This window comes from Eurosta solidaginis, chromosome 4 (genome assembly GCF_040869045.1).
Source record: "Eurosta solidaginis isolate ZX-2024a chromosome 4, ASM4086904v1, whole genome shotgun sequence".
Taxonomy (NCBI): Eukaryota; Metazoa; Arthropoda; class Insecta; order Diptera; family Tephritidae; genus Eurosta; species Eurosta solidaginis.
Genome location: NC_090322.1, coordinates 161,523,033 through 162,432,999, shown reverse-complemented (window position 1 = coordinate 162,432,999; position 909,967 = coordinate 161,523,033). Strand labels below are relative to the sequence as shown.

The 909,967-nt window shown below is 37.7% G+C and overlaps 9 protein-coding genes, 1 long non-coding RNA gene and 3 pseudogenes across 18 annotated transcripts in view; 7 read left to right on the top strand and 6 right to left on the bottom strand.

Annotated features, from left to right (window-relative positions):
* The first annotated feature begins 47,149 nt into the window (after positions 1-47,149).
* Positions 47,150-190,738, top strand: LOC137248287 (galactokinase-like). Of its 3 annotated transcripts, none has more exons than XM_067779161.1 (9): positions 47,150-47,166; positions 56,795-56,844; positions 56,900-57,106; positions 57,449-57,585; positions 73,139-73,327; positions 78,118-78,243; positions 103,646-103,833; positions 173,024-173,130; positions 190,294-190,738. In XM_067779161.1, the coding sequence occupies exons 3-9, from the start codon at positions 56,939-56,941 to the stop codon at positions 190,588-190,590; spliced, it is 1,212 nt and encodes a 403-aa protein (XP_067635262.1). In that variant the 5' UTR covers positions 47,150-47,166; positions 56,795-56,844; positions 56,900-56,938; the 3' UTR covers positions 190,591-190,738. The 3 variants fall into 3 exon arrangements, with proteins under 3 accessions (XP_067635262.1, XP_067635261.1, XP_067635263.1); XM_067779160.1 differs by lacking the exon at positions 47,150-47,166 and adding an exon at positions 47,184-47,533; XM_067779162.1 differs by lacking the exons at positions 47,150-47,166; positions 56,795-56,844; positions 56,900-57,106; positions 57,449-57,585 and adding exons at positions 59,884-60,170; positions 60,226-60,376.
* On the bottom strand, positions 57,467-610,047 carry LOC137250559 (uncharacterized). Its single transcript, XR_010953005.1, has 3 exons — positions 609,510-610,047; positions 295,761-295,822; positions 57,467-57,581 (listed from the first exon to the last, which is right to left on the bottom strand). It is a non-coding gene; the product is annotated as an uncharacterized lncRNA (long non-coding RNA).
* LOC137250558 (electron transfer flavoprotein subunit alpha, mitochondrial-like) lies at positions 116,386-120,386 on the bottom strand (annotated as a pseudogene).
* Positions 296,552-301,436, bottom strand: LOC137247742 (uncharacterized). The gene is made up of 3 exons (XM_067778699.1): positions 300,957-301,436; positions 299,174-300,878; positions 296,552-296,594 (listed from the first exon to the last, which is right to left on the bottom strand). The coding sequence occupies exons 2-3, from the start codon at positions 300,748-300,750 to the stop codon at positions 296,552-296,554; spliced, it is 1,620 nt and encodes a 539-aa protein (XP_067634800.1). The 5' UTR covers positions 300,751-300,878; positions 300,957-301,436.
* On the bottom strand, positions 326,983-329,597 carry LOC137250557 (uncharacterized). Its single transcript, XM_067783587.1, has 2 exons — positions 329,383-329,597; positions 326,983-329,261 (listed from the first exon to the last, which is right to left on the bottom strand). The coding sequence occupies exons 1-2, from the start codon at positions 329,462-329,464 to the stop codon at positions 327,094-327,096; spliced, it is 2,250 nt and encodes a 749-aa protein (XP_067639688.1). The 5' UTR covers positions 329,465-329,597; the 3' UTR covers positions 326,983-327,093.
* On the top strand, positions 387,605-390,659 carry LOC137250556 (spidroin-1-like). 3 transcript variants are annotated; one of them, XM_067783586.1, is made up of 3 exons: positions 387,605-387,715; positions 387,784-389,619; positions 389,674-390,659. In XM_067783586.1, the coding sequence occupies exons 1-3, from the start codon at positions 387,661-387,663 to the stop codon at positions 390,540-390,542; spliced, it is 2,760 nt and encodes a 919-aa protein (XP_067639687.1). In that variant the 5' UTR covers positions 387,605-387,660; the 3' UTR covers positions 390,543-390,659. The 3 variants fall into 3 exon arrangements, with proteins under 3 accessions (XP_067639687.1, XP_067639686.1, XP_067639685.1); XM_067783585.1 differs by having other exon boundaries at positions 387,784-389,634; XM_067783584.1 differs by having other exon boundaries at positions 387,784-390,659.
* On the top strand, positions 429,305-430,132 carry LOC137248286 (PE-PGRS family protein PE_PGRS5-like). Of its 2 annotated transcripts, XM_067779159.1 has the most exons (3): positions 429,305-429,403; positions 429,466-429,651; positions 429,724-430,132. In XM_067779159.1, exons 1-3 carry the CDS (start codon positions 429,349-429,351, stop codon positions 430,056-430,058), a joined length of 576 nt encoding a protein of 191 aa, XP_067635260.1. In that variant the 5' UTR covers positions 429,305-429,348; the 3' UTR covers positions 430,059-430,132. The 2 variants fall into 2 exon arrangements, with proteins under 2 accessions (XP_067635260.1, XP_067635259.1); XM_067779158.1 differs by having other exon boundaries at positions 429,466-430,132.
* LOC137247740 (jerky protein homolog-like) lies at positions 438,759-439,489 on the top strand (annotated as a pseudogene).
* LOC137248285 (uncharacterized) lies at positions 439,508-439,976 on the top strand. The gene is made up of 2 exons (XM_067779157.1): positions 439,508-439,571; positions 439,638-439,976. The coding sequence occupies exons 1-2, from the start codon at positions 439,512-439,514 to the stop codon at positions 439,929-439,931; spliced, it is 354 nt and encodes a 117-aa protein (XP_067635258.1). The 5' UTR covers positions 439,508-439,511; the 3' UTR covers positions 439,932-439,976.
* Positions 545,846-565,139, top strand: LOC137247739 (uncharacterized). Its single transcript, XM_067778697.1, has 4 exons — positions 545,846-545,873; positions 558,820-559,158; positions 562,662-562,693; positions 564,765-565,139. The coding sequence occupies exons 1-4, from the start codon at positions 545,846-545,848 to the stop codon at positions 565,113-565,115; spliced, it is 750 nt and encodes a 249-aa protein (XP_067634798.1). The 3' UTR covers positions 565,116-565,139.
* A 47,268-nt stretch (positions 610,048-657,315) lies between the features above and the next one.
* Positions 657,316-658,282, bottom strand: LOC137248721 (gustatory receptor for bitter taste 66a-like). The gene is made up of 5 exons (XM_067779626.1): positions 658,258-658,282; positions 658,048-658,205; positions 657,770-657,955; positions 657,594-657,683; positions 657,316-657,477 (listed from the first exon to the last, which is right to left on the bottom strand). Exons 1-5 carry the CDS (start codon positions 658,280-658,282, stop codon positions 657,316-657,318), a joined length of 621 nt encoding a protein of 206 aa, XP_067635727.1.
* An 839-nt stretch (positions 658,283-659,121) lies between these two features.
* LOC137248720 (gustatory receptor for bitter taste 66a-like) lies at positions 659,122-661,140 on the bottom strand (annotated as a pseudogene).
* Positions 661,141-705,161: 44,021 nt separating this feature from the next.
* The window catches only part of Fur2 (furin-like protease 2), an 899,016-nt gene continuing 694,210 nt past the window's right edge, over positions 705,162-909,967 (top strand). Inside the window, exons 1-2 of one of the 4 annotated variants that reach the window (XM_067783582.1) lie at positions 705,162-705,318; positions 815,435-816,427. The gene's annotated coding sequence lies outside the window, so the exon portion shown is untranslated. Of the gene's footprint in view, positions 705,319-705,523; positions 705,565-740,931; positions 741,481-805,010; positions 805,241-815,434; positions 816,428-909,967 lie in introns of those variants that run through there. The other 3 variants (XM_067783583.1, XM_067783580.1, XM_067783581.1) reach the window with 3 other exon arrangements.

The window sequence follows — 909,967 nt, the reverse complement described above, 5'->3', positions numbered from 1 at the left end:
GAGCAAACGTATTGTACATTAATTTAGAGAGGTGAGAACAATCTTTTTTATAGAAAAAAGGGAGTCCGAGCTATCAAATGTGTTTGAGTGAGAATTATAATCTTCGAATCGCCGAAAAGGTTCATTTTGTTCGAAATTCGTTCTACATTGTTTCAGCAAAAGAGGTTTGAAGTGTCTCGATGTCCGAGAGGGAACGCAAAAGTTCACTTCATTCAGAAGGAATGGGCTCGAAATTGATCCATTTAAAAGCTTTATCATAAATATTACACCAAGCATTTCCCTTCGACTAGCAAGAGTTGGAAGATTGATAAGCTTTAATCGATTAGTATAAGGTGGAAGATTAGTTAAAGAGTCCCATTGGAAATTTCTTAAGTAAAAATTGTTTTTGTATTGATTCGAGACTGTCTGCATGGACTTGATAACGCGGATTCCAAATTATCGAGCCATATTCTAATATTGGCCTAACTAATGATGTAAAAAGTGCTTTAGTTATGTAAGGGTCGTTAAATTCTTTTGACCACCGTTTAACAAATGCAAAAACACCTTTGCCTTTATTCACTGTAGCATTAATATGAAGATTAAAACTAAGTTTGGAATCCATCATGACTCCCAAGTCAATCAAATTATTTACAGTTTCTAGGCTATAGTTGTTAATTGTATATGAAGCTGGTGGCGAAACTCTCCGAGAAAAACGCATGAATTTACATTTTTTGAGATTGAGCGGCATATAATTTACATTGCACCAGGTAACCAAGTGATTTAAATCCATTTGAAGCAAGGAATGTTCCTCAACTGAGGCACATGATTTGAAAAGTTTTACATCGTCTGCGTACATCAAGATTTTTGAGTGTTTAATTGTACCAGATATATCGTTTATGAATAACAAGAACAGAATCGGACCAAGATGGCTGCCCTGAGGAACACCAGAAGAAACATTGATGACCCCAGAAAGTGTATTTTTAAATATTACTTTTTGCGTACGATAACCAAGATACGAAGAAATCCAACATATAAGACAGGGTTGAAAACCGAGTTGACTGAGCTTATGAATAAGTAATGGGTGTGATAATTTGTCGAAAGCTTTACTGAAATCGGTGTAAATTACATCAGTGTGAAGGCCTTTTCTAAATCCATTAGAAACGTGGGTGGTAAATTCTAGTAAATTTGTGATAGGTGATTTGCCCTTACAGAACCCATGCTGCGAGCTTGCAATTATGGGGGAAATAGAGAATGTTAGGTGGTGGGTAACAATAGCCTCAAATAACTTTGGGATAGCGGATAACTTTGCTATGCCCCGGTAGTTTTCTATTGAAGACCTGCTTCCATTTTTATGAAGAGGAATAAGAAAATATTCCTTCCATATTGTTGGGAAACCCCGTAAATTAAAGATAAATTAAATAAATCTGTTAGCGGCTGATAGATGTTTGCAGCACATTTTTTTTTTTTAAGAAAGTGTGTCGGGATCCTGTCGGGGCCGTATGAATATGATACTTTTAAATAAGATAATACATCTTCTGAAGATATACCCTCACTAGGGTAGGCACCTTGTCGTTGGTGTGAGGGCTTAGCCGAACTCCATAGCACCCGACTATGAGGCGGAGCTGTTTAGGACTGACATCTACGCCGTTTCGCCTCATAGGAGGGCGGCGGGATGTCGGTGACCAAGAACTGCCAAACCCCTAATCCAGGGTGTTATGCGGACCGTGCCTATTGGACGATTTGCAGCCAGGGGATAAATCCGGCTGTATTCGAACGGAGCCTTCCCGATACCGGGCCATCTCGGGAAGTATTTATGGCCTTACCGCAGTAAGGGGCGCTGCTGTGGCGGACGGTTCTTTCCCCGTATATAATACTGGACCGCTGAGCCCGCCTTGTCGGGCAGGTGGTCGTACGACCAAGATGAACAACTCATTACCTGAATGTAATAAGGAGGATGTAAAGAGGAGGACTGAGTCGCAATCGAAGGACGACAAATACGAATTAAGCGATGCGTCGGACTCGGGGAGCGAGAGTAGTGCTGATTCAATGAACTCCGTGTTGGAGAAGCACACAAATGAAAACGGAGTAGAAGAGTGGAGAAGGGTACGGAGCAGAGGAAGTAAAAGAGCTCTCTCGCAGTGCCGTGCAGCACTAAGAATTGTACAACGCTTGGGAGCAGTGGTCGACCCAACAGAAGTGGAGATCGAGCGCTTGGAATGGGCCCATGAAGCGGTAGAAGTAGGTCGAAGGCAGTTCAAAAGGTTTGCTGCGAGAAACCCTCGGTTCTGCAACCGGTACGAGGAGGAAGAAGCGTCGAATGGCAGAATGAAGAGGCAACGTTCGGCAGAAGGCGACAAGCCTGCTTTCAAGAGGCAGAAAGGACCCAGCCCTAGAGCCGCGAGGCAGGGCAGTCGCATAGACAAGACAAGTAGGCCCAAAGCTGTACGACAGATGGGTTCCAATAGCGAGGTAGCAACTACCTCGAAAGCTGCCAGTCAGAGGGAAGTTCCAACTACGGAAGTAGGAGATAAGCCAAAGGGAGATAACGCTAAGACTCCGGCTTTCTCGGAGGCGCTAAAGGGAGTTAACGCGAAGACTCCGGTGTTCTCGGAGGTTCCAAAGGGAGATAACACTAAGACTCCTGATTTTCCCGAGAAGATGAGTGATGTGGCAAAGCAGTCACTGACTGTGGCGCTTGTTGATCGTAGCAGTCCGTTCGGACAAATGACTACTGAAAGGTGGAGATCTGTGGAAAGGGAGCTTATTAGCTTAATGCTTAAGATGATGCGGGAACAACCAAGTAAGCCCCTTCCAACCTTTGATTCGGGGGGATGGTATAATGGTGTGAAGATGATAGCGTGCGACAACATCGCGAGCTTGCGGTGGCTGGAGGAAGTCGTTCCAAACCTCCAAAGGCAAGGCACGAACGCGCGGTTTGAGGTGGTGGATAAAGCGCAAATCCCCATGGTACCAAAAGTTAAGGTATGGATACCATTCGTGATGAAGTCGGAGGATACACTGCGACTTCTGCAGAATCAGAATCCGAACATACCGACACAGGATTGGAAGGTACTTACTGTATCTCGGCCTACCGAGGATGGTCAGTTCTACATCTTCCAAATAAACAAGCAGGCGGAGGATATTTTGTACACGCAGCTTGGCAAAATGTCCTTTGGCACTGGCAAAATTTACATGCGACTCAGGAAAAGAAGTCCCGAGGATAAAAATCCTAACACGCTGGAAGTGGGCGAAGTCGAAAAGGACCTCAGAAGCCTAAGGGAAAAAAGACAGGTGGAGGTACCCGACGTCACCACGAACGTGCTAGAAGAGGACCAACCGCTAAATGGTGCTGTGACTCGCACAGAGGAACACACGGCACAACATTCACGAGGGGCTGAAGGGGGCCTCGAACACTCTAAACCAAAAGGGCAAGAGGAGGACGACGACGACGTCAAGACGAAGGTGCTGGAGGGGGACAAACAGCCCAATGGTGCTGCGAGTCCTACAGATAAACCTCCAACACAGTAAAGTGGCGTCGAGCGAACTCCTCCTAACCCTTGAGGAGGGTTCGTTTGACGTGGCGCTGATCCAGGAGCCGTGGCTCTCATCGGGAGGAAAGGTTTCTGGACTTAGCGCGCGCGGGTTTGGCGTTTACTACGCACAAACGGAAGGACGGGTGCGAGCTGTAGTAATGGTAAGGAAACAGCTGCATTCATATATGCTGCCTAATTACACCACCGAGGATCTCGTAGCGGTGGCCGTTGAGCAAAAGAATAAGCAGGCATTTATCCTGGCGTCCTGCTACATGGCCCATGCTGCGGAGGTTCCACCGATGGAGTGCACAAGGCTAGTACAGGAGGAAGGGCGCAAAGGGCGGTTGGTCATAGGCGCAGATGCAAATACGCACCACAATGCGTGGGGAGGAGCAGATACGAACGAGAGAGGCGAATCTCTATTTTGTTACATCCTGCAAACCAATTTGCAGATAGCCAACAGGGGAAATGTTCCTACATACATTGGTCCAACAACCAGCAATGTTCTGGATATTACATTGAGCTCCGAGCGTGATATATCAAGGTATGATTGGATGGTTCTCGATAGACCATCCTTCTCCGACCATGCGTATATAAGCTTCAGCATCCCACTAAAGAGGATAGAGAAGGGAGGAACCTTTAGAAACCCTAGGGCAACGAATTGGACTAAATTCCAGAAACATATAGAAACGGAACTGGGACAACCCAAAGAGGTTGCTAATGTAGAGGAACTGGAGGAGTCGAATGAATTCCTAACAAGGACGCTTATGACTGCGTATAACAAAGCTTGCCCTATAAGAAGATTCAGAGGAAAAGCAAAGCCGCCACGGTGGAGCAATGAGCTGAGTCTTCTAAGAAGACAGGTAAAAGAAATGTTTAAACTCGCAAAGACCGCGGAAAGCGAAGCGTGTCGGGACGAGTACAGGGAACTACTGAGGATCTACAAGCGTGAAATTATCAGGGCGAAGAGAAACTCATGGAAAAGTTTCTGTACGGACATAGAGTGCTCCAGTGAAACAGCACGGTTGAAAAAAGTCCTAGCACAGAGAAACATAGTCCAGGGACTAATAAAGAAAGAGAACGGGGAATGGTCACGTGATAGTGAGGAATCCTTTGAGGTGCTTCTCGATACACATTTCCCATCGGGAGACGGTTTAGAAGGACCAGCAGACATCACTCACACTTCGATCACGGAGCTAGTGGTGCCGGGCTTGGTGACCTATACCAAGATCGAGTGGGCAGTGAAGACGTTTTCTAAGTTTAAATCGCCGGGCCCAGATGGTATATTCCCGGCCATGCTACAAGTCTCAAGTAGGGCGGTCGTGGAATGGCTTAAAATAATATTCGATGGGTGCATAAGACTGAATCATGTACCGCACTCTTGGAGAACTGCTCGTGTAGCTTTTCTACCAAAGGCGGGGAAGATCGGTTACGTGTATCCCAAAGACTATAGACCCATTAGCTTAACATCATTTCTGCTCAAAACCTTTGAGAGGCTGATAGATGTGTACATAAAGTCCAACGTGGATGAAAAGCTGCTCTCCACAACACAGCATGCGTACACCAAAGGCAAGTCGGTAGACACCGCATTGCATAGGGTGGTAATAAGCATAGAGAAATCCCTGGAATATAAGGAGTATGCTCTAGGAGTCTTCTTGGACATTGCCGGGGCTTTCAATAATGTTGCAAAATGGGCGATTATGGATGGTCTTAATTACATTAAAGTACATCCTGCCTTAATCAGATGGATCGGCTGCATGTTAAATTGCAGAAAGATTACATCACAATGGGGATTGTACGAGGCCACGAAATCAGTGGACAGGGGCACGCCGCAGGGAGGGGTGCTATCACCTCTGCTGTGGACACTGGTCATCAACCAACTGCTCAGGCAATTCGATGAGGGACCCCTAAAACTTACGGCTTACGCAGATGACGTTGCAATTGTCATAAGTGGAAAATGCCTTCCAACGATTAGTTCTTTGATGGATCGGGCGCTTCGGGATATTCATACCTGGGCATCTAATGTCGGGCTGAAAGTCAATGCGGAGAAGACGGATATGGTCTTGTTTACAAAGAGGTACAAGGTCCCAAATTGGACCAGGCCTAAGTTAGGAGCGGTGACCTTACAGGAGAAACCTTGCACAAAATATCTAGGAATCATCCTAGACAGTAAGCTGTCATGGAAGCTCAACTTGGAGGAGAGGGTCAAGAAGGCCTCAACGGCACCCTATGCATGTAAAGGAATGCTGGGGTGTACGTGGGGCCTATCGCCCTCTCTTTCTCATTGAGTTTTTACAGCGATTGTAAGCCCTATTCTATACTATGGAGTTCTTGTTTGGTGGAAAGCCACACAAAAAACAACATACCTCAAAAAATTAGAGGGGGTATGCAGACTATCAATGCTTTGCATTACGGGAGCCCTGAAAACAACCCCGACGGCTGCACTGTATGCCATTCTGCACATTCCACCTGTAGACCTGGTAGCAAAGAACAAAGCGTTAACGACCGCAACCAGGCTCGATGCTTCGGGGCAGCTTGAGCGCCGACCATATGGCCATAGTAGTATAGCGTCCTCAGTCACAAGACGAACAGACTACATGATTCCCTACCTGCACTTTGAGGGAGATCTTAAGGCCACAATAGAGGTGGACGGTTGGCGCAAGGGTGCGCAAATGGCGGACGAGGCGATACATGTGTACACCGATGGTTCCAAAATAGTGGAAGGAGTAGGGTCTGCGGTATACTGCGCTGATCCGGAATTAAGCAGATCCTACAGGCTGCCGGATTACTGTAGCGTTTTCCAAGCGGAAATATTAGCCGTAACCAAAGCAGTAGAAACCCTGGAAGAGAATAGCTTAAGCTGCAACCGTGTTAACTTTTATATTGACAGTCAAGCAGCAATTAAGGCAATAATCTCGCATAGCACAAAATGCGTGTTAGAGTGTAAGCAGTCTCTGGAGAGAATCGGGACAGGGAGAAGCATACATCTATATTGGGTGCCAGGGCATATGGGAATAGATGGGAATGAAAAAGCGGACGAATTAGCTAAAAAGGGCGCATCCCTTGAAGCTTGCTCCGTAGACGTCCCAATTAGATTGGGCGAGATTAAGCGAATGCGAGAGGTGCACATGATCGACCAAGCAGAAAAGGCGTGGGTTCAAGCGCGGGGCTGTAAAGTGTCGAAGATTATGTGTAGGTCTTACAACCTTAGACTAACACAGTTGCTTCTATCATTAAAAAGAGAGGACTGTAGACTCATGACGGGTATTTTGACTGGACACTGCCTTCTGGCGTCACATGCCTTTAAATTAGGCTTGGTCAGTGATAGCAGGTGTAGGAAGTGCGGGTTGGAGGAGGAAACGATCGAGCACGTTCTGTGCTCGTGCCCTGCACTTGCCAGGCTAAGACTCCAGCTATTAGGAGTGATACAGCTGTCAGATCTAGAAGCAGCAAGTGGCTTAAGTCCTAGGAAGCTTCTAGTATTTGCCAAGAGGACGGAGTTATTTTATAACATAGGTCCTGGTTTTTGATAGGGTTTTTCAGTTTGGTCGTTAAAACAAACTTCTGGTAACACTACGGACTCAATCAGTCTATGTGAGGTCCTCATGGACCGGCCAGTTCAACCTACCTACCTTCTGAAGATATAAATGGAGCTCTGATTGAATAACATGAATCAATATGGTATGGGTATTCATTAGGTGAAACGTTGGTCTCAATAGAGTAATTTGATTTGAAAAATTCCGCAAAGAAGTCGGCGATCTCTTGATCATCGCTGGAAATATTATCTTGGAATTTCATGGATGATGGAAACCCTTTCAGCCTGCGTTTAGAGCTCACGAATCCGTAAAATGCCTTCTGGTTGCAAGTTATATTTCTTTTCATTTTACAAAGATAAGATTTGTGACACTTTTTGTTCAATTGAAAATACTTGCAGCGTAGAATCGAGTACTGTAAGTAATGGTTATGTAAACCCGTCTTTTTGAACAACTTGATAGATCGAGACTTTTTATTCTTTAAAATTTTCAGCACTTTAGTGAACCATACTTGGCTTGTATCGGAATGTACACAAATCCGCTTAGGTACGTATCTTTCAAAAAGACAGTAAATGGTATTGTAAAAGTGAGAAACGCTTTGCTCCACATCAGCATTAAATATTGGCCACACTATTCGAGATAGATCACGATTTAATTTTTTAAAATTGGCCTTCGCAAAGTCGAAGCGATAACTGGAGTTGTATCGTTTATTTCCGCTGTTACAAGCATAATTTACAACTTCGTAAACTATTTTGAGGGAAGGGTGGTAAGCATCTTCAGGTTCAATAATGGGTTCGCATCGACTAATGGAATAATTAGATTCATCATCCACAAAGGCTAAATCTAACACTCTTCCGAATTTATTCGATTGGATGTTGATTTGCTGAAGGCACAGCTCAGACATTCCATCTGGAAATTCATTGTTGGAAGATTTTGACGAAACTGGTACGATATTAAGGTCAGAGATGCACCATGATATGTGTGGCATATTGATAGTCCGGGAGCCAGCGACATTTTTTAGTGACCAAAAGTACAAAAGCTGAAAATTTGTCCTAAGCTTTACTTGGCATCGCTAGTAAGTGAATGGACCACCAGCTGGCGCACTTCCGGGGGGTGTAGCTGCGGCAGCCTCCCACACACGTAAAATAACAATAAAAAAAAACTAATACCGCAAAAGCTGAAATTTTGTTAATATGTTTATTATGTTATAAATAAATGAAAAAACGTGTCCAGCCGAATTTAGAGTGGGGGATTATGCTCCAGCTTTTCACGTAAAGAAGTGAAAAATATGCGCTGAGTAAACTGATACTACAAAAGCTGAAATTTTGTAAACTAATAGTTAAATTAATAACTTAGACGAAAAAAACATCCAGCTTTAAATTTAGTGGGGGAAAAGTGTCCAGCTGATGCAGTGAAGGATGCTGCGCACGGGTATGCGCTCGGGCGCGTCGTATCTTTGACTGCATCGGCTGGACACTTTTCCCTCACTAAATATAAAGCTGGATATTTTTTTTGTTTAACTTATTTAGTCAACTATTGTATTACCAAATTTCAGCTCTTGCGGTATCAGATATCTATACTTTTCTCATTAAACACAGCGTGCAGTCCATACAGTTATTATACTCACTCACCTGTTTTTTAATTTAAAGTAAATATTTACACATTTAAATATGTATACATAACATAAAAAGTAAATATGCGGACATAAGAGTGTCAATAGTAAATATATAGAAAGCCACTTTGCATAATACTGAGCCAAGATTGAATATGGCAGTTTTACCGAATATTATAGCCCAAGCGACCGAAACTTCTAGAAGCGGACCGCACGGCGGTGAGTCTATTGTATCTAATATTTCAAGGCTCCTTTCTCCCCACCACACCGTCCTCAGATTCGGCATAGAATTCGAGCAGATGAACAGCTGTGAACCGGCTCTATCCCCTCTCCTACTAAAATTTGGATGCTCTGTCTTTGTCTCTCCCGCTCTGCTCCGAATTTGCCAGAATGACGCCAAGCTATCCAGTGCGACCGTTGAACTTGTTCAAATCGGAGCTGCCACAATGTCTAACGTACATCCCTTTTGTGTATATTGCTCCAAAAAAAGCGGAAAATTACATCTTTTTGATGCGGCCAAATTAAATAAGTGTTTATCGATATTAAAAATTCGGAAAGACGGTGATTTGACTTTCTCCAACGTTGTGTTGCTGGAACAGCCGAACAATTTTCAAAGATACCACAGCCAGTGCCATAACCGTTTTACAGCATTACCGCCTAAACAACGAGGATATGATCCCAAAAAGCAGGCATCTTCATCTTCAAGTACAGAGTAAGTACTTATATTTTTGTTGCAAATAGTATTTTTTAATGAAATATATACTTTTGGTATATACCTAGCTATATAGCTATACAGCTATATCAACGAATATAGACTTCTTATAGAAGAAAAGTCACGGGTTAAAACCGAGGGACGAAATCTTGGTACACAGGTATAGTGCGTTATAGGTTTCTCCTGTATAGTCCTGGTACACATCTATAGTGTAGTATAGGCTCTACATGTATTTCAAAGTGTGACAGTTATATTGCAGGAAAACATTTTAATAGGTGCAAACGATTGCATCCAATGGTATCATTAGCTCTGCAAATTTTACATTTCGAAGAATTTTTGAAGCGGGAAAATATTGAATGTAGCGACGACATGAAAACATATTTACTGAAATATAAGGAAGAAAGATCTGATGAACCTCGAGTACTTCCACGAAACCTACAGGATTTATTAGATAAATATGAACAATTTAAACAGCAAACACTGCAAGGAGAGCATGGCAAAACTCCACAATTTTACATGATGTACGTTAGTTTTATTGAATATTACTTAACACTGTATGCAAGCATACGAAGTGGGAATTTACAACTTTTTATATCTACCTTGCCTAAAACAGCCAACTTGTGTTTTGCTTTTAATCAACAAAACTACTCAAGATACTTAGTGAAGTACCACGATAATCTGCTGAAAGTTGATGAAACTCATCCAGGATTAAAAAAGGATCTAGAACTGGGAACATTTGGTGTGAAGAGAACTGACAAAGCAAACTCAAGACAACCCGTTGATTTAACTTTAGAGCAAACAATAAATGCCGATGCTGCCAATAAACTTACAGGTGTGAGTCACACGACAAATTCGATATCTGCTCGACAGCGTTGGTGCAAAAGTCACACTTTAAGATCTACAATAATAAGTCATACGATGGAGCAGACAGGGCTGAGAAAAGTTCAGGATATCACTGCCGACTTGCAGCCGAGCAGAATAACTAAAAATTCTAAACAGCTTAGTAATTTTATTGATAATATTAAACAAAACATTAATCCGTTTGCTGCTGATTTAGATAACAATTATTTATTTAATATTTCGACAGGTCAAACGGTACAAGAAAATATCGAAAGATTCTTACTTAATGTCGAAACAATGGGTAATGAACAACGAGAAAATTTTATTTCACAATGTGCAGAAGATGAAAAAAGATTTGAAAAACCCATAAAATAAAATAAAGTGCTTAATTTTACAGACAATATGCAAAAAAAGAAAATGACAGTGTCAGGAAAAGTTGTTGAACTGCGTATGCAACGTGACTTGTTTGGCCAATTTTTATGCATATCTTTGCAAAAATCTCTAGATATAGATAAAGTTTTAATATATCCTCTAACACCAGTGCCATTATCAATGTGTCACATGGATGGATCTATTTGCAAAACTAATAAGGCAGCTCTATTAAAAGTACTCGAGCAGTAGATTGAGCCGCATACTCCGGAGCATACTAACGTGAAGGTGTTCGATGGATTTTTTATGCTTCATTTGATGAGGGAAATTCCAGCTACTTACGGAAACATATCTGCTAAAATTTTAAGTGTGTTTTGTTCTAATAATGCGGAAGTTGTAGTAATCGCCTTTGATAGGTACATTTTTCCTTCAATCAAAGATAATGAACATTCTTTAAGAGGAATGCAAGTCACACAATTCCACATCGAGGGACCAGATCAAATACGTTCTTCTGATTTCAGTAACGACTTGAAAAATGCTAATTTTAAAGAGGCGTTAGTGAATTTTATTATACAGCACTGGACACTTGATCACGCAGCACCTTTCATTGGCAATAAAACTATTTATATTAATTATGATCAGTGCTATAAATAAAAAGTAAATAATGGCCATGTAGAAAGGACACACGATGTTTTATTAAGCTGCCCAGCGCATGAAGAAGCGGATACGAAGATAGTTTTCCACGTCTGTCAAATAGGTTACGACGCACATGTCACGATAAGATGCTCGGATACTGACGTGGCCATTATAATGCTTTCTAACATGAGTGCCTTAAGTAACGCTGATGTTAAAATTTCAATGGAAGCCGGAGTCGGTAATAATCAGCGCTTTATTAACGTTAGCAAGTTGTATGAAACGTTGGGCCCTAAATTACGCGCCGCGCTGCCGGCTTTCCATGCATTGACGGGTTGCGACTATAACCCGTCATTTTTCAAGAAAGGAAAAAGCCGGCCGTATAAAATTTTACAAAACTCAGAACGTTTTATCGATAGTTTTATCAAACTAAGCAACGCACCTGACGACGAGTTGCAGCATACGTTTGATATTATAGAAGAATATGTTTGTCGTATGTATGGATTCAAAAATATCAACAAAGTCAATGAAGCACGAGTTGCAACATATTTGAAGACGTACAAGGTTTTACAAAACGATGACATATTCCGGTTACCGAAGAATAATATCGACGGATCAGCTCTGCCTCCCTGCAAAATTGAGCTGCACCAACATTTGCTGCGGACAACATACATAGCAAATATTTGGGCACATGCTCATCTTGAGGTTCCAACGGCATTACATCCGACTGATTTTGGATGGGAAGAAGATGAGGGAAAATTCAATTTTAAATGGTTCGAGGGTGACCAGCTTCCCGCTACCCTTGGTGATATAACTATCGATGATGGCGAAGACCAAAAAAGTACTGAAGGTTAGAATAATACTGATATATTTTTCTCTCATTTCATTATCTGTCAGTTTCAATTTTTGATTATTTTCTGTTTAATTTTATCATACAATTTTAATTTAAAAATAAAACTGAGTTATATTTGCAACAATTTTGGATAGCATGTCACCTTTTTTTTGTAATTTATAATCAGATTTGAATTAAAATTTTGCTCTTACGTGTTAAATGTTTATATACTATTATCATCTATATCTTTTAATATATTATTATTATATATGTTTACAGATCCTGACGAAGATCTTTCACGGGTCGACATCGCTGTCAGTGATAATGACAGCGATAATGAGTACGATGGCGATGAATCCGAAGAAAGCGAAATTTAAAATATTAGCTATTCACGTATTAGCACACTATGTATATTTATTTTGAATTTTGGTATGCTTTTTGTAAATAAATAATACATTTTTAAGTAATTAATAGTAAACCTACTTTTTATTATCCTCCTTTAGAGCAGAAAAGTTATACGTATCTATCATCCAATAACTGCATGGACGGCACGCTGTGTTTAATGAGAAAAGTATAGATATCTGATACCGCAAGAGCTGAAATTTGGTAATACAATAGTTGACTAAATAAGTTAAACGAAAAAAATATCCAGCTTTATATTTAGTGAGGGAAAAGTGTCCAGCCGATGCAGTCAAAGATACGACGCGCCCGAGCGCATACCCGTGCGCAGCATCCTCCACTGCATCAGCTGGACACTTTTCCCCCACTAAATTTAAAGCTGGATGTTTTTTTCGTTTAAGTTATTAATTTAACTATTAGTTTACAAAATTTCAGCTTTTGTAGTATCAGTTTACTCAGCGCATATTTTTCACTTCTTTACGTGAAAAGCTGGAAAATAATCCCCCACTCTAAATTCGGCTGGACACGTTTTTTCATTTATTTATAACATAATAAACATATTAACAAAATTTCAGCTTTTGCGGTATTAGTTTTTTTTTATTGTTATTTTACGTGTGTGGGAGGCTGCCGCAGCTACACCCCCCGGAACCGTGCGAGCTGGTGGTCCATTCACTTACTAGTGATACCAAATAAAGCTTAGGACAAATTTTCAGCTTTTGTAAAATGACTAACCCTAAACTGTCGCTGGCTCCCGGACTATGAAGTCACCCAAGACAATAATGGAATCGGAAGGCTTTAGCATCGAATTAACAGTTCTTAGCAAGCTCATTACAAAGCCAGCACGACACGAAACGCTCGGTATCACCTTTCAATTGGCAGTTAACAAAATTGCAAGACATAAGTTAAAGTAAAATTGATTAAACAGACGGAGGCAGTGAAAATAGTTTGGAGATCACAGTAAGAAAATCACTGTTTGAGCAGTTTAAGATCGCTATTAACTGACGCTTAACAACAAACAATGCAAACAGCTGTGGCAGTGAAAAGAAAATGAAGTAAATGTGCACGAGCAAATAACAATTGAAAACTGAAAATAAATAAATGCCAATCAAATGCAACAACAAATATGCAAAGTGACTCGGTAAATATGTATGTATGTATGGATATACACACTACGTGTTTACACTTATTTTTAGCAAAATAATTATTTAAAAAAACAAATTTATTGATTTAAGACAAAATATGGCACAGTAGAAATCAAAACACAACTTCACAGCTTGACATTGTCACTTCTTCTTAGAAGGAGAAAATCTGGAAGTTTAACAAGCCGTAAATCAAAATCCGGTAAAGATATTACATTGATAGATACACTATCCTTGTCAAATTATCTAGACTGCGTGAAGATGATCAAAATCGTTAAAGAACACGCCCACTTTTCCTAGAGGTCTAACCTTAACAAAGTTTGCAATAACTCTATGGAATTTAACTACAAATGACTAATATTCCACCTCAATAGTGGTATGGTTGAGCAAAGAACAAAACTTAACGGTTCGAATCCCGGTGAAACCTTTGATAACATTACAAAATTACCTGATAATGATTACGTTGGCGGTTTTCGAAATGGGTCCACCGCAATAGACCAGTAAATGTTTATTTCTTTCAGTTTCTCTTAGAAAAACATAATAATTGAAATAAAATAATAAGTAAAAACTTAAACAAATTTTGAAAATGGGCGTGACCCTTCTCTTTTTTTTACTCTTTCCAATATATTTTTAATGCCACAAATTGAATAAAAATCTCCCAATTCGAACGAAATTTGGCATAAACATTTTTTTCAGCTGGGCATGTAATGTTTGGTTTAACACCAACTTAGACTTTCTTATTTGTTTATTTTCCCATTACCATAATGACTCAACACAACTTTTACATACACAACTTGGGGAACCGAATATGTCCTTATAAGCTCGTTTCACTGGTTCGATGGATTCAGACAAAATTCCTCGGACCTATGCGCGGCATAAATAAAACAACAACTAATTGTATTATTTTTACACATTCTTCTCGATGAACTCATAATATGTAACGCAATGGATTACAGCAATTACTACACCTACTTAGGTAAAATGTCAACTGATAAGTTTTTTTCTTGTATGATACCCGTGTTTCAAAAACTCGAGCTGATAGAAGAAATTTGATGTCGGATTTGAAGTCAACGACACTAAATTAATGATAAACTAAATGAAAATTCTATGCAACAGACAAAAGGTGCTTTTTTGGTCACCAGTGGAATCAACCATATGGTACGTAATGAATAACAAAACAATTTTCTGTTTTAAATTAATCAGTATTTTCGTCTTTTGAAGTCTTAAGTACTTGCTCCTGGTTGTAGCGTCTGCACTATCATCAATAAAATATACCTATAATCCTTAACATATGCCATCTCAAATACTCTCCTTAAAATTTATTTACAATATTTTGCACTACAAAATAAATCAAAAACCAATTTGAACTTCACCATCTTTTTTGTATCTTATTTTTAGTATGTACGTCAGTCACTTTTCTCAATATTTTTTAAAAATAATTCCATCTGAATCATCATTCAAATTTATACATATGTATTTGTTAAAAGAGAAAACTATTTAACCATTTAATAGCTGTAAAATGAGGAGAATTTTAAGATTAATAATTATTTTAAATAAATACATAAAAATTAATTTTAATTAAATAAACATGTATGTTTTCTTGTTTGGGAAATCGGCAGGAAAGGTAAATTTTGGGGGAACCTGGAGCGTGTCCTATTTGTAGCGGCGGCATAAGAGTTACATATTCCACCCAGTGTTTGTATTTGCTATTCCTGAGCAGCAGTAGCTACGAAAATATGCTCTGCTGCTGCTCCGGCTCTGAAATCTCATGGCTATAGCTAGTATAACTGTACTGCAGATATCGAAACCTAAATTTGACTCAAAAATTGTCTAAAGGATGAAGCTGCGTATGTAGGCGTTGTCAATCCAATTTTTTTAGTTGTGAAATACGTATTTTTGTCGTCCTTAGTATATAGTTCCTTACAAATTCTAGCATTTTGCGAGATCATTCTTAAATAAGTAAGGCGCAACCAGCATTAACCACTGTACTTTAAACCGTTTTCGATATATCGCTACCGTAAATATTTCAAAACCTTCTTGAGTGAGTGGTGACGTCCACTTTTAAATTTTGTATGCATTTCAAATCAGCCAAATTTAAATAGAATAGCTCTATTCAATATATCGAAAAAAAAATATTTCTAGGTCTTTTTTGATATGTAAAACGCGGGCTTGGTTATATTCAGATAACACCTCTTTTCAGTAGGAATATAAGCAAAAGTGAGAAAAAGTTTTGTGCCTAATTTCATGACGCTACTTTAATTTAATGAAAGTTATTGCAAATAAAAATAAAATAAAAAAATTTAAAGCACTTCCATTATATAAATGGACAAAAGTCAGGGAAAAATGGCTCCTTATATAAAGACATATTCTTCCTAAATTTTGATTTTTAAATTTTGACATAGAAATTGCAAAATTATTTATGAAAAGTAAAAATATGAAAGTGGAGCGCAATTGATTGTTTGTTCCTTTGTCACGGTGTCTTAACCAGTCTTTGAGGTTTCATCTTTGTAGCTCAATGATAAGTTACTTAAAAATCGATTGCAAGATTTGTATGAAAAGCGGACAAACATTCAACCGACCTAATATAAAGGAAGTAAAATACTTTTGAGGATGACTCTAAGGACTGATGAAGCAATGGAAAATAGCAGGACTCACTTCTTGTTTTTGGCTATGTCTACCGATCTTTTTGCGCTGTGAACAATCTGTAGTTGAGTTACTGCAACAAGCACCGTTATACCAGGGCATTACACGTGTCCTTATATCCGGCTACCCAGGTGTCATCAGCTCTATTCGTGACATATTGACATTAACTGCACTTTGATTTGTCGTGCTGCTGCGATGTCGGTTGCAGTGACTATTGACACACTACCAAAATAAATAAAAATCTGTGGGAAAATTTTTGTTATTGGTTTCTAAGGGGCTTTAATGTACAGCACATTAAGCATAATTCCAATTTTCCCAATTGGTTCAGGTTTTTTAAGTATCCAAATAAAATTTGTAAGCAGAAACAGGACTATACTTTCTCGAAGGGTTTGAACGATTTCGTGGCGGCCGGCGTGAGGTGGTGGTAGCGTGCTCCGCTCAACACACCGAAGATCCTGGGTTCAAATCCCGAGAAAACCGACAACAAAAATTTAGAAACAAATTCTTCAATTAGAAAAAAGTGTTTTCAAAGCGTGGTCGCTCATCGGCAAGCACATCGAGTGTATTTCTGCCATGAAAATCTGCTCAGCGAAAACTTATCTGCGTCAAGATGCCGTTCGGAATCGGCGTAAATATATATAAATTAAATTATGCACGACGCAAATTGGAAGCGAAGTTCTTCCTTAACTCTCTTTGGAGGTTATCACGTATTGTATTTTTTCTTTTTTCGTGATTGAATTTTCAGACTTTTAAATCCCGGGAGGCAAACACATTACGAAGAAAAAATTAAAAAAAGTAGAACCGTTTTTTCAATAAATATAATGGGGCGTTAGTCGACTTTGAAAAAGTAAGGAAGATAAAGTCCATTTTTTTAATTGGTTGGAAATAATTTAGGCATAGATTTTTTGATTTGGTCGACAAGGGAATTATGATTGAAAGATCTGACGTGTGACATGGAGCGCCATGTCATACATAGTATTTGTGTTGGAACCTAACTAAAATATATGAGCAAAAGTAAAGAATAAATAATAGTTTAAAACAAGTAAGGAAGGTTAAGTTCGGGTGTAACCGAACATTACATACTCAGTTGAGAGCTATGGTGGCAACATAAGGGAAAATAACTGAACAAAGTTAGGTCTTTCTTCGCTACACTCTTATACACAATAAATAGATTTTTGAGTTTTTTCGAAAACGTTATAAAATTCACTGTTCATTTATTATTAATGAGAATGCAAACGTTAACACAATATTAATCTGAAAACCGACATTAATTTGGATATTAAAAATGCACAAAATTTATGAAATATGAATGTAGAATGGAGCGCGTCCGCGGTTGCCGAGTAATAATGCTTGACTAATTCGTTGGAAAAAGGATCGTTGCTGACGATGGCAGTGCTTGTGAATTTGCGCCTTTCCACTCGCCGCGCACGGCTGCGCATTAGAATTTCGCCGCCGTCTGGATCTTATTGGAGGCGGCTTAAACATCCTGCCCGCCCTGCAGGGAGGTGCTTGTAAGGACCTTCTGCAGTTCCTGCAAGGCGCGGATGGTGATAGTTGAGGCGCGACTGGCTATATTATGTCGTTGGCAGGCCTCGTGGGGTGCGCGTGATCGTGCGCTTGGCCATATGTTCCGGTTTGGGAGTTGCCACTGGTTTCTTCGATCGGTCCTCTGCGCGTGGTAGTGGAGGCAGAGCCGACACTGAAGGCAGTTGTCGGTCTCTGCCGTGAGAGCCAGATGGATGTCGTCCTGGAAGTATAAGAGCAGACAGAGAAACGAGAAGTAGTTGGATACAGCGGATGATAAACGGAAATTTAATTATACAGGGGAAACGTATATCAGTTAGAGCGCTGTGCTCGAAGAGTGCTCCATTGGAAGGAAGCACAGTTTAACTAAGGGGCGCATGACAAGCCCATTTTGGGTGCGAACCTCTACAATCCGAACATGGTTGTCAGGTCCGAGGCGAACGTTCTCGATTCGTCCCAGACGCCACTCGGTGGGTGGGAGCGAATCTTCTTTAATTACGACAAGGTCGCCTGGTTGAGGATTTCGCTGTGGCGTTTGCCATTTATAGCGCTTCTGAAGGTCCTTCAGATAATCCTCTTTCCAGCGTCGACTGAATTGGTGATGAAGCGATTTGAGTTTTTCCCATCGATTTATCCAGGAGAGGTCTTCCGCGTTTGGCTCAGGAATGGCTAATAGCGGTGCACCTCGAAGGAAGTGACCCGGAGTGAGCGCTGTGAAGTCAGCTGGGTCCTGGGATAGTGAGGTTAGAGGCCTTGAATTGAGAACTGCTTCAATACGCACCAGCAGCGTCGTGAATTCTTCGAATGTAAACTTGTGGGATGCAGCGGTTTTTTTGAAGTGGGTTTTAAAACTTTTTACTGCGGATTCCCACAAGCCGCCCATATGAGGAGCGCTGGGTGGAATATACTGCCAGTTTATTCCCTGGGGGGCATATTTTTGCACAATGTTCGCAGAGCATTCGTTAAGAAATTTTACGAAGTCGCGTTCGAGTGCGCGCTGAGCGCCAATGAACGTTTTACCATTGTCGCTCATTATTTTTGAGGGATAACCTCGTCTGCCAACGAATCGGGCGAATGCTGCGCGAAAGGCTTCAGTAGTAAGGTCCGAGCATAGCTCGAGATGTACTGCCTTTGTGGAAAAACAGACGAATACAGCCACGTACCCTTTTATGATAGTGGTCGACCTCAGAACCGATGCTTTTATTTGGAATGGACCTGCAAAGTCTACTCCTGTTGTGGAAAAGGGGAGTGAGAAATTGCAGCGCTCAGGTGGTAGAGCTGCCATTATTTGCGTGCGCGTTTTCTGTTTGAAAAGCGTGCAAGATTTGCACTGAAAAATGCATTTCTTTATAAGAGGCTTTAGTTTTGGTACGTAGTACTCTTGCCTCACCAATTGGAGCATTAACCGCATTTCTGCATGAAGAAGCAGGCGGTGTAAAAACTCCAGATACAACTGGCAGAGCCTTGAATCCGGAGGAAGGATTACTGGATGCTTCTCGTTGTACTGCATTGTAGAATGTTCCAATCTTCCACCGATACGTAGGAGCCCGTATCCATCCAGAAATGGGTCAAGAGCCAGAAGGGAACTCTTTTTGCTTATTGGCATATTGTTTTGTAAGGCGCTCTTTTCCGCCCCGAAATGGCGAGATTGTGCCATTGCCACAAGCCGCGTTTTCACCTGTTGCAACTCTTTGTACGTCAGATGGGGATTATGTGTTGTTGCCACCGATTTGGATTTGTTGCAGGCATTGTTCGCAAAGCGGAACACGTATGCAATCACACGGAGAGCTCGAGAGTATGAGGAGAAGCGTTGGAGAATATCGTCCTCTTCCTCGAGTGCGTGATATGCTTCGACCTTGCGTTTCTCGGGTGGAGAAGCACTACCTGCTTTCGGCTTTGGCCATGCCGAAACGTGGCAAGAAAGCCATTGTGGTCCGTGCCACCAAAGTGAAGAGCCTATCAAATCATGCGGATTGCAACCACGTGTGCCAAGATCAGCAGGGTTGTCTTGGCTAGATACATGGCTCCAGGTGCCGCTGGGAAGATATTCTCGAATTTGAGAGGTACGGTTGGCCACATAAGTCTTCCAGGTCGATGGAGATTTTTCTAGCCAGGCTAGTACAATCTCAGAATCTGACCATAAGAATGTGTTGCATGCTTGTAAGTCGAGCTGTTTTCGAACAGTTGAAGCCAGTTTTGCGAGTAGGACTGCACCACATAGCTCTAAGCGGGGTAAGCTTACAGTTTTTATGGGGGCAACTTTGCCTTTCGCAACCAAAAGAGAAGATTTTATTTGGTTGCCCACATGTGTGCGGATGTAAATCGCTGCGCAATATGCTTTTTCCGAGGCATCACAGAACCCGTGGATTTGAGTGTCTTGCCCTGGAACGACATTAACCCATCGAGGGATTTCGATGTGGAAAATATCTGGCAGATTTTCTGCGAAATGTTGCCATTTTGATAATGTCGCGGGTTTGGCGCTTTCATCCCAATCGCTTCCATCCAGCCAGATTTCTTGGAGAAGCATCTTGGCCTGGATCATAACTGGCGACAGCCATCCTGCCGGGTCAAAAAGTTTTGCAACAGAAGATAAAATTTGTCGCTTTGTGACCGCATTTTGGGTGTGTTCCGGCAGAATGGTGTATGAAAATTTGTCCGTGAGCGCGTTCCATCGAATGCCAAGAGTTTTGGTATTGGAAGTGCTCTCAAATTTTAAGAAGTTGGAGTCTAGAAGATCCTCCTTCGGAAACTGTTCTAATATGGCCGGGTGATTAGCCGTTAGTTTCTTTAGTATGAAACCAGCTGATTTTAGGGCGTTTATCACTTGAACGAGTGATTCAGTGGCGTTATCGATGGTATGACTTCCGGATAGGATGTCGTCGACATAGGTTTGCGTCTTGAGAATTGTTGCAGCCAACGGGAATGTCGCTTTCGTGTCATCGGATAGTTGATGCAACGTACGAATAGCGAGATATGGTGCACAATTGACGCCGAATGTAACCGTTTTTAGATTGAAATCGCTAACATTGGAGTTGGCCGATTTGCGAAATAGGATTCGCTGAAAATCTTTGTCGTCCTCGTGTATAAGGATCTGACGGTACATTTTTTCAATATCTCCATTGAACACATACTTATGCATGCGCCACTGTAGAATTAGTAGCATGAGATCTGGTTGCAGAGTTGGACCAGTGTATAGCACGTCATTCAGGGATTTTCCTGACCCAGATTTTTTAGAGGCGTTGAAAACCACACGAACTTTGGTGGTGACCTTATCTGGTTTGACTACCGCATGATGTGGCAAGTAAAATGAGAAGACCTTGCCATTCGAAGTTATTTCGCATGGGTCGGCAGATTCCATGTGATCAAGGTCGAGATATTCTTGCAACACATTGTTGTACATTGTACCTAACTCCCCCTTTTTCTGAAGCGATCGCTCCATGCTGAAAAACTGCTGCAGAGCAGCCGGGCGGGATTTGCCGAGGGAGAGTTTTCAGGAAACTCTTCCTTGAATGGAACTCGCACAATGTATCGACCGTTTGGTGCACGTGTCGTGGTTGTTGCATATATCTGCTCACACGCTTGATCCTCGGGGGATATCTGTGGAGGTTGTGGAATTTCCTCCTCTTCCCAAAATTTTCTCAGTTGAGAACTGAATGTCTCGTTTGACGCTTGGACTTGCGTCGAGAATGACACAACATTTTCAGTTATTGGACCACTGAGAATCCAACCAAAAATGGTTTGTTGCGCAAGTATGCTACCGCACACCTTTTTTATACCTTCCAGCAGAATTTGTGGAAGTATGTCGCTGCCAATGACCATGTCAGTCTGACCTGGTATGTGGCAACTGGGATCAGCGAGCTCAAGGAGTTTGAACTGCTGCCAGATTTTGCGACTAATGGTGGATGTTGGTAGATTTGTTGTTAGTTGCGGCAACACAATGGCATGAGCCTTTATCCTTTTCATGGCCTTGGATGCAACCAGTGTCAAAGGACAAAGCTTGGAGGACTTTTGTACGACTTGTCCACCCATGCCAGAGATTTCGAACTTTGAATGTTCGAATGGAAGTTTCAACCGTTTTTGCACTTTCGAGGAAATGAAAGTTCTTTCCGAGCCTTGATCAATAAGGGCTCTCAGTTGAAATAATTCCCCTTCGTGTTCGACTGCGACCATAGCAGTAGGAAGGAGAATTTGGTTATCATTGGCTGCATGCAATGATTGAACCGGTGCGTGTTTTGAACAACACGGTAGCTCGCCAGAATCGGAGCTATTCTGCGTTTGTCGAACGGGAGATGTTGACTCAGCAGTTGTGTGCTGCACGTTTGGTGCATTCGTTCGCGGGGTGGAACGTTGAGCTTGTGGGCTCGCATGCAACAGCGTGTGATGCCGTTGATGACATGTCGAACATGACCACTTGCTCGTGCACTCATTGATGATATGAGTGCTGCTAAGGCAGTTTGTACACAGCTTAGCTTGTTTTATGAATTGTGTCCGGTTTTGCACAGACATTCGTTTGAATCGTGGACAGAATCTAATAAGGTGCGGGGAGTTGCAACATTGGCAAGTTTCCTTTTTAGATTCTGCCACAAGGGTTTGCGTCCTGTTGAAGGACCTGTTTTGCGTAGAATTTTGATGAGCGACTGGTTTTTGTTTGCTTGGTTGAAGCCTATTGACCCTTTCAACGACTTCATATCTCGAGGTGAGAAAGTCGTTCATTTGTGACCATGAGGGTAGATCTCTTCGAGAAGAGAGAGACTGTTCCCAAAGTGACAGGGTTGTTTCTGGGAGCTTTGATGAACAAATGTACACCAGAATCGGATCCCAACTGTCTGTCGTAACTCCTTGGGAGTGAAGGACGGATAGGCAGTTGTTTATTGTATTTTGCAATTTCTGAAGTTGCTCACTATTTTCGGATGGAATAGTGGCAAGAGTCAGTAAGGATTTTATCTGGTTGTCAACCAGGATTCGCTTGTTTTCGTATCGTGACCGTAAAGCTTCCCAGGCAAGGTCAAAGTTATCATCGCTCAACGCATATTGCTTGACGATGGAGCCGGCTTTGCCTTGCGTTTTGTACCGGAGATGGTACAATTTCTGAGCACGGGAGAGCCTTGGGTGGTTAATGTACACCGCTGTGAACATGTCACGAAAAGCGGGCCATTCTTCATAGCCACCATAAAAGGTCTCCGTGTCGCAGGCTGGGACCTTGAGGTAAATATTTGCCTCAGCCGGGGGTTGTTCCACGCGGGGTGGTGGACTCGGCGTTGCCATCATTTTGATCAATGAAAGTTGATCGGCAATTTTTGCTTTAGTCACTTCATACGTATCAAGGCAGGCGCATTGTTTGCCTTGCACTGAACTCTTGAAGTCTTCAGGGAAACTTTCGTCTGGTTTCGAAAAAACCAGATCGTAAACCGATTGAAGTCGTGCCCAATAATCATCTAGTGATTTGTCCTTTATCATGAGATACGATTCAGTGTGATCCTGAATCGGTGCTTCGTTGAATTTTGCACAGTATCTCATCAGATTGTCACTTTCCGCGATGAACTTTTGCGCGGATGGGTCAACTGATTTGGATTTCCGGGGGGATGTTGACCTCTCCTTGGCCGTTTCTTCCTTTGGGCCACCTTTTGGTTTTGTCCCGGTTTCGGACGTTTTTGGGGGACTGCGAGGCATTTTATGCAAGCTTTTGGGTTTTCACCAAAAAAACCGAATAAAGTATGTGTCCGCTCAGAGAACGTTCGCAGAATTTGAAGATGGAAAACTCTTCGTGCCACAGAAATTTAAAAAGGGGAATTTTTAATTGGTGGCGGTGTTTGTGTTTTTTTTTGAACAATAGAGTCAAGCACGGACAACGGGACGTTCCTTAAATGATTTAAATCCGCGAAATTCGGAATTTAATAGGATTTATATTGTTTTGTAAAAACAAAAGGTATAAAATTTAAAAAAAAAATCACAAACACTTTTCACTTATATATACGTGTAAATATACGTGTGGAAATAAACGTGTATTTGTAAATTACTGGTATATATAGGTATGTATATATTAGAAAATAATAATATGTACTTGAAGTTTGTATGGATATTTTTTGAAAGTTCCTATAGGGACGAAAATATCTCAAACTTAGTTTTGTACGCCAGAATAAGTACAAATGTACACGCGCAATATACAAACGTATGTATATATATTTGTTTGTGCGAACGTATGCACGTGAATCAGATGAGCTTCTCTGTTTATGTTTACAAACAGAAGAGTTTGTTTTGATTCGCTTCTTCGTCGCTTTAATGTCGCGTTTCTTTGTGAAGCTGAGTGCGCTTGATTGCACTGTTGGGAGAGTGCAGCAAAGAAAGATGAAAAAATTGCAAATATGAGAGAGGTTGAGAAATTTGATCAGCAGTACACAGCTCTCGTTGCTAATGTAGCTCTATGTGCTGGGAAAATGTCGCTGGAAGAGCGACTTGAACGTGTGAGTAAACACGTATGATGTTCTCTGAGTGGAGAAGTATGATTGCTGGAAAAGCAACTTGAAATTATTTGTACATGTATGTAAGTATGTACGTATGAATATTACGATTTTTGTATATGCTGGCAAGCAAGAAAAAATCACTTGGAAGAAGTTGGACTGTATCGACAAGTTCAACGCTCTGTGTGAACAACGGGGTAAACTCAGCTGTAGAAGAAGATTTTGCCGATGTTGTTCTTGCACAGTGGATTTGAGTAGGCAAGTAAACTGCAATTTTTTGTTGGTTAAATACCACTAGAAATATGTATACATATATATATATATATAATTGGCGGATTTTGCCTATTGGTATAGCGGAATATTTTCTACCAATTTTTGGTTGCAAAAAAGTTGCAGTAAAACCAACGGTAAGAAAATTTCCGCAATATTCAAGTATATATGTGGATATATATATATGTTTTTGCAGTTTACACAAAATAATATAACTTTTTTGGAAAAAAGTTTCATTATTTTCTATATTTTTATGAAAAATAAAAGCTGCCTACTCACCAATGCCTGTATTCTGTTGCTCTTTATATTGCTGCTGTTGCCTGGTCGCTTGTTATTGATGATAACCTGGTTGATGTTGCTGCTTAGCTGGCTGTAGCTGGGTAAAGATGATTTTAAACTTTTTATTTTTTGATTTTCAAAAATTTCTTCTTCTCATTTCAAAAACAATTTTTGCGTGCATATAAGTGTTTGTATTAATATATGTTTGTCTCAAAACGGCACTTATGATGAGTGCGCCTACAATTTTCACAAACTTTTTTTTCTTTAAATTATTTCAAACTTTGTTTTTGATTATTTAAGTTTTTTGAAGCACTCAGATTGTATATATACATATATGTATTTTCTCCTTTTCTTTTGTATTTTTGTATTTGTATTGTCACTTGAAAACCTTCAAACCATTCGTTTGTATATTTTTTATTTCTTATGTTTGTTGCAAAAAAATTTTTTTTTACTAGGTTTTCCTTTGTTTTAAATTTATATGTTTCTTTGTATATTTTTGAACACCCACTGTTTGCACATTTGTGTATTTATTTTTATTGTCTATTTTTTAAACGAACGAAAAATTCGATTTATATAATTTTATTATAACTTTAAGGGTGGGCCAAGGATGGCTGCGAAGGACCATGAACAAAGTTAGGTCTTTCTTCGCTACACTCTTATACACAATAAATAGATTTTTGAGTTTTTTCGAAAACGTTATAAAATTCACTGTTCATTTATTATTAATGAGAATGCAAACGTTAACACAATATTAATCTGAAAACCGACATTAATTTGGATATTAAAAATGCACAAAATTTATGCAATATGAATGTAGAATGGAGCGCGTCCGCGGTTGCCGAGTAATAATGCTTGACTAATTCGTTGGAAAAAGGATCGTTGCTGACGATGGCAGTGCTTGTGAATTTGCGCCTTTCCACTCGCCGCGCACGGCTGCGCATTAGAATTTCGCCGCCGTCTGGATCTTATTGGAGGCGGCTTAAACATCATGTAGGAAAATGAACCGAGGGTAACCCTGGAATGTGTTTGAATGACATGCGTATCAAATGAAAGGCATTAAAGATTATTTTATGAGGGAGTGGGCCATAGTTCTATAGGTGGACGCCATTTAGGGATATAGCCATAAAGGTGGATCAGGGTTGACTCTAGAATGCGTTTGTACGTTATGGATATCAAATGAAAGGTGCTAATGAGTATTTTAAAAGGGAGTAATCCTTAGTTCCATAGGTGGACGCCGTTTCGAGATATCGCCACAAAGGTGGACCAGGGGTGACCCTAGAATTTGTTTGTACAATATGGGCATCAAACGAATGGTGTTAATGAGTATTTTAAAAGGGAGTGGGCCTTAGTTATATAGGTGGATGCCGTTTCGAAATATCACCATAAAGGTGGACCAGTGGTGACTCTAGAATGCGTTTGTACGATATGGGTATCAAATTAAAGGTATTAATGAGGGTTTTGAAAGGGAGTGGTGGTTGTTGTATAGGTGGTCGCCTTTTCGAGATATCGCCATAAAGGTGGGCCAGGGGTGACTCTAGAATGCGTTTGTACGATATGGGTATCAAATGAAAGGTGTTAATGAGTATTTTAAAGGGGAGAAATCCTTAGTTCCATAGGTGGACGCCGTTTCGAGATATCGCCATAAAGGTGGACCAGGGGTGATTCTAGAATGTGTTTGTACGATATAGGTATCAAACTAAAGGTATTCATGAGGCTTTTAAAACGGAGTGGTGGTAGTTGTATATGTGAAGACATTTTCCAGATATCGACCAAAATGTGGACCAGGGTGATCCAGAACATCATCTGTTGGATACCGCTAATTTATTTATATATATAATACCAAGAACAGTATTCCTACCAAGATTTCAAGGGTTTTTTATTTCGCCCTGCAGAACTTTTTCATTTTCTTCTACTTAATATGGTAGGTGTCACACCCATTTTACAAAATTTTTTTCTAAAATTATATTTTGCGTCAATAAACCAATCCAATTACCATGTTTCATCCCTTTTTTCGTATTTGGTATAGAATTATGGCATTTTTTCATTTTTCGTAATTTTCGATATCGAAAAAGTGGGCGTGGTCATAGTCGGATTTCGTTCATTTTTCTTACCAAGATAAAGTGAGTTCAAGTAAGCACGTGAACTAAGTTCATTAAAGATAAGTCGATTTTTGCTCAAGTTATCGTGTTAACGGCCATGCGGAAGGACAGACGGACGACTGTGTATAAAAACTGGGCATGGCATCAACCGATTTCGCCCATTTTCACAGAAAACAGTTAACGTCATAAAATCTATGCCCCCACCAAATTTCAAAAGGATTGGTTAATTTTTGTTCGACTTATGGCGTTAAAAGTATCCTAGACAAATTAAATGAAAAAGGGCGGAGCCACGCCCATTTTGAAATTTTCTTTTATTTTTGTACTTTGTTGCACCATATCATTACTGGAGTTGAATGTTGACATAATTTACTTATATACTGTAAAGATATTAAATTTTTTGTAAAAATTTTACTTTAAAAAAAATTTTTTTTTAAAAGTCGGCGTGATCCTTCTCCGATTTTGCTAATTTTTATTAAGCGTACATATAGTAATAGGAGTAACGTTCCTGCCAATTTCATCATTATATCTTCAACGACTGCCAAATTACAGCTTGCAAAACTTTTAAATTACCTTCTTTTAAAAGTGGGGGGTGCCACACCCATTGTCCAAAATTTTACTAATTTTCGATTCTGCGTCATAAGTTCAACTCATCTACTAAGTTTCGTTGTTTTAGCTGTCTTTTGTAATGAATTATCGCACTTTTTCGGTTTTTCGAAATTTTCGATATCGAAAAAGTGGGCGTGGTTATAGTCCGATATCGTTCATTTTAAATAGCGATCTGAGATGAGTGCTCAGGAACCTACGTACCAAATTTCATCAAGATACCTCAAAATTTACTCAAGTTATCGTGTTGGGTCCCAGGGCATATGGGAATAGATGGGAATGAAAAAGCGGACGAATTACCTAAAAAGGGCGCATCCCTTGAAGCTTGCTCCGTAGACGTCCCAATTAGATTGGGCGAGATTAAGCGAAGGCGAGAGGTGCACATGATCGACCAAGCAGAAAAGGCGTGGGTTCAATCGCGGGGCTGTAAAGTGTCGAAGATTATGTGTAGGTCTTACAACCTTAGACTAACACAGTTGCTTCTATCATTAAAAAGAGAGGACTGTAGACTCATGACGGGTATTCTGACTGGACACTGCCTTCTGGCGTCACATGCCTTTAAATTAGGCTTGGTCAGTGATAGCAGGTGTAGGAAGTGCGGGTTGGAGGAGGAAACGATCGAGCACGTTCTGTGCTCGTGCCCTGCACTTGCCAGGCTAAGACTCCAGCTATTAGGACTGATACAGCTGTCAGATCTAGAAGCAACAAGTGGCTTAAGTCCTAGGAAGCTTCTAGTATTTGCCAAGAGGACGGAGTTATTTTATAACATAGGTCCTGGTTTTTGATAGGGTTTTTCAGTTTGGTCGTTAAAACAAACTTCTGGTAACACTACGGACTCAATCAGTCTATGTGAGGTCCTCATGAACCGGCCAGTTCAACCTACCTACCTATCGTGTTAACGGACGGACGGACGGACGGACGGACGGACATGGCTCAATCAAATTTTTTTTCGATCCTGATTATTTTGATATATGGAAGTCTATATCTATTTCGATTCCTTTATATATGTACAACCAACCGTTATCCAATCAAACTTAATATACTCTGTGAGCTCTGCTCAACTGAGTATAAAAACTGAAAAAACACGCTTTTATAGCTAACCGAACTAAAAAATAGAAAACAATTTTCAATTAAAAAAGTTTATATAACAGTAGAAGAAGGTCAAACAATCATTTATAGTTAGTCACCCCAAAATAAAATTATAATAAAATTTAAGTTATTAACAGAATAATTTAACTCACAGTAAAAAGCGTGGGGTTCTTGATATTGAATGTTACAATCATTCTATTGGCAAGTATCTCAGAGGAGAGATATGAAATGTAGTCAAATGCACTCCACGCTTTTTACTGTGAATTAAATTATTCTGTTAATAACTTAAATTTTATTATAATTTTATTTTGAGGTGATTAACTATAAATGATTGTTTGACCTTCTTCTACTGTTATATAAACTCTTTTTAGTTGAAAATTATTTTCTATTTTTTAGTTCGGTTAGCGATAAAAGCGTGTTCTTTTAGTTTTTTTAAACTATTATTTATTTTTAATTTTTTAGTTCAAGTAATTTTAAAAGTTTTAGTCGAGAGTGATGAAGCCTCGAAACGCCAGCGGTCCATGGATGAATCCAACCCCACGGCACCGAAAAGGGCCAAGACGCAGGGGGGCTGGACGCGGTCTTTCGCCGAAATTGCCAAGGGTCGGCAGATCATTGGTATTATAGACGAGAGCAGCGAAGATGGAGGGTCCCGAAACAACAGTGGATGCAGGGTGGTTCCAGGGCAATGTCAAGCTAATTGCCTGTGACTACGCCAGGTCGGTAATCCTATATAGGGCCGCCGTCACGCTGATAGGGGTGGTATATCCGGGCGCGCGCCTCAAGGTAGTGGAGGCGCGTGATATCCCGTCACGACTAAGGGATTGAGCCTGGTGATGCCAACGGACCCAGCTGACATCCTGGAGCTGCTCCAGGAATACAACCCGCAACAGGTTTGGAAGTCAACCCGGATAAAACCGAGCTTTTCCTCTTCACGAGGAGGTACAAAGTACCAAATCTTACACCGCCAAGAATTGGGGGTACGTTCTTAGCGTTTAGCGATCAAGCCAAGTATTTGGAAGTCATTCTGGATAGGAAGCCATTATTATGGAGTGACCTTATAGTGGAGCGATCCAAGAAGGCAGCAGCGGAGCTGTTCACCTGCAAGAGGGCAATTGGCACCTCCTGGGGATTCTCCCCTAAGGTGACCTACTGGATTTACGCAGCCATTGTGCGCCCGATTCTTCTTTATGGTGCCTTGGCCTGGTGACCTGCACTAGCTAAAAGTACCTATTTTAAAATGCTTCAAAAGGTGCAACGGAGTTCGGAGCTCTGCATTACCGGGGCTCTCGGCTCCACTCCAGATTCCGTTACATACATACACAGATACACAGATACATAGATAGATACAGGCCAAGCTAATAAAAGCGTGTAAAAGGGCTCCAATATGCTCTTTCGTAGATGTGCCATGCATCCCCTTCTATCATTAATAAAGGAATGCGTTCTTCGCATTATGTGCAAGGTTTCAAATCTCGAGCCATTTGGGGTGGTCATAAGTTAAGTTGACCTTATGTCCGTTAACCTTATGTCACCCCACCATCACATTATTGCATTGTCATTGAGCCTTGATACGCGTGCAAAGATTGAATCAAACTTATGGCCATTCAAAGTGGTAATAAGGCCAATTGACCTTATAGCCGTTGACCTTATGTCACCACACCATCACATTAATGCATTTTCATCGAGCCCTGATACGTGTGCAAAGTTTCAATCAAACTTATGGCCATTCAAAGTGGTAACGCCAATTGACCTTATGGCTGTTGACCTTATGTCGGCACACCATCACAATAATGCATTGTCATCGAGCCTTGGTACGTGTGCAAAGTTTAAATCAAACTTATGGCCATTCAAAGTGGTAATAAAGCAAATTGACCTTATGTCGGCACACCATCACATTAATGCATTGTCATCGAGCCTTGATACGTATGCAAAGTTTCAATCAAACTTATGGCCATTCAAAGTGATAATAAGGCCAATTGACCTTATGGCCGTTGACCTTATGTCACCACATCATCACATTAATGCATTGTCATCGAGCCTTGATACGTGTGCAAAGTTTCAAACAAATTTATGGCCATTCAAAGTGATAATAAGGCCAATTGATCTTATGGTCGTTGACCTTATGTCACCACACCATCATATTAATGAATTGTCCTCGAGCCTAGATACGTGTGCAAAGTTCCAATCAAACTTATGGCTATTCAAAGTGGTAATAAGGCCAATTGACCTTAGGGCCGTTGCCCTTATGTCAGCGCACCATCACATTAATGCTTTGCCATCGAACCTTGATACGTGTGCAAAGTCGCAATCAAACTTATGGCCATTCAAAGTGATAATAGGGCCAATTGAACTTATGACCATTGACCTTATGTAACCACACCACCACATTAATGCATTGTCACGGTCCTTAATACGTATGCAAAGTTTCAAATTAATCAGACTTCTAGAAACCGGTGAAAATTAAGCTCAAAAATTCCGTTACATACAGGCCAAGCTAATAAAAGCGTGTTAATAATATGGCTATTCCTTAAATATGTAGAAAAACGCATGCACAATGCTAAGGCTATATTAACAGGAGGCGACTTGTGCTATTGCCAGACAAGCAAGGCAAATTGGTGAATCTTATAACTTTAAACGAGCAATTCTTGTTTGTTTGTATAGCCGAACGATCTCGGGAACGGCTCAACCGATTTAAATGAAATTTGGCACAGAGATAATGTATCACCTTCTAGGACTCTCTACCTATGTGTTGCCACTCAGAATGTTTCACACGGTTGCCACCTATTCGAAAATAAAAAAAATGGCATGAGATATGCTGTTATGGGTATTAAACGAAAAGTATTTCAGTCCGCATTATAATAGGAACATTCTTGAGTAGGGTTGCCATTTAGGGTTGCCACCAATTCGAAATTAAAAAAAAAATTGCATGAGATATGCCGATATGGGTATCAAACGAAAGGTATTTCACTCCGCATTACAATAGGGACAATTTTGGGTAGTGTTGCCATTTAGGGTTTCCACCTATTCGAAATAAAAAAAAAGAAACGTTGCCAGCACAACGAAACGTTACCGAGCAATGCATGGTCGCTCAGGTACTTAGCATATTAAAGATGCAAATCTTTCAGGTACATATCGTTAGCTTCCCTGTAGCTAATCGCACTAGCTACAGAAAAGTGTAGAAATATCGCATTAGTATACCGGTTCGGTATTAGCTAATTTAATTTGTTAGCCACACTTATACCAACCGCGCTTAAAACTGACCAATATGAATTTCAGAAGCATCTACGACTGAATCAGCTAAGAACGAGCTCAAAGGATCTGCAAAATGGGACCAATCGCGATTGGATAGATTAAGAACTATGTAGTATCGGATCTTAATGAGATAGTTCTGCGCTAATTTAGTACTGGTGCGATTCGCTGAATTTAGGATAAACAAAATCGTTATTTATCACTTGTGTTTTCTCAGTACGAACAAAAAATTTAGGATTTAATCAAAAAACTTTAAGTGCTGTACTAAAAGAGTTTGTTTAAAATTGTAAGCATTATTAAAGGAAAGTATGAAATAGGACTACACCGTTGAAACCAAATTAAGAAATAAAATTAGTTTCAGCCTTTCGGCACACTACATTAATGCAAGGGCAGATTTAGTTCATGTTGTTCCTACCGTTGTGTTACGTGATCTGAACTGCAGTGATGAGAAAGGAAAACGGCAGTTTATGCAGAGGAAACAACAAACATAATAATCCACAAATTAAGTAGTCTTGCTTACTGGGGTTACCTTATAAATTTATTTACCATCATAGAGTTGCAAAGGGAAAAATTCGTTACGGAGTCATACATGGTGAGTTATTAATTTGTGTATTTAGACATTAGATATAAGGAAATTCTTAAGATGAGATTTCTGTGCATTATGGATCTCTGGAAAACTACACGCATTCTCTTCTACACGTTTTATTTAAGTTTATGATATTATTTATAAACTTTAGAAAAGCGAATTGGGTAGATTGAAAGGGAGACCACAAACCGACTGGCAGAACCCTTAAAATTAGACCAAACTTCCCGAAGCACCAATCCTATTGAGAGTACGTGACCACGCTCGAGAGCTCTAGCCTCGAGATAATTACAAAGAGCTTAGGTGTAACATTCGACAGCAGTCTTACCTTCGTGATACATGCCTCCGAAATTGTATCTTAAGTACAAAGACGCATAAAAATCTTCAAGTGGCTTGCGGGCAGCACCTGCAACAAAAAGAGCTATGACGAAGAAACCATGTTTTCAAATTACAAAGCGATTGGCCGGCCGTTCATGCGACACTCGCCATTGGATTTGTCGCCTGACTTTAAAAGTACACACTAAAAGGCTGCATGTCTGACAAAACACTGCCCTATGAACTGTCACAGGATGTTTCCTTACAACCTCTGAGCATCGCCTACATAGCAAGGCAAAAGAGCTAAGAGTTCAATGTAAACAGTGTAATGAAATGCTTGACAGTCAGTTTTCTTCGAATTGTCACAAACTAGCACATCCCAGCAAACAACTGATTGCCTTCGCCCCACAAGAGGGATAATAAGGCATGTGCGTAAACAATGTGACCAACTTAGTTTGATCCGAATAAGCACGAGGAAGCGCCAAGCCAAATCTACATGGAGTAGCAAATACGTTTTCTGGGTCGCACTCGGCATGCGCCATTATCAATAAACGTTGTTGAACTCTTACATAAAGAAAACGAAGACTACCCTGGGAGACACGAGTCACTCTGGCTTCACTTCGCTCAGGATCAACCGAATCAACTTCGATATACGTAGCATGTGTCCTGCATGCAATGTATCCCCACATAATACCAGCCATCTTTTCAATTGTAAAAGGGAGCTACTGCCTCTAACAACAGAATCTGTATAGTCCAAACCTCTTGAAGTTAAAAGTTTCCTTGAATTTCCGTTATATGATGTCAATTTGTACATGGTCGCGTTTGTATTATGTTTATTCACTATCAATAAGACTCCATCCTATAAGATCTACTTTTTAATATTTTGAGACAAATACTTCCTTAGCCGGACCGTTATCTTACATTCGGATAATATGGCCTAGCCAGGGGTGCGATGAGAACGTCTCGTGCTTATGCACTTAGTGCCTTAGTGGGAATACCTTCCTTCCCTATTTTGATAGAGAAATAGACAATACTAGGCGCACTAAGCCTTCCAAATATTACGGAGTTGAAGCCAGGAAACATGATAGGGCATACGAAAGGAATAAGAAAATGCAAAGGATATCCCACATTAGAACTGCGTGACGTAATGTTCCCTGAGCTCAGAATATCACGGAACTTTGAAATGTCCATTGTGGATGGGACACATTGGGAAACAGAGAATCCCTATAATGACCCTCACTCAGAGGTCTGGTTCACGGATGAATGGAAATTCGATGACGGAAGAACGGGAGATGGCATCTATGAGCCGATATTTAAGAAATCAATACCAATGGGATGCTACCCCACCATATTTCAGGTAGAAATCCATGCAATAGAAGCCTGTGGTAGAGAATGTCTGCGGATAGGCTCAACATCGAAGAGCATCTACATTATGTCGGACAGCCAGGCGTCCCTGCGTGCCTTGCAATCCTACACAGTTAAGTCCAAGTTAGTGGATGACTGCACTGAAATCCTTAATGACCTGGGAGCCAAAAACAAGGTTTTGTTAGGATGGGTTCCCGAACATCAGGGACCTGAAGTTAATGAACATGCAGATTACCTAGCAAAGCAGGGTGCTATAGCAGCATGCTATGGTCCATAGCCCTTTTGTGGACTTACAAAAGCACACACCAGGGAAACTATAAGTAACTGGGAAACTAAAACACTCAGATGTCACTAGATTGACTGCCCGGGAAAAAGACAAGCCAAACAGTTTATACTTCTGGCAACGAAAGTATCAGCCAAACTTATTAATCTAAGCACGGGGGATCTAAGAACTCTAACTGGTGACTATACGGGACACTGTGATCTACGATATTACCTAAGTAAGTTAAATCTATCCGATACTTAAATTTGTCGTTTCTGTGAGATGGAAGATGAAACGTCTGTTCACATTCGATACAGATGCGTCGCTCTGGCAAGGCAGAGACTATCCCATCTAGGGGGTGTGACTCTTAATCCCTATGCGATATGGAGTAAAAAGCCTGAAGAGGTAGTTAGATACATCAAACGCCTCCACAAACAAAACTAGACTGAATGGTCATACACAATAGATCTGCAGAAAGGCCGAGGTGCTTTCAGGCCTTGTAGTAATAATAGTGGCCAAGCCGTTGCGTTTAAATTCGCTGGACTATATTGATGTCAGCGCAAAGCTCGTACAACTCATCAGTAAATCTTCTTACATATTCGCTGTTGTTTTGAGTCAGCCCTTCCAATTTAACATAAACAGAGTTCATCGTAAAGTACTCAAAGGCCAGATTCCAGCATTCCGTGTAGCTGCCTTATATAGAAACAAACATTTGTTCGGATTACAACAAAAAGAAAAATAAAAGAAAATTTAAAAATATACCCTGTAAAATCGTGTTTCACTGCAAATCCTATAATTCCCGTTTTTACGCTCGAACCACTTAATTTGCTTTCCCATTTGTGCTGGTATTTCATTCCCGCCTTCCCGTTTGGCCGCGTGCGCTTCGTTGCGTCGGCGTTATTACGTAGAACAAACTGTTGTTATTCTTGACTTGCGTTATTTATTTGTTATTGTGTTTATTGCATTTACTTGGTGGCGTTGACTTTCTGCTATTTTGCTTTACTGCATTTTACGTGTTGGCAAGAAAATTAAATGAAAATAATTAAAAGAGCAAAACTTAGATAAACAGAGCAATGTAAGCTGTCTGAGATGAGGACGAAATAGCGTTCTTAGTTGACGGCAAATCTGGTAGTAGCCACCGTGACATTTTTAAGCGATTCCACTGACTTTACTGCTACCCAGTGCGATGGCCGTCTTTGCCACATGCTAAGCTTAAGTCGACAGATTGCTTTACAGTAAAACATTAATAGGATATTAAGACAAATTTTGTATTCGCTTCGGAATGAGGCCACAGAACATTGTACATTACTTCAAATTCTTTACTTCTGCACCTCCTCTTTTCAGTTGGCTCTTACTGCCATTGATATCAGGCATTTTTTCCAACAAAGTTTTGGAGTTTAGTGTTGCGTGTTTTGGCATGGAGTTACTGTTCCAAAATGAAGTGTAACGATGTGGTAAGATGTTTTAATTTGAACTAATTGGCAATTAATTGTTTTTTTGTTTTTTAACATCAATATTCAGTTAGCGCATGGATTTTACATGAAGGGAACATAATTGAAAGATGCGTATTTGAATATCGTAAAGTCTTTTCAGTTGGAAAACCCAAAAAATAGCAAGCTTAAATTTGTTATTGTCACCCTAATGAAGATTAATTAGCAATTGGAGCATTCGTGATGACAACATTATGGGTTATTTACACGAATTGTAGCATCACTCAACAAATTGATGGTGACTTTGCTGATTTTTGTAATTCAAACTCGCTTGAAAGCCAAGCAAATCAAACCGAGCCCAAAAACAGTGTTACTCATTCCCTTTCGAAATAGTTAACAATAGCAAGTAATGCCAAGACACTCCAAATAATTTTTGTTGTTGTGATGTTAACAGTGCTCCACCCCATTCAATAGGCAGCACAACTCACAAATGGTCACCAAAGTACTCTAGCGGTTGTTCAAGGAAACTTGCGGTTTCAAAGTGGTAGAACCACAGAAATATTGCAGTTAGATTCATCGGTCCCAAACCAATTGCAAAGATATTTTGAATTCGCAGCGTTCAAATTATTTTTAAGCACAATACAAAGCTTAACATTTTCACAGATTCCAACCCAATTGGCACCTCAGCCGGAAGCCGGTTTCAAATATATCATACACGTATTAAGTAGGCGAGACTCTGACTACCTAAACTTCCTCGTAGATCTAGAGAGTGGGAGGCGGAATGGCTAAGTAGTTTATTGTGATGCATATTTTCTGTCATCCCTTGTCAAATTTTGTTTTAGCTCTAGAACGAAAAATGACACTGATGATGGCGCAACGCCGAAACAGGGCTGTCCCCAAAACCAAATTTGACAAGGGTTGACAGAAAATCGTTCCAACATACATCAATTAACCAACCTATCGAAAAATCTAGACAACAAAATGACAGTTTGATGTGGTAATATCGCTTCCGAGCGCTTGTTACCGGAACGTACCGGTCTATATACTTCAAAAGCAGCATCAACATCAATAACACTCCCCAAAAACACCGGGAGAAAGTGTATAACTACAAAAGAAAAAAGGAAGGAAGGCTAAGTTCGGGTGTAACCGAACATTACATACTCAGCTGCCAGGTTACATCTTGCAAAGCTTTTAAATTATCTTCTTTTAAAAGTGGCCGGTGCTATGCCCGTTGTACAAAATTTTACTAATTTTCTATTCTGCGTCATAAGGTCAATCCATCTACCAGGTTTCATCGCTTTATCCGTCTTTTGTAATGAATTATCGCACTTTTTCGGTTTTTCGAAATTTTCGATATCGAAAAAGTGGGCGTGGTTATAGTCCGATTTCGTTCATTTTAAATAGCGATCTGAGATGAGTGCCCAGGAACTTACATATCAAATTTCATTAAGATACCTCAAACTTTACTGAAGTTATCGTGTTTACGGACAGACGGACGGACGGACGGACCCACGGACTGTAACGACACCCTAAGAGCAACTCACTAAATCAACCATACATCAGCTGATGTATGTACTAGTTGACCGAACACGCTCGCACGGGCGAATGCAACCCGGCGCGTGAGTGGCTCGGTCATTATAATTTGGGAGCGAAATCAGTAAGTTGAACTTACAAGAAATATATTTGTGCAACGTTTCGACAATTAAAGTTATAAAAACCAAATAGCACTAAAAAGTTAAATTGTTAAACATAAAGTTTATTAATTTGCTTCATATTTGGATGCGCTTATTGGAAGCCCTCCAAAATCCACTTTAAACGCATTTTTACAAAACGTAAATAGAGTTCACAGGACGGACAAGGCTAAATGAATTTCTTTTTTCGCCCAGATATTTTTCATATACAGAAGTCTATATCTATCTCGATTAGTGTATGCCGTTACGGGGTACTGTTATGCTAACAAAATTAATATACTCTGTGAGCCTTGCTCAGCTGAGTATAAAAAGATCGCCGATATCATATGGGGACACATTACATGCAGGACATACATAACGTATGTTGGCGTAATTTCTGAAAAAGTAAGAGTTTAACCTGTTACAAGTTAAAACATGTGTAAGGTAGATGACGCCCTAATCACCAAGATATTTTAGCACTGGCATGGTTATTTCGTCTGGCCTTTTTCATTTCGAAGAATTGAGATTTTTGAAGCGACAGTAGTGGGCGACATTTCTTGCTTGTGATTAAATATTCGTCTATATGCAAAACGCTCAGTCCTTTCAGATGAAGGATGCATTACAAATAACCGTCAGAAAGCGCTCGAGTCCGACAAAATTTAAACGCCAAGTGCGATGGATGGTTGTATTTTGTTCGATTTGACGGTTCACCAAAATTTACCGAAACTCGCAGAAGTTACAATTCCTTAGATGCCCTTCTCATATGGCACGTTTGTGTGTTCATTAACCTGCCGCATGATGTCAATGCACATATACCTTATATGAGGGTCTCTATAGTCAAGCTGTTAGGCCACGTCACGTTCTATCGCTTAAACTTCGCTTCGGCAGAGAAATGAGGTCTAATTTCAAGGATTCTTCCAGCCTGGATGAAACAAGCTGAAGCCGAAGGCATGTTCTAACGAAACTCTTGTTTACATTGCCAGACATCAGTGTGGATGAGGAGGTCAGCGAGGGAGTGATCTGTGAATGTCTTGCGCTCCTCACAATTTCCTTTTTGAAAGTTAGTAAAAGTGGGCCGTTAAGAGGTGGTACTACAATTAGCAAATCGTTGTATTGTGAGGAGTATATGCAGATGATCGCCAGTCCACGCAGTTTATGAGTACTATGTCAGCAATGAAAATGTCTAGACATTTTTCTGCAATTGGTATGGGGCAACGCTATTTTCCGTGCTGAACTTTGTATTATCTAATTACTGTGCTAATTCATTGTCCTACCACCGGTTGGCAAGCTAATGTGTCATAGGTTATATTGGGGGTTCAAATCACCAAGAACAGGGCATTTCTCCTCTGAGCGGAGCACTGTTATCAAGGCCTCTTGGACAGCAGTCGACAAAATGTATAGAGTGGTTTGTGATTTCAAGGTTAACATCGCTTCTCCGGACATATGACTTGTAACTCTAAGATTTTATACCTCAAGCTGTGGTAAGGGGTGAGTAGAGTATATTGCACGTTATGATGGGTGATAAGTGCGAGACCCTCTTCATAACCCCCTCCTCTATCTTTTATGACGTTGTTGTAGCCATGGCAAGTTAGAAGGTCCGATCAGCCGCTTATTTTCTTCTTTCGAATTATGGTTGTTTAGATATTATGCTTGCTCATATCATCTGATATCTCCGCGATCTCTCCGATTAACCCGTTACAATTCAATTGCAGCATTCTGGAATACGACAGAGAGGCAGTCGTCATACTGGTATTTAAGGACTGGTGGACGCGTCTTGATTGATTAAGACTTAGAAGCCCGCTATGTCCGGCTACTGCCGAGGTACCCTGTGATGTATCTGCGCTTGTGTTTGGCGGCATGGCTTAGACAAAAACATCTACGGAGGTGTAGATGGCAAAGAAATAAAGTACACAAGTACACCGATGATGAAATCATAGCTCGTAGTGTGGGGTGCCAGGACTTGGAGGATGAAAATACCTCCTTATCGAGTAACAACATGATCTAATTACTCGAAATGGGGTTTCTTTGACAAACACCACATTCTTTACAATGTAATGTGTATTAGTTTTGCGCAAGATTATTGCACCTTTTTTGGTGCTGTTGAAAGTTGACAAAAAAGAGATTGCCTGCCGATTATCTATCTGGCCTTGTAAATTTGTTTGGTATTGGTTTGGAAAGGCCTGTATCCCCACTTTTAAGATCCAATTAGCATGCCTCTGTTTACGGAATTCTGTTTCTTTTGAAATAAGAATGAAAAAGAAATGATCACATTTAAATTCCCCTCAGAAAGCATTACAACTTTTTCTGAGAAATTTTCAATAGCTGAAATACACTCTGTGGGCTTTCCACTCTTCGGAAGGGTACTGTCAATGTCTACAGATATTTTCTGAAGTAATTTGAGTTCGGCAAAAGCATACTGAAGACTGCGCTAAGCCGTCAACGGTTTGACTTCGATTAAAATATTACAAGAGATAGCGTCAAGTCGTCCCAAAAAAGCTCCAACTTTTACTTTGTTGGAAATATCATCATATAATTGTCTCGCTGTTCTTTCCTATATCAGTTAGTCCTAGGAGTTAGCGAAACTGGGGAAAGGGAATTAAATAGTTATCTTCAGTCATGTAAAATGGGTTCTTTATCATGTATAATGACTGACGCAACGAAGTCAGGCAGATGCAGAGCGATTGTAACGCAATAAAATGAGTGCCCCTGTGACATAATTTTGAGTCTCAAGTGCCTTCCAAATCTCTAGTGCAATACTTTTAGGAAAATTACTAACATGGAATGCATTAACTCATTGCATTATATTGTCACCTGTAACTCATGCATTACAAGTAACCAACCAAAAATTCCTTGAGGCAATAGATGAAGAAAAAGTTTTTTACGAGTAAGTATATTATTTATGGGGTAAATATTTTATTTGGATAGAACTAGTAAAAGAGCAAACATACATATTTATATATATGTATACATAAGTATTTCGAGCTCATTCATATGTAATATATCTTATCAATATGTTTAAGGCACTTAACGCGAACGCTGGGCGCTGAATATCAATTACAGTGATTGCAAAAATAAATTTTAATATTCATATGTGCCTGTGGTGATTTTCGGGTAAGTTTTTTTTTTATTTGAAATGTTTTGCTGCTCTGTAACTTTTAATTCTCATACAAAGAGCAATAAATAAGAACTTAAAAGTAGAGCTTACGATTTCTTCTCGAACACAAGCGAGATTCTCGAGATCGGAGAAATCGAAGACTCGACTTCTCGCGAGACTCTCGTGTCTCGAAGTACTCGTAAATCTCATGAGCTTGTCGACATAAATTTAATTGCTGTGTGGACAGTATTTATACGCTTGTTTTTTTTTACTTGTGAATTTTTTTGATTATATTGCTTTCCAATGACGTTTAACTCAAAACGTATTTATTATATATATAATTTTTTCACAATATTTTATTTTTTTTAACGAGACATCGAGAACACGGCTTCTCGCAATATTTTCGAATTTCGAAATACTCGCAATACTCGCGAGCTTCTCGACTTTCAACTCAGTCGCTGCATTGGCAGTATTCTATACATTTCGGTCTTTTTTTAGTTGTGGTTTTGTTGGAAATTTTCGCTTGCGCTCCAGAAAACATCCTAAGCTCTATATAAAACAGCCAATGAATCGATTAAATTGAATGTCAAGAAGCTCGCGAGCCTTACGAGTATTTCGAGATTCGAGAATCTCGCGAGAATTGAAGGTCGAGTGGTTCGCGAGTATTACGAGTAATTCGATATTCGAGAATCTCGCGAGTGGCCTGGACTCGCGAGAAGGCGGGACTCATGAGAAATCTCTTCTCGAACAAGTTCGAGAAATCGTAAGCTCTACTTAGAAGTAAAGAATGTAAGGCAGAATAACCTTAGAATATATTTTAAGCCGAGCTTCTCTTCCAATTCGCGTCATGCTACTTTTTTAATTTTTCCTACAAATTGGCGGGACGGAACCTACGTGTTTTGTGCCGACTCCGAACGGCATCCGCGAGGTAGATGAGTTATCACTGAGGAGCTTTTCATGGCAGCAATGCATTCGGAGTGTTTTCCAAATCACTTCAGAGGCACGACTTCGCTTATTAAAGATGTTTTTTAATTGAACTTTTTTTTTCTTAATTTTGATGTTGTTTTGCCCGGGGCGTGAACCTAGGATTTTCGGTGTGGGAGGCGCAGCTACCACCACACTACGACTGCCGAACGCAAACTAATTCCAAAGTTTTTTTAGATATCTTGTAGAAATTTGGTCAGCAGGTATATTTTGGTGCCCGGTTAAACATTTGTCGGAACCGACCGAATTGAACCACTACAGCATATACAAGATTATTCGAAAAAGAGGGTTTTTTGTTATTTATTCTTCAGTAAAGCAGCAAGGTTATTAAAATTTCGCAAGACGATTAGATGTAAGGCATACATTCTTGTCTGTAAAATTTGTCAAGATAGGTCATATAGATTTGTCAAGATCGGTCATATAGATAATATATACCCCATTGAGCCGATTGTTTCGGTAAGAGGTTTAACGTAATTTCTGTCTCATTTTAATAGCTAGAAGCTTGATAATGCTTACACTTATGTACTTATACGTTATTATCTCAAAAAGTCGTCAATATCGGTGTTATATACAATATATATACCATACAACCGATTGTTCAGATAAAAGGTTTAACGTACTTTCTTCAACAATTTAACAGCTAGAAGCTTACAATTTCACAGTATGTTTACATATAAGGCTACATTTTCGTCTGAAGAAGTCATTAATTTCGGTAAAGTATATATAATATATATACCATACAGCTGATTGTTCAGTTTTTATGAATTTTTGATATTTCAACACATTACTGTTCAGTTGCGATAAAGCAGAAGACAATCACATCCTAAATTGTTGTTACCATAGTTATTTCATTAAAAGTTATGCGAAATTGAAGCACAAGGTTATTTAATACCACACGTCTACTAAATACGTCGATCTAAAACTTGTGTAAAATGTTGAGATTCAGCTCCAATAATAAAAAGAGTGTCTGCTGGTTTAGTTTAAAAAAAAAAAAATAATAATAATAAGAAAGACAATAGCGAACGCGGACCAACGTACATGATACATACATATGTATATATTTATTATTTAATTATTATATAAAATTCACGCAGATAACATATCAAACTTAATAGCATTATGCGACTCCGCCCACTATTCTCTAAAGCAAAAAAACAAATATCAGAAGTGAACTCGTCGTAGTAAATACTGTTAAATCTTTACCTTGATTCATTTATTTATTTATGTTGATTATTTTATTATTTATGTACAAAAATTAATATTTCCACTTTCACACAGTAGTATCAGTCCCTAGGACTGTGGTTGGGTTCGAAGCCTTCCTGTAGTAAGTGAATAAAAGATAGTTCCTTCACAAGTACTACTTCTTGGAAGACAATTTTTGAACGATTCGCGAGAAATTGAGAGGCGTTATGCTTTTGATCTTAACAAATAACTCCAATACATAGAGCAACTTGCCATGGGAAGTCCAAAATGGTCAAAACCTCCATTTCCCTAGATTTATATAAAAAAAAAAACATTTCCTACATAAATATTATTTTTGTTTGTTTTATTTATATTATTATTGTTTTAATTTTATTTATATTCAATAGACCAGCGTATACCACCATAATGCCAGTTTTGCGAATAATTTCTTCGATTACTGTATAAAGAGAAATAATTCTCTGCAAGAGGTATGTATGCATGTACGTATATATAAATATTAATGTATTTTTTTTTTTTCAAAGTAGCGAATATAATTTGCTCTGTTGTTATTTTAATTATTATTTTTTAAACCACTACAAGTGGTGCATTTGTTATTGGATTTGTTATCAGTCAATGTTGATATAAATAAATGACATTCGCATGTCTTTTGAGAGCGTGAGCGAATAATCACTAAGCCGGCATGAGTGTAAAACGCATATGCGAGAAAATTTAAAATTAAATATATTTAGTACAAGCAGTTTGTTAACAGATGATTTTTTTTAGTTCGCTGTAAAACAGACTGGTTTTAAAGTGCTTTGAAACGGGTTTTAAGCTGATAACAAGTTTGCAGTGAACTATACATATCAAAAACGTGATAACTTATATTTTGTGTCGCCCATAAGAAGAACACGGTAATTTTACGGAATTTTTTTGTTTCGAACTTTTTTACTCAGCTTAGTTTTTGTACAAAAAATATATGGAAACTTTGGCAATTAAAAATAAATATATACATGCATATATTCAGTTATAGTACGGTATTATGGATGTTCTGTTTTTTTAGTTCTTCATTGCTCTTCATGATTTTGCTCTACTGTGCCAGTCCAAGATAATCTTAGAGCTTGCTGAAGGGGATTGTATTATTTCCCCTTTTTTAGTTTCGGTTCATTTGTTTTAGACACAATTGTAGTTATCTCTTACTTAGTAAAGTATTCAAATTGAATATATCATCTTTGATATCTTACAATTATTAGTTCAGCACATTGCTTAATACTGGCGGTGACGGTGAACAATTATTGGCTGGCCCAATATTTGGTGTAATACTAGTTCAACCATCTTTGTTTACAATTTTCAACTTCAAAGCAGCTTTAGTTTAATTAGTTTAAAAATTGCAGCCACTGTGCACTATACACAAAAAAAAAAAATGAAAACAGGCCTAGAAAGGCTCAATTCAGCAAAAAATAACCCTTAGGTAAAAAATTGGATTTAAAGCTTGCCTTTTAATCCGGGAAACAAGTGCCGTAGATTAACCAATACTAGAGGAATCTAATTTTATCAAGTTTTGTTGTTTTATAAAAGATAATTGACTTATTTACTTGGAAGCAGCCAATTAGAACTTAATAACGTATTCCCTTGAAAAATACAAAAGTTGAAACAAAAGTCAAAATAGGATCTTATTTTCTCAATAAAATATATGGTACACTTATTTTGCAAAGAACTGTATGGTTTGTCAATTTCAGACAAGATGATATCGTCCACTTACATAGGCGTGCGATTTTTTCGTGTTAATAACATATCTTTTTTCTATAATTCATAAGGTCGCGGATTCGAATCGAGCTCAAGGCCTAACAATAATTATTTTATCATTATTATTATTATGATAAATTCTTTCTTAATTGAAAAAATTTTAAATTAGAATAGAAGGAAGAAAAAATTTAGAAAATTGGCAAAGCTCGTTGTATAGATCCATTTTGGGAACTGCTAAATTCCTTCATCGGCAACGTTTAGGCGCCGCTGCTAAACCATTCTGCTATCATAGCGGTTATTTGTCTGTCTTCATTATTTCTACTTCTATCTTGTTTCTTGCCAGTTGATTTACACCGTACTGCGACACCTGTTGCAGAATCGATGTGAAAAGTGAACTTGTTTCATGTCAATGATGCCATAGTGTCATATTAATTGACACTTTTTCCCCGTGCTCTGGGATGTATTAACAATTTTTGTTGTTATATCGGCCTACTGATTTGTAAGATCGCGGGTTCAAATCGAGCTCAAGGCCTGAAAATAATTATGTATCATAACAATAATAATGATAAATAATTATTGTAATGCCTTTAGCTCGATTCGAGCCCGGGATTTTACAAATATAACAAAAAAAAAATTTATAATTCATAAGGTTCGTATAAAACTAATATTCATCTTTGAGGTCCATTTTAACCATCTGGAGTTTTACTAATTTGTAAGTTATCAAAACTTTTGCTTTTTCTATTCTATCTGAAGCTTCGAGTTTCAATTAAGTGCAAGGAATAAAATGTAAACTAACATCTGTTTGGCTAGGTTTCGTGTATTTGCAATAGATTTTCACGACTTGTTCTAAAAAATATTCACAACTATCGATTTATGTGGGGGTTGGTCAACCTTTATTGATGCATACGAATATGAAGCTTTATGATAGCTTGCTATCCTCCAGATAAAACAAAAATTTAACTGGAGATGGTGAAAACTGATTGATTTGTTTAGAGTAATTACTTAAAGTTTCATTCAAAGTCAACCAAAATATCCTACCAGCATATTGTAGCTTCTATTGCTTCTGCTCTGTTATTTTTAGATTATTTCTTTATAAAATACTAACGTATACGGCAGACGTTGTCCTGCCCTATATTTAAAAACACAACTTTCCTTCCCTCTATCACTCTCTATATCACCGAATAGGTTCCAACTATACTACTTTTACTTACATTTCTCCTTCTTATCGCTGTTGTTTCATTATTCTCTTTATCTCCACACTCCTGTCATTCTCATTCTACCTCTCACTCATAAAGCCATTCCCACTTCTACTCCTACTCTCATTCCCATTCCCACCATTACTCTCTCTATCACTCTCTTCACCACTCCCAACTAACTGTTCCAAAACTCTATACAAATTAATGTAAAGGTATATTTACTTAATTTTTATTAGTTTGAGACCATAGCGGAACGATACAAGGTGGCAGCATGGTGACATACCTACAAACATAAATAAAAATTTCATGTACTTTTTTTTTGTAAATTCGATGGACAAATGTCCAAATCGTACTGCGCCGTATTTTGATGTTTCCAATCAAATAAAAAAGCTTAAAATCAGCTGTCCCATGCTGCCACCTTGTATCGTTGCGCCATGTTTGAGACAAAGAGAATCTGATTTTCGACAAAATGAGATCTTTATTGGCTGTGGCCGTGATACCGCTCACTTTCCCGAAGTTTTATATAGCCAGCAAAATACATCACTAACACGTAAATCTACCCTGAAAATTTTTGTGAAGATCAGTTGAGTAATTTGGGCGCCTGTAAAACACATGCATACACACATACACACACCCGTTTTTATTTATTAGATCTGTGGGAATAACGGAAGTGGAATTCATTAGATTAAGCTATTTAGCAAGCGAAAATGGCTAAGTCAATTTGTATTAAATTCTTTAATTTTTTACGAATTCTTAGAAATAAAATTTTATTAAGGTCCTATATTTTTGGGGCTAGTTTCAAAATAGTAATACGTTCAGCTCATTTGTAGTGTTGTGTTGCACTTTCTACAATGTTAATGAGCATATTGGTACGCCAGAACATAAGGAACGAATAACTCAAAACAAAATCTTAAAAACAGCTGTGTAACTGAATGAATGAGCAACTAAAAGCCCCGTCACATAACCAGCTTTTCATATAGATAGGTTTAATCTTATGCATTATGAGTAGATTGCAGGTATTTTTATGGAGAACTGTAGAAGAGACGACATTGGCGCCATCTGACATGAAAAAGTAGACAACATGAAAATTTTGTTGCAAGCAAAGCATAAGAGGAAGAATTTGAAATTTGCTTTGTCAAAGGGTGCTGGCACACTTTGCAAATGCAACTATTTTTCCCACTCGTTGGTAACTTTTCTAACATGTTTCGCAATTAAAAAATTGCAACATAACAAATGAGTACGACAAAAAATATGTTAGCAAGTATTTTTGTTGTATAAGGAGAATATTTATAACAGTGCTTCGTGAAATTTTGTATGTGAATGGGCAAAGCAAAATAAACTTTAATTGCGAAGTCCACAGTTCCTTTATATTTATAAACGCAACATAGTGGTTGATTGTGGCGATGTTACTGGAATGCATAAGCTTGTGTTAGACGCATCTATATGAAAAATTTCATTGCGCCGCGGCCTTAAGTAAGTGAGCAAAGGCCTGTGCAACCAGTTCATTGAATTGCTGTTTGGTGTGAGCACCAGCTACACTCGAGCAAGTTAGTATAAATTTCTCCTTTGAATCTTCTTCCACGCCTTTTTGTGTATTAAATTTGATATTTTTTGAGGGCCTTTTGTTGGTTTTTTAATACTTGCATTCTTATCGCGGGAAATAATTTGTCAATGTTTATTCCAACAAGTGTTTGTAAAAATTTGTATGATCAGTAATAAAATTTAAGTGTTAGTTATAAAAATTTAATAATTGAGGAAAAGTGTTGGACTAAATGTAATCTTGAAAATCAGCGGATGGAAACGTGGACAGCAGCAAAAAGAGCTCTGCTGTGAAAGTAGTATAAATAATTTTACATCAGTGACAGTGACAAAGATAACTAAACCAGTAGTTACGTTTCTCTCTGCGGTAGTTAGGTATGAATCATGGCGGAACGATACAAGGTGGCAGCATGGGACAGCTGATCATACCCTCTTTTTATTTGATTTGATACATCAACTTTCGGCGCAGTACGATTTTGACATTTGTCCATCGAATTTACAAAAACAAAATACATTGAATTGTTATTTATGTTTGTAGGTATGTCACCATGCTGCCACCTTGTATCGTTCCGTCATGGTATGAATTAATGGTGCAAGTGATTTTTAATTTGTTAAATTTCGAAAAAACTTTCATCACATTACGCGATACAGGACACTAAAAGCCGCGGCACAATTAAATTTTTCATATAAATGCGTTTTACACAAGCTTATGCATTCTAGTAGCATCGCCACAATCAACCAGAATGTTGCGTTTATAAATAGGAAGGAACTTCAGGCTTGGCAAGTGGAGTTTATTTCTCCTTCCCAATCACATACAAAATTTTGCGAAGCGCTGTTATAGATATTCTCCATATACAACAAAAATACAAGCTAACATATTTTGTGTCGTATTCATTTCCTATATTGCAGTTTTTGTTGCGGAAAATGTTAGAAAAGTTACCAACGAGTGGGAAAAATAATTTCACTTGCAAAGTGTGCCAGCATCCTTAGCCAAAGCCAAATGTCAAATTGTTCTTCTTATGCTTTGCTTGCAACAAAATTTGCAAGTTGGCTACTTTTCTAAGTGAGATGGCGCCAGTGTAGCTCAATCTACCGTTCGCTGCTTATGTGACGGGGTTTTAAGGCTTTAATTTAATAGTCCCTATCAGGGACTGTAAAAAGGTAATTTTTCATAAAAAAATTGTTTGCAAACAATAAAAACTCGGCTTATTACATGGCCTAATACCACCTGGGTTTTGGGAGTCCGAATATATACTATCAAATATCAAGAGAAATGTTAATGTAAGAGAGAGAGGGGACTTAAAGGAAATCAGCATGAAATGAAGATAAATATTTTATAAATTTCCTTTAAATAAATAGCCTAAACGCAGCACAAAATGCGTATTTAAAGCAGTGGTCGGGGAAAATTAAAATACAGGTGTATTATTGAGGGCGAGAGCACGAACAACCCTGCAGGAAGTAAAAGTAAGAGCTGCGGCATGCAGATCCTGAATTTTTAAAAAACCATTAAATCAAAAATTTTGGAAAATTTGATTTTTGATTTAGAGATAGTTAGAAATATTCCCAGGTCCCTTTACTCATCAAATTGTACTCGATTCGAAGGGTAACTGATATTTTTACATGCAAGTACATATGAAACTTGGTTTGCCAAAGCGGCTTAAAGGGCCTGGGAAACTTGTCATATTCATAACGCCATAGAAGTAGCCATATTTTTACTTAATCGCATCAATTGGCATCAGTTATTGCTGTCTTAACCTAAAAATCGTGATATTTTCATAAAAAAGAAGAAAGCGCAAAAAATTTCAAATACGATCCACAAACAATAACTATCTTAGTCAAAACTTATCTAAAACAATAAATACAAAATACAAATAATTAATAAGTTCACCAACTCAAATATATATAGGTTATGGATATGGCGAGAAACCAAAAACCAATTGGTTGGCTATGGTATGATTATGGCTAGGGCGTTATGGTATGGCACCATTGACCAATTACATTGATGTCCATAAGGTTGGTTGGATCAGCTGTTTTATATGGATATGGTTACGCCAACTTTGCCAGGGCTTTATCATGGCAAGTATAGGTGCCGTAAACAGAGAAGTACACATTATTTAAAAATATTGTGGCTGTTTAAAAAAGAAAAACATAAAGGTACATTCAGGTAAATTTTATGACTATTTCGCTAAGTTGCTTTACACATTCTGTCGTCATTTTTCAAGAGAAGAGGTTTACCTTTCTCGATGTTTTTTGGGGGAATCTTAAAATTTGTGCAACGGCCGTGCACAGTGTTCATTCGCTGCTGTCTCGCCAACGAGTGAGCGTTGGAGAGTAATGACCGAGGAACAATGACGTTTTTCATATAGATGCGTTCAATGCAATCTAATATAAACCCACGCCAGTCATTTTCTGTCCAAAATGTCTCATGTACATACAAATTGTATGAGAGCAACCCAAATTGAATTTGCTGCGTCAAAATCCAACTCGATTTCCAATTTTTGTTTTGCGTGACATTTAGATTTGACGTTTGCACACATGCTTTAAATTGTCGCAATGCATGCTTATTTGGGTTAGGGCAAAAAACGCCGGTTGTTTGCGTGCGCTAAAAAAACGCAGTGCGGTTTTATTAGGTTGGCATGTTATGCATGCAAGCAGTGTTGCCGTTTTGGTGCTTTTCGAGCCAGGTCTAGCCCTTTTCTTTGCGATTAGCTCCAAAAATTGCGGTTTAGCTCCTAGCTCTTTTTTTGGCTATCTTTAAAATGTTTGGCCCTTTTTGACCCAAGTCTATGTCGGCAATACGTAATGTGAAATTTGTAATGTGTTTTATGTGTGTAGAAGTTTTATTTCATTTGGTACTCAACTAATAACAAAAAATGTAATCGATAAACTGTGTCATAAGGTTATATATTTGCCGTTCCAACTTGTGCAACAGCATAGTGTTACCTTCTAAGAGTTTCGACCCTCTAACCTCAGATTATAATAAATTTTTGCCTCCTGTACCTTATTTTCATTATACCTTTGAAGAATATATACGAATTAAAAAAGGAGATAAATGTATAGACGAATATATTGAAAGAAAGATATATAATATATGTCGCGACTTCATAATTAAATTCGTAGAGCACTTAAAGCAACGCTTAGCGCAAAATATATATATAAGAATTGTGAAAACTCAATTGTTTTTATATTTCACAAATGAAAAAAGCAAGTATAGCACTGATGAAATAACTAGGTTAGAAATGTAGTGGAAGCACATCTATCTCCAAAATTAGAAAAATGTGACTTCATCTTTAAGTTTTTGGTTTGAGGGTAAAGAGTTTAAAAACGCTTTAAATGATAACCCTTTCCAAGAGCTTGTTGATTTTGTGCTTACATTTCTTTCGCTGCCAACAAATAATGCTTAAGCTGAAAGAACGTTTTCAAATATGAGTATAATTAAAAGCAAACACAGAAACAAAATGAATTTAGTTATGTTGAATTTGCTTCTGACATTAAGAGGTGGTCTTAAAAGGTTGAATAAATGCTAATATGACCTTGAAATGAACAACGATCTCATCATAGATTTTGAAGTCTAAGGCTCTTCATACATATCTCGTTCCAACATAAACTTAAATATCGAACGATACCTTGCCGCCAAATGGCAAAACAAAAGTTAAAAAATAAAACGTATTTTTGTTGCTACAAAATATACAATGAACTATAAAAACAATATTATTTGCGTACATCTATTGTACCTTGTTTATTTTTTTTTTGTGAGTTAACTGTATCTTTTTTATAACCTTGTTTAAGTTTGTTTTGAAATAAATGTGAAAACTTACATTGAAAAATATGCATACATATACTTTTAGCTCTTTTTGCAACGGATTTTGGATTTTCTTGAAGAAATTTAGCTCTTTCTAGCCCCAAAGAAATTTTTTTCCTGGCAACACTGCCTGCCAGTAATATCGCCACAATCAAGCAAGATGTTGCTTTTGTACATATTAAGGAACCTCAGACTTGGCAATTGAAGTTTATTTCGCCTTGCCCATTCACATACAAAATTTTGCGAATCACTGTTATAAACATTCAGACTGTACAAAAAATATACTTGCCAACATATTTTGTGTTCTACTGATTTGCTATATTGTAATTTTTAACTGTGATAAATATAAGAAAAGTTACCAACGAGTGGGAAAAATAAGTTTAATTGCAAATTGTGAAAGCATCCTTAGCCAAAAAAACTATCAAATTCTTCTTCTTATGCTTTGCATGTAACAAAAGTTGGAATATAGCTACTTTTCACGTGAGATGGCGCTAGTGTCACTCGAGCTGACGTTTTACATAAAAATACGTGCAATCTACTCATAATGTATAAGATTGTGTTAAACGCATCTATATCAAAAAGTGCTTATGTGACGCTACTTTAAGAATATGTTTGAAGCATGGCTCATGGCGCGCCGATCACTTCTTTAAACACAGACGTAATGTTGATAAATTTCGAATTATAATGTTCAACAATAGCTCAATATTGTTGTTGTTGCAAATTGTGTCCACTTTTTGCTTTCGGAGATGACTTCTTAAGTTCCTAGAAGGCGGCGCCCCTCCAATCAGATGTCTGTTGGGATGCCTATGTTTCTGAACATCGAACAGAAACTATTTGTTCCACATTTCATTTATCCCTTATTGGGGATAATGTTCTGAAAAGACATCCTCTTGCAGTTATAAGACCGATATTTTGTTTGTTTATTTGTGTGATGGTGCTACGGAATTTTAGGAAGCCATACTGATGATTGGCAAGTCGTATGTTTGCGGTGAAATAAGGAAGCTCGACGGCTTCAAATGTTTTGGCTAGCGGTACCATCTTCCCCATGTTCCATTTCTCCGAGATGACGAATGTAGACAGTGACGGGTTGTAGACTAGCGAAAGGTATTTCAATCCCTCGCAACCAAGGTATTTAAGCATCTGCATGCCAATTTCGTCTAGGCCTCCTGTTTTGGGTGGTTCATAATGTGAGATGGTTTCTTCAACCTCTGTGGTGGTAGCAGGAGACGTACTGTGTTTATGCTTACCTATGTGCGTCTGTTGGCCTGCTATCTGGATTTGTCAACCACGAAATGCATTGCTTATTGTCGGCAGAAAGCGCTCACATCCGATAGGACTTTATCGCCGAAGGCGATGGATATTTTGTCATTGTATCGGTTTTGAAAATGACTTTACGCTTTACCAAAGCTTTCCTATAACGGCACAAAGGTAACATTTCTTTAGATGTTCCTCCTATCTCGCCCCCTTGTGTATGCCTACAAGCTGTTGATGTCCATAATTTGAGGCTCGCTAGGATCTTGCTGTCCTACAATGTCACAATCTCTGCTTGCGTTGGAAAGTGGGGTCAGGAGTTCTTCTAGGGGATATAAAATGAATCAACGCAGAGGGCATCTATGGTGACTGCGAAAAGCTCGTTCAGCTCATCGTTAAATCATATTCATTCATAGCGGTCGCCAACACGTAGAGGTTCGTAAATCTTTTTAAGAGCTTTCACAGATTATGTCGGTTTTGTGTAAATGCTGTTAACCAAAAAAACAAATTATATTACTATTTCAAAATTATGGCTGCCTACAGTGGCGTTATTGCCAAAATAAAAATGCGCCAATTCTTTTCGCGATGAGAGTATGTTCTTCACTTTGTCCTCATTCACCATAAATCTCACCTTTTCTCCCCTTTTCCAGTTTAGAGTAAGCAAAAATTACTGTGTTTAGGTCGGTAATATCAATGTCGTCCGTATATACCAGTATTTGCACGCAGAGCGGTTAAGTTCTACAGCTAGTATAGTTTTCCATAGCATCCAATCAAAGGAATTGAACAATAGGGGGTCACCCTGTCCGAAAGCTCGTTCAGTTTCGAACGGCTCAGACAAGTCCATCCTAATTCTCAACTGCTGTTGTTGCTCAACGTCATTTCTCATAGTCATATAGGTTTTGGGGGGAAAACAAATCCATGATATCGAAGCCGTCTTGAAATCGACGAAGAGGTCCTGTGGACTTTGCAAAGAACACTTACATTCAAATCGTCGGGCATGCACTAGTCCGAGTGATAGATGCTGGTCCATGCGCCTTACTATCTCTACGCCGTCGTATTTGCACAGCTCCACAGGTAGTCCATCAATACCCGCGGTATCGTTGTTTTTAATCTGGAAGACACAAAACTGAAATTCATTTTATGAGCGCAATTACAATTCTTTCTTTGCTTTTAAATATACCTTTAACATTTTTGTGCAAAAAGTTTCAAGTTAGCGTTTGCATCCCGAAACGATTTTTCAAAGCTTCTCATGTGAAAACAAGGATGCGTTTCGCTTGTGGGAAATTAATTTTTTAAAGAACATTACGTTTTTAACCTTACTAGTCTGCCTAAAACTCAAAAATTACTTGATCGATTTCGATAATTATTTACCATTTCGTTTGCTATGGCTCAGGGATGGCTTAGAAGACATTTTTTGGAACAGTAGGCGATGCTACGCTCTTCGCTTTATCTCGGTAATTTTTTGAAAAAGGTATCAAAAGTTTATTATGGAGAAACCATATATACGACAGGGTTGCAGGAAAGGAGCGATGTGGGTGTGGTGCTCTGCGATTGCAAATGAGAGTTGAGTGAAAGTAATTGCAGTGGGAATAGAAGTGAGAGTGAGAAAAACAGTGGATTTGGATTGGGATCGGGAGTTTGAGTGAGAGTAGGAGTGAGGGTTTTCATGGGAGCGGGAGTGAATATGGAAGTGGGTGTTCGAGTATGAATAGGAGTGGGAGTTAGAGTGGAATTGCGAGTTGGATTGGGAGGGAGAGTGGGGATGAAAGTGGGAGTAGGCGTGTGGGCTGTGTTGAGAGTGGAAGCTGGAGTAGGAGTTAGAGTGGGAATGGGAGTGAGGGTTGGAGTGAAAGTGAGAGTGCGAGTGGGACGGAGAGGGGAGTAGGAGTGGAAGCGGTAATTGAAGTTAGAGTGGAGATGGGAGCGAGAGCGGGAGCGAAAGTTGCAGTGGGAGTTGGGGGAAGATAAATGGAATAAAATATGGACAATATTATGAAAAAAAATTAAAAAAAAAGTAGACGAGAATGATAAAGGGAGAGAATAGGGGAGCGAGGTTCACTTTTCAAAGGGAAGTAAACCAATTTTCGGGCAGGACATTGTCTTCCGGGTACACTAGTAAATATATAAAGATCTTTTGGTTAAGACTAGTAAATTTTATATAACAAAGTGATCGGTGCATAAGAGTTCAGTTAAGAAACCAGTTAACACGAGTCAACAAAATTTCATAAATAATTTTTGTAGTCGATAATTTTGGTTTGAAAAGTGATTGCTGTGGCATCAATTTTTTAAAACCGTAATTGAGCATGAATATAAATGAATAATGAAAGCTCCTTTACACTGTATTTTTAAAATACATAGCGTGATCGGTTAAAAACTTTCCAATTTAGTTAATTACAAAAATGTATATGGCATTGGTGGTGAAGAGTGTGGCATTACATGATAAGGGCACTTATCGAAGGTTTTGGGGATTATTATAGGTGTTGATGGTCCTTTGCCACAATTAAGCTACTAGGCCGACCATCTCGGGACCGATTTAGTATAACCACATGAAATCTCTAGGCCATCCTCCCCTCCCACCCCTACATAAATGTAGAAATTGGGGTCACCAGAGCCTCGGCTGTTAAGAAACAGGATTCTCTACGGGTAGGTGAGGTTAACGATTGGCTTGGAGACGCTATAAATTGCACTGGCAGTCCCTTGAAATGGTTGCGCTACAAAACTCCTTAAATCATTTTGGTATTTTAGTCAACTCTCCTATTTTTGTGGGCTACGACCACTTACTCCATTTTTCACTTTTACTATAAGTTGTTATTTTTGTTGTAGCAATAAGACTGGGATTGTTATCGATGTTGATGGTCCCTTGCCGATAACAAGCACCATTAAGGTACTAGCTCGACCATCTCGGGAATCACCACATTAAAACTTCGAGACCATCCAGCCCACCCACTCCTTCGTGCCGTGAAGATCTAAGTCACTAATTGCATCAGCAAGCGAAGCTTTCATTGCTGCAGTTTTCCAAATTTAGTAACTGCTGCTCTTTTCGTGGTTTCCGGTAACCAAACTTAGGAAGGAGAGGAGGCTATTGGCCTCACAACAGCACTAAATATCCAGTGCACTATTTTGGGAGATATCCCATATCTAATGTTTTGCCATTAGAAGAGGAGAGTGTATGCGAAGAAACGACTCATTGCTTTATTAAAGGTAGACTCTGGATGAACATTTCACTTGAGGGTTCTGTCTAGAGTAACATTCGAGATATTTTGCTTCATTGAAAATACAATTTTTGTGCCACCCAAGATGATTCTGGGCAGGATAATTTTCTCCTCCGGGTAAAATGATGTAAGAAAATTTTTTTTTAATTCATGCGTAGCCTTTTGTATCACACCACATTTCTATGATGCACAAGGCTGGTTTCATCCTATTGGATATTGTGTTATCGTGCATCGCTGTGATTCAGATTACTAAGTCAACCCCATATCCTTTTGCGTTAAATCAATTGGGTTTCAGTAACTGAAAGTTGTCTCAGAACAACACCTACCTTGGCACTGAACGTCATGCTGAACATATACCCAGTAGATATTGCGGGAAAGGCGGCCGCGGCAATGTCGTTGGTCAGGCTTCGTTATATGGGATATAGACTTTCTGACCGCGGACACTCTAGCCTTCTTACCAGTTTCGACTTCATCCCGGACAGAACGGACTACTGTATACAACCTTCACCCCAGTTATTCCATAGAGAGAGGATTGGGGAAGAGGAATTACCTGGGGCATGGGACCGGTTAACTTGTTCACGGATGGGTAAAAGCTGGATGGAAAGGTTGGTGGGGGGGTCTTTTGTGAAGAGCTAAATTTAAGCCGCAAGTTTAAGTTGGCTGATCACTGCAGTGTATTCCAAGCGGAAATTGCTGCGATTAAGGATGCGGTGGATGGAATGCTATCCAGTGCTACCACGGTTAGGGAATTTAACATCTACTCTGATAGTCAAGCGGCTATCAAGGCCTTGAGCTCAACTACAGTGCGATCGAGAGTGGTCTGGGAGTGCCTGACCTCGCTTGCGATTGCATCGAATTATTTTACAATTATGATTATCTGGGTCCCGGGCCATAGTGATATCCCGGGTAACTGTCAAGCGGATCTCTTAGCCCGCATCGGTACAAGTCACCGTTATTTTTGGTGTATGTGGTATCACAACGGACCTTCGTGTTGTCCAAGTGAGCTATCCTTATCAGGGCAGCTACCACCTAACCTATCCTATAGGATAGGATAACTGAAAATCGACATTTTTTTTGGCTACGGTCTACAAGAGAGAAGGTAGTGCACCCTCCTGAGGGCATCTACTAGTGACCTCAATTGACACAGTTGTAGCCCCAAATGTAGATGGATTGTTTTGCCTGTAGCATGGATGGAACCCAGCGTATGATCATTGTGCTTCTAGCCTTGCCAATCATAGCTTGCGTCGTGTTATCGAATGGCTTTGAGATGTCACTCCATACCTAATCATGATGTTAAAAAAAAAAAAATTCTCAATGTTTTGTGAGTCTTCTAACTTTAATTTTTTATTTGTTTTTTTTTTTTTTTCACAGTTAGGGACAACTTCATATAGCAAACATTCGACATCAGATTACCCAAAAAAGTAATTAAGTCATTAAACAAATTACACACGTACCACTAATCACCAATAATTGCAGTAGTAAAATAAAAGAAGTAATATTAAGGCATACTTCAAGATGTCTGCTGTAACCAAACTAGACACGTTCGATGAAATTCTAGCATTGGCTAAATCGACATATCATGAAATTTTTGGCACGGATCCAGAAGTCGCCTGCTGTGCGCCGGGACGTGTTAATTTGATTGGTGAACATGTTGACTATAATGATGGCTTCGTATTGCCGATGGTGAGTAGAAGTGGTAGTTAAGAAAAAACTATAAAAACTTAATTAAAACTCACGATGAAGCGAATAAACAAAATGAAAAGAAAAACCGTTAAAAAGCGAGAAGTACAAAGAAAAAAGCACGAAGTAAAGTGTAATAAAATCTATTGGCGAAAAATTTGCTAATTAGAAAATGGTGCTTTGAAATAAAGAAAGCGAGCATTATTAAATTTTTTTATGCTTCTTTGCTGTTCTGCTTGTACTTTTTTGGTTTCTTTTTCCCAAAATTATATACATACTCTTTCTTTGAGCTACTTTATTAAATGTGCTTTGCTTTTTACTTTTATTTTACTCACCTACATTAAGGCGCTGCCTATGGTAACATTGATTGTTGCTGGACAACGTAAGGATACTAAAGCATCTGTGTTTACACACTGTGGTGGTTGTGATGAGCCAAAGCACATTGAGTTCTCACTACTGGATTTGAAACCTGGTTTGCCTAAGTGAGTAGTGAAAGAACATTTTAAATTTTTTAAGCACCTGCTTTGAAATATGAAACTGAAAATTAGTTTGTCATTAAATGTAGAATATTGATGCACTTTAAAAAATTTTTGTTTTATATAAATACGTAGCTAGCTGCAGCTACATATATAAATTTTATTTAATCTTCATGCTAGTCACCTCATAGTGCCTGAATATGTGTGAGTATGTGTTAAGTTGTTGTAGTGTTCGTCAACTCAATCATTTTCACCTAATTCTGCTGGCCTTTTGTGCTTCAAAGTATCCTTTTTTAAGCGCGTATCTCACTACTTTTCCCTTCAGAAGTTTGCAAATTGCTTTCGGCTTCCATCAAATTTCGTTCCTTTCTAATAACATAAAGCTTCGAAAAAGCGCAAATTGCATACTTACCTACTCGAATGACACTTTTGTTGTTTTGAAAATTGTGATAGTTTTAGGGACGATAATGAATGTGAGCATTGGCATTGACAACCTTTTCGACAAAATTTAAGACCTTTTCTACTTTTACATCCATGTTCAGCAGAACGGTATCAAAAACAAATATGTTGCGGATTAAAATAATTATAAACAAAGAGTGCTCTCACCCGTTACTTTGTATGCGTGAAACTTTAAAGTAAGGAATCTTTACTTCTATTTTTCATATTTGATATATCTTTATTAAGTCAAATGGCAACAACCTTACTGACTAGATTACAGGTTAACTTTGTACTAGTTTAACAATTTTAAAGTAAGATTTACTGAGATACATACGTAACAAGAATCAATGCGTGCCTTAGACAGAGACCTTGGCATGGCAAAGTCCAGATCAAAGCTTCTGGATAGGCGATTAAATTCTACAATACCTCTAAGAAGAGGTGCGAAACTGAAGTTACTCGAACGCAGCACTTCAACGCGGAATGTATTGTGGAACCGGAGAGCTCTGTTAGGGACATTGAAAGTCAACTGCCCATGTAGTTCTGAACAGTCAATGGCACCGGATATTATGTCAAAGATAAACATTATGTTTTGAACAAAATACCTAATTTCAAGTGGCAAGACATTGATAAGCATGCATATACCATTGTAGGATGGCAGGGGATTAACAAAGTGTAGAGGTTGAAAAGTAAACTTGCGCTGAATTCTTTAAATTTTTAACAGTAGTGGATCCAGGCTGCTTTTTGAGGGGGGAGGGGGGGCGATTTCAGTCAGTAATTGTTTCTCCCAATAGCTGATGTGTTTTGAACAAAGTTCACATCAAGATACTTTATACGTGAAAATGCAAGACAAAACAACAAGGGAAACGTATAGCAGACCGATATTTTTTAGGGGTAAATTTGTTAGTATTTTTTTGCATTGTTTAATAATTTCATACACATTTTTAGTTTCATTTAATTATTCAAATTAACAATAGTACATCCAATTTTTTGAAATCATTTTTATCTTCTGCATAGTTCATATTCACACAGTAAATTTAATTCTATATTTCCCTTTTTTACATATCTCTCAATTATATGATCAATATCAATCTCAATTTCGAAATAGGTACTTAAACGTGCAAGAACAGTGAGTCTGTTCTGGGACATTGTGGACTGTAACAACGTTTTCAACCGGCGAAGTGTCGAAGCGTGTCGAGCATTTATTGATGGAAACGCATATTCATTGCAATCATTTAAAACTTTTTCAGCTGATAGTGGAATTGATTTTTTGTGTTGCTTATCAGACCAGCGTTCTGACCACAATTCGTAATCTCCATCTAGATTAATTTTATTTCCTCCAATAAGAGATGCGTATCGTTTACCAAGATCTTGGACAAGCTCTTTAGAGAAATTCTTTTTTTGCAGTGTATTATCTTTGATGGTTCGCGATGGGAGTAGCCAATTAAGATTAAAAACTTGCAATGTATCTACAGGTAATCTACCTTGTAAATCAAGAATAATATGATCAAGAAAAGGTATATAAATTGCTTTTCGATAATACTCTTCAGCGTCTGACGAAGTGTAGATCGCTCGATGTATTTGCTTTTTAGCAATTCGAGGGAGGACAATATCAAACTTCAACTCATCTGCTAAAGCGGCTATTTTTTAGTCCCGAAAAACAACTTCCGGCTCCAAGTCTATGGTTTTTTAATATTTGCAAAGTGTCACTCAATGCTTCAGAAGCTTGATTAAAATCTATTGACGGTGTTTGCAAAAGTAAGCTTAGTGGTCATGTAACATAAAGTACATGGCTCAAACAAATCACTAAAATCACGAACTCTGTCTCGCAAATAGATTTCAACATAGAACGGGCCTCAGAACTTCTTGTTGAATCTTGCCAAGTAGACATTTCTTGAAACGAAGCAACAATTTTGGTGATGTTTTCTTCAAACTGCATTATACCATCATGTTTTTCAGACCAGCGCGTTTCACAAAGTCCACTTAATGGTTCCTGCAGATATTTTTTGAAAACTATGGTACGTTTCGGAGACTGATTTGGAAAACTGATAATTTTTTTCATCAACGCAATACAATCCTTTGTTTGGAGAACTTTCGACGTTTTTGCAAGCGAGTTATTAAGACAGTGGTTGAAACACGGACAATGATTAACATTGGTACATATTTTAAGAAGTTCCTGCTCAGCTCCCTTAACTTCTGATGTCATTACAGAACATCCATCCGTTCCAATTCCAACGCAATATTCGAAGAGTAATCCTACATTATTAAAACTATCGATCACTATGTGTGCCAAGGCTATACCTGTCAATTTTTTTTCTCCATTTATAACATCTTCTTCTCGGATCGAATCGTACGCATCAAGGTAAGTTGCAAAATCTTCTCTTATATTGCCATCATATCAATACCGCAAACAAAGGCTGAGTTGCTCAGTATGACTACAATCAGTAGCTTCATCGAAAATAATAGCAAAAAATCTAGCTTTTTTAACCCTATCAAAATAGGTTGAATTTCATCTTTGCAGCATTGAATAAGATCATTTTGAGTTGTGTTGCTTATATAATAAGCTCTAGGATGTGTAGAATTTAAGTGTTCTTCAAGCTCTTTATGACGTGCAGCGACTAAAAATTTCAAAATTGCCCTGCGCGATTTGGTGTAAACGAAATAAACTAAATTTAAATACTAAAAAAAGCTCACATGTCTCCTACTCTAAGTCTCGCTGTCTTCTGCCCACATCTTACAATATTGATGGGCTTCCACTATCCACTTTAAGTGAAATTATCGATCTAGGTATTGTATTCGATTCCAAATTTCTGTTTCGCAGTCATTTGAGCTACGTAATTGCAAAGGCATATTCAGCACTTGCATTCATTAGACGTTTTGGCTCTATCTTTTCTGATCCCTACGCTTTAAATTGCTGTACACCGCGCTTGTACGTTCCAAATTATAATACGCTGTTTTTATCTGGAGACCATACTATGATTGTCATATTAAGAAGTTTGAGCGTGTTAAAAAGTGTTTGTCCGCTTTGCGTTGCGTCGTTGTTTGCTTATTGGTTTAAAGTCCTTAGATACTAGACGGTCTAGTCTGTCCCTCACTTTTGTGTTCGACTTTATAAGTGGATTAATTTACTGTCCCTTCTTGCTTGAGAGAATACGTTTTAATATCCCGCAGAGGAGTTTACGGAATCACGATGTTTTCTGGTTGGACTTTGTTAGAACTAATTACGCAACTAATGCACCGATTTTTAGAGCTTTGAAAGAATTTAATTCGCTTATGAACCCTGGAAATCTTGATTTTTCCTCTACGAAGGATGTATTTAAACAAAGATTAAATGAACTTTTTCTTAGTTAATTAGTTGTGAAAATTTTTTATATTTTCTAGATGAGAAATAAATAAATAAAATAAATAAATTACCTTCGTTTGTTGCCGATTCAGAAAAGTTAGGTTTACCGTCATCTCTATGGCCTCTTAATGCTAAATTCTGTCGCCCACAAAGAATAATAGTTTTTATAATAATCTCCAACAATCTTCTATTTTTCTCAACTTGTTCCATGCGATGAGAAGAAAGCAAATTAGTGATTTCGTTTACTGGATTATCATAAGAATTTATGAAATCTTGACTAAAAAGGGCTGACTTAGAGTGATATTTGTTAATAGCGTGGTTATTTAGTACACCTTCTTTACTGGACAACTTTGCAAACGATGTCACAGGAACTTTGAAAAGTGAATTGAGAGGAATATTCGATTTCTAGTCGCCAGTATCACTTGCAAATAAGAAACAATATTTACAAAAACATCCTTTTTTGTTCAGAATAAACAAGCCACTCATATTCAGTTAGAAAACAGTGTTTAAAGTATCGCTTTTATATTTTTCCTTGTTTACTATGACTCGAAAAAGGGAAGATATAGTCCTTCGGTGGTACCCAAGGATATTTTAGTAAGTGTTACTTCGTATAATCATCTAATAAATCTTTTTTCCCCACACAATTACCGATGTCGTATTTTTCAACAATAGAATTTTGTGAAAGTGATATATGTAGGTACATTCGAACCCGATTCCGTATTCATAGATGTTGAATGCTACGTTTTCTCATTATTATTATCAACCAACAATGTATTAGCGTCGCGATCAGTATGAGTTAAGAGTGGAACAGTACTTCCGTTGTCTACATTTGTATCATCGCAGACCTGTTCTTGAAGTTTTGGCAGCTTGCAAAAATATTCTTGATGCACTTGATAGCTCGTCGCTTCTTATTATCTTTTCGATCAGAGATTCCGTCCTGTAAATATTTATTTCACGTTATTCAAGAATTATCTTTGATTAACGTAGAAGCAGTGAGCAATATTTGCATGTTATGAAGTTTATTTACTTGAATTTTTTTGATGCTGATTGATGTAGCGAATTAGAAATACGTAGACACAAGAAAAAGGCTATAAAAACAAGCTATATGCACTTGTTTTCTTGCCGCGACTTCAGTATATGCATAAACGTACTATATCCGAGTGATCTCACGAAAAAAAGCTGGTGCAAATATATTGCTCGCTACTGTTATTTATACTCCACTGTTAAAAATCAGCCTGATTCATGAAATTTTATTAAATGTTTAACGATTATAAGAAAATAGCAATGTATGCTGGATGGAAAAACCCGAATCACACTTTAATGAAAAATTCGTACTTACCATTTTCGAGTTTCTCCGCCCTCGGTCTTTTAGTTTGCTGGTTATCTGTCACTCGAACTTCCAATTGTCGATTAATTAAATAGATTTAATAGTTCACGATGCCGAACGAATCGATAAATCGAATGAATTAGGTTAAATTTTTTAATATCCTACGGCTAATACAGTAGAATTGCGAAAAAGTTAACCCCCCAACGAACTTGTGGGGAATACCCGCACTTTTTTTATTGCCAAACAAACGGTTAGATTTGAAAAAACTGATGAGCTCAGATAGTTAAATTTTTAGAGCGGGACGTGGACGCTCATACTCGGTCAACTTAGCCAAGCGAGTAACAGTGTGCGGACTTAAAAATTTTGTTTAGTGGTAGATTTTTCAGAAAATAGTGGTAGATGTATGAAAAAAGTGGTAGCATTGGGTTATATTTGAAATATTTTTAAGTAGTGAATATTACTCACTTCTTTTCTTATATATACATAGGTAGGTGGAAGTGGCAGTTATGTACTAAAAACCTAAAGAAAAGAGATTAAATGGTGATCAAAGGATCGCTAGGTGTTATTTTGAGTTATATAAAACTATTCTTCTACAAATAATATTGTTTCTCTTCTCAAAAATTGTGGAAAAGCAAAGGTTTCTCGAAAAAAATTCTTTAAAAAAACTACCACCTTTTTTCGAGCTTGCGTTACAGAAGTGGTAGAACTTCAAATAAAAGAAAAATAGGGGTAGATCTACCACTTTAGTGGTAGAAGTCCGAACACTGGCGATTAACTTTTTCGCGATTCTACTGTAACTGAATATGCGCATTGCAGTTTCTACAGAGATGACAAATGCCCAGTAGAAAATGAAAAATGTGTAGAGTGAGAGTGAAGATTCTTAATAAACTTTATTCAATAAAGTAAGGTTTGATTAAGTATGTTATCAACAGCGCAAATATTTCTGAGCATTGGACTAATTTGCAAATTGATACTAGATAAAAGCATGCATACAAAAACTGCATTATGGAAAGTAACGATCAAATATCCATCATTATATTTCTACAAATACTGCATATAAATAGTGGGTTTCTGGGACTTCGTGAAAAAAATTTTGTTCCGAATAAATTTTGGAAAAAAATTGAGTCTTGGGGAGGAGGGGGGGGGCGATCGCCCCTTCTTCCCCCCTCAAACCCGCTATTGATTTTTAAAGAGTGTGAAGAGTATATCAAAGAACCAAATACGACAAAGGATGCTACCTTGTGGTACACCCGAGGTTGCTGAGAAATCATATGACTTAATTTTCTCGATTTCAATAAAAGAGATTCTATTTTCCAAAAAGGACTTCACCCACGACAGAAAGCTTGAGTGAAAGCTCATGTTTTCAAGTTCCCACAGAAGTAATTTTTGCGAAACTGTGTCAAAGGCCTTAGAAAAATCCGTGTATATGGTATCAACTTGATATCTATCCTTAAAAGCAGAGACACACAACTGACAGAAAACAGCCAGATTTGTGACAGCCGAACGCCCCGCAAAAAAACCATGCTGACATGGATCGACTATTTTATTGATAGCGAATGATAAATTGTTTTTAACTAGCTTTTAAAAAAGTTTTGAACAAGTTGACAGTTTGGATATTGGCCTGTAATGCTTTACTTCACTTTTATTAGCCGACTTGAAGATAGGAGTGATAGACGCCAGCTTCCAGCGATCAACAAAACTCCAGTCGATAGCGAAATATTGAAAATGTGCCAAAGTGGCATACCAAGAGAAATACTACATTTCTTAAATAAAAAAGAGGACAATCCATCAATATCATTTTTGATTGAGGACTGTAAGAAGGATACGGACATAGACCCAAAGTCTAAAGGTTTGGGGCTATCAATAGGGTTCCTGTTATCAAAGTTATCCGCCTCAATAAAAACGTAGATTTAAAAAAGTCAGCAGAAAGATTTGCCGAATCGACCAAACTGTTAGAGTAAATGTCATTAAATTTAACACAGGTTGGTATATTAGTACAACCCTTCTTTGAATGAACATACTTCCAAAAAGATTTAGGATTAACTTTCAATTGTACAAAAACATCAAGAATATTGAACTGCGTCATACAAGAAGTATACTGCTCTTTAAAAGCAATATCGCTGATTGTCTTGTATATCTTAAAGTACTTATTTCTTTGATTTTTCAACCTTTTCAACCTATAATTGTATGAGGGAAGTTTGTGAACTTTAACCAGAAGGAGAGAAAGATTCCTACTTAGTATGTCAGCCATCTTTAGCAGAAATGCACCGAAGCATTCAGTTGAATTTTTAGCAAAGAAAATAAATGTCAAGTCTATTTCAGATATCTCATTTATATATAGGAAACACACACAGTGCTCATCGACAAAAAATAGGTCCAAAATATTATTTAACTGGTTCACAAAATTGTTAGTCTGAAATATATTGGCACTAAAAAGGGTGTCTAAGAAATTAATTTCTTGGGGATATTGAAAATTAGTAGGTGTTAAGATATCATCATCTGTTATTTTCGACCAAACAACCTTACTAAGATTAAAATCCCCCAAGATGCAAAAATTACTATCACCGTTATATTAATATAGGTCAAATATATTTTTAACATGAGCACAGTACAGCGAATCTGTGCTGCAAGGCGGAATGTAAGAAACACAGATAAATAAATTGCCAGATGGTCCAGTGATACAGGTACAAACTGATCCAATAGAGAGTCAACATTAGAGAGCAGAACAAAAGAAGAGAACAGAGAACGTCTGACAGCAATAAACACCCCACCGCTTCGGAGATATCCTGTTTTCATAGGGTATTGATCTTTACGAATAGTATGAAACAGACTTCGATCAAAAAATTCTGAGTCATCATTAAGCCAAGTGTCAACAATGACGTAGACATAATAATCGTACCGTGAGGTGAAAAAATATATATCTAGATTTCGTTCTTAACCCCGAAATATTTTTGGGTTGCCTTAAGCCATTTATATATTCAACACTAAACCTGATAATAACTTAAGAGTATGGTTATGCCTAGTATAAGGACTCTAAAACCTATAAAAACCTTTGCGTCTATGACAATATTTTGAAGTTATGTCCATTTAAGGTGTGTTCCATTGCATAAACTATCTCCTCTCTACTAACTTTTTCCGAATTACTTTAATTCATGATAGCTCTCTGCTTGGTTAAGCTCGCTAACACCACCAAGAATTGTTGTCACGCTTACCATAAACACCCAAATAAAACGAGGTTGGTGCTCTTTACGAGGAAGTATAAGATACCACCTCTCTCAACTCCGATGCTTGCAAACACAGTGCTTAAGATAAGTGAGTCCGCCAACTATCTGGGGCTTACACTTGATAAAAAATTGAACTGGACAGAAAAACACCACGTAACGTATCCGTAAGGCCACAGTTGCCCTCTACACTTGTAAAGGGGCAATTGGACGGATATGGGGTATATCGCCTATGATAGTGCATTGATATACACGGCCATGGTTAGGCCAATATTTCTATATGTGGTGGCGATATGGTGGCCCGCCCTGAATAAATCCTCGACGGTTCTTGCTCTTCCAAAGGTGCAAAGATCTGCACTACTATGCATAAGCAGAGCCATCCGCACATCACCAACGGAGGCTATGAATGTAATACTGAATCTACTACCCATAGATATAGTAGGCATAAAATATGCAGCAAGTGCACCTATTAGGCTGAGGAAACTGACCACATGGTCTCACTGCAACCACATTTCTGAAGCCACGTACCAACTTTAACAAGAGATACGAGATATTAATCCCTGAGAGGGAACAGTGGGTGAATGACCCAGATTGTCCCACTGACAGCATTCAGATCTACATAGGTGGACTTAAACTGGATATCAGGGTCGTAGGGGGTTTATATTCAGAACGATTGGACATACAAAGTTTGTTTCGCCTTCCGGATCACTGTAGCGTATTTAAGGCCGAGCTTGTGCCCATGCAAGATGGTGTGGACTGCCTAACGCAAACAGTCAAGCGGCGCTGAAAGCCCTTGACTCTGTCACAACTAATTCTGAAACTGTAGTAGGCTGTTGCAGATCACCCAACGTGATGGCTGAACAGTTTACTCTGCATCTGGTATGGGTTCCGGGGTATACCAGGTGATGAGATGGGGGATGAGCTTGCAAGAGAGGGTACCTCAATTCCACCTTTGCCATCCTGGAATAGGTCGGGCATACCGATATCCACTGGCAAGCGCAAGATAAAGGAGCCTCTACTGATGGAAGCGGGATCTAAGTGGAAGCATCATGATGGATACCACACGGCAAAACTCACATGGCCGGAATGGAATGAGAAGAGATCACCTGAGCTTCTCACCCGCCGTAAGAGGGATCTTTCCTTAGTTGTGGGTTTTCTCCCTGGTCGCGTCTGTATTGGACCGCATGCGGAAAGGATTGGCGCTCCATTTAGTGATTATTGTAGAATCTGAGGCAACGAAGAAGGGCCTGAAACTTTTAGGCATCTACTCTGCGAATGTCCAGCGCTCGGCAAAGTAAGGCAACGTTTTAGGTGCAAGTGTTTCTCTTAGATCTGACTGATATAGCTGGAGTCAATACACGACGCTTAGTTAGCTTCACAAACTCAACGAAGTTGTTTGATTAGGAGAGCAGGAACAAATCCGTGTGGTTTCGCAATGGGCCTATAAAAGCTTAGGTATGCCGCTCTGATGCGGATGGCAGCCACTTGAACCTAACCTAACCTACCATAAAGGAAAAAATAAGGTGCTGCACTGAAGGGGATAATCTTACATTATCTGGTAGAGCTGCTAACCAGTTCTATTTGAGATCTAAATCCTAATGGATTTAAGCAGAGCTTTCTGAGATTCTCACACACTATGCACATCTAGAAATTGTGCCCTGCTTATGGTATATGTATGAATAGACGTAATTGTAAAGAAAATTTCAAGCAATCTTCTTGACCGCGATTCTAATAACCCAAAAATATGTCGTAAACGGGTTGAGGTATCGCAAAAGGTTTACTTTTGTATCAAAGCCCTCTTAACAGCTTGCATCTGATATGCATATTGTACACCTACATTTGAAAAATACCCGGGTCCTTCTTTTGGGTTGCAAGAGCCTTGAAATCTAGAGCTATGAAAGTTCCGCTCAACACCATGCAGTGCTTTCCGAGTGAGGCGAGTACAAATGTACAGACACACAGATAGAGAACACACAAATTTAAAAACTGCTTATTTGGGTTCAGGGGGTCCAAAAGGGACAGCTCCTATCAATTTTTATAGACAGCTGAGCAGAGCTCACAGAGTATATTAATTTTATTCGCATAACGGTACCACGTAACGGCATAAACTAAACGAGATAGATACAGACTTCTACATATCAAAATGATCTGCGCGAAAAAAGAAATTAATTTAGCCATGTCCGTTCGTCCGTCCGTCTGTCCGTAAACACGATAACTTGAGTAAATTTTGAGGTATCTTAATGAAATATGGCATGTAAGTTCCTGGTCACTCATCTCAGATCGGTATTTAAAATGAACGAAATCGGAATACAACCACGCCCAATTTTTCGATATGGAAAATTTCGAAAAACCGAAAAATTGCGATAATTCATTACCCGAGAGGGATAAAGCAATGAAATTTGGTAGATGGGTTGACCTTATGACGCAGAATGGAAAATTAGTAAAATTTTGAACAATAGGCGTGGCACCGCCCACTGTTAAAAGAAGGAAATTTACAAGTTTTGCAAGCTATGATTTGCAGGCGATGAAGATATCATGATGAAATTTGGCAGGACGTTACTCCTATTACTACATGTGTTCTAAATAAAAATTAACATAGTCAGATGACGAACACGCCCACTTTAAAAAAAAAAATTTAAGTCAAATCTTAACAAAAAATTGAAAATCTTTACATTATATAAATAAATTATGTCAACATTCAACTCCAGTAATGATATGGTGCTACAAAATATAAAAATAAAAGAAAATTTCAAAATGGGCGTGGCTCCGCCCTTTTTCATTTAATTTATCCAGAATACTTTTAATGCCATAAGTCGAACACAAATTTACCAATCCTTGTGATGTTTGGTGGGGGCATAGCTTCTATGACGATAAGTGTTTTCTGCGAAAATGGGCGAAATCTGTTGAAGCCACGCCCATTTTTTATACACAGTCGACCGTTTGTCCTTCCGCTCGGCCGTTAACACGATAACTTGAGCAAAAATGGATATATTTTTACTAAACTCAATTCACGTTCACTTTTTAGTTCACTTATCTGAACTCCCTTTATCTTGGTATTAAAATTTGGCGAAATCCGACTATGACCACGCCAATTTCGAAAAAGGAATAAATTCCATAATTCTATACCAAATATTAAAAAAGGGATGAAACATGGTGATTGGATTAGTTTTTTAACACAAAATATAACTTTCGAAAATACTCTGTAAAATGGGTGTGCCACCTACCATATTAAGTAGAAGAAAATGAAAGGTTTTTGCAGGGCGAAATGGAAAGCCCTTGGAATCATGGCAGGAATACTGTTCGTGGTATTATATATATAAATAAATTAGCGGTACCCTACAGATGATGTTCTGAGTCACCCTAGTCCACCTTTATGGCGATATCTCGAAAAGGCGTCCACCTATAGAACTGAGGCCCACTCCCTTTTAAAATGCTCTTTCATACCTTTAGTTTGATACCCATGTCATACAAACACATTCCAGGGTTACCCTAGGTTCATTTTCCTACATGGTGATTTTCCCGTATTTGACAAAGGATGAAGGAAAATCGTTTAAAAAACGTCACCCTTGGTCTACAATTTCGGACTCTTATCGGAATCATAATTAAGTGCGCTTCGAAAATATTCCAGGGGTGATTTAAAAAAAAAGAATGATAAAGAAATACATTAAAATTTTACCAAATTTTCATATTTAAAAAAAAATATTCAAATAAAACGAACAGATAGCAAAAGCAAATTGCTCCACTTTTTAGTATTACCATTTGTATGTGCCCATGAAAAAGACAATTTTGTTTGCAAAGCTCTCAGCTGAGTATGTAATCTTCAGTTACACCCGAACGTAGCCTTCCTTGCTTTTTTTACCCAGCGTTACCTTGTATATAAGGTCATTATAACTTTGATTGGATAACGGTAGAATATCATGGCTTAAAGGAATCAAAATAGATATAGACTTCTTTATATAAATTAATTTTTATTGAGCCATGTCTCTCCGTACGTTCATCAAAAGGATAACTTGGGTAAAAGTTTTGATACCTTTACGAAGTTTGGTATGCTGGGCCCATAGTATATTGGTTATAGACGAAATTGATGACAGGTTAGCTAAGGTTAAGTTGAACTGGTAGGTTTGCGAGGACCTCACATAGATTAAATGAGTTCATAGCGTTACCAGAAGTTTGTGTAAAAAATGGAAAATTCTGTTAAAACCCGGGGCCTATGTTTTAAAATAGCTCCACCCTCTTGCCAAATATTATAAGCGTTCTGTGTCCTATGACACTTGCTTATATTAGATGTTAGAGCTGTATCCCCTGATAGTTAGAGTTTTAACCTGGGAAGCGCAGGATACGAGCACAAAAAATGGTTGATGGGCTCCTTCCCCAAATCAATTTTTCTACAACTAATATCACTGACCTGGCCTAGTTTAAAGGCATGTGACGCCAGAAGGCAGAATCTAGTCAGAATATCCATCATTCCCTCTTTAACTTTTTAGTCTAAGGGTGTAAGACCTACATATGAGCTTTGACACCTTACAGTCCCGCGCTTGGGTCTACCATTTTCTTGCGTTTTCGATCGTGTGCAGCTCTCGTCTTCTCTTAAACTCGCGTTATCTTATAAGGGCGTCTACGGTGCAAATTTCGAGAGATGCGCCCTTTTTAGCCAGCTCATACTTTTTTTCATTCATGGTTCTTTCCCGAGATTGCTTATTGTCTAGCGTACTTATAGATGCTGTGCTATGCGATATAACTGCCTCAATTGATTTGGCTGTCAATATAAAATTGATGCGGTTGCTTTAGCTAATTTCTTCCAGAAACGGAAGATAACCACACCCGCTTTTGATTATCCAAAATTTCGAAAAAGGAAAAATTGCGATAGTTCTTTACCGAAGACCGATAAAGTAAGAAACTTGGTACGTTAGTTGATTTTATGGGTAAAAACAGAAATTTGAGAAGGTTTTGGAAAACAGGAAGAAAATTTGAATGTTTTTCAAGCCGTAAATCAAAAGCCTTTAAGGATATCATATTGAAATTTGACATGGTTCGCTAATACGTCCACTTAAAAAAATTGGTATCGAAATTTCGAAACATGTAAAGGATGCTATAATTTTTTGCCAAAGATCGAAAAAAGTGATCCAACTTAATAAGTCGATTTACTTTGAGACAGGAAATAACAATTTGTAAACATTTGGGAAAATGGGCGTATCATCGCCCACTTATCTTACCCGGCCTGCTATATAGTGCAGGAGCATGGACCATGACATTATCAGATGAGGCGGCTATGGAAGTGTTCGAGAGTAAAGTTACGCATCAAGTCTGCGGTGATCTTATGTACTATGTGGATGTGGCAAATGTCAGCAATGTTGGATATCTACATCCATGAAATTGCGTTGCCGACTGTCCGATATCCATATATTACATTCGATAATGACCTATGTACATTTGTACATGCAAATCAGGGACGTAATAAAACGCTTTAAAATACTGCTGGCAGCACTTGGAGCAAAAAAAGAAACTCTCATATCTATCTAGAGGCCAGCCGTTTATTTACTATGCAACCCCGATATGATAAAGGGCCTGAAATAAAAATACGTTTGCGGAAACTGCAGGCCTCGGGATGTCTTTTTAAAGCGCTAGAACATTTTCTGCATAATGAGGCGGGAATACTCCCCCAAAATGCTGAACAAACAGTTCCTTTAAAACACTCACAAAGACAAGCCCCCAAGAAACATAAGGCCACAAAAAACTTCAGCCGTTTGATCTAAATGAGATGAAATAAAAGAGGCCTCAGCGTCATTAAAGCAATGTAAGCAAAGTTTTATGCCGATGAATATCCGACAAAAGCTGTTCTCAGAGTTCAATACACTTAACACACATAAGAAGGAAGTAGACTAAAAAGACGCGTGTTGCTCAGGAAAAACTCTGAGTTGGATAATGTAATATGTTGAACTCCTACTTATCCAAAATTAATCCCGATTACGCAATCTACATAGGTCTTGCATGTATTATGTCCCAATATGACAGTAACCATCGTCCTCAATGCAGTGAATGTAAAGCTACTGTCTAAGCTTTGGTGATTCGACGGGCGAATAGTTTTTTTGTTATTATATTATTTGTTATTTAAGTGAGCTGTATATTATTTTATTTAGATAGAGGTAGCAATGCGCCTGTTTCACCTTGTATGTATTCAGTGGGGGCAAGCACTGGGGGCTCCAAGGTATTGGCTGCGGAATGAGCCACCTTGTTTTGCTTTGAAAAACCCCCCTTTCGGATCAAAAATTTACACTACGTCTTTAGAATATTTCACTAACCAGTTGAGAATTACAAGCATTCTCAAGGGCTAATGAAACAAACGAACGAAAAATTTTTATAGTCACTTAAACAGCTACGTAGATAGTCTTCTTTTCGTAAATAGTCTACATACCAATGACCACTTTTCCCATTCAAATCCACAACTCCACTATTAAACAAACTTGAGATATGCATGCATGAATATATTTGTATGTATGTGAGTACAATTTGCATTATGAGAACTTGATGAGTGGCTTCACCTGAACGATTGTTAACTTACCTGTGTAGACCAGTTTGAGATTTCTGTTTTCGAGCAAATGTCACTGGAAGAACAGTCGAGTAAACAAGCAAACAAACAAGCCAACTGAGTACACTTACGAGTAAATCCATTGTGTGATTGCATGATTTGAAATGCTCCAGAATACCTTTACTGCTGCAGAAGTGTGTGAAGTTGCTAATTTTTAAGTGTGTATGTGTGAATATATGATTATGCAGGTCTTTTCAAAAGTTCATCTCCTCAACTGTAAAGCCACAAAGGAAATGAAAAAATGACCCGAAAGTGGTTTATGTACCGCAATGATTAAATGCGAGTGTTGTATATATGTGTGCTAATGAAAGCATGTAAGTGTAGTTCTTATAACTATGCATGTAAACGTAGATATGCACTGAATGTAGACAATTTGTAAAGCAGCCAAAAAAGATATACACAACAAGGGAATATTCTTAACTAAAGACTTATGTATGAAAATTTTTGTGTAGCAACCTCAATTTGCACCTTTAACATTTTAAGTGAAAATTTTTTGACAAAATTCATCTCGTATTGCTGGGTTGTTTTGATAGCTTTGTGTACCCTAAAAAATGTTGCTACTTTTTGAAATGCATCATTTCACATATACATACATATCTATTCTCTCACTCATTTGTAATTTGTCTGAAATTTGTTTTTTTTTTCAGATGGGCAAACTATGTTAAAGGTGTTATTCACAATTTTTCAGAAGAACTGAATTTGGTGGGAAAACTGCCTGGTTTTAATGCTGTATACGCAACGAATGTACCAGTGGGTGGCGGTTTGTCATCGAGTGCAGCAGTTGAAATGGCAACTCTGACATTGATGGAAGAGATGAGTGGCAAAAAATTGGAAAGGTGATTGTAGTGCATATAAGGGTGGCACTTATATTAGTGAAAGTGTTTTTCATAACTGAAAGATAATTATCTGTTTATCAAATCTAAAGTACATAAGCGCAGAACAGGTCTAAGCTGAGTAGCGTTAAATACCTATGTAAATCAAATAGAGAAAGTTGATGTGACTTAGACCAAACCTCTCACGAAAAACTTTAAAGGAAAAGACGCAAAAAACAAGTAAGAAAGTCTACGTTCGGGTGAAACGGAACACTACATACCCAGCTGTACACCTGAAATGCTGTTGTTGTTTGTTTTGTGTGCTTAGTCTTGTTACAAGGCTGTGTAATAATACATATACATATGGTCCGTTTCTGAACTAATTTTCGTTTAAAAGAAACATAAAGGAAACAACCCTTTTTAAAGTAATTTTTATAAAAGTGGGCGTTGTCCTTAATCAATCTTATCCATTTTAACTAGAAATATTTCCTGCTATAAGAAAAATATGTGTACCCAATTTTGTTACGATATGTAAATTTTTCTTCGAGTTATGGCTCTGGAAATATTGAAATTTGCCTAGACAAACAAGGGGCGGTACCACAACCATTTTCAAAAATTTTAGTGTTCCATTTAATTTTATAATTCAATTTAGTAAGTAAAATTCTATTGATACAAATATCTTTTTCGCTAAGATTTAGCTTATTATTTTCCTTCACGACCCTTTTAAAAATCTTTTATATAAAAGTGGGCGTGGTCTTTAACCGATCTCGTCATTTTTTCTAGAAAATTTATGTACCCAATTTTATTACAATCCGTTAATTTTTCTTCGAGTTATGGCTCCCGAAACATAGGAAATTGCTTAGTCATAAAAGGGGCGGTGCCACGCCCATTTTTAAAAATTTGAAGTTTTTCATATTTATTGTTATAAATCCACTTGGAAAATGAAATACCATTGATACAAAGGTTTTTTTTTGCAAAGATATAGCTTAGTTTGTTCGTCCACGACCCTTTTAAAAATCTTTTATATAAAAGTGGGCGTGGTCTTTAACCGATTTCGTAAATTTTTCTTCAAAGCATTCGTTATACTTAAGGAAACCTCTCTGCAGAATTTTGTTACGATAGGTTTAACGATTTTTGATTTATGATTAATAATATTTGTAAAACTGATTTTATCACAAGTAGGCGGTGCCACGCCCATTTAAAAAAAAAAGTCTACACGTGAAATTTCAACATTCTAGGCGTTATATTTACTAAATAATCAGATTTTTTGTGTTTTCAAATATGCAATATATATACAAAGTGGGAGTTGTTATCATCCGATTTCGCTCATTTTCATTACCGATCCATTCTGGGTCCAGATAAGCTCGTTTACCAAAGTTTGGTGAAGATATCTCAACATTTACTCAAGTTATAGTGTTAACGGACGGACGGACGGACATGGCTCAATCAAATTTTTTTTCTATACTGATGATTTTGATATATGGAAGCCTAAATCTGGCTTCCTTTATACCTGTACAACCAAACTTTATCCAATAAAAGTTATAATACCCTGTGTACAAGTACAGCTGTGTATAAAAACGGTACGTGATACATTCAATGCAAGATTTCGCTAAAATATGCGAGAAATTACGAACAGCTAGCTGCCTTTGATAAACTATTAACTTATAAAGAGGAGGCTTTTAATGCATTTATGAACAGTTTCTCTTTGATAGAATGATGCAGATAATGTTAACCGCCTTTGCATCATCCACCTCACAAAAGCCGTTACATTTAACGCAATTAGGTGATATTGTAGACTACATTATGGTTTCTCTAGTATGAGCCTTTGTGAATTGCAAAAAAGGCTCTGAACCATAGCATCAAATATTGAACCATATTTGAACCAGACATCTGAGTAAACGGATTACTAAACAGTTGCGGACACCTCAAAATTCCGTGAGATTCCGAGCGTAGTCCCAACAGGAGACTCATGAAAAAAAGTAAAGCACCCCAAAAGAAGAAAGTTTGTCATTGAACTTATTTCAACCTGGCATAAGCTAGAGCAATTCAATATATGGAACTAATGAGAAAAACGATCTGAATAATTATCGGACAGTAACGTAGTTCTGTTCTCATTTTGCGTCGTTTCTAACCTTCATAAAAAAAAAAAACATGTTGTATTAATCTGCCTAATGTGGTGCTATATACGTTAAAGCTTGATATTTGCAGCGCTTAGCTTTCCTGTACTGAAAAACCAAACTGGACTAATATAATATTAGCTTTCAACAAGATTTTTGTGAATGATACCATTTAGAAACGAAGAAGAACAAAGAGTTATGTTTAATACTTTAATACTGATAAGTGCATACGAGAACTTTCACTACATCCTTTTATTTTAATTTGGCTGTTTCCGTCAAAGGGCTCGAGCCTACGACCTCTAAGTTATGAACTGAATATTTATCCGCCATAACTAACATTCATTCAATTGCCTTGCAAAAAATTAAAAGACTTGATCTTCAGAAACTAACACAAATGCCTTCTTCCAGCTTAACTTCTTTCTTAAGAACTCATCTTCTTCAACACGTTCACAGCTGACTCGCGCGTCAGACGCATCGTGTGTGGACCCTTTTTTTTAAATTAAAATATTTTAAAAGGTTAGCTGGCAGAGAATATACAGGGACTTGCCTTTTTTAAACGGTTTTATTTAGGTTGACTTGACGGCTGCACGGCCGGCCGTTGTGAACGAATTTTCTAATTAAAATTTAAGTAACTTCCCGATAACCTACAAGCTTGAAACTTGGAATATATATTTCAGAACCTGATGACAATGCAATAATATGAAAAAAAAAATCGTCACTAGGTGTCGCAAGGATCGAGATATTCACAAAAATCGTATTTGTGGTCCGATTTGGGTCATATTTGGACCACGTAATACATACATAAATAGAAAGCGACTTATGAAAAAAATCCCCACTAGGTGGCGCAGGTATAGAGATATAAAAAATCCGTATTTGTGCTCCGATGAGGCTCATATTTGCAACACGTATTACATACAAGAATAGAAAGCGACATATGAAAAAAATCGCCGCCAGGTGGCGCAAGAATCGAGATGTTCACAAAAATCCTATTTGTGTTCCGATTTGGCTCATATTTGGAACAATAATACATACAAGAATTGAAATAGACCTATGATAAAAATCGCCGCTAGGTGGCGCATGTATCGAGATATTAACAAAAATCTTATTCGTGGTCCGATTTGGCTCATATTTGGAACACATAATACATACAAGAATAGAAAGCGGCATATGAAAAAAAATCGCCCCGCTAGGTGGCGCAGTGATTGAGATATTCACAAAAATCTTATTTCTGGTCCGATTTGGCTCATATTTGGAGCACATAATTATAATACATAGAAGAATAGAAGGCGACCTATGAAAAAAAATCACCGCTAGGTGGCGCAAGGATCGAGATATTCACAAAAATCGTACTTGTGGTCCGATTTGGCTCATATATGGAACACATAATACATACAAGAATAGAAAGCGACCTATCAAAAAAATCGCCGCTAGGTGGCGCAAAGATCGAGATATTCACAAAAATCGTATTTGTGGTCCGATTTGGTCCGTATGGAACACATAATACATACAAGAATAGAAGCGACATATGAAAAAAATCGCCGCCAGGTGGCGCAAGAATCGAGATGTTCACAAAAATCCTATTTGTGTTCCGATTTGGCTCATATTTGGAACAATAATACATACAAGAATTGAAATAGACCTATGATAAAAATCGCCGGTAGGTGGCGCAAGGATCGAGATATTCACAAAAATCGTACTTGTGGTCCGATTTGGCTCATATTTGGAACACATAATACATACAAGAATAGAAAGCGACCTATGAAAAAAAATCACCACTAGGTGGCGCAAATATGGAGAAATTCAAAAAAATCGTATTTGTGGTCCGATTTGGTTCATATTTGGAACAATTCTTGCATACAGTCCGGTAGAAGTGACATTAAAATATTTTGGAGTTGGAGGAGGGAAAAGCATACGTGGCGGAGAGACGAATAAAGTCTTTGGAAGGATTATGTATAGAGGATTTAGATTGTAACAAATTGTCAGGAAAAAGTCCTTGGAATAATAAGTCACTAAACGAACTAAATAGAATGTGAAATAATATACAATTAAATTAAATAAAATAATTAAACAAAATTCTTTAAGGTTTTACGAAAACGGTTTTATTGAAAACAATACTTACATGAAATAATAATAATACTAAAAGCTAGAAAATAATTAGGTAGGTCCTGGGTACTAGCAATCACACTCCTCATCAATCTAGGGCGTTGATCAAACAATTAAATAAAAGCCTTGGACGCGTAAAATTTCTATTGATAGTCATATATAAGACCAACTGAACCTTAATCAGGTTATGTTACGCCTCACATTTTTATAAATTTCACGCTCCCAACGCTTTTATTTAATGTTCTGATCAACGCCCTAGGTTGATGAGGAGTGTGATTGCTAGTACCCAGGACCTACCTAATTATTTTCTAGCTTTTAGTATTATTATTATTTCATGTAAGTATTGTTTTCAATAAAACCGCTTAACTTAAAACATTTTTTTTAATTCTTTTATTTAATATAATATCTCCTTTAAAGCTGGATCTATTTTTGAGCATTTTCGAATCACCCTAATACATATACACGTAACATGTTAATGTGCCCAAAATCCCAGCAGAGGCTTGCATACCCGCAAATCGTTGAAGTTTTTGTCATCCTTTAGTTCTTTGGTAGCATTTCTACTTTTCATATATCACTTTTTTTTTAACTTTGCAGCAACAAGAAACGTGCTTTGATATGTCAAGCTGCTGAGCATAAGTTTGCTGGTATGCCTTGTGGCATAATGGATCAAATGATTTCTGTTGCTGGCCAAAACGATCATGCACTTCTGCTGGATTGTCGGTAAGTATTGTAATGCTCTTTTTATTCATATTTCTGCAAGTTGATATAAGAAAGCAAATTAAAAGGTTTGTGAAAACTTCTTACAAAGAGAGATTGCTCATAAAGCGGTTAATTTGCTTAAGGTTGAATAATAGGAGGAGAATATCCATTAAAAAAGGACAAATACTATATGATATTATTTTAGCTTGCTTATAAGAACCATTTTTCTTAAAAAAGGAAAAAATTCAATTAGCAAAAATTTTAAAATTAAATTGCGTAACTGTCACGGCCGTGGATCGCTAGTTGAGGTGCTCAACTTTAAAGTCGAAATAAAATTTTCCTTCAAATTTATAAAAAGTTGTATACAAAAAGTGAATGTTCTTATCCATTCAAATGCGATTTTCCTTTAATTTTAAGAAAATATTATAAGCAAATGTTTCCCTTATTTTAGGTAAGTGTTTTTTCTGAGTATATGCTTCACCCGCTTATCTAAGTGGATAAGTTCAAAGAGCAATATCAGAGAAACTTCAAATATAACCAACAACACAGTAAAGAAGGTTAAGTTCGGATGTGACCGAACATTACATACTCAGTTGAGAGTTATGGTGGCAACATAAGGGAAAATAACCATGCAGGAAAATGAACCGAGGGTAACCCTGGAATGTGCTTGTATGACATGTGTATCAAGTGAAAAGTATTAAAGAGTATTTTAAGCGGGAGTGGGCCATAGTTCTATAGGTGGACGCCATTTAGGGATATCGCCATAAAGGTGGATCAGAGTTGACTCTAGAATTTGTTTGTACGGTATGGGTATCAAATGAAAGGTATTAATGAGTATTTTAAAAGGGAGTGATCCTTATTTCCATAGGTGGACGCCGTTTCGAGATATCGCCATAAAGGTGGACCAGGGATATTAATGAGGATTTTAAAAGGGAGTGGTGGTAGTCGTATAGGTGGTCGCCTTTTCGAGATATCGGCATAAAGGTGCACCAGGGGTGACTCTAGAATGTGTTGTACGATATGGGTATCAAATTAAAGGTATTAATGAGGATTTTAAAAAGGAGTGGTGGTAGTCGTATAGGTGGTCGCCTTTTCGAGATATCGGCAGAAAGGTGCACCAGGGGTGACTCTAGAATGTGATAATGAGTATTTTAAAAGGGCGTGGGGCTTAGTTCTATAGGTGGACGCCTTTTCGAGATATCACCATAAAGGTTGACCAGGGGTGACTCTAGAATGTGTTTGTACAATATGGCTATCAAACGAAAGGTGTTAATGAGTATTTTAAAAGGGCGTGGGGCTTAGTTCTATAGGTGGACGCCTTTTCGAAATATCGCCATAAAGGTGGACAAGGGGTGATTCTAGAATGTGTTTGTACGATATGGGTATGTTCGTCCTTTCCATCCAGTCTCAAAAAGTGTTCGGTTCAATCCAGGAACGCAACATTAAAACCCAGAAAAATTTACACAAGGGGTGCCAGAGGGTGATATCCTATCCCCACTTTTGTTTAAATATAACATATCAAAGCTTTCTTTCCTACCAGAGGGAGTTACCATTGTGTCCCACGTCGATGACTGCACGATAATGGCAGCAGGTGGTGGCCTTTTCAATGATGCGATTTGCCGTAAAATCAACATCTACCTCCTTTGTCTGAATAGTTTCTTCGCCTCTCAAAATTAAGAATTGTCAGCGATCAGGCCTCGGCGTCCTTATTTAAAAGAATAGGAAAAACAAATGTCAACCATATTGGCTGGAATTTCACTACCGACTTTTCTACACCCAAAAATACTGTATTTGCCGTATGATAACGTAATTGTAACAGAAAATTCGGAGCGTAACGAAATCCTTAAGTCGCTCGCTGAAAGAACTTGAAGAGAACTCGAAGAAATTCTCATACCTAGTTATAAAGTAGTGTTCCAGCCGCTTTCATGCTACGCATCTCGGTTATGGTCGCCGAGCTTAAAAGAAACAACTTCGAGACACCTGTGAGCTCGTCAAAACACCGATGTATCTCTATACAAAAGGACAGAGAATTGATGCCTTCATAATCTAAGTACCATTTGAACATCAGACACAGCGTGGTTTTCATCTTACAGATGTTTTCCCCGGTCTTAAAAATTCCATCTGTCGAAGAATTTTTTGGTAAAATTTCCCAGCGTTATACCTGGTGGCCAGCACCTCAGGCTTTTTGCTTTCAGGTCTCTCTGCCTTTAATTTTTCTTTCTGAGAAATAGTCTTGCTTCCCGTTCAACTCGCGGCTGTTGAATTAGATCCTAACCTTGTCCTGTAGGCAGCTTTCTTTTTTAGGTTGCACTGTGGCATTCTTCTTCGTTTCAGTTGTTTTTGCATTGTTTCCGATAACCACTTTTGTTTCTTCACCGGCGATGCGAATTTCTCAAGAGATACTTTACTGTCGCTCTTGCATTCCATCGGATTGACTCTTGAATTCAGAGAGCAGGTGTGACAGTCGAGTTACGAAATCATTGGCAGTCCGTTGCAGTTGCAGGTTTTCGTCTAGCTTTCCTTGTGTTTTTCGTTTCTTGGTTTTAGCTGCGCAGAGACGGGCGCGTATTTTAGCGACTGATACAAGTCGATGTTAGATCCTCTGATCGTGCATACATTTGAAGCACACTCATCCATCTGTCACAACGAAGTCGATCTGGCCACTTTCGTTTATGCCACTTAGGATAATGTCAACTCACCGTGTAAATATAAACAAATCGAACAAATCGTAGAGTTTGACCACTTGCATCATAATTTTTAGTTCCTGCTTCTGTGAAGTTTATTTCCATAAACCAAATTTATTATCGACATTTTGGTTAATATTCCCATCATTCAGCTTCTAAAGTACCTCACGCTGAAGCTATGCGGTATTTATTTATTCTCACTTGCTTACAAAAAACAAAAAAAACTCACTAGCTGAAATTAAATTTCAAACAATGTCTATTGCCATCAAAAGTATTTAAGCCACATACCAACACTATCATTCAAATAAAAAACTACATAGTTCATACCATTATTTTAAAATATAAAGAATGTTGATGAAATTTGCCAAATATTTTTACTATTATATTGTAAAATGCCTGCATTTGGCAGCGTGCACATTTTTTATAACATTTTGTCTGCCAAGACAATGTAAATTTTTATTTTTACACCCTTCGCATATAAATTTGTTTGTATAAAAAAATGCAAATATGAAATGAACGAAAAAAGCGCACACCTAAACAATGAAACCCGACGTGCATACATACATATATTTGGCCTTTCGTACATAAATATGATACAGACTGTGGTACTGGGAATGTTACGAAATCATAGGTTAGGTTAGGTTGAGCTGGCCGGTCCATGAGTACTTCACATAGACTGAATGAATGATTCCGTAGTGCTGCCAGAAGCTTGCTTAGCGACCAAACTGAAAACTTCTTCCAAAACCAGGACCTATGTTATAAAATAACTCCGTCCACTTGACAAATACTTGAAGCTTTCTAGGACCTATGCCACTTGCTGCTTCTTGATCTGACAGCTGTATCACCCTTAATAGCTGGAGTCTTACCATGGCAAGCGCACGGTAGGAACTTAAAACGTGCTTGATCGTTTCCTCCCCCAACTCGCACTTTCTACTTCTGCAATATCTCACCAAGCCTGGTTTAAAGCCATGTGACGTCAGAAAGCAGTGTCTAGCCAGAGCACCCATCATAAGCCTTCAGTCCTCTCCTATTAATGATAGAAACAACTTTGTTTATCTAAAGTTGTAAGACCTACACATAATCTTCGACACTTTACACCCCCCGCGCTTGGACCAACTTTGGACAGCCTTTCCCCTCTTTGTCGATAATTTACACCTCCCGCCTTCTTTTTATCCCGCTCAATCTAATTGGGACGTCTACGGAGCAAGCTTAAAGGTATGGACCCTTTTAAGATAGTTCATCTGCCTTTTCGTTCCCATCTATTCCCACATACACAGGTGGTAACCTAGTAAAAAATTTCAGAGATAAATACATTGCCGCAAAAGATATCGGAACTTAGCATGTTTCTTATATACACAATTGTACCCAAATAGGTCCTCCAATAGAGTCCAAAAAAGGCACGACGCAGAAGTAACCACTACTTTAGACTCTCTGTTCATGGCCGTCTCCAAAAGCCGTGAGGTTAAGAGTAGTAAGTTAAGTAGTAATAGAACTGGCCTGAAAAGCCCCTGAGCATAACAAGTGAGAGCAGCTGAGTGAAATTGCTTAAAATCTAGATGGAAGAAACTAATGACACGTGCCGGCTTCTAACGAAAAATTTATGTCAGATTAACACTGGACACAAAATGCTGAAATTAGGTCCACAAGAGTGAGAGCCGATGTAGCTTCTTACTTAGTCTTAATCTTAAAATCAACGCATGTGTACTCCATCGAAAAGATTTTTGGTGGAGAAGTGTGGATAAAGGGGATTCTATCTCAACATCGAGCTAGGTTTAGGGAGCATGCGAGTGAGTTCGCTTACACTTCCAATAGGAGATATTTTGGCTATTGTGAATGTTTTCGCGTACGCGGTTGGTGGCACGTTTGTTCAACCAGATATTTCCTATAAAATTCTCAGCAAACTATTTGCTTTTTGTTACGAACCTAAGGTGGAGTGAAAAAACCAACTTCCATATCTCCTCCAAATAGTCGAAAACCGTATCTCCCAAAAACCTCACCTACTATTGGATGAGTTTGAGGAGAATCCTTGTTCCTTTCCTATATATAATGTCAAATTTTATGCTCTGTAGACGCCAAAAACCCCTCCGAATTATCTTTAGTTCGACGATGATGGTTTATAATGCTTTTATCGAATTCTGACTGTCAACGCAGATATTTATATTTTTCTTCTTCTTGCAGAAGTAAGGCGACTCTTCAAAGAATTTGGTTTTTGGTGATATTGATGGTATGCCAGATATTTATTTGATACGTTCCGGAAAATAGTGCCATCAAGGATATAGCTCTAACATTTGGGGATGTGATGTCACGTCATCCTATGTCATTTAACTCCCCCTTTGGGTGAGAAACTTTGACGTCGACAATTTGTTTGGAGAAGCTTTCCGGCGGCTGCGGGACACAACTCCTTTATGTCAACGATGCTCATTACACTGTTTTCTGAGACTGTATTCTCGTGAAGAAATATGGCTCATATCCCGATAACATCTAAATATGTGCTGTGAAGGTATTACAAAAGGTTTTGTAGGATTGACTCACCCACATTTGTCTGAAATGGGACCCAGCTCCAGTTGTCTTGTCTATTCTCGAGCCATCTGTATAGATTGTAATGATTTATACCATTTTTAAGGATATAAAAACCCAACGCATGGAATGTTTTTAATAGGTAGTTAATTGACTTTCTAGCGAAGCTTCGCTCTGGTAGCATGGTATACTTTATTTGATATATTGAATGAACCCATTGTTCATTTTCACACATTTTTAAAGTTGGTAGCTCTTCGTGTGGTATCATGAAAAGCCAGCCTACATAACTGTGCCCATCCGCTTGCTTTGTGGCAACTACTCCAACTCCATTGAAGCTACATCTGAACAAACTTTCATCCGAATAGAACCTTGTGTGGGCGCCCTATTTTATGAATTCCTTTCCTATTTTGCGACATCTCGTTTAATATTAAAAAAGGAAGATAGGAACTTCTAGAATAGAATAAATTTTCTATGAACTATGTTCAGTCACCGAGTCTCGAAAGAAATCAAGGCATGTGAACTAGTTAAGTTCTGTGTTCCTTCTAAAACCGACCTAAGAACCGATACGGAAAACTTCATATCTTTTCATTTACGGTGATATGAACATAAACTAAAAGCGATGTACATTTCTAAAGGTTTTAGGAATCATCAACTAAGAGATCCGCCAAAGCGTCTATTCGCTACATCCCTAGTTTGAATGTGTAAGACTGCAAATATAACCGCCATGGCGTATAGGCGATATTATTGTATTATCATTCGTACTTAATATAACAAATTCTCCATACACCAGCACATGCAGGCGGAACTTTTTCAATTTCATAGCCGCAGAGCCAGCAACAATAGCTGTTGGAATTTGTAGCATAAACATTAGAATAGACCAATGTTAGTGTGTGTATGTATGGGTGGGGATTGTGAGGCTTCACTGTGGTTGCCAAGCAGTTGATGTAAACGTCATAAATTTGTTGCTGGCTGTCGCGAAAATGTTTTGTTTTTATTTTTGATTATTTTTATTATAATATTCAGTGCTTTCCAGTCCCTTTTTTTTTTGTTTTTTTGCGCAGCATCACTCGCATTCATTGTTGATGCTTACGTTGCTAGTGTAATGCATTTTTATATTATTTTATTAGTTGATTTTGTAGACTTTTATTTTTTAAACTATATTTTTATTATATTTATATTATTTATTTTTTTCTTTGTTTCCACTACTTGGCTTTTATTGTGACTTTGTTGGCATCAAACCCCGTAAAAAAGACAACTAAGTTAACATATATGTGTGTAGGTACACATGTATGCCACAAAAAACTATTCACACATTATCAACGCTTTTTTCGCATTTTATATTTTTCACATTTAATAAAACAAATGCTACGCAATGATGCGTACTTTATGCGTGTCTATATTGTACTGCGGTTTTATAGCTGCCCTAAATTTGTGCGACTGCTCGCCTGTGCAACATTTGGGAAGTTATTAAATTACATAGTGCAGATAGTAAAAAAGTTAGATGGCCGTAAGAAGTCATGTGCGATATTTTATTAGGAAAAAAGTGAAAATATGACAAGTAAGAATGTATAAGTTCGAGCAAAACCGAACAAAATATACCCAACATGTTCTCTCAAATATATAAACATAACGCATATATTTAAGTAATAATGCCACGAAATTTTCTTTCAAAATCTCGTAAAAATTCGCTATTTATACCTATTTCCAACAAGTAAGGAAGTCTAAGTTCGGATGAAACCGAACATTACATACCCAGATGTACACTTGAAATGTTGTTATTGTTTATTTTGTGTCCTTAATAGTGTTACAGGACTGCGCAATAATACATATATATTAGACTCGCTTGGTTCCCATACAAAAAAAAAGTTGCTAATATCCGCCCCTAAATTTAGAGATTATATTGAGAGGGTTTCGGAAATTTTATTTTTCATTTTTTTGTTTTTTTTTTTTGATACTTCGAAATTCAGCCGAAAATGTTTTTCCGGTGTAACTTGGTTATTTGACGTCCGATTTTTAAAATTGATATGTCATTATTTTGGTCTTGAGAAGCTTCACATTTCCGTTTAATGTCCTTTTAAGCTATGAAGTCGTTTTCACATGATTATGTCAGCTAACAAAAATAAAATATCGAAATGTAGAATTTCGAACTTCGAAAGCCGATATCTATTTTTTGGAGGCTAACTCCGAAAAACGGAGATAGTACTTTGTTTACTTAAGGCTCAATCTCTACAAAAAAGTGGGTTTTGTCCAATACCCAGAAAAAAGTTGATGATTATAAATACGAAGCAACAGGTTTGACTCACTTATTTACTTTGACTTCCCCCATTCATGATATTTGGCATATCTTTATTAACTTTTCAATGCAAACCCTAATAATAATTTTCCAAAAACATCATGAGTTTCAGGTCTAAGTATAATAAGAATCAGGTAAAATAACAGTTGCAATAACTATTGAAAGTGCTATAACTTCTTCGTTTATTATTTTAGTAATATGGTTTAAAAGCAACATTTCTTGAATTTTTAAGTACTTTCGTTTGACAAGGAAAAAAGGATACTTTAGCGGGGGTACAACTTTGTTAGCTGACCAAATCATGTGAAAATGACTTCATAGCTTAAAAGGACATTAAACGGAAATGTGAAGCTCTTCAAGGCCAAAATAATGGCATATCAATTTTAAAATTCGGAAATCAAATAACCAAGTTACAACGAAAAAACCTCTCAACATAATCTTTAAATTTAGGGACGGATATTAGCAACCTTTTTTCAGGGCAGGGTTATTAACGAAATTTTCAAACTTTTACTAGAAATAGCTTATTGCCTGCATCTACGCATTTTTACAAAATCTTTTATATAAAAGAAAGCGTTTAACTGAGTCCATTTTACTGAAAATATTTCCTGTTAAAAGGTGTACATGTGCACCAAATTTTTCGCCGAGTTATGGCTCCAGAAACGTTGGGAAATGCATTGTAAGAAATTTAGAATTTTTTACCATTTCTTGTTATAATGCCACAAAATACGATTGGTATAAAACTACTTTTCGTTAAGGTTTAACTTATTATTTTTGCCAAGGAACCTTTTTAAGGTAATTTCTATAAAAGTGGGCGTGGCCCTCAACCAAACATATCCATTTTTACTAGAAATATTTCCTGCTATAAGGAAAATATATTGTAACGAATTTACTGCAATTCCTCTTATTGGAAATCTTCTTCTAACGTTCGTATCGCTAAACTGTTGAATAAATAATTCCAATATTCAATAATGCAAAATGGCCTTTATTAAGGTACTTCACAATACACTGATACTTCACAACCAATAGCTTGCTTATATCAAACTGATTGTCGTGCCTCTACTGTTGCTGCATTTTATACTCTGTGATTTCTCGTTCGCAAACTTCTTGGCGCTTCCATTTCTAGAATTTACTAGTTAGTTATCTGCTATAAAATTACTACGTTGATAGCTTCTCATATGCACGCGTATATGTGAGCGATGCTTGGACAAACCATTGCCTACTTTTGGGAGCATCTCAGATATATGCATGTGTTTGTACGTTTTCTCTCCGCTGCTTGTATGTACATGTGGTTAGACATAGCGATTCATTTGTTGATGTGCATACAAGTCACTGCTTAGTATCGGCTTAGAGATGACAGTACCTAATATTCGCCACATTGCCCTCCACCTAAGTCTGATCGTCCCAATCAGACGAATTTCCTGATCTAAATGCTGCTAGCATCTCCAAATGTACCACTCTTTTATTTCGTGGTTTCAAAATCGTTTGTATGCGGTATATGGTATCACTGATCTTCTTCACAACTTTGTACGGACCTTCCCAACTTCATAGAAATTTGACTAGATCACCTTTCCGCTGTTGAGGGTTGTATAACAGTACCAAATCTCCCTCCAAGAAACCTTCTGAATTATTGTCCTCATCGTACCTGCGTTTCATCTTACTACTCATTATCTTTGATCGTTCTCTCACACTCTGTTGTTTGGCCAATGAACTACTTCGCAGAGTTTGCGCTTGACGGATTGGCTTCGCATAATCAGTATCGTTCCGACGTTTCCCAAGAGTAGTGCGCCCTGGCTTGAAATTCCCTTGCATTTTTTTTGGGAAATTCTTTCGTTCATTTTAGTGCGTCCATTAGGATTTTTCAATGCCAGTGTTCCTCTCGCAGGTACCTTCCGTTTTGATTTGTTTGGCCCATTCGTTCCATCAACTTTTGCCCGATCTACGTTCCTTGACTTATGTGGTCTCTGTCGAATCTCCTCCACCAGCACTCGCTTACTGCTGAACCCTTTCTCCAAACTGAAGTTAAGTGGCACATCCTTGTTTTTATAGCGCATAATCTTTCTCCGCATATCGATCCTGATATCATGGTCAACTAAGAAGTCCACTCCCAATATGACTTCATCAACGATCTCCGCCACACCAAATTTCTGTAAAACCATGACCTTCCCAATTAAGACTTCACAGATCACTTCTCCCAGGACTTGGTTATACTCACCAGTGACCGTACGCAACCTTTCTGCAGGTAACGGCTTTACTCTCCTGTTGACCAAATCAGATCGAATGAAGGAATGAGGTGCTCCCGTATCTAAAGTCAGTACACGTTCTTTGCCATCCACATTCCCTCTGACGGTAAGACTGCTTGATTTCCTTCCAATTTGCGACACAGATATCACAGGACCTTCAATAGCTGGAGCTAGCTCTCGATCTTTACATCTGGCACGCTCTTGCTCATCTCCTCCAGCTTTGCGTTTACGGCTACCCAAGTTGGAACTACCAGGACCAAGATCGCAATGACGTGCAATGTGACCGGGCTTCCCGCATTTGAAGCACTTTATAACTATTTCACTCCGCTTTTGCGATCCTTTCAGCGCCTCCAATATTGTGTTCACCCAGTCTGGCTTTTCCACCTCCACACGGCGTGCTTTGAACGCTGGCTTACACAGAAGCGATGCTGTTTCCTGAATCAGAGCATGTGATACCGTTTCTGTGAATGTAGGTTTTCGGTTTGCGTATGTTGCTCGCTTCGTTTCCGTATCCCGTATTCCATTAATAAAGTTCTGGATTTTTACCCTTTCGGTATATTCCGCGTCAGCATTCTCTAAATGTGCCAGCCTTTCAATATCCGACGCAAACTCGTGCAATGTTTCACCAGGCCTCTGGAAGAGGTTCAGTAACTCCAGTTGGTATATCTGTCTCCTGTGCTCGGTTCCGTATCGTCTCTCTAGAGCACCCATCAATGCTTCATAATTATTCGGGAATCGTCTGTAGGATTTCGGCTGCACGCCCTTCAATGCTGAGAATAGAGCTGCAACTTTATCTTCAGCATTCCAGTTGTTCACTGCTGCAGTATTCTCAAACTGCAGCTTAAAAACCTGGAAAGAAACAGAACCGTCAAAGGATGGTGTTTTTAACCCTTGGATTACTCGTTGAAACTGCTGGGCGATTTTGTTGTAACTTCTCTATAAGACCTTTTAAATCATGTACTTCTGCCTGAAATTGATCCATTTTTTTATGCTGCGCTTCCAGTTTTGATGATACCTGTTCCAAAATTTCTGCCGACATTTCAGATATACGTGCCTCTTGCGCTTCCCATTGAGATACCATATATGTCTTTTGGTCTTCCAGTTGAGATGACACTTGCGAAGTCATTTCTGAAATACGTGCCTCCTATGATTCCAGTTGGGAGGCTATACATGTCTTCTGTTCTTCCAGTTGAGTTTCCATATTGGATGCCATATATGACTTCTGTTCTTCTATCTTGGATGTTAAATGTGTCTCCAGCCGAGATGCCACTGTCGATGTTTGAGCAGTTATTGCAGCCAATATCATGTTCAAGTCTGTGCTGGTAACTGTCTGCTATGTTTCGTTTTTCTCTTCAATTTTTGTTGTTGTCTCGTCGACATCAAGATGAAAGACATACTCTTCCACGTCATCTGCCTTTCAGATACCATTTGGAATCGGTATAAAATATGTAAAGTCCCGTCCGGCCAGTTTGTAGGAAAAAATAAAAGGAGCATGACGCAAATTGGAAGAGAAGCCCGGCCTAAAATCTCCTCGGTGATTATTGACATTTGTTATTTAGTTCTGTTATAATAATAGCAACGGCAACCACTATGTCAGTAGCTGTTGATTAACGGCTTGCAACATTTTAAATTTTCTTTGCCTGATTTTTGAGTATGAGCATTTTTTCCATTTTTCGAAATTCCAATAGAGATTTCTTTATAGTGGGCATTATTTTCACAAAGTTTAAAGATTTTTATATATAAACAGTTACTATAGTATTAACGGACGAACGGGCATGACTACATACAATTTATTTACGTTTATGTTGTCTTTATAGTAGCGAAAAAGACGCTCCACGAAGGTTTTGGGGAGTGTTATCGATGTAGATGGTCCTTTGCCGGATAAAGATCCGGTATATTACGGCAACAAGCACCAATAAGGTACAAGGTCACAACTCCCACCCACCCTTAAATAACATGAGGAGATTGGGATAGCCAGAGCCACGGAAGCAAAAAAACAGGGTTCGCCACTGGTAGGTGAGGTTGACAATTGGGTTGGAGAAGCTAAATGTTGCGCTGGCAACCCCTTGAAAAAGCTGCGCTATACAACTCCTTCAATCACGGGTACATCTTATTCAACTCTTACGACATGCATACCTGCGGTTGTGTTCTATGTCCCCTAATCAGCTGCTGATAAGTTGATATTCGTAAGTCTATATCTATCTATCTATCTCGATTCCCATATGCCATTATAAATAACAAACAAAGTTGATTGCCTACGAAAGCGCTATTTGTGTGACTATGCAGGGAGGTTCAACATAAGCTTTCAATATGTTAATGGGCATGAAATTCAGTACTCGGGGCAAATCCAGAAAAATTGAAAGGTTTCTCTTCACGGGAAGGTAGGAAACGTAAAATCTTCAATCAGCCAAGGTTGGTGGCGAAACTCTAGATTTCTGCGATAAATTGAGATATGTGGGATCATTCTTAATAAAAAAAAAAACTCCGAAATGACAGCATAGTGTATCAGATAAAGGAAGAAACCACTGCATTCTTTTTCTGTAAAGTAGCAATTTTTGTCCATTGATATGTTTCTTCGAGAGTAGTACACTTGATATATTCAGCCATTGTATGCCTACTTCTAGCGTACGATGTTCTAGTTTGGTGGTAAATACTTACAAAGTCACGCACCTTTGGTTTGGTTAGTTAAGAGTGGCCACCGTTGCAAGCACTAGTGCTTTTAGTCCTATAAAGGTCCCCTTGTAATAACACGTGGGTCTTCCAAAATATCCATATCACAAAGATCACCAAAGAAGGGAGATCCCAGAAATATCTTCCTCTTGTGAAAAAGTGAAAAACAATTGGAGAGGAAGGGCTTAACTGATTTTAAATCCTCTTAGTATCTACAGCTCCTATAGTCATGATTATATGAAGCACCATGCTGTTAAGCATGCCTACCGATTGCTTTGTGGTCGGCTATAAATATGACACCCTTCCTCCAAGAAGAATCAGAATTCTCGCACGATTAGCATCACATTGAGGATACCCGAGCTTAGAGTGATAGCAGTATTTAATATTCTTCCATTTTATACCCGCCTCCCTTATTAAAATGCGTTTAATAATGGGCTTACAGGTTGCTAGAGGCTTGCTAAACCCAGGATGACAAAAGCGAATCGAATGTGGCTCCTTTTGAAAGTTCGTCAGCCATCTCACTATATATCCGAGTGTCCAGGCACCCATACCAGACTAGGGAAAATTGGCTCAGAAATCCCGTTAAGAGATTTGAGGTATTTCTCTACTGTCCTAGACCTACATGTGACCGATCCAAGTGCCGTTAGTGCAGCCTGGCTTTCATAATAAATACTAATTTCCGCATCGCGATTCCGCCTAAAAAATGCTGCAATAATCGGATAGGCTGAAGGATAGATTGGGAAGTAAAACTACGGCTTCGCACTCTGTTGGCCCTTATTAATTCAGGGCTATCATTCCTGGTAATGATTCTCACAAGCCACTGACTGATAGGACTCCCCCCGCTAGGTTCGGCGTCGCATCTTACGATTACTGCCGAAGTTGCAGATATATTGAGGAATAGAAAAGCGCTACGTAAAACTAGTTTAGTTACTACTGATAAGCGGTTTTGAAATGACCTTGTCAAGGTATCCGTCCTCGAAATAAGGGCAATATTTGAAGTTATTGACTCCACGCAGTGATTTGATCGTCTCGAACTAGGGCAATAATAGTTATTTCCCGTTCAGAGCATCACCATGGGGCTATTGGTGGCCTTATTGTCGGGCTGTAATGTAGCCTATTTGTGTTTCTTTTATTATAATGATGTTATCATCCTTCTTTGCCCCACCCCAGTGGTGTAAGATGTATTCTGTGATACTCAATGGGGCTGCCAGATCTATAACTTTTCGGCTGTTATGTTGTGATTACAATTGCTATCTACTTAGCTTTAGTACGCTCTGCACGTCTGTCAAAAAGTCTTACGCCAACTTTTCTCGTTGAAAAAAATCAGTCACCCTGTATAAATATATTCATATGCTTTTAAGCTAAGTGAAACTTGCAATATATCTTTACATCATTCAAATTCCTTGCATTTTCAATAAAATATTCCCAGCTCGTTATTTTGTAAGGTAATTTTGTAATCACTCTTCATTCTTGTGTTTTGCTCAATGATCTCCTTGCTTTTCCATACAAATTCCTCTCCTTGTTTATTTTCCTTGTTTTTCTATACTGACAATCTACATACGTATATGCCCTTACCTAACTTCATTTACAGCGTTTTGATTGTTTTTTACCCCTTGGCACTCCTGTCTCGTTCTGCATAACTATATACATAGTACATATTCTAAAGCTTTGTTTCCACTCTCTAATTTTTGTCACCTATTTATTTCACATATGCAAGTAAATTCTTTTGTTTTTATACTCAGCGTGCTTTGCACACAGAGTATATTAACTTTGATTGGATAACAATTGGTTGTACATATATAAAGAAATCGAGATAGGTATGGACTTCCATATATCAAAATCATCAGTATCGAAAAAAAAATTTGATTGAGCCATGTCCGTCCGTCTGTCCGTTAACACGATAAATTGAGTAAATTTTGAGCTACCTTGATGAAATTTGCTGCGTAAGTTTCTGGGCACACATCTCAGATAGCTATTTAAAATGAACGAAATAGGACTACAACCACGCCCACTTTTTCGATATCGAAAATTTCGGAAAACCGAAAGAGTGCGATAATTCATTACCATAGACGGATAAAGCGATGCAACTTGGTAAGCGGGTTCACCTTATGACGCAAAATAGAAAATTAGTAAAATCTTGGACAATGGGCGTGACACCGCCCACTTTTAAAAGTTTTGCAAGCTGTAATTTGGCAGCCGTTGAAGATATCATGATGAAATTTGGCAGGAACGTTACTCCTGTTACTATATGTGTGCTAAATAAAAATTAGCAAAATCGGGTGACGAACACGTCCACTTTTTAAAAACAAAATTTTAAAAGTCAAAATTTAACAAAAAAATGAATATCTTCACAGTATATAAGTAAATTATGTCAACACTCAACTCCAGTAATGAAATGGTAAAACAAAATACAAAAATAGAAGAAAATTTCAAAATGGGCTTGGCTCCGTCCTTTTTACTTAATTTGTCTAGAATACTTTTAATGCCATAAGTCGAACAAAAATTTACCAATCCTTGTGAAATTTGGTAGGGCTTAGATTTTATGACGTTAACTCTTTTCTGTGAAAATGGGCGAAATCGGTTGAAGCCACGGCCAGTTTTTATACACAGTCGACCGTCTGGCCTTCCTTTCGGCAGATAACAAGATAACTTGAGTAAAAATCGACATATCTTTACTAAACGTACTATCTGAACTCACTTTGTCTTGGTAAAAAAAATGGCCGAAATCCAACTATGACCATGCCCACTTTTTCGATATCGAAAATTACGAAAAATGAAAAAAAATTCCTTAATTCTACATCAAATATGAAAAAAGGGATGAAACATGGTAATTCGATTGGTTTACTGACGCAAAATATAACTTAAAAAAAAAACTTTGTAAAATAGGTGTGACACCTACCATATTAAGTAGAAGAAAATGAAAAAGTTCTGCAGGGCGAAATCAAAAGCCGTTGGAATCTTGGCAGGAATACTCTTCGTTGTATTACATATATAAATAAATTAGCGGTACCCAACGGATTATGTTCTGGGTCACCCTGGTCCACATTTTGGTCGATATCTCGAAAACGCCTTCACATATACAACTAAGGGCCACTCCCTTTTAAAACCCTCATTAATACCTTTAATTTGATACCCACATCGTACAAACGCATTTTAGAGTCACCGCTGGTCCACCCTTAAGGCGATATCCCGAAATGGCTTCCACATATAGAACTATGGCCCGGTTACCCTAGATTAATTTTCCTACATGGTGATTTTCCCTTATTTTGTCTCCGAAGCTCTCAGCTGAGTATGTAATGTTCGGTTACACCCGAACTTAGCTTTCCTTACTTGTTTATTCTTGTTTTGCTACCTGCAACTGACAATGGCTTTTAGTGATTTTTAGGTGGTCGCTTGTGTGCTTTAATGCTTCAAATTCCGGCAGACGGAAGCCACATTTCATGGACAATGGCCTAGTATGGCTGGTATATTCATTGTAAGGCTACATACATACATACCCACATAGTTTATGACTACATGTAGATAGAAAAAGAGATTTTATTTTCGTAATTGAAATGCATAAATATATTTCACGTATGTAGTATTTATGTATATATGAATGTGATTTATGTATGTATGTAAACTATGTAAGCTTGAGTGCGTAGATTAACAACAAAGAACGCCATTGGGAAGGAAAATGTTGTAAACTATGTCGTATAAGCATTTCACTTTCCTCCAATTAGCTTCAGGCATAAGCTTATTTGATAGAGTGTACATTCATTTGTATGTATGTGTGATGTATTTAGATTTGCGTTAAGTGGACAAATATATCATGCCTTATATGAAGTAAATCGCACTAGTTCAAAACTAGCGCAAGACTCTCTCATTGCGAAAGAGATCCGATCTTGAATCGATATCAGCACAATATCTCAGCTCTTATATAGCGAAATGAAAATTTAAGAAATTTTTCAGGTTTAACCAACGAATTAGCTCGAAATAGATATGTATTTGCTAACATATGTAGACTCACTCGAGATATACTGAAGCTTCGCACGCCTGCCACTAGACATGGTCTATCTTATACACGCTGTTGCAGGGGCAAGCTACGCCTAAACACTTTCTATGCTCTTTGAACTTTGACATATCATTAGAGGTGGTGGCGTGCCACAAGTAGCAAACGATAGACCTTTACGGCGAAAGCATCCTGCCACACACTGCACTAAATTCTGTACACATTTTCTCAACACACCAAAGAGACTTGATAATGAGCACGGTAATATGGCCACGAGAATAATTATGATTGAATTCATATGAAAGCCATTTCGGAATCTTTTTTGAACTATTTCAGCATGGTTTCCAAGTTAAATTCTGCCCCATTTTGGACAGATCGGGCTGTGTTTGGAACAATTTCGAGGCTATTATTAGATTTCTTCGTCTCGGTGTTGGTTTTGAAACCTTTTTGGGGATGTTTTAAGTTATTTTGAAATTATTTAGGGACCTTTTAAATATTGTGACTGATTTCTCCCCGGCACTTTCCATCCATTAGATTCTTCCTTCTAGCGTACATTGTGCGGTTGTCTCCAGATTGTTTCGCCGTGGTATGCTTCCTAAGTTTAGGATATTTTTGTTACTGTTTCAATTTTATTTTCTGAATTGTCTCGGGAAAGTCTTCGGGATCATATTGGGGTTATATGGCAATAAGGTTATGCTATATTTTCTTCGTGTGGACTAGGCCGCGGGTGAAGGATAATAATATATGTGACCCGGCCTATGAAACGGTGGCTTAGGACTCAAAAAAAAAAAAAAGAAAACTACTAAGAAACTGAACTGAACTGAAACAGCTGTTTCTCGCAATTTCTTTTTTGAGGCATAAGCCAACTTTTCATAGGCCGGGTCACATATATGTCCCACATAACCGTTTGTTCAGACAAGTTGGTTTCAGTAATATATTTCACAGCCACAATAACGGGACACTGGCCGCATGGCCTGCATGCTGAAAGATGGTGATCCCTTTAACAGCATTTGCAGCAGCTGCGGCGAAGAAGGCAGCAAAGAAGCAATTGTACACTACTTTTGTGACTGCCCAGCTCTAGCACATACTAAGTTTCTAGCTATGGGCAGTTACATACAGGAACTTAAAGATGCAGCTAAATGTTCTGTTGAAGATATCGGCCGGTCCATCGTAAGCTACAAATTGTTCGAGCGGTGTAATGACTAGCAATGCGAAATCAGCAGCAGTTGGTTCGAGAATAAATGTTCAACAAAATGGCGCCCCATGCGCGACTTGGTCTCGAATCTTTGGAATCCGCGGGCACAGCAACCAACCAACCAATATATTCAAAATATGACTCAAACATCTATCTCTATATATAACATATATTCTAAAATTTATTGTTCAGATAATACGAATTTTCTAAATATTATCCAATAATTGTACAGCTTTATTAGTTAAAGCTGTAGTGCCTTCAGTACAGCTTTTTACCTATTTTTTTAAATTTCATGTTTACTTGTACGTTACTTCTATAAGTCAGGAAAAGTTCCATCGAAAATTCTAAATTATTATTTTTTTTCATTACTTCCAATGCTTTTGAAAACCTGAAAGAGCATTAGTTGTTGTGCGTATGTATTTCCCCTTTTTATACCAAATTATAAAAAAATAATGTTACGTTTACGCGCAGGTGCCCGGCCTGACAAGTGATATAGTATCATTATTATCATCATTTATTGGCGCTTAACCGCCTAAGCGGTTTTGGCCGTTTAGTAACAAATCACGCAAGCTATCCCAGTTTCGCTATAACTGACGCCAATTAGGAGCACCAAAGGAGATCAAGTCTTCCACCTCCTGCCTCTCCCAACTCAATGGAAGGCTCCCCTTTTGTCTGATTCCAGACTGCAGTGTTGCCTGAAATACTTTCTTGGCCGGAGTGCCTGCGTCCATTCGCATAACATTACCTAGCCAGTGAAGCCGTTGGGTTTTTATTCGCTGCACTATCGTGATATCTGCGTAAAGCCCACACTATCCATATCACTATACCCCCTCGATATGCGCCGTCGGTATTACGTTCGGTCGTACGGTTATTCTTGCGTGTAATTGGTTAGTTTTTAATAAAACGGCGTTAAATTTTACCAAAAAAAATCACTGGTCTATTTCTATACCACAAATAAACAATAATGTTACTTATATGCACCGGTACTTGTTGTTGTTGTTGTAATAGTGCTTCACCCCATCCAATAGGTGCGACCGATCACAAATTTTTATCAATATCCTCTAACGGGAGCTCAAGGAAACTTGCAGTTTAAACAGGGGTGGACCCTAATGAGAGGGGTGTTAAAAGCGTTAGTTCTACACTGCAATTGATGAGACGATTGGTGTCATGTGGGGACACATTGCCAGCTGGACATACATTTTGTATATCGGGGTTCATTCTGGATAGGTAAGAGTGTAACCTGTTACAGTACCCAGATCGAGTTTCCCTATGGAGAATGCTTGCCTCTTCTGCGAGTTCAGGGTATTATTTTTCTTTAAGAACTGGATTCGCTGGGAAATCCATGGCATATATGTCCGACGCCTGTTTGTGAATATCACTGAGCACCTGCTTGTGCTTTTTTGCTTCATACGGCTGTGTTCCTAGGTGCCGCATTTTCTTATAGTGCTTACGGAGATGATCTCTTAAGCCCTGGGAGGGGTGGCCTCATCAATCAGATGTCTGTTGGGATGCCCAGGTTTGTGGGTATTCAACAGAAACTGTTTGTTCGGAATTTCATTTCTCTCCCTAGGTGGTGTTCTGGGGATATAAGAAGACAGCCCGTAGCTTCTGTTCTGAGGGTAGCGTTACGGTAGACCTTTGTTTTCTTCTAGTGCGTAACCTTTAGGCTTGGCGACCATATCGGCGACGCATAGCATGCAATCGGCCGGTCAATTGCTTTATAAGTGGTAGTGAGCGTTTCTTTGTCTTTACCCCAAGTGCTGCCGGTTAAGGATTTGAGGATTTTAATACGGCTCTGGATTTAAGGTACAATCGCGGCTGCATGCACTCCAAAATGTAGATCCTGATCGATCGTTACACACAAAATGTTTGCGTGGTGCCATCGACGTGGATGGCCAATATGGTCGACATTTGCCGTGTTCATGTTGTAAATGAGGTCACCGATGATTTGGTCTGCGACAATGTCAGGTTTCGCGAGGTCAAAAAGCTGGAGAGATCAGGGAGAAAGCTGTTTATTTTATTACAAAGGTCATTGATGTGTGGGCCTGGTCCTGTGGCCATTTTAGTGTACTCATCGACGTGGGCTACAATATTGACTACATCTGATGGTGAAGGTATTTTGGATATGTAGAAGTTAAACAAAAGCAGGGTATAGCAGGGACCCCTGTTGTACCCCTTGTTTAATTCTTCTGGATTTAGATGTTATGTTCGTGAATTGCACCGATGCTTGCCGTCCAGACAGATGATATGCGGTCCACCTTTTGACACTTTGAGAAATCTTGCAGTAACGTGCCGTGGTTGATTGTACCAAAAGCTTTTGACACCCGTACCCGTATTTTCAAGTGGTGCTGATATTTTTCTTGATTCTTAATAAATTTGACACAAAAAGAAGTCAATCATGATAATTTTTTCTATTAAAAAAAAGTTATGAAAAAAACTTTCTGACAAAATGATGGAATTCTGTTGCGATAAAATAGATTCAGTCAATAGGCCCCAGTTTAGTGGTAGTAACTTTTCATCTAGCATAATCTTCTTCGAAAAGTTCATATAATAATCGAAGTAAATGCTCATCAAAATAGTTAATTATTATTTTAGGTTAAGCTAAGTAAGTTCGCAGCTTCCAAGAAAATATTTCTCTATTTGATGCATGACTTCTCGTCTGTGGTTTTAACCATGAACTAAGAACTCAAGAAATATAGGGCCTAATGCATGAAAGATGGTTAATTTGTTTTTGTAGCAAAAACAAACAAGCCATCTTCTACTTTTATGTTAATTGCAATACGTCCGGCTGATACTTAAACGCTGTTGGTACAGCTTTATCTATCACCTACGTCGTTGTTCATCTCATAAGCACCACTAAGGAAGTAGTCACACATCTCAAGATCCGAACTCTTCGCACTGACTAGCTGTGTTACATTTGACTGCGGGGTTTTGTCTTAAGTTTTATGTTTAATCGAATATAAAAAGAGTTGATGACGGATGTGTACGTTTTTAATGCTATGTACGTGGAACCAAATTGTTTTTGTTATTTTCTGCCGTTTTGAGACAACGCGTTCCAGTCTAGTTTTTGTTTTTGTCCGAATCAAAATAACCATAGAAGTTAGCTAATTTATAAAACAAGAATAATTAAAAATACGCACGTATATGCAAAAATTTGTGTAACTGTGTAACACACACTTACGGTAAAAAAAAAAGTCGGTGAATATTATTTCTTTGGTACAATATTTCTACGTCACTTCAGCTACGAAACGAAACTTTTTAGTCCTTTTGCTGGAAACTTATGATATCTAAGCTGATTTGGTGATATTTTAAATTGAGAAAATAAGTAAGTCCCTAACAGTTTCAGTAAAAGCAACGATATTATATAATATATAAAATTCTTCTGTCACGGTTTTAGAGGCTTAACTCCTCCGAAACGGCTGAACCGATTCTCATGAAATTTTGTGAGCATATGGGGTTGGTCTGAGAATCGGCCAGCGTCTACCTATTTTTCGCTACGTGCCTAGTGTCTTGAGATCAAAACGTGGACCCAGGTACCCCTAGGATGTGTTTGTACACTATGGACATGAAATGAAAGCTGTTGATGAGTGCTATAGTACAGGATAATTTTCATACAACTGGGAGGCTAGGGTCTCGAGATATAGGCCAAAACATGGATCTGGATACCCCTAGAATGTGTGTGTATTATGGATATCAAATGAAAGATGTTGCTGAGAGCTTCAAAGTTCATTATGATATTCGATTTAGTCGCATCAACCTAGCAAAACTGATAAATATGCATGCGAAGCCGAAACAAAGACAAGAATTAATAACACCCACATACCTATTTACATACGTCCTATTCGATTTGCCTGAAATTTCGTATATAAATTTGCCTATATTAGTATTTACGATGCTTTCTTCCAGGAAGTATACCAGAGACGAACTGGGACTGGGATTAGGACTAGGACTGGGTCTGAGACTGAGACTCGGAGTGGGACTGGGACTGAGACTCGGAATGGGACTGGAGCAAAATACATACCACCCTCTGGGACTGGCCATAAGAGATGACGAAGAAGGAGAAAAACTTGAGAGAAGAGAGAAGGAGACTGAGAAAGTTATAGAATGAGACGAAGATGGAGATGAAGCGAAAAAGACGGAGGGGGGAGTGAATAAAAATATTAGGAAAAAGTGTAGAGGGGTAGGGCAGAGTTAGACGGAAAAAGGTTATTAAAATGTATGCAGATAGGCCAAATTTAGTACAGAACAACGTCTGTCGGGTCTTCTAGTATAAATATAATTATGTTGACCTTAATGAAAAAATTTACATAACAACCGAATATTGATAGCCTAGGCAATTAAAATTGCGATAAATCATCTTTAATGAGATTTTGGATGAAATATATTGAATCGGTGATTTAGTATTTAATTCTGGAACTGACGGCACTAATATTCACTGAATGCAGCAGACCTATTTGCTTGAAATCTTTTCTGCTCAAAACTCTAGAGAGATTAATAGATGTGTATATGAAATTAAATATGAACTAGGAATATTTCGATTTAGCAAAACATGATTACACCAAAGGCAAATTAGTCGAAACTGCATTGCATAGGGCGGTCGTGAACGTAAAGGAATCCTTGGAACACAAGGAATATGCCCTAGGTGTTTTCTGGACATTTCCGAAGCTATCCGCAAAGTCACAAAGCTATTCGCAAAGGAGCAATCATAAATAAAGTAGATCGGCACTATGATAAGCTGCAAAATAATCACGTCGCAATGGGGACAATGCGAGGCAACAAAATCTGTAAACAGAGGAACGCAGCAGGGTTAGGTCTTATCACCAATGATGTCAAGGCTGGTTTTCAACCAATTGCTTGGGCGGTTCGACGGAGGACCAACCAAACGTACATGCACATGCAGATGATGTTTCAGTCACCGTAAGCTGCAAATGCTTTAGAAAATCAGCTATCTGATGGTTTGGGCACTTCGGGATGTACATGCCTCAACGCGGAAAAATCTGATCTAGTATTTTTTACTTGGAAATAAAAGATCCATATTAGAACAAAGCCGGTAGTGGTAACCCTACAAGAAAAATGTAGCAGAAAATATCTAGGAGTCATCCTACATAGAAGTTTGTCGTGAAAACACCATGGGGAAGAAGGAGCGAAGAAATCCTTTGTGGCACTGTATGCATGCCAAAGAATGCTTGGATGCACGTGGGGGCCAGAAATGGGATGCAGAAATGGCAGTACTTACTATACACGTGTATACCGATGATTACAAATTTACAAAAGATGTTCGCGTCTGCAGTTTACTGTGTCGATCCTGAAATAAATAGATTCTATAAGCTGCTAAATCACTGTAGCGCCTTTCAAGCAGTGAAAGAAGCATCAGAAATTCCGGAGGAAGCGTGCTAAAGCTGCAGTGGCGTCAATGTATATATTGATAGTTAGGCGGCGATTAAGACAATAATCTCAACACAGTATTTCATCAAGAAGGGTTCAGGAGTTTCATATGATACATCAAGCAGGAAAAGCGTGGGCAAAAGCGCGGGGCTTCAATTTTCTAAGATCACGTGCAAAGCCTACGATGGGCATACTAGCTGGACACTGCCTTCTGGCGTCTCATTCCTATAAATTAGGCCTCGTCAGTAACAGCAGGTGTAGGAAGTGCGAGCTGCAGGAAGAAATGGTTGAGCACGTTCTATGTTCATTTTTTGCGCCCGCCAAGTCAAAGTTCTAGCTATTAGGGGCAGCAGCGTTGCCAAATCTTGAAGCAGCAATTAAGTTGGGTCCTAGAAAAAGCCTAGTATTTGCCAAGAGGACGGAGTTATTCTATAACATAAGCCTGGCACCTGACTGGGGTTATTGCGTTGGGTGGTCAAACAAATTCTGGTAACAATACGGTCATATTCAGTCTATGTGGGTTCTTTGTTGACCGACCAGCTCAACTTTAACTTACCTTTGGAAAATTTTGCATTTTTGATTGACCAAATTTTTGGTGTTTCATAGCAATATACAACAATACACTCATAAGTAATTTCGGGTAGGTTAGGCTGAACTGGCCGGTCCATGAGGACCTCATATAGACTGATTGAATCCGTAGTGTTACCAGAAGTTTGTTTTAACGACCAAACTGAAAAACCCTATCAAAAAGCAGGACCTATGTTATAAAATAACTCCGTCCTCTTAGCAAATACTAGAAGCTTCCTAGGACTTAAGCCACTTGCTGCTTCTAGATCTGATAGCTATATCACTCTTAATAGCTGGAATCTTAGCCTGGCAAGTGCATGGCACGAGCACAGAACGTGGTCGATCGTTTCCTCCTCCAACCCGCACTTCCTACATCTGCTATCACTGACCAATCTCAACTTAAAGGCATGTGACACCAGAAGGCTGTGTCCAGTCAGAATACCCGTCATGAGTCTACAGTCCTCTCTTTTTAATGATAGAAGCAACTGTGTTAGTCTAAGGTTGTAAGACCTATATATAGCCTTAGGCACTTTACAACCCCGCGCTTGAACCCACGCCTTTCCCGTTTGGTCGATCATGTGAACCTCTCGCCTTCGCTTAATCTCGCCCAATCTAATTGGGACGTCTATGGAGCAAGCTTCAAAGGATGCACCCTTTTCAGCTAGTTCGTCCGCTTTTTCATTCCCATATATTCCCATATGCCCCGGGACCCAATATGGATGTATGCTTCTCCCTGTCCCGATTCTCTCCAGAGACTGCAAACAAGAACTCCATAGTATAGAATAGGGCTTACAATCGCTGTAAAAACCCAATGAGAAAGAGTGGGCGATAGGCCCCACGTACACCCCAGCATTCTTTTACATGCATAAAGTGCCCTTGAGGCCTTCTTGACCCTGTCCTCCACGTTGAACTTCCATGACAGCTTACTGTCTAAGATGATTCCTAGATATTTTGTGTAAGGTTTCTCCTGTAGGGTCACCCTCCTAACTTAGACGTGGTCCAATTTGGGACTTTGTACCTCTTTGTAAACAAGACCATATCTGTCTTCTCCACATTTATTTTCAACCCGACTTTAGATGCCCAGATATGAATATCCCTAAGCGCCCGATATATCAAATAACTAATTGTTGGAAGGCACTTTCCACTTATGACAATTGCAACGTCATCTGCGTAAGCCGTAAGTTTTACGGGTCCCTCATCGAATTGCCTGAGCAGTTGGTTGATGGCTAGCGTCCACAGCAGAGGTGATAGCACCCCTCCCTACGGCGTGCCCCTGTCCACTGATTTCGTGGCCTCGTACAATCCCCATTGTGATGTAATATTTCCGCAATTGCCGATCCATTTGATTAAGGCAGGATGTGCTTTAATGTAATTCAGACCATCCATAATTGCCCATGTTGCAACATTATTGAATGCTCCGGCAATGTCCAAGAAGACTCCTAGAGCATACTCCTTATATTCCAGGGATGTCTCTATGCTTATTACCACCCTATGCAATGCGGTGTCTACCGACTTGCTTTTTGTGTACGCATGCTGTGTTGCGGAGAGCAGCTTTTCATCCACGTTGGACATTATGTACACATCTATCAGCCTCTCAAAAGTTTTGGGCAGAAAAAATGTTAGGCTAATGGGTCTATAAAAGAAAGTAAGCTGACAAAATTTGTTACGGAACTACACCTTTTCCAGTAGTACTTTCAAAAACATCAATTTTATTTTAGAAAGTGTCAATTTGATTTTAGAAATTGTCAATTGAACTTTGGAATAGTGAATTGTTATTTAAAAGGCACTAACTCTACTTTAGAATGATCAAATGTAGAATTAGCACGCACAAATACAATAGCTTACATCTTTCTCATTTGATTCTTTTGTTTTAAAAATACACAGTTCACTGGAAATATTTCAAATACCATTTCTTAACAACTCAAAGGATTTGGTGGTTTTAATTTGCAATTCAGGTGTTCGCCACGAATTATCGCAAAGTGAATATCCAACAAGGCGCAAACAATGCAACGAAGCACTCAAGCTAATGGATAAACAGAGCTACAGGGATGCAAAAGAAGAAAGCTTGTCAGGTACTTAATGTTGAATTAATGCCAATGTAATTTTTTCATTTTGCTTCAAAAGGATAGAGGGAGAGATAGTCTCTTACTGAGTATAGACAATTTATACAATTTTCATTTTGTGAAAAAAGATTTCAAAAATACAGTGGCTGTGTGGTCTAAGATATATTGGGCTTATAAAACATGGCTACAAACACAAATATTCTGAAGTTATATTCACATAAATTGTTTACAGTTATCTACTTCCAATTGAGATCTGATCAAATTGAGGAATCGAAAAGCTTTTTAACTTTAGTATACCATCGCATGAGCATTATGCAAATTTTTTGTTAATGTTTTAATGCTCCAAAAATAGTGCCAATAGATTTTTGCATTAACATAAAATGTTTATTAAATTAGATACTATAATGTTTCGATCGGCTTTAAATGTATCGATTATATTTTTTTGTGGTAGCTAGTCAACTGAAATACGTTAGAAATTTCAAGTATCGAGCTGGCAGGAAGCGTGTTAAAAACCGATCAACATATTTCAAAACTCTATGAATTTTCTTATTATTTTAGAATTTCGCTATTCGAATAGTTCATTTATTTAGATTATTCCAATAACCACATTTCAACGATTATTCGATTTTCAAAATGGAAAATCGATTTTGTATGAAGTGCTCATACAAAAAATTACGTATACGCAGTGTATGTTCCAAATATTTCTTCTTTGTTACTTTGATCAATTACTAGATATTGAAATCTTGAAGTGGTATGGGTCTAAAATGATGTCCTTAAGTACAATTTTCCCAACCCTCCGATTTCGGTAAGAAATACTATTTTGGTAAGAAAGTCAAACAATCGCAATATCTTAAGCCTTATAAATACAGAAGACGTCCATACTTTTAAACGTATTGTAACGAATTTACGGAAATTCCTCTTATTTTCAAACTTTTACTAATGTTCGAATCACTAAACTGTTGAATAAATAACTCCGCTATTGAATAATGCAAAAATGATCTTTATTAGACTACTTGAAAATAACACTTATACTTCGCAACTGATAGCTTTCTTAAATCAAACTGATTGTCGTGCCTTTAGTGTTGCTGCCTTTTATACTCTCTGATTTTTCGTTCGTATAATTCTAGGCACTTCCAGAATTTACTTAGTTACTGCTATAAAATTAAAACTACAGATGCACTTGTATAGCTTCGCATATGCGCGTGACACTCTACATAAAATTGCTTGCTTTTTGGAGCATTTTAGACAAGATATATGCATGTGTTTGTACGTCTCTTCTCCGCTGCTCGTATGGACATATGGCTAGACATAATGATTGATTTGCTGATGTGCATACGAGTCATTTCTTAGCATCGGCTTAGAGATAATAGTACCCCTTAGTGTTGCTAGTATTCGTCACAATATCATACTTGATCTTTATACGATGAACAATACGCTTGAAATGTGATGAGTGAAAATCGGCTGGCATAAGAGCTTTGAGAACTGATTTCTCGAAACAGTTCCACAAAACTCGAAAAAATTTATCCCATATTTGTATACCTTTCGGTTCCAGGAATACGTGAGCAACGTATTCAAATGCCAGTTTGGATCTCTTTATCATAGCATATTGGGTTATTTTTAAATCCCTCTAATTAATCGCAATGGCGGCCACCGTGATGTGATGGTAGCGTGCTCCGCCTACCACACCGTATGCCCTGGGTTCACACCCCGGGCAAAGCAGTATCAAAATTTTAGAAATAAGGTTTTTCAATTATAAGAACATTTTTCGAAGCGGGGTCGCCCCTCGGCAGTGTTTGGCAAGCGCTCCGGTTGTATTTCTGCCATGAAAAGCTCTCAGTGAAAATTCATCTGCCTTGGAGATGCCGTTCGGACTCGGCGTGAAACATGTAGGTCCCGTCCGGCCGATTTGTAGGGAAAATCAATAGGAGCACGACGCAAATTGGAAGAGAAGCCCGACCTCTTCGTAGGTTATCGCACCTTACATTTATTTATTTTTTAATTAATCGCAAAAACGCAGACAGTGTTTAGAAATACATAAAAGAATGATAAGAAACAAAATATGTAGCAGGGAGTGGCAGTTTTAGTATCCAGTAATAAACTTCTTATGCATTTTATTTCAGGGATATGTCAACGCTACTTTCGTGATTACTTTCTGGGTCTTTCTATATAATTTCGGGGATATTAAAGAAAGTTGTTGAGTTGTGTTATAAATTACTCCAAAGATTTTGAAACTATTTCGAAATACTTCAGTTCCTCCAATCCCTACATCTTTTTTCTGACCTACCATTAAAAAATAACGGACAAATGCATGTATGTAGTATTACACCAACAGTATTTTGTAAGAAAGAACACAATTTTAATCTCATATATCTTGTTATCAAAGAAGCCTTAAAAACTGCAAGTTGGCAGAAATAAATCGTGTACGTGTAACCTTAAAGCCCTTTGAAAAAGTAGCTGCTGTATTATGTGGGGGATTATACTGGAAGTACCGTAAAATAGTCCCAAAGATCATCACTAAAATACCACAGATTGATCCGCGAAGATCTCCAAAATAGTTTGCAAAACTGTGTAGAAGTTATGCGGAAAATTATGCAGGACGTAGCCTGAAATGGTCTCCAAGACTATTATGCAATGATCGCAACCAGAACTATACCGAAATTACTCCAAAGTGATCTCAAATTACCTCGGGAGAATCCCGAAATAATCTCCAAGATCATAAGGAAATGATGGCATATTAGTTTCCAAATGACCCCACAAGAACGACGAAAAACTCACTGCGAAATACAACAAAGCGATACCTAAATGACGTCCTGAAAAAGTCCCCAAATTCATCAAAAAATACCAAAAATTTACCTAGAAATAACCCCGCAATGTGGCTCTTAATACCAAAATAGCTGTGGATAGTTGGCGCAGGGTGCTGATATGGCGGACAAGGCGAGACATGCGTACACAAGTGGTTCCAAAGTAGTGGAAAGAGAAGGGTATACGTATAATGTGCTGATCTGTAAATAAACAGATCCTGCAAGTTGCTAGATCACTGCAGCGTGTTCAGGCGGACATACTACCCGTAACCAAAGCAGTAGGAACACTGGAAGGGAAAAGCTTAAGCCGCAGCCTTGTTGACTTTTATATTGAGATCCAAGAAGCAACTAAGGAAATAATCTCACATATCACAGTATCTGAAAGTGTGTTAGAGTGTAAGTAATGTCTGAAAAGAATCGGGACAGGAAAAGCATACATATTTGTTGGGTCCCAGCGCATATTAGAATAGATAGGAATGAAAAGCGGATGAACTAGCTAAAAAGGATGAATCCCCTGAAGTTTGCTCCGCAGACATCCTAATTAGAGTGAGCGAGATTAAGAGAAGGTGAAAGGTGCACATAATATATAATTAATATATCATTCATGTGCGCCCATGCGCCGACAGAGGAGAAAGACGATGAGGTAAAAGACGCTTTTTATGAACAATTAGAGCGCACATACGAGCGCTGCCCCGCCATGATATAAAAGTCGTGCTTGGCGATTTTAACGCCAGGGTGGGCAAAGAAGGTGTTTTTGGCCCTACAGTTGGAAAGTTCAGCGTACACAATGAAACTTCTCTTAATGGACTGAGGCTGATTGACTTTGCCTGAGCTCTAAACATGGTCATATCCAGCACGAGCTTCATGCATAAAAAGATACATCAAGCTAAATAGCTGTCTCCTGATCGAAATACTCGCAATCAGATCGATCACGTTCTGACAGACGGACGGCATGTCTCCAGTGTTTTAGATGTGCGCACGATCCGAGGACCTAACATCGACTCGGACCATTATCTCGTTGTAGCCAAAATACGCGCCCACTTCAGCGCGGCTAAAACCAAGGAACAAAAAACACAAGAAAATCTAGGCGTCTAAAAGCTTCAATCACAACAGACTGCCAATGATTTCGCAAATCGACTTTCACATCTGCTTTCTGAGAGAAGAACTCAGCCTGAAGGAATACAGGAGCAGTGGGAGCATTTCTCCAAAGCACTTCATACTGCCGCCGAGGAAAAAATTGGTTACCGGCGGCCACGAAAAAACAAATGGTACGATGAAGGATGCCGCGTTGCAACCGAAAGAAAAGACGCTGCCTACATTGCTACCTTAAAAGCGAGCGCAACAAGAGGAGTGTGTGAACGCTATCGAGAGTTGAAAAGGGAAGCGAGACACCTTTTCAGGAAGAAAAAAGTAGAAGCAGAAAGGCGTGAGTGCGAACAGCTTGAGCTGCTAGCCACCAGGAATAGCGCCCGAAAATTTTACCAAAAATTACGGCGACAACGGGAAGGTTTTAAGACCGCGGCAAACTCCTGTAAGAATAAAAACTGCTACCTTGTAACTGATGTCCACAGAGTGCTTAGATTATGGAGGGAACACTTCCCTGCTCTCCTAAATGGAGGCAGCGATTCACCGCGCAGAGATGACGAACCCGATCCCGCAATCGATGATAATGGAATATATGTCCGCCTGCCGGATTATGACGAAGTTAGAATAGCAATAACCAGATTGAAAAAAAACAATACCGTGGGCGCTGATGGACTGCCTGCGAAGCTATTCAAGTACGGCGGCGAGGAGGTGGTAAGGCGCATGCAGCAGCTTCTTTGCAAGATATGGGCGGACGAGTGCATGTCCGACAATTGGAATCTAAGTGTTCTCTGCCCAGTCCACATGAAGGGGGATACTGCAAAATGCACCAACTATCGTGGAACCAGCCTTCTTAACATCGCATATAAGGTCCTTTCAAGTGTATTGTGCGAAAGATTGAAGCCCACCGTGAACCGGCTGATTGCACCTTATCAGTGTGGCTTCAGACATGGTAAATCTACCATCGATCAGATTTTCACAATTGGCCAAATCTTGGAAAAAACCCATGAAGAGAGAATGGACACACATCTTCATCGATTTTAAAGCCGCCTTCGACAGCACGAAAAGGAGCTGCCTATATGCCGCTATGTCTGACTTTGGTTTCCCCGCAAAACTTATCCGGCTGTGCAAAATGACGTTGAGCAACACCATCAGCTCAGTCAGAATTGGGAAGAACCTCTCCGAGCTGTTCGAAACTAAATGGGGTTTCAGACAGGATAACCCCCTATCGTGCGAATTCTTTAATTTGATGCTGGAGAAAATTATACTAGCTGCAGAACTTAACCGCACTGGAACTATATTCTATAAAAACGTGCAATTACTGGCATATACTGATGACATTGATATAATCGGCCTAAACACCAGCGCTGTTAGTTCTGGTTACTCCAAACTGGAAAAAGAAGCGGTAAAGATGGGTTTGATGGTGAATGAGGACAAAACGAAGTACCTGCTGTCATCGAGCAAAGAGTCAGCGCATGCGCCCCTTGGCAACCACGCTGCTGTTGGCAGCCATCATTTCGAAATAGTAAAAGATTTCGTTTATTTGGAACCAGCATCAACACTAGCAACAAGATCAGCACTGAAATCTAGCGAAGAATCAATCTTGCCAATAAATGCTACTTTGGACTAGGTAGGAAATTGAAAAGTAAAGTCCTCTCTCGGCGACGAAAATCATACTCTAAAAGCCACTTATCGTACCCGTCCTGCTATATGGGGCATGGACTATGACAACAGCAGATGAAGCGGCTCTGGGAGTATTCGAGAGAAAAGTTCTTCGAAAGATTTATGAACCTCTACGCGTTGACGATGGCGAGTACCGAAGAAGATTTAATGATGAGCTGTACGAGCTATACGCAACATCCACATAGTCCAGCGAATTAAAACGCAGCGGCTGTGCCGGCTAGGCTATGTTATGCGAATCAAAGATGATGCTCCGGCCAAGAAAGTGTTTCTATCGGAACTCGCCTATGGAAGCAAAGGTAGAGGGAGGCAACCACTCCGTTGGAAGGACCAGGTGGAAAACGATTTAAACTCCCTTGGTGTGACCAATTCGCGCCAGTTGGCGTAGCGAAGGAGCGACTGGCGCGCCTTGTTGGACGGCCATAACCGTTAAACGGTTAAGCGCCAATTAAGTTAGTAAGTAAGAGAGGTGCATTTGATCGAACAAGCAGGAAAAGTGTAGGTGCAAGCGCGGGCTGTAAAGTGTCGACGATTGTGTGTAAGTCTAACAACGTTAGACTAACATAGTTGCTTCTATCATTAAAAAGAGAGGACTGTCGATTCATGACGAGTATTCTGACTGAATACTGCCTTCTGGCGTCACATGCCTTTAACTTGGGCCTGGTCAATGATAGAAGATAGACGAAGTGCGAGTTGAAGCAGGAAACGGTTGAGCACGTTATGTGCTCATGTCCCAACCTTGCTAAGCTTAGGCTCGAGCTATAAGGAGTTATACAGCTATCAGATCTAGAAGCAGCAAGTGGCATAGGTCCTAGAAAGCTTCTAGTATTTTTTCAAGAGGACGGAGTTATATTGTGACCTAGGTCCTCGTTTTTGATAGTGTTTTTCAGATTGGTCGTTAAACAAAGTTCTGTTTTACCAGGACGGACTCCTTCATTCTACGTGAGGTCCTCATGGACTGGCCAGTTCAACTTATCCTAACCTATAATACCACTCTGCTTCAAAAACTTGTCGTTGTCGTTATTATTTTGTATTTTCTTTCCATTCTTCAATGGCAAACTATTTATACAAATTTTGATAAATTATAAATTCAACTAGTACGCGAAGTCCATAGTTCACATATGTCCTTAATCGGACTCACGATTTCAGAGCTAAATTGATTTAGTGTGTGAGTGAAAACCTGATTTCGCTACGAAACGTAACACACGATACGGGCACAGACATTGGTTTAAAATTAAAAATATTGAGTTTTTATGTTTAAAGTTTGCCCATGTATAATTCATCATTTGAATAATCGTTCAAATCGAATAATCAACTATAACCGGCCATAGTCGATTTTAACTAATTTAATTACAAGATCGAATATTCGAATAATTCGATCAATCGAATATCACGAGCTTTAATAATTCGGTTATTAATTTTAAAAGCTTAAAAGTTAAAAAAAAAAAAACTACGAATGCTTTTTACTGACGAGCTTTTTCACGCACATATTTTAAATATAGCGTGGTTTACTAAAGATTTAAAAGTTTTAAAATATAAGAAATCACGTTTATTCAAATTATATAAGAGAACCGGTTTACATTCTGATTATTCACAGAACGCTATTTTCCGTCATAAGTATTTTGAAGTTAATAAAAAGTGTTATAAAGCTTACATATGTTAAACTAAAAGAAACATTATTTGCAACCCGAAGTCTTTTTATGATTTCGTAAATTCTAAACGCAGAACTAACGGGTTTCCTTCTGCCATGAAGTTTAAAAATAGCATTTCCAGCGACGATCAAGAGATTGCAAACTTCTTCGCTGAATTCTTTCACTCTAATTACTCTGCTGTGGTTGATTCATCACCTACAAATTATCCGTATGAGCTCCATTCTAGTAACTCAATATATGCCCCACATTTGTTGCCTGGTATTCTACTATAGATGTAGTCCCTAAAAGAATCCTCCAAATACGGTCCCGATTTGATCCCAACATGTTTTCTTAAAAAATGTGCGGAATACATTTACTAGCCCTTACTGATCTGTTTAACCTCTCTTTAAAAAATTGCATTTTCCCGACGGCTTGGAAGGAATCTTTTCTTATCCCACTCCATAAAAAAGGAAGCAAGTCGTCTATTGAAAACTATCGTGGAATAGCAAAGCTCTCCGCTATCCCTAAGCTTTTCGAAGCAATCGTTACTAATCACCTTACGTTTTCGATTTCTACATTGATAGATAGTTCTCAGCATGGCTTTTGTAGAGCCAAATCAACCACAACCAATTTGCTTGAATTTACAACTCACTTCTTTAATGGGTTTAGAAACAATCATCATAGCGACGTTATATACACTGATTTCAGCAAGGCATTCGAAAAAGTACGCCACTCATTATTTGTTTATAAACTCGAATTGCTTGATTTTCAACCTTGCCTAACTCGCTGGATCTCCTCCTATCTTTGCGGTAGAACTCAAAGAGTCGTTTTTAAAAACACTTGTTCAAATGTCATCGATTTCCCTCCGGTGTGCCTCGGGGCAGCCATCTCGGTCCTATTATGTTTTTGATCTTTATAAACGATGTTTCCACAACTATAAAATATTCTAAAATTTTAATGTATGCCGACGACGCAAAACTTTTTAAGTCATATGCGTCGGCTGAAGAACGTTCTGTACTCCAGGCGGATTTAAATCGTTTAGTTACTTGGTGTAATACGAATTTTATGCCGCTCAACATAGAAAATGTAAATTCATGTGTTTTTCATGTGGGCACATACAGCCAGCTTCTTACACAATTAATGACCAAACTCTGGAAAGCGTTAGTGTTTTTGTCAACTTGGGAGTTACAATGAGTTGCAAACTTAGTTTCAACCCTCATATTAATGCCACAGTCAATAAAGCGAGAGGAGTTTTAGTATTTGTGAAAAGATGGGCAAAAGAGTTTAGTGATCCCTACGTTACAAAAACCCTTTTTACATCATTGGTGAGGCCGATATTAGAATATGGATCGATAATTTGGAATCCGCGTTATCAAGTTCATATGGATAGGCTAGATTCAATTCAAAAAGAGTTCTTACTTTTCGCCTTGAGAAATATTCAATGGGACTCTCCGTATAATCTTCTTCCTTACACTAATCGTTTAAAACTAATAAATCTTCCTACCCTTGCAAGTCGTAGAGAAATGTTAGGTGTACTATTTATGGCTAGACTTTTATATGGATCGATTTCAAGCCCATTTCTTTTGAACGAAGTAAACTTGAATGTTCCGTGCCGAGTTTCAACGTATTATAAACCTATAATTCTCAAACAACGCAGAAATTTCCAACTACACGAACCTATTCTATGTTTGTGTGAAGATTATAACTCTCATTCGAGAATAATTGATGTTTCGGACTCGCTCTTTGCCATAAAAAAAGACGGTTCTATCTTCTCTTAATAATTAAAAAATTATATTTATACTTTTAATCTATTGTATTTTGTGAACCTATATTTCTCAGCTGATGAGCGCTTTTAAATCTCGGCGCTTAAGAAGCCACTATAACACATACATAAGAATTAGGATAAAAAAAATATATATATATATGTATGAATTAAAAAAAAACAAAAACAGGATTAGCCAGGTTTCATCGGGCCACTTGAGGGCAGTACGCTGCCACAACGTCCGAGAAAAAAAAAAAAAAAATCCAACTCAATGGAGTTTTCAAAAGAGCTTTCGGTCTTCAAAACAATAAAAAAAATTCAGTTTTTATACAGCAAAGATTTTTATTTACTGCTGTGAAAGAAATTATTTCACTTTGGTCATCAAGCAAAAAACAATGTGATGAATAATTAAAATATTTAAAACAACTGGGTTAACCATTAAATATTCCGTGCTAAACTAAATCCCCCGTACACCAAGCATACAAGGCAACCACACATTTCTATATTATAACTAAGCTAAATGTGAAAAAATTTATTGATTTTATGAGAACAATAAACTTTGAAATCGAATTTCACATTTTTTTTTTTTTTTTTGTGTTTTACATATTCATGTTTCTGGCAAAAGCGCGGCGACTCGTGCAAAAAATATCTACCTCACTTACTTTAGCTACATTTGACATATGACTCATTATTATAATTATATATGACTGCGCTTGCATCATATCCCGCAGCGTTTGTTTTAACACTTTGTCGCCTTTTCTCATTTGTTCATTGGTTTCATCATGTGCAACAACAAATGTGTACTACCTAAAACGCTTGCCAATTTGTTTCCTTTGCGCCTATAAGCATGCAACAAATTGCATACGCGCAAAAGCAAATAACATGATGACCACATGCCATCTGAACGAGACTTACTGCGTAGTTCGTGAATTGCTTTGTCGACGCTGTGGATGCATATTTAAATGTTCTTACAATAAGATTTTCATAGCAACAATCTCTCATAACTTCATATTTAAAATTGTTATATACATAACATCATTAATTGTCGCTTAACGGCCTAAGCGAGTTTGCCCGGCTTGTTACAAGTCACGCCAGGTATCCTTGTTTCGCGGCAACTGGAGAAATTGGGAGCACCAAGCGAGGTTAAGTCACCCTCCTCCTGCTTCTCTCAACTCAGTGGAGGTCTCCCCCTTTCTCTGCTCTCAGACTGCGGTGTCAACTAAAATACTTTCTTAGCCGAAGCGCCTTTGTTCATTCCCATAACATGACCTGCCCAGTTGATCCTTTGAGTTTTTTTTGTTGCATTTTCGTCATATCTGCAATAAAATCATACAGCTCATTATTATAACAATTTCGATATTCATCGTCGGCATTATTGATTATTAGCTTTCCGGAGAACTTTTCTCTCGAACACTCCAAGAGCCATCTGTTGTTGAGGTTGTTGTGGCGATAAGGACACTCGAAGGGCTTGGGGAGTCTTACCGATGTCGATTGTTCTTTTCCGGATACATATCCGGTACGTTCCGGTAACAAGCACCATTAAAGGACTAGCCCGACCATCTCGGTAACGATTTGGTATGACCACATGAAACCTTCCTCACCCTCTATATCCATGAGGAACTTTTGGTCACCAGAGTCTCAGCTGTTAAAGAGACATGAATCGCCAAGTGTAGGTGTGTTTGACAATTGGGTTGGAGAATCTATATATTGCTGGTAACCCATTGAAAGGGTTGCGCTACACAACCCCTTTAATCAATTTGGTATTTTAGTCGCCTCTTACGACAGGCATACCTGCCGCAGGTATATTCTAAGCTCCCTAACCCGCTGGGGAGCCAAGAACATCTCATCTTCTCTTGTTGTTGTTGTTGTTGTAGCAGTGCTTTGCCCCATCGGATAGGCCCGACCGATCACAAATTGTCATCAGTATCCTCTAACGGGATTCCAAGGAAACTTGCCGTTCCAACAGTGGTGGACCAGAGAGAAAGGGTGCTAGGGACATTGGTTCCACATTGCAATTAATGTGATGGTTGGTGTCATGCGGGGACACATTCAAGCAGGACATTTATTATGTATGTCATGGTTGATTCTGGACAGTTAATACTTTAACCTATTACAGTCTCAAAATCGAAGTTGAGCTAGAGCGGCGCGCGTTCGGAGAGTGCATTCCCCTTCTGCGAGTTTTCGGTATTTTCCATTAGGAACTGGGTTCGCCGGCCAACTCCTGGAAATAGAAGTCCGACGCCCGTTCGTTGAAATAACTAAGGGCCTGTTTGTGTTTTATTGCATCATATAGCTTTTCGCTCGTTCATTCTCAGGTGCCATATTTCCTCATAATGCTTGCGGGGATGACTTCTTAAGCCCCTAGGACCTTCTTGAAATTGGACCATACAACATCGTCCCCATGCTGGGACAACAGATTTTCCACAAGAATCCCAGAGAAGAACGAGTGGGCAAACGGTGTGGAGCCGGGATCACACAAAATCTCTGTTTTTACAGATGGCTCTAAACTAAACAACAGAGTCGGCAGCGGAATATTCTCGGAGAAGCTTAATCTAAGCGAGAGCTTTTTCTTACCCGATCACTACAGTGTTTTTCAGGCTGAACTCATAGCTATCTGGGAAGCAGCCGTTTATCTTGCTAACCTGCAGGTGACCAATTCTATTTCAATTTTCTCTGACAGCCAAGCTGCCATAAAATGCCTGCAATGCAGTAACACCTCGTCACTAGTGGCATTGAAGTGCAGAGAAACCCTCAACAAACTAGCCGGAAATTGCAACCTAAGCATAATATTGGTTCCTGGCTACTGTGACATTTCAGGAAACTGCGCCGCGGATAAGCTAGCTAGGGAAGGCACCAACCTGCAAACAATAACCTCCGCTGGTTGGGCCAGCCCTCCTCTAAACACTTGGAAATATTACCTGCGATCTCTTTTCACGGATCAGGCAGACGCCAGGTGGGCCAAGGATCCTACATGTAGTATATCCAAGCAAATCTGGCCCAAACTGGATGAAAAGAGATCGCCACCGGTGATATTGGTAAACCGTATCTCTATAAGCCCACTAGTGGGCCTTTTTACATGTCACTGTCTCATGCGCACTAACGGTGCTTATATGGGCCTGCAGACAAATGACTTCTGCCGCAGCTGTAGGGACGAGGAGGAGATAGAAAGCGTGGAGCACTATCTGTGCCACTGTCCCTCACTGTCAAAAACCAGGTACCAATGCCTCCACAGACACTCTTTTGGGTGCCTTGCGAGCTTGAATCTATAAATCCAAACGACATCTTGCGCTTCATTAGGCAAACGCGCTGCTTTAGCCTCACTGGGGTCTAAACTTTCTTCTTCTTCGAAAGTAGGGTAACAGAAAATACAATTTTATTTACTTGTAGGAACAAGAATTATATTTTTTGTTATAAAAAATTAGCAACTTTATTCTTAACATGTACATATTTGTATCTAGTGGCCGATATAAGCATATACAATTAAACAAAAAAGGTAAATATTGCTATAATTAATAACAAAAATATTTGAGAGTACCTATATTACACTCCAAAATAAAATCATTTAGGAAAATGCACTAGGGCACATCACATCTAAAGTTGTGCTTCACAATTTTCCTATTAATTCTGGCACAACTTTAAATAGATCAGCCACTAAACCAATATCAGCTACTTGGAAATATGGAGCTTCAGGATTTTATTTTTATAGCTACAATGGTCTTTGAATCTTTCATGCCAGCCAAATTTTGTATGGCGCCAGAAATGCCAACAGCAATATACAAATCAGGTGCAACAATTTTGCCTGTTTGACCAATTTGGAAATCGTTAGGTACGTAGCCGGCATCGATGGCTGCACGAAAAGCACAAACAGCAGCACCCAACTTATCAGCGAGATCATAAAGCAGTTTGAAATTTTCTCCAGATCTTAGACAATGTCCACCCGGTTAGCTCTGGACGGTCGGATTTTGAAAGTTCCTGAGAAATAAATTCACTCAATGCTGTAGCATACTCGCCAGCTGGTGCTTGTTCGATAGTACCGTTACCACCAGTTTCTGCAGCAGGTGGAAAATTCGTGCCTCGTACTGTAGTTATTTTGACAGGATCTTTGGAACGTAGTATTAGTACAGCATTACCAGCATAAATTGTGCGCACAAAAGTATCTTCGCTCTTTACATCGATAATATCGGAAATTGGTGACACATCCAATTTCGCAGCAACACGTGGTAGCACATTTTTACCGATTGCAGTAGCACCTGCTAGGATATGTGTAAATTTGAATTGGGTTTGTGCGGCCAACACTTTGGTGTTATTGACTCGGCAGTGAAACCTTTGACAGCACCATTTTCGGCAACTAATACTTTGGCAACACCTTCAACTTTAGCAACTGCTTCTGATGCGGGACCACACTTTGTGCCTGCTACACGCACTGTGACGACACCGCCAATTTTTTTTGCTGCCGAAATGGTATTCAATGGATTGGGATTAAGTGCTTCATTGTTGTGTTGAGCAACGACTAGAGTACTTTTGTAACGGTGCACATACCGGAATTTTGATAATCTAGGCGTCAATTCTGTAAAATGCATTAATTGATTTTAATAATGAATAAAATAGAAAGCGAACACAATAGAGTAATCACTCCACCCCCTCTCGCGCGTTTTCGTCGCGTGCGCTTCCACCGTATTGGCAGTCAAAAGTTCATTGCTTATCACACTACACATACCTCGTTCGGCGTTCGGCAAACAACAAATCTTCAAAAAAGTAGAGTTAACTTATTTAAAGTTATATGTCTCATTTTAATGATGGAAATTGAAGCTTCAGGTATGTTTTTTCCAAATTTAATAAATATTTTATAGATTTTGTTCATTAATAACGTAATTTATCGAATTCTGTATAAGGAGAAATAGTGCATTTTTTACACATATTTTTTTTTTATTTGTTAAGCTGAAAGTTATACTTCCAAGTCCGTCCAAGGTTGAATTTTTTTTTTCAGATTGTGTACATATGCTTTGAGATGTAGAATGAAGAAGGATTAGCTGCAGAAACCCGCAGATTAATTAATTGTGGAAATTCAAAAGTTCCTAGAACAATTTTTTTAAAAGCGTTTTCTATACTTGTTATTTTTTGGTTTGTTAAAGGTTCTCAAAGCACTTCAGGGGTTCGAATTGTGACTCGAAAATACCTATTCGACTGCATGCAAGCTCAGAATTTACCATATTTGGACGAAAAATTAAACTCTTTGCAACAGGAGCTTTTGTCAAGTGAAAAATACTCTGACGAACAGATATCAGCTTTTTAGCACAATTTTTCACATTTTAAATCACAAATCAAGAAAAAGTGGCTGCAAGTACATAAAAAGGAAGATGTTTTCCTATCAAAGTACAAGTCTTGGTTGGAAGGAGGTTTTGAATTAACTGTTGCAGCAATACCGAAACGATGTGGCCGTCCTCAGAAACATTTTAGTGACTCAGGCGAAAGATCTAAAAGACGCAAAACTGCAAAACTCAGGTCTACAATAAAGGACAAAGACTTGATTATGCATTATGCTTCAGTAGAGTTAATCAAAAGTGGAAAGAGAGATGCTTCTAAAGTATTAAAAGACATTCAAAACTCTCCGACACGTGCGAAAATATACAAAAAGGCATTTTCAAACACTGGGAAAAAAGAAATCCACTCTTTATCACCAATGCAAACATTGAAACTGATGATTGATGCTGATCTAACAAGTGCTCAGTACGAAGTTATAAAGAACACATGTAAAAAAAAATGTTCCATGCAACACACTTGTTCAAAAAGCAAAAAAAGAATTGTATCCGCCTACTGAATCTATCAGAATTACATGCACTAGTGCCGAATGTGATTTACAGCTCTTGGTCGATGTTAGAGTGAAACGCTTATTAACTTATTTGAAAGTAGTTCTTTCAGCCCTTAAAGAACAAGAAAGGTTGTCCCTGAAACTTATTTGTAAATGGGGATGCGACGGCTCACAGCAGTCACAGTTTAAGCAAACACAAGAAAGTAATACTGATTGTAATTCAAATATATTCAAACCTGTTTTGTTCCATTAAGGTTAGTCCGTGGAAAAAGTGATAAAGTTGTTTGGGAAAATCCCACGCCCTCTTCAGCTCGTTTTTGTCGTCCTTTGAAGTTCCGGTTTGTGAAAGAAAGTGTGGACATAACTAAAGAGGGAATTGACTTCGTAACTGAATCTTTGAAATCTCTGTCAGCTACGAGTTAGAATTAAATAGCTTAGCCTTTAAAGTCAGTCACGCGTTCGTCATGATAATAGTAGATGGTAAAGTGTGCAACGCTGCTTCTGGCACAACTTCTACCAGTAAGTGCTATATTTGTGGCGCTATATCCAAAGATTTTAATCAGCTGCATTTATGGCACGATATTAACCACGAATGCCTTGAGTTTGGTTTATCTGTTTTGCGCACCAGGATAAGACTCTTTAAGTGTATTCTCCACCTTGCCTACAAGTTGCCTGTTCGAAAATACAGAGAAAGAAAGACAGAAGCGGAAAAAACGCTCGAGAAAGACAGGAACCATGAAATCCAACGGTAACGAGACTGGCTTGCTTGTTGATATGCCAAAAGCTAAATTTGGAAACACGAATGATGGTAACACAAGCAGGAAATTTTTCGAAGATCCAAAGTTAGCTGCTGAAATAACCGGAATCAACTATGATCTCATTTATCGGTTAAAAGTCATATTGGAGACAATTTCATGCGGACATAAAGTGGACTCGGAAAAGTATGATAAATATGCATTTGACACAGCTCAGTTGTACGTTGAATTATACCCATGGCACCCGATGACAACGACAATGCACAAAATACTTGTGCATGGTGCATTAATCATAAAAAATGCATTGGTGCCTATTGGGACACTTTCGGAGGAAGCTGCAGAAGCAAGGAATAAACATTTTAGAAATTACCGCCAAGACTTTGCAAGAAAATTTCCCGAGAAAACTCCAATAGAGACATTTTTAATCGACTTTTTTTTAAGTTCAGACCTATTATTTAGCAGCACTAGAAATGTGAAAAGAGGAAAATTAAAATCATATTTACCTGAAACGTTAAGTTTACTCATTCCGGCCCAACCTAACGAATTTGATTCATCAGATAATGAAAATTTTTAATTTTTTCCTTTAATTTGTTTCATTTTGATTTAGTTCTTATTAACGTAATATTATTGATTGAATTAAATTTTTATTTTTTTTTGGTTCAAATAATTTATTTTATTTGACACCTTCTGTGGTATTGCATTAACTTTCCATGAAACTTGATACTTGATAAATAAATAATTAAAACATTAATAATGATGTCTATTTAATATAATTTAACCTATAAATACCCAAAAAAAAATTTCATTTTCTAAGTATTCTAGTACAAAATGATTGCATCTTTAAAGATACCACGGTCACTTAAGGGTTAGTAATATAACAGTTCAATAAAAAAAAGTCCATTGCGTGAAAGATGATGAATAAAAGTATTAAAGACTATAAAAAACGTTGAAATAGTTTTGGCCGCATAGATTATCAAAATACCGGTATGTGCGGTGGAGCAAACTGTTGTGCATCAGTTTCCTTGCGTTAGAGGTGAACATTTTATTTGGATACAACTTGTTCAGCAAAGTAAATGGCAAACACTATGTGATTTTGGCACGAATTTATAAAAATGATAAAAAATTTTCTAAATCGTAACCACTTTAATTAAATATCAACACCACCACCACTACAGTAAAGGACTACGATCGCCACAAAAGTCCAAAAGTCAAAAAAAAATTATACAAAAATGACATGGAACAATAGTTGTTGATAGTTAAGAGCCAGAAAAGAAGCCACTGGTATGCTGTAAAATATGTGCATTTTAAAACTGGTTATACAAAAATTTTACCCATTTGTTGTCACTGTACCAATTTGGGTACACTCCTATAAAATGCAGAAACAATTTTTTTTTATTAAATTTTTTATTTATCATCTAAAATATGTATATCTTTTTAAATTATTGAATTGAAAAATGTTCAAATAATTGGTTAATCTGTTGGGTACCTTACGAAGCTTTACTTTTAACCAGAATTTCTTGTAATTATTCATTCATTTCCCAACGGGGTTGTAACCACATACATGAACTGGTGCATGGTTTTAGCTCAATATTTATCTATGTATGTATATTTATCCATTTGTATGTCGCTTCGGGCAAATGACCTTCTCAGCGGGATAACATCAAAGCATCCGACGGTTGACAAATGAAATGTAATGAAAGCGCATCGTCTGTAATTTTTATTACTGCTGATTTGTTTTATGTTCTTCATCTTAGTTTTCTAGATCATTAAATTCTACGATGTTCGTCATTTAATTTAAATTAAAGTCTAACATTAAAATGTAAAGGTACTGCCAATGTGCATGTAAGTCTCTATATATGTTCTTATTTGTTAGACAAACTCTTTGGCTGTTACTCGCTGTTTTATTTGAACCATCAGCTGACTTCTTTTGAGGACAGATATGTATAGCATTTTGCTAAAAACTTGAATGTGTAAGTTTGTTAGTTTTAAAAAGTCGATTAAATTATTAAATTATTGCCACGCACAAATCCTACAGAAGTGTTGGGCTAACTTAGATCAATTACAAAAAAATCTACAACAAAACTAAACATAGCCAACTTAAAGATAATTATGATGCGTACAGATGCAGATTAAGAATCATGAGAATTATGCTGTGAGCACCAAGAAACAACAGACTTGATGCCTGACTTCGCAAAATATTATCTGAATAAAAAGAAGCCCCAAATAACATAAAGAAGTCTAACAGTTCATATACCGACTTGATTAGAAACTTTGTAGTTCATGATGTACGGATGCTATGTCCATCACTATGTCGGAAAGCCGCGATCAAATACTTAATCATTCGAAGATACAGGCGACATATTTGTGCCTTACGATGCCTACATGAAGGTTATGTTCCCGAATCCCGCCTAAAGGTACGAGTAGTGTTCATCCCTAAATCCTAAAAACTTAAAAACCAAAGACTATAGGCCAATAAGCCACTGCTCCCATATGTTTAAAACACCGGAGGCATTTAGAGACCTGTATTTAAGTGACGACGACCTTAAACGGAACTCGGTTTAAACCGCCTTCCACGATAGTCAGTGCACATTTTAGTAGAATTTCTCTACATTGAGGTTGCTTCAACAACGTTTCAACGGGAGTCATCTGCAGGGAACTTATACGAAATCGAACACAACGTTCCCTTTTTATATGGATCGATTCAGTACTCAGAAAAAGGGTCGTTTACGCAACTTCAGGAGCTGGCTCAGTATTTAAAATGGCTTTACGAGGCACCCATTAGGGAAATGTTCTATCGCCTCTTTTGTAAATACTGGTGGCTAACGAAATTTTGAAATCTTCAAAGCAGACGTAACGATGGTAGTCACAAACGGGGATGAGCTAGTGATTCTGATCAAAAAAAAATGTCTGCCAACCATAACGAGCTCACGGAATCAGTACTTTGCGGCAGTCATCCATAGGCAGGTAAAACTTGACGGTGGATAAATGCGAAAAAAACGGCGGTTGTCCTAAACTCAACAAACCAAAATTCTCTCCCGCAATTTACTAAGGCTAAATGGTTAACCAGTAAATATCTCTTCTGAAGCGAAATACCTTGACATGATTCTCACATCTGAATTAAGCTGGAAAGAGAAAGTGAGATCAAAAAAAGCTCATGCAATAAACTGTACTTTCTAGAGGGTTTTGCGGGATACTGGGTACTGCCATATCTTCCATGGCATCAACAATACAATCTTTTCAATGATACCTACATATGGAGCTTTTGTCTGCTGGAAGGCGCTAAACAGAAAAGGGCATTCAACAGAGAAAGGTGCGAGCGCTAACATGCCTAAGATTATCAGGCGCAGTGAGCAGAGCACTTCAGGATTGCATAAACGTTACTTCTCACTTGAAGCCTCTACAAATGATGGTGTGCAGGGTTTGGCAGCCAAAGGAGCGTTACAACTAAGAAAATCGTTTCACGTGTGAAAATCAACCAAATACGTACATGTAATAATATTGAAAAAAAAAAAAATGACAAGGACGTCCCCTTAACGGGATCGCAACTGACATAACTTACGACAATGACCATATCATGGCTGTTGTTCAATTTCAGGTACAGAACATAAGTTATCTTTCCAGGGAGGAATGGGGAGAGGCCCTAGTCAGTGGTAGTCTCTATGCAATGATGGATAGAAAATGAAAAAGGGAACTTGAGCAGGACTTACTAATCCATACCGATCTAAGGCAGTATGGTATTAGACACCAGTGTCATAACCTTTTTCGACAGCCTTAAAGGCATTTTAATCCAAAATAACGAAGTTGTATATCGTGCGGTAGTGTCGAGTCTCGCTAGGATCCATAAGACATCTCAATATCCGCTGGGTCCCTGAGTACAGCGATATTGAAAAGAATGAATTTGCAGAGAGCTTCGTACGATAACCCATGGGTTAAGTGGTATATTTAGAGTTTGTAAATAAAATAAAATGTTGTTTGAATAGAAAATTAATTATAGGCGCGGTAAGCTCCAAAGAGATTTTAGGCCGAGCTTCTCTTCCAATTCGTGTCCTGCTCCTCTTAATTTTTCCTACCAATTGGCGGGACCGGATTAGATTACTACATGTTTTACGCCGACTCCGAACGGCGCCTGCAAGGCAGATGATCTTTCACTGAGGAGCTATTCATGGCAGAAATACACTGGCATAAGGCGACGTGGCTTAGAAAATTTTGCATCTGATTGAAAACAAATTTTTTCTAAAATTTTGATATTGCTTTAGCCGGGGCGTGAATCAAGGATTGTTCGTTGCGGTAGGCGGAGCACACTACCACTACACTCGTCGTTGGAATAATTATGTAAAAATGTATTCATCCGCATGATCACAACTTCGCCTTTATGAACCATATTCAAATTTACTTAAAGTAGTCTATACCATAAATAAAACGACCGGATTAATTTAAAATAGTTAAATTTTCACATGCACGCTTTTGACAACAGCACCAAGAGTTGTACTTCTTATATTTTTTTGTTTCTCTCAACACGTCCTTCTTTGCGCTAATTCCATACCTCATTGCTTGTTTCTTGCTTTTTTATTCATGTAAAATCCTTGAATTAATTTGCATACTGAACAGCATCACTCAATTGCAACATTTGCTTGAATTGCACTTAATGTACAAATTAAGCAAAATATGTACTTAGAGATACATAAGATTTGATTCTTGTTGCTTTGATGTTTACCATTGAGTTATGCGCCTGAAAGCACACGGCGCTTTACCAGCGCCTTTGTGACTAATAATTACTGCCCTCAATAGCTATCACGAGTTTAAGCATATCAACTCCAGGGCAAAGCGAGTAGGGTCGTTCTATGCTACAACATGCGTTTATGTTGATTTTGAAATGGATCATTTAATCTTGGCTTTTCATCAACCTCTGCATCACTCACCGACAGTTTTTTTTATTTATTTTATAATAAAAATTATTTTATTATTTTGTTGATACATTGAAATTATAAGACATTCATCTAATTGGTATGAATGCATACGATGGGATGATCATACAAATATTTACATAACTCTTTTCTTTGCTTTTTTCTATACCTTACTATATACCGTTTTATAGTCATCTTGGTCATCCTAGTACATATAAACTACTAAACACTTAAATGGTGTTTATTTTCCTTGGTCCATGACCTCTGGAGGATATATGCCCTTCAATAAGAGTACTGATAAAAATAGCCGATGAGCTGGGTTATGCCGATGAGTTAGTTATAACTATTTGTTAATCGAGTTTACATTGAAAATCTTCTATGAAGAAAATTTCCGTCATCACAAGTGTGCCCCCCCCCCCTCCTCCCCCCAATAAATGCAGAAAAGAAAAATTTAGAAACACATTTTTTCAGAAAACATTATTCAGAACCCTTTTTTCGGAAAGATAGAATTCAGAGATCAAAACTCAGAAGAAAAATCTCAGAAATCTAACTTCAGAAGTCAAATTTCAGAAAGCAAAATTCAGAGAAAATCAGACGACAGAAAAAGCATTAAGTTTTTCTCAAAATTCAGAAACGTTTATTTATTTGGAAGCAATTATCTATAAAGAGCAGGCAGGGAAGTGTAAGTTCGGGTGAAACCCAGCTGTACACTTGAAATGCTGTTATTGTTTGTTTTGTGTGCTTAATAGTGTTACAAGGCTGAGCAATAATACATATACATATGGTTCTATTCTGAACTAATTTTCCTTCGAGTTATGGCTCCCGAAACATAGAAAATTGCTTAGTCATAAAAGGGGCGATGCCACGCCCATTTTTTAAAATTTGAAGTTTTTCCTATTTATTGTTATAAATCCACTTTGAAATGAAACGCCATTGATATAAAGCCCTTTTTTGCAAAGATATAGCTTATTTTATTCGTCCACGACCCTTTTAAAAATCGTTTATATAAAAGTGGGCGTGGTCTTTAACCGATTTCGTTAATTTTTATTCACAAAATTCCTTATAGTAAAGGCAACCTCTCTACCGAATTTTGTTACGATAAGTTTAACGATTTTTCATTTATGATTAAAGATATTTGTAAAATTGCTTTTATCAAAAGTGGGCGGTGCCACGCCCATTTAAATTTTTTTTTTTAATTTTTATCAAGAGTCCCAATATCATTCCACATGTCAAATGTCAATATTCTATTTACTAAATAATCTGGTTTTTTTTGTTTTCCAAAATGTTATATAAATAAAAAGTGGGCGTGCTTATCATCCGATTTCGCCCATTTTCAACACCAATCTATTCTGGGGCCAGATAAGCTCGTGTACCAAATTTTGTGAAGATATCTCAATATTTACTCAAGTTATCGTGTTAACGGACAGACGGATGGACGGACAGACGGACGGACATGGCTCAATAAAATTTTTTTTTCGATACTGATGGCTTTGATATATGGACGTCTATATCTATCTCGATTCCTTTATATCTGTTCAACCAACCGTTATCCAATCAAAGTTATAAGACGCTGTGTACAAATAAAGCTGGTATAAAAAAGTAAGGAAGGCTAAGTTCGGGTGTAACCGAAATTACATACTCAGCTGAGAGCTTTGGAGACAAAATGACCTAGGGTAAACCTGGAATGTGTTTGTATGACATGGGTTTCAAATGAAAGTTATTAAAGAGTATTTTAAAATGGGGTGGGCCATAGTTTTACAGGTGGACGCCGTTTCAGGATATCGCCATAAAGGTGGACCAGAGGTGACTCTAGAATGTGTGTTGCACGATATGGGAATCAAATCAAAGGTATTAATGAGGGTTTTAAAAGGGAGTGGCCCTATGTTTCGAGATATCGACCAAAAAGTGGACCAGGGTGACCCAGAACATCATCTGTCGGGTACCACAAATTTATTTATATATGTAATACCACGAACAGTATTCCTGCCAAGATTCCAAGGGCGTTTGATTTCGCCCTGCAGAACTTTTTCATTTTCTTCTACTTAATACCCACCCATTTTACAGACTCTTGGAATTCTCGATTTCTCACGACTCTTGACTGCATTTACTTATGTATGTATATACCTTTTTTTCTTAAACAAATATAATTATTTTTTTTTTTTCAAAGGTTTAAATATAATACACTTATACAACTATTTTATCACTGCAACCAAGTCTGCGAGTTTTCCATGGTGAAGTTGATGATGATATAGCCCCAATCCATGTCATTGAGTCCCAATCCGAACCATGGTGGAACTTTTAAATATTATAGCTTTAATTTGCGGGTTACGCGTTTAGATTTTTGAAAAATCCGAATTATTTTTCTCTAAGAAGGATTAGCGAATATATAACTTCCCGCCTTACTTGTGGAACATAGATCCGAACGATTTTTAACTTTTAGCCATATTAGGATCATCGCGCGAGTATACGTTTAAGGCAAACTTTATCCAGCAAAAAGACCCCGCTATGTCTCAATCCGAAGATTTTATAAGCATGGAAAAACAAGTCAAAAAGGTGGCGTGATGCGAAACAGAGATAATTAAATAGGGACGGAGATCGATATTTATATACATTTGTCCTTTTTTAGTTGTTTTATAGGATATTATCTGGCGGTAAATTGTATTTTAACCCTTGCATTCCTTAATATCTTTTCCGTGGTACCATCCTATCTTACCATGTATGTTTTGGAATTGATACATGGAGTTTCCTTTTGTGGCGAGAACTGTAGCTTTAACAAAAACGGGTGCTAGCTTGGCGTTAAACTTATTCGCTTTGTCGCTCAGAACGAAATTGCGCCGATATACATTTTCACCTACACTAAATGGTTTTACTCTGCTTCGGAGGTTATAGCGTTGAGCTGATTTCTGAAAAGCGTTTTGTATTTTCTTGGCCAACTCAGTACGCACGAGTCGGAGTTTGTCTATGCGGTCTATTACATGTTCCAGGCTGCAAAAAAATTCAGAAGTAAAATTCAGAAAGTAATGAAACAGCAAAAAACATTAAATTTTGCTCATTTTGACTTCTGAAATTTTACTTCTAAAATTTGACTTTTGAATTTTGACTTCTGAAATTTGATTTTGAATATTGATGTCTAAATTTTTGTTTCGGAATTTTGAATTTTAGCTTTCTGAAAAAAGGGTTTTGACTAATGTTTTCTGAAAAAATGTGTTTCCGAATTTTTGTTTTCCGATTTTATATATACCCACCACTAAGTTTGAAGTTTATGTTGAGGCGGTTTCGGAAAAATTAAAAAATATTTTTCACATCCTTCAAAATACAACCGAAATTGTTTTTTATTGCAACTTGGTTATTTGACATCCAATTTTTGATATTGACGCATCATTATTTTGGTCTTGGAATTCTGCATAATTGCTTTAATTGTCCTTTTGAGCTATGAAATCATTTTTACATTATTAGCTCAGCTAATTGGGTTTTATCCCACCTAAAGTATACTTTTTATTCCACCAGACGAATTACCTTTAATTTCATGACATTGTTACTTCCGAACCATTTCCCTAAGTCAATAAGCTAAGAAGTTATAGCACCTTTTATTTTATTTATAGCTATTAATGAACCAGACTCTTATTACGTGTTATTCAGTATGTGTGTATAACAAACAATAAACATATTGTGCATTAACATATATTTTTGAGATATTCTTGTATGTATAAGGCTCATTTGTGACGTCAATAAGATTGAAGTTTACTTGGAGAAACTAGTAAGCGACCGCGTGTTGCGAGTGAGTTTGCAAATGCTGTTATTGAAGAAAAGTGCATGGGTAATTTTTTGGAATTCTAGTTTTTCCCTATCAAAGTTTATTAAAAAAAAATGATTCGCGCCAAAATTGAAAAAAGCAAGACCAGATTTAGTTCCTAAGAGATTTAGGCCGTGCTTATTTTTCAATTTGCATCGCTCTCCTTTTTTAAATTTTTCCCTATAAATTAGCGGGACGACACTTTTCTCTACGAAGTTTTTCATTGCAAAAATGCACTCTTAATGTTTGCCAAACCACTGTCCAGGGACGACCCTGCTTGGAAAACATTTTTCCTAATTGAAAAAACATTGCCAAAATTTTGATGTTGTTTTGCACGGAACTTGACCTTCGGTGTGGTACGCAGAGCACGCTACCACCACATCACACCGTCAAGACCAACATATCTAAACAATTTTATGTTGAAGATCGCAAACTAGTTGCATTAAGTTATTTTTTAGTATTAGTAGCTATGAAATAACACTAAAAGTGCTAATACTTCTTTGTTTATTACTTTTGGGAAACGGTTCAGAAGCCACGATGTGATGAATTAAGAAGTAATTTTGTTTTAGTTTTTGGTAAAACCAAACAAAATATATTAGGGGGATGCAAACCACGATTAGCTGACCGAATCATGTGAAGACGACTTCATAGCTCGAAAGGACAATAAAAGCAAATATGCAGATTTTCAAAACCAAAATAACGAAGTATCTATTCCGGCGATCGGAGGTATAGTTAAATTAAATAAAAAAAAAAAAAAAACAATTTCGGCAGTATTTTGAATGATAAAAAAAATTGAAATTTTTTGTTCAGAAACACACTCTATATAAGCTTCATATTTAGGCGCTGACTTTTGCAACTTTTGTTTGCGACCCGGTCTAATATCTATAATAGTAATGTTGTTATATGCCATAAATATATTGTTAATTTTAAACCAATGGTGGTCGGCAAATAGTGATACAATTGTACGCTCTCAATTCACACGTATTGCTATTCTCTCTTGCAAAGTTATCGGAAATGAAAATGTTGCAGGCGCAAACTTCGGTGGAAAGCAGCGGGGCGTAAAAAAATTCTAGTAGGTCACTTTCACCACACCAAAAAACTTAAAACAATTTTTAACATAATTTAACCCTTTCGCCCCTACTGGGACAATACGTCCCAGCAAACTCCAAATATGTGTATAACTTTTAATTTTTATCCAATTTCGCATTGAAATGTGCCCAATAAAACCTTGAAGCCTTCTTTGATGATCAGTAACCGCATTCCGTCATTATTGACATCAAATTTCCCGTTACGAAATATTTTGCACAAACATGTCGCGAAATTTCATCAGTAACGCGTTGTATTTCAGTGTGAAACATCTATCTGGTACCGTTTTTATTCGTAATATACCGCTTGCTGTAAAGTTTAGGTGTGAATAAATATTATTCCTTCGAAACTGGAAAGAAATTATAATGAAAAAAGTAATTTTTTTATATTTATAACTGCATTCGGATATATAATCCCAATAATGCATTTGTGTGGGATAATAATATCCCAATATATGTTTATACCTTTAGATTTGTACAAATTTTTGACCCTTTTGGTATTATTGGGACTCATTCGTCCCACCTATAAACGTTAATAAATGTTATTGGGATAATATATCCAAGGATAATGGTAAGGATTCAGGTATGACAAACATCTTATATTTTAGTCATATTACAGGATTAGCTGTCGTAATGATGAAAACACCGCCTGATTTCGAAAAAAAACTCAGGGGTGAAAGGGTTAAGCACAGAAATACACTGATTGGAGTTTTAGAGAGTAAAAGTTAAAATTCTGAACACATTACCTGAATGAAAAGTGTACAAATAATTATTAAATAACAAATACAGACAGTGGTAGTTAACAAATTCTGCTTTGGTAAGTGGTGAATGTGACCTACTAGAAGTTTTGTGAAGCTTGCTTCACACGATTTTTCGTCCCTGCAACGTCTTTATTTTCGATAATATTTGCTCTTGTCAAGTAATCGCTGAGAATTTGGAGCAGCAGCATGGACTATGTGCGTCGCTCTGAATGTTGTCTACTAGCGTTTTCTTTTCTGGCTATAGTGTTACGCTTTTTGTACGCCGCGCAAGGGTTGTTGTTCTATTCTAAAAAACAGGCAACGCCTTTACGGGGTATTTCGTTCTTTTGTGAAAATTGTTGCCTGCTCGCAACGCAAAAGCGTTACACTTTTACCCTGTATAAAATGGCGGTGCGGCAGTGCAACTCTGTGAAACTCCCAATCTCTGTTAATAGCTATCATCCGGTGGCAAAATCCTGAGCCAGATAAATAATTTTGTATGTAAATACAACAACAACGATTTGAGCCAGATAAATCCAGATAGAAGTCTGGTTCAATTTGTGAGCCAGATAATTTGTTAATTACTTCTTTTTAGGTTGGCAACGCGGCCTTTAATATACCTACTTTTTCAAAAATAGATGTCGCTGCTTAGCCTTTCGCCGTATGAGTTAAATCAAAAACAGCGGCGACATCTGCCTATCACATTTCACGTGTGCGCAAATTTCACGACATCTGCTTCTCAAGTCTCTCAATGATCCAGAGCATTCCCGTGAGAATTGAGCGTGAGCCGGAGCTGTAAAGCTCACTGAAAGACGGCAAATATGAGTGCAGATCACCTACCAGATTGCGCATTCACGAGTTCAAAATTGCTTCGTTCTGCGCAGCTACGTCACAGTTGACTGTTTGAGCGAATGAAAGAAAGAGAGAAAAAACAAGAGCTAAAGGAAGATGACGTAATAATTGCCCATAAAAAAGAGATGATCTAATGATTACATGCGCAATCTTCTTGTGTGATTTGTGATATTAGTGAATATGGTGAGATGAAATGTTCTTCGTATGCACTATAAATTTTTACAATTTTCTAGGGTAGGAGTAACACTATTAAGACTTTACCATTTATTTAGGCAACAATTTATTTCAGAAAAGAAAACGCTATACGTTTCACGATTTTCGATCATTTGTCACAGACGATGTTCGCTTGTTGCTTGCTACTAAAGACACGAATACATAAGAATATTTGACGGTCCCCATACAAACATATGCAGCCAGCGTACGAAGTTGCAGTTGACTGCATGTTGTATGGGGATCGTAAAATAGGTTATTCTTATGTGTTCGGGTCTTAAGCGAATGAACAACAGTGTTACAACACAAAGCGATTTATGAAGTGATATGGCGGCCATTGCACTCTTGCTAACACAGCGTCACATAAGCAGTTTTTCATATAGATGCGTATCACTCAATAATACGCATAATAAGTAGATTGCACGTATTTTTATGGAGAACGGCAGATTAAGCGGACACTGGCACCATCTGACATAAAAAAATATTCAACTTCCAACTTTTGTTGCAAGCAAAGCATAAGAAGAAAAATTTGACATTTGCTTTGGCTAAGGGTGCTTTCACACTTTGCAAGTGAAATTATTTTTCCCACTCATTGGTTACTTTTTTAACATTTTTTACAGTTAAAAATTGCAATATAACAAATGAATACGACACAAAATATGACCCCAGCGACTTAGGGGGTCAGAATGTACCCGCGGTAGGTATGCCTATCGTAAGAGGCGACTAAAATACCAGATTCAAGGGGCTGTATAGCGCAACCCTTCGGGTTACCAGCGAAATATATATCTTCTCCAAACCCAATTGTCAACCTCACCTATCCGCGGTGAATCCTGTTTCACTAACAGACGAGGCTCTGGCGACCCCAAGCCCCTCATGGAACTTGGGGGTGGGAAGGGAGGTCATGGCCTGAAGGTTTAATGTGGCCACATAAATCCTTCCCGAGATGGTCGGGCTAGCTAGCACCTTAATGGTGCTGTCGTACCGGAGCGTACCGGATCTGTATCCGGCAAAGGACCATCACATCGATAACACTCCCCAAAACCTTCGGGGAGCAACCTTATCGCTACAACAACAACAACAACCCAAAATATGTTAGCGAGTATTTTTGTTGTATAGAGGGAATGTTTTTAACAGTGCTTCGCAAAAATGTGTATGTCAAAGGGCAAGGCGAAATAAACTTAAATTTCCAAGTCTGAAGTTTATTCATATTTACATACTCAACATCTTGCGTGATTGTTGCGATTTTACTGGAATGCATAAAATTGCGTTAATTTAGTCAGGATTCAAAACGCTTAGTAAGTCCCAAAAATATAAGATGATTGAGCCAAAACTGCGTTAAGATGACTGTGAAGCACTGTCCGTACATAAACTTGTAGTGGGCAATAAAAATCTCGGAGGTTGGTTGGAGTTTGTTAATAAAAGTTATGCTAACTTCACCGCCTACATTGAATTCATCAAAGACGACTTTAAACCAAATATTGAGCGGCAAAATGAGCACAGTTAATATGAGCGCAGTTGTAACTCAACTTGCATTGCGAGTCTTAATTGAATATATTTATTTTGAGCTATTTAGAAAATATGACTCGTGTTCGTGAGAATATGATAGAAACGTGGTAAGAGGGAAAACATTTTCGTCAGCTTTCTTTTTTTTTTTCACCGTAAGTGTATGTAAAATAATTGGTAACATAAAGAGTTTCTATCAACCAACTGTGCATCTATTCATTAGCCATCATCCAGTGAGCTTTCTAGCTCCGTATCACGCACAATTCTCACGGGAATGATCTGGATCATTGCAAGACTTGAAAAGCAGAGGTCGTGATAATTTTGTAAATATGTGTTGTGATAGGCAGATGTCGCCACTGTATTTCATTTAACCCATACGGCTAAAGGCCAATTGAATTGAATATTTTTGAAAAAAGTAGGTTTATTAAAGGCAGCGTTACCAAACTATAGATAATAAACTATTAACAAATTTTCTGGATCACAAATTGAACCAGACTTCTATCTGGATTTATCTGGCTCAAGCCATTGGTGCTGCATCTACATGCATAATTATTTATCTGGTTCAGGATCTTTGCGAAGGGATGATGGCCTTTGTTGCTGTAGTTAGCACACATGTATCTACTTTTTCTGAAAACATGATGACGAATAAATTAAATAGCTTAACGTATACACGTATATGCAGTCATAGTGGTGTGGTGGTAGCGTGCTGCGCCTAACCCACAGAAGATCCTGCCTTAAAGTCCCAAAAGCAAAGAAATAATAAACATTTTGGATCAAGTTTTTTCAATTAGAAAAAGGGCTTTCAAAGAGGCTGCCGTGATTTGGCGAACACTGGTCTGCCTTGTAGATGCTGTGCGGAGTCGGCATAAAACATGTAGTCTCGGCCCGCCTGCTTTTAAGGATAATTTAAAGGACCACGACGCAAATTGGAAAAGAAGCTGAGCCAAATTCTCCTCGGAGGTATAACGCGTCTGGCGTTACATAGTTGTTGTTCTTGTAGCGATAAAGACACTCCCCGGAGGCCTTAGGGAGTGTTATCGAGTTGGTAGTCCTTTGACGGATGCAGATCCGGTACGTTCCGGTACCAAGCCCAACCATCTCGGGAACGATTTGTTATGACCACATGGGACCTTCTACGCCATAACGCCCTCCCACCCTCTACATCCATGACGAGTTCGGGGTAGCCAGAGCCTCGGCTGTTAATGAAACAGGATTCGCCACGGATAGGTGAGGTTGACAATTGGGTTTGGATAAGCTATATATTGCGCTGGCAACCTGAAATGGTTGCGCTACACAACATCTTGAACCTATTTGGTAATTTAGTCGCCTGTTACGACAGGCATACCTACCGCGGGTATATTCTAACCCCTTAACCCGCTGGGGAACTTGCATTACATTCATATATTCCAGTTAAAAGAAAAAAATGTTATTTAAATAAGCTTTAAATGTAAAGTCCATAAATACTTAAATTTAAATTGTTTGCCAAGTTTACAAATATCTCTTTTTTCGTATTGATATATAAAATTTGTATCGGCAATTACTTAAAAATAATTGATGCAATTTTTTCAATGTTTGTACAAAATTCAGCGCCAATGCAATTTGCGTGTCGAGTATATCACTGAAAACGTCATAAATAGAATATACGAAGAAGAAAAAAAAAATTCAAAAGTGGTTATTACAAATTACAAAACTACGATATCAAATTTCTACATGCCACAGTTGATTACAGCCAATGATTATGCAAAAAAGGAAAAAGAAAGCAAGAGTAATCAAATGAAATTCGAGAATGGGCGAAATGAAGAGTTATGAGAGTAGCGAAGTGATCAACTGAAATTGAGGGCATTTATAATAATGTACGTAGTTTAAACGGAAAAATAGTAAAGCTTCAAACCTTCGTGGAAACACAAAATATGCAAAAATATGTGTGTAATAAATAGGAAACTGAAACGAATTGATGACACAAAGAGAATGGATAAATAAATATCATGAAGTTTTGTGGATTTCCGCTATGTAAGTATGTTTCTGGTTAGGCTAATGTGAGCACAATGTGCGTGGTAGGGTTGAGATAAACGAAATCAGACAACAAATCAGTAAATGGAAATTCAACAAGGCAAGAAAACAAATCGGTGAAATATAAAGGAAATGTGAAACAGCAAAGGAAAACAAGTAAGGAAGGCTAAGTTCGGGTGTAACCGAACATTACATACTCAGATGAGAGCTTTGGAGACAAAATTGTCTTTTTCATGGATACATACAAATGGTAATACTTAAAAGTGGAGCAACTTGCCTTTGCTATCCTTTTTCAGCTATCAATTCTTTTGTTTGAATATTTTTTTTAAATATGAAAACTTGGTTAATTTCAAACGCACTTCTTTATAATTTTTTTAAAATCAGTCCTGAAATATTTTCGAAGTGCTCTTAATTATGAGTCCGATATTCCATTTCGCATACGTTTGGGAAATATCGACCAAATTGTAGACCTAGGGTGACGTTCATTGGAACGATTTTCCTTCATCCTTTGTCAAATAAGGGAAAATCGCCAGGTAGGAAAATTAACCTAGGGTAACCCTGGAATGTGTTTGTATGGCATTGGTATTAAATGGAAGGCATTAAAGAGTATTTTAAAAGGGAGTGGACCATACTTCTATAGGTGGATGCCATTTTGGGATATCGTCATAAAGGTGGACCAGGGGTTACTCAAGAATGTGTTTGTACGTTATCGGCATCAAATTAAAGGTATTAATGAGGGTTTTAAAAGGGAGTGGCCCTTAGTTGTATATGTGAAGGCGTTTTCGAGATATTGACCAAAATGTGGACCCGGGTGACCCAGAACATCATCTGTCGGGTACCGCTAATTTTTTTATATATGTAATACCACGAACAGTATTCCTGCCATGATTCCAAGGGCTTTTGATTTCGCACTTCAGACATTTTTCATTTTCTTCTACTTAAAATGGTAAGTGTCACACCCATTTTACAAAGTTTTTTCTAAAGTTATATTTTGCGCCAAAAAACTAGTCCAATCACCATGTTCCGTCCCTTTTTTCGTATTTGGTATAGAATTATGGAATTTTTTTAATTTTTCGAAGTTTTCGATATCGAAAAAGTGGGCGTGGTCAAAGTCAGATTTCGCCCATTTTTAAGACCTAGATAAAGTGAGTTCAGATAAGTACGTGAACTAAGTTTAGTGAAGATATATCGATTTTTGCTCAAGTTAGCGTGTTAACGGCCGAGCGGGAAGACAGTCGACTGTGTATAAAAACTGGACGTGGCTTCAACCGATTTCGCCCATTTTCACAAAAAACAGTTATCGTCATAGAGTCTATGCCCCTACCAAATTTCACAAGGATTGGTTAATTTTTGTTCGACTTATGGCATTAAAAGTATTCTAGATAAATTAAATAAAAAGGGGCGGAGCCACTCCCATTTTGAAATTTTCTTTTGTTTATGTATTTTGTTGCACCATATCATTAATGTAGTTGAATGTTGACATAATTTACTTATATACTGTAAAGATATTCATATTTTTGTTATAATTTGACTTAAAAAATTTTATCTTTAAAGTGGGTGTGTTCGTCATCCGATTTTGGTAATTTTTATTAGGCACACATATAGGAATAGGAGTAACGCTCTTGCCAAATTTCATCATGATATCTTCAACGACTGCCAAATTACGTTGCAATACTTTCAAATTACCTTCTTTCAAAAGTGGGCTGTGCCACGCCCATTGTCCAAAATTTTACTAATTTTCTATTCTACGTCATAAGGTGAACCCACCTACCAAGCTTTATCGCTTTATCCGGCTTTGGTAATGAATTATCGCACTTTTTTCGATATCGAAAAAGTGGGCAGGGTTATAGTCCTATTTCGTTCATTTTAAATGGCGATCTGAAATGAGTGTCCAGGAACTTACATACCAAATTTCATTAAGATACATCAAAATTTACTCAAGTTATCGTGTTTACGGACAGACGGACGGACAGACGGACATGCCTAAATTAATTTCTTTTTTCTCCCAGATCATTTTGATTAAATTAAAAAAAATAAATGTAGGGCGCGATAACCTTCGAAGAGACCTAAGGCCGAGCTTCTCTTTCAATTTGCGTCGTGCTCCTCTTGATTTGCCCTACAAATTGGCCGGACGGAACATACAACTTTTATGCCGAATCCGAACGGCATCTGCAGATGAGTATTCACTGAGACCTTTTCATGGCAGAAATACAACCGGAGCGCTTGCCAAACACTGCCGAGGGGCGACCCCGCATAGAAAAATTTTCTTCTGATTGAAAAATCCCGGGGTGTGAACCCAGGGCATGCGATGTGGTGGTCGGAGCACGCTACCATCACACAACGGTGGCCGCACGGTTATCGATATATTATAAACAAACTATTGACTTGTTACAGATTTTTTTATAGAAACGTTATCGACATTTTAGCAGAATTCTACCAGTTCGTTATCGGCGTGTTACTGATAAATTACCGATTACTCATCGTTGTTATGAAACAGATAAAACTGCAATATATAATCAATGACATATCAATAACCCTTCGATAACAAGCCGATAATAAACCTCATAACCTCCGCTTGCCAGGTTCAGGTTACAGCTGGTGGAAGTGATACAGCTGTCAATTTTAGAAGCAGCCAGTAGCAAAGGAAGACGGAGTAATTATAAAACAAAGGCCCTGATTTTTGATACAGTTTTCAGTTTGGTCGTTTAACAAACTAGTAACACCACGGACTCTTTTAGTCTATGTGAGATCCTCGGCACCGGTCAGCTCCACCTACCCGAATCTTGCATATTAAGATAGACCTGTATGAAAATATAACATCTTTTAAAATATACTACCGTATTCGGAGACGTTGTCTAGCTTAAAACCTGGTTTGCAAATATTTCATAAGTGAGTCTCGCCTGTGCTTGTCACTTTCTTTCCCATTCTTTTCTACTTTATTTTTAATTTCTCCTTTTTATGGCTGTCAACCCTTTATCACATTTATATTCAAAACCCACCCATTACGCTTGTCCCGCATTCTACCCAATTAGTTCCTGCTCATTCTCCTACTCCCTCTCTCTACTACCCCCAATCAAACTCCCACATGCAATCCTACTCCTGTTCCTACTCTAGCTGCAACTTCCACTTCCATTCCCGCTCCAACTCCAACTCCCAGCCTCACTCTCAACCTCAATCCACTCTCCCAATCTTGAAGCGAAACAGACTCTGATTTTTGGCGAAATGAAATTTATATTTCCTGGCGCGTAGCCCTGCCACTTTTTACAAAACAGCTCAGGATCGAAAGAGTACTTCGGCTGGCTATACGACACACACATACGCATCATTTTGGTCAGTAGAAGACTTTTTTGATTTCTTTGCATTACGTTTCGTTTAAAAATACCTACTGACCCTCTTTATACGCAGTGTATCTACTACGCTCACGAAAAATCATAATCATTGCAAGCAGAATTCGGCAAGGCAAACACTTCCTCCAATACACTCTTTGGGGCGTGAATTGCGATCACGCGATGACAAGTTTTCGCCACTTGCCATATGCAACATGCCTTTTACCATTTGTCACCTTTGGCAGTGCAGTCGATCGTAAAAAGTGCAACCTCACAACGGTTGATTGCGCATATTTTTTCGTGTTTTTTTTTTTTCAAATCTGTATTTCTTCTCTATTATGCTACCACATTTTGCTGTGGCTGTAGCGTTTTGTGTTGCCACTTATGCAAGAGATTGTTACAAAAGGAGAAGTTGTGAAGTGAATTTATGGCACATATTTTTTTTTCACCTTCCAAATAGCACCCACAATATTACCACGGGCGTTGGCTCTAGCCGGTGAGTGCAATTTTTTTAAATGACATTTTTTCATTGTTGACTTCATCACTTCATCGTTTGACATGAACAATTGTCGTTTGCCAAGCTGTTTCTTACATAGACACATAGAATGAGATTGCGGTTTCGGCAGGAGAGCAATACTGGTCTCTGATATTATATAAATTCATATATAAGCATAACTGTGTATGTAATGTATGTGTTTATGTGTGTGTCGAAATCTGACTCATGATTTTTCTACTGCTGCCGTTTTGTCCTCATTGTCACTTTGGCAATTACGTCGATCAGCTTTATGACTGCCAGAAATTAAAATGATGATGACATGGCATGTCATCAGCCATCAGCCATCAGCCATCAACCATGAATCACCAAGCATCAAGTAGTAACAAACATCCGTCATAGAATATACACAGCAAGCGGTAAAGATATAATTTAGTCTGGGTGAATGCTTGAGGCAAATGGGAAGTGTAGCAAGAAGAATAAAGGGAGAGGGAAGGCATTACAGCAAAGCATGAGAGAAGTCAGCTTATGTGAATATTTTTTATGTAAACACGTCCATCTAAAAAAAAAAAAAACTTTTACGTGGCAAATTTTGTTTTTTTTTTTGAACTTTTGTATGTCCTCTTGCGTTAGGTGCCTTCTTTTCCTGGATATGATATTCGTCTGTTTTTTAAGGTGATAAAAGAAAAAAACATGAAGGGATTTAAGCAGGATGAAAAATCGGTAAATTATGCTGATAGAAAAAAAAAGAAAATTGTACTAAATTGTATGCAACCTTGCATGTGTGATGCCAAGGGATTGCCCAATATTCATACATTATCATCTTAGTATTTCCAACAACAACGCTAATGTATTTTTTGTAGGCTGTAAATGTCACCGGCCACCGTGGTGTGATGGTAGAGAGCTCCGCCTACCACGCCGAAGATCGTGGGTTCAACTTCTGGTCAAAGCAACATCGAAAATTTAGAAAAAAATTGTTTAATCAAAAAAAAAGTTTTTCCAGGCGGGTCGACCGCTGGAATTTACTTTTTTATAAGCGTCACAAACACTGAAAATTGTGTACGTATTTCGCTAGTTTTTGGTTGGAGTTGTGGCAAGCATTGTTTCATGAGATTGTTTCCAAAAAGATTGTGATGTTAGATGAACTGTACGGAACAGCTTCGTATAATGAGTGGATGCTATACAGGACCGGACGCTATATAGGAAAGGAGTAAATTGGTTATATCTTAGAATAATTATTATGAGTTGTGTATATAGAGGAGAGATTACATTCAGCGGTCAACCAGAAATATCGATTCGGTTTTTCACGAAAAAAAAAACCGATATACAAGGACGAAAAAGGGCTTTCTCAGTAAGATATATTTATTTTTGAATTTTTTCAGTCTTTCTCAGTGATCAATTTTAAATTTTAAAGGGTTTCTGATATGCTTTATTGTGACTTGTTAATTAAGTTTTTTTTTTAATTGTTATTTTTTTGAGCGAAATAGCTTTTAGGAAAGGCCTCTCGTCTGCTCTGTTAAAATTGATATAATGTAAGCTTTACATTAAGTTATTATATATAAGGGTTTGAAATTAATGTTGTTCCTTAAAATTTATACCGGAAAAACTTTACTACGTCCCGATCGTATATTTTTGGCTAACGCGCTGACTAATATAAGATAATTTCTGGACTGTTCGGGGAAAATTTGGGACTATTTTGATACCCTTCGGGATTGTTTTAGCTCCTATTTCGATATCTCTTGGGATAATTTCAAAATCATTTTAGTATTTCTTTTTTAGAATTATTTAGCAAAGTACAGAAAAAATCAATTACGTATATATAAAGTTACGGGACTTTAATTATCATTGAACTGTTATCGGCGTAATGTTGGTTTGTTATCGAAGAGTTAGTAGGCTTTTTATCAATAACAAGAGTTTGTGAAGAATTGTTGTTTTTGTAGCAGTGCTTCGCCACATCCAGTAGGTGCGACCCATCACAAATTGTCATCAATATCCTCTAACGGGATTTTAAGGAAACTCGCTGTCAAAAATTTAAAAAAAATTATAAAAAATCAAAAATTAACCCCAATTAGTTTATATTATCGGTGAATTATCGACAAATTATCGGTTTACTACCGAAAAGCTATCGATTTGCTATAGAAAATATATCTATTTGTAATCAAAATGTTATCTGCGTGATTTCGAAAAAATATGAATTTTTTATCGATTAGTTGTCGCAAAAGCATTGAAAAATTATCACTTTGTTATCGAAAAACATAAAATGTTATCGATTTGTTACTGAAAAAATGTGTATTTCTTATCGAAAAGAAATCTCTTTCTGGCGGAACAAATATTGATTTGTCATTGAAAAGCTATCGATTTACTATAGAAAAGTTGTCAAAATAATATTGAGTTATAATAGAAAAGTTTCTGATATTTTTTGATATTTCTTTGATAATATGTCGATAATGTTTTGATTAAAAAATCGAGGTTTTTAGAAAAAAAATCTATTTTTAAAAAAAAAAAAAAAGGTATAACAAACTGGTACCTGATCGATAACTTTTTCTATCGATAACAAATCAATAACCCTATGATAACAAATCACTTACGTGTCTGTAAAATGCCGATAATAAACCGCCGATAACAATCCGATAATTCGTCGATAACTATTGTTGTCATTTCCTTTCCTTTTTTTCTTTTTTCCGTTCTTTTTTATTCTTTACGCATAAAAAATGCATGTGGGAAACCAGAAATAGCAGTGCGCGTATTTTGAAGTTATTTAAAGAGTAGTCATTAATGAATGTTTTTATTGAAAATATCGTTTTCGGAAACTGTTATTGGTGCCATCAAATAGCTCTTGCGATTTAGGTTAGGTTAGTTTGAACTTGTGGGTGAGTAAAGAACATAAATGGATATATACAAAGTGCTACCAGAAGCTTGTTCGGCCCAGCTGGAAGCCTTTCTCTGAACAAGAAACAGGTTCGAAAATAATGGAAGTTTTGTTGGGGCCCGCCCTAGCTGCTACTTCTAAACCTAAAAATTAAATATACTGATACTGACAACATTCACCCCTATATAAAACCCACAGCGGATTAGGAGACCTAGAATATACTCGCGGCAGGTATACCTGTGGTAAGAGGCGAGTAAAATACCAAATTGATTCACGCGGTTGTGTAGATAGATAGATAGATAATTAATTGAGGATCGCACTGCGACCATTGGACTATTGTGCCCTCAGCTGCTTCACAACACCTCATCCAAGTCGACATCTCTGAAGAACCCTAGCAGTTCACCTGGCTTAAGGGATTTGATGTGAGAATGCTCTGGCCATGGTGAGCCCATAAACTTAGCCCTACATCTTGAGATTGGATCACATTCCAGGAGAATATGGTCCGCCGTCTCCGCTGATCGATCATAAAATAGGCATGTGTTGTTCGATACTATACCCTGCTTTTGCATATGGCTGTTCAGTCTACAGTGTCCTCTAAGAATAGCTGTTATGATTCTTAGGTTATCTTTCGAGAGGCCTATTAATGCCCTGTATCGAGTTGTGCAGTAACCCCCTAACAGTAACTTAGATTGTCTCAGGCCTGGCATATTACGCCAGTGTTCTTCCCTTTCTTCCCTTTCTACTAATAATAGATGCCCTCTAATTTCCTGCGGGCCTACTGGCAGGAATGGCTCAGGACCAATAGTTAGTTAGGCTGTCCGCCTACTCATTACCCTCAACTCCCCTGTGGCCAGGAACCCAGGCCAACAGTAGTTCGTTGTGTACTCCTAGTTGATTCAGCTTTTCCACGCACTCAAGTATCAGTGCTGATTTTATTTCAGATGCCGAGATCTCCTTGAGGGCGGCCTGACTGTCACTGAGTATGGTAATTTTCTCGTTGGAGTATTTTCGCTGAAGGTTCAAGTCCGCGCACTGGATTGTGGCGAATACCTCCGCTTGAAAAATGCTCAGGTATGCTCCCAGGGGTATTGATATCTTAGCTCTGGGTCCAACGACTCCAGCTCCAATCCTCTCTGGAGTCTTCGAGCCATCGGTACACCATACTATACTGTTTATCTACTGAATGCTCTCAATTCTGTTTTCCTCCCACGTACCCTTGTCTCCCAGTTCTACTTTATATCTTTTCTCATATACTATCTGCCTGAGGATATCATCCCTCGGGAGTTGAGAGATTGGGATCTTCTCTCTCAATTCCTCCATGCTCCGGGACGATATGACTTTGCCTTTGTCCGAACCCTCCTTGACGATATTGAGGAGGGCTCGCTTGGCTGACTGCTATATCGATATATGCAGCGAAGTTAGATCGAGGATAGCTTCCAGCGCTCTGGTATGGCATGTGCGCATATCTCCCGTGATGCACACGCATGCCAGTCGCTGAAGTTTTGACAGTGCTTGCCTCGTCATCGCCCGAGTTGTTCTCGATGCCCAGGCTATCGAGCCATATGTTATCATAGGTTTTACTATCATGATATACATCCATCTTAGCACATGTGGGCTACAGCCCCATGATTTGCCTGCTAGACGTTTGCATACAATGATGGACCTCGTGGCCCTAGACTTCATGGAGTCTTAGTGTTGTTTCTATAAGAGCTTGGTGTCAAAAATGATCCACAAGTATTTCACTGCGGTTCCATATTCTAGTGCCACGCAATCTATTGTTATTGCTCTCAGGGCTGGTACGATCCTTCTTCTGGTAAAGGGGATGAAGGTTGTCTCAGATGGGTTGATGTTAAGCCCCACATTGGCGCACCATTCCCTTGTAATGTTCAATGCTATTTGTATTATATCACAGAGCGTACTCTCGAATTTGCCCCTTGCAATTATGACAATGTCATCAGCATATTCTTGGCATCTTATTCCATGGTCTGATAACTTTTGCAGGAGTTCATCCACTACTAGGCTCCACAGAAGGTGTGACAAGACATCTCCCTGGGGGCACCCCCTCCTGGTAATAATCCTAACTGCGCTGTTGCCTACATGGGATTCAGCGATTCTTGTGCGGAGTAGATTGTCAATCCATCTCTGGATAGGCATCTGCACTTCTCTTCTCTGCAGTGCTATGTTTACGCTTTCGTGAGGTGTTATATCAAAGGCTCCCTCGATATAAAGGAAAGCGCAAAGCACTGTTTCCTCTGTTTCGAACGCCCTCTGTATTTCAGATGTTAACTGGTACAGAGCTGTGTCCGTGGACCTACCCGCTCTGTAGGCATGCTAGGTATAATGTAGGGGCCAGCTCTTGAGGGCGTTCGACCTGATTTCCTGGTCTATTATCTTTTTCATTGCCTTTAAGACAAAGTAGGTTAGACTTATTGATCTGAAGGACTTTGCTTGTGAATAGCCCTTTTTACCTACTTTTGGTATGAATACTACTTTTTCTCTTCTCCACATCATGGGTATATATCCCAGTTCCAGGCTATCTCTCATGATCCTGGCGAGATGTGGGATGATCTGTGTCCCTTGCTGCATTAGCGCAAGTGCAAGCGCAGAGTGCACTGCCCATCTGACTCTGGCCTCACAAAAGAGGGAGTTGGCTAGTTGCCAGTCTGATGGAGTTGGTCTAACTTTGGGGAATACAGGTTCCGGTACTTGTGGGGAGGCCTCAGGAAAATGCGCTTGCAGTAAGGCCTTTGCTCGCTCTTCCACCTTTTCGATATAGGTACCGTCTGGGAGCTTAGTTGCTAGATTAATCTGTCTCTGCTCTTTAGTTAGGGCCTTGTGGAGTCTTACAGCTGCAGGTGTGCTGGAAGTTCCCTCACAGAAATTACTAAACCTTTCCCTTTTTGCTTTCCTTATCTCTTTATTGTACTTAGTTAGATTTTGGGTGTACTCCTCCCAGTTGCCGGTTCTCCTTGCCTCGTTAAAGAGTTTCCTGACTTTCCTCCTCAGCAACGTCAGGTCATACGGCCACCAGGGGGTTGTCTTCTTACCCTTAACCAAGGAGACACGGCAACTGGAGTTATAGGCATCTATCATTATTTGATTTGCCCTTTCCACCCTGCTCTCTAACTCGGTACAATTGGTGCTTCTGCCTTTACTCTTAAGGCTTTATATGTTAGCTTGTATAATACTTTTGTAGCTGACACAGTTTGTTTTCCTGGGATTTCTTTTAGGGTTGGATTGCCCCGATATAGCGCCCAGCTCAAACCTTATGATTCTGTGGTCCGAAAGGGAGGGTTCTTCTGAGACCCTCCATTTCGAGATCATATTCTCAGTTAGGTTGTTTCCGAGCATTATGTCAAGGAATTCTGTCCTAACTCTCGTAACAAACGTCGGTTTACTCCCGATGTTGTATATACTTAAATCATTGCTGGCTATATATTCTAGCAAACACTCACCACTTTGGTGGGTATCACTGCTGCCCCACTCCGTGTTGTGGGAGTTAGCATCGCTTCCTATGATTAGAGGAAGTTTAGCTCTTCTGCATTGAGCTACCAGCTTCAGTACGTTACCTGGGGGACCGTGTTGTCGTCCCCCGGGAAGTAGGCTGCGGCTAGCACAATGCTGGAGTCTTCACCATTGACTTTCGCATCTATTTGTACCGGTACCAGGTCTCGAATTAAAAACTCTGTAATGCAAAAATAGTTAATATTTGCTTTAAGCTTTACACATGCTCTAGGTCTCTGCTGGGAGTTGTGTAGCGCAACACTTTCAAGGGATTGCCAGCGCAATATATAGCTTTTCCAACACAATTGCCAATCTCATCTTCCCGTGGCGAATCCTTTATTTTAACAGACGAGGTCCTGGTGACCCCATGTTCCTCATGGATCTAGTGGGTGAGAGGGCGTCGTGACCTAGTACGTTACATGTGGCCATACCAAATCGTTCCCGAGATGGTCGGGCTAGTACCCTAAATGTGCTTGTTACCGGATCGTACCGGATCTGCATTCGGTAAAGGACCTTCAATATCGATAACACTCCCCAGAGCCTTCGGAAGTGTCCCTATCGCTACAACAACGACCAAAACAACCCTCATATTTCGCCAAAGAAGCAATGGTGTGGGGAATTAATATGAGACGGGTTTCTAGTTAACCTGGTTACAGATATATCTAGTAGAACGGGAGGATTGGGCTTGTACTATTTAACAATGAGCTTAGTGCTAACCGGAATTTAAGGCTGACCAATTACTGCAACGTCTTCCAGGTAGAGGTTGCTGCTATTAAACATGAGAAAGATGAAAAGATGGAAAGCTATCCGCCGTTGTAATTGTTAGAGACTTTAAAATCTAATCAGACAGTCAGGTGGCTGCTAGCTCCGCTACGGTAAGGTTGAGAGCTTTGATACAAATTATGTGGGTGTCAGGGCATAAAAATATCTCTAGCAAATTTCTAGTGGAAACTGTCAGGTTGACATCTGGGTCTGTGAAGAGCTGGTGGACTGAACGTGTCTACCAATAGGGACTTTGGGACTCCGCTGTCAAGTTGTGCTATTCTACTGGACAGATACGCCTGGATACAGCTAAACGAACGCTAATCGACTTAATGAGTTTAGGCATTTCGAAACAAGTATCGCCAGCTGTTCCTATTTCATGATAACTGACGCATCGACCTGGGAGCATCAAGGAAGGTCAAGTCTTTCTTCACCTGCCTCTCCCAACTTAGTGAAAGTCTACCTACTATGCTTCCAACTCAGGTGTTGACTCTAATACTTTCTTGACCATTACGTAAAGCTCATTCAGTTCATCATCCCACCTGTTTCTATACTCGCCATTGGCATCACGGCATATATCAGGATATGCATGATGACCGAAATATATAGCGTGATTTTTGCTCGTCCAGAGAGGACTCTACTTTTCAATTGCCTACTCTATCCAAGGAAGCACTTGTGTTATTCCTGTTTGAATTCCAAGCTGTTGACTTTGGATCATAGATGTATTAAGTCATTCACAGTATCGAAGTTATCAGGTTAAAGAAAAAAGAAAGGAGTAGCACGAAAGGGAGTTGCCTTGTCTGAACTTTTGTTTGAACGAATCGGAGGGATCCTTTCCGATTCTTCCTCAGGTGGTGGTAGGCAAAGATAGAAATATACTTACTGTTATATCTATCGTCGGTAGTAGGTCTACCAGATCAGAAGCCGCACTGATAAGGTCCAACCAGCTCGTTGGCTATGGGCTTCAATCTTTTATACAGTACGCCTTTTTGTTAATTGAGCAGAGCACACTTAAATTTCAATCTTAAGGCATGCGCTCATCCTTGCATATTTTGCGTAGGATTTGATGCACGATCTTGTCCCACACTTCGCCTCCGTGTGTGAACAACTTGCTGGATAGTTCGTTATTACCCTGCGCTCTGTTATCCTTAAGCCAGCATATCGCCATTCTCACTTCGTCACAGTCAGGTGCCGAAATATTTTTTTAGGTCATCGGCGACTAGCGTGTCGGCTTCTTCTTCTCCCTCACTGGCTAGCAATGATTAGGAGTATTTACTCCACAACTTAAGCTGCTTCTTAGTCGAGAAATAAGCATAAAGCGCGATATATCTCCGATCGACTTTAGGTCATGCTTATTTATCATTTATCGTCGTGCCACTTTTATGTTACTATTTCCAACTGCGATCGGTATTTGCAAGGCAAATTAATTTTTGTTGCGAATCTTTTCATAAAACAAATGTTTACCAAACTGCTGCCAGCGAACGATGCCGCTTAGAAATGTTATTTTAAAGAAAATGGTTGTTCCCAGAATTTGAACTTGAAACTCTCGAAGTGTTAGACGAGCTGATTTAGCCTACACCACGTTGACCAGTGACCATCAAAGCTTTTCTTACCTACTAACCTACTGCTACTTTTGCTCAATCAGCTGCAGATTAACTACAAGTTCACTGTTATTTAGTCTGAATCACAAAATTTTTGTACGTATGGTTATATGGATTTTATAACATCTCTGTATCCCTAGGCTTTGGTTTACATCATTATTCAACACTCGTTTAGTTTTGTTGATTTTAAGACAGCGTAGAAATGTGGTTTGAAAACCAATCAGTTTCGGCGATATGCCATCTTCAGGTGCATTATCATTTTCTGCCTCAAAACTTGTTTAAAAAACGATACATTTCTGAATTCGTTTAGAGAACACCCAATTTTGCATTAAAATGTATTCACTTTTTGCTGAGATAGGTCATTATTCAACCGCATTCCGACGTTGGGCGTTTTTCAAAAGCTTGTTGAGATAGATTGCTTTCCGTTTTATTGATATTACACTCAGCAATAGAGACAGTCTAATGTTTTCCACTCCCGAGAGAAATGGCTTTGAAGAGATTTACAAAGTATAATCGAAACCGCTATCGCCTTGTACGTCCTGATTTCACATTATTTAAATCTGTCCCAAATTATTAAATTAATGTTTTTTTTCTTTTTTTTATGTTAGTTTTTTTAGAGAGCTGGGCTTTCGAGTTAAAATAAGTTGTGGGGGGGGGGGGGGGGGGGATAAAAGAGTGTAACACTTTTTCCAGAAAAGAAAAGTTCATTATAATATGTCTCCAGTAAAAAAGCCGCACCGCTTACATCGCTTATGATACGCCACTATGAGAATTAAGCCAAGTTTTGTTAAAATTTTCCTGATAGAATTTTAAGAACGATGATTCTTTTTTTTCATTTTGCGTTCCATTGCTGTTTCATTGTTGTAAGCAAACTAAGAAAAACTAAAAAAAAAAAATATTTGATGCTTTATCCAGAGGCCTGGAAAGCATATTAATTGGCACCTTACAAGCTGCAAAATTAATGCAACCACAAACAAAAACACTAGAAAATAAATGAGAAAATAATGTGCAAAAAAGTAGAAGAAGCTGTATTGCCAACTTGTCAAAGCTAATATGCCTGTCGCTGGCATTTTTGTCATTGCATCCCATTGAATATCTTTTGGCTGCCGTACACGTATTTTGTGTCTGATGACAGGAAAAAAGAAACATAAGAAAAAACTTTTGGAGGAAAAAGTGGGCTGCAAACGAGTCGTATCGCTTCATTGAGGCGATAAATTTCTGCCTCCGCTTGGTTTTTACGGCCTCAAACTTTTTTTCAGCTAACCGCAAATACCTGCTGGAATTGGTTGCAAATAAGTCAGACAAACAAGCTTTTTTTTTGCATCTGTATATATGTACGTATGTATTTAAAATAGTGTGCTTCTACTTTATGTGAACGAATGAATTCAGTGCAGAGTCCTGCCTTTCAGCGGAAGTGAAGAGTCATTCGCCCAGGGCTCGTAGTATCAAAGCATTGAGGCAATTTGGCTGTGATGGCCAAGGCTCGTTGATTAAAGGTAGAAGAATGTATTTAGCGGAGAACGGTGAAGGCTTATGTAGGTGTTTGTTTGTTGTTGGCCGAAAGCGAAAACGAGTTCCCGGCAAGCAGCCAATTCAGCGTTCAAATTGGTTTCATAGTAAATACAGCGCCAATGACAGGAATGGCATAGCAGCCCACAGTCAACGCTAGTAACAACCAAAACGACAAAAATAAAAACAACATAAACTACATAAATTATAGACGAGCGTGTGTTATGTGCAATCGTGAGTCGAGCTGATGATGGTAACTTGGTGATAAGACTATCATAACGATAACGACATCGGCGTTGATTATGTCGATGGAAAATTATCACAAGCGTTCTATCTACAAACAAACATATTTATAAGCATGTACAATGCTGGGCAGATGATAAAGGAATGGTGATAGAAAGAGTTGGAGTTTGTGTGCGGTGGTTGATATTTGACAGCGTTAACACCTTGTTACATACCGATATCATTACACGTAAATGTAACTATTGTGCAATCGCAGCTTCTGGCTGCTATTTTCTTACAACCTCTTCAGCCTTTCTTATTTTTTATCTCTGTCTCACTCACCACTTAGCTTGCAATTCAAACTGAAGCTAAAGTAATTTTTGCTTGTCATTTTGCGCTCGACTTATGAGCACATTTACATATCCGTTAAGAGCAATCACATACTCAGCACGGATATGCCGTGTACATATGTATGTAAATGTTAGCGTTGAGAATTTGTAGGAAAAACTAAAAGCAGCAATATTCAAATTGGAAGAGAAGCTCGGCCTAAATCCCTTCGAAGGTAATCGCGACTTTCATTTATATTTTTAAATGTTCGGCTTACACCGGGTTAATGGCAGAATATAAGGGGTGCCCTTATCCTTCCACTAAAGCCAAGATATATCCTTAAATATTTAACATTTTTTATTCCCCACATCACTCCTCCTTTGAAGAAAAATTTGTGGTGAATTTGGCAACAGGAGCAGACGCCGGGTATAGTAGCCTTTTAAGCCATGCATTAAGTTGAACTCGGTCAGAACGCTGTTGTGCCCGTGAGTCAAAAGTTCATGTTCAGCGTCATAAAGCCGTATCACGCCCTGATTTCAGCCATTTCGACAACGATGTCCGCCGTGTAAAGATTAGGCATAGCGTTTAGTGGCAGTATAGATACTTTGGGAAAAGCCGACCTTATGACCGTGGAATAAGTCTCTAGTGTGGCATCAGCTCAGAACGCCGTAGAAGGGAATCGGTTTACTACTATATTTTACAATAATCGTACTACCTTGAAGAGGACATCCAGTAGATCCCAATCGCGCCTTGACAGCAATGTTAGGCAACCGAAGCGCTCCCAGTTGTCTCCTCCTCTCAAGAATAATCAAAAAGATAGTTAGCCATGTTAAAAAGCACCAGCAGTCTAAATTAAGTATTCTTGCCCTTTTACGTGAACAGAACGAGCCTAACAGCCGCGACCGATCACAAATTGTTATCAATATCCTCTAACGGGAGTCCAAGGGAACTTGCTGTTTCAACAGGGGTGGACCATAAGAAAAGGGGTGTTAGAGACGTTGGTTCCACATTACAATTAAAGAGGTGGTTGGTGTCATGTGGGGACACATTGCAAGCGGGGCATACTTTTTGTATGTCGGGGTTGATTCTGGATAGGTAAGAGTTTAACCAGTATCCAGAACGAAGTTGAGCAAGAGTTACACGCGTTTCCCTGGGGAGTATGCGTTCCTCTTCCGCGAGGTTTGGATACTTTTCTTTGAGCACTGGATTCACCGGGCAATTCCCGGCATAAAGGTCCGACGCCTATTTGTGGAGTTCACCAAGGACCTGCTTGTGTTTTTTCGCGTCATACGGCTGGGTTCTCAGGTGCCGTATTTCCTTAAAGTGCTTACGGAGATGACTCCTTAAGCCCCTAGGCGGTGCTGGTTCATCAATCAGATGTCTGTTGGGAGGCTCAGGTTCCTGGGTATTCAACAGGAACTGTTTGGTCAGCATCTCATTTCTCTCCCTGATGGGGAGTATTCTCGCCTCATTATGCAGATGGTGTTCTGGGGATATAGGAAGACAGCCCGTGGCAATTCTGAGAGCAGTATTTTGGCAGGCCTGTAGCTTCTTTCAGTGGGTAATTTTTAGGCTTGGCGACCATATGGGTGACGCGTAGCACGTAATCGGCTGGCTAATTGCTTTGTATGTAGTCATGAGCGTTTCTTTATCTTTTCCCCAGGTACTGCCAGCGAGGGATTTGCGGATTTTGTTACGGCTCTGAATTCTCGGAACAATTGCGGCTGTCTGCTCACCAAAATGTAGATCCTGATCAAACGTCACACCCAAGATTTTGGGGTGTAGGACAGTCGGTAGCGTAGTGCCATCGACGTGGATGTTGAAAATGGTCGACATTTGGGACGACCATTTTGTAAATAAGGTCGCGGAAGATTTAGTCGGTGATAATGCCAGGTTTCGCGAGGCGAAAAAACTGTAGCCCTAGTATTGGTTTATGCTGTTATTAATATCACTTTCTTTACTGCACTGCAGTAAGGTCAGCGTTTTCTTCATTTCATTGATGAACGTAGAAGATCCCACTTGCAGAGGATTGGAATTGAAAGATAACATCTTCCCTAAATAAACAAAAAATCAGTTCCATAAGCTATTAGTAGATGCAAGCGAAAGAATATGGAATGAACATTAATAAAACGGCCTATCTCGAAGGAAATTATATTATAAGTTCTATGGGTTCGATCCAGCTGTGCACTCTGCGCTTAAAACCTCAAGCAGTTATATAGTTTTGTATTGATCCAAAAGTTTACCAGTCGATGGGGGTTTATAATCTTATTAATTATTTTCTTTTATCAGCGCTTAATATCATATCTGTCAATATTTATGAACTGTCTTGTTGTCATCTCGATTTGACGTTGGAAGCATACTTCCGTTTATTTTCCTTAACTTAATTTGAGATAATTTGCCTTTAGCGCTTTATATCTCACCTCCTCACACTCTCACATAAGCCATCATCCGGTGGCAAAATCCTGAGCCAGATAAATAATTTTGCATGTAAATGCAACAACAACGATTTGAGCCAGATACATCCAGATAGAAGTCTGGTTCAATTTGTGAGCCAGATAATTTGTTAATTACTTCTTTTTAGTTTGGAAACGCTGCTTTAATAAACCTACTTCTTCAAAAATAGATGTCGCTGCTTCGCCTTTCCCCGTATGAGTTAAATGAAAACAGCGGCGACATCTGCCTATCACATTTCACGTGTGCGAAAATTTTACGACACCTGCTTCTTAAGTCTCTCAATGACCCAGAGCATACCCGTGAGAATTGAGCGTGAACCGGAGCTGCAAAACTCACTAGATGATGGCAATAGTATCTTTACTTTTTTTTACTGTTGATTACTTTGGCCTCTTGCCAAATAAACAAACTCTGAGACGCAAATGCACATCATTTGAAACAAAGGCAAAGGAAGAAAATGTGACAATAAAAGTTTGTTTGAGCAAGCAGAGTAAAGTTTTATTGACACTGCATTACGACCCATTTTCATAGCCGTAATCGCGTAATGAATTTGTGTTTTTATACTCAGCGTGCTTTGCACACAGACTATATTGATTTTGATTGGATAACGGTTGGTTGTACAGGTATAAAGGAATCGAGATAGATATTGACTTCCATATATCAAAATCATCAGTATCGAAAAAAAAAATTGATTGAGCCATGTCCGTCCGTCCGTCCGTTAACACGATAACTTGAGTAAATATTGAGATAGATTCACCAAATTTGGTACACGAGCTTATCTGGACGCAGAATAGATTGGTAAATCGAATATATATAACATTTTGGAAAACACAAAAACCCTGATTATTTAGTAAATAGTACAGACTCTTCATCAAAATTTGAAAAAAAAAAACATTTTTTTTAATTTTTACCGCCCACTTGTGGTAAAATCAATTTTACAAATATTATTAATCATAAATCAAAAATCGTTAAACCTCTCGTAAAAAATTCGGCAGAGAGGTTGTCTTTACTATAAGGAATGCTTTGAAGAAAAATTAACGAAATTGGTTAAGGGCTACGCCCACTGTTATATAAAAGATTTTTAAAAGGGTCGTGGACGAACAAAATAAGCTATATCTTTGCAAAAAAATAGCTTTATATAAATCCCAAGTGGATTTATAACAATAAATACGAAAAACTCCAAATTTAAAAAAAAGGCAATGCACCGCCCCTTTTATGACCAAGCAATTTTCTATGTTTCGGGAGCCATAACTCGAAGAAAAATTAACATATCGTAATGAAATTGTGTACACAAATTTTCCCTATACTAGAAAATATTTCTAGTAAAAATGTACGGGATCGGTTAAAGACCACAGCAACTTAGATATAAAACAAGTTTAAAAGGGTCGTAGCCTAGAATAATAAGCAATAACTTAGCAACTTAGCAAAAAATAGTTTGAATCAATGATATTTAACTTATCAAGTTTTATTGTAAAAGGAATTGGGGAGACATTTTTTTTTAAAAGGCGGTGCCACGTGTTATATAGAAAAGTAATTTATCTGAAATGAAATATACAATTGAAGCTCACGATGAGTATATAATGTTCGGTAACACCCCAACTTAGACACCTTTACTTGTTTTTTTTGTTTTTGTTACTAACTTGCACCGTTGGAACGCTCCTGCTTTTATTTTAGAGTCATAAATTTTATTTAGTTTATTGCTTCAATTGTAGCAGACGTTGTTATTAAGGAATACAATTGTTATTGATTTTATTGTAGAAAGAACAGTTAGTTTATTAAATTCGAAGCCTTTATAAATATACCCGAACTCTTGCATTATTAATTTTTTTTTTTTTTAAATACCTGGAAAGTAATATCACGTGCACCTAAACCCTGGAAGTAACAAATCAAAGTATTTTGTAAGAATGTAAACCAATTGACAGACATTTTTCTAACTCAGAATATGGAGGTCTTATGTGAGGTTTTTCAATTTTTCAGGGATGTTTCGCAAACTCCAACACAAAAAATAAAGTCCAAAGTTGTAATTTTTAGTTCACATTACGTCCGACCTAGAAAATTTTTTCAAATATACTTTTATAAAGATGGTTTTTCAGTAAATTAGTTTTTTATTACTAAAATTATTTTTTATTACTAGTTCTCATGGCTGGAATACCCAGGTACCACTAGTAGTTCTCACGTATGAAATGCCTTGTGGTACCCGTGTACCCAGCCATGCGATTTAAGAAGAAAAGTTATTCATGAACAGGACGGTTAAAGCTGTATCAGGTCCCTAACCCTCTACTTTAAGTGCGGTATTAACGTAAACCCTAGTAACATGGAGCTAATATAATATCCACTTGGTGACATTTTTAACCATTGTTAGCACCCTAGGTAAGTGCCAGGTTGCGGCATATTCGTCCAACCAGATTACTTCATAGTGGTCCGCAATTAACCACTTGCTTTCTTTTATGAACTTTAGTACCACTGGGAGATCCACCTTTCCAACCGTGCATCCAGAAATCTAAGTCGTCTTGTTTGCAGCCCTAGACATGGGCAGAGAAAGATCGGACTTGCAAAGGCTGGGTCACTGGTGGATGCTCCAGAGATGCACGAGATGCATCATACCTCACATCAACGAAGATTAATAATCATGGTAGATTCCAGTAGATAGCGGTCTCCAGCTGCTATTTCTCGGGCACCTGCAATATAACTCGGTAAACTTGGTAAACGATAGTCGGAGAAGAGAGGATCTGCTAGATACATATGTCCTCTTAGCTTAGTACATATGTTGAAAGAAGTAAGTTTTAAAGGTTACTTCACTTGACATATTTATAAGGTCCTCTATAGTGTGTGACTGTTTAATGCTGCCTTCTTCTCCGCAGTTCCTGCAAACGCTATTTATAGAGATATACAGTCTCTCAGCATGCAGGTTAAGCTCCAGTGTCCATTTGGACTGCATGTTGAGAGAGTGCGGATCAATGCTATTGACATTTGCAGAAGCTGCGGCAAATTGGGCAGCAAAAATAATCACACACTTACTATGTGTATGCGCAGCTCTGGCACATACTAGGCTCGAAACAATGGGCTGCAAAAGGCTTCGTAAAAGATTATAGCACGTTCATTCATCGAGCTAAGTGGTTTTAACGGAGCATAGATTGGCAGGGTTGTCCCTTCCGAAATCGATTTGTTGATAGATTTAAAAAAAAAATTATGATGTAGATCTTTTAAAAGACGTCAGAAAGTTTTTAGAAGAAGATTTTGTTCGAGCGACGTCGAATGATAACGAAGGTAGGGAAAATATGTTTTCTGTATGGTTTTTAACCCTAATCTTATTTCGGGTAACTGAAAAAAAGTAATAAATCTCATATTGAAGGAAAAATCTATTTTAAAAATTTTTGATATCAAACTATAAAAAAATCCGAATTATTCGTTTACAGATTTTTGAAAGTTTTTAACCCTCCGATAGATTTTGGCGCGTAGCTAGACGAGAAGGCTTTCCACCCGAAATGCTTTAGTGACTTTTTAAGTTTAGAGGCGATCTTTATAATAATTCGGAAATCGATATTTTTTTTTATTTTATCATTTTTTTGTACCAAAGTTGATCAGGTCGCATTTTAGCGATGGCGTCTGGCTAGACGAACATATTTTTAAGCCTATAAGACCCCATAGTTCGTATTAATTCCAAAATTTATCAATAAAAACTCAAACTTGTTTAAATAAAAATTCAAACATTTGTGGATAAAGTTCAAAAAGTCAAATTTCGGCTGGCCAGACGACAACTCTAAGATGTCTTGAATTTATTCGCCACTAATTGGAGGGTTAATAAACTTTCGCTATTCGAATATTAGATTCGTTTAGGTTAATCGATAAACTGGAAATCAACCATCATTCAATTTTCAGAATCGAACTTTTGATTTTGTTATACAAAACAAGTAAAGGTTTCTAAGTTCGGGTGTAACCGAACATTATATACTCAGTGCGAGCTTGAATTGTACGTTTCATTTCAGATAAATTACTTTTCTACATAACACGTGGCACCGCCCGTTTAAAAAAAATGCCTCCCCATTTCCTCTTACAATAAAACTTGATAAGTGAAATATCAATAATTCAAAACTATTTTTTGCTAAGATATAGCTTATTATTTTCGTCTACGACCCTTTTAAATTTGTTTTATATCTAAGTTGCTGTGGTCTTTAACCGATCCCGTCCATTTTTACTAGAAATATACTATATTCTACTATAGGGAACATTTGTGTACCCAATTTTATAACGATTCGTTAATTTTTCTTCGAGTTATGGCTCCCGAAACATAGAAAATTGGTTAGTCATAAAAGGGGCGGTGCCACGCCCATTTTTTTAAATTTGGAGTTTTTCCTATTTATTGTTATAAATCCACTTGGGATTGATATAAAGCAATTTTTTTGCAAAGATATAGCTTATTATTTTCGTCCACAACCGTTTTGAAAATCTTTTATATAACAGTGGGCGTAGTCCTTAACCGATTTCGTTAATCAAAGCATTGCTTATAATAAAGGCAACCTCTCTGCCGAATTTTGTTACGAGAGGTTTAACGATTTTTGATTTATGATTAATAATATTTGTAAAATTGATTTTATCACAAGTTGGCGGTTCCACGCACATTTAAAAAAAAAAATTTCTAATTTTTATCAAGAGTCTCAATATCAGTTCACATGTCAAATTTCAACATTCTAGGTGTATTATTTAATAAATAGTTAGAAATTTTTTATGTGTTTTCCAAAATTTTATAGTATATATAAAAAGTGGGCGTGGTTATCATCCGATTTCGCTCATTTTCAATACCAATCTATTCTGGGTCCAGATAAGCTCGTGTACCAAATTTGGTGAAAATATCTCAATATTTACTCAAGTTATCGTGTTAACGGACGGACGGACGGACGGACCTGGCTCAATCAATTTTTTTTCGATACTGATGATTTTGATATATGGAAGTCTATATCTATCTCGATACCTTTATACCTGTAAAACCAATCAAAGTTAATATACTCTGTGTGCAAAGAAGCTCAGTATAAAAATAACGTATACACCATGTCTTCTATGGTGAATCTTTTTTAATGTTGTAACGAATTTACTGCAATTCTTCTTAGTTGCAACCTTCTACTAACGTTCGTATCGCTAAACTGTTGAATAAATAACAACCCTATTCGATAATGCAAAATGGCCTTTATTACAGTTCTTCACAATAATACTACTATGGCTCGCCAGATGAGGCTTAAATCAAAACTGAATGTCGGGCCTCTACTGCTGCTGCTTTTATACTGTGCGGTTTCCTCGTTCACATATTTCTAGGCGCTTCCATTTCCAGAACTTACTAGTTAGTGCTATATAATTATAACTACAGGTGCACGTGTATAGCTCTCATATGCGCGTGTATTTGTGAGCGACAATTCCACAATTATAATTGCATAGTTTTGGGAGCATCTTATATAAGATATCTGCATGTGTTTGTGCATTGCTTCTCCGCTGCGTGTACGTATATTTGTGTAGACATAATGATTGATCTGTTGATGTGCATACAAGTCACTGCTTAGCATCGGCTTAGAGATTATAGTGTCCCTTAGTGTTGCTAATATTCGTTACACTGCCCTCCACCTAGTTCTGATCGTCCCGATCAGACAAATCTCGCGATCTAAACGACGCTAGCATCTCCAAATGAACCACCCTTCTAATTCGTGTTTTCCCAATGGTTTATATGCGGTAGATGACATCACTGATCCTCTTCACGACTCTGTACGGGCCTTCCCAACTGTACCGAAATTCGGATGGAACACCTTTCCGCCTATGAGGGTTGTATAGCAGTATCAAATCTCCCTCCCGGAAACCTTCCGAATTATTTTTCTTGTCGTGTGTTTCATCTTACTTCTCATTACCCTGGGCCATTCGCTCACACTCTGTTGTTTGGCCAATGAGGAACTACTTCGCAGAGCTTGGTCTTGAGGGATTGACTTTGCATCATCAGTATCGTCTTGACGTTTCACAACAGTAGTGCGCGCTGGCTTGAAGCCACCCTTGCATTCTTTCTGGAAAATTCTTTCAGTCGTTTTAGTGCGTCAATGCCAGTGTTTCTCTCGCAAGTAACTTTGGTTTTGATTTATTTGGCCCATTCGATCCATCAACCTTTACCTTTGACTTTCGTGGTCTTTGTCGAGACTTCTCCACCAGTACTCGATTACTGCTGAACATTTCTCCAAACTAAAGTTAAGTGGTACATCCTGGTTCTCATAACGCATAACCCTTATCTGCATATCGACCTTGATGTCATGGTCAACTAAGAGGTCCTCTCCCAATATGACTTCATCAACAATCTCCGCCACAATGTATTTGTGTAGAACCATGACCTTCCCAATTAGGACTTCACATATCACTTCTCACTGGACTTGGTTATACACAGCTGTGACCATACGCAACCTAGCTCCAGGTAACGGTTTTACTCTCCTGTTGACTAAATCAGATCGAATCAAGGAATGAAATGCGCCCGTGTCTACAGTCAATACACGCTCCTTGCCATCCGCATTCCCTCTGACGGTAAGACTGCTTGATTTCCTTCCAATTTGCGACACAGGTATCACAGGACATTCAATAGCTGGAGCTCGCTCTCGATTTTTACATCTGGCACTCTCTTGCTCATCTCCTCCAGCTCTGCGTTTACGGCCACCCAAGTTGGAACTACCAGGACCATGAAGCATTTGATAACTCACTCCGCTTTTGCTATCCTTTCGGCGCCTCCAATACTGCTTCCACCCACTCTGGCCTTTCTACTTCCACCCGATGAGCCTTATATGCTGGGTCACTCAATAGGGAGGCAGTTTCCTGAGTCAATGCATGTGATACCGTTTCAGCAAATGTCAACTTTGGATTTGCGTATGTAGCACGCTTCGTTTCCACGTCCCGTATGCCATTTATAAAACTCTGAATTTTTACCCTCTCGGTGTATTCCACGGGTGCGTCCGCATTTGCGAGATGAGCCAATCTTTCAATATCCGATTCAAATTCCTGCAAAGTCTCATTCGCTCTTGGTGACGGTTTTGCAACTCAATTTGGTATATCTGTTTTCTATGCTCGCTTCCATATCGCCTCTCTAGAGCGCTCATCAAAGTTTCGTAGTTGGCCCGCTCTCCCTCGGGAATCGTCTGTAGTACTTCAGCAGCAGATCCTTTCAATGCCACGAATAGTGCAGCAACTTTATCTTCAGCATTCCAGTTTTTCACTGTTGCGATCTTATCAAACTGGAGCTTAAATACCTTGAAAAGAACAGAGCCGTCAAAAGATGGAGCTTTTACCTTCGTATTGCTTGCTGAAACAACTAGGCGATTTAGTAGCAGCTCCTGTAAACGACCTTTTAAAGCATCTACCTCAGCCTCGATTTTGTTCTCAAACTGCATTATTTTTTCGTCCATACGGGCTTCTAGTTGTCCAGGGATCTGCGATGATACCTGTGCTGAAATTTGTCCTGACATTTCGGATATACGTGCCTCCTGTGTTTCAATCCTGGATGTTATTTGTGATGACATTTCGCATATACGTGTCTCCTGTCAGTCCATCTTGGATGTTAAACGTGTCCCTTGCGATTCCAGTTAAGATGACATTTGTCTTTCCTGGGCTTCAATCTTGGATGTTATATGTGTCTCTTGTGATTCCAATTGTGATGCCTTATATGTCTTCTGTTCTGCCAGTTGAGATCACACTGTCGATGTTTGAGCAGATATTGCAGCCAAAATTGTGTTCAAGCCTGTGCTTGTAACTGTCTATGGTGTTTCCTTTTTCTCTTCAATTTTTGTTGTTGTCTCGTCGACATCGAGATGAAAGACACGTTAATTCCTTCTGCTTCCATTGCCTCTCGTAGTCGTGCCTCAAGTTCGAGTTAAATGCCGCTTTTCTTCAACCCACGGGCCTCCAACTCCTTCTTCAGCTGCTGGATCGTCAATTCACTCAAATTCGCCATGTCCAAGTTGTATTCCCAATCTTGGGAATTTATTGAACAATTCCTCTTCTGACACCAATTGTAACGAATTTACTGCAATTCCTCTTAGTTGCAACCTTCTACTAACGTTCGTATCGCTAAACTGTTGAATAAATAACACCACTATCTGATAATACATAATGGCCTTTATTAAAGTTCTTCACAATAATACTACTATTTCCTCGTTCACATATTTCTAGGCGCTTCCATTTCCAGAACTTACTAGTTAGTGCTATATAATTATAACTACAGATGCACTTGTATAGCTCTCATATGCGCGTGTATTTGTGAGCGACACTTCCACAATTATAATTGCATACTTTTGGGAGCATCTCAGATAAGATATCTGCATGTGTTTTTGCGTTGCTTCTCCCCTGCGTGTACGTACATATGTGTAGACATAATGATTGATCTATTGATGTGCATACAAGTCACTGCTTAGCATCGGCTTATAGATGATAGTATCCCTTAGTGCTGCTAATATTCGTTACAATATGATTGATTACCAGACTTAAAATATTTACATGGTATGTCTCGAAAATGATGTACCAAAAATTAAAATTTTGTGAGCCTTCTGAATCCGGTGAGAAAATACAAATAAGCATATACAAAATATATACTTTGCTAGGTCAAAATATTTTCAAAAATCTACATCATGGAAAATTTATTTTCCTTTAGAGAAAGGAGAAGGCCTTACTTTTCTAATGTGTCATATCTGATCTTTATGCGTTGAAAGGTATGCTCGAAACCGACGGAAATGTGATGAGTGACAATCAATTCAGATGAAAGCTTTGAAAACCGATTTCTTGAAAAATTTGTATGAAACTCAAAAAGTTTATTTGATTAAAACTTTAGTCCACATTTCTTCGGTTTACATTTAAATTCACCTTTTTTATCGCAAAAAAGTAGGCAGTTTTTATGAATATATATTTGAATGAGAAGAAAAAAACCTTTACCGAGGTATGGCAGTTTTAAGTAGCCAATTACCAATGCCTTTTTTCACAGACATGTGAACGCTGGTTTTGTGATTACTTTCAGTGTATTTCTTGGTTATTTTGGGGAAATGAGGTAATTCTGTGGGAATTTTTCTGTTATATATTGATGGTTTACATAAGGAATCCTTAAACACCAGACATGTTCGGAATTATATGTGATTCTTCATCGATATTTCTATCGATTTGGTGGTGAGTGAGGAGAAAATGAAGTACCTGCTGTCATCGAGCAAAGATGGTGTTGTTTTGTCGTTATTGTAGTGCTAAGGACATCCCCCGGAAGCTTTGGGGGGTGTTATCGATGCTGATTGTCCTTTGCTGGATATAGATCAATTACGTTCAGGTCGCAAGCACCTTTAAATTACTAGCCCGACCAATTCGGAAAAGATTTAATATGACTATATTTAACTTTCTTGGCCAATCCGCCCTCCCACCGCCTAGATCCCTGGGAAAGATGTGGTCGACAAAGCATCGGCTGCTAAAGGAACAGGACTCGCCATGGGTTGGTGAGGTTGACAATTGTGTTGAAGAAGCTATAAATTACGTTGGCAACCCCTTGAAATGGTTGCGCTACACAACCCCTGGAATCAGTTTGGTATTTTAATGGCCCCAAATTGCAGGCATACCTTCCGGAGGTATATTCTAAGCCCCAAGTCATTGGTTTGATTCGTTTATGGCCGAAACTATAGTCGAGCATAATACTCATCCTTTAAGGCTTTTCACAGACGACTCCGCTCGTGATCGTACCGTACGCATAAGAAACGTCATAGAGCATGCGCTTATGTGCCGCAGGCGCGTGTTTAAAACTTGAACGCTTCTCGTACTCATAAAAATATTTTGGCATCACTACGACTATCATGCAGCATAGTCGTAAGTTGCCTCAAAATTTTTATTATCATAAATATCTGCAAATCTTTTTCATGATTCTATTTTCATAATTCCATTTAATTCGTTTCTTATTTGGTAAAATGCCATTGCTAGCCAGACGTTTGTTTTTTCTTTAGTAAAAAGTCAAAACTCACAAATATAATACTTATGTGTCTATGTAGTTGTCTGTGCTGTACATTTCCGTTTATCTCTTATTGGCTTATATACACTAAATCGAAAGATTATCAGCATGAAAAGCAAGTATTGAAAAGCCAATTGAATTCGCAGCAAAATGCAATCATTTCATCGTTTCCATTTCGTTACTGTCGTTTTCATATCGACAATTCTATTTCGTTGGCATTGCCTTAGCGACACCCTGCAAAAAATGCGACTAGTCCAGGATGAATCCGGGATGAGTCGCAAAGGAGTATGTGAATATAGTCAGTTCTGTTCTGTTTATATGGGTTGAGGTAATTCCCTTTATTTGAGCATGTCCTATGTGACCAATTGTACCTGTTTATGCCTAAACGGGTAATATCGGACTGGTCATCTTTATACCCCTATGGGTACTGTCGGACAGATCCTTTTTGTAATGTTCGACACTTCCTTTTTGTACCTCCTTGGGTACTGTTCAACACGCCCTCTTTTAACCCCTATGGGTACTGTCGGACAGATATTTTCTGTACTGTTCGACACTTCCTCTTTGTACCCTTATGGGAAGTGCCCGACAGGTTCTTTTTGTATCCATATGGGTAGTGTCGGACATATTCTATTCCAGCCTCTACACCATGAGTCACACAAGTCTTTTTTTTCACCTTTCGGTATTGTCGGACAAGTCCTATTTCTACACGTATTGAATTTCTTACGGATTTTATAATTTTTTATACTCCAATACAATACTCTTAATTTTTGTCGTGTTGTAGAATAATAAAACCAAAACAAATATGTATTAAAAAAAAAATAAATAAATAAATGTAAGGCGCGATAACCTCCGAAGAGATCTAAGGCCGAGCTTCTCTTCCAATTTGCGTTGTGCTCCTCTAGATTTTCCCTACAAATTGGCCGGACGGGACCTACATGTTTTATGCCGACTCCGAACGGCATCTGCAAGGCAGATGAGTATTCACTGAGAGTTTTTAATGGCAGAAATTTACCCGGAGCGCTTGCCATACACTGCCGAGGGGCGACCCCGCTTAGAAAAATTTTGTTCTAATTTAAAAACCTTATTTCTAAAATTTTGATGTTGTTTTGCCCGGGGTGCGAACCCAGGGCATACGGTGTGGTAGGCGGAGCACGCTACCATCACACCACGGTGGCCGTATGTATTACGATAACGAAAATCCCCAGCGGCTTAGCGGGTCAGCATACACCCGCGATAGGCATACCTGTGGTAAGAGGCGAATAAAATACCAGATTCAAGGAGTTGTGTAGAGCAACTCTTTCAGGTTGTCAGCGCAATGTATAGCTTCTCCAAACCCAATTGTCAACCTCACCTATCCGTGGCAAATCCTGTTTCATTAACAGCTGAGGCTCTGGCGACCCCCGAACTCCTCATGGATCGCGCTTGGTACCGGAACGTACCGGATCTGCATCCGGCAAAGGACCATCAACATCGATAACACTCCTCTAGGCCTTCGGGGAGTATCCTTATCGCTAAAACAATAACAAAAACAACGATAATTAAACATATGGTCCTAGTATTTTAGGTTCGGTATAAGGCTCCGCATTTTTCTTAAATAATGCCATTCAATCACATTTAATCTTTTTATTTTATTCATTTCGTTGCTGTGGGTTTTTATTGTTTTTTTTTTCTATTGTCTACATAAATTTCAAACTCACTGATGCCAAATATACCCTAAAGGGACTATAGGGAGCAATCGTAGACCGCTCTCTTTATGGATTTATCCCACGATTTTTTGTCTGGTATTTATAAAGTTTTGTGTGTATGTGCGTTGGTGGTCGAAGAAATAATATTAAACGGAAAGTGGGCGTTTGTTGCTAACTGTGGTTACTGATAATCGCTTTCTTGGCTGGTTGAATTATTTTTCGTAGGCTGATTATGAAGTAATTTTTTTGTATGAGAAAAATTTTGTATAAGAAATTGTCTTGCGTTCCCTTTGTGTTTTTTTGTTAGGCGGCCTATAATTGCGATATTATCTTAAAATTTTGTTGATTCTATAGCGTAATTGAAAATTGTATATTTCGTTCATGTACGAATAAGTTTCTTTAATGAAATACAATGCAAACAGAGAAATGTGTGGTCAATCAATTGTATGAACATGTTATATCTTGCGGGAGAACAGCAACAAGCGGAAATGAAAGAAGCTTCGAGAAGATACAAAAATGGCCTACAAAATAGTGCTCAAAAAATATTTGAGCCAGGACGGGACACAATCGCTCCTACTCACGAAGTAAGAGAAATAATGAAAATAATGAAAAACTTCAGCTGAGCAATAAATTGCGGAAAGGAGAAACAATAAACTTCAAAGCCAGACGAAATCTCAACAGCAGCCAGTAAAGAAATGGAAAAGAAGTTGCATGCTTGATATGTGTAAAGCGCTTCAAAGGAAATGGTTGTTCCCACAAACATTGAAAAATCAGTAATTAGCTAGCGTTAATTTATTAAAGGCATAAAGTTCGCGAGTTTACCATCAGAACAACGGCTTTTATGCATGCCGGACACAGGCAGACAACTTTTTGAAAGGCTCTTTAAAACAAGTATCGCAGAGGCCATAGAACAAGCAATAGGACTATCATCCAAACATGATGATTTCGACCTAGGAAAATGTACTTTAGGCGCTATCGAAAAAGTCCTGCGTAGATAAAGCACAGCAATGTCCTAACAATATCAAGCCAGTTGGCTTGGGGAAGAGTGCATATATTCCACCAGGTTTATCAAAAATTCCAAATTCCATGTTTTCTACAGAGCGTTATCAGAATCTATTTCAGTGATTTACACAGGTATCGCTGTTAAGCGGGTTCAAAGCAAATATCGCCGAAGGCTCAACAGAAAGCAAAAGGAAGCTGTTGATGGACATCAAGTTGATCACTGAAACAATTGCCATCGTCCTACGAGTGCGAGAAATACGAGGTTAATGGGAAGCAAAAAGTTCATGGATCAAGTGCACATGAAATCCGTTTGCAAAAAAAACAGAGAAAAGTAGGCAGATGAAAACTGAAGCCAATTACAGATGTCATAGCATGTTCAATTTCTACATTGCCCAACTGTTCTGCGGACTTGGGAGGATTCTAAGTGCGTTTACATTGATGAAGATGAGGACGAGGCCGAATAAACCTTAAGGTGCTTGCGATTGTGCCAGAAGAAACAATTACTCGAACCATCTTGGAACATTTTCAACCAAAAGAGCAGAGACTTTTGAAAAGTGATAATTATTGAACGCCACCCTGAAGTTATGGGAAAGCGGTTCTGAGTTAGTGGATTTTTTCGAAAGTGGTTACTGGCCGGTCAATAAAGGCTTCACGTACACTGACTGTGTCTAGAGTGTAACCAGAATGACAGGTGTTTGACTGTTCAACGGGAAATCCTCTATTAGGTACCAAGACTTATGCTATAAAATAACACTGTCCTCTTGAGGAACACTAAAAGTTTTGTAAAACCTAGCTTAACTACTGTCCCGTGATCTTGTATCTCTTCCACCCCTAGCAGTTGAAACTTTGACCTCTAGGACTACAACACGGAATGAGCTTAACAATTTTTTCTTGAAGCGCGCACTTCTTACATCTGCTGGTTCTTACGATGCTTAAGTTGGGTTAAACCGTCCAGTAAAGACCTCATAGACTTAATGTATTCAAAATGTTACCAGAATTAGTTTAACGTCCAAACATGAGAACCCCATCAAGTGACAGGACTTATGTTATATAATAACTTCGTCCTCTTGGCAATTACTAGAAGATTTCAAGGACCTAAGTATACTGCTGCCTCAAGATGTGGCAACTCTGCCGCCCTTTATAGCCGGAGCCTTGACAGGGCGAGCTTAGGACATGAACACATGATGTGATAACCGTTTCTTCCTGCAGCTTGCATTTCCTACATATGCTGTTACTGTCAACTTATAAGCATGTCTCGTCATAAAGCAGTGTCCAGTTAGTATGTCCATCGTGAGCCTTAATTCTTCTCTCTTCAGAGATATGAACCACTTTGTGATTATTGTATCGTAAGATTTACACATTATCTTATAAATTTTGCATCCCCGCGATTCTGTCCACGCCTTTCCCACGTGATGGATTATATACAACTCCTGTCTCCTTTTGATCTATCCTAACCCAGTATAGATGTATGGTCCGGCCTGAGCGAAGTTTTTTTCCCATGCTTCTTGACATCCTAGAAACATTTTTTGATGAAGTCCTGCGTGAGATTGTTGCCTTAATCTCCACCTGACTATCAAAAAATATATTAACAGCTTGAACATGCTTCCTTCAGAATTTCTGCTGCTTTCTTCACGGCTATAATTTCCGACTGAAAACACTTTGTCCATTCATATAACATGAATAAGCCAGCGAAGCCTTTAGGCTTTAATGCCCTGCACTACCCTCATATCTGCTAAGAGCTCACGCAACTCATCATTAAGTCTCCTTCAATAATTGTCGTGGGCATCACGGCAGGATCATAAATCCTCCCGGGAAATTTTATCTCGAACACCCCAAGAGCCATATCATCTTCTCTCAACACCTTCCATAATAGCGATCCATACATCAGGGCAGGTATGATGAGCGACTTGTAGGGCGTATGTTCGTCGAGAGAAGGCTTCACTTTTCAAATGCCCACTCAGGTCAAAGTAGCACTTGTTGGCAAGAGTTAATCTCCGTTTGATTTCTAAGCTGACTTTGTTTGGCTCCGAAATAGATAAAATCCTTCACTGTCTCGAATTTATATCCATCAACAATGACGTAACTGCCAATGCGGGAATGCACGGATTCTCTATTGAATGAAAGCAAGTACTTCGCCTTGTCCTCATTTGCCGCAATACCCATTTTTTTTTTGCTTCTTTATCAAATCCCGAGAAGGCAGACCTCATAGCTTGTTTGTTCAGACCAATAATATCGATATAATCAGCATAGGTCAGTAATTGTACGCTTTTATATTAGATTATAGCGTCAAGGTATAGTTTTGCTGCTAGAATTATCTTTTTCAGCATTGTGGTAAACAAATTGCATGGAAGATAGTCGCCCTTTCTGAAGTTTGGTTTGGTTTCAAATAACTCGGAGAGGTCCTTTCCAATCCATAAGGAGCTCGCGGTGTTGCTAAAAGTCATTTGGAAGATCCTTACTAACTTTGCAGGGAGCTTAAATTCAGACATATCAGCATACAAGCAACTTATTTTCGCGCTGTCAAATGCTGCTTTGAAGTCGACGAGACGAAAATATGAGTGTCGATTCTCTTACCATGAATCTTTTTTAGGATTTTGTGTATCGTGAAGATCTGAGCAAAAGTAAATTTACCAGATCTGAAGACGAACTGGTAAGGTCCAATCTAAAAATTTCGTCGCAGTTTAATTCACAAACTCCAAAATTAATGCACTCGTAGGGTTAATGGTAGCATGTAAAAAAAAAGAATAAGATATAACTCCTGGGAAATTAAGGCTGAAATTGTCTTCAAATTTGAGTTTTATGCCGACTCCGAACGGCATCTGCAAGCAGAAAAAATTTCGCTCAGAAATGAAAATGGGTCGCCTATAGCAAATCCATGACCCACCGATAAGATAATGTTAATACTTCCATTAAAAATCGATAAATTTTTGGCAGCACAACAATCCGATAACAAATCGATAATGTTCCGGCAAAAAATGTATTACTATTAACATATCGATAACTTTTCGATATACAATCGATAAGCTTATTGATAATTTTTTGGTAATACACCAATAACTTTTCGATGAATGATCGAAAATTTCGCTAGTAAATCGATAACGAACAGTAGCTCATTGATAACATTTGATTAAAAATGTTCGCCCTGATAGCTCTGCTTCAAATTTAAAATTTGTCTAAAAGCGTTAATTATTTTCAGATGTATAATACAGAATAAAATGAAAACATTTCATGATTAAAATAAATAATAGTTTAAAAAACTAAAAAAACATGCTTTTATAGCAAACCGAACTAAAAAATAGAAAATAATTTTCAATTAAAAAGAGTTTATATAACAGTAGTATAAGGTCAAACAACCGTTTGTAGTTAATCACCTCAAAATAAAATTATAATAAAATTTAAGTTATTAACAGAATAATTTAATTCAGAGTAAAATGCGTGGGGTGCATTTGACTACATTTCATATCTTTCCTCTCAGATAGTTGCAATAGAATGATTGTAACATTCAATATCAAGCACCCCACGCTTTTTACTGTGAAATAAATTATTCTGTTAATAACTTAAATTTTATTATAATTTTATTTTGAGGTGATTAACTATAAACGATTGCTTGACCTTCTACGACTGTTATATAAACTCTTTTTAATTGAAAATTATATTCTATTTTTTAGTACGGTTAGCTATAAAAGCGTGTTTTTTTAGTTTTTTTCAACTATTATTTATTTTAAAATTTTTAGTTCAAGTAATTTTAAAAGTTTTAGTCGAGAGTGATGAAACCTGGAAACGCCAGCGGTCCATGGAAGAATCCAACCCCACGGCACAGAAAAGGGCCAAGACGCAGGGAAGCTGGACGCGGTCTTTCGCCGAAATTGCCAAGGATCGGCAGATCATTGGCATTATAGACGAGATCAGCCAAGATGGCAGGATCCCGAAACAACAGTGGAAGTGGATCGAGGCCGCGCTCGCTACGGTGCATTCAAAGTGGTAATAAGGCCAATTGACCTTATGGCCGTTGACCTTGTGTCACCACACCATCACATTAATGCATTGTCATCGAGCCTTGATACGTGTGCAAAGTTTCAATCAAACTTATGGCAATTCAAAGTGGTAATAAGGCCAATTGACCTTATGTCACCACACCATCAAATTAATGCATTGTCGTCTGTCCTTGATACGTATGCAAAGTCTCAAATTAATCAGACTTCTATAAACCGGTAAAAATTAAGCTCAAAGATTCCGTTACATAGATACAGGCCAAGCTAATAAAGCGTGTTAAAAAAGGGCTCCAGTATGCTCTTTCGTAGATGTGCCATGCATCCACTTCTATCATTAATAAAGGAATGCGTTTTTAGCATTATGTGCAAGGTTTCAAATCTGTGGCCATTTGGGGTGGTCATAAGTTCAATTGACCTTATGTCCGTTAACCTTATGTAACCCCACCATCACATTATTGCATTGTCATCGAACCTTGATACGTGTGCAAAGTTTCAATCAAACTCATGGCCATTCATGGTGGTAATAAGGCCAATTGACCTTATGGCCGTTGACCTTAAGTCACCACACCATCACATTAATGCATTGTCATCGACCCTTGATACGTGTGAAAAGTTTCAATCAAACTTATGGCCACTCAAAGTAGTAATAAAGCCAATTGGCCTTATGGCCGTTGATCTTATGTCACCACACCATCACATTAATGCATTGTCATCGAGCGTTGATATGTGTGCAAAGTTTCAATCAAACTTATGGCCATTCAAAGTAGTAATAAGGCCAATTGGCCTTATGACCGTTGACCTTATGTCACCACACCATCACATTAATGCATTGACATCGGTCCTTGATACGTATGCAAAGCTTCAAATTAATCAGACTTCTAGAAACCGGTGAAAATTAAGCTCAAAGATTCCGTTACATACAGGCCAAGCTAATAAAAGCGTGTTAATTAATAAGCAGAGCTAATGAAAGCATTCAACTTCTTTTGTACCAAAATTTTTATTTTCAATTAAGATAGAACATTTCAAAAGCTTCCTTAATTATTTCCATTGTTAATTAGTTATTATTTGACTATGCGCAATGAATTTGCTTTCGCAATCGGTCTTTGCAATTTTTTGCAACAGAAAACGCATTCAAATAATTTTGTTGGCAAAATATTTAAAAACACAACAAAGAAAGTAAAAGAAAAAAATCAAAAGCGTAACGTATACGGAAATCATTAGGTGTGAATGTGCAATTATGTCGTCACGTCAGTTTTGTTTTTCACCTTTGCTGTTCATTCTCTACCGCCATGCTAAGGCTAATGTGAGTATCATATGTATTATACAGTTGCTCAACCGTTAAAGGTAATATGTATGTGAATAACAACAGTTATGCATCCATCGTGTACAAGGACGATTGCAGGTGCGCTTATGTTGCCAATGCTCTCTGTGTTGCAGTGTTCGTAGTACCAGTCAAGCGAAAGTAGCAATTATAAGCAGATTAGAAGCCACTACAGACTAACTCAAAGCCACGCAATTGCCTGGTTCTAGGTACCATTGGTCGTTTGGGGGTATTTGATTACATATGCATAGCCATTAAGCATACAATCTCGTGATTCCGAAAACAAGAAACATCGGGACTGCAGCTATTGGTGGCACGTATTTACCGAACTTTTAGAAACATCTTTGTTTTTATTTTTGGAAATCTTAAACCTTTTCTGAGTTTCGAAATAGATTGAAAAAAAAGCAAATTCCTTGAGGAGTTAATAATTTCGTGCTTTTAGTATGAAGAAGTTGACCACGCCCAAATGTTCAAGCAAAATTAAGTCAGTAACTACTCTATATCTAGTTTTACATGAGATACCGGGACTAAGAAATAAAAATAGGCAGCCATTAATAAAAAATGTGAGATGGCGATTAGTTTTCGTCAACTGTTAAGAAGGTAGGAAAATTTTAAATGCAAAAGCTATGAATCTTAAAACGAATAAATTAGAATAGTTAATGTGTTTTATTTATTTATTTATTTACCAACGTAGTACAACGTAAGACCAGATATGGTCTTTTAGAAGTACTTCAACTAAGTTATTAAACATAAAACAATACAAATATGTACATCCTATCTTAAATCTAAGTAACATATTTAGAATAAATTAATCCTTAACGAAAGAAAAGAGTCAAAATCAAAGTGAAAAATGGGGAAAGAAAAGAGGAGCTGGGATCTTAAACACCCTTACAATGGTTTTACATTGTTTTTATACAGCTTTGTAGTACTTGCGTATCACAGCCTTGTAGTTGAGTCTATTTAGTCCAGCCTTCACATTATCTGGGATTAAATACATAATCTAACAGCGCTAATGTGGCGAAACCTAAAAAAGTTTAAAATACATAGAAAGGAGGAGTGTGAAATATATGTAAATGAACTAAGTGACTTTTTTGTTAGCGATAACAATGACGTCAATGCTCCAGCCCTGCTAAAAATTACTCCTCCTATGTCGGCCCTGATAACAAATTTCAATTTGATGCAATTGGCGAGGCTGATGTTTTGAAGTCTTTATTAAGTATAAAATCGAATGCTTTGGTGGAGGATGGAATTTCTCTAAGATTTATTAAGAACGTAGTGGAGTTTGTATTAGGCCCGCTTACACACATCATAAAGTTCTGTTCACCTCCTCATGTTTCCCACGATGTGGAAGAAAGCAATTATACTTCCTATTGCAAAAAAAAAAACGAATGCTACGTGTGCAGGTGATTATAGGCCTATCAGCATATTGCGTACATTTTCGAAGGTATGTGAAAATTTAATGGCAGCACAAATTTCTTGCTTCATCCAGCAAAATAAATTACTCAGTCCATTGCAATCTGACTTCAGACCAAAGCACAGCTGCTCTACAGCAATGGTTAGAGTATTGGATGATATAAGAACTAGTTTTGACGCTGGCGACCTAACACATCTTTGTTTACTGGATTTCTCAAAAAATCAAAAATAATCAAAAGTAATTGATTATTTTGATTTTTTTTAAATTTTTTTTTTTTTTGATTATTCTCGATTTTTGCATGCATACAAGTATATTTTAGGATGCAATAGCAAATCGTAAGCGCTTACCAAAACCAATATATACATGCAACATATAGGGCGAATAGTATATGAGCGTTGATTCAAACACATTCTCATGTAAGTATATACACATGTGCATTATTTGCTACACTCATTATATAAAATAATAATGGGTTCATCCTTAAGTCAAGCCAATTTTTTTCTTCTATCCAAAATTAATACCGCTATTTTGGATAAAGTTACGGCTATGCACTGATTGTTTTGTAATCAAAGTTTTTCATATTGTTCGCTTTATTTTAGTGGTATTGGTTTCATATCATCGCCACTATGTGAGTGTTCTTCGTCCCATTTAGAGAGCTTTATCATAAATAAGCATTTTTTTTCGTTAATATCTTTTGAACGATTCAAAATTTGTGTTTTCCGTCTTCGGATTATTAATACTGAGGTCAAGCCAAGTCTTTTGGGACACATATTAGCAATCGACCACTATTAAAGACGTTTACAATGTATATATATTGCATATATTTTGATTACTTTTGATTATTTTTAAATTTTTTCAATAATCGGAAAAAAATCATGATTTATTTTTAATTTTTTTCTGATGGTAATCAATTAGTAATTGTTTTTTTCGGAAAACAATTGAAATAATCATTAGCCATTAAAATATGCATCTAATTAATTGATTACTAATGCTAATTCAAATTTAACAAGTCTGTGTACAAGTAACGTTTCTTATGCACTTGAATATTCTCATTTCCAGATTACGCTTTCGCATTTGACTTTTCTCATCTACAGCTGATTATTCTCAATTATAGTTGATGCTTTAGATTTTTCGTTTCACGTTTTCTCATTTAAAAGTGATTACTCCCATATCAAAGTCACATCGGGAACCGTGTGTAGATGTCCACGTAAGGTGAGAAAGAGTTTGACCGCTATTTATCAGTGAATGATAAGAGCGACTCTTTCACATGCGGTTCAAGCAGCTTACTACGCCGGTCGCTTGCCACTTATCCACTGAACATCTATTTGGTCGTGAGTTAATATAGCAAGGCGACAACCTAGCTAAGCTACTTTGTCATAATCGGTTTAATTGCTAGCTGGGGGACTTCATCAGCATCGTCTGATCATCAAAAGGCGCGGCTGCAAGCGAGCGTATTGCATTTACATCTGACGATTTCTCATTTACAACTGGAAATGTTGTAAAATGCATCGGCCATACGAATTTCCCTGCAGATATTGAATTTAAGTATGCTGGTACTGGCGTTTAAATATTGTATTCAAAAGTCAAACACTAAGCTTTAAATATTTTGCTGATATTATAATTTATCCCTTGTGAAATTACGGTTTCTTGGCATGCCTCGGGATTGGAAACTCTAATTCCAACTAATGTTAGGCAACCATATCTTATTTCTGCATTGGATTCCACTTGTATGCATTTTCACATGCGAGATTGCAACTTGCAGCCATTCAGTACAAAGCAGAAAAAAAAAAATTCATATTAAATAAATAAAAACGACAGTGGAAAGCGGTGGAGCCTTTTGCCCTGAGTTTTGAATTTCCTTGCAATTTTTTATTTGTTTTCTTTATGTTATTTTGCTTTTCTTAACGCTCATTCTACATATATGTAAGATTTCAAAAGAGCTGAAAGAATGTTGCAACTCATTAAAAACTGTAAGTCATTCATAGTTATATTTTAATCACTACCCCTGAGGGGGAGCACCTTTTGATGGGGTTGCATTCATTTCCACATGTTCTAAGTTGATATGCATATATGCTCCTTTAATTTAAACTAACGTTATTTTTCTTTGCGTTGATTTAATTACAGCGTTACAGTCGGAACCAGTTTTGTTGCGACGCGCCCGACATGTTATAACGGAAACGAAACGAACACAAGACGCCGCCGAAGCCTTGAAGTTACAGGATTTTGCTAAGGTGAGTTCATGCCTTTATAACTACTACAACCTAATACAAACATATCTGCTGTTGATTAATGGAACTTTTTTTTGAAAAGTTTGAAATTTTTCACTATGAAGTTTAAATCTCTAAAAAAACGTGCTGATAATAAAACAAAGCTTTGCAATGCAATTATTCCTAGCCTGTTCAACAGACCCAGGAAGCATTTTCTGTCCCAAACTTTTGATAACTTAAAAACATAAAATTAATTCTTTTCACTTCTTTCTCTTTGTCTTTTTTTCCAAATGTCTTTCTATATAACCGTCAGTCTAAACCTCAGTCGCTATATCTATCAAGTTTTCCTTTACCTGCTTTTTACCCACTGAGTGAAAGTTTTCCACTTTCCCTGGGTTCATGTTCGAATTTTGTGACACTATCGAGAGTCCGCATTTATATGATGGGTGTATGATCGCCCAAAAAACACCAAAGGACCTGCGTTCTTGTCCTGGAAAAAATTAAAATTTTTTTTTCAACGGGATCGTCCCTTGGTAGTAGAAAAAACTTAGAATGTAGTTTTTCCATGAAAAGCTCCTCAGTGAAAATTCACCTGACTTGTAGCTGTTGTTCGGTGGCAGCATCCTGCCAATTGGTAAAAAAAATAAAAAGAAGAACGACGCAAAATGGAAGAGCAATTCCGCCTAAATCTTCTGGCAGGTTTTTCCTGCAAAGGTTAAATAATTGCGATTGTGGCAAAAATAAAGTCTCAATACAAATAAATCAAAATATAAAATGAAAATATCACCGCTAGTCTTCGGTGTCGTCTGGGTGTCTGGAAAAGAAATATAGAAATGGCGTCGTACAATAACGTTATCACTACATTCTGGTTGCTTGCTCCGCTTATTACACCGAAGATCCTGGGTTAAGGTCCCGCGAAAAGCACCATCAAATATTTTGAAAAGTAGAAATGCACTCGGAGTGCTTTGCAAATAACCCTTTTAGAGTCAATTTTTTTTTGGGACTTGAACCCAGGACTTTTGTTTTGGCAGGCGGAGCATGTTAGCACTATAAAACGGAGGCCGCTAAAGCAACATTAGATACAATATTTTTCACTTAGAAACTGACTGAAATGCACTCGAAGTGTTTGCCAAATCAGTGCCGAGAGGAGACCCCGTTTAGAAAAACTATTTTCTTATCGATACAACTTGATGTTACTTTGCCCGGGACTTGAAACGGTTAGGTAGGTAAAAATTGGAAGAGAAGCTCGGCCTGAATCTCTTCCGAGGTTAATAGCGAGGTAATGCGAGGTAATAGCTTAATTAAAGGGAAAATATCATGTATTCTTCTTTCTAATTTTTCGAACACATACCACTTTAATCTTTTTTGAATATCCTACAATTTGAGCTTCCTATGAGTATTTGTATTACTCGTTCATAATTTATTTAGATACCGATTGCTGAGTGAAATATCACCATATTTCGGTTGCCAGTTCAGAAACGCCCAGAATATTTTTTTTAAAAAACGCTCTGTCTCAAGATTTACTTAAAAAATGCCGTTTTTTAGAATTCGGCTGCTGAAAGCGATATCTGAGAATTTTTTCAAAACTGCTATATCTCACTTCAAAATATATTGAGTTAAAGCTGAGATAACGCATTAAAAAAATATATATTGAAATTGGGCGTTTATGAATAAAAGTCTGAAATAAGGAGTTTTTCAAGGAAAATGTGAAGTTGAATGCTTTTCAAATGTTTTCAAATATCCGAATCGGATGCCGAGTTAGGGGGATATCCCATTCAGGTGTCGATGTATGAAGCTACAACAGTACATTTTTAATAGCAAAGTAGTTTTTTAGATATAACAAGTAAGGAAGGCTAAGTTCGGGTGTAACCAAACATTACATACTCAGCTGCTAAATTACAGCTTGCAAAACTTTTAAATTACCTTCTTTTAAAAGTGGGCGGTGCCACGTCCATTGTCCAAAATTTTACTAATTTTCTATTCTGCGTCATAAGGGCAACCCACGTACATAGCTTTATCGCTTTATCCGTCTTTGGTAATGAAATATCGTACTTTTTCGGTTTTTCGAAATTTCGATATCGAAAGAGTGGGCGTGGTTATAGTCCGATTTCGTTCATTTAATATAGTAATCTGAGATGAATACCCAGGAACTTACGTAACAAATTTTATTAAGATATCTCAAAATTTACTCAAGTTATCGTGTTTACGGACAGCCGGACGGCCGGACGGACATGGCTAAACGAATTTCTTTTGTCGCTCAGATCATTTTGATATACAGAAGTCTATATCTATCTCGATTAGTTTATGCCGTAACGGGGTACCGTTATGTGAACAAAATTAATATACTCTGTGAGTTCTGCTCAGCCGAGTATAAAAACACCGTTAGAAAACTTTAGACCTCCGTAGCCAAATAAAAGTTTCATTTGATTTAAAAAAAGCTTTATTGGATTTGAGAAAAGTTTCATTTGAAATGAAAAAAGTTTCTTTTGATGTGAAAAAAGTTTAATTTGATTTCGAAGGCGCATCCGCCAATACTAGAAAAGAACTGAACTGAGGCTGAACTGGTCATCAGCGGGTGATATAACCCCATGCATGCTTTTGTGTGTGACATGCAGGGCTAGAGTAGTTGCAGGCAAATTAGATTTCAATCAGAAAATTAGCACATAAGAGATACACAACTCAATGTGTGAAACAAGTATAACTACGGGTGTTTGCTAGCAAAAATAACATGCATTCTCTTGAACAATGGATATCTTCAAATTTCTAGTTTCAGACAAGTGTTAAAAATTCTTCCTAATGTTTTTATGACTAACTGAATATAATTTCTTAAATAGTCCGTTTTTAAACAAGTATATGCAAATTTCACTTCACGCTTAAGGCTAGTGCCCTCTTACATTCACCACCATCAACTTATGGCGTAATTTGATATGCAAATAAGGGCAAATGCCTTTTTTCTTCTTCGCGAGATAATTGTCAGTTTCAAACAAAAGCCTCTGTTCCTGCGTATAGATGTGAGTAATTGCATGTGCGTGTATGTGTGGGAAAATGCAAAAGTCTATTCAAGTATGCAGCCAGCGAATTTGATTTGTTTAACGCCTGCCGCACACATTCATATATACTGCCCAACAAAAAATTGGTAACGTGATATTACTTCCAAACGAATAATATTTTGACAAATATAAGCAGTTCGAAACGTCACTATGCTGCCAGTAAATAAATGCGCAATAACAGTAAAGCATTCAGCCACACATACATGTAAACTGCAAAGCTAAGGGCGAAGAGAATATTTCACATACATGTAATCAGCAGCTAAGAGCTGTTGAAAAGAAAGAAAAATTCTGACAAATATACATTTATAAAACTAAATAATCAACCATGCGGTACAGAAGCGAGAAATGAACAAGCACCCTGTACCCTAGGAGAAATAGGCGAAACAGGCAACTGCTGCACTCAGAGAACAATTTGTGGTCGATTTAACATTTTTCGGTGTCAGTTCAAGAACGGTTTGTGCTTGATCTTTGGGGGAAGTGGGGAAGGTAATTTTTTCAAGTAGGCACCCATCATTTATTTTTTTATTAATAAATAATTTATTTGTCATTAATAAAAAATATTAATAACAAAACAAATTATTATTAAAATTCCAAAAAGGTTTAAAAAAACGCATAATATGCATTTTTTCATATATTTGTCCTATAGAGAAATTTTTCTTATTTGATGATGCAATCTGAATATATATTTAAAACATTTCATAACAAGTTTGAGAATTACTTGTGCATATGGGAATGGAGCTGAACGAAAAATAAGAGTTAAAAAAAATAGAATATAAAAAAATTGTTTTAAAAAACCTCAGAGTTTGACGGCGATCGATCGCGTCACACGATCGCAACCGCAACATCATAGCCGCTGGGCCACTACAACTGCTTGGTAGCTTGTGCCAAATCTTGTATTTAACATTGTAGTGCACACGAATTATACCGTTTATTTTTTTTTTTTGAACTTAATTTAAGAACATTTTTTTTAATTTAAGAATATTGTTCTCATTATTAGAACATTTGTTCATATTTTAAGACCAGCCGTTCTCTTTTCAAGAAAATGGTTGTCAGTTCAATAACAAGGTTGCTGTTTTGAGAACAGGTCGTTCGTTTTTCAAGAACAAAAAAGTAAGAACATGAAAAGCTTCTCTGAGTGTGGTATAAAAGCTGCGCAGGCTGAGGAATAATAAATCAGTTTGATTCTAGCACGCCATAAGTGCACGAATAAATTTAGTGTGAGGTACTATTACCATAGTAGTGTTGTAAATTAAGAATATTTTGTTTTACTGAAGCGATTCGAATGATATAAAAGGTCAGACTTACCAGGAGTTTTCTAAATTTTGTTACATTTAATAGAAGCACTGTTTGCTTCGTTTGCAAACAAATATATATATAGAGTCTTTCGTCCACCAATTTCTTTGCACTCATCATTCTGTAACTCACTATTCAACCAATTTGTTCCTTTTTTATCAGGCGACAGCCAGCTGGCTTTTGGGAAATAGCGCAGAACTATTACATAATGAGGCGGTATTAGTTCTAATTTTGTCACCTCGCAATACCTGCACTTTTAAGATTGCAAAGTCCTACGAGATGAAAATCGCCTCCCCTCACAAACCTTTTCAAAAATACTGAACTAGATTAGTGGTAGGTAGCTCTAAAATAGTCGAAGCTTATGCGCTCGAAAGAAAAGTCTCGTTAGCTCATTTGGGAAATATGAATCATATTTTCCTTTATTCATCTATTTCACAATTTTATTAAAATTATGCATTTGTTTAGGGTTCTTCTTGTATGACTTCAACAGCCATGGCATCTGTATCAAATTTTAGCACTCCGACGACATCATAACCCAGCCCTACTCTTCGTTCCTTGATGATGTGCCAAAATTGGACATCAGCTTACTTATCATGGAAAAAACTTTAGCCTGAATTAGATTAAATGCTTCCTTTGGTATATCTTCATTGGCACTTTTTTGGAAATTGTTCAGAATATCATTTGACTTATCCAGTTTGTTTTCTTTTCGACAATTATAGCTAAGAGCTCCTTTAACTATAAAGCTGTTCCGCACAGTACGGATGTTTCCATGATCATAATTGTCCATAAGTCCAATCACTTCGCACGTATACTCATCAATGGTTTTTGAGGCCTGAAAATTGGTAGAACCACGAACTTGGCTCAATAGTAACCACAAAAAGAAACATTTAAACTCATTTCTTCAAACCTGCTAACCTTGGTCGATGTTATCCCTTTCGCGACCCCTCCCACTTCTTTACGACGCGTTCCATACGTAATATACTGGAAGTTCAGTATATAAAAGTTATCACGCAATGTTGCCACCTTGGCACAGATGAAAAATGCTGAAAGGGTTTTATTAGGTGGACTATGTAGACTGTAAGATGTCTTCCTTGAAGCGTGAAGCCGAGTATTCCCCATACATTTTTATTGCAGCTGACTTATCGGCCAGCTCTTAGCACATGCACTTCACCTCTTTTATGCACGTGTACGTTACCTTGTTGCTGTATGGGCCCAAAAAACACTTTCAGTTTCCCCGAAGAACACGTAATCCCTATCCTTTTTCAAGTCTTAGAAATAAGGAAATACAATTTCAGGAAGAACGACTCAGTAGTTTAGGAGTGTTGCTCTTGCAAATACATACAATTTTGCATTTATAATAGAAACAAAAAAGAAGATAGTTTTTATCTCCTGATCTTTTCGGAATCTGAGTCTCTAGTAAAAGATCACGTTCTGGATTCATAACTAGGTTCCATTTTGTAAGCATTTATATAAGGTATATATTTTTTGATGATGAAATGAATGCATTTTGGTCACACATAGCAACGCACACATACACAAATTTTAGTTTATGTAATTTCCGTTGTTCTTAATTTCATGCTCCAACGGCGAATGGAAGGTGCTTTTATACACTGAAAACTTGTCAGATTTGTAGTACCGTAACATAAACTCATTTTGAAAATGACGAAACTAGACATTTCTCTATTAACAAATGACAGCCTTAACCCATACTGTGCCAACCAATCAATGTTTTATTCGCGATAAATGCAAATCGAAGCTTCAAAGATAACCAAAAGCTTCGAAATCTGAAGTATTTCTGCACTGGACAGGATTTGGGTAACGTAGTAATTTTCTTCTCAAAAGCTTCTGGTGATCCATGATTCCAGATATACTATTTCTCTCGCTGTCCATTTAAACAACGAGGCGTTCATTTTCCCACCTTTATTGTCATGACCTAAACGCTTCTTCCCTGCTCTCTTTACTAACGACTTTAGTGCGCTCTTAGTCCGTCTTTTTTTTTGGTTACCTTCTGCTTTCTAGGGCTGCTAGGTTGGTAGGCTGCTGTTCAATGTACAGTTGTTAGAAGCTTACAAGGATAGTTTTTACAAAGTGTGTTAGCACCCATTTCAGTGTCATACAATAACGTGAATAGGGACATGTCCATAAGCAGCTTCCTTTTGCTTTCTGTTGATATTCCGATGTTATCAGTAGCCTGCTTAGAAGTGATACTTGTGTAGATGCCTTCTCAGTTGCATGTTGAATTTGAACTCAATATGTTAGTAGGGAATCTAGCCTTACTCCTTAATAGTTGGCTACCTTTTAAATGTTATATTTCCGGGAGAAGGTTTCAAAGCTAACTTTTAGCGGCAAACGTTTTTTTGTTAAGAGGATCAAATTTGTTTTTCCGCTACCAACTAGAGTCCGCACGAGTCCAGCTACTACTTCGTGTTAATCATTTCTAGATTGCGTTTTACATGTGCTCCTTGTAATTGTAATGACAGCAGAAATGTCTACATATCCAGCCAAAAATGAGTCATCAGACATTTCAAGATCGAAAATTTCATCGCAACTGACTCCCTAGAGGTTCAAGACCAAAAGGTGATGCCTGGGCTGCTATGTACGTGGCTTTTATGGTACGCGGATATTCTGAGGTTTGTTGTATAAGGATACGATTACAGAGGTAGCTTTAGATGACATACTGTGGGTGGTATGGTATTTGGATTCAGTGCTATAAGGCGGCCCATCACGCGCTGTTGAACGAATTACCATGTTTTGGGGAACAATTAGTTCTTTAGACATTCGGTTTACTATCCAGTATAACCTCTGGGCGCATTTTTGTAATTCCTTCAATGGCTTTTGCTGGGATTCCATCTATCCCTAGGGCCTTATAATTTTTCAAGCTTCTTACTGCAAGGTGTAAATCAGATCTTGTTAATGGCGGAGGCTTTTCGAATGTGCTTTTGTGGGAGTTACTATCTTCCCTTAGTTTGTGGTTTTGGAAGAATGCTTTCATTATTTTTTCCGTGTCAACAATATCTAGCTCCATCGCCGGTATCCTGGCCAATTATGTTTTAGTACTATTTTGTAGCCCATGTCCCAAGGGCTCTGTTGACATATTTTTGAAGATCATCCCGCTTCATGTTGTGGTGGTCTTTAGGTGCTTTTTCTATTCCTTATATGATTATGGCGGCTACCGTGGTGAGATGGTAGCATGCCCCGCCTACCACACCGAAGATCTTGGGTTCACATCCCGGGCAAAGCAGCATCGAAATTTTAGAAACCAGTTTTTTTCAATTAAAAGAACATTTTTCTAAGCGGGGTCGCCTCCGGCAGTGTTTGGCAAGCACTCCGAGTATATTTCTGCCATCAAAAGCTCTCAGTCGGCATAAAACAAGTAGGTCCTATCCCGCCAATTTGTAGGAAAACTTAAAAGGAGCACGAAGCAAATTGGAAGAGAAGCTCGGCCTTAAATCTCTTCGGAGATTATCGCGCCTTTCGTAAATTTTTTTTTTTGTATGATTATGATTTAACACTAGCTTCCCAGCGTCAGTCGCTATATATATTCGGGTTCAGCGTTTGCAGTTTCTTCTTACCTCTGCTATTTTTTCTTTGGACTAGCAAACGGATTTTTTACGCTGTTTGTTTGGTAGCATTGCCGTAGACTGAGTGTATATGCCGGTGGCAGAAATTGGGGATTCAGTGTTTAGCTTCACCACATTCCATCTGCGGGTGATTTTGATTATGTCCACCCGCTTTCAAGTCTTGCATGTTTCCAGATATCCTCTCCGACACTTTCGTAATATTTGGTGAAATAGTACAGCAGCCTGGTTCTCGAAGATGGTCGATGAGCCAGAGTTTACGACTGTTAGTCCAATCCGAGCCGTCGTGTCTAATAACCGTCTTCCTCTTGGTGGTTTTATCGTATGCATTCCCTATTCAATAGCTCCGTCCATGTTCTCGATTTCGCCAAGCTTTTGTTACTTTTGCTTGGTGTCAGGAAAAGGAAGATTGATGTGGCGCGCTGGTATTGGACGCAGACGTATAAGGTTCCGCTTCCTTCCATTTTTAGTATGGAAGGGGTTTCCACTAGGCGGAAACCAAAGTGCAGCCGTTCCATATAGAAATCAGACTCTTAACGTTTGAATTGTTTGCCGATTACAGCAAAATCTACAAATTGTCATCAATATCCTCTAACGGTAGTATGACTAAACTTGCAGTTTAAACAGGGGTGAACCAGAGAAGAATGGGTATCAGATGCGTTGGTTTCTTATCGCAATTGAAATGCTGGTTGGTGTTATGGGAGACACGTTGCAAGCAGGACATACTTATTTATGTTGGTGTTGATTCTAGATAGGTAAGAGTTTAACCTGTTACAGTATCATACATACCGAAGAGTAACATGCGTCTCCTGGGGAGGTTGCTTTTCTCTACTGCGATCTTAGTTTATTTGACTTTAAGTTGTAATGAGCGCTTCTTTATCTTATCCCAAGTGCTGTGTCAAGAGATTTGTGGATTTTGTTACGGCTCTGCTTTTTTAACACAATTTCGAATAAAGGATCGAGAAAATGTAGATACTAATCAAATGGTGGAGCCGTGCGTTGTATTCCACTAAATTGGGGAAAGCTTCTGACCGCCATTCACCTGGGAATGGCCAGAGCGATTCTTTTGCATGCGGTTCAAGCAGCTCACTACTGCCGGTCGCTTGCGGCCAAGTATCTTCTGGGTAGCCTATAAACATCCGTTTAGCGGTGAGCTAATGTGAGAAGGCTGACACTCTGACATAATCGGTTTAAGGGCTAGCCGGGGGAGATTTCATCGGCAGCGTCTGTACACCTCTATGTGCGTCTGCAAGCGGGCGTCTGCCTTAAGTAATATTTTCACCTCCCTGAGGGGTTGTGTGCTGAGCTTAGGACCCGCCACGTAAAACCATACTCCAACGAAATATAACAACAAGCCTCGGATAAATACATTCTCTATTGATGACGACCATGGCAAACGTTTGAAGGGCAATGAATTGAGGGCATGCACCTGGAACGTCCGCTCCCTGAATGGGATTGGTACAGATTCCCGGCTGGTTGATGTCCTCGTCAAAGTAAAATCTGACATCACCGCCATCCAAGAAATGCGTTGGACGAAGCAAGGAAGAAAGAAGATCAAAAATTGTGACATCTATTGGAGTGGTCATACGAATAAGCGCAGTTTCGGCGTCGGATTCGTGGTGGGAAAGAGACTTTGTCGCCAAGTTCTGGCGTTCACACCTTTGGACGAGCGTCTCGCCGCTATCCGAATAAAAGCAAAATTTTTTAATATATCATTCATCTGCGCCCATGCGCCGACAGAGGAGAAAGAAGATGAGGTGAAAGACACTTTTTATGAACAATTAGAACGCATATGCGAGCGCTGCCCCCGTCATGATATAAATTCGTGCTTGGCAACTTAAACGCAAAGAAGGTGTTTTTGGCCCTACAGTCGGAAAGTTCAGCCTATACGATGAAACTTCTCCTAACGGACTGAGGCTGATTGACTTTGCCGGTACTGGAAACATGGCCATATCCAGCACGGGGTTCATGCATAAAAAGATACATCTAGCTACATGGCTGTCTCCTGATCGAAATACTCGCAATCAAATCGATCACGTTGCGATAGACGGACGGCATGCCTCCAGTATTTTAGATGTGCGCACGATCCGAGGACCTAACATCGACTCGGACTATTATCTCGTTGCAGCCAAAATACGCACCCGCCTCAGCGCGGCTAAAACCAAGGAACAAAAAACACAAGAAAATCTAGGCGTCGAAAAGCTTCAATCACAGCAGACTGCCAATGATTTCGCAACTCGACTCTCACACCTGCTCTCTGAGAGCACAACTCATTTTGAAGGAATACATGAGCAGTGGGAGCATATCTTCAAAGCACTTCGTACTGCCGCCGAGGAAACTGGTACGATGAAGAATGCCGCGTTGCAACCGAAAGAAAAGACGCTGCTTACAGAGCTACGTTAAAAGAGAGCGCGAGAAGAGGAGTGTGTGAATGCTATCGTGAGTTGAAAAGGGAAGCGAGATGCCTTTTCAGGAAGAAAAAAGCAGAAGCAGAAAGGCGTGAGTGCGCGGAGCTTGAGCTGCTAGCCACCAGAAACAACGCCCGAAAATTATAAAAACAAATACGGCGACAGACGGAAGGTTTTAAGACCGGGGTAAACTCCTGTAGGAAAGAAAACGGCGACCTTGTAACTGATGTCGAGAGATTGCTTAGATTATGGAGGGAACACTTCTCTGTTCTCCTAAATGGAGGAAGCAATTCAGCGCGCAGAGATGAAGAACCCGATCCCGCGATTGATGATGATAGAATATATGTTCCCACGCCCGATTATGACGAAGTTAGAATAGCAATAACCAGATTGAAAAACAACAAGGCCGTGGGCGCTGATGGATTGCCTGCGGAGTTATTCAAGTACGGCGGCGAGGAGTTGATAAGGCGCATGGAGCATCATCTTTGCAAAATATGGGCGGACGAAAGCATGCCCGACGGTTGGAATCTAAGTGTTCTTTGCCCAGTCCACAAGAAGAGGGATACTGCAAAATGCACCAACTATCGTGGAATCAGCCTTCTTAATATCGCATATAAGGTGCTTTCAAGTGTATTGTGCGAAAGATTGAAGCCCACCGTGAACCGGCTGATTGGACCTTATCAGTGCGGCTTCAGACCTGGTAAATCTACCATCGACCAGATTTTCACAATGCGCCAAATCTTGGAAAAAACCCGTGAAAAGAGAATCGACACACATCACCTCTTTGTCGACTTTAAAGCCGCCTTCGACAGCACGAAAACGAGCTGCCTATATGCCGCTATGTCTGAATTTGGTTTCCCCCAAATCTTATACGGTTGTGCAAAATGACGTTGAGCAACACCATCAGCTCAGTCAGAATTGGGAGGGACCTCTCCGAGCCGTTCGAAACTAAACGAGATTTCAGACAGGGTGACCCCCTATCGTGCGATTTCTTTAATTTGAAGCTGGAAAAAATTATACTAGCTGCAGAACTGAACCGCTCTGGAATAATATTCTGTAAAAGCGTGCAATTACTGGCGTATGCTGATGACATTGATATTATCGGTATAAACACATGTGCCGTTAGTTCTGCTTACTCCAAACTGGAAAAAGAAGCGGTAAAGATGAGTTTGATGGTGAATGAGGACAAAACGAAGTACCTGCTGTCATCAAGCAGAGTCAGCGCATACGCGCCTTGGCAACTACGCTACTGTTGGCAGACTAGCAACAACATCAGCACTGAAATCCAGCGAAGAATCAATCTTGTCAGTAAATTCTACTTTGGACTAGGTAGGCAATTGAAAAGTAAAGTCCACTCTCGGCGAACGAAGATCATACTCTACAAGTCACTTATCGTACCCGTCCTGCTATATGGGGCAGAAGCATGGACCATGACAACAGCAGATGAAGCGGCTTTGGGAGTGTTCGACAGAAAAGTTCTTAGAAAGATTTATGGACCTCTGCGCGTTGGCGATGGCGAGTACCGAAGAAGATTTAATGATGAGCTGTACGAACTAAATGCAGACATCAACATAGTCCAGCGAACTAAAAGGCTGCGGCTGTGCTGGCTAGGCCATGCTATGCGAGTGAAAGATGATGCTCCGGCCAAGAAAGTGTTTCTATCGGAGCCCGCCTATGGAAGCAGTGGTAGAGGGCGGCCCCCACTCCGTTGGAAGTACCAGGTGGAAAACGATTTAAACTCCCTTGGTGTCACCAATTGGCGCCGGTTCACGGGGCGAAGGAGCGACTGGCGCACCTTTTTGGACGGCCATAACCGTTTAGACTGTTAAGCGCCAATTAAGTAAGTAAGTAAGTAATCAAACGTCACATCCAGTACTTTTGAATGTTAGACAGTCGATCGCGTAATGCCATCGACGTGAATGTCGAACATAGACAAGGGAGATTATCGTTTATTATATTGCATAGCTCATCAATGAATGAGCCGAGAACTGTTGCCATTATCGTGCAGTCATCGGAGTAGGATGCAATGTAAATCCTTTTGGTGATGAAGGGAGCTTCGAAATATAGAGGTTAAACAAGGGCGGGAATAGTACGCCACCCTGTGACATCCCTTGTTTAATTATTTTGCTTTTATTGCTTTAATAATTATTATTAAAGTGAGAAATATCCTCAAATATCCTTCTGAGCTCTGTGTGAAAATCCACAGTTGGCTATACAATGCGCATTCCACCCGAACTTATAATTTAATCAAATGTTTTTATTTGACTTGTAAGTGAATACATTAGAATTGTAGTTTTTGATTTTAATCAGAAAATTTGGTGTAATTAATTACGATTGCTGGTAACTTTGGCTGCTAAGTACTTTTCGAGCTAAAAACATATAAGACAGAAGGGCGATAACTATTAACCTTTCTAGAATGTAATGAATTTTACAGATGCACAAGTAAGCGTGTATGAAATACCGGACGTAAAATAGGAAATGAAAGAAGACATTGTCTGAAGAAATTAACATGAAAAACGCTTGTAATTAGCGTGAAGATTAATTACAGTTAGGTTTTTCGCACATCCCATGGGTCACGCTTATTTGCACCCATACATTTGGACACGCGTGGATTAAGTCCGGTCTGGTGAAGAGAAATAAAACAAAGCTAATTGAACTCGAAAGTCAAAATTAATTAAGAACAAACAGCGAGTATTAAGTTTGCGGAAAACTGGTTTTAAGTTATCAAGCTGTTGCTTTAAAGATTTAAGTTTCGGTGGCATGTCTACAAAGACTAGTATCACCTGTGGTCGAAAATTCAACCAGTGAAATATATTAGATACGATTTATCTAAATAAAAGCTTAAATATAGATTTCTAGGCACCGGATACTCCAATTTCCATTACCATGAGATTGGCCACTATCTACTATCCGTTTTATATTTTGGTCTGTTCCAATTTAAACTTCCTTTCACAGGCGGAGCTGTTTTAAGCCATGCATCATTTACGGTATTTCAGGCTGAGCTCAGGCCAAGGGGGCCACCATCAGCAAACAGTGCACGGCCGATTAATTTTGCGAATACTCAAATGAGCAGCCCCTGACCTAGAGCGGCTAGCGAGGAGGGTTTGGCTTAAAATGCCTCATGCACCCTGTGAACCCCCAGTGACGGGGCGAGTTGATGCCGCCCGTAATTTAAGCATCCACAACCCACATAGTGGCTGCACCGAGGGAATTATTAAGAAAGCTTATATGATAATATATTAAGATTGAGCCCACTAAGGTCGTAAATATGGTATACTGGAATAACGATTTGGATATGTTTGCTAAGAGCAGGCGAATGTGACATTCGGAAATCTTAGTACACGGCTTGACGCCCCGTCAAAACGACTTTCCGGCTAATGTGACATTCGCTTCCGTCCCGTTTAAACCTTGGCAGGTCTTGGGGTACGTTCGAAGTCCGCCATCATTAAGATAGTAATGCAGGTTCGGTTGAGATTCTACCGATTAACGCTGATCTGGCTCTGAACCCAGTTTTCATAAGACACTGCGTTAACCTTCACGTGGCGTCGTTGCCTTCGCATAGATAACTAGGTGACTGTACATGCGGAATAAGATAGCGACCCCAATTGGGGACCCAATCACATTAATGAGTAATAAAATTAAAAATAAACAGCAGGATAAGGAAGCTATTTTCAACCCATTTATGGGGCGAAAGCTACTTCGTTCTCCAGAAGGACCTGATCTATCTGCCGTAGGTCAAAATGTCTTCTTTCTTACTTACATATGAACTAAACATCATTGACGCACCATATATCAGATGCCACGGCCCTGTTAATCAGGTGGCAAATTTTTTTATTTCAATATACCCAAATTGTTGTTAAAAATTGGACCTTAACAATATTGGCAGCTATCTTAAATTTCGATAATATAACCTTAGCGCCCCTGAGCAGCTGATATTTGATATGAAAAGATAAATTTGTATGGGACGTACCACACCACCTCGACAATTATACCTAATTTTCTCCCCTGATATAATATAAATGGTGTATCAGTATGAATGGTCTATTAGTATCTTTACTCTGGCTTTATTAACCTCAGAGTTATTTGATTTTTTATATGTTGATCTATAAAGATCTCAAACCCCCTTTTAAACTGATATGCACTGAAGAAGGCCATTTGTTACCGATGAGTGCAGATAACACATCAATAACTTTTTCATAACACGTCCTTAACTTTTCAATAGTCAATAAATTTTGGTAGCATTTTGATAATAAATCAAAAACTTTTCGATAACATATCGGTAACTTTTCGTTGAAAAAACGATAACTTTCAATATTTTTCAATAAAGAAATCTATAACTTTTTGATAACAATCCAATAACTTTTCAATAACGTATCAATCACAATTCGATAACACGCCAATAAAAAAACCTGTAAAACTTCGATAACTTGTCGATAACAAGTCGATAACCTTTGATAACATAGCCATATCTTACGTTAAATGATCAATTATTTATTTATTAAATTAATTAATTATTAATTATTATTTTTTCCTTATTGACTACAAAATGATTTAGTCAAATAAAAACAATGGTGCGTTTATGGATAAACCGTAAAACAACAAACTATTAATTTATTCAACTTAAACATATGCATTTCGAGCAGACATGCTGTTCATCATCAACGACGCGCTACAAACTTAAGCTTCTACTATTTGATAAGCGAATACTGCATATTTCGTTTGACCAATTATTTGTTCGATAACAAGTCGTCAACTTTTCGATATCAAGTCGATAAATTATCGAGAACTCGTCGATAAAGAATCGACAACTCAGTGGAACCATTGACATTGATAGCAAATTTATAACACTTCGATAAAAAAGCACGAACTCGTTGATAACACTGCTCTACGGCTACACTGACATTTTATATTTTGCCATACTGAAGCAAAGATATATCGAAAACAAGTTTACAACATGTATTTATCTATCTTTATAAGAGTAAGGTTAGGTTAGGTTAAGACAGCGTGAGTGAGAGTTTCCCACACTTCCACTCGGAGACATTTTAGTATATTGTGAGTGCCCTCAGTGAATGCTGGGTGGCGGTAAATTCGTCTAATCAGTCTAGTTGTCCTCAACGAACAATTTGCTTTCTCTGATAAACCTCAAATTTCTCAATCTCTGCCAGACTGTCAAAAAAGCGTGCGCCGGAAGTCTGAGTCATCTTGTTTGCAGTGCTACACAAAGGCAAAGAAATTGATACATCTACTCCTCTTCATACTTATCCTAACAGCTTTTGACCCATGATGACACCAGTAAGCTTTCTCTTTGCAGATTTGTTTTGCTTGAGGAGGAAATTAGTTGCCTTCAACGCGGTTAGACCACAGCAGGTCCCTTGCCCTAATCTTTATTCCTCTAATTTTCTCAGGATATATCCTAGCCGTGGTCGTACGGAACTGCCCGCCTCATTTATGTCTTATATGAATCTGATCCCTAAAACACAAAATTTGTGTAAAGTAAAAGTCTGACTCTGAGGTATTCAGCAATAGCAATTTTTCACTTCATATCATTATTAGAATATACTTGTTTCTGTCATCAGGCCTCGATTTTACGACTAAATTATTTCGAGTTTTCATAAATAAATATTAATTGTGTATGTCATGTTTGAAATAGTTTCATATTGGTATATTTCTAGTATATTTATTGTTTGACATCCACATGTTAAAATTACTAAAAAATAAGTAAGGACGAGACTGTCCTCGGATGTACCTAATAAATTGGTATAAGCAACAATGTATTGAAATTACAAAAATGCATAAGTATAATCTGAACATGGTATGGGATATACCTTATCTTATGTGAACAATAGGTTGTTGCGGATATAAAAAATATATATGTATGACCGATCTTAACAATTTTTCAGTCAAAAATTTGTCGTATTTTTTGAGCATCTTGAAGCTTTTAGCGGCTAAAATGGAAGAAAATCTTCCAGCGGAATAAATTACCACAACTCCCTTTTTCGAAAAGTTGGGAGATATGTGCTATAGTGGTCCGATCCAGTCGGTGCCGACACATGATCAATCGGACACCCAAAAATAGACCAGCTCACAAAATATTATCAAGATATCTCAAGAACTGTGTTCAAACAGTCAGAAAGACGGAAAGACGGACGGACGGACAGGCAGAGAGAGGGACATGGCTAAATTAACTCAGCTCGTCATCCTGATTATTTCGGTATACCCAGCAAGGGTCTATCTCTTTTCCTTTAAAGACTTGAAATTTTGAGATTGTGATGAGAAACTAGTTACAAAAGGCAGTTCGCTGACTAGATGGTTTGCAATTCACACCACTTGTTATGCAGCTCGAAACAAGCTGCAAATATTCCATTCCCCTATCTGAACGTTTTTAAAGGCGCTTAATTTAATATAAACTGACCATCAATTCTGTACTAAGCAACCATTAAATGCCTTTGAGAATTGCGTTGATGAAAATTTAATTTTTAATTTCCACGCCATGTATATACCACATAAATATTTTCTTTATTAAAGCTTGCATTCACATACATTTATTTCGACAAACACACATATAAAATAACACACACTCATATGCTTAACTATTTAATTCAATTGTTCTTTTGTTTTTATATTTTCTTTCTTATTTCTTTCATATATTCTGTACTTCCGGTAACGCATACGACATGGATGCCTGCTACGTGTACTCAACTACTTGGCCATAAAACGCTGCTGTTGTTTCTATTTTGAACACTATTTCTCTATACTCTACAACTTCCGTCGGACCGTTTGCCATTTTTTTATGTACATATATACCTACATATGTATAACTACTGCCAATGCTACCAACATTTCTACCATCAACACCAGATGGGCTCACTAATGAAAGAGTCACATACATCATTACGTGACGATTTCGAAGTATCCTGCCGTGAATTGGATGTTCTGGTTGATGCGGCCATTAATTGTTCCGGTGTTTTGGGATCACGTATGACTGGCGGTGGCTTTGGTGGCTGTACTGTTACGCTGCTGCAACGCGATACTGTTGACTATGTGATTGCTACGATGCGTACAAATTTCACTAAAGAATTCAATAAAGAAGCTGCTGACCGTTTGGAATTTTATATGTGTGTACCCAGTAATGGTGCACGACGTGTTGATTTGTGAGTCAGGAGGGTGGAGTAGTGATGAAATAGACGTTAGCAAGGATGTTGAGAAGTCAGAAGGAAAATTTAATATGTGTGAATGTATATTTACTTGAAGAGAATTAAAAATAAAAAATAATACATGAATGATTTAAGTTCAATTAAAGAAATTTATGCGTTTCTATTTACATTGAAGCGGAAATTTTTGCGTAAAATTTTATTATTGGGGTGCAGAATTTTGCCAGCTCGGGATGAAATCATGGCGTTGGAGAATTCAATTGAATTGAAAATGAAAAAATCAAATTTATTATTTAATATATTTTTTGGGTTTTGTTAATAGCCTTATATGTGTATTTTAAATTTTTTGTTAATTATTATTAACAAAAATAATTTAATATATTTTTGAGCTGTACAATGGAAAAGAAACAAGAGTGGCAATGCAGAGAAATTGAACTACTTAATAATGTTGGGACTGGTGGCGTCTAGCGAATTCTCTTCGCTGTAATGTAATACTCTCCATACTCGCGATAAGTTTTTGGCATTTTAAGGATCTCCTTTTTCACAATAACATCAATTTGTATCTCAGCGCACGAACCCCTTCATAGATGCTAGTTTTGATTGTAGAGAACTCCAATTGGTTGTTGATGGTAGGTAGGTAGGTTGAACTGGCCGGTCCATGAGGAACTCACATAGACTGATTGAGTCCGTAGTGTTACCAGAAGTTTGTTTTAATGACCAAACTGAAAAACCCTATCAAAAACCAAGACCTATGTTATAAAATACCTCCGTCCTCTTGGCAAATACTAGAAGCTTCCTAGGACTTAAGCCACTTGCTGCTTCTAGATCTGACAGCTGTATCACTCCTAATAGCTGGAGTCTTAGCCTGGCAAGTGCAGGACACGAGCACAGAACGTGCTCGATCGTTTCCTCCTCCAACCCGCACTTCCTACATTTGCTATCACTGACCAAGCCTAGTTTAAAGGCATGTGACGCCAGAAGGCAGTGTCCAGTCAGAATACCCTCATGAGTCTACAGTCCTCTCTTTTTAATGATAGGAGCAACTGTGTTAGTCTAAGGTTGTGAGACCTACACATAATCTTCGACACTTTACAGCCCCGCGCTTGAACCCACACCTTTCCCGCTTGGTCGATCATGTCCACCTCTCGACTTCGTTTAATCTCGCCCAATCTAATTGGGACATCTACGGAGCAAGCTTCAAGGGATGCGCCCTTTTTAGTTAGTTCGTCCGCTTTTTCATTCCCATCTATTCCCATATGCCCTGGCACCCAATATAGATGTATGCTTCTCCCTGTCCCGATTCTCTCCAGAGACTGCTTACACTCTAACACGCATTTAGATGCTATGCTATGCGAGATTATTGCCTTAATTGCTGCTTGACTGTCAATATAAAAGTTATCACGGTTGCAGCTTAAGCTATTCTCTTCCAGGGTTTCTACTGCTTTGGTTACGACTAATATTTCCGCTTGGAAAACGCTACAGTAATCCGGGATCTGCTTATTTCCGGATCAGCGCAGTATACCGCAGACCCTACTCCTTCCACTACTTTGGAACCATTGGTGTACACATGTATCGCCTCGTCCGCCATTTGCGCACCCTTGCGCCAACCGTCCACCTCTATTGTGACCTTAAGATCTCCCTCGAAGCGCAGATAGGGAATCATGTAGTCTGTTCGTCTTGTGATTGATGACGCTATACTACTATGGCCATATGGTCGGCGCTCAAGCTGCCCCGTAGCACCGAGGCTGGTTGCGGTCGTTAACGCTTTGTACCAGGTCTACAGGTGGGATGTGCAAAATGGCATACAGTGCAGCTGTCGGGGTTGTTTTCAGGGCTCTCGTAATGCTAAGCATCGATAGTCTGCATACCCCCTCTAATTTTTTGATGTATGTTGTTTTTTGTGTGGCTTTCCAACAAACAAGAACTCCATAGTATAAAATAGGGCTTACATTCGCTGTAAAAACCCAATAAGAAAGAAGGGCGATAGGCCCCACGTACACCCCATCATTCTTTTACATGCATAGAGTGCCGTTGAGGCCTTCTTGACCCTCTCCTCCACGTTGAGCTTCCATGACAGCTTACTGTCTAGGATGATTCCTAAATATTTTGTGCAAGGTTTTTCCTGTAAGGCCACCCCTCCTAACTTACGCCTGGTCCAATTTGGAACCTTGTACCTCTTTGCAAACAAGACCGTATTCGTCTTCTCCGCATTGACTTTCAATCCGACATTAGATGCCCAGGTATGAATATCGCGAAGCACCCCGTTTGTTGATGGTACGAAATAGAAAAAAACCCCTTCACGGGACGGCGGCGTATATTATGAATTTTATAAGATTGTTTCACAACGCTTAATCAAAAAGTTGCTGGCGCTTCTTAATTCAGTAACTAAAAAAACCGTTTCAGCTCTTCTATCTTAGGCAACCTTTTCAAGAAAGATGACTCAAGAAAGGCGCAAACAATAGAGGTTTGCCTCTTTTAGATACGATCTATAAAATCTTTTCTTATCTGGGTGGCATACATTATTGGATCGATGGCAACAATACTTTGGATAAGTTCCAGTGATGATCTGGTCTTATCTTCTGAGCGATCTGAAGCGCTAGAGCAAATGATAAATGCGATTAGTGTGGAAATGGACACTAATTGTCAACTTGAACAATTCAAAAATTATGATAATTGGGAAAGTTAGTGGACATCTTTGCTATTCAAAATGGGTTTATGTTGTTGTTCTTGTAGCGAAAAGGACACTTACCGAAGGCCTAGGGCATGTTATCGATATTGATGTTTGTTTGGCGGATGCAGATCCGGTACATTCCGGTAACAAGCACCATTAAGGTACTATCCCGACCATTTTGGGAGCAATTTGGTATGACCATATGAAACTTTCTAGGCCAATCCCGCTCTCCACACCATAGCTCCATGAGGAGTTTTGGGTTGCCAGAGCCTCGGCTGTTAAAGGAACAGGATTCGCCACGGGTAGCTGAGGTTGACAATTGGGTTGAAAAAGTTATATATTGCGCTCGCAACCCCTTTGTAGTTTTGCAAGCACTCTGTGTCGACCTAAAATCTATTCCGAAGTTACTGCGCCATCCATTTATTTTTTCTTTATTGCCCTCAATTATCACTTGCGAAATACGCCACCAGCGGGGCATGGTTCATCTACACTTATAACCCCCGTTTAGGTTTGTCTCAGAAAATGTAAATCCTCAATGCTGCATGTAAGGATTGGGGGTTTAATTATTTATACCAACTTGACAAACTCCTTACGTTTGTTATAAAAAAAATAGATTTTTCTTTAAGCTAACTCGCCAAATGTTGTATCTAGATACTGGCTTGAAGCCCTTGTATTAATATATGCTTCGCAAATATATGCTTTATGTGGCTCGCTGCTTCGGATTGTCACATTGCAGATTTCCTAGAATTCTAACAGAGGAAACTTGCAAGCTCCTGCACTCATACCTTTCGACGTCTAGCTTTCTTAGCGTTTTTCTTTTCTTGTTTATAGCTGGGCGATTTGGGTTGCGATGACCTAGCGATCTGAGTCAATGCGCCGGGGGCACCACCTATTCGTCATTCTCCGCGTGTACTCTGGCGGAGTCTCTATACCGTTACGAATCCGACACTGAACTCCGCTTAATTTGTTGACTACTCCAACAAATGCCAAATTTGCTGATGCTTTTTTCCCCGTATTGAGACCATCGCACTTCACAAGGACATAAATTAGCCGGGCACCAACCCCATAAAGGGAGCGGAAATTCGAAATACGTTCTCTTAAATCTTAGTCCTCCAAACGTTGCCAATAGTTGTCATTAGTAAATAGTTAACTCTTTGTCCGATGCTTTTGGTGGTTTTAATTGGAAAATTGGCGGCCGCCATGGTGTGATGGTAGCGTGCTCCGCCTACCACACCGAATACCCTGGGTTCACGCCCCGGGCAAAGCAGCATCAAAATTTTAGAAACAAGTTTTTTGAATTAGAAGACAATTTTTCTAAGCGGCGTCGCCCCTCGGCAGTGTTGCCAAGCACTCCGAGTGTATTTCTGCCATAAAAAGCTCTAAGTGAAAACTCATCTGCCTTGCAGATGCCGTTCTTCTGAGTCGGCATAAAATAAGTAGGTCCTGTCCTGCCAATTTGTAGGAAAAATTAAAAAAAGCACGACGCAAATTAAGAAGAGAAGCTCGGTCTTGAAACTCTTCGGAGGTTATCGAGCCTTTCATTTATTTATTTAATTGGATAATGGTTCTACGTCGCGCGACCCAAGCCCAACGTACAACCCTAAAAGTGGAGATGAGAGTATTATCAGATGCTTGTATTTAGCCACACCTTATGGTAGCCAGACGCTACCGATGAAGGCCTCCAGCTATCCCTATAATTGATAATGTCGGTGCAGCTTAGTCGGTCTGTCGCTCTCTCACATAAGATCACCACTAAACTGATGTTCGCAAGCGACCGGCAGTAGTGAGCTACTTGAAATGCATGCAAAAGAATCTCTCTGGCCATTCCCTGTGAGTCAAAAGTTATTCCCACTTGCGTTGACTTCTACACACATTCAGCAGCAATTCTGGAAGGTTTAACTAACAAATTAAGCTATACGTTGCCGGTTTCGTTTCCTGACTTAAAAAAACTCTCTGCAAAATACAGGTGGCTTGCCGAAATACCTGCCACTGAAAGTCTTCTTATGACTCTTGAGTACCACCTAAATTTTGGGCCACACAATATGAGCGACCACAATGAAATGCTGAACAGTAAGTTTTTGATGAACTGTTAATAACCGGGATATCCCATTAAACAACTGCTTCATCCAGCTCCACATTCCAGAACGAAAAGAAAACCTCGTACCACAACGAAATCCGCCACCTTTTAGCTCAACTCTTTATATAGGAGGCCCTAGATTTAATCCACACTTATTCGATAAATACCTTCGCTAGGTTGCGCCAGGTGAACTCCGTTATCAATAGACGCCTTCTTACCCTTGCAGAAGAAAAAAGCAGACTATCAACTTAGACAAAAGTCAAACTGGTTCTACTTCGTTCTGGATACTGTTAAGGTTAACCTCTTACATGTCCAGAATCAACCCCGACATACGTGATGTGTGGCCTGCATGCGATGTGCACTCACATGATACCAACCATCTTGCACCATTGCAATGTTGAACTAACGCCTCTAAACCTTTTCCTGCTGGTCCACCCCTGCTGAAATTGCAGTTTCCTTGAACTCCCTTTAGAGGATATTGATACCAATTTGTGAGTGGTCGCACCTATTGTATGGGCGACATACTACTACTACGACGATAACAACAACATTGTCGCAAAATCTTATTTATTTTATATAAATGATCTATATACGCCATAGTATGAGTCATTCTCTATACTTGTTTCGTTAAAATAAAAATATACAACAACTATGGCATACTTTTTGATTTATGCTACAATTCAGGCCGAGTATAAAATGCAACACTGTGTTGTGAACGCCGCGACTCAAATTGGAAAAGAAGCTTGGCATTAATCTCCCCGGAGATACATCGCACCTAGTTTTTATTAATTTTTTTAACCGAATTAACTTCATAAACTTGATAGCAACTTTAAATAAAAAGTGAATACGACTTCACAGTTTTTATACTCAGCTGAGCAGAGCTCACAGAGTATATTAATTTTGTTCGCATAACGGTACCCCGTAAACAAATCGATCGCATAAACAAATCGATATAGATATAGACTTCTATATATCAAAATGATCTAAAAAAATAAATTCATTTAGCTATGTTCGTCCGTCCGTCTGGCCGTAAACACGATAACTTGAGTAAATTTTGAGGTATCTCAATGAAATTTGGTATGTATGTTCCTGGGCACTCATCTCAGATCGCTATATAAAATTAACGAAATCGGACTATAATCACGCCCACTTTTTCGATATCGAAAATTTCGAAACCCCGAAAAAATGCGATAACTCATTACCACAGACGGACAAAGCGATAAAACTTGGTAGGTGGGTTGACCTTATGACGCAGAATAGAAAATTCGTAAAATTTTGGACAATGGGCGTGACAGCGCCCAGTTTTAAAAGAAGGTAATTTAAAAGTTTTGCAAGCTGTAATTTGGCGGTTGTTGAAGATATCATGATGAAATTTGGCAGGAACGTTACACCTATTACTATATGTGTTCTAAAAAAAATCATTAAGTTCTGATGACAAACACGCCCACTTTAAAAAAAATTTTAAAATCCAACAAAAAGAAATTGAATATCTTTACAGTATATAAGTAAATTATGTCAGCATTCAACTCCATTAATGATATGGTGCAACAAAATACAAAACTAAAAGAAAATTTCAAAATGGGCGAGGCTCCTTTTTGTTTTAATTTGTCTAGAATGCTTTCAATACCATAAGCCCAACAAAAATTTACCAATCCTTATAAAATTTGGTAAGGGCACAGCTTCTATGACGATAATTATTTTCTGTGAAAATGGGCGAAATCGGTTGAAACCACGCCCCGTTTTTATACAGGCCGTTAACACGATAACTTGAGCAAAAATCGATATATATTTACTAAGCTTAGTTCACGTACTTATCTAAACTCACTTTATCTTGATACTAAAAAAGGGCGAAATCTGACTATGACCACGCCCACTTTTTCTATATCGAAAATATCGAAGAAAGATAGCAAAGACAAGTTGCTCCACTTTTTAGTATTACCATTTGTATGTATCTATGAAAAGCACAATTTTGTCTCCAATGCTACCAGCTGAGTATATAATGTTTGGTTACACTCGAACATAGCCTTCCTTACTTGTTTTTTTTTAAATACTTCCTTTATTTCAGATTTTTACTAAACTGTAAATATTTTTGAACAAAAGATGCTAAAATAAAAACTTTTCATTACTGCCCAAAGTAAAAATAAGTTTTATCTGTGTTAAGTTTGCATATAGAATTTGTTCAGCGGAAAGTTACCTACTGCGAAGTCAACATGCATCTCTATCAATTAAAAAAATAAAATAAAATAAAATAAAATAAAATAAAATGAAGTACGTGAAACTGTATGGAATATGCTAAGCTTGTATTGTAAATATGGAGGAAGCACAAACTTTTATAAGCTCAAGAAATATGTAGTACCTTAAAAGAATTTTCAATTAATTTTTAAAGATATTAAGTGCGAATAGAAACTTAATAAGTAAGGACGGGACTGTCTTCGGCTGTGCTGAAGACTTCATACCTTTCATGAATGGGGCTGGACAATAATCTTATCCCGTTCGTAATATCCAAATAATCGGATGTATAAGATAAGAAATATATAGTGAACAGATGTACATACCTAAACGATTTTAAGATAAATATAAAATACAAAATGGCAAAAAAAACCCCTTATCTGAACGATCGGTTGTATGGAATATATATTATATATAGCTCCGATCAAAGTGATTTTTTCAGGATATCTTCTATGATATATTGAAATATATATCACTGAGTTTTACTTTTATACTTTCTAAATTGCGGCAGGAGTGACAAAAATCGTCTTATCTGAACGACCGGTTGTATGGGAGGTATATGTTATAGTGGTCCGATTCTACCGGATCCGCCAAATGTCTAATATAATACAAAAATACATCCTTGTGCCAAATTCCATTGAGATATCTCAAAATTTCAGGGACTAGTTTGCGTTCAAACAGACAGACCGACGGACAGACGGACATGGCTATATCAACTCAGTTCGTCGCCCTGATCAATTCGGTATACTTAATGGTGAGTCTATCTTCTATATTTCTCAACGTTACAAACATCGGACCAAAGTTAATATACCATTTCATGTTCACGAAAGGTATAAAAATATGCATGAAGTGGAAAAAATCCCTAAAATCCGAATACTGCGTAAAAGGAAAAAGTTGTAAAGAGAAAACGAGTTAAGTTCAAAATTTAAGGAGCTTTTTAGTAAGAGCTTGTCAGAAATTAATACGCTCAAGTGATTATCTTCTGCTGGCAGCTGCAGTGTAGTGAACGCGTTTAATAAAGTAAGAAAAAAGATGGAAACGTGATCGCCGGATATGAAAACTTACCTCACGAGCAGCTCCAAAAATATAAACAACTAACTTGCGGCAGCCTGTAAAGTATTTGCTTTCTAAAGCAGATATCATAAACTATTAGCATCGTACAGAAATATTAAATTTTGTTTCGCAGTACGATCGTCTAGCAAATAGTTACAATAAAAAAAATTGAATATTCCGTTTTCTTGTTGAAAAAACTGTTCGGCCACAATATCAGGTCGAAGGGTGCTCTCAGTACATTATAAAATATTCAAGAATATGTTTATGAACACTCGTATCAAACTCATTAAAATGCCCAATAAAACTTATAAAAATTAATCCGTTACTCAATATAGCAGCTCGCTCCAACTCGTAATTGCCCAATAACCATGAAAAACTCGCAAATTAAATGATTTTTGAAACAAGTTTGCAAGGCTTACGAGCTTTGCGAGGGAATTGCAAGCGTTCATGAGTTGCCCTTTTATAAAACAATTGGATTATACTGAATTGTATACTGGCTAATTGACTCATATCTTTAGAACAGTAAAATAATGTTAGCTTTTCTGATTTAAAAACTGAGTTTCGATCTTGGATCGTAAAACGTAATAATGGTCCCGTTTAATCTACTATGGGCCAAATCTTTATGATACACTAAATTTTTAAGACCACTCATAAATTATTCCAGGGAACCTTTGGATAGACTTATAAAGCAACTGCGAGAAACGCCTAAATGGTTAAACGCCATTTAATAATGATGGCGCTTTCTTTTAAAATTTCCCAAATTATTACTTTTTTTCGGAAGCCAATCTATAAGTGTATTTCGATGTTCTTTTTGAAGTATTTTTGTATGGGAACTCAAATTGCCAATTGTAGAAAATCTTAAGAATTGCATGCAGGAAATATTCATATAAAAAATTATTCCTTTCCTCCCCACTTCTTTTCTTTTCTCCTTTCCTTCCTTTGATAGCGTGCTCCGCTCTCTATGCTGAAGATCCTGGATTCAAGACCCGGGCAAAAAACATCGAAAATGCAGAAATTTTTTCTAAGCGGGTTCAAACAATCTGAATGTATTTCTGCCATGAAAAAATTCTAATTGAAAATTCCCGTTCCGCTAATTTGAAGGATGAAAAGGAGCACATTGCAAATTGGAATAGTAGCTCGGCGTAAAATCTCTTGCGCCTTGTATTTCTTTTTTATACTTTTCATGAACATGAAATGGTATATTAACTTTGGTCCGATGTTTGTAACGTTGAGAAATATAGAAGATAGACTCATCATTAAGTATACCGAATTGATCAGGGCGACGAACTGAGTTCATATAGCTATGTCCGTCTGTCCGCCCGTCTGTCTGTTTGAACGCAAACTAGTCGCTCAAATTTTGAGATATCTCAATGAAAGTTGGCACAAGGATGTATTTTTGTATTATATTAGATATTTGTCGGATCCGGTAGGATCGGACCACTATTACATTTATCTCCCATAAAACCGATCGTTCAGCGATTTTGGTCATTCCTTACGCTATTTTTAAAGTATAAATACGAAACTCGGTGATATATATTTTAATATATCATAGAAAATTTTCTGAAAAAATCACTTTGATCGGAGCTATATATAGGATATATCCCATACAACCGATCGTTAAGATAGAAAGATTTTTGGCAATTTCTCCCTTAATTTCCAATATAAAAACGTTAAACTTGGTGATATTTATTCTAATATATCATAGAAGATTTCATGAAGAAATCATTTCGATCGGAGCTATATATAATATATATCCCATACAACCGATCGTTCAGATAGAAAGATTTTTGCCCATTTCTCCCTTAATTTAGAAAGTATAAACGTGAAACTCGGTAAGATTTTTGGAAATTTCTCCTTTAATTTAGAAAATATAAACGTGAAACTGGGTGATATATATTGTAATATGTCATAGAAGATTTCCTGAAAAAATCACTTTGATCGGAGGTATATATAGTATATATCCCATACAACCGATCGTTCAGATAGAACGATTTTTGGCAATTTCTCCTTTAATTTAGAAAATATAAACGCGAAAATCGGTGATATATATTTTAATATATCATAGATGATTTCATGTAGAAATCATTTCCATCGGAGCTATATATAATATATATTTTTAGATTTTTAGCCATTTCTTCCTTAATTTCCAATACAAAAACGTTAAACTTGGTGATATTATTCTAATGTATCATAGAAGATTTCTTGTAAAAATCATTTCGATCGGAGCCATATATAATATATATCACATATATCCGATCGTTCAGATAAGGGGGTTTTTAGCAATTTTTTAATTTATATTTATCTTAAAAATCGTTTAGGTATGTACATCTGTTCACTATATATTTCTTATCTTATACATCCGATTATTTGGAGGATACGAACGGGATAAGGTTATTGTTCATCCCCATTCATGAAAGGTATGAAGTCTTCGGTACAGCCGAAGACAGTCCCGTCCTTACTTGTTATTTATTCCTTCCTTTTGTTTCGCTTCCTTTTCTTGCTTGACTTGCTTTGCCTTGATTTTCTGTCTGATTTTCCTTATATAAACTTTACTGTACAGAGTGGTGACAACATTTGTGTTTGTATTTTGTATGATTCCATACATCACACATACCACTCATTATTCCTCATATAGCATATAGTAGTACTAGGTACGGCTACGTCTAAGCTATCGCTTATTCAGGATTCCCCCATATCGTGAGCAAATTCCATAAAACAAGTAAGGAAGGTTAAGTTCCGGTGTAACCGAACATTACATACTCAGTTGAGAGCTATGGTGACAACATAAGGGAAAATAACCATGTAGGAAAATGAACCGAGGGAAACCCTCGAATGTGTTTGTATGACATGTGTATCAAATGAAAGGCATTAAAGAGTATTTTATGAGGGAGTGGGCCATAGTTCTATAGGTGGACGCCATTTAGGGATATAGCCATAAAGGTGGATCAGGGTTGACTCTAGAATGCGTTTGTACGATATGGGTAACAAATGAAAGGTATTAATGAGTATTTTAAAAGGGCGTGGACCTAAGTACTATAGATGGACGCCTTTTCGAGATAAAGGTGGGCCAGGGGTGACTCTAGAATTCGTTTGTGCAATATGGGTATCAAACGAAAGGAGTTAATGAGTATTTTAAGAGGGAGTGGGCCTTAGTTCTATAGGTGGAGGCATTGTCGAGGTATCGCAATAAAGGTGGACCAGGGGTGACTCTAGACTTTGTTTGTACGATATGGGTATCAAATGAAAGGTGTTAATGAGTATTTTTAAAAGGGAGTGGGCCTTCGTTTTATAGGTGTTCGCCTTTTCGAGATATCGTCATGAAGGTGGACCAGGGGTGACTTTAGAATTTGTTTGTATGATATGGGTATCAAATGAAAGGTGTTAATGATTATTTTAAAAGGGCGTGGGGCTTAGTTCTATAGGTGGACCCCTTTTCGAGATATCGCCATAAAGGTGGACAGGGGTGGCTCTAGAATTCGTTTGTGCAATATGGGTATCAAACGAAAGGAGTTAATGAGTATTTTAAGAGGGAGTGGGCCTTAGTTCTATAGGTGAACGCCTTTTCGAGATATCGCCATAAAGATGGACCAGGTGTGACTCTAGAATGCGTTTGTACGATATGGGTGTCAAATGAAAGGTGTTAATGAGTATTTTAAAAGGGAGTAATCCTTAGTTCCATAGGTGGACGCCGTTTCGAGATATCGCCATAAAGGTGGACCAGGGGTGACTCTAGACTTTGTTTGTACGATATGGGTATCAAATGAAAGGTGTTAATGAGTATTTTTAAAAGGGAGTGGGCCTTCGTTCTATAGGTGTTCGCCTTTTCGAAATATCGCCATAAAGGTGGACCAGGGGTGACTCTAGAATGAGTTTGTACGATATGGGTATCAAATTAAAGGTATTAATGAGAGTTTTAAAAGGGAGTGGTGGTAGTTGTATATGTGAAGGCGTTTTCCAGATATCGACCAAAATGTGGACAAGGGTGACCCAGAACATCATCTGTTGGATACCGCTAATTTATTTATATATGTAATACCTGCCAAGATTTTAAGGGTTTTTTATTTCGCCCTGCAGAACTTTTTCATTTTCTTCTACTTAATATGGTAGGTGTCACAATCATTTTATAAAGTTTTTTCTAAAGTTATATTTCGCGTCAATAAAACAATCCAATTACCTTACCATATTTCATCCCTTTTTTCGTATTTGGTATAGAATTATGGCATTTTTTTCATTTTTCGTAATTTTCGATATTGAAAAAGTGGGCGTGATCATAGTCGGATTTCGGCCATATTTTATACCAAGATAAAGGGACTTCAGATAAGTACGTGAACTAAGTTTAGTTAAGATATATCGTTTTTTGCTCAAGTTATCGTGTTAACGGCCATGCGGAAGGACAGACGGACGAATGTGTATAAAAACTGGGCGTGGCATCAACCGATTTCGCCCATTTTCACAGAAAAGAGTTAACGTCATAAAATCTATGCCCTACCGAATTTCAAAAGGATTAGTTTATTTTGTTTCGACTTATGGCGTTAAAAGTATCCTAGACAAATTAAATGGAAAAGGGCGGAGCCACGCCCATTTTGAAATTTTCTTTTATTTTTGTATTTTGTTGCACCATATCATTACTGCAGTTGAATTTTGACATAATTTACTTATATACTGTAAAGATATTAAATTTTTTGTTAAAATTTTACTTAAAAAAATTTTTTTTTTAAAAGTGGGCGTGGTCCTTCTCCGATTTTGCTAAATTTTTATTAAGCGTACATATAGTAATAAGAGTAACGTTCCTACCAAATTTCATCATGATATCTTCAACGACTGCCAAATTACAGCTTGCAAAAGTTTTAAATTACCTTCTATTAAAAGTGGGCGGTGCCACGCCCCTTGTCCAAAATTTTACTAATTTTCTATTTTGCGTCATAAGTTCAACTCATCTACCAAGTTTCGTCGCTTTATCGGTCTTTTGTAATGAATTATCGCACTTTTTCGGTTTTTCGAAATTTTCGATATCGAAAAAGTGGGTGTGGTTATAGTCCGATATCGTTCATTTTAAATAGCGATCTGAGATGAGTGCTCAGGAACCTGCATACCAAATTTCAGCAAGATACCTCAAAATTTACTCAAGTTATCTTGTTAACGGACGGACGGACGGACGGACGGACATGGCTCAATCAAATTTTTTTTCGATCCTGATTATTTTGATATATGGAAGTCTATATCTATCTCGATTCCTTTATATATGTACAACCAACCGTTATCCAATCAAACTTAATATACTCTGTGAGCTCTGCTCAACTGAGTATAAAAACTTACAAAGCATTACAAGCGTATTGTAAATTTCAACACTTGGATATTACGTACATTAATCCAAAACAAACATACACATATGCACTCATATATTGAATTAGCTCTACGTTTGTTTGAATTCTTCTTCCATCTTGAGCGTATTTTTGCACCATAGGATTATTTTTTGTTGCTGCTACTTTTTTTTATTTGTGATTTCCTGCAAATTCTTGGCGTACCGAATATTGGTTATTTTCCCTCAACTTTTTTATTTTCTATTATTATGATTATTGTTATTGCGATTGTACTGTGCTGTTGGTCTGTCAGTTCTAGGTTAATAACTCATCATAATCACTAAATTTATCATCACAGCAGCACTTCGTTTACATTTTTGTTTGCTTTGTTCTTATTTGTCGTCTTTACTTTCTGTATTAGGTGAATGTGTGTCAGAATAGGTCATAGAAGTCTGTTGTTACTGTTTCAACAGCACCTAAAACACCAAATGACAGATTTGAATTTTCACACTCTTGCTATGACTTGTTTACAATTTTTGATTTTGTTGTTTCTCTTAGTGTTGATGCTGTGGTGGTAGTTTATTTATTTATTTTTTGTTGTAAATTATAATTTTGTTTCTACACATCTTAGCATAACAGATCTTGAATATGCTCCCTCTCCCAACAATGTTCGTGTTTCTTTGAATTTCCTTATCCACGCTGAGCCCATGTAATATTTGGTACACTAGTTCCTCTTTTTTCTTGCAATATTTTAGTTCAATTTAATTTTTATTGTATCTAAACTTCCTAAGAATTTTTAACTGTTCATTTTTTTTTTCTAACTGTCCGAAATTTCTTTCACTGCAATTGGTATTTTGCGAATTTTTTATTCTTTTAGTTATTTTTTTTTTGTCCACTCTAATGTGATTTGTCAAAATTTGTCGTTGCTTTTGTTATTCGGTTTTATGTCGTCCTTTATGTTTTTGTTTTTCTTTTTCGTTCTTTATTCTCTGGGCTCTTGAAACTTTGCGAAACGTTTCATGGGACTAGGCACATAACAACATAGATATAAATGTATAATATATGTATATATTAACTGAAACATATATTTAGGTTCATGAAAGAGTATTACCAATTGTTCTTATACACATCAAAAAACAGCACGGTTTATAATTCAGATTTAGGTTTTAAAATTAGTTCTACTTAAACAGCGCCACACCTTATTATATACATATTTTAAGTTTGGTGGTGCAAGATCACAAAACATGTGTGATTAGGATAATAACCCGATTCGCGGGAAAAACCTATAGAAAAGGCAGCTTTTGCACAAACTGGATCGTTTTCCAACTAAGGGAGGCTCATTTTATGTTCCAAAAGGCTACTAACATGTGGCTTAAAGTTTCGTTCGTTTAGAATATACCATCCCTTCATAATGAATTAATGTGTCTTATGACACTATATTTTTCTCTGAGAATAACTCCTTTTTATAAAGCCGTTATGGTATGTACGCGGCGTGTTCAACAAGTATCACGAATTTTGTGTTTTTCAAAATTTTTTTATTTATTCATAAATATCCAATTTGTCCCCTTCTAAGTGATCTCCATGAGATATTATACACTTGTGCAAACGGGTTTTCCAATCTTCTAAGCACTTCAAAAGATAATTTTTATCTTGTTCAGTTCCTCCTTCGATGCCGTATTTATCTCGTCAATCGTAACGCAGCGTCGTCCTTTCATGGGCTTCTTCAGTTTAGGGAACAAGAAAAAGTCACAGCGAGACAGATCTGGGGAATACGGTGGCTGCGGCATCATTATTGTCTTGTTTTGGACAAAACGTCGCGTCGAAATTGAGCAATTTTGGTACGAATTTCGCAGCGACCCTTCTCATGCCCAAATCATTAATAAAAATCGAATGGCACGAGCCATCGATATGTCTATGTCCTCAGCAACTTCTCTACCGGTGATTTGACGATTGACCAATACCATTTTCTTCACTTTAACAATTTTTTTGTCTGTTCTTGAAGTGCTCGGGTGTCCGGAACGCTGTACGTCATTAATATCTTCTCGGCCTTCTGAGAACATTTTGTGCCACCGGTAAACGTTGCTTCGGTCCAAGGTAGCTTCTCCGTGTGCCATAGTCAACATTCGGAATGCATCCGCGTTCTTAATTTTGTTTTTCACAAAAAATTTGAGACAGGATCTTTGATAAATTTATTATTTTTTTTTTTAATCGAAGATGAACAAAAACACGTGCAAGCAAAGCAGCTGTCAACAATTAAGTGAACATTCAAAAAGGCCGAGCTTGGCGGCATAAGTGAGAGACATGAGTGCCAACATAAAGCCACAAAAAAATCGAAATTCGAATATACATAACCCGCAAAAATTCAAAATTCGAGATACTTAGGCCTTAAAAAGGACTTGTTCTAAAACGACATTTTCACCAAGTCCCAGGGAGAGCAACATCAGAGGAAGGCGGCATTAAATCAAGCACCACCTTTGCTTTGTTTCATCCTTTAGCATTTTTACTTCTTTCGTGAGGATGAAATGGTGTACTGTAGGTGCTAATAGGTTTGAAATTCCGACACATTCATGTTTAGCTTTATTCATGAATGGTATGAAGTCCCCAGATGTGCCGATGCTTACTTGGTCTTTAATTGAATGGTTAGTTAGGGGTGCGGGTTCAAGCCTTCCCAAACTGAAACATTTTTTTATTTCCATTTTTTACCTCTCTGAGCTTAGAAACGGAAAACTTATTCATGAAATATGACCATCCTTTCTTATGTAGGCTACCTTGATACAAAAATGTATTTTTTATTCGCTTGAAATGTTTCATATTTGCAGTTGATTCTCAAACACCTTATGAAATATTTTAAATATAATAACTGTTACTGCTTACATATATAGCCAAAGTGGAGAAGTTTCTTTACAAATATTTTTTTTTTAATTTGTTTTTTTATATTCTTATTAATGATAATAAGAGAAAATATGTTCAAAAACAATTGACCTTTAATGCCCTACAAATAAACGACATCAAATAAAACACAAACAACACGCGGCCACCGTGGTGTGATGATAGCGTGCTCCGCCTATCACACCGTATGCCCTGGGTTCAACTCCCGGACAAAGCAACATCAAAATTTTAGAAATAAGATTTTTCAATTAGAAGAAAATTTTTCTAAGCGGGGTCGCCCCTCGGCAGTGTCTGGCAAGCGCTCCGATTGTATTTCTGCCATGAAAAGCTCTCAGTGAAAACTCATCTGCCTTGCAGATGCCGTTCGGAGTCGGCATAAAACATGTAGGTCCCGTCCGGCCAATTTGTAGGGAAAAATCAAGAGGAGCACGACGCAAATTGGAAGAGAAGCTCGGCCTTAGATCTCTTCGGAGGTTATCGCGCCTTACATTTATTTTTTTTAAATAAAACACAATGAGTTTTTGAAGTGAGAAGCAAAAACTGGAAGAAAACATAAAACATTATTGAAGAGAACGATAAACAAAAAACACAAGCCGTACTTAAAATGAGCACACAAAATTCACTTCAAACTTCATTGTTCATAAAATGCGAACGATGGATATGAGAAATATGTTCTCCAAAAAAAAAAAAAAAAAAAAAAAGACCATAACTGACGGCTTTCAGAAAGCTGCCTTAACAGACTTTCGTCAACGGATTTTCTTGGTTTAAGACTTATTTCGTTCCATTAAGTGCGATTATTCTCTGAGTGTTATCTTATGCGGAACACCAAATAGAGAAGATCAGTTCAAATGCCGTATGGAAAACGCCCTATTTCAGAAAACCTTTGAATAACGCCCTATTTCAGAATTTGTTTCAAAATTCCCCAGATAATATCAAAATGTTATTAATTTGAGCTAAGGTAGGGCGTTTTAGAAACAAATTCTGAAATAGCGCGCTATTCACACGTGTCCGGAATGGGGACTGAGATAGGGTATTATTCCACTCAGTAGTCGAGTTTCTTTTATATTTTAACATTTTTTTTGAGAAATTACTTTATGACTTGGAATTTTTTTAGTTTGATTTCTTTATTTCAATTTCACAGTTAAATTAGCAGCTATGACAGCGCTAAGCTGGTTAATAGCAAATCTAAACAAAATAGGCAATTATTAGTTAGCTTTTTTAGCAACTGATAATTTTTTCTGCAGGGTTTACCATGCAAGCGAAAAACATTTCTGCCTTGCGGCTGTCGAGTTGGCATAAAAAATGTTGGTGCCGTACTGCTAATTTGTGGGAAAAATTTAAAAGTGGCCCGGGGCCAATTGAAACGAAATTTTGATCTAAGCCCATTCGGACATATACTCTTAGCTTCATCACTATAATTCTTGTTATCACCTGTGCAATTCTTTGCTGGGTATTTCTGTGTGTATTTGTATTTATCCTTTTTCTGTATTCATTCGTTTGTCTTCTGCGTGTATTGTTCTGATACCGTTAATCTCCATTGTAATCATTTGCGATTTTTCATCACATGTTCTACCAATAAATCAGTATTTCTTTCATCGCTTGCATTATTTGCACTTTATGTCATTTGAATTAGTCACATATATCAGCTCATAACGGTTTTTGTTGATTTGATAAGTATATCCGTATTTGTTCGCTCCAGATGACCATTAGAGTATATTTTTTTATGTCGTATTTTTTGTCAAGCTTAACTACTCCGAATATTTGGGAAGCATTTTCTACTTTTTTATGTTCCCCTATTTCTGGAAGCAGCAATGAATTAATTTAAGAGTACTCAGTGGTACGCTTGAATGCCTAGGTGGTTAGGTTAGGTTAGAGTGGCTACCGGTGCGAGCACCAGTGCACTTAGGTCCAAAAAGGTCCCATTGTGATACCACGTGGAACGCTCCCCTACTCAAACCAACATGTCAATTCAGCAAATGTCAAGAATTTTTTGGGTTCCAACTTAGCCAGATCACAAAGATCGTCAAAGAAGGGAGATCCCAGAGATATCTTCCTGTTGTTGTTGTTGTTTTTTTTTTTTGTATTAACGATAAAGACACTCGCCGAAGGCTTTGGGGAGTGTTATCGATGTTGACGGTCCTTTGCGGGATACAGATCCGGTACGTTCCGGTAACAAAGCACCATTAAGGTACTAGCCCGACCATATCGGGACCACATTAAACTTTCAAGGCCATCCCTCCCTCCCCACCCCCTAGTTCCATGAGGAGCTTGGGGTCGCCAGAACCTCATCTGCTAATGAAACAGGATTCGCCGCGGGTAGGTGAGGTTGACAATTGGGTGGGAGAAGCTATATATTGCGCTGGAAACCCCTTGAGAGGGTTGCGATACACAACCCCTTGAGTTCCTTTCTTGCTCTTGCGCCAAAGCGCAGCACAATCCCCAGAAAATGCTTGATTGTTTCTACCTCCTCCTCGTCTTTGTAGCTCCTGCAGTAAATATTATAGGAAGCACCCAGCTGTTGTGCATGCTTCCCGATTGCTATGTGGCCGGTTATAAGTCCAACAACCAGATATATGCACCCCCTTCCAAGAAGAAGCAGACTTCTTGAGTGTCTCGCGTTCCACTCAGGTCACACGAGCTTAGTGTGGTAGCAGGATTCAAGATGGCTCCATCTAAAACCCGCTTCCTTAAGGAAAATCACTTTCAAGGTGAGGTTACAGGTGCGAGCGGCATGCTCAATCCCTTCCAGGACAACGAAAGCGGAACGGATGTACCTTACCTCTTGCAAGTTCGTCTGCCTTCTCATTGCCCGGTATATAGGAGTCTCCAGGCACCCATAGCAGACTGGAGGAAGATTGCTCTGTGATCTCGTTAAGAGATTAGCGGCACTTTTCTACTGTCCTAGACTTACATATGACCGATCCAAGCGCTTTTGTGCAGCCTGGCTGTCAGAGTAAATACAAATTTGAGTATAGCCGTGAACAGATTTCTCAGGTGATCAATGGCTTCATTTATAGCAACCAGCTCCGCCTGAAAGACGCTGCAATAATCGGGTAGGCTTAAGGATAGATTCTACCCTATTTGAGTTGCAAAGACCCTGCTGTCCACCTTTTTATACAGTTTGGAGCCGTCAGTATATACCTGCAGCCTATCGCTCCGGTGTGGCGGCTCCTTCGACCAATAATCCCTATCCGGTATAACAACGTCGTATTTCATAACAAAAGATATATTCGGAACGCAATAGTCCCGACGAAGGAGACTCCAGATTCTCATTGTCTCTCCAGCCGGATAACTCTCGCAGCCGTAGAGCAGAAAAGGCCGCACATTGCTTGGCCATTAAATCTATTGACAAAACATTAAAAATAATATCCATCGCCTCTGCATGGATTGTGCGCAGGACATCCCCCACCTGACTAGAGCACTTCTTTGTACCTTCTGGAATACCCGTAGGTTTGATTTAGTATCTAAACTCGTCCGAAAGACCAATGCGCCGTATAAAATGATTAGTCTAACCACTGCAGTGTAGAGCCGCAGGGTAATACCTGGTGATAGTCCCCATCTTTGCGCAACAGCTCCCCTACAGCTGTACAGTGCCACCGTTGCTTTCCTCACAGGCTCCTGAGCGTTTTCCTTCCAGGATAGTTTCCTATCCAAAATTACTCCTAGGTATTTGGCAGAGTCCCTCAGTGTCAGGGTCGTAACTGCTAGCACCGGCAGCTGCAACGCAGGTATCATATATTTCCTAGTGAACAGAACCAGTTCAGTGTTACCTGAAATGACCGATAGACCTCTACTCCTGGTCCAGTTCAATGCCTAACAGCATAAAAAAAAATTTTTAATTGAGGTATTATATTTTCATAAAGACCTCGATTGCATTTTTTGTGATAACCTTTCAGATGGAAAGTTTTATTTATAGGTGACGATGAAATTTTTCATCTTGCACTTCTTTTTATTTTTTGCTGCTCTGTTAAGTAGACCTTAAAGAAGTTCGGAGCCATGAGACTTTGGTTTACCAAAGCTTGCCTTTTATATATATATAAAGGCTTTCTCCAATACCCGATCTCTGAATCTTTACTTTCCCCTTGCTCTTTTTCTTGCATCTCCTGATTTTTTCCCTTTTCTCATCAGTATTATTATATTTTTACTTATTTCTACCTTTCCCAAATCATATCGTTCTCCTTCCCTCTATGCTCAATATCTTCTTCTTAGTCCCATACATGAACTCAATTTTTCAGAACCAAGGCTGGCGTAGCACCATCTTCATCGTTTGAAGGTTCACTATAGCAAATGAATGATAGTTCAACAAACTGGTACACGTAGCTAGTATTTCTTTTTCTATAAAGAATCGTTGTGTTCTTCCATAATTCGCAACTTAAATATACCCGAAAGGCGGCCGCCGTGGTGCGATGGTAGCATGCTCCGCCTAACACACCGTATGCCCTGGGTTCACACCCCGGGCAAAGCAACACCAAAAATTTAGAAATAAGGTTTTTCAATTAGAAGAACATTTTTTTCAGCGGGGTCGCCCCTCCGCAGTGTTTGCCAAGTGCTCCGAGTGTATTTCTGCCATGAGAAGCTGTTAGTGAAAACTCATCTGCCTTGCAGATGCCGTTCGGAGTCGGCATAAAACATATAGGTCCCGTCCGGCCAATTTGTAGGGAAAATGAAGAGGAGCACGACGCAAATTTGAAGAGAAGCACGGCGTTAGATCTCTTCGGAGGTTATCGCGCCTTACATTTATTTTTTATTTATTTAAATAGACGCGAATATTGAATTAGAAACTGCATATTTTTTGGTACGTGATAGGACCACCTTTTTAAAATTTTATGTAGTTTTTGTTTTGCGGCGAAATGAAACTACCCGAAAAATGGTATAGCTAATTGTTAAAAATTGTCTATGGCTTCCAAGCCACACAATCTTTTCCGAGACTGTATATGAGGACTGCTTTCAGTAAGTATGAGTTTTGAAATGTACAATTTGAATGAAGAAAATGTGTACATTTTAAAATTCAGTTATTTAATCTACCGCCAGATGACTATATAGTACAAAAGTCTTCAAGTACCATTTGTATACTCTAAACATATTTCGAGTTATGAAAAAAAAAGAGTACAGCTACTTGCAAAAGGGGACTTCGAACACTCTAGCTCAAGTAAAATAAAACTAAGAGAGAATACCTGAGTATTATCGGTAGGATTGGCTTAAACTTACGTATACTTAAAATACCAAAACATATTGAAAGAGCAATAAAAACATTTCATATGGAAAATATCCAGCGAACTGGAAGCTAAACATAGCCTAGAGTATCAAACGAGCTTACGAAGCTGTAAAAGCCCGTAATCTAATGCTAGGAAAAAAGTGGGGTCCAAGGTCAGAACTCTCGAAATGTATGTTTAAGGTTATAGAGGCGTTACCAACATACGGATCACTGGTTTGGTAGAATGCGGTAAATGTGTATAAAATTTTTGTTTACAGAAACTTCAGCGATCTGACTGACTGGGGGCCGATCACTGCAGCTATAAGATTATTTCTTTCACAAGCTTTAAAGATGATATTCATTGTCCAAATAGTTGATTCTCTTGCTATGGATGTAGGGGGTGGGAGGGCGTTATGGCCTTGAAGGTTTCATGTGGTCATACTTGAAGGACCATCAACACTTCCTAAGGCCTTCGGGGAGTGTCCTTATCGTTACAACAACAACAACATTGTCAAGAATGTCTCACTGAAACAGCAAAAATATGGAGTAGCTGTATCTTGCGCAAAGCAAGTCACTACTAAACTAGTTATACAGTTCAACGAAACGATCGGCACTCCACAAGGAAATATTGGAAGTATTCGGAGCTCACTCACAGGTTGGTTGCTTAAGTTTTCACTTGAGGGTGTACAATAACTAATGGAGTTGCAGTGTTTCTTCGGGACTCAGAGAGTGTGTTCGTGTGGACAAAATACTCGGAAAGCTCGCTTTGTAACATAAAGGCGTTCGCTTACAAAATGAATATTTTGATAAACTAAAGCACGGTCAGGGGTTGAAGTTGAACCAAAAGAGAGGTAAATTTATGATAAAAAATAATTTGACGTATTTTGGGAGTAGTTTCGCCATTTTCTTGTCGGTTACAACCGATAACCAAGATTTATGGTTATTTATCGACTTTTTACCACTAGTGATTTATTATCGTCGAGTGATCGGTTTGTTCTAACGCCTTTTTGTTGGTTTTTTATCCGCGTGTCCAAGATATAGATATGTCATCGATCTTTTATAGAAGTGTTATCGGTATATGTTTTATAACAAGCCGATAAGTCGTTGATAACAAATGTATAACACACTGATACAAAAAGTTAAAACTCCGGTAAAAATTCAACAGCTTTTCGGAATCAGTCGACAACGTTCTGATAACAAATCGATAGATTTTCAATAACAAATCCAAAAAATTTCGACAACGTGCCGACAAGTCGATAAATAAGTATTTGATAACAAGTCTATATGTTAGGTTGAACTTGCTGCTCCGTGAGGGCCTTATATAGACTGAAGTCTGCTTAACGACAAAACTGAAAACATCTATCAAAAACCAGGTCCTATGTTATGAAACAAATAAATCCTTTTTACAAATAAATAAATAAATAAATAAATGTAAGGCGCGATAACCTCCAAAGAGGTTTCAGGCCGAGCTTCTCTTCCAATTTGCGTCGTGCTCCTTTTAATTTTTCCTACAAATTGGCAGGATGTGACCTATTTGTTTTATGCCGATTCCGAACGGCATCTGCAGATGAGTTTTCACTGAGAGCTTTTCATTGCAGAAATACACTCGGAGTGCTTGCCAAACACTACCGAGGGGCGACCCGGCCTAGAAGGAATTTCTTCTAATCGAAAAAACTTGTTTATACAATTTTGATGTTGGTTTGCCCGGGGCGTGAACCCATGATCTTCGATGTGGTAAGCGGAACACGCTACCATTAAACCACGGCGCGTACACACATACATATATAGGTACATTAGACTGGGTCGATTTATTAACCGATATCGCGCCATCGATTTTTCGATAAGAATTGGGCTGAGGAAAAAAAGTTCCACTACGCATACGAAAAAAAAATAATTTTCGAACCTGCGAAATTTCATCGATTTTTTATGTATTTTTTTTTTTTCATTTTCAAGGCTTCAAATCATTTTTTATGTATTTTTTCGTGTCAATTGGCAAATGCAAAATTATTAAATGCAATTTTTTTGAAAAAAAAAATTTCTTTTATGGAAATGTGGAAGAATTTTGGTCGAAAAATCGACTTTTTTTCGCAAGCTCAAAAATTATTATTTTGCGCAGTGGAACTTTTTTCCTGAGCCCAAATCTCATCGAAAAATCGATGGCGCGGTATCGGTTAACTTTCGTCCATATAAATCGACCCAATCCAAGGTACATTATAAAAAAATTAATTGAAATTTGGTAACCTATTTGAATAATGAGATGTAAAAACCTTAGAAATGATGATCGCAAGTCACAAATTGTCGCCCGCTTGCCAGAAGCATGAATGTGCCAAAATGAAAATGTTGAGAAATCGAGTTTCAAAGTTTATTGCTCCCTCAAAATTAGAGGGATTAGTTTCTAATGTAAAAATGTACTTATATATTATACTCACAATATGCTCTTTCAATTGAGATAATTGTTCAGCTCGCATCCCTTCTATTCTCTGAGATATAGCATATTAATTTTTCTGGCACAACAAAAATTTAATTAGCTGATCTAATTTTTTGTTAACGTATCTATTCAAAAAAATTCAAAGTAGCCGGATCAGGTAACTCGGCTCATGCTTTCTATGCATTTTGATGCGCTGAATCCAAATACGCTATAAGAATTGGCCCAACGTGGTATGGTCTAAACCTCAATAGACGTAAAAAATTCACTGCATATTGATTTTTAAACCGTGCTAGGGCCAAGGCAAGATCTGCTAGGCTAATTCCGTTGGCGGATTAAGATTCGGAGCATCACAGTACTTAGGAAAACATCCGCGGCTTTGACTTATCGAAAGTATGTATGTAAATGAAAAAAGTTACACATTCAATTCAATTTCATATACACTAATGTGTTTTTATTTAAGATATTATTGCAAACATAGAACTAGTTCTTATTCTCATCAAAATCAGAATCTTCTGAAATGTTGGGTTCGGGAAAACCGTTGCCCTCAATATTTTTATAAAAAGAATGATATTATTTTGGTTTAACCAGTTTTTCACACACATTTTCCAAGTATTTTAGTTTTGATTCGGGAAGAGGCAACGGCTTCGAATAAACCGGTTTGCCTTCAATTAAACAACTATTTTTTTTTCGGGTATTAAGCTATTAAAAATTCTTCATCGGCATAATTTTTTTTTGAAGAATACCATGCACGTATATCCGAACATTCGAACATACGAATATGTGCTGTTCTTATTTTTTTCAAAAATTGTTTAGCCATATCAACGAATGTGTAATACAATGTGCCACATTCATTTTTCTGGCTCAACTTTGTATATTTGAATTATACATTCGTGAAAATGGCATTGCATGTACATAGGAAGCTCTAGATTTAAGCATAACCTAGAGAATCTAAAGGGTAATCCAAAGAGTCCTCTAATACAAAATCGGAAAAATTGCATATTCATGCTTATGGTCAGCGAGCGACGTATGTCTCTGCCTATGACACAAATTGTTTAGACCCTTTTAACCTTCTAAATTCTTAAGGGTGTATTCGAAATTCTAAATATATATCTTTTGTATACTCGACTGTGCCTACTTGCGATATGTCTCACAGACAGCACATTTTTACTATCACGCAATGTTATACTTCACGCGTAAACTCATCAACTAACGTTTGGCTGAAGTAAAACATTCCGCCTTTGGACATACGAATGTTAGTTGAGCCAAGCTTTGTTGGTTAACCTTTTTCCTCAGAAATACGCTGCATTGGGTTGTTGAAAATTTTTACAAACCAAAGCAAGTTAAAATATTTTTGAACATCAATAACACCAATAAAAATTTGACTTAACTGCCGTCCAGCTTAGATATCAACAAAATTTCAGATATTTCATATTGTATTGAATATTTGTGCATTTCAACAGTGACGCTACCATCATCTGGACGCATTCGTATTTGTAGTGACACAAAGCAAATATTGATTATTTTATTTGTTATTCAAACAGTTTTGTTGACATAGCGACGCGCTGGACCGAAACCAAATATGCAACGTGCCATATTGTGATCCAGCAGCACCAACACCAAACAAAAAATCCATCAAAAACAAATGCAGCAAGCAAGCAGATATCGCTCACATAGCGAATAGCCAAGAGATTTGTGATACTGACAGCTGCAATATTTCTTTTGCAAATATTAAATTTACTATATAGAATTTTTATTATTAGTTTTTCGCATTGATTTTTTTTTTTAAACATTTTTTTTTTAACTCATACAACATTTTTTTCACGTATGCAAATATTACACTGACGGTGTTTGCAATCAAAAGTTTCTGTCTACACAGAATTTTTGTTTTTTAATATCTTTTTTTTTTGTTTTGAAAATTTCATTTTCAATTGTACATTTCATTTCAGATAATTTACTTTTCTACATAACAGGTGGCACCGCCCGTTTAAAAAAAAAAAATGTCTCCCCATATCCTCTTACAATAAAACTTAATAAGTGTCATATCATTGATTCAAAACTATTTTTTGCTAAGTTATAGCTTATTATTCTTGTCAACGACCCTTTTAAACTTGTTTTATATCTAAGTTGCCGTGGTCTTTAACCGATCTCGTCCATTTTCCTAGAAATATTTCCTGCTATAGGGAAAATTTGTGTACCCAATTTTATTATGATCCGTTAATTTTTATTCGAGTTATAGCTCCCGAAACATAGAAAATTGCTTAGTCATAAAAGGGGCGGTGCCACACCCATTCTCAAAAATTTTGGTGTTTTCCAATTTAATGTTATAATTCAATTTAGAAAGTAAAATTCTATTGGCACAAAGCTCTTTTTTGCTAATATATAGCTTATTATTTTCGTCAATGAACCCTTCAAAAATCTTTTATATAAAAGTGGGCGTGCTCTTTAACCGATCCCGTCCATTATTCCTAGAAATATTTCCTGCTATAGGGAATATTTGTGTATCCAATTTTATTATAATCCGTTAATTTTTCTTCGAGTTATAGCTCCCGAAACATAGAAAATTGCTTAGTCATAAAAGGGGCGGTGCCACACCCATTCTCAAAAATTTTGGTGTTTTCCAATTTAATGTTATAATTCAATTTAGAAAGTAAAATTCTATTGGCACAAAGCTCTTTTTCGCTAAGATATAGCTTATTTTATTCGTCCACGACCCTTTTTAAATTTTATATATAAAAGTGGGCGTGGTCCTTAACCGATTTTGTTAATTTTTCTTCAAAGCATTCCTTATGGTAAAGGCCGAATTTTGTTACGATTGGTTTAACGATTTTTGACTTATGATTAATAATATTTGTAGAATTGATTTTATCATAAGTGGGCGGTGCCACCCCCATTTTGAAAAATTTTTATCAAGAGTACCAATCACAGTCCACATGTCAAATTTCAACATTCTAGGTGTATTATTTACTTAATTATCAGTTTTTTGTGTTTTCCAAAATTTTATATATATAAAAAGTGGGCGTGGTTATCATCCGATTTCACTCATTTTCAATACCCATCTATTCTAGATAAGCTAGTGTGCCAAATTTGGTGAAGATATCTCAATATTTACTCAAGTTATCGTGCTAACGGACGGACGGACTGATATGGCTCAATCAAATTTTTTTTTCGATACTGATGATTTTCATATATGGAAGTCTATATCTATCTCGATTCCTTTACACCTGTACAACCAACCGTTATCCAATCAAAGTTAATATACTCTGTGAGCTCTGCTCAACTGAGTATAAATATTAAAGGTGTCTAAGTTTGGGTGTAACCGAACATTATATAGTCAACGTGAGCTTGAATTGTACGTTTCATTTCAGATAAATTACTTTTCTACATAACACGTGGCACCGCCCGTTTAAAATAAAATGTCTCCCCATTTCCTCTTACAACAAAACTTGATAAGTGAAATATCATTGATTCAAAACTATTTTTTTCTAAGTTGTAGCTTATTATTGGAGTCTACAACCCTTTAAAAATCTTTTATATAAAAGTGGGCGTGGTCTTTAGCTGATCTCGTCCATTTTTTCTAGAAATATTTCCTGCTATAGGGAAGATTTGTGTTCCCAATTTTAGTACAATCCATTATTATCCGTATAGCGTTTTCTTTTCTGGCTAAAGTGTTACGCTTTTTGCACGCCGCGCAAGGGTTCTTGTTCTATTCTAAATATGTTTCGTTCTTTTGTGAAAATTGTTGCCTGCTCGCAACGCAAAAGCGTTACACTTTTACCCTGTATAAAATGGCGGTGTAGCAGTGCAACTCTGTTAAACTCTCAATTCGCTCTTAAGTTCCACATATACTCTGTTAATGTTCAAAATTTTCTGGAATAGGAGTAACTCTATTAAGCTTTACCATTTACTTAGGCAACAATTTATTTTAGAAAAGAAAACGCTATTAGTCATAAATGGGGCGGTAGCACTCGCATTTTTTTAAATTTGAAGTTTTTCGTTTTTATTGTTAAAAACACACTTGGGAAATGAAATACCATTGATATAAAGCTCTGTTTTGCAAAGACATACCTTATTTTATTCGTCCACGACCCTTTTAAAAATCTTTTATATAAAAGTGGGCGTGGTCCTCAACCGATTTCGTTAATTGTTCTTCAAAGCATTCCCTCTAGTAAAGGCAACCTCTCTGCCGAATTTACTTACGATAGTTTTAACAATTTTTGATTTATGATTAATAATATTTGTAAAATTGATTTTATCACAAGTGAGCGGTGGGCCCATTTAAAAAAATTTTATCAAATTTTTATCAAGAGTCTCAATATCAGTCCACATGTAAAATTTCAACATTCCAGATGTATTATTTAATAAATAATCAGGTTTTTGTGTTTTTCAAAATTTTATATATATAAAAAGTGGGCGAGGTTATCATCCGATTTCAATACAAATCTATTCTGGGTCCAAATAAGCTCGTGTACCAAATTTGGTGTCAATCACCTTGAGGTAGGGAGCAGGGTGTGCCAGTCCCAACTTTAACTATACCGCGGGACTATCAAATTACAGCAACGTGACCCCGACGGACGCAGAGCTTAGTGTTCAACCTACCTCCTGACGGAATACTTGATGTAAATGGTACTCAGACGGTAGAAGGTTTAGTGCGGTTAAAGTCCCACAATGACTTTGAGGCTTTCGATGCTTCCTCCTCGTAAAAAAAAACTGATGATGTTTCAGTTTTCGTTAGTGCAAATGTCTTCTTAAGATCTTTAATAGACCGGGCGAGTCGGGCTATTGAACATCTCATGCCGGCTGGACTGCCAACACGGAGAAGACGGATATTGAATTGTTTACTTAGCAAGGAGGGGTAGTGCTGCAGGAGAAACATTGTACACAATATATAGAAATCATTTTAGACAGAAAGCTGTCGTGGAAGCTCAACGCAGGGTAGTGTTAACTGTGGCAGTTCATGTATGTTAAAGCATTCTGGGGTGCACTTGTGACATATTGCCCATCGTCTATCCCATACTAAAAATTATTGTTCAAAAATATTTAGCCCAAAAAATAAGACTCCCTCTTATGCAGACTATTACAATGCAAGCCCTAAAAATAACCCTGACCTGAGGGCTGCTTTGTATGCCATGCTGGACAACCTTCCTGTGGACTTGGAAGCAAAAATTACAGCGTTAATAATTGAAATGAAATATTGCGGCTGGCTCGCCTTCGCAAATATTGGACGACCGGAACACCGGATTCCACACCTGCACTTTGTAAGGACCTTTAGAGTCACAATAGAGTTAGAAGGTTACAGCAAGGGCGTTCATATGGCGGACACGTGCGTGTCGATGATTTCAAGGTAATGGAAGGAGTGTCGTCCGCTGTATCTTGCGCTGATCCGGAAATGTCCCTAAAGCTGAAAGATCACTGTTATACTTTTCAGGCGGAAGTAATAACCCTGACTAAAGCAGTAAATACCATGGGAAAAAATAGCTCAAGCTTCAGCAGTGCCAATTTTTATACGCACAAATGCATAGCATTACATCTAAAAGTGTGATGAAGTATAATAAATTCCTAGACGGTTTCGGGAGATGGAAAAATATTGTGACGAATATTATCATCTCTTGAATTCTTCTCAACGTATTCTTATTAAAGTAAAGAGTTTTTACAAAGATGAATAATTTGACATTTATTTCAAAACGTTTTTCTGACTGACTGACAATATTCTCTCTGATTGTCTTTTTAGAGGCTTTTATAAAAACAAAAGCATATTTGATTGTTTACAAACCAGTATATAACAACACAGTATGTAACAAGTTTATACTTTCTTATCCAACACCCCCTCTTGATCAATAAAATTTAGTTCCTTCATTAATTTATAAAATCTTATTATATCTAATCCCTTTGTGAATATATCAATAAGTTGATCCTCATATTGACTACTTTTTTCTGAACGTAATCCCTCATGAAATGGTGGTTTATATCTATATGCTTCGCACGCTTGTTTCCCAAATTATTACACATATCTATACAGCCTTTGTTATCTTCGTATATTATTATTGAATAACTTGAATTTAATTCACATAAGTCTTCTAAAACTCCTTTTAACCATCGTCCTTCTGATACTGCATTGCTCAAAGCGACGTACTCGGCTTCACTTGATGACATTACTACAGTGACTTGCTTCTTGCTAGACAATGACACTTTACATCCAAAAACTTTGAATACAAATCTTTTTGTCGTTAGTATCACCTCCCCAATCTTCATCAGTATACCCTATTAATGGAATATTACAGTCTCTTGCAAATGTCATCTTGACTTGCACAAATCCTTTTAAATAACGAATTATACTTTTCAATGCTTGCCAATGTTCATTTCCAGGACTTTGTTGAAAACGACCCAGAGAGCTTACTGCAAACAAAATATCCGGTCGAACTGAAAGCATAGTGTACATTAGACTAGCTAATAGTTCCTGATAATTTCGTTTATTAAAACTCTTTCTCTCATCCTGTTTCAATAATTTAAAATTTGTCTCTATAGGGGTTTTGCAAGGATTGCAATGATGGCTTTTAAATTTTACCAACAGTTTTTGGATACAACTTTCTTGCGATAAATATAGCTCATTGTTACCCTTTTCAACTTTTACTCCCAAAAAATATTTTAACTCTCCGCAATCTGTCATTTCAAATTCTTTAGATAGCTGCATTTTTAAATTAAATACTTGGTTCTAAGATCCAGCTATCAACAAGTCATCAACATACAAAACAATTATTATAATGAGACTATACTCAATCGTACTGTACAAACAGTAGTTACGTTGTGATCTTATAAAATCTAATTTCAATACAAAAGTATTGAATTTTTCATTCCAACACTTTGGTGCTTGCTTTAGACCATAAAGTGACTTAAGTAGCTTGCAGTATTGATTCCCTTTTGATGTTACGCCTTCTGGTACATGCATGTATACATCCTCCTTCAAATCTCCATGCAGGATAGCCGTCTTTATATAAAGATGATGGAAATATAAATTATTTTTTATGCCAATAGCTAATACTACTCTTATTGTAGATAACTTTGTTACAGGAGCAAATGTCTCATAAAAACAACTCCTTCTTGTTGCATATATCCCTTTACTACAAGTCTCGCTTTATGTCTCACTGGTGGACCTTCGTCATTTTCTTTAATTATGAATATTCATTTTGACTTAAGGACTTTAGGTTCACATGATAACTTTACTAACTTCCAAACTTTATTAATATTCATATAATTCAATTCATCCTCCACTGCTTTGACCCAAAGTTCTGTATCATCTCTGCTGAATATATCAGAGTATTTCAATGGAATATTGCTCGAAGATGTACTTAAACTAGCATAGCCAAACATATCTAGGAAACTCTTTTGACGTAGACGTTCACTTCTTCTTGGTTGATCTCTATTGTCAGATCCCGATATTGGTTCTTCCACCATAAGATTCCACAACTTCCTCGATTGATTCAATGCAGGGTTCGACATCTTAAATTACTTCCCCCTCTTGCTCGAAACATCTAATTACATTTATGTTTTGCTTATATTTGATGTATATAAATGGAAAATTATTCTCATCAAAAATCACAGCTCGAGCTACTATTAATTTATAATTTTCCAAGTCCCAAAGACGATAACCATTCGGTGTATATCCAACAAATACACATTTAGTACTTCTATCGTTCAACTTGCTTCTCTTTTTATACGGTACACAGGCAAACGCTTTGCAACCAAATATTTTGATCTTGTTAAGATGTTGCTTATACCCATACCAAATTTCCACAGGTGTAGTATCCTTCTTAAGTGATTTTTTTGGCAATCGATTGATGATATACACTCCAGTCAACGCTGCTTCACACCACATTCGTCTTGGCAAAGAAGGCTGTAAAAGCATACCCCTTATCTTGTCTGTAAGTGTTCGATTAAACCTTTCAGTAACCCTATTTTGCTGAGGCGTATACGTTGTGGCGGTTTCTACCTGAATTCTTTTCGAAACATACCAATATTTCTGATCTCTTGAAAAATATTCTGTGCCATTGTCAACAGTTAATCTTGATATTTTCGTTGAAAAATATTGAAAACATACTTCTTAAGTTTACCAAATACTTCCAAGTTCTTTTTCAAAAGATAAATAAATGCAAAATGCCTAAAATCATTAATAAACGATAATATATATTTTGAACCATCCCATCCTACAGGACCATTTGGCCCACAGACATCACTGTGTATCTTTTCTAAAACTCGTATTGCTCTATGTCTTGTAGCATTAAAACGAAGTCTAGTTTGCTTAATTTTCAAGCATAAGTCATATTTATCAATGCTATTTATATTCTTCATCGAACAACTTATCAAATTTCTTCTTAATAAATTCTTCAAATTTTCTTTTCCTGTATGACCCAATCTTTTGTGCCAATCCTCTAAATTACTTTCATAGCTAGTCATTACTAAATATTTCTCCTTTACTACAATTTCAAGCTCAAACAAACTTCCACTTGGATACGCATTTGCAATAATCTTACCATCATTCTGAATAAGTGCTCCATTTGATTCCAATACAATATTTAATCCATTTTCGTCATTTTACTAACATAAATCAGATTATCTCGCAACTCCGGTACATATAACATATTTTTCATGCTCACTGCAAGTCCCAAAGACGTAAGTCCATTCAGTTCTCCAACAAATTTTGCCTCTAAGCATTGTGAATCTTTTTCCACATGAATCACTACAGGAGCATCCAACTTCTTAATATTATTTAAGCAATTCCTATATCTTACCATGTAATCACTCGCACCTGGGTCCAACTTAAATAGCACACACTCCTTTTTCAAATCCGCAACGTTATCAAACTTACCAGCAACAAAACATACCATCTGATTTGTAGCTATTTTTGTTTCCTTCATCCAATAGATCCTAGCTTTTTGATCAAACTTACCACATTTATGACATTTACCTTAAAATTTCCATATCTTTTTTCAGGAAAATGCCATCTTCAATTCAGAATCTTCCTCTACTCTGCTTCCCAGTTTGATTTCTTCCAAAGAAGAACCTCCCTTTTACAAGGTTGAATATTAAGCTTTCCAAGTTTTGTAATGCTGTTACAACTGGATCAAATTTATCACCGAAAGTAAGAAAAAACTGCGCCAGTATATCTTCTTCCTTTAAATCAGCTCCACTTCCTTTCAGTTGCCTCTAGCTTTTTGCGCACCATTAGTTGATTAATCACCGATTTTCTTGCACATACTGCTTTCAAATTCCGCCACTTTACCCGTACGGTATCTTGATCCCTTACATACGACAAGCAATAATTATCAATAAAGGTCACACGGCGGTCTTCAGACTTTTCTTCATCTTCTGTTGGAATGCCCGTTAACATATCCAACAATCCAATTGAATCAAAATGGATCTTCACTCTAAATTCCCAATCGTCAAATTCACAGCCGTTAAACTGTTTTATGCCGTAAGAATTATCCTTGGTATTGCCCATAACCTTTTGAATTCCTCTCAACGTATTCTTATTAAAGTAAAGAGTTTTTACAAAGACGAATAATTTAGTATTTAATTCAAAACGTTTTTCTGACTGACTGACAATATTCTCCCTGATTATCTTTTTATAGGCTTTTATAAAAATAAAAGCATATTTGATTGATTACAAAACAGTATATAACAACACAGTATATAACAAGTTAAATTTTCTTATCCAACATCATCACTAAGCGATACTAGCATCCCTAAGCCGATACTAAGCAGCCATTCGTATGTACGTAAACAAATCATTTACTAACATACATACAAGGCAACGGAGAGATATGCACAAACACATATAACCAACAGCCGAAATAGTAATCACATGTACACACGCATATGGTTACAAACTACAAGTATACCTGTATATGGCTGGTATCCAAGCATGAAGTTCGATAAATTACTAGACCTTAGTAGAAATATGCGTGAAAGTTTAATGTTGAATATTAAATCGTTCCCGAGTTAATCGGGCTTGTATCTTAATGATGCTTTGTTACCTTACACCAGAAATTTTGGGGAGTGCCTTTATCGTTGCAACAACAACGACTTTAGGACATCATATACTTTAAAAAAAGACCTCGTCGGTGATAACAGATGCTGAAAATATGGGCTGCAAGAGAAACCGATCGACACGTACTGTGGTTGTGCTCCGATCTAGCAAGGCTAAGAATCCAGCTATTAGATACAGAAGTGGAAAATAATAAAAGTCAAAGAAAGCTTCTTATATTTGACAAGAGGAACGATTTTTGTTTTGTTGTTAAGCAACCTTCTGGTAACACAATGCGCCCACTCAGTCTTTGTGGGGTCCCCACGGACTGGCCAATTCAATCTAACTTTACATTTTCAGAGTTTTAATGTGCATTGAAGCGAATCGAGTAAGTGATGGAAAGACCCGTTTCTTGAATTTTTAAATAAAGGCAATTTAAATTTTAATTAAATTAACTTTGAAAATTAGTTTGCAATAAGATTTAGTATGAGCTAAGAAAAGCAACGAAAACTAGTCAATAAAATGAAGCGAATTTGAATTTCACTAAATCGGATCACACATTCAAGAAAATAAAGGACTGTATATATGTGTATGTTTACGCGGCGTAGGCTGCCACTCGCCCCATCTCCCCCTTGTACATACGTATATCGATGAATTTATATATTTAACCCGTACCTTGTATTATTCGATTATTGAACTGTATTATATCGAATATCTATGAATTTATATATATTCCGTATCTTGTACTGTATTTATTATGGAATTGTATTATAGTGAATTACCCGCATAATCCATGAATTGTATTTACTCTTTAAATTTCCTATTGGGAACACTAATGGACGTGTGGCAGCCTCCACCGCGAAAATCCACCAAATTTAATTCGCCGCAAATGCAGGATGGCGATATGGCATGATCGCCAACCTGTCAAAAAACCACCACCGTTCGCCTATATAAATCTTTTTTCGTGCGAAGTCCAATTATTAAAAAAAAAAATCTTCACCATCATCGTTTTCTTTTTGAGCCACCAAAAACTGCACAAAGTTATTTAAAAAATTCTGATACCTTTCGCGAAACCTTTGTATGCGCACCCGCGAAGTTTTGATAAGCTTACTCCGCAAAATCATCAAGTGTTTACAAGGGTTGAATAAACCAAATACATCATTGTGAGTTCTCCGCCTACTTGTACGCGGCAAAATCTGTATAATTGCCTTAACATTTTTTGGAGTGTGAAATCTAATTGAAATCGTTCAACTATTTAAACATTAAACCCGAGTTTGGCTGTGCCAATACATTGAAACTATATTATTCGTAATTATTTAAGTGGCAAACACAGTTTGTATTAATTGCACGAAGCCAAATAAAGTGAAGCACTTGAACCATCACCGAGTTGTCCATTATTTGATCTGCAAAGCGCAGGAAGTTATAGTACATTACCAGGTGGAGATCCGCAAAGCCGAACCTGACGTCTGCAATAACCCCAAGGAATTTCCGTCCCGGAGCAACCAGTATCTTCTAACCCTATCCAAACCAGGAATTGGTGAGTTCCAGCGTGCCACACTGAACATATACAGCAGGTGAGTCGTATTGCATAAATACCAGTGTATCTAGTGGTCCTTCAAGCCGGATACGGAACCAGCCCCCTTAAAACATAATAATACTCCTCAAAGTATATCCCCAATTAAAATTTGGCGATTCCCAAGAGCTACATATATAGATTTTCCCGCCATTTACATAAATTTCCCGCCAAAAAATACACTTTCCCGCCAGAAAAATATATACATATATACATATCGCGGTGCAGTACAGACCCAGCAAATCCCACTCATACTTTTACAAAATTAACTTGTGTCCCTTGCGGTATAATTTAAATATATATCCCCACTTTTACATTGTTGGCGATACCCAGCAGTAAATTCGGCCACATTTACCTTGCTTAAAATACCCAGCAGTAAATTCTGCAGGTCAGCCCAACTGATCCCAGACTACTCCCAATTGAGTCTAACTGGTCCTAACCTACCCACTCTTGACCGATAGGAAAGCTTCTGCCTTTGGTATTCCCTCATAAATAAACACCAGGCAGTCCCAAAAAATAACCAAAATAGCTAAAATAAAATTAAGCAAGTCCCTGTTCAGAATGGCTACCGTGGTCGAAAATAAATTTATATCCGAAACGGATCTTTTTACTGATTACTGCGCTCGGTTCGGCACAACCCAGATCGAAGATAACACCGAGGCATCCCTAAAAATAAAAGATAATAATATCGATGTGTTCTGGGAAAGGGTACAGAGCGCATATGACGCCGTCGTAGAGTCAGATGACAACGACCTTCCCGAAGACTTTAAGGCCTCAGCCTTCAATAAATACCGCGCCTGTCTTATAGCGTATGAAGACACAAAGGCAAGAATAGGCGATCAGCTCCAGCTAAGGGTACTAAGCAATCCCGTCCCCGCTACAACGACCACTCCCCAAGAAAATTCCGGGATGCACCTCAAAGTACCCGCTTGTGACACCGAAGTATTTTACGGGAGTTATGATCAATGGCCGTCCTTGCGTGACATGTTCACGGCGGTCTATATCAACCACCCCAAACTCTCGAGCGCCCAAAAACTGTACCACCTCAGGTACAAAACCCAAGGAAAAGCCGGCCAGATAGTAAAGCAATTTCCACTGAGTGATGACAACTTTGCTCTGGCTTGGGAAGCTCTTAAATCCCGTTATGAAAATAAAAGAGTCCTGGTCGACAACCAAATAAAAGCCCTCATGAACCTCAAGCCCATTCCGACTGAAAACAGCGAAGACATACAGCGATTGCAATCCTCCGTTAATAACTGCCTCCAGATATTAGCAACCCAACAAGTCTCGACAGACAGTTGGGACCCCATATTAATATATCTGGTAACCTCAAAACTGCCGGAGAATACAGTTGCGCTTTGGGAGCAATCTTTAAGCTCCAGAAGAGACCTACCGAACTGGTCCCAAATGGTTCAGTTTTTGACTACTCGCTACGAGATAGTGGAAAGGGTGGATCAATGGCGACCAGCCAAAACCCGATATAACCCACCCTCCACTAATTTCTCAAAGCCTCCCACAAGTCAAAACAATCCCCAGTTCAGGCAGGCTCAAACCCCTAACCAAAGCCGCAACCCCCCGCAGAACAACAACTACTCTCAAACTCGCACAAATGCTCATGTGGCCGAGCATCAAAAAGTATACGCCTGCAGAAAGTGCAAGCAGAACTCCCACAAGCTACAAAGCTGCTTGCATTATAAAAAGCTGGCAATCCCCGAACGGAAAAAATTCGTGAGAGAAAGCAATCTCTGCGAAAACTGCCTGTCACAAACCCACCTCGTAAAAGATTGCACAAGCACAGGAACGTGTCTATACTGCCAACGTCGCCACAACTCCACCCTCCGGAATATCACACCAAACCAATGGCCCTCGAAGAACGGCAGCCCAAGTAGCAACTACTCAGGATGTTACCAACCCAGATCCCAACGAGGAACTTCCAACCACCTCAAACGCTGCCTGCATCCAATCTTTGCATGCGGAAAATGATAGCAAGATCATTCTCCCCACAGCGAGAGTGTCCATAGAACACCGAGGGGACTGCTTCAGGCTCAGAGCCTTAGTGGATCAAGGGTCAGAGCGTAGCTTCATCTCGTCGAAAGCTCAAATCAAGCTAGGCCTCCCATATACCCACTCCCTATTTGAAATATCGGGAATGGGAGGCGGAGTAGTAAAAACCTCCAACAAGCTATGCTCACTGACCCTAGTCTCAAATGACCACAAGGTAAAAATAAAGGCCCAGGCAATCGTGCTACCTCGGCTCACTAGGCAACTCCCAACACTCACGCTAAATAACGACCAAATGCGTAAATGGTCCCATCTCAAGCTAGCAGACCAGAACACTCAGAACCCCTCCCAAATTGATTTGGTATTAGGCAGTGATCTTATCCCACAAATAATGCTAAATGGCATCGAAAAGATCTCGCCCACACTGCTAGCACAAAACACGATATTTGGCTGGATAATAAGTGGCCAAACCCCCGAAAAGGTCGGATCACACTCCTCTCAAGCGTGGGAAGTGACGAATGTCCAGCTGAATGAACAGCTAAGGCAATTCTGGGAAATCGAAGAAATACCCAGAGTGCGAGTGGAAACCCCAGAAGATAAAATGTGCGAAGACTTTTATCAAAGCACAACCACTCGCAGGGATGACGGTCGATATATGGTTCGGCTCCCCTTTAAACCAACATTCCCGAACGATGTCGACCTAGGTCAGTCCCGTACTGCAGCCCTACGACAGTTCCACGGCATGGAACGTTCCCTCTCAAAAAAGGGCGATCTCAAGCAGCAGTACGACCAGGTACTCGAAGAATATCTGTCCCTAGGCCACATGGAAGAATGCAGTCCCAATGAAATAGAATCCCTGGGTAAATACTGCTCATTCTATATCCCTCACCATGCAGTCGTAAGGCCAGACAAAAAGACAACAAAAGTCAGAGTTGGGTTCAACGCCTCCAAAAAGTCGGGTTCCGGTCACTCCCTCAACGATGTTTTATGTACCGGACCATCCCTCCAACCCGATCTCCGACTTATGTTGCTGAAATGGCGAACATATAAATATGTGTTTAATGGCGATGTCGAGAAAATGTACCGCCAAATTCTCTTGCACCCCGATGACCGAGACTACCAACGGATAATATTCCGAACCCCCGAACACAGTCCAATAAAGGACTACAAGTTAAAAACGGTCACCTTCGGGGTTAACTGCGCGCCTTTCCTGGCTATTCGCACTCTACACGAGCTAGCGATAGACATAGCCGATTCCCATCCACGCGCAGCCCCAATACTAAAATCCGAGACGTATGTTGACGATATTTTATCTGGCAGTCATGATCTTCAATCAGCCGAGCAATCCCTAACAGAGACTATAGATGCTCTCAATTCAGCCGGCTTTCCCCTAAAAAAGATCACGGCAAACCATCCCAACATCCTCCAAAAAATATCGAAAACTGATCTGCTGGAAACAAACTTCCTCGAGTTCGAAAAGACTAGCACCGCCAAGACCCATCAGGGCATCCAGTGGAACGCCCTAACGGATATATTCTCGTATATCGTCGACTTAAATCTGGCATCCACTGCAGCCACGAAGCGGCAAATCCTCTCCTCTATTTCGAAACTTTTCGATCCCGCAGGGTGGCTGACGCCCATAATGATCCAAGCGAAGATGCTCATGCAAGAATTGTGGTTAGATGGGACCGAATGGGACGAGAAGGTTAAACCCATCCGTCTAGCCAAATGGGCGCAGTTCTCTCAAAACCTTCCCTCTATCTCAGCCATCCAAATACCCCGATGGATGAATTTTGCGCCCGATCAATACGTTGAGCTCCACGGATTCTGCGACGCCTCAGAAAAGGCTTATTGCGCAACCCTGTACCTAAGAAGTACCGTCGGTACTCAGGTCCACTCTCACCTTATAGTGTCCAAAGGCAAAGTGGCTCCTCTCAAAACTATTAGTCTGCCACGCCTGGAGCTATGCGGAGCGCTCTTATTAGCAAAATTAGTCGCAGTAGTCCAACCCCATCTCGGCCTAAGTCAAAAAAAATTAATCATGTGGTCCGATTCGGAAATCGTGTTAGCCTGGCTGGAAAAGCCACCCCACTCGTGGAAAACATACGTCTCTAACCGAACAGCGCAGATCATAGACCTCGTTGGAAATGTTCCTTGGCGACATGTGCGAAGCAAAGACAATCCCGCAGATATGGGCACCAGAGGATGCACCCCACTCGAGCTAGCTAACTCATTGCTATGGTGGAATGGCCCAGAGTGGCTTTCCCGACCCCCCGAGGACTGGCCAACACCAACGGCCAGAAATATTGTACCCCCCGAACTTCGCCGAGTCGAATCACTGCATGCAGCGGAAGAGTCAGAAGACTTCTTGGAACGGTTCTCCTCCTATCCCCGCGCCCTACGCGTAACAGCGTACGTGTTAAAATGTGTAACTCGGCTTAGAAATGCTGTAGGAGGCAATCGTACCCCTAACGATCCCGCCCTCTCTTACGCCGACGTCATGCGCGCGAAAATCCGTCTGCTGAGCTTGACTCAGTCGAAATTCTTCGTTTCCGAAAGAGCCTCCCTCGAAAATTCAAAACCAATCGGAAAGCGAAGCCCCCTACTGGCACTTGACCCCTTCCTGGACACAAACGGGATTCTCCGGGCCAACGGAAGATTAGTAAACGCCGACATGACCTACAATGAGTGTCATCCCATCATTCTCCCCGAAAAGGCTAGATTTACTACCCTTTATATAAGGTTTCTACACGAGAGCTTCCTCCATGCGGACCTCCGCCTCCTGCAACAAGCTATGAGGCAGGAATTCTATACCCGCCGACTCAAACCTCAGCTGAAAAAATGTATATTCCAATGTAAAGTCTGCACCATTCATAAGCGACAAACGCAATCCCAAATAATGGCAGCTTTACCCCCCCAACGATGCACTTTCGCGCCCCCCTTCACTACTACTGGCGTAGACTTCGCCGGCCCGTTTCACATCAAAGCTTCGATGCTCCGATCTCCAACCCTCGTAAAAGGTTATGTGGCCGTTTTCGTTTGCTTCACTACCAAGGCGATCCACCTGGAATTGTGTTCGGATCTCACTAGTAAGGCTTTTCTCGCTGCCTTCGCCCGGTTTGTAGGGCGTCGAGGGTACCCGAAGCAAATGATGAGCGACAACGGCACAACATTCATTGGTGCTAAGCGAGCTACCGAAGTAGAGTTCGTCGCCTTCCTCAACGAAGTTTCGACAGATATTGTCCAAAAGTATGCGCCACAAGGCATCGATTGGAAATTTATACCCCCCGGCGCACCCCACATGGGCGGATTATGGGAATCTGCCGTCAAAAGCTTTAAAACCCATTTTAAAAAGGTTGCCGGAACACACAGTTTCACCTTTGAAGAATTCTAAACTCTATTAATTCGTATCGAGGCCGTTCTCAATTCTCGCCCTATCTCCCCGCTTTCCCAGGACCCAGCGGATCTTACCGCCCTCACACCTGGCCCTTTTCTCCGAGGCGCACCCCTCCTGGCCATCCCCGAGCCGAACTATGAACACCTCTCTATGATCAACCGTTGGGACCGGGTGAAAGTTTTACATCACCAATTCAGCAAGCGCTGGAAGAATGACTATCTCATGGAGTTACATAAGCTTTATCGATGGCAAACCGCTCAACCTCCCCCTAAAATCGGCGATCTAGTCGTCATTAAGGAAGACAACCTACCCCCTACCGAATGGCGCCTAGGACGCGTGGAAGACACCCATATAGGAAGAGACGGCCATATCCGAGTAGTCGACATACGCACGCAAAATGGTGTGCTCACCAGGCCTATCGCAAAATTGTGTTTCCTGGCACCAGCGGAATTCGACTCAGAACACCACGGTTCCCTACCATCTCCCCAACCAACTACAGTCCACTAAGCTTAACTATCGATACCATCTCAGAACAAACTGAATCATACCGTAGCTCTCACAGGCAGTCCCTACCTTGATGTTCTCCTCAATATACAACACACATTCATATACTCCTTTTTTCAACAGATGAATCGTCAACGTGCCCCGGTTCCTACACCGCGTCGCTCCTTGGCGTCCCAAGTGACAGTGCCAGCGACTCCATCACGAATTGACGACGCCGTGTCCGATTATCGACGCTGCCGTCTGTGTATGCGACATCATGCGTTATCGACGTGCCCATTGTTTACGGCCATGCCACCACAACAACGTGCCGTGATTGCCAGGGCGCATAAATATTGCACTAATTGCTTGGCCTTGTCACACCACACACGTGTGTGTACCTCCCGCGAGCGCTGTCACGTATGTGGGCTCCCTCACCACACACTCTTACACCGCGACACCGTGAGTCGTCAACCCCAGCATGCAGCATCACAGCCGGTGCGCCACCGTCGTCAGTCACGCCGCCGTGAACCACCAAATCGCAGCACTGCTGAAACATACCAGTACGCAACGGCAGCAGGAGTGTCCGGCACCGCATCCAGTTCACGGCGCAACCCGCGCCCATCGACCGTATCAGATCGCACCATCCGATGCACCGCCACCGGCTTGCGCACCGCCACCTATAAAGGCAAACTCGGGAAGCTCCTCATCGAGGAAGCCCAACGAGCTCTCCGAGAGCTAAGACACACGTTAGGCGCTTAGTACGCCTAGGCGGGCCAGGATGTTTACGCGGCGTAGGCTGCCACTCGCCCCATCTCCCCCTTGTACATACGTATATCGATGAATTTATATATTTAACCCGTACCTTGTATTATTCGATTATTGAACTGTATTATATCGAATATCTATGAATTTATATATATTCCGTATCTTGTACTGTATTTATTATGGAATTGTATTATAGCGAATTACCCGCATAATCCATGAATTGTATTTACCCTTTAAATTTCCTATTGGGAACACTAATGGACGTGTGGCAGCCTCCACCGCGAAAATCCACCAAATTTAATTCGCCGCAAATGCAGGATGGCGATATGGCATGATCGCCAACCTGTCAAAAAACCACCACCGTTCGCCTATATAAATCTTTTTTCGTGCGAAGTCCAATTATTAAAAAAAAAATCTTCACCATCATCGTTTTCTTTTTGAGCCACCAAAAACTGCACAAAGTTATTTAAAAAATTCTGATACCTTTCGCGAAACCTTTGTATGCGCACCCGCGAAGTTTTGATAAGCTTACTCCGCAAAATCATCAAGTGTTTACAAGGGTTGAATAAACCAAATACATCATTGTGAGTTCTCCGCCTACTTGTACGCGGCAAAATCTGTATAATTGCCTTAACATTTTTTGGAGTGTGAAATCTAATTGAAATCGTTCAACTATTTAAACACTAAACCCGAGTTTGGCTGTGCCAATACATTGAAACTATATTATTCGTAATTATTTAAGTGGCAAACACAGTTTGTATTAATTGCACGAAGCCAAATAAAGTGAAGCACTTGAACCATTACCGAGTTGTCCATTATTTGATCTGCAAAGCGCAGGAAGTTCTAGTACATTACCAGGTGGAGATCCGCAAAGCCGAACCTGACGTCTGCAATAACCCCAAGGAATTTCCGTCCCGGAGCAACCAGTATCATCTAACCCTATCCAAACCAGGAATTGGTGAGTTGCAGCGTTCCACACTGAACATATACAGCAGGTGAGTCGTATTGCATAAATACCAGTGTATCTAGTGCCGGGACCAGTTGGGCTTCCCAAGCCAGAGCCGGCTCGAAGGACCAAAAAGGTGGCTGACGCCCATAATGATCCAAGCGAAGATGCTCATGCAAGAATTGTGGTTAGATGGGACCGAATGGGACGAGAAGGTTAAACCCATCCGTCTAGCCAAATGGGCGCAGTTCTCTCAAAACCTTCCCTCTATCTCAGCTATCCAGATACCCCGATGGATGAATTTTACGCCCGATCAATACGTTGAGCTCCACGGATTCTGCGACGCCTCAGAAAAGGCTTATTGCGCAACCCTGTACCTAAGAAGTACCGTCGGTACTCAGGTCCACTATCACCTTATAGTGTCCAAAGGCAAAGTGGCTCCTCTCAAAACTATTAGTCTGCCACGCCTGGAGCTATGCGGAGCGCTCTTATTAGCAAAATTAGTCGCAGTAGTCCAACCCCATCTCGTCCTAAGTCAAAAAAAATTAATCATGTGGTCCGATTCGGAAATCGTGCTAGCCTGGCTGGAAAAGCCACCCCACTCGTGGAAAACATACGTCTCTAACCGAACAGCGCAGATCATAGACCTCGTTGGAAATGTCCCTTGGCGACATGTGCGAAGCAAAGACAATCCCGCAGATATGGGCACCAGAGGATGCACCCCACTCGAGCTAGCTAACTCATTGCTATGGTGGAATGGCCCTGAGTGGCTTTCCCGACCCCCCGAGGACTGGCCAACACCAACGGCCAGAAATATTGTACCCCCCGAACTTCGCCGAGTCGAATCACTGCATGCAGCGGAAGAGTCAGAAGACTTCTTGGAACGGTTCTCCTCCTATCCCCGCGCCCTACGCGTAACAGCGTACGTGTTAAAATTTGTAACTCGGCTTAGAAATGCTGTAGTAGGCAATCGTACCCCTAACGATCCCGCCCTCTCTTACGCCGACGTCATGCGCGCGAAAATCCGTCTGCTGAGCTTGACTCAGTCGAAATTCTTCGTTTCCGAAAGAGCCTCCCTCGAAAATTCAAAACCAATCGGAAAGCGAAGCCCCCTACTGGCACTTGACCCCTTCCTGGACACAAACGGGATTCTCCGGGCCAACGGAAGATTAGTAAACGCCGACATGACCTACAATGAGTGTCATCCCATCATTCTCCAAAAAATATCGAAAACTGATCTGCTGGAAACAAACTTCCTCGAGTTAGAAAAGACTAGCACCGCCAAGACCCTGGGCATCCAGTGGAACGCCCTAACGGATACATTCTCGTATATCGTCGACTCAAATCTGGCATCCACTGCAGCCACGAAGCGGCAAATCCTCTCCTCTATTGCGAAACTTTTCGATCCCGCAGGGTGGCTGACGCCCATAATGATCCAAGCGAAGATGCTCATGCAAGAATTGTGGTTAGATGGGACCGAATGGGACGAGAAGGTTAAACCCATCCGTCTAGCCAAACGGGCGCAGTTCTCTCAAAACCTTCCCTCTATCTCAGCCATCCAGATACCCCGATGGATGAATTTTACGCCCGATCAATACGTTGAGCTCCACGGATTCTGCGACGCCTCAGAAAAGGCTTATTGCGCAACCCTGTACCTAAGAAGTACCGTCGGTACTCAGGTCCACTCTCACCTTATAGTGTCCAAAGGTAAAGTGGCTCCTCTCAAAACTATTAGTCTGCCACGCCTGGAGCTATGCGGAGCGCTCTTATTAGCAAAATTAGTCGCAGTAGTCCAACCCCATCTCGGCCTAAGTCAAAAAAAATTAATCATGTGGTCCGATTCGGAAATCGTGCTAGCCTGGCTGGAAAAGCCACCCCACTCGTGGAAAACATACGTCTCTAACCGAACAGCGCAGTGTTGCATTACAATAAAAAATAAATAAATGTAAGGCGCAATAACCTCCGAAGAGATCTAAGGCCGAGCTTCTCTTCCAATTTGCGTCGTGCTCCTCTTGATTTTCCCTACAAATTGGCCGGACGGGACCTACATGTTTTATGCCGACTCCAAACGGCATCTGCAAGGCAGATGAGTTTTCACTGAGAGCTTTTCATGGCAGAAATATACCCGAAGCGCTTGCCAAACACTGCCGAGGGGCGACCCCGCTTAGAAAAATTGTCTTCTAATTGAAAACCCTTATTTCTAAAATTTTGATGTTGCTTTGCCCGGGGTGTAAACCTGGGGCATACGGTGTGGTAGGCGGAGCATACTACCATCACACCACGGTGGCCGCCAATTGCATTACAATACTGCAGGGAAAATCTAGAAGACAGCCCTTTATCTATTTTGAAAGTGTACGCAGTTCAATACCAGACCAAAAATATTTTGGATTTGTTGAATAAAATAGAAGCCCTCGAGTGTCTGGAGATTCAGGTTGAACCACAAACTGTCTTGTGTATCAAAAGGTATAATGCTATTTTGTAGCCCGAAAACTGTTATTTCATTTCAGAACTTGTTGAGGTGTATGCCAAACCATATTGCCCATATTTTGTATAGCAGATTAGTACGCTTGACAGCTGTCAAGACATACATACGTAGTTACTTAGAAAAATCAATCAAATATACCCTCAAACTAAATATTGTATATTAGCACACATCTACATATGTATGTATATGTAGTTTCGTAAATCCATATGCACTACGCATATTCATATATTAAAATTTATTTACTTCCGTACAAAATATATGTAAATTTCTATTCAATGAATTGTACAAGAATTTGAATTCAGTTAGGGCTGGCAAATGGGTGAGATCAGCTGGAGTTTTTTCTTTATTAATTAAAATTCATGGCAGAATGTTTTCACAAAAAAGCAGCAGCGAACTCTAGATGTATTGCCAGGTGCAAATTAAAGGGAGAGGTCCTGGAGGCGTGGTTTGTCACTAATGTCAGAATTGTAAGCCCTTAAATCACCCTGCAGCCAAACGAAGTAGTTGTATACTAGAAGAATACTAGTTTGCCAAAAATGCCAAGTAATTAGAGTTCTGTCTTTTTTCCATACTAGCAACTGGCCTTTTAAACACGGCGATGTCCTACGAAATATCAATTGCAATCCTCTGCATCAGCAACATACCTGTTGACAAACTACTTGGTTTAACCAACAGTTATTGATGACAGCGTTTTCCGTGCGCGACCTCACGGTGCTACTTCCCGAATTAGTATTTACTAGGATTAGGAACTCCTTTTGTTAATCTGGATCAACCGGCTGAGTTGCAAATGGCCGTATCTCATCATAGTGCTTACGGAGATGTTTCCTAATTCCTGTTGGAGTAGTGCGGGGTGGTTGATTATGTCAAAAGCTGTTGACAGGTCAAGTTCCACGAGGACCATCTTATGATTTAGTTTTGTTTGATTCAGTCCGCAATATATCTGCGGCCATGCTGATGGCTGGCTAACAGAATATTTATCTTTAAATGAATGACATCGGTAGATATGACTAACCAGCCATTTTGTTCCCCTACTTTAAAGCAAATTTGCAGCTAGCCTGTCATCAGCATGGCTTCAGAAAACTCCATAGCACCACCAACGCGCTAAATGCCATTAGCACCTATATAAATTACGGTTTAAATAAAAATCCCTACCATAGAACAGTACTCGTTGCGCTAGACCTATCAAAAGCTTTTGATACGGTCAACCATAGCACGTTACTACAAGACCTGGAAGGGTCTACCCTTTCCCTATATCTTAAAAGGCCGACCACAAATTATCTGGGTGGTCGGCAAGAATCGGTGCAATTTAGACACGAAACATCAAAACCAAGAAGAATTAAACAAGGGGTGCCACAGGGTGATGTCCTAACGCATCCACGTCGGTGGCACTACGCTACCGATTGTCCTACCTACCGATTGTGACGGTTGATCAGGATCTACGTTTTGGTGAGCATGCAGCCGCAATTGTATCGAAAATCCAGAGCCGTAATAAAATCCTCAAATCCCTTGCTGGCAGCACTTGGGGAAAAGGCAAAGGAACGCTCATAAACACATATAAAGCAATTGGCCAGCCGATTGCATGCTACGCGTCCCCAAGCCTAAAAACTACTCACTGGAAGGAGCTACTGGCCTGACAAAATACTGCTCTCAGAACCGCAACGGGCTGTCTTCTTATGTCCCCAGAACACCGTCTACATAGTGAGGCCAGACATCCCAATCAGGGAGAGAAATTAGATGCTAACCAAACAGTTCCTCTTGAATACCCAGAAACCTGGGAATCCCAACAGGCATCTGATTGATGAGCCAGCACCGCCTAGGGGCTTAAGGAGTCATCTCCGTAAGCATTATGAGGAAATACGGCACCTGAGATCTCAGCCGTATGAAGCATAAAACATAAGCAGGTCCTCAGTGAACTCCACAAACAGGCGTCGGGCCTTTATGTCGGGAATTGCCCGGTGAATCCAGTACTCAAAGAACAGTACTCAAAACTTTCGGTAGAGGAACGCATACTCCCCAGGGAAACGCGAGTCACTCTGGCTCAACTTCGTTCCGATACTGTAACAGGTTAAACTATTATATATCCAGAATCAGCCCCGACATACAAAATGTATGCCCCGCGTGCAATGTGTCTCCACATGACACCAACCATCTCTTTAATTGTAATGTGGAACCAACGCCTCTAACACCCCTTTCATTATGGTCCACCCCTGTTGAAACAGCAAGCTTCCGTGGAATCCCGTTAGGGGATATTGATGACAATTTGTGATCGGTCGCACCTATTACAACAACAACAACAACTACAACAACAACAAAAACTCACCATCTTTGAGGGAGTTAACGGGATTTGGTATTGGGATTATTCTTGCCATTTTTTATTTTGCTTGAAATGACAAAAGCTTAATTGAGGCGTTATGTAGCTGATGCCCTTATGCCCAAGATGTTTTAGCTCCGGCATAGGTATTCCGTTTGGGGCTATCGATTTAAAAGGCCGACCTTGCAGTAAGGTGGTAAGGGAGCGTGTTTGTGTTTATATGTCAGTTGATTTGTACGAAATCTAGGTTGTTTACTGAAGTATGTATTGCAAAGTGCAGACAGAAAGCATTATCGCATTTAATCGAATTGAGCAAACAAAATGCAAATCAAACAATGACTAGTATGAATAACGCCAAAAAATTCTAGACAATAAACTATTCAAAAACGTACTAGTATGAATAGCCCCATAAAATTCGAGTCAATGAACTGGAATGCTTGATGACTACTTTGGCTTTTCACTGGAAGGAAGATAGACCCACCAATAAATATACCAAATTTATCAGGATGATGTTTTGAGTTAATTGAGGCATGGCGGTCTCTCCGCCGGTCTGTCCGTTTGAATGCAAACTAATGCCTTGCTGCTGGAGATGTATTGATGAAATTTGATAAGTGGGTATATTTAGGTGTCCGACTTGACATTTGGCGGAACCGGCCGGATCCGACCACTATGGCATACATAGTGCATACACATGAAAAACGTTCGGATATTATTCTTACTGCAGCTAATGGTTCAACAATCTCTACCTATGAAAAGAAGGTATTAAATATTAACTTAGGTTTACGTCGTGAATTTCCCTTTGTATTTTTGATAGCTGAAATCGCAAAACCCATTATCGGAGCTGACTTTCTTTTTAAATATGGTTTTCTTATAGAAAACGATTAGTAGATCCATTGACAAATCTATCTGTTAACACAATTTCATATTTTTGTAACGTTCCTCTTCCCAAATTGTTTATTGTTGATAATCAATTTACAAAATCATTTAAAAAGTTTCCATTACTTATTACTGAACCAGATTATACAAAGCCAGTAAAACATACCACGGTACATAAACTTATAACAGAAGGTAATCTTCCATATTCGAAGCCCAGACGCTTAGACTCAATTAAATATAAAATTGCTAAATGTGAATTTGATTTTTTAGTTAAAACAGGAATTTGTCAACATTCTAGTCCTTCAGTAGCTTCTCCACTTCACTTGGCACAAAAAAAAACAGGAATCAAATGACTGGCGTCCTTGTGGTGATTTCAGAAAATTAAATGTTTGTACCATACCAGATCTTTATCCACTACCACATATTCAGGATTTCAATATGAATATCCATAATAAAAAGATATTTTCAAAATTAGACTTAGTTAGAGCTTATCATCAAATACCTATGGCTAAAGAAGACATTTATAAAACTGCGATTACCACTTCTTTTGGCATGTTTGAATTTATTAGAATGCCCTTTTGTCTTAGAAATTCAACTCAAACTTTTCAAAGATTCATAAATGAAGTAGTAGGTGACCTAGACTTTTTATTTACCTATATCGACGACTTACTTATCGCAAGTGAAGACGAAGATCAACATTTAAAAGATTTAAATATACTTTTTCAGCGTTTGAATATTAAACCCAATAAATGTACTTTTGGGGTTATGAGCATTAACTTTTTGGGACATAATATATCTAGCTCAGGGATCCGACCATCGGATGACAAAGTATCAGCTATTCGTAGTTTCGAACGCGCAAGGACAATTAAACAAGCACAAAAATTTATTGGAATGGTTAACTATTATCATCGTTATATACCACAATTAGCTGAGTACACAGGAAAATTATACGATTTAATCAATCGAACGGATAAGAAACGAGACAAGACTTTAGTTTGTGATGATACATCCAATATAGCCTTTGAAAGTGTTAAAGAAAAGTTTGCATCTACGATATTGCTAAATAATTTTAAAAAATATGCAAAACTATCTTTAAACGCAGATGCTTCTAATACGGCAATTGTTGGCGTAATACATCAATCGTTTAATGGTATTTTAGAGCCACTCCCATTCTTTTCAAAGAAACTGTGTCCGTCTGAAATTAAATACAGTACATTTGATAGAGAACTTTTGGCTATTTATTTGAATATTAAGCATTTTCGCTATCTCTTAGAAGGACGTCAATTCACAGTGTATACTGATCATAAGCCTTTGATATTTGCTTTAAATTCAAAGACTGAAAGAAGTCCGAGACAAATAAGACATATGGAATTTATCGCACAGTTTGCCAATGACATTCAGTATATAAAAGGGAAAGAAAATATTGCAGCTGACACATCACCAAGAGCATTTGAGGTTAATACCATTAAAAGTACAGAATTAAATTTCAAAATATTACAAGCTGAACAAGAAAAAGATGATGAACTTAATCAGTTGAAATTTGGAGAACAATCGTAAAATCTTAAATTTATTCAAATTCCGATTTTAAATTTTAATATTTTTTGTGAGATGACAGGTGAAAATCCTAGACTTTTTATACCGAAAATTTACGAAAGACAGTATTTAATATGCTACATGGGATTAGAGCTACACGTCGTCTATTTAATGAAAAATATTTTTGCCCAGAAATGAACAAAGAAATAAATATCTGGTTGAGAGAATGTATAAATTGTCAAAAATCAAAAGTAAATCGTTACACTAAATCTCCAGTAACTAAAATTCCTATTCCTAAAAAAAGATTTGAACATATTCATTTAGACATTGTTGGACCTCTACCTATTTCGAAAGGATACCGTTATATATTAACAATAATTGACAGGTTTACACGTTGGCCAGAGGCTTATGCACTAAGGGAAATTTCGGCATATGAAATAGCAAATAAATCCGTTAGGGAATATGTTTCAAGGTTTGGAGTACCGTTTCAAACCACTACTGATCAGGGAGCGCAATTTACGTCAAAATTATTTGCTGAATTAAAGAGATTGTTAGGTAGTCATCATATTACAACTTCTGCATAACATCCGCAAGGAAATGGTATGATATAAAAGTTCCATAGGCAGTTAAAGGCTACGATTATGGCTAATAATGGAAAAAGTAGTTGGTATGATGAGTTACCGATAATACTTCTGGGTATACGATCAGTATATAAGGAAAGTATTTCGGCCACATCTTCTGAGATGGTTTTCGGACAAAATTTACGTCTACCTCGAGAAATGATAGTTCCTTCTGAAGAAAATATTTCTCCAGAAGAACTTTTACAAAGTTGAAAAACAAATTTTAAAAATTTAAGTTCAAATTTAACACATAACAAAAATCTTAATACAGACATTTATATTCCAAAAGATTTGGAAACTTGCTTTTTCGGGTTATTAATAAAATAAATTTATAACATCCATTTGAAGGACCTTTCAAAGTTGTGGAAAAATAAAAAAAAAAATATTTTAAGCTAGAAATAGATGGTGATATTAAACTAGTTGCGATAGATAGACTTAAACCAGCTTTTATTGAAGTTCACCAAACATTAGACACTAACCATTACACTAACAACATTACAAAAATTAAGAAACATGTTACGTTTAATTTATTTGGCATTAATTCTTTGGAAGGGGGAGTATTGTAGGGACTTTGTTAATTTTTTTATTATTGTTTGTTAATATTTACTTTATAAATTTTAACTTTGTTATTTGAGATATTTTAGATTTAGGTTTTTTTGAATTTATGTTTTTCAAAAGAAAATTTTAGACTTTTATATTGATTCAATTTTGTGCCAGAAATAAATAGTTTTTGGAATACAAGAAGTTAATATTTAATAGTTTTTGGAATACAAGAAGTTAATATTTTATTATTTATTAACAAACTACATCCCACACAACCGATTTTTCAGAAAATAGTTTCTTTGTCATTACTTGCTCAACTTATAAGATAGCAGCTTCAAATAATTTGTAGGGAAAATTAAAAAGGAGCACGACACAAATTGGAAGAGAAGCTCGGCCTAAAATCGCTTCGGAGGTTATCGCGCCTTACATTTAGTTATATTTATTCTTAAGCGGCAGTTACCTACCGACGTGTGCCGTACGTACGGACGTTTGTTGTACGAAGCACGTTTGACTGAACCCTCAAGCCCGTAGGAATCAATGTGTGCGTCTGTGTAAATGTACATAGCATATATTTGTGTGTGTATTGTTTACAGCAAAGCACTGTTGCCATTGACCAATTTGCATATATGCTTATGGAAACATAAACTTTTTCCATTTTAATTTTTTTATGTTGTAAAATATTAAATATTAATATTAAATAAATATAAATAGATTAAATATTTATAATCTGCACTTTTACATAATTATTTCGAATTATTTTCACAATTTTTCAAACTTTATTTAGGTGTTTTTGCAAAAAACTGCAAACGGTCAAAAATTAGCGCACAAAAGTTTACTGCAACTCTGTCTAGTGAGAGAGCGATCAGCTGACACGTTCTTACGGAAAAAATCAAAATTGTTTTGATTTCTACGTTCCGGGCTACGTACATACGGGCGTTGCACGTCGGTGAGTTTTCGTTTACATTGCACATTCATAAGATAGGTCGTGTCAGCTGACACGTTTTTTGTACGTACGTTCGTGAGTAACTGCCGCTTTAGCTTTAGAAAATCTCTTTTTTTTTAGCCCTTAATTTCTGTCCATATAGCTTATTTTCTGCAAACAAGTTCTGGCAACACTGCTCTAGTGTTTTGACATGCGGCGAAAATTAGAATGAAAAGTGGGAAGCAACTGTCAAAAACCCCAATCTTTTGTAGCGAGTGTTTGATATCAAACATACGAACTGACGTCTCTTGTTATGTATGCTCTTTGCATAATCGGCACAATCCAACAAAATTTTCGCATCTAACTTTATTTAACATCATACCAAAGAGTTTGCATGAAAACTTTTAAACCTTTAATATAATTTATTTAACATCATACAATGTGACTGAATATGATGTGTTCTCTGAGTAGTGATACAAATTATAAAATTATATGAATTGAAGCAATGTTAATTTACATGAATGGAGATACAGCCCACGATATTCATGTATGCGTGTTGATTAGCTTGTAAAAGAAGTAATGTGAGTGTAGATGTGTTATGACCGCGAGAAGACATTTAGGATGACCCGTATTTTTTATAATTTTTTTTTTTTTTTTGCAACCAATTTCTATTTCAATTTTTTTCTTTAATTTTTTATATAATTTAGGACCGGTTATATCGGTATTTTTATACACATTATGTTAAATATTTTCCTTGGTTATTTCACGTATGCAATTTGTTTCAAACTTTTTAACTCCTCTCCGCACTTTTATAAATTTTGGCCTCTATAAGGCCCTTGATAAAATATTTGGAGGGTTGATTTCCTTTCACAATTCTAACAGTTATACTTTTCCTACTCTTACAATCGCTATAAATTTAAATTTTTGTATATTAACTACTAAATAAAATTTTTCCTTTTTTCTACAAATGTAACTTCATAAACAATTTTTTTTTCTTTTTTGATATTATAGACTCTCCTTTATGTATCCATATATATATGTGTTTTTTTGTAGTTTTTCAACCTCTGTTTTTTAGTAAATTTTTGAACGACTTGTATTTCGCCTGAATTAGTTAATAATTTGTGTTTTACGCTTTCATTCTTTCGGTTTACAAAGGCCTTTGCCTTTTACTTTCGCCTTTTTATATATTTTTACTTTTTCTTCTTCTACAACCGCACTTATTAGAAATTTTTCTTTAGTTTTGCTTCTCCTTATGCCTTTTTACATATTTTAACTTCCTAGGAATTTTCCTTTATATATTTTTGTTTTGCTTTTCCTTATGGCTTTTTACAAATACTCACTTTTCCTCTTTTCACAAAAGCACTTCCTAGGAATTTTTCTTTTTTTTTTTGGCTGGCGTATTCAGCTTTATTACAAAAATAATTTATATATATTTATATATATACTTTTTTTTTTTTTTGTAATTAAGCAACTACACTAGATTTTTCTGTAATTCTCGTAGCACTTATTACCTCTATTGACTATACTCCGTCCCCGTTGTTTTCAGACTATTTGCTTTTCGATCTCATCACTTCTTTCGCCTTCTCCTTCGTTTTTTTTTTTTTTTTTTTTGCAAATATTATTTAGCTTAGTGGAAATTGTATGCAAGCTGTTTCTCTCCCACCAAACGTATGCCTCCAACATGTATAAACAAAAGATTGATGAGTTTTTTGACGTCCATCTCGGGTGAAAATCAAATTCAAAAGAAGGAATGTCGATCACTCGAACGAAAGCCAGACCTCATTCTTCTCTCTTTTTTTATTTCCTTTGATTATCATATGATATCTGTCATATGGAAATCAGATTGAAGTGTAACGAAACTCTACTCTATTAAAATTTGGAAATAGGATGATTTTGCGTTAATACGCTGGAAATTAATTGCTTAAAAAAATTTAAAATTCTGAAATCGCACATTACATATCTACATATAATGATAGATCTATTCGACCCTAGATGTTTGAAAGGACACAGAAAATGCCTCACCCATGCCCTCTGTCTCAAATGGTAAGATTCACTCTGTATTTACCTATCATCATACCTGCTCAAATCTGCGGCTGAACGGTGCAGCCCTTCCAGCCAGTGATGCAAATAGCTTGCCTCAAAGGAAATAAAATGTTGACCTGTATGACTTTTTTGAAAGACAGCAACATTGTAAATTAAGCCCCGACAGCTGCTAACTAAACATTTCTCATTATAACTCCAGCTTTATAATCTTAGTTGTATTTCAAAATAAAACAAGCAAGGAAGGTTAAGTTCGGGTGTAACCGAACATTACATACTCAGTTGAGAGCTATGGTGACAACATAAGGGAAAATAACCATGTAGGAAAATGAACCGAGGGAAACCCTGGAATGTGTTTGTATGACATGTGAATCAAATGAAAGGCATTATAGAGTATTTTATGAGGGAGTGGGCCATAGTTCTATAGGTGGACGCCATTTAGGGATATCGCCATAAAGGTGGATCAGGTTTGACTCTAGAATTTTTTTGTACGATATGGGTATCAAACGAAAGGTGTAAATGAGTATTTTAAAAGGGAGTAGGCCTTAGTTCTATAGGTGGAAGCCGTTTCGAAATATCGCCATAAAGGTGGACCATGGGTGACTCTAGAATGTGTTTGTACGATATGGGTATCAAATTAAAGGTATTGATGAGGGTTTTAAAAGGGAGTGGTGGTAGTTGTGTAGGTGGTCGCCTTTTCGAGATATCGCCATAAAGGTGGACCAGGGGTGACTCTAGAATACGTTTGTACAATATGGGTATCAAATGAAAGGTGTTAATGAGTATTTTAAAAGGGCGTGGGGCTTAGTTCTATAGGTGGGCGCCTTTTCGAGATATCGCCATAGAGGTGGACCAGGGGTGACTCTAGAATGTGTTTGTATTGGTATCAAATTAAAGGTATTAATGAGAGTTGTAAAAGGGAGTGGTGGTAGTTGTACATGTGAAGGCGTTTTCCAGATATCGACCAAAATGTGGACCAGGGTGACCCAGAACATCATCTGTTGGATACCGCTAATTTATTTATATATGTAATACCTGCACAGATTTCAAGGGTTTTTTATTTCGCCCTGCAGAACTTTTTCATTTTCTTCTACTTAATATGGTAGGTGTCACACCTATTTTACAAAGTTTTTTCTAAAGTTATATTTCGCGTCATCCCTTTTTTCGTATTTGGTATAGAATTATGGCATTTTTTTCATTTTTCGTAATTTTCCATATCGAAAAAGTGGGCGTGGTCATAGTCGGATTTCGTTCATTTTTTATACCAAGATAAAGTGTGTTCAGATAAGTACGTGAACTAATTTCAGTAAAGATATGTCAATTTTTGCTGTAGTTATCGTGTTAACGGCCATGCGGAAGCACAGACGGACGACCGTGTATAAAAACTGGGCGTGGTTTCAACCGATTTCGCCTATTTTCACAGAACACAGTTAACGTCATAAAATCTATGCCCCTACCAAATTTCAAGAGGATTGGTAAATTTTTGTTCGACTTATGGAATTAAAAGTATCCTAGACAAATTAAATGAAAAAAGGCGGAGCCACGCCCATTTTGAAATTTTCTTTTATTTTTGTATTTTGTTGCACCATATCATTACTGGAGTTGTATGTTGACATAATTTACTTATATACTGTAAAGATATTAAATTTTTTGTTAAAATTTTACTTAAAAAAATTTTTTTTTTTTAAAGTGGCCGTGGTCCTTCTCCGATTTTGCTAATTTTTATTAAGCGTACATATAGTAATAGGAGTAACGTTACTGCCAAATTTCATCATGATATCTTCAACGACTGCCAAATTACAGCTTGCAAAATTTTTAAATTACCTTCATTTAAAAGTGGGCGGTGCCACGCCCATTGTCCAAAATTTTACTAATTTTCAATTCTGCGTCATAAGTTCAACTCACCTATTAAATTTCATCGCTTTAGCTGTCTTTGGTAATGAATTATTGCACTTTTTCGGTTTTTCGAAATTTTCGATATCGAAAAAGTGGGCGTGGTTATAGTCCGATATCGTTCATTTTAAATAGCGATCTGAGATGAGTGCTCAGGAACCTACTTACCAAATTTTATCAAAATACCTCAAAATTTACTCAAGTTATCGTGTTAACGGACGGACGGACGGACAGACGGACGGACATGGCTCATTCAAATTTTTTTTCGATCCTGATGATTTTGATATATGGAAGTCTATATCTATCTCGATTCCTTTATACCTGTACAACCAACCGTTATGCAATCAAACTTAATATATACTCTGTGAGCTCTGCTCAACTGAGTATAATTAGCACACACTCCGATAGTATCTTCTAGCTCCGGCCATGTGTGTTACTGTGTGCCTATGGTTATATGTAGCAATATGCACGCAAATCAACGTATGTTTACATATGTGGAATTTTATTGCAAAATTTGCTCTTTTTCTCTGATTTTATTGCATTCGATAAATTTTCGTTTGTCTTTTACCGGATATTGTCAGCTTGTATTATTTGTCTGAACACATTCATTTGACCAAGTCGTTTATGGCTAAGCTCCACAGTTGTTGTCACTTGGTTGGAGGATCATTATTATTGGCATATTTGTTGTTATTATTGCTGTAAATTGTATTCGATGTTATTTTACAACTCGACGTAATTCAATTTTATAAGAAGTATTTTGTTGTTGCATATGTTAACATATATAAGTCAGTATGTACATATGGTTTTAAAAGGATATGAACTAAATATTGATGGGCTTTTCCACGCATGCTAATCTTTTGAATTGCAACAAAAGATTATAATCATAACTACAATGTACAGCTATACTTTTTCAACTGAGTTACCATTTTACTCCAAGGGGTGTGGTTTTTGTTGTTGTTGTAGCGATAAGGACACTCCCCGAAGGCCCGGGGGAGTGTTATCGATGTTGATGGTCCTTTGCCGGAAGCAGATCCGGTAAGTTACTAGCACGACCATCTCGAGAACGATTTGTTAATGCCACATGCGACCTTCCAGGCCATCCCGGCTACCCACCGCCTAGATCCATCAGGAGTTCAGGGTCGCCAGATCCTCGGCTGTTAATAAAACAGGATTCGCCACGAGTAGGTGAGGTTGACAAATGGGTTGGAGAAGCTATATATTGCTTTGGAAATCCCTTGAAAGTGTTGCGCTATCCAACTTCTTGAATCAATTTAGTATTTTATTCGCCCCTTACGACAGGCATACCTACCGCGGGTATATATATTCTAAGATCCCTAACCCGCTGGGGGGCAAAGGGGGTGTCGCTTTCTCAGGACAATTGGAACTAAGAGAACAAAAGCGACACCACTTTGCTTTTATTCTCTTAGTTCCGATTTTCTTGGGAACTTACTTTAGTCGCTATCTTTTGGTTGAATTTTTTTGTTATCGTTATGGTTATTGTGGCTGGCAAAAATCTTTGGGATGAACCCTCCTAGGCTCCTTAATAGCTTTGGCATATGGAAGTGGCTCTTGAACGTGGTCTCAAGGTGGGGGCCGGAACGGTGGTGTTATGCGTTGCAGTGCCGATGGTTAACCTGGCTGGGGGCCCCCTCAAATAGCCCAGTCGCTAACGGAGCCCTCTGGAAACCAGGCCACACCCAGTTGTAATCTTGGCCTTACCCCAGGTACAGCGGATCTCTGCCTGGGGTGGACGACCCAGTTCTCCGCAAATCGTGGGTTCAATAATGGAACTTTTTAAAAATAAAAATAATTGTAACGAGGCCGGAACTCGTAAAAAGCCGGAAGCCGGGTAACACCAATCAATCTGGGAGCTCGTGCGATGCAGGGCCCCTCCACAAGCCGCGGCGCGGCTATTGCGGGTGGTGCGCAAAGGCTTCAGGCGGCGCCGGAGCCTCATTCATCGCCCGCAACTTCCTCTAGTGGAGTTTTGGGGGCGGCGACTGGACCTGCTGACTCTACTAGTAACCCTCTCGGTAGGCAGTTTTCTACCGGGGGAGCTGCTAGCATGGGGGAGCAGCCAGCCCGCTTGCCTCCGGCTACGCCGACGGCGTTCATCCAAATGAAAGATAGGCCACCTCCGTCGCAGATGCGCAGTAGGCATAAGCAGGTGGCTATACGCATCCTGAAAAGGTTTGGCGAACATCCCTAACCTGCTCTCCATGGTGTTGCCTGGGGACGCTGAGGAGTTAGGGACTGAAATTGAGTGGCCCTCCTTCGCAGAGGTTGCTAAAAGTAGCATCCTTATGGGGGTCTTTGAATCTAATCCTGAAAAGGAGCAGATGTTGGGACTGGATAAGGACCGCAATGGCCAGTTTTTCAGTCGCCTTGGTAAGAGAGAACCCTGGACCCCCACCTGCTTCCAAAAAAGAGGGTTGGTATCAGGGGGAAATCAAGTTGGTGGCCTGCGACGACCAGACGTCTGCCGACTTGCACAAAAGGCGGTGGCTAGGTTGGGTGAGTTCTACGCTGGTGCGATGCTAAAGGCTGTCGACTTCAAGGTCATCCCATCTAGGCCGAGAGCTAGAGTCTGGATTCCATCCAAGCCGGATGATCCAGAGGGAGTCCTTGAGGTCATAAGGACGTGCAGCCCAGAGCTTCCTTGCTCTAGTTGGAAAGTTCTGAAGCTGGAGCATAGCACCAGAGCGACGCGTCAGGCGATACTGTTGCTCAACAAGGAATCACTGCCTCTCTTGGAGCGCGCGGATGGCGATATTAAATTCGGTTTCGACACCGGGAGGATTAAGGTTTACGCGAATGACCTGAAGACGGCCTATGATCCGGCGCTGGATATAGAACCAGAAAAAGCGGAGAGCGAGGAGGAGGAGAACGCAGAACCAAACACGGTTAATCCGGTGGATGACACGGGCTGAAAGCCGCAGGATTGACGTTGGTGAGCGGTGTCACACGTGGGAAACCAAGAGCTTGCATCTTGGTAAGATCTAATATAAATTTTCTTTTTCTTCCCCAGTTTAGTGACGAGGATGCTACAACTTTGATGTTGACGGTCGGTGCTACGAATATTACACTGACATCCTTTTACTTCCCTCATGAGGAGGCAGCTCCGACGGAGCTAGCCTGTAAGATAGTTCGGGATGCAAGGGGGCCACTAATACTATCGGGAGATGCCAATGCGCACAAAGAGGCTTGGGGCAGTGGAGACACGAATGAGAGGGGTGAGTCACTCTTTGATTTTGTTATTTATCATAACTTTAAGATTTGTAATAGGGGTCGGGCCCACGTTTTTCACTAAGAGTATACGTCTGGACGTCACCCTGATCCTACCCCCGTCACCCTTGATCACAATATGAAGTACGAGGTTATTATCCCGGATAGGGATTATTGGTTGAAGGAGACGCCGGACCTGAGCGATAGGCTGCATATATATACTGACGGCTCCACACTGGATTATAAGGTGGGTAGCGGTGTCTTTGCACCTCAGCTAGGGTGGAATCTATCGTTTAGCCTACCCGATCATTGCAGCATCTTTCAGGCGGAGGTGACTGCTATAAATGAGGCCGCTGATCACCTGGGAAAGGCTGTTCACGCTTATAACAAAACTTGTATTTACTCTGACAGCCAGGCTGCACCAAAAACACTTGGATCGGTCACATGTAAGTCCAGGACAGTTGAGAAATGCCGCAAATCTCTTAACGAGATCGCTGAGCGTTGAAATTTCTGAAAATGTGAGGCGTATCATAACCTGATTAAGGTTCAGTTAGTCATACTTATGACTATCAATAGAAATTTGACGCGTCCAACGCTTTTATTTAATTGTCTGATCAACGCTCTAGATTGATGAAGAGTGTGATGACTAGTACCTAGGACCTACCTAATTATTTTCTATCTTTTAGTATTATTACTACTTAATGTAAGTATTGTTTTCAATAAAACCATTTAACTAAAAAAATTTTTTTTTAATTATTTTATTAGACACTCAGGTCTGGTGTCCGGAGACCATACCCAGCAACTCCTATATTTGTGTATCCAACTTTCGACGGCTTGGCGGTGTATAAGTCCTTTATCATTAGCTTTCAAGTGGCAAGAGGCATACTTAAGCGTTCTTGGTCAGGAAAAAACCACCTTGCAGAACCCCGCCTTGCGAGTTCATCTGCAATGCAGTTTCCCTCGAAGTCCCTGTATCTCGAACCCAGGTAAAGTATATACGACTCTGTTGGTTCATCTCTTGAAGAGATCAGCGAAAGTTTATAGTAAGCTCAGAACGATTTAGAGCCATGAATTGACAGCAATCTGACTGTCGCTGAAAATAAAGATTTCGTTGCCGATATTGTGTGTCCCTATATATATATTTATCGGCTGTTTCGGGCAAAACGACAGTGTTGGTGGTGTAGTCTATTCAAGGAACCCAGACTTCCAACTCCCTTCAGACTACACAACCACTGTAGTGCATTCTAGGTAGAGGTATCAAACATCATGGAAGCCGCAGCATAGGGACACACAATATCGGCAACTCCCTTCAGACTACACAACCACTGTAGTGCATTCTAGGTAGAGGTATCAAACATCATGGAAGCCGCAGCATAGGGACACACAATATCGGCAACGAAATCTTTATTTTCAGCGACAGTCAGATTGCTGTCAATTCATGGCTCTAAATCGTTCTTAGCTTACTATAAATTTTCGTTGATCTCTTCAAGAGATGAACCAACAGAGTCGTATATATATATTCTAACCGACTCCGCCCAATCATGGGATATTTACCATAAAATGGCTTTCCGCAACTGTTGTGGTTACTTTGGGATACGTGCTAGGGGAAAGAAAACTGTATTTGTTTAGTATACTAGAACGTACTATGCTTTTACTGTTCCAATTAGACAACTCTATTAAACGCACTACTGATGTTGATGCTGCTCAATAGTCAGGTAGATCCAATGGTAGGATGTGGAGAATGGTTTGAAGAGCATTGTTTTAAAAGCACCACCCTCACCTACTTATCGTTGGTGTGAGAGCTTAGCCGAACTCCATAGCGCCCGACTATGAGGAGGGGCGGTTTAGGCCTGGCATGTACGCAGTTTCGCCTCATGGGAGGGCGGCGGGATATCGGTGACCAAGAACTGCCAACCTCCTATTTGAGGGTGTTATGCGGACCGTGCTTATTGGAGATTTGCAGCCTGGGGATTAATTCGGCTGTATTCGAAAGGAGCCTTCCCGATACTGGGCCATATCAGGAAGTATTGATGGCTTTACCACAGTAGGGGGCGCTGCTGTGGTGGACGGTAATTTCCCCGTATATAATACGGGACTGCTAAGCCCGCCTTGTCGGGCAGGTGGTCGTACGATCAAGATGAACGAGTCATTACTTAATTATAATAAGGGCGATGATAAGGGGAGAGGACTGAGACGCAAGCAAAGGACGACGAAAACGCATTAAGCGATGCGTCGGACTCAGGGAGCGAGAGTAGTGCTGATTCAATGAACTCCGTGTTGCAAAAGCATACAAATAAAAACGTAGTAGTAGAATGGAGAAGCGTACGGAGCAGAGGAAGTAAGAGAGCTCTCTCGCAGTACCGTGCAGCACCTGGGAGCAGTGGTCGACCCAACAGAAATGGAGATCGAGCGCTTGGAATGGGGCTCATGAGGCGGTAGAAATAGATCGAAGGCAGTCCAAAAAGTTTGCTGCGAGAAACCCTCGGTACTTTGTGTTTCTAAATAATGAAGAGCAAACTCCATGGATTGCATCTTATATGAAACCAAATTGTATTTTATCATTTTGAAAGAAATCGCTCCTAAGAAGTAACATACGTTTTAGCTATACAATGAAATGACTTCTATCTGGCTTATTTCTACATTAAATAAGTTTTGTATTGCTCTACAACAAACAACATTTCCGAAAATGTATGAAAACAAGTAGAGTCATTTGTACTGGACTTCTGTTTTGTATTTAAAAATATTTGTCTAACTGCACTTCATTTAATATCCGCCCAGTTGTTTGTTTGCTGCTTGCTGTCTTAGTTGAATAAGCTTTTACTGATACAGCTCTTCGCCCATTGTTTCAACATCCATCAGCTCTTCTTCTCAAAGTTGCTTCAACCATTCACCCATACCGCATACTCTTTTCCTTTCATTTTTTGTGTTTACTCTCCGGCCTACTCATTGGTCCAAGTGGTTTGTCTTCGATAACGATTCCTTGTAATTTGTTTCGTTCTTGTCTGTGGTTCCAAAGCTGGTACAATACGTACTCGTATAGTTGGTAACTGCTGGTTACTTCGACATCCTGACTGTTGGTTGCAACACAAAAGAGGCTGCAACTTTTGTTTTATGTGTTTCGACCACAACAAATTGTGATTAGAATTCTGTTTGTTGCAAGCATAAGAAAAATGAAAAAAGAATTTCTTGTTGCAAATTTTACCATCGTCAACGAGGCCAATGAAAAAGACTGAAGCATACATATACTAAAGAAATGCAGCATGGGTATGTTTATAAATATGTGGTATGAGTATTTACTATTTGTGAATATGTATGTAATATAGTATCTTTTTGCAATGAATTGGCCTATGGAGTGTTTCATTTGTTTCCTTGCAGTTTTGTATGTATGTGTATAAATATTGTTGGCAGTAAATCCTTTTAGTCGTAAAGTGAATTGTGGCATCAGTTGTAGAAATTTTCTAAATGTGTCCTTATTCAACATTGTTGTTGTTGTCGATTTATTATTATTATTATTATTTTTTCCAATACACCAATTCAATTATCCTACACTGTAGCAAAACTGAGACTACTGACTACACAGAAACAAATTTTTTGTTTGTTCTTTAAGCACATATAACAGCTTAACCCTAATCTCCTAATTTTAAAAAGTTTTACAAATCCTAAAGTGCGACTCCGAAGCTCATATAGAGAAAAGTTCTTAAAAACATAGTCTTGGTAATTTATTTTATATGTACAGATGAACTAACGAACTCCGAAACGTTTGCAATCATATTTATTTCATTTTTTAAAAATTTCTAAATACATAGCATTAAAAAAATTGTGTTTATAAAGTAATTAAGGACAAAAAGGAGAAAAATTTTCTTCTAATTGAAAACCCTTATTTCTAAAATTTTGATGTTGCTTTGCCCGGGGTTTGAACCCAGGGCATACGGTGTGGTAGGCGGAGCACGTTACCATCACACCACGGTGGTCGCCAATGTAGAATGCTGGTTACATATATTTTTTTTTGCATTTGTTACAAATTTGTTTCTGCATTTTAGATATTTTTGTCGGACAAAGATGACAGCACCTGATGAAGGTGCCCCATCAATGCCGCCAGCTACCCCGCCATGGGGCACATTCAGCGTAATCAACTATTTTCATAAAATGTTAAAAAATTCAGCCTCCATTACTCTTTCAAGAAATGTTTATTTAGGATTTTATTCTATATATACTGGGGGATCGAATGAACTTATACCTGTTTTAATTCGTAAAACATTTGCGAGATATAGAGCTCAAAAAAAGAAACGAAGCTACCCCCGTCACCCTTACTTATCTGAAGGTAAAACAACTGCATCAGCCTTTCCCTTGAGGATATTCGTTGATCCAATTTTAGATGAAGGTGGTGGAGACTTATTCCAAATAATAGAATCTTTACCAACGTACAAGTTGGCTTCATTGTCTTCCATATCTGCATTTTCGTGTTCTTCTTCAGATGCTTCATTGTCCACTTCGAAATCATTATAATCATCATCATTGTTGTCACTGACTACACCATCAGACTCATCTTCCGCTTCCCAATGTTTCAAAATTTCCTCCAACTCCAAATCATTCAACTACTTTTTAGCCATAGTAAAATAAAATTTTGCCACAGTTATATAATTACGTGTTGACACAAATGAGAAATAACAGACTACAAGTCTACACGTGAGCACAATCAGCAAAACAATAAAGAATTTGAATATGTATATTTATTTCTTCATCTGTTCAAAAATATAGTGGATACTACGACTTTTTGCATACAATGGATTCAAATTTTGCAACAGTTCAAAAATGCAGTGCCTACTATAACTTTCTGCATTTTACGAATTCAAATTTTCATGTTATTTAAAAATGATAGGCGTACTATGCGAAGAGGGAGTCCCTCAGGCTCACTTTAGGATTAACGCTACAATTACAAAAAAATACGTACACAATCCAAAAAATAATAAATATATCATAATAATTATAATCAGTTGGAGCAATATCAAAAATTTCAAATCTAAATATTATTTGGTGTGGGAATAATCAATACTTAAATTTCAAAGTGAGACTGAGCTATCAGGTTTTTACCGCTGAGGTTTTGTTATCGACGAGCTTAGCTTCAAACTCCTAGAAAGCGCTAATTGATTTAAAAATATTCGCTTTCTAGACATACAACTGTATGTTTACACATTGAATCGTATGCGAGCTTATCACTCACCCTTTGTTTTAAAAACTTTTTATATTAAACACCCATACCAATAAAAAAAAATAGAAATAGGAAACAGACATAGCACAAAAGCTCATTTTTCCGCTGACAAAACCGGCAAAAGTTTTAAGGACAACGATTTGAACCCATGTATGTTCCTTTGAGGCCAATATGCAAGTGCTGGGATATTTCGCGAAGGAAAATGTGCTCGCGACAGCACTGCCATAAAAAATGCATGATTCGGGAACAAGATAGAAGGATAGTAGGGCTTTCGAATTGTAGCAGTGGCCATTGGAACGGAAAACAAATTTGGAGCTACTATATTGAAGTTATTATGAGAGAGACTGTGTCGCGATCTGGATCAAGGCGATATCTGTTATATATCTGTTATATATATATTATATATATATATATATATATATACATGTATATTATATCAGAAAATACCTAAGCCGATATAAAGAAAGAAAAAGCATGCGACGACTGCCCTCACCACCATTATTGGCAGGTACTCGCGTTAAGTTATGTATTTAAAACGACTCCTCCAACTTGACATTGAAAGCATTCTTAGCGACATAAGTTTGGGCATGGAAGGTGTCTTTGGTTCGGCGGTCGGAAAATTTTGGCTCCACCAAATAAGATCCCCCAAGCGGTTTAAAGTTGATTGACTTTGCCGAGTTATGAAACTCCAACATAAATCGACACATCTGGTCGAAAATAAAAAACCAAATCGAACTCATCGTGATAAGTTGACCTTCAATACAGCCGGAAAGTATTAGAACAAGATAAACAAGTAAGGAAGGCTAAGTTCGGGTGTAACCGAACATTACATACTCAGCTGAGAGCTTTGGGGACAAAATAAGGGAAAATCACTATGTAAGAAAATGAACCTAGGGTAACATTGGAATGTGTTTGTATGACACGGATATCAAATGGAAGGTACTAAAGAGTATTTTAAAAGTCATAGTTCTATAGGTGGACGCCATTTCGGGATATAGCCAAAAATCTGGACCAGGGGTGAATCTAGAATGCGTTTGTATGATATTGGTATCAAATGAAAGGTGTTAATGATTATTTAAAAGGGAGTGGGCGTTATTTCTATAGGTAGACGCCTTTTCGAGATAACGTCATAAAGGTGGGCCAGGGGTGACTCTATAATGGGTTTGTACGATATGCGTATCAAATTAAAGGTATTAATGAGGGTTTTAAAAGGGATTGAACCTTAGTTGTATATGTGAAGGCGTATTCGAGATATCGACAAAATGTGGACCAGGGTGACCCAGAACGTCATCTGTCGGGTACTGCTAATTTATTTATATATGTAATAGCACGAACAGTATTCCTGCGAAGGTTCCAAGGCCTTTTGATTTCGCCCTGCAGACATTTTTCATTTTCTTCTACTTAATATGGTAGATATCACACCGATTTTACAAAGTTTTTTCTAAAGTTATATTTCGCGTCAATAAGCCAATCCAACTACCATGTTTTATCCCTTTTTTCGTATTTGGTATAGAATTATGGCATTTTTTTCATTTTTCGTAATTTTCGCTATGGAAAAATGGGCGTGGTCATAATCCGATGTCGGCCATTTTTTATACCAATATAAAGTGTGTTCAGATAAGTACGTAAACTGAGTTTAGTAAAAATATATCGAATTTTGCTCAAGTTATCGTGTTAACGGCCGAGCGGAAGGACAAAAGGTCGACTGTGTATAAAAACTGGGCGTGGCTTCCACCGATTTCGCCCTTTTTCATAGAAAACAGTTATCGTCCTAGAATCTAAGCCCTACCAAATTTCACAAGGATTGGTAAATTTTTGTTCGACTTATGTCATTAAAAGTATCTTAGATAAATTAAAAGAAAAAGGGCGGAGCCACGCCCATTTTGAAATTTTCTTTTATTTTTATATTTTGTAGCACCATATCATTACTGGAGTTGAATGTTGACATCATTTACTTATATACTGTAAAGATATTACATTTTTTGTTAAAATTTGCCTTAAAAAAAATTTTTTTTTTTTAAAGTGGGCGTGTTCTTCATCCGAATTTGCCAATTTTTATTTAGCACATATATAGAAATAGTAGTAACGTTCCTGCCATTTCATCATGATATCTTCAACGACCAGCTCGCAAAACTTTTAAATTAGCTTCTTCTAAAAGTGGGCGGTGGCACGCCCATTGTCCAAAAATTTCACTAATTTTCTATTGTGTGTCATAAGATCAACTCACCTACGAAGTTTCATCGCTTTATCCGTCTTTGGTAATGAATTATCGCACTTTTTCGGTTTGTCGAAATTTTCGATATCGAAAAAGTGGGCGTGGTTATAGTCTGATATCGTTCATTCTAAACAGAGATCTGAGATGAGTGCGCAGGAACCTGCACACCAAATTTCATCAAGATACCTCAACGGACGGACGGACATAGCTCAATCAAATTATTTTTTCGATACTGATGATTTTGATATATGGAAGTCTATATCTATCTCGATTCCTTTATACCTGTACAATCAACCTTTATCCAATCAAAGTTAATATACTCTGTGTGCAAAGCACGCTGAGTATAAAAAGATGTTGATGTTGAAATAGCCTCAGAATTGTATTTTTATACTCAGTTGTGCAGAGCTCACAGATTTGATGATTTGATAACGGTTGGTTGTACATGTATAAAGGAATCGAGATAGATAAAAAAAAAAAAATCAAATATCATCAATATCGACAAAAAAAATTTGATTGAGCCATGTCCGTTCGTCCGTCCGTTAACACGATAACTTGAGTAAATTTGGCGTATCTTGATGAAATTTGGTATGTAGGTTCCTGGGCACTCATCTCATATCGCTGTTTAAAACGAACGATATCGGACTATAAACACGCCCACTTTTTCGATATCGAAAGTTTCGAAAAACCGAAAAAGTGCGATAATTCATTACCAAAGACGGATAAAGCGATGAAGTTTGGTAGGTGAGTTAAACCTATGACAAAGAATAGAAAATTAGTAAAAGTATGGACAACGGGCGTGGCACCGCCCACTTTTAAAAGAAGGTAATTTAGAAGTATTGCAAGCTGTAATTTGGCAGTCGTTGAAGATATCATGACGAAATTTGGCAGGAACGTTACTCCTATTACTATATGTATGCTTAATAAAAATTAGCAAATTCGGAGAACGACCACGCCCACTTTAAAAAAAAAATTTTTTAAAGTCAAATTAAAAAAAAGTTAATATCTTTACAGTATATAAGTAAATTATGTCAACATTCAACTCCAGTAGTGATATGGTGCAACAAAATTCAAAAATAAAAGAAAATTTCAAAATGGGCGTGGCACCGCCCTTTTTCATTTAATTTGTCTAGGATACTTTTAATGCCATAAGTCGAACAAAAATATATCAATCCTTGTGAAATTTGGTAGGTGCTTAGATTCTAGGACGTTAACTGTTTTCTGTGAAAAAGGGCGAAACCGGTTGAAGCCACGCCCAGTTTTTATACACAGACAACCGTCACGTAATTATCTGAACTCATGTATTGGTATAAAAAATGGCCGAAATCCGACTATGACCGCGCCCACTTTTTCCATATCGAAAATTTCGAAAAATGAAAAAAAGGCCTAATTCTCTACCAAATACGAAAAAAGGGATAAAACACGGTAGTTGGATTGGTTTATTGACGCAAAATATAACTCTAGAAAAAAACTTTGTAAAATGGGTGTAACACTTAACATATTTAGTAGACGAAAATGAAAAAGTTTTGCAGGGCAAAATCAAAAGCCTTTGGAATATTGGCAGGAATACTGTTCATGGTATTACATATATAAATAAATTAGCGGTACCCGACAGATGATGGTCTGGGTCACCCTGGTCCACATTTTAGTCGATATCTCGAAAACGCCTTTACATATACAACTACCACCACTCCCTTTTAAAACCCTCATTAATACCTTCAATTTGATACCCATATCGTACAAACACATTATAGAGTCACCCCTGGTCCACCTTTATGACGATATCTCGAAAAGAACTAAGGCCCACTCCCCTTTCAAATTCCCATTAACACCTTTCATTTGATGCCCATATCGTACAAACAAATTCTAGAGTCATCCCTGGTCCACCTTTATGGAGATATCTCGAGAAGGTGTCCACCTATAGAACTAAGGCCCACTCCCTTTTAAAATACCCATAAACACCTTTCATTTGATACCCATATCGTACAAACAAATTCTAGAGTCACCCCTGGTCGACCTTTATGGAGATATCTCGAAAAGGTGTCCACCTATAGAACTATGCCCCACTCCTTCTTAAAATACTCTTTAATACCTTCCATTTGATACACATGTCATACAAACACATTCCAGGGTTACCTTAGGTTCATTTTCCTACATAGTGATTTTCCCTTATTTTGTCTCCATAGCTCTCAACTGAGTATGTAATGTTCGCTTACACCCGAATTTAGCCTTCCTTACTTGTTCCAGATTGAAAATGGTCTAGCGAAAGAAAATACCCGTTGAAATACGAGCCCAAGTCATTATTCTTTTGAAAATATCTCTGTGTTCAGTACATACGGCCATTAGAAGATATCGGGAAACTGGGAAAAATACTAACAGAAAACAATGTGGTCGACCAAGAAAGACAAACTAAACAAGCGACAACAAAATATATGCAATAGGTAAGGCCAGTCGACGGAAATCTGGATCATAATTTCTTGCTGAAATCAATAAAGACTTGGATTCACCAATATCGCTCACGACAGTTAAAGGCCGGCTTAAAGAAAAAGGTATGATTGTATGTACTGCTGTCAGAAAGCCACTTCTGAGGCCAGTAAATAAACAGAAAGAACTAAAGTTTGCTCAAAAACACATTGATTGGACGATTGAACAGTGGAAATAAACTTTATGGTCAGACGAATCAAAATTCGAATTTCTTGGTAGCCATAGGCGTCAATATGTTCACAGAAACGTCAATGAAAGATTCAAAGCAGATTGCATTGTGCCAACTGTGAAACATGGTGGTGTCTCAGTGATGATTTGGGGCCGTTTCAGCTACCCTGGCGTTGGTCAACTAAAAAAAATTTAAGGAATTATGAAAAAATATGCAATACCATCTGGCACTAATTTGATTGCTCATGGATTCGTTTACGAACAAGATATCGATCCGAAACCAGGCATGCTTAACGAACGAAACGATGTCATTTCGTTACGATAATCAACGCTAATAAACGAAACGAAGTCACTTCGTTTCGTTTATTAACGTTAAGAACGTCAAGTTAACGTTAATTTGACGATCTTAACGTTAATAAACGAAACGAAGTGACTTCGTTTCGTTTATTAGCGTTGATTATCGTAACGAAATGATATCGTTTCGTTCGTTAAGCATGCCTGTCCGAAACATACATCAAAACATTGTACTTCGTGTTTTAAACGACAAAAGACGCAGGTGACCTTGATACAATGGAGTGGCCAACAAAATCCCCCGACTTAAATCCCATCGAGCTATTGTGGGAGGAATTGGATCGACGTGTGAGAGATCTAAAGCCAACAACCCTTCCTGACCTCTGGGATTATTTGAACGAGGCGTGGAAAACTATCCCACACCAAACACTTCAAAAACTTATCGAAAGAATTCCGAAATTGTGCGCTGCAGTCATCAAAGAAAAAGGTGGCCGTTTTCAAGAAAATCGCTTAAAGTAACATACTTACTGTTTTCTTATAAATATTGATGGAACTTTCAGTAAAATTCATTAAAAAAGTTGAATGTACAAAACAACTTTTTTCATCTATTCTTTTCGGACTGTACTGTAAGACTTGAAAAAAATGGGAAATCTGCTTTCTAAATTCGCTTACCACGAACTTAAATCACTTGTAGAATGAAAACTAGCTTAACTCAAACAATCGACCACATTCATTGAATTATTCTCAACTGCACTCCATCACATTTAAAGGACGCTCAGTTATGCTCATTGACTAATAATTCAATGGATTTTTAGATAGCAAGATAAACAACAACATTTTTATGCCTGTGATCAAGACAAGCACAAAAGCTAAATGCTTGTCAAATAGCATTTACAAGAAATTAACAAAAAAATAAAAATAAAATAAAATAAACCAAATATGAGCATACACTGAATACAAAAAACAACAAATAATTCTACATACATGGAACATTTACTAAACATTGCATATTTGGCCTAATAGTGAATGGTCACTCCAGAGTCATAAAACATTTTTCTCAACCACAATTTAACAAGCAAATGGAGACACAACAAAAAAAAAATACACAAGCAACACAATAAGAAGTATTTAAAAAAAAATTTTTAAATGTGCAATGCCTACGAAACCAGCTCTCGCATAGAGGGCAACATTTCAGCTTGGCTTAGCAAAACAACAAGTATACAAAACAAGTAAGGAAGGCTAAGTTCGGGTGTAACCGAACATTACATACTCAGCTGCCAAATTACAGCTTGCAAAACTTTTAAATTACCCTAAAATTAAAAGTGGGCGGTTCCATGCCCATTGTCCAAAATTTTACTAACTTTCTATTCTGCGTCATAACGCCAACCCACCCACCAAGTTTCATCCATTTATCCGTCTATGGTAATGAATTATCGCACTTTTTCGAAATTTTCAATATCGAAAAAGTGGGCGTGGTCATAGTCAGATTTCTTTCATTTTAAATAACGATCTGAGACGAGTTCTCAGGAACTTACATACCAAACTTCATTAAAATACCTCAAAATTTACTCAAGTTATCTTGTTTTCGGACAGACGGACGGACATGGCTAAATGATTTTCTTTTTTCGCCCAGATCTTTTTGATATAGAGAAGTCTATATCTATCTCGATTAGTTTATGCCGTTACGGGGTACCGTTATGCGAACAAAATTAATATACTCTGTGAGCTCTGCTCGGCTGAGTATAAAAACAAGCAGAACATCTGCAACTGCACAGCACAGCACCACAACCGAAGTTGAATGCAAACAAAAAATTAAGTTTTTATACAAATGTTTGAATCCATTAGTGGATACTTTTTGTAATCTATGGTCAAGCAGCAGACTTGCGCCGCTGACCGCTACCTCATCCAAAATGGCCAGCGACATAAGTGTTGTTGGAACGTTTACAACATTTGCTGGCCGTAAAATAATTGCCAACTGTGGTGAGTGGACAACTGAAAGCATAGAGTCAGTCAGCTTACAGAGCATACAAAAACAAAAACAAAAAAAACACTCTAGAAAAATATTTCAAAAGAATTACGGCAAAGAAGATTGAATTTGAAAAATTCAAAAACAAGTGAGCTCAGGTAAGTAAGTCTACTTTCAGGCGAAACCATACATTCTATACCCAGTGGAGCGCCAATCTCCAACATCAGCTGTTGTCCAACGTAACCAGCAAGACAATATTATAAGCTGCACCAGCATGGCACGAGTCTTAAATGGCCCACCAGAAATATATTTTAGCAACTTATCGAAGTACTGTTAAACGAATAACAAGAGTTACTGTCAAAGGAGATGTTCCAACTGAAGCTCAATCTGTTTCAAGTAAACAATAGCTATATGGTGTAAGTATCAAGGAAAGGATCTTCACATTACTTTGGAATATAGAAGAGTGCTAACAACGAAGGTAGGCCAAATGTTCTACCACCTCACGCAGATATTCAGAGGGTACGAGGGTTTCAAGGAGTATTCTCATACTCTAAGTGTAGAGGGGGATACTTTCTGTCGCTACTGTCCCACCGAATTGAAAAACGCAGAACACTTAATGTTTCATTGTCCTCATTTTCTACACAAAAAATTTTTTTGTATATAGATAGTTAAGTTCTTCCAATGTGAAAATAAATAGATTGTGGGACTGCAGTAGGCCAAATGGCACCTCTTGTTATAATGCAAAGCAGTTGCTATTATATCGCTTCTCTCCCCTGTGATGTTATGCCTAACGATGGCCGTACGGGGTGTGGACACATAAACAGGCTAGTCTGGTTTGATTAGATCACTTGGGGGCAGCGCTCTGCAGTGGTTAAATTACACAATTACAAGAAATCACAAGACTAATTAAGTGATGATAGGCAGCAGTAAGCGTAGTATGTGGGAATGGTGGGTGGAAAGAAAATGAAGTTCAAGGTAAAGAATAGGAAAAAGTATGAAAAGGAAATTAAAGATTAGAGCCCGAAACCGAGACAGGATGGAAATTAAAGTTAACCATGATTTATCGGCTTTTCGTTGGCGGGTTATGGATGTTTTATCGATGAGTTATTTGTTGGGTATCGATTTGTTTTTGGAGAGTTATCGATTTTTTATCCAAAAAGTATCAATATGTTATCGAAAAATTTTAACTCCTTAAAGAGTTTTAACAGTTTTGTCATCGACGAGTTCTCGGCTTATATTTGACACGTTATCGATTGTTTATAGAACAGTTGTTGTTTTTTTTTAAATATGAAAAACAATGCTTACTTACCTACTTAATTGGCGCTTAACCGTTTAAACAGTTATGGCCGTCAAAAAAGGCGCGCCAGTCGCTTCTTCTCTCTACCAACCGGCGCCAATTGGTCACACCAAGGGAGTTTAAACAATGTTAAAGCAATGCCACACTGATAAATATCTTTATGAAGGGAACGGCATTTGGAAAGAGCTCACATACGACCACCGCCAATAACGACGCGCAGAGCACTTCAAACACCACACAAACTACATGATCCTTTCTCCTACAGGGTCTCATAGATTACATGAGGAGTTTACAAAGAAGTTTCTCAGTTCCTTGGGAAGCATCTGAAATGGCTTATGGTGCGGGAGTAGTCTTCTCGACATTTCTAGCCACATGCATTTACAGGAGTCTGCCGTACTTAGTGTAGTGTATTTTGATCAGCTAAAAAATTCTGTGTGTGAAAAAATGGAATATCTGTCATTTTTGTATTGAATATTTCAGAAGCTGCCATATCGAAGCTCCAAATTGTTGCTAATCCAGCGGTAACTTGCCATACTAACCAAGCAAACAATGGATATTTTGGAGAAATTGTTGCACAAAACACCACCACATCTAGATGTTTTTTCCTCCCTCCCAATTTACCATCTGCTCCATTTTGCGTGGGCACGTTCTGTGTTCGCGTCCTGTGATCATGTGGCTATGGCTCCATCTACTAGGAGTGGCAGATTTGACAGATCTCGAGGCAGCAATTAAGCTATGTTCTAGAAAACTTCTTGTATTTGCTAACAGGACAGAGTTATTCCATAACATTATGTCCTGATGGCTAATTGGGGGTTTTCCGTTCGGTTTTCAAACGAATTCTGGGAACACTATAGACATATTCAATCTACGTGAAGTCTTTATGGACCACGCAGTTCAACCGAACCTTACCTACAGATATTTCAAGAGCAGCAGGTTTTAGAAATTCGATTCACTATACACAGTGCTCTTAATGAACGATAGGAGGTTAAAACATGGCACCAAAAACTGACAACGCCACAATGAAAATATGACTAAAACGCATAACTTCAAAAAGGGTCAGCTAGAATTTTTCTTCCAACAGACATATAACCAAGAAGGAACAACCTTCTTAAACGAAGTAGCGTTGTCCTCAAACGAACAGTGTGTATAGTTCTGGAGTGGTCGAATGGAAGTGAATATACGTCTAATTGAGTCTAGGCGACTATTCGAGTACGGTTAACTGAATAACATCGATGTGTATAAACCCCAACAGGGTATACAACTTGTATAATAATATCATTTAAAATGTTTTATGGGGCCAGCAACATGTGCGGTGCAAACAATTTACGTGGTTAAAAGGATAAGAGGTTCACAATGATAAAAAAATTGCTCGTTTTTGTAGACTAGCAATTAGATGGTTTCTCAACAGCTTGCAATGAACTGGAAATTATTGCAAATAAAAAACAAGTAAGGAAGGCTAAGTTCGGGTGTAACCGAACATTACATACTCAGTTGAGAGATATGGTGGCAACATAAGGGAAAAAAACCATGTAGGAAAATGAACCGAGGGTAACCCTGGAATGTGTTTGTATGACATGTGTATCAAATGAAAGGTATTAAAGAGTATTTTAAGAGGGAGTGGGCCATAGTTCTATAGGTGGACGCCATTTAGGGATATCGCCATAAAGGTGGACCAGGGGTGACCCTAGAATATGTTTGTACGATATGGGTATCAAATGAAAGGGGTTAATGAACATTTTAAAAGGGAGTGGGCCTTAGTTCTATAGGTGGACGTCTTTTCGAGATATCGCCATAAAGGTGGACCAGGGGTGACTCTAGAATGCGTTTGTACGATATGGGTATCAACTTAAAGGTATTAATGAGGGTTTTAAAAGGAAGTGGTGGTAGCTGTATAAGTGGTCGCCTTTTCGAGATATCTAGAATTTGTTTGTACGAAATGGGTATCAAATGAAAGGTGTTAATGAGTATTTTAAAAGGGAGTGTTCCTTAGTTCCATATGACCTTTTCCAGAACTTTTTCATTTCATTCTACTTAATATGGAAGGTGTCACACCCATTTTACAAAGTTTTTTTCTAAAGTTATATTTTGTGTCAATAAACCAAGCCAAATACCATGTTTCATTCCTTTTTTCGTATTTGGTATAGAATTATGGCATTTTTTCGTATTTGGTAATTTTCGATATCGAAAAAGTGGGCGTGGTCATAGTCGGATTTCGGCCGTTTTTTATACCAACACAAAGTGAGTTCGGATAAGTACGTGAACTGAGTTTAGTAAAGATATATCAATTTTTGCTCAAGTTATCGTATTAACGCCCAAGCGGAAGGACAGACTGTCAACTGTGTATAAAAACTGGGCGTGGCTTCAACCGATTTCGCCTTTTTCACAGAAATAAGTTACCGTTCCAGAATCTAAGCCCCTACCAAATTTCACAAGGATTGGTAAATTTTTGTTCGTCATATGGCATTAGAAGAATTCTAGACAAATTAAATGAAAAAGGGCGGAGCAACGCCCATTTTGAATTTTCTTTTATCTTTGTATTTTGTTGCACCATATCATTACTGGAGTCGAATGTTGACATAATTTACTTTTATACTGTAAAGATATTAAATTTTTTTGTTAAAATTTGACTTTAAAAATTTGTTTTTAAGTGGGCGTGGTCGTTCTCCGATTTTGCTAATTTTTATTAAGCATACATATAGTAATAGGAGTAAGGTTCCTGCCAAATTTCATCATGATATCTTCAACGACTGCCAAATTACAGCTTGAAAAACTTTTAAATTACCTTCTTTTAAAAGTGGGCGGTGCACGCCCATTGTCCAAAATTTTACTAGTTCTCTATTCTGCGTCATAAGTTCAACTCACCTACCAATTTCATCGCTTTATCCGTCTTTGGTAATGAATTATCGCACTTTTTCGATTTTTCGAAATCTTCGATATCAAAAAAGTGGGCGTGGTTATAATCCGATATCGTTCATTTTAAATAGCGTTCTGAGATGAGTGCCCAGGAACCTACATACTAAATTTCATCAATATACCTCAAAATTTGCTCAAGTTATCATGCTAACGGACGGACGGACATGGCTCAATCAAATTTTTTTTTCGATACTGATTATTTTGATATATGGAAGTCTATATCTATCTCGATTCCTTTATGCCTGTACAACCAACCGTTATCCAATCAAAGTTAATATATTCTGTGAGCTCTGCTCAACTAAGTATAAAAACTAACTAATATCTTACTTGTTGTTGCCATTCGGGTGAGATGATATAATGATGACGAGTGGAACACTAAATAGGCGGTTCAAGGTAAGAGATGATATGGTCGACTAACAGTGAAGTCGTTGTGCCAAACTGGCTGATTCTAGAGAGGACCGTCCAATAGACGAAACTATCGGTAGATTCCATGAGCGGTAAGTCAATTAGCAGTTATCTGGAATCCAAAACCACCTATGGAGTGAGCTGGCGCGAAACCAGCGAATAATGTGCGGTGAGTGGTGAAGTTTTAACTGTTGGTTTTTTAACGCTGGATAGTAAAAGATTGAGGGGTTGTTAATACAAACATTATTAGTTAACGTATGTTGACCAGCGTTTAACATCTCATCCTATTACTGTTTGTAGAGGCTTTTGATTTATCAAAATACCTATTCAGGCTCTCTACTCCATATCACATATAGATTTAGAGGCTTGCTAGAGTGACGCAATCTGAGATAATGTGAATCGGTGTTTTATTATTGAGCTTTCAAAAGCGACAAATTTGTGTCTCTGATGGATTTAAATTACCAGGTTCATACTTAAGACTAAAGTGTTTCGTATGGTACCCAGTGAGATTTCGTATGTCCTCCTTGCTTAGAGTTATAAGCTCGGATGATATTCTGAGTGCTGGGAATATTAACTATTTGGCATGACTTTGCACTGCCTTTACCCTGATTTGTTCCCAGTTACTTATAGTTTCCCTAGTATGTGCTTTAGTGGGTCCACATAAGGAATCTGAAAATATAATGCTGCTATAGCACCTTGCTTTACTTGGTTGTCTGCCAATTCATTACCTGCATATTCCTGATGCCTGGCAATCCATTTTACCAAAACTTTGTTCTTTGCTCTCATATCATTTAAGACTAAAATGCATCAATGAACAAGATTGAAGTTAGTTGTGTAAGAGTGCAAGTCTGCTTCGCTATCTGATATAATGTGGATACTCTTCGAGGATAAGCGTCTTCGTAGACATTCTCTACCGAAAACTTATATTGCACGGATTTCTGCCTAAAATATATTTGGGTAGCATTCCATTGGTGATGACTTTTTGAAGATCTGGCATCAACTTTTTATTCATCCGTGAACCAGAACTCTGATTAACGGTCAATATATGTATTCCCTGTTTCGCAAAGAGTACTTTCCACAATGGATACCTCAAAGTTTCGTGAGATTCTGATCGCAGAGGCAATTGAATCGCTTAGTTGCAGTAAGGGATTATTTTTATTAATTTTCTTGTTACTTTTGTTTTCCCTGTTATATTTCCGATCTTTAGCTCAAAAATATTTTGAAGTCTTAATGCAGCAAGTGTTTTCTATGAGAATAGGGAGAATTCCTCCCTCTCACTAAGGCACTAAGTGCATCTGCACGGTACGTTCTCCTCCCACTCGTTATGCCAATAAGAACTAATCGATGCAGTTTGCTTAATTTTTTTATTGAGGTGAATACTGTTTGAAAGGTGCAAACTTACCGATGGAAGAATTTCTGCCAATGGATGTATATCGGCCATTTCTTGCTTAATTACAGCCGGCTTCAGAATGGTGGACGCAAAAAACCAAACCAAAACAATACTTACGTGAAAAGAGTGACCCCATATAACCAAATACAGTGAACTCTTAATATTGTAACGAATTTACTTGCAAATCGTCTTATTTGCCCTTTTGCTAAGTTCGTATCGTTAAACTGTTGAATGAATAACTCAAATATTGAATAATTGAAAAATGGCCTTTATTAAAGTACTGCACAATAACACTCAAACTGTGCAACGAATAGCTTGCTTAATAACCAAACTGATTGATAGCTCAAATGAAACTCTGCTATTCAAAATAATACTGCTCTAGCTCGCTAGATAGCGTCTTAATCACTGATGACCTGATACGAAACATTCATTCTCTTTCAGTTCGTTTCCAAGAATGGGTCCTGAAATCAGATGGCTATAGAGTTGCCTAAAATACGCAAAAAAAAAAACTCCAAGAAATCCGTTCGGTTTCATTATTTTCAAATAAATCAGCAAGTAAGCTGATAAAAACTTATTTAAATTTATAAAAAAGGCAAAGTTTTGTAGAAATATGTTGTGGTAGATAAGTGAAAAAATATGAAATAATATATTTCGATTGCGTTGCTGTGCTTTGCTGCACTGGCATCGCCATAAGATAACAATGAACGGCTAGTCCCTTTTTTCACTTTGATGCGACGAAACGGTTTATGTACATACATATGCATATCCACATACAACAAAAACGCGAAAAATACGAAATTAGATCACTTGGTGAAGTACCTGCGTTGTCGTCCGCAAAAGGCTATTAATTAAACATGTTGCGTTAACCTATACGTATACCTACAATTTATCTCTGTTGTCAAAAATGCAACACAACGCTCCACAAAAACACGGCCTTTATGCATCCATTTAGATCAATGCGAAGACTAAGAAGCCGACTTTTATTTTAATCGAAAGTTGCTACCGAAACCCGTTTCGTGTGCAGCCTTTCGATGAAAGGTGTTTAACTGATAAATTTTCCACGATTGAAAAAGAGTTATTTTTTCTTCGGATTTGTAATCCTGAAAAAAATGTGAGTTTTTTGGTATCCCATTTGACAATCTTGGGTAAATTTTCAGTGCAAATCATAAAATAAACCTTTACCATGTAAAATACCCAAAAGTTATTCTGAAATGCCCAAATTTGGTTTTGAGCATGATGGCATCTATGGCCAATGTTATAAAAAATGCACATTTTCACGTACTCTCGGAGAGCGAGAAATTTCATATCAGGTCATCAGTGGTCTTAATCGAAATCTCAAATCAAACTGAATTCTAGCGCCTCTACAATTGCCCTTTGATTTCAACCCTCGCATATTCTAGGCGCTTCCAGAATCTACTAGTCCAGCACCTCTCAAACTTCTCAGCTGTAACTACAATTGCACAATTTTATAGTTTTTCTCATTGCATACTTATAGGAGTATCTCAGATATATGCATGTGTTTGTGCATTGACTCTCCGCTGCTCGTATACGTACATGGTACATATGTGTAGACGCAATTATTGTTTCGTTTATGTAGATACATAATGATTGATCTATGGATGTGAATTCAGGTCACTGCTTAGCATCGGCTTAGAGACGATAGCATCGCTCAGTGCTCGTCCCGATCAGACAAATCTCCCGATCTAAACGTCGCTTGCATCTCCAAATGTACCAGTCTTCTACTCCGTGGTTTCTCAATGCTTTGTATGCGGTAGATGGTATCACTGATCTTCTTCACAACCTTGTACGGGCCTTCCCAACTGCATCGAAATTTGTTGAAACACCTTTCCGCCGATGAGGGTTGTTTGACAATACCAAATCTCCCGCCAAGAAACCTTCCGAATTAAAGTTCTTGTCATGCCAGTGTTTTATCTTACTACTCATTACCCTGGGCCGTTCCTTCACACTCTGTTGTTTGGCCAATGAACTACTTCGTAGAGCTTGCGCTGGACGGATTTGCTTTGCATAATCAATATCGTTCCGACACTTCACAACAGTAGTGTGCCTTGGCTTGAAACCACCCTTGCATTTCTTCTGCGAAATCCTTTCTTTCGTTTTAGTACGTCCGTTAGGGCTTTTCAATGCCAGTGTTTCTCTCACAGGTACCTTCGGTTTTGATTTGTTTGGCCCATTTGTTCCATCAACCTTTCGTGGCCTTCGTCGAGTCTTCTCCACCAGTACCCGATTACTACTGAACCCTTCTTCCAAACTAAAGTTAAGTGGTATGTCCTGGTTCTTATAGCGCATAATTTTTCTCCGCATATCGATCCTGATGTCATGGTCAACCAAGAAGTCCACTCCCAATATGACTTCATCAACGATCTCCGCCACAACGAATTTGTGTAAAACCATGAAATTCCCAATTATGACTACACATATCACTTCTCCCTGGACTTGGTTATACTCGCCTGTGACCGTACGCAACCTTGCTCCAGTTAATGACTTTACTCTCCTGTAGATCAAATCAGATCGAATCAAGGAATGATATGCGCCCGTATCTACAGTCAGTACATGTTTTTTACCATCCACATTCCCTCTGACGATAAGACTGCTCGATTTTCTACCAATTTGCAACACAGATATCACAGGGCATTCAATAGCTGGATCTACTCGATCTCTACCTCTTGCTCGCTCTTGCTCATCTCTTCCAGCTTTGCGTTTACGGCCACCCACATTGTTGGAACTACTAGGGTTGGTGTTGCAATAACGCGCAATATGCCCTGGCTTTCCACACTTAAAGCATTTGACTGCATCATTATTCTTCTTCTGCGTACCCTTCAATGCTTCCAAAATTGCGTCTACCCAGTCTGGCCTTTCCACTTCCACCCGATTAGCTTTGTACGCTGGCTTACTCAAAAGTGACGCTGTTTCTTGAGTCAGTGCAAGGGATACCGTTTCTGCGAATGTAGGTTTTGGGTTTGCATATGTCGCTCGCTTCGTTTCTACGTCCCGTATGCCATTTATAAAACTCTGGATTTTTACCCTCTCGGTGTACTCCACGGGTGTGTCCGCATTTGCCAAATGTGCCAATCTTTCAATATCTGAAGCATACTCCTGCAATGTCTCATTTGCTTTTGGTAGCGGTTTTGCAACTCAATTTGGAATATCTGTTTTCTATGCTCGCTTCCATAACGTCGTTCTACAGCAGCCATCAATGCTTCATAGTTGTTCCGATCTCGTTCGGGAATCGTCTGTAGGATTTCAGCTGCTGGCCCCTTCAATGCCACGAACAGTGCAGCAACTTTATCTTCCGCATTCCAGTTGTTCACTCCTGCGGTCTTCTCAAACTGTAGCTTGAAAACCTGGAAAGGAACAGAACCGTCAAAGGATGATGTGTTTACCTTTGGATTGCTTTCTGAAACAGCTGGGCGATGTAATTGCAACTCCTGTATACGACCTCTCAAAGCATCTACCTCGGCTTCGATTTTTTCCTCAAACTACGTTATTTTCTCTTCCAAACGCGCTTCGAGTTTTGATGATATACGCGCCTCCTGCGCTTCGAGTTGTACTGTTATGCGTGCCTCTTGTTCTTTCAGTTGTGTTTACATCTTTGATGTTATTCGTGTTTCTTGGGATTCCATCTGTGATGACATATAGATTTTCTGTTCTTCCAGTTGGGATTCCATATATGTCTTCTGTTCTTCCAATTGCGTTTCCATCTTGAATGTGATCTGTGTCGACATTTCTAACATACGCGTTTCTTGTGCTTCAATCTTCGATGTTATTCGTGTCTCTTGGGATTCCATCTGTGATGACATTGTCGATATTTGAGCAGATATTGCAGCCAAAATCATGTTCAAGTCTGTGCTTGTAACTGCCTGCGATGTTTCGTTTTTCTCTTCAATTTTTGTTGTTGTCTCGTCCCCATTAGGATAAAAGACATACTCGTCCACATCAATTCCTTCTGCTTCCATTGCCTCTCGTAGCCGTGCCTGAAGTTCGAGTTTAACGCCGCTTGTATTCAATCCACGACTCTCCAACTCCTTTTTCAGTTGCTGGATCTTCAATTCACTGAACTTTGCCATGTCCTTGTTGTTCTCTGGAATTTATTCAACATTTCCTCTTCTGACACCAATTGTAACGAATTTGCTGCAAATCCTCTTATTTGCCCTTTTGCTAAGTTCGTATCGCTAAACTGTTGAATAAATAACTCCAATATTGAATAATGGAGAAATGGCCTTTATTAAAGTACTTCACAATAACACTCAAACTGTGCAACGAATAGCTTGCTTAATAAACAAACTCATTGATAGCTCAAATGAAACTCTACTATTCAAAATAATACTGCTCTTGCTCGCTAGATAGCGTCTTAATCGAAATCTCAAATCAAACTGAATTCCAGCGCCTCTACAATTGGCGCCTTTTATACTCTTTGATTTCAACCTTCGCATATTCTAGGCGCTTCCAGGATCTACTAGTCCAGCAGCTCTCAAACTTCTCAGCTGTAACTACAAGTGCACAATTTTATAGTTTTTCTCATTGCATACTTATAGGAGTATCTCAGATATATGCATGTGTTTGTGCATTGACTCTCTGCTGCTCGTATACGTACATGGTACATATGTGTAGACGCAATTATTGTTTCGTTTATGTAGATACATAATGATTGATCTATGGATGTGAATTCACGTCACTGCTTAGCATCGGCTTAGAGACGATAGCATCGCTCAGTGCTGCTAACATTCGTTACAATATGTATTTGAACTGGGAGCTGTACTAACCCTGAGGTAGCCGGCCGTAACCAAGTTATATATAACTTTAACTACAAAGTGACAGCTGCAGTTATGTCAAAATAGATACATATATAGTGACATTTCGGCAGGCATAAAGGCAACAATCTCACACAGCATTTCATAGAGAAGTGTCCTGAAATGCAAACAAGCATTGACACAGACTTAAGCTTTGGCAGAGTTCTACATCTATACTGGGTTCCTGGCTATAAAAAGTAGAGGGTAACGACCATGCCGATGAGTTAACACTCAATAAACCGATAGGGAAAGGTATAGAACCGTAGGGCTTCAGAATTTTAAAGAACATGTGCAAATCCTGTGATAAATATGAGACTCGAAAAATATCTCATATCCCTAAATAGAGAAGCCTTAAGGCGCATGATGAGCGTACTTCACCTACTTATAAATGAGCCAACTTCGGGAACAGCCGATGTAATAGCGTGGGCTGCAGGAAGAAACGATGAAGCACATTCTGTGTTTGTGTTCTGCACTCGCGTGGACGAGGTTCATGTATTTGGCGAATGTTGGAGTTATTTTGTATCATAGGTAGGTCATCGTCGACAATTTCTGCTTACACTATGTATACATTCAGTCCATATAGAGTGTTTATTGACCGGCCAGCTCAACTTTATCTAAGCTTTCAAGCCAGTTTTGAAGTAGCTAGATGGATGGCCAAAGTCTTAGTGCAGGATATATTGCAGCCCCTGCATCATTCTGCAAAACTTGGGCCATGCCCTTAAAAAAAGTAAAATTAGTCACCTTTCTTTTCAATATATATACCAGCACCTGACAGAAGGATAATTTTTGAGCAGTCTCTCAAGACTCACACAGTTAAACTTCAAAGAACCTTATAAGTTATACAATAGTGCCGTGAAAACGTGTGGCGTTGGAAAGATGGATTTTTTACATCGCAGCCTTAAGCAATATCAATCTTGTCTCGGCCTGTATTGTATCAAAAGCTCGTTCTTTTCTATACCGACATAATATTTTAAGAATTCAATTTGCATTGTATAAATGACCTTATCTCTGATATGTTCGAGCTCAAATAAAGCATATAAAATTCGCAGGTTAATTAAATAAAAAAAAAAAAAAAATATAAGGCACGATAACCTTCGAAGAGATTTTAGGCCGAACTTCTCTTCCAAATTGCGTCGTGCCCCTGTTAATTTTTCCTTCAAATTGGCGGGACAGGACCTAATTGTTTTATGTCGACTATGAACGGCACTATCGAGGGTCGAAGCCGCTTAGAAAAACTTTCTTCTAATTGAAAAAACTTGTTTCTAAAGCTTTGATGTTGCTTTGACCGCTGCGTGAACCCAGGATCTTTGGTATGGATGGCGGAGCCCGCTACCATCAAACCACGGCGGCCGCAGGTTAATTATGTAAATAAATAAGCATAAAGTGAACAACTGCCGAGTCATAAAAGATAAATAAAATACAGATAAATAGCAGCTGCATAGGTGCAAATACTTGCAAGTATTGAAAATACTGGAGCAGGCAAACGGATTTTTAAGACTACCTCTATCAGATACTCAAGTACTCGTACCTTATGTAGATTGTAAAATTGGAGTCAAACTAAGGAGTTAATTTGTATGAGAAGATTTACGTAGGATGCCTTAATCAATGCAATGCTGTACATTTGTAAATGTTGTGGTCAAAGAAAATCTCTGTAGAAATGGTAATGATGTGATGGAGTGTCCTTATCGCTGCAAAAAAACAACAACAAAAACACCATAGGTCAGTTGCATTGAATTCAAAAATAATAGTATAAATTGGAGTGGTAAGGTAGGTAGGTAGGTGAAATGGCTGCGACCCTGGTCACCCAAGTAGCTATTTAAAGCCGTTTTGATGCCATGTAACTCGTCTAAAAACCTACGGAATGTTACGGTCAATGTATTACAACCAGCCAGAGTTGTTGATAAAATTAAGAATATTCGGGATTGCTATCATAGATAACCCTCTGAGGTGTTCTCGAAACGGGGTTCCAAGGAACCTTAGCCAGGCTCTAGCTAGAGCCGGGCATTTGCACATAAAGTGTTCTACTGTCTCCCGGGCATTTGGATCTTTGCAGCTTCTGCAGTATTCGTTACACGGAATGCCCAACTTTTCCGCATGCATACCTACTGCCCAATGACCGGTGCAGACTGCTATTAGTTTGCGTGTGTTAGCCCTGGATTCGTTCAGAAGACTTCTCGTCCTCTTTCCATCATAGTTTGGACAAATGGATTTTGATATTGCACAAGTGGTGATGTTATTCCACTTTGTTTGTGCTTCCTTCAAGTAGAAGCTTTGGATATTCCCATTGGCTACTGCTAAGGGTATACCTACTTCGACACTGGTTATTTCCTCGTTCATCTCCGATGAGCCCCTGCGTGCTGGCTCATCGGCCTTATCGTTACCCTCTATCCCCCTATGACCCGGGACCTAGATAACGCGTAGTTCTAGATTGGTGGATAACTGGGATATGAGTCGCTTACAAGCCCACACTAATTTTGAGTTAATGTGTGTCGAGGAAAGCGCTTTTATCGCTACTTGGCTATCCGACAGGTTGAAAAATTTACCAGCGAAATTCAAGCCCTCCAGTGATTTGCAGGCTTGCCAAACCGCGAGGATTTCTGCTTGAAACACGCTGCAGTTCGATGGGAGTCTGAATGATGCCGATAAATCTAGGGACTCAGAGATGACTCCGGCCCCCTATCCCGATTCCATCTTGGAGCCGTCAGTGTAGATTTGGATGTCGTCGACCCTTATTCCCGGGTTTCTCTTCCACTCCTTCCTGCTTGGAATGGCGGTATTACAATCGTACTCAAACTTCACTTTGCGAGGTTAGTAATCTGTCTCGGACTACATGTATCATACGGAAGTTTCTTTAGGATACTACTATGCCCTTGCTGAATATCCTTCCAACACCCAGTCTCCCTGAGGCTCAGTGTGGTTTGTGACGGTGTACAAAGTATATGCAAGTCGATCGGAAGCAGGTGCAAAATGGGGTCTAAAGCAGCTGTGGGGTAAGCGCGTCCGGCCCGTATGGCAACAACGCATGCAGCGCGCTGGACTTTTTGCAGGCTGGTGGGATTGTAGCTCTTACTTAGAGCTTCCCACCAGAATATGGAACCATAGGTAAGCACCGGTCGCACCACCGCCTCGTACATTCAAAATACCATGTTTGGTTTGAGTCCCCATTTCTTACCAAACATTGATTTGCAGGCATAGAAAGCGATGCAGGCCTTCCGTACCCGCTCTTCGATGCATACCTTCCAATTCAACTTGCAGTCAATTGTTAGTCCCAGATACTTGGTACTCGATGACAGGGTTAGTTTCTGGCCGTTTAAGAATGGTTGGAGTGGTAAAAAGCAAGATGAAAAAAAAAAAATTAATGGGGTTAATTATGTGCTTAAATACAACATTGCGTTGCTAAGGCAGCAAACTCGATTGTTTTGAATTCACTTGTAAGGTATTCACGAATCTGTGATCTTGCTACTCTACACAGAAAAAAACAATGACCTCTTAAATAAAATCACTGCGATTTAATGAGTGTGATGGTTTGTGATTGTTTGCCGCCAAGCAGTTCACTACGACGTATTAATTTCAATTTCCAGTTCTGCTGAGAAAAGGTTGGGGTTGGGTTTGTAATCCGATTAATGGTAAGCGTGGTTTTGGACGGTTACTCGGACCAGATTGCCACTTCTTTTTCTTGCTATCGATGCTGACGGTCTTTTGCCAGATATAGATTCGTTACGTTTCAGTAATAAGCACTACAAAGATACTAGCCTGACTTATCATCTGCAGCTAAACAACAATCAAGTCGTGATATCGGAACAATCAGCCACAAGAGATATTCACTAAATATTGCAGATAAATCGTGATTAGTTTCTACTAAAAGGAATGATGACGATGAAGTACTTATTTAACCAATCGGTTGTAGGCAATATATGTTACAAACTTATCGATCTTATTCGATAGTTAGACGACTTTTAAATCCAAGTTAAATTAAGTTGAACTGCTGGGTCAGTGAGGAGTTCATAGTATACCAGAAGTTTGCTCTATGATCAGAGGTTTTCTCTACTATCAAACCTAGATCCACTAACTATATTTCGTATTTCCTGCTTCTAGATTTGACAGCTGTTTCACTTTTAATAGCTCGAGTCTTAGCCTGGGAAGCAGTGGAACCTGCAGGCCCATCAAGAACTGTCACTGAATGTCTTCCTTCTTATGTCACCAGGTCATGAAGAAGAGAAATGAAATGTTGAACAAATATTTTCTGTTGAATATACCGAAATCTGGGCATGCCAACAGATATCTGGTTGAAGAAGCCCCACCTCCCCAACTCCGGAAACACCAAAAAGAAATCAGGTAAAAAATAATTCAGCCGTTTGTACAAGATATGCAAAATAAGGCCCCCAGATAAAAAGAGTTGGCAAATTACTATACAAATAAATGCCCGCCGAACCTGGTTCTCAATGACAAATACCCAAAATTCGCAGTTGAGGTAAACAATCTCCTCCGCTTCAACTTCAATATGGATACTGAATGTAGTTAATCTCTAACTTATCCAGAATGCTTTTAACGTGTCTCCACATGATACCAAACATCTTTTCAATTGCAATGTGGAACAAACACCTCTAACATCCATATCTCTTTGGTCCAACACTGTTTAAATTGCATATTTCCTGGGACTCCCATCAGAGAATATTGATGCCAGTTTCGATAAGTGATGGCAGCTATTAGCTAGGATGAAACACTACTACAACGACCGCGCAGTACCTACGCATTCGATTCGGCGTGCAATCGAAAACATCCTTTATCTGACATCTGATTTACCTGATAAGGCCTAATTTAAACTTGTGACTGCAGAAGGGGAGAAGCGACATAAGGAGGGGTAGCATAAGCAACGAGCATAACGTCAATTCACCTTATGATTATCGGAATAGCCACAAAGTCAATTGAAGTTATGGCCATATGAAAGGTTCTCAACGTCGAACTTGAAATGGTGATACTATCCAAAGTGAGAAGAAATTATTCAGAAAATTTAGAATAAAAAATGGAATCACGAGAACGCGTACGTGATCTTCGTCACTTTTCAGCCTCGTTCATGTGCACCAATCTATCTTCTTTACATAGAGCCCAATCTGATTCAGACATCCACGGTATAAGCTTCCAGGGTTATGCCCTGTTTGGCTGGCTTATACGTTTTTTTTCTTTCAATTTAGCCTATTCACATATAACCGCCTCGATAGCCATTTGATTGCCCTTGCAACAACTTTTGTGTCCCCCTAAGAGTCCCACTGGAGCGCAAGTACTGGAACAGGTAGACTATTTTCCCAATATTTTATGATGCTGTCCCGAGTGCTACTGCGGTTGTAAATAGTCGCCTCTCTCATTTGTATCACCTCCTGCTACGCATTGTTGTACTCATTTGCATCTGTTCCTATGATCAACTGCTCTTTGCAACCGGACCCCTTTTCAAGAGTTAGCTGATTTTGTTCTGTGCCACTTTACCTTGTTGGGAGTATATCTGTGAGACTCGCAGCACCATTGGGCTATATAAGGGAGAGACCTTACCGTTATGTTACCATCTTCCTCTTGCTCTTTTGAACTATGGCTTTTGAAGTCTCTTAAAATGTCCCCGCTTCTAGCATTTTATGATTTTCCTCCGCACTTCTCTTCCCCAGGTGCATTTCCCGTCTTGTAGGTTCATTTGTAAGTCTAGCAACTCAATTGGCTCTTTGTCCACCTCCAACACCTTAGTGGTAATGCCTGCGCACATCTCCTATCCCCTTGTGTTAAGATTTGCGAGGCTTCTCATCAGATTTTAGCATGTTAGGATGCTTATAATTAAGACTTTTTTTCTTTTCTTTTCTTCAAATTTAACACGTATCCTAGGACATTTTCGAAAGTTACATGTGCAATATATATTCCGCTTTCATGATTATATAGAGGATGTAGGGCTGACCCTTCTGTCTAGATCAACATACATTAAATATCATCCAATCCTTTGTCGGTATAATTGACTGATTGCATCACGCATTGGATCTATAATTTTTCCTTTGCTATAATGGGGATCTGTGCTTTATCCAACATCCCAATAAATAGGCTCGTTCCTTGCCTATATAGGAAAGGAATAAATTTCTCCACCACTTCACTACCTTAATACCTTTGATACGGCTGACCAGCGTTAGGACCCTGTGTGCCTGGACACTTTCTCCCTCTTGCAAAACCGAGAGTTTTTGCAGAAGAAGGCTTCAATTGACTTTGACATACTTCCACCGCCTCATTAGCTCACACCAAGCGCTCGCCCCCAGGTGTTGGTTGACCACTTCACCTTTACCTTAGACAATTCCTAGTGCTACATAGAACTATGAAAAGCTCCCCTATCTTTTAATTTTGAAACCTTGTGTACTTTATTTCTCCGTTCGTACTTACCTGCCTCCGTTCCATTACGGAGCTCGTCGACTATTTGCTTCTACCGCTCATTGGGCCCTACGGTCGAATGATCACAAGTTTGACAAAACGGGCCAAGCTGTGAAGGGGTTTCGTTTAAATACAGCCGAATATACCCTCTTACTGCGAATCATCCTATAGGCATAGTGTGGTTAATGCCGTGGATTATGGAAATGGCAGTTCTTCCTATGAGGTGGAACGATGTAGATGCAAGCCCCAAAACCATTCAAAAATATAGTTGGGTGCTTCGGAATTCGGATAAGCCATCAAAACATCGGCAAGATGTTTATCCTAGTGAAGGCCTAGGCTATTCATCTGAAGACAATTTTAAGCGAAATGGTTGGTACCTATTTCAGGAGCTATTATTATGTGAACAAATTTGCGCAGTATATTGGAACGATTTTCCGTCATTCCTTGGCAAATTTGGTTTCGAGACAAACCAGTTTCGGCGTTCTGCCATCTGTTTTTGTCGTTTGTCTTGTATTTATAGTTCGTAGGTAAATGAGCAAGTATTGTCAAAATTGATTGTATATATTTATGTGTATGTTCTGTGTGCTCATTTAGAATCGAGGGTGGTTTTTACTGATCGATTTGTGTGGCTGACTAATGCAGGTAAAAGTCAGTAATTCTAGTCGTTTGACTTTCTTTGTGGGTTTGTTGCTTTGGTTTGTTTATTGTTTTGTGTTTATTTGTTGTTGTGTGTTTGTCTGTTGTACCTGTGTGATTACTTTGTTTCTTGTAAACAAGTTTTAAAGGCTTAAATATTCTGTCATGGTCTAGCAGCAAAATTAGTCCTAAAGTGAATGATAATATCTTCCAGAAAATTACTTGTGAGGTGTTTATCTTTACTGCCGTATATCTTGGAAAGAAATTGTATCTAGTTTTTGACTACAAGATTTTATATGTATGTTTACTTGTAAGGTGAGCTCGAAAAATTGTAAAAAGAATTTTGCCAGAGAGCTATTTTTACTTAGATAGTTGTTCAGCATATCTTTTAAAAAATGTTCAAAATATTATTGCAACTAGTTGTTGTTGTCATTGCAATGTAACATTTTTGAATTTATTGCATTCTATTATGAGCTTTGGATTTAAGCCAAATGCAAACTAAAATTACAAACTGATTTGATGACAGGGTAACTAGGCAACTGAGCTGGGGAGAAGCGAATGATGATAAAAACAAGTAAACAGCTAGCGGAAACGAGTAACGGATATGCCAAAGATAACGGCGCGTATGATGACATGATGGGCATGTTGGTAGCAATTGGAAGACTGTAACGGCGAAAACGACTTGAACGACATACAAAATATCTCAAATCTTGCAAATGCAACGGCACAAATGAACGTTAAAATTTGAATTTTATGAGCTCATGTTGGTGGCTATTAAGGACAGTGATGAATATAATAAGAGGAACGTGATGTTCTTAGAGTTGAGCAGACTAAGTTTCTTTGGACGAAATGTGTTTCTGGGCTAAGTAAATATGAAAATTGAGTCTGAGTGCACTCTGCGAAAATGGAAATTTGTGTGCGGTTTTAAAAAGTCGACAAACAATAAATTTGTTAAATGTAAAATATGTAGTGGGAAGTTATGCACGATTGAACATTTTATAGTAAATATTAAACCACTTAATTTGCTTAACTAAACACCTCTCTACTTCACTTTCAAAAGGTGCAGAGAGATCGGTCGTGAAATGGCTTGAATTTTATTCCAAGGAGTGCATAAGACTGAATCATGTAGACACAGCATTGCATGGGGTTGTAAGAAATATAGATAAAGCTTCGTACTATAAGAAGTATGCCTTAAGAGTCTTCGAAGACATTTCAGGGGTTTTCAACAAACTCTCAAGGCGGGCGATCAGGGATGGTTCTAATTACATTGAAGTACAACTAGTCCTTACCAGATGGATCGACAGCATGCTAAATTGTAGGAAGATTACTTTGAGTTGGCTTCAGCAAAAATTACTTGCACCAAAAACAAGTCAGTTGATAATGCATTGCATAGGGTGGTTATGAACATAGAGAAAGTCCTGGAACGCCAGGAAGATGCCCTTGAACTTGTTTGTGGACATTACCAGGGCATTAAATAGTGGCTCGGATGAGCAATTATCCACAGTCTTAACTTAAATGAAGTACATGCGACATTAACAAATTATATCGGCTCCATCTTAAGCTGTTTAATAATCTCGTGGCAATAAGGTGTATGTGAGGCCACAAAATCTGTAAACAAGGGAGCGTCCAAGGGTGGTCTTATGCAGTTGAAGCTCATCATCATTCAATTGCTTAGGCGGTTCGACAGAACACCAGTCAAACTCACGGCTGATGCAGATAACGTTTAAGTTATCATAGATACCAGACGTCTAATAACAATAAGATATCTGATGGATCAAGCCATTCGGGATGAACATTAGACTAGGTCGATTTATTAACCGATAATTATTTTTTTGGGGTATGCGTAGTGGAACTTTTTTTCCTGAGCCCAAATCCTATCGAAAAATCGATGGCACGATATAGGTTAACTTTCGTCCATAAAAATCGACCCAACCCAATGAACATGCCTGGACATCTAGAGTCGGGTAAATCGCTAACGAATAGGTAACCGATCTAGCATTTATTACAAGGAAATGTAACATCCCTTATTGGATTAAGCCTACGATAAGAAGGGTAACATTACAAGAAAAGATGAGCACAAAATATCCAAGAGCTATATCAGGTGGTAAGTTGCTGCGATCCAGGACGCGGTAAATTAAAATCTGTCCAGTGATATTAAGGTTAGGGAATTTAGTATCTACTTGTGGAGCCAAACGGCTATCTAGGCCTTGAGTTCAACTAAAGTGTAACCAAGGGTGGTCTGGGATTTCCTGATCCCGCTTGCGATTTTATCGAACTATTTTATGATTAAGATCTTCTGGGTCCCGGACCATAGTGATATCACCGGCAACTTTGAAGTGGATCTTTTGGCCCCTATCGGTACAGCTGAACCAGATTAAGATGGCTATAGGAGTTTAAGATTTCGCTGGCCACCTGTGTTACGCTCCGGCAAAGAGGGGTCTCAAGTCATTCCTTCTAACCAGAAAAGGATGGTAGGAGGTTTGCCATAACGATTGGCTTCACTTACGCTTATCTATTAATGAAAATTCATGCCGTAGGTCTTAATATACTGTGAACACTATACTGCACCAGCTGTATGGAGGATGATGATGGGGAATCATCGCGTCACTTTAAGCATAACTGCCAAGCTTTGTCAGAACTTGGCGAAAGTTTTTCGGCGCGACTAACTTAGATATCCGGAGGATTTATCAAAGGTTGAAAGCGGTCTCATTCGATTTTAAGGCGTTGCTATGCAACGACTCTCTAAGTAACTATAGCTTACGTCACTGTTATTTTTTGTGATATCAAAAAAGACCTTTATGCTGCAAGTGAGCTTCTCCTACCAGGGCAGCTACCGTCAAACCTAAAATAAACTAACCACTCTTAAATTTTGTGGATGGATCGTTCGATGTCGCACTAATCTGAAAGCCATGTCATCAACTGGAGGGAAGCTTTCTGGACTAAGCGCATCCAAATTCCCTCTGTACTAAGAAAAGTGGAAAGGCACTTTTTTCTGCGAATACCTACTGCATTTTTATTGCAATACCATAATATAAATTAAAGGAATTGTTTTTTTTTTGTGGGACTTGATGTCTATTGCTATGTTTTGAAAGACGCGGCGTATGAGTAACATTAAGAGCAGATGCACTGGTATTTGAAGCGGCTATGGGTTGGTCGACCAAAGGTCATTCATTTTTATCATGTGGCATGAAAAAACTTCAGAAATTGTTTTTCGAAACCAGCTTCTCCCAGACAATGGTTTGCATTTATTCATTCTTGCAATTTTTTTGTAAAAGCAAACACATCACAACCTTGAGAAAAAGCATGGGCATAACTTTTTGAAGTTCTCATATCCCTTAGGACGATGTAATGATTCCTGGAAACTAGAAAAACCCGAAAGACACGCTTAGTACGTACTTATAACTATATGAACCTTGTCGCTACTCACTTCATCTACTTAAACGAACGTTATTTGGAGAAATAAAAAACAATTGTATTCTACTGCCCTCGAGGTCATTGCTTAGTATCAACTACTCACGTGAAAAATCTGCATGCCAGTATTGAGCTGAAGCAAATACATACTCGTGCATCAATTTCGGGATACTTGGGACTGGAAGCATGTTTGTTATTAACAACAGTACAACTCATCCTTGATGACAATGCATTGAGGAAACGAAATCTTTCGAAAAAAAAACATATTTGCAATATTTAAACAATATACAATTTTCCCTAAGGAAGCGCATATTGAATCCAGTCGAGCATAAGAAGGCAGCTAAATATTGAAAGCTAAATAGTAAGTGAATTGGGAAAGAATCTGCATACATTGTGTTTGATTTTGGATTATGAAGCAGATAAGGCAGCGTAGTGAGCGAACTATGTGACATAATGTGAAAAGGCATTGTCTTTGTTGTCGCAAGGTCGTATAAATACCAAAATATTAAATGATGAGAATTCGTAAAAGCCATGGGGCACACGAGTAGCAAGCAATTTTCTGTGAAGATGTGCAGGGAGGTTCTTATAGAAGTTAAAAATTTAACATGTCCCATCTAAATATGGGAATATCAGCATACCATCACGGGATAGGCAATGAAAATGCTGCGATAAATCAAACATATAAGGCAGAGCCCTAAGCTGAACGTCATGCTGAACATATACCCAGTAGATATTGCGGGAAAGGCGGCCGCGGTAAGGTCGTTGGTCAGGCTTCGTGATATGGGATATAGACTTTCTGACCGCGGACACTCTAGCCTTCTTACCAGTTTCGACTTCATCCCGGACAGAACGGACTACTGTATGCCGATAACTGCTCCCTATACAACCTTCACCCCAGTTATTCCAGAGAGAGAGGATTGGGGAAGTGGAATTATATGGGGCATAGGACCGGTTAACTTGTTCACGGATGGGTCAAAGTTGGATGGAAAGGTTGGTGGGGGGGTCTTTTGTCAAGAGCTAAATTTAAGCCGCAAGTTTAAGTTGGCTGATCACTGCAGTGTATTCCAAGCGGAAATTGCTGCGATTAAGGATGCGGTGGATGGAATGCTATCCAGTGCTACCACGGTTAGGGAATTTAACATCTACTCTGATAGCCAAGCGGCTATCATGGCCTTGAGCTCAACTACAGTGCGATCGAGGGTGGTCTGGGAGTGCCTGACCTCGCTTGCGATTGCATCGAATTATTTTACAATTAAGATTATCTGGGTTCCGGGCCATAGTGATATCCCGGGTAACTGTCAAGCGGATCTCTTAGCCCGCATCGGTACAACTGAACCGGATGAAGATGGCTGTAGGGATTTCGGGATCCCGCTGGCCACATGTGGATTGCTCCTCCATAGCTGGGCCTCGAATCAGCTCAGCAAACGTTGGGCGGATACCACGTCTTGCAGGGTAGCAAGATCTTTCTGGCCAAAAGTGGATGGCAGGAGGTCTGCTGAAATAATTGGGTTCACTAAGGCTCACCTATCAATGGTCATTGGGGTTTTGACGGGGCACTGTCCCATGGGTATCCATGCGGTACGTCTCAATATACTGGAAACTCCATCCTGCTGCAGCTGTATGGAGGATGATGAGGTGGAATCACCAAATCACTTTATGCTTGATTGTCCAGCTTTTGCCAGAACTAGGCGAAAGTACTTCGGTCGCGACTCACTTGGATCTCGCGAGGATATATCCAAAACTGAGATCGGTATCATTCGGAGCTTTATCGTTGCTACCCAACGATTCTCTAAGTAGCTAGATTTAAGTCACCGTTATTTTTGGTGTATGTGGTATTACAACGGACCTTCGTGTTGTCCAAGTGAGCTATCCTTATCAGGGCAGCTACCACCTAACCTATCCTATCCTAAGCTGATTCTATGTATTGTTCCACAATACTTTGACTCAAAAGACAATGTGCGTCAAGCTTACAATGCCTCTTTAAAATGTAAAGAAACAAGGAGAAGCAACAAACATGTATATTGTTGAAAGGCGAAATCGCGAATTTGGCCGAAATATGTCTTAGATTAGCGCGAAGACAAGGAATCCGAAAACGTATATAGCTTGCAGCGCACAGGACAAAATTTTAGCAACTTTGTATATGTTCTAAATCTTCCCGAACTCTTCGAAAAAGAGCATCCTTTTATCTGAGAAGACAACAAGGTGTAACCATTGAATGCAAAAGATCTCAAGATAATAATTCATATAATGAAGACCGCAGTGCTTCATTAAACAATTTGAGGGGGCAAATGGGCTAACCGACAATAGGTGCGAGTGCTGAAAATCATTAAAAGTAAGAATCTTCCCATCGGAGCTATATCCCATGGAAGCAATAGAATGTTTTCCGGAAATATCAATACACATAAAATGAGATTGCAACAGTGTTAACATCAGTGATAACTCAGCAAGGTGGGACGGCATTCAAGGAACACTAAACCGCTTTCTAAAGTGCCGAAGGATAAGGTGCATACAATATTCTCGCGGTAAGAATGCCTGTCGTAAAAGGCGAGTAAAATCCACAGAGCTGGAACAACCTCGTCTTAGCAAAGTTGTGATTGGTGTTAGTAGTTGTAGTTAGCTTTACTGATAACGGTCTATTGATGCCAAAGCAGAGATGAACAAGACCACATAGAGGCACATACCGCCTGAATTCGAGCAAACAATGGTGGGCTAAAGCTATATTTAATAAAGCTACTCGTATCTGTATGGGACTCCAGCCGAATAACAAGACATGCTGGAAGTAAAAAGCCGCTATCACTGCTGTCAAACGCAAAAGGGAACACCATCTTATCGGTTTTGGAAACCATACTTAAAGAAATTTCGGATGTATGAGGAGGGAGAGATAAAGAGATGCTGCTGCCTCATTTGCACGAAAATGGGAAATCCAATACTGGAAACAGCAACAAAATGGAAGTATTGTAGAAAACTATATCAGGCAAATAATTCCAAAGCTGGAGCTGGTTGAATCGAGCATATAGGGAAGCCAACTTCTAATAGACTTAATTCTTTGGGGGACACGATTGGCTCTGTAGCAATTTTTAGAGAAAAAGAAAGGTTTAAAGCCTAAAGTGTCCATAATGTGAAGACATTTAAAGATGTGCGTTGCAACTCCTTCAAATTCGACCATTTCACTCAAGAACAAAGCAAACTCTTGGCAAACAATCCTTGCTGATGTCCATAAAATACCCTGTGGAAGTGATGTAGTTAATTAACCTTAGAGTAGCTATAAAATTTACATAATGAGTTTACTTTTTCAAAGTAATACCAAACCTCCTTTAGAAAATTAGGTTTTTTTCGGCAGCTTTCAAATGAAAAGGTAGGTCCTGCAAGCGGAGAGTCTTAGAATTGCATCCGATACTAAGGACTTGAGTCCAGTAGTAGTTCCAAAAAACAAAAAAAAAAAACAAAAACCTGATATGGTTTTATGAAGATTCATTCAGTAAACTACAGGGACTATTCAGAGGTTGTTTCTGAAATTGCGTCCTGCAATATTTTGGTGCTCCACTATCGAATATTTAAAAACCTCAAACCAAGTTACCAAATACATCGCTTTTGGAATTCATATAAGAGAATACTATGGTCTTTATTTCGTATATATGAGGTTACCTATCTAAATGGCGCCCTACTTAAAATTTTCTTAAAGAATTTACGAAATGGTCAATCATTTCCATGGACATATATTTGCAGCATAGCTGATTTATTGAAAGAATCACAAGCTTCTTCAATCGAATGCACATATCTACATATACATTAGGGTGTTTCTTATAAATCAAATAAACGATTATTTCATACCTCACGCCTACTCATCAATTCCTCTAAGGCGTGGTGTATAAGGCGTGGTGTATAAGGATTCTAGACCAGATTATGCTTTGAAGACCCATAACATTAAAATCTGAAATTTCATCAATATACAATACCTCTTATCCGTGTCATATCAGTACCAAAATTTATATTAGAAATCAAAAAAATTTTATTTTAATTTTTTGAATTTCCATGGAAGAACATGGAGGAAGAATGCAGCGAAATCGTTCTTGAATTTTTCTAATGCTGATGCTGTCGACAAAACTGAGAGTCTGGTTTACGGAAGGATTGAAATTCGATGATGGAAGAACGGGAGCCGCTATCTATGGGCCTAACTTCAAGAAATCCATGCAATAAAAGAATGTGATGGAGATTGTCTGCGGAGAGGCTCAACATCGAAGAGCACCTGCATTATGTTGGACAGCCAGAAGGCCCTACATGCCTAGCAAGCCTACACAGTTACATCTAAGCCAGTGGATGACTGCACTGAAATCCTTAAAGACCTGGGAGCCAAAAACAATGTTTTGTTAGGATGGGTTCCCGGACATCAGGGACACGAAAGTAGTGAATATACATATTATCTAGCAAAGCAGGGTGCTATAACAGCATTCTATGGTCCAGATCCCTTTTGTGGAATTACAAAAGCACACACCAGGTAAACTATAAATAACTGGGATACTAAACAATTCAGGTGTCACTGGATTGACTCCCCGGGACAAAGATTGGCCAAATTGTTCATACTTCCGGCAACGAAAGTATCAGCCAAACTCATAAATCTAAGCAGGGGGACCTAAGAACCCTCAATGGGTACTATACGGGACACTGTGGTTGACGATATCACATAAGTAAATTAAATATATCCGACACTCAAATTTGTCGTTTCTGTGAGCTTGAGGGTGGAACGCCTGTTCACATTCTCTGCGAATGCGTCCTTCTGGCTACGCAGAGACTCTTCCATCTAGGTAGTGTGACTCTTAATCCCTATGTGATATGGAGTAAAAAGCCTAAAGAGGTATTTAGATAGATCAAAAGCATCCACAATAGAGCCACAATAGATCTGCAAAAGTGTCGCAGTGCTTCCAGGCCTAGTAATAATAATAATAATATAAATTTGAAATTAGTAAGGTTTGACAAAGGCATTATTTTGGATGAGCTATTAGGCTTATACGTAAGAGTTGTCTCTCAGCCAGAGAGCGTCTTAACCTGCATCTTATTATAAGACTTGATCTATCCCAGTGCGTTGCATAAGGAAATATTCATACGACTGAGCTTCTTACAAGTTTTATAGCTGACATTATGAGCCTTTCATATAAGCTGTACATTCTAAAATGGTGGCGAAAAAGACAATTATACTTCGTTAGTCAATCAATTGGAATTCCAACTCAACTCAAGTCGACAGGCACAACATAAGTCAACTATAAACTACAACAGCACAAATGAACTACAACACTGGGAGCGCAAAATAAAATAAAGAAGGGAATCGTTGCTAGAAAAATGATATAACATAAATACAGAGCCAAACGGAAGCCGAATGTGGAAGATGACTTAAAAAAAAACGATTAAAAACAAGTTTGTCCGCAGGCGAGTCATAAAAAGAAGTTGCGAAGCTTACAACAGGAAAATTAAATTCTACAAATCTTCGTAGAAGCAAAGAGCGAATAGAAAAAAAAAATGTCCGGACTTAGATGAAAATCTTAGTAATAGTTTCAAAAATTTTTATACAATTTACATGTGTATCATGGTTCTTCAATAAAAATTGTTTTTCTTAAAAAATTAAAATTTCTAATCGATTTCCCTTGGCATCTCTAATCACATGTGGTGATTTGAAAATAGTTTCAAAAACCATTTTAATTTGTGAGGGATTTTAGCTAAGGATGGTAGGTAGGCAGGTAGTTAGATATAAAGGCTGTGACCCAGGTCGCTGAAGTAGCTGATGAACTGGCGTTTTGGTGCCATAAAGGGCATTTGAACTAAAATATTTGCGGTCCTTTTATTGTTATCTGGCCATATAGCTCTTAAAATTGCAATTGGCTACCCCCTGGTTATGTCAACTTCGACGCTGAATACTTCCTCACTTTTTACGCTTCCAATGTCCAGTGACCCACAAATGTGGTATTTACAGAATATCGGTTAACGCAGCTATTAGTTACTTGTATGTTCCTACTAGCTGTGAGGTAGTGTACGGTGCAGCTAGCGCCTTTATTGTTGCTTGGCTGTCAGAAGATGCCTTACCAGTTATGTTCCTTACCTCGAGTGATTTGCAGGCGTTTCAAATCGCAAACACCTTTACTTAAAAACACTAAAATATGACGTCAGTTTGATTGACGTGAAAATATCTAGGGAATGCGAATAGATTCTAACTCTCGCACCTTAGTCCATTTTGGAGGCATCGGTGTAGATTAGTTTGCCATTATTAGAAGGAACCGTGCCCCCTTCGAATAATTCACACTAAGAATGATAGTATTAACATCGCCCGCAAATTACAATTTGCAAGATTAATAATCTATTCCGTAATCAAAATTTCCCAGCAAAATGAATTAAGGCTACTGCTATGCTCTTTCTGAGTATCCCTCCAACACCCAAATTCCCTGAGTAACAATATGGTTTATGCCGACGTATAAAATATGTGCATTTCTATCGGAAGCTCGTTTAAGATGAGGTCTAAAGCCGCCATATGGCACTTGCGAAATGCTTCATATATAAATACTGGCCGCACCCTTTGCTCTTCTTCGGTACTCACCATCGCCAAGAAGATTTAGCGATGGTACGAGCTATACGCAGGCCATGTTATGCGAATGACAGATGACACTCCGGCCAAGAAAGTGTTTCTATCGGAACCCGCCTATGGAAGCAGAGGTAGAGGGCGGCCCCCAGTCCGTTGGAAGAACCAGGTGGAAAACGATTTAAACTTCCTTGGTGTGACCAATTGGCGACGGTTGGCAAAGAGAAGGAGAGACTGGTGCGCCTTGTTGGACGGCGATAACCGTTTAAACGGTTAAGTGCCAATTAAATAAGTAATATAGCCGTAGCACCACCTTTTTTCTGAAACTCCGTTTCTTACAAAAAATCGCTTTGCAGGCGTAGGAATCGATGTAGGCTTTCCCACGCGTTTTTCGGTGCAGGCTTTCAAGTTGAGTTAAAAATCGACTGTTAGTCCCATGTATTTAGTCCTACTTGAAAGGCTTATTTGCTGGCCGTTTAGCTTTGTTAATGCAAAGGCGGGCAGTTTGCACTTCCTCGTGAAGAGCGGCACTTGAGAGAGAAGAACAGAGAGTGAAAAGATAACTTAGGCTCAGGCCATATCTCTGTGCCTACCTGATTAGTTTTGCCAACCTTCTTTCAATGATTTCATTCACCAATGAAGATAAATGAACCCGAAATCAGGACCACCGAGTTGTCACGGCATTTTTGTCGAGTTTTACTAGAATATTGGTTAAAGTACTTAATGAGACATAGCAGAAGTGATAGCACCCCACCCTGTGGTGTGCCTATACATATCTGCTTACTAATTATCTCTCCCCCAAGCTAAGCTGATATGGCTGAAGTGATGAGATCCAATTCCTTACCGCTTCCACCCCTGCCCTACCGAGAGCTGATTCTATCATGTCAGCTCTAACGTTGTTCAAGGCAGCTTCCATATTAAGAAAAGCAGCCAGAGGAGATTGTTTATGAATAAACAACTTCTTAACTGTTTGCGTCACCTCATAAAGCGCTTTTCATAGATTTCGTCCTCAGGTGCGATTGTGGTGCCATGATATGGATGTATAAATCAAGCAATGTCTCAAGTGTTTTTACCAAAAAGATGTTAAACTTAATGGCCTGAAATCTTTGACCAGCTCGTGGCCTCTTCTTTACGACTTTGGTATAGTCAACAAAATAAAATCCAAATCTTAAATTCACATAAGTATAAATATTAAGGTAACAAGTAAAGGTGTCTAAGTTCGGGTGTAACCGAACATTATATACTCAGCGTGAGCTTCAATTATACATTTTATTTCAGATAAATTACTTTTCTAACATAACACGTCGCACCGCCCGTTTAAAAAAATGTCTCCCCTTTTCCTCTTACAATAAAACTTGATAAGTGAAATATCATTGATTCAAAACAATTTTTTGCTAAGTTATTGCTTATTATTTTGGTCGACGACCCCTTTAAAAATCTTTTATATAAAAGTGGGCGTAGCCTTTAAGCGATCTCGTCCATCCAGAAATATTTCCTGCTATAGGGAAAATATGTGTACCAAATTTTATTACGATCCGTTAATGTTTCTTCCAGTTATGGCTCCCTAAACATTGAAAATTACTTAGTCATAAAAGGGGCGGTGCCACGCCCATTTTTTTTAAGTTAAAGTTTTTCCTATTTATTGTTATAACTACACTTGGGAAATGAAATACCATTGATATAAAGCTCTTTTTTGCAAAGATATAGCTTATTTTATTCGCCTACGAACCTTTTAAAAATCTTTTATATAAAAGTGGGCGTGGTCATTGACCGATTTCGTCAATTTTTCTTCAAATCATTCTCTATAGTAAAAGTAACCTCTCTGCCGAATTTTGTTACGATAGGTTTAACGATTTTTGATTTATGATTAATAATATTTGTAAAATTGGTATACATGAAAATTATACAATCAAATGAAAATTTTATAGTGTTCATAGTGTTTAATGTGACAAAGTGTACCACAAATCGATGGTGCCGATTTTCTATGCAATTAGTGGTGTAATTTTTGTAAATTTTATTCATTTTTCATTTGTAATTTTGTCAACCGCCACATCTAAAAATATCACGCCCCTGATGATGCCAAGGAAATTTGGCAAAACGTTGGGCCGTAAGGTGGAATAAACTTTGTTTTTATTCGCACTACAACGAAATAGATCAAAATAGTTTAAAGGAAACCCTTAAAAATCAAAGTCAAAAAAAGTAAAAAAAAAAAAAATGAAATTTCGACGGCTCGAAAATTATTTGTTTGGGTATGCGTAGTGAAACTTTTTTCCTGACCGCAAATCCTATCGAAAAATCGATGGCGCGATATCGGTTAATAAACCGACCCATTCTAATATATATACTATATATATTCTAAGTATTACATTTAATACAATATACAATGGAAAATAATGGAATAAAAACAAATATATATGTTTTCAAAGGCCCAAACGAGTGAAGTGCAATGTAACTACGCCATAGAGTAGAAAAGATCACTTTTGACCGTTATGTTTTTCAGCATAGTTAAAAAATATCTCTCCACAGAGTCCACATGCTCTACTATATAGTTGGTAAAAGTAATGTTTCTCTCAATAACTTGCTATCGTTCTATGTTGTTTGGTAAGACGTTGGTCAAAGAGAAAAGCATAATACAGAGGATTCCACCGATGTGTTAGTTGGTGTCAGACAGTGAATAGGAAGTACGCTCACATCATGCTCTTTGGTTCCTTCTATTTGTTCTCTACGTTGTTTTATTCCAACGTTATTAACGAAGTATATGTAGAAGAAGAATGTGCTTTATATATAAGAGGAGTAGATACAAGTAAAAAATATATTTGCTTATTTTAAGTGGGTGGTTAAACTGTAGTATATAAGTTGCCTAGCGTATAACCCTGCTACTTTATCTATTAAAAATTGAAACGATCAAAAGGCAAGGCTCAGCTAAGCCGACCTTAACTGCAGCTTAAATTCACAAAGAAAATTTAATCAAAAATTCTGCCTTCAATGTGGCTAATTAGAAATAGTTGTCTTAAAGAAAATTTTGATAAATACTTAGCGTTATAAAGTACGATATATATAAATATATTGACAATTACCATAGTAGTATGGTTTCATTTGACTTGAAAAAAGTTTCATTTAAAATGAAAAAAGTTTCATTTAAAATGAAAAAGTTTTATTTAAAATGAGAAAAGGTTCATTTGAAATGAAAAAAGTTTCATTTGACTTGAAAAAAGTTTCATTTGACCTGAAAATGCTGTATATCTATCTCGATTCCTTTATACCTGTACTACCAACCGTTACCCACTCAAAGTTAATATACTCTGTGTGCAAAGCACTCTGGGTATAACAATATAATTACGGAGCATGCTGCTGTGCATTCCTACGATGTTCTGCCTATTTAATTTGGTGATAGTGAAAGAGTTGGATTTTCTTCTTCAGCTACATGTTGATTGCAAGTCTTTCGAGTGGCTTTAATAATTAAAAGCTTCATCAGTTTGGTTAGCGATGACAGTGATTGACATTGTATTAGACTGCCGGTATTAAATTTTCTATTAAGTACGTACTTCACATGTACTTCTCGCACTTCACTAAAAACACTGGTGGGCAAGATAATAATTTTGTTTATTGCATGGAGCTGTTCACTTTTGTTTCCCACTAATTTGGTGCCCAAACACTTCTTTTTATTTATTTTTTTAATTTTATTTATTAAATTTTGAAGGATTTTCGTTTCAGTCCGTCAGACCTAGTGATACGAGTTTATATAGACTTATTCGGTTCCCCATATGAAACTAATAACAAACTCTGGATTGCAAGTATCTTAGTGAAAGTTGTGTTGATTCATAGCGCTAATGAGCAAACAAAAAAATACGTAATTTCAAATACAAAGCTTCTGCGGTGGTTGCTTTTATCCCAACAAGCTTACTGCTACCGTATATTTTCTAATTCCTCTGCATATCAAATTGGGTTTTATGAAATGATATATAAAGGCCTTGAAAAAAAGTGGTGAAAGCTTCAAATACGTTTGTAAACATTTCCAAAACTGAGTTCTTAAAAAGGGAAAGCTAGGATTTTCGATGGCCCAGAGGTAAGAAAACTAACTTGTGGTCCAGAGTTTACTAGCCGCATGAAAGAACCTGAAATATCTGCAAGGGTTGACTTCATTTGGATTGTAAAAAATTGTTTCGGCACCCGAAAGTTACCTAACTTCTCTCAAGGATAACTATTGTGATGTACAAAAATCACTTACGAAGCTTCAACGCTTGGCGTGTGTCTGCATTACTGCTCGAGTTAACACCTCTACACATAATAATTAAGTAGGCAGCCAGAAGTACTTTAGTAAACATAACTAAGGAGGGATGTGGAAGAGGCAAAGTGATACAGTCACGGAACATGCAGGAGCTTAAAGAGCAGATTCCACTCATCCGACTTCCCAAGGATGACAAGAGCAAGCTAATTAAGATTGAGAACGCTTCAAAATAGAGCTGGGGAACAAGTGTACGTGGGACACCTCCAGAATTGAAGCGCTTCACCAGCAACACACTATAATATGGTACACCGATGGCTCGAAGACAACGGAGGGCATAGAAGCGGGGATCTTCGGCCCCCGGACCACAATGTCCCTACCACTCGGAAAATATCCGAGCAATTTCCAAGCGGAAGTTTTTGCCATAAGCCGGTGTGCAGAGATAAACATGCAGCGAGAATCGCTATACTCGGTGGCAGTCAGGCTACGCTCAAGGCCCTATCTTCAGTTGAGATTAAATCATAAACAGTCCTTGAGAACGTAGAGAGGTTAAAAAGTCTAGGGACCAATATCACCACCCGTTTAGCCTGAGTATCTGGACACAGGGGAATAGATGGTAGGTAACGAGCAAGTGGATGAGCTTGCCAGGTTGGCGGCGGCCGAACAGCCAATAGGACACGAGCCCATCATGCCGATAAGGTCAGAGCACAACACTGGCGCGAAAGTTCAGGACCTCGGCAGGCAAAGGCTATAATAGGAGGGTATAACTCAAAGCGATATAAAGCCATGTTTAACCTTCCAAAAAGCAGCCTTAGAATTTTAACAGGCATACCCACAGGTCACTGCAGAGTAAAGAGTCACATCTATAAACTAGGTGTGTCGTCTAGTAGTAGTAGATGAGACTGCAGAACGTATCCTGATGGAATACGATGCAGTCGCGAGAGGAAGACTTAGGATCCTAGCATCACCAAAATTATACAGCAGTCACATACACTCTTTGAAGCCGAGAACCATTCTGGATTTTCTCCCGGTTTGGACGAGATGTTGTGAAGAGAATGAGGGCACAATAGACCAATAGGTCACAGTGCTTAACCTCACAACATATCTATCTATCTATCTATTTAACTTCTCTGAGCGGCCGACTTGGTGTGACGGAAGCGTACTGTTCCTAATACACCGAATATCCTGGCGTCACACCCCTGGCAAAGCGACATCAAAATTTTAGAAACAAGTTTTTACAATTAATATCTCTAAGCGGGTTTGCCCCTCGGCAGTGTTTGTCAAGCACTCCGAATGTATTTCTGCCATGAAAATCTCTCACTGAAAACTCACCTGCCCTGCAGACGCCGTTCCGAGTTGGCATAAAACAAGTAAGACCCGTCCCGCCAATTTGTCTAAAGAAAAAATAAAAAAATTAAAAAAAAATTTGTAAGTTAATTGAAAACAATATTTACATGAAGTAATAATAATACTAAAAGCTAGAAAATAATTAGGTAGGTCCTAGGTGCTAGTCATCACACTTTTCATCAATCTAGGACGTTGTTCATACAATTAAATAAAAGCCTTAGACGCGTCAAATTTCTATTGATAGTCATATATAAGGCCAACTGAACCTTAATAAGGTTATACTACGCCTCACAGCCATTCAGCCAGCCAGGCTGTCAATTCAAGCTAAATAAAAGCGTTTAAAAAGGGGCACGACGCAAATTGGAAAATAATATCGGCCTTAAATGTCCTCGTAGGTTAACGCGCCTTACACTTATTATGCCTTTCATGAAAATGAAATGGTATATTAATTTCTTCACGAAACCCAAAATTGTAAGTCCTTAAAGGAAAATAGGTAGTTCCACCATTAAGTATACCGAAATAATTAGGTTGAAGAGCTCAGTTGATTTAGCCATGTCCGTCCTCCGTCTGTCCGTCTGTCTGTTTGTATGCAAACTAGTGTCTCAGTTTTTGAGGTATCTTGATAAAATTTGGTGAGCGGGTGTATTTGGGTGTCCGATTAGACATTTGTCGGAACCGGCCGGATCGGACCACTATAGCATACATATATCCTCCATACAACCGATTTTTCAGAAAAAGAGGATTTTTGTAATATCTTACTAAATTTAACAGAAGCTTCAAACTTCACCATATACTTTCGTATATTGCACATATTGTTTCCTGAAAAAATTGATGAGATCGGTCGTATATATAGCATATATCCCCCACAACCGATTGTTCAGATAAGAAACTTTTCGTAATTACAGCCCTATTTTAAGAGCTAGAGGCTGCAAATTTCACCGAATGCTTACGCATATAGCATATACTGTTGTCTGAAACAATCATAGAGATCGGTTGTATATATAGTATATATCCCATTCAACAGATTATTCAGATAAGAAACTTTTCGCAATTTCTACCCCATTTTAATAGCTATAAGCTGCAAATTTCACCGATTACTTACGTATATAGTATATATGGTTGTGTCAAAAAATCAAAGAGATCGGTGATATATATAATATATATATGATGGTATATATAGTATATATATTTTTTTTTTGCGATTTCGGGCCCATTTTAACAGCTAGAAGCTTCAAATTTCACCGAATGCTTACGTGTATAGCAAATATTGATGTCTGAAAAAATCATTGAGAACGGTGGTATACATAGTATATATCTCATACAACCGATTGTTCAGATAAGAAACTTTTCGCAATTTCTAGCCCATTTTAACAGCTATAAGCTTCAAATTTCACCAATTACTTACGTATATAGTATGTATTGTTGTGTCAAAAAATCATAGAGATCGGTGATATATATAATATATATATGATGGTATATATAGTATATATATATAGTATATATATACTTTTTTTTGCTATTTCGGCCCCATTTTAACAGTTAGAAGCTTCAAATTTCACCAAATGCTTACGTGTATAGCAAATATTGTTGTCTGAAAAAATCATTGAGATCGGTGGTATACATAGTATATATCTCATACAACCGATTGTTCAGATAAGAAACTTTGCGCAATTTCTGCCCCGTTTTAACAGCTACAAGCTTCAAATTTCACCGAATGCTTACGCATATAGCATGTACTGTTGTCTGAAAAAATCATAGAGATCGGTTGTATATATAGTATATATCTCATTCAACAGATTATTCAGATAAGAAACTTTTCGCAATTTCTACCCCATTTTAATAGCTATAAGCTTCAAATTTCACCGATTACTTACGTATATAGTATATATGGTTATGTCAAAAAATCATAGATCGGTGATATATATAATATATATATGATGGTATATATAGTATATATATTTTTTTTTGCGATTTCGGGCCCATTTTAACAGCTAGAAGCTTCAAATTTCACCGAATGCTTACGTGTATAGCAGATATTGATGTCTGAAAAAATCATTGAGAACGGTGGTATACATAGTATATATCTCATACAACCGATTGTTCAGATAAGAAACTTTGCGCAATTTCTGCCCCGTTTTAACAGCTAGAAGCTTCAAATTTCACCAAATGCTTACGTATATAGCATATATTTTTGTAACTATCTTATTAAGCTGGCTCGAGGTCTGTGTTTTAAAATAAAACACCGTTGATGATTTTTTCTTTTTTCTCAACCAATATATTTCGACTGCTCTGCGGCAATCGTCATCAGGGTTACAAAACTAATAAAACAAAATAATAGTAAATAAACAATTAAAAAATTATCACAAAAAATTTTATCATTTTACATTTGCACATACGTTTCTTAGCACGTCTGCCCTGTGCGACGTGGAGTATGGTACTGTCTTCCTCTAAGCAAATGTTTGTATATATGCGCGGAATTGTCCACGTCGCTCTTAAAGTTGAGTCGTGTGTTAGTCGGTACTTTGATAATGTGTAACATTTCAAGAGTGAATCGTTTACTGTAGTGTTGTTCTTGTTGCAGTCTTTTGGTCTCGTCAAAGTTAGGTATGTGCCCACTAGCTGCACAGTGTGCCATAAGTGCTGTTTTCTGGTTATTTTGTTGATGGCATTGTTTTAGATCTGATTTATGTTGTGATAGTCTTGTTTTTAGTTTGGACTTAGTTGTACCGACATAAATACTATTGCAAGCTTCCTCAACCTTGCCTTTACAGGGAATTTTATACACAACGTTGCTTTTGTCCATATTTGGTATGGTTGACTTCGTTTTATTGAAAAATTGTTTTAAAGTATTGGACGGCTTATGTGCTATTTTTGTGTTATCCTTGTTGTAACAATCAGATTTAACCAAACGTTCTGATAATTGAGGTACATAGGCCAGCGACTTAAAATTTAATGGTTTTCCGGGTTTTTGTGTGTTATTTGGCAATTTAGCTTTTTTGATTAACTTTCTTATTGTGTGTTTAGGAAAATCATTATTTCTTAACAATGTGACTATTTCTTTCTTTATTTCCTTGTGGTACACTTCGTCTGAGGTAAGTAGCATTTTCCGTATACAGCCCAATGCTGTATTTACAATCATGGATTTGGGATGCTTAGAATTAAAATTTATAATTCGTCCTGAAGCTATTTCTTTTTTATACCACTTAAGTTTTAGTCGATTGCCTCGTCTGTTTATTTCAGAGTCTAAATAAGCTAATTTTCCGTTGTTTTCTACTTCTACAGTAAATTTTATATTCTTGTCAAAATTGTTGAGTGTGTCAAGTGTATTTTGTATCTCGTTTTCACGTACTATGGCAAAGAGGTCATCGACGTATTTCGAAAGTATCCTAGGTTTATACCGCAATTTTTCCATACTACTATCCAAAAGTTTCTCCATTATTATATCCGCTATGATTGGGGATGTGGGCGCTCCCATCGGCATTCCTTTCAATTGCGTGTATATGGTATTCTTAAACTTAAAATATCTGCTCTCTTTTATACAGAATGTTGTTATCTCCATAAACAGCTGTTTGGGTATCTTTGTGAACTCTTTAATCATTACCCACTTTTCTTGTATTGTATCGAGTACCAGCTGTATTGGTATACTCGGAAAAAGTGATAACACGTCGAACGAAATAAGTTTTTCGTCGTCAAATATATAAGTGTTATTTATCCTTTCTTTAAACTCGAGCGTGTTTTTGATGTTATATGTAGAATTTGACGTTATGTTTTTTAATATTTCAGCAATATATTTGCACAAACCATATGAGGGTGATCCAATCGCTGAACAAATTGGCCTTAATGGAGTGCCTTCCTTATGGATCTTAGGGAGGCCATAGATTCTGGGTGGAAACGCAGTTGTTGTTGTAAGTCTATTTCTCTCAGACTTCGTGATTAAATCCATTTTAAAAAGCTTATCTACTAGGCAGTTGTTCTTATTCTGCAATCGTGATGTTGGGTCCTGTCTTTGAACCCTATATGTAGTTAAATCCATTAAAATTTCTTCCATTTTCTTATTGTAATCGTCGACTTCCATTGCTACCGTTTTATTACCTTTGTCTGAAGTTAAAATTCGTATGTTACTATTTTGTTTAAGAAATTTCTTTGTTTGCTCCACTGTATCTGCAATTGCACTGTCTATTGCACTTGTCTTGTTTGTTGTTGTGTGACTTTTTATCATCAGCGAGAGTTTTGTGCGTGCCTCCTCTTGCTGATCTTTATTCTTTATAGTTTGTAACAAATCCTCTCCATCCGCTCTGTATTGAAACAGCGGGAAGCTCTTATTATCGACCGGTAGTCCGAACTTCGGCCCCTTCGCCAACAATGCTTTTATATCTTGTGGAAATTCTAATTTCGTTTTATTTATAAACCACTCTTCATGTTTTTTGTTATTAGTAAGTATTTCGTTTCGTTTTGCTCGCATTTTATTAAATTTTAACTCTTGGCGCTTTTTTAGTGTTGTTGTTGTTTTGTTCGCGACATTACTCTCCCTTTCCATTAGCTCAATAAATTCTTTCTCACCCAATTCTTCTCTAAGTTTTTGTGTTACTTGATCTATTCGCTGGTTTAATCGTTGTAATATATTGTGTTTTTGTTTTATCAGCAGGCTTAAAATTTTCATTAGGTAAAACTGCGTATGTCTGTGTACTAATTTTTCTATGTCCGTGTTTTTGTCCGAGTCAGATACAAATAATTGCTTACATTTAGTTGAATTACTTATAAACTTAGGGATAATTTTTGACTTTCTACATTTCATAAGGAACTTTAAACTTGATTTAACTTTTACCAATTTCTTTGACATTAGCTGCAATTTGTTGATTGTTGATTTAGCGTTTTCATTGTAGTTTTTTATATTAGCATATCCCATGTTTGCTGATTTATGCTCACGGCGTGCCTTCCGTCTATGTAAATTGTATTTGTTGGCGACCTTATTCATCAAATAACTATCTTATTAAGCTGGCTCGAGGTCTGTGTTTTAAAATAAAACACCGTTGATGATTTTTTCTTTTTTCTCAACCAATATATTTCGACTGCTCTGCGGCAATCGTCATCAGGGTTACAAAACTAATAAAACAAAATAATAGTAAATAAACAATTAAAAAATTATCACAAAAAATTTTATCATTTTACATTTGCACATACGTTTCTTAGCACGTCTGCCCTGTGCGACGTGGAGTATGGTACTGTCTTCCTCTAAGCAAATGTTTGTATATATGCGCGGAATTGTCCACGTCGCTCTTAAAGTTGAGTCGTGTGTTAGTCGGTACGTTGATAATGTGTAACATTTCAAGAGTGAATCGTTTACTGTAGTGTTGTTCTTGTTGCAGTATTTTGGTCTCGTCAAAGTTAGGTATGTGCCCACTAGCTGCACAGTGTGCCATAAGTGCTGTTTTCTGGTTATTTTGTTGATGGCATTGTTTTAGATCGGATTTATGTTGTGATAGTCTTGTTTTTAGTTTGGACTTAGTTGTACCGACATAAATACTATTGCAAGCTTCCTCAACCTTGCCTTTACAGGGAATTTTATACACAACGTTGCTTTTGTCCATATTTGGTATGGTTGACTTCGTTTTATTGAAAAATTGTTTTAAAGTATTGGACGGCTTATGTGCTATTTTTGTGTTATCCTTGTTGTAATAATCAGATTTAACCAAACGTTCTGATAATTGAGGTACATAGGCCAGCGACTTAAAATTTAATGGTTTTCCGGGTTTTTGTGTGTTATTTGCAATTTAGCTTTTTTGATTAACTTTCTTATTGTGTGTTTAGGAAAATCATTATTTCTTAACAATGTGACTATTTCTTTCTTTATTTCCTTGTGGTACACTTCGTCTGAGGTAAGTAGCATTTTCCGTATACAGCCCAATGCTGTATTTACAATCATGGATTTGGGATGCTTAGAATTAAAATTTATAATTCGTCCTGAAGCTATTTCTTTTTTATACCACTTAAGTTTTAGTCGATTGCCTCGTCTGTTTATTTCAGAGTCTAAATAAGCTAATTTTCCGTTGTTTTCTACTTCTACAGTAAATTTTATATTCTTGTCAAAATTGTTGAGTGTGTCAAGTGTATTTTGTATCTCGTTTTCACGTACTATGGCAAAGAGGTCATCGACGTATTTCGAAAGTATCCTAGGTTTATACCGCAATTTTTCCATACTACTATCCAAAAGTTTCTCCATTATTATATCCGCTATGATTGGGGATGTGGGCGCTCCCATCGGCATTCCTTTCAATTGCGTGTATATGGTATTCTTAAACTTAAAATATCTGCTCTCTTTTATACAGAATGTTGTTATCTCCATAAACAGCTGTTTGGGTATCTTTGTGAACTCTTTAATCATTACCCACTTTTCTTGTATTGTATCGAGTACCAGCTGTATTGGTATACTCGGAAAAAGTGATAACACGTCGAACGAAATAAGTTTTTCGTCGTCAAATATATAAGTGTTATTTATCCTTTCTTTAAACTCGAGCGTGTTTTTGATGTTATATGTAGAATTTGACGTTATGTTTTTTAATATTTCAGCAATATATTTGCACAAACCATATGAGGGTGATCCAATCGCTGAACAAATTGGCCTTAATGGAGTGCCTTCCTTATGGATCTTAGGGAGGCCATAGATTCTGGGTGGAAGCGCAGTTGTTGTTGTAAGTCTATTTCTCTCTGACTTCGTGATTAAATCCATTTTAAAAAGCTTATCTACTAGGCAGTTGTTCTTATTCTGCGATCGTGATGTTGGGTCCTGTCTTTGAACCCTATATGTAGTTAAATCCATTAAAATTTCTTCCATTTTCTTATTGTAATCGTCGACTTCCATTGCTACCGTTTTATTACCTTTGTCTGAAGTTAAAATTCGTATGTTACTATTTTGTTTAAGAAATTTCTTTGTTTGCTCCACTGTATCTGCAATTGCACTGTCTATTGCACTTGTCTTGTTTGTTGTTGTGTGACTTTTTATCATCAGCGAGAGTTTTGTGCGTGCCTCCTCTTGCTGATCTTTATTCTTTATAGTTTGTAACAAATCCTCTCCATCCGCTATGTATTGAAACAGCGGGAAGCTCTTATTATCGACCGGTAGTCCGAACTTCGGCCCCTTCGCCAACAATGCTTTTATATCTTGTGGAAATTCTAATTTCGTTTTATTTATAAACCACTCTTCATGTTTTTTGTTATTAGTAAGTATTTCGTTTCGTTTTGCTCGCATTTTATTAAATTTTAACTCTTGGCGCTTTTTTAGTGTTGTTGTTGTTTTGTTCGCGACATTACTCTCCCTTTCCATTAGCTCAATAAATTCTTTCTCACCCAATTCTTCTCTAAGTTTTTGTGTTACTTATTTTTGTCTGAAAAAATCATAGAGATCGGTGGTATATATATTATATACCCCATATAAGCTGTATTTTTTTGCACCTTGTTTACGGCTAGAAGCTTTAAAATTCATAAAATTTCATCAAATAGTTACGTTTGGGTCATATATTTTTGAAATACGTGAATCGTAGTCATAGTTTTTACACGCAGGCCACAAAAAACCTGAAACTTTGCATCCTCACACAAAGTACCTACCTATTTTTTATTTTATATTTATCTTAAAAATCGTTTAGGTATGTAGATCTGTTCATTATATATTTCTTATCTTATACATCCGATTATTCGAAGATTACGAACGGCATAAGATTATTGTTCAGCCCCATTCATGAAAGGTATGAAGTCTTCGGCACAGCCGAAGACAGTCCCGTCCTTACTTGTTTTTTTTATTTATTTATTCAGAACCAACGTATAAAAGAAAATTTAATTCACTTTAATTGATAATACAGTGTTACAATAAAGACAACTACTCAATCGACTATGCAATCAGTAATTGACTACGGTAAAAATCTAGTTTTAAAGAATCGCTGCTGCTAGGAAAAAAGAGGCTTCTACATTTGAAGTATAGATAAAACGCAAGCCTTGCAACAAAACCTGTGTAGAACAGTGTAATCATTAATCTTTATGTGGATATGCATGCACAGAATGAAATCTGCTCTCACTTATCGAATGAAATTGAATATGGTGTTAAGGCGCTTATGATCAGATTTATTTGTGTACATTTAAGAATATACTGAAGTGTATGTGCATTCATATACATAACTACATAAAAGTATGAAGAAGATACAAAAGTGTGAAGTATCTAACCAACGTACTTGAACCTGAGTTGAAGTTATATAAGAAGCTTCATATTTTACGGTGGTGTATTACGACTGCAAAATATTGCCACCCATACATTAGCATATGGAGGGCGCATATACATTAGGGTGGTACTTATAATCGAATGTAATATTTTTTCCAGTCTCACCTCCTAGATCGGTTGCACAACGGTCAACTATATCGCAAAAAAATTTTTATCCCCGTTGGCGATGGTTTAGGCGTGTCGCATGGGGGTCAGATTTGAAATTGCTCTATGGAGACTCAAAAAATAAAAGTGATTTTTCTTTTCATCTAATTCTCGAAATCAGAAGCCCTATGATAGAAAATATCAGATGAAAATTCTGGTCCCGATTGGAAAAGCCTAAGGCGTGTCGCAGGGGGGTAAAATTTCAGACACCCTATGGAGACTCGAAAAATGTGAATAATTTGTTTTTGTTGAGTTTTCAAGTTATAAATAAAATAACAATAAATTCATGTTCGTTCATTTTACATCATAATTAAACAATAAATTTCTAAATAACCAATGGTTATGATAAAGATTGTTTTGTAGCGCTTGGGTATTTTTCTTTATAGTATTTGACTACCTGCAATATGTATTTTTTGTCCTCTTCGTTTTTAGATAAGATTTTGTTGTACTCTTCTACAAGTTTAACTCCTCTATCTGCCGTATCGTTTACGACTTTAAAATTTTTTAATCTACCAACAGCTTTAATATAATTTTCGTTAGTTGCCCAACAATTTGTGTCTGAATGAAGAAACTCCTTATTTATGCAAAACCTATCGAAAAAATCTACGCTGCTTTTACTTACAAACTGATCTAGAGCATTGGGAAATTCTCTTTCTTCACTTCCTATTACAAAGTCATACTTTTTTCCTACAAAGTAATGGTCTTTCCTAGAGCTGCAGCCATTTTTTGCTTTGTTTCTTTTAAAATTTTTTCATCAAATAGTGTCAAACAAAATGTTTCCAGTGAGAGGTACCATACATGATTTTTGAACTTCGAGAACGTATCACATTGTGAAAGTTTTTGTATTGGTATAACTCATTAACAAAAAAGAAGTCAGCGCCTGGGGCAGATATGGATTTAGAGGCGAGCATTCAATTCTCTAAATAAATTTTAACTATAAAAATGCATAAATCCCGAAGTGCTATTTCTAAATTTTTTTCCAATATGTACTCTTCTCTAAAGATATATAATTTTAGAGTATAAATACCCTTTGCCATCCACCGAGCGTCGTGGAAGGCGCCTGGTGTTGAAAATGTATAGCTCTTTGGAGAAAAACCAATAAAAACAAGTGCTAGTTCTACAATTCCTATCTACAAGCTCTTCTTTATTAGGTATTGCTGTTCTGACGAAGCCGTCCTCAATTCCAGCTTTGAAATTACGTTTATCAAAATTGGACTAGGCGTCTCTAAAGTTTTTAAAAATCTCAACATTAGGTCCTTTTGATAAGGGTATTTTTGCTTCGAAAGCGCTGTGTAACACTATTTCGTATATATGGTGATAACACGGAAAATTCAACAAGCTTTTACCAAGTTTTTGTTCCAAGAAAATACAAGCTCCCTGTAACCTGCCCGTGTTCGATGCCATTGTATCAAAATATACCGCTTCAACTTTGTCGTGTACTTTCCACCTAACAAGTAAGTCGTATACTACAGAAGCTTGTGCTTTTCCACTTTCGTTCGAAATTGCTGGAGCACCGAGTAGTTGTTCTCCATCTTCCCAGGAAATAATTTTTGAAGCCTGTCTACTTTCCCTGTTCCTTCTGTTGCAGGCAACAACTTCCCATCCCAGTAAACGGTAACTGACGTAATTGCTTTGGATTCAAACGATCATTTTAGCTGCTTCGTTATGTATCCGCGCTTTTGTAGACGACATCGTCGGATACTACTCCGGTTTACGGTTAGAGTTTTTACATTTGCACCAAGGGCTTCGGATACTGCTATTAGTATTCTGACCGCATTTCGATCGCTGACTTTACAACTGTCGAGAACTGATACTAGTTTCGGTGTAATAAAATTTGTTTGCCCTCGTTTGTTTTTTGCCACTTTTCGACTTGATCGTTCTATTGAGCAATTTACTTTACGCTTATCACAAACTGATACTTGTTTGGGTGTAATTAAACTTTTCTGCCCTCTTTTGTTTTTTGGTTCATTTCGACTTGATATTTCTAGTGAGCAATTGCTTCTGCGATCAAAATCTTCACTTTCGCTTTCTTCAACGGCTTCCTCTAACGCAGTATTGAAATTATATTTGGAATTACATAATTTAAGCACTTCTTTATTATTTCCGGTACAATTTATTCTTGAAAATGCGCCTAAACGTCTTTTCTTCCTCTGATTGATAAGACTCTTCTTATCAGTTTGGTTGTTCATGCTCAATGCTTTTTCGTGAGCTATATTAAATAAATTTTCCAATTTTTCGCAAAATCTCGACTCTTTCGCTTTTTGGTGTGCAGAATGGCGTTTACTAATTTTAAAAATCGATCGTCATCTCATGTATAACGCTTCTAACTTCGCAACACTATGGTGTTTAGGCTTGAGCGGGATGCGTGCTTTTTTCCAAAACAATTCCGTCTCTTTTATCACAAGATATGCACTCTCGCGAACACTTAATTTTATTTTTCTAATATTGTAGAAAAAAACCGTAACACTTGCCCATTAGAAGGCATGAGGCCCACTAAATAAATCTTAATTTTTTGTCGCGATACCATATTGAAACGAAATATCAACTTCAGTTCTTGATCACTTGAAAACGTAATTTATTTTATGCAATTAATTTGCTTATAATATTGACAAAAAACCCATAAGTTACTTTATATAGACCATTCCTCTCTTTTCTCTTTCTCTTTTATTTTGCGAGTCTCCATAGGGTAGTCTGAACTTTTACCCCCCTGCGACACGCCTTAGGCTTTTCCAATCATAACCAAATTTTGTATGTGATATCTCCGACCATAGTGATATCTATTTCGGGTATTAGATAAAAAGAAAAATCACTTTTATTTTTCGAGTCTCCATAGGGTAGATAGTCTGAATTTCAACCCCCCTGTGACACCCCTTAGGCGTTTCCAATCCGGACCAGAATTTGCATCTGATATTTTCTACCATAGGGCTACCGATTTCGAGTATTAGATAAAAAGAAAAATCACTTTTATTTTTTGAGTCTCCATAGAGCAATTTCAACTTTGACCCCCCTGCGACACCCCTAAACCATCTCCAATCGGGATAAAATTTTGTGTGTGATATAATCGGCTATATTGCTATCGATTCAGGGGTTCAGACTTTGGAAATCTGATGATAAAATTTTCTCCATACAAATAAGGACCACCCTAATATACATATATGCCTATGTACATAAGTTTCATGTAAAAGCTGGCGTATTTATTTTAAATTGCTAAGCATACAAATTTTCACTTCATTACACGTTCTGACGAATTACTTTAGCTGACATTGATGTCATCACTGTGGTTGTAATATCTAATGTTATCGCTGAACCAGTCTAAAGTTGGCAGGCGGATATCCTTCGCTTATGCTGTATATATATATATATATATATTTTTTTTTTATACAGCCTCTCTTCAATCTTTTAAGCACACTTGAAAAAGGTGAATGGTAATTTATATTACAGATGAGCTTGATAAATATTCATCATTAAAATTGATAATCAGCAAAAAACAAATCAGTCATCGAAAGCGAGCGAAAGATAGGGCAGGATCTAATATATGTATGTATAACTTCTTTAGGCATATGAGTTTGTATGTGTTTAGTGAAGTGAAAATTGCTGTGAGTTTTAACAAGTAAATAAAAATCAAAGAAAAAGTGAATTTATATGGAAATCGTACAAAAAACAACAATTCGACGAGTACATGTTCCTCTTTGGTTGTTTTTTTTTTTGCAAGTAGGAACAATAAAAACCTCCAAGTCGTAGTAGAACCTTTTCTATTATCATATGATGTTAGCGGTGTTGATTAAATAATAAAATTTTGCACCACAACATTAGGAAATTCGAAAAAATTTTAGGAAGTCTTCCAATTTTTTTTTTCTGAGTATGCATTTTTGTAGCCCAGTCCATTTGAGCCTAACATAGCACAAGTTATATATCTGCCAAAATACGTATAGATTTTTGACAATTTTTTTTTTTTCGAGGTGTGTTTAATATTTTCGGGTACCGCATAGTCCCAACTTTCAGAATCCCGCTAATACATAATTCGAAAAGTTTCAAAATCCTGACATAACGAAATTCCAAAAAGGCAAAATCCCAATATCATAATATCCTGACAAGGAAAACACCGACAACTTCAAATCTCGACGGCACACAAACATGAAAAATATTTAGTCGCCACTACTTCGTATGCGCATTTCTCTGCGCTTCCTTTCAGCATGCATCAATTGCGTCATAACTATAATGGCCATCTTACTCACACCAGTCCAACAATCAATTTGTCCGCACATTCGTGGTACTAAATTCCTAATGGAAGGCTCCTCACCAAAAACTTTGTTTACGGATAGCTTTCGGCGTCAGCACGGGGGCAGTGAAACACTACATGTTCTGCGCATTCCAATTCGGTGGGACAGTGTCGATAGAAAGGATCCTCCTCGTTTCCACGCTTATGTAGAATTTCCTTGACGCCGACGTGCGCGCTCAATATCTGTATGAGTTGATAATTTAGTTCGCCGCGTTTTTGCTAGTACCATTCGGCTATGGTCGGCTAGTTCCAATGCCATGCAGATCGGCTATTTCACCTCAGAGTAGATCTAATGGGATTTTCGAGGATAAAACATTGATCACGTCGTCGGAAACCATCCTATAAGTACATGCCATTTGTATAGCAGTAATACGGTAGGCTGATAGTATACCTTTTTGGTGGACCATTTTAGATCCGTACCATACTTTACGTTGGATAACAGCTGGGTGGCTTCACCTGGGCCGCCGATGTTGGGCATTACTTGTGTTAGGGCTCCACTAACTCCAGAAACATTCTCCCCCACCGCCCTGAAGTGCCCCTTAAAAGCTAGTTTTGAGTCAATGTTTACTCCTAGATATTTCAAGAAAGGTTTTGAATTTATTTGATAATCTCCTATGGTTAGGACTAACTCATCCACAGTCCACTTTGAGCCCACCAAAACCACTCCTGTCTTATTGCTGACCATCTCCAGCCCCATGTTCGTCAGCCATTCCTTTATTCTTCCAACGGCGTCACGGTTGTATTAGTTCCACTTGTATGTATGTATGTATGTATGTTTGTTTGTACTCTCTAGGCTAGGCACGCAAAGCAGAGTTACAAACAAATAAACATCTATAGTTTAAAAAAACTCTTTTAAAAAATATTGAGCTAAAAAGTTAAAAACAGTTTTCAAAATAAGTTTAAAACTATAATGAACGAAAAATACTAGTATTATTGTTAACAAATAAGGAAGGCTAAATTCGGGTGTAACCGAACATTACATACTCAGCTGAGAGCTTTGGAGACAAAATAAGAGAAAATCACCATGTAGGAAAATGAACCTAGGGTAACCCTGGAATGGGTTTGTAGACATTGGTATCAAATGGAGTATTTTTAAAAGGGAATGGGCCTTATTTCTATAGGTGGATGCCTTTTCGGGATATCGCCATAAATGTGGACCAAAGGGACTCTATAATGTGTTTTTACGATATGGGTATCAAATTAAAGGTATTAATGAGGGTTTTAAAAGGGAGTGAACCTTAGTTGTATATGTGAAGGCGTTTTCGAGATGTCGGACCAGGGTGACCCAAAACATCATTTGTCGGGTACCGCTAATTTATATACATATGTAATACCACGAACAGTGTTCCTGTCATGATTCCAAGGGCTTTGGATTTCGCCCTGCACAACTTTTTCATTTTCTTTTACTTAATATGGTAGATGTCACACCCATTTTACAAAGTTCTTTCTAAAGTTATATGTTTCATCCCTTCTTTCGTATTTTGTATAGAATTATGGCATTTTTTTCATTTTTCGAAATTTTCGATATCGAAAAAGTGGGCGTGGTCATAGTCGAGTTTCGACCATTTTTTACACCAATACAAAGTGAGTTCAGACAGGTCCGTAAACTGAGTTAAGTAAAGATATATCGATTTTTGCTCAAGTTATCGTGTTAACGGCCGAGCTGAAGGACAGACGGTCGACTGTGTATAAAAACTGGGCGTGGCATTAACCGATTTCACCCATTTTCACAGAAAAGAGATATCGTCATAGAAGCTATACCCCTACCAAATTTCACAAGGATTGGTAAATTTTTGTTCGAGTTATGGCATTAAAAGTATTCTAGACATATTAAATGAAAAAGATCGGAGTCACGCCCATTTTGAAATTTTCTTTTATTTTTGCATTTTGTTGCACCATATCATTAGTGGAGTTGAATGTTGACATAAGTTACTTATATACTGTAAAGATATTTATATTTTTGTTATAATTTGACTTAAAAAAATTTTTTTTAAGTGGGCGTGTTCGTCGTCCGATTTTGTTAATTTTTATTAAGCGCATATACAGTAATAGGAGTAATGCTCCTGCCAAATTACAGCTTGCAAAACTTTTAAATTACCTTCGTTTAAAAGTGGGCGGTGTCACACGCATTGTCCAAAATTTTACTAATTTTCTATTCTGCGTCATAAGGTCAACCCACCTACGAAGTTTCATCGCGTTATCCGTCTTTGGTAATGAATTATCGCACTTTTTCGGTTTTTCCAAATTTTCGATATCGAAAAAGTGGGCGAGGTTATAGTCCGATTTCGAGGTGAGTGCCCAGGAACCTACATACCAAATTTCATCAAGATACCTCAAAATTTACTCAACTTATCATGTTAACGGACAGACGAACGGACGGACAAGGCTCAATCAAATTTTTTTCGATACTGATGATTTTGATATATGCAAGTCTATATCTATCTCGATTCCTTTATACATGTACAACCAACCGTTATCCGATCAAAGTTAATATACTCTGCGTGCAAAGTGTCGTGCGCTCGATATACGAAAAATTAGCCACAAAGCGCCCACTTTTTTTCACAATTATACTAATATTTTTCGTTTATTATTGTTTTACACTTATTTTGAAAATAATTTTTAACTTTTTAGTTCCATATAATTTAAAAGTGTGTTTTTAGGTTTTTTTAAACTCTATTTATTTTATATACATTTAACTATATTTTAGTGCTCGTGATATTGTTCCTTGGATTTCTTTCTAACGAATATACTAAAGCCCACAGCTGGGTATATAATATTTGCATTTACCTTCTTACTTGCTGGTATTGCTAATTACAATGTACAAACTTTGTTTCAAATTCCAAATTTCCCCATGCAGAAATTTGAATCTGACATTCTCCGCTTTGAGCGAATTTGTCAATTCAATCTCTTATGTTTTTAAAATAATAAAATTGAGAAGTGCAAATAATCAAAGAAAATGTAATCAGAAGCAAATTAGACAATACGAGTTTACCTTCCAAATTAAGTTCTATCTTTAGGTTTTATTTTCACCTTTAATTTGCAATTTTGTTTTTGATTTACAAACATTAATTTGTTCAGATATTCCTGATGTATAGACCACTCAAACTGTGACGTTACTTTTGCTGTATGTATGAACATTAAACCGTTTGAAAGAAATGAAATTTCACCGAATACTACCTCATAGTAAAAAAAATATTCGTAACATTACCACAAACAAATAGTTCCGCGGTTTTTGACAACAGCTTATTCGGCTTCTTCTTGGTAATAACCCTTATGATTATACTCAGCTGAGCAGAGCTCACAGACTACCGTAACGGCATAAACTAATCGACTTAGATATAGACTTCTATATACAAATTGATCTGGGCGAAAAAAAAAAAATTCATTTAGCCATGTCCATCCGTCCGTCTGTCCGTAAACACGATAACTTAAGTAAATTTTGAGGTATCTTAATGAAATTTGGTATGTAACTTCCTGGGCTATCACTTCAGATCGCTATTTAAAATTAATAGAATCGGACTATCACCACTCCCACTCGACAAAGAAAAATGCAGTTTCTAGCTTTCAGATATTCGGAGATCTCACAGCACAGTAGACGCGCTCTCAATCTGGATATATGATCAAATCTAGCTAAGCCGAATACATAACGTGCAACACGATTAAATGCTATATCAATGCAGAATGGGATCTCAGTTTACTGTAGACTAGATCAGAGTAGCATATGATCGGCATAATTAATTGAATTGCAAGTTTTTTCTAACACTGACAGGAGTATAAATAGCAGACATTCGCAAGGTTCGTAAGATATTTTATACTTTATTAACCACCGAGTTCACATGATAATCACAGGTAAGCATTTTGTTAATAACAAAACTAAGATTAGTCACTTTTGAAACGAGTTTGAGACATTTACTGGCAACGCGTAAGGGCGGAATACTTTAGAAACTTATTCGTTTTTTAGATTTAGGCAAAGCGTGCGATTTATCACTGCTCAAGCATAAGTCATTTTTCCTGGCCATTCAAATATGGATGGTAAGTAATTAGTCAAACTTGAGCATAAATCATTTGTCTCCTCATGATTTTCCGATAAATATAGTTGGACATCATCAGCATATACATGCATATGAACATGCTGGCATGCATTAAATATGTCATTAATAAAAACACCAAATAGTAGTAGACCCAAGATGGAGCCTTGGGGTACCACAGCCAATAATGGTTTTAGACCTGAAGTTTCGGAGCCAATTTTGACACGCTTGGGTCTACCCGTCATATAACTTCGCATAAGCAGCACTGCGTAGTCATTTGCTCCGACAACAATATCTCAAAGACTTTCGAAAGCGCTGTCAAAATGCTGATAGGCCGAAAGTCACCAGGATAATCCGCAAACCTAGTTTTTGCAATGGGTATAACCGTGGGAACCTTCCACATATCAGGGAAGCAAGAGGTAGTAATACTGTGGTTGATAATATGTGTCAATGTAGGAAGAATGTACGGTGCAAACAAATTGTAACAAATTTGATCGGTATATTGTCCTGACCGATTGCATTCAACCTTGTTTTATTTATGCATCTCGTCACATCAAGTTCCGAGACAGCTGTAAACTCGAAGTATTGACAAACAGGAACCATATATATGGGACGGGTTGTGAAACAGGTTATAACACAAGACGGGTTAACTCAACTCACAAAGGCTGCATTAAGGTCTTCAGGATTAAGGGAACAGTCAGAACTCTCACTAACATGTACGGGAGGGTTTTTCAAATTACGCCACAAAACATGTTTAGATAATGATACATACAACATTTTACTGTAATATTTGCATTTTCTCTCCTTATATAGGCTGTGTCTCATTTCGTGTAAGTTTGTATGCACGCCAATTTGCGTCGCTTCGGTTTCTTTTCCAGAGGGAATAAAGCTTATTCCTCTTCGTAATTATAGCACGGACGGATTAATTAAACCAAGGGCAAGAGGAAGATCTGCTGCTATATACCCGAAATGGAAAATTAATTAGTTCTCTTTGGGTGAGTCAGCCGAAGATAATGTCTGTGAATATAGCGACTACAAGTGAAAAGGATCAATGCCTCTTCATATTTGATCATGCTCGCTTAACCCTGGCCTTGCCTGGTGGATGGCTTCAATAGTGTGTGGAGAAAGGATGCTTTCCGAATCAGCCATCTTTCAAATTAAGTCCAAACTTGCGGTCTCTGGCGGGGGCGTTGCCCGACAGGAATAGCAAACAAGGTATCTGAATTTGTACCAACTTAGAAGCAAAAGTATCAAGATTTAGGTGGTGAATTTTTCGCGAACAATTTTTAGCCTAAACAACATAAATGAGGCGCATGGTTATTTAATTTACAAAAACATTATATACTGGTCACCAAGGCATGGAAGGAATTGTATTTAAATAGGACTTATTGGTAATATCAATACTCAAAACATTAAAGTGGAGTGCACGAATGGACATCATAGAAAGAATTTAGTGAATTTTTCAAATATGGATAATACGTTCTACTAAAAAGCGCGTAGGAGCGACGATTTTATTCAACAAATTTCCAAAGCATCGATTGGAAAGTGTCAACGTGTTTTCCTAAATGTGTCTAAAGTAAATTTCGAAATAACTTTTTTTGGCACGGTCTCATGTACGTACCTACATGAATATACTCATGTGATAAGTATTTTAAGCACAAATCGATATTCATTTTAAAAATAATATTCATTGGTCGTGCAGCCGTCGTGGTGTGCAGTGCTCCGCCTGCCACACCGAAGATCCTCGGTTCATGCCCCGGACAAAGTTATATCAAATTTTTAGAAAAAAATTTTTTCAATTAGAAGAACATTCTAAGCGGGTTGTGCCTCGGCAGTATTTGGCAGGCACTCCGAGTTTATTTGTGCTATGAAAAGTTGTCAGTGGAAATTCATCTGCCCTGCAAACGCTGTTGGGAGTTGGCATAAAACAAGTAAGACCAGTCCCGCCAATTTGTAGGAAAGATTAAAAGGAGCACGACGCAAATTGGAAGATAAGCTCGGCCTTAAATCTTCTCGGAGGTTATCGCGCCTTTCATCTATTAATTTTTTTATTTATTCATTGATCTTTTTTAGCCACTTCACGGTGCGACTATGATTTCTACGTCATTGTTGAGACTTGGCTTAATAATGCCTTCTCTGACTCAGAATTTTTTGATCATAGTCTGTTTCAAACTTATCGAAAGGATAGAGACCCTATCAAAACAGGGCGTCTCAGAGGCGGTGGGGTGTTAATTGCTGTTAGGCGTTCTCTTCTCTCTTCTTTTATGCCGCTTTCTAACGATGACTCTCTCTTGGACCAGCTTTGTGTCTGTATTACTGAGCCTTCTGGCAATTTATTTATCTGCGTTTCTTACATTCCGCCTTGCAGCACAGACTTGCTCTACTTTGCTCATGTTAATAATATATTTGACCTATATGAATATAATGTTGATAGTAATTTTTGCGTCCTGGGAGATTTTAATCTCAGCAAGGTTGTTTGGTCGAAGTTACTAGAAGATGATATCTTAACACCTACTAATGTTCATCATCCCCATGAGATTAATTTCTTAGACACCCTTTTTAGTGCCAATTTAATTCAGATTAACAGTTTCGTGAACCAGTTAAACAATATTTTGGACCTAATTTTTGTCGATGAGAACCTCATAACTTCACTTGACTGAATGTGTGTTTCCAATATATAAATTAGATATGCATCATGTAGCCCTATATTTATCTATTGAATTCTTCGACCTAGTGCCGAAAAACAATATAAATAATAATGAGCGCGCCTATAACTTTAAGGATGCAAATTACGAATCCTTAAACTCTCTCATATCTGAAATAGACTGGACATATATTTTCTTTGCTAAAAATGCAACTGAATGTTTCGACATTTTTCTGGTAAAGATGGCTGACATATTCAGTAGGAATCTTTCTCTCCTACCAGTTAAAGTTCACAAACTACCCTGGTACAATACTAGGTTGAAAAAGTTGAAAAATCAAAGAAATAAGTACTTTAAATTATACAAGGATACCAGCGATACTGTTTTTAAAGATCAGTATACTTCCTATATGACGCAGTTCAATGTTCTTGATAAGTTTTTGTACAACGAATACGTTTCTAGAGTTGAAGATGAGTTGAAAGTTAATCCTAAATCTTTTTGGAACTATGTTCGTTTAGACAAAGGTTGTTTTAATATACCTACCTGTGTCAAATTTAACCCTAGAAAGATAACGTTATTTTTTACCCCTGGAAAGATAACGATACGTCATAATGACGTATCTCCTTTTAATGGATTTTTAGCTTCCTAAAAATATAAAAATTGTTTGTATTTTAAATGAGATCATTTGTTTCATTCATTTTCAGTACATTTTGAAACATGTAATCATAAAATTAAAGATGATATAAAATTTATAAAGAAATTCATTTTTTTCATAAAAAGTAGTAAAAATAAGGCAGTCTTCAGAAAAAGGTAAAATTTTCGTTCTTAAATCTAGGCTAACAAATTTTTTTTTATTTTGTTTACAAAATAACTCTTTGTATATTGTTTTAGAGCAAACAAAAATAAAGTCAAGCAATATTATATGCATGCGTTGCAAACTTGATTCTGGTGCTCCCCACACACGGGCTTTTTGCACTTAACACTGACTCCATCGCCGGAATTTTCTAAAACGACTTCAATAGTGTTGCCCAAAGTTCTTGACAATGTGGGTACTTCAAGTCTTTTTTTCATCCATGGATTTATTAGCGAAGCACAGAGTTTTTTCATATAATCCTTACGTGTCAAAGGTTTCTGGTTAATACTTATGACGTTATGGTAATATATTACATATGAGTTGAGGAATGCTATATTTAGCATGCCATAAAAACTGTCATCGGCCACCTATTAGTTTTTCGCGAACACGACATTACGGAACACATTTGGTCTAGAGTGTCTACCCCCCCTTTCGTTTGGTTGTAGTACAATATCATATCTGGTTTTCCACTTGTGTTATCAATAGTACCCTTTTCATTATTTGATGGCAGCAAGTATACCATTTTCGACGGCTTTGGCTTGTATAAAACTAGGGTTAAGGGGCCATCATAGCAAAACTTCGAAGTTCCAACAGGTCGGGCTCGTGAAGTTTTTCATTTCTTCGGGTATTTCACGTTTGTTTGATCTAACGGTGCCGACAAGAGTCAATTTGTAGGGCTCTTTTAACAAATCTTAAGCAAGTGAGATCGATGTGAACCAGTTATCGCAGGTAATACATCTGCATGTACCATGTATAGGCCGTGAAAGTTATTTTACATAGTACTCACCTAAAGGAAGATGGCTGGTTGTCGTTGTTTTTCCAAGATACGGAATTGCATTAAACATATATTTTGTAGAACTGTCGCATATCATAGGTATTTTGGTTCCATAATTTTTCGGTTTATTAGGAATAAACATTTTAAAAGGGCACCGTCCACGGTATCCCAAAAGCTGTTCGTCGATTTTTGTGTGTGAGCCAGGAATGTAGCTAGATTGGCACTGTTTTATAAAAATATTCCATATATTTCTGATAGGAGTGAATGCATGGTTTGGTCGAAGTGATGGGCGTAATGCTTTGTCATCCATTCTTAGATGCCTGCTCAGATAGTCGTACCTATCTCTGCTCATAGTAGCCGTATACCTTGTTCCACAGTATAATGCATTGAACAATTCTTCAGTAGTAAGGTGATTGTCTTTTAAAACCGCGGTCAGTGTTAGTATTCCAATTAAGCACGTATCTCATCGACGTTTGTTTCTTTAAATGTGGCAGCAGTAATATCTTCACGACGATTTTGTATAATTTCGGTGTTTGTCCAACGAACCACTTCTGAAATAATCTCATCCGTAAAAAATATGTTGAAGCACTCAATAGGTTCATAAAATGATTTGTTCTGCCGGGTAGGTCCTCTTGCAGTTCGAACTATGTTTATCATTGCGTATCGGGAAGAACTAGTTCCTTTTGTTGTACTCCAACAGTGTCCACTTTTACTCCTTAGTGTTGGTACGGAATCTGTTATAATGCGTGCATCAGAAGTAATTGTATCAGGTGTTTCAGATCGCGTCATACTCTCATTTGGACTGTCAATGAACTGATCTTCAAAATCACTTTGAACATTGTCCTCTAGTACTACATCCTCCGTTTCACTTCCTTGATCAGATGAAAATGATTCATTATCTAACTCTTCCAAAAGAGCAGCTATTTGTGAGTCATCAAGTGAATTTGAAGATGCCATTATATATTTTAGCAAACTAAATCTAAAAACCAAAAACCAATCACTAATCTAGTAAGCCGAACACAAAAAAGCAAGCAAAACATACATCGATTGAAAAACCAAAAAGTCACACTAAAGATAACGATACGTCTTTTCGACGTATGATTTGATCATAACTCAGATATGAAAATACTCACCGCAAAAAATCAACCACCACCAATAAGCTGCTGCCACCGACTGAGATAAATAAGCGCAAGAAGTTGCTCAGTAAACAAATAAAAGTGTGAGAGCGTAAAAAAAAAATGTGTACGTCGTTTCGACGTACGTTATCTTTCTAGGGTTAATGACATTTGCTCCAACAGCTTGGTCGATTCGGCAAATCTTTTTGCTGATTTTTTCAAATCTACGTTTGTTGTTGAGGCCGATAACTTTGATAACAGGTATCTTACTGATAGCCCCAAACCATTAGACTTTGGGTCTCTGTCCTTGTATGAGACCGATATTATCTTGGGTATATCCTCCTTACAGACCTCAATCAAAAATGATATTGATGGATTGTCCTCTTTTTTATTTAAGAAATGTAGTATTTCTCTTGGTATGCCACTTTGCCACATTTTCAATATTTCGCAAATCGTCTGGAGTTTTTGTTGATCGCTGGAAGCTGGTGTCTATCACTCCTATCTTCAAGTCAGGCAATAAAAATGAAGTAAAGAATTATAGGCCAATATCCAAACTGTCGACATGTTCAAAACTTTTTGAAAAGGTAGTTAAAAACAAAGTATCATTCGCTATACATAAAATATTCGATCAATGTCAGCATGGTTTCATAGCGGGACGTTCGACTGCTACAAATCTGGCTGTTTTCTCTCAGTTTTGTGTCTCTGCGTTTAAGGATGGATGTCAAGTTGACACCATATATACGGATTTTTTCAAGGCTTTTGACACAGTTTCGCACAAATTACTTCTGTGGAAACTAGAAAACATGGGCTTTCACTCAAGCTTTCTGTCGTGGGTGAAGTCCTATTTGGAAAATAGAATATCTTTTGTTGAAATCGAGAGAACTAAGTCTTATGAATTCTCAGCAACTTGGGGTGTACCACAAGGTAGCATCCTTGGTCCTATTTTGTTCTTAATGTTTATTAATGATGTTGGCTCATGCATAAACTATTCGAATTATTTGCTTTATGCTGACGACTTAAAACTCTTTCGGAGAATATCCTGTACTTCTGATGCATTGCGTCTGCAAGAAGATCTGAATGCTATAAATAATTGGGCCTGTCAAAATAATCTGCGACTCAATATTAGTAAATGCTGCCACATGACGTATACTAAGTCTACGAATGTGGTTTCATTCGCGTACTCGATTTCAAATGTAACTCTTGCGTCAATTAATGAGTTTCGCGATCTTGGCGTAATTTTTGACTCATCTTCTACTTTTTGTAATCATGTAAACTTTCTCATACCAAAGGCTTATACCAACTTAGCTTTCTTGCGACGATATGCCAAGGACTTCAAGGACCCATATACCAGGAAAATCTTATACAATGCCTTAGTGCGTTCCAAGTTAGAGTATGCATCAGTCATCTGTAATCCCATATACTCCTCACACTCTTTAAGAATTGAAAGAATTCAGCGCAAGTTCATACGATTTGCTCTTCAACCTCTGCACTTTGTTAATCCCCTGCCACCCTATAATGCAAGATGCATGCTTATCAATGTCTTGCCACTTGAAGTTAGACGTCTTGTTCAAAACGTAATGTTTATTTTTGACATAATATCCGGTGCCATTGACTGCTCAGAACTACTTGGGCAGTTGACTTTCAATGTCCCTAACAGAGCTCTCCGGTTCCACAATACATTCCGCGTTGAAGTGCTGCGTTCGAATTACTTCAGTTTCGCACCTCTTATAAGAGGTCTTGTAGAATTTAATCGCCTATCCAGAAGTCTTGACCTGGACTTTGCCATGCCAAGGTCTCTGTTTAAGCACGCATTGAGTCCTTTTACTTATCTCAGTAAATCTTACTTTAAAATTGTTAAACTAGTACTAAGTTAACCTGTAATCTAGTCAGTAAGGTTGTTACCATTTGACTTAATAAAGATACGAAATATGAAATATGAAATAGCGGAATGGCCTGCAGTGACACCCATAAATATTGTAAAGTCATATTTTTTATGTTGTTGTTGCTGTAGCGATAAAAGGCACTCCCCGAAAGTTTTGCCGAGTGTTATTATTGTTGGTGGCCTTTTGCCGCATATAGATCTGGTACGTTCTGGTAACAAGCGTCATTAAAGTACAAGCCCGACCATCTCCAGAACGATATATGATTACATATGAATACACTAAACCTTTCAGGCCACCCCACGCCACACTCCCTAATTCCGTGAGAAACTTGGAGTCGCTAGAACCTCGGCTGCTAAAGAAACAGTATTCACCAAGTATGGTTGAGGTTCACAACCCCTTGAAAGGGTTGCGCTACACAACCCCTTGAATGATTTGGGTATTTAAGTCGCTTGCTGTGACAAGCATACCTTTCTCGGGTATATTTTAAGCCCACTAACCCGCTGCACGGCAAATTTTTTTATCTTGAGAAGTTGTTGCTAGTTAGCTATAAGACCTTAAAAACAACCCCAAAAGCAGCATTGCATGCCATTCTACAAATCCCACCTGCGGACCTAACGGCCAAAAACATCACGTTAGCAACGGCAACAAGGCTTAAGGTCTCGGGGCAGCTTGAGTACAGGCCTTATGGCCACAGCAGTATAGCGCCATCATTATCGCGCAAAAGGAATATATGGTCCCGTGCCTGAGCTTCGAAATAAATATTGGGGCCACATTTGAGCCAGAGGGTTGGTGCCGGGGTGCAGAAGTGGCAGGGCATGATATACATGTGAATACCGATGGTACCAAATTAATGGAAGGGATTGGGTCTGCTGTTTACTGTGCCGACCCACAAATAAATAGATCCTACAGGCTGTAGGATTCTCAGGCCTATCTTTACTGGGTTAAACGGATAGAAAGTAACGAAAAGGCCGATGAGTTGACAAAGGAGAGGGCAACACTCGCTGAGTCGACGATAGACGTCCCAATCCGTTTGGGAGAAATCAAAAGGAGACAGGAGTGGCGGGGCCGCAAAATTTCTAAGATCATGTGCAAAGCCTACGATATTAGATTCACAAAGTGGCTCATATCTCTGAAGAGAGAAGACTTAAGGTTCACTATGGGCATACTGATTGCACACTGCCTTCTGGCGTCACATGCTTATAAGTTAGGCCCCGTCAGTAACAGCAAGTTTAGGAAGTGTGAGCAGGAAGAATCTGTTGAGCACGTTCTATCTTCATATTCTGCGCTCACCAGGTCAAGGCTCCAGCTATTAGGGGCGGCAGAGTTGCAAGATCTTGAGGCAGCAATTAAGGTGGGTCCTAGAAAACTGCTAGTATTTGCCAAGAGGATAGAGTTGTTCTATAACATATGTTCTTGCACCTGATTGGGGTTTTTCCGTTTGGTCGTCAAACAAATTCTGGTAACACTTTGGACACATTCAGTCTATCTGAGGTCTTTATTTAACGGCCAGTTCAACCTAACCTAATCTACCCATAAGGCCTTGAGACCTCGAATTCATCTTGTTTGGTAAGCATCAAGTGCATTGCCCTAATCTCATATTCCTTAATTCAAAACAAAAAAACAAAAACTACTTGACTCGATTTACCTCCGATGAGATTTATGCCTTACTTGTCTTCCAATTTGCGTCGTTCTCCTTTTAATTTTCACAGTAAATTGGCGGAACTGGATCGATGTCTTTTATGCCGACTCCGAACAACATCTGTAAGGCATATCAATTTTCACTAGGAGTGTTTGCCCAATCACTTCCGGGGGTCGACCCCGATTGGAAGCAGAAAAAAAATTGATAATACTTTGCCCGGTAGTTGAACTCAGGACCCACGGTGTGGTAGGCGAAGCACGCTACCACCACACCACGGTGGCCGCCGTCTCAATTCTCAATTCCTCAACTTTCTAGGAGAGCGGTGTTCGTACAGAGCTGTCCGCCTCGCTTTTGTACTTTTCTGGCCATCACATTCAATTAAATTAAATTAGTTCCCTTCAATCGCTTTGTGCCCTGGGACTGAGCAAAGGGAAACAGTTAGGTATCTTGTGGACAGCAGCAAGGCGCCACACCTCCAGACGATATCCGAATTCATCACGTTGGAATTAAACTTCTCTAAGTTAGCCTTGATGTCTACAAAGCTCGTTAAATTGATGTCTGGGATTGTGCTATCCTTATGCAGTATGCCTGCTCTCTCTGTGGCATAGTCCTTCACCTGGAAGACACTGCATGGGTCAAAGAATGGGTAATATTGATTGAGCTGCCTATGCTTTGAGCATAATACAGCACCAGTTCCCTTTTACATTTTTGAGACGTCTGTGTTTACTGTAATGCTTTTACCACTGTCTAGACTCTCATTCCTCACTTGAAGAATATCACAAAAATAGACCAACATACTTTAATTACATTGATTGAGAACTACTACTTTTTCTATAATTTAGATAATAATTTCAAAATCTTCCTACCAAGACCTGAAAATCAAATATCCTCAAGCTAACAAGCAAATGGAGAATTCCACAGCACTTGGGACTTATTAAATGTATATTTGTTACCCAAATTTCACGCTGTATGCTGCTTCTTACTATAATTTCTCACACATTAATAAATAAATATATTTTGAAATTGCTGCTTTCGTTATAAAATTAATAATTATCAGAGTAATAATCGCTTTAAATAGGCATTACGTAATGAATTTTCCATTTATGTATGTAAATTTGTAAATATGTATTTCTAGTTCCTACAAACAATTTGTTTATAATGAAAGCAGAAATGCCTTAAATGTATTTAAATTGCTACACCAGATGCCGGTACATGGGCAACCACTTAGCAGTATTAATTGGAATTTGTTAGTGCTCTTACGCCTACACACATTCACGCGAAGCTGAAGGATTACCAACTGAACACAGTTGGTTGTGGCGAATATCAATGAAAATGATTGATTTATTATTAAACAGATACTAAAAAGGCTTACTAATGGTAGATAGAACTTGCTAAGCTTCAATCTCCTCTCTCTCTTTACATCAAAAGCTTGTTATGTTGTCATGTGTATGTATCTCAGCCTTACCTAAACTTTGTCAAATTGTGGTGAAATGATATTCAGGGATTCGGTGAAAGTATGGAAGGACAACGTAAGTGGTGTTTTACCTTGGAGCGACTAACAAGTGCTGGTGAAATGATTGTAGAAATCATGGAATAATTGTATGTATTTGTTTGGACTGTGAATAAAACACTGTGCTCCACAACACAACATTCGTACATCAAAGGCAAGTCGGTAGATATGACACTGCATAGGGTGACTCTAGACTTATAAAGAGGCCTGGAACAAAAGGAGTATGGCTTCATAGTCTTGCAAGACATTTTCCGGGGCTTTCAACAGTGTCTCTAAACGGGCAATCGTGGATGGACTTAATTTCATTATAGTATAATCACCCAAAACGAAATATATCGGATGCAGGGCCCCGAAATTAGTGGACAGAAGTACGCCGGAGGGCGTGGTATTTTTACCTCTGCTCTGAACGCTGGTTATCAACCAACTGCTCAGGCGGTTCGACGGCAGACCCATCGAATTTACGGCGTACGTAGACGACGTTGTGAATGTCATAAGTGGACAGTGCCTTCCAGTAATTGGCTCCTTGATGGATCGGCGCGTCGAGATATACAAACCAGCAGAAAATACTTAACCCAAGGTAAGAGGGGAGACCCTGTAGGAAAACTCTTGCCCAAAATAACTAGAAATGATTTTACACAGTAAGCTGTAGCGGAAGCTCAACATGTACGAGCGAGTGAAGAGAGCTTCCACGGCACTTTATGCATATTAAAGAATATGTACCAGATGTACGTGGGAACTTCAACACTATCTCTCTCGTTGTTTATTTAAAGCATTTGTAAAGACTACCCGTTACAATGAAGTCCTTTATTGGTAGACAGCCACACAAAATGAAATCTACCTAATTTCTCATTTAACTAACGAATGTTAAAAGAACCTACCTCAAAAAGATTTAGGGGATATGTTGGCTACCAGTGTTTATCATAAAGGGACCGCTCGCTGAAAAACTGTAGACATATTTGGCGAAAAACATTGCGTTAACAACTGCAGCGAGGCTCACTGGCTCGCGAGATGAAGACAAGGTGAGAGTTGCATATGATCGACCAATCAGGAAAGTCTTAGACCGAAGTGCGGTACTGTAAACCTTAAAATAAAAAAGTTAGTCTTATCATTAAACAAGTAAGGAAGGCTAACTGAACATTACATACTCAGCTGAGAGCTTTGTTGAAAAAATTATCTTTTTCATGGATACATACAAATGGTAATACTAAAAAGTGAAGCAACTTGCCTTTCACGAGCAGTCATGACAGTACTTGGATGAAAATTTTATTTTCCCACCAGTGGCGTAGCAAACAGGGGCGGCGGGGGCGGGCCGCACCGGGTGAAACCTTTTTTGGGGTCACACCCACCCGGTCTCTCAATTTTGAGAACAATGTACAAACAAAATTTTCTATTTCCCAAACAGCACTAGCTTAGCTCTATGTATAATTCGGCGATTCCCGTAAAAGAGTCTGACGCTCATCATGCAAAATGCCACTGTGTGTCATGGGGGATTCCCCGTCCCATACTCACGATCTTTGACATCTCAGTTGCAAAATTTCTCATTTGTTTCGTGAAGTGTGTTGTGTTTTCATGGCGTGAATTATTAAACGTGTATTATTCTGTAGTGATAGATAATAAAAAGAAAAAAAAATATATTTCTTTGCGAAGACTTAAAAGATTGATTGATTCGAATATTTTACAGGTAAGATAATTTTATAATTGAATTTTATATTGCTTAACTTGTTTATGAGAAAATACTCTCACACTATAGACCATAACAACTGGCTTTTTGTTTTAGTGTAAGAAACAAACATCAATCGCAAAATGCCCCGCGGAGTGCATACATCCAAAAGAAAAAGTGGATGTCAGCAAAGGAAAGCCAAACAGGCTAGATTGGATGTAGCTCAGATTATGTCTGGATCGATTTTTAAGTATGTTACAAAAACTAATGGCAGCCCAAGTTCATCAAAAGAAATTTATTTTCACCTTGATACAAATGCAAGAGGTGATTTAGATAATATCAGCTCATCTTCGGGAAGCAACATTGACAGTATAGAATTAATTAACACAAACGAAGAAGATGCTGAAAATAATAGTAGCAGTACTATTATTGCTACCAATGAACCATTTCCTCAATTAAATGATTTGTCAGAATGGAGTACAATGTTCGCATTGAAATAATAAAAAATGGGAGTGAATATTTCCAAAACAAAGAAATACCATTTGCTACTGTTTCTAGACACGGAACCAAAACAAAAGTTGACGCCCGTCATCTCTCAAAAGATTGGTTTTATAAAATTATGCCTAGTGGTGAAAAATCCTATGGTCATGGATGGTTTATTCCATCAGATTTAATAACCTGTGCTGTTTCTGCTGTCGTTTATTTGCTGTGACCATTAATACCAATGTGGGAACATTTACGACTGGATTTCTAAAGTGGTGGAAATTAAATCCGCAAGTAGCTGACCACGAATGTTCAAATGGAAAACTTTAGAAATGAGACTAAAATTGAATAAAACAATAGATGATGCAGCTTTGCAATTGATGGATACAGAAAAACAGAAGTGGAAGCATCTTTTTACTAGATTACTGGATATAACTTTATTTCTGGCTAAACAAAACTGGGCTTTCGTGTACATGATGAAGGACAAGACTCTGAAATCAAAGGCAATTTTTTGGATTTAGTAAAACTATTGTCAAAGTATGATGTCGTGTTGAAAGAACACATGATGAAATTGGAGGAAGATAAAGCTTCAAAAGTATCATATTTTTACCAGATATACAGAATGAATTCATTAATATTCTATCAAGAATAAGAATGGGATTTTACAGAATCTCTTCCTAGTCTTATGAATTGTTCATGACGGGTTGCGTGTCCATAGCTTCATGCGAGAAAACTTTCAGTAAATTAAAATTAATAAAAAAATATTTGCGGGTAATAATGACCCAATCGCGGGGCAATACAAAATATAAATTTCGATGAAGAAATTGCTGAATTTGTAGCAGTCAAAGCAATTGTATAATAATTCCTTTTCTGTCTTAGTTATTATTTTGTTTTGTTATTTCTTCAATATTATAAATAACAAATGATCCATGACCTTTATCATATACAATTTATTGGTTTTTACTTTTGATGGGGTGACACCACCAACTTCCGCACCGGGTGCCACCCAAGATAGCTACGCCACTGTTTCCCACCATCCTAGGATCCGTGTTATTCGTCCGTTTATAAGGCAACTGTGGTAGCGAGTGCTGCAGTCTCTTTTGTCAACTCATCAGCCTTTTCGTTACATTCTTTTGGTTTATGACCGCAAACCCAATAGGAATATATGGCGCGCTTTGAACGAAGTCTTCACAATATTTCTTTGCATTCCAGGACACTTATTCATGATGTATTTTGTGAAATTATTGTCTTGGTAGCCGCCTGACTATCAATATATATATTGACGCGACTGCATTTTAAGCAAGCTCTCTCCAGTAATTCTGCTGCTTACTTCATGGCTACTTATTGCGACTGAAAGACGCAGAAGTGATCTGTCAGCCTGTAGAATCTACTTATATCTCGATCAACACACTAAATAGCAGACCCGTTAATTTGGAGCCACTTGTACACCCATGCATAATATGGTGGAATTTGGAATGAATTTTTAACTTCATGTCTGAACGAACTTTGGTCAGTCCCTACAAATGTAAATGTGCAGCACTGAACATGGTTATGACATGCATAGGCCTTTAAGGCAATATATAATGCATTTGTCATTTCCATATGAAGAGAACACACCCACGTGTCAGTTGCGCTGTGTTGTCTGCTAGAGATGTGACCTAAATCTTCCAAGAGCACACATATCTGTCGTTAATGGAAATGTAATTGCTGCTTTGGCGTAGCTGCGTTTGGTGTTAGAGTTACAAACCTTTTCAATGTTTAATGCTAATTCGAATACATTTAATGGAGCTTACTTAAGGAAGTGAGAAGAAGACGTAAAAATTTGAACAAAGAGAATGGACGTTCTTGTGAAGAATTAAAAATACTGTAAATTTAATGTCTTTTAAATAAATGTTTGCATTAAAACAAGATTTACAATTAAAATAACATATGGAATTTTAAATGAATACACAAAAATATATTTACATACACATACATATATACAAAAAAAAGACTAATACCCCAAAACTTCATTACTTCAAATGGGATAGCACAAATTGAGTTAGTAGCTTTTTGAAAAGCTGCTGGAATGCGCACTAGCCGAGGCGCTTGCATATGAGCCAGAACTACTCCAAGTGTTGCCATAGCCTTGCTTTCCGCTACCACTTCCAATTCCACCCGAACCACATTTTCCGCTAGCACATCCGCCACTACTACCACCACCATCACTAATACCACCAGGTAGCCCAAATGAAAGACTTCCGCTACCTGCACCTGCACCTGCATTCGCTGAGGCACTTGCTCCACTGTAAGCATTTGCTGAATCCAAGCCTGACTGCCCAAATAATATACCATGATCACTACCACCTTGAGGTTTTGCACTACCACAAGGGCCATTCGTACAACCAGTACCACCTGAACCGGGAACTTGTGGTCCTCCTAGTTCACCTGTAAAGTCAAAACTTGGTGATCCGCCTGGTGTGCCAGGTGCGGGTTGAAGCTTGCCAGAACCGCTATGACCACCTGTGCTTCCATAGCTACCCGAACCACCGTGGCCACCCGAACTGCCAAAGCCACCCGAACCGCCGTACTCACTCTGACTGCCGTGACCACCTTCACCGCTGGAATCACTTGAACCGATTGGATTTCCAGTTCCACTAGCATAACCAGAACCAATTGGATTACCGGGACTAGCAAGTCCACCTGCATAACCTGAAACCACTGCGCTTACACTACTTTGTCCACTAGCGCTACTTTTACTACCATAACCACCTACTCCACTATGTCCTCCTAGACCACCAGATCCGCCAGGACTACCAGAACCACCAGAAGCACCATAACCACCTGATCTACCGTGGCCCCCGGATCCACCGTGGCCATTCGAACCACCATATCCACCTGGGCTACCAGATCCGCCGTGACTACCAGGACCACCAGGAGCAATTCCACCGTGGTCAATAAGAACTTTAGGTCCACCAATAACTCCCGGACCACTAAAACCTCCTGGACCTGGATATCCGGAGCTACCTGGACTTCCTGGCTGTCCAGGTGCACCACCGCTGCCACCATGTCCACCGGATCCACCACGACCTCCTGACCCCCCGTAACCGCCAGGCCCACCTGGACTTCCTGGTTGACCTGGTGTGCCAGCACTGCCAGCCTGTCCTCCATATCCACCGCCTTTACCACCATAACCACCCGATCCACCATGTCCACCCTGTCCACCATATCCGCTTTGACTACCAGAACCGCCTCCAGCAGCATTTCCACCATGATCAAAAAGAATATTAGGTTCGCTAATTACGCCCGAAACTGAATATCCCGAATCACCTACACTTCCAGGTTGTCCAGGTGCACCGCCGCTGCCACCATGTCGACCGTAACCACCAGAGCCACCATGACCACCGGATCCTCCGTAACCGCCAGGACTACCTGGACTTCCGGGTTGTCCAGGCGCGCCGCCAGTACCACCATAACCGCCATCACCAGCAGGTCTACCATAACCAGTACAACTTCCACTTTGACAGCCACTATTTGGTGGTCCGATGGGCGCTTGTATCGGTTGTGCAAAAAGGTTAGTAGGTGAAGCGCTACTGCCCAAGCCACTTTTATCGATGTTAATACCGGCACTGTGCGGGTGATGACCACTTGCACCACCACCGCCACCGTAACCACCATGTCCACCGTGACCAGCGGTGCCACGACCACCAGCTCCACCTGCCCCACCAGCACCGCCGCCACCGCCAGCGCCTCCTCCACCAGCTCCGCCAGCACCATATCCTCCAGCCCCTGGATGTCCCGCAGCACCACCATATCCTCCAGCGCCACCAGAAGCACCCCACCCACCAGCACTACCTGCGCCACCGGCTCCACCACCGGCGCCACCACCGCCTCCTCCGCCTGCACCTCCACCAGCACCTGAACTTCCATAACCACCATGCAATTTTCCCAATCCATTGAGTAAACCACCAATTAAACTGCCACCTCCTTTGTTGATCGATATAGATAAGCCACCAGCAGGGCTGCCAGTGACTTTACCAGTTAAAAATGGATTACTGCCAAAGGTGCCGTCTGGACTGCCACCACCAATTGTATTGTCACTGGTATAGCTTCCGGCACCATTTCCACCAGCACCAGCTGACGAAAAACTACTCGCACTTGCCGAAGCGAAGCTGCTAGCACCCGCACTGCTGCCACCTCCACCATAATGCCCATAACCACTTGTTGCATCTGAAATGTAGGTTTACATTTGCAAATCAAATCGTTGTCACTTGAGATTATTGGCAACAGAACCGCATCAAGTGCAGTGGTTACCATAAGGGCTCACACACACAAATACGCAGTTACTTACCGATGCAACAGATGGCTATAAAAATCCATGCGGTTAGCGCCCGCGGCTGCAGGCAATGCAGACGCTTATTGTGATGCACCATTCCGTAGTTGTGTTTGGCGTCTCTATCAAACTGAATCAGAAATCTATCCGTGTCGTCTATGCCAATGGCTGTATGGCTGAGCTACAATTGTGCTAGACGATTATTAGCAATTTCATTTTATACTCCGACTAATCTAACTGAACTGCTGAGGCAGTCATCGTGACCAATGCAACTGCGCTTGGGAGCTGCGGCTACATTAAATTGAAGCAGTAGCAGAAGTAGCAACATTATTAGTTACTGAATAAAAATAGATTTTAACGCGCGTATTTGCATAGAAAGATGGGAAATTCCGAATGCCAATGGGTTTTTTTTTTTTTTTGTTTTTTTTTCGCTTTGCTAAGCAAGCAAGCATATTGGCAGAAAATCTAAATAAAATTGTAAACTAAATCTCAGGAGGGTGAGAATATTTAATTAAAAAAAAACTAAGATTATTAGTCATTAACAAGTTGGAGAGATTGGACTGAGAATCGTGATTGAGCCGCTGCTATACAATAAATTGACACTGCGGTAGTGGAGCTGAGAAACGCGGAGTATGATAGGAGGCTAGCGAACAGCGTCGAGTTGCGCTTTGATGTTTGATATCAATCGAAAATCAGCTCAGCGTAATCAATAGGGTTTAAATGTCTGTACACTCACATAGACAGATCAATGCAAGGCAGTGATGATAATCATGGTACATTTGTACTTTTTTTGGTACATTTCGCTTCCCGAAAGTACGTTGGTACTACATTGACATATTTGGTACATTTTTGTAAAATACAGCACTACACTTCAAGTCATTTGCAAAGCCGCCCTGAAAGCACAAACAAATTTTTAATTTTTCGAAGAAAATATATAGTTAAGTTGTTTTGTTGCCGAGTACAATTTGCCATTTGCAGTTATGGATCATTTAAATATGCTTATGAAAAATAGCATAACTGATTCTAAAATTGTGAACAACTTTTGCATCAATAGAATTAAAGAACAGAAAATAATAACTCAAATAACAGGGCAGGAAAATTATAAATATAATTGAATTTTGTCTGAAGAATTATTACTCTCTAATAATATATGAAACGACTGATATCAAAAAATTTGGAAGTTTCGATTCGAATTTTTGATAAAAAGTGCATTGATAGATTTTTAGATTTGATACCTTTGACCGATAGTAGCACGGAGGGTATTTTTAATGCCATTAGTAAATCTTTTAAAGACCATACAATTCCACTTGAAAAAATTGTTAGTTTCACTGCCGACAATTCCTTGGTTATGACGGGAGCAAAAAGTGGAGTGCAAGCAAGGCTGAAGCAAGTTGTTCCAAATCTGCATGTTAATGGATGTATTTGTCACATTTTAAATTTAGCTTCAATGGCCGCTTGTGATGTATTTCCCAACAAAATTGATAAATTTTTAAAAGACGTAAACTATCTTTTTTGTAACAGCCCCCTTAGAAGGGCAGACTTTCAGAGTTTTCAAGAACATTTCGGTACAAAAATGCATGTTATACTAAAGTAAGCCACCACAAGGTGGCTTTCTAGCCAAGCAGTCATAGATAGAATTCTTGAGCAATGGGTCGCACTCAAGTATTATTTTAATCTTTACGTATTTGAAAATAAAAGCAGTAATCAAAATATTAATCTTATATGAAATTTTTCAAGGTTCTATTTATAAAGTATATTTAACATTTCTTTCCTATATTTTAAATTAAATAAATAATGTGAATATAGAAATGCAATCTGAAGATATTCGCATACATTTATTTATTACCAAATTAAAAATTTTTTAAAAAAATTTTTTGTAACAATTTTATATACTATTATGAAGTATTTTATTAAAGAAAGTAAATTTGAATGATAAAACTTTGTTGTGGGCTGCAAAGCTTTCACCAGAAAGTATTTTAAGCGGTGAAACAAATAGTATTGTGCCTTTAGTTATGGACTTGTTTCCGAAATTTTCATTTTATAAAATACAGAAAATTAATTCTGAATTTAGAGCTTTAGCAGAGCATGAGAGCCTTAAAAAATTCAAAAATTTAAATATATGCAGCTTTTGTGAAGAATCAAGATCAGTTAAAAATAAATTTAATACGCCAAACGTAGAAAAGTTATTTTCTATACAAAATCTAATTAAAACTCAATGCAGAAATAAACTTCAAATAAACACAGTTTCGAATTTATAAAACCAAAGACTTGATGAAATCAAGTTGTCATAATATAGATACGAAAAAAAGCCTTTTCTCAACAGGGGTATTTAAAAAACTTTTGTACCTAAAATGTTTTTTTAATGTTCTTTTATGTTTTATGTTCCTTAATTGTACTCAATAAAAAATGTTTTTATATATGTACATAATTGTACGCTTCAATCGATAAACTTCTATTATTATATTTATTGGAAAAGTATTTCTTCATAAATCATATTTCCCTGTTATACTACCCTTAATTTATGTTAGAAAATTTCCTGACTAAAAACAATTTTTGATAAAGAAGAAGAATATAGCTCTAGTTTGGTTCAAATTCACATCCGAAGACTTTTGGTACATTTTGGTTGATTTGGTACATTTTTTTGCCTCGTTTGGTACAAAATGAAAAAATCCATTTATGGTCCCTGATGCAAGCACGTATTTTGATTTGATGAGCACTTTTGTTTTAGTTGGCCTGCATAAGACTGCTAATACAGTAATGTGTGCAGAAATATGTGCACCGTGCACTATACCCAGAGTCAATTAACATAAAAAAAAGGTGTTTTGAACAGTTCCGGAATTCCTGAAAAGGATAAAAAAGTTATGAAAAATTACGGCCAATATTCACATTTTTCAAAAAGTCGAAAATTTTAAATAATTTTGAAAAAAAAAAATAGGTGTTCTGTGTAGCTTTTTAGTAGTTCTGTAGTTCTCGAAAAAGAAAAAAATTTCTGCAAGATTGCGTCCAATATTTTTTTTTTTTAGTTTTCGAAATTTCTTAAAAGTTTTGGCTTTTAGAAAAATATGAATATTGTTCGGAGTTTTGCAGAACGATTTTTTCGTTTTCAGGAACGTCTGAAAATTTAAAAAATTTCGAAAATAAAAAAAAAAATAATTAAAAAAAATTCGTTATTTTCTTTAGCTCTGAAGTGCTCCCGAGAAAGAAAAAAAGCTCTGTGAAATAACGAAAAAAACACATATTTCCAAAATTCGAAAATTTAAAAAAAATCAAATTAAAAAAAAAATTGTTTAGCTTTTTAATAGTTCTAGATGTCCCGAAACAGAACACAAACGTTCAACAAGATGACGGGCAATATTTTTTTAGTTTTCAAAATTTTTTAAAATTTTCGACTTTTAGAAAAATTTGAATATTGGCCAGAGTTTTCAGAACTTTTTTTCGTTATAAGGAACGCCTGAAAATTAAAATAAAACAATTTTATTGATTTAGAGAAAAATTACAAAGTTTACAAATAGCGATGGTTACTAGGACATGTTTCTGAATTGCACTTCTTCATCAGCTGGCAGGGAGCTGTAATATTTCTCTAATATCAATAAAAAAAGCAATTGTATAAAGCAATATGAGCATGTCTCGCTAATTAAATACATATAAAACAATTTTAGTTAAAAAAAATCGTATTTTGCATTAGTTCTGGAGTGTTCCTGTGAAGGAAAAAAAGCTATGTGAAATAACGGAAAAAACTCACATTTTTTCCAAAATTCGAAAACTTAAAAAAAAATTCTAATTAAAACAAGTAAGGAAGGCTAAGTTCGGGTGTAACCGAACATTACATACTCAGTTGAGAGCTATGGAGACAAAATAAGGAAAATCACCATGTAGGAAAATGAACCTAGGGTAACCCTGGAATGTGGTTGTATGACATGTGTATCAAATGGAAGGTATTAAAGAGTATTTTAAGAGAGAGTAGGCCATAGTTCTATGGATGGACACCATTTAGGTATATCGCCATAAAGGTGGACCAGGGCTGACTCTAGAATTTGTTTATACGATATAGGTATCAAATGAAAGGTGTTACTGAGCATTTTAAAAGGGAGTGGGCCTTAGGTCTATCGGTGGACGCCTTTTCGAGAAATCGCCATAAAGGTGGACCAGGGGTGACTCTAGAAGGTGTTTGTACGATATGGGTATCAAATGAAAGGTGGTAATGAGTATTTTAAAAGGGAATGGGCTTTAGTCCTATAGGTGAACGCCTTTTCGAGAAATCGCCATAAAGGTGGCCCAGGGGTGACTCTAGAATATGTTTGTACGATATGGGTATCAAATGAAAGCTGTTAATGAGTATTTTGAAAAGGAGTGATCCTTAGTTCCATAGGTGGACGACGTTTCGAGATATCGCCATAAAGGTGGACCAGGGGTGTCTCTAGAATGTGTTTGTACGATATGGGAATCAAATAAAAGGTGTTACTGAGAATTTTAAGAGGGAGTGGGCATTAGGTCTATAGGTGGACGCCTTTTCGAGATATCGCCATTAGGGTGGGCCAGGGAGCCACGCCCATTTCGAAATTTTCTTTTATTTTTGTATTTTGTTGCATCATATCATTACTGGAGTTGAATTTTGACTTAATTTACTTATATACAGTAAAGATATTAAATTTTTTGTTAAAGTTTGAATTAAAAAAAAATTTTTTTTAAAAAGTGGGCGTGTTCTTCATCCAATTTTGCTGATTTTTATTTAGCACATATATAGTAATAGTAGTAACGTTCCTGCCAAATTTCATTATGATATCTTCAACGACTGCCAATTTACAACTTGCAAAACTTTTAAATTACCTTCTTGTAAAAGTGGGCGGTGCCGCGCCCATTGTCCAAAATCTTACTAAGTTTCTATTCTGCGTCATAACATCAACCCATCTACCAAGTTTCATCGCTTTAACCGCCTTTGGCAATGAATTATCGCATTTTTTCGGTTTTTCGAAATTTTCGATATCGAAAAAGTGGGCGTGGTTATAGTCTGATATCGTTCATTTTAAATAGCGATCTGAGATGAGTGCCCAGGAATCTACGTACCAAATTTCATCAAGATACCTCGAAAATTTACTCAAGTTATCGTGTTAACGGACAGACAGACGGACGGACATGGCTCAATCAAATTTTTTTTCGATACTGATGATTTTGATATATGGAAGTTATATCTATCTCGATTCCTTTATACCTGTACAATCAACCGTTATCCAATCAAAGTTAATATACTCTGTGAGCTCTGCTCAACTGAGTATAAAAATGGTTTAGCTTTTTAATAGTTCTGGATGTCCCGAAAAAGAAAACAAACATTCTACAAGATGACGTGCAATATTGTTCTAGTTTTAAAATTTTTTTTTAAATTTTCGACTTTTAGAAAAATATGAATTTTTACGATAGTTTTACAAAACTATTTTTTAAATTTTCAGTAACTTCAGTACCACTTATAAAACAAAAACTGCAAAAAAGTCAAAAATTAAAAAAAATTTTTGTTCTGAGTAGCTTTTCATAAGTTCTGGACTGTATCTGAAAAAAAAATGTCTGCTAAATTACGGCAAATACTCACATATTTCTATAGTTCTGGAATTCTCGAAAAAAATCCAAATTCTGTAAGAATACGTGCAATGTTTTTCTTTAGTTTTAAATTTTTTTTTTTAATTTTCGACCTTTGGAAAAATGTGCATATTGGCAGTAGTTTTGCAGAACTTTTATTTCTCGTTTTGAGGAAACTTAGAACTATTTGCCTGAATTATACCAAAAACAATGCGGTAAATATTTGGAAAAACTGCAGAAATAATACCAAACGATTGTGATAGTATTCCGAAAATAGCGAAGAACTTGATTCGAAAAGATGCCGACTATAAATTCTAAACGGTCCCGAAATATTCGCAAAAGAATCTTGAAATAGCCCCGAAAAGATTTCTTTAACATCTTCAAACCTATCACGAAACGATCATCAAAAGTCCTTAAATATTCTTGAAACTGTCCTGAAATGTGTTCAAGCAAAGTCTCGAAACAGCAAAAAGCTATTATCTTGATCTTATCTTTTAGCGAAATATGATTCCAATGACAATTCGAAATTTATCTTGAAATGGTATAAAAGTGATCCCGCGGTGATCGAAATGTGATCCCGAAATTGTCCCGGCTGAAGTAGTTTAGATAAAACTTCATTCTGAGATTAAGCGAGGACTCACTGGTAACGAATAAAATTCTGTTTCTGTTCTGTCTTAATAAGGAGTTAGGAGGCTTAAGTTGAGACAAATTACAAAACGTGCAGAGGGGAATTAAAATGGCTGATTAGATAGAGGCATCTGTCTCAACGTCATTTTCAATGTAGGTGAACTCGAGTTCAAAACTCAGTACCCGTGAGCTGACGAAGAAATGAAACTCAACACATCGCTGTGTGTAAATTTTGTAATTTTTTTCTAATATCAATAACACCAGTAGGGTTGGGCTTGTCTTACACCACCATCTGTATCGCACATATCATTCATCTTGGTCAAATAAACTCCAAGTAATAAAATCTGATTTAATAAAAAATTTTTGTAGAGCATTAAAATCTTTACAAAAATATGTAAACAGATTTTATTTATAACGAACCATCATCTATGCAGTCCTCCTAAGGAAATAAAAAAGAAATTTGAAAGAACTGTAACATGGTGCCTCTCGGCACACATATGGAATCCAACAGCTATACTGAACTCAAAACCAGAAACAAAACACGGTGATTTTTTTTTACCCAGCTCCCATTGGCGCATGCTTCACTTGTAATACCGTGTTTACAAAATAGTATAGCTTATCACACGAATTAATTTGATTCAAAGAATCATATTGGGTATATATTATCCCACAACACTGTACACAATGATACGTATTCACATGCACATCTTGCATACTTTTATATGTACGTGTAAGCGTTTCAAACATTGACTTGTGGTTAAGCAATAGCGTGTTCTTGATCAAATTTACTTTCGTTTTCAGTGGCTGATCGTGAGCTTGGCTGTGGGGGGGAATGGTATCAAAAAGTTTCATAAATTTTGTTTTATTTTTATAAACGCGGTATTCATGTATAAATTGCCATGTATCGTGAAATGCCAAAATTTTGTGCCTACTGCTATTTTCATGTTCAAAAAAGTGCAAAATGTTTCTTGTATGTTTGCTTTTGATCTGCGTACAGCGCTTAATAATACCAAAATGTAAGATTTCGATTTCAAAGTATTTTCCAAAGTATGTATGTATTCTGTTTTTAAATACTTTTTGTATTTTTTATTTGGTTCTTTTTTCATCATTGGGTGTGTACATTTCATCTAATCTAATCTAATCTAATATCTAATATATATTATAAATGGGAAAGTTTGGATGTTAAGATGTTTGGATGTTTGGATGTTTAGATGTTTGGATGTTTGGATGTTTGGATGTTTGGATGTTTGTCCAGACGTTTGTCTTTGTGACTCAATAACGCAAGAACGGCTGGACCGATTTGGATGAAATTTTGCACACATATAGCCAATAGTCTAGAAGGATCTACTAGCTATATATTTTTCAAAAGGGGCTTGGTCTCCGCCCCCTAGGAACAGTTATAATTTAATTATTATATTTTTTCGTCTTTGCGACTGAATCACGCCAGAATGGCTACACGGATTTTGATGAAATTTGGGACACAGACAGTAGTCTACTAGCGAAATTTTTTTCGAACATGGAAAGAGGGGTGGGGGTCCCACGACCCTTCGAGAAATTATTTTTCATAATTTTTACACATTATAACTTTACGTATACTGGCCTTCACCAATATCACAGACTCAAGGGGTCAAATAAGTCGAGGGCTTACAAAGTAAGCAGTGACACCCTCCGCCCGCCCCCCTTTATCTCCCCCTCTGGTGTAAAATCCATAAATTGTTATAACTCAATCTAAATTTTCTCCTAAATCAATAGTTTTTGGTATCTGGTACATACAGAACGAGATCTAGACAATTTTGGAGGAACGATCAGTGGTCCTCTCCTCTACTCCCGCCATCCGCCCTCCATCAATTGTTTTTATTAGCACGCTTTTATTAGCTTTACCTGTATGTTTCTATCTAACTTTTTATTCGCTCCAATGCGCCTGCTGCCTTATTAACATGGTTTTATAATTAGCTTCACCTTATTTGTAATCCCGTAAGGGTCATATCGAGACCCTTCCGGGATCATTTCTGGATGGTTTTCGGGATCGGTCCGGGATTACGCCGGGGTAATTTCGGGACTTTTTCGGGACTATTTCGGGATCATTTTGGGACCCATCCGGGATCTTTTCTGTATAGTTTACGGGATCCGTCCGGGATCCCGTCGGGGTTATTTTGGAACATTTTCGGGACTATTCCGGAATCATTTCGGTACTATTTCGCGATCATTTGGGGACCCTTCCGGCATCATTTCTGGATGGTTTTCGGGATCCGTGCGGGATCTCGTCGGGGTCATATGGGGACTTTTTCGGGATCATTTGAGGGCTCTTCCGGCATCATTTCTGGATGGTTTTCGGGATCCGTCCGGGATATCGTCGGGGTCATTTGGGGACTTTTTCGGGATCATTTGGGGGCTCTTCCGGCATCATTTCTGGATGGTTTTCGGGATCCGTCCGGGATCTCGTCGGGGTCATTTGGGGACTTTTTCGGGATCATTTTGGGGCTCATCCGGCATCATTTCTGGATGGTTTTCGGGATCCGTCCGGGATCCCGTCGGGGTCATTTCGGGACTTTTTCGCGACTAATACGGGATTATTTGGGAACCCTTTCGGCATCATTTCTGGATGGTTTTCGGGATCCGTCCGGGATCCCGTCGGGGTCATTTCGGGACTTTTTCGCGACTAATACGGGATCATTTGGGAACCCTTTCGGCATCATTTCTGGATGGTTTTCGGGATCCGTCCGGGATCCCATTAGGGTAATTTCGGGACTATTAGGGGATCATTTGGGAACCTTTCCGGCATCATTTCTGGATAATTTACGGGATCCGTCCGGGATGCCGACGAGGTCATTTCGGGACTATTTCGGGATCATTTGGGATACCTACCGGCATCATTTCTGGATGGTTTTTGGGATTCGTCCGGGATCCCGTCGTGGTCCTTTCGGGACTTTTTTTCGACTAATACGGGATCATTTGCGGACCCTTTCGGCATCATTTCTGGATAGTTGTCGGGATCCCGTCACGGTCATTTCGGGACTATTAGGGGATCATTTGAGGACCTTTCCGGCATCATTTCTGTATTGTTTTCGGAATCCTTTCGGGATCCCGTCAGGGTCCTTTTGGGACTTTTTTGGGGCTAATACGGGATCATTTGGGGATCCTCTAGGGGTCGTTTCGTGACTTTTTCTGTTTTATTTCGGGATCATTTGGGGACCCTTCCGTCATAATTTCTTGATGGTTTGCCGGATCCATCAGGGTCATTTCGGGACCATTTTGGGATCATTTGGGGACCCTTCCGAGATCATTTCTGGATCCGTCCGGGATGCCGTAGGAGCCATTTCGGGATTTTTTGTTACTTTTCCGGGATAGTTTTTGGACCCTTCCGGGATCATTTCTGGATCTGTGCGGGATCCCATCTGGGTCATTTCCGGACTATTTCGGGATCATTTTGGGATCCTTCCGGAAACATTTCTGTATGGTTTTCGCGATCCGTCGTTGATTCCCTCGGAGCCATTTCGGAACCTTTTCTGGAGTATGTCGGGGTCATTTGGGGACTTTTTCGGGATCATTTGGGGCTCTTCCGGCATCATTTCTGGTTGGTTTTCGGGATCCGTGCGGGATCTCGTCGGGGTCATTTGGGGACTTTTTCGGGATCATTTGGGGGCTCTTCCGGCATCATTTCTGGATGGTTTTCGGGATCCGTCCGGGATATCGTCGGGGTCATTTGGGGACTTTTTCGGGATCATTTGGGGGCTCTTCCGGCATCATTTCTGGATGGTTTTCGGGATCCGTCAGGGATCCAATCAGGGTAATTTCGGGACTTTTAGGGGATCATTTGAGGACCTTTCCGGCATCATTTCTGGATAATTTTCGGTATCCGTCCGGGATACCGACGAGGTCATTTCGGGATTATTTCGGGATCATTTGGGATACCTACCGGCATCATTTCTGGATGGTTTTTGGGATTCGTCCGGGATCCCGTCGGGGTCATTTCGGGACTATTAGGTGATCATTTGAGGACCTTTTCGGCATCACTTCTGGATGGTTTTCGGTATCCGCTCAGGATCCCGTCGGAATTATTGCGGGACTTTTTCGGGATCATTTGGTGTCCCTTCCGGCATCATTTCTGGCTGGTTTTTGGCATTCGTCCGGCATCCCGTCGGGTTCATTTCGGGACTTTTTCTCGACTAATACGGGATCATTTGCGGGCCCTTTCGGCATCATTTCTAGATAGTTGTCGGGATCCGTTCGGGATCCCGTCAGGGTCTTTTCGGAACTATTAGGTGATCATTTGAGGACATTTCCGGCATCATTTTGGATAGTTTTCGGGATCCTTTCGGGGTCCAGTCAGGGTCATTTCGGGACTTTTTCGGGATCATTTAGAGATGTCTTTCAGGATTCGTCCGGGAACCCGTCAGGGTAATTTCTGAACTTTTCCGAGACTATTTCGGGATAATTTTGGGACCTTCTCAAGATCATTTCTGGATGGATTTTGGGATCAGTCCGGGATGCCGTCAGGGTCATTTTGGTATTAGGTGATCATTTGAGGACCTTTACGGCATCACTTCTGGATGGTTATCGGTATCCGATCAGGATCCCCTCGGAATCATTGCGGGACTTTTTCGGGATCATTTGGGGTCCCTCCAAAGATCATTTCTGGATGGATTTCGGGATCTGTCCGGGATCCCGTCAGGGTCATTTAGGGGTGCGTTCGAGATCCCGTCAGGGTAATTTCGGGACTTCTTCGGGAATATATCGGGATCATTTCTGGATGGTTTATGGGATCCGTCCATGACCCCTTAAGGGTCATTTCGGGACTATTAGGTGATCATTTGAGGACCTTTCCGGCGTCACTTCTGGATGATTTTCGGTATCCGTTCGGGATCCCGTCGAAATCAATGCGGGATTTTTACGGAATCATTTGGGGTTCCTTCCGGCATCATTTCTGGATGGTTTTCGGGATTTGTCCGGGATCCCGTCGGGGTTATTTCGGGACCTTTTCGGGGCTAATACGGGATCATTTGGGGATCCTCTAGGGGTCGTTTCGTGACTTTTTCTGTATTATTTCGGGATCATTTTGGGACTCTTTCGGCATAATTTCTTGATGGTTTGCCGGATCCATCAGGGTCATTTCGGGACCATTTTGGGATCATTTGGGGACCCTTCCGAGATCATTTCTGGATCCGTCCGGGATGCCGTAGGAGCCATTTCGGGATTTTTTGTTACTTTTCCGGGATAGTTTTTGCACCCTTCCGGGATCATTTCTGGATCTGTGCGGGACCCCATCTGGGTCAATTCCGGACTATTTCCGGATCATTTTGGAATCCTTCCGGAATCATTTCTGTATGGTTTTCGCGATCCATCGTGGATCCCCTCGGAGCCATTTCGGAACTTTTTCTGGAGTTAGTCGGGATAATTTAGGGACCCTTCCTGGATATTTTCTGGATGGTTTCTGAGATCCGTCCGTGAGCCCGTCAGGGTAATTTCGGAACTTTTTCGGGACTATTTCGGGATCAATTTGGTACCCTTCAGGCATCATTTCTGTGTGGTTATCTGGATAAGTCTTGAATCGTGTCGTTGTCATTTCGGGTTTTCTTTGGGACTACCTCGGGAACTTTTGGAAACACTTCCGGGGCGTTTCTGGATGGTTTTCGGGATCCGTCCGCGATGGCGTCGGGGTCATTTCGTGGCTTTTTCTGGATAATTTCGTTATCATTTTGGGATCCTATCAGGTTATCAGCTCATAAAGTTCTTTTTTTTACTCAATTACAAAAATAAAATGCATTAGACAGAAAAAAATTTTAAACAGATAACTTTATAAGCAGGCTAACGTGAATAGCCCACATATTTCATTTCCTCCTTGCGGACGGGGCCGCGGGTAAAGGCTAGTATATTATAAATGGCAAAGTTTGGATGTTTGTATGTTTGTCCAGACGTTTGTCTTTGTGACTCAATCACGCCAGAAAGTCTACACGGATTTTGATGAAATTTGGGACACAGACAGTAGTCTACTAGCGAAATTTTTTTCGAACATGGAAAGAGGGGTGGGGGTCCCACGACCCCTTCAAGCAATTACTTTTTTATAATTTTTACACATTATAACTTTACGTATACTAGCCTTCACCAATATCACAGACTCAATGGGTCAAATAAGTCGAGGGCTTACAAAGTGAGTAGTGACACCCTCCGCTCCCGCCCCCCCCCCGCCCTTCCTTTCTGACCCTCTGGTGTAAAATAAATTGTTATAACTCAATATAAATTTTCTCCTAAATCAATAGTTTTTGGTATCTGGCACACCCAGATCGAGATCTAAACAATTTTGGAAAAACGAGCAGCGGTACTTCTCCTCCCGCGAGCCGCCCTCCATCAATTGTTTTTGTTAGCGCGCTTTTATTAGCTTTACCTGTATGTTTATTCGCTCCAACGCGCCTGCTGCCTTATTAAAAAGGTTCTACAATTAGCTTCGCCTTATTTTTGGTTTTCGGGATCCGTCCGGGATTCCGTCAGGGTGATTTCGAGACTATTAGGGGATCATTTGAAGACCTTTACGGCATCGTTTCTGGATAGTTTTGGGGATCCGTTCGGGATCCCGACGGGGTAATTTCGGGACTTTTTCGGGATCATTTGGGGTACCTACCGGCATCATTTCTGGATGGTTTTCGGTATCCCTCCGGAATCCCGTCGGGGTAATTTCGGGACTTTTTCGGGATTTTTTGGGGTCCCTTACGGCGTCATTTCTGGCAGGTTTTGGGGATACCGTCGGTGTAATTTCAGGACTTCTTCGAGATCATTTGGGGTCCCTTCCGGCATCATTTCTGGATGGTTTTAGGGATCCCTCCGGGATCCCGTTGGGGTAATTTCGGGACTATTTCGGGATCATTTGGTGCACCTTCCGGCATCATTTATATATGGTTTTCGGGATCCGTCCGTTATCCCGTCGGGGTAATTTCGGGACTTTTTCTCGAATAATACGGGAAAATTTAGGAACCATTTCGGCATCATTTCTGGGTGATTTTCGGAATCCGTCAGGGATCCCGTCAGGGTCATTTCGGGACTATTAGGGGATCATTTGAGGACCTTTCCGGCATCCTATCTGGATGGTTTTCGGTATCCGTCCGGGATCCCATCGGGGTCATTTCGCGACTTTTTCGGGATCATTTGGGGTGCCTTCCGGCATCATTTCTGGATGGTTTTCGATATTCGTCCGGGACCTGTCGGGGTCATTTTAGGACTTTTCCGGATCATTTGGGGTACCTTCCGGCATCATTTCTAGATGGTTTTCGGGATCCCGTCGGGGTCATATCGGGACTTTTTCGGGATCATTTGGGGTATTTGTCGGCATCATTTCTACATAGTTGTCGGGATGCGTCCGGGATCCCGTTGGGGTCATTTCGGGACTATTTCGGGATCCATTTGAGGTACCTTCCGGCATCATCTCTAGATAGTTTTCTAGATCCCGTCGGGGTCACTTCGGGACTTTTTCTCGACTGGTACGGGCTCAAATGGGGACCCTTTCAGCATCATTTCTGCATAGTATGCGGTATCCGTCTGGGATCCCGTCAGGGTAATTTCGGGCTATTAGGGGATTCATTTGAGGACCTTTCCGGCATCATTTCTGGATAATTTTCGGGATCCGTCCTGGATCCCGTCGGGATCATTACGGGACTTTTTCGGGGCTATTTCGGGATCATTTGGGGTATTTTCCGACATCATTTCAGTATGGTTTTCGGGATCCATCCGGGATCCCGTCGGGGCCATTTCGAGATCATTTGGTGCCCCTTCCGGCATAATTTCTGGATGGTTTTCGGGATCCGTCAGGAATACCGTCGTGCCACTCCTGTACTTTTTCGGGACTAATACGGGATGATTTGGCGAGCCTTTCGGTGTTATTTCTGGATGGTTTTCGGGATCTGTACGGGAACCCATAAGAGTAATTTCGGGACTTTTTCGGAACTATTTCTGAATCATTTTGGGACCCCTCCTGGTTAATTTCTGGATGATTTTCGTGATCTATCCTGGAATTTTAATATCATCTTGGGACCCTTCGGGATCATTTTAGGTCTCTTCGCAACCGGTAGTTCAGCACACATGCCTTTTTAAATTATGAGCTTTTATGGCCGTGGATTTGCTGCTAATTATTCGTAATTAAAATTGGGTATGTTCTATCTTCAATCTAACACAGCTTTTTCGTTCTATAATCGTGTAAGGAACTGTTATAACTATAATTACACTTTTTGTAATAATTCTACCAACTAAGTACCCGAAAAAGCAACACTATTTTCATCTAAACAATTCTCTTTGGTTTTAGCTAATTGTAGTTTCACTCCTTTGTTCTATGAGTAGTAATTCTTTCACCCCTTTTATATCAGTTAATTTAATTTAAAAACAAAATTTATTTTTTTAATTCGAAAAAACTGTATTGTACTATTCATTAAAGCGTGCCTTTCAGCTTATCTTCTCATTTAGTTCTTTTTTTTTTACTAAATTACAAAAATACATTAGACAAAATAATTTTTAAACAGATAACTTGATAAGCAGGCTAACGTGAATAGCACATATATTTTATTTTCTCCTTGCGGATGGGGCCGCGGGTAAAGGCTATAATTTTATAAAACAATGTAATAATAACAATGTAAATAAATGTTATGTTTAAAGACACAGAGTGAAAATTTCTGAAAGTGATCACCGAAAAACGTCATAATTTATTTTTGAGCAACAAAAATATTATTTGATAGCTATCGATAATACATACAAATGCTCGTCTCCGATTTTTCCAAAAATACTGTATCTTTTATTATCGCCATTTGAATTTTCTTTGTCCTTTTTTTAAGAATTAATGAGCTTAACACCGATAAATGATAATTGTTATTCAATTATTATTTTGCTTTTGTTGGGAAAAACTGAAAAGAGGGGAATATTTACTGGCAATAAAACTAAAATAATAATTGAATAACAATTATCATTTATCGGTGTTAAGCTCACTAATTCTTAAAAAATCTTAAGTAAAATTGAACACGCCATTAAACATACAGACATTGTCCTTTTGCTTTTAAAGTTTAATAGCAGCCGATAGGCTCCACCGAGTTTGACAGTTCGGTAAAGGTTTACAACTTTTTCAGTTTAAGTTCAGACAATTACAATTCAAGTTCAGAAAATTAGTCGGGTATTTTTTTTTTTTCATCCAATGGAAATAAGGGTATCTAAGTTGGTATATATGTGTTAAGGAAGCATTGGACATCTTAACTCGTTTAAATCAATTTTGCGAGATAGCGAAGAAAAAAACTCTCGCTCATAAGAAGCAATTGCAATGCCATCCAGCTATATTCTTAGCGTCACAACCATTGATCTGCACTGAGTATGACATCAGTGATAACGAGGATATGACCACTTAAGCAGTCAACGGGGCGTCCACACTCCCGGAAGTAACGTATAGGTACTGTCTGCATAGATCTTGGCGCCATATGTCCAAATATCTCAACTTATCCGCCATCATCACCATTCATCATGAATTGGCACTTAATCGCAATTTTGGCAGTTCGTAACAAATCATGCCAGCTTTCCCTGTTTCACGGTAACTGACGGCGATTGGTAGCACAATAAGAGGTCAAGTCTTCCTCCACCTTCGCAACTCTGTGGAGGTCTCTCCCTTCCACTGCTTCCAAACTGTTGTTTCGACTGAAGTACTTTCTTGGCCGTAGCGTCATCATGCACTTGTTGGAAAGAATTATCCTCCATTTGATTTCAAGGTTCGGGATGTACACACCTTGAAGAAAATTTGGGGTACACTATACCCCAGCCACCATTTTGGCAACATGGTCAATGAAGCATCAACACTCCCGCAAGTAGCATATAAGTATAGATCTAATTAATTAAAATAACTTTTGAAAATTAACACCCTACTTATAAATTTCTGAATTCGAACTGTAATTTTCTAAACTTGAAATGTAATTTTCTGAACTTGAATTGTAATTTTCTGAACTTGAATTGTATTTTTCTGAACTTGAAATTAGAATTCTGAACTTGAGTTGTAATTTTCTGAACTTGAGTTTTAGTTTTCTGAACTTGAAATTAAAATTCTGAACTTGAATTGTAATTCTCTGAACTTGAATTGTAGGTTTCTGAATTTAAATTGGAATTTCTGAACTTGAATTGTAAATTTCTGAATTTGAATTGTAAATATCTGTATTTAAATTGGAAATTCTGAACTTGAAATGTAATTTTCTGGACTTGAATTGCAATTTTCTGAACTTGAATTGTAAATTTCTGAACTTAAACTGGAAAAGGTTTAGTTGAGGGGTCGATTGTTAATACGCTACCAAAAATATCCAAAGAGGTGCCAAGCGACGCGTATTGACCTCAGTATTAATAATCCGAAGGCGAAAAATAAAAATTTTAACTCGTTCAAAAGATATTAAACAAAATCCGAAAAATGACCCGCGGGTCCCTCCGAAACCGGGGGTGTTATCCATAGTATTTTTGCGCAGAACACCTTTATGAATTGGCGGCCTTCGGCCGCTCTTATAAGAAATTACCCTGGGTGGGTCCAACACCGGTTTGGAGATCCAAACTATATCCGCGCAAAACACTTATGTTTACAATTTTTTTGTAGATACAACAACATTAAAACAACCACATGAAAATAGCCAAATTCAGCTGCAAATATCTCCCAGCAGAGATACAATTTTTCTTTTCCGCCTTCGGATTATTGTTTTCGAAGTCAATACGCGTCTTTTGACAGCTCTATCGATATTTGTGGTAGAGTATTAGCAGTCGACCCCCCAACCCAGGCATCCGGTGTGATAGGCGGAGCAGGCTACCATCGCACCACGGTGGCCGCCATTTTTTATTTCTGTGAAATAAATTTCTATTTTTGAAATTGTTGCAAAAACCGTGCAAAAAAATTGTTCTGGAGCACATTTTTGCACGCAAGGAAAACCACATACGCAAAATTTTACTCTCTATGATATTCCGTTGAGAAAAAAATGGCCCGCAATAATCATGCTAGATATCTTCATTTCCACACCTTGGACTTAAAGATTTTCCATTCACAATTTTATTTTTCAAATACTTTAAGTATTGAACATTTGAATATTTGTTTTCTTTGGATGGTGTCCCCTATTTTCCCCCCGTAGATCCGCGCCTGTTCGTTTTTCTTTTTGTAAACTTTTTTTCACTGTACTCATTTGGCAATATTTAAGTATAAACAAATCTAGTAAGAAATACAGTTTGACAGCAATAAAATGCTAAGTGGCATCGATTGCTCATTAATTTAAATGCACATTCAACTGCATTTGCTCTTTACTTGTCTTACTGTTGGCAAAGGTGCGAAAAAATTATTTACTACGTCGCATTTAATTACTATAATTTGTGACTTGTTTACTGCAATCCATCATAATTTCTACAGTTTTTACATCTCACTATTCTAATAGGTTACCAAATTTCTATTACATTTTTATACTCAGTTGAGCAGAGCTCACAGAGTATATTAAGTTTGATTGGATAACGGTTGGTTGTACATATATAAAGGAATCGAGATAGATATAGACTTCCATATATCAAAATAATCAGGATCGAAAAAAAATTTGATTGAGCCATGTCCGTCCATCCGTCCGTCCGTCCGTCCGTCCGTCCGTTAACACGATAACTTGAATAAATTTTGAGATATCTTGATGAAATTTAGTATGTAGGTTCCTGAGCACTCATCTCAGATCGCTATTTAAAATGAACGATATCGGACTATAACCACGCCCACTTTTTCGATATCGAAAATTTCGAAAAACCGAAAAAGTGCGATAACTCATTACAAAAGACAGATAAAGCGACGAAACTTGGTAGATGGGTTGACGTTATGACGCAGAATAGAAAATTAGTAAGATTTTGGACAATGGGCGTGGCCCCGCCCACTTTTACAAGAAGGTAATTTAAAAGTTTTGCAAGCTGTAATTTGGCAGTCGTTGAAGATATCATGATGAAATTTGGCAGGAACGTTACTACTATTACTCTATATGTGCTAAATAAAAATTAGCAAAATTGGATTAAGAACACGCCCACTTTTTAAAAAAAAATTTTTTTAAATTCAAATTTTAACAAAAAATTTAATATCTTTACTGTATATAAGTAAATTAAGTCAAAATTCAACTCCAGTAATGATATGATACAACAAAATACAAAAATAAAAGAAAATTTCAAAATGGGCGTGGCTCCGCCCATTTTCATTTAGTTTGTCTAGAATACTTTTATTGCCATAAGTCGAACAAAAATTTACCAATCCTTCTCAAATTTGGTAGGAGCATAGATTCTATGACGGTAACTGTTCTCTGTGAAAATGGGCGAAATCGGTGGAAGCCACGCCCAGTTTTTATACACAGTCCACCGTCTGTCCTTCCGCTCGGCCATTAACACAATAACTTGAGCAAAATCCGATATATCTTTACTAAACTTAGCCCACGTATTTACCTGAGCTCACTTTTTCTTGGTATAAAAAATGGGCGAAATCTGACCATAACCACGCCCACTTTATCGATATCGAAAATTACGAAAAATGAAAAAAATGCCATAATTCTATACCAAATACGAAAAAAGGGATGAAACATGGTAACTGGATTGGTTTGTTGACGCAAAATATAACTTTGGAAAAATCTTTGTAAAATGGGTGTGACACCTACCATATTAAGTAGAAGAAAATGAAAAAGTTCTACAAGGCGAAATCAACAGCCCTTGGAATCTTGGCAGGAATACTGTTAGTGGTATTGCATATATAAATAAATTAGCAGTACCCGACAGATGATTTTCTGGATCACCTGGTCCACATTTTGGTGGATATCACGAGAACGCCTTCACATATACATCTAAAGGCCACTCGCTTTTAAAACCCTCATTAATACCTTTAATTTGATATCCATATCGTACAAAAACATACCAGAGTCACCCCTGTCCCACCCTAATGGCGATATCTCGAAAAGGCGTCCACCTATAGAACTAATGCCCCCTCTCTCTTAAAATGCTCAGTAACACCTTTCGTTTGATACCCATATCGTACAAACATTCTAGAGTAACCCCTGGCCCACCCTAATGGCGATATCTCGAAAAGGCGTCCACCTATAGACCTAGTGTCCACTCCCTCTTAAAATGCTCAGTAACAGCTTTCGTTTGATACCCATATCGTACAAACATTCTAGAGTCACCCCTGGCCCACCCTAATGCCAATATCTCGAAAAGGCGTCCACCTATAGACCTAATGCCCACTCCCTCTTAAAATGCTCAGTAACACCTTTCGTTTGATACCCATATCGTACAAACATTCTAGAGTCACCCCTGGCCCACCCTAATGGCAATATCTCGAAAAGGCGTCCACCTATAGACCTAATGCCCACTCCCTCTTAAAATGCTCAGTAACAGCTTTCGTTTGATACCCATATCGTACAAACATTCTAGAGTCACACCTGGCCCACCCTAATGGCGATATTTCGAAAAGGCGTCCACCTATAGAACTAAGGATTACTCCCTTTTAAAATACTCATTACCACCTTTCATTTGATACCCATATCGTACAAACACATTCTAGAGTCACCCTGGCCCACCCTAATGGCGATATCTCGAAAAGGCGTCCACCTATAGACCTAATGTCCACTCCCTCTTAAAATGCTCAGTAACACCTTTCGTTTGATACCCATATCGTACAAACATTCTAGAGTCACCCCTGGCCCACCCTAATGGCGATATCTCGAAAAGGCGTCCACCTATAGACCTAATGTACACTCCCTCTTAAAATGCTCAGTAACACCTTTCGTTTGATACCCATATCATACAAACATTCTAGAGTCACCCCTGTCCCACCCTAATGGCGATATCTCGAAAAGGCGTCCACCTATAGACCTAATGCCCACTCCCTCTTAAAATGCTCAGTAACACCTTTCGTTTGATACCCATATCGTACAAACATTCTAGAGTCACACCTGGCCCACCCTAATGGCGATATCTCGAAAAGGCGTCCACCTATAGAACTAAGGATTACTCCCTTTTAAAATACTCATTACCACCTTTCATTTGATACCCATATCGTACAAACACATTCTAGAGTCACCCTGGCCCACCCTAATGGCGATATCTCGAAAAGGCGTCCACCTATAGACCTAATGCCCACTCCCTCTTAAAATGCTCAGTAACACCTTTCGTTTGATACCCATACCGTACAAACATTCTAGAGTCACCCTTGGTCCAGCTTTATGGCGATATCTCGAAAAGGCGTCCACCTATAGAACTAAGGATTACTCCCTTTTAAAATACTCATTACCACCTTTCATTTGATACCCATATCGTACAAACACATTCTAGAGTCACCCTGGCCCACCCTAATGGCGATATCTCGAAAAGGCGTCCACCTATAGACCTAATGCCCACTCCCTCTTAAAATGCTCAGTAACACCTTTCGTTTGATACCCATATCGTACAAACATTCTAGAGTCACCCTTGGTCCACCTTTATGGCGATATCTCGAAAAGGCGTCCACCTATAGAACTAAGGATTACTCCCTTTTAAAATACTCCTTACCACCTTTCATTTGATACCCATATCGTACAAACACATTCTAGAGTCACCCCTGGCCCACCCTAATGGCGATATCTCGAAAAGGCGTCCACCTATAGACCTAATGCCCACTCCCTCTTAAAATGCTCAGTAACACCTTTCGTTTGATACCCATATCGTACAAACATTCTAGAGTCACCCCTGGCCCACCCTAATGGCGATATCTCGAAAGGGCGTCCACCTATAGACCTAATGCCCACTCCCTCTTAAAATGCTCAGTAACACCTTTCGTTTGATGCACATATCGTACAAACACATTCTAGAGTCACCCCTGGCCCACCCTAATGACGATATCTCGAAAAGGCGTCCACCTATAGACCTCATGCCCACTCCCTCTTAAAATGCTCAGTAACACCTTTCGTTTGATACCCATACCGTACAAACATTCTAGAGTCACCCCTGGCCCACCCTAATGGCGATATCTCGAAAAGGCGTCCACCTATAGACCTAATGCCCACTCCCTCTTAAAATGCTCAGTAACACCTTTCATTTGAATCCCATATCGTACAAACACATTCTAGAGACACCCCTGGTCCACCTTTATGGCGATATCTCGAAACGGCGTCCACCTATGGAACTAAGGATCACTCCTTTTCAAAATACTCATTAACAGCTTTCATTTGATACCCATATCGTACAAACACATTATAGAATCACCCCTGGTCCACCTTAATGGGGACATCTCGAAAAGGCGTCCACCGATAGACCTAAGGCCCACTCCCTCTTAAAATGCTCAGTAACACCTTTCATTTGATACCCATATCGTACAAACAAATTCTAGAGTCAGCCCTGGTCTACCTTTATGGCGATATCCCTAAATGGCGTTCATCCATAGAACTATGGCCTATTCTCTCTTAAAATACTCTTTAATACCTTTCATTTGATACACATGTTATACAACCACATTCCAGGGTTACCCCAGATTGATTTTCCTTATTTTGTCTCCATAGCTCTCAACTGAGTATGTTATGTTCGGTTACACCCGAACTTAGCCTTCCTTACTTGTTTTATAATGTACCTACATATATATGCGTGTATGCATGCGGCCGCCGTGGTGTAATGGTAGCGTGTTCCGCCTACCACACTGAAGATCCTGGGCTCTCGCCCCGGGCAAAGCAATATCAAAATTTTAGAAACAAGTTTTTCAATTTAAAGAAAATTTTTCTAATCGGGGTCGCCCCTCGGCAGTTCTTGGCAAGCACTCCAAGTATATTTCTGTCATGAAAACTCATCTACCTTGCAGATGCCATTCGAAGGCGGAATAAAATAAGTAGATACCATTCCGCTAATTTGTAAGAAAAATTTTAAGAAGAACGACGGAAATTGGAAGAGAAGCTTGGCCTAAAATGTCTTCGGAGGTTATCGCGCCTAAAACATTTAAATTTTTTTTTTATTTGCATATGTATGCATATTTACTTACAGTAAGGTAGGCTTCTGGGAAGAGCGTCGTCAGCTTTTTGTCGACAGCAATCGATCACACCAAATTATTGTTTTATTAATTTGTGTCATCCATTTTATAATTAAGTTTTATCGGTACCAGCTGTTATAAAGGGATGATTCATTCTTAAAGGCCTGCGAACATGCCGATAAAAAATTGGTAACACCAAGAAACCAAATTAATTAAATATAATTTAGTTTGATTTAATTTAGTTTAATTTAATATAATTTAATTTAATTTAATTTAATTTAATTTAATTTAGATTTATATGAATTATTTCAGGCTTGGCTGATCCATTTATTTTGGTGTAAATGAAAGAATTCAATTCACCATTCTGCCCAACGTTTCGCTGACAAATTTCAGCATCATCAGGGGCAACTCTGTTTATTTTTGAAAAACAAAAGACATATATCAATTATACATTCGCACAAACAGAAGAAATAAATGTACTTGAATTTTCGCAATACTCACTACAATATTAAACAATTATATTAGAGCTTAAAACTAGTACCATCAGTACCACTTCTTGTGGTAGTCTTGTCTAAACTACATTGGGAAGAATGGTGAATTGAATTCTTTCATTTGCACCAAAATAAATGGATCAGCCAAGCCTGAAATAATTCATATAAATCTTAATTTGAACTGATCGAAAAAATTACAAGCATTAATTTAATTTAGTTTAATTTAATATAATGTAATTTAATTTAATTTAATTTCATTTAATTTAATTTAATTTAATTTAAGTTAATTTATATGATTTAATAGGGGATTGCCCGTATTGCTTTTTTAAATGTATGAAAACCTTTATTTGAAGCAATTTTTTAATTTTATACCTCACTTTAATAATTTGGGAAAATTTTAAACAACGTGACATCAGGACGGACAAGGCGACAGCTGTTTCGATTATACCTTGTAAATCTTTTCAAAACCTTTTCTCCCTGGAGTGGGAGTTGAACCCGCACTCCTACGATAGTAGGTGCTTCAAATAAATGTTTTCATACATTTAAAAAAGCAATACGGGCAAGCCCCGATTAAATCATACAAACAGACAAAATTGGTTAATTCGTTGTAGTTCTATAAATAGAACAAAAACAGCAACAAAACCAAAATTTCTTTGAAAACCGCCGTACCAAGCATAGCTTTAACACATAATTGCATACGAAGTACGCAATGTGTAAAAGATTAAAATATGCAAAAAGAAGGCAATTGGGAAAAACTTTACAACAACTAAGGCATGACGTAGCTGAATGCGTGTGTAACCATTTCAACTATCGTAGGAGTGCGGGTTCGACTACCACTCCCGGGAGAAAAGGGTTTGAAGAGATTTACAAGGTATAATCGAAACAGCTGTCGCCTTGTCCGTCCTGATGTCACGTTGTTTAAATAAATTTTTCCCAAATTACTAAAATTAAGTTAATTTAATTTAAGTTAATTTAGGTTAATTAAATTAAATTTAATATATTTTAATTTATTTAATTTAATTTAGTTTAATTAAATTTAATTTAATTTAATTTTGTTTTATTTTATTTCATTTTATTTTATTTTATTTTTATTTTATTTTTTTTTTTTGTTTTATTTTATTTTATTTTTTATTTTATTTACTTTATTTTATTTTATTTTATTTCATTTTGTTTTATTTACTTTATTTTATATTATTTTACTTTATCTTATTTTATTGAACTTTTTTTATTTTATTTTATTTGACTTTGTATAACTAAATTTTATGTATTATTTTTTTGCAAATGATGAAGAAAAATGTTACAAATAACAAGGCCTTAAAGAGAAACCAATTGCAACCCAAACCGAATTATCTAACCACTTGCTTTGTTTAAAAAAAAACTGTGTGTATCAGTAACAAAAATCATTAATTTAATTTAAGTTTGTTTTATTTTATTTTATCTTAGTTTATTTTATTTTTATTTTATTTAATTCTTTTATTTTATTTTGTTTTACTGTATTTTTTTTTTTTTTTGTTTTATTTTATTTTATTTTACTTTATCTTATTTTATTCAACTTTTTTATTTTATTTTATTTGACCTAATTTAATTAAATTTTATTTATTATTTTTTCCCAAATAAAGAACAAAAATGTTACAAATAACAAAACCCTAAAAGGGAAACAAATTTCAACCCAAACCTATTTATCTAACCACGTACTTTGTTTAAAAAAATCTGCCTCTATATTTCCAAACAAAACATCAGTTTATATGTGTCCTCGTGCTCATGAATGCATCAAAATTTTTTTTTGCCTCAGAGAATCCAGCTTATATGTAGGTGACGTATTTGCCTTGAGTTGTGTGTGATGTCGCTCTCTTCCACGTACCTTATTCCCACACACTCTACACGCTCTCTCCCTCTCTCTCTTTAGTATTCATACAGTATATCAAAGTACATAAAAATTGTGTTCACCTTTATGTATATATCAATGACAATGTCATATTTTTTGTATGTTCGTGAAGGAAATTTCATTAAATTGTTTATCTGTAGTTGCATAAACATATTCTTGTTAGTTTTTTTACAAGTTTTATTTTTAAATAGATGTATGCAAACATACGTACATTTGCGGTACATATTTATCCCAAGCATCTGTCTCAGTATTCATAACAGACTTACAGACTTAAATACATATTTTTTTTACAAATCGTTGTATTGTCGGAAACTTGATGCTCATTGAGAGCTGTACCCCTATGCGAATTTCAAGTATTACATTATATCAATATATTCTTGGATTTAATGGGTTTTTCATAAATCTTGTATTTTCGCTTTGCGTGTATTGTTTGGGAATGTGAAAATATTGTGAAACTAATTAGTCACCGAAAAATACAGTTTTATATGGTGAGACGTTTACATTGATATGACTTAAGCACGTATTTAAGTATGACGTTAATAGTGAAAGTATAGCGGGTGATACCACCTTTGCCCCTTTAAGTAACTGATAGAAATTGCGCTATTGAGCGTGTAGAGTTAGCGGAAGAGGTAAAAGTGTATGACTTTACTCGGAACTGAATGTAATATTATTCAAAAAATGTTACTTTACAAAAAGTTCTTCGCATCTATGATAACGATTTTTAAGATATTTTAAAAATGGCATCGTTACAAAAATGTTTTCGGAACAGCAAAGGTGCAATTTATTTATTAAACACTACGGTATAATTTGGTAAAGATCCGGTATGCTTTTGCAATACTTCTTTTATTGTTTATTATTTATATTTATTTAAAAAATTCTTTAACTCGTGAAGTTGGATGTCTAAATATACAGGTGTACGACTGCAAGTTAATTTTCTTTAGATAACTGGAGCTTACCCAGGGATTGCTCATAAATTCAAGCTTTCTAGGAAGAGCTTCGTGGGCTTCTTTTCAGTAACAAGCGGTACCGACAAGCTTTTTTTTTAATTATCGGTTTGTTATTGCGCATTATTTTGGTCGAGTGTTCGATTTGTTGTCATCGCCCTCTTATTAGTTTATTAGCAGCTTATTTTCGAAGAATCTCGCATGTGTCATTGAGTTTATAGTGAAGTTTAATAAATATTTATTTTATAACAAACCGATAAGTCGCCGTTAACAAATCTTTAACATGCCGATAACAAATTGGTAACACCCCACTTGGAAATCGATAACTTTTCAATATCAACCGATACAGTGACAATGAAATTGATTACTTTTCTATAACACGCCGATAATAAATTCCTTTTGCAATATATCGATAATTTTCGCTAAATATTCGATACATTTTCGGTGACAAATCTACAACTTTTCAATAACACTCTGATGAGAAATTGGTGGCAATCCGATAGCATATTGAAAATTTCGATGACAAAAATTGTCGGTAGCAAACTTTTATTCAATTCAGTTTAATTTAATTTATTCACTTTAAATGAGTTCAATTTAATATTTTTAGTTTCCCTTCACTTAATTTTATTTTATTTTTATTTATTTCCTTTTTAAATAATCTAGTTGCATTTTATTTCATTTTATATTATTTTATTTTATGTTATTTTATTTTATTTCATTTTATTTTATTGTATTTTATTTTATTTTATTTTTTATCTTATTTTACTTTTATCAATTTTTTATTATAGATGTATTTTTTATTTTGTTTTTTCATTTTATTCTATTTTTTTTATTTCATTTTATTTTATTTTGTTTTTTGCCTTTATTTTTTTACTTTATTTTTTTGTTATTTACCCTAATTTTATTTTATTTTATTTTATGTTTTTTTTATTGTATTTTATTTTATTTTAATTCATTTTATTATATTATCTTATATTCTATTTTTTATTTTATTTATTAAAGCGAATCATTTTAATTTATTCTTATTTATTAGTTTATTTTATTCTATTTAATGTAGTATAATTTTTATATATTTAATTTTATTAAATTTTTTTTTATATATTTTTTATTTTATTAATTTCTTTTTTTTTATATTTTATTTCTTTTCTCTGTTTTCGCTTAGTTTTTTTATATAAATCTAACCAAATAATGTACAAAGTTTTAACAATAAAATCCTAAAAAGAAAAACTTTTCATTTTTTATGATTTGTAGGCTAGTCTGATCTAATTTATGCTGGTGCAAATAAAACGATTAATTCACCTTACGCCCGACGTTTCGCTGAAAATTTCAGCATCCTCAGGGGGAACACTATTTATTTTCAAATTAAATAAACAAACAAAAAATATTTTATGTTGAAAAGCACATACATATAAATTAACACAGTATTTTTAAAGTAAACAAAAATTCTACACTTACAACAATATCGGACAATATTAACATTTACTAATCAGTACCACCTTGTGTGGTAGTCTTGTCATAACTAATTTGTTTTCTGTTTAGACAAAGCATGTATGCTGCGGCAATATTATCGCTATCTTCCTTCTTGTTCATGATCCTTTCTCTGTTTTCTAAAATGTGCAAGCTTTCCAAGGTATATCTCGTCCTTTCTCTTTTCTCCTTATCAATAATTGTCGTGTTGGTAAAATCTGCTGTATGGCCGTTGCTAATCATATGTTTTGATAGGGCTGTAGTGGGTTTTTGTTTTTTTATGTCTGCTTCGTGTTCGGCAATGCGAATACCTAGTGCGCGCTTTGTCGTCCCAATGTATGCTTTATCGCATTGCTCGTTTTCTTTTCCCATGCATTCAATTTTATATATGACGTTGTTTTGTTGTTGCTTGTCTATTGGAGATTTTGTTCTTGTGTATATTTTGGATAATGTATTGTTGGACCTGTAGGCTAGTGTGATGTTTTGTTGTTCGAGTATATTGTGATCGATGCTTGCACTTAATTTCGGTATGTATGTCACACTGTAGTATTTCTTTATATCTGTTGTTACTGTGTTAGAAGGTATGTTGTGTTGGTTGCTGTTTTTCATGGTTTCCTGGTTGATTAATTCGTGTATAAGGTGGTCGGGGTAGTTATTATTTTTCAATATTGCGTGTATCTTTTCTAAATTAGCATCATGGAAATCTCGGTGGCTTAGCGTTAGTATTTTGTGTATAAGATTCTTCGCTGTATTAATTTTGTACTTGGTCGGTTGGGACGAAAAGAAATTGATCAGGCGACCAGAGGATGTTGGCTTCGAGTACCAATTTAATTTGATTTTGTTGTTATCTCTGTATATGAAAACATCGAGGAAAGGGATGCTCGCGTTCTCCTCCATTTCCATGGTGAACTGGAGTTTGTGGTGGTAATTGTTAAGAATCTCTAGAATTTTATTCACGTCATTACGTTTTGCTGTTGCAAAAACGTCGTCTACATATTTGGTCAAGAATTTTATGTCAATATTGTGTTGTTGTTTAAGCTCCGAGATGGTGTAGTCAAAAAGGTTATCCATAATAATATCGGCGATTGTAGGTGAAAGTGGGTTTCCCATTGGCATTCCAAAAGTCTGAGTGTATATTTTGTTATTGCACATAAAGTAATTATTCTCTCTGAGATAAAAATCTAGAATTTGTTGGAACTTGGCTTTATTGATCTCAGTTTTATTTTGTATTTTCTCCCATTTTCTCATTATAATTTTAGTTGCTAACATTGTAGGTATATTCGTAAACAAGGACACAACATCAAAAAATTTTCAACTTAAACCTGAAACCTTACTACGTGTTTTTTTTTTAACAATCTCTGGCTCTTTATTTTTAACAACGGATCAGCGTATACATCGCTTTCCGCACTTTAATGCATACAAATTGTGTATATACTCAGAGATAATAATTTTTATGAAGGTGGCGTGTTGGCTTTAAGTTACTATGTAATTTCAGCCATATCAAGTTTACTACTGTTCCCACAGTACTCTGTAGCGCAGTGGTTATTTCTCTAACATTCTTCATTACTTGAGTAATAGAGCCATAAGTCATACCAATACCACATACTACACCTACGCTTACACATTCTCCCTTGTACTTCATTACAACCAATACCCCGCACTACGACTGCGTAGTGTGGGGATATATATAGAGTGTAAATATATCCCGACACTACGCTTACGCTTACACCTCACGCTATCATTCAGGATTTCCCCATTACGTGCGCAAAAATTTTATATATGAAATAAATTTAATACGGATCTACATAAATAATTGTCAGAAATACAAAAATGTTAAGCCTTTTTCAAAACTTTCATCCAGGTTTTTCCAATTGCATTAAATAGTATCTATTTCCTATTTATTATTTTATCTATTATATTAATTACAATATAAATTCTCTAATTAAAATAATTACGTAGAAACCCGATCGCTGGTTTCTTTACCTCATTGTATGAAAATTAATAAATTAATTATGCCTTTGACTTAAGGTTCTGTTATTCAAAACATCACGCGTTTTATTGCAAATAGATACAAATCAACATTTTAAAATTTCGAGACTTAATAAAAACCAAAAAATATTCGGCTTTTAAGATTATGATCACATATACCCGTATAGAATACTTAAACAAAATTTGGCCATAAAACTTGATATTAAAGTATTTATTAAAGTTGCTTACGTATGCAATGAGCAATGCCTTGATGGTGTTTTTATACTCAGCTGAGCAGAGCTCACGGTAAAAGTGCCATAATTCATTACCGAAGATGGATAAAGCGATGAAACTTGGTGGGTGGATTGACCTTATGACGCAGAATAGAAACTTAGTAAAATTTTGGACAATGGGCGTGGCACCGCCCACTTCTAAAAGAAGGTAATTTAAAAGTTTTGCAAGCTGTAATTTGGCAGCTGAGTATGTAATGTTCGGTTAGACCCGAACTTAGCCTTCCTTACTTGTTTGTCTACCCCTTTTTCATTTCCAATTCTTTTTTACTATTTCATTTTTTATACCAATGATCTATTTTACATGTCAGGCTCCTTGGTGCGATGGTAGTGTACTCGTCTACCACACCGAAGGCTTTGGGTTCAAGCTCAGGGAAAAGTATAATTAAAAATACCTTTGAACAATTCTTGATATAACAAGTAAGGAAAGCTAAGTTCGGGTGTAACCGAACATTACATACTCAGCTGAGAGCTTTGGAGACAAAATAAGGGAAAATCACCATTTAGCAAAATTAACCTAGGGTAATCCTGGAATGTGTTTGTATGACAATTGTGTCAAATTAAAGGTGTCAATGATTATTTAAAACGTAGTGGGCCTCAGTTCTATAGGTGGACGCCTTTTCGAGATATCGCAATAAGGGTGGACCGCGGGTGACTCTAGAATATGTGTGTACGATATGGGTATCAAATTAAAAGTATTAATGAGGGTTTTAAAAGGGAGTAGCCCTTAGTTGTATATGTGAAGGCTTCTTCGAGATATCGACCAAAATGTGGACCAGGGTGACCCAGAACATCTTCTGTCGGGTACCGCTAATTTATTTATATATGTCATACCACGAACAATAATCTTGCCAAGATTCCAAGGGCTTTTGATTTCGCCCTGCAGAACTTTTTCATTTTCTTCTACTTAATGTGGTAGGTGTCACATCCATTTTACAAAGTTTTTTCTAAAGTTATATTTTGCGTCAAAAAACCAATCCAATTACCATGTTTCATCTCTTTTTTCATATATGGTACAGAATTATGACATTTTTTTGATTTTTCGTAATATCCGATATCGAAAAAGTGGGCGTGGTTGTAGTCCGATTTCGTTCATTTTAAATAGCGATCTGAGATGAGCGGCTAGGAACGTACATGCCAAATGTCATCAAGATACCTCAAAATCTACTCAAGTTATCGTGTTCAAAGACGGACGGACAGACGGACGGACGGACGGACGGACATGGCTAAATGAATTTCTTTTTTCCCCAGATCATTTTGATATATAGAAAGAAGCCTATATCTATCTCGATTAGTTTATGCCGTTACGGATTACCGTTATGCGAACAAAGTTAATATACTCTGTGAGCTCTGCTCAGCTGAGTATAAAAACATCAAACGTTTTTGTTTTTGTATTCAAGAATCGAATGTATCTAAATTAAAATTTTTTTTTGTCACACTTATGCTGCTACAATCATAAAATTTTATAGGCTGTCTTGTTTTGATTTCGAATTCAAAACACATTCCGAGCATTTTCTACATATGTATATGTATGTATCTAAGTGTGTTATCGACGAGTTGCAAACAAGTCATTCAATTATTACATTTTTGCCGTCGACAGCAAAGGCCATCGCTGAGTTATCGAATGGTTATCAAATAGCAATCAATTATTATTCAAAATTTTATCGATATGTTATTAAAAAGTAGTCGAAAAAACATCGATATTGTATTAAAATGTATCGATTTTTTATGAAACCTTTATCCATTAATTATCGAAAAGTTAGCGCCATTCATCGAAAAATCATTGATATGTTATCAAAAATTAAACGAGTTATTTTCGAAAAGTTATAACTTTTTTATTGGTATATTACCAATCTTGTATCGGCATAATGGGAAAGTTATGTTTTTGCTTTCAAAAAGTTGTCAATTTGTTGTTTATCAAAACGTTATCCATTTACTATCGAAAATTAAGTACTATTTATTAATAATGTAACGATTTTTCATCGAAAAATTATCGAGTTTCTATAGAAAAGTTATCGATACCGTAGTGATGTTTTATCAATCTTTTATCGCCATAATCGTGAAGTTATCGACTTGTTTTCAAAAACTAGTCATTAGGCTGGCCCAAAAAAAATAACTTCAAAAATTCACCCTGGGCACCCCTCCATTGTTATACTCAGTCGAGCAGAGCTCACAGAGTATATTAACTTTGATTGGATAACGGTTGGTTGTACAGGTATAAAGGAATCGAGATAGATATAGACTTCCATATATCAAAATCATCAGTATCGAAAAAAAATTTGATTGAGCCATGTCCGTCCGTCTGTCCGTTAACACGATAACTTGAGTAAATTTTGAGGTATCTTGATGAAATTTGGTATGTAGATTCCTGGGCACACATCTCAGATCGCTATTTAAAATGAACGATATCGGACTATAACCACGCCCACTTTTTCGATATCGAAAATTTCGAAAAACCGAAAAAATGCGATAATTCATTGCCAAAGGCGGTTAAAGCGATGAAACTTGGTAGATGGGTTGACGTTATGACGCAGAATAGAAAATTAGTAAGATTTTGGACAATGGGCGTGGCACCGCCCACTTTTACAAGAAGGTAATTTAAAAGTTTTGCAAGCTGTAATTTGGCATTTGTTGAAGATATCATGATGAAATTTGGCAGGAACGTTACTACTATTACTATATATGTGCTAAATAAAAATTAGCAAAATTGGATGAAGAACGCGCCCACTTTTTAAAAAAATTTTTTTTTAAATTCAAATTTTAACAAAAAATTTAATATCTTTACTGTATATAAGTAAATTAAGTCAAAATTCAACTCCAGTAATGATATGATGCAACAAAATACAAAAATAAAAGAAAATTTCAAAATGGGCGTGGCTCCACCCATTTTCATTTAGTTTGTCTAGAATACTTTTAATGCTATAAGTCGAACAAAAATTTACCGATCCTTCTCAAATTTGGTAGGGGCATAGATTCTATGACGGTAACTGTTCCCTGTGAAAATGGGCGAAACCGGTGGAAGCCACGCCCAGTTTTTATACACAGTCCACCGTCTGTCCTTCCGCTCGGCCGTTAACACAATAACTTGAGCAAAAACCGATATATCTTTACTAAACTTAGCCCACGTACTTATCTGAACTCACTTTATCTTGGTATGAAAAATGGCCGAAATCCGACCATAACCACGCCCACTTTATCGATATCGAAAATTACGAAAAATGAAAAAAATGCCATAATTCTCTACCAAATAAGAAAAAAGGGATGAAACATGGGAACTGGATTGGTTTATTGACGCAAAATATAACTTTGGAAAAAACTTTGTAAAATGGGTGTGACACCTACCATATTAAGTAGAAGAAAATAAAAAAGTTCTACAAGAGCCCTTGGAATCTTGGCAGGAATACTGTTAGTGGTATTGCATATATAAATAAATTAGCAGTACCCGACAGATGATTTTCTGTATCACCTGGTCCACATTTTGGTCGATATCGCGAGAACGCCTTCACATATACATCTAAGGGCCACTCGCTTTTAAAACCCTCATTAATACCTTTAATTTGATATCCATATCGTACAAACACATTCTAGAGTCACCCCTGGCCCACCCTAATGGCGATATCTCGAAAAGGCGTCCACCTATAGACCTAATGCCCACTCCCTCTTAAAATGCTCAGTAACACCTTTCGTTTGATACCCATATCGTACAAACACATTCTAGAGTCACCCCTGGCCCACCCTAATGACGATATCTCGAAAAGGCGTTCACCTATAGACCTCATGCCCACTCCCTCTTAAAATGCTCAGTAACACCTCTCGTTTGATACCCATATCGTACAAACATTCTAGAGTCACTCTTGGTCCACCTTTATGGCGATATCTCGAAAAGGCGTCCACCTATAGAACTAAGGATTACTCCCGTTTAAAATACTCATTACCATCTTTCATTTGATACCCATATCATACAAACACATTCTAGAGTCATGCCTGGCCCACCCTATTGGCGACATTTCGAAAAGGCGTCCACCTATAGACCTAATGCCCACTCCCTCTTAAAATGCTCAGTAACACTTTTCGTTTGATACCCATATCGTACAAACATTCTAGAGTCACCCCTGGCCCACCCTAATGGCGATATCTCGAAAAGGCATCCACCTATAGACCTAATGCCCACTCCCTCTTAAAATGCTCAGTAACACCTTTCATTTGATTCCCATATCGTACAAACACATTCTAGAGACACCCCTGGTCCACCTTTATGGCGATATCTTGAAACGGCGTCCACCTATGGAACTAAGGATCACTCCTTTTCAAAATACTCATTAACACCTTTCATTTGATACCCATATCGTACAAACAAATTCTAGAGTCAGCCCTGGTCCACTTTTATGGCGATATCCCTAAATGGCGTCCATCCATAGAACTATGGCCTACTCTCTCTTAAAATACTCTTTAGTACCTTCTATTTGATACACATGTCATACAACCACATTCCAGGGTTACCCTAGGTTCATTTTCCTACATGGTGATTTTCCTTAATTTGTCTCCATAGCTCTCAACTGAGTATGTAATGTTCGGTTACACCCGAACTTAGCCTTCCTTACTTGTTAGAATGGGGTTCAGTATACCTCTGTAATTTTTTCAGATTTTTTGATGGATGGTAAAAAGGTGATCAAAGAACCCAAAGTTTCACGATTGATAACAAAGAGTCGAAAAAATAAAAATCTTTATTTTAATAATTATTTTTGTTTCTTTGTTGCAGGTATTTTATTTTTTTAATAAATATTTTTGTTTCTTTGTTGCAGGTATTTTAAATATCTAAAACAGATGATGAAAATATCACCAATAAGATCTGGGCTGACAAAACTTAATATTATTACGAAATAATTCTCATAACAGTACCTACAGTTATGCCTGTTTTAAACTTTTCGTCAATAACTTATGAAAACAATGGCGTCCAATTCTCCTGCAACAAGGCAGTCTGACCGTGTTTTCCTTTTAGGTATTACAGACGTGGAATCTCTATTAAGACTAAATCAACTACCCACTAATCGGCAGGTGCTTTTGCGTTTTTACTGGCACTTGCATAAATTTAACTTAGTGCGTAGTGCAAGTCATATGAAAGTTGAAGAGGTAACTCAGTTATGGGGAAGAGCCCTTAGACCAACAAGATTAATTAAACACTGCGTTGATAAGATTGAGAAACTCCATTCAAAGTGGTTGTTGCTAAAAAAAAAATAAATCTTGTAATTCAAAACATCAAAAAGCTCGTGAACATGAATTTACATCTGAATTTAACCTTTATTTGATATAGCTCATGCAGATGCTTCAACTTTGATAAAGATTTAAGAAGACCGTAAATTTCTAGCAGATCAGCGAGACCAGCGAAAAATGGCATTGAATAAAATTGACAAAAACTTAGCCAAAAAGCAGGAAAGAACTTTAAAGAGGTTTAACGAAGATGAAGAGAAAATACGAAAAGCCCATCTCTTAGAAACAACACCTAGTACCTCCAAAGGAACATCTTCAATATATGAGCCTTATTTCGAAATTGGACTCTATAGTGACACTTCCTGTTCCCCTGAAGATGAAGAATATCCAGTTTCAACTACTGTAAAGAAGAGCTCCCGGTATCAGATTACTGATCATCATGCTAATGAACTGAGCAGTGACAAACCTGTGAAAGCTGCTATGCAAGACTTGTTTTCTAAGCATGTGATAAGCTCTTTAGACCGCAATAAAGTGTCTGATAGAGAAGACTTAAGATTGATGGTCCCAATCGCAGCAGCACTGGGTCAAGACCCTAGCTCGCTACCATTATCACGCAACACTATTCAACGCCAAAGAAAACAAGGGCGAAAAGCTATATTTGAGGAAATAAAGCAATCTGTTTCTTTTGATGATCCGGTTATAGTTCATTGGGATGGTAAGATTCTTCCCGATATTTTGAGCAATGAAAAAGTAGATCGTTTGCCAGTATTAGTTTCTGCAGACGGTAAGGAAAAATTGCTTGGAGTACCAAAATTTGTAAGTGGCACTGGCGATAACTCAGCTAGTGCAGTATATGACGTACTAACAGAATGGGATTTGGAGAAAAATATAGTCGGCATGTGTTTTGATACTACAATCGTCAATAAGGGGTTGAAAAATGGAGCTTGTGTTTTGCTGAAACATGAAACTGGGCAAAGATCTATTATGGCTAGCATGCAGGTCTCATATTTAAGAGATTGTTCTCAGTAAGATATTTACTCTTTTTTTGGACCATCCAGCTCTCCTGAGATTCCCTTGTTTAAAAGGTTTCAGGCAGCATGGCCACCAATTCACTTAAATAACTTTAAACCATTGGAAAAAACTACTGGCAATGACAATTTAAAAGGGAATGCAGTAAATTCTTTATTAGATATCTTAATGACGAAAACCCAATCCAGAGACGATTACATGGAGTTAATAGAGCTATGACTACTAGGTCTGCGTCATTCTCTATATAAAGTTCATTGGAGAGCTCCAGGTGCCTTACACCATGCTCGCTGGATGGTAAAACTCTTATACGCCACCAAAATCTTCTTGCTTCATGAGGAAGATGGTTTTAAAACCACACAAAAGGAAAAATCACAGCGAGAACGCTTTGTGAAATTTGGAATGCTTGTATATGTGAAATATTGGTTTGAGGCCCCTATGGCTGCAAATGCTCCTCGGGCAGACCTTTTGCAGGTTTTTGAGAAGTTAAAGATAAATTCAACGTTTTTAAACACAGATCCAAATGTTTGGAACATCAATCAGCATTACATTGGAGTGAAAGAAATCGTAAGAAACCTGAAAGTTGTTAATGATATTGCTGAACGTGGAGCCCAACTGTTTGAAGACTTCAATAAGCTTCTAGCAAATGATGAAGAAGAGACGCAGTTGCTCCTACAAATGGTAGAAACTAATAGAAAGTGGGTTCCGACAAAAACGACAAAGAGAGCAATTGTTAAAAGCTTGGGGTGGGCAACTTCAGAGAAATAAGCCATGTTTTTTATCCCACTTTATTATTAAATAAGACTGCGTTATTTATTAACATTATTCTATGAAATAAGTGAATTTATTACTTCCTACGTAGTTGTACTTATTAAAAAAATTACCAAATTTTTTCCTTAATGTTATATGCCATTGAGCACCCTCTTCCCGTTGGAATATTGAACCTTTCCCAGAAAATTTGTTCCGACGATAGCAAAAAATTTGGGGTACTCAGATCTGTAAACCCGATTTAGTTTTTCCCCTATATAATATGGGCCACCGTACTGGTCATTTTGCTTTCCAAAAGGTATAGATATGCTCACAAAAAATCATAGATTTATTATAGGAAAGCCATAGATTTTCTTTTCAGAACGCTATCCATTTTTCATATAAAATTTATTGCGATTCAGCAGAAAATCATCGATAGGTTATCAAAAATTTAACGATTTGTTTTCGAAAAGTTATCGACTTTTTATTGATATTTTATCAGAATAATCGAAAGTTATCAAGTATTCAAAAACTTATCAACTTGCTATATAAATATCAAAAACCTATCGATTTATTATAGAAAAGTTAGCGATTTGTTAAATGTGTGTTATCGGAAAGTTATTGAACTTTTATTAAAAATGTATCGGATTTTTTTTTTTCGTAAATTTTCAATGTCTTATCGAATTTTTAGCAACTTGTTATCAGCATATTACTGCTAAGTTAACAATGACTCATCGCATTGTTATAAAACAGATACCGATAAATTTGAAATCGATTAAACTTCTATAAACGACAACAACCTGATAAGAAACCAGTAAGAAGCCGATGACTTGACGATAATAATTCGCTATTGAAAAAAGGCCTAGAATAAAAGAAAGTATTGTGGCTATCTGTTGCTATCGAAATTACTTGGTACTGGTAAAGTTGCCTCTGTTTAACTTGAACCTCTAGGCGAGCTTCAAAATCATTTTAAACATTGAAAGAGAGAATATTAGTGTCTCAATTAGCTCATTATTTTAAACTAACTCAAATTGGCTACGTTCAGCAGTCTCATCAATTGTGGCTTAGTTATTACGTAGCATTGAATATTGTTATATACATACATACAAAAGTATATTTCATATTGATGAGACACGTAATTCTTCAACTTTATTGATACTTGTAAACCTACTACATCATAAAAGTGATAAATATCTAGTAAAATTAATAACATGAGAATAAATTACTACAAGATTTGTTTGTTCATTGAATTGCTAAACGCACGAAAAGTATAAACAAATTAAGGAAGTCTTACTTCAGGCGAAACCGAACATATATACCTAGCTGTGTACTCTCATATAAATATATACATTAGAGTTACATTAGAAAATTAATATCACGAATATTGATTGTTAAGAATGCTGACGCTACACCCATTTAACAAAATTTAATTCAATATTTTGTGTAAAAACAATCATTGTACGTAATTTCGTTAGGATTGGTCGATTTTTGTTCGATTTTATGATATTGTAACGAATTTGCTGCAAATCCTCTTATTTGCCTTTTTTCTAGGTTCGTATCGCTAAACTGTTGAATAAATAACTCCAATATTGAATGGTGGAAAAATGGCCTTTATTAAAGTACTTCACAATAACACTTATACTTTGCTACTCGCTGGCTTAATAACCAAACTGATTGATAACTCAAATGAAACTCTACTATTGGCCGCCAGATCACGTGCTTAAGCAAACTGATTGATAGCTCAACTCAAACTGAATTACAGCGCCTCTACATCTGTCGCCTTTTATACTCTTTGGTTTCCTCGTTCGCATTTTTCTAGAATCTACTAGCATTGTCCATGAGCTCTCAAACTTCTCAGCTATAACTAAAATTGCACAATTTTATACATCTTTTAGGCGCTTCCAGAATCTACTAGTCCAGTAGCTCTCAAACTTCTCAGATATATGCATGTGTTAGTGCACTGACTCTCCGCTGCTCGTATACGTACATGGTACATATATGTGTGTAGACGCAGTTATTGTTTCGTTTATGTAAATACATAATGATTGAATTATTGATGTGAATGTTTGTAGTTTACAGTCTCTCGCGCACACATAGGCGTAAATGCATCTGTGTGTGACATCTCTTGGCTGCCTTATATATGTGTATACATGATTTGATTATTGACGTAAATACTGCTTAGCATGGTATAGCTTAGTGATGCTAATATCCGTGACAATATTATAGAGAGATAACCGACTTTTTCCAAAATTTTTGATGTATCGTACCTTGCTTTACCATACTCCTACTACGGCGAAGGGTCAGTATTTTTAATTAAATATATTCAGTTATGTATCACAAATATATTAAATTTTTTGTTGCCATTAGACTTAGAATTTTTTTTAATTGGGCATTTTATCAAATTAAAATTTAGTTAACGAATTTTCGAAATTTTAGGACGTGATTCTTTTAAGTGGGCATGACCGAAACCCGATTTCATAAATTTTCATAAGGATTATATACAAGGTGGGGCAATTAACCCTCCGATAGAATGTGGCGTTTGGCCAGACGAGAAGGCTTTATTTTCGTGAATAACTTTACTGCTGCCCACCCGATCATGAAAAGCTTAAGTGACTTTTTAAGTTTAGAGGTGGTCTTTATAATAATTTGGAAATCGATATTTTTTTCTTTTTATTTTATTTTTTTTTTTGTACCAAAGTTGATTATGTCACATTTTAGCGCTGTCGTCTGGCTAGACGAACTTATTTTTAAGCCTATAAGACCTCATAGTTCGTGTTCATTTCCAAATTTATCAATGAAAATTCAAAAATATTTCTGGGTAATCACAGTGTGCGACGAGCTTGTGGATAAAGTTCAAAGTGTCAATTTCGTCTGGCCAGACGACAATGCTAAGATGTGTTGAATTTATTCACCGCTAATCGGAGGGTTAAGTTACGGGAATTTAGTAATAACATAAAAACTAACAACACTTTTTAATTCGTCATCATCCATCTAAGAAGAGGGATCTTCGCTTTAGTTAGAGTTTAAAGCTGAAGTAGGAAGCACGTTTGGTTTGCAGAGACTGTATGAGTCGGTATTCACTGAAAAGAGACTTGGATATTTTCGCAAGACCCTAAACCACGTAAAAAAAGTCAACCATGTGTGGTTGGGAGCAACCATTGATGGCTGAGTCTTATATTGGGGCAAAGCACTGGCCCATTCTTAGTTCTTTGGGCAAGATTTTTTGGCTATAAAAAGCATTCCAACATTACCTCACTCAACATATATTTTCTTTCCCCTATGCCCGCACAGAGGCGATAAAAGAAGCTGTAACCGTTGCGCTTAACGGGCGAAATTCGGAGAAATATCAAGAGTACTTGCAGTCATGGGAGAAACGATGAAATCATTGTGTAGAGTGACTATTGTAAAGGCCGATAGCGAAATTTTTCCTAAAACTTAATTTTTTTTGCTTTTTCAAGACGAATTCCCGGAAGTTAATTGCCGCACTTCGTATAAAAGCAAAAACACATTTCGTGGCAAATTTCAAGATGATACTTTCAACCGTGTTTGGTTTATGGATTAAGAAGTTTCAGACTTTATTCTAATTCATTTGATATAACGGATTCACTTTTTACCATAAAGAAAACTGTCCTATCCTATCTTAAATCACAACAAAGAAAACAAAAATAAGATAAAATTAAAATTTTACGTACTAAAATATTTATTTATTTAACAATGTGTTATATGTCTAATTTCTAACTGATATGCATAATACTTAGGTGATGATTTTTATTCTGAAGCTGGGCAGTTTTAGAACTCGACACTTAACAAACCTCCGCCTATCAACAATTAGGCAAAAACAAATCCGTGCGCCATTCGGTTGCGCCCCTCTCGTCGGTTGGGCGGGCTTTGGAGCGTATTAATCCGTTGGGTATTATTATTATTATTATTTCTTTAAACGTGGGCGGCGCTACGCCCAATTAACAAAATTTTTTAAAATTTATATTTCCTAGTCTTTAGTAATGAATTGTCGCTTCTTTTTATTTTGTTAAATTTAAAAAATAAAAAGATTGAAAAAGTTTGGATTTTTGACACTCCTATCAAAATATTGATTTTTCTTGAAATTATTATATGTTTTTTTTTCACTAGAAACGGAAAGTTCAGAGGTTTTCAGGATGCAATACACCAGGCAGGTGAAGTCGACATTACAAAACGGGGACGCATTTTTTTCTTTATTGATATTTTTATTTGACGATACTCGCCCTCATACATTTAAGTGTTGTTTCTTGACTTATCTGCAGCATTGACTTTTTCAGTATCATGCACAAATACATTACAGTAAACATAACGCCTGCGGTCTGTTTTTCCTTTAATAGGAAATAGACCATTTTCCATTTTCTGAGAGGATATGAAAAAGTTTTAATCATGAATGAATGGCTGAATCTTCAGAGTATCTCTTCATCCACAACTAATTAATACCGAAAAATACTGCTGACATCAATGATATGATTAACGATCTGGAACAATGTATTGAAGTTTCGGATAGGTATCTGCGAGGCTTGTAACACGAAAATTCGTGAGTGACGGTATACGGTCCCAAGGCGCAACATTTATCTGAATAAATCAAGCGTTCAGGTAGGCTCATTGAGCAAAAAGATGTGGTTGTTGTAAAAATATATAGCGGCAGAGATTCTACAGCAAAGATGCTTCAATAACAGAGACAGAAAAAATAAAACTTTGGCTTATAAAAAGAAACGTTCGTCGTATGATCAAACCCGAAAGACATTGCTTTGACTTTCTCTACTTATCCACCCACCTCTCTGCCATCTAGCCCTCTTCCTCACTCATCTGCATTTTTTTATTAACTTCAATCGGCTTATTCATTCTACCGTACATCTTCCCGCTTTTCCTCTTACTCTTCCCGCTCGTGCTCATACTGTTACTCTTTATCCTATCCTTATTCTCAATCTTCCTGTTAACCTCATTTTTACTACTTTGTCTCAAACCCTTATTTTTACTTTTACTCTCAATCTCCATCTTGCTCTTGCCGCATTTCCAATTTGGAGATAAAAAGAATTTGACTTTTCTCACACTACTTTGCTAAGGTTCTAAAAAAATAGTACAATAGTACGAAAAATCTTCCCTCCCTAATACTTTAAAATTCATGACCGGATTGTGTGGGCCGTAAAATTTCTGTTATTGTACTACCGACTTTACACTAAAAGAAACGGTGCTAGCAAAATCAACAAATCGGTTCTGTTGTTCTTGACTTAACGGAGATTCTGCGAAATTGATTGAATTATGATTAGTTCGACCGAGTTCTTTGTCAAGCGAACAAATTAATCTAGTCATTTGAACAGAAGGAAAATTGCCGCTCCTAAGTTAACAAAATTTTGTAAAATTGACAGATTCCTATTCAATCTAACTGGTTTTTGTGTTGATACAACTGATCTTACAGGACATTTCAACGGCGATCAACTGTCAATACATGATAAAATTTCAAAGAGAATTTTACGCTCACTGCACTCTCTACTTTGTACTTATGACGATGGTGCCACTTGTTAAAAAAAAAACACCAAAATAAGAAAACCATCAAATCGAAAAAAACACATAAAATGGGAAAACAATAAAAAACTAGTTTTTCAGTTATCAATACCAAACGAAAAAACCCTTTTTTAAATTTACTGTGCAAATATTATGAGATACCGGAAAACCTATTTATCGGGTACAATTTACCAACTTCTCGACCAAGCGAAATGCAAAATTGCGCCCTCTTGTTGCAAAAGTTTTGCTTGAACGAACAGGATTTTCCCAAAGTTAGTAACATTTTGTTCAAGTTTTTATGAATTTTCAATCACGCGAACTAATGTAATAAGATAATAAAAAAAAAACGTTTAAAAACATCTTTTTCGTTTTGGAACGTTTCAACTTAAAGTGTTACGAAAATTAAACTTGCCGAATTACTCCAGTGGTGAATTACCTTCCTGTGATTTGATTATTTACTTTTCTATAACTTACAAGTTATCTATTTAAAATTGTATGTCAAAAATTTATAATAAAAGTTTTGTTGGAAACAATCAAGTGTGGCAACTACATGCGAGAGAAAGAATTGAATTGAAACTGAAAGAATTGAGAATCAGTTTTATGACTACTATTTTCATTTCTATATTCATACATATGTATATGAAGCAAGCATGCATATTTATGCATTCACATATTTACGTATTTATATGGCGGCCGCCGTGGTGTGATGGTAGCGTGCTCCGCCTACCACACCGAAGACCCTGGGTTCACACCACGGCAAAAGCGACATCAAAATTTTAGAAATAAGCTTTTTCAATTAGAAGAAAAATTTTCTAAGCGGAGTCGCCCCTCGGCAGTGTTCGGCAAGAACTCCGAGTGTATTTCTGCCATGAAATGCTCTCAGTGAAAACTCATATGCCTTGCAGATGCCGTTCGGAGTCGGCGTAAAACAAGTAGGTCGCGTCCCGCCAATTTGTAAGAAAAACTAAAAAGAAGCACGACGCAAATTGGAAAGGAAGTTCGGCCTAAAATCTCTTCGGAGGTTATCGCGCCTTACATTTATTTATTTATATGGCAACATAGGTACTTTCATACAAAGTTTTCGCAACAACCTTTTTTGTTCATTTGACTACTAAAACGGTCAATTAGGAATCAACGATTTGTGCGCAGTTGATTCAACATCTTGTTGCGATGGATAAAAAATGACAGAAATTTCGGTTGAATTGACCCGTATTTCGGTTGATTTTACCAGTCATTTTATTTCAGTGTACCTGCCTGATTTTAAAGCGTCATGGGAAGCCACAAGTTTTGATAGATACCATGCAAAATTTTAAATATCTATATAGTATGTGATAAAATGGTAAGAAAGTCAAAACATGGCCAAAAATTTAAATACGTGGATAAACTATTTAAAGGTAATTTTGTATAACCATGTAGGGTATAGCTATGTATATTTTTAATGTGAACAATTAATACAACAGTTTTCTTGAACAAACTATTTACTTGAACACGAATCATTTTTTAAGTATATAATAACTACTTAACTTTTTATTGCTGATAAATATGTTTATTTATTATTGTGCAGTTGCTAATTAAAGAGTCATTTGTTCACATCATCTTTGGTATTTGTTTGAATTTGTCTACAAGTAAAAATATGTGATAGGTGGATGGACAAGCTGATAAAGCCAGCCTATTTTAGACGAACCGCGGTTGTTGAATGTAATATATGTACGAGCTCTGTCTATTGAAGCAGTTCTTGTTTTTCGAGAAACATTTTTTAAAATATTAAGAAACGGGTAGGATTTCCCCCACTGGTAAATGTGGGAAAACTTAAAATCTGACCTTTACATAGAAATACACATCGACTCAATGTGTCAATGTTATTAATTTTGTTATGAAGATTTATAATGGGATGTTAAATGTTGAGGTTTGGTAACTTAGTAAAGGTAAACATTTTAATAACTTAACAATTTTTTGTATTTATGACCAGATTTTTTTTTGTAGAAAAATAATACAGTGATGTTCTATAAAAAAAGAGCCATGCACCACAAATCCACTTAAATGAAAATAAATCAGCAACCGGTGTTTTCTTTGAATAGGCCGGCAAGGTACTTACAATTCTTTTTTTTTTTGATTTTTTTCAGACGTTGTGGTAGCGCGCTGCCCTCAAGAGGTCTGATAACTATGATAATCCTGTTAATTTTTTTATATAACTTTTAATTTTTATTAAAATTTGTATTTATGTTTGTAATTTATAATTGTTAATTTGTATTATTACCGAGTCTTTGATAGGCAGTGGCTTCTTAAGCGTCGAGATCTAAAACTGCTCAACTGCAGAGAAACCCATCTGCTGAGAAATATATATACACAAATACAATACATTAAATGTATACATATAATTTTTTAATTACTAAGGAAAGATAGAACCGTTTTTAATATATAAAAAATCAGTAATTCTTGAGGCAGGGTTATAATCTTCACACAAACACAGAAAAGGTTCGTTTAGTTAGAAATTGGTTCTGCGTAGCTTAAGAATTATATGTTAATAATGTCTTGAAACTCGGCATGTAATACTAAAGGTTACTTTGTTCAAAAGAAATGGACAATCCATTTAATAGTCTAGCCATAAATATAACTCCTTGCATTTTTCTATGACTTGCAGGGGTTGAAAGATTTATTAGTTTTAACCGGTTATTGTAAGGAGGAAGAGTATACGAATAGTCCCATTGAAGATATCTCAATGCGAAAAGTAAAAACTGTTTTGGAATTGATTCAAGCCTATCCACATGAACTTGATAACGCAGATTCCAAATAACCGATTCATATTCTAATATTGGCCTCACCAATGCTGTAAAAAGGGGTTTCGTAACGTAACTATCGTTAAACTCTTTTGACCGTCTTTTCACAAATGCTAAAAGTCTTCCCGCTTTGTTGACTGTGACATTAATGTGAGGATTGGAACTAGGTTTACAATTCATGGTAACTCCCAAATCCACAAAAACATAAACGCTTTCTAGAGTTTGGCTATTAATTGTGTAAGAAACTTGCTGTACGTTCCCACGTGAAAAACGCATTAACTTACATTATTTTATATTGAGGAGCATACAATTCACATTACACCAAGTAACTAAACAATACAAATCCGACTGGAGTACAGAAGGTTCTTCAACCGACGTGTATGACTTAAAAAGTTTTACGTCGTCAACATACATTAAAATTTTAGAATATTTTATAGATGGCTGCCATAAGGCACACGCGAGGGAACATCAACGAAATTCGAACAAAAATTTAAAAAATATACTCTTCGAGCTCTGCCGCAAAGATAGGAGGAGATCCAGCGACTTAGGCATAGGTGAAAGCCAAGCAATTCGAGTTTATAGAAAAGTAACGAGTGGCATACTTTGTCGAATGCTTTGCTGAAATCAGTGTATGTACCGTCGGTGTGATAATTGTTTCTCAAACCCTTAAAGACTTGAGTTATAAATTCCAGAAAATTGGTCTGATTTGCTTCTAAAAAAGCCATGCTGAGAACTATGGAGCAATGGGGAATTTGAAAATTTAAGGTAATTAGCAACTATCAAAGCTTCAAATAACTAAGATCAACGCATTGCTACTCCACAATACTTTTCAATAGACGGCTTGCTTATTAGTCCCGTGAATACGAGCATCATATTATCGCTGTGATATAAAATATACCCAGGTACAATTTCTTAACTTTAGTCCTGAGCTTAGCTTTCATGGAAACCTTTTTAGTTTTCATGAAAAGGTCAATAGATATGAATGATATATAATTATTTTAGCTCAATATATGTTTGACTACCCATTATTTTCTGTAGCTAATAACAGGACCACAAATCCACTAGCTTTCGGTCGGATTTGGCAGATGTGCGTCCTTTTGTTTGTGTCCCACTCCCTTATTTGGTTGGATATCTGTCGCGAGAGCCATTTCCGCTCTAGTCGTAAAGTTTGTATAGGATTACCATCCAAAAACTGTGAGGACCAGTCTAACATTTCTATGATATCTTATGAGCCATTACCAAGCACGTTTTGGTTTCTTTATCCTTTTTGAATAACCAGCATAACAGTATAATGAATTCCGTCAATCACAGTATGGTTTTCCTAAAAATCCTGTTGTACTGTAAAGCTGTGAAGCTTCTGGGGGAACCCCAAATTGGAAGATGGAAACTTAGTAAATGTGAATTAAAGTTTAATTTTTTGTATCTAATTGGTTGACCAGTGGTCATAGCTAAGCAGTCTGCAAAAATAAGCGACACTCGAACAAGTTTTACACTGAACTGAAGTGTCTTACATATTGCCTTTTCACATTTTAGTGGAATTCCAGGCAGTTACATCACTGGACACAGCTAAAGGTAAGAACTTCTTCCTGGCTTTAACTTAAATTACACCCATGTTAGGATTTTACAAACCGATTTTTAAAGTTTAAGTCAATGGTTAAGACATTATTAATTTAAATTATGTACCATTTTCATCTTGCGAGATAGTCAGATCTACAAGCTACAAAAGCAACAGAACCGAGCTATGAGATGCATTCTCAAAAAACGGTATGGCACACCTATAAGAGACATGCTATGCTTTCTCAATTGGCCTAGCATTAGACAGCAACTTTTTTATTGTACCATGAAATTTATTAATAACATAATAGAAGGAACTTTGCCTGCGTATTTGAGGACTAATATAAAATATGTAAAAGATATGCACTCTGTAAATACTCGTAATAAAAATGATTTTAATCTGCCAGCTTATAAAACTGAAGCAGACAAATATAATCTGTATTATAAAGGTCTTAAATCCTATAATGAACTACCGAATGATATTAAATCATGTCATTCCAATAAATTTAAACAAAAATTGTACAATTATTGCAGAAAACTACCAATTTAGTGCTGGACAGGCGGGCTTGCATAGCATCGATAGAAGTGCAGCCAAACTATTCTGCTATGTAGCGCCAAGACTTCCAAGCTCTTGTATGCATACAAAAAAGGTAGCCGAAGCACATACTGAAACGCATCACTCGATTAACTCAGTGCATCGCCTTTCAGATGTTGCCTTCGCGCTTTACTAACATGCGTTAAATGCCTACATACTACACTAGCACGACACTTTGTTCGCATGATCTGGAAGTCTCCCATCCATAGTACTCCAAGGTAGGACATAAATGTAACTATTCTAGATTGCATATTCCAGAAGACAATTATAAACATGTAAAATAGATTTAAGTTAGGCTTAGGAAAGCAGTAATAAATAAATAAAAAGATAAATAAATCTAAAGCCTATAAATATACCCTTTTTACCTATAAAAAAAAAAACATTTTTTTTAATTATTCGATGTTGATTGTGGGTGGTTCCATTTCATGGAAAATCACTGTACGTGCGGCTTAATCTAATGAAAAAGTAATCAAAATAGTAATGCTTTATATTTTCTTGAATATGTTTGTTCAAATAATCAACTGTTACGTCAGAAGCAATAAATATATGGTAACTTGGTAAAACCACCCGGTTAATGACGCCATGCGCGTATCGCCGTGATTAGAATATTTTCAGTGTTAATTAGCGTACATACATATATGCATAAATACATACGTATCTCTTAATATATATATCGAGCATTCCATGGAAAATTGTAAATTTTCGGCGATTTTCGAATTTGCTCTCCTTAATTATTTCCAAATTATACATTTTGAGTATATGACAAATCAACATACCAAGGAAGAAAAACTTTAAACCAGTATCAGCTTGAGAAAAAAGATTTGCCAAAAAAAAGGATAAACAAATTTTTTTATAAATAAGCTATAACCATGGCTTTCTTATAACCATTTTTTCATTCCCATATACTAAATAGATGAAAGAATTCAGAATGTTCATTAGTGGAAATGCACTAAGCCTGTACCTGTAATGGATGCACCTCATAATCCCTACTTTCAGAATCCCGAAAAAACATAATCCCGACAGTTTTCGGAAATCCCAACCAGACTCAATCCATACATAACAATATGCCAGTAAATATTTGATTCTGTTCAATTTTCCCCAATAAACAGAAAAAGTATTTAAATAAAAATTTTAATTCACGGGTGATAAGCTCATTAGTTCTTAAAAATCTTTCAAAAAGTTCGTTATTATAAATTACTCCTACGCCGAAAGGTGCAGAAATACTGTGGATCGCGTAACGGGTTTTGGATCCGGTAATTGTTGTTGTGCAGATATGTATTGAATACTAGAATAATACAGAATATGTGTTTTTTTAATGGCATCATGTGTGATTTCCCAATTCACGTGTTCTCGGATTTTTGTCGAGATTATGAATGGTCGGGATTTGGTCTTGAATTGCCGGGATTTGATCGTTTCGGAATTATGTATTTTCGGATTTTGTAAGTCGGGATAATGTTACCCACCTACCTGGAATATTGAAATGTCGCAAGCACGTAATATAAGCAAGCTAAAGTAAGTTTTCATGTAAGGTATGTTGAACTTGCTGGACCGTGAGGACCTCACATAGACTGAGTAAGTCCATAGTGAGTTTTCGTGAACCTGCAGTGCTTTAGATAAGCGCGCGTGAATTTTTCTATTTGGGATATAAGAAAATTTAATTTTGGTACGTTTCCAGTAGAAACACAAGTGTCCCATACAAGCAATTTTTTTACACTATTTATTTATTTTTTTTTTTTGAATACATTTATTTAAATTTTTTTATTATTTTAACAAACCTTGATATAACTACTACCAAATGTATCCTTGGTTTTTTTCTGTAACAAAAATTTCGGTTATTTTTTACTGTCCCGTAAAAACTCATGTTTGTTTTGGTTTTTTCACACACATATACAAATATTTTCAAAGCAGCCAATATGAATGTACAAAAAAGCATGTTTGACAAAGTTTTCGTTTCTCTTTAGTTAAACTCTAACAGTGAAAAATGCATGCGATTTGTCTCGTACCGACGGTGGAATGCTCCGTATACGAATTTTTTCCAGCAAAAAATATTAAAAACCTTCACCTATTTTTGCTCTAATGTTTGAGGGTTGTAGACTGAGCCCTACATAAACAACAATTTTTGGTGTGTGTACTACACTGTTCAACAAAATTATTCTTTTTGGCTGATGATTGACGTTTAGCAAATCATTTCAATTAATTTGATATTGCGTACACTAAGTCATAATCACGGAAAACAATTTTGATGTGTGAACATCTAAGCTCATGGTATGGGGGAATCATGAATGTAAGCAAAGGCGTGGTCGTAAGAGTAAGCGTAAGGGTAGTTTTCGTACGTGGTATGCTATATGACGGGTGCAGTCGCATTGTGTAATATTGGTATAGATATGGTGTACTAAAGAATGTGTAATCATAGGCCTATTATGTGGTAATGGTATATTGTATAGTGTTATAGAGAATGTAAGAGTAATGTGGACAATGTAGGTGGGAAAGTTGATATGAGTGAAATCATACAAGACTTCACCTACATGCAAATTAGAGACTCTGAGCTTACACACAATTCTTTTGAATGCCAATGCAGGAAAATATGTATAAACTTCTGTTTTGTTGGAGACAAATAGCCAGAGTGGGCTAACGAAAACAAAGCACAGATTTAAGTTGAAATTTTCCTCGATTTAGGATTGCGCTGGCTGTAAAATTTTTCTACATTTAAGATTAGTTAGATTAAATTAACATAAAATATAAAGGTGCAAAGAAAAAAATCAAATAAAATAAAATAAAATTAAAATAAAAAAAATTTATGAAATAAATTAAAATAAAGTAAAATAAAATGAAATAAAATAAAATAAAATAAAATATAATAAAACAAAATTAAATATTAAAATAAAATAAAACAAAATAAAATGAAATAAAATAAACTAAAAGTAAAAAAATATACAAAAAAAAAATTATAAACTAAAATAAAATAAAATAAAACAAGTAAAAAAAAAATAAAAAAATAAAATAAACTAAAATAAAATTAAACAAAATATAATCAAATCAAATATAATAAAATAAAATAAAACAAGAAAAGGTGTCTAAGTTCGGGTGAAATCGAACATTATATACTCAGCGTGAACTTCAATTGCATATCTCATTTCCGATAAACTACTTTTCTACATAACACAAGGCATCGCCCGTTAAAAAAAAATGTCTCCCCATTTCCTCTCACAATAAAGCTTGATAAGTGAAATATCATTGCTTCAAAACTATTTTTTGCTTAGTTGTAGCTTATTATTCTAGTCTACGACCCTTTTAAACTTGTTTTAGATCTAAGTTGCCGTGGTCTTTAATCGATCCCGTCCATTTTTACTAGAAATATTTTCCGATATAAGGAAAATATGTGTACACAATTTCATTACGATATGTTAATTTTTCTTCGAGTTATGGCTCCCAAAACATAGAAAATTGCTTAGTCATAAAAGGGGGCCACACCCATTTTTTAAAATTTGAAATTTTTCCTATTTATTATTATAAATACACTTGGGAAATGAAATACCATTGATATAAAGCGCTTTTTTGCAGAGATATAGCTTATTTTATTCGTCCGCGACCCTTTTAAAAATCTTTTATATAAAAGTGGGGTGGTCCTTAACCGATTTTGTTAATTTTTCGTCAAAGCATTCCTTATAGTAAAGGCAACTTCTCTGCCGAATTTTGTTACGATAGGCTTACGGATTTTTGATTTATGATTAATAATATTTGTAAAATTGATTTTATCGCAAGTGGGCGGTGCCACGCCCATTTTTAAAAACTTTTTGAAATTTTTATCAAGAGTCTCAATATCACTCCACACGTAAAATTTTAACCTTCTAGGTGTATTATTTACTAAATAATCAGGTTTTTTGTATTTTCCAAAATGTTATATATGTATATAAAAAGTGGGCGTGGTTATCATCCGATTCGCTCGGACGGACATGGCTCAATCAAATTTGTTTTTCGATACTGATGATTGTGATACATGGAAGTCTATATCCATCTCGATTCCTTTATACCTGTACAACCAACCGTTACCCAATCAAAGTTAATATACTCTGTGTGCAAAGCACCCTGAATATAAAAAGAAAATAATATGAAGTAAAAGAAAAAAAAAAAATTTAAGTAAATTTACTCAAAAATAATTTAAGTTAAAAAACAAATAAATTCAAATGAAATGAAACAAAATAGATTACATTTTTTAATCCACGCGCTATCGTTATGTTATGGAAAAACTATCGACTTATCAGCGAAAATTTATCGACATGTTAATAAATTGTTATCGATTTGTTACTAATTTTCTATCGAAATGATACGATGACTTGTCGGTTTGCTACGTCTAACTCATCGATAACAAGCTGATAAGAAACCAATAATTAAACGAGGGCAATCGATAGCAAGTTATTAACAAATCGAAATAGATAATATAGTAATAAATTATCGGTATCGGTTATTATCGATTAGAAACAGACGAAAATATTCTCAAAAAGCTCGAAATAGATTGTTTTTGGTAAAGTTACCTCCTTGCAGGTGAGTTCTAGTTTACTTAAAATAATAAATTTCCAGATACCCATCGAAGTTCACGAGTACTTGGTAATCATGCCTTTTTTTATTGCAAATCTTGTGGGTCTAAGGGAAAAATACGCACGACCTATTACGCAAGGAAGGGCCTTCGAACAATGGAGAGGCACGAGGATTTGGGATTTTGAAAACTATATGATTCCCGAAGGCTGGAAAAAGATTTTCGTCGATGTTTTTTAGTTATAACTATTGTTTGAGTAGTCAGAGTTATCTTTCGCCTACATTTTATGCCGGAAAAACTTCCAGTAGAAAATATTTTTATACCCAGCATGCTTTACACACAGAGTATATTAACTTTGATTGGATAGAGTTTGGTAGTACAGGTATAAAGGAATCGAGATAGATATAGATTTCCTTATATCAAAATCATTAGTGTCGACAAAAATTTGGTTTAGCCCTGCCCGTCCGTCCGTTTGCACGATAACTTGGGTAAATATTGAGATATCTTCACCAAATTTGGTACACGAGCTCATCTGGACCCAGAATAGATTGGTATTGAAAATGCCCACCACGCCCACTTTTTATATATACAACATTTTGGAAAACATAAAAAACCTGTTTATTTAGTAAATAATACACCTAGAATGTTGAAGTTTGACGCGTGGACTGATACTGAGACTCTTGATACAAGTTTGAAACAACTTTCTTAAATGGGCGTGGCACCGCGCACTTGTGATAAAATCAATTTTACAAATATCATTAATAATAAATCAAATATCGTTAAAGCTATCGTAACAAAATTCGGCAGAGAGGTTGCCTTTACTACAAGGAATGCTTTGAAGAAAAATCAACAAAATCGGTTAAGGACCACGCCCACTTTTATATAAAAGATTCCTAAAAGGGTCGTGGGCGAATAAGATAACTTATATCTTTGAAAAAAAAGAGCTTTATGTCAGTGGTTCCCAAGTGTATTTTTAACGGTAAATAGGAAATATTTCAAATTTAAAACAAGAAAGGACGGGACTGTCTTCGGCTGTGCCGATGACTTCATACTTTCCATGAATGGAGCTGAACAATAATCTTATCCCGTTCGTAATCTCCAAATAAACGGATATATAAGATAAGAAATATATAGTGAACAGATGTATATACCTACACGATTTTTAAGGTAAATATAAAAAAAAAAATTGCAAAAAACCCCCTTGTCTAAGCGATCGGTTGTATGGGATATATATTATATATAGCTCCGATCAAAATGATTTTTACAGGAAATCTTCTATGATATATTACAATACATATCACAAAGTTTCACGTTTTTATATTAGAAACTAAGGGAGAAATGGCCAAAAAATATTCTACCTGACGATTCGTATGGGATAGGTATATACTATATACATATAGCTCCGATCAAAGCGATTTTTTCAGGAAATCTTCTGTGATATATTAGAATAAATATCACCAAGTTTAACGTTTTTATATTGAAAATTAAGGGAGAAATGGCTAAAAATCTTTCTATCTGAACGATCTGTTGTATGGGATATATATTATATATAGCTCCTATCGAAATGATTTTTTCATGAAATCTTTTATGATATATTAGAATAAATATCACCAAGTTTAGCACTTTTATATTGGAAATTAAGGGAGAAATTTCAAAAAATCTTTCTATCTGAACGATCGGTTTACGATATATAGCTCCCATCAAAGTGATTTTTTCAGGATATTTTCTAGGATATATTAGAATATATACCACCATGTTTCACGTTTATACTTTCTAAATTGCGGCAGGAACGGGCAAAATCGTCTTATCTGAACGATCGGTTGTATGGGAGATATATGTTATAGTGGTCCGATCCAACCGGATCCGAAAAATTTCTAATATAATACAAAAATACATCCTTGTGCCAAATTTCATTGAGATATCTCAAAATATGAGGGACTAATTTGCGTTCAAACAGACAGACGGACGAACAGACGGACGGACGGACGGAGAGACGGACATGGCTATATCAACTCAGTTCGTCGCCCTGATCAATTCGGTATACTTAATGGTGAGTCTATCTTCTATATTTCTCAACGTTACAAACATCGGACCAAAGTTAATATACCATTTCATGTTCACGAAAGGCATAAAAATGGGCATGGCACCGCCACCCTTTTATGACTAAGAAATTTTCTATGTTTCGGGAGCCATAACTCGAAGAAAAATTAACGGATCGTAATCAAATTGGGTACACCGATTTTCCCTATAGCAGGAAATATTTCTAGAAAAATGGACGAGATCGGTTAAAGACCACGCCCACTTTTATATAAAAGATTTTCGTAGACGAAAATAATAAGCTATATCTTAGCGAAAAAAAGCTTTGTATCAATAGAATTTTGTTTTTTTTTAAACGGGCGGTGCCTCGTGTTATGTAGAAAAGTAGTTTATCTGAAATGAAATGTGAAATTGAAGCTCACGCTGCGTATATAATGTTCGGTTACACCCGAACTTAGACACCATTACTTGTTTAACTTAAATTGTAAAAGGAGAATTGTCCCATATTTTTAAAAACTATGGGTGTTGCAAAAGCTTGGAAATTAAATTCCAAATCATAGTTAAAAATTAGAGTTATACCAAGAAACCAAAGTCAACCAACAAAAATGCGGTTGAACAGCGTTTTAATTGTTAATTTTTTTTATGAATTTAGATAAATAGATTTATTTTACAGGCTTTCATCCAAAAGCTTCAGAATTTATTTTTTGAGTGATACGCTGTTTGTAAGTGAATTTTCTCATATATCATCAATTTAAACATATTGATATATTAATAGTACTCACATTTGTATTTGTCGCCTAATTTTGCGGCTTTTTGTTGTGTTTTCTGATTGCTTTTATTTTGTATACCTACCCGCATAACGATCAAATTTGGAAACGTTATGTTAAAAAAATTTAGTAATTATAACAATAAATTTTGCGACATCCAGTTTGGCATACAAAGTGAGTGATGGCGCTGGGTACGTTTATATTATTAGACATGTATGTATTCAGATATGTACATATGCGCTATACCATTATCGAACAGCTTTTAGAATCGCTGTTAAAGAATCATAAAGCCATTTGAAAATCTTGGCTATGATTTAGATACTATATTGACAGCAGCTACATATATACGATATATGGGGCATAATCTTAGTTCTGAATTTAACCACATCTAACTTGGTGTGGTACTAGTAAGATAGGGTACGCTTCATTTCTATTTCTTTGTTTCCACTAGGTCAAATTTGACCACAGTCAATGAAAACAGCCTGTCATACAACAGGAGTCTCATCAAAAAGTAATGGCAAAGCAGATGAAACAACGCAAAAAAAATTAAATGAGTTCATGAATCAAATTAACACAAAATTTAAGCATGGGTTTTGACCAGGCACTGCTTTACCGACTTCGAGTAAGTAATGTGACATAATGGCAACGCCTTTGACCTCAACTGACCAGCCGGTCAGCTTACGTCAGTTTTTCATGTCATTCATTTTGACTCAGTCATTTTTTATACTCAGCGTATATTTACAGACAAGGATATTATAACTTTGATTGCATGACAGTTGTATGTAATATCATAAGGGAATCGAGATAGATATGGACTCTATTAAATATAAATTATCAGTATCAATAAATTTTTTGATTGTGGAATGACCGTCCACACGCTGATTAACAGGACTTTATGACGAAAGAAAGAAATATTCAAAACAGAAAATTTCAAAGTTTCGCAAGCCATCAATCAAACGCTGTAAAATATTTCATGTTGAAATTTGGCAAGCAATTTAACAATAAAACAATAAGTAAAAGTTAGCAGAACCAGCTGACGACCAAAAACTTTTTTCTTAGACCAAAGCTAAAAAAATGCAATATATTTACAAAAACCCGAAACACATAATTCCGACACGACCAAATCCCGACAATTCATTTCCACAGTATTTCTGCGCAAAGCAACTTTCTGCGTAGGCGTAATGTGTAAACAATTGATATTATTAAATTTGTTTAAATTGTGTGTTGTAGTGATTTCGAGTTTTCGGGCTTTTGAGTAGTCGGGATATAGTCTTGTCGGGATTTTGTTATGACTGGAGTTTGTCCTGTTGAGATTTCTGAAAATTTACGGGATTATCTATTGTCGGGATTCTGAAAGATTGGATTATGGGGTGCACCCATATTTACTGTACTCAAATATAACTAAATTTTATTGCCATTTCACATTCACTTTGATATGGTAGAACCAGGGACCCATTTTATTTAACAAATATTTTGTTTAGTTGAAAAAAATCGGATCAAAAAATTGTCCCATGACTAACCCTGCAACCTTTTAATTTTTCGGTCTAAATTTTTAAACAAAAAGGGCTCTGGACCATATATTGCTGTTATATGTCCCTGACAGCCGGGAACCCATCCTAACAAAAATTTGTTTTTGGCTCCCAGATCATTTGGAACTCCATCTGCTAGCTAGGCACACAAATTTTCCAGGCTGTCGGAAATAATGAGGAAACCTTCTTGCAGATAAGCCCCTTCATAGACATTCTCTACCGAAAACTGCTATCGCATGGATTTCTGCCTAAAAAATAGTGGTGTAGCGTCTCATTGGTATCGATTTCTTGAAGTCTGTCTCATAGATGCAACCTCATGTTTTTTTGTTATCAAATTTTGATCTATCCGAATACCAGACCTCTGAGTCAGGGTCGGTATTTCCTATAAATATGTTTATTACTTTGATATGCATTGTCATATTTTCGATATTTAGCTCAAAGATATTTTGAAGTCTTAGTGCATCAAATGTTGGCTCTTTCTCTATTTGAATAGTGAAGGGAGGTAGGTCTTAATACTAAAACACTAAGTACATCAGCAGGGATTTTACTCATCGCATATCGTGTGCCAATACGAACTAGTTGAGAAAGTTTGCTTTATTTTGCTGTTGTTGTTGTAGTTGCTTTAGAAAAAAAATGCACTCCCCGAAGGCTTTAGGGAGTGTCGTCGATGTTGACGGTCTTTTGCTGGTTATAGATCCGGTACGTTCCAGTAACAAGCACCATTAAGGTAAAATTTAATATGACCACATTGAAGCTTCTGGCCATCCCGTCCGACAATTAGGTTGAAGAAGCTATAAATTACTCTGAAAACTTCTTGAGAGGTAGCTCGTTTGCTTTGTTTAAAGTAACAACCAGATGAGCATTCTACGTGAAGGTTCTGCGCAGTGTAAACCTAGGTATTTCATTGCAGATCTGATTGTGGTGCCATATCGCGGTGGTTTTGGCATAGATAATTTTCTTCTCCTATTAAAAGGTACTGGAACAGTTTTGTGAGGACTAATACACAATTCGGTGTTATTGCACCATATTTCTATAATGCGCATGGCTTGTTTCATGCGATTGGATAATGTTTCCTCTTGCATTCTTTGGATTTCAGCTGTTCGTGCTCATTTCGTACCCGTCCTGCTATATGCTGCAGAAGCATGGACCATGACAAAATCTTATGAGACAGCTCTATGCACCACCAGCGGGTTAGCGGTTTAGAATATAGCGGTAGGTATGCCTGTCGTAAGATGCGACTAAAATACCAAATAGATTCAAGGAGTTGTGTAGCGCAACCCCTTCAGGTTGCCAGCGCAATAACAGCTTTCCCAAACCCAATTGTCAGCCTCACCTATCAGTGGAGTTTCATTGACAGCCGAAGCTCTGGCGACCCCGACCTCCTCATGGATCTAGGGGGTGGGAGGGCGGTATGGCCTAGAAGGTCGCACGTGGTCATAACAAATCGTTCCCGAGATGGTCGGTCTTGGTACCGGAACGTACCGGATCTGCATCTGGCAAAGAACCATCAACATCGAAAGCACTCCCCAAGGCCTTCGGGGAGTGTCCTTATGGCTACAACAACAACAACAACAACAGTTCTACGCGTTGGCGATGGTGAGGACCGAAGACAATTTAATGATGAGCTGTACAAGCTTTACGCAGATATCAACATAGTCCAGCGAATTAAAGCACATGGCGACGACGGCTAGGCCTTATTATGCAAATGAGAGATGATGCTCCGGCTAAGAAATTATTTTTATCTGAAACCGGATGTGGAAGCAGAGGAAGAGCGTAGACCCCACTTGCTTTGTTATGACCAATTGGCACTAGTTAGTACAGCGAAGCTGGGCGCTTTTTTGAACGGTCGAAGCTGTTTAAACGGTTTAGCGCCAGTAAAGTAAGTAAGTAAATAATATTTCATGACGGTTTTGGGATCACTTTGTGATCGTTTCAATACATTTTATGAGATCAGTTTGAAACAGAGAACTTCGAGGTTTTCCACATTATGATTAAAAAAATCACAATATCCTAATTATTCATACTGGAGTTTATTTTCCGAAACCACAGACTGTAGGGTGCATATGCAAATTATATGTTGTTTATGATTGGGAGGTTATACTTTACATATTTACGAAGCAATCACTAAACACATCAGCTGGAGGACTGAATACTGGCCATATGTAGTGGAATGGAAAGAGAGGTTTCCTCCAAATGGATTTAAATGTATACACGGCGGCAGCCATGGTGGGGTGGTAGCGTACTCCGCCTACCACACCAAGGGTTATATGTTCAACTCCCGGGCAAAGTAACATCAAAAATTCTTCTAATCGCGGTCGCGCCTTTGAAGTGATTTGGCAAAAACTCCGATTGTACTTTTTCCATGAAAAACTTCTCAGCGAAAGTTCACTTCATCTTTCAGATGCCTTCAGTATCATGTGGTTCCCGTGTCGCCCATTTGTGGATAAAATTAAAGAAAAAGAAGCACGTCTCATTTTGGAAGAGATGCTCGGCCTAAACCCCCTTAGTGAATCGCGCCATTAAATTTTTTTATCTACTCATGAGTATGTCAAATGTTATGGATGAGATATTATAGGTTAAGCCAGAATTAAATTGTTGTGATTTTTATTTCCCCTCCAGCAAAACCCACAATTAGTAATTTATACAAAAAATTTTATGATCCTCTCTGGAACTATTTTTATTGTTGTTTCATTCTATATCTTTACAATCTTATTTACGATATGACCAGAACAAATTCTATAAAAGCGCGTTTGCTCACATTAATTTGCAACAATTGAATATTAACCATGCGGGTGCTAGAAGTGTTTACTTTGACTACGATTTACTTGACCTTGAGCGAAGGTGATAACTCAAAAGTGATTCAAAGATATTTCGATATACAATTTTTAATGCACTCATATCTCTTATAGCATATGGTGTTTCACATGGTGGAGGCACTTCTAGAGGCATAAACTTAGGTGGCGCTAAAGGAGCTGATGGTGGTGGCTTGCTGGGCGTGGGATCTGGAATAAGTAGCGGTGCTAGTGCTAGTTCGTCAGCTACAGCTACAGCAGGTGGTTATGGAGGAGCTAAAGCAGATTCTGTTGCTAGTAGTTCTGCCATGGGAATTGCTGGCATAGACGAAGGTTCTGGAAAAGGTGGTAGCAGCTCTGCTTTGGCTGATAGTGCAGTTAATGCTGCAGTTGGCGGCAATGCGGGTAGACTTGGAGGCTATGGTGGTGGTAAAGGTGCATCAAGTGGATATGGATCAACATCAGATGGTGGCTTAGGTCTAGTTGGTATTAGAGGTGGGCTAGGAACAGGTGCTGAAGTTGGACATGGAGGTGCCGGTGGATATGGCGCCGGAAAGGGTGCCAAAGGCGCACACGGATCAGGTAGAGAACATGGATCAGCAACCGCTGGTGGCTTTAGTATTGGGGGCGAACTCGTAACGGACAGTGAAAGCGGACTACGTGGCGTTGGTGGTGTTGGTAATAATGGAGGACACGGTGGCGCTGGTGGTGGTGGTAGCTATGGTGATAGTTTATCATCTTCTGGAAGCACAAGTTCTAGCAATTTTGAAGATGGTTCTCGCATTGAAGGTGGTAACGGGGCAGCTAGCAACTATGGTGACGGAAAAGAGGGATCCGGTAGTCACGGTATAGCGGCAAGTCACGGAACAAACATTAGAAATGAAATAGGAGGGTCGGATGGTGCCAGCGGCTTTGGTGGTGGATCAGCATCAGCGGGAGGTTTAAGTTCTGGCCCATTTGTGGGAGGTATAGGAGCAGGACTTGGAGCCGGCTTTGATAGCGCTGGTGCTGCAGGTGCTGGCGGTAGTTACGGTGCTGGAAAGGGAAATGCCGGTGGGCACGGCTCATTCGGTGGTCATGGGTCTACAAATGCGGGTAGCTCAGGAGTCACAGCAATTGGTGCTGATGGTAAAGGCCACTATGGTAGTGGTTCAACATTATCTGGAAGTAGTTCGCATGGTGCCGGTAGCTATGGTAGTGGATCTGTGTTAGCAGGAGGTTCAAGCGCTGGTACACTTGGACAAGGGCTAGGAGCTGGAGTAGGAGGCGCCTTTCGTGGTTCAGGGGCCAGTGGTAGTTACGGTGTTGGAAAGGGATACGTTGCTGGACACGGCTCAGCCGGAGGTCATGGAACTATTATTTCGGATAGCTTGGGAGCCACAGGAAAAGGAAGTGAAAAAGGGTATGTTATTGATGGCGTAATTTTCGGTGCTGGCAGTAAATATAGCTATGGTGGTGGAGCTAGTAGCCATGGTGGTGGATTAACATCACCTGAAAGTTCAAGTGATGGCACACATGAAGTACGGAAAGAATCTGGAATTGGAAGCAGTTTCGGTGGCGCTAATGGCGCAGGAGCTGGTAGTAGCTATGGTGGTGGGCAAGGGAATGTCGGTGGACATGGCTCAGCTGGTGGTCATGGATCTGCAACCTCGGATACCTCAGGATCCACAGGATTTGGAGTTGAACAAGGAGCTGGTATTGGTGTCGTAAATTTCGGTGCTGGTGGTAAAGATAGCCATGATGGTTTTGCAACATCATCAAGCTCCGGCGCAGACGGAGTAGGAACGAATGTGGCAACTGGTAGTGGAGGTGGTTTCGGTGGTGCTGGTAGTTATGGCAATGAAAAAGGCGGCGGCGGCGGACATGGTTTGCCAACAGGTACTGGCTCAGGTTCCGGTGCCGGTAGCTATGGTGGTGGAAAAGGTGCAAGTGGAGGATTTGGTTTATCATCAGGTGGTTGCTTTGGAGGTATTAGTGGTAGTAATATTGAATATGACTCTTCAAAAGGTTCTGCTTCCGCTAGTGAATCTATTGGCTCAGATGCAGGAGCAGTAGGTGGAAGTTTCGGTGCTGGATTTGGAGGAGTTGGTGGAGCTGGTGGTGGTAGCCGTGCGACTGGCCATGGTGGTGCATATGCTGGCGGAAAAGAAAGTAACGTAGGAAATAATTTTGGTTCTGCTGGTGATGGGCACGGTAGTAGCCCGTCTGGTGGTGCAGGTGGCCAAACAGGCTCATATGGCATAACCTCTTCATTGGCTGAAAAGTCTCCTTCTGCTAGTGGATCAGCAGGAATTGGTGCAGGTCTTGGCGGCACACTAAGTGCCTCCGGTGGTGTTTCCAGTAATGGAGGTGGTAAAGGGGCTGTAGCACATGAATACGGCAGTGGCAGCAGAGATGGTGGTGGTGTAGGTCTAAGCGGGCATGGAGGCACTAAAGGAGGTCATGATGGTAGTTATGGCCATAGTCATGGTATTGGCAGCGGATCCGGCTTAGCCCTCGGTCTTGCTTTCGATAGTGGCCTTGGAGGTGGATTTGGAAGTTTTGGTAGCAATGTAGCTAGTTCTGGAGGTTATGGCTTTGGTGCATATGGCGCTCGCCCTGGAACGTACGGCGCTGTTGGGCATGGTGGTTATGGTGGTGGAAGTCACGGTGGCGTTGCTGGAGGTTATGGCCATAGTGGTGCTGGAGGTTATGGTAGTGGAGTGCATAGCGCTGGTGGTTATGGCTCTGGTAGTTACGGTGGCGGTTCTGCAGGACCTGTTGGTTTTGGAAGCAATGATGGCTACGGAAGCAGCACAGCTACGTCGGCTTCGGCGTCAGCATCCGCGCATTCATCTGCGGCATCAGGTAGCTACAAAACTGGCTATGGCCGTTGAGTCAGAGTTCTTAGAATATGATTAGGTTGTAAGAATATTAAGTTAGATGTTTGTGTGTTTTCAATTGTCGAGAAATTATTTATATGCTGATACTGAATCAAAGTCATTTAAGTTTAATAGTTGGTATCTTTAAACAAAAAACCTGTTATGCCATAAAAAACAAAAAAAAGTTTAATGTTGGTGTTATGAATTTTTGAGTTACATATATACATAATGAGCGGCCGACGTTTTGTTGTGAAGTTGTTTGATGACAATAATTAAGGGTTAAAAAAAAAAAACCTGTTATCAACAGTGTATAAGTGCGTAGCTAAGTATCTACTTCATAAATCAACTATATATTAATTTTTATTCTCTCTCATCACTTACTTACTTACTTAATTGGCGCTTAACCGTCTAAACGGTTATGGCCGTCCAACAAGGCGCGCCAGTCGCTCCTTCGCTCCGCCAACCGGCGCCAATTGGTCACACCAAGGGAGTTTAAATCGTTTTCCACCTGGTCCTTCCAACGGAGTGGGGGCCGCCCTCTACCTCTGCTTCCATAGGCGGGTTCCGATAGAAACACTTTCTTGGCCGGAGCATCATCTTTCATTCGCATAACATGGTCTAGCCAGCGCAGCCGCTGCGTTTTAATTCGCTGGACTATGCTGATGTCTGCGTATAGCTCGTACAGCTCATCATTAAATCTTCTTCGGTACTCGCCATCGCCAACGCGTAGAGGTCCATAAATCTTTCGAAGAACTTTTCTCTCGAACACTCCCAAAGCCGCTTCATCTGCTGTTGTCATGGTCCATGCTTCTGCCCCATATAGCAGGACGGGTACGATAAGTGACTTGTAGAGTATGATTTTCGTTCGCCGAGAGAGGACTTTACTTTTCAATTGTCTACCTAGTCCAAAGTAGCATTTATTGGCAAGATTGATTCTTCGCTGGATTTCAGTGCTGATGTTGTTGCTAGTGTTGATGCTGGTTCCCAAATAAACGAAGTCTTTTACTATTTCGAAATTATGGCTGCCAACAGTAGCGTGGTTGCCAAGGCGCATATGCGCTGACTCTTTGCTCGATGACAGCAGGTACTTCGTTTTGTCCTCATTCACCATCAAACCCATCTTTACCGCTTCTTTTTCCAGCTTGGAGTAAGCAGAACTAACAGCGCGGGTGTTTAGGCCGATGATATCAATGTCATCAGCATATGCCAGTAATTGCACGCTTTTATAGTATATTGTTCCAGTGCGGTTAAGTTCTGCAGCTAGTATAATTTTCTCCAGCATCAAATTAAAGAAATCGCACGATAGGGGGTCACCCTGTCTGAAACCTCGTTTAGTTTCGAACGGCTCGGAGAGGTCCTTCCCAATTCTGACTGAGCTGATGGTGTTGCTTAACGTCATTTTGCATAGCCGTATAAGTTTTGCGGGGAAACCAAATTCAGACATAGCGGCATATAGGCAGCTCCTTTCGTGCTGTCGAAGGCGGCTTTAAAGTCGACGAAGAGATGATGTGTGTGGACGGGTTTTTTCCAAGATTTGGCGCATTGTGAAAATCTGGTCGATGGTAGATTTACCAGGTCTGAAGCCGCACTGATAAGGTCCAATCAGCCGGTTCACGGTAGGCTTCAATCTTTCGCACAATACACTTGAAAGGAACTTATATGCGATATTAATAAGGCTGATTCCACGATAGTTGGTGCATTTTGCAGTATCCCCCTTCTTGTGGACTGGGCAAAGAACACTTAGATTCCAACCATCGGGCATGCTTTCGTCCGCCCATATTTTGCTAAGAAGCTGCTGCATGCGCCTTACCAACTCCTCGCCGCCGAACTTGAATAGCTCCGCAGGCAATCCATCAGCGCCCACGGCCTTGTTGTTTTTCAATCTGGTTATTGCTATTCTAACTTCGTCATAATCGGGCGGGGGGACATATATTCCATCATCATCGATTGCGGGATCGGGTTCTTCATCTCTGCGCGGTGAATTGCTGCCTCCATTTAGGAGAGCAGAGAAGTGTTCCCTCCATAATCTAAGCACTCTCTGGACATCAGTTACAAGGTCGCCGTTTTCATTCCTACAGGAGTTTGCCCCGGTCTTAAAACCTTCCGTCTGTCGCCGTATTTTTTGGTAGAATTTTCGGGCGTTATTCCTGGTGGCTAGCAGCTCAAGCTCCTCGCACTCACGCCTTTCTGCTTCTGCTTTTTTCTTCCTGAAAAGGCGTCTCGCTTCCCTTTTCAACTCACGATAGCGTTCACACACTCCTCTTGTCGCGCTCGCTTTTAATGTAGCCCTGTAGGCAGCGTCTTTTCTTTCGGTTGCAACGCGGAATTCTTCATCATACCAGTTGTTTTTTCGTGGCCGCCGGTAACCAATTTTTTCCTCGGCGGCAGTATGAAGTGCTTTGGAGATATGCTCCCACTGCTCCTGTATTCCTTCAGGATGAGTTGTGCCCTCAGAGAGCAGGTGTGAGAGTCGAGTTGCGAAATCATTGGCAGTCTGTTGTGATTGAAGCTTTTCGACGTCTAGCTTTCCTTGTGTTTTTTGTTCCTTGTTTTTAGCCGCGTTGAGGCGGGTGCGTATTTTGGCTGCAACGAGATAATGCTCCAAATCGATGTTAGGTCCTCGGATCGTTCGCACATCTAAAACACTGGAGGCATGCCGTCCGTCTATCGCAACGTGATCGATCTGATTGCGAGTATTTCGATCAGGAGACAGCCATGTAGCTTGATGTATCTTTTTATGCATGAACCTCGTGCTTGATATGACCATGTTTCGAGCACCGGCAAAGTCAATCAGCCTCAGTCCGTTAGGAGAAGTTTCATTGTTCATTGCTGAACTTTCCGACTGTAGGGCCAAAAACACCTTCTTTGCCCACCCTGGCGTTAACGTCGCCAAGCACGACTTTTATATCATGACGGGGGCAGCGCTCGTATGTGCGTTCTAATTGTTCATAAAAAGTGTCTTTCACCTCATCGTCTTTCTCCTCTGTCGGCGCATGGGCGCAGATGAATGATATATTAAAAAATTTTGCTCTTATTCGGATAGCGGCGAGACGCTCGTCCACAGGCGTGAACGCCAGCACTTGGCGACAAAGTCTCTCTCCCACCACGAATCCGACGCCGAAACCGCGGAGAATGGCTCAAGTAGTCTTCAAATCAAAAGTGGGAAGAATCAGTCATCAAAAACTACAGGACTTTTGATTTGACATCATTTCTACTCAAAAGTCTATAGGAATATATCTCTATATATATCAAATATGGATGAAACATTATATTCAACAAACATACTTACACCGAAGGAAAGTCAATCGCAGCTGCATTAAATAGGGCGGTCATGCATAAAAAATGCCCAGGAACACCAGAAATATGCCTTAGTTGTTGTTCTGGATATTGTCGGGGTTTTCGGTTCTATGTACCGGAGCGACTCGAGATTTTTCCCGACCAAGGACTGCCATTTCAGTGTAACCCCATTTAATTTGTTGCGTCCCTCCCACAAATTGTCATCCTCCCAGCAACTCTTTGCAGCTCCATATTCTCTTCCTCCGGGAAGGTATCGAACCCAATCCGGATGCGTCTCCTGACCCCGGTCCTGAGAAATGGTTTTGCTGCATCTGCCGGAAAAGAATCTTTTGAGGACGGTCATACTCTTATCAGTGTGTCTCGTGTAAGGGATGGTTGCATCGGACAGGTTTTTCTAGGCTATATCCCAAAACCAGACGTCCACGTAACTTCTATAAATCTTTTGTGGTTCCTTGCTGTTCACGCCCTAGGACGTCCCGTAGTCTGCGCCTTAGCACCCCGTCGCTACCTTCCAGCACCTCCGCTGCTCAGGTAGCCACAACAAGTACCCGCTGCTGCTCGCGCCCAACGGCGCCACCAACTCACACCGCTGCACCCACTCATACCTATAATCTCCTTAGTAGAGTCGGGAGCAATGCCGAGCATCAGCCTTGCCCCCGTCTTCTCCCCCCCCCCCCCCTCTTTTCCGGCAGTAATTGTGTAGGTAAGGGAAACAGACTCTTAGTCCCTACCGCCCTTTGCACCGTTTGCCAGCACAGAATATATATGTTTGCGACATCCGCCCAATGCAGCTCCTGCCATGGACGGTGCCACTTTCCTAGGTGTTCTGGTCTCCGCGACGGCAACCCCCCGACGGGTTTCATTGCGCCATGTTGCCAGGCCGCATACCCAAATACACCGGGTACCCCAATGCTTATCCCAGGACGTCAAGTCCCAGGACCACAACAGCAGTCACGTCCTGATCTTCCACAACCCAGGCGTAGTCACCCGCCACTTACTCCCAGAGTGACGACGTCTCCCCCTATGCACTTCAGAATTCTGCAGTTAAACTCTAATGGATTAACTGGCAAGATCACGAAGATAGTCGATTTCATGAAGCGGCACAACATCCGCATTGCTGCGAATCAAGAGACTAAACTCACAGCAAGATCTGCATTGCAGACCTGTTCTGGGTATAATGTCCACAGAAAAGATCGCGATAGCGGAAATGGAGGCGGCCTCGCGTTTATCATACACCACTCTATGCAATATTATATATTTGGTCCTGGCATCGACCGCAGGGACAATGTCTTAGAACGTCAAGGCCTATCTGTCCGGCCAGGCGATGCAAACCTAGAAATCATCAACATCTAAACCCCTCCTGCAACCTGTTGCTCTAGTGGATACCGCCCTAGTATCAGCGCCTTACTCACTGGCAACAATCGCATTATGTAGGAGATTTCAATGCCCATCACGATCTATGGCATTCAAACTAGCGGGTGGACAGTAGGGGTGAGAAGTTGGCGGATCAAATAGAAGAATCGACGTTCTACACAATAAATGGAGACGCCCCCACACGTATGGTAGGAAGCTGTCACAGTTCGCCGGATATTTCAATCGTGAACGCAGAACTCGTAAACTGCGTCAACAAAAATCCGACGGTAAAATTGGCATCCGACCACCTGCCTATACTTATTTCGCTTGAGCGTTCCACTGACTTCATCGTCACAGAAAAACGCACTTTCATTAACTTTAAAAAAGGAAAGTGGGACGAATACAAATCCTTTACGGACAGCCGCTTTGCTGCCCCCCTATACCGACTGATGCCCGCCAAGGGGAGCGTGCTTTCAGCAAGGTCATTGAATCCGCCTCGGCTCGTTTCATTCCCGCCGGTAGAATTCGGCCCCACTTCCCGGCGGAGGCCGCAAGTTTAGCAAGAGAACGTGACCTTATAATACAGCTCAATTCCGGCGACCACCAAATAAGGGATATAAACCTACGCATCAGATTGCTTGTGGATGAACACAAGCGGGCGAAATGGGTGGAGCACCTGACCGGTTGTAACCTCTCTGCCGGTGTAGGTAAACTTTGGTCCACCGTAAAGTTCCTATCGGATCCGTCTAGGCACAATGAAAAAGTTTCCATCACCTTTGGCGATAAAGTTCTGTCGGATGCGAAAAAATGCGCAAGCGCTTTCTGCCGACAATATATAATGCATTCTACGGTCGACAAAGATAGACGGACGGCCAACAGACACGCACATAAATATAAATTCAGCGCGTCACCAATTACCATCACCGCCAAAGAGGTTGAGGATGCCATCGGTCATGCTAAACCATCCAAAGCAGTGGGTCCAGACGGCATAGCCATGCCGACGCTTAAAAGCCTAGGGAAAGAGGGTTTCAAATATTTAGAACATGTCTTCAACCTGTCTCTTTCCACCTTTGTTATACCCGAAAAATGGAAAATGGTCAAGGTGGTCCCACTACTAAAGCCTGGGAAACCAGCTAACATAGGAGAGTCATATCCCCCATATATCTCTCCTATCGCCAGTAGCCAAGACGCTTGAAGCCATTTGGCTCCCCTACTTCAAAGCAAATTTGCAGCTAGCCTGCCATCAGCATGGCTTCAGAAAACTCCATAGCACCACCACCGCGCTATATGCCATCAGCACCCAGATAAATTGCGGTTTAAATCAAAACCCCCACCCTAGAACATTACTCGTTGCGCTAGACCTATCAAAACTTTTGATACGGCCAACCATGGCACATTACTGCAAGACCTGGAAGGGTCTACCCTTCCCCCATGTATTAAAAGGTGGACCGCAAATTATCTGGGTGGTCGGCAGGTATCGGTGCAATTTAGAAAGGAAACATCAAAACCAAGAAGAATTAACCAAGGGGTGCCACAGGGTGATGTACTATCCCTACTTTTATTTAATTTGTACATATCTCAGCTACCTTCGCCACCAGAAGGAGTTACTATCGTTTCCTACCCCGATGACTGCACAGTAATGGCCACAGGCCCAGTCCCACAGATGGACGAGCTTTTGCAACTGAATAAACGGCTACCTCCCTAATCTCTCCAGTTTTTTTGCCTCGCGAAACCTGGCATTATCACCGTCCTGTCCTACACCCCAAAATCTTGTGTGTGACGTTTGATCAGGATCTACATTTTGAGCATGCAGCCGCAATTGTACCGAAAATCCATAGCCGTTATAAAATCCCCAAATCACTTGCTGGCTTGAGGAAAAGACAAAGGAACGCGCATTACCACATACAAAGCAATTAGCCAGCCGATTGCATGCTACTCGTCCCTATATGTTCGTCAAGCCTAAAAATTACCCACTGGAATAAGCTACAGGCCTGCCAAAATACTGCTGTCAGAATCGCCCCAGAATACCATCTATATTGTAATGAATTTACTTGCTAATCCTCTCATTTGCAACCGTCTGATAAGTTCGAATCACTAAACTGTTGCATAAATAACTCCAATATTTAATAATGGAGAATGGCCTTTATTAAATTACTTCACAATAACACTCAAACTTTTCGCCGGTGAGGGTTGTATAGTAGTACCAAATCTCCCTCCAAGAAACTTTCCGAATTAAAGTTCTTGTCATGCCAGTGTCTGATCTTACTACTCATTGCCCTGGGCTGTTCCCTCACACTCTGTTGTTTGTCCAATGAACTACTTCGTAGAGCTTGCGCATGACGGATTGGCTTCGCATAATCAGTATCGTTCCCAGATTTCACAAGAGTAGTGCGCTCCGGCTTGAAACTACCCTCGCATTCTTTCTCGGAAATTCGTTGCTTCGTTTTCCTGCGTCTTTTAGGTTTTGTAAATGCCAGTGTTTCTCTCGCAGGTACTTTCGAGTTTGTTTTATTTAGCCCATTCGATCTATCAACCTTTGCCTTTGACTTTCGTGTTCTTTGTCGAGTCTTCTCCACCAGTACTCGATTACTACTGAACCCTTTCTGCAAACTGAAGTTAAGTGGTATATCCTGGTCCTTATAACGCATCACCCTTCTCTGCATATCGATCTTGATCTCATGGTCAACCAAGAAGTCCACTCCCAATATGACTTCAACAACGATCTCCGCCACAACGAATTTATGTAGAACTGTGACCTTTCCAATCAAGACTTCACATACCACTTCTCCCTGGACTTGGTTATACTCGCCAGTGACCGTACGCAACCTTTCTCCAGGTAACAGTTTTAGTCTCCTGTTGACCAAGTCAGAGCGGATTAAGGAATGAGATGCGCCCGTATCTACAATCAGTACACGCTCCTTGCCATCGACATTCCCTCTGACGGTAAGACTGCTTGAATTCCTTCCAATTTGCGAGACAGATATCACAGGGCATTCAGTAGCTGGATCTAGCTCTCGATCTCTACCTCTTACTCGCTCTTGCTCATCTCCTTCAGCTTAACGTTTACGGCCACCCACATTGTTGGAACTATTAGGACCAAGATCGCAATGACGTGCAATGTGACCGGGCTTCCCGCATTTGAAGCTTTTGATAACTTTTTCACTCCGCTTTTGCGATCCTTTCAGCGCCTCCAATATTGCGTCTACCCACTCTGGCCTTTCTAATTTTACACAACGTGCTTTGAAAACTGGCTTACACAGAAGCGACGCTGTTTCCTGAATCAGAGAATGTGATACCGTTTCTGCGAATGTTGGCTTTGGGTTTGCGTATGTAGCTCGCTTTGTTTCGACGTCCCGTATGCCATTTATAAAGCTCTGAATCTTTACCCTTTCAGTGTATTCCACGGGTGCGTCCGCATTCGCTAAATGTGCTAGCCTTTCAATATCCAACGCAAACTTTTGCAATGTTTCACCAGGTCTCTGGAAGCAGTTCAGCAACTCCATTTGGTATATCTGTCTCCTATGCTCAGTTCCGTATCGTATATCTAGAGCGCACATCAATGCTTCATAACAGTTCCGTTCGCCTTCTGGAATGGTTTGTAAAATCTCAGCTGCAGGCCCTTTCAACGCCATGTACAGTGCAGCAACTTTATCTTCAGCCTTCCAGTTGTTCACTGCTGTGGTCTTCCCAAACTGAATCTTAAACACCTGTAAAGGGACAGAACCGTCAAAGGATGGTGTTTTTACCTTTGGATTTCTCGCTGAAATAGCTGGCGATTCATTTGCAACTCTTGTATACGACCTCTCAAAGCTTCTATTTCGGCATCAATTTTGTCCTCGAGCTGCACAATTTTTGTATTCTGTGCTTTGATGTTACCCTTATCTCCTGTGCCTCCAGCTGCGAGGATATTCGGGCCTCCTGTGCTTTCAACTGCTCAGCCAACTGAGATGTCATATATGTCTTTTGCTCTTCTGCTTCAATCTTCGATGTAATCTATGTCGACATTTCTGACATATGCGTTTCTTGTGCTTCAATCTACGATGTTATTCGATTCCATCTGTGATGACATATACGTTTTCTGTTCTTCCAGTTGAGATGATACTGTCGATGTTTGAGCAGATATTGCAGCCAAAATCATGTTCAAGTCTGTGCTCATAACTGTCTGCGGTGTTTCGTTTTTCTCTTCAATTTTTGTTGTTGTCTCGTCCCCATCAGGATAAAAGACATACTCGTCCACATCAATTCCTTCTGCTTCAATTGCCTCTCGTAGTCGTGCCTGAAATTCGAGTTTAATGCCGGTCGTATTCAATCCACGGCTCTCCAACTCCTTCTTCAGTTGCTGGATCTTAAATTCACTGAACTCTGCCATGCCCTTGTTGTCCTCTGGAATTTATTCAACAATTCCTCTTCTGACACCAATTTTAACGATTTTACTTTGCAAATCCTCTTATTTGAAACCCTCTGCTAAGTTCGAATTACTAAACTGTTGAATTAATATCTCCAGTATTTAATAATGCAGAATGGCCTTTATTAAAGTACTTCACAATAACACTCAAACTTTGCAACTAGCTTGCTTAATAACCAAACTGATTGATAGCTCAAATGGAACTCTACTTTCAAAATAATACTGTTATGGCTCGCTAGATAGCGTCTTAATCGAAACTGATTGATAGCTCAAATGAAACTGAATTCCAGCGCCTCTATATTTGCTGCCTTTTATACTCTCTGGTTTCAACGTTCGCATCTTCTAGGCGCTTCCATTTCCAGAATCTACTAGTTGGCCATCAGCTCTCAAATTTCTCAGCTGTAACTACAATTGCACAATTTTATAGCTTCTCTCATTGCATACTTTCAGGAGTATCTCAGATATATGCATGTGGTTGTGCCTTGCTTCACAGCTGCGTGTACCTACATATGTGTAGACATAATGATTGATTCGTTCATGTACATACAAGTGACTGCCTGCTTTATTGTGTTGTGACTTCATTTACTTAGCATCAGACTAGGGATGTGAGTATCACTTAGTGTCACTCGAGAATACTCCCCATCAGGAAGAGAAATGAGATGCTAACCAAACAGTTCCTGTTGAATATCCAGGAATCCAACAGACATCTGATTGATGAGCCAGCACCGCCAAGGGACTTAAGGAGTCATCTCCGTAAGCATTTTGAGGAAATACGACACCTGAGAATTCAGCCGTATGAAGCAAAAAAACACAAACAGGTCCTTGCTGAACTCCCCAAACAGGCGTCGGACCTTTATACCAGGAATTGCCCGGTGAATCCAGTACTCAAAAAACAGTACCCAAATTTTGCGGAAGAGGAACGCATACTCCCCAGGGAAATGCGAGTCACTCTGGCTCAACTTCGTTCTCGATACTGTAACAGGTTAAACTCGTATATATCCAGAATCAACCCCGACATACAAAATGTATGCCCCGCTTGCAATGTGTCCCTACATGACACCAACCATCTCTTTAATTGTAATGTGGAACCAATGCTTCTAACACCCCTTTCATTATGGTCCACCCCTGTTAAAACAGCAAGTTTCCTTGGACTCCCGTTAGAGGATATTGGTGACAATTTGTGATCGGTCGCAGCTATTAGGTGGGGCGAAGCATTGCTACAACAACAACATCAGGCCTTAATAAATAAGATAGGCTCCATTTCAAACTGCAGAAAGATCACGTCGCAGTGAGGATTATGCGAAGGCAAAAATCTGCAAAGAGAGGAAAGCTGCAAGGTGGGGTATTATCAACAACGTTGTGGACGCTGTTCGTCAAACAACAGCATTTTAAGACAGTCATCTCACTCAGCATCATCAAGAAGTCTCCTGGAAGGCAAACAATCATTGGAGAGATTTTGATCAGCCCGAAATGATATACGATATTCTGGGTTTCCGGTCATAAAAAGATAAAAATAAATAAATGCAAGGCGCGATAACCTCCGAAGAGATTTTAGGCCGAATTTCTTTCCAATTTGTCTCGTGTTCCATTTTAGTTTTTCCTACAAATTGGCGGGACGGGACCTACATATTTTATGCCTACTACGAGCGGAATCTTCAAGGCAGATGCATTTTCACTGAGAAGATTTTCATGGCAGAAATACACTTGTAGTGTTTGCCAAATCACTGCCGAGGGGCGATCCCACTTCGAAAACTTGTATCTGATTGAAAAACGTTTTTCTAAATTTTCGATGTTGCTTTGACCGGGAGTTAAACCCACGATCTGCGGTGTGGTAAGCGGATCACGCTACCACCATACTACAGCGGCCGCCGACATACATTGCCGATGAGCTGACAAAATAGGCTGCAGCATTCGATGAATCTGCGGTAGACGTCCTATTCCGCTTAAGAGAAATCAAGAGGAGATAGGAGTTGCAGATGCGATAATCAAAGCTGGGGGCTTCAAAATTTTTAAGATCAAATGCAAATCTTTTAATGCAATTCTGCTGTGCCAACTATCGTGGAACTAGCCTTCTTCGTATTGCATATAAAGCCCTGATAAACGTATTTTGCGAAAGACCGAAGCCCAGGGTAAATAAACTTATTGGACCTTATCAGTGCCTGGTAAATCTACCATCGAGCAGATATTTTCAGTGCGCCAAATAAATTCGAAATAGTAAAAGACTCCGTTTATAGCGAAGAATCACTGGGATTAAAAGGATTGATAAGCGCAATGTATAGCTTCCGCAATGCAATTGTCAACCTCACCAACGCGCGGCGAACCCCGTAACAAATATGAATGTATCATACACAGATTTAGCAAGTGAGGTTCTGTCGACCCCAAATTCCTCTTGGAAATAGGGAGTGGGGGCGGGATGGCCTAGAAGGTTCAATGCTGTCATATTAAGTCATTCCAGAGATGGACGTACTAGTACCTTAATGATACTTGTTGCTAGAACGTGCCCGATCTGTATCCGACAAAGGACCATCAACATCGACAGCACTTCACAAAACCTTAAGAAAATGTCCTTATCGCTATAACAACTACAAAAACAACAGCGCATATTCACTATTTTTAATAAACGCATCTTTGGACTAAGTAGGCAATTGGAGAGTCAAGTCCTCTCTCAGTGAGTTTTTCTACGCGTCGTCGACGGCGAGTACTGAAAGAGATTTAATAAGGAGCTATATACATATATGTATGTACCGTATTTGCTCTAAACAATAGCCAAAATTGCATTGTCAACTGTGAATATCAAATTAACCAATAACTGCAATAATAAATCAAATAGAAAAGTCCGCAGTCCAGCAATGTTGTTTACCTTGTGTTGACAGCACAAATTTACGACTAAGCAATAATAATGCATTTTGAAAATAACCAATAGAAAAAGAAGCAAATGTCAAGAAACTTAAGCGGAACGCAGGTTAGTCCACCAAAAACATGCTCACATCAAACTCAAACAACACGACAACTTCAACGAAGAATTATTGCAGGTGAGCGGCTCAACACATAGAGCAGATTTCTACAATTTAGTTCGTACTCTGCGAGTCCTGATCAACAGCAATCGCATCTTATTGCATAAAGTCAAAAACCACCCAACGTAAATTCTTAAGCAATCTAGTATGTACATATATGGGGTATACTATTAGCTGCCCCTACATACTGCTACGCGTCATACGAGCACAAGAACAAATATTAGCAAACACTGTTCAGAAACTGTCAACGCCAGCTCGATGGACATTTAACGGTTGGTCAGTACCTTGAACGAGTAGTAAATGTCTAAAGGAAATATTTAAGCAGTAAAGAGGAAATAAATTTACATACATACGTATGTGTATGTATAAGTGCACCCAATTGCAATGAGCACGTTCTTCACTCTGGGGGAACTATGTTTAGGGAATTCGTGTTGAAAAAGGAAAATTAGAAATAAAACACTTGAAAAATAACAATTCGGCGAGGAAAGAGCACAAACACAAAAGGAAGAAAATTTTGCACGTTGATAGAATGCAAAGCATCTCGCAAAGTTGACATAATCATAACGCCATAGCCATAACCATATTTTTACTTATCCATATCAATTGGTGCCTTAACCTAAAAATCGTAAAATTTTTATAAAAATGAAGAAAACGTCAAAAATTACAAACACATTCATCAAAAAATAAGTATATCGGTCAAAGCGTATCCAAAACAATAAATAAAATATATAAAAACATAATAAATTCACCAATTCAAATATTTTTACGTTATGGATATGGCGAAAAACCAATTAGTTGGCTATGGTATGGTTATGGCTAGGGCGTTATGGTATGGCACCATTGACCAATTACATTGATTTCCATAAGGTTGGTTGTATCAGCTGTTTTATATGGATATGGATACGTCAAGTTCAAACGGCCCATAAGGCGACGTCGTATATTACATGGAACGAGTCGCGACCTACATGTCATTTATTTATTTGCTATTGTGGAGAACTCGGTGTTATTTAGTTGAACCCGTTTTTTTTAGAGAACTACTCCAGCAGGTGTTGAATGGTTACAGCTGGCATAAAGGCCGCGGCACAATGACATTTTTCATATAATAGATGCGTTTAACACAATCTTATGCATTCGAATAACATCGCCACAATCAACCAAGATGCTGGGTTTGTAAATATGCAGGAACTTCACACTTGGCAATTGAAGTTTATTTCGACTTGCCCATTCACATACAAAATTTCCCGAAACACTCTTATAAACATTCTCCCTATACAGCAAAAATACTTCCTAACATATTTTGTGTCGCATTCGATTGTTATATTACAGTTTTTGATTGCGAAAAATTTTAGAAAAGTTACCAACCAGTGGGAAAAATAATTTAACTTGCAAAGTGTGCCTACACCCTTAACCAATGTAAATTCTTCCTCTTATGATTTGCTTGCAACAAAATTTGGGAGTTGGCTACTTTTCCATATCAGATGACGCCAGTGTCGCTCAATCTACCGTCCTCCATAAAAATACGTGCAATCTACTCATAATGCATAAGCTTGTATTAACCTCATCTATATGAAAAACTGCTTATGTGTCGGGGTTTTAGGCATACTCATGAAGGTGTGTGTAACACGGTTATATGGCGAAACTAACGTGAGTAGCAAACAAATAAATAATAATTTAAAAAAATTAAAAAAACACGCTTTTATAGCAAACCGAACTAAAAAATAGAAAATAATTTTCAATTAAAAAGAGTTTATATAACAGTAGCAGAAGGTCAAACAATCGTTTATAGTTAATCACCTCAAAATAAAATTATAATAAAACTTAAGTTATTAACAGAATAATTTAATTCAGAGTAAAAAGCGTGGGGTGCATTTTACTACATTTCATATCTTTCCTCTCAGATAGTTGCCAATAGAATGATTGTAACATTCAATATCAAGCACCCCACGCTTTTTACTGTGAATTAAATTATTCTGTTAATAACTTAAATTTTATTATAATTTTATTTTGAGGTGATTAACTATAAATGATTGTTTGACCTTCTACTACTGTTATATAATCTCTTTTTAATTGAAAATTATTTTCTATTTTTTAGTACGGTTAGCTATAAAAGCGTGTTTTTTTAGTTTTTTTCAACTATTATTTATTTTAAAATTTTTAGTTCAAGTAATTTTAAAAGTTTTAGCCGAGAGTCATGAAACCTCGAAACGCCAGTGGTCCATGGATGAATCTAACCCCACGGCACCGAAAAGGGCCAAGGCGCAGGGAGGCTGGACGCGGTATTTCGCCGAAATTGCCAAGGGTCGGCAGATCATTGGCATTATAGACGAGAGCAGCGAAGATGGCAGGATCCCGAAACAACAGTGGAAGTGAATCGAGGCCGCGCTCGCTACGGTGGCGTTAAGGTTAAAAATACAACCCTGGTCCACCGCAGGGTGGTTCCAGGGAAATGTCAACCTAATTGCCTGTGACGACGCCAGGTCGGTCAACCTTTATAGGGCCGCCGTCACGTTGATAGGGGTGGTATATCCGGGCACGCGCCTCACGGTAGTGGAGGCGCGTGATATCCCCTCACTACCAAGGGCTAGAGCCTGGGTTCCAGTGACGCCAACGGACCCAGCTGACATCCTGGAGCTGCTCTAGGACTACAAACCGCCACAAGTTTGGAAGTCAAGCCGGATAAAACCGAGCTTGTTCTCTTCACGAGGAGGTACAAAGTACCAAATTTTACACCGCCAAGAATTGAGGGTACGTTCTTAGCGTTTAGCGATCAAGTTAAGTATTTGGGAGTCATTCTGGATAGGAAGCTATTATGGAGTGACCATATAGTGGAGCGATCCAAGAAGGCAGCAGCAGAGCTGTTCACCTGCAAGAGGGCAATTGGCACCTCCTGGGGATTCTCCCCTAAGGTGACCTACTGTATTTACACAGCCATTTTGCGCCCGATTCTTCTTTATGGTGCCTTGGTCTGGTGGCCTGCACTAGCTAAAAGTACCTATCATAAAATGCTTCAAAAGGTGCAACGGAGTTCGGAGCTCTGCATTACCGGAGCTCTCGGCTCCACTCCAGATTCCGTTACATACATACATGGATACATAGATACATAGAAAGATACAAGTCAAGCTAATAAATGCGTGTTAAAAAAGGGCTCCAGTATGCTCTTTCGTAGATGTGTCATGCATCCACTTCTATCATTAATAAAGGAATGTGTTTTTCGCATTATGTGCAAGTTTTCAAATCTATGGCCATTTGGGGTGGTCGTAAGTTCAATTGACCTTATGTCCGATAACCTTATGTCACCCCACCATCACATTATTGCATTGTCATCAAGCCTTGATACGTGTGCCAAGTTTCAATCAAACTTATGGCCATTCAAAGTGGTAATAAGGCCAATTGACCTTATGGCCGTTACCTTATGTCACCACACCATCACATTAATGCATTGTCATCGACCCTTGATACGTGTGCAAAGTTTCAATCAAACTTATGGCCATTCGAAGTGGTGATAAGGCCAATTGACCTTATGGCCGTTGACCTTATGTCACCACACCATCACATTATTGCATTGTCATCGAGCCTTGATACGTGTGCAAAGTTTCAATCAAACTTATGGCCATTCAAAGTGGTAATAAGGCCAATTGACCTTATGGCCGTTGACCTTATGTCACCGCACCATCACATTAATGCATTGTCATCGGTCCTTGATACGTATGCAAAGCTTCAAATTAATCAGACTTCTAGAAACCGGTGAAAATTAAGCTCAAAAATTCCGTTACATACAGGCCAAGCTAATAAAAGCGTTCTAAAAACGAAGCGAGCTTAGCTATTCTTCGTTTGTGCGCATTGATTCATTTGCAAGGTTATGACTTATGAAGGTAATAACTTATTCCAAACTAAGATAATTTACGGTGCGATTTTCTTGTAATTTGATGTATAGGACTTCCTTAACTAGCTTTTTATTGAGAAACCTTTTCTTGCAGGAAGTGAAGCAGTAACATGAAATTTGATAAGGGGATCCTTTGACGAAGTTAATATTTTAAAAATTTTCCGTCCGGCATGTGGACCAGGGGCCAACAAATTTTTTATGGTGCGATTTACTTGAGGGAGAAGAAAGAAGGTGTGATTAAGAAGTAAAAACAAAAATTAAGAAAATGATGCCAGAGAAAGATCGGACTCAAGTGAAATGGAGTAGGTGAACAAAAGTAGGGAGAGGCAGTAAAAGAGAGAAAAATCGAGAAATGGGGATGCGGGGGAGAAACAGGGTTAAAACGTGGAGAGGAGGAGGAGGTAGAAAATAAAAAAACTTTGTTTACAGCAGCTACAATAGGACAAACGCTTCTATTTATTAGGTAGAATAGAAACGCTGCAGGGAGGAATATTATCGGGCATTAGAACGGAACAATTGTCTAACCAAAGCTTATATATAACAAGCAAAGGTGTATAAGTGCGGGTGTAACCGAACATTATATACTCAGCGTGACCTTTAATTGCACATTTGATTTCAGACAAATTACTTTTCTACATAACGCCGGCCGTTTAAAAAAAAGTCTCCCCATTTCCTCTTAAAATAAAACTTGATAAGTGAAATATCATTGATACAAAACTAGTTTTTGCTAAGTTGTAGCCTATTATTCTTGTCTACGACCCTTTTAAACTTGTTTTATATCTAAGCTGCCGTGGTCTTAACCTGATGCCGTCCATTTTTACTAGAAATATTTTCTCTATAGGGAAATTTTGTGTACCCAATTTTATTACGATCCGTTAATTTTTATCCAAGATATGGCTTCCGAAATATAGAAAATTGCTTAGTCATAAAGGGGAGGAGGGGAGGAGGAGGGGAGGGTGCCACGCCCATTTTTTTAAATTTGAAGTTTTCCCTATTTTTGTTATAAATCGACTTGGGAAATGAAATTCCATTTATGTATATAAAGCTCTTTTTTGCAAAAATTTTTTTTTCAAATTTTTGTCAAGAGTGTTAATGTCAGTCCACACGTCAAATTTCAACATTCTACGTGTATTATTTACTAAATAATCAGATTTTTTGTGTTTTCTAAAATGTAAAAATATAAAAAGTGGTCGTGGTTATTATCCGATTTCGCTCATTTTCAATACCAATCTATTCTGGGCCCAGGTAAGCTCCTGTACCAAATTTGGTGAAGATATCTCAATATTTACTCAAGTTATCATGTTAACGGCAGACGGACGGACGGACAGACGGACGGGCGGACGAACGGACATGGCTCAATCAAATTTTTTCTCGAAATTGATGATTTTGATATATGGAACTCTATATCTATCTCGATTCCTTTATACTTGTACAGCCAACCGTTATCCAATCAAAGTTAATATACTCTGTGTGCAAAGCATGCTGAGTATAAAAAGACTAAAATTTTAAAAACTGCGTTTGTTTCATTTATTTTCTTAGGAATTTTAATTTATGCCTGGGCTAATCCTGTGAATTTATTTTAACTCCCGGGCAAAATAACATTTAAAATTAAAACTGCTTTTAAAGTTTTTTCAATTAGAAGAAAGTTTTTGCCGGAAATGATTTGGCAATACTCCGAGTGAATTTCGACCGTTAAAAACTTCTCAGTGAGAGCTCGTCTGCCTTGCAGATGCCGTTCGGGAGTGGGTATGGGTTGGGACTGGTTTTGTGAGTGGGAGGGCGATAAATCTAATGGAAGGGATGGTTAAGAATAATAAAAAACGATTTAAGATAAAGTAGAAAGGATAGATAGAGAAGAGAAGAAGCAAGGCTCGGTTTTTAAATGCAGGCAAACCAATTTTGGGAGAGATTCTGCCGGGTACTCTAATTTTCATTTCAGTACCCATGGGTAGACGTACTTCGCCATGGCGTTTCGACCAATGCTTTTATTATTTTGTAAATGTTTTTTAGGTCTTAAAAATTGTATGTGCTAAACATTTTTAACTCTTATGCAAAAAGCGTGAGTACTAAACACTACGAGGGTTTGATATGTAAACCTGCGAGTAGCTGACTAGAAAGCCAATGTTTATAAAGTAACAAGAGCCTGGTCAGTATTTCAAATTCAGTCACAATTTTTCGGAGCAATGAAACATAGTACACTCCGATATATTCTATTCCAGTTTCTATTCCAGTTTCTGTTCTATAATTTTTATCACTTTCTTTATTTTAGTTTCGTTTGTGTTTTCCGCAAGAGTTCTGAGATTTAGAACTCAACGATGATTTTGTATTAGAGAAAAAATGTTCGCTAGGTTGCTCAGGGGTCACAAAAATCAAAAGAATTGGAAGAATTAAAATACTTACTAGATTGGGCAGGAATAGAGATGTATAAAGGTTTAGGAATATTGTGGAATCTTTCGATCGATTTTTAAGTAAGTCCCCTTTAAGCTAGAAACTTGAAAATCTACACATATTTCAAGCTCCGTGACAGTGAGAAAATATGAGAAAATATTCGGCTAGGTGGCGCATGCGGCGAAATATTTTGAAAAATTTAGAGAATTTTCACTGAGCTACAATATTATTACCTCATACGTAGTTGAGAGCCCGATGACAATGTAATATACGAGAGTAAAAATTTCTATAGGTGGCGCCAGGAAATTTTAGAAAAATAGTACCGTACGACGGAATCTAGCAATCAAGTTTTAAGAAAGATTGGTTTGAGCTACAAACTTGAAAACTTACACATAGTGCGTAAGACCGAAACAAAGGAGCTAAATGGAACAAAACCGATAGGTGGCGCATGGGTCGAAATAATCAAAAATTACATACGATATTTGAAATTTTGGTATATGTTTTAAAGAAAATTTTCAAAGATTTTGAGATCTGTAATTAAAAAAAAACTTGTTCAGACTTCATTAACATGTGGAACAAAAGATTTCATAAGGTGCTTAACGGGTCTTAATATTTCTGAAAAATCGTACTGATCGAATGAAATCTTGCCTTCGTATATGTAATGCGATACGTTTTATGGCAATCCTGATATGCTTTATTCGTACTGCATTATCATTAATTAGCTGTAAAAATAAAGTATTGTCTTTTCTTATGCAATAAACCTTACTCCAAAAATTAAGACAAAGCATGCGGGTATTTATTTTTTTGCCTTTTAAATATATTATAATATCTTCCCGGAGTTTTCCGGCGACGACGACGGTATATCTGATGGATCCCCTGCAGGTTTTTCGACCATGACACGACAAAACCGATTCCAGATTCATTACTACAATCGCATACAGTATTGCTACTTCTAGATTCCTTAGCGCTACTTTCAAATTCACAAAACCATCTGACTCGGCCAAAAAACTTCTTCTGATTTCACTACCAGTTCTACCTGTGCTTCTGTGTCTACCAACGGTGCCAACGCCACCTCTACTTCCACCTTTAAGTTTACGGAAATAACGATTACATGCTCCGATTGTACCAGCAAAGCCACCCAAACGACCAACCTTGTCCAATGTACGTCGTCTCAGTTTATCACCAGTTCCTCTACTACTATTTAGTTCGCCATCGCTACCCGAAAGACCTCCACTTCTACCTTTAAGTTTGCCGAAATAACGCCTGCATGCACGTGTATAGCCTCCAAGCTCACTAGCTCTACCAGCACCAGCAAAAGTATGTACGCTGTTTTCATTGCCATTTCTAGCATTATTTCTTAGCTCACCACGATTTCGAGCATCACCTCTCGCTCTTCCCCTTAATTTGTTAAAAGCGTTCTTATATACTCTGTTATACTTTCAAATTCATCCAACACATCCGAATCGTGCAGGGAATTTTCTTGGATTTCATCATCAATATATCCAGCATTATTTTCACCACGATCGTACAACCATACCATCTGCTCGTCGATCACTGAATTCCTTGTTACCTTCAATATTATTTTCGATACTATCAAAATAATCACCATCATCCGAACCATCTACCCAAACAATCTTTATTTTTTAAGAATTTGTAAAAAATTAATTATGTTCAGATGTTGCAGTATTGGTGTAATCCCTTGATTTTTTATATTCATTTGACTCGTCACCCATTTCCCTTCCTTCAAGATTATTTAAACCACCTGAATTACCTATCGTCCTGCCATTTGATTTTGTAGAAACAAATTCTTCAGATTGTGTAGTTTCCAATGAAGAATCATTTGAGATTCATTTCCTAGTTTTCGCAACCTGTTCCTTGACGAGAAATTTGGTAAGTCTCCATTCTCAGTCGCCACATCATCCGTATTGTTTACTCCCGTTATATCGACTATACGCTTATTTTGACTAAAAACACTGTCATCTGGTCCTTCGAAACAACCTGCACAAACTGACCGACCTTTGAGTATGCTTTTACTTTTTGTAGAGCTTTTATCGGATACAACTCCTTAAGTTTGTGCATGGTCTTCTGTCTAATTTTGTGTAGAATTTTCTTAATGTTTACCATATTTGCTACGTTCATCTGTACTATAATGATCTTCGCCTTCATTATCCAATTTGGCATTGGCTCCAAGCTCACCACCGGTTCTCGCATTGCCTCCAATACCAACCTCTACTCCTCCTAAGCCGCCTAAACCTCTCGAATGATCTGCCAACATACCACTGCTACCTGAAGTACCGCTTGCGTTGGTATTTATTTCAGTGCGTATAATTTCGTCTTTCGAATTCCATGAGCATTCACGGGACTCATCTTCTCACTCGTTTGCTGATGACTCTTTTGTTAAGTCACCACCAGCGCTTTTTGTGTTACCTGCGTATTTTGTTTTTTTTTTTTTTCTGTTTATCCTATCTATCCAAATGTGGGCTGGCTTTACCTCCGCCTTTCCTTCCGTTGCTTTTCATACTTCCAAGTCTGCTATATCACTCGAGTTGCCTGCAAAGCCAGTTTGTTCCCATCCTTCAAGACCATTCGCATCACTCGAATGACCCGTCGGCCTATCATTACATCTATTGATTGAATTTTCCTCGGATTGTGTAGTTTCACATATCGAGTCATTTGACGATTCACTTTCTAGATCACTCAACCCTTCCCACGTCGTTGCAGTTGATAAACCATTACCATCAGTTCCTTAATTAATTGTAGCACCTTCTTCTGATATACCATATGCACCCGTATTTGTGTACCATTACCGTCGTCTGAGCTTTCGAGACTACTTGCACTACCTGAATTATCCGTCGATTCATTCTTCTTCCTTTTTGGACTTTAATCGAATGTATTTTCTTCGGTTTTTTCGACGTCGTCTGTGGAATTTCCAGCAGCTCCTGCCATACCATATCTGCCAGCATCTGAATAAGCATTACCTTCGCCGCTATTATTCAATCCCCCAAGATCTACAAGTCCATCTTCCGTTTTCTTATTGCCTCCAGTATCAGTTTCCTCTTTGCCAAAACACCTATACTTCCTGGGCGACCAGCCGACATACTCCTTCTGGTTTTAGAACCGCTTGCGTTTGCATTTTCTTTAAATTGTGTTATGTTGTTGGTCGATTTGGTCTGTTCCGCCTCACTTCCTCTATCAGTTGACCCTTCCTTTAACGATTCACTTATTAAGCCACTGTCAACTGCCCTAATGTTTCCTGCAATTTTTCCCGACGATTCGTCTACAAAGTCACTAGAGAAATAATTTTGTCCACCGTCATTTGGGGTATCTTTAACTGCGGCTGTACTACCAATTTGCGCACCACCTCCACTTCCAATATTAATTACTTTATAGTCACCCACACTGTCAGAACGATCTCCTGCCATACTCATGTTTCTTAAACCACCGCTTGGTATTGCATTTTGTTCAGTTTGCTCTACTTCGCCTTCTGAATTTCCTGAAGAGTTACTCATGAGACCATTTGTACCATTTTGCCACGGTTCACTTGGTAAAAATCTTTTCATAAATTGTGCTGTGCTGTTGTCTACTTCTTGGATGCATTTAGCAAAATTTTTAAGAAATAACTCGACATAAGCTTTGAAAGTTTCTCCACATAAAGTTTATAAGGCCAATAACCAGTAAAATCCTCATAACTAAAACTTTAGTACTTAGAATAACGTCAGTGAGCCCCTCCTTTATAGATTTTGTACTAGGTAGTTAAAATTTTAATTGAAAAAGATAACAAACTATATAAATACATACGTGCTAAGTTTTTATCAGTTTAGAAAAAGCGAATCATGAACTCTGTACGCTGCTGAGCTAAGAAATAATAAAAAAGTGCACGATCCGTATATCTTGGAGAGGGGAGTCCCCATCGCTCCATGCTTTGGGAAACGATAAAAAATAAATAATGATAAGATATGAGTTATACTGAAAGGCACAAGCGACACAGAGCACCGAATATACCCAGAAACCTGAGCAACCCAACAGGCATCCGATTTAGGAGGCCACGCAGACCAGAAACTTAAGATGGCATTTGCGTAAGCACTTTGAAAAAATCCGGCACACAAAACGTCAGTCGATGAAGGAAAATAACATAATAAGGCCCTCAGGGACATCCACAAAAATTCGTTGAATTACTATGCCAACAATTGCCCGATTAACCCTGTTCTCAAAGACAAATACCGTTAACACACACTTGAGGAAAGCAACTTATATGTGGATACTATACCAGATTAAATTCTTGCTTGAAACGTTTTCCCACAAGACACAAACAATCCTTTCAATTAACCAGGCCAGCAAAGCCATTAGGATTTTATTCGCTGCGACTCGGACCGCTACCTTGCGGCAGCAAAGATACGTGCCCACCTCTGTGCAGTAAAGAGAGTACGCGCAGTGACACATGCAAAGTTTTCTGTTGAAAAACTGCTCACGAAACAGACAGTTGATGATTACTCAGCTCTGACAGCAGTTCACCGAGAGCAGTCTTCGACAAGACGATGTGAACGGGCAGGGGGAGCATATTTTATTACTTACTGTCGCTGCTGTCACGCCCTAGGTTAGCCCGAAAAACAACTGGTACGATGAGGCATGTCGCGCCTCGAAAAATGGGAGCACTGCCTACAGAGCCTTTGTTTTGAGGCGAAGAAGAAACAAAGTAATCTATTAAGAAGGAAAAACCATAAGGCAGAACCACGTGAGTGCAATGATCAGACACTAGCTTATAGGAATAATGCAAAGTTTGGTTGGATGAGCTCGCGTAACCAGATTGGAACTTAAGTATGATCTACGCAATCCACAAGAAGGCCGATCTAGCATATTACTGCGGAATCAGAAATCTTAACATCGCGTCAAGCTCATACAGTTCATCATTATACTTTCATCAATACTCGCCGTAGGCATTGCGGACAGAACTATAAATCTACGGGAAACCGATTTTTTCAAATACTTTTAGATGACGAACGACTTGTACACCAACTGTGTGCAACTCTTTATATTTTAAAATCGCTCAATATGATTGGGGCATCCACGGTACAAGCTTCGAGGAGGGCCAATACAGATACATCTTTCTTCCTATCGCGATCGACATCAAAAATGCTTTTTGAACCATGTCCACACGTTCGCTCTTCCGCCCGTTAACATGAAAGATTAAGCAAAATTTCAGATATCGGAATGTACACACATGCTTGACCAACTGGAGCCATGTTATCCACCAACGAGGAAAAAACCGATCTACCATTATTTACTAATAAATATAAGGTCTCTAATTGGACTAAGCCTAAGCATGTATGGCTTATCCTAAGACAAAATGCAGTTAAAAGTCTTTTGGAATTATATTTGATATGAAATTGTCTTGGAAGCTTCATGTGATTGGGTATTCAGGGCAATTTTCAAGCCAATTCTTTATTATGGGGTCCTAATTTTGTAGACAGCTACACAAAAAGTACGTTTCCATAAAACCTTGAGAAGGTTTGCAAATTATCAATGATTAGCATAACGGAAGCCCTGAAAACTACCCCGAAAACAGCATTGCCTGCCATTCTACACCTCCCGCTAACAAACATAATGGTCAAAAACATAGCGCTAGTATCTGCAACGAGGCTGATGGCCTCGGGGCTGCTTGAGTGCAGGCCTTATGGCTGTAGCAATATAGCGCCACCTAATATAGGTCGAACGGACTACAAAGTCTCGTGTCTGAACTTCAGAGAACATCTTGAGGCCAAAGTATGGCAGAACATGCTATGCACGTATATACTGATGGTTTCAAATTACCAGAAGGGGTCGAGCCTGTTGTTCACTGTGTCCATTCAGAAATAAGGAGATCTACAGGCTGGCAGATCACTGTAATATCTTTCATGTAGAAACTGTAACCGTAAAGGGAACAGCAAACATTTTGGAGGAAGTGTGCTCAAGCTGCAGTTAAGTCAATATGTACATTGATAGTCAGGCGGCAATCAAGGAAACAATCCCAAAAAGTACTTCATAACGAATGCAAAGAAGCATTGGGAGAAACTTTGCTCAGGCCGGTTCCCTATTATAAAGAAAAAGAAGATAACAAAAAGATGGATGAGTTGGCAGCACTCGATGAAACGACGGTAGATTTCCTAATTCGTTGAGGAGGAAAAAAGGAGACAGGAGTTGCATATGATCCATCACGAAAGAAAGGTATGGACAGAAGTGCGGGACTGCAAAATATGAAAATATGTGAAGATGTGAAGTCACTATCGACCAACTTTGACAAAATTTGGTCAGAGCATTGTTTTAAGGAGAAAAATGTTTCTTGAAAATGTGAAAAATCGGTTAAGAGACACACCCAATTTTTATTGTCAATCTTCTCTTTGTCCTTTCGTCCGCCTGTTAACATGATTACTTAAGCTAGTATTGAAATATATTCGCAAAATTAAGTACATGAGCATATGTGAACTCTATTTGTATTGAAAATTGTCGAAATTAGATTAAAGTCGCTCTACTTTTCTGATATCGAAAACTTCGAAAACGGAAAAAATGGGATAATAATTTAACAATACAAATAAAAGAGTGGAGCTTGGTGGGTGAATTGAATTTATAGCCTAAAGTTGAAATGTAGTAAAATGGTTTTGCTGTTTTTGTTGTAGCAGTACTTCGCCCCAACCAATAGGTGCAACAAACCAACAATGTCCTCTAACGGGAGTCCAAGGAAACTTGCTGTTTAAACAGGGGTGGACCATAGTGGGGTATTAGACGCGTTGGTTCCACAATACAGTTAAAGAGATGGTTGGTGTCATGTGGGGACACATTACAAGCAGGACATACATTTGGTATGTCGGGGTTGATTCTGGATAGGTAAGAGTTTAATCTGTTACAATACCCAGATCGAAGTTGAGCTAGAGTGGCGCGCGTTTCCCTATGGATAGTGCTTTCCTCTGCTGCAACAGTTGGGTATTGTTTTTTAAGTACTGGATTCAAGGGCAATTCTTGGCATAGAGGTCCGACGCCTGTTTGTGGATTTCACTGAGGATCTGTTGTGCTTTCAGCTTCATACGGCTGAGTTCTCAGGTGCCCTATTTCCTTATAATGCTTACGGAGATGCTCCTTGGCGGTGTAGCCTCATCAATCAGATGTCTGTTGGGATGCACAGGTTTCTAGGTATTCAACAGGAACTGTTTGGTTAGCATTTCATTTCTCTCCCTGATGGGGAGTATTCTCGCCGCATTATGTAGATGTTGTTCTAGGGAGATAAGAAAACAACTCGTTTCGGTTCTGAGGGCAGTATTTTGGCAGGCCTGTAGCTTCTTCCAGTGAGTAGTCTTTAGGCTTGGCGACCAAATCGGGGACGCGTAGCATGCAATCGGCTGGCTAATTGCTTTGTAAGTGATAATGAGCGCTTTTTATCTTTACCCCAAGTACTGCCAGCAAGAGATTTGAGGATTTTGTTACGGCTCTGGATTTTCGGTACAATTTCGGCTGCATGCTCTCCAAAATGTAGATCCTTATCGAACGTCACACCCAAGATTTTTGGGTTTAAGATAGTCGGTAGCGTGGTGCCATCAACTTGGGTGTTCAATATGGTCTGGTGCTATGTATTAGAGTGACTCCTATTCATTGTCTAACACCAACTAACACATCGGTTGAATCCTCTGTATTATGCTTTGCTCTTTGTAGAGACCAACGACTTACCAAACAACATAGAACGATAGCAAGGTATTGAGAGAAACATTACTTTTACCAACTATAAAGTAGAGCATGAGGACTGTGGAGAGATCCTTTTTAGCTATGCTGAAAAACGTAACCGTATAAAGTGATCTTTTCTACTCTGTGGCGCAGTCACGCTGCACTTCACTCGTTTGGGCCTTTGAAAAGCAAAAACAAATATTCCATTATTTTTCATTGCATATTGTATTTAAATGTAATACTTAGAAAATATATTTATTCGAATTTATATACATACATATATATTAGGCTGCTTTTTTCACCATCACTTTTTTCTTTACTGCCACGCTGAAATTTTGTGGGAAATACCTAAAGAAACATTCCTTAAAAATTTTAGCTCTTAATATACATATTTAGTACTCGCCCTCCGCGTATGAAGATTTCCCATATCAAATACGCGTCAACCAGAGTTTTTTTTAAATCCCTCTATCTCAGAGGTTTTTCATGCGATTTGATTGTTTCGAAAAACATACTACCAAATATGAAAGAATTTACAAAATTGCTGAGCCAGTGCTGTGCAATAAATCCGATTTTTAGTAGATCCTTTCATTCTGAGTAACATGTTTTTTGAAACAACAACATCGCATACAAAACCGCTGATATAGAGGGATTTAAAAAAAACTCTGGTTGACGCGTATTTGATATGGGAAATCTTCAAACGCGGAGGGCGAGTATTAAATATGTATATTAAGAGCTAAAATTTTCAAAGGATGTTTCTTTAGGTATTTCCCACAAAATTTCAGTATGGGAAAAAAGTACCCTAATATATAAATGAACACAGAAAGTAAAACAGTACTTAAAAAAAAACATCAGTTTGTGAAGGATTTCTTTTTCTAAAGCTAAAGGAATTTTCATTATCATATTTATAACATAATAGTACAATCATTTTGTGTCAAATTGGCAATGCTTTGTTCAATTACATCACGCATGTTACTGTCGAGTCTCGGAGTACCTAATATAGACCGAGCACAGGTTTTAACTTTAGAAAATGCGTTTTCTATAGGATTTAACATAGGGGAATATCGTGGAAGAAACTTAACGATATGTGCACTATTTTCTATCAAGTTTTGAACCTCTCGAGCCCTATAAATACTTGCATTGTTCATAATTATAAACACAGTTTGCAAGTCTAACATTTTTTCAAAAAGCTCCAACAAAAATATTTCATTTAAATATTACATTTGAAACGATTTTGTGATGAACAACACCATCGATGTTAATTGCAGCGACCAGTGAAACGTTCCTACCTTTAACAGTACGTATAACTACATGTGCTCTCTTGCCCTTTTTGGAACGAGCCTGCGATTTTCTTAGATGAAGATTAAAGCCGCATTCATCAATAAAATACATTCTATTCCTTTCTTGAGGAACCCATTGCGAAAAATTTCTGCCGTAAGTTTGTCTCAAAGTTAGTGTACGTTCCTCATTGATTTTATCTAATTCCCTAGAAGCCAACTTTAATGTTATTTTTAACGTCTTAAGTGCATTAAATATCGTTGTTTGCAACAGAATTATATTTTTGTTATCAAAAATATTTTTTTTTCATGTTCTTTAAAGTAATTCCTGGCTCGTTTTCTTCGATGGTTTCAATTAATTCCAATACTTCGATTTTTAGCTTTTTTGTGCGATATCCTCCTCGGCGTTTATCTAATAATTCCCCATGGTTTGCTTCGAATCGCCCCAGCAATGTTTTTGCTATATTCACGTTAACTGACGTCATGTTTGCAGCTTCAGCGACACTTTTACCGTCTTCGTATGCTTTTATTAAAAGTAGTTTTTTTTCTGCAGAAACTTTTTGATATTGACCAACTCTTCTTCTTTGATGACCATGGGGGGCTTGGTAACGCCGACGATCTTGGTTGCCTTCGGCAGGCTCCCAATTATTTGAGCTACCAGAGCTGAAATCACTTTCGCTTTAACTTTCACTCATGTTCAAAGATCAATTGCAACTGAAAACGTATTGCACTTTTCTTTGCGAATTTGAATAATTATTGAATCCGTTATCTTTGGAGAAGTGCAAGGGAGAAATAATCATTTGGAGAGTGGAGGTTTTATATAGTTTTTGGTAAAAACTGTTTACTAAATATATAGTAACAGAAAAGTAACAAAAAAGCTACAGTGGGGCAGTTGCCATAGTTAACTTTTAGAAGCATAATCGTTTTTGGAGTGTAAAAGCAAGTGACAAAACCTGTAGATGGACGATGCCAAATATGCTTTCATTTGGCTTGAATAAAGTTTCATTTAAAATGAAAAAAGTTTCATTTAAAATTAAAAAAGTTTCATTAAAATTAAAAAGGTTTCATTTTAAATTAAAAAAGTTTCATTTAAAATTAAAAAAGTTTCATTTAAAATGAAAAAAGTTTCATTTAAAATGAAAAAAGTTTCATTTAAAATTAAAAAAGTTTCATTTAAAATTAAAAAAGTTTCATTTGACCTGAAAATGCTATATGACTATCAATAGAAATTTTACGCGTCCGACGCTTTTATTTAATTGTTCGATCAACGCCCTAGATTGGTGAGGAGTGCGATTACTAGTACCTAGGACCTACCTAATTATTTTCCAGCTTTTATTATTATTATTATCTCTTGTAAGTATTATATTCAATAAAACCGTTTAACTTAAAAAATTTGTTTAAATTATTTTATTTTCAAGTTTTTAGTCTTTTAGGATTTTACCCAAACTTACACACAGGTCAGGTACATGGTCCCGCATGGTTCTTATGGACTTTTTTTTGAAATTGGAAAAGGGAGCGTGGCACCTCCCATACAAATGGGATCTTTCATACTCAATATCTTTGGATGTATTAATGCTAGACTACTGATATTTGGTAAGGCGTTATGTAAGGTAAGTCCCTATCGGAAAAGGGTCGTGGCACCACCCATACAAATGGGATCTTTCATACTCAATATCTATGCAACTTCTAATCCTAGACTACTGAAATTTGGTAAGGCATTATATAAGGTAAGTATCTATTCTTATTTTTATCCCATTTTGAAATCGGAAAAGGGGGCGTGGCACCTCCCATACAAATGGGATCTTTCATACTCAATATCTAATGAAGTATTAATGTTAGACTATTGAAAATTGGTAAGGCTATATATAAGGTAAATCCCTATCCCCATCCCTATCCCCATCCATTTCCCTATTGTACAAGCCTATTTTTTGCCTTTTCCGCACTTTTTTTTTTATTCCGTATACTTAATTTACAATAAGAAATTTCCTACAAATCACTTACATATGTATATGTATACCAAATATTTCAAATTTCAAAATTGTTTCCAAACAATTTTGTTGTATGCATATTTTCGGTTCTATCTGTTCAGCAGGCAGCCGCCTGCTATTTCAAATTAAGAAAACTCATTCAAAGACATACATACATATGTACATAGAGATATTTAAAATTACATAATTTTAATTGCGCTTTACTTTTCGCAATAGTAAATAAAATTTATTTCACGAAGTCACACTTAAAATTTTCCTGCTTCTATAAACGTGTTTATTTTAATGAAAAGTGGTGTGATAACAAAGAGCATTTATTCGACCAATCTTTTTTTTAAGTTTTGGGCTGTTAGTGGAGTGAATTACAAAATGCCTTCCAGGGCAAGTAGCACTATTGGACGTCGGTCGCGGAGAACATAAAATAGATCCAACGAAAGAGAACGTCGATCAGACGAACAACGGGTACATCACAATGCCATTGACAGGGAATGTATGCCAGGTCACGTGCAGGTCGACGCAACATTAATATTCCTTTGAGTGGTGCCGCATTTCAATATAACAACGATATCGATTATAGTTTGCATAAATTTGTGGTAATTGGCATTATGAACAATGTATGTCCATTTTGCTGTGCACTAAAATTTAAAAGCGAAAAGCCTGGAATGTGTTGCGCCTCAGAAAAAGTTCGGCTAGAGGAATTGTAATGCCCACCAGAACCATTAGCGATACTAATTTCTGGTTCAACAGCGGAGTCAAGGCATTTTCTGGCCAATATACAAATGTACAATTCAAGTTTCCGAATGAAGCTACCAATATAATAAGAGACAACTATATGCTAACATTCAAGGTAATTTCAGGGTAGGGTTGCGGCCGTGTCGATTTTGTAATTTTTTTCATAATGAAGCAATATGCATGTTATAAACGATATTTTTTACTCTTTTCTTAGTTCTTAAAACTATCAAAGTACATTTTTTTCCGACATCAGAACATGAGAAATATAGTTGACCATGTGAAAAACGTTAATGCCCATATTCAGCCACACTCAACGATTGGTTCTATGATTCATTGATTGTCATGACGAAAGCTAGGAGAATTGAAACTTGGATTCGCTAAACTCTAATGTCATACTGCAAGAATTGCATACTATTTGCACACTTGCCATTCATTCTCAACAGACATTGAAATCATTTCTTTGAAATTAAGTTTCCTTTTAGTATGTTCGCTAATTTATGATATTTTTTTTTTCTGATTCATTCTTTTGGTCATATTCATTAACAATTGATGTGAATCATCGACATCAGTCTAGGCGCTCTTCAGTTATAAGCGTAGTAGCTAACAGCACTTTGTTCGTTCCATTCAAAATACCTACGAAAATTATTTGCTTTATATTTTTTTTTTTTTTGGAATTTTCTTAGGTATTTTCCTTTCTGGTCGGATACCAGTCCAGAATTTGATTTCATTGAATTAAAGAAAAATCATATAATTACATTATTTAGTTTTGGAGCTAATTACAGTGTTTAACTATTCATCAGAAAATGTGAACACAAATAATATATATATATATATATATATATATATATATATCGCTTATACATGTGAAACAAGAAGTGTTTTGAAGGTGCTTTATTTATTTTCCATATTTTTTATAACAACGTGCAGTGAAACCCACGGGTATAAGGTAGTAAACTATAAATGATATCTTGAACTCTGGCTCGTCTTTATACACTCACCATTGCTGAAGGCCAAAGAAACCGTAACTAAGCTAAAAATCAATATCAGCTTCATAACTTAAACTTAAATGCTTTGAACGCTAAATCTGGTTGTATATACTTTTTCTAGGCTTCAAGTTAGTTTTAATTAAAACGTGACAGCACAAATCCTAAAACAAATCTATTAAGTTTTTATCACTTTAAAATATAATTAACTCTATAATCGAGCACGCTTGCTTAAAACCGATAAAAAGTGTTGCACGCGCTCATAACATGGAGGAGAGGAACCTTCTTGAATTGACGACTTGGTGGAGCAAACAAGGGAAACAGCGAACTGTCGAGAAAGATGTAAAAAATATTGAATTAAATTTCAGAGATAAAACGTCGTTATATGTCAGTACGTATTTTTGTATTTTCAAAGATATAGAAAGTGGGCATGGTTATACTCTTCGTCACTGTACCTTAACCATGCTGAAGATATCGCCACTCTTATTTTTTTTCTTATTTATATGCCAATTTAAAAAGTTTAAGTCTTCAAATGGCTCTTCTCGTAAGTATCTTTACTTGAGATATGCGAAGAAGTTCACATCTCTTAATAAATCTCTATATAGAAAATAGGAATTATGAGCGCAAGTTTGAGCGCGAAATCAAGAGAAACCCTGAATCTTTTTGGCGATACGTTGACTCGAAGAAGGCTCGCTTCCTCGCATCCATCGGGCGTGTTCTACAATGAGACTAGGACAGGTTCGACTTACGATGCCGCTAATCTCTTTGAGGAATTCTTCAAATCGAACTTTGATAATGATTCCCCATTATCGTCTAATATAATCTTTAATTTAAATAGCGCAATAAATTTTGGCTCTCTGGAGCTTACTTTAGAAGATATAGTGGAAGGAGTCAATAATATTAAACCCTCTATGAAACCTGATATGGACGATTTTCGTCATATCTTTTTAAGAATTGTAGGGCTTTGGCTCTTCCTCTTCTTCTCATTTTTAACAAATCCCTTGGAAGTTGAGTTTTTTTGATTCATTATTGATATTATTCACAAAAGCGGTAATAAAGCAAATGTAGCTAACTACCGCCCTATTGCAAAATTATCAACAACGTCAAAGCTGTTTGAATACATTGTTCAACATGGCTTCGTGTCTGGCAGATCCACAGTTTCCAACCTGGCGGTTTTCTCTGATTACTGTGTATCAGCTTTCAATGATCGGCTGCAAGTGGACACTGTTTATACAGACTTCTCAAAAGCCTTCGACAAGGTTAGTCATTCAGTTTTAATAGATAAATTAGCCAATGTCGGTTTTCAATCAACCTTCCTATCTCGGCTTAAATCTTATCTTTCTCTTCGCAAGTGTGTAGTCGTTGTTGATGATTGTGCGTTCGATCCCTTTATTGCCCCCTCAGGCGTTCCTCAGGCAGTATTCTAGGTCCCCTCTTTTTTGTTATTTTTATTACTGATATATCTTCCTGTCTTTTATTCTCTAAGTTCCTTTTGTATGCGGATGATCTGAAAATCTTTTCAAAAATTTCGTGTATTTCTGATGCACAAAGTCTTCAAAATGATATGGACAATGTAGCCAGTTGGTGCAGAATAAACCACCGGTAACTCAATATTAGTAAATGTTTTCACATAACTTTTTCAAAATCCCATTCCCTAATTCCTACATCATATGATATTAATGGATCTAAACTACGCAGTTTAGGAGAAATTTTTGACTCGAAGTTTATATTTCATGATCATATAAATTATGCAATTGCTAAATCAAACGCAATGCTTGCATTTCTACGCCGTTGCAGTATTGATTTTACTGATCCATACACTCCAAAACTTCTTTACACCTCAATGGTTCGTTCCACGTTAGAATACGCTGTGTTTATATGGAGCCCATCTTACGATTGCCATATAAAGAGGCTAGAATGGGTGCAAAAGACCTTCATAAAATTTGGTCTGCGCAGATTAAACTTTGAAGAGGCTATTCCGTTTTATAATGCTAGATGTCTCCTTATTAACCTGAAGACGTTGGATAACAGAAGAACCTTGCTTTCGCTTAGCTTTGTGTTTGACATCATTCAAGGCATAGTAGACGCTCCGATTCTTTTACAACGAATTAACTTCTTGGTTCCACAGAGGAACCTAAGAAGTAATGTTTGTTTTTTATTGAATGCGTGAGAACTAATAATATCCTCTCATCAGAACCTTACGAGGGTTTAATTTGTTCTCATATTCTTTGAATATAGATTTTTCAATTGAAAAATCTAAATTTAAATTACAATTAAACGAATTTTTAACTTAAACAATTATTTTGTAAATATATTTAGTTCGTTATGTAGTCTGTAAGAAACATTGTATTTCCAAGAGTACTATATTTAAATAAATAAATAAGCAAATAAATAAATTGGGTTAGCTTCAATATGCCGAATTTGAGGATAATTAATTTCAAAGAATTTTTTTACAGTCAATATGCGATATGTAAGAAGTAGGCGCGGTTTTGAACCATATTTGCACAAATTTAGTAGTAGTTGATAATCGACTACTATAATAGCCGATTAATCGATTAGGAAAAGTTGTAAAAATATCAACTAGCAATCATCGACTAGTTGTTTTCATTCAATCAGAGATAGGTTTTACTATTCGAATAGTTTTTATGGAGGCATAATGGAGTTATTTTAAGCCTCTCTGACACACGCAGTATGTACCAGGCAAACCTCCTGCCATAGAGAGAGAGCAGTCACGCTACTTTAGAATAGTACGGTTCCAGACGTCAGTGTATAAATCTTTGTCGATAGCAAAGCCACCTATAAGGCATTATAATCTAAAGTGATAAAGTTGGATATTGTGTCAAGTCTCGTTGGCGTTCTAAGGGACACCACAATATCTCCCTTTGCTGGTATCCAGAGCACAGTGATAGTGAGGGAAATTAATTTGCAGATTAGTTGTCCAGAAAAGGTCAAAATGGTCATAAGCGAGGCGCAAAGCTCCGAGCGACCAGCGCCTGGTTTTCTTCTGAGAAAAATCGAGGAATATGAGATTGAGGCCACCAACTTGCTGTGGCCCAAATGGGAGGAGCACGACCTTTTAAGCCAATTATGGTTATGTTTGGCTAGGATAGTAACTAGCTTCCTTTTCAAGCTAAACAACTTTGCAGTGATAATATTTACAGGTATCATCACAAGTCATTTCGCTATTGCACCAATGCCAAAAATGGTGGCGCATATCGATGGGAGCATACCTGTTCAGAAGCTGTCAGTATCAAGAGGAAAATGTGTCGAACAATACGACACAAAGTTTCGGCGCACGGTTTTTCGACAGCCTACCATAGGTTGGGAAAGAGGATCTTTCACTCATACTTAGGTTCAGCAGAAAAAGAAAATGATTTGTTGAGGACTACTAGGAAGTAATCTGGTTCGATAAATGGGAAGCCACCCGGTACTCATTGGGCTCACTTATTCTCACACATGCCCTCTTAACCTAACCAACCATCTGTAAGCCATCTGTAGCCTTTGTTCTTTGGAATCTCGGAACTATAAAAGAAGTTTCAGACCCAGCTCCGTTTTCGGAAACTAATATTTTAGCAAACAATTAAATTTTTTAAATTTCTAGTACAACGATTTTGTGAAATCTTTGCCCTTCATACTGAAAAAGTAAAGTAGGAGCTCCACTCCTACCACAACTTCAACACCGAATCGGATCTGTTCTGCATGACGACTCCAGTAAATGTCAAATGTTTTGATGATCGCATCCTGTCCAACCTCTAACACAGGACTTTTGACATACGTATTCTGCTGCTTGTAATTGAGTTCACTTCAACAATAGTCAACCCATCAAGCTTAAACGTCTCTGTACCTCATTAATATATCTCAGTTGGATATTTCATAAATTTATTTTTTATGTACGTGTGTTTGTGATTGAACCCTCCTAACCCATTGAATCGATTTTGATGGAGAATAGTGTGTGTGTTCAAGAGGAGTTGGGTAGGGTTTAGATTTAATATTTGGTGTGGGACGTGGATCTGGGACCCATCCATTCTAAAAAAAACGTAATATATAATGCAGATCGCTTGAATTTCAGTATAGGGGAACCTCTTTGACCAAGATAATATATGAGAGACTTTTTATTCTGGAAATTGGACCAGGGGCCGACCTCTTCTAAAAACATTTAATTTTTGGCACAAATTGCTTGAAATTTGGTATAGGGGTACCCCTCCTTGACTAGCTTATTATTTGTGAAACCTTTCTTTCCGGGAATTGGACCAGTTGTCGCCCTGTTCGAAAACATCTTAATTATCGTGCGATTCCTTTGAAATTGATTATTTGGGAAGGTTAATCCTATATATTACTAGCTTACCCGGCAGACTCTCTTCTGCCCAAGAATTGTTTTGCCTACACTTAAAAATAGAGCCTTGCCTTTTTTCCATTCCCTTTTACCTTATCCTCCATTTTTCTTATTTTACTTAGTCCTTTTATAATTTTTAAACCCATTCCTACTATCGTTCCCAGTCTTGGAATTAAGCAAAATTTTTTCATAATGGCATTCATTCAGAGGGACAAGAACACATCTCCATAAACACTACTATGAGTTTATTATTATTGTGACGATTATTAGCAACACTAAGGGAAACTATCATATCTAAGTCGATGCTAAGCAGTGACTTGCACATCAATAAATCAATCATTATGTGTACACAGATGTACTTACACGCAGCGGAGAAGAGACGCACAAACACATGCAGATTTCTTATCTGAAATGCTCCCAAAATTATGCCGTTATAATTGTGGAAGTGTCGCTCACAAACCCACGCGCATATGAGAGATATACACGTGCATCTGTAGTTATAATTACATAGCAGTAACTAAGTAAATTCTGGAAAAGCCTAGAACTATGCAATGCGAAAACCAGACAGTATAAAAGGCGGCAACAGTAGAGGCGCGACAATCAGTTTCATTTAAGCAAGCTATTGGTTGTGAAGTATCAGTGTTATTGTGAAGTACTTTAATAAAGGCAATTTTGCATTACTAAATATTGGAGTTATTTATTCAACAGTATAGCGATACGAACGTTAGTATATAGTTGCGAATAAGAGTAAATTAATAATAATAATAATAATAATACCCAACGGATTAAACCCTCCAAAGCCCGCCAGACCGGCGCGAGGGGCGCATCCGCATGACGCACGGATTTGTTATTGCCGAGTTGTTGATAGGCGGAGGTTTGTTAAGCGTCGAGATCTAAAACTGCTCAGCTACAGAATAAAAATCATCAGCTGAGTACTATACATAACAGTTAGAAATTACATAGAAATTATACATATATATACTACATTGTTAAATAAGTGAACATTTTTAATTTATTTGATTTTTTTTTTTTTTTTTTTTGTTAAGAGTTAAGATAGGATAAGACAGTTTTCTTTATGGTAAAAAGTGAATCCGTTATATCAAATGAATTAGAATGAGTGTTAAAATCATGACACAAACACCGAAAAGATTCATTTAATTCGAAATTAGTTCTACACTGACTCAAAAGAAGAGGTTTGTAATGTCTTGACACCCGTGATGGGACGTTGAAATTTACTTCGTTCAAAAGAATTGGACTAGAAATCAGTCCATTCAGGAGTTTAGCCATAAATATAACGCCTAGCATTTCTCTACGACTTGCAAGAGTTGGAAGATTGATAAGCTTTAACCGACTAGTATAAGGTGGAAGATTATACGCAGAGTCCCACTGAAAATTCCTTAAAGAGAAAAGTAGAAATTGCTTTTGTATTGATTCAAGTCTATCTGCATGAACTCGATATTGTGGATTCCAGACTATTGATCCGTATTCTAGTATCGGTCTAACTAAGGTGATGAAAAGGGCTTTAGTTACATAAGGGTCACTAAATTCGTTACATCATTATTATTATTATTATTATTATTATTACCAGGCCTGGAAGCCTGCGACCTTTGTGCAGATTTTCAGTATAATTTTGTATCTGGAGTCATTTCTTGTATCTAAGTACCTCTTCAGGCTTTTTACTCCATATCACATAGGTATTAATAGCCACGCCAACTAGATGGGAGAGTATATGCCTAGCCAGACGACGCATTCGCAGAGAATGTTAACCGGCGTTTCATCCTCCAACTCACATAAACAACAAATTTGGGTATCGAATAGATTTAACTTACTTAGGTGATATCGTAAACGACAGTGTCCCGTATAGTACCCAGTAAGAGTTCTTAGGTGCTCCCTGCTTAGATTAATGAGTTTGACTGATACTTTCGCTGCCGGAAGTATAAATACTTTGGCCTGTCTTTGCTCTGGGCAATCAATCCAGTGACGTCTGAATTGTTTAGTCTCCCAGTTACTTATAGTTTCCCTGGTGTGTGCTTTTGTAAGTCCACAAACGGGCTCTGGACCATAGAATGCTGCTATAGCACCTGCTCTGCTAGGTAATCTGCATGTTCATTGCCTTCATGTCCCTGAGGTTCATCCTAACAAAACCTTGTTTTTGGCTCCCAGTTCATTAAGGATTTCAGTGCAGTCATCCACTAGCTGAGATGTAACTGTGTAGGATTGCAAGGCACGTAGAGTCGCTCGGCTGTACGACATAATGTGAAATGCTCTTCGATGTTGAGCCTATTCGCAGACATTTTCTACCGCAGACTTCTATTTCATGGATTTCTGCCTGAAATATGGTGGGGTAGCATCCGATTGCTATCGATTTCTTGAAGTTCGGTCCATACATACCAGCTCCCGTTCTTTCGTCATCGAATTTCGAACCATCCGTGAAGCAGACCTCTGAGTCATGGTCGTTATAGGGATTCCCTGTTTTCCAGTAGGTCCTGTCCACAACGGACAATTCCGTGAGATTCTGAGCTTATAGGACATTGCGTCACGCAGTTGTGATGTGAGATTTCCTATGACCTTTCTTATTATTTTCATATGCTCTATCATGTTTCCTGGCTTCAACTACTACGATGAGATACGGTACCTACTAACTCAGCCGGTTGACCAAGAAAAACATAAATATGCCATAAGCCTAATACACTCTGAGTCAGTAAATATCTTTGCTAGGTAGCGCCCAGGGAATGCTTTTATCAACATATGTTGAAAAAATAATTTAAAAAAAATTTTAAGTTAAACGGTTTTATTGAAAACAATACTTACATGAAATAATAATAATACGAAAAACTAGAAAATAATTAGGCAGGTCCTAGGTACTAGACATCACACTCCTTATCAATCTAGGGCGTTGATCAGACAATTAAATAAAAGCGTTGGGCGCGTGAGAGGGCATCTGGTCCGATTCTGGTGTATATAAAGAATAGTTTGTGAACAGGTATGATGCTGATGCAGAGACTGGCAATTGGTATTCCGTAGGACGTCGCCATGTTAAAAGTACCAGTTGCTAATTTGGAAAAAGAAAAAATTGTAAGTAGTTGGGATTTGGGGTATCTTCTAGTATACAACTAGTTAGTTTGACTGCAGGGTTGTTACTGGAACGTACTGAATCTATATTCCAAAAGGATCATTACGTCGATACAATTCCCCAAAAAAAACAATGAAAACTGGTCAGCGTTTAATACGATGCCTATTGTGTTATCAAGAACCCTTCCAAATCCCGCGTGAATATATTCCCCCCGAATCACAAAGCATGACCATAAAAATTAATAGAGTTCATGCAAAAAACTTCGTTAAACATTTTTTTAAACTAATATAGTAAGCACTTATATAACATTGTTTTTGTTGTTTTCGGTTATAAATTCAAATTGTAATTCAGACCTCCATCGATGTCTTTAAAAGCAGGGTTTTCTTTTATTACAAATATTATTTAACTTTTAAATATGAGGCTGTTAACATTATTGAATGTAATAACATTTTATTTTGCTTTGAGTTATGGTGAGTATACAGCGAATGATGATAGCATACTGAAGGGAACTAAATTGTTAAAACTTCTCAAGGGAACTCTAACAAAGGAAGTGTAGATGCTTCAAACGAAATCTTAACTGAAGATATGACACTAGAATCTAACAATGGAAACGCAGATGATATTAGTGAAACTTTTGGAGAGACCAAAAGCGTTGCCAAGGTTGGTGCTAAATTTCAAGGTGACATTGGAGGCGGAGCTGAAATCAGCAGTCCACTAGGTGATGCAGGAATTAAAGGCGGTCTTAGTGGCATTGCTACGGGTAAAGCTGGTGCTAATGGATCTTCTGCAGGTGGTGCAGCCAATGCGGAATTCGGCGCTGCACTGGTTGGTAACATTGGAGGCGATAACGGAATCACTTGTGGTATTCAAGGCAATATTCAAAGCTCAGGGGATATAGGCATTAAAGAAACTGGGGGCAACGCTGATATCGATGTGAAACTGAACGGTGGCTTAGGCTGCAGTATTGGTGGACACAATATTGCTATTGAAGGCAATTCAAATATTGGTGGTTTAGTAGGAGTTGGTCTTGAAGGTGCTGCAAACACGTTGGGAAAAGTGAGGCATGACGTACAAAGCAAATTGAAAAGCCCAATAGGCCTTGCTAATGCAATACAATCGCAGTGAAGAAACAAAATGTGGGTTACTAAAATATATATATATTTTCATTTTAATAAATTTTAAATAAATAGCGGCGTCATTTATTCTTTAACATCAAGTTTTGTACTCTGATATCCGTAGCACACACATACAAGCAATAAAAGATAATGGTCGGAATAAGAGAGCAGAAAAATGAGAGAGTTTGAGGAAAGTAAAGGTGGGGATACAAGTGAAGAAAATGGGAAGGCAGGATAGAAGGGAGAGGAAGAAGGAGAAGAAATCTAATGAAAAAGTAGCAGGAGAGTTGAGAAACGAGTTACATTATCGTGAAGTCGTCGGATAAGGTTATGCTGTATGAATACATTGAACCTCCTAGGTTATCTCAATCCCACACCCTAGTTCAATGAGCAACATGAGATCGCCAGAGCCACGTTAACTAAGAAAACAGGCTTCGACACGGTGAGGTGAAAACTGGGTTGGAGAAACTATACAATGCAGTGGAAACCCCTTAAAATGATTGCCCTACACAACCCCTAATATGATCTGGATATTTTAGTTGCCTCTAACAAAAGGCATATTTGCCGCGAGTACATTGTTAGACCCTTAACCCGACCTCTGAATTTCGATCACTGTTGTAAGAAGGTATAAGAAAATCTCAGAGATACTACACTCAGAAAAAAATTCGTATCTTTGTTTACCAATGAATAAAAGGTCGCAAGTTAGACCATGCCTAAGCCAAGAGGGCTGGCTCTGCAAAAAAACCTTGCACTAAATATCTGGGAGTTATTCTAGATAGTAAGTTGTCGTGGAAGCTCAACGGCTCTTTATGTATGATACGTTATGCTGGGGGGTCTATTTTGCCATTTTCAAGAAAAATGTGGGTACCTACATTCTAACTGTAATTGACATTGAAGTTCGTAAATAACTTAACTATGGCGATGTCTTCAACCGCTAAGGATTTATGGCTTAGAAGGCTTCTAAGATTCCTTCTTCTAAATTTAGGCCAACTGTGGTTTATGAGGGCCCGTGGTAGGTATATCTGTCGTAAAAGGTGACTTAAAATGATTTTCAATGAAACCGAGCAACAAGATTCAAATGACAACTTTTTCTCTAATGACGACCACGGCGAAAATGTAAGGGATTATGATCTTAAAGTCGGGAATATGAAAAAGTCAGACATGACAATATCCCGGCCACAAAATCACAAGGCGCCAGGTAAAGGTGGAATACTTCAATGTAATATATTGTCGGATGAGCGCATTCCGTCGGATTGAAACTTAAGTGTGCTCAATCCTCAAACAAAGCGATCCCACACACCGCTCAATTACCGAATACAGTTAATAGATTTGTCACTCACCATCTTTTTGTCGACCTCAGCCTTTGATAGCCCGAAGAGAAGCTGCTTGTTTGCTGCTGTGTCTGAATTTAAGTTCCCTGCAAATTAAAAAAGGCTCTGCCAAATGACACAAGAATTGGAAAGACATCTCCAAGCCATTCGAAACCCACCGAGACTTCGTACAACGCGACATCTTTTGGTGCGACTTCCTTCACATAATTTTAAAGAAGATAATTTTAGCTATGAATTCTGCCTTCTCTGGATAAAGAGCAAAAAAGTGGGTTTTGAGGACAAGACGAAGTATTTTCTGTTATCTAAGAAAGAATCGGCACATACGCGTCTTGTCAGCCACGTCATGGATACACATGCGAGTCTGTAAAGGATTTCGTCTATTTGGAAACCAGCAAAAATAGCAAGAACACTGTCTGCTTAGAAATCAAACAGAGGATAAACCTAGCTAATAAGCGCTTCTTTGGACTGAAGGGGCTATAGAAAAGTAAAGGCCTCCTCGACGAAAAAAAATCACGCTCTACAAGTCGTTCATCATACCTGTCCTAGAATATGGCTCGGAATCATGGACGGTGTCGAGAGGATATGAGATGGCTCTTGGAGTATTTAAGAGAAAAGTTATCAGGGAAGATTTTTGGTACTGTCCATGCTACCGATGGCGAGTATCGAAGGAGGTATAATGATGAGCGGTAGAAGCCTTACGCAGATATGAGGACATTGAAGTGAATAAAAACTCAAAGGTTTCGTTAGGTAGATCATGTTATGCGAATATGCGTAGACGCTTCCGCCAGGAAATTATATCAGTCGACATCGTAATTTGGCAGCAGAGGAGAGACCTTGGAGAGGTAAGTGATGATAGACTTGACTTCCCTTCATGCTCCTAAATGGCGTCAGTTATCGAGAAACAGGAATATTATATAGAGCTGCGACAATTTATTTTGGTATCGAAGGGAAAAAGTATCGATATGGTTAATTATCGTATCGGAAATTCGCGTCTCTACACACATACTCCTACAAAAAAATTGCGTTTATATTCGAAGCTATGCCGGAGTTGCACGCCTTTCAACTAGAAAGAAGTACTAATGACTCGCCAGTGGTATTATTTAAACTTTTTTCTGTACATCTTTATCGATATGTACACTTCTCGCTTATCGACATTGCTCTTCTTCTGCGAAAAGTAATTTCACAATATCAGGAATATTTTAGGAAAAGATCAAAATATAACAACCGAACCTTCATTAATCATACATATTACATAATATATATTTATCTATTCAATTTATATCACTAGTTCCTTCTACAGCTCCACCTCCAGGTATAAATCCTGCCTCGTCTGAGCCACCAAACTTACTTTCATCTTTGTAGTTGGATCCATAACTAAATCCATTCATACCTTTAAGGTCAGTAACGAGATCCGGAACACATTGAATACGAATTCCTTTCACCTGAGAACAACGTAAGACGGTTATGGGTGATTTATGACCTTCAGATACATCACGAGACATCCCATTAGATACGCTACCAATAACGCCGCCAATAGCAGACCAACTTTCATCTTCATTTACAGTAGTGCATGAAATACCACAGGATTGGCCATCTACAATCTTAGTGCACTTCGTCCAGCCGGCAGATGATTCATCACCACCCGTGCCTGAAACGTCATTGCTAACTTTAGCAGCTATGACATCAGTTTTACCTTCAAAAATACTTCCAACTACCTCCCTTAATCCACCATATGATCTAGCAGCACCACCTTTTACTGCCCAGTTACCTGCAGCTCCAAGGCCGCCGCCGAGTTCTGCACTGCCACCAAAGCCACCGGCAAAATTTCACCGAATTTGCCACCTCCTGAGCCACTACCCGAACCTCCTGCTGATCCACCATCTTGACCCCCCAAAACTTCCTTTTGCTCCACCACCACCTGAGACACCGGCGGACACGAAATTGGTGCATGCCCTTCAGTTTTAATGCAATGTTCGACATGGCCTACTTTTCAAAAACGCTTTTTTGTTCACACAACAGTTCTTTTAAAGCAGTTTTTTGACCTTTCTTGAGATGTTTAGCTTCTTCATTGCGCAATTTTGTATCAAGTGAGTTCAATTCAATCGAGCAGCCTACTCTCCCTTCAGCTCTGTTGCTCTTTTTCTTCGGCGGAAACATAATGTCATTTTCCGGCGTTTCAAAACCGATTGGTTAACTATCTTTAAAAATTTCGTTGATGACTCGAGGTGCATACTCATTTCCACCCTCGCTTTTCGAGATTTCACTATTGGATTTTTCAAACCAGGACATAAACGTAGAAACATCATTATTTTGTTCGTCATGTTGTCGTACATTTGTGGCTATAAGTGTTAGATGATTTTTTGTTTTTGTTGGTTGCATTTTAAACTCAAAGATCGTGTCAGGACAATCTGCGAAATGCCACGTGCGCTGGGCTAGATCTATAACAACTTTACCTTGTTCCAAAAAATCAATACCTAGCAACGTACGGTTATTCCTAGCAGTTGAAAGGCATATGAAACGAATGCGCTTATAACGTTTTCCAATAATAATATCGACGATGGCTGAATACACTTTTTCCCTGCGGGGAATTCCATCAGCTAATACGATCTCTGCAAATACTTCTTGGAACTCAACGCCTTTTTGCTTGAGCTGTTTGAAGAGTTTCCAACTAACAACGCTCGTGCGAGCAGCTGTGTCTAAATATGCTTCACCGTTTAACCCATTTACATTTATATCTATGGTGGGTATATCTCTACCGACAATAGTGGTTTGCATAGAGTTAAAATCGAGTTTGTTGGGCTGTTCGAGGGGTTTCTTTTGTTACCTTTACCGCATTTTTCTTTTCCGCTTCTATCTTTTTGTAGCAATTCTCTGCAGAATGATTTTTCTTCCTACAATAATTACAGCGAGCGGCGGGCTTTTCAGAAACAGTGCTAGGAATTTGCTACCTCCTGAGCCACTACCAGAACCTCCTGCTGATCCACCAGCTTGACCACCAAAACTTCCTTTTGCTCCACCACCACCTGATACACCGGCACCGTCTTCTTCTACACCTCCAAAGTTACTGTCATCAAAGCCACCGCCAAAACCACCAGCGAATTCGCCACGTCCTGAGCCACTGACTGAATTTCTTGTTGAACCGCTAGCTTGACCGCCATAATTTCCAATCGCTCGATCACCACCTGATTCGCCAGCACCTCCTTTTCCTGCAACTTCAAATTCACCACCCAGTCCACAATTAAATCCAGCACTGTCACTTAATCTACCGCCAAAACCTCCACCGATTTCGCCAGCTCCTGAGCTACTAGCCAAACCTCCTGCTGATACACCAGCTTGACCCCCAAAAATTCCTTTTGCTCCACCACAACCTGACCCACTGGCACCGCCTCTTCCTGCACTTCCGAAGTTACTACCAAATCCAGCACAGCCACCAAATCCACCGTCAAAACCACCTCCGATCTCGCCGCCTGCTGCTCCTTTCGCAGCTCTACCAGCTGTTCCTCCCAAACGTCCATTAACTCGGCTACCACCTGATCCAGAAGCACCGCCTTTTACTGACCAATTGGATTTGCCTTCAAGGCTGCCACCATGCCCACCACTGAATTCAGCATTGCTATCGATGTCACCGCTAAAAGCACCACCGATTTCGCCACTTCCAGAGCCACTTTCTGAGCCTCCTGCTGATCCACCAGCTTTGCTCACACCGCAACCAAATCCACCAGCACCGCCTTTTACGGAAACTCTAAAACTACTACCAAATTGAGCACTGCTACCAAATCCACCGCCTAAACCACCACCTATTTCGCCACCTCCTGAGCCACTCGCTGAACCTCTTGTTGATCCACCAGCTTGACCCGGGAAATTTCCTTTTGCGCCACCACCACTAGAACCACCAGCAACGCCTTTTCCTGCACCTCCAAGTTTACCACCAAAGCCACCGCCAGAACCACCACTGATTTCGCCACCGCCTGAGCCACTCGCTGAACCACCTGCTGATGCCCCAGCTTGACCCCCAAAACTGCCATTAGCTTGACCACCACCTGATCCACCAGCGCCCCCTTTTCCTGCACCTCCAAATATACCACCAAGTCCACCACCAAATCCAGTACTGCCACCAAAGCTACCGCCGAAACCACCACCGATCTTTCCGCCTCCTGAGCTACTTACTTCACCTGCCGCTGCTCCACCGGCTTGTTTTCCAAAATTTCCCTTAGCTCTACCACCACCTGAACCGCCAACACCGCCATTAGCGGAACCTCCGGTATTCCCTTCTAGTCCTTCACTGAATTCGGAACTACCTCGAAGGCCACCACCTATTTCACCACTACCTGAGCCATTTACTTCACCACCTACAGCTCCTCCAGCTTGTCCACTGATGTGGCCTCCAAAGTTTCCATTAAATTGGCCGCCACCAGCACCACCTTTTACTCCTCCGCTACGTCCATTTCCGAAACTACCGCCAAGCTCGCCTCTAAATCGAGCACTACCAGTTAGTAAACCAACCCCTACTCGCTTTGCCACTAGTCCCGTGGCGCCGCTCAAGGCCAAATAAGCCGTTATGAAACCAAACGCCAATAACAATCGCATAGTTTTAACTTTAGTGCTTTAAATTTTAATAGAAATAGTCGCTTTTATAGAGATCGTTTAAGTCATTAACTAAAATCAAATTAAAACATCAAAATAACAATTTTTTAGTAGCATATTGAGTTTTTATCCATTTCAAATTTATTTTTGCACGATCTTTGTGACTGAGATAAAAATTGTATGAGAAAGTTTAACATATACATTCCTGAGAGTTTTCTTATTTTTTGTTCGAATCAAAGGGAGCGTTGCAGGACCTCTTTAAGCGCGCCGTTATTTTTAAAGACTGTTACGAATTAAGTCAGTCGAGGTCCAACTTAAATATAGGGATACAATTCAAATCCATATTTCTCTAGAGTATTGAAACCTAAAACATGGACCCAGGTATTTAAACGGTTTTTTAACTTGCCTCTGTGTCAGCAGGCCAGCCGGCCGTTGTGACCGAATTTTGTAATTAAAATTTAAGTAATTTCCCGATAAGCTACATGCTTGAAACTTGGAATATAGTTCAAAACCCGATGACAATGCAATAATAAGAAAAAACAAGTAAGCAAGTCTAAGTTCGGGCGAAACCGAACATTACATACCCAGCTGTATACTTGAAATGCTGTTATTGTTTGTTTTGTCTGCTTAATAGTGTTACAAGGCTGCGCAATGAGACATAATGGTCCTATTCTGAACTAATTTTCCTTCGAGTTATGGTTCCCGAAACATAGAAAATTGCTTAATCATAAAAGGGTTGGTGCCTCGCCCATTTTTTACCTTTAAATAAAGTCGCCTTCATGTTTGTCCCCTCATTTCCATACGAATTTTTGACCCATAGAAAAGCCTTTTTCGGTAACTTCCCGTTGAGCTAGACACTTGATACTTAGAAAATAGTTCAGATCTAAGAGACATTACAATGAAAGTGAAAAAAAATCCGCTAGGTGGCGTACGGATCGAGATATACAGAAAATTAATTTTAAAATGGAAATTTAGCGATCGCCTTTTAACTAACTTCTCGGTGATCCAAAGACTTGAAACATAGTACATAGTTTGCGAGTCGATGGCACTACAATTCGTAGAAAACAAAATGCCGCCAGGTGGCAGACGAATCGAGATAAACGAAAATCGCTGAAAATCCCTAAAAAAACGCAGGGAATCTTGCAATCGATTTTTGAGTAACTTCCCGGTGAGCTGGATATATGAAACTTGAGCCGTAAGTCAGAACCCGGTGTAATGCAATATTTTATCAAAAAAATTCCGCTAGGTGGCGCATGGATCGAGATATTAGGAAAATTGGTTTTAATTTGGGAATCTTTCATTCCATTTTTAACTAACTTCCCGGTTACCTAGAGACTTGTAACTTAGGACATAGTCCGAGACCCGGTGACAATACAATATACAGAAAACAAAATTCCGCTAGGTCGCGCGTCACAAAATTCTTTTCCAAGAGCTATAGTTTTAAAAAATTTTTTAGTCAAAATTCAATAAGACTATGTCTGTATTAAAGGAAAAAGTGCCTCCTATTTTTTGGTCCATTTATATAAAGGTAGTCCTTAAAATATTTTTATCATCTTTTTATTTCAATTTAAAGTTCTTCCTATTTATTGTTATAAATCCACTTGGGAAATGAAATAATATTGATATAAAGCTCTTTTTTTGCAAAGATATAGCTTAATTTATTCGTCCACGACCCTTTTAAAAATCTTCTATATAAAAGTGGGCGTGGTCCTTAACCGATTTCGTTAATTTTTCTTCAAAGTAAAGGCAACCTCTCTGCCGAATTTTGTTACGATAGGTTTAACGATTTTTTGATTTATGATTAATAATATTTGTAAAATTGATTTTATCAAGAGCCTCAATATCAGTCCACACGTCAAATTTAAACATTCTAGGTGTATTATTTACTAAATAATCAGGTTTTTTGTGTTTTCCAAAATGTTATACAGTGCACTCGCGATAATATTGAGACCCTATTATATGAACACCCCAAAATATGAAAACTTTTTCACTTCCATTGAGTACTCTAAAATATGAACATTATTGATTTTCAAATTTCTATCGAATTTCAAGAGCCTCATAAATTGGGGACTCGCCTAGTTATTTATATTTAAAATGTACATAACCGTCGCTGAGAAATGCTCGCGTTCACTCGTATACACATGCTTACATGCTATGCTTTTTCTAACGTTCAGTCGTCAGTACAAATTTTCAAAGTCGTTAGTTGATCATTTCATGCGCGCATGATTGGTACTTCATTTTCTTGCAAAAAATTCTAATATTGATCAGTTTAAAAATGCACACATAAAATCACAAGTTTTTGACCTTAAGAGAAAAATCAGATATTCTAGAATATTTACGAAAGGGTGAGTGTTACTAATTTAGCTCGTAAATATGAAGTGACAAAGTCTACAATATGCGGAATTAATAAAAATAAAAATGCTATCTTAAATGAGTCAACAATACCTTTATCGGTCCTGGAAAGAGGAAAACTTTACGTCATTCAGAGTATCCAAAGATGGAAAAATCTCTGTATCGATGGTTTTTGAATATGAGAGACAAAAAGCTCCCGGTTAGCGGGCTTATGTTAAAAGAAAAAGCAAAGGATCTTCATTTTAAAATTAAGGAAAATTGCTTTGAATTCAATGCCAGTGATGGATGGCTTCAAAATTTTAAAAAGAGATATGGCGTTCGTTTGATCCAAGTTTCTGGAGAAAAACTATCTTCACAACCCCAGTTAGTTGACCCATTCAAAAAAGCGTTAAAGGCGAAAATGGAGGAGCTTGGATTAAATCGTGAGCAACTATACAACGCGGATGAGTCCGGTTTATACTGGAAACTTTTGCCACAAAATACGTATGTGTCATCCTTAGAAAAAACTGCTCCAGTTGCAAAGATGGAAAAGCAAAGCGTAACTTTCTTGTGCTGTTCAAATGTGCCAGGATCTTATCAACTCAAGCTTCTTGTATTCGGAAAGGCTAAAACCCCCGTTGTTTTAAAGGTTTCGACTGCCCAGTGTATTATCGACATTCTAAATCCGCTTGGTTGACTGCGGCTATTTTTAAAAATTGGTTCCACCGTTCATTCATACCTGAGGTAAACTTTCATATGTAATTATATCTCAGAAGCTTAAAACTCATAAAATTTGTTTAGGTTACAAAGTTTTTGATGGAAGAGGGATTACCAGTAAAAGCTATCATTCTAATTGATAATGCTCCATCGCATCCACCCGAGTATGAACTAAAAAGTGAAAACGGCTGCATATTAGCAATGTTTATGCCACCAAATGTCACCCCTCTTATACAACCTATGGATCAAAACGCAATCAGGATTACGAAACTTTACTATAGAAACAGTCTTTTGGCTTCTGTTGCTGAAAAGGGGTTTAATTTGCTTGAGGCTCTAAAGCAAATTACACTTAAGGACGCGATTGTTACTTTAAACTCTGCATGGAGTACGGTAGATGCTGTTGTGCTATCCAAATGTTGGAGCAATGTTTTGAGTATGGTAGAAAATAAAGAGGATCCTGAAGATGACATTCCTTTGAGTGTTCTTCGAACAACTTAAATATGAATGTAAGAGATTTGGAGGAAGGTGCTGCCAATCTTTTGTCATACTTGAGACCTGAGGTTTGTGTTTTAGAACCGTTAGTCAAAGAAGTTTTATTTTTTTATTTTTATTAAATTTCACTTTAGGTTGAATTCACTGCTTTCAACGTTAGAGAATGGAACGATGATGCTATTGAATGTAATGACAATGAAATAGAGGAAATTTCCGACGATGATGGTGACTGTTCTGTGGAGGCAGAAAAGACGATTACATCAAAGGAAGCTACTGACATGTTTAATAAGACTTTGCAATGGGCTAAAATTGAAATGGTTGATAAATCGGATTTAAATGTGTTGAAGAAGCTCAGGGAAAAGGCAGTTTTTAAGATGCTTGAAAAAAAGAAACAACAAAAGAGGATTACTGATTTTTTTTCGACATGAATTTTTCCAAAAATTTAACTGAATATGAAATTATGCATAACTAACTTTTTGACTGTAACTGATTTTTTATTTGTGTAATGTGAAAAAATGAATAAGTAACGTTATTTTGCGGTTTTAAATAAAAAATATATGTCTTAAAACTAATTAAATATAATATTGTAACGAATTTACTTGCAAATCCTCTTATTTGCAATCCTCTGCTAAGTTCGAATCACTAAACTGTTGAATAACTAACTCCAATATTGAATAATGGAAAAAATGGCCTTTATTAAAGTACTTCACAATACACTTATACTTTGCTACTCGCTGGCTTAATAACCAAACTGATTGGTAACTCAAATGAAACTCTACTATTGGCCGCCAGATCGCGTGCTTAATCAAACTGATTGATAGCTCAACTCAAACTGAATTACTTCTTACTCGCCTGCCCCGCTTTTATAGTTTACGCTGCATACTTCTAGGCTCTTCCATTTCCAGAACTTACCAACTATATTCGTGTGTGTATAGTTCTCATATAGTTTCTACTTGTTTACAATTGTCTACTTTTTAGCGCTTCTCAGATGTACATATGTGAGTTTGTAGTTTACAGTCTCCCACACACACATAAGCGTATAAGTAAATTCATCTGTGTGTGACATCTCATCTCTCGCTGCCTTGTATGTAAATGTTGCTCGTCGGAATGTGTACATATGTGTAGACGCAATTATTGATTCGTTTATGTAGATACATAATGATTTGAATTATTGATGTGAATTCACGTCACTGCTTAGCATCGGCCTGGAGATCGCAGCACTCCTCAGTTTTGCTAATATTCGTAACAATATATTTCAATTTAGTTGCCTTTCGTAAATATGAACAATCTCGCAAAACTGAACAGGCCTAGTTTTAATTAGTTCATATTATCGCGAGGGCACTGTATATATAAAAAGTGGGCATGGCTATCATCCGATTTCGCTCATTCCAATATTTTCTGGGTCCAGATAAGCTCGCGTACCAAATTTGGTGAAGATTTCTCAATATTTACTCAAGTTATCGTGTTAACGGGCAGATGGACAGACAGACGGACGGGAATGGCTCAATTAAATTTTTTTTTCGGTACTGATGATTTTGATATATTGAAGTCTATATCTATCTCGATTCATTTATACCTGTATAACCAACCGTTATGCAATCAAAGTTATAATACCCTGTGTAAAAGTACAGCTGGGTATAAAAATTCCGATAGGTGGCGCATGGATCGAAATATTTCAAAAAAATTGTGGTCCGATTTGGCTCATATTTGGAACACATAATAGATACATGAATAGTAAGCGACCTATGAAAAAAATGGCAGCTAGGTGGCGAAAGGATCTAGATATTCAAAAAAATCGTATTTGTGGTCCGATTTGGTCCATATTTGAAACAAATATTACATACAGTCCGGTAGAAGTGACATCAAAATACTTTGGAGTTCGAGGAGGGACAAGCATACGTTCCTCCGCGTCGAATAAAAGAAAGGAGTATGCATTGAGGACTTGGATTGCAACAAATTGTCAGGAAAGAGTCCTTGTAATAATGAGTCACTAAGTGAACTAAATAGAATGATAAATAATAGGCTAAAGACTAAAAACTTAAAAAAAAAAAAATAATGAAAAAAAAAATTTTAAGTTAAACGGTTTTATTGAACACAATTCTTACATTAAATAATAATAATACTAACAGCTAAAAAATAATTAGGTAGGTCCTGGGTACTAGTCATCACACTCCTTATCATTTGTTTGTTTTTTTTTAGTTTTATGTTGCTTCCATTCATTTATTTGAATGAAAGACTACCTTGGCTCGGCTTACTTAGAAGCTAAAACCCCATAATTAATTCTTCTTTTGTGAAACCTTTCAGAAGTTTGATGTCTTTAGATTGCTGTACAGTTGCTCCACCAACACACAGGTAATACACTAAGGCCAGAACCTTGTGCGTAGGTTTCTGGGTAATTGAGTCTACTATATATTTAGATACATTCCGATTTAATGGTTTACTCCAAGTACGATAAATTTTTCAGTTTTCAAATGTTTCCAATTAAATTTTTTGTCGTTTCGATTCCCGCACTATCCGCCATTTTATTCTCAACCACATGATAACGTCCTTTTATAGCACGCGGTTGAGTTGTGGGGAAAAACTAACTTGGCGTGACGACGTTACAAAACGAAGTGTTGACACTCCTTATCAATCTAGGGAGTTGATCAGACAATTGTTGGGCGAGTGAAATTTCTAAAAATGTGAGGCGTAATATTCTTTTCAATAAACCCGTTTAACTTAAAATTTTTTAAAATTATTAAATTTTTTTTTCAAATGTATCTGTGCAATGTTGCTGTTGTTGTTGTAGCGATAAGGACACTCCCCGAAGGCTTTTGGGAGTGTTATCGAGTTGATGGTCCTTTGCCGGATGCAGATCCGGTACGTTCCGGTACCAAACCCGACCATCTCGGGAACGATTTGTTATGACCACATGCGACCTTCTAGGCGATACCGGCCTCCCACCCTCTAGATCCATGAGGAGTTCGGGGTCGCCAGAGCCTCGGTTGTTAATAGAACAGGATTCGCCACGGATAGGTGAGGTTGACAATTGGGTATATTCTAACCCTCTGACCCACTGCGGGAGTAGCTGTGCAATATGGGTATCAAATGAAACCTGCTGAAAAGTGCTTAGACGCAAAAGTGAAGTTTTGGCGATACCTCAAGCCGCTTACGAGATGAAGTCCATAATGTGGTTCAGAGGTATTTTCTATCTATGTACATATATAACGTTTAAATTATGTATGTATGTATGTAGATATAGGTCGGGTTGGGTTGCGTTTTAAACGGATTGACAGATCACAACCAAATTTGAAACACACAATAGAAACCTTTCAAAGACGGTCATAGGCTAAAAATAATTTCAATATATAAAAGGGTGTGGCTGCTCCCAAACAGATGGAATTTTCGATACTGCATAGATCTGGAAGTATTCATGCTAGAACAATAAAATTCAGTAAGGAGTTGTGTGAGGACAATCTCTTATACCGCAAAGAAAATGTGGGATGAAAAATAAGTGGGCGTGTACCTCTCATACAAATTCAATATTCCATAATGCATATCTCTGAATGTAGTAATGGTAAAATAATGAAATATGATAAGAAACTATATGGAGTTAAGTCCTAACAGCACCAGTAAAACTCGGGATTGGGACAATGGTTTCGGCACAAACTTAAGTTATTTTAACACCTAATCTTTGACTGCAGAGACTGTTATTCTTTTTTGGAGGTTTAGTTATCTCTTGGGGTTTGTAGTCTTTGGGGTTAAAATTTTTGGATGCGGCGCAGAAAGCTTTGAACAGAACCTTTAATAACTTGAGGAATAATTTTCATCCTATGGGTGGTGCTTTCCTCTAACTTGCTGGAGATTTTCGACAAGTTCTGTAAGATATTCCGAAAAGGACACTCGCCTATTCATGGCGTTACGTACAAAAATTAACTCTCTCTACAAATATAAGCACGCATTTGGGTGAACATAGTTCAGCAAAAGCTTTTGCTAAAGTACTTCTTGAAATCGATAATTGCACGATTCATATTTCCTTTCCACCAAACTTCATTTTTTCCTAGAAATTTTTGCGAACTATGGAAGAAAAGATTTTGCCGCGATCCGGATAAAGGCGAGGTTTTTCAATATAAACTTTGTTGCGACAGCAGGTGCCGTAGCCGACTTGAAAAAAGAAAAGACATGCTATGATTGCCCCCACTACCTCCCCTACGGGTAAGTTGTTAGAATATGGTATGGTTAAACACGTCGCAAAAGGCGGATTTAAGACTGTGGCTCGACCAATCCATGCGAGGTGTAGAACTCGAAAGTAATATAAACAGGGTGTATCTCCTGAGCGACCATACCACGGTCGTTATTAAAATCTTTACCCGCGGGAAGCAGGAAAAGGAGTTGTGTTCTGTAAGTACTGTATCATAAATAATTGTAAACGGATCTCATCTCCTGCCTTGGTGTGGATCCCATAGTGGGCGTATGGAGTTCAATTTCGGGGAGGTTGGCTCTATGGAGCTATGCGGTCTCGTTTTGTGGCGCATATTAGCATGTCTAGCGTCACTATGCTCTTAGTAAATAAACACAATGACAGTAAGCAACGTACATAGAAGACAACGAAGAATATTTCACATACCTAACCAGCAGCTTGAAGCGAAGAGATTATTTCACAGACACATATGTAGTCAACTCATAAGAGCGATGAAGAATGAGAAACAATCACACTTCACGTTATCATCAGCTAATAGCAGCAGCTGTTACTCACACATACACATGGACGTAGCTAGAAGAAAAACATAAACTACAGATATACATGTGTATAGCTAAATAACCAAGTATGAGACACAACTGTTCCAGAAGGCATGTTCGTGAAAAGACTAAATACTGCGCTATGCAAGTTTTAATCAATCAGTTTGATTTAAACATGCTATTAGTGAAGAACGTGATAGTTGTAATTGTGAAGTAATAGTCCCAAAGTAGTCTAAATAAACAACGTTTTGCTATACTAAATATCTGAGTTATTTATACGATAGTTCAGAAATTCGGACGTGCAAAATAGGCACGAATTCACCAAGATTCGTTACAGTATCATCTTCGGAGTAATGCGACCTGTTCATTAGAAATTGCGCAATAAAGTTAGTTCTTGGTGGCTCAGTAGCACAGTTCGGAACAGCCTCTTATGCATACATTTTTGTTTACTTCTTATTATTAAAAATTTATTTATTTACGCTAAAAATAGTTTTGGGGCTCACTGTGGAACTTCCGTGCAACCGGATGCCATTATGCATAAAACGGAAAAGACCTTGTATCTGATCAAGGTAAGATCTTGTGATTGTACGCTTGGTAGCAACGATCGTGCACTGAAGTATTTGCCAGCGAACATGGAGACTTTGTTGGAGCGCTGAGGCCGCAAGTTGATCCGATGTGTCTTTGACATCGTGAGATAAAGCCATACAATGGCAGGTACTCGCGTCAAGCATCTCTCTGGGTAGAAAAACTTGAAGGTCGGCATCAAACACGTAAAGTTTTAAATTAGAAGCATACAAATTAGAAGCAAAGATCGACTTAAACTCTCTCTTTGGTTTATCGCACCTATTATTGTTGTTATGCGTATCGAGTTCAAGGTCATACTGACAAATTTATGTGGTTATTATTGGTGTAATACATTTTTTCTTAATTGAAAGTTTTTTTTTACATAGATCGTGCAAAACTTAATTTACAACTGATAATAAGATTTTTTATTTTTTTTTTCTTGAGTTTCCTACTTATTTTTTAATTAGTTTTTGCTCTATATAAACCTGAATTCCTGAAATCATAATTCAGAACACTCAAGTTAAAACCATGCGATTGATGTTAGTTTTTGGTATCTTTGCGGCTTATTTGGCTATGAGCCATGCCCACCCTTTATTCGCTCGTATGATGAAAAACAAATTGTTGCCACATGCTGCAGCACTTCCTAGCTCTGTTGGTAGCAACAGCGAATTAGCAGTTGAGTTTGCTGGCCGCTTAAAAAAGGCTTCATCGAGTGGTGCTCAAGGAAGTTTTGGTGGTGAATCATCAGGAAGTGGCGGATTCGGTAAGAGCTTTGAAGGAGCTTTAGGTGGTGAATCATCAGGAAGTGGCGGATTCGGTAAGAGCTTTGAAGGGGGATTCGAAAGCAGTTTCGGAGGTGGTGCTAGCAAATCGGTTGAAGGTGGTAAAGTTGAAGAGGCTATTAATAAGCTGGTGGCTTAGTTGGCGTTTAAGCAATAAGCAAAAAAAATTATATAAATATTTGTGTAATAACAATTATACATAACTCATCGATGATTCATGCTTTTAAAAATATATACCAACTTATGTGCTTTGCAGTTTTAATCAGCTTTTCATTGTTATTTCTTGTTTCCAGGCTTCTTACATTCGTATCAAAATTATATGATGTTTTCAGGATTTAAGAATCGAAGTTATCAGTCATATTGGACTTTCGAACTTGCGATGGCTACAACATCCATAGAAAAGATCGCGCGAGGGGTAATGGTGGAAGCTGCGCTGTTATCGGTCATCACACCGTGCAAAACAGCCTACCTTAATTCAATATCACCTGCAAGGATAAAACCTTAGAAATTCAAGGAATAATTATCCTGTCAGATGATGGTAACCTAGAAATGATTAACAACTATATTACTCCTGCCACCTGCTGCCCATGAGGCTATCGCTCTGTTATCAGTGCGCTACTTAATGGTGAAAGCATAGGTCCTAGAAAGAATTCAGTAGGTATTAGTTTCTGGCAACTCTATGGACTCATTTAGTAATACACAAAAAGGAACGTAATCCAAAAAATTATAGGGGGTATGAAAACTTTAAAGCTTGGCAAACCAACCCAGACTGCTGCACTGTATGCTATTATGCGCATTCCACCTGTAGACTGGTGGCGAAGAACATAGCGTTAACAACTGCAACGAGACTCAATGCTTCGGGGAAATTTGAGGACAGACCTACGGCCTTAATAGTTTGGCTTCATCAAATATTGAACGGACGCCTTGTTCCCTACCTTCTTTTCAATAGGTGTCACTACCACAATAGTGGTTGAAAGTAGATGTGAATACGCTCAAACAGCAGACGGGGCGATACATTTGTAAGTAGTGCTATAATTCAAGCAATGCCCAGAAAGAATCGGTATAGGGAGAAATATGCATCTACATTCGGTTCCTAGGCATATGAGAATAAATAGATGGAAATGAAAAAGAAAATGACCATGCTAAACAGGTCATATCGCTCGAAGATTGAGAGTGGAAAAAACAGAAAAGGTTTGGAACCAAGCACGGGCCTGCAAAGTTTCACAGATCATGTGCAGGTCTTACGAGCTAGACTAACATAGTTATCACTAAGCTGGTATTCTGATTGGACCTCATATCGGCAATCGGTTGGTTAATTAGCTGGATACTGTGCTGCCCGGTAGCGGGACCGGGAAAAAGTAGCGTTCTAGGCGCTATATTGATGCACATTTTCCTCAAATTAATTGGTTATCATGCAAGTAAAGGACTGAAGGTCCTTGAACAATAAAAAAATTAAAGGGCCAACTTGCCCTGAAATGAAACACAGAAAAGTTAGATTTACAGTAATTTATTGAAATAGAACAAGCGGGTTAGTAGTCCACGATGCAACTGCCACTTTGATGCGCGCTGCTTCCTTATATAGAATTGTTGCTCTGCTGCCTTGGGGTGCGCAGTATTTAGTACGCTGGCTTCGGCCCTAGCTTCTCACGGTTGACATGCACTGAGGGCATGTGCAAGTATTTCACAATCGTGTGAAACATAATTTGCTGACGCTACTGTCTGGCCCTGCTGCTATGGTTCTTATTGCGTAAACATTAATACGTGGTACTAAACCTGAACTTGGTTTCCCACAGGTGTATATGGTGAAATATCATTGGCCTTGAATTAGGGTGTTGGCTTGCAAAATGGTATGACTGCAATTATGCTGATACAGCGGCACGCGTACAGGTAGGGTGTGGGAATGGAATGTGTTGGGTGCCGCAGCGTGTTAACTCCTCCCCCTTTAAATGTCTGCGTCCCGGAGATTAGATGGCGAAGGGGGTTTCTCGATCCTTGGACTAAGTCGGTTCTCGATTTTTATTTCGGGTAAGTGGATCCTTGCTGTGAGTTTCCTCGAGATAAACCAAATTAGTACCATAAGTAGTAGTAGTCCTGATCCTTCGGATAGCATGAACCAATTCGTCTCATACTTAAGGAGTTTCAATATTTTCAAGTTGTCTATTGCCATTCCATGTACCAGATCGAGGTTTAAAGCCATGTTGTGGTTCGTGACACTAGTTAGGATTGGTGGGAGCACCTGCACTCCTGAGGTTGTAATGCTTGAATATGTCTGGTTGTTGATCACTACCGTCTCATTGTCTACTTGTAGAATATAGGATCCGTTAAGATTAGCAGTGGTTTTACCTGAACTTATGGTGCCAACGAAATTGTTCAGGAAAATTGTATCCTCTATGATTATTTCGATGGTTGATGCGTTGCTTGTTAAGTAAGGGCAACTTGTTTCTCCGCCCTTGAGGAGGCGCGCCAAACAACCGGCCTCCGGTAATAATTCCAAGGATTTCCTTTCGCATGCCATTGCAGAGGATAGGTGCAAGCAATCTCCCTTTATGTCATATGTCTCCCGTTTGCTTGTAAGGATAGTTTTGTAGGCCAATTCTATCCGATGGCCCCTCCGAATATTAGCTCGTGTGATAAGATGGTTGAATCTTTCTTCTGTGACTTTAGGCAGAGATAAAACATAAAGCAATAGCGTGTTGTTAGTGTAGATCGAGGGTTTACTATACTCGATGGCTTCGATGGCATTACTGTATGGAAGGACGTCGATCTCGCCAACAAGCTGATTAACTTCTTCCTTGCTTAAAAGATTACTGTTGACGTTGCCAGCCTTAGCCAATTGGCAGGCGCGTATCAGCTCGTATATATCTTCCTTCAGGATGGTTATTTTACTTTGGACATCTTGTTCGAGCCTTTCCCTGGTTCTCCGCTCAACGACGTCATTTGTTATCGTCACAATGGTGTTTAGCTTCTGCAATAATTCGTTAGTTTTCTTGAAGTTTGCGTTATTTACCTTGTATTGTCTGTTATTATTTTGATTAAGGGAGTTCTCGTTGCTGAGGACCTTATCCCAGTCGGTGGCATCTGGTGCTCCAGCTACCCATTTCCAGGCAGACCCTATCCAATTAATGGATCGCTTCGATCTCGCAAGGTTGTGCCCTCTTAGCTCGTTTAAGTGCATGTGAATTCCATTTAGTTGGAACAGTAGTACCTCCGTTGTTGTTGTTGTTTCATTGAGGTTGATTAATAAACGCTCCAGTTGAGCCGTTGCCAAGTCATAGCGCTCCAGATCTATTATGTGAAAGAGCTTAAAGTGTCTATCTATGATCCAACAGTACCCATCTCATATAGAAGCCAATGGTGAGTCTGTTAGAAATGTCTCATAAGAGTGCGCGGTTGCGCAGAGGCAGATGCTATGAATTATAGCAATGTTAGTAAAAATTGTATCATCTTAGTGTCTATTTTGCTAAGCTAGTCTATGAAATTTCAAACAGTCGTTCATTCATACAATAAATTTTTTAAGAATATTCTAGGAACTTATCCTAATTCGAGTTGAATAGTGGAAGGTGAATTAGTAAAAGTTGGTGAAGTCTATTATGTTAAGAAGGTTTTTCTATTTCTATTCGTTGGGAACCCAGTAGTGAAGTAGTTGGTTATATTAGTTGCAAGTTTCTAATTCGACTAGTGTTATTGGTTATGGAAAAGTTTAGAATTGTTAATTTGTTAGTAAATTTCATGCAAAAGAATTTTTTCTTTTCCTTTTTTTCTTTTTTTGAGAGAGAATCTCCATTCCCCTTTTTTTATTATATTTTTTCTTTATTTTTTTCCTTTTTATTTTATTTTTATAACTTTCATGAAAATGAAATGGTATATTAATTTCGTCACGAAACCGAAAATTGTAAGTCCTTAAAGGAAAATAGATAGACCCACCATTAAGTATACCGAAATAATCAGGTTGAAGAGCTGAGTTGATTTAGCCATGTACGTCTGTCCGTCTGTCCGTCTGTCTGTTTGTATGCAAACTAGTCCCTCAATTTTTGAGATATCTTGATAAAATTTGGTGAGCGGGTGTATTTGGGTGTCCGATTAGACATTTGTCGGAACCGACCGGATCGGACCACTATAGCATATATCCTCCATACAACCGATTTTTCAGAAAAAGAGGATTTTTGTAATATCTTACCCAATTTAACAGATTGAAGCTTCAAACTTCAACATATACTTTCGTATATTGCACGTATTGTTGCCTGAAAAAATTGATGAGATCGGTCGTATATATAGTATATATCCCCCACAACCGATTGTTCAGATAAGGAACTTTTCGTAATTACTGCCCTATTCTAAGAGCTAGAGGCTTCAAATTTCAACGAATGCTTACGTATATAGCATATATTGTTGTCTGAAAAAATCATAAAGATCGGTGGTATATATAGTATATATATGGTGGTATATATAGTATATATATATATTTTCGCAAATTTTAGCCCCATTTTAACAGCTAGAAGCTTCAAATTTCACAGAATACTTACGCATATAGCATATATTGTTGTCTGAAAAAATCATCGAGATCGGTTGTATATATAGTATATATCTCATACAACACATTTTTCAGATAAGAAACTTTTCGCAATTTCTACCCCATTTTAACAGCTATAAGCGTCAAATTTCACCAATTGCTTACGTATATAGCAAATATTGTTGTCTGAAAAAATCATAGAGATCGGTTGTATATATAGTATATATCTCATACAACCGATTGTTCAGATAAGAAACTTTTCGCAATTTCTACCCCATTTTAACAGCTATAAGCTTCAATTTCACCGATTGCTTACGTATATAGTATGTATTGTTGTGTCAAAAAATCATAGAGATCGGTGATATATATAATATATATATGATGGTATATATAGTATATATATATATAGTATATATATATTTTTTTTGCGATTTCAGCCTCATTTTAACATCTATAAGCTTGAAATTTCACCAATTGCTTACGTATATAGCATATATTGTTGTCTGAAAAAATCATAGAGATCGGTTGTATATATAGTATATATCTCATACAACCGATTATACAGATAAGAAACTTTTCGCAATTTCTACCCCATTTTAATAGCTATAAGCTTCAAATTTCACCGATTGCTTACGTATATAGTATATATTGTTGTCTGAAAAAATCATAGAGATCGGTTGTATATATAGTATATATCTCATACATCACATTTTTCAGATAAGAAACTTTTCGCAATTTCTACCCCATTTTAACAGCTATAAGCTTCAAATTTCACCAATTGCTTACGTATATAGCATACATTGTTGTCTGCAAAAATCATAGAGATCGGTTGTATATATAGTATATATCTCATACAACCGATTGTTCAGATAAGAAACTTTTCGCAATTTCTACCCCATTTTAACAGCTATAAGCTTCAATTTCACCGATTGCTTACGTATATAGTATGTATTGTTGTGTCAAAAAATCATAGAGATCGGTGATACATATATATATAATATTTTCACGGATATTACCATCACTAAGTTATCCCATCACTAAGGCGATGCTAAGGCCATGCCAAGCAGTATTTACGTTAATAATCAAATCAAGTATACCCATATATAAGGCAGCCCAGAGAGATGTCACACACAAATGCATTTACTTATACGCCTATGTGCGCGCGAGAGACTGTAAACTACAAACATTCACATCAATAATTCAATCTTTATGTATCTACATAAACGAATAAATAATTGATGTGAATGTTTGTAGTTTACAGTCTCTCGCGCGCACATAGGCGTATAAGTAAATGCATCTGTGTGTGACATCTCTCTGGGCTGCCTTATATATGTGTATACTTGATTTGATTATTAACGTAAATACTGCTTGGCATGGCCTTAGCATCGCCTTAGTGATGGGATAACTTAGTGACGGTAATATCCGTGACACTGGTTTTGCGTGGACTACCGGAAGTTGAATGACGTAACGAAAAAGGATAGCTACCCATTGCCAAGAATTGACGACACTCTGGACTCGCTATCTGGTACGAAATGGTTTTCCACACTGGACTTGAAAAGCGGCTACTGGCAAGTTGAGGTGAAGGAGGAAGATAAAGAGAAAACAGCCTTCAGTGTCGGTGATGGTCTTTGGCAATTAAAGTGATGCCTTTTGGACCTTGTAATGCACCAGCTACTTTTGAGAGACTCATGGACCAGGTACTGAAAGGACTACATTGGAAAACATGCTTGGTGTACCTGGACGACATCATCGTATTGGGCAAGAACTTTGATGAACATCTTGAGAACTTGGAGGAAGTTTTCCAGAGAATAGCTGGCGCTGGTCTGAAGTTAAGTCCCAAAAAGTGTGCGCTGTTTAAAAAGGAAGTCAATTATTTGGGTCACAAGGTAACGACAGAGGGCATCTGCACTGCGAACGAAAAAATAGAGGCTGTACAGGATTGGCCAAGACCACAGAACCTACATGAATTGAGAAGTTTTCTTGGGCTGTGCACATATTACCGCCGATTTGTACCAAATTTTTCCAGCGTAGCCCATAGCCTCCATGAGCTTACAAGAAAAAACAAAGCTTTTGAATAGAAGAAGGAGCAAGAAGTGGCTTTCCAAACATTGAAGGAGCGTTTGTGAACTGCCCCAATGTTAGCATATCCGATTCCAGGAGCAACATTTATTCTGGATACAGATGCGAGTGGATATGCTATAGGAGGCGTTTTATCACAACTGGTCGATGGACAGGAGAAGGTAGTTGCATATTACAGCCGTTCGATTGGAAAACCAGAGAGGAACTACTTTGTTACGCGGAGAGAGCTGTTGGCATTGGTAGACTGCATTAAACATTTTCACAAATACCTCTACGGCCAGCGATTCCGTGTCAGGACAGATCACGCAGCGTTGAAATGGCTTCTGCAGTTCCGTAATCGGGAAGGACAATTGGCACGGTGGATCGAGCGACTACAAAGCTACGACTTTTCCATTGAGCATCGAAAAGTTAGTACCCATGGAAATGCTGATGCAATGTCGCGAAGACCATGTAGTTTGGAATGCAAGCACTGTTCAAAAGCCGAGGCTAAAGAAGACATTATAGATGTCCGGCTAATGAATATAACATGTACAGATGAATGGTCGGAACAGCTAAGAAAGTGCCAGCTAGAAGATGCAGATCTGTCACGTGTTATGCAAGAGATGTCAGCAGAGAGTCCCATTGCGAAGTCATATTGGGCACAGTGGAACAGTTTAGAATTGATATCCGGTTGCCTTCATCGACTGTGGGAGAGTGAGGATGGTAAATACAAGAATAAACTGATAGTTGCTCCCAGAAAGAGGATTCCTGACGTGCTCAGTGAGCTGCATAATGGTCCAAGCGGAGGTCATCTTGGAATCACGAAGACGCTCGAGAAGATTAAACAGAGATTCTATTGGGTTGGTTGCCGTCAGTCGGTCACTGAGTGGATTGCGAACTGCGAGGTTTGCAGCAGAGCGAAAGGGCCCAGAACACGAAGTCATGGCCAGATGAAGCAATATAACTCAGGTGCGCCATTTGAAAGGATCGCCATGGATTTCGCAGGTCCATTTCCTACTAGTAACCGCGGAAACAAATACGTACTGGTGGTTATGGATTATTTCAGTAAATGGCCAGAGGTATACCCAATCCCAAACCAAGAAGCAGAAACAGTAGCAGAAGTGGTTAAAAACGAATGGGTTGCAAGGTATGGTGTACCAATGGAGTTACATTCTGACCAAGGCAGGAATTTCGAATCAGCTGTGTTCCAGGAAATGTGTAAGTCATTGGGCATTCGAAAAACACGGACAACTGCATTGCATCCTCAATCCGATGGTATGGTAGAACGATTCAATAGAACATTGGAGGAGCACTTAAGGAAAGTAGTAGGCAAGTACCATAAAGAATGGGATACCCGCATACCATTATTCTTGATGGCTTACCGATCAGCAGTGCATGAGACAACGGGCCAAACCCCTGCAAAAGTAATTCTTGGCAATGACCTTAGACTGCCAGCTGATTTGAAGTTTGGGATAGATGCCAATGCGGAGAGAAATGTCAGGAAATCCACTAGTGATTTGGAAGAAGAGCTAAGAGAAATACATGATCTGATAAGGCAAAGAACAAAGATTATGAGTGACAAGATGAAAGCCAGATACGATAAAGCAATTAATTCAGAAGGTTTTCAGGAAGGAGATTTGGTGCTGTTATACAACCCACAACGTAAAAAAGGTTTGTCCCCGAAATTGCAGTGTAATTGGGAAGGCCCATACAAAGTTGTAAAACGGATCAACGATGTAGTGTACCGCATACAAACCATCGGTAAACCACGAACCAAAATGAAAGTGGTCCATTTGGAAAGACTGGCAACGTTTAGATCGAGAGATTTGTCTGATCGGGACGATCAGACTTACGTGGAGGGCAGTATCACGGATATTACCATCACTAAGTTATCCCATCACTAAGGCGATGCTAAGGCCATGCCAAGCAGTATTTACGTTAATAATCAAATCAAGTATACACATATAAAAGGCAGCCCAGAGAGATGTCACACACAGATGCATTTACTTATACGCCTATGTGCGCGCGAGAGACTGTAAACTACAAACATTCACATCATTAATTCAATCTTTATGTATCTACATAAACGAATAAATAATTGCGTCTACACATATATACGAATACGAGCAGCGGAGCGGCAATGCACAAACACATGCATATATCTTATCTCAGTGGTCACAAGAGAGGGCAATAATTTGTGCACGTAGTTGTGGCTGGCGATTTTGTAGCCGAAACAACTAGTAAGTTCTGGAAATCGAAGAGCCTAGAAGTATGCAGCGTAAACTATAAAAGCGGGGCAAGCGAGTAAGAAGTAATTCAGTTTGATTTGAGATTTCGATTAAGCGCTATCTAGCGAGCTATAGCAGAATTATTTTGAATAGTAGAGTTTCATTTGAGTTATCAATCAGTTTGGTTATTAAGCTTGCTATTCGTTGCAAAGTATAAGTGTTATTGTGAAGTACTGTAATAAAGGCCATTTTTCAATTATTCAATATTGGAGTTATTTATTCAACAGTTTAGCGATACGAACTTAGCAGAGGGTTGCAAATAAGAGGATTTGCAAGCAATTTTGTTACAATATATATATGATGGTATATATAGTATATATATATTTTTTTGCGATTTCGGCCTCATTTTAACAGCTATAAGCTTCAAATTTCGCCAAATGCTTACGTGTATAGCATATATTGATGTCTGAAAAAATCATTGAGATCGGTGTTATACATAGTATATATCTCATACAACACATTTTGCAGATAAGAAACTTTTCGCAATTTCTACCCCATTTTAACAACTATAAGCTTCAAATTTCACCAATTGCTTACGCATACAGCATATATTGTTGTCTGAAAAAATCATAGAGATTGGTTGTATATATAGTATATATCTCATACAACACATTTTTCAGATAAGAAACTTTTCGCAATTTCTACCCCATTTTAACAGCTATAAGCTTCAAATTTCACCAATTGCTTACGTATATAGCATATATTGTTGTCTGAAAAAATCATAGAGATCGGTTGTATATATAGGATATATCTCATACAACACATTTTTCAGATAAGAAACTTTTCGCAATTTCCACCCCATTTTAACAGCTATAAGCTTCAAATTTCACCAATTGCTTACGCATATAACATATATTGTTGTCTGAAAAAATCATAGAGATTGGTTGTATATATAGTATATATCTCATACAACACATTTTTCAGATAAGAAACTTTTCGCAATTTCTACCCCATTTTAACAGCTATAAGCTTCAAATTTCACCAATTGCTTACGTATATAGCATATATTGTTGTCTGAAAAAATCATAGAGATCGGTTGTATATATAGGATATATCTCATACAACACATTTTTCAGATAAGAATCTTTGCGCAATTTCTACCCCATTTTAACAGCTATAAGCTTCAAATTTCACCAATTGCTTACGCATATAACATATATTGTTGTCTGAAAAAATCATAGAGATCGGTTGTATATATAGTATATATCTCATACAACCGACTGTTCAGATAAGAAACTTTTCGCAATTTCTACCACATTTTAACAGCTATAAGCTTCAATTTCACCGATTGCTTACGTATATAGTATGTATTGTTGTGTCAAAAAATCATAGAGATCGGTGATATATATAATATATATATGATGGTATATATAGTATATATATATATAGTATATATATATTTTTTTTGCGATTTCGGCCTCATTTTAACAGCTATAAGCTTCAAACTTCGCCAAATGCTTACGTGTATAGCATATATTGATGTCTGAAAAAATCATTGAGATCGGAGGTATACATAGTATATATCTCATACAACACATTTTTCAGATAAGAAACTTTTCGCAATTTCTACCCCATTTTAACAGCTATAAACTTCAAATTTCACCAATTGCTTACGCATATAGCATATATTGTTGTCTAAAAAAATCATAGAGATCGGTGGTATATATATTATATACCCCATATAAACTCTAATTTTTGCCCCCTTTTTACGGCTAGAAGCTTCAAAATTCATCAAATTTCATCAAATAGTTACGTTTACGTCATATATTTTTGAAAGACATGATTCGTAGTCATAGTTTTTACATGCAGACCACAAAAACCCTGAAACTTTGCATCCTCGCACAAAGTACCTACCTGTTTTTTATTTTATATTTATCTTAAAAATCGTTAAGGTATGTAGATCTGTTCACTATATATTTCTTATCTTATACATCCGATTATTCGGAGATTACGAGCGGGATAAGATTATTGTTCAGCCCCATTCATGAAAGGTATGAAGTCTTCGGCACAGCCAAAGACAGTCCCGTTTTTACTTGTTTTTTCATAATTTTTTATTTTTTTTTTGGTGTTTCTTTTTACGCATGTTTGCCGCCTTTTTCGCATCTTATACTTGCATTTATTTTCAATTTGTATTTTGTGACGCATATTTTTTCATTTGCATTGGAATATAGGTGTTAACTTGACTATGGAAGGTCCGCATTTATCCCTTTTATTCGTAAGTGTTTATAATTGCAAACGACCTACTCATGGCACGGATGACTTCACGCAAGTAAGCAGAAGATCATTTTGGGGGAATTGAACCCCTCCGAATCAGTTATCCCACACCAGTGAGAAAAAGGGAATTGAACCACTATAACTTCAACGGCTACAGGCGCATTAACGCTCGAATCCGGACCTCCGGATTCTAATGATCTTAAGCTTCTCATTAACCTCTTGACCAATGTTATCTTATACGTTCTTTATATCCACTTTGTGGAATTTTTTTCCACTTTCCGTGGTAATGGTAACATTTCTGTTTTCGGCAACGGCTTCTTTTTTATAGAGTGCCTTTTGTTTCCCTTTTATTTGTTTGTTGGCGATTAATAATTCATCACCACTATTAAAGTTCCGAGGGGGCGAGCGGGTTATATTTTTCCTTGCATTTCTACTCTCTTGTTCGTGGAATAAGAGAGCCTTGATATTTGCGTGCGTTTGGTCCCTAAAGTCCCTTAGGCCTTGATAGTTTTTTCTAGCCGTTCTGTTAAAGAATACATCCACCGGTTTTCTTTTTGTTATAGAGCGGATAGTATTGTATCTATCTACAACAATCGCCACCCTCTCCTTGGGAGTCATTCTGGGAAGACCCTTAGACAGACATCGATACATTTATATCAGGGTTGAATGTAGCCTTTCCACCTGGCCATTGGTCTCGCTTCGTTGTGTAGGCGTCTGGTAGATTTCAATCCCGAGAGACCTAATGTAATTGAGAACGAGTGGTGTTAGGAATCCCCTCTCGTTGTCCATGACCAAGGTTTTTGGCACGGAAAAATAATGTAAAACATCGGTAAGTTTCTTTCGGATATAAATGGACGACTTGTTCTTGATAGGGAACAGTTTGGCAAATTTCGAAAATTTGTCTATACAACTAAGGAACTTTTGTTTTTCGATTTCAAAAATATCCATGTGGATGATCTCACATGGTTGGCTGGGGATCGGTGTCGGTTGGAGATGAGGTTTAGCCGGGTGCCTGTCATATTTGTTAAGCTTACAGACTTTTGCACTGCTTAACGTAATCCCTAATTTGTTTTGACATACCTGGGAAGTAGTATTTTTCTAAAACCTGTTCCCGATTTTCTTTCGGGTTCCTGTGTGCTCTGCGATGCTCTTCCTGGATTATATTGAAAATTCTGTCAGGGATAGTTACATCTTCCACTAGGCGCTGAGTTATCCTGAATTTGTACCTGTGGAAATTATCCGTATACACGTTTTGCAAAAGTTGGATGAATTCCTCTGGGATTTTTATGCCATTTATGACATTAGGATTAAGGCATTCCTTAAGAATTGGAATGAGGTTCGATCTATCGATGTTTGGTAAAGAAATAAAATATCTGCGGTAACCGTGATGCGGTTGCTCATGGCATCGAGATTCTTGACCTACCCTAAATATTAACTGATTCCTAAAGACGTTTATGGGTACCTCTACATGCGGTACCAGATCGGAATTATCTTGTTCAGCGGAGTGCATCGTTGCTTCCGATGCAGCATCTTCATCATTGTTTCCAATTTCGCTTCCTGACGGTTGAGCCACCACAGAATCCGTTAAAGCGTTTACTTCGGTCTTCAGACGTGAAAGAGCATCGGCAACCACATTAGCCTTCCCTGGCTTATAAATTATTTCGCAATTATACTCCTCGATTCGTGCCTTCCACCTTGTATTGCTACCTTCTTTGATGCACTGGCCTTTATTTGTGCATTCTGCCCACGCGTTAGGTTTGTTAATGGCTTAGCTATTTTGGCATAGTCCCGAATGAACTTCCGATAGTAGGAGGTCATTCCCAAAAAACTTTTTAGATCCTTCAAATTGCATGGTGGCAAAATTGAGTTCATGGCCTCCACCTTTTTTGGATCGGGACGAACTCCTTCGGGAGTGATGATGTACCCTAAAAATTCAACCTCATTCTGCAGGAAATGTGTTTTTTCTAAATTCACTTTAAGATTGAATCGTAGCAATTGGGAAAATACCATTTCGACATTCCTCAAATGATCATCAACATCTTTACCAAACACAATAATATCGTCTATGTAAACATAGCAGATTTTGCCGATATATTGTTTCAATACGTCGTCGATCATGCGTTGAAAAATGGCCGGTGCATTTTTAAGGCCGAAAGGTAATCTCAAAAACTCATACTTTCCGTTCATCGTTGAGAAAGCAGTTTTTGGTATGTCGGATTCCTTCATCGGGATTTGATGGAACCCAGAAGTCAAATCAATAGTTGTGAAGTAGCGAGAGTTGCCAAGACTACACAAGGTGGCGTTTATATCCGGAATAGGGTAGGTGTCAGGGATCGTTACAGCGTTAAGCCTTTTGTAATCTATCACCATTCGGTACTGTTCCTCCCCATCGGGCTTAGGTTTCTTAGGAACCACCCAAATAGGAGAGTTATATGGGTTCTTGGATGGTCGGATAGCTCCTTCTTCTAACAACTCGTGCACTTGTCGGTCGACCTCTTCCCTCATACAAGAAGGATAGGGATATCTTTTGCTATAAATGGGTTCGGGGGTTGTTGTCTTAATTTCAGCTCGTACGCAAGTGTCTACTAATTCCGTCCCGTTAAGTGGTAAAAAAAGATCGCTAAATTTATCAATAAGGTTACACAATTTTCCTTCTGCCTCAGGAGGGAGATCCTTAGACAACGTATAATTCACTTGCATAGATGTGCGAGCTTTCAATGGAATTTTGTATTTGTTTACTTTCAGGATGTTTGATCTCCTATCAACTATAGCGCCTATATGCCTAAGTGTGTCGTCTCCTATGATCCCGTCAAATGACGTCAATCCTGGGAGCACAAAGAATGTTGTCACAGAGTCATTATTTATGTCTTTAAATAATTTTAAATTATTTTTTTCTTTTATGAGAATATTCCCGCCAGCTGATTTTACGGAGAAAGGGTTTTCGACCGGATTACCTTGTTTTACGACCGTTCGGCTGATGAAATTTTTATTGGCACCGGTGTCGATGAGAATATCTATGATGCGGCCGTCAGGGAGTACGTACTCTATGTAAGGTACGCTAGATGGCCGTCGGATAAAAAATTCTCCTCCTGTGCATCTTGTGCCTTCTTAGGTAGTTATTCTCTTCGTCATTGGTGCTGTCTGTTTCTATATTGAACAGCCTTTGCTGTTTCCGCGGAAGATTGTCTGACTTTGCACCTCGTTTAAAAGGATTCGGTCTATTCATATAATTTACCTTACGGGACTGGGTGGATTCGTCTACGTCCATTTTCTCGATGGGTGGCTGAGAGGTTGTTGGAGGATCTCGTTTTGGTACGGTGTATCCACCTCGTTTTTCGAAGGGATATCGACGCTCCTGGGGACGGTAGATCGTCCTAGGTGGTAGCGGAGGTGCCTTGTTGCGCTCTAGGCTATGCATGCGTTCTAATATGGTGTTCATTGGTGCGATGATGCGATTATTGAATCGCGTAGTATGCACTGTGTAATTTCTTAAGTCTGTATTTTGTAATTCGAGGCACCTTGAATATGCCTCGGGTAGAGTCTTTGGACGCTGAACCAGGAGCATCTTTGAAAGCAGCGCGGTTCCTGTACGTGTCTATAAGTGCCCGCACTGTCTCCGGAGAATATTTCTCAGTTTTAAGTTTATTAATTATTAGAGCAAATTGGTGATTCACGGCTCCGAAGAAGTCATCAAGCCGTGAATCCTTTTGAGAGAGTTGGTGGAGTTGGTACTCCAAGGTGCAGATGTCACGCTTGTCCGCATAATGGAGTGATAGACATTCTTTCATAGCGGCCCAGTGAGTGTCAAAAATACTATAGGAAACGAGGGCAGTATCGGCGGGCCCTCGTATCTTTTGGCGAACGTGTTGTAAAATTGCTCGATAGATGGGCTTATTCTTTACTGGCTCGAAGTCCTTAAGGATGCTTTCGACAGCGTGCACCCACGACACAAACATCGTTGGATTACCATTAAAAATTTGTAACTCTTTTACGGAGTCCGTAGGCCTCGAGATATCCTTTAATTCCGCCTCAGTTGCTGGAGCTCGGGGTTTAACAGGAGCTTCTACCGTTTCTCGCACCGGGGTAGCAGCTTCTATCGAAGCGATTCTGCTTTGGAGTGTGTCCAAGCACGATACACGCCTCTCCAGATCATTTATTTGGTCCATAAGTGCATTCACGGCACCTGTCAAATTTGCCACTGTAACCTGGAGTGAATCCATCCTGGAAGACGAAAGAGAAGAAATATTGAAACAACAAGAAGTATTACTCACGTAACCAGGATTAGCATTTAATTTAATTTATAGCCTTTATTTAGCTAATATTTTTCTTTCACTTATTGGCTTTTAATTCCTTTATTAAATATAGCTTTAATTTAGCTAATTTTTTCTTTCACTTATTGGCTTTTAAATCTTCTTCTTTTTCTTTTTTTTTAAATATAGCTTTATATTAGCTAATTTTTCCCTGCTCGGGCGCCAGTAAAGGACTGAAGGTCCTTGAACAATACAAAAATTAAAAGGCCAACTTGCCCTGAAATGAAACACAGAAAAGTTAGATTTACAGTAATTTATTGAAATAGAACAAGCGGGTTAGTAGTCCACGATGCAACTGCCACTTTGATGCGCGCTGCTTCCTTATATAGAATTGTTGCTCTGCTGCCTTGGGGTGCGCAGTATTTGGTACGCTGGCTTCGGCCCTAGCTTCTCACGGTTGACATGCACTGAGGGCATGTGCAAGTATTTCACAATCGTGTGAAACATTATTTGCTGACGCTACTGTCTGGCCCTGTTGGTATGATTCTTGTTGATCGTGTGAAACATAATTTGCTGACGCTACTGTCTGGCCCTGCTGCTATGGTTCTTATTGCGTAAACATTAGTACGTGGTACTAATCATGAACTTGGTTTCCCACAGGTGTATATGGTGAAATATCATTGGCCTTGAATTAGGGTGTTTGGTTGCAAAATGGTATGACTGCAATTATGCTGATACAGCGGCACGCGTACAGGTAGAGTATGGGAATGAAATGTGTTGGGTGCCGCAGCGTGTTAACTTGCATATTTAGCTAATGTACAATGAGCTTGTTTTTACTGGAACCACATATTTAGTTCAATAAACCTGTTTATGATATTCATGGAGATGGAGCATTTTAAAACCTCTTTTGGATCGAACAGCACGAAACCGCCTAGAGTTCGGTACCTGATATTTACCGGAGAAGAACGTTTGCAGAGAAAACGGGTGACCGTTTCCTTACAACCTGTTGGTTGCACCTCCGGCGAATGTCGTTTAAGGGGTTCCCATTCCTTCCAGGTGTCGGGCAAATGGTCAGATGGTAGCTGCAATCAAAAATATTTCTTTACTAGACAACTTAAGAGGATTTACCTCTGTTTTTTCTTAGTCCGACCAAATTTGTTTGGCTATCCTACATGAAGCCGTAGAGTACCAATTTTCAGTAGCGGTTATCTTGAAAAAGGTAAAAATATAAATTTTTATAGATTTGAACCGTCGATATACCACTACTACCTCAGTGATGACTAACGATGCACCAGCCTTTATCAGTTCACCCGGTTTTTTATTAACGTCTATATTCCTGTGGCCTCGTACCTATCGGAGAGTAATGGTCGTTGAATTTGTTCCATTTTGCAGCACCGTCATGCAGTTATCGATAGCCTTGGTGGACGTAAGTGCTGAATCCAACAACATGGGCGCTACTTGGCTGTTTTAGAATATGCATACCTCCCGACCGTTTACAGAGTTCTCCAACAGAAAGCAACAGGACTTCTCTATTCTTAATAGCACTGCTTGTGAAATACTAGCTAGGTTGAGTGGAAGATGGATGGAGAGTGCGGCTTCTAGCTGTACGGAGAAGACCCAATCATCAATACAGCAGTCTAGTTTGGACTTGCCATACTACGTCGGCTGACTAAAAAGTTCTCGAGTATATCCTCGCCTTAGAATTCTTATCACTCAATGTCGGAGATAGATAATCTGTTGTCGAATCTACATCTGGAAGCGCTCTCAGTATTCCGATGTGGCTATAATGCGTCTCGCTCCAACACCTAGACTCGCTGAGTCTGAGGGGGGGAAATGGTATCAAAAAGTCTCATAAATTTTGTTTTATTTTTATAAAAGCGGTATTCATGTGTAAATTGCCATGCTTCGTGAAATGCCAAAACTTTGTGCCTACTGCTATTTTCATGCTCAAGAAAAATGCAATATGTACGCTTTCGATTTCAAAGTATTTTCGAAAGTATGTATGTATTCTCTTTTTAAATACTTTTTGTATTTATTATTTGGTACTTTTATCATCACTGGGCGTGTACATTTCATACTTATATAATTTAATACAACAATGTAATAATAACAATGTAAATAAATTTTATGTTTAACCCAGGTTAGATAAGGTTGAACTGGCCGGTCCATGAGGACCTCACATAGACTGATTGAGTGCGTAGCGTTACCAGAAGTTTGTTTTAACGACCAAAGTGAAAAAAAACCCTATCAAAAACCAGGACTTATGTTATAAAATAACTCCGTTCTCTTGTTCCTAGGACTTAAGCCACTTGCCTCTTTATAGATCTGACAGCTGTATCACTCCTAATAGCTGGGGTCTTAGCCTGGCACAGAACGTGCTCGATCGTTTCTTCCTCCAACCCGCACTTCCTATATCTGCTATCACTGACACAGCCTAATTTAAAGGCATGTGACGCCAGAAGAATATGTCCTGTCAGAATACCCGTCATGAGTCTACAGTCCTCTCTTTTTAATGATAGAAGCAACTTTTTTAGTGTAAGGTTGTAAGACCTGCACATAATCGTCGACGCTTTACAGCCCTGCGCTTTAATCCACGCCTTTCCCGCTTGGTCTATCATGTGCACCTCTCGCCTTCTTTTAAACTCGCCCAGTCTAATTGGGACCTCTACCGAGGAAACTTCAAGGGTGCGCCCTTTTTAGCTAGTTCATCCGCTTTTTCTTTCCCATGTATTCCCATATGCCCTGAAACCCAATATAGATGTATGCCCTGTCCCGATTCTCTCAAGACCCTGCTTAAACTCTAACACGCATTTGGTTGCTGTGCTATGCGAGATTATTGCCTTAGTTGCTGCTTGACAATCAATGTAAAAGTTAACACGGTTGCAGCTTAAGCTATTATCTTCCAGGGTTTCTACTGCTTTGGTTACGGCTACTATGTCCCCTAGGAAAATGCTAAAGTATTCGGCAGCCTGTAGGATCTGTTTATTTTCAGATCAGCACAGTATACCGCAGACCCTACTCCTTCCACTACTTTGGAACCATCTGTGTACACATATATCGCCTCTTCCGCCATTTGCGCACCCTTGCTCCAAACGTCCACCCCTATTGTGGCCTTAAGATCTCCCTCGAAGCGCAGATAGGGAATCAGGTAGTCTGCTCGTCTTGTGATTGATGACGCTATACTACTATGGCCGTAAGGTCAGCGCTCAAGTTGCCCCGAGGCACCGAGCCTGTTTGCAGTTTTTAATGCTATATTCTTTGCTACCAGGTCTACAGGTTGAATGTGCAGAATGGCATTCAGTGCAGCCGTTGGGGTTGTTTTCAGGGCTCCCGTAATGCTAAGCACCGATAGTCTGCATACTCCCTCGAATTTTTTGAGGTATGTTGTTTTTTGTGTGGCTTTCCACCAAACAAGAACTCCACAGTATAGAATAGGGCTTACAATCGCTGTAAAAACTCAATGAGAAAGAGAGGGCGATAAGCTTCACGTACACCCCAGCATTCTTTTACATGCACAGAGTGCCGTTGAGACCTTCTTCACCCTCTCCTCCACGTTGAGCTTCCATGACAGTTTATTGTCTAGGATGATTGCTACATATTTTGTGCAAGGTTTTTCCTGTAAGGTCACGCCTCCTAACTTAGATCTGGTCCAATTTGGGACCTTGTACCTCTTTGTAAACAAGACCATATCCGTCTTCTCCGCATTGACTTTCAATCCGACATTAGATGCCCAGGTATGAATATCCCGAAGGGCCCGATCCATCAAAGAAGTAATCATTGGAAGGCACTTTCCACTTATGACAATTGCAACGTCATCTGCGTAAGCCGTAAGTTTTACGGTTCCCTCATCAATTCGCCTGAGCAGTTGGTTGATGACCAGCGTCCACAGCAGACGTGATAGCACCCCTCCCTGCGTCGTGCCCCTGTCCACTGATTTCTTGGCCTCGTACAATCCCCATTGTCGTTGTGGTGTAATGTTTCTGCAATTTAACATGCAGCCGACCCATCTGATTAAGGCAGGATGTACTTTAATGTAATGAAGACCATCCATAATCGCCCATTTTGAAACATTATTGAAGGCCCCGGCAATGTCCAAGAAGACTCCGAGAGCATACTCCTTAAATTCCAGGGATTTCTCTATGCTTATTACCACCCTATGCAATGCGGTGTCTACCGACTTGCCTTTGGTGTACGCATGCTGTGTTGTGGAGAGCAGCTTTTCATCCACGTTGGACTTTATGTACACATCTATCAGCCTCTCAAATGTTTTTAGCAGAAAGGATGTTAAGCTAATGGGTCTATAGTCTTTGGGATACACGTGACCGATCTTCCCCGCCTTTGGTGGGAGAGCTACACGAGCAGTTTCCAAGAGTGTGGTATATGATTCAGCCTTATGCACCCATCGAATATTATTTTAAGCCATTCCACGACCGCCAAACTTGAAACTTGTAGCATGGCCGGGAATATACGGTCTGGGCCCGGCGATTTAAACTTAGAAAACGTTTTCACTGCCCATTTTATCTTGGTATCGGTCACCAAGCCTGGCACTACTAGCTCCGTGGTCGAAGTGTGAGTGATGTCTGCTGGCTCTTCTAAACCTTCTCCAGATGGGAAATGTGTGTCGAAAAGCACCTCAAGGGATTCCTCACTATTACGTGAGCATTCCCCGTTCTCTTTCTTTATTAGTCCCTGGACTATGTTTCTCCTTGCTAGTTTTGCAAAATTGAAAAATGATAACTTAGGGCTTTGAAAGCTCGACAGGAAGAAAAACCAAAAGTCAGAAAGGCGTGAGTGCAAGGAGCTTGAGGGAATCTTTCTCTTTGTTCCAAAATGGGGAGAGCGATGAAACGGCCAGGGAAGATGAGGCACTCGAATCCACAATCGATGATGATAGAGAAAATGTTGCCGCACCTGACTATGACGAAGTAAGAATAGCGACAACCATATCAAAATACAACAGGGCTACTGGCGCTAATGTATTGCCTGCGGAGTTATTCAAATACGGCGGTGAGAAGTTGATAAGGCACATGCAACCACTTCTATACAAAATATGATAAACCAAGTGCCTAGTCCACCAGAAGGCATATCCTGCAAATACCAAATTTATTCGAGGGGTTGTGTAGTGCAACCCCCTCTAAGGGTTGCCAGCGCAATATATAGCTTCTCCAACCCAATTGTCAACCTCACCTACCCGTTGCGAATGCTGTTTAATTAACAGCCGAGTCTGTGGCGACCCCGAACTTCTGATGAATCTAGGGGTGGGAGGGTGGTATGGCCTTGAAGGTTACAGGTGGTCGTACCAAATCGTTCCCGAGATGGTCGGGCTAGTACCTTTATGGTGCTTTTTACCGGAACGTTCCGAATCTACACCCACCGGATCTACATCCACCAAGGCCTTCGCTACAACAACAACAACAACCACTCTGACTACCATAAGTCACCAGTCGACGGCACCGTAGCAACACTTCCACTGCATAAACATTCAACAAAACAACAGATCGACTAGTGTTGGCAGACCCACTTACATCAAACCCATTTTCCCAAACAACGACCCCAAAGTTACCCAAATCCATAAAATGGGAGTTTTTCAGGTATTCACACAATACATGCTCACTATTTTCACATAAAGCCCCACACACACAGCCCTCCGTTTTGCTCAGGCTCCTCTTATACAAAAATTATTTTAATAATCCAAGACTTGTTAGCAGAAACCCCAGACTCAAATTAAATGTGGGACCAATTGACGCCATTTAGCTCATAGAAGGAGCGACTGGCGCACCTTGATGGATTGTCGTGACCGTTTAGCCGATTAAGCGCAATTTGAATAAGTTAGATAAAACTTTTAAATTTTCGTCCACCAATTGTGAGTGGTGCCATGCCTTTTTTCTAAAAAATTACTAAATTTCTATTTTGCGTTAGTGTTAAAAAGTTAATCCACTCTCCACAATTCGTCACTGAAGTAAAAATGATTTCCAAATAGTTTCGACTTTTTTCAATAAAAATATATTCAGATAAGCAATCGTGCTAAGCTTGGTGAAGATATATATATTTTTGCACAAGTCATCGTGTTAAGAGGCGGGCGGAAGGCTGGGTATACAAAGTGGTCATTAAAGATTTCGTCCGTTTTTACAAGAAAACAAGTAAGGAAGGCTAAGTTCGGGTGTAACCAAACATTACATACTCAGTTGAGAGCTATGGAGACAAAGTAAGGGAAAATCACCATGTAGGAAAATGAACCTAGGGTAAACCTGGAATGTGTTTGTATGACATGTGTATCAAACGGATCGTATTAAAGAATATTTTAAGAGGGCCATGGTTCTATAGGGTGACGCCATTTAGGGATATCGCCATAAAGGTGGACCAGGGCTGACTCTAGAATTTGTTTGTACAATATGGGTATCAAATGAAAGGTGTTAATGAGAATTTTAAAAGGGAGTGGGCCTTTGTTCTATAGGTGGATGCATTTTCGGGATATCGTTATAAATGTGGACCAGGGTTGACTCTATTATGCGTTTGTACAATATGGGTATCAAACGAAAGTCGCTAATGAGTATTTTAAAAGGGAGTGTGCCTTAGTTCTATGGGTGGAACCTTTTCGAGATATCGCCATAAAGGTGGACCAGGGAAGACTCTAGAATACGCTTGTACAATATGGGTATCAAATGAAAGGTTTTAATGAGTATTTTAAAAGGGAGTGGGCCTTAGTTCTATAGGTGGCCGCCTTTTCGAGATATCGCCATAAAGGTGGACCAGGGGTGACTCTAGAATGCGTTTGTACAATATGGGTATCAAACGAAAGGTGTTAATGAGTATTTTAAAATGGAGCAGGCCTTAGTTCTATGGGTGGACGCCTTTTCGAGATATCGCCATAAAGGTGGACCAGGGGTGACTCTAGAATTTGTTTGTACGATATGGGTATCAAATGAAATGTGTTAATGAGTATTTTAAAAGGGAGTTTGCCTTAGTTCTATAGGTGGATGCCTTTTCGGGATATCGTTATAAAGGTGAACCAGGGTTGACTCTAGAATATGTTTGTACGATATGGGTATCAAATGAAATGTGTTAATGAGTATTTTAAAAGGGAGTTTGCCTTAGTTCTATAGGTGGACGCCTTTTCGAGATGTCGCCATAAAGGTGGGCCAGAGGTGACTCTAGAATTTGTTTGTACGATATGGGTATCAAATGAAAGGTGTTAATGAGAATTTTAAAAGGGAGTGGGCCTTTGTTCTATAGGTGGATGCATTTTCGGGATATCGTTATAAATGTGGAGCAGGGTTGACTCTAGAAAGCGTTTGTACAATATGGGTATCAAACGAAAGTCGCTAATGAGTATTTTCAAAGGGAGTGGGCCTTAGTTCTATGGGTGGACCCTTTTCGAGATATCGCCATAAAGGTGGACCAGGGAAGACTCTAGAATACGTTTGTACAATATGGGTATCAAATGAAAGGTTTTAATGAGTATTTTAAAAGGGAGTGGGCCTTAGTTCTATAGGTGGACGCCTTTTCGAGATATCGCCATAAAGGTGGACCAGGGGTGACTCTAGAATGCGTTTGTACAATATGGGTATCAAACGAAAGGTGTTAATGAGTATTTTAAAATGGAGCATGCCTTTGTTCTATGGGTGGACGCCTTTTCGAGATATCGCCATAAAGGTGGACCAGGGGTGACTCTAGAATATGTTTGTACGATATGGGTATCAAATTAAAGGTATTAATGAGAGTTTTAAAAGGGAGTGGTGGTAGTTGTATATGTGAAGGCGTTTTCGAGATATCAACCAAAATGTGGCCAAAGTGACCCAGACCATCATCTGTCGGGTACCGCTAATTTATTTATATATGTAATACCACGAACAGTATTCCTGCCAAGATCCCAAGGGCTTTTGATCTCCTGCAGAACTTTTTCAATTTATTTTAATTAATATGGAAGGTGCCACACCCATTTTAAAACGTTTTTTCTAAAGTTATATTTTGCGTCTATAAACCAATCCAATTACCATGTTTCACCCCTGTTTTCGTATTTGGTATGGAATTATGGCATTTTTTTCATTTTTCGTAATTTTCGATATCGAAAAAGTGGGCGTGGTCATAGGCGGATTTGGGCCATTTTTTATACCAATACAAAGTGAGTTCAGATAATTACGTGAACTTAGTTTAGTAAAGATATATCGATTTTTGCTCAAGTTATCGTGTTAACGGCCGAGCGGAAGGACAGACGGTCGATTGTTTCGCCCTTTTTCACAGAAACCCGTTATCGTCCTAGAGTCTAATCTCCTACCAAATTTCATAAGGATTGGTAAATTTTTGTTCGACTTATGGCACTAATAGTATCCTATACAAATTAAATGAAAAAGGACGGATCCACGCCCATTTTGAAAAATTCTTTTATTTTTGTGTTTTGTTGCACCATATCATTACTGGAGTTAAATGTTGACATAATTTACTTATATACTGCAAAAATATAAACTTTTTTTTAAATTTGACTTTAAAATTTTTTTTTTTTAAGCGGGCGTGGTCGTTCTTCGATTTTTCTAATTTTTATTAGGCATACATACAGAAATAGCAGTAACGCTACTGCCAAATTTCATCATGATATCTTCAACGACTGGCAAATTACAGCTCACAAAACTTTTAAATTACCTTCTTTTAAAAGTGGGCGGGCCACGCACATTGTCCAAAACTTTACAAATTTTCTATTCTGCGTCATAAGTTCAACTCACCTACCAAGTTTCATCGCTTTATACGTCCTTGGTAATGAATTATCGCACTTTTTCGATTTTTCGAAATTTTCGATATCGAAAAAGTGGGCGTGGTTATAGTCCGATATCGTTCAATTTAAGTAGTGATCTGGGATGAGTGCCCAGGAACCTACATACCACATTTCATCAAGATACCTCAAAATTTACTCAAGTGATTGTGTTAACGGACGGACGGACGGACGGACGGAGGGACGAACGAACATGGCTCAGTCAATTTTTTTTCGATACTGATGATTTTGATATATGGAAGTCTATATCTATCTGGATTCCTTTATATCTGCACAACCAACCGTTATCCAATCAAAGTTAATATACTCTGTGAGCTCTGCTCAACTGAGTATAAAAATATGGTCTTGAAATCAATCCTTATACCAAATTTCTTTAGGATTGCTAGATTTTTTTCCATTAAGCGTATTACTCCTGTAGGAATGAAAACGGCGACCTTGTAACTGATGTCCAGAAAGTGCTTAGATTATGGAGGGAATACTTCTCTGCTCTCCTAAATGGAGGCAGCAATTCACCGAGCAGAGATGAAGAACCCGATCCCGCAATCAATGATGATGGAATATATGTCCCCCCTCCCGATTATGACGAAGTTAGAATAGCAATAACCAGATTGAAAAACAACAAGGCAGTGACCGCTGACGGATTACCTGCGGAGCTATTCAAGTTCGGCGGCGAGGAGTTGGTAAGGCGCATGCAGCAGCTTCTTAGCAAAATATGGGCGGACGAATGCCCGACGGTTGGAATCTAAGTGTTCTTTGCCCAGTCCACAAGAAGGGGGATACTGCAAAATGCACCAACTATCGTGGAATCAGCCTTCTTAATATCGCATATAAGGTCCTTTCAAGTGTATTGTGCGAAAGATTGAAGCCCACCGTAAACCGGCTGATTGGACCTTATCAGTGCGGCTTCAGACCTGGTAAATCTACCATCGACCAGATTTTCACAATGCGCCAAATCTTAGAAAAAACCCGTGAAAAGAGAATCGACACACATCACCTCTTCGTCGACTTTAAAGCCGCCTTCGACAGCACGAAAAGGAGCTGCCTATATGCCGCTATGTCTGAATTTGGTTTCCCCGCAAAACTTATACGGCTGTGCAAAATGACGTTAAGCAACACCATCAGCTCAGTCAGAATTGGGAAGGACCTCTCCGAGCCGTTCGAAACTAAACGAGGTTTCAGACAGGGTAACCCTCTATCGTGCGATTTCTTTAATTTGATGCTGGAGAAAATTATACTAGCTGCAGAACTTAACCGCACTGGAACAATATACTATAAAAGCGTGCAATTACTGGCATATTCTGATGACATTGATATCATCGGCCTAAACACCCGCGCTGTTAGTTCTGCCTACTCCAAACTGGAAAAAGAAGCGGTAAAGATGGGTTTGATGGTGAATGAGGACAAAACGAAGTACCTGCTGTCATCGAGCGCAAAGAGTCAGCGCATATGCGCCTTGGCAACCACGCTATTGTTGGCAGCCATAATTTCGAAATAGCAAAAGACTTCGTTTATTTGGGAACCAGCATCAACACTAGCAACAACATCAGCACTGAAATCCAGCGAACAATCAGTCTTGCCAATAAATGCTACTTTGGACTAGGTAGGCAATTGAAAAGTAAAGTCCTCTCTCGGCGAACGAAAATCATACTCTACAAGTCGCTTATCGTACCCGTCCTGCTATATGGGGCAGAAGCATGGACCATGACAACAGCAGATGAAGCGGCTTTGGAAGTGTTTGAGAGAAAAGTTCTTCGAAAGATTTATGGACCTCTACGCGTTGGCGATGGCGAGTACCGAAGAAGATTTAATGATGAGCTGTACGAGCTATACGCAGACATCAACATAGTCCAGCGAATTAAAACGCAGCGGCTGCGCTGGCTAGGCCATGTTATGCGAATGAAAGATGATGCTCCGGCCAAGAAAGTGTTTCTATCGGAACCCGCCTATGGAAGCAGAGGTAGAGGGCGGCCCCCACTCCGTTGGAAAGACCAGGTGGAAAACGATTTAAACTCCCTTGGTGTGACCAATTGGCGCCGGTTGGCGGAGCGAAGGAGCGACTGGCGCGTCTTGTTGGACGGCCATAACCGTTTAGACGGTTAAGCGCCAATTAAGTAAGTAAGTAAGTAAGTAAGCGTATTAATAATATTATAGAGATATTACCTCAATAAGGAGGTCAAGCCCATTAAATTTTTTATGTCAAATTTGTTTTCGTGTCAAATTTTCATACTCAATATCAGCCCTACCGCAAAAATATTGAATTTGAACATCTTTAGGCTTTAACAAAAAAATAATTCTATTTGGTTGTGGGTTTATCCAGATAACGGCGAAATGTTTGTCTACATGCGTGAACGACAATACTTGGCGACAGATTCTCCCAACCACTACGAATCGGACATCAGAACTGCGCTTATTTTCACACTTTGGATGTTGGTGATGTTAGCTTCAGCCTTTATGAGTACATCAACCAGCTGGGCTTCTGCACCAATGCTATTAAGAAAACGGACACTGGAGGTGCATATCCTCAAATCATAGTCCTGTAAATGTTTGAATGTCATGCTGAATATACATCCAGTAGATATTGCGGGAAAGGCAGCCGCGGCCCGGTCGTTGGTCAGGCTTCGTGATATGGGTTATATGCTTTCTGATTTCGGACACTCTAGCCTTCTTACTAGTTTCGACTTTATCCCGGACAGGACGGACTATTGCATGCCGGTGGCCGCTCCCTATACAACCTTCACCCCAGTCATTCCCCCGAGGGAGGAGTGGAGAAGAGGAATTATCTGGGGCATGGGACCGGTTAACTTGTTCACGGATGGGTCGAAGTTGGACGGAAAGGTTGGCGGGGGGGTCTTTTGTCAAGAGCTAAATGTAAGCCGCAAGTTTAAGTTGGCTGATCACTGCAGTGTATTCCAAGCGGAAGTTGCTGCGATTAAGGATGCGGTGGATGAAATGCTATCCAGCGCTACTACGGTTAGGGAATTTAACATCTACTCTGATAGCTATAAAGGCCTTGAGCTCAACTACAGTACGATCGAGGGTGGTCTGGGAGTGCCTGACCACACTTGCGATTGCATCGAATTATTTTACAATTAAGATTATCTGGGTCCCGGGCCATAGTGATATTCCGGGTAACTGTCAAGCGGATCTCTTAGCCCGAATCGGTACAACTGAACCGGATGAAGATGGCTGTAGGGATTTCGGGATTCCGCTAGCCACCTGTGGATTGCTCTTCCATAGCTGGGCCTCGAGTCAGCTCAGCAAACGTTGGGCGGACACTACGTCTTGTAGGATATCAAGATCTTTCTGGCCGAAAGTGGATGGCAGGAGGTCTGCTGAAATAATTGGGTTCACTAAGGCTCACCTATCAATGGTCATTGGGGTTTTGACAGGGCACTGTCCCATGGGTATCCATGCGGTACGTCTCAATATATTGGAAACTCCATCCTGCTGCAGCTGTATGGAGGATGATGAGGTGGAATCACCAAATCACTTTATGCTTGACTGCCCAGCTTTTGCCAGAACTAGGCGAAAGTATTTTGGTCGTGACTCACTTGGATCTCCCGAGGAGCTATCCAAGGTTGAGATCGGGATCATTCGGAACTTTATCGTTGCTACCCAACGATTCTCTAAGTAGTTATATCTACGTCACCGTTAGTTTAGTTTATTATATGTGGTATCACAACGGACCGTCATGTTGTCCAAGTGAGCTTCCTCTCATCAGGGAAGCTACCACCCAACCTGACCTGACCTGTTTGCAACGGCCACCAACAGTAAAGCGTTGTGTTTTTATACGAGGATTATAATGGCAATTCTTTCGAGTGTGGTTTTACGTAGCGGGCCTCAAGTCTACCCCGAAACCCGCCCAGCAGGGATGAAAGTATTACATGAACGTTTAAATAGCGATCCTCTTTGTCGAAGGCAGACGCTTGCTTGCAGCAAGCCTTCGAACCGATTATGTCGGAGGGGCCTAGCTAGCTTGTCGCCTTTTCACATTAGCTCACTACTAAATGGATGTTCAGTAGCTACCCAACAGATACTTGGCCAAATAGAGGACCCGAGTGAGCTGCTTGAATTGCTTTGTGATTCCCTGGTAAATTGCGGTCAGATACTTTTCATAATTGCGTGAAATTTTACACACGCCAACCCTTGGGATTCACGGCTTAAAAACTTTAAAATATTAGTTTTCTATAGTTAGTTTTCTGTAGGCGCCACGCCCACTGTTAAAACTTTTTACCACATTACCATTTTTCGTCATAAAGTCACTCCACATGGTAAGTTTCATCTCTTCGTCGGTCTAGGTGTGGTATAGGTTAACTTAGCCCATTTTCAACAACAAAGTATTCTGGATCCAAATAAGTCAATATACGACATTTCGCAAATATGACTAAATTTTTACCCAAAATATCGTGTTAAAGGATAGACGGACAATGCACAACAAACTCTTTTTTGGTGCTGATAATTGTGATATGAGGAAGTCTATATCTATCGCGATTCCTTTATGACATTACGTACCACCGCTACGCTATCAAAGTTATAATACCCTTGTGTACAAATACACGCTGGGTTTAAAAATGCGATAATTAAGGATAAAATTAAGGAATAAAATATAACATAATAAATTTAGTTTACTCTAAAGACTGCTTAGGGGTATAAAAAAAAAAATTATTAAAAAATTTTTTTGGAAGCATTTTTATTTAATTAGGTTTACTGCAAGAATATATATATGTATATGCTTTCAGAACATAATTTGTGAACACTGGCTCGAGGTCGGGTGTATTAAAGAACGCAACGTTTTTTGTTTTTTCCCGATATATTTCAATCTACCTCGGAGATCGTCTTCAGGGACTACAACAAATATTGTACAAAGAATTTTCAATAAATATATTAAACACTATAATTAACATATAGTAACGAATTTACTGCAAATCTTCTTATTTGCAACCTTCTTCTAAGTTCGAATCACTAAACTGTTGAATAAATAACTCCACTCTTCAGTAATGCAAAATGGCTTCTATTAAAGTACTTCACAATAATACTTATATTTAGCTTACTGATAACTTGCTTAACTCAAACTGGTTTATAGCTTAAATGAAACTAACTCTGCTATTGCCCGACAGATTGCGTACTTAATCAAAACTGATTCTAGCGCCTCTATCTGTCGCTGCCTTTTATACTGTTTGATTTCCTCGTTCACATTTTCTAAGCGCTTCCATTTCCAGAATCTACTAGTTTACCATCAGCTATCAAATTTCTCAGCTGTAACTACAATTGCACGATTTTATAGCTTCTCTCATTGCATACTTTCGGGAGTATCTCAGATATATACATGTGGTTGTGCGTTGCTTCTCAGCTGCGTATACGTGCATTTGTGTAGACATAATGATTGAATTATTGATGTGCATTCACTTCACTGCTGAGAATTGGCTTAGAGATTACAGTACCTTTAGTGTTGCTAATATTCGTTACAATATATATACTAGACGGGTCGATTTAAAAATCGCTCATTGCTCTGTGAAAATCGTATTCTAGGGATCAAAATAAGAAACTTTGCCGAAGGAACCATACCTCTAAAACGAATTCTGATTTCCCCTCCTTTGGGTCGAACTTTTGGGTAGGGGCAATTTCAATTCTATTTGCTGTGGCTTGTGGTGGCTTAAAAAAACAACCCAAGCAATTTTACGATCTGCAATTGTGTCACAGTGATACCTTCATTTTTTAAAACGGTTGAATAAAAAACCGACACAACTATGTTTACGACATGCAAATGCATCAGAGTGATGCCTTGGTTTTAAAAGGGGGTTGTAAAAACGCTAATTTCTAATAATTTTTTTTAATTTCTTTTCTATTACTAAGTTAAATTCATTTTTTCATTTACATATGTTCTGATCAAATAAATTTCTAAAGGGAAAAATAAACTCCAAAAAGAAAAAACATAGGCATTTCAAAGTGGGATTTTTCAAAATTTGGCCCTACGACCCAAAGGGGGGACATCAGAATTCGTTCTAGAGGTATGGTTCCTTCGGCAGTTTTTCTTATTTTGATCCCTATAATATGATTTTCACAGAGCAATGGGCGATTTTTTTGCCTCCCCACATTTCGACCCGGCCTAATATATACATAGATATATCAGTTCAATTTTAATTGTTATCAGCAACTGCTTAGTTAGCCGTAAGGCTGAGTAACACAGCACTGTGCAGTGTTATTGTGTTAACACTCAGTAATGTGCGGCACGCAAACGCACACATCGATTAATTTATAACAGTGGCACACTCGATGGCACAAAGCTGACTGTTTTTTTTTTGTGTTTTATCAGATGTTCTAATTTTATATCTAATCGATGGCCTGGTATTGTTGTTTTAAGTTTGTTTTTTGTTGTACTTACATATATCTTTTCACATGTATTGTTTCCGCCACCAGTACACGGGATATTGTATATAATGTTATTTTTGTCCAAGGTTGCCACTTTACTTTGCATATTGTTAAAGAACATGTTAGTAGTGTAGGCTGTTTTATGTGCTATGTTGGTGTTTGTTTTATCATATATATCCGAGTATTTTATTCTTTCGGATAAGCCTGGTATGTATATCATTGATTTCTAAATTGCCGTTTTTTTTAACGTATTCTTGACTTTTTTATGATATGCCTTTATTATGTTTTGTATTAATCCGGTTGGGAAATCGTTAATTTTCAGGATTTGTGTTATCCGCTTTTTGTTTTCCGAGTGGAACATTTTATCGATAGTGTCTAATACCCTTGCGATATAGTTTTTTGCCGTGTTAATTATCATGCTCCTCGGATGTTTAGATTTAAAATTTGTTATTCTACCTGACGACGTAGGTTTTTAATACCAATTCCTCGGATGTTTAGATTTAAAATTTGTTATTCTACCTGACGACGTAGGTTTTTAATACCAATTAAATTTTATTTTATTACCGATTTTGCATACCAAAGAGTTCAGGAAGGGTAAAATTTTATCTACTTCCAGCTCCATCGTAAAATTGATGTCTTTATGGTATGAGTTTAGTAAGGCCTTTGTTTTTTCCAACTCATCCTCTTAAACCATTGCAAAGACGTCATCTACATATTTCGTAAGACATCTCGTGTTGGTCACTTTCATCAGAATTTGTTCCATGATGATATTGGCTATTATCGGTGATGCCGGGGATCCCATCGGAAGTCCTTTCAATTGTGTATAAATTTTGTCTTTGTACTTAAAATATCTGTTTTCCGAGATACAAGAATAAAATACTCGAATATATATGATAAAACAAACACCAACATAGCACATAAACCAGCCTACACTACCAACATGTTCTTTAACAACATGAAAAGTAAAGTGGCAATCTTGGACAAAAATAACATTATATACAAGATCCTGTGTGCTGGTGACGAAAACAATACATATGAAAAGATATATGTAGGTAGAACAAAACACAAACCTAAAACACGAATAGCAGGCCATAGATCAGATATAAAATGTAGAACATCTGATAATACACAAAAAACTGCACTAGCGGCCCACTGTGCGGAGAGCGGCTACCGATCAGATTTTGATGCTGTGAGCACGGTTGCCACAGCCTGTCTTCATTTGCGACCAAAATTCGTAGAAAAAAAGGACCAAATTTCAAAAAAAGGACCAAAATTTGTTTTCATTAAGTGATATACAAACAATGTAATAATCAACAACTTAAAAAGTACAAAACAACACGACGTTACAAATAAAAAAAAAGTGCTTCAATTAAAATTGATGATAATTAAATACATTTTATCACATATGGGCATATTTTTCAGTCTTATACACATATATATGTGTATATATTTAAAAACTTATAGCATATATGTTTATAATATATTCTGGGCTACATCGAAAAAAAACCGTATAATAAAAACAGTTTTATATAGTTCATTGTATAACTTTTCTAAGACCAGCCTATGTCTTTCACCGACCACACGTAATGAGGACCTGGGTTTTGCGTACAAAGTTCTTTAGCTAACATTATGTGGTTGATTGAAATAAACTCCAATTTATTGCGTAATTTGGTTATAATAAGAGACAGTTCAAAAAATTTTCGCTCTGCGGCCGCCGAACTATGTTGCAGACTCAGGAAATCATATACAAAACCAAGCAATTATTCAAAACACCTTTCGTTCATACCATTTCTACAAAAGCTAACCTTTTCCCAAAAAGCTAAAACGTCTATATCAGGCTTAAAATCACAATTTAACAGTCTTAAAAGCTTCCATTGTATAACAGTGGTATCTTGATCGCTCTTTATCAAGTACGAAAAATTATTTATTAACGGTATTGTAGATGTTTCGTTACTGCTAATACCATTTCGGGAGTAATTGTACATAAAACTTGTATATCACATCTAGAAAAATTAAAGCGTTTTTGCATTTGCTTTAAGAGTTCAATATATAATCTAAAATGTTTTTTTTACCGCAAGTTGTCGTACATCTTTAAAATTATCGTTTTCAAGAAATACTTCAGCTTTGCTTCCAACAAAAATATTTTTTAATTCAAGGTAGTAAGTCTTATCACTTAAATCAAAATTGTTTATGTATGCAATTGGGGAGTGTAGTAGTTTTACACGAAACGCCAAAAAATTATACCGCTATGCATTTGCTGTGTTCATGGCAAATCCGCAACATAAAAACCCGTAGTTAATTTTTTCAATTTTGAATAGCAAATTAACAATTGTCAAAACAAAACAAAATATGCAAAAGAAAATTTAAAACGAAAAAAAAAATCAATAATTCAAATCAAAGTACCAAAATCGTGACGGCTCGCCAAAAAGGACCAAAATTCAAAAAAGGACCAGCGGACCAAACGGGGTTGGAGCGGACCAAATTTGGTCCAAATGGACCCAAAGTGGCAACCGTGGCTGTGAGCATATTACAGAGCGAAAACAATTTTAATAAAAGATACACATTGGAAATGCTACATATTACAAATACAACATCAAATAAGAGACTAAATTACAAAGTTGACGTAGAAAACTGTGCACACATATAACGACACTTAGTAGACGCATGGAAGCTCAGCTCGAAATTGCACGGCTAACTAAGCAGTTGCTGATAACAATTAAAATTGAACTGATATATGTATGTATATATATGTTAATTATATTGTTTAATATATTTATTGAAAATTCTTTGTACAATATTTGTTGTAGCCCTTGAAGGAGATTGAAGTATATCGGGAAAAAACAATAAACGTTGTGTTCTTTAATACACCTGACCTCGAGCCAGTGTTCACAAATTATGTTCTATAAGAATTAATAGGTCGCAGAAGAAATACATATTTATATATGCTTTCGTTATTTAAAAAAAAATCACCTTTCCGATACACTCTATACAAAAATTAATTTTAATTACTCATTCAGTGTACGCAATAAAATAATTGAAAATAAACTTCAGTTACTTTACTTTCCCCCACCAACACCACCTTGGGCTCCACCAGTAGCCCCAACACCACCTCCAACTCCACCTTGAATACCTCCACTAGCTCCAACACCACCGCCAATGTTACTTCCAAGACTGCCACCAGCTCCAAGACCACCGCCACTACCGCCTAAAAATCCACCCGAGCCTCCAATACCACCTAGAAAACCACCAGACCCTCCAGTACCACCTTGAGCACCACCACTAGCTCCAGCACCACCTGCAATGCCACCTTGAGCACCAACACTAGCTCCTGCACTACCTCCAACATTTCCACCATTTCCAGCACCTACTTGAGCCCCGGCAGCAGCTCCAATACTACCTTGAGCACCACCATTAGCTCCAGCACCACCTCCAAATCCACCTTGAGCTCCACCAATAGCTCCACCACCACCTCCAATGCCACCTTGAGCACTACCACTAGCTCCTGCACTACCTCCAACATTGCCACCAGAACCTACTTGAGCCCCAACAGCAGCTCCACCGGAAACTCCAATGCCTCCGCTAATACCTGCTTGACCACCTGCACCAGCTCCAGCACCACCGCCAATGTTACCTCCAAGACTACCACCGCCAATAGCGCGTAAAAATCCACCCGAGCCACCAATACCACTTAGCAAACCACCAGAGCCTCCAATACCACCTTGAGCACCACCACTAGCGCCAGCACCACCTCCAATGCCACCTTGAACACCAACACTAGCTCCAGCACCACCTTGAGCAGCACCACTAGCTCCTGCACTACCTCCAATATTGCCGCCACTTCCAGCACCTACTTGAGCCTCACCAGCAGCTCCACCGGAACCTCCAATGCCACCGCTAACACCTCCTTGACCACCTCCAGCAGCTCCAGCACCACCGCCAATGTTACCTCCAAGACTGCCACCAGCTCCAAGACCACCGCCACTACCGCCTAAAAATCCACCCGAGCCTCCAATACCACCTAGAATACCAGCAGACCCTCCAGTACCACCTTGAGCACCACCACTAGCTCCAGCACCACCTGCAATGCCACCTTGAGCACCAACACTAGCTCCTGCACTACCTCCAACATTTCCACCATTTCCAGCACCTACTTGAGCCCCGGCAGCAGCTCCACCGGAACCTCCAATGCCACCGCTAATACCTCCTTGACTACCACCACCAGAACCTGCACCACCAGTAGCTACATGGCCCACGGCCACATAAATCGTTATAAGACCAAGCACTACCAACGCTCTCATTGTTAAAACTAAAGTTTTTGGACAAGTTAGCGCAGGCCCTGCTTTTATAGACCACACTTAACCCATAAAGAAAATTTTAATTTGAACAGAACAGCAACAACTTCTTTGAAATAGTATAATTAAGTTTTTATCAGCTTCATTTCTGTAAATATTTGTAGATTTCTGACACTAATTAAGGAAGCTGATGAAGTTGTGATGCACGAGTGTTATGAAAAATCGTGGTGCACGATTTCAGTGAATGTGTCAGGGCCTTTTCTCTAAACCAAATAAGCAATTAATTTAGGGCAACTGCTAAGTTTTATTCTGCATTTGCCATTTTGAGTTGTACTTTAGAAAGCTTCAGTTGGAGTTTACTTACTTAACTGACAGTTAACGGTTTAAATGGTTTTGGCAGCCCAACACCATGCACAGAACGCTTCATAACTGTGCAAGTTGCCGCCATGGAATTAAAATCGTTTTCCACCTGAATCTCTCAGCAAAGTAAGGACCGCATTCATTTTCTGCTTCCATAGGCGGGTTACGATAAAAAAACCTTATCCAAAACGTAAAATGTCTCCACCTTTTAGATGCCTCAAATAGTATCCTCTGCTATTATGCATTATACAATATTGTAACGAATTTGATGAAATTCTGCTTATTTGAAACCTTCTGCTAACGTTCGAATTGCTAAACTGTTGAATAAATCACTCCACAATTTAGTATTGCAAACCGGTCTTTATTTAGATTATTTTGGGAGTAGTACTTCACAATTAAACTTCACAACCAATAGCGTGCTCAAATCAAAACTGACTTCTGATTACTCAGCTTGCGCTGCTTTTATACTATCGTTCACCCGTTTCCCCTAAAGTCTAGTAATTTCGCGAACATTTTTAGTTCATGATTGGTTAGTTATCGGCTATATAAGTGCATGTATATTTGTAGTTTATAGCCATATGCGTGCGTATGTGTGAGTATCTACTTCGGCTGATGACTACATTTGTATGTGTGAGATAGGTCTTCGTCGCCTTCTACATAAGTGTTGCTTGCTTTAATGTTTTTGATGTTGCGTGATTAATTACTAACAGCCTAGTGATGTCAACATTCGCCACAATATTTTAGCATAGCCTGAAGAAGTAACAAACATCTCAAAAATAAATAAGAGTGAGAACCTAATTTCTTCATGTTTTCCAACTCATTCAGTTGTCAGATGTTACCAACAAACAATCTGCTTGGACTCATGCAACAATACTCACATTGAAGGAATGTCATTAACCTTTTCTCAGTATTTCAATAAAACAACAGATGAACAAGTTAAGAATAACCCAGCTTGGATGAAATGACCAGTTCACCCTTGGTGACATGATACTCAAAATAAAGATTTATTGTCAACTCATAGGTTGAAGAAACTACTTTACCCTTGTTGAAGCATCAAGAAGAGAAAGCCTTATTATCAACTTCTTCATCTCCCATCTCGTTGGGATGAAACCTTTGGTGAAACTCAGCACAGAGGCGTTACTTTTTTTTTGATATCTGTATACAAGTATATATTTATACCAGCACGCAGATGACATCAGGCTTTATCTGCTTCCCTGAACCACTTTTTATCGATCTTGGTGAGTCTGTCAAGAGTTTCACTACGGTACTACCTTTGAGTACCTTACTCTGTGATCCCCAGATTTGAGTCGCTTCTACTGGCATGCTTTATAGCAGCTAAATTATAAACCCCTCTCCACAGGTTGAGTGAAGATAAGGAAAAAAGTAAGGTCGGTGTGCTTGGCAAATCATTGCCGAGGAGAGACACCGCTTAGAAATTTTTTTGATTAATTGAAATTTTTCCGTGCTTTCAATCATGCTTTAACCGTGACTTGAACCCACCGCCGTGGCTGGCAAATGATTAGCAGTGATTTAAACCATAGGCTCAACGTAAAGGTGTTAATGTGGACTAAGTAAGAACCCGCAGTGTAAAGTTTTGTTGTTATTTTTGCTGTTGTTGTTGTAGCTGTGCTTCGCCCCATCCAATAGGTTCAAGCACTAACGAGTTCTTATCAATATCCTCTAACGGGGGTCCGAGGAAACTTGCTAATTCAACAGGATTGAACGTTGCAAAATAAGGTGATGTCGTGACGCATTACCAGCAGAATATTTACGAGTTTAACCCATTACAGTATTCAGACTGAAGTTGAGCTAGAGTAACGCGCGTCTCCCTGAGGAAGTTGCTTTTTGCTGCGAGCTGAGGATATTTGTTTTTGAAAACTAGGTTCACCAGGCTATTGTTGGCATAATAATCCGACGACTTTTTGTGAATGTCTCTAAGGGCCTTTTCTTTCCGCTTTTCTTCATACCACTGAATTTTTAAAAGCCGGATTTCTTCAAAGTGCCTTCGGAGATGACTCCTTAAGTTCCTGGAGGCGTAGTCTCTTCAATCAGATTTCTGTTGGGATGCACACGTTTCTGGGTATTCAGCATAAATTGTTTGTTCAGCATGTTTTTTCTCTCTTGTATAAGTGGTCAAGTGGTGCTGGCAAAATATTTGAGAATTTTGTTACGGCTCTGAACTTTAGATACAATTGCGGCGGCATTCTCGCCAAAATGTAGGTCCTGATCTAACATCACACCCAGCGTGTAGGACAGTCAGTCAGCGTCGACAAATACTTCATCAAACTGTTTCGGATGTATATCTCCGTTTTAAGTACGTTAGCAAAAGATATTGATTTTCGTACTTTCTTTGATAGCCACGCCTATATAAAAAAAATTAAATATAATCGTATACAAAAGTATGTTGGAAGTACAAATCTTTGCAGGTTTTGTTATATATGAGTATTGCAAACTGCATTGAAATTATTTACTTGCATTTCCTTCTTTCATACGATTTTTATTGTTTGGATATTTTTGATAACAAATTGCTTTTGAACAATTTCAAAAAGGGAAATAAGTAAACTGTTTTAAAAAGCCACCATCATCACGTGCCCAAACAAAGAAATCGACGATCACGATTTACAGCCACAGGACATTTATTAGACAATGGAAACCACAAAATGATACAATAGAACAAATACGCTCAAGCATGTCAACAAAACATGGTTGGAACACAAAGAAAAAAACCGATAAAATTTGCAGCAAAAGAAATGAAAGGCATACAAAAAAGTTTGCCTAATAGGTGAAATGCTAAACTTGCAGGAAAGTTTTGTAAAAATAAACTTAAAAGGCTTTGCTATACTTTTTTACTGCATATTTCAAGTCGTGCAAAAAACAGGATGCATATGAAACAAAGTGCAAATGTGGATAGGCATGCTAGGTACGTCCATGCTGGGATCATATGGTCATCGTCTTTTTAAGTCCCGAAAATCGGAGATTTGTTGATCTTATTGTCGGAATTGCACACGACAGCTTTCTGTAACACTGCAAAATTTGCAACAGAACAACCGCAGTTTTTTTCTGGTTAGAATTGCCTTTCTAATTTTCATTAAATTTATCTAGTCATAAGGGGTATTTGAAAGTTATGTCCATAATCCTGGTACCCAAGGAAATTTCGAAACTTTTTAAATGAGTACACACTCATAAGTACTAACACTTTAAAATTCCTCTGTTTCTTCTTTCAGCATATTTTAAAAATATTCCGAAAGCCTCCTAAGTATGAACATGTTGCTGCAAAATGCTGCGAATGATCTTGTAGGCACTTTTTTTTGTCGGAAAAAAGGTTTCGGAACGGCTAATGGTAAAAGATGAAGTTGTGGCTCATACGCACACAAAGTGGTGTTTAAGGTGTAAACAGAAATAACGTTATATGTTATTAAACCTCATAAAGGATTTTGGACCAAAACTCACGATATATTTGCAATCTAATGTACGCAGTCTTTCTATACTCCACCAGAGCTACAACTTGATCTCTCTATGTCTCGCAGAGAGTATATTTTCACTGTCATAAGGAGTTTTTGATGCAATCATATACAGTACAGTCGGAAAGTATTAGAACAATATAAAAAAAGATGTTGATGTTGAAATAGTTCAGAATTGTATTTTTTCCAGATTGTAAATGGTCAAGCGAAAGGAAATATCTGACAAAATACGAGCCCAAATCTTTATTTTGCAAAAACAACAGGGAAAACTATTGAGAAATAGCGAAACTTTTGAAAATATCTCTGTTTTCAGTTCATACGGCCATTAGAAGATATTGGGAAACTGGGCAAAATACTAACAGAAAACGATCTGGTCGACCAAGAAAGACAAATCAAAGAATCGACAGTAAAATATATGCAATAAGTAAGGCCAATCGACGGAAATCTGTATCAGAAATCAGTAGCGTAGATAGCCTTGGGACATGGGGAGGGATAGAGAATGTGCAATGGGTTTTTTAGATAACTCATCAATGATCAGCTATGATGCCGATGTCAGCTGAAAACACAACTTTGAGCAGAACCTTGATAATTTTTTGAGACTAAACCTGAATATACATATACATACATGTATACATTACCGACCCCGATGGGGGAGGGGGTCTATCCCCTAAATCCCCCTATCTACGCTACTGTCAGAAATTCGTGCTGAAATCAATGAAGACTTAGATTCACCAATATAGCTCACGACAGTCAAAGGCCGGCTTAAAGAAAAAGGTATGATTGTACGCATTGCTGTCAGAAAGCCACTTCTAAGGCCAGTAAATAAACAGAAAATACTGAAGTTCGCTCAAGAACATATTGACTGGAGGATTGATCAGTGAAAATCAGTTTTATGGTCAGACGAATAAAAATTTGAACTTTTCGGTAGCCATAGGCGTCAATGTGTTCGCAGAAACGTCAATAAAAGATTCAAAGCAGATTGTACTTAGCCAACTGTGAAACATGGCGGTGGCTCAGTGATGGTTTGGGGCTGTTTCAGCGACGCTGGCGTTGGTCAACTAAAAAAAATTTAAGGAATTATGAAAAAAGAGCAGTATCACAGTATACTCCAACGCCGTGCAATACCATCTGGCATTAATTTGATTGGTCGTTGATTCATTTACCAACAAGATAACGATCCGAAGTATATGTCAAAACCTTGTAGGTACTTCTTATTTAAAAAGTAGTAGGTCACCTTAAAACAATGGAGTGGCCACCAAAATCCCCCGATGTAAATCCATCGAGCTATTGTGGGAAGAATTGGTTCGATGTGTGAGAGACCTAAAGCCAACAAGCCTTCCTGACCTCTGGGATTGTTTGAACGAGGCGTGGAATAACATTCCTCATCAAACACTTCAAAAACTCATCGAAAGAATGCCGAAATTGTGCGCTGCAGTCATCCAAGCAAACGGTGGCCATTTGCAAGAAAATCGCTTAAAGTAAAATATTCACAGTTTTCTTGAAATTTTGATGGAACTTTCAGTAAATTCATAAAAAATGTCTTGGAATCAGAGAACTACGATTAATGTACAAAACTACTGCGAATATATGACTAATATTTTAATCAATGATACGATAAACTGACAAAAACAACTTGTTTCATCTCGTTCTAATAATTTCTGACTGTACTGTATGTTTTATAGCAGAAAAGGGGCGTGGGTACCAAGCCCACTTACATTATTGGATGTAGAGTAGGGTGTCCAATCCATGTATAGGGTACATTTATTTTGGAGCTACGCTATAGAAAGAGATATCAAAATTTGCGTAATTGAATACAGATGACGAGAAAAGGAAAAAAACTAGAACTCGGGCCACCTTGAGGGCTCTACCCAATTTTGAAGTTTTGTTATTTTACATTTTTACAAACCTAAACTTTTTAGCTGAAAAATGTCATATTCAAAAGATATTTTAATATTGAGATCAATCGTTCAAGTACAAAGAAATAAATTAAAAAAATTTGTGTTCGATTAATGTAAAAAATTAGAGCTTAAACATATTTTTTTGTCGAAAATTTGGCATTTCTGCTCGGGATTGCAATCTGGTTCTAATAAAACCATCTCTAGAAGTAGCACCAATTACACGTCGAGAGGCTTCTGTTACCAGTTTAACACATTTTTCGTATGACAAGAGAAGTCAGGTAATTCCAATCTTTTATTTTTCACCATGATTTTGAGGTTCTCATTTGGGATAATTCGAAGAACCGGCGGAGCTGTAACAGCACCCTAGTTCCACAAAATAATTTCCGTGTAATCTCTAGCACAAAATTTGACTTTTGGTACTTTGAATATTCTTCTTTTTAAACTATTTTCTGCTTCCCTGGCTTTAATTATTCTTTGTAATGCCAGATCCCGAATGTAGTCCCTATCATCAAATGATCTCATCAGCAAGTATGTTTTCTGGATGGGCAAAAAAGTCATTTCTTTCGATAGCAGAATCTACAACAGGTTTTAGATTTGCCGTTAAAAATCGCGAGCATATAGTTAGTTGGAAAGCGTGTTTGGCTTTAAAAGACTCCCTTTGCCGGATTAGGAACCACATCGGAGCGTATATTTTAACCACATATTTAACTAGCATTTTCAAGTTTTCTGATGGATTAGGAGTACTTTGGTAAAGTCTGAGAATACGATTTGCGGACGTAAGTCATCTCTAATGCCCAGGTTGACGGCTTGCCAGCTCAGGAGTGCACAGTCGGGGATCTATGGGGGAGGAAATATTGAATTATGCCACCCTTCCAACCAGTGTTCGTTGCAGTTCCGTCACATCCAACGCAAACAACATCATCTAAATTCCAATTTGGTCCCTCTAACAATGTTGTTATCGATTTAAGAATTTCCTTTGCATTGCCACGATTTGGTGCTGCGTGTCTCAAATAAATACATCCAGGCTCTGTTTAAATAGAGATATGCTCTTCTAAAACTTTTTTCCGATGGTAACGATACATTGTCTCATTTATAAGGGTTTTGACTTTGCGTCCATCAAAATAAATGCTTCTTTGTCAATGTGTTCAATATTTTCCAAAGCTTCCTTCCATTCTTTAGAAACTGCTCTATGAATTTTATTTTTATCTATAACGAGAGTTAAATCATCGTTTGTAATCAAACCGACGTCAGCTAAAACTGCAGAACCAATAGCAGCAGCTGATAGCGTCTATAAGCCATATCTATCACACATCTTTGCAAATGTTGGCAATGCCAATGTATTCCGCCGACGAGACTGAAGGTTTGTCTATCAATGGAATCGGACATGATTCTGAAGATGATTCACTCATTAAATCTTCGTATACGTTTTCTGAGATAATACCTGCTTCTTGAGTACAACGTTTTTTTTTCTCTCATTGACTCTTCAACTTTTCTCTGATTTCGCTTCTATTCTTCTTCTAACCGTTTCTTTCTTATCAACTACGCTAATGACCATTTTTCTGTCACTTCTTTGATCCAACAAAAAATGTCTCTCATTAATACGATCTTTCTTTAGTTTTAGGCAATCACAATGTTCAAAATTTGCAAGCTGCAACGTCGAAGAGCTTTTAAGATGACTTTAAAAACACTTCGATTTGTTTTCTTAGCTATGATTTTGTTTGGCTTTAGGGTATCTTTTCAAGAAGAGCTAATTTCCGAAATAAGTCAGCAATTGAATAACTCGTTCTCTAGAAACAATAGGAACTGGAGCTTTAGTCCAAATTTGTATGATATTCTCAACAATTGAATATATGTCTAAATTGGATGGGTCCTTACCGCTATACTTTAACTTCAACTCTAACATATAAGATAAATTTAATGACATCCTTTTTTGTTGGTAACTGCCTATCGCCAAGTTCCTTGAATGGTCCCAATATGACACAAGTTATTTCACTACGCGTCATTATCTAAAAATTTGAAAATTTGTTTTTAAAATACATATAAAAATCGCAGCTATGCGTTTGTGGCATAAAAATTACTTTTTGTGCGACGGAAAAACCTACACGTTAAAAAGTTCAAACAGGAAAAAATTTAAAGGTTGAAACTTTGTGCTTGTCTTAGACGTAAATAATTTTAGCATGGGAGCTGAAATTTTGGAAAATATGATCATAAAGATAAAATATTACCATGCAATATGGCTGTAATTGCTGAATTGGTGGAACACAATTTTACTAATTCAAATTTAAATTTGGGAAAATACCTATAAGCTCGAAGCTTTAGTTGAAGAACGGAGTACGGGTTCTTCTTGTAGCGTTTTATCCGGTTGCTTTCTATAAGCTGAAGGCAAATAAAATGCAAATCAAATTCAAAGCAGCGGCAGAAATATGTATGCACATTGTATTTGCGTGGAATTCAGCTTTCATTTCCACTTAAAATTACGGCAAATTGTGTATATGTATGTATGTTTTGGTAAGCTTCAAATAAAATGCAAACGAATATGAGTGTATTGAAAGGAAAGGAATTAGTAAGAATGCAGAAAATATAATTGGTTACAATATATGATAGGTTGAGTGACTATCTGTGGAATCAGCCTTCTTAATATCGCCTATAAGGTCCTTTCAAGTGTATTGTGCGAAAGATTGAAGCCCACCGTGAACCGGCTGATTGGACCTTATCAGTGCGGCTTCAGACCTGGTAAATCTACCATCGACCAGATTTTCAAAATGCGCCAAACTTTGGAAAAAACCCGTGAAAGAGAATCGACACACATCACCTCTTCGTCGACTTTAAAGCCGCCTTCGACAGCATGAAAAGGAGTTGCCTATATGCCGCTATGTCTGAATTTGGTTTCCCCAGAAAACTTATACGGCTGTGCAAAATGACGTTGAGCAACACCATCAGCTCAGTCAGAATTGGGAAGGACCTCTCCGAGCCGTTCGAAACTAAACGAGGTTTCAGACAGGGTGACTCCCTATCGTGCGATTCCTTTAATTAGATGTTGGAGAAAATTATACTAGCTGCAGAACTTAACCGCGGTGGAACAATATTCTATAAAAGCGTGCAATTACTGGCATATGCTGATGACATTGATATTATCGGCCTAAACACCCGCGCTGTTAGTTCTGCTTACTCCAAACTGGAAAAAGAAGCGGTAAAGATGGGTTTGATGGTGAATGAGGACAAAACGAAGTACCTGATGTCATCAAGCAAAGAGTCCGTGCATACGTGCCTTGGAAACCACACTACTGTTGGCAGCCATAATTTGGAAATAGTAAAAGACTTCGTTTATTTGGGAACCAGCATAAATACTAGCAACAACATCAGCACTGAAATCCAGCGAAGAATCAATCTTGCCAATAAATGCTACTTTGGACTAGGTAGGCAAGTGAAAATCATACTCTATAAGTCATTTATTGTACCCATCCTGCTATATGAGGCAGAAGCTTGGACTATGACAACAGCAGATGAAGCGGCTTTGGGAGTGTTCGAGAGAAAAGTTCTTCGAAAGATTTATGGACCTCTAAGCGTTGGCGATGGCGAGTACCGAAGAAAGTTTAATGATGCGCTGTACGAGCTATATGCGTACATCAACATAGTCCAGCAAATTAAAACGCAGCAGCTGCGCTGGCTAGGCCATGTTATGCGAATGAAAGATGATGCTCCGGCCAAGAAAGTGTTTCTATCGCAACCCGCCTATGGAAGCGGAGGTAGAGGGCGGCCCCACTCCGTTAGAAGGTTCAGGTGGAAAACGATTTAAGCTCCCTTGGCGGAACGAAGGAGAGACTGGCGCGCCTTGTTGGACGGCCATAACCGTTTAGACGGTTAAGCGCCAATTAAATAAGTAAGTAAGTGAGTGACTGTCTTGCAGCAATAAGAATATTTCTTAGTTTTGAAGATCGGTAGAGCCCTAAATATATAGTTGTATATTTTAAAGATTGTTTCGTAATCTGCGATTAAAACCGCAAATTTTGAGGGGCCTCGCGTTAAATAAACCCCAAAAAAAATGTTTCGGGACACACTAATGTAGACTATATCGATTTTCTATTTGAGTGTATAGCCGCATGGAAATCTTGAACCAAATTGAAATTTCAGTTCCGGAAAATCCCGAGAACACTCAAGTCCCTTAAATCGGCATCACACTATAAGTACTTGATTGCCGATGGAATTTAAAAGCACAAGCAGCTATCGGAAATCGATTTGGCTGGCTAACTTTTGCCTAGAAATTTTACGTTATCGATATTTTTTTTATTTTTATACCTAGCTTTTACTTGTACGCAGAAAAACATAACCTTAGTTGGATAACAGTAGTACGTAATAGCAAGAAGGAAGCGAGATTGATATAGACTTCCCTACATCAAAATCATTAGCATCGAAAAAGTTCCGTCCGTACTTCCATACAATTAAATGGTATACTGGTTTATTTGAATTCACTAGAGATAAAAAATAAACAACTTACAGCTACGCCCTTTTTTGATACCAAAAAAAGTGAAAATGAAAAATCCATGATTAAGTTTTATAATTTTCTCCAGCATCAAATTAAAGACATTGCACGATAGGGATCACCCTGTCTGAAAGATTGTTTAGCTTCGACTCTGATATGTCCTTCCCGATGCTGACTGAGCTGATGCGTTGGTCAGCGTCATTTTGCACAGCGTTATAAGTTTTGCAGGAAAACCAAATTCAAACAAAGCAACAAATTGGCAACTACTTTTCGTGCTGTAGAAGGCGTCTTTAAAATCAACGAAGAAGTGATCAGTGTAAATTCTTTTTTCGCGTTTTTTTTGTTTTTCAAGATTTGGCGCATAGTGAAAATCTGGCCGATTAAAGATTGACGGATGTAGACTGATAAGGTCCAATCAGCCGATTCACGATGGGATTCAATGTGTCGCATAATACGCTTTACAGGACCTTAGATGCGATACTGAAAAGGCTGAATCCGCGATCGTTGGCGCAGCTTGAAAGGTGGTTGGACTGGTCAAAGAACACTTAGAGTCAATCGTCAGGCATGCACTCGTCCGACCACATTTAGCTCATGCGTTCGCCTTGCCAACTTTTCACCAATCTGGTTATTGCTTTTCTGGCTTTTTTAGTAGGTCAAAGGACAGGTTGTTGTAGTGCCATCATCGTTGGTTGCGGGATCACCAGCAGAGGAGTGTTATCTGCATAATCTATGTACTCTCTGGACATCGGTTACAAGGTCGTCGTTTTCGTTCTTTCAGGAATTCGCATAGGACATAAAACATTTCTTCAAGTCCCTCGCACTCGCGCCTTCCTGCTTCTGCTTTTTTCTTCCTGTAAAGACATCTAGCTTCTCTTTCCAACTCACGGTAGTGTTTACGCACTCTTCTTGACGTATTCACTTTCAACGTAGCCCTGAAGGCAGCGTCCTTTCTATTGGTTGGAATGCAATATTATTCATTATACCAGTTGTTTTTCCATGGTTTCCGGTAACCAATTTTTTCCACGGCCGAAGTACGAAGTGATTTATAGATATTGTGACGAATACTAGCAACTCTAAGTTATACTCACATCTCTAAGCCGATAATAAGCAGTGACTCGTATGCACATCAACAAACCAATCATTCTGTCTACCCATATATCCATACGAGCAGCGGAGAAGAGATGCAAAAACACATGCATATATCTTATAAACGTAGTTATAGGTGGTAATTTTATAGCCGTTAACTAACTAGTAAATTCTAGAATAAACAAGTAAGGAAGGCTAAGTTCGGGTGTAACCGAACATTACATACTCAGTTGAGAGCTATGGAGACAAAATAAGGAAAATGAACCTGGGGTAACCCTGGAATGTGGTTGTATGACATGTGTATCAAATGAAAGGTATTATAGAGTATTTTAAGAGAGAGTAGGCCATAGTTCTATGGATGGACGCCATTTAGGGATATCGCCATAAAGGTGGACCAGGGCTGACTCTAGAATTTGTTTGTACGATATGGGTATCAAATGAAAGGTTTTACTGAGCATTTTAAGAGGGAGTGGGCCTGAGGTCTATCGGTGGACGCCTTTTCGAGATGTCCCCATTAAGGTGGACCAGGGGTGACTCTAGAATGTGTTTGTAAGATATGGGTATCAAATGAAAGGTGGTAATGAGTATTTTAAAAGGGAATGGGCTTTAGTTCTATAGGTGAACGCCTTTTCGAGAAATCGCCATAAAGGTGGACCAGGGGTGACTCTAGAATATGTTTGTACGATATGGGTATCAAATGAAAGCTGTGAATGAGTATTTTGAAAAGGAGTGATCCTTAGTTCCATAGGTGGACGTCGTTTCGGGATATCGCCATAAAGGTGGACCAGGGGTGTCTCTAGAATGTGTTTGTACGATATGGGAATCAAATGAAAGGTGTTACTGAGCATTTTAAGAGGGAGTGAGCATTAGGTCTATAGGTGGACGCCTTTTCGAGATATCGCCATTAGGGTGGGCCAGGGGTGACTCTAGAATGTTTGTACGATATGGGTATCAAACGAAAAGTGTTACTGAGCATTTTAAGAGGGAGTGGGCATTAGGTCTATAGGTGGACGCCTTTTCGAAATGTCGCCATTAGGGTGGGCCAGGGGTGACTCTAGAATGTGTTTGTATGATATGGGTATCAAATGAAAGATGGTAATGGGTATTTTAAAAGGGAGTAATCTTTAGTTCTATAGGTGGACGCCTTTTCGAGATATCGCCATAAAGGTGGACCAAGGGTGACTCTAGAATGTTTGTACGATATGGGTATCAAACGAAAGGTGTTACTGAGCATTTTAAGAGGGAGTGGGCATGAGGTCTATAGGTGGACGCCTTTTCGAGATATCGTCATTAGGGTGGGCCAGGGGTGACTCTAGAATGTGTTTGTACGATATGGGCATCAAACGAAAGGTGTTACTGAGCATTTTAAGAGGGAGTGGGCACTAGGTCTATAGGTGGACGCCCTTTCGAGATTTCGCCATTAGGGTGGGCCAGGGGTGACTCTAGAATGTTTGTACGATATGGGTATCAAATGAAAGGTGTTACTGAGCATTTTAAGAGGGAGTGGGCATTAGGTCTATAGGTGGACGCCCTTTCGAGATATCGCCATTAGGGTGGGCCAGGTGTGACTCTAGAATGTTTGTACGATATGGGTATCAAACGAAAGGTGTTACTGAGCATTTTAAGAGGGAGTGAGCATTAGGTCTATAAGTGGACGCCTTTTCGAGATATCGCCATTAGGGTGGGCCAGGGGTGACTATAGAATGTTTGTACGATATGGGTATCAAACGAAAGGTGTTACTGAGCATTTTAAGAGGGAGTGGTTATTAGGTATATAGGTGGACGCCTTTTCGAGATATCGCCATTAGGGTGGGACAGGGGTGACTCTAGTATGTGTTTGTACGATATGGATATCAAATTAAAGGTATTAATGAGGGTTTTAAAAGCGAGTGGCCCTTAGATGTATATGTGAAGGCGTTTTCGCGATATCGATCAAAATGTGGACCAGGTGATCCAGAAAATCATCTGTCGGGTACTGCTAATTTATTTATATATGCAATACCACTAACAGTATTCCTGCCAAGATTCCAAGGGCTGTTGATTTCGCCTTGTAGAACTTTTTCATTTTCTTCTACTTAATATGGTAGGTGTCACACCCATTTTACAAAGTTTTTTCCAAAGTTATATTTTGCGTCAATAAGCCAATTTAGTTACCATGTTTCATCCCTTTTTTCGTATTTGGTATAGAATTATGGCATTTTTTTCATTTTTCGTAATTTTCGATATCGATAAAGTGTGCGTGGTTATGGTCGGATTTCGGCCATTTTTTGTACCAAGATAAAGTGAGTTCAGATAAGTACGTGGGCTTACTTTAGTAAAGATATATCGAATTTTGCTCAAGTTATTGTGTTAACGGCCGAGCGGAAGGACAGACGGTGGACTGTGTATAAAAACTGGGCGTGACTTCCACCGATTTCGCCCATTTTCACAGAGAACAGTTACCGTCATAGAATCTATGCTCCTACCAAATTTGAGAAGGATTGGTAAATTTTTGTTCGACTTATGGCAATAAAAGTATTCTAGACAAACTAAATGAAAATGGGCGGAGCCACGCCCATTTTGAAATTTTCTTTTATTTTTGTATTTTGTTGCATCATATCATTACTGGAGTTGAATTTTGACTTAATTTACTTATATACAGTAAAGATATTAAATTTTTTGTTAAAATTTGAATTAAAAAAAATTTTTTTTTAAAAAGTGGGCGTGTTCTTCATCCAATTTTGCTAATTTTTATTTAGCACATATATAGTAATAGTAGTAACGTTTCTGCCAAATTTCATCATAACATCTTCAACGACTGCCAAATTACAGCTTGCAAAACTTTTAAATTACCTTCTTGTAAAAGTGGGCGGTGCCACGCCCATTGTCCAAAATCTTACTAATTTTCTATTCTACGTCATAACGTCAACCCATCTACCAAGTTTCGTCGCTTTATCTGTCTTTTGTAATGAATTATCGCACTTTTTCTGTTTTTCGAAATTTTCGATATCGAAAAAGTGGGCGTGGTTATAGTCCGATATCGTTGATTTTAAATAGCGATCTGAGATGAGTGCTTAGGAACCTACATACCAAATTTCATCAAAATACCTCAAAATTTACTCAAGTTATCGTGTTAACGGACGGACGGACGGACGGACGGACGGACATGGCTCAATCAAATTTTTTTTCGATCCTGATTATTTTGATATATGGAAGTCTATATCTATCTCGATTCCTTTATATATGTACAACCAACCGTTATCCAATCAAACTTAATATACTCTGTGAGCTCTGCTCAACTGAGTATAAAAAGCCTAGAAATATGCAGCGAGGAAACCAGACCGTATAAAAGGCAGCAACAGTAGAGGCACGTCAATCAGTTTGATTTAAGACGAATTGCATTAAATTCGTTACAATATGCTCCTACTGCTCTCGAATTCCTTTGGATTGACTTGCGCTTTCAGAGAGCAGTTGTGAGATTCGAGCTGTGGATTTATTGACAGTCTGTTGATATTGCAGCATTTCGACGTCTAGAATTCTTTAAGTTTTTATACTCAGCTGAGCAGAGCTCACAGAGTATATTAATTTTGTTCGCATAACGGTACCCGACATAAACTCATCGAGATAGATATAGACTTCTAGTATATTTGAGCTATCATATCATTTGGAGTTTTCGACATTCCCTTTTAAATATTTACCACCTTGAGCACCACCACTAGCGCCGGCACCACCTCCAATGTCACCTTGAGCACCGCCGCTAAATACCTCCAACACCATCACCTGCACCACCATTGAGCACCACCTGAAGCTCCTAGACCACCTTCAAAACTACCTCCAATATCACGTCTAGAGCTTTCCTGCAATTGATAACTGGGCATAATCATTAGCTGCTTAATTTACTTCGACTAATCTCCATGCATGGCCCACGGCCACATAAATTGTTATAAGACCAAGTACTAGTGAAACTCTCATTGTTAAAACTCAAGTTTTTGAACAAGTCAGAGCAGGCCCTGCTTTCATTTTATCTAACCCATAAAGAAAATTTAATTTGCACAGAACAGCAACAATTTCCTTAAAATAGTATAAATTAGTTTTTATCGGCTTCATTTCTGTAAATATTTGTAGAGGTCTGAAACTAGTTAAGGAAGTTTATGAAGTTATGATGCACGAGTTGTGTGGAAAATCGTGGTGCATGAGTTCATTGAATGTGTCAGGGCCTCTTCTCTATACAAAATAGGCAATTACTTTAGGGCATCTGCTAAGTTTTATTCTACTTTTAAGATTTTCAGTAGTACTTTACCAAGCTTCAGTCAGTTTTAACTGTTTAAATAGTTTTGGCCGCGCACCAAGTCGCACAAGACGCTTCTTCTTTCTGCAAGTTGCCGCGAGTGAATTTAAACCGTTTTCCACCTAAATCTTCCAGCAGAGTGCAGGGATTCATTCTCTGCTTGCATAGAGAGTTACGATAAGGAAACCTTCTCGGCGGAATCATCATCTTTCATTCATTTCAGAAGAGCGGAGTAACAATCGAAATTATTATTAACCGATTTCAAGATGTACTCACGATATTTTCTAGCAGATGGAATAGTAATGTCCCCTAGGTATTCACAATGTGTAAAATGTCTCAATTTCTTAAATACATCAAATGGTACCCCGCTGTTGTTCTGCATTATACAATATTTCAGCATAGCCTGAAGCGGTTACAAACATCTCAAAAATAAAAAAGAGTGAGCACCCAATCTCTTCATGTTTTCCAAATCATTCAATTGTCGATTGTTACCAACAAACGACAGGCATCTCTTTGGGCCGGTGCAACCAACCATTAACTCGCGCTTTCCCTTTCTCAGTTCTTCAATAAAAACAAATCAAATTGACAATTCAAGAACATTTTACCCTTGGTGACATAACTCTCAGAGGAAAACTTTATTGTCAACTCATAAATTGAGGAGATCGCTTAACCCTTGAAGGTGCATCACCATGGATCTTGCCTTCTAGTATCATTTTCTTCAATAGTTAGCTCTCATCGCGTTTTGATGAAAACACATCTACAGCGAAACTCCACAAAGGGCCGTTACCTGCAAAGGGTAATGAGATCTGTATACAAGAATATATTTATACAAGCACACAGATAACAACAGGCTTTATCTGCTTCCCACGGACCACTTTTTATTGTTCTTGGTGGATATGTCAAGAGGTTCAATACGTTACTACCTTTGAGTAACGTTTGTTACTACGGGAGCTCAGGATTTGAGTCTCCTTTACAGGCATACCTTATCGCAGCTTATATCTAAACCTTTCTAGACAGGGTGGGTGTCTGCAAGGCAGACAAATTTTCACTAGTAAGCTTTTTATGGCCCAAATACACTAGGAGTGCTTGCCAAGGAGCGACCCCGCTTACAATTTTTTTTTCTAAACAGGTTTTTTCTGAATTTTCGAGTACATAAAACAAAATTCGACCAAAGAAATTTTGTATAGGGATTGTTTTCTAACAAAAAATAGTTGTTTAGTTCTGGCAAATGGGCGTGGCATTGCCAACATTTATTAGAAAGCAATTTAAGTGGTTTCTTTGGTTTCGCTCGAACTTCGACTTCCTTACTTCTTTTTTTTACGCTTAATTGGAGAGTACCCCTGGAATATTAAAATGAAGAATCTTGCTTATACCGCAAATATATTAAAGTGCTTATATTTCAATTTTGTACAGAGTTAGAAATTTTAGCCTAAATTTTTAATAATTCATCGGTTTAAGCAATTTATTCAACTTTTGTGTACTAACTAGGAAACCTCTCAATCTACTAACGTGTTTCTTAATTTTATTCAATGTCAATATAAAACTTATTTGAACAATAAGTGTAAAGTTTTTAATTAGCTCTAACACAAAACCAAAAAGTTTGAAAAATCTAAAAATATAAACTTTTATACACGTCTAATATTAAAAAATTTGCCATGAAGCTAATTTGCAAATTTGCGTAAAATCGGGAGAGTGGTTTCGGAGTCCATAAGCTGCATATAAACATACATTATTCTTTGTATGTATATTTATAGATAGATTAAATCTCCTTACTGCACAAACATTAGCATTTACATACAAACATACCAAAATATAGAACTTTTGTTTAAGAATTTTAATTAAATGTTTAAAATTTTTAACGAAATAGTATTTTTCAAGAGATGATGCATTCTTAACCATTTATGTTGCATTAACTTGAGACACGCATAACTATATACATACATATTTCAAGCTGTTATGAAATATAAATACATACATACATTCGTGCATAACTATAAATATACATCCGAAGTTGAATAACGCTAGCGAGTCCTTACGTTTTTCACCATTCGATCTAATTCAACACCTATGTGTGTATGTGATGCTGTTCCACTCAAAATAAGTTTGCTTGCACAGATCACAGCAAACAAACACACTAAGTTTTTTGGAAAAAATGCTAGTTTTGTTTAAATAAATTTTGCTCATTTAGAGAGGATCAAGTTTTTTTTATGCAGAACAAAGGTAAATATTGTGACGATTATGAGTGACACTAAGTGATAATCACATCCCTAGTCTGATGCTAAGTAAATGAAGTTACAACAACAATAAAGCAGACAGTCACTTGTATCTACATAAACGAATCAGTCATTATGTATACACATATGTAGGTACACGCAGCTGAGAAGCAAGGCACAACTACATGCATAATATCTGAGATACTCCTGAAAGTATGCAATGAGAGAAGCTATAAAATCGTGCAATTGTAGCTACAGCTGAGAAATTTGAGAGCTGATGGCCAACTAGTAGATTCTGGAAATGGAAGCGCCTAGAGATGCGAACGTTGAAATCAGAGAGTATAAAAGTCAGCAAATGTAGAGGCGCTGGAATTCAAATTGATTTGAGCTATCAAGCAGTTATTGATTAAGCACGCAATCTGTCGGGCAATAGTAGAGTTTCATTTGAGCTATTAATCAGTTTGGTTATTAAGCCAGCTAGTTGCAAAGTAAAAGTGTTATTGTGAAGTACTTTAATAAAGGCCATTTTTCCATTATTCAATATTGGAGTTATTTATTCAACAGTTTAGTGATTCGAACTTAGCATAAGGGCAAATAAGAGGACTTGCAAGTAAATTCGGTACAATTGGTGTCAGAAGAGGAATTGTTGAATAAATTCCAGAGGACAACAAGGACATGGCAAAGTTAAGTGAATTGAAGATCCCGCAACTGAAGAAGGAGTTAGAGAACCGTGGATTGAATACAACCGGCATTAAACTCGAACTTCAGGCACGACTACGAGAGGCAATGGAATTAGAAGGAATTGACGTGGAAGAGTATGTCTTTCATCTTGATGGCGATGAGACAACAAAATTGGAGGAGAAAAATGAAACACCGCAGACAATGGCGAACACCAACATGTCATCTCAACTGGAATCGCAAAATACAGATATAACATCTAAGATGGAAACACAGTTAGAAGAACAGAAGACATATATGGCATCCAAGATGGAATCACAGGAGACACGTATTGCAGAAATGTCATCTGAAATAACAGCGAAGATTGAAGTACAAGGGGCACGAATATCCGAAATGTCGGCGCAAATTTCAGCACAGATATCATCGCAGATCTCTGCTCAACTGGAAGAGCAAGAAGCACGTATTTCCTCGAAATTGGAGGCGCAAGATACAAAAATTTTACAGTTTGAAGAAAAAATCGAGGCCGATGTGGATGCTTTGAGAGGACGTATCGAGCAGTTGCAACTAAACCGCCCAGCAGTTTCAGCGAGTAATCCAAAGGTAAAAACACCATCCTTTGACGGTTCTGTTCCTTTCCAGGTTTTAAGCTACAAATTGAGAAGACCGCAACATTGAACAACTGGAATGCTGAAGATAAAGTTGCAACTCTGTTCGTGGAATTGAAAGGGACAGCAGCCGAAATCCTACAGATGATTCCCGAAGGAGAGCGGAACAACTATGAAGCATTGATGGCCGCTGTCGAGAGACGTTATGGAAGCGAGCATAGAAAACAGATATTCCAAATTGAGTTGCAAAACCGTCACCAAAGAGCGAATGAGACACATCCCTAGTCTGATGCTAAGTAAATGAAGTCACAACAACAATAAAGCAAACAATCACTTGTATCTACATAAACGAATCAATCATTATGTATACACATATGTATGTAGGTACACGCAGCTGAGAAGCAAGGCACAACTACATGCATAATATCTGAGATACTCCTGGAAGTATGCAATGAGAGAAGCTATAAAATCGTGCAATTGTAGATACAGCTGAGAAATTTGAGAGCTCATGGACAACTAGTAGATTCTGGAAATGGAAGCGCTTAGAAGATGCGAGCGTTGAAATCAGAGAGTATAAAAGGCAGCAAATGTAGAGGCGATGGAATTCAGTTTTACTATTATTTATTTGTTAGATGACCGTAATGTATACAAAAAGATACAGAAGGATCCCACACAACAGCTTATGAGAAAGAACAACCTAATTATAAATGAAATGTTTAAGCAAAACGAAATCGAGCTAAAACAGAAATTTCAATTATCTAGTGTTGCAGCCATCGCTCCTAGAATATACGGTCTTCCAAAAATACATAAGAAAAACATGCCCTTAAGGCCAATTGTATCGTCGACAAAAGTACCATGCTATAACTTATCTAAGCATATTGGAGTTGTACTGAAGAATATAATATCTGAAGAATATAATATAAAGAATTCATTTCAATTAAAAGAAAATCTCAAAAATATCCATATAGAAGATGACGAAATTCTAATATCTTTTGATGTAGTTTCATTATTTACGAACATCCCAATACATTTAGCAATACAAACAATAATGAAAAAGTGGTCAGAGTTGGAAAAACACACAAAAATTTCAAAGAAACGTTTCCAGACTATACTCGAGTTTTGTCTAAGAGAAAATAATTATTTTATGTACAACTCGAATTTTTATCAGCAAATGTACGGCATGCCCATGGGCAATCCCCTATCGCCAACCATAGCTGACATAGTTCTTGACAAAATACTTGACGACAGCATAGCTGAACTTAAAACCAATGACATATATATCAGATACATAAACAAGTATGTAGATGATATATTCGCAATTATAAAGAACAAGTAAGGAAGGCTAAGTTCGGGTGCAACCGAACATTACATACTCAGTTGAGAGCTATGGAGACAAAATAAGGAAAATCACCATGTAGGAAAATGAACCTAGGGTAACCCTGGAATGTGGTTGTATGACATGTGTATCAAATGGAAGGTATTAAAGAGTATTTTAAGAGAGAGTAGGCCATAGTTCTATGGATGGACGCCATTTAGGGATATCGCCATAAAGGTGGACCAGGGCTGACTCTAGAATGTGTTTGTACGATATGGGTATCAAATGAAAGGTGATAATGAGTATTTTAAAAGGGAATGGGCTTTAGTTCTATAGGTGAACGCCTTTTCGAGAAATCCCCATAAAGGTGGACCAGGGGTGACTCTAGAATATGTTTCTACGATATGGGTATCAAATGAAAGCTGTTAATGAGTATTTTGAAAAGGGTTGATCCTTAGTTCCCTAGGTGGACGCCGTTTCGAGATATCGCCATAAAGGTGGACCAGGGGTGTCTCTAGTTGTACGATATGGGAATCAAATGAAAGGTGTTACTGAGCGTTTTAAGAGGGAGTGGGAATTAGGGCTATAGGTGGACGCCCTTTCGAAATGTCGCCATTAGGGTGGGCCAGGGGTGACTCTAGAATGTGTTTGTACGATATGGGTATCAAACGAAAGGTGTTACTGAGCATTTTAAGAGGGAGTGGGTATTAGGTCCATAGGTGGACGCCTTTTCGAGATATCGCCATTAGGGTGGGCCAGGGGTGACTCTGGAATGTGTTTGTACGATATGGGTATCAAATGAAAGGTGGTAATGAGTATTTAAAAGGGAGCAATCCTTAGTTATATAGGTGAACGCCTTTTCGAGATATCGCCATAAAGGTGGACCAAGGGTGACTCTAGAATGTTTTTACGATATGGGTATCAAACGAAAGGTGTTACTGAGCATTTTAAGAGGGAGTGGGCATTAGGTCTATAGGTGGACGCCTTTTCGAGATATCGCCATTAGGGTGGGCCAGGGGTGACTCTAGAATGTTTGTACGATATGGGTATCAAAGGAAAGGTGTTACTGAGCATTTTAAGAGGGAGTGGACATTAGGTCTATAGGTGGACACCTTTTCGAGATATCGCCATTAGGGTGGGCCAGGGGTGACTCTAGAATGTTTTTACGATATGGGTATCAAACGAAAGGTGTTACTGAGCATTTTAAGAGGGAGTGGGCATTAGGTCTATAGGTGCACGCCTTTTCGAGATATCGCCATTAGGGTGGACCAGGGTTGACTCTAGAATGTGTTTGTACGATATGGATATCAAATTAAAGGTATTGATGAGGGTTTTAAAAGCGAGTGGCCCTTAGATGTATATGTGAAGGCGTTCTCGCGATATCGACCAAATGTGGATCAGGTGATCCAGAAAATCATATGTCGGGTACTGCTAATTTATTTATATATTCAATAACACTAACAGTATTCCTGCCAAGATTCCAAGGGCTGTTGATTTCGCCTTGTAGAACTTTTTAATTTTCTTCTACTTAATATGGTAGGTGTCACACCCATTTTACAAAGTTTTTTCCAAAGTTATATTTTGCGTCAATAAACCAATCCAGTTACCATGTTTCATCACTTTTTTCGTATTTGGTATAGAATTATGGCATTTTTTTAATTTTTCGTAATTTTCGATATCGATAAAGTGGGCGTGGTTATGGTCGGATTTCGGCCATTTTTTATACCAAGATAAAGTGAGTTCTGATAAGTACGTGGGCTAAGTTTAGTAAAGATATATCGGTTTTTGCTCAAGTTATTGTGTTAACGGCCGAGCGGAAGGACAGACGGTGGACTGTGTATAAAAACTGGGCGTGGCTTCCACCGATTTCGCCCATTTTCACAGAGAACAGTTAACGTCATAGAATCTATGCTCCTACAAAATTTCAAAAGGATTGGTAAATTTTTGTTCGACTTATGGCATTAAAAGTATTCTAGACACACTAAATGAAAATGGGCGGAGCCACGCCCATTTTGAAATTTTCTTTTATTTTTGTATTTTGTTGCATCATATCATTACTGGAGTTGAATTTTGACTTAATTTACTTATATACAGTAAAGATATTAAATTTTTTGTTAAAATTTGAATTAAAAAAAATTTTTTTTTAAAAAGTGGGCGTGTTCTTCATCCAATTTTGCTAAGTTTTATTTGGCACATATATAGTAATAGTAGTAACGTTCCTGCCAAATTTCATCATGATATCTTCAACGACTGCCAAATTACAGCTTGCAAAACTTTTAAATTACCTTCTTGTAAAATTGGGCGGTGCCACGCCCATTGTCGAAAATCTTACTAATTTTCTATTCTGCGTCATAACGTCAACCCATCTACCAAGTTTCATCGCTTTATCCGCCTTTGGCAATGAATTATCGCATTTTTTCGGTTTTTCGAAATTTTCGATATCGAAAAAGTGGGCGTGGTTATAGTCCGATATCGCTCATTTTAAATAGCGATCTGAGATGAGTGCTCAGGAACCTACATACAAAATTTCATCAAGATACCTCAAAATTTACTCAAGTTATCGTGTTAACGGACGGACGGACGGACGGACGGACATGGCTCAATCAAATTTTTTCTGGATCCTGATTATTTTGATATATGGAAGTCTATATCTATCTCGATTCCTTTATATATGTACAACCAACCGTTATCCAATCAAACTTAATATACTCTGTGAGCTCTGCTCAACTGAGTATAAAAAGGACGCGGAAGACATCTTGAAAATATTGAACGCACAGCATACTAAAATAAAATTCACAATGGAAATAGAACAAGAAAATGAAATAGCCTTCCTAGACCTAAAAGTAATCCATAAAAATAGAAAATGTACAACGAAATGGTACACGAAAACCATTGCATCGGGGAGAATAATTAATTACCATTCGAACCATCCGTGGAAACAAAAGTTAAACACAGCGAAGAACCTAATTAGAAAATCAATATTACTCACTGACCACGAGTTTATGCCAGAAAACAAACAAAAGATTAAAAAAATGTTGTACAACAACAGCTATCCACACAAGCTTATTGACAAATTAATAGAAAATGTAACAAATAAAATTCGCGAAGATAAAAAGGAAACACAAAAATCCGATGAAATTCACCAAAAATACATCAGAGTAACATTTATCTCGGGTTTAACGGACAACCAAAATCTGCATAAAATAATGCAAATTAAAAATGTGAACTATGCACACAAGCCAAACTTCACTCTAAGAAATATTTTTACAAAAACAAAGGATCCGGTGGAAAAAGAGCAACAGAACAATGTAGTATATCAAATAAAATGTAGTGGCAAAGTGGGTGAAAAATGTGATCAATACTATATAGGCACAACAAAACGACAACTGGGTATACGGCTAAATGAACACAGAACAGATGCGAAAAATAAGAAGATGACAACGGCTCTCGCACAGCACCTTACAAAGAGTAACCATACAGCGGATTTTGACCATGCACAAATATTAGACATAGAAAAAAGAGAAAAAACACGTCTAACTTTGGAGAGCCTAAGAATACAACAAAAAATACACCAGGTTATGAATTTCAAAGAGGACGCTAACAATATAAGCAACATCTATACCGCAGTTGTACAAAGAGCAAAGAAACAAGCGCAAATCAGTGCTACTTGATAATATGTAAATATGTATGTGTGTTTTTAAACTGTGATATTACAATTAGTTAAACAATCAATGTAAGTAACAATTGTCAAGATAAAATTTTCATGTTTATTGTTGGATAAAGTAGTTAATGTTTATATATTTGATATATTTTCAAATAAAAACAGCTTTCTGATGATGACGCAGTAAGCGTCGAAACGCGTCAAAGAATACAAAAACAACAAAGTACACTTATTAAAACGACCATAAAAGCTCTACCCAGCAAACCATATGAATTCAGTTTGATTTGAGCTTTCAAGCAGTTATTGATTAAGCACGCAATCTGTCGGGCAATAGTAGAGTTTCATTTGAGCTATTAATCAGTTTGGTTATTAAGCCAGCTAGTTGCAAAGTAAAAGTGTTATTGTGAGGTACTTTAATAAAGGCCATTTTTCCATTATTCAATATTGGAGTTATTTATTCAACAGTTTAGTTTTTCGAACTCAGCAGAAGGGCAAATAAGAGGATTTGCAAGTAAATTCGTTACAATATTTATAAGTTTTACTGCAAAGAAAAAATATTAAAATCGATCCATCCGTTTTTGAGTTATGACTGTGTAAACAAAAATTTTATGAATTTTTACAACATTTTGGCAATTTTCCATAAAAATCAAATTACATTGAAAATATCCATCTCCCGTAGCTATGCCTTCAAAAGCCAAAGTCCGTTTTTAAATCGGGACACTCTGTGTGAAGTGATGAGTGTACAACGAAAGTTATCGACTTTATTTTAAAAGATTGTAAATGGATATTAGACTGTCATAATTGGACAGATTTTTAGGATGGTAGTCATTTTAAAAAAGCAAGGAGTTGCTTTGAAAAGGAGTAAACATTTCTAGGATAAAGGAATATGAACACTTGAAACGTTTAAAATTCGTCCTTTTCAGAGCTTCAATTTCTTTGCGCAACCTCTTTATCTTTATAGATAGGCATATATTCGGTTTTGCGCTACTTTCCCAGGGGAGTGAGATCGAAAATCCAAACACTTTTTTATCCATGCAATGAAGGGTCGCCCTCATATACATATATATCTACTTCGTATATTGTATAAGTGTTTTGCGAATATTTGCAGTTATTAGCTAAATTGTGGTTTTGTGCAATGATTAGTAATTTTAATTGCATTCAGTCGAAAATGCATTAATGGTGTGAATATGAAATGAATAATAAATTGAAATGCGGTTGATGAAACGCAACAATACTAAGTAACCATAAAATTTCAATAAAGGTATGTTATGTACTTGAAATATTAGTGGAATCTCGTATGTCGGTACTATAGCATATACTACGTCTCATAACTATAGCACACATTTTTCTTCAGAGAACTAACTGGTGCGAAGTTTTTGTGATGCTCTTAGAAATAAAAATAAAAATTTGTAAAAGTACAGCTATTCATTCTCACTCATTTGAGTCACCCATTTTTCGAATATCTCTCCTCCATTGAATTGTCCGTTATAAAAAAGTAAAACACTTTCTAGATTGTGCTTATAAAATCGTTTTATAACTATAGCACTCAGTTCGAAAATTACTCTACAAGGAAAAAGTAGCTTCTTAGCAAACTTCTTCGTTTATGTACGCATAAACCTAAGCGAACAGTGATAAAAATGCAACGTGGAACAAAATTAACTGAAACCGAAAGACACAAAATTTCTTTTTGAAAAAACAAAATTAATGAAATTGCCAAAAAAAATGATCAGAGTCGCAAAGTTGTGAACAACTTTTTATTAAATACCGCTGAGTGCGATAAGAAAAGATTTGGGGGTCCAAAACGAAAGCTTTCGGATCGCGAAAGGCGAAAAATAATAACAAACGCCAGCAACTCCTCGTTGAACTGTTCAAAATTGGCGACACTTGTGAGGACAAGCGTAAGCAAATGAACAATATGGAGAGTTCTCCAAGAAGCTCCAAATATTTGCCGCCAAAATTTTAAGATGGCTCCTATTTTAACAGAGCGAGTTTGCCACGAAACATACGAAAATGCAGGCATGCTTAACGAACGAAACGATATCATTTCGTTACGATAATCAACGTTAATAAACGAAACGAAGTCACTTCGTTTCGTTTATTAACGTTAAGATCGTAAAATTAACGTTAATTTGGCGTTCTTAACGTTAATAAACGAAACGAAATGACTTCGTTTCGTTTATTAACGTTGATTATCGTAACGAAATGATATCGTTTCGTTCGTTAAGCATGCCTGCGAAAATGGACTGGTCTCAAGTACGGGAGTTTAATTGCTTTTTTGAACCCATATTTATGTATAGCATTTTGTTGCAGATTATATTTTCAGATGAGAAAATATTGAACATAAATGGCCTGGACGGAAATAGAGGATATTGCAGAGATCTGGAGAAGTCCCAAATTTTTTTAAAGAGAAATTTTGGAGAGGGGTTGTTGACGGTTTGTGGAGCATTTACGGGCGACACCGTAGTAGAGCTGCAGTTTGTGAGCTCAAAAATGAAGAGTCCACATTACGTTGATGTAGTTCAATGCAGTTTTCTTCGCTTTTTACGAGCAAATAGTGAAAAACAGTGTACTTTTTAGCAGAACAATACATGTCAGTCGCGAGACAAACACATTTTTTTCTGAAAAAAGAGTTAATGTTTTGAATTGGCCAGCTTGTTCACCCGACCTAAATCCCTTCTAAATTGGATTGTTAGCTCGTAGAGTCTATGCCGAAAACCACCAATATAGCTCCACAAACGCACTGAAGTGTGCCATTGTGGATAAATGGGGATCAACTGGACGATAATTTACTTTTAAATTTAGTAAATTCTATTTAGTATAATAGAATTTTTAACCCTTTCGACCCCAATTTTCTATCCGTATCCATAAAATTTTTTTTTTAATTTTAATCATTTTGTAGTCACTCAAGGAGTGTCTGGCCAAAATTTCAAGTCGCCACGCCCATTCGTTTGGGCGGTAGAGAAAGTTGCTTGTGAGCAACGTTGGGCAATTGTGGTATATAAAAAAAATTTGTTTTGTTATTATAGCCGTATTAAGATTTATTGAATTATTTTAAATGTTAAGTATGAAAGGACAAAAAACAATTTTTGTTATTGTTACAGCAAAGATGTACTTTACATTTAAGACATTTGGACATTGGAGTTCCTGTTTTGCACAATCTGCAGCGACCTTTTTCGCCAAATACTACCCTGTGATCCACTTTATCATACCGCTTTGCATCTGGAGGGTTCGGTTGGAACCTATACTTTTTGGTGCTTTGCGAAGACACACTGCTCGAGGGAGATACCATCGGAAGATGTTGGATTATTTTTTTCCGAATTCGATGGTCGACCTCTTTTCCTTTGGATGGAATCTTCAGAAACTGAACTATATTGCAAAAGTGCATTAGCAACTTCCAGTTGAAATTGTATTAATGGAATATGTTTCTGGTTGGGATGCAGAAGACCAATATGTTTTCTATAAAGCAACCAGGCATTTTTAACGGATGTTCCTAGGCACCAATAGAAGATTCTCATGTACCATTTTCTTGAGCGGTGGTTAACCTTGTACAGCTCCATGAGCATATCAGCTAGGTCAACCCCTCCCATGCCTTTATTATAGGAAGCAACTATAGCAGGTCTTGGAACATCAATGTAAGTTTTTTCGTTCGGGCTCCAACGCTTACAAACATCAACAGGCTGGTGGTCTATACACGAAGATGCGAGCAAAACTGATTTGTTGTCAAACCACTTCAGGCATACTATATTAAAATTAGCTTCACATCTCACGTCAAAAGATCCTCTTCCCCGTTTTTTTAGTTCAACATCTGAAAGCAATTGGCAACTGCTTACCCGATTTTTACGGATAGTACCCGTTGCAAATATGCCCATTTCCTTCAACGCAAAAAGAAGAAGACTTACTGATGTAAACCAGTTGTCGAAATAAAGTTTAAAGTTCTTGTTTTTGGGCAGGTTTTGAGCCAGATAAAGGACAACATCCGAAGATAGTCCCAATCCGTATGACGGACAGGTTCCTTCGCCAACATACATTGTAAAATCATATATCATGGCAGTACTTCCAGCACGAGTAAACATTTTAAAACCCCATTTGTGGGGCTTAGCTGGGTTATATTGTTTATAAGTAGACCGTCCTAAGCCAAGAGTAACAGTATAAATTTATGAATATATGAATTATATCGATGTATACCTTTGAATGCAATTATCTGTTCATCAACACTTTGATGCTCTTCCTGAGGTAGATTATTGAAGTTCTCCTTTAGGATATTTAGCAAAGGGCGTATCTTGTACAGCTTGTCATAATTTAAATCATCCTTTTAAGGTTGTTGGCTGTTTTCATTGAAATGAAAGCACTGCTTAATTTTTTCAAACCGGCCGCGAGACATTGCTTCTGATATAGCCGTAAGCTTTGTGTTTTGGGACTAAGCCATTTTAAACTGGGGTAGTCTAAAAACACCTAAGTATAACAAAGCGCCAATATACCGTTTTATATCCTCCTTAGTACAGTTAAGCTCAATGCCGAGTTCCTGTAGTCCATATAAATTTGTTTGCTGTATGATCAAATCAATACAACGAGTGTCAAAAATTTTTTCGAAATATTCAACTGACGTCAAAACTTCAATAATTTCCAGGATATTATCGTCCTTCAAACTAGTGTCAGGGGCTTCATAGGGCCTTGATCTCCATTTGAGAGATTTTGAATCAACTTTTTCAAAGCACATATTAACAGTATTAGAAGATTCTTGCTCAACCTCGTCCGCCAGCGTATTGTCAAGAAGGTCGATCTCTATGCTTTCTCCTCTTTCCACGATCCCTTCCAAATTCCTCTCCAGCACTGCCGATATGTCTTCCACCTCATCGCCGCTTTCCTCGTCACTGGAAACATCCCAATCGAAGTTCAACATTTCTTCAATATCTTTGTTTGTCAAGCCTTTCTGTTGGGGTCTCATGTCTAAAAGTATATAAATTAATAACCATAATTGCCCAAAGTTGCTCACAAGCAACTTGACAGTTTTGGAAATTACTCACCTGTGGTTTGTTTGCAATGGTAAGATTTAACATTCACACATATTTTACTTGTTATTTACTTAAACAGATTCAATAAAAATATTTTAAATTTTTATTATAATTTTGAAAAAAATTCACGTGTATAAAAACCTCTTTCCAAATTCGCAAATATATTTGTCTTGACACACGCGTGCACTAATGAAAATAACTTTGCTAATTGGCGATCAAATTAGCTGTTGTTTTATTCCACTTAAAGAGAACACTTGTAGCTTCCGATATCGATACCGTTACAACAGCAAAAACAAAAACGACGCTGACCGTTAGGCGTCAAACATATGAAGTTGCCCACAAGCAACGTTGGGGTCGAAAGGGTTAAATGTATACAACAAAATGGAAATCTAATAAATTAAAGATGGATGTATTCAACAAAATGGAAATGTAATAAATTAAAGATATGAATGAAAAAACTGGAATTTTGGACAATTCTTTAAATGTGCTATAGTTATGAAACGATTTCCTATACCCAATAAGGGCACTCTTTTGCTTTTGTATGACGTTAACATTAATGGAAGATAGTAATTCGAAATATCAGTTGCTGAAACGAAAGAGGATAAACAGCTGTACTTTTACACATTTTTATATTTTACTACCTTTATATTAAGTCCCTTTCATGTTTGTGCCCTCATTTCCATACGAATGTTTGACTCACGGAAAAGTTTTCTCGGTAACTTCCCGTTGAGCTAGACACTTAACAATTAGAACATGGTTCAGATCTGGCAGACAATACAATGCAAGTGAAAAAAATCCGCTAGGTGGTGCATGGATCGAGATATACAGAAAATCAGTTTTAAAATGAAAATTTTGCGATCGAATTTTAACAAACTTCTGGAAAAAACGCAGGGAATCTTACAATCGATTTTCGAGTAACTTCCCGGTGAGCTAGAGACTTGTAACTTGGGACAACATTTGATAAAAAAAATTCGCTAGGTGGCATGCGGATCGAGATAATAAGAAAACAAATTTTAATTTGGGAATTTTTCAATCGATTTTTAACTAACTTCCCGGTTACCTAGAGACTTGTAACTTAGCACATAGTTCGAGACCCGGTGACAATATAATTTATAGAAAACAAAGTTCCGCTAGGTTGCGTGCTATTTGAGATAACTACAAATCCCTGAAAAACGAGGGGAATCTTGCGATCGATTTTTGAGTAACTTGCCGGTGAGCTAGAGACTTGAAACTTGGGCCGTGGGTCAGAACCAGGTGATAATGCAACATTTGATCAAAAAACAAATTCGCTAGGTGACATGCGGATCGAGATAGTAAGAAAACAAATTTTAATTTGGGAATATTTCAATCCATTTTTAACTAACTTCGCGATTACCTAGAGACTTGTAACTTAGCATATAGTTCGAGACCCGGTGGCAGTACAATTTATAGAAAACAAAGTTCCGCTAGGTGCCGCGCTAGTCAAGGTAACTGCAAATCCTTAAAAAACGGGGGGAATCTTGCGATCGCTTTTCAACTAACTTCCCGATGAGATAGAGACATGAAACTTTGCCGTAAGTCAGAAACTGGTGACAATGAAATATTTTATGAAAAAAATTCCGCTGAGTGGCGCGTGGGTCGAGATATTGAGAAAACTAGTTTTAAATTGGGAATATTGCAATCGATTTTAACTAACTTCCTGGATATCTAGAGACTTGAAACCTGAAATATAGTTTAAAACTCGGTGACAGTGCAATGTTTGATCAAAAAATTTGAACTACGTAACGTACAAGTCGAACTTTTTAGAAAATTAGGCCATACCTTCATGGTTAGCCTCCTGAGTGTTGCAGGCGTTGTAGAATTCCACCTCGTTGAAGGCCCAATTCAGGGTACGTCTTTGCATACTTTTAGGCATACGCGACTTTCACCAAGAGTCTTTTAGACTTTCAGGCGTATGCGAATTTCACCACGATTTCCAGCTGTGCAAATTAAGTAGCTGACAAAGGAGGTGGAATTCTCTTGTTATGATGCGAAATTCTGAGGTATAATTCTGTTGTTTTCGCTAGTGTTGTCAGCGAAAATTCAGTTTCTCTTAGAAAAAACATAATAACTGAAATTCAATTATTATAAGCCGGTGTTAAGCTCACGAATTCTTAAATATAAGTATAAACTGAACACACCATTAAACAAACATACAAAATTCCACTAATTCTCTTAAATCTTGCTATTTTGAACAAATAAATAAAAATAAGAATTTTTACTTAGGAATTACTTAAATTACTAATCAAAGTTGCAATTGCCTTTTTGTAGGCGGTACTAAAATTTGAAAATTAAAAGATGATACAAAAATTTTAAGGACTACCTCTATAAAAATGGACCAAAAAATAGAAGGCAATTTTTCCCTTACAGACATAGTCTTGTTGAATTTTAATTACAAAAAAAAAAGAATTTTGGGATTTAAAATTATAAAGGTAGAGCGCGTATTTAAATTTTAAATAATAAATTAGTTAATCCCAAAGCAAACCATGTAGCCTTAAATTGAAAGATTGTGCTCCACCTTTGCAGTTTTAAAACCCAAAATTCTTTTAAAAGAGCTATTGTTAAAGTTTTTTAGTCAAAATTCAACAAGACTATGTCTGTTTTAAGGAAAAATTGCCTTCTATTTTTTGGTCCATGTATGTAAGGGTAGTCCTTAAAATTTGTTTATCATCTTTTTATTTTCTATTGCGTATCCCAAAAATTTTTCAGCAGTTAGTTCCCTAAGGAACAATGTGTGCCATAACTATGAGACGCGCTTCAGTTTCCATGGTACCCCTTATAAAATTTGATTATAACATGGCAGATGTGGCAAAGAACAGGCCTTGTGAAATGACTAATTGTTGTACAGTTATAAGTTTTTTTTACGTGACCAAACAATAAGTTAATCTTGGAAAAAAATTATCACAGCACAGAATAAAAAAAAACCTCACTATAAGAACGAAACACCTTAAAAATATTATTTGAAATTTAGCTCTTTAAAACAACTTAATAAGGCAAGACCCATAGCTGTAAAAGGATGTTGCACCAAAGCCATTATTATAACTGCAAAATGAGCTAACACTTAATTTCAATAATGCAAAGAAAATCTATATAGATATATTATAATTAGGAAATTTGAATCTAAAATGGTACATTATGTAATCATTTCAATTAGACACAAGAAGCAGACATTTACTTTATAATACCTCAAATGGGTGAGCAATATATGTGCTATCTCAATAGGAGTGTAGTAGCAAAAATGAGGCTTTTAAGTTTGATATACCATAGTAGCATACACAAAAGCAAGTACATATCGCTCATTTACTTCAATAGTATCATAATTCAAAAAACACAATTTTCCAGGAGAGCCATTCAAAGATTTCAACTGCCATATGTTGCGTATATAAAGGCATATTTTCATTTTTATAGCACGTGGTAAATTTTTAACGGATCACAAAGATTTTTCTATACAACACAGATCATGATATTGGGCACGTTTATATGTTATTAACTCAAAAGTTATGTTTTTTGACACTATTGAAGTAAATGAGCGATATGTAGATACTATTCGTCTGAAAGCAAAATCCTTTCTATCAAAGCGCACTCAACTAACCAGCAAAAGTTCACATATGCCTTGAGCAACATTTTCATTACAGTTTATGAAAATAGCCAGTAACTTCAGTTGCCATTTGTATCATGAAATCCTTATTAATCTGTAATTGTTTAGCAGTGAATTACCCAGGCCGACAAATTTTAGAATCATATAACAGTTTATACATTTCTAAAGAACAAATGCACTGAATCCCAAAGACTACAGACCTATTAGCTTAACATAATTTCTGCTCAAAACCTTTAAAAGGCTAAAAGGTGTGTATATGAAGTCCAATATTAATGAAAAACTGTTTTCCACAACGCAACATGCGTATACTAAAGGCCACCGACTATACATTGCACTGCATAGGGTGGTTATAAACTCAGAAAAAGCCCTGGAATATAAGGAGTATTTCTTAAGATTCTTTTTCGACATTGCCGGGGCTTTAAACAATACATCTAAACAGACGATCATGAAGAGTCTAAAGAACAACGAAGTACGTCCAGTCCCAATTAAATGGATCGGCTGCATTCCTAGTTGCAGGACGATTATTTCGTAATGGGAACTGTACGCGGCCACAAAGTCGATGGGAAAGGGCACTGGTCATCAACCAACGGACGGACTCTGGTCATCAACCAACTGCTCAGGCTATTGGATGTGGGACCCGTCAAACTTATTCCGTACGCAGATGGCATTGCAGTTGTCACAAATGGAAAGGCCCTCCCAAATTTATTTATATAAGGCCCGGGATTAGGTTAGGCCTTAGCTAGGAAGTATGATCCTGTAGAAGAAACCTTGTATCAAATATCTAGGAATCATTATATACAAAAAGTAGTCGTGGTAGCTTAACCTGGAGAAGATAGTGAAGAAGGCACTTTATGTATGAAATAATGCTGGAATTAACATGGGTCTATCGCCCAGCATCTATCATTGGATATTAGCAGCAATTGTATGGCCTATTCTATAATATGCAGTCCTTGTTTTGGTGCACGGTCATTAAAAAAGAAACGCTCCTCAAAAAGTAAGTGGGGCTATCTGGACTATCAATGCTTGGCATAGTAGAAGCTTTGACAACAGAACCAAAGTTGAAGTTTGGTTCTTCATAAGATTATGTTGGTTGTAATATCCTTGTACATTATTTGGGTGGATTTGATAAAAATAAAACTTAAAATAATAAAATAAAACAAAACAAGCTAAAAAAATAAAATAGAAAAAAATATATTTAAAAAAATGTAATAAAAGAAGCTTAACAAAATTAAACAAAATAACATAAAATGAAATAAAATAAAATAAAAGAAAATAAAATAAAAAACCAATAAAATAAAATTAAAAAAAAATTAAATAAAATAAACAAAATAAAGTAAATTGAAATAAAATTAAAATAAAAATGTATTAAAGAAAATAAAATAAAATGAAATGATACAAAATAAGAAAACCAATAAATTTAATAAAAAAAATTAAAAAAAATAAAACCAAATTAAAATAAATTTAAATAAAATAAAATAAAATTGAAACGCTAGCCTTTGCGTTCCTCAGATTATAGCTCATAGGATTGGCAGAGCCAACAATTCCTTATTTTTGTTGTAGCGACCGCGTCTACTCTTCCAAATGGACCTGTCCAATGATTAGGACGAGAGTCGCACACAGAATTGTAGACAATCGAATAAAAACGCGTGTACTAATATTTCGTTTGTATGTATGCTTTGACCGCGTCTACTCTTCCAAATGGACCTGTCCAATAATTAGGACGAGAGTCGCACACAGAATTGTAGACAATCGAATAAAAACACGTGTACTAATATTTCGTTTGTATGTATGCTTTATTGATGCTAGTTGACCAAAGCAATATTGGACGAACTAACAGGTAAGGCAGTCAAACGAGAATGGCTGTCAATTACATTGCTTACACAGTATTTATAGGCGATCATGACGATGCTGATCGTCAGTGATGCATTTTTAAGGCATTACTGTGCGCAGCACAGAGTGGTATTTTCACAAAACATTACAACGAGTCTACATGTAAAACATTGAACATAGCATTTATCGTATACTACAAGTAAAATGAAACAAATATCATTGATGACATTAATCATGGTTATTACAGTCTCCCCCTAGGATACAGAAATCGACCCGATGATGTATCCTATTTATTGGTCTTTCGAGGACGTCCTCGGCATCTTATCATGTTTACCGGAGCTTCGGGAACGTTGACAGAACTACGATATGGTGTCAGTGATGATGCATGGTATGTACCCAGTGGATACTGGAGATTGTCCTCATGAGCAATTACGTAGGAGGTAGAACCTTGTTTGTCAATAATTACGTAAGGCCCATCTCGTCGTGGAATAAATTTTGATGTTATACCCTTTGCAGCATTACTCAAAATATGAGTGGTCACAAGCACCTTAGCTCCAATTTCTAAACCTTCTTGGTCCCGTCTTTGGTTATTCGTGACGGCTTTGTTAGTGTCTTGTTGCTTTCGTTCGCATTCTTGCGTGGCTCTGAACATCTCAGCGAGTGTACTTAGGTACGGCGTGATTTCAGCAATGAAGTTTTCCGAATGGACGATAGCTCTTAAGTCATGGTTGACGTCGTCGATTGTACGCAATTCACGCGCAAACGTAAGATAAGCGGCAGTATGACCAGTACTTTGGCAGCGTGTTGTGTTCATTGCGAACCGTATGGCGGGCAGCCTCTCCGCCCAATCGCGATGATTTGTTCCTACCAAAATGGACAGCTGCGTCTTGAGGTCTCGATTCTTCCGCTCTACCGGATTCGCTTGTGGATGGTAGAATGGCGTAAATACTTGGCGTATGCCCAGGCAGAAGGCAACTTTCTGCATCACACCGGATACGAATTGCACACCGTTGTCGCTGATTATTCGTCTAGGGACTCCATAGCGTAGGAATACCTCGTCTATAAGCGTTTTTGCGCAGCTCTCGGCAGAAGCTTCTTTTAGTGGAAAGAGCTCCACCCAACGGCTAGCGACATCTTCCACAATATAAATCCACTGCATTCCGTTCGCATCTGGTGGTAATGGTCCAAACAGATCAATGGCTACGGCTTCAAAACGTTGTTTACTGGAGTTTGTTTGGTATAGGCCCATTGGCTTCAGGTTCGTTATCTTATAGCGCTGGCATTCAACGCATTTTTTGACATGATTCTCAATATCCTTCCGCATACCTGGCCAATAATAACGCGATGATACCTTTGACATAGTCCGGTCGATTCCATAATGTCCAGCAGTGTCTTTGTTGTGATACGTATTTAAAATATCTGGAACTTCGGACTTCGGAACGACCAGCTGTGCATCCTCGTTCTCTTCGTCGCTGTAACAATAGAGAACGCCATCGTTCAGCGTATATCCTCTCTTGGCCCAATGTACCGCATCATCAGTCTCACCCTCGAAACAATCAATAATACCTTTTAGTGTGGGATCACTGAGTTGGCTGTCGCGGATTTCCTTCGCTCCACGGCGTGGAAGATCAATAGCAAATGAGCATATATGACACGGTTCTTTGGTTTCGTGTCTATCTTCACAAGGTGGCCTTGACAACATGGCTGCCACAACATTTATTTTTCCAGGCTTATAGTCAATATTTAGATTATATGGTTGGAGGAGTAATGCCCATCGGGCTAGGCGTCCGGTTGGTGACTTTAGCGTCATTAACCATTTAAGCGGCCGATGGTCCGTGATGAGTTTTACCTCGGATCCTTCAATGTAGCCACGATACTTTTGGACACCCCACACTATGGCAAGAGCTTCCCTCTCAATAGTAGAGTAATTTTGCTCTGCTTTTGTTAAGAGTCTACTCGCGTATTCTACGGGGTGTTCATCCGGACCCTCCCCCTGGATCAAAACTGCTCCTAATGCGTAACCGCTAGCGTCGGTTTTTATGATGTATGGCATGTTTTCGTCGATTTGTTTTAGGATAGGCGATGTTAACAACAGCTGCTTTAGCTTGTCAAACGCCGTTTTTTGTTCATCTGTCCATACCCAAGATGCATTCTTTTTAATCAGCTGTGAAAGTGGTTTTGCAACATCCGCGAATTGGGGTACGAAACGCCTGTACCACGAACACGCTTGGAGGAACGATAGTAGCCCTTTTACATTTTTAGGAGGATTACGCAGAGATATTGCGGCGACCTTTTCTGGATCTACTCGTATGCCATCTGACGTTAAGATGTGCCCTAGGTACTTAACTTCGCGGCAGGCAAACCGGCACTTCCTTTTATTGACCTTAAGACCAAATTGCTTAATTCGATCGAAAAGCATATTGAGCTCTCGAAGATGCTCTTCGAAACTGACCGAGCATAGAATTATATCGTCCAAGTATGCAAATAAAGTTACGTTGTTTAGAGACGTTTTGAGTCGATCAATCAACCGCTGAAACGTTGCTGGCGCATTTCGTAGCCCAAAAGGCATGCGTGTGAACTTATACATACCAAACGGCGTAACGGACGCGGTCTTGTCCTGGTCTTCTTTCTTCACACCGATTTGCCAATAGCCAGCCTGTAGATCCAGCGTTGACATAAAATTGGTAGCTTTTGCTTCATGCACCAAGTCGTCAACCCGTGGAAGAGGATACCGATCCGGCTTGGTAATGGCGTTTAACTCTCGGTAATCGATGCAAATACGTATGTCGCCTGATTTCTTGGGCACGATAACCACAGGTGCTGCCCATGGTGATTCGCACTCTATGATAACACCAACCCTCAGCATTTCGGTTATTTCTTTCTTTAATAGAGCCTTTCGGTGCGGTGCCAATCGGTATGGTGGCAAAGCGATTGGCAGATGTTCGCCTGTATCGATGCTGTGCACGGCAAATGGTGTTGCGCATGTTGATTCTTCGAATACTTCATTATGCTGAGATAGTACCTTTTCCAGCTCAACGCTCTGTTGCATAGTTAGATCGCAAACATCTGTCTTACTTTTAACACTCAATTCAAGGGAGTTCAACGAGAAGAAGTTCTCTTCGCAAAACTTTTCATAGCCGCTAATCTTTACCTTTATTGGAGGTGCAAATAGACGAGATGTATTCTCGTGCGTAGATTCGCCAACTAGGAGTGAATTCTGAAATATTCGCTGTACTAAACGTGGAGAGTAGTCGTTGGAATTTGAACGTTTCTCTTTTACTGATGGCCCATAGTTTACTTCGGGACATATTTCTGGAGAATCGGCATCGTCGATGCTAGTATCACGCCTTATGACGTAGCTTACGAAATTTGAATATTCGTTTAGAGCCTTAGTTCGAGGCGATTGCCGATTGCTCGTTACCACATGCGCACCAGCTATGTCTATAGCAAACGGTAGACTACTCCCACTTGGAGCGGCGAAATCATATTTTGTTCAGGGTTCATCTTCGAAATACCAGTATCGTTGTGCCATATTCAGCACAATGTGTGCTTGTTCCAAAAAGTCCGATCCGATTAAGGTACGATTCTTTGTAGCATTTGGAAGCGATATCATTCGAATTTTCCGAACCCTATTGCCGATAGTAATGTCGCAAATGGTTGATAACACTTTTTGCGTGGTCGTGCTTCCATCTGTCAATATGACGTGAGCCAAGACATCTTGGAAAACACACCCCTTGCTCGATAATACTTTCTTTAAATTAGCGCTGGCAACAGAAGTTTTCGCTCCAGTGTCGAAGAGAGCTTCACCTGTCATCCCAAACATCTCTATGTGAACTAGCGGACTGGATCTTCCAACAATGGTAGTGTTCACCGCATTAAACGCTAGATATTGAGGACTGTCTTTACTGTGCCCGCTACATTTTGTGCAATTCGCGCGGTACACTCCCGGTGCTCCACAGCCGTAGCATGCAAACGCAGGTGTACGTTTGATTTGCGGCGCTGCTCCGCTTGAACTTGCCACTGTTGATTGTTGCTGAGCCTGCTGCTCCTTTTTCTTTTTTAGACACACGTCCACTGTATGCCCTCGTAATCGGCAGAAAGAGCACCTCTTGGGCCCATCCGCGCGTTCCGCCTTCTCACCTGGTGCCGTCGGAAGTTGATTGGATTCGGCCAGAAACAATTCCGCATCACGGCAACGCGATATAAGTTGGTCAAATGTCGAGAATGCATCACGATGCACACGATCTCTAATTTTCATGGATAAGAGGCCGTAGATCATATTCAACTGCACCACTTCGCTGATGCTATCTTTGAGTTGAGAGAACAACAGCCGCTTTTTGCAGATAAAACTGTCGGTAGCTTCGCGTACTTACTGCTTATGCTCAAAAATATTTAAGTAAATCTTCCAGTCGGGTGTTGGAGGAGAAAATGTTGCTCGTATCAATTGCATGGCGTCGTCGAATGTTGAAACGGATTCTTTTATTCCCATCCACCAAGTTGCTGCATAGTCTTCGAGCAATAGCGGCATCCCACGTAATGCATCGGCGTCAGAAATTTTTTCTATATCATTGTATACTGTTACAGCAGCAACAAATTCCTCTACCGTTGCTGGATCCCGTTGCCCTTTAAAGCGTGATGTACACTTTGTAAAAGAACCGCTTTTACCGCCGCTTGAAATCGCCTCCAATATTTGGGAAAATTGTTCGGGTGAAAATGTCGCCATTTTGTGCACGCTAGTCGGTTCGTTGTCGAGATTCGAGGCCACTAAGTTGGGCGCCAATGAAACGCTAGCCTTGCTGTTCCTCAGATTATAGCTCATAGGATTGGCAGAGCCAACAATTCCTTATTTTTGTTGTAGCGACCGCGTCTACTCTTCCAAATGGACCTGTCCAATGATTAGGACGAGAGTCGCACACAGAATTGTAGACAATCGAATAAAAACGCGTGTACTAATATTTCGTTTGTATGTATGCTTTGACCGCGTCTACTCTTCCAAATGGACCTGTCCAATAATTAGGACGAGAGTCGCACACAGAATTGTAGACAATCGAATAAAAACACGTGTACTAATATTTCGTTTGTATGTATGCTTTATTGATGCTAGTTGACCAAAGCAATATTGGACGAACTAACAGGTAAGGCAGTCAAACGAGAATGGCTGTCAATTACATTGCTTACACAGTATTTATAGGCGATCATGACGATTCTGATCGTCAGTGATGCATTTTTAAGGCATTACTGTGCGCAGCACAGAGTGGTATTTTCACAAAACATTACAACGAGTCTACATGTAAAACATTGAACATAGCATTTATCGTATACTACAAGTAAAATGAAACAAATATCATTGATGACGTTAATCATGGTTGTTACAAAATAAAATAAAATAAAGTAAAATAAAATAAAATAAAATAAGATATTTGTAAATTTGTCGAGCTCGAGGCCATATATTATTAAATAACACACAAAAACTTTTTATTTATATATGTTATATATTGTCGTTTTTTTATTTATTGATATTTCGACTTAAATTAGAAGTAATCTTCAGGATCGTTGGATGTACTAGGTCGACCTGGATCGATAAATAAAAAAACGACAATATATAACATATATAAATAAAAAGTTTTTGTGTGTTATTTAATATTATATGGCCTCGAGCTCGACAAATTTACAAACATTTTTACAAACTAAAGGCCAAAAAACAACAAAAAAAAATAAAATAAAATAAAATAAAATAAAATAAAATAAATCAAAATAAATAAAGAAATCAAGATATAATAAAATAAAATAATATCAAATAAATTACATAAATTACGATAAAATAAAATGAAATGAATAAAAATGTAATTGAAAAAATAAAATAAAATATGATTTAATGAAATAAAGCGATGAGTTATCCATTTGCTATCGAAAAGTTCTTGATTTATCATTAAAAAATTATCTATATGGTATAAATATGTTACAAATTTGTTATCGCATTTTTCATAATTTTTGTTATCGAACAGTTACCGATTTGATGTCAGAAAGTTACTTGCAGAAAACTTATCGATATGTTATAAAACGCATATCAATTTTTTTCGAAAACTTTTAGACTAGTTGTCGGATGTTACCAATTCGTTATGAGCGTGTTATAGAAAAGTGATCCTTTCGCTATAAAAGTGTATTGAGTTGTTATCGGTAAGGTGTCGATTACTTATTGGCGTTTTACCAAAATTTATCGGCACGCTTTCAGTTTGCTTACGACAACTCATCGGTTTTTTATAAAATACACTTCAATATAAAATCGATGATAAAGAATAAGATTTCCAAGCTGACAACAAATCGATAGCACATAATAAGTTGAAGACTCAAGGATAATAATTCGTTTTAAATAATTAACCGATAATAAATCAGTAACTTGTCGGTATCGGTTGTTAGCGACAAGAAACCGGCGAAGATCTTGTCAAAAAGTCCGAAACTATTTTTTCCGGTAAAGTGGCCTCTATTGTGGCTCAACTTACAAGTCTGGGCGAGCTCTAGTTAACTTAGAAAAACTAGCTCCCAGACGTACATTGAACTTCACGAGAACTTGGTACTCACGCCTTTTTTCTGCAGGGTAGGTACAGAAACTCTTTTACTTTTCTCATGATAGATAGACTAAAATATCGTCTGCGTTTTCCTATACATAATTCCTATGCTTTATTTATTTATATTTATGTATATATTTATATCTCCTCAAAAGTTTATTTATATTACATCAAGCACTTGGCATATTTTAAGATGGATTTGTGTCATAGCGTAGCAGTTTTGGGATATGTTGAGTCGTTCATCATCATTGTATGTTTTTGTGTCTCAAAGTGCATAGGGCGGAAATGAGCTTTTGCAGATGTATATGGTGTAGATAAATGATGGAAATGCAATGAAAATATGTATTTATTTATATATATATATGTATATGTGTAAACGCAATTTTATCGTTTGAAATTTGAAAACACAAATTCAAATGATTATTCAGATTTAGCAAAAAACATGCGTCTGTCTTAATAAGAGAATTTAAATAGGAAACACGAACAGACAAAGTTTTTACTTAAATAGTTATTATAGAGTTCAGAGAAAGAATTAAGTGGAACTTCTATTGCACTGTATCGGTGCTCTCAACTATGTGCTATATTTCAAGCTTGTAGCTCAATTGCGAGTAGGTTAAAATAACACAAGATCAACCACCCCTTCTATTAGATTTCACTGAATGCCTCGTCTATTGCATGCTAGAAAGTTACATTAAAGTAAAAATAAATTTATAATAATCCTACTTGGTAGGATTTTAGATAGTATGATTCTTTGATAAGAAAAAGTAATAAATTTTATATATACATAATTTTATAAGAAAATGGATAATTTCTTTTTTTTTTTTTTTGAGTTATACCGTTATTCCATAGATCGAATATCAAATATTTTGATTGAAATACTTTATTAAACAAAATAGTAGATACATTAATTACCATTGTTAAATACATTATATTCTATTATTTAGATGTGCTTATAACTATTTGTTATTTCCGTTTGTTATTTTTAGCAGTTTTTTTTTACTACTTTTATCATTTTTAAACTTTTTCTATTTTTAACAATGGAGTTTTCTGTCTGCTTAGTCGTGTTTCGAACCATTTCAATTCTTTTATTATACTCAGTTGAGCAGAGCTCACAGAGTATATTAAGTTTGATTGGATAACGGTTGGTTGTACATATATAAAGGAATCGAGATAGATATAGACTTCCATATATCAAAATAATCAGGATCGAAAAAAAATTTGATTGAGCCATGTCCGTCCGTCCGTCCGTCCGTCCGTTAACACGATAACTTGAGTAAATTTTGAGGTATCTTGATGAAATTTGGTATGTAGGTTCCTGAGCACACATCTCAGATCGCTATTTAAAATGAACGATATCGGACTATAACCACGCCCACTTTTTCGATATCGAAAATTTCGAAAAAACGAAATAGTGCGATAATTCATTAAAAAAGACAGATAAAGCGACGAAACTTGGTAGATGAGTTGAACTTATGACGCAGGATAGAAAATTAGTAAAATTTTGTACAATGGGCGTGGCACCGCCCACTTTTAAAAGTAGGTAATTTAAAATTTTTGCAAGCTGTAATTTGGCAGTCGTTGAAGATATCATGATGAAATTTGGCAGAAACGTTACTCCTATTACTATACATATGTACGCTTAATAAAAATTAGCAAAATCGGAGAACGACCACGCCCACTTTTAAAAAAAAATTTTTTTAAAGTAAAATTTTAACAAAAAATTTAATATCGTTACAGTATATAAGTAAATTATGTCAACATTCAACTCCAGTAATGATATGCTGCAACAAAATACAAAAATTAACCAGTCCTTTTGAAATTTGGTAGGGGCATAGATTTTATGACGCTAACTGTTTTCTGTGAAAATGGGCGAAATCGGTTAATGCCACGACCAGTTTTTATACACAGTCGTCCGTCTGTCCTTCCGCATGGCCGTTAACACGATAACTTGAGCAAAAATCGACATACCTTTGATGACAAACTCCACGCCTAAGCAAGAGGACGTGTAAATTAATATTTTGCAGTTTATATCCCTGAGAACGGTTACCGCGGAGTAACCGAAATATATCGGATTTTTAAAGAAAACTTGTGTTTATTTTTTAATTGACCTCGAGCCGGCAAAAATATATATTAAATGAATTTAGTTTACGTGCTTACTTGAACTCACTTTATCTTGGTATGAAAAATGAACGAAATCCGACTATGACCACGCCCACTTTTTCGATATCGAAAATTACGAAAAATGAAAAAAATGCCATAATTCTATACCAGATACGAAAAAAGGAATGAAACATGGTAATTAGATTGTTTTATTGACGCGAAATATAACTTTAGAAAAAACTTTTTAAAATGGTTGGGACACCTACCATATTAAGTAGAGGAATATGAAAAAGTTCTGCAGTGCGAAATAAAAAACCCTTGAAAGCTTGGCAGGTATTACATATATAAATAAATTAGCGGTATCCAACAGATGATGTTCTGGGTCACTCTGGTGCACATTTTGGTCGATATCTGGAAAACGCCTTCACATATACAACTACCACTACTCCCTTTTAAAACTCTCATTAATACCATTAATTTGATACCCATATCGCACAAACTCATTCTAGAGTCCCCCCTGGTCCACCTTTATGGCGATATCTCGAAAAGGCGTCCACCTATAGAACTAAGCCCAACGCCCTTTTAAAATACCCATTAACACCTTTCATTTGATACCCATCTCGTACAAACATATTCTAAAGTCACCCCTGGTCCACCTTTATGGCAATATCTCGAAAAGGCGAACACCTATAGAACGAAGGCCCACTCCCTTTTAAAAATACTCATTAACACCTTTCATTTGATACCCATATCGTACAAACAAAGTCTAGAGTCACCCCTGGTCCACCTTTATTGCGATACCTCGAAAAGGCGTCCACCTATAGAACTAAGGCCCACTCCCTTTTAAAATAATCATTAATTCCTTTCGTTTGATACCCATATTGCACAAACGAATTCTAGAGGCACCCCTGGCCCACCTTTATGTCGATATCTTGAAATGGCGTCCACCTATGGAACTAAGGATTACTCCCTTTTAAAATACTCATTAACACCTTTCGGTTGATGCCCATATTGTACAAACGAATTCTAGGGTCACCCCTGGTCCACCTTTACGGCGATATCTCGAAACGGCGTCCACCTATGGAATTAAGGATTACTCCCTTTTAAAATACTCATTAACACCTTTCTTTTGATACCCATATTGTACAAACACATTCTAGAGTCACCCCTGGTCCACCTTTATGGCGATATTTCGAAACGGCGTCCACCTATAGAATTAAGGCCCACTCCCTTTTAAAATACTCATTAACACCTTTCGTTTGATGCCCATATTGTACAAAAAAATTCTAGGGTCACCCCTGGTCCACCTTTATGGCGATATCTCGAAACGGCATCCACCTATGGAACAAAGGATTACTCCCTTTTAAAATACTCATTAACACCTTTCTTTTGATACCCATATTGTACAAACAAATTCTAGGGTCACCCCTGGTCCACCTTTATGGTGATATCTCGAAACGGCGTCCACCTATGGAACTAAGGATTACTCCCTTTTAAAATACTCTTTAACACCTTTCATTTGATACCCATATCGTACAAACGCATTCTAGAGTCACCCCTGGTCCACCTTTATGGCGATATCTCGAAACGGCATCCACCTATAGAACTAAGGCCCACTCCCTTTTAAAATACTCATTAACACCATTCGTTTGATGCCCATATTGTACAAACAAATTCTAGGGTCACCCCTGGTCCCCTTTATGGATATATCCCTAAATGGCGTCCACCTATAGAACTAAGCCCAACGCCCTTTTAAAATACCCCCTATCACCTTTCCTTTGATACCCATATCATACAAACATATTCTAAAGTCACCCCTGGCCCACCTTTATGGCGATATCTCGAAAAGGCGAACACCTATAGAACGAAGGCCCACTCCCTTTTAAAAATACTCATTAACACCTTTCATTTGATACCCATATCGTACAAACAAAGTCTAGAGTCACCCCTGGTCCACCTTTATTGCGATACCTCGAAAAGGCGTCCACCTATAGAACTAAGGCCCACTTCCTTTTAAAATAATTATTAATTCCTTTCGTTTGATACCCATATTGCACAAACGAATTCTGGAGTCACCCCTGGCCCACCTTTATGTCGATATCTTGAAACGGCGTCCACCTATAGAACTAAGGCCCACTTCCTTTTAAAATACTTATTAACACCTTTCGTTTGATGCCCATATTGTACAAAAAATTCTAGGGTCACCCCTGGTCCACCTTTATGGCGATATCTCGAAACGGCGTCCACCTATGGAACTAAGGATTACTCCCTTTTAAAATACTCATTAACACCTTTCATTTGATAGCCATATCGTACAAACAAATTCTCGAGTCAACCCTGATCCACCTTTATGGCGATATCCCTGAATGGCGTCCATCCATAGAACTATGGCCTACTCTCTCTTAAAATACTCTTTAATACCTTCCATTTGATACACATGTCATACAACCACATTCCAGGGTTACCTGGAGGTTCATTTTCCTACATGGTTATTTTCCCTTATGTTGTCACCATAGCTCTCAACTGAGTATGTAATGTTCGGTTACACCCGAACTTAACCTTCCTTACTTGTTTTTCAGTTCTTTCTGGTCTACGACATTGAATATATTTTCATACCATTTCGGTGCTTCACTACTGCAAAATTTTATTAGAGAGTTATACCGTTTTTCCATAAATGAAGCTAATATCTTTGTTAAATATTGTCACGGATATTAGCATCACTAAATTATCCCATCACTAAGCGATGCTAAGGCCATGCCAAGCAGTATTTACGTTAATAATTAAATCAAGTATACACATATATAAGGCAGCCCAGAGAGATGTCACACACAGATGCATTTACTTATATGCCTATGTGCGCGCGAGAGACTGTAAACTACAAACATTCACATCAATAATTCAATCTTTATGTATCTACATAAACGAATAAATAATTGCGTCTACACATATGTACGTATACGAGCAGCGGAGCGGCAATGCACAAACACATGCATATATCTTATCTGAGTTGTCACAAGAGAGAGCAATAATTTGTGCACGTAGTTGTGGCTGGCGATTTTGTAGCCGAAACAACTAGTAAGTTCTGGAAATCGAAGAGCCTAGAAGTATGCAGCGTAAACTATAAAAGCGGGGCAAGCGAGTAAGAAGTAATTCAGTTTGATTTGAGTTGTCAAGCAGTTTGATTAAGACGATATCTAGCGAGCCATAGCAGTGTTATTTTGAATAGTTTAGTTTCATTTAAGCTATCAATCAGTTGAGTTAAGCAAGCTACCAGTAAGCGAAGTGTTATTGTGAAGTACTTTAATAAAGGCCATTTTTGCATTATTGAAGATTGGAGTTATTTATTCAACAGTTTAGTGATTCGAACTTAGCAGAAGGTTGCAAATAAGAGGATTTGCAAGCAAATTCGTTACAATTGGTGTCAGAAGAGGAATTGTTGAATAAATTCCAGAGGACAACAAGGACATGGCAAAGTTAAGTGAATTGAAGATCCCGCAACTGAAGAAGGAGTTGGAGAACCGTGGATTGAATACAACGGGCATTAAACTCGAACTTCAGGCACGACTACGAGAGGCAATTTAATTAGAAGGAATTGATGTGGAAGAGTATGTCTTTCATCTTGATGGCGAGGAGACAACAAAAATTGAAGAGAAAATGAATCATCACAGACAATTACCAGCACAGACTTGAACATGATATTGGCTGCAATAACTGCTCAAACATCGACAGTAACATCTAAGATGGAAGCGCAAGAGGCACGTATAACAGAAATGTCATCACAAATATCCACCAACATGTCATCACAACTGGAAGAACAGAAAACGTATATGTCATCACAGGTGGAATCCCAAGAGACACGAATAACATCGAAGATGGAAGAACAGAAGACGTATATGATATCCCAACTGGAATCGCAGGAAACCCGTATAACATCACAATTGGAAGAGCAGAAGACATATATGGCATCCCAGCTGGAAACACATGAGACACGTATTTCAGAAATGTCGACACAGATTACATCAAAGATGGAAACACAACTGAAAGAGCAAGAGGCGCGTATATCATCAAAACTCGAAGCGCGTATGGAAAATAACGCAGTTTGAAGAAAAATTCGAGGCAGATGTGGATGCATTGAGAGGTCGTATACAGGAATTGCAACTTAATCGGCCGACTGCTTCAGCGAGCAATACGAAGGTAAAAACTCCATCTTTTGACGGTTCTCTTCCTTTCCAGGTCTTCAAGCTACAGTTTGAGAAGACCGCAGCAGTGAACAACTGGAATGCGGAAGATAAAGTTGCTGCACTGTTCGTGGCATTGAAGGGGCCAGCAGCGGAAATCCTACATACGATTCCCGAAGGAGAGCAGAACAATTATGAAGCATTGATGGCTGCTGTAGAACGACGTTATGGAAGCGAGCATAGAAAACAGATATTCCAAATTGAGTTGCAAAACCGCTACCAAAAAGCAAATGAGACATTGCAGGAGTTTGCTTCAGATGTTGAAAGGTTGGCTCATCTCGCAAATGCGGACGCACCCGTGGAATACACCGAGAGGGTAAAAATCCAGAGTTTTATAAATGGCATACGAGATGTGGAAACGAAGCGGGCTACATATACGAATCCAAAACTAACATTTGCTGAAACGGTATCGCATGCTCTGATTCAGGAAACAGCATCGCTTCTGTGTAAGCCAGTTTTCAAAGCACGCCGTGTGGAAGTAGAACGGCCAGATTGGGTAGACACAATTTTGGAAGCACTGAAGGGATCTCAACAGAAGAATGCCGGAGTTATTAAATGTTTCAAGTGCGGCAACCCAGGTCACATTGCACGTCATTGCGATCTTGGTCCTAATAGTTCCAACAATGTGGGTGGCCGTAAACGCAAAGCTGGCGGAAATGAGCAAGAGCGTGTCGAATGTAAAGAACGAAAACTTGCCCCGGCTATTGAATGTCCTGTGATATCTGTGTCGCAAATTGGAAGGAAATCAAGCAGTCTTACCGTCAGAGGGAATGTGGATGGTAAAGAGCGTGTACTGACTGTAGATACGGGGGCATCTCATTCCTTGATTCGATCTGATTTGGTCTACAGGAGAGTAAAGTCATTACCTGGAGCAAGGTTGCGTTCGGTAACAGGCGAATATAATCAAGTCCAAGGCGAAGTGGTATGTGAGGTATTAATTGGAAAAGTCATGGTTCTACACAAATTCGTTGTGGCGGAGATCGTTGATGAAGTCATATTGGGAGTGGACTTCTTGGTTGACCATGACGTTAGGATCGATATGCGTGGAAAAATTATGCGCTATAAGAACCAGGACATACCACTTAACTTTAGTTTGGAAAAAGGGTTCAGCAGTAATCGGGTACTGGTGGAAAAGACTCGACAAAGACCACGAAAGTCAAAGGCAAAGGTTGATGGATCGAATGGGCCAAATAAATCAAAATCAAAAGCACCTGCGAGAGAAACACTGGCATTGACAAAACCTAAAAGACGCAGGAAAACGAAGCAACGAATTTCCGAGAAAGAATGCGAGGGTAGTTTCAAGCCGGAGCGCACTACTCTTGTGAAATGTGGGAACGATACCGATTATGCAAAGCAAATCCGTCCAGCGCAAGCTCTACGAAGTGGTTCATTGACCAAACAACAGAGTGTGAAGGAACGATCGAAGATAATGAGTAGTAAGATGAAACACAGGTACGACAAGGAAAATAATTCGGAAGGTTTCCGGGAGGGAAATTTGGTGCTGTTATACAACCCACAACGTAAAAAAGGTTTGTCCCCGAAATTGCAGTGTAATTGGGAAGGCCCATACAAAGTTGTAAAACGGATCAACGATGTAGTGTACCGCATACAGACCATCGGTAAACCACGAACCAAAATGAAGGTGGTCCATTTGGAAAGGCTTGCAACGTTTAGATCGAGAGATTTGTCTGATCGGGACGATCAGACTTAGGTGGAGGGCAGTGTCACGGATATTGGCATCACTAAATTATCCCATCACTAAGGCGATGCTAAGGCCATGCCAAGCAGTATTTACGTTAATAATTAAATCAAGTATACACATATATAAGGCAGCCCAGAGAGATGTCACACACAGATGCATTTACTTATATGCCTATGTGCGCGCGAGAGACTGTAAACTACAAACCTTCACATCAATAATTCAATCATTATGTATCTACATAAACGAATAAATAATTGCGTCTACACATATGTACGTATACGAGCAGCGGAGCGGCAATGCACAAACACATGCATATATCTTATCTGAGTTGTCACAAGAGAGAGCAATAATTTGTGCACGTAGTTGTGGCTGGCGATTTTGTAGCCGAAACAACTAGTAAGTTCTGGAAATCGAAGAGCCTAGAAGTATGCAGCGTAAACTATAAAAGCGGGGCAAGCGAGTAAGAAGTAATTCAGTTTGATTTGAGTTGTCAAGCAGTTTGATTAAGACGATATCTAGCGAGCCATAGCAGTGTAATCGTGCTCTTTTTATTTAGTTGATTTATGGAAAAAGGGTGTATCTCGACTTGTATCATTATTCCACATATCCCCTCAATTGTCTCGTTTCTCTGAACTATGTGTGAAGTTGTAAGTGTTCTAAATATCTGGACCCGATCGTCATCTGTTGGATTTTTATGAAGGATTAATTTTATTGCTCAATGGGAAATATCAAAAAAAAAAAAATTATCGCAATATTCCATACGATCATTGACCTCTGAATGACATTTAAAATTGCATGTCCCTAGATTAACGAGAAGTTGCTTAAACCCCGATCCCGAAAGAATTTTGTAGTTTTATCTACCCTGCGCCACTTAGAAGAAATTGGCTTCTCCTTTCTTATGTTTTCTCGGAATAATTCATATTAAGTTTATTTTTTAAAGTTTCTATTTCACTGAGAAGTTACTAGAAAATCAATCGCGAAATTCCACATGCTCCGAACCAGTTTTTAAATTTTTCAAAATATCTCGATCCCTGTCAAATCTTGAAAAAAAAAGGCTCTTAGAGGGCTAAAAGTAAATATGTCGCCATATTTTTATATTAATAGCATCAGTAGGAACTAGAGCTTACGATTTCTCGAACATGTTCGAGAAGAGATTTCTCGCGGGTCTCGCCTTCTTGCGAAATTCTCGAATCTCGAATTATTCGCAAAGCTCGTGAGATTCTCGACATTCAACGTAATCGATTCATTGGCTGTTTTATATAGACCTTACGATATCTTCTGGAGCACAAGCCAAAATGTCCGCAAAACCACAAGTAAAAAACCCCGAAATATATAGAATATTTCCAATGCGGCGACTGAATTGAAAGTCGATAAGATCGCGAGTATTACGAGTAATTCGAGATTCGAGAATCTCGCGAGCCTTACGAGTGATTCGAGATTCGATAATCTCGCGAGAAGCCGTGTTCTTGATGTCTCGTTGAAAAATAAAATATTGCGAACAAAATTATATGCATAATAAATATGTTTTGAGTTAAATGACATTGGAGCAATATAAAAAAAAAAAAAATAAATGTAAGGCGCGATCACCTCCGAAGAGATCTGAGGCCGAGCTTCTCTTCAAATTTCCGTCGTGCTCCTCTTGATTTTCCCTACAAATTTGCCGGACGGGACCTACATGTTTTATGCCGACTCCGAACGGCATCTGCAAGGCAGATGAGTTTTCAATGAGAGCTTTTCATGGCAGAAATACACCCGGAGCTCTTGCCAAACACTGCCGAGGGGCGACCCCGCTTAGAACAATTTTCTTCTAATTGAAAAACCTTATTTCTAAAATTTTTGATGTTGCTTTGCCCGGGGTGTGAACCTGGCGCATACGGTGTGGTAGGCGGAGCACGCTACCATCACACCACGGTGGCCGTGGAACAATATAATCAACAAAAAAGTCACAAGTAATACAAGTAAGGAAGGCTAAGTTCGAGTGTAACCGAACATTACATACTCAGCTGAGAGCTATGGAGACAAAATAAGGGAAAATCACCATGTAGGTAAATGAACCTAGGGTAACCCTGCAAAGTGTTTGTATGACATGTGTATCAAATGGAAGGTATTAAAGAGTATTTTAAGAGGGAGTGGGCCATAGTTCTATGGGTGGATGCCATTTGGGGAATTTGTTTGTACGATATGGGTATCAAATGAAAAGTGTTAATGCGTATTTTAAAAGGGCGTGGCCTTACTTCTATAGGTGGACGACTTTTCGAGATATCGCCATAAAAGTGGACCAGGGGAGACTCTAGAATTTGTTTGTACGATATGGGTATCAAATGGAAATTGTTAATGAGTATTTTAAAAGGAAGTGGGCTTTAGTTCTATAGGTGGACGCCTTTTCGAGATATCGCCATAAAGGTGGACCAGGGGTGACTCTAGAATGCGTTTGTGCAATATGGGTATCTAATGAAAGTTTTTAATGAGTATTTTAAAAGGGAGTGGGCTTTAGTTCTATAGGTGGACGCCTTTTCGAGATATCGCCATAAAGGTGGACCAGGGGTGACTCTAGAATGCGTTTGTGCAATATGGGTATCTAATGAAAGTTGTTAATGAGTATTTTAAAAGGGAGTGGGCCTTAGTTCTATAGGTCCTTTTCGCCTTTTCGAGATATCGCATAAAAGTGGACCAGGGTGACTCTAAAATTTGTTTGTACGATACGGGTATCAAATGAAAGGTGCTAATGAGTATTTTAAAAGGGAGTCGTGGTAGTTGTATATGTGAAGGCGTTTTCGAGATATTGACCAAAATGTGGCCCTGCGTGACCCAGAACATCTTCTGTCGGGTACCGCTAATTTATTTTTATATGTAATACCAAGAAAAGTATTCCTGCCAAGATTCCAAGGGCTTTTGATTTCGCCCTGCAGAACTTTTTCATTTTATTCTAAATGTTATCGTGCTAGAATCTAAGCCCCTACCAAATTTCACAAGGATTGGTAAATTTTTGTTCGATTTATGACATGAAAAATATCCTAGATAAATTAAATGAAAGAGGGCGGAGCCACGTCCATTTTGAAATTTTCTTTATAGTAATAAGAGTAACATTCCTGCCAAATTTCATCATAATATCTTGAACGACTGCCAAATTACAGCTTGCAAAACTTTTAAATTACCTTCTTTTAAAAGTGGGCGGTACCACGCCCATTGTCCAAAATTTTAGTAATTTTCTATTCTGCGTCATAAGTTCAACCCACCAAGTTTCATAGCTTTATCCGTCTTTGGTAATGAATTATCACACTTTATCGGTTTTTCGAAACTTTCGATATCGAAAAAGTGGGCGTGGTTATAGTCCGATATCGTTCATTTTAAATAGCGATCTGAGATGAGTGCCTCAAGATACCTCAAAATTTACTCAAGCTATCGTGTTAACGGACAGACGGACGGACGGACGGACGGACATGTTTCAATAAAATTTTTTTTCGATACTGATGATTTTGATATATGGAAGTCTATATCTATCTCGATTCCTTTATACCTGTACAACCAACCGTGATCCAATCAAAGTTAATATACTCTGTGAGCTCTGCTCAAATGAGTATAAAAAACCAAGTGTATAAATACTGTCCACACAGCGAGTAAGTAAGAATGTCGAGCAGCTCGCGAAATTTACGAGTACTTCGAGATACGAGAATCTCGCGAGAAGGCGATTTCTCGATTTCTCGGGTCTCGAAAATCTTGCCTGTATTCGAGAAGAAACAGAACGCTCTAGTAGGAACTTGAGTTTATTTCTATGCTCTCAGAGAACCCTTATCTCGAATTATTGTAGTTTCTGGCTTCAGATTCTGTTTATCTCCCTCCCACTCCCAAACCCAGATTCTGTTTATCTCCCTCGCACTCCCAAATCCACCCACTTCCGCTACCGGCCCCACGTCCACTCCCACTCCGTCCCCGAGTCCCCCTTCCATCTCCACTCCCACTTTCACTATCATTCCCTCTCCTTCTCTCACTCCACTCATTCCCAATCCATTACCATTCCTACTTCTACACCTAGACCCACCTCCATTTCCTCTCAAACTTCCGGTGTCACTACTACTCACTCTTCTACTCCCACTCCCTCTACCTGTCCCACTACAATTTCTCATTTGTGGAATCTCTATATTAAGCATTAAATACCTGTTTCACCTGACTGACTGACTTCATTATCCTTGTTTTTTAAAAACGTTTACAAAACAATATGAAAATAACGCAGGTACAATTTTGACACTCGCAATAATTTTTATAAATAAAATATGGATAGATAGTTAGGACGTTCTCCTGTATGACAATATTCCCCCGTGCGGTATTTCTACTCCCTGTAAACAGAGATATTTTTCATATTGAGACTTCTGAAAAAAGGTCGTTGTATCTTCTCCCTCTTCCTCTAAATCTTTGAAACATCTCTCTTCTCCGTATCTTGCCCCTTTCTACTCCCATTATTTTCATCAACCTCTCTTTATTTTTCTTCATTTCAGTTCATTCTCAGGCTTTCTAATCTTAATATATTTCCGTTGCAATTTCAAGTTTTGTTTCCATTACCTACTCTCACTTCCGTTCCTCTATTTCATCTTATTTTTACCCATCTTCCTCTCCTCCTTCTATTTCTCTTGAATGCGATTTATCGCTATAATTTTTCAAATAGCAAGATATTTCTAAAATATCGCTGTATCAAACATCAAGAAAACCGCACAAAATTTCACAATAGGTTTTCCCCTGGTCCCCTAGCTAGAGAAAAGGTCCGAAATATTACACTTATCGAAGAGAACCTTGTACCAAACTTAATGAAAATCGCACCATAAAACAATTTTTTTTCGAATAACCGGTCACTGTTCCGCTTTGTGGAAAGTTAATTTTCTCAAGAATTAAGCTAGACAAAGAGGTACCCCTTAACAAATTCTCAAGCAAATCGTCCCAAAAATACAACAGGTCAGTCCCTGGTCCACTTCGCGGATAGAAAATTCTCTGAAATAAAGAACCAGTCACCGGGGTACCCTGAAGCCAATCGTACTATATACTATTTTTGTTTGAAATAGTTCGGCCCCTGTACTGAATTTCAAGCTAATTTCACCATGAATTAGACTTTTTTTTGTAATGGGAAGGTCCCTGGTGCCCAGCAAACATCAATAAAATAGTTAGGATCTTTCACATTCACAAGAAAAAGGCCGAGTCTCAACGTAACATGGAAATCTACAAACAGAAACCATTCGACGGTAGAATAATAAACGAACAGATAAACACAATTTCTGACACAATATTTGAGCCTTTAAAATTTGTTTACAAGAAACAAAGTAATCACACAGGTAAAAGAAACAAACACACAACAGCAAATAAACATAAAATAATAAACGAACCAAAGCAACAAACCCACAAAAAGTCCAACGACTAGAATTACTGACTTGTACCTGCCTCGGTCAGCCACACAAATCGATCAGTAAAAACCCCCTCGGTTCTTAATGAACACCCAGCACATACACACAAATATACACAAGCATCAATTTTGACAATACCTGCTCATGTACGTTCGAACTATAAATACAAGACAAGCGAAAACAACAGATCAGAACGAAAATCGACACTGATGATGGCGCAACGCCAAAACCGGTTTGTCTCGAAACCAAATTTGACAAGGGATGATGGAAAATCGTTAAAATATACATCCCTGGTCTACTTCTCAGACAAAATTGTGAATCAAAAGCATCATTAAATCCCCTTGAACATACGCAGGATATCGGTATAGTGGTATAGAAGGAGTTCAGTAACAAACACACGTACAGAACAACCATGTATATACATATATTAAGATATAAATTTTACTATATTTTTGACAGCGTATTATCTGGAAAACGCTGAACTGCGCAGAACTTTGGCATCGCTAATCGAAAGTGCAACGAATGTGAAAGTATTTGTTTATTTTTTTAAAACGTTTAATTGAAATATGCAAATTTATTAATTTTATAGCAAAGTTTTTTTGCAAACAGTATGTATGAGAATGTACTCTTAATTCGAGTTGATATTGATATACATACATATGTGTATATAATTCAGAAATTTAACTATTGTAATTAATTCATAAATAAACACGACATTTATTTCGAAGACAATTGCAATCAAAAATTTATTTTTAAAATTCTTTGTAATTCAAATTTTAATTCAATTAAAAGGATAGGTAAGATTGAACCGGCCGGTCAAAACCTTACATAGATTTTATGTGACCATAGTATTACCAGGATTTGTTTGACGGCCAAACAAAAGAAGCTCGATTATGTGCCAGGGTGCCAGGACTTTTGTTATAGAATGATATGTTATAGAAAAACTTCATCCTCTTGGCGAATATTAGATGTTTTCTAGAACCTAGCTTAATTGCTGCCTCTAGATCTGGCAACGCTGCTGTTCCTTTGGCGAACGCATGACACGACCACAGAACAAGCTAAACCGTTTTTTTCCTGAGGCTAGCACCTCCTACATCTGCTGTTACTAAGCATTTCACGCCGGTATGCTCCTCGAGAGTCTCTTTCTTCAGAGAGATGAGCCACTTTGTGATTCTAATAATGGTAGGATTTTCACATCATCCTAGATATTTTGTCTACGCCATAGGTTTTCAAAAAATCTTGCATAACATATTGGTTATGATATTTACCAGTTTTAGTTCTGTATCTGTTTAAATGATAGACAAATTTCGAAGATTATCTTATCTTAGCAGTCAGTTATATATTATAGCTGCTCGATCCTTTCATGCAAGGTATCCAAATATAATTTGGGGCTTTCGCGTTGTCCTGTATGTAGTTAGTGCAAGGTTAATATCAAAAGTGTGTTTTTGAATATTATGAATTTAAATCTAAAACTTTGCCTTTCTGAATCTGCCATTCAATTACATAGTATCCCAGTAAAATTAAGCCAAATTTAATAAGGTACGGTATGATGTCATTAATAAGTGAGCAAACTAAACAAAAAAAAACGTCCGCAGATAAATTTTGTAACAAGGATACATGCGCTCAGTTAAGTTAAAGTGATAAAATGTCATGTGCGGCCAACGTGTGATGTGACGTAAATGATATCTACCGCTGCCCAAACAAATCATTTGTCAACTTGTCAAGTGCCGCCTGTCTGACTTAACATTGTAAGTTGATTCTCGTCTAGAAAGTAAATTTAATAAAATTTTGATAAATCACTTTAATTCATGAAATTTATGATACCTAAAATTGTACAAAAGCATCGAATTGCTCATAAGGACAAACTTTTCTCTCTTAGAAATATGTTCTTTGATTTAATCGTATATTCATTCCAGAAATATATTTATCCGGAAAATACGTCCATGGTCACTAATTTGATTCACAATTTTATAAACATAATTGTTGCTGATTGACATAACAAAAAAGAACAAATGCCCTCGATATTTAAAAGAAAGTTAATGCAGCGGTGGCAAATTTCCACCGCATAAGACATATTCATGTTAAATTTGCCAGTTGAAAGCATATGAAAAGGGATTGAGGGCAAACTAGTAATGGTTTTGAATGCAATAGAAGTGCACCAGCTCAGAGCTTAAATTTTTCTCATCGGAAATTTATTCTGAAATCGCTAGCAATTTTGCAGGTATTTTCCAAATATCACCTATATGCTACGGTTCAAGTCTAGAGCTTAATGGAAGATTATTTAAAAACCAACTGCAAGAATTTCCACTTTTGTATGGAAAATATTCAGACATATAGCATAGAGGTAGAGAAAATAGAGGAGAGTTAAAAAACCAACTTGGCCAAGAGCGTAGATCCCAATTTATTTACGCAATTGCATGTAATAATCCTTGACAAGGATATCAATCATTTTTCTTGTAATTACAGCAGTATCGCGCCATAGATTTTTCGAAAGGGTAAATTTTTCGATCAAAACACCCAACAAAACCCAAAAAATATTTTTTTTATAAAAACTGTTATCGCCAACGTTTTTACAACATTTTTTTGAAAAAAAAAATATTTTTTGGGTTTTGGAGAGTGTTTTGGTCGACAAATAAAACCTTTCGCCATTTTTTTTCGCAGGCTCGAAAATAATTTTTTTGGGTATGCGTAGTAGAACCCACACCAGACCCCTTACTGCTGTAGAACCCAAGCAGTTACTGGAACCGAATCTGTAACCGTGAACCAAAGTCTGAACTGAAAGCATGAAATTCAATCGCAAAATCTTGATCCTATCAAAAGATAGATAAATGGGAAAGATTTGGAGCGGTTACTTATGGTCAAACCTGCGTAGCAGCCATAGCCGAACTCCAAATATGGTTCAAAGGTAAAAATTTGGTGACGCAAGGTCAACAGCTATACGTCGATTGACCTTATGACCACAAAGTGCATTGAACATATTGTAACGAATTTACTTGCATGGCTTGAAACCACCCTTGCATTCTTTCTGAAAAATTCTTTCAGTCGTTTTAATGCGTCCATTAGGGTTTGTCGATGCCGGTCTTTTTCTCGCAGGTACTTTTAATTTCGCTTTATTTGACCCACTCGATCCACCAACCTTTTCTTTTGACTTTCGTGGCCTTTGTCGAGTCTTCTCCACCATTACTCGATTACTACTGACCCCTTTCTCCAACTTGAAGTTAAGTGGTATATCCTGGTTCTCATAACGCATCACCCTCCTCTGCATATCGATCTTGATGTCATGGTCAACCAAGAAGTCCACTCCCAATATGACTTCCTCAACGATCTTCGCCACAACGAATTTGTGTAGAACCGTGACCTTTCCAATCAAGACCTCACATATCACTTCTCCTTGGACTTGGTTATACTCGCCAGTGACCGTACGCAACCTTGATCCAGGTAACGGTTTTACTCTCCTGTTGATCAAGTGAGATCGGATCAAGGAATGAGATACGCCCCTATCTACAGTCAGTATACGTTCTTTGCCATCTACATTCCCTCTGACGGTAAGACTGCTCGATTTTCTACCAGTTTGCGACACAGATATTCAATATCCGGGGCAAGTTTTCGTTCTTTACATCCGACAAGCTCTTGCTCATTTCCGCCAGCTTTGCGTTTACGGCCACCCACATTGTTGGAAGTATTAGGACAAAGATCGCAATGACGTGAAATGTGACCGGACTTCCCGCATTTGAAGCATTTGATAACTTTTTCACTCCGCTTTTCGATCCTTTCAGCGCCTCCAATATTGCGTCTACCCACTCTGGCCTTTCTACTTCCACACGGTGTGCTTTGAAAACTGGCTTACACAGAAGCGACACTGTTTCCTGAATCAGAGCTTGTGGCACCGTTTCTGCGAATGTTGGCTTTGGGTTTGCGTATGTAGCTCGCTTTGTTACGGCGTGCCGTATGCCATTTATAAAGCTCTGAATCTTTACCCTTTCAGTGTATTCCACGGGTGCGTCCGCATTCGCTAAATGTGCTAGCCTTTCAATATCCGACACAAACCCTTGCAATGTTTTACCAGGCCTCTGGAAGTGGTTCAGCAACTCCATTTGGTATATCTGCTTCCTGTGTTCGCTTCCGTATCGCCTCTCTAGAGCGCTCATCAATATTTCGTAGCTGTTCCGCTCTCCCTCGGGAATAGTCTGTAGGATTTCAGCAGCAGATCCTTTCAATGCCACGAATAGTGCAGCAACTTTATCTTCAGCACTCCAGTTTTCACTGCTGCGGTCTTCTCAAACTGAATCTTAAACACCTGGAAAGAAACAGAACCGTAAAAGGATGGTGTTTTTACCTTTTGAATTGCTTGCTGAAACAGCTAGGCGATTTAGTTGTAACTGCTCCATACGACCTTTTAAATCATCTACTTCTGCCTGAAATTGAGCCATTTTTGCATCCTGCACTTCTAGTTTTGATGATACCTGTTTCAAAATTTCTGCCGATATTTCAGATATACGTGCCTCTTGCGCTTCCAATTGAGATGCCATATATGTCTTTTGGTCTTCCAGTTGAGATGACACTTGCGACGTCATTTCTGAAATACGTGCCTCCTGTGATTCCAGTTTGGATGCCATATATGTCTTCTGCTCTTCCAATTGGGATGCCATATATGTCTTCTGTTCTTCGAGCTGTGTTTCCTTCTTGGATGTTATTCGTGTCTCTTGGGATTCCATCTGTAATGACATATACGTTTTCTGTTCTTCTAGTTGAGATGACATATACGTTTTCTGTTCTTCTAGTTGAGATGACATATACGTTTTCTGTTCTTCTAGTTGAGATGACATTGTCGATGTTTAAGCAGATATTGCAGCCAAAATCATGTTCAAGTCTGTGCTCCTAACTGTCTGCGATGTTTCGTTTTTTTCTTCAATTTTTGTTGTTGTCTCATCCCCATCAGGATAAAAGACATACTCGTCCACATCAATTCCTTCTGCTTCCATTGCCTCTCGTAGCCGTGCCTGAAGTTCGAGTTTAACGCCGCTTGTATTCAATCCACGGCTCTCCAACTCCTTCTTTAGTTGCTGGATCTTCAATTCACTGAACTTTGCCATGCCCTTGTTGTCCTCTGGAATTTATTCAACAATTCCTCTTCTGACACCAATTGTAACGAATTTACTTGCAAATCCTCTTATTTGCCCTTTTGCTAAGTTCGATCACTAAACTGTTGAATAAATAACTCCAATATTGAATAATGGAAAAATGGCCTTTATTAAAGTAGTTCACAATAACACTTATACTTTGCAACTAGCTTGCTTAACAACCAAACTGACTGATAGCTCAAATGAAATTCTACTATTGCCCGACATATTGCGTGCTTAATCAATAACTGCTTGATAGCTCAAATCAATTTTAATTCCAGCGCCTCTACATTTGCTGACTTTTATACTCTCTGATTTCAACGTTCGCATCTCTAGGCGCTTCCATTTCCAGAATCTACTAGTTGGCCATCAGCTCTCAAATTTCTCAGCTGTAGCTACAATTGCACGATTTTATAGCTTCTCTCATTACATACTTATAGGAGTATCTCAGATGTATGCATGTGTTTGTGCATTGATTCTCCGCTGCTCGTATACGTACATGGTACATATGTGTAGACGCAATTATTGTTTCGTTTATGTATATACATAATGATTGAATTATTGATGATAATTCACGTCACTGCTTAGCATCGGCTTAGAGATAGCAGCACCCCTTAGTTTTGCTAATATTCGTAACAATATTATCACATGAAATGGCCAAACGTCAAATTTAAAATAGTCACAAAATCAATTATATTGACATTATACCATCCTGCTTTCTGAAATGGTCATAAAGTCAACTGTTTTTTGTTTTTTTAAGTGGCCATAAGTTCAATTATTTTATTTTCACCTACACATATAAAAATGTTAGCAACTTTTGAATTATAGTTACGTTTAACTGTTTTCGCTGTGCTTTTGTTCAGTCGAATGAACAAATTTATTTTTTTTGTTTAAAATTTTCGAATATCTTAGTTTTTTTTTCTTGTCAAAAATCGGAAAATTGCCCCAATGAGGTTCCTTCTGAGATGATAAAAACTTATTTAAATGAAAGTAAGTGTAAACGTCGATTTATTTTGACATGTACATAAATTATGTATTTAAAATTTATTAAAGAGAATATATGTATTGACAAAGTTGAATTATTTAAAAATGTATGTATGAATATTTGTGCCGAATGGTATTACGCGATTATGGACAAATGCGTGTGCTCGCCGTCGCTGCTAATTTCAACTAACTCTCAACTATCTGTGACAGCTCGGCCTTTCCTGACTCTTCGTCCTCACAGGACGACTCGTCGCTATCGTCATCCATGTCCTGTTCCGGACTCCATATACACCATGGTTTTAGATGTTCTGCTGACATAACGTTGGAGTAACGTCGCTGTGTAATTGTGACATCTGGCAAATCTTCGACTATGTACCGATCGTAATTCAGCACCTTCGTTATCATGTATGGACCTTTATATGCCGGGTCTAGCTTATGCGATTCGCCTGTTGCGAATGGGATGTAATCCACCACTACTAGATCGCCTGTCTCGTACTTGGTTGGTGCCTTGTGCCTTTTTTCGTACCTTTCTTTCCACTTATTCCGCTCGGTCATGATTCTATCGACTGCCATATTTCGCTTCATATCTATATCCGACATGTCGACCTCGTCATGTATCGCTTGTATTAGTCGGTTGCACGTAACATCTCTAGGATTGAAATAAAATACTAATTCGTAAGGAGTATAGCCGGTTACCTCGTTTTTTGTGAGTTCAAGCTCCATTGTATCTTTGAGAGATGTGCGTCCCAATTTTTGTTATCCTCGACTGTACATTTGAGTGCTTGCGATAGCGTTTTGTTGACCCGCTCGGCTTGACCTTTGGCCCTTGTGTCCTTACCGCCGTCTTGATATGCTGTATGCCTCGCTTATCCACAAACGCTTGGAATTTTGCAGATGTAAACGCGGTTCCTCGGTCGGACTTAATAGGTTGACCGAATATGCCAATCATCTCTTCTAATGCATTGATGACTGGTTCGGTCTTCGTATTCCGTGTTGGTTTGAGTACGACATACTTGCTGAATCCGCAGACCACTACTAGCACGTACACAAATCCAGATCGACTTTTTGGGAACGGGCCCACATGATCGACGTAAACATGCCTAAAGGAATTGGCAAAACATTCGTAATGTGGAGCTGACCCTCCTTTCGTCCACTCTTGACTTTATTGCAACAGCATTCCTCGCATGAAGCTATATACGACTTCACGTATCGTCTCATTCGTTCGAACCAAAAATGTTTTGATATTCGTGCGAGCGTTTTCTCGAGAGCGAAATGTCCAACATCGTCGTGGCTCGCCTTGGTAATGCGCCACCGAACCGCTCAAGGTACCACCAACTTATATTCGTGACCTACCTTCCGGAAAAGTCTATAATTGCGTATTTCGTAGTCTTCTTTTATTTGTTTGGCTATTGCCTCGTCCACGTTTCCAATATCTTTAAGGACTTCACATATTTGACGTAATTTCGGATCTTGAGTTTGCATGACATATACCCAATCGGCGGATTTCATCACCTGGTTTACTTGTAGAACTCGTTCAGCTACCGTATCGGGTTTCGATGGAGGTTCAACCGGTGCCCTGCTCAGAGAATCCACATGTTGCATATTGGCTCCTGCACGATGAACACAATCGAAATCGTAGTCTTGCAATCGTAGCCACCACCTGGCTATGCGTGGACGTAGTGATGTAATATTCTTTGGCGTAGCTACCGCGTTACATCCGTTCGAACCACAAAGTGCGTACCCAGTAGGAACATACGAAATCTCTCAATAGACTCGACAATAGCGAGCACCTCTAACTCATGGCTCGAATATTGCGTCTCAACGGAACTACACTGACGGCTGTAGTACTGCACTGGTTTCAGCTCCTTACCTTCCAGCTGTAACATAACACCAGACAAACCAATTGCGCTGGCATCCGTATGCACTTCGTGTTGTTTCATTATATCAAACATGACCAATACTGGTTGCGTTGTAAGTGCTTCTTTTAGTTTACAAAATGCCTTTTCGTGATCCGTAGTCCACTCATACTTGATGCCCTTTCGTAACAGCGTGGCTAGCGGAAAAATTCCGTGAGTCCCAAAAACTGCCGAACTTCCGTCGGTGTGCGTGGTTGAGGGAACTCAGTGATACACTTTACCTTTTCTTCGCCTGGACGGATATCCTTCGCATCAACGACGTGACCCAAAAACTTTATTGTTGTTTCTAAAAATGAACATTTTGACGGCCTCGACGTAAGCCCTGCTTCCTTGACCGCTTGCAAAAATTCCGTAATTACTTCGATACTTTCTTCGACGGATTTTGTAGCGATGACTACCTCACCCACGTAGCTAATGATATGGTTGCGAGACTTCAAGTTACGAATTAGTCGTATGATCATCTCCTGAAACACCATTGGAGAATTGCGTAATCCAAATGGCATGACGTTGTGCTCAAATAACCCACCAGGGGCAAGGAAAGCTGTGTACGGCTTGCTTTCTTCTTTCAATGGTATTTGATAATACCCGGATGTCATGTCGAGCGACGTAAAAAATGTGTTACCTGCTAGCTTTGATAGCTGCTCTTCCACCACCGGCATCGGAAAATGTTTCTTCAACGTAATCGCATTGAGCGCCCTGTAATCGACGCACATTCTGTCTTCGCCATTAGACTTTTGCACAAGAATTACTGGTGCCGCGTGTGGCGATGAACTATAACGTATGATGCCGTGTTGCAGTAAATTGTTCACTATTTTCGTTAACGTAGAACGCTGTGATAAGGGTACTTGGTAGCACTTACCCACCACAGGTTGATCGGATGAGATAACAATGTCCATCTCCGTTGTTCTACATCTGCCTAACTTTGCCAAATCTTCAGCAAAGCAACCTTCGTATTCGTTAAGCAAGTCACCCACTTTGACGAACACTTCCTCTGGTAATTTGTTATTTACGTTGAATGAATTTCGAGCCTTCTTCGAAACTCGCATCACACCAGCATCGAGAGTTAACCTGTAATCGTTATGGCAAAGTACATCTCTACCCAAAAGAATATCAAATGTCATGAACTTATCTGGAACGATCTGACAGGTGGTCAAGATCCTAACTCCATCGATGATAATCTCTGCGTTGATAGACTTTGTGCTGCTTATGACTGCACCTCCAAAACCTGTAAGCCATTTCATTGATAATGTACGCTGTGCTTCTGTTAGAACCTTGGACGCCGCAATTAGTGACACATCACTACCAGTGTCGATGAATGCTTCGTAACGACTGCCATTCCATTCGACCGCTTTGATGACAGGGTTTGGTACACAACTGACTTCACTTTGCACTTCTGCTACGTTTGGTTTTACTTCTTTGCAATCCTTTGCCTCGTGACCAACCTTGATGCATTTGCTACATCTCGTCTTCCGCTGTGGTTGTGAACACTTCGATGAAATGTGTCCAAACTCGTTACAATTGTAGCATTTAATCGGCTTCTTGTCCGTCGTAGTTTTCTGGCTTTGTTCGCTATTACTTTTATCGAATGACGCACTTGATCTTGAAGAATTTTGTGTTGGCATAATGGCCATCGCTTCTAGCGAACGTAAAAGGTAGTTGCATGTTGGAAACTTCAACGCGAGTAACGTGCGCGACAAGCTAGCATCGTTAAGCCCAGATATAATGTACGAATTTATCGATTCCTCGTCGATTCTGCCTCGTCTACCAATGCTCAGCATTGCATAGTAGAACTCCTCCAATGTTTCTCGTGGTTGCCGTTTACGTTGTGCCATTTCACGATGCACTTGCGCTGACATTATCGGTTTCGGAAAATCTTTCATAAAAATTTATACGAACGCCGACCAAGATTGAAACACCTGTTGTGAATCTAACCAGGTTTTCGCTACACCTTTTAGATTCAATTGCGCTGCCACTACGATCTCTTTTTCAGGCCATCCATAGATACCCTGCAGCTGCACCACTTTATCTACAAATACCTCGGAACTAATGCTGCCTTTTAGTGGATCAAACGTTGGTAGAATTCCACTAATTTCATGTACACTGGCTGGTCGTTGTAGTGCTGCCGTTGACTGACGTGTCGTTGCAGTTACTTCTTGCTCCAGCGCAGATGTCGTTGTCCGTTGTTCCTGTGCATTCACCATGGCGGCTTGCCCGACTGTGTTACGTGTAGTGGCAAGTTCACCTACCGTTTTCGTTAACTCCATGAGCATTTGACGTAGCTCATCCATTTGCTGTTGCGTTGAACCTTCATCCATCGATTCCTCCAGCTCTTCGTAGTCTACTTCGTCCGTTCCATAAATCTCCAAGAATTTATTTATTTTGGTTGCTTTATTGCCGATCAAAATAACTTATTGCTTTGTAGCAATTTGTTGAGTTGATCAATTTTTAAATTGTTTAATTTCACCAGCACCATCTTTGCACACGTCTGTTCTCTTTGAATATCAAACTTCAACCCTTTTAAATTCCTTAAAAGTGTACTTTATTTTTCGTGTCTTAACGCGCTAAATTTTTCTTGCCAAAAAAAATCTTCCGCAAGAATGCCGTTCTCGTTTCTTATTTACTTTTTTTTTTTGTAAAGTCAAACGCTGTAGCGGCGCTTGCACTGTACGTATATATTTTTGTATGTTTGTAACTCCGTTCGTTGCTGCAGTTGAACACTTGCACTTGTCTCACTGCCGTTGCTATGGTACTCTGCTAGCGATCGCTGTACATATGTGCCCGTATGTATACCGTGTGATTACATACATATACGCACAAACGAATGCTTCGAACGAGGGTTGAAATTTTGATGCGCTATTTACTTTCCGTTGTCGCTATGCGTTTTTTTTTCGTTTGTAGGCGGAATGAATCCTTCTTCTGAACTGTAAACGTCGATTTATTTTGACATGTAAATTATGTATTTAGAATTTTTTAAAGAGAATATATGTATTGACAAAGTTGAATTATTTAAAATTGTATGTATGAATATTTGTGCCGAATGGTATTACGCGATGATGGACAAATGCGTATGCTCGCCGTCGCTGCTAAATATTGCTAAATAAATTTATGAAATCATTTGTATTATATAAAATTTGTTTGACATATCAGATTTGCCAATATTATTTCAGTCCTGCTACTTTTAACGCATTTATAACATTTAAGAAGTAAGAAACATTATTAATGCTTACATTAATACGTGTTTCATTTATTTTCATTGAGGAATAAGTTCGTAAAAATAAAAAGCCCGTTTTTATAAAGTGCATGTGAAGCTCCATAGATAAAATGAGTAATAGAAGGAACATTGGTTTATATATTACATTTTTAGAATGAAAATCTCCTGCTAAAAAAGTAATAGAATGAACATTGGTTTGTACATTACATTTTTAAAATGAAACTCTCCTGCTAAAGAAGGAGCAAAACCTAACTAAATTTTATCATTTTCGTACTTAACTACAATCCCTTTTGTGATTCAGGATTTCGGCCAAATTTTGAAAAAACTCCGAACATCAATTCCTTCATTATATGACATTCGACTGCCTAGTCCACTGCCTTCCACTCTATTCGCAACATAAGCTCTATTTAAGCTGCCAAACTATATAGTAAACAATAATATCAACTAACTCTCAACTGTCTGTGACATAAGTAAAAATTTTGAATAAACATAATTACCGCGCCGGTGTTGCATTTCCTTATTCTAATTTCATTACAATGCAAAATTTGATTAAAAGCTGTGTCGTTTGGGATTCTTTTTAAATTAGAAAAATATAGTCAACTAAACGTCTAACCCATCCTACGGAACATTTTCACGTTTGTCATGATCTGGAGTTGCTGTATGCATATGGTTATGGTCCTTTTCCCGGAACGGTCATAAGGTCAAACGGGTATTTCAAAAATGGTCATAAAGCAAATCTAATAAAGATCATAAAATCAATTTACCTCATTATCATTTGAAGTGGTCATAAGGCCAATTGATCTTATGACCATTTGAAGTGGTGATAACGTCGACTGACCTTATATAACCACACCGCAGATTTAAAGTCTAAAAAAGTATAAAAATTAAATTAAGCTGAAAAAATTTATCGTTGGGTTTTTGTTTGAACATTTCGCACACCAAGATAAACAGGGAGCTAAGTCAAAAACTGAAATTTTGAAGCTAAGTTTATTTCCGGGATCACTAACTCGATACCTACCGTTCTGTATACTCTATTAATTATAAGCTTCAGAGAGGGATTGGTAAAAACTTAAAATTGCATTGGAGTAAAGAAAAAAGTCAATCAGTGTTTGCCTTTGTCATTGTGAATTTTTTTAGTTGATAGCGGTTTCGTTTAAGGTGTGCACTTTGTGATCTAGTGACTTCTTTTGTGATTGAAATTGGAATACTGGGCAAACTTGTGTAATTTTGTAAAAACTAAATTTCTAGACCTACAAAGATATGTTGACACGTCGAAATTCACAAATATTTGGTACTCACACCCTAATCCTATTTTCATACAGACGGCTTATTGAATAATAAATGCAATTTTCTACATAAGACGCTTATTGAGCTCAATCTTCCCTACAAAATTCGAATCTATTATTATTTCATTAGTAGCTAATCGAATGCCTAATGAAGTCAAAAGCACAATGCAACTCTGTTGGCAGCGTTCCGCTTCCGTTTCCGCTTCTTAGTTTTTGTTGTGTTCAGTGCTTAAAAATGTCATTTGTCAAAGCAAATGTCATTGTCTGCATGGCGGAACGATACAAGGTGGCCGCATCGAACAGCTGATTATAACCTTTTTTATTTGATTTGATACATCAACTACCGGCGCAGTACGATTTTGACATTTGTCTATCGAATTTACAAGTACATGGAATTTTTTTTGTTTGTAGGTATGTCACCATGCTCCCACCTTGTATCGTTCCGCCATGATTGTCTGTCACATCCTTCATACTAATCGAGCAGTTACTTCTGTGTGGAAGCAAACAATTTACGATTTCATTAGCAGGTGAAATGAGATCATTAAGTTTCTGTGTGAAAACAGTATAATATTCATTCATCCGTAGGCTTCATGAAATTAATATGACAGGAAATAATTCCATGCATTCTATATTTTCTACACATTAAAGTTCACACGAATTACACTCACCACTTGTATCTATCAATCAGATTTAGCTCACGGCTTTTTGTTTTCCTCCTTTATAGTTGTTGATTTCAATGTTTCCAATAAATATATTTCAGCTTTGTCTTTTTGTGTCATGTGCATATGTATATTTGCTTTCTCCCTTTATGTTCAAATCATAGTTATTGCCTTTGTACACTCTCAGATGGTTGTTTGATTTTATTTGCATTTTTACTTTGTGGTTCACTTGCTTTGTTCTGCTTTAGATCAGGCAAGCTCACCCATGGGCTAACTGAGCTTTGCAGTGAGTGGTTCGCTTTCAATGAATACGTATGAAATTGTCAAAATAACAACCCGAAAGTTTATCTCAATAAGTTAGTATTTTAATAACGCATATAAGGTCATATCAATCTCAAATAGACCATCAACAAGCTGACCGAACCTTGTTAGTGCGGTTCCAGTCCTTGCAAGTCCTCTATCGAGCAAACTCAAATTATACGCTTACATGCCAACCTAATATAAACGCACGCAAGTAATTTTCTGTCAAAAATGTCTCATGCACATACAACTTGTATGAGATCAACCCAAATTGAATTTGCTGCGTGAAAACCCAACTCGATTTCCAATTTTTGTTCTGCGTGACATTTAGATTTGACGTTTGCACACATGTTTTACATTGTCGCAACACATGCTTATTTGGGTTAGGGCAAAAAACGCCGGTTGCTTGCGTGCGCTAAAAAACGCAGTGCGGTTTTATTAGGTTGGCTTGTTAGTCTTCAAGAATATTTATAGAGAGATAATTGGAACGAGTTGCGTTGATTCAAACAATTGAGAAAAGAATATTAATCTATTGCTGAGGCATGGCGGAACGACACAAGGTGGCAGCATGGTGACATACCTACAAACATAAATAAAAACCATGTATTTTGTTTTTGTAAATTCGATGGACAAATGTCAAAATCGTACTGCACCGGAAGTTGATGTATCAAATCAAATAAAAAAAAGTTTAAAATCAGCTGTTCCATGCTGCAACCTTGTATCGTTCCGCCATGTGCAGAGGTGTCCTCTCAAGCTTCGTAGATCATCGGAAAACTATTCGACATATAGCATGGCTGAACGATACAAGGTGGCAGCATGGTGACATACCTACAAACATAAATAAAAGTTCCATGTACTTTGTTTTTGTAAATTCGATAGACAAATATCAAAATCGTACTGCGCCGGAAGTTGATGTATCAAATCAAATAAAAAAAGTTTATAATCAGCTGCCCCGTGCTGCCACCTTGTGTCGTTCCGCCATGACATATAGTGTGAGCGCATCTTTGCACATTCAGCCAAGCAAGCAGTCAATCAGTTTTCGCTTGTACCTCAAGCCATTAGTTACTATCATAGTGTACAAGTACAAGTGTGTTGACTTCTTTCTGACAGGCACTCGCTTAAGTGAGCATAACGGGAAAATCTGGGTTGCCATTTTTGTTTCGGTTGAAAACGGTCAATTAGGGTTCTGTGCAGAGACGTAAAAGATTGAAACAGGGTTTATGTAGTCATAAAAGTGTTGCTCCTGTTCCACAGCATTTTAATTTAATATCATGGCGAAAAGCGTTCAGATCAGAGTTATTGATTGTCATTAAAAGTTGAATTCATTACGCAGGGTGACTCCTTTAAGTCTAAAAAGCAGAGAAAACGTAGAGTTTTTCAAATTATTGTGAAAAATCTTTTACACCCCTATTATGAATTTTCATACGATACACGATTGTTAGCGTATCGTAAAAAATTAGCTTTCATATTGCGATTTCCACACGCCCGATAGATGTACTATTGTGAATGACAGCAGAGTTTTGTTTACAAATTATTGTGAATCTATACGAAAAAGATAGCAAAACAAAATGTAAATTCTAAAAATTCAATTGTTTTGTACGTAAAAGTGGCAAAAGTTTTTAAAAGCTGTAATAATAACATGTTTTCTGCAACCTCTGTTGCCTTTTATATAAAATCAAATGAACAAATTGACAAAACTCGCATAAAGGCCATAGAAAGAACATGGAGAGATGCTTCCAATCTTCTTAAAATGAAATCTACACTGTAAGTACTTCACATACTACATAGAAGTAAAAAAATAAATTTCAGAGTATGTCTTAACAGAAATAGAAGGCAGTTTGCGCGCCCGTAAAAATAGATCATCCATCCCAAATATTTTGAAAGTTTGGGCCACTTTAAGGTTTGTTGCCAGGGTGTTGCAACAGAGCTTTGGGAATGAGGCTTTAGTTAGATTCTCTTGGATTTTTAATTTTATATTTACTTTTATTTAAATAGATCCCGACGTATCGTGCAAAAATTTATCAACGATAGCTAACGTAGAAAATTGAACAGTTGAGATAGTAAGCGTATGGCAATACCACGATAAACGGTAACGATCGGGTTTCACACGTTAGAATTTATTTCATAATACGGTATAACAGATTGCAAGCGTTTATCCTGTATCGTATGAGTTCATAATAGGGGTGTTAATTTCAATTTCTGTACCCAAGTTCACTATATTTGTGTAACACAAGAATCTGGAGGTCAATTATTTAACTATGAAAAACTGACAAATGTACACTTATTGAAAACTCATTTGCACACACAATTTACACTTTGAATTTAGTTGTGTTTTTATGCACAAAATTTTGAAACTAAAAACTAAATTTTCATTTGTCAGAAAAAAAAAAGAAAAAACGGCCTAATGTCAAAAACCCTATCTAAATACAAACTGGCTTGTTTGTTTTTAATGAACTACGTTGTATTTTTCTTGTATTTCGTTAGTTCTTTTAAATATAGTTCACACACTTACACCTGTACTAAAACCTTATGGGCTCCCTCGACAAAAAATATAAGAGAAAATACAAAAAATACATAGAAAATGAAGTAGTGTCATATAGGAGTTTGATTTGTTTGCACTTACAGCACCATTTTATTGGCAGGAGACTTTCACAGCTACAAAAATGAAGGCGGATTTACACAGACGCTTGTGTTGTGTTGCATTCATTAATTCATCTGTCGGGCGAAGTATCGAAAAATTTACATAAATGCTTTGGTTGCGTGCCTACGCTTTGAAAACGCCATACGAAAAACAATGAAACGCCGTACGTTCGTTATCCTTGTTTTGAAGCGACCAAAGCGTTTATATAATTTTGCCCTTACGCATTTGTGTAAACAGCCTTAGAAGTGAAAGTTTTCCATGTTACACGTGTGGCGCTTTATATTTTGACTCTAATTTAAATAAATTTTGCTTTCCGTATGTTTCCGCTTTATTGCAGGCTACAAATCTTCTAGTATTCTTATTTCGCGGAAATATATCCAACTACTTCATCTGTAAATACTACAAAGTTTTATTAAACTATCAAATGCAACTCAGCTTGAAGTACTCTTACGTACCAAAAATACAACTCTAGACCTGAGATTTGCATCAGGTGAGCGAGGCGGTTTGTAGTTTTGACGTTTATCGCTTAGTTGACACACTTGTATAGGTACACTATGGTTACTATATAGTTTGGCAGCTTAAGTAGAGGTTATGTTGCGAATAGAGTGGAAGGCAGTGGACTAGGCCATATATGAATGGATTTGCAACTCTTTGTTTCGAGAGAGCGCTGTCAAAACGCACATTTTTTATAACAGTTATCAATGATGCCACTCCAAACAAAAATGAATAGGTCTGAAAATGGGGATTTTTGACATACATTTCGGCGATTATAGTTTCAGTCATTTAATAAAATGATTGTCGTAAAATATTTATTTCCTTAAAGTTATTTTACAATAATACGACTAGTTAGAGTTAAATATAAACAAATCTAAGTAAAATTTACATTTCGATTAAATTAATTAGTCAAATATTGTAACGCATTTAACTCGCAGTGAAAATCATATATTCTTTTGAAATTTCAGTAAATCGGACCTATGATATAATAGTTAACATTATTTAATGGATAGGGCTTATCCTGCATGTCTGGCGTTCCAGGTTCTGTGATCAAAATGGACTGGTTGCATCGGGAGTTCATATTTACAAAACCTATTTTTAGTGATAACTTTTTAATGGGAAATAATATTTACCCTCCGCCTTCGAACTAATAATACTTACACTAAAACAAGTATTTTTATCCTTTTTCTCATAATTTTTGAACGGTATTCTACAGTTGTAGGTCAAACTAAAGTTATCAAAATTTTTGGCACGTTTTTCGTTTTGGCTGGCACATTTTTTTTTTGGCACCCGCTTCAGCTGGCGCGAGGGATTTATCTGTGATTGTTGCCAGCAACAACTAGGAGATAAATCCCTCGTGAGAGCGAAAATATGAGAGCGTAAGCAAAAGATTCGTATCAATCTAATCTATGGACTAGGCAGTCGAATGTCATATAATGAAGAAATGGTGTTCGGAGTTTTTTCAAAATTAAATAAAAAAATGATAAAAGCTTTAATATAAATAAAACTATTGTTTTAATAACAATAAAAACGCCTTATATATTCTATATACATAAATTCGTAAGGATTATCTCACTTTAAAATTTGAGTTAAATAAAGTTTTTTTTGGAAACTGAGTCGAGAACTGTGCGTGTGAATGTGCGAATTTTCACCGATCAGCTGTTAGTTGCGCTACTTGGTAAAATTTACAATGCCTCAAGCAGTAAAGATCTCATGCGCAAAATTTTATGCAAACAAATTTTCCTCGTACACATATATTACTTTAAAGTAAGTTGGCTTTGTAATCAAAGCTCTGCGGTTGTAGTGCACCTATTTGAACGACATATATGATTTCATCAGCTGAAATAATTATTTACGCTCACTCCACATGTATCATTATTCTCTTTTGTTAAGTAGTAGCTGAACAATCAAAGTAGCAACATGTAACGAGCCTATTGTTCGCAGAAATTTTTTATTGTTTAATGTTACCAAACATATTTTTATTTTTTGTTAAGCTAAAGCAACATAATAATATTTTTCTATATATTTTCCAATTTTTTTTGAGTGGCATTTAACTTGCGTGCATACATCTATCCCCTGTGCTCGTTAATCGACGACTGATTTTATTCTTACCAGAACAACCACAATTTCAATATTGGTGACCATTGTTCCATTAGTACCATTCTTTGCGTATTGAACTTGAGTTCGCGAGAGCCTCGCATACATATTGTAACGAATATTAGCAGCACTAAGGGATACTATCATCTCTAAGCCGATGCTAAGAGGTGACTTTATGCACATCAATAATTCAATCATTATGTCTACACATATGTACGTACACGCAGCGGAGAAGTAACGCACAAATACATGCATATATCTTATCTGAGGTGCTCATATGAGAGGGCAATAATTTGTGCAAGTATTACTCACGCGCATATGAGAAGCTATAAACGTAGTTGTGGCTGGTGATTTTGTAGCTGATAACTAACTAGTAAGTTCTGGAACGGAAAAGCCTAGAAGCATGCAACGAGGAAACCAGACAGTATAAAAGGCGACAACAGTAGAGGCGCGATAATCAGTTTTGATTAAGCACGCTATCTGTCAAGCAATAGAAGTGTTATTTTGAAAATAGTGTAATAAAGACCATTTTGCAAAATCGAATATTGGAGTTATTTATTCAACAGTTTAGTGATTCGAACTTGAGTAGAAGATTTGAAATAAGCGGAATTGCAGTAAATTCGTTACAATATGTATATCCAAGAGGACTCATTAGCTCCGTTATTTTATACTTCTGAGCTCCTCTGTTATAGATGGCAAATTCAATTCATTGTCAATGTGGCAGCTCACAATTCAGTTGACATAAATAATGAAATATGGATGAGTGGACTTCGTTGTTCATTTGCATTTGGCACTTGGTTTGAGTTTAGTGAATATGCAAATATCTACATATCCACCTACATAGAGAACCGCATATTTCATAGGGATGAATGAGCAAAAAGGATTCGGGATAATTTGAATGTATCTAATATATGGATATCCAATACAAAACGTTTTCCCCACAGCGAAATTCTTGGCACTCCTATAGGGCCAACAATCAACGTCAGTGTAGGAAAAGGTTTCTGTTAATCGGGATATCAAAAAAAAATATATCCAAGTAGTTGCTATAAAATTAACAAACTATTCATATTTTTATGAAGAATATTCCCAGAGTGATGGACTCATTGCAGTTTTATCATAAAGTTTCCTCCTACTTTTGATTTTTAACTTTAGATATTATTTAGCTTGTACCTACTTGAGCAGGTGCAAGGCGCTCAATATATGGTGAAATCTACAACACACACACGAAGGTGACTTGATTTACGGACTTCCAGCGAGTTAGAAGGGTTAGATTATACCCGCAGTAGGTATGACTGACGTAAGAGTCGACTAAAATACCAAACTGATTCAAGAGGCGCAAACTGTGCAGCGCAACCATTTCAAGGGGTTGCTGGCGCAATATATAGCTTCCCCAACCCAATTGTCAACCTCACCTACCCATGGCGAATACTGTTTCTCTAAAAGCCGAGGCTCTGGCGACCCCAAGTTCCTTATGGATCTAGGGGGTGGGAGGGCTTTATGCCATAGAAGGTTTCATGTGGTCATATTAATCGTTCCCGAGATGGTCAGGCTAGAACCTTAATGGTGCTTGTTACTGGAACGTACCGGATCTGCATCCGGCAAAGGACCATCAACATCGATAACATTCCCCAAGGCCGTCGAAGAATGTCCTTATCGCTACAACAACAACAACAGTTGATTTACGGCTCACACAACCAAACATCTTTCCGCTAAATCGCTGAATTTGCGTTTGTTCATAGAAATGCTGGTTGCAATTTGAAAATTTTTATAACTTAAGTCTAAAATATTTCAGAAATGGATGAGCTAGATTTTATTTTAAGTAGCGCCTAAGTGTAAGTTCACCATGCTTGAAATTTCATACATGGGTATCTTTTTGGTCAGGCTAAGGTTTGAAACACCTTTCTTCCCGGAAAGTGGACCAGTATATGAAAAATCTCATTTTAAGTGCGATTTTCTTCAAATCTGGTTCGACGGTACCTCCTAGAACAGGTTAATATTTGAGCTTTTAGTTTTTGAAACTTGATATATGGGATACTTTTTGTTCCGGAAAGTAAAACAGGAACCGACCTGTTCAAAACAGTTTAGAGGAAAAATTGTTTGAAAGGGACAAGTAAGGTAGAGGGCGTAAGGAGAGATGGAAATCGACCACTGGATAAAGATAAAAAAGCAAAAGGATGAAGTAAGAAAAAGAGATGAAGTGGAAGAAAACGCGACAGAAAGGATATGGGACGTGCCGGGTACAAAGTGATAGTTTTTACATTATGAATATTTTATTATGAAAAACTAAGGATATGTCGAAGGGTAGAAGGGTATTAAAAGTCGCGTTTTGCATTCGATATCAATAAACCGTAGGCGAAAATGAAAAAATTTGCCTCTTTAAAAAACAATTCACAAAAAACAAAAAAATGGCAATTGGGGCGGGAACCATAGTGTCTGCATTTATAGCCTTCAGGCGCTTTTCAACCTAGCGAACAGAATCAAATCTAAGCTAGGCTTCCTGCATTTCAGAAGAGCAGCTTATCGAAATCTAATATAATTCTGAGACTTAATTTGCTTTAGCATTTAGCATATTTTAGAATGGAGACGATAGCGATTGTTGGGATCTGATGGCAGGTTACATTCTTCGAAGTGCCGTGGCGCAGTGGTAGCGTACTCCGCCTACCACAGAGAAGATCTTGGGCTCAAGTCCCGGCAGAACAACATCAAAAATTTAGAGAATTTTTTTTTCAATTAGAAAAAAGTTTTTCTAATCGGGATTGCCCCTCGGCAGTGATTTGGTAAACACACTAAATGTATTTTTCCACGAATAGCTTTTCAGTGAAAATTCAGCCTTGTAGTTGCCGTTAGAAGTCGGCACAAAAATATGAAGGTTCCGTCCGGACAATTCGTAGGAGCGCATGCTGGAAGAGAACGTTATCGCGCCAAGTCATTGTTTTTTATTTATTTCTAACTCTGGAATTTGGAAAAACAGATCAGGAAAATATCTGATCTTTCTCGGTGATGCCAATAAGGTCCATTTCGAAGTTGGAGACATCAATTACCTAGAAAATGGCCTAAATTAAAAAATTATTCTCTTTGTTAACTTGACTCCCCCCTCACTTAAAGTAAGTTTTTGCTGTTGTTGTGTTAACAGTGCACAGCCGCATTCAATTGGTTTGACCACTCACATATTGTCATCAAAGTGCTCTAACGAGAGTTCCAGGAGGAAACTAGCACTTTGAACAGGGGTGGATCATAGTGAAGTTGCTTTTAGAGCCGTAGGTTCCACATTACAATTGAAAAGATGATTAGGGACACATCGCATGCAGGACATATAACGTATGTCGTTAGTCTTCGACTTTAACGATAGCAATCGCAGCAAACAACAACAATAGCGGTATTCGCCCATCATTTGTTTAAATTTTTTGTTTGACCACAGACTTCTTTATTTGTAGACAGCTCTGCATATAATGTTTTCAAAATACATGTGTTAACAAACCGCATTTTCTGAATTATCTGCTTTATGTCAGTTTCTCTGGAGACTACCTTCAAAACTTTTCCTTAGTTCATATCTACACAATTGTAGATATGCATATGTGTAAAAAGTAAGTATTATAAAGATAATATGCACAATCGTATTTTTTTATTCACAAGTTGACATTTGCTTCTGTTAGAAGTTTGGTCATTCTTTGCTTAGCTCTTCTAAGTATTCGCCTTTCTCTTTATCTTATAAGCACCCGAGTAAGAGTATCTGAATGGTTGCTTCCGGTTGATGGCTTATATATTGTGACATGTGTTATTTATATATGCTTACAGCTCTTTTGAATCCTTTCAAGCTTCAATTCCGAGTTTGCGAAGTTTTTGTTAAGCAAAACACATTTTTACACCCAGCTGTACTTGTACACAGGGTATTATAAATTTGATTGGATAACGGTTGGTTGTACAGGTATAAAGGAATCGAGATAGATATAGGCTTCCATATATCAAAATCATCAGTATCGAAATAAAATTTGATTGAGCCATGTCCGTCCGTCCTCTCTCCGTTAACACGATAACTTGAGTAAATATTGATATATCTTCACCAAATTTGGTACACGAGTTTATCTCGACCCAGAATAGATTGGCATTGAGCGAAATCGGATGATAACCACGCCCACTTTTTATATATATAACAGTTTGGAAAACACAAAAAACCTGATTATTTAGTAAATAATACACCTAGAATAATGAAATATGACGTGTGCACTGATAAAAATTAAAAAAAAAAATTGTAAATGGGCGTGGCACCGCCCACTTGTGATAAAATCAATTTTACAAATATTATTAATCATAAATCAAAAATCGTTAAACCTATCGTAATAAAATTCGGCAGAGAAGTTGCCTTTACTATAGGGAATGCTATGAAGAAAAATTTACGAAATCGGTTAAGGACCACGCCTACTTTTATATAAAAGATTTTTAAAAGGGTCGTGGACGAATAACATAAGCTATATCTTTGCAAAAAAGAGCTTTATAGCAATGGTATTTAATTTCCCAAGTGGATTTATAACAACTTCAAATTAAAAAAAATGGGCGTGGCACCGCCCCTTTAATGACTAAGCAATTTTCTATGTTTCCAGAGCCATAACTCGAAGAAAAATTAACGGATCGTAATAAAATTGGGTACATAAATTGTTCCTATAGTAGAAAATATTTCTAGTAAAAATGGACGGGATCGCTTAAAGGCCATGGCAAATTAGATATAAAACAAGTTTAAAAGGGTCGTAGATTAGAATAATAAGCAATAACTTAGCAAAAAATAGTTTTGAATCAATTATGTTTCACTTATCAGGTTTTATTGTAAAAGGGAAGGGGAGACATTTTTTTAAACGGGCGGTACCACGTGTTATGTAGAAAAGAGATTTACCTGAAATGAAATGTGCAATTGAAGCTCACGCTGAGAATATAATATTCGGTTACACCCGAAATTAGACATCTTTACTTGTTATTATTTCCTATTAGATACTTTAATATAGATGTGTCAAAATCCTGATATCGTATCACCTGAAAGAAGGCAATCGCGAAAATCAGTTCATTTTGTAATATTTCCTTCTTCTGTCCATTCTGAAAAATATACCAAAAGCACTTTTCTTAAAAATCGTTTAATTTTTATTCCTTTGGTGAAGTATTTGCTATCTTCGGGGTGTTGATTTATGTCAGAACTGTCCCGTAAATATGTGCGTTGCAAAAGTTCGCTTTAGACAATTTTGACACTATTAGAGTTGCCACTTTTCAAGGGAAGGAGTAACTCTATTAAGGTTTTACCTAATATTTATATTGCAAACAAAAAAAGAAACAAAAAAAAAAAACGCTGTTTATCGAGAATCTAAAAATATTGTGACGAATATTAGCAACACTGAGGGATACTATCATCTCTAAGCCAACACTAAGCAGTGACTTGTATGCACATCAATAAATCAATCATTATGGCTATACATATGTCCATACAAGCTACGGAGAGCAACCCACAAACACATGCATATATCTGAGATACTCTCAAAAGTATGCAATCATTTGTGGAAGTATCACTCACATATACACGCGCATGGGCTACGAGAGAAGCCATAAAATCGTGCATCTGTAGTTATAGCTGAGAAATATATAGCTGCTAACTAAGTAGTAAATTCTAGAAATAGAAGCGCCTAGAAATATGTCAACGAAGAAAATCAAACAGTATAAATACAGCAACAGTTGAGTCACGACAAGTCAGTTTGACTTAAGCACGCTATCTGTCGAGAAATAGTAGTATTGTGAAGTACTTGCAGGAGAGCCGTGGAATGAATACAAAATAAACTCGAACTTCAGGCACGACAGCGAGAGGCAATGGAATTGACGTGGAAGAGTATGTCTTTTATCCCGATGTGGAAGAATCAACAACAAAAATTGAAGAGAAAAGCGAAACATCGCAGACAGTCACCAGTACAGACTTGGACATGAGTTTGGCTGCAATATCTGCACAAACATCGACAGTGGCATCAATGTCGTTGCAAATGTCATCTCAACTGGAAGAACAGAAAACATATATGGCATCCCAACTAGAATCCCAGGAGAACCGTATAACATCTAAGATGGAAACTCAACTTGAAGAACAGAAGACATGTATGACAAATCAGTTGGCTGAGCAGTTGAAAGCACAAGAAACGCGTATTTCAGAAATGTCGACACAGATTAAATGCAAGATGGAAGCACAAGAGGAGCGCTTATCATTGCAGGTGGTACAAATATCTTCGCAGTTAGAAGCACAGAATACAAAAATTGTACAGCTCGAGGACAAAATGGATGCCAAGATAGAAGCTTTGAGAGGTCGCATACAGGAGTTGCAAATAAATCGCCCAACAGTTTCAGCGAGTAATCCAAAGGTAAAGACACCACCCTTTAATGGTTCTGTTCCTTTTCAGGTCTTTAAGCTACAGTTTAAGAAGACCGCAGCAGTGAACAACTGGAATGCTGAAGATCAAGTTGCAGCTCTATTCTAGGCATTGAAAAGGCCTGCCATGGAAATCTTACAGACTATTCCAGAGTACGGACAGAACAGTTATGACGCATTGATAGCTGCTGTAGAACGACATTACGGAAGCGAGCATATGAAACAGATATATCAAATTGAGTTGCAAAATCGCTACCAAAAAGCGAATGGAATGAGACTTTGCAGGAGTTTTCTTCGGATGTCGAAAGACTGGCCCATCTAGCAAATGCGGACGCACCCGTGGAATATACCGAGAAGGTAAAAATCCAGAGCTTCATAAATGGCATACGAGATGTGGAAACGAAACGAGCTACATTTGCGTATCCAAAACTAACATTTGCTGAAACGGTATCGCATGCACTGACTCAGGAAACAGCCTCACTTTTGAGTAGGCCAGCGTACAAAGCTCATCGCGTGGAAGTGAAAAGGCTAGACTGGGTAGGCACAATTTTGGAAGCACTGAAGGGGTTACAACAGAAAAATGCCAGAGTTCAAGTGCGGTAACCCAAGTCACATTGCACGTCATTGCAGCACCGGTCCTGGTAGTTCCAACTTGGATGGCCGTAAACGCAAAGCGGGAGGAGATGAGCAAGAGCGTGCGAGATGTAAAAATCGACAGCTAGCTCCAGCTGTTGAATGTCCTGTGATATCTGTCTCGCAAATTGGAAGAACATCGAGTAGTCTTAACGTCAGAGGAAATGTGGTTAGCAAAGAACGTGTACTGACTGTCGATACGGGCGCATCTCACTCCTTAATCCGATCTGATTTAGTCAACAGGGGATTAAAGCCATTACCTGGAGTAAGGTTGGGTACGGTCACTGGCGAATATAACCAAGTCCGGGGAGAAGTGATCTGTGAAGTCTTAATTGGGAAGGTTATGGTATTACACAAATTCGTTGTGGCGGAGATTGTTGATGAAGTCATATTGGGAGTGGACTTCTTAGTTAACCATGACATCAAGATCAATATAAGCACACTTTTTTCGAATAAATCGGTCACTGGTTCACTTCCTGGCAAAAAAAAATTTCGTAAATATTTAGCTTGATAAAAAGGTAACCGAACAGAATGTTAACCCTTCATTAGGCACGTGGTCTACAAGTACGTAGGCCATATCTTTTCAAAGTCGTGTAACTCTTTAAATTTTTCTCTTAAATTACGTAAGCTTTTTAATAGCTGCATAAAATTAATTCCTTTATCCAATTCATTGCATCTCATCCCTAAATTTTCTATTTAAGGAAACCAGGTCCAATTTGCAAGTTCGTATTCGTTCCAGCAATATCAGCAAAATTTTGCCGGGTAAAAAAGGCAATGCGCGCAATGTTGACACAGAAATTGAATGCCTGAATTTATTTGTGATTGATTCGGTTATAAGAATAATAACCGTTTCCACAAATTTATATATTCAAAAAGTACGGGTTAACTTTCAAGAAGATAGAATGAATCAAGTTGCAAGACAAACCGATGATACCGAAATTCGCACTTTCATTTGCATTTTGTTTTTGACTGGCGCTCTTAGAAGCTCCATAAAAAATCTTCATAAAATTTGGGATAATTCTCAAGGAAAGGGGGTTGAATCGTGCTACCTAGTTATGAGCGGGAATCGGTTTCGATTTCTGATAAGATGGCTGCGATTTGATAACTTCAATACAAGGCAGCAGAGGAGAGCAATTGAAACTAAACTTTTTGAAGTATTCCTGGTCAACTTTCAAAGTAAGTTTATAGGTAGTTAGTTTCTTACTGTTAAGCAATAAATTCCTAGTAACCAAGTTTGGAATCAAAACATTCGCAATGGTGGATGCAAAAACTTGTTATACTTTTAATTTGGAAACTAATGTGGGAACTCAGCCGGACAGACAATGCAAACTTAGCAATAGTGAGGAAGAGGTAACTCTTCGATTGGTAGAGCGAGTTGCAGGAACTAATCGCAATATTACTGGTGACATTTGGTTCAGTAGTTTATCGTTGGTCAATAATTTGCTAAAGAAAAATTTTACATATTTAGGAACTGTGAGAAAAAAAAACCGTCAAGGTCCTAAAGAATTTCTTCCCAAGAAGAATCGTGAAGAAAAGTCAAGTATTTGTATAAGTGTCGGTACAATTTTCTTGGCAACCAAAAATACTGCCCGAAAAAAGTTTTAGGACTAATAAAAACATTCTTGTAAATCATCCATTATTTATAAGAAAAAAACACTTATGAATTGCAATAAATGTTAAAAAATACATACATTAACGTTTTTATTGAATTTACAGAACATACACAATAATTTTGGCCAAAATACTAGTTTACATTCCTCATATTGAATCACAGAATATACATATGAAGTATTATCAAAAAACCAAAATGAATAACACTTTTAGTCATAATATTAAAATTGTGTACGATTGTAGACCACGTGCCTTACGATGGGTTAAGCAATTTGCACCATAAATACGACTTTTTAGAATACACACATAAAATTTCATCAAAATCATTCCAGTCGTTTAGGAGTTCAGTCACAGACTCATGTACAGCAGAAATAAATATCTTAAGATACAAAATTATTTAACATATTTTGATAAATTTAAAAAAATTGCTATTATTTTCGGTACCTGCTTTTGGAAGATTGATGTCTTCTAATAATATTGTTTATATTGGAATTAGTTTAACAAAATGTTAAGCTAATATAAGCTGCTGAAGGCAACGACACTTCCACCACAGCTGGGAAACAAGTGCAAATGAAGTTGAGATGATAAAATCTGGCATATAACATCACAACAACAGCATAATACAAAAATAAATAAATATGTTTGTAGCTTTGTTTATGTTTCGAGATTTGTCATTATCTATATATATTTTTTTTGTTCACTGTGAAACGCCTCTTGTTTGCTAGTCTTCTTAATTTAATGATAGGTTATAGCATGTGAAGTTGATGAATGACCCGAGGAATAGTCATGAAACAAGGTCAGATGCGTGTGAGCTACCCTAATGTATGGTTAATTTCGTGGTAGCTTACATATTTACTTTCAATTTGACATGCATGGGTTTTCTTAAGTTTTTGTGCATCAATATTTTTAATCAATTTGACTTACCAATGTCAATGTTAATGCGTTTAGTTTCAATAGTTTTTACATTTTTCTGGCTTTTGTATAAAAGCAGAGACCAAACTTTGTTTAATTATCATACTAAATTCAGTATTCACAGAATTAACAAAACGAAACGCAACAACTAAAATGGTTAGTGAAACGTGAAAATTTTATAAAATTCAGAAATTAAAACAAAAAGTAGAAACTTTAAAGTAATGGGCGAAATATTACCGAAAAGAAAAAATATATTGCTTTAAAATAGTATAATTAAGGGAAAGTGTAATTAATACTGGTTTTATTAGAACCGAATCATAATAATAATTCCCAACGGGATTTAACTCTCAAAAGCCCGCGCAACCGAAACGAGGCGCATTCGCATGACGTACGAATTTAAAATTTTTTTTTTGCTGAGTCGTTGAAAAGCAGGGATTTGTTAAACGTGGAGATCTGAAACTGCTTAGCTCCAGAGAATTTTTAAACTCGTCAGCTAAGTAAAATACCAATAAGGCTGGATCTAGTACTGCTGTATAGCGAATAATAAAGAGAATTTTAAAGAAAAATTAGTGGAATAAATGAGTTACTTTTTATTAAAAGAGCAAAGTGTAGATTGTTTAATGTTATAGCGTTTTCTTTTCTTAATAGAGTGACTCCTACCATTGAAAAATGTCAAATTTTATAATGCATTGAAAGAACATAAATGGCTACCCCGTTTATCAGCTGATTCTCACAAACGCGTTGTCAATAATAATAAAAATTCATTAGCAATTATATCCTTCATTTCAAATTAGATTGCAGAAGTCCTCATTTAACTCAAAATTGCTTCAACATTGTTTCAGAAAATGAGCCTTAAAATGTCTAACTGCCCAGAAGGAACAGTACAGGTTTTGCTTAGTAGAGACTGACTGACTGAGACGCATTCGCATGACGTACGAATTTTTAATTTTTTTTGCTGAGTCGTTGAAAAGCAGGGATTTGTTAAACGTGGAGATCTGAACCTGCTTAGCTCCAGAGAATTTTTAAACTCGTCAGCTAAGTAAAATACCAATAAGGCTGGATCTAGTACTGCTGTATAGCGAATAATAAAGAGAATTTTAAAGAAAAATTAGTGGAATAAATGAGTTACTTTTTATTAAAAGAGCAAAGTGTAGATTGTTTAATGTTATAGCGTTTTCTTTTCTTAATAGAGTAACTCCTACCATTGAAAAATGTCAAATTTTATAGTGCATTGAAAGAACATAAATGGCTACCCCGTTTATCAGCTGATTCTCACAAACGCGTTGTCAATAATAATAAAAATTCATTAGCAATTATTGCCTTCATTTCAAATTAGATTGCAGAAGTGCTCATTTAACTCAAAATTGCTTCAACATTGTTTCAGAAAATGAGTCTTAAAATGTCTAACTGGCCAAGAAGGAACAGTAAAGGTTTTGCTTAGTAGAGACTGACTAGAAGCCAAACCGTTCAATAATTTGATCATAGAAATGGCAACAAACATCTCTCTAAGACTGGCGTAGGAAAATTAATATGTTTTAGCGTATAAGTATAAGGGATACGTTATACAAGGAATCCAATTGAAAAAGTAAAAAAATCTTTTTGAATTGATTGTAACCTATTTTAAGAACTTGAATACGCATTCATTCCAGACTATCGAGCCATATTCTACTATGGGTTTAAACAATGTTGAAAAAGAGTTTTCATAACCATCGCTTTAGGACTGCTAACACACTTATAAAGAACATCAAATGAAAAATGAAGCAGCCAAAAGTTTAATTCTTATATGAATAGATTTAAAAATGTCTAGAAGAATTATGTTTTTAAGGTACACTCTGTGAGTTAACCTGACATGAGTAATTGAACTCATATATTTTTGAAAATTTTTTTTTATTTAAGCGCCTCATTCTCTATTACGAAACGAACGTCCGTTTCGCTTTAGAGACTAATTGCTGGTGTATTTTCACTATGCTAAACGATAGCAACAATTCATTTAACACTTGCTTTCGCCTTTCTGTTTGACATAAAGTAAGAAACGTAAAGGCCGAACGAAAATGATAGAGAATACCATTGCTAGACGAAATCGTTTGGAGGCGAATCGTTCATCTGAGATATCGTTCACAATACAGAATGAAGCCCTAACACTGCGATAACTTGCCCAAGTGGGCCTAAGTTGTGCAAGCAATTGAAGCAAATACTGTAAAAACTTTAAAATTCGTTTTTTTTTCAGCAACTTTTCATCACCATATTGGCCCTAATAGCCTATGTTTCGGCAGACGTTTCCCACTTGGGTGGTGGTGGTGGCGGTTATCCATCGCATATGCAGCCACAACAACAATATTTACCTCCTTCGGCGCCAGAACCTCAGCAGCAATATTTGCCGCCATCTCAACCTCAGCAACAATATTTGCCTCCTTCACCACCTCAACCTCAATATATACCACCAGCACCACAGCAACAGTACTTACCTCCATCTGCCCCGGCACCTGCCCCAGAATACTTGCCGCCTGTTGACACGCCTGTCTCGCAAGATGGTTATCATTATAGATCAGTTAAGAAATATCGTTTCAGAAGTCATTAATTTATGTGGCGGCAAAAAATTGGGAGGAACTATTGAAACAACGCTTAATGTACTAACAATTTTTTAACTATTTTGTAATCTTTTTTTGTATATAAAAATTTATGCAATGAAATAAATAAAAAAACAATTATTATTAAAATAAAAGTAGAGATTATTAGAGGGGTTATGAAACTGACCGCTTTCACTAAAAGTCTTTTAACCGACTAGGAAATTTTAGACGTTGCGGAACAAGGTACTCCAGTTGTAGCTTCCTATTGATAACTGATGCCAGTCGAGAATACAAATTATAAGATGAAGATTAATGAACCTTGCTTCGACAGCGTCCGTAAAGTATATGTAGTGTTCATAACTTGTTCAATTTAAAACTTGTTAAAAAATATATAACATAATTTAGTAGTTTTTTGTTAAAAATCAAATTGTTAAAAAAAGAAAAATTGAGCTTCTTGAGCTTCAATGTGCTTGCATGGACATTTTTTGAGCATAGAATTCACGTATGCTATGTTAACTGCTTGAATCACTGATGACCTGATATGAAACTTTTCGCTCTCTGAGAGCGCGTGAAAAAGTGTGTTTTTTTTAATATTGGCCATAGATGCCATCATGCTCAAAACCAAATTTGGGCATTTCAGAATATTTTTGGGGTATTTTACATGTGAAAGTTTAATTTATGATTTTCACCGAAAATTTGCTCACAATTGTCAACTGGGATATCAAAAAACTCGAATTGATGTCAGGATTACAAACCCGAAGAAAAAAATAACTCTTTTCCACCCGTGGAAAATTTATCTGAGACAAGACCTTTCATCGGAGGGCTGCACACAAAACGAGTTTTGGTAGCGACGTTCGATTGGTAAAAAAGTTAGCTTCTTGGCCTTCGCATTGATGTAGGAGAGTTAGAGGTTCTGGAAGGGTAATGTTTTGAGAAAAAGTAGGAATAAGAGGTTATGAGGAAGAACGAGAATAGCATTAAGATAAATTATGAGCAATAGTGAGAGTTTGACTAAATTAGAGTGCCAGCAGGGCAAACAACATGAAAAGGGGGAAGATTTACGGAAGAATGAAAGGTATTGGAAAATCTATTTTGGCCGATTAAATTAGAAAAAACAGAAGGAAGAGGAAACAAGGGAGTAGAAAATGAGAGACAGATAAGAGGCACGTAGAAATATAGAGATACTCAGAACAATGTTTGTCGGGTTGATCATAAGGTTGTAAGTATTTTATGTTGTTTTACATATTGGGTTGACAAGAATTGTACAAAGTAAACATTTAATAAGCTAAAAACTTCCTTTTTGTCAACAAGTAAATCAAAAAGTCTCATTTTTGCCAAGGTATTTTCGATCGGTTTTTAGTTAGTTATAAATATTTTAAACTTTCTGGGTCTGAAAGGTTATAGCGCAAATGAAACTCGTTTAGTCCACCTTATGGTGCGAAGTTTCGCCAATTTTCCTTGGCCCTTTCAAGGGCAAACTCTGATTTTTTGAAGCATCATTGTTGTAAAACCTCTGTCGCTATATATTTTAACACCATTCACCTTGTTGTTGTTGTAGAATTGATTCTCCACATACAATAGGTGCGATCAGTCACAAATTGTCATCAAAATCCTTTAACGGGAGTCCTGGGAAACTTGCAGTTACAACAGAGTTGGACCAAAAATATGGGTATTAGAGACGTAGGTTTCACAGGGCAAATGAAAAGATGGTTGGTGTTACAGCATTGACCTCTTTCTGTTAAATGAGCCTACCTCTTGGCAATTGTCGTAGACCGTCAATCCCGGGTGTTCGTATTTCAGATACGCATCTTCATAGTATGGTTCCAAATCGTTGGTTGTCTCATGGCCGTCAACGACCTGTTTCCATATTCCTTAGTTGTAGACAATATTATACATTCAAGACAAAGTCATTCAGTTTAGTTGACTAAAGCGTTGTCATTTTCTCTGAATAGGTTTTTTATTCTAGTGCAATGAAATAATGCACTGAGACTGAGTAGACAACTGAGATGTAGAGACGTCACTCGGCAAACGAAGACCAGTCTCTGCAAGCCGTGGCTGTCCGGCTCATTGGATTGCGGATTGCGTAGCGAAGAAGCGACTGACGCAATTTTTTCGATTGCTTTTAAGTATTAAGGTGCCAATTTAGTAAGTAAATGGCAGCATGCCCTTGTCTCGAAAAATATTCCGTCAGAGTTTTCGAGCATTACTGCTATCATCGAGCCTTAGACACGATGTTCCATACTCCATTGTAACGAATTTAGTGAAATTCCTCTTATTTGCAACCTTTTACTAACGTTCGAATCACTAAACTGTTGAATAAATAACTCCACTATTCAATAATGCAAAATGTCGTTTTTCAAGTACTTCACAATAATACTGCTTCTCGACAGGTAGCGTGCTTAAATCAAACTCATTCTGATTGCTCAGGCGGCGCTCTTTTATACTATGAGCTGTGTCGCTCGCATACTTCTAGGCGTTTCTATTTCTAGAATCTACTACTTATTTATCAGCTATAAACTTATCAACTATAACTACAGATGCATGCCTATAGCCTCTACTAAGCGCGTGTATATGAGAGTGATACTTGCACAAATTATTGCCTACTTTTGGCAGTATCTCAGATATATGCATGTGTTTGTGTGTTGCTCTCAGCTGCTTGTATGGACATATGGGTAGACATAATGATTGATTTGTTGATGTGCATACAAGTCACAGATTAGTATCGGCTTAGAGATGTGAGTATAACTTAGTGTTACTAATATTCGTCACAATATTATTTATTTGTTTATTTGGGCTTGCTTCAATCTTATAATGTTCACAGTGGCAGCACGTTATGTTGGTTACTTCGTCTGGTCTAAAATTATTCCCAGCTGGTAGATGTTCGAGCAGAGTGCCGAAGTCACAGATTTAAAGCAGGGAGAGCCAGAAGCTTTGGCTAGGTAAATTACTACGTTACCCAGATGTTCTCTTTACATGGGTGCTTCAATAAAATACCTGTACAAAATAAAAAATACCAAAGACGAGGAACTGCTGAACACATCGCCTTCTTCAAGTGTTCTCGATGGAGCCAGAACTAACAGATCCAAATCACTATCTGCCCAGAAGATTGGCAACTAGACGCGGCACGGATTAATCATTTCATTCAATTAAGCGCTCATTTTGCTTCAGATAAGAATTAAATTGCATCGTTATTTCGCTTATCAATAATTGATTACACAGTACAACAAAATTAGAAAACGGCTGTTATGCAGGGTTATCGTTTATTTCAAGAAAATAACATCGTACTCTTAGATCAAAACAGCGCTCATATTAAAAAATCACAATGTTCTCAAAAGGCAAAAAGCCAGTTGTTGTTGTTGTATTAACGATAAAGAAGCTCCCCGAAGACTTTGGGGAGGTTATCGATGTTGATGGTCATTTTCCAGATATAGATCCGGTGCGTTCCGGTAACAAAGCACCATTAAGGTATAAGGCCGACCATCTCGGTAACAATTTAAATGACCACATTAAACCTTATGTGCCATAACGCCCTTCCCACCCCCTACTTCTATGAGAAACTAGGGGTCGCCAAAGCTTCGGAGAGGTTGCGCTGGCAACTCCTTGAGAGGTTTTCGCTACACAACCCCTTGAATCAATTTGGTATTTTAGTCGTCTCTTACGACAGGCATACCTGCCGCGGGTATATTCTAAGCCCCCTAACCCGCTGGGGGCGATTGAGTTATCATATGCACCAATGCAATTTTTATTTTTTATGAAGTCCTCTCTAGGCGAGTGCAGTATTCTGAAGATGTTAAGCTTTTGTTCTCAAGGAATATTGGACCTACTAAAATAAGTTACATTTTATAATAGCACTTGGAGTTTACACCAAATTTTCACATTTTTTCCAGAGGCATCAGAAAGTTACTACGTTTTGATGCAACATTCTGCTAAAGATTCAACAGGCATTTTTATTTCCGGGGTAAAAAAAGCTAGGCAAGGACTGGAGAATTTAAGTGTTAGAATAAAATGTTAAGCTGTGTACTGGGCGCAATATTTTCGGAGACACCATAGTTGTAATTATTCCAGATATTTTATAAATTGATCCAAGACAACTTGTCACCCCCTAATCTTTAAGGGCATATGAAAAATTACTCAAACGTGCTGAACTATAATGCTCAGCCAAAATAATCTTTGCAAAGTGCGCTAATTTCTTTTTGTGTGTATTTAATAGAGTTTACAGGTCGGTAGGTATGCAATTCAAAAACTCCATATTATGCATAGCTTTAAAATTTCATAACTTTCACTTAGTTCCCCATTGAGCTAGATATATGATACTGTGCCCCAAGCGGATGTATAAGATGCGTGCTAATGGAATGAACGAAGGCAAAAATGCGTTGTCAAAGATTCACAAATCCAAGCATATGGGTGGCGGCTGTTGAAATATAAAATAATTATTTTTCGATGCAACTTAACTTTGTTCCCTGGATTCATTACGCCACATGAATGGCTAAAGTAGTGTTTTGGATGAAACTTCTGATCTTTGTTAGTAGTTGTAAAAAGGCATTTGTTGTATGGAAATATGTATTTGCTGTAAATTTGTTTAACGCAGTTTTCCTCTCGCTGAAAATATTTAAAGGAAGTTTCCAGTTTCACAATTAATGATGCTAATTGGGAGCACCACGCAAGGTCAGGTCTTTCTTCCCTTGCCTCTTCCAACTGAGTGTAAGTCTACCCCTTCATCTTCTCCCAAACTGCAGTTCGATTGAAATACTTTTTTGACATTAGCGCTTTTATCCATTCGCATAACATGACCTAGCCAACGAAGCCCTTGGGCTTTTTTTGTCGCTGAACTGTCTTCATATCTGCATAAATAAAGCTTATACAGCTCACCATTACACCTAATTCGATACACGCCGAGGATACTCTTTCCTTTCGACACATCTATCATCTTTTACACAGTTCTGCGATGAAAATACAGACAGGTTACTGGTTTTAGAGATATCTAGGAGCTCCTAAGGGTACTATAAATCATAGAAATTGAGTCTACGAGACTTGTCAAAGTAACTCCTCAGAAATCTATCTATCCGAGGCCAACAGACTCTTTTCCCTCTGCTCTATAAGACAGGCAACCAAAACTGAAGACAGACCCTGCCAAAGACGAGATAGCAGAATACCTTTTAGAGGAATGAATCACGTGTTTTCTGTTAATTGTCAAATGATCTGATTGAACAAAAATTATGTGAAAATAGAAAATAATTTATTTAATTTCGTGGGATCGATCGATCTTTCAATGAGGCATCCTGTTGGATGGAGCTCTTGTGCACCACCTTCATCAATCAGCTGTAATTCACGAAATTTTTTTTTGCATTCACGCAAATCCAATATCCATCACCAAAATCAAAATTTCAAATCCCCATTTTTAATTTTTAGATTATTTATTAACTAAAAAGTAAAAAAAAGTAAAAAAATAAAAAAAGCAAAAAAATAAGCGAAATCTTTCATTGTAACTTTTTGAATTTCCCTTTCATTGTGTTTCCCTGTACAAACAAGGAAATACGATCTAACCACTTTAGCCATTATGGCAGCAAAGTTTTGCACCTTGTTGGTGGGAGCCTGATTTATTTAGCATTAAGAAGACACAGCTGCCAGATTTCAGACGCGACTGTCGTAGCTGCCATTGTCGATGTGTGTGTTGTTGTTTCCTTCTGATATGCTTCCGAAGTATGTATCTGCCTTTGCCAGATTTTAGGCGTTATATCATCTACTCTGTGCCGAATGTAGGCATATACATACGTTTGTATGCGTTTTGGATTTTTTTCCCAAATTTATCTTCCTATATTTATTACAAATTTTATTAAAGTTATTTAATTTAACGATATCTTTTGAACCACCCTATTGTATTTATCTGTGGGAATGTTTTACGGTCAATTAATGGTCGTACCGCCTAAATTTATGCAACATAAATAATGATAAAAGATTACAGTCGATGCTGATAAAAAACTTCATTTAGGCCCAGTTTTCAGTAGTTGGTTTGAGCTAAGCTTAAACTAAGTTTGCTTAAATTCTAGTCAAATTCAAACTCTAGTTAAACTACTGAGCAGTTTTTCAGTCACAGTTTAAGGCCGCCTTTGGGGTATGTTTTTTTTTGTGCGGCAACATTGGTTTATTTTATTATCTAGATAGATAGATTTGTAGATACGGCAACAGCTGGATTTTGTTTACCCAACAAACATGGAAAAACAATTCTGCAGCGAAATATATATATAGTTGCAGAGTGGATATCCAACATCATTATTTATTTTTTCTTAACCATATAGTTCTCGAGTTTGATATCCAACTTCATTCTCCAATCACTATCCAACTTTTGAAAAATTTTGTAAAATTAAAAGTTTTCGAGTTGATCTCAAACGACATCAATATTTTCCAATTATTATCCTAATTTCGAGAGATCTTGAGAAATGTACAGTTCTCAGATGAATATTCAACACATTTCTCCAGTTGATATCCTACATTGCATATCGAGTTGAGTTGGAGTTGAAAACAAAATCTCCAAGGTGGTACCACCAAAACCAACAGCTGTTTATTGTGAGAAATAAACACCTGGTTGAAAGCTGTAATGAAGCGTAATTAATCAAAAATAATTTATATCGTTAGCTTAATGTGAACATTTGCTAGGTCAACTTTTACGAATTTTACAGGAGACGAAAAAAACTGAATAATTTTTGAAATACCCTTCTTTTTTCAAAACTTTGAATGAAGATGTCTTAACTGCAATGCTTTTGATTGTAGAAGCTTTGAAAAAGATAAATAAAAATCATGTATGCCAACCCAGCAGCTATTTTATGACTTAGCACAATTTCCGCACTCAAAACGAATTTTTTCTCCTGACATAGCACTTTTTACTCAATTTGTTTTCCCATCACTCCTCCCTTAATGATTGAAATATAACACTAAAACTATATATTTCACAAAAAATACTATTTATTTGTCAAACTATTTCTAACGGTTCTGATCTGGACTCTTTTGGTAGATGGTGCGCTAACAATAATTTATTTTTAAATTCAAACAAATGCTGTGTTGTGTCTTATTCCATATAGACAACTGACACATACTTTATCTACAAACTAAATGCTAAATCTCTTAACCGTTGTCAAGAGAGTAAAGACTTGGGTGTAATTTTTGACTGCAAACTCTCTTTTTCTAGTCACATTGGCTTCATTGTTTCAAAATTTGTTGCAATGGTTGGCTTCAGTAGACGTAACACCAGTGACTTTAAGGACACTATGACGTTAAAGGCACTTTATATATCCTTGGTCCGAAGTGGTTTTGAATATTGCTCAATAATATGGAATCTTTTCCATGAATCTAACTCCTATAAAATTGAGGGAGTTCAAAAAATTTTTACAAATATTGCTTTACATATACTTCACTGACCCGACGGCCTCCCATCATATACCAGCAGGCACAAATTGCTTGGTCTTCAGGCTTTGCATGACAGAAGAACTTTTATCTCACTTATGCTTGCCTATAATGTAATAACTTTAGCACGAATTGCTCTGATTTATCTAATTTGTTCATTCCATATATCCCACTGTGTGATCTTCGGCATAATAGATTACACAGGCCGACAGCATCTCAGACCCAGGAACCGGACTATATATTTTCGAAAGATTTTGATGCATTGAATCGAAATCTGGCCTCAAAATTGCTCCATCAGCTCAGGTTTTCGAGATATCCTAACCTAAAAGTGAAAAAACACCGGTTTTGCCCATACTTGAGGTTATGCAGCCTTGCAGTTGTTTTCTTTCACCAAAAGTAAAGGATGGCATCTTTGAATACAAGTCTTATTTTTCAAATGGCGTTGATTTTGCACAAATATCATTTTTTTCGCTGAGATATCGCATTCTGAAATTTTGTGGTGTGGTAGGAGTGGTTTCTAGGGTTTAGGGGATACGTAAGTTGATGGGTTAACAGTTAAGTTGGTTAGCCCACTTGTGGTGTGAGATATCTTGATAAATAAGACTTATTTTAGGAAAAATATGCGAGTAAACGCTGTCCCCAGGGCTAAGTGGGTTAGCCTGCTTACGGTATAATAGGGGGTGGTTTCTAGGGGTTAGGGCTGTGTGTGACTTGGTACCCGAGGGTTAGATAGTGTAGGGGTGTGGTGAGTTAGCAAACTTATGGTGTGAGACAAAATTTTAAGAAAAATAAGACTCAATTCAAGAAAGTTATTTATCGACTATATCATGTCTATGTTATCTCAATCGATCTTCAGGTGTAGGGAAATTTAGAAACATAAAAATTTCAAATGCGATATCTCAGCGAAAGAAAATAATATTTGAAACTCAACACCATTTGAAAGAAGAAGACTTGTACTTAAAGATGTCATCCTTTAATTTTGGTGAAAGAAAACATCTGCAAGGCTACATAACCTCAAATATGGGCAAAAGCGGTATTTTTTGCACTTTTAAGTTAGGATATCTCAAAAACCAGAGCTGATAGAGCAAGGCCAGATTTGGATTCAGCGCATCATAAACCTTCGGAAATATATAGTCTGGTTTCTGGGTCTGAATAATGGTTGACTTTTGTCGGCCTGTGTTATTTATCGAAATAACTCATAGAACGAATTATCCTATGAATGAACCTATAACTAGGACTCTACATCTAGCAAATAGATTCAGTAGAGCTATTAATTTTAGTAACAGCTTATATACAGCTAGTCTGTAAGAAAGCATGTAGTTATCGACACGTAAAAATTGAAGTAGATAAAAATCAGCACAAAGCATTTATCAAACACCAAATGCATGTCTCAATTCGCAACTCTCTCAAGGAGTTGTCAGCGCAATATATAGCTTCTCCAACCCAATTGTCAACCTCGCCTACCCGTGGCGAATCACGTTTCATTGACAGCCGAGGCTCTGGCGACCTCAAGTTCCTCATGAAGTTAGGGGTGGGGAGGGCGGGATGGCCTGGGAGGTTTAATGTGGTCATATAAATCGTTTCCGAGATGGTCGGGCTAGTACCTTAATAGTGCTTTGTTATCTGAACGTACCGGATCTATATCCGGCAAAGGGCCATCAACATCGGTAACACTCCCCAAAGCCTTCGGGGAGTGTCTTTACCGTTAATACAACAACAAAAACAAAGCATTTACTTTTAGACTGAATGAATTAAATAAGTAAATGAAATGCGCGCACAAAGAAATGACTAGTAATTCAGATTGATATTACTGACTGGTTGACTTAGCACATTTTTTTTTAACAACTGACGACTTAGCACATTTACACATCATTGCCCACAGCACGTAAAAATTAAAAATTAATATATTTTTTTCTTGATCGTCGTATTTTTAATTCAGTCAAAAAAGTGACTTAGCACATTTTCACATTAAGCTAACGATATATTTTATTTTATTTTTATGAAAATACTGTACTATTGGAATCATAAATTTGAGTCCAGTTAGAGAACCACAAGTTGTTAATTAAATTTATTTATTTAAATTTTAAAATGCCCTCTTTTATTGAGCTAGTGTTTGAAACAACTCTTGAGATTTTAGAGGTACGCCTAGTTATCAACACGAGCTCCAATGGTACTCAAGCCCAAATGCTTCTTGGGTATATTCGACGCCATTCGAACGAACGCAAATAACTGATAGGTTAACTAGAATTTAACCCTGTCAGATGGGCGGCTTAAGCTCAGCTTAAACTTCAGTTAAAGTAGACTGAAAAACTGCAGAATAAGTTTAAGCGTAGTTTGACTGACAAACTGAGTTGAACTTGTACTGAAAAACCGGGCCTTAAGATAGCACACGATAGCACCATATAATGTAAATTAAATCTAGTTCATCTCGAATTGATGTAAATATCTTCAAAGAAGCTATAAAGTGAAAATTGCTTCTACAAAGCTACATTTACATCTTATCTTGATAGGCATTTGTGGTAAATTTCTGTGAGGCGATAGAGGTTGAGCAAATATTTATTAAGCTAGTTACATTATCTAAAGCAAACCCCCCCCCCCCCCCCCCCTCCCACCACCAACAATTGTTTTTTGGTGTTATCTAAGATCAACGTTATAGTAATTAGCGCGGGCTACTACAAAAATTGCTTTAACAACTACAACAATGTAATAATAAAAGGAAGGAAGCAACAGCGAAATCAACTGCGCAGTTGACAGTACAAAGCATTAACAAACGAAAATCTATTTATTGCCAATGTAATGGCCCTTATTCTAATTCATTAATTACTACATTCCAAGAAAGTTTAACAGCAGTCAGTGCTATAGTAGCAAGAGCAAAATACCAAAGTCAAGCCAGAAACGAAAGAAATTGCGAAAAGGCAATGTGTGTGCGATGGAATTATGTACAGTGGTGGTCAAAATAATGGGACTGCAATACTAGTGACACACTCCAGAAAATAAATACAACATCAAATTATTGTAATACTCGCCGGAACCGTGCGCATCTTGCGTAATAAAATACGAACTTACTTGCGCTTGCGCTGCCATCTGTCGAATGTTAGCGACTGCCGGTAATGCAGTGTTGCTTCTAATCAAATATTCACAATAGTGCCATAGTACAAATAGATTTCTTTGTGTGCTCACAATCGTTTATTTTTAACAAATTATTTTAATGAAATATAGCTAAACAAAAGCACTACGACCAATAATGCTCAAAGCTCGCTAATAGCCCGAATCTACATCTTTACAACCATAACTTTATTTATAGATTTGGATTCCAAAAAAGAGTGTAAAAGGGACCTGTACATAAAAACAGCAATTAGAAATAATATATAAGATATATACTACCTATATGGTCCTGAAAACAGTTTAGAGCGAGTCCAGAAAATAATCTTGACAACAGTCACGAAAATATGTTGAAATTATAGTGCACATAATCGAGAAATAGCACGGAGATACTGGATATTTTAATAAGGTGGAGCCCAATACTCCCCTCAAACACACTATTTACGAAATAATCGCTAACTACTCTTGAAAAAGTTCCAAAACAAATGATTTGGCGATAGTTCCAAAATATTTGGAAATGGCCCCGAATATAATCACGATGTAATCTATAGTCTCAAAATGATTCCGAACACTGTCCCGAATTCTACCAAATTACTTACTTACTTATTTAATTGGCGCTTAACCGTCTAAACGGTTATGGCCGTCCAACAAGTCGCGCCAGTCGCTCCTTCGCTCCGCCAACCGGCGCCAATTGGTCACACCAAGGGAGTTTAAATCGTTTTCCACCTGGTCCTTCCAACGGAGTGGGGGCCGCCCTCTACCTCTGCTTCCATAGGCGGGTTCCGATAGAAACACTTTCTTGGCCGGAGCATCATCTTTCATTCGCATAACATGGCATTCTACCAAATAGTCACGAATTTATCCCGAAATAATATAAATGCGAAAGTTGGCTTGTTTGTATATCTGATTATTTCGGTGTTGTGAACGGCTGATTTTATATCGATGAAACTTGGCTCACAGATTGCTAGTACTTAGTATTCAAAAAGGATGTACTGGGCATATTGTTTGATAGGCCGGATTGTCTTAAACTTATCCTGAAATAGCTTGAATCCTGATTGGATACAGAAAACTATCCGTAACAATGACAAAAACAATCCCCAAATCTTTCCAAAATTGTACATTAGATGTTCCGTAAAATTCCTTAAAAACCCCGAATCGGTCCAGAAATTGTTTCAAAATAGTGACGAAATTAATTTTAAAGAAATACCGAAACTATTCCAAATGAACCGCAGATGATCCCGAAATAGTAGAAATACAGAAAATTTCCGATATGATCCTTAAAATCAATGACCTAGATACCAAATATTAGTAGACTGCGAATAATGTGGCCCATATACAAACTATTTTTGGTCTGAAGTAAATAATATAGAGTTTAGCAATTTATAAAAAGGTTTCAGGATGGTGGATGATAAGGGATTGGAGCGATGAACTGCACACTTTTCTAAAATTGCTCTGACCTCTATCTCTATGACCCATATACTAAATATCATTATTCTGAAGTAAATACGCTCAAAGATGTAGATTTATAAAAAGGTATCAGAGGGCTGGGTGGGAAGGGATAAGAGTGCGCCACTGCTCACTTTTCCAAAATTGTGACGCCTCTATAAAGCCATAGACTTTATACAACTCTTAAAAGCGAACATACTAAAAGCTATAACAGCTAAAAATAACCAAAAAATCCCATGAGATGTAGTCTCCCAAAAAATATAGCCAATATATCCTTCTACACTATTGCCCATCTCTGCGTCAAATTTCATTCATATCTATTCATCCAATCTGGCGTGAATGAGTGAGAAAACCTTTAAAAACCAATTTAAAAGTAACTGTACCCAGCACGCATGGAACCCCTCCTTTTACAATGTTTTTAAGTTATCTAGAACTCACGACGAGTTGAAGTTAAACCACTACAGAGGCAGCTTTACCAGAAACAAATAATTTAACTGTAAAGACTTATTCTAAAACGAGTTATTATCACCGAGTCAACGACTACATATTGGTTTCCCACCGGCTTGGTATAGCCGGATTAGAGATGAGTCATCCACTTAATAGTTAAGTTTTATGGGTAACTCTCTCATAACAAACCGATGGGTTTCGATAACAAATTGGTAACACTTTGATAAAAAATCCATTATTTTTCAATATTAAATGGATAACGTTTGGATAGTAAATCAATAACTTTTTGATAACAAATTGATAACTTTTCGGCAATAAATCGATGGGCCACTGATCAATTTCCAATATCAAATCGATAACGTTTTGATAGTAAATCAACAAATTTGCGATAACAAATCGATAACTTTTCGGCAATAAATCGATTGGGCACTGATAGCAAACTGGTAACACTTCAAATCAAAGTGATAAGTTTTCGATATTAAGTCGATAACTTTTGAAAGTTTATCGATACCTGTCGATAAAGAATCGATAACTTTTTGATAAATAATCTACAGCTTTTCGGTAGTAAATCAATATAATTTCGAAAACATTCGATATATTTTTAACAACAGATCTCTAATTTTTGACAATAAGTCCATACACATTTGATAACAATATGATAGCTCGTTTAAAAAAGGCCAGTTACTCATTGATAACCTTTGTTATCGTTATATAATTTATAAATTATAATAAATAAATACTTGGCGCAATTTACCTCTCAGAAGATTTATACTGTTTTCACACAGAAACTTAATGATCTCATTTCACCTTCTAATGAAATCTTAAATTTTTTGCTTTTTCAGTTGTTTGATGGGCCAATGTTTATTATGTTTGGATTCTTTTATATAAGAGCTATTAGGCCGGTGGTTTTTAAGCGAAAAACTAAGTTTTCCTTTATCCTCCTACGCGTTTCGCTACATTTGTACCTTCCTCAGGGAGATCTGTTTTTATTAATAACATAAAACAATTATTTGCAAAAGAAACATTTTACACAACATTGAGAATTTCACTTACACTACATTCAATTAAATTTCAAAAAATTTTTCAAAACTATATACACACATATATTCTCGCTGCATCCTTTACGTTGCTCATCTCATCACACTGCGTGCTTTTTGATTGCTGTGAAGTAAGCACAGTTGATATTGTCTACGTCCTCTTTGAAGTTCACACAGTCTTTTATTCGTTGTTGTATTCGCAAGCCCTCTAGTGTTAGCCTTGTTTTTGTTCTTCTTTCTATGTCCAATATACGCGCATTCGAAAAATCAGCTGAGTGATTGTGTATTGATAGGTGTTTCGAAAGTGTCGTAGAGGTCTTTTTGTTTCTTGCGTCTGCTTTGTGTTCGCTTATTCGTATTCCTAATGATATTTTTGTTGTCCCTATATACATTTTGTTGCAGTCTTCGCCAGCTTTTCCCTTGCATTTGATTTCGTATATCACATTATGTTGTTGCTCCTTTTCGATTGTGTCTTTTGTTCGTGTAAAAATTTTATTTAGAGTGCAGTGTGGTCTGTGATCAAATCTTACGTTGTTGTTGTTTATGATATTTCTCAAACTTTTGTTGTCCGTCAAGCCTGGTATGTATGTAATTCCTGTGTATATTATGTTATCCCGTACATTATTGTTTTGTGTATTAATATTTGAATGTTCAGTATTGTTAATTGTTGTAGTTATTAGCTTCTCAGTGACTGCATTAGGGTACCCGTTTTTGTATAGAATATTTTTTATTTTCAACTTGTTTTCATTCCTGAACTCCTGATCACTTAAAATCATAATTTTTCTTATTAGGCTTATTGCCGTGTTCTTCTTTTGGGTCCATGGATGGTTCGAGTGGTAGTTTATCATCCTCGATGACGCTATGGACTTAGAATACCAATTCGTTCTAAATTTTTCGTTTACTCTAGTGATCTCAATATCTAGGAATGCAAGTTTGTTGTCTTTTTCTTTTTCTGTGGTGAATTGGATTTTCGTGTGTTGTGAGTTTAGGGTTTTGAGTATGATTTCCACGTCCTTTTTCTTAACTATGGCTAATATATCATCTACATACTTATCTATGTATTTAATATATATGTCGTTAGATTCAAGTTCAGAGATACTGTCGTCAATAATTTTATCTAGCACTATGTCTGCTATTATGGGAGATAGGGGGTTTCCCATTGGCATTCCATAGATTTGTTGATAAATAGTGCCATCGTATCTGAAATAATTGTTGTCCCTTAGACAAAACTCAATAATTTTCTGGAACTGGGCTTTGGTTAGAGAGGTGTGCTCCTTTAGAGTTGGCCAATGTTGCATTATGTTGCGAATTGCTAGATGAATGGGGATGTTTGTGAAGAGTGATATCACGTCAAAAGATATAAGCAATTCATCATCGGCGATTTTTGTTTTCTTCAGTTTCTCTTTTACTTGGAAAGAATTTTTTACATTATATTTTTCGGAGGTTGCCTTCTTCAAAATTTGGCCTACATATTTTGCGAGATTGTAGCAAGGTACATTAACGGACGAAGAGATCGGACGGAGAGGCGTGTTGTTTTTATGGACTTTTGGAAGTTCATATAATCTAGGCGCAGTAGCTGCATTGCATGATAGCTGTATTTTTTGTTTCAAGTTAATGTTTTGTTGTTTATAGATTTCGTTAACTATTGCGTTGTTTTTCCTTTGTAACTTTTGTGTTGGGCCCTCTCGTATGGTTTTGTAAGTGTTCTTATCATTTAGCAGGGCTTCCATTTTAAGTTTGTAGTCCATTTTATACATTATAACGGTTTTGTTGCCTTTGTCGGCGTTGGTTACAATTATATCGTCCTTATGTTTGCTTATGAATTTTTTCGTGTTCTCCAACCATTTTAGTATTATTTTTTCTTTCGGACCGTTCCTAATTTTGTTCCTGAAAGTGTTGATTCTCGTTGCTACCTCGCATCTGGCGGTGTCTTTTTGTCGTTCGTCGTCTATTGTCTGAATGTTCTGTTCCAAGTCAGCGATTAAGTGTATCGGTGAGAACATTTTCTTTGTTACCGGTACAGCGAATTTTTTCCCCATCGATAATACCCAACGACAATCTTGGGGTATATCGATGTTGGTTTTGTTTATCAGCGAATCGTTGTTCACTCTCAGCCCGTATTTCTCTATATTTTTGTTAATTTGTGTCTTAAGTTTTTCATTTAGATTAATTTCTGTAGCAGACAATGTGTTATTGTAATAAATATTTTGATTATTTAAAATTTCCCGATGGTCATTTTCTTCTAGCTTGTTTTTGAGTGTCATTTTAATATCTGTCAAGTCTTTTTTTATGAGTTTCATTTGTATATTTGTTTCTTTTAGTTCTAAATTTAATATTTTTCTCAAAAATTCTATTTCTATTTTCTGCAACTGTTTTCGTGTTATGTCGAGTTTGAAGCTGTGTGTTAGTTTTCCTGTCTTACCCTTAAGATGAGGTGGTGTGATTCCATAGTCCTTACAGTTCAATAGGAATTTCAGGCGTTTTTGTTGCTTGGCTACCTTTTTGCTATTGTTGTTGAACTGCTTAATGATGTAGCAGGTATCGTCGTCATATTTGTATCTAATGTGTTTGAAAAAGTGCTTCATGTTGCTTTGTTTTATGTTATTGAAGGTTTTTCCCGGTTTTTGCTCGCCGATATATTATATTTCTTATTCAGTTGTTTGATGGGCCAATGTTTATTATGTTTGGATTCTTTTATATAAGAGCTATTAGGCCGGTGGTTTTTAAGCGAAAAACTAAGTTTTCCTTTATCCTCCTACGCGTTTCGGTACATTTTGTACCTTCCTCAGGGAGATCTGTTTTTATTAATAACATAAAACAATTATTTGCAAAAGAAACATTTTACACAACATTGAGAATTTCACTTACATTACATTCAATTAAATTAAAAAAAATTTTTCAAAACTATATACACACATATATTCGCGCTGCATCCTTTACGTTGCTCATCTCATCACACTGTGTGCTTTTTGATTGCTGTGAAGTAAGCACAGTTGATATTGTCTACGTCCTCTTTTTTTAATTTAATTGAATGTAATGTAAGTGAAATTCTCAATGTTGTGTAAAATGTTTCTTTTGCAAATAATTGTTTTATGTTATTAATAAAAACAGATCTCCCTGAGGAAGGTACAAAATGTACCGAAACGCGTAGGAGGATAAAGGAAAACTTAGTTTTTCGCTTAAAAACCACCGGCCTAATAGCTCTTATATAAAAGAAATTTTTTGCTTTCACACAGAAGTAACTGCTCGATTAGTATGAAGGATGAAATGTTAAGCGAATAAAATGACAATGCCATATGACAGACAATCATGGCGGAACGATACAAGGTGGCAGCATGGTGACATACCTACTTCTAAATTCGATGGACAAATGTCAAAATCGTACTGCGCCGGTAGTTGATGTATCAAATCAAATAAAAAAAGGTTATAAACAGCTGTTCGATGCGGCCACCTTGTATCGTTCCGCCATGCAGACAATGACATTTACTTTGACAAATGACATTTTTAAGCACTGAACACAGCAAAAACTAATAAGCGTAACGCTGCCAACAGAGTTGCATTTTGCCTTTGACTTCATTAGGCATTCGATTAGCTACTAATGAAATAATTATAAGTTCGAATTTTGTAGGGAAGATTGAGCTCAATAAGCGTCTTAATGTAGAAAACTGCCTTTATTATTCAATAAGCCGTCTGTGTGAAAACAGTATTAGGTCGAGTTCATCTAATTCATAACACTTCGATAATAAATCGATAACTTCTCTAAACCTAATCGATAACAATCCTATAACAAACGGATAACTCATCCATAACAAGCCGTTAATAAATTAATGAAATTGATAAAACGTCGTCGGCATTAGGTTCCGATTTCGGTTTTGGCTCCGGTCACGGGTTCGGTTCTGGCTCCGGTTACGGGTTTTGTTCTGGGTTCGATTCCGAATCTGGTTCCAGGTTCTATTCTGATGTCAGTTCTGGTTCCAGGTTTGTTTCCGGGGAGAGTTTTTTCCGTATTCGGTTCCTGTACTGTTCCGGTTACGGATTCAGTTCTGAATTCCTTATAAGATTTAGTTTTGTATTTAAAATATATGTATTTGGAATGCTTGTATGTATGTATGTATATATTAATGGTGAAGTAATGGTAAAAACTAGCAATTTTATAGTGGGTTTATTTCTTTCACCACAAGTGTCTGGACGAAGTACAAATTAGTTGGCAGTAAAACAGACGTCAATCGTAGATACCCCAACAAGTAAACTTTTATCATTGAAAAAGACATGCAAAAAGTCAAAAGTTTTGATGTTCAAAAATATTTACTACTGCATAAGAAAGTTTCGCGGAAGTATTTACGTAGCAGCATAGTACGGTTAAGCGAAAAGTAGCCAACAGTTACTGGCGTTTTATGTGAACGATAAACAGGAAGACAGCAACAGTGACAGGCGTAAATATGGTATGAGCTTGTGTGTGTGTGACCATGCGGGCGGTTTGCTGGAGCAGACCATGTCAACAATTACCATCATTAAAGTTTAAACTTTTGAGAAATTTCACGGAAACGGAAGTAAATAAGATTGGTGTGACTCCCGTTGGGTGCTACCAACGTTAGCGGCTGAGCAAAGCTATATGGCTAATAATTTTGTTGTCACTGTTTTTTGTTGTTACTACTTATAGCTGGTGCAGGTGCTCGGTTCTTGTTAGAAATGGTGTCAGCAGGTGAAAAGTAGGATGTTTTGTATTTTAAAGGCGACAACATCAAACATCATATTTTTTATCAGAAGCTGAAGGAGTTCTGTTGAAAACCCAGATTGCTATACTTGAATGTTCGTAGAAGCAAAATACTGTAAATAAATTATATGTTCAAAATGAAAACAAATTCACTAGATGAGAATGTAAGATGAGAAGGGTGGAGTCTGGAACCAATTTACGTTCGTTTAGCAATATTTGCAGAGTTGGGAATAATTGGCAATTAGATAAGATTGAACATACAAATTATAACAATGAATTGAGAGTCTCACCAGTAGTGGCATAAAAAATATGCCTCCGATTATAGGACGATTATATATTTTACTAGGTCAAGTCTGCCTCCACCTGCCTCTCACCAATAAGTGGGGGTTTCCCCTTCTTATGCTTCCAAACTGTGACATGCGGCACATGAGCAAACAAGGGGCAAAGGCGTGGATTCAAGAGGGGGGCTGTAAGTCTCGAAAATCATGCGAAACTCCTAAAAACTTAGAAGAACAAAGCTAATCCTATCACTAAAAAGAGAGGTATGTAAATTCCTGGCGGGTATTCTGACTGGGCGGCCCGTTCAAAGCAACATCAAAATTTTAGAAAACAAGTTATTTCAATTAGAAGAAAATTGTTCTAAGCGGGGTCACCCCTCCACAGTGTTTGGTAATCGCTCCGACTGTGTTTCTGCCATGAAAAGTTTCTCAGTGAAAACTCACCTGCCTTACAGATGCCGTTAGGATTCGGCATAACAAAAGTAAGTCCCGTCCCGTCAATTTGTAAGAAAAATTAAAAGGAAGAGGAAACGATCAAGCACGTTATATGCTGTATATTGGAATGATTTTCCGTCATCCCTGTCAAATTTGGTTTCGGCTTTGTGCCATCATCAATGTCGATTTTTGTTCTGATCTGTTGTTGTTGTTTGTCCTGTATTTATAATTCGTAGGTATAAGAGCTGGTATCGTCAAAGTTGATGATTGTATATATATATTTTTGTATATGTGCTGTGTGCTCATTCCGAACCGAGGGTGGTTTTTACTGAGCAAATTTTTGTGTCTGATTGAGGCAGGTAAAAGTCTGTGATTTTAGTAGTTTGACCTTCTTTTTGGTTTGTGGTTTTGGTGCGTTAACCGTTTTGTGTTTATTTGTTGTGGTACCTTTGTCATTACTTTGTTTCTTGTAAACAAGTTTTAAAGGCTCGAATATTGTGTCACAAATTGTGTTTAGATTTCCATGTTTTCGAGTATGTTGAGCCGCCGGCCTTTTTCTTGTATGTGAAGAACACTAACTGTTTTATTGATGTTTGCTGGGGGACATTCATTTTCGACCATGTGATTCGCGAAGTTAGACTCTGGTATAATGTTTGGATTCCGTGCTTTTTTGTTGTAGTCTCTAATGTGCTCTCTGAACCTCGTTCTTATGTACCGTCCTGTTTGTCCTATGTAACTATGTCGGCAGCCGCAGTTAAGCTTGTATACGCCGTGGCTGCTAAACGGATCCTATGAGTTAGTGTTAGTTCTTAATTTTCTCTCTAAATTGTTCGATGTTTTGAACGCCGTGTTAATGTTGTATTTTTTAAAGAAGGTTGCCAATTTATATGTTGCTTTTCCAGTATATGTCATAGTCGTCCAGATGTTATTATTTCCCTTTTCTTTATTTCTTTTTGATTCCCCATGCGTCCTTCTGAGCTTATCTACTAGTGCTTTTTTATATTCGTTGTTTGCAGCAATGTTATATATGATTTCAAGCTCTCTCTTATATGCCTCTTGTGTAAGAGGTGTTTTTTCAAGTCTATGTACCAAATGCCTTGATGTTGCATTTTTATGCTGTTGGGGGTGATTTGAGCGATTATGTGTTATTGTGTCGTTGGCCGTTGGTCGTCAGGTCTTGATTTCTCCGTCTTTTTATGTTTACATTGTAAATTTTATATTTCCGTGCTGTTTGTTGAGGTACTCCAGTACAAGCTCTTCGTTATTAGTAGTTAAAACGCATATTATGTCATCCACGTATCTAGTATAAAATGGCACGCCTAATTTGTACTTCAGCTCCTGTATGTGCTTTTCTTCCAGATTTTGCATGAACACTTCCATAAAAAAAGCTGATGTGCGGCTTCCCATTCCAAGACCGTTTGTTTGTCTATATATTTTATTGTTGAATTGAAAATAGTTTTGACGTAAAGTGGTTCTAAGCGTTTGTATTATGAGCTATTGTTGAGCTAACTATGTCCAAAGTCTCCGATAGTGGTATGGATGGGTATACATCGTTTATGTTAAAAGATACCAATTTGCTATTCTTTGCTAGTTCTATGGTCTCAAGTTTCTCTATTAGTTCTGTTGTGTTAGCTATTGAATATTTGTTGGTTAGCTCCAGAGTATCTTCCAATATCGTTTTAAAATGCTTGGACAGTTTGTAACATGGTGCCGATTTAAAATTAATGATGGGTCTCATTGGCGTGTTCGGCTTGAGGATTTTTGGTAGCGCAATCAGTGGAGGGGCCGAAGGGTTTATTTGGACCAATCTATGTGCCATATTGGAATCTACTATATTTGTTGCATTTTTTATAGCAACTTTAATTTGTTTTTGGCATTCACCCGTTCGATCCTCTCTTATTCTACGACATTTCATTTCTTCTATGAGTACATTAGAGATTACAACAAAAAAACACGGAATCCAAACATTACACCAGAATTTAACTTCGCGAATCACATGGTCGAAAATGAATGTCCCCTAGCAAACATCAATAAAACAGCTAGTGTTCTTCACATACAAGCAAAAGGCCGACGGCTCAACGTACTCGAAAACATGGAAATATACAAACAGAAAACATTCGACGGTAGAATAATAAACGGACAGGTAAACACAATTTCTGACACAATACTCGAGCCCTTAAAACTTGTTTACAAGAAAGACAAAGAAGGTCAAACTACTAAAATTACAGACTTTTACTTGTCTCAATCAGCCACATAAATTCGATCAGTAAAAACCACCCTCGGTTCTGAATGAGCACACAGCACATACACATAAATAAATATAAACAAGCATCAAATTTGACAATACCTGCTCATATACCTACGAACTATAAATACAGGACTAACGACAACAACAGATCAGAACGAAAATCGACACTGATGATGGCACAAAGCCGAACCGGTTTGTCTCGAAACCAAATTTGACAAGGGATGACTGAAAATCGTTCCAATATACATCATTTATCCACCCTGTCGGAAAATCAACAAAACAAAATAAGACCTTATATGCTCTTGCCCTGCGCTCGCAACGCTGACTCCACCTATTAGGGGTGGAAAAGCGAATAGATCTAGAAGCTGCAAAACTCATCGATCCTAGAAAGCTTGTAGGTTTTGCCAAAAGGACGGAGTTATTTTATAACAAAGCTCCTGGTTTCTCTTTTTGTTGTTGTAGCAGTGCTTCGCCCCATCCAATAGCTGCGACCGATCACAAATTGTATCATTGTCATCTAACGGGAGTCCAAGGAAACTTGCTGTTTCAACAGGGGTGGACCATAATAATAGGGGTCGGTTTTAGGGACGTTGGTTCCACAATACAGTTAAAGAGATGGTTGGTGTCATGTGGGTACACATTACAAGTAGGGCATATATTTTGTATGTCGGGTTGATTCTGGATAGGTATGGGTTTAACCTGGTAGAGTACCCACATCGAAGTTAAGCTAGAGTGACGCGCGTTTCCCTAGGGAGAGTACGTTCCTCCTCTGCTAGTTTTGGGTATTGTTCTTTGAGTACAGGATTCACCGCGCAAATTCCGGGCATAGAGGTCCCACGCCTGTTTTTGGATTTCACTGAGGACATGCTTGAGTTTTTTAGCTTCATTCGGCTGTGTTCTCAGGTGCCGTATTTCCTAATAATGCTTACGGAGATGACTACTTCAGCCCCTGGGCGGTGTTGGCTCATCAATCAGATGTCTGTTGGGATGCCCAGATTTCTGGGTATTCAGCAGAAACTGTTTGGTTAGCATTTCATTTCTCTCTCTAGTGGGGAGTACTCTCGCCTCATTATGTAGATGGTGTTCTGGGGGCATAAGAAGGCAGCCCGTAGCGGTTCTGAGAGCAGTATTTTGGCAGGCCTGTAGCTTCTTCCAGTGAGTAGTCTTTATGCTTGGCGACCATATCGGGGACGCGTAGCATGCATTCGGCTGGCCAATTGCTTTGTAAGTGGTAATGAGCGTTTCTTTATTTTTACCCTACGTACTTCCAGCAAGAGATCTGCGGATGTTATTGCGGCTCTGGATTTTCGGTACAATTTCGGCTGCATGCCCACCAAAATGTAAATCCTGATCAAGCGTCATACCCAAGATTTTGGGGTGTAAGACAGTCGGTAGCGTGGTGTCATTGACTTGGATGAAAATGATCGACATTTGGGACGTCCATGTTGTAAATAAGGTCTCCGATAATTTAGTCGGTAACAATGTCAGGTTTCGCGAGGCGAAGAAACTGGAGAGATCAGGGAGATAGCCGTTTATTTTGTTGCAAAGTTCATCGACCTGTGGCTAAGTTTCTGATAAGGTTTTTTAGTTTGGCTGTTGCAAACTTTAGGCAACACTGTGAATGAGGTCATCATGGACCACCCAGTTCAACCCTACCTAACCTTAAATCAAAGTCGAACCAAAATGCCTCATCCGTCACAATGTAATAACTCATTGGTTAGTATTTAAGAAATTCTTTATGGATTAAGTGTGTACAGCAGAGGTTTTTGGCCATACATATATATTTACAATTATCTGCAGATATTGTGACTGCTTAGAAAATTACAAAAAACAAAATTAACTTTTGTTGTGTAAATTTAATCTAATCCCATTTTGACTATGGCAAATGTCAACGGCATTTGTTCCTCTCTTACTACCTGCCTCTAATTTTGTCATTTTTTTTTTTTTTGTTATTATAAATGCCACTTCAATCAGTCCAACTGTTGGCATTCTCGTTACGTGCCAGTGCCAATGAGGGCAAATGCGCTTAATACAGCTACGCTCCACGGGACATTGTCAATGGCAGAAGGCGAGCGCTTGTCTGATGTTGGCGTTGGTATTCAAACGACGTCGCGGTCATATTTCGATGGTATTTCGAAATAAATTGTTCTAGGTATGTTTTTTTTTTTGCAATTAATTCTTCATTTTTATATTTATCAGTTTTTCTGTTAACGTAGAATACATCGTAAGTTTAAGTTTTTAGCTTAAGCAACCTATCCAATACATCAGGCCCGGAATGTAAGCTATTACAACAGGAGATATGTTCCGATTTGATGCGCCCAATTTTTCAACTTCAATAAAGAAAAAGAGAACTGGAGCTGGAATACGCTCAAAGTAGGTCAGGTTAAGCTGGCCGGTACATGAGGACCTCTCATAGACTGAATGAGTCCGTAGTGTTAACAGAAGTTTATTTAACGACCAAACTGAAAAACCCTATCAAAACCCAGGACCTATTATATAAAATAAATCTTGGCAAATACTCGAAGCTTCCTAGGAATTAAGCCACTTGCTGCTTCAAGATCTGACAGCTGTATCACTCCTAATAGCTGGAGCCTCAGGATGGTAAGCGCAGGGCACGAGCACAGAACGTGCTCGATCGTTTCCTCCTCCAACCCGCAATTCCTACATCTGCTATCACTGGCCAAGCCCTATTTAAAGGCATGTGACGCCAGAAGGAAGCGTCCGGTCAGAATACCCGTCATGTGTTTACAGTTTTCTCTTTTTAATGATAGAAGCAACTTTGTTAGTCTAAGGATTTAGACCTACACATAATCTTCGACACTTTACAGCCCCGCGCTTGAACCCACGCCTTTCCTGTTTGGTCGATCATGTGAGCCTCTCGCCTTCTCTTTATCTCGCCCAAACTAATTGCGATGTCTACGGAGCAAGCTTCAAAAGATGCGCCCTTTTAAGCTAGTTAAACTGCTTTTTATACTCAGCTGAGCAGAGCTCACAGAGTATATTAATTTTGCTCGCACAACGATACCCCGTAACGGCATAAACTAGTCGAGATAGATATAGGCTTTTATATATCAAAATGATCTGAGCGAAGAAATAAATTCATTTAGCCATCTCCGTCCGTCCGTCTGACCGTTAACATGATAACTTGATTAAATTTTTGAGATATCTTGATGAAATTTGGTATTTAAGTTCCTGGGAACTCGTCTCATATCACTGTTTAAAATGAACGAAATCGGACTATAACCACGCCCACTTTTCCGATATCGAAAATTTCGAAAAACCGAAAAAGTGCGATAATTCATTACCAAAGACGGATATAGCGATGAAACTTGGTAGGTGGGTTAACCTTATGACGGAGAATAGAAAATTAGTAAAATTTTGGACAATGGGCGTGGCACCGCCCACTTTTAAAAGAAAGTAATTTAAAAGTTTTGCAAGCTGTAATTTGGCAACTGAGTATGTAATGTTCGTTTGCGGTAGGTTCTTTTTTGTATGACTTCCCTCAAAATAAGTACCCCATAGTATAGAATAGGACTTACAATCCCTGTAAAATACCAATGAGAAAGAGAGAGCGATAAGTCCCACGTACATCCCAGTATTCCTTTACATGCATAAAGTGCCGTTGAGGCCTTCCTCACCCTCTGCTCCACGTTGAGCTTCCATGACAGCTTACTGTCTAGGATGATTCCTAGGTATTTTGTGCAAGGTTTCTCCTGTAGGGACACCCCTCCTAACTTAGGCCTGGTCCAATTTGGGACCTTGTACCTCTTAGTAAAGAAGATCATATCCGTCTTCTCCGCGTAAGCTGCCATCCCGACATTAGGTGCCCAGGTATGATTATCCCAAAGTAGGTCTACACCATAGAGAGAGCAGCCAGAGCTCATGGATAATACGGTCCCATACACTGATGTAACGATGTTTGTGGACAGCCAGGCCAACTTAAAGGCATCAGAATTTCACATGATGTAGTCGGATAAAATCCAGGTCATTGCCATAGAGAGAGTAGCCAGTCTGCTTAAGCATTGTACGGTACCAGACATTAATATAACGACCTTTGCCGACAGCCAGGCCGCCTTAAAGGCATTACAATACAACGTCATGAAGGCGGATACCATACAGGGGTGTCGAGACTCGGCGGCATCCATAAGGCACTTAAACTTCTCGCATTGCAAGGTCCCAGGCCTCAGTGATATTAAAGATAAACAAGTTGTAGATAAGATGGCCAAGTTCCAAAATGGGCACAAGTGAGATGGACAGCCCCATGAGATACGGACACCGGACTTGCTGTCGACCAACTTCGATGATTGCGACGTCTAAAGGTCGTTATGGCCATGTTTGGATAAGAAAGCTATTAGCTTACTTTTCAAGCTAAGGGAATCCGTAATGGGAATACCAAAGGGTGTCATCACAGGTCATTGAACTATCGAACTAATGCTCCGACGGTAGCGCATACCAACAAGCTTCCTCTGCAAAGGATGTCAGGATGAGAAGGAAGAATATTCGATTCATGATTTTCTCTACCGATCTCGAAGACTACAAATAAGATGACTCAGATTGCTGGACACACAGTTTTATGCCAGCCGGCACTAACTTAGGGCGCTCACAATGAACAAAATTGTCTCCCAGTGAAAAAGGAAATTCCCACGCACGCCCCTTCATCTTACCGAACCTTGCTTCATTAACTAATTTCTACGTATGTTCCACGATAAAGTTAAGCATTCATTTTTCCCTCACAGCCCGCAGGAAAGACCAAACTATCTTACTTTGCATTTAAACACTGCGTTTGATGAGCGCTGATTGTGATGCATGAGCGAACCGCTTCAAAAAAAACTCATCGGTAGGACACCCAGGAGGTCTGTAAAAAATTGAAAGATTGCACAATAATTCACTGACAAATTGTGATAAACAAACAAAGCAAAAATATCGCTAAGCATAAAATGTCACGAAACTCAGCAGGAAATTTTTGGAGCGGCGTAACAAATGAAAAATATCTCTATAAAACGATTTATGTAATAACGTTTGTGGAATGGGACAGACTAAAAAAATTTGATTCAAGTGTCAGCCGACATGGCAACTCTAACTAAGTAAAAGACGATTTGAAGAGAGAAATGAAATGAGCGAGACGAAGGAGTCTGTCTCGAACCTTCAGAACGAAACGTCGTATTTAACAAAATCATAATTCACTTAAATTACATTAAAGTGTATATTCATTATTTCTAATAATAATACTTTCTTCATTTAACATTAAATAAACTAGCGTGCGTCTAATTAATTATTCGGAACTCTGGCAAACGTAAGTAGATATGCCATCGTGTTAATATCAGAAGTGTGCGAAACCTATGCCACATAAGGATTGTCGCGTTAATAATAATTCGAGCATATTAAAAAAAATGTGGAAAATCTTTGCAACAATAAAAATAAGTGTTGTGTTAATGATAAAATGCATTGAAAAACGAAAGCGTGCATAGTAAATAGTCATATATGTACATATGTACGAGGAAAAAAGTCCAACCGTGTCGAAAAACGTACAACGAAGTAGAAAAATTGCGTCGAAATTGTGAAATTGCAAAACACGAAAAAAATAAAAGAAACGGTAGTATACATACACACATAAATGTACATGCGTCTATATGTACATACGAACGTGCAACGCGTCGAGTTTGCAACGAACGGTCGGTTAAATTGAAAATTCTACGACTTTAGAGTTTCATCATAAAAACGAAAGGGATAGCGAAAATATTCCTATACTAAAACATATATGTGTTTATGTTGTATGCAAGAGCGTCGTTTCAACCATTTTAAAACATCGCAAAACTTCTCAACTCGTAAAAGCTGAACTCGCATTTTCAATTTCTAATTAGACAAAAACATGAACTTTCGTAGTATGACAGTTAATGATCTGCGCAACAGATGTCGCGAGCGCGGAATTGCAAAGACGGGAAAAAAACACACTTTAATCGAACGACTCGAAGAATATGAAAATGTAAACAAAACCGCGAACGCGAACGCAAATGATACATTTATGAGTGCAAATGAAACGATGCTAATGCAAAGAATAAATGAATTAGAAAAAACAATTACCGATTTGCAAGTGAGTGTAACGCAACGTGAGTGTGAAATGCCAACGCAAAGCAAAAGCACTCAAGTAGTATCTGAATTTCGTCCGTCGGTTGGTTCGTCACCACAGTCCGAACAAATTACAAATTGCAGAAATTCGTTTGTTTCGGTACCGCTTACGTGCGTGCCGCCAACTAGTGTATCATATACACACGCACATTCATCGCGAATGAGTACAAATATTCAACCACCGTATATATCAATAGCAAATGACGTGCACCCGTATATGCAAGTCAACGAGCATTCTTATTGGAATAGTGAGAATATTCACAATCTAAATTATATGCCACCCATGTCTGTTTATAATGGGCATGCTCAGTTGTGTAATGACGAAAATTTCACGCAAACGCGATTTTATAATGAACCGAATATAAGAAGCAATATGCAGTCGAATAGTTTTCATGCTCATATGCAACAAAATCATCCATTTTCAAATGTAAATATACGACAAAATCCGTATAGTAATGTGAATGAAGTGATAGCACTTCTACCCGAATTCGACCCGTCAAATGAAACATCACTAAGTGCAAATCAATTTATAAGAAGAATCGAAATGCTACGTACTGCATATCAGTGGAGTGACCAAGTGTTATTATTCGCCGTACAACAAAAATTAAAAGGGCATGCGAAATATTGGATTGATTGTCAAAATATTTTTAAATTGTGGTCGGAATTCGTCGCGAAATTTTGTATTGATTTTGCAACCGTTGAAAACGTCGCGGATATACACATAAAATTGGGACGAACGCGTCGCCAACGTAACGAAACTCCCCAAGACTATTATTACAAAATGTTGTCGATGGGTACAAAAGGAGGAATTCCTGAATTTGCTATCGCGCGGTACATAATAAACGGCATTAACGACCATGATCTCCGTAAAAAGATCTCGAACGATTACGAAAATTGCAATAAGTTGCTACGCGATATTCAAAATTATTCGGTGTACAATAACATAAAATACGAACCGCTGAACTATAAACAGAAAATCGACGAATATACGGCTACGTCCAAAAGCCAAACGAAAAATGTTGGTGAACGTGAAATACCAGCAAACGCTAAAGTAGGTGAACGCGAAACACCTAAATCGGTTAAATGCTATAATTGTTTAAAAACGGGACATATTTCAATAAATTGTTCAGAACCACAACGTGTCGAAAGATGTGAGACTTGTAAACGTACAGGTCATAAAGCAATAAACTGTAAACAAGCGAAAGCAAAACCTAAACCAAATACGACAGTGAATAAAATAAATGATGTAATTCAAGATACAAACTTGACAAAAGTAATCAAAGTAAATGATTTCAAAACAAAAGCTATCATCGACTCTGGTAGTACGTGTTCGTTAATCCGTCATTCTATAGCCGAAAAAGTGGGCACACTTGTAGAATGTAAACGCATTTTAAGAGGATTCGCAGGAGGCGAATATATGTGTAAAGCAAACATTTCAGTTGTACTTGAAATTGACAAAAATCATAACCAAGCCGTATTATTAGTGGTTAACGATGATCACATTGATGAAGATGTACTCCTCGGAAGAGATGTGTTTTGTAATAACAAAAATAGGCTGGTTATAGAAAACAACAAGTGTAGTTTCGAGAAATTAGAGAACGTGTCGAATATCTCAACGAATGAACGATCGGAATTGAAAGCTATTATTGAAGCAAACCGCGATATATTTTCTGAGTCTGTATCCGACCTAGGTACATGCACAGTCTCGAAAATGAATATCGAATTAACCAACGATAAGCCAATAACTTTAAAGCCATATAGAGTGCCGTTCGCTAAACGTAAAATAGTATCTGATATTGTATCTGAACTATTAACAAATCGAATAATTCGTCATTCGGAATCACCTTACGCGTCACCGGTCGTGTTAATTGAAAAAGCCAATGGGGAATCGCGATTATGCGTGGACTATAGAGCGCTAAATAAAGTTACGGTGAAACAACCATATCCCATGCCAATAATCGACGAATATTTCGCACAACTATCGGGAAATAGTTATTTTACGACATTGGACTTACGGATGGGATATCACCAAATAGAAATCGAAGAGTGTGCGAAAAAGTTTACTGCTTTCGTGACTACGGATGGTCACTATGAATACAATAGAATGCCATTTGGCCTGGTAAATGCGCCTTCTGTATTCCAACAAGTAATGAATAAAATAATTGCGAAAATGAGAGCGGGTGAAATACTAGTATACTTGGATGACGTCATAATTCCAAGTAAAACGGTTAAAGAAGGTTTATCACGTCTTACAAAATTCTTAAATATCTTACGAGAAAATGGTTTAACACTACGTTTTTCAAAATGTAATTTTCTGGCTGAAGAAATACACTATTTAGGCCACGTAATAAATAAAAATGGTATAAAACCGGGAGAAAAGAAAATAATCGCTATCAAAAACTTTAAAGTACCATCTAGCATAACGGAAACTAGACGATTTTTGGGTTTAACTCGGTTCTTCCGGAAATTCGTACCGGAATACGCGCTAATTTCGAAACCAATAACGAAACTTCTCGCGAAATCAAACGAATCTTTTGTATGGGGTCGTGAACAACAAGAAGCATTCGAAACCTTGATCGAACGTTTAAGCAACGCACCAATTCTGGCGTTGTACGATAGGATGGCCGAGCATGAAATACACACCGACGCATGTAGTGTTGGCCTTGCCGGTGTGCTACTTCAGTCAAACGACAATAAAACGTGGAAACCAGTATTTTATTTTAGTAGGCATTGCACGAGTGCAGAAAGTAATTATCATGCGTACGAACTCGAGGTACTCGCCGTAGTCGAATCCCTCGAACGCTTTCGAATGTATGTACTAGGCAAGCATTTTCGACTAGTAACGGACTGTTCTGCCATAGCTAAAGTCAAAACTAATAAAGAATTAAAATCTCGTATCGCGCGTTGGTGGATGAAACTTTTAGAATTTGATTTCGATATAATTCATCGCCAAGGCACACGTATGGCTCATGTCGATGCTTTGAGTCGCGCACCAGATCAGCCACCAAACGACGTAGAACCGGCTGGGTTGGTAATGAAAGTTAATACTTCATCCGAAGACTGGCTCTTGACAATGCAGTTGCAAGACCCAACGTTATCATCGATAGTATCAGTACTTAAGCAAGAGAAGAAAACAGATCAAGACGCCCAAATTCGACAAGACTACGAAATTAAGGATCATCGATTATATCGCCGTACGAAAGATGGGTTACGATTCGTTGTACCAAAATCAGTTCGTTGGAGAGTAGTGCATTCTTGCCATGACGAAATGGGACATTTTGCACTCGACAAAACGATCCAACGAATTTCGACACATTTTTGGTTTCCTAAAATCCGCAAATACGTTAAAGATTATTTAGCAGCATGTCCAGATTGTTGCTACAACAAATCTCGTCACGGTGTGGCTGAAGGTAGGCTGCATTATAGTGAACCTGATCCCATGCCATTTCGGATCCTTCACGTCGATCACTTAGGACCTTTCGTCAAAAGTAATCGTGGAAATTGCTACGTTCTGGCAATATCCGATAGTTTTTCCAAATACCTGGTAGTGAAGCCAGTACGCAACACGAAAACCACCGCGGTAATCAACGCACTAAACGATATGACAAGCTACTTTGGACTGCCTGTCAAAATCATCACCGATAGAGGTACATGTTTTACCTCGAAGCAATTCGAACAGTTTTGTGAAAAAAATTCGATCCAACATATTAAAAACGCCGTACGTACACCTCGCGCCAACGGCCAGGTTGAGCGAGCTAACCAAACCATATTAAATTATCTTCGAACATCGACCGATAAACCGAAAGAGTGGGATTGTCATCTACGAAACGTGCAATGGTCAGTCAACTCGCCGAACGAACTAATTTTTAATTTTCGTCTCCGCGATATCGTACAAAATAAGCTAATTGCAGCTATTCACGATACAACCGATAATCCGAATCCGCTACCAATCGACGAAAAACGGCAACAAGCCCTTGAAAATATTAACCACGAACGAGAAAAATGGAAACGTAGGTTCGACGATAAGCACCGTACTCCGACAACATACACTGAAGGTAACCTCGTTGTTATTGAGAACGAGCCAGCAGCAACTGGCGAATCGAGAAAGCTGGAACCCAAGTTTCGCGGTCCATACGTTATTACCCGAAGCTTGGGAAACGACCGATACCTCATAGAAGATATTCCTGGTATAAAAATAACAAATCGCAAATTCTGCTCAATATTTAGTACCGACAAAATAAAGCCCTGGTGTCACAGTGCACCCGAGCTCGACGAATACGACGACGACGACGACGACCCTGATCAAATCGAGGTCGATTTGGAGTCAGGAAAGGCCGAATTGTCAGCCGACATGGCAACTCTAACTAAGTAAAAGACGATTTGAAGAGAGAAATGAAATGAGCGAGACGAAGGAGTCTGTCTCGAACCTTCAGAACGAAACGTCGTATTTAACAAAATCATAATTCACTTAAATTACATTAAAGTGTATATTCATTATTTCTAATAATAATACTTTCTTCATTTAACATTAAATAAACTAGCGTGCGTCTAATTAATTATTCGGAACTCTGACAAACGTAAGTAGATATGCCATCGTGATACAAGTAAATAAATGAAATACCGTGGGTGGTAGAAATATGATTTGATTCGCGTCTCCATCCTTTTCTACTTCAACCCGTGAGAATACCCGACATGAGGCTACACTCCTCTCTTTTTAATGATATGAGTAACTTCGTTAGTCTAAGGTTGTACCGCCTACATATGGCCTGCGACACTTTGCAGCCCCGCGCTTGGGTCCGCGCCTTTACCGCTTGGTGCACCTCCTGACCTCCTTTTATCTCGACCAATTTAATTGGAATTTCTACGGAGCCAGCTTCAAGGGATGCGCTCTTTTTAGCTAATTCATCCGCTTTTTGATTCTTATCTATTTCCATATGCTCAAAGTGCTGCTCAAAATTTATTTTGAGCCATTATTTACTTCTAAATATTTCAAGTAGGGCCTTGAGTTTATTTGGTAATCTCTTATGGTTAGAACGCACTCATTCACACTCCGCTTTTAGCTCCCCAAAAGCACTTCTCTCTTATTGCTAGCCATTTTTATCAAGCATCCCAGTCTCCAGTAGAGGTAGAAGTTGGGGTAGAGTAAGCGGTTGAAAAAGAGGTAGAGTTAGAGGTAGAAGTAACTAGAGGTCAAATTCAAAGACTTTCTTGAAATATTTAGCAGTAAACATTGACCTAGAGCTAACTTTTAAGGAGCACATCAGGGTGGTTGAAAAGAAAGTTTCTAGAGTTATCGGAGCCCTAACGCGAATAACTGCGAACACCGGTGATCCAAGCTAAGCTACTCGTAAGCTATTATCCAACGTCACCAGCTCGATAATAATGTATGCAGCACCTGTATGGCACGCATATAAAATGGTCCACCAAAAAGGTATACTACAGCCTACCGTATTGCTGCTATACGAATAACATGCGCATATCGGACGGTGTCCGACGACGTGATACATGTCTTATCCAGGAAAATCCCAGTAGATCTACTCTCAGATTAATTGGCCGATCTGTATGGCATTAAAATCAGCCGACCATCTGAAGATGCTAAGAAAAGCGCAAGGTCACGAACAATAGTTAGGTGGCAAGAACGGTGGGAAGAATCGAGAAAAGAGCGCTGGACCTTCACTTTAGCGCGAAATATAGACAATGGCACGTGCGGAAGCAGGGAGAACTAAAATTCTACCTCGCGCAGATATTAAGTGGGCACCGCCGCTTCAAGGAGTATTTATATAAGCGTAGGATATAACAGGACCTTTTCTCTCCAAATGTCTCACTGAATTGAAAAACGCAGAGCACGTAAAGAGTCATTGCCCTCATTTTCACGCCGAAAGACTCTCCCTAAACAGATTTTTTGGAGAGGAGCCTTTCCTTATCTTACCTAATGTGCAGAGACATACATTTTGGACTACTGCAGCTTAAATTGCGTTTCTAGTGATGACGCGATTGATGCATGCCGAAAGGGAGCGCAGATAAATGCGCATGAGAAGCAGTGGTGACTAAATCACTTTTCTGCCCACTTGACGTTATGCCCATTGGCGGAACCCGCGGTATGTGGGTTCATCGGGCCACTTGGGGGCAGTGCGCTGCCCCAACGTCCCACAAGCATTTCATATACATATGCCTACATGCTAATAACTTAAAATTTGACACATATTCCCTAAACAATAAAAAATATAACACAAGTGACATATTCAGTTCGATTAATACCCCTTCCAGTTATTTTCGAATGCGAGTTAATGCTGAAAAATTGATTTCGTTCGCTCTTTTTACGTTTTTTATGGCGTGGCAAAAATGCGGCGACACGACTAAGCAAATGACATTTTGCTGACACGAGCACATCAACAACTCAGCAACTTCTCATACCAACACTTGCAAGATTTAGGCAGGAAAAAAATAAAAAAAAGCTAAGTTACCACGTTCCAATAAAATTGTCAACAACACCATTGGCAACATTTTTGACGTTTGTACGTTTCACAGTTTAGTGCTTATCATGTTCTTATGCTCGCGGACACGCACATGATGACAGTACGACAATTCAGGATAAGAATAAATATACGTGAATATGTAAAGATGTGTGTGCGTAAGCATGCCAGTCAGCTTTAGTGTTGATGTGGGCGTGTGTGTGAACACAAATGGCGTAATGCCATAACATTCGATTCTCTCTTTCGCTTTATTTACCGTCATCGCATGGTTCGGGTTTATCTTAGGTACACTGCCACTACAGTTTCTAATACGATTGTATTAGTGATGGACGATATGGCGATTTTGAGCTATCAGTGAAAATAGATCTGGCTATTTTTGAATATCGGCTATTTTTTATAGCTATAGCGATCGCTTTATTTCAACAAGCGATTCCATACAGAAGAGTGATTTTGAGCTATCAGTGAATATAGGTATGGCTATTTTTTACAGCTATGGCTATTTTTTACAGCTATGGCGATCGCTTTAATTTATCTTTAATAAGCGAAACTGCAATTATTTGTATACTTGTATATAAAAAATGAATGTTTAAGTCTTTTTACCAGAGTAGATTGAATGTTATACATTAATTTATACTAAATTAAATTTTATTAGAATATATGAACCAAAATTGGAATAAAAAGAAAAAAGTATGTACCTTTAATTGTAAAATTGCTAAAAACAAGGAACAAAAAACACAAGGAAAGCTAGACGTCGAAAAGCTTCAATCACAACAGACTGCCAATGATTTCGCAACTCGACTCTCACACCTGCTCTCTGAGGGCACAACTCATCCTGAAGGATTACAGGTGCAGTGGGAGCATATCTCCAAAGCACTTCATACTGCCGCCGAGGAAAAAATTGGTTACCGGCGGCCACGAAAAAACAACTGGTATGATGAAGAATGTCGTGTTGCAACCGAAAGAAAAGACGCTGCCTACAGGGCTACGTTAAAAGCGAGCGCGACAAGAGGAGTGTGTGAACGCTATCGTGAGTTGAAAAGGGAAGCGAGACGCCTTTTCAGGAAGAAAAAAGCAGAAGCAGAAAGGCGTGAGTGCGAGGAGCTTGAGCTGCTAGCCACCAGGAATAACGCCCGAAAATTCTACCAAAAAATACGGCGACAGACGGAAGGTTTTAAGACCGGGGCAAACTCCTGTAGGAATGAAAACGGCGACCTTGTAACTGATGTCCAGAGAGTGCTTAGATTATGGAGGGAACACTTCTCTGCTCTCCTAAATGGAGGCAGCAATTCACCGCGCAGAGATGAAGAACCCGATCCCGCAATCGATGATGATGGAATATATGTCCCCCCGCCCGATTATGACGAAGTTAGAATAGCAATAACCAGATTGAAAAACAACAAGGCCGTGGGCGCTGATGGATTTCCTGCGGAGCTATTCAAGTTCGGCGGCGAGGAGTTGGTAAGGCGCATGCAGCAGCTTCTTAGCAAAATATGGGCGGACGAAAGCATGCCCGACGGTTGGAATCTAAGTGTTCTTTGCCCAGTCCACAAGAAGGGGGATACTGCAAAATGCACTAACTATCGTGGAATCAGCCTTCTTAGTATCGCATATAAGGTCCTTTCAAGTGTATTGTGCGAAAGATTGAAGCCCACCGTGAACCAGCTGATTGGACCTTATCAGTGCGGCTTCAGACCTGGTAAATCTACCATCGACCAGATTTTCACAATGCGCCAAATCTTGGAAAAAACCCGTGAAAAGAGAATCGACACACACCACCTCTTCGTCGACTTTAAAGCCGCCTTCGACAGCACGAAAAGGAGCTGCCTATATGCCGCTATGTCTGAATTTGGTTTCCCCGCAAAACTTATACGGCTGTGCAAAATGACGTTGAGCAACACCATCAGCTCAGTCAGAATTGGGAAGGACCTCTCCGAGCCGTTCGAAACTAAACGAGGTTTCAGACAGGGTGACCCCCTATCGTGCGATTTCTTTAATTTGATGCTGGAGAAAATTATACTAGCTGCAGAACTTAACCGCACTGGAACAATATACTATAAAAGCGTGCAATTACTGGCATATGCTGATGACATTGATATCATCGGCCTAAACACCCGCGCTGTTAGTTCTGCTTACTCCAAGCTGGAAAAAGAAGCGGTAAAGATGGGTTTGATGGTGAATGAGGACAAAACGAAGTACCTGCTGTCATCGAGCAAAGAGTCAGCGCATATGCGCCTTGGCAACCACGCTACTGTTGGCAGCCATAATTTCGAAATAGTAAAAGATTTCGTTTATTTGGGAACCAGCATCAACATTAGCAACAACATCAGCACTGAAATCCAGCGAAGAATCAATCTTGCCAATAAATGCTACTTTGGACTAGGTAGGCCATTGAAAAGTAAAGTCCTCTCTCGGCGAACGAAAATCATACTCTACAAGTCACTTATCGTACCCGTCCTGCTATATGGGGCAGAAGCATGGACCATGACAACAGCAGATGAAGCGGCTTTGGGAGTGTTCGAGAGAAAAGTTCTTCGAAAGATTTATGGACCTCTACGCGTTGGCGATGGCGAGTACCGAAGAAGATTTAATGATGAGCTGTACGAGCTATACGCAGACATCAACATAGTCCAGCGAATTAAAACGCAGCGGCTGCGCTGGCTAGGCCATGTTATGCGAATGAAAGATGATGCTCCGGCCAAGAAAGTGTTTCTATCGGAACCCGCCTATGGAAGCAGAGGTAGAGGGCGGCCCCCACTCCGTTGGAAGGACCAGGTGGAAAACGATTTAAACTCCCTTGGTGTGACCAATTGGCGCCGGTTGGCGGAGCGAAGGAGCGACTGGCGCGCCTTGTTGGACGGCCATAACCGTTTAGACGGTTAAGCGCCAATTAAGTAAGTAAGTAAGTAATGTAATGTGAAATTCTAATTTTCTGAGATGTTATGATATATATTATTAACTGGCTGACGACAATATGTTCAGACTCGTATTACACTCAATGAGATGAAACTAGCTGAAATAAATGTATATGCATCTTTGTTTTATAAATTTTGTTAATTGAAAATGCTTTGATTTTTAAATGTAAGATGAATCAACCCGAAATAAATCTGTATATATAACACCATAAAAACATGATTTATTTACTATATTATACTACACCGATGTATTCAGAAATACTCCGTATGAATTTATTCTGAAAGTTGTATTTGGCTGCATAAATTTGTACAGTAAAGTGAATCAATTTTTAATGAAAAATACAGAGGAAAAATATAGCAAATTCTTCAAACTATTACAAAAATATTCTTTAGCAGAAAATTAGCCACCCACTGCAGTGCCCTAGAAATTAGCCGGAGAATTCAACCATATACAAACCATATGACAAATCTTGAATTGCATTCTCCCAAAAACCTTAAATTTTGAGTTAATCTGTTTACAATAAGACGAGTGATATATGTTTCTATAATTATTTTATTTTACCATCAAAAACACAAATTTTATAAAACTGTTAACGGCTACTGCCTAGAAGTATGAACTTATGAATAACACAGGCAATCAATCTTAGGCCAAGTCTAAAGACCCATGTCTATTTGGCGTCACATAGTGTAATTAAAAACAAAAAAAATTCAGTCATTCCATTTCTTTTATACATTTCATGAAATTAAAGTTTTAAAATTAACTTATATTGCTTGTTTAATATTTTGACAAATATTAATTATTTTATTATAAATACTTAAATATAAAATCAAAATATAACGAATTTTATATTTTATGATTGGCGTTTAAAAAGATAAGCATTTTAGCCTTTTCATCATCTAAGCGCATTCTTCTCTCGCTTAAAATAAGGCCGGCTTGAGAAAAAAGTCTTTCACAGGGAACCGACGTTCCTAAACACCCCAACTTTTCGCGAGCTATAGGAGATAGATTGGGATACTTGTAATTGTTTTTCTGCCACCATAAAAAAGGATCAGCTTTTCGTGCAATTACAGTTTCTTCTATATACCTCTGCACTTCGATAATTGCTCTTGAATGAGTTGTGCCTTGCGGTCTCTTTGATCTTTGCGTTGATTATTTTTGAGTTCGATCTTTCGCTTGTTTGTAAAAATTACCCAAACCACGTGGCTGCTTTTCTAGCCGACTTCACAATGTCGTCGTTCTAGTTGTTGCACAAGTTTGCTTTGTTCCGTTCGCTGTTTCGGAAAGTAAAGCACACAGATGAGCAATGATGAACGATATCTCACTATCGATGATTGCATCGATGCTATTAGTATTAGAATTCCATGCTGAAGGAAAATCGCCAATCGCTATAATCGCTATTGGCGATATTCTGCCAGAGGTGATTGTCATTCAAAAGAATCGAATGAAGGAAAATAGCCAATCACTGATATATTTGGATTGCAATAGCCATAGCTATTAGCGATTTGTCAATAGCGGCGATGCAATCACCAATAGCGAAATATCGAGCCATCACTAGATTGTATTCTACTGTCAATCACGCGTTGTGTGAGCTGTGTACTCTCTTTCCAATTGGTTTTACACTTTTTGACTTTTTTGGTAAATTCATAGCTTTTGGTCCGCTGTATGCGTGTATGTGTGTCTGTTATTTGAGTGATGTATCCTGTGCGTACGATTTGATTAATTATAATTCATGCTCTCCGTAAGTCTGATATCAGTCATTGAAGATGGCAAGGGTATGCCCCACCAACAGCATTACTTCCACATAGTCTACTCCACAATAGACGTCATAGCTACCTGAACCATTGTCGGATCAGGATCGTTGCGAGTTCCCGAGCTTTGGAGAGCTAATGGAACAGCAAACTGAATTTCGAACTGAATTAGTGGTTGGAGAGGCCACATTTAGAAGTTGACTTCTCTCTGACACAAGTTTTTTACTACACACGGCTACTTCCGTGCATATCTCTACATAATGAGCAATGTCAATAAGCCGAACCTAATATATTAGCAATTTTGTACATTCACGTCGATGACGTTACACTACCGACTATGCAGCACCCAAAAATACTGAATATGTAGTTCGATAACGACCTACCTTTCAACGAGCGTGCATACGCAATGGCACCCAAAGTTCAGAGCTACAACCAAATCCTCAATTACCTCGCTCGCAGCACTTAAGGAAAAGATAAAGAAAAGCTCATAGCTACTATTTAAGAAATTGGTTAGACGCTTGTGTACTACGCTTGTCAGAAGTGGTAGCTAAGCTTAAAAGAAACATACTGGAGGAAGTTTTAGACCAGTCAAAACACCGCGTTAAGTCCTTCCAAAATATGTCTCCTTAACTCGCCAGGACATCATCTATCTGATAAAAGAGGCCTTGTCTACCAGAAACATAAGGGTCTGTCCGCAAAATACTATAAAGAAATCCAGCCCTTTGAACCAAAAGAGCGTTAACAGTCCTTCAGAATCGTCGCAAAAAGGTTTCAAATCTTATGTCGACAAAGTCCCTGCAAACCCCATTCTCGGAGTCCAATACCAGAAACTCGCAATTGAGGAAAGGAAACTCCCCGAGGAGACACGCGTCGCTCTTGTACAATTTCGATTTGTATACTGCAAAAGGTTAACCACTTAGTTGTCCAAAATCAACCCGACATACGCAATGTATCTTTGCGTGTCCTGAACGTAATGTCTCCCGCAAGACACCTTCCATATTTTCAATTGCAAAGTGAAACCAACGCCTCTAACACCCTTTAGAAAATATCGCTGAATATACGAGAGTAATCGGGTCTGTTGGATGGAGCGATGCACTGCTACAAGAAAAAGAAGAAGCCTATACTGAGGACACTGGCCGCACGTCGGACACATGCTATAACTTTGTGTTAGTCCATATTCCTGTATATTATAGCCATATTAAGCACCTAGGGCGGGCACTTTTTGAAGCACTTGTAGGTAGAACACATCTTAAGAATCTTCACTCATCAAGTGCCGAAGATCGTGTTAAAGCTACCATGCCGGGCATCATAATAAAAACAAGCAGTTGAAAGCCGTTGTTACAAACAGTACAAAGTAGAAATAAAAGAAGCTTCGAAGGACTATCAAGCAGACAACCTTAGGGTGCGAGCTATATAATAACACTAAAATTATTTGGGCCATGATGCTGATAACTAAATGAGATGCTGCCGTAAAGGAGACTTTGAAACCAATTCTGGCTATGGCTTAGGGGACGCGGACTTGCCATTAGCACACCCGGCACTATGCATACTTAGAACTGCTTTTTAAATACTTCTAAACCTGTAACAGTAAATGTAGGAATGTGACCTGGTGGAAGAGACGGTGCTCACCTTCTGTTTTCGTCTCCTGCACTTGGGAGGTCTAGGCTCCAGCCTGCTACCTAATTGGGGTTTTCCGTTTGGTCGTCAAACAAATTTTGGTAACACTATGGACAGATACAGTCTACGTGAGTTCTTTATTGACCGGCGAGTTTAACCTAACTAGGTCAATAACAAAGTCCATGTCGTGAACTATTTGCTGACCCAGCTTAATTTCTTACTTATATATTTAATTAGCGCTTAATTATTTTAACGGTTATGGCCGTCCGAAAAGAGGCGCCAATCCCTTCCTTTTTGGGTTAACTGGCGCCAATTGGTCACACCTAGGGGTTTTCAATCGTTTTCCATTTTGTTCTTCTAACGGAGCGGGAGCCTCCCTCTTCCTCTGCTTCCATAACCGGGTTCCGATTAAAATAATTTATTAGCCGGAACAGCAGCGTTTTAATTCGCTGAACCATTTTGATGTCTGCGCAAAGCTCATAGAGCTCATCATTAGAACTTCTTCGGTACTCACCGTCGCCAACGATTGGAGGTGCGTTAATCTTTCGAAAACTTTTCTCTCGAACACTCGCAGAGCCGCTTCATATGATCCTATCATGGTCCAAGCTTCTGCACCGTATGGCAAGATGGATATTCTTAAGTGACTTGTAGACCACGACTTTTTAATTGCTGACCCAACTATCGATTTGAAATATCTGGTGCTGAATATGTATACATTATAAATAAATTTAATCGAGATTTCATTCTTAAAAGTAGAGGAAATCTCTTAAAAATCACACCAAAGGACACATATTCCATATAACACACAGCCATATGCACTTATCGCGCTCCATTAGCTATTGCATATTGAAATTTTGCGAAACCGAAATGTCTTCCCATATTTGTTTATCAACATTATATTGCTTTCCTATGACGGAAATGCCAAAATAAAATGACAGTTACTACTTCCGCTTCAACTTAGATATTTTTCTTTATCACACCACTAATCTTCCTTCTTCATACAAACTCTCTTTCTATATTTGCAAGCCCTTATTTTCCCATCTAACACTCACAGCATATTTTGCTTCCGAAACTCTGCATTTCCCATTGTAACTAAAGCTATTTTACAATTTACGCATAAGTATGACTTAAGTGCATTTGCACCGCATTTTCACAAAAATTGGCTTTAACAACAACAAATATTTATACATAAATAACTAAGTAGATACGAGATATGGCACTTCGCATACGTACCATATATTTCTGTCATTTTGCGAGTTAATATCCCAGTAGGGCATCGAAACATTGGATCTTATAAGTTTTTAATATTTTATATACCGTTCATAAATATTTATCATATTTACATATTCAATCGTTAATTTCATTAAAATCATCGGTTTATCTAGCTGTCATCTAATTTACAATACCTCGTCAAAGTAGCGCCATTCACTCCGGGCTTGTTAGTTTGTTAGTCGGCAGCTGGTAATTTTTATACTTTTCATGATAATGAAATGGAATATTAAAATTTGGTCCGATTTTCAAAAATTGTAAGTCCTTAAAGGAGAGAAGATACAACAAGTACCGAAACTATCAGGATGACGAGCTGAGTTGATTAAGCCATGTCGGTTTGTCTGTCTGTCAGACTATTTGAACACAAAGTAGTTCCTCAACTTTTCAGATATCTCTTAGAAATTCGTTGTGCCGATAGATTTTGATGTTTATGTTGACGGACATAAGTTCAAGACTGTGAAGGAATTCGGTTATCTGGAGACCAGAGATTAGCAACGAAAACTATATTAGCTAAGAAAACAAAAGCAACATCGCTAATATTTTATTTAATTTTATAATGATATATTTTATTTTATTTTATTTGTTTTTTATTTTGTTTTATTTTTTATTTTATTTTCCTTTTTAATTTTTTGTTTTACTTTTTTATTACGGTTTATTTATTTATTTATTTATTTATATTTTAGTCCATTTTATTTTACTTCCTTTTATTTTATTTTTTATTTTTTTTTTTTAATATAATTTTTTTTATTTAAATTTTTTTTTATTTTATTGTATTTTACTTTGTTTTATTTTAGTTTATTTTATTTCATTTCATTTTATTTTAATTTATACTCATAAGCATTGCCTTGGCAGGGAATTCCGTTGACGGATAGATCAAGCGCCATTTTTTTTTATATTCCTAAAGGGTTGTTATGTGCCCTGGATTTTCCCGCAAAGAAATCTCATTTTAAAAGCGAAATAATAGTACGTAATAATAATAACGAAGCATTTTCTGCTCATTTTTTACAGCGCTTTTCCGGAATTGCATTGAAGTTATTGCCTTTTCCTATGCTTTTTCTTATACATTTGTTTTTCTATAAACTCCTTTCTATCTTATTATTTTTTTGTTGGTTTTGTAAGGCTGATGCATCCTCTTAAGGTAATTGAAAATAACAATTGAAAAGCGTTTACAAACAAAGTCATCATTTTGATATTCATATGGCATTTCAAATAGATTTACAAAATTGTGAATTATAAAATAAATGCTTTTTAGCCCATGAGCATCTGGTAACAAAATTGCTCTCTTTGTTCGGATAAGAACTTTTTGGACTATTTTCCTCTTAGAAAATACTGCAATTCCCATAATTTGAGTTAACTTTCCATGGAGCACTCTTTGAAGAACAAATAGGTATTGTAATATACTCGAAGTTTCACATCGCTCACGCATCAGTCTATTAAATATTATAGCATTATTATAACGGAGCGTCAAAGGATCTTTCCCACCGGTAAGACTAGCATAGGGGACTCATAACCTGGTAAAGATTTCGTACATCGGTAGCACTTTCCTTAACATTTTACGGTTCAGCTTTGGGAAGGCTACTCCGATATATACAATTTAGAGTATTACTGAAGTTGTCTGCATCTATCCACAAATATGTGCCGCTGTAACAAGACGTATGTCTTATCGGATAGCTCTGTTGCATGTCGAAACACTTCTAATTACAAACTATACCACCGAAAAGATTTACGCTGAGCTTCAATTTGCGCCATGCTGCCTTTAATTTGTTCTACCAATTGGCAGCACGGGACCTATATGTCACGTTTACGCGTTTAATTACTCTTACCTTCAGGATTCCCTTATACCTTGAGCAAAGATGTTTACACAACAATAAACAAACAAAAATTTGGCCACCGAAAACATAAAGGCTGTGCTTCTGTTCCGATTCGCGTGGTGCTCCTTTTTAGATTTTCCTACAAATAGGAGGGAAATGACTTAACTACATGCTTTATGCTTAATTCGAACGGCTGCTGCAAGGTAGATGAATTTTCATTGAGAAGCTTTTCACGGCAGCAATACAGTTGCGGAGTTTTCTAAAGCACTCTCAAGGGGCTATCCCGCTTATAAATTTTTATATTTTTTTTCTAATTGAAAAATGTTGTTCCTATGATTTTGATTTTGCTTTGCCCATGTCTTGAACCCAGGACATTCATTGTAGTCGGTGGAGCACGCTACCGCTCCACGACGGTTAAATACAAATCAGATTCCAAGTTTTTATAAAATAGTGTACAGGGCTCAAACTGTTATTAATCAAATCGCTAGCTATAGGATCTCTTAAGTTAAATTGGACGTTCTGAAAAGAAATCTGAAAAGATTTTTAGCTAAGCTGAATCCTTAAATATCAGCTCGGGGTTAAAGTTCAAGTTTTTACAAGGAAACTAAGCAGGAGGCACCCTTTCAGCTCTACGACTTCATGCCTTTCATGAATGTACTTGAACTATAGTCGGATTGAAAATTTAATAAAATAATTTCAAAAAAATTTTAATTTAAACGGTTTTATTGAAAACAAAACTTATATTAAGTAATAATAATACTAAAAGCTAGAAAATAATTAGGTAGGTCCAATGTACTAGTCATCACACTCTTCATCAATCTAGGGCGTTGATCACACAAGTAAATAAAAGCATTTGACGCGTCAAATTTCTACTGATAGTCATAAGTAAGACCAACTAAACCTGAGTCAGGTTCTCGATCCTTGCGCAAATACGATTTTTTTAATATCTCGATGCCTGCGCCACCCAGCGGCGATTTTTTTAATATGTCGCTTTCTATTCATTTAGGTATTATGTGTTCCAAATATGAGCCAATTTTGAAGCACAAATACGATTTTTTTTAAATATTTCGATCCATGCGCCACCTATCGGAGTTTTATTTTCTTATTATTGCATTGTCATCGGGTTCTGAACTATATTCCAAGTTTCAAGTTTGTAGCTTATCGGGAAGTTACAAAATTTTAATTACAAAATTCGTAAATAAGTCAAGCTAAATAAAACCATTTAAAAAGGTGCCATTCGTAAAATTGCATAGTGTGAACACTTAACAACTTTCAAAAAAGTCTCTCAGTGATATACATATGTAGTTTGTTGTATGTTTAATTTAGTTTACTAAATTACTTACCTACAGCTTGTTTATTTTTCATTTCTATGAATGGGACTGTGCTATTACTTAAACACTTTTAATTTTTCTTTTAAGAACACCATAAATGCAAAATCACTGACTCACAAAGTTTGCGCTGTTTAGAAAAAATACTACAAACAGGAAATATAGCCGGCATTTTTAATATTGATTTTACTTGCAAACACTCTAATGCACTTAAGGCCGCTGCACAATGACATTTTTCATATAGATGCGTTTAATACAAGCTTATGCATTCCAATAACATCGCCACAATCAACCAAGATATTGCGTTTGTAAATATGAAGGAACTTAAAGTTGGCAATTGAAGTTTATTTCGCCTTGCCCATTCACATACAAAATTTCGCGAAGCCCTGTTATAAACATTCTCCCTACACAACAAAAATACTTCCTAACATATTTTGTGTCGCATTCGATTGTTATATTACAGTTTTTGATTGCGAAAAATTTTAGAAAAGTTACCAACCAGTGGGACAAATAATTTAACTTGCAAAGTGTGCCTACACCCTTAACCAATGCAAATTCTTCTTCTTATGATTTGCTTGCAACAAAATTTGGGAGTTGGCTACTTTTCCATATCAGATGACGCCAGTGTCGCTCAATCTACCGTCCTCCATAAAAATACGTGCAATCTACTCATAATGCATAAGCGTTAACCTCATCTATATGAAAAACTGCTTGTGTCGGGGCTTTCACAAATATGCGAACACACTCTCACACGTATGTATGTACATATATTTCTACAGCACTTCTCGCTCTTTTGCAGCGAATACACTTTGAACTATATCGGCTTACTCACATTCAATTTACTTAAACAAATACACATTCCGATATTAATTTGTGCTTGATATTGATTATTTTATATTATTAATCGTTCTTTTATCATATTTTACACATTTTCACAATATTCTAATTAATTTTTTTTTGCTATAGCTTTGGTAAACACTGCCGAAAAATAATTACTCGAGGGACGTCTTTAACGTTTCGCGACATTTTTGGAACTGGCAATCTCGGAAGCAAGTTTCACGAATTCGCTGATTACAATTTTATGGGATCGTTATAGATCCTATAAAATATTTTTGTTTAGTATACGTGTTGTATCGTTTTAAATTTGCATACTTTTAGGCAAAGAGTTATTTCAAATTGCAAGCATCGCACATGGTAGATTTTAAAGTTTTATGCGGCCAAAATTATTTTAACTGCTAGAACTATTCTAAATGACATAATTGGTATTAAAAATCAACTTTCTGTTAAAATTTTAAATATTTATTAAAGAAAATACCTTATTATGTACAGTTGCGATCAATAAAATAGTAGCGAAATTCTAAATGCTAATAAAAATTAACTTCCTGTTATAGTTTTAAATATTTATAGTTTATTTTAAATACTATTGTTATTCATTATTCCAGATCCTCATTGTCCGAGGATTCTGATAAAGCGGAGTCAGGTTTAGTGTCTAAAAGCATATCTAAAGATTCCGGGGAAAGCGATTTACACACTTTCTTTTTCCTTCTTTGTTTTGTACTTACACTGCTAATGAGAGGATCAGAGCTCAATAATAGTCTATTATATATGTCGCGGTTACACTGCTCGCGGGAAAATTCTCTTGCGTAATCTTCGCGGTACTTGCGAAAGTGCTTATTTCGAGCTTCTTCAGCGTCCTCCGACAACTGGACTATTGGAAGAAGTGCATTTTCTATTATTGTAGCACCATGTATGAGCACTTTGTGCAGAGTAGGAATCATCGGGTGGCAAGAATAATGCTTTACATACCTATAATTTGGCGGTGTCCAGGGCATACTCATCATATTTCTTAACGCCAATAATGTATCCACTGGAAATAGTTTCTAAAATTACTTTCAGTCTGTAAATTCAATCGAAGTTCACACCAGTTATATCGGAAGCCAATTGGGGGTTCTCAAAAAATCTACGGCTGGTGTTTCCATCATTTGTATTACCGTAGTTGGGCTTGGGCATGTCAATGAGTAACCCGGTCTCATTTTTAAATCTGTCTTGGATTTTTTTTTAGCGGCCACTTCCAAGTCTTTTTCTTCAGCGGTTTTTCTCTATCTGTATTTTTTAACTTTTAATTTACAGGCCAAGTGTAAAACACTCTCAAAAATTCTGATTCTGGCATGCAGCACAGATATTCCGAAGTCCAAAGTTTCAGGATTAACACCATATTTTTGCTTAGGTCGTTAAAGTCTTTTGATGTGGTTTTACAAATAAAGCATTGCTTGGTAGACTTAGTGTCCGTTGCAGCATTACAAACCTTGCCATCAATCATAGTCATCTTGAAAATGTGCTTGTAGGTAAATTTATTTCCATTTATTTCGATTTTGGTAGGAGTCAAATTTTTTACCGATTCTTCCACGTATTTAATTTCTTCTTGGTCATATCATAGTTTTCTTTCAGAAATCTGAATCTTATCGGCCGACAAAACCGAAGGGATGATGGAGAAGGATTCTCCCAAATAACTGTTTTGTTATTTTTGCCATAATATATTTGTAAAGGGACAAATGAGCTCAAAAATATATTGGCATCCGAGTCGGCAGGATTTTCAAACTTTTGTTTATATCTGACTTGCTGGGAGCCATCACACGCCCATTTGTTTATAATAATTAAAGTTTTTCTATACTCTTCGCTAATAGTTACAAGTACTTCCTTTAAGCACATTGAAAGGCGCATACGAGTTATGTCAATAAGACTTTGCAAAGTGCTTTCTGCATACAGACTCGTCACTTTTATGAGTTGTTCAGGCGGAAAGCATTCTTTTTTGGCATCTAATAATTTGTCGTAGCATGGATAAAGTGACTTATTTGTCTCGCGTATGATTTCGTATTGCTGTCGTGCTTGTCGGCTTCTTGAGGCGTTAATATGTTGGGCTTACCGAGCTCATTTGATGACTTGTAGATATTTTTGTACTTCTGTGCTATTGTGAATTCGTTTTGTGACGCTTGCTTCTCTCACTTGACTCTATAAATTATATTCAAGGGCGGCCGGGACGATTTTGGTTTTGGGTAGGGATTTCAAATGTCCCACTAATCCATGACTGGTTTAGTTTTATGAATCTGTCTTCTTTTCTATAAGCTTCAGACCATTTTTGCCTCATGGCAGTCTTGAAGTAATTAATATTTACCTTTAGTTGTTTTATATTTTCCTCTGGGTCACCATAAGGCGAAAGCAGGTAATTTTCCAAATTGGCCAATTTTTCATCCATTGTTGATCATTTCTGGCTTTACATTTTTCCGTAGAGAAATTGACGGGTAACTAATTTTTTCCAGATGAACCAGGAGAATCTTAGATGAAAATGAAAAACAAAATTTGTTTGGACACTTTTCCAATGTATCTTTTTTTACCCCAGCCGCACTTGTCCGCAGCTGATTTTCATCAGAACCATAAGAAAAGACTACCCACTATTAAAATGCATAAAAATTTTGAGGCGATCGGAGGCGATAATATAACTAAAATGCTTTTGAATTAAAAAATGAACAATATTTTTTCAAGAAAACGCAACATGCTAAAAGCTTAAAAATGGTGGGTCTTTTATTATGCTAGGTTGACGATTTCTTCAATAAATAATGATATTTACATGAAGCACTCGAATCCATATTGTTTACTTTGATAACTGTCTTAAAACTAAAAATATTGACGTTTAAAAATGGGTTACTTAAAATACGTAAAAAATAAATAATCGAAAGGTGGGAGGGGACCCGGGGCAGGGGCACCCCGGTAGTCTATAAAAGCCGAGAAGACCGGTTTATTATCACCCGGTCTATTATAAACGTAGAGCGATTTTGGATTTTGTATTTGCAATTTAAAATTTTCAATTTTGGCCGCATAAATTCGTAAAATCTACCTATGTGCATCGTTTGGACTTTTAACAAACCGAAGTTTTTATACCCGGAGTGTACATGTACACGAGAGTATTTTAAATCTGGTTGCATAAAGCTGGTACGTAATAGCATAAGGGAATGGAGATAGATATAGGCTTCCTTATATCAGCATCAAAAAGTTTTGATTGAGCCACGTCCGTCTGCAGTGGCGTAGTGAGGTTTTATTGCACCCGGGGCTCGATATATTTTTGTCAAAATCAGTTTTAATTTGCTGAAAGAACATTCGCAGCTAGCAATTGCTACTGAGATAGTCAAGAGTATTTGAAGTGCCACTCGAAATTTTGGAAAAACATCTTCTTTTCTACTGGAAAGTAATATTTTGCATATGTCGATAAAAAGTTCTGTCGAATCGTAATTCACCCAAGTTCTTACAATTTCTCTCTAAGTCGTTATTATCCTTGTTTCACAAATTTCCAACGTCTAGAGAAATCCAAATCAAAAACAAGTTAGGAAGGTTAAGTTCGGGTGTAACCGAACATTACATACTCAGTTGAGAGCTATGGTGACAACATAAGGGAAAATAACCATGTAGGAAAATGAACCGAGGGAAAACCTGGAATGTGTTTGTATGACAAGTGTATCAAATGAAAGGCATTAAAGAGTATTTTATGAGGGAGTGGGCCATAGTTCTATAGGGGGACGCCATTTCAGGATATCGCCATAAAAGTGGACCAGGGGTGACTCTAGAGTATGTGAATGCGTTTTCGAGATATCGACCAAAATGTGGACCAGGGGTGACTCTAGAATGTGTTTGTACGATATGGGTATCAAATTAAAGGTATTAATGAGGGTTTTAAAAGGGAGTGGTGGTTGTTGTATAGGTGGTCGCCTTTTCGAGATATCGACATAAAGGTGGACCAGGGGTGACCCTAGAATTTGTGTGTACAATATGGGTATCAAAAGAAAGGTGTTAATGAGTATTTTAAAAGGGAATGGGCCCTAGTTCTATTGGTGGACGCCGTTTCGAAATATCGCCATAAAGGTGGACCAGGGGTGACTCTAGAATGTGTTTGTACGATATGGGTATCAAATTAAAGGTATTAATGAGGGTTTTAAAAGGGAGTGGTGGTAGTTGTAAAGGTGGTCGCCTTTTCGAGATATCGCCATAAAGGTGGACCAGGGGTGACTCTAGAATGCGTTTGTACAATATGGGTATCAAATGAAAGGTGTTAATGAGTATTTTAAAAGGGATTGGGCCCTAGTTCTATTGGTGGACGCCGTTTCGAAATATCGCCATAAAGGTGGACCAGGGGTGACTCTAGAATGTGTTTGTACGGTATGGGTATCAAATTAAAGGTATTAATGAGGGTTTTAAAAGGGAGTGGTGGTAGTTGTATAGGTGGTCGCCTTTTCGAGATATCGCCATAAAGGTGGACCAGGGGTGACTCTAGAATGCGTTTGTACAATATGGGTATCAAATGAAAGGTGTTAATGAGTATTTTAAAAGGGAGTGGGCCCTAGTTCTATTGGTGGACGCCGTTTCGAAATATCGCCATAAAGGTGGACCAGGGGTGACTCTAGAATGTGTTTGTACGATATGGGTATCAAATTAAAGGTATTAATGAGGGTTTTAAAAGGGAGTGGTGGTAGTTGTATAGGTGGTCGCCTTTTCGAGATATCGCCATAAAGGTGAACGAGGGGTGAATCTAGAATACGTTTGTACAATATGGGTATCAAACGAAAGGTGTTAATGAGTATTTTAAAAGGGAGTGGGCCTTAGTTCTATAGGTGGGCGCCGTTTCGAAATATCGCCATAAAGGTGGACCAGGGGTGACTCTAGACTTTGTTTGTTCGATATTGGTATCAAATTAAAGGTATTAATGAGAGTTTTAAAAGGGAGTGGTGGTAGTTGTGTATGTGAAGTCGTTTTCCAGATATCGACCAAAATGTGGACCAGGGTGACCCAGAACATTATCTGTTGGACACCGCTAATTTATTTATATATGTAATACCTACCAAGATTTCAAAGGTGTTTTATTTCGCCCTGCAGAACTTTTTCATTTTCTTCTACTTAATATGGTAGGTGTCACAACCATTTTACAAAGTTTTTTCTAAAGTTATATTTCGCGTCAATAAACCAATCCAATTACCATGTTTCATCCCTTTTTTCGTCTGTGGTATAGAATTATGGCTTTTTTTTCATTTTTCGTAATTTTCGATATCGAAAAAGTGGGCGTGGTCATAGTCGGATTTCGTTCATTTTTTATACCAAGATAAAATGAGTTCAAGAAAGTACGTGAACTAAGTTCAGTAAAGATATGTCGATTTTTGCTCAAGTTATCGTGCTAACGGCCATGCGGAAGGACAGACGGAGGACTGTGTATAAAAAGTGGGCGTGGCTTCAAACCAATTTCGCCCATTTTCACAGAAAACAGTTAACGTCATAAAATCTATGCTCCTACCAAATTTCAAAAGGATTAGTAAATTTTTGTTCGACTTATGGCATTAAAAGTATCCCAGACAAATTAAACGAAAAAGGGTGGAGCCAAGCCCATTTTGAAATTTTCTTTTATTTTTGTATTTTGTTGCACCATATCATCACTGGAGTTGAATGTTGACATAATTTACTTATATACTGTAAAGATATTAAATTTTTTGTAAAAATTTTACAAAAAAAAAAAAATTTTTTTTAAAAGTGGGCGTGGTCCTTCTCCGATTTTGCTAATTTTTATTAGGCGTATATATAGTGATAGGAGTAACGTCCCTGCCAAATTTCATCATGATATCGTCAACGACTGCCAAATTACAATTTGCAAAAATTTTAAATTACCTTCCTTTAAAAGTGGGCGGCGCCACGCCCAAATTTTACTAATTTTCTATTCTTCGTCATAAGTTCAACTCACCTACCAAGTTTCATCGCTTTATCTGTCTTTGGTAATGAATTATTGCACTTTTTCGGTTTTTCGAAATTTTCGATATCGAAAAAGTGGGCGTGGTTATAGTCCGATATCGTTCATTTTAAATAGCGATCTGAGATGAGTACTCAGGAACCTACATACCAAATTTCATCAAGATACCTCAAAATTTACTCAAGTTATCGTGTTAACGGACGGACGGACGGACGGACGTGGATCAATCAAATTTTTTTTCGATCCTGATGATTTTGATATATGGAAGTCTATATCTATCTCGATTCCTTTATACCTGTACAACAAACCGTTATCCAATCAAACTTAATATACTCTGTGAGCTCTGCTCAACTGAGTATAATTTTGGTCAATTAGTCGTGTAAATCTTGTACGTATTTCATGTTGGAGACGATCGAGAACACTTTTCATAACGCGAGAAATTTCACATTCCACAGAAAGACCAAAATCTCTAGCCGATTTTCCGGGCATTTCGCGCCGGCTTCTAACACGCTTCATCACAGATATTGTCCCGAATTTTGGGATAGTTCAGTCGCTAATGATTTAAGATCATGATACACTAATCTAAAATTCATCCCCGGATGTTGTAATCTGAGATGCACGCAATCAATTCTCCTTAAGATTTCATACCAGAAATGCACTAATGTTATGAAATTTAAATATAGTGTACGAGCCGGACCCGTGCGCATCTTGCGCAACAAATATAAAAGTCTTATATCAAATATCAACAGAATGTCATCAGTTGTTCTATTAATCAAACATCTATAAACTTATACATCGTGTTTCAGATTCACGTTTGACAGTTTTTGTTAAAGCATTTTTTAATAATTCCCAGCGTAACGTTGAGCATGAGAAAAAAAGATATGTGCTTTCAATTATTCCACAATCTGCCGCAAGTGTTTCGGATATACGCATGCATTTTTTAGTATAGAAATTTTTTTCAAGAAATAAATTATAATAAAATACAAATTATCCAGGAAGTTATGTTTTGTGGACAATTTAGCGTCCCCTGTAAATAGCGCCCGGGCAAGATGCTCCCCTTGGGCCCCATCACTATGCCACTGTTCGTCCGTTAACACGATAATTTGAGCAAAAGTTGAGAGTTCTTTAAAATAATTGGTGTGTAGGCTGTACTTAACCCAGAATAGAGTGGTATTGAAAATAGGCGATATTGAACGACAATCATGTCCACTTTTTTGATATTAAAATTTTGGGTTAAACTGAAAATAATAGGGGGACTCATGTAACCGTATAAATGCCTTATAAAGTGTGTAAACGTATAAATTTATCTAGTGCGTAAACGAGCTGTCAAATTTTGTATGAAAAATCATTTACACAATTTGTATAAATTTACGCGCACATTTCATTGTGTAAACGCGATAAACTCAAAGGAATGCAACCTTGCAGACATTACAGCCAGCATTTTCATCAGAAATCTCCAACATCAGCAAGTAATGGCGTTTTAGTTTTGATTTTTCACTTAATCTTGGTATTTTTTAATTTGTATAACAATCAAAAAAATTTTGTTTGGCAATAATACAGCTGATAAACAATCAAGTTTATCAAGAGTATTACTAGGTGCGTTCATATAACCGCGTGTGTAAATGGATATAACTTTACACCTTATAAGTTTATATGCTTTCATGAGTCCCCCTAATATACCCAGCTGTATTATCTCATATGTTACAAAGCTGAACTATTATACTTATACATATTCAAATATAGTCTTCGGTAAGAAGCCTTGTTCGGCTAAAGGCAATAATAAATATTATTATAGAGAGATTACCTAAAAAGGGCCCCTTTTCCAAAATTTTCAAATTATCATTCTTTGGTATGCAATACCATTAAAAAATAAAATGTAAGGCGCAATAACCTCCGAAGAGATTTTTAGGCCGAGCTTCTCTTCCAATTTTCCAATGCCGACTCCGAACGGCATCTGCAAGACAGATATTTTTTCACTGAGAGCTTTTCATGGCAGAATATACCACCGGACCCGGGGTTTCTGAGGGCGCCCGAGATTTAGAAGTACTAAGACATTTTTTTTAATTTAGGAGAGTCTTAATTTTTCCATGTGCAATTTTTAAGCCGAATTTCAAAAGCAACGAATGTCTGCATTTCGTTTTAATATTATAGTGAAGTGTTAAAAAAAAAAATCTATATATATAAAAGGAAAGGCGTGTTAGTTGGTCACCTGTGTTTGGAGAGATGCGTCGATCGATTTTATTCAAAGGTGGACCCGGGTACACCTAGAATGTGTTTATATAATATGGATATCAAATGAAAGCTGTTGATGAGTGCTTTAGTACACAGTAATATATTATACCGCTGGTTACCTAGGGTCTCAAGATATAGGCCAGAACGTGGACCCGGATACCCATGGGATGTGTGGGTAATATGGATATGAAATGAAAGCTGTTGCTAAGAGCTCTAAAGTAATTTTCATTGTGATATTCGATTTAGTCGCATCAACCTGGCAAAACTGATAAATATGCATGCGAAGCCGAAATATAGACATGAATTAATAATTATTAATATATAATTATTAATGATTATAACACCCACATACCCATTTACATACGTCCTATTCCATTTGCCTAAAATTTGGTATATATAAATTTGCCTATATTAGTATTTAAGATTTTTTTTACGGGTAGTAGACCAGAGACGGACTGGGACTGGGATTAGGACTAGGACTGGAACTGAGACTTGGAGTGGGACTGGGACTGGAACAAAATACATGCCACCATCTGGGACAAGCAATAAGGGATGAAGAAGAATGAGAAGAACGTGACAGAAGGACAAGGAGACTGAGAAAGAAATAGAATGAGACGAATATGGAGATAGATGCAGAGAAAAATACGGAGGGAGGAGTGAATAAAAGGATCAGGAAAAAGTGAAGAAGGGTGGGGGGAGGACAGAGTTAGGCGGAAAAAGCTTATTAAAATGTATGCAGATAGGCCAAATTTAGGGCAGAACAACGTCTGCCGGGTCTGCTAGTATTGATTGAAGTTTTTTATGAGAAAAAAAAAAATGGCGAAATTCGAAAAATCTCGAAAAACTGAAAAATTACAAAAAAAAACTTTAAAACTTTTTTTGTATTTTTTCCGAAAAGCACACTTAAAAACAAATTAAAAAAAAAGAAAGATCCCAAACGGTCAATTTTTGAAAAAGTTATAGCATTTTGAAAACAAAAACGGTGTTTTTTTTTAAATTCATAACTTTTTTTGAGTTGGATGAAAAAGTTTGAAAAAATTCTGAAAAACGTCTTTCAGAAGCTTGAAAAAGAAGAGAAACTTTCAGCCAATTCTAAAGGGGTCGGGTTCAAAATTGGTCGAAATGGAATGGAATACCCCATATATCTATCTAATATATTGTCACGGATATTAGCATCACTAAATTATCCCATCACTAAGGCGATGCTAAGGCCATGCCAAGCAGTATTTACGTTAATAATTAAATCAAATATACACATATATAAGGCAGCCCAGAGAGATGTCACACACAGATGCATTTACTTATATGCCTATGCGCGCGCGAGAGACTGTAAACTACAAACATTCACATCAATAATTCAATCTTTATGTATCTACATAAACGAATAAATAATTGCGTCTACACATATGTACGTATACGAGCAGCGGAGCGGCAATGCACAAACACATGCATATATCTTATCTGAGTTGTCACAAGAGAGAGCAATAATTTGTGCACGTAGTTGTGGCTGGCGATTTTGTAGCCAAAACAACTAGTAAGTTCTGGAAATGGAAGAGCCTAGAAGTATGCAGCGTAAACTATAAAAGCGGGGCAAGCGAGTAAGAAGTAATTCAGTTTGAGTTGAGATATCAATCAGTTTGATTAAGCACGCGATCTGCCGGCCAATAGTAGAGTTTCATTTGAGTTATCAATCAGTTTGGTTATTAAGCCAGCGAGTAGAAAAGTATACGTGTAATTGTGAATTACTTTAATAAAGGCCATTTTTCCATTATTCAATATTGGAGTTATTTATTCAACAGTTTAGTGATTCGAACTTAGCAAAAGGGCAAATAAGAGGATTTGCAAGTAATTCGTTACAATTGGTGTCAGAAGAGGAATTGTTGAATAAATTCCAAAGGACAACAAGGACATGGCAAAGTTCAGTGAATTGAAGATCCAGCAATTAAAGAAGGAGTTGGAGACCCGTGGATTGAATACAAGCGGCGTTAAACTTGAACTTCAGGCACGGCTACGAGAGGCAATGGAAGCAGAAGGAATTGATGTGGAAGAGTATGTCTTTCATCTTGATGGCGAGGAGACAACAAAAATTGAAGAGAAAAACGAAACATCGCAAACGGCTACCAGCACAGACTTGAACGTGATATTGGCTGCAATATCTGCACAAACGTCGACAGTAACATCGAAAATTGAAGCACAAGAAACACGTATTTCAGAAATGTCGACACAAATTTCTTCACAACTTGAAGAACAGAAGACGTATATGGTATCCCAACTGGAATCGCAGGAAACCCGTATAACATCACAATTGGAAGAACAGAAGACATATTTGGCATCTCAACTGGAAGCGCAAGAGGCACGTATATCTGAAATGTCGGCACAAATTTCGGAACAGGTATCATCGCAGCTCTTTGTGAAACTGGAAGAGCAGGATGCAAAAATTTTACAACTCGAGGACAAAATTGATGCCGAAGTAGAAGCGTTAAAAGGTCGTATGGAGCAATTACAACTAAACCGCCCAGCTGTTTCAGCGAGTAATCCAAAGGTAAAGACACCATCTTTTGACGGTTCTGTTCCTTTTCAGGTCTTTAAGCTACAGTTTGAGAAGACCGCAGCAGTGAACCAATGGAATGCTGAAGATAAAGTTGCAGCTCTGTTCGTGGCACTGAAAGGGCCTGCCACGGAAATCTTACAGACCATCCCAGAGTACGATCGGAACCACTACGAAACATTGATGAGCGCTTTAGAGAGACGTTACGGAAGCGAGCATAGGAAACAGATATTCCAAATTGAGTTGCAAAACCGCTACCAAAAAGCAAATGAGACATTGCAGGAGTTTGCTTCAGATATTGAAAGATTGGCTCATCTTGCAAATGCAGACGCACCCGTGGAATACACTGAAAGGGTAAAAATCCAGAGCTTCATAAATGGCATACGAGACGTGGAAACGAAGCGAGCTACATACGCGAACCCAAAACTGACATTTGCTGAAACGGTATCACATGCATTGACTCAGGAAACTGCCTCCCTATTAAGTAAACCAGCATATAAGGCTCATCGTGTAGAAGTAGAAAGGCCAGAATGGGTAGACACAATTTTGGAAGCACTGAAGGGATCACAACAGAAAAATGCCGGAGTTATTAAATGTTTCAAGTGCGGCAACCCAGGTCATATTGCACGACATTGCAGCACCGGTCCCAATAGCTCCAACAATGTGGGTGGCCGTAAACGCAGAGCTGAAGGAGATGAGCAAATCTCCAAATCCACTCAATCGTTAAACTAAAGCGAGTCAGCCGCAAGGGGCGACAGCTGGCTCCCTCAATTGAATGCCCCATAATCTCTATCTCACAAATTGGAAGAAGGTCAAACAATCTTACTGTCGGAGGACATGTGGATGGAAAGGAACGTTTACTGACTGTAGATACGGGTGCATCTCATTCCATCATTCGAGCGGATTTAGTCAACAAGAAGATAACACCATTGCATGGAGCAAGATTGCGTACAGCCATTGGAGAAGACAGCACGGTTCTAGGAGAAGTATCATGTGAAGTCGCAATTGGGAACGTCACGGTAGTACACAATTTTATAGTGGCAGAGATTGTTGATGAAATCATAATTGGAGTGGACTTCTTAATCGATCAGGGCATCAAGATCGACATGCAAAGCAAGACGATGCGATATAAGAACATGGATGTACCACTTAATTTCGGCTACGAGAGAGGCTACAGCAGTAAACGAGTGCTGGTGGAAGAGAGTCAGCGAATACCACCAAAATCCGAAGCAGTCATCTGGGCAAAGGTTGATGGAGATTGTGGGACAAACAAATTGTGGGTTGTCGAAGCAGCAAACAAATCAGCACTGAACATACTTGTAGGAAAAACCCTGGCTATGACAAAACAAGATGGACGTGTTCAGGTAAGAGTACTCAATGAGTTCAATTCACCACTCAAACTCACTAAAGGAGCTATTTTGGGAAGATGCCAAGAGGCTGAAGTAGTTATTAACTGTGAACAGCTCCAGGAACACGTTTCAGCTAGTAATACTACTCTTTCAAATGACATCACGGCATGGACGCAGGGGCTAGAGGAAGCATATCAGAGTAAGGCAAAACAACTGCTCCTAAAGTACGCGAACATATTTGACCAGGATGGTTCTAAACCAGGCCGCACCAACGTTGTGAAACATCAAATTGACACTGGAGATGCGAGGCCGATCCGTCAAGCTCCACGTAGTGTTCCACTGGCGAAGCGGCAAGTTGTGAGTCAAATTATACAAGAAATGAGCGACAGCGGCGTCATCGAACCATCAGCTAGTCCCTGGAGCTCACCGGTAGTACTTGTAAAGAAGAAGGATGGAAAAATGAGGTTTTGCGTGGACTACCGGAAGTTGAATGACGTTACGAAAAAGGATAGCTACCCATTGCCAAGAATTGACGACACTCTGGACTCGCTCTCTGGTACGAAATGGTTTTCCACACTGGACTTGAAAAGCGGCTACTGGCAAGTGGAGGTAAAGGAGGAAGACAAAGAGAAAACAGCCTTCAGCGTCGGAGATGGTCTTTGGCAATTTACAGTAATGCCCTTTGGACTATGTAATGCACCAGCTACTTTCGAGAGACTCATGGATCAGGTATTGAAAGGACTACATTGGAAAACACGCTTGGTGTACCTGGACGACATCATCGTATTGGGCAAGAATTTCGATGAACATCTTAAGAACTTGGAGGAAGTTTTCCAAAGAATAGCTGGCGCTGGTCTGAAGTTAAGTCCCAAAAAGTGTGCGCTGTTTAAAAATGAAGTAAATTATTTGGGTCACAAGGTAACGACAGAGGGCATCTGCACTGCGAACGAAAAGATAGAGGCTGTAAAGGATTGGCCAAGACCACAGAACCTACATGAGTTAAGAAGTTTCCTTGGGCTGTGCACATATTACCGCCGATTTGTACAAAATTTTTCCAGCGTAGCCCAAAGCCTCCATGGGCTTACAAGAAAAAATAAAGCTTTTGAATGGAAGAAGGAGCAAGAAGTGGCTTTCCAAACATTGAAGGAGCGTTTGTGCACTGCCCCAATGTTAGCATATCCGATTCCAGGAGCAACATTTATTCTAGATACAGATGCGAGTGGATATGCTATAGGAGGCGTTTTATCACAACTGGTCGATGGACAGGAGAATGTAGTTGCATATTACAGCCGTTCGATTGGAAAACCAGAGAGGAATTACTGCGTTACGCGGAGAGAGCTGTTGACATTGGTAGAGTGCGTTAAACATTTTCACAAATACCTCTACGGCCAGCGATTCCGTGTCAGGACAGATCACGCAGCTTTAAAATGGCTACTGCAGTTCCGTAGTCCGGAAGGACAATTGGCACGGTGAATCGAGCGACTACAAAGCTATGACTTTTCCATTGAGCATCGAAAAGGTAGTACCCATGGAAATGCCGATGCAATGTCACGAAGACCATGTAGTTTGGAATGCAAGCACTGTTCAAAATCCGAGGCTAAAGAAGATATTATAGATGTCCGGCTAATGACTATAACATGTACAGATGAATGGGACAAGGAACAGCTAAGAAAGTGCCAGCTAGAAGATGCAGATCTGTCACGTGTTATGCAAGGGCTCGAACGAAATGAAAGACCAAACAGAGAAGAGATGTCAGCAGAGAGTCCCATTGCGAAGTCATATTGGGCACAGTGGAACAGTTTATAATTGATATCCGGTTGCCTTCATCGAGTATGGGAGAGTGAGGATGGTAAATACAAGAATAAACTGATAGTTGTTGCCAGAAAGAGGATTCCTGATGTGCTCAGCGAGCTGCATAATGGTCCAAGCGGAGGTCATCTTGGCATCACGAAGACGCTCGAGAAGATTAAACAGAGATTCTATTGGGTTGGTTGCCGTCAGTCGGTCACTGAGTGGATTGCGAACTGCGAGGTTTGCAGCAGAGCGAAAGGGCCCAGAAAACGAAGTCATGGCCAGATGAAGCAATATAACTCAGGTGCGCCATTTGAAAGGATCGCTATGGATGTCGCCGGTCCATTTCCTACTAGCAACGGCGGAAACAAATATGTTCTGGTAATTATGGATTATTTCAGCAAATGGCCAGACGTATACCCAATCCCAAATCAAGAAGCGGAAACGGTAGCAGAAGTGTTTATAAACAATTGGGTTGCAAGATATGGTGTACCAATGGAGTTACATTCTGACCAAGGCAGGAATTTCGAATCAGCTTTGTTCCAGGAAATGTGTAAGTCATTGGGCATTCGAAAAACACGGACAACTGCATTGCATCCTCAATCCGATGGTATGGTAGAACGATTCAATAGAACATTGGAGGAGCACTTAAGGAAAGTAGTGGACAAGTACCATAAAGAATGGGATACCCGCATACCATTATTCTTGATGGCTTACCGATCAGCAGTGCATGAGACAACGGGCCAAACCCCTGCAAAAGTAATTTTTGGCAATGACCTTAGACTGCCAGCTGATTTGAAGTTTGGGATAGATGCCAATGCGGAGAGAAATGTCAGGAAATCCACTAGTGATTTGGAAGAAGAGCTAAGAGAAATACATGATCTGATAAGGCAACGAACAAAGATTATGAGTGACAAGATGAAAGCCAGATATGATAAAGCAATTAATTCAGAAGGTTTTCAGGAAGGAGATTTGGTGCTGTTATACAACCCACAACGTAAAAAAGGTTTGTCCCCGAAATTGCGGTGTAATTGGGAAGGCCCATACAAAGTTGTAAAACGGATCAACGATGTAGTGTACCGCATACAAACCATCGGTAAACCACGAACCAAAATGAAGTTGGTCCATTTGGAAAGGCTAGCAACGTTTAGATCGAGAGATTTGTCTGATCGGGACGATCAGACTTCGGTGGAGGGCAGTGTCACGGATATTAGCATCACTAAATTATCCCATCACTAAGGCGATGCTAAGGCCATGCCAAGCAGTATTTACGTTAATAATTAAATCAAATATACACATATATAAGGCAGCCCAGAGAGATGTCACACACAGATGCATTTACTTATATGCCTATGTGCGCGCGAGAGACTGTAAACTACAAACATTCACATCAATAATTCAATCTTTATGTATCTACATAAACGAATAAATAATTGCGTCTACACATATGTACGTATACGAGCAGCGGAGCGGCAATGCACAAACACATGCATATATCTTATCTGAGGTGTCACAAGAGAGAGCAATAATTTGTGCACGTAGTTGTGGCTGGCGATTTTGTAGCCGAAACAACTAGTAAGTTCTGGAAATGGAAGAGCCTAGAAGTATGCAGCGTAAACTATAAAAGCGGGGCAAGCGAGTAAGAAGTAATTCAGTTTGAGTTGAGATATCAATCAGTTTGATTAAGCACGCGATCTGCCGGCCAATAGTAGAGTTTCATTTGAGTTATCAATCAGTTTGGTTATTAAGCCAGCGAGTAGCAAAGTATACGTGTAATTGCGAATTACTTTAATAAAGGCCATTTTTCCATTCTTCAATATTGGAGTTATTTATTCAACAGTTTAGTGATTCGAACTTAGCAAAAGGGCAAATAAGAGGATTTGCAAGTAATTCGTTACAATATAAAATTCTTCTGTCACGGTTTAAGAGGCTTAACTCCTCCGAAACGGCTGAACCGATTCTCATGAAATTTTGTGAGCATATTGGGTAGGTCTGAAAATCAGCCACCGTCTGCCTTTTTTTCGCATCAACCCGGCAAAACTGATAAATATACATGCGAAGCCGAAATAAAGACAAGAATTAATAATACCCACATACCTACATATTTACATACGTCCTATTCGATTTGCCCTAAATTTCGTATATAAATTTGCCTATATTAGTATTTACGATGCTTTTTTCCGGGAAGTATACCAGAGACGGACTGGGACTGAGACTGAGACTCGGAGTGGGACTGGGATTGAGACTCGGAATGGGACTGGAACAAAATACATACCACCCTCTGGGACTGGCAATAAGAGATGAAGAAGAAGGAGAAAAACTTGAGAGAAGATAAAAGAGAGAAGGATACTGAGAAAGAGATAGAATGAGACGAAGATGGAGATAGATGAAGCGAAAAAGACGGAGGGAGGAGTGAATAAAAGGATTAGGAAAAGTGTAGAGGGGTAGGGCAGAGTTAGACGGAAAAATCTTATTAAAATGTATGCAGATAGATCAAATTTAGGGCAGAACAACGTCTGCCGGGTCTGCTAGTATCTGTATATCTATCTCAATTGCCGTATGTCATTACGTACTACTGTTACCCAACCAAAGTTGTAAAACCCTTGTTTATAAGTACTCGCTGGATATAGTAACCTGGTTGACCATTTTATGCCCGGTTTTTCAGTGCGAGTTTAAACACCAGTTAAATTTGACTAGAGTACCTTGCCACATGAATTTTTTCTGCTCATCTCAGCTTAAGCGGCCGAAGTGGCAGGGTTATGTAGTCAATTTTAGCTGGAGTTTAAACTCGCTCTGAAAAATCCGGCCTTAGTGGTAGGCTTTGGGAGTGTTCGAGAGAAAAGTTCTTCGAAAGATTTATGGACCTCTACGCGTTGGCGATGGCGAGTACCGAAGAAGATTTAATGATGAGCTGTAGGAGCTATACGCAGACATCAACATAGTCCAGCGAATTAAAACGCAGCGGCTGCGCTGGCTAGGCCATGTTATGCGAATGAAAGATGATGCTCCGCCTATGGAAGCAGAGGTAGAGGTCGGCCCCCACTCCGTTGGAAGGACCAGGTGGAAAACGATTTCAACTCCCTTGGTGTGACCAATTGGTGCCGGTTGGCGGATCGAAGGAGCGACTGGCGCTCCTTGTTGGACGGCCATAACCGTTTAGACGGTTAAGCGCCAATTAACTAAGTAAGGTAGAAGTCCGAACATTGAATGCTATTTAAGATTACTATTTGCCTAAAAGTATGCAAATTTAAAACGGAATAACACGTAAACTAAACAAAAATATTTTATGGGATCTATAATGATCCTATAAAATTTTAATCAGCGAACAAATTCGAGCAATATTCGTGAAGCATGTTTCCGCAATTGCCAGTTTCAACTATGTCGCGAAACGTTAAAGACGTTTGCTCGAGTAATTTTTTTTTCGTAAAATGTTTACCAACGTTCTAGCTAAAAAAATTAATTATAATATTATGAAAATGTGTAAAATATGATAAAAGAACGATTAGAAGTATAAAATGCTATTATAAAGTGCAAATTAGTATCGGAATGTTAAATATTTTCGTGTATTTGTTTAAGTCATTTGAATGTCAATAAACCGCGTTTGTGCAAAGTGTACTCGCAGAGAAAGAGCGAGAAGTGCTCTAGAAATATATGTACGTACTTTTGCGAGTGTGTATGCACATTTAGTGCAATATTAATAATAATATAAAAATATTTGTAGTTTTTTTTTCTAAGCAACGCAAGCTTTGTGGATTCCCCCCGGGCACGGGGTTTCTCAGGGGCCCGCGATTTAGATGTACTAAGACATTTTTTTTTTAATTCAGGAGAGTCTTTAGTTGTTCCATATGCAAATTAAGCCGAATTTCAAAAGCAACGAATATTGATAATGATTTTTTGTCTAGGCCTGAGGAGACAGTAAAAACATCAAACAAAAATGGATGTCTACATGAGTCCGAAATCTTAAAGTTTTGGTGGTGACACTGATGAAGTTTCATCTTCAAAAAATCTTCCAACAATACCACCAACTCTGTATCAAAGTCCAGATTATTTAAACAACTTCGATATCGGTACCGTGAATAATGAGTTTTTGCGATCTGAAGAAGTCAACGAAATAATTCGACGAGGTCATCAAAAATGCCGTCATTTTTCTACGTGATTGTCATGACGAGGCATTTCCTACCTCGTTGTTAAACAGACTCCTGCCAAATGGAGATAAAGTGGAGCGTGACTGGTTAGTGTGGAGTGCCAGTAGCAATGCTTTTTATTGCCTACCATGTTGTCTGTTAAGCACCAATAATTTAAATCGACCTACAATTTTTGCGCGGATATTCGAAATTCAAGGTATGGAAGAAGCTATGCGATAAAGTGCCTTCACACAAAATCTAATTCAAAACGAGGCTACAATTGATACACTTATCAATGAACAGCTAATCACTGAAACTCAACAGTGGAAAGAAATTTTATATAGAATTTTGGACACTATTTTATTTTTGGGTGAAAGATGTCTAGATTTCAAGGCGAAGGTACATATCTTGGTGAACGAACCGATGGACATTTTTTGGGAATCTAAAATCTCATAAGCCATTATGATCCGATTCTTAGAGATCATTTCGAGAAAGTTAGGATTTCACAACAGCAGCACAAACCTTTACAAGGTCACTATCTTTCCCCAGACATTCAGAACGAGTTTATAGAAATTTGTGCAAAGCACGTGAAGGAAACTATATTAGATCAAGGCAAGAAAGCCAAGTATTTTGCTATTATCGTTGATGCTATGCCTGATGCTAGTACCGTTGACTACGTTAATTTTGCGCTAACTCCATTTCAATTCGAAAGGTCAGAAAATCGCTGATCTAATTTGCCATACTTTAGGTAAAAATGAAATCCCATTAAAAGATTGTCGTGCACAAGGGCACAATAAAGGCGCCAATATGAAAGAAGCTTACAACGGAGCTCTACGTCACATTCTCGACAAAAAATCGAATGCTGATTACTCGCCTTGTGCAACCCACAGTCTTAATTTATGTGGTCTTGATGCTGCAGAATGTTGTACGGCTGCAACTACTTTCTTCGGATTTGTACAAAAATGTTTTACTACTTTCAGCAGCACCCCACAACGATGGGACATCCTCATAAAAAGTGTACCGAGCTCTCTTCATAGTCTTTCAGCCAAAAGCCAAATTTAACTGCGCAAGCATACGGCGATGTTACCGGCATTCTCAAGTACATCAACAAGTTAGAATGTATCTTGCTGTCCTCAATTTGGTTCAAAATACTGACTACCATTAATGACAGAAACGTGGTCCTCCAAGCTAGAGACGCCACAATAGATATTGAGGTCCGACATCTAGGTGCCTTACTAGCTGATTTGAAGTTGATCAGGAACCAATGGGAAACAATTTTAAACAAATGCAAAACAGTTTCTATTCAATTGAACATCTCGCCAAAGTTTCCGGACATTCGAAAAAGAAAACCCAAAAGACGTTTTGAAGATAATGGAAATGAGATGATTACGGATGATCCAGAGTCTGATTTTAAAAACAATACATTCTTGGTGATCGTCGATTCGGTAATCACAAGCATTACTGAACGATTTGCAGCTATGAGAAATTTAAACGAGACGTTTTCCTCTTTGTAGTAATTTGAAGGCATGGATGAAACTACGGTTCGGGCGAGCGCAGCAAAATTTGTCGAAAAATACAAGTCGGACATTTCTCAAAGCTTTAAATGCGAAATAATTCACTTGAAACACATTTACGAAGCAAATTTTGGTAAAGGTCTATCACCATTGGAATTTCTAAATGCCATCTACATATGTTCAAAATCGGCAAACGATTTTCCCCAACATTTGTGTTGCTTTACTCATCTTTTGCACTATACCTGTCACTGTTGCTATTGCAGAACGTTCCTTCTGCTTCCTTTCAAGAATCAAAAACTTTCATAGATCGTGTTCATCTCAAGAGCGAGTTTCAGTACTTGCCACGCTTTGTGTTGAATCTGTTTTGCCAAGACAGTTAAATTTTGATATTATTAATAAAATTTGGAGCAAAAAAGCAAGTAAAGCCAATCTTTATATCCGAACTTTCTATATTGAATAATTAAAATATATAATCATCATTAAATTTATCAGAAATGTATTAAAATGTTACCAAATAACTAGAACAGATTATTTGAAACATATGTGGCTGTTAAAAGAGAATTTTATTTCTACGTTACATTAAAATAGTATAAATAGTAAATATTCTGTGTTAATTTTATTGTCAGGTCTTAGTCCAAAAAATCATTTAGTTGATGTGGCAACAATTTTTTTTGATGTAATCCATCAATAATTATTAATGAATTAAACGTCATTAATTCAAGTTAATCAAATGTATTAGTGGATTTTTTATAGGGGGCCCGTAAATTGTTTAGTCCCGGGCCCAGATTTTCTCTCTACGGTCCTGATCTAAAGTGAGAAATACTACTTAACATCAAAAAAGCTAGGCTTGAAATTGTTGAAGGCATCAAAAGGCTAAAAATTGTTGGAAACTAGAATTCGCTTTTTTCACTGTTGTTGTTGTTGTAGCAGTGCTTCGCTCCATCCAATAGGTGCGGCCAATCACAAATTGTCATCAATGTCCTCTAACGGGAGTCGAAGGAAACTTGCTGTTTCAACGGGGGTGGACCATAATAAGAGGGGTGTTAGAGGCGTTGATTACACATGGTTGGTGCCATATGGCGACATATTGCAAGTACGACATACATTTTGTTTATTTTGGATATTAAAGAGTTTAACCTATTACAGTACCCAGATCGTAGTTGAGCTAGAGTGACGCGTGTTTCCCTAGGGAGTGTGCGTTCCTCCTCTGCTAGTTTTGGGTATTTTTCTTTGAGTATCGGATTAGGCATAGAGGTCCAACGCCTGTTTGTGGATATCACTGAGAACCTGCTTGTGATTGTTTGCTTCATACGGCCGTGTTCTCAGGTGCCGTATTTCCTCATAATGCTTACGGAAATGACCTCTTAAGCCCCTGGGCGGTATAACGTCATCAATCAGATGTCTATTGGGATGCCATTGTTTCTGGGTATTCAACCCCATTTAATCCCCGCTTTTTTCACTAATCTACGGTAGTGAAAAGTTGATTTCATAATTTATAAAGGGACGGGAAAGCACACACTTCTCCCAACTATTTTCCTTTTATTTCGGGAACGAATATACCTGAAATAGTTTCATTTTTGCTTTTTGAAGCGACGCTTCAAAGTAGCTTCGTGTGCACATCTTGAGGCGTAATCGTAGCTATATCTTGTACAAGTCTATGAAGTTACGCCTCGAGTGCATCTTACCTATGTAGTATATTTCAGCTTTAATTACATTTAATGCTCAAGACGTTTCTGTTTGAATGTATCTATAATATAAATATGAGAGCATACAGCTGGGTACATAATTTTTGGTTTCGCCCGAAATTGGTCTTCCTTACTTGTTACATATTTTTTTTTATCTATTTCGTTTTTACGGATATGTTAATAAGATTTTCTTTTGTACACTGCAAACTGCAATGAATCTTAGACTCTCTTCTAGGTTTTTCCAACGATAAGGGGCGTCCATCTTCTTATGTGGATTCCGCACTGAAAGAAATGGTGCTAGTAAAATCAACAAATCGGTTCTGTTGTTGTTGACTTAACGGATATTCGGTGAAATTGATCGAATTATGGTTAATTCGACCGAGTTCTTTGTCAAGCGAACAAATTAGTTTAGTTATTTCAAGAGAAGAGAAATTGTCGATCTTAAGTTAACAAAATTTTGTAAAATTGACAGATTCCTAATCAGTCTAACTGATTTTTCTGTTAACGCAACTCATCTTACAGGTCATTTCAACGGAGATCAGCTGTCAATACCTGAGCTCTCTACTTTGTACTTATGAAGATGGTGCCACTTGTTAAAAAAAAACCCCAAAATAAGAAAACCATCAAATCGAAAAACACACAAAATGGGAAAGCAATAAAAAACTAGTTTTTCAGTTATCAATACAAAACGAAAAACCCGTTTTCGTGAATTTACTGTGCAAAAAATTATGAGATACCGGTACACCTATTTATCGGGTACAATTTTGCAACTTCTCGTCCAAGCGAAATGAAAATTGCGCCCTCTTGTTGCAAAAGTTTTGCTTGAACGAACAGGTTTTTTTCAAAGTCAGTAACATTTTGTTCAAGTTTTTATGAATTTTCACTCACGCGAACGAATCTAATAAGATAATAAAAAACATCATTTTTAATGCTGATGTTTCCGACAAAATAAAAGTTTGAGTTGTTTTGGAATCGTTTCAACTTAAAGTGTTACGAAAATTAAACTTGCCGAATTACATGTAAAGTTACCCAGTGGTGAATTACCTTCCTGCGATTTGATTCTTTAAGCTGGAGTCATTGGTGCCGTATGTCGTATCGCTGTATCCGTATCCCTAACATAATCAGCTGTTTATCGTTACGACGGTAAACCAAAACCCAATTGGTTGGCTACGATACGGTTACGACTTTAGCGGCACCAATAATCGATTGCATTGATTCTCATAAAGTTGGTCGAATCAGCTGTTAAAATGTTACCGATACGGTTACCGATAAAGCACCAATGTCTCCAGCTTTACTTTTCTATTACTTACAAGTTCTCTTTTTAAAATGTTACGTCAAACATTTATACTACAAGTTTTGTTCAATAATGTATGGCAACTACATGCGAGAGAAGAAATTGAGAGTGAGCTGAGCTGCAACCATGGCGGAACGATACAAGGTGGCAGCATGGTGACATACCTACAAACATAAATAAAAATTCCATGTGTTTTGTTTTTGTAAATTCGATGGACAAATGTCAAAATCGTACTGCAGCTATTCCATGCTAACACCTTGTATCGTTCCGCCATGGCTGCAACTGAAAGAATTGAGAATCAGTTTTGTGACTACTATTTTCATTTCTATATTCATATGTAGGTATATGTGGCAATCATACGTATTTATGTATTCACGTATTTACGTATTTATTTGGCGGCCGCCGTGGTGCGATGGTAGCGTGCTCCGCCTACCACACCGAAGACCCTGGGTTCACACCCCGTGCAAAGCAACATCAAAATTTTAGAAACAAGCTTTTTCAATTAGAAGAAATTTTTCTAAGCGGGATCGCCCCTGGGATGTGTTCGGCAAGCACTCCGAGTGTATTTCTGCCATGAAATGCTCTCAGTGAAAACTCATCTGCCTTGCAGATGTCGTTCGGAGTCGGCATAAAACAAATAGGTCCCGTCCCGCCAATTTGTAAGGAAAATTAAAAAGGAGCACGACGCAAATTGGAAGAGAAGTTCGGTCTAATATCTCTTCGGAGGTTATCGCGCCTCACATTTATTTATTTATATGGCAACATAGGTACACTCATACAAAGCTGTCGCAACAAGTTTTTTTTGTTCATTTGACTACTAAAACGGTCAATTACGAATCAAAGATTTGTGCGCAGTTGATTCAATATCTTGTTGCGATGGATAAAAATTTAAAGAAATTTCGGTTGAGTTGACCCGTATTTCGGTTGAATTTACCAGTGTTTTTGTTTCAGTGCGATAAGGGTAATTTGTGACATGTTCATTGATTCGAATAACGTGAACTAGCTAATGCAACCACTAAGTTTTGAAGCGTTAAACATGCGCAAACTCATAAAAAACAAATCTAGTTAAAAAATGACTGCGAGTTCTATTTTTGTGTCGGTTACACAAATTTGTCGTTAGGGTCCCATGTTTTATGTTTAACTACAAATGGCATGATTTTGGAGTTACCTCACTTTAGATTTAGGTGTGCGAGCTATGCAAATGAAAGCTTTTTATTATTTAGATGCATATAAAATAAATAGAATATATCATTTTGACATTTTTATACTTCATTCCTTTGTTACTCACAAAAAACCCAGCTACACCCAACCAACCACAAAGTTTTTTTATGACAGCACTAAAACATACAAAGTGAGAAACGGGCGTTTTTTGTTTTGTTTGATTTTTATTTGTAAATAAAACAATATGAAAATTTTGGAGCAAATATTTCTACTTTGACGTGCTGCTATTTATAATTTAGTACTTTCTGGCTAGAGTGAAGTTGTGGCAAAAGAGAATTTCTAATATGAATGCATGTGCAAACAATGGATATGCGAAATTTTGAAAATATCTTACAGTTATGTAAAGGAGGTTTTGGTTATAGTTCCTTTAGATGCTACTTAAATCATATATGTACAATTTTCACGAAGTATTCAAGATTTGGAGAATGGCTGATATATAGTTTGCTTTAAAATTAAATTTTAGCAACTTGCCAAACTTTTGCGAGTACGAAAAATACAAACCAAAGCCGAAGCCGCCGTGCCCGTTCAATGTCTGTGTGAGGTGGTAATTTAGTTCGCCATGTTTTCCGCTATATTCGCTAGGATGGAGGTCCAGCGCCCTTTTATCGATTCTTCCCACCATTCTCGCCATTTAACTATTGTTCGTGACCTTGTGCTTTTCTTAACATCTTCAGATGGTCGGCTGAATTCAATGCCATACAGGTCGGCCATTTCACCTGAGATTAGATCTATTGGAATTCTCCTGGTTAAACATGGATCGTGTCGTCGGACACCGTCCGATACGCACATGCTATTCGTATAGCAGAAATACGGTAGCCTGCTAGTATATCTTTTTGGTGGACCAATTTAGATCCGTGCCATACTGGTCCTGCATATAATATTATCGATCTGGTTACGCTGAATACTAGCTAATGTGTAGCTTCACCTGGGCCGCCGATGATAGGCACTATTCGCGTTAGGGCTCCACTTACTCTATAAACTTTCTCCCCCACCACCCTGAAGTGCTCCTTAAAAGTTAGTTTTGAGTAAATGTGTTCACCTAGATATTTCAAGAAAGGCTTTGAATTTATTTTATATACTCCTATGGTTAGGACTAACTCATCCGCAGTTCGCTTTGAGCTCATCAGAACCACTTCTGTCTTATTGCTAGCGATCTCCAGCCCCATGTTCGTCAGCCATTCCTTTATTCTTCCCAGATCAAGTTCCTTGGCCACTGCTACTGCGACAATATCATCTGCATAGCCGACAATTTCCGTTCCTCCGAGAAGGTCGATTCCTAGCACACCGTCATACATCGCATTCCATAGCGTTGGACCCAGAACAGATCCCTGAGGGACACCGCCCGTGATGTTGTGCTTTCTTGGTCTCTCATCCGCATCAAGAAGCAGTACTCTTTCGCTTAAATAGCTACCAATTATTCTGAGCAGGTAATCAGGTGTGCCAAAGTTACTTAGCGTTGTCATTATCTGCATCCATTTCACGAGGTTAAAAACATTTCTAATATCCCAAGTTATCAGTGCCAACGAACCACATGTAAGCATATATTTTGAATGTTTATAGCTTTCTCAATACAATTACAAGCCCCAACTAACATTGCAGAGTCCTATTCATTTTGCGGGCGAGGCTCCGGCGACCTCAAACACCTTACAAAAGAAGAATTGATAAAACTCTCCGAAATCTTTGGGGGAAGCCTGTAAATGTCCAGAAAATTTGCAGCCTTTAAAAAATACGAGTAGCCTCGAATTTATTCTTGGTATTCAAACAAAAATAAGTAAAGGCAGAGACAGCTAACTCCAATGAATTTTTGAGGGTTATAAAAGTAGCTTAGAGAACGTTGATCTGCATAGCGAAATAACGCAACATAACTTATTACATTAGCTACTGGACCTTAGCAGTGCGGCTTCAGACCTGGTAAATTTACCAGCGACCATATTTTCACTATGCGCCAATACTTGGAATCCCCCCCCCCCCGCCCCCAGCGGGTAAGGCGGTTAGAATATATCCGCGGTAGGTATGCCTGTCGTAAGAGGCGACTAAAATACCAAATAGATTGAAGGGGTTGTGTAGCGCAACCCTTTGAAAGGGTTGCCAGCGCAATATGTAGCTTCCCCAACCAAATTGTCAACCTCACCTAGCCTTGGCGAATTCCGATGCTCTGGCGACCCCGAACTCCTCATGGATTTAGGGGCCGGAGGGCGGTATGGCCTAGAAGGTCGCATGTGGTCATAACAAATGGTTCTCGAGATTGCCGGCTTCGTACCAGAACGTACTGGATCTGCATCCGGAAAAGGACCAACTACATCGATAACACTTCCCAAGGCCTTCGTTGTCCTTATCGCTACAACAACAACAACAATTTGGAAAAAACCCGCGATAAGTGTATTGACATACATCACCTCTTCGTGGATTTAAAGCATCCTTCGATAGCACCGCCTAAGTACCCGTGCCGTAAATTCTCCTTACTCTACACTTGAAAAAATTTTTAAAAGAGGGGTTTTAAAGGTGAATGAGGAGAAAACGAGGTACCTGCTGTTATCAAGCAAAGGGTCAGCGCATTTGCGCCTTGCCAACCACAAATCAGTAATAACAAAAACAACAACGTCAGTCTAGAAATTCAGCGACAAATCACTCTTACCAAAAAATTCTACTTTGGACTGAGTAGGCAACTTGAAAAGTACAGTTCTCTCCCGGCATACAAAGTGTACCTAGCCTCCTATATGGTGCAGAAGCATGGATCATGACAACATAAGATGCGTTAGCCCTTGGAGTATTCGAGAAAAAAGTTCTTCCAAAGATGTATGGGCCGAAGAATATATAATGATAAGCTGTATGCAGAGATCAACATCATGCACCGATCACAGGGGCTACCCTGGCTAAGCCATGTTAAGCGAAAGAAAGATCATGCTCCGGCTAAGAAGGTTTTTTTTATCGGTAACCATTAGATGGAAAACGATTCAAAACGAACTACAAGCATGTTTCGACCGACGTGAAAAAGACTCTTTCTTTGAGAAATCAGAGAAAATATCAGAATGTCTCTGATATGACAAAAAAAGGAGTAAAGGAAGGAACCATTCCAAGGTTTGGAAAAGTTCATCGAATACATCTCGGTTCGGAAATATGGTCAACTGAAGTACCTCATGAGCAAATTATACAAAGTCTACTTGATCACTTGGTAATCGATGTGCTTATTGTATGACGTCAAATATCTATGCGATTCACTTCTATGGAGCAGCCATGATGCGCACATGTCTCTGTGCAACAAAGAAAGTACGCTTTAGCGACCCAAAAAAAAATTTTTGCATTCGAAAAGTTGCTCACGACACAGACAGTTCAACTGTGAGGCGATCGAGGGTGGTATATGAATGTCCAATCTCGTTTACAAAAGCGTCGAACAATTTTAAGATTAAATTCATTTGAGTTCTGGATCATATTAATATCCCGACAATTGCTAAGAGGATTTCCTAGCGCGCTTAAATACGAAGTAACCCCGTGGTTAGCTCATCTATAGTATCGAACTATTTTATGATTAAGATTATCTGGGTCACGGGCCAAAGTGATATCCTGGGCAACTGTCAAGCGGATCTCTTTGCTCGCATCGGTATAACTGAACCAAATGAAGATAGCTGTAGGGATGTTGGGACTCCGCTGGCCACATGCATCTACCCCTGCATAGATGGGCCTCAAGTGGTGGGCGGACACCACCTCTTGCAGGGTAGCAAGATCCTTCTGCTCGGAAGTGGATGGCAGAAGTTCTGAGGCCCATATCTCAATGATGATTTGGATTCTAACATGACACCGTCCAATGGAAATACATGCGGTACATCTCAATATACTGGAAACCCCATCCTGCTGCAACTGCTAGGCGAAAGTATTTCGGCAGCGATTCACTTGGATCTCCGCAATATTTATCCAAGGTTGAGATCGAGCCCATTTGAAACAATATCGTTGCTACGTAATGACTCTCTAATTAGCTATAGCTTATGTCATCGTTATTTTATGCGGTATCACAACAGACCTTCATGCTGTCGAAGTGAGCTTCCCTTACCAAGGCAGCTACTACTATACCTTACCTTAGCCAAATGGGCCTCGAGTCAGCTAAGCAAAGGCTGTGCAGAAACTATCGGGTAAACTAGACTCTTCTGGCCGGAGGTAGATAGCAGGCGATCTGCCGGTGATTGGAATTTTTGCCGGTCACTGTGAAGTGAGAGTCCATGGGGGTATGTCTAATCTGGAAACCTATCTTACTGTTGTTGCTTCATTGTTCAGGATCTCCGAAGAACTTTTCAGGGCCGATATTGGTAGTATTCGAAAATAAGCGCATAAAATCTACATATATACTTCTTCACCGTTTGGGCTGGCTACCGCTCAACTTTACCTAAGCTAATCGGTTCTAAAATCCAATGGGAAGCTTTTAAGTGTATAGAGCACACTTAAGTGCCACAAAATAATAAACACACACATGTACAAAATAAGTACATATGTATATCAACAAAAGAAAATTTGACTAAAGTAAAGCTGAGATTTTCTTACAATAAATTTCATTTCCTCTTTTATGGAATGAGTAGTAAACTACTAAGCTAACCATGCAGAAACTAGCAAGTGTACAAGCTTGCATTTAAATGGAAATAAAACAGGCTTAAGGTTTTTAAAATGAAGGGAGAGGATCAGAACACCAAAGTGTATAGTTAATAACACACATTGAGAATGTATGTGTATGGAACTGGTTAGTAGTACATCAGTAACAAACAATTTTTGGGGTCGCTTGCCCTCGAGTTGTAAATATTTGCAATGCAACCGAAGTAGCAACAAAAATATATTGCAATGCAACATCGAAATGACTTGGTGCACTCTCGACATTTACATACATGAGTAAGTGAGCGAATGAGTTGCAGGAGTATTTGTTCGAGGCTGAGTGAATTTTAAAGTGCAATTGCATGCTAGCCCGCTAGGCAAGTGCAAGTGACCTTGTCCCTCCTCTGCTTACTACTCACATGTATATGTATGGAGATTTCCATGATAACTGAACATATCCCAATGTAGCTTTTTCTGTCAAGTGTTCGCATTTTTTAAAATTGTATACCTCTAATAGCTACGAATGGTGGTATTGTAGAGTACGCGATCTGTGAGAAATGGAGATGGACAGCAATATTAACGGGTTGCGATGATACGGCACCAAAAAATTCCAAATTTTGAAATTTCTACTTACAAAAAACAAATTGTACATAATCGGAAACATTTAACAATATGCGCATGCAGACGGCCGGCTGGTTGATGCCGTGAAAGCAAAAGCTAACATCACTGCCATCCATATGCGAATGATTGAAGATCATCAGCTCAGTCAGAATTGGGTAGGGCCTCTGCGAGCCGCTCGAAACTAAACGAGGTTTCCAGCAGGTTGACCCTCTGTAGAGAGATTTCTTTAAGTTGACGCTGGAAAAAATAGTACAAGCTGCAGAGATTAAACGCTCTGGAGCGTGCGCTGCCGTATACTGACGACATTGACATCATTGGCCTGAACTGGAAAAAGAGGCGGAAAAGATAGGGTTTGATGTTAAATGGGGGTCAAAACCAAGTACCCGCTCTCATCAAGTAAATGGTCAATGCACCGACGTCACATTTCGAAATAGGAAAATACTTTATTTATTTGGGAACCAGCATTAAAACAACAACAACGTTGGACCAGAAATCCAGTGAAAAATTGCTCTTGCTAATAAATGTTACTTTGGACAGAGTAGGCAATTGAAACGAAGCTCATGCTCTGTAAGCCATTTATCGTGCCCTTCCTGCTGTATGATGAAGAAGCACGGACCATGACAACATCAGATAAAGCAGCTCAGTGTGATGTTCGAGAGAAAATTTCTTCGAAAGATTTACGGACCTTTATGCGTTGGAGACGGCGATAAACGAAGAAGATTTATTAACAGATATGCGAGCTAGTTATATACAGACACCATCGTAAGCCAGCGTACTAAAATATTAAGTACGGCTGGGCTCGCTAGGTGATGTTATAAGAAATTAATATTAATGCGTCCGCCAACTTATAACTTATTATTGGTGCTCGGCCTTGCAAGCAGAGGAAGAGGGTGGCTCTCCTCCGCTAGTAGGACCAGGTGAAAACTAATTAAAGCCCGTTGTGTTACCAATTCGCAACAGTTAGAATAACTTAAGCGAAAAAGTAAGTTATTAATTTGAAAATAAAATGTGCTTGAAGTCCATGTAAAAAATAATAATTAAAAAAATATATATAAAAACAAGTAATGAAGGCTAAGTTCGGGTGTAACCGAACATTACATACTCAGCTGAGCGCTTTGGAGACAAAATAAGGGAAAATCACCATGTAGGAAAATGAACCTTGGGTAACCCTGGAATGTGTTTGTATGACATGGGTATCAAATGGATGGTATTAAAGAGTATTTTAAAAGGGAGTGGCCATAGTTTTGTAGGTGGACGCCATTTCGCGATATGGCCATAAAGGTGGACCAGGGGTCACTCTAGAATATGCTTTTACGATATGGGTATCAAATGAAAGGTGTTTGTGAGTATTTTAAAAGGGAGTGATCCTTAGTTCTATAGGTGGACGCCTTTTCGAGATATCGCCATAAAGGTGGACTAGGGTTGACTATATAATGTGTTTGTACGATATGGGTATCAAATTAAAGGTATTAATGAGGTTTTTAAAAGGGAGTGGCCTCTAGTTGTATATATGAAGCCGTTTTCGAGATATCGACCAAAATGTGGACCAGGGTGACCCAGAATATCATATGTCGGGTACCGCTAATTTATTTATAATTGCAATACCGCGAACAGTATTCCTGCCGATATTTCTAAGGCTTTTGAATTCGCCCTGCAGAACTTTTAATTTTCTTCAACTTAATTTGGTAGCTGTCATACCCATTTTACAAAGTTGTATCTAAAGTTATATTTTGCGTCAATAAACCAATACAATTACCATAATTCATCCTTTTTGTCGTCTTTGGTATAGAATTATGGCATTTTTTTAATTTTTCGTAATTTTCGATATCGAAAAAGTGAGTGTGGTCATAGTCGGATTTCGGCCATTTTTTATACCAAGATAAAGTGAGCTGAGATAAGTACGTGAACTAAGTTTAGTAAAGATATATCAATTTTTGCTCAAGTTATCGTGTTAACGGCCGAGCGGAAGAGCAGACGCTCGACTGTGGATAAAAATGGGCGTGGCTTAAACCGATTTCGCCCATTTTCACAGAAAACCGTTATCGTCATAGAATCTATGCCCACCAAATTTCACAAGTATTGGTAAATTTTTGTTGGACTTATGGCATTAAAAGTATTCTAGCAAATTAAACGAAAAAGGGCAATGCAACGCCCATTTTGAAATTTTCTTTTATTTTTGTGTTTTGTTGCACCATATCATTACTGAAGTTGAATGTTGACATAATTTACTTATATACCTTAAAGATGATCAATTTTTTGTTAAAATTTGACTTAAAATAAGTTTTTTTTAAGTGGGCGTGTTCTTCATCCGATTTTGCTAACTTTCATTTAGTACATATATAGTAATAGGAGTAACGTTTTTGCCAAATTTCATCACGATATCTTCAACGACTGCCAAATTACAACTTGCAAAACTTTTAAATTACCTTCTTTTAAAAGTGGGCGGTGCCACGCCCTTTGTCCAAAGTTTTACTATTTTTCTGTTCTGCGTCATAAGGTCAACCCACCTACCCACTTTCATCGCTTTATCCGTCTTTGGTAACGAATTATCGCACTTTTTCTGTTTTTCGAAATTTTCGATATCGAAAAAGTGGGCGTGGTTAGAGTCCGATATCGTTCATTTTAAATAGCGATCTGGGATGACTGCTCAGGAACATACATACAAAATTTCATCAAGATACCTCAAAATTTACTCAAGTTATCGTGTTAACGGACAGACGGACGGAGAGACGACAGACATGGCTTAACCAAATCTTTTTCGATACTGATGATTTTGATATATGGAAGTATATATCTATCTCGATTCCTTTATACCTGTACAACCAATCGTTATCCAATCAAAGTTAATATACTCTAAGTGCAAAGCACGCTGAATATAACAACCAAGGCGAATCCATACCAGGTGGTGGCAAAGCGAATTCACCAATTCGCCGTACAGAAGGATGTCAAGTCAAAAGAAAATTTTCATTGATTTCGATTAACTGAGATATTGCTGTTGGGATAACAACACCTGGTAGTGAATTCGCATTGAAAACAACATACCGAAATTTTCAAAATATCTCCCTAGTGTTTGTAAGAAGAAAAAATTATAGCACAGACATAATTTTGAAAATTATAAAATAAAAATTCGTTGGCGTCGGCGGTGTTGATTTTCTTTTGAAAAGTTGCTTTGGCATGAAACGCCCCATCTTTATATATTGGTACTGCCACACAACCCTAAAACGAAGCGTAAAATGCGTTGATTGTACAGCAGCACAATGCACTAGAATGATGGCTATTTGTTGTTAGTGCTGCCACAATGGAATTGAAAGCACGCAGAAGTGGTTTTACACACAAAACCGAGGCAATGCAAAAAACAAAAAAATAAGAAAAAATCCAAAAAAATTTGTAGAAATGCTGAAATTGTAGCAAATACTGTCAGGTTCAAACAAAAAATAAGACGAATAACACAACAACATCTACAAAAATAAAAAAAATCTGTATGCAACAACACTTAAGTATTCAACGAATTTTTCGGTGCTTATCAGACTCGTGAGTGTGTGACTTATATGTATGTATTTGTGTGTGCTTTTTTCTAGTTATGTATGCTTATAGGGATTTTCTCGTAAGTGGTCCAAAGTAATGCAAGGGGAGTAAGCCAAGTGCATATGTATATGGGGTTTGTGAAAGCATATTTGTTAGTGGTAGAAACGCGTTGTTCCAGTAACTCTTAAGTATTTCGAGTACAACGCAACGTTGAAGTGTTTGACAAAACTTTTTCTACTTTAGTATGATTTTATTTTTAAGACCCTAACCTCTGCCAAAGAAGATGCTTTTTGGAGTGCCTGACCTAAATATAGGTATCGAAAGTAAGGTCAGTTTTTTCTAACGTGATTCAATCTTTCTATCCTTTTAAAGATAAGGCAAACAAGAATATATCAAGTCTGATATTTCCTGGGATGATCAAATGGGTAGAGAAAGCTACCTTCTTAATTAAAGAACTTTGTACTCACTTTTATCCAGTTTTTCATCTTCGAATTACAGAAACTTTATATGTTGGTCAGCAGCTCAAACTCTCTGAGCGAATGTTTTCTGCATAGTTGAACTATATTGTAGGCTGCAGTAGATTTGTTGTTTTGTCTCTTGTAGTAGCAAATGTTTCTCGAGTTTGCCGGAAGCTAACAAATTTGTTAGAGATGTACGGAATGTTGATTTCAGAAAAGCTGACATTGCTCAAAATTAAGCTAGTTAAAGCGGAGATCGCGTGTTAGATATGTATATAAAATTACGATTATTAAGCCATATAATTTGCAGCATGGAATAATCAAATACCCGGATGCAGTGAACCCCATTGTCTTCTATTTGTTTATAAAGGTTTCTTGAAGGGAGCACATTTTCCCATTACGTGCCACTGGTATATCAGAAGGAATATTCCAATATTCCACCCTGGTATTACTCCCACTAAGTTAAGAAATAAGCGCATATGCTTTCCAATGATCAATACAGCCATCCTTTTTATTTCGCTAATGAAATGAGACTAATCTACTCGCCAGAGCTTGTCATCTATAATACCAAGTTTCTCTATAAAAATATCCTCTATAAACTGTCGGCAATAAAAGAAAAGCACAATCGAATTTATCCGGAAATATTCGAAGTGCATGTGCAAAGCCTACAATATCAGACTCACCAACTGGCTAATATCTCCGAATAGAGAAGACTTAAGGCTCACGATGGGCAAACTAACTGGACACTGCCTTCTGGCGTCACATGCTTATAAGTTAGGTCTCATCAGTAACAGCAGTTGTAGGAAATACGAGCTGCATAGAGAAACGGTTGAGCACATTCTGTTTTCATGTGCTACGCTCGCCAGGTCAAGGATCCAGTTATTAGGTGCAGCAGAGTTGTCAGATCTCGAGGCAGCAATTAAGCTTGGTCCTAGAAAACTTATATTCATATTAATATTTATTAAGTCAAAGGCAGAAACCTTACTGACTAGATTTGCAATTTAAAAAATAAACTTAAAACGAAATAACAATTAATTTAAGGATCAGATAAATTTTCTCGATAGTAAGACTCAATGCGTAACTTAAACAAAAACCTGGGCATTGCAAAAGCAAGATTAAGCATTCTAGAAATATTATTAAACTCTTCGAGGCTTCTTATATGAGAAGCAAAGCTATGGTTAAATTGTTCTCAGAACTTCAACTGGAATATATTACGAGAGCGTAGAAGTCTACTAGGAACATGAAAGTTTGAGTGCACAAGCAGAGTAGAGCAATCATTTCCAGTATTTGCCAAGAGGAGAGTTCTTCTTCCTGGTACCTTGTTGGGGTTCTTCTGTTTGGTCGTAAAACAAATTCTGGTAATCTTATGGATACATTCAGTCCATGTAAGGTCTTTATTGACAGGCCAGTTCAACCTATACCTAATCGACGGTAGACGTAGGTCTTAGTGACGACTGGGTGCAAACTCAGTATATACGATCAGAAATGTGTCGCTTTATTAGGAAAGAAGGTATTTTTCTTCTTGTTGCAGTACTTCCACTCTACAGTGTCCGTTGCGGCGATCATCCCAATAACTAAGCAGACACTGCTATTTCCAAAAATATGTCCACATAATGGCTAAGGTGAAAACCCGAAATGCTTTTCTGCGAAAATTTATACGGAAGATTTTAGTGATATAGCCACGAAGCACACACGCGCGGGGCGTGGGAGGTTAGGTGTAAGTGGGTAGCCCTTCAAAGAAGAAACGAAGTCTACACCCTAATGATAGTTTGTGACAAATAATATGAAGGACATACATTGCGTACATCCAGGTTTTGTCACGATTAGTAAGAGTTTAACCTATAACAGAATTCAGATCGAAGTTGGGCTAAAGTGATACGCATCTCCGCAACTGTGACCATCGGGTATTTCTAAGAACGAGGTTTGCGGGCATTTGTCCGGTTAAAACTTGCTCGACTTTTCCTGAATGTGGGCTGAACAAAACTAGGAAGATAGGTGTAAATTACACAGCATAGCTCACCAAAGGAAAGGTAAGGACCTGTGTCCATTATCATGCGGTCACCGTGGGAAACAAGGCGCACGTGAGCTACGAAATATAAAAATTAACTAAAAGTAGGGATAGGTAGGATGCGGTAACCCTTATTAAAATTCTTTTTAGATTTTAATTTATGTTCCTGAACTGAGTCGAAGCCTACCGATCACTCAAAATATGGGGCCACTTTTTGAGACTTAGTTGAAAGGTAGACCCTTCTAGGTCTTGCAGTAACATAAAAAAATAAATAAATTTAAGGCGCAATAACCTCCGAAGAGATCTAAGGCCGAGCTTCTCTTCCAATTTGCGTCGTGCTCCTCTTGATTTTCCCTACAAATTGACCGGACGGGACCTACATGTTTTATGCCGACTCCGAACGGCATCTGCAAGGCAGATGAGTTTTCACTGAGAGCTTTTCATGGCAGAAATACACCCGGAGCGCTTGCCAAACACTGCCGAGGGGCGACCCCGCTTAGAAAAATTTTCTTCTAATTGAAAAACCTTATTTCTAAAATTTTGATGTTGCTTTGCCCGGGAGTTGAACCCAGGGCATACGGTGTGATAGGCGGAGCACGCTACCATCACACCACGGTGGCCGCCGTAGCAGTAACATGCTGTGATTTATTTTGTCAAAAGCTTGGGAGGTAATGGAGGTTATTGCAGTTATAGTGATGGCGGACGCACTTTATGTTTATCATAAAAAAAAAAATAAAGCTCCGAGAATCAACACACTACGCGTTGAGCAGTTGAAACACGAAGGCAAAGAATTGGGAGAATAAGAAAAGAGATGGGAGAGGGTAAGCAGTGAAAAAATATGATGCTTAGAAGAGAGCATAGGAGTCCTAAATGATCTGGGAGTCAAAAACAAGGTTTTATTGGAAAGATTTTTTGGGAATCAGGGACATTAAGGTAATGAACATGCAGATTACCTAGCCAAGCGGGGTGCTTTAGCAGCTTTTTATAGTCCAGAGCCTTCTGAGCTAAAAAAGACGTACACTAAAATAACCATAAATAACTGGGAAACAGAGCAGATAACACAACGCTTGATTGAATAACAAGCGCTAAGACAGGCCAAATTGTGTATACTACCAGCAACGAAAATATCAGACAAATCATGGATCCAAGCAGATAGAACCTACGAACTCTCACTGGGTACTTTACGTGACACTGTAGTCTACGATATCATTTTAGTAAAATAAATCTATCTGACACGAAAATCTTTAACTTCTGTGAGTTGGAGGATGGAATGCCGGTTCACATTATTTGCGAATACGTCGCTCTTGCAAGGCAGAGACCCTCCCATCTTGGTGGCGTGGCTCTCAATCCTTCGCGATGTGGAGTAAAAAGCCTTAAGTGGTACTTTAATACTTTAAAAGTCTCCTCATACAGTAATAAGCTGAAGGGTCAAAATTAAAGGTCGGGTACTAATAATAATAATAAATTGAAGGCAGAAGGAGATGAAGATGAGGGAGAACTATTGATGGGAGAGATATAGAGGCAGGGGAAGAAGTAAAAATTGAAACGAAGGACGAGGAGACGTGATATCATATTCTATATATCTGAAGATTATTTTCAGGCACCGCTCCAACAGTTTGGTCTGCAAGTATATACTGTTGCGAATCTTAAGGATTTTCGATTATTCTTTGCTTCTGCTATAGTTCCAATCACTAAACTTTCGAATAAATAAACTCAAATATTTTGTATGAAAAATTGTTTTTATTAACGGCACTTCTGCTGTAGTAGAACGTGAAACATTTATGTATATGCGAAATTCACTTATAGCGTATTAAACTCAAACTAACTATCTATCACCTATTTTTGCCAGGGTCTAGATTTTTCGCGAACAGCCTTCTCGATCAGTTGCTTCTTTACTTCTCTCATCTGCTGTATCTCGTATAAGTTGTTGTCTTCAAGGTATATGTATGGTATACCCGTGCGTGTAATGCTATCTACGCTCTTACTTCCTGTGTTCATGTGTGCGCAGCTTCTTGCTGTCTCATTTGCTCATATTCCTGTTTTCGTTGTGCAGTATTTTTTACTAAAGACATAGAAATGTGCGGAACTGCTTATATTCACTACAATAAATAAACTCAGCTGTTTCTCTTACTGATATTAGCTGTGTTTGTTTTTTTAAATGTATATATACATATGAACTTAAACTTTACATCAACTGCTTAGTGCGTAAGTTTATTTACGCTTATGAAATTGTTGCGCAAAAAATTAGCTCTGCTAAATTTTAGTATGCATTATACTCAGTTTCAACTGAAAAGTGTGTCACTTCCTTTTATCACTACACTACTCTCCACTTCTATGGCCGAAAAGTGTGTGTGTGCATTATTCATCGCAACTGATTTAGCTATAGATTATACACTATGGCCAACAGAGGTGCGTACCTTCGCTATTCAGTACAACCCAATTTGTAGCGAGTTATTTTACACTTCCTCGAGTTTTCAATAATTGCCGCTAGATGGATCTCCTTAACATTATCTAAGTGATGATAAGAGTTTGTTTTTTACCCGCAAATGTAGATGTATACACATGCTAAAAAAAAGCACGGCTATTATATGCTCAATTCAATTTTTGTTACTTTTTTTCTCTTATTTATTTTTATGTTATCGTTTTTTATTGTTCTGTTATGCGTATTTATCATTTCAAGCATCTTGCTTGCGCAAGAAGAAAGCAGTGGTGTCAGCAGAGCAATGAGTCAGAATGAGTTGCTCTGGCAATGGCACTGAAACTGTAGTAAAATTCTTTAACGGTGCAGCACTTAATTTTTTTGAGATGTGCCTTATTAGTTTGCTACGCTAGCAAGAACACTGAAGCGCACTATAATTTTTTATACCCCTCAACCTCACTGCCTCCTCCAATTCTCTTATGCACTTTACACGTGCATAAATATTTTTATACCTTTAATGAACATGAAATGGTATATTAACTTTGGTCCGATATTTGTAACGTTGAGAAATATAGAAGATAGACTCACCATTAATTATACCGAATTGATCAGAGCGACGAACTGAGTTGATATAGCAATGTCCATCCATCCGTCCGTCTGTCCGTCCATCCGTCGGTCCGTCTGTCTGTTTGAACGCAAACTAGTCCCTCAAATTTTGAGATATCTAAATGAAATTTGGCAAAAGGATGTATTTTTGTATTATATTAGACATTTGTCGGATCCGGTAGGATCGGACCACTATAATATATACCTCCCATACAACCGATCGTTCAGATAAGGCGATTTTGGTCATTCCTACCGCAATTTAAAAAGTATAAACGTGAAACTCGGTGATATATATTGTAATATATCTTAAAAGATATCCTGAAAAAATCACTTTGATCGGAGGTATATATAGTATATATCCCATAAAACCGATCGTTCAGATAGAAAGATTTTTAGCCATTTCTTCCTTAATTTCGAATATAAAAACGTTAAACTTTGTGATATTTATTCTAATATATCATGGAAGATTTCCTATAAAAATAATTTCGATCGGAGCTATATATAATATATATCCCATACAACCGATCGTTCAGATAAGGGGTTTTTTGCCATTTTTTATTTTATATTTATCTTAAAAATCGTTTAGGTATGTACATCTATATATTTCTTATCTTATACATCCGATTATTTAGAGATTACGAACGGGATAAGATTAGTGTTCAGCACCATTCATGAAATGTATGAAGTCTTCGGCACAGCGGAAGACAGTGCCGTCCTTACTTGTTTTCGTTTATTTTCCTTAAAAATTGGTGATATGGCTATTAATGTGCCTTTGACTTTAAAATTATTGCGCGACTTTAATGTGCTGAGATTTTATGAAGGCACAAATTCCGCCATTAAAGAAAATTTTGTAGCGGGTGTAAGAAAATTAATGAAGAGAAGTAGCCAAAAAAAAAAAAAAACAGTAGACAAAATTTGTGTCTGCATGATGAGTTTTGGCTTGACTTTAAAGGAGTTATCCCTGTCATTGATTTTTATGAGCGCTGTAAAAGAACAATTAAACTTGCATTATTTTTTTAAGTTCAGACACATAAATATGGAAAAGTTGTAGAAATTAGACAGAGAAACAAGACTGGAAAACCTTACAATATTGGTTAGTATGGAGTTTATAGAATTAAATATACCTAACAGAATAAGTCCAAATTGAGGTGATGGGCTCAAAAGCGTGCTACTATAAAAAAATCATCTGCCTGAATTAAGAAAAAGATGTCCTGATAGAAAATGTCTTAACAACTTCTCTGTCCCCATACAAAGCGCTTTGAGAATGCCCCACTCCTATTATTGTTTTGTATTGCTTAATTGAATAATATGAATACATATTACTAAATATTATTTTTATAAATAATTTGACATATATGTATGAGTTTTTAAGCGGGGGTTACCCTTATTGCTTTAAATGTATGAAAACATTTATTTGAAGCAATTTTTAATTTTATAATTTATTTAATAATTTGGGAAAAATTTAAACAACGTGACATCAACCAACGCATAACTTTACCATATGATGCCATACGAAGTATGGACTATGAATAAAGAAAATATGCAAAGAAGGCAATTGGGATAAGGTTTACAACAACTAAGGCATGACGTGGCTGAATGCGTTTATAACACTACAACCATCGTAGGAGTGCGGGTTCGAATCCCACTCCCGGGAGAAAAGGCTTTGAAGAGATTTAAAAAAGTATAATCGAAACAGCTGTCACCTTGTCCGTCCTGATGTCACGTTGTTTAAATTTTTCCCATTTATTAAATAATTTTACATATATTTACCTTATTTTGGGTATTTTATTTTGTGAGTCAAATGTGACTCCTGAACGTAGCAAAAACAGTTTTGTTTACCACGTTCAATGAGTCACATGTGAACATATAGGACCATAAGAAATAATTTAAGTTTTCGAATCACAATAACGGTAAATTGATATATAAATGTCAAAAGCGTGTATTAGTGTCCTTTTTTGTTTAATTGAAGTTAGAAGTATATAAAAAAATTGAAGAAAATGGGAAAAAGGTATCAGAAAAAAATTTCGAAATTTTCTTTCATTTTCCTAAAGTTTAGGTCTTTTGATATACGTTCACATAGAATTCACAAATATATAACGACACGTTCATACCAAGAAAGCGTCTTTAAGTTGTATAAAGAAATGAGTCACGTGTGACTCATGAACTTACTTCAATACGCTCTTGTGAGTCACATATGACTCATTGGACAGTTGTTAAGATTGGGGAAGATTTCTACCTATTTAATGAGTTATAATTTCTTTATTTTTTGTTTTTTTATTACCATTAATTTGAGTAAAAATTATTCTTAAATATTTTCAATTGCTTTTATTGCATCCCAGTAGAATTTAGAACTATTTATCGAGTAGTCTCGGAGTACCCTTTTCGAGTAAGATACTACTTCGCTTCACTCCAACCACTTCGGAGTACAAGCAAGATTTTGTGTGCCCCCACTCTCGAAATTAATAATAAGTTTTTGTTGAAAATCTTTTTGCACTTTCCTCTTAAGTGTAAAATAAAGATATTTTTGAAAATCATCGTTCAAAACTACAAATTCACTCGACATATTTGTTACTAACGCCATTTCAGTGCTGTAGCTGCAAGATGCGTGATTGTGTGAGTCGTAAATCAGCTGCCTTTCATTTATTCGTCTAACGAATGAGTTTGCTGTGTGTGTTTTTAATTTGTATGCTGAGGGAGACTCTCGTTAGCTAGTTAAGAAATGAAATTGAATGCACTGTTCGAGAGGCACTTGTGTAGTCAGTAACTTAAGGAGGTAAACACGTTTACCAAAATCTGCGAGCATTTCTGAGCGTAAAGTTATAAGATATTGTTAACTTAAATTATTTTTGCTCTTTCATTCACAGCATAGCCTAGTTAGAGAAAATTTTACTTTAGGAAAGGCTTATTTTATTTTTGGATATTTTTTTTGTCGAGTAGTTTAATCGAACTTTATTAAAGTGATCATAATCAAATTGTGATTATGGTAAGTACCTACTTATCTATATTTATTGACTAATCTCAATAATTACTATCACTAACAAGATCATGTGCAAAGACTTTGCGTAAAGTATATACTTATGTACATATTTTAATAGTATTTCGTCCGTCAAATCAACTAGGGGCGTAACTAAGCATTTCATATTTTACAATAGCCTTTGTATTTGTATTCATTGTTGAAAGTTTTCTTCGTAAAGCTTGTAAACATAAGCTGTGTTTGTTTTACGTGAATATACATATATTTTTAAGAGCTTATGTCTGAAAAGTTTACAATATATGTACTTGTAACATTGTAACAGAGCCTTATGCGGCAGTTACCCACCGACGTGTGCCGTACGTAAGGACGTTTGTCGTACGAAGCACGTTTGACCGAACTCTCAAGCCCGTAGGAATCAATGTGTGCGTCTGTGTACATAGATATTTGTGTGTGTATTGTTTACAGATAAGCACTGTTGCCATTGACCATTTTGCATGTATGCTTATGGAAACATCAACTTTTTCCAATTTAATTTTTGGTATTGTAAAAGGCCGGAATACTATTAAATAAGTATAAATAGATTAAATATTTATAATCAGCACTTTTACATAATTATTTCGAATTATTTTCACAATTTTTCAAAATTTAATTAGGCGTTTTTGCATAAAATTGCAAACGGTCAAAAATTAGCGCACAAAAGTTTACTAGGCAACTCTGTCTAGTGAGAGAGCGATCAGCTGACACGTTCCTACGGAAAAAATCAAAATTGTTTTGATTTCTACGTTCCGGGCTACGTACGTACGGGCGTTGCACGTCGGTGAGTTTTCGTTTACATTGCACACTCATAAGATAGGTCGTGTCAGCTGACACGTTTTTTCTACGTACGTTCGTGAGTAACCACGGCTTTAATAAATAATAAAAATATCACCCTGTTTCCAAATTGCTGCAACACCCGTTGTCTACTGTGAACGGACAACAGGTGGTGGGACAATTTGGAAACAGAGTAATTCGGCTGGCAGATCATTATTAAAATTTGGACGACACAAAAAACACGAAGATTGGGAAAAACCAAAAAGCTAAAATAAATCAAGTTGTACAAAACTAAAGTTAATTGATAAAAAAGTGTAAAATAATTAAAAATACATTTATTATTCAACACCTTAATAAATAAAAGAACTAGATCTTAAAACTAAAAATACCGCGTTTGGTGTCTTTTGTGTGGAGCAAAGCGCACATTAATTTGGCAGAGGTTCCTAAAGGGAACCTCACATACTCAGAAAATATCATTTGCCTAAAATTATGAAAAAATTTCCTGAAAAAAAAAAATTTCTTAAAACTGAGGAAAACTTCTATTTAGTGAGTAAGAGTTTCTTATATTTGTACAAAACTTTTCATTAATTTGAGGAAAAATTATTCTTAAAACACTGCCTTGCGAGTAAAATACTATTTCACTTCACTCCAACCATTTCGGAGTACAGGCATGCTATTTCATGCCTCCACTCTCGTAATTAAAATTATGATCTAGGCGTGAAAGTAATAAAAACTTCTTTAGACAAATTAAGGGGTGATTTTGTAAATAATTTTGCCCTTTTTACACTTCTGCTTACGTTATGCACATAAGGATGTTTTTGAATTTCATCCCTTAAGCATACAAATAAAATTAAATAAATAAATGCAAGGCGCGAAAACCTCCGAAGTGATTTTAGGTCGAGCTTTTTTTCCAACTTGCGTCGTGCTCCTTTAAATTTTTCCTTAAAATTTGCAGGACGGGTCTTATATGTTTTACGCCGACTCGGAACGGCATCTGTAAGGCAGATACACTCGGCGTGTTTGCCAATCCCTTCTGAGGGGCGAAACCGCTTATGGGAGAACCCAATTACAAACACTTTTCTTTAATTGAAAAAACTAAAAAAAACTTGTTTCCATTTTTTTTATGTTGCTTTGCCCGGGAATCGAACCCAGGATCTTCGATGTGGTAGGCGGAGCATGCTACCACCTCACCACCACACCACGGCGGCCACCTACCTACAAATTCACTCCGCATACTCGTTATGCTGACACTACAAACCAAAATTCAGTGCTGTAGTAAGACCAAATAGATACACAGCGGGGGGTGGGGGAAATATTGTCGGGTATTAGAACGTCGCAGTTATTTATTTATATTTCGGACACGATAAAAGTCTGCTCGGTACTCTAGGTTTAAGCGGGAGTCATTGATGCCGTATGTCGTATCGCTAACGTAATCAGCTGTTTATCGTTACGACGGTATACCAAAAACCAATTGGTTGGCAACGATACGGTTACGACCTTAGCGGCACCAATAATCGATTGCATTGATTCCGATAAGTTTGGTCGAATCAGCTGTTATAAGGTTACCGATACGGTTAACGATAAAGCACCAATGTCTGCAGCTTTAAATGAGATTTATATGTTACAAAACAGTTTTCGGAAAGCTATTTATTTGTTATCAAAAAGTTATCGATTAATTATCTAGAAGTTACAGATTGTTTATCAAAGAGTTATCGACGAGTTAGTTTTGTGTTTATTATCGGAGTATCACCAATGTGTTATCGGCGTATTATCGATCTGTTATCGAAAAGTTATCGACTTGTTATCAAGAAACTATCGATTTGATATCAAAATGCTATATACCGTTTATCGTAGTGCTTCTAATAAGTTATCAGTGTGTTATCGGTTTGCTATCGATGACTTAGAGGTTTGCTATGAAACAGATAGCGTTAAAGATTCAGTATAAAATCGATAACACCCCCAATTGTCGTCAGTTATCGCCAAGCCGGGATGACTGCTGTAAATTACTAAGCATCTTCTGGTTTAATTGCATTTACAAATTTTTACTAATTTTTTGTTTCCTTTAGTTTAATGTAGACTTGCATCACCTACACTTAAATTTTAAAGTTGATTTTACACGGCATAGTTAAAGCGTTTTAATAACTCTCATACCAATACCTCTGAAAATGTTTTCGTGTATCTGTATGGCATAACAAATAAAAAAAAAATATATTTTTGTAAAAGCATTCAAATGAACAAGGCTAAAAAAAAAACAATATTCTTTGCCATTTTTGCACAATTCAAGCGTAATATACATCAGCACCAGAGATGTGAGCTGTGGGTAGAAGAAGGGCTGATTGGCGCATACGTAAAACAGTTACAGCAACAGCCACGCAAGCGACGTTCCTAGCCAACTAGCAAATGCAATCAATGCCAAAGCCATAGATAATTTCACGGTGGCGCGCTCGCCTTTAACTGCAAACTGGCTGCTCGACTATTCATATTCAAACTAATTTTGTTGCTCAGCGTTTAATGCCGCCTCACAATTCCATGCGCAACATCTGCTGCTGTAGCTGCACTCATTCACGCCCCAAATCTTATCGACAATGTATGTGGGAGTGAAGGGGGTTAATGAAGAGCAGCAGTAGCAGCAGCAGCATAATGTTGATGATTGCTTGTGTAATTAGCTGTTTTTTTTTGTTGCTTGCTAACTTGGGTTGTTGGCTGATCGCGCTTTGCCTTGCTTTACTGCAAGAGACTTGGATATGCTTAGGCGTTGAACAGCAGCTAGGGCAAATTGTACTAAATGAAGTTATGCACAAATTTCAATTTTTTATTTTAATTCATTCATCTCATAACATAAATGTGCACAATTGTAGCATTGTTAATGTGCAACCATAAAGATGTGAAGCTTTGCAAAATATATTTGGTAAAAAATTTTAATTGGCATTTTAATTAATATCCCATTTACGTTTTCTACAACCATATGTACGCACATATATACAAAGGATCAAAAACATACATAGACTTCTATAAAGCGAAAAATTAATTACTTACACACCCAGGATGGCGTTGGGTAAGCATTACTAATTTATCACTACAATCCTTTATATGTACAAGTATACGCATACAAGCCACCCAGGAACTACTTAGCTCTAGTTTGTGGTCTACTGTAAGATTTGCTTTGGAATTCCGAAGATATTGATGGTGTCAATCTTACTTCCTTACTCAATTGGCGCTTAACCGTTTAAACGGTCATGGGTGTCCAACAAAGGCATCCCAGTCGCTTCTCCGCTCTTCTAACTGACGACAATTGGTCTTGGACAATTGGTGTCTGCGTAAGGCTTGTATAGCTCACCATTAAATCTTCTTCGGTACTTCCCGTCGCTAACGCATCAAGTTCCGTAAATCTTTCTAAGCACTTATTTCTTAAACACTCCCAGAACCGCCTCATCTAGTAATGATTATTCACTGGATGTCAGAGCTGATGTTGTTGCTTGTGTTGATGCTGGTTCCAAAAACCGAAGGCTTTTCCTATTGCATAATTGTGGCTGCCAACAGTGGCGTGGTTGCCAAGGCGCAAGTGTGCTGGCTCTTTGCTTGATAACTGCTGGTACTTCGTGGTGGAAAATTGTATTTAGTTGTTATAGTGGAGGGGAACTGCAACCAAGTCTGATTCTTGGAAGAGGTGACAGCCGTCGGATTGATGGATGGCGTCCGGCTGCCGGTGGAAATGGTGGACAGGTAGCAGAACGGGTGAGGGATGTATCGATTGGCAAACACCCAATGTAGTAGCAAGCCCGTCCATCTCGGGAATGATTCAATATTAACACACTGAACATTCTAAGCCATTCCGCTCCACTTCCCCTAGTTCCATGAGGAGCTTTTGTAATGAGAGCCTCGGTTGCTAAAGATACAGGATTCGCCACAGGAAGATGAGGTTGACAATTGGGTGAAGAAGCTATAATTTTATTTGGTGGCCTGTCCCCGGGGGTGGTAGCCACACCAGTGCCTGGGAGAAGGAAAGGGTGTGAGGCGGGTTCCTTTTCGCCCAATATCCGGATACACCAATGGTAGTGGGCTACCGAGGTCACCTCCAGATAAAAAGTGGCGTGTTTGTGTAAGATGTAGGATGTAGGAACATCTGTCCACGCAAAGTGTTTGCGTTACATACTTCTCTTATCGTAGGTTGCGCCGCTATGATCTGTTAAATGCAAACTGTGTCTTCTAAGTTATATGTCTTTATAAACGGTTTGAGAAGTTTGTGAACTAGCGGTTAGCCGACTGTCACGCGAATGAAATGCTTGTAAGTGACTACTTGCAGCTTGTCTGTGCATTCTCATTACGATATTGATCTGATAACTTCCCGACAACCTTTGCTGTCGATAAACAATTTATAACAGCTCGAAAACACCTTCTGTTTTTCCTTTCATTTCCTTTTTTCCATTTTTTCTTTTTCTTTATATAGAGTAAGCTATCGATAGTAAATGGATATTTTTTTGAAAAAAATTTAGAACTTTCCGATAGAAAATCTATATTTTTTTGATAAAAGTTAGGCAACTTCTCGGTAAAACATCGATAAACGCGATATTACTACGATAACAAATCGATAACTTTTTGAAAACTAACCTGACTATAGATAAAGTATAGAAATATGGATTTTATTTTGGAAAAGTTACGATTCTAATCGAAGAAATGGAAAATATCGATTTGTTCTGGAAAAAGTATTGATCTGTAATCGAAAATTTGATGACCTCGATTATTCTTGAAAACAAATCGATAACTAAGATGAAAAATCGATAATTTTTCGATAAAATGTTGATTACTAATCGGCGTTTTTTCGATAATAAAATTATAATTTCTCGATAAAACAGCGATAACATTTTGATTAAAAATTAATATTTTTTCGATAAAAATCGACAGCTTTTTGATAGCAAACCGGTAACTGTAGCATTTTCTATCATTTACAAAGTCATAATCATTCGATTGCAAATCGCTTAAACACCGATAACTAGAAATGTAAAACGTATCGATAAACCGTCGATAACTATTTTTTTTTCATTCCTTTCATTTCAATTCCCCTCCTTAATATTCTTGCATTAGGTGTACTACCATAGCGGCTACTAGTTTGAAATTACAATAATTTTACCGACAAATAATCGAACAGAAACCTTAAAGCTTTTAAAATTTAGTTGGGTAATATTAAAATTTTCAAGCCAAAACTATAAAGTTCTACAAGAGCAATGCTCGATATGCCGTTACACACCTTTATTTCCTCCATTTTACGCAATTCCGTTATTCCCTCCTATGCGATTACTTTACCGCCTTAAATGGATTAAGGGTGACATTTTCGCCTATCAAATCAATCGATGATGTTTCATTAGACGCAGCCAATTCCTGCGAAACCTTCACTTGTTGCCCAGCCATATTGAATTGTATGAGAATAATCAGATAACTGGTTATAGCGCCACAAACCTATAAAGAATGACACATAAAATCAAAACATAAAAAATAAATTGCATCTATATAAACCCACAAAATACGCCAACAACAAAATAGTTAACAAATATTTGCTGCGGAAAAGCGCGTACCGCATATAAAGTACCCATGTCCAGCGTAAAGATTCCACATGCGGAAAAGTTTACGACGTGATTTAAGAGCTTTAACGACAAATGATTGACCTAAAATTAAGTGAATAATATTTAATAAAAAAGTTAAATACACGAAAAAGGGATGACACGAAAAAAACAGCATCGGTACTACACACCATTTCATAGATTTCATTTGTGTCAGCAGCAACGCCACATCTATGAAGACAAATTCCCGTACGGCGCGAAGCCAACGTTGTTTTCCTACTGAAAAACAATAATGAAATGCATTTTCCAAAAATGTAAAACAGCCAAATAATTGACATGGGAATTTCTTTAGCAGAACGAAATATTAAAGGTATATGCTGTGTGTGTGTGAGAAGAGAAAGAGAGATAGAGAGAGAAGAAAAATAAGTTTAAAATTTTAGTAGTTAAAACACTTTCTAGCTATACTAACTTGGCTTTGCGTACCGCAATAAACGAAATAAAGTTGTGAAGTTACGCTTACAAAACCATAAGCCATTAAAACCAGTAGTGGATATGACCAAAGTTCATTGAGAGATTTTGCAATTTGACAAGTACTATCGTGCAGCTGACATAAACTTATGAAACTCTCTCGAATTAAAATAAAGTTGGAGAGTTTACTTTCAAAATTATATATATATACTTTCTTTAGATTTCGGGTGGTACATTTTTCAAAAAAACAAGTTTATAACTATAAATTTTCTAAGCTTTCATGGTATTGAAGTCTAGGTTCAATTGAAGTGCTGAACCATCAAGATGAGGTGACATAAGGTCATGGGCCAAAAGATCAATTGACGTTATGAAAACTTCACATGACCAAAAGATCAATTGACCACTTCAAATAATCATAAGGCCAATTTACGACTTTTCATATGTATTTAATTAGCGAGCTTTGCTCATATTGCTTTATACAATGGTTTTTGTTATTGATATTAGAGAAAAATTGTAAAGATTACAAACGGCGGTGATGACTAGGACATGTTTCTGAATTTCACTTCTTCATCAGCTAGATTTTCGGGAGCTGAGCATTGAACTCGAATCTCCAACATTCATATCAGTGCAAAGGCATCTTTTCAAAAAAAAAAAAAAAAAAAAAAATTTCCATCCGCCAATCGTAGCAAACGAAACAGAAAAAACAATTTCGAAATAGGTCAAGAAGCGAGTAAGTATAAGTAATCGAAATAAACGCTTATTGTCCATCCCTTTTCTAGTTATCTCCAATTCGCGTTCCCATTCCCACTCTCCCTCCTACTACCACTGCCATTCCCATTCCCATTTCAATCTTTAAACCAAATATTTAATATGTTCTTCAAATAATTGCGGATATTAAGCGAATTTAAGTTTTTCTTAATAGTGGCGTGGCATCGCCTACTTTTCAAAATTTTTTTTCTAAGCCATACCGTAACAAAAAAAAAATTATCGGAATGAGTCAAGCCGCCATTTTTATTATAGATACTTCTTAAAAATTTGTGGCATGCAATTTTCCAACACCCACAATAAGATTTCATTAAAAGTATAGAATGGTGCTTCTCATTAATTTAAACCTTTTTATCAAAACTGCTGCCAAATCTTTTTTTATTTTTTCATTTATTGTAAACTTCTCAATTGTCATTCCTCTGCATGCCTTAGCTCTTGGATTTTTGCCTAGACTTAATAAAATTTTTATTCCCTTACATTCACCGCTAATCTCACTACCGTCCAGTGTCAGCTTCAACTGTCCTTCAACTGCATCATCATAAAAGTGCTTTTGTTTCTGCCGCTGCGCTAACTTTTTCTCATGATTATCAGCAATCGTTTCCAATGCTATGTTGATCGTTTCGAAGCGATCTCTCAAACCCAATAATATGCCAGCAAACCAAATCTTTTCCAATGTATTATAACATATTGGTATAAAAGCAAAAATCCAAAGTAAAGCCAAACATATTGTTCGCTCATTTTCCAACCAAATTGAAGCTACAAATAAATATGTTTCAAAACTCAATAACCATATGCGAAATTTTACGCGATTATTATCAATTCGTAATCCAAAATTTCTTAAGCCTTCATCTACATAATCGATACGTTCGAAGAGCTCGGGAAGTTTACGTTGATTAAAGCGGTATATTTGATCGGTCATCAACATCACGGGTGATATGTAAGTGAATACAAGATTGACGAAAATATATAGAGGATCTGTAAGGATAGGAATTTGTAAAAAAAGATAACACATTTTGATTAGGTTTTTTTTTTTTAATTCCTCTTACTTAAAACCGCATCTCCGTCACGCATGACAAAAATCATCAAATTAAAGAGCATAAACATAAGGCTCTTTACTACTATTACTATGCAGCTTCCAATTTGTGATCCTTGTAATACGCTTTGATAGTAAAACTTTTGCAAATCATACGGATAAATACCACAAAGTTTAAAAAAAAAAATAAATGTAAGGCGCTATAACCTCCGAAGAGATCTAAGGCCGAGCTTCTCTTCCAATTTGCGTCGTGCTCCTCTTGATTTTCCCTACAAATTGGCCGGACGGGACCTACATGTTTTATGCCGACCCCGAACGGCATCTGCAAGGCAGATGAGTTTTCACTGAGAGCTTTTCATGGCAGAAATACACTGGGAGCGCTTGCCAGTCACTGCCGAGGGGCGACCCCGCTTAGAAAAAATTTCTTCTAATTGAAAAACCTTATTTTCTAAAATTTTGATGCTGCTTTGCCCGGGAGTTGAACCCAGGGCGTACGGTGTGATAGGCGGAGCACACTACCATCACACCACGGTGGCCGACCACAAAGTTTAGTAATACAAAAAATTATTTTAAAATTTTTTAGAAATTTATCTGAGTACTCCTGTTTGATTTCTGGCATAGTCTTTGTATTCATCAGTTATATATATTTATATACTTTACGCAAATATACGATGTCACAAGTTCGTAAGTTAACTTGTTAATACACAAATGGGTGGACACTAAATGACAGTTAGGTGCCAAACGAGTAATTAGTAACTGAAACGATTGTAGAAACTTGTATGATTAATGTAAATTAATTTAACACTGTGCTAAATTCAAAGAATATATTTGGTTAGTTTAAAAATTCTAATTTTATACAGTCCTCTGCCCGTCACCGTTATAGATGTGCTCGGCTGTGAAACATGGGACAGCCTCATATTTGAGTTAATAAATACAAGGCGCGATATACCTACGAAGAGATTTAGACCGAGCTTCTCTTCCAATTTGCTTCGTGCTTGTTTTTAATTTTTTCTACAAATTCGCGTTACTGGGCCTCTATGTTTTATGCCGTTTCCGAACGGCAACTGTAAGGCATATGAGCATTTACTGAGAAGCTTTTCATGGAGGTAATAATCGTTTACCCCAATACTATTATTTGGATGGTTGAAGAGACCCAGTTTCCAATCCTTACCTCAGCATGTAGCTGCATAGAAACTCCAGTTTGCTCGCCTCGCGAAACCTCACATTTTCACCAACCAAATCATCGGCGACCTTATTTGCAACTTGAACGCGCCAAATGTCGGCCACTTTGAGCATCCACGTAGATGGCACCACGTTACCGACTGTCTTACACCCTAAAATCTTGCGTGTGACGTTCGATCAGGATTTACATTTTGGAGAGCATGCAGCCGCAATTGTACCGAAAATTCAGAGCCGTAATAAAATCCTCAAATCTCTTTCCGGCAGAACTTGGGGTAAAGATAAAGAAACGCTCATTACCACTTACAAAGCAATTGGTCGGCCGATTGCATGATACGCGTCCCCGATATAGTCTCCAAGCCTAAAGGTTACTCACTGGAAGAAAATACAGGCCTGCCAAAATACTGCCCTCAGAACCGCTACGGGCTGTCTTCTTATGTCCCTAGAATACCATCTACATAATGAGGCGAGAGTACTCCCCATAAGGGAGAGAAATTAAATGCTAACCAAACAGTTTCTGTTGAATACCCAGAAACCTGGGCATGTGATTGATGAAACTAGACAACCCATGGGCTTAAGGGGTCATCTCCGTAAGCACTATGATGAAATACGTCACCTGAGAACACAGCCGTATCCGCGGCAGTATGACGAAATCAAAGCCTGGTGCCAAATAGTAACACCGTGGGGTGTTTAGGTCTTTACTGATTAGGGGCTAAGCTCATACATTTGTGAGAAATATTCACTTGACTCTAAGTTAAAAAGATCGCCTGCAGTTCTGCAAGTTGGTCCGAGAGCTTACATTTCTGAGTTAGCAGGTATGTAAATTCTCTGATTTTAAGCCTCTTAGGCTCCTTATCAACTTAGTTTGTTGTTAGTAATTATTAAAACATCAAGTTCCTTAGTTTAAAGTTCTCGTACAGGATTTACACCTTCTTAGTTTTGAAAGCTTATTTCTTTATTGTTAGGTCCCAGATTTCTTAATTTTTGTATTATTTAGTTCTATAGTACATGGTTTATATCATTATACGTTTTGAAATTTAATACGTCTACAATTTTTCTAGTTTAATTTTAGAAAGTTATAATTCATATTCAGCAAATTATAATTCAAACTCATCATTTCCAGTTTAAATTCCGAAAGTTGTAATTAAAGTTCAGGCAGCGATAAAACCACCATCAATAATTTTGCATGCTTTCCACCTATTGGAACCTTTTTTCATTATATATTCTGCAAGGACTTGCAAGTAAGCTCAGATCAGCTCGTCAGTGTGTAGCTTTTGCTACTGAGAAGGCACCACTTTTTGGAAATTGAGGAATCGGATCTTAATTTTGTAGACAACTTAAAATTTTTGCTGGGTAGGATACTCAAATCCTGCTGTTCTTGTTGTGGTAGTAGCGGTAAAACACTCCGCGAAAGTTTTGAATTTAAATTTGGATCAGGTTGATAATTGAATTGGGGAAACTTAGAGGCCACGTATATCATTCAACCAACCCTGGATTTCCCTCTGGTAAAAAATTAGACAATCAGTGGAATTTAAAAGGTTCACTTACACATCATCATCATCATCCTCCTCAACTCCTATTGGAGCATAGGCCTCGACCACCGACTTAAATCTTATTCTGTTAGGTGCAGTTCTTGTGATGTCATTCCACGTATATCCTGCGTCTTCGGCTTCCTTATATATAATATATATACCACCGATCTCTATGATTTTTTCAGACAACAATATATGCTATATACGTAAGCATTTGGTGAAATTTGAAGCTTCTAGCTGTTAAAATGGGGTAGAAATTGCGAAAAGTTTCTTATCTGAACAATCGGTTGTATGAGATATATACTATATAAACAACCGATCTCTACGATTTTTTCAGACAACAATATATGCTATATACGTAAGCAATCGGTGAAATTTGAAGCTTATAGCTGTTAAAATGGGGTAGAAAATGCGAAAAGTTTCTTATCTGAACAATCGGTTGTATGAGATATATACTATATAAACAACCGATCTCTACGATTTTTTCAGACAACAATATATGCTATATACGTAAGTATTCGGTGAAATTTGAAGCTTCTAGCTGTTAAAATGGGGCTAAAATTTGCGAAAATATATATATATACTATATATACCACCATATATATACTATATATACCACCGATCTTTATGATTTTTTCAGACAACAATATATGCTATATACCTAAACATTCGTTGAAATTTGAAGCCTCTAGCTCTTAAAATGGGGCAGTAGTTACGAAAAGTTCCTTATCTGAACAATCGGTTGTGGGGGATATATACTATATATACGACCGATCTCATCAATTTTTTCAGGCAACAATATGTGCAATATACGAAAGTATATGGTGAAGTTTGAAGCTTCAATCTGTTAAACTGGGTAAGATATTACAAAAATCCTCTTTTTCTGAAAAATCGGTTGTATGGAGGATATATGCTATAGTGGTCCGATCCGGTCGGTTCCGACAAATGTCTAATCGGACACCCAAATACACCCGCTCACCAAATTTTATCAAGATATCTCAAAAATTGAGGGACTAGTTTGCATACAAACAGACAGACGGACAGACGGACATGGCTAAATCAACTCAGCTCTTCAACCTGATTATTTCGGTATACTTAATGGTGGGTCTATCTATTTTCTTTTAAGGACTTACAATTTTCGGTTTCGTGACGAAATTAATATACCATTTCATTTTCATGAAAGGTATAAAAATAGGTAGGTAATCTGTGTGAGGATGCAAAGCTTCACGTTTTTTGTGGTCCGCATGTAAAAACTATGACTACGAATCAGGTATTTCAAAAATATATGACGTAAACGTAACTATTTGATAAAATTTGATGAATTTTGAAGCTTCTAGCCGTAAAAAAGGGGCAAAAATGACAGCTTGTATGAAGTGTATAATATATATACCACCGATCTCTATAATTTTTTCAGACAACAATATATGCTATATCCGTAAGCATTTTGTGAAATTTGAAGCTTCTAGCTGTTAAAACGGGGCAGAAATTGCGCAAAGTTTCTTATCTGAACAATCGGTTGTATGAGATATATACTATATATACCACCGATCTCTATGATTTTTTCAGACAACAATATATGCTATATACGTAAGCATTTGGTGAAATTTGAAGCTTCTAGCTGTTAAAATGGGGTAGAAATTGCGAAAAGTTTCTTATCTGAACAATCGGTTGTATGAGATATATACTATATATACAACCGATCTCTATGATTTTTTCAGACAACAATATATGCTATATACGTAAGCAATCGGTGAAATTTGAAGCTTATAGCTGTTAAAATGGGGTAGAAATTGCGAAAAGTTTCTTATCTGAACAATCGGTTGTATGAGATATATACTATATATACAACCGATCTCTATGATTTTTTCAGACAACAATATATGCTATATACGTAAGCAATCGGTGAAATTTGAAGCTTATAGCTGTTAAAATGGGGTAGAAATTTCGAAAAGTTTCTTATCTGAACAATCGGTTGTATGAGATATATACTATATATACAACCGATCTCTATGATTTTTTCAGACAACAATATATGCTATATACGTAAGTATTCGGTGAAATTTGAAGCTTCTAGCTGTTAAAATGGGGCTAAAATTTGCCAAATATATATATATATATACTATATATATATACTATATATACCACCATATATATACTATATATACCACCGATCTTTATGATTTTTTCAGACAACAATATATGCTATATACCTAAGCATTCGTTGAAATTTTAAGCCTCTAGCTCTTAGAATGGGGCAGTAATTACGAAAAGTTCCTTATCTGAACAATCGGTTGTGGGGGATATATACTATATATACAACCGATCTCATCAATTTTTTCAGGCAACAATATGTGCAATATACGAAAGTACATGGTGAAGTTTGAAGCTTCAATCTGTTAAATTGGGTAAGATATTACAAAAATCCTCTTTTTCTGAAAAATCGGTTGTATGGAGGATATATGCTATAGTGGTCCGATCCGGTCGGTTCCGACAAATGTCTAATCGGACACCCAAATACACCCGCTCACCAAATTTTATCAAGATATCTCAAAAATTGAGGGACTAGTTTGCATACAAACAGACAGACGGACAGACGGACAGACGGACATGGCTAAATCAACTCAGCTCTTCAACCTGATTATTTCGGTATACTTAATGGTGGGTCTATCTATTTTCCTTTAAGGACTTACAATTTTCGGTTTCGTGACGAAATTAATATACCATTTCATTTTCATGAAAGGTATAAATATAGTACCGCGCCGGACGCCGCCGCCGCCGCGCCGATATTTTGATCGGCGGCGTTTATCGGCGGCGTATATCTCTAACCAGCACTCATACGAGTATATACAGATGGGAAAGGGGTAAATACCGAAATGGTAAATACCCGTAAATTGGTTATAGATATATGGTAAAAATGGGTAAGTGCCCAAATATTTACCCAAAAGAAGGGTAAAAATAATACAAACAAACAGACAAATTCAATCCAAAATGTATCCGATTTATAATATATTGGTGGGTAGTTATCCATTACGCTATCGGTTTAATTAGTTGTAATCTATAATCCAGCGTTTTTCAAAAATCTTTAGCCAATAATGTCGTTGCAAAAATTTATGTTTACCCAGCAAACAATTTAAGTCAAAAAAGAGTCGGGCAAATATCTGAATTGGAGCGTTTACAGTCGTTATGAGCTCATTTAGGAGGCCAATGTATTTCTCTTCTTGCAATGGTCGTCTTGTATGGGCCTATTAACGTATATCTTTTGAGCCAAAATAAGAGTCCGACATGATTCTTAAAAGGTTTTTAAACAGCTCATATTACACTCTGCTTCATTTTTAACTCTAATAAACTCTAATTTTATGACACCTATTTGGCCTATTTATTAGGCATCTTCAGCGCTTATTTGGGGCATATATAGTTCGACAGCCCAGGATAGAGCATGGTAGCTTTGCGGTCACATTAAAATGTCGAGAAGCGTCCATGAGCAGAAGAACGTCGTTATTCAAAAAAAAAGAATAGCAGGTGTAACAATAATGTACAAATGTAATTCATTTTGAAAAATTGCCGTAACAAAGTATAAATATCAAACTCGCTTTAGCGAACATAAATATCTGAAAAATTGTAATTTTTGCATGCTAGGTTAGGAGGTTTTAGGTCGTTAAATAAAAGCCAAAATTAAATTTTCTTTTATCCTCCTATGCTTTTCGACGCTTTTATGATTCCTACATTGCCCTCATAGTTTGGACTCGTTTCGTATTCTTGAATTATGAGCATATGTGTACCGTATAAACATTCATGAAGCGCTTACAGTTTAGGAGTTCAATATTGGTCCGAAATATGTGAAAAATATCAGCCTCAAAAATGCTATCACCTAAGAGTTTTTCATGACTCCAATTTGATGAAATTATGAACAAATGAAAAGTATTAAAATTAGTAAACTAAGCAGCTCAGGAATAAAAGCTCAGAAATTTTTCTGCGATAATTTATTCTAAATAAAAAATTTATTCAACTAATACCTTTTTCATTTCTATCTTATCCTCATGGGAGTTTTATCACAACAATTTTCTCCCCTATGTTTTCCGCTTCGGATATGTGTCAAAAATTCTTCCCAAAATACCGGAAGTAGTGCCATTAAAGAACTCAAAATTAGCAGTATATGAGGCCAATAAGGCTCATATATGATATCGGAAGGAGGCCTGTATAAGACTTAGATATGTTAAAGTCAAAAATGAGAGTGCTAAAAGTTATATAGCATTCACTTTAGGCTTCTAAATAAGTTCATAACGAGTGCAAACGGTCCAAGGTTTGGACTAATTGTTGACTTCGAGTGTTCGCTGGGTGGTTTGTTTAAAATCAAAACGAATTTTTTTAATATCAAATGACGTATAAATTTAATTGCTGAATTGTCATTCCAAGCAGCCTCGATCCAAATGATTTTTAAATATCCAAAAAGGATACAAAAAAGGAATATTCCGGGTATTTTCCTAGTATTTACCCATAAAAATGGTAAACCCGCGGTACAATACCGGCTCTACTCATTTAAAAGGATCGATAATTTTAATCGATACCAAAGTAAGTATCGAGGGAAAGTACTCAATACATTATTGTACCGTACCTATCAAAAAGCTCAGTAAAACTTATACAAATTAATCCGTCACTTATTAAAGCACCTTTCTCTAACTCGCAATGGCCTCATAACCATGGAAACCTCGCAAATGAAACGATTTTTCAAATAAGTATGCATGATGCTTTTTTATGAAACCGTTGGATTATGGTGAACGTAAAGTAAAATTTTAATAATATATCGTCGCTCGCTAGGCAGAATCATGAATGTGCAAATTTTACGATTTAGTGTTAGAAGCTTCGTTGGATTACCTTATAGATTCTTTAGGTTCTACTTAAATCTACAGCTTCCTACCTTAGCTGGAAACCCAAATAATTTGCAATACCGTTTGCATGAATGTATAATTCAATCACATAAAGTTGGGCTAGAAAAATTAATGTGGCATATTCATGTTTCTGGCTGGCAACAAAGTAATGCTGTTCCTGTTTGTATGACACATTCGTTGATATGGCTCAACAATTTTTGAAAAAAAGTAAGAATAGCAAACATTCGTACTCATATTTATTAATAATTTTAATTATTTTAAATATTTAATCATTTCTATAATAATTAAAATAGTGTGTTCGGCACTACTTTGCTGATAATTACTATGCTATAGCAACGCTATCCGAAAGAAATGTCGTCGTTTTTTAATTGAAGGCAAACCGGTTTATTCGAAAGCGTTGCCTATCGCCGAGGCAGTACTAAAAGACTTGAGAAAAATGTGCGAAAAACTGGTTATACTAAAAGAATATCATTCTTTTTATAAAAAATTTAGGGCAACAGTGACATTCATGGCGCTTTACCCGAACCCAACATTTCAGAAGATTCTGATTCCGAAAATGAGAACTAGTTCTAAGTTTGCAATAATATCTTAGATAAAAACACATTAGTGCATATGAGATTTAATTTAATGTGTAACTTTTTTCATTTACATACTTTCTATGAGTCACAGCCACGGATGTTTTCCCAAGTATTGTGATACTCTGAACCCGGGTCGGCCAATGGAATTGGCCTGCAGTAATTTTTTTACGTCTTTTGAAGTGAAGGCCATTCCATGACCAGTTGGGACAATTCTTATAGTGTATTCGGACTCAGCGCATAAAAAGGCACAGAAAACATGAGCCGCATTACGAGATCCAACTACTTTGAATTTATTTGTATAGCTGTGTTAACAAAAAATTAGATCAGTTTTTAAAACTTTTGTTGTGCCAGAAAAATGAATGTGCTGAATCTTGGAGAATAAAAGGGATGCGAGCAAAACAGTTATCTCAGTTGAAAGAGCATATTGTGAGCAGTGTTGCCAGGTTAGCCTTTTCGAGGCTAGATTTAGCCTCTTTTTTTTGCCTTTAGCCTCGAAATTTTGGATTTAGCTTCGTGACTTTTTTCTAGCCTTTTTTACTCCGAATGTATTTTTAATAATTTCTAAAATAAAATAATTTCAATAGTTCCTGTGAACACCTTGTACATAAGCACCGCCTGGAATGTGTTCTAATCTTTAGTTATTCGTAGCAACCCTGTGACAATGTTGACGTTTTGCTTTCGGCGAAATATAATCATACATATGTATATACGTTCGTTTATTTCGATTTGTGTCAAGCTGCTGGAGAAAAAATGGAAAGGTAAGTTAAATACTTATATTTGACTAATTTTAGTGCAATTAAATTATCGTTTTTATTAATTCAATATAGATATTTAAAAAGGCTTCCGAATTCGGTTTTACAAAGAGCAGCCAGCAGTAATGGAGCGCCTGCCAATGAAACAGCTGAATCCTGCCCATTTAGCACGTATGTATGCATGTAATTCTTTCAAATTTTACTTTACTATTATATTATAATTATTATTACAGCAAATCCAAACGAGATTACTGTCACCAAAGTGAGACATCAAGTGACAGCGATAGTTTCAAATAGGAAGATGAAGAACCTCGTAACAAAAAGAAAATGTATGTGAATAATTGGTAACATCAAACATTGCCGTTGTTTTCAATATATATTTATGTATATGCATTTATGCTCTTAAAAAATTTCAGGCTTTATAAACAAAAAATACGACAAAGTTGGCTAAGTGACAAAAGGTTCAGCCAGTGGCTCATTTTAAGGGATAACTCCTTAAGTTGCAAATATTGCCTATGCAAATTACAGCCGAAACTTTCTGACCTTATTTCACATGCGAACAGAAATAAGCACATAGACGCATTAGCGCCATTTAAAACTGGATGGCAACCAATGGTCCCCTTCAAAACGGCAAGAATAATCGTCGATACCAAACGAGCCGATTTACGCAACGCAATCCACATTGCAATTCACACTTCAATTCGTTCCGTCGATCATTTAACTATGATGCAGAAAAGTACATTTTTGGATAGCGCTATTGCGAGCAACTTGCAACTAGGAAGAACAAAGTGCAGTGTCTTAATAACCAATGTCTTGCCCCCCTACTTCACAAAAAATTTACTCGAAGATATTGGAAGTGCACAATTTAGTTTAATTATAGATGAATCCACCGATATTTCAACTAACAAGCAACTGGGTATAGTGATACGATATTATAGTGCAAGTACGAAGCGTTTTATTAACACATTTCTTAGATTAGTAGAATTGTCGAATTCTACTGCAGAGGGTATAGTAGATGCTATTCTAAAAATGCTTCAAGAATGTAATCTCGATATAAACAAACTAATAGGGCTAGGTACAGACAATGCCAGCACAATGGTGTGGATAAACAAAGGTGTCATTGCGCTTCTAAAAAATCATAATAAAAATATAATTTTAATGCCATGCATATGTCACTCGATTCAGCTAGCCGTATCCAGTGCTTCTAAGTACATCCCTAATGATATTGAATTTTTAATTTCCGAGAGTTATAATTGGTTTTCGAAATGTGCTTCTAGGCAAAATAGTTAAAAGCAAATTTTTTCTTTAATTAACGATGGCCATGAGCCGTACAAATTAGTTAGAGCCTGCGATACACGGTGGCTATCCATTGAAACAGCAGTTAAACGTATTTTCGATCAGTGGATTGAACTGAAAACACATTTTTGGATTACGTCTTTAAAAGAAAGCTGTCATAAAGCCAAAATTTTATATGATTTATACACGGATGCAAACATGGCATATCTTATATTTTTAAAGCCAATACTGAATGAAGTTCAAAAAGTGAATAAATCATTTGAAAGTAATTCGGCTGACCCTACGAAGTTATTTTCTGATCTAAAAACGTTGATTTCCACTTACTGTCAACAAGTTTTGCTGTATTCCGAGGATTTTGATCCTCTGTCGTCGCCTCTTACCCCGTATTTCATTACAACACCATATTTTTCATACGATTTCGAGGAATATATAAGATCCAAGTTGAATGAGGGCAGTATTAATGACGAAATACAAAAAAATATTCGTAAAAACTGTCAACTATTTTTAATTGAGTTGATAACCCAGTTACGGCAACGCATACCTAACAATATGAGTTCTCTACAAGAGATTAATTTTTTTTCTGCTGAAAATTCGTTGAAAGTTTCAAAGCCAGATGTATTTTCTTACTTTGAAAAAGAGAAGTATAGTTATTCTTCAAGTCAAATAGCATTAATAGAGCTGCAGTGGCGAAAACTTATAACTATACAATGGAAAAATGTACACTCCACCATGGAATTTTGGTCGGAAGTCCGAGAATATAAAAATGCACTAAACGAACCTCCTTTTTTAGAACTTATCGAATTCATATTTAGTTTTTTAGTATTACCACTCAGTAACGCGGAGGTTGAAAGAATTTTTAGTGGCATGAAAATTCTGAAAACTAAATTAAGGAACAAACTAAAAACGCTTATCTAAATGTTGTAATGATTTTGAAATTACCGATGATCTCATATCTATGGTAAATAGCCAAACTTTATATGCAGACTTAAGCTCTTCTAATTCTTCAGACGAGGAACATTTTATATAAATAATTAGTTTGTAATATTTTTTTATGTATATACACATATACAATCATGTAAAGTAATTCCATGTGCTAGTCAAGTAAAATGTGTCTGATATGTTTTGTAACAAGAAGTTATGTTTAAGTTGGTTTTATAGGTTTTTATTTACAAATATCTAAACTAAAATATAAAAAAAATTTAATGAATTTGCCAAGAAAAATGTCTGGCCTTTTTTTAGCTTCCTTTTTTCTAAATTTAGCCTTTTCTAACCTTTTTTTTTTCCAATCTAGCCTCTTTTTTTTCATCACCTGGCAACACTTATTGTGAGTATAATTTATTGATACATTTTTACATTAAGAACCAATACTTCTAATTTTAAGGGCGAAATAAACTTTGAAACTCGAAAACCGGATCCTTACGATAAGCAAAATCATGAAGACGACTCGGAAATTATTCCGGAGGACTTCTGTATTGAATTTTTGAGCAACTGAGAAAAGCGACAAAATGATTTAGCTCCAATTAAAAATGGCGATTTCTTCTAAAAATTCCCAAAGTATTGATTATTGGGACCTCATGATTAAGATACAATTTAGAGAGGATTGTCAGAGCAAAATTTCGGAAAATACAAAAGATGTTATTTGACTAGAGTAATTAATACCTCGATACTATGCCCACGTACTCGATTACTAAGAAGGTACATGTACGAAGTAGTCGAATATTTGAGTTTGTACTCGTAGTTACTCGTATCGGAACAACACTACCTGCAATACAATAAACTAATTATATTTACTTTAACCTAATTTTTTATCGAAGGTAATGCCTATCTCAATGGAAGGGTAGTTTAATAATTACAAATATGTATGATTTATTAAATGTGCAATTTTGATATATTTGCATATTTGACCTTTTGTATTTTTGTATTTCATCTGCTTGTATTTAATACAATCTATCAGTAAAAGCTTGATTTTGACAGTATGAACAACTGTTTTTTCTTCTTTAATTAACTGTTTTGTCAATTTTTAATTAAAACACAATGCCTCATCTTTGCGATTTCCTACAACTTCTAGTTCAGTGCACTCACTAAAGCGATTTTGACCGTTTCATAAAAAGTCACGCCAGCTATACCCATCTCGGCATAACTGACGATAATTCGGAGCACCTGGGAAGTTCAAGTCTTCCTCCACCTGCCTTCAACAACACAGTGGAGATCTCTTCCGTCTCTTTTCTTCCAAGTGATGGCGTTGGCTGAAATACTTTCTTGGCCGAAGCGTCTTCATCCATTCGCAATACATGAGCTAGCCAGCGAAGCCTTTGGATTTTAATACGCTACATCATCCTCATATCTGCGTAAAACTCAAACAGCTTATCATTAAACCTCCTTAGATACGCTCCGTTGGCATCACGAGCAGGACCATAAATCTACCGTAAAACTTTGCCATCTCATCTGCCCTCTACACTGTCCATCATTCCGAGCCATACACCAGTACAGGTATGATGAGCAACTTTAATTGCGTAATTTTGATTCATCGAGAGAGGACTTTACTTTTAAATTACCTACTCAGTTCAAATTATCACATGTTGACAAGAGTTATTCTCCGTTTGATTTCTAAGCTGACATTGTTTTTGCTGTTAATGCTGGCTCCCAAATAGACGAAATCCTTCATAGTTTTGTATTCAAATCCATCAACTGTGACGTGGATGCCAAACGCGAATACGCCGATTACTTCTGGGATGATAGCAAGCACTTCATTTTGTGCTCATTTACCGCAAGATCTTCTTTTTTTTTTTGCTTTTTTATCTTGTCCAGAGAAGGCAGAATTCACAGCACGTTTGCTGTACTATCACGGTTTAGTTCTGGTGCTATAATTATTTTCTCTAGCACTTTATTAAAGAAATCGCACAAAAACCAGTCGCCTTGTCTGAAGTCCCGTTTGTTTTCGAATGGCTCGAAAAAGGTCCATCCCAATCTTAACCGAGCTCGTGGTTTTACTCAATGTCGTGAACGGTGTGAGTGCGGGGAGTTTCAGACCATTCTGACTGACTTTGATTCTTTATTCCCATATCTCTTTGTTCTATTCAGGCAGAAATAGCGAGTGATCTTTGGCCGCTTATGACGGTATCACAATGAACATTTGAAATTTTTTTAGCAACAACTGAAAACGTTAAGCTTGATAAATCTCAAACAAAAGCTCACGCAATTACAAAATTCTCATAAATTAAAAAACAAGTCGTTGGATATTTACGCTTGCATGTGCCACTTTTGTCAAATTAAGTATTGAACGTGATATCGGAAATCAACAATCATTAATTTAAATTGGCCAAACAACAAAAATGCGCGCTAGCTTAATCGCTTGAGCCAACAATTTTTTACAAGCGGATGCCCTTTTTTCAACCACGTTTTTACGCAAAATGGCTTTTCCTTTTTTCTCTTATCGAATATTAAAAGATATCAATAATTTGTTGTCATTGGCATTGTGTTCGTCGGGTATTTGTATTTTTTTTTGTTAGGTTATGTAATATTATATGAGAATTTTACAATATGATGTATTGTTATTTATGTTATTTGCGACAACAATGCCTCCAATAACAATGTATGATATCCTCGAAAAGCAAATGCACGATGAAGTTTAACAAACGAACTAGCGAACGTATGTAAAGGAAAAACTTAACGCCTATGGGATGGATACTTTGGAGAATGAGAGAATTTAGCAATAAATAATCTTATTTCATCAGCGCCAAACGATGTAACGCTGAAAGTGGTTGTAATGATAAACGACAAAAGCTGAATGAGGTACAGTAGGAAGAAGAAGAATGCATAAATGTGTGGGTAGTACTAGAAGTTTTCAGGATAAAAGTACCCACAAACAGGGTTACGCCCACCCGTAAACGCGTAGCAACAGTGTATTTGTGATTTGTTATTTGAAGTGTGACGGGAAGAGGGTAGGTACATTAAGTAAGAGTGTTTACAAGAACGTCACTAGCGATCGTTTTGTTTGGCAAGAGGCGTACCCCATGGAAACCGTAGGAATGTAGTTTGCTTCTCATTAAGCCTCCTTGCATAGAGTTGGTTTTATGGTACACACACACACACACACACACGCACACACAAATATACTTACGTATCATCTGATACTAGAATACTTACAAGTTGGTTCAAAAGTTATCAAATCTCTTATACATACTCTGGGTGGAGAGACGACTTCTACTAGCATTAAGCTAGAAATTGTAAAAGATTTTTTACAAGTTGTTATACAATCAATAAAAGATAACAAAAATATAACTGACTAGCGTACTCAGCTGGCCGGAAAACTGAATTACTTGCCCTTAAAAAAGATTCCCTGTTTCCAGTCTTCACTCTCTATACCATTATTTTCTACATTACCTCCTTTTCATACTCAGCTGAGCAGAGCTCACAGAGTATATTAATTTTGTTCGCATAACGGTAATCCGTAACGGCATCTACTAATCGAGATAGATATAGACTTCTATATATCAAAATGATCTGGGCGAAAAAAGAAATTTATTTAGCCAAGTCCGTCCGTCCGTAAACACGATAACTTGAGTAAATTTTGAGGTATCTTGGTGAAATTAGGTACGTAGGTTTCTGGGCGCTCATCTCAGATCGCTATTTAAAATGAACTAAATCGGGCTATAACCACGCCCACTTTTTCGATATCAAAAATTTCGAAAAACCGAAAAAGTGAAATAATTCATTACCAAAGACGGCTAAAGCGATGAAACTTAGTAGGTGGGTTGACCTTATGACGCGGTATAGAAAATTGGAAAAACTTTGGACAATGGGCGTGGCACCGCCCACTTTTAAAAGAAGGTAATTTCAAAGTTTTGCAAGCTGTAATTTGGCAGTCGTTGAAGACATCATGATGAAATTTGGCAGGGACATTACTCCTATTACTATATGTGTTCTGAATAAAAATTTGCGGAATCGGATGACGAACACGCCCACTTTAAAAAAAAAATTTTTTTAAAGTCAAATTTTAACAAAAAATTTAATATCTTTACAGCATAAAAGTAAATTATGTCAACATTCGACTCCAGTAATGATATGGTGAAACAAAATACAAAGATAAAAGAAAATTTCAAAATGGGCGTAACTCCACCCTTTTTCGTTTAATTCGTCTAGAATACTTTTAATGCCATAAGTCGAACAAAAATTTACCAATTCTTGTGAAATTTGGTAGGGCCATAGAATCTATGACGATAACTGTTTTCTGTGAAAAAGGGTGAAATCGGTTGAAGCCACGCCCAGTTTTCCGCTCGGCCGTTAACACGATAACTTGCGCAAAAAACGATATATCTTAACTAAACTTAGTTCACGTACTTATCTGAAGTAACTTTATCTTGGTATAAAATATGGCTGAAGTCCGACTATGACCACGCCCACTTTTCCATTATCGAAAATTACGAAAAATGAAAAAAATGCCATAATTCTGTACCAAATATGAAAAAAGAGATGAAACATGGTAATTGGATTGGTTTAATGACGCAAAATATAACTTTAGAAAAAACTTTGTAAAATGGGTGTGACACCTAACATATTAAGTAGAAGAAAATGACAAAAGTTCTGCTGGGCGAAATCAAACGCCCTTGGAATATTGGCAGGAATACTGTTCGTGGTATTACATATATAAATAAATTAGCGGTACCCGACAGATGATGTTCTGGGTCACCCTGATCCACATTTTGGTCGATATCTCGAAAACGCCTTCACATATACAACTACGGGCCACTCCCTTTTAAAACCCTCATTAATACCTTTAATTTGATAGCCATATCGTACAAACACATTCTAGAGTCACCCCTGGTCCACCCTTATAGCGATGTCCACCTATAGAAATAAGGCCCACTACGTTTTAAATAATCACTAACACCTTTCATTTGATACACATGTCATACAAACACATTCCAGGGTTACCCTAGCTTCATTTTGCTAAATGGTGATTTTCCCTTATTTTGTCTCTAAAGCTCTCAGCTGAGTATGTAATGTTCGGTTACACCCGAACTTAGCCTTCCTTACTTGTTTGTTCTTATATTTACCCATATCTTATTCTATTTATCTCTCCCCAACTCCTGAACCCCTTTCCCCTTCAAAATCCTACTCCTGTTCATACTCTCCCACTATCAATTCCACTCACACGCCAACTCCAACTTCCTCTCCGAATTCCAATCCCACTCCATTTCCCTCTCCAACTCCAGATCCCATTCCCACTGCCAATCCCAGTTCCACTACCACCCTCACATCCACTCTCACACCCATTCCCTCTCTCACTCCCAATGCCAGTGGCATTCCCTCTCCCTCTGCATAGGCACTTCAAGCTTAAGAGTTAGATAAATTAATGCTTGAGATTTTCGTCGAATGGGTCAAATGTAGGGTTTTTAGGATAAAGGATACCAAATTCGAGAAAATTTTGATATATGTAATACAAAGTATGTTCAGATCTATACCTAACTTTTAACTGTCTATATAGAGGCATCAATGGAGTGAGGTGCTAACATTTAAATTTCTATTTCCTTCTCAGTGCGTCAGTATGTACATTTAGTATGCTGAACCATTTACAGCTGCGTATGTTCGACTTAAAGTTACTGCCAACGGTTCCCTCTAAAGCCGTTCTGGTCGTTGCGAAAACTTTAGCGATACATCGTTTTGCTGAGGAGAGAAAAGGAATATAGGACATTGGATCAGAAGTGCGTATAGATGATGTTGACAGAGTGGTACAGCAGAAGATTTATACATGGCATTAATTCTCGAACTGATCCCATGGTTAAGGTGGCCACACGAAAGGTCGAATTATACCGTTATTATCTTCACAGAATAGGGAAGGTCGAAAACTCGAATTGTTTATATTGAGGAAGTATGGTCGATACACGTCACATTATTTTCCGCCATAGCGAAGTAGTGTAGAGGAATATCTTGCTGTCGTACTGCCTGACAGTATCATCAACAACATGAATTGCAGAAGAGACAGTAGGGATGCGATCAGCAGATATGTAAGACGAGTCTATAATTAGAGAGAAAAGGATGGGAGAGGAAAGAAAAAGGAAGGAAAGTAGAAGGAGGGAATAGAAAGGAAAGGAAAGCAAACAAAAGAAAATGGGATCAACGGAAAGATAAGTAAATAAAAGATTTACCTAAACATATAGGAGAAGAGGAGACTAAAGAAAAGGAGCGCCAGCGGGTTAGAGGGCTTAGAATATACCCGCGGCAGATATGCCTGTCTTAAGAGACGATTAAAATGACAAATATATTCTGGGGGTTGGGTAGCGCAACCTTTTCAAGGGTTTGCCAGCGCAATATATAGCTTCACCAACCCAATTTTCAACCTCACCTAGCCGTGGCGAATCCCATTTCATTAACAGCCGAGGCTTTGGCGACCCTGAACTCCTCATTGATGTAGGAGGTAGAAGGCCGCAATGTGGTTTTCGAAGATAGATAAATTGATAAAACTTGATATGTCGGTTTGTTTTAGGATGAGAAATAATAAATAATAAAGTGATGCAATTTGATACGTGGTTTGACTTTGTGACAAGAAGAACAAAACGGTTTGGCAAGCCATAAATCAACAGCCATTGAAGATATCGTCCTGAAATTTTGCATGGTTGTGCTTGCCACTATACATACATACACTCTCTGAAAATGAGTAAAAGCCCACTCCTGCTATGATAAAATGATTGACAAACTCAGATGGTCGGGCTTGGTATCGGAACGTACTGGATCTGCATACGGCAAAGGACCATCAACATCGATAGCACTCCCCAAGGCCTTCATGGAGTATCCTTATCGCTAAAACAACAACAACGAAAGAAAAGGAAAGAAAGGGTATAGTGCCATCTGTAGTTTTTGAATTTCAATCACTGGCCGAACTCTAGTATGGCTATCTATTACATTTGTGGGAATTTTGACCTTGAGCATACGAAGCGATCACCCTTGCTGAAAGTAGTTTTAAATGCGGTTCCGTGTACGTATAAGCGCACAGACTGTAGGAGGCTTATCACTAGTGGGTAGGATTTTTAAAGAGAAAGAGGGTGCTACACTCGAAGAACCTCGTACTGAAGTCAGTGCACAAGGCTTTTCTTATACAGCGCTCTTATTGTGTTGTTTGAGTATTCCGTAAGTCTGGAAAATAAAATGTGTGCACCTGCCACAAAAATGTTTATTGCATTTCATCACCTTGTACTTATATGAATGTATTAGAACGTTTTGTAATAATCTCACTAAATACCACACAAATGCATACCGTTAACGCTACATTGCTTATTGTTAGGCACCATAACAACAACATAGATATCTTATATCAAGAGCAACGTAGAGCATTAATTTTGCTGTCATAGTAAATCAGCTTTTCAAACGAAAAAAAAAAACAAAAACATTCATGTCATAGAAGATTGGGAGGCGTGGTCCTGCATATAGTAAACACTTTAAAAGCTTAATGATTTTACATACCACAAGGATTCTTGACAGCAGACACAACATTCCACTTTTAGTGATAGCGCAAAGCTGCTGCCACAAGTGGTTAGTACTTATTCACCTGTCGGCGCTTAAATGTTACATCTATTGTTGTGGTTAACATACACGCCTCCTCACCCATCACTGAACGCTCAAAGCTGAAAGCACAGCAACGAACTTCTAACGTTAACGCGCACACTGCGCACCTTACGACGCTATTTGGATGCCTGTGGCAACAGTTGCTTACGGTGTGGTGTGTGTGTGTGTTCGCAATGTTCTGGCTTTTCAAAAGCTAAATTGATAAATTTGTGCAGTACTATAAACGTACTTAGAGGCGGCAGATTAGTTTGCTTTCACAGAATTTTGGACTTCCGCTTATCCGCATTCGCAAATTGAAAACAAACACAAAGTACGTCTCAAGCCGATTATGGTGAGGAGGAGCACAGATTTTGAAATTTTATTTGAAAGCGTTAAGCTCTTAAGGTGGATTAATGTACAAATGTGTGAAGTTAAGGTGCTCATGATTAATTTACACTTCTTTTCGAGTCACAGTTTATGGTCAATTATAGCGCGAAGCTTCAGGGATTTTATCTTTGACAAGGTCAAAAAAAGAAATTGTAATAGACCGCCACTAAATTTGAAGCTTATCTTGAGAGGCATTTTATTTAATTTTATTTTTACTAAACTCCAAAACAAACAATTCTTAACAAGTAAGGAAGGCTAAGTTCGGGTGTAACCGAACATAACATACTCAGTTGAGAGCTATGGAGACAAAATAAGGAAAATCAATCTGGGGTAACCCTGGAATGTGGTTGTATAACATGTGTATCAAATGAAAGGTATTAAAGAGTATTTTAAGAGAGAATAGGCCATAGTTCTATGGATGAACGCCATTTAGGGATATCGCCATAAAGGTAGACCAGGGCTGACTCTAGAATTTGTTTGTACGATATGGGTATCAAATGAAAGGTGTTACTGAGCATTTTAAGAGGGAGTGGGCCTTAGGTCTATCGGTGGACGCCTTTTCGAGATGTCCCCATTAAGGTGGACCAGGGGTGATTCTATAATGTGTTTGTACGATATGGGTATCAAATGAAAGCTGTTAATGAGTATTTTGAAAAGGAGTGATCCTTAGTTCCATAGGTGGACGCCGTTTCGAGATATCGCCATAAAGGTGGACCAAGGGTGTCTCTAGAATGTGTTTGTACGATATGGGAATCAAATGAAAGGTGTTACTGAGCATTTTAAGAGGGAGTGGGCATTAGGTCTATAGGTGGACGCCTTTTCGAGATATCGCCATTAGGGTGGGCCAGGGGTGACTCTAGAATGTTTGTACGGTATGGGTATCAAACGAAAGGTGTTACTGAGCATTTTAAGAGGGAGTGGGCATGAGGTCTATAGGTGGACGCCTTTTCGAGATATCGTCATTAGGGTGGGCCAGGGGTGACTCTAGAATGTGTTTGTACGATATGTGCATCAAACGAAAGGTGTTACTGAGCATTTTAAGAGGGAGTGGGCATTAGGTCTATAGGTGGACGCCCTTTCGAGATATCGTCATTAGGGTGGGCCAGGGGTGACTCTAGAATGTTTGTACGATATGGGTATCAAACGAAAGGTGTTACTGAGCATTTTAAGAGGGAGTGGGCATTAGGTCTATAGGTGGACGTCTTTTCGAGATATCGCCATTAGGGTGGGCCAGGGGTGATTCTAGAATGTGTTTGTACGATATGGGTATCAAATGAAAGGTGGTAAGGAGTATTTTAAAAGGGAGTAATCCTTAGTTCTATAGGTGGACGCCTTTTCGAGATATCGCCATAAAGGTGGACCAAGGGTGACTCTAGAATGTTTGTACGATATGGGTATCAAACGAAAGGTGTTACTGAGCATTTTAAGAGGGAGTGGGCATTAGGTCTATAGGTGGACGCCTTTTCGAGATATCGCCATTAGGGTGGGCCAGGGTGACTCTAGAATGTGTTTGTACGATATGGGTATCAAATGAAAGGTGGTAATGAGTATTTTAAAAGGGAGTAATCCTTAGTTCTATAGGTGGACGCCTTTTCGAGATGTCGCCATAAAGCTGGACCAAGGGTGACTCTAGAATGTTTGTACGGTATGGGTATCAAACGAAAGGTGTTACTGAGCATTTTAAGAGGGAGTGGGCATTAGGTCTATAGGTGGACGCCTTTTCGAGATATCGCCATTAGGGTGGGCCAGGGTGACTCTAGAATGTGTTTGTACGATATGGGTATCAAATGAAAGGTGGTAATGAGTATTTTAAAAGGGAGTAATCCTTAGTTCTATAGGTGGACGCCTTTTCGAGATATCGCCATTAGGGTGGGCCAGGTGTGACTCTAGAATGTTTGTACGATATGGGTATCAAACGAAAGGTGTTACTGAGCATTTTAAGAGGGAGTGGGCATTAGGTCTATAGGTGGACGCCTTTTCGAGATATCGCCATTAGGGTGGGACAGGGGTGACTCTAGAATGTTTGTACGATATGGGTATCAAACGAAAGGTGTTACTGAGCATTTTAAGAGGGAGTGTACATTAGGTCTATAGGTGGACGCCTTTTCGAGATATCGCCATTAGGGTGGGCCAGGGGTGACTCTAGAATGTTTGTAGGATATGGGTATCAAACGAAAGGTGTTACTGAGCATTTTAAGAGGGAGTGGACATTAGGTCTATAGGTGGACGCCTTTTCGAGATATCGCCATTAGGGTGGGCCAGGGTGACTCTAGAATGTGTTTGTACGATATGGGTATCAAATGAAAGGTGGTAATGAGTATTTTAAAAGGGAGTAATCCTTAGTTCTATAGGTGGATGCCTTTTCGAAATATCGCCATTAGGGTGGGCCAGGTGTGACTCTAGAATGTTTGTACGATATGGGTATCAAACGAAAGCTGTTACTGAGCATTTTAAGAGGGAGTGGGCATTAGGTGTATAGGTGGACGCCTTTTCGAGATATTGCCATTAGGGTGGGCCAGGGGTGACTCTAGAATGTTTGTGCGATATGGGTATCAAACGAAAGGTGTTACTGAGCATTTTAAGAGGGAGTGGACATTAGGTCTATAGGTGGACGCCTTTTCGAGATATCGCCATTAGGGTGGGACAGGGGTGACTCTAGAATGTTTGTACGATATGGGTATCAAACGAAAGGTGTTACTGAGCATTTTAAGAGGGAGTGTACATTAGGTCTATAGGTGGACGCCTTTTCGAGATATCGCCATTAGGGTGGGCCAGGGGTGACTCTAGAATGTTTGTAGGATATGGGTATCAAACGAAAGGTGTTACTGAGCATTTTAAGAGGGAGTGGACATTAGGTCTATAGGTGGACGCCTTTTCGAGATATCGCCATTAGGGTGGGCCAGGGTGACTCTAGAATGTGTTTGTACGATATGGGTATCAAATGAAAGGTGGTAATGAGTATTTTAAAAGGGAGTAATCCTTAGTTCTATAGGTGGATGCCTTTTCGAAATATCGCCATTAGGGTGGGCCAGGTGTGACTCTAGAATGTTTGTGCGATATGGGTATCAAACGAAAGGTGTTACTGAGCATTTTAAGAGGGAGTGGACACTAGGTCTATAGGTGGACGCCTTTTCGAGATATCGCCATTAGGGTGGGCCAGGGGTTACTCTAGAATGTTTGTACGATATGGGTATCAAACGAAAGGTGTTACTAGCATTTTAAGAGAGAGGGGGCATTAGTTCTATAGGTGGACGCCTTTTCGAGATATCGCCATTAGGGTGGGACAGGGGTGACTCTGGTATGTTTTTGTACGATATGGATATCAAATTAAAGGTATTAATGAGGGTTTTAAAAGCGAGTGGCCCTTAGATGTATATGTGAAGGCGTTCTCGTGATATCCACCAAAATGTGGACCAGGTGATCCAGAAAATCATCTGTCGGGTACTGCTAATTTATTTATATATGCAATACCACTAACAGTATTCCTGCCAAGATTCCAAGGGCTGTTGATTTCGCCTTGTAGAACTTTTTCATTTTCTTCTACTTAATATGGTAGGTGTCACACCCATTTTACAAAGATTTTTCCAAAGTTATATTTTGCGTCAACAACCCAATCCAGTTACCATGTTTCATCCCTTTTTTCGTATTTGGTATAGAATTATGGCATTTTTTTCATTTTTCGTAATTTTCGATATCGATAAAGTGGGCGTGGTTATGGCCAGATTTCGCCCATTTTTTATACCAAGAAAAAGTGAGCTCAGGTAAGTACGTGGGCTAAGTTTAGTAAAGATATATCGGATTTTGCTCAAGTTATTGTGTTAATGGCCGAGCGGAAGGACAGACGGTGGACTGTGTATAAAAACTGGGCGTGGCTTCCACCGATTTCGCCCATTTTCACAGAGAACAGTTACCGTCATAGAATCTATGCTCCTACCAAATTTGAGAAGGATTGGTAAATTTTTGTTCGACTTATGGCAATAAAAGTATTCTAGACAAACTAAATGAAAATGGGCGGAGCCACGCCCATTTTGAAATTTTCTTTTATTTTTGTATTTTGTTGCATCATATCATTACTGGAGTTGAATTTTGACTTAATTTACTTATATACAGTAAAGATATTAAATTTTTTGTTAAAATTTGAATTTAAAAAAATTTTTTTTTAAAAAGCGGGCGTGTTCTTAATCCAATTTTGCTAATTTTTATTTAGCACATATAGAGTAATAGTAGTAACGTTTCTGCCAAATTTCATCATGATATCTTCAACGACTGCCAAATTACAGCTTGCAAAACTTTTAAATTACCTTCTTGTAAAAGTGGGCGGGGCCACGCCCATTGTCCAAAATCTTACTAATTTTATATTCTGCGTCATAACGTCAACCCATGTACCAAGTTTCGTCGCTTCATCTGTCTTTTGTAATGAGTTATCGCACTTTTTCGGTTTTTCGAAATTTTCGATATCGAAAAAGTGGGCGTGGTTATAGTCCGATATCGTTCATTTTAAATAGCGATCTGAGATGAGTGCTCAGGAACCTACATACCAAATTTCATCAAGATACCTCAAAATGTACTCAAGTTATCGTGTTAACGGACGGACGGACGGACGGACGGACATGGCTCAATCAAATTTTTTTTCGATCCTGATTATTTTGATATATGGAAGTCTATATCTATCTCAATTCCTTTATATATGTACAACCAACCGTTATCCAATCAAACTTTATATACTCTGTGAGCTCTGCTCAACTGAGTATAAAAACGAGGAAAATATTATTCGTAATGGTCTTCATCTAATCTAGCGTATCCTGGCGTCGTTTGCCGGACATGTATCCGGTATTCGTATGCTCGTGCATCGGTTACATATGTACATACATACCGGTTAGGCAAAGCAGTTGAAAGCGCCCTTTATGTGGTATTCAGCATCATCAAGAAATAAGTGAGCTGCAAAGAATACACCTTAGCAGCCAAGATCGTTGAAATGGAGGCCATCTGCAGAGAACTTACACGAAATTGCACAAAATACACTATAGTTCCATGGATCGGTTATATGCTCAGGAGTAGGGTCTTCAACGCAGCTTTAGGAGCTGGCTCAGGTAGCATAATGGCTAACATAGGCACACATCAGGGCGACGTGCTATAGCCTCTACTTTGGATACTGGTAATAAATACATTTTTTTAAATCTTTAGGACATCAGGAGCGAGGATAGTAGCACACGCTGACGATTTAGTTACCTGATCACAGGTGAATTCCTGACAGCAATAAACGAGCTGATGGATACTGCACTTTGCGGAATTTCGCGATGGGCTGGATAAAAGGTGCCAAAATCCAGCTTATCCTGTTCACAAGAAAAACAAAAATCATCTTCCTCAATTTACCGAGGCTTAATGGCAAAATGACAACTATCTTATCTGAAGCCAAATATCTGGGCATGATAAGCTGAAAAAAACCGTGAGGTAAGATCAAAGGAAGCTCTCGCATCATATTACACTTTTTTCGGGAGAAATTGGGGACTGTCGCCGCATATCATCTATGGCATGTACGACAGTCTTTCCACCGGTGTCTGGTGGAAGGCGCTAGTGAAGAAAAGCAGTCAACATAGTATGGAGCTCTGGAGGCGCTAGTAGGGTAGGGATAGCGCTAGCATGCGTGTGGGTGTCAGGCGCAGTGAGCAGCGTGGCGCAGGAAGAGTTAAACGATAATTATTCACTTGAGTGTTAAGTGTTCGTGCAGGTATTGGATGCGGAAGGGGCTCTACGACTTAGTTAAACGGAATCACAACTGACCTAACGTCTGACACTGACCACGTTTTAAATTCGGTTATGATGCGAAAGCGTCGAACCTCAATGGCGTTCATAAGGCAAAAAAATGCCTACCTTTCCTAGGTCCCAGGAAACATCGATACTGAAGGGAATGAATTTGCAGATGAGATTCACGGAAAAGGGTCCGAAATGGGTATAGGCGTGGCGGATAGCTCTTTACAACCAACGCTGGGCTCTCTAGGTGCTTATGACCATATTTTGATAGGAAAGCAAATAGATTTCTTCTCAAGCAGCAGTGTTTGAAGCTTTCCACGATCTGCTTGAAATAGTTTTGTTGTCTTTTCAGTGATATATTAAACACTAAAACCGGTTTTTTAATTAGGTTAGGTTGAACTGTTCGATCAATAAAGACATCACATAGGCTGAATGCTTGCGGCTGTCATGGTGTGGTGAAAACGTGCTCCACCTACCACACCGAGGGTCCTGGGTTCAACACCCGGGCAAAAAGAGCATGCAAAATTTGTAACAGAGTTTTTTTTTACTATAAAACAGCTTTTATGATGAAAGTCGCCCCTTGGAAGTGAGCTGGCAAACACTCCGAGTGTATTTCTGCCACGAATGGCTTCTCAGTGGAAATTCATCTGCCGTTCGGAGTCGGTACAAAGCATGTGGGTCTCTCCCCGCCAATTTGTATGGAAAATTAAAAGGAGCACGATGCTAGTTGGAAGATAAGCTCGGCCTAAATCTTTTCGGAGGTAAATCGCACCAAGTATTTATTTATTTAGACTGAATGCGTCCATAGTGCCAGAGTTTGTTGACGAACAAACGAAAAACCCCAACTAGGCACCAGGACTTATGTTATAGAACACCTCCGTCCTCTATGCAAATACTAGAAGTTTTCTGGAATCTAATTTAAAAGTTATCCTGAGATCTGGCCAGTCTGCCACCCCTTGTAGCTGGAGTCTTGACCTGGCGAGCTCAGGATACGAACACAGAATGTGCTCAACCGTTTTTTCCAGCAGTTCGCACTTCCTACATCGGCTGTTACTGACAAGACCTTACTTATAAGCACGTGACACTAGAAGGTAGTGCCCAGTTAATATGGCCATCCTGATCCTTAAGTGTTCTTTTTTTAGAGATGTAAGATATTTCTAAGTCTAACGTCGTAGGATTTACACATAATCTTAGCAATTTTGCAGCGCTGCGTCTTTGTCCACGCCTATTCTGCTTGATGGATTATCTGCAACTTTTGTCTCCTTTTCATTTCTTACAAAGGAATTGGAACGTCTACCGTGGATTCATCGTGTGCTTACCAACCCAGCCCCTATTCGTTATTTTCTATCCGTTTATGAACAGGAACTCATTATATATATTGTGACGAATATTAACACCACTAATTGGCTCACATCCCAGAGGTTATTAAATAAAGGCACAACAAGATTAAAGCAAGCTACATAAACACATTAATCATCATTTACCCACATACATACAAGGCAACGAAGAGATAACTCACACACAGTTGTAGTCATCGGTCGAAGTAGTACTCACATATGTATACACACGCATATGGTAACACACTTCAAATACACGCGCGTATGGCTGGTGACCAGGTAGGGAATTCTAGAAGAAGAAACGTCTAGACATTTGGGCAGAGAGTATAAAAGCAGCACAAGCTGAGAAATCTGAATCAGTCTGATTTAAACACGCTATTGGTTGTGAAGTATAAGTGTTATTGTGAAGTATCTCAAAGTAGTCTGTTAAAGACCATTTTGCATTATTGAATATTGGAGTTATTTATTCAACTATTCAGCGATTCGAACGTTAGCAGAAGGAGGAAAAAGCGGAGTTTCCCAATATTCGTTACAATATGTATGATCCGCCCTTATAGGATATTAATTCTTTGCATTCCAGCACAATTCTTAATGAAGTACTGTGTGAGTTTATAGTCTTAATCGCCCTCTGACTATTAATGTATATATTCACAAGATTGTGGCTAAAGCACGATTCCTAAAGAATTTCCGTTGCTTTCTTAATAGCTACAATTTTCGCCTGAAACACACTGCAGTGATCTGGCAGCTTGTGGGATCTCCTTATTCGATCGACACAGTAAACAGCAGACACAACCACTTCTGTTAATATGTAATCATATGTATACACGTGCATACAAGTATGTTCTACCATTTTCGTACATTTGCGCCAAATTTTTGGCTCTATTGTGGCCCCTTCTCGATGTCCTTCGAAAGCTCAGGCACTTATCCATGCAGTCTGTTTGGCCTAAATTAGATGGCGCGCCACTGATATGACCATAAGCCGTCTGCCCTGATGTCGTCTTGAGTTTTTAATAATTCTGCGTAAATTTTTGAAATTTTAATGTTTATAATACCCAGTATTGAATATCGAATCGAATCGAAATATATATAAACTTTCATTCATTAAAATTATCAGAATCAAAAACGATTTTGATTGAGCCATGCCTGTCCGTCCGTCCGAACGTTAGGCCGTCAACTCGATAACTTGAGCAAAACTTGGGATATCTTTACAAAATTTGTATTACTGACTTTATTATACCCAAAAAGGACTTATGGTGAAAATGGGTGTAATCGAACTAAGACCACGCCGGCTTCTATAGGAAAGAAGTAATAAAAGATCAAGTTTCATAAATTTTGAAAAGATATTTTTAGTTTGTCTGAAATTAGAAAGTGAACTCACTCACTTCAAAGGCGGGTGATTTTCTAGTCCCAACCGTCACACTTTGAAAACTACTTTAACTTTTAAGCCCGGGTTTTCAATAGTTGGCTAAACTAAGGTTAAACTAAGTTTGCTTAAACTCTAGTCAGATTTAAACTCCAGTTAAACTAATGAGCAATTTTTCAGTCACAGTTTAAGGTGTCCTTAGGGGTATGCTTTTTAGTGCCGCAACATTGTTTTTTTATATTATCTAGATAATTTGTAGATACGGCAATAGCTGGATTTTGTTAACCCATCAAACATGGAAAGCAAAAATTCTCCAGCGAAATATATATCTAGTTCCGGAAGTGATATCCAACATCATTATTTAATGATTTTTAAACTAGATAGTTCTCGAGTTGATATCCAACTTTGTTCTCCTAATTTCGAGAGATTTTGAGAAATTTGCAATTCACAAATGAACGACGGCCGCCATGGTGTGATGGTAGCATGCTACCATACCGAAGATCCTTGGTTCACGCCCCGGGCAAAGCAACATACAAATTTTAGAAACAAGGTTTTTCAATTAGTAGAAAATTTATCTAAGCAGGGCCCCCCTCAGCAGTGTTTGGCAAGAACTCCGAGTGTATTTCTGCCATGAAAAGCTCTCAGTGAAAACTCTTCTGCCTTGGAGATGCCGCTCGGAGTCGAAATAAAACAAGTAGGTCCCGCCCCGCTAATTTGTAGGAAAAATTTAAAGGAGCACGACGCAAATTGGAAGAAAAGCTCTGCTTAAAATCTCTTGGGAGGTTATCGCGCCTCACATTTATTTATTTTTTAAATTATATATGGGGTATTCCATCCCATTTCGACCAATTTTGAGCTCGACCCCTTTAGAATTGGCTGAAAGTTTTTCTTCTTTTTCTAGCTTACGAAAGACGTTTTTCAGAATTTTTTCAATTTGGTTTTAAATGTACTTTTCGGAAAAAAATCAAAAAAATTTTTAAAGTTTTTTTTTTTAATTTTTCAGTTTTTCGAGATTTTTCGAATTTCGCCATTTTTGTTTCTCATAAAAACTTCAGTCAATTCTGCAATCATCCCCACTAATCCTGGAGTGGGACGATTTTTTTTATATTTTTTTATTTAATTGAAAAAAAATTTTTCAAAAATAAAATTTTTTTTTATCAATTTTATTTATATAACAAAAAAATGTAAGAAAATGATTTTTAAGTATTCTTTTATTTATATATTATGGTAATCTACGATTAAAATGACTCGGTTTCGCTGTCCAGCAACTGTATTAGGCCGGTATACACATACATTCATAGAAAAGAATACTTAAAAATCATTTTCTTACATTTTTTTGTTATATAAATAAAATTGATAAAAAAATATTTTTATTTTTGAAATTTTTTTTTTTTTTCAATTAAATAAAAAAAATATAAAAAAAAATCGGCCCACATCGGGAGTAGTGGGCATGATTGCAGGATTGATTGAAGTTTTTTATGAGAAAAAAAAAATGGCGAAATTCGAAAAATCTCGAAAAACTGAAAAATAAAAAAAAACTTGAAACATTTTTTGTATTTTTTCCGAAAAGTAAATTTAAAAACAAATTAAAAAAAAAAAAGAAAGATCCCAAACGGTAAATTTTTGAAAAAGTTATAGCATTTTGAAAACAAAAACGGTGTTTTTTTTAAAATTCATAACTTTTTTTGAGTTGGATGAAAAAATTTGAAAAAATTCTGAAAAACGTCTTTCGTAAGCTAGAAAAAGAAGAAAAACTTTCAGCCAATTCTAAAGGGGTCGGGTTCAAAATTGGTCGAAATGGGATGGAATACCCCATATATTTTGTTTTATTTTTGTGAAAATACTGTAGTATGGAATCGTACATTTGAGTACAGGTAGAGAACCACAAGTTGGTAATTAAATTTTTTTAACTTAGTTAAGTAATATAATTTTTTGTTTTATAAAAAACTCCCTCTTTTCCTGAGTACGCTATGATTCGCGAGTTGAGCCACTGTTTGAAACAACTCTTGAGATTTTAGAAGTATATCTAGTTATCAACATGAGCTTTAATTGTACTCAAGCCCAAATGCTGGTTGGGTATATTCGACGCCATTTCAAACGAACGTAAATGACTGATAGGTTAACTAGTTTAACCCTGCCAGATCGGTCGCTTTAGCTCAGCTTAAACTTCAGTTGAAGTAGACTGAAAAACTGCTGAATAAGTTTCAGCGTAATTTAACTGAGAAACTGAGTTGAACTTGTACTGAAAAACCGGGCCTTAGTAATATTTACACACTGCAAATGAATATTTCATTACCTTCGTATCAAATGAGTACTCGTTTTTAAGTGATAAAATTTCCTAACTTCAAATAACTAGTTAAAGAGAAATTATTCAAAGTTAAAGTCAAAAAATAATAAAATTCCCCCACCCATCATTAAGAAATGCCTCATGACGAAAATACAGACATTTACGAAAATCAAAACCGTGAGTAAATCTTAATTGGGCATACAAATTGCCTCATCTATATTTTAGCTATAAATTTGCAATGAATATTAAATCAAAATAAACGTTTAACTTTATTATTGTATGGCAACAAAATATTTAAGTGCCTTGTGCTAAGGATTATGTCTGGTCATTATGTTATTGCTATTAAATTTTGTCTTATCTTATGTATTGCTATTAAATATTATTATTGTATAAACCTGACACGTACTTTGAAAGGTTAAATTTTGATCTTCGAACATACCCCAATCTTCACTGAAATTGACTTTTAGCTTTTAGTTATGGTTCAAGTGCTAAAGTTGCATATGTACATACATATGTATGAGTCTCCGAAAAAGTTAAATAACATTTTTTTTGTGTGGACAGTTGTGAAGCATAAAAATGTAAATGCTTATACAAACACACGCTTTATAAATCGCACATCCTTTCGCAAAACTAGCGCTCACGCTTACTTTATGCTCAAAGTTCATCTTGATTTTCACCACATCTTTCCACTTTTCTATTTTTCAAAAATATGCCTTTCCAATTCATTGCAGATTACTTTTACTCATAAAAAAGTGGCACTCGCATTACCTTCTTCTGTTTTGTTTATCTACAACAACTCGCATAGAAGAGTGTCCTTTTTGCCTTTGGTATTACTTTAGTGGCCTTTGAAATATCATAAATGTACAGCGTACCAGTGTCGCGATGTGGCAGGCTTTCATTTGTTGGTTGGCCTAGTCGCTAGGGGACTTTTGTGGCCCTAAGAAGTGCGAGTGTAGCGAAAAGTTCAAATAATTGTTGCATGGAAGAAGGTAGAAAGAATAAAGCGTACTTTGCCACTTCATGGTCATATTACTTCATCTTGGTGCTTTATACCCCGCTGCATTGACGTTGGATACAAATTGATAGTATTTTTGATGAACCTACATTTATTTTCATAAACGATTGTCTATTTCCCAGTTGTAGTTATATTTCTTTTCCCCTATATCTTATAACTTTAAACGAGCAATTCTTGTATATTTGCATAGCCGAACGATCTCGGGAACGGCTCAACCGATTTAAATGGAATTTGGCACAGATAATGTATCAGCTTCTAAGACTTTCTACATAGGTGTTGCCACTCAGAATGTTTCACAAGGTAGCCACCTATTCGAAATTAAAAAGAAATTGTATGATATATGCCGATATGGGTATCAAACGAAAGGTATTTCACTCCGCATTAGAATAGGGACATTTTTGAGTAGGGTTTCCATTTAGGGTTGCCACCTATTCGAAATAAAAAAAATTGCATGAGATATGCCGATATGGGTATCAAACGAAAGGTATTTCACTCCGCATTCCAATAGGGAGATTTTTGAGTAGGGTTGCCACCTTTGCGAAATAAAAAAAATTGCATGGGATATGCCGATATGGGTATCAAACGAAAGGTATTTCACTACGCATTACAATATGGAAATTTTTGAGTAGGGTTGCTATTTAGGGTTGCCACCAATTCCATATTAAAACAATTGCATGAGATATGCCGATATGGGTATCAAACGAAAGGTTTTCACTCCGCATTACAATAGGGACATTTTTGAGTAGGGTTGCACCTTTGCGAAATAAAAAAAATTGCATGGGATATGCCGATATGGGTATCAAACGAAAGGTATTTCACTCCGCATTACAATAGGGACATTTTTAAGTAGGGTTGAGATAGGGAGAGATATGCCTATATGGGTATCAAACGAAAGGTATTTAACTCCGCATTACAATAGGGACATTTTTGAGTAGAGTTGCCACCTTTTCGAAATTAAAAAAAAAATGCATGAGATATGCCGATATGGTTATCAAACGAAAGGTATTTCATTCCGCATTACAATAGGGACATTTCTGAATAGGGTTGCCACCTTTTCGAAATTAAAAAAATTGCATGGGATATGCCTATATGGGCATCAAACGAAAGGTATTTCACTCCGCATTAGAACAGGGACATTTTTGAGTAGGGTTGCCATTTAAGGTTGCCGCCTATTCGAAATTAAAAAAACAAAATTCATGAGATATGCCGATATGGGTATCAAACGAAAGGTATTTCACTCCGCATTACAATAGGGACATTTTTGAGTAGGGTTGCCATTCAGGGTAGGGGTAGTTAGACGAAATAGTACTCTACTTACTCATATTCTATTAAAGCTTTAAAGGAGAACATTAAAGTTAAAAATCTTCGTAAAAAAATGTTACACATGATTCGACTTAATTTTCTTAATTTCCCACACGCTAATAAAATTGAAATGCAATTTCAAGGCATCGTGGCAAATTCTAGCAAAATATATTTAAATGCATATTTTTGGCAAATATGAAATGAATAATTGCAATTTCTCACATATTACTATTAGAAAGATTTCTCACCATAGCAAAAAAATATCTCACCATGGCAATTTGCTACCGGTGAACAGTTGAGGCATATGTTCAATTTAAAAACGACATTTAACCATTTCAATTATGCGTCCACTTGACAAGTATCCTAGGCTAACCAAACTGAGCTTTGATAAGCCCAAGATACTTGATGCAATCATATATTTGGTTATAGGATCAGCATCAACGATGTGATGAAGGTGAAGTATCCCATGCTGACTATTGGTGCTAGAATAGCTCTAATCTAGGAGTAGGTTTTTTTTCGAATTTGGAGCTCCATTACAAACGGGAAAATGTCACAAGTCCCACCTCCTAAAAACTTCAAATTCTTGATCCTTTGACTAGCAGTCTAATATAATCTACGCTATGAGCAGGCTTTTGTTCAAACATGCAGTTAGGTATACAATATTCAGCATCGGTTGAACTTATCATGTTTTCTTTTACTGGCATATTTGTTTTTGTGTCTATACCATTCAATGGCATAAAAATTTTTCTGACATCTGCGCTTTGAGGGCAGCCAGCACTTTACGGCTTACCTTAGTCTGCAGTAAAAGCTGTGAACCCTAAGAATTTTTAAGCATTCTAGCTGGTATTTGAATAGGCAATAACAGATTGATGGGCATAAGTAAATAATGGATGTAAGCACCTGAGGAAAAATCTCTTATAAAGGCAAATCGCCTAAAAGCAGACTTCAAACTGCGAAAAAAGCCATATATTTTGTTAGCGTTGGCAAAAAGCTTTAAAAGGAACTGATAGGACACACACACACACCCAAATACCCATATATTACAACTTGTTAGTAGATGGATGGCATTTTCTATTAGATATGCATCTTTGCTTGCTTAAACTCTTTGCTCTCATATCTCGCGATAGATCATTGAGGCACCACATTTCTTGCATTATCCTAATCATAATTGTGCATAATATGCAAATATGATTTATTGGTTAGATATAATAAAATAAAGCACAAAACAAAGAAGATGCCCGTAACATAGAACAATCCACATAGCAGCACACACACACGCATACATAATCACGCACCCTCAAGTATTAACCACATGTACGAGCCAATAGCAGCCAGCAAAATAAGTAAAGTAGCCACAATGTCTATGCTCATAAGCATCACGGAAATGCCATATCAATAACGGTGAAAGGCGAAAACGGAAAAAAATATGAAGTGCATGAATGAAAATAAAATTTCCCATTTCCGTGCGTAGAAGGTATGAAATTTCCCAAAGGATAATAAATTTGGTTGTTGTACGAAAGCCAACGCGCACCGCTACTTCGCCTACTTGCGAATTGGTTCGTTATAGTGGGCAGAAGCCAGTCAAAAAATATTTAAGCATACTAAAAGTTTATTTGATTTTACTAAAAGCCTTATATTTGTAGGGAGTGTCATCTTGTCATCAGATGAAGCGGCTCTGGGAGTGTTCGAGAGAAAAGTTGTTCGAAAGATTTATGTACCTCTACACGTTGCGATGGCGAGTGCCGATAAAGATATAATCGTGAGCTGTACGAGCTTTACGCAGCCATCAACATAGTGCAGCGAATTAAAACGCAGCGGCTGCGCTGGCTAGGCCATATTATGCTAATGAAAGATGACGCTCCGGCTAAGAAAGTGTTTCTATCGAAACACGACTATGGAAGCAGAGGAAGAGGGCGGCCCCCACTCGGCCGGAAGGACCAGGTGGAAAACGACTTAAACACCCTTGGTGTGACCAATTGTCGCTAGTTGGCAGAGTTTAAACGGTTAAGCGCCAACTAAGTAAGTAAGTAAGTCATATTGTTCTTCCTGTATCAGCACTTGGCTCCATACAACAGGACCGACCACTCACGAATTGTCATCGATATTCTCTAACGAGAGTTCTAGGGAACTTGGAGTTCCACTAGCATTGCACCAGGGGGACATAGGTATTACAGCCCTTGGTTACACATTACAATTGAAAAGACAATTGAAAAGATGGTTGGTGTTATATGGAGACACATTATACGCAGGATATACATTGTGAATTTTGGGGTTGATTCTGTATAAGAAAGAGTTTAGCATATTGCAGTATCTAAACCGAAGTTGTGCTAGAGTGACGGGCGCCTTCCTGGAACGTCTGCTTTCCACTACTGCGAGTTTCGCGTATTAAGCACTGAAAACAGGGTTAACCGGGCATTTATCAGCACAAAACTTTTCCGCCTCTTTGTGGATGAGGCTAGGACCCTTTTATGCTTTTTTTCCTTGAAAGGCTGTATTATTGTGCTTCGGTTTATAATTGCGCTCGCATACCCTTTGACACAAGTTTCAAGGTGAGTTTTTCCTCAAGAATGGATTGGTCAGCCGATAAAGTTTACAGGGAGGGCGTAACACCACTCGACACCGACGGGTCCATCCGTTCTTCAAATTCAGCTAGTATATTCTAAGCAAAGATACAAAAACAGAAAGCTTGCCTTTTCTTGCCAGAGCATCGGGTGAAAGACGGTGAGATACGCATAAGCTTGGACAGCCAATCAGCGCTCACTGCACTAAATTCACCAAATTTGTTCTCTAAAGTAGTCAAAAACTATAAGAGAGCGTTACGCGAAGCAGCAAACCTGGCACCCATCCCGTTCCTTTGGGCACCCAGTCACAAAAACATTGACGAGAAATGAAAAATCTGATGAACGCACCTCGGAGGTAGTCACGGTGCACCGGCCAATTATATCAATAAAGAGTGAGATTCTTATCAATTTCAAAAAGACCGCAATTCGCTATTGGCACTCTACAGAAACCTCCAAAATCACCAAACAAACGTGGTCTGATTACAACCAGAGAAAAACAGGATCTCTACTGAATATGTCTAGGAAAGAAGTATTCAGGATGAGATCCACCATTACAGGGCACTGGCGATTCTGCATGTGGGAGAATAAAAATTCCCTTAAGAGACAGGTGCAGGGGCTGTAGTGTGGATTGTTTTAGGGATAAAGTCACCCATTTCCTCTGCGTGTGCACAGCCCTGGCGAACATGAAGTACCTGTATACTTCCTGGAGGATAATAGAAGGTTGTTCGATCCAATCTAACCAAATGGTTTGAGTAAACACACAGGGTACATTTTGCCATTGGTTCTAGGAGAACGTGCACCAAAATGGTGCCAAGAGCGCTACTTGAATCCCATCTCTTTAGCCGGCAGCACAGCAATCAACCGACCAACTGCGCACAAATACATACGTCTTTGAATAGGTGGTTGCTGACAACAAATGTCGTATATTTAACAAACTCAGCTCGAAAGTGCGAAATCGTTGGCGCAACACATTCAAGACTTTCAACGATAACAAAATAAACAAAAAGTTGTTTTTTTGTAATAGGAAGTCTAAAGCAGCAGCAGTGTTACCAACAGCATTATAGGCGACAGCATCAGAAATAGTAGAAGCTTCATCAGTAGTGCACAACGCAGGCAAAACCTTGAAAAAAACGCAACTTTTTTGTAGTGGTATGTGTTTACATGCCCAAGAGTGCCCAAATGGCGGACGAGGCGATACATGTCTTCACCGATGGTTCCAAAGTAGTGAAATGTGTGAGGTCTGCTGTATTGGTCTGGAAAAAGACAGTCCTATCAGCCAGGTGGAAGTAGTATCCGTAACCAAATCAGTAATAAAACAGCCATGCAGCAATTAAAGCAAAATTCTCGCATAGCACAGCATCTAAAATTGTGTTAGAGTGTAAGCAACCACTGGAAAGAATTGGGACGGAGGGGAAGAAAGCATCTATATTGGCTCCCAGGATATGTGGAAATAGATGAGAATGAAAAAAGGATGATCTAGCTCAAAAAGGAGCATCCCTCGAAGCTTGCTTGGAAGATGTCCCAATTAGATTGGGCGAGATTAAGAGGAGGCGAAAAGCCCACATGATCAACCAAGCCGGAAAGGCGTGGACCTAAGCACTGTGCTGCAAAGTGTTGAAGATCATGTGTGGGTCTTACAACCTTAGGTTAACAAAGATACTTCTAACTAAAAAACGGGAGGACTTTAAACTCATGACGGGTATTCTGACTGAACACTGCCTTCTGGCGTCACATGCCCTTAAATTATGCATGATTAGGGATAGCAGATGCATGAAGTGTGGTTTGGAGTAGGAAACGATCGAGTACGTTTAGCGCTCGTGCCCTGCGCTTGCCAGGCTATGACCCCAGCTATAAGGAGTGACACAGCTGTCAAATCTAGAAGCAGCAAGTGGCAGAGATCCTAGAAAGCTTCCATTATTTGCCAAGAGGATGGAGTTATTTTATAACATTGTCCCTGGATTTTGATAGGGTTCTCCAGTTTGGTCATTAAACAAACTTCCGGTAACACTGCACACTACGGAGCCTATGTGAATGGACCGGCCCATTCAAACTTACCTAATCTATGTGTTTAAATGGACTTTCTTTGAGCATATTATTCACGCATGCGATGTTTACTGCTTTAAGTACAAGCTCAAACTGATTGACTACTTGCCTGACTGAACCTCTGTCGCTGCATTCGCACGACATGTAGGTGAAAGCCGAAGAGTTTTCCGAATATCTACGTAGCTCTCGAGTGCACCACTGAGTTACATGTATAGAATTCATCCATTGTACTTTACCTGGCGGCATGTTGTTGGTTCCTATGCAACTCATAGCGTTCTGTTACTGATATTCATCTAACGTATTTTCGCTATTGAGTAAACTTGCCTTTTTATACCATTCATGAACATGAAATGGTATATCAACTTTGGTCTGATGTTTGTAACGTTGAGAAATATAGAAGATAGACTCACCATTAAGTATACCGAATTGATCAAGACGACGAACTCAGTTGATATAGCCATGTCCGTCTGTCGGTCCGTCCGTCTGTCCGTCCGTCTGTCTGTTTGAAAGCAAACTAGTTCCTCAAATTTTCAGTTATCTCAATGAAATTTTGGCACAAGGATGTGCTTTTGTATTATATTAGACATTTGTCGGATCCGGTAGGATCTGGCTACTATAACATATATCTCTCATACAACCAATCGTTCAGATAAAACGATTTTGGTCATTCCTGCCGCAATTTAGAAAGTATAAACGTGAAACTCGGTGATATATATTTTAATATATCATAGAAGATTTTCTGAAAAAATCACTTTGATCGGAGATATATATAGTTATATCCCATACAACCGATCATTCAGATAGAAAGATTTTTGGCAATTTCTCCCTTAATTTAGAAAGTATAAACGTGAAACTCGGTGATATATATTTGAATATATCATAGAAGATTTCCTGTAAAAATCATTTCGATCGGAGCTATATATAATATATATCCCATACAACTGATCGTTCAGATAAGGGGGTTTTTTGCCATTTTTTTATATTTATCTTAAAATCGTTTAGGTATGTACATCTGTTCTCTATATATTTCTTATCTTATACAGCGCTTTATTTGGAGATTACGAATGGGATAAGATTGTTGTTCAGCCCCATTCATGAAAGGTATGAAGTGTTCGGCACAGCCGAAGACAATCCCGTCGTTACTTGTTTTGGGTTTAGTTTTGTTTTTACTAATGCGATATGCTGATCGCTATGCGCACCGCTGCTGCAACATGGCGTATGAGTTTGGGGGCATTCGAACGAATTTCTATCTAAATGCAAATTTTTGCAAGTGCTAGCTAACTTCCTATAAAATACCGTCGTAGAATATTGTCCACATCCACATTTATTACATTCTTACATATCCTAATTCATATTGGGGATTTTTTCCGTGTGTGTTTCTCTATTTATTTTACCTTTACAATACGCTTATTTTGTGATTTCCGTAGAGGAATCTAAAATTTTTTGTTGGAAGCTACTAACGAGTTTGCAACAAATAACAGGATGCATGATGGATACGTGCAATGGATAGTGCACTTGAATAGTTTTTGGTAAATTTACACGATGTGGTGCATAAACAAAACAATCGTTTATGTGATTGTGTGCTGTGTGTGCATGCGAGTGTGTGTATGTCGTTTTCAGCTAAATGTAATGGCGTTGCCACAAATGGATCACGTATGACACAATGTCTGAGTTGGCAAATCATCCGCTGTTGCACGAATGTCACACATTTGTACACTTACACGCACATTTGATCAAAGTTTTGCATATTTTCTTAGCTTTTGTATGTATGTGTACATATGTACTTTTTTGCGATTTTCTGATGGAAATTTTAATTTATTTTTTCTGTTTATCAATAGTGATTTCTTTTGGATTATTTGTTTTTGATATTATTTGCATTTGTTTTGTTATTTCAGTTGCTTTTTATTTTGCTCTTGGATAAGAATAAGTTTGGATGAGTAAGCAAAATATTTCAGATTTGGGCTTGTGGAAAGTTAAGTTTTTAAAGTGAAGTAATTTTTTTTATGACGTTTATATCACAAAAGCTGTCCATACAAGTAATTGCGGCAATCTTTGAAGGCTTCTAGTATTCGCCAAGAGGACGGTGTTTATTTTATAGGGTTTTTCAGTTTGGCGTTGAGCCAACTTTTGGTAACACTATGGACTCAGTTTATGTGAGGTACTCATGGACCGGCCAGTTCAACGGAACTCAACCAATTATGAATCATCACCATCATTACATGAGATTTTACTACCCAGGCTTAACTGCCCTAGCCAACGAATCTTTTGAGATTTAAATCGATGCGCTGAGTTATTATATGCATAAAGCTCGAATCGTGCGATCGTCATGGCGGAAAATAACAACCTTTCAACTGATCTTCTGCCTATTCCTCTTTTTTATAGAAGCCTACATACTTAAGTGTCTATACATATCTATTATAATTGAGTCTTAGTTTTTGAGAAAGGTAATCTGATACGCTACTAAATATATTGGGGTGCAGTTTCTTTAAAACAAACTCTGTAGTTCTAAATAGAGAGCTTTAAAATAGTTTACATGAACTAGCTACGAATTGACGCAAATTTAGTATTGCAGCGGCTAAAAGTGCGATTATCTGACTCGCAAATCAACTTACTTACATATTTGATTAGCGCTTATTCGTTTAAACGATTATGGTCGTCCAACACGGCGCTAGTTGCTTATTCTTTAAGTTAACTGGCTTCAATTGGTCACGTCAAGGGAAATGAAGTCGTTTTCCACCTGGTCTTTCCAGCGGAGTGAAGGACGCCTTTTTCTCCTGCTTCCACGGGCGGGAACATACTCCCAGAGCCGCTTCATCTGATGTTGTCATGGTCCATGTTTCTGCACCATTTAGCAGGAAGTGTACGATAAGTGACTTGTAGAGTATGATTTTCGTTTACCCAGTGAGGCCTTTACTTTTTAGCTGCCTACCTAGTACAAAGGAGCGTTCGTTGGCAAGAGTGTTTCTTAACTGGATTTCAGAGCTGATGTTAGTGTTTATATAGATGATGGTTCCCAGGTAAACGAAGTCTTTTACTATTTCGAAATTATGGCTGCCAAGAGAGACGTGGTTGCCAAGCCGCAAATGCGCTGATGCTTTGCTTGATGAAAACAGTTTTGTCCTCATTCACCATCAAACCCATCTTTTCCGCTTTTTTCTAATTTGGATAAAGAAAACCCTGGGGCGCGAGTTTTCAGGCCGATGATATCAATGTCGTTAGCATATGCCTGTGATTGCACGCCTAGTGTCGAACGGCTCGAAGAAGTCCTTTCCAATTCTGACTGACATGATGGTGTTGCATAACAACATTTTGAACAGCCGTATAAGTTTTGCGGGGAAACCAAACACAGACATAGCAGAATATAGGCAGCTTATTTTCATGCTGACAAGGCGGCTTTAAAATCGACGAATAGGTGATGTTTGTCAATTCTTTTCTCGCGGTTTTTTTTTTCAAAATTTGGGTTATTGTAGAAATCTGGTCGATGGTAGGTTCACCAGGTCTGGAGCCACACTGATAATGTCCAATCAGCCGATTCACGATTCACCATATTATGCAAAGAAGCTAATGCATTCGCCTTACCAACTTCTTGCCGCCGTATTTGTATAGCTCCGCAGGTAATCCATGAGCGTCCACAGCCTCGCTTTTTTCAACTGATTATTGCTATTTTGACTTCGTCATAATCCGGTGGGGACTTTAGTTTCATCATCATCGATTGCGGTATCGGGTAACCAATTTTTTTTTTTCGTCTACGGTATGAATTTCTTTAGAGTTGTGCTCCCTCGAATGCATTGGTAGTCTGTTGCGGGTGTGGCCATTTGACGTCTAGCTTTCCCTGTGTTTTTTGTTCCAGAGTTCTAACCACGCATGTGTGGGCGCGTATTACCGTACGTGTCGATTTAAGGTGCTCGGATCTTGAGCACATCTAAAAACTGGAAGGTCGATTTGAGTGCATGTATTTCGAGCGGGAGACAGCCATGTAGCTTGTAGCATATCGTGTTGGATATGACCATGTTTCGATTACCGGCAATGTCGATCAGCCTCAGTCCATTAGCAGAGGTTTCGTTGTGAAAGCTGAACTTTCCTACTGTGGGGCCAAAAATAACTTTCCTTGCCCATCCTGGCGTTGAAGTCGCCAAGCCCAACTATTATATCTTGGTGGGGGCACCACTCGCATGTGCGCTTTAAGCGTTCATAGAAAGCATGTTTCACTGCATCGTCTTTCACCTCTGTCGGTGCAAGGGCGCAGATGACTGATATAGCAAAGAATCTTATTTTAGTGACGAGACGTTCGTACACACGCATATTAGTCAGTACTTGGCGTCAAAGTATCTTTCCCACCACGAATTCGACATCGAAACTGCGCTTATTTGCAAGGCCACCTCGACAAATATAACATTTTTAGATAGTTTTCTTGCTTTTCCTTGTCCATCGCATATCTTGGGTGGCGGTGATGTCGGATTTAATTTTGACGAGGACACCAACCAGTCGGAAAACTGCACAAATCTCATTAAGGGAACGGACATTCCAGGTGTATTCCCTTAAATAATAATCCTTTTAATTAACGGGGATGGTCATAATTTAGGGGATTTATTTTTATCCGCGGCCTTTGTTTTCCTTACATTGGAGTATGGCTTACTGCACAACCCACTCAGCGGCGATGAAAGAATTGCTTACACCTTTAAATAGTGGATTGCTTGATCCAAGACAAACGCCCGCTTGCAGCCGCGCCTTGTGGTCTACAGACGTTGCATATGAAAATCCTCCGCTAGCCTTTAAATCAAGTATTTCAAAGTGGCCTAACCTTCCCACATTAGCTCACCACCAAACGGATGTTAAGTGGCTGCCCAGAGGATACTTGGCCACACGCGACTGGGAGTAGTGAGCTACTTGAACCACATGTAAAAGATACGCCCTGGTGAATGGCAATGAAAAGCTTTCCCCCACTTGCGTGGACAGCTGCATCCTCCAATTAAGTGAGAAAATATCAAAAAATAGCTAATTGCGCCTTAGGCAACATAAATATATTTCCATAATAAAATACGTTAAACCATCAATCATTACGAAATATGTATGTATGTATAGAGAATTTATGTGTGCTTGCTGCATGGCTGAGCGTTGAATAATAATACGAGCTTTTTAGACCTCTTCAGAAAAATTTGATCGCTCAAAATATTTTATTTATCTACATCAATACAGTGATTCATTAATTACAATTACAAATCTGTCGGCAAAACTTTGTTAATTGATTAACATGAAGTACAAAAGTTACGTAGTCAGCAAATTTTAATTTACTTAGAAATTTTTGAAATATGAAAGCAATCATTAATAAATGTGTACTTTATATGTTTACCATAAAAGAAAAATCACTTCATTTTTATAGAGAACACTAGCAGACCCGGCAGACTTTGTTCTGCCCTAAATTTGGTCTATCTGCATACAATTTAAAAAACTTTTTCCGTCTAACTCTGCCCTCCCCCCTCTTCACTTTTTCCTAATACTTTTATTTACTCCTCCCTCCGTCTTTTTCGCTTCATCTATCTCCATCTTCGTCTCATTCTATCTCTTTCTCAGTCTCCTTCACTCTGTTCTCTTCTCTCAAGTTCTTCTTCATCCCTTATTGCCAGTCCCAGAGGGTATTATGTATTTTGTTCCAGTCCCATTCCGAGTCCCAGTCCTAGTCCAAACCCAGTCCCAGTCAGTCTCTGGTCTACTTCCCGGAAAAAAGGCAAATTTACATACCAAATTTCAGGCAAATCGAATAGGACGTATGTAAATAGGTATGTGGGTATTATTAATTCATGTCTTTATTTATCAGTTTTAACCGGTTGATGTGACTAAATCGAATATCACAATGAAAATTACTTTAAAGCTCTCAGCAACAGCTTTCATTTGATATCCATATTACACACACATTCTAGGGGTATCCGGGTCCACGTTTTGGCCTATATCTCGAGACTCTAGTCACCCAGCGGTATAAAAATTACTCTGTACTAAAGCACACATTAAGAGCTTTAATTTGATACCCATAATGTAAAAACACATCCTAGTGTTATTCTGATCTACGTTTTGGCCTATATCTCGAGACCCTAGTCACCAATAGGTCTGAAAACTACCCTGTACTAAAGCACTCATCAGCAGTTTCCATTTGATATCCATATTCTATAAACACATTCTAGTGGTACCCGGGTCCACGTTTTGAGATATATCTCGAGACCCTGGTCACCCAGGCGTATGAAAATTACCCCCTACTAAGCTTTCATTTGATATTGCTTTGCACACAGAGTATATTAACTTTGATTGGATAACGGTTGGTTGACAGGTATAAAGGAATAAAGATAGATATAGACTTCCGTATATCAAAATCATGAGTATCGAAAAAAATTTGATTGAGCCATGTCCGTTCGTCCGTTAACACGATAACTTGAGTAAATATTGAGATATCTTCACCAAATTTGGTACACGAGCTTATCTGGACCCTGAATAGATTGGTATTGAAAATGAGCGAAATCGAATAATAACCACGCCAACTTTTTATATATATAACATTTTGGAAAGCACAAAAAACTGTATTATGTAGTAAATAATACACCTAGAATGTTGAAATTTGACGTGTGGACTGATATTGAGACTATTTATAAAAATTAAAAAAAAATTTTAAAATGCGCTTGTCACCGCCCACTTGTGATAAGATCAATTTTACAAATATTATAAATCATAAATCAAAAATCGTTAAACCTATCGTAACAAAATTCGGCAGAGAGGTTGCCTTTACTATAAGGAATGCTTTGAAGAAAAATTAATGAAATCGGTTAAGGACCACGCCCACTTTTAAATAAAAGATTTTTATAAGGGTCGTCGACGAATAAAATAAGCTATATCTTTGCAAAAAAGAGCTTATTTAATTTCTTTACGCACTGCTGCTGTTAAGATAGTGTCCATGTATGCACTCTATTTATTCACGCACTAACTGTAACATAAGAATAATTCATGTATTATACCGTAATTTGAAGTCAATGCCTGTATTCCAGGTTCTAGAGCACTGCAAGATATTATACTCTCTCTTATATTAAGATGCACATACATACAGCTATATACGTAGCACTTCACCTTTTGTAATTATATATGTTAGTTGACTAAGAGCAAATAAACCTTGAAGAAGTTCGATAGAAAGGTTCATGTGTTTTGATTAGTATATTTCAACCCCCAAACAGAGCTTAATATCAATGGTATTCCATTTCCCAAGTGGATCTATAACAATAAATAGGAAAAACTTCAAATTTAAAAAAGTAAAAAATGGACGGAATCGGTTAGAGACCACGGCAACTTAGACATAAAACAAGTTTAAAAGGGTCGTAGACTAGAATAATAAGCTACAACTTAGCAAAAAATAATAATTTTGAATCAATGATATTTCACTTATCAAGTTTTATTGTAAGAGAAAATGGGGAGACATTTTTTTTAAACTGGCGGTGCCACGTGTTATGTAGAAAAGTAGTTTATCAGAAATGAAATGTACAATTGAAGCTCACGCTGAGTATATAATGTTCGGTTACACCCGAACTTAAACACCTTTACTTGTTATAACGTAATTAAGTATATGTTCTCTGATTCTTAGGTGGTATTGAGTGAGATATAAAGAGGTTAAATTTAAATACTTAACAACACTACAGAGCCATTAACAGTGAGAAATATACACCAATGGAGCAAATTTGTTATGAACAACAGTGGAGAGTCTTAGATATGATACAAAAATGTTGCGCAACATTGTTAAATATGTTGCTTAAGTCACAACGATGTTGCTCTCGATTTTATAGTAGAAAAGATTGTTGTTGAATTGAGGAATATTGTTGTAATGCTAACTCATCTACTCTTACACTTTCACACTCTTGCCAAATAATATCTGCTTATAAGATTTTGGATGCGTTTATTCGTGTTTATGCCCCGCCACCCGCAGTTCCTGAAAGACCTTCTCTTACTTAACTCACTTACGGTAGAACTTGATTGGACTCTGTGCGCATGACTGCCATTAGTGGTGGTGCATTATTTCAACCATTGTAAATTTTACCAAGTAGCGCAACTAACAGCTGATCGGTGAAAATTCGCACATTCACACGCACAGTTCTCGACTCAGTTTCAAAACAAAACTTTAGATTATTTAATTCAAATTTTAAAGTGAGATAATCCTAACAAATTTATGTATACAGAATATATATGACGTTTTTGTTGTTATTAAAACAATAGTTTTATTTATATTAAAGCTTTTATCATTTTTTTTTTTTAACTTTGAAAAATCTCCGAACACCATTCCTTCATTATATGACATTCGACTGCCTAGTCCACTGCCTTCCACTCCATTCGCAACATAACCTCTACTTAAGCTGCCAAACTATATAGTAAACAATGATTTCAACAAAAAATAATATGTGAAAACACGAAGCGCTCGCATAACAAAATGTCAAAAACTTGTTTTGACGTTTAAGTCGTACAAACAGCTGAGTGACGCGGTGGTATATTTACCGTAAAACTTGTATATTTTGTTTATTTGTTGTAAATAAAATGAAAAGAAAATATATATTTTTACCTAAATGTAATTAATATGTGTTAGTGCTAATAGTAACGTGAATTCCTATTGTTGTTGTGAAAAATACAGAAGTTATTTGGTTGGTACGTGCAAAGTTTTTTCTTGTTTTGGTGTCCTTTGTTTCTGCAAAAGTTTCCAGAAAAAAGTGTTGGTTGGTCACACTATCGTGCGGTATTAAAAATGTATAATAATCATTGTCATAGCACATACTGAGAGTAGGGAATCGAATTTTTGCTTATAAACAATTATATATGAACAAAGTTTCCCGCCGCCGCAAAGTGAACGAAAATTTCTGCATATCGCATGCACAGTGTGACAATCTTGTTTGAGTGAGTACCAAATATTTTTATACTCAGCTGAGCAGAGCTCACAGGGTATATTAACTTTGTTCGCATAACGGCAATCCGTAACGGCATAAACTAATCGAGATAGATATAGACTTCTATATATCAAAATGATCTGGGCGAAAAAAGAAATTTATTTAGCCAAGTCCGTCCGTCCGTAAACACGATAACTTGAGTAAATTTTCAGGCATCTTGATGAAATTTGGTATGTAGGTTCCTGGGCACTCATCTCAGATCGCTATTTAAAATGAACGAAATCGGACTATAACCACGCTCGCTTTTTCGATATCGAAAATTTCGAAAAATCCAAAAAGTGCGATAATTCATTAACAAAGACGGATAAAGCGATTAAACTTGGTAGGTGGGTTGACCTTATGACGTAGAATAGAAAATTAGTAAAGTTTTGGACAATGGGCGTGGCACCGCCCACTTTTGAATGAAGGTAATTTGAAAGTTTTGCAAGCCGTAATTTGACAGTCGTTGAAGATAACACGATGAAATTTGGCAGAAACGTTACCACTATTACTATATATGTGCTAAATAAAAATTAACTAAATCGGGTGCAGAACACGCCTACTTAAAAAAAAAATTTTAAAGTAAAATTTTAACAAAAAATTTATTATCCTTACAGTATATAAGTAAATTATGTCAACATTCAACTCCAGTAATTATATGCTGCAACAAAATACAAAAATAAAAGAAAATTTCAAAATGTGCGTGGCTCCGCCTTTTTCATTTAATTTGACTAGAATACGTTTAACCCGAAATAACCCACGATTACCATATGTTAACGCAAAAGGTGTCGTTATATTTCCACTAATTAAATCTAAATATGTATTCGTCCCTTATTTACGGTTTAATAAAAATGTTCAAAAACGTCTATTATTTGCGAAATAAAATTTAAAAAACAATGTCCAAAATAGTTTTTTCTTTCAGCAAAAACCTGTACCCTACACGACCCAGGATTACCATATGGTAACGCTAGTTTTCCGGATTTTCAGGAAAAGCGTAACAGTGGATTAAAAAATGGACATCATTTTCGTGTTCAGGACGCCAAAATCTATAAGACATCTTCTTTCCAACTAAATACAAGACAATAAAAGTTATGGGAACTACCGGGTTAATGCCATAAGTCGAACAAAAATCAACCAATCCTTGTAGAAGCATAGATTCTATGACGATAATTGTTTCCTGTGAAAATGGGCGAAATCGGTTGACGCCACGCCCAGTTTTTATACACAGTCGACCGTCTGTCCTTCCGCTCGGCCCTTAGCACGATAACTTGAGCAAAAAGCGATATATCTTTACTAAACTTAGTTCACGTACTTATCTGAACTCACCTTATCTTGGCACAAAAAATGACCGAAATCCGACTATGTCCACACCTACTTTTTCGATATCGAAAATTACGAAAAATGAAAAAAATTACATAATTCTATACCAAATATGAAAAAAGGGATGAAACATTGTAATTCGATTGGTTTATTGACGCAAAATATAACTTTAAATGGGTTTGACACCTCCCATATTAAGTAGAATAAAATGGAAAAGTTCTGCAGGGCGAATCAAAATCCCTTGGAATCTTGGCAGGAATACTGTTCGTGGTATTACATATATAAATAAATTAGCGGAACCTGACAGATGATGTTCTGGGTCACCGTGGTCCACAGTTTGGTCGATATCTCGAAAACGCCTTCACATGTACAACTAAGGATCACTCCCTTTTAAAACCCTCATTAATACCTTTAATTTGATACCCATAACGTACAAACACATCCTAGACTCACCCCTGGTCCACCTTTATGGCGATATCTCGAAAAGGCGTCCACCTATAGACTATGGCCCACTCCCTTTTAAAATACTCTTTAATACTTTCTATTTGATACCAATTTCATACAAACACATTCCAGGGTTACACTAGGTTCATTTTCCTACATGGTGATTTTCCCTTATTTTGTCTCCAAAGATCTCAGCTGAGTATGTAATGTTCGGTTACACCCGAACTTAGTCTTCCTTACTTATTTCATTTCTTTTTGATGTGTAGACATTTTTGTTTACAGCTTTGGGGGGGGAGGGTCCTGAACGTAAGCGTAAAGTTTAAGAGTAAGCGTTAGTGTAAGCGTAATATAAGTCTTTGTAAGTTTATGTTATATTTGGAATATATTCATGTAGAAAGTAAAGGCAGGCGTAGTTGCTAATATTGCTGTATGTACTATATGGAGTAATAGAGAATGTGTTAGCATAGGTGTTGTATGTAATATTAGTATCATGTAACGAAGAATGAGAACGCAAATACAGTCCTAACACTGTAGCGTAATGTGGGAACATGGTACGTGGTAGAGTTGATATGTGTGAAATCACACAGCAAATCAAAACAAACACTTCAGCTACATACATATAAATTAAAGTGTCTGAGCATATATAAAATTTTTTTGCATGTAGGTGCACGAACAGATGTATACACCGCTGTCTTGTTGGAAATATGCAGCCAGAGTAAACATGACAAGTGTTTAAGAAAAAAAAGCACGTGGTTGAGTAATTCGGTTTAAGTTGAAATTGGTTTCTTTTTAGGGTTTTGTGGGTTGTAATATGTTTGTATATTATTTGGTAAGATTTCTATGAAAGAATAGTTGCACGAAGAAAAAAATATTTAGAAAATTCTAATTAAATAAAACGAATAAAAAAAATCAAATAAAACAAGTAAGGAAGGCTAAGTTCGGGTGTAACCGAAAATTAGATACTTAGCTTAGAGCTTTGGAGACAAAATAAGCGAAAATCAACATTTAGCAAAATGAACCTAGGGTAACCCTGGAATGTGTTTGTATTACATGAGTTTCAAATGGAAGGTATTAAAGAGTATTTTTAAAGGGAGTGGGCCATAGTTCTATAGGTGGACGCCATTTCGGGACATCGCTATAAAGGTGGACCCGGGGCGACTCTAGAATGTGTGTTGTACGATATGGGTATCAAATGAAAGGTGTTAATTAGTATTTTAAAAGGGAGAGGGCCTTAGTGCTATAGGTGGACGCCTTTTCGAGATATCGCCATAAGGGTGGACCAGCGGTGACTCTAGAATTTGCGTTATACGATAAGGGTATCAAATTGGTAAATTTTTGTTCGACTATGGCATTAAAAGTATTCTAGACGAATTAAATGAAAAAGGGCGGAGCCACTCCCATTTTGAAAATTTCTTTTTTTTTTGTATTTTGTTGCATCATATAATTACTGGAGTTGAATGTTGACATAATTTACTTATATACTGTAAAGATATTAAATTTTTTGTTAAAATTTGACTTAAAAATTTTTTTTTTTAAAAGTTTATGCTAATTTTTACTTAGCACACATATAGTAAACGGAGTAACGTTCCTACCAAATTTCATCATGATATCTTGAACGACTGCCAAATTACAGCTTGCAAAACTTTGAAATTACCTTCTTTTAAAAGTGGGCGGTGCCACGCCCATTGTACAAAATTTTACTAATTTTCTATTCTGCGTCATAAGGTCAACCCACCTACCAAGTTTCATCGCTTTAGTCGTCTTTGGTAATAAATTATCGCACTTTTTCGGTTTTTCGAAATTTTCGATATCAAAAAAGTGGGCTTTGTTATAGTCCGATTTCGTTCATTTTAAATATTGATCTGAGATGAGTGCCCAGGAACATACATACCAAATTTTATCAAGATACCTCAAAATTTACTCAAGTTATCGTGTTTACGGACGGACGGACGGACGGGCGGACATGGCTAAATAAATTTCTTTCTTCGCCCAGATCATTTTGATATATAGAAGTCTATATCTATCTCGATTAGTTTATGCCGTTACGGATTACCGTTATGCGTACAAAGTTAATATACTCTGTGAGCTCTGCTCAGCTGAGTATAAAAATACAATAAAATTACATAAAAAAGAGTAAACTGAAATAAAATAAAATAAAGTAAAATAAAACGAAATGAAATGAAATAAAAAAAGTAAAATAAAATAAAATACAAGTACATGAAATAAAATAAGATTAAGTAAAATTAAAAAAATGTAACTAAATTAATTTAAATTAAACCAAATTAAATTAAGATCGCGGAATCGAATTGAACTCAAAGCCTAACAGTAATTATTTGACACATCCATTTTTTCTTAGATGAAAAAAATTTTTAAATTAAAATAGAAGCAAGAAAAAATTAGGTAGAATTAAATCTATCGTCGCAAAACGTCGTCGCGTAAATTTCGCTCCTCTCTTTCATTGTGTTCACCTTCATGTAATTGCGGGGATTTTATTTTTGAATAGGCGATGTTCGTCGCGTTTATTTTGCGGCGCCAGGGCATTGTGTTTCAAGCTTAAAAAGACAGTGAGGTGCGTACATTCGTACGTTTCAGCAAACATTTTTGGCACAACTCACCACATGTTGGATTTGCTGAGTGGGCGTGTATTGTTAAGATAATCACAAACAACAGCTGACCAAACAAACTGAGACATTTTTTTTAACGATTTTCTTGTTCGACCGAATTTTGTTTTTTTTTGCGAATTTTTATTTTACTGCAAATGAAGTAAAAGTGTATTTTATCTTCCAGCATGATGGCAAGTCCCCACTGGCCTCCATTGTCATGCATATTTTATGTTATTTACACACACACGCTGTTTACATATGTTCATGCTTCCGAAGGCACGCAAAAAATATACGAAATAACTTTCCACGCATTAAAAGAGTAAGAAGAAGGGAAAATGCAGCGAAAGAATATTTATACTTATTGACTTAAAAAAATATTTCTTCTTGTCTTTCATTTGTTTACATTCCGTTGCTTGTGTTTTATACATCTGGCTTTTGGCCAAATGCTTTTATAGTAGAGTAGTTCATGTCACAGTTACACCTCAAACTCTGAAGGCGGTCTCTTTGCTTACCATGTGCCACCGATACTGGAAATATGACTTGTACTAAAAATCTATCCTCATTTTTATCTTCACTCATACTCTGCAACGTAACATTCGATTTAAGCCTTGGGAGGTTCTTTAGTGTTCACTACTTACTTAACTACTTAATTGGCACTTAACCGTTAGGTTTCACCAAAGGATATCTACTTATCAACGGGTCAGGGGGCTTAGAATATACCCGTGGCAGGTATGCCTGTCGTAAGAGATGACTAAAATACCAAATTGATTCAAGGGGTTTTGTAGCGCAACTCATTCAACGTGTTGCTAGACCAAAATATAGTTTCTTCAACCAAATTGTCAACCTCACCTACCCGTGGCGAATCGTTACTTTAACAGCCGATGCTCTGTCGACAAGAAGTTCCTCACGGTTCTAGGGAGTGGGAGGGCGGTACGGCCTTGAAGTTTTCATGTGGTCAAACTAAATCGTTCCCGAGATGGTCGGGCTGGTGCCTTAATTGTGCTTGTTAGCGGAACGTACCAGGATCTGCATCCAGCAAAACACCATCAACATCGATAACACTCCCCAAGGCTTTCGGGGAGTATCCTTATCGCTACAACAACCAAAGGAATTCAAATCGTTTTCCACCTAGTCCTTAAAGCGGGGTGGGGGCTGCCCAGGACTTTGCTGCTATAGGCGGGTTCCAAAAAAAATAATTTCCTAGCTGGAGCATCATCATTGATTCGCATTACATGGCCTTGCTAGTGTGTCCGCTGCGTTTTTAATTGATAGACTTTGTTGATGTCTGCGAAGTGCGCGTACAGCTCATCAAAAATCCTCTTCGGTACTCGCCGCCGCTAACGCGAAGAGCCGCCCCAACTGATGCTGCCATGATCAATGCTTCTGCACCATATAGCAGGGCGGGTACGATAAGTGACTTGTAAAGCATGATATACATTTGCCGAGAGAGAGCTTTACTTTTGAGTTGCCTACCTAGTCCAAAGTAACATTTATTGGCAAGAGTGATTCTTCGCTAAATTTTAAAACTAATGTTCTTTTTTGTGTTAATGCTGAATCCCAAATAAAATGTCTTTACTATTTGGAAATTATGGCTGCCAACAGTAGCGTGGTTGCCAAGGTGCAAATGCGCTGACTTTTTGCTTGACGACAGCAGTAACTTCTTTTGTCCCTCCTCATTCACCATCAAAACCTCTGCTTCGAGTTCCAGTTTGGAGTAAGCAGAAATTACGTCGCAGGTCTTCAGGCGGATAATACTGTAACGGGTATTATCATCACCAAGCTATACCATCACTAAGGCGATGCTAAGGCCATGCTAAGCGGTATTTACGTCAATAATCAAATCATGTATACACATATATAAGGCAGCCGAGATATGTCATACACAGATGCATTTACTTATACGCCTATGTGTGTGCGAGAGACTGTAAACTACAAACTCACATTCATCTGAGAGACGCTGAAAATTAGACAATTGTAAACAAGTAGAAACTATATGAGAACTATAAACCCACGAAATAGTTGGTAAGTTCTGGAAATAGAAGAGCCTAGATGTATGCAGCGTAAACTATAAAAGCGGCGCAAGCGAGTAAGAAGTAATTCAGTTTGATTTGAGATTTCGATTAACACTATCTAGCGAGCAAGAGCAGTATTATTTTGAATAGTAGAGTTCCATTTGAGCTATCAATCAGTTTGGTTAGTAAGCAAGCTATTCGTTGCAAAGTTTGAGTGTTATTGTGAAGTACTTTAACAAAGGCCATTTTGCATTATTAAATATTGGAGTAATTTATTCAACAGTTTAGTGATTCGAACTTAGCAGAGGGTTGCAAATAAGAGGATTTCCAAGTAAATTCGTTACAATACCAATATCGTCAGCATATGCCAGTAATTTGTATGCTTTTATAAAATTTTGTTCTAAAGGGTTAAGTTCTTCAGGTAGTATATTTTTCTCCAACATCAAAGTGAATAAATCGCTCGATACGGGGTCACTCTGCCTGAAACTGCGTTTAGTTTCAAACGGCTCAGAGTGATACATTACAATTTCGGCTGAGCTTGTGGTAATTTTCCTCAACGTCATTTTGCACAGTCTTATAAGTGGGGAAACCAAACTCAGACATAGCAGCATACAGAAAAAAAGCTGTCGAAGGCTGCTTTAGAATCGATGAAGAATTGATGTGTGTCAATTCCCTTTTCGTAGTCTTTCTCCAAGATTTGGTGCATAGTGACAATCTGGTCGATGGTAGATTAATCAGGTCTTATATGCAATACCAGCAAGGTCAATTTCGCAAAAGTTAGGTGGACTATGCAGGATTCCCCTCGTGTGGACTGAGCAAAGCAGATTGAAACTCCAATCTGCATGCATGCTGTCGTCCGATCATATTTTGCAAAGAAGGTGATAAATGCGCTTAAACAACCCCGCAGACAATCCATCAGCACACACGGCCTTGTTGTTTTATATTCGGGTAATTACTATTTCCACTTCGTCATAACCGGCCGAGGGGACATTAATTCCATCATGATAGATTGTGGGATCGGGTTTATTATTCCTGGCCAGTACATCGCTATCTCCATTTAGGAGAGTAGAGTAGTGTTCGCTCTATAACCTAACTACTCTCTGGACATCGTTTACAAGATCGTCGTTTTCGTTCTTACTGGAGTTTGCCCCGGAATTTTTGCTACGAATTATTTAGTAAAATTTACGGACGTTATTTCTGGTTGCTGCAGCTCGAGCTTTTCGCACTCACTTTTTTTGTCCCTGTATTTTTATACCCAGCTGTACTTGTACACAGGGTATTATAGCTTTGATTGGATAGCGGTTGGTTGTACAGGTATAAAGGTATAAATCGAGATAGATATAGACTTCCATATATCAAAATCATCAGTATCGAAAAAAAATTTGATTGAGCCATGTCCGCCCGTCTGTCCGTTAACACCATAACTTGAGTACATATTGAGATATCTTCACCAAATTTGGTACACAAGCTTACGTGTACCCATAATAGATTGGTATTGAAAATGCGCGAAATCGGATGATAACCCCGCCCACTTTTTATATATATAACATTTTGGGAAACACAAAAAACCTGATTATTTAGTAAATAATACACCTAGAATGTTGAAATTTGACGTGTGGACTGATATTGAAACTCTTGATAAAAATTTGAAAAAAAAATTTAAAATGGGCGTGGCACCATCCACTTGTGATAAACTCAATTTTCCAAATATTATTAATCATAAATCAAAAATCGTTAAACCTATCGTAACAAAATTCGGCAGAGAGGTTGCCTTACTATAAGGAATGGTTTGAAGAAAAATTAACGAAATCGGTTAAGGACCACGCCTACTTTTATATAAAAGATTTTTAAAAGGGCCGTGGATGAATAAAATAAGCAATATCTTTGCACAGAAGAGATTTATATCAATAGTATTTCATTTCCCAAGTGGATTTATAACGATGAATAGGAAAAACTTCAAATTTAAAAAAATGGTCGTGGCACCGCCCTTTTATGACTAATCAATTTTCTATGTTTCGGGAGCCATAACTCGAAGAAAAATTAGTTCAGAATAGAACTATATGTACATGTATTATTGCGCAGCCTTTTAACACTATTTAGCACACAAAACAAACAACAACAGTATTTCAAGTGTACAGATTTGTATGTAAGGTTCGGTTTCAGCCGAACTTAGACTTACTTACTTGTTCTTTCTGTAAAGGTGTGTAGCTTCCTTTTCAATTGGCGGGAGTGTTCACACACTCTTCCTTTTTGCTTTCGCTTTTAACGTTGCCCTTGGGACAGCATCCTACCTTTCGGTTGCAAGGAGGCATTCTTAATCGTATCTGTAATCCAGGTCGATGTGAGGTCTTGAATCCTGTGTGCATCTAATGCATTGAAAGCAAGCTTTTTCTTTGCTTCGTACATTGTAGTTCTTGGATGGCAACAATCCCATTAAGGGAACGGTCACTCCAGGTGCATGCCCTCGAATCGTAAGCCTTCAAGCGTTTGCCTAGGTTCAACAAAAAAATATTTCCTTCATCCGTGATGAGTCCCAGGCCCAGTGCACAACCCACTTAGCGGGGTGTTGATCATGGTTCCTGAATAGACTAAGTCTTTCGCTTCTTCCAATATTTGTCTTCTAACTGACTTAACAAATTTATACGTTGTTTTTTTTTCATAACAATTATCAATTGGATATTATAATTCTTTGATTGCTTTTTTTTAATCTTCACACCTTTTTTACTTGAGTGATATTCAATGCCCTCATTGAGGCTGTCATCAGCATAATCCCACGCACAATTCAGTATATTTCATTACTCCTTAAATCACAAAAATGTTATCCTCACTACTTCGCAAATGTATGGGTATCTTATATACCAAAAGGGAGCACTTGTGCCCCAAAATGAACAATCTCTACGCCAGCACGCACGACAACTTTAATCAAAGCTCGAGTGTGTACATGAGTGCGCCCTACTCCAATTTCTATTACAATGTCAGAGTCATATTAAAACTAAATCCATGTACATATGTTTGATTTATTTAATATTACGTATACCCACGTAAATGAACGTACATATGGGGTTTACAAAGGGGGTTCGTTCAAAACAACTCTCCCTTTCGACTTAGATTTTCTGATGCTTTTCTTTGAAGATAAAACTGATAAACTAGTTATTTTAACACATTAATATTGATCCAGTCGGCAAGATTATTCGACTATCTTAGTACAAAATATAAGTGGGAAGCTAAACGATATTGTTATTGATTGAGACCAGACAACTGAAAGGTTCCTGTTCTGATGTATGGCTCGGAACCATGGTCGAGAGAAGATGAGAAAAGATGAGATGAGATGAGATGCAATGAGCTCTACGATTATTCGAAAGAAAAATTCTACGAAACATTTATGGAGAAGGTGTAATGATGAGCTCTTGTTTTTGTTGTTTCAACGATAGGTTTCGGGAAGTGTTGTCGATGTTGATGGTACTTTGCCCCGGTATGTTACGATAACAGGCACCATTAAGGTACTAGCGCGCTTCCCAAAGCAGCCGGTTCTATGTACCGGAACGATTCGAGATTTTTCCCGACCATGGGCTGTCATTTCAGTGTAACCCCATTTAATTTGTTGTGTTCTTGATGGCAGCTCTTGGATGGGTCGAGGCACTGCTACAACAACAATAACAACAGGTACTAGCCCCAACGATTAATATGACCACGTTAAACCTTCTGGGCCATAACTTCTTTGAAATACAGTAATTACGGTTACGTTTTCGGAACCGATTACTTTTATAATATGTAAACACCATTGCTCATGGTATGAGGGAATTCCTAATGTAAGCGTAAGATGTATATGTAAGCGTATGCGTAGTCCTTGTAAGTGGGTATGCCATATGTGGGACAAATGTAGAAAATAAATGCAGGCGTAGTGAGTAATATTGGTACATGTAGTGTATGGAGAACTGGAGGATGTGTTATCATAAACCTAGTCTGTGGTGTTGGTATCAGAGTGTCATTGAGAAGTAATCCAGTGGTTGTAAAAAAGTTATCGATTACTTACCGCAAATTATCGATATAGAAATAACATAAATATGTTTTCGGAAATTTACATTAATTATCGGGGTGTTTAAAATTTGTTATCGGACTGTTATTGAAAAGCTATAAATTTTTTTATAAGAAATGTAGCGATTTGTTATGAAAAAAAAAATAGATTTCTTCTCGGTGTGTTACCAATGTGTCATCGCCAAGTTATTGATTTGTTAACGACGACTCTTCGGTTTGTTACGAAAAAGATAACTATAAAACTTCAATATAAAATCGAAGACGCATGTGTTACCCTTCAATAAAAGGTCGATAAGACACTAATAAGAAAACGATGACAAGCTGATAATAAATCGATAACAAGCTAAAAACAAATCGAGAACTTCAAAGTAATAAATCGTTATCAATAATACAGCGATAATCAAAATCTCTTGCCGGTAATACTTGTTACCTATAGAAACGAACGAAGCTCGTCTCCAAAAGGCCGAAGCTATTTGTTTCTGGAAAACTGATCTCTGTTGTAGTTTAACTTCAAACCTTTGGCGAGTTCGGGTTAACTTCAAAACATTTGTTGCCTAGAGGTTCACCTGTAAGTTTACACATCGAACTTCATGAGTACTTGATACTCACTCATCTTTTTGGAACTGGTTAGTTTTTGCGACCGGATACTTTTTGTATTTGGCTACCTTTTTGGAAGAGGTTACTTTTTTTGATTCGGTTTCTTTTTGGAACAGGGTCCTTTTTTGGTATCATTAACTTTTTTGGAACCGACTACTCTAAGGAGCTGGTAAATTTTTGGAAACGAGTTGTTTTTGTGGCACCAGTTACTTTTTTGGAATCGGTAATGGTACTGGCAATTTTTATGAATCGGTTATTTTTTTGGAGCCGCTTATTTTCTGAAGATCGCTAACTTTTACATAACCAGTTACTATTTTTCGGAAAAATTATTTCTTTGAATTCAGTATTATTTCTTTTTGGAATCGTTTTTTTTTTTTGTTTGTTACTTCTGTTCTTGTCTGTTACTTGTTTGGTGCCGCCTACTACGTTTGATCCAGAATATAATAATTAAATGTCTGGATAATTGCAATGATCCCGAAATGTGTCCGAAAATAACATCCCAAAATGAAAAGCAATGCGAAAGCAATGCGATGCCTTCCTCACTTATGCAGAACGGTTATGAATATGTACTAATGTAAAGCCCACATCAAAACCCCTCCCATAATGAAATATTTTATTCGCCACTGTTACATTATTACTAACATACATACTTTATTAAAATAAAGTATGTGCAAATGTGTTGTCCCATTACTTCCTACTTTCACGTGTCTGACACAAAAATAAACGGATTCATGAAAATGCGTTATATGTACGTAGTAAGTCATATGTATATGAGTATTTTAACACCTTCATCTTGAAATTCATAACATTAACAATGAACTCATTCCAATTCAGTGATTTTGATACTCTGTAATATCAATGACACACACTGGCATACACACACACCCACACATACATTCGCATTTACAACTATCCTGCAAACAATGCGATTGGTCTATGCTGAATCTGGTATGAGTTGCAATTGAACTCTTATGTGGGTTGCAGTGATCACTTTTGTTTGAGCTTTTCCTATGTCCCTGAACGGGTAGTGTCGGACTTGTCCTGTTTATACCCCTAGTTGTACTGTCAGACAGGTCCTTTTTGTACTCCTTCTGGTACTGTCGTACAGATCTCTTTTACCCCTACGATTACTTTAGGACAGGTCTTATTTTTTCGCCTAGAGGTACTGTCGGAAAAGATCTCTTTCTTCCCGACTCTAAAAAATATTCTACAATTAATCTTTTAAACAAATTTTACTGTAACTGAACACAGTAATATTTCAGGCTCGGTATAGTGCTCTGAATTTTTCTAAAATAGTTCATTTTATTTCTCATACATTTTTATTTTAATCGACCCTTTTCGTTATACCAAGAAACTAGGGAAGGTATGCAGGTTTTCAATGATTAGCATAACGGGAGCCAAAAAAGCTACCCAGACAGCACCATTCCATTCCATTCTGCACATCCCGCCTGTAGTCCTAATGGCCAAAAATATCACAATTTTCAATGCAACGAGGCTTTAATCTTCGGGTGCTTGTGTGCTTGTGTGCAGGCCGCATGGCCATGACAGTAAAACGCCATCTAAGTCCCGCGCCTGAGCTACGAAAGAGCTCTGGGGGCCAAAGTTGACCCGGAGGATTGGTTCCAGGGTGCAGAAATGACAGGACATACTATACATATGGCTCCCAGTTAACGAAAAGGGGTCGGCTCTGCTGTTTACTGTGTCTACACAGAAATATGTAAGTCCTACAGGCTGCGAGATTACAGCATCTTTCAGGCCGTGGAGGAAGCGTTATTAAGTTGCAGTGACGTCAACATATATATTGATAGTCAGGCGGCGTTTAACGCAATAACCTCACACAGTCAAGAAGTGTTTTCGAATGCAAAGAAGAATTGGAAAAACTTCGGTCAGGCCGAACTATACATCTATACTGGATTCCCGGATAGAAGGAAATGAAAAGACGTCCCAATCAGTTTGGGAGAAATCAACGGAGACAGGAGTTGCATATCATCCATCAAGCAGGAAAGGTGGGGGCAAAGGCCTCGTCAGTAACAGCAGGTGCAGGAAGTGCGAGCTGCAGGAAGAAACGGTTGAGCACGTTCTATGTTCGTGTCCTGCGCTCATCAGATGAAGACTCCAGCTATCGAGGGCGGCAGAGTTGCCGAATTTTGAGGCTGCAATTAAGCTAGAAAACTTCTAGTTTTTGCCAATAGGACGGAGTTATTCTATAACATAAGTCCTGGCACCTGATTGGAGTTTTTCCGTTTGGTCGCCAAATAAATTCTGGTAACACTATGGACACATTCAGTCTATGTGAGTCTTTGGTTCAGTTCAAGCTTAACTAGCATACCCATTTCGTTGTCGTTTTTTGTTGTTTCTTAAAATCAGCTTCACAAAATTTCAGGCTAACACATCACAACTGTGCCAAAAAAGGAGGGAGGAACAAGTTATATTGCACTGTAGGCAAAAGAGATCAATCGCAGACCATTCTATTTTGGAAAAATTCGGATGATTTTTTGCAGGCTAAAAAACAATAAATACCTCATGCGATTTTTTAATAGGGAAGGGGTATAAGTCAGCGCAACAACAAAAATAAGTTTGTTATCGTCATCGATATCTTTTATAATCCAATTACTGTTATGCGTATATGCAAATTAGATACTTTAATGCTAAAGGGTGCCATGCAATTCAGGTAGACAAATAAAGGGAGGACATATTTGTTAAGCATGTGGTGAAAAATGTTGAAATGTTGTGTAGGAGCAAAGGTGCTAATGGTGTGGTTTGATTTGAATTTAATGTAGAGAGCAGAGTTGCCGTTTTGGTTAGTTTTTGATAAAATTGGGCCTTTTGCAATTTTGTCATTTTGTTTACAATGTCAACAAGTAAGGAAGGCTAAGTTCGGGTGTAACTGAACATTACATACACACAGCTGCCAAATCACAGCTTGCAATAATATTAAATTACATTCTTTAAAAAGTGGGCGCTGCCACACCCATTTTTCCAAAATTTTACCAATTTTCTATTCTGCGTCATAAGGTCAACCCACCTACCAAGTTTCATCGCTTTATCCGTCTTTGGTAATGAATTATCGGACTTTTTCGGTTTTTCGAAATATTCGATATCGAAAAAGTAGGCGTGTTTATAGTCCGATTTCGTTCATTTTTAATAGCAATCTGTGATAAGTGCCCAGGATTTTACATACTAATGTTCATTAAGATATCTCAAAATTTACTCAAGTTATCGTGTTTACTGACAGACGGGCGGACGGACATGGCTAAATGAATTTCTTTTTTCGCCCAGATCATTTTGATATATAGAATTCTATATCTTTCTCTATTAGTTTATGCGGTTACGAGGTACCGTTATGCGAACAAAATTAATATACTCTGTTAGCTCTGCTCAGCTGAGTATAAAAAATGTATGCGAGTGGATATGTGAGAAGTTCCTATGCACGCACTCTTAAGCTCTTAACCCTTATTTATTAGGCAGAGTGAAAGACGAATATAGTCAGTGGCTTCCAGTAAAAATTTATTTTATTCGCATTTATTGAAAAATTTTACAATTTAATTAAACATTTTGTGGCGAACATTAGCAGTTTTAAAAAAGTCATTATGCCGCTGGTAAATAAATGCTGCAAAACTGCAACAGCACTGTAAGCAAATGAGACAAGAAATAAGTACACACACTTGAACACAGCAGCCAAGAGCACAGATGATGTTACACACACATCTCCATAGAAGACAACATTGAATATGATATGTAGCAAATGAGAGAAGTAAATGAGTAACTAGTCGACAAGGCTGTTCACAAAAAGTCTGGACCATGGGAAAAAAAGGAGAATGAGGCAACTGAGGGTATAAAAGTGGCGCAGTGCAAAAGATAGTGAATCACATCGATTTTAACACGCTATAAGTGAAGTAGGCGAGTACATTAAATTGTGTAGATCTACTACCATAGTAGCGGTGTAAATACAGTGCATCAAATATACGCAACATTTGAGTGTATTCGTTATTCGTACGACAGTTAAGTGATTTGAGCGATAGCTAAAGGCGCAGAATAATCGATAATTCTTAAGATTCGTAACAATATTTTAAAAAATCACTTATGATAACCCATTTTTTATTGCAAAGGCTATCTTGCCTCGTCTGCAAAAATATGCATTATCAATTGCTGGCAGAAAGCGCTCGCGCATTCCTTCGAGTCCGGAAGATTTTCATTACCAAATGCGATGATTTTTTGCATTGTATTTTCCTGGATTAGACAAGGACTTCACACCACAATTTACCGACAGCCGTAGAGATGATACAGTTCTTCAGATAGCAAGTTTTATTATCTTTCCAAATTGCTTTTTTTAAGTTAATTAAAGTCCGCCTTTGAGATGTGATGAAGTTTGCTGATCGCTGTATTGAAAGGAGTATGGACAGGTGGTCATATGCAAAGATGAGCGTCGACCGCCATTCAACGCAGTTTATAAGTTCTGTACTGACGATGTAAATGTCTGGTAAGCTGTGACAGTCTCCTGCGATTCGAGTGCAGGCATCACCAATTATCATGTTTTTGTCTATATGCTGAACTAGTTCCCTCCCTCTGCGATCGGCAGGTTGGAATGCCAGAGGTCGTGATGTGCGTTAAAATCGTAAAGATTAAGACGTTTTTTACCATTAGGTAGCGCACTGATATCAGGACGATATCCTCTTGGACAGCAGGTGACAGGGAATTTAGATCATCAGCTGACCGGACAGTTATGGCTTGACTTTCTAAGGTTTTGTCCCTGCGGAAGATGTTGGGTTGAAATGGTACGATGGGTGGTAAAAGTGAGGCCTCCTCCATTATTCCCTTCTCGATCTTTCCGATGGATGTTGTAGCCATCGAATATTGGGAGAGCCGATTTTGCGGTTAGTGTCGTCTTCGTGAAGTGCAACGGAGTGCAATCCGGGGGGTTAGAGATGGGTGGATATGCCTACATGGACTAAGGCTTTGTGATTTTTGCTGTTCCAGTGCTGCTTATTTACATGATATCGATGAGTTGAAACCTGCGTTTTGGAAGCACGGTGCAACAAATGCATCCTTCGGAGGGCTGCCAAGACATGAACTGCATTGAGCTTATGTATGTCCCAACCTTAATTATTTTTAGCTGGCATACGGAGCACAGGGTGTAAAGGGACCTGGAGTTGATCACACCATCTCACACGGGTGCGTGTGTCGGAAAATAAGGAGAGAAAATGGGACAAGGGCTAATCCTCGGCATTGCTTCTATCCATGCTATGCAGATTATAGTGATAGGCTGAGGCGGCCATGTGAGCTGGAGGCACCGTTTGGCACGAGCAGCAGCGGGCAGTTGAATCGGCCTGATGAGCGTGAACCACGGAAAGTCCTCAGAAGCAAATAGTAGGGAGCCACAAAAGTTTAATAAGGCTAAGTTTATGATCGAGCGTAATCGCATCGCGCTATGCGACGAGAATCGTTGTTAGCGATCAATTATATTAGTGCATATGGAGATGTTTATGACAAAGCGATTTAGCGTACAGCGAATTGAGCGGTTACAGGCGACAAAAGCGACGAAAATTTGCAACCAAAATATTTTGATTTATTTGAACGTAATTAGCGAAATAATATGGATGTTTTTATTGAAAACGTACGTGACCAGCAGTGTTTGTGGAATTTGCGTCATGCAGTTTACCACAATCGCTATTGGATGCACTTGATATTTTTTTCTTATGTATACTTTTTAAATATTTTTTTCGTAACAAATAGCTATTTGCTAATAATAAAATTTTACGAGTTAATGTACGCATGTGGCTTTCTCTACGCTGCCACAACGTGAATAAGAAGATGTTGAGTTATATTGTTGCACATTCCATCGCTTGGGATTTCACTCTACTATAAACATTCAATGGGCAGCGATAACGCTAGCGAAAATGTAAAAAGCGATGGAGCGTTTCTCGTCGCATCGCGTGATGCGATTACGTTCGATCATAAACTTAGCCTAAGGCTTCGGTATCGATGTAAATTAAAATCTAGCCGAGAACATATCGAACGATGCAAAGATCACACGAACAGCAGTTCGACCATCTAAGATAAATTTCTTGTACCGGGGTTGGCTTCAACACCTTCCCAGAGCAGGAGGGTATGGAGCAGTCCAGCTGCAATAAGCTACTGCAAGGATGACATAAAATTTAATGGGGTTACACTGAAATTACAGCCCTATGTCGGGAAAAAAATTTCGAGTCGATCCGTTGCATAGAACCGGCTATCGTGAGAAGTGAGTAGCTTTATACATATGTATCTAATAACACAGAGGAGAGAGAACAGGAGAGAGGGCAAAGAAGAGGGAGAGGAAGAAAATAGAGAGAGGATGAGATGGTGGAGGTATGAAATTGATAAATTGCAAGGGGAAGATATGAATGAGAGGAAGTAAGAGAAGAGCAAGAGATGAAGAAAAATAGAGGCTGAGGGAGAGAAAAGAAGGTTCGAGTAGAAGAGAAAAAAATCGAGAAGCGAAAGGAGGAAGCTGCAACTCTGAAATAACAGAAGGTTTTTTTACAAAACAAAAGTGGTTTATAAAAAAAAAAAGATATCGAAATTTGTCAGTCAGGTGAAACAGCTGTTCTATACTTGGTATAGAGATGAAGAAATTGAGGCGATAGATGTAGAGGGAATGGAAGTGGGAGTGGCAGAGAGAGTGGTATTTGGAGTAGAGCTAGGAGTGAAAGTAGTGGTGGGTATTGGGATGGGAGGGCTAGCGGAACTAAGTTTAGCTGTGAGAGGTAGAGTGCAAATGGAAATGTTAGTGTGAGCAGCAGTGGGTGCGCAATTAGGAGTCAGAGTGGGGGGTGGGAGTGAGAGTGATAGTAGGAGCGGTAGTGGGAGTTGGAGTTGGAGCGGTAGTGGGGCTGGGATCGGGAATGCAAATGGGTTTGGGAATGGAGGAATGATAATTGAAATATGGGATGGATAAGAATAAGAAGAAAAGTGGAAAAAAATGTAGAATAAAATGGGAAAAAGAGTGAAGGGGGAAGCGAGGCTAAGTTTTCAAATGAAGGCAAACCAATTTTCGGGCAGAAAGAACTTTGCCGAGTACTCTAGTTTTTATATAATTTTCCGTTTCGCCCGAATTTAGACCTCCTTACATGTTTTTAACTCGAAATTAAAATATTATTTTTTCTCTCTGTCATTTAAAGAACATTTAAGACGTTCGATATTTCTAATTTATTTTCAACAGATGCGACAAAATTACCTCATTTAAATGTCATCTATAAAATCGCTTATAAACCTTTGAGTACGGTGCAGATCCATTTGTCATACTGACAGATCGAAGCGCTAATTTATTTTCTCTCACTTCAACGTGGACAATTGAGTGTCATTAGGCGCAAATGCTTGTGACAAGTTTGGGCAACGGAATTTAAATACAATAACTAAATTATGCTGAATTTGCCTTCAACCCATACATACAAATAAAGATCGCAATCCTCAAACATTTTGTTGACCTAAATATCAAATAAACAAGAGTTGTCAAAAATTTTCGTTGAAAAATTTGTGTTAGTAATAGTGTACATGTTTAAGAAAAATCTAGCAAAATATTAGTAATAATATTAAGCTATAAAAAATTGACACAGCGGAGGTTTGAAAAATGTGTTGTAACACATCCAACTAACTGTAAACGAGTTCGTAGCGAAAAGCAATGAAAAAAAAAATTGGATTGCAAAACGAAATTGAAGTTAACTTGATGAGGGTATTTGTGTAGGAGTTGATGCAGTTACGCAGTTCATGTATGTATGTGTAAAAAAAATTTAAAAGTCCTGTACAAAAATGTGTCTTACGTGCGCTAAAATGCGATGATGTTGACTCTATTCTCTGTACAAAGCGAAAATAAATGCATTTTGGGAACTCAACACACCGCTACGAGCAAACACACTTACCAAAATTACACTGGTGTATCTACCTGCTGACTCTGTTAACACTTCAAATTCGTATAATGAAGAACAACAGGTCGTATGAGTGATGGCTGTATGCATGTGGAGTTGAATTTCGATGCAGCAGGTGGAAAAAAAAAAAAAAAAAAAAAAGGTGGAAGCACATTTTTTTTATATGGAGTGAATAGGTGGAATATAGAGATCTGTTGAGGATAAAAAAATGTGAAATCAGCAGGACACAGAAGGTTTCATAGAAAAGTGTCTGTACTGACATATGTAGTATGCTCCAGCGAAAGGGCAACACTGAGGAAACTCCTACCTAAAGGAGATACAGTCCAAGGACTGGTAAAAAAAACTAAGGGGAATGGTCACACAACAGTGTACAGAACTTTGAGGTGCTAGTCAGCACACACTTCCCATCACTAAATGATGCTAAAAAATGTAAGTAACAACATCTATACACCAAATACGGAGCGAGCAGCAACAGCATTGGTGACAAATACCAATATTAGATGGGCGATAACGAAGTTGCAGATGGCTGGTGGAATGATTGAAGAATGGCTTAGAACAGTCTTTGGGGGTTGCAGAAAACTGAACCACGTACTTAGTACTAGTAATAATAGTAGTTGAATAGTCTTCATGCGAAAATCCGATTCTCGTCAGCATAATATGCTAGTATACTCGGCATGCGTACAGAGAGGAAGACCTGGAAAGCTAGAAATATGCCATAGGTGTTTACTTGACATTGCCTGGGCTTTCCACAAAGTCTCGAGACGCGCAATCGTCAACATTCTCAAGTTTTTTAAAGTACATCTGGCACAATGTTAAGCTGTTGCAATGTTAAGCAATGTTGTCCATGAGAGGTCACAAAATCTGTAAACAGAGGACCGCCGCAGGGTGGTATGTTATCATAAATGCTGATGGCCATCAACCAATTGATTAGGCAATTCCATAGATAACATTTCATTCATAATAAACGGCAGATTTCTACCAACAATCAGCCCTCTGATGGATCCGGTGCTCTGGGATGCAGACAACCTAGCCAACGTGCCATAGCAGCATTATATGGGCCAGGGCCCTTCTGTGCACTCATTGATTGAATTGAATATTCAGTATAAACTGTTTGTACTTTTAGCAACGAGAGTATCAATAAAACTCATTAATCTAAGCAGAGAGGATCTAGGAACTCTCTCCCATATTATACGATGCCACCTGAGTAAGCTAAATCTATCAGGCACACAACTCTGTGACTTTTGTGAGCTGGAAGATGAAACACCGGTTCACATTCTTTGCGAGTGCATTGCTCTGGCTATGCAGAGATCCGCCAATTTAGGTTGCGTGACTCCTAATCCCTTCGTAATATGGAGTAAAAATTCTGAAGGTTTACTTAAATACGTTAAAAGAATTCAGCCTTTGAGGTTTTTATAACATCAAAAATTTTTGTCAAATGAGTATATGAATTTTTTGTTATAAAACTCATCATCTGTGCAGAACAACAACTTCCCAATATGAAAAAAAATCCTCACAACAAATTCGCTTTTACAAAGCACACCATAGGAAGAGTACTTATACAGTTCCAGAAGTTTTTTGTTTTGTAAAATGAAGCATACTTTCAGATTCGTTTCACTTTTTACTAGTAAATATTTTTATACTCAGGGTGCTTTGCACACAGAGTATTTTAACTTTGATTGGATAATGGTTGGTTGTACAGGTACAAAGTAATCGAGATAGATATAGACTTCCATATATCAAAATCATCAGTATCGAAAAAAAAAAATAATAATAAAAAAAAAATTTTTTAGTTAAACGGTTTTATTGAAAACAATACTTACATTATAATAATAATAATACTAAACGATAGAAAATAATTAGGTAGGTCCTAGGTACTAGCCATCATACGCCTCATCAATCTAGGGCGTTGATCAGACAATTAAATAAAAGCGTTGGACGCTCCAAAGTATTTTGACGTCTCTTCTAACGGGACTTGAATTTTTATACTGAAATTTCACTAGCAAAATTTGAACTTATATGCTCCAAAGTATTTTGACATCACTTCTATCGGGAAATGAATTTTTTACAGAAATTTCACTAGCAAAATTTGAACTTATCTGCTCCAAAGTATTTTGATGTCACTTCTACCGGACTGTATATAAAATTTGTTCAAAGAGCCAAATCGGACAGACAAGTACGAGTTTTTTGAATATCTCAATATTTGCGACACCTAGCGTAATTTTTTTTTACTAAAGCGGTTTTTTTTCAAATATGATTTCCAAATATGAGCCAAATCGGACCACAAATACGATTTTTGTGAATATCTCGATCCATGCGCCACCTAGCGGCGATTTTTTTCATAGGTCGCTTTCTATTCATGTATGTATTATGTGTTCCAAATATGAGCCAAATCGGACCACAATTACGGTTTTTGTGAATATCTCGATCCATGGGCCACCTAGCGGCGATTTCTTCCATAGGTCGCTTTCTATTCATGTATGTATTATGTGTTCCAAATATGAGCCACATCGGACTATAAATACGATTTTTGTGAATATCTCGATCCACCCGCCACCGAGCGGCGATTTTTTTCTTATTATTGCATTGTCATCGGGTTCTGAAATATATTCCATGTTTCAAGCTTGTAGCTTATCGGGAAGTTACTTAAATTTTAATTACAAAATTATCGCTGGCCGTGCAGCCTGTCAAGTCAACCTAAATAAAACCGTTTAAAAAATTGATTGAGCCATGTCCGTCCGTCCGTCTGTCTGTTAACACGATAACTTTAGTAAATATTGAGATATCTTGATGGAATTTTCTATGTAGGTTCCTGGGCACTCATGTTGTTGTTGTTGTTGTTGTAACGATAAGGTTGCTCCCCGAAGGCTTTGGAGTGTTATCGATGTGATGGTCTTTTGTCGGATACAGATCCGGCAGGCTCCGGTACCACAGCACCATTGAGGTGATAGCCCGACCATCTCGAGACTATTTATGTGGCCACATTAAATCTTCAGGCCTTTCCCTCCCTCCCTACCACCAAGTTCAATGAGGAGCTTGGGTTCGCCAGAGCCTCGTCTGTTAGTGAAACAGGATTCGCGGCGGATAGGTGAGGTTGACAATTGGGTTTGGAGAAGCTATATATTGCGCTGGTAACCCGAAAGGGTTGCTCTACACAACTCCTTGAATCTGGTATTTTAGTCAGCTCTTACGTCAGGCATACCTACCGCGGGTATATTCTGACCCCCTAACCCGCTGGGGTCCTGGGCACTCGTCTCAGATCGCTAGTTAAAATGAACGAAATCGGACAATAACCACGCAACACTTTTTCGATATCGAAAATTTCGAAAAACCGAAAAAGTGCGATAATTCATTACCAAAGACGGATAAAGCGATGAAACTTGGTAGGTGGGATAACCTTATGACGAAGAATGGAAAATTAGTAAAATTTTGGACAATGGGCGTGGCACCGCCCACTTTTAAGAGACGGTAATTTAAAAGTTTTGCAAGCTGTAATTTGGCAGTCGTTGAAGATATCATAATGAAATTTGGCAGGAACGTTACACCTAATACTATATGTGTGCAAAAAAAAAAAATTAGCAAAATCGAAAGACGAACATGCCCGCTTTAAAAAAAAAGGTTTAAATAAAATTTTAACAAAAAATTGAATATATTTACAGCATATAAATAAATTATGTCAAGATTCAACTCCAGTAATGATATGGTGCAACAAAATACAAAAATAAAAGAAAATTTCAAATTGGGCTTGGCTCCGCCCTTTTTTATTTAATTTGTCTAGAATACTTTTAATGCCATAAGTCGAACAAAGGTTTACCAATCCATGTGACATTTGGTAAGGGTATTGCTTCTATGATGATAACTGTTCTCTGTGAAAATGGGCGAAATCGGTTGAAACCACGTCCAGTTTTTATACACAGTCGACCGTCTGTCCTTCTGCTCGGCCGTTAACACGATAACTTGAGCATAAATGGATATACCTTAACTAAACTTAGTTCACGTACTTATCTGAACTCACTTTATCTTGGTATAAAATATGGCCAAAATCCGGCTATGACCACGCCCACTTTTGCGATATCGAAAATTACAAAAAATGAAAAAAATGCCATAATTAAATACCAAATACGAAAAGAGGGATGAAACATGGTGATTGGATTGTTTTGTTGAAGCAATGTATACATAACTTTAGAAAAAACTTTGTAAAATGGGTATGACACCTACCATATTGAGTAGAAGCAAATGAAAAAAGATCTGCAGGGCGAAATCAAAAGCCCTTGGAATCATGGCAGGAATACTGTTCGTGGTATTACATATATATAAATAAATTAGCGGTACCCGGCAGATGATGTTCAGGGTCACCCTGGTCCAGATTTTGGTCGCTATCTCGAAAACGCCTTCACATATCCAACTAAGGGCCACTCCCTTTTAAAACTCTCATTAACACCTGTCATTTGATACTCATATCGTACAAACACATTCTAGAGTCACCCGTGGTCCACCTATAGAACTAAGGCCCACTTCCTTTTAAAATACTCATTTACTCATAAACAAATTCTAGAGACACCCCTCGGCCACCCTTAAATCAATATCTAGAAAAGGCGCCCACCTATAGAACTAAGGTCCACTCCCTTTTAAAATACTCATTACCACCTTTCATTTGATACCCATATCGTACAAACACATTCTAGAGTCACCCCTGATCCACCTTCATGGCGATATCTCGAAAAGGCCTCCACCTATTGAACTAAGGCCCACTCCCTTTTAAAATACTCATTAACACCTTTCAGTTGATACCCATATCGTAAAACACATTCTAGAGTCACCCCTGGTCCACATTTAGGGCGATATCTCGAAAAGGTGTCCACCTATAGAACTATGGCCCACTCCCTTCCAAAATACTCTTGAATACCTTCCATTTGATATCCATGTCATATAAACGCATTCCAGGGTTACCCTAGGTTCATTTTCCTACATGGCGATTATCCCTTATTTTATCTCCAATGCTCTCAGCTGAGTATGTAAAGTTCGGTTACACCCGAACTTAGCCTTCCTTACTTGTTATATTTGTATATGGCTCTTACTTTGTTGCAGTATCTGTGTAGCAGCTCGCCAATATCAAAAGTAGCTCCCTCCACTCTGCTCCTTCTATCACACATTAGTAATGGCGGCAAGCATAGAATGCAACAAGAAGACAACAACAAAAATAACGGTTCAAGCCGGCTACTCTGTTGGGCGTTAGTAATCTATTAGCGCAAAGGATTTGTTATAGTGTCGCCAACTGACGCTTTTCACAATAAATTGGGTCATTGCCGTTTAGGCAAAACAAGCATAAAAGTGTAGTAGAAATGTTTCTTCTGTATTAGCTCGTATGTTTGTGTATGTGTGCCTTACTACTTTAGAGCTACTTACGGAATTTAGCACACTTTCACAAATGGTTCTCAATTTTTAAAGCTATCAAGAGGTTGTTGATAAGCGTTGTTGGCAAGGTGGCAAAATACTTTTGAGTTTAAAAGAAAAAGCGGGAAATGTACAAAATATAAAAGTGTAGAAAGATTACTGTTGTCATTTATTTATGACAAGATATTAAAAGACAATTTCTAGAATATACTCGCTGAGCTTTTGCAGTCTTAAATTCGTATTTGAGCTATCTTTTAGAATATTGTAACGAATTTGGGGAAATTCCGCTTAATTGAAACTTTCTGCTAACGTTCGAATCGCTGAACTATCGAATAAATAACTCCAATATTCTGTATTGCAAAATGGTCTTTATTAGACTACTTTGGGAGTAGTACAATTATACTTCACAATTATACTTCAGTTCGCAACTAATAGCGTGTTTAAATCAAACTGATTACTGATCCCTCAGCTTGAGCTGCTTTTATACTTTGTGTTGCCTCGTTCGCATGTTTCTCCTAAGGTCTTGTCATTTCGCGAAAATGTGTTCGAGAAGAATTGTATCTGTTGCTTGGTTTTCAGCTATATACATGTATATTTGTAGTTTATGCTCTTCTACTTGCCATATGCGTGTGCATATGTGAGTATCAACTTCTGGTCTTAGCTGATGACAACATATGTGTATGTGAGATATTCTTCGTCGCCTTCTATGTGTACATGTACATAACTGTGGCTTGCTTTGCAGTCTTGAATTCGTGTTTAGCTTTCTTTTAGTGTATTTAGCTTTAATAGCTTCTTCAATAGATAGCAAACATCTCGAAGGAATAATAAAATATTTTATGAACATTTTAAAAACACGACATGAGGGGCTTGTTTCATAGTCTTGACATGGATAATTTGGTCTCACAAAGAAATTTATCAGGGTTGATTTTTTGTTTATTCAAATTTTATTAAAAAAGTGACAAATTTGTCGCATTGCCAAAAACACAATACCAATTACGTTTACGGACTTGAAAATTTTAAATTAATGGGAAAACAATTAGTGCTTATTCAATATCAATGCAATAAGTTTGCAAAGTTTGCTTTCGGTTTACTTCCCACAAAGCCCTTTAATTTTGTCATTAATGTCTCTACAATATATTACTAAGTATATTGCACGACAATTGTCGATTTTGTCACTGGCGATTTTCAAGTTTCGTCGTTATAGTTGTCTACAGGTATTTGTGAAAAAGTAGACTGCCGTGGTGTGATGGTAACGTGCCCCGCCTACATAACCGAACATCCTGGGTTTGCGCCCCGGGCAAAGAAACAGAAATTAGAAGACTATTTTTCTAAGGGGGGTCGCCCCTCGGCAGTGTTTGGTAAGCACTCCGAATATATTTCTGCCATGAAAAGCTCGCAGTGAAAACTCATCGGCCTTGTAGATGCCGTTTGGAGTTGGCATGAAACAAGTACGTCCCTTCCCGCCAATTTGTTGGAAAAATTAAAAAACGTACTACGCAAACGCGCCTTAAACTTAGTTTCTGCAATAACCTTCCCAGTTGTGATTTTGCTCCAAAAAAATATGACAATTGTCGCAACTGTCCCCTCTATGAAACATGACCCAGGACTGACAACACGACAGCTGTGTCGACTACACCTTGTAAATCTTATCATGATTTTTTCTCCTAATAGTGGGATTATAATTTTTCCCAATCGCCTTCTGCTTCACATATTTTAACTTTCTATACATATGTATGTGTACCCGTGGAATTGTTGCTAGTAAGAATTGCATAAATGTAAAAAATATGGCAAAAGAAAGTAGTGCTTAGATTTCATTAGGTCAAAATGGCTGACATCAAAAACTGCCTCAAACAGATCCGCTGGTTGTTATTGTTGTGCTGGCAGTGCTTTGCCCTATTCAATATGTGCGACCACTCACAAATTGTCCTCAAAGTCTTCAAACGGGAGTCCAGAGAAACTAGGAGTTTCAACACGGGTGGACCATAGGGAAATTGGTGTAAGAGGCGTTGGTTCCACATTTAAATAGAAAAGATGGTTTGAGTCAAGTGGAGACACATCGCATGCAGGACAAACATTACGTATGTCGTTGTTGATTCTGGACAAGTAAGACGTTAATTTTTTACAATGACCAAAACGAACTTGGACCAAGGTGACTTGTGTCTTCTTTGTTAATGGCGTTTACCGATTCTGTGGGAGCATTGCATAGGATATCTTTATGCTTGTGTGGACCAAGCGACTGTGTTGGTATGTGCCGGATTTCATCACAGTGCTTTGCTTTTTCCCTTTAAGCGGGGCTAATCAAGCAGCTGTTTGCAAGGATGCCCAGGTTTGTAACAATTAAGCCAAATTTGTCTGGTTAGCATTTCGTTTATGCTCTTTTGTGTCAGGGAGGCAAACTCACTATGCAGATGATGTTCAGGGGTCATAAGAGGACATCTCTTGGCAGTGCTGAGTGCAGCATTTTTACAGGTTTGCAGCCTTTTTCAATGTGTGTTTTTTTAGACCAGGCGACCAACGTTACTTCATGTTTTCCCCAAGTGCTGCCGGCACGTGATTTGGCTATTTTATTGGGACTTTTTGCTTAATATGGTGACCGCCGTGGTGTGGTGGTAGCGTGCTCCGCCTACCACACTGAAGATCCTGGGTTCAAGCCGCGGGCGAAGCAACATCAAATTTTTTAGAAACAAGTTTTTTCAATTAGAAGAAAGTTTTTCTATGCGGGGTTGGCCCTCGGCAGTGATATGGAAAGCACTCCGAGTGTATTTCTGCCATAAAAAAATTCTTAGTGAAAACTTAACTCTGGGTAAGTGACAGTCGGTTGGACGTAACCGTGTTCCTTTTACGTCGTAAACAGAGAAGTAACTGCTGTCATCGAGCAAAGAGACAGCGCATGTGCGCCTTGGCAACCACGCTTCTGTTGGCAGCCATAATTTTGAAATAGTAAAAGACTTCGTTTATTTGGGAACCATCATTAGATCTGAAATCCAGCGAAGAGTCACTCTTGCCAATAAATGCTACTTTGGACTAGGTAGGCAATTGAAAAGTAAAGTACTCTCTAAGCAAATGTAAAGCAAGCTCTATAAGTCATTTATCGTACCCGTTCTGCTATATGATTCAGAAGCATGGTGCATGACAATATTTGATGAAGCGGCTCTGGAAGTGTTCGAGAGAAAATTTTTCGAAAGATTTATGGACCTCTACGCGTCGGCAATGGCGAGCACCGAAGAAGATTTAACGATGAGCTGTACGAGCTATACGCAGATATCAATATAGTCCAGCGGATTGACTAGGCCATGTTATGCGAATGAAAGATTACGTTCCAACCAAGAAAGTGTTTTTATCGGAATACTTGTATCGGAGCGGAGGAAGGGCGGCCCCCATTCCGTTGAAAGGACCAGATGCAAAACGATTTAAACTCCCTTGGTGTGACCAATTGGCGCCAATTGGCAGAGCGAAAAAGCGACTGGCGCACCTTGTTGGACGCCCATAACCGTTTAAACGGTTAATCGCCAATTAAGTAAGCAATTCGTCAAATGGAGGATCAGGTACCTTTACCATTATCGTGCAGTCGTTGGCGTAGGAAATGATAGTAACTCTTTTTGCTGGGGAAGGGAGCTTTTGTGTCTAGAAGTTAAACAAAAGAGTAGAAAGGACATTATCCTGTTTAATTCTCTTAGGTATTGAGGCTTTGTTTATAAATTGAATCGACGCTTGCGACCACTCAGATAATTTGCGGTCCATCTTTTTTAATTAGTGAGCTGTAAGTTGATCCGCTCTCTTTGCTTATTATTTCTAAGCAATTAAACAAAAACCTTCATAAAAAATTATTTAACGTCATTGGATGACTTTTTGTTATTGTGGCCAATTACCTAGCCCATCTCAACATGTTTCCTCTTATTTCTACCAAAAAGAAAAAACAAATGTTGTAACATAATCGCTTGGTGCATCTACATATAAACTCTTCTCACAGCAGCAGCATTTCTCTTTCAACATTGTACATTTTCGGAAACTCTCTATTTAAAAATAAAGCGCTCCCTTATTTACAAAAGAGCATTTCTCCACGCAATTTTGTTTATTGCAAACTCAACTAATGCATATAAAAAAAGTTTGTTGTTACACCACAATGCTTGTGACCGCATTAAATGTGCGTACAAATCCGGAAGTTTTGACATTTCTTTCCGGCTTTGAAACTTGTTTAGCAACATTTGATGCGCCATGGAGTATCAAATGTTAAATGAACAGCGGAAGTAGTAGTAGATACGAGTAAATGTGTTTGTGTAAGCGTGTTTAATAGAGCGTAATTCAATGAAATGGTGGTGACTAGGTGAACATTCCATCGTATTTCTCCTCAATGTGGGGAAAGTTATTGCTGCTACTGAGTCATTGTGCAACAGAAGAATGTTTGAATCTATGATTGAGTGCAATTTATTTGATTTCAAATAAAGATTTAGCGAAACATATTCTGCTAGCTTTTTCGTCCTGTAAAGTATTGGAAAATATTAAAAAGAAATGATTGGCTCGAAACGAGCTTAATGCTTCAACAATAATTTTTTTGTTTTATTTTTTATTTGCTATATATCCGTTAGGTCGGTTGAATGTTTGTCCGCATTTTTTCATTGAGCTGCAAACGTGAAACTTCACATATAGGTTAAGACACCGTGACAATAGCCATCATCCTGTAGCAAAGATCCTGAGCCAGATAAATTCAGATAGAAAGAAGTCTGGTTCAATTTGTGAGCCAGATAATTTTTTAATTTCTTAACTTTAGTTTGGCAACACAGCCTTTAATAAACCTAGTTTTTTCAAAATTAGATGGCGCTACTGGCTTTTTAGCCGTATGTGTTAAATGAAACACAACGGCGACATCTACCAATCACAACTCATATGTACTAAAATATCACGACCTCTGCTTCTCAAGTCTCCTAAAGATCTAGATCATTCCTCTGAGAATTGAGCAGGATACGGAGCTAAAAAACTCACTGTATCATGACTTATGCCACCAAAGGCAATAAAATTCCGTTAGGTGGCGCACGGATTTAAATAATTAGATAATAATTTGGAAAATAGGACTTTTGAGATCGATTTTTAAGTAACTTCTTATTGAGCTACAAACGTGAAACTTCACAGCTAAGTTAAGACGCCAAAACAATGCAACAAAAGTAGAAAAAAATTCCGCTAGGTGGCACACGGTTCGAAGAAGAAAGGAAATTTTACAGGCAACGGTCATAGCGGTAGTGATAATTATAATTAAATCCATTTCGAGGGCTGCTAAACCCTTATTTATGGTAAGGTTAGGTCGTCTGGCTGGTCAATAAAGATTGACATAGACTGATGAGTCCAGATTGTTACCAGCATTTGCTTGATATCAAACAAAAAACCCCCAATTAGGTATTAGGACTTGCGTTAAATAAATACATAACTCCGTCATCTTGGCAAATACTTGAAGTTTTCTAAGATCTAGCTTTATAGCTGCCCCGAAATTTGGTAGCTGGAGCCTTGACCTTGGGAGCGCAAAACACGAGCATATAGCGTGCTCAATCGCAGTGTTGCAGTTGGTATATTTCTGGTCATTACTTCTGAGGACGGGACCCCATAGTAAATTATGGACTTGATAATTGCCAATGAGAGAATTTGGGCGATAAGACCCGGTATGCATACTTTGTCACTGCTGCTTTCTTCGCTCCCTCTTCCACATGGAGTTTCTATGACAAGCTTAGGCTTAGTCCAATAAGGGACCTTATATTTCCTAATAAAGAATAATACATCGGTTTTTTTCGCTTTGGCGGTTAATCTGACTCCAGACAGCCAGATATGTCGGTAGACATTTTACGCTTATGATGCCTGAAACACCATCTGCATACCCCGTGAGCTTGACTGGTCCTCTGATGAATTGCAATTGATTAATGACCAGGGTCCACAGCATTGATCATAACATCCCAATCTACGCCGTTACTCTGTTAAAATATCAAACTAAAATGCCTGCAGTATTTCCGGTGCAGATAGCTGCTTATTCCCGCTTTTGGTATGAATACCACTCGAGCCATTCTCCAATATTGGGGAATGCTGTTCCATTTCTTGCCGACTAGTTATCGTTTTGGTATCAGTGTGTTATCGACGAGCTATGGACGATTTTTAAATTTGTTTTCGAATCGCCGTTAGCAAAAGTTGTAAAAAATTTCTAGATTATTTATCGACGAGGTATCGGCTTTTTTTTCGAAACAATATCTATTTTCTATCGAAAAATTTACGATATGTTATCAGAAATTTATTAATTTGCTTTCGAAGGATTATCGAACTGTTTTCGAGAAGGTATTTATTGTTTATTGAAAAGTTATCGATATACTATCAAAAAAGTATCAATTTGTTATCGAAAAGCAAAACATTTTTCATCGATATGCTATCGATTTGTTATAGATCAACCTTTTAAGAGAAAGATACCGATACAACTTTAATATAAAATTGCTAACACATCTATAACAATCTGAAGGGAAACCAATGAAAAGCGGATTACTTGGTGATAAGGGACACTAACCCGATAACTCAACGATAGTTTCGCTTTCGATATTAAGCTGATAATAAATCAATTACTTTTCGAAATCGGTTGTAACCGATAAGAAATTGACGTAGCTTTTCGCAAATATCTGCAAATTATTGGTTCTGGTAAAGTTAACACTGTTGTTGTTTAACTTCCACCCGTAGGCGAGCTCTCATAAGATTAAAAATATACGTTTTCTAGATGAACCATTTTCCATCTGCAAAATTAATTTCTTTTATCCAGCCATAAATGTTCTTCAAACAAATGTTCGGTTTTGCAGGGGAATTACTGAACATTGCTAATTATTTTGTGTATTTACAGCAAGCTTAGTCGCTGTTAACGTTGTTGAATGCTGTTAAGTAAAAAATCTCAAACCGTTGTGATTTTGAGGGCTCGTCTGGGAAACGTATCGGCCTTTTTTCAATGAGCATAACTTTATATCTGGTGAGAGGATTACAGCAACAGTTACTGTAAAAAAAATTTATAATTTTTTTGGAATTATTAAAGCAAATTATTGAGGAGAGACATGAAATTTGTTTTAGATTGTTGAGCTAAGCTCACTGAGATGGGATGTATACGAATACTGACGTGAGTTAGCTAAATTTCGTAATACTCTTTAATCTCCAAAAACAAATTGTTTATTTTATACATATGTATTTTAATTTTGTTTCCAATTGGTGGGTATATTGACACATCATTTCAAGCGCCAACATTGACTTTAAATACCAAATCTCAACTCAGCTTGTTAGTATTAATTTATGTCAAATAGTAACAGTAGACTCGCATTCGCATCGAAATTATACACCAACAACTTCTAGTCGTCTCGCAATCGTCTACATCGTTTTTTTTAATTTCAGTTGCAGCTGATGTTCAAAATATTATACTTAGCTGTACTACACAGAATTAAGGGAGTTCGTATAACTTTCAACATTAAATTGTTACTTTAGCAAGGAATACGATGATCTTAATGCCAATCACACAGAGGCTTAATGAAATAATTAGTCTTGTTTTCTACATTAAAGTTCTAATTAAACTCAATCTCAATCAATCCTACAAAATACAAATTCTTAATTATGTCATTATTGTTTTATTGAATGCATAATCGAGAGAAAAATCCAGTCGATTTTGCTTGTTGCTTCGAATTTTATTGCCAATGTGACAAATGACAATCAAAAATAAGTTATTTTCAATAATTTACGAAAAGTAGAAAAGCACGAAAAAATTAAAATTTTATTTTCGCTGCATTTGCTGCAAAAGATAATATGGTTTTTCGAAAATAGGCACATATTTTATTTTGATTGTATTTATAGTGAAGAAGGAAACGGCTGCTTTCCATTTTAACTATTTTTTCTAAAAATTTAATATTTTTTTGGGGCTGCTGACTGATGTTCGCTTAATGAAGCAAAAGGCCCTGTATGAAAAGGGAAACTTAATTATTTCATTACATATAATTGTAATTCGATTAAGTTTATGTGTATAAAGGAGGCTCTACTAATGCAAGCTGGAAGCATTATGATGCCACACGGCAAAACTCACATGGCCGGAATGTAATAAGAAGAGATCGCGAGAGCTTCTTTCCCTCCGTAAGAGGAATCTTTCCTTAGTTGTAGGTCTTCTCACTAATCACGTTTGTATTGGACCGCATGCGGAAAGGATTGGCGGTCCATTTAATGATTATTGTAGAAGCTGCGGCAACGAAGAAGAGCCTGAAATTGTTAGGCATCTACTCTGCGAATTTTCAGCGCTCGGTAGAAGAAGGCAACGTTTTATGGGCAAAATATTTATCGTAGATCTGACTGATATAGCTGGGGTCAATACACAATGCTTAGTTAGCTTCACAAACTCAACGATGTGGTTTGATTAGGAGAGTAGGAACAAATATGTCTGGTTTCACAATGGGCCTATAAAGGCCTAGGTGTGCCGCTCCGATGCGGATAGCAGCCACTTAAACCTAACCTAAACTAAGTTTCTGGTGAAAACTGTATAACGTAATTACTTTTTCAAAAATGAAACTTATCTCTGAAATTTATATGTGCATGTAACATTTGAAAAGGTGCATGTAAGAAAATAATTACTTAGAAAACAGATATGTTCGTAATTTAAGAGGCTCTCAGAAATAGCAAAGCTTACTTGGGCACCATTACTATTCATTCAAATGTCACATTACATAGCGAATCGCTTAGTTGTAATGGCCTTCCAAAACAATAGCTGTTACTGGCTGACTCCATCTCCTTATTAATTGTCAATTAATTACCAGGAATTTGCTGAATATTCACTGAACAGTATATAAACAAACTAAAAAAGAGCCTTCATGACTACTAGGTCCTTATTACTAACACCGAAAGTTGAACAAATTACAACACAGTCATTATCATCATTCAACTCACGCCAATTATCCCTATTTTGCGATAACTGAATGCATTTGAGAGCATTACGGGAGTTAAAGACTTCCCCAATTTGCCTCTACCAAGTCAACGGCAGTATACCCCTTCCTTTGCTGCCAAAAGGCTGTTGATGGAAGTACGTTTTTGGTCCGAGCGTCTTTGTCCATTTGCATAAAGCATTTTGGTTCTAATTCTCTGCACTTCCTTAATTTCTGTATAAAGCTATTGTATTTTATAATTATACCTCCTTATTGTATACTACAAATATAAAATTCATACCGATCATGGAGCTTTTATGTTGTTCCTGAAGGTTTGAGGGACTGTTGCGGTTATAGACCGTCCTTTGCCGGGTATAAATTTGATAAGTTTTAACTGTCAAGAGATATATGCAGAAAAAGTTTATAATTGTGCTGTATCTGGTGAGTTTGTCGTACACACACACATACTTATTCAGAAAGATAACCTGCACGTATACTATATTGATCCTCAATACGGTGTGGGGGTTCCTGGATGGTTAATTTTTTCTAAGCGCTATGGTCTTCTTTAATAAGAGTTACAATTCCCCTTATTCGACTAGGCCTAAACTAGGAGGTGCACCTGTAGGAAAACACTACACAAAATATCTTGGAATCAATTAAGACTGTAAATTACTGTGGAACCTCAATACGGAAGATACACTTTATAAATGTAAAGGAATGCTGGTGTGCAAACGTATATATCGCCCTTTCACTCTCTTTCTCTCTTATTGAGTACTTACGGCGATTGTAAAGTCTTTCCCATACTGCGGAATCCTTTTTTGCTGGACAGCCGTACACCCATAAAACTTCGAAGGTTGGTTGAGCGCAGACAATAGTGGTATGGCATTATCAATTAATGGACGAACAGCCTGCCTAGTTCCGTACATGCGCTTTGAAGGAGCTCTCAGAGCCACAAAAGAGGTGGATGGTTTGCGCAGTTATGCCTAAATGGCGGCGATGCGAAGCACGTCTACACCGATGATTCCAAAATAGTGGAAAGAGTAGGGTCTGCGGTATACTATGCTGATCTGGACATAAGCGGATCTTATAAGCGGCTGTACCGGTAACACAAGCAGTAGAAACAAGAGAAAATAATAGTTTTAACTGCAGCCGAGTCAACTTTAGTATTGACAGCCGACCAGCATGTAAGGCTCTTACACTCTAACACCCCTAGAAAGAATCCGTATAGGGAAGGGCATTCTTTGTTAGGTCCCAGGGCAAGTGGGAAAATATGGCCACGAAAAGCCGTAAGAGCTAGCTGAAAACGGCGCATTCCTCTATCCGAAAACTTACAAATTAGATTGGGCAAGATTAAGAGAAGGCGGGAGTTGCACATGATCGACCCAAAAGGGAAAAGCGTGGACCTAAGTGCGGGGTTGTAAAGGGTCGAAGATCATGTGTAGGTCTTACAAGCTTAGGCTTAAAAAGTTACTCTCATCATTGAAAAGAGAGGACTGAAGGCTCATGACGGGTATTCTGACATAACCTAACAGTTATGTATTTTCGATCACTCTCTGAACGTTTATTATAATTCCGTGCGGCGTCTCTGTATGTGTAAGCTCCTATGCACTTCTGCATTGTGGTATATATTGTTTGATTTCAACCGATTTTTGATGACCTTACATGAGTTATTATATATATTTAATAAACCTTACTCACACGCAACTCACCTAACTATAGCTACGGCCTATAAGTGTGTACCTGTGTGTATGTCTCTACAAATATTTGTTCATATTCTATAACGCTGGAGCTGCCGGCGAGGTCGTCGTCGTGTGATTGTATGCCAATACCCAACAATCTTTGTCGTCATTAACACTCTAGCAGCAACAGCCGTCTTCGTCTTCGCTGTTATATTTACGGCCGATTTCTTTATGATGCTCCAACACATAATTCACCATCACGCTCACTCTACTCACTTACTCCAATTGGTGAGTAGAGTTGCTTGGGCGGCGTTGGTGAATTTTTACTTTGCAGCGTCGTACTGGAGCAACAAAGTTAATGTGGTCGGTTAGCTGACTGTTGTTGATGGAGCAATCGTTGGCGGCCCAAAGTGTTGAAGTCATTCGGTATCTCGGTTCAGTTTAATTTGGAGCGTGTTTACGATCGGTTCGTTTGTATTGACGATTTCGCGTGAAAATAAATCTTTGTGTACAATTTCGCTATCGTTCAATAACATTCGCAAGTTTGACGGTACTTTTTTATACATAAATATATTTAACCTCGCCTTCGGTGTTCGGTTATCGGTTATTTGTGTTTTTTCATGATTTGCTCATAAGAGTTTTGTGAAATGAAAATTTTCGTATAAAATATTTTGTAACGCAAAAATTTGTGCATTTTTATTGGTGTTTAAGAGCAATGAGAAAAAAAGTGTAAAAGTCAAAATATTCAGTGTATCCATGTTTCCACTTTATAACCTTTGAATCTAATGCTACAAGAATTTATTTGGTTTGAGTTTGTGTATTGTGTATTTGCTTTAAACTGCTGGAAAACAGCCGGATTTGATGACTTCGCCTTTTAATAGCAAAGTAACATAAAACCACTTTTTTGTGTGTGGTTGGACGTCAATGTTTTTTTTTTTGCTTTGCAATCCACCAAGCAATTGCACATCATTTTCTGAGCCATCGCAGCGACTACAGCGAACCGAGGTGTGTAGTATTGATTGGCGAATTTTAACTTCATTTTATTTTTTTCGAATACTTTTAATACTTTTCTTACTATTCATATGTATGTATGTATGGACCTACATAATTGGCATCGGCATCGTTTCGTCACTCTGAACGCTGTCGTTTTCATTTGTGGCCGAAAGTTTAGCTTTATTAGAGTAGCTCTATTAGGAAGACATAGTTTTAAATTTTCTATATACTTAGGTAAAAAGACCATGGGATACCTTGAAAATCAAGAATACTATTCTGGGTAAAAGTCTAGAACAGCCGTCGAGTACTAATACACGTTTAAAAATTTTGGGAGAGATGGGAAAAGACGCGAAAAACAGAAAATCATCCTGCGCCCTTGGGAGACCGAAGATGGGATACATAGTATCTTTGAGATTTGCATTGGCGGCCTTTGGCAGCGCTTATAAAAAATGGTAATAAATTACAACAGAGGTCGACCGCTAGTACGCATTCCAAAATATCGGGAGGAATGTTAAACTACTCATCTCAAACTCAGCATTTCGAAGGCGGAAAAGAAAATGTTTACTCTGCCAGGAGATAACTGCTGTTGAAGTTTTTGAAAGCCTACATTGGCGGCCTTTGGCCACGCTTATAAAAAATTACCAAGGCAGGTCTACCAATGGTGTGGGATCAAAATTAAATCCGTGCAAAATCCCTTTACAACATTATAACCATCACATGAAAACTGCCAACTTTTTTGTTCTTTTTGCCTTCGGATTATTGTTGTCGAGGACAATACGCGTCTTTTGAGACATCACCTTATATTTTTAGACGCGCATTAGCCGTAGACCGCTGCTCTAGACTTTTACTTTATTCTAATTAAAACAAGTAAGGAAGGTTAAGTTCGGGTGTAACCGAACATTACATACTCAGTTGAGAGCTATGGTGACAGCATAAGGGAAAATAACCATGTAGGAAAATGAACCGAGGGAAACCCTGGAATGTGCTTGTATGACATGTGTATCAAATGAAAGGCATTAAAGAGTATTTTATGAGGGAGTGGGCCATAGTTCTATATATGGACGCCATTTAGGGATATAGCCATAAAGGTGGAACAGGGTTGACTCTAGAATTCGTTTGTACGATATGGGTATCAAATTGAAGGTATTAATGAATGTTTTAAAAGGGAGTGGTGGTTGTTGTATAGGTGGTCGCCTTTTCGAGATATCGCCATAAAGGTGGACCAGGGGTGACTCTAGAATGCGTTTGTACGATATGGGTATCAAATGAAAGGTGTTAATGAGTATTTTAAAATGGAGTAATCCTTAGCTCCATAGGTGGACGCCGTTTCGAGATATCGCCCTAAAGGTGGACCAGGGGTGACCCTAGAATTTGTTTGCACAATATGGACATCAAAGGGAGTGGGCCTTAGTTCTATAAGTGGACGCCGTTTCGAAATATCGCCATAAAGGTGGACCAGGGGTGACTCTAGAATGTGTTTGTACGATACGGGTATCAAATGAAAGGTGTTAATGAGTATTTTAAAAGGCAGTTATCCTTAGTTCCATAGGTGGACGCCGTTTCGAGATATCGCCATAAAGGTGGGCCAGGGGTAGCTCTAGAATTCTTTTGTGCAATATGGGTATCAAACGAAAGGAGTTAATGCGTATTTTTAAAAGGGAGTGTACCTTAGTTCTATAGGTGGACGTCTTTTCGAGATATCGCCATAAAGGTGGACCAGGGGTGACTCTAGAATGAGTTTGTACGATATGGGTATCAAATTAAAGGTATTAATGAGAGTTTTAAAAGGGAGTGGTGGTAGTTGTATATGTGAATGCGTTTTCCAGATATCGACCAAAATGTGGACCAGGGTGACCCATAACAACATCTGCTGGATACCGCTAATTTATTTATATATGTAATACCTGCCAAGATTTTAAGTGTTTTTTATTTCGCCCTGCAGAACTTTTTCATTTTCTTCTACTTAATATGGTAGGTGTCACAACCATTTTATAAAGCTTTTTCTAAAGTTATATTTCGCGTCAATAAAACAATCCAATTACCTTACGATGTTTCATCCCTTTTTTCGTATTTGGTATAGAATTATGGAATTTTATTCATTTTTCGTAATTTTCGATATCGAAAAAGTGGGCGTGGTCATAGTCGGATTTCGTTCATTTTTCATACCAAGATAAAGTGAGTTCAAGTAAGCACGTGAACTAAGTTCATTAAAGATATGTCGATTTTTGCTCAAGTTATCGTGTTAACGGCCATGCGGAAGGACAGACGGACGACTGTGTATAAAAACTGGGCGTGGCATCAACCGATTTCGCCCATTTTCACAGAAAACAGTTAACGTCATAAAATATATGCCCCTACCAAATTTCAAAAGGATTGGTTAATTTTTGTTCGACTTATGGCGTTAAAAGTATCCTAGACAAATTAAATGAAAAAGGGCGGAGCCACGCCCATTTTGAAATTTCTTTTATTTTTGTATTTTGTTGCACCATATCATTACTGGAGTTGAATGTTGACATAATTTACTTATATACTGTAAAGATATTACATTTTTTGTTAAAATTTTACTTTAAAAAAATTTTTTTTTAAAAGTGGGCGTGTTCCTTCTCCGATTTTGCTAATTTTTATTAAGCGTACATATAGTAATAGGAGTAAAGTTCCTGCCAAATTTCATAATAATATCTTAAACGACTGCCAAATTACAGCTTGCAAAAGTTTTTCTATTCTGCGTCATAAGTTCAACTCATCTACCAAGTTTCGTCGCTGTATCGGTCTTTTGTAATGAATTATCGCACTTTTTCGGTTTTTCGAAATTTTCGATATCGAAAAAGTGGGCGTGGTTATAGTCCGATATCGTTCATTTTAAATAGCGATCTGAGATGAGTGCTCAGGAACCTACATACCAAATTTCATCAAGATACCTCAAAATTTACTCAAGTTATCGTGTTAACGGACGGACGGACATGGCTCAATCAAATTTTTTTTCGGTTCTGATTATTTTGATATATAGAAGTCTATATCTATCTAACGGATGGACGGACGGACGGACGGACGGACGGACGGACATGGCTCAATCAAATTTTTTTTCGATTCTGATTATTTTGATATATAGAAGTCTATATCTATCTGGATTCCTTTATATATGTACATCCAACCGTTATCCAATCAAACTTAATATACTCTGTGAGCTCTGCTCAACTGAGTATAAAAAAAAACTGAAATTCAAGTTTGACGCTGCTTAGCTTAGACACAGACTACAAACTTCATTGATTTAGGTGTTACAATGGACCCTAAGATAGATTTTAACTCTCATATCGAATGCTGTGTAAACCGAGCTTAAAGGCTTTTAGCATTCGCTAAACGCTACTCAATGGAATTCAATAACCCTTACATTACCAAAACGCTTTTCACCTTATTAGTTAGAATAATCCTCGAATGCGCTTCAGTAGTGTGGCACCCGCGTTGTCAGATTTATTGTGACAAAATTAGAAACGGTTGAGAGGCATACTATGGCATCCACTAAAGCACTTTCCTCCCTTTAGGCTGTCTTCGTAATTAGAAATAATATATATTGGAAAACTAAGCCTGACGACAGAGTGTTAGAGAGAAGCGTTGCTATCATTTACAGATAGAAAGCTATAAAAATAATTTCTTATGGAGAATTGTGAAAGTTGTCATATGGCCAAAAACGTTTCAAGTATATGAAAATAAAAATTGCTTCTCTCCTAGCATATCTTACATATATCAAGCACTCTCCCGTCAGCCTAACACTTTTTTTCTTCGTGTGGAAAACTAGTACAGTTCGTTTTTCGCGTTGAAAACTGGCACAGTTCGTTATTTTTGTGAAAGACTATCATAAATGATTGTTCGCGTGAAAAGAGCACGCTTTACAAACAACTGACTAGTTTTCCACGTGAACCAGCAGCGTGTTAGTCTTCCATGGGAATTTGAAACGAGCTAGTTTTCCATGAGATCGAGTGAGTGGCTTGAAAACGCGTCCTTTCCAACCTCCTATGTAGCTCAACCCTAATTGCCGTTTGAAAGTTGTAGGTACTCTGCTGCTCGACATCACGTCCATCGTTCCGACAACATACTCAACAATCATTTATAAATATAATAAAAATTGTTTCAGCCGCCATGTCAAGAACTTTAAATTATAATAGGGACCGGACAAATTTGAAAATAATCCTATTCAACCTTAAAACAAGCTTAATTTGTTCCTCCCCTCCATTCCGACATTGTCAAAAATTTAATTATAAATTGATATTAACAAAGTAGCATGTTGTAGCTTGATCTAATGTGTAAATTCCAAACTAATCTTGTACATTATTCGTTGCTTATTGTACAACAGTACCTTTTCCAATTTTATTTGAGAAAGCAGAAAATGTATTTGAGAAACGGGCAAACTTGTTTGAGAAAAGGTCAAATAAATTTCAGAAAAGGGCAAATGTGTTTGAGAAATGACAAACGAATCTGAGAAAGAGGACAATGTATTTCAGAATAATTAAAAATAATAATGAAGGTTTCGAATCCCACTCCCGGGAGAAAAGGCTTTGAAGACATTTAAAAGGTATAATCGAAACAGCTGTTGCCTTTCTCCTTTTCTCAAATACAGTTGGAAAAGGTGTGACCTCCCTAAGCTGAGATCGTACTCGAGTCGTCAGATTTCTAATTCTGCACGCCTATCATTAGCCTATGACTGTGTATGTGTGTATGTATGAGCCTAATTCAGTTTTTCTGTTTTTGTTTTTTTGTTGTTATTGCTTGTTTATTTATATATTGGGGTATATTAAGATATAATGAGATCCGAACTACATCTGTGATAAGACAAATGCAACGCTTCTGCGTTCATGCATATGTTTCGCTTCGCTTAGCAGCGAGAAGATATGTATATCGGTATGCCTCCCGTGAAGACCATGACGGGTTGAGTGGAAACCGTGTGGTGTGTGCCGACAATGTTTGGAATGACCCACTTCGACCCTTTCCGATAAACACTCTTCCCTTTCTTCCGTTAGGGACTTTAGGCCACCACATTTCTAACATTATTTGCCCTGCATAAGTGAGATTTAAGATTGCGCTGGGGAAGCTATAAATTGCACTGACCACCCCCCAACCTTTTTACATCCTTTACGTGTTTTCTTGTACCTGGGTTTGAAAAATCTGACGAAGTTTCGCTTTAAGGGAACTTGCCGTCAATTTTAAGTTGAGCTGCGTGCTCCTATTTGTTGATCCCCAGCGTTAATTAATGATAGTGTGGATCCCCTTCTTCACGAGGACACCTATTTTGTTGTTGTTGTTGTAGCGATAAAGACACCCCTGGAAGCTTTGGAGAGTGTTATCGATATTGATGTTCTTTTATCGGATTTACATCCGGTAGCATCGTTAAAGTATAAGAACGACCATCTCGGGAACGATTTAATATGATCACAGTGGGAACTTGAGGTGGGCAGAGTCTCGCTTGCCAAATCTGTGCACCTTTGTGTAACATCATTTCCCCGAGGACGGCTGTACTCGTTTTCGCTGTTGCCAGCTGTAGATCGTGACTAGCTTTCGCAAAGTGCACTACAAACTCAGTTTTCACTATAAAATTTCATCATCACTTTGGATATTCTCTATCATTAAATTTTTAGTAAAAAAAAGGAATATAGATAAGTGCAAGAAATTTCACTTTCACTAAAAAAAAAGAGAACAATTAAAAATTCGACAAAATAAAGCGACTCCCCTTGTCACCAAGAACATGAGCGAAGCGTTGAATTAGTCTCCCTGTTCCTGATTGTGGAGCTAATAGATGGCAGTATGCCTATCGTAACTTGAAAATCTTAAAAATGGTCAGAATGTTGCGGGACGAACCTATGGTTCCCAGACCGAAAATGTCGAAAGGGGGACAGACAATAACAAATTGGGGGATTACCCCCAACAGATAGAAAAAAGGGGTATCATTCGGGTGACTAATAACACTAATTATATTGAACAAAATTATTGATTTATTCACTCATACACCAAAAACAAAAGCAATTCATAAATAAAATTCCATGAGTTCAAACAAAGTTACACTCTTTATACATAAAAACACATCTTCAAAGAAAGTTTTTCCAAATATCTGAATCCCATCCGTGGTACAATCAAATTCCCCCAAAAAACATAAAAAATTCCTAAAAAATTTGTTGAGATGTAAATGTTTTTGAAACATTTGACAAATTGTATTTTTGACAACTTACCGAGTTTATGTTAAATATGTCAAAGTGAAAACACCTTATTTATTAAGGTCCAAAATACATTCGACTTTTGCGTCGTTTTGGCGCTCACGTTGAGTCAACAGCTGACTTCGAACACGTACATCTTAATAGGTATGTTCTTAATCCACATGCAACGTAACAAAAACGCCAAAATAACGAAAAAATAGTTCAAAAACTATATATGTATGTAATACTCCTATATTGCTAATACCTATATGACATTACTTTATTTTCGTGTATTTTTTCTTGTATTTTATCTTCAATTTTTTGTCGCACTCCTTCCTAATACGGCTTCAGTACAGGTGTAAGTGTGTAAACTATATTTCAAAAAACGAACAAAATACAAGGAAAATACAATCTAGTTCATTAAAAACAAACGAGCCAGTTTGTATTTCGATAGGTGTTTTTGACATTCGGCCGTTTTTTCTTTATTTTTTTCTGACACATGAAAATATGGTGCATAAAAACACAATTAAAATCAACTTTCTTTTGAAAAAAGTGAATCATTAGAGACCGAAATAATTTTCGCGTGTTATTTGCATTGTTTTTATTGGTAAAAGTGTTAATGTAAAAATAAAATGTAAAACATAAACATGCCAAACTCACTAATTTTGTGGGAATAGTGGTCTCGATTTTTTATGATACAAATTGTTTTTGTGTTTTGAAGTTCCGATAAAGTTTCGTCAGTTTTTCTAGCTTGAAATCCAAAACAAAATAAAGTAGTGTCATATATGCTTAATAGAAAATGCTCGCAATGTGTTTTGAATTCGAAATCAAAACAAGACAGCCTATACAATTTTTGTGATTGTAGCAGCATAAGTGTGGCAAGAAAAAATTTTAATTTAGGTAGCAATATATCGGCACTCTGATGTTTGGGAATGTACCTAGTCTTTTGTAGCAATATAGGAGTATTACATATATGTATGTATGTCAAAAACGTATGTATATATTGCTGGCATTGTCGTTTTATTTCTTTTTAGCCTTTGAATTTTGCTCGAATTGATTCTGTTTTCAATTGATTTTATAAAATTTTTAATGATATCTTGATTTTCAAAAAAAAAAAAATTAATTATTTATTTTTTAAAATGGGAAAAACCCAAAATTTGAGTTTTCCTTTTGCATTTGATGTGGCAGGAAAGCTTTTAACGTGCTTTCTTTCAATGACGCCAGCGTTAGAACGACGCAACAGTCGAATGTGCTGGGCCTTTATGGTATTCTTGCACAGCTATACTCAAAGCGGTGCACATTTTGTTAAATATTTGAAATAATTAATAAACATAAGACACATTTTTAATAATATTTTTAACATTTTTTCTAAATTCTTCCCTACTGTTTGCTGTAATTTATATTGGTGGCTGCCGCTTTCAAAGTAATCAAGAAGCCAATGCTTGGATACGGTTGTTGGCAAGCCTCGCTTTATTGTGGATGTGGTCTGTAGACGCCGTGTTGAATGTAATCAGCCGAAATACCGGCCACTCTTTAGCGGTCGTAATATAGCCACATTGATTTTGGAGAAAACCAAGCCTTACGTGTTTTTCTCTGAGTGCGTCTAACGGATAAATTGTTAAGTGGGGCTCTATTGCTCAGTATATACCTCCTTTCAAGCTGATATTTAAAGTATTTAGAGGAATCTTTATAAACCTTTAATTTAGTGCTCTTACTGCTATACAAAAAACCAAAAAAAAAAAAAATCAATCATTAATTTTAGGTTTAACATTTCTGTATACATAAGAAAACGTGTTGTCACAAAAATAAAAAAGACGCTAGAGCTAACACTACTATTAAAATCGTGAAATTTATATGAAACCAGAAATTAAGTAACCCAATCAAGTAACCACATTTCAAACACAAACAATTCAAGTAGAAACATTGATCCACTTCACGTTTTACCCCTCAACGCTTGCCAATCACTCTCGTTTGCTTTTGGTGTTTGTGCAAAAAGAAAGACAAAACAAAAAAACAAAATTAAATAAAAACAATAAAAAACTAACAGAAATGTATGTAAAAGTAAATGCGAAAGTCGAATACATAATAACAAATTAAAAGTAGAAACTAATTTCGAAAGCAATAAAATGGAATTATTAGCGTGGTTTTTGAAGCGAGAAATAAAAATAAAATCAGAATGCATATTAATAAAAAGTGTACATATGTATGTATATGCTGTGGCAGTTTAATAATAAATTTTTATATTTTTTTGTGACTGCTGTATGGAATATAAAAAACTAATCAACAATTTTCAATAAATAAAAAAAACAAAATTTGATAGATAACTAAACCAATAAACAGAATTTTACAAATAATTGCAATATCAAAAAAACAAAAAAACAAAAACAAATTAGAGATAAATAATCAAATATTAAAAATGTATATAAATAATTAATTTGCAAATTAAGTCAAGGTGGGAAAGGTTTTTTTATATAAAAAGCAAAATGTTGCGAAAATAATAATAAATATGCAGTTCATATTTTGGAGCAGCCATAAAAAATGCATTTTTTCGGCGTGTTTTTTTTTTATTATTTCGCTGCTCTCGAAACAAGCTCCTCTACAGTGGGCCTGTCAAAAAATTCTTATTCGAAAGTGTTAATGAAATTTTGTTGTTCTGTGTAAAGAATAAAAAAAAAACAACAATTTTATTTTGGTGTTCAATTTCCTCAAGACGTTTGTTTTTGTGATGTATGTTGGAACAATTTTCCGTCATTCCTTGTCGAATTTGGTTTCGGTGTTGTGCCATAATCAGTGTCGATTTTCGTTCTCGAAACGAAGTTTGACAATGAATGACGGAAAATCGTTCCAGCATACATCATTTATCCACCCTGTCGAAAAATTAACAAAACAGAATAAGTCAGTTGGTTGTTGTTGTGTATAAAAGCGCTTCACCATATTTAATAGGTGCAAACACTCACAAATTGTCATCAAATTCCTCTAACGGAAGTCCAAGGAAACTAGCAGTTTTAACAGAGTTGGACCATAATGATGTTGCTTTTAGAGGCGTAGGTACCACATTATAATTGAAAAGATGATTGGTGTCATGTGTGGACACATTGCATGCAGGATATAAATTACGTATGTTGCGCTTAATTCTGGACAAGTAAGAGTTTAACCTGTTATAATATCCGGAACGAAACTGGGCCAGAGTTACCCGGGTAGTGTGCTTTCTTCTGCTGCCAGTGCTACACTATATTGATAACGGGGTTCACAAAGTGAGACCTAGCAAAGTTATTTACTGATCCTGTGTGGATTAGGCGTAGGACGGATCACATCACAGTGATTACGGAGCGGAGATAGATAAAGGTGTTATTTGCTAAGGTGATCAGGCTTGTGGCAATCAAGAATAAAACTTTCAGTGCAGCATTTCGTTTATGCTCTTCTGTGTTAAGCTCTTTTGCCTACCTTGCTATGCAGATGATGTTCAGGAGTCTAAAGCAGACATGCTGTGGCAGTTCTGAGTGTATCATTTTATCAGGTTTATAGCCTTTTCCAGTGTGTGTGTTTTTACGGGTAGACCAGGAAAACAGATCGGCGACACGTAGCATATAAGCGGTTGACCAATTGAACGAACTTAAACTATCTATCCAAAAATTTTAATGATCAGAAGGAGTTTGAATGAGGTCGATTCGTGTACGTCCTAGTTGGGGCAGGGTGAATGGTTTTTTTTGGAGTGAGGTCAGGCCTGATGGAAGAATAGTCACTGCTACAATAAAAACAACAGGGTAGAATAGCTGTAAGTTTTTCTGAGCTTAGTGTTTCTTGGATACAAAGGAAGTGATCATGTTTTCAGCCTTTCGAAGAATATAGATTTAAACAAATAAGTAAAGACGAAGTTAAGCTTTTAGACGTGGACGTATACTGCTCTGAAATAGGATGTCTATGTTCCATAAAAGCGGCGAAGAGTATTGGAAATTATAGTGGGTTTTGCTGGTATACGCATACAAACGGTTAGACGATTGAAGTGCAGTTTTTTCAAAAGGCCTTATATTTTTGATTTGAATTAATTTTTGTGTTTTTATCTAACAAAAGGTGAAGAAAAAATAAAAGTCTCATAACTACCTACTCGGGCTTTTCAACAAGTTGTTCACCCGTTAAAGTTACACAGAAGAAAAACGTGAAAGTCTAGTATGCAGCAAAGATTAAATGGAAGCAAATGAAATTTTAGTTAGCTTTAGTGCTCACCATGCTTCTTAAAATATGGTTATCGCCCGGTTAATTCGAAAGCCATTGTGCTGATGCGACCGAAATATTTTTGTTCCTGTAGGTAGTTCAGTCTCCAAACATTTTGCTCAGACTAAAATTGCTCTTAATATTACAAAGATTTCTGCTGTATGAATGTCATTAGAACAAAGTAGTGAGTGTTATGAGCGTACGTTTCTCTTTAAAATTAGCTGATGCATTAACAGAACATTGACACTTGTTCGCTGTTGAAATTACCACCTCTCTGAAGTTGACAAGACAACTTTTACGTGGAAAAAAACTACCTATTGGGAAAATTGCCGTGAATTTGCCGTAATTTATCCGTGAAACAAAAAAATTTGCCGTGGCCATATTTTAGAAAATACAGGGTGGCACGCTAACTTCACGTGAAGTTGGCGTGCCACCCTCAGAAAACCACCTTAGAGGCCAGCTAGAAAAATAATTCGTGCACACGAATTTGCCGTAAATTTGCCGTAGGTAAGTGGCATATTATATAATTTCGAAAAAATAAAATTTAACTTTTTTTTATGGTGCACCGCCAACTTCACGTGAAGTTAGCGTGCCACTTTTCGAAAACCACCTCAGACACCAGTTAGGAAAATAATTCTTGCACGTGAATTTGCCGTAAATTTGCCGTGAATTATCCGTGAAACAAAAAAATTTGTCGCGGCCATGTTTTAGAATATACAGGGTGGCACGCCAACTTCGCGTGAAGTCAGCGTGCCACTTTTCGAAAACCACCTTAGACACCAGTTAGGAAAATAATTCTTGCACGTGAATTTGCCGAAAATTTGCCGTGAATTATCCGTGAAACAAAAAAATTTGCCGCGGCCACGTTTTAGAAAACCACCTTAGAGGCCAGCTAGAAAAATAATTCGTGCACACGAATTTGCCGTAGATAAGTGGCATATTTTATAAATTCGAAAAAAAAATTCAAATTTTTTTTTATGGTGCACCGCCAGCTTCACGTGAAGTTAGCGTGCCACCCTCAGAAAACCACCTTAGAGGCCAGCTAGGAAAATAATTCTTGCACACGAATTTGCCGTAAATTTGCCGTAGATAAGTGGCATATTTTATAAATTCGGAAAAAGAAATTTCAAATTTTTTTTTATAGTGCACCGCCAAATTCACGTGAAGTTAGCGTGCCACCCTCAGAAAACCATCTCAGTGGCCAGCTAGGAAAATAATTCTTGCACACGAATTTGCCGTAAATTTGCCGTAGATAAGTGGCATATTTTATAAATTCGGAAAAAGAAATTTCAAATTTTTTTTATAGTGCACCGCCAACTTCATGTGAAGTTAGCGTGCCACCCTCAGAAAACCACCTTAGAGGCCAGCTAGGAAAATAATTCTTGCACACGAATTTGCCGTAAATTTGCCGTAGATAAGTGGCATATTTTATAAATTCGGAAAAAGAAATTTCAAATTTTTTTTATAGTGCACCGCCAACTTCACATGAAGTTAGCGTGCCACCCTCAGAAAACCACCTTAGAGGCCAGCTAAGAAAATAATTCTTGCACACAAATTTGCCGTAAATTTGCCGTAGATAAGTGGCATATTTTATAAATTCGAAAAAGAAAATTAAATTTTTTTTTTATGGTGCACCGCCACCTTCACGTGAAGTTAGCGTGCCACCCTCAGAAAACCACCTTAGAGGCCAGCTAAGCAAATAATTCTTGCACACGAATTTGCCGTAAATTTGCCGTAGATAAGTGGCATATTTTATAAATTCGAAAAAGAAAATTAAATTTTTTTTATGGTGCACCGCCAACTTCATGTGAAGTTAGCGTGCCACCCTCAGAAAACCACCTTAGAGGCCAGCTAGGAAAATAATTCTTGCACACGAATTTGCCGTAGATAAGTGGCATATTTTATAAATTCGGAAAAAGAAATTTCAAATTTTTTTTCTGGTGCACCGCCAACTTCATGTGAAGTTAGCGTGCCACCCTCAGAAAACCACCTTAGAGGCCAGCTAGGAAAATAATTCTTGCACACGAATTTGCCGTAGATAAGTGGCATATTTTATAAATTCGGAAAAAGAAATTTCAAATTTTTTTTATGGTGCCCCGCGAACTTCACGTGAAGTTAGCGTGCCACTCTCAGAAAACCACCTTAGTGGCCAGCTAGGAAAATAATTCTTGCACACGAATTTGCCGTAACTTTGCCGTAGATAAGTGGCATATTTTATAAATTCGAAAAAAATTCATATTTTTCTATGGTGCACACAATACTCTTCAATAGTTCTAAAACGAGTAAAGGTGTTGATTGCGGCAGTAAGGAGTGCTCTAGAAGAGTCACAAATCTGAAAAAATTATATATACTCTGCGTCAGTTATGCGTAAATATATTAAATTAAATAGTATTAAATAAGCACTGCGCGTACCACTTGTTTCGGGATGTTCGCTCCAGCTTGTATCATACGTAGTAGCATTGTTTGAATAGTAACTGTATCTTGCCTTTCTGTTATACCTGCACATACAGCATATTGTCCAACGTTACAATTTATAACTCCAATATGGAGAAATAAACTATGTGACTTCCGATTATCAGCGTGCACAATTTTTGTAGCTATACCAGACGTTGAATCAAGAATTAAAGGCACCAGATCCGAGTAAAGATTCCAAAGTTTTAATTGGAAATTAGAGAAAAAATATATAAAAAAAGGATCACATCCAATATGTTGAATAACATTTATTCCTATGGCTCTTCTCTTCAACATACACAACGCTTGAACTGCATCTTTGTGTAGATATTTTGATGTCTTATATTCTGACATAGCTTTGGCTAAGACATTGTCACTTGACAAAATTGGAGGATCTGGATCACCATGCTGTTGGAGCTCCATTCGTTTTTTGGCATTATAAACATGAACTTCTTGATGCATAATTTCGTTTATTACTTTTTTTCTATTAATGCTACGAAGTGGACGCTTTCCACATTTTTTTCCAGTAAGCTTACCTCTCAAGGCACAATAAATCTTTGTTACGTTATCATCCTCCTCGTTAGATATACAACAATTAATTTCCGTACCACATCGGCATTGTCCTTAAAAAATTGTTTAGTAAGCGATTTTTAGATTTGGTACGAGTATAAGGTAATTATAACACTGTGGGACACCAAAAAATATCTGGGAAGTGGTCCCGTTTTCTTGTAGATGCTGAATATATAAGAAAGGCGGCATACAAGATTTTCCCCGGACACCCTTACGAGCCTATAACTTTTTGGTTATGAACCGATTTTCTCCTCTTTCTAGATCTTATAAGATGAGATGTGGGCCTTTCCAACCAATCGACAAATAGGGGTGCTGCCCCTAAAGATAAGTTAAACAAGTAGGGAAATATCTTCGCCTGTGCTTTTCATGAATGGATCTTATCCCATTCGTAATATCCGAATAATCGGCTGTTAAAGATATGTAATATATGTATTAGGGTGGGTCGATTTGTATGGATGAAAGTTAACCGATATCGCGCCATAGATTTTTCGATAGGATTTGGGCTCAGGAAAAAACTTCGACTACACATACCCAAAAAAATAATTTTCGAGCCTGCGAAATTTCATTTTTTTGACTTTTTTCGACTTTGGGTTTTAAGGTTTTTTTCGTGACCTACTAAAAAAAATCATATGTGTCCGACCCAAAAAATATTTTTTTTTTCAAAAAACTGTTATTTTTTTATTTTATTTATTTTTTTTTGTCAAAAACTGTTATCGCCAACGTTTTTAGCGGACATTGTTGGGTCGGACAGCGTATACATGAAAATTTTACAATCAAATGAAAATTTTTTTAGAAGGTCATGAAAAAAACCTTAAAACCCAAAGTCGAAAAAAAAGTAAAAAAAAAAATGAAATTTCGCAGGCTAGAAAATTATTTTTTTGGGTATGCGCAGTAGAACTTTTTTTCTGAGCCCAAATCCTATCGAAGAATCGATGACACGATATCGGTTAATAAATCGACCCACCCTAATATGCATATTGAAGATATGTATATGTATATTTAAGCGTAATTTTCGATTAATATAACTAGTATAACAAATTTATTTGTACTTTGTACTTTGATGCAAAATTTCACATTTCTTGTGGTATGCGTTAGATAGCTATGACCATGAATAACTTATCTGAACAATATATAACGTATGGGTAAGTATTTGATGAAATTTGAAGCTTCTAGCCATTAAAATGGTGTATAAATGACGGTTTATATGGGGTTTATACTATATATATCAACGGTGCATTGGTGAAATTTTAAGATTCATCTGTTAAAATAGGGCAAAAATTACGAAAATTTTCTAATCTGAACAATCGGTTACATGGGATATATACTATATATACGACCGATCTCACAATTTTTTTTTCAGGCAACAAAATGTGCTATATACGAAAGCATATGATGAAATTTGAAACTTCAATCTGATAAATTTAGGAAGATGTGACAAAAATCCTCTTGTTTGAAAAATCGGTTGTATAAGGGATATATGCTAATGTGGTCCGATCTGGCCGGTTCCGACAAATTTCCAATTAGACACCAAAAAACAAGAGCTCAAATAATTGCATACGAAAACTGTGGGTAATAAATAATACTAACGATACATAGGTATATCATATTTGTATGGCGGAGGCTCGACATGTACATATGAGCCATTATTGCCGAAAGTCTACTTTCAGCTAATATGAGAAAATAGCAGTTATAGCAAGCCGCAGATATATTATTTTCAAATGTGTAATGACGAAGTCAAACAAGCATGACTTTTTACAGTATTATCAAATAAACTTAGCTGTATAATGATATCAAAAAAGTTGTTTGGACAATGCCATAGCTCAACTCAAGTTTGTTTTAACATATGTATACATATGATGCCAAATGTCTCGTATTGTCCGGGACATCCCGTATTTTTCACAAATTTAAGTGTCCCGCCGGGAAATGCTATATCCCGGCATTTTCACCATATCAAAATTAATAAATTATAATCTGCTACGAAACATGGCCATATTTGCGGCTTTGATTGTATTCAGCTCATTAGCATATTGCATGCAATTATCAATGTTTGACATTTCGCACACCTGAATATTCATTTTGCATGGGGAATTGTTGTGCTTTAAAATAACGTTTGGGAAATTAATCCATATAATATTGAATTCGCATTAAACACAAGAAAACGTATTAATTGCCGAATGAGCAACTTATACAAATATGTATATAGGTGTTTCATATTTTTCAAATGTCCCGGGAAATTTTAAAAAATTCCTGGAATTTGGCTCAAATTTGAGGTCTGTCCCGGTAACCCGAAATAAAAATCTGGCAACCCTAATACATATGTGAGGTGAGGGTGTTTTGAGCAAATTTTGAGTTTTAGGAAATGATATCTCGGTGAATGCTAAAAATTCGCAAAAAAAATTTTTTTTGCATGACTTATGCCACTTAAAAAAATTTTGTCTTAATGCATTCAAGGCCTTTAAAATTTGAACTTATTTTTCCGGATTTTGTTTTTGAAACTAGCACGATTTCCTTTGGTGCTCAGAAACTGTTTTATTTAAAAAAATATAACAATTTTCTTTACATACTGAAATTTAACACCAATAAACCTTTAGCAATATTTAGAATCAATACAAACGCAAACCCATCTATATCACGATACATGAAAAAATGGACATATGTTACTTTAAAAAATAAGGGCTCATATGTTTATGTTGGTATGAATTTGCATGCTTACATTTTATTTTTCCGGCAGATCCATCTCTGGTGACGTGATGCGACTTAAAATTAAAACCATGTTTAAGTTTAGAATGATTCCAAATAGCTCTGGAAATTTCATCACTCCACAGATTGGGTTGCAACACAGTCTTTACCCTCCGTCGTTTTTTCCATTAATTAAGGTGTAATATGATATTTCGTTTAACATTTCATTAAAGGTGCGTTTATTGATTGTGAATGAAAATGTCTCATACTGGTCCACGGATAATACAGTGGAATTCAAGCTCTGACTTTTACTATTTTCTACCAGAAATTCATTTTCTACACTTTCATTAACTTGGCTTCCATAAATATGGTCTCTTAAATTATATCTATTATTTACTACATAGGAATGAAGAGTGGATGCACTTAATTTCACTTCCTTGGAAATACACATCCATATTTCGTTTGTAGCACTAGCTATGCCCCCATTTTTTATGATTTCATTCTTAAAAAAAAGAATTCGACTGGCTAAAAAAGTTGGGTCAGTCTTGCACGGTTTACCGCGGGGACGTGAAGCCATTGTTCATATATGTAAATATTAAAATTTGTAATAAAACTTTTCGCGCACTTGCTAAGTGAAACTAAACCGTCTAAATCAAAGAATGATACGATAGTGATTTGGGTAACCCAATTTCTATTCCTTTTAGGTACATATATGAGTGCCATTTCAATAGACCTTGTCATCGCATTCCATTTTCAATAGGCATCAACACTTGTCATCGCACTTACCACACATTAGTAACAATCTCAACCCTTTCAAAAAAAATCTGTAAAAAATTTCGTAAAATACAACGTAAACTAGAGAAAGGCTGCGGAACAGATCTTAGAAAATGTTATCTATACTCCTCATACTTATGTATTACAAATAGGACAGCTAAGTGGATAGTTGCGGTCATGTACGTTTGTACATACATATGTATATGACCTTCCCATGTTCGCTTACTTCATGTGTGTAATTTGTTTTTTTTAATCACTGCTGCTAAAAAGGAACAAATTATGTATGTATGTAGCATTTCCTAATGCAACGGTCACAGGTAGATCTGTATCAAAAGCAGTTATTTGCTTTCCTATGCAACGAACTATGTTCGACCTTCACACGTGCTCAATCGGCTTTTTCGTTGTTTACAACAACCCGATCGTCAACACCGATAGCATATAAGTAAAAAGCAAAACATTCTCACATTGAGACCTCTATTTTTGAAAGACATTTATCATCTATATGTATGCCAAAAGTTCGATTTTAACAATTTACATAAACGAGAAAACTAAAACAAAAATATGTACTGTTTGCTGATTGGCTACCGCTGCTGACTCTAATGGATTTAGCGCAGACCAGTTTGGCAAGAAAACATCCCTTCAATTATACACTGAGACAATTAAATTTTTTTTGGCACAAATAAACATAAAATAGAATAGTTTAATAATTCTATGTTACTTAAATTTTTCAAAAAATTAAGAATCCTTCTAAAACAGAAAGTTTTAAAAGATGATTTCAGACATCTTGTGGTTTACACACAAAATTTTCATATTTCGAGATTTTATGATACCTAAATAAACGGCTGATAAAAGTATATAAAATATACTTAAAGAGACAAAAAATGATCGCCATCGCTGTCGCCAGGCTTATTTTTATAATAAAACTATGGGAAAATAAAACTTCGTTTGCGTTTTCCCAGAAAATTAAAGTTTCGGACTACTTCTGTTCTGAACAAGCAGAGTAGCAACATCGGATGAAGCTATTATTTGCGCATTTGCGAAAAAGTATTTTGCAAACAAATGCTCATGCGCAGAATGTTTTCATGGTTTAATGTTAACAATTTATTTTGTTTAAATAATAAAGTAGTATTTGTATGGCATATTTACGAATTAATTTTTGTGTGTTAACAAACATTCGTACATATGTTCTCCCTCATTGATTTTTCATCAACAACTAAACCACTACCAATAAGATGATTTTAGTTTTACTCACACAGCCACAGTTTTCATTTCGGTAACCACTGTACTAATACAACCACAAACATTTCAACAACATAACGTAGGCGGCGCGCCGCGGCGTCGGCGTCTGTTTTTATGGCCTTAATACTTGCACCAAAGGCTGTTCAGCTCTTGTCAACTGCGTGGGGAACTGTTTTTTATACTCAGTTGAGCAGAGCTCACAGAGTATATTAAGTTTGATTGGATAACGGTTGGTTGTACATATATAAAGGAATCGAGATAGATATAGACTTCCATATATCAAAATAATCAGGATCGAAAAAAAATTTGATTGAGCCATGTCCGTCCGTCCGTCCGTCCGTCCGTCCGTTAACACGATAACTTGAGTAAATTTTGAGGTATCTTGATGAAATTTGGTATGTAGGTTCCTGAGCACTCATCTCAGATCGCTATTTAAAATGAACGATATCGGACTATAACCACGCCCACTTTTTCGATATCGAAAATTTCGAAAAACCGAAAAAGTGCGATAATTCATTACAAAAGACCGATACAGCGACGAAACTTGGTAGATGAGTTGAACTTATGACGCAGAATAGAAAAACTTTTGCAAGCTGTAATTTGGCAGTCGTTGAAGATATCATGATGAAATTTGGCAGGAACGTTACTCTTATTACTATATGTGCGCTTAATAAAAATTAGCAAAATCGGAGAAGGACCACGCCCACTTTTAAAAAAAAATTTTTTTTAAGTAAAATTTTAACAAAAAATTTTATATCTTTACAGTATATAAGTAAATTATGTCAAGATTCAACTCCAGTAATTATATGGTGCAACAAAATACAAAACTAAAAGAAAATTTAAAAATGGGCGTGGCTCCGCCCTTTTTCATTTAATTTGTCTAGGATACTTTTAACGCCATAAGTCGAACAAAAATTAACCAATCCTTTTGAAATTTGGTAGGGGCATAGATTTTATGGCGTTAACTGTTTCTGTGAAAATGAGCTAAATCGGTTGATTCCACGCCCAGTTTTTATACACAGTCGTCCGTCTGTCCTTCCGCATGGCCATTAACACGATAACTTGAGCAAAAATCGATATATCTTTACTAAACTCAGTTCACGTACTTATCTGAACTCACTTTATCTTGGTATGAAAAATGAACGAAATCCGACTATGACCACGCCCACTTTTTCGATATCGAAAATTACGAAAAATGAAAAAATGCCATAATTCCATACCAAATACGAAAAAAGTGATGAAACAGGGTAAGGTAACTGGATTGTTTTATTGACGCGAAATATAACTTTAGAAAAAACTTTATAAAATGGTTGTGACACCTACCATATTAAGTAGAAGAAAATGAAAAAGTTCTGCAGGGCGAAATAAAAAACCCTTAAAATCTTGGCAGGTATTACATATATAAATAAATTAGCGGTATCCAACAGATGATGTTCTGGGTCACCCTGGTCCACATTTTGGTCGATATCTGGAAAACGCCTTCACATATACAACTACCACCACTCCCTTTTAAAACTCTCATTAATACCTTTAATTTGATACCCATATCGTACAAACTCATTCTAGAGTCACCCCTGGTCCACCTTTATGGCGATATTTCGAAAAGGCGAACACCTATAGAACTAAGGCCCACTGCCTCTTAAAATACTCATAAGCTCCTTTCGTTTGATACCCATATTGCACAAACGAATTCTAGAGTCACCCCTGGTCCACCTTTATGGCGATATCTCGAAAAGGGGTCCACTTATAGAACTAAGCCCCACGTTATTTTAAAATAATCATTAACACCTTTCATTTGATACCCATATCATACAAACAAATTCTAAAGTCACCCCTGGTCCACCTTTATGGCGATATCTCGAAAAGGCGAACACCTATAAAACGAACGCCCACTCCCTTTTAAAAATACTCATTAACACCTTTCACTTGATACCCATATCGTACAAACAAAGTCTAGAGTCACCCCTGGTCCACCTTTATTGCGATACCTCGAAAATGCGTCCACCTATAAAACTAAGGCCCACTCCCTCTTAAAATACTCATTAACTCCTTTCGTTTGATACCCATATTGCACAAACGAATTCTAGAGTCACACCTGTCCCACCTTTAAGGCGATATCTCGAAACGGCGTCCACCTATAGAACTAAGGCCCACTCCCTTTTAAAATACTCATTAACACCTTTCGTTTGATGCCCATATTGTGCAAACAAATTCTAGGGTCACCCCTGGTCCACCTTTATGGCGATATCTCGAAACGGCGTCCACCTATGGAACTAAGGATTACTCCCTTTTAAAATGCTCATTAACACCTTTCATTTGATACCCATATCGTACACACGCATTCTAGAGTCAACCCTGATCCACCTTTATGGCTATATCCCTAAATGGCGTCCACCTATAGAACTATGGCCCACTCCCTCATAAAATACTCCTTAATGCCTTTCATTTGATACACATGTCATACAAACACATTCCAGGGTTTCCCTCGGTTCATTTTCCTACATGGTTATTTCCCCTTATGTTGTCACCATATCTCTCAACTGAGTATGTAATGTTCGGTTACACCCGAACTTAACCTTGCTTACTTGTTTTTTATCTATTTATCTTTGCGTATGGGTGTTTCCCGCGTTACGGATGCTCCATCCTGACACACTCTTTTGAGCATAGAAACCATAGCAGGCATAATGCAGAAAATTTGCATAGCTTTCTACCTAACTCAAATACAAAAATCTTTCGTAAGTGATGCACAGGTCATCATAAAGTTGCTGCTCAGATGTACATATGTAACTCATATTTTAAGCGGCATTATTGGAATGGTTTATGAAGGAACATGCAAAGACTATGGCGCATAGTCATAGTCAAAATAAAACAAAAGAGACAGATAGCTCATAGAAAATTATATCAAAAAGCTGTAACTAAATTTAAAACCTATTTTATTTTGACTATGCGCCTATATATTTTTATAAAATATGCCACTTACCATACGGTGCACCATAAAAAAATTTGAATTTTCTTTTTCGAATTTATAAAATATTCCACTTATCTACGGCAAATTCGTGTGCAAGAATTATTTTCCTAGCTGGCTTCTAAGGTGGTTTTCTGAGGGTGCACCATAAAAAAACTGAAATTTTATTTTTTCGAAATTATATAATATGCCACTTACCTACGGCAAATTTACCGCAAATTCGTGTGCAAGAATTATTTTCCTAGCTGGTCTCTAAGGTGGTTTTCCAAGGGTGGCACGCTAACTTCACGTGAAGTTGGCGTGCCACCCTGTATTTTCTAAAATATGGCCACGGCAAATTTTTTTGTTTCACGGATAAATTACGGCAAATTCACGGCAATTTTCCTAATAGGTAATTTCTTTCCACGTAAAAGTTGTCTTGCCAACTTCAGAGAGGTGAAATTACCAATGAAATTAGTTCTTTTAAGAGAAAAATCATTTATACTGATTGAGAATCTATCATTTTTACAGAATATTGTTAACTTCAAACAGTTGTTTCTGTTGAAGTGACTATACAGGTTTGTCCTCTTAACAAAAAACTCACAAATTCGATTGTAGTAGAACTGTTAATTGAAGAACAGCAAGCCCGATTTGTTAATTTTACTAACTTCATTTCTAAAGGTGAAAGTATAGTGGAATATGAGGGCGTAGGTGGTTCTGAGATAGCCGCTGTCTTTGATTGATCATTTTAAATACATACATATAGCCAAGACTTAAGCGCTGTTGGTATAAAGATGGCTATCAATTGTCCCGATCTGCTTCCGATTAGCATCTGTTCGGAGGCAGTCATTAAACCTGTAGTGCGAGACTGTTGCTTTGCGTGACCGTCTCCAATTTTTTCTGTAGGGTAATATGTTTCGTTTTTTGTTTCTGCTGAGTACACATCACATAATCGGATGCAACGTCTGTTTATTATTTCTATAAACTTTTTTCTAGCACTTCATATATATTTGAATCTACAGCTTTTATGGGAGTTTCCATCATGGTTTAATTATACAAGGTTACCCATGTAGCACAATGTCAGCCAGTACGTTTCACTTTCTAAACTCAAATTCAAAGTTTTACTTTTACGCATGGTTCAATTATGTCCAGGTTGGCTCATCTCATCAGCTGATTTTATTTATGTCATTGCATGGTCGAAGGGATTGTCAAAAGGAGATGGCAAACTCAAAATGAAACCAACACATTGGCAACATTTTACTTACACATACAAAAACTGCTAAGTTTTATGTTTCCATTCCATACCATTCGCACCAACACCAATACACAGATTTTGACTATTTGAACAGACATATTTTGTTGCTCTACAGATGAGCCAACCTGTATATAGTTGAACCATGCCTTTAGGAAAAAAGTACAATTTGGGTACACTTATATACTTTTGATAGTTTATTTTGTTCTCATCCGTTAAAAAATAAGATATTTTTCTTGCATTGTCAAAATTTGTTTATATTATTTTTTTTTTCAAATCTAAATTTTGCGTCCCCCTCAATAACGCGATTACTTCCATGAATTCGGTGAATAAAAGATCTTTACGTTTGAAATTAAAGCGAAAATTATAAAATAACGCTCATGTACACTGGCCACTGAGGATATCGATTCCCGATGAAGATGTGTCCTACGAAGAAGAGACCGAAGGCACCAAAACGTATTTATGGACAAAACGCCACGTATTTATTATTTAAAATTTGTACAATGCTTTGCGCATGTATAGAAGCTAGTTGAAATAACGCTCAGAGGATACGGATGAGTGTTTTTTCGTATTTAACAGATGTGGGACGTTGAGATGAAGCTGCACAATACCAAGCTTCGGCGGTGGACAAAGAAAATGTTTCGTCCAAGGACAGAAAATCAAATCTGTTATGAAACAAATTTTGTGATTTGAAGAATCCTGATTGTTGAGTGTAGGTGCCTATACACAGTGGGCTTAGGCGCTATACCTACCAACTTGGCCATTTATGCAACTCTTTATCAGATTATTATGACCGTTTTCGAACGGAAACGAGAAAATATACCTATGAAGAAACCAAACAAACCGTGCTATCTACGTGATTGGAATAAACGTGTAAAGTTATATAGTTATATATATAAGAGATTATCAGTACCAGTGCAGTCTGTTGTGTGCTATGTACTGTACACTTAATATAAATAAATAATTTTAATTCTTGTGTTTAAATACGAAACAATTGTACTTTTGAGTTATAAAAGGAGTTGACCAACGCAATTCAACACATTGCGATCGAGCTTCGACTTTATTGCCTTTGTCCATAAAGAAGTTGCTGTTATATATCTTTATTAAGCCAATGGCAAAAGACCTTACTGACTAGATTTACAATGTTATTATAAATTAACTTAAAACCAATTAACAATGAGTTTAAGGAACAGTTGTATTTGCTCGGTAGTAAGACTCAATCAGTAACTTAAACAAAGGTCTTCACATCGTAAAGTCAAGATCCCGACTTCTAGAGATCCGATTAAACTCTTCAAGTCCTCTAACGAGAGGTGGAAAACTAAGATAATTAGATCTACGAACTTCAATGTAAAATATGTTATAAAAACGACGGGTTCTATTGGGAACATTGAATCAAATTTGTCCAAGAAGAGCCAGCGATAATGTCGAAGATAAACATTAAATTTTGAACCGAACGTCTGGCTTAGAGCGGCAAAATGTTTATAGGTAATTCAACACTTCAATCCATACCGTTTTGTAAAATTTTATTACCTTTTTGAAAATAGGATTAAATTCTTCCCCTTTTTCCTCTCCTTCTTAAAAACAACCATGAGTGCGGAGTGTCACATTTTAAAAAAAGCTACATCCGGAACCTCTTGTAATTTAATCATGGTTTCCTTTGTTACGGTCGCGTTACCTTTGTGTAAAACTTTTACAATTCAAGAAGTAAGAAATATAGTGAGATCATTTCGTCGGTCCCATAGAAGACTAACACGTTTCAAATCCCATGAAACGTGAAATGTGTTAGTTTTTCCACGTGAGAACATCTGCTGATTCCACTATACATATAATGTGGTATCAAAAAGTTGAAAACTGCTTCAGATACGGTTTTTTAGTTTCCTATATAACTAGCAGAAACAAATTTATAGAAGTACGTATGTATGTGGAAATATTTGTCCAAATTTGATTTGAATATAAGCTCAAACGTTTGTCCAATACGAATATTTTCAACTTCAATATGAGATGAGAATCACTTCAAAACAATTTTAAATTCCATTGAAATTCGGTAAAGTTACACAGTTAAGAACTGCCGAAAATCACATCAAGCATCACAAACAACAGCAAATAGCGGTTGAATGTGTTTGTTTAAAAAATGATTTACGTAAATGTCAAGGTTATAGATTTTTCAAGATCATGTCTCTAGACGCGCAAATCGTCTCACGACCGGCGGCAGGAAAGGCTATAAGTCTTGAAGCGAAAAACCGGAGAATTGGAGGCCATACCAGTACGTATTTCTTATATTTTAAACTGGCTTTAGTAAGCAACTTAAAAAACTTAAAAATTTTATAAGAAATAAAAACCTTTGAAAACTTATATTGCTTAACTCTTTGGAGTATTTATTAACTTGCTGAAGCTGCCAGATATAAACTTTGTAACGAAACTGTTACCACAAATAGAGTACCTATTATTTAATCGGCAACGTATCTCCCTGCGTTACTTTGCAAGCATCTCCATAAATACCTTCACGTTCCAGTAAATTAAAGTCATTTGTAGTTGCATTCGCGGATTATGTGCAAAGTCGTTTTTGTTGTATTTTGCATCTTTAAAAACAAGAATGCATATCTCTGCAAATTGTGTAGTTTTATTAGATTTTATTTTTTTACTTCATTCTTCATCAAATACCTTAACGTCTCTCTGTTAAGTAAATTACCTTCATGGTCACCATAGATTCTGCTAATGACTTTTGGTCTTATTACATTTGTAGGCTTGAGGCTTGTTACTTTTTTTCTTCTCTTCTTCGTCGTTTTCTTGTTGTTAGCCAATAATCGAGATAGCAAAGTAAGCAGCGTAGCAACTCTTTTATGTTTCATTACAAGTTATTTGTTATTTTCCTATCTTTATCTTCTGTCTTGTTTGTTATATTTTCAACTTTGTATAAATGAATATTATTAAAAATAATCTTCTTATCTCAGAAGTAGCTTTAGTTCGCTGTGGCTCCAACTATTTCATTCACCAATCATCACTCGCAACTCTTAATTTTAATTTGTGTCTTTTTGAATTTGTTGCTTCATATGTACATAGAGTTTTTTTTTGTATAATTGTATACCGTTATGTTCTGGGCCGTATTACGTGTTACGACGAGTGTCTGAAAGATATTTTCACTCAAGCGATAACTATGCAACTGTGAAACTACCCTGCAGTCAAAAGCCAAAGTAGTCAGCAAACATTCTAGTTCATTGACTAGAATTTTGTGGGTTTATTCATACTAGTCAGCTCTTGAATAGTTCATTGACTATAATTTTGTGGTGTTATTCATACTAGTTAGTGTATGAGTAGTTAATTGACTAGAATTGTGTGGCGTTCATCATACTGGTCAGTTTTAGAATGGTTCATTGGCTATAATTTTAGGGTGTTATTAATACTAGTTAGTATTTAAATAATTCATTTGACTAGAATTTCGTCTGTAGGCTCGAGGAAGTGCGCGAGTGACAGGTGACAATGCTAGATATCGTCCAAATCAACGGGCACATAAACACAAGCATGACGAGTCAACCCTCACCGTTACCCCAACAGAGGTTAAAGAAGTTATTGAAAAGGCCATCCATATCAATAGTCCCAGACGGAAGACTTATACCGATGCCAAAACACCTGTGCCATGAGGGCATCAGTAGCCTAGGACATTTTTCTACTTGTCGTTAAAAGCCTATGCCTTTCCAGAATAACAGAGAAATACCGGAAACCCAGCCAGTATCTACCGATATTATCCCTTTAGTCAGTAACGAAAACGTTTAAATCCGTTATGATTCCCTCATTTAAATGAAATTGTTCGGTTATCCAGCCATAAGCATGACTTCCGTAAAGTGCATATCACTACCACCATTCTGAACTCCATTAACACTCATAACAGGACGGCGTTTACACAGTCAACCACTATGGCTATGTTTTTTCTTTATTTTTATTTATTTATTTATAATAAAATTTATTATTTATTTATAATAATATCTATTTTTTCTCTTAAGAAATTTATTTAGTCAGAACATATGTAAATGAAAAAATTAATTTAAGTGAGTTATAGAAAAGAAACTAAAAACAATTATTGTTTGAAGTCCTTTTTACTTTCAAGTCTGGGCAATTTCGCACGGCTCTCTAATGTCGTCGCCATAACATCCTCTACATTTTCCGGTATAACCCGTTTGGAAACGCTAGCTAGCAATTGAACATGTCTTTCCGTTCCTTGTATGTGTGATGGAATTTTTGGATCATTAAACGGTGGATCATCTTGATTTAAATATTCTTTCAATGTATCGTACGGAATGCTTCGCGTGAATGGTGGTTCAAATACGATATTTATATCATTCAAATTGATCATTTCCGTATAACTTGTGCAATTAAAGTTTATATCTAGTTTTTTATAAACTCTTAAGTTCCATTGGCTCGTCAACATCGGTTCGATAGCGTAGAATTTTCTTGATGGCACAGTCGCGCTTTTCTTTGCTATAATCAAACAACATTGATAACAAGATATTTTTCGAATGCGCATAATATGAATTATCTTTAATTACTTGATTGACAATTTTGCGTAAACGAGGTTCTAGAAATCGTGGCCAACCAATGAACTTGAAAAATAATGCACTGCCGTACACGACAGAGCTGTAATACTTGTTATTGAAGTACATTGGCATATAACATTTAATAATAAATTCAACCAGAATTCTTAAATTTGCATCTGGATTTTCCGTTGTCACATATACTCGCAATAATCTAGCGGCCTTGGTGAGCCCCGAGAATGTACAATTTTCCCTGGTTTGATGTTAGCCAGATCCACAGGAACCACGCCACTAGAAATTGCATGGGCCATGTCGTATAAGTACTTCGAATCGGTGGAAAATTCAATTTTTTCTGGAGCAGGGGGCATATTTTGCAACTCAACTTTCTGGAAGCCGTCCACCACCTGAAAATATATAATAATAAAATAATTAAAAATGGTTGACAATTATAATAAATGAGTGATAGCAATAACTCACCGGAAGAGTTTCACAAGTTTCGATTTGACGGCTCAGTTTTCCGGTTGCCGATCTTGGTCCAGTGCTGGTTGATTTATCCAAAGCTTCAAACAAATGCCGAAACGGAAGTTCGTTGAAGTGTAGAAGGCAAACGAACCAATGCAATGGTCTTTTTAACAGCAATTCGAATCGTCGTAAAATTCCACCGTGTGGGCCAGTGTTTGTTGGCTCACCGTCAGTGCATATTCCAATTAATGCATCCAGTGATATATTTTTATCGTTGAAAAACCCATTTAATTTGGTTGTTTTGTATTCAGCGGTTTCATGTTCCAGTCTTACGTAACCAATCAATTCAGAATTGGGTTCTCTCAAAATAACAAGATGAGATTCTTTTACCATCGTAGTATGATACTTCTCATCAATTTTATCTATAGTTAAAGTATCATCTTTTCTGCCATCGAATGAAGACGCTAACAAATTGATATCATCTAACCGTTTGCGAAGCACTTCTTGTCTGCATTTCTCTTTTTCTCTGCGAGCTTTCGATTTATCCATGATGAGAGGTTTCCCATGCATATCTTTAATTTTAAAATCTTGCAAAAGAGCGGTTCTCAATGCTGATGCTACTCTGTCAGGCACACCAAATCTGTCACATATCAAAGCAAAGTTAAAACAATCGTATCTATCTGTGTTGTGAACCTGTGCTTCTATCCATATCTTCTTGAACCGATGGCGGTGCGTATGTTGAATCATCGGGATCTTGGTATGTTGGCATTGATGACATAGACGTTGCTCCTTGCTCTTCAGTTTCCATCATAAATGCATCCATTGTTAGTCTTCTCTGATTATGTTCATCGTGCATGAACTCTTTGAGGCATTCGGGAACCCAGCCGCATGCACATGGAGCTGCCTTCAAATCGCATTTACATGTTCCAAAGTAAAAAATTGTTTCCAGAGATTTTACATACTCTGTAAATTGTTGGGTGTTGTTTCTTCTCTTGATTTGCTCTTGATACTTGTCAAGCAATTTATTAAATACACTTTTTTTCAGCATTATTTCCATACTAAGTTTTTCCCAAATTCCAATCAACTTATCTTGTACTTGAATAGTGAATGATTTATGGGAAAACTTTTTTTGTTCTGTTTTAGCACGTTCGCTTAGTAAAAATAATATCTCAAGATATCCAGATGGGTTGGTAAATTAAGATCAGTTAAATCAGTAGACACACCAAAAACAGTAACATCATGCTTGGGTATATGACTCATTGGGTTTTCGATAGTTGTTGATGTAGTTGCTTTATCTTGCGGTGTTGAGGATGGTGGATTCATTGTAAACTTTTTGATTTGGAATGGTCACTTCACTTATTAATTTTTTTGAAATATTTTTGTATCTGAAATTAGCACTTCACACTTTGAGTTCTTCACAACGACTTAATGCATTCACAAAAATTGTTGCGTTATATATGGTCTACGAGACGAGGTAGTAAGAATGAAATGCTAATTTCAATTCTACCTGCTGTGTCTTGTGGTGGCTTAAAAAAAACAACACAAGCAATTTTACGATCTGCAATTGTGTCACAGTAATACCTTCATTTTTTAAAACCGTTGAATAAAAAACCCACACAACTATGTTTACGACATGCAAATGCATCACAGTGATGCCTTGGTTTCAAAAGGGTTGTAAAAACGCTAATTTCTAATAACTTTTTTTAATTTCTTTTCTATTACTAAGTTAAATTCATTTTTTCATTTACATATGTTCTGACTAAATAAATTTCTAAAGAGAAAAATAAACTCCAAAAAGAAAAATCATAGGCATTTCGCTGATTTTTTCATGTAAAGTGCAAAACCGGCGATTTTTTGAAATGTTTGTATGGAGAACCCCCAGGGGGGTTCCAGGGAGTGTGCCACTGGCATCGGTGGGTCGGGCCTGCAAAGTTAGTGGGGGTCGGTCATACATTTGGACTCGATTGGAGCACTCTAAATGGATCAAAGTGAGATTTTTCAAAATTTGCCCCTACCCAAAAGTTCGACCCAAATTGGGGGATATCAGAATTCGTTTTAGAGGTATGGTTCCTTAGGCAAAGTTTCTTATTTTGATCCCTAAAATACGGTTTTCACGGAGCAATGAACGATTTTTAAATCGACCCGCCCTAATACATATGTATATATATACATACCTTTTATATATTGTAACGAATTTACTTGCAAATCCTCTTATTTGCCCTTCTGCTAAGTTCGAATTACTAAACTGTTGAATAAATAACTCCAATGTTGAATAATGGAAAAATGGCCTTTATTACAGTACTTCGCAATAACACTTAGACTTTGCAACTAACTTGCTTAGCAAACAAACTGATTGATAGCTCAAATGAAACTATACTATTCAAAATAATACTGCTATTGCTCGCTAGATAGCGTCTTAATCGAAACTGCCCATAGCGCCTCTACCGCTGATGCTTTTATACTCTGTGATTTCCTCGTGGCATCTTCTAGGCGCTTCCAGAATTTTACTTAGTTAGTTATAAATTTCTCAGCTACAACTACAGATGTATAATTTCTCATTTGAGTAATACTTACACAAATTATTGCCCTCTCTTGTGACAACTCAGATAAGATATATGCATGTGTTTGTGCATTGCTTCTCCGCTGTTCGTATACGTACATATGTGTAAACGCAATTATTGATTCGTTTATGTAGATACATAATGATTGAATTATTGATGTGAATTCACGTCACTGCTTAGCATCGGCTTAGAGATAGCAGCACCCCTTAGTTTCACTAATATTCGTAACAATATGAAATATAATGAATAACATAAATTTGAGCTAATTTATCAATTTTCAAGTAATTTTTCAACCCAACTGAGACTAGTATATTAAATAGTAGGATGCTGATGGAAATATCGACTAGTATGTCAACTGGTATGTTGATGTTGAATACACTGACTAGTCGACTGGGTCGAAAAAAAAGTTGATAATGCCTGCCCCTAAATTTGAAGATTATTTTTTGTTAGCTGACCTAATCATGTGAAAATGACTTCATAGCTTAAAAGGACATTAAACGGAAATGTGGAGCTTCTCAAAACCAAAATAATGACATATCAATTTTAAAAATCGGTCATCAAATAACCAAGTTACAACGAAAAAACCTTTTTGGCTGTGTTTCGAAGGATCAAAAAAATTAAAAAAAATTTTTCCGACCAACCCAGTCTACTGACTAGTATGTCAATTGGTATGATATTGGTGTATATAATAACTAGTATGCCATCTGGTATAATAATGGCGCAAAGGCTGACTAGTATGTTAATTGGTATGAGTCTGATGGGTATGCTGACTAGTATGTCATCTGGTATGATGTTGCTGTATATAATGACTAGTTTGTCAATTGGTATGATGCTGATGCAGAGGCTGGCAATTGATATTTCGTAGGACATCGCCGTGTTGAAAATACCAGTTGGTAATATGGAAAAAGACAGAACTCATACTAGTTGAGATTTTTGGCAAACTAGTATTCTTCTAGTATACAACTAGTTGGTTTGACTGCAGGGTATTTCTAAAAATTGTAATAGTTTATGGATCTAACGAGTACTATTTGTTACTAGCTCGCATATGCCATTCATCTGACCCACCATTTCAGAGCTATTGTAATTTAAAAAATTAGTTTCGATCACGGATCGTAACACGTAATACGGGCCCTGCTGAAGCCTTTTATATATATATATAAAAGAATATATATAAAACAATAAGATTTCTGCACCTCAAAGCGTGGATTTGGTTTAGTGAGGGACGCCTAAAACTTACGAAGTGGAAAGTGCCTTCCAACAATTAGCACTTTAATGGATCGTGCGCTTTGGGATATAAATACCTGCGCAGCTAATGACGGTTTCATCGCTAACGCGGAGAAGACGGATATGGTCTTGTTGACTAAGAGGTACAATGTTCCAAAATATATACGAATCATTCTAGAAAGTAAGCTGTCATTGCAGCTTAACTTAGTGGAGAGAGGGAATAAGGCTACGACGGCACTTTATACATTTAGAAAATTGATGAGGTGTACGTGTGGTCTATTGCCCTCTCTCTGTCATTGGTTATTTATCTAATTTTAAATCCTATCCTATATTATCCTATCCTATCCACAAATAAGCACATACTTCAAAAAATTAGATGTGGTTTACAGACAATCAATGCTTAGCTTTACGGGAGCTCTGAAAATAACTCCGAAGGCTGCACTGTATGCCATTCAGCACATTATTAACTGCAACGAGGATCAGCGCCTCAAATGGCGGACGAGGTGATACACGTGTACATCTATGGTCCAAAGTAGTCGTAGGATTAAGGTCTGCGGTATACTGTGCTGATCTGCAAAAAAACAGATCATACAAGCTGTCAGATCACTGTGGCGTTTTTCCGGCGGAAGTAGTAGCCGTTACCAAAGAATTAGAAAATTGGAAGAAAATAGGTTAAATTGCAGCCGCGTTCAATTTTTTTCTTCGATAGCCAAGCAACTATGTAGGCAATAATCTCGCATTGCACAGCATTTAAAAATTGATGGCCTGTAAGCAATCCCTGGAAAGAACCGAGATATCGAGAAGCGTACATTTTCATTTGTTTTCAGGGAGTATGGGAATAGATGGAAATGAAAAAGTGAATGAGCTTGTTGAGAAGGGCGGATCCATCGAAGCTTGATGTGTAGACGTTAAAATTAGTTAGGGAGAGATTAAGAGAAGGAGAGAGCTGCACATGATCTATCAAGCGGAAAAGGCATGTTCCCAAGCGCGGGGCTGTAAAGTATCGTAGATCCTGTGTTGGTCTAATAACCTAAGAGTAACAAAGTTACTTATATTATTAAAAAGAAACGACTGTGGACACATTGTGGGTATTCTGACTGGATGCTGAATTCTGGCGTCACATGCCTTTCAATTGGGCTTGGTCAGTGGAAGCAGATTAGGAATTATGGTTTCGAGGAGGAAACGATCGAGCACGTTTTGTTCACGTACCCTGCGTTTGCATGGCTAAAACTGCACCTATTAGGACTGATACAGTTGTCAGATCTAGAAGCAGCAAATGACAGAGATTCTAAAAAGATACTAATATTTGCCAAGAGGACAGAGTTAATTCATTATTAGGTCCTGGATTTTGATAGGGTTTTTTAATTTGGTCTTTAAACTTCTGGTAACACCATCGGCTCCTTACGGTCCGACCATTTCACCCTAACCTAAAGATGGGATGTCTTCAGTTGTGCCTTTCATGAATGAAGCTAAACAACAAGGTGTTGAAATTTCAAAAATTCATAACATTTGAACAATAAGTTGTATGGGATATATATTAAATATACACCCGATCTGTGCAATTTTTTCAGGCAATAACGTATAGCATATGCGTAAGAATTTTGTGAAATTTGAAGCTGTTAAAATTAAACAGGAATGGCGAAAAACCTCTGATCAAAACAATCGGTTGTATCGCATATATAATAACCGATCTTAGAGATTTTTTCAGACAATTATTTAAGCAGTTGAAAAGATTTCAAGCTTCTATATGTTAAATTAGAAAGAAATTACGTTAAAATTCTTATGTGAACATTCTGTTGTATGGGAAGAGTATTATATATATGACCGATCTAAAACATTTTTTCAGACAAAAATGTTTGCTTTATATGTGAAGTTTCAACCTTCCAACTGTTAAAATGAGGAATAAATGACGAAAACCTTCCTTTCCGAAAAACCGGTTGTATGGGAGATACATATATGCTATAGTAGACAGTTGCAGTACGTTCCGAAAAATTATTAATCGGACATCCAAATATACCCTCTCACCGAATTTCAACAAGATTGAGGGACTAGTTTGGTGTATAAACAGACAGACGGTCATGGCTAAATCAAACCTGAACAGTTCGGTATGCTTATTGGTGGTTCTACCTTTTCTCCTCTAAAGACCTTTAATTTTGGGATTCATGTCAGAGGTAATATACCATTTCATTTTCATGAAAGGTATAGAAAACCATTAAAACACAAAGCGAAAAATCGCAAGCAACAGCAAATGCCTGGGAAGATCACGAAATAATACATAGACGCATGTAAACAAAATTGAAATAATATACACCACGAACAAAATAAATAAGCAAACAAGAAAATAATTGTTAGAAAAAATTTAAAACAAGGTGAAGCGATCGAATGTGGCGAAGGGAAAATATTTTTTCGCTTGCCGGCTTTTAACCTATTATACAAAAATCAAATGATTTTCAATAAAATTGCACGGTAACAAAAATTGTAATATACCGATAATAATAACAACAACGAAATGATTTTTGTAACCAAAACAACACCAGCAACAAAAACAACGACATCGTTGAGATAACAACGTGCGTGTGAGTTCAAGCGTACCAAAATCAGCCAATAGCACAAACAGAATCTCATGAAAGTGCTGCAAAAAATAATACCATAACTACCCTGTAGAGATAATATTTGGTTCAAAATTGGTGCGCTTCTATTGCATTTGGAAGTACTACTAGTTTGCCCTCTATCTCTTTTACATGCTTTTAATTGGCGAATTTAACATGGCAGCGTTCTAGGCGGTGGAAATTGTTCCCGTTGCATTACCTTTTCTATACTTCCGAAGTAGATACCAATTTCCACTTTTTAACTATGTAGTTGGATTATTGGCACTATTTCGATAGTTCGGAACAAGTGTATAAACTTACAGCTTAGAACTTACATTGTTGTTGGTACTATTTTGTTGGCTCCGAACCGGAATTCTACATGTTGCTTCTAGTACGATACTATCCCCTCTTTCGATAGTTCCGCACCTATCGGAAAGTGTGGGAACAAAAAGCACTCTCATTTTTGATTCTCCTTAAAGCTGGTAGCAGTTCTTTTTTTGGCCTATTTCTCAATTATAAGTTATATATGAAATATAAAAATACAAACTGTCGATATTATAACTGGAGAAAATCTACCTACTAACGACCTAGTACTTACTTGGCACTTTGGTCTAGTCCCGAACAAGAAATTTGTATCACTGCATAGTTACTGATTTTATTGCAGGGTAATTACAATAATTAATAATGTATACAGATCTGTAGGTATTGAATGGATCTCTACGGCTTTGGTGATTTTTTTTTCATACAATGCATCTGTGTGTTGTGCATGTTTCTACAATGGTATGGGTAGGCTGTTTAAATGTAAAGTCCCCTCGCTAAATACGTATATGAAAATCAAGCTCTGCAATGATGATACTCGTCCTGCTATAAGGCGCAGAAGCTTCGAAGCTAACAATATCAAATATTAAGCCTGTGGAACTTTAAAAAAAAAAAAAAAACATACTCGGAAAACTAATGAACCTAATGATGAGCTTTATGAGCTCTAAGCAGACAATGGCATAGTTTAACGAATCATGAACCTTATGCAGAGTTTAATAATGAAGAAGTTCATGCTTAGATAGCATAATTATCTAAACACGTCAATGGAAGCACAGAAAGAGGTCACCACTCTGTTGGAAGGACCAAATGGTGAAGGGTAAAAAAAAGAGAAGTGACGATTTGTTAGACGGCTGAAATCGTCTAAAACAGTAAATAACTTAGACGGTACCATAAGTTAGAGGGTCGGAACGCTGACTTGTGGCTCTAACCAGTTCATCCGGAATTAAATCTGTTATTCTTTGTTAATGTTGCTTTATTAGCCGCTAGACCAATTTAGGACATTATCTCATAGATTTTCAAGTCCTCAACTCTCTCTAGATATCTTGGAAATGGCGGTGCCACGCCTCCTTAATTTTATTAATTCAAATAGTGAGAGCGAAATGGGAAAACGGAAGAAGGAAATCCTTTGAAATATAGAAAAGCCAAGTTCATAAAAATAGGGAAGAGACATAATGAGCAGGAGGCGAAGAACCAAAAAATTAAGATTGGGAGAGAACGCGATTGAAAGAGATAGCTAGATGGAGAAATAAAGCATAAGAGAGAGTTGGAGTGAGAAGGGTAGCAAGAGGTGGAATGTATATTGATGATTTTTCTTTGTGAAATATATGAAATGAAACAAGAAGAAAAAAAGAAATCAGAAAATACATAATGAAAAAGGGAATCGAGAAAACTGAATCTACTGTTTTAAGTATAAAGATCGACCAGAAGGGGTCCGCTAGTCATAGTTAAAAATGAAACAGCAACAGTGTCGTTAACTTTCGAACACTATTCCTATCACCTCAAGCTCCTTGAACTCACACCTTGGGTTGTTTTTTTTCTTCAAACTCTTTTTCGCTTTTTGCTCTACGCTTTATGACAGCTCTAACTTACGCCTAGTGTTAGTATACATAGTGGTCGAGTTAACACCTTTTTCTACATCCTTAGGTCGAATAAAGTGTTAGGGTAAGGAATCGAATTGGTAGCTTTTCGACGCCAATTTTCGAATTTATATTGGGATCTTATTAAGTATACGCATATAGAGCTATGAAGTTATAACATATATCTTTGTCGAACATTATAACGTTATATATTAGGCATCAAAACAATAGTTTGGCACTTAGTTTGAAATTGAATTAGCTAAGTGTATTAAAAACAAGTAAGGAAGGCTAAGTTCGGGTGTAAACGAACATTACATACTCAATTGAGAGCTGTGGAGACAAAGTAAGGGAAAATCACCATGTTGTAAAAAGAACCTAGGGTAACCCTGGAATGAGTTTGTATGACATGTGTATCAAATGAAAGGTGTTAATGATTATTTAAAACGTAGTGGGCCTTATTTCTATAGGTGGACGCCTTTTCGAGATATCGCCATAAAGGTGGACCAGGGGTGACTCTAGAATGTGTTTGTACGATATTGGTATCAAATTAAAGGTATTAATGAGGGTTTTAAAAGGGAGTGGCCCTTAGTTGTATATGTGAAGGCGTTTTCGATATATCGACCAAAATGTGGACCAGGGTGACCCAGAACATCATCTGTCGGGTACCGCTAATTTATTTATATATGTAATACCACGAACAGTATTCCTGCCAAGATTCCAAGGGCGTTTGATTTCGCCCAGCAGAACTTTTGTCATTTTCTTCTACTTAATATGGTAGGTGTCACACCCATTTTACAAAGTTATTTCTAACGTTATATTTTGCGTCAAGAAACCAATCCAATTACCATGTTTCATCTCTTTTTTCATATTTGGTACAGAATTATGGCATTTTTTTCATTTTTCGTAATTTTCGATATCGGAAAAGTGGGCGTGGTCATAGTCGGATTTCGACCATATTTTATACCAAGATAAAATGATTTCAGGTAAATACGTGAACTAAGTTTAGTAAAGATATATCGATTTTTGCTCAAGTTATCGTGTTAACGGCCGAGCGGAAGGACAGACGGTCGACTGTGTATAAAAACTGGGCGTGTCTTCAACCAATTTCGCCCATTTTCACAGAAAACAGTTATCGTCATAGATTCTATGTCCCTACCAAATTTCACAAGGATTGGTAAATTTTTGTTCGACTTATGGCATTAAAAGTATCCTAGACAAATTAAATGAAAAAGGGCGGAGCCACGCCCATTTTGAAATTTTCTTTTATTTTTTATTTTGTTGCAACATATCATTACTTGAGTTGAATGTTGACATAATTTACTTATATACTGTAAAGATATTAACTTTTCTTTTAAAATTTGAATTTAAAAACATTTTTTTTTTTAAAGTGGGCGTGGTCGTTCTCCGATTTTGCTAATTTTTATTAAGCAGACATATAGTAATAAGAGTAACGTTCCTGCCAAATTTCATCATAATATCTTCAACGACTGCCAAATTACAGCACCCAAAACTTCTATATTACCCTCTTTTAAAAGTGGACGGTGCCACGCCCATTGTCCAAAATTTTACTAGTTTTCTATTCTGCGTCATAAGTTCAACTCACATACCAAGTTTCATCGCTTAATCCGTATTTGGTAATGAATTATCGCACTTTTTCGATTTTTCTAAATTTTCGATATCGAAAAAGTGGGCGTGGTTATTGTCCGATATCGTTCATTTTAAATAACGATCTGAGATGAGTGCCCAGCAACCTACATACCAAATTTCATCAAGATACCTCAAAATTTACTCAAGTTATCGTGTTAACGGACAGACGGACGGACGGACGGACATGGCTCAATCGAATTTTTTTTCGATACTGATGATTTTGATATATGGAAGTCTATATATAACTCGATTCCTTTATACCTGTACAACCAACCGTTATCCAATCAAAGTTAATATACTCTGTGAGCTTTGCTCAACTGAGTATAAAAATGTAAAGTTTTAACATATGTAAGTATTTTTCTTTTTAAGCGCGGTATCCACATCATAAGAAAAATATGAAGAAAAAATGTCGTATATATATCTTGTAAGAAAAATTTTAGAGGCAAGTAATTTTAACATTTCTTTTATCTCTCTGCTATTTATTAAGCGGCCTCACTTCCGTGAAAGACAGGAAAGTCAGATATAGCAATGCATAAGAACAAAATGTGCTTAAAGTGACATATTCAAATTGAAAATGCATTTGATTTTAAGATATTCAACTAAACAATAGAAAAACTAGAACTGCGTATTAATTTCAAAAGCTTCATAAATGCAGTCATTCTTATGCCTGGTATTTATCCAACTGTGTTATTACATGGTCGTTGTTTATGACCACTGCTCTCTTGTGCACGTTTGCTGCAAAATCTGTAGAGAAAGGTAGCAGAAGGCGTATGAGTTTTCTTGAGATGCGGATACTAGTTGATTAAAAAATTTTTCCTGAGCATTTCCTGAGCGCTTTTTTAATTGGAATTTTTCAGTTCTCGGGAGGTGGATACCGCGATTTAGATATGAACAGAAATTTCTTCCAGCTTTCGCGAATAGTGATTTAAATGCTTTGAATAAACGTGTCAAAAGATGGAAATGTTTCTCTTACCGGAAGAAGGTTTTGTATATACAAATATTGTTGAAGTTAAAAAATGTAAGCCTAAAGCACGCATTGTACATTCTTGAAAATGTACGTAATCGCTGATGCACCGCTATCTCTTCCGCGCTCGATGCTAATGTTGTCAATAATTTTCACAAAAAAAGATTTGATTACTTTTCACTATATAGAATTGTAATGTTATCGTTTTAGATGACCTCGAGTTTCAAAAATAACATCACTGCAACTGATGTGCGTGTAAATAACAGAAAATATTTTATACATAACGATGTAAATGTAAAACCAATAGCGAGAAGCCAAGCAAGCCAAGTTGTTTGCAGTAAATATTATTTTTTGAAAATACTCATATTAATAAATTATGGACTATGCTTATTGATGGGTGTTTCCAACGTTGCGGACGTTCCACCTGGGCACAGTTTTTTCATGTGTAAACTGGTATTGGGGAAATCTCGAAAGTTAGCGTAATGTTGTAAATTTAAGCGTAAGAGCAGTCTTTGTAAGTGCATGCAGAATGTAAATGCAGGCGTAGTGAAAAATTTTGTTATACATATGTACCGTATAGAATATAAGAGAATGTGTCACTACACTGTAGCGTAGTGTGGGAACATGGTACATGTTAGAGTTCATAAGAGCGAAATCACACATGCAACTCAAGGAAAAGATAATACCTATGTACATACATATAAATTAAAGTTTCTGAGCATATACACAATTTTGGTGCATGCAAGTTCTTTCTGGATATAAAGAGCCAGAGATATAATGGTAAAAATTGCAAATGCGTAATTTTTATTATTGTTAAAAAAAAGCACGTGATTAGGTAATTAGGTTTAAGTTAAAATTTATTTTTTTTAGGGTTTTCTAAGTTGCAACAGATTTGTACACTATTTGTTTGGATTTATATTATATAATGATTGCATGAATGAAAAAAAAAAAATAGTAAAAAAATTAAAAAATTATAAAAAAAAAATTAAAAAAATAAAATAATATGAAATGAATAGAAATAAAATAAATTAAGGCAAAATAAAATAAAATAATGATATTAGAGAAAAATATTGCAAAGTTTACAAACGGCGATGGTTACTAGGATATGTTTCTGAATTTCACTTCTTCATCAGCTAGCTTCTCGGGAGCTGAGTATTGAACTCGAATCTCCAACATTCATACCACTGTAAAAGCAGATGCCTTTAACCACTCAGCCATATGAATATTTTTCTTTAATATCAGTAACAAAAACCATTGTATAAAGCAATATGAGCAAGTCTCGCTTCGCTTCCCAATGCAGTCGCTTCTATATACCAGAGCGACTCGGGATTTTTCCCCACAAAGGACTGTCATTTCAGTGTAACCCCATTTAATTTGTTGCGTCCCCCCCCACAAGTTGTTGACACCGGTCCTGAGAAATGTTTTTGCTGCATTTGCCGGAAAAGAATCTTTTTAGGACGGTCATACTCTTGTCAGTGTGTCTCGTGTAAGGGATAGTTGCATCGGACAGGTTGTTCTGGGCTAGATCCAAAAACCAGACGTCCACGTAACTTCTATAAGTCTTTTGTGGCTCCTTGCTTTTCGCGCCCTCGTGTGCAATTTAGAAATGAAACATCAAAACCAAGAAGAATTAAACAAGGGGTGCCACAGGGTGGTGTCCTATCCCCACTTTTGTTTAATTTCTACATATCTAAGCTACCTTCGCCACCAAAAGGAGTTACTATCGTTTCCTACGCCGATGACTGCACAATAATGGCCACAAGCCCAGGCCCACAGATCGACGAGCTTTGCAACAGAATAAACGGCTACCTCCCTGTTTTTCAGTTTTTTTCGCCTCGCGAAACCTGGCATTATCACCGACTAAATTCTCCGCGACCTTATTTACAACATTGACGTCCCAAATGTCGACCATTTTGAACATCCACGTCAATGGCACTACGCTACCGACTGTCCTACACCCCAAAATCTTGGGTGTGAAGTTTGATCAGGATCTACATTTTGGTGAGCACGCAGCCGCAATTGTTCCGAAAATCTAGAGCCGTAATAAAATCCTCAAATCCTTTGCTGGCAGTACTTGGGGGAAAAGACAAAGAAACGCTCATTACCACATACAAAGCAATTGGCCAGTCGATTGCATGCTACGCGTCCCCTATATAGTCGCCAAGGTTTAAAACTACCCACTGGAAGAAGCTACAGGCCTGTCAAAATCCTGCTCGCAGAATCGCCACGGGCTGTCTTCTTATGTCCCCTGAACACCATCTACATAATGAGGCGAGAATACTCCCAATCAGGGAGAGAATTAAGATGCTAACCAAACAGTTCCTGTTGAATACCCAGAAATCTGAGCATCCCAGCAGACATCTGATTGATGAGCCAACACCGCCTAGGGGATTAAGGAGTCTTCTCCGTAAGCATTTTGAGGAAATACGGCACCTGAGAACTCAGCCGTATGAAGCAAAAAAATACAAGCAGGTCCTTGGTGAACTCCACAAACAGGCGTTGGACCTTTATGCCAGGAATTGCCCGGTGAATCCAGTACTCAAAGAACAGTACCCAAAACTTGCGAAAGAGGAACGCATACTCCCCAGGGAAACGCGAGTCACTCTAGCTCAACTTCGTTCTGGATACTGTAACAGGTTAAACTCTTACCTATCCAGAATCAACCCCGACATACAAAATGTATGCCCCGCTTGCAATGTGTAACACCCCTTTCATTATGGTCCACTCCTGTTGAAACAGCAAGTTTCCTTGGACTGCCGTTAGAGGATATTGATGGCAATTTGTGATCGGTCGCAGCTGTTAGGTGGGGCGAAGCACAGCTACAACAACAACAGCAAGTCTCGCTAATTACATACATAAAATAATTTATTTTCTTTTTTGGCCATCACTATATACTGTTATTTTTTATTTTTGAGCTCAAGGCCGGATTAAATAAACACTTAATTTTTAATTTAATTTTTTTTATTTTAATTATTTGTCAATATTTCGACTTCACTCTGAAGTTATCATCAGGACTGAATCTTCAAAAGCGCTTTCAAGACTAAGACATATTCACAAGAATCTCATTTAAGTGTGATTTTCTTGAAATTTGATACATTTTTTGGCTAAGTTAATATCTGAGAAACTTCATTCCGGGAAGTGGACCAGAGGCCGACCTTCTCAAAAAAATATTATATATGGTCCGATTTTCTTGAAATTTGGTACCTCCTAGACTGGCTTATTAGTTGGGAAAATGTTTTCATAGATCCACTACATGACCGACCTATTCAAAAAAATCGTATTTATGTAGCGATTTCCCTTCGACAAGCTTAATATTTGAGACACTTTCTTTTGCGAAAAGTAGACCAGAGCGGTGCGATTTGCTTGAAATTCGTTATTTAACAAGGATTTGAAGAGGCTGATATTTTCTATAAAAGCTAATGCTAAATCAATTGGTATGACTAAAGACAAAAGAACAAATTTTAAAAATCATAGAACAATAATAATAAGAAGAATGATGGAAGATAAAGTGTAAGGAAGAGCGCGGTACACCTTTGAAATGTAGGCAAAGCAATTTCGGGCAGAACTAAGTCTACCGGGCACTTTAGAATAATAAATGTATGTATATCGCATTCATAACAATTTTTGAATTACTCATTCATGAAAGGATTTGAGTCTTACTTTTGTTCAATTTACGAAATATTACTTATCATTAATTAGCTACTAAGTCAATGATATTCGGTCTGTTGTGTCTCAGTTTCACTATTAATATTATTTGATTATTGGCCAACTCTTTCTTCTCTTCCAGTCTCTGCTTACTTCAAAATGATAGAACCTCTTAACTAAACGATTTGTTATTGTGATGTTTTTTTTGCTAATTTCATTTTCATTATTTTCTGTCATTCACCGGGTTTTTTTTACGCGTTTGGGGTTTTTTATTATTTTAAAATTTTTTTCTTGTTTCATTTTAGTTCCATTGAATGTAATATACTTTTTGGTGTTTCCTCATTAATAACAATTAGCGGTTACAAAAGTAAAGGTGGAGTTTGAGTTGACGTGAAGGTTGGAAAAAAGAAGGCAACAAATTATTAAAAACCTGCTAAAAAATAGATACCAGAAAATAAACAAAACACAATTGTAACAAGTGAAGGTGTCTAAGTTCTGGTGTAACCCAACATTTATACTCAGCGTCATCTTCAATTGTACATTTCATTTCAGATAAATTACTTTTCTATATAACAAGTGGCACTGCTCGTTTAAAAAAATTTCTCCCCATTTCCTCTTACAATAAAACTTGATAAGTGAAATAACTTTGACTCAAAACTATTTTTTGCTACGTTATAGCTTATTATTCTAGTCTACGATCCTTTTAAACTTGTTTTATATCTAAGTTGCCGTGGCCTTTAACCGATCCCGTCCATTTTTACTAGAAATATTTTCTGCTATAAGGAAAATATATGTACACAATTTCATTCCCATATGTTAATATTTCTTCGAGTTATGGCTCCCGAAACATAGAAAATTGCTTAGTCATAAAAGGGGCGGTGCCACGCCCATTTTTTAAATTTTGAAGTTTTTCCTATTTATTGTTATAAATCCTCTTGGGAAATCAAATAAAATTGATATAAAGCTCTTTTTTTGCAAAGATATAGCTTATTTTATTCGTCCACGACCCTTTTCAAAATCTTTTATTTAAAAGTGGGCGTGGTTCTTAACCGATTTCGTTAATTTTTCTTCCAAGCATTTCTTATAGTAAAGGCAACACCTGCCGAATTTTGTTACGATAGGTTTAACGATTTTTGACTTATGATTAATAATATTTGTAAAATTGATTTTATCACAAGTGGGCGGTGACACGCCCGTTTTAAAAAAAAATTTCAAATTTTTATCAAGAGTCTCAATATGAGTCCACACGTGAAATTTCAACATTCTAGTTGTATTATTTACTAAATAAATTTTTTGTGTTTTCTAAAATGTTATATATATAAAAAGTGGGCGTGTTTATCATCCGATTTCGCTCATTTTCAATACCGATCTATTCTAGGTACAGGGGCCCTATTCGCTAACTGTGAGTTTTAAAATGTACACAAGAAATTGTGTAAACTTTGAAGTTCTGATTCTGTAAAGCAAAACTGTGAACAAAAAAACTCACTGATAAAAACTTCGTGAGTTTTCTTGGCAGCCAGTGTACACCTCTCTGAAGTTGGCAAGACAACTTTTACGTGGAAAAAAATTACCTATTGGGAAAATTGCCGTGAATTTGCCGTAATTTATCCGTGAAACAAAAAAATTTGCCGTGGCCATATTTTAGAAAATACAGGGTGGCACGCCAACTTCACGTGAAGTTAGCGTGCCACCCTCAGAAAACCACCTTAGAGACCAGTTAGGAAAATAATTCTTGCACACGAATTTGCCGTAAATTTGCCGCAGATAAGTGGCATATTATATAATTTCGAAAAAATAAAATTTAAATTTTTTTTATGGTGCACCGCCAACTTCACGTGAAGTTAGCGTGCCACTTTTCGAAAACCACCTTAGACACCAGTTAGGAAAATAATTCTTGCACGTGAATTTGCCGTGAATTATCCGTGAAACAAAAAAATTTGCCGCGGCCATGTTTTAGAAAATACAGGGTGGCACGCCAACTTCACGTTAAGTTGGCGGTGCACCATAAAAAAATTTGAAATTTTTTTCGAATTTATAAAATATGCCACTTATCTACGGCAAATTTACGGCAAATTCGTGTGCAAGAATTATTTTCCTAACTGGTCTCTAAGGTGGTTTTCTGAGGGTGGCACGCTAACTTCACGTGAAGTTGGCGTGCCACCCTGTATTTTCTAAAATATGGCCACGGCAAATTTTTTTGTTTCACGGATAATTCACGGCAAATTTACGGCAAATTCACGTGCAAGAATTATTTTCCTAACTGGTGTCTAAGGTGGTTTTCTGAGGGTGGCACTCTAACTTCACGTGAAGTTGGCGTGCCACCCTGTATTTTCTAAAATATGGCCACGGCAAATTTTTTTGTTTCACGGATAAATTACGGCAAATTCACGGCAATTTTGCCAATAGGTAATTTTTTTCCACGTAAAAGTTGTCTTGCCAACTTCAGAGAGGTCCAGTGTACCCTATTCTGACATTCAAAACTCATACGCACTGTTGCAGAATGCCTTCTTTGTTTTCATGGCGTTTGATGAATATTTTCTCACTGACATAAGACTTTTACATTCAGCACCCATTCAGCAAAACAATGTACACAATAATTTACAGAATCGCATGAAAACTTAAAGTGTAAATTGTGTGTGCAAATGAGTTTTCAATGAGTGTACATTTTGCATTTTTTCACAGTTACGGAATTGACCCCCAGATAAGCTCGTGTACCAAATTTGGTGAATATATCTCAATATTTACTCAAGTTATCGTGTTAACGGACAGACGGACGAACTGACGGGCCGACGGCGGATGGACGCACGGACGGACATGGCTCAATCAAATTTGTTTTCGATACTGATGATTTTGATGTATGGAAGTCTATATCTATCTCGATTCTTTTATAACTGTACAACCAACCGTTGCCCGATCAAAGTTAATATACTCTGTGTGCAAAGTACTCTGAGTATAAAAATAAATAATTAGTAAATTAGTAAGGATGCTAAAAAAGCATAAGAGTCAGTTGTTGGTATCGACAAAAAAACGGGAATGACGCTTTATCATTTCTTTGGTATTTAAAAAAACAAAAGGAGAGATGGATTTTAAGCTAGAATCTTATTAGGCTTACTATCACAAATTTATTTAGAAAAAGGTTGTTCGCAAATCTACATAGAAAAAGTAGTTAAGCGGAGTGGAGTGATGAAAATGTTGCAGAACCGAGAGCAGAGTTGTAAAACACAACATTTATGGAGTGTTATGTGTTTATAAAGATAATATTTAAGCACAAAACTCGTGCATGAGATGTTCATTGCTTGAAGTATAAGCGAAAACTGATGAACTGCTTGCTTTTCTTTCCGTCGCTGCACTCACGCGACATGTAGGGGAATGCAGTGTAATTTTCTGTAGCTGCACGAAGCTCTCGAGAGAATCTTTGATCTTTAGTAATATCCACAGTCAAACCTTATAAGTTGCGAAAACTAGAAATATTCTAAGACCTTATCTCAACTGAAAGCCATTTTTGAGGTACATTGCGTAAATTGCGTACGCGCATTATGGTATTTTTTATCACGAATGTATGAGAAGCCTTTGACTCTAAACATTAAACTTACATTTTTCGCCTTAAAATTTTGAAACATTTTTTAAGACAATAATATCCGAAGATCGATTGCTCCAAGCCCCTTCTACAAGCTTAATAAATCCATACTATTAAAAGATAACTCAACGAACGCTCATTGATAGGTCCCTTGAAAACAAAGAGTGAGCAATTGGACATAGAAGTTACCATTATTAATGCTCTTCCGAAAGCTATTACTTTGACTAAACGATATGTACCTAGTGACGTTCGCTCGCAGATGCTTGTCTCAAGGAGACATGAAGGAATAAGAGTAGAACAGACTATCGACATATCTGCGAAAATAAATATTCCGGAAATATTTTCTCTCAAACACTCCAAGATCCATCTCATCTTTTCTCGACACCGTCCATTCCGAGCCATACATCAGCAAAGGTATAATGAGCGACTTGTAGAGCGTGATTTTTGTTCGTCAAGAGAGGCCTTCACTTTTCAATTGCCTACTTAGTCCAAATTAGCACTTGTTGGCAAGAGTTATTCTCCGTTTTATTTCTACGCTGACATTGTTTTTGCTGTAAAGGCCTAGTACTTAGTGACAAAGTCAAAAGTTTGGCAGTCAATGCTGAGATAAAACTTCTCTTGCAAATCGAGAGTAGAAAACAACAACAACCGCACTTTTTCCTTGAAACAGAACATTTGGTACCTATCTTTTTAAATTTAACTGTGCACCTATACAGCTATTCCACGCTTTGTTGTAGTCTGCAGCATTCTTATATGTTGTCTAACACTAAATATATTTACAACAGCTACAAAAGATTCAATGACGTCGAGAGCCTCTATTAACTGTCAGTGATATGAATTTTTATTATACTTATACATATATGTATGTGACTTTTTTATTTCATTAACACAATGCTCTAATGTTTTCTCTTTTATTTGAGCCTTCATTGTGTGCGGTTAAAGTTCAATTGAATGTCTTAATTTATTTAATAAATACCGATCTATGAGCAAGTACAACATATCTACAAAGAAGTTGGTCAAGTTCGACAAGATATGTTTAACTGGTTTTCATCACTTAATACTTAAACCAATGAAATACAAATATTAAATCGTTTCATTTTTGATTAACTAGAGGCATGTATTAAAACTTACACAGTCGATGATAAAAGTTAGAACACACAACATTTTTATATTTCTTTATTTTTATATATATCAAGGTTAATTTCTAACTCCAAAATTCATAAAAAAATTACAAACTTTGCACACCGCGATGGTTGCTGGGACATGTTTCTAAATTAAACTAAACTAAAATAATCCACTCACTCACTCCAGCGAAAAATAAACGGGTTCTGTTCACTAGGAAATATAAAATACCTGCGAGGGACGCTGAGGAAACTATCCTGGAGGGAAAACGCTCAGGGGCATGTGAGAAAAGCAACGGTGACACTGTACAGCTGTAGGGGAGCTGTTGCGCTAATATGGAGACTATCACCGCATATTACACTGTGGCTCTACACTGCTGTGATTAGACCAATCCTTTTATACGGGGCATTGGTCTGGTGGACGATCTCAGATACTAAATTAAACCTACTGGTAGAAGTGCTATAGTCTGCATGGGGGGTTCTCTGCACACCACCCCTGCGAAGGCGCTGGATACTATTTTTAATATCTTGCCAATAGATTTAATGGCCAAGCAATGTGCAGCCTTTGGCGGCCACCGTGGTGTGATGGTAGCGTGCTCCGCCTACCACACCGTATGCCCTGGGTTTACACCTCGGGCAAAGCAACATCAAAATTTTAGAAATAAGGTTTTTTAATTAGAAGAAAATTTTTATAAGCAGGGTCGCCCCTCGGCAGTGTTTGGCAAGCGCTTCGAGTGTATTTCTGCCATCAAAAGCTCTCAGTGAAAACTCATCTGCCATGCAAATGCCGTTCGGAGTCGGCGTAAAACATGTAGGTCCCGTCCGTCCAATTTGTAGGGAAAATCAAGAGGACCACGACTCAAATTGGAAGAGAAGCTCAGCCTTAGATCTCTTCGGAGGTTATCGCGCCTTACATTTATTTATTTTTAATGTGCGACCTTTTTTGGGCTGCGAGAGTTATCCGGTTGGAGAGACAATGTGGTTGGCCATGCAGCCATCCTCAAGAATCTAGATTCGACTTCGTCGGACTATTGCGCTCCGACTGAATTTTTCGATATGAAGTACGAGGTTGTTATCCCGGATAGGGAATATTGGTCGAAGGAGCCACCGGACCTGAGTAATAGGCTGCAGATATATACTGACGGCTCCAAACTGGATAAAAAGGTGGGCAGCGGGGTCTTTGCACCTCATATAGTGTGGAATCTATCCTTTAGCCTACCCGATCATTGCAGTGTCTTTCAGGCGGAGGTGGCTGCTATAAATGAGCTGTTGATCACCTGAAAAATGCTGTTCACGGCTATAATCAAATATGTATTTACTCAGACAGCCGGGCTGCACTAAAAGCGCTTGGATCGGTCACATGTAAGTCCAGGACAGTAGAGAGTGCCGCAAATCTCTTAAGGAGATTGCTGAGCAAACTTCCCTCAGTCTGGTATGGGTGCCTGGACACTCGAAAATATCGGGCAATGAGATGGCTGACGCACTTGCAAGAGGGGGCACATCCGTTCCACTTTCGTCATCCTGGAAGGGATTGAGCATGCCGCTCGCTACATGTAAGCTCATTTTGAAAGGGATCTTCCTCAGGGAAGCGGGTGTGAGATGGAGCAATCTCAAATCCTGCTACCATACTAAGTTCGTGTGGCCTGAGTCACACACTTTAGATTTCATTAGAAGCAATTTAGATGAATGGGACGCGAAACGTACAAGAAATCTCATTCTTCTTGGAAGGGGGGCATATCTCTGGTAGTTGGACTTATAACCGGCCACATAGCAATTGGGAAGCATGCACAACGGCTGGATGCTCCCTATAATGATTACTGCAGGAGCTGCAAGGACGAAGAGGGATAGAAACAGTCAAGCATTTTCTGTGCGATTGTCCTGCGCTTTGGCGCAAGAGGAAGAAATCTCTGCGATCTCCCTTCTTTGACGATCTTTGTAATCTGGCCAAGTTGGAACCTAAGTAATTCCTGACATTTGCTGAATCGACCTGTTGGTTTGAGTAGAGGAAAGATTGTGGTATCACAATGGTACCTTTTTGGACCTAAGTGCACTGTTGCTCGCACCGGTGGCCACGCTAACCTAACCTAACCTACATACAATCCACTCAGCCATATGAATGCTCCGCTGCACACTTTGTAATTTGTTTCTGACTATTAGGTATACATGTATTAATCTAAACTGTGCGGAACATTTTTAAGATCGTTCAACAGAACTTGATGAGTGACATTATTATATCAATAATAAGAGAAGCAAAAAAAAACTTAAATGCAATATGAGCTTGTCTCGCTAATTAAATACAAAAGTGAGTAAAACTTTATGCGAAATTCGAGAAAGTCAGACAAAGTTTCGTTAATCTTTTTTAGTATTTTTTTTTTCTCCAGCTGGCCCGCGTATTTTTTCTACATAAATAAGCTGAAAATCTATTTGTGAATCCGATTCTGGTTTCAGTGTAGATTCGACTCCGACATCGAATATTGCTTTGGTTCCGGTTTCTGCTTTACTTGCGGATGGACTCGCTTTATTACCGCTCCTTTCAATTCCTTTTCTTGTTCTTCTTCTTCTTGTAGCAGTGCTTCGCTCTTTAAATACGAATGATCACTCACAAATTGTCACCGATATCCTTTAACGGAAGTCCCACCAAACTTATAGTTTTTATAGAGGCATGTTTGTTCTAAGCGTTGGTTCCATATTGTAATTTAAAAGATAGTTTGATGTCAGGGTGTGACACATTACACGCAGGACCTGCATTGCGTATGTCCGGGTTGATTCTGGAAGAGTACAGCATCCAGATTGAAACGGTGCCAGAGTGACCCTTGTGTCTAAGAGCGGCGCTAGCCGGTTATTTACAACTCTTCCGACACTGTTTGGATGAAGCTGAGGGCGTGCTTATGCTATTTTGGTACAAACGGTTGAACTCTGAAATTGAACTCGGGGACACTTAGCACATATGCACACGCTTTCTTTACTCCATCCTCCTCCGTTTTCCTGTCTTACCTTCAATTGCTTTTTCGCTTCCCTTCTTCAATAAATTCATCCGCCCAGCTGCAAAAATTTATAAAAACGCTGTTTAAATATTTCTCCTTAATTTCAAATCAAAATTGCCTTTTAAGTGAGTCCATAAACAAACGTCAACGAAGTTTGCAACAGTTGCCGTCAGCAATGCCGACATATTCTCATAATCAATTTCCTTTTCGAACTTTCGTTGGAGTTTATGTGTGAATGAGCATCAATTGATATGCATTTGTTTAGATGGCTATCGCCTTTTTTGCCATTATTTTATTATTTTTATTATTATTATTATTGCCATTTGGAATGCAAATAAACGAAATCAAACATATTTCAATGGAAAATGAAAAAAACTTCTGATTATTTTAGTACGTAGCAGATGCGATTACGAAAATAGCACTTTAATTTTTTTTGCAAATTCTACGAAAATTCTATTAAAAATTTTAACAACTTAGACCCACGTTTACACATGCACTGATCTACAATAAATGCTCATTAGATATTCTATGCGTTTACATGTGTTCAATCCCTAGAAACTATATAATTATCTCCAAAATTTTCATGTTTCTCTTTTATGTCATGCTTCCAAATAGATATTACATTTTAAAGGAAGTATTTTTTCTATAAAAAAACATCAGCATCTGTAAAAATTGTTCATAGTTAGCGACTATCGAAGGGAAAAATTTATATAGGAAATCGGGTTATTTAATTACCGATTAGGAGTTAAGTACGAAAATGAAGATAATCTCGTTTTAGGTATATTAGATCCAAGGGAAGAAAAGTTTCTTGAATTGTGTAACCCATTTAGAAAGTTTTCGAAAACTCGAGAAGTTTTTATGAAATCTAAAAGTTTTTGTTCAGAATTTTCAAGAGTTTTGTAGCCTAATCAGTTTTAGTCAAACGAGGTACAAGTAATAAGTGTTTAAAAACTCCTGCAGATTTTTGAAGGGTTTCTTTCCGAAGGGTGTTTCAGAATTTCGTTCATATTGTGGCGAATATTTGCAGCAAAGATATGTCACTACGCAGCTAGCAAATAACAGCATGGTAAGCAGATGAGACAACAAATAGCTACGCACTCAAGCACAGCAGCGGCAGCAAGAGCGTAGACGACATTAGCCGCAGGTATATACTGTAACAATGAGCGCAGATTATATTACTCATACATATACATAGAAGACAACAGCGAATGTGAGATGCAGCGAATGAGAAAAGTTAGTAAGCAACTAGTCGAGAAGGCTCTTCATACCGCTAGAAGAAATAAGCGAACAAGACAACTGATTAATCTGTTTTATTCTTACATGTTATAAAGGAAGTACGAGAATACATTTTTAATTTCTTCTTCCATAGCAATGCTGTAGTTTAAGAGCAGTTTATGTACAGAACCTTTGAGTGTTTGTATTCCAGAGTTTAGTGATTTGAAAGATAAATTCAGGCGCAAAATTCATCATTAAAATTCGTTACAATACACAAAATAAAACTTTGCGCCCCCATTTGAAAACACTTCTTAAACAGCATTCGAAAAAAATTTCTCAAACATCAATACCAGTTTTGAATAATTTAGAAATTGTTATTTGCTAAACTTAAATTGATTTTGCTACAAGCAGTATTAATGACAAAATTCTAGATATAAAATATGAGACTTTACTGAAAACCTTTGGATTTTTGGAAGACGTTTTTGAGATTGGTTCGCATAGCTTCAGTTACACAATTCATTGGCCCAGGCCTAAGTTAGGAGGATTGACCCTACAGGAGAAACTTAGCACAAAATATCTGTCGTGGAAGCTTAACGTGGAGGAGAGATCATTCTGTAAAATAATGCTGGGGTATATGTGGGGTGTATCGCCCTCTCTTGCTCATTGGGTATTCACAGCGATTGTAAACCTTATCCTATACTATGGAATGATTGTTTGGTGGAAAGCCACACAATAAAGAACCTACCTGAAAAAATTAGAGGAGCTATGCAGGCTATCAATTCTTACCATTACGGAAGCACTAAAAACAACCCCGACGGCTGCACTGTATGCCATTCTGCACATTCTACCTGTAAACGTGGTAGCAAAGAACATAGCGTTTACAACTGCGAAACTCAGTGCGTCGAGGCAGCTTCCGCACAGACCATACGGCCATATTAGTATAGTATCATCAATTACAGGACGAACATACAAGCTGATTTCCTAACTGCACTTCGAGGGCGCTCTCAAAGCCAAAAGGGAGGTGGACGGTTGGCGCAAGGGTGCTCAAATGGCGGAAGAGGCGATACATGTGTACACAGATCGTTCCAAAGTAGTGGAAGGAGTAGGGTCTGCGGTATACTGTGCTGATTCGGAAATATACAGATTCTACAAGCTGTCAGATCACTGTAGCGTTTTCCTAGCGGAAGTATTAGCAATATAAACACTGGAAGAAAATAGCTTAAACTGCAGCCATGTTATTATTAGCCAATACTCTCGCAAGGCACGGCATCTAAAAGTGTGTAAAAGTAAAAGAGGTCCGACAAACTGGACCAACCCCCCCCCGTGCATTGAATTCAGGTATTATGTGCCATTTATGTGCTAATTTGTTCCCAAACTAAAAAATGTTGTGCTCAAAATTTAAGTACTTTTTTTTAACCTCAAAATGGGGGGTCCAGCTTGACCCCCACCCCCTCATAAGCACTAGGTCAAACAAAAAAATGTGAATGTGGGACCTATGTGCTATTTATGTGTTCCAACGTAAGCTACGGTCTGTCCAGAAAAACAAATGGGCGACAAGGGGGGAGCGGGGGCATATAACCCCAGACGGCAAAATCGAAACGGGATAGGTGCAGAATTTTGTGCTATTTATGGGCTCAATAGTTCTAAAACCGATTCGTTTTTTTGACAACTTTTAATGTTTTTATTTTTTGAACATCAAAAGTGGAGCTCTGTGAAGTTGGCACCTACTTGGTCGAATAATTAAAAAAACCTTATCTCATTCGTTTGTCCACCGTTTGTCCACGTTTGTCCAGGAAAAATTTTCGTTTGTCCACCTTTTGTTAAAAAGTTATTTCAAAAAAAAAAAAAATCCCGTGTGAAGTTGGCACCTCCATTTACGAGTAATTAAAAAAACCAAATGCCATTCGTTTGTCCACGTTTGTCCAGGAAAAATTTTCGTTTGTCCACCTTTTGTTAAAAAGTTATAACAAAAACATTTTTTTTTCGAAAAAACCCAAAAAAATTTTTGTTTCGCTTTATTGTGCTAAATCGTATGTCCGTCGTTTGCCCATCGTTTTTCCATGTTTGTCCAGGAGAAATTTTTGTTTGTCCACCTTTTGTTAAAAAGTTATTTCAAAAAAACAAAAATCGTGTGTGAAGTTGGCACCTCCATTTACGAGTAATTGAAAAAACCAAATGACATTCGTTTGTCCATCGTTTGTCCACGTTTGTCCAGGAAAAATTTTCGTTTGTCCACCTTTTGTTAAAAAGTTATAACAAAAACATTTTTTTTCGAAAAACCCCAAAAAAATTTTTGTTTCGCTTTATTGTGCTAAATCGTATGCCCGTCGTTTGCCCATCGTTTGCCAATCGTTTGTCCATGTTTGTCTAGGAGAAATTTTCGTTTGTCCACCTTTTGTAAAAAAATTAATTTCAAAAAAAGCAAAAATCGTGTGTGAAGTTGGCACCTCCATTTACGAGTAATTGAAAAAACCAAATGCCATTCGTTTGTCCATCGTTTGTCCACGTTTGTCCAGGAAAAATTTTCGTTTGTCCACCTTTTGTTAAAAAGTTATAACAAAAACATTTTTTTTCGAAAAAACCCAAACAAATTTTTGTTTCGCTTTATTGTGCTAAATCGTATGCCCGTCGTTTGCCCATCGTTTGCCAATCGTTTGTCCATGTTTGTCCAGGCGAAATTTTCGTTTGTCCACCTTTTGTTAAAAAGTTATTTCAAAAAACAAAAATCGTGTGTGAAGTTGGCACTCCATTTACGAGCAATTTAAAAACCAAATGCCATTCGTTTGTCCATCGTTTGTCCACGTTTGTCCAGGAAAAATTTTCGTTTGTCCACCTCGTGTTAAAAAGTTAAACAAAAATATTTTTTTTTTCGAAAAACCCTAAAATTTTTTTTCGCTTTTTGTGTCCGTCGTTTGCCCATCGTTTGTCAATATATTTGTCTACGAAAGATTTCGTATTGTCCACCTTTTTTTTAAAAAATTATAACAAAATCATTTTTTTCGAAAAAAATCTAAACAATCGCTGCTCATGAAATTATGTGTAAATTTATTTGCGGCATTTAGTCTTTTTTTATGTGGAAATATATGACAAACATTTGCTAACATAACGTGTAACAAACATTTTTTTGGGTTTTTTCAAAAAAAAAAAAATATTTTTGTTATAACTTTTTAACAAAAGGTGTACAAACGAAAATTTTTCCTGGACAAACGTGGACAAACGATGGGCAAACGAATGGCATTTGTTTTTTTTAATTACTCGTAAATGGAGGTGCCAACTTCACACACGATTTTTGGTTTTTTTGAAATAACTTTTTAACAAAAGGTGGACAAACGAAAATTTCTCCTGGACAAACATGGAAAAACGATGGGCAAACGACGGACATACGATTTAGCACAATAAAGCGAAACAAAAATTTTTTGGGTTTTTTCAAAAAAAAAAATGTTTTTGTTATAACTTTTTAACAGAAGGTGGACAAACGAAAATTTTTCCTGGACAAACGTGGACAAACGATGGACAAACGAATGGCATTTGGTTTTTTAATTGCTCGTAAATGGAGGTACCAACTTCACACACGATTTTTGTTTTTTGAAATAACTTTTTAACAAAAGGTGGACAATCGAAAATTTCTCCTGAACAAACATGGACAAACGACGGGCAAACGACGGACATACGATTTAGCACAATAAAGCGAAACAAAAATTTTTTTGGGTTTTTTCGAAAAAAAATGTTTTTGTTATAACTTTTTAACAAAAGGTGGACAAACGAAAATTTTTCCTGGACAAACGTGGACAAAGGAATGGCATTCGGTTTTTTTAATTTCTCGTAAATGGAGGTGCCAACTTCACACACGATTTTTGTTTTTTGAAATAACTTTTTAACAAAAGGTGGACAAACGAAAATTTCTCCTGGACAAACATGGACAAACGACGGACATACGATTTAGAACAATTAAGCGAAACAAAAATTTTTTGGGTTTTTTCGAAAAAAAATGCTTTTGTTATAACTTTTTAACAAAAGGTGGACAAACGAAAATTTTTCCTGGACAAACGTGGACAAAGGAATGGCATTCGGTTTTTTTAATTTCTCGTAAATGGAGGTACCAACTTCACACGCGATTTTTGTTTTTTTGAAATAACTTTTTAACAAAAGGTGGACAAACGAAAATTTCGCCTGGACAAACATGTACAAACGATTGGCAAACGATGGGCAAACGACGGGCATACGATTTAGCACAATAAAGCGAAACAAAAATTTTTTTGGGTTTTTTCGAAAAAAAATGTTTTTGTTATAACTTTTTAACAAAAGGTGGACAAACGAAAATTTTTCCTGGAAAAACGTGGACAAACGATGGACAAACGAATGGCATTTGGTTTTTTCAATTACTCGTAAATGGAGGTGCCAACTTCACACACGATTTTTGTTTTTTGAAATAACTTTATAACAAAAGGTGGACAAACGAAAATTTCTCCTGGACAAACATGGACAAACGACGGACATACGATTTAGAACAATTAAGCGAAACAAAAATTTTTTGGGTTTTTTCGAAAAAAAATGCTTTTGTTATAACTTTTTAACAAAAGGTGGACAAACGAAAATTTTTCCTGGACAATCGTGGACAAACGATGGACCAACTAATGGCATTTGGTTTTTTTAATTACTTGTAAATGGAGGTGCCAACTTCACACACGATTTTTGTTTTTTGAAATAAACTTTTAACAAAAGGTGGACAAACGAAAATTTTTCCTGGACAATCGTGGACAAACGAATGGCATTTGGTTTTTTTTAATTACTTGTAAATGGAGGTGCCAACTTCACACACGATTTTTGTTTTTTTGAAATAACTTTTTAACAAAAGGTGGACAAACGAAAATGTTTCCTGGACATACATGGACCAACGATGGACAAACGACGGACATACGATTTAGCACAATAAAGCGAAACAAAAAATGTTTTGGGTTTTTTCGAAAAAAAATGTTTTTGTTATAACTTTTTAACAAAAGGTGGACAAACGAAAATTTTTCCTGGAAAAACGTGGACAAACGATGGACAAACGAATGGCATTTGGTTTTTTTAATTACTCGTAAATGGAGGTGCCAACTTCACACGGGATTTTTTTTTTTTGAAATAACTTTTTAACAAAAGGTGGACAAACGAAAATTTTTCCTGGACAAACGTGGACAAACGATGGACAGACGAATGGCATTTAGTTTTTTTTAAATACTCGCAAATGGAGGTGCCAACTTCACACACGATTTTTTTTGTGAAATAACTTTTTAACAAAAGGTGGACAAACGAAAAATTTTCCTGGACAAACATGGAGAAACGGTGGACAAACGAATGAGATATGGTTTTTTTTAATTATTCGGCCAAGTAGGTGCCAACTTCACAGAGCTCAAAAGTGGGGGTACAGCTAGACTTCCCCTCATAATCACCAGGCCAAACAAAAAAATTTTAACGTGGGAATTATGTGTTATTTATGTGCTCAATAGTGCCAAAAAGAATTCGGTTTTTTGACAACTTTTAATGATTTTTTTTAAAACTTTTATAAATAAAGATAAACGCAGGGATGATAGAGAAAAGGAGGAGACTGTGCGAGCATTAGAATACTTGAGCTCAGTGTTAGCCACATACACCCCACCTATGAATATATGTAGTTTATCGTGCGGTTGGGGCCTTAGGAAATGCAAAGTCAGAGGAAAGTAACATTATCAGATGGCAGACGATTTTACGCGCTCATTTCACCCTGATACAGCATGAAAGTGCACAGCGACAGGTACATTTGGAAAACATAAATAATGTTAATATAGATAGGAACGAAAACAAACAAGCAAGGACGGCTAAGTTCGGGTGTAACCGAACATTACATACTCAGCTGAGAGATATAGAGTCAAAATAAGAGAAAATCACCATGTAGGAAATTGAACCTAGGGTAACCCTGGAATGTGTTTGTATGACATGTGTATCAAATGGAAGGTATCAAATATACGTGGAAGCCATTTAGGGATATCGCCATTAAGGTGGACCAGGGGTGACTCTAGAATTTGTTTGTACAATATGGGTATCAAACGAAAGATGTTAATGAGTATTTTAAAATTGAGTAGGCCTTAGTTCTATGGGTGGACGCCTTTTCGAGATATCGCCATAAAGTTGGACCAGGGGTGACTCTAGAATTTGTTTGTACGATATTGGTATCAAATCAAAGGTGTTAATGAGTATTTTAAAACGGAGTGGGCCTTAATTCTATAGGTGGACGCCTTTTCGAGATATCGCCTTAAAGGTGGACCAGGGGTGACTATAATGTGTTTGTACGTTATGGGTATTAAATTAAAGGTATTAATGAGGGTTTTAAAAAGGAGTGTCCCTTAGTTGTATATGTGAAAGCGTTTTATCGACCAAAATGTGGACCAGGGTGACCCAGAATATCATCTGTCGGGTAACTCTAATTTATTTATATATGTAATACCACGAACAGTATTCCTTCCAAGATTCCAAGGCTTTTGATTTCGCCCTGCAAAACTTTTTCATTTTCTTCTACTTAATATGGTAGGTGTCACACCCATTTTACCAAGTTTTTTTCTAAAGTTATATTTTGCGTGAAAACCCCATCCTATCACCATGTTTCATCTCTTTTTTCATATTTGGTATAGAATTATGACATTTTTTTCATTTTTCGAAATATTCGATATCGAAAAGTGGTTGGATTTCGCCTATTTTTAATACCAAGATAAAGTGAGTTCAGATAAGTACGTGAACTAAGTTTAGTAAAGATATATACATTTTTGAACAAGTTATTGTGTTAACGGCCGAGCGGAAAGACAGACGGACGACTTTGTATAAAAGCTGGGCATGGCTTCGCCATTTCACCTATTTTCACAGAAAACAGTTACCGTCATAGAAATTATGCCATTACCGAATTTCACAAGGATTGGTAAATTTTTGTTCAACTTATGGTATTAAAAGTATTCTAGACAAATTAAATGAAAAAGGTCGGAGCCACGCCTATTTTGAAATTTTCTTTTGTTTTTGCATTTTGTTGCACCATATCATTACTGGAGTTGAATGTTGACTTATATACTGTAAAGATATTAAATTTTTTTTTAATAGTGGGCATGTTCTTCATTCGATTTTGCAAATTTTTTTTAGGACATATACAGTAATAGGAGTAACAGGAGTAACGTTCCTGCCAAATTTCATCATGATATCTTCAACGACTGCCAAATTACAGCTTGCAAAACTTTGAAATTACCTTCTTTTAAAAGTGGGCGGGGCTACGCCCATTGTCCAAAATTTTACTAATTTTCTATTCTGCATCATAAGGTCAACCCACCTACAAAGCTTCATTACTTTGTCCTTTTTTGGTAATGAATTATCACACTTTTTCGGTTTTTCGAAATTTTCGATATCGAAAAAGTGGGCGTGGTTATAGTCCTATTTCGTTCATTTCAAATAGCGATATGAGATGAGCGTCCAGGAACTTACATACCAAATTTCATTAAGATACCTCAAAATTTACTCAAGCTATCGTATTTACGGACAGACGGACGGACGGACGGATGGACATGTCTAAATGAATTACTTTTTTTTGGCAATTGAAACTCACGCTACGTACATATATAATGTTGGGTTACACCCGAACTTATACACCCTTACTTGTTACGATAATTATTTTTTTTTTTAATTTTTCTATAATTGAAAAATATTTATTTTAATTTTGGAATAAGAGACAACAACTTCAGATACCTGCCAAAGCTTCGCAGATAGATAATAAATATTATTTGATTTTACTTTATTTTCTTTTATTTTTTTATTATGTGTTATTTTATTTTACTTTTTATTTTATTTTATTTTGTTTTATCTTATTTTATTTCATTTTATGTTTTATTTTATTTTATTCAACTTTATATTAATTTTTCCAATTCATTTATTTTATTTTTTTCACTTGATTTTACTTTTTGTTTTCAATTTTGTAAATTTTTTATACTCAGTTGAGCAGAGCTCACAGAGTATATTAAGTTTGATTGGATAACGGTTGGTTGTACATATATAAAGGAATCAAGATAGATATAGACTTCCATATATCAAAATAATCAGGATCGAAAAAAAATTTGATTGAGCCATGTCCGTCCGTCCGTCCGTTAACACGATAACTTGAGTAAATTTTGAAGTATCTTGATGAAATTTGGTATGTAGGTTCCTGAGCACTCGTCTCAGATCGCTATTTAAAATGAACGATATCGGACTATAACCACGCCCACTTTTTCGATATCGAAAATTTCGAAAAACCGAAAAAGTGCGATAATTCATTACAAAAGACCGATAAAGCGACGAAACTTGGTAGGTGAGTTGAACTTATGACGCAAAATAGAAAATTAGTAAAATTTTGGACAATGGGCGTGGCACCGCCCACTTTTAAAAGAAGGTAATTTAAAACTTTTGCAAGCTGTAATTTGGCAGTCGTTGAAGATATCATGATGAAGTTTGACAGGAACGTTACTCTTATTACTATATGTACGCTCAATAAAAATTAGCAAAATCGCAGAAGGACCACGCCCACTTTTAAAAAAAAAAATTTTTTTTTAAAGTAAAATTTTAACAAAAAATTTAATATCTTTACAGTATATAAGTAAATTATGTCAAGATTCAACTCCAGTAATGATATGGTGCAACAAAATACAAAAATAAAAGAAAATTTAAAAATGGGTGTGGCTCCGCCCTTTTTCATTTAATTTGTCTAGGATACTTTTAACGCCATAAGTCGAACAAAAATTAACCAATCCTTTTGAAATTTGGTAGGGGCATAGATTTTATGGCGTTAACTGTTTTCTGTGAAAATGGGCGAAATCGGTTGATGTCACGCCCAGTTTTTATACACAGTCGTCCGTCTGTCCTTCCGCATGGCCGTTAACACGATAACTTGAGCAAAAATCGATATATCTTTACTAAACTCAGTTCACGTACTTATCTGAACTCACTTTATCTTGGTATGAAAAATTAACGAAATCCGGCTATGCCCACGCCCACTTTTTCGATATCGGAAATTACGAAAAATGAAAAAAATGCCATAATTCTATACCAAATACGAAAAAAGGGATGAAATATGGTAAGGTAATTGGATTGTTTTATTGACGCGAAATATAACTTTAGAAAAAACTTTATAAAATGGTTGTGACACCTACCATATTAACTCCTTTCGTTTGATACCCATAACTATTGCACAAACGAATTCTAGAGTCACCCCTGGCCCACCTTTATGGCGATATCTCGAAACGGCGTCCACCTATAGAACTAAGGCCCACTCCCTTTTAAAATACTCATTAACACCTTTCGTTTGATGCCCATATTGTGCAAACAAATTCTAGGGTCACCCCTGGTCCACCTTTATGGCTATATCCTTAAATGGCGTCCACCTATAGAACTATGGCCCACTCCCTCATAAAATACTCTTTAATGCCTTTCATTTGATACACATGTCATACAAACACATTCCAGGGTTTCCCTCGGTTCATTTTCCTACATGGTTATTTTCCTTATTTTGTCTCCATAGCTCTCAACTGAGTATGTAATGTTCGGTTACACCCGAACTTAACCTTCCTTACTTGTTTTCTTTAAATTTTTTATTTCATTCAACTTTGTTTTATTTTGTTTTGATATACATAAACTGAACACGAGTTTACAAAGCTTACAATAACAGACCACGCAAATTAATAGAGGCAGAATGTCTCACTTGTGTTATTAGTGTAGAAATGAGATAAACTGAATTAAAAAAGTAAACAAATACAAGCAGGATAGCCTAGTGGTTAAGGCAACTGCAAGTTTCACCGTGTGATTCGCGGTTCGAATCTCGGTGAAACCTCTGATAACATTACGAAATTGCTAGATGATGAATTCGTTGGCGGTTTTCGAAATGGCACCATCCCAATATGCCAGTTAATGTTTCCTTCCTCCTTTTTATTTGCTCTCTGAAAAACATAATAATTGAACATTCAATTATTATAAATCGGTGTTAAGCTCTTGATCATCATATCAATTTAATTTAATTTATTTAATAATTTGGGAAAAATTTAAACAACGGACAAGGCGACAGCTGTTTCGATTATACCTTGTAAATCTCTTCAAAGCCTTTTCTCCCGGGAGTGGGAGTCAAACCTGCACTCCTACGATAGTTGAAATGGGTACAAACGCATTCAGCTACGTCATGCCTTAGTTGTTGTAAAGTTTTTCCCAATTGCCTTCTTTTGCATATTTTAATCTTTTACACATTTCATACTTCGTATGCAATTATGTGTTAAAGCTATGCTTGTTGGTACGACGGTTTTCAAAGAAACTTTGGTATTGTTGCTGTTTTTGTTCTATTTATAGAACTACAACGAATTAACCAATTTTGTCTGTTTGTATGATTTAATCGATTAAAATCATACAAACAGACAAAATTAATTTTATTTAATTTAATTTTATTTTATCTTATATTTATCTTATTTTAATTTTATTTTATTTATTTGATGGTTATATTAATTTAGCTTAATTTAATATAATTTACTTTATTTATTATATAATTTAAATTAATTTGACTTTATTTAACGTTATTTATTTTATTTTATTTTATTTTGTTTTGATTTATTTTATTTTATTTTATTAATTTTATTTTAATTTATTTTATTAATTTTATTTTATTTTATTTTATATTAATTTATTTTGTATTATCTTTTATTTATTTTATTGTATTGTTTCATTAAATTCATTTAATTTGATTTTTAATTTAGTTCTATTTATGTTGCACTCAGCAATCGATAGATAAAATTACAAGCCGATAAATTCCAGTTTATTTGAGTATTTACAGAACCTCATAAACTCGTATCCACAGAAGTTTTTGCTTCATGTTACACCATTCTTAACTTGCTCCCTTCAACATTAACAACAAGCCAATATGAATATGTATGCTTACCAAACGACATTATCACTTTTGTTATAGTTTTTACTTTCAGCCAGCTTTTAAGGCTGTCATCAACGCTTGTTCCAACTACCAGTGTTTTTTCTTTGTTTCCCCATCATCAGCGATGTTGTTCCTGTTCTTTAAGATTTTGTTCTTTTTTTAGCTGCGCGTGTTATTGCTGTTGTTGTTTTCTGATTGTCGTCATCTACAAGCATTATTTCACAGGAAGAGCGTTTGTTATTGCCATTGCTATTATTGCAGTTTTACTTTTCATCCTTTATGTAGTTACGTCACTCTTTTTAACTTTTATTCGTGTTATTTTCGCTGCTTTTTACTATTTTATGCACTTCGAATTGTTGCTGTTGAATGGAGTAGCGGCTGTTTTTTTTATTTTCTCCTTCACTGCCCAAGCTCACTTAGTCCAAATACAACCAACATTCTTTACCCCTTGCACATTGCATTTCTGTGTAGATGTTTGTGTATGCTTAAATTATCGTTTTGGTACTTTGACCTCAAGCTTTTCTGGCGCTTTGGTTTTGCATAATACAGATTTTGTCTGTTTAACTCCCAAAACTTTCGTAATTGGAATTTATTTTAGCTTTAGCCCAAAATTTTATGTTAAAAGTTGGACGTTTGTATTAAAAATCTTTGCCACTTTAAACTTAAACTATGTCCTGCTAATCATATAATCGTAAACCGGTGCAGCTCAGCGGTTTGGAAACATTAAAACCATATATTGTGGTACACAAAACCAAATACAAATATTTATGCGCTTGAAAAATGAGATAATGCGCCATTTTAAATACAGACTTAGTAGCCAAAATTTAGCGAGATAGAAACCACCTCGAGAACTGCAAGTCAAAAAGAGGACTTTAAAAGTGACGGTTTACTAACAACAAATGTGAAAGTGGATAAGGGTAAGATTCCAGCTTGATCAGAGAAGACAAACCGAAGTAACACTAACACTCCGGCTGATCCGAACACAATGAGTGAGGTGGCGAAGTAACCCCTGAAGGTAGTGCTGAATAATCGTAGCACACTCTTTTCATCCCTCAGATATCTACCGAAAAGTGGAGATCTGTAGAAAGCGAGCTTATCATCTTCATGCTCAATATGATACGCATAGACAACATCGAGAGCTTGTAGTGGCTAACTTCTTAATGCGAAGAACAAGCACACGGATTGAGGTGATGTACAGAGCGCAGATACCCACGATACCAAGAGTCGAAGTATGGGTCCCATTTTGATGCAATTAGAGGTTCGGATGTGCCTTCTTCATAGTCAGAAACTGAATAAAATGACCTAAGATTAGAAAGTTATTTAGTAATACGTAGTGTTCAAGCTATGGGTCTTATTGGTAGAAAAGACTTCTGGCCTCAGTGAGTGCGGACTCAGCGTTTACTACGCACAACGGAAGGCAGGGCGAGGGCTGTAATTATTAGAAGGGACAGCTGCATTTATTTATGCACTACTGAGGACCTAATAGTGATGGCTGTCGAGCAGAATAATAAGCAGGCATTTATCCCAGCATCCTCCAACAAGGCCAACAGATAGTACAATAGGCTAGTGTCGTTGTTTTGTTAACAGTGTTTCGCTCGATCAAATTCCTCCAACGGAATTCCAAGGAAACTAGCAGTTTCAACAAGGTTAGACCATAAGGATAGTGCTGTTAGAGGCGGAGGTTCCATATTACATTTGAAATGATGATTGGTGGTCATCTGGGGGCACATCGCATGCAGGGCATACATTACATTACATTACATTACTGTTACAGTTACCACAACGAAATTGGACCAAATTGTTTACCATGGTAGCCTGCTTTCCTCCTCCGTAAAGGCTGGCTAAAGTATTTTGTTTACGGGGTTCACCGGCAAGAATACAGCGAATTTATTCACTGACTCAGTGTGGATTAAGCTTTGGGTATCCTAATGCTTTTCTGAATCAAAGGGCTGATTTGATAGGTGTCCCATCATATTGCTTAAGAAGAAACGAAGATAAGTCAAGCAATTTTTGGCTGGGATGTCTCTCTTGAGCATTGTTTTGCAGAACTTTGTCTTTTCTTGCGCTATTACTTATCTACAACAGCAACATCACAATGCTACATCAGCTCCAACAACAAAAATAAGAGAAACGGTAAGTTCTGCATAACATTGCCTAACAGAGGTAATAGCATTATTTTTTTTTGCTCCCGCTCAACCACAAGTTGCATTTCGTTTGAAAATTTTATTCTGCTATTTGCTCCGCTCTCGCTTATGTTGTAGCTCGTAGCAGAGCATAGTCAATGCTATCACTTTTTATGCTACGGCTCTGTTCTAGGCTCCGTTATTGTTCGGAGCTGTAGCAATAGCAGAGCATATTTTCCGTTGCTGCTGCTGTTCTGGATATTAAATGCAAACACTTCTTAAATCAGTGCTATTAAAGTCTCTTTTTTCTCTTCCAGGTGTTGCTAGCAAGTGGTATATGAATTTTTGTCTTATATAAAAATAGGAAAAAAAATTTCTAAAATTTTTAAATTGAGACTGAAGCGCCAAATATACGACACGAACATTTCCGCGAACATTCCCGTTATGTCATGTTTCTGCGACCTTTTCTGTCGTGTATGGTGGTGTTTGCCAGTTCGCGCAAATGTTCGCCAAAAATCAGAATATTTTAATTTTTGGCGAACATTTGCGCGAACTGTTCGTGCGTGTATGGCGAAATAGCTCACAATCGTAGTAATTTCTGAACGGAACAGACGTGCGCGGAAAAGTAAAATGGACAATAAAAAATTTCTGAGTGAATTTATTGAAATGTATAAATCTTTGCCATCATTGTGGCAAGTAAAAAGCAAAGATTATTGTAATAGAATTAAAAAGAATAATGATTATGCGACTTTAATCGAAAAATTAAAAGAAATAGATCCTGATGCCACAAAAGCTATTGCCACTAGCTAGAAAATGCAAAGTTAAAGCAAGGCGGTGATGAGGGGGAATCGCTTCTCTCATTATTGTATCTCGTTTCGTTATGAGTGGCAAAATTTTTTGTAAAAGTTGGTCAAATGTTGCCTTGCTCATACGAACGTAATTTTTAAAATAATTTTTTGACGTGAATTCCAGTTCTTTAATAAGCTCACTTTTTCCAAGAACTGTTCGTTTTTTAAACCATTCTTTGCACCAAATTCTTTTTTTGCGATCTTCTCTCTTTTTTTAAGCCTAATTGCCACAGCGAGCAATATTTCTGCAGCACAATTGTTGTCCGTATTCATCGCTGTCTGAAAGAGAACTAATGTTCGGCCAAAAGTTCGTATGGTGTATGGCCAAAGCTGCGAACAAGATTGCGGAATGTTCGCGGAAATGTTCGTGTCGTGTATTTGGCGCTCATGGCACAACGATACAAGGTGGCAGCATGGGACAGCTGATTTTAAGCTTTTTTTATTTGATTTGATACATCAAAATACGGTGCAGTACGATTTTGACATTTGTCCATCGAATTTACAAAAACAAAGTACATAAAATTTTTATTTATGTTTGTAGGTATGTCACCATGCTGCCACCTTGTATCGTTCCGCTATGTTGGCGCTTTATCGCCCTTTCCGATGATAAGAAAACAACATCTTCAAGACTCCTACATTTTTCGTTTACTACTTCAATTAACGCGAAAATGTAAAGGTGTATAGACTGCAAAACCGTAGTAATTACAAACATACATCTGTATGACGTCTAAACATAAAAACACGAGTATATAGTACATAGCATTCGTATTACATAAATTTCGTTAACGAATGACTTAACAAATACATTGCGCTTTCAAGCATTTTTGGATTATTTTACTTCTTCAATTTTGTTTGTGTTTCTTACATAAAAAGCTTTTAAACAGCCGCTGTTTTCCAGCACATACCATTTTTTGGCATCTTTATAAGTTTAAGATCTTACTTATACTCAGAAAAAAAACTCACAAAATGGTTAGTGCTTTTTGCTGCGAAGCAATTTATTAAAAACTTGAGTGCCAAACAATTGTATTGTAGTTGTACAAATGTATGTATCAACAGTAAAAACAAAAGACTTAAGGCAATTGCGGTAAGATAATTGGGGGAGAATGAAAAGCAAATGCAATGTATGATGTTAATGCACATACAGCAGCGAACCCAAAAATAGCCGCAGCAATCTCAGTCTAATAGTTAAATTTTTGCTTTTTATTTTTGATAATTTAGGAAAAAAAACATCATTAATTTTGTGACTACGCAAACCCATCTAAACAACGATTTCGAAAATATTCCGAAATTCGAAAAAAACTAACGAGTTATGTGATTTTTTAGGGTATGCAGCTTTGTAGCAAATTCGCATTAATTTTTAAATTTTGTCGCGCTTTTTTAAGAGCTTTTTTTTCGGTGTGCTCGCTAAAGTCACGTGATTTAGGGAAGCACGCTCTTAATACTGACGCATACTGCACTGACAAAAATGCGACTCAGATGGCATTTTAGCGTATTTTAGTCGCCAATCGATCAGTGAAGTAAAAGGAAAATTTTTATGAGGGCACTTCGCTTACTTTGCGTGAGTTTAGCGGAGCACCCCTAGCGCCCAAAAAAGTGCGATAATTTTTTTATTTTTGCAACTGTTAAGCGGATTAATTGCGGCAAAATACCGACAGTTATTATTTGACTCGCCGAAAGTGTTTCGTTAACTTCTCGTTCATAAAAATTCAGCAAATTCTTTCGAATTTTTTCGAATACATTTTCGAGCTTTGTTTGCATAGTTTCATTTAAAAAATTCTCAGAAGCTATCGAAAATAAAATAAAATTTAAGAAAAAAAAACTTTTTTAAAAATAAGCTTTTATTATTGTTTTATATATTTTTTACCAATAATAAAAGCTTATTTTTAAAAAAGTTTTTTTTTCTTTAATTTTATTTTTTACTTTTTAGTTAATTTTATTTAACAATAATAAAAGCTTAAAAAAAGTTTTTTATTTTAATTTTATTTATATCATGAGCCGAATATATTGGGTCATATTCATAATCGAAATAAAATGTGACTAAGTTAGTTGAAGCATTTTTGATATAAAATTGTGTCAAGCAATGTTAACTGACTTAAAATCATATTTTATTGTGACTTTGCCTATGTCGCGTTCAGTTTACAACTACTCATTGCAGATCTCTGCTCTGTAGGTTAAATCTATTTTAAAATAAAATTCCAACTTTCCATAGCCAAAAATCTGTAAAACAAAATCAAGCGCGCAGAAAAGTATGCAACATTTAGCGACAGCGGCCTAACTTCTACGTTCGTTGTATACACAAACAAAGCGAAGTTACCTGCGTTCTTGAGAACTTAGGCTTTTATGCCAAGGTGAGCACAAATCTTTACCGATAACTCTGTTATCGATTAATTTATCGAATTCTCGCAAAGGAATATTGCGTTATCATCGGAGTTATACATGCGTGCAAAATTTCAGCTCAAACGGACAGCGGAAAGTGTATCAAATTTAACTTGCAAGATTTGATTACAAACAACAGCCAACTGAAACGAAATAAAAGCTTATAATAAAAAGAACTTATTTGATGAAATTTGATAAAAAATTTCACTCTCATAATTTTTTCGGAGAAAAGCACCAATCCTTTGATTCGTTGTTTAACCAGGTCGGTAGGTACTTCATCAGTTGCGAATGGTTCATAATTTTGTAATATCGTAATGGGCGGGTTCTGGGACGTATTTTCCATCTCATAAATTGGGATACTAGGCAATATCTAAATCATGCAGCATATGAAGTCGGAAAAATCTAAAACTTTAAGCCTTGGTTTTCTTTCTTCCAACTTGGGGGCTTTCCTTCCCTTTCATGTGGCCTGGCCCTGTAAGTAGCGTCATTATTTTGTCATAGTACCGGATTTTCTTTGGTATGGCTGAAATATTTATATATTCACAGCGGTTTTAGGTATTGAGTCAGATCCTACCACTGCTAGGTACGTAGGTAAAGAGCAAGTGGAAGTTTTGGGTGGGAAAAGTATCATCCATCTGTTCAGCGAGATTCCCAAAAGAAGGCACGCTTGTTGCTATTAGAAGATTCTGAAAACATGCAATCTTTGAAAATCGTAGATTGCGCACCCTCAAGACACGGTTGTAATGGCCAAGTAAGTGTGATGCGCTCTCTCCGTATATTAGACCTTAGATCCCCCCAGTGCCCACTATGTTGCTTAATTCGTAAAACTGAAATCAGACCTCATTTCCCTGGAGCGTTGTTCTATTCTCTCACCTTCGATCAATACTTTAGTAATTGACTCATCTATTCAATATAATTCTGTGGTAGAGTAGAGAAATTTGAGAGATTTTGATAGAGAGAGGGTTTCAAACGTGTTGCGATAGGTCATTTTCGAAACGGCTGCCGATATAGATGGGCATTTACACGCTACGGCGTTTTGTTTAGATTTTATACTCAGTTGAGCAGAGCTCACAGAGTATATTAACTTTGATTGGATACCGGTTGGTTGTACAGGTATAAAGGAATCGAGATAGATATAGACTTCCATATATCAAAATTATCAGTATCGAAACAAATTTGATTGAGCCATGTCCGTCCGTCCGTCCGTTAACACGATAACTTGAGTAAATTTGGAGGTATCTTGATGAAATTTGGTATGTAGGTTCCTGGGCACTTATCTCAGATCGCTATTTAAAATGAACGAAATCGGACCATTACCACGCCCACTTTTTCGATATCGAAAATTTCGAAAAACACAAAAAGTGCGATAATTCATTACCAAAGACAGATAAAGCGATGAAACTTGGTAGGTGAGTTGAACTTATAACGCAGAATTGAAAATTAGTAAAATTTTGGACAATGGGCGTGGCACCGCCCACTTTTGAAAGAAGGTAACTTAAAAGTTTTGCAAGCTGTAATTTGGCAGTCGTTGAAGATAAAAAAAAAAAAAAATAAATGTAAGGCGCGATAACCTCCGAAGAGATCTAAGGCCGAGCTTCTCTTCCAATTTGCGTCGTGCTCCTCTTGATTTTTCCCTACAAATTGGCCGGACGGGACCTACATGTTTTATGCCGACTCCGAACGGCATCTGCAAGGCAGATGAGTTTTCACTGAGAGCTTTTCATGGCAGAAATACAATCGGAGCGCTTGCCAAACACTGCCGAAGGGCGACCCCGCTTAGAAAAATTTTCTTCTAATTGAAAAATCTTATTTCTAAAATTTTGATGTTGCTTTGCCCGGGAGTTGAACCCGGGGCATACGGTGTGATAGGCGGAGCACGCTACCATCACACCACGGTGGCCGCCAAGATCGTTAGATCGTTGAAGATATCATGATGAAATTTGGCAGGAACGTTACTCCTATTACTATTTTTTTAAAGTCAAATTTTAACAAAAAATTTTATATATTTACAGTATATAAGTAAATTATGTCAACATTCAACTCCAGTAATGATATGGTGCAACAAAATACAAAAATAAAAGAAAATTTCAAAATGGGCGTGGCTCCGCCCTTTTTTATTTAATTTGTCTAGGATACTTTTAATGCCATAAGTCGAACAAAAATTTACCAATCCTTTTGAAATTGGGTAGGGCCAAAGATTTTATGACGTTAACTGTTTTCAGTGAAAATGGGCGAAATCGGTTGAAGCCACGCCCAGTTTTTATACACATGCGTCCGTCTGTCCTTCCGCGTGGCCATTAACTCGATAACTAGAGCAAAAATCGATATATCTTTACTAAACTCAGTCCTTTGTATTGGTATAAAAAATGGCCGAAATCCGACTATGACCACGCCCACTTTTTCGATATCGAAAATTACGAAAAATGAAAAAAATGCCATAATTCTATACCAAATACGAAAAAATGATGAACCGTGGTAATTGGACTGGTTTATTGGCGCAAAATTTAACTTTAGAAAAAAACTTTGTAAAATGGGAGTGACACCTACCATATTAAGTAGAAGAAAATGAAAAAGTTCTGCAGGGTGAAATCAAAAGCCCTTGGAATCTTGGCAGGAATATTGCCCGTGTTATTATATATATAAATAAATTAGCGGTACGCGACAAATGATGTTCTGGGTCACCCTGGTCCACATTTTGATCGATATATCGAAAACGCCTTCACATATACACTACCTTTTAAAACCCTCCTTAATACCTTTAATTTGATACCAATATCGTGCAAATACATTATAGAGTCACCCCTGGTCCACCTTTATGGCGATATCTCGAAAACGTGTCCACCTATAGAACTAAGGCACTCCGTTTTAAAGTACTCATTGTCACCTTTCGTTTGATACCCATATTGTACAAACGCATTCTAGAGTCAACCCTGGTCCACCTTTATAACGATATCTCGAAAAGGCGTCCACCTATAGAACTAAGGCCCACTCCGTTTTAAAATACTCATTAACACCTTTCGTTTGATACCCATATCGTAGAAACAAATTCTAGAGCCACCCCTGGTCCACCCTTATGGCGATATCTCGAAAAGGCGTCCACCAATAGAACTAAGGTCCACTCCCTTTTAAAATACTCATTAAAACCTTTCATTTCATATGCATATCGTAGAAACCAATTCTAGAGTTACCCCTGGTCAACCTTTATGGCGATATCTCGAAAAGGCGTCCACCAATAGAACTAAGGCCCACTCCCTTTTAAAATACTCATTAACACCTTTCATTTGATACCCATATCGTACAAACAAATTCTAGAATCACCCCTTGTCCACCTTTATGGCGATATCTCGAAAAGGCTTCCACGTATAGATGGCGTCCACCTATAGAACTAAGGCCCACTCCCTTTTAAAATACTCATTAACACCTTTCATTTGATACCCATATCGTAGAAACAAATTCTAGAGTCACCCCTGGTCCACCTTTATGGCGATATCTCGAAAAGGCGTCCACCAATAGAACTAAGGCCCACTCCCTTTTAAAATACTCATTAACACCTTTCATTTGATACCCATATCGTACAAACAAATTCTAAAGTCACCCCTAGTCCACCTTTATGGCGATATCTCGAAAAGGCGTCCACCTATAGAACGAGGGCCCACTCCCTTTTAAAATACTCATTAACACCTTTCATTTGATACCCATATCGTACAAAAAAAAATTTTGTCTCACCCCTGGTCCACCATTATTGCGATATCTCGAAAAGGCGTCCACTCATAGAACGAAGGCCCACTCCTTTTTAAAATACTCATCAACACCTTTCGTTTGATATCCATATTGTACAAACGCATTCTAGAGTCACCCCTGGTCCACCTTTATGGCGATATCTCGAAAGGGAATCCACCTATAGAAAAAAGGCCCACTCCCTTTTAAAATACTCATCAACACCTTTCGTTTGATACCCATATTGTACAAACGCATTCTAGAGTCACCCCTGGTCCACCTTTATGGCGATAGCTCGAATAGGCTTCCACCTATAGAAGGCGTCCACCTATAAAACTAAGGCCCACTCCCTTTTAAAATACTAATTAAAACCTTTTATTTGATACCCATATCGTACAAACAAATTCTAAAGTCAGCCCTGGTCCACCTTTATGGCGATATCCTTAAATGACGTCCACCTATAGAACTGTGGCCCACTCCCTCTTAAAATACTCTTTAATACATATGTTATACAAACACATTCCAGGGTTACCCTCGGTTCATTTTCCTACATGGTGATTTTCCCTTATTTTGTCTCCATAGCTCTGAACTGAGTATGTAATGTTCGGTTACACCCGAACTTAGCCTTCCTTACTTGTTTTAAACTATATTTATGCTATTGCTGCTAATGTTGGTTTGTTGTTGTTACAAGCAGCCCAATTTTCTTAGCTCCTTTGCATACATCATAAAAAGGTAAAACAAAAACGTATGTATGTATAGCCTTACAGCTTCCGAAACCCAATTGTCAACCTCACCTATCCGAGCTGAATCCTGTTCCAAGAATGAAAATATCATACAAATATTCAACGGGTTAAGCTCCGGAGGCCCCAAGCTCCTCAGGGGACGGCCTTGAAGGTTCAATGTGGTGATATTTATTCCTAAGATGGTCGGTCTTATACCTCAAAGGTGCTTGTTACCGGAACGTACCGGATCTATGTTCGACAAGGTACCATCGACAACCATAACACTCCCCAAAGTCTTCGGGGAGTGTCCTTGTCGCTACAATAACAACAACATGGACTTGAAAGCTGCGAAATATTATAAGTGTACAGTGTACACTGTACACGTACTTGACGTGTTGTCATTGTAGACGATGGTGTTTTAAAATATCATTCACAAATTTAATGTTTTAAAGTGTTTTAAATTTTTCTCAAACTGGGTTAATATTCTCTTTCTCTTCGACATTTTTGTGCAATTCTGTATGAAAGAACTGTCTAATTCAATCGCACTTTGTTCAACACACTATGCTTAGGAGTATCTTACAAGAGCTCATTAAATTCTGTCAACTATTGTAAATAATGCAAGTGTGATATCTTCAGCATAGATGGCAAATTAACAAAAAGATACATTCGAATGACTTCCAAAGATACTATTGTGGTCTCATTCTGCATCTCTTTTTATCACCCGCTGAACGTAGGCGGGTATGTCGGCCGCCAGATTGAACAGCCTGTCAACACGCTATTTTGGCTTACATGCACTCATGGTGGAATAACCAGGTGGAGTAAGCGGTCAATTGCCTTGCTAAATTCAACCTTCTTCTGTCATTCGGCTATCTGAACAATTTTCACCAATATTGTCCCCGAAAAAGTGTTGCTTTTGCATTTTTCGGTAGCAAAATATGCCGCTTTTAGTACTTTTTTCACATAAACCATTATGTGAATATCTATGGCGCTTTACTGGATTTAATTACAGAGATTCATCATTTTGGTATCTTAGAATATATTGTGACGAATATTAGCAACACTAAGGGATACTATCATCTCTAAGCTGATGCTAAGCAGTGACTTGTATGCACATCAATAAATCAATCATTATGTACGTACACGCAGCGGAGAAGAGACGCACAAACACATGCAGATAGATATCTTATCTGAGATGCTCCCAAAAGTAGGGAATTATAATTGTGGAAGTGTCGCTCACAAATCAAATACACGCGCATATGAGAAGCTATACACGTGCATCTGTAGTTATAATTTTATAGCAGTAACTAAGTAAATTCTGGAAGCGCCTAGAAGTATGCAAACGAGAAATCACAGAGTATAGAAGGCAGCAACAGTAGAGGCGCTACAATCGATTTCCTAAAATTAATGAATTAATTCTCTTTCTAAAATCCAAGTATGCAAGGAAACTATACGGCATAAATATATAGAATGCAGTAAAAGAAAACTAACCAGAACTTCCTAGAGAAAACATTCGGCATGAAATGGTTACTTTGTTGTTGCCAAAGTATCGATTGACGGCTCTTAACAAATAAAAACTCTTTGTCTCAATAACAAATCAACAAAGCAGATGAACATTTCAATGAATTTTAAGGGATGGAAACACATTTAAGAGTATCACGATATCTTCCAAATGTGACTGTAAAACTTTTCATCGAGCCCGAAAATCATTTAAGTTCCGCAAAAGGCAGAAAAGTTCAACTAAATAACTAACGTTCATAAGGAAAAAAAAAGCGTTGGGCGCATGAAATTTCTAAAAATGTGATGCGTAGCATAACCTGAATAAGCTCTTACCATTTATTTAATTGTCTAATCCACGTCCTGGCGGCCACCGTGGTGTGATGGTAGCGTGCTCCGCCTACCACACCGTATGCCCTGGGTTCGAACCCTGGGCAAAGCAACATCAAAATTTTAGAAATAAGGTTTTTCAATTAGAAGAAAATTTTTCTAAGCGGGGTCGCCCCTCGGCAGTGTTTGGCAAGCGCTCCGATTGTATTTGTGCTATGAAAAGCTCTCAGTGAAAACTCATCTGCCTTGCAGATGCCGTTCGGAGTCGGCATAAAACATGTAGGTCCCGTCCGACCAATTTGTAGGGAAAATCAAGAGGAGCACGACGGAAATTGGAAGAGAAGCTCGGCCTTAGATATCTTCGGAGGTTATCGCGCCTTACATTTATTTATTTATTTAATCAACGTCCTAGATTGATGAGGAGTGCGATGACTAGTACCTAGGACCCACCAGATTATTTTCTAGCTTTTGGTATTATTATTACTTAATGTAAGTATTGTTTTCAATAAAACCATATAACATGAACAATTTTTTTTTTATTATCTTTTTATTTACTTCACCTGGTGATTCCCCCATGAATGCGCTTTTTACTTGCTTTCACTTTGCTGTCTCTTTCTTCTTTTTACTTATTTTAACCCTTTTCAGATCTTCTTGTATCCAATTTTCTCTATGTTAATAGTTATATATAAAAATAAAAAATGTGTTTTTTTTTTTCAGAAATTCTTCAAACGCAATACTGGTTCATTGTCTAATCAAATACTCAGTCATCGAGTCTCAAACCTTTGAAGTTGAACGTTCCCTTGTGAAAACAATATCAAATAAAATAAACCGAAAAAAAGGAAAATTGTCATCTAAAAAAATAATTTGAAAACATGTTCGAATAAAAAAACCAACAAAGAAATTTAAACAGAAACACAAAAAAAGTGAAGTCTGCCAAGAATCCATCGTCTAACAAAACGTAACCGGAAGAAGAGCAAAAAGAAACAATTAAGAAAACAGGAGTGTAGGTAAAACAACGACGCGAAAATCCAACTAAAAAAATAACGACTATGTCGCCGTAACAATTCTTGTAGAAGCTAAAATAAAAGCGGGCTCGTGGAAGCCAGACAAAACTTGTGTTTAAACTTTTTTCTGTGTTATATTTTTGTGGTTATTGTTGAGGTCGTATTGTTATTTGAATTTTATTGGCAATTGCCTATAATACGTGTACAAATTTTACTACATTGCGCATTTTCCAACTTGTTTATGAATACGAAAAATAGCAAAAACCGCGTCTAAAGAAATTGGATCACGATATTCGCGAAAAAAAAATTTAAAAGAAAGCGCTTCCTTTGTTCCGCGTACATATGTCAATGAAAACAACTTAAATTTATAATTCTTGGAATAATCAACGTTATTGTTAAAACGACTAGACACTCATCACGAAAATCAACAACAACAATAGTGTTTATAATAACAAAGGCCTCAGAAGCATCAACAAGTGTTTACAATCAACGTGAATTGAACGCTTTGGACATTCTTTTACCAGCACCTCTACCATCCATTCGCGTGTGAACACGTGTCAGCTGTTTACAAGAAAAAACAATTTTAAAAGAAATAAAAAATAAAGAATAATAAATAAATTATAAAATCAATTTTGTCATTATTGAATAGCCACACTAAAGCTGCAAAATTTTTACTACAGCGAGATTGACGTTCAAATTTAAGCAGGTAAGTTTTGAATTAATCTAAATAAACAATCTTGTTAAGTTTCACTTTGAGATGCATCTTGTTTTTGTTTTTTTTCTCTGCGGGTTGGAATAGAAAATGCGTAGTGCACCATAATTGCGCTACCAGCAACCGTGTGTCCGTGACTAAAACCCACCCCATTTGGAAACGTCACCCACTACGGGACCGCTTTTGCATAATTTCAGGTTTTTGCTTCAATATTTCTCGTTTTTTAAGAGCCTGAGTGTGGTTTCTACCACGTTACTGATTTGTTGCCACTCTTTTGAGCTATTCAGCATTTTCGACAGTGATTTTCTGATTGATTGTCGATTCTCCATCGCAAGCATCCATTAGCAACGCCCTCATCTGCATCGCCGTAAGCGCACTAAGAATCTTCGAGCTTTTTTTTATCCTGTGCGATATTTTCTAAGTGCCCTTGTCCGAAGATCATTTAGGTAACGCAGTAATGTACCTCGCCACAGCTTCTAGTACTTTAAGCTAGTAGGTTGATAGAGATTGTTCAGCTAATCACTTGTGCGGCTGGTTCTGATACAGTTTGGTAAACGGAGGTTACTCTCTGAGCTGCTGCGCTTGTACAGCTGTTAAAAGCTTACAACGAATCTTCTTACGAAGTTTGTTTGCCCACAGCTGGGAGCCGCACTGTAACTTGGATAGTGCGATATCCATCAGCGGGTTCCTTTTGCTTTCCTCCTAAACCATCTGCCTGCTTAGTAACGATACCTGTTTGAATGCCTTCTCAGTCGCATCTTGAATTTATACCTAATATGTTAGTCGGGAGAATAATCTTACTTCAAAAGAGTGGACTTCCTTCTTTGATGTTATGTTTCCGGAGAAGGTTTCGCAGCCAACATCTAGCGGTATATGCTTTTTTGTACCGAATCTGTCTTTTCCGTTGCCAAATACTTTGTGTGTATTTTTACTAGATTGTGCTTTACTAGTGCTTCTTTTGTGTTGCGGTCTATAATGACTGAAAAATATCGTCTACGTGTCCAGCTAAAAATTGAAAATTTCATCGCAAATGACGCTCCACCGGTTTGTATCAAGAATTTACCCCTGCGCTGCTCCGCATGTGACTTTGACGGTACGTGGATCTCCTAAGTTTTGATATATAAGAATGCGATCACGTAGGTAATGTATTGTATTTGGAATCTCTTCTCTAAAGCGGTCAGCATGTCTGCCCATCTAGCGCCGTTGAAAGCGTTTCTTTGTGTAAAGCTGCAATAACAACAACTCGCTTGGATGTAGCTTTGCCTCGCTATGCTGTTAATAAGCTTTTAAGGACGTCTTCAAATTTCCTCTAAAGTGCATTTTCCGTGCCTAAATCCATGCTGCCTGGGTGAAAGTATTTCTACTTACTCTAATGTGTTTGGTTTGATTTTAGCGTCTGGGTTGGCCGTTCAAACAGTTTTCGGGCTGTGCTGAGCATGCACCGCGGCTGGTATGTTGTTAGCGCATACGGATCCTCTTTACCTTTACGAATTAACAAAAACTGCTGTTGTTTCAATGTTGCGGGAAACAATCCGTCCTTTAGACATACATTATATATACATATCCATCATAAAATCTGGGCGCATTTTTGCAATTTCCTTAATGGCTTCTGCTGGAATGTAATTTGGACTGTGGCCTGCGGAATACGAATTTGAGAACAATATTAGTATTTTCACATCTCAACCATTATGATGATAAAATAAAGTCGCTAAATCCTTAGTTAATATAAAAACACGACAAATAAAGCTCCGCTCTAAAAACATTTTTTCGATTGAAATATTTATTACTTGCAATTAAGCTGTGATTTGTTAACTTTCATTCTGTATTTAAAATAAATCCCAGCCAGCATTTTTTTGAAGATGGTACCGTAAATGTGATTATTCTTGAAGAATCATTTATGATTCATATTTCGAAACGCTTTTTGTTCATATTTGATATCATTGTAAAATTGGGCTTTAATTGTTTTAGAGTAATATTTGAATGCTTTTCACAGTCATTTTCATATTTTAATCATTTTGTTTAAGATTTTTGAATAATTTTTTGAATGCAATTATCATACAGTTATTCTTCATATCTCGTACAAAATAAGATACTACATAGTAATCTTATTTCATCAGGGGAAGAAAGCATGCGGAAGTGAGCTATTGAACAAAAGGTATTTCGCAAACAAACTAGACCAATATACACCTGCAACTACAACATCCAGCATCAGCTATGATCGTCAACATCTTAAAATACGATATGGTACGGGATGTCAAGAGAGTTTCACTTACCTGGGGTTCAAATAGTACACAACCTTTGTATTGTCTAATGGTATAATTTGTATTTTCTGGGAAGCCGATGGTGGAGAAATGGTTGGGGACATCTTTTGTTAGGAGTAGTATATAGCAGTATATTGTCTTGAAGAATAAAATTTTAATATATTTTTTCTGAACTCCATGATTGAAAAAATGTGTGTATGTGAAAAAAATAAGATCTGCAATGAAAAGTAAAATTTTAAAAAGTATAAAATTCATTATTCAGTCAACAACGATTGTCAGAAAAGATTCAGAAAGCTGAAAGAAAAATGATTAAAATGTTTGATCACCTAAAGTAAACACATTTGATCCAAATATGATTCCAAAATGTGATTGCAAAACTATATTCAGTTTTTGATCATCAAAAGTATTCATATTTGATAATTTCTTTTGTTCAATTTTATGATAACTCATTATTTAGTCAGAAAGAGTAATCAAATTGTATTGATATGTAGGGAAATTCAAAATTGAATCATCTAAATGCTGAGTGGGATGTTGATTCCTTTCTTTTAAACAAATATTAAATAAATAAAAAACGGTTTGTGTGTTTGTTCGTTGTGAACCAAACATTCAAACTCGCTTTCAGCTAGAGCAATTCATCACTCCATATTTTTGAAGAAGATAAAACGGTGAAATGAGATCAATACAAGCGAGCGAATCTATAATTTATAACAGGAATTTCACTAACTAATATTAAACAGAAGCGCGATCATGAGTGAATTAGGTAGGAAAATTTAGAAATCATTGCCTACTTAGTATTTTGTAAGTTTACTGGCTAGTGTGAATATGGAAAGAGAACCGTCAGTCATGTTGTCTATTTCTTCTCCTTTGCTAAATCTCCCTTTATCTGCGAACCGTCATGCATGCCTTCTTTAACAAAGGTCACATATTTTAATTAAATTTGCCACAAGAACAATGTACCTTCCGAGCCACTGTGATAATATGTACTCTAATTCATATATCACAGCATGAATCGTTCCAGTTCTGAAATATTTTTCTGGCCTTTTCAATTATGTAGCTACTCATTTCACAATTGAACGTAATCAATAGTGTCTGTAATTCATCTTTTCCACATGGTCTCCAATATATATATTTTTTGCTATTGATGCGATTCATTAAACACATCCATTTGTTGAACGCTTTGTGAGAGTTCAGAACCGCGATTTCTCGCATCGTAGGCTGCCTGTTTTTGCGTATTGATTTGTGCGAGTATTTAATTTGAATTAAATTAGAAAAAATTACACAAAGTTTTGGTTGAACAAAATTGCCATCCCCCTTCCTCGTGGGTAAGATTGTTTATAAAGAAAAGTTGCTCCTATTTCTTTTGAAGTTGTAATTACATATATGACGGACGGAGACCTGTGAGCGTAACAGCAGTGCAACTTACAAAGTGATGGAAAGCGTGGAAGCAGTAGCGGGACAAATGATGATAGATACAGCTGAGAGCAAACTAAGCGGCAGCGATACCGCTAGTAAAGAATGTGTTTACTCTTGAAATGCACACTAACAAAAACCAAGAGTTACAGAGAGCATAGTATTGAGCAGATTATATGGTGGCTAAGATGAAGGACCGAGTAATTATGTGGAGTGATTTTACCTCGGTTTTTTAGTGAAAATACTCACCTAAGAACACTCTGCTGCGATTACTGCTTCAATTGGCGTACAGCTACTCGGAAAGCTTAATGCAATTTTCGAAATTTTAATTACTTAAATAGTTTCCACGAATACGAGTATAGTTTCATTGAGTTATATTGCTATTTTTTAACTGGTGTGTAAGTTACTTGCATTAAAATCGAACGAATGTACTGGAGCGACTCGGGCTTTTTTTCCTCGATCAAAGTCTGCCATTTCAGTGTAACCACATGCAATTTGTTGCGTACCTACCACAAATAGTGATACTTGGGGCAGCTCCTTGCAGCTGGGCTGCTGAAAGTGTTACAGTGTGATAGTCTGTCACCTGCAAAGGATGGTTGCATCGATCGGGACATTTAATGTTCCCGAAACTTTTGTGGATCGCTGCTGTTTGTGTGCACCACGTGCTTCGTAAACCAGCTAAGAATTTTTACGATTGCTACATCAGTTCAGCGAAGTTCATACCTTGGCCAATGGCACCTTCATAGATGTTCTGGGATTAGAAACGACGGTATGCATTCTTTGCACTGTGCTCCCAAAACACAAGTACCAACTCATCAGCACCAGGTATCCCCTAAATCCAAGGCGTGCCCACCCATCACTAACAACCAGAGTGATAACGGGTTAACCGGAAAGATCGCGGAGATAAACGATTATATGAATATAAATATAATATCCGCATAGCCGCAATTCAAGAGAAGAAACAAACAGCCAGTTTAGACCTCCGAAGGCGCAAAACCTTAAGGATGTCTTGTGTCGTTATGACTCCCCATCTAGGCAAAAGACCTCAACGTAAATGAGCAAAACGAAATACTGACCAGACTATTTTTGCCGAATTGTCACAAGCCTAGACAGCCCAGCAAACAACAGCTTGAACTAGTCCTACCTTCAAGAAGGATAAGGAAACATCTCCGTAATCATTTTGATGACATTCGCAACCCGTCTACCCAGTCGTTTTATGCAGATAAGAATAAGAGCGCTCTTAGCCTAATCCACAGGGGAGTCGGAAAGAAACCTTGCTAGGTCGCACACGGTGAACCACGTTATCAATATGTCTTATCCAACACTTGCAAAAGGAGAAAACGGACTGCCAGAGGAGACCGGAGTCACTATGGCCCAACTTCTTGTCTCTCCACTTGACGGCAATCATCTTTAAAATTTCCAAATACGGATCCAACAGCACATTCTTTGGTCCAACCCTGTTAAAGCCGCTAGGTTTCTTGGCCTCCCGTTAGAGAACTTTAAAGACAATTTGTGAGTGGTCGCTCCTGTTGAACGGGGTGAAGCACTGTCAGCACTAAAACAACAACAAAGTTGCCAACCATATAGAATTTGCAATTACAAAACATGTTATTGCAAGACCCTCAGCATATTATTTCCCCAAAGAAGCCGACGTTTCGCCTATTAAGCCGTTTCATTACAGTGATGACATCAAAAGACCCGCGCTTTTGAGTATTCGAGAAAAAGGATTTTTAGAAGTTCGGCGGGTGACGAATGTGGTATGAGCTCTTTTTTCATAAACACTAAAAGCCACGTCACCTGAGTTGTAATATAAAGAGCGTATTTTTTTTGGGCATCGAAAGAAGACTTCTTTTCTCCACTCCATATGTAGTCCACAGTAGCACTAACTGTGAAGAAAGATAGGGTACGTTGCACAGGAATCACATGCGCTGGCGCCACCTTTGATGACTCAATCTAGTTTCGGCTCCCCGTTACATACCTAAACCCATTTTTTGCCTTCTTACGTGTTTATATAAAAGCCGAACTTACTATTGTTCATTCTGAGCCAAAAGGCAGAACAATGAAAAATCGTAAATGACACGCAACAACGTTCGAGGGCGTAAGCACGAACAAACAAAGAACCCCTTGAAGAAATTTCAGTTTAAAAAATTAAACTAAAGTATTATAAATAACGATAAACGCAGGGATGATATAGAAGAGGAGGAGACTGTGCGAACATTAGAATACTTGGGCTCAGTGTTAGCCACATACACCACACCTATGAATATATGTAGTTTATCATGCGGTTGGGGCCTTAGGAAATGCAAAGTCTCAGGAAAGTGACATTATCAGATGGCAGACGATTTTACGCGCTCATTTCACGCTGATAAAGCATGAAAGTGCACAGCGACAGGAACATTTGAAAAATATAAATAAAAAGCAAAATATGCAAATAGAATTTTTAGCATTATCAAATGTTAATATAGATAGAAACAAGTAAGGAAGGCTAAGTTCGGGTGTAACCGAACATTACATACTCAGCTGAGAGCTTTGGGGACAAAATAAGGGAAAATCACCATATACGAAAATGAAACTAGGGTAACCCTGGAATGTGTTTGTATGACATGGGTATCAAATGGAAGGTATTAAAGAGTATTTTAAAAGGGAGTTGGCGGGATATCGCCATAAAGGCTGACCAGGGGTGACTCTAGAATGTGTTTGTACGATATGGGAATCAAATGAAAGGTGTTAATGAGTATTTTAAAAGGAAGTAGGCCTTAGTTCTATAGGTGGACGCCTTTTCGAGATATCGCCATAGAGGTGGACCAGGGGTGGCTCTACAATTTGTTTGTACGATATGGGTATCAAACTAAAGGTATTAATGAAGGTTTTGAAAGGGAGTGGCCCTTAGTTGTATATGTGAAGGCGTCAATAAACCAACCCAATCACCATGTTTCATCTCTTTTTTCGTATTTGGTATAGAATTATGAAATTTTTTAAATTTTTGGAAATTTTCGATATCGAAAAAGTGGACGTGGTCATAGTCGGATTTGGCCCCTTTTTAACACCAAGATAAAGCGAGTTCAAATAAGTACATGAACTAAGTTTAGTAAAGATATATCGATTTTTGCTCAAGTTATCGTGTTAACGGTCGAGCGGAAGGTCAGACGGTCGACTGTGTATAAAAACTGGGTGTGGCTTCAACCGATTTCGCTCATTTTCACAGAAAATTGTTATCGTCATAGAAGCTTTGCCCCTACCAACTTTCATAAGGATTGGTAAATTTTTGTTTGTCTTATGGCAATAAAAGTATTCTAGACAAATTAAATGAAAAAGGGCGGAGCCACGCCCATTTTGAAAATTTCTTTTATTTTTCTATTTTGTTGCACCAAATCATTACTGGAGTTGAATGTTGACATAATTTACTTATATGCTATAAAGATATTGAATTTTTTCTTAAAATTTTACGTGTTTTTCATCCGATTGTGCTAATTTATTAAGCATACATATAGCAATAGGAGTAATGCTCCTGCCAAATTTCATCATAATATCTTCAACGACTGCCAAATTACAGCTTGCAAAACTTTGAAATTACCTTCTTTTAAAAGTGGGCGGTGCCACGCCCATTGTCCAAGATTTTACTAATTTTTGATTCTCCGTCACAAGTTCAGCCCACCTACCAAGTTTCATCGCTTTATCCGACTTTGGTAATGAATTATGGCGCTTTTTCGATTTTTCGAAATTTTCGATATCGAAAAAGTTGTCGTGGTTATAGTCCGATATCGTTGATTTTAAATAACGACCTGAGATGAGTGCCCAGGAACCTACATACCAAATTTCATCAAGATACCTCAAAATTTGATAAAGTTATCGTGTTAACGGACAGACGGATGGACGGACATGGCTCAAGCAAATTTTTTTTCGGTAATGATGATTTTGATATATGGAAGTCTATATCTATCTCGATTCCTTTATACCTGTACAACCAACCGTTATCCAATCAAAGTTAATATACTCTGTCAGCTCTGCTCAACTGAGTATAAAAATTACGAATAAGGAAACTTAAGGTGGCTAAAACCAAGCCTTATATAGCCAGTTTTGTAATTCAACAGATTGTAACATCGCACTAGCTAAAGCTTGTTCGCTTTAGTTTGTTGTTTTCGCTGTCAATGAAAAGCACTCTTCGAAGGCAACGAACAATGTTTGGTGCCCCCACGCACACAATCGCATACAACGCGTTCATTATAGGCGAGAGAAGATGAGAGACAATTTTATTTCTTTCATTTAAGTATTAAACGAAGTAAACCGGAGAATACACAGAGTAGCAACATATACTCATTTTTTTGTGTAATATACATTCTTAAATTGAGTTCTCTATTCTTTAAGGAAACTGATTAAGAGCAGCGGTCACCAAAAATAAAAATCATCGTAGTGGTAGTGGTTTAGACGTTCATTTACGAGCAGCGACACCAGACGTGTGTACGTTTGCTTATTAAAATACAAAAATTAATTCGTAAATATGCTTTAAAATATTATTACACTGCTTAAGTCTAACAAAAAATTAAAACAAAAGATTTTGCTAACTTTAAACAATTTAAAAATTCTGCGAATGAGAATTTGTTTGCAAAATATGTGTTCTGAAATGTACAAATCTACTATAACCTGTTTCGATGTTGATACTCTGCTTGCCCAGCGACTACCAAACGAAAGATAATAATAATATGTGCGCAGTTAGCGCGAATTATTGTTTCAATAGCTGTTGATCTCCACTTTAGGGGAATGTTATGGATCTAGTCTCTCCTTTGTCGGATACGAGTGTTACTAGGAGCGAGTTGTTTGAAGCTTCTAACCTTCTCGCTGTCTTATCGGGCTTTAATTTTTCTAAAAAAGTGTTTTTACTTAGAACCAACAATGTACTGCACGTCATGTTGTTGTTTTTGTTGTTGTTTAAGCGCTAAAGAAACACCCTGAAGGTTTTGGGCAGTGTTATCGATGTTGATGATCCCTTGTCGCATAACGTACCGGATCCACGTTCCGGTAACAAGCACCATTAATGTATAGGCACGACCATCTCGGCAACGTTTTAATATGACAGCATTGAACCTTCTAGGCCATCTCGGGCCCTCATCAAGAGCCATGAGAAAATTGGGCTCCTAAAGAAAAATGATTCGCTACGGAGAGGTAATCTTGACCATTGCGTTGGATGAACTGTAAAATGTGCTGGTATATGCCCTTGAAAGGGTTACGCTGCACACCCTTTGAGTGGATTGGCTGTATCAGTTGCCTCCTACGACAAGCATACCTTCCGTGGGAATATTTATAGCCCACTTATTGCTGCGGTGCCAACAATCTTGTGAAAAGTTCACTTGGCAAGGAAGAGCGAGACTAAGGTTATAAAAGGAAATATTAGTCTCGGTAAAATTCCATATGTACATACACTCGCGATCAACAAGGGCTTATAAATAACATAAGATTGACTAAAGCATGGACGCTCCCAATCTCAGATGAGCATAAACGGGAGACATGTAATTATTTCGAAAGATGTATGGAGTTGCGGTATGCGCTTTACGCAGATGTCTTCATAGCACAATGAGTCAAACCGCAGTTGGAAAATTATATAGGTCTTTTATGAAGCTACTTAATAGAGCAACCAGGTATAAAAAACTACCAGAAGAAAAGTGTCCTGCTGAGTAAATTACTGTGGTAAATAAGCAACAATGTAGTAGAGATAATGCGAACGAAATGTTGACAAGCCGGCGGAAAGGAAGATAAAGAGACAGACAAGCGTGGCTGGCCAGTAGTGAAAAATACAAAAACACGCTCAAACACAATCACACATCTACTTAGATGTATGGGTGAGGGGAGCGGTAACTGTTTATATTAACTAAAGGCGTATACCAAACAAGACCAAACGAAGGACGAGCGCTAACTAGCAGGGTAATTAGTCCGCAAGCGAGCATTGCATACTATGAGACCATGAAATGTGCATATGTGTATGTGTTTACAAATAACATTATAAATATAGAGGGGCGTGAAAAGAAAGGAGTTGAAGCTTGAAGCTGTTGTTAAGGGAGGCACATAACGCGAATGCGCTACTGATAATAGCCAAGCCATGAAGCACCACACCAAATCTTGAAAACCCATTGTGGTTGCTTCGTTTTTATGTGAATGCGGATGTTGGCATAGATGGCGGAGGGAAAACGAGTATGCTCTCAGTCTGATATCTGAGGATGTTTACCACACAGTAGTTGACAGTTACATTAAATGTGGCAATCGTAATGCTTAATGCAATGAGTAAAATGTAGTTAAATTAGGTCGAAATGATAGTAAGAATTAGTAGCAAAAGCGTCGTACACAGCACAAGCCAGCATTTTGGAACCACAAAAACCACTATCATCAGTGTCATATATTTTGCATGATTTTTAGCTACATGTCGTACGGTTTGTTGAAGTGATTTCAGTTTTAGTTTAGGAGCATTTTTTTTTTAAATAACCGCCGCGATGTGATAGTGTCGTACTCTGCCTACCACACCGAAGATCCTGAATTAAGTTGCCGGGCAAATAAACACACAATTTTTTTTCAATTAGAAACCAGTTTTTCTAAGCGGAGTCACCCCTCAGCAGTTATTTGGAAATGAAAAGCTTCTCAGTAAAAAATCATCTGCCTTGCATATGCCCGTTCGTAGTAGGCGTGAAACACGTAGGTTCCGCCCCGCCAATTATATCTGTTGAACAAAAAATCAATACTGGAAAATGACTATCAGTCTTTTATATTTGACATTATCCCATTTCGGCATGAAATAAATCGGCTATTTTCTACTTATAATTAAAGTAAATGAATTATAATTTAAGTACACTTAAGCCTATTACATGTAGTGTTATTCAACGTCAATGCCAATGAAAATTGAAGAACGAAAAATTGACAATAGGTATCACTTAAATACAAACTAGCCAAGGAAAAAAAAAAATTAACGAACAATAGCAAAAGCTATGGACGAGTCTTAGTAACAAAAGCTCAACTAACATTGCTGTCAAAATCGCTTATTTTCTTCAATTTTGACGAAATTGTTTGCGTTCGTTAGAAAATAAACGTCCTTGTCCCTTTCACCGCTTGCTGGAATTCATGTTTCTTTTTATATTTCGGTTTTCTGCTTTTTCGTTTTGTTTGACTGGCCAAAAAGCTGCAGCACCAAAAAGCGCTATTGCTGGTAGATGTGGTGATACTGTCTGCTTTATTTTGGATTGGTATGTCTTGCTAAGTTGCATATACTTGATGACATAAGTTTGTGAAGATTTTGCTATGGGCACACAATTTTTCAGAACTCTTTATCAACGCTTTTCGTTATTGCGCTAAGTGAAGTTTTAGTTTTAGTGTTAGTCTTAGATTTAGTTTAAGCTATAGTTTCAGTTTAGTTTTAGTTTAAGTTTTAGTTTTAGTTCTAGTTTTAGTTTTAGTTTAAGTTTTAGCTTTAGTTTTAGTTTAAGTTTTAGTTTTAGTTTTAGATTTATTTTTAGTTTTAGTTTTAGTTTTAATTTTAGTTTTAGTTTTATTTTCAGTTTTAGTTCTAGTTTCAGTTTAAGTTTTATTTTTAGTCTTAATTTTAGTTTTAGATTTAGTTTCAGTTTTAGTTTTAGTTAAGGTTTAAGTTATAGTTTTGGTTTAGTTTTACTTATCTTATATATTGTTTCTAATTGCTGTTTTTATGTACAGGCCCCTTTTTCGCTCTTATTTGGAATTCAAATCTATAAATATAGTTTTGGTTGTAAAGATGGGGATTCGAGCTATTAGCGGGTTTTAGGAATTATTAGTCGTAGTGCTTTGTTTAGCTATATTTTATTAAAATAATTTGTTAAAAATAAACGATTGTGAGCACACAAAGAAATCTATTTGTACTATGGCACTATTGTGAATATTTGATTAGAACTAACACTGTATTACCGGTAGTCGCTAACATTCGCCAGATGGAAGTGCAAGGGCCATTGTTTTATTGATAGATGATTGATTGATAGAACAGATGTTTTCTGTCGATATTTGATATTAGACTTTTATATTTGTTGCGCAATATGCGCACGGGTTCGGCTCGTTCTTTATATTTGTAGTTGGGCCAATTATTAATTATTTTTGGTTTGCTGGGTTGAACTTATATGGCCGTAGATTAAAAGTAAATTTAGTTTAATTTTTAGTTAAGTGGTTTGAGTTAATTTAGTTTACCTTAATTCAGCTTAGTTTAGTTTGAGTTGTTTTAGTTTATATTAAATACAGATAGATGTAATTTTAAAATCTTTCAAAACGCCAGTAGGATAAAAGTTACATTCTTAAATATGTGTTGTAATGATATAGACAGCAAAAGCAGCAATATCACTGAAAAACGGATAGCTAAGACAAAGCAAATTGAATATCAAACGTGGTTTAGGAATGAAGCGTGACGTCATTGAAGGACATTTATACACTTACGTTTAGGTCCATATTATTTATTCTACATCATTGCGTTTGTTCAGCGTTATGTGGGTGTTTATATGTATACTTTCTTTTTCCCATAATTTAACACAGCCCACCAAACGACATCGCGTTGACAGCGAATCCAACCATTCGGTAAGCATTGCGGGTAGCAAACAAAGACAATGAAAACTTACAAAGACAACCAACAAATCCAAAGAAACATGGCAAGGATACTAGCATTTAATTTGATAATAAAATTTTAAAGGATGCTATGTTAACATACTTTCACATTTACATACTTACAAATATCCTATGAGCAAAAAACAACAGTAAAAACACCCTATATTACCGAGTGTCACGTATAAGCAATATTTCATGAACTCTTAATTTATTTGACTACTTTATAGTTTTTGCCTGCACATCCTCCACCGCATTATGGTTTTACTCTTGTCGTTGGGGATTGCTTTAATATGAAGCCAAGAGAGATGTGCAAAAAACAGTATTTAAGATATCAGCAAATACTTTTGAAAATAAAGAAGCTATGTATGTATGTACATAGTTTTGCCGAATGGTTTATTTTATTTTGGCTGACTTTAAGCTCTAAGGTATACTTGAGGCAATATTTCAAATTAAGTTGCTTGTATACAACTTAATACATACTCTGGAAATTCTTAACTTTACTAGAGAAAACGAGAGCGAAGGTCATTTTGATTATATTCATGCCGCTTGGTTAGAATACCACCTCACCCTTCCTTGCGGGCCCAAACATTCAAGCAGATTTTTTCAGCATGACATCCATTTAGCTCGACTACTAATGTCATTACTCTAGAGTTGATTTATGAGACCTTTTACAGAACCATGCGTCTAGGACATTGAGAGTCAATCCACATCGGATAAGCTTGACATTCAAAACGTGTCACGCTATCTTACTACGCATCGGCCCAAAGTAATACAAATACACATGTGACCCCGCTTTCCACAATGCTTTATTAACTAGGATGATATAATTGTTTTTGCATTAGCTCACAGAGCAGATATGTTATTTTGGATGGGCTGCTTGTTTTTTTTTTTTTGCTGTCATTCTTGCAGCAACTGCGATAGTTTCTCTTTGTCTCAGAGTATCAAGTAAAAATACATTTTTAACAGCGAAAATCAAAGCGAATCTAAACAAAAATATGGCAAAGTGAATTCAGACCAATCCGCCTTGTAGTAGAATGTTTCGTCAAAAGAAAATTAGCATTGATTTCTATTGACTTACATCATGTTTTACCAAGGCATTGTTTTTTTTAAATATCAAGAATAAGCAGTCAAGTGCTGGGATAAAATCACCTTCTACTGAATTCGCCTTGCCAAAGACACTGGTTGAGCATAATTTCTTCAAAGAGTATGAAACGAGCAATAAAACCATATAGATTTTCTTACTTTAAGCATTATAATCTTCACATGTTATAACCACATGCGCTTTGACATGAAACTAAGAATATTTTGTTATACACACGAAATTCAACTACGTAGCTGTTGGGAGCTTCGTCTAGGTCGCTTGAGCTTAATTGCAACTATATACTTAGTACCAAACTAGAAAGGGTACCACTTGCATGGACTTGACCCCGTAATGAGCACAGCTCGTAATTAATAACACAACCGCACAGAGCACTATTTGAACAAGTTATACAAATGTCTAACTCCATGAAGCTGGGTTGAAAACTGCGGCTCAACTGTAAAATGAATATCATCCACTGGAACACGGTTACACTTCTCAAGTATTTATTAGGCGAGCACTTTGGTTCTGAGATATTCATAAGTAGTCCCACTAATCTAGCTATAAAAATAATAATGGATAAACGGGATAATATAAAATCCATGACTAATATACCCAGATGCAAATTCCATGAAATTTTAAGATTTTGTCTACTCGACAACAACTATTTTATCTATAACAACGAGGCATATACTCAAATTTATGGAATGCCAATGGGCAATCCCCTATCCCCAACAATAGCAGATATCATTTTAGACGATCTTTTAGACAACACGCTAAATGTACTAAAACAAAAACATAATATCGAAGTAAAATTTATAGTAAAATATGTTGACGATATTCTCGCAATAGTAAAACGTAAAGACGTTGAATTAATACAAGAAAACTTAAACAGTTATCACAACAAAATAAAATTCACTACTGAAATGGAGAATGATTACAACATCCCTTATCTGGACGTCAGAATATTCAAAAACAAAAATAATAGAATTTTGCCCTTTGATTGGTTCACAAAGCCCCTAGCATCTGGTCGTCTTATAAATTTTCATTTTTGCCAACCAATGAAATATAAAATAAATACGGCGAAAAATTTAATAAACAAGGTATTAACCATAAGCGACTAACAATACTGGAACAAAAACCTGCAAAAAATACAAGAAATATTAAAAAACAATAGCTATCCACACGCCCTAATTAAAAATCTAACAGAACATGGAATAAGAGAAACAAGCACGACACGAAACCAAACAGCAATACGTAAAGAAAATCAAATTAAGCAATATTTCGGTGTAACCTCTATTCCCAAACTATCTCAAAACATCAGCAAAGCATTAATAAAAAATAACCAAAACCAGGGATGCACCTTAACGTTAAGCTAATCGTTTATCAAAAAATTTCCACCGTTTCCGTTGAAACACTTCGAAATATTATCGATAAAGAAATTATCAAGATAAATTGTATCTCGTTTTTAACCGAAACGAAAAGCTTTCGTTAGCGTTAAAAACGTTAACAGAAACGTGATACTTTATGTTTGAATTGTGCTGGCAATGCTATAGCCATGGTGAAGCCGTAAGGTGGCAACAACGAGCGCACATACACACACAAACTCTATGTAATTTGTTTGTGTAATTCGTTGGTGGTAATGTCAAAAATACTCTGAGAAATGTTCGTACTGTCAAAATTCATGAGAAAAGTTGCAATCAGCTTGGATAATGCTTTCACCTTTAATGACTCCGCCATCAATCAGCTTTGCCAGCATAGTTTGAAATTAATAATCAACATAAACGATTTGATTTCGTTTTAATATGGCAGAAAACGAAACGAAATCATTTCGTTAATTTGACGATCTTAACGTTAATAAACGAAACGAAATGACTTCGTTTCGTTTATTAACGTTGATTATCGTAACGAAATGATATCGTTTCGTTGGTTAAACATGCCTGACCAAAACAGAGCCCTAGCATACAAATCCAACTCCACATTAGCGAATATATTTACGCGAACAAAAAGCCCGATCGACAAACTCGAACAAAATAATATAATATATGAAGTAACATGTCAAGGTAAAGAAGATGAAAGCTGCAACAGGGTATACATTGGAACTACGAAACGAACCCTCGGCGCCAGGCTAAAAGAGCACGAAAGCGACATAAACAAAAAGAGAAGTGCAACGGCCTTATCACAACACATCACGGCAAGTGGCCACGCATCTGATCTAGCAAACACAAAGATAATAGACCGCAACAAATATGGGAGGACGCGATACACATTAGAGATTTTGCGAATATTAGAAAAAAGAGAAAATACGGTAAACAAAAAAGAAGACACACAAAACATTGCAGCAGCTTACCTTTTATGTTTATAATTATAATTTAGTATGAAGATGATTCGAAACGATGATGGTACTATTTTTTAATTTTTAGATCCTAACTAAACATATTGTGTAAGTGTTGTTTCTTCTTGTTTTTAATGTTGTTACACGTAAATTTGTTAATAAGTGTCTTATATAAGGCTTATTATTGTTTTTCGCGGTTGTTTATTTTTTGTTGTCTTTTAAGTAAATAGATCACCCCTGATGATGCTAGGAAGTCTAGCGAAACGTTGGGCTGGAAAAGTGAAATAAATTATTTTATTTGCACTTCACAAGTAATGGTCAAAAAAGCCTAACTCAAAAAAAAAAAAAACAACAAAAATTTAAATTAATATAAAATTGACCGGAAAACCTCTAAAAAGAACATAAAAAAATTTAAAGATTGAAATAAAAAGCAAAGGAAAGAAAAGAAATAAAAGCAGAAAAGGAAGGAAAAGTAACTGAATGAAAGCAAAGGTGTAGTGCGTTTGTAGTGGTTGAATTTACATCACTGGCCGAACTCTAGAAATTATCAGTTGTCGATAACAAGCCTATAAAAAATTAATAACTCGACGATATAAATTCGCTCTCAATATTCAGCCGATTATAATACAATTATTTGTCGGTATCGGCGCTTACGGCTCTGTTTTGGTTTATCTTCAACCATTGGACGATTTTTTATATAATAATATTTGTTACTAGCAGACCCGGCAGACGTTGCTCTGCCCTAAATTTGGTCTATCTGCATACATTTTAATAAGCTTTTTCCGTCTAACTCTGCCCTACCCCTCTACACTTTTTCCTAATCATTTTACTCACTCCTCCCTCCGTCTTTTTCGCTTCATATATCTCCATCTTCGTCTCATTCTATCTCTTTCTCAGTCTCCTTCTCTCTTTTCTCCTCTCAATTTTTTCTCATTCTTCTTCATCTCTTGTTGCCAGTCCCAGAGGGTGGTATGTATTTTGTTCCAGTCCCACTCCAAGTCTCAGTCCCAGTCCCACTCCGAGTCTCAGTATCAGTCCCAGTCCTAGTCTTAATCCCACCCCCAGTCCGTTTCTGGTATACTTCCCGGAAAAAAGCATCGTAAATACTAATATAGGCAAATTTATATACGAAATTTCAGGCAAATCGAATAGGACGTATGTAAATAGGTATGCGGGTATTATTAGTTCTTGTCTTTATTTCGGCTTCGCATGCATATTTATTAGTTTTGCCAGGTTGATGCGACTAAATCGAATATCACAATGAACTTTAGAGCTCTAAGCAACAGATTTCATTTGATATCCATAACACACACACATTCTATGGGTATCCGGGTCCATGTTTTGGCCTATATCTCGAGACCTTAGTCACTCGGCGGTGTAAAACTTATTCTTTACTAAAGCATACATCAACAGCTTCAATTTGATACCCATAATGTAAAAACACATTCTAGGTATATCCGGGTCCACGTTTTGGCCTATATCTCGAGACCTTAGTCACTCAGCGGTGTAAAACTTACTCTTTACTAAAGCATACATCAACAGCTTCAATTTGATACCCATAATGTAAAAACACATTCTAGGGGTATCCGGGTCCACGTTTTGGGCTATATCTCGAGACCCTAGCCTCCCAGTTGTATGAAAATTATCCTGTACTATAGCACTCATCAGCAGCTTTCATTTGATATCCATATTGTATAAACACATTCTAGGGGTACCCGGGTCCACGTTTTGATCTCAAGACCCTAGGCACGTAGCGAAAAAGGTAGACGTTGGCCGATTCTCAGACCTATCCAATATGCTCACAAAATTTCATGAGAATCGGTTCAGCCGTTTCGGAGGAGTTAAGCCTCTAACACCGTGACACAAAAATTTTATATATTAGATTACAACTAAGTATTTCGACTAAAAAAAATAAAAAACTTATAATTTTTTAATTCCGAGCTTGTGCAGGCGGGTAAAATTGTTTTGTTTTTTTAATTTACAAAAATTGTTTGTTACTTTAATTTGTCATCACTGTCATCATGTTGAGGCTTTATTGCCATTATAACAACATGTGCCACAATTCTTGGCTATAAATAATAAATGTAAATATTTGTTTTTAATTCATGACACTCGCAAGCGGTGACATGCGCAAAGAGCAACCAACTACGTTAGCAACATATACAAAATTATTACCACACACACACACATACAGACACAAATATTTGCTCATATATTATCTGTTTATATAAATGAATAAAATAGTATAATTATAAAGACATAGCATATATAAAATGTATATATTAAAAACAACATTAAAAAGTGCTTAAAGATCGGATGTCATCATGCAGAAAATATTAAATTCATTTAAAAACATGCTTCATTAATATTAAAAAAAAAAAAAACTGAATAAAATAAAAAATGTGTTATGGAAAATTTAAATTAAATGAAAATTGCTAAATTTATTGCAAAAGCATACACACATGGAAATATGCATACATATTTATTGTATACCTGTGTAAGTTGATATACCGAGTTGATGCCAAAAAGTAGACCATTGATATTTAAACAAATCCATTCATACAAATATACTTACATATAAATCCGACATTTCATTATACTCAGTTGAGCAGAGCTCAAAGAGTATATTAACTTTGATTGGATGACGGTTGGTTGTACAGGTATAAAGGAATCGAGATAGATATAGACTTCCATATATCAAAATCATCAGTATCGAAAAAAAATTCGATTGAGCCATGTCCGTCCGTCCGTCCGTTAACACGATAACTTGAGTAAATTTTGAGCTATCTTGATGGAATTTGGCATGTAGGTTCCTGGGCACTCATCTCAGATCGCTATTTAAAATTAACGATATCGGACTATAACCACGCCCACTTATTCAATATCGAAAATTTCGAAAAATTGAAAAAGTGCGATAATTCATTACCAAAGACGGATAAAGCGATGAAACTTGGTAGGTGAGTTGAAATTATGACGCAGAATAGAAAATTAGTAAATTTTTGTACAATGGGCGTGGCACCGCCCACTTTTAAAAGAAGGTAATTTAGAAGTTTTGCAAGCTGTAATTTGGCAGTACTCTTATTACTACATGTATGCTTTATAAAAATTAGCAAAATCGGAGAACGACCACGCCCACTTTTAAAAAAAATTTTTTAAAATGAAATTTAAAAAAAAAAGTTAATATTTTTACAGTATATAAGTAAATTATGTCAACATTCAACACCAGTAATGATATGGTGCAACAAAATACAAAAATAAAAGAAATTTTCAAAATGGGCGTGGCTTCGCCCTTTTTCATTTAATTTGTCTAGGATACTTTCAATGCCAAAAGTCGAAAAAAAATTTACCAATCCTTGTGAAATTTGGTAGGGGCTTAGATTCTAGGACGATAACTGTTTTTTATACACAGTCGGCCTTTAACAGGATAACTTGAGCAAAAATCGATATATCTTTACTAAACTTAGTTCGTGTACTTATCTGAGCTCACTTTGTGTTGGTATAAAAAATAGCCGAAATCCGACTATGACCACGCCCACTTTTTCGATGGTAATTAGATTACTTTATTGACGCAAAATATAACTTTAGAAAAAAACTTTGTAAAATGGGTGTGACACCTACCATATTAAGTAGAAGAAAATGAAAAAGTTCTGCAGGGCGAAATCGTGGTATTACATATGTAAATAAATTAGCGGTACCCGACAGATGATGTTCTGGGTCACACTGGTCCACATTTTGGTCGATATCTCGAAAAGGCTTCCGCCTATAGAACTAAGGCCCACTCCCTTTTAAAATACTCATTATCAGCTTTTGTTTGATACCCATATCGTACAAACAAATTGTAGAGTAACCCCTGGTCCACCTTTATGGCGATATCTCGAAAAGGCGTCCACCCATAGAACTAAGGCCAACTCCCTTTTAAAATACTCATTATTACCTTTCGTGTGATACCCATATTGTACAAACGCATTCTAGAGTCAACCCTGGTCCACCTTTATAACGATATCCCGAAAAGGCGTCCATCTATAGAACTAAGGGCCACTCCCTTTTAAAATACTCATTATCACCTTTCGTTTGATACCCATATTGTACAAACGCATTCTAGAGTCAACCCTGGTCCACCTTTAAAACGATATCCCGAAAAGGCGTCCACCTATAGAACTAAGGCACACTCCCTTTTAAAATACTCATTAACACCTTTTGTTTGATACCCATATTGTACAAACGCATTCTAGAGTCACGCCTGGTCCACCTTTATGGCGATATCTCGAAAAGGCGTCCACCTATAGAACTAAGGCACACTCCCTTTTAAAGTACTCATTAACACCTTTCATTTGATACCCATATCGTACAAACAAATTCTAGAATAACGCCTGGTCCACCTTTATGGCGATATCCCTAAATGGCATCCACCTATAGAACTATGGCCCACTCCCTCTTAAAATACTCTTTAATACCTTCCATTTGATACCCATATCGTACAAACATATTCTAGAGTCACCCCTGGTCCACCTTTATGGCAATATCCCTAAATGGCATCCACCTATAGAACTATGGCCCACTCCCTCTTAAAATACTCTTTAATACCTTCCATTTGATACACATGTCATACAAAGACATTCCAGGGTTACCCTAGGTTCATTTTCCATCACGCTGATTTTCCCTTATTTTGTCTCCATAGCTTTCAGCTGAGTATGTAATGTTCGGTAACACCCGAACTTAGCCTTCCTTATTTGTTTTATTTTTAGTTATATAAACAACCAGCAAAAATGCCCTAAACGGTTAAACACAATAAGGAATATAGCGGAAGTGGGCTATTTATCCTTATGTAAGGTTTAACTAACCGGCCAATAAAGCCACGCATAGACCAAATGTGTTGAAAGTTTTACGACATTCTACGTTAAACACCAAATTAGCAACCATTACTTGTGCTATAATAACTCCGCCCTCTTGGCCTCGAGATCTGGCAACTCTGCCAACACTAGTAGCTGGAGCTGTGACCTCGCGAGCGCAGGACGCGAACACGGAACGTGCTTAAACATTTCTTCCAACAGCTCTTTCTTCCTACATCTGCTGTTACTGACGAGGCTTTACTTAAAAGCAGCTGGCGACATATGGCAGAGTCCAGTTAGTATGCCCATCGTATATCTTCTGCCCTTAGAGATAGAAGAAACTTTGTGAGTCTAATATAGTAAGAAACTCTGCAGTGTCGACACCTTTCCTGCAACTTCTATCTCTTATCGATTTCTCACATACTTATTGGGACGTCACCGTCGATTCATAGTGTACTGCATCCTCTTTTGCCAACTTAACGACCGTTTCGTTACCTCCTATCCTTTTATGATCAGGAACTAAGTAAAGATATATGGCCCGGCCCGAACGAAGCTTCTCATGCTTCTTTGCATTCTACGACACTTCCTACTGGGTGAAATTTTTGCTTGATCGGGCCCGTCTATCGATATACATATATATTGACGCGACTGTAGTTTAGCCACGTTTTCTATAAAATTTCTGTTGCTTGCTTCACAGCCACAACTTCCGCCTTTAAGTCACTACAGTAATCATGGCAGCCTAAAAGATCTATTTATTTCTGGAACGACACAGAAAACAACAGACCCTACCCCATCCGATAATTTGGAGCCATCAATATACACGTGTATAGTATGTGTTTGTTGCTGTTCTTATTGTAGCGATAAGAACACTCCCCGAAGGCCTTGGGGAGTTTTATCGATGTTGATGGTCTTTTGCCGGATGCAGATCCAGTACGTTCCGGTACCAAGCCCGGCCATTTCGGTGACGATTTGGTATGACCACATGTGACCTTCTAGGCCATACCGCCCTCCCACCCCCTAGATCTATGAGTAGCTCGGGGTCGCCGGAGCCTCGGCTGTTAATGAAACAGGATTCGCCACGGATAGGTGAGGTTGACAATTAGGTTGGAGAAGCTATGTTTTGCGCTGGCAACACCTTGAATCTATTTGGTATTTTAATCGCCTTTTACGACAGTCATACCTACCGCGGGTATATTCAACGCCCTAAACTGCGGGGGGACTTTAGTATGTGGTATCGTATATTTGTATCACTACAACAAGAACAACAACGTGCATAGTATGCTCTGCCATTCCTGCACCCTTGTGCTCAACCTCCGTGTTTTGTGTAGAAATGTTGTCAAACTTTTAGGCTTGCCGTCTTTGGGGTGCAGATGACTGGTTCTTCCTCCATTCGATATGGAAACTAATCGAGCCGTTCTCCATAATTGTGTGACGTGGTCCTACAATCGTATCACCTGCCGTCTGCAACATAATAGGGAAAATAAAATCTGGACCTCGCAATCTGAGCTTGACAAACATTTTTATCGCCCATTCAGTTTTGTTAGTTGTCACAAATCCTGGGACTGCTTGCTTCGTGTTTGGAAAATTGGCGCTGCAACCAAAATCTTCCGCATCATCTTTTGATGGGGAGTGTGAGTTAAGTAGTGCCCCAAGGGATTCTTCACTACTGCGTAACTATGCCCTATCCACTCTTTTTTTTATCAGAGCGAGGACTGTATCTCTCTAAAATAGGACTTTCCTCAGTCTTGCTGTTTAGCTGGAGCATTTTATATACGGTCAGAAATTCTTCTCTGCTGATTTAATTTTTATAAATCCCTAACAGATCTCTTAACTGAGGTATATGGAAACGATTTTCATTCCAACGAAAAATAACATTGAAACCGGTTTGTATTAAAACCAAATTTGACACGGGATGACGGGCAATTGATTCAATATACATCAATTATCCTCCCTGTCGCAAAATCCATACAACAGAACGAATCAGATTTCCTTTACTCGTCCCATCACTACTCCCTTTCCGCAACTTTTGCCAGCTTAAAAATCTCCTTTACCTCTCCTCTAAAAAGACTCAACTCCTTACTTCACAATCATGGCTCTGGTTTTCTCTCGAATCTTCTCAGAGGACAAGCTCTGTTGTACGCAGATCTCAACGCGTTTGATAAGAAGTCGCTGGACCCCTCCAACTGCTCCACGATGTTAACCTCTTAAGATTGCTTCAGTTTTCCTGCTACATGTTTTTGGAATTTGCACCCGTTCGTTGTCCTGGGGTATTGAAAAGTTGCCCCGTCTCTACCCTCTTTGGGGATGCTGAAGGTGATAGACAAAGTCTGAAAACGATGACCTATCTAGGACCCTCCATTCATACCCTGCAGTTGACTGTTTCGTTCCGCTTTCGCTTTTATCTCGTGTTTCCATTCAAAACGACACCTTAGAGATGGTTCAAGCTCTACGAAAGATATCGGTATATCTGAAATTTTATCATTATTACCGCTTATATAAGGTGAAAATTTATATGGAAAATCTAGTTATTTAACAAGAGATTAGGAGCTCAATATGAAAATGAAGACAATCTCGTTATATGCAAACTAGGCCTTATTACCGCATTTTAATATAACTCTAAATTATACTCAAAGTTTCAGGTCTCCGGATTATCGGGAAGTTAAATAAAACTCAAAGGTAAAGTTTCCAAATTCGGACGGTATTTGCCATCCAGCGAAATTTTTTTCTTTATCTTTAATTTTAATCGGATTATAAGGTATGTCACAACTTTCAAGACACAAACTTCACGAGAAGCTCCCCAAAACTCGATTACAAAACTCTACAACTTTGTACCGAAATTTCCGGACCAAGATGAAACCGACCTAATATAACCGAATTAAAATAAGAAGATCTAAAGAAAATATACAATACTAACAGATTTAAGTTCTTACACTATAAGCATTAAGCTTACAAGAATTAAGCCATACATAAGGTTAACATTTTTATTGTTTATTGTTTATTGTTTAAGCCTTTGGATTACAATCCTTACAGACTAAATTATAAGATTTACTTAAAATATAAAGAACAATCAATTTATGGTTCCGTATGAATCCAACACTTATAGAGATGAATACAATATTAGGGGGACTCATGATAGCATATAAACTTATAAGGTGTAAAATTATATCCATTTACACACGCTGTTATATGAACGCACCTAGTAATACTCTTGATAAACTTGATTGTTTATCAGCTGTATTATTGCCGAACAACATTTTTTGATTGTTATACAAATTAAAAAATGCCAAGACTAAGTGAAAAATCAAAACTAAAACGCCTTTACTTGCTGATGTTGGAGATTTTTGATGAAAATGCCTGCTGTAATGTCTGCAAGGTTGCATTCCTTTGAGTTTACCGCGTTTACACAATGAAATGTGCGGGTAAATTTATACAAAGTGTGTAAATGATTTTTCATACAAAATTTGACAGCTCGTGCGTAAACTAGATAAATTTATACGTTTACACACTTTATAAGGCATTTATACGGTTACATGAGTCCCCCTATTATCAAAAAATTTGTTCTATGGAGCGACAAGTCAAGAGCAACTGTCCTACTCAGGGAGTTGAACTCACGAATAGCGCGATTAATAGGGGCATTGTTTGCATATTTGGTTCTAAAGTTATCACCATAGAAAGGATAAAAATTCCGGAGAGTGCGTTGCGGAGCATTGAAATGAATCTTTTCCAACAAATATGGACAGTAAATGGACCCATTAATATTGCCATATGTGAAAGATAAGCAAAGTATGGATCTACGACTTTCAAGTGACTTCAAACTTAAGAGTATAAGACGAGCCGAATAAGAAGGGATGCGTACCAAGAAGTTTAACGGCCAAAGGGCGTATTTCAGAAAAACTTTCTGTATTCTCTCAATTCTGTTTGTAGCTGTAAGATTACTTGGTCTCCAAATAAAAGCAGCATATTCTAAATGAGGCCTGATAAAAGAGGTATAGAGCAGTTTGATAGTATAGGGATCAGAAAATTTATGTAATTTATATGGTTGGTAAAAGAAATTTTAGTATCAAAAATTACGCCAAGGTCCTTAATCTCACTAACGGATTGAAGATCACAATTAGATATAATACATTTTGTATTCAAAATGTTAACGGACTTAGAAAAGGTCGTTTGAAAACATTTAGACGTGTTCAAAGAGAGACGAGATTTCTCGCACCACAGATGTAGTTTATTGATATCGTTTTGCAACTTCACGGCATTCTCTGGTGCCCTAATTATTGAATCATCAGCAAACAGTAAACACTTAGCAAATGAAAAACAACTAACAATATCATTAATAAATAAAGCGAATAGTAAGGGACCTAAAATACTTCCCTGGGGAACACCAGATGTCGCTTTGAAGGGACTGGTAAAGGTCAAAAGTATTAGAGTAGGGAAATGAAAATTGAGTGGAAAAGATGGAGAAGAAAAACGAATATTTAGAAAAAGAGGAAAAACACAATGCCTGTTGCTTAGGAACTTATCCACAGCAGCAATGAAGAATGAAACCCGATATGGAACAATTTGTTAATTAAAACACTATGAGACACTCTTTTCGAAAGCTTTTGAAAAATCTGTGTAAATGCAATCCACCTGGGAACCTGCTGAAAAGGAGTCAATGCAGTATTCACTAAATACAGCTAGATTAGAAACCATGCTGATAGGGAGAAATGAGAGAACTAATAGCAAAGCTCAACTTTGCATTGACGGCATGTTCAAAAAGTTTTGAAATCGTGGATAACTTGGATATAGGTCTATAGTTTCGGACATCATTCTTGTTACCGCTCTTGAAACGGGCGTTATGGAAGTGTGCATCCAATCATCAATGAAAGTCCTAGATATAAAAGCCTTAATGAATATCAGTCTCAATGGATGAACCACAGCCGGACAATTTTTTAGCAAGACGGGTGAAACCCCGTCGAAATCTGTTTGAGAGGAGGATTTAAGTTTATCAATGGCTTTACTTATATCCTCAGAAGAAAGGCAGAGAGCTCCAAAATTTAGGTGTCCTGATTGATTGAAAAATCATGCGGTTGATTGTTAACATTTAGAGTAATATTTGATTTGCATATAAATTTGCTGCATCACTTGGGGTTTGTGCACAATTGCCATCAAGGAAAACCCCTTTGGGCACTCTGGCACAACATTTTTTAGACTTTATATAGTTCCGAAGAGATTTGGGGTTAGATTTTATGTTAACCTCAGTATTACGAATATAATTTTTTGATGGGTCTCTGCCACATTGCACTTTATTTGTAGTTCTTTATGCAAAAACACATACATACACAATAACACATATCCGTGCGTTAATATATTTTATCGACAAATGTTAACCCGCTGACACTTTGTTTGTTATAACCATAAATAAAAAAAATTATAATTAATTGCTACGTAATTAAAATTTACTTTAATTTCCTGCGATGTTATAATGCAATAACAATGTAACTGTTTTCTACCACAGCCACTCACTCACTCAGCATTGATACGCTGCGCGCTGATATAGTGACACATTTGTTTTTTTTTTTTTTTTTTTTTTTTTTGTGTAAACATGTTTACTCACGCTATGAGGGAATAATAAATGTAAACGCAAAATGTAAGTGTAAGAGGTATGCTTATTGTGCGATATTGGTATGTTGTTTGGCTTCATAAAGAGTGAGAGCGCAAGTGTAGCCAAAACACTGAAACGTAATATGGGAGCAGGGTAAAAACTCAAGCAACCTGCATATAAACTTAAGTCTCTCAGCATATACACAAATTAAATACATGCAAGTGCACGAAGAGATGCATACACTATGCTGTTTCATCATCATCATTAATTGGCGCTTTACCGCCTAAGCGATTTGACCGTTTCGTAACAAGTCACGCTAGCTATCGCGATAATTGGCACCAATTGAGAGCACCAAGATAGATCAAGTCTTTCTCTATATGTCCTAACTCAGTGGAGGTTTTTACCTTCCTTTGCTTCTAAACTGCGGTGTCGACTGAAATCCTTACTTGACTGGAGCTTCTTCTTCCATTCGCATATCATGAACTGGCCAGCGAAGCCTTTCCATTTTTATTCGATGCACTATCATCGCATCACACAATGCATCATTATACCTTCATCAATAGGCGCGTTGACATCACGGACAGTACCACAAATCTTCCGAAGAACTTTTCTCTCGAACACACTAAGAGCCGTCTCATCTTCTCTCGACACCTACCATGACTCCCAGCCATAGATCAGGACAGGTATGTTGAGCGACTTCTAGAGCACGATTTTTGTTCCTCGAGGGAGCACTTTACTTTTCAATAGCGTAGTTCAAAGTAGCACTTGTTGGCAGGAGTTATCCTCCGGTTGATTTCTAATGTATGGGACATATACTATATATTCGACCAATTCTAATGATTTTTTAAAGCAGAAGCTTAAACCATGTATGTACGCAGCTCATAAAATTTCAAGCTTCTAGCTGTTAAAATGTGGAAGAAATGACGAAAAGCCTTTTATATGAATAATCGGTTGTATGGTATGTATATTATATATATAGCCGATCTTGACGATTATTTAAGACAATAATGTATGCCAAATACGTGAGCACCTGGTGAAGCTTCTAACTGTTTAAATGAAAAAATGGTAAAACCCTCTTATTTGTATAATAGGTTGTATGGGAGATATATGCTATAGTGGTCCGATCCGGTCGATTCCGATAATTGTCTATTGAAATACCAAAACATACCAGCTCACAAAATTTCATTAGGTTAGGTTAGTTTGAATTAGCCGGCCTATGAGGAACTCGCATAGACTGAATGAGTCCGTAGTGTTGCTAGAAGTTTGTTTAACGACCAAGCGGAAGATCGCAATCAAAAACCATAACTTATGTTTTAAAATAACTCCGTCCTCTTAGCAAGAAGATATCTGGGACCTAAGGCACTTGCTGCTTCTAGATCTGAACGCTGTATCACTCCGAATAGCTGGGGTCTAAGCCTGGCATGCGCAGGGCATGAGTACGGGGGTTTTCCTACACTCTAACACACTTTTAGATGCTATGCTATGCCCTATTATTGCCTTAATAGCTGCTTTGTTGTCATTATAAAAGTTGACGCGGCAGCAGTTATAGCTATTTTCTTTCAGTATTTCTACTGCTTTGGTTACGGCTACTACTTCCACCTGAAAAACACAACAGCGATCTGGCAGCTAGTAGGGTATGTTTATTTCCGTATCAGCACAGTATACCGCAGCCTACCCCTTCCGCTACTTTGGAGCCATCGGTGTACACGTGTATCGCTTCGTCTTCAATTTGGGCATTCTTGCGTCAACCATCCAGCTCTATTGCGTATCTAAGCCCTTTCAAATCACAGTTGTTGACGCTATGCCAACAGGCCTGCAGCTGGAACGTGCAGAATGGCACACAGTACAGCCGTCGTGATTGTTTTCAGAGCTCCTGTTATGCTAAGCATTGATAGCCTGCATACCCCCAAAGAGGGACCCCATAGTATTGGCTTCACAATCGATGTAAATACCCAATCGTAGTGGGAGGCCGGTAAACCCCACGTACCTCGCAGAGTTTTTTTACATGCATAAAGTGCCGACGAGGCCTTCTTCACTCTCTCCTTCAAGTTGAGCTTCAAAGACAACTTGCTGTCTAGAATGATTCCTAGATTACAAGGTTTTTACCGCAGGGTTACCCCTCCTAGCTTTAGCCTGGTCCAATTTAGGGCATTATATCTCTTAGACCAGGTTTTCCAGTACAAGTTCAACTCAGTTTGTCAGTTAAACTACTCTTAAACTTATTATGCAGTTTTTCAGTCTACCTTAACTCAAGTTTAGGCTAGCTAAAGCGGCCGATCTGGCAGGGTTAAACTCTAGTTAACCTATCAGTTATTTGCATTCATTCGAAATGGGGTCGAATATACCCAACAAGCATTTGGGCTTGAGCACCATTAGAGATCATGCTGATAACTGGCATACCTCTAAAATTTCAGGAGTTGTTAAGAAACAGTAGCTCAACTTGAGAATAATAGTATACTCAGCAAAAGAGGGAATTTCTTTATAAAGCAAAAAGTGCTATTACTCAAGTTAAAAAATTATAGTTCCCAACATGTGGTCCTTTGAGTGAACTCAAGTGTAAGATTTAAATACTACAGTATTTTCACGAAAATAAAATAAATTATATAGAATTTATTTTTAATAAATTACGCTTCATTGTTTATTTCTCACAATAAATAGCTGTTGGCTTTGGTGGTACCACCGTGAAGATTTTTTTTTTAACTTCAACTCAACTGGATATCCAATGAAGGATATCAACTGGCGAAACGTGTTGAATATTCATTTGAGAGCTGTACATTTCTCAAAATCTCTCAAAGGTTGGATACTCATTTGAAAATGCTAATGACGCTGGAAATCAACTCGAGATCTATAAATTTTACAAAACTTCTCAAAGGTTGGATAGTGATTAGAGAATGAAGTTGGTTATCAGCTTGAGAACTATCTGGTTTAAGAATTACTAGATAATGATATTGGATATCATCTCGGGAACTAGATATATATTCTTCGCTGGAGAAATTTCTTTTAAACGTTTGTTGGGTAAGCAAAATTCAGCTGTTGCCGTATCTACAAACTATCTAGATAATAAAAAAACCAATGTTGCCGTACAAAAAAGCAACCCCAAAGGCGGGCTTAAACTGTGACTGAAAAACTGCTCAGTAGTTTAACTGGAGTTGAAACTTGACTAGAGTTTAAGCAAATTGAGTTTAAGCTTAGCTTAACCAACTACTGAAAAACCGGGCCTTTTAACTATTTTGAGGTATTGCCTGCAAAAGTAAATGCCTCATCTCATCAGCAAGCATTGAATTTTCGCTAAAAGAGGATTTAGGTGGTTTTGGTGGCCCCATTTGAATAATTTTAATTTTCCTGTTTTCTTTTTTTATCGGATAATGAAAAATGTAGTGTAGAATACATGCTGCTCCTAAAATTTTTATACTCAGTTGAGCAGAGCTCACAGAGTATATTAACTTTGATTGGATAACGGTTGGTTGTACATATATAAAGGAATCGAGATAGATATAGACTTCCATATATCAAAATAATCAGGATCGAAAAAAAATTTGATTGAGCCATGTCCGTCCGTCCGTCCGTCCGTCCGTTAACACGATAACTTGAGTAAATTTTGAGGTATCTTGATGAAATTTGGTATGTAGGTTCCTGTGCACTCATCTCAGATCGCTATTTAAAATGAACGATATCGGACTATAACCACGCCCACTTTTTCGATATCGAAAATTTCGAAAAACGGAAAAAATGCGATAATTCATTTCCAAAGGCGGCTAAAGCGATGAAACTTGGTAGATGGGTTGACATTATGACGCAGAATAGAAAATTAGTAAGATTTTGGACAATGGGCGTGGCACCGCCCACTTTTACAAGAAGGTAATTTAAAAGTTTTGCAAGCTGTAATTTGGCAGTCGTTGAAGATATCATGATGAAATTTGGCAGGAACGTTACTACTATTACTATATATGTGCTAAAAAAAATTTGTAAAATTGGATGAAGAACACGCCCACTTTTTAAAAAAAATTTTTTTTAAATTCAAATTTTAACAAAAAATTTAATATCTTTACTATATATAAGTAAATTAAGTCAAAATTCAACTTCAGTAATGATATGATGCAACAAAATACAAAAATAAAAGAAAATTTCAAAATGGGCGTGGCTCCGCCCATTTTCATTTAGTTTGTCTAGAATACTTTTAATGCCATAAGTCGAACAAAAATTTACCAATCCTTCTCAAATTTGGTAGGAGCCTAGACTCTGTGACGGTAACTGTTCTCTGTGAAAATGGGCGAAATCGGTGGAAGCCGCGCCGAGTTTTTATACACAGTCCACCGTCTGTCCTTCCGCTCGGCCGTTAACACAATAACTTGAGCAAAAACCGATATATCTTTACTAAACTTAGCCCACGTACTTATCTGAACTCACTTTATCTTGGTATAAAAAATGGCCGAAATCCGACCATAACCACGCCCACTTTGTCGATATCGAAAATTACGAAAAATGAAAAAAATGCCATAATTCTATACCAACTACGAAAAAAGGGATGAAACATGGTAACTGGATTGGTTTATTGACGCAAAATATAACTTTGGAAAAAACTTTGTAAAATGGGTGTGACACCTACCATATTAAGTAGAAGAAAAGGAAAAAGTTCTACAAGGCGAAATCAACAGCCCTTGGAATCTTGGCAGGAATACTGTTAGTGGTATTGCATATATAAATAAATTAGCAGTACCCGACAGATGATTTTCTGGATCACCTGGTCCACATTTTGGTCGATATCGCGAGAACGCCTTCACATATACATCTAAGGGACACTCGCTTTTAAAACCCTCATTAATACTTTTAATTTGATATCCATATCGTACAAACACATTCTAGAGTCACCCTGGCCCACCCTAATGGCGATATCTCGAAAAGGCGTCCACCTATAGACCTAATGCCCACTCCCTCTTAAAATGCTCAGTAACACCTTTCGTTTGATACCCATATCGTACAAACATTCTAGAGTCACCCCTGGCCCACCCTAATGGCGATATCTCGAAAAGGCGTCCACCTATAGACCTAATGCCCACTCCCTCTTAAAATGCTCAGTAACACCTTTCGTTTGATACCAATATCGTACAAGCACATTCTAGAGTCACCCCTGGCCCACCCTAATGACGATATCCCGAAAAGGCGTCCACCTATAGACCTCATGCCCACTCCCTCTTAAAATGCTCAGTAGCACTTTTCGTTTGATACCCATATCGTACAAACATTCTAGGGTCACCCTTCGTCCACCTTTATGGCGATATCTCGAAAAGGCGTCCACCTATAGAACTAAGGATTACTCCCTTTTAAAATACTCATAACCATCTTTCATTTGATACCCATATCATACAAACACATTCTAGAGTCACCCCTGGCCCACCCTAATGGCGACATTTCGAAAAGGCGTCCACCTATAGACCTAATGCTCACTCCCTCTTAAAATGTTCAGTAAAACCTTTCATTTGATTCCCATACCGTACAACTAGAGACACCCCTGGTCCACCTTTATGGCGATATCTCGAAACGGCGTCCACCTATGGAACTAAGGATCACTCCTTTTCAAAATACTCATTAACAGCTTTCATTTGATACCCATATCGTACAAACATATTCTAGAGTCACCCCTGGTCCACCTTTATGGCGATTTCTCGAAAAGGCGTTCACCTATAGAACTAAAGCCCATTCCCTTTTAAAATACTCATTATCACCTTTCATTTGATACCCATATCGTACAAACAGATTCTAGAGTCAGCCCTGGTCCACCTTTATGGCGATATCCCTAAATGGCGTCCATCCATAGAACTATGGCCTACTCTCTCTTAAAATACTCTTTAATACCTTCCATTTGATACACATGCCATACAACCACATTCCAGGGTTACCCTAGGTTCATTTTCCTACATGGTGATTTTCCTTATTTTGTCTCCATAGCTCTCAACTGAGTATGTAATGTTCGGTTACACCCGAACTTAGCCTTCCTTACTTGTTTATATTTACTTTTTTTATTAAAAATTTGTAACAATTACATACGAATATATTTGCTGTTATACGAATATTTACCTGAAAGAGAAGAAAATATTTTAAGTATTCATATGTACCTTATTCAGATATATATTTGTGTAAACAAAAAAATACGAGTGAATTTACTTAATCAACAGAAAAGAATGGATTTCTTTCAAATACAAAATAATATAAACACAAGGAATAACAGCATGATCCGTAGCCTAAATTAGAGTCCAACTCACGTCAATAGCATCATTATTAAGCATTACAAGCAGCCTATGAATGACGCCTAGCACGAACGCCCTCCACAGACGCCAGCATCAATTTACTTTTACTGTATCAAAGAAAAGCGCCTGCACGTATGCTATACTTGTGCACTTGATTACCATAAACTCACACACACTCACACCACGTTAGCTCGCAAATTCCAATGAAAAACTATTGGTTCTCTATGCTGTGGTTGTGTGTTCGTCAGTCATTTGTTTGTACTGTGTGTTTGTTGTTTTTGGGTTTGTTTGTTTGTATGCCGGTATATCGAAAAGCCATTGCACACGCATAGCAGAAAGGTCTGACATAATTGTAGGTGGCGCGAATTTCGTTATATAAGCGGTATAAATATATAAGTATAGTAATATGTATGCACATTAGAGACCCCCACTTAAATTTTTTTCTAATTAGTGGAAAAGTGAACAAATTATGTCTAGAAATGATGCACATAATTGGTACATCGGGAAGTGAAGCCAACTTTTTAATGGCATCTTTGCTTCCGGTATGGATGCATCCAGAATATAACCATAAGGTAAGTGTAAGCATAAGCGTAGTCTTTGCAATAGGTATGTTATACGGGCGATGCAGTCATAAGTGTTGCCTTTTTTGTGACAGCTAAATTTTGGTAAAGCACGTGCCAGACAAACACCAATAGCCATACTTTTTTGCCTTCTGGCAAAAGAAAAAATCTGGTTGAATCCAATAAAAGTATCCTCCTTCAAATCACGGGATATCTGTTTTTTCAAGATATCTATATCCATTGGTGGAAAAAACGCAACATAGCTTTGTATGACACTCTAATATAGTACAATATATGTAAGTACATATGTAGTCTTGGCCACTATGATTGCTTTTCATGAAGCTCATTAAAATATTCTGCACGCATTCAAATGGCAATCAAATGAAATTTTATGGTAACAATAGAATTTGTGGTCTCATCATTGAAAGATTTTTTCTCATTTTATTTATTTTTTCCTCTCCTATTTAATTCGTTTGTTTGTTTGCAATTGCAATTGCTAGGATTTCGGCATGCTTAATGTTTTCGCTTCAAATTATACGGTCTCTTAGGTAAATACATTTTTTATTTTATTATTGGGCCTCTTTAAAAAAAAGGAAACCCTATATAGTGAGTTTTATGTTTGGCTGCTATATTTATATTTTCATTCGAGTATTGAAAAATGTCTAAAAGCAAAAGCTTTTGAGTGCGCTTAATTATGGAATTTGCTTCCTGTACTAAAAATTTAATGTCTGAATTTTATTCGAAGCTCAAACCTCCAACATTAAAAAGTGCAACGTTAAAAATTTTGCAAGGACGTTGAAAGCGAAAAAGATAAGTTCGATATAATTTTACTTATAGCCTGGAGAGTGGAATATCATTCTATCTCAGCTGTCGTTTCTACCGTATGAAAGGGAAAGGAGAGGTGAGAAAAGGAAAGAGAATATAAGAAATAAAAAAAAAAGAGCTAAAACCGTAACCGAAATCGGAGCCGAAGCCGTAGAGCGTGTTATCCACTTTTCATCGATGCATTAGCGTTTTTTTCAGACAATGGTTATCGATGAGTTATCGTGTTGTTATGGACGTGTTATGAGAATGTAAACTCTTTCTTTTCGACAAAATATCGTTTGTTATCCATTTTTTATCGACGAAGAATGGACGATTTGTAATCAAATTGTTGTAAATAAGTTGTGGCAGGAAACAATGGGCTATTAATCATTGTCGACGGGATATCGAATTTGCATCAACGAAATCTTGTTATCCAAAAGTTATCAACTTGCTATCGAAAAGTTGCCGATTTTTAATGGGAACGTGAAGAAATTCCGAGCAGTTATCGACAAAAACATTTGCGACAACTCATGTGTTTGTTACCAAACCGAAAAGGGTCGATAACAAGCCGATTAAAAGCTAATAATAAGCCCTTGACTCGCCCATAAACTCACAACAGACTGGAAATGATTTCGCAACTCTGCACTCGTACCTGCACTCTGAGAGCACAAGTCAATGCGTCGAAATGCAGGTGCAGTGGGAGCACATCCCTAAAGCACTTGTCATCGCCGCCAAGGAAAGACTGATTACTCGCGATCACAGAAAAACAATTGGTACGATGACCATTTCCACGTTGCAGCCGAAAGAAAAAAAACTGCTCACAAAACTGCGTTAAAATTCCACACAACAAGAAGGGTGTGAGAATGCTAACGCGACCTAAAAAGAGAAGCCAGTCAACTTTACAGGAAGAAAAAAGCTGAGCCAAAAAGGCAGAAGTGCGAGAAACTTGAAATGCTACCCACCAGGAATAACACCTGCAAATTTAACCTAAATATTCGGCTGCTGACAGAAGTTTTCTTAAGCCCGGTGTTTGTAACACCGATGTGAACGATTTTCATAGAGTGCTTAAATTATGGAGGAAAGACTTTCCTATAGAGAGAGCGATGAAACACTCAGAGAAGGTGACGAACCCGAGCCCGCAATTGATGCATTGTTGTCTCTGCACCCGACTGTGATGAAGTAAAACTAGCGATAACCAGATTAAAATACAACAAAGCCGCTGACACTAATGGATTGCCTGAGGAGTATCTAAGTGTTCTTTGCCTAGTCTACAAGAAGCGGGATCCTGCAAACTGCACCAACCATCGCAAAATCAGACTTCTTAGTATTGCGTAAAAGGTCCTGTTAAGCGTGTTGTGCGATAGATTGAAGCCCGCCGTGAATAGGTTGACTGGACCTTATTACTGCGGATTCAAAACTTGTAAATCTGCCACTGACCAGATTTTTACGATGCGCCAAATCTTAGAAAGAAGTCCGCGAAAAAATAATTGAAAGACGTCACCTCTTTGCAGATTTTAAAGCCGCTTTTGGCAGCTGTGTATATGCCGTTATGTCCGAATTTGGTTTCCGGGCAAAACTTATGCGGCAGTGCAATCGCGTTGTACGTGAACATCCGCGTTGTAAGTTCTGCTTACTCCGAACCGAATAAGCATAAAAGATGGGTTTGAAGGTGAATGAGGACAAACAAAAGTACCTGCTGGCATTGCGCATTTGCGCCTTGACAACCCCAACATTGTTGGCAGCCATAATTTTGAATAAGACTTCATTTATTTTGGGACTAAGCAGGCAAACGAAAATCAATCTTATCGGTGCAGATACATGGACTATGTCAACATCAGAATTGGAAGTGTTCGAGAGCAAAGTTTGTTGAAAGGTTTATTTACTTTTGCGCGACGGCGACGGCAAGTACCGAAGAAGATTTATTGATGAGCTGTTCGAGCTTAATGCCAACACCAATAAAGTAAAGGGAATTAAAACATAGCAGCTACGCTGGCTTGGACGGCCGTGTTATGTAAATGAAATATGATGCTGCGGCTAAAAAAGAATTATTATCGGATATCGCCTATGGAAGCCGAGAAAGAAGGAGGCTCGCACTTGGCTGAGAGCACCAGTTGGAAAACGATATAAATTCCTTTGCTGTGACCAATTGGCGCCAGTTAATGCAACGCAGAAGCGACTGTCAAAACGGTTTCCCAAACCACAGCTAAGGGCCACCTAAGTTGAACTGGCTGGTCCGTGAGGACCGCACATAGATTGTCTCATTCCAAAGTGTTTAAGGGCGACCTATGAAATCTAGAAAAAATGTTTACTTTAGTAAGTTGAAATAAATTATCTAAAAAACTTCGACATTGATTTCTCTGGCGACTTTCTAAGCAGTCACCCCTTTTTAATAGAATACGCTCAATAACGGTTAATTATTTTATGCCAGATTCATCTAAATTTATTCATGGATTGATATCTTTTTCAATTCTTCTTCTAACCACTGACAGAGTAGTTAAGTGGCCGAAAACAACATCTTAAGGAATTGTTATTGCTTTTGCCATTCTATATTTCACACGCGAGTCTGTTATTCGCCGTCGGTATACAATTACCATATCACAAAGCAAATTTTATTATGCGTAGCCATTACGTGGGGTTTATTTAATGTAATAGTAACTTAGATAGCGCGCCTTAAAATATGCAATACAATTTGAAACTTTCTGCTTCAACACTTGTTTTATGAAATCTTTGGCTTTGTTCCTTTTCCCACAATTACCATCTGAAATAAGCTTCAATAGCGTCACTGGAAATTAACATATTTATCTTTATATGGTTTTATAACAATTTATATATCAAAACATAATTTTATTAATATTAATAACGAGTAAGTTCAGATGAAAAATCCACATTTCATAATAAATATGTCCCAAGAGTGTGGTTAAGCTTTTTGTTTTGGTTGACATTAACTTTGCTAGATATGGCTCATTCCATGGTAAACGATGTTGAAGAAAATGAACACATTTATAGTATTTTATTGCACTACTAAATTAAAGTAAAAGTTGAATAAGACCAAGTTTGCAGGTTTAAAACTAGAAAATATCGTAATTTACTTCATGTTAGAAAATAAATAAAAATTTGCACACAACAGTGCTGAGCTTGAACTTGAATTCACTTGCAATTATCCTTGTGTTAAGGATAATTCGTCTATGCACCCAACAACATCACCGATCTAGTTCCGTTGAACGCGGCGAATAATATTCCACACAACTATTCTGCCGTTTATACCAAAAAGGCAAGGACCAAAGTTTTTGTCTTGTATTTGTCGGCCGAAAAGCTCTTTTTAGAAAAATTTATAAAAATTATAATCGGCCCAAAATCACTAATAAGGAAGTAAAGTGCACTTAGTGCCTTTTAGGAATTTTTTATTTATAATAACTTAAATTCTGCAACCATAGAAGAAGTAAATTTTTTTTTTTTCAAAAGTAAGAAACTAGTATAAATTAAATATCACTGCTTTTATTATCTGAAAATTAGTTATCCATAGAAATATTATATTTCAACACGAAAATAACATTGTAATACAATTTTACTGCAAGTATGATTTCAAAGCATAAAAGCAGTGTTAGTCAATCTATTCTATAAAAAAAAGCATAAAAAAGCATACTCATTAAATTTTTGTTATGTACCAAATAAAGCTGTTTTTTATTTAAAGCAAACGTATAACTTGCACTTTATATATCCCTGATTTCACTTTTTTCACTTTACTACCTTTTTGCTATGGACGGCAAAATAGGTGTGTAGAATATTTTTCGGCGCGTTCAACAGAACTCGTTCAGTGACGTTGTTGGGGTGCATGGAGGCATTATCCTTAACACTAGTATGATTGCTGGTGAACTGACATTTTTTGTACTTATTTTATCCTTATTGCTTAGTTATGGTCATGTTCGAACTAAGTTCGTTCAAATATAATTGTTTTGTCGTAAAAGAGGATAAGGCGAAGTACAAGTCACTAAAGTTATTATAGGCGTATTACGGGACAAAACTTTAACAAAGAACAACGTCAGCCTAGAAATCTAACTGTGAATGACACTGACTAACAAGTTAGGAGTAAGTAGGCAAAGAACTCAAGCCCCTTCTAAGAGTACACAAATCACGATCTATAAATCGTTCAATCGTGTTTTGCAATCATGAGTGGTGACGAAAGAAGATGGGATGACCCTTAATATATTGCATAAAAAATTCCGGCGAATGAATTATAGTTTTTCCAGTGATAGTAAGGCATCTACTGAGGAAGGTATGGTCTAAATGTGGATAAGAAGGTAGTGCAGCGAAGAAAAGACAACTTTATATTAGCCAAATGGATAAAAAATTTCGGCTCAAAGAGTATGCCTATCGACGACCATATTTGAATACGTAAGCAGGTGAGGACTGCCGACGGGAACATAGTTGTAGAATAAATGTATCCCTATTAGTGCTCCAAATTGACGGAAATAATGGTCACACCTTACGAGCCAAGTATTTATTTCATCAATGCGTTTTTTACTGAACTGAGTGTTTAAATCATATATGTAATACTTCTATATTGCTAATAGAAAATGCTCGCAATGTGTATTGAATTCGAAATCAAAACAAAACAGCCTATAAAATTTTTGTGATTGTAGCAGTATAAGTGTGACAAAAAAAAATTTTAATTTAGGTACATTCGATTATTGAATACAAAACCAAAAACGTTTAAACAGCAATATACCGGCACTCTGATGTTTGGGAATGTACCTAGCCTTTTGTAGCAATATAGGAGTATTACATATCATTAGCTTAATGTGAAAATGTGCAAAGTCACTTTTTTTGAAAAATTTTATTTTAGTGCAGTTTTAAAACTGAATTCAAAATACATCGATCACAAAAAAAATATTAAAAAAAATTAAAAAATATTTTCATTTTTCATTTTTACTTGCGGTGGGCAATGAAGTGTAAATGGCTAAGTAGTCAGCTGTTAAAAAGAATGTGCTAAGTCAACCTGTCAATAATATCAATCTGAATTACTAGTCATTTCTTTGTGCGCGCATGCCTTGTTGTTGTTGTATTAACGATGAAGACACTACCCGAAGGCTTTGGGGAGTGTTACCGAAGTTGATGGTCCTTTCTCGGATATACATAGATCCGGTACGTCCCGGTAATAAAGCACTATTAAGGTACTAGCCCGTCCATCTCGGGAACGATTTATATGACCACATTAAACCTTCAAGGGCATCCCGCCCTCCCGGCCCCCTAGTTACATGAGGAACTTGGGGTCGCCATAAACTCGGCTGTCAATGAAACAGGATTCGCCATGGTTAGGTGAGGTTGACAATTGGGTTGGAGAAATTCTATATTGCGCTGGCAACCCCTTGAGAGGGTTGCGAACACAACCCATTGAAATTGGATTCACCCAATTGAGACATGCCTTTGGTGTTTGATAAATGCTTTGCGCAAAGTATTGCAACTGATGTATCCTCATTCACAGTTTTGAAAAAAAAAAGTTATTTCAAAAATTATACTTTTTTTCGTCTCCTGTAAAATTCGTAAAAAGTGGCTTGGCACTTTTTCACATTAAGCTAACGATATATGGCTTAAAAGGCTTTAGTTATGAACATTTTATTATATTTATTTATTTATTTTTTTTTTCGTTTCTTTCATTGGTTATTGAGTGCGCTTGTCACTCTCAACTTGTTTGTGAAATGCTCTTAGCACATAGCAAAAGTTTATTTCTTCAAATTGGGCTTTTCACAATAAAATGAAGTAGCTTAACCCGCAGACTACTTATGAATATCTCAGAACCAAAGTGTTCGCCTAATAAATACTTGAGAAGTGTAACCGTGTTCCAGTGGATGATATTCATTTTACAGTTGAGCCGCAGTTTTCAACCCAGCTTCATGGAGTTAGACATTTGTATAACTTGTTCAAATAGTGCTATGTGCGGTTGTGTTATTAATTACGAGCTGTGCTCATTACGGGGTAAAGTCCATGCAAGTGGTACCCTTTCTAGTTTGGTACTAAGTATATAGTTACAATTAAGCTCAAGCGACCTAGACGAAGCTGCCAACAGCTACGTAGTTGAATTTCGTGTGTATAACAAAATATTCTTAGTTTCATGAAACATCATGAAACATCGAAAGACACTAACACTTCATCTTTGCTGATTCGTAGATCAATTAGTCTCTCTTTAAGCTTGAATACATTTCTGATGTTGTACTCTTCTGATGCTATATTTATACTCAGTTGAGCAGAGCTCACAGAGTATATTAAGTTTGATTGGATAACGGTTGGTTGTACATATATAAAGGAATCGAGATAGATATAGACTTCCATATATCAAAATAATCAGGATCGAAAAAAAATTTGATTGAGCCATGTCCGTCCGTCCGTCCGTCCGTCCGTTAACACGATAACTTGAGTAAATTTTGAGGTATCTTGATGAAATTTGGTATGTAGGTTCCTGAGCGCTCATCTCAGATCGCTATTTAAAATGAACGATATCGGACTATAACCACGCCCACTTTTTCGATATCGAAAATTTCGAAAAACCGAAAAAGTGCGATAATTCATTACAAAAGACAGATAAAGCGACGAAACTTGGTAGATGGGTTGAGGTTATGACGCAGAATAAAAAATTAGTAAGATTTTGGACAATGGGCGTGGCACCGCCCACTTTAACAAGAAGGTAATTTAAAAGTTTTGCAAGCTGTAATTTGGCAGTCGTTGAAGATATCATGATGAAATTTGGCAGGAACGTTACTACTATTACTATATTTGTGTTAAATAAAAATTAGCAAAATTGGATGAAGAACACGCCCACTTTTTAAAAAAAAATTTTTTTAAATTCAAATTTTAACAAAAAATTTAATATCTTTACTGTATATAAGTAAATTAAGTCAAAATTCAACTCCAGTAATGATATGATGCAACAAAATATAAAAATAAAAGAAAATTTCAAAATGGGCGTGGCTACGCCCATTTTCATTTAGTTTGTCTAGAATACTTTTATTGCCATAAGTCGAACAAAAATTTACCAATCCTTCTCAAATTTGGTAGGAGCATAGATTCTATGACGGTAACTGTTCTCTGTGAAAATGGGCGAAATCGGTAGAAGCCACGCCCAGTTTTTATACACAGTCCACCGTCTGTCCTTCCGCTCGACCCTTAACACAATAACTTGAGCAAAATCCGATATATCTTTACTAAACTTAGCCCACGTACTTATCTGAACTCACTTTATCTTGGTATAAAAAATGGCCGAAATCCGACCATAACCACGCCCACTTTATCGATATCGAAAATTACGAAAAATGAAAAAATGCCATAATTCTATACCAAATACGAAAAAAGGGATGAAGCATGGTAACTGGATTCGTTTATTGACGCAAAATATAACTTTGGAAAAAACTTTGTAAAATGGGTGTGACACCTACCATATTAAGTAGAAGAAAATGAAAAAGTTATACAAGGCGAAATCAACAGCCCTTGGACCCTTGGCAGGAATACTGTTAGTGGTATTGCATATATAAATAAATTAACAGTACCCGACAGATGTATTTCTGGATCACCTGGTCAAAATTTGGTCGATATCGCGAGAACGCCTTCACATATACATCTAAGGGCCACTCGCTTTTAAAACCCTCATTAATACCTTTAATTTGATATCCATATCGTACAAACACATACTAGAGTCACCCCTGTCCCACCCTATTGGCGATATCTCGAAAACGCGTCCACCTATAGACCTAATGCCCACTCCCTCTTAAAATGCTCAGTAACACCTTTCGTTTGATACCCATATCGTACAAACATTCTAGAGTCACCCCTGGCCCACCCTAATGGCGATATCTCGAAAAGGCGTCCACCTATAGACCTAATGTCCACTCCCTCTTAAAATGCTCAGTAACACCTTTCGTTTGATACCCATATCGTACAAACATTCTAGAGTCACCCCTGGCCCACCCTAATGGCGATATCTCGAAAAGGCGTCCACCTATAGACCTAATGCCCACTCCCTCTTAAAATGGTCAGTAACACCTTTCGTTTGATACCCATATCGTACAAACATTCTAGAGTCACACCTGGCCCACCCTAATGGCGATATCTCGAAAAGGCGTCCACCTATAGACCTAATTCCGACTCCCTCTTAAAATGCTCAGTAATACCTTTCGTTTGATACCCATATCGTACAAACATTCTAGAGTCACCCTTGGTCCACCTTTATGGCGATATCTCGAAAAGGCGTCCACCTATAGAACTAAGGATTACCCCTTTTAAAATACTCATTACCACCTTTCATTTGATACCCATATCGTACAAACACATTCTAGAGTCACCCTGGCCCACCCTAATGGCGATATCTCGAAAAGGCGTCCACCTATACACCTAATGCCCACTCCCTCTTAAAATGCTCAGTAACACCTTTCGTTTGATACCCATATCGTACAAACATTCTAGAGTCACCCTTGGTCCACCTTTATGGCGATATCTCGAAAAGGCGTCCACCTATAGAACTAAGGATTACTCCCTTTTAAAATACTCCTTACCACCTTTCATTTGATACCCATATCGTACAAACACATTCTAGAGTCACCCCTGGCCCACCCTAATGGCGATATCTCGAAAAGGCGTCCACCTATAGACCTAATGCCCACTCCCTCTTAAAATGCTCAGTAACACCTTTCGTTTGATACCCATATCGTACAAACATTCTAGAGTCACCCCTGGCCCACCCTAATGGCGATATCTCGAAAGGGCGTCCACCTATAGACCTAATGCCCACTCCCTCTTAAAATGCTCAGTAACACCTTTCGTTTGATGCCCATATCGTACAAACACATTCTAGAGTCACCCCTGGCCCACCCTAATGACGATATCTCGAAAAGGCGTCCACCTATAGACCTCATGCCCACTCCCTCTTAAAATTCTCAGTAACACCCTTCGTTTGATACCCATATCGTACACACATTCTAGAGTGTCCCTTGGTCCACCTTTATGGCGATATCTCGAAAAGCGTCCACCTATAGAACTAAGGATTACTCCCTTTTAAAATACTCATTACCATCTTTCATTTGATACCCATATCATACAAACACATTCTAGAGTCACCCCTGGCCCACCCTAATAGCGACATTTCGAAAAGGCGTCCACCTATAGACCTAATGCCCACTCCCTCTTAAAATGCTCAGTAACACTGTTCGTTTGATACCCATATCGTACAAACATTCCAGAGTCACCCCTGGCCCACCCTAATGGCGATATCTCGAAAAGGCGTCCACCTATAGACCTAATGCCAACTCTAAAATGCTCAGCAACACCTTTCATTTGATTCCCATATCGTACAAACACATTCTAGAAACACCCCTGGTCCACCTTTATGGCGATATCTCGAAACGGCGTCCACCTATGGAGCTAAGGATCACTCCTTTTCAAAATACTCATTAACAGCTTTCATTTGATACCCATATCTTACAAACATATTCTAGAGTCACCCCTGGTCCACCTTTATGGCGATTTCTCGAAAAGGCGTTCACCTATAGAACTAAAGCCCATTCCCTTTTAAAATACTCATTACCACCTTTCATTTGATACCCATATCGTACAAACACATTATAGAGTCACCCCTGGTCCACCTTAATGGGGACATCTCGAAAAGGCATCCACCGATAGACCTAAGGCCCACTCCCTCTTAAAATGCTCAGTAGCACCTTTCATTTGATACCCATATCGTACAAACAAATTATAGAGTCAGCCCTGGTCCACCTTTATGGCGATATCCCTAAATGGCGTCCATACATAGAACTATGGCCTACTCTCTCTTAAAATACTCTTTAATACCTTTCATTTGATACACATGTCATACAACCACATTCCAGGGTTACCCCAGGTTCATTTTCCTTATTTTGTCTCCATAGCTCTCAACTGAGTATGTAATGTTCGGTTACACCCGAACTTAGCCTTCCTTACTTGTTTGTATTATGTTTTCCACATCTTTGGATAGTTGATGGCAAGGTACGTTCATGGATGACGCGATGGGGCGCAATATTGTATTTGGTTTATGTATTTTTGGCAGCCCGTAGAGCCTGGGTGCATTCGCTGCTGAGCATGACAGTTTTTGTTTTTCTATGGTGGTTATGTGCTTTTGTTTGTAAACCTCATCTACTAACTTGTTGTTTTTCTTTTGTAGTGTGCTTGTTGGATCCGTTCTCAGTTTTCTGTATGTGCTTCTGTCTTCTAATAATTCTTCCATTTTTACTTTGTAATCATTTTTGTATGTTACTACCGTCTTATTACCTTTATCCGCGTCTGTTATAACTATATTATTTTTGTGTGTGTTTAAGAATGCTTTGCTTTTGTTGTATGTTTCTAATATAAATTTTTCGGCTGAGTTATTTTTCATGTTTCGCTTAAACTGGAGAATCCTATTGCTGACTTTGTTTCTTGCCATTTCCTTGGCATTTTCATCGCCTAAAGCTTGAATTGCTTGCTAAATTTCTGCTATTGTATGAATTGCTGAGAAATTTGTTTTTGTGGTTGGTTGAGAGAACTTTTCCCTAACGATAAGAGCCATTTCACGTCTTCGGGAAAATGTATTTCGGTTTTATTTACGAACCAGTTATTGTTAATTTCTATTCCTAAGTTTCGTAGTTGTTGCGCTTTTAGATTATCTATTTTTCTTGTATGTACTTTTTGTATTTCGTTTGCTATTCTTTGACCACAAACATTTTTGTTTGTTTATAAAAGCTGTAAAATCACTGTCGCTCAGAGTATGTTTAAGTTCTTTTTCTGCATGGTATAAGTAATCTTTGGTTGTTTTAATATCTAAGTTTGTTTGTGTTATTTCCATGTTCAGTACCTTGCTTAGGAAATGGGTTTTGGTTTTATGGAATTGCTGTTTTAATTTTTGGGATGTTGTTACTATTTCTGTTTTTTTAACTGCGTTTATTAGATGATTTGGAATTAGGGCATACCTTTTACATTCTAATAGGAATTTTAGACGATCCATTTGTTTGGTCAACTTTTGTGTTAGTTTACTGTAGTGTTTCAATATTATGCACGTACGTTCGGCGTATTTGTACTTCATGTGTCTATAGAAGTTTTTCATCTTGTTACCTTGGTTGTTGTTGTTGTTGAAAACTAATTCGGCAGGCTTTCCGAGATAATAAATTTTTAGAGGTTTTCCGGTCAATTTTATATTAATTAAATTTTTTTTTTTTTTGTGAGTTAGGCTCTTTTGACCATTACTTGTGAAGTGCAAATAAAATAATTTATACTCAAATTTATGGAATGCCAATGGGCAATCCCGTATCCCCAACAATATCAGATATCATTTTAGACGATCTTTTAGACAACACGCTAAATGTACTAAAACAAAAACATAATATCGAAGTAAAATTTATAGTAAAATATGTTGACGATATTCTCGCAATAGTACAACGTAAAGACGTTGAATTAATACAAGAAAACTTAAACAGTTATCACAACAAAATAAAATTCACTACTGAAATGGAGAACGATTACAACATCCCTTATCTGGACGTCAGAATATTCAAAAACAAAAATAATGGAATTTTGTCCTTTGATTGGTTCACAAAGCCCCTAGCATCTGGTCGTCTTATAAATTTTCATTCTTGCCAACCAATGAAAATTTAAATAAATACGGCGAAAAATTTAATAAACAAGGTATTAACCATAAGCGACCAACAATACTGGAACAAAAACCTGTAAAAAATACAAGAAATATTAAGAAACAATAGCTATCCACACGCCCTAATTAAAAATCTATCAGAACAAGGAATAAGAGAAACAAGCACGACACGAAACCAAACAACAATACGTAAAGAAAATCAAATTAAGCAATATTTCGGTGTAACCTATATTCCCAAACTATCTCAAAACATCAGCAAAGCAGTAATAAAAAATAACCAAAACATAGCCCTAGCATAAAAATCCAACTCCACATTAGCGAATATATTTACGCGAAAAAAAAGCCCGATCGACAAACTCGAACAACATAATATAATATATGAAGTAACATGTCAAGGTAAAGAAGATGAAAGCTGCAACAGGGTATACATTGGAACTACGAAACGAACCCTCGGCGTCAGACTAAAAGAGCACGAAAGCGACATAAACAAAAAGAGAAGTGCAATTGCCTTATCACAACACATCACGGCAAGTGGCCACGCAGCTGATCTAGCAAACACAAAGATAATAGACCGCAACAAATATGGGAGGACGCGATACACATTAAGCCGTAGTTACCCACGAACGTACGTAGAAAAAACGTGTCAGCTGACACGACCTAACTTATGAGTGTGCAATATAAACGAAATCTCATCGACGTTCAGCGCACGTACGTACGTAGCCCGGAACGTAGAAACCAAAACAATTTTGATTTTTTCCGTAAGAACGTGTCAGCTGATCGCTCTCCCACTAGACAGAGTTGCCTAAACGTTTGTGCGCTAATTTTTGACCGTTTGCAGTTATTATACAAAAAGGCCTAAAGTTGTTTAAAATTTTGTTGAAATATCCTAAAATTATTATATAAAATTGTAGGTTACAAATAAATGAACTAGAAATTCTTATTCAGTATTTGTTTCTGCCATTTGCACCATGAAAATTTGTAATTCCAAAAGTTGATGTTTGCATAAGCATGCATGCAAACTGGTCAATGGCAACAGTGCTTATCTGTAAACAATACACACACAAATATGTTATGTACATGTACACAGACGCACACATTGATTCCTACGGGCTTGAGAGTTCGGTCAAACGTGTTTCGTACGACAAACGTTCGTACGTACGGCACGCGTCGGTGGGTGGTGGGTAATTGCCGCTTTAGAGAGTTTGCGAATATTAGAAAAAAGAGAAAATACGGTAAACAAAAAAGAAGACACACAAAACATTGCAGCAGCTTACCTTTTATGTTTATAATTATAATTTAGTATGACGATGATACCAAACGATGATGGTACTATTTTTTAATTTTTAGATCCTAACTAAACATATTGTGTAAGTGTTGTTTCTTCTTGTTTTTAATGTTGTTACACGTAAATTTGTTAATAAGTGTCTTATATAAGGCTTATTATTTTTTTTATTTTCCTTTTCTCCCCTCTTCTTCCCTTTCCTTTCTTCTTATTTCCTTTCCTTTCCCTTCCTCTCCTATCCTTTTCTTTGTTTTCCTTTACTCTTCTTTCCTTTTCTTTTCTTTTCTTTTCTTTTCTTTTCTTTTCTTTTCTTTTCTTTTCTTTTCTTTTCTTTTCTTTTCTTTTCTTTTCTTTTCTTTTCTTTTCTTGTCTTTTCTTTTCTTTTTTTCTTTTCTTTTCTTTTCTTTTCTTTTCTTTTCTTTTCTTTTCTTTTCTTTTCTTTTCTTTCCTTTCCATTCCTCTTTTCCTTTCTTTTGTTTTTCATTTCTATCTTTTTCTTTATTTAATTTTACAATATTTTTTTGTTTTGTTGTATTTAATATTAATTAATTTAATTTTATTAAATTAATTATATTAATTAATTTAATTTAATTTTATTTTATTTTATTATATTATATTTTGCTTTATTATATTTTATTTTTGATTTATTGTATTTTATTTTTATTTATTTTATTTTTTAAATTTAATTTAATTTAATTTTATATTTTATTTTAATTTATTAACTAACAAAAAAGTACACAAAATTGTTGCAGCCAACAAAACGAACATCAGCAAAGAAACTTTAACATTTACTCATATTTGTTGACTCCCCTGCTATTCCTCAAACAAAACACCTTTGTACACACTCATTCGCTCACGAGATTTCGTTTGCATGTTGCATGATGCTCGGTGGCTGTCTCAGAACATAAATACGTAAGACGTACTTACGCGCTTTTGTCTTGCAATGTATACCCGGAATGCCGTGAAAAAATGGTTTGGGGACTTCAGTCAAATTTCTTCTATCTCACTTCTTAGTATCTTAAAGTAAAAACCTTAATAAAACAACTAACCAAAACTATGGCCCTTAGTTGTATATGTGAAGGCGTTTTCGAGATATCGACCAAAATGTGGACCAGGGTGATCCAGAACATCTTCTGTCGGGTACCGCTAATTTATTTATATATGCCATACCACGAACACTATTCCTGCCAAGATTCCAAGGGCTGTTGATTTCGCCTTGTAGAACTTTTTCATTTTCTTCTACTTAATATGGTAGGTGTCACACCCATTTTACAAAGTTTTTTCTAAAGTTATATTTTGCGTCAATAAACCAATCCAATTAACATGTTTCATCCCTTTTTTCATATTTGGTATAGAATTATGGAATTTTTTAAATTTTTCGTAATTTTCGATATCGAAAAAGTGGGCGTGGCCATAGTCGGATTACGGGTGAAGTGAGTTCAGGTAAATACGTGAACTAAGTTTGTTTATATGTCCTTACCAAATTTCACAAGGAGTGGTAAATTTTTGTTCGACTTATGGCATTAAAAGTATTCTTGACACATTCTTTTATTTTTGTATTTTTTTTCACCATATCATTACTGGAGTTGAATGTTGACATACTTTACTTATATACTGTAAAAATATTAAATTTTTTGTTCAAATTGGAGTTAAACAAATTTTTTTTTTTTTGAAAGTGGGCATGTTCGTCATCTTTTACTAATTTTTATTTAGCACACACATAGTAATAGGAGTAACGTTCCTGCCAAATTTCATCATGATATCTTCAACGACTGCCAAATTACAGCTTGCAAAACTTTTAAATTACCTTGTTTTAAAAGTGGTTGTTGCCATGCCCATTGTCCAAAATTTTACCAATTTTCTATTTTGCGGCATAAGGTTAACCCACCTACCAAGTTTCATCGCTTTTTCCGTCTTTGGTAATGAATTATCGCAGTTTTTCGGTGTTTCGAAATTTTCGATATCGAAAAAGTGGGCGTGGTTGTAGTCCGATTTCATTCATTTTAAATAGCAATCTGAGATGTGTGCCCAGGAACCTACATACCAAGTTCCATCAAGATACCTCAAAATTTACTCAAATTATCGTGTTAACGGACAGACGGACGGACAAGACTCAATCAATTTTTTTTCGATGCTGATGATTTTGATATATGGAAGTCCATATCTATATCCTTTTTACCTGCAACCAACCGTTATCCAATCAAAGTTAATATAATATGTGTGCAAAGCACGCTAAGTGTAAAAATCGATAAAGTAATTAAAGCTTTTTGATAAAGAGTCGATAACATAATATATAAATAATCGATAGCTTTTCGATAATTAATCTTTCGGTAATATATCGAAAACTTTTTACCAACAAATTGATTACGTTTTCATAACATATCCATAACTTTTTGATGGCAAAACTTTGTTTTCAAAACAGTTCTATAACAAATCGATAACTTTCTAATGGAAAATCGGTAAGTCAGATAGCAAGACCATAACTTTTCGTCCCTGAAATGAATTGACAAAATTTCATAAAAATTGCCACTGTTATTTTCGCCCTTGCTTCTGTAGACATCCTAATACATTTGTTTTAAAGAAAATTGCAGAAAAGTGAGAAAATAGACGGTTAAGTTGTTGCACAAAAAGCAGCTTATAAATGACAATAAAATTATGCCATTGACAGTAAGGACAAATAAGTACAAAATTACGTGCAGAAGTAAGTCTACAACACATTTCAGAAAAACTTACATATACCAACAAACTCTTGCAATAGACATGTGTGCTCATATGCATATATGTATGTATGTATGTAAGCATGTATGAAACATAGGCGACAAGGGGGGTAAAAAAGTTCAACAATAAATTGCAACATTATCAAGTATATTTGGTATAAAAAGAAAATTGTTCGTCAGAAAGCCAAAAGAATTTGAGGCAAAAACAAAAACAAAAATATATATAAACATATGTATATGTATAAAAAACAACCAACAGACAAAAGTTGTTGAAAATGTAGCACAAATGCGAATGTATGTAATCATATGTTAAAAATGTTCTCATACTATATATACACTTAAATATTAATAGCAACAATGATAACGGCGAAAAGAAAAACAAACCAACAAATAATGACAGAGAAGTAACGGATATGGCACAGAATAGTAAACAGAAACATTAACAATTGTATGTAAGTAAATATCTCGCAAAATATAATAAATGTCATTGTGAGGTATAAGAAATATGGTGGAAGCGCTGCTTGTTTTTGTTATGGGTAGACCTTATGCTTGAAGCCTTCAATACTAAAAAATAAGGTGTTTCATAAGAAATGTGGCATACAATTTAGTTCCTCTTCGAAATACAGCTCAGCTTTCTGCTAGAGTAATAAGCCTCACATCCCATTAGGCACAATGAATTTTGTGGCAAACTTGCTTCTTTGAAATCCCAAAAAATGGAAATTTTCCTCAAATCATTCTTATTTATTTAATTTCCATCTTTTAAGAATGATCTGCTATAAATTTTGTAGCTAAACCTATGCAAACCAATTTCGAAATAGTTTTCGAGTATATTTGAAAACGTTCGAAAATTCAAAAAAGTTTCAAAATTTGTTTGGAGTTTTCAAAATTTTTTTGAGTATACAATTTTATAGTCCAATCAATTTTTGTCTAGCTAAGCTAAGGTTATAGATCCTTAAAAATTCGCATTGATTTTCGACTATATTTTTCGGAATGTGGTTTAAGATTTGGGTATGGGAGAGAATCTGAAACGTCCTACAGAAAACCAATTTACAAAAATCAATGCTTGTGCTTTGTCAGAATAAAACAATTTGGGCTAAAAAACTGCATATTCAAAAAAATTCAGTAAAGTCCAAATAAAAATTTCGGAATTTTCATAAAATACTGTCGAATTTTCGAATTTTTTCGAAAACGTTTTCGAGATTGGTTTGCAATTGGCAATTTTCAACAAATTTCGTATACTTAATTCTTCCTTTTTTATTTTCAATATTTTAAGAAAAAACTTCTTGTAATTTTTTTAAATTAAATAGTTTCAAAGTAATAGACGAAATTTGATTAAAGTTATCACTGATATTTTGCCATACGCTGCTGTACTTTCGGTGATCATTCGCAATTGGAAATTTCGTTTTACTTTTCAAATATTTTGAAACTCCATAGTTTTACAATTTTGGCAATTATTTCTTATAAGCAGTTGTTAATTTTCAAGTCTGGAAAATTTAATTCAAGTAGGTTTACTTTCGGAACTCTTTTTCGAATTCGTCAGTATGTAATCATCCTTTTGTGTTCAATAAGAAACACAAAAAAACTTTGGATGGAGCCAATGGACCAATGGACGCAATAAAATGGCGTGGAGCAAGTTCCTCCCAATCTCTGAGGAGGGTTTGTTCAACTTGAACTTATTAGGCTTCCATAGATACTAAAATTTAACTAAGGAAAATACGGGTACCCTAGCTTACTAAAGTGAATAAGTTTTAAGCAAACGAACTTTAACGATTCTACGCAAAACACAAGACAAGTAAATGCACAGTTCCTTGGATGCACGCTTTCTTCTTAAAGTTACTTTATAATGGAGTTTTGAGTGGCAGAAAATTTTTGGCGCACTTAACAAAAATAATTTGAAAGAAAAAAAAATATTTTTATTCCTTTTTTCGTGTCGAGCATAAAGCCTTATACAAATCGTCATCTCTTTTAGAGCACCTGGATCACTAAAGCCACACTCAGATGGGAATTTAAAGATTATGTCTGATTTTGTATGCCTTGCAGCTTCTGAAAACCATTCTAAAAGGTTCAGGTAGTATTTGTTATTGTAGACCTAGAAAACTGAAATCTAAAAATATGTTAATTAAAATTTATCTAAAAAATGTTTCGAGAACTTTGGTGGATCCAGTTATTTGAGGCTAGGTCAAATATGTATAGGGGTTTTCTATAAACAAGCTCCCTACGTAGCCCGTCAGAATAGAATAGTACTTTCTAGTAATGTGTTGTCTTCCTAGTTTACCGAATCAGATAGATGTGCCAGTTGAAGGTACGAAAGGAGCCAATTGCATTTAGCTGAGATCCACTGGTTACCCACGCGACTACGATAAAATCAGCAAATAGCCAACGTGTTTTTCGCTGAGCCAATAACGTATTTAGCGATGAATCCAAGGTTGATGGGAAAGAGGGCAGACGGTAGCATCTGGACCCATGGCACAGTCAATCAATAGATGCCTCAGATATCGCTGAGATGACAGGCTCTAATTAGCGCTTCCTAATTGCTAGCGTTCAAGGTTGGGTTGACCTTTTTCTTACAAAGGACGCAGTAATACCCTTCTGACCCTGAATAAATAGGGGTTATCACTGGTAAGGCTTCTTGCTGATCTTTGTTCAATAGATACTCACCTCTCTAGGATGGACATCGTGTTCAACGAAGGAGGAAAGCGTACAGCATATGTTGTGCCACTGTCCGGCACTAAGTGAAAAGATATTGGCTGCTCTCGATCAACCGCTGGGAAAAGTTGTGGTTGCTCTACTTCAAGGTGAAATACTGAAGCAGAAATGCTGTCATTAAAATCGCAATAAATAAGGTAATACTTAATGCAGCTCGAAAGTAGAGGGACTAGCTCGTTACTCCAGATTTTTCCTCTATTATAAAAGCAGCAAGCTGTATGTACCCACTACTTTCTCAACTGCTTAATCAATTGAAGTTTATACATTAAGAATTCTTAATTATATTTTTCCTGCCATTATCGTTTGAATCACTGAACTGTCGAATTAATAGACCTAAAAGTTCTTTATAGAAAATGCTCTTTGCTTACATTACTTCTCTGGTAGTAGGACTTTACAGTGTATTCGCGTACTTCACTTGTAACGTGTTTAAGTCAAACTTGTTGACTATTCGTATAATTGCGCTGCTTTTATACTCTCAGTTTCCTCTCTCGCCTATTTCTCCCAGGATTGCTGCTGTGGCTGCGCATCATTTATTCACTAACGGTAAAGTGACGTATCGCAACTGCTGATATTCGCCACATTATTATTGCTCTTGCTGTTAATTTCGATACAAGGTCATATTATCTAGAGGTGAAGTTGGACGAGAATTCAATTTTAAAACCTGTGCTTGATGCTCTTCGTCACTTGGAGACACAAATGCAACAACAATCAGACAAGATGCAATCTCTATTTGATGACTTGTCTGGCAAGATAACAGCACTTGAAAATGAGTTAATAAAGAGAATCGATGATGAAGTGGGTGCTCTTAAAACCAAAGCTGCCGAATCAGAGGCGCGTATAAATAGCCTCGAAGTTGTTGTTAGTGAATACAAGAGTGAATTGGGCAGCATTCAGAATCAATTAAAGAGTGTGCAATCCGAGAAAGCGACTCCAGTCTTTACTGCTGATGCTGTCATATTTGGCGCGCCTTATGTGCAGGGAGAAAATTTAAAAAGTATGTACAACCAAGTGTGTATGTCGATCGACTTCTTATCCCCGCAAGTAAGAGACATTTTTCGAACTGCACGCCCACTGAACAAAGTTGTCAGCGTCATAATCATTACATTTCACAATCCCTATGATCGGAATCGGACTTTGCGTGCTTTCAGCGAACATCGCAAAAAAACAGAGGCGGATGTTTCTCCTAATGATATTGGTTTTGAGGGCAGTTTCAGAATTTAGGAGAGCGTATCTCAAGGTACAAGAAAACTTCTTCATGAAGCAATTAAGCATAGGCGTGCTGGCAAAATTGCATCTGCATTTACTCTTCGGGGAGAAGTGTACATACGAGCTACCAAAGACTCCGTTGCAGAGAAGATCTTCACCTCTGACGATATGAAGCATTAACGCTGACTACAAGTTGCGCTAGCTTATTGCTATTTAATATTTCTATTTATATTATTATACGTATATAACCCCATGCATACATATAAGACCAACACCTTATATCAAAATGGTCCGCTTAAATCTCTTCAAACTCTTTTACTTATGTTTCTCGTCTTTGACTACTTTCGCTGCTGTAAATTTGTGTGTTTGCTTATGGTTGCTTTTGTTTGCATATATTATGGTGACCTTTAGCAGCAATTTTAGTGGTGCGAGCAATAATAGTCTTGCTATGATAAATGTTTTATGTCAGCGTGGGAATGGTTTTAATATTGTACATTTTAACGACAGAAGCTTGAATGCTGAGAAGATAGATTTTGTAAGGTATGTGTTTGAAAACTCGAATGTTGACGTTATGTGTGTTTCAGAGACTTGGTTTGCTGAAGATCTTGATGACAGGCACTTCAATATAAGCAACTATAATCTGGTTCGTAATGACAGAGTGGGTAAAAAGGGCGGAGGCGTTGCAATTTATTGTAAAAAATATATAAATATGAAGCCTATTTGCAAGTCGTTGGGCCCCGGTACAGACTATTTGTTTGTTGAGTTACGTGATGCTTCTACAAAGGTCCTTGTGTCATACGTTTACATTCCCCATAAAACTAATACTCATGACTTATTACTTTCTTCCTTGTCCTCGCACATTGTAGCATATGATAGTATAATTGTTTGTAGCGACTTTAATGTTAATCTCCTCGTTCGCGACTCGTATAGTTCCAGTCTATTGAATAACTTCTGTGGTACTGGTCTTAGTGTTGTAAATCGGGATATTCCTACAAGGTTTGGTATTAATTGTTGTCCTAGTCTACTTGATTATTTAATTGTTTCGGACTTGGCTGTTGTTCTAAAATTTGACCAGATACCATTCCTATTAGGCCATGACCTTATCTTCTGTTCCTTTGACTTTAACTGTGACCGCTGTGACGCAAACTGCTCTTTTGCTTTTAGGGATTATCGTTTTCTTGACAACAATGCTTTGTACTCCGATTTGTCCCATGTTGATTTCAGTGAATGTTGGCGACTCGTTGCTGCCAATGAAAAACTTGAGTTTCTTAATAATAGGATTCGAGATGCCTATAACAAACATGTCCCTCCTCGCTATAGCAATCCTACAAATAGATCCTGTCCCTGGTATAACGGCCAAGGGGTCGGTGTTCAAATTCTGTATGAACAAATTTCTAAAAACAAAATTCTCATTTTTAAAATTCTGCTTTCTAAAATTCTGCTTTCAAAATTCTGTATTACAAAATTCTGTATTAAAATATAATGTTAACAATGTTAAAGAGGTCATGTAATTATTTTGAAAAAGTGCGCCATGCACAGTAATTCTGCGTAGAACACCTTTCTGCATAGGCGGCCTTCGGCCGCGCTTATAAAAAATAACCCTGGGATGCCAAGTCCGGGTGTGTGGTATAACCGTGGCTCCCGCCACGGTAATGTCCTTCTGCGTAGTATACCCTTCTGCGTAGGCGGCCTTCGGCCGCACTTTAAAAAAATAACCCTTAGCCGATCCAACACCGCTAACCAATCCAAGATTCCGGAATTTTGACTTCCAGAATTAAACATGCAGAATTTTGAAAAAGCAGAATTTTAGAATACAGAATTTTTTTCCAATTTACAGAGTTTTGTCACCCAGAATTTTGTAATACACAATAATGACACGCTCCCACGGCCAATTTATTCTGCAATTAAAGCGCGCAATAAGGCATACAAATCGGGGAGGAGGATTAAAACTGATGTAGCATGGCAGGCCTACAGAATCGCTAGAAACACTGCTACTAGGATTATAAGAAACCAAAAATGTAAGTTCTTCACCTAAAGGCTAAATTCCTCATTACCTCCTAAATCTCTTTGGCGTAATTTAAAGAGTCTTCGAACATATGGAAACAAAGGGCAAGATTGTACTTTGAATTCAGATATACCCTTAATGATGCGTTTGTGCATAGTTCAGTAGTTGGTTTTGACTTTGGTAATTTTGTTCCAAATGGTTCTGTGGAAGTTCATTCGAATTCTCTGCGGTTACTGAATGTGAGGTAGTAAGAAGTATTCTTAAAATAAAGTCCAACGCAACTGAAATTGATGGTGTACCAATTAAATTTATAAAAATTATTTTACCATTTGTGTTGAGTACCCTTACACACATTCTTAACCACTGCATTACGACATCTTGCTTTCCTGAGTCGTGGAAGTTTGCCATAGTTAAGCCTGTTCCTAAAAAACGGTATGCGAGCTCAGTCACTGATTATCCACCCTTAAGCATTCTGTCAGTATTATCTAAAGTTTTTGAAAGGCTGCTAGCAGATCAAATCAACTCACGTATTTTGAGCCATAATCTACTTTCGCCGTACCAGTCGGGTTTTAGAGCTAAACACAGCTGTGCAACTGCATTACTAAAAGTAATCGATGATATCCGAATACCCTTCGATAATAACCAGCTCACCCTGCTCTGCTTACTATATTTTATGGAACTAAATCCCAGCTGCAATAAGGAACAATGTAAACCAAAGCAATTATAAGCGCATTCTTTTCAATTATTTCTCTACACATTAATCTTAATCTGACCATTTTGTTTTTGTTTTTTTTTTTTCTTTTTTACTCAATTTTTTCCTAAGTCGTTTACTTTGAGTATAATTTTAATTAACTGTCTTTAATATGTCTACTATCTTTATATATAAAAAACACGTGTCACACAATTGAGGCCAATGGACTCCTAAACTACTGAACCGATTTTGAATTTGTTTTGCACCCAGTGTGTATTTTGATCTAACTTGAAATATAGGATAGGTGACTATGTGACTAGGGTCTCGAGATATAGGCCAAAACGTGGACCCTGGTGTGTGTTTATAGAATATGGATATCAAATGAAAGCTGTTGATGAGTGCTTTAGTAGAGGGTAATTTTCATACCCCTGGGTGAGTAGGGTCTCGAGCTATAGGCCAGTAATTGATAAGAATACTGTTCTTCAGAGCCTTCTCGGTTTGAAACCGATTTTTTATCCGGGTCCAGATGGTGTTCCTAGTTGTGTACTCAAATACTGTGCAGTTAACTTATCTGAGCCGATGCATAAATTATTCCAATTATCTGTGGAATCTGCCACTTTTCCATTGATTTGGAAGAAATTATTTATTATACCTTTACACAAAAAAGGTAGTAGGTCTAGTATCGAGAACTATAGAGGTATAGCTAAGCTTTCAGCTATTCCCAAAACATTTGAGCGAATAATTACATTTCAACTTCAACACATGTGTAGCTCCATATTATCGCCCTGCCAGCATGGGTTTGTGCCGCGTAGATCAACTACTACCAACTTGCTAGAGTTTACTTCTTTTGTAATGGATGGATTTTTAAACAATAGGCAAACGGATGTGATCTATACCGACTTCAGTAAAGCGTTTGACTCTGTCAATCATGAGCTTTTAGTTTACAAACTTGATTTACTTGGATTTCCGAAGCATTTACTTGCATGGCTCGAAAGCTATCTCACGAATCGGACCCAACAAGTTTTGTTTAAAAACAGCCTTTCTAGGTTGTTTGATGTAACGTCTGGTGTGCCTCAGGGTAGTCATTTGGGTCCGTTACTTTTTACCTTGTTTATAAATGACTTACCACAAACTCTCTTACATTCCCGAACTCTTATGTATGCGGATGATGTTAAACTTTGTTACTCATACTTGCCTTCGGAGTCTTCCCGTGTGGAGTTTCTTCAGGCAGACTTGGACTCATTTCAATGTTGGTGTACTGCAAATTTACTAGTTTTGAATTGCTCGAAGTGCAAACTAATGACATTTCACCGAGTGAAGCCAATTTTGATATCGTATACGTTAAACAGCACGCCTTTGGAGCGTATATCTGTCGTAAGTGATCTAGGCGTTCTTTTTGATCCTAAACTGACTTTTAATACGCATATTTCATCAATAGTAAGCAAAGCAACGGGTATACTCGGTTTTGTGAAGCGATGGGCTAAGGAGTTTAATGATCCGTATCTGACTAAGACCCTCTACACATCGTTGGTACGACCAATCTTAGAGTATTGTTCGTGCGTCTGGTGCCCAGGGTATCAAAACTTTATAAAGCGTATTGAGTCAGTACAGAAGCAATTCATTATATTTGCACTACGTGGTCTTAACTGGGATTCTAGTGTGCATTTGCCACCATATAGAAATAGGCTTCTCCTTATAAATCTGCCAACTTTAGAAAATCGAAGAACTTTACTCGGGGTAATGTTCATTCACAAGCTCATTATGGGCGAGATCGACTCATCTGATCTTGTTAGTCGACTAAATTTTGCTGTTCCTGGTAGAACGTCCAGGCACTTTGTGCCTTTTTATTTACCACTTTGCCGGAAAAATTTTGCCAAAAATAATCCACTGCGAAGTTGGTGTTCGCACTACAACAACTTGTATAACTGCATCAGTTTTGAATGTTCGTTTTCCGAGTTGCATAATTCAATACTGTCACGTCTGGCCTGATATTTTGTACTTTCTTTCCTATGTATGGTTGAATTTAAATATTTTTAAATCTAACATTAATTTTATGTTTTATATATCTTAGTAGTCGACCGCATTGTGTCTGTGTCGACTTTAATCCAAATAAATTAAATTAAAAACGTGGAGCCGGGTACCCCTAGGATGTGTTTATATAATATTGATATCAAATGAAAGCTGTTGATGAGTGCTTTAGTGGAGCGTTTTTCATATACCTGGGTGACTAGGGTCTCGAGATATACCTAGACAAAAACGTGGACCCGGGTACCCCTAGAATGTGTGTATAGAATATGGATATCAAATGAAAGCTGTTGATGAGTGCTTTAGCAGAGGGTAATTTTCATAACCCTGGGTGACTTGGGTCTCGAGATATAGGCCAAAACGTTTACGCGGGTACCCCTAGAGTGTGTTTATAGAATATGGATATCAAATGAAAGCTGTCGATGAGTGCTTTAGTAGAGGGTAATTTTCATAACCCTGTGTGACTTGGGTCTCGAGATGTAGGCCAAAACGTGGACCTGGGTACCCCTAGAATGTGTGTATAGAATATGGATATCAAATGAAAGCTGTTGATGAGTGCTTTAGCAGAGGGTAATTTTCATTCCCCTGGATGACTAGGGTCTCGAGATATAGGCCAAAACGTGGACCCGGGTACCCCAAGAATGTGTTTATAGAATATGGATATCAAATGAAAGCTGTGGATGAGTGCTTTAGCAGAGGGTAACTTTCATACCCTTGGGTGACTAGGGTCTCTAGATATAGGCCAAATCGTGGGCCAGTGAATGCCTATACAGTGTTTATACAATATGGATATCAAATGAAAGCTGTTGATCAGTGCTTTAGTATAGAGTAATATATTATCCCGAGACGGACGGGGACTGGGATTAGGACTAGGACTGGGACTGAGACTCGGAGTGGGACTGGGACTGAGACTCGGAGTGGGACTGGGACTGGGACTGGAATAAAATACATACCACCCTCTGGGACAGGCAATAAGGGATGCAGAAAAATCAGAAGAAACTTAGAGAAGAGAAAAGAGAGAAGGAGATTGAGAAAGAGATAGAATGAGACGAAGATGGAGATAGATGAATCGAAAAAGACTGAGAAAGGAGTGAATAAAAGGATTAGGAAAAAGTGAAGAGGGGGGAGGGCAGTTTCAGACGGAAAAAGCTTATTAAAATGTATGCAGATAGGCAAAATTTAGGGCAGGACAACGTCTGCCGGGTCCTCTAATATCTATATATATATTATATCACTACTACTGTACTTTGTATAGCATCATTAACTTAGGTTAACTTTAGCAATACTGTGTATCCCTTTTTTATCCCAAAATTTGATTCAATCTTGTTAAATACATATCTATGACACTGTTTGTTGTACTATAAAAGTTATATTATCTTAGTGTACTAATGTAATTTCTAATAAATGAAATGAAATGATCTTTTTGTAGTTAATCCCATGTTGACTTATTATCTATTATTGAACCCAACTGTATCTACTTGTTTATTCATGGAAAAAAATATCTCTTACCTCTTCAGGGGAGATACAAAGTTAACAAAATGACAAACGAAAGCTTAAAATGTAATCTAACTGCTTAGTTTACAGCTTTTCGATATGTCAAACCTTCTTCTCATGCCGCTCATTGCATTTATATCATAATAAATATCCCAATAGGCGCAATATATGTTCCAGTGAGAAAGACATTTCAGCGCGTCCTTAACTTCTCATCATACCATGATCTCGAGTTTACTACATATGCCGTCAAGGTGCCAACTTACAATAAGTTAACATATCTTATGTACAAACATAAATTTTCTTTTTTAAAAATAAGGAAAGATATTACCAATACCGCCAATAAGCTTAGAATAAATATGATAAAATATATTGGAAGCACATAAAATTGCAACAAATCTTGACTTAAGTAAAAATTGTCAGTTGAAGGCACGTAATAAGGTCTAACAAGTGACACGTGCGGAATGAAAAAATAAGCAACACATGTGTACTTATGTATGTGTTTACATTAATATACCATACAATCAAGCCAGCTATGTAGTTGTAAGTTAAGTCGTAACTAGTGCGAACTAGTACGAAAGCTAAAATTTTAAGTATATGATGGTATCAATTAGGATGATAGTTGCCAAATTACAGTCAGTATATTGTCTGTTATTTGGTAGATCACCCGTTTTAGTGTGCCGGGCAAAAAAAACACCAGAGATCCCACAGTATTTCATTCAAATTAAACCAGTCATAGCATTTGACTGAACTGCATCATATCTATAAATATATTACAAAGTTTTTTGATCTGATAGGCTAGGCTACGAAGATCCTAGGTGCAAGCCCCTGGAAAAGAAATATCAAAAATTTTAAAACAAGTTTTTTTCAATTTGAAAAAAGTCGTCTCTCAGCTGTGATTAAATTAAAAGGAGCACGACGAAAATTTAAAGGAAAGCTTGGCCCAAAATCATTTCGGAGGTTATTGGGCCTTGCATACATTTTTTTAATCCAGTTTATCGCGATCCTTTCTACCTTCCGTACTTTTAGTATATTGTGCTTAGTGTTAATATTGGCAGCACCACTGATTATCCTTCTTCCAACACCTCCACCGGTGCGCCTATACCCTCGTCATTTACCGCTACTTTCAGGTCCTTCGAAGTTTTTTCTACCTCCTCTGCGACGAAGATGGAGATAGATGAAGCGAAAAAGACGGAGGGAGGAGTGAATAAAAGGATTAGGAAAAAGTGAAGAGGGGGGGGGGGGGGGGCAGAGTCAGACGGAAAAAGCTTATTAAAATGTATGCAGATACGCCAAATTTAGGGCAGGATAACGTCTGCCGGGTCTTCTAGTACATTTATAAAATGGTCGCTGACTAAGGCCCGGTTTTTCAGTAATTGGTTAAGCTAAGCTTAAACTAAGTTTGCTTAAACTATAGTCAAATTTAAACTCCAGTTAAACTACTGAGCAGTTTTTTAGTCACAGTTTAAGGCCGCCTTTGGGGTACGCCTTTTTGTACGGCAACATTGGTTTTTATACTCAGCTGAGCAGAGCTCACAGAGTATATTAACTTTGTTCGCATAACGGTGTTCCGTAACGGCATAAACCAATCGAAATAGATATAGACTTTTATATATCAAAATGATCTGGGCGAAAAAAGAAATTCATTTAGCCATGTCCGTCCGTCCGTCCGTAAACACGATAACTTGAGTAAATTTTGATGTATCTTGATGAAAATTGGTACGTAGGTCGGTATTTAAAATGAACGAAATCGGACTACAACCAGGCCCAATTTTTAGATATCGAAAATTTCGAAAAACCGAAAAAGTGCGATAATTCATTACCGAAGACGGATAAAGCGATGAAACTTGGTAGTTGCTTCGAAAATAAATAGAAAATTAATAAATTTTTGGACAGTGGGCTTGGCACCGCCCACTTCTAAAAGAAGGTAATTTAAAAGTTTTGCAAGCTGTAATTTCGCAGCCGTTTAAGATATCATGATGAAATTTAGTAGGCACGTTACTCCTATTAATATATGTGCGCTTAATAAAAAGTAGGTTCGCCAGAGCCTCGTATGTTAGTGAAACAGGATTCCCCGCGGATAGGCGAGTTTGACAATTGAATTTGGAAAAGCTATATATTGCGCTGGCAACCTGAAAAGTTGCGCTACACAGCCCTTTTGAATCTGGTATTTGAGTCGCCTATTACGACAGGCATACCTACCGCGGGTGTATTCTGACCCCCTAACCCGTTGAGTTTGAGTCACCTCTGGTCCGCCTTTATGGCGATATCTCGAAAAGGCGTCCACCCATAGACCCGAGGCCCACTCCCTTTTAAAATACTAATTAACGCCTTTCATTTGATACCCATATCGTACAACACACATTCTAGAGTCACCCCTGGTTCACCTTTATGGCGATATCCCGAAATGGCGTCCACCTATAGAACTATGGCCCACTCCCTTCTAAAATACTATTTAATACCTTCCATTTGATACCCATGTCATACAAACACATTCCAGGGTTACCCTAGGTTCATTTTCGTACATGGTGATTTTCCCTTATTTTGTCTCCAAAGCTCTCAGCTGAGTATGTAATGTTCGGTTACACCCGAACTTAGCCTTACTTACTTGTTTTATTATCTAGATAATTTGTAGATACGGCAAGAGCTGGATTCTGTTTACCCACCAAACATGGAAAAAAATTCTTTAGCAAAACATATATCTAGCTACGGAGGTGATATCCAAAAACATTATTTAATTATTCTTAAACCAGATAGTTCTCGAGTTGATATCCAACTTCATTCTCCAAACACTATCCAACCTTTGAGACATTTTGTAAAATTTACAGTTTTCGAGTTGATCTCCAACGTCATTAATATTTTCCAATTATTGTCCATCTTTCGAAAGATTTTGAGAAATTAACAGTTCTCAAGTGAATATTCAGCTCATTTTTACAGTTGATATCCTACATTGGATATCGAGTTGAGGTGGAGTTGAAAATAAAATCTCCAAGGAGGTACCACCAAAACCAACAGCTGTTTATTGCGAGAAATACACACCTGGTTGATAGCAGTGATGAAGCGTAATTAATTAAAAATAAATTATTTATATCTTATTTTATTTTCACGAAAATACTGTGGTATGGAATCTTAAATTCGAGTCCAGTTAGAGAATCACAAGCTGGGAATTAATTTTGTTCATTTTTGGTTTTATAAAAATATCCTCTTTTGCTGAGTACGCTATGATTCTCAAGTTGAGCCACTGTTTCGTAACAACTCTTGGGATTTTTGAGGTATGCTAGTTATCAACATGAGCTCTAATGGTACTCAAGCCCAAATGCTTGAACGCAAATAACTGATAGGTTAACTAGAGTTTAACTCTGCCAGATCGGCCGCTTAAGCTCAGCTTAAACTTCTGTTAAAGTAGACTGAAAACTGCAGAATAAGTTTAGACGTAGTTTAACTGACAGAGTTGAACTAGTACAGAAAAACCGGGTCTAAAACCAACTAAATTTGGAACTAGTTTGACTTCCAACAAAAACTTCTAGTTGCGCATTGGTATATTTTTGACTGCTTTGGCAGGGACGTCCATAAACATATGACCATCTTTATACGGATGCATAGTGAAACTACATATGTGAAGCGTAAAAAGCGTTTAAAGAATATATTTTTTAATAAATATGTGAGCACAAAAAACAAAAAACGAAATTTCTTAAATTTGTATTATATTTGCGCGAGTAAACTAGAAAAGATATTAAAATATTTCGAAATCAATATGCCACCTGCTGCATTCCACTACACTGAGAACAACAACTGCCTTACAATGCTACATTGTTGCATAAATATGCATACGAGTATATAAATTTTGACAACTTGTCGTAATCCTGCTGTTAGAATTTGTCATAAAAACTTTAGCTGTGTTGCAACTAAGCTGCTTTCTCGCTCTTTGTTCAGGTACAATCATTTTTTTTTTTTTTATAAAATAGGGCAAAGTATCTTCGTGCGTGTTTTGCATCTTTAATGTACTTTTCATAAGCCCATGCGATGTAAGAACGCGTAGAAATTTTATATTTTTTCTAGGTACATACTTGTTGGTTTTATGTTTGCCTTCAACATTACTATCGTCAATACTTTTATATCCTATTCTATTTTTTCCTATGCACGCTGTTACTGTCTATTTAACGTGCAGTAAAATTGCACATGTAGAAAACAACAAAGTCTCAACATTGATGTGAGCTGACAGTGTGACGTAAGAAACACGCACCCGTAGTCGTGCATCTGGTAACGTGCTAACACAAAATGAAGAAAAAGGTGCATTCATTTCAAACTATATGCGTACATACATATGTATCGGTGTATATATATCTCTCTTGAGTTACAATGAAATTTGTGTCGCTTTCCGAGGCTCACAACGATACAATAATTATTCTAAAAGACAAACCTATGATATGGTTTATTTGGTTCACTGAAATCAAGGAGAGTGAATTTGAAACGCATAAAAATGGTTAAGGCTTAAGTGTTCCTCATAATAAAATTAATGCAGTTTTAAACCCTTTGATGTATAAACATCTTTGCTCACGGTATGAGGGAATATTGAATGTAAACGTAAAATGTAAGCGTAAGCGTCCACGTGAGTATAAGCGCAGTCTATGGAAGTGCGGACAAAGTACGTGGTAGAGTTGATATGAGAGAAATCACACTGCACCTCAAGGCGCACATGACATCCACATACATCGTAATATATAAAAACCACGTATCAGAACATTTTTGGCCGCGATGGACTCCTAAACTACTGAACCGATTTTGAATTTGTTTTGCACCCCGTGTGTAGTTTGATCTAGTTTGAAACATAGGATAGGTTATATCTCAGAGCTTATACAATATGGATATCAAATGAAAGCTGTTGATGAGTGCTTTAGTACAGAGTAATATATTATCCAGAGACGGACTGTGACTGGGACTGCGACTGGAATAAAATACATACCACCCTCTGGGACAGGCTATAAGGGATGCAGAAGAATGAGAAGGAATTGAGAGAAGAGAAAAGAGAGAAGGAGATTGAGAAAGAGATATAATGAGACGAAGATGGAGATAAATGAAGCGAAAAAGACGGAGGGAGGAGTGAATAAAAGGATTAGAAAAAAGTGAAGAGGGGGGAGGGCAGAGTCAGACGGAAGAAAGCTTGTTAAAACGTATGCAGATAGGCCAAATTTAGGGCAGGACAACGTCTGCCGGGTCTTCTAGTTTACAATAAAATCTCTGAGCATGTGCACAAATTGTATGCATGCAGTTGCACGAAGAGATGTATACACTGCTGTTTTGTTGGAAAAATGAAATAATAAAGGGCAAACAAAGAAAAAATATAAAAGCATTAGAATAATTAAATAAAATTAAAAAATAAAATGAAATAAAATAAAACAATGTTGTCATCTGTATTTAATTAGCGAGACATGTTCATATTGCTTTTTACAATTGTTTTGTTATTAATAGTAGAGACAAATTGCAAAGTTTACAAACGGCGATGGTTACTAGCTCCCGAGAAGCTAGCTGATGAAGAAGTGAAATTCAGAAACATGTCCTAGTAACCATCGCCGTTTGTAAACTTTGCAATTTTTTTGTAATATCAATAAAATAAAACAAACTAAAATAAAATGAAATAAAATAAAATAAATGAAAGTAAAAAAATAAAGTAAAATATAATGAAATAAAATTAAAAAAAGAAAACATTAAAGAAAAATAATATAAAATAAAACTAAAGAATTTAATAAAATTAAATTGAAAAAGATTGAAGAAAAATTTATTTAAGTTAAACAAAATAAAATAAAATTAAATAAAAAATTTAAAACATTAAATATAATAAAATAAAACAAAATTTAATAAAATATAATTTAATTAAAAATGAAACAAAAATATCTAAAATAAAATTAAATTAAAAATAAAATAAAATAAATAAAAAAATAAAGTAAGATAAAATATAATAGAATAAAAAATAAATACAACATAATATAAAAAATAAACTTAAATAAAATAAGATGTAAAAAATAAAAAAAAAGAAAAAATAAAATAAAAACAAAATTAAATAAAAACAAAAAATTAAATAAATTTAGATTAACAAAAGATTTAACTGAAAAGAAAATATAATAAAATTTTTATTTTAATATTAAATAAAACAAAATATACATATCACGATTTTTTACAGATCAAATGAATATAACTTTGTTGCTCCATAAGTAATTTCTAAGATATTGGGAATAAAATCTCTTAGAAATTGCAAGTGGGGCGACACAAATTTATTCACTTGCAAATTTTTTACATGCATTCTGTGGGTGTTCTAATATATACATATATATAAAGGAACTTAAGCACAAATCGCTGTTCAAAACATAGAATTTTATTATATTATATTTTAATGGGCATTTCATACGCAACAAAAATCTACATCAGGACTTACGGGTACAACGTCACTGTAGCTCATAATATTTACGTATAGAGGTAAAAAAAGCAATACAACACCATCGGTCACTGTTAATTAATTAAGTCAAAGTAAAATGTGTGCAACCAAAGTACAGACTAATGAAGAAAAAACGTAATACAGTAGAATACCCCATTGTTACATTCCAACAAATAAATTGGAATGGATGAACAGTTTAAACGAATAAAAGAATTACATGGACGAACAAGCAGCCGATACATACATGCAGGTTCCACGTACTAGACGAGGAAGCTGATGTAATGCAAGGACGTTTCAATGGAAGAGCAGATAAAAAGATATATGCTCAAAAGTAGAACGTTGCAATAACCGAAATAAAAAATTTCCGAAATTACAACAGGATAATAATAATTGACGTGCGTAGAGGTGTTAGACTGTCTAAAGTGTGTTGTTGGCTTCTTTTTATATACTGCATATTATAATTATTAAATAAATAAATACTCGGCTCGATTCGCCTCCGAGGAGATTTCGTGCTTCTTTTTAATTTTTCCTACAAATTTTCGGACCAGCGCCTACATGTTTTATGCGAGCTCCGAGTGGCAGCTAAATTTCCGCTGAGAAGCTATTCACGGCAAAAATACTCTCGAAATGTTTCATGGAACCACTGCTGAGGGCCAGCCCTGCCGCTCTTGTGAAAGTTTAAATAACTAAAAATATGCAGCTTGGTATAGATGTCATCAAAATGAAAAAAAAATAAAAATAAAAATAAAATAAGAAATTTAATAACATTTTCAACGCTGTTAATTTTGTGCTGTGGCAAGTTCATATTAACAAAGCTTTTGTTGTGTATTGCGTTCGTACTTTTTTTTAAGGTCTGACACATGTAACTTATTGCCTCTACGTCTATGCATGGTCGTATTTACTATTGAAGCGGATGGGTCAAGGTAAGGGTCTCCTCACGTTAGGGGGCCCACTGCCTGAGTCGGACTTTACTTTGTTTTATGTCATAGCACATTATCAATTAATAGCAGTGATACTCTTAGCAGTGTTGCCACTTCCAAAACAATTTTGGTGCTAGATTTTAACAAATTACAACAAAATTTCAAGTCGAATTATTGTCATTGTACTGTCAAATAAAACGGTGGTACATTTTTGAATGAGGAGGTAGATGGGTTTGAAATATAAATTTGACAAAAATGTGGTAGATCAACCTCAATTGTAGTAAAGTGGCTAGCCGGACCTCAAGAGTTTCGTAGAACATTGGTAACTTATTTGGCGTTCACCTAAACGAGGTTCAGCAGAGCAAGCAGTGTATTCGTTTTCGCTTGTACTTCAAGCAGCAAAACTCTCACGAGGTAATTCTATGCTCAAATTTTGTTCACCACTCTCCCGGCAAGCACCTACTACTACAAAAGGCATTGCGTTTGTATTCGAAGTTCTTCTGGATTTGTGCGTCACTGATTTAGAACTAAATAGAAATGTGTAGCTACAGCTGCTAGCATAAAAAGGCAATAGCAGTTTTTATCAAATTTCATCAACTAAATTCTACTTTTTTAATTTTCAATATTTTACAAAAAAACTGTAGGAAATTTGTAAATGAAACATCAGAAGGCAATTACAAAAATATTTTCGGAAAGATTCGAAAATACAATAAAATTTTACTAAAATTTCGAACTTCTTATTCGGAGTTCTCTCAAATTTTGTATGCAGTTTTGTAGGCTAATCAGTTTTAGTCTAACAAAGTACAAGTTGTATTTGCATTAACTATTGAATTTTTTCCGATTGACTTCCATTAGAAAAATCTGCAATATCCTTCGAAAAAAAAGTTGTCAAAACCTTGTACCTTGCTGTGCTAAAACTGATCGGTCTATAAAACTGTATAAACAAAAAAGTCAGAGAAATACAAATAAAAAGTTCGAAATTTCATTAAACTTTTAACAATTTTCGAATATTTTCGAAAATGCTTTTGAAATTGGATTTCATGTTCAAACTGTTGGCCCAAAATTTCCACATATCCAACCTTGCTTTTGTTAATATAAGTGTGTATATATACATTAACCATTTTTTATCTATGTTATTTTGTGTGTGTACATTAGGGTGATTCTCGATCTCACTCCGCAGAAACATTGGTGTAGCCCTAAAATTTTTAGCTGCAAAATTTTAGGCCAATTAAAGAATATTAAGAGCTGCGCAAGGAACATCAAATGGTAAAACGGAAAAAAATTTTGGTGCACCCTAATTCATTTAGTGTGGGCGGAATTGCCTTTCACTTGTTCTCAATAACCTCTACAGATTTTATTTTCAATTTAAAATTACAAAAATTGTTCATTTTGAAATAAAGGAAGTGAAAACATTTCAATTGTGCGCAAAATTTTCAACTTTTTACTATGAATTTTTCGATATTTTTCCAGTAAGTAGCTCACTAAATTTTACTTAGACGACATGCAGGTTTCAAATTGCTATCGATTTCGGTTTAATTTAGAGAATTTGTTTGCTTTTGACGGGTGGTGGTTATTTTAATCTATGCAATAAATGAAGAAAATCTGTTTTTATTTATATGGGGAGTATTGGCTTTGCCTTACAAAGTGCACCGATTTCACAAATTATTTACATATATCCTACAACATAATATGCAAGACCACGAGAGCACCCTATTGCGAGGTTATGACATGCAGTAGTAGTAAGCGTCAAAAAATGGGCACACAAAATAGCAAAGTACGACGAAAAAATAAAAACAATTGCTCAACCTTTACGTGATCTAAATAAGAGGAGTGAAAGGAAAACAGTTGAAGCAGGGTTGATTTTAATTTGATACAATTCGTTGCACGAAAATGTGTATGGGTTTGAGTATACTATAGATTACACGGATTGCCTTAATTTTTGCGGGTATTTTGTTGTTGTGACTCCAGTTTAAAATTTATATAATATTTTAATTATAGTCCTTTTTGTGCCATTCGCTTACAAACTCTTTTTTCTCCATACAACTAAGTGTCGCCCTAATGCACATATGTAACACACGTTACGGTTGGCAAAGTCGCAAAACCCTTCCGTGTCGTAAAATTGTAAATTGTGTGATGAATATGACTCAAAACCCATGTAACACATTTCAGTCAATAAAACAAAAACAACAACATCATAAAAAAAGGTTTTTTCGACCTTAACAGGCTAGTTGTCTGATTGTCTGAGTGACTGGCTGCTTGTTCGTCTGAGTCACAGACTGACTGACTGGCCAGCTTACCGATTGGCCGACAGTTATGACATCTGCAATATAGCACCATAAAGCCAATTTATGGTGTTGTGCTGGTCATACCAATTCAGGAAATTAAAGTGTCAGTTTTCTTTTTTTTAGTTTCTACATATTTTTAAATTGTTGCATTATTGCTTTTCTTCATTAACGGTGATGTGAATATTTAAGCGGGTAAAACGAGTTTAATCTAAAAAATTAAAGGAAAAATTAGTAGAGTCTACCTGCTAGCGATCGATTGGTTGTAACGATTTGATTGGAAATAATTAGAAGATTAGAAGAACTGCTTCTAATTAGAGACACTTTTTTCAAACGATTTTTATATTGTTTTTAACGGACCTTGAGGGGAGGACCATCGGTGTGGTAAGCGAGTACGCTACAACCAAACCAGGGCGGCTACCGTGGTGTGATGGTAGCGTACTCCGCCTACCACACCGAATGCCCTGGGTCACACCCCGGGCAAAGCAACATCGAAATTTTAGAAATGAGGTTTTTCAATTAGAAGAAAATTTTTCTAAGCGGGGTCGCGCTCAGCAGTGTTTGGCAAGCACTCCGAGTGTATTTCTGCCATGAAAAGCCCTCAGTGAAAACTCATCTGCCTCGCAGATGTCGTTCAGGGTCGGCGTAAAACAAGTAGGTCCCGTCCCGCCAATTTGTAGGAAAAATCAAAAAGAAGCACGACGAAAACTGGAAGAGAAGCTCGGCCTAAATTCTCTGCGGAGGTTATCGCGCCTTATATTTCTTTATTTTAAACCAGGGTGGCGATTTCTTGTTATCTATTTTCGACATCTACGCCGTCGCCATTATACTTATGGTTTGAGTTGATTATACCAACATTTTTTTTTTTTTTTCGTGTAAACCCCAATGCATAAACTGCACTGAAAGAAAAAGACTTGTAAAATAAACTGAAATGCGGGTCAATTCGACCTATATTTCTGTTAGTTTTTATCCATCGCAACAAGATGTTGAATCAACTGCGCACAAATCGTTGATTCGTAATTGACCGTTTTAGTAGTCAAATGAACAAAAAAGTTGTTGCGACAGCTTTGTACGAAAGTACCTTTGTTGCCATATACATAAATAAATAAATAAATTTGAGGCGCTATAACCTCCGAAGAAATCTAAGGCCGAGCTTCTCTTCCAATTTGCGTCGTGCTCCTCTTGATTTTCCCTACAAATTGGCCGGACGGGACGGGACATACATGTTTCATGCCGACTCCGAACGGCATCTGCAAGGCAGATGAGTTTTCACTGAGAGCTTTTCATGGCAGAAATACACTCGAAGCGCTTGCCAAACACTGCCGAGGGGCGACCCCGCTTAGAAAAATTTTCTTCTAATGAAAACATTTATTTCTAAAATTTTGAGGTTGCTTTGCCCGAGGTGCAAACCCAGGGCATACGGTGTGGCAGCGGAGCACGCTACCATCGCATCACGGTGGCCATATACATACATACGTAAATATGTGAATACATACATACGCATGCTTGCAACATATACATACATATGTGCACACTTACTAACCGAACTTCAATTGGGTTTACATCAAATATGCTGGCACACATTAAACATTATACACTTTATTATTTTGTTTTATTAAACGCACTCTCACCAAATTTATATTTTATAATTTATTTAATTTATAGTTTTGAACTTCGCTTTGAAAATAGAAATGAAAATAGTAGTCACAAAACTGATTCTCAATTCTTTCAGTGCAGCTCAGCTCATTCTCAATTCTTCTCTCGCTTGTAGTTGCCACACTTGATTGTTTCGAACTTGTAGTATAAATGTTTGACATAACATTTTAAATAGAGAACTTGTAAGTTATAGAAAAGTTAAAAATCAAAACGCTAGAAGATAATTCACCACTGGAGTAACCTTCCATGTAATTCGGCAAGTTTAATTTTCGTAACACTTTAAGTTGAAACGATTCTAAAACAACTCAAACTTTTATGTTGTCGGAAACATCAACATTAAAAAAGGATTTTTTTTATTATTTTATTAAATTCGTTCGCGTGAGTGAATATTCGTAAAAAGTTGAACAAAATGTTACTAACTTTGGAGAAATCCTGTTCGTTTAAATAAAACTTTTTAAACAAGAGGGCGCAATTTTGCATTTCGCTTGGAGGAGAAGTTGCAAAATTGTACCCGATAAGTAGGTGTACCGTTATCTTATAATTTTTTGCACAGTAAATTCAAAAAAGGGTTTTTCGTTTTGTAGTGATAACTAAAAAACTAGTTTTTTGTCGTTTTCCCATTTTGTATGTTTTTTCGATTTGGTTGTTTTCTTATTTTGGTATTTTTTTAAACAAGTGGCACTATCGTCATAAGTACAAAGTAGAGAGCACAGTGGGCGTAAAATTTTCTTTGAAATTTGCTCATGTATTGACTGTTGATCGCTGTTGAAATGACCAGTGAGATCAGTTGTGTTAACAGAAAAATCAGTAAGATTGATTAGGAATCTGTCAATTTTACAGAATTTTGTTATCTTAAGAGCGACAATTTCTCTTCTGTTGCAATGGCTAAACTAATTTGTTCGCTTGACAAAGAACTCGGTCGAATTAACAATAATGCGATCAATTTCACCGAATCTCCGTTAAGTCAAGAAGAACAGAACTGATTTTTTGATTTTAGTAGCACCATTTCTTTCAGTGTGATATAACGGAATAGATTGGCGTTGAAAACAAGCGAAATCGCCTTATAACCAGGCCCCTTTTTCCATGGAAAAAATGTATAAAAGTAAAAAATATGCGAAAGGAAAGTTTTTCATGGTACAGTTAATACAATTTTTTAAACCTAACTAAATTGGTCGACGACCACGCCTACTTTTAACATATTGTTCATCGTGGTTTCCCCATTATACTGAAATTTCACTGCAGATGTGATATGTTAGAGAAAAGTAGGTGAATAAAAACAAAAAAACATTTTAAAATAAGCATGGCACCACATCTTTTTCAAATAAATCTTCCTATAGTGCTACGATCACGTCACAAACTGGGTATGCGAGGCCACAAAGTTTGTAAACAGAATAACGCAGCAGAGTGGGAGTAATATCAACAATGCTGTGGACGCTGGTCATCAATCAATTACTAAAACGTCTCTGCAGAGGACCAGTGAAACTAATGACTTAACCCTCTCAAGGGGTTGCCAGAACAATATATAGCTTCTCCAACCCAATTTTCAACCTCACCTACCCGTGGTGAATCCTGTTTCATTAACAGCCGAGAATCTGGTTACCCCGAATTCCTGATGGATGTAGGGGGTGAGAGGGCGGGATGGCCTAGAAGGTTGCATGTGGTCATACCAAATCGTTTCCGAGATGGTCGGGATAGTACCTTTATGGTACTTGTCACCAGAACGTACCGGATGTGCATCCGACAAAGGACCGTCAACATCGATATCCTTGGGGAGGCCTTGAAGGTGATGTTTCATCCAACATAAGCGGCAGATTTCTACCAACAATCAGCTCAAGTCAGGTTAAACGTCAACGAAGCAAAAGCCGATCAAGTTTTATTTAATAAGGTACACAAGGTCCTGATTGGACTAAGCGTTAGCTCGGAGAAGTAACCCTACAAACTATCTGCTGCACAAAATATCTGAGAATTTTACTATGTAATAAGTTGTCGTGAAAACTCCATTTCGAAGAGAAAACGAAGAATGCCTCTGTGGCACTGCATGCATACGGAGGATGTTAGAACGCACGTGGGCCTGATTTCCTTGAAGCGTGCTTAAAAGCCGCAATCGCTTAAATATATTCATTGATAGTATGGTGGCGATAAAGGCAAAAATCTCACATAATACTTCATCAAGAAGTGTTTTTTTGAATGCAGGAAGGCGTTGGAGAGACATCGCTTGGGCCGGAGTATACATCTTTATTGGGCTCTCGGTCACAAAGGGATAGAAGGTAACGAAAAGGCCGATAAGTTGGCAAAGAAGGGGGCAAATCCAGGAAAGACGTTCCAATTCGTTTGGGAGCAATCAAAAGGCGACAGCAGTTGCATACGGTCCATCAAGCAGGAAAGGCATAGACAGAAGCCCGGGGCTGCAAAATGTCTAAGATCATGTGCAAATCCAACGATATTAGACTCACAAAGTAGCTCATATCTCTGAAGAAACAATGCTTAAGGCTCACGATATGTATACTAGCTGGACACCGCCTTCTGGCATCACATGTTTTTTTAAGTTAGGCCTTGTTGTTGTTGTTGTTATTGCTATAGGAATAAGAACACTCCGGAGTGTTTTCGATGCTGATGGTCCCTTGACGGATGCGGATTCGTTAAATTCCGGTACCAAGCCCGACCATCTCGGGAACGATTTGGTATGACCACATGCGACCTTTTAGGCCAGACCGCCCTCCCACCCCCTAGATCCATCAGGAGTTCGGAGTCGCCAGAGCCTCGGCTGTTAATGAAACAGGATTCGCCACAAATAGGTGAGGTTGACAATTGGGTTGGAGAAGCTATATATTGCGCTGGCAACCCTTGAAAGGGTTGCGCTACGCAACCTCTTGGTTTGGTATTTTAGTCGCCTCTTATGACAAGCATACCTACCGCTGGTATATTTTAACCCCCTAACCCGCTGGGGTCAGCTGGCTTCGTCAGTAACAGTAGATGTAGCAAGTGCGGGCTGCAAGAAAATATGGTTGAACCAGTTCTTTGTTCATGTCCTGCGCTATCAGGGCTGGCAGAGTTATCAGATCTTGGTGCAGCGACTAGGCTAGGTACTTGACAGCTTTAAGTATTCGTCAAGAGGACGCAGTTATTCTATGAAAAAGTTCCGGTACCTATTTGGCTTTTTTTCTGAGTGGTCGTCAAACAAATTGGCAGGGCTTACGGCAGGGTATATAAAGATTGGTTTCGTTCAAACTTAGATTCTCTTAATTTTTGTAGATATTTTTGCTGCTTGCACAGTGAATTTACTACTTTTTTTAACTTACATTCGGAAATCATATTAAGGTAGGAATTGAGTACAAGGTAGAGTTTCTAATTTTGCTTGTACAGCAACTGCAGTCTCTATATCTTTAATGACGTGTTTTTCTTGTAATTTTTGTGGTCAAACGACATACTCAGAAAACATTCACGTCCATATATTCGTATGTACATAATATGTATATAATTGATTTTTTTAAGCTTTTTGCTTACTGTTAATTGTTTCTCTTTTGATGAAGCCTTGTCATACATAGAATTTAAGACCAACGTTAATGAGTTCATTTTGTAATGTTTTTAAAGCAATTATTTTGTATAAAAAATGGGTAGAAGAAAAAACTTAACTTTTTATTCGTGTTCTTTGGCCAGCATGCGATTGAAGTTAAGAAAATGGGGAAAGAATAGTAGATCCGTTTATATGCGAACTTCTGATTTATTTTAAAAAATATGTTTTTTTAGCAATGGAATTTTTTTTGAAATTTCGTCAGTTTTTACTTTCTAGAATTTCAAATATAAAATAAACAAAAAAAAAAAAAGATGATGCGTTCTACGTTTAGAAGAAAATTTAAAACATCCTTCGGAAAAAAAGAAAACTCAAAAACCTATACGAATTTTGACAGATCTATAACTGTACTTTGTAAGGTAATAATACTGTGAAAACCTGGTGACAACAAATGTTGCATCAGTACTTTGCAAAATACTATCTATGCCAAACGTAGCCCCCATTTGCACGAAGAAGTCTGATGGTTCATAAACCGTCTTCAGTCAGGATACTTTGGAGGTCTTGCTGGAGATACCCTTTCACCAATTCACGGATGCGATGAGCATCAATTTGCCAGAAAATTGCGCCCATTTTCCTCAAACTAACATCAAAAATATCGTAGTCAAGATTTAGATACGATGGGCTATCAAATCATTCGAGTCTTTTTTCTAATTGGCGGGACCGGATGGAGTGATACCGGACATATCCAAGCCGTTTGCCACAATTTTATACCCCATCTACGAGGTATATTTTCAAGATGCCTACAAGACATATATGTTTCCGAAGCCTGACGCGAGGTACGGGAAACTAACAGATTGGGAAACTAAACCAATCGAAAGCCAAGGACTAAAACACTTTAGAGACTTGTCAACTTGCATATAAGTGAAAATGCTAATCTCTGCAAAATGAACACAGTTCAGCCCAACACGGGGTAGACAGCATTACCGTGAAATCTTTGAACTGGAAAGAATACACCGTGGCATCCTTCTTTCATAACATTGAGGGTGCCTTCTACAACGTTCAAACGGAGGACATCGGCAAAGCACTTACATCACATAGATCCAAAGGCTCTAAAGTTGTATGTATCTATTTTATGTTTAGGCGTAGGCTGGTCAACGTCCCCTCCACATTTTGTAAAATGGCTAGCAGATGCACAAGTTTTAGAAATCTTTAGGGCAGAAACAGCTAGTATAGTTGCATACACCGACGGCTTAGTGATTTAGATCACAGGTAAATTCCTGCGAGCTAATGGATAAGTAACTCAAATCGCCTTGCGGGTAAATCGAACAAAAATGGAGCTTTTCCTGTTCACAAGAAACTCAAAAATCCCCTTCTTTAACTTACCGAGGCTAAACCGCACAACGATAAATCTCCCTTTTCTGGCCAAATATCTTGGTATGTGACTCAACATCTCAACGGGAGGATTAGGAGACTGTCATAGACATAAATGCCACCTCGACTTAAATGCATTAAAATCCAACGTGATAAAGTCGTATATAGTGCGAAAGTGCCGAACTTTTCTGTCACCCATAAAAGTCTAAATTCTCCCTTTGCTGGGTTGAGAGGAAAATGAATTTGCAAGTGAGATGGTCAGGGAAGGTTGCGATATGCATATAAGCGAGGCGGACAGCTCGATGGGTTATCTTATGAGGAACACGAGATTAGGGCAATGGATTTGGGATGATTGCGTTGTCTCAAGGTCCTTGTGGCCACATTTTTACAGGCAACCAACTTGCAAAAGTAAGCTTAACAAATATGCATTGAGAATATTAACGGGTGTCATCAGAGGTCATTGCGCTATGACAGCACTGCTTCGATGGTGGTGCATACCAATAAAAGCTCCACCTACAGAAGCTGTCAGGATAAGGAGGAAGAGGAGTCGATTATTCACTTTATTTTTCGATTTACAGGGCTGCAATAAAAACGTCTCAGATTTCTACGCACAGGGTTTTTCGACAGTCTTGCAGAGGTTGAGAAAGTAGGCCTTTGACTCGTACTTAGGTTTGACGATTGTGAAACCACCTGAATCTCACTGAGGGCACTCACAAAGGGCAAAAATGGTTTCGAGTGCAATTGTGGGAAATTCCCTCCCATGCCCTATTAACCGAACCTAACCTGTACCTGGTAGACTGGACGTTATTGATTCCATCCTGAAGTCACCAACCAATTTTTTTTTATAAAATTCGCGTTTTCTCTTTGACCCTCTATTGACCATTCAGAAATTTAACTTTCTATAAAAAATTTTCTCAAAAACAGGAAATTAAAAAAATTAAGTTAAATGGTAAATATTGTTGAAATGGGTATTCTTGAGCTTCTGTTCCTATGAAATAGTTCAAGTGAAATGTTTATTCAAAGCCTGAGTACAGTGACCGTTTAAAATACCTGCAGGCCAATGACCTGCATTCGTGCGCTAAAAAAGCATATTCACAAATGACCTCGCCCTAACAAAAGCAACTGTTAAAAAGAAAAGAGCATTTACTTAAATAACTAAAATAAAGAAAAACATAAAAATGCAGACTTTAAGTGAAGGACAATGACGCGGATGCAGGAAACGGAAACTATTGCCGTGAGCATATATGCTATTCTGAAAAAGAAAAAAAATCACAAGCCAGCCGCAGAAGCCAACCACGGGTGTCACTAACAGCTTCCAGCATCGTATCCGTTGTTCTACAATGTTGTTCACAGCTGTCAAAGGCAATGGCCCAGCTGGAGTGGGTGTTGCTACACATCGCCAACCGTGGGCATTGTTCATGAGCCTAAAGCTGCTGCGTTCATGCCGACTGCCTTTGTTGCTGTTGATTAGCAAATGCTGATACATACAAGCACATAAGTAAAATATTTTTTAATGTATAGAAAAAACAAAAACAAATATATCCAAATACACAAACTCACAAAAGCTCTAAAAGAATGCGTTCAAAGCAAAAAATCTACATAGATGCACGCAAAAAAATATAGTGCAGAATTAACAATTTTAGGAGTAATATTAAAACTAATTTAGGCGTTGTTTCAAATCTAGCACCAAAATAGCGCTATGTGACAATTTTTTTTGGGAAATTGTACAGTATAATACTTTTCGGAGTGAAATTAAATCTTATTTTAGAGTCAATAGTGTGGCTCATTCTATTGCGTAATGACAGACGTGAAAAGCAGTCCGCTGCGCTGTGGTGGGTAGCCTGATCCGTCTTTCATATCGAACGTCTGAACTCAAATCCTGAAAGAAACAATATCAGATTTTTTTTGTTATTATTAAAATTCAATTTATTTGTATAGTTTCCCTGATGTTTGGTGGTCCTGGACTCAAGATCCGGTGTAGCAACGTCCAAATTTTGAGGCCTAATCCTCTTTGCTCACGTTATGGGGGTATCCTAAGTGTAAGCGTGAGGTGTATGTACTCGTAGTCTTTGAAAAAGGTTTACCCTATGGGGGATAAATGTCGAATGTTAATGCAGGCAAAGTGGGTAATATTGGTACAAGTACTGTATGGAATACCAGGAAATGATAAAGTGTAGGCGTTGTGTGTGGTATTTGTATGCTGTATGAAGTTATAAAGAATGAGAACGTAAGTAAAGTAACTACACTGTAGCGTGATGTGAGCCCAAGGTACGTAGTAAAGTTGTTATGAGGGAAATCACACAGGAACTGAAGACAAAATAAAAATCTCTGAGCATGTACACAATTTTTCAACACGCAAGTGCGCTGCTGTATTGACTCAAGAATTGTAAAAAAAAGGATGTGGTATTGAGGTTAAAGTTGAAATTTGTTTCCTTTTAGGGTTTTGTTGGTTGTAACACCATTCTTTGATTAGATCTATATGAAGTAATATAGTGCAACCGAAGATGAAAATTTAGATAACTAAAATAAAATAAAGTAATCTAAAATTAAATTTAAAAATATTCAAATTTAATAACATGAAATAGAATAATGTAAAATAAAATAAAATAAAATTTACCTAAATAAAATATTATAAAATAAAATAAAATAAAATACAATAAATTAATAAACAATTGTTTTTGTTTTTATAGGCCTATTGATAAATGATTCAAGGTTCGAATCGAGCTCAAGGCCAGTACAATAATTTTTTTCTAATGATAATTATTGTTATTTTTTAATTTTTCTAAATTTGAAAAATTGTATTTTGTTTTTGGAATAGTCAGTAGAAAATTTTTCAGACAACCTGCCATCATCAGTACGCTTTAGGCATGCTGCGCTGTATAGCTAAATGGTTAGCTGTATAGCTAAATGGTTAGCGCAGCATGCCTAAAGCGTACTGATGATGAAGGCTTAGCACCCTTCGAAATGGATCTATCTGCGCAGCTATGGCAGGTTGTCTGAAAAATTTTCTACTTACTATTCCAAAAACAAAATACAATTTTTCAAATTTAGAAAAATTAAAAAATAACAATAATTATCATTAGAAAAAAATTATTGTTCTGGCCTTGAGCTCGATTCGAACCTTGAATGGTAAATTAATAAAATAAAATAAATAAAATATAAGAAAAAGAATAAAAAAACATAAAATAAAATAAAATGAAATAAAGTAAAATAAAATGAAAGAACATAAAAAACAACAAAAATTATTAAAAAAATTCTAATTTAATAACATGAAATAGAATAAAGCTAAACAAAATAAAATAAAATAAAATAAAAAGAAATAAAATAAAATAAAATAAAATAAAAAAGAATAAAATAAAATAAAATTAAATGAAATAAAACAAAATAAAATAAAATATATTAAAATAAAAAAAAACAACAAATTAAAGAAAAATAAAATAAGTAAAATAAAATGATTTAAAACAAAACAAAATGAAATAAGATAAAATAAAATAAAAATAAAAAAAGGTAAGGCGCGACAAACTTCGAAGAGATCTAAGGCCGGGCTTCTCTTCCAATTTGCGTCGTGCTCCTCTTGATTTTCCCTACAAACTCGCCGGACGGGACCTACATGTTTTATGCAGAAAAACACCCGGAGGCTTGCCAAACACTGCCGAGGGGCGACCCCGCTTAGAAAAATTGTATTCTAATTGAAAAAACTTATTTCTAAAATTTTGATATTGCTTTGCCCGAGGTGTGAACACAGGGCATACGGTTTGGTAGGCGGAGCACGCTACCATCACACTACGGTGAATAAAATAAAACAAAAAATAAAATATATTAAAATAAAATAAATTAAATTGAGATAAATAAAATAAAAAACAAAACAAAATAAAATAAAGTAAAATAAAACTAAACAAAATTAAGTTAAATTAAAAAAGCTTTTGATTTTTAATCGGAAAATTATCGATATGTTATCAATATGTTTTGGATTTGTTATCGTAATTTAGCCAATTTCTTATCCGAGTGTTATCACAAAGTTTTCGATATGTTATCAAAAGAACATCAATGTGTTTTCGTAAACTTATAGAGCGCTCGAATTCTTATTGGCGTTTTATCGCAAAAGTTTTTAATTTTACTTCAATTTTTTATCGAGAATTTATCAATTTCTTATCGGAGTTTTAACACTTTATTAAAGGCATGTTATGGATTTTACGATGACTTACCGGTTTGTTATGAAGTACGTACCTTCAAAGCTATAAAATAAAATTGGTGACATATATATTACCTTTTGATAGCAAGGCGATAGGAAATCAATAAGAAAAGATTGAAATGCTGATAACAGATCGATAGTTTGAAGATAATAATTCGCTCTCAATAATAAACCGTAAGTAAAACGATAACTTGTCGGTATCGTATGTTCCCAATAAGAAGATATCAAAGCTCTTCTTGAAAAGCCCGAAATTATTTGATTCTGGTAAAGTAACCCCTGTTGTGGTTTGAATCCAACCCCTGGGCGAACTCAAGTTAACTAAAAATATTATTTTCCTATAAGTATAGATGTATTTTTTTATACATCAAACTCCACGAGTACTGGATACTCAAGCCTTTTTTTTATTTTTTTATAATTAAATTTCTTTTTATAATATAACTAGCTTTACCAGGCGCACGTTGTAACAACCCAGATCGAATGGATGTTGCGTTATTTTTTCTGTTTTGTTTGTTGATAATTTAATTTATTGTTCTGTAAATTGAATTGAATTTTGTGCGCATATTTGGTGAAATTTTCTACTAAAACATTTTATTCTTGTATCTTATTTTATATTATTGTATTGCTTTTACCGCTGATGATTGTTGCTTTGATTACATTCCGAAGAAGCATGACTGGTGAGCCAATTTTCAAAGTTGATATATGCGCAGGCATTCCCTTTGGTTCTAAGGAGTACAGAAATTCATTTGGATAATTCACAATTTTATCTTCATCTGTAACTGTGTCGATCGATTTATATTTCATCACTTCACCAGGAAATTGATTTTGAAAGCGATCATTGATTTTGTTAACATGATCATTTTTGGGAGCTAAGATAGTTATTTCGCATAGCCAAAAAACAAAAACATTTAAATTTAAAATTCTTAATACTGAAATATGAAAAACTTTCGTCTGGATCGAAGGAACCTCGAGCCAAAATTTGGTGATGATCGAAGTAAAGCAAACACGTTTTCATAGGGAACACACACACACAGAATTTGATTTTTATAGAAGATGTAGATAGACTGAAGCTAAACAATTTTTTTAACAGCGGCAGATTACTAAACGTCCAAAAAGCATAAGTTTGTACGGCAGCCATAATTTTTCCCCATTCCACATTTTACTGGAGGTTTTAGGACTTAACGTCACATAGCTCCTTAACAATTTTAATTATCCTACCATTACGACATCCAGATATATGCAGTATAATATATCCCATTTGTATGGGAGGGGCCACGCCCCCTTTTTCCCAATTCCATATTTTCTTGGTGGTGGTAAGGATTGACCTCAAATAACTCCTTACCGAATTTCAATGTTCTGGCATGTATACCTTCAAAGCTATGCATTACTAAAGATTCCATTTGTATGGGAGGTGCGACGCCCTCTTTCTCCAAATTCCGCATTTTCCTGGTGGTGTTAGGGATTGACCTCATATAACTCCTCATTGAATTTCAATGTTCTGGCATGTATACCTTCAAAGGCATGCAGTACCAAAGATTCTATTTGTATGGGGGGTGCCACGCCTCTTTTATATATCGAAATTATTTTAAGCCTAAAACCTTCCCGTTGATCGAAGGAACCCATAACCAAAATTTGGTGATGATTGATGTGTGGGAAATACGTTTCCATAGCGAACACACACACACACAGAATTTGATTTTTATATATATATGGCTAAACCGATTTGGGATTTCAAAATCAACTAACCATCATCTCTCCTTCCTGTATCTTTACTAAAAATTTCATGGCAATCTGTAGAGCCGTTCTCGAGTTATGGAGTGACAATCCAAATGTACACTTCTTTTTATATATATAGATATTTTAAGCACTTTTTGGAGATAAAATTCACACTATTTTGGTTTTTAAATAGAACAACGCAACGAAGTGCGGTTTTGGCACCAACATTTTTTTATGTGTGCTCAGAACAATGGGAATATGTTGCTGGCGTGATGTACATATAATAAAAATCGTGGATAGGTATTGTAAAATAGTTAAAAAAAAACACACAAATAAAGTTAAAGGTGTGTAGGCAGGAAGGTGGAAGGGAGTGCTATATTCTGAGTCACTGTTTGCCGGAAAAAAACAAAATAGCATATGCCATGTTGCTTTTAAATGAAGGAACTACTAGTTGGCATAACAATAACTCCAACAACAAGCAACATTGTACGCTTGAATGAATAACAAAAACAATTAAAAAGAGAAAAAATATTAAAACAATAGAGCGCAAAGCTTTGTAACCAGAAAAAAGCAACATTAGCTAACAGCAAAAGCTTGCAAGTAAGAGGAGTAGTAGCAGCAGCTACAATACACAATACCAACAACTATTTAATGCACGAAACAAAACAATAAAATAACCAAACAAACTTGGCTAACAAAAAGGTAACAGTAATAATGTAACAAATGCAAACGCTTGCAAAAAATGTAAACTGGGGAGAAAAATTTAATATGACTCAAACTTACATAAGCAAAGCAAATGCAATAATAACAACAGTAAAAAATATTTTTTAAAACTGGCAACACAAACTCGTCATACTAGTGTGAAGGGAGTTTATGAATGCAGGAAAATGACGCCGTTGGCTATTAGAAACATTGCCGGCGAGATGTTATTCATAATTTAAGAGCATAAATGTGAACATTAGGCCATTTCTGATTTTATTTTTTATTTTTAATGCCCAAATATTAGTGTGGTTCTTATAAATTAAATAAACGATTTTTTATAGCCTCACACTTTCAAAAGATACCACCAGCGTTCAAAGCAACGAACAATTGAAAGAGGCGTGTGAAATAATCGCAGAAATGATGAAGAAACCTAGAAAGACTGCGCCGCAGTAGAAACGATTACGCAAAGTAGCCAACAGCAAATAGCGGGTTGTATGCAAAACCTTTCCCATGGCAAAAGAAGTCAAAGGCATGGATTTGAGACACGGCCCCTCCGGCCATCCCAAATAAATACATAGGAGTTAATTATTTTTAGCTCGATACCAGTCCCAACACGGATTGAAGACAAGGATTCTTTAATCGTCCAACCGTGGGCGATATACACTCAAAAGTACTAAGTATTTAAAAAACAAGTAAGGAAGGCTAAGTTCGGGTGTAACCGAACTTTATATACTCAGCTGAGAGCTTTGGAGACCAAATAAGGGAAAATTACCATGTAGGAAAAGAAACCTAGGGTAACCCTGGAATGTGTTTGTATGACATGGGTATCAAATGAAAGGTGGTAATGAACTTTTTAAAAGGGAGTGGGCCTTAGTTCTATAGGTGGACGCTTTTTCGAGATATCGTCATAAAGGGGGGCCAGGGGTGACTCTAGAATGTGTTTGTACGATATGGGTATCACATTAAAGGCATTAATGAGGGTTTTAAAAAGGAGTGGACCTTAGTTGTATATGTGAAGGTGTTTTCGAGATATCGGCAAAAGTGTGGACCAGGGTGATCCAGAACATCATCTGTTGGGTACCGCTAATTTATTTATCTTATAACTTCAAACGAGCAACTCTTGTTTGTTTGTATAGCCGAACGATCTCGGGAACGGCTCAACCGATTTAAATTAAATTTGGCAAAGAGATAATTTATCACCTTCTAAGACTTTCTACCTAGGTGTTGCCACTCAGAATGGTTCACAAGGTTGCCACCTATTCGAAATTAAAAAAAATTGCATGAGATATGCCGAAATGGGTATCAAACGAAAGGTATTTCACTCCGCATTACAATAGGGAAATTTTCGAGTAGGGTTGCCATCTAGGGTTGCCACCTATTCGAAATTAAAAAAAAGAATTGCATGAGATATGCCGATATGGGTATCAAACGAAAGGTATTTCACTCCGCATTACAATAGGTACATTTTTGAGTAGGGTTGCCACCTATTCGATCTTAAAAAAAAAATTGCATTGGATATGCCGATATGGGTATCAAACGAAAGGTATTTCGCTCCGCATTACAATAGGGATATCTTTGAGTAGGGTTGCCATCTATTCGAAATTTAAAAAAAATGCATGATATATACCGATGTGGGTATCAAACGAAAGGTATTTCACTCCGCATTACAATAGGGACATTTTGGAATAAGGTTGCCGTTTAAGGTTGCCACCTATTCGAAATGAAAAAAAAATTGCATGAGATATGCCGATATGGGTATCAAATGAAAGGTATTTCACTCCGCATTACAATAGGGACATTTTTGAGTAGGGTTGCCATTTAGGGTTGCCACCTATTCGAAATTAAAAAAAATTGCATGAGATATGCCGATATGGGTATCAAACGAAACGTATTTCACTCCGCATTACAATAGGGACATTTTTGAGTAGGCTTGCCATTTAAGGTTGCCACCTATTCGAAATTAAAAAAAAAAGAAAAGTTGCCAGCACAACGAAACGTTTACGAGCAAAGCTCGGTCGCCCAGGTCCTATATGTAATACCACGAGCAGTATTCCTGCCGTGATTGCAAGGGCTTTTGATTTCGCCCTGCAGAGGTTTTCATTTTCTTTTACTTAAAATGTAAAGTGTCACACCCATTTTACAAAGTTTTTTCTAAAGTTATGTATATTTTGCGTCGAAAAACCAATCCAATCACCATGTTTCATCCTTTTTTCGTATTTGATATAGAATTATGGCATTTTTTTCATTTTTCGAAATTTTCGATATCGAAAAAGTGGGCGTGGTCATAGTCGAATTTCGCCCATTTTTAATACCGAGATAAAGTGAGTTCAGATAAGTACGTGAACCAAGTTTAGTAAAGATACATCGATTTATGCTCAAGTTATCGTGTTAACGGCCGAGCGTAAGGACAGACGGTCGACTGTGTATAAAAACTGAGTGTGGCTTCAAACGATCTCGCCCATTTTCACCCAAAACCGTCGCCGTCATAGAAGCTATGCCCTTACCAAAATTCACAAGGATTGGTGAATTTTTGTTCGATTTATGGCATAAAAAGTATTCTAAACAAATTAAATGAAAAAGGGCGGAGCCACGCCCATTTTGAAATTTTCTTTTATTTTTGTATTTAGTTGCACCATATCATTACTGGAGTTGAACGTTGATATAATTTGCTTATATACTGCAAAGATATTCCATTTTTTGTTAAAATTTGACTTCAAAATGCAAAATTGCAAATATTTATTTAGAACACATACAGTAATGGGAGTAACGTTCCTGCAGAACTTTTAAATTACCTTCTTTTAAAAGTGGGCGGTGCCACGCCCATTGTCCAAAATTTTACTAATTTTCTGTTCCGCGTCATAAGGTCAACCCACCTACCAAGTTTCATCGCTTTATCCGTCTTTGATATTGAATTATCGCACATTTTCGGTTTTTCGAAATTTTCAATATCGAAAAAGTGGGCGTGGTTATATTCCGATTTCGTCCATTTTAAATAGCGATCTGAGATGAGTGTCCAGGAAGTTACATACCAAATTTCTTTAAGATACCTCAAAATTTTCTCAAGTTATCGTGTTTTCGGGCAGACGGACGGACGGACGGACGGACGGATATGGCTAAATGAATTTCTTTTTTCGCCCAAATCATTTTGATATACAGAAGTCTATATCTATCTCTATTGGTTTATGCCGTTACGGGGTACCTTTATGCGAACAAAATTAATATACTCTGTGAGCTCTGCTCAGCTGAGTATAATAAATACAAGGCGCGATATACCCCCAAAGCGAATAGAGGCCGATCCTCTTCCGGAATGGGAGCTGCATGTTTTAAATCGACTCCGAATGGCAGCTGCAAGGCAAATACATTTCTGTTTAAAAGCTTTTCAAGGCAGTAAAAGACTTGGAGCATTTGCCAAACCAATTTTTCTAATTGCAACCACTTTTTTTCGAAAAACTTAGAAGTTGGGTTTTACGGCCTTGAGCCGAGGACCTTCGGTGTGTTAGGCGAGCTCACTACAACCAAATCAGGGTGGCGATTTCTTGTTCCCTATTTGCGATACCCACAAAACCGCCATTCTACCTGAGATTTGAATTGATGATGCTAAAATTGTTTTCTTCGTGTAAGCCCCAATGCATAAACTAACAAAACAGAATAGAATGGTATTGAAAAACCGCATGATAACCACGTTAAATTTTCAGAATGATTTCGGTCTATTTAAGAATAATTTTTTTGTCCTATTTCTGAATAATTTACAGTTTTTTTTGGTATTATTTCTATATGATTTAGGAATGATTTAGAAGCTATTTGCGTTCCGTTTCAGTACTCTTTCGGAATCGGGTTTGGGATTTTTCAGCTTAACACTTCTATTCGCAGATATTTTGTGTGTGTGCCCTCAGTGATTTCCGGGTGGCGAGGCATTCCAATCAAAATACTTCCTAGTAGTCAAAAGACCGTGCTACCAAAAATCTGAGACATATTGTTTGCACATCGACTGAGAAAGTGATGAATCTAATTCTCTTTGTCGGTCGGAGCATCGGTGCAACTGCGCAATGACCTGCTATGATATCCGTAAGTGCTCTCACTGCGTATTGCTTTTCGCTTTATAACAGATCTATAAATCGTTGATAATGCACCGAAAATAAACCGGTTACTTTTCGATAAAAAATCTGTAACTGTTTTATAACAAATTGATAGTTTTTCGATAACATATCGTTGGCACATCAGAAGCAAACAGATAGATTTTCGGTAACAAATCGCTAACATTTTGATAAAATATTGATATCTCTTCCATAAATATCAATCACTTTTCGATAATAAATCTTGAACTTTTCGATAAGAAATCGATAAATTTTCAATAAATACATTTTTAATAACAATACAATTTAATTCAACCTTGGGCAAACAAGTCGATAATTTTTTAATTGATAACTCTTCTATTAAAATCTATAACACTATAACACTATACGATAAAATATCGACAAATTTTCGATATATAATAGTTGTAGACTTTTCGATAAACAGTCGATAACTCGTTGATGACCCTTGCCACCGAAATAAGTGTTTTGCGGTCCAGCTAAGAACAACCAAACAAGGCAATATGTTACGTACACGCATGTCTACTCTGCATTCTATTCCTTAGAGCTGGAGTGTGCACAATATAGACATATAGAGATTATGTTGATCTTTCTGTCATTCTTCGTATTTAAATCCCTATATACTAATTTGCACATAACTCATCAAATTTCTATTTTTTTGGCCCTATCTTGAAATACCTATGTACGTAAGGCTTGTAACATATTTTTAATTACAATTTAACCTCTTTGAGATTTTTTCCTAAAATAATAAATACCTTAAAAACTTCGCTATAAAATTTACAAATTTTTATATTTATTTCGAACACTCAACGTACATGAATATTTTAAAACTAAATAATAACCTTTTAGGAAAACGAATCAAAGCTCTTAATACGTAGCATACATACATATGTATGTAAGTATTCTCTGTCGTACAGTTTTAACCATTGAATTAGAAACGAACAATTGTATTTGTCATTACAATTAACACGCGCTCAACCGCCGTAGTGGTTTTGGCAGTTGCGAAACAAGTTATACCAGTTATTCTTATCAAAAGAAAAGAAAACTCTGTCGTACAGTTTTAACCATTGAAATAGAAACGAACAATTGTTTTTGTCATTACAATCAACAGGCGCTCAACGGCCGTAGTGGTTTTTGCCGTTGCGAAACAAGTTACACTAGTTATTCTTGTTTTCTTTCTTTTATTTTTTTTTCTTTTCTTTTCTTTTCTTCTCTTTGCTTTTCTTTCCTTTCCTTTCCATTCCTTTCCTTTCCTTTCCTTTCCTTTCTTTTCCTTTTCTTTCCTTTCTTTCTCTTATCATTAAATTATTGTATTTTATTTTAATATATTTTTACTTTCTTTTATTATTTTTTATTATCTGTATTTAATTAGCGAGACATGCTGTTGTTGTCGTTGTAGCGATAAGAACACTCCCCGAAGGCCTTGGCGAGTATTATCGATGTTGATGTTCCTTTGCGGGATGCGGTATTTAGTCGCCTCTTGCGTTAAGCATGCCTACCGCGGGTATATTCTAAGCTCCCTAACCGCCTGGGGCGAGCGAGACATGCTCACATGGCTTTATACAATTGTTTTTGTTATTGATATTAATGAAAAATTACAAAGTATACAAACGGCGATGGAGGACATGTTTCTGAATTTCACTTCTTCATCAGCTATCTTCTCGATAGCTGAGTATTGAACTGGAAGTCTCCAACATTCATACTTTATACTAGTGTAAAGGCAGATGCCTTTATCCACACAGCCATATGAATGCCCTCTGCTCCCTTTGAAATTGATCTCTGAGTGTTGCCTTTTTTGTAGCTATTCCTTTATACATCATTACTAGCAGACGCGGCAGACGTTGTTCTGCCCTAAATTCGGCCTATCTGCTTACATATTAATAAGCTTTTTCCGTCTAACTCTGCTCTACCCCTCTACACTTTTTCCTAATCTCTTTGTTCACTCCTCCCTCCGTCTTTTTCGCTTCATCTCCATCTTCGTCTCATTCTATCTCTTTCTCAGTCTCCTTCCCTCTTTTCTCTTCTCTCAAGCTTTTCTCCTTCTTCTTCATCTCTTATTGCCAGTCTCAGAGGGTGGTATGTATTTTGTTCCAGTCCCATTCCGAATCTCAGTCCCAGTCCCACTCCGAGTCTCAGTCTCAGTCCCAGTCCTAGTCCTAATCCCAGTCCCAGTCCGTCTCTATTATACTTCCCGGCAAAAAGCATCGTAAATACTAATACAGGCAAATTTATATACGAAATTTCAGGCAAATCGAATACGACGTATGCAAATAAGTATGTGGGTATTATTAATTCAGGTCTTTTTTCGGCTTCGCATGCATATTTATCAGTTTTACCAGGTTCATGCGACTAAATCGACTATCACAATGAACTTCAGAGCTCTCAGCAACAGCTTTCATTTGATATCAATATTACACACACATTCTAGTGGTATGCGGGTCCATGTTTTGGCCTATATTTCGAGACCTTAGTCACTCAGCGGTGTAAAACTTACTCTGTATTATAGTACACATCAACAGCATCAATGTGATACCCATAATGTAAAAACACATTCTAGGTGTATCCGGGTCCATGTTTTGGCTTATATCTCGAGACCGTAGTCACCCAGCGGTGTAAAACTTACTCTGTACTAAAGCATACATCAACAGCTTCAATTATGTACCCATAATGTAAAAACACATTCTACGTGTATCCGTGTCCATGTTTTGGGCTATATCTCGAGACCTTAGCCTCCCAGTTGTATGAAAATTATCCTGTACTATAGCACTCATCAGCAGCTTTCATTTGATATCCATATTGTATAAACACATTCTAGGGGTACCCGGGTCCACGTTTTGATCTCAAGACCCTAGGCACGTAGCGAAAAAGGTAGACGTTGGCCGATTCTCAGACCTACCCAATATGCTCACAAAATTTCATAAGAATCGGTTCAGCCGTTTCGGAGGAGTTCAGCCTCTAAAACCGTGACAGAAGAATTTTATATATTAGATGTACATACTCGCTCTAATTCTATTGTTTCTAATTTTAGTTGTGCGGAATACTTATAGGCGCGCTTTAAAGAACTTAGTAACATTGGATTTTTTTTCAAAATTTTATTTTGTTTTATTTTTTTAACTAAAATAGCGAAACACAAAATTATTGCAATGGATAAAACGACGCTTTGACCATCAGCTAAGAAAGTTACACATTTATTCGCATTTGCTTATTTTTGCACCGAACTTCCAATAAAACTATTTGGTACAGACTCTTTGTTCATTCGGTCGGGAGATCAAATCTGAATTTGTTTGTATGGTGTCTGCCAGTTTTATCAACACAACAACGTCAAAGATCAGTTTTAATGTTGCTCTTGAGTGCTGCGTTAAAACCGTCTCAAATTGAGTTCAAGTGATGCTAAAGCATACAATTAAAACAATTTTTTTTTTCATTGCGTGAGAGCCAAATGAGTGATTTGAGGCTTTCACCAAGAGCTCACAACTATTTTGATTCTCACTGCTGTCAACGCATATGCAAAATTTGATTGCCTAACTTTTCAATTCACGGCTTGTCAATTCTTACATTTTTACTTTTAATTGCCTCAGAGTATTGTGGTTTAACTTAAACATGTTTTGGTTATAGTAGTTACTTAAATGCTCACACATACATACATAGTCATATCATATATTCTGACTTGAGTTAGATTGTATGTTTTCTTTGAAATAGGCTTACACAATTTTGCAAAGATTTAATTACATTTGTGAAACAAGAATAATTTACTAAGAATTTGTTCTTTCTTTTTTTACAGGTGTGTATCAAAATTTACATATTTTGCTCATTCTGATGTGATTAAATAAACTGTGGTAAGGATTTATATAAAATTTTAATTGAACAAATAATAATACTTTAAAGAAAAAGTTGATTGAAAAGATAAAAATACAAGTTGAGAAAAGTGGCTGTCTCCGATTTCACTCCCTTTTCTTGTCTCCAACTGCTGAAACTGTCCGAGGAAAGACCCGTCAGACTTAGGGCGTACGCAGATAATGCTGCAGTTATCATAAGTGGGAAATAGCTTGCACCAATAAGCCCTTTGAAGAATCGGCAGGAGAAACCATGTAAAATATATATAGAAATCACTCTAGAAAGTAAGTTGACGTGGAAGTTCAATGTGGAAGAAGGAGATGGCTTCAACTGCACTTAATGCATGCATGAGCCCTGAAATAACCCCGGCTACTGCATTGTATGCACGTCTGCATAACCCTTAGAATATATCGTAAACATCTGCAACGAGACTCAATGCCTCAGGGAAGGTTGAGCGCAGACCATAAGGTCATGGTAGGATAGCCTTATTAGATATTGGACAAACAGTATAAGTGATCCCATACCTGCACTTCAATGGGGTTCTAAGAGTCACAATAAAGAAGGAGAGTTGACGCAAGGGCGCTCAAAAAGCGGAAGAAACGATTGGCTCTAAGGTAATGGAAGTGGTAGGGTCTCTCGTTTACTGCGCAGATTTAGAAATAAACAAGTCCTACAAGTTGCAAGATCATTGTAGTGTTTTTCAGGCGAAAGAAGGGGCCATGACTAAAGCAGTCGAAATACTGGAGGAAAGAAAATTAAACTGCAGCCGCGTCAGCTTTTACATTGACAACCCAGCAGGCAATAATCTCGCATAGCACAACATCTAAGAGCATGATAAAATATAAGCAATCCCTGGAAAGAATAAATTTAGGAAGAAACATACATCTATACTGGGTCCATAGGCATAGGGGAATAGTTTGAAATGAAAAAGCGGATAAACTGGCTGAAAAGGGCGCATTCCTCGAAGTTTACGTGGTAAACGTCCCAATTAGACTGGGCGAGATTAAGAGAAGGCGAGAATTGCACAGGATCGACCAAGAGCGATCGACGTGAACTCAAGCGCGGCGCTGTGAAGTGCCAAAGACCAAAGTTACCCATATTATTTAAAAAAAGAGTGTAAGCTCATTCTGAGTTTTCTAACTGGAGACTGGCTTTTGCCGTCGCATGCTTTTAAACTACATAGGTATATCCGAGGGTAGAAAGTTCTGGTTGGAGTAAACGATCGAGCACGTTTTGTGCAGGCTAAGACACCAGCGGTCCAAGAAAGCATCTTGTATTTGCCAAAGGACGAAGTTATTTTATGCGAACTTAGGACTTGGTGGCTGTTAAGGTATTTCTGTTTGGTTGTTGAGAATCATTAAGCCTATCTGAGGTCCTCACGGACCAGCCAGTTCAGCAAGACCTTACCCTTTTGTGTTCTACGTCGCACGGACGAACAAAATGGCACATCTATATACAGACATATATATATAAAATGAACTTGTTTGTGTTAGCACGTTCCAAGCTCAAAAATGGCTATACCGATAATTTTATCATTTTATTTTCGATCTGATTCAGGGATCATTTACGACAAAAATTTTTTTTACCAAAAAACCGGTTTGATCGATTTAAATAATCTTAACTTTCCTTTATTCAATCGAAATAAGTGTTCATTTACAACAAAAAAAAAAAATAAAATTTTAAATCCTCAATTTGTAAATGTTTTAGCTAATAGAATTAATTTGGCTGTTATTATTCCTGCTTCTTTGGCTGTTTTTACACATTTCTCCATTTCGTATATGCTAATCTTAATATATATAAATTTCGGGTCACGTTGATTGTGATTGTCCGCGATTGACTCCTAAGCTACTTATCCGATTTCAATCAAATTTGCACACCGTGTGCAGTTCGATCCAGCTTGAAAGATAGGCGCTCCTGTGAAGTTTCTTTCCAGGAAGTGGACCGCGGGCCGATCTATTCGAACAAATTCTATATACTGTTCGAATTACTTGAAATTGGGTATATTGGTAGCCCTAGATTAGTATTTACGATTCTTTTTGCCGGGAAGAGAACCAGGGTCCGATCTTTTTGAACAAATTCTGTTCTTGGTACGATTTACATGAAATTGGGCTTATAGGTAGCCCTTTGCCTAGATTAGTGTTTATGCACTTTTTTTCGGGAAATGCAGAAGGGACCGACTGGGATTGGGACTGGAACTTGGACTTGGCGTGGGTCTGGGACTGGGAAAAAGGGATGGAGAAGAACAAAAATAACTAGTGCGAAGAGAAAATAGGGAAGAGGAAAGAGACAGAGTTAGGCGAAAGTTATGGATAGATGGAGCGGAAAAGATGTGAGGGAAAAAAAGATGTAGGGGGAGAAAGAGACGCAGAAAAAGAGAAAGGCAGAGCAAAGAGTGAATAAAAAGATAAGGAAAAGGGGGAGTGAGGGGAAAGGAGAGTAAGAGATACAAACTTACTTACTTACTCAACAAGGCGCGCCAGTCCCTCCTTCGCTCCGTCAACCGGCGCCAATTGGTCACACCAAGGGAGTTTAAGTCGTTTTCCACCTGGTCCTTCCAACGGAGTGGGGGCCGCCCTCTACCTCTGATGAAGATAAAAACTGCTTAAAAGTTATGCTAGGGCAGAACAATGTCTGCCGGGTCTGCTGGTTCAAAATATTTTTCGATGCAGATAATTTCGGTAAAAAAATTTTTACGTATACACAACGGTGGCCGTCTGTTCAGGATATGTTTGCGTGTAATTGGTTATTATTTAGTAAAACAACATGCGTATGTACTTTCAAGTTCAACGCAATTCAAACGGGTTAAACCTAAAAACTACTCTAAAAACTAAACAAATACAGTTGTCTCCCTTCTGTGCGACCACAACAGTTGCGGAAGCCAACTTTAAGATAAGCATTCCCAATAGGGATGACTGTACGGAGTCGGATAGGTGCTTTGCTATTGACAGCAGCATTTCCATATACACTGACGGCTCCAAGCTAAACGGTAGATTTGGAGGTGGAGTATAATCAAGGGACATTGACCTCCAGCTCTCCCTCAGACTACCCGACCACCGCAGTGTATTCCAGGCAAAAGTTTCAACCATCATGGAAGCCGCAGCTAGGATAGGGACATACAAAAATGGGATCCTAAAGGATCCCTTCACGTGTCAAACCTAAGTAGGGATACAATTTCCACACTTGTGGGGGTTCTAACTGGCCTTTTCCTTATAGGTAGGCATGCAGAAAGGTTAGGAGCGCCTTATCGTCGATGCTGCAGGGGTTGTAAAGAGGATCAGGACGAGGAAACGGTGGTTCACCTCATCTGCAACTGCCCGGCACTAAGCGGAGCACGGCAGCGCTTTCTGAGTGCTCCATTTCTAGATAA

Excerpts from the sequence above, each read along its gene's own strand:
- LOC137248285 (XM_067779157.1), top strand. The coding sequence starts at position 439,512 with ATGAATGTAAGAGATTTGGAGGAAGGTGCTGCCAATCTTTTGTCATAC. Across the intron at positions 439,572-439,637 it reads TGTCATACTTGAGACCTGAG|GTTGAATTCACTGCTTTCAA; the intron begins GTTTGTGTTTTA and ends ATTTCACTTTAG.
- LOC137247742 (XM_067778699.1), bottom strand. The coding sequence starts at position 300,750 with ATGAATAAGGTCGCCAACAAATACAATTTACATAGACGGAAGGCACGC. Across the intron at positions 296,595-299,173 it reads AGTAGTATGGAAAAATTGCG|GAAACAATATGTGCAATATA; the intron begins GTATAAACCTAG and ends CAATTTTTTCAG.
- LOC137250557 (XM_067783587.1), bottom strand. The coding sequence starts at position 329,464 with ATGGTGCATCACAATAAGCGTCTGCATTGCCTGCAGCCGCGGGCGCTA. Across the intron at positions 329,262-329,382 it reads TATAGCCATCTGTTGCATCG|ATGCAACAAGTGGTTATGGG; the intron begins GTAAGTAACTGC and ends CCTACATTTCAG.
- LOC137248721 (XM_067779626.1), bottom strand. The coding sequence starts at position 658,282 with ATGTACCACCCGAAATCTAAAGAAA. Across the intron at positions 657,956-658,047 it reads ATTGCGGTACGCAAAGCCAA|CATATACCTTTAATATTTCG; the intron begins GTTAGTATAGCT and ends ACACACACACAG. Across the intron at positions 657,684-657,769 it reads CAAATGAAATCTATGAAATG|GTCAATCATTTGTCGTTAAA; the intron begins GTGTGTAGTACC and ends ACTTAATTTTAG.
- LOC137247739 (XM_067778697.1), top strand. The coding sequence starts at position 545,846 with ATGGTATTACGCGATGATGGACAAATGC. Across the intron at positions 545,874-558,819 it reads ACGCGATGATGGACAAATGC|GCACGACAGCGAGAGGCAAT; the intron begins GTATGCTCGCCG and ends CTCGAACTTCAG. Across the intron at positions 559,159-562,661 it reads GTTGAAAGCACAAGAAACGC|AATTAACAAAACGAAACGCA; the intron begins GTATTTCAGAAA and ends CAGTATTCACAG.
- LOC137250556 (XM_067783584.1), top strand. The coding sequence starts at position 387,661 with ATGCGGGTGCTAGAAGTGTTTACTTTGACTACGATTTACTTGACCTTG. Across the intron at positions 387,716-387,783 it reads TTACTTGACCTTGAGCGAAG|CATATGGTGTTTCACATGGT; the intron begins GTGATAACTCAA and ends TATCTCTTATAG.
- LOC137248287 (XM_067779161.1), top strand. The coding sequence starts at position 56,939 with ATGTCTGCTGTAACCAAACTAGACACGTTCGATGAAATTCTAGCATTG. Across the intron at positions 57,107-57,448 it reads ATGGCTTCGTATTGCCGATG|GCGCTGCCTATGGTAACATT; the intron begins GTGAGTAGAAGT and ends ACCTACATTAAG. Across the intron at positions 73,328-78,117 it reads AGTGGCAAAAAATTGGAAAG|CAACAAGAAACGTGCTTTGA; the intron begins GTGATTGTAGTG and ends TTAACTTTGCAG.
- LOC137248286 (XM_067779158.1), top strand. The coding sequence starts at position 429,349 with ATGAGGCTGTTAACATTATTGAATGTAATAACATTTTATTTTGCTTTG. Across the intron at positions 429,404-429,465 it reads TTATTTTGCTTTGAGTTATG|GGAACTCTAACAAAGGAAGT; the intron begins GTGAGTATACAG and ends AAACTTCTCAAG.